The sequence below is a fragment of the Bubalus bubalis genome, chromosome 3 (genome assembly GCF_019923935.1).
Source record: "Bubalus bubalis isolate 160015118507 breed Murrah chromosome 3, NDDB_SH_1, whole genome shotgun sequence".
Lineage (NCBI taxonomy): Eukaryota > Metazoa > Chordata > Mammalia > Artiodactyla > Bovidae > Bubalus > Bubalus bubalis.
This window is the reverse complement of record NC_059159.1, coordinates 32,302,281-33,455,713: the sequence shown is the minus strand read 5'-3', so window position 1 is coordinate 33,455,713 and position 1,153,433 is coordinate 32,302,281. Positions and strand designations below refer to the sequence as shown.

Genomic DNA, 1,153,433 nt, shown 5'->3' with positions numbered 1-1,153,433 from the left:
CCGGGAGCCTTTCCTCCCTGGACTTCCCCAGGTGGGAATCCAGAGCTGGATCCTGGCCACGTCTCTCTCCCACCAGATCGAACCGAAGGAAACAGTGATAAACCCCAGCATCTCCGCGTCTGCCCGCTGGCTGCCACACTTTATATTCCACCAGTTCTATGTGAGGGTTCATTTCTCCTGAGCCGCCTCGTTATTGGGCAACATTCTTTTCAGTGTTTTGTCAACCTGAGAGATAATACCTCCACTGATTTAATTTGCATTATTTGACCACTATTGTTTTTTGTTGGTTTTTTGTAGGTATGGCTGTGAACTATTTGATATTCTGTTCTGAACTCTTTATGTCCTTTGTCCAGCTCTCATGGGGTGCTCATCTTCTACTTCCTTATAGATTTGTAAACACTCCTTTCATATTAGTGATAGTAACTCTGTTGTATGATTTTGATTAAGCCTAGCAATGACTTACTCTATGCTTTTTGCCTTTATTGTCATGTTTACAAAAGCTTTCACTACTATTTTAGTCTGCCTTTTATGGTTGAAGCAAAACAGAAGCTCATGAAGAAACTCTGGAGAGAGAGGCTGGGGTGGGGAGGGCAGGCACTTGAAGAGTGGGTGTAGGTGGGATCTAAACCCGGGATGCCACAGACTCCAAAGCACTCATTCCCAGACTCAGGAGCACATGCAACAGGGGTTGTAGGAAGAAAATATCAGCTCTTCTACTTATGTGCACATAAAGATTTTTACAAGAAAACAGAACATACATAAGGCGTACAAAAATACATTCCATTTATAGAATAATACTCAGGTATCCATCCCCTGGGCTAATAACACCATTTACTTGCTGTCCTGTCCTTTCAAATTTCTGTTTTTTTCCATACGCTACCTGCCGGGAGCCGGCGAGAGACATTCCACTCGTGACAAAGGTCATGAGGAAGGGGGCTCGGCATACGCAAAGGCGGGATCGAGCCTCGGGAGTGCCCCCGGATATTCTCGAGCATCTACCCCCCAAAAACCAGAGTCTGCCTACTTTATTGCTTTGTGCTCTCGCCTCTGACTTTACTGGGGGCTGTCCCCCACCACCATCTCGCTCTCTCTGTCAAAGAGTTAACTTACAGCTCCAATTAATAAAGTTCCTGGGCAATTAGGAGTGTTTAAATCCAAACCCCTCAGATGGCTCTCTAACTCGCCTGACAAGTTTACCCGGACACCTACAGCTATGCATACGATTGTTTACAGTCTCCCAGCCTCCAGAGGCACGGGAAGCTTAAGATATTCAAATAGCTTAGAGCCTCTCAGAGAATTAGAAACTGTCAGAATAAAGCTAGTAAAAGATTTCATTGATGAGCCAATGTTTGTTGCCAAGTTTTCACATCCCCTGAATTGTATCCTTGAATGTGCATTAATTAATATAGTTGGTATGTAGAAAAAATAAGTAGTGGCCTGGTGTTAGTAACTTTAGACCCTTAAGGTAGTAAATTCTTTCCTTTGTAAACCCATTACACATCCACCCTATAGGAACGTAATCTTATCTTCGGAGGATGGCGCCAAACCTTAAAATAATTACTCTTAGAGAAAATAAGTCTTTGTTGATAAGTCCTTGTCAAGAGTCATAAAATGTTAATAGGCCTCTGGCCAGAAGATGATGTAAATCACCTAAACCATTTGTATACGATAAATCTGCAGGAAAGAAACCCTGGTTTTTGATAAGCATCAAAGACTGCTGATTTTGCATCCCCTATTGTCCTCTATGTGTAACTTAGGGTATAAAAGCCCCTGTTGAAAATAAAGCTATGGGCCTTGCTCACCAACGCTTGGTCTCCCCATGTCATTCTTCCCTTTAACTTATAGCTGAGTGTCCATCTGGAGCGTGGATGTCCTCTGCGACCATTTATTTGCCTGGGCTTCTAAGACCCACTCGAGAAGGTGTCTAAGGTGGGGCACCTTCCGCTATTCGAGAGGGCGCCTGCGGCCTCCGTGGTCAGAGCTAACCTGGTGTCACGGGTTATATTGATTTTCTGCGTAAACCAAGCCACTCAGCTTCTTTTCTCCACTGAATTTTCCTACTGAGCTATCCTCATTCTATTCCTCTTTATTATCTCTAATTAACATTTGAATAGGTCGCCTAGCCGTCTCTCCTTCGAAGACCCTGGATCAGCCGGGGCTGGACCCCGGCAGCTACCCCTGACAACCACTTGCCAAATACGTCTGTGCAATAGCACACGTATAATGAAAGTGAAAGTCACTCAGTTGTGTCCAGCTCTTTGCAACCCATGGACTATACAGTCCCTGGAATTCTCCAGGCCAGAATACTGGAGCAGGTAGCCTTTCCCTTCTCCAGGGGATCTTCCCAACCCAGGGATCAAACCCATGTCTCTCGCATTACAGGTGGATTCTTTACCAGCTGAGTCACAAGGGAAGCCCAAGAATACTGGAGTGGGTAGCCTATCCCTTCTCCAGCAGATCTTTCCAACGCAGGTATCGAACCAGGTCTCCTGCATTGCAGGCGGATTCTCCACCAACTGAGCAGGGAAGCCCACACGTATAATATATAAATCAGTAAATGTGCATATATTGGAGGAGGCAGGTCAGGCTCTTGACTTTCAGCGACCGCCGCCCCCCCCACCCCCCAGTCTCTGCCTGCTGGTTTCTTGCTCCGCCCACAGGCTTCCTTTGCTGCCTGGTTTGCACCCCGTGCTTCAATTTGCATATGGCTGGTGGAGGCTGCTCTGGCCTCCTTTCTTCAGCTCCCACTGCTGATTGGCAGGGCCTTCTTCTTCCTCTGTCCATGTTTCAGGGCCGGCCCCGGGCTGCAGTGGGGGCGACCCTGTGGTGCAGTGGGCAGCACTGCCCCCCTGGGACCCGCATATGTGGGCTGCTGCCCTCCTGCGTGTTCATTTAAAAGGAGGATGTAGCACTGGAATTCCTTTTTTCATTTCGTTAAGTTCATTAAGTTGCAGTAATCATTTTTAATAATCTTCACCAGCACAATAAACCACCTTCGTTATACAGTCAAGTTTGATAAACCATGTATCTGTTTCCATACTTTTGTGATTTGACCCATCTGTTGAATTCTAGGTTTTAAGTCATCATGGCTTTGTAATGTATTTTAATAATGGTAGACAAGTCCTTTCTCCTTGCTGTTATTTTTACTGTCTTCCCTTATTTGCCTGTGTCTTGAACTGTTTTTCACATTTACTTTTCCAGATTAATTTCAGAATCTTTTTGTTGAGCTCTTAAAAAAACGCTGCTGCAAAGTTTTAGTTCACTGAGGAGTGTATTGTGTGTGTACCAAGTTACCTACTCCATGCTTGTCCCTGTCAAGGGTGGGAGTTAATTCTTGCTGGGCTCCATAGCCCCAGTCTCTTCTGTAACTCAGAGCCTTTCTGAGTCTGAGCTGACCAGGAGATGAGCAATTTAGCCTCTCCCAGCTTCATTTAATCTCATCAGCCGTTCTCATCAGCCTGACTGCACAAGGGCAGGCTGACGGTCAAATGCTCCTCATCTGGCTTCAATTCAATATTTGAAAATGCTCAAATGGAAACACTGCAATTAACCTTACAAAGCCTCACCGGCTAACCAAACAGCATTTCTCTGCTTTTTGCTGGAATTACAGCAAGTCAGTGGAGAAACCCCTGGTATCCTAAGGCTGAACAGAAGTTCTGACAGGGAATGATGTATGCCTTTGATTAAATTTTTTAAATGGAGTGATCAGTTACCAGAAAATGGAATCTGCTTACTTGAGAGATGCTTTCAAATTATGTGTTTCATGGAAGCAAAATTAATTAAAGAGCTTCCTGGTCAGAGTAAGATGAATTACTTCATTATTCCTTACTTTTCTCCGTTGGGGGAAAGTAGGAAGGCTCTGTGGTGTGGGGGTGGAAAGCTGATGTGCTGCAGAGCAGTGGGTCTCAAACAGTAATGTGCACAAGAATCGCTTGGAATCTCGTTAAACTACAGCTTCTGACTGGGGACACCTGCGTGGAGGCTGACTCTGCATTTCTGGTCAGCTCCCAGGTGACGCTGCAGGTATAGGACCACGTCTCAGTAGCCAGGTTGTAGACAGACTGGCAGATGGGTTCCCCCAGCCCTTCCTTCTTACACAGCAAGGGCAGGCGGGATGGTCTCTACCACGTCTGATATGTGATGACACCACGTCCTCCAAATCACCACAGAGACCTGGGAGCCCAGCAGACGCAGAGCCCAGGGGCCTCGAGACTGGGGGGCTTGCGCCCCGACTACAAAGTTCAACTTGGCCTCATACCTCTGAGTCATCCTGAAGGGAGACTGGATGGGGCCCCCAGCTGCAGACCGCCCCTACCAGGAGTACTTCACATGGCTCGTGTCTAAGGTCAGCACCCAGGACTCAGCAAGCACACAGACCACCAGCCCCGCGGCAAGACTGAGAGTGACCTAGTGCCACTCACTGCACCTGCAGGGAACCTGCCGGCTCTGTCCTCCAGTTAGTCCCCACTTGGTGTCCTGGGTCCCAGAAAGCACCCCTCAAGCCTCTCAGAGCGGGACCAGCATTCGCCTTGATCTCTGTCTGCTCTCCTGCAACTCTGAGTGGTGCTGAGGAGCCCTCGTCTGATGGCCTGTGTCCCCTCCCAGCCCCGTTTTTCCGGCCCCAACCCACCTCTGCTTCGTCAGAGCTCTCGGAGGGTCTCCGTTCAGCCCCTTCTTACCTGTGACCTGGTGCTGCTGGGAGTTCGAGACCCGGTCTAGGCTGTTGCAGCGAGGGCACGTGATGGCTGATGCCTTCTCTACCTCATGCTGTTCTCTCTCAAGCCTGGCCTTCAGGAGAGTTCTTTGTCCCTTCCACCATTTTTTTTTTTTTTTTTTGAGCTATAAACAATCAAATGCATACATCTCAAGTTTATACTTAACGCCTCTTGAGCTACACGAGTCACCAGCCAGCTCCAGCTCCGAGCATCTCCACCGCTCCTGGAAGGCCCCTTGGCCCTCTGGCCCTGCCCACCTCCTGCCACAGGTGAGCATAGCTCTGATTCTCAGCACAATCATCCATTAGTTTTCCCTGTTCTCAGTGTCTCAACTCATCCTCTGTTTCTCCTGTTCTGCAAACAACAAACCCAAGACAAGTGAGTTGGTTTTTCTGACCTGGTTCTGTAACTGAGAAGGACTCTGGCCTTCTCAGAACAGATTACCCTTCCCCTGTCCACCTCCTGTCTGCAGAAGAGCTTCTGCCTCCTTGGCCTTCCCCGAGTTCCAAAGAATAAAATTAATCCGAGAAGCGAGAAAATACAGAAAGGAAAAGAGTCAAGACAAAATAAGAGTTTAGCCATTAAGAAAGTCAAGGTCCTTCAGTTCAGTTCAGTTCAGTCGCTCAGTCGTGTCCGACTCTTTGTGACCCCATGAATCGCAGCACGCCAGGTCTCCCTGTCCATAACCAACTCCTGGAGTTCACTCAGACTCACGTCCATTGAGTCAGTGATGCCATCCAGCCATCTCATCCTCTGTCCTTCAGTTGCTCCTAAAGGGCTACAGATAATATTTTGAGCCATTTCCTTTGCTTTGCAGATACTGAAACCCCCACAGGTGGAAGAAACTGACTGCACGCTGATCACAAGCACACAGACCCCAGAGTAGTTGAAGCCAGGTTGATGGAGTTGACTCCTGATTACCTCACCACCAACCAATCAGAACAATGTCCTCCAGCAGATCACACACCCCATGACACCTTCTCCCTCGCCATGTCTTTAAAAATCTTTCTCAGAATTTATCAGGGAAATATAGGTCTTTAGAGCATGAGCTACCTGGACTCTGTTCAGTGCTGCGATAAATACTGCACTTCCCTTCACCACCAAGGGGTGTCAGTAGACCGGCTTTACTGCCTGTGGGTGAGTATTTCGGCTTTATTGACTATGCCAAAGACTTTGTGTGGATCACAACAAATTGTGGAAAATTCTTAAAGAGATGGGAATACCAGACCATCTAACCTGCCTCTTGAAATATCTGTATGCAGGTCAGGAAGCAACAGTTAAAACTGGACATGGAACAACAGACTGGTTCCAAATAGGAAAAGGACTACACCAAGGCTCTATATTGTCACCCTGCTTATTTAACGTCTATGCAGAATACATCATGAGAAATGCTGGACTGGAGGAAGCACAAGCTGGAATCAAGACTGCAGGGAGAAATACCAATAATCTCAGATACACAGATGACACCACCCTTATGAAAGAAAGTGAAGAACTAAAGAGCCTCTTGATGGAAGTGAGAGAGTGAAAAAGTTGGCTTAAAGCTCAATATTCAGAAAATTAAGATCATGGCATCTGGTCCCATCACTTCATGGCAAATAGATGTGGAAACAGTGGCAGACTTTATTTTGGGGAGCTCCAAAATCACTGCTGATGGTGATTGCAGCCATGAAATTAAAAGATGCTTACTCCTCGGAAGAAAAGTTATGGCCAACCTAGATAGCATATTAAAAAGCAGAGACATTACTCCGCCAACGAAGGTCCATTTAGTCAAAGCTATGGTTTTTCCAGTAGTCATGTATGGATGTGAGAGTTGGACCATAAGGAAAGCTGAGCGCCAAAGAATTGATGCTTTTGAACTGTGGTGTTGGAGAAGACTCTTGAGAGTCCCTTGGACTGCGAGGAGATCCAACCAGTCCATCCTAAAGGAAATCAGTCCTGAATATTCATTGGAAGGACTGATGCTGAAGCTGAAACTCCAATACTTTGGCCACCTGATGCGCAAAACTGACTCATTGGAAAAGACCCTGATGCTGGGAAAGACTCAGCGGGGAGGAGAAGGGCTGACAGAGGATGAGATGGTTGGATGGCATCACTGACTCAATGGACATGAGTTTGAATAAGCTCTGGGAGTTGGTGATGGACAGGGAGGCCTGGCGTGCCGCAGTCCATGGGGTCGCAAAGAGTTGGATGCGAATGAGCGGCTGAACTGAACTGAGTGGGCCCAAGTTTGATTAGAGTCTGACCTGAATACCATGGTAGGGGTGCTGCCCGGCTGTTTCACTCCAAGCCCCTTGTGTCCTCCCTGACTGGGTGCAAACACAAACCCAGAGTCACACTCGTGATGTGGACAGGACACCCCTCCACAATGAGGTGTTGTGGCTCCTAGAAAGCAAAGGACCCAATTATAAACTTGACTTTTCACTGACTGGATATTCAGTGATATTAAGCAAAAACAGATTAACTTTTTTTTTGGTGTGATAATGAAACTGTGGTTATTTTTCAAAGACTAAGCAAGATGTGCACACATGCAGGACTGGGTAGGAGGGGGTGGAGGTGTAGAAGAAATAAGCTCAGCCGTGTTGAGAATTACAGAAGCTTGGTGATGGGCATATCAAGTTCACTAAACTAGGCCACTCTTTATGTTTAAATTTTCCCACTATAAAAAGAAAACTCAAAGCTTTTCTTTCAATTAAACATTCACAAAGATGTTCTCCTGAAATATGACACAGGGTGAGTGACTTTTAACACCCCCTGAGGGGGTGACATTGGCACCCAAAGACCCCTACGTGGTCAAAGCAACAGTCACGGTGGGCACCCTGGCGGGTGGATCAGATCAAGCACTGTTCTCAGCCCTTCCAGGGCCCCCTCAACGCTCAAAATAAAACAGGGTCCCTGCCATGAACTCGGGCCTGACACATGTGGCTCCCGGCTCCTTCTCCAGCCCTCCTGTCCCTGAGACTCACCAGCCACTGTCACACTGGGCTCCTGCTCTTGAGTGCCACACACTCACTCCGGGGTTAGGGCCTTCAAGCTGGAAGGTCTCCCCAGATACACGGCTCATTCCCAGTTTCCAAACAGCCCCCTCCCGAAGAAGTTCTTCCATGACCAATCACACTGTCACCCACCCTCGTTCCTCTCCAGCCCTTACCTTCTTTCTTCTTTCCAGCACCTCTGACTATCTGACCTGCTCTATATATTTCATTGTTGACAGTCTGTCTGCCACACTGAAGATGAGCTCCCCTAGCAGGAAGGTGCTTGGTCCCTACCCTACCCCCTGCCCGTCTCCAGCACAGAGGACAGGCCAGGACTCAGCAGGGAGGTGCTCAGCCCCATCCCGTCTCCAGCACAGAGGACAGGCCAGGACTCAGCAGGGAGGTGCTCAGCCCCCTCCCGTCTCCAGCAGAGGACAGGCCAGGACTCAGCACGGAGGTGCTCAGCCCCTTCCCGTCTCCAGCACAGAGCTAAGGCCTGCACTCCGCAGGGGCAGGGAGGTACTCAGCCCGCTTCTGTCTCCAGCACAGAGGTCAGGGAAGTACTCAGCCCCTTTCTGTCTCCAGCACAAAGGTCAGGGAGGTACTCAGTCCCCTCCCGTCTCCAGCACAGAGGGCAGGCCAGGACTCAGCAGGGAGGTGCTCAGCGCCCTTCTGTCTCCAGCACAGAGCTCAGGCCTGAACTCGGCAGATGGGGAGCAGATGCATGATCAACACCGAAGAGACAGACACGCAGGCTGCTGAGCAGAGCACCTCTAGAAGGGTGTCCTGGAGCCAGACATGAAGAAATGCTCGCTCATGACCTGTTTATGGACCCTCAAAGGCAAGAAGGTACCACCTTGTGAACCGAGTGTAGGCAGAAATGGCACAGAATCAAACCAACTTTGCCTGCAATGGGAGGAACCAGGCCTCAGGACAATCTGAGCAGTGAGACACAGCGACTGGTTCCTGAGGTCAAACTGGGAGTGACACACCACTGCTAAAACCAGAAACGCTTGACAGAAACAGTCATGATCTGATAGAGCAGCTACACCTGTGGTCAAAGCCCTCGCGAAGCCAGGAGCACTCCAACCACCTGCTGTCCTGAGCATCACATTCTAGAACTTGGAGAACTGCCTCCTCCTTAGCAGACTCAGAGCTGCTGGAAGTCCAACAGCTTCATGAGGCCCCAGGGCCCACCCACTCCTGAAGCAGAACCTGCTCTGACCATGACCACGTGCTCATGCCCTGCTGTCCCTGTCAGGACCAAATGCCTCCAAGGTCCTGGCTTCAACTTGATGGCTTTTCCCACAACTCTTCTAAATCTGGACACCATTTAAGAAAGCAGGTGTGAACAGTTCAGTAAGGCGAGGTAACCAGCTTCAGGCTCAGCTATGTGTATTGGGGTGGGGAAACAGCAAGAGGTGGGGGTTCCAGGTATTAGGATACAGGCAGCCTCGAGTTGGGTAGGGGTGGAGGGAGGGTAAATACACACACAAACCCACTGTTGACACCACCTGTTACGCAAGCCCCAAATCACCCCCCTCATCAGCACCAAAAATAACATGAAGCATCACTCCCTGAGCACGTGCTGGCGCTCTACACTGCTTCTCTTGCCCTCACACCGACCCGGCCCCACCAGTGCTCTTAAGCTCCCAGGTTACAGGTAAGAAAAGGAGGCTTCGAGTTACCCTAGCATCGTCAGGATTGAAAGCAGACTGGCTTCAGCACACGAGAAGCTATTTAAGGTGGAGAGCCAGGCTGTGTGCACGCGCTGCACAGCAACCGCACCTGATGGGGGAAGCCAGTCTGGCCAGCTCTGAAGGTCCCTGGCCTGTGGTTCCCAATTCCATGTTGTCGTCCTGAGAATGAAGTTTCTCCAACATACCTGAAACGATGGCATCATTCAGCAATGGTGAGGGGTGAGGGATCAACTGAAGCTTGCCCTGAAAACATTTTTGCTCTCCAGTTAGTCCACTACATAACCTTGGCACAAGGGGGCTATTTTGGGCTACCTTCGATATTTACCGAATTCAATAATGTAACTATAGAAAAAATATAACAAAAATAACAGCTATGTAAAAAGCTTGAGTGGCACATGTGCTAGTTTAAGTGTTCATAACTGGAGCCTGAGAACACAGCCCAAGTGGGTCCTTAGTATTCCGGAATGATACCCAGCCAGCATTTAATGGCAGCTGCCTGTGAGGATGGTGGGGAAGTGCTGTCTAGAGGCTTGAGCTCGACCTTGACCTGTTAACGTTTAATTTTTTAAAGGGATTTGGTGGATTTCCAGTACAAAGACTAAAGTTGACGATTCAAAGGAAATGCATCCAAAGTTTCCTGGTGGGCGAACAATGCTGACTTAAACATTCCAACTTTTCTGAATATTACAAATGTTTATGTTACAATTGTGGAAAGATTAATCAACTTTAAAATACAGTCTTAAAATGAACAGAAAACAACCCGTAGGTTCTACAGGGGAACATATGGCTAAAGAAGTTATTAATTGCAGCTCATTAATAGCAATAACCACCCATATCTCTACAGAGTAATGTAACTAAGAACCACAGGCAAAATGTATGAGCTCAATGGATGAAGAATGCTTGTGTGACTGGTCTTTGAAAGGGTAGCTCTCGCAACATGCACACACTCATACAACTTAAACTGTGCCACATGCAAAAAAAGACAAGACATTATTTAGAGCAGTACTGGTGATTTGAAAATTTTAATTTCTTTTAACCTTGTATTTAAAAACAACATAAGACATTTTACAATCTCTTATACAGATATTCACAAATTCAAACCATTTACTGGGTTCACATTAACTGTCAATCCACACAGGGTTTTTACTGGTATTCAGCGAGTCTCGGCTCTTAGACCGAAGTATCAGCTATCTCACCGATAGCCAGGTGCACATAGTACTTTCAGGCCTGCTGCATGGACAGGATTTTTATAATTTTCAAATAAATGCCATTTCTTAAAATAGTAATTCCACTCAAGAGTCCAGCAAAAACACAACCCATCCAGGTCCAGGTTTGCCAAGTGGTACTTTATTGAGAAGCAGCCTTGACTTTAATTTCCCGAGGCTTACAACGAACAGGTGCCCCATGGCCACAGTGTACCCCCTCCCCGCATCAGCTTTTGTCTGGCCCCCATGAACACCCCATGCTTCCCTTGTGGCTCAGCTGGTAAAGAATCTGCCTGCAATGCAGGAGAACTGGGTTCAACCCCTGGGTTGGGAAGATCCCCTGGACAAGGAAAAGGCTAGCCACTCCAGTATTCTGGCCTGGAGAATTCCATGGACTGTATAGTCCACAGGGTTGCAAAGAGCTGGACACAACTGAGCGACTTTCACAGGCACCCTACAGCCCTGGGACAGGCAGGGACCTGACCACAAAGTGGGACCCAACTTCTAATGCAGATTCAGGAGTGAGGCCAGCACTTCACCTCTGGGAGCGTCCCCCCCTGCATAGAGACATTTGGACGTCATCTCTGAGGTCTTCTGTCCAACTTCTAAGCTTTAAACTTGACACTGGAATGAAGAGCAAATAAACGGCCTTTTTCAAAAGCTTCTGTTCCTTTTCTGGATCATGACACAGGCTCTAACCTGCAACAGCTGAGAATGAAGATTGAATTTTCTCCGGTATAAGCTGCTGCAAAGTGATCTGCACAAATGTTCTGTGGCTTAAAACAGACCATCTTTTTACATGTCTGGCATTTCAGATACTTAAGTTCTTCTTTGTTATGTGAGACTCGGCTTTTACTGGGGCTTCCACTGTGGTTCAAAGTGTAAAGAATCTGCCTGCAATGCAGGAGACCCAGGTTCTTCTAAGTTTCTCACCTCCTTGACAAGGTTCCCAGGAAAGTCATCCCAAACCAATGACTTCTGTCTGCATTTAGGTTTATATAAACTAAATCTGGGTAGTTTTGTATGCAGGAGCCAAGGGGAGAACGGCACTGTGGCAGTCCTCTAGGTGCCGTCACAAAGCACGACTGCCCCAGCTCCTGAACAGACACCGTCTCATAGCTCTGGCGGCCAGAAGCCCCTGATCAAGGGATGGGCAGGGCTTGTTTCTTGCCTCTCTCCGTGTCTTCACGTGGTCTTCTCTTGGCCTGTGTCCCAATCTCTTCTTGTAAGAACAGGAATGTTGGATGAGGGCCCACCTGAAAGGCCTCATTTTAACTTCTGAGAGACCCTGTCTCCTCACAGTCTCATTCTGAGGCACTGGGGTTAGAACTTCAATGAACATATGAATCCAGGGGATACAGCTCAGCCCAGAACAGCTCCAGAGTTTGACTTTCTTCACAGCCCTTCACGTAAACATCTGTAGTAGGTTTAACTTAAGTATTGAGAAGAGGATTTAAAACCCAAAAGATAGAGCCATGTCACAGCAACAGAACTGATGTGAAGGCAAAGTCCACGTCTGATGAGGCACCACACCTGTCAGGGTGTGTGGAGGCTGGCAAAGGCTCTGCAGCAGCTTCAGGTGGAGAACGGTGATAAGACTGTGAAGTCCAGACTTCAGGGAACTTAAATTCTGAAATAAAAGCCAGCATCTCACTTAATGGCTGTGACTCCAGCACTTTGTAGATGGACACGCCAAAGATGAGCAGAGTCCTCACCCAGATCCAAACCTGCCTTCCCCACATCCCTCCCCCTGACCCCCAAAACAGCCTCTGAGGCCCCAGTCCCCAGCCACTGCATCAGAGGAACCTGGGTGGCAGGTGTGGACCCAGCCCTGGGCCCGGGCACCTGCACTTTAACAAGACCTACCTACCAGCCCCAAGAGCTGTAAGCTGTCATCTCTGCACCCATGAGAAAGGCCATGCTTGTCCAAGCTGCAAAGCTGAGCACCCCTTTATCTCAGGCAAGTGCAGTCTAGCACAGGCAGGCGGGTACTCTGTACACACTCACGGTCCATATCCTCACACCCTCTGGGAGGTCCCTGGAAGCCCCACACATCATACTGCTACAAATCACAAGACAGATCCCTAGGGAACCCGATCTAATAGTTTGTCCCAAACAACAGATTCCCTCTCTCTGAGTAAAATCACACTGCAAACAATGACAATGATTCTCATTCACAAGGAAGACTATACTAATGCTTTCAAGCATAAAGATTAATTATGAACGTCAGAGAGCCTGAGCTGATTACATCAGCCACCTCAAAGAGGAAAGCAAGCAACACTCCTCCTGGAAACTCAGTACAACCTGTCTGAGCAAGGCCTCAAGACTCCGGACAGGCAGCCACGTGACCAGAGGGCCCCACTCATGTGGGGAGATGCCTGGGTTGCGTCTTTTCCAGCTGTATCCTTCCCTGAGGTCCATTCCACTGGTTTCAAGACAAATGGGTTCTCTGGTCTCAAGGCCACAATTTGGGAGACTTTGGGTTGTAATCTATACAGTTCCAAGAATTCATCCTTGATGAACCCAAGCGTAATATGCCCTGTCCAAATTCAGATTTTCTCCTGGTGTGAAGGCCTTTCTGTAGGCTGCATGTATGTACATGTATGTACCGGCTCCTACGGGAGATAAAGTCCTTCCTCTTTGGCAGGAGAATAGAGCATGGCCAGGCTGCGTTAGCTATTAGCTCTTTTTCCTGTGGGTCCTCATGTGTGCAGCAATTGAACCAGCTATTTCTGCATTCTTCTTGTTCTGGCCAAAATAATCTAGAAATTCACCATCTGGTCCAATCAAGTACATTATGATTGTATGATCCACCTGCAGAGAAAAGGGGAAAGGGAAGGATGACAAAAAGTTCACCAAAATAAGCTCCTTACTGTACTGAATAAATCCAGCAGGTAAGACGCTAACCTCTGCAGCATCTATTATTTCCATCATTTAGGGAATGGGCCTAAGTCTATTACAGTCAATTCACAACCACAAATTATCTAAAATCTTTTGTTTCAGAAATTTGCCCTAACTATTGCTTGACACATCAAGCGAGAACTTGGAATTCTTTCAGTTCAATCCTTAACACACTCATCTACACAATTCTGAGGAAAGAACACACTTCTAAGAAATGGCTGCTGCTGGCCTTCACAAAGCTGTGGATCACCGATGCCTGCTTGGAAAGAGTCCATGTTTACGAGTAAAATATTTTATCTGACCCCTTAACCACATCATAAAGAGATATCACATGGGATTAAAAGGGTTGGTGAGAAATTACTTTCTTTATTAAGTTCTTGGGTATGTTCTTTTATGTTTTTGGAAGAACTAGTTATCATTCATCACATCCTAAATTCTACTTACCATGTTTTATGAGAAAAAACCCAGACCACTAACCACTAAACACATAATATATATAAATTCCAACACAGTATTTAGTTCGGATATTAGTGGTTCAAAAGGAAACATGAAAATAAGCAGAAGACTTGGCCCTTGGAATCCTTGGAATTTATTCCAGGCTTGACTGCTATTCGCCAAGACAAAGACAGGAATGTGATCACACATACCAGACTGGAGACACCCCAAATATACCCGGACACACATGCTATGTCTGTGAAGTTGTCATGCTTTTACACACACACATTTATAAAGAGAGAGCAAATGGAAAGAGTCACTAGCCTACTCACATCGGAAAGAATGCAGAGCCAGGGGCTCAGACAGCTGCTGCTCTCAGGGGTCTGGGGACAACTCACCTCGGGAGGGCAGGGGCCTGCATTTCTCCAAACAGCTGACAGCCAGAACGAGGCCTCCAGGCATCTCCTGAAGCCCTACTCCATAGCTCACACCTCTTATTTTTTCACCCCATTTCTTCCTTACTTCTACTCTTTCTATTCTGTACTCTCTCCTCCTTAAAAAACCAGAATTTCAGTGTCTGTTTGGCTTAATTTTATGAGTATCCTTCATATAAATTACATTCTAACACATAGTAAAAATACTGTCCCACCCAAACTGTCAGACTGGTCAGTGGCCACGTCTCAGTGTTCACTGGGGTTGTGGGCTGAGCAAATCATCATGCTTCCACTGTAAAGTTCGAGTAGTTTCTAGTGCAGAGAAAGGACACTACCACCCGCTGACAAGCACCTCCATGTGCCATCTTAACCCAGGAGACAGGTATTATCTCCTCTGCAAGCGACAAACAGGCTCCAGGGGCACAAGTGACATAATTATTAAGTGCCAGAGCAAGCTTAGAACCTAGATCTACCCCATTCCAAAGTCCATAGTCTTTGGACTGTCCCACCACCGTCTCTACAGGAATGCTGGGGAGCAACCACGCAGTGTGTCTAACATGCAGTTTGTACACATACATACATACTCCTTCAGACCCCCTAGGTTCTCCTCAGGGGGCACCACCGCCACCAGGTCCTCCTGGATTCTTCCAGACAATCCTTTTGCATTTATCAGTGTGTCAATACCCACCCATTTCTTTTTATGCAAAAGTGACAACACATTATGGGGCTTCCCTGGTGGCTCAGTGGTAAAGAACTTTACCACCTGCTAATGCAGGAGACGCAGGTTTAATCACTGGGTTGGGAAGAGCTCCTGGAGAAGGAAACGGCAACCTACTCCAGTGTTCCTGACTGGGAAAGCCTGTGGACAGAGGAGCCAGGCGGGCTACAGTCCTTGGGGTTGCAAAGTCAGACACAACTGAGTAACCACCACCACACTATACTTGTTTCCCCACGTGGCAATATACTGGATGTTGTTCTGTATCAGTACATGTATAGAAGCCTTTTAAAAAATGGTTGCTTGGTTTTCAGTCCATTTACAAACAATGCTGTAGGTTTTATCCGTAGGGCAGATTCCAAAACATACGGTCTCTAACCTAAAAAGTATTTAAATGCTTTAAATGCTGATGATAATACAAATGGCCTTCTGAAGAGGGTGTATCAGTTGAATCCCATGAACAAGGCATGGAAGTGCCAGTGGGTCCAATTTCACTCGCTGTAGTGTTTTCTCTTTCCGTAAATAAGATCATGACAATATATTTGGCCTTTCTGATCCAACAGGTGAAAGATGACATCACATTATACAACTCACACTTCTTTTATTAAGACTGAACATCTCAGGTTTGAAAGCCATGTGTATTCTTTTCCAAAAGTATTTTCTAACTAACACTTTGAAAATAATACAACATTACACATATCACACGATGGCTTGCACACGTAGCTGTCAGGAATGTGTAGCACGTTCAGGTTATGCACACTATGGGTCTGAGGATACCATGAGCATTCAAAGCCAGAAGCTCATCTCTGTTGCTACTGAGATTAAAAAAATCTTCCTTTACCTCTCCATCTTAAAAGTACTCCCTTACTCCCTGCATATCCTTAAGTTCCCCTTCCATCTCCTCAAGGAACAAAACCACACTAGTTGAAAAAAACCAAGAAGCTGGAGAATGTCTCCTCCTACTGGTTGATTTCGCAAGTGTATAGCAGTGAACTCAGTTGGATATGACTGAAGTGACTTAGCAGCAGCAGCGGCAGCAGTGAACTTGCTGACTCTTACCAAAACATTGCATTCTATGGTTGTAGATCAGTATTTATTTCTCAAAATGGGGTCTCAGATGGGTTCTAGAGGGTTTAAGAAACCTCCACAAGATTTAAATATTCACATTTTAAAGATTAAGATGAATACCCATATTCCAGATTACCTGCATGCCTATCTTAGGGTGCACATCTCAGCCCGTGTTTGGTTTGTTTATGAGCTCACTGGCGCCTTGCCTTTCACTGCTGGTTATGGTCAGACAAGAAAAGATGAACTCTTACTAAGTGAAGACCAACCAGCTCAAAGGTTTCAAAGTATTTTTATCTGTCTGTCTGCCTATCTACCCGTCTACTGCACCGCTCAACCTGTGGGATCTCAGTTCCCCAACCAGGGACTGAACTCTGGCCCTTGCAATGAAACCGTGGAGTACTAACCACTGGACCACCAGGGAATTCCCTCAAGGTATTTTAAATAAAAACCGATGAGGGTCAGTTGCCGATAGAGGTGGGTATCTGACAGCAGTGTGACCCAAATCACATTCCTGTGCTAAGCAGTGCTCTGGGTTCAGCAAAGTATCTCTTAACATTAGCTGAATGTTTTAACTGAGTATTTTAGGTTGTTTGGTCTAATCTGTAAAATTTAACTTTAGAATTATGAGCTATAAGCACAAGACTAAGGAGTGTTAACTAGTTGACAATAGTGTGTACGTTTAATTTAATAAAGCTGTTCAACCCGGGAAGTCTGACTAACTAGCTCAAATACTCCCACTATTATCAAAGTTAAGCTCAAAACCAGTCAGTACAACTCTCTCTTACAGAAAGATAAAGAAGTTTGAAAAGCTCTTTCTCCTCAGCTTCTTCTTGTGCTGTTCGTGTGACAAGAGGAAACCACAGTAGGTCCTCCTACTACTTTGCTTAGAGTATAAGAAAAAATGCTGATTTTTCTCTTTTTCTCTCATGAACTCAAGTTTGCCTAAGTCTATGAGGCACCAGAACTAAAAATAAGATTACTATGTGGGTTTAAGGCAAAGGGACCAGAAACACACCTTTAATTTAGGCCAAAGGCTATGGGGCACCCGCATGCTCCAGGTTCAAAGGTGGTGGGGGAATCACAGTGGGCTGTAGAGGTAGCCCTGCAGTGAGACGCTCCCTCTGCACACCCTCCTGGAAGCCGGCCATGGTGCTGCTGGCACACCAGTGATTCAGGGTCCTGACCGTCTTTCTACAAAACCAGCTCTGCAGCTGGAAAGCCTCTTATGATTCATCACTTTGTCACAACAATATTTCAGAGAAAATAGAGCATGACAACCGAGAAAAATCTTGAAATAATATTAAAATACAATGTAAGCACTTTATGTGATAGGGAAGTATGTCCATGTTGGCAAGGAAACTGGGTGGGTAGGGGTGGTGCTTATGCTTCACTGAGAAACCACTGACAAGAAGAGGAACAAGGTGACTGAGACTCCTGGGTACTGCTGATGAATGTGAAGACAGCTCTCTAACATAAGGGCTGCAGAAGAACCACCTAATAGAATTTGTTCTTCATTTTAAAAAAGCATATTGAATACCTAATTATGCAGAGCCTAACAGTTGCAAATGCAACTAAACACAAAATTATGTAAATGTATAAAGTTGGTATGAAAAGAAATCTTATAAAAAGTAACTGCCTATGGCTTTATTTTCTCTTGGTTTTCAGAATTCTTACTCACTCAACCCAAAAATGCAGGTCCCTAAGGCCTAATACTGCTTCTCAAAAGGAGCATATTTCTTAAACCTCTTCATTAGAGGACAGAGAGAACCAATAGTGTTTATAAACTAAAAATGAGCTTTGCCCAAAATGATTATTTTCTCTCTAGTGAATTTAAGATAGCCCAGATTTTAATATACTGCTCTACAATTTTACATGGCATGAGAAAAATGGGCAATTAAATAAACTATTAGAACAAAAAATTTAATCATCCTTCAAAAACTATATATACTTTTCTATCCCCTCAAGCATCCCTAATTATTAAGGAATTTGCTATCATCTCAGATTATTTACCGTTTTCATTTTGCTTTTAAAGCCAGTCGCCATGGAAAGCTTATAAATGTCTGAGACCTGGGAGCCCGCCCAGGTGTTGAAACTGAGCATTTACTTACTATGTAGTCCTCATCTTCGTCCTTGGGGCCAGGGCTGTAATACACTCTGAATGCTCTGGCCACTTGATCGATCTCTTCTTTTGTGCCAGTCAAGCCAATCAGTTTGGGAGAAAATTCTAAATAAAAAATGAGAAAGACAGTGAAAAAGAAGAGGCAAAAAACAACCATCCCTACTTCAAAAAACAGTTATAAAGCTACTGCTACTTTCTTCCTGTGAGTCCCTAAACAGTTTTTCATGTTTCAAAGAAGAAATTAATCTAAAACAAATGAAAAATTCCCTCTGTGATATATGTCACATTCACCAAGACAGACCACACTGGAATTAAACCAGAAATCAATAGCAGAAAGATATCTGGAAAATCCCCAAAACACATGGAAATTAAACATACTTCTAAATAACACAAGGGCCAAAGAAGAAATCTCAAAAGAAACTTAAAAATCAAAATGGAAATACAACTTATTGAATGCATATAGTAGAAAAGAAGACATAAAACGTATAAGTTTCTACCTTAGGATCTAGAAAAAGAGAAAATTAAATCCAAAGTATGCAGAAGAGAATTAGAGCAGAAATCAGTGAAACTTAAAACAGGGTATTAATAGAGAACAGCAATGAAACCAAAAGTTCTTGATAATGTATGTCAAATCCTTTCATGATTATCTAATAAAGCTGGAAGCAAAGTATTCTAATTATTTGTCTTAACTTTTGTTAATTTAGTTGTTTTTAAACATTTAGGTATAGTTCTGAGATATGCTGAAGTTTAAAGATATTCTTATGAATTAAGCATGACAGTTTTCCATTGCATCATATGAGAAAAAACTTGGCTGATGATTAGTTCATGCCAGGTCAAAATACCTGTGCCTCATTTTCCAGCACATAATCTCACAGCATGCATTTGCTATTAAGTTTTTGGAATTTGTATAAGTAAGCTGGGGAAGTCACTTACAAAACTTGGATTCATCAGACCACTGAGCCGAGTCCAGCATTTAACAGCAGCACTTTCTTTCAAAGGGAGAGGAAACCCATTATCATTCTCTGGTCTAACTCATTCTAAATTGAAAAACTGCTCAGAAACTAAAAAAGCAAGGTGGTTTGTCTTACTTCCCCATTCTCTGAGTAAATGAAGAGAAGCTAAGTGAAGCCTGAACTAGCTGCACATCCAAATCTTTTAAAACAATTGCTGAAACTCCAGTAATTTTCTAAATACCAACTTAAATACTTAAAATTCTCCCCAAATGCAACTAGAAATGGTATCATCATCAACCACTGTACTTACTAATAAAGAATATTACCATAGGGTCTTGGTATTTCCATTAGGTACAGCAACTCAAACATTTACTCATTTGGGGATACCCAAGTTTGGTTAATATGTGATGATAAGTAAAAGTCAGTATGACACATATTTAAATTTGAGATCATTAATTACCCAATGAGTTACACCTGCTTTTGAAAAATAACAATGCTATTGCTCCAATTTCTGACAAACCTGTAAGCTGTGGATATAAATTCTGCTTATATATAATAAAAATTCTAAAACTTCAATGAGAAAATAACCCTTTGTAACCTTGGGTTAGGCAAGTATTTCTCAAAGATGAAACCAAAAAAATTATCCATTAATAAAAAAGAACAAACTAATAAGTGGAACTTCTCCAAAATGGAAGTGTGAAGTGAAAAATTAAAGTCACGCAGTTGTGTTTGTGAATATACAGTCCATGGAATTCTCCAGGCCAGAATACTGGCGTGGGTAGCCTTTCCCTTCTCCAGGGGATCTTCCCAACTCAAGGACCGAACCCAGGTCTCTCACATTGCAGGCGGATTCTTTACCAGCTGACCCACAAGGGAAGCCCTCCAAAATGGAAACTGCTCTTCAAAATACATGGCTGACATGACGAGCCATAGGCTAAAAGGAAATATCAGCAAATCATGCACCTGATAAAAGACTTTTATCAGGAATATAAATAATAAACAAATACTTAAGTAAAATAAAACAAACAGCTCCATAAAAATGAAAAAGAGATGTGGAGACACTTTACCAAAGACATACAGATGGCAAGTAACGGTATGAAAAGATGCTTAATATTAAAAGTTATTAAGGGAAATGCATTATTAAAACCACAATGAAACACCACTAGAACACCTACTGAAGTGGCTAAAATTAAAAAGACTGACCCTACCAAGTGTGGCAAGGATGTGGAGGAGCTGGAGCTCTCATATGGTGCCAGTGGGCGTGTAAAAATGCACAACCACTTTGGGAAAAAGTCTGTCAGCTTCTTAAGAAGTTAAGCATTCACCTATTACATGACCTAGCCACTCCACTCCGAGGTATTTACTCAAGGGCAATGAAAGCATGTGTCCACAGAAAGATGTGCACACGAGTGCTCTCAACAGCTTTATTTGTAAGGATCAGAGACTGGAAATAACTCCAATGTCCATCAATGGGATACTACTGAACAATAACAATGAATAAACTATTGATATACACCATAACATGGATGAATCTCAACATAATTACACTGAAGGTGTGTGTCTGTGTATGTGTGTTAGTCGCTCGGTAATGTCTGACTCTTTGTGACCCCATGGGGTGTAGCCCACCAGGCTCCTCCATTCATGGGATTTTCCAGGCAAGAATACTGGAGTGGGTTGCCATTTCCTTCTTCAGGGGATCCTCCTGATTCAGGGATTGAACCCAGGTCTCCTGCACTGCAGGTTGGCTCTTTACTGTCTGAGACAACATGGATGAATCTCAACATAATTTTACTGAAGGAAGTCATTAAAAAAAAACAGCATATACTGTATAATCCCATTTACATAATCTTATAAATTTGCAAACTAATCTGTATCGATAGAAAGCAGATAAGTGGTTGCCTGGAGATAGAAGGTAGGTGCAGGGAAGAGACATGAATACCAAGGGTACGTGGAAGCTGATGGGGGTGACGGGTACGTTCACTCAGACTGTGGTGATGGTGTCCCGAGTTCTTACATGTGTCAAAAGGAACACACTATGCTGTACTTTAAGTACTCTTTTTATATATGAACCATCTCTCATTACATGTGTTAAATAATAAAACATACAGCAGGTCTTTCATAAAACACATTTGAAAATAACTCAGTTCTTGAGGGTATGTATTAGGTGTCATATAATAAAAATAATTAGAAAACAATTCATTAGTCCTTCTGACCAGTAGCTTAAATCAATTTCACCATAATTAAAATCGAAATTCCTGATTTTTAAGCACCCATGTTCCACGCACTAGTAGAACCACAAAACCTGTCTGATCAGATTTTTACTCATTATTATTATTATTATTTTTTTGCTTCCAGTGTTTAATCACATGAATTTTAACAAGTCATTCTTTTCTTTCCTTTTACGTATCTTCTCTTACTTGAATTATATTTAATTGAATTATGGCTGATTTACAATACTGTGTTCTCATCACTTTTTTTAGCTGAAAAAACTTGAATTTAGAGAAATTACCCAAACTCATAAGAACCTAAATTTTCACTCTTAATTCTATCATAATTTCTAGCCTTTAAAAGTCCCTTCTAATAGGCTTTAAGTACATGTTGAGATGTTTGAACTGAAATTCTTCCTTAAAACAGCTATGTGTGTATCATTTATACTTTAGATTTATAAAATATGCACTGACTTCAAAAATGTGTTTATATTTAGTTATTTTTCTTTAATCTCCCAATGAAGATACTCCCAGAATGCATGTTTGCCCTAATTTTACGAAAGGGAGAATGAGGTTGAGCTGGAATCAGAAGCAACTGAACTTCAGTTCAGTTCAATAGCTCAATCATGTCCGACTCTTTGAGACCCTATGGACTACAGCACACCAGGCTTTCCTGTCCATCACCAACTCCCAGAGTTTACTCAAACTTATGTCCATCCAGTTGGTGATGCCTTCCAACCATCTCATCCTCTGTTGTCTCCTTCTTTTCCTGCCTTCAATCTTTCCTAGCATCAGGGTCTTTTCCAATGAGTCAGTTCTTCACATCCAGTGGCCAAAGTATTGGAGTTTCAGCTTCAGCATCAGTCCTTCCAATGAATATTCAGGACTGATTTCCTTTAGGATTGACTGGTTAGATCTCCTTGCTGTCCAAGGGACTCTCAAGAGTCTTCTCTAACACCACAGGTCAAAAGCATCAATTCTTCAGCACTCAGTTTTCTTTATGGTCCAACTCTCACATCCATATGTTGACTACTGGAAAAACCATAGCTTTGACTAGATGGACATTTGTTGCCAAAGTAATGTCTCGGCCTGTTAATATGCAGTCTAGGCTGGTCACAGCTTTTCTCCCCAGGAGCAAGCGTCTTTTAATTTCATGGCTGCAGTCACCATGTGCAGTGATTTTGGAGCCAAGAAAATAAAGTCTGTCACTGTTTCCATTGTTTCCCCATCTATTTGCCATAAAGTGATGGGACCGGATGCCATAATCTTAGTTTTCTGAATGTTGAATTTTAAGCCAACTTTTTCACTCTCCTCTTTTATTTCATCGAGAGGCTCCTGATGAATTGCTCAGAAGCAATTACGGCCTCTCAACTCAAGGCTCTCTCTTTCCTTTTTGATATATGAAGGCCAAGTTCAACCCTTCCCCTGTGACAAAATAATTTACTTACCAGCCAGAGTCACAGTTCTGAGCCACTTTCTATCCACCTGTACAACAAGTGATGGTGCCACCTGTCCCTGTATCTCACAAGGCACTGCAAGGTTCGAGTGAGCTGATCTTTCAAAAACTCTAAGCACTACACAGATGTAAAGTGTTGGAAATAAAAAATACCTTTTACATAATTGGCGATGGCTTCTTTTGTGTCCCTCTCTGGGTCAATAGTGATGAAAAGTGGAGTTAAATTTGGCAGAGTTGGAATACTGTCTGAAAGAAAGTTCTTGTTAGTCGTTATTTACATTCTAAGGGAGAAGACAAGTAGCAATTACAGCAGTGTGCAGCACAGCAAGGAGGTCAGGCAGCACAGAGGGACAGCCAAACCGATGGAGGAGGGGAGGGGAGCCTCAGGAAGCGCAGGTACAGACACGTCTGTGGTGCAGTCAGATACATATCCTAGTAAACACCCCCACCAGTGCGGACGTGCTGTTACTCAGAATCACATCATGTGGACATCCTGTCTTCTAATCCAATCCAGTGTTTGTAGGATTCCCACCCCCGCCTCCCCCCACAACCATTTCTCAAGTGCCAGGAAACTGTTAATAAGGTCTGAATATCCTGGAACAATTCATTTCCTAGTCTAACCAGCAGTCACCAGGAGAAAGGCAACGGCACGGTCTGTGATGAAAGGCTACAAAAAGCAAGGGACACAAGGCAGAGTTAAGGAGACGCAGACCGTAAGCAATCTAACATTTAGCATCAAAACAAACTTCCTCTTTGGTGGAGAATAAGGTCACAGGAATCACAGCAACTAACAAGTCTAACACTGAGATAATTGAATAATTACAACCCTCCACCAGTAACATAAGACTATGAAAAGCATAGTAACCTCAAGGGCATCAAGTAAAAATGTACTTTTTACATTATGAGACAGCTTTCTTACCTATTTCATCCACGACTTGAATCATTTTTTCTAGTTCTTCTGGACAGATATCAGGACAATGAGTAAAACCAAAATAAATCAATACCCATTGACCCAGGTAGTCCTTATTAGTTTTGGGCTCGCCAGTATGAGTTGTGAGGGAAAATGGGCCCCCAAGTAAAGGCTTTCCAATGCTCCGGTGCCGTTCCTTCTCCAGTTCTTAAAAAAACACAAACAGAAGGAGAGGAAAAAAAAGTTAATCTAACCACAGGTACTCAAATGCCTGATCTATGGTTCACACTATATTAATGACTGTGGGCACAAAATGTGGAAGAAATAAAAATAAAAAAAAGCTTTTTTTTTTTTTTCTTTGTGGAAGAAGCTTAAAATATATATATATTTTAAGAGAAATAAGCATAAAGTAAAATGAAATGAAATGCTATCGTACATAATAAGGACTATAAGAAAAAAGCAGTAAAAAAAATTTCCTTCCTCTTCCAGAACAATTCAATCCTTAGCCATTAGGTGTGGCCATGATGGGGTGGAGGAGGGTCACAGCAGAACAGAATGTCTGAGACCAAGTGGGAGAGGTGGGTGGCCTGGCAGTGATGTTGGAGCCTGAGTGTGCAGGAGGGCAGCTGCATGGGGACAGGACAGAAGAAATGTGACCTTAGTTACATACAGGAGCCTGATCAAATAAGTAATATTAAACGTAAGTGTTAAAACAAATGGAAAAGGAGTTAGGACAATGGAAAGGGACAGTAGAACAAACCTTGAGGTACTGGAAAGAAATGGGAGGTAGCGCATGAACTTATGGTTTCAATACATATAGGTAGAGAAATAAATATAGCTATAAACATGTATATCTCTTTCCTAGCTCTGTCCACTAAAAGGACGGAGGAGTGGACACACCCCAACAGCACTGAGCTCATATCCTGACTTCCAAATATCATCATCTTCCACTAAAAGGAAATGAGGCTCTTTAGGGAAATGGCTGGTACCAGGGTTAGGGCAGAGAAAGTACATGATCCCAGAACATTCTACCGCAATAGAATTAAGGATGAACTCAAAAGAATATTGGAGGACTGTTGAAAGGAAACAACAGTTTGTTAGAAGGAATGCCCATTGACCAATCTGGGACAATGGGAGCGTCAAACTAAAGAGAATAGTGGACTACAACTCACTGGCTTGCAAGAAAATTATAAGCCCACACTGACATAAATACATGAATTGAATTTGATGGGGAACAGAATATTTACATGCATAAATACAGAATATTTACATACATAAATGGACATCACGAAACACACAATTACATCTTCAGTAGAGAAGAGTGACAGACACCACCTTAATCAAGTGATCAGACTGAACTTTATCAGTAACGGGACAAACTGAAATCACGTGACACCTGATAAAATGCAACAAGAACACAGCATCCTCAATCTAATCAGGAGAAAATACCAGAAAAACCCAAACTAAGGGACAGTCTACAAAATCACTGGCCTGTAATCTTCCAAGCTGTTAAGGTCATGACAATCAGGTAAAGGCTGCAAAACTGTTACAGACTGAAGGAGAACAAAGAGAGAACTAGCTATGAAGTGTGGTTCTACACTGGATCCTTCTGCTATAAAAGGAGGGCAACAGTTGGGATTTCCCTGGCAGTCCAGAGGTTAAGACTCTGTGCGCTTCCACTGCAGGGAATGAGGGTTCAATCCCCAGTAGGGAAACAAAGATCCCATGAGGAACAGCCAAAAAATGTTTAAAAAATAAAAGGAGGGTATCATTTGCAAAACTTGAACAAGATCTGAAGGTTGAACAGCAGTAATTTTCTGATTTTGTTGATTGTATTGTGGTCATGTTGAAGAACGTCCTTGTTTGTAGAAAATACACAATAAAGTATTTGGAGATGATAAGGCATCATGTCAGCAAGTACTCTCACTTTTAATACTGTTTCATAATACAAGTTTTTACAAAACAAGATTATTAACAGAAGGTGAAAATTCCAAACTAGTCAAAAGAAGCTTGGGTTTTCTAGAACTGTCTCTACTATTATTGTCCTAGTTTGTTTCATTTTGAAACTAAAGCAACTTAAGTGCATATTAAAATATGAAAATCGTAATTAGTAGAACACTGCTTGCTACACGAAAGAAATATATCTATGTATCAATATGGTGCTTATATTCCTAAGGTTCTAAAGCCTACAAATTCTCACTCCCAGATATAAACATTATCCTTTGTATAATAGCATCAAAAGAGACTCTCTAATGAATCAAAACAGAATAAGTGATACTTTAGGGATTTACTAGAAACTTCTAAAACAAACCTTAAAAGTCCTGAAATACTCGCTAAAATATAAAGTTCTTGTAAACAATTTCTAAACTCCAAGTGTTAATTCAGAGCAGCTCCTGTCGTTCCCACCCCAGGTTCTCATAACTTCCCCTGGCCGGGCAGAACCTCATTGAGTGAAGTCCTTTGCTTCTGTGTCTGCTTCACTCAACGCGCACCTCGATGGCTGGACTGCACCTTAGTTATCTTTGTACCCTCTGGACTTCTCACCATCTGCATCCTAATATGTCCACAGTAAATCTTTTCACACAGTTGGACAGTGTGCCCTGAACAGAGAGGACGGTGGGAAAACAGATGAAACCCCAATAAAGTCTGTAGTATAGTGAATAGTCATGGTTATACAAGATGGTAACATTAGATGAAGATACGTGGGAACTCTGTCATTTTTACAACTCTACCATAAATATAAAATTATTTCAAGATACAAAGCTTAACACCAACACCACCAAGATGCTAGTCCATAGCCAGGAAGGGTTATATTAAGAGCTCACTGGATGGCATCTACTTACTCTCCGTCTTTTCTTTCTTGAAGTACTTCATTCCAGCCAATAAAGCTCCTCCAATAGCAAATGTGACGGCTAAAGACTTCCAGGAAACAGGCTACTGGGGCAGAGATTTCAAAATTAAAAGTATTAGTAAACTGCATTTAATTACACTAAATTTATTACAGTAGTTTCTAAAATACATACACAGAGGCCACGATCTTGTTAAACAGACAGGATGTTTCACAGTACCTTGGGATGAAAAAGCACAGTTACATCTGAGCTCCTAACACAATTACTAAGGCACTTCTTTCCAAGGGAACGTTCCCTAAATCAATTTCTGTTCACCTGAAAACAGCACCCAAGGCGCAAGCACCATGAGTGTTACCCCGTGTGACTGAGATCCCAACTGCTGATTTAAAAATCAGTTAATCACCTGCTTGTGCAGATACTGAGAAATAAACCAAATAAATCTGGGAAGTGAACCTAAATCTGGTTTCCAGAAGTAACAAAGCCAAAATAGAAGAGACTTAGAAGTGGAACTTCTTACAAATGGCATCATTATTTCCTTGTACTTTCTTCCAAGTCCCGCGATAAGTAAAGTAACTCATTAATCTTACCCCAGCTCCGATAACCGCTTCTCTTACTTATCACTACAGCCTAGTGGCTCCTAAGGAGAAGGCACTGGAGACCCACTCCAGTACTCTTGCCTGGAAAATCCCATGGACGGAGGAGCCTGGTAGGCTGCAATCCACTGGATCGCTAAGAGTCGGGCACGACTGAGCGACTTCACTTTCACTTTTCACTTTCAGGCATTGGAGAAGGAAATGGCAACCCACTCCGGTGTTCTCGCCTGGAGAATCCCAGGGACGGGGGAGCCTGGTGGGCTGCCGTCTATGGGGTCGCACAGAGTCGGACACGACTGACGCGACTTAGCAGCAGCAGCAGCGGCTCCTAAGTTCTTTTGGAGTCCTAGAATCCAGGAAAAACCAAAGGGAAAAATGCATACCCAGCACGCAACCATGACGCACATTTGCTCAGTATCAGCATACAACACACAAAGCCTCTGAAGGGAGAGTCGAGTGACAAATTATAAAAACGTTAACTCTTTAATTATGGCAAACTTACGGTTGAGACCCCCTGAAAAAACCTGAAACTTATTTTCTTCGCGCAATAGCTAACTAAAATCCAAGTCCAGTATCTTTCTTTACCGCTGGAAGTGAAAGTCGCTCAGTCGTGTCCGACTCTTTGCGACCCCATAGACTATACAGTCCATGGAATTCTGCAGGCCAGAATACTGGAGTGGGTAGCCTTTCCCTTCTCCAGGGGATCTTTCCAACCCAGGATCGAACCCAGGTCTCCAGCATTGCAGGCGGATTCTTTACCAGCTGAGCCACAAGGGAAGCCCCTTTAATGACGGGGGTACGTGCAAAACGGAGGGGAACGCGGGATGAGATTCTGTGACTCAGGTGAGCAGGCTGAGTGGAGGTCAACCAGAGGCCAGGTAGAGTGGTTTCTGAGGTCATGACCAAGTGGTATGGGAAGGGCGCAGGGCTGACCGACAGCCGAGACTAGCAAAGGCAAGGCTCTGGTATGTACTCACCCCGGGCTTCGAGGGGCGCATGGGGTCTCCGCTGCCCTTCCGCTCCGGTCCTGACGACCCGGGCGGCGGCGGCATTGCCGTGCTGAGGGGGCGGCTCCCCAGGCAGCAGGCAGCGAGCCCCGAGGCCCGCCATGCCTCCTCTGGCCTCGCGCAGAGCCGCCCTAGCAAGACCCTAGCGGTCTCCTTCCCTGGGCCCCAAACTCCGAATCCGCGAGGCAAGAGACGCCAAAGTTGGCTGCCCGGAAGCCGCATTATCCGGCCGGGAGCGAGCAACAGCCCCGCCATAAGCTCGAGAGACCGCGCCTCCTTTGACCCGCCCCTCGACTTCCGGCGCCGTTTCCACCTCCTCCGGAAGTGAGGGAGAGCCGCTCTTTCCGCTGCGCTCGATGGTGACGCGGTAGCCCATCCGGTAGCCAGGGAGCATTTCGGCGAGGAGCTGGCCCGCGGTAGGTGGTTCCTCGCGGCCGGAGGCGGGGCGGACCGGGCTGGGCTGGGGTTTCGCGGGCCGATCCGACCGGGTAGACGGCCGGGCTCGCGGGATGGGGCAAGTGCCTGAGGAGGGGGCAGCCTCCGGGGCTGGGCTCCGCGGCGTGTCCTGGGCCGAGAGGCCTGAGTACAGCTCAGGGACCCCAGGCTTCGGCGCCCGCAGCAGCTGCTTCTCCCCCGGCGACCCCAGCCTTGAAAAGAGAAAACGGCGCCGGGAGACGGGCGGGACCGGGCAGCCCCCGTCCCCACCCTGTCGGGCGCCCTCGGCCAGCCCAGCCAGGAGGCTTGTCGTTGAGCGCTTTGCACCCATTGCACTTGAAATACTGTTTGACTTGAAAAAGAAAAAAAAAATTGATTAGGATATTTGAGTAGTGCAGGGTGACAAGGACTAGTCAAGTATGACCGAACTCCCTGGAACTTATATTCCCAAGTTATAAGGGACCGAACTACAAATAACGGCACTGTACGGAGTAGTGTTTGTTCTGTGCTATATCCCAGCCCTGGACTTGGTCCCCCTGGGCTCTGTGATTGATACAAGCCTACGTTTATTTAAGCCCACTGCTAACGAGGGGTGTCTTCCTTGGTAGCTCAGACGGTAAAGAATCTGCCAGCTATGCAGGAGACTGGGGTTGGATCCCTGTGTCGGGAAGATCCTGTGGACATCTCCAGTACTCTTGCCTGGAGAATCCCGTGGACAGAGGAGCCTGGTGGGCTACAGTCCATGGAGTCACAAAGAGTCAGACATGACTGAGCGACTGACACTAATGAGGGGGAGAGCACTCACAGGTTTATTTTTAATTCCTTGCGAAAATTTAACTCACGTTCATTCTGTCTTGCCTTTGCTTCAACATCTGCTGTCTTAATCTTTCCCTTCTCCATCTCTGAGGCGGATTTGCAAAATATAGGGGGAAAAAAAACCCAAAAAAAAAACAGGAGAAACCAGTCTTCTAACTTCCTTAACTTTGAGGTTTTTTCTGAGCAGAAGCATCTGGCGATGGTGACCCTGGGACATGATATTTTCTATGAATTGGCATCTTTAGCTAGTGTGCTCCTCTGCTCGCTAACCAGGAAGTTGGTGGTCTGCTATTACCCATGTTTCTTGATTCCTGAATTATGCTGGAGTTCTCTAGAATATCTGCTGGAAGTAAATATTTACTTAGCACGTCAGATCGTTTTTAATTGAACAAATTTTTCTGTCTTGAACTTGCCTGTGGTTAAGGTCCCCCCTCCCCCCCATGTCTCTGTTTCCCTAGGGAGAAGTTATTCCTCAAATCGACAAAAAGACACAAAAGTTCCTTGCTTATTCAGGCAGTGAGCATATAAAAGTTCACCTCTTTGCTCAGTTGTAGGTTAACTGATCAGACAGCCGTCAGATACATTAAAATTGAATTCAATGTTTTTTCAGCTGATCTGTTAACTCTTATTTGCCAGAGTGATTCTTCTAATAGCTTGTTCCTGTGTTTGTTTACTGAAGTATTTTTATACAACTTCTTCATATTAAATTTACAATGTTAAATAAAATAGTAACTTCTAAAATAGTTCCTGACTGAAAGTAGGTGTCCTGAGCTTTTGATAGAATTATTTGGTGTCTGGGGAAGAAGGGCATGTGTGTGTGTTTAAAATTAGTGTATATTTATTAAAAATTACAGACTTGAATTTGACTTCACAGGAACTAGAATGCCTGTTCATTAATATGTTAGTACCCTTTTGTTAATTGCTGCTCTTCTGCAGAATAGAGATTATCTATTTTACAGGTTGAGGACTTGATAATTTGGACTTAAACCATCAGACTTTAAATGCACTTTTCTCTACCTGGCTACCTAGTGGATTGACTATTAAGTTTAATATTCATCTTACCATTTTCTTTAGTCCAGTAGGAAATTAAGACATTTATAACATAGTTACCTTTTTCATCTTCTTTATTTAGAAAGCTATTTGGAGGTTATGGATTATAAGCCCGAACCTGAACTCCTCAGTGAGAGCTCAGAACGTCTCTTCTCCTTTGGAGTGATAGCAGATATTCAATATGCTGATTTGGAAGATGGCTATAATTTCCAGGGAAACAGAAGGAGGTACTACAGACACAGTCTTCTTCACTTACAGGGTGCTATCGAACACTGGAATCAAGAAAGCAGCCCACCCCGTTGTGTGCTTCAGCTTGGAGACATCATCGACGGATACAATGCGCAGTACAAAGCATCAGAAAAGTCACTGGAGCGCGTCATGAACACATTCCAAATGCTGAGAGTCCCTGTTCATCACACGTGGGGAAACCACGAATTCTATAATTTCAGCAGAGACTATTTAACAAACTCCAAACTTAACACAAAGTTTCTGGAAGACCAGATTGCCCACCATCCTGAGACTGTGCCCTCGGAGGATTATTACGCGTATCATTTTGTACCATTCCCTAAATTCCGCTTCATTTTACTCGATGCTTATGACATGAGTGTCTTGGGCGTGGATCAGTCTTCTCCAAAGTACCAGCAGTGTCTGAAGATACTGAGGGAGCACAACCCAAATACGGAACTGAATAGTCCTCAAGGTGAATTATTCCTTTGAGCTGAGAATCTTATACATTGTCTTTAAATTCTTCAGCTACCTTTTATGCAGCAGGAAGATGGACGATAAGGTAAAAGTATACTGTCCTGTTGTTCAGGGTCAGGATTTCTCACTCGCCTCAAGGCACATGGAGTGGTGGCAGTTGGTTCAAGATTCATTTATGTAGCAGATGTCTGAGGGCCTAATACTCTGGCCGGGCACTTTCACTAGGGCGCCTATTCAGAGCTATAGGCAGTACTGACAACACCGCTTTTTTGTGGACCGAGTGGAGGAAGCAAGAGAAGAAAGTGTGCAGGACAGATAATAAACGAAAGAGAAGTGATAAACGCCACCAAGAAAATATAGCATAATATTACAGGAAAGGACTAGAGGTACCATTGTAGTTAGTTGGCCAGAAATAGCTTCTCTAAGGAGAAAAGCATTTCAGCTGAAACCTGAGTGAGAAGGAGTCATCATCCTTTGGAAGAGTGGGTGGAGCACAGTGTTCGAGACAAAAACAAATGCAGAGATGCAAAGCAGGGTAAGACCTTGTTAGTGAAGCACGCACAAGGGTCTGGGGGTGAAAGTGACTTTATAGTGACTCAGTGGACATGAAAGCAGTCTATTTTGTATTCAGTGTAACTAGGAGCAAGGAAGTAAGCAGAGGAATATTGAGATCAGGAGTAAGACACAGCGTGATTTACGTTGCTCTAAATTCTTTTAGTTCCCTATTTTAAGTCAACTGCTGCAGAGTATTCCTGAAGAAAAAAGCACGAGTCTCCCCCCGGTAGCTAAGTTTGGATGCCCGAGTGAGAGAAGTGTTGACGTTTGACGGGTGTAAATGACTGGATTCGTTTCAGGACTTCGTGAGCCCCAGTTTGTCCAGTTTAATGGTGGATTTAGCCCAGAACAGCTGAACTGGCTGAACGCAGTTCTTACATTCTCGGACAGAAACCAAGAAAAGGTGGTGATTGTGAGTAAGTATTTACATGATTCTGTTACTCTGGGTTTTAGTTAAAGCATACTAACAATATTTAATATTGAGATGTCTCTTTTTTATAAAATAAAAGTTTAGTTTAAAACTCTTTGTTGAGAAACAATCTGAATATAAAATTAATGTTTAAGAATTGTAAAATAAAAAGGAGAAAAACATATATTAGAGATTGTGATTTGGCCTTTTAGGTTTCAAAGTAGAATTTCCCCAAATAGGATCAATTTGTGTAGCGAGGTGTGTAAGTGAAAAATTCCAGTCCAGCCCCGGCCCACATCTCAGCCTCAGGAGTCCTGCTGGTGGGTACAGTGGCCTCTGCTGCCCACTGAGAGCAAAGCTGGGGTCCCAGGAGACAAGTGTGAGAGGACCGCCTGGCAGGACTGTAAATCCTCCATGCGGTTGCAAGGAAATAAGTGTGTTTGTTTTCATTTAGAGTCATTTTTCGCGGCATACTGCCACCAGAGATCATAGGAATCTGAAGGTGCTTAAAGTACACTCACATGTAGATGTGTGTGGGTGCTTATGCGCATTCTCACTCACACACATGAACTGAATTTGGGTTGCGGTATGTCTGGTGTACGTGGTGTGGGGGCTGAGATTAGTTCTCCTGTTTAAAATTGACATTGCCTGAAGATTGGACTGAGGGGCACGGGGATGGCGTGCCCTTCTGGCTCTTGTTTCTGTGATCCATGTGACTGGACAAATGTTCAGTGTACACACTGCAGTTTTCTTATGTTGTATCAAATGAAACTGTGAACATGAAGTCCTTTTGAAAGTGACAAGCTTTTCAGATAGTCGGTAATATAAAATTATATCCAAGGAATTCCCAGGTTGTCCAGTGGTTAGGACTTAGCGCTTTTCACTACTGAGGCCTGGATTCTATGACCCCTGGTTGGGGAACCAAAATCCTGCATGCCGCGTGGGGCAGCCAAAAAATAAATTATATTTCTGTAAATCAGTTTTTACTTCTCTGTCTTTCACTGATGTGATAAGATGGTGCATGAGATGGTGTTTTATTCTTAAATTTTATTCAGAATAAAGTGTTTCTAAAATATCAAATGTCATTCAAGGCTTGGAAAATTAAATAAGGTGCCCTCAGGGGTGATAGCCCTGATGTGACACTGTTCGGTTCTGTAATAAGTGGTCTCCAGAATGGGATACTTCTTGTCTCTGCTTCTTGGTTTTTGCTGCCAAAGTGTACCTGTTAATTTTACCTGTACTGAGTGTACAAAATGTACCTGTACTGAATACTCTGATGTCTTTGAACCCAAAGAGATTGAACCACGTAGCTCACGGCGTGCAGCTCCTGAGTCGAGCCCCCTTTGTCATCTCTCCTTCTGTGTTCCCGTTTCTTTGCGCTTCTCTCTGTGCACCTGTCTGCATTAGCTTCTGATAGGTTTCTTCCCATTTTGCTCTCAGCTCAGAGGCCAGGTAAACAAACCTGTAATAACTGGGTGCCTTGGGTTTTCTTTAGCAAAGTTTAAAATGGCTAATAGACATTTTATTTTGTTTCTTCACTTTCATTTTGGCTACTCAGTGGTATTTGGCCTACTCAAGTTTTGGCCATTCAGTTGGAAGGATGGAATTACTGTTAGCTGAGATATGGAACCACGGCAACAGGAGGGGTTTCGGGTGAAGAATTCAGGAGTTCAGGTTTGAAAATATTTTTCATGCGTCAGATGCCAGGAGAGAGACTGAGTAAGCATTGTGGACATACTTGTCAGAAACTTGGAGTCGAAGTTTGGGCTGGATATCTAAATGTGGAAGTTGAATAGACCTGATGTTTAAAATCGTAAATTACTAAGAGGTCACTATGCTATTAGGGGTAGATAGTGTAGTGTATCCCGAGGAGCAAGCATTCGGGCAGCCCGGGTAGGGCCCAGAGAAGTGAGAATGCAGTAAAGGAGGGTGGGTATCAGGAGCAGTCAAGGTTGGGAGAAGAGTAGGGGCATGGCGGTGTTCTGGAGCCAAGTGTTTCATGGAGAAGGGAACAAGTGACTGTGTCAGACACCACTGGGACTTGATAGATGCGTCCAGCATAACATTGGGTCTAGAAAGTCACATGGCCTCCTTGGACTCTCAGCCCTTATCACAGCTCAAGAGTGGTGGTGGTGGTGGGGTGTGTGTGTGTCTCTGTCTGTGTGCCAACCCTCTGTTACCACCTCCCTTTTTTTTTTTAATAAACTAATAGTTTTTAAGCAGAATAAAAATATTCAGAATAAAAATAAATGGTAACAGAGAAAAAAGGAAAGTGATTTACTAGGAAAGAGTAAAGACCAGTGAGCTATAGCGCCCATACTTGGGCATGAAACCGCACCTGCCATGTGATGTGGCCTCACACGTGTCTTGGCATCGAGAATCTGAAGTTCTGCCTCTGTCTCCTGGGGAAGCTAGTGTGAATGTTCCCTGCTCTAACTTAGTTTTCTTGTGTACAATGGCTGTGACCATCTTGACCTGGAAGTGTTTAAAGTGGCACAAGTCAGTTTTTATAAAACATCAAGTATACAAATGACATATAATCCATGGGCGCCTCCCTAGACTGTTCTGTTACTTATGAGCAGCTCATTCTATGCGTGTGACACTCATATACATGTAGGAAAGTTGGCAAGACTGGATTCCAGCATGGCATCTGCCTGACTGGTGGCTGCCTTTGCTGACCGCCCTGCCCAGGTCGCCCTCCGTCTCCCCTGGTGTTTGTGCATCTTGAGACCCTGAGGCCGTAGATCTCGGATTTCTGCCTGTACAGCGGCTGCTGTCCCCTTGAGTATGAACCGTCTCCTCCTTCTTTGTGCTCCAGAGACGTGGCTGTAGAGTATCTAGTTTTTTGCGTATGTTGATTCTCTCTGTTCTCAGTCCAGGATGAGTAGCAGTACACATTTTCTTTTTCCTGAGCACTCGTTGTTAGCCTGTTTTTTGTGAAAGAGGTATTTCTTGACTGGTTCATAACTCTTCTTCTCTTAAACAGGCCATCTTCCCATTTATCCCGAGGCCTCTGACAGTGTGTGCCTGGCCTGGAATTACAGAGACGCCCTGGCGGTCATTTGGTCTCACAAGTGCGTGGTGTGCTTCTTCGCCGGCCACACTCACGACGGCGGCTACTCTGAGGACCCTTACGGTGTGCACCACGTCAACATAGAAGGGGTTATCGAAACAGCTCCGGACAGCCAGGCCTTTGGCACCGTTCATGTCTATCCTGACAAAATGATGTTGGAAGGGAGGGGCAGAGTTCCACACAGAATTATGAATTACAGGAAGGAATAAGCCTTCCTTCCATTTTTGGTCTGATTTTGTTTACTTTTATAGACAGAGACTGACTTGGCTTTGTGGTTTGTTTGCCCCCCATTCCCCAAGACTCAGTCTCGTTATTTAGGATTCTATTTGCATAACAGATAGCCATAAATGGCTTCAATGTGTGTTAGCTCGTAAGATACTCTGAAGCGTTATTTTTGGTAATATATCCCACGCTGAAAATTGGAAAGAAGATGAATGAAAGTAGCCTGAGTAAAGCAGGGAGGAGTCTGAGGTGGGAAGGTGGATATAATCCTCAAAACAGACACTATTTAGCCTTACCTGAGATGTTTTTTACTTTTTACAAGGAGAATGTATTCATTCACTGTGTTAGCCATGTAACTTAAAATTCACAATAAAAAAGTAAAATAAGCCCAGGTAAACTTTTTCCGTTTACCCAGCTGTGTGAATGAGCTGTGGACACTTTTTGCTTATAGAACCCATCATATTTGTACTTTTATGGGTTTATGCTATTTTGTAAGCCGAAAAGATCACCAATTGCCTCACAGGTGAACAAATGGCACCTCCGTTCACACAGGTAGATGTGTGGTCTCCTTGCACACCTCCTGTGATTTCAGCCAAAGCAGGACTGAGCACCGGTGTGACTGTGCCTGCCATCTTGCCTGTCTGGGCCCCCAGCCGGTGCTGTGTGAGACTGTAGTAGGTAAATGAATTTACCCCTGACTCCCTTCATAGACAAGTGGGGCATTTTTAACTGCGTTGTCATATATTCTGAGGCTTATTTGCAAAAACATTTACTCAGTGGCAAATGAGGACTGTTCAAGTGTACAGAGACTGTGATTCAGGGCCTAAAGAAGGGGACGACAAAAGCCAGCACTAGTCAGCGTAGTGTGCCTGCTGAGTACCAAGGCGCAGTGGGGTACAGCGTGTGCGTTTCCACTGGCTGCTGTGACGAACTTCCCCAAACTCGGCGGCATGAGCTGTGTGTGTGTGTGTGCTCTGACAGTTCCAGAGGTCATAAGTCTGGAAACATCTTCACTGCGCTGAGAGCACCATGTCGTCAGGGCCAGGCACTCTGGGGGAGACTGCTTCCGGGCCATTTCCAGTTTCCAGAACTGAGTGGCTTGCTGTCCTTGGCTCACGGCCCCGCCCTCTGCAGAGACAGCCTCACGGCTTTCTCCAGCCTCTTGCTGCTTTATTGTCAACGTGCCTTTCTCCTGTCTGTGTGGTCAGGTCTCCCCTTGCCTCCCTCTTAAACAGTGAGGGCATTGAGGGCTCACCCAGACAGTCCCCATCTCAAGATCCTTAATCACACCTGGGAAGTGCATACCATGATGTAACATTCATAAGAATTGGGATCCGGTTACATCTGAGGCCCTCTATTCACTTTACAGACTTGGCTATAATGTGCTCTCTGCACAGTATCAAGCACTGCTTGGAGGCTGGGTAGGAATTTGGAATTTGAAAATAAGTCTGTTTCTTCATTTCTTGACTAATAGTTATATATACAGAACCATAAATATGCACCATAAATGTGCGCTAGAACACTGAAATCCTTTATATAAGGGGACAAACTACCAGACTCTTCGCTCTCCTGACATATAGTTGGTGCTAATACTGTTTGGGTCAAATACTTCCTAAATCTCAGGAAACTGTACTACGGAGTTTGATGCCTGCGTATCATCAAACTACGGAATTTGATGCCATCAACTAAAAGAGTTGCATCCAGGTGCTTTAGAACAGCGCTGACCCACAGAAACAACCTGGGAGCCACCCTGGTAATCTGAAATATTTCAGCAGGCACATTTTAAGAAGTACACAGAAACATAAAATTAATTTTCATAATATAATTGTTTATTCCAATACATCTCATGTTATTTCAACATGTAATCAATATAAAAATATTTTACATTCTTTTTATACTAAGTTTCAAATGTAGTGTGTGTTTTATGCTTATAATCCATCCATTTGGACAATAACTTTTCATTGGAAAAACTTGGTCTGTATTTAGGTACAAAATTTACAGTTGAAGAAGTGGATTCACGTAATTCAGTTGTTCCAAACAAGCTTAAACCAAGTGTTCCAAATACATGTATCAGTTTCCTCATAATTGATGTTTGTAAATTAAAACAAAAAATTAAAACTTCTTCAGTAAGTACATTTCAGGTGCTCAATACACCATGTGGCTTGTGGTCACCAGATGGTGCAGCTCTGAAGTGATCTCTCCAGAGCTACTTCTGACACTCGTTAAGGATATGTGTATAGATTTTGGTCTTAACTTTTCAATTACATGGTAATTAATATTCCCTATCTGCTGCTTTTTGGTCCCAAATTCCTTTATTCTAACTAACTTTCCTTTTTTTCCAAGACATAGTTGTTCACTTTGTTCACCCAAAGTCCTCATTTAATTCATGGCATCTCATTTAATTCATGGTGCCAGTCCAGTCTAACGATGTTAGTTCAAGGCCAGAGCCCTCTCCTAAACTCCTATCTATCATCCAAACCCTGCTTCCCTCTGTTCCCCTGTGCAGAAGTCTTTATGTTTGGAATGCTCTCATTTTATCTACTTTAATCTTCACAATTCTATAAATAAGTAGGCAGCCTGATATTTACAGATAAAGAATTATCCAAAAGATAATTTCAATTATCTTTGGACTTCTTTAATTACAAAGAATTAAAGTAGATTTATATATTTGTCCAAGTCACATGGATAGTGATGAAGCAGAGTTGGAATTCATCTTTCTTAACTTTGCTGCTACACTATGATAAAACAGAAGGTCAGATCCTTCTCTTACTAGTCCCATCCAGTCCTGTGTTGGTTCTCAGGATTAAAAAAAAAAAAATTCATCTCTAGTAGTAACTGAAATAAATTCCTAGGAAGTCAGCTTGTTACAACCATGTTTATAAAAAATCAAGAACTCTGATTTTAAGAACAGGATTCTTCGTTTAAATCACCGTCTTGCAATGATCTGGCCAGGAGGAGCGCATCTCCTTGTTTATATATATGTAGACCCAGGAGATAAACGGGAGAAAAGCAACTGTGGTAGCAATGGCCAGCTGAATTCTTCCACCACCTGGAGCCCTGCAGACACACAAAAATGATTAGAAACAAAAATCCAATAAAAATAATGATTTGGCTTGGTAACAAATATGAAGACTGAATTTAATACAACATCACTGCATTTTTATACAGTTTTTTAATTTTTTAAATTGGAATATAATTCTTGTAGTTCTTTATATGTTCCTACTGCAAATCCTTTTTTTTTTTTTTAATGTGTATTCTACATAGCTTTTCCTGCTCACTTAATAATGTCTTGTGAGGAACTGAGATCATTGATTAAGCAGTGTTAAAATGGATCCTCACCTAATGATTTTAGTGTCCCGTTGAGGAAAACTTTTTCTCCTCAAGATTTTGAAGATACTAAGTTATGTTTTCTAAAAGCTTCATCGTTTTGATTTTTACATTAGATCTATAATCCACCTAGAATCGATTTTTATGAAAGTTGTAGGGGTTGTTTCTCTTTTTTCTGTATCGATATTCAATTAGTCCATCACTATTTATTGTAAAGATTACCCCAGAGCGCTACCATTGTCCTAAATCAAGGTTCTATATGTACATGGAACTGTTTCTAGACTCTTTGTTTCATTCATTTATCCTTTTGCCAGTATGGGTTTATCGTATACTCACAAAGAATCATTTAGGTGTTCTTTATTTTAATATTGAGATCTTTAATTTCTCCCATAATGTTTTATAGTTTTTATAGTTTTGCTTGGTAGGGATTTTGCATCTCTCTGCTATATTTAGTCCTAGGGTGTTGATATTTTGATATTATAAATGGTAACTTTTTATTCTTATCGTTTTCTGTTATTGCTGATTAAAAATAAGATTTTAGTAAATTGACATAGTATCCAGCAATCATGCCAAAATCACCTATTTGAAGAACCTTTTAGATTTTTAAAAAATTTTCTACATATGTAATTAATGTTATCTGTGAATAAGGAAAATTTAATTTTTCCCTTCCAATCCTTGGGCCTTTTCTTTCTTTTTCTTGCCTTATTGTACTGGCAAGGACAAGAGCTAGAACAGTGGTGAGAAGTGGCAGCAGTGGCCGCTTCTCACTCCTGATCTCAGAGGAAGTATTCAGCGGCTCCCCATTAAGGGTTGTTCTTTGGTATAGCTACCCTTTATCAGGGAGCTCAGTGGTAAATAATCTCCCTGCAATGCAGGAGACACGAGTTTGATCCCTGGGTCCAGAAGATCCCCTGGAGAAGGAAATGGCAACCCACTCCAATATTCTTGCCTGGGAAGTTCCATGGACAGAGGAGCCTGGCAGACTACAGTCCATGGATTCATAAAGTGTCAGACACGACTTAGCGACTAAACAACCACCACCCTTTATCAGGGTAAGTCTGTTTCTATGAGTTTTTATTATAAGTGGTTATTGGATTTTATCAAATGTTCTTTTTGTATAGATATTTTTTTCTTTCCATTAATCTGGTGAAAAACATTGCTTGGTTTTCAAATGTTAAACTAACTGTATTCCTAGAAAAAAACCAACTTGGTGGTTGGGTCATGAATTGCAGGACTTCATTTGCTAATTTGTTTAAGGTTTTCCCGTCTGTGGTCATGAATGAGACTGCTATATAATTTCTTTTTTTCTTTCCTTTTTTTGGGTGGTAGGAGTAACATTCTTGTCAAGTTTTGGTATCCAGATTATTCTGCCCTCAACAAATAAACTGGAAAATATTCGTTCTTTTTCTGTTCTCTGAAAGAAGTTTGTTTAAGGTTGGCATTATTTCTTTAAATATTAGGTGGAATTCTGCAGTTAGGCCATTTAGAGTTTTCTTTTAGGAAAAGTTATCTACTCAATTCCTTTAACAGTTATGAGACCATTCTGAGTATTTCTTACTGTGTCAGTTCTGATAAATTGTATTTCAGTGAATTTGTGCATTTCATCTACATTTTCATATTTATTGGGAAAAAGTTGTTAATCTCCTCTTATGATTTTTGCAGTGTCTGTTGCATGGGTAATAACTTTCTTTTTCAGTCCTGATTATTGGTGTTTTGTGCCTTCCTTTCCTTGCTCTAATTATTTCTACCTTTTTAGTCTTGCCAGGGTTTATCAATATTATTAATCATTTCAGAGAATGAAATGTTGATTTTTTCTTTTTATTTCATTGGTTTCTGCTTTTGTGTTTATTTTCTCATTATTTCTTTGGGCTTATTTCGCTGTTATTTTCCTTACTTCTGTGGAAAATTCTTAACTTCTTGGAAGCTTAACTCATTGATTTTTCAGCCTTTTTTTTTTTTTTTTCTAATACATGTATTTAAGGCTATAAATGACCCCATAAGCATGCTTTTTAGCCACCATCCCACAAATTTTAATATGTAGTGTTCTCTTTATCATTTAGTTCAAAATATTTTCTAATTTTCATTGTGATTTTTTCCAGATGTTCTTTGGAAGTGTATTTCCTGATTTCCAAACATACAGTGGTTATATATTATTATTTTTGTTAATGATTTCTAGCTTAATTGTACTGTGGTCAGAGAACATGCTCCATATTACAGTTCTTTGAAATTTTGGGGGACTTATTTCATGCTCAACATGAAGTCTTTTTGTAAATATTCAATGTTTACTTGAAAAGAATGTGAATTCTGCCCTTCTTGGTGCTAGTGTTCTATACATGTCCATTAGGTCAATTTTTTTTATTGTGTAGCTAGTCTTCTATATCTTTATTGATTTTTAAAATCCTCTTGTTCTGTTAGTAACTGGAAAAAGTGTATTAAAGTCTCCCAAAATGATTGTTAATTTTTCAGTTTTTCTTTTTTGGCTTGTCAGTATTTATTTTATCTGTTTTGAGGCTATGTTCATTATATATGCCTTTTATTAATAAGTAGTGTTGAGATCACCAGAGAGCCAAAGGGGAAAAAGATAATATTGCATCCATTCTTTTTGCCATTATACTAGGATAAATTCTAAACAGGTCAAAGATTTAAATGTAAAAATGAAACCATACATGTATTAGGAGAAAACTTAAGTAAGTTACTTAAAACCTGAGAGGAGGGAAAGTTTTCCTACCTGTGACTCCAGATCCAGAAGCAGTAAGGGAATGGATTGATCAATTTGGATACATTAAAGTTTTTTTTCATGGCAAAGCATACTTTGCATGAGTAGAGTAAAAGGACAATAAAAGCAAAAAAGAATGTTCATCTTATATCACAGACAGAGGGTTAATAGCCCTAAAGAGCTTCTAAAAGTAGAGAAGACCAACTGCCTTAGAAACTGGTTAAACCTACATCTCTCAGAGATGAACTAACGTGTATAGAAAAAGAAATGCAAATGGCTCTTCATCATATGAAAACACGCTCACCTTATGCTCACCATAAGAGAAATGCACGTGAAAGCTACTACCCGTTTCTCAACTAACCAGTTAGTAAGACTTCAGAAATTTGACAATACACTCTGTTGGTACCATTTTTACTATCAAGCGATTGGATACAGTCTGAACAGTAGAGGGCTGGATGCATATACTGTGGACATATCAACAAGTCTTCATATACTACAGAATGATCTCCAGGATGTGTAAGGGTAAAATGAAGAGTACAATTGTGTATAATGTGCTTCCACTTTATCTAACAGTGAATGCATGTATTTGCTCCATTAAGAAAGCATGGAAGGATAAACCACAAAGTAGAAAAAAGGTTTACCTGTAGAGAAAAGGGGGGAGTTAGGTTTTGGGGATAGAGAAGTTAGAGCCCTTTGAATGTCCTCTGTTTTGTAGATCTGTATGTAGAACCATATAGATATTTTACATAATTATAAAACAATATATTTTAAATAAAGTATCCCTAGAAATTTAAAGTAAAATGAAATAAACTATGTATTCACTTGGTGAGATTAGCATACAGAGTAACCCACGTAATTTGAATGTGCATCCCTTAAAGAGATATTCCCTAACAACAACAACACAAAGTACCTATTTTCCATAATTATATTGTTATTCTGATTATGTTTGTATTGTCAGATAAGTCAGATGAGTTGTGTTGAGGTATCTGTGTAAAAATATATATACATATAGATATTTTATATATATTTTATATAGTCATACATATGTATGCATATACATTTATGACACAATACACACGTGAGTATGTGTGTATATACACACACATACATATGTACATATATGTGAATTTCCTACTTCTAACCACTAAAAAGAATGAACTCAACCCAGTAGCAGTGAGCACCATTTATACCCAGAATGTGACTTCTAAATACTATTAGCTACCAAAAGTAATGAAGGCTTTTGGGGAAAATGGTTGATTCCAGGTCTGTGGCATAAAATGTACATCTTAGCATGGAACATTTTGTCAGAAAGCAAGGAAGCAATCAAAATTTACTAAGACCCAAAAAACTAAAAGTTTACTAGGATCATGTTAAACTTGTGGAGCCAACGTAAATAAGTGCCACTGATCAAAGATGGAACAGTTTAAGCAACTGCCGCGGACTGAAAAAACATCAAGTATGTTGAGATCTATGACTTCATAATGGTACTGTTAAATAAAACTCACTGGTCACTTCTGGAAGATGCCAAGGCAAGAAAAACTCATTATTCTGAAAAATGGGAAATTAAGAGAATCAACTCCTTTTCCTCTTACGATTTGTATCTGAGTAGTCAAATGATTGATAAGTAGAAGTTTTAGAAGTTTTCCAGGAAAAGAAATGATATAATTAGAGTATCAGCATTCTGCAACTCAAATGAATTAGTGGATTTAGGCAATGGTCATCAAAATTTTATAATAATGTTACAGAGAAACATCTAGGTGTGATGTACATTATGATGGAAGTACATACCACCACCCATGAAGTGGTCTTGCTTGGTGGTGGTGGTGATGGTGATGGTGATGATGATGATGATAAGAAGAAAAGAAGACAACAACGATGACCAGCCTGTGCCTAAGCCTGTGATCTTACCACCAGTTTATAGGAAATATGGAGCACAGAGGAACAAGCATTTATACAGTGGTGGAAATGTAAACATTGGCTGCACAACTCAATACTGAATAATTACTGTTTTATTTGTGTGTGTGTGATGGTGGTAGAGTGGTTATTTTTTAAGTGCTTACCTTTTAGAGATACATACTGAAATACATAAAACATAAAACAATATGATGTTTGAGATTTATTTCAAAATAATCAGGATAGTGATAGATGATACAAGATTAGATATATAATAAATGTTGAAAATGGGTGATGAGTACATCTGATTCATTATATTAGTCTCTCTGCTTTTGAATATGTTTAGATATTTCAAAATAAAAAAACAAAAATTTTTTCATTACCAAAAACAGTCCTCTACTCTAATGCTGATTTTAAAGTCTACTTTTTAAAATTAAAATGTCTATACAGACTTTCATGTGGTTGGTGTTTGTATACTGTGATTTTTCCACCTGTTGACTTTCAATCTTTCTGATTCTGTGTACTTAAGAGTTCTCTTTTGTAAGCAGTGTTTGGTTGGGTGTTTAATCTTTTTATCCATTTTGAAAATCTTTGAATCTTTATTGGAATATTTACATTTAATGTAATTTATCATATATTTGAATGTAATTCTGTATCTTAACATCTGCTTCCTGTTTCCCCATCTGTTCTGTGTTTTTCTCTTCTCCTTTCCTGCCTTCTATACTCCTTTTCTCTTAGTGGTTACCTCTTATTTTTCTAAGATTTTTTAAATATTATTTTTCTTAATTATTTTTCTAATAATCTAAGGTTTTCTCCTAGATTATTACCACATGAATCCTTGACTTATCAAAGTCTGATATAAGTTAGTACTTTTACCCTTCCCAGATAATTCAAGGACCCCAGACTGCTTTAGCTCCATTTTTTTTCCCGTCCAACTTACATGCTCAGTTGTCATGTATTTTTCTTTTTCTATTACTGTTTTACAAAGTTAATATTCACGTATATATACCTCCAGTTTTATATTTTATTTGCTACTCACTTTTCCTCTATCTCTGAGCTTCCTTTTGAGATCACTTTCTCCCTGAAGGACACCCTCTTAGACTGGCAGCTCCCTGCGATGACACAGAAAACTGTGTATTGTGGTATTCACAAAAGTATAAGTGATCATGAAACACAGCCAACTATTGTTAGCTTCCCCTACAGAAAGGGAAGATTTCTCTCAAAAGATTCCTGTTTACATTTGTGTCAACATTCTCATTCACCTACTTGAGCACATCTGATTTTAACTGATGGGTCGAAAACTTACTTTGAAGAGCTGTGGCACAGGCCCAGCCATGCTGTGATGATCACGAGACCAAACAGCTCCCTACAAAATAGCAGAGATTTCATTTTTTTTGAAGAGGCTGTAAGTGAGATGCATATCATTCCATTTTCTCCCTGACACTTGATTCTGCTGATTGTCTGATGACTTCCTCCAAGATACAGAGCATCTACAATGACACTTGATTCTGCTGATTGTCTGATGACTTGCTCCAAGATACAAGCATCTACAAAATACTTTCAAGTCTGGCCATGACTCATAAATTACTTTTGTCAGACCCTTTAAAGCCCTATATGAAAATAAACTTCATCTTATGAGGCAGATATGAACTTCATGATTGTTTCCCAATTTATAGATGAACAGAGAAACAACTACAGTCAAGAAGATAATCCCAGATTTGATCAGGCACTCTCTTCATATTGTCTTAGAGGGGTCAGTGTTAGGCAGGTTGAGCTCAAATCGGTAGTTCAAGTACACATTGTAGGAGATCAGGTCATGTCTTAGAGGACAGGGAGGATTTGTCGAATGAGTCAGTCTAATGATTTGGGGATGGGTATATGCCTCTAGCAGAGAAGGCAATGGCACCCCACTCCAGTACTCTTGCCTGGAAAATCCCATGGACGGAGGAGCCTGGTAGGCTGCAGTCCATGGGGTCGCGAAGAGTCGGACACAACTCAGTGACTTCACTTTCACTTTTCACTTTCATGCATTGGAGAAGGAAATGGCAACCCACTCCAGTACTCTTGCCTGGAAAATCCCGTGGACAGTGGAGCCTGATGGGCTGCCGTCTATGAGGTCGCACAGAGTCGGACACGACTGAAGCGACTTAGCAGCAGCAGCATATGCCTCTAGAAATATTTGTTTAAAGGTCGTATCTTCCACACAGAGTAGAAAATAATTGTATTTGGCAAGTACCACTTGGAAACCCCTCTGATTTCACTGAATCTCATTGGCTTCAAGTAGATGGGGATTGATTCAAACCATCTGGTCTGCATTCCCATCCCCAACCTGATGTAGTTTGCAAAGATTAGGGCCTGTAACAGCAGCACAAAACCAGTGGGACTTAACCTACAGGACCCTCAATCTTGGTGTTGGCAGATGTTAGCAGTGGGACAGAAAGGAAAGGAACGGGGGCTCTTTGTGAGGCCAGGGAATCAAGGGTGGGGGGAAGCAGAGGAAAAGGTGACAAAAGCCGGTGGGGAGGGGGGAAGCAGTGGAAGAGGTGACAAAACAAGAGCCAGTGATGGTGACAGAGGGTGCAGAGGACAGGAGATGCACAAGGGCAAGGCTGGCAGAGGTCCCCCTCTGTGGAGGCCAGTCACACTTGTAAGAGTTGGCTTGTACCAGGACTGAACCCGGATGCTGACAGAGTTTTCACCTCATTAGACTGGACTGAACATTATGGCACCACAAGGGGGGCCAAGGTCCAACTGCCTGATGGTCATATAAGGTGATGTGTAGCAATGATCATAGAGTGTGGTAGACAGTGCTGGGTTTAAATCCTGGCTCCAGCTCCATCACTGCCTCAGTTTCTTTAGCTTGTAAAGGAGATATCTTCCCTGCCCCTCAAAGTATAAAGTTAAGTTGCTCAGTCGTGTCCAACTCTTTGCAACCCCATGGACTGTAGACCACCAGGCTCCTCCGTCCATGGGATTCTCCAGGCAAGAATACTGGAGTGGGTTGCCGTTTCCTTCTCCAGGGGATCTTCCCGATCCAGAGGATCGAACCCAGGTCTCCCGCATTGCAGGCAGACGCTTTAACCTCTGAGCCACCAGGGAAGCCCTCCTCAAAGTATTGGGGGAGTTAAATCACCAAGATAAGGTGTTGTGAAGACACACATTTCTCAGTTCTTCCCCATCCACTCCGAACGGTGAAAACCACCACTTACTCACCTGCCTTCCTCTTCATGCAAGAGGTTCTGTTTCTTATGAAGCAAGAGGTTGTATGCCAAGCTGATAGCCCACAGGACACAAAGGAATATGTGTATTGCAGACACACTCTTCCAAATAAAGTTACCTAAAAACAGACATCCTGGTGCTGTTAATCATGGAACCACGCCCCAGAGAAACAAGATTTCTTTGTATTGGCTTTTCATCTGCCTTCAGGGAAAGCATACAGAAAAGGCTGGGGGGTTTTTGGCTGTTGTTTTGATTTGTCCTCAAATCAAAAGGTTAAAACAGAAGTGAAAACAATACTTATAAACTTAAGTGGACATTTATTATTTTGGTTGTCCATAATCTCCCATTTGGATGCTGACGACCCGTCTTTTCTCTGGGGAACCACCCTTGCCACACTCTCCCACACACATCCCGGTGTCCCAGACGACTGGACACTAACAAGGTCAATGTATTCCATCCCTTTGGTGACAGTGATTTGTCTCAGGATGAACAGACAACCAATCAGGAGCACCAGCTCCATCCTGAGCTTTTGCGGAGCGATCAGGGAAGTGGATTCTAGATTCTGTTGGACCTAGCATGGTGAAGCTGTGACCTTTGAGCGGCAGGGCCACCACGTGGAGCCCAGGGCTGAAGTGCAGCTGATGTGCAACTAAGACTGCAGAGAAGTGTAAGTTCTGAGCCGCCACTGGCGCCTGAAGCCAGCACTGCCCCAGTCTTTTCAGTAAAGGATCCCAGTACATCTCGCTTCAGCTTATAGGCCATTTGAGTTGAGTATTTTTTCATTGCTTGCAACTAACAGAGCCCTAATGGATACACCTTAAAGATGTAAACAGAGTTCTAGAGGGCTGTACAAGCAGCCTGTACATCTGCGCGATGGGAGTTTTCCCCACCCAGGCGGGAATCATTCGTCTTTATTCTAAGGCCCTGAGAAATTTCCAGCCCCACTAGTAGAAGCTAATTTAAAGAAAGTGAAGAATAACCTGCAGGACTGATATTCTCCACTAGTAAGAAAATATGAGTAAACAGTGAAAAATTTTTTCTGCTATAAGACACTTTTATAGAATAAAACTGTCCAATTTAGGTTTAATGAATTTTTAGGGCCATAAAAGGTGAAGCAGCTATGTTTTGCCCCTGACTGAGGTTGGTGACCTGTGGCCCATACAAGCCAGCTGTTTTAAGTGAATGTTTTATATGTATTCTCACCTGGGATATATATGTGTAAGGAGTTCAAGGAGAAAGTTATGAAACAAATACACGATAAAGCCTCTGTGTTATACAGCCATTCATTGACTCAGCAAGCATTGGGTACATGAGTTAGACATGATCCTGTTTTTAAAGGGCCTACAGTCTAGATGGAGGAAACATATAAAAGTGTGCAGGAAATTGCTGGAGTTACTGTGATGGATTCCCTGGTAGCTCAGATGGTAAAGAATCTACCTGCAATGCAGAAGACCCAGGTTCGATCCCTGGGTTGGGAAGATCCCTTGGAGAAGGAAATGGCAACCCACTCCAGTATTCTTGTCTAGAAAATCCCATGGATGGAGGAGCCTGGCAGGCTACATTCCATAGGGTCACAAAGAGTTGGACACAACTGAGCGACTTCATTTTCACTTTCACTGTGAAGGTACACAGGGAGACTAGAAAGGGCAATATGTATTAATGAGAAATCCAGAGATTTGTTACAGACATTATAGACAGTTTCTATATAATAGAAGCAATTCAGATACATAGCAGTTCATTCATTTTGAATGAATTGAAAATCAGAAAGTGATGAACCAGAGTGGTACTGGGAGAAGGATTTGTATAGAGTAGATAAATAATAGACATTGATCCCCACTGAGTATGGAAACAAAGTTAGCAGTTTGATTGTTGCTGATTTTCCATTAGCTTAGTGGCTTAAGAAATAAGCGCAGTGACTGAAGCCCATCTCTCTCGGGCTGTTCCACATCAGCATCAGAGATGCTGGGATCCAAGTGCATAAAGCCTGTCTTAGTATGGCACGTCCGCATCAAGTCTTCCTGAAGATGGAAGGGGATGATCTAGATTGGAATTCGCCTCCTCTTAGGATCAGAAGGAAGAAGAAAGACATGGAGGGCTCCAGTTTTTTTACTGGGAGTTGGGCAGACAGACTCTCGTTATTAAAAGGAAATCTGATGTTCCATATTACCATTGAGAATTCAAGGTTCATACCTGTGACAAGAGGGTTAAGTCCAACAAGCAGGGTCAGAGTGGCAGGAATCGTATACATAACCTGTGAGCAGAAAGGAAATTACAGGGGTAAGAAGGATGCCCAATATAGGAGATGTTCCGAGACGTTTAGGGAGTAAAGGAAGATGACACCAGTGGTGGTCCCACGTGCCATGATTTACCTCCAGCTTTTAGGAACAGCCAAGGAAGTGGTACCCTCGGCTTTTACAGCACTTACCGTGTCACGGTGTCATTTTACCTGCCTTCTTCCTAGACCGTAGGCTCTTCCAGGAAAGACTTATTCATTTTCAAGCTCTAGCAGTGAGCAGAGCTTTGATCTCAGGACACAGTGACCTCCTAATCTCTCCCAAGCGACACCCACGCCTAAATGGCCTTCCCCTACTTTTCAAAAATTGCTCTATGAAAAGTAGGACTTGAGCAGCCATAATGAGCTACGTGGCCCTGCTGAGTCTAGACCCATGGGCCATCCAGCCCCATACTCCATCTGCAAGTGAGACCACAGAAAGTTTACTAACAGTGTATGGATCACATGTGCCCAATAAGATCAGGTTCTTCATTTCTGAAACTGATAACCTGGTTTGGAGTTGCGAAGACTGGCCCTGAAGAGGCCTCATTCACAGCAAGCAGGCAGATTCTAGAAAAACCTATTGCTTATGTATCGTGGGCAGAGGACAAGCAGAGGTGGGAGGTTTATAAGAAGCATGGGGGCCTCCCCAGAATGTAGCTATGAGCCACATCAATCGTGATGGCTAGTTAGAAACCACTAGTTTATCTGGACGTTGTCAGGGCTCAACATTTTAAGTGATCTGCTGTCACTGTGAAAACACACCTGTCTTGACCCTGGGGAGAGATGGTATCTGTATTACAGACCATGTTCATCCCTCCCAAAGGGTCCCCAGTGATGACTGGAGTATCAGCAGGTACCGACATTTGCAAGGACAGCCATGCTGCTGAGGGTTAGACCAGACGTTAGTGTGCATATGAATTATCTGGAGGTCTGATTAAAATGCAGATCTGATTCCAGAGGTCTGGGGTAGGGCCCAAGATTCTGCTTTTCTAATAAGACCAGGGGACACTGCTGCTGTTGTTCCAAGGACCACACTTAGAGCAGTAAGGGGTTAGTTAGTTCCCCCAGTGAAAACCTACATGACTTTGCAACTGAGGGAGAGACGGAGACAGGCAGACAGAAATTAAACACATACACATCATACAGTATTTAACTGTGCTCTCCATAAGAAGTGTTTGGCAGAGACTTTTAAATGTGCATTTAAGTATAACAGATATCTGTGATTAAAGGGTCTAAGGTCTTATTTCAGTGTATTGTAAACACATGAACAGGACAAACCTTTAAGTAATCCGTTTCCCATGGTAGCTGTGCCATGTTAATCCTTATTTAAATGCTTAATCTCTGTTTTGAATGAGATTAAGGATTTTCTTTTTTTACATGCAGAGAGACTGAAAGTAATTGTTTTTAGTACACAAGTAAAAACAATGCATAGTATAAACACTCAGTAATGAACTCAGTAGAGTCCAAATATAATGGTCTTTTATCTTTTTTCGTGGATTTTTTAAACTAAAGGGTATTGTAATATTTATTTACTGTATTTAGTTTAATTGAACATATAGCCACTGAGACCCATGACAGTCATTTCTAACAATGCTCTCCGTCTCCCTGTCACTATAAAAACTAAAAAAGCCAATTTGTTTTCTTACCCTTTTTAGCAGTGAGGGGCCATCATGTTCCAGCAATGAAATGTACGGAAAAGTCTTCTGGAGGCAAGGCTGATATGCAGAGCCCTTAACACTCAATATTCATGGGTACTGACCAAGCAGGATGGATCCTAGACCATAAGCCTTATTAGTAGTAATATGTACTAACTGGATAGCAGCCTGTCTGGGGAGCTTCTTGGGAAACGTTTGCTCCTTGATGAAGAAAAAGCACAGGAGGAAAACTGGTTTTGCCTCCTGCCTTGTTTCTTCCTACTTGTGATGCTTTTGTCTAGGGATGAGATGTCTGGAGCTGCAGCAGCCATTTTGTAAACATGAGGATATATCACCTACCCATTGAGGATTGGCAGAGAAACAAGCAAGCAAGCACAGGTCCTTGATGACACTGTTGACCATTAAGCAGCTGCCTCTAGACTTCTTCTCATGAGATGGTCTGTATGTTTATAACCTGATGCTAGTCAGATATTCTGTTATTTGCTCCTGTATGTATCCTGATATAAGTATACTCCATGCGCAATTTGTGGTAGGGAACATGAACATCAGTCAGGTACAGTACAAGCCCCCAGGACCCAGTAACCGAGTGTCAGTTCATCTGGGTGTTCATTCTTCCACTCTAAGAGTCAGTCTGGGAAGGACTGCCATAGGAAAGCTCTATGCTAGGTTGCCAAGCAAGAAGAGGGAACTGGCCCCTGACCCCTGGGAGCTGGCATATACAGAGCCAACTCCAATGCAAAGCAGAATGAGTTAGTGCTACAGTGAAGGTTCAAAGGAAGGATGCTTGGGACTTATGGGAAAGAGGTGGAGAGATTTTGTGGTGAGATGGCATTTGAGATAGACTTGAACACCTGAATAAGAGTCTGACACAGGAATTCTCAGGGCAAGTGCCAGAAGTACTATAGGTGGACTAGGCTTCCAAGACCAAGTTGGGAAGGTAGGTTAGGGCCATATTGTGGAGGGCCAACTTAGACGTCTTGGGAAGTGACAAAAGTTTCTGAATCAGGAAGCAATATGTGGGAGGAATTATAGGAATGTAAGAGATTAGAGGCAGCTCAAAGTATTAGAAAGGACCCATAAGGGTCCACATGGGAGGTAATGGGGGGTTAAGCTGGAGGTGAGTGAGGATGTCTGTGGGGGTCTGGTGTTGATGCTTATATTTCATCATCCAAGCATGATGTAAAGGGTAAAATGTACAGATACTGTACAGATAAGCAATTAGACCTACACTGCTTTTTGTTGGATTGTTCTTCATTTTGTTTTTTTGAGGGGAACTCAAAGACAGTGGTTGGAGAAGGCAATGGCACCCCACTCCAGTACTCTTGCTGGAAAATCCCATGGACGGAGGAGCCTGGTAGGCTGCAGTCCATGGGGTCGCTAAGGGTTGGACACGACTGATGTGACTTAGCAGCAGCAAAGACAGTGGTAAGAAAACAGAGATATTAGAGATGGCTGAGGTTTTGAGAAAGGATGACTCAGAATGACTCTGCTGATAACAGAAATGGTGAGTCAGGAGGAAAAGTGGGTTTTGGAAGGAAAGATGCTGAAAAGGACCTTGTGTGTATTAGAGGAGTCAGTGTGACGTACTGGTGGACGGATCTAGGAGTCTTTTGGAAATTCACCATTAAGCTGGATAGTTGGAACTGCAGAAGAAATAACATTTGGAATTAAGGACATGGACCAGAGTCCTGAGGAAGAGGCAGTTTGATATGATGCAGGGACATGAGAATCTGGACAATAAGAATATCAGAATGTGGTTATATTTATATGTGATATTATATATACTGTCATTCCAAATGCTTTTACTTGTTGCTACTTGTACAAAGTCAACATTATTCCAAAGCTTAAGATCATCTCGTGAGTGATATTGTATAGTCTTAGATGCCTCTATTAAAAGAAACAAAATCCAGATATTTCAGAAAATGTGTGGAACAAATTCCCCCCTCCTCTAAATGGTTTAGTCAGAGCATCAGTTCAATATATACTGTAGGTTTTATGGGCTTTAATTACTTTTTGTGAATATAACTCACTGAATTAGCAGAACCACAAACCTTAAGCCTGCCATTTTCTGGTCCAACGTTTGTTGGAGTTTCTGGGTAGAAATTCATGAGGATTGGTTCACATGACCTTGAGAGGTCTACTCTGTCTTCAGAAAAGTGTTCTCAGTTGGCCTGTTTTATTCAAAGGGAATACAGCTGAAAGGCCCCTGTATCTCTCTAAAATTCTGAATTCTCAATTTGATCCTTCTCCTCCTAATGTTTTCACATTTCCCTGGTGGCTCATATGGTAAAGAATCTGCCTACAATGCAGGAGACCCAGGTTCGATCCCTGGGTCAGGAAGATCCCCTGGAGAAGACACTGGCTACCCACTCCAGACTGGCGGCCTACAGTCTATAGTGTGGCAAAGAGTCAGATAAGCTTGAGTAACAAACACTTTCACTTTTCCTCCTAATATTTTAGGAAAAGGCGCTTACTTTTGATTTCTAAGCTCTTAAGTACAGGAAGCAGGGAGGAAGGCAAACAGACACACTGCATGTTTCCTGCAGTTCCCTGATTCTTTTAGGCATGGGAGAGCAGGCCATACTCACCACCCACAGTTCTGCATCCGGATCGTTCACCTGGAATGCCAGAACAGCAGCATTAGCCCCAGGCTGTCACAGTTCTATTCCAGTATTTGGTCTGGTCTTCATTCATGTCAGCAATTAGCTAAGCCCAACAGGAGGACAGGAGTAAGACAGTCTAGTTGATGGGGTTGTGTGTGTATGTGTGTAGCGGGTGCTTCTGGCTGTGTGTGTGTGTGGGGGGGTGTTTCTGGCTGACCCCAGCACCTGGTTTGAACACACAGCCACACTTATTTTGTAAAGAAGTGCACAGAGGCTCTGCGAAGTGTGGGCCAAGCCCAGAATGGGTGTTTAAACGGCCCTCCAGCCTCAAGAAATGAGGAAAGCTATCGCGAGGAGGCCCCAGATCTTACTTGAAAGGATAATTAGCTGTGAGGGTTTTTGTTCTGCTTGCTCTCCGAGCTGTGCACAGCCTTGCCCCCGGGCTGCCTTTTTATAAAGGTACCCCGCAAAGAGACACGCGCCAAACCAGCTCCTTCCAGCCAGTGAGCAAACGGGATCATGTGACCTCATCTGTGTCTCAGCCCAGATGGGGTTGGGGTTCCTTAAGCATCAACCCTAATTCCCGCCCTGCCCGTACCGGGCTGGCTTCTGCGACCCCGCCGGTCGGTCGGTCTACACCGCAACCGGCCTGGAGTCGGAGCCCGGGGCTCCCCTCCCGCCGCCCCCGCCCGGCCCGGGGCGCTGACCTGCACACAGGCCGCCAGCGCGAAGAAGGCGCCCATGAGCCAGTTGCAGGCGCGCCATAGGCCCCGCGCCCCGCACCCCGCCGCCGGCGCCATGGTCGGGCGGACGGGCCGGGCCGGGCCGGGCCGGGACAGACCGGTCCGGACGGGGCGCAGGTCCACCGGGCGGGGCGGTCCACCTCTGGCCCCTCCTCCCGCCCCGCCCGTTCGCTCGCCGGAAGCTCCGGGGCCACGGGCCGGCGCGCGCCGGGGCGGGAGAGCCGCCGAGCGGGCCTCCCTGAGTGTCCCCATTCGCTCCTCCCCAAACGTGGGGAGACGGGGGGGGGGGGGGGGGGGTCTGCCCATTTCACAGACGCGGAGCGTGAGTCCGAGGGCCCCCGCGTGGCTGTCCCAGCATTTCACAGCTGGTCCGTGGGGGCAGGAATTTGCACTTGAAGTCAGAGAGCTGCAACTCCAACACCAGTTTTCACTAAGGCTGTCTTCCTCATATTTAAAAAAAAATTAGAGATTAGAAGGGAGGGAGAGACGAACGAAGGAATGAGAAAAAAAGGTGTGTGTGTGTGTATGCGTGTGAGTGCGCGCCTTCTGGTTAGTGTTTATGCGTTTCTTTTCAAAGCTCGGAAACTTTCAAAGCGCTGTAAGCATTATGGTAATTTCTTAGAGTGACGGCAGTGATATTAGCATCTCATACAGCTCACAGCTTTTCTGAAGACAGCTTCGTTAATCTTCATGGGCTTTTATTATCAGAGGTATTTACATATTATACATATTTACAATTCTTTCCCACCACCAAAACCAACAAGATCTCCACACGTTTTGCTCATGAATTTCTTATGAACTAAAGACACTTGAAATATTCACTGTTCTCCCCTCGCTTGTTTTACGGGCCTTTTTTTTTTTTTCTGATTAGTTCTTCGTGGGGCTCATTTACACATCCATAGGCCTCATCATTTTTGCTGTTCTAAAAAGTCTTAATCCCTTCAAATCATGAGCGTGTACTCCTGTGCTCCTCTCCTTTTTGCTAAATCTCCTAAAACTCTTTTAGGGTTTTTTCTTTCTTTCTTTCTCTGTTTCATTCCTTTCAGAGAATGCTTATTTCAGAAACACGGGCTGCCTGGCCCCCTTATTTGGTGTAGGGACCACAAAGGGGGCTTGCTGTGCGCACTTCCAGGAAGGTTCGAAGATTGGGTCTTTAAAGAGAAAATTAGGGTCAAATGAGGTCACATGGGTGAACCCTTATCCCATATGACCAGTATCCAGGAAGAGATATATACACAGACATATACTGAGGACATAGCGATAAGACAGCCATCTGCAGACCAAGGAGAGAGGCCTCGGGAGAAAACAAGCCTGCTGACACCCTGATCTTGCCCTCCCAGCCTCCAGAAGTATAGTTAGATGGTAGGTGTTTGCTGCTTCACTGCCCCAGTCTGTGGTACTTTGTTGTGATGGTCTTACAAAGAAATACAGGAAGTGATCACAGTACCCGCTCTGCCAGCCAAACATAGGTATGGGAGGCAAGAAAGAGTGGTGGGCAAATGCCTTCTAAACTGTTCTGTGCTGTACAACCACCCAGAGTTTTCTGTTCTCAGTGTTGACCAGGACATTCATGGCCATTGTGTGGACATCTGTTGTTTTTGCTGGTGCAGAGTTTACCCCCTGCCTCTAGGGTCAGCATCCCAGTTATTGGGGAGGGACCCTGTCTGCCAACATCAGGGCACGTGTACTAGGAGGGCTGACATGAGACAGGCAGGTGACCCTTGTCTGCCAGCGGGCACAGCCCATCCTCCTGACCATAGCAACTGGGTCTGAGGTGGTATGTGATTCAGATCGCCCAGATGCAGTCCTAGGACCTGTACTGGAGGGGGGATTGCCAGATAGCATACAGGATGTTTAGTTGCATTTGGATTTCAGATCAACAAGGAATAGTTTTTTTATTTTAAGTGTGTCCCAAATATTTGCTAAATCCAGTAACCCTAGCTGAAGCATTAAAGAGAAGTGGGTTGAGCTGGTACTGTGTAAAGTAGAGCTGCTGGGAGAAAGCTTTTCTGAGGTTGAGTCCAGGTGGGGGAAGCAGAGCTCAGAGATAAAGAAGGCGGGTACCTGGTAACATCACATGAGGCTCTGGGTCTAGCCCCACTGGGAACATCTCACCACCCTTCAGCTTTGTGAGTCAGCACAGTCCCTTCTTCTATATAACCCTGTGTGGGTGGGTTTTTTTTTTTTTTTTTTTTTTTACCACTCACAACACAGAATGATGACTTTAAAATCACAATTTGACAGTTATGCCAATGCTTGAAATCCTCTAAATCCTCCTGCTGTATGTTTGTCCAGCTTTTGCAAACACAGGGAAGAGAAAGCTTAGCCTGAGAAGTCATGAGAAATAAGTTTAAGTGACTCCAGTTTCCCAGAGAGCTCTGCTTGAGAAGTCACTCCATTTTTTCCCTTCTCATCTGTGGTGTTACCTGCCTCAGGGAGGACGAGGTTTGGAAGGGAGCAGCGGCCTGTCAGTGCTGGCTTCCCTCTGCAGAAAGGCTGGCAGGAGGGGCCTTCACGGCACTGGACTGCCCCAGTCTACCAGGTCAGTGGCGGCGTCTGAGAGCAGGCGGGGCACTGGTGTGTACGCGTGTCATCCCTGCTCCTGGACTGTCCCGCAACTGCTGGAGGAAAGGACTATAACTTACCTATTTTTATTCCCCTCCCACAGCACCTGGCATACCTGGATACCACTGGTATCTGACAGTGAGTGGGGATGCCTTGAGATGTAAGAATATTGCTGAAAGCTGGGTTTGATGGTGGTGGTACGGGGTGGGTGGGGAGAGGGGCACATACTGGTTAACAGGTATTGGGCCTGCTGGCTCAGGCAGTCATCTGAGCACTTTATTTAGGTTAACTCATTTCATGTCCACAACAGATCAATTACATAGACACTGCTATTACCCCCATTGAATGGATGAAGAAACCGAGGCATAGACTAGCCTTTGAATACACTGGTTGAGAAAGACCCCAGCTCTCTGCGCTTTGAGTCAGAACTGGATATCTCCAAGCCAATGGGGAGGTTTCTTCTGGGTTTGTGGAAGCCGTGGTCTGGGTGGGGCCAAGGCTCTCCCACCCATGAGAGAGAAGTAGCCGCTCCTGCCACATAGCCTGGGGAGGAGACCTTGAGACACAGGCAGGAGGGGCCGTCCCTCAGGGCCTGCTTGGAGCCATCTTCCTTATTTCTTAGATATTTTCAAGATCAGAGAGATTTTCCACCCAGACCTTGACTTGCAGAGCCTGATAAAACGAGGCTATATATGGAGGTAGGTAGGTAGGACTTCTCTGGTGGCTCAGACGGTAAAGCGTCTGTCTACAATGTGGGAGACCTGGGTTCGATCCCTGGGTTGGGAAAATCTGCTGGAGAAGGAAATGGCAATCCACTCCAGTACTATTGCCTGGAAAATCCCATGGACAGAGGAGCCTGGTAGGCTACAGTCCATGGGGTTGCAAAAAGTCGGACACGACTGAGCGACTTCACTTACTTACTTACTTAGGTAGGTCTTTGCAGCCCCTTCTCTCCAAGCCTGATTCTGATTTCAGACAGAGAACTGTGGGTGTCCACAAGGTGGCGAGCTTCTGCCACCAACAGCCCTGCCGGGAGGAGGGAAGAGAGGGCAGAGGGCCGGAGGTCCTCCCCTGGGCTACCTGTCCTATGTGGCTGTGCTGTAGCCTTTCCAGGTGGGTACGAGGTTGGTATCAACCTGAGGTGAAGAGGGACAAACAGAACTTTGTACCAGGAAGTGCTGGTCCCCGCTGGGGTGTTGCTGACACAGAGCTGCACTTTGCCCTGTGTCCTGGCAGAGCTTCAAACTGTTTGCCCTCCCAAGATTCCAGCAAAACCAAACATACTTAAGAGGAGCCAGTCCTTGTAATATCAGAGCATTCCAAAACTAAGTAATAAGGAGAATAGCTATCATTTTTTGAGTATTTTCTGTGAGCCCGGCTGCTATCCTTTCAGCTCCTTGACATCTTAGAGTCACAAATTCTACATTTCTAAACCTAAATTCTTCCTCCCATCCCACAGGACCTGCCCCCTAGCGACCCCCGCCCCCACCTCCTGGACCGAACCTCCCGTTTAGGCACTCTTTGCGTTGGTTGCCTGGGGCTGCCTTAGCAAAGGATCGATCGCCAAACCGGTGGCTGCAAACCACAGACACACGTACTCCCTCAGAGTTCTGGAGACCAGCTCAAATTCAAGGTGTCAGCGGGGAGCGTGTCCTTTCTGTCTCTTCCAGCTTTGGGGACCTTGTGGCCACACCAGGCCAGTCTCTGCCTTTGGGGTGTCTGTGTCTTCTCCTCTCTGTCTTTTATAAGGAGGCTTGTCCTTTAATGTGGGTCCACCCAGGTAACACGGGATCATGTCATCTCAGTTGTATCTGCAGGACCCTCTTTTTAAGTAAGGTCACATTCACAGATTCCAGAGGTTGGGACATGGACATGCCTTTTCAGGGGGCCATCATTCAGCTCACCACACTTTAGGAACCTAGGAGTTACCCTTGACAACGAACCTAGGAATTGACACCTCCCTTCCCCTCCCGCCTCGTGATGTCCCCCACCGATTCCGGTAGATTCTTCTGCCCGGTGTCCCTTCCCCGTCACTGCCGATACCTAGTCCACACTGTCGGCACTTCCGCCCTAATCCCTACTGGAATCCACACGCCCACCGTGCCGTGGACTGAACTGTGCTCCCGCTGCCCCCATTCGTGTATTGAAGCTCTAACCCCCACTGTGACTGCACTGGGCAAAGGGACTTTAAGGAGATACTGCTGTTTAATCACTCAGTCATGTCTGACTCTCTGCGACCCTGTGGACTGTGTAGCCTGCCAGGCTCCTCTGTCCATGGGATTCTCCACGCAAGAATACTGGAGTGGGTTGCCCGACCTCCAGGGGTTCTTCCTTACCCAGGGTTGAACCTGCTTCTCCTGCATTGGCAGGTGGATTCTTTACCACTAAGCCACCTGAGAAGCCCTAATTAAAGTTAAAAGAGGTTGTAAGGGTGGGGCCCTAGTCTGAGAGGACAGGGGTCCCTTTAAGAAGAGGAAGAGACACAAGTGATCTCTCTATCCACACACGAACCGCGAAAAGGCTGTGAGAACCCAGCGTCAGGCTGGCCGTCTGTGAGCTGGGAAGAGAGACCTGGTGGCACCTCCGTCTTGGGCTCCCATCTCCAGGGCCCTGAGAAGATGCGTTTCTGCCACTCCAGCCCCAGGCTGTGGTGTTTTGGCACAGCAGTCCGAGCAGCCCCAGCGACTCTGAGCTTCCCCCCGCCCCCCACCAAGGCTCCATGAAAGATATGCATCTCAAACCTCTGCTTGCTGGCCTCTTGCCCCCTCGCCCCTCCTGAAATCAATGCAGGCACAGCTCTGAGCAGGAAGGATGAAACAGGACAGTCTTGTGTGATGCTGCCCTGGCTGCCCGTGGCTCTGCGGGTAAAGCCCCACATTTTGAACACTGTCCACAGAGCCTGGCCTGTCAGCCTCCAAGTATGCCCCGTCCCCCTCCTTCTCCACCACTGGGCACGTGCAGGACCGTCTGTACACAGCATTCATCGGCTTCTCCAACGGATGGCTCCCGCCTGGAAGGCTCCCCTGGGCCTGTCTCACTCTGGCTCATACGACACTCTCAGCACCTTGAGCACCTCTGTCGGATGCCCTCAGCAGCTGTCACAGCTCCCCTTGCAGCACCGAGAACAATGGCAATTAATTAATTGTGCAGTTGGTTGTTTGGTGTTCATGTTGCCTACTAGACTAAAAGCCCATGAGGTCTGGGCCCACTTTTGTTTCTATTGTTTCTCCAGCGCTTAAGGAAACTGGAATAGCAGACACTTGTTAACTGTAGTTCGTGAGTGAGCCCAGGACTGAATACACGGCTCTGATCCTAGTACGCATTTCACATCCTTTAGACTCTTCTGCTTCCAGTGTTCAGATGTCAGAAGCAGGGCACATGCATGATTGTAACTGGCCCAAGGGCTCCTGGTTATCACAGCTGGAGCTGAACTCGGAATCCAGAGCTTTCTGATTTCACAGACAATGCACAGCCACAGCTCAGATTCACAGCCACAACTCAGGTCCGGTTTGCTTCAGACGATGAGCAGATGCTTAACAGAAAGGCAGAAGCATCTTAACCAGAAATTCATCAAAGGGTAATTTCCTTTATTAAGATAATCACTGCGATCAGCAGCAGGATGGATGAACCACCTGCGATACAGTCATTAGTGGACACGAGTAGCAGGAAAGGGAAATGGACTACCCATAACCCACTATTGCAACCACCAACTGCAGAAACATTATGCTGAGCTAAACAAGGCAGACACAGGGAGTACACACTCTGGGATTCTATTTATGCAAAACCCTGGGAAAGGCAAAGTCATCTACAGTGAAAAACATCAGATCAGCAGTTGCCTCTGGGGTGGAGGTGGGAACCCCCTGGGCAAGAGGGTGAGGGAACTTTCCGGGGTGATAAGGAAATCTCTGCATCTCGACAGAGGTTTCAGTTACCCAAGTGTGAATGTGTTTGTCCAAGTTCAGCATATGTATGCATGATAGGTGTTGATTTCTCTGTTTTTGCAAAATTTATCTCAAAAAAAACCTCTTAAGGAAATATTGAACTCTAGTTAATGATATACACACCAAAGTGTTCAGAGGTACTAACATCTGCCTCTTACTTGAAAATGCCTCAAAAAATAAAATCAATTGATAACAGACAGCAGGATAAATAGGTAGATTGGATAGGGCAAGTAGAAAAAAATGTTACATGTAGACGCTAGGTGGCGGTATATAGGCAGTCACAGCACAATACTTTCAACTTTGTGTTTAAATTTTTCATAACGAGCTGTTTAATAAAAATAACATAATCTGAAAAAATTGTATTTCAAAGGTAGCTAATGTTTGCTGTAATCCATAAGACAGTCCAAAGATGCAGGAAAAGAAAATCACTTATTGTCATTTCACGTTAGTTTCAAGGGGTTGATAGGCACAGAGAAGGGAGACAGCGGCCACCTGCTCCCCTAGTCATCACGTGGGCAGAGTTAGCCCTCAAAGCTAGCTCACCAAAAATTGTCGAGTTACAAACAATAACGTTTTTAAGATATCATCTCAAAGCTAGGCCGAGAGAAAACCTAGTAAGTTTTAGGAGTCAAAACAATGAAAACGAAATGTCAGGCTCGTGTTTTGAACCATGTCAAGCTGCTTTCTAAAAGGACTGCCTGCTGACACCAACCCCTTAGCAGTAAAGTCAGGTCTGTCTTCTCAGAGGCCACAGGAGTGAGGAGCCTGGGTGGCTGGGGTGTGATGACCTTGATGGGGGCACAGATACATCCACACTGCAACCCTCTCACTGCTGACGTGGCCTCGGGGGCACCACTGAGCCTCCCTGGCCTGTCTGCTCAGTTCCAAGGTCAATCCCTGGTTTTCCGTTGCTCCGTTTACCAGCAACTTTTGACACGGCTGATCTGGTTCTCCATGGAATACTTGCTGCCCTCAGGCAGGGGTCAAGGGTCCCTCCTGGGTCCCTCCCAGCCTCCCTGCCACACTTTCTCAGCCTCCTTTGCCCCATCCTCACTTTCTCAGTCACACGGTGGACCCCCCTGGGGTTTCCTCAGCCTTTCGGTCTCCCTGTGCCCAGCCCCAACAGTGATGACCCATCTGAAGTCAAATCCTGGCTCCGCCCCCACCCCCTCATGGGCTCCGCCCTTGAGTCTTCAGTGTGTCAATGGCACCGCCGGTTCTGCCAGGTATTCAAGCTAAAATCCTTGCAGTCATCCTCCACGTATGCTTCTCCTCTGTACTTAATTCAGCGACAAAACCTGTTACTTCTGCTTCTAAAATCCATCCACAGCAGCCCCTCCTCCCCGCCCTAAAATCTCTCACCTCGACGAATGCATTTGCTGCCTCACTGTGCCTCCACTTCCACTCTTGTCCCAGACCCTCCTTTCCCCTCAGAAGCCAGAACCGTTCTTAAAACAAAACAAAACAAAACAAGATTCTCCCCATCTCACAACTCTCCAATGGCACTGGAATAAAGTCCCAAACCTGGATCCTTCCCACATGGCCCATGACCTCCTTGGTCCCGCATCTTACTGTCTCCCCCTTGCTCTCTCTGCACCGTCCCTGCTGACTTCCCAGCTCTTCCTCCAGCAAACCAAGCAGGCTGTCACCTTTCCAGACGCGATTTCCTCCACTCACCATCCTTCCCTCTCCTGTGGCTTGATCTCTCATTTCCTTTAGGGTTCTCTCAAATGGCACCCCATCCTAAAGACTGTACTACTGTGTCAGAAATGGCATTCCTCTTCACGTTCTATCCCTTTACTCAGCTTTGTGTTTCTTCTGAGCACCTCTCATTGCTCGATATTCTGTGTTTATATACTCATTTTAAATGACCTGTCTCTTCCCACTGGGAACCCAGGCTTCATGTATTTTATCCCTCACTGTCGCCCCAACACCCAAAACAGCCTGGCACTCAGTAGTTGGCCAATGAAGAACTATAGGATGAATGAACAGGTGAAGAGTTGCCCAGCTTAGCGCTGGCCTGGAAAGTGCACTCATAGAATGATTTTTCATTACCATAAGGATGAGAAAATATGGAGATATGGAGAAAAAGGACAAAATTTGTGGGGGAGATCTCAACTGTGGTCCCAAAGTTGGGAGCTGAGTGGGAAAAATCCTTAGTCCCTTGGTCAGGTTCATTATGGGTGTGGATCAGACGTTGCTTTGGTGAACTGGAAGCTAGAATGTCACATGATCCAGAAACGGCTGCCGCCACTTCCTGGTCAGTAGTCTGCCCTCCTGCCTAAAGCCCTTTCTTCATTTGATTGCCTGATTCTACGTGGGAAGCATTTCTTTGAAATGACCCTAACATACCACCACTCAGAGCCCAGAGCTTTCCAGTTGCTGCAAGGCAGTGCTGTTGGACGTTTCAGCAGAGCTGGTTAAAAGACTGACCATAAGTCTGCCAGGCGTGCTCTGAAATTAATTCAGCATGGACACTGCCCTTCTTATCTCTGCCAACACACAGGTACGGCCCATTGTACCACCTGCAGGAAGTGGGGCCTTTTGAGCTCTGTGAGGAGACCTATGTTATGGCTCTTAAAAATCAAATTACATTCTAAGTGTGTTTTAAGGCTTCATAGTCTATGGAAATAAACAGGATTCACTTATCAGAAAGGAGATTTGAAGTTCCAGAATCATACTACAAATATTGAGCACCTACTTGGTTGATAATATAGTAACTGTGTTTGATCAAGTTCAAATACCTGATAGCAGCAAAACAGAGAGAAGGAGATGGGGAAAAACACACCTGCATGCAGACAGAGAAAGGGAGGGAGGAGGGAGAGAGGCGAGAGAGAAGGAGAAAGAAACCCTTCACACTGGATGAGCACAGTCCCAAGGGCTCATGACTGATGTGGGTGTCACTGCATTTTGTTTCTGCACCTTGTGGGTGAGCTGGGAACTCGAGGCAGAGTGAGCCATGCTCCTTCCTTCCTTGTATTTTCCTTTCTTAGATTCTAAACTATCTTGGCAGAAAATAATTTGCCCCCCTTCCTCAATACTTGACTCATTCTCCCACCTGCCTCTGTGATCATTCATTTCTAGTGGGCACTTGTTGTCCTCCTCTGTGAATCCATCTACTCTCTATCCTCATGCTTGGGACTTGGCTGGGGTTGACCCCACCCCCAGCTCTAGCATCCCCTTGGCCACAGGGATGGGTTCAGAGAAAAGTCTGTGTCCCAATTTAGGCTAAAGAGAGAGTGACCCCTCCTTTCCACCCCACCATCACCCCTAGAACATATGCTGCCGTTATCGAAAGTGACCTGCTCTCTTCTCCTGGACCTTGTGGTGTGAGGACATGATCTGGGGGATCTGGGCCACCAGGAGGAGCCTAACGATGACACTAACACCACGCGAGATGAGAGAGACAGAGACAAGACGGAGATGTTGAGCAGAGATTGATTAGGTCCTGGATGGCATGGTTTGAATTACCAATCAAGTCTCATTTGAAGTTAGAACTATTTCTGAACATCCCAGATTTTTTTAGCCAATACACTCCTGTTTTGCTTTAGCTAGCTTTAATTGGGTACTTAACTGGGCAACTTGTGGCCCCAAAGAGTCCTGACTGACATGTCATCTCTAGTTAACATTTAAGGGATGACTGCCATGCTCTAGAGTCTGTGCCCAGCAAGCACAGTGAACCTAGTGAAGTTGGGAGCCGCCCACACTGTGGGGAAAACTCACTGGGAAAGACAGACAATTGCATAAGCGATGACAATGAAGTATGTTCATCCTACTGTTAAAAAGCAGGGTAGAGAGTACAATGGGCCCATTTTTTTTTAAGGTATTTACAGATTTTTATGTGTGCCTGTATATAGAATAAAATCTGGTAGCATGCTCTGATCTCTGGGCACCATGCAGTGTGATCTGTTTTCTTCTCTTACAGTTTGCTTTATTTTTGCAATGAACCTCCATTGTTCTAATAACCAAAAGGGGGAAATGTTAAAGTCAAAATAAGCATGATAAGTGTTATGCTGGAACAAGGACAGGATGCTTTAAGAGTGCTCAGCAGCTGCACAGCTGTTCAAGGAACTGAGAAGGAGGTTCAGGGAGACCATTCTGCCTCAGCCTGTAGGGGCTCACCCTTGGCCTGGTTCCCAGCCGAGGGAGCCAGCTGCCGGCCCCTTCCCCAGGCTCACTGGAGCAGGTCCCTGGTCCGGCCATGAGGTGCATTTCCACAGCTCATCCTTCTGCTTTGCCAGTGGAGGGGGCGCGGGGTTACTGGAAACACAAGGCCCTTTCCTCCCAGAGCTCCAGAAGCTGAACATTAAGAAACCATTGCAAATAGAGTAATTGCTCAGAATGAGCATTAGCATCCTATTAAAAAGAGGCAGTGGCTGTGACTGTAACCTCTAATTCAGCAGTGTTTCCTGAGAAGCATGTTAATGTGATTTGAGCTAATTCCCTCCCTGCTGCCTGGGGGCCCAGTTCAGAGCTGTCCCTGCTCCTGCCCTCAGTCTCTGCGGAAGCATGAGAATCTTTCACCCCTCTGCCTGGAAGGCGAATTTGGGGGCTCAGGTGCCGGCAGGCATCAGTCAATCAGCAGACTGGTTGTTGACTCTCCTCTCTTGTGCTTGACTTCGGATTGGGGGCTGAAGGTTGAGAAGGGGAGGGGGTGGGAACAAGGTGGGGGAGGGAACGATGTTTATTAAATCTCACTAAGTGCCTTTGAGTCGTTAGGCACTTGTCTAAGGTGGGTTCAGCTGTGCTGAGAAATGAACGAGTTGGAGAAGAGCACAGTACAGTAGCAAAGGTACCCCTGGTTCCGTTTTCCATCCTGATCCTGGTGTTGGGGGATGCACTGTGGATGAGAAAGCTCCGGTTCTGCTGTCAGGAGCTTATATTCTAATGAGAGGGACCTTGAATCAGCAATTGCACATCGACTGCTTTAGCTACAAGAGTGTTTTTATGATGCGTGAGCACAAGGTGCTTTGAGAGGGTAAAAGAGGATGAGGTGGGAGATAACCTGAACAGGGCAGTGGGGTCAGAAAAGTTTGCTGGGGAGGAGAGATCTGAAGAATGAACAGGAGCTCACAGAGACCACAGTCATCACAGTCTAAATATCTCCAGACTCGGCCAAATGTCCCTGCAGGGGGCAGAGAGACAAAATTATTCTGGGTTGGTTACTCCTTGGAAGGAAACTTATGACCAACCTAGACGGCATATTCAAAAGCAGAGACATTACTTTGCCAACAAAGGTTCGTCTAGTCAAGGCTATGGTTTTTCCTGTGGTCATGTATGGATGTGAGAGTTGGACTGTGAAGAAGGCTGAGCGCCGAAGAATTGATGCTTTTGAACTGTGGTGTTGGAGAAGACTCTTGAGAGTCCCTTGGACTGCAAGGAGATCCAACCAGTCCATTCTGAAGGAGATCAGCCCTGGGATTTCTTTGGAAGGAATGATGCTAAAGCTGAAACTCCAGTACTTTGGCCACCTCATGCGAAGACTTGACTCATTGTAAAAGACTGATGCTGGGAGGGATTGGGGGCAGGAGGAGAAGGGGACGACAGAGGATGAGATGGCTGGATGGCATCACTGACTCGATGGACGTGAGTCTGAGTAAACTGCGGGAGTTGGTGATGGACAGGGAGGCCTGGCGTGCTGCGATTCATGGTATCGCAAAAAGTTGGACACGACTGAGTGACTGATCTGATCTGATCTGATCTGGGGTCCACTGATTTCCATGATTCTGAAAGGAGAGAGGGAAAAGCAAAGTATTTCTCTGCCTCTCTTGGGGATTTCACTCCAAGGAACAGACCACCCAACACCTCCCAGCATCCCCAAGATGTGGTCTCATCCTCGCCCCTCCACCGTTATCTTTCCTTGCTAGACAGGACAGAGTGGTGGCTGCCTGCTCTCCTCACAGGGGAGGGCCCATCAACTGCTGTGTCTTTCCAGGAGGACCTGATCCATACCTTGACAGGCCCTGGAGGAAGCCCTCTGCACAGGTGATGGTCCAGATGAGGACAATCTGCTCCCATCACAAGTGTCTGGACCTGGGAGCAGGCAGGGTCTTCTCACCCCAACGACCTGCAGGTCCTCCATCACCTGGAAGCTCAGTGAGGTGGTTGCCTAGCAACGGCACAGGCCTGGCAGCTCAGGGGAGCACAGGGTGTAGACACAGAGCACAGGACACAAAGGGTCTTGTGTGCTCATTGTGGGGTTGTGGGGCATTGTGTAAGTATCTGCTCTGGGAGCTCCTGGCCGCCTGTGGGCTGTGCTTGCTGGGGAACAGCAGACTGGCCTCTGCCCTCCTCAGCAGGACCATTAATCAGAGCTCTGAGCCATGAAGGCTCTGAGAAAGGAATTGGGGAGGAGATGTCCTGGGCCTTCTTAGGAAGAGCTGCATGGAAGCTAAATTCATTCACTCACTCAATACATGTATTTTTTTTTTTTTTTTGCCTCTACTATGTATATCAATCGAGCCACTAATCTGTGTATGTCTCTGAAAGTATCAAGTTGGTTGAGACATGGGTCTAATATGCTGTGCAACAGTGTGGAGTTTAAGATATGGACCTTGATCTCCAGGAGATTTTTTATCTGCTTGGAAAAACCATACACTCCCAGGAAAGCTATAGAACAATATAAATATCCCATAAAATATAAGCAGGCAGGAGGAGTTGCCAGGCAGTCAGTGATGGAGGGGTGGGGTATGGGGACATTTACTGTGGGCTCCTGAGTGATGGAGTGGGTGGGGTATGGAGACTCTTACTGTTGTGAGCTTCTGAGTGGGAGATCCTGAGCACAGGTCAGTCCAGTGAAGAGCTCAGATGTTCAAAGTGGGGCTCAGGAAACCGAAGAAGGTGTCCAAGAGTATCTCTACTGCTAAAGGCAAAGAGGGCTTTGATGGGTTGAGAATTGGTCCCCTTTTACTATCACAGCCCAGTTGGCTGCCTTGAAGTGCTCTCAGACTCATGTCTGAGTTGCTGGTCTCAGCACCTCCTTGAATTTCCTCCTCGGCTTCTGTAGACAATGTGCTCTCCTGAGTGTCATGCCTGAAGCCAGGACTTGGGACTTGCTGGGCCATGACTGTTCAGGCCAGTTGCTGCACTGTATCTCCCCACCTCTGGGACCAGCTGGTCTGTGGCTGGGCGGGGCTGGGTGGGGCTCAGGGAGGACGTGTGAGTCACCCTGGACAAAGAGATTAATCCAGGAGCTATCTGCTTTGGACACTGCCTGGTAAGCTTTCTGATTCTGTTTCAGCAACTGCCCGTCTCCCTCATCTCCAACTCCTGTTTCTAGGAGTTTGTGCTTGTCTCCCTTGAGGCTGACCCTGGAGGGAGTGGCTGCTCACTCTTCCCACTCATTTCATCTCCCGTGAGCTCAAAGTCAACAATTAAGGAGGCCATTGCTGCTCAGCCAATCTCCTAACACCCAAAGGGCAAATGGTGTTTGCCTGGTTTGCTCATCTAACACACCCAGCACTTTCTCCCTTCTGATTCATGTAGGCTGCCCCAGAGGGAGGGTGGGCCTGCATAATCAGGCTGTGGGGGGTGGGCCCTGGTGGATACCTTTTTGAAAGAGCCCACATCCCTTACCCTCTTGGGTGGGGCAGCCCCAAGCATCGGGGGAGCCACCAAAGGGCTGGAAAAGGGCATTTTTGAAGAGGTGTCCACAGTGGTGAAACTTGTCTTCCCTTACCATCAAGCAAACACATTTTAATTAAATCACAAAGATAAAAATCTCTGGTTCACTCTTGAAATCCATCAGAAAATATGCTGGAAGAACTTTATGGAGGGAGAATATCCCAGGAGGGGAGTGTTTTGTAGTTGAGAACATCAGCAGGGGTGGGTGGGGGAGAAGCACAGGAGTGGTTATCTTTGCGGCCCCAGCCAAGCCTCTCACCAAAAAATGGCCTAGAAAAGAATTCTCACCTCCTAGGGTTATGTTTACTTGAAACTTGGAATAGCTGTTTGCGTCAGTTGGCTGATCCTCCTCTCAAGGAGAAATTATAGGAATTAAGATGGGGAGGGGATGGGGAAGCCCTGAATGGAGGTGGGTGCTGGAGATCTTACTATTGCTGCGATAAATAGGTGGCTGTCAGCTCTTACCCTGCAGAGCCCTGTGGAGAGAGCCAGTCTCCGAGTCCCCTCCTGATTTCCAGTCACTTCTGTGCTCTGAGGGCATGGGCTCCTTCCTGAGGACGTGGAGTCTCAACTTTGCCATGTCCCTGCTGTGTGACCTTGAGTAAGTTACTGAACCTTGCTGAGCCTCATCCACTAAACAGAGCCGATAATCAGCTGTACCTTTCAGAGTTGCTGTGAGAAGGCAATAAGACTGTCCACGATGTCCCCCTTCCCCTTCATCCTCTTCTTCCATCAGGGGCTCTGCTCTTCCTCTAGCAGATTCTGGGAATGGGTGAACTCTGCTCCCCTCCCTCATCTGTCCATGACCTTCGGTTACACCTTGCTCCACCCTTGGCTCGAAGTGTTGATTTCTCTATGTTCCTGTCTCTCACACCTCCTTCTGGGACTGGCATCCTCAATGCCGCCACCCCCACCTTCACGGTTCCCGTCTTGATCCTTGCCTCTGTGGGTCATGTGACCTCTGTCTCATCGCATTGAGACCCCTCCCGGCACAGAGCCTGGCATGTCCCTGCTCCTAGCTCTGCCCACCCTGCCCTTCCTCACCTCCCTTTCCTCCAGCCTCTCTTGATCTCTTTCCCCAAGTGGTTCTCAGATTTTCGTGTGTGTCAGAATCACCTGGAAAGCTGTCTGCTCTTGTTTCCCCCACGAGCTCTACTGGGGTATAACTGACAATTAAAAATTGTGTACATTTAAAGGTGTACAATTTACTGATTTGGTATACGTATACATTGTGAAATTACCCTCAGTCAACACAGTCAAGCTAATAAATTTACCCATCACCTCACATAGTCACATCCTTTTCTTTGTTCTTTTGGTAGTGAAAATAAACTTAAGGTCTGCCCTCTTATTGGGCTTCCCAGGTAGCTTCGGTGGGTAAAGAATTTGCCTGCAATGCAGGAGACAATGGAGACATAGGTTCGATCCCTGGGTTGGGAAGATACCCTGGAGAAAGAAATGGCAATCCGCTCCAGTATCCTTGCAAATCTCAGGGACACAGGAGCCTGGCAGGTAAAGTCCATGTGGCCCCAAAGAGTCGGACAGTACTGAAGCGACTGAGCATGCATGCACCCCCTTATCAAGTTTCCAGCATACAGTGCAGTTTTGTTAACTATAGTCACAATGTTATACATTAGCTTTCCAGAATTGCTAAGGGGTTGATATCCACAATAGACAAGGAACTCATACAATTCAACAGCAAAGACAGCAAACAACATGATTTTAAAATGGACCAAGGACCTGAATAGACATTTCTCCAAAGAAGACACACAGATGGCCAGCAGGTACATGAAAAGGTGCTCAGCTTCACTGATCATCAGTTCAGTTCAGTTGCTCAGTCATGTCCAACTCTTTGTGACCCCATGGACTGCGGCACGCCAGGCTTCCCTGTCCATCACCCACTCCCAGAGCTTGCTCAAACTCATGTCCATCAAGTCAGTGATGCCATCCAACCATCTCATCCACTGTCGTCCCCTTCTCCTCCTGCCTTCAATATTTTCCAGCATCAGGGTCTTTTCCAATGAGTCAGTTCTTTGCATCAGGTAGCCAAAATATTGGAGTTTCAGCTTCAGCATCAGTCCTTCCAATAAATATTTAAGACTTATTTCCTTTAGGATGGACTGGTTGGATCTCCTTGCAGTCCAAGGGACTCTCAAGAGTCTTCTCCAACACCACAGCTCAAAAGCATCAATTCTTCAGCACTCAGCTTTCTTTATAGTCTAACTCTCACATCTCTACTGGAAAAACCATAGCTTTGATTGGATGGACCTTTGTTGGCAAAGTAATATCTCTGCTTCTTAATATGCTCTCTAGATTGGTCATAGCTTTTCTTCCAAGGAGCAAGTATCTTTTAATTTCATGGCTGCAGTCACCATGTGCAGTGATTTTGGAGCCCCAAAAAATAAAGTCTCCCACTGTTTCATTGTTTCCTCATCTATTTGCCATGAAGTGATGGGACAGGATGTCATGATCTTACTTTTCTGAATGTTGAGTTTTAAGCTAGCTTTTTTACTCTCCTCTTTCACGTTCATCAAGAGGCTTTTTAGTTCTTCTTTGCTTTCTGCCATAAGAGTGGTGTCATCTGCGTATCTGAGGTTACTGATATTTCTCCTGGCAATCTTGATTCTAGCTTGTGCTTCATCCAGCCCAGCAATTCTCATGATGTACTCTGCATATAAGTTAAATAAGCAGAGTGACAATATACAGCCTTGACGTACTCCTTTTCCTATTTGGAACCAGTCTGTTGTTCCATGTCCAGTTCTAACTGTTGCTTCCTGACCTGCATACAGATTTCTCAGGAGGCAGGTCAGGTGGTCTAGTACTCCCATCTCTTTCAGAATTTTCCAGTTTGTTGTGATCCACACAGTCAAAGGCTTGGGCGTAGTCAGTAAAGCAGAAATAGATGTTTTTCTGGAACTCTCTTGCTTTTTCAATGAACCAACAGATGTTGGCAATTTGATCTCTAGTTCCTCTGCCTTTTCTAAATCCAGCTTAAACATCTGGAATTTCACAGTTCATGTACTGTTGAAGCCTGGCTTGGAGAATTCTGAACATGACTTTGCTAGTGTATGAGATGAATGCAATTTTGCAGTAGTTTGAACATTCTTTGGCATTGCCTTTCTTTAAGATTGGAATGAAAACTGACCTTTTTCAGTCCTGTGGCCACTGCTGACTTTTCCAAGTTTGCTGGCATATTGAATGCAGCACTTTCACAGCATCATCTTTCAGGATTTGGAATAGCTCAACTGGAATTCCATCACCTCCACTAGCTTTGTTCGTAGTGATGCTGCTTAAGGCCCACCTGACTTCACATTCCAGGATGTCTGGCTCTAGGTGAATGATCACACCATCATGGTTATCTGGATCATTAAGGTCTTTTTTGTATAGTTCTTCTGAGTATTCTTGCCACCTCTTCTTAATATCTTCTGCTTCTGTTAGGTTCATACCACTTGTGTCCTTTCTGTGCCCATCTTTGCATGAAATGTTCCCTTGGGATCTCTAATTTTCTTGAAGAGGTCTCTAGTCTTTCCCATTCATTGTATTGTTTTCCTGTATTTCTTTCACTGATCATCAGAGAAATGCCAGTCAGAACCTCACACCTGTCAGTATGGCTGTTATCAGGAGGAAAGGCAACAAGGCTTGGGAGGTTGTGGAGAAGATGGATTGTTGTTGTTTTGCTGTAGGTCGTGTCCAGCTCTTTTGTGACCCTATGGGATCTCCAGGCTCCTCTGTTCACGGGATTTCCCAGGCAAGAATACTGGAGCCGTTTCTTTTTCCAGAGACTGTCCAGTTTGCAATGTCTAAATATTTACTATCTGGTCCATGGATGGAAGAGCCTGGCAGGCTACGGTCCATAGGATCACAAAGAATCAGACATGACTGAAGCAACTTAGCACACCTTTACAGAAAAGCTTTGCCAACCTCTCTTCAGAGCCTGAAGGGGTCTGGTGGACAGTGACGAAGGACTGTCCTGTGCCTGACCCAGACCTGTGCCCTCCACACCATCACCACATATTAAAGAGGAAGAGTGGGAGCAAAGAGGGGCTCCTGGGTGAGGACTGCCTGCCATCCAGCACCCTCAGGATGTTGCTGCACAAGGAGCATGAGATCTGAGTTCTCACCCCCAGTGGGGCATCCAGGTTGGGTGGGCTGGCTATTTTCCACTGCTGCCTCCTTCATGACCCAGCTGTGTTCAGCTCTTTTTATCCAGCCATGGCCTCTGCTTATCTACCTGGGTAAACAAGAGCCCTGCACACAGCCCCTAAAGAAGGAGCTGAGACCGCCAGTTCTGGGGTTGACAAGTCACACAGTGCCATGTGTACACAGCATTCAGTTCCGATACTTCAGTAGAAAGGGAGGCATTGTAGATACTTGGCAGGAGGAAGGGCCCCTCATCCATTCATTCACCCACTCATTCATTCATGCATTCTTTACTTGTGGAGTGCCTGCTGGGTGCTTGGCCCCATGTAAAGGACACAGTAAAGGTACTGTCTTCCCCTCTTGAGTCTGACAAGTTTTGGGGTGACTGTCAAGGAAGGAGTGATCACCCTGGGGAAGCATAGGGGTGATTTGAACCTGGAAGAGGCACTTAACCTGTCCTGGGGTGGGTCAGATAAAAGACACTAAGCCCTGTTCATAAACTATGAATCTACTCTGTTCCCCTCCTTTTAACAGAAGTGCTTTAAACCTTTAGATCCATCCCTAAATGCTCTGGCATCAAATCTATGCTCTGATCTTCATATCTCCATGAGCCAAGTCCTCTGCTCCTGAAACTGATCAGGAACCTGTGGGGCCTTCCTCGAGACAGACCACCCTCTGTGTCCCCCGCCTCTTGTAGAAAAGTTTTAGCTTCTTAGGCCTTCCCCAAGTTCCAAAGAGCAAATTTAATCAGAGAAGTGAGAAAATGCAGAAACAAAGGAAACAGTCAAACAAAACGAAACCATATAGTTTAGCTGAAACACAAAACCAAGGACCTTAATATCCTTGAATTATTTTGTAGCTACTAAAACACACACCAGGTAGAAGAAGTTAACTGCATGCTGACCACCGGCATGTTGACCCCAGGATGGTTGGAACCAGGTTGGTCATGTTGACTCCTGAAATACACCATGGTGACCTCACCACCAGTCAGTTAGGAGAATGTTCAGAAGGTGATCAGGCACCCTCAACCCTCTCCTTCACCTTGTCTTGAGAAACCCTTTCCTGAAAACCCTCAGGGTAGTTCCATCTTTGAGCACAAACTGCCTGTACTCCCTGCTTGGCACCTTGCAATAAACGCTGCATTTTCCTTCATTGCAACCCAGTATCAGTACATTGGTTTTGCCGCATTTCCAGCAAGTGGACCTGAGTTTGGTTTGGTAACATCCCACAGCCTTCCCCGTTTCCATTGCCCAAACCACGAGGCTGCTTGCAGTGACTGAGTCGGGTGGGTGCAGGGTTGCAGATTCTGTGATGTCACCTATGCCAGGCTCCCTGCTGGCTGATCCTCCTTCCCTTTCTCTTGGCCCATCTCGGTCTAGATCAGCTTTCCCAAGCCCATCACAAATGCTTCCTCACCTGTAAAGGGTGTCAGTAGTACGGGTTGGGAGTAGTTTTGGTTGACTGTTTTATGTGGGGGCAGTTTCAGGACCATGCAGCGTTCATCTCTGGACTCTTACAGGCTCACCTGCACCATGCCTCCCCTGAGGTTCTCAGCAAGTCTCAGAAGTGAAGGAATGAGTGGGCTCCTAACACGATGGATGTGAAGGACCTGAGGAAGTGGGTGTTGTCCAGTTCTTGTTCTTTACAGCTGTCTGGCACCTTACAGTTTGCAGTGCACTTTGAAACCTTACCTTTTTAATCCCCCAGATGTTGTGAGGTCAGTAGAGTGGGTGTTATTTCTCAGAATTCTTCGGTGGTAAGCAATGCAAGGCCTTTCCTGGTGGCTTAGATGATAAAGAATCTGCCTGCAATGCAGGAGACCTGGGTTCTATCCCTGGGCTGGGAAGATCCCCTGGAGTAGGAAATGGAAACCCACTCCAGTATGCTTGCCTGGAGAATTCTGTGGACAGAGGACCCTGGTAGGCTAAAGTCCATGGGGTCACATAGAGTCAGACACGACTGAGCTGCTTTCGCTTCGCCAAGTAGTAGAAAAGGGCTTCAGCTCATTTACTCAGAAAGGACAGGATAGGGGAGCTCACTGACTTAGTGGAAAACTGAAGGACCAGCTCTCTAGAAGGACCCTTCAGAGCAGAAGCAGGGCTCTCTCCAGGGCAGCCCTATAGATTGAACGGTCCTGTGTCCTCTACTCAAGGCTCCAACTCCAGGGACGGTGTCTGATGGGCTGAGTGAGGGCAGGTGCCCCACGTCTCAAGCCATGTGCTGGACAAAGGGCCCCATGAGGCCCACAGGCGTGGCTGACTCACAGTGTCCAGCTCTTGGCTCATTCTCTCCACCTGCTCTGCTTCCCCAGTTTGCCAGGTCTGCATCCTCCCCCGGCCTTTCCCCACTCCAGGTATTGGTACCTCTGTCCTCCTGGCTGCTCACACTGGGAGTGGGGAGCCCTCCCTCTTCTCCTCCAGGCCTCCAGCATGGTGCCGACTTCACCTCATTTGCCCATGACCCTCCTCTCCATTCCTACAAGCACTGCTGAAGTTCAAGCCCACGGCATCTTTCCTTCTCCCGAAGCCTAGGCCCTCAGGTCTTTCCCACATGCAGCCAGCAGCAGAGGATCTTTGTATATCGCAGATCTGCTCCCATCACCCCTGTCCTTGCTGTGCTGTGCTCAGTCATTTCAGTCATGTCTGACTGTTGGTCACCATGGGATTTTCCAGGCAAGAATACTGGAGTGGGTTGCCATTCCCTCCTCCAGAAAATCTTTCTGACCCAGGATTCACACCCTCATCTCCTGTATTGCAGGTGGATTCTTTACTGATGAGCCACCAGGGAAGACCCTCTCCTTCATAAAGCTTCAAATAGTGCCTTTCTGCCCACAAGCACAGCTTTCAAAGCTCTATGACCTTGACCTACAGGAAGAAATTTATTTTACATTGCAACTGATTTTACAATGCACTTATTTGTATAACTGAGGCAACATTTTCAAGAGTCATTACTTACCTGAGTTGCCATCCTATATCACTCTTAAAACTTCTGGCCAAGACCCACTGAACTGATTTCACCATCCACTAGTGAGTCGTGATCTGTTTGAAATTCACTGGCTGGAGGAAACAAGCGGAGCTCCCTGGGAATGGCCCAGAAGGCTCCGCAGTGACCCAGGTCCTGCCCAGCTCCCGGGCCTCACCTCTCCCCACTCCTGTTGCAGGTTCTCATCAGTCTCCGGTCTCCATTTCTTTGAGTTCCTTTATGACTGAGCGACTTCACTTACACTTTTCACTTTCATGCACTTGAGAAGGAAATGGCAACCCACTGCAGTGTTCTTGCCTGGAGAATCCCAGGGACGGGGAGCCTGGTGGGCTGCCATTTATGGGGTCGCACAGAGTCGGACACGACTGAAGTGACTTAGCATAGCATAGCATAGCATACATCCCATGCTAGGCCTCACTCTGGTGCTTTTTCTCACCCTATCCCCTCTGCCTGTATCGTCATCCTCCCCGTTGTCACCTATCCTCGGCCCTTCAAGCCTCAGCTCATCCCTTTGTGGTTTGTTAAGTCAGAACCTCCTCTGTGCCTGCAGAGTACAGGGTCATGGTGCCCACATGGGAACCACCTGCCTCAGCATCACGCATGTTCCCCATCATAGGCTGATTGGATCAGAGCAGTGTGGCCTGTCTGCACTGTTTCTTAATTACCCGGGTTGATTCTTATGCATATTGGCATTAATGTTTGACAACACTTTCTGGTCTGGGGACCGTCAGTCCCTCCAGGCTGCTGGCTCTGCGGCTCACTCACGTACACCCTGTGGAAATGGCCGTCCAGCACCTCCCCCTCCCTATGTTTGGAGGATTCCTGGCCATCTTGTCCTGATAGAAGACAAAGCCCACTTCCCCACAGAAGCTGAAAGATCCAAGTCCTGCCCTCCCAGCCCCCTGGCACAGGGACATGGGCATGCGGACTCAGCCAAGCAGTCACTCATCTCACTCTCCTGGTAACTTGAATCAGAAGCTGGTGACTCGAAGAAGCAGGGATGGGGGCTGGAGTGGGGGATGCATTTGGGTGGCGCCTGTAGAGGCAGTGGCGAAGCAGAGCGAGCTGGGGATCCTGGGCTTCCGGGGACAGAAGTCACGTGACTTGCTCTTTGGCATGATTTTGGCTCAGCCTCCCTCTGAGCTGCCCATTCCCAGAACCTGGCTTCCAGGGCTCATGGCCATTTCACTCAATGTCCCCTCAATAATTACTTTTCTCCTTAAATCAACCAGAATTGACTTCTTTTGCCACTTGTGTGTACAAACCTTCACAGATGCACCAGCGCCTCTCAAATAGTAAACATTTGCTGATCAATGCCAGCTTTCGTCCTCGTCTCTCTCGAGGCCATACTTGGTCCTCACCCTGAGCACTCAGTGACCAACCCTTGACCTTGGCCATCTTTCCAGCCAATGAGCCCTGAGGTCGGCAGAGACAGAGCTTGTGTGTCTTTCTTGGGGAGACAGGGTTTATCCCAGCCTGTCCTCAGTGATGGCTGTGGTTAAGGGTGTGACAAGCTGGCAGGCTGGTAGGGTGGGGAGAGTGCTCCTCCCCCTGGAACGGGGATAATGGATTCAGGCTTTCAGATTCCCATGCAAAGCACAGAAAAGCAGCAATTAGAGTGTTCTCTGGCTCTGGCTTGTGAGCGGAGTGGATCTGATTATCCTCTGGGGGCAGGGATTCTTGCAGAGAAAACACATTTTCTCCTCACTGATGATCATCTTCCCACTTGCAGAGATCACAACCCAACCAGCTGAGAGCAGTGAATAAAGCTTAGGGGTCCAACAGAGAAAGAGAGCCCAACAGTCGAGAAAGACTTCCCGAGGTAGTGGTGGGGGGACAGTGAGACAACGATGACAATGGGAGTAACAAGACGGTACCTGCAGGTCTGACCGGAAATGATTACGTCACCTGCGGGGCTTGTTACAGGGACTAGTTCCCAAGGTGTGGGCAGCACTAACAGAGGTCAGTGGGGAGAGTCAGTGACGCCCCCAGGAGCACATCCCTACCACCCCTGGGCCCGAGAAACTGGAGAGGGGCATTGTGGGAGAGGGGCATTGATGGAGAGGGGCATTGTGGGAGAGGGGCATTGTGCGAGAGGCCTACAGGGGCCATGCCCTTATGTGGAGGGACTCAGCTTGGTGGCCACACAGGACGGAGGGGGATCACCAAACACCCTGCCCTCTCTCTGCTCCCACCCTCCGGCTCCGTGTCAGCACTTTTCATTGATTGAAGCCAACTGGAAGCCGGAGGATGAGGGAGCCCTTGATGTGGTCCATGAAGGCTAAACTCCGGGAGGACAGAGTGGGGCAGAAAGAGTGGAGAGTGGATCAGGAGGGGCCGATGGAGGAAATCCAGCACAGGAGCTTCCATGTCACTTCCTATGAGCATTATGAGCACACAGTATACACAGCAATTCATGTTGACTGTATGCAACTCGTGAAATTCTCGGAAATTCTAGGGTCACACCATTTTATAGATAAGTAGAATGAGGCTAAGTAATTTAGCCAAAGTCAGTGTGGGAATAGCTGCAACTCAAACCCAGGCCATCTGAACAGGCTTATGTGTTCTTCACCACCACATTGAGTTGTCCAGTGAGGAGGCCAGTAGCTACACATGGCTATTTAAATGCAAATTAGATGAACTTAAATAACATGAAAAATTCACAAAGTCCCATGAGCCACATTTCAAAGACTCACTACCCACATGTGGCCAGTAGCTACCACATTGGACAGCACAGATGGGAAACACATGCATCCTCTCAGAAAGTTTGGCTGGAGAGCTCAGCCAAGCCCTGGACACTGTGGCCTGGACCCTTTCAACTCCGTAATCCCTTGCAACACACATACACACACTCCTTTCAGTAGCTATGTATTCCTGGGATGGACATGATAGGGGTCACACTGATTTGAAAAAATTTAGGCCATTTCATTGCCCTTTTGATGGCTGTCAGTAATGTGGCCTCAGTTCAGTTCAGTCACTGAGTCGTGTCGGACTGTTTGCGACCCCATGAACTGCAGCACAGCAGGCCTCCCTGTCCATCACCAGCTCCTGGAGTTCACCCAAACCCATGTCCATTGAGTCAGTGATGCCGTCCAACCATCTCATCCTTTGTCATCCCCTTCTCCTGCCCTCAATCTTTCCCAGCATCAGGGTCTTTTCAAATCAGCTCTTCACATCAGGTGGCCAAAATATTGGTGTTTCAGCTTCAACATCATTCCTTCCAATGAACACCCAGGACTGATCTCCTTTAGGATGGACTGGTTGGATCTCCTTGCAGTCCAAGGGACTCTCAAGAGTCTTCTCCAACACCACAGTTCAAAAGCATCAATTCTTCAGCACTCAGCTTTCTTTATAGTCCAACTCTCACATCCATACATGACCACTGAAAAAACCATAGCCTTGACTAGACGAACCTTTGTTGGCAAAGTAATGTCTCTGCTTTTCAATATGCTATCTAGGTTGGTCATAACTTTCCTTCTAAGGAGTAAGCGTCTTTTAATTTCATGGCTGCAGTCACCATCTGCAGTGATTTTGGGGCCCCTCAAAATAAAGTCTGACACTGTTTCCACTGTTTCCCCATCTATTTCCCATGAAGTGATGGGACTGGATGCCATGATCTTTGTTTTCTGAATGTTGAGCTTTAAGCCAACTTTTTCACTCTCCTCTTTCACTTTCATCAAGAGGCTCTTTAGTTCTTCACTTTCTGCCATAAGGGTGGTATCATCTGCATATCTGAGGTTATTGATATTTCTCCCGTCAATCTTGATTCCAGCTTGTGCTTCCTCCAGCCCAGCGTTTCTCATGATGTACTCTGCATGTAAGTTAAATAAGCAGGTGACAATATACAGCCTTGACGTACTCCTTTTCCTATTTGGAACCAGTCTGTTGTTCCATGTCCAGTTCTAACTTGCTTCCTGAGCTGCATATAGGTCTCTCAAGAGGCCGGTCAGGTGGTCTGGTATTCCCAACTCTTTCAGAATTTTCCACAGTTTATTGTGATCCACAAAGTCAAAGGCTTTGGCATAGTCAATAAAGCAGAAATAGATGTTTTTCTGGAACTCTCTTGCTTTTTCCATGATCCAGCAGATGTTGGCAACTTGATCTCTGGTTCCTCTGCCTTTTCTAAAACCAGCTTGAACATCTGGAAGTTCACGGTTCACATATTGCTGAAGCCTGGCTTGGAGAATTTTAAGCATTACTTGACTAGTGTGTGAGATGAGTGCAATTGTGCGGTAGTTTGAGCATTCTTTGGCATTGCCTTTCTTTGGGATTGGAATGAAAACTGACCTTTTCCAGTCCTGTGGCCACTGCTGAGTTTCCCAAATTTGCTGGCATTTTGAGTGTAGCACTTTCACAGCATCATCTTTCAGGATTTGAAATAGCTCAACTGGTATTCCATCACCTCCACTAGCTTTGTTTATAGTGATGCTTCCTCAGGCCCACTTGACTTCACATTCCAGGATATCTGGCTCTAGGTAAGTGATCACACCATCGTGATTATCTTGGTCATGAAGATCTTTTTTGTACAGTTCTGTGTATTCTTGCCACCTCTTCTTAATATCTTCTGCTTCTGTTAGGTCCCTACCATTTCTGTCCTTTATTGTGCCCATCTTTTCATGAAATGTTCCCTTGGTATCTCTAATTTTCTTGAAGAGATCTCTAGTCTTTCCCAGTCTATTGTTTTCCTCTATTTCTTTGCATTGATTGCTGAGGAAGTCTTTCTTATCTCTCCCTGCTATTCTTTGGAACTGTATATTCAAATGGGTATATCTTTCCTTTTCTCCTTTGCTTTTGGCTTCCCTTCTTTTCACAGCTATTTGTAAGGCCTCCTCAGACAGCCCTTTTGCTGTTTTACATTTCTTTTTCTTGGGGATGATCTTGATTCCTGTCTCCTGTACAATGTCACAAATCTCCATCCATAATTCATCAGGCACTGTGTCTATCAGATCTAGTCCCTTAAATCTATTTCTCACTTCCACTGTATAGCATAAGGGATTTGATTTAGGTCATACCTGAATGGTCTAGTGGTTTTCTCCACTTTCTTCAATTTCAGTCTGAATTTGGCAATAAGGAGTTCATGATGTGAGCCATAGTCAGCTCCTGGTCTTGTTTTTGCTGATTGTATAGAGCTTCTCCATCTTTGGCTGCAAAGAATATAATCAGTCTGATTTCAGTGTCGACCATCTGGTCATGTCCATGTGTAGAGTCTTCTCTTGTGTTGTTGGAAGAGGGTGTTTGCTCTGACCACTGTGTTCTCTCGGCAGAACTCTATTAGCCTTTGCCCTGCTTCATTCTGTACTCCAAGGCCAAATTTGCCTGTTACTCCCGGTGTTTCTGGAGAAGGCAATGGCACCCCATTCCAGTACTCTTGCCTGGAAAATCCCATGGATGGAGGAGCCTGGTAAGCTGCAGTCCATGGGGTCGCTAAGAGTCGGACACGACTGAGCGACTTCACTTTCACTTTTCACTTTCATGCATTGGAGAAGGAAATGGCAACCCACTCCAGTGCTCTTGCCTGGAGAATCCCAGGGATGGGGGAGCCTGGTGGGCTGCCGTCTATGGGGTCGCACAGAGTCGGACACAACTGAAGCGACTTAGCAGCAGAAGCAGCCAGGTGTTTCTTGACGTCTTACTTTTGCATTCCAGCCCCCTATAATGAAAAGGACATCTTTTTTGGGGTGTTAGTTCTAGAAGGTCTTGTAGGTCTTCATAGGACTGTTCAACTTCACAACTCAAATAAGAGATAAATTTGAGATAGTTTGATGTAGGCCATGCCCTTTCTCACATTCTAAAATCCCTTTTCTGTTCTGCCCTCTCTTATTGCAGTACCCAGGACATCCTATAATAAGCAGCAACATTTATATAAAAAGAGGCAGGAGAAATGGCTGGCTCTCAACGCTGCCCCATTTTACAGATATTTGTCCTCAAAGCTTATGAGATGCTGGCTTGCTGTGATCTACAGCATCCTTCCACCAGCTCCCATGAGACAATTCTCAGTTGGATTTAATGATCTCCGCATATTGACACCAATGTTTCATCTCCTAAAGGCCCAGAATTAGCAGACAAGATGAATCCTGAAGATGATATAAATCCTACCTATCAAACAGGCTAAAGGTGAAGTCTAACTCTGTCTGGACTGTCGGGACATTGTGAAAAGGAATGTGAGTCATATCACATGACCCTCCTACACATAAAGAGATACAGGGTCTTGGGAGTCTACAAAAGCACTTTCTGGGAGAGGAAGCAAAAAGGTATAACTCTAAACCACCTGGAATTCTACCTCCCAGCAAACATTAGCACTGGTGTTATATATACATTTTCTCTCACGTGATCCATTATATATTGACATGTATTATTTTGCTGTGGACAATCTTTGTTAAGTGTACTTGTGGACATTTTTGCATCTTATTAGATATATAACATATAGTATAGTGGTAGCTACCCTTGATTGCTGCTTGTTATGTGCTGAGGTCTGTGCATTTGACATGTATTATCTCAGTTTTCACAGTGATTGTAAGTTAGGCATCATTATTGTTTTTAATTTACAGATGAGGAAACCAAAGCACAGAGGGATCAAGCAACTTGGTCAAGGTTACGAGACTAGTTTAGTGGCAGAACAAGGACTATAACTAGATCTGTTTGATTCCCAAACTCATGTCATTTCTGCCATTATGCTATTCTATAACAATGTTATGCAAACGTCTTTAACCCTGGAATGCATTCTTTAAAGGACTTCTTCTGTAAGCCTAGTATGTAAAACAAAAAAGCAACAGTTAGAACTGGACATGGAACAACAGACTGGTTCCAAATAGGAAAAGGAGTTCGTCAAGGCTGTATATTATCACCCTGCTTATTTAACTTATATGCAGAGTACATCATGAGAAACGCTGGACTGGAAGAAACACAAGCTGGAATCAAGATTGCCGGGAGAAATATCAATAACCTCAGATATGCAGATGACACCACCCTTATGGCAGAAAGTGAAGAGGAACTCAAAAGCCTCTTGATGAAAGTGAAAGTGGAGAGTGAAAGAGTTGGCTTAAAGCTCAACATTCAGAAAACGAAGATCATGGCATCCAGTCCCATCACTTCATGGGAAATAGATGGGGAAACAGTGTCAGACTTTATTTTTCTGGGCTCCAAAATCACTACAGATGGTGACTGCAGCCATGAAATTAAAAGATACTTACTCCTTAGAAGGAAAGTTATGACCAACCTAGATAGCATATTGAAAAGCAGAGACATTACTTTGCCAACAAAGGTTCGTCTAGTCAAGGCTATGGTTTTTCCTGTGGTCACATATGGATGTGAGAGTTGGACTGTGAAGAAGGCTGAGCACCGAAGAATTGATGCTTTTGAACTGTGGTGTTGGAGAAGACTCTTGAGAGTCCCTTGGACTGCAAGGAGATCCAACCAGTCCATTCTGAAGGAGATCAGCCCTGGGATTTCTTTGGAAGGAATGATGCTAAAGCTGAAACTCCAGTACTTTGGCCACCTCATGTGAAGAGTTGACTCATTGGAAAAGAGTCTGATGCTGGGAGGGATTGGGGGCAAGAGGAGAAGGGGACGACAGAGGATGAGATGGCTGGATGGCATCACTGACTCGATGGACGTGAGTGTGAGTGAACTGCGGGAGTTGGTGATGGACAGGGAGGCCTGGCGTGCTGCGATTCATGGGGTTGCAAAGAGTCGGACACTACTGAGCAACTGATCTGATCTGATACTGGATAGGAGTGGGAAGCTCTCAGTCTTACCTGTTCCTGTCCCCTTGTCCCTTCCTGGCTGATAGTCCCCCCCATACAACCCCCACCAACCAGAGGCAACTGCTGAAACAGCCCAAGGAACCCCTTGGAATTGGGAAAGACCAGTTTGGAAAACACAGTCCTCATATTCTTTTAACATACTTCACAGGATTCACTTTTATGCATATAGCATCATTGATGCAACCAGCTGCCTCCTACTGTGAAAAGCAATCTTGATGATGCATTTTATACACAATCATGATTTTTTTTTTCCTGGATACATTTCTGAAAGTGAAATGTTTGGGTCAAAAATATGCCAATTTTGATACCAAAATTCCCTTGGGAAGATAAAACCACATAAATCCCCATATGCAAAACCAGGTTCTGCACGTTCTCCCCACAACTAGATGTTACTGTTTAAAGCCAATTTCTGTCAATTGTATATGCAAAAGTACATTGCAATTGTTTTAATTTACATTTTTGAGTTACTGAAAATATCAGACATTTTAAAGTTTGTTGACTAACTTACTTTCCTTCTTTTGTGCATATCTAGCTCATATTCTTTGCCTTTTATTTTTCCTCTACTGAGGCAGTGGTCTTTTATTTTCTATTTATAACATCTATTTTTAATGTAGGAATATATTAATCCTTCATATGTCACATAGACTGTAGACTGTTAATATATTAATATACATATAGAATATCTCACATTGAATTTTACCTTTTATTTATGCTGTTTTTTAAATTTCAAAGTGTTAATTTTTAGACCATAGGATCAGATAAACATTCTTCTATATGTTTTAATTTTTTGACTTTTAAAAAATCTGAATTCTTTAGTCTGTTTGAAATTTAATTTGTTACATTATATAAGGAAGTGAACTAACTTCCTTCTGTAACTAACTCACTGTATTTAATTTTCTTATCTTATTGCAATGACTAGGACTTACTAGACTTCTAGAATATAAATTGCATTGTGTTATATATATTGTAGCTGCAGAGTTATGACTTGGCGTGGTGCTTCTCAACCTTGAGCAATGTTACCTCCTCAGGGGACACTTGGCCACGTGTAGAGACATTTTCGGTTGTCACAACTTGTGGTGGGGAGGCAAGTGTGTGCTACTGGCATCTAATAACTGGTAACCAGGGATGCTGTCAAGCATACTACAGTGCACAGGACATTCCCCCACAACAAAAAAATTACTGGCCCAGAAATGTCAATAGTGCTGAGGCTGGAAAACCTCATGTTAAATAACAGCAGAATTATCTTGCTTTTGCTTTTTGTACTTACTCCATCGCAAAGCAGAGTGTTACTTGTTAGCAACAACCTGCCTTACGGTCTCTGTGAAGATCCCTCTGGAATGCCTCTGTAGATTTACTCTCTACCTACAGAAGAGTGATGTAGACAGTGCTATGAAGGATGTAGATGCCTCGGTCAACACTGAGAAGAGGAGGAAAAAAAGCAATGCGGTCACGAATAATACATCAGCAGTGTGTAGTGTTGGTTTTCCTGTCTTGAGACCTCTGTGTTCCCCTGCCAAGGAGGAATAGAGCCTCTTCAACTACCCTCCTGTTGGTTCTCTCTAGGAACTCACAGCCTCCATCAATTAAAGATGCGTCCTTCACCTTTGTGTAGATGCTCTTCATGAAGACCTGGGTTTGAAACCCCAACCCCCTCACTTGCTGGCTGTGGGTGTGAGACCCTGGGCAGGGTCCTTTCTTCACTGAGCCTCTGAGCCTGTTTTCATCAAACATAACCTGGGATACCATGAAGTGTGCTTTCAACGTTATAAGTAGACGCCTGGCTCAGTAGCTAGAATATGTGTATGCGTGTATTTAGTCGTTAAGTCATATCTGACTCTTGTGACCCCACAGACCGTGGGCCCACCAGGCTCCTCTGTCCATGGGACTTCCCAGGCAAGAATACTGGAGTGGGTTGCTATATCTTTCTCCAGGGGAACTTCCTGACCCAGGTACCAAATCCACATCTCCTGCATTGGCAGGCAGATTCTTTACCATTGAGCCTCCAGGGAAGCCCCATCTGGAATATAGTGAATGCCTATTATACCTCCCCATGGAGTCCCAGCCATGGGCAACTAATGCTGCTGGTCTCTTCGTGCTTGGTTCTGAGAAAGGCAAGAAAAGAAGCCTGTAGGCTGGTGCTCTGGCACAGCCCCTGGGAGCCCAGAAGCCAAGAGGGACAAGTTACAAGCACTTGCACAGTGTTATTTTTTACATCTTTGCTGTAAACAATGAGATATGTCATTTCATTATTAGCCTTTTCCAGATAAGGAAACCGAGGCACACAGAGGTTAGTACCCTGGCTAAGGTCACTGAGTCCTTAGATGGGGAAACAATGGAAACAGTTAGAGACTTTATTTTCTTGGGCTCCAAAATCACTGCAGACAGTGACTGCAGCCATGAAATTAAAAGACACTTGCTCCTTGGAAGAAAAGCTATGACCAACCTAGACAGCATATTAAAAAGCAGAGACATTACTTTGTCAACAAAGGTCCATCTAGTCAGAGCTATGGTTTTTCCAGTAGTCATGCATGGATATGAGAGTTGGACTATAAAGAAAGCTGAGTTCCAGAAAATTGATGCTTTTGAGCTGTGGTGTTGGAGAAGACTCTTGAGAGTCCTTTGGACTGCAAAGAGATCCAACCAGTCCATCCTAAAGGAAATCAGTCCTGAATATTCATTGGAAGAACTAATGCTGAAGCTGAAACTCCAATACTTTGGCCACCTGATGCGGAGAACTGACTCATTGGAAAAGACCCTGATGCTGGGAAATATTGAAGGCAGGAGGAGAATGAGATGGTTGGATGGCATCACCAACTCCATGGACATGAGTTTGAGCATGGAGTTGGTGATGGATAGGGAAGCCTGGCATGCTGCAGTCTATGGGGTCACAAAGAGTTGGACACCACTGAGCAACTGAACTGAACTGAACTGAAGGTCACTAAGCTAGTGAATGGTGGAGTTGGGTTTTTATAGCTTGCCCATAATCAGTGGTAAAGAATCTGCCTGCCAATGCAGGAGACGCAGGCTCCATCCCTGGGTTGGGAAGATCCCCTGGAGAAGGGAATGGCAACCCGCTCTAGTATTCTTGCCTAGGAAATTCCATTGACAGAGGAGCCTGGTGGGCTACAGTCCTTGGGGTTGCAAAAGAGTCGGACACGACTTAGTGACTAGACAAGACCACATAATCACTTAGTCACGCTGCCTCCCTACCCCTCGCAGCCCCCACCCCACAGCTGCTGGGCTGAAGGACCCCAGTCCAGCTACCCCACCTCCAGGGTTCTTCCCGTGACTCCTCTGGAACCCCGAGCTTTTAGCCTGAGGCCTGGGGGCAGTGCTGAGTATGGGGTGGCTGCTAAGAAGAAGGGGGTGGCATTTTATCTGAAATCCTTGCTCAGAACAGCTGCCCGGGCTGCCACCAGTTGACAGAAAGAGTCCTCTGCTCAAGTCCCATCCCCAGAGGGCCTGACGCTTCCCAGCACCCCGGAATGTCCCCATGGAGCTCTGATGGCGGCCTGCCTGGCTTCGCGGTCTCGGAAAATGTACTTAAACGCTCCATGCCTCAGCTGGCGTCTGGGAGGAGATTCAATTACATGGTAATGAGCCTGAATCCTGCAGAGCCTGCCTCTTAATCACCAGCTGGAAAATGCAACCATCTAAGACACAGGCAGGACACCCTGGCCACGACCTCACTAACCTAATCCTGTTAGCTTCCTCCGCTCCCCTTGGCTCAGCTGCAGGACTGCCAGGATGACCTTCCAGGACAGAGGTTTCCTTGTCCAGGGATGCTGCATCTGGGTGGGCCGTGCCTTGGGCGTGGTGCAGGCCCGGCCATGGCAGGGATGAGTAAGACAGGAGCTCTCCTGGCTGAACCTAGAGAAGGCCAGAGAGAAAGCTACCTGCCCAGGTGGTACCAGCCTCTTTTTCTGCAGGAATCCCATTGTAGGGTGCTGTCTCCTAGCCCTGGGTAGGGGAGTAGAGGCTGAGTTTGAACGCATAGCTACCCCAGTCCCAACATCACTGGCTTCAACACAGGTGTGCAAGATGCCAGACAGGTGAGGGAGATGGGTGGTATCTGACTGTAGACTTGACTCTTACCCAGTCTCCACCAAGCACAGAAAATGTTGTGTGACTTACCAGGTGACACTTGAAGTTCAAGAAATCCAGTTGTTCCAGCTTTCTGTGTGGACGCCTCTGGGGCAACCTCTTCCCTTGTGCCGTGAATGGCTTGACCCGAGACCTTTCTGGATGCTGTAGTTCTCTGAGCAGAGAGCAGGAAGTGGGCTGGGGCCTGGCGGGTTTCCTGAGTTCTGATTTCGGCAATGATTTCAGTAAACGCAGAGGAGTTCCATAATCCTGAAGGGGCTGTAGAAAGCTGGGAATCTCCTGTTTAGGTTTGGGTATGAGTTAGTTGGAAAAGAGGGCAGGTACTAATGTGTCCCTTTGTTGTTCAATCGCCAAGTCATGTCTGACTCTTTGCAGCCCCGTGGACTGCAGCACGCTAGGCTTCCCTGTCCTTCACAATCTCCTGGAGTTTGCCCAAGAATACGTCCCTTATATCGTGTCAAGTCGTCATACGTGTGTGTCTGTGCCTGTGTGTGTCTCGGCGTGTGTCTCTCTGAATCCCTGAGTGTGTGTCTGTCTGCAAGTACCTGTATGTGCTGAGGAGAAGGGCCTCAGAGGGCCGACTCTGGCCTCTGTGATGTTCAGAGGTCTTTGGTGTGTCTGGTGTTCTAGTGGCCATAAACTCTCTGAGACTGAAGCCTGATGGCTTTCTCTCCTGCTGTGTCATTTCTTTAACACCATGGTTCTCAATTCCGGCTGCACATTACCTCACCTCACCTGGAGAGCTGTATAAAATACCGATTCCCTGGGTATCACACTGGTTAAATCAGACTTTCTGGACTCAGGACCTAGGCCCCGTTCGTTGTGTGCCTGAAACTCTGCAGGTCACTCCAGTTGCAGCCAGGCCTGGGCTCCCCTGCTAGGAAAGCAGGGGAGCTGTGTGTCAGGAGGCTTCAGTGAGACAGGGGGACACAGCTTTGAACCTGGAGCCTGGACGGGGAGGGGGGCAGTGCCTTTCAGAGCTGGTTCCCTTATGAAACCATCTAGGCTATTTTGTCTTTTTGGTCCTTAGTTTTTCCTTCGTGGTAGGACAGGGATTATTACAGCGTCCTGCCTGCCTCCTCTCTGTGGTTTGAGGTCATTTATGTGAACGGGCTTTGAGGTTCTGAAAGGTCACCCAAATACAAGGAAACGTTGTTAGCATTATTTGTGTTAGCCCTTTGTAGAGACCGAAGAGTGAGGCCAGAGGTGGGTGGGCAATTACAGTGAGATCGTAGTGAAAGGGAAGCTGTGGGCACGCACCCTGATTGCTCTGTGATTTAGCTTTGCCATTGTTGTTTAGTCGCTAAGTCATGTTTGACTCTTTTGCAGCTCCATTGACTATAGCCCTCCAGGCTTCTCTGTCCTCGGGATTTCCCAGGCAAGAATACTGGAGGGGTTGCCATTTTCTTCTCCAGGGGATCTTCCTAAGCCAGGGTTTGTATCTGAGACTTCTGCACTGGCAGGCAGATGCTTCACCATTGAGCCTTAGATTTGGCTCCCTGGTGTCTCAGATGGTAAAGAATCTGCCTGCAATGAAGGAGACTCAGGTTTGATCCCTGGGTCAGGAAGATGCCCTGGAGAAGGGAATGACAATCCACTCCAGTATTCTTGCCTGGAGAATTCCATGGACAGAGGAGTCTGGCAGGCTACAGTTAATGGAGGTGCGGGCCGTGTCTCAAAGAGTCGGACACAACTGACCTGCTAACACACACACACACACACACACACACACACAAGGGAAGCCTTGCAAGTAGTCAAATCCTGTTAACATCTGTGCTTGTAATTCCAGGAGCTGACACTAGGTGGTGCCTGATCCATGCCGTGAACCGGGAGGGTGTCATTTGGGGCTGGGTTTTGCCCCCTTTGATTACAACATTTACTGACATAATCATACCAGGAGAAGGGCTTGAATGCCCTTCTCACACTGTCATTGCACAATCAGGTGATGGTCTTCAGTCTGCTCAGAGGCACCTTCTTCGTTTGCTCCTCTCCTGAAACTTCTGGCAGCTGCAACACCAGCCCTCATTCCAGCTGGAGTTGGCTCTGCCTGCCCGCCCAGACTTCAGAGCTGCATCAAAAAGCTTCGCTTGCTGGCAGTGTCCCAGGGAGAGGCCCTCTTGGCTCCTGTGCAGACTTAATTAGCTCTTGAGCTGCTCCCCTGTCAATCTGGCCTTCTCTGCTCCTCCCTCCCCGCTGGCATTCAAGGGGGCAGAATCTCATTTCTTCTCCCAGGGGCCCGTTCCTTGCAAGTCGCTTTAGCTTCCTTTCCTCTCTGTGATCAGGAGAGCAGGATGGAGGTATCAAGGCGGTAATTGTAGAAGCTGACTGACACTTCTTCCTGAAGTTAAGGAAGAGTGGCTTTGGAAATGAAGCTACATCTCTCATTCTCCCTGCTGTCTTTGAGCCTGACCTCTGGGTACCAGTTACTTTGCATAAAATCACTCAGTCCTTTCAGACAGCCAACCCAGTGACTTCCATCCGGCTTTCTTATAGGAACCTAGGTTGTTTGGGCTCCCCCCCACTCTTTCTTTAACAGTTTGAAAACACATCTGAAATCCACATTTGTGGATGTTACACATAGCTCGGCGTGGGTAAAAACACACAAAAGTTTTGGAACAGCACACTTAAGGCTTCCCTCGTGGCTCAGACAGTAAAGAATTGGGAGACCCGGGTTCAATCTCTGGGTCAGGAAGATCCCCTGGAGAAAGGAATGGCTACCCACTCCAGTACTCTTGACTGGAAAATCCCTTGGACAGAGGAGCCTGGCTCCAGGAGCCAGAGGAGTCCATGGGGTCACAAAGAGCCGGACACAACTGAGCAACTAACACTTTCACTTTCCACTTTCACAGTGACTGCCTCTGGGGAGGGGACTATGTGTTCAAGCTAGTCTGTGGTCTCTCGTGAAATCTCCCATGACAGGGAGGCTTGGGGATTCTTCGGCTGATTCAGTGCAGTCTTACTTCACTCCTTCAGACCCTAAAAAATAGAAACAGAAGGAAGAGGATACCCCTTAGTCCACTGTCTCACTCCCAGCCCAGGTCCCCTGACACCCTTCTCTTAGGCTTATGGGAGCTTGGAGGCACAGAGCGTGGTTTTTCCAGATGAGAAACTCAGATAGGGACTGAGGTGAGAGGTCACTGGGAAACTGCTGGGTGCGGTCAAAGTGAATTCCTCGCTGGCACCTGTGAGAGGAACAGCCCAGGTGGAGGCAGGGAGCCTGTGCAACCTCTGGACTCCACAAAACCTTTCACAACAGTCTTTGCCAGGTTCTCTCCCCGCCCCCAGCTCTTCCCAAGTGCATGCAGTCTCTGTTTTGGTCAAATTCCCCGGGATCTCACCCAGCTTCCTGCCAATCCCCTCTTTACATCTGCCTCTCTTCCCTTCTTCCTCAAACCTCCTTCAAAGTCTGTGAGGAATCCTTCCTGTCTCCAAAAAGGCAAGTCTTTTCACTGTAGACTGCAATGGCCCATCAGACCTGATCCTTAGTCAAGGAAAGATCCGATTTCTGGACCGTAGGTCTTCTCAGAAGGTAGAGATAAGGAGCTAAAGCAAAAAAGCATTAAAGTTTCATCTTACAGTGATCTGGCCATTGATAAACTGGTGATTGAAACCTCTTCGTGTTTAAATACAAAGTGCCATTTTTCAGTCACTAAGTCATGTCCAACTCTTGGAGACCCCGTGCACTGCAGCACCCCAGGCCTCCCTCTCCCTCACTATCTCTCAGAGTTTGTCCAAGTTCATATCCCATTGAGTCGATGATGCCATCCAACCATCTCATCCTCTGCGGCCCTCTTCTCCTTTTGCCTTCAATCTTTGCCAGCATCAGGGTCTTTTCCCATGTACTTAACAGAAGTACTTAATGTATTTAAACAGAAGTATATATGAATACAGAGAAGGCAATGGCAACCCACTCCAGTACTCTTGCCTGGAAAAATCCCATGGACGGAGGAGCCTGGTAGGCTGCAGTCCATGGGGTCTCGAAGAGTTGGACATGACTCAGTGACTTCACTTTCACCTTTCACTTTCATGCACTGGAGAAGGAAATGGCAAGCCACTCCAGTGTTCTTGCCTGGAGGATCCCAGGGATGGGGGAGCCTGGTGGGCTGCCATCTATGGGGTCGCACAGAGTCGGATATGACTGAAGCGACTTAGCAGCAGCACATATGAATAAAATAGAAGGCAGCCCAGTGTGCTGAAGTCCATGGGGGTCACCAAGAGTTGGACACAACTTGGTGATGGAACAACAAAAGAGTCAAGGTTCACTAGCTTTGCCTTTTGTTCTAGCCACAGCGGGCATCTCTCTGCAGCAGGCTCTGCAGCTCCACCTCCAGGACTTGGCATGCACTTTCTCCTCTGCCTGAAGCACACTTCCTTTCACTTTTCTGACCCCTGTCTTTTTACAGGGATCCCTTTGGGCATCCTGGCATGTCTTCATCCCGTAGAAGCATCATACTCTGACAGCGTTATTTCTTAGCCTGTGCCAAACTTTCATTCAACTCATGAATGAGGTGTGGTAAGTCATTCCAACAAGGTCTCCAGTTCATCCACACCTCCCCTTATCTGTACTTCCCACCCTGCCACATACCAATGACAATGAAATACTAGCAGAGACTGGAAAAATATGTGCCTAGCAGTGCTTGCCCTCACTTGCTGCTCTTGGAGTCCAGCAACTACTGTATGAAAAGCTGGGGTTAGTCTGCTGGGTGATTGGAGACACAGTTATGGTTGTCCCTCTTGCTCCGGTCAGCAGCCGGCCAATCACCTGTCAGGGAAGCAAGGACATTTTAGATCACTCAGGGGCCAGGTCCCATTTCTGTAGTGTAGTGGTTATCACGTCTGCCTCATACTCAGGGTGGGCGAACACTGTAGGGTGTTCTGCCAGCTAACTGCAAGCACATAATCACATCCAGTAGAGACCACTCCGGAGAAGGTGATGGCACCCCACTCCAGTACTCTTGCCTGGAAAATCCCATGGACGGAGGAGCCTGGTAGGCTGCAGTCCATGGGGTCGATAGGAGTTGGACACGACTGAGCGACTTCCCTTTCACTTTTCACTTTCATGCCTTGGAGAAGGAAATGGCAACCCACTCCAGAGTTCTTGCCTGGAGAATCCCAGGAACGGGGGGAGCCTGGCGGGCTGCCGACTATGGGGTCGCACAGAGTCGGACACGACTGAAGCGACTTAGCAGCAGCAGCAGAGACCACTCATCCATCCCAGATCAGAGGAACTGCCCAGCCAACATGCAGAATGATGAGTGAAATAAATGGCTCTTGTTTGAAGCATTCAGTTTGGAGTTTTGTTGCACAGTTGAAGCTACCTGATACATGAGGGGATTAACAGAAAGAAAAATAGCTGGTCCACTAAAAGATACGAGAAATTGGGATTTATACAGTCAGTGGGAAAAAAACTGCTGAAAGTAAAGTACCAATTCACTTTTTGCAATTCAGTGTAAAACTGGTTAATATTCAACTGGGCAATAAAAACATCACCCATTATCTTCCATCAGAGACTCAGAGATGATAGTGTTTAGGAAATGAAAGAAAAAGTTTACCATCAAAGATGTCAGGGAGAGAGACTTCAGAAGGGCTGACTTGCCAAATATCAAATATAATGAGCCCTTAAAGAAAAAAAAAAAAAACCTCTGTAAAATCACTAAGGTTATCAAGTTTAAATTAGCCTTTTCATGATGAAAAACATCAGCTTTCTCTGATCATTATCATAATCCCAAAGGTCAGGGCATAAGATATCAGGATAGCAAAAAAATCAAGGGTAAATGGAAATTGTTAGGGAGGTGTTGCAGGTCTATGGGAAATAGACAAGGTTTTACAGTATAGGCAACCAGAGGTAGGCAAGGTGACCCTGTTCTTTTCATTTTCTTCCTAGCTGTGGTATATAAAGAGCTTGATCACATTGGAATTAGAAAGTATAAGTGATTTTTATTTCCACACTTGTGACTTCCCTGGTGGCTCAGATGGTAAATACTCCGCCTGCAGTGAGGGAGACCTTGGTTCAATCCCTGGGTTGGGAGGTCCCTTGGAGGAGGAAATGGCAACCCTCTCCAGTATTCTTGCCTGGAGAATCCCTAATCCAGAGGAACCTGGCTACAGTCCATGGGGTTACAAAGAGTTGGGCATGACTGAGTGACTAAGCACAGCACATATTTACTGGACAAAAAAAAAAAAAAAAAAGTGTCTCTGTTTTATAAAAGGTAACTTCTAATTTTATGCACGAGTTCTAATCAAGAATTTGTCAAAAATACATTCTCTTAGAGGGTCAGATGACTCTCCAGCGGACTTTTTGGAGAATGCTCCAATGCTAAACAATCTGCCTGCAATGCTGGAGATGTGGGTTCAATCTGTGGGTTGGGAAGATCCCTGGGAGAAGGAAATGGTGACCCACTCCAGTATTCTTGCCTGGGAAATCCCATGGACAGAGGAGCCTGGGGGGGTACAATCCATGGGGTCGAAAAGAGTCAGACACAACTGTGAGACTAACACGTACCAGCATCGCTTTAAATTCCAAGTCATGGATGATTTCCCCAAACATGTAAGTCCCTGATGCACCAGTCCAGGTCAGATGCCCCTCCGTGTGTTGTTACAGCACCTGGACCCACTTATCACAGTCCACTGTCATATTGTAAAACCGGCTTGGGAAGGCTCCTCTAGACTCTGGCCTCCTTGAGGGTGGGGACTTTCCCAAAGTCTAGCTCAGGGCCTTGTTAAAACCTTGTTGAATAAATGGGTCAGTAGATCATTTCCTCAGAGACCCAAGGACAGCGTTCCCCAGACTTGGCGGCACCAGAATTTCCAGGGGTGCTTTGCTTAGCAGCTCCCCAGATAATGCCCATCAAGTGATGGGCTGGAGCCGCCTGGTCCTGCCTGGTGAGCGCTGACTCTGGTGAGCACATTTCCTCAGGACTCTGGTTCAGTGACATCACGTTGGTGGTCTGAGACTGGACGTGGTGCGAGCATTTACACTGTGGAGTTGGCAAAGGCTGCCAGTGAGGGTTTTGGTTTATGAGAGCCAGCTTACCAGCATGTCACTGACCTTCCTCCTCTCTGGTCCAAGGACTAATGTTTGAGAATCGTTGACCTAGGATAGGGTCAGCCAACCGCAGCCAGTGGGCTAAATCCAGCCAGCTGCCTGCTTTTGTCCTGCGCATGGCTGGGGTAGTTTCTACACCTTTAGAAGGTTGTCAGAGGAGGAGGAGAATAAGAGAAATAGGAGGAGGAGACGGAGGGGAGGAAGGGGTTGGGGGGAGGGGGAAATGAGATTCTATATAGCCTGCAAAGCCTAAAATGTTTCATATCTGGCCTTTTATGGAAAAAGCTTGCTGACCCCTGACCTATAGAAGCTTCTTAGCCCTGACTGCAAGTTAAAATCACCTTGGAGACTTTTCGTACGTTTTAGTGCTTGGATTCCATAACGTCCAAGGTGGGATCTGGGCGTCTGTGTAATTTCACAGCTCCCCAGGGGACTCAAGTTTTTCTGTCTGGAGTCCCAGGTTTCCTGGCTGTTTCCCCACCTTGCCTCTGTTGCCATTTCCCACCTCGTCCCAGCTACCCTGAATGTTCCCTGTCCTGGGGGAGGGTCTCTTTAGGGTTGCCTTGGATCTGAAAGGCATTTCTTTTGCCTGGAAACAAGTGATGGGGGTGGGGCTGGGAGTGGGCAAGGCTTCCAGGTGAGCACAGCTGAAGACTAGGGGTGTGAGGAGAGTGCTGATAGCCAAGCTGTTTTTCACTCACCTTCTTACTCCCACTCCAAATCCTGGAGCTCGCCAAACACATTGGGCAGAAATATTCCTTGTTTGGGGTAAACGGGTAGGGGAGAAGTTGTTAATCTTCTATGTCTGAGTCAGGGATTTGACTTGCCCTCTCACACTCACTGAGCATCCTTGAGAAGGAAGGGGGATGCAGGATTCTGGAAGCCGCACCCCTCACCTGCCACCCAGGTGTCTGCTTGCTTTGAGGTGCGACTCCAAAGGAGTGAGGTAGGTGATTGCTAATCAACATACCAGCTCCAATCTCTGGGGCTTCGGGTAGAACACGTCATCCCAGAAGACTGCCATTACCCAAGCGATTGGGTAACTTTCTTGGGAGTTACTTCCAGAGTCTGCAGCAAGTTCTTCTGAGTTTATTCTGTGTTGGTGATTTTCTTTGGGGGAGAGCTTACTTTTTTTAGGAATCACTAAAATCCAATTGGAATAAAATGGATCAATACAACTTGAGGTTAAAAAATAATCTAATCATTTGTACAAAAGAAAGAAATTGAAAGTACCAGTAGATGGCCTAGCTTCATGGTTAAGAACATGGGTCGTGATCTTTATCATTTGGGTTCAAAGCCAGCCTCTGCCACAGCCACTGCTAGCCCTGCAAACTTGATCAGGTTGCTTAAACTTTGTGCCTTACTTTTTCTCATCTGTAAAATGGGATCCTACCTCACAGAGTTGTTATGAGAATTAAATTATACATTAACACACAGAAAGGGCTCAAATCTTCATTGTTAGTGTTGGAGTCCTTGTGCAGCCCATACTGGCTTGGAGGCTATTAAAAAAAATTCTAGAAATGTTTTGGACCATGGCGGTGGCATGATAATATCAAGTCTACAGCTTCCCAACTTGGCCGTTTCAAACAATGTATTTGGACGTATGTATGGGGCTTCCCTGGAGGCTCAGAGGGTAAAGAATCTGCTTGCGATGCAGGAGACCTGGGTTCAATTCCCTGGATCAGGAGGACCCCCTGGAGGAGGAAATGGCAACCCATTCCAGTATTCGAGCCTGAAGAATTCCATGGACGAAGGAGCCTGGTGGGCTACAGTCCATGGGATCGAAAAGAGTCAGACACGGCCGAACGACTAAGCCTTTCACTTTCACATTCATGGTTACTTTAAAGTGGGTTTCCAAACTTTAGCTTCTGCTGATCACCCAAGGAGGATGCCAGCCTAGCCCATTTTCTGCCCCCTGTCATTGCAGGTCCTCCCTTACTAGAAGGTTTCTTTTGCATTTTGTAAGGCCAGTTGGGAAACAAAGGGAGGGAAGGGAAGTCTGAGGGAAGTTTGTTGTTCTTTAGTCACTAAGTCACGTATGACTCTTGCAATCCCGTGGACTTTAGCCCACCAGGTTCCTCAGTCCATGGGATTTCCCAGGCAAGAATATTGAAGCAGGTTGCCATTTCCTCCTCCAGGGATCTTCCTGGTCCAGGGATTGAGCCCACATCTCCTGCATTGGTAGGTGGATTCTTTACCACTGAGCCACCAGGGAAGACCATGGGGGTAATAGCCTGCTCCATTATTTCCGTTTGGAAAGAGCTTAGGGGTGCCAGAATGATTGGAAATGGGGAAAATGAAACTGTGCTTGACATTGGACATGTCTACTGCCAATGCTGAAGACTGAGGGGAAGCTCACTTCCCCTGCTCCCCCTTGGCACCTGCAGAGGGAGGTTTGGAGTCCAGTTCTATGACTTTTAACCCATGAATAGGTTTGTTAGCCACCACCACAATCAGGGGGGTTTCCAAGTGGCTCAGTGGTAAAGGGGCTTCCCTAGTGGCTCAGATGGTAAAGAATCTGCCTGCAATGCAGGAGACTCAGGTTCAACCCCTGGTTTGGGAAGATTGCCCAGAGAAGGGAATGGCAACCCACTCCAGTATTCTTGCCTGGAAAATTTGGGGTTGCAAAGAATGGGACACGACTGAGCGAAATCCCATGGACAGAAGAGCCTGGTAGGCTGCAGTTCATGGGGTCGCTAAGAGTCAGACACGACTGAGCGACTTCACTTTCACTTTTCACTTTCATGCATTGGAGAAGGAAATGGCAACCCACTCTAGTGTTCCTGCCTGGAGAATCCCAGGGACAGGGGAGCCTGGTGGGCTGCCGTCTCTGGGGTTGCACAGAGTCGGACACGACTGAAGCGACTTAGCAGCAGCAGCAGAGCAACTAACACTTTCCCTTCCCTTCAGTGGTAAAGAATCTGCCTGCCAATGCAGTGGATGCAGGAGACATGGGTTCAGTCTCTGGGTTGAGAAGATCCCCTGGAGGAGGAAATGGCAAATCACCTCAGTATTCTTGCCTGGATAATCCCATGGACAGAGGAGCCTGGTAGTCTGTGGGGTCAAGAAGAATCCAACACAACTGAGCACGCAAGCAGCAACAACGACAATCAGGATACAGAGCAGTTCTATCACCTGAAACCCTCCCTTGAAATTCCTATGAAATCACACCCTCATCTCAACCCTAACCCTGATAAGTACCCATCTCTTCTCCATCGAAGTGGGTTTGTCTTTTCATGCTTATCTACAATCACACAGCCTGTAACCTTTGAGACTGGCCTTTTTCACTCATCACAGTGCCTCTAAGATTTAGCCAGGTTGTATCTATAACATGTTTCTTTTTTTACTGAGTAGTATTTCACTGTATGGCTGTCCTATAGTTTGCTTATTGAATCACTCCTTAAAGGACATTTGAGTGGTTACCAGTTTGGGACGATTATGAGTAGAGCTGTTATAAATATTTGTGGTTTTGTGTGAACATAACTTTCCATTTTTGTAGGGTAAATATTCAGGAGTAGGTTTCACAGGTCATCTGGAAAGTGTGTGTTTAATTTTATAAGAGGTTGTCAAATGTGGAAAACAACTTATGATTACCAAAGGGGAAACGGAGTGGGGAGGATAAATTAGGATTATAGGATTAACATATAGACACTACTATATATAAAATGGGTTTCCCTGGTGGCTGAACAGTAGAGAATTCACCTGCAGTGCAGGAGATGAGGGAGATGCGGGTTTGATCCCTGGGTCAAGAAGATCCCCTGAGAAGGAAATGGCAACCACTCCAGTTTTTTTTTTTTTTTTTTTTTTGCCTGAAAAATCCCGTGGACAGAGGAGCCTGGTGGGCTACAGTCCAACTGGTTGCAAAGAGTCAGATATGACTGACTAAGCACATAGTAATAAGTGTGTAGTAATGTCTTGAAGTGGATTTAATTTACACTTTCCTTAGGCCTATTGATGTTGAACATGTTTACTATCATATGGCGAGCTTTGGTGAAGTGTCTGCTAACTCCTTGCCCGTTTTCAGATTGGGTTTGTCAAGTACAAGTGCCATGGTGCTTGCCATCTGCCTCCACAAGGATTAAATCAGATGCTGCTGCAGCTCCTGACAGGAGTTCAGGGTGAAGAGCAGAAATGTGCTGGGGGAAAGACTGGCAGAACAGGTCTTCAGATAGATATTTTCAGGAGCCTATTTTGTGAGCTCAATTCTTGTATCTCCTCATATCTCGAAAAGCATTAAAAATCCTTCATGGTGAGAACTGCTCCTCATGACTCACAGCAACTTTGTGCAAGAAATACGTGCTTGATTGCATGCACTCTCCCTTCCCCCAAATCACCTGTATACTGACCTTCCCCCCTGCCTCTCTGGAGCAGTTTCTCAGAGCTGTCTGAAATGCTGTCTCCTAGCCCTCATTTTACCCCAAATAAAACTTGCGACGCTCAAGTTGTGAATTTTTTTTTTTTAAGTTGACAGGTTGTTTTCTTATTACTGAATTCTGAGAATTCTTTATATATTCTGGATGCAAATGTTTTGTTGGATATGTGATTTGAGAATCTTTTGTTCCCAGTCTCTAGCTTCTCTTTTCATTTGTTTAACAGTGTCTTAGGCAGAAGAAAGGATTATAATTTTGATGAGGTCCAATTTATCAATTTTTAAGAATGGATCATTGTTTTGGTGCCATGTCTAAGGATTTTTTTTTGCCTAACCGGCCTCGCATTCCTGGGATAAACACCACTTAGCTGTGGTATGCTGTTCTTCTGTATTGCTGAAATCTATTTGCTTACATTTTATTGAGGATATTTGCATCTATGCTCATGTCACCCAGGCCTCCCTCTGTGTAGTCGGCCTTCAGAGACATGTCAAAGCAGCTGGTTTTATTTTTTAAAAAACAACTCACCTGAGGTTTGCCCTCAGAAGCTTTCCCTTCTTGGTAGTTCTCAACGCTGGCTACACATTAGAGTCGTCTGGATACTTTAGAATATGTGTGAACATGCCGCCCTCTCCCCTACCCCCCATCAGAGGTTGATTCAATTGGTCTAGGAGGTGATAGGTAGATATGTAGGTAGATAAAATCACCAAGAAATGTTCAAGTAAGAATTATTTTGGTGGCAGAGAATGCAAACGTGCAAATGGAGATAAAAGTACCCAGTAACCGAAATGTCTGTATCCCCCATGTCTGCTTCAGAGTATTTTGTCCTCTCATGGCTGTGCAAAGAAATTCCCCACATAGCTTTCTGTCAGCATCATTTTCAAACATACACAAAATAGAGATAACCCAGTTCTGATGATTATCAGCATTTCATCCATCTTGTTTCATCTTTTCTGCCCCTACCCTGTTTTTTTGTGTTGGATCATTTTAAACAAATCCCCAATATCATGTTATTTTTCGCTGGCTTAAAAAAAAAAAAATCCTCCCCAAGTGATTTTAATGTCAGCTGAGATTTGAAATGCATGCAGCAAAGCCTCTTAAAGTCATGGGCAAATGTTTAAGCCATTTAGGAGACCAAATCCTTCACAGTGCGTGGTAATCAAATAAAGCCTCAGGATCCAGCTGACACGAGTGCAATGCATGTGCAGTTTCTCACGTGCTGAGTAATCCCTCATTAACGGTAAGTAGCTCGTGTAAGAAGGTAATTAACACCATTCAGCTAAACTGAATTTTCATAATTTTTTCTCCCTGCCTTTGTTCTCCAAAATCTGTAAACAATATTAATGCAGTTTAATTTTCATGACATACTCATAATCACAAAAACACACCACTCTACAGACCTTTCTCCCCAAAAGCCAGTGCACAGGGTCCCTGGACCTGCCTGGGACCCAGAGGTCTGGTCCTTTCTATTTAAACCCCTCCTGTCTCCCCTAGACTCCATACTGCCATGACCTAACGTTGTAGGTAAGATACCTCCAGTGGTTTCCAGTTTACCTGATTTGAAATCATTTGCAATAGTAGGCTGTGAACACATGACATAGATTGAGTCTGCTCCCAGTGGAAAAACAGCTAATAAACAATGGAAAAACAAATGGTCTTTTGATGGGAAAAAGAGAAAGAAGAATTATTTAGAATGTTTATCATTCATTCTTTCTGTGAGTACTTGCTGAGTATCTGTGCTGTGCTGTGCTGTCTGACTTTTTGTTAACCCATGGACTGTAGCCCTCCAGGCTTCTCTATCCTTGGGGATTCTCCAGGCAAGAATACTGGAGTGGGTTGCCATGCCCTCCTCCAGGGGATCTTCCTGAAGCGGGATTGAACCTAGGTCTCCCACATTGCAGGTGGATTCTTCCGTTTGAGCCACCAGGGAAGCCCAAGATTGCTGGAGTGGGTAGCCTATCCCTTCTCCAGGGGAACTCGCTGACCCAGGAATCAAACTGGGGTCTACTGAGTATCTGCTGCTCCTGCTGCTGCTGCTAAGTCACTTCAGTCATGTCCAACTCTGTGCAACCCCATAGACGGCAGCCCACCAGGCTCCCCGATCCCTGGGATTCTCCAGGCAAGAACTCTGGAGTGGGTTGCCATTTCCTTCTCCAATGCATGAAAGTGAAAAGTGAAAGTGAAGTCTTTCAGTCGTGTCCGACCCTTAGCGACCCCATGGACTGCAGCCCACCAGGCTCCTTCGTCCATGGGAGATTCCAGGCAAGAGTACTGGAGTGGGGTGCCATTGCCTTCTCCGACTGAGTATCTACTATATGCCAAATATTGTTCTAGGTGTTTGGAATATATCAAAGAGTCAAAGAGACAAAGATCCCTGCTATAAGGGTGCTTACCAAAGGAATTGTATTGCACCTCCCCAGAAAGAGCCCCCACAATCTGCCTTGCCCACCCATCAACTTTGTTACTCCTGTAGTCAGTTGTTGCCAGCACATCCCCATTGCAGCCTCCTTGTTCCAGGAGGCCGGCACCATAGCATCTACACCATCTATACCATGGATACCATGGTATCTATAGCAAGGGGAGGTGGGCAAGATGGGGAAGTGGTATATTTCTCAGAACACCCCAAGCTGGACTTGGGATAGACTGACACTTTGGGCAGAGAGGATGAAGAAACTAGTGTCAAAAATACAGACAATCCCAAGTGATCAGTTATCTGATGGTGGACCAAGGAGAAGGACTTGGGATGAAGTTGGTGGGTGTTGTACATATCTGTAAATTGCAGGAAAGCATTGTGATCAATTGACAATATCTGCTGTGCACTCTGGAATGGGGAGTAAAGGAGGTAATTACTCTCTTAATCCCTGTGCTAAAAATTTGAAATCCCTCTCTCCCTAACTCCCTTCCCTCCTGCCCTGCCTCCAGTGATCTGTTTTCTGTTCCTGTGGCTTAGTTTTCTTGAGTTTTATACAGAGGAAATAATACAAAATGTGCTCTTTTATAAGTTCATCAGGTTTCTTTCACCCCGTGTTATAATCTGGAGATTCATCCTCATTGCTGGCTGTATCAATAATTCATTATTGCTGAGTAGTACTATTCTGTTGTATGATATGCAACAATTTATATCTCTGTTGACCTGTTGAGAGATTGATGACTATTCCAGTTTTGGCTATTACAAATAAAGCTGCTATAGTCATCTGTGTACGCGTCTTTGTACAGATGCAGATTTTCTTTTCCCTTGAGTACATATCTAGGACTAGAATGACTGGATTACACGATAGGGGGTTGTTTTACTGAAGAAGCAGCCAGCTGTTTTCCAAAGTGGTTGTACCATTTCACATTCCTGTCAGCAATGCACGAGACTTGCAGTCACTCTATATCCTGGCCAATGATTGGTGAGGTCAGTCTATTAAATTCTAGTTCTCTGAATATGTGTGTAGGGATATTTAAATCAGTATTTTAAAAACAAACTTTAGGTTACTAATCCAAGACTTTCTTTTCTAATACAAGAATTTAAAACTATAAATTCCCTCTGAGCTCTGCTTGAGCTGTATCTTACAAATTTTAAGTTGTATGTGCTTTTTATTCAATTCAAAAATGTTCAGATTTTCCCTTTGAGTTATGGACTCTTTATAAGTGTGTTACTTAGTTTCCAAATATTTGGAAGATTTTCTAGTTATCTTTATGTAAATGGTTTCTAATTTAATCCTATTGTGGTGAGATAATATGCTTTGTATAATTTCAGTCATTTAAAATTTATTGACACTTGTTTTACGGCCCAGAACATGGTTTGTCTTGGTGAATGTACTATTGTTGTTAGGTGGATTGTTCTATAAATGCCAGTTGGTCAAGCTGGTTGGTAATGTTCCAGTATTGTATCTCCCTGCTGATTTTTTCTCTCTACCTTTTTTTAATCAACTATTATGGGTGTTGAGATTTGCAACTATCACTATGGAGTTGTCTATTTCTCATTGAAGTTCTATTAGTGTTTGTTCGCTACATGTTGAAACTTTGTTATCAGGTACATATGTGTTTAGGATTGATATGTTATGAATCCATCCATTTATCACTATGAAATGACCTTCTTTATCTCTGGCCATATTCTTTGCTCTAAAATCTATTCTGTCTGACATACTGTAGCCACTCCAATCTTCTTTTGAATAGTGTTAACATGGAATATCTTTTCCAACCTTTTTGCTCTTAATAATTTGTGTCCTTATATTTAAAGTACATTTCTTTTAGGTGGCATATTTTGGTCTTTTTTTTTTTTTAATAAAATCTGACAATCTCTGCCTTGGGGGTGTTTCAACCACTTATGTTTAATTTAATTGTTGATATGGTAAAGTTTATCATCTTATGATTTGTTTTCTGTTTGACCCATCTGCTATTTGTTTTCTTCAGCTTTATTTTTTCTGTCTTCTTTTCAGAAAATTGAATAACTTTATTATCCACTTACCTTTTCTTTGCTGGTTTATTAGCTATAGTTAGTTCAGTCGCTCAGTCATGTCTGACTCTTTGTGACCCCATGGACTGCAGCACGCCAGGCTTCCCTGTCCATTACCAACTCCCATAGCCTGCTCAAACTCATGTCCATCGAGTCAGTGATGCCATCTAACCATCTCATCTTCTGTCATCCCCTTCTCCTCCTGCCTTCAATCTTTCCCAGCATCAGTGTCTTTTCCAGCTATTAGCTATAAAGTCTGTTATAAAAATCTATTTTCAAGTAGTACCTACCACTTCATGTATAGTATGATTATACTTTAGTTTGTCTCCTCCTGGCCTTTATACAATTTTTGTCATGTATTTTACGAGCAGGTAAAGTAAATAATTTGATCATATTGAATTTTGCTTGTAAATTTGTTATGCAATATCAGAGTAACATTTAGTCTAGAACTAATGCTCTCCACTCCTGAGGCAAAAGCCATCTGAGTACTCTGCTTAATGCATGGCTTATGTGAGTTTTCAAAGTGGTTTGTGGGTCCAGGCTCTGTCAGTTGCTGGTGGCTTGGCCTTGGCCGAGTCACTTAGCATCCTGGACCTCAGCTTGCTCACCTCTGCCTTGAGATGCTTCACTTGACCAGTGTCCCAGGCAATGAGAGGCAGGCTCATCCAGCCCGAGGCAGTAGGACAGCCTTAGTCATCAGCGGGGAAGAGGGATCCATCACCTGCCTTCATCTCCAGGCTCCCATGAATTCATGTCTGAACAGGGGCTCTATAGGCAGAAATGGGAGAAGTCATTTCTTTACCACCTAGAAACGCAACTAGGCTCAGAGATGACCTGACCGAGGGGAATAGGGGCTTATTCCACAACTCAGCCACAGCTGTCCCCTTAGCCTGGTGTCTTGTAGGGGCTCCAGTGTGTTTAACGGTGGAGACTGAAGATGCCTCCAGCGTTTGCAGGAGGAGGAGGGTCTGGGGTCTGCTATGGGGGGTGGGGCAGGAGGGAGCAGAGACAGTAGCCACTGGCCAAAAGCCTCCCTGGATTAGGGCTGGCTTGTTCATGAATCTGTGAGATGCCCTTTGGAGAAACCCAGAAACAGGGGTGGGGTGGGGGGGAGTTCCTGGGGCAGGCAAAGTCCTGAGTGACTGAAGCAGGAGTCTGCAGACTGTTGCTGATTGCCTCACTGTTTCCTCCTCCTGCCTCTGTTCACTCCGGCAGCTGAGGTCTGGGATCTCTCATTTCATCTCTTCTTCCCCGGGTCCCTAGGGGTTCATGGTGGTTGTAATGGATTGTTTTAAATGTTTCAAAAACTCTAATGGAAACCATAATACATCTGTTTTCTGCTTTTTGCAGACCCAGTTATGGATGCATTTGATTAATAAATAATGGGGAAATGAATTAATTATTCCTTAATGATTAGTCTCTTCAGCAAACAGCCCTTATCCAGACAATATGGGAGAAATGGGAGAAAAAATAATAAAGCAGGGTCTCAGTATTGAATTGGTCAGAAAGTAACATAGGATCAGAGGCTCTTTAGGGTTCTTTCCAGGCCCAAAACCCTTCTAGAAAAAGGCTGCATGGTCTAGAACTGCCCAAGGCTGGTGGTACCAGTGGTCTGGGGGAGTGAGGGAGGAGTAAGGCATGTTACAGCCATTTCTTTCCAACTCTGCAAAATCAGGAGGTTATTAGGCCAAGAGGTGGTATGTATGAGAAGAATGTCAGGACTGAGTCACCATACCCCAAGCAGAAATTTAAAAAGAAAACACTGAAACTCAAGATCAAGGTGAAGTCTGCCTGCTTATGTACTAGGTTGGCCAGAAAGTTTGTTCAGATTTTACTCTACCATCTTATGGAAAACCTGAATGAACTGTTTGACCAACCCAGTAGAGCTATTCAGCCCAGTGGTTCTCAAGCTGTAATGTGCATCACAGTTACTTGGAAGACTTTTTATTTTTCCTTCTCTTCCTTTTATAAAAAAGTTTAAAAAAATTTTTATATTGGAGTATAGCTGATTAGGGTTTCCCTGGTGGCTCAGTGGTAAAGAATCTGCCTGCAATGGAGGAAGACTCAGGAAACTCAGGTTTTATCTCTGGGTCAGGAAGATCCCCTGGAGGAGGAAATGGCAACCCATTCCAGTGTTCTTGCCTGGAAAAATCTCATGGACAGAGGAGCCTGGCGGGCTACAGTCCATGGGGTGGCAAAGAGTCGGACATGACTGAGCACATATAGCCAATTAACGACGCTGTGATAGTTTCAGGTGGACAGCAAAGGGTGGGAAGACTTTTAAAAACAGACAAGTGGGCCCAACTCCCAGGGTTCCTGGTTGCAAAGGTCTGGGGCGGGATCAAGAATTTCCATGTAGGACATGGTCCCAGTCAGGCTGCTGCTGCCGGTCCAGGAAGCACACGTGAGAAGCACTCTTATTTCCCACTTGCTCACACTCCCTAAGTGCCTTCTACCCTTTCCCTCTGGACTTTTCTCCTGCCTCTTCCCTCCTTTTCTGTCCCTCTACTCCAGCAGCTTCCCCCTCTTGACTTTCTTCTGAAACAACGGGAAACTTAATTGTCTTAAAAACTGAAATGCTGAAGAAGCAAGAAGAAAGCAAAACCACCCCCTGGCTGGCAAGGGACATGAGTGGCAGCTGACTCAGGACAGCATGGGCTGGCCAGGATGTGAGGTCCCTCAGAGCTGACAGAGCCACCCGGGGCTGGTCCAGCCCGGCCAGGACTCCATGCAACAGTGGACGCGAGGCAGCGGTGGAGGAGATGGGGTCAGCTGGGGGGCAGCCTCCAAGCACAAGCTGGGCTTCAGAGCTCCTTCCCCATAGAGGATCCAGGACTTGAGCGTGCACTGGAATCCCCAGGGCTTGGAGAGTCTGGCTGCAGGGCCCTGTCCCCAAGGCCTCTCAGTTCAGGTCTGGGATGGAATCCCCAGTGCAGGAAAACTGGGATGAGCTGGTCACCCAACCAGGGCTGGAGCCCTCACCCTTCTTAGAAATTCCTAGTGAGGCTGACTTGCTGTCCCAGGACCGCACCTTGAGAGTCCCCTTCATTGCTCCAGGCAACAGCAGAGGCTAGAATGGCTGCAGTAGTCTGGACTCTACAGAAGGGCAAAAGGAGAAGGGGGTGACTGAGGATGAGATGGTTGGATAGCATCACCAACTCAATGGACGTGAATCTGAGCAAACTCTGGGAGATGGTGGACGACAGGGAGGCCTGGCATGCTGTAGTCCATGGAGTCACAAAGAGTCAGACACAACTGAACGACTGAACAATAAACATTAGAACCTCTGTGTGTCACTTTTCTGCCAGATATCATTGTGTTTACCAGGAACCAACACAACCCAGGTCTGTGCTGGATGTGCCCGAGTGACAATGTATGGGCCTTGGTATCTTATACAGGTCTTTACCCCAAGCTTTGCCTAATCCTTCTTACAGCCCTTCTTCCCTGAGAACAAGCAGGGATATGGGGAAATGCAGGACACTGGGCATGCCTGTGTGAAGTAGTTGTTGCTGAACCACACTTGTCTGCCTGACTCTCTTTTCCCTTACTTAGTATTAGTGTTAATTGCTCAGTCTTATCTCTTTGTGACCCCATGGACTGTAGCCCACCAGGTTCCTCTGTCCATGGGATTCTCCAGGCAAAAATACTGCAGTGGGGTGCCATTTCCTCCTTCAGGGATCTTTCCAACCCAGTGATCGAACCTGGGTCTCCTGCCTTACAGGCAGATTCTTTACCATCTGAGCCATCAGGCCTTTACCCAGAAAGTTCTTTGGTCCTTCACCTAAATACATTTTGGAACCGGCCTCTACACTGAGGGGCTCAGCTTCTGATCTACCTCCTCCATGACACTGTAATTTTACTGAGAGATGAGTTGACTCAGAGGGGCTTTAAGGCTATTGATTGGGGGTGGGCTGCCGAGCTGAGATGGACCAACCCTGCCCCCTAGTCATCTGCCATCTCCCTGGCTTTGTGGGTCCCTGTGGATCCTGTCTGCAGTAAAGCGTGGAAACAAGGCTGTGTGAAGTGTAGACTTGATTGTTAGTGGCAGTCTTGACTGTAAAAACTTTACAGGTGACCAGTCCTGCAGTCCTGGAGTCATTAGGCATCTGAGGAGGTGACCTAAACTTCATAGCTCTGTTTTGACTTCTACAAAAGGGGAAACGATACTCTGTGACATGTTTACATTCAGAAGGCTGTGAGTCTTAGAAAGCCAGCGCTGAATGACACATGATCCTGTGACTGTGATGTCATTATTGTTATAATATTATCCCCTAACAGGCTGGGATCACCTGTAAGGTCACTCAGCTTGTAAGTGGCAGAGTGGACTGAGTCAGGTCACTGAAAAAGACCAGTTGTCTCTCAAGGGAAGAGATAGGAAGAGGGGCCATGAGGGCAGTAGGAGGTGTCCCATGCCCAGCCGACTGGGAGGATGAGCCCCGATCAGACCTGGCCCAGCTCTGTGTGGCCCTGTCTGGTGGAAACGCAGCCCCTCTTTGTCCTCCTTGCTCTCGCCCTGCTTGCCCTGGGTGGTAGGTGCTCACGGGCTCATGGCCCTGTCACCTGCAGTGACACAGAGCAGCGTGGAAGCCTGGTTAGGGTCACATTCCTGGTGCGCAGCACAGCCAGGGTGAAGCGCGAGACATGCTGATTCATGACTCACCTGCAGCATGAGGTGCTCACCTGCCCTGGCTGCTGCCCAGATTGCTCCAGCTGCCTGGTGCTCCACAGGGCTTGGGAGAGTCTGTCAGCAGCTTAAGGTGGGGTGAGGAGGGTGGTCAGAGAGGGCTCGACAGGCAGCCTGCAGACCTGGGCCCCAGTCCTGGCTCTGCTGCTCTTCAGCTGCTTGAACTTGGGAAACTCAGGTCACCTGAAGGCTTCCGAGTCCCCTTCTATAAATGGACAGTGTCTTAAGGGCACTAAATGCAACAGTGATACTGCCTGGTGCCTGTAGGAAATGGAAGCCCTCCCTGAATTGGAGTCTTCTTTCAGTGAGACCCCCAGGGGATCTGCATCCCGTTGGCAGGGTGCTGCTCCCATCATCTCTGAGATGGAGTGTGGCGCTTGTGGCCTCTACTTCTGTGCCATCAGGGATCCCTGAGATACGGTCCTGCCCTGGCAGATGCTCAGTTGCAGACCAAGCCTTGCCCCTATGGGAATGCCCCGACATTGCACACACATTGCCTGAATGTGCCTTCTCAGTTCTGGCTCTTAACCTGGGTCCCCAGGTGCGTGCATCCTTGCTAAGTCGCTTCGGTCGTGTCCGACTCTCTGTGACTTTATGGACTGTAGCCCGTCAGGCTCCTCTGTCCATGGGATCTCCCAGGCAAGAATACTGGAGTGGATTGCCATGCCTTTCTCCAAGGGATCTTCCTGACCCAAGGATCGAATCTGGGTTCTCCTACTACTGCAGGCAGATTGTTTACCTTCTGGGCCACCGTCTGAGGGGAAGCCCTCAGGTCCCCGAGTCCAGCCTAATTCTGAGAAGCCAGGCTGGTGGCCGAGCACAGAGCTTCCAGAAGCTTCCATGGTGTTAGGATAACGCATGTACTGTCTCCATCCACCCGGTTCTGTGCGTTTCTTCCCAAGAGCTGCTGAGCTGAACATATGATTCCACGATTTGCACAGAGGCAGGTGAAACAAATGAGAAGTTGCCCTAAAGCTGGGAGTTTGGATATTGTTATGGAACCACATAGACTCAGAAACAGGTTGTGTGTGTATGTGTGCATGCTAAGTTGCTTCAGTCATGTCTGACTCTGCGATCCTATGGACTGTAGCCATCCAGGCTCCTCTGTCCGAGGGATTCTCCAGGCAAGAATTTTGGAGTGGGCTGCCATGGCCTCCTCCAGGGCATCTTCCTTCCCCAGAGATCAAACCCATGTCTCTTATGTTGCCTGTATCGGCAGGCAGGTTCTTACCACTAGTGCCACCTGGAAAGCCCCAGAAGCAGTTCATGTCGAGTTAAAACAAAAGGCCAGTTGACTCTTTTATTTAGGTAACTACCTCACACCGAAAAAGATCTGAGGCAGCTTCTAAGAAACACATACACGGTTAGGGTGACAAATAAATAAAAAGTACAAAATTAGACCATGGAAAATATGAGTTAGTGATGATGACCTTGCGAAGATTGACCCCCGCTCCCCGACCCCTGCCCCGATCCAGGTACTCTAGTTGGGTTGCACTGAATTAGATGCAGTTGAATCAAGATAAAAATAGAATACTGCTCTTAGGATCAAGAAATGAATTACTCAAGGACAGGGCAGCGGAGCCCAGCTTGCTTCTCAGAAAAACCCCAGAGGCTTTCATTTGACTGAAAGCTTGACGTGAGCCCCCCACCCCGCCATGGTCCAGCTGTGCAAGTCGGGGGCAGCATTGGTGGTTCCCGGTGTCCAGAGCCAAGGAAGGGGGCCCTTGCCCTCAACACTGGCTCTGCATCTGCCTTGTCAGCCGGCAAGTGGAAATAGGCACCCATGTGCTGACTGGACGACACGGAAGGATGAGTGAGGTAGACCATCCAGGGGCTCACACGGTCTGTCTGAAGAGCCGAAGGAGCAGTAATTCCACATGATGCATGCTCGAAGAAATCTCATTTGGACTTCTATAGTTGGTTCCAATATTTTTTTTTTAAGGGACATTAATGAGAGGAGCCTTGGAGGACGGGACTTCTCATTGACTGCCCAAGCCCACAGGGGAGTTATTGCCATAAACCCCCACTGTGCAAATGTTAGGGGCTCTCCAGACCCTCACAGACAGTTGGGGTGCCAGCAGCAGTCAGCCAGTGGCCAGGGGCAGGGGTTCGGGTGTCTTGATGGAGCCTGGCCCTCATAACCATCCCTGGACATCCTGGCGGGTGTTTTGAAAGCCCCTGGCTCCTGTGGGTTCTGTTACAGGAGGTGCTGCAGAGACAGGACATCTGTTTGCTACTCCATCAGATGGCACCTGGGCTGAATAAATGAAGATGAAATAGATCAGTCTGAGACTTGAACCTGTCAACTCAAGCCTGGACAGGGTGAAACAAGCATGGTTCTCAGAGTCTGCTGGACTCGGGCGTGAATTCTAATGCTGGCTCTCGACAGTTTCAGAGCTAGTCCTGAAACTACCTTGAGACTCAGTTTCCTCACCTGTAAAATGGGGACCTGAACCCCAAACCCACAGAGTTGTAAGCATCAAATGAAGTCTTGAAAGTAAGTGACGAGCCCAATGAATACTGACCCACCTTCTTTCCTCCGCCATCCCACCTGCTTCAATCCCATCCACAGTCCTGTCTTCAGCCCCTGCCTCCAACTCCACGTATGAGCCCCTTTCTGAGTGTAAATTCTGCACATTCTAGGTCTGTTGGGCAGTTCTGCTGATCAGTATCCCTGCACCCCCAGCTCTGCATATGCAGAGGAAAACACCCGATTTTGAGCAAGCCCGTGCCTTCCCCTGACCTCTCCTGATTCCACGGTGGGAGTGTTTTCTGAAGACATGACCACTCCCCCTCCCCCTTGAGGGAGACTGGGATGTCTCCTGGGCATCTGTTGTGCACCCACATGGTCTCTGTCCCTCTCCCCTCCTCCCTGCAGCCATCACTTTGGTTCAGTTTCTTGTTATTGCCCCTGCTTTCAAATGCCCCCCCAAGCCCACCCCTGCAGTCTCCATGACTCTCCTCCCCAGCCCCTGCTGCAAGTGACGCCAGGTACCTGTTTCTCAATCAGAGCCTAGCCAAGTTGCCCTCTAGACCATGGAGTCATCGACAGTCCCTTCTTGCTTTCCAAGTGCCAGGTTCCTCATCTGGCTTTCAACGTCCTCCAAGTTCAGCAGTGAGGACCCTGAACCCCAGTCCCCAGCATCTGCGTACGCTTTCTGGGCCACCCTCTCATTCTTCCCTTCCTTTCCCTCTGGGCCTTCCCAGGTGCCAGCTCTGCCCAGCGCGCTCTTATCTGTTGCTCGAGACCCAGAAGCTGAAGCCACACGTCACCCCCCTTCTCCCCCAGCCCTCTTCCTCATCTGGGCTTTCAGGCCCCTGTGAGACTGCTTCTTCCATGTACATTTTCGAGGCCCTGTGTACTTGCTTGCTCTCTCCTAGATTAACAGTTCCTCCAGGACTTGGAGAAAGTTTAGCTCTTGCTGCAGCCCCAGAGTGCACACCGCGCGGGTAGGCAGGCCTTTCCAGCCGGCTCTGCTCCGAGCCGACCTGGCAGCCTCACTGGCCCTTCCGAGGCAGAGAGGAGAAGAGAGCCTGTGAGTGGGAAGAAGCGCTCTTCCCAGGGCTTGGGGCTGGGCGCCTTTCCACACTTTTCTGCGTTGGTTGCTGGGGGTGGAAGTGCTTGCTGTGGGGGTGTCTTTCTGGCATGTGCGCGGCAGGTGTGAGGGCCTGTTTGTGTGTGAACAGGGCAGATGGGATGTGGAAGCCTTGTGATTGTGAGGTTTTTATGTGTGTATGAATGTGTGTGTGCAGCGGGTGAGGGACATGTGACACGTGTGCGTGCGTGGGGTGTTGATGTGTATGGAAGGTGTAGGTGAGGAATGTGGGTGTGTGTGGGTGTGTGGGGAGAGTGTATTGGGGATAGATTGTGTGCGAGTTGGGTGTGTGTGATGGGAGAGGTTGGCGTGCACGTAGACTGTGTGTGCCTGTGGGCATGTTTATGAGGGGACTCAGGGCGGGTGTATATTGGGAATGTGTGCAGAGGGCGGGGATGTGAGTACATGTGTGTGGTGTGTGTATGTGCATTTTGGGGGAAGTGTAAACTCACCCCCTCTTGTGAAAGGACGTGTCCTCCCCTGCCTTTGCGGGAACTTTATCCACAAAAGATGCCCAACCAGGAGAGCGTGGAGTAAGCAAAGCTTTGGAAAATAGAGCGACCAAATTATAAAACCGCTTGGTACATAGTTGAGGGATTAAAAACGAGGCACTCATCCCAAAGTTCCTGGAATGTCTCGGAGGTTTTAGAGACCAGGTGGCCCTGCCCCATCCTGACTGCTGCTTGGGGGGCGACCTGCTTGCTGGTCTCTGGGTGGGCAGGCTGGGGGTGTCCTAGCAACCACCCCACCAAGCCTCTGGGGCACGCACTTTTCCCTTTGCTCCACTCCGAGGACTGCGGAACTGGCTGAGCCAGTTATAAACTGCCCATAAATTGTGAATATGGTCGGAGAGAACTTCAGGGACACAGGTCACAGAAAGGAAGTGGGTGGGTCGAGGCATTTCAGAAATATCTTTTAGCATCAAAACTTGGGTTCAAATTCATGAAGTCTTATGTGAAAGTCTGGTATGAACCTTCGTACTGGAAACCCCGTGGCTCTGGTGTGTGTGTGGTGGGACAGTGGGCTGTGGGCATTCTGCCTGCCCGCTGCTGCCCCAGCCTCCAGCGGCCTCTGCAGAAAACAATCTGAAACCTCTCCTGGGGACCAAACCTTCTACTCCAAGAGGGACATCGGATGACTTGCCCGAGGTCGCCCGGGGGTGGTGAGCGGCCCCTGCACGGTGGGTCCCGGCTGTAACCTGTCACTCTGGGCGGCCCCAGATACCATCAGGGATGACTGGTCCAAGCTGAGCTGCGTGGAAGGGCCAGCTGACTCTTGGGTCCTGTAGAACTCGGAGTTTGGGGACTGAACCGGTGAAGGAGATATTTGCTTGATTGTGATCAGTAAGACCACAGCGGACCCACAACTTTTGACGTCCCTTTGAGCCCAGACAGAAGTCTGGAGTTCTGGGGCAACCTTCACTCATATCCACTGGGGAATCTTAACACAATATGCTGCCGCTTGAGGAACTGGTCGGGAAGGCTTCAGGGATATCTGTCTCCGAGGAAGGTGCCACCCCGCTGTAATGGGCTGGCTACCCGCATCAGGACACAGGTTTATTTGAGGGCCCCTTGTTTCATCAACTGTCACTTGTATGGTGCTCTATGCACATGAACTTAATCTCTGCAGCACCCTTATGAGGGTGGGGATATCATTAGCATCATCTCTGAAATAGACGCTATTATTAGCACCCTCTCCATTTTCCAGATTTGAAAACTAGGTCACGGAGTCATAACTAGTTTATAATTAGTCTGTAACTTGCCCCGGGTCTTGTAGCTAGTAAGAAACAAGACTGGATTCAAACTAGACAGTCTGAGTCTTGACCCGTGGTCTTCATCACCGGGTCATTGAACTACTTTCAATTCAATGAGGGGAGGATGTGCAGGACAAGGAGACTGAACTGGGGACCCCTTGTTTAGGCGATGACTGAACTCCCCACATGGGCTTGCGTGGGTCCGCATCATTGTCATCTGTGCCTTTGGCCAAGGTGGGCTTTTGGAAACAGATCAAATTATGTCAAGCGCCTACCCCTTCCTACATCTCTTTAATGACTCCTTCTTGTTCTTGAAATCACGACTAAAAGGATTTTAGGTCCTGCCTGGTCTGGTCTTCCCCTGCCGCGGGGCCCTGAACCTCCCTTGCCCTTGCCGCCTGCCCTTCAATTACTCTGCTGTCTTCTCTTTCCTGCTATCCCAGGATCTTTGTTCAAGCCACCTCCTCCCTCTGTAAGACTCCACCTTCTGGGTTAGTTTCTCTACTGAACATTCCCAAGGAGCAATATCCCTTTTCTTCCTAATCCTCACCAGACTATTACTGTATTGATGCCTCGTTGGTGAGGCTGACTCATGTCTCTCTCTCACCTGATGAGAATTCCCTGAGGATAAAGAGCACATGTGTTTTACTCTTCACAGCATCCCCAGCTCCTTGCACAGTGCCTGACGCGTCCTTGTGTTGCAACAGGGGCAGGTCATTATCCCGTTTACAGATGGAATTGTAAACAGGGAATACTGAGGCGTGATGCCTCCTGAGCAAACAAGTGGTGCTGCTGCGAGCAGGGCCCAGGTGCTCTGACTTCTCATCTCTGTCCTTTCACCTGCCGGGGACAGTTCAGCCTCCCCTTCTGAAACCTCTCCGAACCACTGTTCCCTCTCCTCCTTCCAAGGGTCAGGTGGAATCCCCCAGAAAAGACACAGTTATTATTGCCTCCTTCCAACCCGAAGATGACCTTTGCTTTCCCATGCAGCTATCAAAAGTGAGTGCCGAGCTGTGCCCACCTGGAGGAGGGGATGATGACCAAACTGACCAGGACCCCAGCTTCAGTCCTCTGGGGAGATCTGCCCACTTCTAGTTCAGGGTTGTGGGGGCCGGACCAGCTCTGTCTTTTGCATTCCATGTTCATGTGAAACACCTTACAATTATCCGCCTCCCTGGTTACACACGGTCAACACAGCGCTGGCCCAGCTGGGATGAAATGGTCAGTCACGGTCCCTTGGCTTCCCGGTCTCTCAGGCTGGCTAGGGGTGGGCAGGTGGGGTGCGGGCTGCCTGGGAGCAGGGGGTAGGGGCACCACTGAGAGAGGAGGCAGGTGCGCTGAGAGGGGACATGGAGGCAGGTCCTGACCCCTTCTGCATGTCCCATCTGGGCAGATGCAGGAGAAAGGAAATGAGAAGGGCCATTCTGGAAGGTTCTGCTCCTCTTCCTCCTGCAGCAGGCAGCCCACAAGGTGAGGGCATAAACGGCCACCAGGGAACTTTCCATCCTCTTGCAGCACTCAAAGTTCTCCCCAGAGAGCATTCTCCTGAACAGAGAGCCTGGGTGGGCTCCTCGCTCCACGTTCTAAGCTGAGGGGATAACTTCCTGTTCCTCACGGCAGGACCCTTGTGGTGGATCCGAAGCAATAGTGTCTGTGGAGACCCCCTTTCCAGTTTCCATATGGGAAAAGGGGTCCCCAGGGAGGGAAGCACCTGCCACTGGAACCTAGGTGGACAGAGTCCCTAGCTGGGGAGTGGTCCTTGGGCCACCTGCCCCTTCAGTCTCCCCCCTGTTCGGTCCAGCCTCCCGCCAGCCCTGCAGGCCGGTCAGGGGCACTCACCTGGTCCCTGGCTGGGCAGCATAGCCCTGCGCTCCTCCACCTGCCAGGAAGCCCACGTCCCTCCTCCTCTGCCCATGGCCAGACTACAAGTCCAGTTTCTCAAGAGGCACCTCCATGTTGAGGGTGTACCAGGCGATCCAGAAGAGCAGGCTGAAAGCCAGGATCAGGGACCCCGTGTAGATCAAGAAGTCCCAGAAGTCAAGGGAGGCAAAGATGCCCACGAGCAGAAGGACCAGGCCCACGACGTCGAGCAGGAGGGCCAGGCTGAAAAAGAGAGCACAGCGTCCAAGGCGGCACGTTCCCCACAGCTTCCCCAGGAGCATCGCTGGGAAGGCAGAGGCAGGAGGGGCCTGGCTGTGCTCCCCAGGCCGGCCTGCATGGGCAGGGGGTGGTGCTGCCAGCCGCTCCCTTCTCTCCCCGCCGGGCATGAGCAAGCAAGAGAGAGAGAGCCGCCCTTTCTGGAGCCACACGGAAGTACAGGTGGATGTCCCTTTATGAGCGTGCAGCCAGTGGGGCAAGATATTTCTTAACTGTTTCATAGCTCAGGTATGACCCTGATGGAAGCAGCCTGACATTGTCATCCCCTGGGGGCCAAACAAATGGCGTGGCAGGGGAGGGGCCTGGAGGAGGGGCTGTCCTGGCCCCTGGCCTCTCTGGTCCTGGGTGGGTCCTCCAGGGCTCCTGAGATGTGCGGTTGGCTGGGGGCTCATCCCGCCTTCTGCCCTACTCTTCTGGGTGGGGACGGGAGGCTTTGAGTAAAATTTAGAGAAGAGGGTTTGTCCATGTAAACAGATCTTGAAATTGTGCTGTAAGAAGCAATCCATGTCAGCAGCAGGAAAAGCCTGTGTGTCTTGTAGATTCTCCACTCTGAAGCCCCCAGGCCCGAGCTGCCTAGAGTTGGGCTGTGCCCTCTGGCCTGAAGGCAGATCCTGGGGAGAGGTGGCAATGGAAAAGATGGGGAGGACGGGGCAGGGACTCCAAGGAGGGAGGAGATGCGTGGCATCAGTCTGGGTGGGCTGGGTGTGGACCAGAAGGCAACTCCAGGCCAAAGTCAAGAAATGTTTACCTGGTTCTCTGGCAGTGTGACTTTCCAGACTGACTGACTCCCCGTTTGCTTTCTGTGTCAGGGCTGCTGCATGTGATCCTGAGGGGTTATGTGTGAAACAGGGGTGTCTTATCACCCAGCCCCTCCCAGGGTGTGGTGGAGAAGTGAGTGTCAGCTGAGAAACACGCTGTACTGAAATCATCTCTACTTTTTCTTTGGCCTTCTCCTGTGGATGAAAATGGCTTCCCAGGTGGCTCTGGGAAGATAAAGAATCTGCCTGCAATGCAGGAGATTCAAGAGACACGGGTTCAACCCCTGGGCTGGGAAGATCCCCTTGAGGAGGGCATGGCGATCCCCTCCAATGTGCCTGCCTAGAGAATCCCACGGACAGAGGAACCTGGCGGGCTACAGTCCATGGGGTCACAAAGAGTCCGACACGACTGAAGTGACTGAGCGCACGCACACATGTGAATGAAAATAAACACAGGGGGTTCAGATTTAGTTTCCTAGGAGTGAACTAAGCAGGATGAGGGAGAAACTTTCAGGTGAAAAGCATCGCGGAGGGAGAGTGTTTTAAGTTATAGATTTTAGGATCTGAAACACAAGACTTGTCCAAAGCCAGGGAGCCAGTCTGGAGCATCAGCATCTTGAGAAATCGCCAAAGCCAAGCCCCCACGCCGTATCCACATTGTCTCCCCAGTCTGTCCTCAGAAAGGACTAGGTACCTACACAAGAACACCTCCCAGGGCAGGAGAAGCCTCGGCTCTTCCCGTCTGTTGTCCCCAGCTTTGACTAGAGAGAGTCTCTTAGGAAGAATAGTTGAGGGACAACCCTGCCCTCTGTAGGGGCAGGAGCAGGGCCTCTAGGGTGGGGGGTGGGCAGCACCAGGCTGGTGTGTCCCCGCCTGCCTGTCCACAGGTCCCCGGGCTCCTGAGCAGCATCTGGTGTACGTGTGTGTGAACAACAACTTTAGTGTGAAAATTTCTGGATGCCAGGAGGTCTCTGGGCCCTGGGCCACCCGAATGGGTGGTCACCATTCTCCTGTCTGACATGTGGGGTCAAAGGGAAGCTGGTGTGGGGAGGGTGGGGTTGGGGGTTGAGGAAGAGCAAATTCGCTGCTTGGGTTAACAGAAGCACACTGGTGTTCAGTGTCAGTTGCTCAGTTGTGTCTGACTGCGACTCCAGGGACTGAAACCCACCAGGCTCCTCTGTCCAGTGAATATTCAGGCTTGATTTCCTTTAGGATTGACTGGTTTGATCTCCTGCTGTCCAAGGAACTCTCAAGAGTCTTCTCCAGCAACCACTGTTCAAAAGCGTCAATTCTTTGTTTGAGTGATAAAATATGATGGAAAAAAACTACAAAAATGGGGAAATGCAAGACAGCAGGCATCTGTTATGCTTTCTGAACCATGAGCATGGTGTGTAGGGTGCGGCTAGATGCCCGAACCCCAGCTAGTGACTCTGAGGGCTGGTCCCTTAGGGCGCTCTCCCACCCCTCCACTTCTGGGAATCCTTGGGGCTGCAGCCGCCCCGACAGCTCAGAGAGATCTCCGTTTCTGCTGGCACCACACAGTCCTGCCTCCTCTTGGCAATGGGGATGCAGTCACTCCCTTGGCAAAGTCATCACAGTCTGTCATGCCTGTGATGTCACACCTCTTTATGACCTGGATCCTACAGGTCAGGCAGAGACAGAGACAGGGACAGGCCAGCCAGGTGCTGAGCTGACCCAGAGCCACAGTTCCAGGCGTGACTCTTTGAATGACAAAGGCTCAGTCACCGCCTGAGTGGCAGGGCTCGGATGCTGAGCAGGTCTGACCACACGAGCCTGTGCCACTCATCAGCTGTGTGACCTTGGAGACGTCACTTGCCTTCTCTGGGCCTCGATTTCCTTGTTGTAAGATAATCCCTTATTTCACAGGATTACTGTGACGATTAAGTGAGTTCATAGGTGTAAAGTGCTTGGAAGCTGCACGCTGGGACACAGACAAGTGTTACTGTTTGGTTGTCACTGCTGTCTTTTATTACATCCTTTCTGCCACAGTGCTTCTATAGGGAAAACCCCAGGTTGGGAGGGACCTGCCACCGACTCTCTTGCTCCATCATCCTCTCCCCTTTATCAGTCTTGGCTTCACCTGGGGCAGCTCCCTGTGCCCCTGCCCCCACACCCCACCCCACCAGGTCCATGCTGAGCCCCCCCTCCATCCTTTTGATGATTATTTACTTACTTACAGTTGTTCTGGGTCGTTGTTGCTGTCTAGTCGCAGTGAGCAGGGGCTACTCTCTAGCTGTGGAGCAACGACTTCTCGTTGCGGTGCCTTCTCTTGTTGCTGAGCACAGGCTCTAGGGTTCTCAGGCTCAGTAGTTGTGGTGCATGGGCCGAGTTGCCCCAGGACACATGGAATCTTCCCAGACCAGGGATTGAACCTGTGTCCCCTGTGTTGGCAGGCAAATTTTTAGCCATGGGACCACCAGGGAATACCCTGCCTCCATTTGTGATAGCTACAGATTCATCCTTGATGAAGCTATTGGCCTCGTGAAATGCTGTCCCAGTCCCGAGTCTCTCATCTCTACTGCAGCTGCTCTTTATCATCATCAGTCTCAAATCTCTCCACTTGCCCTGCTCTTCAGTTCAGTTCAGTTCAGTCGCTCAGTCGTGTCCGACTCTTTGCGACCTCATGGACTGCAGCATGCCAGTCTTCCCTGTCCATCATCAATTCCCAGAGCCTACTCAAACTCATGTCCATCGAGTCGGTGATGCCATCCAAACATCTCATCCTCTGTCGGCCCCTTCTCCTCCTGCCTTCATCTTTCCCGGCATCAGGATCTTTTCCAGTGAGTCAGTTCTTTGCAGCAGGTGGCCAAAGTATTGGAATTTCAGCTTCAACCTCAGGCCTTCCAATGAATATTCAGGACTGATTTCCTTTAGGATGGACTGGTTGGATCTCCTTGCAGTCCAAGGGACGCTCAAGAGTCTTCTCCAACACCACAGTTCAAAAGCATCAATTCTTTGGCACTCAGCTTTCTTTATAGTCCAACTCTCACATCCATACATGACCACTGGAAAAACCATAGCTTTGACTAGATAGACCTTTGTTGGCAGAGTAGTGTCTCTGCTTTTTAATATGCTGTCTAGGTTGGTCATAGCTTTTCTTCCAAGGAGCAAGTGTCTTTTAATTTCGTGGCTGCAGTCACCATCTGCCGTGATTTTGGAGCCCCTAAAAAAGTCTCTCACTGTTGCTGTTGTTTCCCCTTCTATTTGCCATGAAGTAATGGGACCAGATGCCATGATCTTACTTTTCTGAATGTTGAGTTTTAAGAAAACTTTTTCACTCTCCTCTTTCACTTTCATCAAGAGTCTCTTCAGTTCTGCCATAAAGGTGGTATAATCTGCATATCTAAGATTATTGATATTTCTCCCAGCAATCTTGATTCCAGCTTGTGCTTCATCCAGCCTGTCATTTCACATGATGTACTCTGCATATAAGTTAAATAAGCAGGGTGACAATATACAGCCTTGATGTAGTCCTTTCCCGATTTGGAACGAGTCTGTTGTTCCATGTCCAGTGCTAACTGTTGCTTCTTGACCTGCATACAGATTTCTCAGGAGGCAGGTCAGGTGCTCTGGTATTCCCATTTCTTTCAGAATTTTCCACAGTTTATGGTGATCCACACAGTCAAAGGCTTTGGCATGTCAATAAAGCAGAAATAGATGTTTTTCTGGAACTCTCTTGCTTTTTTGATAATCCAGTGGATGTTGGCAGTTTCATCTCTGGTTCCTCTGCCTTTTCTAAATCCAGCTTGAACACCTGGAAGTTCACAGTTCACGTACTACTGAAGCCTGGCTTGGAGAATTTTGAGCATGACTTTGCTAGCATGTAAGATAAGTACAATTGTGTGGTAGTTTGAACATTCTTTGGCATTGCCTTTCTTTGGGATTGGAATGAAAACTGACCTTTCCAGTCCTATGGCCACTGTTGAGTTTTCCAGATTTGCTGGCCTATTAAGTGCAGCAATTTCATAGCATCATCTTTTAGGATTTGAAATAGCTCAACTGGAATTCCATCACCTCCACTAGCTTTGTTCATAGTGATGCTTCCTAAGGCCCACTTGACTTCACATTCCAGGATGTCTGGCTCTAGGTGAGTGATAACACCACTGTGGTTATCTGGTCATGATCTTTTTTGTATAGTTCTTCAGTGTATTCTGCCACCTCTTCTTAATATCTTCTGCTTCTATTAGGTCCACACCATTTCTGTCCTTTATTGTGTTCATCTTTGCATGAAATGTTCTCTTGGTATCTCTAATTTTCTTGAAGAGATCTCTAGTCTTTCTATTGTTTTCCTCTGTTTCTTTGCATTGAGCACTGAGGAAGACTTTCTTATCTCTCCTTGCTATTCTTTGGAACTCTGCATTCAAATAGGTATATCTTTCCCTTTCTCCTTTGCCTTTACCTCTCTTCTTTTCTCAGCTATTTGTAAGGCCTTGTCAGACAACCATTTTGCCTTTTTGCATTTGTTTTTCTTGGGGATGGTCTTGATCACTGCCTCCTGTACAATGTCACAAACCTCCATCCATAGTTCTTCAGACATTCTATCAGATCTAATCCCTCAAATCTATTTGTCACTTCCACTGTATAATCATAAGGAATTTGATTTAGGTCATACTTGAACGGTCTAGTGGTTTTCCCTACTTTCTTCAATTTAAGTCTGAATTTGGTAATATGGAGTTCATCATCTGAGCCACAGTCAGCTCCTGGTCTGACTGTATACAGCTTCTCCATCTTTGACTGCAAGGAATATAATCAATCTGATTTCAGTATTGACCATCTGGTGATGACCATGTGTAGAGTTTTCTCTTGTGTTGTTGGAAGAGAGTGTTTGTTGTGACCAGTGCGTTCTCTTGGCAAACCTCTATTCACCTTTGCCCTGCTTCATTCTGTACTCGAAGGCCAAATTTGCCTGTTACTCCAGGTGTTTCTTCACTTCCTACTTTTGCATTCCAGTCCCCTATAATGAAGAGGACATCTTTTTGGGGGGGTGTTAGTTCTAGAAGATCTTGTAGGTCTTCATAGAACCGTTCAACTTCCACTTCTTCAGCATTACTGGTTGGGGCATAGACTTGGATTACCCTGATATTGAATGGTTCAACAGTACGTGAACCATGAACTTCCAGATATTCAAGCTGGTTTTAGAAAAGGCAGAGGAACCAGAGTTCAAATTGCCAACATCTGTTGGATCATTGAAAAAGCAAGAGAGCTCCAGAAAAACATCTACTTCTGCTTTATTGACTATGCCAAAGCCTTTGACTGTGTGGATCACAACAAACTGTGGAAAATTCTGAAAGAGATGGCAACACCAGACCACCTGACCTGCCTCCTGAGAAATCTGTATGCAGGTCAAGAAGCAACAGTTAGCACTGGACATGGAACAACAGACTGGTTCCAAATTGGGAAAGGACTAAATCAAGGCTGTATATTGTCACCCTGCTTATTTAACTTATATGCAGAGTACATCATGTGAAATGACAAGCTGGATGAAGCACAAGCTGGAATCAAGATTGCTGGGAGAAATATCAATAACCTTAGATATGCAGATGACACCACCCTCATAGCAGGAAGTGAAGAGGAACTGAAAAGCCTCTTGATGAAAGTGAAAGAAGAGAGTGAAAAAGTTGGCTTAAAGCTCAACATTCAGAAAACTAAGATAATGGCATCTGATCCTGTCACTTCATGGGAAATAGATGGGGAAACAGTGGAAACAGTGACAGACTTTATTTGGGGGGGGCTCAAAAATCACTCTAGATGGTGACTGGAGTCATGAAATTAAAAGATGCTTACTCCTTCGAAGAAAAGTTATGACCAACCTAGACAGTGTATTAAAAAGCAGAAACATTACTTTGCCAACAAAGATCTGTCTAGTCAAAGCTATGGTTTTTCCAGTAGTCATGTATGGATATGATAGTTGGACTATAAAGAAAGCTGAGTGCCAAAGAATTGAGGCTTTTGAACTGTGGTGTTGGAGAAGGCTCTTGAGAGTCCCTTGGACTGCAAGGAGATCCAACCAGACCATCCTAAAGGAAATCAGTCCTGAATATTCTTTGGAAGAACTGATGCTGAAGCTGAAGCTCCAATACTTTGGCCACCTGATGTGATGAATTGACTCCCAGGAAAAGACTCTGATGCTGGGAAAGATTGAAGGCTGGAAGAGAAGGGGATGACAGAGGATGAGATGGTTGGATGGCATCACCAATGTGATGATATGAGTTTGAGTAAACTCTGGGAGTTGGTGATGGACACAGGGAGGCCTGGTGTGCTGCAGTCCATGGAAGCACAAAGAGTTGGACACACTGAGCAACGGAACTGAACTGAACTTGATGGTTTGCCTTGGAAACGAACAGAGATCATTCTGCCATTTTTGAGATTGCATCCAAGTACTGCATTTTGGACTCTTTTGTTGACTATGAGGGCTACTTCATTTCTTCTAAGGGATCCTTGCCCACACAAGTAGATATAATGGTTATCTGAGTTAAATTCACCCATTCCAGTCTTTTTTAGTTCACTGATTCCTAAAATGTCGATGTTCACTCTTGCCATCTCCTGTTTGACCACTTCCAATTTGCCTTGATTCATGGACCTAACATTCCAGTTCCTATGCAATATTACATCACCTGTCACATCCACAACTGGGTTTGTTTTTGCTTTGGCTTCATTTCTGCTCTTGTCCAATAGCATATTGGGCACCTACTCTTGTGTGTGTGTGTGTGTGTGTGTGTGTGTGTGTCTGTGTGTGTGTGTGTGTGTGTGCTCGGTCATGTCTGACTCTTTGCAACCCCATGGACTATAGCCCGCCAGTCTCCTCTGTCCATGGAATTCTCCAGGCAAGAATACTGGAATGGGTTGCCATTTTCTTCTCCAGGGGATCTTCTCAACCCAGGGATCGAACCTGAGTCTCCTGCACTGAAGGCAGATTCTTCACTGTCTGGGCCACCAGGGAAGACTAGTTCCTTTCTTAATCCCGTTTAATTAAAAATTATTTTAAATGTGTAGTGTGACATGGACCATTTTTTAAAAGTCTTTATTGAATTTGATACAGTATTACTTCTGTTTTACGTTCTGGTTTTTTGACCTCGAGGCGTGTGGAATCTTTATTTCCCCAACCGGTGATAGAACCCATACCCTGCATGGGAAGGTGAAGGCTTTAACCACTGGGCAACCAGGGAAGTCCCTAAAAAATTATTTTTTGAAGTTATTTAATGGTAGTGAAATATGCACAACATGAAGTTATCATTTTAACTATTTGTGCCTGCACAGTTCGGTGGCATTGTTGTGCAACCATCACCGCCATTCCTCTCCAGAACTTTTTCCTCTTCTTCAGATCAAACTCTGTCCCCATGAAACAAACTCCTCATTCCACTCACCCCAGACCCTGGCAGCTACCGCTCTGCTTTCTTGTCTCTGTGGATCTGACTGCTCTAGGAAACTCACATGAGAGGGATCACATTATACGCATCTCTTAGTAAGTGACTTATTTCACTTGGTATAATGGCTTCAAGTTTCCGCCACAGGGTAGCATGCATCAGGGTCTTCTTCCTTTTTAAGGCAGAATGATACTCCACTGTATTATGGACCACATTTGGTTTATCTGCTCATCTGTTGACGGACACTCGCGTTGCTTTCGCCCTCTGGCTATTGTGAATAGCGCTGTTGTGAACAAGGGTGCACACATATCTGTATGAGTCCCTGCTTTCAATTCTTTTCAATATATACCTAAAGGTGAAGTTGGTGGATCATAGAGGGGTCACTCTTTCTTTTGAGAAACTTCCTTTCCGCTTTCAATAGAAACAGCACTGTTTTCCATTCCCACCAGCAATTCATGAGGGTTCCAATCTCTCCACGTCCTCACCCACACTTGCTGCTTTCTGTTCTTTTGATTACAGCAATCCTAGTGGATAAGAAACAGATGCCTGTTTAACTGGATGGTTACTTTTATAGCACCTGGTACATTTATGGAGGTAATTTGTTGAGTTTTCCATCTCTCCCGCTAGGCTGGGCATCCCTTTCAGTTGGGGAGCAGCTCTGCCTGCTTGTAACCCAGTGCCCACTGTTTATGACTAGATTCATTTTGTAACCCCTGGGCGCCCCCAGCTACTGGGAAGGCTGAGAGTGACTCACCAGAGTTCCCCCAGCTCTGCACAGATTCCTTCATTGTCCCTCTGCAGCTTTCATCTCCTGCTTCATCCCTGTTTCTGAGGAATTAGTGCTCCCACAGCTCCTTCTGAAGCAACACACTTCCAGAGGACACCCTAAAGTTTTATCACATGGCAGAAACGGTCTACTGGGCTGCTAGTTTTTCTTTTCCATGCCCTTTAGGTTTTCCATCTAGTAAGTATATTATGCTTGCTCAGTCACTTCAGTCATGTCTGTCTCTTTGCCACCCATGGACTGTAGCCCTCCATGCTCCTCTGTCCATGGGATTCTCCAGGCAGGAGTACTGGAGTGGATTGCCATTTCCTTCTCTAGGAAGTATATTATGCTTACACTATAAACTATGGTGTTGGTCCAAAAAAAAAAAAAAAGGAATAAATTTTAGTGGATATGAAAGTGCTTTCACAAACCCAAGTCTACAGAAAAATGTCACATTGCTTAATGTTTAAAATCAAATTAAACCAACCTTGAATATTAAGTACAACTTTGATCTTGCAAAGCTGATAGAAAATCCAGTATCAGTAAATACTAGAATCTGTCGTCATCAGGGCTTGCAAAGTCCCCAGCAGCTTTCTGCAGAGTATACCCTTTAAGGAGAGCCCTCGGGAGTTCAGGCCACACCAGCCATGCTTAAGAAAGGTAGTTGCCTAAGGCCTCATGACATTTTTTGCTCAGTTACTCAGTCATGTCTGATCCTTTGCCACCCAATGAACTGCAGCATGCCAGGCTTCCTTCTCTTTAACTCTCTCCCAGAGTTTGTTCAAACTCATGTCCATTGAGTCGGTAATGTCATCCAGCCATCTCATCCTCTGTCGTTCCCTTCTCTTCCTGCCTTCAATCTTTCCCAGAATCAGGGTCTTTTCCAAAAAGTTGGATCTTCGCATCAGGTGGCCAAAGTATTGGAGCTTCAGCTTCAGCATCATTCCTTCCAATGAATATTCAAGGTTTATCTCCTTTAGGATTGACTGGCTTGATCTCCTTACAGTCCAAGGGACTCTCAAGAGTCTTCTCCAGCACCACAGTATGACATTTTGGATTTCAGCAAATCTGAAGGCATCACTCCAGGATATCTGCTGGGTTTGGTGCTAGAATCTTCTGTCACCATTTTTCTTGCCTGCCTCAGGAGCAGTTACCTGCAAAGCCTGTTTGCAAGTGCCAGGGTGAAGCTGCACACGGCTCAGTTGTCTGTGACCCTCTTCCTCTCCCAGTCAGGCCCAAAGCCAAGCCCCTGGCCTCTGCTTGGGTGCCTCTACCCACAGGCTCCACTTCTAGCAGCCTCTCCACCATGGGCTAAGCTGGGGCTGAGCTCAGCTCTCTGGAGTTGTTGAGGCTCCTTTCCATGCAAAATCAGTTAGAAGTGAGCAAGGAAAATGTAGCGACTGCCTGCAGGGAGTTTCAATGTGGTGTTTCTGATCTTCATGGCACTTTCCTTAAGGTCATAACCAGCTCAGGCCTTTCTTACAAAATATCATCGACTGGGTGGTTTATTAAAAAGATGTGTGTTTCTTATGGTTCTGGAGGCTTAGAAGTGCAAGATCCAGGGCAGATGAGTTCCTGGTTTGCAGACGATCACCTTCCTACCATGTGTTCATGTGGCCTTTCCTGGGCATATGGGTGTAGAGAGAGAGCTGTCCTGTTTCTTCCTGTTTTTATGACGTCATTAATCCATCCTGAGGGCGTCAAACATATACATTTCAGAGAGACACAAAGACACAGTCTGTACCATTTCCCTTGGTGACTTGGATCCCGGCTCCTGGCATATAGTGGCTCCTCCCTGCAGAGCTGGGAGAATAGGCTCACTTCCTATTAGGTCCGGCCCAGCAGAGTCCGATTCTGCTCCCGTGAGCCTATCATGTGGTCACACCCAGACCTCAAGGGTCCCCGGATATGTGGACCTGATGGGCCAGCTGCTTCACCCCTCACTCTGAGGGGGAAACATGGATTTTTCTGGACAGTGAGTGAGCTGCCTAGGCCTTAAACAAATGGCCATCCTTGAGAGATAGAAATTGTAGGCTTTGATTAGGGCTTCCTAAGTGGTGCTAAGGTGATGTCATGGCATCCAGTCCCATCACTTCATGGCAAATAGATGGGGAAACAATAGAAACAGTGACAGACTATTTTCTTGAGCTCCAAAATCACTGCAGATGGTGACTGCAGCCATGAAATTAAAAGATGCTTTCTCCTTGGAAGAAAAGCTATGACCAACCTAGATAGCATATTGAAAAGCAGAGACATTACTTTGTCAACAAAGGTCCAGCCCATAAAAGCTATGGTTTTTTCAGTAGTCATGTGTAGATGTGAGAGTTGGACCATAAAGAGAGCTGAGTGCTGAAGAATTGATGCTTTTGAATTGTGGTGTTGGAGAAGACTCTTGAGAGTCCCTTGGACTGCAAGGAGATCCAACCAGTCCATCTGAAAGGAAATCAGTCCTGAATATTCATTGGAAGGACTGATGCTGAAGCTGAAATTCCAATCCTTTGGCCACATGATGCAAATAACTGACTCATTTGAAAAGACCCTGATGCTGGGAAAGATTGAAGGTGGGAGGAGAAGGGGATGACAGAGGATGAGATGGTTGGATGGTATCACTGACTTGCTGGACATGAATTTAAGCAAGCTCTGGGAATTGGTGATGGACAGGGAAGCCTGGCGTGCTGCAGTCCATGGGGTTGCAGAAGTCGGATACGACTGAGTGACTGAACTGAAGTGGCTCTAGTGGTAAAGAACCATCTGCCAATGCAGAAGACTTCAGGGACATGGGCCAGATCCCTGGGTTGGGAAGATCCCCTGGAGGAGGGCATGCAACCCACTCCAGTATTCTTGTCTGGAGAATCCCCATGGACAGAGGAGTCTGGTGGGCTACTGTCCATGGGGTCACAAAGAGTCGCCCATAACTGAAGTGACTTAGCATGAATGCACGGTTGATTGGGACGGATTGTGGAGCAGAGGGGAGGCAGGAGTCAAAAAGGTCGGAATGAAACTGTTGGCTGGTGGCATCAGGCCCCCATTCACCAGACAGCACAGTGCACGGTGAACTCCTCAATCTCCCAATTCTCTTTTTCCAATCAGCTCACACTTAGTTGTATACACCTGCATTCTTTCCTTATGTAAAACCATTCAGGAGCATATACTGCCTGGTGTAGTCCATTAACATTAATAATGACTGATATTTAGGGTTTAATACATAAAAGCTTTACATAGATTATCTCAATTAATTTTTAGGAAGAGGCAGGCACTTTTATTAACCCCATTTGCCGTTGTGAAGATGGGATGTATGAATGAAAATAAACATTAATCCCAAAAGAGATCTACACCTCCATGTTCACCCTGACATTATTTACAATAGCCAAGATACGGAGACAGCCTGAGTGCCCATCACTGGATGAATGGATAAAGAAAATGTGGTATATGTACACTGGAATACTTGTTGTTGTGCAATTACTAAGTCATGTCCGACTCTTTGCAATCCCATGGACTGTACCTGCCAGGCTCCTCTGTCCATGGGATTCTCCAGGCAAGAATACTGGAGTGGGTTGTCATTTCCTCCTCCAGAGGATCTTCTTGACCCATGGATTGAACCCACATCTCCTGTGTCTCCTGCATTGGCAGGCAGATTCTTTACTGCTGAGCCACCTGGGAAGCCCCTAAATAGATATTACCTCAATAGAAAAATTAAAAAAAAAAAAAAAAAAGAGCTCACACATACACAAACACACACTAAACTGGAGGCTTGCAGAAATGAAGTAAGCTGTCCAGGGTCAAAGACCTGGCAAGACCAGATGGGACATGTGCCCAGGTGGGCTGTCTCTCGAATCTGTGCTCCTGACCAATACAGAATCCTCTATGTTTGTAAACTTGGGTCACCTTAATTTTGACAAATGCGGAGGTTGAAACCTGGGGGAAAGAGAACTGAGTGTCTAGGTGTCTCCTTCCATTAACGATTCTAGGTTATAGAACCCTCTATAAACCGACCACCCTCTCCCACCCACCGCTGCCTCAGCTCTTAGACTAGGTGGGGCAGCCCAACTGGGTCACAGAGGCTGCCAAGTGCCCTGTGTGAACCCCACTCTTTCCATGCCCACCATGCGATGCCCAGGCTGAGGGAGGTCCCTGTTCCCCAGAGACAGGGGGACAGGAAGTCTGGCCCTGTCGTGGTCTTTCTGCTCTGGTTTTCCCCTCCTGTGTCTCTCTCCTTAGAGACATAGTGAATCCTGGGAAGATTTGGAGGAAAGATACACTGCACTGATTTGGAGCTTATTTGTGAAAGTCCTCGTTCTAAATTCATCAGTTCCGGGTCTCATCAAGTAGTGGAAGAAAAGAATGTAGAGGCTTAGAGGAAGAAAAGAACTCTATCCCCAGACTTGTCACCTGTGTGTAAATAGGAATTTTATTTGGCTGCAAGTAATGGACCCCAAAAATAGTGGCTTAAATAAGATGTTATTTGTATTTCCTATAAGACATGGTGCCAGGCAGTCCAGTCTCTTCCCCTGGACCATTGATTCATTCAGGAAGGTTCTTTTTCCATCTCTCAAGACCAGGCTTGTGGGGAGGAAAGCAGGAGCTTCTGTTCTTTCTGCTCTGTCAGCATCTCAGAGTAGGGTCATCCATTCCCACGGGGCCCCTGAGGAACCAGGCATGAAACCCACACAGTCCCGTTTCTCCCAGATAGCACATTGCCAAGAAGGGTATGTGGTGATGGGGTAGGGTGGGGGGCATTTTAGAGGAATGAATTAGTGGACGAGTCTGCAATTCCTGATGGAACAGAATGAAAACACAGTGGACACTGTCAAACAGGATACAATTTAACATCCCATCAGTTCTTTCAGCACTTAGATTAAATGGAATTCTCCCAGACAGAACAGCCATGGGTGGGATAATACAATCCAGTAACCAGACGCATGGATGCATCCATGGCATGGAAGGAGGCATGGTGGGGATTTTTTTTTTTGCCAGAAACGTGGCATCTGACCAAGCACATGCATTCCTCAGACTTCCATGTGGCAACGGTCTTTGGCAAAAGCCCCTCAGCCTGACCCAGGCATACTTCTTGGTCCACAGTCATATGGAGAAGCCCAGCGGAAGGGGTTGGTGAACTATGCTTGGAATCTCCTCATTCTTCTTGCTGAGAAACTAGCTTAAGGAGCAGGGAATGTGGGAGAAACTGCAGGAGCCTTCAAGGTCAGTCCAGACCTTGGATGCCTTCTAGAGTCTTGTGGTCCTCAAACTGCCCTCCGCCAAGGCAACATGTGGTAGCAGCATCACCTGGCCCCCGTTCCATGGCAATGCCCAGATGACAAGCTTGTGAGGGGTGGAAATGAGACTTGAGACATGTGGATGACCGTCGAACCAGCCAGGAGTCCTCCCTGCTTGCTCCCAGGTGGGAAAGCATAGAGGACTCTGAGAGTGACAGGGTAAGGCTGTTATGGAGTCTGCTTTCATGTCAGAAACCATCCGTAAGCCACATGAGGTGCTGGAACCACAGTGAGTGACATAGTGACTGACGACACCCCATGACGGGCCCTGACTGCCTGTGTGCAGGGGCAGGTGACCGTGCTGTTTGAATGAGAAACATGGTCATTCTGGCTGAAACTCCCTGAACTCTGGCTCCTTGGGTGGGCGGGGCAGGGGGTGTCCCCATGTCACAGGTACCTGCCTCCACAGAATTTCCCATGATGCAGAGCGAACAAGGTGGTGTCCTGACTCTGCATATGGAACCACCGAGATAAAGATGGAGACACCTGGAGGCCTATTAGAGAGAGAGAAGTTGCCATAGTGATGCAGTCCAGGGCAAGGGCGGAGGCGGGGACAGAAGGCTGAGGTGACACTCCCCTGGTGATCAGATGCTGTCCACTGGGCCACAGGCCTATGGGAGCCTGGCTTCCTCACAGGTACCCTCCTGGTCTGGCCACCTCTGTATGCTGCAGAAAGCCTCTGTTTTGGGGAGCACTTACCTTACGGGGGATTTCTGTGTGGTTAGCCCTGGGGAACCCCCACTCAGTCTCTGCCACAGACCCAGGAGGACTTCGAGGAGAAGCTGCAGTAAGGCACTTGGGGAAGCAGGTGGCGGGGCGAGGAGCAGGCCAAGGGAGGGGCTCAGGTGACCATTCCAGATCAGGGAACTTGCTCCACGGTTTCCTAATCATATCCTGCTCCCCTCCCCCAGCTCCGCACACACTGTTCCCGCCAAATGCTTTCCCTTCCTGCCTGTGCCAGTTCTCCTCTTTCCTCCGGTTCTGTTGTTTCTGTTGGCTGCACAGCCTCCAGCTAGACCAGACTGCTGCTCCCCGTCCTGCCGCCATGTTCTTGCCCCCACCCTCACAGCCCCAGAAAGGACTCAGCACCGGGTGTCTGGCCGCCTGTTGGCCTGGCCGTGTCTTTCTCTTCATGTGGAAGATGAATGCAGGGAGCGGCTGTCTAGCTTGCTCCGTCTCAGGGCCTGGCCCCGAGCTGAGCCCTCGCTGAATGTGGGTGTGTGGGTGGGGCTGGGAGAGCAGAAGTCGGGACTTTCTGAAGTAAAAGCCGTCTCTGGAAACCTCCAGACACTCAGCTGTGGAGTCGAATCTCTGGGTTGTGATTCTCGATGGGGATGAAGCAGAGCAAACACTTACAGCAGCCCTCCGCAGCAGCTCTCCACCCAGCTGTTCCAGAATCCGGGGTCGGGGGAGAAGGAAGTTAGGGCAACATGTGCTTGTTCTTGGCTAAGCGTCCAGTTCAGATGGAAGAGTAGTCACAGAGGAGTTAGAAGGTCAAGGGGAGACTGTGATACCCCCTAGCACATGCCACCACCCCTGGTGTAAATACTGTGTAACTGAAGGTTAAATTGCTTCTCCGACTAACTCCCAGAGCCGTTTCCAGGGGAGAATGTGCCTTCTTGGAAAGTGTTTCTTCCCAGTCACACTTCAGTTCTCTTTGGAATGTTTGGTACTTGTGACTTATCTCATCTCTTGAAATGCAAGCTAGCAACTCGCCCACAGAGAGAGCTGGGGTGGGTAAGCCCAAGGGTCAGGACTTCCCTCCTCTCTGCAAAGGGCCTCTGCTGGTCAGTCTGGATTCTGGAAGGGAGCAAATGCAGAATCCAGTTCAGGCACTCAGAAGTGTAAGCAGGAGGTTCTTCTTGGGGGATAGTCCATCTCAAGGAATTTCCCAACATGCATAGCGCTTGGCAGAGCACATTCATTAGATGAGTGACACCTGGATGCACAGGCCGAGGTGAAGCCATGGAAGACAATGGCTACAGCCAGGATCTGGGGGGAAGCGTAGGACACAACAGAGACTAAATGAGATCATCCAGTGGTGCCTCCCAGCCACACGGAGGGCGCAGCCCTGAGCTTGATTTTTCCCATGGGGCCCAGAAGAGGGTTTGCCTGCATCAGTTTTATGGCAGACTCCACCACCCAAGAGACCAGAGATGTTGGACTTTGGCCATCACGCTTTCTCCTGGACAAGGTGTTGGGGTGGTGGGGCGGTCAGAGGGCAAGGTTGTCATCAGCGGTTCAGGAAGAAGGACTTGAGGTTCTGGAAGAACACTGACTTCTGTCTCTGCTTCTGTTTCTTCTTAATGATGGGCACCCAGACCAGCCCACATACCAGCATCATGAGTCCCAGAGACAGGAAGGCAGGCCCCACCATCTTCAGGACCTTGAGGCTCATATTGCCCAGGTTCAGGGTGTAGGCCAAGCAGGTGATGACCACACCGAAGAGGAGGATGGCACCACCCACGGACATGATAATGACGGGTTTGCGGTAGATTTCCCAGTTACTCCGGGGAGTGGCGGTCCAGACGGACTCACTTCTGGAGCTGATGCACAGGGAGCTGGCTGTCTGGCTGGGCAGAAGGTCCTTGGACTCCGGAGACTTCTCTTCAACCTCCAGGGCCTTGGGGAGGGCCTCCATGGTCACCACTTCTCGAGCCTGGGCTCCTGGTACTGGCAACGGTTAGAAGCAAGGGCAAGGACTCTTCACACACCCTTCCTGTTCTCAGCATCCGTCTCCAGCCTGGCTCTCAGTGCTGAAGTCAAAAGGAAAAGCAGATGAGATCTACAAAAATAAGAAGCCTCTCAAGCTGGTTTTTTTTCCCCCATGTGAGAGATAATTCCCTGGTGGCTCAGATGGTAAAGAATCTCTCTGCAATGCAGGAGACCTGGATTCAATCCCTGGGTCGGGAAGATCCCCTGGAGAAGGAAATGGCAACCCACTCCGGTATTCCTGCCTGGAGAATTCCATGGACAGAGGAGCCTGGTGGGCTACAGTCCATGGGGTCGCAAAGACTCAGACACAACTGAGCGACTAAGACTTTAACCAACTCTTCTTATTATTTAATCAGGGAACAATGATGTCCTTTAAAAGAACAAACAAAAGCTATAATTTACGAAATGGCATCTTATTTTCAGACTCAGCCACTTTCCAGCTGTGTGATCTAGAGTGCGTTACGGCCCTGGTCCTCGGCATCCCTTCCAGTCCCCCCTCCTGGTGCCTCACATTCTTCCTCTCCCTTTGTGTTTCCTGTTGGGGCACCTCAGACCCCCTCTCAAACAGCATTTACTAATATCCCTTTTTGTGAGCAGGATGGGAGAGATTTCGGTACACAGCAGTAAATTTACTGGGAAGGTGGGCTGTGTTGGATGAGGACTGAAGGCCCCGAGGGGCTGGGCTGGGAGGAGTCAGTGGAAGGAAGGCCTGGGGTGCAGGCCTCTTGGACTATCCATGGGTTTGCATGTTGGCTCAGCCCCAAGGGGAGCAATTTGAGAAGGGAGATGGAGGTCCTTTTCCTTTGGAGGCCACTTCTGGGTGTCAGGAGGCAGGTGTAGTGTGTGGAGATGTATCAATATCTGTTGCACAGAACTAGGGAAGGTCAGGCTGCAGGCTGGCACCAGGAGGGAACACCAGCCTGGGGCTCCAGAGCATGAGGAGGAGAGAATGAACTCCACACCTGTCCATGCCGGACCCCAAACTTGAGCAAGAGAAGCCAGATGCTATCTTCCACTTACAGAAGATTCAAAAACATGTAAGACGATCAGTGCCGCATAGTGGTTCCCTTCAGTTGGGGTGGTGACCGGAAGGGGGACTAGATGGAAACTTCTGGAGTGCCATCATGGTCCAACTGTCTATCTGGCCATAGCCGGTTACATGGGCTGTTTACTGTGACATGACTACTCTCACGTGTGCGTGATAAAGATCAGTAAAATGGCATGGACCTAGAGACGATCATACTAAGTGAAGTAAGCCAGACAGAGAAAGAAAATGTCATGTTGTTTATATGTGGAATCTAAAAAAATGATAGAAATGAACTTAAATACAAAACAGACACTGACCCATAGACACAGAAAACAAACTTATGGTTACCAAAGGGAAAAGGGATAAATTAAAAAAAAGAGAAAATATCAGTAAAATATTTCAATAAGGAAAATCAAAAAATGTAACTAAATACATGTTCCTTTTTTGGATTCTGACTAGACGAGACCAACCGGTACATTTTAGGATAGTTTTAGGGAAATTTGGCTTTGGTTTGGATGTTAAATGCCACTGGGGATTTAAAATGTGTATTGGGGGTTTCCCTGGCAGTCCAGTGGATAGGACTTTCACTGCTGGGTTCGATCCCTGATTGGGGAACTAAGATCCCTCAAGCCCTGCGGTGTGTCTAAAAAAATTTTTTGTATTCAGTATAATGATGATACTGTGGACACAGAAGAAAGCGTCTTAATGAGTATAGAGTTATATCTTGAAACCACATATGGGGATGAAATGTCTCAATGGCATGATACACATGAAAACATGAACCTCCAGATCAGACATGACAAACTGTTGAAGGTTATAAAATCTTTCTGTGGAAGATGGATGTATGGAGGTTCATTATCTTACTATCTTACCTAAGTTGTTTATCCTACTAGAAACATGTTTGCAAATGTCTGTAATAGATGAGACACTGAATATACAAACGGACAACAGCCACACATGTATCAAAGCAGGACTCTGACCCACAACTTGCAGCAACCAGCCTGAGAAACCAGCCCTGAGAAACCACCAGCTCGGGAAGCCAACCCTCTCTCTGGAAGTCAGACTTTCAGGAAGTCACACCACTATTCCTAGTAACCAGCCCCACAAGCCTAACAGTAACTGCAGACAACTACTTTTGACAAATACACCAAAACTATTCCACGGGGGACAGGGAAGTCATCGCAACCAATGGTGCTGGAATAACTGAATATTCATATGGAAAAAAATGAAACTTGTCCCCACCTCATATCATCAACAAAAAATGAATTTGCGATAGATCATGGGCAAAACCCGAACTTATAAGTGAAAACCAGAAAGCTCTTAGGAGAAAAAAATAGAAGGATATCTTTGTGACCTGGAAGTTGGCAAATTTCTTAGGACAGAGATGGCAATAACCAAGGAAGAAAAAAAAATCAATAAATTAGATTTCATCATAATTTAAACTCCTGCTCATTGAAAGCTACCAGAAGAAAATGAACAGGCAAGCTATGGACTGGGAGAAAATTTTAGCAAAATATGTATTGTCAAAAGATTTGCATCTGGAATATGTAAAGAACTACCACATGGGATTAATATCAACACAAACAGCACAATTTGAAAAATGGGCAAAAGATTTGAACAGATCCATTACAGAGGAAGACAGATGAAGAAGAAATCCATGAAAAAAAAAAACCCTTGAGATTGACATGCAAATTAAATGAAAGATGAAATGCAAATTAAAACCACAAGGAGATACATTCACTCACTAGAATGGCTAAACTTTAAACATCTCACCACACAAATGCTGGTGAGCGTGGGGAACAAGCAGAGCTCTCGTGCGCTGCTGGTGGGAATGTAAAATGGGACAGCCACTTTGGAACCAGGTCAAATAGTTTCTTGCAAAGTGAAGCATCCACCTTCCCTTTGAGCCAGCAATTCCACTCCAAGATAAATGGAAACCTATGTGCACCAAGTTATGACCAACCTAGATAGCATATTCAAAAGCAGAGACATTACTTTGCCAACAAAGGTTCGTCTAGTCAAGGCTATGGTTTTTCCTGTGGTCATGTACAAATGTGAGAGTTGGACTGTGAAGAAGGCTGAGCACCGAAGAATTGATGCTTTTGAACTGTGGTGTTGGAGAAGACTCTTGAGAGTCCCTTGGACTGCAAGGAGATCCAACCAGTCCATTCTGAAGGAGATCAGCCCTGGGATTGCTTTGGAAGGAATGATGCTAAAGCTGAAACTCCAGTACTTTGGCCACCTCATGTGAAGAGTTGACTCATTGGAAAAGACTCTGATGCTGGGAGGGATTGGGGGCAAGAGGAGAAGGGGACAACAGAGGATGAGATGGCTGGATGGCATCACTAACTCGATGGATGTGAGTCTCAGTGAACTCTGGGAGTTGGTGATGGACAGGGAGGCCTGGTGTGCTGTGATTCATGGGGTCGCAGAGTCGGACACGACTGAGAGACTGATCTGATCTGATCTGATGTGCACCAAGGCTTGTTTAAGAATATTTATTGCAGCTTTGTTCATAGTAGCTCTAATCCAGAAAACAACCCCAATATCCACAAACAGAAGAAAAGATGAACATACGTTATATGTTCACAAATACACAAAATACTATTCAACAATAAAAAAGAACCAACTTTGGATACACACACAACTTGGATGAGTCCCATAGATGTGGTGTGAAAGAAATCAGATATGAATGAACACATATAGTATATGTTTCCACTTATATGATCTTCTAGAACTTTCTAGGGACTAATCTAAGGTGACAGATCTCAAAACAGTGGTTGTAGGGGTGGGGAGGAAATAACTGGGACTTTCTGGGGCCAATGGAAATGTTCCATCTCTTTATATCAGTGTAGGTTACATAAAGGATCCATTTGTCAATGTGGTACACTAAGATTTGAGCATTGCAAAGTGTATAAATTATACCCAGTGAAAAAGAACTGTAAAAGTCGTAGTAAGAATAATCGAGTGGGTCAGTCTGGGGAGCAGGTGAAAGTGTAGTTAAACCAAGAACAGCGGAGTGTTGATAATGGTTGAAGTCCTATGATGGAAGTTGGGATCCAGAGTAGAGGTGTGGGCAGGAAGCACGTTACCCCAGAAAAGGAAAGTGGGGGTGTGGGCAGGGGCAAAGTGATCCCAGAATAGGACAGAGAAGGAAATCTATGAGGTGAGAGTGTCACCTGGCTGTTACAGGAACCCTCTGTGCTGATTCTGAGAAAGAGGAGATCCTGAGAGAAAGAGAAGGTACATCTTTGAGAGACTGGGATTTGAGGACAGAAGATGGAGGTGGAGATGCAGACAGAGGTGGAGACGGAGGAGACAGAGGTGGAGATAAGAGATGGAGATGACAGAGATGAAGGCAGAGATGAGAGGGGACGATGGAGGCAGAGGTGGAGTTGAGAGATAGAGGGAGAGAGAGAACACGAATTTTACTGTTTTCACCTCATCTCTGGAAAGCTATGCCCAGACAGTAAAGCGTCTGCTTCTAATGCGGGAGACCTGAGTTCGATCCCTGGGTCAGGAAGATCCCCTGGAGAAGGAAACAGCAACCCACTCCAGTATTCTTGCCTGGAAAATCCCGTGGACAGAGGAGCCTGGCGAGCTACAGTCCATGGGACCGCAAAGAGTCGGACACGACTGAGCAACTTCACTTTCACTTTCTTTCTTGAAGGAAAACTCTTTCACAGAGCCAGGAGGCCCTGGACAGAGCAAAGACAGGATTTGGTTGGCAGAACTAGTGTCCAGAAGGGACTGTCTCTAATCTTGTTAGAGCATGTCTCCTTATCTGTGGCATATTTGTAATGGGCCAGGTATTTGGAGACCCTGCCTACGAATATCTCTTCCGTGTTTGCCCTTTGACCTTGTGTTCCCCAGGTTGCTCCATAGCGCTTCTTCCTGACACCGCACCAAACTCTAGACGAGGAGCCACAGACACACGTCCCTCTCCGAAGAGGAGCTCTGGGCGTCCACATTTCCTGGCTCAGCAGCATCTCTGATGAACGAGGTAAAGTGACGTCTCAAATGAGAGGGGAGAGAAGCAGGAACTTTCTGGCTCTTTCTCACTCACTCATAGGTTCATTCGCCAACGGGCGGTTGGGTGGGTGGCATGGATCGTGCAAGCTGGTGAGCAACACCGAGTGTCCAGGATAGTAAGGACCATATAGTTTTCCCTCCGGCAGATTCTCGAGTGTCAGAAATGCACCACTTAACGGACGGCAGTTGAAAGCGAAATAAGCGGGTCACTGCCCTGGAGGTGACCAGAGGCGTGTCTGTTCTTACAGGGCTGGACGTTCTCCAGTTGCTCCCTGAGTCCTTACAGGGCTGGGCCTGGGGATTCCTCGGCTTCCCGTGCCCTCCAGCAGGTAGCTCAGCACCTGGCTGGGGCTTGGGGATCATCAGTCCTGTGTTAAATGACTCACTAAGCAGCGGAACTGCGACGGGAAAATTGAGCATCGCAGGGTCAAGTCTCCATTGCCATTCCTCCCCATCCATCACTCGTCCCCTTTGCTCTTACAGGGGGTGGAAGGATGGGACTGGCTAACTTGGGGGCAGGAGAGGCAGCTGTGAGGAGCAGGGGGACCCTCTGACTGCCCCTCTCCCTCCCTGGTCTCTGATGGACAGACCTCTGGTCAAGGCTGGGTGCTTTCTTCTGGCTGGCCTTCCTGAAGTCTGCAGGGTGCCCCAGTGGCTTCTCCAAACAGAGACGGCACCTGGTGCATCAGGGGAGGGTCGACACTTCATACAGTAACAATAACTGTCATTTCTCCGACTCTCACTACGGGCTGAGGACCAAGCTGAGTGCCTTTTCAGCAGTGCGTCATTTCCTTTTCCTGACAAGTCACTGAGATTGGGACAATTATTATCCCATTTTGCAGGTGAGGAAACTGAGGATCAGAGAGGTTAGGTGGTTTGCCCAAGGTTACTCAGCAGGTGCATAGAGAACCAGGCTAGAAATGGGAGTCGTGGAGCCTGTTTGGCTGCAGAGCCTGGGTTCGAGTCTATCCTGCTCCCCGTTGGGAAGGTTTTGAGCTTTTGGTTTTCTTTTTAAATGAGGGGAGTGGTGAGTGAGGAGCGCAATGGGGGCCTGGGCCATGAACAGAATTGCAGGGTGGCCGCTTCGGGTGAGGCATCAGGCCGACATTGCTGGGTGAGACTGCTGAGGATGTGCAGGCTGGAGTGTGGGGCCTTGAGCTGCAAGCAGCAGAGCAACAAGAGGCCTGTGACAGCGGCCACAAAGCACCCCACTCCCCGCCACTGCCATCATCCCAGCAGAGCACAAAATGCCTGGAACCTGCCACTTTCTTCACCTGCAGCATCTCTTAATAGCTCCACGAGGTTACTGTTGTTGTTTAGTCGCTAAGTCATGCCCAACTCTTTGTGACCCCACGGACTGCAGCATACCAGGCTCCCCTGTCCATGGGATTTCCCAAGCAAGAATACTGGAAAGTGAAATGAACGTGGTAGTCACTCAGTCTTGTCTGACTCTTTTCGACCCCATGGACTGTAGCCCAACAAGCTCCTCTGTTCATGGAACTCTGCAGGCAAGAATACTGGAGTGGGTTGCCATTCCTTCTCCAGAGGATCTTCCCGACCCAGGGATTGAACTCAAGTCTCCTGCATTGGCACGTGGGTTCTTTACCACTGAGTCGCCAGGGAAGCCCCAGCTCTATGAGGGTGGTACTGTATTATTATTATTCCCATTTTACAGATAAGGAAACCGAGGCTCAGAGCTGCCTAAACCCAAGTTATGGTCCTTATACTCAACTGTGTTTGCTCAAGGAAGAAGCCTACCTTTCCCCTTCACTTAACACTGTCAATATTAATAGATTTCCTGCTTTGGCCAATAAAATGTCAAAATGCCCAGTTAAATTTGCATTTCAGATAAGCGATGGATGCTTTTACTTATAAGAATGTTCCAAAGGTGACCTGGGACATCCTTACACCGAAATGCATTTGTTGTTTGTGAGAAATTCAAAAGTAGCTGGCATCCTTGTTAATATATCTGCAACCCTGATATGATAGGAGGCCCCATTGTGCTTGGGGCTGGAGTTATCAGTCCTTTTTCAAGCTTCTCGTCCCTGACAGGAGCTGGGCTATTCTGGGAATTGCAGGGACTGAGAGCAGGGGAGACACGGCTCATGTCTCTCAGCCAGGAGGTGGCCCAGAGGGAAGGGTCCTCTTGTGGGACAATAGGGGAGGGCAGGTTGCAAAACACAAGTGACAGAGATAAGAGGATTCCTGAGAAAGACGCAAGCGTGAGTTCTGTTTGGAGTTCCCGAGACGTGGAGGGTCTAGCCTCTCCCCCCAGGGTCCCCACAGCACCCCCACCCAGCTGTCACTGCTGGCCGCTGGCCACCCCCCAACCAGACATTCCATTGGTGACCCTGTCCCCGATGAGGTGAGTGGTACCCTACTGCTTGATCTGATACGGTTTCCGAATCCGCTGCTGCTGTACCCGGGGCAGGGCCCCCTGTCTGTCACCTGCTCCCAGGGCTTCTAGGAAGGGAAGTTCTCCAGCTCCATCTAAACAGAGCCACTCACCTCACTCTTCACGCAGCCGGAGCCCAGGTCCTGCCCAGTAACAAGGTGGAAAAACAGCTCAGGTGGTAACGTCTGCTTTTCCCTGGGTGTGTGGTCCCCAAGGCACACGTCTCCCTTGCACGTTTTGTCCATGTTTATATGGGCCAGCCTGCTATCCCCTTCCTGACACAGAGCCTGCCCAGCCCCTGCCGCACCTGCCCTGGGCGCCTGCCACACCTGCAGCTGGTAGGATGGACTGGCAGACACTGAGGTCTGATGGGGATGCCTAGGTCTAGTTCTGAGGTCCCTCTGTGGCCTCTGGGACCTAAGGACGCCTAGCACTTCAAAGTCAGGATGTTTGGCTTGTCTGTGTCAGCTAGGGAGGGTGGTCCCCGCCCACGGCTGTGGAGGGTGAAGGCTGGTTGCCCTACTACAGGGCAGAGGCAGCCGCCTGCACCCAGCTTCTCTTTCTGCAGGTGCAGCGTGGGGCGGGGCAGCCCACCCAATCACCTCTCTCCCCTGGCGCAGCCAGCCTGCCTCCCCTTAGCTGGCTGTGTACACCTGCCTCCCACCTCCGGTTCACAGACTCAAGGCGCTCTAAAGCAAAGTTAAAACTGGCTCCTTCCTCCAGGGAAGTGGAAGGAGGGGCAGAGGGCCAGTGGCCTCTTTACTTACTGTGCTCAACGCCCCCCGGGGAAGATGGGGGAGTCCTGGGGATCTCATACAACTGGCGCCAGGAGGAAGCGGGCAGTGAGTTCCTGCTCAAGTCCTGCACCCTAGCCCCCGGGAAGAAGCCTCCCTGGCCCCTCCAGGAGCCGTGTGCAGCGAATCCCAGCGCAGAGCTGGCTCCAGCGGGGTGAGCTCACCAGGATGTGGGCTAAAGGGTTAACCCTTGGTGGGCCGCTGGCAGAGGCGCTTATGATAGGGCTTTGGCTCAGCTCTGCTCAGCCTCTAGTAGATGAAGCTGGTGAAAAATTAATGAAGCTTCTCTGCAGTTGGTCTTCAGGTTTCAGGGAGATTTGGATGAGGCTGGTGTGTGGGCAGAGCCACACCTCCCAACCCCAGGCTCAGAAATCTGGAGATGTGGGTCCCTGGGTCAGTGGAGTGTGTGACCATGATGGAGGTGGCTGCTAAAAAGTGGGTCACTCAGAGTCTGCACTAGCTCGGTCCAGGGCAGGTCTTGGCCATGGGACCTGGGAGGCCTGTTTGTTCTGGATGTAGGAGAAAGCAAGTGTAGACTTTTTTTTTAGCATCCTCGGTTCCAAGACAGCAGGGGTACCTCTGGGAGCACCCCGAGGCCTATGTGTGGGCATCCTATGTGACCCGAGGCCAGGAACCCACAGCCGAAGGTCAGAGGGGCACAGAGGGCCCTACCCCAGCCCCGGGCCCAGACGTCCCTGAACTGGGGGCAAAGCAGCACGTTGACCTTCGCTTCTCCCCCCTTTCCCGACGGCACCCCTGTGCTTTTCATGTTACTTATCATGGTGATAAGAAGCCAGTGAGGAATGTCACTGCACTGGAGGGGCAGGGTCTCCATCTCTGTTAGCAGTTACCACATTGTGCTGTCAGAAGCCAGGTGTGAGGTGATGAAGAGTGAATGTGAGTCTGCACCCTGAAGCCAACAAGAAAGCCAGGCTGACCCTCCGTTCTCACACCAACTCCAGGAGGATAAGCCTTTCTTCTCACTGGTTGGGAGCCCCAGGGTGAGGCTGGAGAGGTCCCTGCTAGGTAACAGGACTGGGTGAGGACTCCGTAGGTGGCCTATAGGGGAGACTCTCCTAGGAGGGACCTGGGACGTGCAGACCAGGCAGGGGTGGGAATCTGGTGAGATGAAGTTTCCAGCGGGGGAAGGCTCTGCAGAGGTTGATGTGGGATGAGGGGCCTGAGAAGCAGAGGGCCGGAGGACAGGCCGTCCACCGAGCCGCTGGAGGGGCTTGAGCTGAGGGGGCTTTTCCTCTGGCCTCCTTTGGAAGCTGAGCATTCTCTGTGCAGGGGCTGAGTGACCAGGGGACCTGGACTTGGAGGCTTTTGAGACTGTTGCTTGCTCTGCTGTAGCTGCCTCTGCAGTCCTACAGTCGGTTTGTCAAGCCCGATAGCCTGGCTGGTGAAGAAACCCGGGGGTGACTTACTTTGCAAGGCAAATAATCAGATCATCTCTTTTCCCCTGGTTCAGATTTCTATGCTCTCCTCCACCCTCTGTAGGGTGTGGCAGGCGGTGGAGTAACAGCCATCAGAAAGAAACCCTTATTTAGCATTTCCTCTGTGTCAGGCACCAGTCTAAGCACTTTCTGTGTAGAAATTCACTGATTCCCCCACAGAATCTGATCAGGATGTGAGGTATATTGCTATCCTTATATTTGGCTTTGCACAAATTACTTAACTTCTCTGAGCCTTAATTTTTTCATTTGTTAAGTGGATGTGATCATTGCTACCTTAGGTAGCTTTTGCAAGGCTAGCATAAGAAAATGCAGACAGAAAGGGCTTGATGAATATATGTATAGCTTCCTTGTAGCTCAGATGGTAAAGAATCTGCCTGCAGTGCAGGAGACCTGTGTTTGATCCCTGGGTTGGGAAGATCCCCTGGAGAAGGAAATGGCTACCCACTCCAGTATTCTTGCCTGGAGGATCCCACGGACAGAGGAGCCTGGTGGGCTACAGTTCATGGGGTCGCAAAGGGTTGGATAGACTGAGTGACTAACACTATTACATATTGTGTATGAATACATAATTCACATATTGTGCTCAGTCACTTCAGTCGTGTCTGACTCTCTGCGACCCCATGGACCACGGCCGGCTAGGCTCTTCTGTCCATGGAATTCTCCAGGCAAGAATACTGGAGTGGGTTGCCATTTCCTTCTCCAGTGACAAAGTGTGAAGTGACTGAAGTGAAGTCGCTCAGTTGTGTATGACTCTTTGCGACCCCATGGACTGTAGCCTACCAGGCTCCATTATCCGTGGAATTTTCCAGGCAAGAGTACTGGAGTGGGTTGCTATTTCCTTCTCCAAATTCACATATTACATAATCATAATATCTAATACATGATATATGATTAATGTATCACATATTAGATATAATGTGTATATTATGTAGAGTGTATGTATGTATATAATATCAATGTATGTATATACACATGTGTATGTATGTGTGTGTGTGTATATATACACACACACATACATACAGTGTGTGCTTATATGTGTATGTGCTTATATATGTGTGTGTATATATATATACACACACACATATATAAGCACATACACAAACTGGGGAGATCTGGGCCCAGGAACAAGTGTCCAGGTACAAGCTGGGCTGTCTGCAGGCTCCTCCCTCACAGGACAGAGGAGGTATCACAGGCAGTTGTGGTATCGAGGGGGCAGAAAGCAGGCCCAAGCCCTGCCTGGAGGGTATCTGTGTCCCCCCATTCCCCACCGTGTAGCTCACAGCTGCTCCAGCTCAGCTCTGCCGCCCTCACCCAGCTAGCCCAGAAGTCCATGTACCAATGGCACAGGATGGCAGCCATCACCCCCGTGACAGGGTGTGACAGGGTAGCCAATGCTCATTCTTTTTCATCTGTCACCCTTCTACATGTTTTTTTTTTTTTGACTGCCCCATGAAGGCTGTGGGATCCCAGTTCCCTGACCAGGGATTGAACCTTGTCCATGGCAGTGAAAGCATCGAGTTCTAATCACTAGACCAGCAGGGAATTACCCCTCTTTCTACATTTTCTTTTTAAGTGTTTTAAAAAAGCAAATCCAAGAAATTTCCCCCCTCGTAAATCCTTGCAAGTGGAGATGTGTATGTCTAATGAGGACTACCTTCCTTCCTCTCTTCCTCTTTTTTAAAACAATAACCACAATGCCATCATAAGCTCACCTGAAATGTACACGTTCCTTAATGTTAGTACCATCCCACACTCACAGATCCCCAGTTGCCTCAGAGACGTCTTTTTATGGTCAGGTCTCCATGAAGAGGGTCTTCCCAAGGGCTGGCCTGACACTTAGTCGTCATGTCTCCCAAGCTTCATCTCATCTGTAGCCGCCCCCGCCTCGGCTCACACCGTCTAGTTACTGAAGACTCCAGGGCATGCAGCTTGGAGAACCCACATTCCAGACCTGGCCGGCTGCTTCAGATGACTGAAGACTTCCTGTAAGAGAAGTGGAAATTGGAAACCATGCTAACTTGCAGAGCTTAAACGCTGTCATCTTGCATTTTCCTCTTTTTTGCAAGGGCTGGGTCTGGACTTCTGCCTCTGCCCAGGATCCTAGGACAGGGCCTTGGCAAAGAGGTGCTGGTGGTCTCATGGAATAAACAACCAAGAGAACATTCACAAGGCACCTTACAATTTATAGAGGCCATTTGCCATACTATATATATTGTATATGAATACATAATTCACATAATTATGTCCTTGTCACTGGGTCCTCAAAGCAGCCCTGTGACATGGGCAGGGCCATACTTCGTGTCTGTCTCTCAGTAGGTCACCTCGATGGGAGAAGCCTTTTCATTTTCCAGGGCGCTGGGAAATCATGCCAAGCAATTGCTTAGATCAGGGAGTCCCAGGGAGAAGCCACCACCTTCCACCTCTCCTCCTCAGCCCCCACAGTGTTAATCTCTGCTTCCCTTCCTTTTCCATCAGAGGTGCCCTGGACAAGGAGCCAGGACTCTGTCCCTGAGTCTCTCCGGGTCTGACCCCTTGGTCCTCTTGACAAATTCAGTTAAGTCAAGTGTCCCCCTCACCAGTCTCTCTGGCTGGTCAAGCCTCTTCCTTTCTAAGTCACATAGCGCCCAGAGCTAGGTTCTTATAGCTGTTTCCTCTGGCACTTCCATCTTTTGCTTTTTTCTACTTGTGTCTTGAGACCCTTTTTTTCCCCCTTGTCTGTCTGTCTTCCTCCTGGGCTGCTTCTATTTCTCCTACATGACAGTTCTCAAGATGCCTGATTTCGCTGGGAGACACTGCCCCTTTCTTTCCTGCTGCTGCTGCTGCTAAGTCGCTTCAGTCGTGTCCGACTCTGTGTGACCCCATAGACGGAAGCCCACCAGGCTCCCCCGTCCCTGGGATTCTCCAGGCAAGAACACTGGAGTGGGTTGCCATTTCCTTCTCCAATGCATGAAAGTGAAAAGTGAAAGGGAAGTCACTCAGTCGTGTCCGACTCTTAGCGACCCCATGGACTGCAGCCTACCAGGCTCCTCCACCTGTGGGATTTTCCAGGCAAGAGTACTGGAGTGGGGTGCCATCGCCTTCTCCGCCTTTCTTTCCTAGTGCATATTAACTGAGCAGGTGGTTTACAGCTGGGTTGGGTCCTGCATGAGGAATTGGATCACCCTGTAGGCAATGGGAGTTTTATCAAGTGGGGGCTGGTGGGTAGAGAACCGGGGACATGAAGGAGGAAGAGACTGGTGGCATTTATGAGAACAAATGAGAGTGGAGTGGGGCAGGAAAGAACATCTTCTGGGGATATGGTCCCAGGGTTATCAATACCTGCCAGGACCTGCCCTCCTCATCCAGTGATCTGAGATCCCCGAAGGAGCAGGATCAGAAGGTGGACAGCCCCTGGCAGGGTGTGGTCGGAGGGCAGGAATCGCCGGCTCCTGGGGCGCCGCTGCCATCTAGTGGTGAGATTCAGCTAGTGTTGCTCTCTGAAGTTCAGTCAATGCCCAGCAATAGGTCTCTGGCCTGATATTTAACACTGGACTTGATCTGGTCCCATTACTTCATGGCAAATAGATGGGGAAACAGTGGAAACAGTGACAGACTTTATTTTCTTGGACTCCAAAATCACTGCAGATGGTGACTGCAGCCATGAAATTAAAAGACGCTTGCTCCTGGGAAGAAAAGTTATGACCAACCTAGACAGCATACTAAAAAGCAGAGACGTTACTTTGCCAGCAGAGGTCCATTTAGTCAAGGCTATGGTATTTCCAGTAGTCATGTATGGATGCGAGACTTGGACTATAGAGAAAGCTGAGTGCCGAAGAATTGATACTTTTGATCTGTGGTGCTGGAGAAGACTCTTGAGAGTCCCTTGGACTGCAAGGAGATCCAACCAGTCCATCCTAAAGGAAATCAGTCCTGAACATTCATTGGAAGGAATGATGCTGAAGCTGAAACTCCAATACTTTGGCCACCTGATTCGAAGACCTGACTCATTTGAAAAGACCCTGATGCTGGGAAAGATTGAAGGCGGGAGGAGAAGGGGACAGAGGATGAGGGTTGGATGGCATCATTGACTCAATGGACATGAGTTTGAGTAAACTCTGGGAGTTGGCAATGGACAGGGAGGCCTGGCATGCTGCAGTCCATGGGGTCACAAAGAGTCAGACATAACTGAGCGACTGAACTGAACTGAACTGACTTTGGAAAAGTCACCCGGTCACAATGTTTGCTGATAAATACCCCAAATAGTCTTCGCAGTTTCCAAATCTGAAAAAATTATTATTTTCTAGCTTTTGAATAATTTAGACGATTCATGTAGTCATCATATCAATATTTACTGTAGGTTCATTTCATGCCAGCGCTTCCCTGGTGGCTCAGTCGGTAAAGAATCTGCCTGCAATGCAGGAGACCCCAGGTTCAATTCCTGGGGTCAATTCAAGAGGATCCCCTGGAGAAGGAAATGGAAACCCGCTCTAATATTCTTGCCTGGGAAATCTCATGGACAGAGGAGCTTGGCAGGCCCCAGTTCCTGGGGTCACAATGAGTCCGACACGACTTAGCAACTAAACCACCATTACAAGCCAGGCATGTTTCAGGCTAGACATTGAAAATAAAGAGGTGATCTTGATGAACTGTATGACTTATGTGGCAAACGAAAGCCAGCTACATCAACAGTTTCAATCTAGAAGGAAAAATGCTTCAATACAAATATGTCTGTGCTGTGCTTTGAGAATACAAAGGAGGGTTGTCTTAAGACAGATTGGCGTAGAGTGGTAGCTGGGAGGGAAGGGCGAGGCTTCTTGAAGGAGATGATGGCTAAGGTGAGCCTTGAAGAGCATATCGGAGCCAGAGAGGGTGATGGAGGAGTTTCAAGTGGTGAAGATGGAGGGAGTGGTGATGATCAGGAGACAGAAAACAGACCACGGGGACACGTTTTCAGTTTCTCCTTTTATGAATTCCTCAAGCATTCAGTTGTGACTATAAGGGCTTGTCTTGTGGCTCAGCTGGTAAAGAATACACCTGCAATGCAGAAGACCTGGGTGCGATCCCTGGGTTGGGAAGATCTCCTGGAGAAGGGAAAGGCTACCCACTCCAGTATTCTGGCCTGGAGAATTCCATGGACTTGTACAGTCCATGAGGTCGCAAAGAGTCGGGCACGACTGAGCAACTTTCACTTTCACTTCATAAGGAATTCAATCTAAAATGTGCAGAATGTGTTCTAACCAAGTATTTGATTTATTATTATTATTTTTAAGATGCAGAGTTTTTTCTTTTTCATTATCATTTATTTTTGGACGCACTAGGTCTTTTTGCTTTGCCTGGGCTTTCTGTGGCTGCAGAGAGCGAGCGCTGCTGGCTGCAGTGGCCTCTCTGGTTTCAGAGCGCGGGCTCCGGGCACGCAGGCTCCGTGGCTGTGGTCCGCGGGCTCTGGGGTGCGGGCTCAGCAGTTGTGGTGCACAGGCTTTGTTGCTCCGAGGCACTTGAGATCTTCCAGCACCAGGGATCAAATCCATGTCCCCTGCATTGGCAGATGGATTCCCATCCGCTGCGCCACCAGGGAAACCCCTTGATTTATTATTGTACTAATATGATAGAATTTTGGAGCTGGAAAGGATCCCAAAGAACTTCTATCTAATGTGTTTACCAATTCTTCTGCTCGTATTTACAGTGTGTCCGTTTTCTCCTGCTAAAACGGCAGCACCTTCCTGTGCTTCGGGCTGGGGCCTTGATGAAGTCCAGTGTGGACTATGTCATAGTCTGCCCAGGGGTCTCCCTGCCTGGGTTAGTGCCCTCATCTGACTTCATTGCAGAAGGAAGAATCCGATGTATTTCTTCCTTCCATTCCTTTTCCCTTCTCGCCTCCCTCTCTCCTTCCATTTATTCTTTTTGTTTGTTTGTTTTTAATCCAACAAATAGCGGTGACTACCTGCTATGTGCCAGACTGGGCATTTTGCTATGGGAGGACAGAGTCAATGGGACAGAGTACTTAGGACCTGGAGACACACAGGGACACCCTGGAGGCGGAGGTCAGCCGGGCAGCCCATCCTCTGCGGTGATCTTTGTAATCACTTCCAGAGCACGCCGGACTTTTTGTGGCATCAGTTACTGGAGGCTCTGGGTGCTCCATTTGACTTGAGAACCCCTCTCCTGAAAGTCAGAATAGCAACTAAGGAAAGCGTGGGGAGTGTAGTAACCCATTTAAGTAATGGGGTCACTTGTTCTTCTGATAGTCTCACCAGGGACTTCGAGAGGGACTGCAGCAATGGATTAAAACCCCTCAAGGATGGACTTTTCCTCTTTAGCCCATAAAGTATGCATCAGGTCCTGCAAAGCCAGTCACTGGTTTTAAGTGACCTTGTCTTGTCCTTCCCACTAATTTCTCTGTGAACCTGTTTGACTCAAGCCAGCCTCCCTGGTGGCAGGAAAAGGGGGAAGGGATCCTCAAAATGGATTATGGAATGTCAGCCAGTGTTTGTAGGATGCTGACACCTGTCCTAAGAACGATGACACTGCAAAGCTATGACGTCCTGCTTTGTTCCTGCTAACCTTACAAAGTGCAGAACTCTGGTGTCTGACCTCTGCCTTTGCCAAGATGACTTTCACACACTGTCTCTTTCCATCCAGCCCAGATAGGTGGACACACATCGTGGATCCTGCCATGTGAATGCAGGGCTAGCCCTTTCCAAGTCAGGGCTCCGTGAAATTTACAGGTGCCTGCAGGCATAATTAAAGTTTTTTTTTTTTCTTTTTAAAAACACAGAAAATTTTTATATCAAATCTTTGCTAAAAAGGTAACATTATATCATTGATTCTACTAAAACATGACTCAACACTTACATCATTACGTATAAATTATGTTCAATGTGGATAGAGTTTGATTTGTTTAATATGATGTAAGACTGGATGTCTCCAAACATAAAGGTAGGTACCACCTTTGAAAGTACCTAAACGACCTTGAGAGCCCCTTGAAATTCAGGTAAGATCTCCCTGCGATCTCCCTGGGGTTGCCCCAGCTCCAGGAACTGCCAGATTAATGCTAGACTGCGATCTCTCTGGGCTTCCCTGGAGGCTCAGTGGTTAAGAACCCACCTGCCAAGTAGGAGACCTGGGTTCAATCCCTGGGTCGGGAAGATCCCCTGGAGAAGGAAATGGCAACCCACTCCAGTATTCTTGCCTGAGAAATCCCATGGACAGAGGAGCCTGGTGGGCTATAGTTCTTGGGGTTGCAGAGTTGGACACAACTAAAGTGACTTAGTACACACACATGGATAGGTTACAAAGTGATTACTCCTGGGATCCTGTAAATTAAAGTTAAAGTTTGAGGCCCCCTTGGAAATGTTTTCCAAATCTCTGGGTACTCAACTGGTTGTCAGTTTGATTCTGACACGTATAATGACCCCTCGACTCCCTCCTCAGGTTCCATGATTTGTTAGAACGGGTCACAGAACTCACAGCAGTAGTTGACTTCCATTTCCTGTTTACTGGGAAGGATACAGTGTAGGCAGACCTGGATGCACTAGATACCCGGGGTGTGTGTGTGGTGGGGGGCAGAGTTTCAATGCCCTCACCAGCACACCCCCCCCTCCCGCCCCCGCTCCTCCATGGGGTCACCAACCCTGAACCTCTCTGAGCCTCTTCAGTTTTAGGTTTTTCCGGGTGTTCCGTTTCATAGCGTTAGAACCGCTGGCATTCCTGCCCTTGAATGAACAAAGTATAATAGCCCACAGGGGAGAATGAGGGGTGAATGTACATCTTTTATCCCCTTTCACGTACATCTGGGCAGGAGGCCCTGTCCTGGCCCCCATGCTTAAGAGTAGGGCTCAGCAAATCTTCTCTGTAAATATTTTAGGCTTTGTGGGTCCTGACGTCATTGTCACAGCTACTCAAGTCTACTGTTCCAGTGGGAAAGCAGCCCAGACAATAGGTAACTGAATGGGTGTGGTTGTGTCTCCATCAAACTTTATTTACAAACACGGGCAGTGGGCGGGTCTGGCCCCGGATTGCAGTTGGCCACCAGACCCAGTGGTGCTAAATTTGCATACTCACAGTTTCTTCAGTTACTTAAGCTAATATACTCCCTTTTCTCCCTTAAGCCCATTTATGAGATGCGTTTCTGTCTTGTGAACTAGAGACAGTCCTTTGTTCTTCAGTCACTCAGTCACGTCCGACTCTTCGTGACCCCGTGGACTGCAGCACGCCGGGCTTCCCTGTCCTTCACTGTCTCCTGGAGTTTGCTCAAACTTGTGTCTGTTGAATCGACGATGCCATTCAACCGTCTCGTCCTCTGTCATCTTCTCCTCCTGCTGGTCAGAAATGGTTCTTACTGACAACGTAACAGTGAGGAGGAGGATGAGGAAGACGGGCTGCTTCAAGTCCTTGCTTCTCAGACCTTCCTGCGATAAGAATCACCTTGAGAGGTCATTGACCCGAACGCTGCTGGGCTCACCCCCACCCGTGCTAGTTCAGCAGATCTGCAGCGGGACCCAGAATTTGCATTTTTAACAAACTCCCAGGGGGTGCTGATGCTGCCGGTCCCTGGACCACATGTAGAAAAAGCTGTCCTGGATCAGTGGCTCTCGGGTCTCAGAGAACCTCAGAGGATTCTGATTAGAGCATCGGAATCACTGGAGGGCTTGTGGAAACACAGGCTCTGCTCAGAGTTGGTGATTCACTTGCTCTGGGGTGGGGTTAGATAGTTTGCTTCCTAACAAGCCCCCAGGGGATGTTGCTGCTGGACCCGGCTTTGAGGAATGATTCCGGAGGACCCTTGCATGACCTTCTTCCAGCTTGCCCCTCCCCCAAAGCAAAGATGTCTATGGGGTCAAGGGCCCATCCTCTCTGCTCCTAGATCAAACTCTGGGCACTTGAGATCCCAGAATTTTTGTCCAGGCAGACTTGAGCCAGCTTCCAGAACCTGCATGGGGTCATTTCATGTGAAATGGAACAGAGAATGAATGGAGGTGGAGGTATTGGTTAGGTTGGCTGGGTGGGGGGAGGGGGGGTTGGTCCAAAAGCTGTAGGAGACCCTTGCAACTCAGGATGGAGCCAAGGTGGGGAAGAATGGGAGGGTGAGACCCACACCACCACCACCACCACCACCCCCTGCCCAAACCGTCCTTCCCTAAAGGAGCAGATGGAATGGCTTCCTCCATTTGGGGCCACCCTGATTGGGAACAGGGCTCATGAGCCATGGTCTCTGGAGTCAGACACACTTAAGTTTGATCCTTGATTCTGATACTTATTTACTTAGTGAACCTCAGGCAAATTACTTAACCTCTCTGAGCCTTGTCTATAAATCTATACAATCCATAAATATGCCGAACATCTACTGCATCACTATTTTGGGCTTCCCAGGTGACTCTGGTAAAGAATCTGCCTGCCAATGCAGGGGATGCAAGAGACGCATGTTCGATCCCCTGGAGGAGGAAATGACAACCCACTCCAGTATACTTGTCTGGAAAATCCCATGGACAGAGGAGCCTGTCGGGCTACAGTCCATGGGGTCACAAAGAGTTGGACCCGACTGAGCAACTAACACTTTGACTTTCACTTGACAAATGCGGTAAGGTTTTTGAAGCACTGAGCATAAGCCTTGGCACATGATGAATGTTGGACATTATTGTTCTTGTTGGTATCAATGACTGTTTCGTTCAGTCCTTGGGGGGGATGTGTTCTTTGTGACTGTCCTTTCCGTGCATCCTCAGAGCGCTGGTGTCCTCAGTACTTTGTGAGCAGGGACACAGCTCTTCCATAGCTGCTTCCCACTCTCTGCACTCACAGCCTTGAGTCTCCGTCTTGAAGAACACAAGTAAAGGATATTAGAACCCAGAAGATGACATGTCTTTTTATAAACAGCTAATCAAAACTAGTAATTTTATAGGGAAGAAGTGCTCATCTTGTTTTTTTGCTGCTGTAATTAAAAGGTTCATGGAACTATCTATTTGTAGTCCAGACAATGACAATTTATTGAAAGTGATGACCCATAATTATTTGACCCTTGCTCCTATTTTCCATCTGAGCCACAAGGCTTTAATTATGTTTTTGTTGCTTTTGTGACTACCTACGATGCAGCAGTGACACACGAGCGCTTCGGCAGTCTGCGATGCTGGTGCTCAAGGTGTGTGGCCGTTTGTGAATGGGTGTGTTTCCTCGTGTGTGTACCCTGGGTCTAACCTCCGGCAGTGGCACTAAGACTGACTTGCTGTTTATTTGCACCAGGTTGTATCATTGAGAATAGTGACATGGGTAGAACTTTCTCGAGTCACAGAGATGTCCTCTGTGCATGTGTCCGTTACCCATCCATTATCCACCTGTCCGCTAAGCAGGGCTTCCCTGGTGGCTCAGTGGTAAAGAATCCGCCTGCAGTGTGGGAGACCTGAATTCCATCCCTGACTCAGGAAGATCCCCTGGACGAGGGCATGGCGACCCACTCCAGGATTCTTGCCTGGATAATCCCACAGAGAGAGGAGTCTGGGGGGCTGCAGGCCATGGGGTCACAAAGAGCTGGACATGGCTGAGCGACTAACATACAACCACCACCTGTGGTTGGAAAAGGTGGCTAATGTGGCTAAACTAAATGTTAAATTCTGTTTAATTTCCATTAATTTACATTAAATAAATGTAATGTAATGTAAAATGTGGCTGCTGCCCTGGACAGTGTAGGTTACGAAGGTCTTTGCTCATCTGATCACTACAATCCCTCTGAGAGAGCAAGGGGGAAATGCATCATCTTCCGGATGACGAGACGGTTCACCAGATGTTCACCTGGGCAGGTGGAGCAGGTGGCCATGGCATCATGTGATTTAAGATGTGTATTGCAAAAGGCCCTTCCTGCACTTCCTCAGAATGGCTCTGCCATTGGTCTGTCACAGGGGATGTTACTTTTAGCAATTAAATGAAGACACTGGCAGAAATTTTTTTTTTTAACAAGGCACTGGTCTACCCTATATTCCCAAATAATTGAGCATTCCTTGGCTAAAAAGTAATATGATTAAAATAGAGATTTTTTTTTTCCTTGCCTTTGGAAGGAAATGTCAACATTTTGACTACTGCATAATTTGAGCTGAGGCAGATCATCAAAAAGAGCAAATATTTGTTGTCTTTTAATTTTTTTGGCCATGCCACACAGGATAAAGGCTTAGTTCCCAAACCAGGGATCGAGCCTGCACCCCCTGCATTGGAAGCTCGAAGTCTTAACCACTGGACTGTCAGGGAAGTCCCAGAAGGGAGCAAATATTTGAAATGTACATAAGCAGAGTTAAACTACTTCGTATGTAAGAAGTTCTCCTTGATTACTCTGGACAGGTCAAGCAATCACATACCGGATGCTGTGCCATCATTTGAGATGCCAGTCACACTAAAGCCCCTCTCTGTGGTGTACCTTACTCCTAGTTCTCTATGCTCCCAACCAGGGGGTGATTTTGACCTCCAGAGATCATCTGGCAATTTCAGGAGATATTCTGGTTGTCACAGCTTGGGGTCAAGCTGCTTCTGGCAACTAGCAGGTAGAATCCAGTGGTGCTACTGAGCATTCTACAATGCATGGGACAGCCCCTGGCAACAAAGAGTCACCTGGTTCCTCATGTCAGGATTGCTGAGGTTGGGGAACTCTGCTCTAAGCCCTTGTTATTCAAGGTGTGGGCTGTGGATATCTGTATTTACAAAGGTCACAAATGTGAATGTCTCTCTTGCCCCATGTTTTAAAACTAACCTTGACTGGGGTACTAACCATGTCATCAGTGGCTCAGCACCCACTCTGGGTTGGGTTTGGAATTAAGCCTCACCTCCCGACTTTGGCTGCACGGTCCAGGCTTGAGGTTGGGCTCCCATGTAGCTGCCTGAATCACCTTGGAAGCTGACTGCATTTCCCGCTTCCAGGAAAAGTCCCAGGATGTGTTTTCCCTGGGTCATTATCCTCCCCATTTTCTCCCTTCTTTCCTTCCTCGGTCATGTTGTCCTCCCCCCTAGGTCAATCTACCACTGGTAAGTCAGAGAAGTATCAGAGTTAAATAGATCCCCCCATCTTTCTAAGGGGCATGGAGTGGCTCTGTAAGACTATGTAAAGCTCCTATGAAAGGCAACAGGGGGAGAAATACTAATTACAGAGACCTTGAACCTGTATGGTAAGTCCCCTACATGCAAACCTTCAAGTTGAAACCTTCAGATGCACACGTGCGTTCCATCAGCGTCAGGTGTAAGCGGCGTTGCAGCTTGCCCTCCGTCTCCTGTTGCCGACGATCCTTCAGTACTAGACAGCCAGTTGTATGAGTTGGGTACCTAGGCTAATTTTGTTGGACTTAGGAACAAAATCGGACTTATGAATGTGCTCTCGGAATGGAACTCTTCGGTATGTACAGGACTTACTGTATCCCATCTCTTAAGGGTGGAGGGGTGTCCAGAAACATCCCCCCCAAGCCAAGCAGGTCATTCCTCCTTTCCATCTTCCCCTTCAGTGCCTGGAATTGAGATTCAGAGGGTGCCTGACACACCCAGCCTTTCATACAAAGCCAGGCCCCACCTGGGCTACTTCCACTCTGCTGTCTCATGCATCCAATCACGACCATTTACCAGGACACATCGCTTCTTTTCCTGACCACTCTCCAACCTATTCCTGCCTCAGCGTTTCGGGGAAATGAGGTGAGAGACCCAGGAGGTGGGACCCGGCTGTTGCTGGCTGTATTCTAGAACAAACCCCTTTAAATGATTTCTGAAGGGTCCCCCAGGCTGGCGGCTGGGGGAGCAGGAATGAAGCGGCAGTGAAGAAGTGAAATTATCACCTATTGCTTCACCCATATAATTGGGTTAATAATGAAAACATAACTAGCAGGGGCCTCATCCACAAGGAGTCATTATGTGCTTTTTTCCCTCGACCATTGTCACAAAACATGAAAAGTACGTCTCATAAGGTGAGCGTGCTCAGGACCGCTTAGCAACTTCCCCTGTAATTGTCTCCCAGTTTATAAGAACATGAAATTAATTATTGTATCTCATACCTAGAACAGTAAGTGTGTGGAAAAGTCACGGAGATGGATCCTCCTTGTCCTGAAATGGATCACTCGCAGTCGGCTTCCCCTGGGAACATTTCAGATTTCGTCTGCTGGGAGAGCCTTGAGACAGCCTTCATCAGAATGCATTGCTGTTGTTTCATCGTTCAGTCGCATCCAACTCTTCTCAACCCGATGGACTGTAGCCCACAAGGCTTCTCTGTCCATGAGATTTCCCAGGCAAGAATACTGGAGTGGGTTGCCATTTCCTCCTCCAGGGGATCTTCCTGACCCAGGGATCAAATCCATGTCTCCTGCTTGGCAGGCGGATTCTTTACCACTATGCCACCAGGGAAGCCCTTTAGAATGCATAATTTCATGATAAAATAGTACTGTGTCTCCATGGTGGACGGCATCTCTTGCTAACCATATGGCCATTGTTGTACTGGAACAATTGCTGAACAAATCCAGATTTTGTGTGCTCATTCATGACAAGAATTTCTGTCTCATAAAAATTCTTGGGAAAACTTAGGGGTGATAACATCAGGTTTGGGAATAAAGAGACTTGAGTTCTGTTGCCACTTCTCCTGCCACTGGTTTTTGGACTTTTACCCAAACCTTTTCTCATTAAATCTCAGTTTCTTTCTCTGTGAGCCCATTAGGACTGAAAGTCTGGGCTGGAGTGCCTCTGGCTTCTGCCCATAGCTGGGAGTCAGCAGGCACAAAGGGGTACACTCATTGCAGTTGTTAAAATGCTCATATACTTCTGCACTGACTGGCAAAAACCTACCCGCCCCCTGCCCACACCCCTTGCCCAGGGCCTGTCTGTTGCTCTGGCTACAGATTCCCTCACCTGGCCATCTCCTGTCCCCCCACCCACCGCCATCACTCATCAACTAAGGTTTAATGTCTGGTCCAGCAGGAGCTCTTAACACAGCATTATTGCTGTGCTCAGATGCTCAGTCGTGTCTCTTTTTGACCCCATGGACTGTACCCCACCAGGTTCCTCTGTCCATGCGATTCTCCTGGCAAGGATACCGGAGTGGGTTGCCATTTCTGCCTCCAGGGATCTTCCTGACCCAGGAATCAAATCCACATCTCTTACATCTGCTGCATTGGTAGGTGGATTCTTTACCAATAATGCCACCTGGGAAGCCCCTACATTGCATCGTTATCAGGACCTTATTTTAGGACATCTGTACCTCTGACTTGCCCACGGTTAAACAGTTTAAATATTACCGTTGATGGTCGCCTTGTATTTAGGGAAGAGCATTACCCACATTATGAATTAGGAGCTGTTTACATTTCCAACAAGCAAAAAGAAAAGGGATATTTTTTAGAGTTTTCCATCTGTTTCTTTGTTGTTAGCCAGCTAGGGTCAAGCACTGACACCCTGATGTGTCTACTGATACACACAGTGGCACTTGAATTTCATAAACAGAAGAAAATCCCATCTATGGCAGAGTCTTTGGATAATTCAGGCAAGGATTAGACTGAAGATGACCTTGACTTTGGAGATAATTAGATTTAATTATGCAAATACAATTTGAATACTAAGAGCATATACATAAAACCGTTTTCAGGCACCACCAAAGTTGCTCTTTACACGACAGTCACTGAAATGCTTCCAATTACAGCAAGACAGTCCCTGTAAGCCATCCTTGAGTTACTCATACAAAGGACAACAGTGAGACGGCATTTCTTTCCAAAGGTCCTATCAACGGCCCTGTTCATTTATTGTAAATTACTAAAGAATCAGGGTATGTTTCCTATATCATCCAGATGTGAACCTTGATATTTTCAATACCCGTGACATATTTATTCATTCATTCAACTGTTACTAAGACTTCATGCCAAGCATCTGGGCTAATTGCTGGGAATAAAGGCATGAAAACATCTTAACTAAAGGAGCTTTCAGTCTAGCAGAGAAATAGACACACTAATAAAAAAGTATAAGACGATAAATAAGTTGAGTGGGCTCTTTCCCCCTGGTTCTTTGGTGGTGCTTTTCAAAGATAGCATCTCCATTCTTTCTGAAACATCTACTTGGCGAGACCCTCCTGGTGTCCCTCTCATCTCTCAGGCTGCTCTTCTCAGTCTGTGTCCTGGGCTTCTTTTTTCTCCATGCCCTGGATACTTAGAACAATTAGAAGTAGGAAACCCCCTGGAACCTGTCCCCAAAACCCCTTTCTCTTCTCATGCCCCATGATTTCCCCAGGCCATTTCTTTTACTCTCGTTGTTTTAATTACCACCTTTTGCCAGTCTCTTAAGAACAGCTCTCTTCCAGACCTGTATATCCAACAGCCCACAGATCACTCCAGACTCCACTGTCCCAAACAGAATTCATCGCTTTCTTCACTGTGCCCATCCCAACCCATTTCTCTCCCCCTGTTCTCCTTGTTTTATCCATGACATCACTGTCCACCCAGTTAGTCAAACCATAAACCTGACCATCACCTGACGTTCTTCCCCCATTTAGACCTCCTGGACAGCAAATCATTGTCCCTGTTTATTAGCTTGTTCTACAGTTTGCTAGTTTGAGCTCCCCACCATCTCTCGGGCATTCCCCCAGGCCCACACTCTTGACTCCTGTCCTCACTGCCTCTCACTTGCATGGAGTCCCTTCCTGGTGTCTCTAGCTCCGTTGGAGCCCCCCTCCTGACCTTCCCCCCAGGGATGGTGCGGTCATCTGTGTAACCTGCAGGTCTGATTATGTCCACAGTAGTTGCCACTGGAGGTGTGCTAAGCCTAGGATCCAGTGCCCCCTCTCGTCCGAGATCCATCCCACCTCCTGGAAAGCACGTTTTTATTACAAGGTCTTGAGCTTCCTGGACCTCACCCATAGCTCAGTGAGTTAGGGCAAATACTCTGACCCAGGCTGACTCAACTGAGTTCTTTCTCCAGGCATTTTGATTTGGGACTCATAAACACCACTGTGTCTCTCTGTATGGCTAGAACTGTAACTTATGGGGCTTCCCAGGTGGCACAGTGGTAAAAAAGCTGTCTGCCAATGCAGGAAATTCAAGAGACGCAGGTTGGATCCCTGGGTCAGGAAGATCCCTTGCAGAAGGAAATGGAAACCCACTCCAATACTCTTGCCTGGAGAATCCTATGGACAGAAGAGCCTGGTAGGCTGCAGTCCATGGGGTCACGAAGAGTCAAATACAACTGAATGACTAGGAACATGCGCCCACATAGCTTACAACCTGAGCACTGAAAGGTTGGCCAGTGTCTACTCTAGTTTTGGAGAAGCAGAGGAAGAGAAAGTGCAAAGAGAGAAAGAGAAAACCAATACAATATTGTAAAGTAATTAACCTCCAATTAAAATAAATAAATTTATATTAAAAAAATAATGATAGAGCAGACACACAGAGGAGTGGATGTGGCAGAGAGAGACTAACTCTCAGATTCCAGAAGAATATTCCCGATTCTGACTCCAGGTCCTTCCTGAGAACTATTCATGCTCTTAGATTCCATTCAATTTCTGGGAATTTCTAAGAAATGCCCCAGTTTCACTCGAGCCTCCCTGATTTCCATTCCTTAAGACCAAGTGGTCTTCGCTCACACTGACATCATCATGTGAACCCCGCACCCCACTCCCCTGCATACTGGGACACAGAAGCAGGTTCCCCAGGTGGCCCAAAGGCCCTGGTGGATTCTCTAGGCTTCTTAGGGTCCCTCCTCCCTTTCCTCTCTGTACTCCAGTTGCCATAGGAAGTTTTCAGATCCCAGACATACCTTCTTCTCTTCGGTCCCTAACCCTGTCATGCAGCTGTCTGGGGTCCCCTCAATGCCCACCCTGCCCTTCTTTCAGCTCTCAAGGTAAATGCCGGGTCTTCAGGAAGCCAGCTGTCTTGAGCGCCCAGGCTGGGCCTTGCCCCTCTGGAGGGGGGACCCCGCTTGGCATTCCCCATCCTTCCCTCCCTTACCACACCTTAGCTTCCCCAGGGCAGGAATCATGTCTGGTTTATGATAGCCATATGCTCAGCCATCCGTGTTGTGCTCGGCACACGGACAGCCCTCAGTATACATCTGTGGATGAACCGAGTGGGGAGCAGGAGAGCCAGGGAAGGATTTGTACAGAAGACAGTGTCTGAGCTGAACTTTGAAGGATGGACACAGGAAGCCCTCACTGAAGCCACTTCCAAGAATTTAGGGAAACGGATGGGGTCCTTGGTGAGAAGCCTGGGCTTTCAAGTCAGATGCTCCTCTAACTGTGGGACTTTGGGCAAAGTCTTACCTGGAAAGGCTGGTGTGAGCATATGAAACAGCAAGTATGGAGTTGCAGGCAGTGCTTTATCATCCCATTTTATTTAGCTCAAAGCATCCCACAACGCTCTGGGGCCTTGCCCAAATTGTATCGACTCTCCGAGCCTCATTTTCATGATCTGTGTTATCTCTTATCTTCTCTGCCACCTTAGATTATCCTGGGGGGCCTTTTCTGGACTCTGAAACCCTAAATAAACTCATCGTTATCTGGATTATTATCATTAGCGATTATAACAGTTGGAACTTGGGGCTCACATTGAGGTGCCCCCTTCTTTCAAGAGCCAGGCCGTCATTCTTTCCCTTGGAGAATTAAGCTGTGAAATATGCAAAGTCACCAGAAAGATACAGCCTGGCTCCCAGACCAGCAACATCTGAATGTAACTTGGTTGAATAGATTAACATATTAAAAGACAGTATGTCAATCACAGAATGCAGGGACAGAAGAAGTTATCACAGATGCAAATGGGCTCAACTTGGCCCGGGCAGGGAGGAAAGGCAGCTCAGCACCCCCAGAATGATGCATTTCTGTTTCCGAAGATAAGGCCATCCCTGGAGTCAGCAGACGCACAGAAGATGCCAATCATCGCCTCCCTACACCCGATGCCTCTTACAGATCTCACCTACCCCGCAGCTTCAGATGCCAGAGGCCTTTGCAGCAGGCACCCTTGCTCCCAGTCCCGCCCTGCTGACCAGGACAGAAAGCGAACGCCAGATTGATATTCCCATTAAATACTCACTGCACTGAATATAATCCAATACCAGATTAATACCAGTCTATCATTTTCTCTGTGTTCTGAGCATTTTGTGGGGACGAGGTGGGTGTACAAGGAATTTTTCTCTTGTTTTTATAAAAGTTATTTTTTATTGGAGTGTAGCCGCTTTATAATGTTGTGTTACTTTCTGTTGTTTGTTGTTTAGTCACTAAATCATGTTCAATTCTTTTGCGACCCCATCGACTATAGCCCACCAGGTTCCTCTGTCCATGGGATTTCCCAGGCAAGAGTACTGGAGTGGGTTGCCATTTCCTTCTCCAGGGGATCTTCCTTTGCTGACCCATGGATGGAACCTGCGTCTCCTGCTTGGCAGGTGGGTTCTTTACCCCTGACTCACCTGAGAAGCCTGTGTTACTTTCTACTGCACAGCAAAATGAATCAGCCATACATATGCATGTATCCCCTGCCTTTTGGACTTCCTTCCCATTCAGGTCACCACAGTGCCCTGTTTTGGACTAAGAGTGGGGAGACTGAATCAGTTGGCTGTGGGGGAACCAAGTTGGAAGGTTGGATGGTCCCTGGGAGAGACGCCCTCATCTTGGGATGGCCACGCTGTAGCCTTGTACAGAGGCGTAAGACAATAAGTGTCTGCCAGAAAAGAAGAATAAATGAGCTATGTGTGGAAAAGCAGGGCGAGGGAGAGTAAGGGAGGAGAGAGAAAGACCCACCGATTTTTCTGGTTCCTTAAGTCTCGCTCTGCTTCTAAACGGCATTCCTTTTTAATTTAAGCTTTGGTGAGTAGGGATATGCAATGAAACCATTCCCCACGGGATGGAATCTTAGCTAACAGATCTATCTCAGTTTGCCTTGGTAAGATCTTCCTACTGCGAGTGAGATGACGTTCCACTGAACTATCTCGAGCAGACAGGGTCAGGCGGGGATTCGAGCCAGGGGTGGGGAGAGGGGCTTCTGAGATTTCGTGGCCTGCACCGTGAAAGTAAGCAACTCCTTGCGTGGCAATTTGGTTTCCATGTGCTGTACTGGTTTTCTACTGCTGCTGAAGTGAATGACCACACTTAGAGGTGCAAACCAAGAAAATGTTATCACTTGTAGCTCTGAAGGTTGGAAATTCAAGTAGACACGGGTCTCACTGGAGCTAAGATCAAAGGGTGGGCTGGGTTGTGTTCCTTCCAGCGGCCCTAGGAAGGAATCCGTTTCTTGTCCTTCTCTAACTTCTGGAGGCTGCCTGCGTTCCTTGTCTCCTGGCTTCTTTCTCCGTCTTCAATGCCAGCAAAACAGCAGCTTTCTCATCTCTCTGTTCCCAACTCTTTCTTCTGCCTCCCTCTGCCACGTCTAAGGCCTCTGTGATTGCATCATGTCCACCTGGATAAGTCAGGCTAGTCTCCCCATCTCAAGGCCAACCGAAGAGCAACCTTTATCCCTTTTGTAAGCTTAATTCCTCTTTTTCAAAAACCTTAGAATTTCATAGGTTCTAGGGATCAGGGTATGGGCATCTTTGGGAGGGGACATCATTCTGCCTAACAGGTGCACCTTGACAAAGTGAGGACAAAGGACAAAATGCTGCCATATATAACGTTTAAGGACACTCATTTCAGCTTAGAAACTGTGGTGCCAGGTGAGTAAACTTGTAAATTTCCCTTCTCTGATGCACACAGGAAGGTCTTCTGAGTCTGTTATTTAGTGAAAAGAGTATGGACTTTCCACTCCTTCAGGCACGGGTTCCATCCCACTTGGTGTCTGTTTAACCTCTCTGTGTTTCAGTGTCCTTCTCCATGATATATATACATAATAATAGTATTGTTTGAAGGATTATGTGAAATCAAATATGTTCTTTTTTAAACTTGATAAATGCCTTTTTTTTTCTCCTTTCCTTCCTTTCCAGATCTTGATTGTCTGGAACCATGAAGTGAATACACGGAGTACGCTTCTAAGTGAGGGAGGGTCTACTATGTCTTGGCAGCAGAAGGGGGCTCATGCCAGGAATCAGACATGAGCATTATGCCATGATGACTATCCATCATTTTTCCTTGCTCCTTCTCCCCCATATTTTAGGTTCTTTTGTCTCTCAGAGTGGGAACCGCCCCAGGGTTTCTTTCGTCTTTCATATCTCGCTGCATAAAATGGTAAGTGTCAGGAGCCAAGTGCGGGAGGACAGAGACTGCCAAGGAGGAGCTGCCAGGACAGTGGTTTTCAGGGCCTGAGTGATGGGAGGAACTGGAGAGTTGCCAGTGGACTGCATCCTGGCCATGACCTACAGCAAGCTCTGTCCCTGTCCCTTTGAGCAGTTTCTTGTCCCTCTAAAGAATTCTCTGTCTACAAGGGTGGGTGAGCACTGGACATTGCTGGGACCACAGTTCTGGGCTTCTGATGGACACATTTGATGTTTGATGTTCGAAAGAGCTCGGGAGCCTTTCGTTCACCACCCTAGTGATTCAGGATGGAATTAAGTGAAGGACGGCTAAGCTTGTTTGTAGCAGGAAGACTCTGCCTGGCTGGATTTAAATGATGCCCCTGTGGAGATACAGCCAGTTCAGCTATCAGAGACTTTCTGCAAAATGTTCTAGAAAGTGAGTCCCATTTTTGCTGAAAAAGCAGTCTGCTAATTGGGATGTACAGTTCATTTCTAACTTTCGTTTCCTTTCAATTTCAGACGCAGCACCTATGTAAGCTCATTGGCAGCTCACAAAACAGCTTCACATATGTTAGCACTTTTTAAAAAGACTCTTGTGTTTCCATTGGAATAGAAATCTACTCTTCCTGTCCAGAGACAGGCCAATGTAGAAATCCCAGCTCTCCTGAAACCAGTGATGTTTCCTAACCTGGATTTTCGTTTTCTCAGCTGTAAAAAAGCATGCTAATAGTTACTTCTTAGGGTTGTTGCCCTGACTGAAAGCTCTCAGGTGGCTCTTAGGTGGCAGGAACCTGCCTGCCAATGCAGGAGACATAAGAGATGCAGGTTCTAGCCCTGGGTTGGGAGGATCACCTGGAGGAGGGCATGGCAACCCTCTCCAGTATTCATGCCTGGAGAATCCCTTGGACAGAGGAGCCTGGCAAGCTACAGTCCATGGGGTTGCCAAGGGTCAGACATAACTGAAGCAACTTAGCACACAGAGCATAGATTCAGGCCCTTATGAAGCATTTGGGAGTTAATATTCACATATTCCTTTTGGGGTTCTCTGTACCCAGCACTTGTATGTCTCTTAATTAAAACTAGTTCCGCCTTTCAAAGAGCTAATACTTGAGTATAGAATGTAGTACTTGTCTGCAGAACCTTCTATACCTTCCCCTCAGCCATCCTTCCTGGGGTACAGTAAGTTGACTTTTGTTTTTCTGAATTTGGGGTTGATGGGAATAGGATTGCCCTTTGGAAGTTCAGCTGTAGGATAAAATGATGGAGCATTGTAAAGATATGCAAAGTCAGCTGACGGAGAAGGCACAGCTCCCAGTTGGGCAGGCCCTGCCATCAACAGAGTGACTGCATTAAATAAAAGATGTGTCCATCAAAGGCAGGACTGGTCAATGCTGAAGGCAAAAAGATATGGGAGGAAAATGTCAGCAATGTCCATTCTGGCAAACTCCAGGGAAGAGGGAGCCTTAACTCAATGGGGGTGGAGAGTGGAGCCCCACACGCAAAATGTCTCTGGTCCCATTGGAAAGACCATTCCTCTTGGAGATGCCAGGCTGTCTCAGCTGGACCCAGGAGCACAGGATTATTAAATTCCCCTTGTTCTGTTCCAGGTACACCAGAAAACTCTCAGATCGTAATTTGGATTCTCTTGGAGTCAGTCTTTGGGGCAAGAAAGGGCTAATCCTACAGAATTCAAGTTTTTTTTAGGTCTTTGTGTTAGTAATCTCTCACTGTGAACGAAGAAAGAGACATTTGAGTTTTATATTAATATATCAGTACTCCGTGCTTGGTTAAAATATCTCTACTGAGAGATGGATCCCTCTTCAGATTCTGTAGTGTCTAAGAGTCAGATGGAGTCAAATGGAGGAACATGGGAAATTCCTCAAGGTCAGTAATACCAGTTTATGAGACATCTTGGCAAACAGTCTGCTGGCCTTTCCTCTTAGTGACTACCTTCCGGGCTTTCAGAAGAGAGAGGCTTTCCAGTGGCCATGTTAACAGTCCTCTCCATGTTAGTTGGTAACAGCCACAGAGGCAGTGTTGCCTGGTGGAAAGACTCTGGGATTTGGAATCAAACAGACTTCGGTTTGAGTCCATCTCTGATGCTCATATGAACTTGGGCATGTAATTGAGCATTTCTGAGCAACAGCTTATCCATTTATAAAATGGGATACTTTCAAGGGCTGTCACAAGGCTGAAAGTAGCTATGATTATCATGTGCCCTGAGAGGGCCCATCACAGGGGAAACACGATAAAGCTTGGATCTTTTATTCTATAACACACTGAGAATCTATTATGTGCAGAATCGAATCCAGTCTAATATATAAACCCTACACTCTTCTTCCATCACTTTAGCCTGTTTTACATTTGAAAATCAGAAGTGGGGGATGGTTTGCATCTTTTCCCAGGTCTTAACAGCCTTGAGCTTCCACAAGGCTCTTGGTGATGAACGTAGATGCACAGTGGCTTTGCCCGTGGCCTCGAGTTGAGTCCCCAAAGGTTTCAAGAGGTGACTTCTAGCAAATTCATTCTTACAGGTCTGCATGTGTATGTGGATACCCACTTTTTGATCTTCTTTGGAGCAGGAATTCCAGCCTTCTGGTGCTATTCAATCAGAACTTTGGCAAGTGATTTATTGAATAAGTGAGATTCAAGCAGAAAACAGCGTCACTCTTTCTCACCTCTGCTCCTTGTTACCTGATCTCTCCCCCTAGAGAACATTTTGGGTCAATGCAATAGCTTTTTTGGTCACTCTTAGACAACAATAAGAACTTCAGTCACTTTGGGGTCATAGAAAACCTAATCCCAGCTGATAGATGAACTCCAGACTCTCTGTCACTTTGGTCTATTCCAGGCTCAGAACTCAGGGTGAGGGAGGGCACTGGAGTGTTGCTTCCTTCATTCCCATTCACCTCCCCTGAACCCCCAGCAGGGATTTTGGGACCCTCCTGTGAAGGCGGGGAGGAGAGGAAGGACAGAATAGAGCTCCTAGGGCAGTTGTGACTGGGTGGCACAAAGGACATTTTCCATGTGACAATCTTGTGAGTTTCTGGGCAGCCATCTGACTGCAGACCCCGAAGTTGGTGCGGATGGCAGCCAGTCAACTCCTTTCCTGAGATCCCTTCACCACTGCCAGAAAGTCCTTCCCTTCCTCTTAAAAAAAAAGTTACTTCACGCGTGCTTGCTCAGTCATTAAGTCACAACAAACCCAGGAGGCAGGTGCTGCTCTTCACAGCCTCCTTTTCACCAATGAGGGAATCAACACAGAAAGAAGTTAAGTAACTTGGCCCAGGACGTCCAGCTTGAAACCTTGACTCCAGCAGTGACACCCCCAACCTTCCCTGGCCTTCCGCCTACTTCACAACTTCATGAGGCTTCCCATTACCCGTGCCTGACCAGGAGCTCTCCAAGGTGCTGGAGAGAGGCCCGGAGAGGCCCAGACAGGCGTGGCCACGGTCATAATAAGGTCCCCTTCCCTTGCGAGAGTGAAGAGAGACCGCAGGCAGCTAAAGGAATGGCTGCCGCTTCTGACCGTCACAGCCAGTTCTCCGCTGCGTCTCTATTTAGCACGTGGGAGCTGGCTGTTTACGTGCCCACCTCTCCTTCAAGATTGGAAATGTGTTGCCGTAGGGACCGTATCTTAGTCACTTCTCTATCTTCTTCATGCTGTCCCAGTTATACGGCACAGAACTGGCATATATGGAATGTCTACCACGTTTGTTGGATGATTAAAGGGGGATGGATTTTTTCCCTGTTCCTGAGGTATAGATGATGTACGATATTATGTTTCAGGTGTATAGCATTGCAAGTCACAATTTTAAAGGTTATACTCCATTTATCATTATTATAAAATACTGGCTACATCCCCTGAATTGTACAATATATCCTTGTACAGTAGCTCATTTGTTTTATACATTGTAGTCTGTACCTCTTAACCCCCTCCCCCTTCCCTGCCCCTCCCCAGCTCCCTCTCCTCAGTGACCACTAGCTGGATTCTTAATTGTCTTAAAAAATTTCGTGTTCCCACAGCTCAGTTAATTTCAGAGAGACTCAGGTATATTTCTACAGCATCATGGCAATAATAATGAGGCTATTAATAGCAGCAGGTACTATGTGATAAGCATTATGTGACAGGCTCTGGCCCAGGTATTTTATATTAACTCTAATATATAGTATATATGTAAACTATAAGCAGACTTTTCTCAAGGGTGAGACCCACCTAGGTGGGCGCGTCAATCCCAGGGGTGGAGCAGGTAGCTTCTCGGGTGTGACCACTAGGTGGCGGTGTGACACCACTATCATCTCTGTGCCTTGCGGTGGGGTAGTGAGCTGCTTGGACCAGTTCTGAAGGGCTGGCAGGATAACCGGGGGCCTCCTGGTGACCAAGACAGCCAAGATGGGGCCCCTGCATCATGCCCTGTAGCTGGGTTGAGGGCTTTCCAGTTTATCGCCATGAGGGGGCCTTGTGAGACGACCCTCCCAAAGCCAGGGCACATTTTCTCCTTGCTGACATCTGAAAATTACTCACTTCCTATTAATTCAGTTTAGCAAGGAATCATTGAGTCTCAGCTCTCGCCAACCACCCTCTTTGATGCAAACTGGAGGCTGTCCTCCCACCTCCTGACCCCAGCCTCTGAGCAGCGGCTCTCAGAAACCACGGACAGTGGCAGTGCCTTGAGGCTAGAAGCCTCCTTGGTTTAATTCTGTCTCCCTAGAATCTAGCACAGAGACTTCACACCCTCTATTTTAGACAAAGTTGGAGGTCGGGGGCCAGGAAGGCCATCAGGCCTGATTCTCACGTTCACGAGAGTGTTTAGGCATTTACTGTTACATCCAGATAAGGTTCTATGTATGAACACTGCATTCCTCCCAGTGTTCAAACTGTTTACTTCTTCCAAGAAGATTACTTAAATTATACCACTATTTCTGTACCCTCTTTTAGCATATCTTCGTCTTTTAATGTATCAGCATCCTCAAAAATTCAAAGTGTTCAGAGCTCGTCTCTCAATTTTTGAAGCACCTCAACTGAAATGCTTGGAGTTCCACCCACATGACTAACTGATCACATGTTCTCTCATCTCATGGTTTCTGTGCTCATTCCCAGGTCTGGGACCCCTCCTGCTCCCCCTTCAGTCGACTAACTCCCACCTGTTCTTCAGATGTCAGTTTGGACATCATCTCCTCCTCAAAGCAAGCCTTGCTAGGTGCTCTTAAAACACCGAGAGGAACCCTCAGTGCTTCATTCATTGTGCTGTAATTCCTGTATTCTTCATGAGTCCCTTAGAAGACCACGGGTTCCCAACTTGGGATCTACTGACCTTTGGGTTATTCATAAAGCCCTCAGATTTTTAAGTTATTAACCAACTGCCACAATAGTTAGGAGCAAACAGCCACAACATCTCAGTGGCCTCCCACAGAAATGACTCTTCCTGACATGTTCGGAGTTAGCCAGGGTGCTTTCAGGGGTTCTGCTTATCTTGAGTTGTTGTTTTTTAGTTGCTTAGTTGTGTCTAACTCTTTGCGACCCCATGGACTGTAGCCCGCCAAGCTCCTCTGTCCATGGAATTTCTCAGGCAAAAATACTGGAGTGGGTTGCCATTTCCTTCTCAAGAGGATCTTCCCGACCCGGGGATCGAACCCACTTCTGCATAGCAGGTGGATTCTTTACCGCTGAGCCATCAGGGAAGCCTGCTTATCTCTAATGGGCTTGTTTAAATCTCTGGGGGGTACCTGGCTGATGGCTGATGAGATTGGCCTTTGCTGGGGCATGTGGGTTCCAGTCACGTGTTTCTCATCTCTCTTCTGGGCCAGAGAGCTGGTCCAGGCTTGCCCTTCTCATGGTGGTGGTGGAAATGCGAGAGAACATGTCTCAGAGTGCAAGTCATTTCAAGTTCTGTGTCATTCTCACTGGCATCCCATTGGCCCAAGCAAGGTCCAGGGATGAGCTCAAAGCCGAGTGGTAGGGTAGGCCACCCCCATCCCAGCCACAGTGGAAGGTCCTGCCAAGCTACACAGCCAAAGGCGTAATACAGGGGAGGAAAAGGTGAGGAATCAGGGCCAGTTCACCTACCTACCAAGGACTGTGCCAAAATACACATACTTTCTAGAAATAGGATCTCAGACCAGGTTTTCACTGTAGCCCATATACAACAAGCAGATGTTTGTTGAATAAATGAATGTCTTCTGTACAGTCTCTGTGCTAGATTCTAGGGAGACAGAATTAAACCAAGGAGGCTTCTAGCCTCAAGGCACTGCCACTGTCCGTGGTTTCTGAGAGCCGCTGCTCAGAGGCTGGGGTCAGGAGGTGGGAGGACAGCCTCCGGTTTGCATCATGATGAACTCTTGAGGATGAAAGTCAAGGAGTGATAGGCCTTTACAGCGGACACAGTATGTGGATATGCTTGACTTCCCAGGTTTCCTGACTGATGATCATGTAGAGACCATAAGCTTTGCAAACAAACATACATGTGGACTTAAAAAATGCAAGTGGAGACCTCCTATTTATTGGTGTCACACAATGAATAATGCATTTTCTTAGCAACTAGCTCCAGAATCACTTTCAGAGAAGGAAATTGCCTCTGTCCAATGGAAATATCTTGATAAGCTGCTCAGGGCAGAAGGCAAGACCTCGAGGGCATGGATCAATTTGTTTCCACCTCACTAGGAAGGAGAGAGCAAGGGGGCATGAGGATGGGGTAAGAGGAGGAGATAAGACCTGGGGTGGCAAACCATAGCCAAGACCTGAGTCAGAGAAAAGGGCAAGAAATCCCTGAGAGAAACCAGTAAAATTAAAAAAAAAAAAAAAAATCCCTGGGCCTTTGCAGAAAAGGTCTAGTAAGCGGTTTTCGGTAGATTGCCGAGAGGTGTTCTGTGCTTGTGACCCTAAAGTTTACAGCATGCTCCAGTGCATTTTGTTTGTTCGGGTTTCATTGTTTGTCTTTATTATGCTTTTGTGAGACCCGAGAAAAGGACAGAACTACTCATTAGGATCAGTGTGGTCCCAAACACAGGTTTGGAAGCAGAGCCAGGGAGGCAGAGGGGCCCAGGCTCACCTGGGCCATTAGAAATGGGGGAGGATTTGGACACCCAGAGATCATGGAACCCAGGGCTGGCCCAGGCTCAGTGAGTTGGCATGTCTAGGGGTCTGTGTCTAATACCCACCAATGACACTCTCTGGACTTCCCTGGTGGCTCAGTGGTAAAGCATCCACCTGCTGATGCAGGAGACGTGGGTTCAATCCCTGGGTCAGGAAGATCCCTGGAGAAGGAAATGGCACGGAAAGGGCCCTCTGACAATTCAGAGTCTGGAATATGGGCAGGGACCAGGAGAGTAGAAAGAAAACCTAGAGAAGAGCATCCAGTATTCTTGCCTAGAAAATCCCATGGACAGAGGAGCCTGGCAGCCTACAGTCCATGGTAGCCCAAAGAGTTGGACATGACTTTGCAACTAAATAACAAGAAGTAACTCTCTCTACTTGTGTAACTTTGGGCTGGTTTCTTAAATTCTTTCTGCCTCTTGTTTTTTTTTTCAGCTTTCAGCTGGGGATATACTACTAGCGTCTCCATGAAGTCCTTGGAAAGTTTAGTGAATTACTGGATAAAAGGCACAAAAAGCAGCTCAGGATATATACATGCACACATGTCAGCTATCAACGTCTGAGTTATTGTTACTGTTGTTTTGGTTATCAATAGCTGACATCTGGGTAGCCCTGGAGGAGCAGACAGGAAGTAACACAGGACTGGGAATCAGAAAGCCAGTGACGGGTCTTAACTCTAACCCCTGGGTGTCATGTGACCTTGAGAAAGTCACCTTGCCTTTCAGGGCTGCAAGCTTCCCTCTCCCCTTTAACTGGAATGCGCTTGAAGAGGTTCTCGCCCTGCGTTGTCTTCCCCTCCTCGACCTGAAGGGGGCGCCATGGCCCCACAGCCTAGCCCGTGGGCTCCCCACCCCACACAGCCTGACTTGACATTGAAGGAGCCCGGGGGTTGCAGTCCACTCAGAAATCCATTTTCCCCACTCAGCATAACGCTGAAGTGAGGCTGACTTGGTGTGTTTGCTTACGCCCCTTGGGAAGTTATTTCCCTCTGCCCGTAATTACCTGATACCCAGGCACTGCTGTGCAAAATTCGCCTCAGATACATTTTGTAAAGTCATCTAGACCAGCTCGGCTTTGATTAAAATGTGCAATCTTCCTCCAGGCTTTGGCACCTCGTTAAATAATTGCACCTCCAGTGAGAAAGTAAACAGCACCCTCTGGGGCACAGAGAACAAGATAAACGTGGTTCACTTCCGGCAGACACTTTACCCTCCACCCACACCCTCCTCCCCACCCGGGGTCAAGTGCGATGAAGCAGAACAGAGTCCCCCACCCTGTCCTGGCTCCACCGCTAGCCAACTTGGGCCCCGTCCTGGGGAAAGACTGGCCAAGGGTTTTTGCTCCCTGGGAACTCAGCTGGGCCCAGGCAGCATCATGAAGGGACGTCTTCTGAATTGCCCAGGACTCATTGTGAAGGGTCAGGGCAGGCTCCAGACCCGCTGCTCCTTGGAGGGCACTGCCATGCTGCAGCGAGAGTGACAGTGGTAATTTGGTATCACTGTTCTCACAGATCAGTGATGTTGTTTAGTCACTAAGTCGTGTCTGACTCTTTGCGACCCCAAAGACTGCAGCACACCAGGCTCCCCTGTTCTCTACCATCTCCTGAAGTTTGCTCATATTCATGTCCATTGAGTCAGTGATGCCATCCAACCATCTCATCCTCTGTCACCCTCTTCTCCTCATGCCCTCAATCTTTCCCTGCATCAGAGTCTTTTCCAATGAGTCAGCTCTTTACATCAGGTGCCCAAAGCATTGGAGCTTCAGCACCAATCTTTCCAATGAATATTCAGGGTTGATTTCCTTTAGGATTGACTTGTTTGATCTTCTTGCTGTCCAAGGGACTCTCAAGAGTTTTCTCCTTCACCACAGTTTGAAGGTACCAATTCTTCGGCATTCAGCCTTCTTTATGTCCAACTCTCTCACATCCATACATGACTACTGGAAAAACCATAGCTTTGACGATAGGGACCTTTGTCAGCAAAGTGATTTCTCTGCTTTTTAATACACTGTCTAAGTTGGTCATAGCTTTTCTTCCAAGGAGCAAGTGTCTTTGAATTTCATGGCTGTAGTCACCATCTGCAGTAATTTTGGACCCCAAGAAAATAAAGTCCATCACTGTTTCCATCTTTCCCCCACCTCTTTCAGCATTTCACTTTAGCTTTTTGGTCTTCTTTTCTTCTTTTATGAAATGAGGAATTTGACATTGCAGACAGCCCTGGATGAAACCCACTTTTGCCACTTGCCTGTACTAAGACCTTGAGCAGATGACTTATAAATACCTCTCTAAGACTCAGTTTTTCATCTAGAAAAAGTGGCTGAAAGTTGACATGAGGATTAGATCCCTTGAATCATGTGTTTAATGTGTAACTACAGTACCGCGTATAGTGATGGAGCTTGTGGGGGCAGTAGCATGGTGATTTGGAATAAGCCAGGGTCAGATTTGGATTTGAAACTTCAGTTCGGTCACTCAGTCATGTACAACTCTTTGCCACCCCATGGACTGCAGCACACCAGGCTTCCCTGTCCATCACCAACTCCTGGAGCTTGCTCCAACTCATGTCCATCGAGTCAGTGATGCCATCCAACCATCTCATCCTCCATCGTCCCCTTCTCCTCCTGCCTTCAATCTTTCCCAGCATCAGGGTCTTTTCCAGTAAGTCAGCTCTTTGCATCAGGTGGCCAGAGTATTGGAGCTTCAGCTTCAGCATCAGTCTTTCCAATGAATATTTGGGACTGATTTCCTTTAAGGTTGACCGATTTGAAAATTGGTCCTATCAAATTTTGGCTGTGGCCGCGAGCAACTTGCTTATCTTCTGTGACTCTCTGTTTCCTAATCTGCAAATAAAAATGATAAATATCTATTTTATAAGGTGAGAGGAGGGTGAGATTGCAAGAGATGATCTGTATTATGGCTCTATTGATGGTCTTATATAGAGTAAGTGCTCCCTAAGTGTTTCTGTAAGAGTAAGTGTTTTGGCCAAGTGATGATAAAGACCAATGGCATAGTGAGCTGGTTTTGAGCTCCAGAATCTTTGGGAAGTCAATCCAAGATGACGTCCTAACTACGGAGGTCCAGGAAGAGACGGATGCTGTTTGGAGAGACTGTGAAAAGTTATTTTCACTTGTGTTCCAACTCCAAGATATGGGAATTGAGAATATAATCATTAGACTGATGTAGATTCTTCTTGAATTTTCCTTCTTGTTCTGAAGAGTATGGCAAGGAAAGCAGACCATCTGACACCTTTTCAGTTTGCTATTCATCCTTTTATCCACCTCTCCATTCTTCCATCCATCTATCCAGTCATTCATCCATCCAACCATTCAAAAATCTCTCATTAGATGGCCAAGTGGGGGTTAGCAGACTGTGAATGAGACCCCCCCTTTCCCAACACAATCTACAGCATTTGTTGTTTGAGCATTGGGAGTGAGGAAAAAAGCAGAGGAAAGAATGACTTCAAGGTTTTGGATGGAAGAATTGAGGCACAGGTTAATGAAGACTGTGCAGGATCATATGTGTGTGTGTGTGTGTGTGTGTGTGTCAGAAGTGAGTCAGGAGTTGCGTTTGTAAAGTTTGAGGTGCCTATTAGAAACCCAACTGAGATGTAGAGTTGAGCTGAGATGTCTGGAATTCAGCTGGAGATGGAAATTCGGAGACCATCAGTGTAAATGCCATGAGACTGGATGAGATCCCTTGACAGGAAGGTAGAGAGACAAAGGAAAGCTGAGGGCTGACTCCAGGGCCCTCTGAATGTTTCAGGGTCTGGAATATGGACAGGGACCAGGAGAGAAGGCCAAAAAGGAGCAGTCGGTGATATAAAAGAAAAACCTAGAGAGAAGAGCATCCTGAAAGCAAGCATTAAAAGATTTCACAGAGAAGGGAGGGTCAAGCTTTGTCCAATGATTCTGAGGCTGTGTAAGATGAAGACTGGGACTGGACCATCAGATTTGGTAACCTAGAAGTTATTGATGTCCTACATAGGACTGTGGTTGACTAATGAGGAAGTAATTCAGGGGGGATTGGATTCAACAGAAAAAGAGAGGAGAGAAAGTGGAAGCAACTCTAGCAAAGGATTTGAGAAGTGGGATGAGAACTGAAAGGGGTTGGAGGCACAGGAGGGCCTTTTTTTTTTTTTTTTTTTTTTTTGTAGGTGATGGGAACAATTAAGAAGAGGGGGAAAATTCAGTGATGCAGGGAAAGAGGATTGTGGCGACCCAAGGACAAAAGAGCAGATAAAACCAAGGAGGGTCTTGGAATGCAGGAAGGGAAAAACCAGACCCTTATGGTCCTTCCCTCCCCTGTGTTGTAACTATTGATGGATTTCACGTCCTCCTGAGCAGTATAACCTGTCTCCCCTCCTACCCCATAGGGAGAAGTTCTTTGCCTTACTCTTCCCCACACCCAGTATGCATGCCTCATTCAATCAGCAAATGACCTGCAAAACTCCTATCCCACTCCTTGTGCCCTGGCTATAAATGTGGACTAAGAAAAAAAAAGTGGACTAAGGAAGCCCTGTTCAATGTTCGTTCTCCCTTGAGCTGGCCCACTGTTCTTACAATGTCTCCCACACGAATAAACTTTACTCTCCTCTCCTTCTGCCTCGTGTCTGGAAATTCTTTTCTAGCCCGCGCCTGGACCACGTCAAGGATGACTGACTGATCAATAACTTTGGTGTTGAAAAGAGAATGAGGCCATGGGATTTCAAATTGAGGAGTTGACCTTAGAGAGGAGCCTTTCCATTCATCCACAGTAATTCAAGGGAAGTGCCGGCAGGGAAGAGATGCCCTGAGGTTGGTAGATGTGTTGGCAGGAGGCTGTGAAATTCTCTTCAGAGCAAGCCCAGTTGCTTGGATGAAGATTCAGAATAGAATAACATTTAATAAGGGTTGTATTTTTTTCCAGGGTAAGAGGAAGAAAGGATCTGGAGTACATGGTAGAATGTTATAATAACTAGGTAAAAAAAAAATGTAAGGGTATGAAGGAATCGAGGGTTAGTAAAAAGGTGGCAATGATCAATGTATTTAGGTTAGATAGGGGTCATTCATTTTCGGAACTGGCAAACTAAAGATGAGAGATTGCGATTGGAAAGTAAGATCCTTAGAATTAAGATAGCAGAGGAGTGAATTTCCTGTATGGAAAGGTCTAGGTGTAGCTGTGGGAGGGGATGGCTGAGTTAAGATGAGTTAGAATGGGACAAGAGGAGGTTGTGGTACTGCAAGTCCAGGGCATCGCAAAGATTTCCTCAATGGAAAGTGAAATTCCTGAGATCAAAACTGAAGTAGTATCAGAGAGGGGACAGTGAGCAGATGCTCAGATCTTGTAGGAATGAGGGAGTCTCTGGATGACTACAACATGGAGAGGCAGTAGATCATTCAGTCTGGCAGCATGATTTTCAAGACCAAGTGTGTGTTGGGGGGGCGGTGGTACAGAAATTAATAAAGAGCAGGGGGACCCTCTACTGTTACCGAGTCCAAGCAGCTCTGCTCACCACAAGGTAAGTCAATGAATCCGTGACGAGGTGTTGGGACAAGGACGGTGCTTTATTTGGGAGCTGTCTGACTGAGAAGATGGCAGGCTAGTGCCTGAAAATAACCATCTGTTCAGGGCCTGGATGTCAGATTCTTTTATGGATCAGAGATGAGGGGAGAGGTAAGGAATTAAAGTAAAAAGACTATTCAAACTTTGTAAAAGTCCCCTAGCATGGCAAACTTCAGGCAGGGGAATGTGTTAGTTTCACTTCCTTACAGTCCTTCACAGGTGGGCGGCTCAGATTATCTCCCTGAGGCTGGCCATCATGTATGCTTATAATAACAAAAGCTGCAAAATAAGGGTTAAAGTCACAGAAGCAGGTCCAGTGTAAACTCAGAATTAACCCTCCCCAGTTACACTACTCCGCTACCGGGCCCAGTGGAACAAGGAGCAAGGAAATGAAAAAATAGCCGCTTGTTGAGAGATGTGGCAGGAGAAGCTGTGTCCTTAGCAGGAGTTTTGAGCTTCTCTTAGGGGTGGATTCTAGACCCATATGGATGTGGGGTCCTCCCAGTGCTGCCTCTCGAGGGTGGCCTCTGTCACCCCTTTTTGGATTCCTCTTCTCTTCCACCAAAGACCATTCTATAATACAACGTATCACAGTGGTTCCACGCACAGGTTTGGGAGTCCAACTGCCTTGACTCAAATCCTATTTCCTGCTCCCTGCTTATTAACTCTGTGAACTTAGGCTAATTGCCTCACCTTTCTGTGCCCAAGTTTCCTCATCAGAAAATAGGGGTGGTAATGGCTTTAATTATGGGGTTGTTATGAAGATTAATGGAATCGATGCAGGTACAGCGCTTGGAACAGTGCCTAGAACATGGTGAATGTGCGCACTAGTTTTCGCTAATAATATGATTACTTTTAAAATTAATTTTCTGCTCAGTTTCTTGTTCCGGAACAGGCTCCCTGTTCTGTTAGGACAAAAAGGTGAAGAAAATATTTAGAGATGCAACCGAAGATGGAGGGATTTTGCTGATAACGGATCAGGAGTTCCAAAGAGAGGACCCAAAGAGAGGACTTGGGGCATTAGGGATCTTCAGTTAAGGGGTGGACAGAGGTTTCAGGGATGGGAGGAAGGGTGATGAGGGATGAATTGAGGAAGTCTTGGGGTTTCCCTTGCAGAAGTGGGCAGATATCAAAAGCCAGGTGGGCTCAGTCCTGTTGGTATCTCAGATAAGAAGGGAAGAGGGGCAGGGAGCCCTGGGATTCCCTGCAGGTCAGCTGGGTATGAGCCAGGCTGGGTGGAGGGTGATATTGTCTGGACAGAATTCAGAGGCTCCCTCTTCAGTTCTGCTGGTGGATGTTGTGAGCGTGGTTCACAGCTTTGTCCCTGGTGTGTAGCATCATGCTTGGCCAGAGGGGAAGCCTCTACATCCTTGCTCAAGAGATGAAACATGCTTCTGGGGATCAGCTCATGAGTTTTCCCACCAGCCCAGCCTCTTCCAACCCCTCACACTACCCTCCCGGAAGACCATGTAATCCCCCGGTCAGATTCCCTCTGAATCGCACCAAGCATCTCGGCGAGGCTCTGTACCTGTGATTGTGTTGCTTTTGAATAGTTGACTCGCAGCTCACCTCACTCAGAGCTGAGACAAAAGGTGTCATATGATGTTCCTAAAGCTGCGTCTCTTGTTGCCCGAGCAGATGCAACTGCTGCAGAACTACCAGAGATGTTAGGTAGTGGTTTAGTTGCTAAGTCATGTCCAACTCTTTGCGACCTCATGGACTGCAGCCTGCCAGGTTCCTCTGTCCATGAGATTTTCCAGGCAAGAATACTGGAGTGGATTGCCATTTCCTTCTCCAGGGGATCTTCCAGGCCCAGGAATTGAACCCACGTCTCCTGCATTGCAAGTGGATTCTTTACTGACTGAGTCACCAGGGAAGCCCCAAGGTTGTTAGAATCGAGGCCACAAGGACTTGTTGAGTGTCATTGTTTGATCATGGGTCATTGTTTCATGATGGAACAGACAGTTCCTCTTTCCCTTGATTCAATGCTCACGGCTTCGTCAGACATGAAGTCCTCCTGATGCCACCCTGCCCCTCCTCCCCCATAGCTGTCTGCTCTTGGGTTCACTCTGATGAGTTCGTCGAAATCCTGGGTCCTTGGGGCCAGTGGGGCTATAGACACTAATCCAAGGGTTTACAATGGGTGGAAAATTACCCACAGGCACATGCTATTAGCCTCTCATAGTAGTTTACCAATCATGAAATTTCATGTAAAATTTCAGACTTCTACCCTTTTTTCTTTTTGAAAATCGGGAGACCCAGCCACAAGGACTTTGGGATCCTACATGGCAACCGTTGGCTGGAGTGGAGTCACGGCGCCCCCTGCAGGCAGAGCACAGGCTTTCTGAGTCACGGGGCACCCCTCCACGTGAGCTCCTTGGGGCTCAAACATTTCTACTATGGGTCTGCTTCTCCTATGGGCCCTGGCATTCGTAACCTCAGCTGCCCAACCTGGGTACAGGGACGTCTGAGGGCATGGGCAGAGGATAAAGTAATCTGTGAATGATTAATGAGTGTGTGGAATGTTGATGCAAGGCCAGGGAACAGCGCCCGACTCTTCCGGGCTATTTGTGAGAGCAAACAACTTACATAATCTCTCTCTCTCTCTCTAAAAAAAAAAAAAAAGAGAAACCGCGAAGACCTAACTAATTGACATTTTCTAGTCTTCCTGGAAATTTTAAACGGGAATCAGGAGCATGGGAGACTACGGCTTCAATCTTTACCTTGTGCTTGAGGATGCTGTGGTTAGCAATGTACACAAATGCCAGATTCCTTCCCAGGATAGTGGAGAATCTCACAGCTCCCTTGTTCTTTCATGCTTTTGCAACGCCAATTATCACCTGCCGGGCTCTTCATGGAGCCTCTGTGTGTGTGTGTGTGTGTGTGTGTGTGTGTTGTCACCCAGAGCTTTCTCGAAAAAGTGGTGGAATTTTGCATTTTTTATGACAGCAGTGTGAAAAATTGAACAGTCTTATAACAGAGGCTTTTTTTTTCCTCCCAAGAGCAGTTCAGCCCCTGGCCAGCTGGGCTCTTCAGCAAGTTATTTAACCTCCCCGAACCTCAGTTTTCAACCATGTACATCTGAGAGGAAAGGTTTTATCTCAGAATGGTTGTCTGACGGTTAAATCTGACATTCTAGGGCTTCCCTGTTGGCTCAGCAGTAAAGAATCTGCCGGCAGTGCAAGACATGCAGGAGACACAGGTTCAATCCCTGGTTCAGGAAGATCCCCTAGAGAAGGAAACGGCAACCCACTCCAATATTCTTGCCTGGGAAATCCCATGGACAGAGGAGCCTGGCGAGCCACAGTCCATGGGGATGCAAAAGAGTTGGACATGACTTAGCAACTAAACCACCACTACCAGTATAAGTGGAAGTGCCTGGCCCAGAGCCCTGCACTGAGAAGGCACTAAGAGAGTCTTTCTGTTCAGGGCATTTACAGGAAAAGCCCCTGAGCAGAGTAGGAATCCCGGGGAATGCCGACACAAATAAACCCCAGAAGCCCAGACTCAGAACAGTGGTCTCAGAGATGGGGAGACTGTGGTGCTGCCTGGCTGAAGAAGCACAGACCAAAGAGAGGGTGGGTGTGCACCTGCAGAGGTACGTTACCAACCTGAAGAGGTTGCTTTCCTTTAAGAACCAGGTTTATAACATCGCTGCTCAAAGCAGTCATTTTCCCCAGGGGAACAAGGGAAGAAAACTCCTTTGGCCACAACTCTCTGACTCTGATGTCTGTTGCTTGGGGCCATTTCCCCAGGGAGGTGGGCCAATTGGCTTGGATTTTCTAAAATTGCTCAGACCCCTGCTTCCCCAGTCGTCATCCACCTTGTCAAAGGAATAAGTGTTTATGGAGCATCTTCTCATGGCCATGTGCTGCTTTCGGTTCTGGGGACACAAGGATGGTCAAGACATGCCTTTGCCCTTAAAAGCTGACTGTCTAATGGAGGAGATGTGTAGGGAAGTGGTTAAATGCAGCCTGATAAGCAGTATACCTGGGGTTTGCCCAGGAGGCTGTGGGACTTCATGGAAGGGCAATGGAATCAGCTTGGAAAAATTCAGGAAGGCTTTCTGAAAAAGACAAGTTCAAGTTGATACGTGAAGGGCACGAAGGAGTAGCCAGGCCCATTTGGAAGAGGGAGAAGCTTGTGCAAAGGCCCAGGGTCAAGACAGGGTGGATTTAGAGGCTGGCCTGCGGTCCTTGTGACTCAAGGTCTGCTGGGAAGTCCCAAGGGGCTGGGCAGGGAAACCAGATGCCACTGTGAAAAGCCTTGTCGTGCTGAGGAGTTTGAACTTGATCCTTGGATAGTTCCAGCCATCCCAACCTTTGGGGACCCAGTCTACATCTCTGAGATGGCCTAACTTAGCCAGAAGTGGCAGCTACATGGCTCCTCTTTTGCAAGGCACAGTCACACTGTCTGTCACCTGGTCAGGAATGACTGCACCCCTGATACAGAAAGAAGATGACCTGAGCACACACAATTCACACTTTTAGGGGTAAGTCCCATTTACACATGTTCCGTGGTCAGAACGTGTTCAGTCTCTCAGTCATATCTAACTCTTTGCGAACTCGTGGACTGTAGCCCACTAGGCTCCTCTGTCTATGGGATTTCCCAGGCAAGAACACTGGAGTGGGTTGCTATTTCCTCCTCCAGGGGATCTTCCTGACCCAGGGATCCAACCTGCATCTCTTGTCTCGTGTACTGGCAGGCAGATTCTTTACCATTAGCACCACATGGGAAGGCGGTGGTCAGAACAGTGCACCCCAAATTTTGGTTTGGACAAACTAGACTTTATATCTATAGCACTAAACATTTATATAAAATGTATATGCAGCCTGCTGCTCTTGTTGTTATCACTGACCTATTTATTCTCACAACTGTGAGCTCTCAGGAGTTTAAAACATTAGAAGTGTTCTTCTCATAGACTTTCAACTGAAGGTTGGAGTGGGTAGCACTTCCCTTCTCCAGGGGATCTTCCCAACCCAGGAATCAAACCCAGGTCTCCCACATTGCAGGTGGATTCTTTACCATCTGAGCCACCAAGGAAGCCCAAGAATACTGGAGTGGGTAGCCATTCCCTTCTCCAGGGGATCCTCCAGACCCAGGATTGAACCGGGGTTTCCTGCATTGCAGGCGGATTCTTTACCAGATGAGCTACCAGGGAAGCCCAAATAAAGGCCAAGGCCTTTATTTTTCCATAACTGAATTGTGTTTCTATCTGCAGCTCCAGGCCGCTGTTGTAGAAACTCGATTGTGGTCATTGCAGGACAAACTCAACCAATTCAAGGTTATTTTGGTTGGTTCACGGTTCCCCACTTTCCTCTTTCCTCCATGATTGCACCTAATTTCCAGGAGATCTGAGGGCTGTCCAGACGTTGGGAGTGGCGTCTGGTTCAGACCATCCTATCTTCTCCTGTGTCTCCACCACAGCTTAGCTCTCATTAGCCCTGACTGTCCCTGCCCATCCTTGCTGGCTTCCTTCAGGATGTCTGAGTCCTCATCTTTTCCCTGGTGGTTGGCCCATGAAACTCACTCTGTGTCTCCACGAGCTGACTAGGGGACACTAGGGCCCCTCAGCCCTAAAGAATGAATGTGAAGCTTTCAGTCTTTCCCATTACCCTGTGGAACCTGAAGGTCAAGCCCATTTCTCTAGACCCCGGAGTCAGTTCTCTATCACTGAGGCCCCATGGAAGGATGCAGGTGGAGAATTCCAAGACCCAGTTCACATTCCTAGACCTCGCTCAGTCGGTAAGCTGTGGTTCCTTCTGCTTTTGGTCTTATGGTTCTCCTCCATCCCTACAGACTTGACCTCAAAGGGGCAAGACAGGACCTCTCCACCTCAGGACCACTCTTAATTTCCCCCTTTTCCCACCTAAGGGAATTTTTATATAAATTAAATTTTATATGAATAAAATTTTATATAAATTTTATTTAAAATGAATATATCTATTCATTTTAGTTATTTATTTGACTGTGCTGAGTCTTAGTTGCAGCACACGGGATCTTCAGTCTTCACTGGAGCATCAGTTCTCAGTGCTTAGTCATGTCCGACTCTTTGAGGCTCCATGGCCTATAGCCCGCAAGGCGTCTTTGTCCATGGAAGTGTCCAGGCAAGAACACTGGAGTGGGTTGCCATTTCCTCCTCCAAGGGATCTTCCGGGAGCCAGGGATCAAACCCATGTGTTCTGCATTGCAGACAAATTCTTTACCACTAAACCACCGAGGAAGCCCCTCATTGCAGAATGTAGGATATTTAGCTGTGGCATGAGGAATATAGATTGCTGACCAGGGCTTGAACCCAGGCTCCATGCACTGAGAGATCAGATTCTTAGCCACTGGACCTCCAGGGGGGCCTACTCTAGGGGATTTTAATACAATATGAATGGTAGTAAAACTGGCTCTAACCAATCCCGAATCCTTTTTGCCTCCTTTTTTGGAAATAATTTTCTGTGCTGGGTCTCTTTGGGCTCTCTTTGGAACTCTGATATCCCTTTCCATTAGGCTTTTGCTTCTGCCTTGGGTTCAAATGTTCATTTTGAAACATGAAAGCTGAGCATGAGTTTTTTTTTTTTCTCCCTTCTTTACCATTGTGATAACCTTCCTCAAAGATATTTGGAACAGGACAGTCTTACTGTTGGTGAATGGAAGATAGAGATAAAGGGGGTAACCAGCTAAACTCATGGATTACCCCAATAGTAGAGCATCCTTTTACAGAAGGGTTACCCATTGTGTGTCATAAACAAGGAGCTCTTATCTGCTCTGAGATCTGAAAGTGGACTATGGCAGGAAGAGGAAGAGCTGAGCGCTGTCCATGCTCTCAACCACCAAGGGTAAAGGATCCATTTACTTTTTTCCCTACGCAAACCACTATACATAAAATAGATAAGCAACAAAGATGTACTGCGTAGCAGAGGGGATCACATCCTATATCTTGTAATAAACTATAATGGAATAAAATCTGTCCCCAAACCCCCCTGAATCACTATACTGTACATCTGAAACTTACACGAAATTGTAAATCAACTGTGCTTCAATAAAAAAGAATCAAATTTCACATAAATGAAAACAAAAGGCATATCAGAATGCAAGTGAATGACAGAAACTGCTATGTTAACAAAAACATCCGCTCAGACCTCTATTTCTACCTCTGTCTCTGTCTCTACTTCCATCTCTATTCAACTCTTTATAAGCCTGTGCACCCAGGAGAAGGTGATAGCTGCTGCTTATTGTGCCTTCTATACACAGGAGGACGGCCACCCCAGAGGTGTCCGGCGAACCCACTGCAAGGTTAGACGAAAGCATAGCAGCTGCTTCCTGGTTGCCCCTCAGCCTGCTGCTTGGATTCTGGGAGCTAGGGCTCTCAGGAACAGAATCCCAGTGTCCAGTGCAGAAAGGGAAATCTCCTGGTCCCCATTGCAGTGTGTTTGCAGATGCCTAATGGGGATCAGGGGGGCTTCCAGGTGGCTCAGTGGTAAAGAATCCACCTGCCAATGCAGGAGACACAGGTTTGATCCTTGGGTCGGGAAGATCCCTTGTAGAAGGAAATGGCAAGCCATTCCAGCATTCTTGCCTTGGAAATCTCCTGGACAGAGGAGTCTGGCAGGCTACAGCTATGGGGTCACAAAGAGTTGAACACAACTCAGCAATTAAACAACAACAACAATGGATATCAGAGACTCTTTTTCACTGGTTTTCCAAGGTTGGACATTAGCGCTGTCTGTTTATTTGCTTGCTTCTTTTTAATGTCACCTGGGAGAGTTAAGCCGTGAGCAGAGAAGGCATCAGATGATCTAAAGTAGAAGAGTCCTTGGACCAGCCTCAGAGTTTCAGCTCATCGTGAACTCCAAGCTCAAAGGATGACATTCTAGCTTTCAATGAAGAGATTACCTTCAAGTGACTGGGACACCCTTGATCTCTGGAAGCTTCTGTGCTGTTCAGGGCCCGAATGGGTCTTGCATCATAAATTAGGTTTATTGGTCTCTGGGGCTTGTGTGCTGCAAAGGGTTAATCCAGAGTTCTTGCTTGGGTGGCTTAAGTCCTGCACACTCCAGAGGAAGGACTGGCCCTTAACCAGAGAGAACTTCTACGTCCTTAAAGTGTTCTGGTTGTAAGAGTGCTTTTGTATGCCTGGAGCCATCGGCCACCCCAGATAGTTTATGGCTGTGCGTGTGTGAGTGCTAAGTCACTTCAGTTGTGTGTGACTCTTTGCGACCCCATGGACTGTAGCCCGCTAGGCTCCTCTGTCCATGGGACTCTCCAGGCAAGAATACTGGAGTGGGCAGCCATGTCCTCCTCCAGGGGATCTTCCCAACCCAAGGGATAGAACCTGCATCTCCTGCGGCCCCTGCATTGCAGGTGGATTCTTTACTGCTGAGCCACAGGGGAAGCCCAGTTTATGGCTGTCACGTGACTTACAATGACTGTGTGCCTTTATTTGCCTGGGGCTCTGAGCCATGCTGTATCAGTTTGACCTCTAGAAGTGCTGGAGACAGGTAGCTAAAGTCAATCATGCAGGTATTTCATTGCCTTTGTGATGGACCCCCTAAAAAATCTTGGATGGGAAAGCTCAGGAAAGCTTCCCCGGCTGGCAGTGCTTCCTCTGAACTATCATATGTCATTACTGGGAGGAATATGTCCTGTCTGTGGCACTCTGCAGAGAGAGGACAGCTGGAAGGCCACATCTGGCTTCTCCTGTTCTCTGCCCTGTGGACCCATTGCCTTTGCACATCTGAGGCTGTATCCTTTCACCGTCACACACCATAACCATGAGTGTAAGAGATTTTCTGAGTTCTCTGAGTCCTCCTGGTGAAATCGCTGAGTCTCAGGATGGCTGTGGGGACCCCCTGACCCAACTGGGAGACTTTCAAAGGGAGAGATGCCAAGTTTCGAGTTTCCAGTTGGCTTCAGGCTGGTTCTTCCTCACATGAACCCTTCTGGGCAGTCAAATTTTCCTGTGACTCCAAGGTCCCTGACCTGGCCCTCTGACACAACTTCCACATCCTAGTGAGCCGTTCAACTTCACAGTCGCAGATTGCTCTGATGTGCTCAGCCTCAGTGACTCAACCTTCATTCACTTTTGCAATCCACACCCACTGCCGCCTCCTATTCCTTGTTCATCCCTTGGGATGCCTCAAACTATGAATCCACATGCTCAGAAATCTCACTGGCCGTATGTTTAAGAGCATAAGCTTTGGCATGAGTGAAGTCCAGAGTGACTTAGCTTCCTGGAGCTGCAGTTACTCTTCTGTAAACTGAGAGAGGACTCGATGAAACCGCACATGTAAAGCTCTTTATGAGTGCCCACTGCGTACATGCCAGGGATTAGAATCAGAGCTACTGTTATCAAGTTTGGGATGGTTAATCTATGTGCCAACTTGCCTGGACTGTGGGATGCCCAGATATCTGGTTAAACATCATTTCTGTCTGGGAGAATGTTTTCAGAAGAGATCAGCATTTGTATCTGTGGACTCGGTAAAGCAGATGGCCTTCCTCAGTATGGGTGGGCATCATCCAGTGCCCGTGGGTGTTGATTCATTGGCCTGATTAGAACAAAAAGGCAGAGGAAGGTGGCCTTTTTTCTCTCTGCCTGACTGCTTTAACTGAGACATTTGTCTTTTCCCGGACATGTGGACTTGTCCTTACAAGTCTGGCTCTCCTGGTTCTCAGGCTTTTGGACTTGGAATGGAACCACAGCACTGTTTTCACGGATCTGCAGCTTGAGAACAGCAGGTCCTGGAGCTCCTTAGCTTCCATAATCTTGGAATTGTGAGTCAATTCCTTGTAATGAGACTTACAAGGAATTGGTTCTGTTTGTCCAGAGGACATTGACTAACACACAGCCTTATGGCTGACTACACACTGGATATATTTGACACCTGATTTTGCAGGCTGTCAGACCTCACTTGGGCTTGCCCATCTCCCCTTCTGTGGCTGGGTTTCATCACCCATCCCCTCAAGGACCCTCTCATCAAGTCCTCCTCACCCTCATTTCCTGGTCTTCCTTCTGCAGCTGCGCCTCTGTCCCCAGTGCTGTGTAAACCCAATCATTCATTCCTCTCTCCTTGGCCCAGTGCTACAGGATGATACTTGGGGAAATTGCATCACCATGGCAGATTGGTTCCATTACACATTTATGAACCGTTCAGCCTCTGCGGGGCAGCCACTGCCACTCAGTTGTCTTTTAATTCTCTGGTCGACCTTCTCTCACTTTCCTTCAGCGGCTGCCCCTGACCTCCATTCACTCCACCCAACCCACCATCATTACCTTCCCCACTCAGGGGCAGCTGGGGCTCAGAGGTAATGGAGGCCCTCAGAGATGATCTATCTCATGGGTGCCCCCTTGGTCTTCTAAATTCATCTATGTGTGCTTGCTTAAGTCACTTCAGTTATGTCTGACTCATTGCAACCCCATGGACCGTACTCCACCAGTCTCCTCTGTCCATGGGCTTCTCCAGACAAGAATACTGGAGTGGGTTGTCTTGCCCTCCTCCAGGGGATCTTCATGACCCAAGGATCGAACCCACATTTCTTATGTCTCCTGCATTGGCAGGTGGGTTCTTTACCACTAGTGCCATTTGGAAAACCCAGATTCATCTCTATTTTTTACCTATATTTGCTTCCTTCATGGTTCTATTTGAAGGAGTTCTTACTCATCACTAAAGCTAACCTTTCTAGAAGTAAATGCTGACTTCTTTGCTTCCTATTTTTTTCTCTAGGAAAAATTTCATTCCCTCTCTCATATATTCCATCTCTCTTTCTTCTGCACTCAGGCTTTTCTCCCTGGTGTCCAAGTATGTCCATATTTGCTCTTCCTCTTCCTTTTCTCTTTTCTTTTATTTTGCTTTTCTTTTGAGATCTCCCTATCTTTCCACTGCTTAAGCAGTTCCTACTTGCTCTTGTCAAGTGGTCCTTGGTTTTGCTGCCTAGTGGAATCCTACAGGGGCCATGAGTCCTTCATTTTTAAATTTCTGTTCCCCAACATCCATCCTGGAACAGTGAAAGATGCCAGTGGGAGGCATATGCAGGACGATGGATGGAGGATGGTGTGCAGGTGGTCCAGATCAAAAGGATGAGCAGGAAGCAGGGATATGATGGGGCTCTGTGGAGGGGGAGGAGGACCTGGAGTTTGTGTCACAGGAAGCAAGTGGTAGCATGTGTGCCTGTGTGCTCAGTAGCCAAGTCATGTCTGACTCTTCGCCACCCCATGGACTGCAGCCCACTACGCTCCTTGGTCCATGGGATTCTCCAGGCAAGGATACTGGAGGGGGTTGCTATTTCCTCCTCCAGGGGATCTTCTCGACCCAGGGATTGAACCCATGTCTCCTGTATTGGCAGGCAGATTCTTTACTACAGAGCCACCTGGGAAGCCAAAGTAAGTAGTGGAGCTGCTCACAAAATCTTCCTTGCTCCTGGTGTCAGGGAAAGAATGCTGAGCTGGACAGCGCCTGTGTCTGACATAATATGTTATACATTATGGCTTTATGCTTGTGTGCTGGGAAGGAGCAGAATTGGATTATCTCCCTGCCCCAGGAAATAGCCTTGTAGTGAGCGGTAATAGGATCAACGTGCACGAACTGAAATTCTCCATAGCCTCCCAGGGACCAGAGTGGTGTGAAGAATTCTCTTTCAGGGAGAGGGTGTGTGGCAACCTTGGGGATAAAGAGAGACCTGTTAAATCAGGTCCTGACTTTGGGAGCTTCTGGGGCAGAAAGCAGTGGCAAAGCCCCAAAGGTTGGACCACCTTCCCACGTGCCTCTCTGGCCAATTATGCTAATGAGACTCTCCTGGCGGAAGAGGGACCCAGCGGCCCTTTCTTCAGGGCACAAAGCTGCACAAAGCTTCATTCCTTTTTTCTTCCCACTTCTTTTTACTCACCGACCCTTCCACGTCTTGGAGTTTTTGCCCACATTGCCATTACAGCAACTTTCAACCATGTAGTGTCATAGATACTCGGCTTTGAGGATTTAACACTAGTCATTCCTATTTTATGCATCATATTCCGAAGAACCATGGAATGGAGCAATTTGTCATGTTGCTAAAGTATGAGTCTGTATGACCTGCTCTGTGGTGGGAGGGCAGGGCTTAGCAAGTTAGTGAGTCTGGTCACCTGCCCAACCTATGCATCTCATTATTGTTTTTTTAATTCATTCATTCAACAGATTATTTTTTTAGTGTCTGCTCTATTCCAGCCCTTATACTAGGATACTAGGTTAAGGCATGAAAATGGGGAATGAATATGTTCTCGCTCCCATGGACTGTACCTTCGGGAGGAGAATGAGGGGAAGGAAGAAAAAAATTCGAAGAATTAATGTCATGTGGCATTATGTTTTCTGAAGAAAATAAAGCAGGGTGATGTGATAGGAAGTTAGAGAGAGAGAGGTGAGCATTGGAAGGGAGCCTTGCCTCACTGCAGCCTTATTCACAGCAGCCAAAAGGTGGAAGCAACGCATGTGTCCATCAGTGGCTGGATGGGTTACACAAAAGGTAGTTATTATAAAATGGAGCATTATTCAGCCATAAAAAGAGATGGATTCTGATACATGGTACGATGTGGGCGAAAAACATTATGCTAAATGAAATAAGCCAACCCAAAAGGTAAATCTTGCATGATGCCTCGTATGAAATACCTAGAATAGGCGAATTCATAAAGACAGAATGTGGATTCGAGGTTACCAGGGGCTGGAGGAAAGGGGAAATGGGAATCATTGCTCGGTGGGTACCATGTTTCTGTTTGGGGTGATGAATGAGTTCTGGAAAGAGATGGCTGGGGGGGGGTGGTTGCAGGACCCTGTGAATGGACTTAATGCTGCCAATATCTCACCTTGCTTGTTCAGCCAAGAGTTGGCTTGGGGGTCTAGCCATATTGGCGCTTAGAGATCACCAGCTGTCCTATTTTACTTTGGATTCTTGGGTCATTGCTTTGTTGCATGGGTAGCAAACTCAAGTTCTCCAGAGATTGTGCAGGACACCTGCATGTGAGGCAGCCTTGGAGGAAGATATGTTATAATCAAATATCAGATGCCTGCCTAATTGCAAGGCCATATAAAACATTGTATATACCATACAAAATCACCAAACAAAACATACGCCTGGGCTATATTTTGCTCAAGAACTAGCAGTTTGTGAACTTTGCTCTTGTCTTCTAATCCTTAATGTTATGCATAATTTTATGTGGGTAACAATGGTATTTTGAGTTATTTCCTCTTTCCCTCTCAAATTAAGGCTACCTTAGGTGACAAACTTAGGGATTAACTTGAGAACACAGGGGACAGAAGAGGAAGATCAGAAATCAGTTGCATTACCTTAAAGCTGATTGGTTTAAGTGAAAGCTGAAAGTGGTTTTAGGTCTGTGGCCGAAAGGACTTACAATCTCATCTCCTGATTTTGCCCAAACTAGGGTCACAGTCACCCTGCAATTGCATGTCCCTACCTGAGAGCTGGCCTCTACCACCTGGCAGATAAGGAGATGGGTGCATACACTTTATAGCTGATGAGTTTGACCAGACAAGAGTTAGGGGCTGAACCAAGCAAGCTGAGTTCTCTCTTTCAAAAACAAATATCAGATACATCACTGTTCCTCTTATGGGAAGAAATTAGTAGAAATGGAGGGAGAAGCTAGCAGTGTTATCCTGACAGATGTTCCTCTTCACTGAAGCACGAGACTAGCAGGGAGGTTGGTTCCTTCAATAGTAACCGACATTTTATCCCTGGAAACGTCCCCTCCGCCTCACACTCCCCTCACTCTCCCCCTCCTCCTTCTTCTCTTCTTCTGTCTCTCATGTCACACATTTAACCAAGAAAACTCTTGATCTTGGTTTCTTTTCATCGACCTTTCCATTTACATGCAGAAAGCCTTTTCTTTGCTAGCTTTTGGTATCTCTATGAGTCATGGATTCTTTCTCCTGATACATCATTGATTACCCTGACTATTCCATTAGTTCTGATCTGTTCTCTGATTCATTATTATTTCTCTTAAAGTTTTCAACACTTTGTTTTAAAAATATGTTGATTTCCATAGGTTGTTTCATCACCTCTCATACTTTCATTTTCCTCCGAAAATCCATGTCTCTGCCCAGACCTCTGCCCTAAGCTTCAGAAACACATATCCAGTTGTTGTCAAGTTTCATGTATCAAAAAGTTCTTTTTAAAAAATTACTTAGTTGTATTTATTGTTTATTTTTAAAAATTTAAGTAGAGTTGATTTACAGTGTTGTGTTAGTTCCACGTATACAGCAAAGTTCATATAAATGTATGCATTTATCAGAGAAGGCAGTGGCATCCCACTCCAGTACTCTTGCCTGGAAAATCCCATGGATGGAGGAGCCTGGAAGGCTGCAGTCCATGGGGTCGCTGAGGGTCGGACACGACTGAGCGACCTCACTTTCACTTTTCACTTTCATGCATTGGAGAAGGAAATGGCAACCCACCCCAGTGTTCTTGCCTGGAGAATCCCAGGGATGGAGGAGCCTGGTGGGCTGCTGTCTATGGGGTCACACAGAGTCGGACACGACTGAAGTGACTTAGCAGCAGCAGCAGCAGCCTATCTACCCTTTAAGCCATGTGGATTGAAAAATCATGTCTTCTTTATAAGGTCCATTGAGAAGATTAGATGAGGTAATGCAACTGGTTGCTGCTTAGATGTCAAGAAAAATGGGGACATAAAAGTCTGCTTGCAGAACGTGAGCCTGCATTAAACGGTAAAGCACAGCTGTTATCCTGGGGCTCCTTCCATTCCTGTGTTATGTTTACTGCTTTCCTTCTATTCTTGTAGATTTCTAAGAAAGACTGAAAGGCAAGAGCAAGCTTTGAGTCTTTATACATGTCTTAAAGCTTTTGCACTGTTTCTCATATTGAATTTATGATTTAGATAGATGGGTATATAAAATTCCAGGTTGACAGTAAAATTTCGCCCCAAATTATGAAGGTTTTGCTCTATTATATTCTAGTGTCTGATGTTGCTTTTAAGAGGCCTGTTGTGGTTCTGATTTCTTATCCTTAGCATATGACATATTAGTTTTTTTCTTTCTGGGTATTTTTAGACTCCTTTCTTTATCCCTGAAGTTCTGAAATTTCAAAACAGTGTGTCTTAGTTGGCTTTTTATTATTCATCTTGCAGAGTATTTTATGAGCCCCTTCAATCTGGACACTTAGAGCTTTCAGTTCTGAAAAATGCTTTCCTATTATTTCCTTTGATGATTTCCTTTTCTTTGTTTTCTCTGTTGTTTCAAAGTCCAATTATTTAGATATCATAATTTCTGAAAAAATACTCTTTTCCTTCTCCACTATTTTCTACCTCTTGATCTTTTGGTCCATTTCTTGACTATTTCCCCAACTTTACATACTGTTATTAAATTTTTGTTGTCAAATATTTTGATTTCTAAAAGTTTGTTCTTTGTTTTTGAAATGATCATTTGGGTAGTATGCTGTTCTATCTGTAATATGCAGCTTATAGGGGTGATGTCTCCTTTCATTCCACTAAAGATACTATTTATAGGTTTTTCTTCTGCTCCTTGAGTCATCTCTGTATCATCCAGGTTTCTTGTTTATATTTATTTGCTTTGCTCTTTGTCTTTTAGAGGCCTTTCTCAAGTGTCTGCTTATCCTCTGCTGGCCATGTCTTTTTATGGTGGCAAAATATACTTAATATAAAATGTACCCTATTAGCTATTTTTTTCAGTATACAATTCAGTGGAATTGAGTAAATTCACGTTGTTGGGCAACCATCACTACTGGGCATCTCCGGAACTTTTCCATCACCCCAAACTGAAATTCTGTACCTATTAAACCATAACCCCCTCCTCAGCCCCTGTCACCATTATTCAACTTTGTTTTCTGATTAATTTGACTGTTCTAAATATGGCATCTAAGTGGAATCATACAATGTTTGCCCTCCTGTGTTTGGCTTATTTCACTTAGTACAATGATTTTATAATCATACATAAATCATACAATGATCCTGATGTTGGGAAAGATTGAAGGCAGAAGAAGAGGGCAGTAGAGGATGAGATGGTTAGATAGCATCAGTGACTCAATAGACATGAGTTTGAGCAAACTCTGGGGCACAGTGAAGGACGGGGAAGCCTGACATGTTGCAGTTCATGGGATCGTAAATAGTTGGACACAACTACGACTTAGCAACTGAACAACAACAACCACACAATTATTTTAAGATTCATCCATGTTGTAGCAGGGGTCAGAATTTCATGCCTTGCAAAAACTGAATAATCAATAATCCATTGGCTGTCTATACCATATTTTGTTTATCCATTTACACGTTGATGGACACCTGGGTTGCTTCCATGTTTTACTTCTATGAATAATGCTGCCATGAACATGGGTGTACACACATCTATTTGAATCCCTGCTTTCAATTATTTTCATGTATTTTTTTAAAGTGAGACAGTAAAAAATTGTTAGAGACTCTGTGTAAGTATGTGTACTGCTTGTCAGGGAGCTCACAATGGATGAAAAGGTGTCAAAATCTCTGTTCATTAGCAGATCCCAGGCATATCCACGTGGCTCATGTTTTCTCTACACATCTAGCAGGAATATCAGAATGTTTTCAATACACAGCACAGTACTTCACTCAATGCCTGCAACTTACGGAGTGAATGGCATGTGTGTGACATTCCCTCTCACCTTCCAGATGTAATTTTCCTCTTGTTGTTGTTCTTCAGTCTAAGTTGTGTCCAACTCTTTGTGACCCCATGGACTGCAGCATGCCAGGCTCCTCTGTCCTCCACTATCTCCTGGAATTTGCTCAAATTCATGTTCATTGAGTCAGTGATGCTATCTAACCATCTTCTTCTACATCTAACCATACCCTGCCACCCTCTTCTCCTTTTGCAGTCAATCTTTCCCAGCATCAGGGTCTTTTCCAATGAGTCAGCTCTTTGCATCAGGTGGCCAAAGGATTGGAGCTTCAGCATCAGTCCTCCCAATGAATTTTCAGGGTTGATTTCTCTATACTTGGTATTTCTTTGATACTTGTAATTGAGATTTGGGAGACCAGTGATGAGGAAGAAGACAGCTGTACAGTTGCATGTTTGTGCTCAAGTTGCCTTGATTCTTGGGAGTTCCTCAAATATATATTCAGGGGCTTTCCTGGTGGCTCAAAACAACACAAAACAAAACAGAACAAAAAAAACCTGCCTGCCAATGAAGGAGACATAAGAAGTGTGAGTTTGATTCATGGGTTGGGAAGATTCCCTGGAGGAGGAAATGGCAACCCACTCCAGTATTCTTGCCTGGACAATCCCATGGACAGAGGAACCTGGCAGGCTACAGTCCATGGGGTCACAAAGAGTCAGACATGACCGAAGTAACTTAGAATGCACTAATAGATATATTTTTAGTTGGCACTGGAAGCAGAGATCATATTTTATGAGCACCAGATACGTGTGTAGTTGTGCTGGTAGTTCAGGAATAAGCAAACGGTAGCTCTATCTTGGAGTGTCATGGAGATGCCTTCAGGATGTGAAAGTGGGCAACAGGGAGCGGAGTGGGCACTGGTCTCAGGGAGTCTGAAATTCTGGCTCAGGACCAGCCTCCACCTATGTGGGCTGTTTTCAGATTCTCTGTTTTGACCTTGTACGTAGCAAGCTCAGCAGTTCGGTAGGTTTCCTAGGGAAAAGTTCACTTTTGCATTTTTATTTAAATGGTCTTTCTTTTTAAGGTAAGAATAACTCCTATTGGAGCTTACAGACAGGGTCATGATACCGTAATCTCGATTGCAACTTTTGAGCAAAGACACAAGGGTGAGGACAAGAGGGGTGGGGGCAGAGCCTGAGCAGCTGCTGTTTGTTCCAGCCTCTTCCTGAGCCGCTCTGGAGCCTCAGAGAATAGGAATGAGGCATCACCATTCCCTGCACGGCCCCGGGCTAGGCTGGGGCTGTGATGTGCTGATGTGGAGGTGCGTTTGCGCGTGGGCTCTTAAATGATGTTCTTTCTAATCTCACTTTTCTGCTGCTGGGAAATTCACATGAAATCAGCGCCTTGTCTACTTCAGTCTTGCTCCCATTGATGTTATTGTTATTCATTTATTTGCTTTACACCTTCTTAGATGGATGATGTCAGATCTGGCAGTTTCCTTCTTGACGTCTTGCACTTTCATCAGCAGAATGCCATCTGCCCTCATTCCAGAGTGGTGCTGGTGGATGTGTTTCAGGAATGGCTGATGTCCTGTGAGCCAGACTTGCATAAGCCTCTACAGTCTCTGCTAATGAGTGGATGGTGGTTCCCAGGACCTGCTGTTACAGAGTACGCACATGCTAAGTCACATCAGTTGTGTCTGATTCTCTGTGACCCCATGGGCTGTAGCCCTCCAGGCTCCTCTGTCCATTGGATTCTCCAGGCAAGAATACTGGAGTTGGTTGCCATGCCCTCTTCCAAGGGATCTCCTCCATTGGCAGGCGGGTTCTTTACCACTAGTGCCACCTGGGAACCCCCAGTATTACCGAGAGCGATTATTAACCTTGTAGAGGGCTTTCCTGGTGGCTCAGATGGTAAAGAATCTGCCTGCAATATGGGAGACCTGGGTTCAATCCCTGGGTTGGGAAGACCCCCTGGAGAAGGGAATGGCTACCCACTCCAGTATTCTTGCCTGGAGACTTCCATGGACAGAGGATCTGGCAGGCTATAGTTCATGGGGTCGTAAAGAGTCGGACATAACTGAGCCACTTCTCCTTTCTTTCTTTCTTGAGGTCTCATTGCCTTATATGGACACAGATGGAAGCAAACTAGGCATACAGGCAGGCAAACTTTTGATGGTGTCTCTGCCTCCTTCATCCTGTGGAACCAACTAGAAATCTGACATTTTTTCCAGGAAATGTCACCTACTTCCCCATCAGGTGCTTCTTTATAATTCTTTGTCCTTGCTTTTTATTTTGCACTCAGATAAAATTTACCAACAGTGAATGTACAGATCTTAGCCTGAATTTTGAACCTGTATCTACTCATAGAGCCCACACCTCAGCGACAGAGAATATTTCCTTCATGTCAGCAGGTTCTCTGTGCTCCATTGAGTCAATTCTGCCTCACAGCAATTCCCACTCTGATCTGTCACCAGAGACTTGTGTTACTGGGTCTAGAGTTTCATATAAATGTAGCCATCCATTGTAATCATGGCCCCTGATGTGAAATGTTCTGGATTGAAATAGTCGCAATAATTGTACCATACTGTCAATGCACTAAATGCCATTGGATTATAGGTACACTTTAAAATGGTAAATATTATGCTATGTGTATTTTATCACACACACGAAATGTCAGTCCCATTGCACAGGTGGGAAAACTGAGTCTCAGATATGTAAAGGCTCAATCCAGGCTCACATAGAGAGAGCATCAGAGCAAGGGTCAAACTGGATCCGTCTGATCAGGCCAGTCGTGCACTAAGCACTGAGGATACAGAAAGTAGAGAAATGAAGGGCACAGTCCTTTCCTCTGCCTCTCCTCCGAGCCTCCCTTCCTGGACTTTACTGGTTTTCCCCCTGCCTGGGCTGCGCCAGCAGGTGCAGGGTGAGCTCTGTGACTCTAAGCTACACCGTCAGCCCTGTGTCCCTGGTGACAACAGCTGTGACTGGTCGACTCCGTGCTAGGCTGGTGTGGTGGCACTGGGCACACGGAGCCCCGGGCTGCTCAGGGCTCTGGCCCCACCCTTCCTGGTAGGTAGGCTCTGCCACGCCTTCCAGCCCCACCTCCCTCCTCTGCCAGTTGGAAGACTCTCTCCTGTCAGCAAGTGGTCACCCTGAAGGTCTTTGTTCTTCTAATCCCAATTCTCTCCTAAGAACAGAAAGGCTACCCCTGAATTTAGGTTGCCTGTCATGAGAGAAAGTTGGGTGGGTGTTTGCTCAGCAGTAGACATTCACTTGGAGAAGGAAATGGCAACCCACCCCAGTGTTCTTGCCTGGAGAATCCAAGGGACGGGGGAGCCTGGTGGGCTGCTGTCTCTGGGGTTGCACAGAGTCGGACACGACTGAAGCGACTTAGCAGCAGCAGCAGACATCCACTGCTCAATGCTGTCCCTCCTAAAAGCTTTTGTGACCCTCTCCTCCCTTTTGGCTTTATTGATCTTTAGTATTAGTTTTCTTCATTTCTTTTTCACTCATTTCTGCTCTGATCTTTACAATTCCTTTTCTTCTACTAAGTTTGGTTTTTTGTTTTTGTTCTTGTTTTTTCTCTAATTGCTTTAGGTGTAAAGTTAGGTTGTTTAAGACTGTTTTTCTTGTTTCTTGAGGTAGGCTTGTATTGCTATTAACTGCCCTCTTAGAACTGCTTTTGCTGCATTCCATAGGCTTTGGGTCAGTTTTTGTTGTCACTTGTTTCTAGGTATTTTTCTGATTTCCTCAGTGATCTCTCGGTTACTTGGCAGCATACTGTTTAGCCTCTGTGTGTTTGTGGTTTTCAGTTTTTTTCTATAATTGATATCTTAATCTCACAGTGTTGTGGTAAGAAAAGATGGTTGATACGATTTCAATTTTATTAAATTAGCTGAGGCTTGATCTGTGACCCAAGGTGTGATCTATCCTGGAGAATGTTCTGGGCTCAGTGACTTAATCCCTCTGTATTTTTTTTCCCCATTACCCTTAGCTCCAGGAGCCTTGTGAGACCATAAATGACTGGAAATCCAAAGGGCAGACTGTGCAGTTGAAATAGCTAAGGCTTTAATCCCCAAGTCCACCTGCTGTTCAGCCCCAACTCTTTTCCATCTTATTCCATCTGAATTTTCCTGAGTGTGTATCACCTCCCTTCCACTCTGTCCTCTGGGCCTGTAAAGTTGTCCCTGGGGGCTGGACTCAGCATGACAAGGGACGAGTTGGGATTCATCTCCAAGTGACCACTCTACAAGGGTTTCCCAGGTGGCTCAGTGGTAAAGAATCTGCCTGCCAATGCAGGAGACTTGGGTTCAAACCCTGGGTAAGGAAGATTCCCTGGAGGAGGAAATGGCAGCCCACTCCAGTATTCTTGCCTGGGAAATCCCATGGACAGAGGAGCCTGGCAGGCTACAGTCTATGGGGTCGCAAAGAGTCAGATGTGACTGAGTGGCTGAGCATGTGCACACACAACTGCTCTACATGTGAAGCTCAAGGGTCTTTCAACCTGGACAAAGAGGCAGGGGCTTGGAGAAGGGCATCCTCTTGTGCTTGGGCCCCTGGCTCCCTCTCTCAGATGAGCAGGGTCCCATTCACAGTCCTTTGTGTGAACACTTTTCATCTTTTCCTTACATGCTCACCCTCAGCAAAGGAGCAATCTTCCTGCAATGAGTGGAGGGCTCACTCCCCATGAGGAGACCCTGGGGGCAAGATGCTTTGTAGCTCTGTTAGTCTAGATGGCAGACTCACTGTGATTATAGGAGAGGATCTGGACATGTTCTCTCCATCTGAATAAACCAGAAAGCCCTGAGGAAACAAGATAACAAGCCCAAGAAGTTTATCAGAAGTGTGAGACTGTCCTAATGACTAGTGCAGAGACCAACTTGATAGCCTGTGTGTGAAAATGTCCAAGCCAGTCCTAGCTTCTACTTCACATGCAATGATATTTATCCCTTTGTTCATTTCCTGATGGATATATAGATTTTATCAATGTTAAGTAGACATTCCCTGATGGCTCATTAGGTAAAGAATCTGCTTGCAATGCAGGGAACACAGGAGACACAGGTTTGATCCCTCGGTTGGGAAGATCCCTTGGAGGAAGAAAATGGTAGCCTACTCCAGTATTCTTGCCTAGATAGTCCCATGGACAGAGGAGTTTGGTGGGCTACAGTGCTTGGGGTTGCAAAGAGTCAGACATGACTCTTGGAGCGAGTCCTGGAGCGATTGATGCATGCACGCACTCAAGTGAACAGAAGCTGGCGCTGTTGAAGGGAAAATCCCATGGATAAATTGATTTCCTCCTGACCCAGAAAGAGGGACTTTCTGGGTGCAGCATTTTGTACATCTTAATTTCCAGACTCCCGGAGGCCAAAGATCCACGGAGTGCTTTCTGAAGGTGACTTCTTTGTTCTTTCTCAAAATGCACAAGCCACACAGACTCCTCTCAGGTTTCTAAGTGAAGGGAGAGCTGCTCTGAGTACCAGCCCAGGCACCCCACGTGGCGCGTGAAAATTTGATCCATACGCTAAAGGCCATCTTGCTTTAATGCAGTCCGCAAGAGCTAACCCCCTTTTGGGAAATGCTGTGATTTAAGCTGAAATGTCGGGGAAGGAGAGGGTGGAGAGGGAATGTGGGTCTCTGCCATCCAACCCCTTTTCTCCAGCCACTTAATAACTTGGCTAAAAGCCATAATCAATACAGAGCCATCAGCCAGGCTCCAGCCCCTTGCCGCCTTCCCAATCAATCAACAAGATTTAGTAAGCCACCAGTTGGAATTTATGTCACTTTAAAAGTGTGGGTTCTTTGACCAGTCCTATAAAGACCGATTAATTCCTCCTGGGCACTTTGATTAGCTTCCATTCAGAGACCAGGAGCCTGTGGATGGAGCCAGCTCTTTGGCCCTCCAAGTGTGTACCGGGAGAAAGCAGGCACTTAGCCCAGGGTCCACTCAGCTCCACGTTGTCCTCACTAAACATAACTCTTCCATCATTTCTTAATGCTTCTTTTTTTTTTTTTTGATGGAGCTGTGATTGAGGGTAGGAGAACCATCAGAGACTCGAAAATGTGCCAAGCTTTTTACATTCATTATTTTTGCATTTCTTCTCATAACAACTTCATGACATAGTTATGATTATGCCTCATTTTTCACATGAGGAAAATGAGGCAAGGCCACAGTCTCCTTCAACGGGAGTCCCAGGTGAGTTCCACACGTGGCATCTAGGACCTCATCTTCCCAGGAGACCTATCAGCCATTGATGGGGGCTGAGGAGGAGGCTTCAGGTTCTAGAGTAAGCCTTCCCTAAACCTCTCATGTCCAATGATAGAATCCAGAGTTAGCCCCATATCCATCCTTCTCTAGGTTTCAGCACTTTGGATCCCGCTACTACTGCCTGCATCCTTCATACTCATCTCCTCTCTTCCTTTCTCTGATCACATCCATCATACACAAAGCCTAGGTTCCCAGATCTTACCTCTAGCTCATGGAATCCCTAAAGATGCTCTACTTCGCTATTGTACAGTAAGTCCTTGCATACAAGTCTTCAAGTTTCGAACTTTCAAAGATGCTAACATGCGTTCACACGTCTCGTCATATAAGTTAATTTGCATGTCTGGCATTATCTGTAAAAGTTGGGTAACTAGGCTAACTCTGTTGGACTTACGAACAAAGTGGTCTTGTGAACGTGCTTTCAGAATGGAACTCGTTCCATATGTAGGGGACTTACTATATCTCCTACCCCTCCCCCACTCATAGAAACTGTCTACTGTGATTTCTAGAATTCCTGGTTCATCATCAGCAAAATCTTCTATGCCCTCAGTATCTTCTCTGGATGTGGGGAGAGGGAGGGTCGCTCTTTCTTCTTGCTCTGATGGAAACCTGGCTCTCGCTGAGGCCAGTTCCCTCTGCAGCTTCCTTGCTGATGACTATTTTCTCCTCTGTTCTTCCCCCTCCTAACTCTGGGCCTCTGGGTCCTAGTGTTTGCTTCCAGACCAGCCCTCCTCCCATGGTCATTACGAGCCCAGTTTTGTTCTCTTGCCATTAGGCTGCATCAGTCCCTGCCCTCCAGTGCTCCTTTCCTCTGTCAGCTCCTCTGGGCTCTCTGCTCTTTTCTTGACAGTTTTGTGTCCTGCATCCTCTCCAACTCTCATCTCGATTCTTGGTGATATCCACATACTCTGGGATAATACTCTCAGCTCTGAAGTTCTCCTCCCTTCGAGGTTCTCTTCCACCCTCCTTTGACTGTTGACTCTCATGGGCTTGACATTCCCAATCTCTGCAGCTTTCCATAATCTCAGTTTCATACAACTCTCTCTGACCACCACCTCCTGTTTTCCACCCACTCTATCTAGTCTCCAGTTCTAGCAATTCTTCTATCTCACAGGGACACTCTGTCCATTGATCCCACCCCTTCTCTCTGCCCTTACCCTTTTGTTGTTACTGCTTCCCTCCCATCTGGTGTAAACTCCATGGCTGAACATTATTTTCACTCCCTCGCATGTGCCCTTGACAGCCTGTCATTTCACCTCGTGTTACTTTCTCTGCTCTGTGCCTGCAGCCATCAGCTGTGAGTTAAATAAAACCGCAGTCACAACAAAGCTGAATCACTCTTATTTTGATGCATAGCCGCAAACTTAATGCCTCCAGCAGTCCCACCGCATTTCCCTAGTTTTTCACCCTCCTTCACCCAAGATTCTATTTGAAACCTTCTCTTCCCTCGGAGTCTCCCAACCTCCCTCACCTGTCCATATCTTACTTCCTCTCTCCCAGGGAAAATGAAGCAATAGGAAGAGGGTTTCCTCAGCCTCCCATCCCTAAGTCTACTCACTCCCCAGCATTTGCCTGGTATAGGTATGCTCTGCCTTCTTGCCTGTGTGTATAGAGGACCTGACTGTAAGCCCTACATGCCAATCATGGCCTCGCACATTCATTCTACCCCTTCCCCTAAACTCTGTGACATCACACAGCAATCCTGGACCCTGTCTTTCCATCCTTTTCTATTGGATCACTTCCATTAGTAGACAAGCCTACTGTATTTTAGTCCATCTTAATGATAAAACCTCCTGTTGGCCCCAGGCTTCCCACCATTAATCTACTTTCTCTGCTCCCTTTTGGATTTAGCAGTAACTTTGATCAGAAGAGGTTTGATGCAATGATTGGGGCAAAACCTCACTGGAGTGGGTTTAAGAGGAAAAAGGAGACGAGACATCAGAGCCAGTGAGTCTAGACTATTCTTTCAAGGAGTTTGCTGAAAAGGGGAGCAGTAGACCTCCTCTTATATCAGCAGTCGAAGTGAGTTGAAATTGAGTGAGTTAAAGTTACAGGAAATGAAGCCAGGAAAGTAGGTTAATATTGATCTGATGCTCACTAGAAGCCAGGTATGTTCACAGGACTGGGAGGCAGATGTTTGCAGACCGATACAGAAGTTTGTTCCTTCTCTCAAAAAGTTCTGGCTGAGCAGGAGAAGCAGTGAGGTGAACAGGACAGATGGGGCAAGATGGGGACTTGATGGCTGACAACCAGATGGGGGCCTTACTCTGCCTTTATCTGCCTGAGGACCTCAATATACAGATCCTTGACTTTCTTGCTATTAACCTCACCTGAGCTGGACTGCATGTTCTCAGACAGATCATGTGTGGGACTCACCTAAGGGCAGACCTAGCCCTGTGTGAGATGGAGCCACCTTTCTCCTGCTCTCACAACTCCAATCTTGGATTCTTATGGTGGAATTGGCTCCCCTTGTCTCCTGGTACTGTCTCCTGGGAGTCCAACCAACCCGCTCTGCTTGCCCCTGAAGTTGTTAGGAATATTCTTCTCCATTCAGGGAATGGAACAAGCTCTTTATACCTGTAGGTCTCAACCCTGCACCTGTTGTCACATAGCAGATGCTACTGAAATACCTGTGCCCATCCTACATCCTGGCTTTAACTCACCCCTGTCCTCTCTCCCTTTGAAAGCATATTAGAATACAAGTAACTGAGAATAATACAAAGTTAGTTCAAGGAGAACTTTGGTGCTACTCTGATTAGTTTTTTAGAATATTTATTTATTTGGCTGCATTGGGTCTTAGTTGCAGCATGTGGGATTTTTGTGGCATCATGTGGGATCTTTCGTTTCGATGTCTGGACTCTCTAGTTGCTGAGCATAGGCTCCAGGGCATGTGGGCTTTGCTGGTTGTGGTGCATGGGCTTAGTTGCTCCATGGCATGTGCGATCTAGTTCCCCGACCAGGGATCAAACCCATGTCCCCTGCATTATAAGGTGAATTCTTAACCACTGGACCACCAGGGAAATCCCTCTGAGAGTTTTAAGAGTAAAGCACTTACAAACACTGATGCTCTAACCACCATTAATCAGATCAGATCAGATCAGTCGCTCAGTCGTGTCCGACTCTTTGCGACCCCATGAATCGCAGCACGCCAGGCCTCCCTGTCCACCACCAACATTAATAACTCACTACTAACATCCGGCATTAGGAGGAATCAGAACAGTCCCTGCAGCTGACAGTTTTCATGGGGAAGCTAAATGCAGCCTACAGCTCGGGTAGGTAAAAGGGCTGGGTGGGGACAGCGGCAAACTGCAGAGCATGTGTGTGTCGGCAGGGAGCCAAAGACCACTTTACAAAATGACCCATCTTCTGAGTTTTCAAAAGGTGCTGGAAATTCAAAGTTTTAAGGGAGACCTTCTGATTTTTAAACACTGAAATGTAATCCAAAACCTCCCCAAACACTGCAGGGCAAACAAAATACAAGTGGGGGATGCGTTTGGTCCTGGGCAGACGGCCCACCACCTTGCTGTCCTCTGTCTGGGTCTGTTGTCCCCAGGGTGGCCTCCTCACTGTCCCTCCAGCCCTGTGTCTACCTGAGACCTTGCCCAGGTGCCCTCCCGGGTCCATATTTCAGCACCACACCCTGGAAACTAGACCTCACCCCTGCTGTCAGAGATGCTTGGGAGAGCGAAGATGGGGCTTTTCATACTTAGCACCCTCGTGGGTCAGTTGCCTAATGAGAAGCATGGAGGAAGATTCACAGCAATGTTTCCAGAACACTGAGAAACCAGCTCATGAGAAGTTGGCTCAGCTACGCTGTGAGCTTCTAGATTCTTGTGATGGGGGCATAGGTTAATGGTGGCACCCATGTCAGCATCGCAGCCTCTGCAGGTGTGGAAACACCAGCTAGGGTGGCCTTGGGCTTGATGCTGTTGGAGGGCGAGTTGGCTTGCAGGGGTTGGAGAAAGGAAGGGGCAAAGGTGAGAAGGATGTGTGCCAAGGGAGGCAGGGAGTCTAGCTGCCGACTGGAGCCAGGTCCTGAGACACATCTGCGAGGTCAAGTCCGCCTCACCTGGAATCACAGGGACAGAGGATGGGGTTAGAGGGCTCTGGAGAGGGCAGCCAACCTCCCGCCATACTCCACTGCTGCCTTACCTCCACCAGCCACTGCATCAGCGGGGACTTGCAACTGAGCCTGCACTGGCGTTTGCTTTGTGGGAGGAGAGAGGCCTGCGTGTTTGGTTCTGATGAGGGGCAGGGCTTCCCACCGTCTCCAAACTGCTCTTCTCTTTTAAGTAAAGAGAGAATTGAAAGGCTTTGATGACTTTGCCAAGAAACTTAATCTCTGGTCCCAAAACAGAATCTCCATGAAGTCAAGGGGTATTCCCTGTGAAATCACGAGGCTCAGCATGGCTACTGGCACACAGTTCAAAAAGTACTGTTTTGCGGGCAGAAAAAAGAAGGAAGGAAGGAAAAAAGAGAGAGAAGGGATGAGTGAGGGAAGCAGAGTAGGGTCCGGGTCTGTGGGAGCTGCCCCCACAAGTGAAGCTCTGTGTATGACAAAGACTTTTGTTTTGAGAGCATTAGTTGCTCGTTCGTGTCCAAACTCTTTGTGACCCCATGGACTGTAGCCAATCAGGCTCCTCCATCTGTGGGATTTTCCAGGCAAGAATACTGGAATGGGTTCCCAGTCCCTTCTCCAGGGGATCTTCCCAACACAGGGATCGAACCCTGTTCTCCTGCATTGAAGGCAAATTCTTTATCATCTGAGTCACAAGGGAAGCCCTTGTTTTGAGAGGGAGGGTGTTGAATACCAGCTCCAGCCTTTCTCTTACACCAAAGACACAGGGAAAGGGGGAAGGGAAAGCCTGCACAGAATTATATATATAGATAGATTCTTAACTGCTGAACGATTAGGCAGCCTCCTTTCTGTTAAAATCCATAGTTCCCCTCCCATTTGGGAAAGAAGTGGTTTTAGTAACGTGGCAGTTTCAGTCTTGAGCCAGAGAAGTCATTTAGGAACAGAAAAATGAAACGTTTCTTTAAGAACGACCGTACCATTTAAAGCCCCAAATGATCATTTAAAGGTTGAGTTAATATCACACTGGCTCTGAAACTGGAGAAAGGAAGAACGGCTTGTCGTGCAGTCATGCTGAACGGCCAACCAATGGGTGCTGTGAAGTTGGCTTTCTCTTTGTGGCCACAGACGATGGTTCCTGAGAGCTGCCCCAGCTCCCTCACCCCAGCCCCCTCCCCAACATAGATGTTTCTGCAGCCGAATGAATGGAGGGTGTGCGTTTCCCGGGCTACTGAACTCCGAGCACAGACGGAGTTCTTTCAGTTTATCTCACTTGTGGGTACCCCATTGCTAGAAGTACCACTTACTAGCAGGTCTTACGCACCCTCTCCATCAAGAGCAGGGACTGCTATTCTGTCCTGGGAAGGACAGTAAAATAATCTTTTTTTCTCTCTCTCTTTTCCTGCTGCCGATACTTAGATCTTCCTTTCTTTTTTTTAAAATTCATTTTTATTGGAGTATAATTGCTTTACAATGTTGTGATGGTTTCTACTGTGCAGCAAAATGAATCAGCCAGGGGTTGTTAGTTGCTCACTTGCGTCTGACACTTTTCGACCCCATGGACTGTAGCCCACCAGGCTCCTCTGTCCATGCGATTCTCCAGGCAGGAATACTGGAATGGGTTGTCATTCTCTTCTCCAGGGGATCTTTCCAATCCAGAAATCTCCTGCATTGTAGGCAGATTCTTTACCATCTGAGCCATCAAGTGAATCAGCCATAGTTATACATATATCCCCTCCCTTTTGAACTTCCTTCCCATTCAGGTAGAGCTCCCTGAGCTACACAGTATGTTCTCGTTAGTTATCTGTTTTATGCATAGTGTCAATAGTGTGTGTGTGTTAATCCCAGTCTCCCAGTTCCTCCCACCAGCGCCCCTTCTTCCTTGGTATCCATATGTCTGATCTCTACATCTGTGTTTCTATTTCTGCTTTGCAAATAAGATCATCTGTACCATTTTTCTAGATTGCACATATATGTGTTAATACAGGATATTTGTTTTTCCCTTTCTGACTTACTTCATTCTGTATGATTGTCTCTAGGTCCATCCACGTCTCTACAGATGACCCAGTTTCATTCCTTCTTATGGCTGAGTAATATTCCATTGTATATACACACCACATCTTCTTTATCCTTCCCTCTGTTTGGTGGACATATAGCTTGCTTTCGTGTCCTGGCTACGGTATAGTGCTACCGTGAACATTTGGGGTGCAAGCATCTTTTTGAATTATGATTTTCTTTGGGTATATGACCAGGAGTGGGATTTATATTCTTTTCTTCTTATGCAAATCCCTCAGGAGTCTGTTCCTTCTGTTCTTCCAGCAGATGCTTTGGGATCGGCTTCCACTTGCCCCCAAGACAGCCCTCTGGGCAAAGCACAGTGAACAGAGCTGCTACTGTAGGAGGGGACCACTGCCTCTTTCTTATTATTGGAAGTAAACTTCCCATCCTTCTTTTCAGCCTCATGGCTGTTTCTTCTCCAGGGAGGAAGGAGCAACATATCCAAATGCTGAAAATGGAGAAAGTTGGCCTGAGTAGTTCGGTCTCCTAGCTTCTCTCTTAGATACTGGTTTGTGTACATCCTTTTTCCTCTGTGCAGTAAATACCTTTCCTCCCTCCCCAGTGTGTGAGGGGAAGGTAGGGGAGAAGGAGACCTAAAGTGGACCCAGGAGGTGTTTTCCATGGCAGCAGTAGGGATAATCATCATGGAGGAAAGACACAGATTCTTTCCCCAATGCAACTTACCACAAAGAGTTAATGTTGCGGTTCCCATCTGTTGTTCATCTAAGCCGATTCAGACTTTGAGGCTCAGAAAGAGAGAAGGGAAGCAACAGAGTCTGAGAAAGTATGGACAACGGATTAGAAGGAAGAGCAGGAGAAGCTGCTTGAACTAGTCTGTGTGGACAGTGGGGGAGCATGCTGCCCTAGGGAAGAGTGTTTGGTGAATACGGAGGTCCTGTTTGTCTTTTGAGTCACTGGGCTGGGGACAACATGTTGATTACTGAACACTCCTCCCCAGACATCACTTCTCTCTGACCTTCCTTCCCTGCTGCTGCTGCTGCTGCTAAGTCATTTCAGTCGTGTCCGGCTCTGTGAGACCCCATAGACAGCAGCCCACCAGGCTCCCCTGTCCCTGGGATTCTCCAGGCAAGAACACTGGAGTGGGTTGCCATTTCCTTCCCCCCTGCTCACCCTGTATTCTCAGGCTACAGCCTTAAATGGCACTAGCTGGTTCTCAGTAAATGGGGACACTCAGGGCTTCTAAGTAAAAATTTCAGGGATAATCGATTGTCTCCATTAGCTGAAAAATAAACACATTTCCCTGGCGCTGCAGATCAGGGGCTGCTGGGCTGGTGTTTACACATGTGGCGAGCAGTGCTTCCCTTTCTCTCCCTCCAGAGGCTCTCATCACCCTTTATCTAGCCAGTCATTGTGCACTGGAAATCCCTGCAGAACTTTCAGAAGCTCTGGCTGCTCTGGGCCCCACCGTCATCGGTCGAAATCAGAATCTCCCATGGTAGAGCCCTGCAGGCAATGGTATTTAAAATTTTTTTTAATTTTAGTTTTAATTGGAGGATAATTACAATATTGTGATGATTTCTGCCATGCATCAACATGAATAAGCCATAGGTATACGAACGTCTCCTCCCTCTTAAAACTCCCTCCTACATACCCCCACCCCCGCCCCTCTAGGCTGTCACGAGCCTCCTGCGCCTGGCTTTCAGTCCCCTGTGTCATACAGCAAATCCCCCCTGGCTAGTGCACATTCAGTACTGTATATGTTTCAATGCTACTCTCTCAATTCATCCCACCTCCTCCCTCTTGCACCGTGTCCAAAAGTCTGTTCTCTATATCTGCATCTCCATAGGCAATGGCATTTTTTTTTTTTTAAAGCTCCGCAGGATCTTCTAGTGTGTCATCAGGACTATGAACTACTGACCTAGGCAGCCTCAAATTCCCTGAGTGATTCACCTTCACCAAGTTAAAAAAAACCAGTCCTCCCTAAATGGAAAATTCCTGCAAACCTTGAGCCATTGTCAATACTGATAGAGAAAGTGATTTCTTCTTCTTTTTTTTTAATCCCAGAGTCTTCCAGTTGTAGGATAAGCTGAAGTATCCTTTATCTGAATGGAAGAACTCAGGGAGGACCAGGACAATGATATCCAGGCTGGTCTGCTGGACCTCCCTTCGACCCCTGGCTGCTTGGGCAGTTCATCCTCTCTAAAGAGGGCCACATTGCTATTTAAAGGGTCCCGACGAAGATGCCAGCAAACCTTTGGCAATAAAGTCCCAGGGACTCGGGTTCTGCCATGTGCATGCCTCTATGAAGATTCCTCTGGGCCATGGACTTCCCTGATGGTCCAGTAGCTAAGACTCCAAGTTCCCAATGAAAGAGGCTCAGGTTCGATCCTTGGTCAGGGAACTAGATCCCACATGCCACAGCTAAAGATTCCACATGCCACGACTAGAGATTTCATGTGCCATAACTAAGACCTGGCACAGCCAAATAAGTAGATATTTTTAAAAAATTCCTCTGAGCCAGTATTTCATGTCTGCCTGCATTCTGGCTCTCACATATTTTAGATCTCATTTTCGTCTGGAGAAAGGTCAGAAGTGACGTGCTGGAGATTACAACCTAGCCCATCCTAAGCTCCAATGAATCGAGGATGCATTAAGCTCTGCCAATGGGCTGGGCCCCCACCCGTGCCCCACAGTCACTCAAAGTTGAGGTTCAGAAATCTGTCTTTATTCCTTCTGTTTGCATAGAACACTCCCCACTCTCCAATCCCGTGGGCACCTGTTCAGGTGAGCACTGGATCCCACAGGCAGGGTTGTTAAGTCTTCTTAGGCAAGAGGGCAAGCTCACCTGTATTTCCCAAGCTACACCCGACTTTTCACTCACAGGAGTTGCCAGTTTTCTCCTTTTACAGTAACTGAAAGAGTTGTCCTACACTCAAGACAAGTTGTAATTCATCAAATCCACTCACACTCTTTTCCCATTGCTTTTTACTCAGACAAAGAATGCAGCAGAGAGGTTATTAAAGCCTTTTCTAGGGGTGAAATACATAGAAAGGCTGTGCAATTCTGTAATGCACTCCAAGAATTTAAGTAAATTTGCTATGCTTGATCTCACTGTTATGAAGCCAAATTTGCCACTCTTTACAAGATAATACGCAAAAAATATATTCAGCACACACAGCCCTAATAGTCCCTGCTGCTCCCAACAATAGGAATTGAGCTTCCTGCTTTAGCTCATATTTTTCTGAATCAGAGGAAATGTATGGACAATTTTCTGCCTCTTCCTCCTGCGCCTGGAATTTTAACCACATCCGCAGAAAGTTTTTTAGGGTTTCTTCCCTACAGTTCAGTGCTTCTGCTGGGACATGATATTTAACCACATTCGATGGTACAGAATGTCCCACTTTTGGATACAATGCAGATATAGAAATTGTATCTTAGAAGTGACTTGCTTTTAGGTGAAATTATTACAGCAATGCTTGATGGTTTTGGCTTTATTTGTACATCAAAGAACTAATAGCTTGTTTGTGGCAACCCACTCCAGTATTCTTGCCTGGGAAATCTCATGGATAGAGGAGCCTGGCGGGCTACAGTCTATGGGGTCGCAAAGAGTCAGGCATGACTTAGCAACTAAGCAACAAACAATTGAACATCTAATGCCTGCTGGGTCCTGAGGAGGACCCTTCAGTGTATCGTCTCATGGAATTCTAACAACAACCTTGCAAGAGGAACATTATAATCTTAATTTACAGACAAGTCAGTATTAAGAGGGATCAGGTTCAAGCTTCAAGATCAGAACTGAAATCAAGTCAATTTTTTAACGCATCTGATTGAAAAGTTCATATGAAAAAAATAAAACACATCTGAATATCCAGGACAATTCTGAATAAGAAAAACATGCCCACAGAGGGGTTCTACCACATGTCTGGTGTGTAGCAGTAAAGGTAATATTGACTAATCCTTTGAAATGTCATCTCACCACCAATAGTAGTGGGAAAAGGGAGCAACTTTCTGGATTTCAGCTGCCTCATCTCTCAGATGAGAGGGTTTTGTGCATGCCAAGTTGCTTCAGTTGTGTCTGACTCTGTAACCCTATGGATTATAGCCCACAGGCTCCTCTGTCCATGGGATTCTCCAGGCAAGAATACTGGAGTGGGTTGCCATGCCCTCCTCCAGGGGATCTTCCTGGCTCAGGGGTCAAACGTAAGTCTTTTGCATCTCCTGCATCGGCAGGCGGGTTCTTTACCACTAGTGCCAGCTGGGAATCCCGAAGATGACAGGATTATGATCAATTAGGTCTAAGGGTCCTCATGACATTCAGTGCCTCTGTTAAACTTCAAACCTCTATGCAGGAGGGCAGAAACCCAGCTCAAGGGGAAAAGGGACGGATCCCAGAGTCATCTGTTGAGTGTAACCAGGTATTAGGGCTTCTTCTGCTGCCTGAAGACTCTTCTGTTGCTGAGTCTCCACTTGCATTGCCTGGTCTTCCTGTCTGTTCAAGGACCAACACCATACTGCTTTCATTATTGACGATTTTCTCTTTTCTTCTCATACCTGGTTATGTTTTGCTTCTTCAAAGTTGTCCTGGCTATTCTCATCTGTTTTCCAAATGAACTTTTCAGCGAATGTGTTATGGCCCCAATTGTCAATAGTAGCAAAGCTGAGCAATCCTGTTCCGGATAAAGAGAGTGGAGGGACAAGAAGAGTTGTCCCTGCCAGGCACCTAAAGTTGAGGCCTGGCTTTGAGAAAAAGAATGTCCTCTTCTGCTAGGAAATGCACTTTCCTTTATTCTGATTATATCTCTCTTAAGAGAGGACTTCTGTCTTGACTAGAAATTGATGGAAAATAAATCTTCCGCTTACAAAGTCTGATGGAATGGGGAGAATGTCCCACAGACTGGCTTATGGCTCCAAATATTTCATGTCTTTCCTCCACTCTTTGGTGCTCTGTCTGTTGTGAGATGCAGGATGCGTTCTGCATAATTCCAGTCCTGCACCCTGTTATGCAGTGTCAGGACCTGGGTGAACACAGGGAAGCCACCCCCACGTTGGGATGGCTAGCCGCTGTCCTATACGTGGAAGTGATATAAACCCCGTAGTTGCTGCTGCTGCTGTTTGGTTACTAAGTCATGTCCGACTCATAGACTGGAGCCCACCAGGCTCCTCTGTCCGTGGGATTTCCCAGGCAAGAATACTGGAGTGGGTTGCCATTTCCTTCTCCAGGGGATCTTCTGGACTCATGGGTTGAACCCATGTCTCATGCATTGCAGGTGGATTCTTTACCATTGAGTCACACCAGGAAGCCCTCAGAATTCAATATAACACAGAAATTCCTACTCTTCTCTCATGGGAGGGTTTTAAGGAATGATGCCCACTTGTACCTCATGAAAAATGCAAGTGGGTTGCATGATAAGCCCTGGGGAACATAGATCTACCTCCAGAAAACTCAGATGTTCTCTGGCAGTTCTCAGGCAGAGCAACTGCATTTGGCTTTGAGGGGAAGCAGAGAGGGCTTCTTGGGAAGGAGAAGCCCTAATTCTGAATAGCAATCTCTCCATGGGCTCAGAAAGGAGAGACCTGATGGGGTTTAGAAACAGGGAGAACAGTCAAGCACACTTTATGTTGTTTGGGGGTCTTTGTGCCTCTTGCCCCCTAGTCTCTGCCTGGAGACCAGAGCTGAAGGCAAGGTGAGAGGGACTGTTTTATTTCACTGAATTAATATACTTTCTAATTTCCTGAAGCCCCGGGGCCCTCGGGGAAACTTGCATGCAATCAGAGGGAGTCATGTGGATTCTGGAAGCTTTGCATGCGATACTCATAGAGCATAACAGAGCATGTGGCCCTCTCCCTCTGCAAGGAGCAGGGGAAGCAGCTGCAGGCCTGGCATTTGGCTACTGAGATGGGTGGAAAACACTCACGCTTTACAAATGAATCCTAAGACAGCGGAGTGGAAACAATTGTGTGGGTATGCCTTGAGACTGCCAAGAATTTGTATGTAGAACGCAGGCTGGCAGCTCCAGGGGATGCGGCTGAGTGCATCAGAGTGGGATGGGGGCTTGGATCAGGGAATGGGAGACCAGGAAGGGGTGATTCCCAACTCCACCTTCTGTGGCTCTGGGAGCCCAGGCCAATGACTACACCTATTGTGTCTTGGTTTCCTCATCTGTATATTTTATCCATTCAACCCACATTTATCAAGCTCCCTGTCTTTGCCAGGGCTTGTAGGTGGCGCTAGTGGTAAAGAACCTGCCTGCCAATGCAGGAGACATTCGATCCCTGGGTTGGGAAGATCCCCTGGAAGAGGGCATGGCAATCCACTCCAGTATTCTTGCCTGGAGAATCCCATGGACAGAGAAGCCTAGTGGGCTATAGTCCATAGGATCGCAAAGAGTCAGACACGACTGAAGCAACTTAGCATGCAACATGAATGCCAAGTGTTAGGAACACCAAGAAATGGGCACAGCGCTTAGCTTCAAGTTTGCACCCAACGGTGGGTCAGATGAGACGGCCTCTAAGACCTTCCCAGGTGCATATTATTTGCCCGATTCTGAGCTTTAAGAACCCTCCTGAGAACACCCTCTCTCTCCAGGTGCTTAGCAAATGTCCTGCTGACCCCAGTGCTTCCTTCTTTATCCTCTGAAGCCCCCTCCCCACCCCTATCAGATCCCTAGGAACAGGGGGCTCTCCTTCATGCCATTTCTGACTCTATGGGTGCCCATGGGACAAACTAATTTCAAGCCAGGTATCTGTTATTGATTTGCATGTTTACACATCTAATCTGCTTTTCCTTTCAAGTAACATTTGCCTATCAACAGCAATTTCCAGCACATTGATCCCAACATTGATCTCAAGAAGAATTTGATGGTACTTGAAAACTCTTTGATTACAGAGAAGAAATAAAGGAAAGGGAAGTGTCAGAGACTATAATATGGTGGATTTGAGTCAGTGATTAAAAAGAATGGCAATGTTAGGTGCTATCGGGGAGTTGAGTGGCAGAATCACTTTTTTAAAATAATTTTTTTTGCTTAAATAATACATGCAAATGTTACTCTGAGTAATGCATGAATACTTTATAGTTATTATTGATTATTTCCCAATTCCCTTGTTAGAGATAAATACCGTTACTATTTTAATCTATATTTTTCTAGGCCTTTCTCTCTATACATGAGAATTGGGAACAGTGACCCCACATAGGAAGCCCTGTATGAGTCAACAATTATTGTTCTTTGTAATTGCAGCATGGGATTCCACAGTAGGGGTCTACCACAGTTGATTTATATGCTTCTCTCTATTGATATACTATGGGCTAGTTTCCATTTTTGATGAACACTGTTGTATTTGCTTCCTGTATACACATTCAAGTGTTTCTTTGAATGGGTGGTGGTGGTGGTTCAGTCGCTCAATTGTGTCTGACGATTGCAACCCCCTGGACTGGGGCCCACCAGGCTCCTCTGTCCATGGGATTCTTCAAGCAAGAATACTGGAGTAGGTTGCCATTTCCTTCTGCAGGGGATCTTCCTGACCCCTGCCTGGCATTGCAGAAGGATTCTTTCCTGACTGAGCCACCAGGGAAGCCTTCTCTGAATTGGGTGTGCATATTAAAAATGTCAGAATTTACTGTCACATTGCCATCTGGGCGTGTCACCTCCAACACCAATGCAGCAGTGCCCACCTGCCTGGGAAAGTGCTGTTTGTGAGCAGAGTGGGGATTCACCTTGGAACAGGTTGAGTCTAAAGTGCCAGCACAGAGCAGCTCTACTTGAATAACTTATAGGTGCCTGGGAAATTCCATGGACAGAAGTCTGGTGGGCTATGGTCCATGGGGTTGTGAAAGAGTCAAACAGCAGCAACAAGTGCTCAGTACACACCTGTTGGATATGTAAATGGATCAGAACTTGTGCAGAGGTGCACACACTCCAGCGAGCAGCCAGCAGGCTGAGCTGATACCCGCACAGAAACGAGGGGCAACCACTTGTCCATGAAAACCCACAGAGTCATCTTCACAGGGTTGGTCCCACAGTAGAGCCTGTGAAATGTCCCAGACTTGCTGACATAAATCTGCCCCAGAGATATGGATCACTCTACAAAACTGACATCTTTTTAAGATGTCCTTAAGCCTATTTTTTGGAAAAAGTCAAATTTTAGATTTAGTAGGGGAACTTAATATTTATAGGAATGTCACAGCAAATTCTTTTAGAGTATATTATTTGCTTTATAAATCTAGGTTTTATTTGTTAGATTAGAGTTGTTTAAAGCAGAATAAACCCCCTGTTGGTGGAGGGTAGGCTAACTTGAGTTACTTTCTTAAAAAGCCCTTAACTTCTCTTTTTTGTTTTTCTTATTTAAATTTATTTTTTTAATTGAAGGGTAATTGATTTACAAAATTGTGTTGGTTTCTGACAAACAGCAACATGAATCAGCCATAGGTGTATACATGTCCCCTCCCTCTGGAACCTCCCTCCCACCGTCCACCCCATCCCACCCCTCCAGGTTGTCACAGGACACTCGGTTGAGCTCCTGGGTCACATAACAAATTCCCACAGGCTCTCTGTTTTTCACGTGGCGATATCTATGTTCCAATCCTGCTCTCTCATTCGTCCCGCCCTCTCCTTCCCCCATTGTGCCCACAAGTCTGTCCTCTCTGTGTCTCCGTGGCTGCCCTGTAAATAGGTTCACCAGTACCATCCTTCTAGATTCCATATGCTGCTGCTGCTAAGTCACTTCAGTCATGTCCGACTCTGTGCGACCCCAGAGACAGCAGCCCACCAGGCTCCCCCATCCCTGGGATTCTCCAGGCAAGAACACTGGAGTGGGTTGCCATTTCCTTCTCCAATGCATGAAAGTGAAAAGTGAAAGTGAAGTCACTCAGTCGTGTCCGACTCTTCGCGACCCGGTGGACTACAGCCCACCAGGCTCCTCCATCCATAGGATTTTCCAGGCAAGAGTCCTGGAGTGGGGTGCCATCACCTTCTCCGAGATTCCATGTACATGTGGGTTAATATGCAATATCTGATTTTCTGTTTCTGACTTCCTTCACTCTGCAAAGTAGGCTCTAGGTTTATCCAGCTCATTAGAACTGACTCAAATGTGTTCCTTTTTATGAAAAACCCCTTAACTTCTTACACCAAATTTCAGACACACACGCCACCACTAATTGCTGACAACATGTTTCCAAAGAGGCCCTGGAGGACCACTGTGGAAACTCTGAAGCCCACTGGTAATTGGTGGCATCCATCTTCATTCCAAAGATTAATGTCCCAGAGTCCTTAAAATCAGTTGGTTCTTATAATTCCCTTAAATAGGATTTATGCGGTCTCTTTTACTTTGCAAACCCTTTTGTTGCACGGAGTGCAGGCATGAACTTTACTCCCAGTTGAGAAACCTGACTAACAAGGTCAAGGTATAGTTTCAAAGAGCAGTCCATGGACTTTCCAGTCCCAGGGCCTGTGTGCTCTTCCCAGGACCCCCCAGACTGATCTGGAGCAAGCCACACTGGGCTCCCATTAAGGGGCAGCTGTCTGAAGTTGTCTCCCTTGGCTCATGTGTCATTCCTCTTTTTCCTTTGGGTTAGATCCTGCTGCTGCACAAGAAATTCTGCATCTTTTCCTTGTGTGCAGATGAGCCTAGTGACTCTACCCTACGTTCCTCCTGATCTCACAATATTTACTTTCACCATCCCCTAATAAGTAGGATTTGTGTCCTTTGGCATTTGTCTTGTCTTTGGTTGCTTGTTTTGGAGGATTGTGCATGGATCCAGAAAATGGGCTCCAGTGCCAAGATTCTGGATCCTTCCAGCTTTTCCATTGCTTACAGTTTGGTGCAATAATATGCCACAAAACCCATAACAGGAAGATGAGATTATTGGATGGGATTCAAAGAAAAAATATCTCCTTGAGAAAAGTTTGGGACATGAGATTTACATAAACCATTGTCAAGACATTTCTGATTGCTGGACTTGAGGTGTCCTATTACTTCTAAGCTGCTGACCAAGGGTCCAGAAGAGCATTAACAACTCTCTGTTCAGCCTGGTTCCTGTCATGTGTCATCCTGGTGGCTTGAGGGGCCTGGCCCCTTTAGCAGGAAGAGTTCTCATCTTGCAACACTGCTGGAAGCTGAGCTTAGAGAGAACCAGTACCTTGCGGAAATGTTGCAGCTGCTCTGCCAGAGCCCTAGCCTGACATTTCACACTGTCTTCTTTCTTGATGAGCTCAAATGTGACTTCCCAGACCTCAGGTCCAAGGAACCCCACTGATTTTGGATGGGCCTAAATCCCCGGGACTTCCTTGGTGGTTGAGTGGTAAAGAATCCGCCTACCAATGCAGGGGACTCAGGTTCTATCGCTAGTCTGGGAAGATCCCACATGCTGTGGAATGACTAAGCCCTTGAGCTGCAGCTACTGAAGCCCGCATGCCCTAGAGCCTGTGCTCTGTGACAAGAGAAGGCACCACAGTGAGGTGCCCTCATGCTGCAACCATAGAGTAGTCCCTGCTTGCTGTAACTGGAGAAAGCCTGCGGCAGCTATGAAGACCCAGTGCAACCAATAAATAAATAAATAATTTCTTTTTAAAAAAGCCCAATTCAACCCTGGTTTAGATCATGGGGGCTTAGGAAGAGGACAACCTCTAGCAGAAGATAACTGATGACTTTGAGTGTTTTTGTTATTCTCTAACTTGGTCGGCTCAGTCTCTTGTGAGGGTCACTGCTCCTTTTGTTGGACCATAAAGAAGGCTGAATGCTGAAGAACTGATGCTTTTGAACTGTGGTGCTGGAGAAGATTCTTGACAGTCCCTTGGACAGCAAGGAGATCAAGCCAGTCTATCCTAAAGGAAATCCTTGAATATTCATTGGAAGGACTGATGCTGAAGCTCCAATACTTTGGCCACCTGATGAGGAGCCGACTAACTGGAAAAGACCCTGGTGCTGAGAAAGATTGAGGGCAGGAGGAGAAGGGGGTGACGGAGGATGAGATGGTTGGATGGTATCATCGACTCAATGGACATGAGTTTGAGCAAACTCTGGGAGATGGTGAAAGACAGGGAAGCCTGGCGTGCTGCAGTCCATGGGGTCGCAAAGAGTTGGATACGACTTGGCAAGTGAACAATAACAACAAAACTTGGTCGGAGCAAGGTCAGCGTGAGTCCTGTTTTACGTGAAAAAAAGATACATCTGTTTGTAGGAGCCACACTCAGCCCGAGCCTCATTTTTTTTCCAGCTTATCTCCGTGAAGCTGTGCTGTGTCCAGGGTGATCTTGCCCAGGTCAGCTCTTCTGCATCAGGTGCTTACACTGTAGACCCTTCTGCTGCTAACTGAGCTGTCACTCAGAGTGAAACTCACCAGCTGATCAAAGTTCCCCTCTTCCTGAATAGAAAATGAAATCTGAAAAGGAACGCCGTGATGTTGTCACCTTTTGGGCAAAGCCTTTTATGAACGGGGAAGGTCGGCGTTGGTGGGTCTCATTTTCATATCCCACCTGAGCCCTGGCAGCCCAGCTGGTGGCTGGTGGCAGCTGAGAGGTTCCAGGAAGGTGGAAGAATCAAAGCTCTCTCGCCACCAGAGAGTTAAGCCCCAAAGGGCCTGTATGGAATGATTACTTGAAATGCTGCAAGGGGCTTTTTATTCTCTTTCAGGTCAGCTTTGCTGATATCCAGGGGCTAAGTATAACTGTAAGCATGTGAATTTCAATAAATATGTTTCCTTCAATTACCCAGCTGGACAGTTTAGTGCACCAGAGCCTGCAATCATACAAAAGCTGCCAGGGAATTGTTGTGATTTAGATAATTTCTAATCTCCACTCTGCTTAACCTGCAGGGGCCATGGGCAGCCTCAGACACCAGGGGATGGAGAGAGGGAGGTAGGGAGTGTCTGTTCTCATCAACCCAGAGATGGAGGTCCTTGGCTCAGCCTCAGAGATGGATGCTGTGCTCAGGCAGAGAGGCTGAAAAGTATCGTGGAGGGTGAAGGTGTGTGTGGTGGGGAGCAGGGGATAGTTTAGGAGTCGGGGACCGGGGGCAGGGGGAGTGGAGAGTGGATGGCAAAGTAGAACTGCTACCCAGCTTGGGGGCTAAGAAGCAGAAGACCCCCAGTGAGGACTCACATCTGAGTCCTTGATCTTATACCCTACACCTCTTCTGCAAATTCCAGAGGTGCTGTCCCTAGTCAACAGGGACCCCCATTGAATGTATTATTTGTCAGTGCAGTTTGGTAGACCACCAGTATTACCTGTGATGTCTGTGTAGATAAGCTTATTGTGCTCAGTCACTTTAGTCATGTTTGACTCTTTGCAATCCCATGGACTGTAGCCCACCAGGCTCTTCTGTCCATGGGATTCTCCAGGCAAAAATACTGGAGTGGGTTGCCATTGCCCTTCTCCAGGAGATCTTCCTGACCCAGGGATCAAACCCACATCTCTTGCATCTCCGCCATTGCAGGTGGATTTTTTTACTCACTGAGCCACTTGGGAAGAAGCCCAGGTAAATTCATTAACTGTGCTAAATCAGAAGATTTCTCCTGAGGTTATTTGGTAGAGGGTTTATGACCAAGGGACTCTTGGTCTTCATGGAGAAACTGCCAAGGGCAGTGAAGAACCAGGTAGAGATAAAGGTACTGTCTGAGGCCAAGTCAGCAGGCTGTGATCTTGGATGCTCTCCATGGGTGTTCGTGTGGTCCAGACCTTTTGGGATTCTAGATTCATGGAGAAAGAGGAGCTCCTCCTATAAAGGCAGCCTTTGTCTCTCATCTTCACTAACATCTTCTAGATGCTAGGGATCCGTTCCCATTCCCAAGGGTCCTCTAATGTCTTTAGAGGAATTGTCTCTCCCTTGTTAGATACAATCTAATGGAAACATCATCAGGGTCCAGCCATCCCATGAGCCAGGTGGGACCAAGTACATGATCCCTCCTTGGCAAAGAGACAGGACTCCAGATAGTAGCTGTGTTCCCACCCAGCAGTAGGGTCCTAGCCAGATTCTTGTTATGGGACCAGGTGGTGCTGGATCCTGCTCTGGATCTGCTCTGGTTTCTGCTGTCTCCCTGTTCCTTTTAATCCTATGAGACCCCAATATCCTTTGACCTGAACTCAGCCAGAATCGGATTCTGTGTCCTACAGCTAGAAAACTTGATCACCCAAAAGGTCTGGGTCTGGCCTTGTCTCTAAAGGCTCTTATTCATTCATCACAGTTTTTAATCAGTGCCAGGGCAGGGACTTTATAGATACAGAACCCTTCAAGTTTTTGTTTTCATTTGATTTTTTTTTTTTAACAAAGGGAAAACCAAGAGGTGAGACTTGGGTTGACCGGCCCAAATTTCCATGGCTGGTTAGTGACAGGGCAGGGACTTGAACTCAGAACTTCAGTGGAGACCCTGTTCTTCCTGCTACAAGCCCACATATTTCTCAGCGGAACTTTCTGGAAACTGTGGCTGGGAGCAGTTAGAGTCGCCTGGGATCAACAGTGTGGCCAGGCAGTGCAGATGGGTTGGGGTGTGGGGCAGTGGGGAGGGAGTGCTATCCAGAAACCACCTTCACCTGCCCTTCTGCTTGCTCAGAGGGTTCACATCTGTAATCATTAGAAGTTGCACCTAAGAGTCCATTAATATAAATGGGAAATAAATAAGCAATAACCACAACATGCCAACTCTTGGATCACCTTGGAAGAAAGTCCTTGGGTCCCCCAGGGGGTTGTGGCAGGAGGTAGGGCTAGAGTCTGCCCGGGAGGTGTGGCTCCCTCCCTCTGTCTCACTCCTGAATTGAACTCTTCCCCCGTCCCCGTCCCCCAGGCCTGGCTGCTGCTCTGTCTCCCATCTCCCACACTCACTCCAGGTTCTCGGCAGGAACCTGACCTCTGGCACTCACCGGGGCCCTAGGGGGCCTGTGCATAACCCCACTAACAAGGGTGACATTTCCACTTCCCCTCCTGTTGGCTTTGTCATCCTGCAACTTCCCAGGCCCGGTCTCCAGGGATACCTAATTAAAGGACTGACAGTGCTTTTACCCATAGGCCTATTTGGAGCCGAGTATTGTGTCTCTGCAACAAAAATTTAAATTAAAATAGCATCTGTGTATCTGTCCAAGAGGCCTATGTTCCATACAGTAAGGTTGCCCACATTCCATGCACAATGACCCAGGATAGCAGTGGATGGTTTTCATGAGAACCCAGACTGTGTTCACTTGTTTAACTTGTGATCGTTTTATGGAACACAGACTGCCTCATGTGCTGTTTGGTACCATGTTAGGAGATGAAGGTGTGTGGATGTGTGAGAGGGCAGGGTGCCATCTCTCAAGGAGCCCAGTTGTCCTGGATCTCTGTTGTCATTGTTGTTTAGTCATTCAGTCGGGTGTGACTCTTTGGAACGCCATGGACTGTAGCCCACCAGGCTCCTCTGTCCATGGGATTTTCCAGGCCCAGAATACTGGAGTGGGCTGCCCTTTCCTTTTCCAGGGGATCTTCCTGGAAGATCAGGGATTGAAGCCGCATCTCCTGCATTGGCAGGTGGGGTTCTTTACCACTGAGCCACCTGGGAAGCCCCTGTACCTCTAGTGCTTGTGTCTATTTCTTCTCCTTTTGATGATCACACTTTCATTTCCTCTTGGAGGAAGATACTGATCCCCACCTCTGGCTCCAGGGCTATGCAGGTGAGCCAGGTGCAGCCAGCTGGAATACAGCATCATGCCTTCCAAGCCACAGCGATTGGTTCAGGGAGGGAACATGACCCAGGTCAGCCCCAGGGTCAGTCAGTCCTAGAACTTCTGCTAGAACTCTTGGCACTGAGTTCCTCTGCCAGTCTTGCTAAAAGGTAGGATGGAAACCAGGAGATTCTGAGGGCCATCCTCTCAGCCATCTAGGGGGATCTGCTTGAGAACGAATCCAGAACAAAGGAGAATAGGACTGAGTGTTGAGATGAGTCAGATTTCTGAATGCATCATTTGAGTGCCTAGATCCAGGGTGACAGATCTACCCAAGAATTTTGCAATCACACAGAGCAATCCAATTGTCTTTATTCCCCCTTAAACCAATTAGGGCTTCCCAAGTGGTGCAGTGGTAAAGAATCTGCTTGCCAATGCAGGAGACTCAGGAGATGTGGGTTCAGTCCCTGGGTTGGGAAGATCCCCTGGAGAAGGAAATGGTAACTCTTTCCAGTATTCTTGCCTGAGAAGTTCCATGGGTTGAGGAGCCAGGTGGGCTACAGTCAGTTGGGTCGCAAAGAGTTGGACACGACTGAGCATGCACTCATGCAATACATATGCATACAAATCAATAGAGATGGGCTTCTATTGTTCGAAACAAAAATAGTCCTTATTAATGGTCCTACAGCAAAGTAGGGGAGCAAGCTGAGTCCATCACTCATGATAACATATGACAATAAAAATGCTCAGAAATGTCATGGGAGTAGAGGGAGGGGAGCCTTTCCCAATCTGCTGGATTTGGGGACAAGATGACCAAGAAAGGGACTCTCTGAGCTTAGTCATAATGGATGAGTGGCAACATGTGATATGCTGGGAAGAAGGAAGAATGTGGATTAAAAACAAGCTACAATCCACTGAACACACTACTTTTTTAAAGTGGCATTATGTTTTAGAAAGATTTAGACCTGAAATGATTTACCTAAAAAAACACCTTTTGTATTAAAAAATGGAGACTCCAATTGTATAAATTGATGGATATGGGGCAGTTTATTCCTTTATGATGCCATACAAACCTGGCTGCATTGGTGAGTTAACTATTCGCAGACTCATCCGTCTAATTCTGTAAAAATTCTGAAAGGGAAATATGCCCACAGGAGAGGATTGAATCTACTGTAGTGATCCACAAGCCTGGAGGTTCATCAGGTACATCACCCAAAAGAGTGAAAACGTATGGACACATGGACCCCTGCCCCCGACCTAGTGAAACTCAGAGTGGGGTCTAGTGTTTCATTCAAGTTCCTCAGGTGATTTTGATGCGCAGCCAGTTTGGAGTGTATAGAATCTAAAGAGGAGAAAAGACGATGTTAGAAAGCAACAGCCGGAAGGGGTGTGATCCATGACTCTCTCCTTGGTTCATAGATGGATGCCTTCTCTTTATGTTTCTGCATAAGGCATCTTCCCTCCTTGAAAATCGCTTTGTCTAAATGTTCCCTTTTTATAAGAAACATGAATTTTGAGGGCTTCTCTGGTGGCTCAGATGGTAAAGAATCCACCTGCAATGCAGGAGACCTGGATTCAATTCCTGGGTTTGGAAGATGCCCTGGAGAAAGGAATGGCTACCCAATCCAGTATTCTTGCCTGGAGAATCCCATGGACAGAGGAGCCTGGCAGGCTACAGTTCATGGGGTCACACAGAGTCAGGCATGACACAGCAACTAACACTCACTTTCCGTTCAACCTGTAACAATGACCTTGCCTATAACTTCTTTCTGCTGCTACTTGTTCCCCATTTTGCTCTCTGCCATGCTTAGTTTAAAAGACCTCCAAATTCTCCGTAAAACTCAGTCACTCTCTTCCTGTCCCTTCTCCTTTCTGTGAAGTTTGGCTTGATTTATTCTCCGCTCTTGGGCTACGGTTGCCTTTTCTGACTCCTTCTTGATCCACGGAGGGGAGATTTTTTATCACTAGTTGGCTGTTATGTTCTTGCTGTGTCTGTCTTGGCTTTTAAATGAATTCCAAAAATAATCCTTTGTAACCTGTAATTTTATCTCCACATTGTCTTTTGTTTTTCTCCACGTTGCTGGAACCATGACAGAAAATTCTCAGCGTAATTCCGATCAGCATCTATTTATGACAGATCCAGAAAGACTGTTTAGCCTTAGGCAGATGTGTCTCTAACTTTGAATCTCTCAGTGCTTTTGGACATAGCAGGGAATTCATAGATGAAACTGGCTTAAGAATGCTATATATTTATTTCAATTGAACAAAAATTTATTGAGCACCTACTATGCTTCAAAACTTGGGGATATAACCCATTAGGTGTAGTCACTGATTACCAGAAGCTCTTTTATCAATTAATTAATTAATTTTTGGCTGTGCTGGGTCTTCGTTAATGTGGACGGGCTTTCTCTAGTTGCAGAGATCGGGGGCTACTCTCTAGTTTCGGTGCCCAGGCTTCTCTTCGCAGTGTCTTCTCTTGTTGCAGAGCGTGGGATCTACGGAGCTCTGGCTTCAGTAGTTGCAGCACATGGGCTTTGAGTTGTGGCACATGGGCCTAGTTGCCCCAAGGAATGAGAAATCTGCCTGGACCAGGGAAGAAACCCATGTCCCCTACATTGGCAGGTAGAAGTCCACCAGGGAAGTCCGCCAGAAGCTCTTGTCTGAGCAGAGAAGACAAATGTAGATCCCTTATTGAGACAGTGTGACCAATGACATGTAAATGATAGGTATAAAATACTAGGGGAACTCATGCTGCTGAGTTTTGAAAAAAAATTTTTTTTTCATTTTAGAGAAAACCTTGAAAGTTCTTTTTTCTTGACTTTTCATCATGGCCATTGGTCCAGAGTATTGAGGATGATTTGATGTGACTTGATGCTTTCTAGTGCTTTTCAGATACATTTTAAATCCTTGGAGTGGACTAGAGGGGGCCTGGTCCTTGCCCACTTGCTCTGCCTGAGTATGAGTTGCCCTATTGCAAGGATGATTTTTCTTATAGCACTGGTGCTCTTTCATTAAGCCAAGTCTATATACTTCCTCCCACTTCAAGACCTGAGCACTGGCCTCTGCCTGGAACATCTTTGTCCAGCCCACTAGCCAACCCTTCTACTCCCTGTGGCCTTCAGATTAAAAGCAATTTCTCTAACAAGAACTTTCCTGGATCCCCCCAATCTCCTTCCTTGTGTCACAATCACACCCTGAGATCATTTGATCTTCTACTTTTATGGCTGCAGACATGTTTTCTGAAAATTATGTTTGGATATAGATGACAAATTGTGATTCTGCACTGACGTTTATATTTATCCTAGTTTTAAAAAAATAGACACTAAATTAAGGTAAAGACAAAGTTAATTCCCTGAAAGTCACTCTTTGTGAAAGCATTCCACCTGCACCTACTGCTGCTGCTGCTGCTACGTCACTTCAGGTGTGTCTGACTCCGTGCGACCCCATAGACGGCAGCCCACCAGGCTCCCCCGTCCCTGGGATTCTCCAGGCAAGAACACTGGAGTGGGGTGCCATTTCCTTCTCCAATGCATGACAGTGAAAAGTGAAAGTGAAGTCGCTCAGTCGTGTCCGACTCTTAGTGGCCCCATGGAGAGTAGCCCACCAGGCTCCTCCGTCCATGGGCTTTTCCAGGCAAGAGTCCTGGAGCGGGGTACCATCAGAACAGCCATAACTAAGCAAATGAGAGTGTCTGTTTGGCATGACACGAGTCCCAGGCAGCAAAGAGATTTTTATCTCGTGTTAGTTCTGAAAGATTGTTGGTGGCTGTCTGGGGCCTGGGCTCTGTTGAAGATTCTGCATGAGACCCTTGCTTGCTTCAGAGTGAAAACAAATGTCCTAATTGATGAGCAGTATCTCCTGTGGGCATAGAGAAGAAGGATTTTACATGTCTAGGTGGCTGGGAATTGGATTAACTTGCTGCATAAATGAAAATGAAAAATCTTCTTAGTATTTTCAGCAGATGCTGAACAAAATTTTGTCCTCATTATTTTAAATTTATGCATAATTTACAAACAGTAAAATCCATACTGCTGGGAGTAGAGTTCTGAGTGTTTCGACAAATGTATCCAGTTACGTAACCCCTACCACACAATCATGACACACATGAGTTTCATTACCCCTCATATTCCCTTGCACCCTTTGCGGTCTGCTTCTCATCTCACTCCTAGCTCTTGGTAACTGCTGATGTGTTTTCTAATCCTTATAGTTTTGCTCTTGCAAGAATCTTATACAAATGGAACCAAAAGGATGTGGCCATTTGTGTCTGGCTTTTTTCACTTACCATAGTGCCTTTGAGAGTCATTCATATTGTTGTGTGGGAACTGAGTTTTAATGCAAGTTTGTAAAAAAATATCTACCCATAAAATATACTTTCATTTACCTATATAAGTATTTATTCAACAAATATCTGATCATTAATATGCTTATGAATATGAAGAAATATCTATAAGCATGTTTCTTCCCTTTCCAAATATCTACCTGTCATCCATCTCTCTATCTATCTACCATCTATGTGCTTTTAATCTATGTCACAAGGTAAATTATATGAATGTTGAAAAATAGTAGGTTCTGAAGGAGTTCAGAGAAGATAGAGAGTATTTGTTTACAATTTGGGGGTGTTTTCATAAATTAATGACGTTGCATTGAGTTTTGGAGAATGGCTAGGACATTTCCTTCAGGAAATATCAGACATCACTCAGAAGTTATCAAAGTTTTCTCTTTTGCTTCTCAGGGATTAATCAAGATTTTATTATATCTAGCCCAAACTTATAGCTATGTGCAAGCAGGAAAAAGAATGGTCCAGAAGCTGAGACATTTTATCTTTTTTTCTTTTTAACTCTAACATTTACCAAGCATATACTAGTTGTAAAGTGCAGTGTAAGGTACTCTGGGAAATATAAAAAAATAAGCAACACATACTTTTATCTACTTGATTTATTACTTATTTATGCCCTCACTTTCCTTTATTCTAGCCCTGTTTTTCCATTTCCTCTCTTCCTATCTCGTTTCATAAACAAAAGACAGCTTCCAAAAATGCAGGGGAAATAAATCATTGAAAATGTTGGGACAAAGAGATAATATGGGTCAGAAAACAGTCCAAAGGTGTGTTGAACCACCTCTCAGGAATGTGTGCCAAATGGTTTTATAGAGACACCAGAGCTGGGCTGAAGATTGGGCTGTATATTTTCCAGAGACTCAAATAAATAGAGAAATAAACTCAGCTAAAAGAGCCATACTGTCCGCAAGATAACGACAAACCAGTTCCTCAAAGTTTTCATCTTGCTGACCTGAGAAAAATTCCCTCCCTTGGGTCTTCATAAAGAAAACACTTTTTGATCCAGAGAATAACATCCTGGCCTCCATCCCAGCTATAAATGGAGGAGCAGAGTTTGCTGGGCTGCCTCCTACCGTATCCCTCAGCGAAAGCCAACATCGGAAGAGCATGCAAAGTTCAATTCTGTCAAGTGAATTTGACAACAGTCAGAATGATGCCGTTCAGACACACGGTTCTCAGAGGGTAGGGTTTGATCCCAGGGTAAAACTCATCATTTGTAGAGAACAGATGAATAGCATGTCCTTCAGGCACTCCTCCATAACTGTCTATTCTCATAGACAGAATTTTGATAAGATTTGAACAACATAGAGTTATCTGACAAGTAACTGGAGTACACCTCTTCAGTGTTTGCATTAAGGGCTGGTATGTGCATTTTGACACTGATCAGACAGAAGGTAGGATATGATTTCTTATTTAAAAAATAGCAAAAAAATCACTACCACCGCTACCCAATAAATAAATAAATAAATAGAAGAATGGTGCAGAATTTTTAAAAACCACAAAAGTAAAAATGGTATATTTGGAGTAAAAAAAAAAAAAAGAGCATTAGGGGGTGACTATATAACTGAACGGAATTTTCACTGGCTTCAGTGAGCAGTATTCTGTTTCAGTTATTAGGCAAATATTTGTTTATTCTGGTAAACTCTGTTTCAAAATTTAATAAAAAATCATGGAGACTATTTAAAGCATATTTAAACAGAGATTGTTTTTCTTTGGCACAATGGTATGCTTATTGTAAAATGAGGCAGGATGCTAAGAGCTTTAAATGTATCCTGAGGTTTCAATATGCTATAGCATTCCTATGTACAGGCTTCTGTTTTTATCTTCCTTTTATGGAAAAGCAAACTAACATTCAGGTGAGTTCAGTGATTTATTCAGCATCACACAGCTTGTAAGTAACAGAGCCAGGATTCAAAACCAGGTCTCTCTGGAAGCAGAGACTGCATGAATCTTTATTCTTGTTTTTTGTTGAAAAATATTCGGGGTACTTTCCTTGGCAGTCCAGTGTTTAAGACTTTGACTTCTAGTGCAGAGGTTGTGGGTTCGACCCCTGGTTGGGGAGCTAAGATCTCACATGCCTCCTGGCCAAAAAACCAAAACATAAAATTTGTTTTATGGTGTAACAGATGTTGTAACAAATTCAATAAAGACTTTTTAAAAATGTACACTTTAAAAAAATAAATAAAAACAAAAACATTTTTGACACGAAGGATATAAGTTTTATATTAAACTCCCAAGTTGCTATTGCCCAGTTTATGATACAAAATATTAGGAATAAAGTCTACACTCCTGCACACTCTTCCTTAGTCTCATTCTCCTCTTGCCCACCGCACCCCCAAAGATAGGCACCATCCTTGAAACTGGTATCATTCCCGTGCATGGCTTTATAATTACTTCTCTGTCTTACAAATGAAGACTCACCTTTGACATCTCGTGTGACTTTGCTGTGTCCTGCCTGACCTTGAGGTGAGAAATCAGTTGATAATTATCTAGAAAATAACTTTATTTTACAGAAAACACACAAGGTGTTTTGCATAGTTTAATGAGGTTTTCAAGACTGTAACTACTGTGGAGGTTTTTTTTTTTAAGCATTTTGGTTCAGAAGATGATCATGTAGTCACCATTTGAGAAAATCATGTCACCAACAGCAATTCCCCTGGTGGTACTTAATTTGCTACTCAACAAGCCTGTGTCAGTCTGCCTTAGTCACTGCTTCGTTCATGGTGGTTCTGCTCTTTTAAAGCATTTCCCATGGAATGCGAGAAAATACTTGCAGTCACATATGATTGCAAATCATAGTTGTAAAAATATATGTATATATAGGACAGATAAAGAACTTCTACAACTCAACAACATTAATAACCAAACAACTCTATTAGAAACAAGCAAAGGCCATTTGCATAGACCTTCCTCCAAAGAAGAGAACAACAAGTACATGAAAAGAGGCTCCATGTTGTTAATAATTAGGGATGTGCAAATCAAAGCCACAGTGAGACATCATGTCATGCCCATTAGGATAGCTCTCATCAAAAAGGCAGAAAATAAGTATTGGTGAGAATGTGGAGAAGTTGGAGCTCTTGTGCATTGCTTGTGGGAATGTAAAATGTTACAGCCACTGTAGAAAATGGTATGTTGGTTCCTCAAAAAAAAAAAAAAATTAAACAGAATTACCAATAATCCAACAAGTCCACTCCTGGGTACATACCTAAAAGAATTGAAAGCAGAAACTCAAACAGACATTTCTATACCCATGTTCACAGCAACATTATTCACAAGGCCAAAAAATGAAAGCAACCCATGTGTCCATCAGTAGATGAATGGATCTACAACGGAATGAAATAAACCAGCCTCAGATGGTTATACTCTATTTCCCATTAAAATGACAGTTTGGCATTGTGTTGATTTTTTAAAAAATCTATCCTTTTAAAATTTATTTATCACCAGACTGTGCTGCTTATGGGATCTTAGTTCCCTGACCAGGTGTTGAACCTGCACACTCGGCATTGAAAGTGCAGACTCCTAACTGCTGGACCATCAAGGAATTCCCTCTTGTTGATTTTTTTTTTTTATGACTTTATAAATATCTTTTTTTAACATTTGTTTATTTTATTATTATTATTTTGGCTGTGGTGGGTCTTTGCTGCTGCGTGTGGGCTTTTCTCTAGTTGCTGTGAGCAGGGGCTAGCTATTCTTTGTTGTGGTGCTCGGGCTTCTCGTTGTGGTGGTTTCTCCTATTGTGGAGCACAGGCTCTAGCCATGCGGGCTTCAGTAGTTCGGGCTCACAGGCTCTAGAGCACAGGCTCAGTAGCTGGGGCCCACCGACTTAATTGCTCCAAAGTGTGTGGGATCGTCCCGGACCACAGATCCCATTTGTGACTCTTGCATTGCAAGGTGGATTTTTAACCACTGGACCATCAGGGAAGCCCTTTAGATATCTTTAATGGAAGAATGAAGTAATGTTCTAGAATTATCTTTCCTTCTTCATGGATTTCAGTTCAGTTCAGTTGCTCAGTTGTGTCCAACTCTTTGCGACCCCACGGACTGCAGCACGCCAGGCTTCCCTGTCCATCACCAACTCCTGGAGCTTACTCACTCATGTCCATTGAGCTAGTGATGCCATGGATTTAACGCCCCTCAAAGCGGAATGTTTCTACCCCCAAGAGAAAACAAAATTCCTTTCTTATTCTTGATCATTTGCTCAGAATTATGCCACAATTTAGTTTGCTTCACAGTAGAGCCTTGATTCTCTGGTTTATCTTGACTTCTGAAATTATTATGTGTGTAGGTAAGTTTTATTATGTATGAATTTCATAGGGATAGCAAAGAGTATGTTATAAACTATTTATTATCAAAAGAACACATTTGGTCTGAGAGAATTGTGAGCTACCACTCTAGGGTGGATGGTTGGGAGTGGTACTTCTGATAGTACTGCTGCTGCTGCTGCTAAGTCGCTCAGTCGTGTCCAGCTCTGTGCGACCCCATAGACGGCAGCCCACCAGGCTCCTCTGTCCCTGGGATTCTCCAGGCAAGAACACTGGAGTGGGGTGCCATTTCCTTTTCCAATGCATGATAGTAGTGCATGCATCCTCAAATTTACTTGGAAAAAATATTTTTTATAGCAATTAAAAAAAATCATGCTACCAGCAGTGTATTTGAGGGATGGTTTGTCATTCCACATCTTCACTACTACTTGGCATCTGCTGGTTTCTGCCAATCTATGTGAATGATGTGAGTTGGGTTCCACTTTCATTTTTTAACTATGAAAAATCAATAGATCAGCCCTGCTTATAATTAATAACCATTCTTCATTAATTCACAAATCTGTGACTATTACATATAAAATTTCTTAACATGTGTAGACTTGTTTCTGAACTTTCTGTTCTGTCCCATTGTTCTGTTTGAGTATTCTATGGAAATATCCATCTGCCTTAATTATCATAGCTTTATGATAAGTCTTTATAAAACTGATTCCTTTCGCTACTAATATATATTTCCTCCAAAGCAATCTAATATTTAGCAATGTAGCTGTATGGTGAGCCTCTGGAATAAATTAGTTGTAAATTACACAAGGGTAAGTAAATATTGAAATTCTGAATAAAAGTGTTGGGGATAATCCAAATAAGTGGAAGCAAATTTTCCCAAGGTGAGGATTTTGATTTGAAAGCAATGGGTGTCAAGCTTCCTTTTGTGATTTGACAATGATTAGATTACCTGACTGTCCCCTGAGACCACTTTTAGTAGCTGACATTATAACAAGATCAGTGCATATAAAGGAGCAACCATATAATCCTGCAATCCCAGTCTTGGTCATATATCTGGAGAAAAGCTTGATCTGAAAGAATGCATGCACTCCCATGTACATTGCAGCACTGTTTACACTAGCCAAGACATGAAAATAACCTAAATGCCTGTCAACAGATGACTGGATAAAGAAAAATATGGAATATTACTCAGTCATAAAAAAGAGTGAAATCATGCCATTTGCAGAAACATGAATGGATCTAGAAATTGTCATGCTGAGTGAAGTAAGTCAGACAGAGAAAGGGAAATATAGTATGACATACCTTATATGTGGAATCTAAAAAGAAATGATACAAATGAATTTACTAATAAAACAGAGACTCACAGACTTAGAAAACAAGCTTATGGTCACCAGTGAGGAAGGGATAGTTAGGGAGTTTGGCATGGACATGTACAGTCTACTATTTTTTAAAATGGATAACCAGCAAGGACCTACTGTATAGCACAGGGAACTCTGCTCAATGTTATGTGGCAGCCTGGATGGGAGGGGAGTTTGGGGGAGAATGTATACATGTATATGTATGGCTGAATCCCTTCATCATTCCACTGAAATTATCACAACACTGTTAATCAGCTGTGTTGTTGTTCAGTCACTCAGTCGTATTAGACTCTTTGTGACCCCATGGACTGCAACACGGAGAAGGCAATGGCACCCCACTCCAGTACTCCTGCCTGGAAAATCCCATGGACGGAGGAGCTTGGTAGGCTGCAATCCATGGGGTCGCTGAGGGTCAGACACGACTGAGCGACTTCACTTTCACTTTTCACTTTCATGCATTGGAGAAGGAAATGGCAACCCACTCCAGTGTTCTTGCCTGGAGAATCCCAGGGACGGCGGAGCCTGGTGGGCTTCCGTCTATGGGGTCACACAGAGTCGGACACGACTGAAGTGACTTAGCAGCAGCAGCAGGACTGCAACACACCAGGCTTCCTTATCCTTTACCATCTCCCAAAGTTTGCTCAAACTCATGTCCATTGAATTGGTGATGCCATCCAATCATCTCATCCTCTGTCATTCCCTTCTCCTCCTGCCTTCACTCTTTCCCAGCATCAGGGTCTGTTCCGATGAATTGGCTCCTTGCATCAGGTGGCCAAAGTATTAGAGCTTTAGCTTCAGCATCAGTCCTCCCAATGAATATTGGGTTATATCCCAATACAAAATAGAAAGTTCAAAAAAATAAAAGCAATGAGTGTCAAGTTTTCTTTTTTGATTTTGCAATGATTATATCACCAAACTGTCCACTGACACAACTTTTAGTAGTGACATAATAATAAGATCAATATATATAAAAGTGCTCTTAACTTTATGCCGTCATTGGTGCCTCCAACTTATGCCTCCAACTTAAATATCAATCTATTTTTTTTTTGCTGACATATAGTTGATTTACAATGCTGTGCTAGCTTCAGGTTACAGCAAAATGATTCAGTTATACCTACTGAATATATATGTGTGATTTATGATTTTTCTCAGAAGCCCTGTTTCTTTATAAGTCATTAAACCCTTGAAGGCTGCATGAGCACCTCACAGCCTGTGCCCCAGTCCATCTCGGCTCCAAGGCCATTCACAGAGTCAGGTTATCTCAGTACCGTGGCTTCATGGTATTTGTGATTACAGTTGGCCTGCTGTGGGTTTTCCATCTACAGATTGAAAATATTTTTTAAAGAGTACAGAAATTTCTAGAAAGCAAAACTTGAAATAGTTGCATGAGAGAAACTACTTAGATAATGTTTACAGTGTGTGGAAGAATCTAGAGATGATTGAAAGTGTACGGGAGGATGTGCGTAGGTTACATCAAATGCTGTGCCATGTCATATAAGAGACTGGAATGTCTGCAGGGTTTGGTATCCTGGGGGCCCCTGAAATCAATCCCCCACAGATCCTGAGGGATAATTGTATTAATGTTCATTCCTCTTGTCTTCCCTGGTCACATCATGTTGTGTTTATCCCAGATGCACAAAAGTGGATTAGTGACTCATGGTGATTCATTAAGGTGTAAAAATAGTGTAAAGAGACTTCCAGTTTTAGCTCTAATTTGTAAAATGTCTGAAAACTGTCACTGTCATCCTTAAAATAAGAAAAAGACAGACAAAGAAATGAATGACTTTTATTGGATCCATCAAAGAGCTGAGGCCTTAGAGCAAACCACCATCCCCAAACCTGGTGAGTCAGGCACGTTCAGGGAGACACAGTACCTGAGACCTGCTAACTTGGAACAGAATCTTGAGCCATAGAGCAACAGGAGTATTTAAATGATAAATTTGACACATTGTTGGAGGTTGAGTGTGGAGGCACTACAGAAAGGGAAGGAAAAGGAATAACTTGACAGTGGAAATGCCTGGAAACACTACCTCAAACCAAATGATCAAAGTTAACAACCACAGTGATGAGTGACAAGTAATGTTAATAGCATGAATTCTTGATAGAGTGTGATGAGAATAGGATTTTACCTCTGCGGACTTCCTCCCCCAAACACATAACCCTGGTAAAAGTATGAGAAGCAACAACCCCCAACTGAGGGATTTTTTTTTTTCTTTTTTTACAAAATACCTAATCAGCATTCCTTGAAACTGTCAAGGTCACCAAAGATAAGCAAAGCCTGGGAAACTTGTTACCGACAAGAGGAGCCAAAGGAGACACGACAACAAAATGTAATGTGGCAAAACCTAAGGAAATCTGAATAAAGTATGCACTTTAGCTAACAATTATGAATCAACATTGGTTCATTAGTTGCGCCAAATGAACCATAGCAACATAAGATGCTGGCAATAAGGGAAACTGAGTGTGTAATAATATATGGGAACTCCCTGTTTACAACTTTTCTGTAAATCTAAAACTATTCTTTTCACTTTCATGCATTGGAGAAGGAAATGGCAACCCACTCCAGTGTTCTTGCCTGGAGAATCCTAGGGATGGTGGAGCCTAGTGGGCTGCTGTCTATGGGGTCGCACAAAGTCAGACACAACTGAAGTGACTTAGCAGCAGCAGCAGCATTCTTAGAAAAGCTTATTAAAAATAGTAATGAAAAGGACTTTCCACAAAGAGGGATTTCCCTGACAGTCCAGTGGTTAAGACTCTGTGCTTTCAATGCAGAGGGCACGGGTTTAATCCCTGGCTGGGAACTAGTTCCCACGTGTTGTGTGGCATGGCCAAAAAATAAAAATAAATTAAAAAAATTAAAACATAGTAATGAGGAAAATAGAAATACTATAGGTCTCAAAGTAATGTCATAAAAATAAATAGAGGTCTTCCCTGGTAGCTCTGTGGCAAAGAATCCGCCTGCCAGTGCAGGAGATAATGGGTTTCATCCCTGGTCCAGAAAGATCCCACATGCTGCAGGGCAACTAAGCCCATGCACCTCAACTATCGAGCCTGTGTTCTAGAGCCTGGGAGCTGCAACCACTGAGCCCATACACCACAACTACTGAGCCCATGTGCTGTAACTACTGAAGCCTGCGAGTCCTAGCGCCTGAGCTCTGCAACGAGAGAAGCCGCCCCCGTGAGAAGCCCACACACCACGACTAGGAAGTAGCCTACACTCGATGCAACTCGAGAAAAGCCTGCACAGCAACAAAGACTCAGCACAGCGAAAAATAAATAAAATTATTTAAAAAAATAGTAACCAAGGCTCTGTGAATTCAATTATTTTGGACAAGGCACTGAAGAAGGAAAAGGTGAAGAGGAAGCATGATGGTAACTCGCTGAAAGTTGGATTTTATTGAACTGTCACTCCAGTGAATTCCAGTCTCCTGTGCTCCATCTCAGTTCTGTCACAAAGCATGTTGTGAAGCCATCAGAGCTCTTGTGTCATTTGCAAACAAAGCTTTTCACTATATTAATTGAATGTTTAAAGAACAAGCATAAAAGAATATATTCCAGGCTGGTGGTATGTGAATCTTATTTTTAAAGGGAAAATAAAAAAGGCTAACATTGCAGAGGCATCATTCAAGACTGCATCTCTGATAGCAAAAACAGGTACAAGTCACACTGCTCCTGAGAATCTCGTAAAAGCAGATGCAAAAGTAATGACAAATCTTACGCTCACAGAGAGAAAGCAGAACAAACTGTGGCAAGATTCCTTCCTTAGAAGACCCTCCTTGTGGTTGTAGGTTCTCAGTGAATAACACGTGGAACCCCTACTGTTCTCTCACTTGTAAGCCAACTGACATTTACCCTACTGTTGCACAAAATCACTGGTCAGCTGAGTATAAACTGATTCTTGGCCAACGTGTGTTATGTAGGATGGAGGTACGTTCAACATTGTTTTCCTACTGATTACTGAAAACTCCTGTCATGGAAGATACAATTTTTATTCACTTAACCATTACTCCCTGAGCCCTGCCAGAGACTGCAGAGTGTGTTGGAGTCAGGGAGGGTCAATGGCCGCAGCCAGGTCAGACACTGGTCCTTAACTAAGAGAGGTCACACTTAGATGTCAACTCATCTGTATGCCACCCTTGGATATTAGCCACCGACAGCCTTCGGTGATCAATAACATTCCCTCTAACCTTGATTCAAGGTTGAAGGAAATTGCATAAATTATGCAGATTATAAAATAATGCAATTTGGGGTTATGTCTTTGCAGCAAACTGAACAAAGGAACGAGCAGTGACAATATTCTTTCCTAACACAAGCTAGTTGTAAATAGAAAGATGTTCACAGAAGCTTTTTTTGTTTTGTTATATTGGCTGATTAGGTTTGCAAAGGTAATTTTTGCACACGGTGAAAACTTTTCTAACTTTTTGTTTTCTATTGGCAAAGTTGTGATCGTTTCAGGTCCATAGTAGAGGAACTCAGCCATACATATACCTGTATCCATTCTCCCCCAAACTCCCCTCCCATCCAGGCTGCCACATAACATTGAGCAGAGCTCCCTGTGCCCTACAGTAGGTCCTTGTTGGTTATCCATTTTAAACACAGCAGTGTGTGCATGTCGATCCCAAATTCCCTAACTACCCTTCCCCCAATGGTAACCATAAATTCATTCTGTAATCCTGAGAGACTGTTTCTTTTTTGTAAATAAGTTCATTTAAGCGTCCTTCCCAAAGCTGTACTGCCAGGTGACATCACCCAACATCCTAGAAGGAGAATTAGGGGTTTCCTTCTTGGAGAGTTGAACCAGAGGGATTCTGGACTCAGAAAATCTAGGAACAACTGTAGATCGGGTACTTACTGAAAATAGGGGAAAGAATGTTATTCAGTCACTAAATCATGTCCAAAGTTTTGTGACCCCATGGAGTGCAGCATGCCAGGCTTCCCTGTCCTTTACTATCTCCTGGAGTTTGCTCAAACTCCTGTCCATTGAGTTGATGATGCTATCTAACCATCTCATTCTCTGCCACTCCCTTCTCTTTTTGCCTTCAATCCTTCTCAGCATCAAGGTCTTTTCCAATGAATCAGGTGGTAGAGTATTTAGGGAAAGTATAGAAACATATATATTGAATGATTAGATCATTCTCCTTGGCTTGTGGAAGGCTGCCAGTCAGGCTACGCTTTCAGGAAGGTGATGGCAAAATCATTTCTCAGGAACATGGATTAGCCAAGAGAAAAGATGTTCTGATGTCAATAGCTGGGATTCTCTCAATCAAACAACCTTAACTGAACAGTGTGAGTCAAAAGCTCTCCTCAGGCACACAGATTCCTATTAGCTTAGTGGTGTCTTGGCAGTGACGACCACCAAGAAGCAAAGAAAATCTCTTTCGTGAGTGATGCGATGGGGCAGGAAACGAGACTTTGAAAGGAAGCAGGAGAAGCGGACTTTAAAAATCCTTTTATATGGAGTGAAGTAAGTCAGAAAGACAGAGATACATATCATATATTAATGCATATATATGGAATCTAGAGAGATAGTACCGAATAATTTATTTGCAGGTCAGCAATTGAGAAAGAGACATAGAGAACAGACTTATGGACACGGGGAGAGGGGAGGAGAGAGTGAGATGTATGGAGAGAGTGACATGGAAACTTATATTACCATATGTAAAATAGATAGCCAATGGGAATTTGCTGTATGTCTCAGGAAACTCAAGCAGAGGCTCTATATTAACCTAGAGGGGTGGGATGGGTCAGGAGATGGGAGGGAGGTTCAAGACGGAGGGGATATATGTATATATACCTATGACATGCCTGTTGAGGTTTGTCAGAAAACAGCAAAATTCTGTAAAGCAATTATCCTTCAATTAAAAAATAAATTTAAAAATCCTTTTATTTATGTCCATAAAAACAAGAGAAAATATTGTATAGTAAAACAGAAATAGGATGCTATAAGTAAAAAGGAATATTAGATGAGAAAAAGTTTGGGGAGAGTTAAAAAATTGATAGAAGATGAGAAACTCCACATAGATTTTGGAAGATGATTTTGGGAGATTTCCTCACAAACGGTGTGAAAAAACAAAAGAAACAAGAAATATAGGGGATCAGTTTGATTAAGAATATTAATAGCAGAGGGACTTCTCTGGTGGTCCAGTGGTTGGGAATCTGCCTGCCATGCAGGGGACACAGGTTCGATGCCTGGTCTGGGAAGATTCCATGTGCCCTGGGGCAAATACTGAGTCCACGTGCCGCAAGGAGTCCACGTGCCGCAAGGACTGAGGACCATGTGCCTGAGAGCCGGTGCTCCACAACAAGAGAAGCCCCCACAATGAGAAGCCCATGTGTTGCAATGCAGGGTAGCCCCCTTGCTCTAGAGAAACTAGACAAAGCCTGCATGCAGCACTGAAGACCCGGCACAGCCAAAAATTAGTTAATTACTTTTAAAAGGGATAGTAAAGCACAGAGGAAACACATGGAAGAATTTGGGGAAGAATATTTCAATAGAATTTCCACATCCGAAGTGTATGAGCTTCCAGATTGCAAAGGCAAACTCAGCAACTATCTCAATGGATCTTTAAAAAATAAAAGATCTCTCACCATATTAATTTTTAAAATTAATTTTTAAAAGACAGAGAGGTTGCTATAAGGTGGGACAGAGGGAGGGATGAAGGGAGGAAGGGAGAAAGGAGAGAGATACCAAACGATGTCACTGATGTAAAATATACTTTCTGTTTCAATTGTGTGGGGAAAACTGTGGTAATTTAAAAATGTTTAGTAAACATTATTGGTCTGAATGTTGACCAAACTGATTCATTAGAAGGTCTGTGCTGGATGGCATTTCGTTGGTAGAAACACTGCATCCTATTGGCCAGCATCCTTTCTGATGGGCCACGTGTCTGCTTTGATTGGCTGCTGGCTTCTGTTTTCCTTCACATTGATTCTTTCCATGGACAGTGTAAACTTAGCTCTAGCAGAGATGCTCTTGCTAATAGCTCAGAGTTTATCAGCAGCATCTGACACTTTGTACAGTCAGAACCACCACCCCTGCCACTTCTCTCAGGCGCCAGAGTTTATAGTGGTGATATGGAAAATAGAAATAGCAGTGGTTCTTTTCCTGCTTTTGAACTTTACAATTACTCCTCCTCTCTTTTTCTTTTCCTCCTCACTTGGTAGTTTTATTAAGTCTCTGGGGAAATGAAAAGCCAGTCTCCTCTGAAAATCAGATTGAGGAATCCTGTCCTCATGCACTAACAGCCCTCACCTCCCTTTCTGAATGATTTCAGACCCTCTAATACCCTGAAAAGGGCTGAGATGGAGACAGTGGAGAATCATACATCTGGTTGACCCCTGGGAGATTTGGCTGTCAGAGGCCCCCATGTGCCACAGTTCTACATAAGAAAACAATTGAGCTTCTGCTTGGTGACACTCTGAGGAGCAGTGAAGTGGTGAGACTCAGCAGATGCAGGGCTTGGTATGTGGAGGGCTTAGTGGCCTGGGGAAAGTGACTGAGGGAGGGATGTAGAATGACTATGTTTGAACACTTAGCATGTGAAAGGAGAGTCAAGCCCTCTGTGTGGTATGACTCCAGAAGGCAGAAGAGGGTCTCACTGCTGGATGTACATTCAATGGGCAATACAGCAGAGCTAAGAGTTTGGCCTCTGGAGCTGGGCAGACTGGGATGGAGTCATCATTGCTCACCAGCTGTTAACTTTGACCCTGAACAAGTTACTTAAACTATTCGGTGTCCTCCTCTGTCAACTGGAGTGGGTAGCCATTCCCTTCTCCAGGGTATCTTCCCTACCCAGGGATCAAAAGCCGGGTCTCCAGCATTGCAGGCAGATTCTTTACCATCTGAGCCACCAGGGAAGCCCATTATAATAGCTAGTGTTAGTGATAAGTTGTTTCAGTAGTGTCTGACTCTTTGTGACCCCATGGAGGACCCCCAGGCTCCTCCATCCATGGGATTTTTCCAGGCAAGAATATTGGAGCAGGTTGCCTTTTTCTTCTCCAGGGGATCTTTCCAACCCAGGGGTAGAACTCGTATGTCTTGCATCTCCTGCATAGGCAGGTGGATTCTTTACCACTTTGCCATCCAGGAAGCCACTGAAATCAGTTAATATATACAAAACATTTAGAGCAGTGCTGGGCATGTCATAGGTGTTCCTGTGTTATGGGACTTAGAAGTGGTGCTCCCTGAGAGCAGCATGAAATACAAGGCATGGAAAGTGATTCTGATACCTGCTTGCCTTCTGAGAACTGTGTTCTCATGGCTGCAGTCAGGCCGCAGCTGGCTGACAGCTTCACAGGGATGGGAGGGTGGGAGGGCTTGTGCCAAGTGCAGGAGGTAGGCTTAGAGAACTTTTCTAGTCCTTTCCACCTCCACCTGATGTGCTCATGTTCCAGCCACTGGTTCTTAAGCTGGTTAGCTGGTCTCGGAGCACTGGTTTTTGGTCTGTGCTGTGCTCAGAGCCACTCATCAGAGCATTACCTGGAGCTGCTTGTCACGCGCATGTCCATCATGGCATCTAGTCCTTGGATGCTTTGCTTGACTACATCATGGGGTGCAGGCTCTGGAATGGAAAACAAGAACCACGTTTTCCCTTCTGTGCATGCTCGGAGAAGAGCTGGCAGGGTCCCTCAGGTCATGAGAAACTCCAAATTTTGGGATGAATTTCATATTTACAAAGCAACAAAACCAGAAAGCTTTGAGCAAGTTGCGAGGAAGGAACTGTGTGTCTCTCGGGGCTGGGAGTCAGAAAGGGCATGAAGTACAATGTATTTTGACACAACCGACTCACAGGCACAAAGCCACACTGTCTGCTGGGCTCGTCTCTCACACTCCTGCTGCCTGCAGGTGGGAAAATGCTCTCACGGCGAGGACAGGCCAGCCGCGGGTGCCGGGCTCCTTGGCCTCCAACCCCAAGCCTGGAAGGCATGCAATGGCCACGTTCAAATATAGTTCATTCAATGTCTCAGTACACAAAAATAACATGTTATAAAGGCCAGTGTTGGTAGCATGTCTTTATTTTTAATTGCAAAACCAGTGTGACAACATTAGAGAACTTTTTCAGAACAGAAGGAAACACATCACTCAAAATATCACAGGTCTTCTACAGTTTCTAGAATTTGTCTTTATACTCGATCTCTTTGTTTTTTCTTGTGCTAATAAATTTTTGCACAGTTGTAGCCAGTCTTTTTACTTAGTGTTATAATAGAAAAATGTTTCCAGGATTCATTTCAGTCCTATCACCTACTTTTTTAAGCTACCCAGTACTGTCTTACATACACTCACTGTATTTTAAATCAGTGATTCCATATTGTCGGACTTTGCATTGCCATTGATTTTGCAGTGTGATGAAAGTGAAAGTGAAAGTTAGTTGCACAGTCGTGTCCGACTCTTTGCGATTCCATGGACTATAGCCTGTCCTGCTCCCCTGTCCATGGAATTTTTAGCTCTGGTTTTAGCTCTTCCTATTTTTTTTTAAAAATAGTTTACTTACATTAAGTGGAATTTCTGGATGAATGGAATACATGAGTGTTTTTGTTACTCTTACCTTAGTTTTTTACTTAGAGAGCAATGTCCTTCCAATTAAATAGTGCAGACTGACCACACGTGTTTCTCTCTTCTTTCTCCTCAGATCCTACTCTGCTGGCAGATGGAAAAGTGCCTGTTTGGAAGACCCAAGGTCAGTCAGTTCAGTCAGTTCAGTCAGTTCAGTTGCTCAGTCGTGTCCGACTCTTTGTGACCCCATGAATCACAGCACGCCAGGCCTCCCTGTCCGTCACCAACTCCCGGAGTTCACTCAAACTCATGTCCATCGAGTTGGTGATGCCATCCAGCCATCTCATCCTCTGTCGTCCCCTTCTCCTCCTGCCCCCAATCCCTCCCAGCATCAGGGTCTTTTCCAATGAGTCAACTCTTCACATGAGATGGCCAAAGTATTGGAGTTTCAGTTTCAACATCAGTCCTTCCAATGAACACCCAGGACTGATCTCCTTTAGGATGGACTGGTTTGATCTCCTTGCAGTCCAAGGGACTCTCAAGAGTCTTCTCCAATACCACAGTTCAAAAGCATCAATTCTTTGGCGCTCAGCTTTCTTCACAGTCCAACTCTCACATCCATACATGACCAGTGGAAAAACCATAGCCTTGACTAGACAGACCTTTGTTGGCAAAGTAATATCTCTGCTTTTGAATATGCTATCTAGGTTGGTCAAAACTTTCCTTCCAAGGAGTAAGCGTCTTTTAATTTCATGGCTACAATCACCATCTGCAGTGATTTTGGAGCCCCTCAAAATAAAGTCTGACACTGTTTCCACTGTTTCCCCATCTATTTCCCATGAAGTGATGGCCCAGATGCCATGATCTTAGTTTTCTGAATGTTGAGCTTTAAGCCAACTTTTTCACTCTCCTAGGGTAGAGACTGAACTGAATAAAGGAAAGCTACAGCTTACCTGCCAGTGAGACGTGTGGTGAGGCCCAACTGAGGCAGAAAAAGCAAACTTCAGAAAGAAAAAAAGAGGCCATCACAGAACATGACAGCCTCTTGAGAAGGTACCATAATCTGCTTAACCTTTCTCTGACCTTCAGTGTTGTGATGGTTCATTTTCTGCATCAACTTGATTTCCTAAACATTATTTCTGGGTGTGTCTGTGAGGGTGTTTCCAGAAGAGATTAAAGTTTGACTCAGTAGACTGTGTGAAAGAATAGAAAATAACAGAACATATGCATATTGGACTCTGTGCCCAGTTCCTGTCACAGAGCTCCTAAAACCCTTGTAAGTTGCTAAGTGATAACAATGCTAGGAGCATCTCATATTCTCACATTAGACTTTGATCTCGTCTCTGACACATGGGCTCCTAAAACTCTTGTAAATTTCTAAGTCATAAGAGCACTAGGATGGTCTTTTGTTCTATGGAGGTGACTTCAGGTGGGCTTCTGGCTGGGAGCTGGTCACCAGGAAGCCAAGCCATGATGAAGAATGTTCAGTTTTAAGTCCCATCTCCACGCTCCATCTTCCAGAGAGGGGAGAGGGGTTGGAAATGGAGTTAATAATTGATTGTGCTCTTGTGAGGAAGCCTCCATAAAATCCCAACTGTAGAGGGTTTGGGAGCCTCCAGGTTGGCACATATGTCCGCCCCAGAAGGGAGCCCCCAGCCCTATGGAGACAGACCTCCTGTGCCTGAGACCCTCCTGGATCTTGCCCTAGGTGTCTCCTCATCTCGCTGTTCATCTTCATCCTTTATGATGCTGTTGTTGCTGTTTAGTCCCTCAGTCATTTCCGACTCTTTGCAACACCATGGACTGTAGCCTGCCAGGCTGCTCTGTCCATGGCATTTCCCTGGCAAAAATACTGGAGTGGGCTTCCATTTCCTTCTCCAGTGGGTTTTCCTGACCCAGAGATGGAACCTGTATCTCTTGCACTGGCAGGTGGATTCTTCACTGCTAAGCCACCTGGGAAGCCCATCCTTTATGAAGCCCTTTAATAAACTAGGAAATGTAAGCATTTCCCCAAGTTCCATGAGCTGCTCTAGTAAATTAATCAAATCTCAAGAGGAGGTTGTGGGAACTTCTGATTTGAAACCAGAGGTTGTTATTGCCCAGTCCTTTCCTGATTTCGCCACCAGTAACACAAGCATCTCAAATAACATTTTTCCTGAAAGTTTTGTCTACAAGTTCAGGGAAATTGCCACCGGGAGACTGGTGCTGCTTGAGTGTCTGGGTGGGAAAATTCCTCTGGGGGACATGGGGACATCAGACAACTCTGCTAAGTCGCTTCAGTCGTGTCCGACTCCTAGCGACCCCATGGACTGCAGCCCACCAGGCTCCTCCGTCCATGGGATTTTCCAGGCAAGAGTACTGGAGTGGGGTGCCATTGCCTTCTCCGACAACTCTAGCAGCATCTATTATTCCAGCACATGTCTATCTCCAGTTGTTGGGACTCCTTACTCACCACGCAACTTCCAAGCTGAAATTTGGCTTCGTGTGGAAATGTCAAAGCAGAGTAAATGTGCTCACTGGTCTGGAGGACACAAGTGACTATCCCCTCTGGCAGTTATGTTTCTCATGGTAAATCAATGAATTGGTAGAATTTTGTTAGCTCAGCCTTTCTGAACTTAATTAACATTGGAACACTGAGGAACTGGGCTTTGGGGATCTTGCAAAACTGAGGATAAGAATTCAGATTCTGGTGACTCAGGCAAAGTCACCACTCTGGGAAGCCCCTTGGCACACTTCATACTATCAGTCCCATCTCCACTCACAGTGCAGAATCAGGGGAGGGTCTCGCTGTCAGGAAGGCTAGGAAAAGGATGTCCAGGATGGAAGGAAGCTGCCGAGGTAAACGGGGTACACAGCTGGACAGCTGTGGACAAGCCTGCAGGTCTGGCTTGTCTGTTCACATGCTATGCAAAAAAGGTTTGATATGGATTAATTCTACATATGACTAGGGGACCAGAACAAACCATGCAATCATCCACGATAGTTAAGCATTAACAGAGAAAGCTTTAAGTTGTCCTTAACCACTTACTCTCTAAATTGTTTTTTCCTTGTATCTACAACAAATCTAATTGATACTAATGTCTATATCATGAATGATATAGCTATCATATATATATATATATATGTTTTAGAAAAGCCTTTTAAAAAGTCAGTTAAAAATATCCCTCTTTCTTTGTTAATGGTTCCCCATTTCTTCCATCCCTCTTCTTACAGTCGATGGGTTCTCTCTACCACCAAAGTAGTCTTAATATGTTAGGGAATAATTAGAGTTTCCTTGTAACCGACCTCTGCCATCAGCTTCTCTTCCTAAATCCATTTGATCCTTTGGCCTCTCTTGGCTTCTGTGTAGCCCTTCCTGGCACTCCAGACAGAAAGAGACCAAAGGGTGTCTTCTGAACAGGATCATGGCACTGACTCAGATGTCTGGAAACCTCCTTTGGCCCTCTGTGAGTACCACATAGAGTCTCAATCTCTGAGCTGGTACAAAGGGCTTGCACAAGCTGACACCATTCCCTGACACAGCACCCATGTCCTAGACACACTGAGATGCCCAAGTTGTTCCAAAGAAGCTTCCCACTCTACTGTGCTTCTGGATCTTTGTACCCTCTCTTATTCTGCCTGGAACACTCCCCCCTACCCCTTTGGAAATCTTGTTTGCATCCTTCAGAATGAAGATAATCCATCATGTCAGCAAGCATAGTCTCTCGCTCCCTCCTTTGGGTTTTCACAGTCCTTTAAACAAACCTATTCTGTAGCAATTACCCATGGTTTTATAAATATCTGTTTACACATGTTCGTCTCTCCTACTAGATTATGAACTTCTTGAGAGCAGAGACCTGCCATTCATCTCTGCAGAGCCTGTACGTGGCGTCAGACTCATCATAGATCCTTAATTCACGTTTATTGAATTTATTAATTAAGCCATAACCAAGGCATCACTATCCATTTAATTGCAAATGAAGTCCCAGAGATGGAATTAACAGCCTCATTTTTATCAACTTCTTGATAAAGTGATGACAAACACCGAGTGCTTCTCACAATGCCAGCCTGTGTGGAGCATGGAAAAGCTTTCAAGGGCATTGGTTCTGGCCTTCAGTAGATTATAATAGAGTGGGAAAGATAAGACTTCCATTTACAAAGTGATAAGAGGACAACATTAAGAAAGTTGCAGGACTTCCATGGTGGTAGAGTGGATAAGAATACACCTGCCAATGCAGGGGACACAGGTTCGATTCCTGGTCTGGGAAGATCCTCCATGCCGCACAGCCCCTGCACCACAATTACTGAAGCCCACTCACCCTAGAGCCTGTGCTCCACAGCAAGAGAAGCCACTGCAATGAGGAGCCCGCGTACCCCAACTAGAGAGTAGCCCCTGCTCTCTGAACTAGAGAAAGCCTGTGCAAACAACAAAGACCCAGTGCAGTCAAAAATAAATAAATAAAATTACTTTTTAAAAAAAGGACATTAAATAGCCAATAAACATATGACAAAGCTTCAATGCCAAAGACAATGTAAATTAAAAAAAAAAAGACCGTTGGGAAGTCGTGTTGGTTGCAGCAGGCATTTGAACTGCTGGGGCTTGAGGCCAGAGGAGTGCAAGCAGGTCCCGGCTCACAGCCTGCCCTCCCTCCTAGAAGCGCTGTTGGAAGGTGGGGTCACCTGGAATCCAGGGTGGGAGGCAGGAGGAAGACAATGAAATTAGCATGCTCAGAGAAGTTTTCCACATGAAACGGGGTAAAGTGTGTGTGCATCCTTGCTCAGTCATGTCCAACTCTTTGTGGCCCCATGGACTTTGTGGCCCACCAGGCTCCTCTGTCCATGGAATTTTCCAGGCAAGAATACTGGAGTGGATTGCCATTTCCTTCTCCAGGGGATCTTCCCAACCTAGGGATTGAACCCATGTCTCTTGCGCCTCCTGCATTGGCAGGTGGATTCTTTACTACTGCACCACCTAAAGTATAGTATTGGAAAAATGTGGTTTGGGGATTGGTAGAGAAGAAGATTGGGAGAAAAACACTGAGAAGAGAAATGAGGTGGGAAAATGCTGCATGCTGGGGTTTAGAGGCAAAGGCGATCTGAGTCAAATCTTTCAGCACCCCAGTTATTGGAAGGATTCTGTCATGCTGTGGAGCCAGACATAGCAATAAAAACAATAAAACCTGTTCTTCTCTTTTACTTAACCATCTACACGATGTTCATGCATCCTTAAAATAGTCATTGGTCCTTATGGCAGTCCTACCTGGAGTGCTGGGTGCTTAGAGGTTGAATCTTCCCTGACCATGCCCCATCTTAGGCTAAGGCAGAAACACTCCTCCATGCTCCAGAGAGTCCCTGAACTTCCCTCTGACATGGCATGTTCACGTGCTATGTTCATTGGCTTATTCCTGGGGAAAATAGGCACCATGTCTTATCTGTGCCCAGTATCTGAGACAAAATAAGAGCCTGGTGAATATAGGCTGCATGAGTGATTGGACGCATGGTTGTAATACGACACATGACCCATCCTACTTGCTGTTACGTCATCTCATTCTCCACCTGAGTTCACAAACTACTCAACAGGTCTCCAGCAGTGAAGCCAAAGATCCCACCCCATCTCAGAATCCCCATCCCACTGAACACTGAATGGACAGAGTTGCCCAGGGATCAGCTGGAGCTATCTCTCCTCCAGGGGGGAATTACTAGAGGCTGAATTATAAAGATAACAGAGCTTTGAGCCTGGGATAGGATGCCTGCTAGAGCATGGAAACAGACACGGCCTAGCAGCCCCAGGCTCTGCTGATCGCAAAGGCTTTCTGAGCAATGGCCCTTCAAAGAAACAAATCAAGACAGACAGCCTGCCAAAAACATGCCGACCTAGCAGACTCAGAATCCCTTACCCACTGAGAAACAGCCCTCCCAGCCCATCCATCACTTAGACAACTCAAATTAGATAGTGAGAACATCAAAGAAGTAGCGAATGCTTCCGTGGCTGTGGGAAAGCTCTCCTGGGCAACCTTGCCCCATGCACTCCCCTCTCTACCTCTCAGGGAGCCTGAGGAATAAATACCTTCCTCCTCCTGTCAGATTTCTATCCATCCTCCAAGACCCAGATCCAATGCCACCTGTTAGTGATGCCTTTGCCCATCTCCGAATGGCATATTATTAGGTCAAGTGTAGGTTTTGATGTTCTGGGCAAGAGTCCCTGCACTGCCCAAGTTCTAATCTTCCAATCCATTTACCCTGAAGAGGTCCATGCAAGGAGAAGCTTTATGGGGAACAAACAACCCCTGTGTACCCCAGACTCTAATGCAGAGCTCTCTGAATGAGCATAATTGAATTATAAAACTGAGCTCAAAACTCAAATTGGGCTTCCATCTCCTCCCAGAGCTAGCATCCAAGTCCTGGGGTCTTAGCCCCTCTCAACATGGCAAGGATGAGTGCTCAGATGTGTGGAAGGGAGGAAATTTTGTCAGTCTCAAGCAGGTTCCGAGTTCACTCATCAATCCTGCTACATGGGAGGGGTGGGCAGGAGAGGGGAGAGATTGATTGATTGATTATTGCTTATTTTTTCAAATCAATTGATAGCACTCATAAAGATAGAACTATCATATGACCCAGATCTTCCACTTCTGGGTATTACCTTAAGAATTTAAAAACAGTAATGCAATATATATATATATATATATATATATATATATATATATATATATAGTTTCCTATGTTCATTGCAGCTTTATTTACAACAGCCAAGATATGGAAATAGCCTAATTATCCATTGGTAGATGAATGGATAAAGATGTGGTATATCAGTTCAGTTCAGTTCAGTTGCTCAGTTGTGTCCACCTATTTGCGACCCCATGAACTACAGCATGCTAGGCTTCCCTGTCCATCACCAACTCCCAGAGCTTACTCAAACTCATGTCCATTGAATCAGTGATGCCATCCAACCATCTCATCCTCTGTCATCCCCATCTCCTCCTGCCTTCAATCTTTCCCAGCATCAGGGTCTTTTCCAATGAGTCGGTTCTTTGCATCAGGGGGCCAAATATTGGAGTTTCAGCTTCAGCATCAGTCCTTCCAATGAATATTCAGGACTGATTTCCTTTAGGATGGACTGGTTTGGTCTCCTTGCAGTCCAAGGGACTCTCAAGAGTCTTCTCCAACACCACAGTTCAAAAGCATCAATTTTTTGGTGCTCAGCTTTCCTTATAATCCAATTTTCACATCCATATATGACTACTGGAAAAACAGCTTTGACTAGTTGGACCTTTGCTGGCAAAGTAATGTCTCTGCTTTTTAGTATGCAGTCTAGGCTGGTCATAACTTTTCTTCCAAGGAGCAAGTGTCTCTTAATTTCATGGCTGCAATCACCATCTGCAGTGATTTTGGAGCACCCCCCAAAATAAAGTCTCTCACTGTTTCCATTGTTTCCCCATCTATTAGCCATGAAGTGATGGGACTGGATGCCCTGATCTTTATTTTCTGAATGTTGAGTTTTAAGTCAGCTTTTTCACTCTCCTCTTTCACTTTCATCAAGAGGCTCTTTAGTTCCTCTTTGCTTTCTGCCACAAGGGTGGTGTCATCCGAATATCTGAGGGGTTTACCCACACACACTGGAATACTACTCAGCCATGAAAAGAATGAAAGCTGGCCATTTACAACAACATGGATGTACCTTGAAGGTATTATGCTAAGTGAAACAAATCAGACATAGAAAGACAGATACCATAGAATTTCACTTGTGTGTGTGTAATTAAAAAATATTGAAACAAACAAAACAAAACAAAGTTCATAGACCCAGAGCATAGATTATTGGACAGAGAACAGATTGTTGGCTGACCAGAGGGGAAGGGAGTTGTGGGGACAGAAATGGGGGAAGGGGGTCAATTTATGGTGATGAACGGTAACTAGACTTGTGGTGGGGATTACTTTAATGGTAACTAGACTTGTGGTGGGGATTACTTTCTAGCATATATAAATAATGAATTATTATGCTGTATACCTGCAACTAATGTTATATAGCAGTTTTTACCTCAGCTAACTATTTTGACAGTCTGAAGTATACCCTCAGATACTTTAGTTCTGAAGGAGTGGAGACCAAGGTTTTGCTTCCATGGGGGTGGCTGACACTCCTGACATAGGTGCTGCTGCTGTTGCTAAGTCACTTCAGTCGTGTCTGACTCTATGCGATCCCATAGACAGCAGCCCACCAGGCTCCCCCGTCCCTGGGATTCTCCAGGCAAGAACACTGGACTGGGTTGCCATTTCCTTCTCCAATGCGTGAAAGTGAAAAGTGAAAGTGAATTCACTCAGTCGTGTCCGACTCTTAGCGACCCCATGGATTGCAGCCCACCAGGCTCCTCCATCCATGGGGTTTTCCAGGCAAGAGTACTGGAGTCGGGTGCTAATTGTGCCTGACTGTGTTCTGGCACCCAGAGCCTCTTAGCCAGGGGTTGCCATAGAGACCATCCTACGATACTCGGTACTATAGGCAAGGGTACCAGGTGGCCTCTCCTTGCTCAGCCTAAAGCAGGCATGATGCTGAAGATGGCCGCCCTGCTCTTTTCTTCTTCCATTTAGAGACCTGAAAATTTCTGTCTTGAGGATTCATGTGAAAGAATTTCTACACTCCTGGTACATTTTCCTGCCCTTTTTCTTCTGGGAAACAAAGCAAAGCAAAATGAAACAAGACCTCTGTTCTAGAAAATAAACTCTAGAGGGAACCTGCAGTTGGTGAGCTGCCCAGAAAAGCACTGCCCAGACGAGGGTTAGACAGGGCCCATCTCTGCGCTGAGGTCTTTCTTCCTTGTCAGACAACTCAAAGCTTCACCCACTCAGAGGCAGACTACTGACCTCGCTGTCTTGCCAGCTGTCAGAGAACACTGTTAAACATCCTCTTTTAATCCTAATGAAAACAAAGATAATATGTTCTCACAGAATGCTGAACACTGTAAATTACTTTATCTCCACTTTATAGATGAGGAAACTGGGGTATAGAACGTCCAATGACATGCTCAGGTCATACAGTTGGTTGACTCCAAAGCTCACACAGTAGGTCCTCTTCTCCTATCTTTGATGCTTGCCAAAAACTAACCTTCCCTGTGACTTCTCTTCACTGGTCCACATCCATTCTCTGGAGAAACAGAGAACAAATTCCCTTCTGTTTCACAGCCCTGTCCCTTAGAACACACACACTAGCCTTCTGTGAATTGGTGGCTCCGAGGGCAACTGTGAGCAATGGTTGTGCCCAGAAGGCAGCATTGTGTCTCGCCTTTTTCGCTTCTCCAGGGTAAGCATTGCTCTGCTCCCTCACAGTGTGTAGTAAGAGGTCTTTCTCCTTATTCCCAGTAAAGCATCCATGTCACAGTCTTCCCTGAAGAAAGGCAGACAACTCTTGATTGCCACTCCTCCTGCTGCCCCCTCCACTACCGAGCATCAGGCCAGCAGGAGTGACCTTTGCCCATCATCACACCATCCGCTTCCACACCGTCTGGCAGCTGCTGTGGGAGGAACAACCTAGGAGGCTGCACTCAGTCCCTTGGTCCCAAGAGTGGTTGAGGGGACTCCATCACTCTGCCAACCCCACCCACAGACTTCTCACAGAGACAAGAGGAGTTGCCAGTCTGACTGCCCCATTCAGTGTTCAGTGTGTCTGACTCTTTGCTACACAATGGACTATTAGCCTACCAGGTTCCTCTGTCCATGGAATGTCCCAGGCAAGAATACTGGAGTGGGTTGCCATTTCCTCCTCCAAGGGATCTTCTCGACCCAGGGATCGAACCTGCATCTCCTGCATTGGCAGACAGATTCTTTATGGCTGAACCACCTGGGAATCCACTCTGGGTGTTTATGACTGTCCTGACAGGAGCCGAGATCACGTTCTTCTTTTACTTCTGGCACCTGGCGAGATGGATCACACGCCCCACCTCATCACTATGAGTCAAATATAAGACCCCTCTGCCTTTCCAGACTGGCTGGCCAGACCCTCACATCTGCTCCAGCATCTCTGCCTGCGCCTGGGAGGTGAGGCAGATGGGTGGTCCTTGCTCCTGTGCCTGATGGGGTGAGCGAGCTCAGTGTGCCCCAGAAACCCAGTATTTCTGTAAGATGAGGAATCGTCCTGGGCTCTCTGGACTGGTGCATCAGCCTGCATCATCCCAGGAGCTCTGCATTGGGAAGACTCAGGTGCTGGCTCACAAGTTCATGTTTATAGGCTTTTTTTTTTTTTCTCTCTGCATTGAGTTCCCTGTTTCACTACTTTTCCTCAACTAAGTCTCCTTCAGTTGAGAAGCCAGAAGGAAGGAGACATGAGTGGCAGGATTCAAGGACTGGAATGCCATCTGTGCCCCCAAACACTCACAAGTGCACACGAGCACTTCTGTCTCTCATTGCGGGGAAACCACCGATCTAAGGAAACCAAGGAGGTGCTCTAAGTCAGCGCTTCTCAAGCACGAATGGGCACTGGGAATCTTGTTTGAATGTGGACCCCAACTCAGGAAGCCTGGGGTGGGACTCGAGACCAGTATTTCTAAAAGTTCCCGAGTGACCTCAGTGCTTCTGATCCATATTATCTAGACCCTTGCCACTCAAAGGCAGCCCGGGACCAGCAGGGTCAGCACTGCTAGGACTTTGTTAAAAATGCAGTGTCTCAGGCCCTGTCCCAGAGACCTTGGCCACCAATGGGTGGCTGGTGGCCATCTCGCCTCTTTCCCCCGCTGGCACCTGCAGGACGATATGATATAAAAGGTTGCAGCTGTGCTGGGCAGGACTCTTAGTTAACCTAGAGGCTGGTCAAATAGGAAAATCGCTAATTTCCCCAAGGAGCCTGGGCGGCACCGCCGGCAGCTGGTCCTCCTGTGTGAGCTGCTGGGAGCTGCAAGCGGGACTACGCGAGATGCTTACAGAAGGTCATGTGGCTGAATTGATGGTGATGCAGGAGCTGTCACAGAGGTGAGTTTTGACTCTTTTAATTGCACCATTTCTCAGCCTTAATGCTGCCTTGCTGCCATTTCTGAATTACACCTCCACACACATCCAGAGACACGCGCGTCGCCGATTAATTCTCCCGCTCACACTGATAAACTACCCAACACATAATTTATACTCATTTATTTTTGCCCTAATCTAGCCAAACTCTTTTCTTTCTACTCTGTCAGCCAGAGTGCTTTCAGCAAATCAGTCTTTAAACAGTATCCCTATATTCACTATCCATGTAAGCCCCTTCCATGGAAATCAGGGCTGATAAAGTTCTAGGCTCTTTTCAACTTCATTCTTTTTTAAAAAAATTTTCCTCTCCAGGTTTTAGTTTCCACATGTGGGATCTTCAGTTGTGGCACACGGGATCTAGTTCCCCCAGCTAGGGATCGGATCTGGTCCCCTTACTTTAGGAGAACAAAGTTTTAACCATGGGAACACCAGGGAAGTCCCTAAAGTTCATTATGAATAAGCACTTTAACAATCCGGATGGCTCCATACTTTACATACTGAGAGCTGTGTTTTGTTCCATCACAAACAAAAAGTGTTCCCATCAGACTCTCCTCTTCCACTCGGATACCTCACTCCCACCACCCCTGCCGACCTACACTCTGTGTGCTGTTAAGCTAGGAATGCTCTTTCTCTAGTCAGTATATCCCTGTCCGAGTCTCATTTTCTCAGACACCTCCCCTGCTCCTGTTTACAGATGCTGAGACCTCGGCTGTGGAATCCAACCCAGAGGCAGCTCTGTTCTGCCCCACCTTCCTCCAGTGCCTGGGGGAAAGACCACAGCTTTGACTTTGCCTCTGTGGTCCTACCCACTGCGGCTCCTGCCGCCTCTAATTTCAGGGACTTGGAGTCTGAAATTTCAGGCACTGTCCCTGGGGAGACACGTCCTACCCCAGATAACATCTGGGATTGTGTCTGCCTTTAACTTCAGGCCTGAGGGCTCCTGGAGTCTTCCAGGCTCCTCAGCCCTCTTGACATTCACCCTCATGCATTTAGATGGTTGCCTGGAGACTTCTCAGCCTTCTCCTCCCTGTCAGGAGGCCCAGGTTTGTGCTGCCAACAAGCCCTGTCCTACTCTGGCTCAGGGCCTTCCATTAGCATCCAGACATGAGCTGCCTTCTCCAGCTGAGCCCCGTGCAGGGGCTTCCCCCCCAGGACCCTCCCTAAATGGAGCCAGAGGACATGGAACTCCAAAACAGAGTCCCGTTCATGGTGATCCAGTGACCTGCTATGAGATTGAGGGTGTGGACATGGGGAGAGAGAGACAGAAATGCAAACAGTACCCAGGTCCTCCATTTCCAAACAGTCTTGGTTCAATGACCTTGGGTGTGCTGCTTGATCATTTGGGGCTTGGTGGCCCCATCTGTGGTGAGGGTACACCGATTCTTTTCCTGGTAATGGGAGTCTGGAGCAGATCAAACTTGTGGTGGTGTCCTATCCTTAGATCAGGACTCAGTGACTGACCTGTTACATGGGGGGTGAGGGGGGTCTGATGTACCTGGAGGAAAGTGGAATCCTTGTGAGAACCAGCAGAAAAGCTTGGGTCCTCCCTCCCCAGCCCACACGCTTATTCTGTTTCCTCTCCTCTCCAGTAGCCCCTGTCCTGGAGCTGCTGATGTGGCCCAAGTGCCTCCCTGAGTGATGCTCCTGGCTGGGCAGTGCCCAGCCCTGCCATGCCACCCAGGAGGGAGCAAGTCCTCTTACCGAGCAGGCTTTCCTCAGAGCCTGTGTGAGAAAAAGCTGCCCGGCAGACACGCAGGGCAGAGACTGACCTGGCGTGGGGGGCTCTCTGTATCCCCTGATCCCCTCCTTCAGGCCCTCTGCCCCCTCTTATGCCTGTGGGTACCTCTGGACCCAGCGGCTGTCCCCATAATGAACTGTGACAGCTCATCACATTACGGGCTTGCTTCTCTGGCAGGGAGGTTAAGGGCTGGTGAGGCTCATTAGCATCAGCCTGGAGTAAAGTGGGAAGCCCTGCTCTTCCCATTCTCGAGCTGGCCTCTCCTTTCCAGGCCACGTGCTAGCCCTTCTCCACCGTGCGTCTCCCTCACGGGTGTGTCGTGAGCAGTTGTGAAGAGGGTCATGGCCATTTGTCGTTTGATAGTGGTGATGGGAGGAAAGCATGTACGTGATTCGCTTTTGAAAATGCATAATGAATTGAAACAATCATTTCTGCTTGCTAGAATCCCAAGATGCTTTCTTTTTTTTTTTTTTTTTTTTTTTTAATTTTATTTTATTTTTAAACTTTACATAACTGTATTAGATTTGCCAAATATCAAAATGAATCCGCCACAGGTATACATGTGTTCCCCATCCTGAACCCTCTTCCCTCCTCCCTCCCCATTCCATCCCTCTGGGCTGGTGCACTGGGACGACCCAGAGGGACCCAAGATGCTTTCTTGAGTAGGGGTGGATGGGCGGGCAGGGGGCCTAGGGAGCCAGCCCACTCCAGGGATGTATGGGTAATGTCATCTTGGTGTCTGAGGACAGTGAAGGAAGATTGAGACCAGAACTGCTGTCTGTCCTTCTGTCTGACGGTTGGCTGGGATGATGATGGATTTGTAAGGAACCCAGGGTTATCTTGCTAAAATTCAGACTTTGATTCAGTGCGTGTGGGGTATCTTCCACACCAGTATCTGGGTATACAACAATATTCAGAAACTGGTATGAAAAATGGGAAATTCAGTGAATTCTCTAGAAGAAAAGTATCAAGTGCCATCTTTAGATAGAAGTCTGGAGGATAGATGTTTTCTTTCATGAACTCTTTTCCCAAGGCCACAAAGAGGTTTTTTGCTTTTTAGTTGCTAAGTTGTGTTCAACTCTTTGCGATCCTATGGACTGTAGCCCACCAGGCTCCTCTGTCCGTGGGATTTCCCTGGCAAGAATACTGGAGTGGGTTGCCATTTCCTTCTTCAGGGAATCTTCCTAACCCCAGGATCAAACACGCGTCTCCTGCATTGGCTGGGGGTTTCTTTACCACTGAGGCACTGGGGGAAGACCAAGAGGCTTTTACTAGGTCTTTTTTCATAGACTCCTGGATGTTAATACTCGAAGAAAGGCCATGCTGTACCCCAGTGACCATGGAGGGGTTGGGTGTGCCTACAGGGACTTACTCATGTTATTTTGAAATGATTCACTTACCTGTAAGACCTACTTACACATCATGCTTCTCCAGAGTTTAACTGAAGTCAGAGAAGGATCAAAATTTAAAGCTGGAGGGGAGTGTGCAAAATCTCTAGTTCAATCTCCTCTTTTAGAGAGGATGAAACTTAAGGTCAAAATGCTTAAATAACCGGCTTAGCCCCTAACACGGGGTCTGACCCGTCAATAATTGTTGACCCGATTGATGAAACGTCCAGTGTCATTATCTTATCAAGTCCTTTCAGAACAGGGGCCTTCTGCTTCTATTTTCCAACTTTCTACACTGGGAGTTGCAGCCTCTTATCGGCAGGACCAGGACATAACATGGCCATAGTGAAACAGATGACACTAGACTTCTTTTTTTTTTCCCAGAAAAGCCCAAACCCTAGAGTTTTAGATGAAATCATATTTTTGAGTATTGACAACTAATTCAAACTTAACGCAGAGAACCATGAAACCCAAGAAGACAAGTTGCTAAGGCAGATACGCTTGCTGGTTTCCAGCTTCTAATCTTCATGACTGTCAGGGACTGACAATTGATACCAGTTCATGTCTATTTGGATGTCACTATGCAGAGTCAAGGCTCAGGAAACACTCTCCCTTTTAGTTTAGTCAGAAAGAATTTCTTCCTTGAGCAAAGCAGGAAAGTTTGCTGACAACCAAGATGTGGGCGATGGATCAGACTACAGAAGACTCTTCAGAATAAGAAAAGGTGCTTGGGAGATCCAACTCATCTGGGAATGTGCTTGGAAATTGCCTTCAGAGTGGGTATCTTTGTTACTACAAGGCGGGTGATGGGATTTTCCTGAGCTCAACTGCTCCCTTAATGGGAAATCCATAAATGGATCCTCATATCTACCTACATGGGCTTTCCATGTGGTGCAGTGGTAAAGAATCTGCCTGCCAGTGCAGGAGACGTGGGTTGGAGCCCTAGGTTGGAAAGATCCTCTGGAGGAGGAAATGGCAGCCCACTCCAATATACTTGCCTGGAAAATCTCATGGACACAGAAGCCCGGCAGGCTACAGTCCATGGGGTTACAGAGTCAACATGACTTTTTGTAAACAACAACAATCTACATACACAAAACATTCGGAAACCAAGCATGTCGTGACCATAGGACAGGTGGATCGGGTACAAACTGTCATTCACTGGATGTCCGATAGAGATATTTTGTAAATGGTTTATCAACATACATACAGGAAAGGTGCATACAGTCTGCATATAGGAAAGTGCACATAAAAACAGCAGACAAAAATGTTCACAAACTGAACATACTTGTTTAACAGCACAGAAATCAAGAAAGAACATGACCAGGAGCCCCTCAAGCCCCCTTTTCCAGTTACTGACACCTGCCCCACCCCAATCCCACCAGAGCAACTTCTGTCCTGACTGCCAACAGCATAGATTACCTTCCTTCATACAAGTATTGTGCCTGGCTTCCTTTGCTCAACATTGCTGGTAAGATGGATTAAATATATTGCGAGTAGTTGTGCCAGTGTATCACTGCTACGTAGTATTCCATTGTGTGTGTATAACCCTACTTATCCATCCTACTATTGATGCCCATTTAGGTATTTTCCATTTGGGGGTTATTACACATGGTGCTGCTATGAGATTTTCGGTAGATTTCTTTTGATGAACGTAGGTACACCTTTCTTTGGGAATGGAATGGATGGGTCATGGACTGGACCTTAGTTAAGCTCTTGTAGCTGCTGCCAGTTGGCCAAAGCAATTGCATGAATTTATATTCCCACCAGGAGTGTATGAGTGTTCTGACTGCTCCGCATCCTTCCCAATACTTGGATGTCAAAAGACAGAAGTTTAGTTTTGTTTTTCATCTGGTGGAAGTGTAATGTATCACATCACTGTTTTAATTTGCATTTTCCTGATGGCAAATGAAGTTGGGCACTTTTTTGTATATTTAATGGCCATTAGAATATCCTTTTCTCTGAAGAGTCTATTCAAATACTTTTGCTTATAAAAAAGGTTATCTTTTCACTCTCTTAATGGTGTCTTTTGATAAATAGAAGTTGTTAACTTTAACATTCACCAATTTATCTTTCTTCTTTACTGTGAACTCTTTCATGTCCTGTTTAAGAAATCTTTGTTATTCAAGGTCACAAAAATGTTTTCCTTGAAAAGCTTTATTAATTTTTAGCTTTCACATTTCAAATAGAGACGGATGTAAGCTTCTTTCCATCTCTTGGAGATCATTTTTCTCAGGGCCAGTGACTCTATAGTGTGGCTGAGGGGCAATGCCTTGTAATGAGCGGAGCAGGGATCTACAGAGTCTTCCAATTACCAGCTATTTGACTTTAGACAGTTGCTAAACCTCTCTGTGCCTCATTTTTTTCAGGGGTAATAATCTTGTCTTTCTGATGTCTTTCTTGTGAGGACTAATTATGACAATCTACACTCAAGGCTGAGAACAGCAGCTGACAGAAAATAATCATTCACTTAGGGTTGTTGCTGTTTAGCCTTTCAGTCGTGTCTGACTCTTTGGGATCCCATGGACTGTAACCCGCCAGGCTTCTCTGTCCTTGGGATTTCCCATCCAGAAATACAGGAGTGGGTTGCCATTCCCTTCTCCAGGGGATCTTCCCAACCCAGGGATCAAACCGAGTCTCTTGTATTTTCTGTGTAGGCAGGCAGATTCTTTACCACTGAGCCACCTGGGAAGCCCATTACTTAGGGTTAGTTAGTAGTATTATTATTTGGCTTAATTTAACAAGTTAACTGGAGTTGGGGGGAGGGGATGTAGGGGATGGGGAGGAGGAGGGGAATCAGTGTTGCAAATGTTGGAGAGGGTGGACGACAAGGAGTAGAAAGGCACACATCCCTATGCATCTCTTCACAGGTCCTAGACTGTCAGTGTAAGAGCCAGAAGGTTCCAAGAAGCCCACTGTGGGAAGAGGGGTATCAATGCCCAGATGGCCAGGAAGCATCCTACCCACATTTATCCCCTCCCCCAGGATTGGCCCAGGGAGCAGGCCACAATCCCACTAATTATTTTAAGCAGGAAATAGATGATGATCTATTAAGCCAGTGACTATAAAGACCAGCTGTGGTTTGGGGCAGAGTCAGCCCTGCTGATGATCCAGAAACTCAGGTCCCAGGACCCAGCTTCCAGGAGGTGGATGCTCATTGGGGGCTGGGACATTTTGTCCAGGGATGGTCCTGGGGGTGGGGGTGAGGGGGTGCAGGCTCTCCACCCTGAGCCCAGGAAGCAGAAATTCGAGGACCAGGTCATAGTGAGTCAAAGAATTCCCCAAGAGGATTTCTAGAGTTATGTGTGTCTCTTTTCTGCAAATAACCTCTGGCACATTTAGAGTATTACTATACCCTTTAGTCCATAACAGAGGTTGGCAAGCTTCACCTATGAAAATCCAAATTGGGGTTTGCCTGGCAGTCCAGTGGTTAAGATTCTGTACTCTCAATGCAAGGGACACGGGTTTAATCCCTAGTCAGGGAGCTGGGATCCCTCATGCTGTGCAGCATGGCCAAATAAAATAAAATCATTAATAATAATAATAATAATAATAAATAAGGGACTTCCCTGGTGCTCTAGGGTGTCTAAAACTCCACACTCCCAATGCAGGCAGCCCAGGTTCAATCCCTGGTCAGAGAACTAGATCCTACGTGCTGCAACTAAGACCTGGCACAGCCAAATACATAAATAAATTTAAAAAAAAATCCAGATAGCAAATATTTTGAGTTCTGTGGTTTCTTCTCTATTCTGCCACTCCTTCTGAAAGTAGCGATAGACAATACATAAGCAAACGAGCATGTTGTGTTCCAATACAACTTCATTTATGGACACTGAAATTTGGATTTCATATAGTATTCAGGTCACAGAAATTTTTTTCATTTTTCTCCAACCATTTAAAATGTGAAAACCATTTTTTCATTCAGGGTCATACACACATAGGCAGCAGGCCAGATGGGCCCTGAAGGAGGGAGTCTAAATCAGTCCAGGTCAGCAGTTTTCAAAGCACAGTGTCTGGACAGGCATGGGAGCCTGTCAGAAGTGAGATTTCTTGGGTTCAACCTGGACCTACTGCATCAGAAACTGGGGGTACAGGTGCTTCTGATTCATGATCAAGTTTGAGAATCTTTGGTCTAGAATTCAGGTTCTTCCATGAACTTACTCTAAGCCAATTTTCCTGCCTTTTATCCCTCTATATCTTTTTTTAGTTGAACAGTGGGCTTCCCTGGTGGCTCAGATGGTAAAGAATCCACCTGCCATATGGGAGACCTGGGTTTGATCCTTGGGTTTGGAAGATCCCCTGGAGAAGAAAATGGCAACCCCCTCAGTATTCTTGCCTGAAGAATCCGCATGGATAGAGGAGCCTGGCAGGCTACAGTCCATGGTGTTGCAAAGAGTTGGACACGACTGAGCGACTAAGCACATAGTTACTTAGGGCTTCACAGGTGGTACTAGTGTTAAAGAACCTGCCTGCCAATGCAGGTAGACTTAAAAGACTTGGATTCCATCCCTGGATTGGGAAGATCACCCAGAGGAGGGCATGGGAACCCACTCCAGTATTCTTGCCTGGTGAATCACATGGACAGAGAAGATCGGCGGGCTGCAGTCCACAGGGTCACACAGAGTTGGAGGCAACAGAGGCAACTTAGCACACACAGGCACGTGGTTATCATGTTGTGTTCCTTTCAGGTGTACAGCAAAGTATATACATTCTTTTTCAGAGTCTTTCCATAATAGTTTATTCCAAGATATTGAATATAGTTCCCTGTGCTACACAGTAGGACTTTGTTGGCTATTTCATTTTATATATAGCAGTTTGTATCCGCTAATCCCATACTCTTAATTTATCCCTCCCCCTTCCCCTTTTGGTAACCATCAGCTTGTTTTTCCTACTATATCTTTTTGCTTAGACAAGTTTACCACCACCCCAAACCCCTTCTGAGAAGTCCTTTCCCGTAGCTGCTTGTTCAAGCAAATGGATCCAGTGAATTACTATCAGGTGTCCACACACTGTTCCAAGTGTGTCCAATTTGACGAGTACTGGACACATGATCAAAATCTTATTGGCAACAGGTATTTGTCATATGTCCAAGGCTAATGAGGTTCACCTTTGTGAGGATTTCAACTGGATATGTAGGTAGGAAATCATTTATTGCTGCAGGGGGCCAAAGTGGAAAAAAAAGAAGTGCAGAGAGAGAGGATAGTACCCAGCTTTCAAGAGGCAGAGATGTGGGGAGGCAGAAGCCATGGGTATGCTGAAATTGTGAGGCTGATGGGCAACAGCTGAAGCCCAGGGTTCCAGGGAGGGGCCCAGAGGCAGAGGAGAGCTGAGTGCATTAACATCAGCAGAGGGTAGAGGTCAGAAGAAGCTCCGCTGAAAGAGCTGCAGAGAGACTTGATCACAAGCTGCTTTGTGCCCTGAAACACGTCTGCCCCCTCAGCCTGGGGAGCCCCAGGTCTCTGCAAGATTCCTGGTCCCATGAGAGTCCTACCAGTAACCAGGATGGGGCATCTGTTCCCTGGCACTAGAAGAGTGGCGCACACCTTCAATGGACAGAGCACTCCAGCCTCACTCACGTGTCGTCTTCCCTTAACCCTACTGTCTCTCTGCTCAGGCAGGTCTCCCCCTCCTCTCCTCCATGCATCTAAATCTTATTCTTCAAGACCTTACTTATAGGGATCTTTCTCATTACGCATTCCTTGCTTTCTCCTGCTCTGCCTCCCTGCTTGGTTAATCCATCTTTCCCCCACTAGAGCCAGCATTCTGCTACTGGCAGCCCACTGCATTCCATTCTGCCATTTAAAAAATTTTTTTAATTTCATATTGGAGGATAGCCGATTAACAACGTTGTAATGGTTTCAGGTAGACAGCAAAGGGACTCAGCCATACATATACGTCTGTTCTGCCATTTTTAAAGTTACCCACTGCAGGTCAGTTCAAGCAACTTAAAGAGGTGTGTCCTTGCAATTTCCAGCACAGGACTTGAGCATGGTCAACATTTAGTCAAAGTTGGGGGAGATCAGAGAAGGTCTGATCACGTATCCCTCTTTGGCATAGCCTCTGCATCCTCAGTGAACATAGCCATCTCAGTGTCCATGGGACCCTGGTCCAAGGGAGTGACTAGAGTTGACAACACCGACATTAACAGCAGTCTAGGAGAGGAAGGACCAGATGTCCCTGGTAGGTCCCTTTCCAAGCCCCAGTCTCCTTCACACTTCTAAATCCCTTCTCCACACTTCAGCCAAGGGGACCTGAGAGAATTTCAAGGGCTTTCAATGACCAATTGCAATTAACTGTGTGGGAAATAGCTCCAGTCAATTAGTGTTGGCACGTTTCCAGGGCTGTCACCAACCTGCTCTGGAGCAATCAAACTTAATTATCTTGTTGTCTTTTCCTTTTTTTAATGTTAATCTCATTTGCTATGGTTTCAGTAAACAAGTAGATAAACAGAGGTTTTAATTTGAATGTCACAAAGCTGGACAAAGCAACTGTATTTTGTAAAGACCTCGAAGGTTTTAAAAACCTTAGTTGAGTTCCATAGTGAGTAGTTAGCATAGATCCTACATCTCTGCCTTCTTTTTTTAAAAAACTTTATTTATGGATTTATTTGGCTGCATCAGGTCTCCGTTGAAGCATGAAGGATCTTTAATTGTGGTGTTCAAACTCTGAATTGCAGCATGTGAGATCTAGTCCCCTGACTTGGGATTGAACCCAGGCCCCCTGTGTTGGGAGTGCAGAGTCTAAACCACTGGACCACCAGGGAAATTCCTCTGCATCTTCTTCTAAAGTGACTAGAATCACACTCCCAGGGAGCAGACACGTGGGTCACCACAGAGGGAAACTTGCCCTTTCGTTTGTTTTTTGACCACCATGGAGCACAAAAGAGAAGCTAGGGAGGGGACAGTGTGTGTTTTATTTGAGTTCAACTTCTTCAGACCCAGCAATACACTCACTGAATTAAACGAAACAGACCTTTAATAGTAACTCGTGGCTGCCTAGGGAGGGACCAACATGCAGCAGGAGTTTCACAGATGAGTTCTATGGAGGGGTCAGCAGGCATTGGGAGCGGGTGGCTGGTGTTTCTGTCTGTTCTCCCTCTGGGAAGGAGCAGACTTATTTTCTTTTCTCATCCAGAGAGGCTGAGCCCTAACACCCAGCTCCAGATTGAGCTGGCTGGTCAGCTGTCCACTGTCTGACCACAGTTGTTGGCTTGGGATGGACATGGGCTTCCCTGGTGGCTCAGATGGTAAAGAATCCACCTGCAATGCAGGAGACCTGAGTTCAATCCCTGGGTCGGGAAAATCCCCTGGAGGAGGAAATGGTAACCCACTCCAGTATTCTTACTTGGACAATCCCATGGACAGAGGAGCCTGGTGGGCTACAGTCCATGGAGTCACAAAGAGTCGAACACGACTGAGCAATTTACACCTTTCCTTTGGGATGGATGAGGCCAGCCCAGGAGGGTAATCATGCCCTGTTTTCTAGGACAGTAGGGTAAGGGCAATGCGGTTCTAGAGTTTTTAAGAAGGAGCAGCCTGTCCTGTCAACAGCTGTGTTGCTGCTTCATAAGAAGGAGGGGAAAACAGAGGAGAGAGAGGGAGATATTGAGAGAGACATAAACAGAGGGGAGAGGAGTTGTCCTGATGCCAGCAATTGAGTTGATACCTACGGCACCCTATGTCTTTGACTTTTCAGTTATTTTGCTGATAATTCCCTTTTCCCCTCCTTAATCCTATTTGATTTGTGTGTGTGTGTCACAACTCCAAGAGTTCTTACAAATGTAGTATTACAGGTAGAGGTTTACAAAGTCAAAAACTGGGACTTAACTATTTATTATCAACCTATGTGAGCAGTAAAACCCTGTTTCCACGGAAGCACCCTCGAGAGCCGGAATGATGGATCAAGGTGTGCTTAATATTTTTTTAATTAATTAATTAATTTTAATTGGAGGCTAATTACTTTACAATATTGTGGTGGTTTTGCCATACATCGACATGAATCATCCATGGGTGCACATGTGTACCCCCATCCTGAACTCCCCTCCCACCTCCCTCCCCACCTCAGCCTTCTGGCTTGTCCCAGAGCACCAATTTTGAGTGCCCTGCTTCATGCACTGAACTTGCGCTTGTCATCTGTTTTACATACGGTAATATACATGTTTCAGTGCTATTCTCTCATATCGTCCCACCCTCGCCTTCTCCCACATAGTTCAAAAGTCTGTTCCTTACATCTGTGTCTCTGTTGCTGTCTTGCATATAGGGTTGTCATTACCATCTTTCTAAATTCCATATATATGCGTTGATATACTGTATTGGTGTTTCTTAATCTTATAGAGAGAACAACTTACATCTTTACCTTTGTTCCCCCCCTGCCCCTGAGCACCTGTAGCCCTTTTCTTCAGAATCCTCAAGAATCTGAGCAGTGACCTTGGAGGTGCTAGCCTCAGGCACTTCCAAGTCCAGAGAAGAAGAGGCTGCATCTGGGCTGCCTGGTGTCCACAGCATTCGCTCCCACTTGGCAACAGTGCCGAGGGTGCTGTTCTGCCCATATTCTGCCCACGACTGGCTGGCTGCGTGATCTTGAGAAGGGCACACTGCTACCTTCTGTCTGTGTTTCCTTGCTGTGAGGTGACCAGGCTGGCTTTGGCATGGTTCCCAGGGTCTGACCCGTGATGCTGGCTGATCCGTATATGACACCTTTCGAAGTCTCCCTGTGGGTCCATGTGTGACTCTTGCCCGGCTCCAGCCTCTTCTCCCAAGGGCTTCACCCTGACTCACAAGAGATCTCAAAGGGACTCTTCCCTTTCAGCCTCAGTTCTGCAGAGCTCCTTGTTTTCCTGTTCCCAAACCACCCTGGCTTCAGAACCCCACGCTCCACTGTACCTATTTAATTGTCACATTCACATTCTGGCTTCCTTGAGTCCTTGGCATCACTTAGAAAGAAGAGAGAATTTGCTAGCAGTGAGGCCCTGGTTCCCAGAGGCTCTGGAGGAGCAAGGGGAAAGCTCTAGCAAGGAGGCTGGAGTTGGCACGTGCTCCCAGCCGTGGGAAAGTGACTCAGGAGGCGCTGGATAGAAGACATTGTCCCCATTACCACTGACATTCACCGCACAGTTGAAAAGTGAGCAAGGAAAGAAACCCTTGGTGTGAATTTGAAGGAAACAAGAGAAGGACTCCTCACAGGATCATCCTAAAAAAAAAAAAAAAAAAAAAAAAAAAGGATCATCCTTCTGGGCTGATGCAGCCTGGCCTTTATGTGGGGAGAGGTGAACTTTAAGGTTTCACACATGTCTGCAGGGCTAAGGAAGATGCCGTGTCCTTAGCGGGCTGGATTCTGGGGCATCTGTCCGCCCCAGTTGATTCGGTGCAGCTGGCCATCCTGGCACTGTGTCTGGTTCAGAGCATCTCCTGGATCCTGTCCAGTGTACTATGGGATCGATAAACACTTAAATGTCATGCTTCCAGGAGCCATCCGTCACAGTAAATGTTGTTCAATAAATGTCACCAGAGAGTAACAAATCCTCTCCTCCAGAAGGCCCTCAGGCCATCACTCCCTCTTGTGACCCTCCCACTAGGATCATCACAGGGCCTCTCCTGGCTTCAAATTTAATAGCAAAAGAGGGAGGGCCTGTTTCTGAGCTTGGAACAAAGGGGGGGTCTTTTTCCCGGGGTGCTGGCATCCAGGAGCTGGCTTCCTAGCCTCATGTCCTTTGTCACGGGTCACTGCTGCTGCTGTTTCCTGAACATTTCTGGTTCTCATTACTTCCAGAGCTGGATAGGATTGTAGCTCCTAACCCCCTCTGATTGGAAACACCTAATTTAATAGTTCTGACTGATACACTGTGAACAGAAGTGACACGTGTCACTTTTAGACTGAAGCATTTAACTGCTGAAAGATCCTCTGCAGATCTCTCTTTTGATACCGTTTAGGGTACTGGCTCCTCCGTTAGCCTGGGCTCCTAAGTGACTCCAGTGAATTGAGCCCTATTCAGTGGACACTGAGCATGAGCACAAAATACACTTTTACTGTTTGAACCTAATGAAATTTGAGGGGCGGGGGGGGATTTGTTGTTGTTGTTACTGCTGCATAACCTAACCTATGCTGACTAATACAGGCTTCAAATTGCTGAGGTATTTGAGAGAAGGAGCAGATACCAAGCTGATCCTCCTTCTTTCCTGCCCCAGGCATCTAAAAGAACTATATAAACTTTGCAGCAGGAATATAAACTGCCCTTTTAGTCTTTTTTTTTTTTTTTTTCAGCCCTGGAGAGATTTCTGGGAGGTCTCCAGGAGAATCCTAGCACACAAGGAAAGAGAGCATTTTGCTTGGCCCCACAGTTTTCATTCCCAGGCAGAGCTGGGGGAGGCTTCTGCTCTTGGGCTGGAAAGCTGGCCAGAGGAAGCTGTTGGTGTTGTCTCAGTACCCAAGTGGAGGTGTGACTGCTGTTTCTTTTGCTCATCCTGGAAACGTGTCCAGAAAATGCACCCAGCGTGGGACAAGGACATACGGTGGGGCTGTGTCTGTAGCGCTGGCCCAGAGCGTTTGGATGAGGACACAAGGTCACCCAGTGTTCCTCCAGAGGGCAGCTTCCGTCTCCAGCCTCCACTGGTGGCTGGGAGGCTGAACTTGTACGAGTGTGGGGGGACACAGATATCTGCATCAGGATGTGGGAAGTGATACCGAGGAGGGAGGCATCACCCCATATCCCACCAGAGAGGCTGCCCAGGGTGCTGCTTTCAGACGCGAGGGGAAGGAAAATGCCAACAGATGGCCAAGGCTGGGACTTCTCTGGTTGTCCCAGCCCTGATAATTGGCAGGGAGTGTCCCCTGTTGGGTAAAGGATGGTTCCTTCTCTCCAGCATGGAGAGCATCAAGACTGGTGCTCCTATCTCAGCTCCACCTCTAGATCACTTTAAAGATGTACATGATGGACAAGCAGATGGATGGTTGACATTGGCGTTGCAGGATTTCAGAACCGGACGAGGAGCCCTTCTTCAAAGTGCCTACACCACTGCTGTAAAGCTCTCAGGCTACGCTTCCAGCAGGGCTGCAGGCTGTGCCTTTTGGAGTTCGATGCCAGAACTTGCGGAAGAAGGTGGGAAGGACAGCTCTCCCCTATTATCTAGGACGAGGGCGTTTAGATCAAGGCCAGAAGCCGTCCTTCTGGCAGGAGCTGTCACTGTCATTTGCTGGTGGTTCAGGAACACCGTCTCCCTGTTCAGGCGTTTTCTGAGTCACATCCCTGAATCCACCTGCCTGCATCTGTTCACCTGTGTGGTTCACAACCGTTACTGCTACAGGGGTGCCTTCCTTCCACAGAAGCATGGAAAACGTATTTATATTGTAAGCTGGATTAGCTCTGAGCGTTCTGAAGGGCCAAGGCTTCTCTGGGGGGTACAGCTCCCTCTCTTCCTTGCCCACCTCCCACTAGCAGCAGCTCCACTGGAAAGTCATCACTGACTGCCTCACTTATCCAGCAACAGGAGTTTTGGGCTTGTTCACCACCCTGGATCCCGAGCTACTTGGAATTCAAAGCAGGCTCCCCAAAGTTAACTCTCACATCCTAACAGTGTTGCTTTTTATTCTTTTCATGACAATACCTTTCATTTGCAGAATGCTTTATACTTTCACATCTATTCTTGCATTCAGTTCTCACAGGCTTTTCAAAAATTGCAAAATGAATTTCCATAGTGTACATACAGTATTTGCAATTCCTTTCCTACCACCAGGAAAACCAAAACCATTTACACAAACATGCAGTTAAAGACATCACGGGTTTTTGTAGACAAAATAGGGTTGTAGTTTTATTCTTTTGTATCTCTTCTTTCTCCCCCTTGCTTTCCCATAATATGTTTTACCCTGATTATATTATATGCATTCCCACTTCAGGGTTCCTACTCTTTTAAGAACCATTTTAGCCCAATGGTCTTATTCTTTGTTCTTGTTTTACCCTTTTTCCTTTCAACAAGGTGCTGTAAAACACTTTCTTTAAAAAAAATTGCAGCCTGCCTTCCCCTCGATATTTTTCCACTTGTTCCAAAACTCATGTAACATTTTCAGATGGCCAGTGTTTTCCTGTGTACTGTCTTTGGGTTCTATGGGTATTTCTTCCCTCAACTCTCTTAAAATAGAACCAAGCATTCATTCACTCATTCATTCACACATTCCACCAGTGTTTGTTGAGCACCTACTATGTGCTAGACACTGGGGATACAGCAGTGAGTGAAGGAAGGTATATTCCCTGCCCTTAAGATTTCACGTTTTTATAGGAGAGACTAATAAAGATTTAAATGACTGAAAAATCATTGTCAGATGGTGATATATGCTCTCAAGGAAAATAAAGCAGAGTAAGGTTGTAAAGAGTATCAGGGGCCGGGTACTTTTTTTTTTTTTTAATAGTTAAGGAGGCCACTTTTAGGCAGTGAGGTTGAAGGAGAGACCTGAAGGAGGCAGCCAGACCCTCTTGGGGGAGGAAGAAGCACCACGTGTGAAAGTCCAAAGGTGAGAGGGTGCTTGGGATGTTCAAGGAACACAGAGGAGGCCAGTAAGGCTGAGCCTGGTGAGTGATGGGGCATGGGGTAGGAGATGAGGCTGGACAGGTGAGCTGAGGGCCTCTTAGGTCACAGTCAGACTCTGCAGTTGATCTAAGTAGGTTGAGACTCACTGGACAGTGAAAAGCAGTGAGGAACATGAGCCAATTCATGTCTTATCTGGATCACTCTGATTCCTGGGTGAAGAACTGAGAATAAGCAGAAATGGAAGCAGAGAATTCCATGAGGAGGCCATGGCAGAGGTCCAAGAAAGACAGTGGTCCACTGGACGGAATGGTACTGGTGGAAGGCTCTAGAGAAGTGAGTGGATTCAAGACAAACCTTGAAGATAGAGCTGATGGTGGCTGTTCACAAACCACACTGAAGGTAGGGCTGACGGTGTTGCTCACAGACCACACTGAGGTAATGAGGATGCTCTTGGTGTCAATAAAACCGGATGAATGGTGTTACCATGAACTGAGGTAGGGAGGCCAGTGGAGGGAAAATGGATGGGGGATGGCAGGAAATCAAGCACTCAGGTTTAAACACATTAGGCTTCAGTAAAAAGCAACTGGATAACTAAGGGAGGTATTGAAGCTAGAGATATGGACCAGGGGATCACCAGGTTATAAATAATGTCTAAAATCACAGGATTGGATGGGATCACCGGGGAGTGGGAATAAGTGATGAGGGAGAAGAAAGATGGTCCAAGGACTTAGCCTTAGGGAACTTCAAAGGTTAAAGGTTAAAAAGAAAAGAGGGAAGCAGTAGCAAAGATTTAGAAATAGCCAGTGAAATAGGAGGAACATCAGCAGAGTAACAGCTCCCAGAAGCCAAGTTATAAAAATACTTCAAGAAGGAGGACATGATTAATGGGGTCAACTCTTTCACACCTTAGACACCACAAATCTTCTCATTTACATTACCAAGAGGGTCCTGGGAGGGTCTGCGGGAGAAATACTAGGGAGCAAGCACAATTCTTCCTCTTCTGCAGGGCTTCTGTCTCTTGTAATAGGAAGGATTTAACTAAAACTGGTACAGAGTATTTCGATCTCACCCCTTCGCCTCCACAACTTGGCCAATTACCATTGGCATTTAAGTCTCAATGGATAATTTTGAAGTTAGCCTGTTTTTAGAAAGTAGAAAGGCAGATCACCTGTTAAATCTATCTTATTTCCCCTTAAGCTCAGGATGCACCTGTATCTGGTGGGAACGTTAATATCCATTGAAGACTTGGCTCTGCAGCTCAGGTCTTTGGTGAAAGGAGATTTTTCTTTTATTTAATCATTGGTATTTGCTTCTGCTCTGTTTGTCTTATTTCTTCCATTGAATATACCATTAAACTGTATTTTGGATCTCTCTTTTCTGCTATCTGTTTGTGGCATCGTCCCTTTTATGATTTTTGTTTTTCCTTTTCCTCTTGATTCTGAGTTCCTCAGAATTGTCCTCCACATTGCTAATGTGTTTTTTTTGTACTGTTGATTCTTTTATTTTCTATGCATTAAAAAAAATCCCTTTTCACTTACTTAAAAGTAACATTCTCTGCTTATCTCATCCGTTGCCTTTTTATAACTCCCTCTTGGCAGCTGCCTTTTGATCTCACTGTGTTGTCTTTTGTTTTAACATTGTTGACAATACAAGACAAATGTCTAAAATTTATGTCTGTTTCCTGCAGTAAATCTTTTTTAAAAATGTCCTTCTATTGCTTTGTAAGTATTATCCTATCCATCTGATCTTTTCATAGGTCCCATATTATTTTGTTTCTATTTTTTTCATCTTTGAACAATAAGGTGTCTATCTGAGTCTAGAATTTGTTCACCAAGCCAGATGAGTAGATTCTTCTGAAATCATCTGATATCGAGGTCATAAGCCTGAGGGGTAGCCTGAGGACTTGAGAACTACAGTTAAAGGCAGTACCAGAAGGGCAGTTTCATGCATGAGCAGTGTCTTTTCTGGATAAAGCTGCTGAGCTGGGCACTTGGTTGTCAAATTATCCCATTTCAGGTCCACCATGTCTGGATGAACCATATTGTTCTGTGGGGTGACGGGGCATTTGTTGTAGTCTCCAGCCCATCGTTTGGTGTCACTCCATGCCCTGGTCTACCCAGGTGGTTGCCCTTGAAATTCTCCGTTGCACCTCCAGATCCTGGGGCCCTCCACGTCAAGAAGAAACCTCTAACTTACCATTTGTGTTACACTTGACAAACAGAACAAACGAACTCCCTACCGTTCATCCCATTTCATTTGTTTTGCATTTACCCACACATAACACATGCCTCTGGTGACTCAGACAGTAAAGAATCTGCTTGCAATGCAGGAGACTTGAATTCAATCCCTGGGTCAGGAAGATCCCCTGGAGGAAGGAATGGCTATCCATTTCAGTATTCTTGCCTGGAGAATGCCAAGAACAGAGCAGACTGGTAGGCTACAGTCCATGGGGTCCCAAAGAGTCAGAAACAACTGAGCGACTATCATATCAACACGTAGTTCACACATAAGCCTCCATATGTCAACCCAGTGCTCTTTCATGTGCTGGGAATATATCAATATGTCTTCTTGATTCTTTCTGACTCATCCATGAGTCAGTGATCAAAGGTCATCTTTCATGCCAAGCATATTTGAGTTTCTCCAACTAGAGTCATTTCTCCTATTGTGCTTTATATGTGACTCTGTTTTACCATCTGGTAAGTTGTCTTTTAATTGCTTATTCCTCTGTCACCCCAGTGAGCATATAAGTTCTAAGTTGTCAAGGATGTGTTCTACTTATCTCTATTAGCCTGTCTGTGTTCTTGACATCCAACAGACAGTTCAGTAAGTGCTTATAAATGAAATAATTGAGTGAGGATACTTACACATGGACAAAAACAACATTTTTAAAACTTAAGGCACTTTATCTTTGCTTTAAGAAAAAGCATGGTGACCTGCTTGGCTTCTCAGTCTTGATGGAATATGGGAACTACAGTTCTTTTCTGCTCCCTTTTCTGTGCTGTGTGTCTCATCCATGATGGTCCTTCTGGTTTGTAAAACCATGAAACAGCCACAGCTCCCAACACATTGCCTTCCACTCCTCCTGGGGACCTGGTGTTTGCAACCACTGCTTCCTGTCCCCGACTCTTCAGAAATGGGCTCTGTTTTCTGATAATTGGAAGAGGCCTTTAACTTGACTAAGAAGACAACACACTTTCTCATGTTCTCCTTGCTATAAATCACACTCTGTAGTGAGGTGCCTGTTTTATTTCCTGACAGAAACGGAGAACGAAATATGTCAATCACTGTCTGCTAGCTGTACTTTATTTTCAATATTTCAACCAAATGTCAAAGAGACAAACAAATTTATTTCATTTAAGAAAAATCCTGTCTATTGGTTTTAGAAGAAAGACTGAGATGAGACTGGGTGGTAATTTTGTTCTTCCTTTCCCCAGAATTGAGGGGTATGCTCAAGAGCTACCTCCGTTCAACAAAAGTTACATTTTTTTGGATCCAATCTGTGTTTGTTTTTTTTTTTGCACACGTGTGCGTGGCTTTATTGAGATATATTTGTTTCATATACATGAAAAACAGCACATGTAGTATACAATCTGACAAATTTTGATGTATGTATATACAGTGAGCTTCTGAAGCGGCACAGCGGTCAAGAATTTGCCTGCAGTGCAGGAGACCTGGGTTTGATCACTGGGTCAGGAAGATCTCCTGGAGAAGGGAATGCCTACCCACTCCAATATTCTTGCCTGGAGAATTCCATGGACAGAGGAGCAGAGGCTGCAGTCCATGGGGTTGCAAAGAGTCAGACAAGACTCAGTGACAAACTCTTTCATACACCTATGGAGCACGACCGTAATGGGAATAACATACATAAATCTGTACAAACCCTGTGGGTTTATATTCCATCAGGAATAAGGGCTCTACATCCATAACAGCTAATAAAATGTTGTCAGTTTTCACCTGTTGCAGACATTGTTTTTTGCCTCCTGGCCTTTTAAACTCCTCAGGTGTCATTTTTTCTGCTACAATAATGGCCAGTAGTGGGGTGATTTTTGTTTCCTCTTGAACCTGATGCTGGTTTGTTAGCAGCCGCTGACATTGTGTGTGATGGGAAGAGCCATCTCATCCTCTGTGAGTCTGCCCTACTCATGGAATCACAGTCCTCTAAGTAGCCAAACCTTCTAGAGACTTCCCTGGGGATCCCCTCTCTCAGGTTCTGGCCAGGACACCAACCATGTGAATGTTAAGTGAGTATTTCTACCACATCTCCTCTCTCACTGAATCCTTCCCAGGTCTTCATGACTCTACCTTCCTCTGAGTCAATTTCTTCATTCAGTGACCATGGTAACTGCAGGGTCCTTGGGTTTCCGCCAACTTTCTGGTAAGTTTCTTGAGCTGACCTTGCTTTAACACATGTGTTTTCATTTTCCATTGAGCACTGAGATTGTAAGTGTTGTATGTTCATAAAGCAAAAGCATAAAAAAAAAAAAAGGTAAGTCTGGATGATACTGTTATCGAAAGAATGTGGTAGGGTCCAGCTGCCCACTGCTCAAAAGCTAATAAACAGGCCAGGTTGGTGGAAAGGAATGTTTGTTTCATTTCAGATGCCAGTGACTGGTAGGGATTGGGGGGAGATCGCATGCAGGAACAGCACAGTCAGCTTTGACAGTCATCTTCAAATTGGTCATCAGTGGGCTGACCAGCATCATCTTGATCATTTTAGGTACAGTTAATCTTCAGTTCCAGGGTCCATTTCTCTGAAGCCACTTCTCAGAACTGTAGCAGCTCATATCATGGGTACAGTGTGGCCATCATGTACTTAACTTCTCCCACCTGAGGCTTTAACACCTATAAGACAGCTCACAGGTTATGGCTCAGAATCTTATTCATAGTTCTTGAGGAGGAACTGAAGGTCCTCGACTTTGCTTAAGGACTACATGATTATTATTTGGTCTCCTTTTACTGTTTTCCTTTGTTTCTGTATGCTCTCATTTGTCTGATTAAGTTTATTCTTTGACTAAAGTTTTCCACAGGCAGAGGACATGGGGGTGGGGGGCAAAGACTGCAGAGCTCTGCTTCGTTTCAGTATGAAGTTTATCACATAGGTTTAATCAGAGCACAGAACTGACAGCATTGTAACTCAAAACAGGAAGTTGTCACTCAGATTTTCTGGGTTCACAAGGGACTATTCATTTCAATTTTCCAGATGGAATATTGGAAATTCAGTAAGAATCATAGGGTCTCTAAATTACCTCCAGATCATTTGTTTGATGAATTTGCTGCTGTTCACTCAGTCGTGTCCACGTCTCTGCGACCCCATGGACTGCAGCACTCCAGGCTTCCCTATCCTTCACCATCTCCCAGCGCTTGCTCAAACTCATGTTCATTGAGTCAGTGATGCCATCCAACCATCTTCTCCTCTGTCATCCCCTTCTCCTCCTAACTTCAATCTTTCCCAGTACCATGGTCTTTTATAGGACAGAGTTATTTCTCCAAGGGACCATAAAAATAGCTTTATAAATACTGCTTGAGACAAGCAGATTATCTGCTGGGGCTTGGAAATCACCTTGCAGTGGGTAGCCTCTTGTAGGTATGATACTCATAACATGATTTCCTCTGTGTTTTGTTCCTGAAACATAGTCTGGCAAAGGCTGAAAGAGGTAACAGAATTGAACAACTTTCAAGGAGAACTTAGTGTATTGGAAGATGAAGAGACATGGTGGGGGGCAGAGAGAGAGAGATGGAGAGAGCTAGGTTGACTTCAGGGTCACCAATGGAAGTGGAAAAGGACTAGGAATAGAGATTTGGAAGATGTGGAGAACTGAGACTCAGAAAAGGCAAGTGAGGCACTGGCCCTCGGCATAAAATGTTAGGGGAGCCAAAAAATTCAAGTAGTCAAGACAAATTCTTTCTTTCTTTTTTTTGACTGAATCATGTGGCATGTGAGATTTCAGTTCCCTGACCAGGGATGGAACCCATACTCACGGCACGGGAAGCACAGGGTCCCAACCACTGGAACACCTGGGAAGTCCCCAGACATCTCTTTTATATCTTGCCCATCCTGGGCCTTCCCTGAGGTTCAAGAACTAATCAGATCAGATTTTACTCAGTTTAAAAAAAAAAAAAAAAAAAAGATTTTGCAAGATCTCCAGGTGGGGGAGCAGTCCTTAAAAGAGTCAGGTCCAGCCAAGATGGCCGCGTGGGGAAGGTGGCGGCGCTCAGAGAGCTAGAAGGTGAAACCTACCCGTCAACCAGGGATCGGTAACAGAATGTGGTCTCTACATACAAGGGAAAATGAAGGAAATCCTGACACATGCTGCAATGTGGATGAACCTTAAGGATATTATGCCAAGTGGAATAAGCCAGCTGCTAAAAGAAGTATCACGTGGTTCCACCTATACGAGGCCCTGGAGCAGTCAGATTCATGGAGAGACAGCAGAAGGGCAGCGTGGGAGTTGTGGTTTAATGGGGACCGAGTTTTAGTTTTGCAAGACAAAAGAGTTCTGGAGATTGGTTGCCAAACAGTGTGAGTGTACTTAACCTTATGAACTATATACTTAAACTGGTTAAGAGACTAAATTTCCTGTTAATGTATTTTACCATAATTTAGAAAAGATCAATAAACCAAGTGCTAGCAAAAGAAAAAAAGAGTCAGGTCCATACAAAGAATTAGTACTCTTATCACATTGGGATCAGACTACACATGGCCAAATAGTTTTTATTTGATTTTTACATACTTCCTGGAAGGAACATATGTTGTAAAACTTTAAGATCTCATTTGATTGTCCTACACCTAGATGGCAAATGCTAACAATCAGCCAACTTGGAAGATGTTGCAAAGAATCAGAAAGGCCCATGGATGTAATTTAGAGACCCTCCTTTCATAACGTGCCAATCAAGAACCAGAGAAGGGAATTTGTTTACCTAGGGTTACACAGCTATTAATGGTACATCCAGGATGAGACCTGAGATATTCTGACAGACAGATTAGAGCATTTACCTTGACATTAGAAGTTCTCATAGTAGGATAAGGGAGGTACATCTCCACTGAGAAATCCTAAGTAAATGTCAAGTTGTTTTTTAGAGTTTAGCAACACTGGTGTATGCAAATTGCATGCTTCTATTCAGAAGATATGGCATGTCTGGATTAATCTTCTCTATTGTTACTTTAAGTAGAAATGACTAGTCATGTATTTCACTAACTGAACCACATTGAATGGAAAATAAAATCGTTGCCCCAGAGCCCTTTCTGACACTAATGTATGCATGTTTATCTTTGCCTTCACATTCTACCAGACAGTTGTGTCTGTGAGAATGCTTCTAAATGTGTTTCCCAAGGAGGAGAAAGCCATGCTTACAGCTGTAGCTAGATTTGACTGGTGGCTGTTTAATCATAGATGAGACTGAAAGGGCCCACGGTGATAGTTCATAAACTAGATTCTAGAGTGGGTGGTTTACCCAGTGCCAGGACTGGGCTCTCTGGGCACCAAGTAAGTGCTCAAGAAAATGAAAAAATTTCCTGACTTGGAAGCTCCTACCACTTCCAAAGTTTTATTTCTTTGGATTCGTATATTTAGTGACTTTTTATCAGAAAGACCCTATAGCCTAATGAGTAAGAACAGAAGCACTGGAGTCAGATTAAATTCTAAGACTGCCTCTCCCACTTCACTTGCTTTGTGGCCTCACACAAGTTACTGATGCTCCCTGAGCCTCACATTCCTCATCTGTAAAATGGGGATTATTGGTCAGTTAAGACTCAAAAGAGGCAGAACCACACAAGGGGTTCTATCTATCCACCTTTATAGCAAGGATTTGATGTTATTCAGTCATGGTACCTGGGTAAACCATTTCTGCAAAGCCCTTGACTTCCTTTCCAATGCTATTATTTGAGATCTGCAGAGTAGGCAGACAGATGCATGTAGAGAAGAACAGAGATGAGTTGGAAAACTTGGACATGAACAGGAATCCACCAGAACCAGCTTGAACCCATATCCGTTTAAGCTGCCTCCAACTTCAGTGAAGTGGCTGTCCGGCAGGAGAAGTTGTCCCCCTTTATCACATAACTAAACACACGCTGACCCCAGAAAATGGCAGAGCTGGCAGAAGGTCCAGGGAAAGGCACAGCAGCCACAAGACCCTCAGGCTCCCCCAAGCTGAGTGCTAGATGGGAGTGTAAAAACAAAATGGCAGACCCTCCTTCACTTCTGCCCTCAAACCCTGTGACCCATCCCAACAGGAAACACTCTGTGAAGGGAATTCTGGGAAGTGTAGTCCTGCCTAGCCAGGAGGGAGCTCATAGAGCCACAGAGTAGGGGTAAGAACAGGACCAGTCTGCAGGCTTGTTCTGAGGACACTTGAGTGTGATTATGACGATGACAACATGTGGTTGCCACTGTGAAAGCCAGGCTATTTTAGGTATCACGGAAGCCAGAAATATACCCCCCAGTCCCCACTCTCAAGTTCCTTATATTCTAACACAAGAGAACACGTGCAGATGAAATATTATAATTCTAACAATTCTCCACAATTACGATGTCTCAGGAGCTAGTCTGTTTTGAATGGGCCTGTTTAGGAAGCTTGCCCTTCAAATGTGGAAACCTTTTCTTACTTCAATCATTTTCATTGAACATCTTTAACAACTGCATTTCACATTTTCTGACATCTTATGTAGAATGAAGGGAGCCATTTAAGCCTTCCTTTATGACTCAGAGTCGTCACTGGGCGCATCAGTTATTGTATTGTTCTATAAGGGGACCGGTTGTAGTTGGGCCAATTTGAGCTGACGCTAAGTGGCCCCATGATTGATATTGTTCTTTCTTGCCTTCAGCTGGCATTTTCTTTTTTCCTTTTTTTTTTTTTTTTTTTTTTTTACTATTTTCACTCTTCTTGCCTGTGGAGATATCTCTCTCTTCTTTTAATTTGCTGCTTCCATTTTGCTATAGATTGAGAAACCAGATAACTAAGTTTGTTAAAACTCTGTGGCAAACAATAAAACGAGCCCCAATGAGAACCTGAGAAAAGCTCATTTTGTTACATTGGTTTTCCCTATTTTTAGGAACAATGCCATTTCAGTGCCCCAATAAGTAGTGTTTCTTTAGTCCTGTAGCTTACTAAGTAAAGAACAATGGTTTACTTCCATACAGAATGGAGGCCTCCCAGCAAGTGAGGCCACTTAGTGCCCTAGCTCTCTTGTGTGAAGGAAGGTTTTGCCAAAGCCTTAGGCGAGGGGGTAAGTAGAAGGACCGAGGAGTCACAAAGCACAGGGTGGTCCAGATGCATGTGTTCAAAGGGCCCTTTCCGTGGCTCTTGGGACCATTGTCACACTTGATACAGGAATTACTGTGCTTTGTCGCTCAGTTTTGTCCTACTCTTTGCAACCCCATGGGCTGTAGCCTGCTAGGCTCCTCTGCCCATGGGATTTTCCAGGCAAGAATACTGGAGTGGGTTGCCATGCCCTCCTCCAGGGAATCTTCCCAATCCAGGGATCGAACCCAGGTCTCCCACATTGCAGATGGATTCTTTACATTCTGAGCCACCAGGGAAGCCCAAGAATACTGGAGTGGGTAGCCTATCCCTTCTCCAAGGGATCTTCCCAACCCAGGAATTGAACTGGGGACTCCTGGATCGCAGGCAGATTCTTTACCAGCTGAACTGCCAGGGAAGCCCAAGGCGTCCCCTAGCCCATGACATTTATGTTAGTAATTTGAGATTAATTCTATGTTTTGGTCTTAATTTCTAAATTTTATCATTGTAAAAGACTTATACACATGGAAAGATTATATATAGGTTTGTGTACTGTGTGTACTTGTAGTAAGCATGCGTAGGGTGGGGAGGGAGGCATTTTCTTTTGATGAACAAAAATAAGTTCCCACTAAGCTTCAGCCCTATTTGTCAAATTAGTCTAATTTCAGTTTTCTGTCCATGTGAGGTTGAGACTTTTTTTCAATTCTGCCTGCCTGGGGGCTATTTTACCCTTCAATCTTTCCATTTTTCATTTCCAAAGTGTTGACTTTCACTCTGTGATGTGGTGTAGCCAAGCAGTGGACTCTCAGAGCTAAGCAGCCCATTTTGATGCTCAGCTCTGCCCAATTACTAGTTGTGTGGCCATAAGCAAGTTAACCCCTCTGTGCCTCAGTTTCCTCATCCATTAAACAGAGGTAATAGAGTGTATAGCCACCAGGTTTATACTGTACAACAGTAAGGACTAGATGAAGCAATGCACCAGAAGTGTTTAGAGCAGCACCTGGCAGAAAATAAAGTGCTTCTTAAATATCAGCCATCGATATCTGAGCTCTTCTGTCACTTCAGAACCCCAAAGCATAATATGATGCCAAAATAAAAGGAAAGGAAGAAAAGCCAAACCATGAAAGTCAATCCTGGCATTAGAAAAAGTATTTCTATAAATCAAGTTTATTTAATTATAAGTGTTTTTCATAATTTCAAAATAGAATGGCCATCCTCATCAATGTTTGGCAGGATGCCTGAGTTTGGTGATCGAAAAAACAGATGTGTGTGTGTGTGTGGTGCTTTTATGATTAAAAAATTGTTCAGTCATCAGTTTTCAATCCTGTTCAAAGTAAAATCACTTCACATGACAAATAACACAGCATCTACCAATTAGAATCATGCCAGCATGGCAGAAAGTAGAGTATTCCTGGACCCAAACACTTCATCCCGGTCATGGAAGAACACTCCATCTTGTCTTTTCATTTCTAACATGAGTCCTGAAACAGGAGAAGAAACTCATTTGGTGTTTAGAATAAATGAATGAGCAAACGAATAGAGCACAGAACAAATAGATGCTGTCTACACAAAGTGAGAAGTGTCAAAAAGAAATATATAACATAAAATAACAAAAAAGAGAATATGGACAGAAACACATGTTATTCTCAAGCTGCCTGTGTCAGCTAGTCCAAACAATGTGGTCTAACCTTGATTGGCCCTCCATGGTACTGTAGAACCTGGGTTGGTAAGAATGGTGGTCTCAGTGCATGTACGTGTGAGGTGTATGTGTGTGTGAGGTGTATGTGTTTGTGTATGAATGTGTGCACCTTTAGATTAATGTTATCTGTCTGTTTGGACTTCTTCTACTTGAGTCTAAAATCACAAAAGAAAACTTAAAGGCCCTTCCTTATCTGCTGCTCATACCAGACAGCATCTGCTAATGACCCCCTTGAAACTTAGTTCAATCTTTCTCTAACTAGGACTAGTTCATGGGTCCTTTAACTGTGAAGGGGTTGGCAGCAAGTTCTGATTCTTTTCATCTATACAACTACCTACTTTCTATCCTCATTACAGTCAGAATAGAAAAGAGGAAGATACTAGCAACCCACCCTTTGGAAGTCTTCACAAGCTGGCTTAATTTGTCTTCCCCATCTCCCTACTCATGTCAAATTTGGCTCATCTGAAGCTGCTAAAGATTTCTTGCACAAGCCATGCCTGCACGGTTCTCTCCTTGGGGACCCTCAGGAGTTCCTCTAACCCTGGATCTGCCCCAGGTAAACCACAGGAAACCTCAGATACTAGGGAAAGCGAGTTCCCAATGGACACAAGTTCTGGGTAGTTCTTCCCTTCCATTTCAGCCATTTTGGAGATTTTCTTGAATGGACAAGCACAAACATCCTGTAGTTTTTCATCTGCCCATGGTAGTAGTGCTCATTACTGGCCAACTCTGACCTCCTGTCCTTCAGGCCCACCTGGGCAATTGCTCGGTCTCAGCCAAAGTCAGCTTCAGGGAACTGTCTGTGAACCGATCCTGACGCTGACACGGCAACCTCGTAGGATCAAGAAGTTAGTGTAAGAAGACCTGAGCCTGAATCCCAGCTCTATCCACTCTATCTAGTTTCATGGTATATTAATCATGTTTTTGTTTTCTGTATATTATGATGTTTTGACATCTTAAATAACCTTTCTGTCTGAGGAAAAGACTGCCCCTCCCTGGGCAAGCCAGTTCTCAGGCATAAGAAAGCACTCATCTAGGAGATGGCTTTGGCACATAATTTCACCTATCCAGAGCCATACCTCCTCTTGGCTGCCTGTGCACCCCAGGAAGCAATGTTCCTCTTCTTCCTCTCACTCCCCAAGTCTTCCCACCCCTGTGTGTCTCACATCATTTGAACTCCATCCTTTCCCTTTCTATGGAAAAGTTAAAAAAAAAAAAAAAAAGATCAGTCATGGATGCCTTGGGCTTCCCAGGAGGTACCAGTGGTAAAGATTTTGGCTGCCATGGAGTCCAGTCCATGGGGTCGCAAAGAGCCGGAAACAACTGAGCAAACATGTGCTTATTTACTTAAGACATGGGTGCCTTAAGTAAATAAAGATGATGAGCCAGAAGGGGATATAAACAAAAGCAGGGATGGTGTAGCGGGGAAATGGGAGCCATAACACACCAAAGAGAGTAAGAAAGGAGGAGAGAAAGGGAGAGATTCCTGCAGGGAAGCCAGCATAAATTGTTCCAGTAGTGAAATGAAAGTGGATTAACACAAGTTGTGTAACATCACACTCTAACCTCTGATATTATCCACCCAGGTGATGTATTAGTCAGCCCAGGCTCAAAGTTTTAACCATAGTGAGCCTTCCACTGCATGAACACACAACGTCTGTGTCTTCTTTAATTCCTTGCGTTGGTGTGATGTAGTTTTTATGGTACACGTCTTTTGCCTCCTTGGTTAAGTCTAGGAAACCAGTCAATCCTCAAGGAAATCAGTCCTGAATATTTATTGAAAGGACTGATGCTGAAGCTGAAACTCCAATACTTTGGCCACCTGATGCAAAGAACTGACTCATTGGAAAAGACCCTGATGCTGGGAAAGATTGAAGACAGGAGGAGAAGGGAATGACAGAGGATGAGATGGTTGGATGGCATCACTGACTCAATGGACATGAGTTTGAGCAAGCTCTGGGAGTTAGTGATGGACAGGGAAGCCTAGTGTGCTGCAATCCATGAGGTCACAAAAGTTGGACACAACTGAGTGACCGAACTGAACTGAACCGAAGCCTTTTATCCTTTTTGATGCTATTGCAAATGAGATTCTTTTTTTAAATTTGCTTCTTGCATAACTTATATGCAACTGATTTTTGTATGTTGAGTCCATATCCTGCCAACTTCATTGAATTCATTGATTGGTTCTAATACTTTGCATGTGTCTGAGCCACTGTGTTAAAGGAATAAAAACAGTGCAGGTTGAAGTGGAGGGGAAGGCTTTGCCACTGTGCCAAGCCTTCCTCCTCTTCTCATGGGGAAGCCAGACTTTAGCACCTGCTTCATGCTTGTCCTTCTGACAACCCTCTTAGTGGCTTTTCTCCTCTTGCTCCCTCAGGTCTCTCTTCCCACACAGGTGATAGAGTTCCTAATCTAGTTGAACAATCCCTGGAGATACTTTGTGGTCCACAAACGTTAGTGGGAATGTCACTGTGTTAAAGTTCTTCATGCCTTCGTGGTCATTCTCTCCCTGCTCCCTCTCTCTATTGGATAAACAAGCCACTGTAAGAGTTCCCATCTTGGGGTGGACCTGTCTAGGTATTTCCCATCCTACTTCTCTGTGCTCAAACTTCATGAAGCATACTGATAAAATAAACCAATATTTTCCCCCAGTAAATTAAAATACTGCATTTATTACTGAAAGTGAAAGTCGCTCAGTTGTGTCCAACTCTTTGCGACCCCATGGTCTACACAGTCCCTGAAATTCTTCAGGCCAGAATACTGGAGTGGGTAGCCTTTCCCTTCTCTAGGGGATCTTCCCAACCCAGAGATCAAACCCAGGTCTCCTGCACTGCAGGCAGATTCTTTACCAGTTGAGCCATAAGGGAAGCCCAAGAATACTGGAGTGGATAACCTATCCCTTCTCCAGGGGATCTTCCTGACCCAGGAATCGAACCGGGGTCTTCTGTACTGCAGGCAGATTCTTTACCAACGGATCTATCTGGAAGCCCCCTGCATGCATTACTACATATGTTAATATATATTATATATTTATATATAAAAATTTATTATGTATATAATATATATGCTATATACACACACACGCTTCATTCTCAGTTCTCTTTCACTTCTTTGCTTGTATGTTTCTATACAAACCAATGTTGATTTGATTACAGTGACTGTTAAAACAACTCTACTCACTAAGCTTCTTTTGTTTGTTTATTGTCTGTTCTTGGGAATTTATTCTGCCACATGAAAATTTAAAGTAGTAGAAGTGCCTGTGGGGATCCTGATTAGATTGCAGTAAATTTAAAGATTAATTTAGGGAAAATGGACATCGGGTGACATGAAGTATTCCCACCCAAACCACAATGAGTAAAGCATTTACTCTAATATCTGCCATATAAATGCTATATATTAGTGCTAGTTGTTATTATTCCCCTGGAGGAGAAAATGGCAACCCATTCCAGTATTCTTGTTTGGGAAATCCCATGGACAGAGAAGCCTGGAGGGCATGGTCCTTGGGGTTGCAAATTTGGACACAACTGAGCACACGCACACACACCTTCTTCTTCTTATCATGGTTATTTTCAAATATTTGAATCTTGTTTTATGTTTTTCGTTAAGATTTGAAAAATTTTAAGGTGCAAGTGATGTGCCTTTCTTCTTAAATGTAGCCAAAGGCATTTCATAGTGAATGGTGTTTTTTAGAAAAGGTAATTCCTAAGTGTTTATTCGTAGCTCAGTCTGTAAAGAGTCTGCCTGCAAGGCAGGAGACCTGGGTTCAATTCTTGGCTCAGGAAGATCCCCTGGAGAAGAAAATGGCAACCCACTCCAGTGTTCTTGCCTGGAGAATCCCATGGACAAAGGAACCTGGCAGGTTACAGTCCACGGGGTCGCAAGAGTCAGACACGACTGAGCAACTAAGCACATAGCACAAGTGTTTATCACCAGTGTTTTAAAACTAGTCTTTTTATGTCCACTTGGACATTTGCTGCTACCAAGGAATCTGGATACACCCTTTGCTCTTTGATGACCTGGTGTACCGCTCTAAGCTCTATACTCAAACACACACTCCACTCCCCACGAGAGGATTTCCCCTACCACTGTTTTAGGACCTCCTGTGTTGGAGAAGGCAATGGCACCCCACTCCAGTACTCTTGCCTGGAAAATCCCATGGATGGAGGAGCCTGGTAGGTTGCAGTCCATGGGGTCACTAAGAGTCGGGCACGACTGAACGACTTCACTTTCACTTTTCACTTTCATGCATTGGAGAAGGAAATGGCAACCCACTCCAGTGTTCTTGCCTGGAGAATTCCAGGGACGGCGGAGCCTGCTGGGCTGCCATCTATGGGGTCGCACAGAGTCGGACACGACTGAAGCGACTTAGCAGCAGCAACAGTGTTGGGTTTACTGTTTCAACTCTCTAATTTCTGTCCACATCAACATGTTGAACCAATCCCTTGACACAATATAACACAAAAGCTACACTCCAAGGGCCTCCATTTGTATAGATCTGTTTCAATAAAGATACTGGAACCACCTAACAAAGCAGCTGTAATTGTATCTACTGTTTAGTGAATTGTGTTTACATTGGTTTATCTTCCTCCTTTATGATCCATCTGGCTTTTGCAGAAGCCATACCAGTGAATTAAAGGGCAATATGGGGACAACCGAAGGCTTCCCTGGTGGCTCATCAGTAAAGCATCTTCCTGCCAAGCAGGAGACTCAGATTTGATCCCTGGGTCAGGAAGAACCCCTGGAGAAGGAAATGGCAACCTGCTCCACTATTCTTCCCTGGGAAATCCCATGGACAGAGGAGCCTGGTGGGCTACAGTCCATGGGGTCGCAAAGAGTCGGACACGACCTAGCAATGAAACAACCACCACCAACAACGGGGACAACCACCTCTGCAAACTTTCTCCTGCTGCTGCTGCTGCTAAGTCGCTTCAGTCGTGTCCGACTCTGTGCGACCCCATAGACCGGCAGCCCAGCAGGTTCCGCCGTCCCTGGGATTCTCCAGGCAAGAACACTGGAGTGGGTTGCCATTTCCTTCTCCAATGCATGAAAGTGAAAAGTGAAAGTGAAGTTGCTCAGTCGTGTCCGACTCTTCGTGACCCCATGGACTGCAGCCTACCAGGCTCCGCCATCCATGGGATTTTCCAGGCAAGAGTACAGTTTCCACCACCTCAGCTGGGATGAGTTACTGCTTCTAATTTACCATCTGGGCTGGAATGGTGAGCAGTTTCAGAGCTTCCACTTGGCCTTTTCTACTGTAATAGCATTCACTCTGCAGGTCAGGAACCAATGTGGGGGTTATTCCAGCTGCTAAGTGTATCCAACCCAATTAAGCACTCAGAACCTATGAAAATTATCACAGTGTGGGTTGGCAGACTCAATGGGCATTTATGAAATGGACTTGGGCCAAGACTCCAACTGTCACCTAGGGTCACTCACCCACTCCTAACGAGGTCATCATGATGGTGATTTGGTTTCTCTAACATTAGCATCAGCTCAAACCCTGGGTTGAAGACCTCTTGAGATATGTGGGTCCTTCCCTTTCTGCAGTGTTGATCCCTCAGAAGGACTGGGACAGTTAGTACTATATATTCTTTCTGAGTCTTTGTAGGATTTTCTGCAAGAAGATCTAGTCTCTCTCTCTCTCAGTCACAGGATTCTGGATCTGAGAACTGGCTCAGAACTGGAAGTGGGATGAGGGATTATTACATTTCCCTAGGCAGCCAACTTCAGCCTTCTGATCATCTGCCCCGGTCCAGTTTGGTTATACAAGCCAGGAAATACCCTTGTTGGATCCCCAACAAGCTTCACCTAATAATAGCACAGTCTATTAGTCTCTGCCACAGAACCCTGTGGTTTGAGGCCTCCTAGTTGCTACTCCAGCATTGTGGTTCACTATGATCATTAAACCCACCACGCCTCTGATGCTTACCAGCCACCACCTTGCATCCATTATTCAGAAATCCTGTCATTTCCATGGATACTGGGCAGCCTAGTACTACTGCAGCATCTCCAACTATCAACCCTGGGCTGTGCAGGAAGCTACCATTGAGCTTCTTACCAAAGCTGGCGGTCCCTACCCTAGCATATTCAAAAGCAGAAACATTACTTTGCCAACAAAGGTCCGTCTAGTCAAGGCTATGGTTTTTCCTGTGGTCATGTATGGATGTGAGAGTTGGACTGTGAAGAAGGCTGAGCGCCGAAGAATTGATGCTTTTGAACTGTGGTGTTGGAGAAGACTCTTGAGAGTCCCTTGGACTGCAAGGAGATCCAACCACTCCATTCTGAAGGAGATCAGCCCTGGGATTTCTTTGGAAGGAATGATGCTAAAGCTGAAACTCTGGTACTTTGGCCACCTCATGCAGAATTGACTCATTGGAAAAGACTCTGATGCTGGGAGGGATTGGGGGCAGGAGGAGAAGGGGACAACAGAGGATGAGATGGCTGGATGGCATCACTGACTCAATGGACGTGAGTCAGAGTGAACTCTGGGAGTTGGTGATGGACAGGGAGGCCTGGCGTGCTGCGATTCATGGGGTCACAAAGAGTCGGACACGACTGAGCGACTGAACTGAACTGAACTGAACCCTAGCACATTCCTTATTTCCTTACTGAGAGTCCTCTTCTTTGGACCTTCCCAGGGAACACAGTCAACAGAGGAGTTTTCTGGGTCTTCCCTAAAGATCTATTCCAGCATGCATGCCTAGAGCCTATTGATAGCTTTCTTAAAACTCTGCCAAAGCAATTCTAATCTCTTTGGTTCATTTTTCTGTCAAACATCATTGTCTCAAAGCTTCAAGAAACCACCAACAATATTTTTTCTCCCAGTTCCAGGCATCCTCACCAGAATGTTAAGTCTACAGTCTGTGGAGAGTATACTAATACCAATAAACTTTGTACTCTCAACTTTAAATGTCAGCTTCTTTGGTCCTAGGGGCTCAGCAGTAAAGAATCCACCTGCCAGTGCAGGAGGTACAGGTTCTATCCCTGGGTTGGGAAGATCCCCTGGAGAAGGAAATGGCAACCCACTCCAGTATTCTTGCCTAGGAAATCCCATGGACAGAGGAGCCTGGTGACTACAGTCTATGGGGTCACAAAAGAGTCAGGCACAACTTAGGGATTAAACAACAAAAACAAAATTCTTTGGTCCAACACCCTCTGGTGCCCAGCTATGTTCTCTCAAATCATTCCAGCCCACATAAGACATACCCTGCAGCTCTTTTAGAAAACAATCGGCTTTCTTCTCACAGCAGAATTGGCACTTCCCTACCCGAGGTATGCTGAATTGTGACCCTTTTTATTGGTTTTGAAATAATGAGAAAAAGCAGAGGCAGATTTTGAGAAGGACAAGCTCACTCTCTTCTAAGGCGACTGCTCCTCTTGAGTTCCCTTTGCTGATCTCCAGGTAATAAGATCCATCTCCTCTAGCAAGAGGAGAAAGCCACTTCTGTTGACCCATGGAGTTCAGAAGACTCCTGTGGCTCAAAGTTCTCAATAATCAGCACAGGAGACATACTGGGTCGTGCATTCAACCTCTTCATAATTCTCCCACTTTTACGATGTCTTGGGTCTGATTCTCAGCACAGTCTGCCCTCTGCCTGCAGGAGATGAAAGTCCTTTTAAATATTATCATGGGTAATTTCTGGCATTCTCCCCATGCCCTAAGTTGATAATTAGTTGACCTGATTCTGTTCTTTTCTTCCCATAGAGCTTTTATGGCAGTAAACACTCAACTCTGTAATCCTTATAATTACTACTGTGCCCACATTTTTTCAAGCACCAGAGCTATTGCGTAACCATGTACACCCCCTTCCACCTATTATCCTATCCAGACAAAGCATACATAAGAATCTTAGTAAATGTGATTCTACCCCAGGTGGATGGTTTTGACCACATCTCCTTACCATCAGAAACAGATTTAGAGTCCTTGTTGTCATATGGGTGGAGAGGGAGCCATCCTGAGGGACTGCTTCCTAGGACCACTTCTTTTATCCACCGTGTTGGGCTGGGTTTCCTGCAGAAACAAATTCTGGGATGAACATTTGAGTTCCAGAGGTTCATTAAGGAGATGATCTCAGAAAGTCTCCTTGGGGAGTGAGGAAGGAGGCAGGAAGGGGGAAAGGCCAGTTAAGGTTACGTTAATGGGCAAGTTGCTGCTGTAGGTGACTCAGACTCAGTCATAACAGGAGCCTCAGAGTTGTTTCCCCTCCAAACAGCAGGGAACCTGGAGTATTTATCCTCTGAACTGTCTTGAGCATTGGATGATGGTTGTGCCTGGTAGCATTAACTGTCAGGCACTTCAGCCTGCCCTGTCTGGGGGTTGAAAGTAAACCCTTAAATCAGAGGTCAGCAATCTTCAGCCTTCAGGTGAACTTCACTCCATCTCCTGTTTTTTTCTTTTGTAAAAAAAGTTTTATTAAAACACAGTCAAGTCCATTCATTTATATTTCATCTATGGTTGCCTTCCAACTACAAGGGTAGAAGATTGGGTGTGAGAAAAACTATCCTGTGCTTCATTGTTCAATTGTGTCTGACACTTTGTGACCCCATGGACTGTAGCCCACCAGGCTCCACTGTCCTTGGGATTTCCTAGGCAAGAATACTGGAGTGGGTTGCCATTTCCTTCTTGAGGGGATCTTCCCAACCCAGGGATCAAACACATTGTCTCCTGCATTGGCAGCAGATTCTTTACTGCTGAGCCAGCAGGGAGGCTCTGCGTAGCAATTCTCTAGAACTTATTCCTCTTGTATAAGTGCAACTTTATACCTGTTGAGCAACCTCTCCCCCTCCTGCATCCCTTGGAAACCACCGTTTTATTTTCTACTTTCTTAAGTTTACCTTTTTATCTTTTTAATGGAAGTATAGTTGATTTACAAGGTTGTATTAGTTTCTGGGGTACAACATAGTGATTCAGTCATATATATAAGAATAATATATATATTCTTTTCTATTATGGCTTATTACAGGATATTGAATATAGTTCCCTGCACTATACAGTAAGACCTTGTCATTTATCTATTTTATAAACAGTAGTAATTTATCCCTTCCTCACCCCAAGTTTGATTACTTTAGCTGTGTCATATAAATGAATTATTTTATAGAATAGATACTTAAAAGTAGAAAGTTAGGTCCAAGTATGATGCATAATTTTAGATAGGGTAATATGGTCAGATTAACCTCCAAGATTATACACATTTACATTCCCTAAATAAATAAGCAGGGTGACAATATACAGCCTTGACGTACTCCTTTTCTTATTTGGAACCAGTCTGTTGTTCCATGTCCAGTTCTAACTGTTGCTTCTTGACCTGCATATAGGTTTCTCAAGAGGCAGGTCAAGTGGCCTGGTATTCCCATCTCTTTCAGAATTTTCCACAGTTTATTGTGATCCACACAGTCAAAGGCTTTGGCATAGTCAATAAAGCAGAAATAGATGTTTTTCTGGAACTCTCTTGCTTTTTCCATGATCCAGTGGATGTTGGCAATTTGATCTCTGGTTCCTCTGCCTTTTCTGAAACCAGCTTGAACATCTGGAAGTTCACGGTTCACGTATTACTGAAGGCTGGCTTGGAGAATTTTGAGCATTACTTTACTAGCATGTGAGATGAGTGCAATTGTGCAGTAGTTTGAGCATTCTTTGGCATTGCCTTTCTTTGGGATTGGAATGAAAACTGACTTTTTCCAGTCCTGTGGCTACTGCTGAGTTTTCCAGATTTGCTGGCATATTGAGTGCAGCACTTTCACAGCATCATTTTTCAGGATTTAGAATAGCTCAGCTGAAATTCCATCACCTACACTAGCTTTGTTCATAGTGATGCTTCCTAAGGCCCACTTGACTTCACATTCCAGGATGTCTGGCTCTAGGTGAGTGATCATACCATTGTGATTATCTTGGTCATGAAGATCTTTTTGTACAGTTCTTCTGTGCATTCTTGCCACCTCTTCTTATTTAACTTATATGCAGAGTACATCATGAGAAACGCAGGGCTGGAAGAAGCACAAGCTGGAATCAAGATTGCTGGGAGAAACATCAATAACCTCAGATATGTAGATGACACCACCCTTATGGCAGAAAGTGAAGAGGAACTAAGGAGCTTCTTGATGAAAGTGAAAGAAGAGAGTGAAAAAGTTGGCTTAAAGCTCAACATTCAGAAAATGAAGATCATGGCATCTGGTCCCATCACTACATGGGAAATAGATGGGAAACAGTGGAAACAGTGTCAGACTTGATTTTTGGGGGCTCCAAAATCACTGCAGATGGTGACTGCAGCCATGAAATTAAAAGACACTTACTCCTTGGAAGGAAAGTTATGACCAACCTAGATAGCATATTCAAAAGCAGAGACATTACTTTGTCAACAAAGGTCTGTCTAGTCAAGGCTATGGTTTTTTCAGTGGTCACGTATGGATGCGAGAGTTGGACTGTGAAGAAAGCTGAGCGCTGAAGAATTGATGCTTTTGAACTGTGGTGTTGGAGAAGACTCTTGAGAGTCCCTTTGACCTCAAGGAGATCCAACCAATCCATTCTAAAGGAGATCAGCCCTGGGTGTTCTTTGGAAGGAATGATGCTAAAGTTGAAACTCCAGTACTTTGGCCACCTCTTGCAAAGAGTTGACTCATTGGAAAAGACTCTGATGCTGGGAGGGATTGGGGGCAGGAGGAAAAGGGGACAACAGAGAATGAGATGGCTGGATGGCATCACTGACTCGATGGACATGAGTTTGAGTGAACTCCAGGAGATGGTGATGGACAGGGAGGCCTGGCATGCTGAGGTTCATGGGGTTGCAAAGAGTTGGGCACGACTAAGTGACTGAATTGAACTGAACTGAACATTCCCTAAAAGGATTCCTGTGGCTTCACCAATACTGCATTTAACTTTTGCTCACAGAGTAGAAACTGGGTTTTTGAGTTTGTGGTTCAGGAGAGAAAGCCGGGCTAAAGACAGAGATTGGAAAGCTGTCAGCATACAGATGGTAAATAAAGTAATAGAAGTGTTTGAAACCATTCAGGGGAAAAATATGTAAACTGAGAAGTAAAATGTCTAGAGGACACATATAGCAGCATGTGTTCATTCTGTGACCCTATGCTCCTCCGTGGGATCTTGCCTTAGTTCCCTGTGGTTCCCAGCATGCTCAGAGACCTGTGAGACCCATCATGGCCTTTGGCCAACTGAAGCATCCTGAGAATGAGGAGGAGTGGGCACTACACTCCTTGAGTCCCAGGGAAACTGAGGGTTCAGGTGGTACCATGTCAGGGGATGGAAGCCACAACCACCTGCTTCCTCAATCAGGTGAAAACAAAGTCGCATAGACTGCTCTGGAGGCAGACATTCTAATCTCCCCACCTCCATCCTGCACCCAGGGTTTATTTACTCCCCTGTATTACCAGCCTTGCTTTTACTTGCTGGTACTGTAACATCCATCCAGTTGTGAGGTGGACCAGCCAGACCTCACAGTTTCCCTCCAACCCCCACCCAAATGCCACCTCCCTATTCACCCTAGAAGCCCTTCTGGGAAGCTCCAAGGAGACCCTCACCCACACCATGCTCCTCCACAATTCTGGCATGAAATGGACGCCTTGATTTGTCTGAGCTCTGGTACAATTTGCAAAAGGCTATGATTTTGTCGAAGTTGAGACTGTGAGGAAGCCATTGTTTACTGGATTAGAGACTTGGCATTCCTAATCACACCCAGCGTCGGGCTTCAGGAGCATGAAGAAACCCTAGTTACTAGCATTCAGTGGGCCTCTGGGTGTTATTTCAGATGCAGAATAATTAGCAATATGCCCAAGAAGCAACAAAGGCTTGAATGGTATTTAGTGACAATTATTCAGCCAAACCATTGCTTACTATTATAGGGGCTTATTAGCACCAAATTGTTTCGATAGGAAGTGGCATCAGCAATAAAAATAATGGCTGCAGCTTGCTGTGCAATCCCAGAGTCAGCAGAAAGGGGCTGGAATGTGTGCATGTCTCTTTTACATCCCCCAGAAATTCAGGGGACCCACTGGGATGTGTTGGCAGCGACAGGAACTGACTCAGGTGGCTCAGGGTAGAGAGCAGGTGGGGCTGTTTGCTGCAGAATCACTAGCTCCTTTTAAGCTCTTTTTTACGCACTGAAAAGGCTCCTCCGAACACATTTGTTGTGCTGTCTTTTGGGACATGCTGGCATCTCCCATCTCATCTCTTTTTACATTTATACACCTGAAACCTAAAACCTGAGGGCTGGAAGGGGCTTTGGAGCAAACACCTGCATTATATGGATCAAACTAATCCATGCTCAGAGAGATTGTCTAACTTACACAAGGTCACACAACTGGACTGACGGGAGAATCTGGGTAGGCTGGGTGTGTCCTTTTTTACAGCCTTCGTGCAGCCTGGATCACATGTTACACTCCCCTGTACTACAACAGAGAGCATGTAGTCAGATGGGCAAGTCAGCTCTTTAGGCTGCAAATGACTTGAATGCTTTGTGACAGACTTTCAGTAGGTGAACGATATGCAGAACTAGGAACTTAGATAAAGCCATTTCTCAATGCACTTAGTTTAGGTTGGACTCTGTCTCATCCAGGCTGCATTTCTTTCCCCGTATTTGGGCTGTTAGGCAAATTTTTGTTTTCAAGCCCAAACTAAGAGTGAGGCCCCTCCCTCAGCTCTCTAACAAGACCTACCTTGGGAGGAACAATGGAAAAGTTATAATAAAAAGATTTAAGATTTATATAAATGAAAAGATTAAAAGTGCCATCAGAGAAAGAAGATGGAAGACCCCAAGATTCTACTTAGCTTGGTGCATTATGATGGGATCAGAAAGCCCTCCATGTTCATCCTTTTCCCAGAAATACCGCTTGAGGTGGGGAAGGGATAAAAGGAAGGACAAATGAAGCACACCTACAAAATTTACTCATTGCCTTTAGTGTGGGGAGAGGCAGATTGAGAGCTATGTCATCATTCCAGGGGATAGGTACATAAGGGTAGAGGAAAGAGACACCTCACCACCTCCATGGTCCCACCAGAGACCAGAAAAAACAGAATGGCGGGATGATGCTAATTATCCCTGTGAATGAATCAGGATTTATACAAACAGAAGACAAATACATAGAAAACACACAAGCCAAGATCCTCCAAGAAAATAAAAGCTAGTGGTAAACATTTACCTATTAAAATAAAAAAATGTTTATATTGTGAGGATCCGAAACCCCAACGTGATGCAAGAAACTCATCTTTAAAAAGTAAATTTTCAATAAAGATCTGATAAAAGTGAAGGAGTAAGCCATTTATACATGTGGGCAAAGAGCAGGTATAGAGCAGGAATCCACCAGGAATGTTCCAGAAATAGCTGGAAGGCTACTGCTGCTAACTGGAGTAAATGAGGGGGAAATAGTGGAAGATGATCTCAGAGAGGTGATGGAGAATTAAATCATCATACACCATACACCCATAGTAAAGACTGGGGGTTTTACTATGACATGGCAAGCCCCTGGAGGCTTTTTGATGGAGAAATGCCACACTATAATTGAATTTTGACAGCATCATGTTGTCTTCTGTCTTCTGAGAATAGGCTCCGAGTGATAAGGAAGAAACCACAAACTAAAAAGGGGCTCTTGAAACAAACCATGATGGTGGCTTGGACAAGGGTGGTAGCTGTGGGGGTGGTGAGAAGTGGTCAGATTCTAAATATATAGTGACATTAGCACCAACAGGATTTTCACAAGTGGAGGAGTTGGTCTCAGCTGAGGAGTAGACAGCTCATCCATAAAAACTGGAGAAAAGATGTAAGTGAAGAGCATGAGAACCCACAGGTATGTAGAAGTGACGTTAGGAAAAGCCTATGAATATTCTTTTCTGTGCTGCTCTATTCTCAATGAGAAAGGAAACAAGGTCACCAGCCCACAGTAGGATGAGGAAGGAGGTCTCAGAGGCTTGAGAAAATAGGGAAACGTTTGAAATAATCATCTAGGAGAATGGAGAAAGTGGATGGACTAGAGAAATATGGTTTCTTACCTGCTCACGCTATAGCAGCCTGCTCACCTGTGAGTCTGACCCATCATACACTCCCAGTTAGCCTTCCCATCCATGGAACAGACCCAGTGGAAACTTGACCCATATGAAGAACAGCAACTGATAGCCCTTTAGAAAAATCAACCCAGTCCCTCATTTACTAAACATATGATAAAAAGAGCAGCGCTAAAGAGAAAGACCAAGATGATCCAGTAAAACAATGCGTATCAAAAATAAGACAACGACAACAACAATAACAACAACAACAAAAACCTTAAAAAAATAGCTCCAATGAGTAATCTCATAGTCATTTGGGAAGGTAGTGTAATCATGAGACCACAAAAGTGTGTTATAAAAAATAGTATTTTTAAATATGTGAAAGCTCTTGAAAAGTAAACACATGGTGACTACAATTTAAAACTCAATAAAGGACTGTTAGAAACCATTAATGATACCTGGCAGACCACAGAGCAAGAAATCAAAGATGTGGAGAATCTGAGTGAGAGGATAAGGAGCCTGAGAATAAAGAGGGTTCAAGAGTCTCACTTTCCAAGTAGATAGAGTCCCACAAAGAACCTGCGGAGAAAAGGGAGGAAATAAGACAAACATACATAGAAGTACCAGCATTTCCAAGGCTGTAAAGAGAAGGTCAAGGGCCTTTCTAGTGCAGACTAGAGTAAATGAAGAAAATTTAGACTGACACAAATTATGCAAAGTTCTGGAAACAGCCACACTGACACATATCATGTAAGTTCCCTGAAAGATCCATATGAACATTTATCATGTGAAACTCCAGAAAACTGAAGGTACACAGACAATTCTTAAAGACATCATATTAAAAAAAGTTGTAGATAACCGAGCTAGCCATTTAACAGACTTCTTATTGGCAACACTCAATGTTAGAAGGCAACGTTTTGGGGGGGGGGATTACTTTGAGCCTAAATTCTATGGTCAATTATAATATCAGTCAAGTGGAGGCAGAGAGGAAAAGGCATTCTGAAACCTTCTGAAACTTAAAATTTACCTCCTATGGTCCCTTTGTGAGGAGGCTGAATATTTACTCCAGAAAAACATGAGTAGAAGCCAAGAAAGAAGATGTAAGTAACAAGAAATGGAGAGATGTAAATAAGACATTCCAGGATGGCAGCTGTGCAGCAGGCCAAAATTAAACAGAAATACGCAAAAAAATTCAAAAAGAATGTTTTCCTGAAAGAAAACAAAATGAATTAAGCAATAGAATGATTAAGTGGCTGGATGGTTATAACAACATGGTAAAGAAAGTATGTATTTCTTTTCTCAGCAAGAGAAAAGAAATTCCATTAGAGACTTTAGGGAAAGCAAACATATAAAAACAAACCATAATCCAGATAAGAAGTTAAGTAAAATGAAGCATAGATTTAAGCTATTGATGAAGCATAAGAAAAGGTAATCCTCTTGACCCGAGGGCTTGAAGTATGTCTATATTGAGTGCCAGAACATTTGTAACATTGGGCCTGTGTATCTGTCAGTTCAGTTCAGTTCATTTCAGTCATTCAGTCATGTCTGACTCTTTGTGACCCCACGGACTGCGGCACGTCAGTCTTCCCAGTCCATCACCAACTCCTGGAATGTACTCAAACTCATGTCCATCAAATCGGCGATGCCATTCAATCATCTCATCCTCTGTCATCCCCTTCTCCCGCCTTCAATCTTTCCCAGTGTCAGGGTCTCTTCCAATGAGTCAGGTCTTTGCGTCAGGTGGCCAGAGTATTGGAGATTCAGCTTTAGCATCAGTCCTTCCAATGAATATTCGGGACTGATTTACTTTAGGATTGACTGGTTTGATCTTGCAGTCCAAGGGACTCTCAAGAGTCTTCTCAAACGCCACAGTTCAAAAACATCAATTCTTCAGCGTTCAGCTTTCTTTATGGTCCAACTTTCACATTCACACATGACTACTGGAAAAACCATAACTTTGACTAGGCGGACCTTTGTTAGCAAAGTAATGTCTCTGCTTTTTAATATGCTGTCTAGGTTGGTCATAGCTTTTTGTCAAAGGAGCAAGCGTCTTTTAATTTCATGGCTTCTATCACTATCTACAGTGATTTTGGAGCCCCCAAAATAAAGTCTGTCACTGTGTCCATTGTTTCCCCATCTATTTGCCATGAAATGATGGGGCCGGATGCCATGATATTATTTTTTTGAATATTGCGTTTTAAGCCAGCTTTTCACTCTCTTCTTTCACTTTCATCAGAGGCTCTTCAGTTCCTCTTCACTTTCTGCCATGAGGATGGTATCATTTGCATATCTAAGGTTATTGATATTTCTCCTGGCAATTTCTCCGGGATTTCAGCTTGTGCTTCATCCAGCCTGGCATTTCGCATGATGTACTCTGCATATAAGTTAAATAATCAGGATGACAGTATACAGCCTGGACATACTCCTTTCCCAATTTGGAACCAGTCTGTTGTTCCTTGTCTGGTTCTAACTGTTGCTTCTTGACCTGCATATAGATTACTCAGGAGGCAGATAAGGTGGTCTGGTATTCCCATCTCTTGAAGAATTTTCCACAGTATGTTGTGATCCACACAGTCAAAGGCTTTGGCATAGTCAATAAAGCAGAAGTAGGTGTTTTTCTGGAACTCTCTTGCTTTTTCTATGATCCAGTGGATGTTGGCATTGATATCTGGTTCCTCTGCCTTTTCTAAATCCAGCTTGAACATCTGGAAGTTCTCGGTTCATGTACTGTTGAAGCCTTGCTTGGAGAATTTTGAGCATTACTTTGCTAGCGTGTGAGATGAGTGCAATTGTGTGGTAGTTTGAACATTCTTTGGCATTGCCTTTCTTTGGTATTGGAATAAAAACTGACTTTTTCCAGTCCTGTGACCATTGCTAAGTTTTCCAAATTTGCTGGCATACTGAGTGCAGCATTTTCACAGCATCATCTTTTAGGACTTGAAATAGTTCAGCTAGAATTCCATCACCTCCACTGGGGTTGTTCATAGTGATGATTTCTAAGGCCCATTTGACTTTGGACTCCAGGATGTCTGGCTCTAGGGGAGTGATCAAACCATCATGGTTATCTGGGTCATTAAGATTTTTTTTTGTATATAGTTCTTCTTTCAGGATCAAGCACGAGGTTGGAGAAATCATATTTCGGTGACCCAGTGCTGGACAGTGGAGGAGGGAACCTGGACCAGTGGGGCCGGGGGAGGTGGCCCAAATTCATCGCCCTCACTAGCTCCTGGATTCCACCCTCAACCTGAGCCCCATGTCACTCTTCAGCTCTCTGCGCCTTTCTGCTTCCTGCTTTCCCCAGTTCCGTCAGAAGTCTGAACTGTTTCTGCTTCCTATAGAACCTTTGGTGACCCAGCTGGAGATCTTGAGGTCAGCGTCTTAAAATGTTTACTGAACACTTACTATGTGCTTGGCAGTACCTGAAACGTGGTCACACAAAGGTAGTTAAGAGTATCTGCTCAGAAGGAGTGAGACATATGTATAATCAAGCAGGATATCATAAAATGCTATGATGTAATGAAGAAATGAGCACAGGTGTGATGGGAGCACTAAAGAACCAGAATATGAAAAGCTCCAATTGGAGAATTGTGAGGACTCTTGTCTTGGGTGGTCAGAGTGAACTGGGACTGTGCCATCTGGAGTGAGGGGAACAGTCAGGTGACTGGACGCTGAACCTCAGTCTCTCGTCTGTGACATAGTGACTAAACACTTATCTCGCAGATTGCATCTAGATGAAGTGAAATCGTATCTATAAAAAGCCTGGCACGTAGTGCCTTTTAAATCTGAGTGCTTTTCTCCTTCCTCTGACTCAGACCAGAAGCTGAGAAACTGCACCAGGTAGAGGTTTCCATTTTGTTTCTACATAAAATGCTAACAAAAACTCAGAAGTAAATGACTGGCTGGTTAGAAGCAGAGGGGAGACGAGAGCACAGGAGATGACACGATGGGTGCTCCTTGTGTGGTACCTACAAGCTCAGAGACAATTCATTATCTCGGTTTCCATGTCTTGTGATGGCATGTTAAGAGGTGGATCAGAGAGCAGGTGGTTCACAGAGCCCGAAAGCACAGGCTATGTTAGGCTTCTTGAAGGTCAAGCTCTAGCTCTGCAATGAGCTGTCCACCCCGGTGACCAAAGAACCTTTGGGCTTTACTTATCTCATCCACCCTTCCTGTCCTCCTCAATATCAGTCCAGTAAATGGCAAGCAGAAGTCTCTGACCTTCAGGTCTGGAGATGCTACTATGGTTGTGTATTATAACATGTATCATTACTTCCAGGTGGCTCATGGTAAAGAATCCTCCTGCCAATGCAGGAGATGTGGGTTCAATCCCTGGTTCGGGGAGAAGACCTGGAGGAGGAAATGACCCACTCCAGTATTCTTGCCTGGGATCATCCCATGGACAGAGGAGCCTGACAGGCTGTGTTCCATAGGATCACACAGAATCAGACAGGACTGAGCAATTGAGTACACACATCACAACATGTTCATGAATCAAATTGTGTATGTGTCTTAGTGAGTCAAAATTTTGATGATGAAGGGGGCATCTGCACAAGGAGGGGTGTCCTCAGAAGACCAGTTTGTAGTAGAGATGGGAGTAAGGTATTCATTTCTCCATGTTGTACATGAAGCTGCATAGGGCAGGTGAGGTGGGAGCCTCAACAGCCAAAGACATCTTAAGAGCTCTTAAATTTCTTAAGGAATTCTGAGGGTAGGAGCTAATGAAATAATTAGCACTGCACTTCTGAAGGGCAACCATAGACAAGCTGCACCTAGGAGCCAGCTGGGTATCTGCACAAGCTAAGTTGACAAGGGGGGGCAGCTCTTTAAACACTTCTCAGTAATCAGCTAAATTACAGATTACCCTGTAAAGAGGAGTTCCAAATGAATGCTCGCTAAATGTTGTTGTGCTGTGCAATTTGCTGTCTATAAAAACCTAGGGTTATATTTTAGCTGTGCCCATTATTAAACCAAAAGACTGTCCTTTTTATTAAAAAGTGAGTGAAGATTTGTCAGGGTATTTCTGCTTTCTACAGTTCTTTAAGCCTGAAGAAAATTTAACTCCTGGGCTGTCACAGACCTTTATATGGTAGAATTCATAGGGGATTAATCTACCATCACAGGGCTTCATCTGCACTCTACAGGCATAATACATGGAAGTTTCCTATTTTTCCAGGCAAGAATACTGGGGTGGGCTGTCATTCCCTCCTCTAGGCAATCTTCCCAACCCAGGGATTGAAACCAAGTCTCTTACTTCTCTTGCACTGGCAGACTGATAGCGCCTGCTTCCCTGGTGGCTCAGACGGTAAAGAATTTGCCTACAATGCAGGTAGACCTGGGATCAATCCCTGGCACAGGAAGATCCCCTGAAGAAAGGAATGGCTACTCACACTAGTATTCCTGCCTGGAGGAGCCTGGTGGGCTATAGTCCATGGGGTCCCAAAGGGTTGGACATGACTGAGTGACTTAGCACACATACAGGTATAATAAACAAGTCAAAAACAATTGAGCATTTTGCCTCTTACATCCTTTTTGGTTTTTGGTTGTGCTGGGTCTTAGTTGCGGCATGTGGGATCTAGTTCCTTAACTTGAGATCAAACCCAGGCCCCCTGCATTGGGAGCACAGAGTCCTAGCCACTGGACCAGCAGAAAAGTCCCTGCTTCTTATATCTTCTCAGAGATTCTTGGAACAGAATTCTTGGAGCCGAGATTATTCCTGAATCAGCTAGTGGCTGTGTATTTTGTGATGAATGCTCCTTCTGTTGTAGACAAAATTCGCTGTATACAAGAGGTCAGTTTCTTAATGCACTTCAATACCAGTGTCATAGGCCAATAGGGTCAGGAAATATTTATCAATAAAATGTTGATAAAATTTTTAAATCAATAAAAGCACTACTATTACTGAGCACTCCTATGTGCAAGGCACATTTAAAAATGCTATGCATGTAGTAGCTCATAACATCCTCTTAACACACTAGGGTAAGTACCACAATTGCTCTCATTTTGCAAATAAGGAAATGAAGGCTTATAAGGAACTCTTTGATACTACCAACATAAGTGGTATGTTAACTTTCTATTGTTCCCAAACAAATTATTCCAAAGCTTAGAGGCATAAAATAATAAATAAAACACGTATCATCTGGCATAGTTCCTAGGTCAGGCATTTACAAGTCGCTAAGTAGGTACTTCTGGCTCAGGACCTCTTATGAGGTCACAGTCAAGACATCAGCCGGGGCTGCATCCTCTGAAAACCTGACCGAGGTTAAAGGATTTGAGTCCAAGACGGCTCACTCATGTGGACAGCAAGTTAGTGCTGGCTTTTGGATGGAGTTTTTCATTATGGGGTCTTCTTCAGGGGATGCTTTAATGTTTTGCATCATTATAGCTGGCATTCTCCAGAGTGAATAATCCCAGAGAGAGACAAGATGAGGAATTCATTGTCTTTATAATCTAGCCTCAGAAATCACATACAGGCACTTCTACTATCTTCTGTACCCTCCATTTAATTGTCATCAGCCAGAAATGTGTCTCATCACCGCCTGGAGCTGGAAGGGAACGTGAGGGGTGAGCAGTCTTAGTGGGGTGGTATGTGAGTAAGGGCAGAATGGGAATGGGGATTGGGCAGGTAACTAGCACAGCTCGCCCAGTGTCACATCTGAAAAAGTAGCCACTGTCTTCTCCTCCCCTGTATAGAACTGACCCCCTCACCACACCCCCCGCCCCCGCCGCTGGCTCCTTGAAAATATCCATGAGTCATGCAACATGGAGGCAGGTATGCTGGGATCTACCAGCCAAACTTCGCACCAGCAACTTGTAAACATTTTGCTTTGGTGAGTCCTCTGCCCTCGTGCCCTGTGCACTGCTTGGAAGGTGTAGCAGCCACATAATTTATCATTGGAACCACTGCCATCCACCCTCTTCCACAAATTTAGCTTCATGTTGTAATTCTTGAGAAGAACACAAGGTACTGGATGGCTCATCCTGTTGGCAAGCCATGGGCCAAGCTCTCACCCTTCAGTTTTGTTACTTGACTGCTTGGCACTGTCAACTTAAATAGTCACAACCCCAAAGTTGAAGGTTATGTTTTATTTGGTTAAAATTTTTAGGACTTCAAGCATGGGAGACAGCATCTCAAGTAACCCTGAGAGAACTGTTTCGAGGAGATGGTGGGGGGAGTCAACTTATATAGAAGTTTGCAATAAGGGGCAGGTAGTCTGAACAGCAAAAAATTATTGTTAATTAAGGACAATCAGGTATCTCAAGTTAAAGAACTTGGCATTTTTCTATACGTGGGAAGATGCAAGAGTCTGGTCTCACTGACATCATCCCTTGCATATGCATCCCAGTTATCTGGGGCCTCATAGCTCATCTGGTAAAGAATCCACCTGCAATGCAGGAGACCCCGGTTCTATTCCTGGGTTGGGAAGATCCACTGGAGAAGGGATATGCTATCCACTCCAGTATTCTTGAGCTTCCCTTGTGGCTCAACTGGTAAAGAATCTGCTGGCAATGTGGGAGACCTGGGTTTAATCCCTGGGTTGGGAAGATCCCCTGGAGAAGGGAAGGGCTACCCACTCCAGTATTCTGGCCTGGAGAATTTCATGGACTATATAGTCCATGGGGTCACAAAGAGTCGGATGCGACTGAATGACTTTCACCGTGTCTGGGGCCAGCATCCTGTGACTTGATTTTTCACATCCTTAGCCTAGTTCCTCTCTCACCATAGGGAGTATAGTAGGGAATGGCAGCAGCTATCAGCAGATTGGGGGGGGTTGTTTTTCCTGGGTACCTTCCAGTTCAGAAATTTACATTGAGCGAGACAGAATCACTGATGGCTATGTTTATAAACAAGACATCCTTGTTTATTGATATGGCAGGAAATACTCCATTTTCAATGCAAGGCAATATTCCTGGTTGAGTCACTCCAGTAAGATAAGGGCCTATTAAGAGTTTTTTGGAACAAATGAAAACCTGAAGATACGCACAGCCTCTCTCCTAGCTTCCTATTCTCTGCCTGGTTTTCCTCTGGGAAGGAACCCTCAAGACTCTTCCAACTTGATTTACTCCTTTCCAGAAACCTCCAGAAACCTTTCCAGAAACAGGAAAAGGTTGTCAGTGAGAAATTCAATCCCATCTCTTACCATTTCCTCCTGCTTTCTCTTCTGTGGGGGAACAGTCATGCTGAGGCTGTTACTGCTGGTGGCCATGGAAACAGAATAATTGACATAACAGTGTGAAAGTCATAAACTTAATGAAACTATAGTTTTTATTGCACTTCACCCTCATCTCTGATTAAATAAGATCTGTATAATGTGAAGATATCAAATTTCCACGTTTCTCATTTTCTCTCCCCTGCCAATAGGAAGAAAGCTGTGTAGGGAGAGAACCCTGCAGGTGGGCTGGAGACATCAGGGCTCTAGATTCTGCTGAAAAATGTTTTTTAATCACCTGTGCCGGCTGCCCCACAATGCAAGGCCACCTCTTCAGAAACCGTGGGGTTCTGGCTCCATGGAAATACAGCTGTTTTCCTCTGGCAGGTGGAGACTTTGTGGAGGTTTGCAGCCACCAGACATGGGCAGGTCAAGAGCATCAAGGAGATACGCTGATTCAAGAACCAGGTCCACCTCCCTGCCAGGACTGTGAGAGCTGGGGACTTGGAGGTGGGGGGGAATGAGACTGAGCACTGCTTACAACAAAACCAACCAGAACGGGGAGAGAATGGAACCCATGCTGGTCCAACAGTGACTTACCGGGGGACTGTGTTTCAGGCACTGGGCTAGGTTCCCCGACGATTTAAAGATCCATGATGGTGATGATGATGATGCTATTAGAGCTTTCACTCCCGCTGGGGCGATGCGCAAACTACTGCAATAAGAAAGGGAATTTGACAAAGGGGCAAGGTGCTCTAAAAATTTTCAGGAAGGAGTGCTCACCTCTGATAGGGGTCTTAGAAATATCACGGAGAAAATATCACAGAGGTGTAGCCCTTAGCCAGCACTTCTAAAACTTCTACACCTGAAACTAATATAATATTGTATGTCAGTTATAATTTAACTTTAAAAAGAAAAAAAAAATGAGTAGCTGTGAAGTTGCTTTAAATTCTTGGGTTTGGATCCTTGATTTTAATTTTCAGTAGATATTCAAGGTAGTTGCCACTCATCAATGGATGAAGAAACCCATGCTTCACAGACATTGAGGAAATCTTCCAAGGTGACAGAGCCAGGAAGCGATCATCTTGGCCCTCTGTGATATGAATGGGCCAAAGATGACCTCTGTGCATTGCTCACTAGGTTGTTCCTTCAATGTAGGCTGAGATCCATTAGCTCAAAAGCCCGCTGGCACCAAACTCAGATTTTTTTACACATCTGATTGTTGTTTCTTTTCTGTATAGATGAAATTTAATAATAAATGGGATGTGCTCCTCGATAAAGAAGCTAATAACAGGCAGAGAAAGAGGAGGCTCAGCTTATACAGGTGGGAAGGGGTTTATGACCAGCTTGGCATATTTGGAGAAATGGCCCATGTTCGGAGGGGAGGATGGGCTCAGGGCAAGAGTAGAATGAAGGAGACAGAGAAATGGAAAAGGAGACAGTGAACTGGATATGAGGTTACAGTATTGGTCTTGGGTGTGCATGTGCTCAGTTGTGTCCGGCTTGTCCCTTGTGTGTGTGTATTACTTGCTCAGTCGTGTCTGATTCTTTGCAACCCTATGGACAGTAGTCCACCAGGCTCCTCTGTCCATGGGATTTTCCAGGCAAGAATGCTGGAGTGGATTGCCATTTCCTCCTCCAGGGGATCTTCCCCAACCTGGGATTGAACTGTGTCTCCTGCATTGGCAGGCTGATTCTTTACCACTGAGCCACCTGGGAATTCCACTGGTCTCAGGAGAGGCAGTTATAAGTACTGTTTTTTTTTTGCGAGGCTGGGGGAGGTGGGGGGCGGGTGTGCAAGAAGGCTTCTGTGTGTGGAGAGAAAAATGTGGTCAAATGAGAAAGCCCAGAGTTGAGCAGAGAAAGATTATAAAATTAGGGACAGCATCCACGTGAAAGCCATCACGAGCTGCATAGGAAGGCAGGGGGCGGGTTCAGCATCTGCTCTGCCCCAGTGGGTTAGGGAAGAACCAAGGCAGCCCAGTGGTGGTACCAACTGGGTGCCGGAATCCACTGGTGGCCATGCCATTGCCTAAAAACACTGATAATGTATGCAACCTACAGGCAACACATCCAGTTTTAAAAATAGCAGCCTCAGAATTAGGATCAATATATGTAGGGAGACAGGGCATGGAGCCATGGAGGTCCAGGACGCTGTGAGGTGGTCTAGCTGTAGCCAGCCATGGCCACCTAGGACCAAGTACAGGAAATTTAGACCATCCAAGTGCGGTTGTTGTTGCCAGTCATTCAGTTGTGTCTGACTCTGTGACCCCATGGACTGCAGCATGCCAGGCTTCCTTGTCCTTCACCATCTTCTAGAGTTTGCTCAAACTCATGTCAAGTGAGTTGTGATTCCATTCAACCATCTCGTCCTCTCCTTCTCCTGCCTTCAATCTTTCCCAGCATCAGGGTCTTTTCCAATGAGAAGGTTCTTTGCATCAGGTGACCAAAATATTGGAGCTTCAGCTTCAGCATCAATCCTTCCAATGAATATTCAGGGTTGATTTCCTTTAGGATTGACTGGTTTGATCTTGCTGTCCAAGGGATTCTCAAGAGTCTTCTCCAGCACCACAGTTTGAAGGCATCACTTCAGTGCTCAGCCTTTTTTATTGTCCAGCTCTCACGTCCCTATGTGACTACTGGAAAAACCATAGCTTTGACTATATGGGCCTTTGTAGGCAAAGTAATGTCTCTGCTTTTTAATATACTGTCTAGGTTTGTCATTGCTTTTCTTCCAAGGGACAACTGTCTTTTAATTTCATGGCTGCAGTCACCATCCACAGTGATTTTGGAGCCGAAGAAAATAAAGTCTGTCACTGTTTCCAAATGCAGGAAACACAGTTTCCAGCCAGCAGCTCCATCACAGGGGAAGATGCAGGGCCTGGAGGGATAAGCAAAAGTAAAGTGGATGGGATTTAAAGAAATACTGAGCAAGGAATTCCTCTATTTAGTCTCTTTAAGGACAAGGTTGATTCCAGAATCTATGAAGTGGAAGAAAGTACTTTCACAACAGACTACAGGATAGACGAGATGCTGGTTAGAAATACATGTATAATATCATATAAGAAATGAATCGCCAGTCCAGGTTTGATGCAGGATACAGGATGCTTGGGGCTGGTGCACTGGGATGACCCAGAGGGATGGTATGGGGAGGGAAGTGGGAGGGGGGTTCAGGATTGGGAACACGTGTACACCCGTGGCAGATTCATGTGGATGTATGGCAAAACCAATACAATATTGTAAAGTAATTAGCCTCTAATTAAAATAAATAAATTAAAAAAATAATAAAATAAATTTCCAAAATCAAAAAAAAGAAAAGAAATTTAGAGATCTCTAAAAACACGAGCCAAACAGAATTTTCCATTGTTGTAAAGAGACACGTAAAGAGAAAATTCCTCTGTGTTCTGTCTGCTCACAGAAGACCCTCAACACCTCTGGCTTGGCAGACCTACCAAACGTGGGTAGGTTTTTCCCACACTAAGCAATCCTTCAATTCTCTGACACCAATCTAACTCAATTCAGAAGCTATCTATCTGGACTTTGCACAAAGTCCACAGGTTAAGGGCTCAGTCCCAAAAGACTGCTCTTACTTCGGATCCTTTTGCAAGTCATGGTTGTCACCAACTAGCTATAAATCACAGGTTCCCATAAATTCCTCCTAGGGTCCAGTCCTCTCTAGAATGGTTCACAGACCCGGGAAGACCCCCTACTATTGTTATTGTTGTTTGGTCACTAAGTCCTCTTTGACTCTTCTTGACCCCATGGACTGTAGCCCTCCAGGATCCTCTGTCCATGAGCTTCTCCAGGCAAGAATACTAGAGTGGGCTGCCAGTTCCTTCTCCAGGGGATCTTCCCGACCCAGGGATCGAACCTGTGTCTCCTACATTGGCAGGCAGATTTTTTTTTTTTTTTTTTTTTTTACCACTGAGCCACCTGGGAAGCCCTTGCCTACTAGATTTCTGGTTTACTTCAAAGGATGTAAGTCAGGAACCATCAGATGGAAGAGAGACAGAGAGCAAGATGTGTGGGAAGGGCCGAAGAGTCCACACCCTCTCTGCTCTCACGCCCTCCCAAAACCTCCACAATTCACCAAGCTGGAAGCTCTCCAAAACCCTGCATTCAGACTTTTTATAGAGGCTTCATTACATGGGGATGATTGATTAAATCACTGTCTATTTGGTAATTGAACTCCAGCCCCTCTCCTCTCCCAGAAGGTCAGGATGGAGAAGGAATGGGAAGCAGATAGTTCCAACCCTCTGATCACATGCTTGATTAGTGCCCCCAGTGTGTGCTCATCCATGTGTCAAATGCCCACATGCCCCACACCATCCCTTATTATGACTTCCTGCCCCCTGTCTGGTCTGGATCATACCCAGAGGTCTACCCAATTCCAGGTCTAGATCCAGCTCACTCAGGTTCCTGGGCAGCTGCCCATGAGGAAAAGACCCTGATATTGGGAAAGATTGAAGGCAAAAGGAGAAGGAGGCAGCAGAGGATGAGATGGTTAGAAAGCATCACTGATTTAATGGACATGAATTTGAGCAAACTCCAGGAGACAGTGGAGGACAGAGGAGGCTGGTGTGCTTCAGTCCATGGGGTTGCAAACAGTCAGACATGACTTAGCAACTGAACAACATCAACAACCATGAGGACGGCGTTCTCAATGCCAACGTCTTCATTTCTCCAAGTGCCATTCTCACGGCTTTGTTTTCTGACACGAGCCTCTAGCATCAGGAATGATGGCCTCTATAAAAGATGCCACACTGCCTGTGATGATGACTCATCATAATGATACAAGGAGGCACTTTGCTCGTGAAATACAGCAGAGCCCTCCAGGGAGAAATGATCTTCCTGAGGCAGACTCAAGAAAGCCAGTGAGACAGACACTTGCAATTCCCCCAACCCCAGACACATCCTGAATCTGTCTCTTTCCCCGCTGTCCTTGGGTGGGTTTCCTGTGCCACATCTCGTTGAGCACCTTTTGGCCTCCTCCATGTGCAGAGAGGCCCTCCCGCCGGGAGCCCCAGCACACACTCTCAGAGTCCTGGGAGGACGTGTGTGTGCGTTTGGGCTCTAACAAAGACTTCTTTGCAGATCCGAGGCTAGGGACAGATTGTATGTGGGAGGAGATGTTCTCTTGGTGTCTGCTCAAAATGCTGTTTCCGAGTTCCTCGTTCCAAGAGGGAAATGAATGGGGATTGCCTGAACTACACTCGAGCTGAAACAAATCACTTAACTAGGATTATAGGACTCGGCAGGAAGAGTTTTCCTTTTGCTCTTTTTGTCCCTAACTGAGATCTATGAGTAGGTTCTTGGACTGCATGCTGACCCACCTATTCCCGCCTTCCCCCCTACTCTGCTCCCACTGGACGGCCCCCACGATGCCCCAGTCTCTGAGCTCTGGAAACATGTCCTTGCATGCCACTGACCCCAACACTACCTAAAGTAGCAGTGACCTCCACTGATGCTAATCTTGGCATGCCAGCTCTTCTATCACCTGCATAACCAATTCCCTGAATATAACTCCCTCTGTTTTAAGGACCTCTAGTTCTTCCTCTTTTTTGAGCAAGTTTTTCTTAGTTTTCCTAAGAACTGATAAAGATCTTAAATAAAAGCTAACGCTTTTATGGCATTCGTGCATGATTTACAATATCATTTGTATTGCTTTACAAATCATATCAAATATTCATTTGATCACCATAGCTTGCCCCATGAAGTGGATACTATCATTCTCCCCATTTTACAGATGTGGAGACTGAGGACTAGCGAGGTCACATGGTAGATCAGTGGAGAGCTGGAGTTGAAGATGAGTTCTGTAATCCATGTTCTGAACCCCCAATAAAAACACAACAGACACACAAATTACCTTGAATTACAGAATTTTTGATGTAAGAGCACATTAGGGTCATGGTTCTCAACATGTAGCTCCAGGACCAGCAGCATTAGCATCACCTACAAACATAAATGCAGATTGTAGGGATTTCCCTGATGGTCCAGTGGCTAAGATTACTCCCTCCCAATGCAAGGGGCTAGGGTTCAATCCTTGGTCTGGGAACTAGGTCCCACATGCTGCAATTAAGACCCGGTGCAGACAAAGAAATAAAATTTATTTTCATTTTTTAAAAAATGATAGGTTCACCTCTGACTTCTTGAGTCAGAAATGTGGGGAAGGGTAAACTCCTCTGTGTTTTTAACACCCCCTGCAGGTGACTTGGATGCTGAGCAAAGTTTGAGAACCAGTTCATCACAGCATGCTTCCATCCTTAAAAGTCTCCGCCCCTGTGCTTTGCCTATACCCTGTTGCTTTGTTTTCTGAAACAACCACTCTAAGACCAACCATCTCCCCTCTAACTTCAGTCTTCTCTTGAAACATTCCTTATCTGATGCTGGACACCCTCTGAAGATCCTGGTATCTCTGAAGGCCGCCCAAGCAGGAGCTGATTTTTCTCTCACAATCTAAGGACCTTGGGGTCAGGAAGTAATTTCTCTGCCTTCCTAATTCACCATGGCCACCTCCGGACCATTTGCTCCTCTCCCTTCTGCAAAAACCCTTTCTTATTTTAAGCTCAGGCTACGCAGATGTCTTACTCTTTCTCCCTTCTCATCCCTGCCATCTGTTTGGCCTGCCGGCCAGGCCCCATCATTCACTGAAGGTGTCACGTCACACTCTTTCGGTCCCCACTACCCTGCCAACCTTCTTCATGAGAGGAACATCCATGGCAGCATCCTGAACAGCACCCTGGCCTGCCTCTCAGTCCCTTGAATCATCACCTCCAAAGGTGTTTTTCAACTATACATCACACCTAGTCCTCGTCACCCCCAGGAACCATATCTCCTTCAGAACTCAAACTTTGAGTTCAGCCTTTGATCCACATTTATGGGTCTTTTACTCTGGCACTACAAACCTTTTATTTCATGAGCACTCTAAAATCTTATCCTCATGTGTTCCCCATCCTGAACCCTCCTCCCTCCTCCCTCCCCATTCCATCCCTTTGGGGGGGAACACATGTATACCTGTGGCGGATTCATTTTGATATTTGGCAAAACTAATACAGTTATGTAAAGTTTAAAAAAAAAAAAAAATCTTATCCTCACTTTTCTAATCACCCAGGTACAAAACCACAGTTCATTAGTTGAATAGTCTCGGCTTTGCAAATATTCTCAGTCCCTTGACCTCTCCCCTCAGCTCACTGTCTTGCTCACTTGGTAAATTCCAGCCGTAGTGGAACCCACATGTTTCTGCCTTCTCCACTCCATCATGAGAACAGCTGAACTTTGTGTAAAAAAAATCACAAATTCTGGCTACCATCTTTGCTCTAAAAATCACAGCTGTTATCCCCACGGGAGCCCTGGGCAGGGGGAGGGGGCTGATGCCTGTGTTCCCCTTCACTGCTGAATGCCCTTCTCCACACCCTGAGATAACTATTCCATAGTTTCCTTATTGCTCACAACTTCCCCACCCTCTCCTCTCCCACACTCTCTGTTGGTGAGCTCCTGTGCTCACTGAGAAAATGTAAGCCATCAGACAAAAATGCTCTCAGTTTCCCATCAGCCAATCTGTCAGTCTTTATTTTTACCAACCTTTTCCTTTTCCCTTTCTTTTGTGATGAAGAATGCATTTCACCTCTAGCACAAATTGAATCCTTCCACTGCTGGCCTGAGTGCCCTTCCTTTTTGCTTACCCTAAGAATTCACTACTTCAGCTTTCCTTTCTCTGTCCCTCATTACAGGTCTTTCTGGAGAGAAATCTATTGCTTTAAATGCTTATATTAGGGACTTCTGTGGTGGTCCAGTGGCTGAGACTCTGAGCTCTGAATGCAGGGAGCACAGGGGCTTGATCCCCAGTCAGGGAACTGAGATCCCACAAGCTCCAACTAAAAAGCCTGCATGCCACAACTAAACCCAGCACAGCCAAATAAATAAGTTTTTTTTTTTTTTAAAGCGTCTTCTAAAAAAAAAATAAACGCTTATATAAGACATGAAGAAAGATCTAAAATAACTAAGTGTCCACTGTAAGGCGATTGAGGAGAAAAAGAGTGAGCCGGGCAGTCAGGCAAGAAAAAGAAATTTATTAGAAGGAAAATAAGAGGGTGGCTGGCCCTTGAGAAGAATCAGTGTCCTCCCTTTCTGACAGAGTCTTTCTTATACCCCACCAATGAAAAATTCTCTGAAGGGATGGTTAAGTTTTAAGCCTGTAGCTGAGTCCTGCGATTATATAGCCTGAGGTCTGGAATCTAGTGCCCTCATAGCTTTGAGAAGGTAGACGCCAGAAGGAAAACAAAGTTGTTTGGGCAATTTGGTCAGTCTCAAGGGTCACTGTGACTTTATTCTTTGTTTGCAAGGTCAACATAATGAGCCATTTCAATCATGAGCCCCATTGAGGCTCTATCACCCACTTTCAGAAATTACATAAAGACTTGGAAAATAGACTGAAAATAAGTATAAGGAAAGGAATAATTGAGGTAAGAGCAGAAAACAATGAAATTGGAAAACAATAAAGCTGAAAGTTAGATCTTTCGATCAAAAGATTAACAAAACTGTTAAATCCCCAAACAAGGCTGATTAAGAAAAAAGAGAATGACTCTTAATCATTAATGATTAATTAATGACAATCAATATCAGACATAAGAGTGGGATTATCATTACAGATTGTATAATTATCAAAAGAATTAAAAGGGGATGCTATGAATAGCTTGAAGTCAACAAAATTGACAATGCAGATGAAATGGGCCAGTTCCTTGAAAAACTTTTAATCAATGAAACTGTCACATAACCTTTTGTCTACCAAAAAGCCTAAACTGATAACCTAAAATCTCAACATAGGGAAGACTTCAGCCCCAAGTGGCTTCACCACAAAATTTCATTGAATACTCAGGGAAGAAATAAGACCAAGTTTACACAACCTATTTCAGAAAAGAAGAATGAGCTACTTTTGGAGACAACAAAGGAGCAAAAAAGTCAGGCAAAAAAATAGCTTGGTGATATTATTTAGATGAAGTTCTAGAATAATTAAAATGAATTAATGGAAATGAATCCATGGAAAGAGAGTAGGAGAAGGAGGGCCAGAAGTTCTGGCCAAGCTCTGGCCCCATCGGAAGTGGCCTGGACTTTGTTTCAGGCATAAAGGGGGGCCTTGCAGCGGGGTCGGGGGGTGGGGTTCAGCAGTGGAGCACAGTCTGATTGATGTTTTTAAATCACTGTGGAGGGTGGGTGGTAGAGGCCTGAGAGTGGAGGCAGGGAGGCCAGCGAGGAGGCTGTTCTATAGGAAATGTTCAGCCCAGCATTTGGCATATAACAAGCACTCATGAAATTAACAACTTTGAATCCGGGTCTGTAGCCCTTCTTTTTGAAAAAAGACATCAGCCAGAAGGGTCAATTTTCTGATTAGGACATCTTCTACCTGCGAAAATCAGGTCTTCCAGTTCTCTGTCACAGAGATATGTCCCTGTAGCTCTGGAGGATTGGGGACATAGCTGTTCCTCCCTCCCTGGACCCTGTGCAGCTTTGCTGGCTCCTGGGCCAGGGGTGAGTACTTGGTTCCCTGGTAGTGATCCGGCTTCTGCAGACATCCACCCAACCCAGCTCAGAGACCAAGAGCACTGCTATGGGTTTCTCTTCATCCTCGTGGGCCCAGTTTATGCTTGTCTCTTACCAGAGTCATGCCCTGTTTCTGTGGGTATGGGTGTATGTAGAGAGAGACAGATACAGAGACAGGGTTATGAAATTTTATAGAGAGAAAGCTCTCTATCTTCTATATTCTATCTATCATCTACCTACATTAGTGTCCTAGTGGTGGTGCTTCTCCAAATGGTCCCTCATTGATCCACCCAAAGTGGATCCACCCAAAGGACCAAAGAAAAAGATTTTTAAAGACCAAAAAAAAACCCAAACCCTAAGTCTCCAGGTCCTTCAGAGGACACTTCACAACCTGCACAGCTCTGGGAAAGTAACAAGCATGTAATTAAAAGTATTCCCAAAAGAAACAGGGTGGGTAAGGAGGGTCACCACTAACGCCTTTGTGCATGCATGGTCAGTCATGTCCAACTCTGTAGCCCCATGGACTGGAGCCTTCCAGGCTCCTCTGTCCATGGGATTCTCCAGGCAAGAATACTGGAGTGGGTTGTCATTACCTTCTTCAAGGGACCCCTCCGACCCAAGGGTGGAACCTGCATCAAAGGCAGATTCTTTACCCGTTGACCACCTGGAAAGCCCTCTAATGCCCTTGGCAGTCCTACAGTTCAGGTAGCACTGAACTGTGGGATCTGATGCCATCTCCAGGTGGACAGTGTTGGAACTGAGTTGAATTGCAGGACACTTACCTGGAGCTGGAGAATTGCTTGGACGCCCACCCCCCAGAGCACACACCTTGACATCGGCAAGCAGAATCTTAACTAGCCTTGAGAGTTGCCTTAGGCATTGTTTTTAGGAATCTGAATAGTCACTTAAAACTTGCCAGACCCACAGTTAGTTGGCAGGTTGCTGAGACAAAGAAAGAAAGCGGTGGTCTTAATGACTTGGGCAGTTATGCAAAAATGTGGATTATCAGGTATTCCAAGGGGGCCAAGGGAGTCGCAGAGGCCAAGCAGCAGGTCTGCTTCATTCTACTCACTAAAGTGTGTTTCGAAGACAGATTTCTATATGGCAGCTTCTTGAATATGAGACATGCAGGTGGTCTCCTTTTGCAACGACAGGCACCATGAAAAACAAATTTTTTAAAAATAAGGAGACAGGATTGTGTGGGATCCTCACAGATACTTTCGAGTTTCTGTAAAGTTTTATTTTTAAAACACCCAAAGCAAATGGCAAAATGCTAACATTTGTCAAATATCAGCACTGAGTACATGAATGTGTACGCTCCTCTCTGGGTTTGAAATGTTCTATAATAAATGATTTTTAAAAATCAAAAGGAAAAAAAAAAAGTGCCCCATGGAGTTAGTCTTGGCAGTTGAAATGAGCGAGATCAGGTAATGACCACAGATGGAAACCACCTCCTCCCTCCTATTCAGAGTTAAGTCTTTATTGTGCCAGCTGTCAGAAAAATGAACCATGGAACTTTTTGCAAAGAGTTGGTATAAACTGGCAAGCCTTGTTTTTGTCAACCTTGGGGGGTTTGCTTGGTTCATATGATAGTTTTTTTTTTCCTTGTTTTGGTCTGTTCTGATTTAATTCTTTAAAAGTGGATGTAACTTATCTTTACAAGTACATTCCCTGCTAGTGCACAATTGCTATGGCTGGATCTGTGATTTCATTGCATGCATTTAAACTTTGTGTATTCTAGTTATTGGACTCCCCAGGTGGTGCTAGTGGTAAAGAACCCATCTGCTAATGCAGGAGACATAATAGACAGGGGTTCGATCTCTGGGAAGATCCCCTGGAGGAGGAAATGGCAATCCACTCCAGTATTCTTGCCTGGAAAATCCCATGGACAGAGGAGTCTGGTGGTCTATAGTCCATGGGGTCACAAAGAGTCGGACATGACTGAAGCATAAACTTCATTCAAGCACACACATTCCAGTTACTGGGGCTTCCCTAGTGGCTCCTATCTGCAATGCAGGAGATGCACGTTCAGTCCCTGGGTCAAGAAGATGCCCTGGACAAGGAAATGGCAACCCACTCCAGTGTTCTTTTCCGAGAAATCCTATAGACAGATGAGCCTGGCAGCCTATAGTCCATGGGGTCACAAAAGAGTCAGACATGACTTAGTGACTAACCCACCACATAGTAGTAATTCCATGGAAGAAGTGATTCTTTGTTGGGAACTGATTGTTATCAATACATTAAGTACCACGTCTGATGACACTTTCCTTGGTATCCCTATGAAGCAATTGCTTCCCTTATGATAAATATGTGCGGTTTATGCAGGAAATATTTTACCAAATGCATAGATCAAATACAGAACTTGAAATAACCTTATTATTGAAAACAAAACAGACAATAGCCTTGAGGAAGGATGGAGGCCAGCATTTAGAACCGGTGAAGTCAGGTTCTACATGGTAGCTACTTGAGTCATGGGTCTGCTCGGTAGGGTTCAGGGCCTTTGTAAGCTAGGAGTGGTTTTGGCTGCAAGTCACAGGCTGCCTAGTTTACAGAGGTTGATGCCTGAAGACACTTCGTTATCTCAGAGCACAGAGTCTGCAGGTGGGAAGTCCAGGATTGGCTCAGCTGCTCAACCATCTTGACAAGGCCCAAACTCTTTCTATCTTTCTGCTCTGCCAACCCCAGCATGTGGCTTGTCATTTAAGTGCTTACGAAATGGCTGATGCAGCTATAAGCAGCATGACTACTTTCAAAGGTAGGAGGCAGAGGCTGGGAGAAACAGAGAAAGCCAAAGTAAAAGAAAAACAAACAAAAGACCTTTTTCTCCAATGGTTCACTTTAAAATATATATATTTATTTTATTTTGCTCTGTCGGGTCTTAGTTGTGTCATGCAGGATCTTTCATTGTGGTGCTCAGGGGCTCAGTAGTGGTGGGGCTTAGTTGATCCACGGCATGTGAGATTTTAGTTCCCCATCCAGGGATCAAACTTGTGTCCTCTGCATTGCAAGGCAGATTCTTAACCACTGGACCACCAGGGAAGTTCCCAGGGGTTCATTCAAGAAACAACTTTTTACAAAACCTTCCCAGTAGACTGGATCCATGATTTACCTGGGCTTGGTATAGTACAACCCCAACAAATTTGTGCATCTTTTAGCAATAACTAAAGTGTAGAGGAAGAGCTATTAAACTGATAATAAAGCATAATGCCTTAAAATTTGTATGTGTGTGTATGTTCAGTCGTGTCCAACTCTTTGCAACCACATGGACTGTAGCCCGCCAGGCTCCTCTGTCCATGGGATTTATCAGGCAAGAATACTGGAGTGGGTTGTCATTTCCTTCTCTAGGGTATCTTCCCAACCCAGGGACCAAACCTGAATCTCCTGCATTGTCAGGCAGATTCCTTACCACTGAACCACCCAGGAAACCCCAAAATTTTGTATGTGCCAGGTCAGTTTTGGACTGGGGAATGATAATAGCCCTCTAAAGTTGTTTTGAAACATATGGTGAATTAAACAAACAGCTCTTTTTTTCCCCTAAAAAAGCTACTTAAGGAACTCACAAAATACTAAACTTCAGTTTTTCGAGGCTTATTAACCTTTATTGGTTTTTTATAACAGCAAATGAGGAGGCAAGGATTCCTCAGGTTAGAGTGACAGACTCACCCCAGTTCACCCAGGACTTCCTCCATGTCAGCACTGACAGTCTGGCACCCTGATAAACCCACAGATCCTGAGGAAGAAGATTCTGAAGCTCTGATGGAAAGTATTTGATAAAGAAAAGAAATCTTGAGAAGGCTTCACAAAACACAGAGTTTTATTGTTCAGTCACTCATGTCCAACTCTTTGCAACACCATGGACTACAGCATGCCAGGCTTCCCTGTCCATCACAAATTCCCGGAGCTTGCTCAAACTCATGTCCATTGAGTCAATGATGCCATCCAACCATCTCATCCTCTGTTGCCCCATCTCCTCCTGCCTTCAATCTTTCCCAGCATCAGGGTCTTTTCCAATGAGTCAACGCTTCAAGTCAGGTGGCCAAAATATTAGGAGCTTCAGCTTCAGCATCAGTCCTTCCAATGAATATTCAGGATTGATTTCTAGACATTGCATATTGCAATGAAGGCATATGGGCAGGGGGCACGTTGCATGACAATTTTGACATTGCTGCATTAACCAGCAGTGATTTGGTTGAGTTTATCAGCCTCCAAAATATAATCAACTCTAAGCTACATCTTTTCCTGAGATAACAGATATTTATTTAGTCTTTTATTTCCTTGATTTTCCAGACCACTGATTGTACCCAAAAGAAAATGAGATTTGTTCTGCCCAATTCTAAGGGGATCTTATCCTGACTCTCGATTATTTTCAATTTCTTTAACAACAGCTCACCAATAATTTCAATGTAAAGAATAAACTACCTGTAAATAATCTATGATGGGATTTTTGTCAGGGAGCAAATCTCTGTTTTAAAGGGTTTGGTTTCTCCCATTTCCAAAGAAAAAAAAAAAAAAAACAACACAAAAACCAAAACCAGGTCGGTATTTGCACATTCTCGGTATTCTGTCACCTGACTCATCTTTCATCATTTTTCAGAGAAAGGGTGGATTCTTCAGTAACACCTGCACACACCTTTGGTTTCAAGGCTGCAGTTTCTAAGGTGCTAGTCCCTCGGATGCACTGAGTCTGGTGAGGAGTCCTCTAGCTAGCTCTCTTCCTACTGGGGGCTTTAGCTGTCTTCTACTCATGGTTAGTCTAGCCTTCCTGGTTTGAAGATAATTTCTCTAATGGAGAAAAGAAAAGAACAAAATAGAAGTCGAATAGCCTTTTTCCCCTTTCATCAGTTGATATAATAGCATCTGTCCCCAAGTAGTCTGATTAAATGTAATTAAAATAAACTCTGAATTCATTTGAATGATTTTTATATCTGGGGCTATATGTTTTCATTTCTCAGCTCTTTTTAAATATAGGCTTAGATTTGCCCCAGAAATTGGACAGAGAAAAATGAAAATGGGTAAGGGAATAGAAGAAATGATTCATAAATTTTAAGGAAATTGATTCTTTTTGGACAGACGTTTATTGTGTATATACATCAAGCCAAAACAAATGGTTTCCAGGTGAGGAATTCAGTTAATTAGCAGAATGCTCCCCACCCCACCCCCTACATTCTGCATATTGGTGGGTTGTGTGACTTTGGTTGGCATGCAGGGCAAACAGTCTAGATTTATCAGTTGGCTCTAGATTTACTGCCTTAATTAGCCAGCTCTCCTTTGAGACCTCAGAGGCAATAATAGATCAAGTGGCCGAAAAAGATATTACTGGAGAAGGCACTTCAAGTTTTTCCTGCTTCTGTGACCTTCTCACCAGTGCTGTGAGTCTTTCTCAATTAACGAAAGATGTGGAACATTGCAAGTTAGTGGAGCCCTGTGTTTGACATTATGAGGAAACAGCATCGAAGAGAACAGATCTCCTACCTTGAGGTCCTTACATTCCCTGGGGAACTGGGACAGCGTGGTGCACAGGCAGCTTGAGACGTGGCAGAACGTGGGCAGCTCCATAAGGCTAGGATCCAGTGAAAGGGAATGATTAGTTTAGGGGACCTGGGAGGCTTTACAGGCAAGTGTGAGTTGAATAGACCTTACTCTTGCTCCTGCGGTAGGATTTTGACAGGAGGGCAGTGCCCTGAAAGGCATTCTCAATAAGGAGATCCCTACTGTGTGTGTGACTCATGGTGTGACTTAAGGGACAGAGGTTGGAAGCTGCATAGTGTGACTGGAGACTCCGAGGAGCCCAGTGCGTTCGAAACTGCCGTGAGCAGGGCTTGCCTGGCTTACGGGCTGTGGCCTCACTGTTGCCATCCGTGTCTTCCTACAAGTGTGGCTGCAGCAGCAGCGCCTGCAGTTAGCTAGAAATGCAGAGTCTCAGGCCCCGCCCCAGACTTGCGGAGTCAGAGCCCGCATTTTCAAAGATCCGGTGCTCTGTGACAACCTAGAGCAGTGGGATGCGGTGCGGGGCTCAAGAGGGAGGGGATATGTGTATCCCTATGGCTGATGCCCATTGATGTATGTCAGAAACCTACGCAATATTGTAAAGCAATTATCCTCCAGTGAAAAGTGAATTAATTAAAAAACAAAACCAAAAAAGGATCTCAGGTGGTTTGCATGCATGCTGCAGTTTGAAAAGGTGGTCTTTAGAGAGCATCTGTATTGTCTTTAATCTGCTGTCCCTCATGTCACATGGAAGACCTGCTGTCTCTTTTTATTCTACTGATAGCCACTGCTCAATCTTTCAACAATATACTTAAAATCGTATTTTCTGAAGCTTCAACATAAATAAGGCAACAGTTACTACTGACTCCTTGCCAAAGAGGAATTGAGCCCCTTTCCTTTCCTCAGTCTCCCCCTGCCCACTGCCTCCTTCCTTCCTCATTCTTTTGTGTCTCCCAAGTCTACTCCCTGAAAACCCTGCCTACAATTCTCTGTCTCAGAGTCTGTATCCTGGAAACCCAACCAACGACAAGGGCTAAATCTTAGAAGAGGAAAGTCACTCTGCCTTAGTAAGGGGAACCATGGGCCTCTGGGGGGAAAGTGGGAGGAAGAAATTAGGGAGATGAAAGAAGATGAGGGAGAGGGTAGATCGCAAGTACAATGAGATGTTATTGCTTTCAGTGACTCCCCAAAATACTAGCTAAGTCTATATGCATCATGAAATGTGGGCTGATGAAATTTCTTACGGAGACAAGTTAGGGTCTGATTTATGTATCCTGTTGACACTGGAGTCAGACATCTCAGTCAGGTGTTCAGGCAACGGATTTCCAGTTGGGATCTGAGTTCCATCTGTTGCCACTTTTCTGCAGAGTTCAGATTAGGGTGCAACCTCCCAGCTCATCTGCAGATGGTGACCAAAATCACTGCAAATGGTGACGGCAGCCAGGAAATTAAAACACGCTTGCTCCTTGGAAGAAAAGCTATGACCAACCTAGACAGCATATTAAAAAGCAGAGACATTACTTTGCCAACAAAGGTCCAACTAGTCAAAGCTATGGTTTTTCCAGTAGTCATGTATGGATGTGAGAGGTGGACTATAAAGAAAGTTGAGTGCCAAAGAATTGATGCTTTTGAACTGTGGTGTTGGAGAAGACCCTTGAGAGCCCCTTGGACTGCAAGGAGATCCAACCAGTCCATCCTAAAGGAAATCAGTCCTGAATGTTCATTGGAAGGACTGATGCTGAAGCTGGCCAATACTTTGGCCACCTGATGTGAAGAACTGACCCACTGGAAAAGACCTTGATGCTGGGAAAGATTGAAGGCGGGAGGAGAAGGGGATGACAGAGGATGAGATGATTGAATGGCATCGCTGACTCGATGGACATGAGTCTGAGCAAGCTCTGGGAGTTGGTGATGGACAGGGAAGCCTGGCATGCTGCCTTCCATGGGGCTGCAAAGAGTCAGACATGACTGAGTGACTGAACTGAACTCCCAGCTCATCTCAGACTAAATCGTCCCCCTAGAATAGACCTGAACTGCGTCCTCACCTTGGATGTTAAACTTTTCGACAGAAGAAGGTATGGCTTGCTATGGGACTGGGGAGTCCATCTCAGATTCAAAAGGGAAGTTGTGAAGATCCCCCTGAGGCCAATCCTTTTAGCCAAGAAAAGATGCAAAACCACTGAGGCATCGCCAAGGAGGCACGTGTGTATGTTTAAGGGCTTAAGACCAACCTTTACAGTGGGACACCCAGAAGAAGCGTGTGAATCCCAACATGAGTAAGAGTGCTTACCTGTAGTTTCCACGTTGCCCAAGTTCAACAGGACAGGATGCGCACTGGGCTGTGCGGATCACAGGCGTGAGTCGCTGCGGCTGTCCTGTCAGAGTCTTCGCAGGAACCGAGATGGTTCAGATGAACAGGAGTCCATGAAGAGACCACTCACGGAGAGCTAGTCTAGGCTCAGGGGATAGAAAGGGAGGAGAAGTCACCCAGAGATCAGCAGCAGAGGGAAGCCGTGGCCACCCCTGGGCTGAAGCAACATGGGCAGAAAAGATGTTTATGGAGCCTTAGGAGTTGGACCTCACACCTCCTGGTGGCTCAGTGGTAAAGAACCCGCCTGCCAACGCAGGAGACGCAGCCTTGATCCCTGGGTTGGGAAGGTCCCCTGGAGAAGGAAATGGCAACCCACTTCAATATTCTTGCCTGGGAAATCCCACAGACGGAGGATCCTGGTGGGCTACATACAGCCCATGCGGTCGTAAATGTCGGACATGACTTAGTGACTAAACAAAAACACCAAGGAGTTGGACCAGTAGAGGAGGGACCGCCTGGTGGCAGGAGGGTGAGTCAGAGGGGAAAAAGTCAAAGGTGAAGCTGTGCGAGGAGGAAGGAGAGATGTACCTTGATCTCCCTTTCCTCCACTTTCCAACCTCCTGCCCAGATTTCCCTTCAGTTGAGCCCAATCAGAAACCTTATGGAAGAGAGCCTAGGGCCATAGGGGACCCAGAACAGAGCAGAGAAAGGTGGAGAGTGAATCCTTTGGAGGTCGGTGGAGAGGAATTGACAGACGGAGAATAATCACACGGGGCTGCTGTCTGGTAAGAAGTTCTCCTCTTAAAAAGAAAAAAAAAACTCAGTTGTCTCCAATGTGTGGGCTCGGGACAGATTATTCCAGCAGACTCATGCTAGGAAAGACTGGCTGGCAGGAAGTCGTGGCTCAGAAGGAGATCGGTCCAAGGTCCTGAGTGTGGCCCTGGAGGAGGAGGGGCTAGTGAGGCGTATCTGAAGTAAGTGCCATGGTAGGTTTGCAGCCAGGCTTCTGACACGATCTGTGACCTGTCTGCATCTGACTTTCTGTCCTGCCCACTTTGGTCCACTGCCCTGCTTGGCAGGGTCCTAAAGGATTCTCTGGGCTTCTGTCTCACCCCAGCTCACTGCCCTCGTTACTACCACGGAGGAAAGCTGGTGAAGGCAGGGCTTACTGAGCAGGTTTGGAGAATTCAACTTTCTGTCTCATGCTGGAAAGCTCTCCTTAATAGGCCATGGTCCCAATGAGGCCACACAGGCCATCCATGTTGTCAGAACCGAAGAAGGAAGAGAAGCTCATTTTGTCTGCAGAGAGCAGACCTCAGTGCCCTGAGAAAGTTCTTAGAGTTTGCAGAAGTAACTAAAGGTCTAGAGTTATAATCCTCCATCTTCTGTGTACTCTCCCAGGGAGGACAGTGTGCTCTTCTTGGAAGGCTAGAACCCTTTCAAGTGTACAGAAAGAAGTACCTTTGCCTTGAGGGTAGGAAGTCATTTCTAGCACTTTCATATACATCTTTCTGTCCTTGCTACCTGTATGTCTCCCCTGAATTACTACCATGGCCTTGTCACTTGTTTGTTTGGTTTTTAAAAATCCTTGTTTATTTATATGGCTGTGCCAGGTCTTAGTTGTGGCGCAGAGAATATTTAGTTGAGACACACAAACTCTCAGCTGTTGCACGTGGGACCCAGTTCTCTGACCAGGGATCGAACTCAGGCCTCCTGCATTGGGAGCTCGGAGACTTAGCCACTGAATCACAGGGAAGTCCCTTGTCACTGGTTTTGATGTCTTTGGTGTATCCCTTTATCTCCACAATGTAACTGGAGGGATTTTCCCAAAATGCAAGTTTCATTAAAGCACGTTGTTTAAAACCCTTCAATAGTTCACCTTTGAAGATTCTAGTAGTTGCTTTACCCCATGGTCACCACCTACTCTCATTCTCATCTTTCCTTGACATCAGCTCTCCACCCGGTACACACATCACCCCACAATACCACACACAACCCCCCCAAACACACACTCCACACAGAACACAATACCACACACATGTATACACACACCACCCCACAATAGCACACGCACCCACCACACACACACACTCCACAATACCACGCCCACCACACACACACCCCACACAGAACATACACCCCACAATGCCACACACAACCCCCCAAGCACATACCCAACACAGAACACACACCCCACAATACCACACACACCACACACACACACTCCACAATACCACACCCACCACACACACACACCCCACACAGAACACACACTCTACAATACCACACACACCCACCACACACACACTCCACAATACCACACCCACCACACACACACACCCCACACAGAACACACACCCTACAATACCACACACACCCACCACACACCCCCCATAATGCACATACAACCCCCCCAAACACACACTCAACACAGAACACACACCCCACAATACCACACACATGTATACACACACCCCCCCACAACACCACACGCATCCACCACACACACATACTCCACAATACCACACCCACCACACACACACACCCCACACAGAATACACACCCTACAATACCACACACACCCACCACACCACACCCACACCCACATACCACACACACATATACACACACCACCCCACAATACCACACACACACACCACACACACCACACTTATGCACACTCCACAATACCACACCCACCACACACACACACACCTCCCACACAGAACACACACCCTACAATACCACACATACCCACCACACCACACCCACACACACATACCACACACACATATACACACACCACCCCACAATACCACACACATACACCACACACACCACACTTACGCACACTCCACAATATCACACCCACCACACACACACACCCCACACAGAACACACACCACACACATACACACTCCACAATACCACACATACCCACCCCACACAGAACACACTCCCCATAACACCACAGACACACCCCATACACACACACACCACCCCATAATACCACACACACCCACCACCCACACACATACCCCACCACACCCACCACACACACAGACACACACACAACCACCTCACAATACTACACACACACACACACACCATTCCATAATACCACACACACCTACCATGCACACACCACACACATACACACACACCAAACTATCCAGCACGCACACACACATACCACACACACAACCACCTCACACTATTTCTGTGTTTCAACCCCTCTGGACATCCCCCATCCTTCTCTAAGATACATGGCCTCTTGAATTTCCTGATGTGGGGTGTCAAGAGGTAGAGCCCCATTTCACTCCCCCGGGTTTCTTTTGTAAACATCTTGGAAGAACACTGCCTGAAATGTTTGCTGCAAATGAAGTGTGTGATCTTCTCATTAGTTTCTTTCTTTCTTTTAATCATCCTAAAAGGAGTCTCATAAGTCATGCTTCAGATTTACTGGGGATGCATAATAATGAAGCTAGGCTCCTAATTTAGCAGCACTCCTGGGACTCACGGTCTCTCACTGCAGGGCACAGATCTGTGCCTGAAAGCAGATCAAGGTAGAGGCTGGGAAACCAGGGCTGTCCTGCCAATGCCTTCAGGTGGAAGAACAGAGCGAAGTGATGACCCGGGAGATGTTTCAAGTGCTAACAGAGAAAGGAGTTCACCATGTCAGGACACTGTGCTTAGATGGACATTTTGTTTGATGATTATCAAATATGTAACCAGAAAGTAAAAACTCTGCCTTAAACAAAAAGAGGGGAACCTTTTATTAATATGTGACAACGGCTACTATGTCATAGAGTAAACTATTTGGGAGTCTCAAAATTTTTAATGTTTTTAAATTTAAAAATTTTTATTCATTTATTTATTTGTATGCCCATGCTGCATGGCTTGTGGGGTCTTAGTTCCCCAACCAGGACCTGAAGCCAGGCCACGGCAGTGAAAGTACTGAGTCCTAACCACTGGACCAACAGAGAATGCCTATCATTAAAAAAAAAAGATGTTAATAATATAAAATCTAAGGAGACTAGGCACTCTTCTAGGTGCTGGGGACTAGAGAAATAAGCAGAAAGATAATGTGCTATCATGGGACAAGATTGGGAGAAAATGGACAAATAAGTCTACTGTGTTGGGTCAGATAATGATAAGAGCTGAGGTGGAAAAGAAAGGGCAAGTAAAACGATCGTGCTGACGGGGCAGGGGGTACTATTAACAAGGGATAATCAGGAAAAGCCTCTTTGAAGAAATGAAGTTTGTTCAGAGACCAGATTGAAATGATAGCAGAGGCCCTACAAATATCAATATTTAGGGAAATAACAAGCCAGGAAATGGAGCAGCAAGGGCCGAGACCTTGATATCTTCAAGGAAGGACAAAGAGGCCAGTGGGGCCACATGCAATGAACAGAAATGGTGAGAAACGAGAGCAGACAAGTGTCCAGAGCTGAGATCCCTGTAGGCCTGGGGGGCCATGGTGAGGACTCTGAATGCTGTTGGGTCAAGCGAAGCCTTTGGAGGATTGAGGGCAAGGAGGGACGTGCTTGGTTGACGTTTTCAAAGGGTTGCTCTGGCTTCCGTAGTGGGAGAAGAGAGGAGAGGTGCAGCAGGGACACCAGTAAGGAGAGTGTTACCGGTCTGTGTGACGTGAGCACAGCACAGACTGAGATGCCAGTGCTACAGAATATGAGATATGGTTGGATTAAGAGTGCATTTGAAGCAGGTTGGAAGGAGTCTCTGTTGAATAGGATGAGGGTCTGAGAGAAAGACATGAGTGAAAAATAATCCAATATCTGTGTCCTAAGCAAATGGGTAAATGATGTTACCCTTTATTGGAGGGCTGTGCACCACAGAAGTGGGGGTGAAAATTAAGTACATGCTTTGGACATTTTAACTCTCAGCAGCTTATTAGGTATGAAAAGAGAAGTGTTGTTTGGCATGTGTGCATGCTAAGTAATTCAGTCATGTCCAACTCTTTGCGACTCTTATGGACCATAGCCCGCCAGACTCCTCATGGGGTTCTCCAGGCAAGAATACTGGAGTGGGTAGCCATGGAATCTTCCTGATCTAGGGATTGAATGCACATCTTTTATGTCTCCTACATTTGGCAGGCAGGTTGTCTTCCACTAGTGCCACCTGGGAAACCCGTTGTTTGGACAGTTGTATATTCAAATCAAAGGCTTCCCTGATATCTCAGTTGATAAAGAATCCTCCTGCAATGCAGGAGACCCTGGTTTGATTCCTGGGTTGGGAAGACCAGCAGGAGAAGGGATAGGCTACCCATTCCAGTATTCTTGGCCTTCCCTTGTGGCTCAGCTGGTAAAGAATCTGCCTGCAATGTGAGAGACCTGGGTTCAATCCCCAGGTTGGGAAGATCCCTTGGAGAAGGGAAAGGCTACCCACTCCATTATTCTGGTCTGGAGAATTCCAAGGACTGTATAGTCCATGGGGTCGCAAAGAGTCAGACACGACTGAGCAACTTTCACTCAATCACTCATATTCAAATCTAGAATTTGGGGTAAAGATAGGGACTGAAGAGTTTGTCAAGTAAATTTGGGATGTGTTCATACTTAAAATTATGTTTTAAATTATAATTTTAAAATTATGATTTTCATTTAGTTTATTGATGTATAGTTGCTGTACAATATTATGTAAGTTACAGGTGTACAATATAGTGATTCACAATGTTTAAAGGTTATACTCCATTTATAGTTATTATAAAACATTGGCTCTATTCCCCATGTGGTACATTATCCAAAGACAACCACCATTAACATTTTGGCTAGTGTAAACTTTGAAAACTTTTGTGACATTCTGGCTACATATTTCCAAACTTTTATGGGAAAAAAAAAGAATTTCTGGAGGTGGCACCAGAAATCTGCATGCTAAAAATTATTTATTAATTTTATTTTTGGGCTGTGCTGGGTCTTTGTTGCTGCGTACAGGCTTTCTGTAGTTGCAAAGAGCAGGGGTTACTCTCTGGTTGTGATGTACAGGCTTTTCATTGTGGTGGCTTATCTTGTTGCAAAGCATGGGCTCTAGAGCCTGGGCTCAGTAGTTGTGGTACATGGGCTTAACTGCTCCACAGAGTGTGGGATCTTCCCAGATCTAGGCTTGAATCCGTCTCCCCGTCCTTGGTAGGCAATCTGCATTTTTAACAAGCCTCTCCAGGCAATTCCAGTGCATGTCAAGGTTTAAAGTCAAGCAACCTGAAAGAACTCTCCCTGGCACAGAAGCATGGCCAAGAGGAGCTACCCCACGCCTGAGGTCAGGGGTGGCGGCTGAGAGGAGCAACCCCACGTCCAAGGAGCCGCAGCTGCGTAGGCGCAGGAGGAGGGCCGAGAGGAGCTACTCCATGTTCAAGGTCAGGAGGGGCTGCCATGAGGAGATACCCCTCGTCCAAGGTAAGGAGCAGCAGCTGTGCTTTGCTTGAGCAGCCATGAAGAGATACCCCACATCCAAGGTAAGAGAAACCCAAGTAAGACGGTAGGTGTTGTGAGAGGCATCAGAGGGCAGACACACAAACCATAATCACAGAAAACTAGTCAATCTAATCATAGGGACCACAGCCTTATCTAACTCAATGAAACTAAACCATGCCGTGTGGGGCCACCCAACACGGGCGGGTCATGGTGGAGAGGTCTGACAGAATGTGGTCCACTGGAGAAGGGAATGGCAAACCACTTCAGTATTCTTGCCTTGAAAACCCCATGAACAGTATGAAAAGGCAAAATGACAGGATACTGAAAGAGGAACTCCCCAGGTCGATAGGTGCCCAATATGCTACTGGAGATCAGTGGAGAAATAACTCCAGAAAGAATGAAGGGATGGAGCCAAAGCAAAAAGAATACCCAGCTGTGGATGTGACTGGTGACAGAAGCAAGGTCCAATGTAGTAAAGAGCAATATTGCATAGGAACCTGGAATGTTAGGTCCATGAATCAAGGCAAATTGGAAGTAGTCAAACAGGAGATGACAAGAGTGAATGTCGAATTTCTAGGAATCAGCAAACTAAAATGGACTGAAATGGGTGAATTTAACTCAGATGACTATTATATCTACTACTGTGGGCGGGCATCCCTTAGAAGAAATGGAGTAGCCATCATGGTCAACGAAAGAGTCCAAAATTCAGTACTTGGATGCAATCTCAACAGTTATGTAAAGTTTAAAAATAAAATAAAATTAAAAAAAAAAAAAATAAAAGAAGGGACTGTTAGACAGTATCACCAGAGAAATTATCTTTTATAGAATATATTTGTTGTTTTCCTTTGTATTTCAATTATAAGATAAGCTGAAATTATTTTTTCTAATAATAAATGTATCACATAAAAAAAAAAAAAAAAAAAAAACGATAGAATGATCTCTGTTCGTTTCCAAAGCAAACCATTCAATATCACAGTAATCCAAGTCAATGCCCCAACCAGTAACGCTGAAGAAGCTGAAGTTGAACAGTTCTATGAAGACCTGCAAGACCTTTTAGAACTAACACCCCAAAAAGATGTCCTTTTCATTACAGGGGACTGGAATGCAAAAGTAGAAGTCAAGAAACACCTGGGGTAACAGGCAAATTTGGCCTTGGAATACAAAATGAAGCAGGGCAAAGGCTAATAGAGTTTTGCCAAGAGAACGCACTGGTCATAGCAAACACCCTCTTCCAACAACACAAGAGAAGACTCTATACATGGACATCACCAGATGGTCAACACCAAAATCAGATTGATTATATTCTTTGCAGCCAAAGATGGAGAAGCTCTATAACAGTCAGCAAAAATAAGACCGGGAGCTGACTGTGGCTCAGATCATGAACTCCTTATTGCCAAATTCAGACTTAAATTGAAGAAAGTAGGGAAAACCACTAGACCATTCAGGTATGACCTAAATCAAATTCCTTATGATTATACAGTAAAAGTGAGAAATAGATTTAAGGCACTAGATCTGATAGAGTGCCTAATGAACTATGGACGGAGGTTTATGACATTCTACAGGAGACAGGGATCAAGACCATCCCCATGGAAAAGAAATGCAAAAAACCAAAATGGCTGTCTGGGGAGGCCTTACAAATAGTTGTGAAAAGAAGAGAAGCTAAAAGCAAAGGAGAAAAGGAAAGATACAAGCATCTCAATGCAGAGTTCCAAAGAATAGCAAGAAGAGATAAGAAAGCCTTCCTCAGCGATCAGTGCAAAGAAATAGAGGAAAACAATACAATGGGAAAGACTAGAGATCTCTTCAAGAAAATTAGAGATACCAAAGGAACATTTCATGCAAAGATGGGCTCGATAAAGGACAGAAATGGTATGGACCTAACAGAAGCACAAGATACTAAGAAGAGGTGGCAAGAATACACAGAAGAACTATACAAAAAAGATCTTCATGATCCAGATAATCACGATGGTGTGATCACTCACCTAGAGCCAGACATCCTGGAATGTGAAGTCAAGTGGGCCTTAGAAAGCATCACTACGAACAAAGCTAGTGGAGGTGATGGAATTCCAGTTGAACTATTTCAAATCCTGGAAGATGATGCTGTGAAAGTGCTGCACTCAATATGCCAGCAAATTTGGAAAACTCAGCAGTGGCCACAGGACTGGAAAAGGTCAGTTTTCATTCCAATCTCCAAAAAAGGCAATGCCAAAGAACACTCAAACTACTGCACAATTGCACTCATCTCACACGCTAGTAAAGTAATGCTCAAAATTCTCCAAGCCAGGTTTCAGCAATGCGTGAACCGTGAACTTCCAGATGTTCAAGCTGGTTTTAGAAAAGGCAGAGGAACCAGAGATCAAATTGCCAACATCCGCTGGATCTTCGAAAAAGCAAGAGAGTTCCAGAAAAACATCTATTTCTGCTTTATTGACTATACCAAAGCCTTTGACTGTGTGGATCACAACAAACTGGAAAATTCTGAAAGAGATGGGAATACCAGACCACCTGACCTGCCTCTTGAGAAACCTATATGCGGGTCAGGAAGCAACAGTTAGAACTGGACATGGAAAAACAGACTGGTTCCAAATATGAAAAGAAGTACGTCAAGGCTGTATATTGTCACCCTGCTGATTTAACTTATATGCAGAGTACATCATGAGAAACACTGGGCTGGAGGAAGCACAAGCTGGAATTAAGATTGCTGGAAGAAATATCAATAACCTCAGGTATTCAGATGACACCACCCTTATGGTAGAAAGTGAAGAGGAACTAAAAAGCCTCTTGATGAAAGTGAAAGAAGGGAGTGAAGTTGGCTTAAAGCTCAACATTCAGAAAATGAAGATCATGGCATCTGGTCCCAGCACTTCATGGGAAATAGATGGGAAAACAGTGGAAACAGTGTCAGACTTTATTTTTTGGGGCTCCAAAATCACCGCAGATGTTGATTGCAGCCATGAAATTAAAAGACGCTTACTTCTTGGAAGGAAAGTTATAACCAACCTAGATAGCATATTCAAAAGCAGAGACATTACTTTGCCAACAAAGGTCTGTCTAGTCAAGGCTATGGTTTTTCCACTGGTCATGTATGGATGTGAGAGTTGGACTGTGAAGAAAGCTGAGTGCTGAAGAATTGATGCTTTTGAACTGTGGGGTTGGAGAAGACTCTTGAGAGTTCCTTGGACTGCAAAGAGATCCAACCAGTCCATTCTAAAGGATATCAGTCCGGGGTGTTCTTTGGAAGGACTCATGCTAAAGCTAGAAACTCCAGTACTTTGGCCACCTCATGTGAAGAGTTGACTCATTGGAAAAGACTCTGATGCTGGGAGGGATTGGGGGCAGGAGAGAAGGGGATGACAGAGGATGAGATGGCTGGATGGCATCACTGACTCGATGGATGTGAGTCTGAGTGAACTCCGGGAGTTGGTGATGGACAGGGAGGCCTGGCGTGCTGCAATTCATGGGGTCGCAAAGAGTCGGACATGACTGAGCGACTGAACTGAACTGAACCTGAAAGAAGAGCATGGCTACTCTTATGAAAATGCTCCTTTACGTAAAAAGGAAAGAACTAACACAGATTGGTCACCAATTTAGAACATGTACCACATCCTACAGGTTGGAGAAAATAGTGAGGCAGAGACTGTGAGATGCTTACCACGAACCCACTTCTTCCTTCTGTCAATAAGTTAGATGACATTTTCCAGCCTTCCTGACTGTGGTGAGAGGATGAGCTATTGAGCTCTGGCCAGTGACATGTGGGCAGAAAGAATATGGCCACATATGAGCTTGGCTAAAAATCCTCTGTGGAAACCTCCACTCTTACCCTCTTTACTCTTCAGCCATCAGAACACAGAACATTCAGATGGGTTCTTGGAGTTAAGAGTTGTTGTTCAGTCGCTAAGTCATGTCCGACTCTTTACAACCCCATGGACATTGGCATGCCAGGCTTCCCTGTCCTTCACCATGTCCCGGAGTTTGCTCAAACTCATGTCCACTGAGTCAGTGATGCCATCCAACCATTTCATTCTCTGTCTCCCCCTTCTCCTCTTGCCCTCAGACTTTCCCAGCAGGGCTTAAAAGATGATGGTATAATCAGATGCGAGAGGATTTTGAGTAGCTGGGAAGAGAGAAAGCCCTGTTCGCAGAGAGCTCTGGCTCAGGAAAAGCAAGGGGAAGATGTTTCTAAAATGGGGAAACCACTGGAGATGCGTTTGGCCACACCCCTCTCTGTTCTGCCAGTAAAGACATCTGTCTCCACTTCTGCCCTCTCCAGAAATGTCTTGGCTCAAGAGATCTTCACAGTAAATCAAACTAGGAAAAATATTGTCAGACAGACATAACAGAGAAGGAAAGGACAGCCATAGAGTTGTTTTGAATTTGCCACAAATTCCAAACTATAAAGGAGAGAAAAATTAAGAGATAATATAACACCTCAAGGGCTTCCCGGGTGGCTCTGGTAAAGAATCTTCCTGCTAAGCAGGAGACATGGGTTTGATCCCTGGGTCTGGAAGATCCCTTGGAGTAGGAAACAGCAACCCATTTCAGTATTCTTCTTTGTAGAATCCCATGGACAGAGGAACCTGGCAGGCTATATATTGTCCATGGGGTCACTAGTCAGACAGTCGGACACTAGTTAGTGACTAAACAGCACAACCCAGCACCTCAAACAAAATGAAGTTTGGAGGAAATGCTCTTGGGAGAATTGTGGGACTGCCTGTAGCAGAGAGAGAGCTGATGTTCACCTACTTGGCACCAATCTGGCTGATTGATTACACCTCATTTCTGGACTGACTGATGTTGCATATCTTTGATGGGTCGGTGCCAATGACACAATGACAGCTGATAAATATTTTGCACTTCCCTCCTGGATGAGGGGAGAGGGCATGTGGGAAGAAGGCAAGATCTCTTTAAGGGCTTTTAGAGCTGGGAGCATTCAGAAGGCAATAGAACAGCTGGAGGAGCCCCACACGGGTCCTTGGACAGCATCAGAGGTTTTGGGAAGGCTTGACTACAGAAAGCTATGCTTCTCAATAATAGGGATCCCAGCCTTCTCAACCCATGTGCTAGCCCTTCCAAACCCCAGGATGTAAGAATCTAATATGTAGTTCCATGCTATCAAATGTATGCAGGGCAACCCATTCAGAGGGCCGAGTGTGAAGGACCTCTTGCTTTCAAAGTAGTGCAGCCATTTAAGTCACCAGAGGAAGTCAAATGGCTTAATTCTGATTATTCTTTGGAATGCCTGGAAAGTACTCTAGAGAGGCATGCTAAAGAACAGGGAATGAGGGCTCTTTGGGAAAAGCCCCAGTAGTCAAACTGCCTGCCAAGAATTGGCAGCAATAACTGAAAGACCGAAGTCATTAGTCTCTTTCTCTTTATTTCCAGATCATTTGCCAGTTTTCCCAACACCATTTGTTGGATAATCTACCCCTTACTTACTGATCTGAAATGCCAACTTCGTCATGAAACACATTCTCATATGGTCTTGGATCTATTACTGAGGTTTTGTATTTTGTTTCTTGTTATTCTCTGTGAAGTACAGAGTTTGAAACATATTTTTTAAATCAAGTGAATTAATTACATTATTCAGATCTTCAACCTCCCTATTTTTGCCTAGTGATCTGTCAGAGATTAAAAAAATATATAACAGTTTCCTCACCACCATTCTAATTCTGTCAATTTCTTCATGAATAGCAAATATTTTGCTTTTATACATTTTGATGAACATTATTGCCTGGATAAAAGTTTGTTATCTGCAATGTAGTCACTGTGAGTTACAACTTTTGTCAAAGCAAAGTGAGGCTTCCGGTTTTAAAATCATAGAGAAAAGATGGTTTGGTTTCCATTTCTTTTCAAAAGCATTCCAAACAACAAAGAGAGAAACTGAAACCAAAATTTCATCTTTCATGAAATCAGAAGACTTCTACAGCACCAAGCAATGTAGCTTTATGTGAAAAGGGAGCGTGAATGGATGATGCTAAATGGTGCAGCACTGAGGGTAAGGTTGACATGACTTACAGCAAAGCGGGAGACTGAGGAGAAGCAGGTGACATTTCCTGGCTGAGAGCCGGAAAGCCTTAGGAATTGGAGAAAGCAAATTGCAAAGAAACCAGGGGAGAGGTAAGGCTGACAACCAGAGGATTATGGTCAAGTCTTTACAATAAGCAATTAGATCCAGTGTCCCCTACCTTGCCCACCAGTATCCTGTATACTCAGCAGTTATGCCCAATATAATGCAAGAGACAAATAACTTCAAAAATTGAATGTGAGAGCCTTATAACTCATATACATTGACCACAGAGTAGGGCCAGGTGAGATGGAATTTGACCACAGGGAAATAAAGTCAAAGCCTATTCATAGAATGATGGAAACATCTCCTATCAGCTGCAGAATTCTGGGAGATAAGCGGGAGAAACCACATCCTTCTATGCACAGCCAAAGAAAGAACCTACCCACACTGACCTTTGATTCCCGAAGAAAAGCTCCATGGCCACTTGTTTACAGTGAAGTCAGCAGCTTCCTTGGATGTAGATTTCAGTTAGTTTTTTAGTGCTTTAGTCTCAGATATGAACAGCAGAGAACCACCAGACCTCCAAAGAAAACTCCCGATACAAAAAAAGGAATCAAAACAAACAAAATCAGCATGACTGAAAATAACGCAGAGTTTTAAAGATTAATTTCTTTAAGCTTTAAAGAAATTGTAATTAGTCTCTTCAGAAATGGTAAAATATCGTGCAACTGTGAAACAAGTATATTTATAAAAGGGACAAGGGGCAGCAGTCAGAGAACCAGAAACAGACTTTGGAAATTAAAAATGTCAAAACTATGATGAAAAATTCAGTAGAGTTTGGAAAATACAGTTGAAAAGTCTTCAAGAAATTAGAATAAAATTATAAACAAATAGACCAAAGAATCCAGTTCCTAAAATCTCACAGTTTCTGAAAACAAAAATCAGGAAAGCGTAGGGGGAGACATTATTAAAAGAACAATAAAATTAACCTTCCCAGAATGGATAAATGGTTCCAGATCACTTCCTACCAGATGCTCAGCACAATGGGTGATAAAATACAATAATACACACAATAGTGAAATTTCAGAATATTGGGATAAAGAGAAGCGCTTAAAGCATGAAAGGTTGGTGGGAACCGGGGCACAAGCAAAAATCAGTCATCAGAATGGCATTGGATGGACTTCAAGAAAGCAGGAGATAGAAAGCAATGAAGCAAAGATTTTAATAAAAATTGGAGAGCCACCAATTCCAACCTAGAATTTTCAGGTGGTGCTAGTGGTAAAGAATCCATCTGCCAGTGCAGGAGACATAAGAGACTTGGGTTCAATCCTTGGGTCAGAATAAACCTCTGGAGGATCTTGGCAACCCATTCCAGTATTCTTGCCTGTACAATTGCATGAACAGAGGAGCCTGGCGGGCTACAGTTCATAGGTTTGCAAAGAGTTGGACATGACTAAAAGTGACTTAGCAAGCACAAAAGGTCTGCAATTAAGTGTCAGGGTAGGAATGCAAAAGTCTAAAAACAAAGCTAACATTTGTCTTTCTCTCTTTTTTCCCTTCCAGAAAGCAACTAAAGGATATACTCCAACAAAATTAGATAGAAATTCAAGAAAATGAAAGATGAAGATTCAGAAAAGTGGGAAAAGGGGGTGGAGGGACTTCCTGGAACGGTGACAAAGATGTGTCCCAGCGGACAGCGTGTCTTCAAACCTAGAGATGGAGCAGATGAAGGCAGATGTGTAGTGATGTCTCCTGAAAAAGGTTTGAAATGATAGTTTATCTGATGGATTTAAACACATGGAAATAATGTTAAGAGATATCTTACAGAGCTCTTGATACTTATGGGGAAAGTTAGCCACAGTTCAAGGTGGAAAAGAAAAAACTTAAGCAAACGAAAAATAATGAGGCAAGCTTTGACTCCAGGAAAAACAAAATGATGTACAAGAAAGAAAATACTCATAACATTTCCTGATTAAGAAGTTAGTACTATTTACATAGAGATAATAACAAAAACACTATTGATTCTCTTGCTAGTACCTGCCTTCCTTTCTTCCTCATATCCAAACCTCAATTTTGTTCAAGCAGCAATGTACCTATCTAAAAGTACTTGTAATTCTAGATTGCCTCGCAGTTGAAGGTTTGTGACATGCCTGCTGATGAGAAAGGGTCCTAGGAAACTTCTTCTTCTTTCTCCTCTAGCTTCCTTCATCCTTTCTTCTTCTCCTTCCCTGAAACATGGGTGCAACATCAGAGGTGCAGCGGCTGTCTTATGACCATGAGAACCAAAGTACAAGACTAAAATGGGAGAAGAGAAATAAAAAGAGCCTAGGCCCCTAAGGAAACCATAAAATGGTCACGTCAGCTTTTGACTGCCTGAAAGTCAGTGTTAGGTGTGGTTCCTACTTCTTTCAGCCAGGCACTTTCCTAGCTCTTACAATACTGGATGTGGACAAATCTACAAACCGATATAACTACATCAGAAGAATGAGAGCAGGGTAAGATAGGTGTTAAAGAAACCCTTTGCTAGCATTTTAAGAAGCTAATATGACTCATCAGCTGAAGTCTGTCTACGTCCATTAATTTTAACATGTTTCTTACCTATAAGAAACAGCCCAAAGAGCTAAAAATGTTGCCTTTAGAATATTGGATGGGGTGGGGGATAAGGAACTGACATATTTGTAGTCTCCTTTTAGAATTAAAAAAAAATGGGACTGTGCCCATGTTCAACTTTTTTGATTAAAACATTAAAATTAATTAAAAGGTAAAACAAAACGCTTTATCTGTCTTCTACTGTAGATTTTTACTTTGTCTTCTATGAATATGCTTGCTTCCATTTTCCATGTTTTTCCCTTTTTAATATTTCAGGCATGTCTTTTCCCCATGCTTTTATCTTACTCTATTTGGATCATTTTATTTTAGGTGTGTAAATTGTAGACAGTACATACTCAGCTTTGGGGTTTTGACCCCATTGGTCTTGTCTTTTAATAGAAAAGCTTGATCCATTTGCTTTTATTGATACAGCTCCTCTGTTTGATCTTTGTTCTGTCATCTTTTTCTATGCTTTCCACCTTTTCATGTTTTCTTTGCTTTCTGGCTTGATAAATGGATTTAGCGTTTTGAGAGATGTATTTCGTTTTAAGCTTTACTGATTCTTATCTTTAAGGTTTTTCAAAAATGCATTTCAAAGGCATTTATTAAACCGTGTTTCCTTAACAGTCTGAACCAGGACTGAAACGTTAATTCCTTCAATTACTTTGTTTGAAAAAATACATAGAACTTTCTTGCCTCTTTTCTGTTCTGCTTTTCTGTTCTTTTTCTTTTCTTCTCCCTTATGATCTACTTTCATTTTCCTTTCACAGCGTATGTTTGAGATTTTTACATTCTGTTGACTCATTCATACTTTTATTCATGTAGCAAACCATGCTCCATATATTGTACTAGATAATAAGCTTAGCGATGGAATACATCTTGCCCTCCAGGCACTTGAAGGTGACTAGGGAAGCAGTGGTAGTCCAGGAAAGTGGCAGAGCAGAGGTATGCCCAGGTCATAGGGGAGAAACTAGGAGAGGCTTGCAACCTGGACCAGCTTCTCAGGGAAGGCTTCCTGGTGGACGGGGTACTTGAACTGAATCTTAGAGCATGATGTTGATTAGTGAGTACAAGAGGGGGGCAGATCTTTCTAGCAGAAGGAACAGCATATGTAAAGACAAGGAAGTAAGAAGATGCCTTGAATACAAACAGCTCAGGGTTGCACAAACGTGGTGGCTGGTGAGAAAGGATCGGGTCAGGGGTAGAGCGAGAGGTCCACTCACAAGGTCATAAATAGCCTTGAAGGTCCCTCTCAAGAAGGATGCTACTGAAGAATCCTAAGCAGGATGTAAATGGGACAGGATGAAGGTAGGAACAGGGATGGAAGGTGGCAGGCCCTTTTTGAGGACATTTATAATGAAGGTGATTAAAATAAAGAGCAAGTGATGGAACAGGAGATAAGAGAGTATTCAAGAGACCTCAAGTCTGTGACATTGGAGGGGCATCAAGGGGGTCACCTCTCCACGTGGTACTCCAAACTCTCTGGTCCAATTTTTCTCCAGCTCCAGGCAAATCTCCATTGGAAATGGAGTAAGACTTTCCAGTTTCTACCATGAAGAAATATCAGCTTTGAGGTCTCATTGGTCACAGTCCAATGGTTTGAATGAGCTGTCTTCTGAAGAGTAGGAGATTCAGGCAGAAGATGGGGGAAGAGAGAAGCCACTTCAAGCCCAATTTAATGAGGCCAATGAGGTTACAGAGAAACTAGGTAAGCCTCTTTTCCCTGCCTCAAGCCCCAGATTTGTCACTGGCTGTGTGGTCTTGAGAAAATCACTCTACCTCTCTGAACCGTCATGTACTTATCTGCAAAAGGCAGAGTCCTCTAAAGTTCTTTGTGTCTGAGGGGAAAAGACTGGATCTAGCTAAATATCCTCCTTTGAAGGCAAAAACCTTTTTCTTTTCTGTGATCCTTAAAACCTCTCCTTCTGAAATTCTAAAACCGGCTTCCTTAATATTCTTTATCAGCTCCTGATAAATAAAATTCCAAATTAAGGACTTCTTTGGGTTTCTCACCCATCCCTTGTGAAGTCTTTCATCTTTTAAGCAGAGATGATTTAATAAGATATGGCAGTGTTAGGAGTTACAGCAAAAACATGGTTTCTTAGTTCAGCTCTGAATTTTGCAGGTAAGAGTGATGCAGATGTAAGTGATGTGGTTAGAATAGACGAGAGAGGACATCGTTAATTTGATATTCCTCATATACACACATTGCACCTTCTATTAATGTCCTATGGTCATTAGAGTACTTCGTTCTATTTTTTTCATTCTTTTTCCTCTTCGAGTCTCAGTTTTTGAAGTTTCTATTGATGTCTTCAAGCTCATTGATTCTTTCCTCAGCCGAGTCCAGTTTATTGATGAGTCGATCAAGGGCACTCTTCATTTCTGTCGTGGTGTTTTGATCTCTAGCCCTTCTTTTTGATTCTTTCTAAGAGTTTCCATCTCACTGCTTCCACTACCAATCTGTTCTTGCATGTTGTCAACTTTTTCCATTAGAGCGCTTAGAATACTAATCGTAGTCACTTTCAATTCCCAGTCTGCTAATTGCAACATCTCTGCCACATTTGAGTTTAGTTCCGATGTTTTCCCCGTCTCTTCAACCAGTGGGGATTTTTGTTCTTGTAGTAGTTATTGTTCTGTTTTTTTGTCTTTTAGTATGCCTTGTCATACTTGTTGCTGCAAGTCTGATGTGATAAACTAGATAAAAGGAACCCAGAGCTGGTTCCTGCAGTTTCCTCCTCCTGATCTTCAGCTTCACGTGAACTTTGTCTGATGTGTGATTCTTGGTCTACCTGTCCGTTTCTTTCATTGGTGGTGGTGTGGGTGGGGTGGGGAGCAGCTTGCCCTGCGATGTCAGTTTTCTGATGAATCTAAGATGAGTTGTTGATTTTCAGTTTGTTCATCTTTTCTCCTGTTGTGTGGATGGGAGAGATGACTTCCAAGCTCCTCCTAGGTTGGCCTGGAAACCCAAAGAAGTCCTTAATTTGGAATTTTATTTATCAGGAGCTGATAAAGGATATTAAGGAAGCTGGTTTTAGAATTTTAGAAGGAGAGGTTTTAAGGATGACAGAAAAGAAAGAGGTTTTTGCCTTCAAAGGAGGATATTTAGCTAGAGCTAGTCTTTTCCCCTCAGACACAAAGAACTTTAGAGGACTCTGCCTTTTGCAGATAAGTACATGATGGTTCAGAGAGGTAGAGTAATTTTCTCAAGATCACACAGCCAGTGACAAATCTGGGGCTTGAGTCCAGGTGTTCTGATGATAAGTTCAGTGTTCTCTCCAGGGCCCTGTGTCTCCCTGGTCTATGCTGGTGGGGGTCCTCTAGCCTTCATTCATAGAGACGATCGTCATGACAACAAATAACCTGGGGGAGGGGCTGTGTGTGACCTTGTAGAAGGGTGTGTGCTCGTGTTCAATCACTCTATCAGTTGTGTCCAATTCTTTGCAACCCCACAGACTCTAGCCTGCCAGGCTCCTCTATCCATGGAATTTTCCAGGCAAAAATACTGGAGTGGGTTGCCATTTCCTACTCCATATAGGTGAGTAGGCGAAGAGAAAATACTGGGATGATTCAGATTCAGGAGGAAACATCCCAAGTGGAGGAAGAGGTTCTTTGAAAAGAAAAAAAAAAAAAAGACTCTTGGTTATAGGAATGGGAGAGTCACTGTCCCTCTTACTCCCTGGAGCTCAGCACCCTGCCCAAATATGACAATTGTCTGCACACTGATGCCCTCTAGTGGTATGAAGAAAGACATCCTTTCCCTAAACCTGACGACAGAGGAAGCTCAAACCCCTGGGAGGCAAAGAAAAGGACCTTCCTCCATCCCTCACTTTGGTTCAGAGATTTGCCTGACCAGGTTTTTTTTTTTTTTTTCCCTCTTTTACCCGTGAACTTCTTTTTGTTAAACAATCCAAAGACATTTAGAAACATGTGTGAAGGAGAGCATTACCCCATCTGGAGAACCATATGTACCCAAGTGTGAGGATGCGGGGAAAGGAAGCCATAGAAACAGACACAAACACAGCCAGGATGTGAGGCCACAGATACACATCCCTGGGGTGGATGAAGGCTTTGTGGGGGATCCTAAAAGTTATACAACTTGGGAATCTCCCTTTGGAAAAAAAAAGAACAGAAAAGTACAAATCAAGCACAGAGCTTTGGAGGACAACAATTCATCCATTTCATGGCAAATAATTCTTGCACATACCCATCTGCCGGTGCACACATGGAGAGGAAATGACGATATAAAGCAGAGCTATTTTTAATTTTCACTATTGTCCCTAAAATCCTGTAGACACTAAGAATGGTCCGCCTCAGTCAAGTCACCTTGGAAGGCTGTAGAATTATTCTCATGATGTGACTATTATTCTAAATGTGTCTGGGATTGTTCCTTTTAATCGCCTTCAGACACTGTGGCATATTCCTTGAAATGCCATTAATGGTGACTTTTATCATTTAAGTGCAGATTCTTCGTGTGTGTGGTATGTGTATGCAATAGCCAGACCCACACAGATAAGTGCTAAGAGGGTCTTCCCTGGTGGCTCAGCAGTAAAGAATCTGCCTGCCAGTGCAGGAGACAAAAGTTCAATCCCTGGGTAGGGAAGATCCCCTGGAGGAGCAAATGGCAACCCACTCCAGTGTTCTTGCCTGGAGAAACCCCAGGGTCAGACAAGCCTGGAGGGCAACAGTCCATGGACTCACAAAAGAGCTGGACACAACTTAGCGTCTAAACAACAAGAACAAGTGCTGGAAGGGGTACTCTAGCTGGCCGAAGCTGGTTTGGCTTAAGAGCAAAGGATCTTTTTAAAAGCTATCAAACTCTTCTGCTCTTTTGTTGCTTCTGTCATATCCTGTGAGGACATTTCCCTGCAAAGGAAGTGCACAGTGATTTTAGCAATGAAACCATCATTGGACTAGGTGTCTGCATGAAGTGGCCATGAGACTACCTCCCAGGGTTTCCTTTATAAGAAGGACGATCAACTGGGCTCAGCTGTGGAGTTGGCGAAGCCACTTGTTCACAAGAAGGCCAGATGCCCACAGGCAACTCCCAGACCAGAACCCTTCCTGGTAGGGACTCCTGGGATGTGACTTCAGCACAGAGAACATCCCAGACTTTGCTGATCCTTTTGTAGACGACATGGCTTCCTGGGGCATTTCCATCAAACCATCTCTTTCTGTCCTTCACTCAAGGTCAAACATTCATGCCACAGTCTGATGACTCTTTCAGATTGTCTGGTCTCCTCCTTATTTCACCCTCTCACAGGCGCTTTTCCTAAAAATCTTTGCACAGTTAACCTTCCCATTTTGCTTTCTGCTCCTTGGAGGATCAGACCCGGCTCTGCAGTGAAGACTTTGAAGAGCAGCACTGCCTGAGTTTCCTCTAATGTATAAGTAACTGTGATAAAGCATCAGACCCCATTCTTTTACAACATTTTTAATTGAAGTACAGTTGAGTTACAATGTTGTGTTAGTTTCAGGTATACAGCAAAGTGATTCAATTTGGGTTTTATTTGGTGGTGGGGGGGACATACTGCACAGCTTACAAGATGCTAGTTCCCGACCAGGGATCAAACCTGGGGCCCCAGCATTGGAAGCTCAGAGTTTTAACCACTGGACCCCCAGGGAATGCCTGGTGACTCATATATATGTATATATATTATTTTTCAGATTCTTTTTCTTTATGGGTTATTACAGTATATTGAAGATAGTTCCCCATGCCATGTGGTAGGTCCTTATTCATTATTTTACATATACTGGTATGTACCTGATTAGTAAAACTCCTAATTTATCCCTCCTCCCTTTTCTCTTTGGTAACCATAAGATTGTTTTCTATGTCCATGAGTCTGTTTCTGTTTCAAAGATAAGTTCATTTGTATCATATTCTAGATCCCACATATAAGCAATATCATATATACTTGTCTTTCTCTGTCTGACTGACTTCACTTAGCGTGATAATCTCTAGGTTCATTCCTGTTGCTGCAAAGGGCAGTATTTCATCCTTTTTACGGCCGAGTAGTATTCCACTGTGGATACATCTTCTTTAGCCATTAATCTACCAATGCACATTCGGTTGCCTCCATGTCTTGGCTATTGTAAATAGAGCTGCAATGAACACTGAGGTGCAGGTATCTTTTCAAATGATGGTTTTCTCGGGATATATGCCCAGGAGTAGGATTGCTGGATCATGTTGTTCAGTCGCTGAGTCGAGTCCGACTCTTTGTGACCCCATGGACTGCAACACGCCAGCCTCTGTGGCACCAGCAGGAGATTGAAACCCTGTCAGCCTCTGCCCCTTGCTGAGACCCCTCACCCTGTCCCCATTCCTTAACTGCCATAAAACCCCAGGCCAGGCTCCCTTCCTTCATCTCTCAAGTTATTTTGGACCTACTTGGGCCGCCTGCTCTGCTCTCCCCAGAGACCTCAATTCTCTAAGTAATAATTTTTCATACCTTCTTGGTGAATGTGTGGAATCATAAGTTCTGACACCTGAACCAAGTGGTTCACGGTGTCACGGAGGTGGTACACGGATCTCTGAAGGGTGGTCATGATGGTAACACAGTAATATCAGTTGCTACATACTGGAATTGTCTCCTTAGGTCCACGACTAAAAAAAACAAGTGTTGGGAAGTACTCCACCTTCTCACTCGTGAGATCACCAGCTCTGTGGCCAGCCCCCTTCCTTCAGGGCATGTAGAAGGATGCCATTCAGTAAAGAGGGTACCATCTACCCCCTCCGCACAGACAACCGAAACGTGAAAGGGAGGCGAGAGGGAGCGGAGGTGGCATTTGGAAGGAGTGTCATGCTGTCATGTGCAAAGCAGCTCTTCCTCAAGAGAGAGCAACCAAGAGAATCAAAGAGCCCAGACCTTCTCTCTCTCCCCTAGGTTGGGGACTGGAGATCCTCCTGGCTGAAAGGTGACAAGAAGAGGCCTTCTGTTAGAGGGCTGGGGGACAGAAGGCTGTGCCACTGGGGGAGCCAGTGACCCTCATCATTTCACGTGGTGAAGACATGTGTTTTCCAAGCAGGAGTGCAGTAGGAAGCTCCAGACAGCTTGAAGACTGGGGCCCTGGAAACAAGATGGGATGGGTAGACAGTCTGGAGTGTCCTCCTGGGAGAAGGAGATGGAAAACATCACAAGTAGGAGATGAGTCCAAGCTCACGTGCAGGGGGCAGGGCCACCCGGGGCTCTCTGAAACACCAGCAAGAAATTCTCCTTACCAACGGTGTTTTGGAAACTTGACACCCAGCAGAACCAAGGGCTACTGGCTACTTAGTGTTAGAGAGGAACACTTTCTTTCTGTGTTCCTCTTAACCTCTGGACAGCCAGGAAGAAGATGCTCCACCCCTACCTCCCAGGGCCCTTGCATCGATTTGGTATGTACCATCCACCCTGTTCTCAGCCACTGGCATCCGGTCTGGACCCTAGATTTGGGGGAAGAGCTGGGCGATGGGCGAGGAGGGCTTTGGGATGATTGTGAAACTGGCAATTTAAAAATAAGCATCATGGAGTCTGAGAAAAGAAACCAGACTGACAGAATAGCCCAAAGGGACCAACGTTTTGGAATTCAACTCTGATGTCATGAAGGGAATCCAGTCAGGTGGAAGGGGAAAGGAGTCAACCCAAGTAATTGCAGAAACTGGAAAAACAAATGGATTTTTGTGTTTCTATTTCAGTGAGTTAATAATATCTTTCTCTAAATCAGCTACATGGAATTCTTAAAAATACAAAATTGATCTTTAAGGGAAATAATTAAACATCACCTATAATTTGGTACCTGCTGTGTATATACCCACAATTCATCGCTGTCACATTTTTAAATAACGTTCATTGAAACCATAGGTTCTGTGTGTTATTTCCAACCTCTGTGCTCCAGCTCACATTGTTCTTTCCACCTTGAATGTCACACCTCATGCTCCAACTCCCATCCCTCAGTGTTAAAATCTTATGTTACTAGAGAAACAAAACCATCCTTCCTTTCTCCCTTCAGAGTCTGGGGGAGAGACTGCCCTTGGCTAGGAATTTAATCTCGCTCTTTCAAGAAATAATTACAAAGCCCCTGTCTGGTCTTTGTGTAGTCAGGAGAGCTGTTCTTAAAAGGCATAAAGCTGGAAAATGGGCCCATTTCTTATTTCCAGCAGGCTCCAGGGGTCTGAGTTTGAAAGAGTGGAGGCACATACACTGTTCAAAAGTAAATGATGTAAGGTATTAATTACATATGGAGAACAGGCTTTGAAAACACTGGGGATGCCAGGTAAATACTTCTCTTCCACTTTCCGGGTTTAGACTGTAATATCTCTGATAATTAATATTTATTCTTGGGAAATGTGGATGTGCAGTGGTGGGGGCAGAATTGGAAAGAAATCCCACAGCTTTCCAATGAGCTATCAACAGAGCAAGGAGGATGGGCAACTCAGCCCGTACAGAGGCCCCTGGGGGCTAGAAGAGGATTGTCGAAATCAAACCTGGATGCTCTGTGGGACATGGGATGCTAAAGGCCACTACGAGTCTCCTGTAGATATTGTCTTAAGAGGAACCACTCAGAGCTGGGCAAGCATTGTATTGGCAGGGAGGGAGTCTGTTCCTTGGTTGAGATCCGTCTCTGTAGGAAGAACTCTGTGAACACTCTTAGAAGGGAGAGCAGAACAGGATTCCCAGTGAGGAGTGGACCCCCAAACAGGAGGGCATGGCTAGGAGCTGAGGGGGCCCACGAGGGCATTCCCTGTGTGGGTTTAACTTGGTGGGTGTTTTTCCCTTGTGCTATGGTGGAAATCCTAGCACAGTGGCAAAGAATCTTCCTGCCAATGCAGGAGACACAGGAGACACAGATTCTGTCCCTAGGTCAGGAAGATCCCCTGGAGGAGGACATGGCAACTCACTCCAGTATTCTTGCCTGGAGAATCTCATGGACAGAGGAGCCTGGCAGGCTACAGTCCATGGAGTTGCAAAGAGTCGGACGCGACTGAGCGCACATGCACACTCCTCTATTATCTAAATGTCCTTTGGTTACTGCAATTCTACATAACAGTTGATACACACACACACACACACACACACACACACACACATAGGAAAGCATTATATACACAGATATGCTTCTATATGTAAGATAGTGGAGTTGTGAAGAACAAAGAAATGACTAATGAAGGGAAGCGGGGCCTGCTCGATGCCCCCTCCCAGGGAGACACATTCTAAATGGAAAATGCTTTCCAGCAGAATGTTCCCAGAACAGCAGTGGGACTGGGATCCGTGGGCCGAAGAGCAGGCTGGGGAGGCTGGGGTGGGGGGAGGCCTGCAGCCCAACGCTCCCCTCTTCCCTGCCTGTGAGAGGAGAAGATGACCTTTCAGAGTGGGAAGAGGCTGACGTGCCGGTTACTCTATTCACTCCCCAAGGCTGTCTTTCAAATGCCGCATCCTTTACTGAGCCCTCCCCAAGCTCATCCAAGCTAGAACGAAGCCCTCACACCTCGGAAAGCTGAAAGCCCTGGATGCAGGCCTCCCTTATGGCTCTTACCAGTATCTGCTTTCAGTAAGAGTCCTTTACCAAGTCTTTGGCCAGATATATCTGCTCGCCTTCATTTTCCCTGGTGCCCACCCTACCCCTCACGCTTCTCCATCCTGCTACCTGTAGGATGCTGAGCTGTATGCCTCACAGACAGATACCCACCCCTGCCCTCTGGCTTCTGTTTTCCCATGGAGGTTCCCTTACAGTAGGTGTGAGGGAGGTTGAGATAACTAGTCCCCGAGTTCCTCCCCTTGGGGGTCACCTCGAGGTTAACTCTCTCAACTTCAGGTTGGTCCTGGCGAGCGGGCTGCACTAGAAGACTCCATCCTCTTCCAGGCTCCAGCATCCACCGCATACCTTAGCTTTGGGGTCCTGGGGAGATGGAAACCTGGGCTGCTACTAGCCAGGGCCACCATGCTCTCCCTCGTGCTCCCCACCGCTCCAGCATCCACCGCATACCTTAGCTCTGGGGTCCCGGGGAGATGGAAACCTGGGCTGTTACGAGCCAGGACCACCACGCTCTCCCTCATGCTCCCCACTGCCAACATTCAGGCCCTTGTGACTAGTTCTTCAGCTTATCTTAATCTGTGCACCAAATGTTTCCAGTCAAGACCTGCCCGATACTCTCCCTTACTAAATAATCTGAGAGCATACCTACAGAGGTTTGCATTATGCTTATTTCTGAACCAAGGCTAAAATAGAGTCTTGACTATTCTGGGTGCCCAATAAGCATTTGTTCAATACTCGATCTCTCTGCTTCTAGAATTGAGCTTCTCAGTCTCGGCACTATTGACACTTGGGGACAAGTAACTCTTGGAGGAGGGGCTGTCCTGTGCACCGCAGGATGTTCTGGAGCATCCCTGGCCTCTGAGACGAGATGCCAGGAGCACCCCAACCCCAGTTGAGGCAACCAAAAATGTGTGTAGACGTTGATAAACGCACCCGCTCCCACTGGGGGGCAAAATCACTCCCAGATGAGATTCACTGCCCTAGATGTTAGCTCCTCTTGTCATCTCAGCATTCACGTTACACAAGCCAGGATCATCACTTCATAGCAACAGTTCATAATTACACATAAGTGTGTATACCCACCGGCTTTCCTGGTGGTTCAGACGGTAAAGAATCTGCCTGCAATGTGGGAGACCCAGGTTCAATCCCTGGGTCAGGAAGATGCCCTGGAGAAGGAAATAGCTACTCACTCCAGTATTCTTTCCTGGAGAACTCCATGAGCAGAGGGGCCTGGTGGGTCTCAAAGAGTTGGACATGACTGAGCAGCTAACACACACACACACACATACACACACACACACACACAACATGCACGAATGCACACATCCGGGCCCACCTCAAAGTCACATAGTCTGACATAAAATATATGTGCACATGTGAAAACATACTTGAAAGGATTTCTCAAAGTTAGGATATCAAAGACATTTTTTCTTATTGTTAAAAACAAAATCTTTATTATCAAGTGGGAAAAAAAATCACCCAGGGCGTGGAGATAACATTACATGAGATTTCTTTGACCTTTACAGAGATTCATGAGCTTAGATCTTCAAAAGATCATAAGCGTAAGCATAAATGCAGGGTGCTAAACGGTACATGAAACAGAAAATGATCAGAAGGAACGAGGCACTTCTCGGGGCCATAGTGAGAACACAAGGGTCTAATGACCACACGCACCCCTCCCCCACATCTAGATGTTCATTGAACAGACCATGGCTTGCAAAGCCAGAGACACAAATTATGAAGTCTTGTTTTGCTGTTTGCAAAGGAAGTGTGTTTAGGGGCTTCAAAAAAAAATTTTTTTTTAATGGGAGCATAACTGCTTTACAATGTTGTGTTAGTTTCTGCTGTACTAAAAAGTGAATGAACTATTGTTGTTTGGTCAGTAAGTCGTGCCCAAACTCTTTGAGACCCTATGGACAGTAGCCCGTCAGGTTCCACTGTCTTTGGGACTTCCCAGGCAAGGATACTGGAGTGGGTTGCCATTTCCTCCTCCAGGGGATCTTCCCAAGCCAGGGATCCAACCCACATCACTGAATTCTCGGGACAAGCCTACAACAGCAATGTTATTCCCATTTTACAGCCTAAGAAACAGAGGTGCAGAGAGGTTACTGAATACCAAGACACTTGGGGAGTGACTTATAGAGCTGGAAAACAATCTAGCAGTGTCTCGTTAAACTAAGTTACATCAAAGAGACTGGGTATTGAAAGGACTGAGAGAAAAGGATGCTGAGAACAGTGTTTCAGGGGAGAGCGTCCTGGGATTCAAGCTCCATCCTTAGGAGAACTGCTCACTTCCTGTTAGCAACTCAGCAATTGGGCTGTTGGATAACAGGCTGCTGTATCACAGACCTTTAGTCCACATCCTGCAGCCCATGCTGCCAGCCTGTTCTCTGTCCACACACTCCCTGGGCTGCCCTTTGGTGACCTCTGACTCCTTCAAGGTCACCAGTGATGTTCCATGATGGCTCAGGGTTCTCTTCACTCTTTGAATCTCTGCCTTCCTGTTTGTTGTTGTTTGACAGTTAAACCCTTATGATAAAACTGTACGACAGCTTGTAGATCATGCCTTTCTATTCTGATCCTTCGATGTCTGGGGCCTTGCTGGCCACGGAGATTGCCCCTCCCAGGGCTGGCCGATTCCTAGAGACAGCAAACATCTCCAGTAAGTGCACCTTTCATATGCAAACTAACTAATGTGACCAATGTGTGTGCATGTGGGCTGTTTAGACTCTTGTTACTCTATGGACTAGAGCACACCAGGCTCTTCTATTGATGAGATTTTTCAGGCAAGAATACTAGAGTGGGTTGCCATTCCCTTCTCCAGGGGATCTTCCCGATCCAGGGATTGAACCAGGGTCTCTTGCACTGCAGGCAGATTCTTTACCGCTAAGCCACCAGGGAAACCCTTCTGGGTGTGGGACAGGTGATACTTGCATATCTTAGCAGAAACTGCATGGAAAGGGCCTTCGAGGTGCAGGAGGACCTTCTTAGGAGGGCAGGATGTGACAGGAGGCATACTGTGGACTTGTCCACGTGCTCGTTCCCTCTCCCTGCTCTCTGGTCCGTGTCTAAGCCTAAAAAGAGAGATTGAAGCTGAATAGAGAGGCAACTGCTCTTCTGGATTATTCCAGGCACATCCAAGACTGCTTGGAGACTAGAATGACAAAGGAGGACAGTCATTTTGGTGGCTGGCTTCTACCCCGCTTCCCGGTAGAAGCCAGCCCAGCTCTCAGGCTGAGGACCAATGCAGGGGATCAGGAGCTCAGGTGGATGTACTGCCTTGAGGGCCCTGCAGCTCTGCTGAACCCACAGGCAGCTGCTGGGCAGGGTCATCACACTCCGGAAATCCATGGAAGACTCGGCAGGAGGCAGGAGATTGGAGGGATGGAGCTTCATTCAAGCTGCCATGTGGAAGCTCAGGGTGGAAGGACTTGAGAGGGCTTATCGCGAGAACCCTAGGGACCCAGTGAGGCTTTGGGGAAATCTCAGGGAGCAAGCAGATGGAGAGCAGGAGTCAGCATCTCCAGGTATCCAGGTCCCAGGAAGGCAGCCTGATTTATAACCTCAGGTTGGGACGTCTGGGGACAGAAGCAAGGAACTGAGACAGCCCTGACAGTTCTTCCTTCCACCTGTTCTCAGACTTGTGAGCCAGGAAAAGAAAGGCAGCCTCAGTGCCTGAGACCTCTTGAATTTCCATATTCTTCCACCCCTCAGGATACTCTTCCAAGTTTGCTCTCTGTAAGAAAAATGAGGGTGCCTCAGCCTCTGCTGGCCCATAATTCATTTGCAAATGAGTTGCTTATCTCTTGGGTCTGAAGGCAGCTGGGCACCCCTATTTGAGCTGCTGGGACGTTTGGGCTCTCACTGGATGCCATGGACCAGAGCACAGGATGTGAGAAGAGCAAGCATCTCCATGTCCATGTTGACCAGTTTAGGACCAATTAAAGTAAAATGAACAGCTTAGTTGATAAGACAGCTCTCCACTCCTTAGTTTTTTCTGGAGAAAGTGGTGCTGGGTGCTGGACAACGGGTCTGACTGCTGCCAAAACCACCAGAGCAAAGACGGTTGACTCAGGTCACATCCTCTCAGCCCCTCAAATACCCTCCTACCAACATTCGCACACCAAAAGCCGCTCTTTCTCCTGCACCTCCTAGGGAGAACGGACCTGCTAAGATTCTGGTGTCTCTATCGCCAAGTCAAGGAGCAGCTGCCTGCCTGAGTTTGGGCCTGTCGGGCACATTCCATCCTGGTTTTTGGTCTAGTGGTGCTCAGCTGTTCAACAGACAAAAATTCAACTGCGGAAACCCTAGGATACAAGCGAACTACCTTCATATTCTCAAGTCTGGGACAAGGTTGTTTTTCTGGCTAGGAAGGTTCATCTCCTTCCCAGCCCCCATTGCTTTAAAAATGGTTTTGTAATAATAACAAAAAATCCCAAAGGAAATGGAAATTGGAAAGAAAATTCGCCTGGACCTGCACCACAAAAACATGTCCTTTGTATTTATTTTCCAGCTTTCTTTCCATCCCACTTTCATAAGTGTGGAGTTTACGTGGTCGTGATCATAGCAGAGAGTTTTATTCTGCCATGCTCACTTAATAGAATATCATGTTTCCAAGTTGCTACTCAGTATTTCTGATTATAATTTTAATGACCCCATAATGTTCTGTGAAGTTGATATTCTATGATCCACCTCCGTTCAGTTCAGTCACTCAGTCATGTCCAACTCTTTGCAACCCCATGGACTGCAGGATGCCAGACTTCCCTGTCTATCACCAACTCCCGAAGCTTGCTCAAACTCATTCCATCGAGTCTATGATCCACTGAACATCTCCTTAATAAAACTGAGTAATTTTTCAAGGTCCATCTCCTGGATCACATCTTTGGGAAGCCATACCTGGATACACTGGGCTTCCCTGGTGGCTCAGCTGGTAAAGAATCTGCCTGCAATGCAGGAGACCCTGGTTCAGTTCCTGGGTCAGGAAGATCCCCTGGAAAAGGGATAGGCTACCCACTCCACTATTCTTGCCTGGAGAATCTCCATGGACAGAGGAGCCTGGTGGGATGCAGTCCATAGCATCGCAAAGAGTCGGAAAAAACTGAGTGACTAAGCACAGCACCTGGGTACCCAGCTCTCAGCATCTGTTTCTTCCTCTAAACATGAGAGCATTCTGTTTGCCAATTAAATTCTGACTTGGTTCATTCCCAAGTCCATAATGTTTATTTGTTGCCTGCAAAACCACCCTCATGCCGGCCCTATACAATAAAAGAGAAACAGAAGTAGGGTCCCTTTCCTGGTACAGCATCCCATAGTGCACCCAACAGGTCTTGGACAGGTCTCAGTCCTGCTCTGTAGGGGAACGGGAGGATGGGAGACCTGCAGAGCTGCTGATGCTTTTGCCCTTGAATCTCAGCCTGTTCCCAGTGATGCTTGCTGATGTTCAACTACAACTACGCCAGTACTTCTCTCCACCAAGCTCTCAAAGCGCGAAATCTGACAAACGTAGTAACAGATGTAGACAACGGGCAGACAGAACCAGTGACAGCTGTTCATTACATTTCTAATGATTAGAATGATTCAGGGGAGGGTCCTTCAGACAGTTCTGCAAGTGTCCCTGTTATTCAATTCACTTCACTGTAACCGAGTCATCTTTGAGCAAGATAGAGTCAGAGATGCTTGAATTTCAATCCCACCTCTGCCAGCCCCTAGCTGTAGAATCACAAAAAGTCACAGTTAATATGTTCATTAGTTTACACATTCGTAGACTGGAGGTGGTAACATTCACCTCAACCAAGCCTGATGGAACCCAAACAAAAGTAAAAGCATCTGAGCACAACACTCAGCGCAATGGCTGGGAAACAGCCCACTCTCCAATGACAGTAACTAGTGGCAATAATAATGTTAACATGAGCACAGGCAATTCTAAGAGGGGAAATGGTGGACGTACAATGCTGGCTTCTGAAGGGCAGCCTCAAGTCTGTCAGATCTCTTCAACCACATCTCTTCTTCCCTCCAGGAGATGATCCTAGCATCTGAGAGTGATTCACAAGCCCATACAAACCAGCAGAACACAGTTGTTCCCACCAATGGCATAGAGACAAGAGTATATATCATAGTAAAAAAGAAAAACAGATAAGGGTGGGAAGACAAAACTTTCAATAAAATGATTTAGTTTAGGTCTCAGACTTCTATCCCCCTCGATGGTAGAAAAATCTTTCTGATTCAAGGCAATGCATTCACTGCTGTCTAAAAGTTAATCTCACTTCCATAAATGCTCAGTTAATTTTAGGGTTATCCCTCATCCCTTCTCATCTTTCTAGACAGAAGGGTGATTTCATGAGAAGGACAGAGGGGATGAGGATGGGGCGAGTACCCTCCTCACCTGAGCACAGGCCCACCTTAGGGATGGCTGAGGTGCAGCTGGCCATCCCCAGCCTTGGACATCCACATCTGACCCTCCAGGACTCACTGATGTGGCTGCCAAGTGGTCATCGCTCCTCCCCGAGGCGTGTTCTGCCACACAGGCTTTCCTGCATCTATGATGCTTTGATGTGTCTGCCTTCTCTCCTCTAGCTCGATTGCTCCGACCCCTTTTCAGGCAGGATTTCACTCTCCGTCCAAGCGTCTCTTTGTCATCTCTTGTTTATGAATAAAATTTGCCTTCTTTCTCCAGACTTCACCTCTTGATCTTTTAAACAGGCTTTGTAGAATTCAAAACATCTGTTTTCTTTCTTTTCAAGCACCTGGTTCTTGAAATAATGATGTCCGGTACTCAAGATTATTATATCTGCTTTAGATTAATCAGGGGTTCCAAAGCCCTGAATCTGACTCTTTTATTCACTTCATATATCAGTACCTTATGAGAAGTGTATATGAAAAGCTTATTCTTCAATGATGAAGGGAAAGGCAGAGGGTAAGAAAAATAAAAAATCAAACTAAATCACACACATTGGCATCAAAATTTTACTAATACTTCCTGCACATTACTTCTAAAATTACTTCTGCTCGTGGCTTCTGGCTACAGCCCAGTGTTAGCCCAGACATCCCCATGTACTTTATGGATGTTTCACTCAAAAATCCAGGGACCAGATGAGAGTCACAGAGTGTCCCAAGTGGAACCTGGAATGTGCACAAGAGGAGAGTTAGGGTGGTCACCTGTCATGCTTGTTTCTGAGCTAGAATGATGAGCTAGGAATGCCTGTGATGGGAAAACCAAAGCCCTCATTACCCAGGAAGGGCCAGAACGTATGGATAAAGGATTAGAAAGTCTTCCAAGTTAGAGGCCACTCTACTGTGCTTACCTGCTCCCTTCTACGTCTGGCAAGAGGTTTGGAGATAGAATCTGCCAGACTCAAGACAGATGGTCGAGTGAAGGGTGGCCTTGGACTTGGAATGTATTCACTTGAACTTCTCTTCCCACTTTCCTCACTGAATGTAAGAGAGTCTGCTCCAGATATAGAGTTTTAGTCAGGCAGAATTGAATTCCATAGAAAGTTGTTTTGTAAGATTTATTATAAGGAATAATAAAAATTTCTTACATCATTATGGAGGCTGACAAGTCCAAAATCTGCAGAGCCAATGTCCCAGTCTAAGTCCAAAGGCCATCAGGCTGCTATAGAACCAGGAAAAGATGGTTTCAGTTGGTGTCATCAAACAGATGACCCAGTTCAAAAGTGTCAGCTGGAGAATTCTCTCACTCTGGGAAGGATTAGATTTTTTTTTTTTTATCTGTTTTATTATTTTTATTTTATTTTATTTTTAAACTTTACATAATTGTATTAGTTTTGCCAAATATCAAAATGAATCCGCCACAGGTATACATGTGTTCCTCATCGTTCTATGTAGACCTTCAACTGATCGGACGAAGCCCACTGACATTAGGGAGGGTGATCTTCTTTATTCAGTCTACTTGTTTAAATGTTAATTTCATCCAAAGACATCCTCATAGAAACACCCAGAATAAAGTTTGACAAAATATCCAGTCACCCTGTGACACAGTCAAGATGACACATGAAATTAACCATCTCAGATCCTTTCTCCCCCAAGTTATGTTCTCATCCCCAACACCAGTGTGCATGCCTGCTCAGTCACTTCAGTCGTGTCTGACTCTTTCCAACACTGTGGGCTGTAGCCCGCCAGGCTCCTCTGTCCATGGGATTCTCCAGGAAAAAATACTGGAGTGGGTTGCCATGCCCCCTCCAGGGGATCTTCCCAGCCTAGGGATTGAACCTGCATCCCTTACATCTCCTGCAGTGGGAGGTGGGTTCTTTACCACTAGAGCCACATGGGAAGCCCCCAACACCAGCAGCTTCCTGCAATCTTCAGTGACCCCAGCTTCTAGGCTCACACCTTCTCTTTATGTCAGGGGGATGACTGTGTGCAGAGCCACTATGCCTTTGAGTCTCTGCCCTCCCTAAGTAGCACCCCACTCTCCACAACCCCACACTTCTCTCCATCCTTCTTCTGTCACAGTCTTCTGAAAGCCAGTGCACAAAATTGTCAAGTTCAAGTGGAAAAGCCCTTGAGAAGGAGACTCTCTTGGGGCTCTCTTGTAGAGCCAAGATTTGCAGACAGGGGTCCTGATTTCAAGTCCAGTGTCCTTTCTGCTTTGTCTACCTACAGCTCCCAGGACTGAAATCTAGTCTTGGGACCTAGACTGCACCACCCCCACCCCAAGAACAACAGAGGCAAAAGCCATCAGCTGAACCCCCTGCTGGAGGCCCTGCTTACACGCTTAGAACAAGGAATCGGCAGTTACGCTGGGAGCAATTACCAAAGCTTGGAAACATCAGCTCAGATAAAATTAGATTTGACCTGAGAGATTGTTCCAAACACCAACTCAACTGCCTTTGATGTTCTGAGTCCCATCAAATTGCACGTAGTTCTCTCTTTCTGGCTTTAAAGTCAGTCTCTTCATCAGAGAAATGAAAAAGATCTGTTTTTTTTTTTTTTGTGAGAATCTCTAAAGCTCTCTCCCTGGAGGTGTGGTAACAGGCTGGCAGATGTGGCATCTGCCGTCTGTATCAGATACCCCAGCATTGGAGGCGGGGATACTAGCTGACTTATCGCTTTGAAAGATGCTGCCCAGAGTCAGAGAATGTTGAAAAGGACAATCATCGCTCCATAAAGATGGGGATATGGATAAGCTACGTGGTCTGCCCAAGGTCAGAATGTCAGAGCCAAGACTTCAGCCTAGGTCTCCAGTATTCTGGTTCCCTCCACTTTCAGGTTTTCCTAATGACTTCTCATACCTGGATCAGGTTTTGACAGAGACCTTTCAAAATTTGGGGATGGGAAAATCATCAAAGTGAGCAATCACTAGCGGGCACAGTCCCATGCATGCACGCATGCTCAGTGGCTAAGCCATGTCTGACTTTTTGTGACTCCATGGACTGTAGCCCACCAGGTTCCTCTGTCCATGGGATTTCCCAGGCAAGAATACTGGCATGGGTTGCCATTTCCTTCATCAGGCACAGTCAGAGTTTGACCCTAATACTGTGATTTCAGAGTCTTTCTCTTACTGCAGTGAATAAGGGAAGCCTGCAAGGAAGAAATGCAGCCAAGGAAGAGTGCAGGGAGACAGGCAGGAAAGGAAAAGAAACTCCTGAGAACAAGGACTCATCTGTTGTGTGTACTGGTTTTGCCCCAGCGGCAGCTCCTTGTTTGACAGTTGGTAGGTGCTTGGTAAATATTTGAGGGAAAAGGTGAGATAAAGGAAGGAAGAAAAAGGAAATAAACAGGCTGTTACCTGAAGTCACTCTTCCTCTAAAGTCTTAAGTTTGGGGATTTTTTTTTTTTTTTTTAAGATTTATTTTGACATGGACCATTTCTAAAGTCTTTATTGAATTTGTTACAACATTGATTCTGTTTTATGTTTTGTTTTGTTGGCCCCCAAGGAATGTGGGATCTTAATTCCCTGACCAGGGATTGAACCCACACGTCCTGCATTGGAAAGTGCAGAGTCTTAACCACTGGACCACCAGGGAAGTCCCAGGTCTTAGGTTTTATGATCACTTCTTCAAACTAAGATTGTTTGCCTTTAACTTCTGTTTGGAGATTTTGGTTTATTTGGTTCTGTTTTCATTTGGGGTCTTTGTCTTGTTTTGTTTTGTCCATGTTAAAGAGATTGTAGCGGTTAGAAGTCTACCTCGGGATTAGTGGAGCATGGTAATTTTCACTGAGTAATTTCCCAAGTTCACACAAAAGCAGTAAGGGTTAGAGCTGAGAAAAGCAGATGTAGCCTCCATCAAAGTCCCACTCAAAACCACTTCCCTTCTGTGCCCTCTCATTCTCCCTTTTGTTTCCAGGGTCTCATTTTGCTCTAGGTGAAATCTACCTGGGCTGCAGATCATCCCCTTTGGGTCCAGATTTTCAATGAGCAAATCTGGCCAAAAGACCCAAGCTAGTATTTTTCATTCATGCGTTCACTGGTGCATTTATTCATCTACTCAGTCATCTAAAGATTTATCTGTGCCATGCACTTTGATAGGTGATTCTGAAGTGAATGGGACTGATCCCTGTTCTCAGACACTCCTAATGGATACAGGAAGCAAACATACAATAAATAGGATGATCCGAGTGCCAGGAAGGAAACTAATTTTTCTGGTGGGCATAGGAATAAAGATGTCATAGAAAGCATGCCATTAGAACAGAATTTGAAAGATAGATGGGATTTCAGTACATTCTTTTTCTAAAATGTGGGGCTAGGTAAGAAGAAATCCGTCTGTGCTCGGTTATTCAGTTGTGTCTGACTCTTTGCGATCTCCTGGACTGTAGCCTCCAGGCTCCTCTGCCCATGGGATTCTCCAGGCAAGAATATTGGAGTGGGTAGCCATTCCCTTCTCCAGGGGATTCTTCTGACCCAGGGATCAAACCCATATCCCCTGCACTGGCAGGCAGGTTCTTTACCCCTGAGCCACCTGGAAAGGCAGAAATCTCTCCCAGCAGAGGTTAAAACCTAATTAATTAGAATAAAACCCAAAGTTCTCTAGCAGACTTATCAGTCACCACAGTCTGGTGCCTGCATCCTGTCCAGTTCCATGTTTTATCACTTTTCCCCTTCCTCAGTGTATGCCAGACACATGGATGAGAAGCCTTTAAGGTTGTTTGTTTCTATCACAAGACATTGGTACTGGCTGTTCCCTCTGGTTAAATCATTCCCTGCGTTTTTCATGCTTCTGCCTCCTGGTGAGCATTTAAGTCTCAGCTCTGACGCTTTATACCAGAGGGACCCATTAAAATCCCCACTTCACAAATAAGGACCCATGCTGTACTGGCCAAGGAACTGACCTAAGGTCACACAACTAACGGGGAAGTTGCCAAGAGCTGAACCTCAACTGTTCTCAGTCTCGAGACCCAGCTGGTATCCACGACTCTACACTGCCTGCCTCTCTCACCATCCCAACTGATCTCGTCCATACACTGACATGTTTCATTCTCCTTGCTCTAGAATATATGGTCCACAAGAACAGGGGCCCTGCCTCTCTCGGTCACCATTGTATCTCCAGCATCTGGCAATATAAGACACCCTCAGAAAATATTGGGTTAGCCAAAAAATTTGTTGTGGTTTTTCCATAACTCCTTACAGAAAAACCCAAATGAACTTTTTGGCCAACCCAATACATTTTGAGTGAGAGCTTGGGGCAAAGAGAGTACATAAAGAAAGAAGCTTAGAGGTATGCTACTTCTAGATAAGGAAATAGTAAGGACGCTTTCTGTGACCTCTCAGAACTAGTTCCGTATTTTTATCCTTTCACTCAAAGTAATGACAGAGTTATTAGAAATATGGGACAGGTTGGGACTTCCCTGGTGGTTCAGTGGTTAAACTTCATCTTTCAATGTAGGGGGTATGGGTTTTTTCCCTGGTGGGAGAGCTAAGATCCCACATGCCTTGGGGCCAAAGAACCAAAACATATAACAGAAGCAACACTGTAACAAAATCAATAATGACTTTAAAAATGGTTCACATAAAAAAAAACTTAAAAAAGAAATATAGGACAGGTAGGAGCAGGTACAGGGGCTATATGGTATGGAATTGGGGGAAACTGAAGGCTTTAAGGCGAGGTAGGGGGCATCCTTGCAACATACTCCAAGTTGTAACACATAAATGACTGCCTCCTTCTAATCAAGGAAGATAATGGCTATCACCTTGTGGAAGTCCTTCCCATAGAGTGGTGATCGCTGAACAGCAGGAAAATAACCTGAAAGTTCCCCTTGGTGTCAGTAACCTAGGAGTCCTCTCCAGCCGACCAAGACGGCCATAACAGGTGGTGCTAATGAGCCTGAAGTGACGCAAGCTCTTTCTGCAGTCTGCTGCCTGCCACAAGCCCCTTCCCAGCTGCGGGTCACCAAACTCCTCCCGACTGTGGGTTCTTCCTGGGGAAGTGCCAGGATGCTCAACAGACCATGTCACCTCATCCATAGGCTTTCCAAGATGGTGATGGTTCCAGCACAATGACCACCGCTCCTGTCCGAAGCCATTCAGGCTTGGCCTGGGCTTACTGTGGCTCTAAAGGGAGGAACCTGGACTTGAACTTTTAGATTCTGATTCACAGGGTAGTCTTCCAGCTGCTCACTACACCCTCTTCTCTTCTAGCCTCTGGAAAGAAGCCATGCAATCAAGTGGTTCATAGTCCAGCTTTCTAGCAAGTAATGCCTTCACAGCTTCAGTTCATTAAGTGGTGATGGTTTAGGTTTAGAAAGCTCTCATTTGACTTAATTCTGCAAAATTGTAACCACCATACATTGATTATTTTTCCTGTGCTAGAGACTTTTTTAAGCCCTTTACAGACACCGTCTCATGGAATTTCAGAATTCTTTGTGATAGAAGCTTTATTATCCCCATTGCCCAGATGAAAAATAGAGGGATAGAGAAGTTAATGAATTATTCAGTGTCTTATAGGCAGCAAGTGTCAAACTTCAGAGTGCTTAGTAACTTAACTATGTGCTGTGTTGACACGTCTGTGACTTTCAGTCTCTCCAAATATATCCTAATCTGTGAGTTGAAGGCACACATCACCACCCATCACTATACCTGCTGTGTTTGGGGAGGATTTCTAAAGTTTGGTTCCTTCTTTTAAAAAAAGTAATTAAGTTTCCTATCACAGAAACCTCGGTATCTGAAACCAAAATACAGAGACATCTACCGCCTCTAGGCTTGGAAAGAGTTGAACTAAGGAACTAAGTATTAGAACATGGTCAGTAATAGTCATGGCCCATTGATTAGATAGGCAGAGAACCATTACATTTCAAACATATGCTGTTAAGCCCAACAAAGATGTATTCCATCAAGGATCGTCTAAATCCACAGCTCCTTGGATTTGATGATTCAAAGGATGTAAAGACGTTTAACAAGGTGTGATGAGCACTTTATTCCCAGAATGAGTAGGGATAAACCTTGTTTAGTTACTCAGTTATGTCTGACTCTTTTTCAAACCCATGGACTATAGCCTGCCAGGCTTCTCTGTCCATGCTATTTCCCAGGCAAGAATACTAGAGTGGGTTGCCATTTCCTTCCCCAGGGGATCTTCTTGACCCAGGAATTGAACCCAGGTCTCCTGCATTGACAGGTGGATTCTTTACTGCTGAGCCACCAAGGAAGCCAATAGGAATGAATCTTCGACTGGTCCAAATTCAGCCTCACTTTTACTAAGAATATCAGTCAGTTCAGTTCAGTCACTCAGTCGTGTCCGACTCTTTGAGACCCCACGAATCACAGCACATCAGGCCTCCCTGTCCATTACCAACTCCCGGAGTTCGCTCAAACTCACGTCCATCGAGTTGGTGATGCCATCCAGCCATCTCATCCTCTGTCGTCCCCTTCTCCTCCTGCCTCCAATCCCTCGCAGCATCAGAGTCTTTTCCAATGAGTCAACTCTTCGCATGAGGTGGCCAATGTACTGGAGTTTCAGCTTAGCATGAGTCCTTCCAAAGAACACCCAGGACTGATCTCCTTCAGAATGGACTGGTTGGATCTCCTTGCAGTCCAAGAGACTCTCAAGAGTCTTCTCCAACACCACAGTTCAAAAGCATCAATTCTTCGGCACTCAGCTTTCTTCACAGTCCAACTCTCACATCCATACATGACTACTGGAAAAACCATAGCCTTGACTAAACGGGCCTTTGTTGGCAAAATATTGTCTCTGCTTTTGAATATGCTATCTAGGTTGGTCATAACTTTCCTTCCAAGGAGTAAACAGCTTTTAATTTCATGGCTGAAGTCACCATCTGCAGTGATTTTGGAGCCCCCCAAAATAAAGTCATCCACTCTTTGTACTGTTTCCCCATCTATTTGCCATGAAGTGATGGGACCGGATGCCATGATCTTAGTTTTCTGAATGTTGAGCTTTAAGCCAACTTTTTCACTCTCCTCTTTCACTTTCATCAAGAGGCTTTTTAGTTCCTCTTCACTTTCTGCCATAAGGGTGGTGTCATCTGCATATCTGAGGTTATTGATATTTCTCCCGGCAATCTTGATTCCAGCTTGTGCTTCTTCCAGCCCACTGTTTCTCATGATGAACTCTGCATATAAGTTAAATAAGCACGGTGACAATATACAGCCTTGACGTACTCCTTTTCCTATTTGGAACCAGTCTGTTGTTCCATGTCCAGTTCTAACTGTTGTTTCCTGACCTGCATACAGATTTCTCAAGAGGCAGGTCAGGTGGCCTGGTATTCCCATCTCTTTCAGAATTTTCCACAGTTTATTGTGATCCACACAGTCAAAGGCTTTGGCATAGTCAATAAAGCAGAAATAGATGTTTTTCTGGAACTCTCTTGCTTATTTGATGATCCAGCAGATGTTGGCAATTTGATCTCTGGTTCCTCTGCCTTTTCTAAGACCAGCTTGAACATCAGGAAGTTCATGGTTCAAGTATTGCTGAAGCCTGGCTTGGAGAATTTTGAGCATTACTTTACTAGCGTGTGAGATGAGTGCAATTGTGTGGTAGTTTGAGCTTTCTTTGGCATTGCCTTTCTTTGGGATTGGAATGAAAACCGACCTTTTCCAGTCCTGTGGCCACTGCTGAGTTTTCCAGATTTGCTGACATATTGAGTGCAGCACTTTCACAGCATCATCTTTCAGGATTTGAAATAGCTCAACTGGAATTCCATCACCTCCACTAGCTTTGTTCGTAGTGGTGCTTTCTAAGGCCCACTTGACTTCACATTCCAGGATGTCTGGCTCTAGGTGAGTGATCACACCATCGTGATTATCTGGCTCATGAAGATCTTTTTGTATAGTTCTTCTGTGTACTCTTGCCACCTCTTCTTAATATCTTCTGCTTCTGTTAGGTCCATACCATTTCTGTCCTTTATCAAGCCCATCTTTGCATGAAATGTTCCCTTGGTATCTCTAATTTTCTTGAAGAGATCTCTAGTCTTTCCCATCCTGTTGTTTTCCTCTATTTCTTTGCACTGATCGCTGAGGAAGGCTTTTTTATCTCTCCTTGCTATTCTTTGGAACTCTGCATTCAGATGCTTATATCTTTCCTTTTCTCCTTTGCTTTTCACTTCTCTTATTTTCACAGCTATTTGTAAGGCCTCCCCAGACAGGCATTTTGCTTTTTTGCATTTCTTTTCCATGGGGATGGTCTTGATCCCTGTCTCCTGTACAATGTCACGAACCTCCGCCCATAGCTCATCAGGCACTCTATCAGATCTAGTCCCTTAAATCTATTTCTCACTTCCACTGTATAATCATAAGGGATTTGATTTAGGTCATACCTGAATGGTCTAGTGGTTTTCCCTACTTTCTTCAATTTAAGTCTGAATTTGGCAATAAGGAGTTCATGATCTGAGCCACAGTCAGCTCGCAGTCTTGTTTTTGCTTAGAATTCTACTAAGAATATAGGGTTTGGCTCCTACGTCATCATCATTCCTTTATTTGTCTAGCCAGCATCATGTCCATCTTAGAGAGCTTCCCAGGTCATTCTAGGAGGCCTAACCACATCGCGAGCTGGAGGAAGCCTGAGAGAGTAAGTGCACCTGGACATTACTCCTAGTCAGCAGGCAATATTCTGGCAGCTGGCTTTGAAAATTACTCAGGATGGTGAAGAGATGGCAATTGTCACAGCTCTGTGGCTCTCCTTGGCGCTTCGGATGTTTGGTTCTCACAGGAATGGGATGGTAAGAGCTTCAGGTGGTGATTCAGCTCTTACATGCCACTCTGGCACTAGGGACAGAGTGGGACTCCTTAGGCATAGGATGGACAGTCCCCTCTGAATGGTTCAGCTCCTGTTTGGTCCCAACCTATGGTATCTCTGTCTCGTCTGGGAGTGGGAAATCCTGTTTTATATATTCTTCTAAATCTATTGTTCTCAAACCCTGAATCCTGAGTTTAGAAATCCAAAAGTCAAAAATCTGTTTGTATTGTCTATTTCTGCTTTGACAATCCTCCTTTGCAGTAAGGGTACCCCATTTGCCTGGGCTGGAGGGAAATGCTGCTGTTTGTCTGCAGTGATCATCTTTTTAAAAAAATATAATATTTATTTATTTAGTTTTGGCTGTGCCGGGTATTCACTGCTGCAGAAGGGCTTCCTCTAGTTGTGGGGAGCGGAGGCTATTTCTCATTGTGGTGGCTTCTCTTGTTATGGAGCACAGGCTCCAGGGCACATGGACACAGTAGTTATGGCCCAGGGGCTCCAGAGAGCAGACTCAGTAGTTGTGGTCAGAGGCTTAGTTTCTCCACAGCATGTGGGATCTTCCTGTACCAGGGATCAAACTGGTGTTCCCTGCATTGCAAGGTGGATTCTTAACCACTGGACCACCAGGGAAGCCCATGCAATGATGACCATAATATGTCCCCTCTTTATACAATACAAGAGCTCCTAGTCATAGGCACAGATTTTCAACCATGGTCTTCCCCACTGGGGACTGTCTGTTAATGAATTATTGGAAGCATGGAAAGGCAGAGAATGTGTGCTCTGGCAGGCAGATCAGCTCTCAAAGGAGCAGAGAGAAGGGGTTGCGCTAAGCATGCTAGGGTTCTTATTTATTATTCAGTTATTCCTCTTCCTCTCACAGTGAAGCCTGAGAGGGTAGAGGGGAGGGGAAAATTTCCCCAGGGGCAAAAAAATTTTTTTAGGAAAATATGAGTTGAAGCCATCCTGAGATCCTACCACACACCCACCACAATTGCTAACATAAAAAAGACAAAACCTACTACGACTTGGTGAGGATGGGGAGCAGCTGAACTCATAACATGGCTGATGAGAATGCAAAATGGTACTGCTTGGGAAAATCTTTTGCCATTATCTAGTAAAGGTTCATTTCCAAGGCAAACCATTCAATATCATGGTAATCCAAGTCTATGCCCTGACCAGTAATGCTGAAGAAGCTGAAGTTGAACAGTTCTATGAAGACCTACAAGACCTTCTAGAACTAACACCCAAAAGAGATGTCCTTTTCATTAAAGGAGACTGGAATGCAAAAGTAGGAAGTCAAGAAACACCTGGAATAACAGGCAGATTTGGCTTTGGAGTACAGAATGAAGTAGGGCAAAGGCTCATAGAGTTCTGCTAAGTGAATGCACTAGTCATAGCAAACACCCTCTTCCAACAACATAAGAGAAGACTCTACACATGGACATCACCAGATGCTTGACACCGAAATCAGATTGATTACATTCTTTGCAGCCACAGATGGAGAAGCTCTATACACTAAGCAAAAATAAGACCACGAGCAGACTGTGGCTCAGATCATGAACTCCTTATTGCCAAATTCAGACTTAAATTGAAGAAAGTAGGGAAAACCACTAGACCATTCAGGTATGACCTAAATCAAATCCCTTATGATTATACAGTGGAAGTGAGATTGATTTAAGGGACTAGATCTGATAGACAGAGTGCCTGAAGAACTATGGATGGAGGTTTGTGACACTGTACAGGAGACAAGAATCAAGACCATCCCCAAGAAAAAGAAATGCAAAAAGCAAAATGGCTGTCTGAGGAGGCCTTACAAATAGCTGTGAAAATAAGAGAAGTGAAAAGCAAAGGAGAAAAGGAAAGATATACCCATTTGAATGCAGAGTTCCAAAGAATAGCAAGGAGAGATAAGAAAGCCTTCCTCAGCGATCAGTGCAAAGAAATAGAGGAAAACAACAGAATGGGAAAGACTAGAGATCTCTTCAAGAAAATTAGAGATACCAAGGGAACATTTCAAGCAAAGATGGGCTCGATAAAGGACAGAAATGGTATGGACCTAACAGAAGCAGAAGATATTAAGAAGAGGTGGCAAGAGTACACAGAAGAACTATACAAAAAGATCTTCATGAGCCAGATAATCACGATGGTGTGATCACTCACCTAGAGCCAGACATCCTGGAATGTGAAGTCAAGTGGGCCTTAGAAAGCATCACTACGAACAAAGCTAGTGGAGGTGATGGAATTCCAGTTGAGCTATTTCAAATCCTGAAAGATGATGCTGTGAAAGTGCTGCACTCAATATGTCAGCAAATCTGGAAAACTCAGCAGTGGCCACAGGACTGGAAAAGGTCGGTTTTCATTCCAATCCCAAAGAAAGGCAATGCCAAAGAAAGCTCAAACTACCACACAATTGCACTCATCTCACACGCTAGTAAAGTAATGCTCAAAATTCTCCAAGCCAGGCTTCAGCAATACTTGAACCATGAACTTCCAGATGTACAAGTTGGTCTTAAAAAGGCAGAGGAACCAGAGATCAAATTGCCAACATCTGCTGGATCATCAAATAAGCAAGAGAGTTCCAGAAAAACATCTATTTCTGCTTTATTGACTATGCCAAAGCCTTTGACTGTGTGGATCACAATAAACTGCAGAAAATTCTTCAAGAGATAAGAATACCAGGCCACCTGACCTGCCTCTTGAGAAATCTGTATGCAGGTCAGGAAACAACAGTTAGAACTGGACATGGAACAACAGACTGGTTCCAAATAGGAAAAGGAGTATGTCAAGGCTGTATATTGTCACTGTGCTTATTTAACTTATATGCAGAGTTCATCATGAGAAACAGTGGGCTGGAAGAAGCACAAGCTGGAATCAAGATTGCCGGGAGAAATATCAATAACCTCAGATATGCAGATGACACCACCCTTATGGCAGAAAGTGAAGAGGAACTAAAAAGCCTCTTGATGAAAGTGAAAGAGGAGAGTGAAAAAGTTGGCTTAAAGCTCAACATTCAGAAAACTAAGATCATGGCATCCGGTCCCATCACTTCATGGCAAATAGATGGGGAAACAGTACAAAGAGTGGATGACTTTATTTTGGGGGGCTCCAAAATCACTGCAGATGGTGACTTCAGCCATGAAATTAAAAGCTGTTTACTCCTTGGAAGGAAAGTTATGACCAACCTAGAGAGCATATTAAAAAGCAGAGACATTACTTTGTCAACAAAGGTCCATTTAGTCAAGGTTATGGTTTTTCCAGTAGTCATGTTTGGATGTGAGAGTTGGACTATAAAGAAAGCTGAGCACCAAAGAGTTGATGCTTTTGAACTGTGGTGTTGGAGAAGACTCTTGAGAGTCCCTTGGAAGCAAGGAGATCCAACCAGTCCATCCTAAAGGAGATCAGTCCTGGGTGTTCATCAGTAGGACTGATTTTGAAGCTGAAACTCCAGTACTTTGGCCACCTGAAGTAAAAAGCTAACTCATTTGAAAAGACCCTGATGCTGGGAAAGATTGAGGGCAGGAAGAGAAGGGGACAACAGAGGACAACAGGTTGGATGGCATCAGTGACTCAATGAACATGGGTTTGGGTGGAGTCCGGGAGTTGGTGATGGACAGGGGGGGCTGGCATGCTGCAGTTCCCGGGGTCGCAAAGGGTTGGACACAACTGAGTGAATGAACTGAACTGAACTGAGTAAAGGTGAATATATACATAGCCTGTGACCCAGTAATCCCACTCCCGGGCATACATGATTTTCATCAAAAGACTTAGAGCAAAATGTTCACAGCAGCACTGTTCATAAGTAAAAAGTCATGAAATGCCCAGTGTCAATAGAATGAAAGATAGTAGCACATTCACACAATGGAATACTCTACAGTGATGAGAATGAACAAAATACCAGCAATATAGATGTATTCACAAACTTAATGTTGAGTAAAAGCCAAACCAAAACATATAAATTCTTTGTTGAACAGCAGAAACCAACACAACATTATTGTTGTTGTTCAGTGCCATAGTCGTGTCCGATTCTTTGTGACCCTATGGGCTGCAGCTCACCAGGCTTCTCAGTCCTTCACCATCTCCCGGAGCTTGCTCAAACTCATGTCGATTGACACAGCATTATAAAGCAATGATTCTCCAGTTAATTAAGATGACCCTATTGCTTTTGAACTGTGGTGTTGGAGAAGACTCTTGAGAGTCCCTTGGACTGCAAGGAGATCCAACCAGTCCATTCTGAAGGAGATCAGCCCTGGGATTTCTTTGGAAGGAATAATGCTAAAGCTGAAACTCCAGTACTTTGGCCACCTCATGCGAAGAGTTGACTCATTGGAAAAGACTGTGATGCTGGGAGGGATTGGGGGTAGGAGGAGAAGGGGATGACAGAGGATGAGATGGCTGTATGGCATCACCGACTCGATGGACGCGAGTTTGAGCGAACTCCGGGAGTTGGTGATGGACAGGGAGGCCTGGCGTGCTGCGATTCATGGGGTCGCAAAGAGTCGGACATGACTGAGTGACTGATCTGATCTGATCTGATATGCAAGATAGCAAAAGAGACACAGATGTAAAGAACAGAATTTTGGACTATGTGGGAGAAGGCGAGGGTGGGACGATATGTGAGAAAACATTGAAACGTATATTACCGTGTGTAAAACAGATGACCAGTGCAAATTCCATGCATGAAGCAGGGCACCCAAAGCTTGTGCTCTGGGACAACCCAGAGGGATGCGGTGTGGCGGGAGGTGGGGTGGGGGTGATCCAGGATATGGGGACACACGTGCACCCATGATGGATGCATGTCGATGTATGGCAAAAACCACCACAATATTGTAAAGTAATTAGCTTCCAATTAAAATAAAAAAATAAATATTTTAAAAAGTAAATTTAAAAAGAAAAAATATATATTATATAATTATATAATATTGTATAAAATATACTATATAAATTATTATAATATAATATTATAATATTATATGCAATATTTGTTATTATACACTATATAGTTTCATTTATATAAAATCAAAACCAGGACAACTAAGTGATGCTGTTAGCAGTCAGGAAAGTGAGGCGCATGGTAGACTTCTGGGGTGCTGGTGATGATCTGTTTCTTGATTCAGCTGCTGGTTACATTACAGTGTAAGGTTTGTGAAAATTCTTTGGTTTATATCATTGTTATGCTTTTGTGACCATTAATTATACTTTAACTGCAAGTTCACTCAGACACCACCCCTGACGTAGACACATGGACATACACACAAGCTTCATTCTCCCTGCCTCTCCAAAAACTGAATGGCGTCTGGATGGCAGCCGTGAGCAGACAGTCTAACTGCCTCCCAGAAATGCCTATGAAGATGGCAGAAAAGCCATCCGAGTTTGGCAGTCAACCCTGTTGGCAGCATGGGAGGAAGCTTCCTCTGGGCCCCAGGGCTAGTTGTAAGGGATGGACAGCCATGTTGGCAGACCACCCGTGTGATGCTGTGGGTGAGTCTGTCCACTTGAAAATAGTACAAATGCCTTTTTTCCTCCTTTACTATCTTTGCATGCATTCAGTCATGGCCTACTGTTTATGACTTCATGGACTGTAGCCCAGCAGGCTCCTCTGCCCATGGGATTTCCCAGGCAAGAATACTGGAGTGTGGGTTGCCACTTCCTTCTCCATGGGATCTTCCGGACCCAGGGATGGAACCTGTGTCTCCTATGTCTCCTGCATTGGCAGTTAAATTCTTTACCACAGAGCCACCTCGGAAGCCCTTCAATATCTTTACTCTGGCTTAGAAACTCAAGTTCTGCATCTAAGGAACACTGAGTTCTGGTCCTTGCTCCAGCATGTGTATGCACGCACATGTGCATGTGTGTGTGTGTGCATGCGTGTGCCCGCGTGTAGGGGGTGAGGAGGGTCTGTCCCTTCCTCCCACCACTAATGCTGTTACAGTATAAAAGGGACTTGAAAGTATTCCCTTAACCCCTCTGGTTTCTAAACTAGAAATTTGCTTCTTAACCTATGTTCAGGTGGATTCTGAATCCTATGGGGAAATTTTGGCTCTACAGAGCTTCCCTTGGAATGTATTTTCCTTCCTGGAGATGTATTTTTCCAGAAAGGGTGTTTTCTCTTGCTGTATTATCTACCTCACAATTCTTGATGAGTTTGTTGATCATGTAAAATGGTGTCTGGTGTTGTTTTCTTATGCCATTTGTTCACTGAATTATTTACACATTTGGCACATCATGCCAGAACTACTAAATCAAAAACCTCTACTTTTTGCTAACAAAAGAATGATCCATGAAGCAATATGCTGATATTTTCCTTGACCAGGAACTTGAGTGGAAATTTTATCTTTATTTAAAATTTATATTGAAGTTGACATCTATAATGTAGAAAGTGTTTCTACATGGGTTAGATAACAGGAAACAGTCTAAAAGAAAGTGGAGAAAGAGTAAGAATAACAATTACAAAATAAGTGAAAATAACCATAAATATATGATGCAATGCCTCACCAGTCATGAAATCAATGCCAATTAAAATAACACTAAGATTCTTCAGTGATTATATCTTCAACTATTAAATTTTTTTTTAAATATCCAATATTGTACAAACAGGTGATCTTATTATTGATGACTTGGGCTGGAACTCTTCCTTTGTGGGCAATATCTCTTCAGATTAAAAAAGCACATTTTACCAACACATTAAAATTGTGAGCCTTTTAACCTATGATTCCTACAGAGATACTTAAGCAAATATGAAGATACACAGGTAAAGGTAAAGATACTTAAGCAAATATGAAGATACAGGTTTGTTGATAATAGAAATATGGGAAGAAACCTAAATATGAAACAGGTGGAACCTTTCTAAAATAAATAGTTGTGTTGACACATCATGGTACTAAATACAAAAAAAAAAAAAAAGATGGAAGAAGTGAATATATACTGTAATCCAATTTTGTAAAAAATTAGTAGAGAAATAAGCGTATATGTCTATGCTTAGGAAAAATTCTGAGAGAACAGACAGAATACTCTTAGCAGTGGTTATTGGGGGGCAGGGTGTATAGCAAGAGACTTCACCTTTGGCTTTATTTATTTTTGTTGTCTGAATATGATTATAAACCCATTATAACCTGATTATAAACCTGTTACAATCAGAAAAGACAACAAAGATTTTTAATACTATCAGCTCTTCACCCAGCGCTAACCATGTTACGTCTAAGTGATGGACATTTGGATGGTTTTAAAGTTTTCTTCATTTTATTTTTGTACTTTCCAAAGTTGTCTACAGAGGGTATCTACTCCTTTTCATATCAGAAAATAGGTGGAATTTCAAACAATAAGTCTGTACAATTAGCACTATAACATATGATCAAAATCATGTCGAACATATGGACAGCATAAAGCTTCAAAGAATGCACACCTGAAAGTTAATGGTAATTAAATGGGTGGTAGGATGATAGCAGATTTTCCCTTTCCGTCTGCTCGTTTGCAAAATCAACAGCTGAGTGATGTGAAGATCAATAGTTGGGATGACGGTAAGTTTATCATTATTGTAATTGATGTGCTCATTAGTACCTGAGTTCTCTCTCCCCTGGTTTCCTCCATGCTTGTTATTTCCACACCGTAATGTTAATTATGGTGATATAACACTAGAATGAGCGGCTCAAAGTGGATGCAGGGGCACCATGGAGACACAAACTAAGAAAAGCAAGGGGTCTTTAGACTTCACTCCAGGGTCATCAGCGCTTTTCCTAAATAAAGTCAAGGAGACACAATCCAGACACTAACATTCCAACGAGTACAAACCGTTGAATCTTACAACTGGCCAAGTAACTCACAACTTTGTGGTTTTCTTCTCATTTATAAACAAAATTGATCAATGGTCATGGGTCTGTTCTAGAACAAAATCCAAAATTTCTAAGTTTCTCTTGGGTATTTCCCAAAGAGAGGAGAAGTCTTTGTCCTGAAGCTATTTTCAAGTATGAGTGAGTGTTAGTTGCTCAGTTGTATCAGACTCTGCGATCCCATGGATTGTAGCCCTCCAGGCTCCTCTGTCCATGGAATTCTCCAGGCAAGAAAACAAGAGTGGGTAACCATTCGCTTCTCCAGGGGATCTTCCCGACCCAGGGATCAAACCCCAGTCTCCTGCATTGTAGTTAGACTGTTTACTGTCTGAACCACCAGGGAAGCCCAAGCCTCGATTTCATTATCTGTCAAATAAAAGAATAGGTGATTGCTGGGCTTCCTTTTAATTCAAGCATTTTTAGGAGTCCCTCTTTGTGCACCACACAGAGAAGGAGCTGTAGAGGCTGGGATTTCTGTGACTCTGGCCTGTAGAGCTGAGTTCCTGGGATGATCCGGCAGCATCGACCATGACCCGGGCAGAGACAGGAAAAACAAATGATAGGAAGGGGCCAGGCTGGCGGTGTGCATGCCTGCAGACAATTCACACGCAGTTGGAGGCGCTCCGCTGGAAACCAGGGTTTCATCAGCAGCTTCATTTACAGCAGGGAAGCTGCTATTTGCAATATAATGTCAGTAACTGACAGTTGGGATTCAGTGGCTCCTGGCTTGAGCCATCACCAAACAACCAATTTTCACTCTGCAAGTCAGAATGACCCCTCCAGGAGGGGAAAGGAGATGTGGATCTCTGTTGGGACACGCCTGGGCACAGAGCCCACAGGGGCCTCAGAAGGCTGGTTCTGGCCTGTGGTTCTTGCCACTTACAAGCTCTTCACACTACAAACACATAGCTTGCCTTGCTCTGGGAGTTCTCAGGAGCGTACCCATCGTTCATTCTTAGAGTCAGAAGGAGGAGGGAGACAAGCAGGCAATGAGAAGAAAGGAAAGCAGGAAGATGCAGCTGTTCAGAGCAACACAGAGAACATCAGACGGCCCCAGGAGCGCTGGGTATTCAGCTCGGATCTGTCGCCAGCCAGCCGCACGGCCACAACTGTCACCTCCTGCCCCTGGGTGCGGTTTGCTTGGGGTGCAAAGGCTCCAGGTTTGACAAGGTGGTCTTGGTTCGACTTCCCTTCGCCTCCAGTGTCCTGTGACTCAATTATTCTAAGCAGGAAGGGTGGAGAAAAGGAGGAAATGGAAGAAGAGAAGGAGAAGGTGGAAAGCAGGTGGATGAGGCTTCTTGGAAAAGAAAAGAGGGAAATGAGGAAGACTGCCACAATAGAGAAGAACACGACACAGATTTGCCGAAGGTATTCCTCATGTAAGTAATCACGATGACAATTGTTATCATAAACAACCAAGTACTAATTAGCTTCAGAAAGGGCAGCTTCCTGCAAGTGACTCAGGAATGCAACCCCCCCACCCCCACTCCCCACCCTCCTCTCCAGAGCCCTGGAGGATCCCTCCTTCCTGAGTCCATCATCTGGGAGCCAAAGCAGAGGATGAGGGAAACCTGTGGGCTCTGAGTCTGGCCATCCGGCATTGAGTCTCCCAGGGCAGCCTAAGGACACCCAGCCCAGGTTGTCTTGCAGAGACGGGGTCCCGACACCCACATGATCTGAGTCTCCACCACCAGCATCAGCCTCCAAGTCACCCCGAACCATCGAGGGCTCCCCAGCTACTTCCTAAAGACAGGGGACCACATTCCAAATGCTTCTTGTCCATAGAACGACCACTCATGACTTCCCTGGCTACCTGGTTCTGTTCTCCTTCTCCCTCGCTTTGCTTCAACTCTGCTAACAGACATCATTGCTCAGCTTGGCCTCTTCTGGTCCCTAGAGTGTATCTGCTCTCTGATCCTGTATCCCCCTCCCTCCAAATTGTCTCAGAACTGACCCAGCTCCTTTCCTTTCCCTGCTCTGATCTCCAGGGCTATGTGAATCTACCTGAGTCCCCTAAAAACTGGTATCAGTAACTGCTGGTATCCGGCCCAGTGCGTGCATATGTTCAGTCCTGTCCAACTCTTTGTGGCCCCATGGACTGTAGCCCACCAGGCTTTTCTGCCCATGGGATTTCCCAGGCAAGAATACTGGAGTGGGTTGCCATTTCCTTCTCCAGGGGAATCTTCCCCATCCAGGGATTGAACACCAGGTCTCCTGCATCTCCTGCATCAACAGGCAGGTTCTTTACCACTGGGCCACCTGGGAAGCGTGGTCCATGGCCCAGAGATCTTACCAAACTGTAGGGAATCCATTCTAAATCTTACGGTCTTCACTGCTATGTTCAGACTATGTCCACAAGATTAAGAATGGTAGAGAAGGGGGTGAGTAGGCAGACACTTTATGGAAAGAAATCTATGGTTCAAATCTTTTCAAGGAATTAACAGCACTTAAAAAAATTTTTTATGTGATGCCAGCCATTATAATTTCTTACAAAGACCCGCAGGTTGGTTTGGGATTGGTTTATAACCTGTAGCAGGCATGTGTGCCTGCTAAGTCATTTCAGTCATGTCCTACTCTTTGTGACCCATGGACTGTAGTCCTCCATGCTCCTCTGTCCGTGGAATTCTCTGGGCAAGAATACTGGAGTGGGTTGCCATGCCCTCCTCTAGGGGATCTTCCAACACAGAGATCGAACTGAGTCTCTTATGTCTCCTGCATTGGCAGGCGGGTTCTTTACCACTAGCGCCACGTGGGAAGCCCATAACTTGTTACAAAAAAGGCCAAATTCAGAATAAGATAATCTGAGGGACTGTAATCAGAGAGGTAGTATTGGTGTGGGGTGTCTTGACTCTGTCTGAAGGACAAGGGGTGCATATGAATCAGAGAACAAAGAGCAAGAAAAACCTGTATTAACCCAAAAGCTAAGGTGAGAATTCAGGTAGCTATTCTGGAAAAAAAAAAAGTCAACTAAAGAATTCTCTGATGGTCCAGTGATTAGGATGCCATGCTTTCACTGCTAATGTCCCGGGTTCAATCCCCGTGTAGGGGAGCTTAGATCCTATAAGCTGTGTGGTTCAGCTAAAGATAATAAACAGATTTTTTTATAAAGCAACTGGAGGAGAGTAATTTCAGAAAGGACAGTATACCCTCAAGAAAGTCTGTCTTATTGGAAAGGAATTTACTATAAATTCCTGATTTAGGACTGGCAGAATTTTATTAGGCAGAAAGAGTTGTATTAGTAAGAGCATAAAATTTGGTGTAGGTTTTTTTTTTTTTTCATTCCATAGTATTTTTTCCAATGCTATTTTAAAATTTATGGTCATTTAAAATCTCAATATCTATTGTTATATTAAAAAGCTTGTTTATATGGATTTAGGAACCGTTTGGGCTTCTTGTATCTCTCTACATTTTCCATTCTGGGGACAGCACAACAGTGAACTGGCTTGTGCATTTCAAGCTAGATATGGAGAGACTTCCCCGATGGTCAGGTGGTTCAGACACTTCCACTGCAGGAGGCCAGGTTCCAACCCTGGACAGGCAAGTAAAGATCCCACTTGTGGCAACGAACATGAAATATGCCTGTGTACTGCAACTAAGACCTGATACAGCCAAATAAATAAATGAATAAATATTTTTTTTTAAAGTATGTGCATTCCGGGGATCCCCACAAAGGTCTTCCAGTCTTGAACCAAGATGCAGAAATCAGAATCTCTTGGAACAAGACCCAGGAATCGGGCTTTGAATTGGAATCTGTGGCCAACTCTATTTCCTAAACATTGTGTGACTTCTGAGGCTGGAGCATAAAACGTGATGCTGTTTCTAGTTCGTTCTCTGGAGCACTCATATTTGGAGTCCTAGGCTGCCCTCTAAGTTCAGCTAAGCAGAGGCTGCCCGGCAGTGAGGAAGCAATGTCACCTGGGGAGACCCACACAGGTGGTCTGGTGGCGGCACTGCTCTTTAAGTTGCCCCCTACCCCAGACACTGCAGTGAAGGAGCCTCCAGGTGATTCTCCCCTCGAAGACACACATCCCAGATCTAACATCCCAGAGGGCAGGCGAGAACGCTCGAGTTGTAATTGACATTAGAGTTAGCTTTAATGTCAACACCGATGATTGTCTATTTATCCACTCAATGAAACATTTATCGATTGTCTGGTATTGCCAGATTGTTCTAAAACCTGGAGATGCAGCAAAGTGCAAGAAGCATCCCCCAGGGTCACAGACCATACATTCTAAGGGTGGCAGAAGACAGCATGGCTGGCATGGGGGGAATAAACAAATAAATACATTAACAGGATGGCTTAGGTGAAAGAGAATGTTAGTCACTCAGTCCTGTCCAACTCTTTCTGATACCGTGGACTGTAGCCTGCCAGGCTCCTCTGTCCATGGGATGTCCCAGGTGAGAATACTGGGCTGGGTTGCCATTCCCTTCTCCAAGGGATCTTACTGACCCAGGGATTGAGTCTCCTGCATTGCATGCAGATTCTTTACCATGTGAGCCATCAGAGAACTTAAGGCCATGCTAAATGTTATGGAAACAATAAAGCAAAGGAATGTGATGAGGGAGGCATGATTTCCTATTTCATGGTCAACCTGCCCCAGGGATTATAGTTTGAACTGAGACCTGGAATTGCTGTAACAAAGTACCACAGACTGAAGTGGGGGTTAAACAGTAGAAATGTAACGTCTCACAGTTTTGGAGGCCAGAAGTTCAAGATCAAGAATTCGGCAGTGGTTTGCAGGCCATCTTTGCCATGCTTTGGTTAGAAGAGGCACCACCCCTACCTCCACCTTCATATTCAAGTGGCATTCTCCCCATGTGCATGTATTCCCCAATTGCCCCTTTCTATAAGGACACCAGTTATACTGCATTAGGGCCCACCCTAGTCCAGTGTGGCCTCATCCTAATTTGATTATCTGCATCTGCAATGACTCTGTCTCCAAATAAGCTCACATTCGGAGATAGTAGGTGTCAGGACTTCAACTTGTGAATTTTGGGAGGACATAATTCAGCTCTAACAGGACCGGAAGGAGGAGAATCCAGCTATACAATAATCTGGAGCTGAGCATACCTGGTAAAGGGCCAAGCAGAAGCAGAAACAAGTTCGATCTTCAACAGTCAGACCAGCAGTCAATGTTGGAACACAGAGAGGAAGTGGGGTTCGGCTTCATCATCACTGTGAGCATTCCTTTAAACAGAGCATCACTGGCACACTCACCGGAAGTCAGAGCTGCCCAGTGATCCACACAATCCTCAGGGGTCCTGTCAGTTCTGGACACATCACTCAGAACCCAGCCTTCCTCTCCATCCCCACCAGCACAGCTTTGGTTGGGCATTTATTTCTTGCTTCTACTATTTCAGTTGCTGGTACATTGATCTTCCTGCCTTTAGACTCTCCACCCCTGCCATCCATCCTTTGGAATACCAACAGAATCATTTTCTAAAACAGAAATCCAATCTCACTCATTCTACGAAAAGCTCCTCCATTGCCTCTCCATCATTTTCAACATGAAGAACAAAATCACCAGTGAGGTGCAGAAGGTTATACAAATGCCGCTTAGATCCAGCTGACTGTTCAGCCTTTCTGTCAACTGGACTCACTTCCCATTTCCCAGACCCCCTGTGTTAAAACTCTTTTTGTTCATCGTTTCCAACTCTTTCCACACTTTTCTTGTTTTAATTTTTTTTTTTTTTTAATTTTCACCATGTTGTATGGCTTGTGGGATCTTAGATTCCTGACTAAGGATTGAACTTGAGCCCCCAGCATTGGAAACACAGTATTCATCACTGGGCCACCAGGAAAGACCCAAACACTTTATCTTTTAGGAGCCAGTTTGGGGCTTCCCTGGTGGCTTAGATGGTAAAGAATCTGCCTGCAATGCAGGAGACCCACGTTTGATCATTGGGTCGGGAAGATCCCCTTGAGAACGAAATGGAAACCCACTCCAGTATTCTTGCCTGGAGAATCCCATGGACAGAGGAGCCTGGTAAGCTACAGTCCATGGTTTCACAAAGAGTCAGACATGACTGGTGTAACGGCATGCATGTTGACCTGAAACAGAATTTCTCCAGCAAGGATGGGTTTATTTGAGATCAGCAGAGAATTGCAATTCAGGGTCAGCCACCATGGCAAGCAAGGGGAGGAGAATGCTTTTACAGAGGGGAAAGGAAATTGGGAGGGTGTCAGTAGGTAGTTTTTCCTGTCTTGTCATTGGCTGAGTCCTGGCCAGGAAAGAAGAGAAGTCTTTCTCCTTCCTGTTGGGCTCTGCTCTCTTCACAGGGCATGAGGGCTCCCCCTGCTGGTCTCCTGACTCTACTTAATTGAGGATTCTGATTATTAATTTTTTACATCACCGTTTTGGTCATTGACATCAGTGGACCAGGATCAGAGCTAATATTAACATTCCTGGCAATGTCTGTATCACCATCAGTATAACTTAGTAGGTTTGACATCTAGGTATGAATTCAAGATCCCCTGGAGAAGGGGATGGCACCCAAGTCCAGTATTCTTGCCTAGAGAATTCCATGGACAGAGGACTCTGGTGGGCTCCATGGGGCCGCAAAGAGATGGACCAGACTGAGCGACTAACACTTTCACGAAATTAGGTATCATCTTGTCAGGCGAGTGTATGTTTCTCGGTTCTTGTCTCGTCACAACAATGATTTGGGGCGACGGACTTTAAAGCCCTCGGTGCGTCACAGCTCTCGGGTCTTGAACAAACCATGTCATAGCTCTTAGACAAATCAGTGTTACAGCTCTATTTTATTTAGAAGATAGCAGGAGAATCCATCCTCGAAGAAGAGAAGAGAGTGGAGGAGCGCGCTAGCACGCACCGGAAAAACAAAAGAAGTAGAGAGAGAAAGGCAAAGAGCGCTTTGGCTCCTCCTTTTATATGTTTTTTTCCCTCCCCCTGGGCCTGCCCTATGCAAATTGGGCTTAGCCAGGAGTGCTGTTTGTTCTTCCTGAGGTCTTCACTCCGGTCCTTGGACCTTCCTTTGACCTTCCTTTGTTCTATTTTCGCGGGCTTTTCCCTTCCTTGTCTTTTAGCCATCGCCACTTTGGACTCCTCTTCCCTATTCTAACTACCTGACAATCTTAATGTCTTGGGCCTCAGTTACTTCTCTGTAAAGTGAGACTTTTGGACCAAATAAACTCTGAAACTTTTGCTTGCTAAAGATGTGGCATTTGCCCCATCTTTCATACTGCAGTCAAAATTTATGTAATAATTATATCACCATCACCATTAACATCAGTCTTGCTCTCTGTTTAGTTTTGGTAACACTAAGGTATGGGTTCTGCTTCACAGTTGCTCCTGTTTTATTGTTGTAGTTTTTGGAGGTGGATTTAGCCATAGCTGTTTTGAAACTGATGTTATCTTTATCATTTTTTAGAATTGTGTGTTAGGAAAAGGGCACTGGTTAAGGGTGTAGCTTTGCATGCTTTTTGGTTTTTTTTTTTGTTTTTACTTAGAAGCTCCTTGCTGTTCAGTCATTCAGTCATGTCCCACTCTTTGCCACCCCGTGTACTACAGCACACCAGGCTTCTCTGTCCTTCACTATCTCCCGGAGTTTGCTCAAACTCATGTCTGTTAAGTTGGTGATGCCATCCAACCATCTCATCTTATGTCGCCTCTCTCTCTCCTTCTGCCCTTAATCTTTCCCAGCATCAGGGTCTGTTCCAATGAATCAGCTCTTTGCATCAGGTAGTCAAAGCATTAGAGCTTCAGCTTCAGCAAATCCTTCCAGTGAAAATTCAAGGTTGATTTCCTTTAGGATTAACTGGTTTGACCTCCTTGCTGTCCAAGGGACTCTCAAGAGTCTTCTCCAGCACCACAGTTTAAAAGCATCATTTCTTTGGTGCTCAGCCTTTTTTATGGACCAACTCTGACATATGTACATGACTACTGGAAAAACCATAGCTTTGACTATACAGACCTTTGTCAACAAATTGATATCTCTGCTTTTTATAAGGTCCAGGGTCGTGATAAATTACAGCAGCTTTTCTGAAAATTTACCACACAGGAAGCTGTGCTGAACTTCTCCTGTGGCCGCCTAGGCCCTCTCCCATTAATTTCCTCTAATTCTCATTAGCATGTTTCTACTGCAGACTCGGAAGCAGAGAGAAATTCTTGTGCAGCTAATTTAACACCTGCAGGTTTTGAGAGTTGGTAGAAAAACTACATCAATAAAATAATCACTTGCTTTCTCAGAGATTTTAAATTTGAACCCTTTAAAGGTTAGACTTTTGTTATGATTTCTATTTATGTGTTTCCATTGAGTCATATGTTAATTAATGCTCTTGTCTTTTCAAATGTAAAGAGAGGTGAAAACAAAATCTGAATGAAACCATTTTCAGCACATGAATGGCCATAGTCAAGAAAATAGTCTGACATTTCCGAGGTGGGTGTCGCTTTTCTCTTCCACAGACCCACAGCCTGCCTTAGAAATCCCTGGTACAACCATGGGTAGCTGCAAGGTGGGACTGGCAGGCAGGACCCAGCCTGGGAGCTGGGTGATGTCCTGAGGTTTGGAGATTCTCTGGGCACAGTTGGAAACTCTCTGACGTGCTGAAGTGTGTGAGCAGGAGATATAGCAAAAAAAAGATGGGCAGAGGGGAGAGTAACACGGAAACACATTCAGTTCAGTTGCTCAGTTGTGTCCGACTCTTTGCGACCCCATAGACTGCAGCACACCAGGCCTCCCTGTCCATCACCAACTCCCGGAGTTTACTCAAACTCATGTCCATTGAGTCGGTGATGCCATCCAACCATCTCATCCTCTGTCGTCCCCTTCCCCTCCCACCTTCAATCTTTCCCAGTATCAGGGTCTTTTCCAATGAGTCAGTTCTTCGCATCAGGTGGCCAAAGTATTGGGTTTGAGCTTCAGCTTTCAATATTGAGTTTCAGCTTCAATATCAGTCCTTCCAATGAATATTCAGAACTGATTTCCTTTAGGATGGGCTGGTTGGATCTCCTTGCACTCCAAGGGACACTCAAGAGTCTTTTCCAACACCACAGTTCAAAAGCATCAATTCTTGGGCTCTCAACTTTCTTTACAGTCCAACTCTCACATCCATACATGACTACTAGAAAAACCATAGCTTTGACTAGACGGACCTCTGTTAGCAAAGAAACATACATTACTATATGTAAAATGGATTACCAATAGGAATTTTCTGTATTACTCAGGGAACTCAAACTGGGGCTCGGTAACAACCTAGAGGGTGGGATGGGGAGGGAGGTGGGAGGGATGTTCAAGTGCGAGGGGACATAGGTAAACCTATGGCTGATTCATGCTGATGTTTGGCAGAAACCAACAAAATATTGTGTTTCCCAGGTGGTGCTAATGGTAAGGAACCCGCCTGCCAATGCAGGAGACCTAAGAGACTTGGGTTCAATTCCTGGGTCAGGAAGATTCCCTGGAGGAGGGCATGGCAACCTGTTTCAGTATTATTCCCTCAAGAATCCCATGGACAGAGGAGCCTGATGGGCTACAGTCCATAGGGTCACAAAGGGTCAGACAGTACTGAAGTGACTTAGCACAGGCACAGCAACACAATACTGTAAAGCAATTATCTTTCAATTAAAAATAAATACATTTAAAAAAAGAGAATGGACAGGAAAATGGTCAGAAGTTTGAAGTAGTGTCTAGGCTGGCTGGTGGTGAGGGGTGGTGGTTACTCCTCCTTCTCATGGGTGCAGGGAGCTTATTTCCTTTCTGTGCAAGTAACTGTGAGACCCAGTAAGAGGTAGGGAAGACAGCTTCTCGAGCATCCCTGAGAGAGATCACCAGTCCCAGCAGAAGAAGAGAAAGGTGTACCACTCCCAGGCTGGATGCTACCCCTGGAGCAGGGCATCATGACACAATTCTTGGGAGAATGTGATCATGTCCCTGGAGTGATATGAGCTCAGTGACAGACACCCCCTTCTATGGGCACTTCTAAAGGCACGAAACTTGTGGGGGAAGCCTTCTCAGCAGATGGACAGTAGGGACTGTGGTCACATGTGCCCACCAGAGGATAGAGGGGCTGCACCCCGGACCTCCAGGGTCCCCCAGGAGTGTGAAGAGGCACCTCGCCATCCCAGGGCATCACACAGAAGACTGCCCAAGTTAGAAGAGTAGGCAAATGCTGTAGATGCACTCGGGGCTCAGCCTGGCAAAATGGCGACACCCACTGGGAGCAAGGTGGAGGGTGTGGACCACTGGCAGGGGCAAAGGGAAACATGGAAGAGGTCAGTGATGAAAGAGGCTATGATGGGGACTTCCCTGGCAGGTCAGTGGCTAAGACTCTGTGCTCCCAATGCAGGAGGTCCAGATTTGATCTCCTGGTCAGGGAACTAGATCCCACATCACACAACTAAAGATCCTGCATGCTGCAACAAGGATCGAAGATCCCACTGGATCCCATGTGCCACAACTAAGACCCGGCATGACCAAAATAAATAAATAAATATTTTTTAAAATAGAGGCAAGGGTGAAATTGCACACTATCCTAGGAAAAACTTGCCTAAATCTACCCAGATGCCAGCACATTTCTGGAAACTGAAAAACACCAGATGGAATGAGGTGGACTCAGCGAGACCAGGTTGGTTCACAGCTATGTCAAGTCATCTCCAATGTCCCTCTCCTTCCTCCCTGCCCTCCTAGGGGAATGAAGACTGGAAATGTGGTGGGAAAAGAGAATCTGGGAGGAGACAGTGGCCCCACATCCACCGCAGTAAGGACCCAAAGCTGATTTTGGATGAGATAAAGAATTTAAAATAGGAGATTTGAGTAAAGCCTTAAACTGGATGGAATTTTGACACCCAGAAAGTGACACAATTGGCCCAAGGTGTGACTGAAGGGATGGGGAGTGGGTGGTTGGAAACGCCAATGGGAAAAACAAAGTCGATGGAAGTTCAGAATATGCTGATGTCTGATGTCTAAGCAAGCTGTTTTTTTTTTTTCAGGAGGTCATAATGAGGAATAAATGTGATAATTATTAGGCAGACACATGTACTTATATATATAAAAATCATGTCCAACTCTTTGCAATCCCGTGAACTGTAGCCTGACAGGCTCCTCTGTCCATGGAATTCTCCAGGCAAAAATACTGAAGTGGGTAGCCATTCACTTCTCCAGGGGATCTTCCCGACTCAGAGGTCAAATCAGGTCTCCTGCATTGCAGGCAGATTTTTTTACTGTCTGAGCCACTAGGGAAGCCCTTATAACCTTATAGGTTATTAAAAAATACTGAGTATAGTTTCCCATGCTATACAGCTGTGCTATGGTGGAGTCTTCTTTTTAAGGATGCAAATCCCATCATGGGTGTCCACCTTCCTGACTTTATTACCTCCCAAACACCCCACGTATTAATTCCATCGTGTTTGGGAGGGTGTAGCATTTCAACCTGTGTGTTTCAGGGGGACACACAAACATTCAGCCACCTTTTATCTGGCATCATTTCTTTCTTTCCTTTATGACTTGCCTATTCATGATATTTGCCATTTTTCCATTTCTATTCCATTTTTAAAAATTGTCTTACAGAAGCATTTTCCATACCAAGGATATTAGTCTGTTGTCACATGTGGTAGAAATCTTTTTCTGGTTTGTGATATGAATTTCAAACTTATTTTTGTTGTTTTAAACTTTTAAAAGTTTGGGTAATTACATTTATCCATCTTTTCTTGGTAATTTCCAAGCATTCCACTCTGGTGTACTGTCTGTTATTGTCTTTCTTGCTTCTTCTATTTCTTTTTTTACTGGAATATAATTACTTTACAATGTTGTGTTAGTTTCTGCTGTATAACAAAGTGAATCAGCTATATATATATACCTAGACCCCCATTTGGACCTCCCTCTTTTTCCTTACCACCCCCCCCAACCCCCCCCCCACCGGCCCCACCCCTCTAGGTGACAGAGCACCAGGCTGAGCTCCCTGTGCTGTTCAGCAGCTTCCCAGCAGCTGTCTGTTTTACACTTGGTAGTGTATATACACCAATGCTGCTCTCTCAGTTCGTCTCATCCTCTCCTTTCCTCCCTGTGCCCATGTGTCTGTTCTCTAATCTGCATCTCTATTCCTTCCCTGGAAATACGTTCATTTGTACTGTTTTTCTAGATTCCACATATATGAATTAATAATGTATGGGACTTGTTTTTCTCTTTCTGACTTGCTTCCTCTACTTCTAAATGATGCTCAACTGCATCTTTAATGTGTGTATCATGCCATCCTTATTGCCACAGTTGTTCTGCAGTTTTTAAGATGAACAATATTTTCACATTTTAGAAATACAGGTGATACACTTGTTTGGCCATAAACATCTTTCCTTTCCCTTCTTTCTTTGCTTTAATCTCTGCATTTAATTAATAGCTTAGCTGGGTATAGAATTCCAAAACTGTTTTTCATAGAAGTTTGAATATATTGCTCCTCTACCGTGACTCGGTGTTGCTGACCAGAAGTATATATTAACATGCTTAGCCTTCTCTGGGAGCAACCTCTCTTTTCTCTCTGGAAGCATTAAAGACATTTGTCTTAAAGCTTTGAGTTAGGAAATTTCAGCAGGATACATCTCTATGTGAGTTATTTCCTCATTTATTCTTCTCCATACTCAAGAGAGGCTCAGTATTGAGTCATATCCACTCTCATCTCAGAAACTTTTATTTTTTTCTTTAATGTCTGTAATTATGTTTTATCTTCTTATGCTCCTGCTTTCTCCTTCTAAGAAGTCTATTAGATTGCTGTCAGGCCTCCTAGATTTGACATGTGTGTTTCCTAACTTTTCCCATATATTTTATTTATCTTTTTATCCCAGTTCTGAGAGATTTCTTCTTTGATTTTATTTCTCAGATCAAAAACCTAATCTTAATCTCTGTCCAATTTACTATTCAGCTTATCTAGTGAAATCTTTACTTTTGCAGTTATATCTTCACTTTGAAAAATTCTCTCGTGCGTTCTGATTGATACCTTTTCAAAAGAAACTGTTCTTAATTTGTGTTTACAGCATCTGCCCAAACCTGTAGGCAGGAATCAGAATATTTTCAAATAGTTCTCGTCATTTTTCCTGAATTATCTCTTTTTTTCTGCCTCTGGGATTATGTAGTTGTGTTTACTAATCCTTCTCTTTTTCTTTCACGCTTATGAGTTTTTAAAATACCTTGCAATCTTTGTTTGCAAGTGCTTCACCCCATTTTTTTACTAACAAGCTACTTTGATATGTGAAGATAATTGGTGTGCATTTTCTCAGCAGTGTGTATGTCTCTTTCATAATAGGCCTTTATCTTAAAAAGAAGGACCAAATGTGAGGTTTCAGTCAGCAGGCATAATTATAGGCAGGCTCTCTTTTAATGTTCAGGGACTAGGAATAAGAAAGCAGGTTAGGGACCTCCATCTCTGTCGGTGCAAAGGCCTCTGAGCACAGAGCCCTTGAGTGCTTCAGTTTTGCTGGTTCTCTGAGGTCCCCAACACTTTCACCAGGAGCTCTCCTAGGGTAGGATGGGTACAAATCATTTGCTCACTTTTCCCACTGAAAGGTGAGTTTGATCTTCACTTTCCTTGAGTCTGTAGGGATCTATGATGACTTGGATCCATAGACTATTAACTGAAGAGACATAATCAGTTCTGGGTCTGGGCCAGCTGTCACTTCCTGTTTCTTAGAGCATGAGCCCTGGAGAAAGTCAGATGGGGCATGTAAGAAGTCCAGCTCCCTTGAGATGACCATATGGTGAGGAAGCCAGCACTAGTCACGTGGAGAGATTTTTGAAGAAATGGATGCCTGACCAGGCCCCAGATCCCCAAGTCATGTGCATGACTTCCTGCCCAGGCACTTTCAGATGACTCCACCTTCCTGCACCCCTCTCCCCGCCCGCCCTACCCCCCAAACCTGCGAGAGACAGACCATTAACCTGAGCCCAGTCAACCCACAGGAAGATGAGAGATGATAACACACAATGATCCTATGTTCTCTAGAAAGCAGCTTTCAGCTTTCTACCTGAAGGTAGAAGCCGTGGTGGCCAGCAACTCTGTTCAAGGGCAAAGGACCCACTGACTTGGTCCTTAAAATGCAGTTCTTCAGTTAAAACCTTGAAGATGTCCTCTGGCCCAAGCTCACAGTTGGGGAGACTAACAGGAACTTTCTCTGAGTTTTTCTCTGTGATACATAAAGATTATACTGTATCCTCCAAACAGTCCTCAAAATTTAGAGTTTCTGATGGTATCTATTTCTTTTCCCCTGCTCTGCTGTTGGGTGTGTTCATGGATGTGCAATTTCAGTGTAAACAAAGAAGAATGTGGAAGTATCACCATGTGCTCAAGTTTCTATATTGAACTAGAAACTTAGTAAATCCCTAAATAGAACTCAGTGATGAGGGCTCATCTTGTATTTCATTTTTTATTTTTTGAAGAATTGATGCTTTCAAACTCTGGTGCTGGAGAAGATTCATGAGAGCCCCTTGGACTGCAAGGAGATCAAACCAGTCAATCCTAAAGGAAATCAACCCTGAATGTTTATTGGAAGAATTGATGCTGAAGCTAAAGGTCTGATACTTTGGCCACCTGATGCAAAGAGCTGACTCATTGGAAAAGACTCTGATGCTGGGAAAGATTGAAGGCAAAAGGATAAGGGGAGGGACAGAGGATGAGACAGGTATATAGCATCACTCACTCAATGGACATGAATCTGAGGAAACTCCAGGAGATGGTGAGCCTGGCATGCTGCAGTCCATGGGGTTGCAAAGAGTTGGAAGTGACAGCGACTGAACAATAACAACATTTATTTATTTGGCTGTGTTGGGTCTTAGTTGCAGCACATGAGATATTTGATCTTTGTTGCAGCATGCATAATCTTGTTATTTTAGATAGTTGAGCAGTATTGGGCAAATGAAGGGTATACTTCTGCTAATACCCCATAAAAATAATTATATAGGGGAAATTCATGCAAAAACACACATAGATGAACATTCCCAAAGGAGAGTAATAGGTTTCTCCATGTCACCACAGGCTGGCCTCACCTCTCAAACACATTGGGGCAGCTTACAGGGCAACATCGGGCTTCCCTGGTGGCTCAGATGGTAAAGCGTCTGCCCGCAATGCGGGAGACCCGGGTTTGATTCCTGGGCTGGGAAGATCCCCTGGAGAAGGAAATGGCAATCCACTCCAGCACTCTTGCCTGGAAAATCCCATGGACGGAGGAGCCTGATAGGCTACAGTCCATGGGGTCGCAAAGAGTCGGACACGACTGAGCAACTTCACTTCTCTTCACTTCACAGGGCAACATCAGACAGGAGGGAAAAAATAACAGGATTTTATGGCCTGAAAACCTTAGAAGTAAATCTTTAATATTCCTGTGAATTCGAAGAGTTTGTATTTTACATTACAAGTTTACTGTGGGTTGGATGCTAGGTTCAAAGGCCCCAGTGATGAGTGGATCAGTGACTAGGGAACCACCTGAGATGACTGCTGTGTGAAGCCTGGAGACTTTCATGAACTCTGGTTGCTTGTCCAGCTCATCAGAAGTTTCTTCAGAGATGCAAATAACTCTTATTTGGGATTTCAGGGGCTTGTGTTTCTATTTTTAATGCATGAATCCAGTAGTCTCTGAAGTCTGAGGGAATGCTTTTGGTGAGCAAGGGAGTGGAGACCTGGTAGAAAAATTCCCAAGAATGAAAATGGAAAATCAAAGAATTGGGCACATCCCTGGTGGTCCAGTGGCTAAGATTCCAAGCTCCCAATGCAAGGGGCCAGAGTTTGATCCCTGGTCAGGGAACTAGATCCCACATGCACAGACCCGGCACAGCCAAATAAGTGTGGGGTAGGGGGAAGGGACAGTGAAACTTTATTAAAAAAAAAAAAAAAAAAAAAGAATTGGATAGTCCTGACAGGCCATCCTGAAATAGGTTTCCCAGGAGGGTTACAAATGGGGTGTCTCGTAAAGCTGTTATGATTTGAGTTTTTGTTGGCCCATTTATTTATAAGCATGACGGATCATATAGGTAGTAAAGCAGGGATGGAAAATCACAGGCTGGGCCCTCTCCTGTTCTCTCATCCAGACCATTCAGCTCTGGCCCAAACCTCAAATATTCCACACAGCCTTAGCATTTACTACACTCAACCTCCTTAGAAGGCCATGGACTATCATTATCATCATTATTATCATTATTGTCATTTTTATTGTTTAGACAAGCTTGTAGTAATTTTGCTCCCAGAGCAACTCATCAGAATATTCCTCCCTACTCATATGCAATGGTCTTCCTAAGAGCATTCCAGTAAATATGGTATTCTCCACTTTATTTTCAGAGATGTTTTAGCAACAATCTTAGACTGATGTCCCATAGAAATGTTCCATTGGCCTGCCTCTTAATTTGGTTGTGTTCTAGTCTGACTTTCAGGGAAGGATCATAAGAAATGAGTCAGTGACAGCTTAAGAAGGATCAGACATAGCTCCGCCTAAAAATCAATAGAGCTCAGGAGATATCTATGTTAAAAACCTTTAAGACTCCTTCTGTCTGGATAAGCTTACCACGATTTCCCCCCAAACCCCTGTCTGTTTCCTGAGGCAGTTATTTTTCAAACTTTAATGGGCCTAAGAGTCACCTCGGGAACTGGCTAAAATCTTAACTCACTAGAATGTCTGCTTCACTGTGCTTTAGAGCGAGGCTCAGAAATACCATTTCTAATAAGAACCCTTCCCCTAGTTAATTTTGACTCAGGTGGAATATTGACTTTGCACTAAGAAATAATAGGTACAAATTACGTGAAATAAACCTTACTTGACCTGAAAAGTTGGATGTATTTATTTAAGGAGGGCATTTTTTTTTAAGGGATATTATATACCTGCATTCTTTTCTGTAATGGAGTGCAAAGAACCTCAGAGAGAAGTGAATGGCCGTTACACATCCCTCCCATCCCACCCCCACCAAAAGAAAACTGACCAATCAGTCAATTACTGGCAGTTATAGAGAACAAAGTAAGGAGTGAACTGGGGGTGACGATTGGATATGCTGCTGCTGCCACTGCTGCTGCTAAGTCGCTTCAGTCGTGTCCGACTCTGTGCGACCTCACAGAGGGCAGCCCACCAGGCTCCCCCGTCCCTGGGATTCTCCAGGCAAGAACACTGGAGTGGGACGATTGGGTATGCTTAGAAATAAATCCTTGGAGAAATGCTCCAGTAGGAAGCATCACTTTGCTGACAAAGGTCCATTTAGCTTTGACTAAATGGTTTTGACTACTGGTTTTTCCAGTAGTCAGGTAGGGTTATGAGAGTTGGACCATAAAGAAGGCTGAGCATCAAAGAACGGATGTTTTCGACTTGTACTGGATAAGACTCTTGAAAGTCCTGGACTGAGAGATCAAAACAGTCAATTCTCAAGGAAATCAACCCTGAATATTAAGTGGAAGGACTGATGCTGAAGCTGAAGCTCCAATACTTTGGCCACCTGATGCAGAGAACTGACTCATTGAAAAAGACTCTGATGCTGGGAAAGATTTAGGGAAGGATGAGAAGGGGACAACAGAGGATGAGATGGTCAGATAGGATCCCTAACTCAATGGACATGAATCTGATCAAACTCCAGGAGGTAGTGAAGGACAGGGAAGCCAGCGTGCTGCAGTCCATGGGGTCACAAAGAGCTGGACACGGCTGAGTGACTGAGAAACAACAATGCTATAAGATCTCAAATACTTCCCTGGTAGAAATCTAGACCTGCTGTCTTTGTGCTTTCTTCATCACAGATTTTCTTAGCCAGGTCCTCATTACGCCTTGCTTTGCTGAATTTTACAAGAGAGAAGGAAGAGCAGTAAGCAAGGATTTCCACCCCAACCCCTGTGATCTCATGATTTCAAACACAAACCAATGAGCAGTACTTCATAAAACGTCTGATGTGCCTGCCTTCAAAGAGTAAACTGTATATAAATATAACTTTAAGAAGCAAGAGGGACTTTCCTGGTGGTCCAGTGGCTAAGACTCCACACTCCCAAAGCAGGGGGCCCAGGTTCAATGCCTGATTAGGGAACTAGATCCCCCATGTGCAACTAAGACCCAATACAGCTAAATAAATAAATAAATGAAAAAAAAAATAGAAAAAAACAAGAAAGACTAGTATGCTTATATATGATTGAGAGGATCATTGCCAATCAGCCATGTCTGTTCATTCAAGTGCCTGCCAACAATTCGTTGGCCTCATTTGACTTACTGCATGTGTGTGAGAGAAACAGTGCTAAAAAATACTTTTTAAAAATTTCAGATTTTTCTCCAGTTCAGATTTATCTGTCCCTAGTAAATATACATATATATATATATATATATATATATACATACACACACACACATATATATATATATACACACACATATAGGTAGCCTTCTTGTCTATCCCACCCCCTCTCAGTAATACTTCTTTCTTTCTGAAAATAAAGTGAAAGTGTTAGTTGCTCAATCTTGTCTGACTCTCTGTGACCCCATGGACTGTAGCCCACCTGGCTCCTCTGTCCATGGGATTCTCCAGACAAGAATACTGGAGTGGGTTGCATTCCGTTTTCCTGGGGATCTTCCTTGGATCAAACCTGGATCTTCTGCATTGTAGGCAGATTCTTTACCATCTGAGCCACCTGAAAGCTTCCAATTTTAGTTGGGGGATGCATGTTGATTTCAGGAAGCTGCTCTCATCCCACTTGGAGGGAGAAAGCATATGACTGACCAATCACAGTGATTGGCTCAGTGTTGGACATGTGATTATAGCCATCCAATTAGACTGATGTTTAGGTTTTTGCTGGGAATAAAAATGGCATGTTTCTTTTTTGCTGGAACTATGCAACTCTTGAAAGCTATTGTAGAATGAAGAAGAGAGTCAGCGTTAGGAGAATACAACTCTGAAGAGAACATTGTGAAAGACAAAAAAAAAAGAAAAAGCCCTTAGTGACATTATTCAGCTGTTTTGTTGTTGTTTAGGCTTCCCTCATGGCTCAGATGGTGAAGAGTCTTCCTGCAATGCAGGAGACTCAGGTTTGATTCCTGGTTTGGGAAGATCCCCTTTAGAAGGGAATGGCTACCCACTATAGTAATGCGACCCACTAAGTCACGTCCGACTCTTTGTGACCCCATGGACTGTATAGCCTGCCAGGTTCCTCTGTCTATGGAATAGTCCAGACATGGATATTGGGGTGGGTTGCCACTTCTTTCTCCAAACTTTATTCAGCTCTTCTACCTGTAGATTTTTTCAGGCAAATGAATCAGTGTATCTTCTCTATTGTTAAAGCCAGTTTTAATTAGCATTTTTCTTCTCTGGTCCTCCTAATGCTAGCCGATACACTTAGTTTATGTGGATCAGGAGAATCCATTTCATCAGCACCTTTGTTTCTTATGACTCAACTTTTTCTTTTCTATTTTTTGTGTGTGTGTGTGAATGAGGTTTGGGAAGCTGGGTAATAAACAGCTGATAATGATTGGGATGAGAATCTCAGTCATGTTCCAAGGGATGCTTTGGGAAAGAATATGCATCTTCTGAATCAATACCGTTTGCATGATGCTCACAGGAAGGGAACGAGAAATAGGCTGGTTTTGTTGTAGAGGAAAATGCCTGTGTACTACGGGGAGGAATTAATTATGCAAAATAGTGAAATATGTGCAGACAAATGCTAATTTGTCAACCTGTAAACTGAGCTTCCTAAATCTTAGTTTGCAATAAATTGAGTCATTTTCAAATATATTAGGCAAATGAGCTGAAACTCTAGTATGATATATATATTTAATCCTAACACCAATGCATGTATTACTTTCCATCGGATATGAACAGTCTGACCTCTGGGGCTAGATTTTATTACATCTTCTGTAAATACACGGGTGAATATTTCACTTTCTTGTTTCCATCACAGTAACAGCTTAGCTGCTCAAAGACTAAAACAGGATAATGAAATCAAATCACAGATTTACACATGTGAGGGGGAGGCAGCTACTCAGCTAACTTTCCAGGCAGCCCCAGAAGTGGGTGCAGAGACCTTTGATCTAATACACCTCTAGAAATTCCCCTTGGAGATTAGAGCAGAAAACATAGCAAGCTCCCTGAAGACAGTTCAAGAAGGAGTACCTAGAGACAAACCAAAGCCAAAGTGTTAATTGCTCTGTCATGTCCAATTCTTTGGGACCCCATGGACTGTGGCCTCCCAGACTCCTCTGTCCATTGAATTCTCCAGGAAAGAATACTGAAATAGGTAGCCATTCCATTCTCCAGGGAATCTTCCCTGGAGAAGGGATTGAACCTGGGCCTCCCACATTGTAGGCAGGTTCTCAACCATCCAAGCCACCAGGGAAGCCCAGAGACAAATTACTTCTGGGCAAATAGCTTCAGAGTCTCACACAAAAAGAAAACATACAGGAGAGGAATGAGGATGGAGACTCTGGCAGTCAGCTGTTGGCTTGGAATTGTCTTTGATCATCTGAATAATGTCTAGGGATTCCCTGGTAGCTCAGACATAAAGAGTTTGCCTGCAATGTGGAAGACCCAGGTTCGATCCCTGGGTCAGGAAGATCCCTGGAGACGAAAATGGCAACCCATTCCAGTATTCTTGCCTAGAAAATCTCATGGATGGAGGAGCCTGGCAGGTCACATACCATGGGGTTGCAAAGAGTCAGACACGACTGAGCAACTTCACTTTCACCTTAGTAATGTAGATAGCCACATCTGGATGTCACGATCTTAATCCAGACTCTGGGTGAGGGTTGGGACTCGAATGTCTCTTGCTTCCAGCCACAGGAAAGCTACAGAGCCCCCCTGTAAAACCTGGCTAGCCCTGCAGGAAGGACAAAGCAGTCCTGGAAGCTAAGGAGTGTTCCTCTTGGAGCCTCCCTGGCTGTTTAGACACTCCCATGGTAAAGGAGAAATTAACAAGAGATGTCTCATAAACATCACTGGATATGACCACCAGTGGACCTGCAAATTGGGCCCAGGCAATTGGGGGCTCCTCACCCTTGCCAGCACTTGGAATGTGCATTCTGTGCTGCTGTTTCCACAGATGTGTGTTCTCAGTTTCTCAGTCGTGTCAACTCTTGGCAACCCCAGGGACTGTCACCCACCAGGCTCCTCTATCCATGGCAATTCTCAGGCAAGAATACTGGAGTGGGTTGCCATTTCCTTCTCCAGGGGGTCTTCCTGACCCAGGGATCGAACCTGGGCCACCTGCATTAGGGGTGCAGAGTCTGACCAACTGGACCACTAGGGAAGCCCCTGATTGTTTTATCTTTTTAGTTAGAAAAAAATCAAGAAATGTGACGTGTATACTACCCCAAAGTGATGGTTGAAAAATGTATGCTCTTCACATATTCTATAGGAAAGTGTCAGTAGAAATTGAGAACTCTAAGTACCAGGGCTGGAATTTTCCTCCCATTTTACAGATTGTAAAATACTGTACCTTGCCTTTACTTTTAGTTCAATGACCTTTTAATGAACCCACAGTGAATGAATTTCTGTGTGTATTTAGGCAACATGGTATAATCGGTCGTAATATAATTCTTCTGGTTAGAAGACATGTAAAACCTTCCCAATTCCCCAAGCCAATACACCTTTCCTTCCTTTGAACTCACTTCCCACCTGCTTTTGTAAGATAATGGCGCTTAACATTCTCCCATTAAAATGATTCATGACGTGATCTGATAAGTAAGTTTGGACTCTGAAGGCTCCCCCAGCTGACCTAACCCAGCCTTAGTAACTATGGATATGGGAAGGTTTTGAGATACACAAATTAAGCACATGGACGTCTTAAAAGATAAAAGGCCTTCAAAGATATGAATATGAAATTGCATTTGATTTTATGTCAAGAGGACGGAAAGAGAGAATATTATATGGAATCAGGATGGTTTTGGATCGTTCAATCAGACTTAGCACCCCCAGCCTGAGGTCTGAGCCTATCTCTTCTTCTGCAGAAAGAGTGGACACCTGCCGTCCAGGCCAGCAGTGCCCATTCTGTTTCTAGACTGGCCCGTGGTTGTTTGAACTTCCCTGGTGGCACAGCAGTCAAGAATCCGCCTGCAATGCAGGCACAGGTTCCATCTCTGGGTTGGGAAGATCCCCTGAAGGAAGGCATTGCAACCCACTCCATTATTCTTGCTTGGAGAATCCCATGGACAGAGGAGCCTGGCTGCAGTCCACGGGGTCACAAAGAGTCGGACACAACTGAAGTGACTGAATATACACACATGCTCTGTTGGTTCTTGCTTGGGGAAGAACCTGAGCCTTTGCACCTGCTTCTCTGGGGTCTGGGAAGACTCTGGAGGAAGCCACCTTTCAGAGTGGACCTTTCCCCATGTTGTGGTCTGTGATGATCAAGTTAGCTCAGGCAGAAGCGTCCTGCCCACCTGGCAGGTCCCGAAAGGGCAGGCAGCCGCACCCCAGTGAGCCATCTCAGGCTGGCTTCTGCTCCATCCTGGCAGCTCAGCGGGAGACTTGTTAGAAAGCAGACAGATGCTCTCTCTTTCCTGGTCCTGCAACGCCCTGGGGAGACTGAGGGCCACTGGTGCAGCTGCCCTACACAGTGGTCTTATCTAGACCAAGAGCCCCAAGCCTGGGAGAGGCCACCAAATACCAAGGTGTCCAAAATACCTGTCCCGGGAATGTGTTAGGACAGCAGCCCCTGGGAGAGGGCCAGAGGCTCTGCACCTCTCATTCCAGCAAGAGGACATCTGGGAAGATGGGAGCAGGTGTGCCCGGGCCATCCTGCAAGGCTGCAGTGACTTGCGGCCCAGAAGACACAGCAGGTCAACATCCCCCCTCCCCACTTTTGTACTAAAGAGAAGGATCCGCGACTTGGATGCACCTCTGTCTGCCCCAAGGGACCCACAGCACATTCAGGGCGGGATCCTGTCTCTGGATGCCCGGCAGGTTTCTGACGCCAGTGCCTGTGGCTGAAACTCAGGGTCTTATCTTTCTTGGCTGGGCTGGGACCCAGGCCCATCACCACTGCCTTGGCCTCCTCTCCACTCCTGCTGATGCTGAATCCTCCCTGCGTCTTCACTGCATCTTCCATCTGGGCCCTGGTGGGGGCTGTCTGGCTCTTGCCCTCTGCTGGGGGGCACCTCCCCCTCCCCCTGGCTGGCCTCATGGCCCCTGAGACAGTGTACATACACCAGGCGGTCAAGGGAGCTCAGGGGAGCAAGCCAGTCCTGCCACAGCCCATCCAGGGCCTTCCTAGCTGGGCAGTGGGGCTGCGCCCCTTTAATTCTGTGTATTATAATTTTGGAGAGATGATCTAGATAAGGGGAAACAGGGCTGTTTGTTTAATAGTCTCTGTCTCTAGCCTGTTTCCTCTTTTCTCTCTGCTTCAACTCTCCATATCACTCAGGTCAGAAAGAGTGAGTTTTCCTTTAACTTTACTCCCACCTGTTCGGACATCCTTTTAAAGCTCTAGGAGCTGGCTGGCTGGCCTTACCCTTGGGGTGTTAAGTGGAAACTGGGGGATTTAGAACATCAGTCCTTTCCCAGAAACAGCCTGCTCTCAACCCTCCTGTTTACTTTGCCCAGCTCACTGTTCTGAAGCTCCAGGAAGCTTTCTCTTTGCCTCCCTGCCCAAACAGTCCTCACGCATTTCCTCCCCATGGAACCAGCCTTTTGGCTTCCCAGGTGGGCTAACACCTTGAGTCCACCAGGAAGCAGGTTGTGGATGCAGAGGGACAAAAGAGGACGTTAATTTAAACATTTTTTAAATTTATTGTGTCTTTATTGTTTCAGTCAAGTTTTATTTTTCAACAAAATACAAAATAGTATTTCTCCAATGAACACTGGAATTTAGAGTCTGTATGATTTTACAGATTATACCTGGATTTCTTTTTTTTTTTTTTCAAAATCCTTTTAAAATTTTTTTAACTTTTTATTTTGTGTTGGGGTATAGTTAACAGTGTTGTGATAGCTGCAGGTGAACAGCAAAGGGACTCAGCCATACATATACATGTGTCCATTCTCTCCCAAAGAGAAAAGCACATAAATGTTTTAAGTCTTGTTCCTATTACACAAGAAAAGGAGACTCTTTTCTACCAACAAACACACACACGCACACACACATGCACACGCACACACCTACCTGCTGTCTATCTGGCTGAACCCTCTGGGGTTCTTAGAGACCAAGACAAAAAGACTTGAATAGGGTTGCCAAGGAAAACCTCAGTCCTTTAGTGGGGACAAAAAGAGGGGGCTTCTCTGCTCCTGGAGATGTTGTGTTTCTCAGGCTGGGTACGATTAATGAAAACTATAAAAAGGAGTCCGTGGCAGGACTCTCCCCTGGGTACAATGTGGTCTCCTGCCTGCCACCAAGGTTCTGCTCAAAGACCATGGCTTTATCTGCAGGGCCCTGCTTCTCCTGTCCCTCCCAGGCCTGAGGACCGTGTTCCTCCTTCTGCATGTCTCTACCCTGGCTTGGATCCTTCCTCTAGTTGTGCGCTCCCCCCACCACTTCTGTTTCTCTTGGTGACTGATGGCTGGCCCTTGCTCATTTCCCGGGTCCAGCCCCCTCGACCTGGTCCAGCCTGGATTCATCAATGGGGACATCTGCATGCTTCTCCAGGCCCAGCCTTTCTCGTCCATTCTGATTATTCTGCTTTGACAAGAGCCATCTCGGCTTGTCCACATTCCAAGTATTGCCTGGAATTTTATCACCACCCCAGGCTAAGTGACAGCCAGAAAAGAAGGGCAGGAAAGGGAGCCATGTGGCAGTGATGTGTCAGCTGTATCGTTTGAACAAGACAGTCCTGAATCTGAGTATCTTTTTAAAAAAACATACCTTCTCTCTGGGAAAATAGGCAACAAACCTCAAACAGTGGTTGCCTAGGGATTTGGGAAGGATAAGGTAAAAGTGGGTTTGGGGAGGAGTTGGTATGCTTGCTAGAGAGACCTTCAGCTTTTTCTGTAATGTTTTGTTTTGTTTTGTTTTTTTAAAGAAGGAAGTATTCACACATTATTTGGGAAAGTTAAAGATAACAAATCATAAGCTTAGTAATTAAAATTTTTATTAAAGTATAGTTGATTTACCCTATATAAGTTTCAGGTGTACAGCGCATTGATTCAGTTATATATATATGTATGTACACATATATAAGTATGTATTCCTTTCAGATTCTTTTCCTTTATAGGGTTTTACAAAATATTGAGTATAATTCCCTGTGCTATACTGTAGGTCTTTGTTCACCTATTTTATATACAGTAGTATATGTATATTAATTCCAACCTCCTAATTTATACCCCCCACTCCCTCTCTCCTTGTAACCATGTTTGTTTTCTATTGTCTGTAAGTCTGTTTCATAAATAAGTTCATTTGTATCATTCTTTTTCAGATTCCATATATAAAAAATATCATATGATATTTTCCTTTCTCTGCCTGGCTTACTTCATTTAGTATAATCATCTCTATGTCTATCCATGTTGATGCAAATGATATTATTTCATTCTTTTTTATGGCTGAGTAGTATTCCATTGTGGGCTTCCCTGGTGGCTCAGTGGTAAAGAATCTGCCTGCCAATGCAGGAGATGCAAGTTTGATTCCTGGATCATGAAGATCCCTGGAGTAGGAAATGGCAACCTACCCCAGTATTCTTGCCTGGAAAATCCTATGGACAAAGGAGCCTGGTGGGCTGTAGTCCATGATGTTGCAAAGGAGTCAGACACTACTTAGCGATCAAAACAACAACAGTATTCCATTGTATTAATACACATTCCATATCTTCTTTATCCATTCATCTGTTGATGTACATTTAGAAATTAAAAGATAATAAACAGAAAGCTTAGTAAATTTTTAAAAAAAATAAAAAATTAATAAAAGCCACAGAATCTATGCATATAACAATGCATGAACATTGGTGTATATACTAAAGATAATGCACTGTCTGATGTGATCTGCTCACAGGCTAATCTTGTCTGCCTTGAACTGGAAATCATGTCCTGATCCCCTCTGCATCTCTAGCAAGAACTATGGACACTGGGGTGCACTGGCCCTGAGAACCATTTGCTGAGCCACAGGCCAAGAACAATCACTTTTCTTAGAGGTGGTGATCTGATGAATGGGGAGCAAGGAAGGGGCGACTGGGCTGAAGTGAAGACAGAGAACTGGGCTCTTTCTGTGATCCTGTTCTTTCTGGACACGACTGGCAGGTGTTAGGGTGCTTATTTCTTGCCCCCAAGCTCCCTGTAAGCCGCCTTCCCCACATGACTGCAGGGAACGCATCAGCAAACAGTCTTCTTCAAAGTCTCCCTGTGTGATGGAAAGTGGGCATCGCTGTCAGTCACGGAGGAGGAAATGTGTTCCCGGGAGCCGCCGAGTTCCACCCCATAGCCCGGTGAGCTCTGACAATCTGCGTGTGGATTGTGCCTTGCTCCAGAGTGTACCCAGATTGGGGGTGGGGGGCAGTCACCCCCCCCTCCTTTGAAACTGCTGTTCCTCTCCATTTGCTGTCACAGATGCCAACACAATTCTTGCTGCATTAATTTGGCTGGGAAAGTGAGGAGATGGCAGCGGCATTAATTAAAAATAATATGCCACCCAGGAGATCGCTTGAGATCACTCCTTCTCTTCGTATTCCTCTCCATTCCTTTCCTTCCAACATAAAGCTGACACTCTAGAGGTGCCAGAGAGGGGAAAACGTGATGTTCGGTATAAAGACGACAGAAGAGTGAGAGATTTTAGAGAGGGGGCTTCAAATGTGATGAGAAACTTCAATCTCAGAGCATCTGTAAGGCAGATTGTTGAAGGCACAAAAGAGAAGAGCAAACAAATCAAAATAAAAATGGGGAAATAATTGGATTCCTGAAGCTAGAAGGGCAATGGAAGGACTCAGAGAAAGTGATATAAATGGATACCTTTAAAAATAATAAAGAGAAGTCCAGTAGTTAAGACTTTGCCTTCCAATGTAGGGGTGCAGGTTCCATCCCTGATCAGGGAGCTAAGCTCCCACCTGCTTCACGGCCAAAAAACTAAAAACATAAATAAAACAGAAGCAATATTGTAACAAATTCAATAAAGACTTTAAAAATGACCCACATCAAAAATCTTTAAAAGAAAAAAGAAATCATTTAACATATTATCTGCAGTCAGGTATTTAAAAAATAGTAATAATAAAGAGAAGTTAGTACCATCCTTCAAGAAAAGGGCCGAGGTCTCTTTGGAGAAGTGGCTGAGTCCAGGGTTGGGGAAGGAAATACATAACTTCATAAGAAGGTCTTATGGGGCTGAAAAGCAGGGAAGTGTTCAAAAACAACGAAAAATTCCAATGGCAGTGTGCATGTCCAAGGTACCCAAGAGCCAATTTGAAAGAGCTCCCATGGGCAAAGCTGGGGCAATCTGATCAAGAAAATGAATAATTGTAGTTTCAGATTATAGCCTTAGGTATAAATAGCCGTAAGTTCATACTGATGTAAATAAATGATTGAATATTAAAAAAAATAGTGGAGGAGAAAAGCCAGATCTCTCGACAGAAGAATTTCAAATAATTTATGTACATGCACCCCACTCATGGGGTGAAGAGTAGACCTCCATTCCTTTCACACGACCTGCTTAGTGACTTCTTTCTCAAGAGAATGATATGAAGAGAGAGAAAAGTTTGATGAAGGTTCCCTGAGCAGCAGCGATCAAGTCAATGTCATTATGGTTAAATCATAGTTAATAGCTTGGATCCTTGATACGATGAGAATGACACTTGACCTCGGGGACCTTCCTCCCCCAAACCCATAACTCCAGTCTAACCATGAGAAATATCATCAGACAAGCCCAGGTAGAAGAACATTCCACAGAATATCTGTCCCAAACTCCTCCAAGTCTGTCAAGGTCATCAAAGACAATGAATGTCTGAGAAAGTGTCACAGACCAGAGAAGCCTAAATAGACGTGATGACTAAATATCATGTGATACCCTGGATGCGATCCTAGAACAGAAAAAAAAAGGACATTCGGGGGAAAACTAGAGAAATCAAAATCAAGGATGGGCTTTAGTTAAAACAAGGTATTGGTATCATTGCTCAGAACCATCAGCGACCACTACGATGAGAAACTGGGTCCAGACTGAGAAGAAAACTCTTCCAAGTGCCATCCAAGCCCTGAGATTTCACAACCACTTCCATAACCATGCTTATGTTGTAAAAAATTATGGTGGCTGCAAGCTGTGGTTTTTAAATTTAATGCCATTCTAAATGCCTATAATTTCAGGTAGTCTCCTTTGGAAGTGAAAGCAGTATTTTCAGCATGCCGATTTATTTGTTCTAGGCTTGTTGACAGAGTAGGATGACTGAACTGTAGCAGGAGAAAAGCAAATTTGGGGAAGGATCCATGGAGTTGACATATGTATTATTCAAAATTAAACAGTCCTCATAAACTCACATGTCTCCTGCTGCACCCTACAAAGTGTGTTTTTTCTTTTCCTGACTAACGTTTTCCTCTTCAAGTTGATGTTAGTCAGGAAAAGAAAAAACACACTTTGTAAGGTGCAGCAGGAGACATGTGAGTTATGAGGGCTTCCCTGGTAGCTCAGTTGGTAAAGAGTCCACCTGCAATGCAGGAGACCCTGGTTCGATTCCTGAGTCAGGAAGATCCCCTGGAGAAGGGATAGGCTACCCACTCCAATATTCTTGGGCTTCCCTTGTGGCTCAGCTGGTAAAGAACCTGCCTGCAATGCAGGAGACCTGGGTTGGGAAGATCCCATGAAGAAGGGAAAGGCTACCCACTCCAGTATTCTGGCCTGGAGAATTCATTGGACTGTATAGCCCATGGGTTGCAGAGAATCAGACACGACTGAGCGACTTTCACTTTCATTTCATGTTGAATTATTGACTATGAAGTTATTTTCATTTCATTATTATGCCTGGATTTCAGGGGACTTTCAAATAAATTCAGTCCTTATCAGTTAGAAGCCACCCTCCGTTTCACAGTTTGTCTCCTGCGTGGCCTTTTGTTTCCTAATCAAAATCACAACTTCTAAACAAAGTGAGAGGAAAGGATTTCTGTTGTCCCAAACCCACTTGGTGCATGAGCAAATCAGAAGCAAGCTGGGACTGCCACCTCTTTATTTGTCATGTTCACCAATTAAAAGGTGTCACTCTCTTGGTAATAAAGTATATCCTCATCCCTCTGGGTCCTCACTCTGGCCTTTTTTGACCTGGCTCTTTGTTTAATTTGCTAGCTGACATCACTCTGGTCTCAGACTCCAAAACCATCCAGGGCTCCACTTAGGTCAAAGCCCTTCGCTGTTGGAGGGAAAATGTCGAACCCTTCCATCCTTTATTCCTGGATCACTGTCGCTGGAACTGGTCACATGGTCAATACCACATACACAGCTAGTTCTGGAAACCTCTTAAAAGAGTCACTGCACAAAGGGCAGCTGATCATACAAAGGCTATGCCCTCAGGAATGTTCATTCACCAGAAGGGAAAGGCAAGACCAGAAAGAAATAGTGGAGCAAGAATATATTATCATATTAGTTCAAGTGCTCAGATAATTGACTGAATAAACTGGATAACTGCCACAATGCCTGTGTTCCTCGTGCATCCGTATACAGAACTAGTGAGGAATTCAGGAAGACTTAAATATCATTAGAGGACATGAACATGCTTTGAAAACAGCACGTTCCTTGTTGCCAGAACTGGTTTGACTTCTGATCCGGCCCTTATGTTTTCCCGTAACAGAAAGATCTGGCAGCATGAGAAAAATGAATGCTTTTATTGAACTTCTGAGTTTCCGATATTTTATCATTTATGGTCTCATTTGATCCTCATGACCCTGTGTTGTAAGAAAGGTGAGAATTACCTTCCCTATTTTGCTGCCAAAGAAACTGTGCCCCAGGAGGTCATGTACTAGTCACTGAACTGGTAAAAAGTAACCCGATGACTGGCATTTGGGTCTTCTGAACTTAGTTCTTAGGGGTTTTGTTCTTTACTAATGGTGGAGTCTGAATTCATTTGACTGTCTGATGAAGTGTCTCCTAAAAATAGCACATGTGCATGCACATACAATTTTGCTGTAATTTCAAGAGGTTCCTCACCACCCCCAGGTGGAGAATCACTGTCCTGCCCTGTGTAATCTCCACAAAAATGACCGAGCAAAAAACCAGGAATTCTGAGACAGGACAACAAGCAACTTAAAGATCAGAAACAAGATCAAATTCATAAGTTCTTTTGCCAAATTTTCTTTCTCCTCCTGGAATATATTATCTCTCAGAGGGACTAGCATGTCTTGAAATTAAATATGTTAAAAAATACCCTGGGGGCATTTATGTAGAAATGGGAAGATATTGACGGAAAATAAAAACCTGAGAAGATCCTGAACTGAAACAAGAGAGGGAAGGGTAAAATGAAAGGGAATAAAAAAAATAATGGTCAATTATGCATTTTTAAACATGAACATTGTGCAATAAGCATGTTGTGCTGGGAGTAGTGCTCTGTTGGAACTAATGGAGGACATTGTTGTTGTTCAGTCACTTGGTCACGTCTGACTCTTTTGCAACTCCATGGACTGTAGCCTACCAGGCTCCTCTGTCCATGGGATTCTTGTCCAGGCAAGAATACTGTAGTGGGTTGCCATTTGCTTCTTCAGGGGACCTTCCTGACCCAGGGATCAAACCTGTGTCTCCTAGATCTCTTGCACTGGCAGGCAGATTCTTTACCACTAAGACACCCGGGAAGCCCTCTGGTCTCTGCTTCACTCTTCACATGCAATTTCAGAGTTTGTGCTTGTTCTAGAAAGCCTGAGCACAACCCCAGTGTTGAGAGTCTCGGGATTACCCTGGTCCCAGTTTCTCTCTTTGATCTGTTCTGTCTACAGCCCGGGAGCTGCCCCTGTCACCATACCATTACTATCAGGACCTTGTTCTTCAAGGTGACTCTCTCCTAGACAAGGCTTTGGAGGGAATTCATCTCCATTCCCTAATCTTGGGCTTCTAGGAGATGGAGTTGGAGCTGGGAAATGAGGATGAAATGAACAAGCACCATCAGGTGCTGAGCCAGTACTTGAAAAATAATTAGAAAACCAGACCCTCAAGCAAAGGTCAAAAAATAGTTATCAGGCTCGCTGGCCAACTGTCCCCAGAAATTCCCTTGCCAAACGTCTCAGGCCAGCCCTCCCTCCTTCAGTTGCTCCCTGGCTCCTGCAGGACCCACCTCCACACTCGTCACGTCTGCTGCTGCTGCTGCTAAGTCGCTTCAGTCGTGTCCGACTCTGTGCGACCCCAGAGACGGCAGCCCATCAGGCTCTGCCATCCCTGGGATTCTCCAGGCAAGAACACTGGAGTGGGTTGTCAGTTCCTTCTCCAATGCATGAAAGTGAAATGTGAAAGGGAAGTCGTTCAGTTGTGTCCGACTCTTAGCGACCCCATGGACTGCAGCCCACCAGACTTCTCCATCCATGGGATTTTCTGGGCAAGAGTACTGGAGTGGGGTGCCATTGCCTCGTCATGTCTGCAGATGGGGTTATTCGACGTCTTGATTGAGACAGAAGATGTTAGAATGGATCTCTGTCCATAGAAGCCACTCCAGGATCAAGTCAGTAATTTTGAAAATTGACAGGAGTTAACAATAACAAAATTGGTCCTTTCAGCCCAGTTACCTCAGTTATTTAAATGATGGCATCCGTCGATTTGGTGATTCACCTTTAGTTTGGCACTCACCCAACAGATGGTCCATCCAGATACCATCTACATCCTGACACAGAATCAAGAATTGCTATTTATTCACTTGGCTGTATTAATGGCCAATTTGTGCCCAGTCCGTTGGATTAGATCAGTGGGTTAGATCCAATTAGTTAATTCAAAAATTTTTTCCCTTTAAAAGAAAAAGCCACACCAACCATTTTTAGTGGGTTTTTTTTTTTTTTTTAAATCACATGTACCTATTCTACTGAAAATATCCCTGTCTATGGCAGGTTTAACTTCCCAGAAGTCAGAAACAGAATTCAAGATGACCCATGTGACAACAGACACAAAAGATGTGATTTGAAGGTAGGACACAGAAGCATGAAAAACAGTTTGTACTGACATAGCACACAAGTTGATGAGAACCCTATGCCAAGAAAATATCACATCTATGTTTCATGCGCTCATAACAGGCCTCCTAGTTTTATAGGGAAATATACTTTTGTAGGTTAATTCATGGTGGTTTTGAATAAAACATCAATAAATTGCAACCAAAGAGAAAAACGGAACAGCGATGCACAGGCTCTACACATGAGTATCTGAGAGAGGCTGTAACATGATTATCTTTGGCATTCGCTTGGCAAACTCTTCATTATCACTCTTCTCAGGAAGTGCTAACCCAGTGTGCATTTGTTCGAGCTGTAAATCAGTGACGTCTTTCACTAAAAAGCACATAATGACCAATGACGTCGGTGTCCCTTGCAATTCTCACCCTCTTCCTTTCATAAATGTTTCAGTTTGGGGCCATAAAACTGTATAATTGGAATAGAATTCTAAATCCATGTCTACAGAAAGTAACAGAACTATGCCTGAGCCACCCAGACTGTCACCTCTCACTGAGCTGTTAGGCAAATAGGATTTATTTCTTGTACTAATTCCAACTATAGTTAATCCCTGCTGGCTTTTTAGAGCTTTGTGTGTGGAAGGGCTTTCTGAGGCTATGCCTGGTCTCAGCAGGAAAGGGTTCCATAATTGATTAGTGATGTCTGCCATGGGCACAGAGGGAGGGCGTCATCTCAGAGATCACTGTCGTAGCCTGTCCTACCGTAAGGAGTGACTGGATGCAATGCTATGCAGAGAAATCACATTCCGTAGATCCAGCTACATGCATCCTTTGAAAATGGCTCAGTACATGTTTACCAAGGAAATACACGACTAAAATGAGTTGCTTTGTGACTCAATCAGTACAGAACGGCTTTGTACACATGAAAAGGGGGAAACCTCAAACTACTCTCAATCATTTAGTGCTGTAATCTGATCTTATTCTTAAGACAGTCACAATAGCCAGACTGATTCTGACTGTAGAGTTCTACATTTAGGGCTTAAAAGTGGAAAAGTGTATGCATACTCACCTATTTTTGCTAATAATTTTGCAACAAATGTGGAGAAAACCACATTGGATAGCCCTACACAACCACAGTGGGAAAGCAGCCCCTTAAGGAAAGCCTCTTCTCAAGCAGTGTTAAGACCCTGAGTTCACAAGCAGCTCACACGTTAGACTCTTCAACTGTGTTTCCAGAGCATCTCCGACGTTGCTTTGAACCTGCTAAGGCATCCTCCTGGCTGTGCAGCTCACGACCTAACTAAAAGAATCTGTGTCCTAGGGAGTTGCTGGACACTTAGCTAAGGGAGAAACATTTCTTTGCTGTTGTTTGGTCACTAAGGGTCTAGCTCTCTGGGGACCCCAGGGATGGTAGCCTGCCAAATTCCTCTGTCCATGGGATTTTTCAGGCAAGAATACTGGAGTGGGTTGCCATTTCCTCCTCCAGGGGATCCTTCTGACCCAGGGATCGAACCTGCCTCTCTGGTACCTCCTGCATAGGCAGGCAGATTGGGACAATAAGTGATAAAGATTGAATAAATGAATGCACATGAGTGAGTTAATCCTGAGCCAAGCTAGCCACGGAGATAGTCATTTTTGCCCTCACTTGTCTGGGCAACTAGAAGTCTGCTTAGAAAAAAGTGTCTAGAGGCTCTGAATTCTTGCAAATTCTGAAATGCTACAATTCTAGAGTTCTAACTATGCAGGATGCAAACTTCCCTAACTCCACCTTTAGGTGGGGACTGCCAGGGGAAGACAGAGCACCCTTTCCCATGCTTCCTATTTGGAATCTCTCTTCTTTCACTAGAGTAATTGCTTTCAGTCTTGAAGAGGGCGTGAAAAAGAGTACTCATCTCCAACACGGCCTGAACTGAAATTCTCTAACATCTCTCTAATGAAAGATGACAAACCTGACTGACCTCTCTTCTTTCCTTCTTCATTTGCACACACATTTTTATCTTGTGTTGTACAGCACACATCACCCTTCCATTCATCATATGTGTGGGCTGAATGGTGCCTCCCTTCCCCCACCCTCAAATTCATAAGTTGAAGTCCCCACCTCCAGTGCCTCAGAATGTGCCCTTATTTGGAGACAGGATCTTTACAGAGGTAATAAAGTTAAAATGAAGTAATTGGAGTGGGCTCTAATCCAAAATGATTGATGTCCTCATAAAAAGAGGGGAACTCAGAGACCCACACGCATACAAGAACATCATGGGTACAAGACAGCCATCTACAATCTAGAAAAGATCCTTCCCTCACAGCTCTTAGAAGGAACCAACCCTGCCCATACCTTAATTTCAGACTTCCAGCTTCCAGGACTGTGAACTCATCATCTTCTGTTCTGCCAGCCACCCAGTTTGTGGTCCTTTATGAAGGCAGCCCCAGTAAACTCACACAGCAGCTCACGAAAAATAGCTTCAGACATCTAGTGGCCAGAAGTTGCAGCTTATACATTCCTGTTCAGTGTCTCTGCTGTGATATGTGGATTTCCTTAGCTGTTTGTTGTGTTGTAATAAACCATCACAACACTTAGTGGCTTCAGACACCTACAACAACACTTCATCTGCCACTTCTCATGATTCCGTGGGTTGTCTGGGGCTGAGATGAATGATTCTTCTTCTGGCCTCACTTGGGTCCAGTCCTTTCTTCACTCCACTGGGAGCTCAGTTGCGAATCAGATGCCAAAGGTAGCAAGCATCTCGTCTCCCCAGGGTCTCTCTCTACGTGATGGCCTCACTCCTCAACATTGAACATAACAGGCAGCCTGTGCTTCTCATACAGCGGCTCAATCTCAAGAATGCAAAGGAAGACATTGCCAGGCCTCGTAATGGCTAAACTCAGGCTGGCTGAGCATCACTTCCGCCACATGCTGTCAGTCAAGACAAGTCACAAGGCTGGCCTAGCCTCAAAGGGAGGACAAACAGGTGCCATGTCTTGTGAAGAGAGGTGGCCGTCGTTTGTCTGCCATAGCTAGGTGGAAACCCTAAGCCAGAGTGGAGACAGAAAATACACGATATGTCCATTAGGATTGCCTTTGCCTGCTTGTAGTAAGAACTCTGGATTCAAAGAGGCTTTGACACAGGAAGCTTAATTATCTCATGTTATTGGAAGACTGGCATTGCGAGAGCCCTGGGCAAAACTCCCTGAATGGCTCCATGATGTCCCTTCTGTGAGCTTCAGTGTATCAGTCAGGATGTGTTAGGATACACTGCAATGACAGACCCAATTCCAGTGGCTTTAAGAAAATAATGTGTATTTTCACTCAAGCTGCACATCCACGGTGGGGCACTATTTTTATTAACTATGTGGCTCTCCTCACTGACATCACTTCCGGACAATAAAGGCACTCCCACCTGGAGCACTGCTGATCACACCAGGAGAAAACGAGAGCGCTATGGTACCTTAAAGCAGTAACCAGATGCTCTGGTTCAGAACTAACATGCACCATCTTTGCTCATGATTTTTTAAAAAATTTACTTACTTTTTATTGAAGGATAATTGCTTTACAGGATTTTGCTGTTTTCTGTCAAATCTCAACATGAATCAGCCATAGGTATACATATATCCCCTCCCTTTTGAACTTCCCTCTCATCTCCCTCCCCATCCCACCCCTCTATGCTCATGATTTTTGACCAGTGGTATATTAAGTCACTCTCCCCTCCTACTCACTAAAGGGCCAGGAATTGCAATTCTTACCATCTGCCTGGAAGGGCAGAGATATTTCATAAGTAGCACTAATGACTACCAAACTGAACAGCAATTTCAACTAATACCGGTTTCTGTCCCTCCTTGGTCCACTCTCTTGCCCCCATAAGGTCATAACATCCATGGAAACAACACTTCAAAAAGTAGAGCAAGAAAAATGTCCCCAGAATCTGCCAACAGTTCCCACACTTCACATTGGCCAGAACTGGATCACATGTCCATTCTTAACCAATCTGGTAACAGGAGTGGGATTATTATGGTTGGCTCAGCGGAAAAGCCCATGGACGGAGGAGCCTGGTGGGCTGCAGTCCATGGGGTCGCTAAGAGTCAGACACGACTGAGCAACTTCACTTTCACTTTTCACTTTCATGCATTGGAGAAGGAAATGGCAACCCACTCCAGTGTTCTTGCCTGGAGAATCCCAGGGATGGGGGAGCCCGGTGGGCTGCCGTCTATGGGGTCGCACAGAGTCGGACACAACTGAAGTGACTTAGCAGCAGCAGCAGCCCAACTGGGATCCACCTTCTAGAGCCAGGGATTGGGTCACTGTCTCCTGAGCCTATGAGCGGTCTGAAGTTGGTACAGGTGTTGAAGAAGATGATGCTTCTCGGGCACTTTTTAGTAAGTCACATACATCCACAAAGGAAAGATGTTTCCATACTATCAACGACTCAGGTGTTGAAATTAGAAGGAGAAAGAGGGTAATGAGTGTTGGTGGACCACCAGCCTGGTCAACAGCACAGGGCAAAGTGTCAGTAAGAGGTAAAGTGTACCGCATGCGGTAAGAGTTGGAATTGTTGCTGTTGTTTAGTCACCAAGTCATGTCCAACTCTTTTGCATTCGCATGGACTACAGCCTGCCAGGCTCCTCTGTCCATGTAATTTCTCAGGCAAGGTTACTGGAGTAAGTTGTCATTTGCTTCTCCAGAGGATCTTCCTGACCCAGGGATCAAACCCGTGTCACCTGCATTGGCAGGTGGATTTTTTTTTTTTACCACTGAGCCACCTGGGAGGCCCAAGAGTTGGAACAGATAATCCCTAACATCCTGTTCAATTCTGAGATCTACTATTTTCTGTGAGATTGTTGATGCTACCTACCATCTACGAGTGTAGGGGTTCAGAACATATTTGTGAGGGTGGTCTGAAAAGATGAAGCCATTTTCCTTACTAAGTGCTACTAATCAAATCTTGTTAGAGTCCCACATGAGGAAGGCACATTTCCATCCATTGCTAGGAAGCTCCCAGATATGGAAGAGGCAATTTTGGAATGACAGATAGGTGAAATCTCAGGGAAGAGAAAAGGAAGTGATTGGCTTTAAAATCACACATAATCTGAAAGTAAAGAATATGTTTTTATGATTCCCAAATGCACAAGCATATGTTATGATTCTCAAATGTATATACTTTTATTATCTGCTCTCTTGAGCTTAATCCTTGTGCTGAACTGCAACACTTAGGGCTGTTTACATGGCTCTTAGGGCATATCAACATGGCCATTGCTAAATGCCGTCCTGAACCTGCCCTCTGACCACCAACTACCAGAAACCTTCCTTCATCATGTTTTACCTGGATTATCAGAAAGGTTCTCACATCTTTCTTCTCAGAAGAGTACGAATAGAGTGTTCCTTACTCCAGCAGACTTAGAGATCCAGGGAACACATAAATCTGACAGTCTTTGCTTTGAGTAAAACCCACCAGTAGTTCCCCATCGACTGGAGGATAAATTCAAGTTTTTTGGCAGGGAATACAACCCCCTTCTGCCAGCTTTATTTGCAAGACTCCCTCCAAGTTTATGCTCAGCTGCTGTCTCCCAGGCTCACATACCCTCATTCTTTCCTGTCTGCTGGGTTTTGCGAGCGATGGTCCCTTTGACAGGGAGTGCCCTTACACTCTTGTTGGCTATGTTAACTTTCAGTCCTTCTTGGAGACTCTGCTCCTTAGCTCATGGAAAAGGCTGCCTTTGACCCACCTTTCCTCTCCTGGGTGCCTCCTGGAGCACCCTGTGCCCCTTTTGTCATGGGACATAACCAGGAATAAGGTCCTCAACCTGTTATCTGCCTGCCCAATGGTTTACCAGCTCCTCCTCCTTGAGGAAACAGACTGTCTTGTCCATCTTTTATCTCAGCACTTAGCGCCTGGGTAGAGAGTAAGGACTGACTAAATAAACGCTCCTTGAAGAGTCATCATAAAGAAGGCGGTGGCTGAGTAGAGAGAATTGGGGGTGGGGTGGGTGGCAGAGGGTGTAGGAAGAGGGAGGAGATGGAGAGATAGTAGCAAGTGTGGGGCTGCCAGGGGAGTCTGTGAAACCCCCCATTCCCGGATCCAGACTTCCCTCTGGTGTCTGGGGATCGGGTTTCAGACCTGTTGATGCATTCCGGATGGGGGAAGAGGCACTCTGCCTCTCTTGCATGGGGGTCCTTGGTTCGGGTCACACTTGGGACTATATGGACAGCTTTGGGGACAATCTCTGCTGCCCACACAGGGAGGATCTGTCTCCTGCCTTCAACCTAAGTACCTGGGCACTTGCTCACTAGCCTGGGACAGGGGCAGAATTTTGGATGTTACTTTTCGTTCTCATTTTCCTTCCTGCCCCCCTCCTCCACCGCCACCCCCCCACCCCACTCCGCCACCGACATCATGGTCAGATGATGATTCTAACTCCCCCTTGGGTGGCTTCATGGCTTTGAAAGTTAGACCCAGGCCTGCTTTCTACAGACCCACGCAGGAACTCCCCCTTCTCCACCACCCCCACCCCCGGCCCCCATCAGCTAAAGCGAAGGCATTTCAAAGCTGAGTCTCAGAGATTTTTTCTAACTCTGCCCCGACGCTCTGGGGAAAGTCCCAGAAAGAGGAAACGAGGCCTGCCCAGGGCTGCCTATATGCACGAGGAAGGATGGGGAACCGGTGGGAGAGCAGAGTACCAAGGCGGGACTCTGTAGGGACCGCTAGCCGGTGGCCCGGTAACCTCAGGCGAGACACGTGACCCCAGGTCTCAGTTTAGGAACCTGTAGCAATGGGCCTGACCGCGTCCCTCAGCTGCGAGCGTCGCCACTAGGGAGAGGCAAAGGCTCGCAGACACCCCAACACCCGCTCGGGTCGAGCACGCCCGGACCGGGGAGGGGTGGGAGCGGCCACGAGCTCTGGGCCGGGCCGGAGCGGGCGGGCTCCAGAGGTGACGCCCCCCTCCTCTCACCCCCGGCTCCCGGGCCCCTCTTCGCCGTGGGAACGAACCGGCGTCCTGGCCTCTGGTGACGCGGAGCTTCGGAGAGGAGCTCGCGCCGCGAGCGGGGAGCCACGGAGTGGAGCGCCCCCTCCCCGGGCGCCCGGGAGCGCAGACGTGGGCGGCGGCGAGCGGCGGCCCCCCTCCGCTCCGCTCCCCTCCCCTCCCCTGCCGGCCCGGCCGTCCCCTCCCCGCGCGGCGCTCCCGCGTGTGCGGGTGTGTGAGTGCGTGTCTCCCTCGCTCCTCTCGCACACGCTCCGGCACTAGTGCAGGCGGCCAGCCGGCGGCTCCGGCTCGCCCGCCCTCCTGCTCCGGCCGCCGCGCCGCCGCCTCTGCAGTCGCAGCCGGGCATGGTGAGTGAGTGAGGTCGGGCCCCGCGCGCTCCCCCGCTCGCCTCCCGACCCCGGCCACGGCCCGCTCCGTCCCTGGGAGCCGGCGGGGGCGCGCGCGCGCGCGGGGCCGGCGGCCGGGGATCGGGCGGCCGGTGCGCCCCGGGGCCGCCGGGCCCCGTCTCGGGAGCGGGCTCCGCGCCCCTCCCGGCCCCAGCCTTGCTCCTCGAGGGCTGCGCGCTCCCTCCCCGCCCGCCGCCCGCCGCCCGCCTCCCGGTCGCCCCACCCCGTGACCGGCTCTCCGTCTTGTCCCGCAGGATCCGCCCGGACGGGGCCACGCCGCCGCTGCTGCCGCCGCCGCCCGGAGCCGCGCTTCGGGTCCCGCCTGAGCCGAGCCGCGCGCGGGGCCGCCGCTGCCGCCGCCGGCGGGGGATGGGGCTGCCCGGGAGGCGCGCCGAGCCCGCGGGGGGAGCGCGGAGCCGGCGCGCAGCCTGAGCCCCGGCCGCCCGCGCTGGGCTGGTCCGTGCGCACCGCGCGCTGCCGCCGCCGCCGCCGCCCGCCGCCCGCCCGCGCCCCGATGGCGCCATCGCCCAGGTGCCGCTGACTGCCCCGCGCCGCCCGCCCGGCCCGCGCGGCCCCCCTCGGAGCCCGGCCGGCCCGGGGAGCGGCCTGCCGCGGAAGCCTCCCGCGCCCTCCCGCCCGGCCCCGCCATGGCGCTGCGGCGCCTCCTGCTGCTGCTGCTGCCGCTGCTCTCGCTCCAGCCCTTGGACCTAATGCCCGGAGCCTGGGGCGCCCGCGGCCGTGCCGCCAACCGGACCCTGAGCGCCGGCGCCGCGGCCGTCGGGGGCCGGCGGCCCGGGGGCGCCCTGGCCCGGGGCGGCCGCGAGCTGAACGGCACCGTCCGGGCGCCCGGCAGCCCGGAGGCGGGGAGCCGGCGAGGACAGCCAGCGGCGGCGGTGGCGGCGGCCAGCGCGGCCGTCACCTACGAGACGTGCTGGGGCTACTACGACGTGAGCGGCCAGTACGACAAGGAGTTCGAGTGCAACAACAGCGAGAGCGGCTACCTGTACTGCTGCGGCACCTGCTACTACCGCTTCTGCTGCAAGAAGCGCCACGAGAAGCTGGATCAGCGCCAGTGCACCAACTACCAGAGCCCGGTGTGGGTGCAGACGCCCAGCACCAAGGTGGTGTCGCCGGGGCCCGAGAACAAGTACGATCCGGAGAAGGACAAGACCAACTTCACCGTCTACATCACCTGCGGGGTGATCGCCTTCGTCATCGTGGCCGGCGTCTTCGCCAAGGTCTCCTACGACAAGGCCCACCGCCCGCCGCGGGAGATGAACATCCACAGGTGAGAGCGGCCGCCCCGGGTGAGTGGGGGGCCCCGCCCGTCCCCCCAGCCTCTCTCCCGGCGGCTCACCCCTCTTGTCAGGCTTCCCTGTCCTCTTGGCATCTCACCCACCGCTCTCCCCGGGCTGCCTCCACTCTCTTAAGTCAACTTCCCTCCCCTGCCTCTTTGACGGGCAATAAATCAGTCTTCAGCGCCCTCTGCTCCATTTCTTCAGAACCGGGAACGCACGCTTTGGTTGGTAGGGATATTTACAGGGCCAAATAGATATTGGTGGAATCCCAGAGTTTGAGTGTAAGAATTGCGCACCTTCCAATAATCCCGGGTGGGGTTCCAGGGTGCAGGTTTCATGGCAGGTGGGCACCTCGCTGTAGGCGCTTATTGCATTTGGTTTTCTGAATCAAGCCAGAGCAGTCATACTGGATATAGGGAGCTGAACAGTGTTAGAACCTTACTGAAAAGAGTGTAGACTGAATGTTCCCGGGTGTTTAGAGAGATGGGGGTGATAGGGAAAGGGAGCTCCTGGGTAAGCAGGAATTCAAATTTGTGCATTCCGTCTTGACCAAGGGCAGATGGTTTCTCTTCATTGCATCCTGCCGAGTAGGATGCTTATCTGCCCTGCTGAGACTGGAGGACTTGTTCTTTTAAGCCCTGTGGGCAGAACTCAGAGTGAATGCTGCTTGCTGTGTTCAACCCGGTGGGCACCTTTCACTGCTTACACCGGGGAGGCAGTGGGGGGCTGCCTCCTGCCAAAACTTACACCAAGGGCTCAAGATATGGTTGTCCAGCGTTCCACCCTGACTGCCTCCCACCCCACCACCCTAGCTTCCGGAGCACCCCTTGGGAGGTCCAAGCCGAGGGAATGGGGAAACCAGGCTCTCTTTACAACTCAGGGAACCATGCACCCAGGGGACACAAGCTCAGCTCTGATAAATGGCTGGACATGGTTCAGCAGAGTCTTTCAAGGAACGAACCCTGCCCTGGAACGTGCCTCCGTTTCTGGCACATGATGTGGGCACTGCCCTAGTCATGGAGACCACCCCCCAGACCAGCCCTCCTTCTGAGTTTGCCTGCAGGCTCCCACCCAGAGTCCTAGAGCTTCAGCTCATCTCTGCACTCGGCTTGTTATCCTTTTAGCCTGAAAACCTTCTTCCCTCACTGCTGAGGACATTAATCACCTGTACCTTGATGAAGAGAGAGAAAGGCAGATAGAAATTTCTGGGCATCTCTTTTTTTCCCCCTGGATACTGAGGGTGTTGAAAAAAGATGATGCTCTGTGGCTGATTTTGAGTCAAAATCCACAAAGTATGAGTACTTTAATATTGACAAACTTGAGTGTTGGAACTGAGCTTCCGAAAGGAGATGGGTTTATCGTCATCGCTCATTAATCCTGAAGCACCGTTGCTCCATCCCACCCCAACCTTGTCTCTCAGGGTGTAAGTCAGTGGCTGGAGGGAAAATGATGGAGGAGTTGTGACAAATAGTTTGTGGTCAGTCCTGGTTCTTAAAAGCAGAGGGCCGGGGGATGGAGGGCAAGGCACTCTGTCCTTCGGGTTTCATCTGGCAAAGAATCCTCTCTCTTGGCTCCCCTTCCTGAAGCAGGTGTGCGGGGTCCTTCTTCCTCTGCTTCTGCCTCCAAGTTCCCAGGGTTGTCCACCTCCGCTTTCTTTGACTGTTCTGGCCTCTCGTCACCCCTTCCAGGCTGGCTGTGGTCTCTGGCTGGCTGATTCCCACAAAGCTTTCTTTGGGTTTCTCTCGTCCCCAAGCCGTTCTTGTCTGCACCCCTTGGGGAAACCCGTCCCTTGCCTTTTCCACTACCTCTTACTGAATTTATTCATCATCCTCTGGGAGGATGCAGGTGGCCTGAGGAGGCTGGCTCTGGCCTCTGTCCTGTGGGCTGTGACCTTGGAGGGAGACGTCCCTGTTGCCTCACCACACTGAATCCCCAACCCACCCCAAACTAGGGTGACTACTGTGTATATGGGTGTGCAGCTCAGTGTGATGCCATGGGGGCCGTTTCTCTCCGAGCTTGGGGGAGAGAGGTAGCCATGGGAAGGGTGATGAGTTTCGGCCCTCAGACCATTATGTAAATGTGGGCTGTTTCTCCCTCAAATTCACCTCCGATTTTATTCAGTTCACAGCACCTCTTCCAGCAGCTGCAGGCTCGCCTGATCAGTGCTTGGGAAGCCGTCGTGTTGATGCTTGTTAGGTAGGGGACAGAGCCTGTCTCTATGTTTAAGGGGGTGGGGGAGGGGATGGAGCATGAGCGAGCCATCTAGGACACTCCCCGAGTGACCTTGGGCAGATCAGAGAAACTTATTTTTCAGTTCTGGACCACTTAGGCACATCGCAGCCCACCCCAACCTCTCCCTTACCAGGCTGGCAGGGTGAGTTTGCACATTAGCAGGAGATGCCCACTGACTCCTGGGTGTGCCCGCGTGGTACCACCATGCTCCCACTTTGCTTGGAGGTCACTGTTTGCTGTCCCAGGGAGTTAGGGTGCAGATTGTCTTGTTGGGCAGGGAAGAAAGAGGTAAATATTCACACTGTAATGAGTCCTCCCTGGAGAAAGTGAGGGAGAAGGAATGTGTACTCCTCAGAGGTCCACGGAGGAGGTGGGATGTGGGCTCTGTTCCGTACTCCTTGAAATAGTTCAGGAAAGGCATTTCCTTTCTGAGATGGCAAAGGTTATTTGACTTGTTCCAGCGTGTGAGCCTCTGTGAAGATGGTAGATGGGCAGACGGGCTGAGCAGGAGGGACGTTTGTGGGAGCGATGGAAGGGTCAAAAGAAGTATGTGCCTCAGGATGGGCCATCTGCCTCCTCGGGTGTCCAAGCCTGGCTGGCCCTCCACCTGCCCTGCGCGCACCCCTCAGGGTGGGCCTCCCTCTCCCCTCTCCAGCCCCTGCAGGGAGGAATAGATTTAGTCTTTTCCAGAAGTGATTAGACCTTGCCGTCTGTGTGAGCCATCCCCTTGCGCCCCGCATCTGCAGGGAACCCACCAGCTCTCACACCGAAGCATGTGAGCACGGACTCTCAGCTGGACCCCAGGGCGGGGAGAGAAGTGGCCTTGGGGACCAGAGGTGGAGCCGGGCTCTGGTTCTGGAGAGCCCTGGACATCAGGCGCCTGCCTTTCCCACCTGGGACCCCACTTCCCACCAGGATCTTAGCCTCATCTGGCCCTTCCTTTGCACCTTCCCAGGCTGAGACTCAAGCTGCCGGACCATAGGTTGTCCCCGGGTCCCCGCCGAGCTCAGTGTTCCTGAACAGCTTTGCCAACGCTTCCCTGGGGCTGTCTGTTCAGTGAGGGCCTGCTGAGGCCTCCAGGGGCAAGGGCTCTGCCCAGAACACGCCTTCAGGGAAGGGCTCCCTGTTGACATTCAGTTCTGAACCAGCCCGTTCACATTCCAACCGGTTCCTTCCTCCTCCTCACCCTGTGTTGATTCATTAGAGTCTTGGAGATGAGAATCATTCTGAGGAACAGTGTGGCTTTTTTTTTTTTTTTAAATGGCTAGTGAGCAGATGGGTCAGGAAGCTTTTAGGATGCTGTAGGTGCAGTGGGTGAGGCCAGAGATGCCCGGGGTCCTCACTCTGCCTGCCCAGGGATGAAGGATGGAGGAATTTAAGGTGCAGATGGGCGTGGAGAAGTGCTCAGGGCCATGGGAAAAAAAACCTGAGCTGATGTCATTAGGGAAAAGGAAGCGTATTCATGACCCCAGGTAACCTAATCAAAATGGGCCTACATCTTGAGTTCTTCTGCTTATTTCTAGAAACATCAAGGGAACACTGTGTCCTACCTTTTCTTCCTACAGAAATTAATTACAAACCCGAAGAGCCCTGTTTTGTCCGCATAGGCCACGTAATTGCGGCAGCAGGACCACTCTGCCAACTGATTTAGTGAGTTCTCTTCCCAGGTTCCTGGGCAATGAATTGTCAAATCGCTTCAAACACTCCATTTTTTGAAGCACTGTGGGCTCACTAGAATGAATTGATCTAAACCGAGCGTCAACTTGTATTTTGTTTTTATTTTTTTAAACTTCAAATATAGCAGTTTGAGGGAAAGGAAAAAAAAATGCATCTTGCCTTGGACTGAAGGTCTTAGCCTTGCATGTTTTCCATTTTCTTGGAGTTAAAAAAAAAAATAATGCAGAGAGAGAAGTGAAATTGTGGAAGAATTTAAGAAGGCTTATGGGAGGAGGGGTCAGGGGAAGGATACCAGGAAGACAGAAAGGAGCAAAAATAGGAAAGGGAGGAAGGTGACCAGGTGCCAGAGGTGGATTGCATTGCCCAGATCCCCAGCTCTTGGTTTCCTCCTGACCCCTGCAGCCATGTGCGTGTGTGTTCAGTCAACAGATGAGCCCTGCCCACCGGCTATTGGCATGGAGCATTTCAAATCATAAAATGTAAGCCTGTTACCTTTGACCCATGAGGCTAAGCAGAGTTCAGTCTTAAATATATATATATATATATATCAATTCAGTTCAGTCTCTCAGTCGTGTCCGACTCTTTGTGACCCCATGGACTGCAGCATGCCAGTCTTGGCTATGCCAGGTTTTAGTTGCAGCATGTGGGATCTAGTTCCCTGAGCAAGGATCAAGCCTGGGCCCCCTGCATTGGGAGCTCAGAGTCTTAGCTACTGGACCGCCAGGGAAGTCCCTAAGCAGAGTTCCTTCTTGAGGGAGTCGGTCAGCCTTGCAAAAATCCTGGCACTTGGGGAGTCCTCCCTGGAAAGTTGTTTGCTGTCTTCCTGGGTGCTCCACCCCCACCTCAGCTCTGGAAGGCGTGCACTTATGTCCCCTTTCCTGCCCACACTCAGAGCACGTTCATTTGGAGAAACCTGCTGTGGTCCTAAGAGTTGACCCACAGTTTCCGGCTGCTAGGACATGGGAGGAGGAAAAGCCCAGTACATTGTTTTCAGCCTGTTTTAATGAGAGATCAGAGTGAGTATGCAGTTGATTTCAGATCAACTGTGCAGGAAGCAGTGGTTAAGAGCTGAAAAAGTGAGCTGACCAAGAGATGATCCCAGATGGACAGGCCCTGGGGTTTGGGAGAGAAGGGAACTACTCAGAAAGAAGCTTCCGCTTCCTAACTCCTCTGCCTGGCTCTCCATGGCCTGAAGGGATGGTCCCAAGGTCTTCAGTTTGGCTCCTTCCCTAGAATCAGTGAGAATCCCCACCGAGTGGTGGCAGGAGCTCCCAGCCCCTGGCTGCTGGGTATCATCACTGGCCTTCTCTGCCACCCCCATCCCTCTGGCTCAAAGTCTTGCAGAAGCTTATTTTTGAAATTAGGATGAATTCAAGTGCATTTTGTCTTACATCCCTTGACAATATATATCCCATGGACCCACAGAGTTATGGTTTGAACTTCCTAGTATAAAGACCATCTCAGATGGGTGATGGGGAAGGGAACTTTAATGGACTTGATGAGGGCCTGTGTTGCATTCATTTTTGTGTGCGTACTCAGTCTCTCAGTCGTGTCCAATTCTTTGTGACCCCATTGGCTATAGCCCACCAGGCTTCTCTGCCCATGGAATTCTCCAGACAAGAATACTGGAGTGGGTTGCCATTTCCTTCTCCAGGGGATCTTGCCAACCCAGGGATCAAACTCGTGTCTTCAGTATCTCCTGCACTGGCAGGCGGATTCTTTTACCACTGAGCCCAAGTTTATGTTTGAAATACATTTAAAAATGTGATTCTCACCCCCCACCTCTATCTTAGGAAACACCTACCTTTTATTTCTCCCCAGGTCACATTTATGACTCACACTGCCAGCGTCTTCATTTTCAGATGCTGCAGACAGGGACGAGGGCTTGGTGGGAAGGTTTATCAGTGCCCTCTCAGAAGGTCTCAGTTCCTTGGGCTTGAGCAGGCTTATTTTTCACCCATTCAGGGCACATTGCTAACCTCATCTATATATATATATATATATATATATATATATATATATTTAAATTTCTGGAAGTAAAACCAAAATGTTCTGAAAAGTCAGAGTAGTACTTTCTTTTATTTCGTCATCCATGGGCGTAGAACCATAGAGTTTTTATTGCAGTCTAGTCATTTAACTTAGCTCTCTAATTTTGTAAGCCAAGCAGCTGGAGCCCAGGGAGGCCAGATGACAATGCCAAGGGTCCCCAGGGAGAGAATGAGCGATCTTGAACTAGAAGCCGTGGTGCTGGTGTCCTGGGCCACCAGGTCAAGCCTTATCTTTTCACCCAGTGGAAAATCTCTTCTATTTTACTTTATGTACGTGTGTCTTAGTCATCACCAGATAACTTTCAGATATTTAGAGATGTGAGTGACAGCCTTCTCCCTCCTCCTACTTCCCTACATTTTTTTTCAAGCCCTTTTCTCATTCATTTTTTTCCATCCACTAAAATGACTTCCATTCACTTCCTTGGTCCCTGGCAGTTTCTCCAAATTCCTTTGTAAAGGGCAGTACCCTGCTCTGAGGTTATTATTATGATCCTTTAATAAGAGCTGAGTAATGCAGACCATTTGAAGAAGGAAAATACAGCACAAGCCAAACAGTTGTGAACCAGAGCAATGGGTCGTGGATAAAACTATGGGCAGAAACCTGTAATTAAACACACGGGCTGTAAATGCCTTCTATCTCTCCCAGCAATGGGTGGGGATGCTGGAACCCACCAGGTAGATGCATGTTTCAGTTTTTGCCAGAGACCAGAGCACCCCTGATAGCTCAGTTGGTAAAGAATCCCCCTGCAATGCAGGAGACCCCGGGGTTGATTCCTGGGTTGGGAAGATCTGCTGGAGAAGGGATAGGCTACCCACTCCAGTGTTCTTGGGCTTCCCCTGTGGTTCAGCTGGTAAAGAAGCTGCCTGCAGTGTGGGAGACCTGGGTTCGATCCCTGGGTTGGGAAGATCCCATGAAGAAGGGAATAGCAACCCACTCCAGTATTCTGGCCTGGAGAATTCCATAGACTATATAGCCCATGGGGTCACACAGAGTCAGACACGACTGATTTGACTTTCACTTTCAGAGTGCCCCCAGACATCCCTTGGCCCCCAAAGTGGGTGATTTCAGGTCTGTCCTCCAGGACGGCTCCTGCATGTAAGACAGCTCTATGACCCACGGAAGCACCTTCATTGGTGCTCATCTTGCTCTTTCTCAGCTCTGGGCCGAGACACCACAGGGCCAGGGTGCATATAAATTGAGGGGACCAGAGAAGGTTCGAGGAGGATGACTGATGAAGCTGGAAACTTGGGTTCCATCATTCTGTTGAAATTCACCTCTGTGGCTTGCAGTTTGGGGTTTTTGCCCACAACATGCCCAAGTCCTCCTGGAAAAGAAGAAGGATGTACCTGTCCTTGTGTGTCATCCTTCTCGGTGGTCGCCTTGGGAAGCCACCTGCTGATTCTTCCCCAGAAATTTTTGCCACGGTTCCTCTCTTGGAAGTGTTTTCAGAGCCCATGTGTGTTGTTTTGACGTTTCATCATGCTAGCATATTTTTATCCTCCTAGGGTAGATGGTTATAAGCATCGATGTCGTGGGGCTGAGGCTGATGAATGAAAGAGGTGTTGGGCTCGTTACTGATCAGAAAGAAGGGAGACCTGCTTGCCCAGGGGCCGCGTCAGCTGCCTCCAAAGGCAGGTGCCCAGAGGAGGCATCCCGGTACTGAATGCATTCGAGTCCTCTGCTCGTGATGACTGCTAGGAAAGGGCCCCTCCCTACATGGAAGGATGATTACTGCCCTTAAGAAAAACAGCTTTGTGTTCTCACAATGTGTCTCAGCAGACAGCAGAGGAGCTGGGAGAGGGGGAGAAGAGGGGGTTCAATGTGTAGCAAAGGGCTCAAATAACCACCCAGAAAAGATTAAAAATGGTCTCACATTCCTGCATGAGATAGTAGACAGGTAACCCAACTTTCCTAGTTTGATTCTGAGGGTAAAGGGACCCAATTTCTTTGGGATGCATGCGGCCAGGCATGGGAGTCAGAGCCGGGTGCCTGCCATGCTCTGACTTCCCTCCCCTCCATCAGAAATGCCAGCACCTCTGCAGTTTGGCACTCAGATGAGGTCACCTCTTGGGCTACACAGCTACTGATGAAGCAGAAGTGTTTGCAAGCACAAAAAGATGGGGTTTCCAGTGAGCATTGCTGGGAGAGTCCTCGTGTGATAACTGCGCCTCCCCAGACCCCCAAAAGTACATTCATTCCATGGGGTGGATCACAGAAATGGAGCCAGGATGGGGCAGGCTGAGTTTAAGAGCAGGTGACAAGGAGCCTCCAGGTGTAGCAGTTGTGGCCAAGTCTTGTTTCTCTTTGGTGCTGGGGAGGCAGTGGGCTGCGCTTCTGTGGGTGGGGCAGGGTGCCTTCTTCTCAGTCGGGAGCCAGTGGGTGCTGAGGGGCTGGGGCAAAGCCTCTGCTCCCACCAGCCCCACACGGTCACTCTGGAGCACTCTGGGAGGGGTCAGTTCTGCTCTGCGGCTGGCCGTCCCCCTCCCTCTGCTCAGGCATCCAGAAGTGTCTCCCTGGAGCTTCTGATGCACGACCGCATCACTTGTCGCTCCAGAAAGCCGGTGTTGAGGACCTGAGAGCTCAGTTAGGTGAGGACTCAAGGTCCTGTGGATGAAGCAGGGGTTGCAGGGGATGGGGAAATACTCAGAAGAGCACCCCCTCCTCTAGGACTTCCCTCTGTACCTGGCATCCTGTGTGAGCTCACTGCATCCGTCTCCCACCCTGAGTCTGGAGCCTGTTTAACAGATGACAGGATCAACTCAGAGAGACTTAGTAACTTGCCCAAGATCACACAGCTAGTCCTTAGCTGGCCACTGTCTCCTTTGCGGGCCAGCGGGTCACCTGGCTCTCACCTTCCTGAACATAAATGAATCAGTGATGCTTAGACTACTTGAGAAAGCAAAGAAATCATCCCCTGTTGTTGTTATTCAATCACTCAGCTGTGTCCAGTTCTTTGTGACCCCATGGACATCAGCACTCCAGGCTCCCCTGTCCTTCACTATCTCAGAGTTTGCTCAAACTCATGTCCATTGAGTTGATGATGCCATCCAACCATCTTATCCTCTGTCGCCCCATTCTCTTCCTGCCCTCAATCTTTCCCAGCATCAGGGTCTTGTCCCCTGAGATGTGTCATGTCTGTAAGGGACTGGAGAATGAATGACCTAAGGACCGGGTACCTCGAACCTGGGCTGGTGGCCTCATTTGCATTGCATGCAGGCATAAGGCGCCCGAGGCAGTGAAAAGGGCTTCTCTTCGAGAATGGATTATACTGGTGGGGGATTGTGAAGACAATACCAAGAAAAGGTAAAAAGTAAAAACACACAAAAACACGCTGGTTTTAATTGGGGAAAAAAAAAAGACCGTAAAACAACTTCTCCCTTAAACCATTGCAATATTGAAAGGATGCTCCCAGAGCAATTCTGCAGGAGTCCTGGCTCCTGAGAGGAAAGAAGCGATTTGAGGGGCGAGAGGATGGACCTCGCACCATTCTCAGTTTGAATTACAAAGACGTACGGCTCACAAACAGCTCCATTTATCACAGCTCCCCACTCTGCCCCATTTATAACATCGAGCACAGCACTCGCCAGACCCAGAATCCTGGCCAGCTCACCCTGCCTCCCCGCTCTACTTCTGCTCTTTCTCGTCTCGATGTTCTGCGCCCTGCGTTCTCATTCCTCAATCTTCACTGGAGTTTCTCTACTTCTCCAGGCCTCAAGCCTTCTGTCCTGAAAAGCCCATGAAAAGGAAAGAGCCCTGGGTTTTGCTCTCTAGCTTCAGCCATCTTGACCGCTGGCGGTGGTCATGGTAATGGTCACAGCCATGGTGGTGGTGTCTGGCAGAGCTCACATTACTGGGTTTGCAGCTTAGGTCCTTAACCCTCTGATCAAGGCAGGTGTGGGAGCATGGAGGTTTCTGGGCACTGTTTGCAGCCCCTACCCTGGTCAGAGGGGCAGGAGAACCCTGGACCCTTTTGCCCTGGAGCTACTGTCCCCACCTCGGGACCCGTGGAAGCTGAGTTCCAGTCGGGCTTTGGGTGGCCACGCACTTGGCCCCGTTCCCCAGCGTTTGGGAGGGGAGTCACAGCTTTCTGCAGGCTTCACAAACACTCTCATTCTTCCTTGCTTTTTTGGCATTTGGTCTCGTGTACTGTTCCCATTAGCTCCGACATTAAAGTCTCATTACTTAGGACATCTGTCCTCTGGACAGAGTCGCCGTTCCCTCAGCCAAATATCCTCTTCTGGGAAGGAGGCTTCCCACCCAGACAGTCAACACTTCCCTCTTCCTTCCGTCCTGCTGGTCCAGCGAAGAGGGATTTGAACCCTGGGAGTAGGGGCCAGAGTGAGAAGGAGGGGAATATGTCCAGAACCCATCCACCGTCCCACCCACCCCAGACTCTGAGGTCCTGGGGTACAGACCCCCGGGATCTGGGGCAGGGAGGGGGCCGAACCCCATACTAGCAAAGAAGATGTGTCCAGGAGAGCTTTGCTCCCTCAGTCCTCTGATCAGCCTCAGATCCTGTCGGTAGGGACTCTGGCCTCGGTCACCCATGTCTGGGCAACTGAAGGTAGCCCTATGTTAACCAGCCCACGTGCTGAAGCTGCTCCAGAACTTTTGGAAGAATCTGGACTCCAGTTTCCCTCTTGGATCTTCTCTGCCTTTTTATTGTATCCTGAGAAACCTGCCTGAACATTCCTAGGAATGCTGTCCTGTTGGCTCGGAAGGCTCTTCAGGCTAAGGGAACTCACTCAGCTCTTCTGTTCTCAGATCCTCAACAGCCAGCTTCTTACCCACCTCTGTGCCAGCGCCCCCTCCCCCACCCCGAGCATCTGCGAAGAGAACCCGGCTTTCAGCAGAGGATCTGCCGCTTCTCCGTCTTTTAAGTCACATCATTAAAATGTTGCTTCTTGTTCCTTTCGGTGTCTTTGACCACCACGGCCTCTGTCTCCATCTGTCCTTCTTTTGATTCCTCCTCTGTTGAGAGTTCTTTTATTCCTTTCCTCGCTTCCTCTAGTCCTCCTTCTTAAACTTGTCCTGTCCTGCTGCAACTTCATTAGACTGCATCGATTCAGACTCTGCTAATTCAAAATTTGTCCAAATGGGACCTCGGTGAAGTTGCTTTTCTTTTCTCTTGTCTGATAAAAAGTTGATGAACAGATTAATAGCTCAGACGAGACCGCAGGGATGTTACAGGGTGCATCCACCAGGCAGAAAGACAGACTGTGTTCAAGCGGGCTCTTCTGCAGACAATCGGCATGCTAATTACAAATCATTCTTATCTCTTCAATAAAGTAGCTCTCCGAAGATCAATTTTTTTTTTAGCCTAGTTGGTAATCCTGCAATGGCCCAGGAAGCAGTAAAAATGCATTTCCTTTCAAGTGTGTTATAATTTCCACGTCTGTGTTATTGAGTGGGATTACTAGCCCGCCCCCATTTCTGCTGGATTGGTGATGCTTGCCCGTCGAGCTGCTTCAGATTCCCTTTTGAATTCCCTCTGGGGGCTCCCACTAATTTCCCTTCTTTTTGTTTTCTGTTCTTTTGTATTTCCCTGAGGTTTTAGAATCCGTAAACTCTCTCGCTCTCAGCCTTGATGGATTATGCCACCACGTGGGGCTCCCCTCACTCCCTTGGGCCACAGGATGACCAGCTGGGCATGAGAGGTTAGGGACCTAGAAGCAGACAGGATGGCTGGCCCTGTCTCTGGGTTTAAGAGGACAGAGATCTCTGTCTTGCCTCCGTCCGTTCTTTTCCTAGTGTCTGTTCCTGCATCTCTGTCCCGACACCACTCTTTGGATTGACCAGGCAGCATTGCACCCACTGTAGGACAAGATAGGATGTTCTTTGTTATTGTTCAGCGGCTAAGTCTTGTCCGACTCATTCTGAAACACCATGGACTGCAGCACGCCAGGCTTTCTTGTCCTTCACTCTCTCCCAGAGTTTGCTCAAACTCGAGTCCATTTGGCACACCACTCCAGTGTTCTTGCCTCAAGAACCCCATGGACAGTATGAGAAAGGATATCCTTAGAGGCACCCTTACAGGAAAGGACCTTGGCCTCTTTCCCTTGGCCTGCTTTGGTGGCTCTCGAGGGACTCCTAGCTAAGCCCCCTTCCTCTCACTCCTGGAGGTCAGCATCTGTCTTTCTATGCCTTAAAGCGTTTCCTGAAGATAGGAAGCAGGCTCATCACAACTTCTGTCACTTTCTGTGCCCATGACCATGGGTGAGCCCCTTAGCTCTGCTCTGGCCTGTTGCCCTGCTCTGGGGTGGGAGACTCTCCGGTTGTGGAGGCGTGTTCTTCTCCAGCCCCTTCTGTTCTCAGCGCACCTGAGAGGCTCAGGTTCACAGAGATAACTCGTGTCCTTAAACACGTGGCAGCCCTGGGCTGTAGGAGAAAATGCATTTTCCTCGCACACTCCACTCATATAAGAATGTTCTCTGCACGTGGTCTCTTGTGAATGCTTGTCTTTAACATCTTAAACTCATGGACCCTCTTGGTTCCCAGGGGCAGATGACACATTTTAGTGCCTCTCCCTGGGGGCGCCAGATGTGTCAAGAGCTGGGGCTCCCTTTCCCCCTGGAGGTGGTACATTCTCTTCCTCGGATGCAATTCTCGTTCAGTTAATTCTCGTGGGAAGCCAGTATTGACTTCCTTCTGAGGTCTGCCCACTGGAGCATGGGCTTCCCTGGTGGCTCAGCTGATAAAGAATCCACCTTCAATGCAGGAGACCCCAGTTTGATTCCTGGGTCAGGAAGATCCCCTGGAAAAGGGATAGGCTACCCACTCCAGTATTCTTGGGCTTTCCTGGAGGCTCAGTCAGCAAAGAATCTGTCTGCAATGCAGGAGACCTGGGTTCAATCCTTGGGTCGGGAAGATCCCCTGGAGGAGGGCCTGGCAACCCACTCTAGTATTCTTCCCTGAAGAATCCCCAAGGACAGAGGAGCCTGGTGGGCTACAGTCCATGGGGTCACAAACAATCGGACACGACTGAGTGACTAAGCACAGTGGAGCAACCTCCACCCTTGGGTACCCCACCCTTTCAATAGTTGCATTGATGTGAACTTGAACTTGGAAATGGCAATAATGTTTATAATTTTTTTTTTTTAAGAAGGAAGGAAAGAAGAAAGAGAAAAGAAAACAAAGAAAAAGTGATGTAGGAAGAGGAAAGAAAAAGAATAACTGAATCTTTTGCAGAAAATGTTGCCCTGGTCCATCTAACCCATTTGCCCTTTTAATGCCTGGACACAATCCTTGTTTTGCTTTTTGCGCCCTAGTGGAAGCCTGACTTGTGATGGTCTTGCAGGGAGGAACGGGCACTCAGCACTTGGCTTGCAGAATCCAAGTTCAGAGTTTGGCAAAGCCGGTGTGTGACCAGATGCATTTCTGACCTCAGGCCTGAGTGGAAAATATGGGCTGTAGGTGGTCCCTTCCAGAATGACCCGTAGCCACAGGCCTGCCATGTGGCTCCCTCTCCACGGCAGGCGTTTTGCCATCTGGCTTGCCTGAGTCAGCTGCCCGGCTCCCCTCTTCCACCTGTATACACGTGCTTTCCTCGTGGTTCTATTGGCTGAGGCTCTGTAGACCCTGGGAGGTTGTATTTGGATTTATTTATTAGTCAAGTATTTAAGTAGTACTTACAAGGTACCGGGTTCTGTTCTAAGTGCTCTACAAATACAAACTTGTTTAATCCTCGTAATAACCCTAAGAGGTGGACGTTATTTTGAGGCCTTAGTATTTTGGCCTTAGTTTTTCAATAAGTTCACAGAACCTCAGGGCACTTAAGCAGCCACCTCATGATCACCAGTATCCTGAAAGTGAAGTGAGAAGTGTTAGTCACTCAGTCATGTCTGACTCTTTGTGACCCCATGGACTAGAGCCCTCCAGGCTCATCTGTCCTTGGGATTCTCCAGGCAAAAATACTAGTGTGGGTAGCCATTCCCTTCTCCAGGGGAATCTTCCTGACCCAGGGATCGAACCCGATTCCCCTGCATTGCAGGCAGATTCTTTACCTTCTGAACCAGCAGGGAAGACCCACCAATATCCTGAGTTGTCAGAATTCTGACCCAGGTAGTCTGGCTCCAGACCCCCATGTTTAGCTAGTAGGTTATACTAGCTTCCTCTTGCCTCTTGCCTCTCCTATAGATTTATGCCTGTGCTTATAGCAAATTGAGAAGATGACTCCAGCAGTATCAATAATAAGAGCAGCGGCAGGTTATTTATTAGCTCGTCTGTCACCTGGCTGCCCAAGTGGTCCTGCTAACAGATCTTAGTAGCATTTCCATTTTCCCATTTCCAAAGGGTAGCTGCCCTTCACCCATTCAGATCTTTGATGGATGCTCAGACAATCCTAAATGTTTCCGAAAAAGTCTGCACTTAGTGTAGATGCTACCGAATTTCCTAGGCCTGGGTAGATTTTCACGTGATTTGTGAGACAAGGGTGGTGCGTGGGGAGGAGACACTATTAGGAATGAATCACGGTTCCCTGGGATGTGCGTTGACTCTGTGCCGGGCCTGAGGCTGGCCGTGGGGGACAGGTGCCCACGGGGTTGCAGGGATTGCCCTGCTGGCCTGAAAAGCAAAGCGGGCCAGCTGAGCTTTCCCTTGCTAAGTTCGGCCGTGGTTATTGGCCGTGATGAATTCCGACTGGGCTGGGGACAACTCGGACCTGGGGAACGGCTGGGCGCAGATGCACAAACATTGTTATCACAACAAAAGAGATTCTCGCTATCCATTCGGAGCCTCTGTGTATGTGGAGAGCGGTCTTGTGCGCACACAAAGCTGGCAGCTGTGTTTTTCAAGTGGACTGTGAGAGAACCAGGAAAAGGAGAACTGAATCAAGCCATTCTCCTTGGTCCATGTTTATTAAAAATATATTCACTTCAGTTGTCTGGAGTGTGTGTTTCAGAGGATAAAAGCACCCTGGCTGCCCAGCAGATAAGGATGAAGCTGAGGGGAGAGAGGATGCTGGCTATTTCCCGAGTGGCAGGGTCGAGTAAAAGCTCAGTCATCCAGGACTCAAATAACCAGGATATTTCATTTAACCAGAGTAGAACGTCTACCCTCTACTTTTAGGAGAAATAGCGCAGAAGTAGCAATCAGAATCGTCCATGGTTCGTTCCGCAGTTTTTATAGGAATTCCATTTCCCAGCTTGTCTCCATCCCACTGAGTTTTCTCTGTGAAGAGAACTAAAGATTAGGTTGGTGGCCCTCTCATGGAAGAACCTTGCATTTTTTATAAGTAATTATATTCAGTATACTCTACTTAATTAGGCAGGAATGCTTTTAGAAAATTCTTCAAAAACAAGAGTGTTCTCATTAGTCGCTAGGAATAAAAAAACGTTAACCAGAATAGCTTATTCGTGGAATAGTTCATCTGTTTGGCCTTTTATCAACCCTATCCGAAAGCATAATTTTTTTTTTTTTCCTGCTTCTCCGGAAAAGAGAAAGGTCCTGATTAAGAGTCTCAGCTCTCCGGCTTGCCTTGCTCTTGGTACTGAATAACGTACTGAACACCAGCTAGACTGATTTCCCCCCTTCCGTGGTGTTTATGTGGCCCTGAGAGCCAGAGACATGGCAGAGGCAGAAGGCTGGCCTCCATTTGTTCTGCTTCAGCAAGCAGAAATATACATGGGATCTTCATGGAAAGTATGTGAATTGAGATCAAAAAGACTTCTGAGATAAACTGAGTGTTCCTAGCTTCCCCACTTCATCTAAGGGGAACCTAAGTTTTCCTTTCTGCTCAGTGAGTGATGATCAGGACAAAACAGTTCCAGGTATTTTATAGGGCACTCTTTTGCCACATTTGTTTTCAAACTTGGAAACTCCGCAAAGTCCTGGGACTTCTGGATGGAGGGCAAGAACTCTGTAGAGTAGGGCTTGTGCAGAGCAGGGGTCTAATGAAGTGTACTGGTGTTCTACTCAAGGGTTTCATTTGGTGGAAGAGTGCCTGCTGGCACAATGTAAAAACTTCCATCGCTGTTGATTTTGATGGTGATGACTCACGGAGGTGAATAGAAATGGGCAGTTGGGTGACCACTGAGTTCTGTCTGGGTAGATTTTTCTACTAAAGATTGAACACACTGTACAATGTCATATTCAGAGACCATTGTAGGAAAAAGTAAGTAGTAGGTGAAAAAGTAAGTATGATTAAGTGATGGAGGATTGGAAGGAAAGATGGATGGATGGAGGATGGATAGATGGAAGGGTGGATGGATGAACTGATGGAAGGATAGATAGGTTGATGTTTGGGTAGATGGATGGGACGGATGGATGGATGAATAGACAGACAAATGGGTGAATGGATAATTCAGTGGTATAAAGTCAGCCTCTGTGGTTGAACCCACTTACATTTGAAATCTGGATTTACCGCCTATTAGCTATTTAACGTTCGGAGTTAGAGTAGGAGAGGTTCAGAAAAAGAACGAGACTGGCACTCTACAGGAACAGATCACCTTTAATGAGGTGAGAAGGGGCAGCAGTCAGATTAGCAAGCTGCTGTACTTATCTAAGAAAAGAGTAAGTATATATAGGCATGTATGTAGAAAGCTACTGTCTTAAGGGGGCCTGTTCTTCTCCAAGGTTGCTGGGAGTAGTTATCTCTTAAACAGCTGGGGCAAGGAGTTCTGGAGATCAGCCAGAGGCTGGGCTGGCTTGGAGCTGGGCGTAATCAACCTAAAGTCTATTTTTTTTCTTTGGGTGAGAAAGTTCTTTGTTTTGCCTAGAATGGTGGGGAGGACCTGCAGGGGAGTTGTAACTCCAGGCTACCTTGAGCAATGCAACTTTCCTTCAAGCTGTGTGACCTTGGGCAAGATATCTAACATCTCTTCATCTTAATTTTCTCATCAGTAAACTGTGGTTACCAATTGCACCTACTCTATAGGGTCCTTTTGAGGATTATATAAGATCACACATCAAAGGGTTTAGCACTATGTCTGGCACATAGTAATTGCTCAGTAAATTAAAGCCTTTAATTTCCCAAGCTGGCAGGACTATGAAGCAGAGTTATAACCAAGGTTTTCTTTACTTTTCTAATGTTAGGGAATCATTTGCCCTTTTGAGACAGATTTCATGTCTCGAATGCAAGTAGCACATATCAGAATGTTGACTGGGCTTGGTCCCTACAGGGGTTGTGATAACTCAATACTTAGGAAAATACAAACTCACTTTGATTCCTTGAGACCACTGACAACATTAACCAAGGTGTTAAGCGAACGAATAATTGGTCTTGACCTGAACCACTCATTGACTAATTGTTTCTCCACGCCCAAATATTAACTGGCATTTGCTAAATTAGCAGACTCAGCTAGAATGGGAGAACTCATTCAAGCTGACAATTCCTAGGAAAGTGAGCAGAAGGACATCAGGACTCCAGCAAAGAAGCCCTGAGTTGAAATTTCAGTTCCATCAATGTTTCGGTCCTAGAATTAGCCTGAGCCTCAGTTTCATGTTTAAAATTGGGGTAACCGTAGCTGCGAAGGTTCCAGGTTTGGTACAGGCACCATGCCGGACAAGGCAGGTGAGACCCTTAGAACCCATTCAGTGTTCTCCACGTGTAAGATGCAACTCAGTTCAGCAGATGGTTAACACACAAACAATGAGTCCTGAAGAACATGAACATTTCCTGGCTTGAGTGATCAGAATGACTGTTTTCCCTGCTCAGATTTGCTGCCCAATTAATTAACTCTCCCCTGCTTGCCACACATTCACAGACGCCAAGGAATCCATGTGCGGCGAACCAAAACAATTAGGTAGATAATTCAGGCAAAAAGCATCGCTTAGTTTCCTGTATCCAGATACTGCAGTGAAGTGGCTCTGGGGGAGGGGGAGGTTGGGGAGTTGGGATGAACAGGACAGAGAACCAGATTCTTCAAGTTCTTAAATTAGAACCTCTGTAGTTGGCATGGGGGGTGGGGTGGGGGGGGGGGCTGCCCTTGGCTGGGAACCGGTTTCAGTCCTCACTGGCCAGTCTATCTCTCTCCCCCAGATTCTCTTTCCCCGGGGAGGTCTCTCTCTGATCCCTTCTCCCCATCTCTTGCATTCTGGATCTCTTTCTTTCTCTGAGTTTCTCTTTGACTCTGTGTCCCATTTTCTCTCTGGCTCTGTCTGCCTGCCTGTTTCTGACCCTTTGATTCCGTTCCCTGCCCCGCTCCCTGTCTCACTGTCTCTGTTTACTCCATCATCTCTGAATCTTGCCCTCTGCCTCTCTCTGGCTCTGAGGCTCTGACTCTCTTCCCATCTATTTGGCTCCCTTTCTGTCCATCTCTCCCTGACCCCCACTTCCGTTCCCTCTCTGTCTCTACCTCTGTCCTTCTTTTGCTCCCTTGCTGTCTCTCTGTCACTGTCTGACCTTCTCTTTCCCTTTCTTCTGAGTCTCTGCCCCTTCCTCCGATCCCTGAAAGAAACGGCCGCTCTATCGCAAAATCCCCTTCATTCTTCCTCAGTGACCAATTTTCTCTCCTACGGTGAGAAAGTAGCTCAGGCCTTAACCCATTTCCTCCGGCGTATCCAAATTAATTAGGTGAGGCTGGGATCGCACATTTCAGAATTAGAGTAATATTTATTGAGCACCCTGGAGAGAAGGAGATGGAAAGTGGAGAGGAACAGGAGTAAGGAGGGAGGTCACCGATCTGAGGAGCTGAGAGAAGGTGGTGTGAGGTGATGGACGGGGGCCCAGCACCATCCAGGAACAAGGACCACCTTTCTGACTGCCCGAGGGCGCTGGGCAGGGGGGAACCCTAGGGGGGCGGTGCTCAGGAGGCAGAGAAGCCTGCTGTGGGCGTGGCCTCCTTGGGACCACACAGGGCAGGGTCCCTACAGCCTAGCTAGCCTGTCTGTTCAGCACACATCCTTCTCCTTCGACTGGGCAGCCCAACGCAGCCCTGCCAACAGGGCACCTGGAGAGGGTATCACGCAAGTCATTACCTTCAGGAGGAGACAACTTGGCTGTAACCCAGTTAGAACTCCTCCAGCAGCAAGCAGGGATGCTCTGGGGCACCTGATGTTCTCCAGAGAGGCGTCTTGCCCTTCACTTCTCAGCCCTCAGCATCGGCATGGCTTCTCAGGATTGAGTACCAAGAGCCACCCCCTACGCACCCCCAACCAATCCCAAGAGTCCTGATTGTAGGTTGAACATCTCTTCTTGGCCAGGTCCTCCTTGGTCAATAAGCCTGGAGCGAATCTGCTGTGGGTTTGCCATTTACACTGTCCATATGGACCGAAAGGATGCTGGGTTGAAAGCCCTACAAAGGCTGGGACGGAGATACTCTTCGCCCCTTTCTCTCTTTGAGTAATGGCCGAGCAATGTGCCAAGACCCAGAGATACACTGAATGGGTCAGACACACAAGATCCCTAAATTTCAAGATGTTCGTCTCAGTGTTGCCAGCCCTACTTGTCCCAGAGCCCAGTCCAGTGTCCCATCTTGGTAGATATTGCAGGAACTAGATTGCATTGAGCATTAATCAAAGACCTACTTCACATAGTGCTATGTACATGTGGCTCAGAGTTTCTCAACCTCGCCAGCACTTTGGGTGGGATAATTCTTTGTGGGGGTTGGGGTGGGGGAGGCTGTCCTATGCAGTGTGGGATGTTTAGCAACATCCTTGGCTTCCGCCCACCAGTTGCCAATCGACTTCCCTCCCCAGTTTTGTGACAACCAAAAAATGTCACCAGACATTGCCAAATGTCCCCTAAGGGGCAAAATCACTGTCATTCACATAGATTTAGTCTTGACTTTCCGAAAACATAGACTTAACCACTTGACTCTGTTTTTTCTTCATAGATTTCCTTCATAGATAAGAACTTGAGAGGCAAGATAAACACAGAAAAAGAATATAAACTTTTTTTTTTTTGGTAATAGTCGCTTATTGAGATGTAATTCACCTACTATAAAATTCATCCTTAAATTTAGAAGTGTCCAGTTTAGTGATTTTTGTACATTTTCAGAGTTCTCCAGCTATCACCACTGTCTGGTTTTAGAATATTTTCATCATCCCCCAAAGAAAACCTGTACCTATTGATAGTCATTCTCCATTAACCCCTCCATTAGCCCCTAGTAGGGCTTCCCTTGGAGAAGGCAATGGCACCCCACTCCAGTACTCTTGCCTGGAGAATCCCATGGACGGAGAAGCCTGGTGGGCTGCAGTCCATGGGGTCACTAAGAGTCAGACACGACTGAGCGACGTCACTTTCACTTTTCACTTTCATGCATTGGAGAAGGAAATGGCAACCCACTCCAGTGTTCTTGCCTGGAGAATCCCAGGGATGGGGGAGCCTGGTGGGCTGCCGTCTATGAGTCGGCACAGAGTCGGACACGATTGAAGCAGCTGAGCAGCAGCAGCAGCAGCAGGGCTTCCCTGGTGGCCAAGAGGTAATGAATCCACCTGCCAGTGCAGGAGACGCCGGTTTGATCCCTGGTCAAGAAGATCCCTTGGAGAAGGAAATGGCAACCCACTCCAGTATTCTTGCCTGGGAAGTCACGTGGACAGAGGAGCCTGGCGGGCTACAGTCCATGGGGTCACAAAGAGTTGGACACAAGTGAGCAGCTAAACAGCAATAACAGGCCATGGTAACCACCAGTCTATTTTCTACCTCTATTGATCTGTCGAATCTGGGTATTTTATATGTGTAGAATCATAACCTGTGGTCTTTTGTGACTGGCTTCTTTCAGGTAGCATGTTGTTTTCAAGGTCATTCATGTTGTAGCATATATCAAAGCATCTTGCTTTTTTAAGGCTGAATAATAATACTTTGAGTGACTACACAATATTTTATTAATCCATTCATCAGTTGATGGGCATTTCGGTTATTTCCACCTTTCGGCTATTGTTAATGTTGCTGCTATGAACTTTCATATACAAAGTTTGTGTAGGCATATGTTTTCATTTCTGTTGGGCACATACCTAGGAGTATTCTAATTGCTGGGCCATATGGCAACTCTATGTTTAATATTTGGAGGAGCTGCCAGACTGTTTACCAAAGGGCCTGCACTGTTTTGCATTTGCACAGGTAGTGAATGAAAGCTCCAACTTCTCCACCTCCGTGCCAACATTTGGAATTGTCTTTTGGTCATAGCTATCCTGGTGGGTGTGAACATGTATCACACTGTGTTTTTGATTTGTGCTTTCCTGTTGACTAGTGATGTTGAGCTACTTTTCATGTGTACCTTCTTTGGAGCAATGTCTAATTCTATCTCGTCCATTTTTAAATTGTGGTGTATGGTTTTTATTGCTGAATTATAAGAGTTCTTTAAATGTTCTGAATGCAAGTCTCTTAGCCGAAACATGATTTGCAAGTATTTTCTCCCATTCTCTGGGTTGGCTTTCATTTTCTTGGTGCTGTTTTCTGATGTAGAAATGTTTTTAGTTTTGATGAAGTTGAGTCTGCAAATTTTTTCTTTTGTTCCTCCTGCTTGGGTGTCATATCTAAGAAACCTTTGCCAAATCCAAGGTTACAGAGACTGACTTCTCAATTTTCTTCTGAGAGAATATAGTTTTAGCTCTAATATTTAGGTTTATGATCCATTTTTAATTAATTGCTACATATGGTATGAGGTGAGGGTGCAGTTTTATTCTCTGCGTGTGGATGTCCATTTGTTGAAGAAACTTCTTTTCCAGTGATCATGGCGTCCTTGTCGAAAATCAGTTGAACATAGATGTATAGGTTTATTTCTGGACTCTTCAATTTGATTCCATTGGTCTGTACTTCTGTTGTTTAACTGTTAACTCGCTACTTCCTTACCATGGAAAAATGGTAGGAAAGTGTCTTTCATAAATAGGGTAAAGGAGTCTAGGTAATTTGTGTGGATATGTGATTAAAAATATATATATATAAAATATTGATCACATTTTGGAATTAAAAGGGATCTTTGAGGTCATGTTAGTTTAAACCATTTGTTTTCCTGCTGGGGAATAAAAAGGTTAAATTTCAATTTCAGAGGCTAACAAATCTGTCTGAAGATTCACAGCTCATCAGCGGCAGAGCTGGTACTAGAACCCAAATCTCTCGATTTTGTAGGGCAGTGTTTTTTTCTTATTCCTAGGCCCCAGGTCTGCCCAAAGTTCTTTTACCAGACTAGTGAGGTTCTGTCTTCGCCTCCCTCACTTCTTGGTCCACAGAAGTGAATGAGGTGGTGACGTGTGTGTGCTTTTCCTCCTAGAGCCTGAGAAAAAAAAAAAGCAAGCCAGCATGGGGAAAGCATTTGGAAAATCTGAAATTGCTGTATAAATGCCACTAAATGATAAGATTGCCAGCTTGCTGCTCCTCTCCTAGGAAGGTTCAGCATGTCAGAGGCAGAATAATGAAAGGGAACAATGCACTCTCAGACTCCTTTTTAAACTGCTGTGGTTGTCACTTTTCAAGGAAGGGGGCAGAGTGCGGGGAGCTAGAAGGAAGCCTCGGGGTGGGCTGGGTGTGGCCAGATCTCAGGTGGGCTGCACTGGCCGGGAGAGAACTGGAAGCACACCGCCTCACCCATGCCTGAGGGACAGCCCAGGTACACGGAAGAGTCCTTGCCTCGCTCATGCAAAGAACTGGGCACCTGACCCTGAAATGACCATGTCCGATGGTGGTCCCTTGGGTCTCAGAACATCCTGTGTGTCCCTGTTTTCTACCAACAGTAGCATCACCTGTGATATTAACCTGCAGAGGGAGTCTTGTTCCAAACCAGGTGTGGGAGAGATTTCCCCTAAATGCTGAGCCCCTACATGGTAGGAACTGTGTTCTCTTTACCCCGGTCTCTGCCGTGACTGAGGCATGCTGAGTCCTTAATTAATGCACATTTGGTGTTGAGTGAATGAAACCTGCTCTTGTGGTAGTGGGGCCCTTGCAGAGAGTGTGGGCCTCTCCAGCTACAGCAGCATCTCTGCACATGTCTCTTTCCTCTCCTGTATTTTTCTCTCTCTATGTTTATGATTGCTCCATCCTCTAAACTCCAGCTGCATTCACTGCCTGCACCGTCCTTGTATTCTGGTATTTATCATTTTGTCTGTACATCCTGCCTTTGCAGCTAAAGCACCCCTTTATTTGACCATGGGAGCTGTGTTTTGTACTTATTTGGGCCACCTGTATAGATACACTCTCCTCGGTGTGTGTTTTTCGATGGGGAGGTTGATCCCCCTGATATTAATTACTTGCCACTGAACTGAGGGCCAACAGTGACCACCTTTCACTGCAGTGGCATTCCTCACGGCACCTCCTGTAGTATCTGCCTGGCATAGGGGCTTACTTGGGGAGCCTGCATTTTGAAAGGGCTCAGAGTTCATTGGTATGAAATGAATCGCAGAAAGAAACCACACCACAATCTTTTAATACCTGTCCCGCCAGGCATGGCAGCCTCTCCTCTATATCCGCACTGAGCCCAACACCAGATGATGCTGTGGCTGTAACTGAATACTGGGTCTCCATCCATCAAAGGGCCAGTGAAAGTCACCCAGCCAGCTTGCTCACCCGTTTGGTGAATCTCACTGTGTGATCTCTCTCTTTCAGGGCTCTGGCTGACATCCTAAGACAACAGGGACCAATCCCCATAGCACACTGTGAAAGAGAAACTATCTCGGCCATCGATAGCTCTCCCAAAGAGAACACGCCGGTCCGATCGTCCTCCAAAAACCACTACACCCCCGTGCGCACAGCCAAGCAGACTCCAGGTAAGTGAGCGCTGATCACTTTGCGTCTCTGCTGAGGCTGGTGAGAGGGTTCTGTGGTGTTTCTGCTTCAGCCAGGCAGGTCGTGGAGCCCTGACGTGATAGGCTTGTGGAAGAGTCTGGGGACTGTTCCCCCTGGGGAATGAGTGGTGTGGGAGACCGCCGCCAGTGAGTGTCTGGGCTGGAGGAGAGCTGATTGTTTAGGGCCTCTGGGATCTTGTGAGTGTCTGCGTAATTCTCTTCCCTGAAAGGAACTTGCGGCAGCCTTGGGGGTGAGGTATAGTCGCTGTCTTGCCCACGTGGTGGGAAGGCAGATATTTGACAAGAAGTGGCTGCAATCAGAGACTGCTCAACCGTTGGAATCTCAAAAAGCATTTCCTGTGGGTAGGGATTACGTCTGTGTTGTAGGATAACCCTTTCCTGTGCTCTGTGGACTCTGGATATATGAGTTGCTGTGTAATAGCAATATGCTGGGTTCTTCTACTTGGTCATCACTGTAACCCGTATGGAACAATAAACAAAACAAGGGAATAACAATGAATAATATAACCTCACATGTATGGGGATCTTGCTGTGTGCCAAGTGTTATGCTGATCATTTTACATGTATTGTCTTGCTTATTTTTCACAGCAGCCTTTGAAGTGCTTGTATTATCCCTTTTTTATATATGGAACAGAAAGGCTCAATAATTTTTCCAAGGACATATGGTCAGTATGAAAGCAAGCCTGGATTCAAACTGAGGCATGTAGGTAACAACAGTCAGGTCTAGAAAACCCTAGTATCCTAATCCAGGTTGGGACATTACTTTCTCCGAGTTTCTGAGAGGACTGTCCCCTTATGAGAACAGCTGGGAAGGTCATCTCTCATTCTGAGCTTTACCAGACAGCCTATACTGGCCCCAGCCTCAGACATGACTTCTGTGTTGATACTTGGATCTGAAATCGTCACCCTATAGCTCCTCAGAGGCTGTAGGGTCTGAACTAAACCTGCAATAAAGATATGCAGTCACTAGGGGTCAGTAGGTCTGCTGTGAATTCAAACTGTAGCAGACATGCTATCGAGACCAAATTTATTAAATCAGAAATCACATACTTGCCTTTGAGGTAACAGAGTTAGGTCTTTTGAGACTCTGCTAAAAATCAAGGACATTCACCTCCCCCAAGGTACACATATGAATATCTATTTGATCCAACATGTTGTGTAGGGTTTACAAGGTTCTTCCAAAGTTAAAAGTCTCTGATTTAAAATTAAAGATGAGAAATCCAGCCTTGCAAAAATTCTAAGATGCATTTTTAGCCTGAATATCATAAATGTTTAAAATGTAAGTAATAGAAGGAACTGGCAAAAACCTCGAGACCAGTGATTATCTCCCTTGCTGCATATTAGAATCACCTGGGGAAGCTCTTAAAAATGCTGATGATGCTCGTGTCTGGGTCCCACCAATTAACCAGAGTTTCTGGGGATGCTGCTGGCAGCAGTATTTTAAAAAATCACTCGAAAGTGATTCTAACACACAGACAGAATAAAGAACAACTTGTCCAGATGGATTCCTTTATTTTATGAATGAAGACACTGAAAGGCTGTGCCAGTCGTTCTCAAATTTGGCTGCACGTTGGAATCACCTTGGGAGCTTTAAAAATTAAGAGTACCTGGGCCTCACCCCCAGAGATTATAATTTAATGCATGTGGGGGTGTGGCCTGAGCAGGAGGTGGGGGCTTGTTTCTTTCTAATAGGTTGTCGTTGTTCAGTCGTATCCAACTCTTTGCGACCCCGTGGACTGCATCACCCCAGGCTTCGCTGTCCTTTACTATGTCCCGGAGTTTGCTCAAATTCATGTCTTTTGAGTCAGTGATGCCATCCAACCATCTCTTCTCTGTCCCTGCACTTCTCCTCCTACCTTCAGTCTTTCCCAGCATCAGGGTCTTTTCCAGTGAGTTGGCTCAGCTGGCTAAAGTATTGGAGCTTGACCTTCAGCATCAGTCCTTCCAATGAATATTCAGGGTTGATTTCCTTTAGGATTGACTGGTTTGGTCTCTTTGCGGTCCAAGGGACTCTCAAGAGGCTTCTCCAGCACCACAGGTGATTTTAATATGGAGCAAAGTTTGGGGAATCACTGAGCTGTGGAAATTGCAGAAAGGTGCCATTCTAACTTACTGTTGATTGTCTAATTTAAGCTTGGTACTGTGACCATCTACAAGGGGGCCTTTCTGTTTCTCCAAAGACTCATGGTTTGAAGTCAGGCTCTTCCAGAATCTTGTCTATGATTTTGGAACTTCATGTCACTCTGGTACCCAAAGCATTCCTGGAAGTTTATCTTCATCCCTCTCTGTTCTGCTTTTCTCTGTCTCATTCACAAACCAGATAGTTCCCAGTCACTGAGTCTAGACTAAATGGACAGTCTTGATTTGCCCTTAAATGCCTTTCACTGGTCGTGAAGATCTGTTATTTCTTCTGGTTTCTGTACATATCCTTTCCTCTGTTGATCTGAGAAGAGAAGCTTATAGTCAAATGATTCACTTCTTTGTTTTGAGAAATCCCTCCCTGTATTTCTCAGTTTGGAACTCTTCACTTGGCTTTTAGAGATGGGAATTGTTCCCTGGCCCAGAATGCATTCTCAATGGTGATACTTAGATTTAAAAGCAATTTCATAACCATCTGCAATGTCTACAACTTCTAATGGATGCAACTGCTTTTCCGAATAGCTGATCCTTTGCCACAGAAGACTGCGTTTTGAGCAGAAGTTTAAATAGAACTTTGTGTACGTGTTCAAAGTGGAGACTTGTTGGTTGTGATTTCACCACTGGTCAAATCAACAGATTACTGATCAGAGGAGTATTGTGGCAAGAGTCTTGTTGGGGGATCTTGAGAAAGACATCCAGAAATCTCAGGAGGCAGCATAGCCTATGAGTCTGGATCAGCCTCATCAGCATCACTTGAGAGTTTTTGAGAAATGCAGAATCTTAGGCTCCCATATCACCTGCTTGAGGAGAATTTGCATTTTCATGAGCTCACATAGCAAGTAACATTTAAAAAGCCCTGATATAACATGGGCTGTGACATAAATGCCTCTCAGTATTTTTTCCTTTTCTTCCCCTTTCACATGCTGCGTATGTGACTTTCGCAAGTTTCTTTGCCTTTCTAAGTTTCTTCATCTGCCTTGAGGCTCTGTTAGCCTCAAGTACAGCTGTGTCAGCTCAGTCGTGTTTGACTCTTTGCGACCCCATGGACTGCAGCATGCCAGGATTCTCTGTCCATCACCAACTCCTGGAGTTGACTCAAACTCATGTCCATTGAGTTGGTGATGCCACCCAACCATCTCATCTTCTGTCATCCCCTTCTTCTCCCACCTTCAATCTTTCCCAGAATCAGGGTCTTTTCAAAAGAGTCAGGTCTTCGCATCAGGTGGCCAAAGTGTTGGAGTTTCAGCTTCAACATCAGTCCTGCCAATAAACATTCAGGACTGATTTCCTTTAGGATGGACTGGTTGGATCTCCTTGCAGTCCAAGGGACTCTCAAGAGTCTTCTCCAACACCACAGTTCAAAAGCATCAATTCTTCTGCGCTCGGCTTTCTTTATAGTCCAACTCTCACATCTGTACATGACCACTGGAAAAACCATAGCCTTGACTAGACGGACCTTTGTTGGCAAAGTAATGTCTCTGCTTTTTAATATGCTGTCTAGGTTGGTCATAACTTTTCTTCCAAGGAGTAAGCATCTTTTAATTTCATGGCTGCAGTCGCCATCTCCAGTGATTTTGGAGCCCCCCAAAATAAAGTCTGTCACTGTTTCCACTGTTTCCCCATCTATTTGCCATGAAGTGATGGGACCAGATGCCATGATCTTAGTTTTCTGAATGTGTAGAGTTGTTCAATGAGTTAAACTCAAGAGATCACTTAAAATAGATCCTGAACATCGCAAACCTCTATATCAGCCATAATGGGGCTATGGAAGTATATTCACAACTCAAGGCAAATAAATCAAATTAATGAGAGAAATATAGGCATTGGTGTCTTTAGACCAGGAAGGATCCATGGGGTTTTATCCAGGATGAAAGCCCCTGGCCCTAAGCCTTCTGTGCTTGCCCCTGCCTGTAGCACATCCTCTGAGGATGAAGGGGCTTTGGAGGGCTCTTGCATGTTGAAAGCACAGGCTTGTTTGGTTTAGGGAGTGGAATGAGGGTCCTGCCTTAATAATAGTAAAAGCAATGATACCACGAATATGGAGTACCCACTCTTTCTGGCTAGTCTGTTAGTTACTTTATTTACAATGCAAAGGGGATCCTGCAACAATTTCATAGCTATAACATCTCTTATTTCCACATTGGCAGAAAATTCCTCTTTCCTTCCATAAGAGCTCTTTATCCTAACTCTTCTAGAAATCCCTGTCCAGTTTTAAAGGGAGCTTTAATATTGGACAGTTACTTTGGACACGGAAAATCAGTGAAGCCCATTTCCATCTCCCACTTCTCAAGTCTGGCTGCCTCTAGACTCTCACTACTCCAAGTGTGGTCTATGGACCAGTAGCGACTGCATCCCATGAGAGCTTGTTAGAAGTGCAGACTCTTGGGCCCTTCCGCTGACCTCAGTCAGTTCAGTTCAGTCGCTCAGTCGTGTCCAAGTCTTTGTGACCCCATGAACTGCAGCACGCCAGGCCTCCTTGTCTATCACCAGCTCCCGGAGTTCCCTCAAACTTATGTCCATCGAGTCGGTGATACCATCCAGCCATCTCATCCTCTGTCAGTCCCCTTCTCCTCCTGCCCCCAATCCCTCCTAGCATCAGAGTCTTTTCCAATGAGTCAACTCTTTGCATGAGGTGGCCAAAGTATTGGAGTTTCAGCTTTAGCATCAGTCCTTCCAAAGAACACCCAGGACTGATCTCCTTCAGAATGGACTGGTTGGATCTCCTTGCAGTCCAAGGGACTCTCAACTAACCCTGACCTAGTGATTCAGAATCTGCATTTTAACAAGATCTTTAGGCGATTTGTGCACATATTAAAGTTGGAGAAGATCCCATTAGCACCGCAAGCCTCAGCCCTGATGACACACTGGAATGATGAAGCAGTTCTGATAACACTAATGCCTGGCCCTTACCTCCCAGGATTCTGATTGAATTGGTCTGGGGTAGAACCCGGATGTTAGTATTTTTCAAAAACTTCCCACACAATTCCATTGTTTAACAAACCAAGAACCAGAGCTAAAGGAAGATTGTCAAACAAGAAAAATGTCCTCAAGGACTGCAGAGTCTGAATTCACATCAAGACTCACAAAGATGGAGCTTGGCTGGTCCTTCCTAGTGAGCTGCAGGGGTAAGTCTTCTCCATGGCAGGTGAGCTGAAGGAGCAGGGGATTTGGGCTCATCTGAGAGAGGGAGAGGTCAGTCTATAGCTATGAGTGGAGTCCCTTGGGCAGAAGTAGATGTGAGTGAAAATACAGCAGGCTCCCCATCCACAGATTCAGCCAAGCTCAGATCCTGTTCTGTGTTTAACATCCAAGGTTGGCTGAATCCTTGGATGTGGAAGCTGCAGGTGCAGAGGGTTGACTTTGGGACTCAAGTATCCATGGAATTTGGCTTCCCTTGCAGTTCCTGGAACCATCCCTTGGATACCAGGGGCTGACTGCATCAGAGCTGATTGGCACACTAATAAGAGCTGGGCATCATGATATGTACTGTGTCTGGAATTGCAGGTCCCTGAGCCCAGGATCTCAGAGGCTTGCAGTGGGCTTTCGTGACCTTCAGGAATGGGGAGGAGTGGGGACCTTGCGTGTTCACCTGGTGTGATTCACTCCTAAAGAACCTGTCTTGGGACAACATGGGGAGAGGAGGGGTACCCATCCCTTGGATATCATGTGTTGGGGTTCCAAAATCTTGATAACCAACTTACCATCATCAATAGTGGCGTCTGCTGGAGGGAATCCAGCTCCACACCACTGAGAGTTGTGTACATGAGTTATCAGTCCTCTGCCTCCTGTCACAGCCGCCTGCATTAATGGCAGACCAGGGGAGTCAAAGGGCATGCCTCCAAGCTTCATGGAGACCAAGAATGGGGCTGGACAGTTGACAGAGGGGCTCTTAGTTACAGCGCTGTGTGACCCGGCCCCTCAGTGCTTCCTTGAGCTCAGACTCTATTACCTTCTGCCTTTCTCTCTGGGATCCAGACACCTGACCCTCCTCAAGTCAGCGTGTTCTTGCCTTGAGGTATTTCCCCTTCTCTTTGGTGGCAGGAAACTGTCCAGCATCAGATATTTGTGCTGTGAAAGTTCATGCTCACAAAAGGCTGACGACCTTTCCTAATCTCCTCATCTGCACCTGTCCCCTGCTTCATTTTCTTCTGGGCACCTACACCATCTAACGCCATAGATTGAGAAGATCACTAGTCTATTGTCTCTGTCCCTATCAGAATGTAAGCTCCATGTAGGCAAGGCTTTGGCTTATTCTCTGTGGTGTCTTAGATCCAAGAGCATTCCCTGGCAGCTCATTGTAACAGCTCAGTGAGTATTTGCAGGGAGTCTCAAGATGGTCCTTCACTTGGAAAGATGGAGGAGCCAGACCGCAGGCGTTAGTGACCTGCCTGAATGCTGCAGAGCTTTCATCAAGGTTGCGTGACCTTCTGCTGCCCTGTCTGCACAATTAGCATAGAGTTGGCCACACTGACAGCCCAGTGGGCTGGTTATATGGTGTGGAGCTGAGCTGGGAGGTGCCAGTTTCCAGTGCCCAGGCTTCACCCCACAGCCTTTCTCCTCCCGTCCTGGGGCTGACCCAGGACTCCAGGTTCAGTGTGGCCAGAGGGTAGGAGCTTTGCTTGCTTCCCTCTGTAGAATGGGTTAATAGTAGTGCTTCCCTCCTAGGGCTGCTGTGGGGAATAAAGGAGTGTTGATACAATCAGAGCAGCATCTGACAGAGAGAAACACTGTTTCAGGCCTGCACCTCTTCCTCTGGTGGTCACCAGGCCACGCGTGGCTGTTTGTGGAGCCCTTGAAATATGTTTCAGAGCCTGACAAGATTTCCAAGAGTAGGTCTGAAAAAAGAAAGAATGTTAAAATAGCTCCATAATTTTTTATATTGATTACATTTGAAATGATAATATTTTGGATATATCAGGTTAAATAGAATCTATTATTAAAATTAATTTCATCTATTTCTTTTCATTTTTTAACATGATGACTAAGAAATGTGGACTTACCTATGTGGGTCATATCTATGATTTGCATCTCATTGACACTGGACAAGGCTGCTTTAAACATTAGTGGTGTGGGGGCCATCCCCGATGGTCCGGTGGTTAAGACTCTGTGCTTCCAATGCAGGGGGCATGGGTTGGATCCCTGGTCAGGGAAATAAGATCCTGCATGCCGCATGGCCAAAGATCAAATAAATAAAGTTTTACAAATGTTAGTGGTGTGGAGCATCTCCTTGAGTTCAAGTTTCGGTCTTGAACAAAAAATCCTCTCCATTTGGGGAGCTTACACTGTAATGGAGGAGACATAAACAGGTAAATAATTTCAACGAATGCTAAATGCTCCAGGCATAGGCAGGCAGGTGATGTGTTAGAGGAAGGCTGGGGAAAGGGAGGCCTGTTTCTAAAAAATTTATTTTTCTTGAAATATACTTGATTTACAATGTTGTGTTAATTTCTGCGGTATAGCAAAGTGACTCAGTTATATCTGTGTGTACATTCTTTTCCATATTCTTTTACATTATGGTTTATCACAGAATATTGAATAGAGTCCCCTGTGCTATACGGTAGGACCTTGTTGTTTATCCATCCTACATATAATAGTTTGTATCTGCTCATCCCAAACTCCCAGTCCATCCCTCCCCACCCCCTTCCCCTTGGCACTTGTGATCGTGTGGTCCTAGGAGGTGGCATTTGAGCTGGCACCTGACTGACAGGGAGGAGCCAGCTATGGGGATATCCAGAGGAAGAACATTCTAGGCAGATGGACCAGCAAGTCCAAAGGCCTTGAGGCTGGAGCACGCCTGGCTGTTCACGGAACAGAAGGCAGGCACAGGTGTTGAGTGTGGTCAGTGATGGAGTGGCAGGTGCATGATGAGAATGGAGGGGTAGACGTGGGCCAGTCTCGCTTGGTCTTGGAGACCATGGTAGGGAGTGTGGATGCGATTTAACTATGCTGATCTGATGTCTGGTAAGATAGCCTTGGTTGCCAAATAGTGGACGTGGACTCTGTTGAAAACCAGGATAACCTGTTTTTGTTGTAGTTTACTAGTTAAGTTGGAGAAGGCAATGGCACCCCACTCCAGTACTCTTGCCTGGAAAATCCCATGGACGGAGGAGCCTGGTAGGCTGCAGTCCATGGGGTTGCTAAGAGTCGGACACTACTGAGTGACTTCACTTTCACTTTTCACTTTCATGCACTGGAGAAGGAAATGACAACCCAGTCCAGTGTTCTTGCCTGGAGAATCCCAGGGACGGGGGAGCCTGATGGGCTGCCATCTGTGGGGTCGCACAGAGTCGGACACGACAGAAGCGACTTAGCAGCAGCAGCAGCAGCAGCAGCAGCAGCTAAGTCGTGTTTGACTCTTTGCAACCCCATGGACATAGTGCCTTAGACAGCTCAGTCATCCTGACATAGGATAACCAGTTAGCATTTCTAATAGAAAGATGGGCTAATGGGAGAGCTTTCTCTGGCTACTTCTCCTGCATGAAGACGCCATACCTGTAAAGAAGGCAGGATCATACATTGACAGAACTGGACAAGCCAAGACCCAGATCCTGCCTGAACTTGGACCAGCTGATAGACCTTAGTCCAGGGCTGTTCAGCAGGGCTTGGCAGACTTTTTCTGAAAAGGTCCAGGTTGTAAATGTTTCAGACTCTATGGCCGTAAGGTCTCCGTCGTAGCTACTCAGCTGGACCACAGAGATACATAAGAGTGAGCACTGCTGTGTTCCCATGAAACGCTATTTATAACAGTAATATATGGCTGGGCCCATGGCTGTTGTTTGTCGACCCCTGTTCTTAATTTCTCTCTGAAAGCCCCAGGCACCTTCCAGGCAGCCTCTGCTTTCGTGTGACATGTGAGTGGGGGGACACATCCCTCACCAGGATGCTGTGAGCAAGTCAGAGGCCAGCACAGAGTCGTGAGCCCAGGAGTGCCCTGTAAACATCAGGCCCCACTCCCCCGCCTCCCTTTCCTGCAACTCTGGTCAGGGTGTTGCTGGATCTTGGCTTTACAGCAGGTAGAATGGGACCTAATGAGAGCTAAGGAATTACTATGCCCCACTAGAGTCCAGGGTCCCCAAGGTGGTTCAGTGTTAAAGAACCCGCCTGCCAATGCAGGAGACACAGGAGAGGTGGGTTCAATTCCTGGGTTGGGAAGATGCCCTGAAGTAGTAAATGGCAACTGACTCCAGTACTCTTGCCTGGGAAATCCCATGGATAGAGGAGCCTGGAGAGCTACAGTCCATGGGGTCACCAAGAGTCGGACACGACTGGACGTCTGAGCATAGGAGGAGGAGACGCGGAGACCAGGGTCCCCAGCCTGACCTTCTTGGTGGTTATATTCACCACCCGGGTAATGGTGTAGAAAGCGTGCTGACTAAAGTCATGCAGCACCAGGAGGGTGCCCAGCACCCCCATGACGGCAGACTCAGGGTTCCGAATGTCTCTGTGGGTGTGGACACCCGCAGGTTATGTCTACTGCCGGGAGCGCCTCCTTCCATTGTGTCTCAGATCCCGTTTACTTCTGGTCCTCAGATGCCCTGCTCCCGGGATCCACATCCCCGCCCCGATCTCTCCCAGCTTGGTTCCTTTAGGTGTCAATGTGCTTCCCCCACCTTAAGGCAGGAGGGGAGCCCTTTCTCCATTTCACCACCGCTCCCCACCCCCTGGCTGCCTGCTTCTCTCCTTGACAGCCAAGCAGAACAGTCGTCTACACCTGCTGCCTCTGCTCCCGGCTTGCTGACTTCCGTCCTTGTCCCTGCGCCTCAGTGGCCGTGGGGGTCCCAGGAGCAGGCTCCGCTGGGCTCTGTGGCTGGAATGGGCCTCCCACCCCTCCTTCCACCAAAACCAAGGCTCTGGCCGCCTGGACCTGCTGGGTTTTTGGGCGGCAAGTCCTCCCTGGCTTCACAGGCTCCCACGATGCTCTGCTCTTCCCTCTGGAACATTCTTTATACCCACTGTTTCTCAGCCTCCCTGTTCTTCCCAATCTCAGCTCCCCTCTCGCTGTCCTGAGTCCTGGATGGGTCAGCCCCTCCCCAGTGCGCTTGGCACTGCGGAGTCGGGGGCGTGGGTGTAGGGAATGAGTCCCAGCTTGGACTTCTGTCCTATGACATCTCCCTAAGACATGACCGCTGTCAGCCCAGCTCAGGGCCGGGTACACAAGAGCTGTGAACAGCACACTAACAGTCTTGTGTTTGGGGGTCAGAACCCGTGTGTCCCATGAGGCGGGGAGCAGTCATGCAAGAGAGTCACAGGGATGTAGCTGACCCTGTGTTTGGTGTGAACAGACAGAGCAGATCAGTCGGTAGCCTGGAAACAGCAGTTTTCCAATTGCATTGAAGGAACCTTGGGTCCGGATCTTGGGAGGTGACTTCCCTGTCTTCTTAGTGTGTCCTGCCCTTAGACACCCATGGCTTGTCCTCCCCAGGGAGGGACATAGCTGCCAGGAAGCCTGAACACCCTGGTCTTTAAAGGATACTTACAACGGATGGTGCTTTTAAAATAATTAAAAAAATTTTTTTTATTTTGTATTGAAGTATAGCCAGTTAACAATGTTGTCATAGTTTCAGGTGAGCAGCGAAGGGACTCAGCCATACATACACATGTATCCATTCTCCCCCAAGCTCCCCTCCCATCCAGGCTGCCACATAATGTTGAGCAGAGTGTACATGCCCATCTCAAGTTCCCTAACTATCTCTTTCCCTTATCACCCCCACAACCAACCATAACTTCATTCTCTAAGTGTGAGTCTCTTTCTGTCTTGTAAGTTCATTTGTGTCATTCCTTTTTAGATTTCTCCTCTTCTTTCTGATTTACTTCACTTAATATGACGGTCTCTAGGTCCATCCATGTTGCTGCAAATGGCATTACTTCATTCTTTTTGATGGCTGAGTAATATTTCATCATTCCACGTGATGACTTATTTCAATCTTGTGAAATTATTTCAATCTTGTGAAACCCAGTGAGGCAGCCTGTGATCAGGCCCACTTTGTAGACAGGGAGACTGAGACTCAGGGGCTTCAGAAGCCTGTCCAGAGTCATACCACCAGGAGGCACTGGTCTGGGCTCTGAAGGAAGGGTAGTCTGACCCCACAGGCCACACCCTGAGGCCAGACTGAGCGGAGGTGCAGACAGGGCCCCAGGAGCCCCTACAGCTCCATGGAGCCTGTCCCTGCCCCTGGGTCCACGTCCGGCCCTGGCTGCCTAGTGCATGGACTTGCGGCTACAAGGAGGACCCTAGAGGAGGCTAATGGTCTCAAGACGTGAGCCTCTCAGCTCCAGGACGGACCTCCCTGCCACAAAGGGAGCGCTCACCCCAGGATACTTTGAGGAAGGGGACTGAGAGAAGCTACTGGGCATTTTTAGCATGGAGTCAATGGGGGTGAGGGGTGGGTGCTGGCCTTGGAATCTCTTAAGATTCTCCCTTTCTGAGAACGTAGAGGTGTAGCTGGCATTTGAGGGCTGATCCTGCTCAGAGCCTGCTCTTGCGGGTCCTCCCACCCCCAGCAGGCAGTGGTGGGGGCAGTGGGACAGCCAGTACTCAGGGCCCGGCTGGCATTGGCACATGAGTCAGGAGGCCTGATTCCAAGCTCACTCACTTAGTGGCTGCACACGTGCATGCTCAGTCACTTCAGTCGTATCTGACTCTTTGGACTCTATGGACTGTAGCCCACCAGGTTCCTCTGTCGATGGGATTCTCTGGGCAAGAATACTGGAGTGGGTTATCATGCCCTCCTCCAAGGGATCTTTCTGACCCAGGGATCGAACTCGTGTCTCCCGTGTCTCGTGTTGCAGACAGATTCTTTACCCACTGAGCCACTTTGGAAGCCCCGCTTAGTGGCTATACCGACTCATCTTCCTCTTGGGATTCTGTGATCCCTCCCCATCCTCCGCACCCTGGGGTCAGAGCCCAGACTTGGCCAGATCACCATCTGTCCTCAAGGCCGGACAGGTCATGAGCGGAAAAGTTCTTCCCTGCTTCAAAATTTAAAGCCATTTAGAAAGTGAGTCCTGAGCTGTGTCCCAGTCCAGGGTGGGGTGTGGGTGATGGCTTTTCCCAGCACAGGGTTGCCTTGAGAAGGGAGGGGGTACTCCGAAGCAGAGCCCCCCCAAAAGCCCAAGGAGCTACCCTCACCCTGGTCAAGCCAGCTGTGCCTGACGCATCCTTCCAGCCCCAGGGTGTGGTCCTGCTCCTGCCTGGGAACTGCACGGGCTTGGGCTGCCTGGTCAGGGAGGCAGCCCATGTGGGAGGCAGATGAGGCCTGACCTCACCATATGGCCAGGGAGCAAGCAGGGCCGCTGAGCTGGGCCTCTAATTACTCACTGCGCCCAGAAAGCAGGAGGATTTAAAATACGTTCCGGCTGTTACCAGAGCGAGGTGCAGGGAGAGGGAAGGCGCTACGGACAGGGTTAGAATTCACAATGACCGCGGTGAGTTGGCAAAACCCAAGACCGACGGAGCACAGTGCAGAGAGGACACGGGCAAGAAGGTGCGAGGTGGGCAGGGCAAACTGCCACAGGCCTGGAGGGAGGGGGCGCATGGCCAGACACTAAGGTCACAAAGGGTGAGAGCTCCTGGGGTGAGGGGAGCCCAGCCTCTCTCCAGGCCGGTGCCAGGGCTCTTTTCCCCCAAGGAGCTCCAAGCCCATTCAACACAGTAAAGAATATTTAGAATGATGATGGAAGAGGAGATGATATCCAGCCACCCATCCCTAGATGTGAAGTACCCATCATGTGCTGAGCCAGGCAATGGATAAGACACAGACCGGCCTCAGGAGCTTAAATCCAGGAGCAGAAAGCCCAGACTAGACAGTGAAAAGATAACCAGCCATACAGATGCCTCATCAGAATCAGCCATGTGTTCAGAAGCTTCTCAGGGAGGGGCCTGGTTAGGGCCAGTGCCTTGAAGGATGGTGGGATTAACAGGATGGTGGAGAGTGTTCCTGGTCGGTGAACTGGGGGCAGCAAGAGCCTGGCAAGCAGGGCTGCTTAAGGGTGATCACTGCCTTTGGAATAGTTGGTGTGGCTTTTCTGTAAGCAGGCAGTGGTGATAAGGAACTGGAACTCTGTGTCCCGTTGGAGCAGGCTGGCTCTGAGCAGGAGTCTCTTCTTTTTCCTTCTCTAAACATAAGGGCTGTGTTCCTGGAGGGCAGGAGGTATGTGGGAAGGGGCGGGGGTGCCTGCTGGGGAGGTGCCATATGGCTCAGCTGGGCTAATGATGGGGGATGGGGTAGGGGATTGGACCCTGCAAGGAAGGGGTCTTGTGAGGGTCTAAGATAAGAGGCTCACAGAGCCAGAGGCACGGGGATCACAGCCCCTGGCAGTGCGTTGGGAGGAAGGAAAAGGGGAGGTCAGGGTGGGACTCAGATGCTCCAGTTCTTTCATTCATACACAAACAGCTTTAGTCCTTCACTGGGTACCAGTCACCAGGGATGTGGGAGGGCAGAAAGCCAAGTCCCAAGTCGCACAGCACTTACGTTCAGATGGAAGAGACAGAAAAGAAACTCATAAACACACAACATAAATGGCAGTGGTAAGTGTTTTGAGAGAAATAGGGCAGGAAAAGGGAGTAGTGAGTGATGGGAGTTGGGGGGAAGAAGCCTAATTTGAAGAAGAGACCTCATTACTGGTTGAATTACCGAAGCAGAGACCTGAATGGTGGAGGACAAGCCACGTGCGACCGTGAGCTGGGCGGAAGTGAGTGCTGCCGGGTGTGTCTGGGGAGCAGAAGGACCAGAGTGACTGGGGTGGAGAGAGCCAGGGTAGAGACGAGGCAGTGGATGAAGTCAGAGAGGTGGGGCCCTGTGGGCTACAGGAGGATCTTGGGTTTCATTCTGAGTGTGATGGGAGCCATCGTGGGGATTGCAACAGAGGAGTGATGTGATTTGACTTGTGTTTTACAGAATCGCTCTGCTCAGAATAGACCCTGGAAGGGCAGGGATGGAGGGAGGAGTCAGAGGAGATGAGAAAGAGATGGAGACTTGGACTAAGATGGTGGTAGAGGAGGACCTTTGAAAGACTCAGCTTCATGGCTAATTTATTATGAACGTCTTATCTTGAATAATTTTAAGCCAGTGGAAAATTTTCAGGTGACTGAATGATTCAGTGAGCACCTGTATGCTCTTCACCAGTTGTTGACATCTGCCTCTCTGTCTTTCCTCCTCCTCCTCTTCTCATCTTCACCATCATCACCATCATCATCATCACCTCCATCATCACCGTCATCCTCACCCTCCACCATCATTCCCACCGTTGTCAGGATCACCGTCAGCGTCACCGTCAGCAGCAGCAGCCTCAGAACTGAACCCTGTGAGAGTAAGTTGCAGATATATCATGATTCTTCATTCCCCACTGTGCTTCTATCCCTGGATCTTCTAAATTCAAGGATGTTCTCCTGTGTCGCCATGAAACAACTACTAGATTTATGCAATTCCGCTGCCTTGCGATACTAGGATCCAGGAGGGTGTGTGATGTATTTGAAAGTAGAAATGAGAGCATTGCCAAAGGATGGTATGGAAGGTAGGCGGGGAAGGCAAGAGTCGTAGATGACTTCAAAGATTTTGGCCAGAGCAAATGAGAATGGCTAGCTGCAGTAAGCCAGGCTTTCTTCCTGCAAGGACCTGGAATGAAGAGCTGAGAGCTCTTACCTAAAGGAAAGATAGGAAGGACCTGAGTGTTGGCAGATGAGCTGAGCTGAGCTGGCTGGGTTCTCCAGTGGATGTTGCCACAGCGGTTATAAGGGAAGTCAGAGAATTTGGCTTTCTTTCTCTCTGTCATATACACACACACTCTCACACACTCCATAGAGTATATATAGATATACATCCATATACACACTTTCTTCTCCCAGGAATCTAGACCTGAACTTAGCCCTAGATTTATCTCACCATTATTGGTGGCTCAGATGGTCAAGTATCTGCCTGCAATGTGAAAGACCCAGGTTAAATCCCTGGGTTGGGAAGATCCCCTGGAGAAGAAAATGGCAGCCCACTTCAGTATTCTTGCCTGGAGAATCCCATGGACAGAGCAGCCTGACAGGGGGTCGCAAAGAGTTGGACACAACTGAGTGACTTACACTTTATCTCATCGTAACTAAGCAGCATCAGGAATGACCCTGACCTTAAGTGCCTCTAGGACAGGGACATGTCTGCTGTGCTTACTGTATTCATGGTGTACGTATCTTGGTCCTTAGCAGTCATTCAATAGCTATTTCTTGAATAAATGACACAATGAATTTTCTTACTTAATACACTAGACAGGAGGCAGCAATTGTGATTGTATACCTGCAGAATACCTGAAATAACAGTTCTGATACAAAAGCAATATTCTCCTATAAAAGAAATCAGTTCAGTTATGATTTGGCTTTATGTTATAAGGGAGCTTCTTTCATCTGATTGCTCTGGCTTTCTATGCATGTGGCTTCCACATCATAGCTCAAGATGGCTGCTGCAGCTCATCATCATGCCTGCATTCCAGGCATCAGGAGGAAGTAAAGGCCAAGAAGATCATGTTGCATTTTTTTGAGGATGCTTGCTTGAAGTTGCCATACCATTCCCACTTACATCACGGTAGCCAATGTAGTCTTTATTTTGGGTGGCCAGGTGATCAGTTAAAATATGGGAATTCTTTTACTAAAGAATGGTTTGTGAGGGGAAAACTAGTGATCAGAGTCATTGCATGGCTTGGATGGCACCTGGAGCTGTGTGATGCTTTCTTCCACAAACCATCGGTATAAAAAGCTGTTAGGGGCAGTTAATCACCGTGGCTACCATTCCTGCTTCCATAGTATCAACAATTAGTGGACTGTGAGTGCACAGGGCAAGTGAAGCCACTGGGCACCCCTGTAGAAGTGTCTCAAAGCTCTGAAGGGGTTGCGTTTCCTTACTTGGACTCTGATTAGGAATCCAGAACTTTACCCTGATAGCAAAGCCAACACATTCCAGGCAACCTCTGTGGAGTGTCCCCAGCTGTGTGAGCTCCTTGTGGTCCAAGGCAGTGTCCTGTTCACCTTGGGGCCCCCGCACTTTCACCGCCAGGAACGCTGGGCTCTCCTGCACCCTGAATCCTAGCCTGTGCCTGCTGAATGAAGAGACAGAAATCAATTTAGATGATTCAGGAGTTTTACCAGATGCAACAAAGCTGATTCTTCCTAAACAGAATGTTTGTGGAGGCTTTGCCAGAACTATCTAGAAAAGTGTATTGATGTGGCCATTGCTCTGGCCCAGCCACCTCCCCGTGAGATGAGGCAGGAGCAGTGTCTTCGAGATGGAGACCCCTGAGTGGGAGAGGGAGGTAGCCAGCAGCTGGGTCCGAGCCCACCCTTACCCCCCTCTCCCTGGCTTCTCGATTCTGATCTGTATTCAAGCTTTGTATTTCCCTTTGTGTGTGCTTAGCTTAGGGATTTATCACTGCAGCTTAGATCTGTGATGAAATAGATAAGCCTTCACTTTAATAAATGTGGCATTTCTTTCCCCATAAGAATTAGATGAAAGGAAGTGGGGCCTCGGAGGAGGCAGGGTGGGGCGGGGCAGCAGGTGGAGGTGGACGGCCAGGGCTACAGAAGACACTGCGGTCCAAGTGGCTCTGGGATGGGGAACCTGGGGCACAGTTTGGGGTCATTTTACAGGGAGGTGGTAAGAGGAACAGTTCTGTGTGTCCCAAGGAAAGAAACTATAAGCGGCAGAGTCTTAGGCTTGCTATGGAGCCCTTCCTAGAGGGAGCAGTTTGGGTCCCCAGCTTGACTCCTCCTTCTGGTGCTGCTGCAAAGACACTTCCTGTAACCCTTTGGAAAGGATGTGGGTGTGAGGTCAGGGGTAGCAGAGCTCTATCAGGTCATGGTCTCAGCTCCAGGGCAACCAGAGAAGCATATACCTGTAGTGGGAAGTGTGGGTGAGCTCTGTGACCTTGAGCAGAGATGTGGCTTAACCTCTCTGGACCTCTGTTTGCTTTTCTGTCTATGAGAATATCTCCTGGAATGATCTTTGTGTGCATGCCCTAGTGGCTCACATGGTAAAGAATCTACCTGTGATGCAGGAGACCCAGGTTTGATCCCTGGGTTGGGAAGATCCCTGGAGGAGGAAATGACAACCCACTCCAGTGTTCTTGCCGGGGAATTTCATGGACAGAGGACCTTGGCGGGCTACAGTCCGTGGGGTCGCAGAGTCGGACATGACCAAGCCACTAACATGATCCTTGTGGAGATAAGAGGCAATGAATATAAGGCCACTAGCACAGTCCAGGCATGATGGTTGGTGAGAAATCGTGGGAGAGCATTGGCGTTATTGGTATGGAGTTTGGATCAGTTCAGTTCAGTTCAGTCGCTCAGTCGTGTCCGACTCTTCACGACCCCATGAATCGCAGCACGCCAGGCTTCCCTGTCCATCACCAACTCCCGGAGTTCACTCAGACTCACATCCATCAAGTCAGTGTTGGAGTTTGGATCAGTGTCGCATAATAATGTTAGACTTTTCCTTCCACGACTTTCAGAGCAGGCAGCTCTGTGGTTTGGGTCATGTGAACCCACGTTCCTAAGCAGCAGTATGATAGGAATCCTTGGAAGTCAGTGATAGGATTCTCGTCACCTGCAGATGACAGGGATGAAGCTCAGAAAGGCTGACTAACTCACCCAAGATCACACAGCTTGGACGCGGCTGTGCAGCACCCCAAGTGGTTCCAAGAGCTTGTAAAGACAGGCTCTCCCAACCCTCCTGGGCGAACATTGTGTCCAGCCCTCCTAGTAGGTTTCATTCACAGCCCTAAGGTCACAGAGACCAAGAACGTCACAGGACAGAGAGAGAGACGGGGCCAGGCCAGTGACCTGTATTTTCAGTTTTCATTAGCAGGATCATGCTCCCAGGGCTGTTGGGCAAACACCTGGCTCCTTAGATTTCCCTGCGAAGGAAGCTCATGATGACCTTCAGAGCCGTGAAGGTTTGCCTGAGGCTGGTCAGCAGCCTCAGGCCGGTGGGCTCACATGAGTCAGAAGGGCTGGCTGAGCACGCTAAACCTCGTCGTTCTCTAAGAAGGAGTGAGATGTTCTTCTATGTAAATGTTCTTAAGTAGGAGCCACTGAAGATGCCAGCCTTGGTAACAATTTTGTTTATGTTGTTGCTGTGTAAAGATTTGCGTAAGCGCCTTGCAGGTTTTTGTTTTTTTAGGGGGGGAAACTTGCTCTGGGATGTATGATTGCTTGCTATGATTGAAATGCACTCCAGGTATATCGAGAGATTCATTAATCACACTTAGTCGTCTATTATTAATTGAGTCCTGACCTGATTCCAGGCATTGTGGAATGAATGATGGTGTACTGTGCCCAGGGAGAACGTACAGTCTAAGTAAATAAGATGTGTACCCATGAAGAGTTACATAGCAGTATGAGAGTTTAAAATCTGCACAAAACTATGATTAAAGAAATGTTCACTTGCCATCCTTAGGAATAAGGTGCTGCCCTTAGGCCTATGGAGAGAGAGATTGAAATACAGCATACAAACCAGCCTGTGTTGAGGGGTACGCATAAGTCGTGTAGGGGCATTCATAGAAAAAGGAGCAGGCTGCAAGTTCATTGCTACTCTTAGGCTTTAGTGAGTGCCTACTGCATACCAGGCCCTGTGCCAAAGATTGAAATGGTCTAAGGAGGCAGTGTGAAGGTGGTGGATACTATGTCCTTGAAGGGTGGGTAAGACCTGGATGGTCTAAAACCTGGGGAGGGATCGCCCAAGGTAATCCCCTGGGGTGGATTAAGGAAAGGTTCTTATCAGGGTGAAAAGAGTGGGCTTCGTGGGACAGAGATTAGGCCTGCCATGCTCATACTGGGATGGATAGTAAGAAAGCAGATTAGATAAGAAGGTTGGAAACAGAATGTGGAGGCCTTGAACGCCAGTATTTTTCCAAGGGCAATGCCTGAAGGGAACACCATAATGATAGTGGTGTCTATCACATTTAAACTCACATTCTAAAACAGCTGGCTGTTTCTATTTTTGATTGTTTGTGGCTACTATATAAAAATGCTATCGACTTTTATCTAATGCTCTTGTATCCTGCAAACTTGCAAATTCCCCTGTTAGTTTTATTAGTTTTTTCATAGACTCTGTAGGATTTGCTACATAATTATATCATCTACAATATAGTTTTACTTCTCTTTTATTAGATACATTTTATTTCTTTTCTTGCCTTATTGCACTGGCTAGGACCCCTTTTGCAATTTTGAATGAAAGTGGTAAAACTTTGTTCTTGATCTTAAGGAGAAAAAAATTCAGCCTTTTACATGGTGATGTGTGTGCTACATTTTTCAAAGATGCCCTTTATCAAGTTGAGAAAATTTCCTATAATTTCTAGGTTGTGGAGAGTTTTTTTTAAATCAGGAATGGATATTGGTTTGTGTTTATTTCTGTATCTTTTTCTGTATCTGTTGAGGTGATCATATATGGCTTTTTTCTTTGTTAATATGGTGATTACATTGACTGGTTTTTTGATGTTCAAAAAACCTTGCATTCCTGGCATAAATCCTACTTGATCATCATGATTTCTTATCATTTTTTTATATTATTGAATTTGATTTGCTGAAATTTGATTAAGAACATTTTGTGTCATTGCTCATGAAAGATATTGATCTGTAGTTTTATTTCTTTGTCATTTTGGTTTGGTTCCAGTGTTAATTCTCATCTCATAGAATGTATTGGGAAGTTTTCCCTCCTTGATTTTATGGAAAAATTTTTGTAAAATCCCCTTATGAGGTTATCTGAGTCTGGGGTTTGTTTACTTTTTATAGGAAGATTTTAAATTAAAAGTTCAATTTCTTTAATAGATATAGGATAATTATTTCTTTTTGAAACAACCAAGCATGGCTAAAAGATGTTTTAAAACTTGGTTCAAGTGACTGATCCCAGAACATCCTCAAAATAGAATTCATAAAAAGCCAGAGTGACCAGCCAGCTGTCTTGACATGGTGTTAACATGCAAAGAGGCCACAGTCAAATACCTAAACATAATTAAAAAGTAATTAGAATCTTTAATCGGTCTTTTGGAAGAAAAAGGGATCTATGAAACGATTGTGGCATACAACAAATTGTAAAAATTAAGATAATTTAAAAATTTAAAAACTTTTATCTTTCTTACTCTTAATTCCTTGTGTATCGTCAGAAGCTGCTTCCCCCAGCACTCTCCTTTCTCATAACACTCCCCCAAATTCAGCCAACTGGCCTCTGCAGGTCTCCCCCTGCCCCCTTGATTCTGTAATCAGCTTACGCTGATGTGTTCTTTGGATTCTCTTGTTCTCCTTTTACCAAGACTTTGAACATCAAAGTAGAGTTCTAGAAGTGATTCACCGAGGTAGAAAGTAGAAGGGGGAAAGAGGAAGAGGACAGATGGTTTGGATTAGATGCAGTCTTGCTGATGTCCCATCACCCTGCACGTTTTCCATTGTGACCTAGCGCCAGAAATGGTTGAGCATCTCCCCACCCTGCAAGCCGAGAGGCACCGGCCGAACCCCATGGCAAGGAGATGCTGTCTGACTCAGACTCCAAGTCTACAAACTGGAATTTAGACATTTGCTTTGGTTTTCCCCAGAGCCACATTCTACAAGCTTATAGAATGGAGGGCTCAACACACATTTTCATTAAAAAGCAGTCCTGCTGTTTATATGTGATTTGCTCCAGGACAGTCTAATTGGTGTGCAAAAATCATTGAATTTGAAGCCGAAGATCTGGGGTGTTTTTCCCAACCAGATTTCCAAATTTTTCATTTTATAAAACTTTCTACTTCTCAGAGTTATTGAACTCTGTAAGGTGTCCCCACAAAAATGTTAGCTGTTACTTACTGTCCTTTTAGACAATATATGTAATAAAATTCATTGCATTCATATAGCACTCTTCAAAAGCAAACATATAAGTATGTATGTATAGTTATAAGTATATACATATCAGTTAATCATCTTGTCAATCTTTTGAGGAAGAAGTAACTCTTTTCATCTGACAGGTGATCCTGTCTGAGATTCAGAAGGTTTAGTTAATGTGTCTGTCGTCACACAGCCTATACATATTAAAGCCCAAAATTGAACTCAGGTCTTCTGATTCACCGTCTGTTGTTATTTCTCCTTCTCCATCCCACCCTGATTACAGCTCAACCACTTATTTGTCTATAACAGGATTAAAACCAAGTAAGTCGGAAGCCTCATGCTGGATAAACTCAGGCACATGCTTATTGTTCTTTGGAATCTGAATTAAGGAAAAGAAGCTAGTCACTTTCAAATGGTGTCAGCGGGTACTGCACAAGGCATGTAACCCTAGCAGCACACTTGGGGAACTCAGACCATTTGTTGCATGCAAAGATGTCATATAATAATGCAGCTGCTCAACACTTACATTCTGTTGGAACAAGGAAGGGTTGTATAATGGCAGCAAGGTGCCATTTTGGATTTCAATAGTATAAAACTCTTGTGGCTAATAAGAAAATTCCAATTTTGTCCTTCACTGTGGGGAGACTTATCTCATATTTCTATTACTCTTGGGGAAGCATAGTGGAAAATAATCTATAGAATTCTATAGCCTGAACTTTATGTGAGGTTTGCAGTTTTGGCTTTATGGGTTTCTTGGTGGGTGGCTATTCCCCTGTTCTCTTTAGTTCTCCTAAGCTTTCTTCACTCAGAAATTCTTGTGCTTCTGCACAGAAAATCTTCCATTAGAAAACTCTGACTTCCATTTCATCACCTCAGAACAACAACAACACATACACACACATTCAAATATACACACTCTTACCTAGTAAAGAGTGGGCAAAGGCATTTGTATCTTTAGAGATGACGTTCAGCTTCAGGTAACAGAAAACTCACCAACTGCAGCTGAAACGATAAAGGTTGATTTTCTTCGTAGTCAGAAGTCCAGTGGTAGGCCTTTTCTGGAGTTGGTTCAGCTGTGCAGCAGTGCCTCCTAAGAACCAGAGGTTTCCCATCTTCCCCTTCCCATTTTTTTGCTTCACCTTATGGTTATGACCTCATGATTGCAAGATGGCTGCCACAGCGTTAGCCTTTATATTTACATTCCAAAAAGGGGGAAGGGCAACACCAGTGATGGTTATTTAGCTGTGCATATTGCTGCCCTAAATAATGTGTGTTTCGTTACAAAGAAGGAGAGAGGCAAATTGACTACTGAGTGGCTAAGTCCCAGTATCTGCCCTATCTTTTGGGTATACTTCCTTCCTTCTTCTTACAGGCTCAAAAGGGACCGCCTCTTTGAGGAGTGGCTTCTGGTTCTGTGCTCACTTTAACAAATCTCTCTGTAATAAAATAATTTAGACGTTTATTGAAATTCATTTTTTTTATGACTGCAGTATTTTTTTTTTTTAATGACTGCTGTATTATTCTTCTATCGCACTTTACAGTTTCACTGACGTGGTTCCAGTTAAACTCAACAAAGGTCATGAGATAGAATACCATCACCTGCATCCTTCAAGAGAGGAAACTGAGACCCCGCAAACTGAATGATGTGTTAGTCCTGGTCCTTCTCATCCAGGGCTCTGTCCCACTGCCCCACCTCTGCTTCTGTTGACCACAGTTGGCACGGCTCTGAGCAGATGCTGCCCTGGGTTGACTCACCTGGTTCAGTGGCCTGCCGCTCACCTCAGGACACTGGACTTGGTGCCATTTTGCAGACACTTGCTCAGTAGCTCAGTCACATCTGACTTTTTGTGACCCCGTGGACTGTAGCCTGCCAGGCTCCTGGATCCGTGGGATTCTCCAGGCAAGAATACTGGAGTGGGGTGCCATTTCCTCCTCCAATTTTGCAAATGCATGTAGCATTTTGCCAACATGAAATCGACAGGGAAGAATATCCTGGAAAATATTGCCCAGGTTTCAGGTTTCACGGATTCACACACAGTCCCACATACACAGGCACCTGTAAATCTTCACAGAGAAGGCGCTGTGGCTAAGGCATCTGTTCATTACAGTTTGATCTAAGGAACTTTGGATGCGTTGTTGGAAGTCTGAGGTGGGATGAGGTTTGCACATCCCATTTGGTGTGCCAGACAGACGGGGCCAGACTCCGCATCCCGAGGCTGGGAGGCAGTGGCATGATGTTTCCATGAGTTGCTGCCATTTTCTCCCTTCCCTTCAGCCTGTTGCAAATAACTCTATTCAGGGGCAAGGGGGCAATGCTCTATGTCCCCCCCACTGCCACACCCTCTATGCCCTGAGAAGAGCAGCTCTTCCTTTGCAGTTGGAGAAGCATGTATCTTAACAAGGAAAGAGGGGGATCATTCCTTTGTCTGAAATAATGATGTGGACGCTTTTTGAAAAATGACTCCAACTGGCCGCTCAGGGGCTTTAGGTGGGGAATTAATTCAGGTTGATAAATACACATTTAATGAGAGCTCAACAGAGCAACACGGCAATGGACCAAGAACCTCCCTTTCCTTTGCAGGGTGCATGCAGCCCACAGGCCCAGGCTTTCATGGGTCTGTTGTTACTATTTTAAAAAACTGTGGCCAAGATGGAGATGAGGGCGGCTGGAAAGTGGCCCTTCGGTGGCTTGTCGAAGCTGGCAGCTGCAGTGACAACTGGAATGAAAGAGAGGGTGGTACACCGTGACCGAGTGTGTATCTTTGTCAAGTTGAGGTGAGGCTGTAGGTGGGAGATGCATCCTTGATCTTGAGCTGTGCCTCTCAAAGCCTCAGTGGGAACAAGTGCACCTCAAATAAGGGAGGTCCCTGGTGGTCACCTCTCACCACGCCCCTCACCACACACCCCCACCCAACGCTTCGCAGCCCAGGCCTTGTCACTGCCGAGGGGACAAGGCACAAGTGTGCATCCTTCTGTACTGAAGATTCAGGAACAGGCACAAAAGGTACACATTCCAGTATCCTGAGCTTACACAGATCTGCGCTTTTTCCCTGTGCTTGGACAGCCCTTCTCCCACTTGACCATCGGTAGAATCCTTTTTTTTTGTATGTTTTCTCAGTTGTGTCCAACTCTTTGCAACCCCATGGACTGCAGCCCACCAGCTTCCTCTGTCCATGGGATTTCCCAGGCAAGAATCCAAGAGTGGGTTGCCATGCCCTCCTCCAGGGCGGTCTTCCCTACCCAGGGATCAAACCATGTCTTCTGTGTCTCCTGCACTGGCAGGTAGATTCTGTACTTCTCAGCCACCTGTAGCATCCTTGTCTTCTCCTAAGCCTTACTTGAAATGCCACTTCCTCTGGGAAGCCTTCTAGAATTCAACTCCTCCCTTCATCCACATTATCTCCTCCCACTCCTCAACGGCTTTTGGCTTTTATCTCTAGTTAGCACTCCAGTCATCCTGCCCTTTATCACAGTCCTGTGTCTGGATGTTGTTGGGAAATCTCCAGGTAAAATCGTATCCGTCAGTGGGAAAGACTACTGATGAGGCAGAGAAGGCTTTTCTTCCATGAAAGTGAAGACTCGCATCAGTTTCCCTTCAAAGGAACCAGAACCCAGTCCAGGGACAGGCTCTTTCACAAGGTAAAGTGTCTATTCAGATCCCATAGGACCCTAGGACGTTGTGTCCAGAATTTCATAATTCACTCACTTTGGTGACATGAATTTGGGAACTTCTCAGAATGTAGAACACGGCACATACCACTGCAAGCAGGATCCTGGAGAAAGAATTTGAAAGTGCTTATTAGAATGATGGAAAAGAAGAGATGATAGCCTGAATGCCTAGTATAAATATTTTGGCTATTGTTTATTGATATGAGAGTGCAGGAACCTCAGCTGCCAGACATGACTATTCTGTGCTCTTGATAGATATGGCTGCTGTTGAATTTTTCTCTTTTCTTTTACTTTAATAGTTTTTATTACTCAAGTAAAACATTTTCATTATAGAAAAATGTGAAAATGCAGTGAATAAAAGAAAAAATAATCTTACTCCTAGTCACCGATTTATATTTTGGTCTTTATTTGCATATATATCTGAAATTTTAAAATGAGACTCTACAGTGTTTCAAAACCTGTTATTTTCATTTCACCATATATCATAAATATCTTTACATATTAATAAGTATGCAGGAAGAATATAATTTTTAACAGCTTTTTTTTTTTTGCTATGGAAAATTTCAAACATATGTAAAAGCATAACCATCCCATGGTATCTGGGGACTGATTCTAGGACCCCTTCAAAGATCAAAATCTGAGTATACTCAAGTCTCTTTTATAAAACAGCGTAGTATTTTTTTGCACAACCTATACACATCCTCTTGTACACTTTAAATCATCTCTAGGTTAGTTTTAATACCGAATACAGTGTAAATGCTATATAAATAGGTACCCACACAGGGCAAATTCATGTTTTGCCTTTGGAATTTAAAAAAGCTCTTTCAGTCTGTGGTTGGTTGAATCCAAAGATGCAGAACCTGCAAATACAGAGCACTGACTATAGAGAACCATATATACAATGGACCCCCTGTACCATCACCTAGCTCTAAAAATTGTCAACTCACCACCAATCCCATTCATCCCTAGCTTCTTGACTACCGTCCACCCCAACACACATGCACACACACATAAAACCACTGTTAATCAGATTATTATGAAGCAAATGCTAGATGTAAAATTATTTCATCTGTGAATATTTAGGACTGAGTGTCTAAAAGAAAAGGAGTCTTAAGAAGGGTTCGGCAATACCATTACCTCATGTAAAGACATTAGCAGTACTGTCTTAATATCACCAAATACCTAGCCATTTAGGACATCTCCTTCTGTACCTGCATAGACCCTTTCCATAAAGCTACAGCATCATTTATCCACCTGGTACCTTGGTGTTGACCACAGATGATAGTCTTCTTGTTTTCACTATTACAAATAATGCTGCCGTGAATAACTTTGATTTTTTAATAGCTTTCTAATTATTTTCTTAGGATAAATTGCTACAAGCGTCCTTGCTGAGTCAAAGGCTGTGGAGGTTTTTAAAGTCTTTTATTTTAAAATGTCAAATTTCCTTCTAGTTCGTAATAATCATTCACTCAACTGGTGAAGAGTACAGGAGACTGTCTAATGGTTCTTGAAGTTTTTCTAATTCTTCTGTATAAACTTTAGAATTATTTTGTAAAAATGAAAATGCAATAGAACTAGTTTTTATTTTTGATTGCATTTTTATAATAGATTTTAAAGATTAATTTGTATTATAATACCAAGAATTCCTGTCCAAGAACAACCATTTCACGTCCTTCAGGAAATATAGTAAGTTTTATTCATCTGCATTGCCCACGCTTCTTTTAAAAGACCATATATTTTATATAATTTTCCATAATGGTGAATAGGATTGCTTTTACTTCTTTCCTTCTCCTCTTTCTTTTTCTCCCTGATCCTCCAACTAATTATTGCTGGTATAAATTACAGAATAAATACTATACATTTATTCGGTAATTGTCAACCTGACTGAAATTTCTTATTCGTTTCAGTGATTTTTTTTTTTTTTTCCCCCAATTAGTCTTCTTGGATTTTCTAGATCTGTATTCACATCATCTGGTATTTTGACTCTTTCTTTTAAATATTCTTAATTTTTCTTTCTTTTTAAAAAGTTTTATCTATTTATTTTTATTTTTGACCACTCTGGGTCTTCATTGCTGCTTGAGAGCTTTTGCTAGGTGTAGAGAGCGTGGGCTGCTCGCTGGTCACAGTGCAGTGGCTTCTCTTGTGGAGTATGGGCTCAAGGGCATCTGGGCTCAGTAGCTGTGGCTTCTGGACTCTAGCTGAGCCACACGCTGTGGGATTGAACTGGTGTCCCCTGCATTGCCACGCAGAATCCTAACCAGCGGACCACCAGGGAAGCTGTCTCACCTTTTGTTTCTATTTCGTGTGTAACTACTACTCCGGCTAGCGCCCCAAAATAAGGCTAAAGGATGACCAGGGTGGTTGGCATCCCTTCTAACTTGAGTGGAAATGGCTCTATTCATGGTTAATTTCTGCTTGATGGTGGCCCTTGGTTTGTAATCGATCTCAACTGAAAATGTTTTTAAATATTGTAAACATTTAATATGGAACCTTTCAAATAGTAAACATTTAACAGATGTTTTTATTATATTTATTATTATACTTTTTATCATGAAAAGAGGTATATCTTAATTTCCTTTCATTAAGATTGATTTTAAAATTAAGAATGGATGTTGATTTTGTTGCCTTTCTGGAAACATTTATTTAATTGCTTATTTTTTCTCTGATTTGTTAATATGATGATGTATTAGTGTTGATATAGTCTTCATTCTTGGCATATAAAACCAATCTGGCCAAAAGTATGTTATCCGTTTAAAATTAGTCTGGTTTCTAGTTTCCTTTTTTAATATTTTAAAATTCATTCTTTATTAAGTATAGTTGATTTACAATGTTTCAGGTATACAGCAAAGTGATTCAGTTATATATATATTATTCAGTTTTATATATATTAATCATTAATTTTATGTTATTAAAATCTATCCTTATTTATTTCTATTCATTTGATTAAAGTTGGTAGAGATATATTCACTTCTGCTGTGACTGTTTTGTTGCTTCTTGTATTATGTGAAATTTCTGGTTTTAATAGATTAAGACAGTTAAATATTGGCATTTTTTATAACTTAACCTATACTTATGGTATTTTAAATATATCATATTTTTAAAAAATATATTTCATGTCTGGTACATAAGGGTTCATTGGACTTACGTATTGGCAGTGGATTATACCCTCTCTTATCTCTGCTGTTCTTTGCCTTGAATTCCACCCTCCATAACATTACTATTGCCAGCCCTGTCTCTTTGCTTGTTTTCATTTTCCTTATATGTCTTCACTCGTCCCTCTTAATCTTTTCATATAACTTTATTTTAGGTACATCTCTTTTATGCAGCTTATCATAAGATTTTGTTTTGTGTCTCTATGTGAAAAGCTTTTTATTATGACAGAGGTGTTAAGCCTATGCGCATTCATTTGATAACCAATATACTTAGTTCTTGTATTTTTAAATTTGTTTGCTTTCCATTTTTAAAATTCCTTCCTAACTGTTTGCCTTCAGTTCTTTCCCTATTTTTGCCTCTTTTATTCTCCAGTGATTTGGAAGATATCCAGCTTATTTTTATTCTCCTGGTGCCTCCCCTTCACTTCCTCCCTTCCTCTTCCTTCTTCAGCTTTATTTAGAATAAATGAGAGTGTGGAGTCCTGTATTCATTCATCCGGTAGATACTTATTATGGGACTTCCATGTGCCGTGCACAGTGGTAGGCAATGCGAGTCAGTGGTGACCAGAGCCCTGCTCTTACCGATTTATATTTTAATGAGGGGAGAGAGAATAAATACGCAAGCCAGGAAGTGACCAGAGTGATACCTGTGCACATAACTAGAGTAAAAAGACATGCTAGAAAGTTACTAGTGGCTTCTTAGGCTGGGTGCTCAGGGAGGGCCTCCATATAAGTTTGCCAGAATTGCCATAGCAAAATAGTCCAGACCACGTGGCTTACAGAACAGAAACTGGGACTTTCCTGATGGTCCAGTGGCTAAGACTCCAAGCTCCCAATGCAGGGGGCCTGGGTTTGATCCCTGGTCAGGGAACTAGATCCCACATGCTGCAGCTAAGACCCAGCACAGCCAAATAAATAAGTAAATAATTTTTTTAAAAATGGAAATTAATTTTCTCACGGTTCCGACAGCTGAAGTTCAAGATCAAGGTGCAGCAGGGTTGGTTTCTTCTGAGGCTCCTCTCCTTGGCTTGCGTATGGTCATTTTCTCCCTGTGCCTTCACCTGGCCTTCCCTGTGTGTGATGCTCACACGCATGCACTCTCAGTATTGTCTGACTCTTTGTGACCCCATAGTGTGTAGCCCGCCAGACCCCTTTGTCTATGGAATTCTCCAGGCAAGAAGACTGGAATGGACTGCCATTTCCTTCTCCAGGGATCTTTCCTACCCAGGAATTGATCCCATTTCTCTTACATCTCCTGCATTGCAGGCAGATTCTTTACCGTGTGAGCCACCAGGGAAGCTGTGTGATGGTTGTCTGGTGTCTAAATTTCCTCTTCTTATAAGGTCACCAGTCATTTGGATGAGGGCCCACCCTAAGGACTTCATTTTAATTTACTCAAGTCTTTAATGACCTTATTTCTCGGTCACATTCTGAGGTACAGGGTGTTAGGCTTTCAATATATGAAGTGTGCTAAGCTGCTTCAGTCGTGTCTGACTCTTTGCGACCCCAGGGACTATAGCCTGCCAGGCTCCTCTGTCCATGGGATTCTCCAGGCAAGAATACTGGAGTGGGTTGCCTTTTCCTCTTCTGGGGGATCTTCCCAACCCAGAGATCAAACCTGAGTCTCCCGTGGCTCCTGCATTGCAGGCGAGTTCTTGACCACTGAGCCACCCAGGAAGCATTATGAATTGGGGGGAGGGATAGGAGAGACACAATTCAGCCCAGAACAGCCCGTCTCAGGAGACAGCATTTCCACTGAGACCATTTTGGATGGTTCTATTTGAGACATTCCAGCGGAGCTGTGCTGTTCACAGTTGGGTCACGGTCTGTGGTGCTCAGAGCAGCCTGCATTGAGATACAAATATGACTTTTCTGCACCTGTGGAGGAATGGGAGTGATGGCGTTGATTCTTTGGAGGAGACTATTGAGCAAGTAGAGAAGAGGACAGCTAAGTGCTGCGTGTACCGCCTCTAGCCTGGAGACAGAGGGGTGGGGAGGTCTACTCCTAGAGAGGAAAACCTACCGAGAGGGGTCGCTTGGCAAGACGTGAGTGCCCCTTGGAGCTCTGTGCACATGAGTTTAAAGTGAAACCAGTAAACCCAATTGTGCAGCTGACTCGGGGGATGTTCAGCTGTGGGGCTTAGGTAGGGAGAAGGAGATAGATTTGATCATCATCAGAATGCTCCACCCATGATGCTTTGAAATGCAGGTTTTATGGTGATGGATGGTGAAATCCAGGCTGGGCCAGCAGGCAGAGACACCTCGGGCAAGGGGGTGATGGCTGGGGAGAAAGCAGTGGGGTTTGTCCCAGGGACCTAGAGAGACTAAAGCAGAGGATTTGCTAGGAGGTGGTGCAGTGGGGTGTTTGAATGGTGAACGTTGGGGTACAGATTCTGGCTTTGAGTTAGGAGCCTAGGGCTGGGTGGATGTCTGGGGGGAGGCTCAGCGAGAACTGCGAACACTGACAAATGGCTCCTGGTGGGTAAACGATGTGTCAGGTTCACTGCTGGCAGGCAGCTCAGGGGCACGGAGCCCAGTTCCAGGCTGGAGCGGGAGGAGGGAACCTACCTTCTCCTATCGAAGGCAGCTGTCCTAGGGCAGTTGATCTGTCCGGGGATGGTGGAAAATCCGAGTAAATGTGGCACATGTCCTTCGGTCCTTCTATGACCTAGGAGAGTTGCATCTTCTCTGGCCCCATGTCCACAGTTGTAAATAAGAGTGCCACTCAGTAGTAACCAACCAGAAATGACCACAATGCCTCATTGTGTTGGTGGGACCTTTCGTACCTCATATTCCTCGATTTTAATGTTGTCTTCTGTAAAATAAAGCAGTTGGACCAGAATAATCACAGCTAATGTTTGTTGAGAATTGCTGAGTGCTAGAGGCTCTTCTAAACGCTTTACATCCATCCCGTTGCATTTTATTGTCTCGACAGCCCCATCTGAGGTGGGTACCAGAATTATTCCCGTTTTTCCAAAGAAGGGTCTGAGACAGGAGAATAAGTAACATACTATGAGCGAGTAAGCGAAAGTCGCTCAGAAGCGTCCGACTCTTTGTGGCCTCATGGACTATAGCCCGCCGGGCTCGTCTGTTCATGGAATTTCCTAGGCAAGAACACTGGAGTGGGTTGCCATTTCCTTCTCCAGGGAATCTTCCTGACCCAGGGATTGAACCCAGGTATCCTGCATTGTAGGCAGGTTCTTTACTGTCTGAGGCACCAGGGAAATTTTTTTATTGGGATTCTAACAAATTACTACAGACTCAGTGACTTCAAGCAACTTAAATGTGTTCTTTTACAGTTCTGGAGGCTAGGAATCCAAAATAAGTTTTACTTGGTTAAAGTCAGGATGTTGGCAGATCTGGTTCTTCTATAGGCTCTTGGAAGAGAATCCTCTCCCTTGCCTTTTCCAGCTTCGAGAGGCTGCCTGCTCTCCTTGGCTTGTGGCCTCTTCTTCCCCCTTCAGAGTGCATCACTGCAGTTTCTACTTTTGCCATCTGATCACCTCCTCTCTCTGACTCTGAACCTCCTGCTTCCCTCTTATAAGGATGCTGTGATCATATCGGACCACCCATGTAGCCCAGAATAATCTCATCTCAAGATCCTTACCTTCATCCCATCTGCAAAGTTCCTTTTGCCTGTAAAGTGGCATATCCACAGGGTTAGGGTTTAGGAGGTGGACGTTTTGGGGGCTATTGTTCTGCCCACCACAAAAGCCCAAGACAGGGGATTCTAACCAGAGTGGTCCTTGCCCCAGGGACCCATTTAGAAAGGGCTAACACGTAGCACATGCGCCACCACTCTTTTACCCATAAAGCGTCAGCAGTTGACTGCAGCTTTCTTTCCCTCAGTATCCAAACGCACCCTCAGAATCCTCCTCAACACTGTTTTCAACACCATCCATTGATCTTAATTTTCACTAATGGTGGAACCTTTATGCCTTCTCAGCTTTGATCTCATCTGGATCTGACATCTGAGATATCTGTTTCCAGTGAGAGTTAGAGTTCCTTGTAGCCAGACTGAGAGCTCTTCTTGGGAGAGGATTCCTCCTTCTGCAGGCTCAGAGGTCGTTTGTTGTCAACTCACCAGCTGTGGGTGTGAACGTGAACTTTGGAAGAAGAGATGGTTGTAGGAAAAGCAGTCTTCTTATCCTGATTTCCAGGCGTGCTGGCCAGGAATCGCAGCTCTCCCTGAAATGCTCGCTGGTGATTTCAGAACTTGGGGCATGGGGGAAGGAGGAGGAAGCCACGGGGAGAACGTGGCTCCACCCTCCCCGGCCATCTGCCCTTGCTTCGAGAACATACTGTAATTGCTGAGCCCTGCCTGAGGAGGAAAGGGAGAATCACAACATGTTCACCCAGAAGAGAAAACAAACAGCCTTCGGTATCAGGCAGGGGAGACAGTTTTAAAGGGTATTTGCGAGGCCTGAAGCCAAAGGAAGTCCCCAGCAGAGCCTCCTGGAAATCTGTCCCCAGCCTCCGCTTCGGCCTTCATGTTTCTGGGTATCAGAGCCTCCCTGCTGGTGCTGGGTTCTCTTCCTATGAGCCCCATATCAGACCCTAAAAGTGGACAGGGGAACCATCCCTAGAGCTCTTCTTCCTCTGCAGCCTGTAACCCTCCAGCCTGTGGGAGCTGGAGTCAAGCTGTGAATGTTGGGTTCCAAAAGGGATGCTGCGCAGTCCCACTCAGGATGCACTGTACCTCCAGGACCACGGAGCACACACTGCCCAGCGCACTGTTTTCCCCAGCTGGGTAGAAAACCCCATCTCAGTAAGAGAGGATGCTCCATTGACCCTTACTTTTCTTTCCAATTCCCACTTCTTTGGGGGCCCCTCTGCTTTGCCATGGTCTCCTATCCTGATGGAAATGATTGCAGGCCTTGGGGTCAGCATCTCCTTAATTCACTCTTTTGCAGGGGTACTGGCGCAAGGACTGCAGTGGCGGCTTGCCACCCTTGGGTCACACCAGGCATGAATTATCCTCTCTCCTCCTAATAGCACCCTCAGTCTGCTCTCACAGTGGCTCCCTCCTTCCTGCCTCATCCAGCCAGGGGTGGCTTCCAGACTCATCTCACATTTGCTGTGTCTTCATAGGCTTCAGTGCCTCCCAGTGAGGGACTTCCAACCTTCTTGGGCCCCCCAGGAAGGTTCCTGGAGTCTAGATGCATCCTTGTGGGCCCCCAGGTCAAGGTCATGCACATAGAAAGGATGGAAATGCAAGTGCAGCATTTTCAAGGAAAAATGTCCCACAGGGAAGGCTGTGAGCTGTAAGGCATCCCCCAGCCCATTGCCTGCACCTGGCTTTGGAGGCTTCGTGCTGAACCTGAAGACTCTGGTTGGAGTTTTCTGGAAGAATTCCCATTTTTGTCAGGCTCGGTTTCCTGCCAGCCAAATTTAAGAAGTTGCAGAGAGTGAAACAGATCACAGAGTGTTATGTTAGGAGGAGGCACTTCCCAAGTTTATCCTGTGTAAACCCCTAATTTTTTTACAGATGAGGAATTTGCCCAGAGGCCAGCAGCCAGCAAGTGGCAGAACCCACATCCCAGGATGCCCAGATCTTTGCTCTGCAAACTCTTCCGCATGAGCACCTGTGCATCTGTCTCTGTACTCAGAAGTGCCTGGAACAGGCGAGCGTTTCTTTGCCAGGCATGTGCTTTTGTAAGGAGATTGAGAGAAAGAGAGAGAGAGAAACAGATACAGGGGTGCTAGCCTGAGTGGGTTGACGGTCTCCAGAACATCTGGGCAGGTCCAAGTCCTCTTTGGCTTCCAACACTCATGGCAGCTCTGGGGTCCTAGAGCTGGTCCTAGAACGTGTATACCTGGCTCCTAACCCGCGTTTTATAGATAGAAGCAGCCCCCAGGGGTCAGAGCAGCCGCAGTACCCCGGGGCTGGAGGTTGCCATAGAAACAGTGGGGGAGGGGTAAAGCAGAGCTGGATCCAGGGAGAGGTTTGGCATTATAGGTTTCTTGGTGGGAACAGGAACTTTCCGGAAGTTCTGCTGGAGTTTAGTCGAAGACTGGAGACTCTGTCATTTCTCAGCAAGGTGGGCTGCATCAGGGGGCTCTGCATGGGTCCAGGGGCTTCCAGGGAAAGGGCGTCCGGCTGAGATGCTGAGCCAGCCCCCGTCTCAGTACATTGCTGTGATCTGCCTACACGCTTGTGTGATTATGAGTGTGTGTGACTGTGTGTGTGGCGTGGGTGTGTATAATCATGTGTGTTATTGTGTGTGCACATAATTGTGCAGTTGTACATGCGTGTGTGACTGTGACGATGTATGATTATGTGTGTGGGTGTGTATGAGTGTGCTTTCATCTCATCCCAAGAGAAGGCAGTCAGAAAACTCCATCTGTGGGAGCCCCATAGGGCCATACCTGGAGGCCGAGCCTGTGTTCATAGTCTCCGGGACTCAGGGGGCAAGGAGGGTCATGGTCAAATCCACGATGACCTTCCATCCTCCCGAGACGACCTTCCTGTTTCCTCAAATGCCTGCAAAGCTGAGGGCTGGACGCAGAGCTGGTGGGTGGGGCTCCCCTCAGAGGAGTGTGCTGGGTTGAGCCCCCAGTCTCTGAGACAGAAGTGGGGATGGGAAGTGTTGGGGTGACAAGCTCTCTCGTCTGTCACATTCAGTTGGGTTTCCTAGAGAGGGAAGTGGACACAGAAGCAGAGCCCGGGCCTAGGAAGGGCTTCCCGTAAGTGCCCAGGTAACGAATTCCTCAGACCTCTTGTTTCTAGAAAGGAGAATGGAGGGCTTTCAGCAGTCAGATGCCCCCTTGGGGATGGAGCCCTCCCTTGGCAACGCCACCCCCTCTTGCACTGGATAGGTGTCTTTTTCCTGGGAGGAGTGGGGTCCTGAGAGGGACGCAGAAACCTGATTGGTGACTGACCCCTTGGCTGTGGGTTTCAGCCTCGTAGGGATTTGCCCAGAGGCCTCGTTGTTCTGCAGATGTGGTCCTGCCCCTAGGGTAGGGCCTCAGGAGATGGCAGTGCCCAGAGCTGGTTGAAAGCTGGTTGTGGTGGCGGGGGCCGGTGGGGGGGGGGTAGGTGACGTCAGGGGAGCCAGAAGGAGATGAGACAAAGGCGAGGGTCTGGTGGAAACCCCGTGGCGTCTGATGCCTTTTGTGCAAGACCTACTTTTCCTCTTACAGATCAGAGCCTGATGCCTGCAGTCGGAGGGAGGCCCAGCAGCACCGCCCCCCCCCCCCCCCCACCGACCTCCACCTTGGGGTTTTGTGAGGTGGGGTGGATGGTGCTCAGGGAGCCTGTCCCTGGGGTGTTCTGGGGGAGAGGGCAGAGGAGGCGAGGGGCATGCACAAGCTGGGGAGATGAGGATGGATTTTCAGAGGTGTTTTGAGCTGATTGGAGAGGAAGTGAGTAGGGCATGCTAGATGGCAGAGGATGGAGGTATCAGAGGAGGAGAATAAGGCCCTGAGCGAAGACACAGCCCAGCTCAGTCCTGCTCCTCAGGGCTGTGCTTCAGTCATGATGCAGAGGAAAGAGGCCAGTGAGGTGTAGAGCAGAGCAGAGAACATGGTGACTCCGGGAACCTTCTGGGGCACTCCAGGCTGAGTGCAGGGGAGCTCGGACCTGGGACCTGCCACCCCTGCTCCTGGCTACGAGCAAGAGGGTCTGTCCATCCTGCTTGGCTGCTGGGGGACCAACACCTTGAAGACCAAATGGCACCAGGAACAGTGGCCAGTCAGAGATGTTCTCAGACCACGTGTTTCCACGGACAGCACGGAGATGTCTCCTTGGCTGGCGGTTCTGGGGGCTTTTGAGGGGTTTCCCCATGCCTCACATCTTGTCCCTGGTTAACCATAACACTTGCCAGGGGTGTACCCTTGGGCTAGTCCTTGAATCTTTTGTGTCTCATTTCCTCCTATGGAAAACGGAGCTCCAAAGAGCTCTGTTTGCATTATGTATGCAAGCGTTTATCAAGCGCTTAGCATGTGGCCAGCATTCAGTAACACTAGCTGTTCTAAGAATCTCTGTACAGCCCTATTAACCATGAATTCATATTCATATAAGTACCACATACTAACTGGTGGAGCCTCCGGGGCTCCTGGAGTTCCAGGTAAGGAAACCAAGATTTCTGTGACTGTAAATAGATTTCTGAGATCAATAGGCATTGCACAGGAAGAGAAAGAACAAAGCTAAATCAACCCCAAACAAAAAGAAGTTTTGCTGGGGAGCCCCTGACGTAGGAGCAGGTGGCAAGGTCTAAGTCGCCTCACAGACATAGGCACAGCAAACTGGGATCAGCTGGTGGAACCCCCTTAGGATGACACAGTCAGCTGCTTTAACAGACCCCAAAATGCATCCCCGAATGGAAGTTTCCTTCTCTCTTCTGTAACAGTCCAAGTGTGGGGGCGGCAGAGGCTCTGCCATTCGCTAAGCCTAGAGCATCTTCTCTGTGATCGAAGCCGGGTCACAGCCCTCTGTGCTCTGGTCCTCGGGGAATGAATGGATGAATGGAGGAGGCAGGGGACTCTTTTTCAGTATTTTTTTTTTGGACTAGAAGTGGCACATGGTTATCTTGTCACCTTCCATAGTGAGTTCACGGGTACATGTCCACATCTAATGGCAAGGGACGCTGGGGGGTGCAGTGTATCTCCCCACCTGTGGGTGGATCTGCAGGTCTCCTCTCGTGGAAACTGAGAAGGATGGATTGTAAGGGACAGCTAGTCTGTGATGGAGGCCTGTGTTCTCCATCACACAGGCCATTTGCAAAGCATCTGTGTCCTCATGAAATTTACCTGGCCTTGAGAAGGCAAACAAAGATGCATATTCTCAATATAACCCCTCATAATGGTAAGGCTCTGAAGAAAAATAGTGTGGGGGAGGCATATGGAATAGTCAAAATTGTTCCTCGGAGAAGGTTGCGGGACTCTTAGAAACCTAGTCCTTCTTCTCCTTCAGCAGATGAGCATGTTTAAGGTAAAATAACTCTTAAACATTTTATTATCAGTGAGCAAATAAAAGGAGTGTCCTTGGAAAAAGGCAGGTTTTTTCCCTGGTGCCTTCAGATAATGCAGCAGAGTTCGATGTCTGAGCTGTCGTGTTGAGAGCCCACCTTGGCATGTGAGAGGAACACACTCAGATTCTTAAGTTTTTTTATCATGAAAGGTGGGGTTAGAGCAAGTCTCAGAAAGCCTGGTCCAGCCTCAAGTTTACAGAGGAGAAACCTGAAGTCCGGAAGGAAGAATTGTCTGCTCTGAATTTTAGCCAAGGTTGTGGCTTTTCCCAATTCCTGTACAAGAGGATGGCAGAGCGCAGAGGTGCTGGAGGAAAGGGCACAGCTAGAGAGACAGGTCTGCTGGAATTCCATTGATGTGACCTCTCCCCACAAACACACAGATGCCTGCTATGCATGGCACCTGCTCTCAGCTCGCAGGCACACCCATTGTAGCAAAATGCCATTTCCTGAACATGGCAGAAGCAGGCTTTTCTCCTTTCGACACCCAAGGGCACCGTGGGCTCTCTCTCACTCATACCTAAGGCCAACCATCACAGGCTGCCCAAGTCTCATTTCCAGAGTGTTTCACTACATAATGCGCTGAACACCCCAGATACCTTGCGTGCCCATGTTCGCTAAGCCCCCTCATTTCACAAGCTGATCCGAAAAGCAATCAGGTTTGTCCAGCGTGATTTGTTCTTTAATAAAGAAACTCTGCGATCTCACAGCTGATCTTTGCCCAGGGCTCAGGCTGCAGCCAGCCCTGGAGTTGTGTTCGGTAAGTATCCACCAGGGATCCTCTCCCTGCCTGGTGGCTACATTGGAGGCAAAGGCTGTAAAGAGAATGTTCGTTATGTAAAGAGGAGACAACCTTTCGGAGTGGGAGCTCATGGCACCGTGACAGACGAGTTCAGTAAAGATGCAGGATACCCATTTCATACTTTCACTGGATATTAAACTCCCAGAGATGGGTCATGCCGGTGGTGAAGCCAAGTCATCCACAGGAGCATCCTTAAAGCAAGCGTTTGATTGCAGACTATACATTACTGGCTTTCATCCTTTAGAGAAAAGAAGATGCTAGCTGGATCCAATTGCAAGTTGCTTTCTGCAATAACTTGAATTGATTCATTGGGTTGTGTCTCACCCTGACCCTGTATATTTTCTGCCTGGATCCCATTTATAACTGGTCTGTCTGTTGTGTTTCTTCTTCAGAGGCAGGACAACAGCTGTGTGCCCAGGTAGAGTCGTTCCCTAACGTCCCCCATCTTCGGTCCTTCTACATTTCCTGGATGTGATAACTCCTCATGTTAGATTTTTACCCCCTCATGAGTGATCACTGGCTTCTGTTAAGTGGTTGTGCCCTCAAGCAATGTCAATAATTTACAGAGCAGTTTATCAATAACATTCGTTTTTCATTAAATCTGGGAGTATGCATGCTCACAACACACGTATCTGCTCTGTCTTGGATTTGCACGATGACGTCCTGAATTCGCTTTACAAACAGTGCTTCTTTCTCTTCTACGATTCTTCCCCTGCAGAGGTTCCTGTGGTTTGTCTTGGCTTTGGAGTTCCTGTACCCATTTCCAGATCTGGTACAGAAAGGTCAGGAAAGGGCATTTGTTCTTTGGCTTACTCAGGCATATTGTTTTCGTCTGCATTGCCAAAGCGGGGCTCAGGCATCAGTGGTCCAGGGTGTACGAAGGGGATCATAAGGGAGAGGAGGCAGGTCCACCACCTTTCAGGCTTCTGACCAGAAGTGGCACGTGGTCACTTGTCACCTTCCTTAGGTGAAATCATGGCTGTATAGCCATACCTACTGGCAAGGGAGGCTGAAGGATGGAGTGCATCTTCCCACTGTGTGTCAGGCTGGAGGTCTCCTCCTGTGAAGCGCGGGGAGGGTGGGTTGTGATGGACAGCTAGTGGTCTCCATCATGGAGGCTATTTGCAAAAAGTTCGTGCCCTCATGAAGTTTACCTTGACTCAAAGAGGCCTGGGAATGGATTTCAGTTGGGTTCAGGGAACATTAAGGAATTCTGGATGGTGGGAGCATGGGGAGAGGGGAAGAGCATGAGGTCAGAGAGGACATCACATTCCTTTATGAAGGGCCAGCGAAAGGGCCCAGGAGTTTATTCTAATAGAGTTGGGAAGCTCATGGCGAATCCATGGCAAGGAAGAGACATGGTCTTATTTATGCTTTAAAAGGATCCCTTCTGGCTGCTACATGGAGAGGCAACTAAGAAGTATTTTCTTGGGAATCTTTGCATTTATGTGTATGGGATTTGGTTCCCGATTTTCTTATGCGTACCTGATAGTGTCAGGTTTTGGAGTCTTGGTTGTCCGAGTAAAAGCATCTTAACGCATTGTATTGCCAGTCCGTTGTCATACAGTACTAGTCAGATGCTCAGGGATACTAACCTCCTTTTTTCTATTGTGAGAATAATTTGAATAGCATAGGTATGAGACCTTTGTTCAAGTTTCAAAGCCTCATTTAAGGGGGAACAAAGTTGGAAAAAATTCATTAGTCAATAAGCCTGTTTGAGTTGTGTTTTGTTTTCTTTTTTAAATTAAAATTTAAACAATTAAATAGCCCATCCAATTTATTGACTCAGTTTTCAAGTGTATCACTCTCATGAATTTTAATCTTCATATTTTATATTATAGCTTTACATTTATATATGCACATTGTCATGTTTTATCCTCTTTCTCATTGGTTTGCATATATATTTTTGTTGTTGATGAAATGTACCAGTTTTATTGATTATTTTTGCATAGAATTAGGTATCTGACTTCTTTATTATTTGTACTTTTTATGATTTGTAAATTCATTAATTGCTGCTTTTATCTGTGAATCCTTTTATCTTGCCTTCCAAATTTTATTTTCTAACATATTAAGTTGAGAGCGTAGTTAATTTGTTAATTTTTTGTTTAATGATGAAACTATACAAAGCTGTGATGTTCCTTTTTATTATTGCTTTTGCCATGATCCATAATTTTTGCTATGTATTATTTTCATTGTCATGATTTTTAAAATAGCCTGTAATTATAATTTGATTATCTCTCTAATCTAAAAGTTACTTAAGAATTATTTTTCTGTCTTATGGACTCTGTGAGAGAGGGAGAGGGTGGGAAGATTTGGGAGAATGGCACTGAAACATGTAAAATATCATGTATGAAACGAGTTGCCAGCCCAGGTTCAATGCACGATACTGGATGCTTGGGGCTGGTGCACTAGGACGACCCAGAGGGATGGAATGGGGAGGGAGGAGGGAGGAGGGTTCAGGATGGGGAACACATGTATACCTGTGGTGGATTCATTTTGATATTTGGCAAAACTAATACAATTATGTAAAGTTTAAAAATAAAATAAAATAAAATAAAATAAAATAAAATAAAGAATTATTTTTCTGAAAATAATTGCTGCTGTTTTGAAAGTGCACAAAATTTACAAATGGATAAGTTGAAAACCAAAACCCATCCCAATCTCCTTTCCTACTTCTGTGTCAGCCCTAGGGGTAACTTCTTTTAACAGTTTGTCATGCATCTAAGTAGATTTTGTCCAATATACGGAAAACAATATACTATAAGCATAGAGAGTTCATTAAGATGAAATAGCATACATGTCCTCTGAATTTATTTATTCAATGATAAACTATGGCAATATATGTATCTCATTTTTTTTAAATGGCTATTTTATAATATGGGATACATTTATTTAATCATTCCCTTACTGATGGGCATGTAAGCGTTTGGATTGTCTGTTTTCTAAATTCATTTTTTCTTTGCGTACTTGCACAATAATTTCTGTGGAAATTCTAGGTCAAAATGATGCCCATTTTCTATTTTTACATATAAAGGCATTGGTGCGCTCATAAACTGGCTGTCAGAAAAACCAAATATGGCAAAAAAAAAAAAAAAACCCCAATCTGATTTATAACATTTGCTGATTTCTATGGTGTAAACACTGCCACCATGGCCAATTTCAAACAAGCAGCTATTCTCCAAAAAGTCCTGAATATTTAACTATGGTCTCTTGTGAGCTGGTATAAGCCAGTTCAAACCGGTTCCAGCATTCTACTGGGATAAAGCAAATTGCCTCCAAAATTATTGAGTTAACTTAGAGTCATGCAATATGTAATTCTTCTCTCTATAACTTTAATAACCCTGAACATTAAGAATCTTCCTTTTTTTTCCAGTCTGATAGATTAAAATATTGCATTTCACTCTTGCTACTTTGCATTTCTTTTCATGTGTTAAATAGTTTTATTTCTTCTATGAATGGCCTATTCATATTATTTGCCTTGTTCTTAATTCAAAAACATTTTGATCGAACACCTTCTCTATACTATGCATTCCTCCAGCTGCTGGGAATACAGCAGTGAATAAGGCAGACTCTGTTCTCTGCACTAGCGAAGGTTATGTTCTAGGGAACAGAGCAGATACAATTACTGCAAGTTGAAAACAAACTATGAAATTAATAACCTGAGAGCCAAGCTAGAAAATAAAAGAACTGTCTCCTTAGATTGAGCATCTTGGGGAGGCCCCCTGCGTGCGTGTGAAGTCTCTTCAGTTGTGTCCGACTCTGTGCGACCCCATGGACTGTAGCCCACCAGGCTCCTCTGTCCAGAGGATTCTACAGGCAGGAATACTGAAGTGGGTTGTTCTTTCCTTCTCCAGGGGATCTTCTCAACCCAGGGATCGAACCCACGTCTCTATGTCTCCTGCACTGGCAGGCAGGTTCTTTACCATTAGTGCCACCTGGGAAGCCCAAGGCCCTCTGGAGTGATACCGTTTATACCGAGACCTAAGTGTGTGAATGGAGAAGGAAGTGGCAACCCACTCCAGTATTCTTACCTGGAGAACCCCAGGGACAGAGGAGCCTAGGGGGCTGCCGTCTATGGGGTCGCACAGAGTTGGACATGACCGAAGCGATTTAGCAGCAGCAGCAGTAAGTATGTGAAGGAGCCAGGCAGGCAAATGGTGAGTTAAGGATGGAAGTTACAGGTGGTGTTGATGAGCCCACAGTACCAGCATGTGCAAAATTTCTGAGGATTCAGGGAGAGTGGGGAAGAAGATCTGAGAAACCAGAACCTAGTGATGAAGGAGGAGAGGTGAAGGAGATGACGTCAGAGGAAGAGGGAAGGACCAGGCCATGCAGAACCCTGTGGACCACAGAGATGGACAGGATTTTATTCTAAGTGTGTGGTCATCTATTAAAGTCTTTTGAACGTTGATGCAATCCCATTGAAAATAAAAATGTAAAACTCTCTTTTACAGCTGTACAATTAAAAAATTATAGGAAGGCAAAGGAGAAATCTGGGAGCCAGTTAAGAGTTACTGACCCTAGTGAAAAGGGCTTCCCTAGTAGCTCAGATGGTACAGAATCTGCCTGCATTGTGGGAGATCTGGGTTCGATCCCTGGGTTGGGAAGATCCCCTGGAGGAGGGCATGGCAACCCACTCCAGTATTCTTGCTTAGAGAATCCCCATGGACAGAGAAACCTGGCAGGCTGTGGTCCATGGGGTTGCAAGGAGTCGGACACAACTGAGCGACTAAGCAGACAAAGTGAAAAGTAGCTGTGTTCCAGATCAGAATGATCAAGCTGAACAACTATAGGAGGTGCTGTTCAGACTGCATTCCATATTCTGCTGTAACTGGCATCCCTGTGGATGGAAAGGATCAGTTGCTTTCCCCGTGTTGATTTTTAGCTGTCTTTTAAATAATAGATACATTTTGGTTACTATATATGGTGCAGGTATTTTTTCACAGTTGGTAATAACCTATTTCATGATTCAAAGTATCAAAGTTTTAAATTTTTATGAAGTTGGATTTGTTGGTCTTTTCCTTTATTACTTCAGAGCTTGCTTGTAGCATTTAGGAATATCTTCCCTTTTGCAGTTTTGTAAAATATGTTTTCATATATCTTTTAGTATTTAGATTGGAAAAAAAAAAGCGTGGATTTTAAAATGGTAATTTCTTTGGTATATAAATACAGTAGGAAACTTTTATTGTTCATATTTTTTTCTGTGTACCTTTATATCATTCCATGCTGCTTTTTAAATTGAAGTTGTGTAGTACATTTTGATGTCTGGAGGTACAAATATCCTCTCATATTCTTTTACAGAATGTTACTGGCTGTTCATATGCATTCCTGTATCTATATGACTTTTAGAATCAGGTTCTATTTTTAAAGAATGAGACTTTAAGCCTGAATGGAATTTATGTTTTAATCTGGGGAGAAGTAACATTTTAATTGACTTAAGTTTTCCTATCCAGTAATATGGTATATCTTTTTAGTTATCCAGACTTTCCTTCTTTTATTTCCTTTAGCAAAGTTTTCATAGTTTTTATCATAGAGTTCTGATAGTTTTCTTGTGTTTATATTACAATGTATTGTATTATTTTTATCATTAAATAGATGCAGTTCATTTGGTTTGCCAGTGTATAGGAAAGCTATTTATTTTTGTGTGATTTTCCTCTATCTGGTCATTTTACTGAATTTTCTCACTAGCTTTAATAGTGGTTCAGTTAATTGCCTTAAATTTTATAAGTAAATGATTATATTATCTACAAATAATGACAGTTATATATCTTCCAATTCAGTATTTGTTTCTCTTACCCTTTTTTCCCCCCTTAGCACATTGATTATAACCACTTTAAAAAGATGAACAATTACAGTGGTAATAGACACTCTTTATAGAAATATCTTTGGGGATTCATCATTAAGTTAAACTTTTGCTTTTCAGGTTCACAAAAAAATGACTTTTTAAAAACAAATTTTTAAAAAATGACATTTTCCTGCACTTAGGGTGACAATCATGTGCTTTTTCTTTCCTGTAATGTTGGAAATTTTATAATATTTAAATTTTAAATTGTTGAACTTTTCCTGTATGCCTGGAATAAATTTACCTTGGCCGTGGTGCTTTATTATATTGTTACACTGAAATTTAGTTTGCTAACATTTTATTTAGACTTTTTGCATTAAAATTATAAATAAGTTTGGTTTAGAGCTTTCATTTTTCCTAATATCTGTATTTGGCTTTGGTATGAGAAACCAAGCAGAATCTGATACTTCTCTTGTATTTATTGCAAGGCATTTATCATTCAGACACAAACAATTCCTACAAAAAATTTTAATCTCTTTTTCTCTGCTCTGGTGTGGTTTAAATAGCAAGGAAATTGTATCTTATTTAAAAGTTTGACCAAACTCGGTCATAAAGTAATGTGGGCATGGTGAATTTTGAGGCAACTGTCTCTTTGGCTATCTGTTCATTATCTTCTACAGTGATCTAGAGCCAAGTTTGTCTACTTTATTTACTTTTTCAAAACTTATTGGTATAAGTATGTTTAAAAATCAATTGTAAAGTTTTCATAGTAGCTTTTGTTACTTTTCCTTTGGCATTCTTTATGTACTATGGATTTTTGTGGGTTTACTTTCTCCAAGTAAGGCTAGATTTTGAAACATTTGTTTATTGGGCTTTGCAATAAATGAGGTTTGGATTTATCAGGTCTGCTTTTTTTGCATTCAATTAGTTTCTCCTTGGACCTTCCCTGGTGGCTCAGATGTTAAAGAATCTGCCTGTAGTGAAGGAGACATAGGTTTGATCCCTTAGTCAGGAAGATCCTCTGGAGAAGGAAGTGGCTACACCCTCCAGTATTCTTTCCTGGAAAAGTCCGTGGACAGAGGAGCCTGGTGGGTTACAGTCTGTGGGGTCTAAAAGAGTCGGACACAGCTGAGTGACCAACACTTTCACTTTCAACACACAAGGCTTTCTCCTTGTATATGTATTAATAACATCATTCCCTTTTCTTTAGGCTTGTTCAGTTTTGTTCACTCTTGTTTTCTTACATATGCATTTAAGTGTATCACTTTTCCTCTGAGTAAGACTTTGACCACAGTTACATTCAGTCACTCAGTTGTGTCTGACTTTTTGCGACTCCATGGACTGCAGCACGCCAGGCTTCCCTGTCCATCACCAACTCCCGGAGCTTACTCAAATTCATGTCCATCGAGTCAGTGATGCCATCCAACCATCTCATCGTCTGTTGTCCCCTTCTCCTCCCGCCTTCAATCTTTCCCAGCATCAGGGTCTTTTCCAATGAGTCAGTTCTTTGCATCAGGTGGCCAAAGTATTGAAGTTTCAGCTTCAACATCAGTCCTTGCCATGAATATTCAGGACTCATTTCCTTTAGGATTGACTGGTTGGATCTCCTTGCAGTCCAAGGGACTCTCAAGAGTCTTCTCCAACACCACAGTTGAAAAGCATCAATTCTTCAGCACTTAGCCTTCTTTATGGTCCAACTCTCACATCCATACATGATTACTATTAAAACCACAACTTTAACTAGATGAACCTTTGTTGGCAAAGTAATGTGTCTGCTTTTTAATATGCTGTCTAGGTTGGTCATAGCTTTTCTTCCAAAGAGCAAGCATCTTTAAAATTCATTGCTGCAGTCACCATCTGCAGTGATTTTGGAGCCCAAGAAAATAAAGTCTGTCACTGTTTCCACTGTTTCCCCATCTATTTTCCATGAAGTGATGGGACCGGATGCCATGATCTTAGTTTTCTGAATGTTGAGTTTTAAGCCAACTTGTTCACTCTCCTCTTTCACTTTCATCAAGAGGCTGTTTAGTTCTTCTTTGCTTTCTGCCATAAGGGTGGTGTCATTTGTGTATCTGAGGTTATTGGTATTTCCTCAGCAATCTTGATTCCAGCTTGTGCTTCATCCAGCCTGGCATTTTCACATGATGTACTCTGCATAGAAGTTAAATAAGCAGGGTGACAATATACAGCCTTGATGTACTCCTTTCCCGATTTGGAACCAGCCTGTTGTTCCATGTCCAGTTCTAACTGTTGCTTCTTGACGTGCATACAGATTTCTCAGGAGAGAGGTAAGGTGTTCTGGTATTCCCATCTCTTTCAGAATTTTCCACAGTTTGTTGTGATCCACACAGTCAAAGACTGGCATAGTCAATAAAGCAGAAGTGAATGTTTTTCTGGAACTCTCTTGCTTTATTGATGATCCAACCGATGTTGGCAATTTGATCTCTGGTTCCTCTGCCTTTTCTAAATCCAGCTTGAACATCTGGAAGTTCACGTTTCACGTACTGTTGAAGCCTGACTTAAAGAATTTTGAGCATTACTAGCGTGTGAGATGAGTGCAATTGTGTGGTAGTTAGAGCATTCTTTGGCATTGCCTTTCTTTGGGATTGGAATGAAAACTGACCTTTTCCAGTCCTGTGGCCACTGCTGAGTTTTCCAGATTTGCTGGCATATTGAGTGTAGCACTTTCACAGCATCACCTTTTAGGATTTGAAATAGCTCAACTGGAATTTGATCACCTCCACTAATTTTGTTTGTAGTGATGCTTCCTAAGGCCCACTTGACTTCACATTCCAGGATGTCTGGCTCTAGGTGAGTGATCACACCATCGTGATTATCTGGGTCGTGAAGATCTTTTTTGTATAGTTCTTCTGTGTATTCTTGCCACCTCTTCTTAATATCTTCTGCTTCTGTTAGGTCCACACCGTTTCTGTCCTTTATCGAGCCCATCTTTGCATGAAATGTTCTCTTGGTATCTCTAATTATCTTGAAGAGATCTCTAGTCTTTCCCATTCTATTGTTTTCCTCTATTTCTTTGCATTGATCGCTGAGGAAGGCTTTCTTATCCCTTCTTGCTATTCTTTGGAAATCTGCATTCAAATGGGTATATCTTTCCTTTTCTCCTTTGCCTTTAGCTTCTCTTCTTTTCTCAGCTATTTGTAAGGTCTTCTCAGACAACCATTTTGCCTTTTTGTATTGACCACATCTAATATTTTTTTAATATCATGGTTTTAAAAGTTATTTTCTAAAGAATGTATACTTGTAGCCTGAATTCCACTTTTTTACAGCAAAAATTATTTAGAAGAATTTTCACATTTGCATTTAAAAATAATCCAGATAGTTATGGTTTTGGCCATTGCTCACTTGTTAATACATAATTCTGATTTGAAGATAAGCCTCTTTTATGATTTTTACTTTAAGAGGTTTATCCAGCTTTTATTTGTAGCTTTGTGATTGAATTTTTGAAATACTTTAAGGGTATTTGGGAAAACATGAGAAGCTACCAGGCTTCTCTATCCATAAAATTCTCTAGGCAAGAATACTAGAGTGGGTAGCTCTTCCCTTCTCCAGGAGATCTTCCCAACTCAGGGATTGAACCCAGGTCTCTCAGCATTCCAGGCAGATTCTTTATCCTCTGAACCATTTACCAAAACACAGTATTCCATTTTATTCTTTTTGCTGCTTTTTTATTTTTTTGTATTATCTGTTATCTGAAATAATATTTCTAGTCCTGATTCCTTATTAAAATAAGTGTATTATTTATTTTTGTTAAGTTCTTTGTTTTCTGCCTTTCTATATCTTTTTGTTTATAGACGATTTATGTGCATATGTGTGTGTGTGTATATAGATAGATAGATAGATAGATATAGTTTTTTTTACATCTTAGGAATTTTTGAAAAAAATTGAATGAATTTAATGACCACAGTAGGGCTTCCCAGGTGGCGCTAGTGGTAAAGAACCTGCCTGCCAACGCAGGAGACATAAGAGGCACGGCTTGGATCCCTGGGTCAGGTGTATCCCCTGGAGGACAGCAAGGCAACCCACTCCAGTATTCTTGCCTGGAGAATCCCATGGACAGAGGAGCGTGGTGGGTCACAGTCCATGGGATTGCACAGAGTCGGACATGACTGAAGCAACTTAGCACACGCACATGTGCAATGACCACAATATAAATCATTGTTTAGATTTTCCTTTATTTTTATTGATTTCTTTGCTAACATATCTTCCTTTCTTGTTTTGCTTTTGTATTGATAGAGTCTCCCTTCCTTGTAAAAAACCAGATTGAGTATTTGAGTGGCAAATCTATGAACTTATGTGCTTCTGAAAAATGTATTTTACCACCCCAGGTTTTAATTCATTTCAGTTAAAAATTTTGTTTATACTTTTTGCAACAGAAAATTTCAAACATATACAAATGGATAGAGAATAACATGATGACCCTTTGTATATCTCTCCCAGTGTTCTTGTTTTATCTTACCTGCCCTCACTCCTACTTATACTTCACCCTGAACTATTTTGAAGTTAGTCCCAGAAATCATATCATTTCATCCACAAATAATAAACATTTTAGCATGTATTTCTGAAAAGTAAAATACAACACTCTTGGAAACAACCATAATGACATTATCTTACTAAAAAATTTAACACTGCTTCCTTATTGAACTCAAATTAGAATCAGATTATTTGAGTTTCAACACCCTAGAGTCATTGCTCCACTGTTTTCTCAGACCTCGTTTTGCAGGTGAGAAGTATACTACTAAGCACTCTTTGTAAACGAATTTGACTTTTGCTTTCTGGAAACTGACATTATTTGATTTTTATTTTTAGAATTCACATACTTCATGCTTCTCTTTATTTTCTGAGCTCTGGCCACATTGACCTTCTTTTAGTTTCTAAACACGCCATGTCACAGGGTCTTTGCACAAGTGGTTCCCTCTTCCTAGAATGTTGTTCTCCACATGCCCCATCCTGCCACTGCGTTCTTCATCACGTAGCCCAGAACTAGAAAATATGCAAGTGAGGCTGGGAATGTGAATGCTCAGCTTTCCCAGTGTCTTTAAGACAGTTAGGGAAATGAGAAAGGGAATAGGAATGAGCTCTGGGTTGGTAACCATGAATATTGGTAGGGATTTGATAGTTTACAGGGAGATCTTTCTCCATCCTTTAACTTTCAACCTGGCTATGATTTTACCTTTAAAGGGCAACCAGTACAAACAGCATAAGACGAGCCTTGTCTTGTAGCTAGTCTGACAGTCTCTGACTTTAATTGCAGTATTTACTCATATTTAGTGTAATTACATAGTGAAGTGTAAATCTTCTATCCTACTGATTGTTTTCTATCTGGCTCCTCTGGCTTCTGTTTTGTTGTTGTATTCTTCCTTTCCTGTCCCTTTTTAGGTTAATCAAGGTTTTGTTTTGCTCTTTTCAGAGATTCTATTTTCTTCTCTGGTTTTTACAGATAAATGTCTTCAATTAATTTTTTGTGTGTGTGGTTGCTCTAGTGATTACAGTTTCACTAGATTTGAAAACCCAACTGTTATTAATTGATTTGCAATAGGTCATTCTCTTCTTGGAGATGCTGCTGCTAAGTCACTTCAGTCGTGTCCGACTGTGCGACCCCATAGATGGCAGCCCACCAGGCTCCCCTGTCCCTGGGATTCTCCAGGCAAGAACACTGGAGTGGGTTGCCATTTCCTTCTCCAATGCATGAAAGTGAAAAGTGAAAGGGAAGTCGCTCAGTCATGTCCGACCCTCAGTGACCCCATGGACGGCAGCCTTTCAGGCTCCTCTGTCCATGGGATTTTTCCAGGCAAGAGTACTGGAGTGGGGTGCCATTGCCTTCTCCATCTTGGAGATACTAGTCCTGTATATATGATCACTTGGGGAGAATTTATAAATGGGCTGATTCAAATGTAAAATGACAGGTTTCTATTGGAATGTTTTCATCAAGTATCCTATCTAAAGATTTTCAGTCTTTTAGTACAAATGTGGAATTGCATTCATTTTTTAAAAGGCAAATTGGGCAGGGGGGTGGTATCAGTAGGATGCTTATTTTAGAGATTAAAGTTGAGGTTTATCTTTAGATTTTCAGGAACATTTGAAGGTTTGAGGGAGAAAGAGTTAGACCAGAAAAGAGGAATGACTCACTGACAGTATTGTTTTTGAAAAAATATTTTCAGGTCAGGTTAACCAGTCTTCTCCACGCTATGCCCACAGGAGCAAATGTTTCACAAGTCCTTTATCAAGAAAGTTCACAAAGGAACTCGGAATTCCATTCTGTTCCTTAATCTCTCACTGAGAACAGGGTGAGTTCTTTAAAATGCACAGTTCTAATTTTATCTAAACTTCATTAGCTTGTCTTAAAATAATTCCCAAGCCAAAGAATAATAGAAAACTGGCACTCATCACATCCAACCACCTTTATTTCAGTAATAAGGCACCTGAGACTTTAGAGAGGATCCTCAAGGTCATTGTGCTCACTAGTGGCCGAGCTGGGACTTGAACTTGCAGGCTTTGCTCTCTCCCATCTTGGGTGTCATGTGCTGCAGACACCAAACATCTGTCTTCTTCTATCTTTCCTTTTTACTCCCGGGGCTTCAGCGTGGATTCAGTTTCCTGATGTACAGTCCTGGCTTTACCTGGGCCTCACCTGTATTTTTTTTTTTTTCATTTTTAATTGGAGGGTAATTGCTTTACAATATCATGTGGCCTTCTGCCATACAACAACGTGAATCAGCCATAAGTATACATATGGACCTTCCCTCTTGTGCCTCCCCACCAGCCTCTCCCTCATCCCACCCCTCTAGGTTGTCACAGAGCACCAGGTTGAGGTCTCTCTGTTATACAACAGCTTCCCACTAGCTATCTATTTACACATAGTCATGTATATATGGCGCTGCTGCTCTCTCAATTCATTCCACCCTCTCCTTCCCCCATGTACCCACAAGTCAGTTCTCTATGTCTGTTCCTGCCCTGCAAATAGGTTCATCAGTACCATTGTTTTCTAGATTTCTTATATATGTGTTAATATATGATATTTGTTTTTCTCTTTCTGACTTCCTTCACTCTATATAACAGACTCTAGGTTCATCCACCTTACTAGAACTGACTCAAATGCATTCCTTTTTATGGCTGAGTAATATTCCATTATATATATATATATATATATATATATATATATATATATATGTACAACAACTTCTTTATCCACTCATTGTTGATGGGCATCCAGGTTGCCTCCACATGCTAGTTATTGTAAATAGTGCTGCTACAAACATTGGAGTGCATGTGTCTGTTTCAGATATCGTTTTCTTAGGGTATATATGCCCAGTAGTGGGATCGCTGGGTCGTATGATAGTTTTATTTCTAGTTTTTTGAGGGATCTCCATACTGTTCTCCATAATGGTTGTATCAATTTACATACCCACCAGCAATGCAAAAGGGTTGCCTTTTCTCTATACCTTCTCCAGCATGTATTGTTTGTAGATTTTTTTTGATGGTAGTCATTCTGACAGGTTCCCCTTACATTTTTGCACAGCTTTATTGAGCTATAATTTACATACTCTACAAGCATCCATATTTAATTTACCTTTTATCACCTCCTGAAGTCTGGATCTCAGATGGTAAAGAGTCTGCCTGCACTGTGAGAGACTCAGCTTCAATCCCTGGGTCAGGAAGATCCCTGGAGAAGGGAACTGCTGCCCCCTCCAGTGTTCTTGCCTGGAGAATTCCATGGACAGAGGAGCCTGGTAGGGGGAGCCTGTCCATGGGGTCACAAAGAGTCAGACACGACTAAAGGAGGAACGCTTTTCAAATAGAGAAGGAAGGCTGTTTCCAGTTGGACAACTGAGGGTGTGTGCCCTTGCACCTCCAGGTGTGTACCCAGAAGTGGATGCCCTTGTATTTCCTGGAAATGACAACCTCACAGACCCATATTGCTAAGTTTCTGGACCCAGATCTCTTGGAAGTCTTTCCCCACCCATCTGTAGCTCTTCTCAGCTTTGGTGCTGGGTTTTTCCTCTTAGATTCATGGAAGTGTGTCAGACTGGCACATGCAGGCTGTCGAGTCTGATGCCTGTATACAAAAGCAGCTTTCCGATCCGCTTCCAGAACTCCTTTTCTGTCTCTGACACCCTTCCTTTCCCCTGCGCCCAGAAGGAATGTTATCTGCGTTGTCTTTGACATAAAAAGCAGGAGGAACTGGCGTGAATTTGTCCAGTAAACAGTGCTTGAGCACCGCCTGTGCTGTTTGCAAGGGGATGCAGTGAGTGGACACAGCCCAAAGCTCTGCTCTCGCAGAGCTCCCAGGAAATCAGCTCTCTGGTGGATAGAGCCCTTTTTACTTGAAATTCATAAATGCCTTTGGGTGATGGGTTGGAGAGTAGAGGTCAGAGGCTTCTTAGTTTACAGATGAGGAAGTTGAAACTCAGCAAGGTAATGGGAGTGACCCAAAGTGCCACAATAGGAACTCCAGTTTCCAGTCTCCCTGATCCTAGGCATTGTAGCCCCCAATCTCCCCCATTTACCACCAGTTTTGCTCCACAAAGCCAAGCAGACTGATCAACCCAGGCACAAGCCCCAAAGTCCTAGCTACTGGCTCTCCAGCTCCTCACCCAACAGGGTCTGAATGGCCCTGAAAATATTTCTGAGAAACCTGCCATCATTCTCAGATGGCAGCTTTGACATGTCAGGATATACTTGACCCAGACTGGGATCACCTCAGCATTGAAATGAAGATGTAGGGGCAAATTGAGGCAGGTGGGAATGTGTAGTCAGGGGCTCTGGGCTCTGTTTCAGCTGCTCAGACTGAAGGGGCTTGGCCAGGTTAAACTGCACGAGCTGCAGAAGCAGGACAATGCCAATACTTTTCTAGGACTGCATCAGATAAACTGGGACAGCTGCAATATTTCCTAAGCAAACTAGGTTACCCTCCCGCTGCTGTGGCCACCCGAGGGCATCGGGCAGCTGGGTGACCCAGAAATGGCCATCTCCTTGTCCGGCTCCATCTGGAATTCCAGCCCCTAATTCCGGGGCGCTGACAAGACGGGCTCTTTAGGTGGAAGCGAGCATTACAACAGCAAAGGGAATCAAGCCCATTCTTGTTAGAGGAAGCTTGTCCCAAACAGGAAGGGAAAGAGGCTTTCTGACTGTCTTAGAACAAGACAGAATTAGGAAGTGAAATGACAATGTATCTTTCCCAACTACTTTTATGTTTTGTAGTCTGGAGAGGCAAAAAAATAATTATAGGAAAGTGTGCCATGTCAGGAGTGAAAGGAAAAGCTTGATGTCAAGAGACATTGATTTGAATCGCTATACTTGGACACATCACTTCCTCTGAGAGCCTGATTTTTTCAGTGGCACGATGAAAGGGTCGACTTAGGTAGTCTGTAGGGGTCTTTCCTCCTCTGAGGGTCCACAACTGTGCATTATCTAGTTAAGAGTAAGGGTTTCTACTGTCACTACCTGATGACCTTGGGCAGATCATTTCCCTGCCCTGAGGATCACTTTCCCCATCAGAGAAATGAGGGGATGGGACCAAGTGACCCCCTGGTGCTCTAGCTTAGAGAGGTTCCAGGATTCCAAGGAGAGGAGGGGGGATCTCTGTCCACCTTACTGGTGAAATTTGTCATCTGTGGCAGCTTTAAATCCAGTATGAATCCACTGATGCTACAGTAAAGCAGTATCAATGTGTGACCAAAGACAATTAAAAGCTGGAACTCTTCAGTTCAGACTTATTCCAGAAGCATCGCACACACACATGCACACACGCTGTTTTAATACATGTAAAAGCATCTTTTAAAATATACTTAAAAACATTTTTTTTGGCCATGTTGCATGGCATTTGGAATTTTAGTTCCCTGACCAAAAATCAAACTTCGACCCCCTGCAGTAGAAGCAAAAAGTCCTAATAACTGAACCACCAGGGAAGTCCAAAAAGCATCTTTTTTAATAAATCAAAGACTCTTTCACTTTTCTTGGTGAGACTTACAGTTTATTTTAAAATAACTTTGTCAATTATTAGTTCTACAACCTTGACACTGTCTTTTAAGTGCTCTGAGTCTCAATTTCTTCGTCTCTCTGGTGGAGTTGATGAAAACCGTGTCAAGGGATTAGTGTGGGCAGCCAATGAAGTACAAGTACCACAGATCGATTGGGAAACTGGGTCCCGGGCAGCCTGTGGGGAGCATAGAGTCTTCACAGCGTGACCCTAGGGTGGTGCCCTTACCTCCTCGGGTTCAGTTCTCACCATCAGTGAAGCGTGACAATAATAGGTAATAATAATAAAGACCCCAGAGGACTGCTGTGAGGTGATTCAGAGCACAGTTCCGAAACTAGATATGTAAGGGTTCGAATCCCTGTTCTGACATTTTCTGGTCCCATAACCACAGGCGGTTTCATGAACCTTTCTGTGCCTCGGTTTCTCCATCTGAAAATGGGCGTGATTGTGGCACCCGTCTTAGAGGGTTTTCTTGAGGATTAAGTTAATACATGCCAAGTGCTAGGACAGTACCTGGTACCTAGGTAACAATAAGTAAATTGTGTGTGTGTTATAAAGTAAAAAACAATCGACAAGAGTAATTTAACAAAAATTAAACAAGAATTATGTCATAAAACAGTGTTTCTTGGTGGATCAGATGGTAAAGAGACTGCCTGCAATGCAGGAGACCCGGTTCGATCCCTGGGTCGGGACAATCCCCTGGAGAAGGGAATGGCTACCCACTCCAGTATTTTTGCCTTGAGAATTCCATGGACAGAGGAGCCTGGTGGGCTACAGTCCATGGAGTGCCAAAGGGTCAGACATGACTGAGTGACTAACACTTTCACTTTCCTTCTTATGGAGTTTATATTCTAGAGGACAAAGACAGATACTATTTAAATACATACCTACCTTGCTTTATTGTGCTTTGCAGATTCTGCATTTTTTTTTAAAACACATTGAAGGTTTTGGCAACCCTGCTTCAAGTTGATCCATCGATGCCACTTAGTGTCTCTGTGTCACATTTTGGTAATTCTCTCAATTTTCCAGACATTTTCCTCATTAGTGTAGGCGTCGGAGTGATCTGTGATCGGTGATTTTTGATGCTGCTATTGCAAAAAGATCGACTCGCTGAAGGCTTTGATGATGTTTAGCATTTTTAGCAATAAAATATTTTTAAATTAAGGTACGTACTTTGTTTTTTAAGATATAATGCTATTGCACACCTCATGCTGCTGCTAAGTCACTTCAGTCGTGTCTGACTCTGTGCGACCCCATAGATGGCAGCCCAGCAGGCTCCCCCGTCCCTGGGATTCTCCAGGCAAGAACGCTGGAGTGGGTTGCCATTTCCTTCTCCAATGCATGAAAGTAAAAAGTGAAAGTGAAGTCCCTCAGTTGTGTCTGACTCTTCGCGACACCATGGACTGCAGCCTGCCAGGCTCCTCCATCCATGGGAGTTTCCAGGCAAGAGTACTGGAATGGGTTGCCATTGCCTTCTCATTGCACACCTTATAGACTGCAGAATAGTGTAAATGTAACTTTTATATGGGATTCCCTGGTGGCTCAGATGGTAAAGAATCCACCTGCAATGCAGAAGACCTGGGTTTGATCCCTGGGTTGGGAAGATCCCCTGGAGGAGGGCATAGCAACCCACTCCAATATTCCTGCCTGGAGAATTCCATGGACAGAGAAGCCTCGTGGGCTACAGTCTGTGGTGTCACAAAGAGTCAGACAAGACTGAGCAACTAAGCGACTAAGCACACTATTTTTATATGCACTGGGAAACCGAAAGATTCGTGTGACTCACTATATTGAAATATTTGCTTTATTGAGGTGATCCGGAGCTGAGTCCACAGTATCTCTGGGGTCTGCATGCAGTAAGTCAGGGAGAGATAACATCTGATGGGGCTGAATAATGTGGAGCAGAGGAAGGGGTGATGGAGAGGGAGTCTCATTCAATCATCATCCTGAAGGAGGTGACATTTTCAATAAAGAGCTGAAGGGAGTGCGCCTGAGTCCATGTGGTCCCCAGGGTTCCTGGAGGGGAGAGCAGTGAACATAAAGTCCTGATGCTGAAATGTGATATTGCTGCTCATAATAATAGTGATGATAATAGTCACAACAGTATATAAAACAGTGCTCTCGTCTTGGATTCAACGGAGGGCTGAGACATCGCTCAGTACTTTTGCCTCTCATAGTCCTCTAGGTTATTCTTGTCCACATGTGCTTTAAAAATCACTGTTGACTGTCTTCAAAGAAGGAATTAAGAACAGATTGCAGGACTTGCGGCTTTCAGTGCTGTCTGGCTAATGGCCCCTGGTGCAGCCGCTTCCAACATTCCATCAGGAGACCTGTGAAGATACAAGGAAGTTTAACCAAGCATGGACGGCTGAAGGCAGAGACTGTGAGTCAACCTGCCATTAGACTCTGGGAAGAATGTCCACTAATTACAAAGTTGTTGAAAGGGGATTAAAAATGTAAATTGGCATCAAATGGGCAGAAGGAATGTATGTAGGATTAGCACTCACTGTTATTTCAGTGGCTGCCCATTATTGAGAAATCATAGTTATCAGACAAGCTGGACACCCATCTTCTTTCCAAGTGACAAGTTTTTGCCTTTCCCTTCTGGATTCTTCTGTGCGGATTCCAGAAAACAGGAAAGGAGGCAAAGAGATGGGTGACGGTGCAACCGAAAATGGGATCCGGCTGCTTGCCACTCAAAAGCCAACAAAGAGGCCAGGTTGGTGGGAAAGAAAGCTTGCTTTATTTTGGATTCCAGCAACTGGGGCAGGGGGAGGATATGGGGGTGGGGATGTATGCCTGTCCAGAGGTCAACTCTCAGCCACATACATACAACAAGTGGGCAAGAGCTTTTATAGGCTGAGGGAGGGGCTACATGCAGAAACAGCACAGTCAGCTCTGACAGTCATCTTGAAATTGGTCATACAGTGGACAGACCAGCGTCATCTTGATTGTTTTAAATATGGTTAATCTTCAGTTCCAGGGTCAATTTGTCCCCATTTCCTTGAGGCCAGTTCTTGGAATTGTGTCAGCTTATGTCATGGCTACAGTCTGATCATCATGTAGTTAACTTCTCCCACCTAGTAGGGTTTTCAATATCAGTAAGACAGCTCACAGGATATGGCTCAGAATATTGTCTGTAGCCCTGGAGGAGGAACTAAAGGTCCCTGACTTTGCCTAATGACTAAACTATTATTGTTTAATCTTGTTGTTCTGTTTTCTTTCGTGTCTGCATTTTCTCACTTCTCTTATTAAACTTATCCTTTGGTTAAAGTTTTTCCACAGACAAAAGGAAGGCTGAGCACATGGAAGAGGTGGTGAGGGGATGGACCATGGGGTCCTGCTCCATTCATTTCAGTGAAACAACGCATCTTGGAAGCTGTGATGTCCACACGAAGAAAAAGTTTTAATTAGGGGTGGAATTAGGAAGAGCCTCGGGAACCCATATGCTGGTTGTTACCATTCTTTTTTTGTAGTTTTTATTAAGGAAGTCTTCAAAATCTTGTCAGTGGGTGCAGGAGAAAAATCCCACTGCAGCCCAGCAGAATCAGCCATCCTGGTCTGGATTCTCAGTGGTTGTAGGGGTATAAAAAACCAACCTAAAATAGGACTGTATTGGCTCATCGTGTGTAATGTGTCAGACACACTTGGATTAAGGTGCTGGAATGATGTTTTCATTTCTCAGTTTTCTCCTCTCTCTCCCCTCCAACTTTCTTGACTTCATTCCCAGGCAAGCGATTGCCATATCAGGGGAATGTGACCCCAGAAACTCCCAAGTTGCATCATCTTTACAGTTTCGTGTCTCAGAGGAAAGTGAGACTTTTCCTTATATCTTCAGCAAATTTTAAGCAGATTCTGCCTAAAATCCTGGTTGACTTGTCTTGGGTTTGGCCTGTATCTAAACCAATTTAGGAGGATGGGGGCTCTCTGACTGGTCAGACCAATCATGTGGTTGCTGTTCAGGGGCCTGGGGAAGGAGGAAACACCCCTCTGAGCCTCCAGGATGATGGGGGAAGTGCCCTGGAAAGAGGGTATGTGGTTCCTAAAGCAGATGAAAAGCTCTTGGCGGTTCCACCTGTGCTAGAGACATACGGGAGCAAGTAAAACTGACATCCAGAAAAATCTATGGTAATGAGAATGGCAGATGGAGAATTTTTCCAACTATTCTGAAGGCAGGGCTAGAGATGAGCGAAAGAGAATGAGAGAGATTATAGATAAAGAAGACAGAAAAGTGGCTACAATTTTGAACTGCTCATAAAGAAATTTCACGACAGTTTTAGAGGCATAAGAATCAAAAATAACAAATGGATCACTCTCCCTAAGCTTCCTTGGAAAAAGTGAAAGTGTTAGTCATTCAGTTGTATCCGATGCTTTGGGAACCCCATGGGCTGTAGACCACCAGGCTCCTCTGTCCATGAGATTCTCCAGGCAAGAAAACTGGAGTAGGTAACCATTCTGCTCTCCAGGGGATCTTACAGACCCAGGAATCAAACCCATGTCTCCTGCATTGCAGGCAGATTCTTTACTGCCTGAGCCACCAGGGAGCTTCCTTGGGGTCCTTCTTCAAAGACTAGTCCTCATTTCAGGCAAACACAGAGGGAAAGACCCTTGCCCAGAGTACCTTTCTAGGTGACTGGACTATACAGACAAGGTTTAAAAATTTAGGAAGCATCGTTATTTAAGATAATGTTAAAATGATTGTATATTCAAAGTAATAAAACTCAGGCTGGCCTTTGCCTTCTGTCTGATATCAAAGGCTAGAAGACAAAGGAGAAGCGTCTCTTTGTTCTGAGTTTGTGAGCCAGGAACTTTATACCCAGACAAAACATTTTGTGTGTCTGGAGACAATATGAAGTCATTCTTGGATGTGCATGGTCTTGGGAAATAATAGACCTGAAGTTCTAGCCAACCGAGAGATCCTGAAATTGGGCACAAAGGCAGGCAGTCTTCATGATGAGGATGGCAAGCCTCCTTCTAGAGGTCCAGGGCAGCAGCCCCTGTGCAGACCCCTCACCTGAGCCCAAAGAGCCACTCATAGGGGTGTGAGACATTGGGCTGTCACCTTGTCCCCGTGGCATCTGGATGCAGCTTCAAAGGCAGGGATTTCTTAATTTGTTATTATACTTCTTTTTTTTAAAGATTTTTTTTTTAACGTGGACCATTTTTAAAGTCTTAGTGAATTTTTTACAATATTCCTTCTGTTTTATATTTTGGTTTTTTGGCCACAAGGCATCTGGGATCTTAGCTCCCCGACCAGGGACCGAACCCAAAACCCCTGCATTGGGAGGTGAAGTTTTGACCACTGGTCCACCAGGGAAGTCCCTATTATGACCCTTCTTGATTTGGTCGGCTCTGTCATGGAATATCATAAATTCCTTTAGAAAAATTTTCTCCTCAGCAAAGCACAGGCCAAAACAGGCCACATAAACTAAGCCCGGCATTTACTGCACTCTTACTCTCAGTTGGGCCCTTTGCAAAACGCTTAATGTAAGTTATTTCCGGTTAATTTTGCTACTGAATTCAGAAGCCCAATTAAATATGATTTACAATTGCACTTGAGAAAGAAATGCAAAGATTGCTTCTTTTGTTCTGGAGAGGTAGGTCTGTGGGTGATGTTTATCCTCCCTTTAATTTTCTATATATATTCCTGTTTCTAATGACTGTATTACTTTTTAAGTAAAAATAAACAATATACACTTGAAATAGAAAAGATGGCATGCATTAAATCCAATGCATGGACTGAAGCACACAGCCATACATAAAGTCACACTTAGATACAATGGACTTGCCTGCCTTCTCCTTAATGTGCAAGCTTTTAAGAAATTTCTTCTCTTCCAGTATCTCTGTTTTCCTTACATAGCTTATATACATACAGTTCACTCTCTCTCTCTCTCACACACACACACTCACACACAGATTTTGGTCACTTCTTTATTTCTGTCTTTCTCTCCATTCAGCTGTTTCTCACACACACAAACCTCCAGTCTCATGGTTCATCTCTCTGCCTCCTCCCTCTGACCCTCCGAACTCCGCACACAAATGTAAGCCTTCAGTAGCTGCTTCTCACACTCTGTGTCTCTTTCATTCACAGACATGCATGCTGCCAGCCGACCTCAGTCACTTCCTGTCTTCCTGTGTTCACATCCATCTCACTCACCTCCTTCCCTCACCCTGTGCATACACACACTCTCCTTGATTAGTTGTATACACTCACAACCACAGGAGTTATGGATTCAATTATCCAAATACCACAGTCCCCGCACCCCCCCCCCCCTTCAATTGAGCATCCTCATTAAAACGTTACCCGTTTCATTGGCACCAGTAGACGCAAGTGCCAGAGTTGGGGAAAAATGAAAAGACAGTAACGTGTTTACCTTCCCCCACTAGATGAGTTATCTGTGGGCTTTCTCTGGTTTTCCACCGGCTCTCCACCACTCTGGGCACCAGAGACTGGGAACAACTTGCCTTTTGTCCATCCCTCTGGGTAGAATGATGAATTCTTTATCTGGGCACTCAGGAATAAACATGCACTGTGACCACAGCTTGGCATGGATCCATGGACCCCAGAAAGTTTTATAAGGGCTCTTTTGTTCCTTGTCATTTGGAAGCTAGACCCAGCTCCAACTCCCACCTCCCATGATGCTGGGTGGACGAGGGCCAGGTTTGATGGAAGGGGATGAGCCCAGGCCTGCCTCCCTTGCTCCTGTTTGTCTTGCATTTGCTTTCTGTTGCCTTTGCTGTTTTCCCCCTTTCCTGTAGATCAGCCGCTATGAAATTCCTCTGGGAGCCCCCTCCTCCAGATTGAGAGTGCTGTCAACCAAAGCCAATAAAGGGTGCCATGCAGGGCTTTGTGACAATATAGGATTGGTGGTTAAGGCATTTTTGTTGCTTTAGAAAAATCATGGCTCTGAAGCCTGCAGGAGTGTTTTGGTGTTGTTGCTTTCCCAGCGGTGATGGACGACGGTGTGGTCAGCATGGCACCCAGAAGCCGTCTGTGTAATGAGATGGTGAGAGCAGGAACCTTCAGGTGAACTTCAGAGGGAGCTGAGTGTGCAGCGACTGCCCGTGGGTAGCTTGCTTCTTATGTGATGGGACCCCATCAGTCACTGCTCCCTCCTGGTATTGCTTCTGGACTTGGACTTGCATTATAGGGAATATTTGTGCCCCATGCCATGATGCTCAGGATTGGAGGATGGAGGGATTCCCCGGTCCACACAGAGAGGGGACCCATGATATCCAAAGGGTTGAAGAGAGTGGCCTGATAAAGAGATATGTATTTGGTTTGTCCTTAGTTCCTGAGATGGGGCTCCTAAAACTTGTAATTTCCTAAGGGCAAGGCGTGATAGGAACAGCTTTTGACTGTGCTGGATCTTCACAGCTATGCAAGTTTTTCTCTAATTGCAGTGAGCAGGGGCTACTCTCTGGTTGTGGGACGTGGGCTTCTCGTCCTGGTGGTTTCTCTTGCTGTGGAGCCCCTCGGGTGTGTGGGTTCAGTAGTTGAGGTTCCTGGGCTCTAGAGCGCAGGCTCAATAGTTGTGGCACTTGGGCTTAGTTGTCCCATGCATAGGCAGGCAGATTCTTTACCACTGAGCCGCCAGGGAAGCCCAGGAACAGCTTTTATTTTAATAAAGAGAGACTTGGTGGGACCATAGATAACTTAGCATGTGGACTGGTCCACAGGAAGCCCAAGCCATGATTTGAAGCTTGGAACTTTTGCTACCCTCACATCACCAGCCCTGACCTCCAGAGAAGGGAGAAGGGCTGATGACTGATTGAGTTCAGTCGCCAATGAGCTGATGATTTTATCCATCGTTCCAATGTGATGAAACCCCCAAAACCCCAGAGTTTCTGGGTTGATGTGTGATACACAGTATCACACACTGAGATACGGTGTAAGGGTGTGTGCCCGGAGCAGACAGGAAGCTCCCTGTATCTCTGCCTTCACTCCCCTTGACCTGTGAAAGTGAAAGTTGCTCAGTCGTGTCTGACTCTTTGTGACCCCATGGGCTATACAGTCCATGAAATTCTCCAGGCCAGAATACTGGAATGGGTAGCTTTTCCCTTCTCCAGGGGATCTTCCCAACCCAGGGATTGAACTCAGGTCTCCCGCATTGCGGGCGGATTCTTTACCAGCTGAGCCACCAGGGAAGCCCCACCCCCCGCCCCCTTGACCTGTACACGTCTCCTATAAGACTGTTCTTGAATTACATCTTTATAATAAACTGGTGACAGTAACTGAAACATGTTTCTGAGTTCTGTGAGCTGTTCCGGCAAATTATTGAGCAGAGAAGGGGTCATGGGAACTCTGTGTTTACAGCCAGTGGTCAGGAGTCGGGGCAGGGGGCATTGGCATCTGCAGTGGGGGCAGCCCTTTACCCATGGGATCTGACATGGGCTCCAGGTGGGCATTGATGACACCCAGTTGGTAAACAGAGAGCATGGTGGTGGAAACCCACATACTTGGTGGTAGAAGTGTTGTGAGTAAAAACAGCTCATTGAGAGCATGGGAGAACCATTTTCCAGGGCCTGCAAGCCATTGTCTGCAGCAGACTCACAGGGTGGCCGTGTCCTGGAACTCAGCTACACGGGGAGCAGTGTCCCCTTGGCTACCACACAGCTGTCCCCCTCTGTCCCCAGGGCAAACTGGCTGTGATACTGGAGCTGAGCTGGAGTTCTGGCCAGAACTGGCTGTCCCTTTAGGTCTGTCCGAGGGCAGGGAGGGGAGGGCTGCGTGGTGCTGTGTCCCCTGCCAGGGGCCCCTCAGAAGCTTCCTGAAAGCCCACCACTAGGCTCTGGTGCTCTGAGCCGGTGCTGATGGAATCCTGGCCCAGGCAGGACTTGCCAGAGGATCTGTAAACCTTCCGTGGGCACTGACAGCGGCCTCTTCAACATCTTCCCTCTGGCTGCAGGGAGAGTGTGGTCCGTGCTTCTCAGAAACAGTGATAGTCTTGTAACCAGATGATGCAGGTTCAACTGCAGGGCTCTCTCCTCCATCACTGAGCCCTACCCTCTGCTGACCCTGCAGGCTGGTCCTCGTGTGCCCGAACACCCATCCTGGAGGCAGGCAACAGCTATCTGTTTGGACACTTGCTGCTCCCTGGGGACTCTACTCCATAGCAAAGTGCTGACCGCAGAGGGACTCTGACAGACAGGTGTTAGGTGAGCAAGTGAACAGATGAGAAGAGGTGTGGAAATGCTCCTTCTGATGCTTGATGGTGAGGGCATGTGGGCAGCGGAGTGGGGGTCCTGGTGCTGTGGGGCTGATGATGAGGGGTAATGGATGAAGCGCCAAAGGTACCAAGTTCATGGTTCCTTCTTCCCTCATTTCCCCAAGCCAGCTCTGTAGAAATGTTCTTGAGGCAGAGAATCTCAATGCACAGGACCAGAGAAAATGGGATTTTCTGCAAAAGTTATCAGGTACCTAAGGTTCCAGTGAACACAGAGGAAAGAGGGGCAGACTTGGCTCCTTTCTATCTACTCCTCATTAGCTGGGTGACTTTGAGTATGTCAGGGAACCTGTCTGAGCTTCCTTTGCCTCATTTCTAAAATGAGAGTTGAGATAGTTTACAACCAAGCATTGGGACCCACTTGGAGGTCTGAATGAGCCTATAGATGGTACCCTGTAAACCTGTGGATGCTCTGCAGTGATAGCTAGCTCCGTGACTTTCTCTGTTTTAAGGCTGTGGTCCTTACATACTTATTTTACCTAAACAGCCTTAATGTGGGCTTGAGGCAGAGAGTGCATGCACGCTCAGTCGCTAAGTTGTGTCCCTTTTGCAGTCCCATGGACTAACTCGACACACTCCTCTGTCCCAGGCAAGAATACTGGAGTGGGCTGCCATTTCTTTCTCCAGAGGATCTTCCTGACCCAGGGACCAAACCTGAGTCTTGCATCTCCTGCATTGGCAGGTGGATTCTTTACCACGGTGACACCTGGGGAGCCTGCAGAAGGGTATATTGGGACCTTTAGGAGCAGCAAAGGAAGTCATTGGAGGGGAGGGGGAGAGGAGACAGTGAACCCCCAGGGCTCACGAGGCATGTCTTACAGATGCCACCCTGGGATGTCCATGCTCACCTTGACCCCATGACAAAGTTTCTCCACATCCCACACTCAGGACTCGCAGGGGCCAATGAGATGGGGGAGGGGAGAAGCCCCTCCACCTTCTGTTCTGCTGGGGGGTGAGACAGGAGCCCGGCCGAGAGCAAGCCTTTCCCTGACCGTCTCCCAGGACCATCCTGCAATTAAAGGCCTGACAGGTGCCATCTGTCCTGTCCTCCTCCTGTCGCCCAGGGCACAGGGATTCGGAGCTGGCACACTGTGATACTCTGCAATGCTCGTGTCACCTCTGATTTCTTCCACAAAGTCATTAAACAGACCCGTGTGGGAGCTGCTCCAGCGTCTGCAAACTTCCTCCAGGGCAAGAGTGCAGAGGTGGTAAGAGCACGCTAGGATTCCTCAAGTTCAAGGGAGCCGGAGCCTGTGTACGGCAAGGCGGGAGGTGTGTGGAGTCAGAAAGGATGAGTCAGACTTAAACCCACTTGGAGTCATCTTCTCTTTCCTCCATGGCTCCTTCATCTGAGGCTGAGCCCCAGAGCTTACCAAGGACCCCAAATCACACAGAGGATTAGAACACATCTTAGCATAGGTTTTTCCCTCATAACTCAGTTGGCGAAGACTCCACCTGCAATCCAGGAAACCCTGGTTCGATTCCTGGATCAGGAAGATTCACTGGAGAAGGGATAGGCTACCCACTCCAGTATTCTTGGGCTTCCCTTGTGGCTCAGCTAGTAAAGAATCTGTGTGCCATGCAGGAGACCTGGATTTGATCCCTGGGTTGGGAAGATCCCCTGGAGAAGGGAAAGGCTACCCACTCCAGTATTCTGGCCTGAAGAATTTCATAGACTATTCAGTCCATGGGTTCGCAAAGAGTCAGACACCAATGAGCTACTTTCACTCACACTCAGACTAGTTTAGGTTTTACCCAAAGCAGTGTCTGAGGCCAGAGGTGGGCTTCAGGTCATTTATTTGGGAAGGGGTCCAGGCAGATGGGGCTTCCCATGTGACGCTAGTGGTAAGGAGCCCACCTCCCAGTGCAGGAGATGCAGGTTTAATTCCTGGGTCAGGAAGATTGCCTGGAGCAGGCCGTGGCAACCCAAACCAGTGTTCCTGCCTGGAAAGATTCCATGGACAGAGGAGCCATGGAATGCAAAGAGTCAGACACAACTAAAGTGGCTTAGCATGTGTGCCGGGGGATGAGTGATGAGTGGGAAGAGAATGTGGAGATGAGCAGGTTGTCCTACAGACAGCTGGACTCCTGCCCCTGGGGACCCTTGGCACTTGCCCCATGACAGCTCCCGTGGGAGGTGGAGGGGGAATTTGACCAGCGGTTACTAGTACCTGCTGCATTCGCTTCTGGGTCGCACCCACGTGTGATTGGGCAAAACCCCAAGGCAGTAAGGGAAGCAGACACCTGCCATGCTCACATGTGAGGCTGGCACTTCTGAGATGTGTCTGTCACAGCGGCACAGAGAACAGGGGCCTGGAGATGTGGTGTGGTGGGTGAGACAGTATCAGCGACAGGGAGCCAGCGTTCTTCCTGGGACACCCGGCTTCTCCATCTAGACACAGGGAGGGGAGGACTCCTTTGTTTTCCCCACAGACTCTCCGATTTCCTTTGTGAATCAGCCCATGGGTTCTGGGTTCCAGGCTGGCTCTGCTTGGCTGGGGACAGGGAGGCGCCACTGAACGCCTTCTTGTGACTTTCCTGCCTGGGCTCTGGGACAGCTGTGTCCCCCTGCCGTCCTGCTGCTGCTCTGCCCGTCTTTCTTATAAATGGGCTCCTGGAGGACAAGGAGCCATTACTGCTGCATCTCTGTTCCCCGAGCTCCTGGAGAGCTCAGAGAAATTGCTGGTTCAATGTTTATTCACTGGCGCATCCAGCAGTAGCCACGACGGAAATTGCTTTTACTCATGACCATGGATTGAGCAGCAGGTAGCAAGGTCTGAGCTTTGGGCAGCCTTGGAAGAGAACTGATGGAGAGCCATTGGGCCACCTCTTTTGGAAGAGAGGTGTCCATTGGGGACCCCTGCATTGACCCAAGAAGAGGTAATCGAGACCTGGCATCCAGGTGCAGGTAGGAATGATGTAGGAGAGATAGATGCTTTTGGACTCAGCATCTGATGTGAGTAACAGGGTTAGCAGTGGGGGGAGGACACAGCTACATGGTCCCTGGCAGCTGCACACAGACCAGTCAGTGGAGTGGCCTCCTTCTGCTGTTCAAGATGTTGTGAAAAGTTAAAGTGTTAGTTGCTCAGTCGTGTCCAACTATTTGTGACCCCATGGACTGTAGCCCACCAGGCTCCCCTGTCCATGGAATTCTCCAGGCATTCTCTAGAATACTAGAGTGGCTAGCCCTTCCCTTCTCAGGGGATATTCCTGACCCAGGGATTGAACCTGGGTCTCATGCATTGCAGGCAGATTCTTTACCGTCTGAGCTGCCGGGGACGCTCTGCAGGTGTTGGGGTGTCACCATCGCTCTCCTCCTCCCAGCTCCATAATTCTTTGGGCCTCTGGCCCCAGTGTGATGAGCCAGGAAGCAACCACTAGTGGAAAAGCAATCTAGACTCTGTATTTTAATTGGCTGTTCTGTGATTTGAGGTTCAAGGTGACTTTGAATTTTAACAGACAGTGCCAGTCTTGTTCCCTTACAAACTAGTACAGAAACTGCAAAGAGATACATGAAGAGATGGTGAGCTGATTAAATGATTGAAAAACTGGGAATAACCTAAAACTGTAATGACGGATTAGTGAATTAATTGAATGATGTACATAAAAGTAAAAACATCGATGTGTATTACTTACAATACAGTTTAAAACATTTTTTTTCTTTATTTTTTTTGGCCACACCATGCAGAATCTTAGTTCCTTAACCAAGGATCAAACTTGTGCCCATTGCAGTAGAAGGGCAGACTCTTAACCACTGGACTGCCAGTGATGTCTCCTAAAGTATTTTTTTAAATAGGGGCAATATAGATACCCAACAATAAGAGATTCACAAAAACAAACCAACCCCCAGATGTGCATGGTCCCATCCAGACAGTAGAAAATAATGAGGCACCAAGTTACCCCCCCATCCCATTAGACACGTTGACATGTGTATGTGTTGACATGAACGTCTGTTCATAATATACTGAATGAAATGAGCAAATTAGGAATTAGTACACACACCATGATCAAACTGTTGTCACTATAATTATTTCAATGTGAGTGAAAAGATCTAGAATAATCATCTCCAAATGTTTACTGGAGTTATTTCAATAGGATTATGAGCAATTCACCCCCTTTTTTTGGGGGGGTGGTGGTCTGTGATTTCTGTTTTTTCTACATAAATTATGTTTCCTTTGTGTCTATAATAATTTTAAAAAAGTTTTGGGGGATAACTGAAAATTAGCAGTCCTCTCAATGTTTACAGAGTATGATCTAGTTACATTCTGCTCACCCTGCAATAAGATAAAAAAGTCTAACAGCTGCCACAGCCAGAAAGACTTTCTGCCAGGATTCCTTCCCAGCCCTCTTCTCCCCTGTATTTCAGGACAGTGTAGGGATTAAGGGTGCGGGTGGAAGTTGGGGAAGGTCCAAGGAGGACGTTTTCCCTCTTGGTATTTGATGGCCATGGAGAGGGAGAAGTTCAGGCTTGGGGATGTGGACCTGGGACCCAGGTTCAAAGGCCTTTGTGGGTTCAGGAAGCAGAGAAAGATATTCAAGCTGGAGCTTGGGTAGAAGTAAGACAGGACTTGCCAGAAAAGTCAGGAAAGTTCCAGAGTTGCTAGTAAAGAAGGCCCAAGAGAGAGACAAAGGCACACCCTGCTAGAAGCTAATTGCTACTCTAATTATGTCAAGCTAATTAAGTAATGTAACTGGGTACCTGGGTTTTGCCTGCCTGTACGTAGCTCCCTTTACCATTGTAAACCTTCAGAGCATGTGAATTCTCGTTGATTCCATAAGTGTGAGGATATAAGCTTGAGCACAGATGGATTGGGAATGAGCAGTGGCTTGGGGATTTGTGAAGTGTATCAGTTATCTGTTGCTGGGTGACAGGCAATCCCATGACGTAGTGAATTAAAACAACAGCACGTTGTTTTTTGTGGTACTGAGGTTGCTGGATGGCTTTTGCCTGCGCTCACCGCTGTGGTTGCATTGGCTGGCAAGGTGGTTGGGGGCTGGGCTTGTCTTTCCTGTGATCCCACCATTCAAATTTAGGCCTGTTTAAGTTTCCTTGAAAATGAAAGTGTTAGTCACTCAGTTGTGTCCAACTCTTTGTGGCCCCAGGCTCGTCTGTCCATGGGATTCTCGAGGCAAGAATACTGGAGTGGGTTGCTATTTCCTTCTCCAGGGGATCTTCCTGACCCAGGGATTGAACCCTGGTCTCCTGCATTGCAGGTGGATTCTTTACTGTCTGAACCACCAGAGACACCCTTACAGAGTGGCTAAAGAGCCCAGAAAAGGCTAAAGTGAAGCTTCCAAGCCACTGAAAGCCCAGATCAGACCCAGCAGAGTGTTGCTTCTGCTTCACAATGTTGCCCCAGCCATGTTATGAGGCCAGCCCAGGTTCAGGGGGAGGGAAAGCTGATGCTCCATCTTGATGGAGTCAACAGTGCGGGTAAAGGAAAGGGAGGGATTGTTGGTGATCATCTTTACAGACCATCCAGCACAGAAGGCCTCCAAGATCATGTCCATTGCTAAGAGATGACACCCCAGTTACAAGAAGGTCCCCTAACAAGGCTGGGCTCACGGAATTCTTTGGCGGCACATCACTAGACTACTAGATATGCAGTAGTCCTGCATATCCAGGACTAGTCCCAACTAGTCCTCATGGGGATAAAAATGAAAAAAAAGAAAGGTGCTGGTGTTATAAAGGCTGGGGCCCCTGGAACACTGCTGGTAAGCGGGGCTGGTCCAGCATGCCTCTCAGCCAGGCGGGATGCTGCCCTGAGACTCCTCTGAAGTCTCACCTGTGGATAAGACTTGGTGAATGGCAACAGCCGATCTGCCCCACGTCCTGGAGGAGAGTGGTGATGCTCAGGTTGCTGAGATGCGCTCAGATACAGGCAACAGGGATGGGCAGGTCTTTGGGGGACCAAGGGCTGGTTTTGTCTCAGGGTCCATGACCCCATAATTCTATGGTATTATCGCAACAACAAACAATAATGGTGATTGATGATGGTGGTGGTGGCGGCTGCATATGTCTTGACTCTTGGAATCCTCAAAACAACCCTATAAAGAAGATACTCCTGGGAGGCCCATTTGACAAATGAGAAAACCGAGGCACAGAGAGGTTAAGTAACCTTAATGTTAGATGGTGCTGCACTTTTAACCCGAACCTCCTGGCTCTGGAGTCTGTGCCCCACTAACAGTCAAGGTCTTACTCTCCCCAGTTTTGTGGTCCCAGTGCCTTTGCTCATAGGATGCTCTTGGCAATCTTATTAACAACAGACCATCATGAGGAAGACTAGTGATGGAGCTGTTGCTTACACGGGTTTCTCCCAAAAAGAATTCGCTGCATCCTCTGGGGGTGGTATTAATGAGTCTGGTGGCTCAGATGGTAAAGAATCTGCCTGCAATGCAGGAGACCTGGATTCGATCCCTGGGTTGGGAAGATCCGCTGAAGGAGGGCATGGCAACCCATTCCAGTATTCTTGCCTGGAGAATCCCCATGGACAGAGGGAGCCTGGTGGGCTACAGTCCATGGGGTCACAAAGAGTCAGACACAACTGAGTGACTAAGTACACAGCAGTCACTACTGAGTCTAGAATAAACGGAAATAGATTTGAGGGCAGCAGGGTGCTGAGCCCCAAACTACCCATCAGGAAGTCAGAGTCTTGGGCCCCGGAGGCAGGTTACCAAGGGTTCCTGCATGAGGACAAACCAATGGACTGTGTTTTATCAGCCTGGCCGGCCCTCAAGCCATAGGGGTGGGTGAGGTGACTTCCATGGTTTCCCTGCTCCCACCCCCTCACAACCCATGTTCCACCAGTGTTTCTGGAGGGCAGTCAGTGGGTACCACCCCGGCGGGCTCTGCCACCTCCCCCAGCTGCCTGGCCCTGCTATAGAGAAGAGCTCTGGGAGTCTTGAACCAACCTGAGCCGTAGGGAAAGGATGGAGGCTGGGGACTCCTGCAACCAGCCAGCTCTGCCCTCTCCCATCCTGCCCAGAGCCTCCAAGAGGCCAGCATGCATCACCAGACCATCCTGCTTCTCTGGCTAATTGTCATCCAGCCTCTTGAATGAGCTCCCCACTGAAATCACTGCTGGAGTGGGGACTCCCTTCCTGCTTTGTTCTTTCCTTGCCAACTCCAAACCCCCCACCCCCACCCCAGAGGTCCTGCAGCCATCCCAGGGCCCAGAGAGGCCAAGGTGTCTTCCGGAAAAGCTGGATCCACAGAGCTGCAGCCTTAAGCCATAAAATATTAAATCACTAAAGAGCCAAAATCCTCAGGGAGGGGCAGCCTGTGAGGGGAGGGCGAGCCATCCATCACGAGGATTCTGAGATCTGGGGGGAGAGAGTGGAAGAAGAAGGCAAGTGCTCAAGGCCTGGGCAGCTCTCAGTCCATCGAATGGCCAGGCCCAGCTGGGGTGCTGGGGATTCAGGGAGGAAGGACCCAGTCAACCATCGGTGTCCAGGATATGATCTCTGATGATGAAGGCAGAGGACTGGAACGTTCCAAAGACACAGATGATTTTTCAAAACCTCATTCCCCATCAGCAGAAGAGTAACATCTCTGTACTAGTGAGTACAGGTTATGGGGTCACCCCCCAAAAGAAACAACCAATCCCCCACCTCCTAGAGTCTAAGATGGACCTGGATTCTGATAGGAATTCTGTTAATTTTTTTGAAAGCCAGAGAATCCACAGTGTTTTCCATTTTTAAAAATCATGTTCTGAATGACAGAGGGAAGAGCCCTAGAAGGCGTTTAGGTGAGGTTCAGATTTGGGGGTGAATGCTCATGTGGTGACTGACAGGGCAACGTCCTGGCAACCACACAGGGTTGGGCATTGGGAGGTCTGGTCCTGCTGTTACTTGCTGTTCAGTCTTGGATCAGGATGAACTGTACCTGGGACTCCCCTTGCCTATTTGCACGACTGGGTACATACAGAACAAGTGATTTTTCATGTATCTTGTGTTGTTTTCTTGAGTCCCAATCCAGACAGGATTGCTTAGTAAGAGCCAGACAGTACCTGCTAGTGTTGGAGGATCTACCGTGGAGGCATGGGTTGGCAGCAGCTCACCATGGGGATGGAGACCCCAGCAGCAGCAGTCCCAGAAAGAGCCCCCTGGCCTAAGTCCTCCTGGAGGTCACCATCAACCCCACCATCCCCACCATAGAGCCCTGTTAATTTTTTTTTTTTTTCCTCATGGGAAGAGACACATTCCTGGCAGAAACATTTATAGAAGGGCTGTTCCATGCAGGAGTGGGCCACAAATCTTAGCTGTGAATGCCACAGGAAGGTCGTGCTTCTGGAAAGCTCACCTTGCAGAGCAAGCCCCCCTCTGATGCTGGTTTTGAGGACTCCTTGCCCCACTCCCGATGTATTTTTCAAGCTCTGCACCTTCTGCATCTCTCTGGAAACAGAACCAGGGCCAGCTGGGGCTGGGTGAGAACCTTGGGACCTCCTGTCGAAGCCTCTCGCTTAACAGACCCGGGAGAATGACGTGCCCCCACCCACAACTGTGAGCGGCAGAGGAGAGAACACAGGAGCTGACTTTACGCCTGGTTACGAAAGCGTGCCTAGACTCACACGGCTGGAACTCTCGACTCATTCAAATTCCTCTTTTCCCTCCTGTAGCTTGTCTGTGATTCTAGCTTGGAGCCAAATTAATAATTTATTTAGGATAGTAACTGAAAACCATGCGTCATTCTGACGTAGCATCTGCAAGAGGGAGAGAGGAGCCCTCCCCTCCTTGTCTCAAGCCGGGCTCAGCCTCCTAATCAATTTCCTGGGTCCTCTTTAGGAGGCAGGGAACTGATACAATTGGTCCGAGTGCTGGGCATTTTCATCCAGTGTTCACGAGGCTCGGTGACTTAGCCTGGGCCCCTCCAGAAAGCAGAGTCTGAAACCAGGGTTTACGTGGGGTGGTTCATCTGGGGACATGATCCCAACGGGTGGAGGATTGAGAGAATAAACAGGAAGGCGAGGAAGCTAATCCAGTGGTTAATGAGCTGGTGATAACTGTGGATAATGGGAACTCAGTCCTGCTGAGAACGTGGGAAAGGACCCTGAAATTGCCTGCCTGCCATGCCGAACCAGGGTGCGTTTATCTCCCGAATCCCAAATTCAGAGGTGGTTAAATTGCCTCACTCCAGATTTGCACATGGGCTGGAATGGCTGAGCAGGCTCCCACAACAGCTCAAAAAGCCCCAGGGCACAAAGGAAGAGGTACCAGGTGCAGCTGCAGTGAGAGGCTCTCCAGATGCACCTGTGTGCGGCCAGCCAGCTGCATCGTCACGACCAGAGCAGAAATGACGATGAGAAAAAGCAGGGTGGGGCATGAGAAATGGTCGATACATTCACGCATAAAAGCGAGAGCATTGCTTTCATTTTCTTTGTCCTCCTGTAGCCGAAATCTGGCCAGGGTTTGTGAGATCCTGAGATCTGGGTCCCCTCGACTTTAGGCTAAAGCAGTGGTTCTCAGACTTGAGCTGTATCAGAATTCCCTGGAGGGCTTGTTAAACCCTGTATGACTGGGCTTCATACTAGAGTTTCTCATCCCTTAAGACTTGATGGACCTGAGAATTTACATGTCTACCAAATTCCCCTGTGATGCTGGCGCTACTGGACTGAGAACCACAGTAGAAGAATCACTGGGCTCTGTGATTAGTCTCAGCTCTGTTTACTGGTGATTTAGTTGCTAAGTTGTGTCCAAGTCTTGTGACTCCATGGAATGCAGCCTGCCAGGTTCCTCTGTCCACGGGATTCTCTAGGCAAGAATACCAGAGTGGTTGCCATTTCCTTCTCCAGGGGATCTTCCCGACCCAGGGATTGAACCCACATCTCTTTTGTCCCCTGCATTGGCAGGTGGATTCTTTACCACTAGTGCCACTTCTGTGGCATAAGCCCACTTAATAAAGCAGTGCCTTTTCTCCATGTACCCATCTCGAACCCCACTCATATGGAATCGAAGGGTAGATGGGATGGGGCAGGATTTTAGCATTTCCGGCCATAGTACCACCAATCAGTGTCCCAGACTTCAATTTTACACGCCCCCCCCATAATATAAAAGAAATCATCCTCTCAGCATCTTCTATCAAATCTTTTTGGCAACAGATGCTGGGTTTGACTGCAGATTTGATGTGATGGGTAAATAAGGTCTCCAGCATTTTTTAAAAACAGTTTTATCAAGATACAGTTTATATATCATGCAGTTCTCTGATTGAAAGTGGATAATTCAGTGGTTAATATATTCAGAGTTAAGCTATTGTCACCACGGTCAACTTTAGAACAATTCCTTTACTCCCCAAAGAAACCCCGTCCCCATTAGCAATCTCTTTCTCCATTTCCTCCAGCTTCCCCTCCTTCCAGTCCTAGGGTTTCTGTCTTTATATAGATTTGTCCATTCTGGACTTTCCTATGAATGGATTCAAGCAATACAAAGTCTCTTGCGAATGGCTTCTTTCCCTTCACATAATGTGTTCCGAGTTCATCCCAAGAATCTTCCATTGTATGAATACACCGCTTTTTATTGATTTGTCAGTTGAGGAACATTTGGGTTGTTTCAACTTTGGGGCTTGTATGAATAATGCTGTTATGAACATTTGTGAACAGCTTTTTGTCCAAACATGCTTTCAATTGGGCTTCCCAGGTGGCGCAGTGGTAAAGAATCTGCCTGCCAATGCAGGAGATGCAGGAGACACGGGTTCCATCTCTGGGTTGGGAAGATCCCCTGGAGGAGGGCATGGCAACCCACTCCAGTATTCTTGCCTGGAGAATCTCATGGACAGAGGAGCCTGAAGGGCTACAGTCCAAGGGGTCACCAAGAGTCAAACACAACGGAGCAACTGAGCATGCATACAGCTTTCAATTCCCAAATGTAGGTAAATGAGATTGGAATTGCTGGGTCCTACAGAACTCTGTCGTTGACATTTTTAGGAACAGTTCAACTGCTATTCAAGGTGGCTGTATCCCCAGCAGTGAGTGAGATTTCTGATTTCTCCACATCTTCTTTAATATTTGCTGTTAATCTGTCCTTTTGATCATTGTGTCCTGGTGGGTAGTGTCTCATTTCAGCTTCAGTTTGCATTTTCCCAGTGGCTTGTGACATTGAGCATCTCTTCATATGCTTATTAGCTATTTGTATGTCTTATTTAGAAACAAATCTTATTTGGAAATAAATCTTTAAATCCTTTGTCTAGTTTTTAATTGGGCTATTTGTCATTTTATTTCTGAGTTGAAAGGGGTTTTATGAACTGGATACAAGCCCCTTATCAGATGTAGGATTTGCAGTATCTTCTCCCATCCTGTGTGTTGCCTTTTAACTTTTCTGAGCCTGTCTTTTGAAGTGCAAAAGTTTCTAAACATGCTGATATATATTTTATCTTTTTTTCTTTTGTTGCTTATGCTTTTGGTTCTGTATCTTAGAAGCCTTTGCCTAGTGCAAGCTCATTAAGATTTACTCCTGTATTTTCTTCTAAGAGTTTTATTTTTTATTTTTTTAAATTTTATTTTATTTTTAAACTTTACATAATTGTATTAGTTTTGCCAAATATCAAAATGAATCCGCCACAGGTATACTTGTAGCTTTTTTATTCAGGTTTCTGAGCCAACCTCATTCTTCTGAATGGAATGTGGATATCCAGAGGTATCAGCACCATTTATTATTGAAGAGTCTATTTTCCCCTTATATAATTTTCTTGACATCTTGTTGAAAATCAGTTGGCCATAAATGTAAAGATTTATTTCTGAACTCTTTCCTAGTATCACACTGTCTCATTTGCTGCTCTATAATATGTTTTGAAACTGGGAAGTCTAAGTCCTTCAACTTTTTCTTTTTTAATTCATTCAGGATGGGGTTAGCTATTCTGGCTTACTTGCATATTCACATGTATTTTAAAGAAAGGTTTTCATTAAAAAAAAAATAAAAGTAAGCTGGAATTTTGATAGGAGGTACATTGAAGCTGTAATCAATTTGGGAAATGTGGCCATTTAAACAACATTAAGTCTTCCACTCCCTAAACTTAGGATGTCCCAAGGGTCAAAGTTCTAGTGTATTGAAATGCAGCTGATTTTTGTAGGTTGATCTTATATCCTGCATTTTTGCTGAATTCATTTAATCTTTTTAGTGGATTCTTTTATACAAGATCATGTCATATGGAAATAGTTTGATTTCTTTATTTTCAATCTGGGTGCCTTTTATTTCTTTGTCTTGTCTAGTTGTCATGGGTAGAATCTCCAGTACAATATATGTTATGAGTGTATATTATATCTTATTTCTGATCTGAGGGGGCAAGCATTAAGTCTTTAATCCTTAAGTATAATGTTCCTGTGAGTTTTTTAAAAATGTTCTTTATCAGGTGAGCATGTTCCTTTTTATTCCTAGTTTGAGAAGTGTTTTTTATCTTAGGGTGTGGGATATTTTCAAATGTTTTTTTCTGTATCTGTTAGATGATTGTGTGGGTTCTTGGTCTTTTTTCTTTAATATGATGTGCCATATTACATTAATTGATTTTCAGATGTTACACAAACCTTGCATTTCTGGGGTAAATCCCACTTGGTCATTGTGTATATAATCCTTTTTATATGTTGCTGGATTTGGTTTGCTAGTTTTCTATGAAGGATTTTCTATATTCAGAAATATCTAAGAAGTTTTACCTCTCTGAAATCATTTTAAGATCCAAAGAACCATTTAAAATGAGCTCTCAGAGATTCAAAGCTAGATGATTGCTTGAAACATTAATTTTACTTTGAAATTATGAGTCTCTTTGAGAGTACTAGAAATTCTAGATTCGTAAACTGTTGATCCATCCTGAGATGGAATCCTCTGAGGTAATCTAATAAATCAGTATTTCTGGAGATAGAGAAAACTGAAAATAATTTCCCCAAATAATATACCATTCTGTGCTTGTCTTTTGTAGTCTAGAATAATATTTTTGTTATGATGAAATAATTATCACTTATGCCCATAAGAGTTTATTACTTGATATAATGAGTAGCAATGTTTGGGACTTTCCAGGTGGTCCAGTGGTTAAGATTCTCAACTTCCACTGCAGGGGGCTGCGGGTTGTGGGTTCCATCCTGGTCAAGGTTAGATCCCACATGCTGCATGGTACAGCCAAAAAATGTTTAAAAGAAGAGTAGAAATGTTTACTTGAGCCTCAGTGATCTACTCAGTATACTGATGATGACCTACTCATGAATACTCACATGATATATATATATAATTTTATGTAACAAATTGATATACTCATTGGTATTCAATAATATACTCATCGTGTAATCAATAAACTGATGGTCTTCTCATGAATACTTAGGTGATATAGATCAGTTGAGGTAATGAGTTATTCTCCGAGAAGCAGTGGAATCTTTCCATTTTATGGAGCTTATAGGCACCTGCATTGCATGGTTGTAAAGGTGAAACTGCAACTTAAATCATATTATAACCATCAAGTTCCTGTGTGTGAACACACTGAGTTTAGGATGGTGGTGATACATCTTCTGTGTGTAGATTGTCACAAGGAGAGCAGGAAAGTAGGGATTAACTGAGGGCAGAGGTCAGGGCTGGAATGAAGAGTTGTGTGTCATCTTTTAGGGGGAAAACATGGAATGCAAGCATGGGAGTGAGGACTGAGCCTGGAGGGATATCAGTGTTGGCAAGAGGAAAGCAGAAAGAAATAGCGTAGCTGATAAAGCAAGAGCAGTCAGAAAGGGAGAAGAACCAGGATGGTTGAGAAAAGCCAGGATGGTCAGCAGAGAGACCGGTCTTCCCTGATGGGGAGGTAGACTTCACCTTCTGATGCAGGAAATGTGGGTTCGAACCTTGGTTGAGGAGCTAAGATCCTATAATGAGGCCAAAAAGTAAAAACGTAAAACAGAAACAATATTGTAACAAACTCAATAAAGATTTAAAAAATGGTCCACGTGAAAAAATCTTTGTGGAAAAAAAAAAGTAAATGGCTGAGGACAGGCCTTCAGATTTCCAACCAGGCAGGTCACGTGGTAACTTTAGGGAAAGTGTGTGCAATGGTACCTCTGCTGGAGAACCTAACAGGTGCCAGAACCTAGACGACATATGCCCCACACATTGTCATGATAATGCTCACAACTTTATAAACTAGATCTGATTATGTCCACTTCATAGATGAAAAAACAGTAGCTCAGAAATCTTAAGTTAAACTGCCTTGAGGTCAAAAAGAAAGTAAACTGTATCTAGAATTCAAACCCAATCAGATTCTAAAGGAGAAGCAAGTGGTAAATGAAATAAAAGTGCTGTAGGTACCCAGAGGAGTGGTCCAGAACCCATCGGCCAAGATGGAAGGGGATTCAGAGAAGAGAGAGCTGTGCCCCAAGGGGAAGTGGACTCCTTTCCTTGAGAGCCCTATTGGGTAGCAGCAGAGGATGCTCCATGCTGCATCTAGCCTGGAGCTTGGGGGGCTTGGCCCCCATCACCACTCCGCCCCTTTCTCGCGAACTGACTTTTCGTAGAAAGAGAGATACATGAAATTGTGTAAAACCAAAACTCAGAGCTAAGTTCTGAGAGTAAGCAAGATTGTTTTCAGACTAGCAGAGCTAATCGGTGATCTTTAACAAGATGTCAAATTCTATGTTGTTTGCAGAACAGAGTGATTTAGTAGAGTATAGTTGTTTAGTATGCAGTGGTTTAGTACACAGTGCTTATATAGCAGCACTGTAAGAAGTGTGTTCTAGTTGAATTAACCAGCCCCTCTTTCATCCATGCATTGAGATGATGAAACTGCATTTAATTGGGCCCTGTTGCTTGGACATTTGTGAAGGTCTGGACAAGAGCTTGGCTGAAGCTTAGCTTTGCCCTGTTCATGGAAATAAAAAAGAATTTGTTGAGTTATTTGTTTATATAAACAAGGAAAGGGATATCATAGCTCCTTAAGAGAACCTACATGATTCTTAGGAACTTAACAATAACCATGCACCATCAGGGATATGCCAACTATAAATATTTTTTCTATTGTTAAAGCAGCTCTCCCAAAGGCAAGTTCTTGACAATTCTTGGTTAGTTAATGACACTTACCACCCTCTGAGTTAAAAAACAACAACAACAATACAGCCAGTTAATTAAAGAAGTATGTAATTTCTTTTCACATATTCATTTTTAACATTTTTATTTATTTATTTAGCGCTCCAGGTCTTAGTTGCAGCACGTGAGATCTTTTCTTTTCTTTCTTTCTTTTTTTTAAAATCAGTTGTGGCATGCATTCTCTTAGTTGTAGCATATGGGATCCAGTTCCCTGACCAGGGATTGAACCCAGGCCACCTGAATTGGGAGCCTGGAGTCTTAACCACTGGGCCACCAGGGAAATCTCATCTTTTCACATATTCTATGAGCCCAGTGGGGGCCCCCTCACTGTTGATCTGAAATGGTGAATGAAGTTTTATTCCTTTTATTCTGTTGGTACTCAGCAACATCTGATCAAGCTTTCTCTTTTTTTTCTCTCTTTTTAAAGAAATAGTTCCTTTGGGGCCTATATTTAGCACTGTACCCAATCTGTATATTTTAACACTCAAGATCCTAAGTAGTAAAATAGAATATATATTTCATGTTTGTATCAAGAGTGCTCATTTCCAAACCACATAATTATCTCATTCTTCACAGTGATGAAAAGAGTTGAGCAAACATCGAAATAAATAACAGAACTGAAATCGGGACACTTGGCCATCGTTTTCTGGCTCCTCCTACCCATCTGGCTTCCCTGGTGCCAGGGGTGAGGATTAGGTGCACCGATCGCATGGGGACTGAGACGTTAGGAAGAAAGGGGCTCTGTACCACGCTCCCAGAGGAGCTGAGGGCCACGTGTGGCTTGGGAGCCTTTGGTTAAATTTTATGCCACAGAAAAAGCACACTGTCAGCCACACACGTCTGTGTTGTTTATGCTTTGCAAAGATGTATAAAACCTTGGCTGGCTGTGATAATTTTGCCAGCAGTACCACCCCATAGGGCAGGAGGAGAAGGCGGCGGCAGAGGATGAGATGGTTGGATGACATCACCAACTCAATGGACTTGAGTTTGAGCAGGCTCCAGGAGACGGTGCAGGACAGGGAAGCCTGGCTTGCTGCAGTCCAGGGGGTCGCAAAGAGTCGGACATGACTGAGCAACTGAACTGCCACAGATCCTCCCCCACATGTCTCCATCGTGGATCATCAACAGATCCGTGCCTAAGGGACTTCCCTGGTGGTCCAGTGGGTAGGAATCCGCCTGCCAATGCAGGGAACACAGGTTTGATCCCCAGTCTGGGAAGATCCCACATGCTGTGGAGCAACTAAGCCCATGGGCTGCAAATACTGAGGCCATATCCCCTAGAGCCCGTGCTCCTGCAACAAGAGACGCCGCGGCAATGAGAAACCCTCCTACCACAGCTAGACGGGAGCCCCCCACTCGCCAAAACTAGAGAAAAGCCCAAGTGCAGTGACAAAGACCCAGCACAGCCAAAATAAATAAATAAACTAATTAAAAAATTTTTAAAAGAACTGTCCCTAAGCTAATCGTCTCCCTATATTATTTTGTTCAAGTTGTAGCTCCGATTGGCTCAGAAGGACACTATTTATCAGCTTGTGGCTTAGACCTATAGCCTCACAGGTTAACACTTCTCAAATTCCTCGTTTTGGAGTAAATACACCAGTACAGAATTATTTGGCGTTGTTATCTGTGCTTGGTTGGTACAGAGTCCTTGGAGTCGGGCTTTTGTCACCCACCTCCATGGTAACAATGCAAGCTATTTCTGGTGTGGATTTTATTGGGCAACACTTTGGAAGGAGACTGTAAATGCCAGCTACTCTGCCTCCCTGGGCTGAGTCTCTAGTTAAGCATCCTAGGGGGATTCGCAGGTCTTTATGTAAAGGCAGCTGCTTTGTTTACAAAGATCCAGGGCTTTCCAAAGGTCTCAGCAGTGTTCTGACTGTTAGTCAGCTTCAATTGTCTGCTAGTCTGATGACTGATGGGAAAGAAGTAATGGAATGAAGTTAAAAAAAAAATTAGTTATTATTCAAATGAAAAATTTCAAATCAGTAGCTTTGAGGCAGGTGAAAAGGAAGCCTGTAGAATCACAGGAATTCCCGGGCGGTCCAGTGATTAGGACTCCATGCTCTCACTGCCCAGGGCCCAGGTTCAATCCCTGGTGGGGGAACTAAGATTCCTGCAAGCTGCATGGCATGGCTGGAAAAAAAAACAAAAACAAAACAAAACACCAACAGGAAGCATGTAGAAAGTCAATATAAACAAGCATGGAACTTGAATGAACTCAGGGTTAAAACTCCCTGTACTAAAAAAATTATTTTTTTACAAACAATTTTCTTTCTGTATTTTTGACTGCACTGGGTCTTCATTACTGCCTACGGGCTTTCTCTAGTTTAGGCAAGTGGGGGCTACTTGTTGGTTGTGGTGTGCGGGCTTCCCATTGCGGTGGCTTCTCTTGTTTCGGAGCACAGGCTCTAGGAGGAGTGGGCTTCGGGAGTGGCACACGGGCTTAGTTACTCTGAGGCATGTGGGATCTTGCAGGACCAGGGATCAAACTCATGTCGTGTGCATTGGCAGGCAGATTCTTAACCACTGGACCAGGGAAGTCCTGGGCCTTCTTGTAATAGAAGTGAATGGAGCCCTACAAGACTCAGAGCGGTCAAAAGTAGAGTTCAAATGTACTTTGCTCATCTAATCAAATTTTTTACAACTTTTTTTTTTTTCACATTTGCTTTGCTACCCAACATGGTAACTAGTGATTTACTAAAACCGCATCCCCTTTTTTCCACAACTATTATTCATTGCTAGCTAAGCAGCTCTATGTGGCTCTGATTAACACCAATCAAGAAGGAAGAACATGAAAATAGTTGACGGAATGGAGATTGGGGATTGCCGTGTGGAGACAAGCATTTCCTTCAGTTTGGGAAAGACAAAGGTCAGAGCAGGACATGATCAGAATCTGAAAATCATGAGACTGTGGATCCTGTGAGCGAGAACTGTTCCAAACATCAGTGTTTATCAAAAGAGGAAATATAACATCACCAAGATATGATAATAGACACATGGAATTTGCTGTCCACAGAAATGGTTGGTACTGATTGGGAGAAGGGAAACTTGACTAGAATTGCTCTTTAGAAAAAGACCTTTCTGCTTGCAGCAGTGGAACCGGCTACAGGACATGGTTAGGAAAAGATGAAAGGGCAGAAAAATTGTATCTGCTGGAAGGATTAGGATAGGTTTCACAGAGGAGGTTGGTGCTTGAGTTGAAACATGAAGGATGAGTAGAATTTTACTGTGTAGGTGCTTTGGGAAGCAGATCTCCTGGGAAAAAGAAAAAAGCATGTAACAATATGTAGAGACACTCAAGATATTATCATTGTTTTTAGGCCAGTACACATGACATTAGCATGATATTCAAAGATAAGCAGGACAGGTGGTGACGGCAGGATAATATTTTATGTTATGCTAAGGAATTTGGCATTTATCCTTTAGTCAGTGAGAAACCATTAAGGCATTTGGAATAAGGGAGTGATATGACCAGATTTATGCGCTGGAAAGATTTCTCTGGTCACTCTATGATGATTAAGTAAGGAGAGGGGTTAGACTAAAGACAGAAGAAACAGTAGACACAATATTTTAGTGGTGCAGTAAGAGAGGATTGGGGCTTCCTTGGTGGCTCAGTGGTAAAGAATCTGCCTGCGGTGCAGGAGACGCATGAGTTGCTGGTTTGAACCCTGGGTTGGGAAGATCCCCTGGAGGAGGGCATGGCAACCCATTCCAGTATTCTTGCCTGGAGAATCCCATGGACAGAGGAGCCTAGCAAGCTATAGTCCGTAGGAATCTGCAAAGTGTCAGACACGACTGAAGCAACTGAAGACACACATACGCATCCAAGAGAGGCTTGCGGGGAGGGAGCATAGAGCCAAGATATAAGAAGGAAGAATCTATAAGATTGATGACCGATTAGATACCTGGTGAGGACCTTGGCTTGGTTCCTTGAGAATCTGACCTTGAAAAGGGTCCTCACCATCTGGAACAGAAAACTGGCTTCTTGGCTTAAGCCAGTGTTGGTGACCCCAACCAACAAGTAAGTCATGTGCCTGGATAGAGGTGATACAGAAATTGAGTTCACACAGTTCGACCTCCAGCTCTAGCAAAAACCAAGCCTTAGGTCTGCCCACAGCCACAGGGACCACCCCCCACCCCCAACATTGTCATGTGGGTACTCAGAGGGCACCGTGATAAACACAAGGAAAAGACAGATGCTTTGAGGAATGAAGGGAAGATAATTTATCTGCTCATAATTTAGATTTTGATGTTGCTTTGAAATGGAAGACAGCCTTCCTGCCTTCTGGGACCAGATGCTGGAAAGAGACATCTGGTTATAGAGTTGTCTTGGGCATGTTGGATAAATTCATGTTTAAGTAACGATTTCAGGTGAACTGCAAGAAACACAGAGAAAGAGAACAGATCCCATTGTATTTTTCCCTTTCCTAAGAAAACTCTCGAACCCAGGGATTTCTCAACCTCAGTACTTAGACATGTTGGACTGGATACTTCTTCATTGTTGAGGGTCTGGTCTTGTATATTGCCAGATATTTGTCAATATCTCTGGCCTCTACCCAGGGCACCCCCACCCCCATTGTGATGAGCAGGGATGTCTCCAGAAATTGACAAATGTCACCTAGAGGGGTAGAATCACTCCAGTATAGAACCACTGTTCTACATTTCAGTGTTTCTCAAATTTCAAGCTGCCTAAGGATCACCCAGGCACCTCATTCAAATTCTGGGGACTTCTTGGCAGTTCAGTGGTTAAAACTTCATCTTCCAATGCAGGGGTGTCGGTTCAGTCCCTGGGTGGAGAACTAAGATCCCACATGCCTCAGGGCCACAAAACCAGAACATCAGTTCAGTTCAGTTCAGTCGCTCAGTCGTGTCTGACTCTCTGCGACCCCATGAATTGCAGCACGCCAAGTCTCCCTGTCCATCACCAACTCCCAGAGTTCACTCAGACTCATGTCCATCGAGTCGGTGATGCCATCCAGCCATCTCATCCTCTGTCGTCCCCTTCTCCTCCTGTCCCCAATCCGTCCTAGCATCAGGGTCTTTTCCAATGAGTCAACTCTTCACATGAGGTGGCCAAAGTACTGGAGGTTCAGCTTTAATATCGGTCCTTCCAATGAACACCCAGGACTGATCTCCTCTAGAATGGACTGACTGGATCTCCTTGCAGTCCAAGGGACTCTCAAGAGTCTTCTCCAACACCACAGTTCAAAAGCATCAATTCTTTGGCGCTCAGCTTTCTTCACAGTCCCAACTCTCACATCCATACATGACCACTGGAAAAACCATAGCCTTGACTAGATGGACCTTTGTTGGCAAAATAATGTCTCTGCTTTTGAATATACTGTCTAGGTTGGTCATAACTTTCCTTCCAAGGGGTAAGCCTCTTTTAATTTCATGGCTGCAATCACCATCTGCAGTGATTTTGGAGCCCCCCAAAATAAAGTCTGACACTGTTTCCACTGTTTCCCCATCTGTTTCCCATGAAGTGATGGGACCAGATGCCTAAAACAACACAAAACAATATATTATAACAAATTCAATAAAGACTTTAAAAATGGCTCAAAAATGGTCTCAAAAAAGTTTTTTTTTTTTTTTAAATAATACAGGTTCTGACTCAGAACTTCTGGAGCAGAGACTCTGTATTTCCAACAAACTCCCAGGTGATGACCATGCTGGTGCTCTAAGGACCTCACCTTGGGCAGCAAGGTCTTCCCTCTGCCTGGCAACAAATCCTCCCACCGCACAGTGTGGAGACTGGGGGGCAGCAGGGGTCCTCCCAGGACCCCTCCTCCTCTCAGCAAGGACCTTCACCATGCAGGGGGCCTCCTACTCCTGTCCTGTTCTCCAAATTCTCGGTTGGAGAGGCATGGAGGAAATTAAGGAGGCACACCCTAGCTCTATTGTCATGCCTCCAGTGTCCCCCCGGAAGCCTTGGAGAGGCCCAGAGCTGCTCACACACCAGCCAAGGCAGCTGCGAGTCAGTCCGCGGGGTGCAGGTCAGAGGGCACGGCAGCTAATGGGACCAGATGGTCTTGCCTTGTTTGTAGGCACGTGCGTCCCCCACCCTCACACAGCCATTTCCACATTTGTCCCTTCCCTCCGGAAACAGAATGGCCATTTTTAAATGAAATAACACTGAAGGCTCTCTTTCTTTCCAGTCCGCGCGCCATTGAGCCTTCCCATGTGAATACGTTTAATCACAGAAATTTCTTTAAAAGTCCGAGCAGCTGGCTTTATTAGGAAACCAAGGAGGGTCGTGATTTGAAGCAAAATGAAAAGATACCTACTCCCCACTTTCAGGCTTCCCCGATTGCTCGGCAGGTAAAGAATCCACCTGCCAATGCAGGAGATGCAGAAGATGCCAGTTTGATCCGTGGGTTGGGAAGATCCCCTTGAGGAGGGCATGGCAACCCACTCCAGTATTCTTGCCTGGAGAATCCCATGGACAGAGGAGCCTGGTGAGCTGCAGTCCATGAGTCGCCAAGAGTCGGACAGGACTGAAGAACTAAGCATGCAGGCATGCACCTTCCCTTTCACCCACCCTGGAGAAATGGATTCCTAGACGAGGCATTATTTCCCATTAAATGCAAATAATTACAGGGAGTGTCATGTATCAAGCACTTAACTGTTAACACATTAGGGTTAAAACACAGAAAGACCGGTTGAGAGCCTGTATTCCAGGCCTCTGCACCCAGAGCTTAGGGAGAATCAGCCGAGTGCCCTTTGCAGGCCCATCTATCCTCAAGCCGCGGAGGCCTGAGATGGGCTTGTTTGTTATCCTGAGACGTCCTTCCACCAAATCGAGGCCCTTCCCAACTGGAAACCCAGGTGTGGGCTTCTCTTTGCTGGTCTTCGCTATTTTTATTCCAAAATAGACCTTTTTTCTTTTTCTTTAACTTCAAAAATGAGGTTGGGACTTCCCTGATGGTTCAGTGATTGAGAATCCACTTGTCAAAGCGGGGGACACGGGTTCCATCCCTGGGTCAGGAAGATCCCCTGGAGAAGGAAATGACAACCCACTCCAGTATTCTTGCCTGGGAAATTGCACAGACAGAGAAGCCTGGGGAGCTACAGTACATGGGCTCACAAAGAGTCCGACACGACAGAGCAACCAAAGCAACAGCAGCTCTGCCCTTGGGGCTCTCAGAGGCTCAGGCACCAGTCTGCGTTATACACATCACGTGAGTTAGAAGGGATAACCGAAGCCCTGCTCCGTCAGCCGGGGTGAAGGCAGCTGCCTCCAGCCCAGCTCCCCCAGACTCCCCTCCTCCGTCTGTCTCACTCGCGTGAAGCCGGCTCCCAGAGCTGCCGTTGAGCAGATGCAAACACGCAACACAATGATTCTCTCCCCAGTCACAGCAGAGCTGCTTCCTCTCCCCACTTCAGCTGGAACATCTTATTTAAAGTTCACACTCAAGGAGACGAGGGGGTTGATGGCTAATTGCCCCTAAATGAGCAGAAAATCGGGCGGCCTCTTCCCCTTGGCTGACAGCTGTGGGGTCTGTGTACATCTGTCCAGCCCCCACTGGTCCTGAAGCAGCCTGTGGGTGGAGGACTACCGCGGACGAGCCACTGACTCACAGCAGCCCCTGTTCATTCAAGGAGAGCAGCGCACCAGCTGCTGCTTCAGTACACAAGCCCCCGTGGTGTCCCCTTAAAGTTGCAGAGAAGTCATCCCTATTGGGCGAGGGTGGGGCTTGTGTCAGTCTTGTTCTGTTCCTTTAAATGTCACTCCAGGAAAGCCATCTTCGTGGAAAGAGAAGAAGGTTTAGGGGTGTGGAGGCTGCAGAGACCTGGCTGGAGTAGGGTTGTTGCCTTCCCTCTCTGCTGGTGTGAGAGAAGGGAAGAGAACAAGCAGAAGAGACGCTGCACAGATTTGGAGGCCCAAGGTGGCTAGAGGATGCTGTGGGCGACCCCATCATGCATTGCGGCTTTTTTCGCTAGTAACCCCCTCCCATCGAAATGCACTCTCTTTCTAATATAGAATATTTCGGATTATAAAAGGAATACCTGTCCATGAAAGAAAGTGTGAAAAACACAGAAGTGTTAGTCACTCAGTCATGTCCAACTCTTTGTGACCCAGGGGGCGGTAGCCCGCCAGGCTCCTCTGTCCGTGGGATTCTCCAGGCAAGAATACTGGAGTCGGTTGCCATTTCCTCCTCCAGGGGACTCTTCCCGACCCGGGGATCAAAGCCACGTCTCTTACATCTACCTGCACAGGCAGGCGGGTTCTTTTACCACTAGCACCACCTGGGAAGCCCCCACTGGGGTGGGTAGCCATTCCCTTCCCCAGAGGACCTTGCCGACCCACGGACTGAACCCGGGTCTCCCACACTGCAGACAGATTCTTTACCAGCCACCTGGGAACACAGAATAGTATAGGAAATGACTCATAATCCCAATAAACCTTTTGAGAGCAACCCCGTGCATATCCCCCACCCCACTTTTTTTTCTTACAAAGATGTTATAATGTTACTTCATGAGAATTTTCTGCAGAATAAAAATACTCTTCAAAAGATCACACTGAATGACTCCATGGCATCCAGCCTTGGGAAGCGACATGATTTATTTAGCTCCCCCCTCCCCCCATTAATCACATTGAGCTTGGTTCTCATTTGATACTATTATAAATAATACTGTGATGATAATCATTATACATAAATCTCTGCTGTGTCTGTAATTATTTCCCTTAGATAGATTGCTATGAGTGGAATAACTAAGTGGAAAGAGGTGCATGTTTTAAATATCTTATCATATCTTATGTCAATTACATCACTAATTGCCCTAAAGAGATTGTTGTTGTTTTAGTAAGTAGCTAAGTCATGTCCAACTCTTTCTCAACCTCATGGATACCTCTGTTCTGAATTGCCTCTTCATGTCCACAGCCTGTTTTTGTTTTGTTTTTTGCCTCCTCCTGAGAAAGTTCATCTCTTCTTTATTTGCAGGAACTTTTTTATGTACACTGAAACTATTGTTTTTTAATTGTTAATTATGGGCAGATCCACAACATAAAAGTTACGATCTTACCATTCTTAAGTGTATAGTTCAGAAATGTTACGTATACTCACATTATCGTGCAGATTGCTACCACCATCCATCTCTAGAACTTACTCATTTTGGAGAATGAAAACTCTGTCCCCATTAAACAATTCCCCATTCCCACACCTCCAGTGCCTGGCACTCATCACCCAACTTTGTGTCTCTATAAATTTCACCCCTCTAGCCACCTCCTGTACATGAAATCATATACTGTTTGTATTGACTGGTTTGTTTTAATAACTGGTTTGTTTCACTCAGCATAACGTCCTCTCTATTCATTCCTTGATTGTCACCTACGTTGCTTCTGCATCTTGGCCATTTTGAATAACGCTGCTCTGAACATAGATGTACATTGGTGATGCTTTTCGACACATGTGATTCTAAACAGTTTTTTTGTTTTAATTTATTTGGCTGTGTCGGGTCTTAATTGTGGCACACAGACTTAGTTGCTCCACAGTAAGTGGGATGTTATCCGTGGCCAGGGATGGAAACCACGTCCCCTGCATTGCAAGGCAGATTTTTAACCTCTAACATTTTCATAAAGTCTGATCCATCCGTCTTTCCTTTCCTTGGGCCCTCCTGTCTTGCTCAGCCAAGGTGGAGAAAAATCTTAACAGTTTTTTCGACTTCTTTTACTAACTCATCTTTCCCTATTAAATTCTAGACTCTTAACGGAAACGTGTTTTGATGAATGGCGTATGTTCTGCTCAGAATATTTTTGTTTGCAAGAAGCACCAACCCACTCAGAATACCTCGAATGAAAGGAAGCTTATTCAACAACACAGGGGTGTCTTGAGGCTGCAGAAACTCCTGGGCCTCGTGAGAGCGGAGCCGAAAGCCCCTTTTCTGGGGCCTTCCTCTTCCCAACTACGCTCCTCTCTCTGGGCCAGGTCTTTGTGGTCACACGTGGTTTGGGAGTGTGCAGAACCTTGCGTGGGAGTGGCATCACCAACTTGATGAACAGGAGCTTGAGCAGGCTCCGGGAGTTGGTGATGGACAGGGAAGCCTGGCGTGCTGCCGTCCAGGGGGTCGCAAAGAGTCGGACCGACTGAGCAACTGAACGGACTGACAGAGCCTTGGAGTGTCTTGACACCATTACTGATTCGGTGATTTGACACGTCCAAATACCCTGACTGGGAGTGCTGCTGACTCTTACTTTATTTACATTCTTGAGAGCAAGAAACTGATGAGTTTAACACAGTTCCTGGGTTGGTTTCCCTGTGTCTGTTTTTTTTCATTTCTGGTTCAATGAGCTCTGGCCAGGAAAGCGGAAAAAGTCATGTGATACAAAATACCCCGAACAAACAAAAACAAGGCTTCCAGGTCCACCCTCTTTATCAGAAAATTAGTGTGGGTCTTACGAAGGGATGCATGGCTGGGCCGATCACCTCAGTAAGTCTATAGGAAGAGACACTGTGGATGTCACTCTGGTTTTTTCCACCTTTTTTCTTTTTCTTTTTGTATTTGACTATAATTGTCCCACAATGTTGTATGAATTTCTGCTGTACAGCATTTTGGATCAGCCATATGTATACATATATTCTCCTCCCTCTAGAACCTCCTTCCTACAGCCAATATCTCCCCCACCTCCTTTTCTTCCTCCACTGATTTGGAAGCTGACTTTATCATAGACTCATTTGTTAAATTTACTAGATCTTTCTTCTGGGTTTTCTGTTTGCTTCCACTTATCTACTCTTATATTTATACCATACTTTTTTTTTAATATACTTATTTATTTGGCTGTGCTGGGTCTCAGTTGCAGCAAGTGGGATCTTTAGTTGTGGCCTGTGGGATCTAGTTCCCTGACCAGGGATTAAATTCAGGCTCCTTGCTTTGGGATCATGGAGTCTTAGCCACTGGACCACCAGGGAAGTCCCTGGTAATAGTAAATACACTGTTTAGTAATGTTATAATACAGAATATCTGCTTTATTCTGTTATAATACAGAATATCCTCTTTCAGCACATCCTTTTTCAAAATGTCTTGGCTCTTCTCTTGCATTAGTGTTTCCTAGATAGATGTTAGACTCAACTTGTCAGCTTTTTAGTTCATGTATGCGTGGTTCTCATGAGAATTATTTTTAAACTATGTTTTATGTTACCAGCAGGACTGGCCAAAGAATTGCTCAGGCCCAGGATATTGGACACAATATTCTTTTTTTTTCAGTTATGAAAGTATGATAACACATGTACAGGAGACTTGGAAAATACAAAACAAAGTTTCATATAGTTCCACTATATATTACAATTATTTTTGAAGTAGATATATTAAGATTTTAAGAGGGGTTTCAATATCAAACTCTCAAAAATTAATAGAATGAATATACAGAGAAGTAGAAGGATGGAGTAGACCTGAAGAGTACTATGAATCAATTCAACATAATTAAGGTGTATACAGTTTTCACACAACAGTCAGATGCAAATTCTATTCAAGTTCCTATAGACTATAAACTGGGAGACCCTGGAACATATCCAGGGACATAAAACAAGGTGCAAAAATTTCATGATTGACACCATATTCTTTTTCACTTCTCACCATTGAGCTGAAATCTTGATCCCATATTCCTGGACCCAGTTCTTGTGAACACAATCTCCACTGACCTCCTTTCTGATGTTTTTCACGAATTTCCCTTTCTTGCAGTTTAATATGTCTTTATTTCTCACGGCAGCCTGAGGCTGCTGAAAGGCCACAGGCCTTTCACAGGGATAAAACAATGTTTTGCTCAAATCTTTCCTATTTACATGATGAGCTGTGCAGTTTGGGACACATTATTTAAAGCAAGGAAGATTTTATTCTATTTACACGCCGTACAAAGGTAGTGAATATGGGGTTGTTTCAAGGATTCCATTAAATGAGATTTTATCTAAAGCAAATAGTCAAGTGTCACCTTAGACGTGGTGACCCTTTTATTAATAGTCAGCCTTCTCTTAGTCACTCAGTTGTGTCTGACTCTTTTGTGACCCCAGGAACTGTAGCCCACCAGGCTCCTCTGTCCATGAAATTTTCTTTTTCTAAACCTAGAGACTTATCCATTTCTTTGGGGTTTTGCCTGACTTCACCTCTCAGTGAAAATCATTCTTTTTACTTAAATTGCTACTTCAGTAGGAGTTCTGGGCTCAAACGCCTTGTCAGCTGTTGCACTGAGTTTATTAGTGGAATCAGTGTCTTCGGGCCAGCTGCTAAGATGAATACTCCCTGCTTCCCAGCATGTTCACTGCTACTTTGGAATCCGTCTCCCTTGTGGTTCGGCCGGCATCAGCCAGTTCAGATGCTACAGCTTTATTAGAGGTAGAGCTCAAGCCTTGGCTCTGAAGCCTGTTCACTCCACAGTCTGAATCCTGCCTTATCCCTTCTTCCTGGCCGGCTCCAGGATGCATTATTTTTCTTTGAAAGGAGCCTGCTGGGCTGTTCATTATCCTGGGGTCGGCTCTCCCAGAGTTACTTTCTCAATTTCAATGAACGGTCTTGCTTGCAGGAGAATGGCAGAGGCCATTTTTCTGAGCAGTGCTGTCTAGAGAAGGAAATTAGCTAGACTTGGAAGCAGGCCGCCTTAGACTCAGACGAGAGATGGTGGTGGCTTTGACTAGAAAGTGAGATGGAGAGCAGTTGGGTGGGTATCAGATGCATTTTGCAGGTCGTCCTCAGGGGGCTCAGTGATGATGGGAAGATGAAATAAAGAGAGGAATCAAGGCTCTAGGACTGGGTAAGTGTGGTGAGGAAGAGTAGGTAGAAACCATTCGGGAGCTATAGAAGTCAAGGTTTCTTCTGATGGTTGTTACGGATTGAATAGAGTGCTTCAGAAAGATCTGCTGAACTGTTTACAATAGCCAGGACATGGAAGCAACCTGAATGTCCATTAACAGAGGAATGGATAAAGAAGATGTGGTACATATACACAATGGGCTATTACTCCGCCATTAAAAAGAATAAAATCATGCCGTTTGCAGCAACATGAATGAACCTAGAGAGTGTCATACTGAGTGAAGTTAAGTCAGACAGAGAAGAAATATTGTATGACATCCCTTACATGTGGAATCTAAAAAGAAATGATGTAAATGAATTTACTTACAAAACAGAAACAGATTCATAGACTTAGAGAACAAACTCATGATGGCCGGGGGCGGATGTTTGTGTCGGGTGGATAAGTTAGGGGGTTTGGGATAGTCATGCACACACTGCTATATTTTAAATGGATAACCAAAGGGACCTGTTGTAGAGCACATGGAACTCTGCTGAATGTTATGTGGCAGCCTGAATGGGAGGGGACTTCAGGGAGAATGGATACATGTATATGGCTGAGTCCTTTCACTGTTCACCTGAAATTATCACAACATTGTTAATTGGCTACACCCCAATACAAAACAAAAAGTTCAGAAAGATCTGCTAAAGCCCGAGTCCTTGTAAACATGGCCTTATTTGGAAATAGGATTTTTGCAAATGTAAGCAAGTGACAGTGAGGTTACAGCGAAGGAAGGGCGAAGCTCTGTCCATTGCAGCGGCTGATGCTATAGGAGTAGCTGAGTAGAGAGATGGAAATATAAGCTGGCAGAAAGGAACTGAAAACAAAGCATGAGGGGAAGAAAGTGACTCTCAGCAACTCTTAGCGAATTATCTTCTGCAGGGCAGCAGAGAAGTGGGGCAGTGACTGGGCCGGGAGGGCCGGGGTCAGGAGAGCATTGTGTCTACAGCTGTGAGTGTCTGGAGGAGTTGAAGTGTGGCTGAGCCTGTCGAGGGAGGCAGCCTGGTGACTGGGAAGGAGTGGGGTGCTTTGAGGAACTAAGTCCTTGAGAAGGTGAGAGGGGATGGGTATTGACAAGGGTGTTTCACCCGCTTCAGTAGGCGGGGAGACAGAGGGAAAGGGTGGATGTCCATTTCCTATGAATGAGAGATTCCTTTCTTATCACTCCAATCTCTTCATGGAGTAGGAAGCCCGGTCATCAGATGGAGGCGATGGGGAGCAGGAAGTGTTGGAGGTTCCAGGAATGAGGAGAAACCAGAAAAGACACTGGAAAGTGAAAGAGAACATTCTGTGGGGTGGAAGCAGAATCGCAGAGGAACCAGTGCCACCTGAGGGGAGACAGAGTGGCTTGCTCTTGATGTCACGTGGTTTCCTCTGGCTAGATCTTCACAAGGCTGTCTTTTCCAAAGCACATGCTCAGTCACTCAGTCCGACTCTTTGTGACCCCCACGGACTGTAGCCTGTCTGGCTTGCCTCTGTCCATGGAATTTCCCAGGCAAGAATACCAGATTATATTACCATTTCCTTCTCCAGGGGATCTTCCCAAACCAAGGATTGAAACCTCAACTCTAGCGTCTCCTGCACTGGCAGGTGGATTCTTTACCACTGAGCCACCTGGGAAGCCCCATTTTCCAACACATGGCTAACGATTGCAGAGAGTACCCTAAACTGCCAAGGGATGACAATATTACCAGCGTGAACCTTGAAATTCTCCCCAAATAATGGGGAGCAGAAAGACCTTTCTGGAGTTTTGGATAATTGTGAACCTAAGACTGTTTCTTTCCTTTCTGCCTGGAGTACTTTGAAATATTCAGTACAGTAGAGAAGGTTTGGACCTCTAGTAATAATTATTATTATAGTAATGATTATCGAAGAAGTGTAAAATGCTCTGTGCTTTATATGCGTTCATGCATTTAACTTCAAATTCCTAACATCCTTATGAGGCCAGCAGCATTCCCATTTTATGGATGAGGATATCTGAGGCTAATGGTTTGTCCAGAGCCATATGGCCTGTGTCAGAGCCAGGCTGATTTTTTGGAAGTCTGTGCTTTTACCACCTGTCTGTTATTGAGACATGTCTGGGGTATATGAATATAAATCTATTCTCATCGATAACTTCTAGGACATACACACTAGTTTGTGCATTAAATTGCCTTCCCATTGGGAAATAGAGTCAGAAAAAAGATGATAGCCCCCCACCCTGCAATTCTTGCCTCTCCAGTTGCTCCTTTTGCTCTATGTCTGTTGGACACATGGGCCTCTCTTGCGTGTTTCAGAAGAGATGAAGTCCCTTGAGCAGAGGGAGGAAGCATGGCTTTCCTAGAAGCATGATTGAATGAATGGAACCCCAAGAATATTTAGGTTCTGTCCTAAATCACTGGTGAGTCATGCTGGGACTTTGTATAATTATTGAACCTCTCTGAGACTGTTGATTCATCTGCAGAATGGAGATAATATTAATATGGTCTTCAAATATTTTCTCTAGATAATAAAAGGCATTCATTGCCAACGTCTCCATGGAAGGCCACCTGATAAAACTCTTTAAGATGTTAGAGGTTTTCAGCATCCTTCCATTGACCCCCCACTAATCTGGATGCACTCAGAAAGAAGCTCAGTGTTTTTGCTGAGAGAAGTCAAGAGACAGAGAGGAAAACAGACCCCATCACCCCATGGCTAAGTCACTGCCTATAAATCTCCATTGTGATAACAAAAGAGACCCTGGTGGTCCACTGGTTAGGACTTCCCCTTCCAATGTAGGGGGTGCGAGTTCGATCCCTGGCCAGGGAGCTAAGATTCCCATGTGCCTCGTGGCCCCAAAACCTAAAAAAAAACATAAAACAGAAGCAGTGTTGCCACAAATTCAATAAAGACTTTAAAAATGGTTCACATCACAAGAAATTTATTTTAAATATGAAGAGAGAGTCTGAGTGATTCACAGATTTCCCAGTTGACCCCTGCGTCTCTCCTAATCTCCTAAAAGGTTTGCGACATCGTAGGAGTCTTGCCTGCCTGCATCCTTTGCCCCTTCTCCCCAGGCCTACTTCAGATCTCATCTTGGCCAGGGTGTTGGCTTTCAATGAGACAGAACTGAAATGGTGTCATAGTTAGAGACGGGAAGTTTTGGTTAGATGCTGGGCATCTTTCCAAGGGGATTACAGCTAGCACATCTGAAGAAAAAATAAGTGGCACACTGGGGTCTCCTGAAATAGAAATCCACCTCTGTACCTTCCCAGGTACAGAGGAGGCCATGGGCTGCATGGGCATCGGGGAGAGCTCTGATCTGGAAATGTGCGGATTTTTGTCACAGCTGGCAATGACCTTGGACTGTTTGTTCTCCCTCCCGAGCCCCAGTTTCCTCGTCTGTAAATCTCGAGGCTAGAAAAGGTGACCTTGAACCCTCCTCCAGTTCTAAGATTCCCTGATTGTATCCTGATGGCTGGGGGAGGAGGAGGGCTTCATCCTTCTAAAACCCCTGAAAATTAATGCCACCACCAGTAAATACTCTCACTCTCTCTTACTCCCTTGGTAAGTAATTAGGATGCACTAGAGATATGGTTTTCAAACTTTTATTTTTGAGCCATGTGATGCTTTCTTAAAAAAACAAACAACCCTAAAACATATATAATATACAAGAGAGTAATATACAAGAGTGCACAGCAAAGCCCACCTATTACAGTGGATGAAGTTGACCTAGAGTTTGCTCTTGACAAATATAGAGACCTCTGCAGAGTATATGGGGCTTCCCTGGTGGCTCAGACAGTAAAGAATCTGCCTGCAATCCAGGAGACCTGGGTTTGATCCCTGGGTCAGGAAGAGCCCCTGGAGAAGGAAATGACTACCTGCTCCAATGTTCTTGCCTGGAGAATCCCATCGGCAGAGGAGCCTGATGGGTTACAGTCCATGGGAGTGCAGACAGTTGGACACGACTGAGCGACTAACACTTTCACTTCACACGGTGTACATATTGATGTTTTTTGTTTGTTTGGTTTGGTTTCAAGCACAAAGTACCAGTTTTCGTAAATACAAACCAGCAAAACTGATGATTCAGAGGACATTTATCTGAATGGAAATGGTCCTTTTATGAATGACTTTCTGTAAGATATCTCACTAATGCCATGGTTGTTGTTATAGTTTAGTCGCTCAGTTGTGTCCAACTCTTTTTCGTCTCCATGGACTGTAGTCCACCAGGCCCCTCTGTCCATGGGATTCTCCAGGCAAGAATACTGGAGTGGGTAGCCATTTCCATCTCCAGGGGATCTTGCCCACCCAGGGATTGAACCTGTGTCTCCTGCCTTGGCAGGTGGATTTTTTCACCACTGAGCCACCTGGGAAGCCTAGTGCCATGGTTGCCAACCTGTAGTCTAGCTTCTGCCCCCACCCCCACCCTGCTTGAGATTCTCTTTCATCTGCATTTGATGAGAATCCCTTGTTTTCCTAGGGCCCAACGAGAATACGATGAAAAGCACCAAACCAAAAGTCAAGGTCAGGGGTTCGTTTCCAAAGTTGTCTACCAATGTGACCTTGACAATGCCTCTTTCTCCTCTCTCTGGTTTACGTTTCTTCTTATTTCCAATGAGCGTATTGGGCAAGGTGGTTCCCATACTCTTCTGGCAATCTGGAATTGCTTACCTCAGCCTTAATAGCTGTTAACACCTTCACCAGCTGGCCTTCACCAGCTGGGCTGCACACCTGGCCCCCTCCCCAGGTCTCCGGGCTACAGAGTCATCAGAGGGAAGACGCCAGAGGGGAAATCTTCAGGTTTGCCTGGAGTATTTACCAACAGCTCCGCTAACTGCACAGACTCTGGAGGAAACAGCCCCCATGTGCTTATGTGAGCAAGCACTTGAATTGTCACATAAAGCATTCCCAGTAGCTGTTCTCCAGAGACTTTTAAACTAGTAAATAGTCATTGTCAGTTCAAGCTGCAATTAGACCTGGCCTGCCCCCAGTTTACACTGGTAGAATGAGCTTAGAGCCACTTTATTCACTCAACCAAAGGTGATTGCGTGGAGGAACGCAGGCCTCGGGACTCTCAGCCCCAGATCCCTCGTGGAGCCATGGGTGTGGGCTCTTGGGAACTAGAGGAGCCCTAGGATTTCCTGGAGAAGAGCTCTCAGGCCAAATAGTAAAACTCAAGCTCTCTGCAGTCTGCCCTTGACTCTCTCTGTCCTGAGGTCAGCCTGAGGCACATGCAGAACAAGAGGACCCCAGGGAGTTCCCTGCAGGGGATAAAGGAAAGACCATGGTCTTGACGTGAGTAGCAGCTCCCATATATTGAGGCTTATTGGTGCAGAGAATCAGACAAAACGATTAACACACAGGATCTCGTTTAATCCTCAGCACCCTCCTGCCAGGTGGGTATTAGTGTCTGTGTTGGATAAATGCCTTGTCATTTACACAAGGAAAAGTGGCCCCCCTCACATCCTGGCCCCTATACTTCTTTTTATAAATGACATTTATCAGAGGTGTTTTTTTTTTTTTTTCGTATGAGGAAGTACAAAGAGAAAAACAAAGAATGACCCATGATCTCACTCCCTAATACCAGATAACCTCTGTCAATAGTACAAAAATAAAAATAACACGTATATGTGTTTAGGAAATTCAGACAGTAAAGGAAGTGATAAAGCTCAGAGGTAGGGACTTTCTGCTGGTCCAGTGGCTGACACTTTGTCTTCCAAAGTAGAGGGTACAGGTTCAATCCCCGGCCAGGGAGCTGAGATCCCACACGCCTCGTGGCCAAAAAAAACAAACAAAAACAGAAGCAATATTGTAATGAACAAAGATGTTAAGAAGTGGTCCATATAAAAAAAATCTTTAAAACATTCAAAGGTAAAGACATCCCTTCCTTCCAAACTCTCTCCCCAAAGGAAAGAAAGTTTTAGTATTTTGGCTTCATGATTATTTGCAGAAAAAAAATTTTTAGTATAAAGCAGCCTACCTGTAATGGGTTTCTATATAGACTCTCTGAGTATAGTATTTTCATTTTTACTTTGTTGTGTTGTTGTCCTTTAGTCTCTAAGTCAGCTTTTGTGATCCCATAGACTGTAGCCCTCCAGGCTCCTCTGCCCATGGGATTCCTCAGGCAAGGAGCGGGTTGCCATTTCCTTCTCCAGGGGATCTTTTCCTGCATCCACAGGTGGATTCTTTACCACTGAACCACCTGGGAAGCCCATTATATAAAAGGAATGATACTGAAACACTGCCCTACCCTTTAGTTTTTTTTCCTCCACTTTTTGTACCTTAAAGCTCTTCCCACATCGGCATGTAATGCAGCCCTCCCTTATCCTTTTTAACAGCTACATACTATTCTATCACTTGGATGATTCCTCCTATTGACAGAGACTACTGTAATCAGCGGTTCACAGCCCTACCTAGGGCTTCACTGGTGGCTCAGTTGATAAAGAATCTGCTTGCAATTCAGGAGACCTGGGTTCGATCCCCGAGTCAGGAAGATCCCCTGGAGGAAGAAATGGCAACCCACGCCAGTACTCTTGCCTGGGAAATTCCGTGGCAAGAGGAGCCTGGTGGAATATAGTCCATGGAGTCAGACATGACTTAGTGACTAAACCACTACCACTTGTCTAGCCTAGTTCGTATATTATGGAAAAACTTGAGAGCATACATGTAGGGGAAATTCCTAGCACTGAGATACTGAGTCAATGGCCTGTCCTTCAAAGGGACATCACTAATTTATCCTCCCACTGGCAGCAATGAGAGAGCTCATTCCCCTGGCACTGAGTCTCCTTGAATGCTTCAGTTTTGCGTTGAATGCTTCAGTTTTGCCAAATTGATTTCTGTTTTTTTTTTTTTTTTTTTAAAGATAGCTCATGTTTTGATTTGCATTTTCTTAATGAAAGTGAAAGTCACTCAATTGTGTCTGACTCTTTGCAACCCCATGGACTGTACAGTCCGTGGAATTCTCCAGGCCAGGATACTGGAGTGGGTAGCCATTTCCTTCTCCAGGGGATCTTCCCAACCCAGGGATCGAACCCAGGTCTCCCTCATTGCAGGCAGATTCTTTACCAGCTGACCCACTAAGGAAGCCCAGTTAATGATGAGTTAGGGTTAATCACATTTTTATATCTCCATTGACTTTTAAATTTTTCGGGGGGAGGGATTAGGGTAATTTCCTATTCATATTCCTTGTTCATTTTCCCTAGTGTATTTGTATTATTATCATTATTTTTGGTGGTTATGATTATAGTAATGCCCAAAATTCTCCAAGCCAGGCTTCAACAATATGTGAACCATGAAATTCCAGATGTTCAAGCTGGTTTTAGAAAAGGCAGAGGAATCAGAGATCAAATTGCCAACATCCGCTGGATCATTGAGAAAGCAAGAGAGTTCCAGAAAAACATCTGTTTCTGTTTTATTGACTATGCCAAAGCCTTTGACTTTGTGGATCACAATAAACTGTGGAAAATTCTGAAAGAGATGGAAATACCAGACCACCTGACCTGCCTCTTGAGAAATATGTATGCAGGGCAGGAAGCAACAGTTAGAACTGGACATGGAACAATAGACTGGTTCCAAATAGGAAAAGGAGTATGTCAAGGCTGTATATTGTCACCCTGCTTATTTAACTTGTATGCAGAGTACATCATGAGAAATGCTGGGCTGGAAGAAGCACAAGCTGGAATCGAGATTGCTGGGAGAAATATCAATAACCTCAGATATGCAGATGACACCACCTTTATGGCAGAAAGTGAAGAGGAACTAAAAAGTCTCTTGATGAAAGTGAAAGAGCAGAGTTAAAAAGTTGGCTTAAAGCTCAACGTTCAGAAAACTAAGATCATGGCATCTGGTCCCATCACTTCATGGGAAATAGACGGGGAAACAGTGGAAACAGAGTCAGACTTTATTTTTCTGGGCTCCAAAATCACTGCAGATGGTGATTACAGCCATGAAATTAAAAGATGCTTACTCCTTACCAACCTAGACAGCATATTGAAAAGCAGAGACATTACTTTGCCAACAAAGGTCTGTCTAGTCAAGGCTATGGTTTTTCCAGTGGTCATGTATGGATGTTAAGAGTTGGACTGTGAAGAAAGCTGAGCACTGAAGAATTGATGCTTTTGAACTGTGGTGTTGGAGAAGACTCTTGAGAGTCCCTTGGACTGCAAGGAGGTCCAATCACTCCATCCTAAAGGAGATCAGTCCTGGGTGTTCATTGGAAGGCCTAATGCTAAAGCTGAAACTCCAATACTTTGGCCACCTCATGCGAAGTGTTGACTCATTGGAAAAGACCCTGATGCTGGGAGGGATTAGGGGCAGGAGGAGAAGGGGATGACAGAGGATGAGATGGCTGGATGGCATCACCAACTCGATGGACATGTGTTTGAGTAAACTCTGGGAGTTGGTGATGGACAGGGAGACCTGGTGTGCTGCGATTCATGGGGTCGCAAAGAGTCTGAGTGACTGAACTAAACTGAACTGATGATTATTGATGGGCTTCCCACATGGTGCCAGTGGGTAAAGAATCTGCCTGCCAACGCAGGTAGATATAAGAGATGCGGGTTTGATCCTTGAGTTGGGAAGATCCCCTGGAGGAGGGCATGGTAACTCACTCCAGTATTAGTGCCTGGAGAATCCCCATGGATAAAGGATCCTGGTGGGCTACAGTGGTCCATTGGGTTGCAAAGAGTCGGACATGACTGAAGCGACTTAGCACGCATGCACGCAGGATTATTGATATGATGGAGCTTTTTGTAAATGAAGGGAAACCTCTTTCTCACACATTAGACTGTAGGATATTACATGTGTTTTGATGTTGGTCTATGGCCTGTTTTCTGTGAAGAAGATCACCAGTGGAATGGCTACAGAGCAGGGTCCTGGCCAGCACCATCAAGCTTCCTTCCAACTTGCCAGAGACCAGCTCCCCCGTCTGTTCTGAGCAAAGCAGTCCTTTGCAAGCAGGCTCTAACGATGGAGCATTGTTCCCCCGATGAAGGAAGCTAGTTCTGGTTTTATTTTATGACAGTAATGTATTTTATTGCCCCATTTGCATACCAGATTTTCCAGGGCAACTCCAGTATTACTCAAATTTATTTCTGTCAATAAAGACAATTTGTTAAATGTTATGTATAATCTAATTCACCAGTCTTTTCTTAATGAATTTTTGGATTTGTGTACTGTATAGATTACAAATAAGCACATCCATGACTTTAGAAATTCTATAGTTTTACTTCTTGCTCGACAGATTTCATCATCAGGCAGCTTTTTTCCTTCTCCTAGTGAAGACTGGAGGATATTTTAGTCTCTGAGTTTTTAAAAACTGGAAACTCTTTGTTTGCTTTATTGTTGGAGAATAATTTGGCAGTGAATTAAATACTTGGGCAACAGTTCCATCTTTGTATCTATGCATCGTCTATATAATCTGTGTATTCATCAATCATCCATCAATGTGTCTATCTATAGCTATCTTAGAAACAAAATAAAATACTTATTTGAGTCAGACATGTCCACAGAAGTATCTGGTTTCCTAATATCAGTATTGATCACATCCAAGAATTTCTTGGTACTTATATAACACTATCGTCGTCGTAGTGAAGTCGCTCAGTCGTGTCCAACTCTTCGTGACCCCATGGACTGTAGCCCACCAGGCTCCTCCATCCATGGAATTTTCTAGGCAAGAGTACTGGAGTGGGTTGCCATTTCCTTCTCCAATATATATAACACTATATATGCATATATTTAAACAATGTAGTGCTGTGTTGTATGTTTTGGTTTTTTTTTATTTATTTTTAACTGAACAGTAATTGCTTTACAATGTTGTATTGGTTTCTGGTGTACAACACGTGAACCAGCTGTATATATCCCCTCCCTCTCACACCTTCCTCCTGCCTCCCCCATCCCATCCTCTAGGTCATCGCAGAGCACCAAACTGAGCCCCCTATATTATATAGTAGCTTTGCATCAACCATCTGTTTTACACATGGTAGTGTATTTATGTTGGGGTTTCCCAGGTGGTTCAGTGGTAAAGAATCCACCTGCCAATGCAGGAGATGCGGATTTGATCCCTGAGTCCGGAAGATCCCCTCCCGAAGGAAATGGTAACCCACTCCAGTATTCTTGCCTGGGAAATCCCATGGAGAGAGGAGCCTGGTGGGCCATAGTTTGTGGGTTGCAAAAGAGTCAGACACAACTGAGTGACTGAGCACACAGCATATGTATGTCGATGCTGTTCTCACAATTCATCCTGGGCAGGAATAGGGATGCAGACATAGAGAAGGGACTTGTGGATACAGCAGGGGAAGGAGAGGGTGTTGCAGGTTTTAAAACTCTCTCTCTATGATGTCATCCTGTTTGCCTTCAGCTACATGAGTGTGGTCCTTAACACTGCAACTAAGAATGCTCCATGTTGATACTTAGAGCTCTGGTTCATTTCAACTGTGCAGAGTTGAATAGGGTTACATTATATGAATATACCTCGAGTTGACTCATTGGAAAAGACCCTGATGCTGGGAGGGATTGGGGGCAGGAGGAGAAGGGGACGACAGAGGATGAGATGGCTGGATGGCATCACTGACTCGATGGACATGAGTCTGGGTGAACTCTGGGAGTTGGTGATGGACAGGGAGGCCTGGTGTGCTGCAATTCATGGGGTCACAAAGAGTCGGACACAACTGAGCGACTGAACTGAACTGATTTATCCCAAGAGTTTTTTCCCCAGTTTATTAGAAACAATATTGCTCGTGAACATCCTTGCATGTATCTCCTTATGCACACATTTGAGGATTTATCTCAGGCACAGACCTGAAGGTGAAATTGCTGGTTCTATGGTGCATCTATCATCAACTTTATTAGCCATCACCAGGGTTCCTTCCAAAGCACTTGCACCAGTTTACACTCCCACCAGAAGTGTGCAAGAGTTCTTGTTTCTGCCTCTACATGCCCAGAGTCCCAGGAATTTTTATTTTTGCCAGTCTACTGGGTGCGAAATGTTACCTCATTATGGTTTTAATTTGAATCTCCCTGATTACTTTTGAGATGGAACACCACTTTATGCATATTGGACCTTTGAATTTTCTCTTCCGTGACTTACCTTTTCATCTCTTTGGCCTGTTTTTTCCTATTGAGTTGTTTTACTTTCTTATTAATTTGAAGTTATTTGTGTTTTCTGGATATTAATATAAACATACGTTTCTATCCATTGACTTATAGTTTCATGATTGCTTTTGAAGTATCATAGTTTAACTCTTTCTGGTTTATGAATGAGCACAGGTTTTATTTTCATTACTGGTTAATACAGAAATCTCAACTTGTTAAAGTTCAACAAAAAGAAGTGTACCTTTGCTTTTAGAAGGTGATTTAACCAGAAACAAAGAAACATACTCAACAAAACAAGAAAAAAACACTTCTTGAATTTTTTTATTGAGGTATAATTGATATACAAAATTATATTAGTATTTGACATTTGTGTATAATGCACTGCAAAATGGTTGTTATAGTAAGCCTAGTTACCATCTGTCACCGTGCAAACATAATACAATATTATTGACTACTTTCCCCAGGCTGAACTATATACCCCCATGATTTATTTATTTTATAACTGGAAGTTTGTGCTTCTCCATCTCCTTCATCCGTTTTGTCTCTCCTCCATCCTCTCCTGTCTACTGAAATAATGGTCTCAAAAGTCTTTAAAAGGTTGTTTTACTTTCTGTAGGTTTAGTATTTTATGAAGTTGGTTTGCATTTCTCCCTTTTTTTCTAAATGGCATTTCACTAGTGAACGTATCTAGATATCGATCCTTCTAATAGATGTCTGATATTTGACTAAAGATTAAAGTCTTCTATCTGCTCTGAAAAAGTCTATTAACTTTTAATTATTGCTTCTGAATTATCCCTTCTGTTTCTCTCCTGGGCATCTTATTTTAAATAGATAGTAACTTCTAGAGTTGTCCTTTTTTTTTTTTTTTCTCATCTTTTCTCCTTTCTCTCTCCTTCCCCACTGAGTACCCAGTGTGCCTCTCTCATTGGAATTGACTTCACCAGTTTCTTCAGTATGCACACTCTTGTCCGTATTTACAACTCAGGCAAACTGCCTAGGTTACTTTCTTTCACTCCCATAGCTGTGGGTGGAATTTAACCAATGCAAAATTCTCATAAATTTTATTGAAGTCATTCAGATATTACCTCATTTTCCCCCTCCTGGACCACCAGGGAAGCCCCATCTTTGTGGGACCTGATCGGGGGCTGTGTGTGTGTGGTGTTGACACGTGGATGTGTATCCACACTCCTTGAATGTGCACACAGAGCGCCCCCTAGCCCCTACTTGGAGCTCTGCTGGGTATAGGGCCGTTTCTCTGGAACTGCAACTTGGGCAAAATTTGTGCTGCTGTGGCCTACCTTGATGCCCAGCATCAAGTCATGGGGTCAAGCATGGGGTCAAGGCTGCAGAGAAGAGAAGTGATTCCCCTGGGTCCTGGCTCAAGTCTCAGAGAAGAGTCACATCGACACGTGTTCAGACCGAGGGGTGAGCTGGCTTGGGGAGGGCTAGAGAAAGATTGTGGGTGTAGGGATGGGTACACGTGGTTGGGATCCAGGGTCTGCCACTGCCTAGCTCCATGAACTTAGAAAGCTGACCATTGTTACACAGGGCTCTTGTGAGGAGGAAATGAAGCCAGGTGTGCAAGAGAGAACTGACAAGGGGTTTGGAGTCAGAAGACCAGGATGCTATGTGGAAAACCTAAAAAGAAATGATACAAATGAACTTGTTTACAAAACAGACTCACAGACTTAGAGAATGAGTTTATGGTTGCCAGGGGCTAAGGTTGACGGGGGAGAGATAATTAGGGAGTTTGAGATGGCCATGTACACACTGGTATATTTTAAATGGATAACCAGTAAGGCTCTACTGTATAGCACAGGGAACTCTGCTCAGGATTATGTGGCAGCCTGAATGGGAGGGGGGTTTGGGGGAGAATGGATACATGTATATGTATGGCTGAATCCCTTCGCTGTTCACCCGAAACTATGACAACGTTGTTAATTGGCTACAGTCCAATACAAAATAAAAAGTAAAAAAAAAAAAAGAAGACTGGGATGCTAGTGATGGCTCAGTCATCTTCCAACTTCCCACCCTTGGCCTCAGTTTTTCTACCAATAAAATGGGAGAATAATATTTTAATAATACAGAACTTACAATGCAGTAATGATTAAAACTTTAAGAAAATTGTGTATGAACGATCTTTGTAAACTGCATAATGCTACGGAATGTTTGCTGTTGTGTCATACAGATGAAACCCTGTTTTCAGAGGCTCTGTCCCTCTGTCTGGCCCACAGTAGGGATCCGGTGATTGAGTTGGCTTTCAGTCAGCTCAGCCCCAAAGCAGTAAGCAGCACTGAGCCCTGAGGGACCTTGTTCCAGCTGACAGATAAGAATGATTTCAAGTAGCAAAGGTACTGTTTTATGTGCCATCTATCTCAGTATTGATTGGTTTATCAAAAATCTTATTTATAAGGAGCACAAAAATAAACCAAACTCTGAAGGATGTATCAGAGGTTCTGAATTAACGAGGTCCAAATTTATGAGGTTTCGGAATTGCTACTTCCATTTCTTACTCTTCTGTTGTTGGGAGGGGCAGTGGGGGGAAGTAACTTGTTACAGGACAAGGGTCCCCCTCTTCTTGGGGCTTGTACTGTACCCCTCCACACTCCCTTGTCCTTCTCTCCTTCATCCCTCAATGAAGTTGCATTTTTCCGGGATGAGAGTTGCGTTTCTGGAGTCGTGACATGGCTTGGGATACGGGCAGAAGCCTCTTAGTTCAGCTCCAATAATTCTTTTCTATAAAATTCTGGGTTATGACTACAGTCTTTTACAGCCAGAAAGTTCCTCGTGGAAAGCTGTGAGCCCCAAGGAAGGAGGTATTAATTCCAGAGTGGAGGACATATGGGAGACAGTGGTAAAATTCTTTTATATTCCTGATACACTTGGATTACAGATCTCAGAGTCTGGACCTTGGACTCAAGGTCCAGCAGCAGTATCATCAGGGTGACTGGATAGAAATGCAAGCTCTTGAGGCCCATCCCAGATCAACTGACTCAGAAATTCTGGGGGTGGGGCCCTCCTGTTTTTTCTGACGCACACTCAGGCTTGAGACCCTCTGATCTGGGAGAAGGTAGAAACTGGTCCAGCCAGCCTCCACTCTTCAGAGGAAGGATGCTGGAGTCCAGGACCTAAATAGAGGGCAGGGCAAGGCACCCACGAGGACTCCAGCAAATGCTCACTGCCCACCCCCCTCCATGAGCAAACTGAACCTCAGTTGTTTATACGTTTACTCTAGGGCAGTGGTTCTTCTTCCCTGTGTGAAAATGTCAGTCACTCAGTCATGTCCAACTCTTTGCAACCCCATGGACTGTAGCCCACCAGGCTCCTCTGTCCATGAAATTCTCCAGGCAAGAATACTGGAGTGGGTTGCATTTCCCTTCTCCAGGCAAGAGTACTGGAGTGGGTTGCCATTCCCTTCTCCAGGGGATCTTCCCAACCCAGGGATCAAACCCAGGCCTCCCACATTGCAGACAGATTCTTTATCATATGAGCCACATGAGAACCACCTGGAGACCTCCTGATCAATTGAATCAGAATCCCTGGAGCAGTGTTAGGACATTTGTATTTTTAAAAGCTTCTGGATGAATCCAACATGCACCCATTTTTTGATATCTAATGCAGAGGATGCATTGCTAAGAAAAAATGTGATTTAGTTATCTACATTTATTGTACATTTTTCCATTAGAAATGTATTTCACCTATTTATATTATAATGACATGCTCATTATAGGAAAAAACTTGGAAAATACAGAAAAGCTGAAAGGAGAGAAGAAATAAAACTCATGTTCCAACTATCTAAAGGTGGTGGTCGGTATCAGTGTGTTTTCTTTCAATCTTGTTCTTTTGTTGTTGTTGTTTTAAACTACACTGGTTTGCACTTTTTACAGAATTGTGGTCATACTTACTATAGTATTTTCTTCCACTTTTTTACTTAATTTTCCATCTTAGGTAGTCTTCTCAGTGTTTAAGTGTTAAGTACAGTTTTTAACATGCTCTTGTGGCAACATGACATATATGTGGCTTTCTCCACTTTCACATGTACATACTTCAAGATGGCATTTAGGGAGGTATTTCTTTCTTTATAAAGCCTGTACTTCAGGGGTACTGTGAAATCCTACACCAAATGTCAGAAGCAGAACAGTAACTGTTTTTCTCTTTGCATGTCTTCTCCCAGGGTCTAAGACTTTTCTTCACCCCCAACCCCACAGGTAGATGGAGAGAGGAGGCTGACGAGGGATAAAATCTTACTGCAGAAAGTTGAAAGAGAAAAGCACATAAATATTTTCCCAGTGTTTCAGAGCCACCGCCCTACTTGTCAGCCTCAGTGACGTTGGATTTCTCCTAAGCCCCAAGGCTATAGTTCATAGGATGAGGTATGATTCATAAACATACACACACATGGAGCATTTCGATCAGAACCACATGTCTATGCTCCAGGAAGAAAGAAACCAAAGGAATAAGACAAGAAAAAGAAAGGAGGAAGCTGGGACAAAGCAAAGGATGGTAGGCCAAGTTCAGTTCAGACTGAAGTGCTGATGTGCTCAGTCAGAAATGCCAAAGTCAAGCACTTTCCCCCACCTCTGCTTTCAACATAAGCTTCCCAGAACTTTCTTCTTTGTTGCAGTTACATGTGCGTGTATGTGTGTGTGTGTGTGTGTATATGTGTGTGTATATATATATATACACAATATATATGTGTATATATTTAAAATTTTAATATATAGAGTATGTAATATATATTATATATGGCATACTTCATATATACTTTATATATTTATAATATATATTATATATAAATTTATAAAATAATATTATATATATATATATCTTCCTTGATTGCTTCTACCTTCTGACTTAGCTGCTGATTTGAAATTAAGTTCACTGCCATTGTTGAGTGAACTGGAACAGCAGCATTTGTCTTCTTGTTGGTGTCATGGATGCACCAGGTAATTCTGCCCCGTCTTCTTGCAGGACATTATGGGAAGGATGCTTACCGAAGTGGAGGACCTGATCTCCATAACTTCATCTCATCTGGATTTGTCACATTAGGAAGAGGACACACGAAGGGTACAGTGGAAACCATTTTTTACTAAAATACAGAGGTTGCCTAGGGAACCCCGATCTGAAAGGCGAAGATGGTGTGGAGGCCAGAGGCTGGTCCGGGACAGGATAAGTGGGGTGGTTCCATGGCTGCTTACCCTGATGACATGCGTGGCTTCACAGGTGTGACTTTAGAAGGCAATAATAGACTCCCAAGAGGCATGCGTCCTGCCCCGCCCACGGCGTGGAGCAGGACACAGATGCCCGTGGCTCCCCATGGGAGGGGACCACAGGCGGCATGGCGGGAAACACTGCTGACGGATGCAAAGTGTTCCTTCTCCTCTTGGCTATTATTCCTCTTCCGTTTGAAAGCCACATTTAACACATCAATGTCAATGTTCTGTCCTGGGGGTGTTGAAGCCAGCACGCATGTCGAGAGTTTCAGCATCCTAAGTGTGTCTATGTAAACTCTCCGTGATGGGGACACGAAGGTAGAGGTTACACAGACCTTCCAGCCACAAGCTGAACTCTAACGTGGCATTTCTGCTGAGCTGCTTTATGACCTAGCCGACAGCTTGCAGAGCATCTGTGCAGGGGGTGTGGCATCCTCCATCCTGTCTTTTGTTTCAACAGAGTTCTACTAGTCTTGTGAGCATCCTGTCATACCAAGAGTAACTGGATCCCCCGCCCTTTGATTACCTTCCTAACTCCTGTGTACTGTGATAGACAACTGTGAATTCTGTTGTAGGGATGGTGTATCCCTGTCTTCCTCTGAAATATGTGTTTGTTCCAAGTGTGAGTGAACAAGGAACTTTGCGATTTTTTTTTTCTTACGTTCCGTGCACCCAATTTTTAAATTCCCTATGTGATGTTTGTTCATCCTATAGAGAAAAAAAAAATCTGTACCTGTGTATGTATTTTCTGTTGTGTCTCTTTGTGTCTAAATAAAGTTTATTGAGGATTCAGGTGGCATTTGTGGCTACTGAGAGTTGCAGAATCAAACTGGGACCAGATGACTTGGGAAGGGGTTTTCCGGTAAAAGACACAATACTAGACATCATAGACACACTCATATCAACTCAAGGCTGCGATGTGTGACCTCCGTGTCATCTGCTTTGGGATAAATACCCATCACTCTGAAAGAAATTAGAAGGGAGCACTTTCAACCCGTAATAAACATTTCTTATCTCACAAAGTTTCTGCGGGTCAGGAACTGGGGAGCAGCTCAATTGGGTGCTTCTGGCTCGGGGTGTCTTCGTGAGGTTACATTCATACCTGCTTCCAAAGATGCTGCTCTAGCCCCACGCATCCTGCCTCGTGAGGATGGAGGGGCTGAGGTGGCCTGTGGGTGGTGGGTCGGTGAGACCCACACGTCGTGAGCACTTGGTGAGCGATGGCTCTTTCATAGAAGACACATGTTGCAATAGAGGAAGCCATAAAGAGAAGATGGGTCAGAAACTGACATCATACTGTAAGTCAATTTAAAATGGTAATATATGTAAAGTATGTAATACATATATATGGCATACTTCATATATACTTTTAATTTTTTTTAAAAAAAGAAACACAAATCAGGAGTTGGAGCATTTACTCCAGATGAGTAGGGTCTGTCCTTCCAGAGAGGAAGCTCAGCCTCCTTAGATAATTTTTCAAAGTCTGTCTCAATGAACACCCCTATGGAGACCCTCTGCTATTTGGGCAGTTTGGTGAAAGATCTCAAGCAGGGTGGTTCTTTTTAAGTCTGCAGGAGAGAGCCTGGAGATTCTTTTCCAAAAGCCCCACATGACCATACTGTATTACTATGACCTCCACCAGGGTAGCCCAGGCCACACCAGGCCTAGAGTCCTTCTGAGCGGCAGTGACAGCAGGTACACCTGTGCCAACCCGCACTGTCCTCGGTCCTTTCCACCCGTGTGTGTGTGTGTGTGTGTGTGTGTGTGTGTGTGAAGAGAAAGATGGACCGATAGATTCTTTGCTGACAGATAGGCGCCTCAAAGTGAGTCCCCTTTGGAGGAGGCAGGCACTGCTGCCCAGGTCAGCACGTAAGCTGAGCACCTGCTGCACGCCAGCTACTCCTCTGGGCCTGAGGATGCAGCCGATAGACTTACATGCCAGAGAGAGATGATAGATGTAAAGGAGTACCTCTACAAAGCATGTCAGGGAGTTAAAAGCTATGGGGCAAAATGAGGCAGGGAATGCGGGAGGAGCTGGAGTTGTTGAAAAGAACATCCAGATGCTTGAGAATAAAAGTGGCATTTGAGCAAAGATGGAAGGAGGTCAAAGGTCAAGTCCTCTGGGATTTGGGGGGAGGGTCTCCCAGGTGGCGGGAACAGCTGCCCACTGCCCCCACCCTACCAGCTGGCACAGGGATAGCTGTGAGGCTGGAGAAGATGGGGCCAGGCTGCGGGCAGGAGGGGGTGAGGTCAGAGCGGGGCTGGACCACCCAGGGCCTGGGGACCACTTGGGGATCTGGTTGCCACTCCAGGTGGAATGAAAACATAACACTTGTGCCCTGAGGCGTTAGGAAGACAATGTCAGTGGGAGGACCAGGGTCTTGACAGAGGCTGGGGCTGATGCGAATTCACGCTGGCTTCATAGTAAGTTTTAGAGGCTTCTTAATCAACCATGTGGACAAGTTCAGGGGAGATGTCCTAGCTGGGGATGTAACCGTGGGAGTTTCTGGTACAGGAAGCCGGACGCTGGTGACATGGGTTCCCCAGGGTGAGCGAGGATTCCCAGGGGAGCAGAGGCTCCGGGAAAGAGATGACGGTGGGAAGGTGAGGAGGGACCTGCAGAGGAGACCAGTCAGGAGCGGGCAGCCAGGAAGCAAGAAAAGCAGGGCTGGGTGGCATCTTGAAAATCAAGTGGGGGAAAAAAAAAAACATGTTTCTGGGAGAGAGTCATCAGCTGTGATAAGGTGTGAGATGAAGGAGGAGATGAAGCCTGAGAAGTGACCACAGTGTGACCCACAACGTGGAGGTCACTGTGAGCTTGGCAGGGGCGATCTGGGGAAGGCTTTTTGACTGATGGATGCAAGAGAGAATGACTGATGCCTGTGCTGTGCTGCTACAGGATCTGAGCAGACTGAGTGACGGGAAGATGAAGGTTCATTACGCTCGTCTCACTATTCGGGGAGATGTTTGAAATGTTCCCTAATAAAAGTTAAAAAGGATTGTGAAAATAATCTTTTATTATTTAAAAAAGGGTAAAGAGGAAAAGGAGACTGCAGGAACAGACAACCCTCCAGAGTTCTAAAGTGAAGGGGAGTGGAGAATGAGGGAGGAAGCTAGAAAGGAGTGTGATGTAAAGAGTCTTCTTTTTTTTCGTATGCTGATAGGAATGGTCCAGTAACAAAGGGCAAACTGATTATGCCGGAGTGGGAGGGATGTATTTTAGAAGTGACATCTTTAATAGGCGAGAACAAGTGGCATTTGTCACCCGGCAGGGGAGGGGCTGGCCTTGTCTAGGAGCAAAATCCGCCCAGAGTCACAGACTTCAGGTGGGATATTCAGTCACAGATGCACGCAGATGGGCATATGTGATCCCTGCTCAGTGATTCAGGAAGCAGGGTCATCCAGTGTATTAGGGTGACCAGACATCCCAGTTGGCCCAGGGCCATTTCAGTTTTAGCTCAGAAAAGCCTGTGTCCTAAGAAACCCCTCTGTCCAGGGCGGATGAGCTCAGTTGGTCACCCTTTGTGAGGACGTGTGAGCAGGCGCAGCCTGTCTGGTTTCAGAGCATCTTCCACACCCATCTCTAGAGCCCAGAGAAGTGGGATGAGAATGCTGCTGCCTGGAGCTGGTACCCACACAGCCTCAGAGGCCTTGGGGTCCCCCTCAACAAGATGGAGACAAGGCCAGAGCCCTGTGGGGCACATCCCAGACCCACAGAAAGACCCTGGATGGATTGCTTCATTCTGTCTAGATGGCATTCCCTGGGACTAGGCTGGGAATGGCCATTCCTGTCGCAGAGCACACTCTCCATCGGGTCTCAGGCAGAGAATAAGGCGAGGTGTGTAAATGCTATGGGGGTGGGGGGTATTGGAGCTGGTGCTGAGATCAGAGCTGGAGAAGTGACCATCCTGATACCAGTTTTGGGGGGCTCAGCAAGGAGGGCAGTGGCAGAGGTGGCACCCCAGCTGCTCAACTCCCAAATCCAAGGAGGAAGAGGAACAACGGCAGCTGGGGGCAGGGGGCTTGGGGGAATTCTAGAGGCTGGGCCAGTGGCACCTGCTCCCCAAGAAGAGAACAAGGCCAGATATGGATTCTAGCACTCACAAAGGCACATGTGTCAGCCAGTGAGGAGTCTGGGAAAAAGGTCTACCAGGGCCAAAACATCAGGGCAGAGGCCTAGAGCCTTTTGATCAGCGTGATGGGTGGACACAGGAGGCATGAGCTTCTGGTGATGATGAGGTCTGAGGGGTAACAGTGGGAGTGGGTGACTGAATGGAGCGGTGGGTCAACTGCAGGAGTCCTGCTTCGGCTCTCTGGTTCTGGGTGGGCTTTGTGGTCCTCCACCCCCAGCACTGTTCTGCTGTGTTGTCTGCCCCCAGCCCTGGTCTGAGCCCCGCTGCTGGCCTGAACCCCAGGCACTCATGGGCCCACACTCACCCCTCCCAGCTGCTGCCATGGTCGCCTGTAACACAAGGTTTGAAGTTAGATCTGCTCTTCTGGAAATGACAGAACAGGTGCATCGGCCTCTGCTGAACCAGAGACCACCACCCCTGCACCAGGATCCGACTACCCTGTGGACTGTGGCAAGGAGACCCCTGTGCCATTTGGCTCCAGAAATCCAGCTTAGATATTTCCACACTCGGGGGAGACAGGGGAACAAGTGGGCTTGACTACACCAAGGTGTTTGAGGGCTGGACTCCAAGAGCTCAGAAGGCGTCCGGTCGCCATGGCAACAATGAACTGGGAACTATAGTGAAAGCGAATGAAGGTGGGCCTGGCTTGCCGGAGACTGGCCTCTGAGAAGCCAGTACCACCTGGGAATGTTCTATCCTGTGCATCTCCGTAGGCTGGGGGATCCAGGATGGAGTGGGAGGAGGCCAGAGAACCTCTGGAATTCTGGGCTGAGGGCAACAAAGCTCTAAGCTGCCTACTGATGGTTCTGATCCACTCTCTTGGTTTCCTCTGCCTGCTGACTCCTGATTAACCACTGAACACTGAGAACCAGGCCTCGGTGTGCTCAGCTTTACTCGGTGGTACTTTGCTCGCTCCAAGTCAGCACACGCAGACCACCTCCAAGCCTCACACTCAGGGAAATTAATGCATAGCATCAGTGTGCTGCCGTGTTTTGTTAGAATTGAGCCAACCTCACCTGGTGGCTAATTGGTCAGAATTGATTGCATCAGAAGCAAGGATGGATCTGCATGAATGTTGAATTTGGCACTCACCCAGTGAATCCCTTTCTCAATGTAACTGCTGTTCAGACAGAAGAAAAGAAAATAAGACAATGCAAAACCCAGGGTGGTCCCTCTGAGAGCTGCTCAATGGACCACTTCCACTTGCAAACTTAGCCATTTTGCCTAAAGGCAGCTTTTCCACATAACCGTCTTTTCCATGTTAGTCTTACAAGCACACCCCTGACTCTCCAGGAAGAAGTAATGGCTCTATGTCCCTCCTCAGTGTGGCCCAGGACTCCCTCTCCACTGAGACTAGTTTTAGCAGCAGTTAAAGCCTTGCAAGTCAATCTGAGAAGCATGGTGCCCTGGGCCCACTTCCTGAGTTGCCCACAATTCCACCTCTGAGGTGGGACCACCCAGTTTACCACTGAGAGACTCACTCAAGGCATCAAGACGTCGGTCCACAAGTTTTCCATCCTTTTCAGGGCTGTTCTGGGCTTCCCTGGTGGTTCAGATGGTAAAGAATCCATGTGCAGTGCAGGAGATCTGGGTTCAATCCCTGGGTTGGGAAGATTCCCTAGAGAAGGTAATGGCAACCCACTCCAGTATTCTTGCCTGGAAAATCCCATGGACAGAGAAGCCTGGTGGGCTACAGTCCATGGGGTCGCAGGGCTACAGTCCATGGGGTCGCAGAGGGCTGGACATGACTGAGCAACTAACACTTTCACAAGAGCAGTTCTTAGGTTGAAGGTATCACCAATTCACACTAACTTGGTAAAGGTGACACAGAGAAAGATTCCCACCCATCAGGCCACTGGCTGAGTCCTGGACTGCACGTGTCTGTGTTTAATGCTTGTTTGTGGGCACCACAGTCGGCCCACGTCAGATGCATGGCCAGTCCACTGGGGCAGTCTGCTGGGCTGATGTAAGGAGAGGGGGGATGTTACAGAACCAAGGAGAAGGACGCACTGTAAATCCTGCCTTGGGAAGTTTCATCTCTTACCTGTAGGGTGTCCTCCAGGGAGAAGTAACCCAGGTAGAGCTAGGTCTTAGTCTCCACCAGTGGAGCAAGAGAGAAGTCTCACTTGTACCCTGGGGTCAGGGAAACATCCCTCACTCCTGGGCTTCTGCCAGCCTGACTCCTTTTCTGCTCAAACAGGAGGAGGAGGAGGCATACAGGATGCCTTTAGCACTGTGACTCTTAATAGTCTCTTTCAGCCTCATTGGGAGAAGACAGAAGGTCCAGGGGGCTTCTCTGGTGGCTCAGACAGTAAAGAATCTGCCTGCAGTGCAGGAGACTCAGGTTCAATCCCTGGGTTGGGAAGATCCCCTGGGGAAGGGTATAGCTACCTACTCCAGTTTTCTTGCCTGGAAAATTCCATTGCCAGAGGAACTGGCAGGCTACAGTCCATGGGGTTGCAAAGAGTAGGATACGACTGAGTGACCTTGAGAGAGAAGGAAGATCAGGTTCTTTGTTCGCAGAGGCCAGCTGGCCCAGCCAGAGGTCTTGCAGCTCTGGGCTCTGTTCTTATTTTTCCGTTCTCCTGCTGGTACCAGATCCAAGGTTTCTCTTGCCATGACCCCATAGCTCAGGATGACCCCAGGCCAGTACAGTCTCTTCCTGGCACTGATCTTGGCACGGACCGGTCATCCAAGTTAGGAATCTCCCCTTCCCAGGAGCCAGCCCTTGGCAATGGCTTTCCTCCCTCTCTGCTGCTCATTGCCAAGTCTTAGGAACCCTGACAGCTAAGCTGTTGGGCCGTCCAGTCCTGGAAAGGCGGTGGCAATGCTATCTCTGCCAGCTGGAGTCTGTCACCAGGAGAGGATGCTTCTCAATCAACAGCTATCAGGACTTCACGGCAACTGTATATTCCTAAAACTTGAGGACGGCTAATTAGGGCTTTCCCAAGTGGCTCAGTGGTAAAGAATCTGCCTGCAATGCAGGAGACTGGCGTTCGATCCCTAGGTCAGGAAGATCCCCTGGAGGAAGAAATGGCAATCCACTCCACTATTCTTGCCTGGAGAATCCTATGGACAGAGGAGCTTAGAGGGCCACAGTCCCTGGGGTCGCAAAGAGTCGGATACGAATGAGCAGCTGAGCACGCATGCCCACACCTAAGCTTTGAGAGTGAGGCAAAGGGACCCCCAAGACTCCAGTGACCTACCCAGAAGTCTGAGTCATAGGGATTTATCCACTTCAATGAAACTTAAGTATTAGCTGAGCAATGATAAGTACAATGATGCCTGCCTTCCAGAAACCAGGCAGTGATTCCTGCCAAGCAAACAATTGAGAGGTGCCAGGAATCCTGATCCTGAGAAAAGCAGAAGGGGTTTAAAAGAGGAAACCATTGCCTCTGAGTGAAGGAGTCCTAAACAGCCACCTGTTGGAGACAGGAGTGGAGATGGTCCTTGCAGGGCTGGAAGAACGTGAGCCAAGACTGGGACAGGGAAGACACTTTGTGTGTGGGTGGGTGCTTCTGGAACAAAGGCATGGATGTAGAAATGCCAGTGTGATGGTGGGTGATGATACCACAGAGGGGTTCAGGGGCCATAGCTCACCTCCATGGGAGTGCAGGAAAGTGATGGGCCATACCACACCTGTAGTGGGAGGCAGGAGAGTGATGGGGTCATAGCACATCTGTAACGGCATGGCAGGAAAGGAAACTAGAAAGGCTGGGGGGAGGCAGAGTCCTGAGTTTCCCAGGCACAGGATAGACACAGACTGAGTTCGAAATTCTAGCTGATGATCACCAGCCACCCCCTTCCCCTCCTCCTTTCTCCTCTTCTGTCTTCAAGATTGGTGGATTTTTGCCAATATACAAGTGAATGAATGAACGAATGAATGAATGAATGAACGAAACAGCACTAACCTGGGGGTGGGGAGCCCTGAGATGTTGTTGCAGGTGAATGTGATCTTGGGGAGAATCAGTTTGCTTCTCTGCACCTGCCTTGCCTACCTGTAAACTTTTCTGCAAGATGCCCTTTATTTTCTTGAGATTTTTGGAAATGCTGTTCCAGCGTTGCCTTGCTCTGTATGGTATTTTTTTTTTTTTTTTGAGAAACCTTATTTCTTTTGAAGCCTGACAGTTTATTCTTCTGATTTTGTAAGTTATCTCTTCGCTTGAAAGCCTTGATAATTTTTATTTTTGAAGTCTGTAAGTTCTTCAAGGACATCAGAGATGATCATGCTGGTGTACCTGGTGGACTGTCTTGATAGGTACCATCCAACCTTCTTTTAATTTTAAGAAAGTTTGGCTGAATTATATTTTTGTATATTAGTTATCTTCCACGGTTTTGTTTTTCTCTTGAATGGGCTCTAAATATAGGGACGCTGTTTTTCCCTTCCTGTCTTCCCATGCCGCCACATTCTATGTGACTTGTTTTGCTTTCACTAGTTCCTTTTTATTCTCTCATTTGCCTCGTGCCTTTTTCATCCATGCCTTTAATACGTTTTGTTTTGGCTCTCTTCTTTCCTAGGCATCTTGTACTTTAGTCTTCATTTTGTCTTTTTCTCTCACATCTTTCCTGTGTTCAGTGAATTCTCTCTAAATTTCTGTCTCCCTTTTGCCACTTGTTTTTAATGTTTTGAAGTTCTGTTTCAAGGTGTTTTTTTTTTTTTAACAACCACAAATGCGTTTTTAAATCTAACTCAGTTCAGAGTGTCGTGTTCAGTTTTCTTTTGCTTCATGTTTATTTTTGTGCGGGATTAGAAGAAAATTGTTATTAGCAGAGGTGTTTGAAGTCTCATCTTACGTTTTTTAATGGTAGATTCCTGTGTGTTTATTCCTATTCCTTCTGTCTGTTTTCTTTATCTGTTTGGCTGCACTGGGTCTTAGTTGCGGCAGGCAAGCTCTACTGCTTCAAGGCATGTGGGATCCTAGTTCCCTGACCAGGGATAGAACTGGAGCCCTCTGCATTTCAAGGTGAATTCTTAACCATTGGACCACCAGGGAAGTCTCTTATCTCTTTTATGACTGGTGGAAGTGATCAGATTCCTATTGAAATGGTATCTTTTCTACTAGTATAGAAAATGCAATTTATCTAACAGATATTATTATTAGGAAGGAGATGAATGTCCTTAGACATTTTTGTTTTCTTTTGTCTTATAGGGCCCCATTCCCGCCTTGCTGTGGTTGTTCTTTTTATCAGCCAATCTCCAAAGCTTCTTCCTTAACTTTTACCTTCTTCTCACCCAGATGCAATATTTCAGAAGACTGTCGCTTTGAATTGCATGTAGTCAGTACACTGACCTACCAGAACATTTTTCCTGGGTTTGCATTCTTAGGGTGAACTTTCTCATTTTGACAGGAGTTTTAGATCATTCCTAGGCTTGCTGCTATCTCCTTCTCTGCTCTCTTTCATATAGTTTATTTTATTTCCAGGCTGACCTTGTTCACCACAAGGCTTGTAGAGGGGACTAGAAAGATAATTTGCTGAGATTTGTTACTTTTTCTTCTTTCATTCAGTTCAGTCACTCACTCGTGTCCAACTCTTTGCGACTCCATGGACTGCAGGATGCCAGGCTTCCCTATCCATCACCAACTCCCGGAGCTTACTCAGACTCATGTTCATCGAGTCAGTGATGCCAGCCAACCATTTCATCTTCTTTTGTTAAATGTAATTTAAAATCTGGGCAGGTTCTGGTTATGTTGAACACACAGCTAGAAATAACAGAGCTAGAATGAAGGTCAGGGCTCTCTGATTATGATGCTTTTGACTGTATTATACAACAGAGAGATGGAGAGGGTTTGTGGAATATCCTGGCAAATGCATAAAGCTACACACGTGCAGTAAAGTCTTAGTTGATCAACCGTAGCCCATGGCCTTATGTTGTATGTGATGCAAGAGTTACTTTCTGCTTTTGCCACTGACTGAGGAAAACCTAGCTGGTGATCAAGAGTTCTAACAGATATAGAACTAAATACCATGTCATTGACAATAGAATTCTGTCGTCACCCTAGAGAGGCAGATGAGGAGGACGGGGTGGGGGGGCACTTGCTCATTCAGTGTTTGCTCTGGCTCGCTGGTTCCACCCTCCAGAAGTTTCCCCATTTCCCGTGATCTCTCTTGGCCATATCTGAAATGGGTGTAGAGGAATATGTCTTGAGAATGATCCAGCTTTCTTAGTCCACCATTTCCCAGAGAGAGTCAGAGGTCTCAAAGACTGTTTAAAGCAGAGGTCTCCAACCTCCGGGATCTAATGCCTCATGATCTGAGGTGGAGCTGATGTAATAATAGTAGACATAAAGTGCATAATAAATGTAAGGCACTTGAATCATCCCCAAACCATCCCTCCACCCCCTCTAGGTTCGTGGAAAAATTGTCTCCCATGAAACCGGTCCCTGGTTTCATGGTCTCAAAAAGGTTGGGGAAGGCTGGCTTAAGTAGAGGATCCCTGTTCCTCTAGAAGTTCACTCTGTAAGCAGGAGGTTTCTTACCTAATCGATTCGCATCGACTCCAAGTGCTAGTAAACGCACACTGTCCTTGACTCTCAGTCCTCAGAAGTGCTGTTGCCTTTGCCCCAGACCTCTTTCTCCCACTTAAGAGAGGTGTTCTGAGCCCCCCAGATTCACTGTTGGGGAGAGACATACCCTTACTTTACTCTGAGTCACTTCTATTTAAAATAATTTTTTAAAAGAGCTCTTATTTGTTTTTGGCTGCATCTCAAGGCATGCAGGATCTCAGTTCCCTGACCAGAGATCGAACCCACGCCCCCTGCAGTGGAATCGTGGAGTCTGAACCACTGGACCACCAGGGAAGTCCCCGGAGTCACTGTATACAGTTAAAACGTGGATCTCCTCAGCTGACATGGGAGGGGAATAGGAGCGGGAGAAACAGCACAGTGGCCTGTAAATACTCCCACTTCGATGTGATGCATGGGACCTCCACTCACATCACTGGCCAGAGTTAGCCACGGGGGCATGCCAGACTTCAAGAGAGCAGAGGGAGGTGTCCTTCCGGCACTGGGAGAGGCAATCAGATACTGCCTAGTCTGGGGTGTGTCGCTGCTCAGCGGAAGCTGTAGGCTAGGCAGTTGAGACTGACTCCCTCCCATAAGGCAATGAGAAGGGGTGTCGTTTGGAAGACGCAGGAAGATGCAGGTCCTTCCATTGGGTCAGGGTCAGACAATACTTGGTGATTGCACTCGGTGGAGAGCACTGTGGCACTCTGCCTGGATTGACTGCCTCACAGCCTCCTCCTGTCTTTGGTCCTTGGTACCCAGAAGCATCTCCTTCATGAAGAGGCAGGGCTGAGAGAGAACTCATCCCTTGTGGCTTGGGATTGCTCAGTGGCCACGAGAGACCATGCTTCTTGGCACTTATGCTAATACAGCTGAGGCTTCATGAAGCATTCTCACCGAAACCCACACTCCCTGGAATCACTCAATTTGTTAGCCATCACTCCTAAGACTCACCTTTGACTGGAGAAAGTTCAAAAGCAATCAGGGCACCGGATGGAGGCCAAGCAAGTCTTTGCACCTCAGTCTCTTCCTGTGGATTCAGATATGTCCTAGGAGCCACTACGATGCAAAAAGGACTAACAACCTGATTGTTTTACTTTGCTTGCCGCAGACGGGTTCAAGGGCCCATTCTGGAAGTTTTACTGGGGGAATACAACAAAGCTGCTGACCCCAAAATTGATGAGTTGGATTTTTGGGAGAGTGGTCAAGGACCTAGTGCCCTCACGTCAACACAACACAGGCTCTGGGAAAGCCCAGGTGGAGGGGGCCTTGCCTGAGAGTCGAGGCTGCCATTGGGTGGCTGGAGGCGTGAGTGGCTCAGACAGGTGCTGAGACTCAGCCAGCCTCTTCTTCGTTTTGATTAATTGGTTTCTCTTTTGTTTTATGGGACTTGGCAGCACTGGTTGTGGCTTTTCGTGGTTGACTACCCCCGGAGTACCTAATTACAGAGGAGATTTTTTAAAGCAACAGTGAACACATCTTCTAAATATGTTCTCAATCCGCTCCCCTCCCTGGGTGACTGGAGGCAGAGGAAAAGGAGGGCTGGAGGTATTCCCAGAGGCCTCTTGTCCGTCAGTCCCAGGGAGGTCCCACTGGGGCCACTCAGGGGCACCACCCCTGGGAAATCTCGGGGTGGGGGCAAAGGGGGCGGGCCTTGCCACCCCAAGGCCACACCCCGGGCTCAGGAAACTCTCACACCTCTTGTCTTGTTCTTGCTGGTGAGGACTGAGGCACCACTCAAGTCCTAGGTAGGAAATTATATGCTTCAGCCAAAGAAGCGAGGTGTTCTGTCAAAACGAAAAGAAAAATATTAGAAGCTTCCAGGGAGATCAGAGCCCGACTCAGTGAAAACTCCTGGCACAGGTGATTCTGAGATGCTCTCCTTTGTTCTTCTGAATGAACAGAATAGTTGCAATAGGAAAAACAGACTTTTTATACATTCATCTACTTAGCTAACAATTCATTCATTCATCTATTCACCCATTCATTCATTCATTTGTTCGTTCATTCATTCATCCACCCATTCATTCATTCATTCTATGCATTTGACCCAGTGCCAGGTACTGGAACATCTATTGGCAAGAATCTCACTGGGCAGGGCATGGCATCAGGGCCCTCATCTGCACTGAAGACCAGAATGAGGGTGGAGCAGAGTCCCAATACCCTGGTGGCCCAGACACTAAAGTGTTTCCCACTCCATCCCAATAGAGGAAGAGGAGAGACAATGCCTGTGGTTAAGTCACATTTTTATTTCTCTCTGGCCCGTCACCTGTTTGCCCTCTCCCTTCTGACAGTGCAGCGGGGCACTCACAAGGACTCCTCAGTGGAGAGACTTTCTTAAAAGAACTAAAGATGCCAAGGATGGGCACCAGGGAGGCACTGCACACACACGTGCACACACACGTGTAGACACGTGCAGATAAGCACAGCAGATGTAAGCTCTCTGTCCCTCGACTTTCTTTCTGGAGAGTCACACTGAAGTTGAATCGTTTAATAGCACAAGACTGTAAACCTCTGGGCCTGTTCATTATCCCCATCTCTTCCTTTTGCAGCTACAAGGGGCTGGACAACCCTTGTACAATATCTCTGAATTACAGGCTGCTCTTCCTCCCAAGGTGGGATCCTTTTATGTGAGAATGAGGAGCTTTCACCTCGCCTGCTCCCCACTTTCTGCATAAGAACAGTCTTCCCCAGATCCTTCCATGCTGGACCCTCGTTCAACTCTCCCTGCAGAGTAGGGCAGTGGTTCTCATCTCCACTTGCTTATCAGACTCACCAAAGCTTAAAAAAAGAGTTGCAGATGGAAGGCTACATCCAAAACCTCTTGACTCATCATTGTCAGAAGTGCAAATCTGTAACTCTGAGAAGCTTCCCAGGTGATTCTGATGCCCTGCTGTGGTCAGTGCAACACAAACTCCCATGTGCATCTGATTCACCTGGAGATGTTGTTAAAATGCAGATTCTGACCCAATAGGTCTGGGGCGGGGCTTGTGATACAACATTTCTGACAAGCCCCTGGGGTTAATGCTGGTCTGGGAGCAGGCTTTAGGTGACAAAGATAGAGAGTTAAGCTTCTCAACTTTGGGCACATCTTAGAATCCTCTGGGGATCCCAGGTGGCTGTAGTGGTAAAGAACCCGTATGCTGATGCAGGAGACATAAGAGACACAGGTTCGATCCCAGGAAAGATCCCCTAAAGGAGGGCATGGCAACCCACTCCAGCATGCTTGCCTGGGAAATCCCATGGACAGAAGAACCATGTGGGCTACAGTCCATAGGGTTGCAAAGAGTTGGACATGACTCAAGCAACTTAGCATGCACACCCATTGTCCAGGCCGAACCCCCAACCAACCCCCCGAGTCATAGTATCTGAGTCATGTCTACACCTTCCCAGGTTATAACTGCATGAGCCCCGCTGAGAGGGGCTGGTCTGGGAGCTGTTTCCTGCCAGAGTGGGTCTGTGATTCTGCTCCTTATTCCCCATCCCAACCACTCTCCAGAATCCATTTCCCACCAGCTGGGCACTGCATTTTCTTTCCAGCCGGCTAGACAATACATATCATCACAGAAGAGCTCGAGGAAACATATCTGTTTCTAAGATAACCAACAGCGACCTTACCAAAGCCGGTACGTTCAGTATATTCCCTGCGCACAGAAAATTAATTCCCAGTTGTTGGTTAATGATTCCTTGGCCTCTCTCCTTCTCCAAGAGCAATCTGTGTTGTACACTCACACAACCACAGAGGCACATGGTACAGAGACCCACCACATGTATGTGTGCGTGCTCAGTTGCTTCAGTCGTGTCCAACTCTCTGCAACTCCATGGACTATAGCCCGCCAGGCTTCTCTGTCCATGAAATTCTCCAGGCAAGAATACTGGGGTGGGTTGCCATTTCCTACTCCAGGGAATCTTCCCAACCCAGGGACTGGACCCTCATCTCATGTCTCCTGCATTGGCAGGCAGGTTCTTTACCACTAGTACCATTTGGGAGGCCCACATGCATATGATGATCAATCGCTGTCCCTTCATCTTTGACATCCTGTCTTTTTCTATCCTCCCCGCTCTATCCTTAAGAGGTCTAAAGAATTAGTGTCTAGTTAGCTTCTCCAGTATTGTTGCCTGGAGAATTCCATGGATAGAGGAGCCTGGCAGGCTATAGTCCACAAAGATTTGAACATGACTGAGTGATTGACACTTTCCCTACCTCTTCCACCTTCTTCTACCTTCTTATGTACCTCTGGGCTTTTGTACCCCCTCATGGCTCAGAATGCCCTTCCCACCTTGCTGGCATGATGGGGACCCTCTTGGCTTTCAGTTCACCCAGACCAGGATCAGCACTGCAGTTCTAGGCAATTCTTCTGCACTCCTCCAGCACCCCATAAGTGTCTATTATCAGCCTTAGTCTCTTGGGCATTACTTGATTTTTCTAATCAGTTTCGCCCACTGGACGATGAGCTCCTTGAGAGCGGGGGTGGCTTGCCCACTTCTCAATCTACATCATCTTGCATGCTGCTCAGAACACAGCAGAAGCTCCAACCATTTTTATTGGAAGAATCAATGGTTTCTCTATTTCTTTTTTTTCTGGTTTCTCTATTGGATTGTATAAAACGTACAGAAATGGATCTGTTTCAGCAAGACTGGCATATTTGCTCGAACTGGTTCATACCCAACAAGAGTCTAATTGGACTGCCCAATCCTTCCAAAACCCTGCCAATCATTCTTTTGTGTGAATAGGCACAGGTGATTGGTTCTAATCAAAGTCATTAGGGTGGCTCTGGAATGATCCCGCTGCCATATGTAGATAATTACGCCAGAAGTCTAAATTTTGGGTGTTAGCCAATCTAAATGGCATTAGCATGAGGAATTAGCATAGAACAAAAGGAGAAGGATGGTTCGGTATTTGGACATAAATAATAACAGCTAGAGCTTATAGAGCATTTCCTATGTGCCTGGCACTCCCCTAAGTAGTTTACATGTATTAATTCATTTATTTAACATAACAGTGATGGGAGGAGAGAAGTACTATTAGTGCCTCAGTTTTATAGGTGACACACAGAGACATTAGGAAACTTGGCCAAGATTATCTAGCTAGTATTGGTAAGTGGAAGAGTCTCTACTGGGACCAGGTTGTCTAGCATCAGGCCTGTGTTATTCATGGGGCTAGCAGATTTTTTTTTCTTTTATTTAGTTAAATATTTTTATTTATTTGCTGCATGGAGGCTTTCTCTAGTCATAGTGAGCACGGGCTACCCTTTGTTGCAGTGTCCTGGCTTCTCATCGTGGTGGCTTCTCCTGTTGTTGAGCACAGGCTCCAGGGTGCATGGGCTAAATAGCTGTGGCACATGAGCTTAGCTGCCCTGAGGCATGTGGGATCTTCCTGGACCAGAGACCGAACCCATGTCCCCTGCTTTGGCAGGTGGACTCTTAACCACTGGACCACCAGGCAAGTCCCAACTTTTTCTAAGATACAACTTGAATTAAATTTCTCAGTATGACTGCTAACATTCCCACATCGTTCATGTGTTAGTAAGATATCTCACTTGCCCCCTGAAAGCCGAATGGACCATCAGGGTTCTCCATCTTATTAGAGTGAAAGTGTTAGCTGCTCAGCCATGTCCAACTCTTTGCAGCCCCTTGGGTGTTAGCCCACCAGCCTCCTCTGTCGATGGAATTCTCCAGGCAAGAATACTGGAGTGGGCTGTCATTCCCTTCTCCAGGGGATCTTCCTGACCCAGGGATCAAACCCAGGTTTCCTGCATTGCAGGCAGATTCTTTACCACTGGGCCACCTGGGAAACCCTAATTATCAATCCTCAAGTTTAGGAATATACAGTTTATTTTTTCTCTCTCTTAAATACACACACACACACACACACACACAACCATCTCTAGGGAAATAGAGACTTAGGAACCTTCTGTGGACAACTTATCTATAAACTCCAATTTACTCAGAATGAGAACAGTACAATTGCTCCCCTAGAATTTTATTTGTTTTTGGATGTAAGACCGGGGTAATAGGATCAGGAGTTTGACTGACAGTTTCTGAGTCTGAATTTCTCCTGTGAATGATACCACTCTTTGCCTCACCTGACTTTTAGGGGGCCAAGCAGGAACCTAGGGTCCCCTCCAGTCCCCTTCCTCCAGGAGGAAAATGAGAGTGCTGGGTGCTTTGCTCACATTCAAGGACCTTTCTGTGAAACGAATCTGCCCTCATCCCGGGGTTTCTCACCGTTTATGTGTGCCATTTCACTGGTGACCTCACATTTGAAAAAGCCAAGATTTGCCATTGATATTTCTGCATGGTCATTTCTTTCAAGATGGGCTCTCCCTAACATCTATAAACAAATGGGACCTGCTGTGCCCAGACCAGGTAGACACACTGCCTCTTCCTACCTCTGAGGTCAGTGGGAGAAACGGGGAGCTGATGATTTTCACCAGGTTCTCTACAGCAGACTCTTCTTCTGCCAAAGAAAAAAAAAAGCCAGCAAGGTAAGAACATCACAATAGCGTCTGTATTCTCAGTCCTCTTTCCGCCCCGTGGGACTTAATTTTTAAAAATTAAAACATCAACTAAAGCATCAATGTCTCTAGAACAATGATTCTCAAAGTGTGGCCCCCATACCAGCAGCCTCAGCTTCACCTGGGAGTTTGTTAGAAATGCAAGTCCTTGGGACTTCCTTATGGGTCCAGTGGTTAAGACTTTACCTTCCCATGCAGGGGGCGAGAGTTCAATCCCTAGTCAGGGAGCTAAGATCCTATATGCTTCATGGCCCAAAAAACCAAAACATAAAACAGAAGTGATATTGTAACACACTCAATAAAGACTTTTTAAATGGTCCACATCGCACACACAGACAAAGGAACGCAAATTCTTGGACTCTGCCCCACTGAATGGGAAACGCTGGGTGTGAGGATCAACAGTGCGTGCTCTAATAAATGCTTGGGTGATTCCGATGCACTTTCAAGTTGGAGAGCCACTGGCATAAAGAATTAAGATATGCTTCTTAATTGATGACCTCACCCAAGCAGATGGATGCAAAGAATCCGTCACTCAAGTATCAAGTCCTTAGAGCAGATCTCAGCGGGTGTTACCTAGAAATGGAGTTCTGTACCAGGCGTGAAGCTTCCATCAAATTCTAAGGGGCTAGGCATTAACTGCTGGGGAACTGAAGCCATCCATTCATTACTAACCCCAGAAAAATACCTCCCCACTGTACAAACCATTATTTCCCCATTGATCAAGGCAGGTGGGATGTGGTTGGAGGCTGATGATTAATTCAGATGTTTCTGACTTGGAAGAGCTCAGCTGTCTTCCTCGCTCACAGCTGCCTTATTGAAGCTGTGATATTAAAACGGTGAAAATTTCTGAAAGCTAATTTAACCAACCGACTTTAATCACCCAGGGTGACAGGACATGCTGAGAAACTGTAAAGACCGGGGCTTCGGTCAATTTCGAATGTTATCGCTTTTGACGGGGGCCGTTGCAAGACTCCCAGAGCAAATGGAATGGGCTCACTGCAATCTTTCAAATTAGTTACAAAGATCAAAACATAAAAAGCGGGAGTGATTTTTTTTTTCTGAGCATAAAAATTTATCCTTTCAGAAATAATTAATTTGATAAAATTACTCATTAGACCCATGTATCATTGTGTCATTATAACTGCAGTGTCTAAAATAACTTTTAGCTTTTCTTTTCGAGGAAGCCAGTACAAAGTTTCTAAAAGTTATGTGCCTAATTAGGTCAGGTACTAAGTAACTTGCCTTTCCAATACAGTTCTATGGAGAATACTAGTTATAATTACCCTCTCTAAAAAAAGAAAGAAAGAAAGAAGAGAGGGGGGGAGGAAGAAAGAAAGGAAGGAAGAATTGAACATGGGTTCAATGCAAGATTAGGATGGACATGTACACACTGCTATATTTAAAATGGATAACCAACAAGGATGTACTGTGTAGCACAGGGAACGCTGCTCAGTGTTATGTGGCAGTCCGGATAGGAGGGGAGTTTAAGAGACAATGGATACATGTATATCTATGTATAGCCAAAGGGCTGAGTCTCTTTGCTGTCCACCTGTAACTGTCACAATATTGTTAATTGGTTATACTCCAATATAAAATAAAACGTTTTTTAAAAAGCAAGTATTCCATCCATGTTGTACACATGAACTTTATAAACCAATACAATTTATTTTTACCTTAATAAATAAGTTTTAAAAAGATGAAATTGAAGGTCATCATGTTCACGGGATCCACAGTTCCAGGTTCATGGGTCTATTGTCCAGTGCTGTCTTTGTAAGTAACTGACATGTCGTGTCTGTTTGATAAAGTTAGTAGTTTGGGGAATATCACCTCATCCATTGTGATAGTCGTGTCTAACTCTTTGTAATCCATGGACTGTAGCCCACCAGGCTCTTCTGTCCATGGGATTTCCTAAGCAAGAATACTCGAGTGAGTAGCCATCCCCTTCTCCAGGGGGTTGAATCCAGGTCTCCTGCATTGCAGGCAGATTCTTTACAGTGTGAGCAACCAGGGAAGCCCCACATGGGTAACATCATAAAGAATCAGCAAATCAAGGCTCCCTTGGGGGACACAACCACACTTTACCTGGGTAGACTACTGGTGTGACCTAATATGTTGTTTCTGATACATAGAGATTGGGTCATTTTCCTTTCTCTGAGTTCAGAGGCACCAAAAACGAAATGTTTCTATGTCACTGGAAGCAGAGTGGTAAAAATTTACAAGGCTTCCAGAATTATTTGCATTGGTGGAGGAGCTTAGCTTTCCACCAACTCTCCCGTTGGCAGCAGACACAAGCTGGGGGTTAAGACCGAGATGCCCTTCAGTCTCCCAGGAGTCTAAGAACCAGCCCTGATTCTTAGACCCCTCTTTAAATCAGCCTTGATGCTCTGAAGGTGCAATCCATAGGGCCCAGATCCAGCAAGGAAGAGTAACTCAGGTTGGCTCAAACCTCCTCTGTGCAGTGTTAATGTCCCCAGTCGACAACCTGCAGAAGTCGGATGCGTTGATCCAATGCCCTGAAGCAGTATTAATCCTTGAACATCATGTTTTGCCAGCAGGTCCTTCACCTCTGTCTCCTTTTGTTCCCATAACAATTCTACAAGGTAGGTTCTACAACTTCTCTGGTGCTGATGCAGAAAAGGAAAGTTAAAGAGAATAAGTGCCTTTGCCCATCTTTGCCTGACTATTGCACTGCAGAGCTAGTATTTGAACTCAGTTAAGTTAGCAAGGTCTATCTAACTCTCCTTCCCTGGTCCTTGTTATGAAAGTGGGTCAACCCAGTAAACTGCCCTCTGATAACCTGGCTGAGTGATAAGGTGGACGTTCAGCAGGCAGAGGCTGACTTTAGCATCTTCCCTGGCCCATCCCTTAGGTCCAGGATTCCCCAGGCATCCTCTATTCCACACTGATTGATTGGCTCCAGCAACAGTTTAGGAGGGAGTGGTTGTCAGAGTGTGGTCTTTGGACCTACATCATCCATACCACCTATAAACAACTTACATGAATATGTATAACTGAATCACTGCTATACACCTGAAACTAACACAGCATTCTTAATCAACTGTGCTCCAATATAAATTACAATAAATAAATAAAAATTTTAAAAAAGCAAATTATCAGCCCCAGCCCCAGAGCTACTGAATCAGAGACTCTGGTGGTGGTGCCCAACAGGCTGGGTTTTAACACCTCCTCCGGGTGGTTCTCCTGCTTCGAGCAAGGTCTGAGAACCATTGGTCTAATGTATCCCTTCGTACAGACGAAAACAGAGGCTAAATTTGGTCTCCTTGGTCTCTCCTATTTGCTCCCTTACTAATTTTCTGTCTTTCATGTATTTAAGAAATTTCTTAGATTGACTTTGAAACCTCTCATACTGGTTTTTGTTTTCCCAAAATCACTTCTACATCTCCGTCTCTATTTCTGCTTTGCAAATAGGTTCATCATTTTTCTAGGTTTCACATATGTGCGTTAATATATGCTATTTGTTTTTCTCTTCCTGACTTACCTCACCCTGTATGACAGGCTTTAGGTCCATCCACGTCTCTGTATAGCACAGGGAACTCTAATCTATGCTCTTTGGTGAGTTAAATGGGAAGAAATACAAAAAAAGGAGGAGGGAATATGTGTATATGTATATATAGCTGATTCACTTTGCTGCACAGCAGAAAGTAATACTGCATCATAAAGCAACTGTACTCCAATGAAATTAAAAAAAAAAATCACTTCTAATTCACTAAGGCTATCACAGACCCCTCCCGGGCCCAACAGGGAGAACGTCTCCATCCTGCAGAAAAGGGTCTCTTTCCCCACTTTGGATTTTCTTGTGGGTACCTAGAGATTTACTCACCACACACACGCACCCAGGATTCCAATATGTGTGTGTGTGTGTGTGTGCATATGTGTGTGCTCAGTCAAGTCCAACTCTTTGCGACTCCATGGACTGTAGCCTGCCAGGCTCCTCCATCCATGGAATTCTCCAGACCAGAATACTGGAGTGGGTTGCCATGCCCTCCTCCAGGGGATCTTCCTGACCCTTCCTGATCGAACCTACAACCCTTGTGTCTCCTGCATTGACCCGCAGGTTTTTACCACTGAGCCATCTGGGAAACAGGATTCTAATGTGTGTGTTCAAATGGTCCCCAGACTTCCTGGGGTACAGTGACTTGAAAAAAAAAAAACAAACAAACAAAGCAAGAACTCTGCCTTTCCCCTCTGTTTTATCTAATGAGTGCCTAGCATTTTATAATTCCTTTTTGAAACGAGAATGTGATCTTCTTTTAGTTACCTTTTCCCTCTAAGGGATACTTGGAGAAGATAAGAAAATCTTGTCTCTGAATACGTGAGGCTGTTGCTTATTAACTGAAAGATGTAGTAGAAAAGATGAGTTTTGGAATCCATGAAACTGAGTTTAAATGTCATTTCCACTTTACCAGCTTTGAAGCCTTGGGGAAAAAAATCAGTTAAAATCTCTGAACGTTCCTCTTTATTTTTAACATGGAGAAAATAATACCGCATAGGGCTGTGTGAGAATTACAAAGTATGAGAGTGAAGTGGTTGGCATGTCGTAGGTGTTAAATAAATAACAACGATGACTATTACCGTGGAGAATGAAATGGCTTTATTTCCTCAGGCGTAGAGGTAAGGAAGCCACCTGATAAATGTGATGTATGTTCCTTAAGGACCATATTGGTTCCATGGTAAGGAATATACATGTGATTTCTATATTAACACTCTATTAACATTAATATTCTATATTACAATTCTGTTTACTCTCTCCTACATGTTTTTGAATTTTTAAGATAAAGCATGATTTCGGTGGAAATTTAGACTTGAATAGACTCACCTCATTGCTCTGTATTCTGGGTGATCCACCAGCCCCACCCTTGTATATATTTTTCTTATTTATTTTTATTGAAATATAGTTGATTTACAATGTCATTAATTTCTGCGGTACAGCAAAGTGATTTGGTTTTGCTGATTTTGTTTGGATTTATTTCTTTATTCTTGTCTGCAGTGCAATTTTTTTTTAATATATTTAAACTTTTTATTTTGTGCTGGGGTTTAGCAGATTAGGGCTTCCCTGTGATTCAGACAATAAAGAATCTGCCTGCAATGCAGGAGACCCAGGTTCAGCCCCTGGGTTGGGAAGACCCCTTGGAGAAGGAAATGGTGATCCATTCCAGTATTCTTGCCTACAGACTTCCATGGACAGAGAGCTTGGCGGGCTACAGTCCATGGGAACTCAAAGAGTGGGACACGACTGAGAGACTACACTACCATAGCCGATTAACAAACAATGTAACAGTTTCAAGTGAATGGCAAAAGCACTCAGTCATACTTATACATGTATCCATTCTCCCCTCAAACTCCCCTTTTTAAAAAATATTCTTTTCATAATGGTTTATCATAGGATTTTCTTAAACTGGAGGACTTAAAATGCTTTACAGCGTTGTGTTGGTTTCTGGTGCACAACAACATGAATCAGCTATATGTATATATAGATCACCTCCCTCTGGAGGCCCCCCCACCCCCCATGTATTGTATCTGTTCCCTTTACTCTTAGCCGTATTTCACAGGAATAATCTGGAAAGAACTGGGAAGCACAACTGTGCCGGGGGTGAAGGTAACAAGTAGGCAGATTATGTTTTAAGTGGATGTGACAATTAGAGGGGTCTGCATGCAGTGAGGAGCCTGCCAGAGCTCTTGTGCAGGGGATTTTGCAAAGAGACAGGACTTAGCTACCCGTGACATCCTTCCCAACCACAAGAGCCTGGGGGCTATGCTTCTCCGCACTCCCAGGTCTGCAGAGAGGTACTAGGGCACCTTTAAATGACTGAGAAGAATGAATGAATGAATGCACATGGCTTTTATAGCCCCAAGGTCACTCCCTCTTTCAGTATGCCATTCTACAACCTGTCATCACTGATCCCCCTAACTCCTGCCAGACTTTCAGTAACACTCCTTTTCAGCTGGGATTGTGTTAAGCGGAAAAACTGAAAACTTGGCTTAAAGCAAGAGGAGTCTGTTGACCTCACAAGCCAAGCAATTGGTTCTTTCCCTCATGGCTGCTCCAGGGCTGGAAAGTTTCAGCTGTCCCATTCCAAGGATAGAAAAGTGAAGACAGAGGAGAGGAGGACCACAAGAAACCTGCCTCTGTAGCACTTCTCTATTGCAGCTAAGAAGCCATGCCCACAGTGGGCGTGGACAACAGCCATGTGTTAATATGTAACTGACATCCATGCCGGAGGCATTTTGGGGCGGCTCAGCCAGACAGTTTGTTTGTTGTTGGGTTTTCTCACGTGTCCGTGGTTGGTTGTGGTCAGTGGGGTGGATCAGTTTCTGTGGATGGGGCGTCTGCCCATGTGTCTAGCATGATGCTGCAGCCTCACCTGGGCTGGTTCTGGCTGCAGAAGAGATGTGCATACAGGGCAGGCTGGAGAAAGGAGGCCATCGTCTACCGCAGACTCATTAGCCAAAGTTGAGCTGACCAAGTGAGGGCCTGGCTTTGCCTTCCTCCCTCCCCTCTTCTTCTTCCTCCTCCTCCATCTTCTCTTTCTTTTTTATAAGCTTTACCAGACGCTATAATAGAGACTGGCCAGGGAAAATTTTGCAGGGAAAGGGTATTGGGATAAATCACTTTGCAGCACCCACCCTATTATTTAACCCTCATCCTTGACTTTGCTAATAAATTTTTTGGACCAGCATCCCCATTAGACTGTCAGAGACCTCAGGTCCAATGCACTCCTATCAGCATATCCCTAGACACACTCATTTATATCCAAGCAGCCTTTGAAATGGCATTGGAGTCCCACTGCAGTGCTGGAGCAGGGTGAGTGATACAGAAAATATGCCTCTTTTCTTTCCCTGCCCCTCCCTGCCATTGAAACGCCAGTGAGTGCAAACTCTTGCAAAGCAACAGAGCATGGAAGGGCCGCCCTGGCTCCCTGCTAGTTTATTAGCTCAGGAACTCACACTCAGAGAAAGTATGAAGCAGACTTTCAAATACCCGCATATAGTAATAACGCTCCCTATGGATTCTTATTGGAAAGCCGAACAATTTGTAAGTGGCATGTAGGTAAATATCAGTCTGAATGCAGAAATGTGCTGGCTACATTGGTGTTCCAATAGCTATATATACCCCAAGGATAAAGAAGGTTATTATCCACAAAAGGAAAAAAAATAATGGATCAACTCAGGTTCTCAAGTTCATGAAATAATAATGAACATTTATTGAGCACTTACTACATGCCTGGTAATATGCAAACCATGTTATATAATCTTATTTAACCCTCGAACCATTTAAGAAAGTAGGAAATAGCTCCATTTTACAGATGGTGAGACTGAGGCACAGAGAGTTTAGGTGTCTTCTCCAAGATCAGGGATTGGAGAATCAGGGTTCAAATTCACCTGCATCTAGCCTCAAGCTCTGGCTCCTGGCTATTAGAACACTCTGCGTTCTGTTTATTTATCAGCCATGGAGCAAAAGTAATTATGAGTAAGCCTAGAAAATAATTTACGCTTTGTAGGTTTCAGCTGACAGTCTTGACTGACTGAGAGCCAAAATGATTAAAACTCAAATGAACGTGCAGTTACTCATGGATTCTAATGACCATTGTGTTGTTGAATGAAGCAGAATATATTAAGTCAGAGAATTATTGATAGTTTTAAAAGGTGTAAACAAGAGCCTTATTAATGAAGTTGTTCACTAGCTATGTCATTTATATACATTAAACCACACTTAACAGGCCTGGGTTTTATTGTCGGCTTTGTGATTGTTGTTTATTGTTTGACTTTTTGTGCTATAGGATTTTGGTATGATCCAAGAGATTAGTGTTTCCCAAACTATGGTCCACAGAATATTAGCTCTGTTCTATGTTTGTAAGGGTTCTATGAATCAAATACATTTGTAAAATGTAGGACTCACTAACATTTAAAGTTTGTTTCCTGCAAGGTTTATTATAGGGGTTCTTTTGCATATTGTCATCTGCACGTTGTGAGTTTCCAAGACAGCAGTACAGTCTGCTTTGTTGGTCTTACTGCGTGATGAGAAATCCTGACTTTTAATTGCTAGTTAACCTGGTCTCATTGTGGATGAACAGAGTTCATAGTGTCAGCTCAACTGTTAGATCGCCAGTTCCACTGGTGAATATCATAATATTTCATGTGTTTTGAGATTATTTGCTTCTCATTCTCCTAAAAATGATTTTCATTTTTTAATTTTATTTTAAAATATTTATTTTTATTATTTATTTAGTTAGTTGGCTGCACTGAGTCTTAGTTGGGTCACATAGTTCTAGTTCCCTGACCAGGGACTGAACCCAGACCCCTCTGCATTGGGAGAGCAGAGTTTTAGCCACTGAACCACCAGGGAAGTCCCAAAGTGATTTTCATTTTCAGTGACTATTACTTTGCTTTTAAATATTTAGGACTCCTCACGTTTATTTACCTAAAGACAAATAAAAATGGCATGTATGTGTCGACTTTTAAAACATCAAAGAAAATATTCATTATACTCTTTATGTTTATTGATTATGTACAAATATAAGATGTACCTTCACTTGGGTATTATTTTGTATTTCTGGTGCTAAATTCAAGAAAGACATAAGTAAACTGAATTGTGGGAGGAAACTAACATTTTTGAAATTCACTTTTATGTCTGACTTAATCCTTTCAAAACCCTTTGAGGTTTTTCCAAATGCAAAGCCTGCATCTCACATACATCAAACTATTTAACTTCACACAGCAAGCAAATCACTTAGGGTTTGAATCCAAACCTATGTGACTCCAAAACTTACATTCTATTTATTACAAAAAACAAACCAAAAGAGGATTTAAAATAAAATGATAGAAAAGCTACCATTTGAAAAGAGATCTGATTGGCAAACTAATAATAATAGTAATGGCAACAATTATATTACTTCCTTGTGACAGAATAGGCTAAAAGGGATTGTAATCAATTTTTGTTGTGGGCTTCTCTGGTAGCTCAGTTGGTAAAGAATCTGCCTGCAATGCAGAAAAACCCGGTTCGATTCCTGGGTGGGAAAGATCCCCTGGAAAAGGGAGAGGCTATACCCACTCCAGTATTCTTAGTCTTTCCCGGTGGCTCAGTTGGCAAAGAATCCACCTGCAGTGTGAGAGACCTGGGTTCGATCCCTGGGTTGGGAAGATCCCCTGGAGAAGGGAATGGCTACCCACTCTAGTATGCTGGCCTGGAGAATTCCAATGGACTGTATAGTCCATGGGGTTACAAAGAGTCAGACATGGCTGAGGGACTTTCACTTTCAAACCAAGAAAAGTGACAAAGAAACCAATCTATTCTGTTCACTAGATTTGAAAGTTAGAGAATAGTCCTGAAAGCTTGACAAGGGTTATTTTCAGAAAGGTCAAACTACTAATTCACAAAATAGGTAGTAAAATTATTAACTCTATTACCACTAAGAGATGGTTTATTCTAAGAACATAGATAGACTGAAGGAGTAAATGGATGCATTAGTGAGTGACTTTTGTTTGGGACTTCTGATGGCAAGACTATGGAAGACAATGATGCTCAGGCAGATCGTGCCCTTGGGTACCACCCGGTGACCAGCTAGACAGTCTGTTCAGTAAAATGGCACCTTGTAGATTCACCTCGGGGTGTTGGCAAAAATGGACGAGACTTTCTGGAACAGCTCTGGCCTTTCATAGATGGGGGACCAGTTTGCAGAATAACCGTCACTCCTATTAGGACTCAGCTAAGATGTTTCAGATCCTCTTCTAAGCAAAGTCACTGCTGGCATTTTGGTCATGGTAGAAGCAGAGCTTCTAGAAACTGAGCTAGAGTGTGGGTCTTTCCTTCAATTTATTTTTAATTGGAAGATAATTGCTTTACAGTATTATGTTGGCTTCTGCCATACAACAATGTGAATCATCCACAAGTACACATATATCCCCTCCCTTGGGGCTCCCACCCCTCTAGGCTGTCACAGAGCACCAGGCTGAGCCCCCTGCACATACAGCAGCCTCCCACTGGCTATCTGGTTTGCTTATGGTAATGTATATATGTCGATGCTGCTCTCTCAGTTCATCCCACCCTCTCCCTCCTTTGCTGTGTCCAAAGTCTATTCTCTGCCTCTCTACTCCTGCCCTGCAAATAGGTTCATCTGTACCATTTTTCTAGATGCCTTATATATGTGTTAATATACGAAACTTGTTTTTCTCTTTATGACTTACTTCACTCTGTATAATAAGCTCTAGGTTCATCCGCCTCACTAGAACTGCCTCAAATGTGTTCTTTTTTATGGATGAGTAATATTCCATTGTATATCTCTACCATGATTTCTTTATCCATTCCTTAGAGTCTACATCTTTAAGAAGTAAACTGATGAACAGATCAGAGGTCAGAATGTATGCTTCTATCTGAATAAATTAATCATCTATTATTATCATCAGGGACGAGATCTAGGAATTAGCTTGGTCCATTTTCAGGAAAGGGCAGCAAAGACAGGTATTAAAGAAACGTACATAGCCTGTCTTGTGAACAGGTGTGCGTGTGCAATACAGGCCGTGTGTGCCCCTCCTTAACCCTTGAACTTCAGGATGTTAAAAATAGGACCTTCAGGATGCCTTCAGAATGTTCAAAGTAGGACCAAATATGTCCAAAATATCACCACAAAAAAACAAAAATGTGAAATGTAAGTCATGGTTCTCTGTGATCTCTAATAGGGCATATTTTTTTCTTTTAAGTTATTATCAGTAGATGACTCTTTTTAATGTCCACATCCTGGTGTCCAAACAATGAAGGCATGTCGTGCCATCTCTGTTACTCTACTTGGCTGGAATTTTCTCTCTCGGTTTCATACAGGGTATGACATTTTATCTTGGTAGATATTTTATCACTTTATTCTTCTTAGTTCCATCTGGTTGGAGGCCTCTCTTTCACACATTTTCTCCCACCTACCCTTCACAACCATCAACTTCTCTTATTTCTTTATTCTTTTTTCATCTCCCCCCTCCTCCAAAATACACACACTTTGGCTTGATTTCTAGCTCTACTCCCCAACTGGCTATATAATGTTTGACAAGTCTCTTAACTTCTTGGAGGCTATTTCCTTGTATATAATCGAGAAGTAATAACTGCCCTGCTCACGTCAGTTTGCCCGCTGTAAAGTGCTAATATAAGCTTGTTGTTGTGATTATTAATATTCTACCCCGCCTTCTCCACTAGAGCATAAGTGTCCCAGGGGAGGCTGTCAGTCATTGTGATTACTGGAAAGGCTGATGGGGAAGGCGCTCCTCTCCCTGGTCCCACCCACCTACTTTCACCATCACATTCTTGGGTTTATGATGGATTTGTGCTTTTCCCTTTCAATGACTTGAGTTCTGTTTCTCTGGTCAGTGGAGACCATTCCATTTCTATGCTGTTTCCATTTGTTCAGCCAGTACAACTAAGTGTGGCGTGCTTGTGTTTCCATTCCTCTGTAACCTGGCTTTCTTCCTCCCTACCTGGAGATGCGAGGCTGCTATGAGTGCCAAAGGTCCTGGGAGTCACAAGGCTTAAAAGGAAGATGGGGTTGGGAGGGGTGAGGGAAGGGATAGTTGGGGAGTTGGGATGGACATACTGGGATAGTACACACTGCTATGTTTAAGACAGGTAGCCAACAAGGACCTACTGTGTAGCACAGGGAACTCTGCTCAATGTTACGTGGCAGCCTGGATGGGAGGGGAGTTTGGGAGAGAATGGATACAGGTATATGTATGACTGAGTCCTTTCTCTGCTCACCTGAAACTATCACAACATTGTTTGTTAAGCAGCTATACTCCAATACAAAATAAAAAGTTAAAAAAATAATAAAAAGGAGAAGAGAGGGTAAAAGAGACGAGAACTGAGAAAGGAACACCGTTAGGACAATTTGGATGGTATTGGGATAATTCCAGAACTGGTCCTCCATTGTTATCATCAACTCACTGCAGAGGTGTGATTAAATCACTGTTAGATGACCTTGAGTGAAAACCATTAGGGATTCAGATGGAGTGGAGACATTTTTATGTGGCTTTTGAAAACACTGTGCGAAGACTTCTTAAATTCTTTAAACGTAGCCAAGAGATTTTCTTATTTCTATCCCAAAACCACCTGTAAAAAATAAGCACCCCCCCAAAAGTAAGCTATAAATGTAATTAAAGCATCCCTTTGAAGGGAGAGTTAATGAAAAATAGCACTGGGCTGGAGCTCAGTTCTGTCTTTATCTCCTGTTCCCGCCACCTTCTTCCTAGGTAATTAATCAGGAATAATAATCATACATCTCTCTCCAGGCCAGAGCACACCTCCACGTTCATCATCTCGTTTGAACCTGGCCACGGTCTACTGGTGACGTAAAACAAGCACATGGGATTCGACTAGGGGCAAATCCTCCCCCTTCTGAACCAATTGTATCACTTTTTATTTTCCTCTGAGAACTTATGTTATATTCGCCAAGAGTAAACATTTCTTTTTTTAACAGAATTATTATTTATGGATTTATTTTTGACTGTGCCAGGTTTTTGTTGCTGCGCATGGGCTTTTTCTCTAGTTGAGGCGAGTGGGGGTTACTCTCTAGTTGCAGTGCAAGAGCCTCTCATTGCAGCGGCTTCTCTTGTTGTGTCTCAAGGGCTCAAGGGCACACGGGCTTTAGAAGTTGTGGTACACGGTACACGTGGCATGTGGGATCTTCCTGGACCAGGGACTGAACCCATGCCCCCTGCATTGGCAGGCGGATTCTTAACCACTGGACCTCCAGGGAAGTCCCCAACTGTGTCAGTTTCAGCAAACCACTAACCCTTGTGATGTCCATCTGTTCACGCACATGGAATGCACATAATAAATTCCCATGTGGGCATTTTGAGGGTGAAATAAGACAATGTGTATAAAAGTGCTTTGCAAAGCCCAAAGTACCACATAGAAGTTTGTCAGATGTTAGGAACCAGGGAAGAAGTTTAGACGTTCCACGTGTAGGGTTTTGGTGGTAAGCAATGGAAACCAAGTCTATAAGTTAAGCAGGAAAGGAATACATTGGAGTACCATCACGTAATTCACAGACTCGACAGCAAAGCTGAAGATGCAGGCTCATACAGGATCCAGGAATCAGTGAGAGGCCAAGAGACAGAGCTGCAGCTCTAACAGGACCCTAGGAGAGTGTAGTCAGGCTGTTTCCACAGTTGGTCCCTCTGCTGCTACCACCGAAGAAGTTGACATGGCCACCACGCAAATGAATTCTAAGTAGTCACTTGCCTTATAGCATCATCTGCTCTAGACGTGGGTGGATCAGTTGATTGGCCAAGTTCAGATCACTGCTTGCACTCTGACTGCCAAGATGCTGAGAGATGGAAACCCTTCTATAGTTGTCTTCTATACTAGGAGGCAAGATTCTGTCTCTTACCTCTCCTGGAGTTTCTCCCCACATAGGAAAGGTGTTCAGAAGTCACTCTGAGGCCCCTTTGGATTAAATGACCTACCCTAGGGCCGCAAACAATTGGACTAAATCCCACCTCTTGTCATTTCCAGCCTCCTAGACTTTTCCACCATCTTGTTTCCTCCTATAGACGTGTTCAGTCTTTGAACGAATATTGAATCTCTCCCACCAATCATGCACTGTGGTGAGGTGTCTCCAGCTCTCCTATTTTGAGATTTTATGATGAAATGTTTCCATGCAGCATTCCCCTGGTGATAAAGCACTATGTTGAGAACATTGTTTTCATGATGAAATTTTAGACAGCCTGAAATTTAAAATGAAGATTACTATCAGAAGGATCCTGCAGATTCAGCAGAGAGGCAAGGCTGGAAAAGATAATTCGCTCAACCAAAAGTAAGAGGGAATAACAGCACCAGGGGGACTTCTCAGGTTCCATCAATGTCCACTGTTCCACTTCAATCTATAAATCAAAACAGAGGTCACACGAGTCAAGGACTTATAGCCCATAACAAGCCGTTTCCATACACTGTCTCCACTTTGCCTGTGTCCAGCACCGAGAGGTAGAAAGAGTGGGTGCTCTGAGAGTCAGTTCAAGGCTGATATCCATAAACCAGTAAATAAACAGTGGAAGGAATGTTCCTCTTTCTCAAGAGGCTTTCTGCCTTCCCGTAGTTGTTGCTGGATAAGAAATAGAGGGGCTGCAGATTCCTGAATGTGTGTGTGTGTCACTTTAGTCATGTCCGATTCTTTGCAACCCCATGGACTGTAGTCCACCAGGTTTCTCTTTCCATGGGATTCTCCAGGCAAGAATACTGGAGTGGGTTGCCATGCCCTCCTCCAGGAGATCTTCCCAACTCGGGAATTGAACCCGCATCTCCTGCATCTTCTGCATTGACAGACAGGTTCTTTACCACTTGCAGATTCCTATAGGATGGCAAATAAGTATCTTAGACTGAATTCTCTAGTAAGTGGAGCTTGGAGCAGGTTGTTAGGTATTAGTATGTGGGGAAGTACAACCCCAGGGGGCAGACAAGAGAGTGCAGGAAAAAACAGGAGTGAGTCAGGAAAGATAGGAAGGCCAATTTAAGGGATTGTGTTGTGGATTTTACAAGAAGAGTAGTTGATTGCTCAGTTTCTTAGGATGTGTTCAGAGAGGTCACCTGAAACCATGGCATGGTTTTGTTTTTTTCTTTTTGCTTTATTTTTGTTTGTTTGTTAATTGAAACATAGTTGACTTACAATGTTCTGTTCATTTCTGGTGTACAGCAAAGTGATTCATTTATATATATATACATATATATATATTCTTTTTTAGATTATTTTCCATTATTTTTTATGGCAAGATTTGAATATAGTTCCTTATGCTCTATAATATATATGTTACAGAAGAACTCAAATGAACTTTTGGGCCAACCCAATGTCTACAGTAGGACCTCGTTGTTTATTTATTTTATACATAGCAGTTTGTATCTGCTAATCCCAAACTCCTTGTTTACCCCTCCCCAACACTGCACGCTTTAATAGTCTACCTTAGGGTGGAAGGGAAGAGAATTTTTATGCTTTTTCTTGTCTCTCTTTGGTGAAAGTTGTCCCGTGTGACATGGAGTCTCCTGTACTTCTGGGTTTACCTCCAAGGCCCTTGAGTAGCCACCTAGGAGTGGCTGGGACCCTGGGACCCAGGAAGGCAGCGTCCATGGCACAAGCCACAGTCCTCAGGCTAAGTCCGTGATCAAAGTGAGCCAGTGGTCCTCCCATCCCTCCACCTGCATCCCCTGGGCAAGACATCGCATGTGTCGCAAAGGGCCAGGCTGTCTCATGCCTCAGTAGCCACAGGAGAGCCCAGAAGTGAGAAGCAATAGGCACGCATGTGACTGGCATGGGGGACCTGGAAGCAGTCACTAAGGAGACCCCAGTCAGCCAAGTGAGTGGAATGCGATGAAAGAGGCACAGAGGTCAAACAGTCCCTCTGCGTCTACAAGAAGGCATTTGGGCCAGGAGGCTTCACCATCAACAGGAAAACACAGCCAAGGGTGTCTGGAGAGGTAAATCAACTGGGTTACATACACTAAGTCAGCTTGAAAATCCTTTCACCACACTGGATAGAACACAAATGAATTAAAATTCATGGCTAAACTTGAAAGAAGGGGAAAATACTTAGTCCCAGAAAAAAACAAGGAAATTAAGACAAGATTAGTCAATGTAGAGACTGGTTTTCTTGCTAGTCTTAGAAGTTGGGAAAGAATGGGTTTTGATACCAGTAACCTATGGGAGAAAGGACACAAAACCTCAGGCCTGAGCAAAGTGAGAAGCATAGACTCATGACTCTCAAAGGACCCTATCCCTCGAAAAACTAGAAAACACATTCTCATCAGCATGAGGCAGCAAGAAAGAAGCTCTTCTCTCTCTGCCTGCATTTGGCAAAAAAAAAAAAAAAATTCTTTTGAAAAATAAAAACCAGGACTGTATTTCTTAGATGTGTAAGGTCTGATTTTATGTTGCTGAAAAGGTACAGGAAACCATCAAGGTGAAATATATCATAAAGCATAAAAATTGATCCTGAGATAGTGCTACTCCTAGGGTGCTCAGTAGAAGCACAAACAGAAATAGAGTGGAAAGGCATATGCAGGATTTCTGAAAGTAAAAAGAACATCTTACAGAAGACCATTTCACCATACGGCCACACCAACTATCTGATAACTAGACTTTCTGAACTTGAACAGAGCAATTGGAAAAAGAATATTAAAAGTGTACTTAAAATTACTGAAAATATAAAGAAAAGGATTTGTCCCACAAATAAAAGATGAAGATCATATGAAAAAGAACAGGAAACTTTGAAAAAGAACCACATACAACTTTTAGACATGGAGAAAAGCAGAAACTAAAATTTAAAGCTGAGTAGAGAGACTAAATAATAGATTAAACACCACCAAAGAGGGAATTAGTACATTAGAAATAATTCTGAGGAAATTATACAGAATTATACAAAATTATACAGAGAGAAAATATAAAAAGAAAAAATTAGGTTAAATAGCTTAAAATGTATAGATCCCACCTGTATCTAATGTATATTCCAAAGGAAAAGATAATTATGGGAGAAAAGAGAAAATATGGGAGAAACAGTATTTGGATAAATAATGGTAAAGTGTTTTTCGAGCATTAGTGAATGACCTGAATCCATGATTTCAAGAAACACAGTGACCTTCAGCAGGTGAAATAATCAAAACCCCAAAATCATGAGTAACATTATAAAGCAGATAGAAATTAATGACAGATTCTTTACTCAGGGACAAATTTGAACTGGCAGAAGACTTCTCAACATACACACTTGTGCCAAATAATTCTGTGATGAAGCAAAATTACCATCAACTTAAGGGGAAGCTGAAACTCCAATACTTTGGCTACCTCATGCGAAGAGTTGACTTATTGGAAAAGACCCTAATGCTGGGAATGATTGGGGGCAGGAGGAGAAGGGGGACGACAGAGGATGAGATGGTTGGATGGCATCACCAACTCTATGGACATGGGTTTGGGTAGACTCCAGGAGTTGGTGATGGACAGGGAGGCCTGGCGTGCTGCGATTCATGGGGTCACGAAGAGTCAGACACGACTGAGCGACTGAACTGAACCGAACCGAACTAAGGGGCTGTACAACTAAGTCCCCTACATTGGAACAAACTGTGTTCTGAGAGCTTGTTCATAATTCCAGTTTGTTTATAAGGCCAACATAGGCTAGGTACCCAACTAACACAATCAGCTGTATAGTACTACACCATAATAGGTTTATAATATGTTCATATCTTTGAAAGTTCACAACTTGAAGGGTTGTATGTAGGTCATATGTAACCAGCTAAACTATCATTCAGGAAGTGAGACAAAATAAACACATTTTTGCAGAATTCAAGGTTAAGAAATCTACCTCTATCAACATAAATCTCAAAACACAATAGTGAGTGAGAAAAGCAAGCTCCAATAGGATATGTACATTATGATTGACATAAAATTATAAAAGCCAGCCTTGAAGTATCCATGTTTTTTATTTAAAGTGCAAAGTAATATTGAGAAACATACAACCACATGTAAGATAGCAGTTCCTGCCTGGTAGGCTAGACAGGATGCAGAAGGCATGGAGAAGGCAGTCGGACTTCAGCTATAACAGAAATGTCTTAGATTTTTTTTGTAATAAAAGAAAAATCTGCAGGAAAACTGGAAAACATTGATTCAAACTAGATGGAGGGTCATAGTGTCTATTTTACTTCTGTATTTTTTGTGTGCTTGCAATATTTTCAAAATAGAATTTTTTTTTAAGAAATAAATCTACGTCAACGAGGACGAAGAGGGAGAATGGAAGAACAAACCAGAGAGGACATTCACTATTGTAGAAGAAGAGAGTCTGTCCCAATCTAAGTGGGAAGAGGCGAGAGAGAGAGAAGTGGATGTCAAGTCCAGGTCACGTTCCCACTTCTGCTGCCAAGCACATGCACAGACGTCCCCTCTCTGAATCTCGGTCTCCCCATCTTTGAATGAATCGCAGTTGGAGCTGGTTATTCAACAAGATCCTTTCCATTTCCAGCACTCCTTTGCTCCACTGTTTTCAGATGCCATGCTCTTGGATATAAAAGTGGCTTTCACTAATGCAACTGTATTACTTAAAACTCCCTTAGCTTCAAGTGACAGGAAATTCAGCCCAAATTGCTTAATAACCAGCAAAATGTAGGAGTGATTTCCCAGTAAGGACAGTCTGAGAAATTTCAGCCTCTCTTTTTTTTAATGTTTCAAACAGATTTTAATTCGGGGGGTCGCTTTGGGTTTACAGCACAACTGAGCAGAGTGGAGCAGAGTCCCCAGACCCCACCTCTCATGCTCCACGGTCTCATTCTATTTTTTTTTCTCTGCAACGAGTCTTGTGGAATTTTCCTTCCCCAACCAGGGATTGAACCCATGCAGTGAGAGTGACGAGTCCTAACCATTGGATTGCCAGGGAATTTCCTCGTACCTTTTTTAAGAAATAAGTTAGAAGCTTGAAAACAGCTTCACGGAGTAGACAGTCTCTTTTCATATGGAAGATGGAAGGTGAGAGGGAAATCTTAAAAGTAAGGAGCATTCTAATTGTAAAAAGGAGCCATGCAGAGATAAGCACATCTTTGGCTTCCAAATTCCAATATTCATGATCAGAGACTTATTTGCTTGAAATATGTAGTTTTAGGATCATTCAAATAAGTTCTAATTAGAACTACAGGCGAGAATGATGAACATTACAGGCCATGCAATATTGTCCAATAGTAAAAATGAAACATAAGTGGTTGAAGAATGGGTTACGTAGATTTTTAGAAGACAGCACGTGCCATCAGAAATAGAAAGGGAGATTCTGAAAACCATTTGTCTTCATAGCATTGCAAGAAAAGAATACATTTATTTTTGGATCACTCTCACAACTTAATACATCAAAATAGATAAATCTTAATAATTTAAACAAAAAAACAGTTATGTTTACACAAGGTAACCGAAGTGAAAGTTGCTCAGTCGTGTCCGACTCTTTGCAAGGCCATGGACTGTAACCCACCAGGCTTCTCTGTCCATGGAATTCTCTATGCAAGAATACTGGAGTGGGTAGCCTTTCACTTCTCTAGGGGATCTTTCCAACCCAGGGATTGAACCCAGGTCTCCTGTATTGCAGATGGTTTATTTACCATCTGAGTCACCAGGAAAGCCCAAGAATACTGGAGTGGGTAGCCTATTCCTTCTCCAGGGGATCTTCCCGACCCAGGAATCGAACCAGGGTCTCCTGCATTGCAGGCAGATTCTTTACCAGCTGAGCTACCAGGGAACCCCTCTCTTAAACAGAGTAAACCATCACAATATTGTAAAGTAATTATCCTCCAATTAAAATAAATAAATTTTTTTTAAAAAAGGCACATTCTTTCCACTTAGCTCTGTCATTAGTGCGATCTGTCCAATATTTTCCATTCTGCCCACTAAGAGGACACAGCACTTTCTGGCCTTCGTGTGATGTGGGTGGGTGGGGGGTGGGCAGGAGGCCACTTCTGGCCATGTATCGTGAGTAGGAGTAAAAAGTCTTACAATATTGGGATGGTTTTTGCCATATGTCAACATGAATCGGCCATAGGCATACATGTGTCCCCTCCCTCCAGGCCCAAGCTTTTAATTTCAGGACCCTACAGAGGCCTCTTTACCCTCTACTATCAGTCAAGTTTGATTCCCTGAGTGACTCTGATGAATGGACCCTCTCATCCACCCCAGCAGCAGCCCCTGGTGGGCACCTGGCACCAACAAAAAATAAACTTGTGTTGTTTGAGGCCCTGTGGCTTGGAGCAGGTGGGATGCAGTCTCCTGGCCGAGATGTCACACAGAAGATGAAGGAATAGAGTTGGGGGTGTGAGGCTGCCTGAAGAGGGGCTCAGAGCTGTCTTAGGGCCTGCAGCGGGGTGTCCACGGTACACACCCTCGCCTCAGTTACCTGCGCTCCATATTGCCTGCATAGAGACCGGCTTCTATTTCTGGACACACCTCGGTAGAATAACCAGAGTGACTGACAGCATCGCTCCGAGGCAGGCTGTGAACCCGGCCGCCACGTTCACTCTGAACGCCGCAAAGAGCAGGAACAGAGCGGGAGCCTGTTACCACTGCCTGAGCCTGTTGCGACGCACACAGAGCGGCAAGAGGCTTTCGAGAGAGGATGAAGGGAGCCATATCTTCACAACACAGCTTGTCACCGGCTTGTCACCAAGAGGCCTAGGTGGCTGGGGCTGGCGTTTGCTGAACAAGTCTCCCTTCGGCTGGGCTGGGGGCTGGTTCGCACAGGATTGCGATGTCAAAATCGGAGATGGTCTGGGGAGGGGCGGAAGCACAGATTAACGTGCGAACCGAGCATCAGCCACCCGCACGTTCTTGCACTCGGAACTCGTCTCTCCCATTGTCAGCCTGGCAGCTTGATTCCTTCCAGCCATGTGCCTCCTCTCCACTGTCTTGGGTACCACTGAGGAATTTCACAGGCTCATCCACGCACGACTCCTGGATGGATGCAGTTCCCTTGGGAGGGGGCAGCATCCTCCATATAGGCAATAGCAGAGATGCACTCTCCCTTACGTCTCTGTCCAATTGGTCCATACCCACCCCACCCCCCAAACATCCCACCACACAGGGTCCTATGGCTGCCTCAGACTTGGTTCAAAGATCTCAGTGTATCAACTGAGTCAAAGAAGGATCATTTTCAACGACATACAAGAGCTAGTCTTTCCCCTTGGTCTAAGGAAAAAAGCCCTCTTTCCTGAGGGAGTGATGACATGGACATCCTCAGCTCTGAATTTTACTTCTTTGTCCTCAAATCCAAGACATTTTTTCCCCTAGCAATTTCATCTTCAAATTTCCATCACATGAGTTTGTATCCACACTTCAGAAGCCCAAGAGCACCTGTTCCCTGGGTGTGGCACACCATCTTCCAAGGGAGATTTAGGTACTTTAAGTGAAGAACAAATACAGAACAGCTCTTCCCTGACCTAACATGTGTTTTCAGTGTCCCCCTTGGACAGCATTTGAAGAACTGCTTCTGTTCTTCATTGCTACATTGAGTTGAAATATGACTGACCTAACCAACCATTCCTGCCCCTCGATTAAAGTCCCAGTATATAGCAGTGGAGAGAGACATACTTCGTGAGTAGAAACTTCAAAAACTAGAGGCCTCTTACTAGATTCTTGAAAAATAAGACTGTGTGGACTGGAGTCCTGTGTATTCGAGGTGAATCCTGGAACCACACCTTACAAGATTGTGTAACTTAAGCAGGTGATGCCACTGCTCAAGTAAAAGGGCCAACTAATCCTAATGTCATCTGTAAGACGGGACCACACATAAATAATGCGCCTGGGAGGTTACTGGACACTTAGGAACACTTGAGAAACAGTAGGAGAACTTCCCTGGCAGTCCAGTGGTTAAAACTTTGCCTTTCAATGCAGGGATAGTGAGTTCAATCCCTTGTCAGGGAGCTAAGATCCCCCATGTCTGGTGGCCAAAAAATCAAAACATGAACAGAAGCAACATTGTAACAAATTCAATAAAGACTTTTTAAATGGTCCACATTAAAAAAAAGAAGAAGAAACATTACTTTCTCTTCCACTGTCATCTTCCCTTCATTCTGAGTAATCACACACCTGCTTCCTGAATCATCAGAAGGCAACTCTGTCTCCTTCTATCTCTGTTTTGGCCTGAAGTTTTTCAGCACTTTGAGGAGAGAGGGATTTATGGTTTGACAGTCATGCTTTCTGATCCTTCATGGAGAAGAGAGGAGATTCATCCTTTTTTATGATTCAGAACCTACAGAGATCAACCCTCTTTGTACTTTGATGAAGGAAAGGGGAAGATAACCCAGGTGGGGCATAGTGAGGTGCATCCCAAGTAAGCAGGAGGCAGCATATGGGTCCTGAGTTTGCTGGCATGGAGAATTCATTCATTCATCCATTCATTCCATATCCATCTAGTACTTTCTCAATGCTGCGCACTCTACCAGGTCCCCAGGAAGCAAGAAGGAGCAAGACTGGGAATCTGCCCTATAAGAAGCTTCTCTTCTTTAGGAGCCACAGAAAGGGGAAGGAGGTGTAGCAATAGGAGACTGGTGGCAGTCCAAAGCAAAAATTCACTAATTCATCATCTGCACCAAATGCTAGCCAACAATTCCCGCCATCCAGGGACTTTTGTGGGTTTCTTTCAGGAGAGAGGGGATGTGGAAGAAGGATGAGGGCAAATCCAGTTTGTAACAGGAGAACCTACTAGTCCTTGATTCCCGCCTTCTCCTTCCTCCTTACTCTCCGTGCACTCCTGTCAGAACTGAACTTGACTCCAGAAGCAAATGAAGAAGCAGAGAAGCATGGTAGCAAGGAGACTTTGGAATTGGATCTAAGTAGCCTTGGGGCTATTTATTTAAATTTTGCTATAGTATTTACCTCTCTGTGGGTTTGAATAAGCATCAGTTTGCACATCTCTACTGGCTGTAAGAATCAGGGATAATGTAGAGCAAGTGCCTGAAATATATGGCGTGAGTGCTAGGTCACTTCAGTCGTGTCTGACTCTCTGTGACCCCATGGACTATAGTCCACCAGCCTCCTCTGTCCATGGGATCCTCCAGGCGAGAATACTGGCACGGGTAGCCATGTCCCTCTTCAGAGGATCTTCCTGACCCAGGGATCGAACCTATGTCTCTTAAATTCTCCTGCACTGGCAGACGGGTTCTTTACCACTAGGGCCATCTGGGAAGTCCTAAAATATAGTGCATGCATACTCAGTGACTCAGCTGTGTCCAACTCTTTGTGACCCCATGGACTGTAGCCTGCAAGCCTCCTCTGTCCCTGAGATTTCCCAAGCAAGAATACTGGAGTGGGTTGCCATTTTTTCCTCCAGGGATCGAACCTGAGTTTCCTGCATTGGCAGGAGGTTTCTTTACCACTGAGTCAGCTGGGAAGCCCTGGGAAGTCAAAATGTAATAGTAGCCCTTTAACAAATGGAGGTTCTTTTGCGTTCTTACTGCAGCTGCCTTTACTATTCCTGATCTGTGTCTAGTACCCAGTGTAGCTAATGACCAGAGTCTGGGGTTTGGTCCTTCCTACCCCAGACACCCTCAAACATGCTCACCTTATTCCATGGAGAAATGGAAAATTGGTGGGGGTGGGATAAAAACAGCCTGGGTCCAGGGAGAAAGGACTAATCAGGAGGCAGGAAGAAGAGGGAACTACTTGATAAAGGGGAGGACAACAGTGGAAAATGAGAAAAGGGGAAGGAGCAGAGGAGAAGCTGAATCCCTCACCGCCATCTTCCCACAAACCTTCAGGCCCTTCAGTGAACAAAGGAGCTTCCCCCCTCAGGAAACCCACTCCACACACATCTCGGACCCTTCCCAGTCCCTCTGCTATCAGGAAGCCAGGCTGGAGGCACAGCGAGTGTGTCCCCAAGGCTGCCTTCCCTGAAATAGCCACCGTGGCACTAGTGGTAAAGACCCACCTGGCAATGCAGGAGACATAAGAGGCACGGGTTTGATCCCTGGGTCGGGAAGATCCCCTGGAGGAGGGCATGGCAACCCACTCCAGTATTCTTGTCTGGAGAATCCCATGGACAGAAGAGCCTGGTAGGCTACGGTCCATAGGGTTGCAAAGAGTCAGACATGACTGAAGAGATTTAGCACACAAGGTAAATTCAGGAGAGCAAAGAGTGAAGATTTCAAACTACTCCCATGGGGAAGGGTTGAAAAAAGATGTCTATAGGGATAGATATGTGATAATCTTTCACTCGGATGAGAAATTCAATTTTCTTAAAAAAAAAAAAAAAAAGACTCACCTTAAAAAAAAAAAAAGAACCCATCAGGGACAGGAACATGTCTGAATTCTTTCGAGTAAGAAAGGTGTGAAGACATCTAAACCACAGGAGTGAAACACTATCGGCAGACATCCCAGAGCTTAAGCTTGGTGAGATTCTCGTGGGGAAAGGCATCAAAGATTTTCTAAGAGTCACTTCTTATTTGAGGGAAAAAAGACTCGAGTTGCTGTCCAAAATGTGCCCCATGGTGTTATGTATATGGTGGGGAGTGGAGACAAAAACAGCATCAGAGAGTCAAGATTCAAACCCAAAATACTTTCATCCCCACTGTGAGTCTCATTGTTGTTGTTCAGTCACTCAGTCGTGTCTGACTCTTTTGCAACCCAGTGGACTGTAGCCCGCCAGGCTCCTCTGTCCATGGGATTTCCCAGGTAAGTGTACTGGGGTGGGTTGCCATTTCCTCCTCCAGGAGAGCTTCCTGACCCAGGGATCAAATCCGAGTCTCCTGCATTGGCAGGCGGGTTCTTTACCACCTGGGAAGCCCACGAGTCTTAGTGTTAGACATTTTCACCTACACTAAGTTGACATATATTCTGAGTCCTGCCACTTCTTCACACTAACTTCTTTTGGGCGGACAGTGACCCGTGTCTGCTCCCAGGATGAACGCCAATGACTCAGCGCTGGGGCCCATGTATTAGAAACGTCAAAGAGAGCCTTCTGTGAGCAGAGAGCTGCTCTGTGGACATCTCGCCCTTGCTAAATGAGAGAATGCTGCAGGCTTTCTGTTCCTAACAAGTGCATGCCCAGAGCAAGTCCTCAGCACAGAGAGGGGGCAAAGCTAAACGGAAAATCTGTCACCGGTCCACCTCCTGTAGGAAGGCCCTCCTTCCTCCCCCGTCCCCTTTTTGGTCATACCATGCCTTCTTCATGGCCATCGTCACCTTCACAACCCCAGTACCATGCTTTGGGGTTGCTCATCAACATGCTGGCATCCGAAGCTTGGCATGCTGTTATGTCTCAGTGTTGCTGTCGTCCTGATTTTGTAGCTAAAGAAATGGAGCTTCAGACTCGAAGTCACAGGGGTGGTATGTGACCACTGGTCAGTCAGGGAGGTGGAACTTTCCAGCAGGGGTCAGTCTGAAGCTGATCCACTCGGATCCACCCATCAGCAGAGCCTCCCAAGCTTCCAGCCTTTTCTTCTTCCATGCATCCCCATCTTCCCCCCGCCCCCGGCTCATAAGCCTACCTATCCTTCTTGTTGTTCTGTCACAGCCCTGCTCTTGAGAGAGTAGCAGAGAGAAACCTGTGCCATGAAGAGCAGAGTCTGTGGATCCAGGGGGACCTGAGCCCTAGTCCCAGCTCAGCCTTCCCCAGCTGTGTGACCTTGGACAAAGTACTTAACTTCTTGAAGCCTCGGTTCCCTCACCTTCCAGTGGGACCAATAATAGTAACTCCCTCAGAAGGCTGTTGCCAAGATTAAGTAACACACTTAAAATACTTAGCGCAGTGCCTGACATATGCTGAAGAGTGTTAAGTATTACTCACTTAGTCGTTTCCGACTCCTTGCAACCCCATGGACTGTAGCCGGACAGCTCCTCTGTCCATGGGATTCTCCAGGCAAGAATACTGGAGTGGGTTGCCATTCCCTTCTCTAGGAGGATCTTCCCAACCCAGGGATCGAACCCGGATCTCCTGCATTGCTGGCAGATTCTTTAACCGTCCGAGTTACCAGGGAATCCCCTGCTAAAGGCTCAGTACTAGTCGCCTTTGCTAGTAGAGTCCAGCGATAGAGTTCACCTCTGAAAGGGATATCCTACAGACAGTGTTCTCCCCACATATGAACGTGCTGGGAGGGAGCTTTGGAGATGGGGAGCCTTGGAGCCCTTAGCCCAGGGGTCCCAGGCACTAGTGAGCATCCAGACTAATGATGCCTCACTTGCCATCGGCCATCTTCCTTTTAGCTGAGCTCGTTAGCACCTCAGGCAGGGAAGGGGAAGGAGGTCAGGCTAAATCCTGTCCATCTAAGTGCTTCTTAGTAGAAAGAGAAAGCTAAGACCCAGATGAAAGTTGGGTTGAAGTTGAAGCGCCTGCGATTACGCTGAGGTCTGCGGTGCTCTCTCTTCAGTCTTGGGTCTTTGAGTGTAGGCTGCATTTGACAGTTCTGACACACGCACTTGATCCGGCCTGAGAAGCCTCGTCTTTTGGAGCCTCGAAGGATGACAGCCTGGGATTTGAAGGTTTTCTTTTCTCCTGCAGATTCACAAGCCCTCAGACAAAGCTGCATATGTTGGCTGAAAGTGAAGGCCAGGAACTTGCACACCTGGTTTCTGGTTTCAGCTCCATCTTTTTTTTTTTATCTCTGTTTCCACATCCCCTTCTCAGAAACGGGCAGCATGGTGACCCTCACCAGGAGAGGGATAGCATATTGGTGTCTATTCCTCACCCAGCATCTACTTTGCAAATATTTATTGAGCTTTAAGCTATGTACTCGGAGAAGGCAATGGAACCCTACTCCAGTACTCTTGCCTGGAAAATCCCATGGATGGAGGAGCCTGGTAGGCTGCAGTCCATGGGGTCACGAAGAGTCAGACACGACTGAGTGACTTCACTTTCACTTTTCACTTTCATGCATTGGAGAAGGAAATGGCAACCCACTTCAGTGTTCTTGCCTGGAGAATCCCAGGGACGGGGAAGCCTGGTGGGCTGCCGTCTATGGGGTCGCACAGAGTCAGACACGACTGAAGCGACTTAGCAGCAGCAGCAAGCTATGTATTAATGTTAGTCACTCAGTTGTGTTCGATTCTTTGTGATCCCATAGACTGTAATCCACCAGGCTTCTGTGTCCATGGGATTCTCCAAACAAGAATACTAGAGCAGATAGCCATTCCCTTATCCAGGGGATCTTCCCGATCCAGGGATTGAACCCATGTCTAATGCATTGGCAGGCAGATTCTTTACCTTGAGGCAGGCACTCCTAATACTAGGCATATTAGAACTTATGGTCCTACTACTTCTCCCCCTAATAATAATAATAAATATCCACTAGCATTAATTCAGCAGTTATCTGTATGCCAGCCTTACTTGGCTTACCTCTGTTAATCCTCACATCTACCCTATACAGAGGATGCTATTATTACATCTATTTTTTAGATAGAGAAACGGAAGCTCAAAAAAGTATGTGTCACGTGCCTACATCCATGCCCATGAAACACAAAGATAATGGGGTCCATCACTCACTTTCAAGAAGCTCAGAGTCTAGGGTGATTCTCCACCATCATAATTGCAATATGATATTATCTATGCCACAACAGAAACAATAACAGATAAAACTGTTCTCAGATCAAAGAGAATGGAGGTATCCATTTCTCCTGTTGACGCGAGTCGGGGAGGGTTAGGTCAGAAAAGATGCACAGAATCTGTGACGTCTGTGTTGTATGTAGAGGCACTTTTCCTTCTGTAAAGGATTTGCAACAACTTATTGTAAATGACCCCTGGAGAAGGAAATGGCAACCCACTCCAGTATTCTTGCCTGGAAAATCCCATGGTCAGAGGAGCCTGTCGGGCTACAGTCCATGGGATTGCAAAGAGTCGGACATGACTGAATGACTAACACATATACAGATAGGAAAGATAGAAGCTTACCAGTTCCATGGAGGAGAACATGATTTCTCAGTGTCAAATTCTCAAATAAATGTAGTGCATGATGCAGCTAAGTTGTGTAGAAGGCAGTGTGAGTAACAATTTTATAGAAAACACAGGTGTAGAGATGTGGTTTTTAATAAGACTTTTTCAAAACGGTGAGGCTAGAAGTGTAACACTAAAATGAAACTCAGTGAAATTATTGAAAAGATCTTCATAGCACTTAATACTTCTGAAAGAAGAGACATACTTGTATGCAAAGCATCACCGTGCATACTCGCACATAAATTTTTACAAAATAACTCAAATTAATTAAAAATTAATGTTTTAGCAATGCATGTATATCAGTATTAATTAAGTATATTAAATCCCAATTACACAATAGTTTTGCTTGTGAATGGTTTTTTGCCCTCAGTCATGGGATATTTATCCTTTTTAAATTTGATTACATTCAGCAAACAGTGACTGAGCCCCTACCGTGTGTATGCTAAGTGCTGGTGATGTGGAGGTAGAAAGGACACCCCCTTAACCTCTAAGAGCACAAAGGCCAGGAGAAGAGATGACAGTAGACAAGGAAAGTTCTAGCCAGGTAAGCAGTGGAAGCCACAGGGTCCCAGGTAAAGGAAATCAGATCTCTTATCCACAAGTAGACAGGGGATTGGAAAAAGATTTTTAAAGGAGATGACCTGCCGCCTGAGTCTTGATAAATGGGCAGGAGTTGGCCAAACTGAGGGCTTCCTAGATGGCACATTGGTAAAGAATGCACCTGCCAATGCAACAGACGCAAGAGATGCGGGTTCGATCCCTGGGTTGGGAAAGTCCCCCCCAATACAAAATGGTGACCCACTCCAGTATTCTTGCCTGGAGAATACCATGGACACAGGAGTCTGGCAGGCTACAGTCCATAGGGTTGCAAAAGAGTCAGACACGACTGAGCAACTGAGCACATAGCCAAACCAAGGAATAGTGAGTGAGAAATGATGCTATATGTGGAGGGGACAGCCTGGATCAAAGAGAGGTGTGCTTGGATGAATCTTCGTGTCTTTTTTAAATTTTTATTTATTTATTTTAATTGGAGGATGATTACTTTCCAATATTGTGCTGGTTTTTGCCATAAAGCAGTATGAATCGGCCATAGGTATACAAGCGTGCCCTCCATCCAGCACACCTCTCCCCACCCTCTCCTTCTAGGCTGTCACGGAGCACCGGCTTTGGGTGCCCTGCTTCATGCATCGAACTCAACCTGGTTATCTATGTTACATGTGGTAATGTATATGTTCCAATGCTATTCCCTCAATTCATCCCACCCTGTATGTCCTTTGTGGGGTGGTCCCGTGAATCTATGTGTGATAAAGACACATAGATCAGGGACTTCTCTGGCAGCCCAGTGGCTAAGACTTCATGCTTCCAGTGCAGGGAGCATAAGTTCCATCCCTGGTCGGGGAACAAAGATCCCACATGCAGTGCAGCCAAAAAAGAAAACCCAAAACAAAACAAAAAAACACGTAGACCCAAACCACACACACACACACACACACACACACATTCACTGGGCTTCCGTCTGTGCTGGGACCTTTTCCAAAACAAAGATTCAGAGTCTTAGGGACTCCGGAGACTCAGCAGCTCCCCGTCCTGGTTGCTGCCGCCCTTCAAGCCTGTTGCACTAATTACTGTGAGTCTGACCTTTAGCACAGAACGTTCCTAATCCAGTTCCTCAACCCAAGCCCTGGAAAGGCAGCTGTCAGCAAAACACTCTTAGACAAACGTTGAGTGAAAGGAAACTGCAGCAGGCCAGTAAAAATGAAATCCACACATGGGCAGATGCCGTGTCTGATGTGGTGTCCTGCTGTGTCCAGCCCAGGAGAGAAGTCTTGGTTTTACTATCTGAACATCTCTGACCAGTCAACCTGATCTAGCTTCCATTCATGGAGCTCATGAGATTTTCATCCTGTGTTTGCCTTTGTGATCTTGTGCAAGACACTGAAAGTCTGAGCTGCAGGTTCTTTGCCTTGCAAATAGGAATACATGTGCCTGCTCCCCTCCCACAGAAGTGAGAGAAAGCCAGGAAGATAGGACTTCCAGAACTTTCTACTTCTTTTGGTCAGAGCCCTGAAGGGGCAGGGACAGTCTCATCCCCAACCCTTGCCTCCTTAAAAGTCTTCAAACTGTGAGCTTGCTTCTGTTCAGACTCTTGGAGCCCCATCTGAGCGTTCTCTGAGGTTGGGCTCTATCTTGCCTATTCCAGTGGCAGCAGAAGACCGTGGCTTGTGCTTCAGTAATAATGAAGAACCAACTTCTGATGTAAATAAAGTCACAGGTGTGAAAAACAAGGAATGCGCTTTTCAGCATGAGAAACAGTGTCGAGGTGACATTCAGAACCAGAGTCACCTACAGCACGTGGTTTTCTGGGGAGGGAAGGAAATTAAGGAGAAGGAAGGATCTCTGAATGAAGGATGAAATCTTCGAAAATTTAGGGTTGGGCTAACTCACCCAACACGGGGCTGTTGTCTCGTTTCTAAAATACTCTGAGGAAAGTGGTATAATCTGTGGAAATAATGAGCAGTTGAATGTTTTAGCTTAACTATGCTGACCTCAGAGAAGACCCCCAACTGCTCCCCAGAATGGGCTGAATCAAACCTGGGGATGGAGCCACCTCCCTCCAGTTAATACAGATCTCTCAATGCCAGACCCATCAGCAACTCACCCCACTCCAGCCTCCACAAGGTTTTTTTTTTCTTCTTCCAGCTAAATGTTTTCAGAGTGAAGGTAGGCATTTCATGTCTCCATATATAATAATCTGCTGATTTGTCATGTTTCTCCTTGGTCCTCTGTGATGGATTCACAGGAGAGCAGCCTTGTTACTTAAGTCCTTATCACAAGTTTTGTCATTATCTCCTCGATGAATTGTTCTTCTTTGCATTTTCTTCCACTCTCAACCCCAGTGTTCCATGTTTGGCATGATCTGGGATGGATGGAATGCCCCCATAGAGTACGAGGGGGCTAAGTTCTGATGATGAAGGGCTGATTAGCCAACAGAAGGCTTATCAAGCAAAAAGACAGAAGTGGGCAGTGGTCCTGGGCATATGATAACAGTGCTTCTTACTTTCTAATGACACTTTGGACTCTGATGTGATGGTCTGTTGTGTCCCTGATGCTGCTTGGTGTGTTGGGACACACAATGGAAATATAATAACTCCTTCACTTATTTATTTTTTTAACTGAGTTATACTTGATTTACAGTGTTGTTATATTTCTGTTGTACCACAGACACTAACACAACATTGTAAAGCCACTGTGTTGCTGTTGTTCAGTTGCTAAGTCATGTCCAACTGTGTGACCCCCATGGACTGTAACCCACCAGGCTCCTCTGTCCATGGGATTTCCCAGGCAAGAATACTGGAGTGGGTTGCCATTTCCTCCTCTAGCGGATCTTCCCGACCCAGGACTGAACCCAGGCCTCCTACATTGCAGGGAGATTCTTTACCACTGTGCCACATGGGAAGCCCCGACTAAAGCTGCACCAACTTTAAAGCAGGGATGTCATCTAGGCCGTCTCTAGCTGCTGGCACTTAGTAGGTGTTTTAAGAATATTCAATGAATGAATGAATGAATGCACACACAGATGCATTGCACCCATGGTGTTCTTCATGAGAACAGCACACAGACCTCCATAGTTTGCCCCCAGAATAGCCCAGAAGTGAAGATCCTCATCCACCTTGCAAAGAAACCATGAGAGGGTCTTGCCTTTCATTTTTGAAGGGTCCACTCCTCCCCCATCAGGGCAGTGCATCGGGGGCTGTTTCAGTCTCTGATGATGGACCACATCTAAACTGTTCTCATCATCAGAAAGTTCTTAACACGCCCCTGCCCTCAAACCCATAAACATCATTTGAAGATATTCTCTAAACCACTGCTGTTCAGAGCTAACCCCGCTTTCTCCTACCAAGCATGAAGGATTGCGGTTTGACAGCAGAAATCCAGAGAGAGGAGTCCATGTTATCTTAAAAACACCCGTCCCCTCAGTCACATCCTCTGAATACCATGATTCCTACCAGTCTCATACCTTCATCTTGGTTTAAAGTTGTCATAGTTGGAAAACCCTTCATCAATATAAACCCATTTCTTTACCTTTCCAGTGGAATTTTGTACTAGATGAGTCAGGAAGGTGTTACTGTGCATGCAGGAGGCATTTACTAACTGTACTTTTTTTTTTTTTTTTTCTGGGACAGTTAATACATTTAATCAATAGTAAACAGTGAGCAGAACTAACTACATTCACTAAACAGTCCTTCGGTAGCGTTTGTTCCATATGACATTGAAAAGATGGAAGTGCACATTTTTAAAAAGTGAGTGAGTGGGAGACCAGAGGGCGGACAGAGGCTGAGTCAGTAACCCCCTGGTCCCCACCACTTCTAGTCTCTCATCACATGGAGTCCTACAGGCTGTGCTCAACACAGAAGCACCTGGAAGAGAGTGTTTTTTTTTGTTGTTGTTGTTGTTGCTCCCTGGGGCGGTGACCACCCCCCGCTGTTCCTAATTCACCCAAAGGCACCAAGTGAGCTGGCAGCGGCTCCATGAACACCCTCCTTTGCAGATGGAAAAGAGCAGAAACTGGACTGGGAGTGAGCGGAGCTGTGTCTCAGCCTGGGTTCTGTCACTGAAACCAGAGTCTTCCCTCCTCTGGTCCCGGCATCCACCACTGTCAAATGATACATGCAGAGGCCAGAGCTGTTTCTCACAAATTCCATTTTGTAGCTGTAGAGCTGTGTCCCTGGAGGAAATTGTTCTCAAAGCCAGTAAGTCAAGGAAATGACCTTGAGGATGTCCTCTGAGAGGCAGGTAGGGGCCTGTCCCCGGGTCCCCACCAGGGGCCTGCCATCCCCTCTGCACACTTACATGGTTAAGGACCATGGGGGCCGATATCTGTCTTTAACTTTGTCTTTAGAGCTATGTTCCTGTGATTTTCTAAGAACCTTCCCAGCACGAAAATATCCCCTAGAGATGGTAGAGAGCTGCACACAAATGAAAATAATAAGACCTGTGTTTCTGCTCTGTGGCCTGGCCATCCAACTGAGCAAGGCTTTCCAAGCCATTCCTGCAGACCCTCAGCTCCTGCCAGCTGTCACTCACCTACCTGTCTTCGCTGAAGCTTCTAGCTCTTTGCCTCCACCTGTGAGCCCGTCCAGTCCTCCGCTGTTGGCATACGCTCCCCCGATATTGGGAGATTCTTAACAGAAGTCTGTCCCCCTGTCAGTTCAGGCTCTCTCAAGGGTCTTCCTGCAAATCTCTGCCCCACTGAATATTCATGGTGACTGGCTGAATATTTATTATGCCAGGAAAACTCCACAGGGTCCTGTCTTCTCCCTTATCAACAAGCGGTCATTCTAATGCGTGCAGCCTTCCTTGGGCTGTGGCTTCGGCCCCTAGCACTGTCCCGGTCAGTCCTCTCTCTACCATGGGCATTAATCCCAAACCATCAATCTTTTATGCCTTAGCCCACCTCCAGCCCTCCCAGAATCACACTCCACTTTTCTGAATGATGCTCCCACTTGCAGAGACCACAGTTACAACTCAGGTTAAGCACCACCCCCCATGTAGAATATTAATAGAAGCTTTCTGTGAATTTCATGAGACTAGTTTCTGCACGAAGAGACTCCAGCTTTCCAATGATGTCCAGTGTGGTAACAATAGAGGAGATACTAATAAAGGAGATACTGATGCTTCCCCAAAGTTACATCATCAACAAAACAAGTAGCATTCATTGAGTACGTACCATGTGTTAAGTAAGACGTATTATAGATTCTTGACAAGGCTTGTCTTTCTTAAGTCAAATGAGTATCTCTTGAGTAATGAAAGAACTCCCTCGGGCTTCCCTTTTCTCCTCCATAAGCTGGAGAGACTGGCTGCCCGTTGTGATGTTACATGGATGAAATGAGGAAAGAATGCAAGCCTTGCGGGGCTAGTCGGTGGGCACGGCCCTCATCAGCTGCCCATCTCTCTCCCTCCTCTGGATTTAGTGCCAGAGAATATAAAAGGTCAACGGAGCCAAGTGTGAGCTCTGAAGCAGGCATGGAGGGAACAACAGATGTTTCTGTGGTTGCCCTGTTGATCGTGGTCGATCATGAGCTAGTGAGGACGGATGAGGCCATGTGCTGGGAGGATCTGCAGTCTTGGGGGAAATGCACTGCAGACATAGACAGTCCTGTCAGCTGGGATGAGGAGTCCCCTCTGCAAAATCATAGGCTGGACCAGGCCCCCTTGTTTAGAGCTAAAACCACCTTGTGCCCTTGTACCAGCTGGGCATCCACTGGACAACCAGCCCCAGGTGCAATGCCCTTACCTGGCCTGCCTGAGTCCCCTGAGGAGCAAGATGGCACAGTGATGCCCCCAGACTTAGACAGGCTCCCTGAAGATCCCCAGCCTTCCCTCTGGGTGGCCTTTGGTTGGTTACCCAACTGCCCCGAACCCTGATATCCCACTTGACAAATGGCTGTAACCCTTGCCTGCATCACTGGGTTGACATTAAAACTGAATGGAGTCTTGCGTGAAAGATGCTGTGAATAGCAGACCAACTCCCAAAGCTCCATCCATCCATCATGAGGCCTTCCCCTTCCACGCGGGAAGACCCGTGTACTCCAGTGCACTGCCTCCTGAATCTTAACAACCTGCCCCATTATCTCATTTCTCACTGCCTTCCCTGGATAGTAAAGAGTTATTCACTAGTATCTGTCCACCAGATCCGTGTCGATGGGGCAGGCGGGCGGCAGCTGGATCTTACTCATCCTTCATCTTCACTTTCCCATGAGGAGCACAAGGCCTGGCACATGAGAAATGCTTGGCGAATGTCCAGAGAATGAAAAATGAAGACCCTTTTCTGCCTGGACTCAGAAGCATGTGTTATCTTTCACATGCTATTCAGAGTCTGGAGGAGGAAGAAGGTGTGGTAGGGTTCACACTCAGGAGCCCCAGTCAAGCAAGCTGGTGATGTGAATGGAAAATATTGGTTTGTTTGAGTTCTTCTGCACGATCTTACAGAAAAACTCCAATGAACTTTTTGGCCAACCCAATAACAGGAACGGTAGAAGAGTTGAAAACATGACCCCAGCTCCTTCCTGCCATCATCACTTTGAGGGAACTGGATGGAGTCTTTGAAGCAATTGCTTCTCAACCCTGAAATTGCTTCCTCGTCTTATGGGCAAATCCCTGAAATGGCTGCAATGAGTCCCAGCTGTTTAATATCCAGCCCACCGATAAGAGCGATTGCCCATCCAACCCCAGAACCCAGACGAGCTCAGGAGGGACCGTGGACGGCCTCAGCCACAGAGGTCTCAGACAAACGGCTGCCCGGCGGATCGGTCCACATTAAGCCACAAACATGATTAAAGGCCAGAAAATAGGACCTGTGAGGAAAGGATGAAGCCATCTGTTTGATATATTGTGAAGGAGAACAAATAACAATGAGCAAGCCGGTGGAAACTGTCTGCAAGAAGGATGGAGACACCCGGCAGGATGAGGCCAGGACAGAAGAGAAGGGCGCGGCGGGCCATATGGGGGGTTCGTCCAGACACAGGAAGGACTTTTCCACTGCCCGGCAGTCGGCACAGTTAGGCGCCACAATGGCCTCCAAGAAGCAGCCTTATAATCTGATTTTCTTGATAAAAATGATGGAACCAAGTCTAGCAGAGAAACCCAACAATGTTTGCATCTGGGGCTGAATAAAGAGAGTGCTGAGCTTTTATACTTCCTTCTGAGCCGTTCCAGGACTCGGATAATCCACTAGATAGAATGTAAGGGGAAGAGGGTCCAGAGAGAATCCCAGATACCTAATTTCTGATGGAACAAAGCCCATCCCTTGATGGGGGTCCTGATCCCAGCCCCGGGGTGTGGGAGAGTCTGCAGAGAGGTGACAAACCTCTGACTATGTCTTAATCAGTTAGTGACTGACAGCCAAAATCAATGGACTGTGGCTGGGATAAGGAATATGCTCTCCACACAGAGGCATTGTTTGTTTTTAGCATCAGTTTAATCAATTGATTTATGAATGAATATCACATGGTTTCTGTCTTCATCAGGAACTGTTAGTATACACAGTGTGTATTGCAGCTGTTATAAATAACTGAATCTGTTAAAAATAAAAACAATGACAATAGATATAAAAAGCATCTTTGGATACACAGTTCAATAGAAAACACTCTCATTTTAACATTTGCTTAGGATTTGTTTTATAGTAAGGTATAGTAAGACACCTTCTAGAGGAGGAAATGGCAACCCACTCCAGTATTCTTGCCTGGAGAGTCACATGGACAGAGAGGCTTGGCGGGTTACAGGCTTACAGGGGTTGCAAAAAGTCAGACATGACTTAGCGACTAAAAAAACAGCAACATAGTAAGACACAGAGATATGGAAATGGCTATCATGAAGGAGGAAGTTCTGATATTCTCAGACCCTTAGAATCAGAAGGCAAAAAAGGTTACAAGGAGAAGCACCAGGGTCAGTCGGGAGGCAGGCAGAATGATGGGGAAGCATGTAATTTCTGCAGGCAAGGCAAGGCAAATGGGTTTGAATAATTTGAATAGTTTGAATAATTTCAGTAGGCTCTGAGGCACAGGGGCTGTCCTTAGCTGTCTGTCCATTGAGTACGGCAGGTGGGTAGTGGTCCAGACTGTAAGACACATGGAGGAGATGGGGGAGGGGGATAAGGGCTCTGAATTGGTTAGTTTGCACAGGAAACGTGTGTCCACAGGCGAGTCACTCGCTATTACTAAGAATTCACAAACACAGGTCAGCATGGCCCCAGCTGCCAGAGTATCCAGTATACAGAAAATAAGGGGACTTCCCTGGTGGTCCAGTGGTTAAGACTCTGTGCTCTATGCTCTGTGAAGCATGCCCTGGAGGAAGAATCCAGTGAGGATGCGTGCTAGCTAAGAATGCATGCTGGCTGAGGAGGCCACCAGGAAGGGTTTGTCCCCAGGGTGGGCCAAGAGGTGTTTCAGGATCACAGATGATCCTCATCTTAACCCAGCTGTCTACCAAGTAGCCTCTGAGAGTGGACCAGACAACCAATGAAACTACCCACAGCTGGGCCCAGGATGGAGAGCTGTTCAGCTGCCGATGGGAGATGTTACCGGCAGCATCGTCTCTCGCATGCACGAGAGCTTCCTCTGATGTCCCTCCTTCCAGAGATAATAAATACAGCCGACAGTGTTTTGTCAACCACAACACCCTATGTCATTTTCGGAGGCAGCTCATTCACGTGACCTTGAATTTGTTGAACACCTGCTAGATGCAGGCATTGTGTGCAAGGTGCTGGGGACACAACAACAAAAAAAAATGAGAAACATGGGTTGTGCCCTTGTTTAGTAGAGGGAGAGAGATGATAAGTAAACAAAATAATTAGTTTAGTTAATTACACATTGTGTAACTGCAGTGACAGAAATCAACAGGGGTGTGTGGAAGAGAATAATAAGGTGGGCCTATTTGGAGCGATCAGGTTGGCCTTTCTGAGGAGCCAAATGAAATGGAGATGGGAAAGCTGAGAGGAAGGCAGCCTGCAAGGCAGAGTCAGTGTTTTCTACATGGATGGAGCTGAAAGCAGAGAGCCCAGTGCGGGAAGAGCATCGCTTATTCCAGGAACTGAACTCTAAGGAGCATCAGGGAACTGAAATTTCATTCCTTGGGCAGTGGGAGGATTCGAAGCAGGGGGATTGTGATTACATTAATGGGGTTGGTGGGGAAGGCTTTTTTGTTTGGTTTGGTATTTTTAGTCACACTGTGTGATTTACAGGATCTTAGTTCCCTAAGCAGGGACTGAACCCATGCTGTTGGCAGTGAAAGCGCAGAGTCCTAACTATTGGACCACCAAGGAGTTCTCTAAATTAATGGGTTTTTAATTTATTTTTTTCAATTTTTTCATTGGCAGCACCAGGCAGCATGTGGGATCTTCTCCGACCAGGGATGGAAACCATGTCCCCTGCCGTGGAAGTTCAGAGTCTTAACTACTGAACTACCAGGGAAGTCCAATTCATGGTTTTGAAAAGATTGGTTTGGCAGCTCTAAGGAGACTGAATTTCAGGGAGGAAGGTAGGGAGCAGAGCCATCAGCTAGGAGGCTGTTGAAGGGAGTAGTCAAGAGAGCAAGGTGCCCTGGGTGGCAGGGGGCCTGGGGTGCACTGTGGCCACCGCACCACAGATGAAATGCTGTCTCTACTACCTGTTGTGGTGGGACCTCCAACAAGTCTCGTCACCTATATGAGCCTGTCTCCACATCCACAAAGTGAGATAATAAGGTATCTACTTCCAAAGGGGACCGGATCAACGAGATAATGTCGTAAAGCTCTTGACACAGGGCTTGGCAGACAGCAAGCTCTCAGCAAATAATAGCTGTTATTTTTCTTCACTTTACGAAATGACTCCTTTAAATAGTGAAAACCCTTCAGGAATCTTTTAAAGGGTTTTTGTTTTTTAAAAATACAGAAGAATAAGAAGAAAATAAAAGTTGCTTACATCGCACCCTTTATAATGATTAAAAGACAAAGTGGAAATTTCAGCCCCTTCTCCTCCAGTCCCACCCTCTATTACTTAAAATGCCTCCAAGAGAATTTTTGTGATATTTTGCCATGATTTGCCACTTATCTAGGTGTGCCTATACACACATTTTCATATGAAAGTGAAAGCATGCTATCCATGTTGGTCTGGAACGTGTTATGGGAGGTTATGTCATGGAGAATGTCCTTGGTCAGCTCATTCAGCTCAAGTATGTTCTTGTTTCCATGGCTACGTAGTACTTCACAGTATAAATATGCCAACATTTATTTATCCAGTCTCTTGTAGATGGACATTTAGGTCATAATCCTCACAGATCTTGAGTGTGATATTATGCAAGAAATCTTTTCCTTCTATGTTTGGTAAATACATGCCAAGCACCTACCTGTAAGGCATCTGGGAAAGAGCTGTTGCATTAAAGATGGTACAGAAGATATTGTTTAAATTTACAAGGCATGCTAAGCCATATGATCAGTAGATCTGGTAGAGTTTTCTTCCTGTTTGTATGAACTCATTGTCAACATCATGATTAGTTCAGTCCCCTGCCCACCTGGGCCCTAGACCCATTGCTCAAAGGAGAGCCTGCTTCTCATGGATGTGGGGTGTTAGAGAGGAGAGATGGCAGGCTTCCCAGGTGGCGCTAGTGGTAAAGAATGCACCTGCCCATGCAGGAGACAAAAGAGACGTGGGTTTGATCCCTGGGTCAGGAAGATCCCCTGGAGGAGGGCATGGCAACCCACTCCAGTATTCTTGCCTGGGAAATCCCATGGACGGAGAAACCTGATGGGCTACATTTCATAGGGTTGTACATAGTTGAACAGACCTGAAGTGACTTAGCATGCACGCATGGTGGAGAGATGGCATCTTCCATCTTGCCTGAGTGATTTTCAATCCTATGGAACAAGGTAAAACCAGCCCCTTCTCCCTGGTCATAGCTTTCCTTGGCATGTAACCCCTACTCCCCCCCCGCCCACCATCACATGCTCACTTCCTTGACATTAATGTGTTGTGTCTCCTGGAAAAGGAGCCAGAAAGGTCAGAGTCCCATGGGGTGGAATACCCCTCCCCTCCTTGAACTGCCTATTACTGAACCAAAATACTCAGGTGATCAGAACTTAGTACCCCTCCCCCATACACTCATCTGTCTCCTTTTCTGAAGAGTGAGCTTTTCCTAGTTCTCTGTGCAAAAATACAGTATTAAGTGGTACAAATTACGGATATAAAATAAATAAGATACAAGGATGTGATGTTCAGTACAGGGAATATAGCAAAAATTAAATAATAAATTGATATGGAGTATAATCCATAAAAATACTGAATCACTATGTTGTACTGGAGAAGGCAATGGCACCCTGCTCCACTACTCTTGCCTGGAAAATCCCATGGATGGAGGAGCCTGGTAGGCTGCAGTCCATGGGGTCTCGAAGAATCAGACATGACTGAGCGACTTCACTTTCACTTCCCACTTTCATGCACTGGAGAAGGAAATGGCAACCCACTCCAGTGTTCTTGCCTGGAGAATCCAAGGGGCGGGGCAGCCTGGTGGGCTGCCATCTATGGGGTTGCACAGAGTCGGACACGACTGAAGCCACTTAGCAGCAGCATGTTGTACACCTGCAACTAATATAACATTGAAAGTCAACTATACTTCAATTAAAATAAAAAGATCCTTAACCTAGTCACATTTGCCAAGTCCCTTCTTGTCATGCAGGTGACTTTTCACAGGTTTTGGGGCCACTCTTCAGCCCGCCGGCGGCTGTGTTTGCATCCCCCCACATCCATTCCTGAGTCACACTACAGTTTACATGTTCATGTGTCTGTCCCTTCTCTCCTCCCTCAGGCATCCTCTTTCTCCAGACCACACACCCCAGACCCCATCCTTCTTTTCGGTTCATTTGCTAAAGCAACCCCTTACACGAGAGGTTTTATAAGCACTTGTTCTGAAAAATGTGAGGTTAGGAGGGTGAAATAAAAGCGGAAAGCAGGAAACAGTTTCTAAGCTGATGTCAGACATTGTCGATCCTCAAAATTCATTGACCACTGCCCTCCACAGAGACCTTCTTCCGGCCCACGCTTCCCCTGAGCTGGCCTTCTGCAACCTGCCTGTGCTTTTTCCTTCTGCTCATTTATGACAGATTGATGCAGGTTCAGTTCTTCATCCCCGTCTGTCCCTTGTAGGCTTACTTTTTTCACTTCCTGGATATTCAGTCACTTTAGTTCAGTCGCTCAGTCGTGTCCAACTCTTTGCGACACCATGAACCGCAGCATGCCAGGCCTCCCTGTCCATCACCAACTCCCGGAGTTTACCCAAACTCATGTCCATTGAGTCGGTGATGCTATCCAGCCATCTCATCCTTTGTCATCCCCTTCTCCTCCTGCCCTCAATCTTTCCCAGCATCAGGGTCTTTTCAAATGAGTCAGCTCTTCACATCAGGTGGCCAAAGTATTGGAGTTTCAGCTTCAACATCAGTCCTTTCAATGAACACCCAGGACTGATCTCCTTTAGGATGGCCTGGATATTACTAAATGCCTTCTAAACAGAGGACTACATCTCTAAGTCTTCCCTTTCAGCAGCCATAAGGAAACCCCAGAACTTGAAAAAATTACAGGTTTTTCTTCAACATGGACCATCCCTCCAGCTAATTTCAGTGGTTTCGTGGGGAACATTACCAAGATATATGTGCAAGCCAATCAAAGTGAGTTCCTATGGGTAGGCTTCCCTCAGAGCTTAGTTGGTAAAGAATCTGCCTGCAATGCAGGAGACCTGGCTTTGATTCCTGGGTTGAGAAGATCCCCTGGAGAAGGAAACAGCAATCCACTCTGGTATTCTTGCCTGGAAAATCCCATGGACAGAGGAGCCTGGAGGGCAAGAGTTGGACACGACTTAGCAACTAAATCACCACCATGGGTAGGAAGATTTATTTCCCTCCTAATTTCATTCATTCATTCAATGAGTATGTATTTGTTGTTGTTCAGTCGTTAAGTCACGTCTGACTCTCGCGATCCCATGAACTGTAGCCACCAGGCTCCTCAGTCCATGGGATTTTCCAGGCAAGAATACTGATGCGAGTTGCCATTTCCTTCTCCAGGGGATCTTCCTGATTCAGGGATCGAACCCAGTCTCCTGCATTGGCAGGTGGATTCTTTACCACTGAGCCACCAGGGAATCTATTCTGTCCAGGTACTGCTCTTGGCCTCAGGGTTATAATGAGGAACAAGCTACAGATGGTCTCTGCCCTTAGAGCGTTTATGGACTAGCAAGCTATGTACACACACACACACACACACACACACACACACACACACTCGCATACATTCAACTTCAAGTAGAGACCACCCTTCCCTTTATGAAAAACAAAGATCATCTCTAATTTTTTTCACTTTGACCCCATTAAGACCCTGAGCTCAAAGACTCCCCAGTCTCTTCTGCTTTTCATTAGATGGCAAAAAGCCATGCCAGCTGACTGTGTCTCTACACGAATGAAGGGAAGTGAAGGAAGGTGGGGCAGGAGAGGGGCATTTCCCCAGGATCCTCATGGTCAGACATAACGTAGTTCAGAGCCTCCGTCCAGTCCGCGTCAGGACTTCTAACAAGGGATGCCTTTGCACCCTGTCTTAACCAGTGTGTACTTCTATGGGGAGTGGGAACTACCTGGTGGGTTAGAGAGCCTCTTCTTGCAGCCTCTGTTGGTAGAAGAGGAAAACAGTATCCGTGTTCCAAAGGCTTTGTTCAGCAGAATAGATCCCATGTGAGTTTCTGAAAGTGAGCTTTGCTCTGCGTAAGCTTCCCTTCAGAGAATGGAGAGTCAAGCCACATCTCTCCCCTCAGACCTCCAGTGTGTGTGCAGCCAGCATTTTTGCTCCTGATCCGAACAGCATCTAAAACCTTTAAAGCTTTCAAAATCTCCTTGCTATTAGTGGTTGGTTTATTCTTTTCCCCCAAAGCTTATGGAAGCATAAAATTTTAAAGCTGGAGGGGACCTCGGAGAACAGATGCACTATTTAATTTATATTTTTAATTTTCCCAGTTCAGCATCTTGGGTGAGATGAGTTTATCCATCACAGCTTCCCTCTGCTCCCCCGGCTTCCACTCACGGTCCACTCACCGCCGGGGCCTCCCGCCCCCAACCCGCTCTCAGAGCAGCTCTCGCCTTGAGCTCTCTCATATTCCTCGCTTCCCTGACACGCCGTCTACATGGGTGCTGGGGATTCTCTGTCCATGGTTCAAGTGCAGCTGAACTCCTTTCGGCTTCGGACACCGTAACTGGGTTGCGAAGGGACAAGCTGCACACAGAAAGGCCAGATTTCATAAGACAGGGATGGGATGGGATCTACCAGGGGCATCCTCCAGGGTGTAGCCCACATGCAAAGGCTTGCGAGAAAGTGGGTTACTATGCCTGATTTCTGTTAGGACAGTGAGAACTCAGGAGGGCTGGAGGCCCATTTTCATCTGAACATTCACCTTAGGAGAGGGAGGGCCCTGTTACCCTAAGGTCATTCCCAGAGGGAGGAATACCAAGACAGTGCCTGGATTGGTCAGTGTACTGGCCGGGCCAAGTCCGATCCCAAAAGGGGAAGCTGGAAGCCTGGCGTGGTGCTAGGAGCTGCAGCCATAGACTGCCCAAGGCCCCCTCCCCCAGGCTCGGCCAGTGCAGGTGGGTGTCTTGGGAAGGGCTTGGGGCTTCCCTGAGCTCACCATGGAAGACTTCACTCTTCTGTACTGGCCCAATGTGGTCAGAACCCACACGGGCTGGGCAGCCCAGGGTGGGGGGCAGGGGGGTGGGTTCTACCCCTAGCTTGCATTCATTGTAGGGCTGAGAATGCATTTGACTGGGGGCAGCCAGCCCTCCCAGAATCGGGGGCTGAATCTGGGGAGGACACCTCCTGACGTGTCTGCTGCTGTCCCCCACCAAATCCTGGTTCACCTTCATTAGGCCAGTATTGCCCTCCCTCCCAAACCCACCTGATTGGGAAAGGTTGTCCCTGAAGAGGCCCCAACCTGCACCCTGTCCTGCCTGAGATGTCATGGCTTCTCCCATTTCCTCTGAAGATGATACTTGGGGTCCAGAGAGAAGGAAGCTTTCAGCACAGGCAGAATGATGGTCCCAAAGATGCCCACATCCCAAGCCCTGAAACCTTGTATATGGTGTTTACATAGCAAAGGGGATTTAGGACTGGAAGACAACCCTGGATTATCTGGGTGGGTTTAATGTGCTCACAAGGGTCCTCATATAAGGAGGTGGGAGGGTGCGTGTCAGGGAGAGGCTGGAAGATGCTACATGGCTAGGTTGGAAGACAGAGGAAGGGGTCACGAGCCAAGAATGCAGGCGGCTTTCAGGACAAGAGAACGGATTCTCCCCTGGAACCTCAGAAGGAACACAGCCACATGACACCCCAGTTTCAGCCCAGCAAGACCTGTTTCAAATGTCAGAGTTTGTGGTTATTTGTTATAGCCCTGATGAGCAGTTACTAGGGCCCCTTGTTGTTGCTGTTGTTTAGTCTCTCAGTCATGTCTGACTCGTTGTGACCCTATGGACTATAGCCCTCCAGGCTCCTTTGTTCATGGGAGTCTTCAGGCAAGAAAACTGGAGTGGGTTGCCATTCCCTTCTGCAGGGGATCTTCCCAACCCAGGGATTGAACCCACGTCTCCTGCATTGGCAGGAGGATGCTTTACAACTGAGCCACCTGAGAAGCCCCAGTATAGCCCCTAAGAAGGAAGAAAACAGCAGGTGATGCCCGTGGGCTGCCATCTTGGGTTCCCTGGATCGTATGGGCCCCACGGGAGGGTCCCCAGCATCTCCGCCCTCCTGGACCTGTGTCTCCAGCCCCTGCCCTCCTCCTCCCCCTCCTCTGTCTCCCCCACCTCTTTGGTGCCCAGCAGAGCTGCTGATCTTGACTGAACTGCATCGTGGGGAAGCAGGTCTCTCCTCTTGGGGTTCCTGTCTGACCTCCACAGCCAGCCTTTCCAGCTCTGGCTTCCCTCATCCTGGATGGTCAAGGTGCTGCCTCTACCTGAAGCCTCTGTTCATGGTGCTGGGCTACCTCAGAGCACCTTTTCTGTTTTCCTCATTTCATGGCCAATTACGAGCACTTAGTGTGAGGGGGTTCCAGGAGGTCTGTAGGGAAGGCTTCTTACAGAGCTCAGTCCCCAGGGGCACATACATAAAAACGTGACACTCCCCACACTTCTCCTATTGAGAAACAGTGTCCCCCTTAAGGTGACTCCAAGGTCACCCCCACCCTCCTTCTGTTTGGATTCTCTTTCAACCAGGATTAGGAGACATGGTCCTAGGGAGCAGCTAGGATCCAGCCTTCCAGAGGGGTCTTCTTTCCTCATTCTCCCCCAAGAGCAGTTGAAACAGGATTAAAATGAATAACAGGGCAGACACGAGGGAGACAGTGATTCTATTCGGTCAGCACCAAAGTCATGACTTGGCCTTCAGGGAATGTGTGGTGGAGGGTGGAGAAGATTTCCATTTGCCTTGACAAGTGTGAAAGGGTAGGGCTTCCCAGGTGGCTCAGCCGTAAAGAATCTGCCTGCAATGCAGGAGACCTGGGTTTGATCCCTGGGTCAGGAAGATCTTCTGGAGAAGGGAATGGCTATCCACTAGAGTATTCGTGCCTGGAGAATCCCATGGACAGAGGAGCCTGTGAGCTACAGTCCATGGGGTCACAAAGAGTCAGACACAACTGAGCACACACACGAGAAGTATGAAAAGACAAACACAGTATTCAAAAATTAGAAAAATTATTTTTTAAATATTTAGAAATATATGTAAATATCAGATGGCATCTAATTTCATGGAAATAGAAGAGGCCACACATTTGATAAAATAGGAGCTAAACCAAGAGGAATAGGATGATGGCCTGTAGGTGTTTCTAACAGCAAGGCGGGTTAAGGGGAAAACACTTGGAAGCAAATGATGTCTTTGGAGATGGCAGGGAGAAAAACAGATTCCATAAAAAAGCATCAACAGGGGACTTCCCTGATGCTTCAGTGGTTAAGACTCTGACACCTGACTTCCAAGGCAGGGGGTGTGGGTTCAGTCCCTGGTTGGGAAACTAAGATCCCAGATATTGTGCAGTGTGACCAAAACAAGCAAACAACAAAAAATACCAAACAACAGAGATAGTGAAGGTCAAGGGATGCTCCCCAGATGTTAAAGGAAAAAGGAGGAAGAGATGGAAATGGGCAGAGGGAAGGCCTGGGAGTTGGACCTTAGAGAGTAAAACCCAACACTGAGATAAAGGAAATTCTTAAAGAATTCTTAAAGAAGAGAAATTCAATTTTTTTAAAAAAGGAAACAGAAGATAAAATAGGACAGAGTAGAAGGAAAAGTTCCTGAATTTAGAAACACTAGAATGGGTAGATGGAGTGAACTCTCCAGGTCCAATGAATTGAAAGTAATCCAATGCACAGACAAACATTGATGATGCTTCTTTCATTTCAAGCATAAAGAACTTGACAAATGTCCAAGCAAAGGATTCAAAGAAGAACAAAGCTATCCACAAAGGAGCACTAGTTCAATTTGGTGCAGAGGCCTCTATAACATAGAATGATGTAAATTCCAGAAGAAAGCAGCTGAAAAGCAAACAAGAGAGAGCAAGAAAGAGGAAAGATAGAGGAAGGTGGGAGGCAAGGAAGACAGAGCTGGATGCTGCACAGAGAAGGAGAGGTTTTGATCCAAGACCAAGAACACGTCTAACAATCAAGGTGGTGTTTACTCTTCAATACCATGGCTTTCTCAGAGATGCAAAGATTCAAAGTATACTATGCAGTTTTATCCTTAAAAAAAAGTACACCAAGATGTATACCTAACAACTAGAAGCTGAGTCAAGGGTTCACAAGAGAAGACCATGGCTCTGGTGCTGACCACAGAGATCATTTAAACAGGCCTGGAAAATGGTTGACAGAACAGTTACAAAACAGTGCAAATATTCTTGAAGGGGAAAAAAAAGCAGAATGTAAGGATAATCATTTATGAGCGTTAAACAGGGCCCAAAATTTGATAGCATACCAAGTCAATCTGGGAAGAAGAGAGGAAAAGATATAAATATGTGATAATATTTTTCTCCTATTTATACATAAGTCATGAGGTACTGTTTCATTATTGATTTTGATAAAATAAAACAATACAAGTTTGACAATATTTGTAAAACTGCAAGTACTCCCTCATTGCGGGAAGATTCTTTACCAGCTGAGCCACAAGGCAAGCCCAAGAATACTGGAGTGGGTAGCCATTCCCTTCTCCAGGGGTTCTTCCTAGCCCAGGGATTGAACCCAGGTCTACTGCATTGCAGGTGGATTCTTTACCAGCTGAGCCACAAGGGAAGTCCAAGAATACTGGAGTGGGTAGCCTATCCCTTCTGTAGCAGATCTTCCCAACCCAGGAATCAAACTGGGGTCTCCTGCATTGCAGGCAGATTCTTTACCAACTGAGCTATCAGGGAAGCCCCAGTAACTACCAGTAGAACTAAAAATAACATTATAGGAAAATAAACATGGTCCCATAAAGCTAATGGTATGAAATAAGCATCAAGGAAACATAAAACGCAAAAAACCAAAATGATAATAACAATAATAATGCAAAAATAAGAACAGGTCATGTATATAAAAAAAAAAGATAAATAGATTCAACTCCATTGTTAAAATACAGACTTTCAAAATGGGTCAAGAAATAAAACTTAGTTTTGTATTACCTACAAGAAATACACCTGAAGCATAATTACTCCAAAAATTTTAAAGTTAAGAGCTGGACAGAAAAATACCAGACGATGGAAAAAAAGCAGTGGTGCACAAAATTCAAGAGATCATTTACAGGATAGTCATTTTTTACTCATGAAATAAATAATCCATAATGAAGATCTAATAGACCTATATCTTCATGTACATAACAATATTATATCAAAATACCTAAAGTCCAAACATAATTGAAAAAAAAACTGACAGAAACAATAAAGGGGAGCATTTCTTAAGAAATCTAGAATTCAAAGAATAAATAAAGCCATAGTTATCTGCATAAATATTCAACAATTAAATATTTACATCACTAACCTACAAAGAAGTCAAAATATTTTCTTTTCTAGTGGCCATGGGACATTTACAACATGTGACATATATTGGGCTATAAAGAAAAGGTCAGTGAATTTACTGAATAAAAATGAATGAAAACAAAGGAACTACTCATTCACCTCAGAATGTAGAAAGATCCAATTAAATAATCCTTGGAAACTTGCAGGGTATAACTGATAAAAGCAGAAGTGAATAGATTACAAACAGAAGGGATTGGTCAATTCAAGAATTATGGCTGAAACAGAATACAAATAAAATATACAAAGAAAGTGTCCACTGATGAGAAAGAGCTAGAGAGAGAGAGAGAGAAAGACACAAAATAAGCACCAAGATAGGGGAAGAAACCATAGATACAGAAGATACTTACAAAAACAGCAATTTTATAGGAAACATTAAATGATCAAAATTGACTTGTTTAAAAATTTAGAGGCTTAAATAGGTGAAAAATCATGGCAGAGAGTGAAAAATGTGTCGGTGAACTGCCCCTTGAAAAGGAACTCAGCAGAGGGGCTTCCTTGGTGGTCCAGTGGCTAAGGCTTCACGCTTCCAAAGCGGGGACCTGAGTTTGATCCCTGGTCAGGGAACTAGATTCTACATGCCCCAGATAAAAAGTCTCCATGCCGCAATGAAGACCAAAGACCCTGCATGCTGCAGCTAAGACCTGGCACAGCCAAAATAAATAAATAAATGAAAATAATTTTAAGAAAAGAAACTGAGTAGAGATAAATTTGCGGGTGGTATTAGAGCCTTGTGCTACCTAACATCAACACATTCATGAGGTGTATCTATTATGATATTACTTCCCCAGTTGGAAAAAAAAAACCAGAAGTTTGTTATTTTACCCTCACAATATCAGCCTCCTCTTCCATCAGGTAACTTAAAAATGATCATGCTTTTGGTTTGTTCATCCTCATTCTATCAAGTGTGCTTTTGATTTTTGAAAAGGAGAAACCATTCTCCCTGATGGGTAATCAGTGGAACAAAAGCTTGAAATTTTTTGTTAATTTTTCACAATATTTCAAACTTTTTCATTATTACTATACTTGTTATGATGAGTTGTGATCAGTAATCTTTGTTGTTACTATGGCAAAAAGATTACAACTCAATGAAGGCCCCAATGATGGCGAACGTTTTTCAGCAATAAAGTATTTTTCAATTAAGGTGTCACATCTTTTTAGACATAACTCAATCGAACACTTAATAGACCATATTCCCTTCTCCAGGGGATCTTCTGGACCCAGAGATCGAACCTGGGTCTCCAAAAGACTACAGTATAACGTAAATATAAATTTTATAGACACTGGGAAACCAAAGGATTCATGTGACTTGCTCATGGTGGTTCTGGAACCCGATCCATAATCTTGGATGTCTGCTCTTATGCTTCTTTAAGGCACTCAGGGAACGGGGAGGGGCTTTCTGCCAAAAAGCCGAAGGCAGTCTGATGGTGACACCGGGCAAGGCTCTGTGCACAGGCACTGGGGCACTCTTAACATCTGGGTCCTGGATGGGCAGTGTCCTCTCTTATCACTTAATCGCTGTCGCTGTCTTGGCCCAGGATCCCTGGAAGGAGGCAGAGCCTATGGAAATACCAGTGGCCTGAGCGCTGGTCCAAGCGTGTGAGGCCTTGGGCACTGGGTGAGATGCAGAGGGAGTCTTCAAACAATTATTAGAGTAATTGCACTAATGACCTAGGAGAGCGAGGGGGTTCAAGCTGGCCCCCTTCCGAAGGCAGGACCCAGAAGACAGAGGAGGGAGAGGAAGACGGGGAGGGGCCACTGCTGCGCCAGCACTTTTTGAAAAACACGCCTAAATGGCTCTGGATCTGTGTTTTTCATTCAGGCTGGATGTGCTGAGGCGTTTTTCATTCGGCTCCCTCCCACCCTACCTTCCCGGCAAATTCCTTCCCAGCGCTGTTGATTTCTGTCTTGCGACCATTATGGAAATCTGGCTTCATTTCTCCTCCTAATTTATGATCTTGTTAACATGCCCGCATGCCAGATGGTCCTGTTCTTCAGGTTGGGAGATAATGAGATAAACAAAAACTGCTGTAAGAAGCAAATAGGGGAAGTTTCTGCCTTGAATGGGCCGCTCTTTATTCCTACAAACGGGCTCCCCAGACCTCAGCCGCAGCGCTCTGGAGTCCTAAGCAGGTGAAGGGCGCGGTGGTCCTTGGGTGGCCCCTGAGAGGTGAGTTCTTTCTTCCAAGAGGCTCTTTGTGCTCTGGAATGCAGCCCCAGAAAGAGACATGGTATCACCCCACCTTCCTCTGATATAGTCCTGGAACCAACTTGTCCTTCCACATGACTGCTTACTGCTCTCACCACACTTAGCACATTGGACTCTTAATTGCTAATTTTTCTTTTTCCCTGCTACTCTGTGAGCTCCCAAGTCTTTTTCCTCTGAAACCAGAATGTCATGCATAAGGCTGCACATGGAGTTAGCAGATAATCAAAAAATAATTGAGACACCTCCACTAAGCTCAGCTACAGAGAAAAATAAAGAGTTGAATGAATCAATATGCCATATACAATATAAACCACCCAACCAACAGATCCAAAAGATGGGTTGCAAAGACCCCAGCCCTGGATGGGCACTGTGCCCCTTTATCTTTGAGGACCCTTTCCAGGTCAGTCAGAACACCACCCACAGTCAGACCATGAACAGACACACTGAGGAAGGGATTTTTCATAGTCTTCATTCACCCTAAAACTTGGCATGTGGACACCGGGAGGAATCTCAAGGGCCATCTGGTCTACCTCGCTTGCCTTCCTGACCCATCCTTGTACTAACACACAGGAAGATGAGTCTCCAACACCCACCACAGAAGGGGTGCAGAGAAATAGGCAGACTGTGGTTACCAAGTTCACACAAGGAAACTGAGTCACTAGTACAGTTGGTGGCTAGGGCCCAAGTGTCAGCCAACTACCACTTCAGGCCATATATCTGGTGCCATCTGCCTTCACAAGTAAAGTTTTATTAGACCATAGCCATGCTATTTGTAATCTATTATCTGCTGTGCTTTTAGGCCACAATGGCAAAGTTGAATAGTTGTGACACAGAACACATAGCCTACACTCCAGCCCTCACAGAAGAAGTTTACTGAGTCCCTGATCTCAGAAATACACAGGCAGCCCCATTCATGCACATGTCTAGGTTTGTATGAGCACAGATGGATCATGACCATACCTACCCTCAGGAGGCACCAAGGGCCACCGCAATGAATGAATGAACAAATGGATGAATGAATGGGCAAATGGATGAATGAACGAATGAGTGAACAATCAAATGAATGAAAGAAGGAAGGAAGGAAGGAAGCTCTCAGTTTTAGCAAAGTTCTCTCTTCTTCTTTTGGGCATTCAGAGGATATGACAATCACTGTGCTGAGTCCAGCCTGCAAGTTAGAGCGAAAAGTCGATTTCCTTTGTTGTTTTTTCACTGTTCGCAAAATAAAGTTTCTTACTAGCTTATCACTCTTAACCACAAACAGCGTTCCCAGGGAGTTGTGGGATTTGGCTAGGAGGAGGATGGGAACAAGGGAAGGACCAGCCACAGTCTTTGTCCTAATCCAGCCACATACCCAGGAAATATCATGAAAGCCAAGAGAACAGAAAAGAAAAGCAGCTCCCCCACTCAGTAATCCACCGCTGAGATTAGGCTCCAGCCAGAAGCCGGTGCTGATAGAGTTCCAAATAATAGGATTAGCTTCAGCCAGAGTGTCCTAATGCCCCTGACTCTTTCTAAGGCTGGAAACATTTCAATTTAGCAATTTGCTAATGCCAAGACCCTATTGTAAATATCCTGTCTGGCCTGCCTGACTCTTTTGAATTCCAGCTTGGAATGAAATTAGCTTGTACTGCCCCCTCCTGAGAACCTGGGGTCTAGTCTTAGGGATGTGACTCTTCTTGATAACAAGTCACCCGAGACAACTCACCTTCTGGCCAGCTGCCCTGAGGGCCCTAAAGTGCCTCTCAGCAAAGATTATCAGGATCCCAAACAAATGTTTGCCTAAATTGCTTTAAAAGGCAAAAACCTGTTCAAATCTCATTCAGACTAAAAAGGGCAAAAAAAGAAATCTATCATCAGGTCAGTTTTTGTTTTGGCTGAAAGCATCGGGACTAAGAACTTCCCTGACAGCTCAGATGGTAAAGAATTCACCTGCAATGCAGGAGACCCAGGTTCGATCCTTGGGTTGGGAAGATCCCCTGAAGAAGGGAATGGCTATTCACTCCAGTATTCTTCTTGCCTGGAGAATTCCATAGACTAAGAAGCCTGGTGGGCTACGGGCTATAGTCCATGGAGTTGCAAAAGAGTTGGACCCAACTAAGCGACATGACTGAGCGACCAACACTTTCACTTTTACCGGGACTAAAGAACCTGGAGCTTTGTGATGCTAGAAGAGAAGAGCTAACTTTCCTGACTTAGCTTTGTCCAAGGCCGGTCCTGTGAGCTCTCAGTGGGCAAATGGATAACTAAATCAGCACATAATAGCTCAACAGTGTTCAGAAACTGGCACAAAGGACTTTGTGGTGCTCACTATTTGTAGGCAGCAATTATTGGTAATACACTGGTCGGAATCAACACATTCACTAGTGAAAGGGATCCTTTATTTTGTTGAAAGAGCCTGGGATTCTGGAGTTCAGGCATGGCTGGATCCAGGTGTACAGATTGTATCATCAGTCATCTATCTCTTGTCTCTCTGTTCTGCATTGCTGCCTCCTTAGGCAGGTTCCTTTACATTCTTCCAGGTTACCAACCTCAGGAGAAAGAGAGTATATTCTTTCCAGCAATGTAGGCTGAGGCTCACTGGCCCTGACCAGCCTCACTTGGTTATTTGCCCATTCCTAACTCTGTCTTTGAAGCTGTCTTATTTTCTACTGTGGAGTGGGTCGGTCTCCTGCTTTAAATCTTGCTTGTGCAGGCTCTCCTCTTTGCTCACCCTCTTTGGCTAGCTTTCAAGTTCCTAAATCCTCATCCTAGAATAATCACACACCTCCTCCAACCCTAACCTACACATTCCTCCCTTGAATCCCCATATCAGCCCCTCTGTTTACCCCCAAATCAACTGCGATCTCTTAACCACCATGTTTTCCAAGACCCTGGTTTTTATGGCAATCTGTCTCTTGGCACCTGCTCCCACATTTTTCTCCTTCTCTCAGCCTGACTCTTGAGTCTCTTCCTCCTTTTAAACTATTTTCACAAATCTCCCAATCTAATCATACTGAGTTTCTGAAGTGCCCTTATCCATCATCACTTAAAATTAACTCTCCCTTGAGTATATATACTTAGTTTTATTTGCATATAATAATAACAGAGTGTAGTGCTTAAATATATTTTCTGGAGTTTTTATCTCGTGTTCTTCACATCCATCTGCAAAGTAGGCAGCGTCCTCATCTGTCAAATGAAAGAAAAAGCAACTCTGAGAGCTCCAGGATGCTCAAGGGTAAATGGTAGGAGGCAAGGGTGGCAGCTGGGGGTGGGATGGGTGGTGGTAGATCCAAGACACACACCAAGGCCACACGGATACCTAAATGAGAACCCAGTCTTACACAGTGGTTCTCAAGCTGGGACAGTTTTGCTCCCCAGGCACAGCTGGATGGGCAGGAGGAAGCCAGTTTACTGGCCTCATTGAGTCAAAACCAAGGATGCTGCTAAACCTCATACGATGCACAGAACAGTCCCTCCTCAAATCTTCCCACCCACACACACAACAAAGAATTATCTGGCCTCCAAATGGGAGTATTCCCCAGTCTGAGAAACCGTGGCTTAGGAATATCTGAAAATAAAAGTTTCCATCCACATCTCCTAAGGGCTTTCCCTTCTGTTCTCAGTCATACACAAAGCAAATCAGCCACTACCATTCTTTCTTCGTTATCAGAAGGAGGTTGGGAATATACAGGCCAGTACAAGAAGCCAAAGTGGGGGTGGGGGTAGGTTTTCCCAGGTGGCTCAGTGGTAAAGAATCCGCCTGCCAATGCAGGAGACTGGGGTTCGACCCCTGGGTCGGGAAGATCCCCTGGAGAAGGAAATGGCAACCCACTCCAGTATTCTTGCCTGAAAAATCCCACGGACAGAGGAGCCTGGCAGGCTACAGTCCACAGGGGTCTCAAAGAGTCGGACACAAATGAAGGACCCCCTCTGCCCACCATCCACCCTTGTTTTCACAGGACCATCGCGTGCCAAGGCTTTGGCCTGCGCTCCTAGTTACTGGGCAGAGAGCTGGAGTAACTGCTTTGCTCAGGGCTGTGGGGTGCCCAAGGGAACGGAGGCAGGAGGAGGGGGAGGGGACAACGGCAAGTGACGGTCACTGTGGAGCAGATGGTGAGCCCGGGGAGGATGAAGGGGAAGGGGAGAGTGGGAGGGATGCGTGGATGTGTGCACTTTGGCAGAAGGAGGCCCCGGGCATCCAGGGCCATGGAGGAGGGAGGGGCCTCCCTGCCACCTCTGAAGCTTCAGGGAGTGAGATTTTAATGTGAGCCTAATGAAGGCAGAAGCAGTTTCCATTATTCACACTCTGCTCCAGCAGCTTCTGAGCCCACACGCTCCACTACCCTCTGGAGAGGTGCAGCCACTGGTGGTGTCGGGTCCCGACTCGCTGCAGAAGGAAGGGCAGGGGGCCAGACTCCCAGCCGCCTGTGCTCAGACCTGGGCCAGAGGCCTTCCTTGACGTTTCCTGTCTCGTTTCCTCCAGAGTGGTGGTGTAGGAGGAGTGCCAGAGGAGGGTCTGTTGATGAATCCATGGGGGGCTAAGAGGCCCAGGGAAAAGTGTCCGTCCACAGGGGCATTTTCAGCTCAAGGGCCTCCTCCATCCACCTGCGGCTTTGTGAGCCTGTCTGGGCCTCCCAGCAGAAGGGGGACAAGCGAAGCTGTGGGCCTCAAACTTGGGTCTCACACCAGATCCCAGCCTGACTGTGGACAGAGGACGGAGACCCTCCAGGGATCTGGGATCCTCTGGTGGCCCTTCCACCTGGTTCCACTGTCTCCCTAGGAAACAGTCTCCCCAGGAAAAGTCTCCCCAGCACTGGAATTCTCTGGAAGTCTCAGCTAGTCACCGGATGACAGGTCAAGGCGAGGGCAGCCTCCTCCTGAGGGTGGACCCCAGCTCCGGGTCTCCCTGTGTTCCGGCGCTCCTGAGGTCCCCAAGCCCCGCTCCCCTCTGCTTCTTTATGGCCACACAGTCAGCTCTCTTCACAGGTTCCACGCCTCTCTGCTCCTCTCTCCCAGTCTCTTTCCTAACCTCCATACCAGAATTCCTACAGCAGTAGGAAGGGACCCTGGAGGGCAGCCTTCTGGCAAATGGGGACCTTTCCCAGATGCTCTAAACACTAATAGGTAAGTGTTCCAGGAGTATAAAGAATGTTCAAGAAGCTTTGAGTCAGGGTTACTATGAGCTCACGGGAGCTTCCTCACCCATAGAGCAGGGTCACCTCTGATCACTGTGGCCATTTCAGTGGTCAGCCAGATACAATTCTCACACACACACACACACCTTTTCACCCTCTTCCTCGCTCCCCCTCCCCCCACCTGCCCACCCCTCCAACCTCTGGTTCAAGAAAGGCCACAGGTGCTTCACCTCCCACCCTCGGCAAGGGGCCAGGCCCAGGGGTGCCGTCCGGATTGCCCCGAAGCCAGACAGCCATATTTGAATTCCAGATTCCCAGTCTCGCCAGCCTCAGAGCCCCTGGTTTCCCCCCGCCCAGCCCGAGACAGCTGCCAAGTCCAGGAGCCCCTCAGAGACCCTGCCTCAGGGCTCCTGTCAGATGGACAGCGATGAACAGGAAATAATGTTTCACTACACGCACACACACATACACACACACGCCATTTAAAAATGCTTTCTGTACTGAATTCTGTTCTCCCTTGTATTTCTTTGTCTACTTGTCCTTTTTTTATACTAATTTCTCATTTGAGTCAAAAATTATTTCACTGGAGAGGTGGTGATTAAATCTGATAATTAGGAGAAATATCAATTAAGTCAGGCTGGGCAAGCGGGCAGACCTTCCCCATGAAGATACTGGAGACTGGGGCACAGCCAGGGGCCCCCATCCCCCAACCAGGATCACATCCATGAGCTGAATGGATGCGGGGCTTTATCCCAGCAGAGCCAAGGGGGCCGTGGCAGGAGCAGAGGCTTTATCTCCCTGCACCCTCGAACAGCTGCCTTATTCCTCCCTCTTCCTATTTCGTCAGAATTCCACCCCAGAATTAAAGTGCCTGCCAGCCCAGACCCACCCCCCAATCCTGTCCTTGTCTCTGTCTTGCCTGTCCATTACTTACTGTGCTTGCCCAGACCCCCACCACCGTGTCACTGCCCAGACCTGGCCCTGCATTCCCTGAAACTGTTACCTCAAATTCTAGTTACTTACCAGCTAGAGCGCATATAGGGAAAAACACACCACCTCTGCATCCACACAGAACGGTCCAGTCAACAGGGGGCTTCAGAAGGTGGAGGTGAGAACAGTTTCTTCAAGTATGATCTATTGACTCCTTGCATCAGGAGTTCCCAGAGTGACTGCTTAAGATAATGGGGCGCTTAGCTGGGATGAGACTTCCCTGGTGGCTCAGACGGTAAAGAATCTGCCTGCAATGCAGGAGACCTGGGTTTGATCCCTGGGTCAGGGAGATCCCCTGGAGGAGGGCATGGCAACCCACTCCAGTATTCTTGCCTAGAGAATCTCATAGACAGTGGAGCCTGGCGGACGACAGTCCATGGGGTCACAAAGCCTCAGACACAACTGAGCGACTTTAGCTGGCTTCACTAGCTAGGATGAAGTGGCTAGAAAATTAAATTGGACCCACGGCGTGGAAGCTCTCAGATGCCAGGCTGGCTTTATATCGGGCCTGGTTGGAGGGTAGTATCTGACACTCAGTGTGTGGGTTTTCCCCCACTCTAAGCCATCCTCTGATACCAGCTGGGTGTCTACAATTCAACTCACTTCTGATGCTCCCTACCCAGAGACTGTGGATGATGTCAGATTCCCCAGGTTAATAAGGGCTGAGTCCTACAAGGCTGCCCCTCCCCTCTCCACCTCAGACCTACTCACAAGTCCAGGTTGTCACCCAGGCTTCTGGCTATAGGTGGGAGGTTCCTCTGACCTCTCCTTATGGTCCAATGAATTTGCTACAGCGGCTCACAGAACCCAGAGAAAAATATTTTACTTACTGGATTACTTACTTCTTTTTCTACCTTTCTACTTGTTTTATATTAGTTTATTATAAACGAATGGGGGCAACCCAAGTGGCTAGTCGTAAAGAATCTGCCTGCTGGTGCAGGAGACATGGGTTTGATCCCTGGGATGGGAAGATCCCCTGGAGTAGGAAATGGCAACTGATTCCAGTGTTCTTTCCTGGAAAGTTCCATGGACAGTGGAGCCTGGCAGGCTACAGTCCATGGGGTTGCAAGTCAGACATGACTGAGTGACTAAACACACACACACAAATTATACAGGCGTGTCATCAATGATATCAGGAGCAACCAGATGGAAGAGCTGCACAGGGCACGGTGTGTAGGGGCTCAGAGCTCCCACGTCCTCTGAGTGCATCACTCGCCCAGCACCTCCATGGGCTCACAGAACACTCAGAACCCAGCCTTTGGGGTTTTTCTGGAAGCTTCACTACATAGGCATGATTGAGTAAATAATTGACCATTGGCGATTGGTTCAACCTCCCGCCCCCTTTCCCCACCCTGGAGGTCTGGGAGCAGGACTCAAAGTTCCAACCATCTAATGACTACAACGGTTTCCCTGGTAACCAGCCCCCGGCTGTGGGTGGGTGGGGGGTCCAAAAACTCGCTTCATTAGCATAACAAAAGACACCCTGATTGCACTCCTCGCTTAGGAATTCCAAGGGTTTTAGGAGTTCTTTGCCAGAAACGAGGCAGAGATGAAATGTATATTTATTATAAATCACAACATCACAGAGGGATACAGACAAAGCTCAGCCGTGATAGGTTAACCCTGCAACAGGATCAGGCCAGATTCCTCAGGCTAAGCTGGTGGCTCTCTACCGCAACTGTGCATTAGAATCACCTGGGAAGCTTTTAAAAGGCTCAGTTCTCAGGCTCTGACGTCTAGACCAATTAAATCAAAATGTCTGGAGTCGGGAGTCGGTCATTAATACTGTTCAAAGCATCCGATATGCAGTCAAATCAAGGACCATGGGAGGATGCCTTACCTTCTGATGAGGGTGACCAGCCATTCTGAGTCTTCCCAGGAATGTGCGGTTCCTAGGAAGTGAGAAATTCAAGGCTAAAACCAGGAAAGTTTCAGGCAAGTGGGACAAGCAGCTGCCTCTGCCTGTGGCCACTTTGCAGGGCTCTACCTGTGGGAAACCCAAGCCCCAGGGTGATGCTGTCTGGTCCAAGGTCGAGCTGTTCTGGGTATTAATCACCCAGCACGAGCCTCAGGGTTCAGCACTTTGGAGCCCTGTGACCTTGGGGGGCTGACTTCTCCCCGGAGCACTTCACCACCTGGTCTCTATCCCTGCAGGTCATAGGTTGAGCTGCACTGGGCGAGCTGTTTTCCACACCTGGCTTTTGGTACCCACGGAGGGCTACTGCCTGCAAGGCCGTCTCCCATTCTTAGAGGACAGGATGAACTCACCCTTGGTCTTCTCTTCTAGGACCCAACAAGCCTCATTAATTCCTGTAATTGGTTCTGAGCCCCTTCCTTGTCTTTGCCATCGTGCAAATAGCATCTGTTTGCTTGCCTCTAATAGCAGCATTTGGGTCTATATCCTTTTCTATCCACTGGAAACAGGAGAGATTAGTATTTAAGTACCTGGCCTCTGAAATCAAACAGACTTGAGTCAGAGCCTTGGCTCATCATTTATGGGCTGTGTGATCATGGCGAGTTACTTAACCTTGTTGAGTTCAACTGTGAAAAGGGATTTGTGAAAATACCTACATCACAGAGCTTGTGAAGAATGAATGAGGTCAGGCAGGCGAAGTGCTACCACCGTGCTTGGCACACGGGGCAATGAATGAAACACAGATAAACAGGAAAACCACAACTCTTTCTGCCCCACCTCCCAGTCTCTTTGTGGACCCAGTATAATCTACAGCCAACCCAGTAGAACTTTCTGAGATCATGGAAATTCCCAATATGGTAGCCACAAGCCACACATAGCTACTGGATACTTCAAACATGACTGGTGTAACACAGAAAATTAAATTTTAAATTTCATTTGAATTAATTTAAATTTAAATTGCCATGTGTGCTCCATGGCTACCATATTGGATATATCCTATATATATGTGTGTCTATGTATATATAAACATATCTGGGCCAGTGGTGACCTATGGATAGATACATCTTTGCTCTGTAGGAGGGAAGGGCTGGTCTTTTGAGCAAACCAGGGAAAGTGTGGTATAAAATATGTCTTGGGCTGGGTATGGGGGGGTATCCCCTTAGGAGGGAACCTTGGGCAGGTCATTTCACCTTCGTGCCTCAGTTTCGTCACCTATAAAAGTTGGCTGGTTGACCACTGTTCCAGGACTCCTCCATCCAGGGCTGCTGAATGAGCACATGGGCGGTGCCCAGCGCTGCTGCAGACAAGCGGTTCCACGCACTGAGGCAGCAGTGTGAAGGGTGCCCCCTGGAGTTGTGCGACTTCACAGCTTGCTTCTATCCCTAAATATGCTGCGGCTTGACAAGGCTGCTTTTCCAGACCGTCTCTTTGGAGACCTCCTGCAAGGGGCTTTCAGGCCACTTCAGAATGCAATCTGGGCAGGAGGGAAAGAGTGCCTGCGTCAGGCGTTCAGTCAGATTCCCTTGGTTGATATTGCCTGGACCAATGACTCAACGCTCTGCCTTGGTCTCAGCCTCCAGAGACATGCTGCATGTGTTTGTAGCCACTATTTAACAGGGACTAATGTGAGGCATTGCTCGTGGACACGCAGCCTTAGTGCACAAATGAGCCCATGCTAAGGCGCTAAATAGCTGAGGGATGTCTTGCTAAGGCAGAGAGCTATTTGGAGCCTGTCATTGCCTAGAGAAGGAGACCTTGTAGGACCTGGTGGGGGGTGAAGCTGAAAGGCACGTATGTGTGTATTGCGGGGTGGGGGGGGGGGGGTACATGCAAAAGTGCTGTAGGGGGATGAAAGGTCCTAAAAGAAGGGACAGTGGTACTCCTCGCCCATTTCGTGGGCAGCCCTTTCTGCCAGGGCTCTCCTCTAACACCTTGGACAATGATGCTGCTCCCACCACCTCTTCCCAGGGTCCTCCATTTCCTCCCAGTTCAGGGAGGCAATGAATTCTAGGCCCTGTGGACCTCCTGCTCCAGGGTGGACTCTGGGGTTTGTGTCTCTGCCCTTCTTTTCAGAAGAGAAGCTTCCGCTGGCTGGATGTTAATTATGCATCCTTAGGAAGCCAGCCGTGTGTCGCTGCTGCTCAGGGTGCAGCCCCAGCTGTTTGCAGCCAAAGCCCCGGAGGCCCACAGGGCACGCTTGTGACAGCAGGATAGTGTCACTGCCACATCCACCCTCTCCCAACCCTCTTCCTGCTTTGTAACAGTAATGATAACAATGAAGTGAAACTAAAAGGGTTTATTGAGTGACTCTGCCAGGCTCAGTGCTGAGCACATCAGATCCGTCACTCCACCGCATTCTCCAGCCAGCCTAGTACAGACGAAAGGACTCAGGCTCAGAGAGGTGAAGTGACTCCTCCAAGGAGCGAAGAGAATTCAGATGGTCCCAAGGTGGGTGCTTCTTGAGCACTGGGCAATCGAGAAAACAGAGAGAGTGATGACAATGGCCACCTAGAGACATTCAGAGAACAGAGTCTCCTATTTCAGACCCTTCCAAGTCTCAGCGGTAACTCGCAGACAGGGGACAAGAACATAAGGGGTCTTGTTCCCTCTCCTGATGGTGGAAACGGAGAGGAAAAGAGAGAGGGAAAGGCAGAGATGATGGAGAAATTGCCGTGTTCCCCGGCCACTACTTTGCCAGGCAGTGGCCAGTTCCTTGATACACATCACTTTATTTTTCCCAGTTTCCACTTTGGTGTTTTGAAGTCCCTCTAGTTGAGCCTCAGAAACAAAGGAAGAGGCTGAAATGTTTGGACTCGAACCTTGCGGAACTTCAGTCCAATCGCTCTGACATATAAAGCTGTAGGAGGCTAAGACAACGCATCTTCTACGAGCCGGGCACCAGGTTGGTTGGGGGTTGGGGTCTATAAAGCAAATGTGATGTCACGTCTGCCTTTGAGGAGCAGGCACCAGTGGCTCCTAGTTCTGAGAAGTCTGCTCTGAATGCCTTGTGACGGCTTTCGGCACAGAGCGGGGTCTCAAGGTGTCTGGTTGCTGGCTTTGGATCTGGTCTCTGGGGGTGACAGTGGGGTGTGGGTAGGCGGGTGTCTGCGAATATCAATTACCTTCTTTCAATCATTTCCTGTATGTTTTATTTCTTCAGAAAAAGGTGCTATTATGCAGAGGGAACTCCGCTCAAGGTTATGTGGCAGCCTGGATGGGAGGGTATTTTAGAGGGGAATGCTGCTGCTACTGCTACGTCGCTTCAGTCGTGTCTGACTCTGTGCGACCCCATAGACGGCAGCCCACCAGGCTCCCCCGTCCCTGGGATTCTCCAGGCAAGAACACTGGAGTGGGTTGCCATTTCCTTCTCCAGTGCATGAAAGTGAAAAGTGAAAGGGAAGTCGCTCAGTCATGTCTGACTCTTCGAGACCCCATGGACTGCAGCCCACCAGGCTCCTCCATCCATGGGATTTTCCAGGCAAGAGTACTGGAGTGGGGTGCCATTGCCTTCTCCTTTAGAGGGGAATGGATACATGTATATTTATGGCTGAGTCCCTTTGCTGTTCAGCTGAAACTATCACACCATTGTTTATCTGTTATACCCCAGTACAAAATAAAAAGTTGATAAAGAAAAGATGCTATTAAAAGTCCCCTGAATTTCCCTCTATAAGAGCTGGCAGGAATCTAGAGGGCAACTAGCCAGGACCATTATATCACAAGTGAAGAAACTGAGACTCAGAGAGGTTGAGTGGCTTGTCCAGATCACCCAGCTAGTCAGCGGCATAGGTAGGGCCAGACCCCAAGGCTGACAGCTGGAGGTTTTGATGGCAGTTCTCATCCTGCAGGAGTGATGCCCTTTGCCTTGTATTCAGCTCTGGAAATTCAGTCACCAAATGTAACTCGAACAAAGCAGAAACAGGCTCCTGTGGGGCCATTTTCAACCTGTGGAGAATGGAGGCGGGGCTGGCCCTGAGGCTCTAGGCGGAGGAGGGCCTTCGATTGTCTCAATGTCACCAAACGACACCTCCAATGTCCCCACTGCCTTGCCCCGTGGCTCCTGCGACTGATGGTCCGTTTTCTTCCCCTCATTATCTCTGTGGTCACCACTGGCTTCTTTCCTCCCCTCAGAGCCTGGCCTCTGAGATGCTTCTGGTAAGCTCTTTGAGGTTCCCTGGACCTTTCACCCTCAGAGATGTAATAAGGCTCTCTATACCACCGTCATTGTCAACTGTAACACAAACGGCTGGAGTTTAATTGATGACGTTTATCAACCGACATCTACTCTCTGTATCTCTGTGTAGGAATGCATCCCAGATATAGCCAGCTCTCCGGCGGCTGGGATCTCTATTCTCCATGTATGTGTGTACTCTGTCGGTCTCTCTATGTACAAGTATGTTAATATGCACTCTCTCTGCAGCCTTCTGATGTCTCTGTGTGTATTTAACCTTGTACTGATGTTCATGATGTAATAAAAACAGAACCAAAAGAACGCAACGCCTTCTGGCGATTTCTAAACCTAAGGGAAATGTTCATTTATCTGGGATGGATGCTCGAGCTATTACCGAAAGGCAGTGGGGTGGATAAAACTTCCCATTGACCTTGGAAGGGTCCCTGAACCTCTCAGCCCTTTGTTGAAGGTCGGCAGGTGAGAAGGGGCTCAGGTATGAGGAGGAAGAGTGGCGGGCTGACCTCACAAGCCTTGCAGGTGAACTGTTCTGATCCAGAGCATTCTGTGTGAAACCTCAATTTCAGGAATGAGGCAGCTGCGAGCAGACTGAGTCTCCTGGTGTCCATGGAAGCTCCCTGGCCCTGGGTCTTGAGTAGAAGCTTTAAACGCTTCTGCAAAATCTGACCTTGAGAAATTGCCCTTCCAGATGTCATGAGGAGGCTGTCCCTCCCTCTTCCCTTGCCCTTTCCACCCTGGTCACAGAAGCCCAAAGAGAATTTGATCCATTTAGGAGACCTATTCCAAGGTTTTGATGTGGTCTGTTGTAAAGGACTGAAGCCAGCATCCCTGACCTTGGTCCACTGGGGTTGAGCCAGCCCTTCTGGACATCGCGATATGCACCCTGCCAAGCGAGGCTCCTTGGTCACAGCCCTCAGGTGGTACTCACAGGTGGGTGCCATGTATGAGATGATCACACAGCATCCTTCTCCACTGCTTCCTTGGCTGTGCAATCTCATGGCTTCCTTCTCATTCATCCAGTAAATATTTACTGAGTTCCCTACGATACACCAGGCACTCTTTTAGTTACTAGTGATACTAACATGAACAAGGCAAAAATGGTCTCTTCCTTCCAAAGTTTATCTTCCAGAAAGAAACCATCAATGACTAAGCATGTAAATAAGACAGATGTAAACTATGATAAGGGTCATAAGGCAATTGGATACAAAGGAGGGACAGTTGGTACATGCTTTAGATAGGAGATCAAAAAACACTGCACCGCCCAAGGAAGAAACACATGTTTTTAGAATGATGGGGAAGACCTAGCCTTGACAATTCCAGGCAGAGGTACACCACTGGACAGATGCTTTGAGGTGGGAATGGACTTGCTGTGCTTGAAGAATAAAAATGGGGCTCGTTGGGCTGGAGACATGGATGAGAGAGGAGAGCTGGGTTCAGAAAGGAAGACAGAGTCCCAGAGAGAGTCCGGGTGTCGTTCTGAGCGCAAGGAGACACCACAGGAGGGTGCTGACCCTCCCCCAAATGGGCTGCATTTATACTTGGAGCTGACAATTTGTTTGAAAAAGTGGATGTGAGGTGTGAAGGAAGGAGAAGTGTCAAGGTTGACCCTAAGATTTTGGTCTAGGCGACTAGATGAAAAATGGGGCTGATGAGTCAGTACATCCTCTCACCTCCCTGACTCAGATTTCAGACACCACGTGCCCAACCCATAGTCCCCTTACTGTTCTCTCCCCATCTGTCTCACACACATGAGTGGGAGGGAAGGCAGGAGGGATGGAGGGAGGGCGGGGAGAAACCTAAACCTTTCCCACAGGGCTTTCTCTCCCACTGTCTCTCTTGCAGTCTGTCTGGCTCCTTGCCTCTCAGGAGGGAATTTCCTTTCCAGGTGATTGTATTTATTAAGTTTCAACAAAGCACTCATTTGTCTGAGTATTACATTAAAAGAGTCTAAATCAATCATTCTCATTTATAGGAATAATGAGCTTTGGGGACAAGATTTTATACCTGAATGGGATAATAATGCCGTGTTAAAATCCTCCCAGGAAGGTTTGCTGGCATCAAGCATTGATTGAGTCTCCAAGGTGGGCTGGGCAGAGTGGATGCAGACACCACGCCTACACAACCCCAGTCTCAGACCCTCTGGCTCAAAGCAGGGTGTGAAAACCCAATTCTTTTTTTCTTTTCGATGGTTTATTTTTAAACAGCTGTTTTTTAGTTCATTTTTATTGGAGTAGAGTTGATTTACAATGTGGTGTTAGCTTCTGCTGTACAGCAAAGTGAATCAGATGTGTGTGTATATATATACACACACATATCTCCACTCTTCTTTAGAAAACCCAATTCTTTAGCTGGAGGTTTATACAGACCGTGGGCGTAGGCAGAAGAAGTTGCTCAGATATTGTGAGGAGAGCCTGCTCCTCAGACTTCACCCCAAGCTTGTTAGCAATCCTGGGATGGGGAGGCCAGACTGAGGGTGAAGCCCTCAAAAAGCACACATTCATGGTCAACCACAGCATTGCACATGGTCCATACCTGCGCGATGGACTTTACCATCTACAAAGCATTTCGACCTCCCCTGACTTCTCAAAGCAGTGACCATGCAGACAGGACATGGAACCTCAGAGTCATGTCCCAGGTTCCCTTGTTTCCTGGGGGTGGAGTCAGAACCAGCATCCTACCAGAACCAGAGAGCTGGTTGTGCTTGTGTGCTCAGTCGTGTCCGACTCTGCAACCCCAGGGACTATAGCCCACCAGGCTCCTCTGTCCATGGGATTCCCCAGGCAAGAATACTGGAGTGGGTTGCCATTTCCTTCTCCAGGGGATCTTTCCAACCCAGGGATCGAACCCACATCTCCTGCACTGGCAGGTGGGTTCTTTACCACTGAGCCACCTGGAGAGCTGTTTACTGGGTAGCAAAGAGTCCTCACTCACATCCTCTGCAGCTCTGCTTGGCTTGGCAACTCCCTTCCCTTAAGGTCATCCAGACTCTGAGAGAGACCAGGGCAAGCACATCGACACCCCAGATGGAATGGGGTGAGTCCGACAGGGGGTGTCCCACCCTGGGGTAGAAGAGAGAAAGCTGAGGTGTCAGGGGAAGGATGGCAGGATGAGGGGACGACACACAGCTCTACGTGGGAGGGATGTTCTGTGCCAACTGTCCTGGGAGGAGGAAAGCGTGGCATTCCACTGACCGCTTATGCCTTGGGGAGAGGAGCTTTGAGAGCAGAGGTCCATGAAGGAAGAAGCAGACTTGAGGTGGGAGGTGGGGGGAGGGTAGTACCCCGTCTGTCTGAAGCTGTGTACAGATTGGAACGCTCCAGGGATACTGGTAACTTGGCATCTTCCCAGCCTGAGGGAGCCCTGTCCCTCTTCATGTCGCTCGCTGCCCCCTTCCTAGAGCTCATGCCTCTGACTCTTCCTTGGTATCACAGGTTTAGATATCACCATCTCCAGGAAGCCTTCCCTGATGCATTCCCCTGGTTCCCCTACTAGGACACTACAGAGCGATCTGTTCACAGCGCCATGGAGTGCCTGAGTGCTCAGTGAGGCCTGAGTGGGGAAGAAAGGAATCAGATTCTATCCTTGCTTCAGTCAAAGGCCTTCTGGGTTGGACAAGAATTTTCCCAGGCCTCAAAATGCAGAAACAGCCACACAGTTGACCTTGCCTAGTGATGGGGTTGGCCCACAGTGAGGAAAGTTCCTCATATCCCTGTGACTGTCTTGGCATTGCTTAAGCCACAGATCCCAGGCTCCATCCACGAGGTGAGTTAAATCTTTGTTCACCTGGCTCGCATGCAGAGATTCAGAACGTGTCCTATCGCGGGACCGTTTGCTGTGGAGGACACAGCAAAAAATAGTGTAGACGTTTAGGAGAGGTGGCTTTACATCCGAGTCTCACCACTTGCCTGTCTTGGACTGGGGTAAATAACTCACGTCTGTCTCCAAATCAAGTGTGAAAAAGCATTGTATGTTAGCATTCACCCTGCTCAGCGCGTGGACCATGAACCGTCTCACCAGATGATAAGGCGCCATCATTCTCGCTACTGATGGAGAGTCAGTGTGGTTGGTACCTGAGGGTCTTTTGAATATTCCACCTGGGTTCGCACCGCAGTTGTGTTGTCTTCTAGACGTGTCGTCTCCTGCTCTGTGCCTCCGTGTTCTCACCGGTTAAATGGAGGTAGGAACAGCAACCCCCACCATGGAGTTGGGACCATAAAATGAGAGGGTGTATGTATGAACAGGTCTTAGGAGCTTGCCCGGTTTTCAGCAAGAACTCAGTAACGGTGCAGCTCGTACTGCCGTGCCTGTTACTGTCACCTGTTAATGTTACCTAAACATTCAAAGTGAAAGAAAGTGAAAGTCGCCCAGTCGTGTCCGACTCTTTGTGACCCCGTGGACTGTAGCCTGTCAGGCTCCTCTGTCCATGGGATTCTCCAGGCAAGAATACTGGAGTGGGTCAGTTCAGTTCAGTCGCTCAGTCGTGTCCAACTCTTTGCGACCCCATGAATCGCAGCACGCCAGGCCTCCCTGTCCATCACCAACTCCCAGAGTTCACCCAGACTCATGTCCATCGAGTCAGTGATGCCATCCAGCCATCTCATCCTCTGTTGTCCCCTTCTCCTCCTGCCCCCAATCCCTCCCAGCATCAGAGTCTTTTCCAATGAGTCAACTCTTCACATGAGGTGGCCAAAGTACTGGAGTTTCAGCTTTAGCATCATTCCTTCCAAAGAAATCCCAGGGCTGATCTCCTTCAGAATGGACTGGTTGGATCTCCTTGCAGTCCAAGGGACTCTCAAGAGTCTTCTCCAACACCACAGTTCAAAGGCATCAATTCCTCAGCGCTCAGCCTTCTTCACAGTCCAACTCTCACATCCATACATGACCACAGGAAAAACCATAGCCTTGACTAGATGAACCTTTGTTGGCAAAGTAATGTCTCTGCTTTTGAATATGCTATCTAGGTTGGTCATATCTTTCCTTCCAAGGAGTAAGCGTCTTTTAATTTCATGGCTGCAGTCACCATCTGCAGTGATTTTGGAGCCCCAAAAAATAAAGTCTGACACTGTTTCCACTGTTTCCCCATCTATTTCCCATGAAGTGATGGGGCCAGATGCCATGATCTTCATTTTCTGAATGTTGAGCTTTAAGCTGACTTTTTCACTCTCCACTTTCACTTTCATCAAGAGGCTTTTTAGTTCCTCTTCACTTTCTGCCATAAGGGTGGTGTCATCTGCATATCTGAGGCTATTGATATTTCTCCCAGCAATCTTGATTCCAGTTTGTGTTTCTTCCAGTCCAGCGTTTCTCATGATGTACTCTGCATATAAGTTAAATAAGCAGGGTGACAATATACAGCCTTGACGTACCCCTTTGCCTATTTGGAACCAGTCTGTTGTTCCATGTAGCCAGTCCCTTTTCCAGGGAATCTTCTTGACCCAGGGATCGAACCTGGGTCTCCTGCATTGCAGACAGATTCTTTACTGTCTGAGCCACCAGCGAAGCCCAAAGCTATGTACAAGTAGGTTACAAAAAAGCAAAACTATGTTCCGACACTTCCGTCTTGTGCAGGATCCCATCCCAGGGCCCCGCCCACCCCCCCACCCCCCCACCCCGGGCAGAGCCCTGTGAAGGAGGTACCAGCGAAGGAAGAGACTTCTGCTTAGAGACGATCCTAATCCAGAGGGTGGGTCAGACACAAACACAACTGACTCACAGCTGGTAACAGCCCGTCCAGTCCCGAAGGGACAGACCGACCAGAGGCACAGAGGATGGAGACTTTGGAATTTGGTACAAAGAGCCCTGAGTTAGGAATCAAGACACAGGAATCCTAGTCCCCCTTCTCCTGCTCACTGAGCAAATTCTAATACATCACCACTCTGACCCTCGGTTTCTTCCTCCGTAATAGAGTTTGATCCCCTGAGGTGACTCTCATTCAATTTGGACACTTGGTGATTTCAAAGTAGAATTTAACATTACACGCTGTTTTTAAAGAAAGCTCTATTTGGAAATCACCTCCTTGAAGGAGGTTTTGATGATCTACATGATAAAGCACCACCGCCTTATTTGTGCTCTTCACACAGAATACATCCTCTCCCACCTTTGAGCCCTGAGGAATAAACCCTTCAGGTGAATCTGTTTGCCTTCCTTTCACACAAATAAAAATGGTCTCACCTTCTGGGTTCTTTTTGCCCTTGCTACCAAGACACTCACAGATAAATAAATGCAGCACCCAATTACCTAGCTCACCTCGCACACCCACTAACTGCTCACGCTTCTACTTTTTGTAGTGAATTCTTTGTTAACCTTACATGTCTAACTTTGTAACTGTTTGTTTATACCTTATAAGTTGAATCAAGTCCATATGGAAACTGACAAAATTTATTTCACTTTCATTTTTTATTCTAAGTAATTTTCAGTATTCCAACAATATATGTAGATTTTGGACAAATGAGAGAATATGAATTAGTTGGAAAAGCAAATAAAAATGCCAACAATCTTACCAAAGATAACCTTTTATTATCTAGCCTTCCAGATTACTTTCCATCCAAATAATTCATATAACTAAAACAGAGAATTGTATTCTATGCTCTTTTCAATCTGCATTTTTTTCACTTAACCTGTATAAAATTTTTTAATTATCTACATTATGTATTGTAAAGGCTGGATGGTAAAGTTCCATTGCTTGGAGTTCTGTATTTTGTTTGACAAATCTGCTATTACTAGACACTGAAGTTGTTTCCAATTTTTTGCTGTTCTCAACATTTTACAGAGAACATGGTCAATTATTTTCTTGGGATCTATTCCTATTAATGAAATGGCTGGACAAAATGGTCTATATACTTTTGAGATTTTTGATGCATATCACTGGATTTATTTCGAGAAATGTAGTAATTATATCAGAGTGCCTTTTTCCTTTCCCTTTTCAAAGAAACATGCATTATTTTATATTATGTATTTTTCTTAGTTTTTTAAACCTAAGAGGAGGAAAATGGCATCTATTATATAGGCATTTCTTTGATCACTGAGGCTGCATATTTTACTATATGTTCATTAATGACTTTTATTTCGTTCGTTAGACAAATATTTATGAATCACCTTCTAAGTGCAAAGCATTCTTCTAGTATTTCTCCTATGAATTTCTTGTTAATATAGATATAAGTTCTTTTAAGAACTTTTATTATGTTTTTTATTTTATACTGCTGCTGCTGCTGCTAAGTCGCTTCAGTCGTGTCTGACTGTGTGACCCCATAGACGTCAGCCCACCAGGCTCCCCCGTCCCTGGGATTCTCCAGGCAAGAACACTGGAGTGGGTTGCCATTTCCTTCTCCAGTGCGTGAAAGTGAAAAGTGAAAGTGAAGTCGCTCAGTTGTGTCCAGCTCTTAGTGACCCCATGGACTGCAGCCCACTAGGCTCCTTCGTCCATGGGATTTTTCAGGCAAGAGTACTGGAGTGAGGTGCCACTGCCTTCTCCTATTTTATACTGGATATGGCCAATTAAGGGAAGATATTGTGACCATCTTCCCTTCCTGATGCAGAGACTTCGGCTCTGGCTGTGTGCTCTGAAACGTTCCTTGGCCAGAGCTCTGTTTAGTCTTTAGGAGCTACCATCCCTTCCATCTTCATCTGAAACAAAGTTCCAACTGAGAGGTCAGGGCAGCGCCAGGGATCCTTTCCAATTACAGATTTGTAAATGCTGTGACCTCATCCCAGGTCTTCAGCTGGAAGCTGCTCCCAAGTCTCCATCCTCCCCTCCAGGGCTGCATGTGGAAAATCGGGGGCCTTCCTCCAGAGTCGCAGCACCGCAGAAGTACAAGTGCTGCCCCTACTGCAGGGATCCACGATGGGAAACTCGGGAGGCATCTGCCCGGCCAGCCCGGGTGTTGGCAGCAGATGTCAAAACAACTCCTCATGATGAAACCTCAGGGTCTAATTCCACACGTTCAGACTTTTCATTTAAGATCTTACATTGCAATCCTGGTTCTGCTACTCACATCCTCAGAGTATGTGATAAACCAGAAGGTTTATATCAAAGTATTTCTTCAAACCTTGTGCGGTATCCGCCAACAACTGGCTTCATCTCTGTTTCATGTCATAGGAAGAGCAGGGCTGGAACTAGGTCTTCTTGATTATGCACACAGAAGTGGTATGGTGCCATGGTCAAGGGGACAGGTTCTTGGTCTACGTTTCCTGGTCTCAGGTCCCACTGTGTATCACACATTAATTATGTGAATATTGGCAGCTGCCTGATTTTATTTGTGTGCATCATTGCTTCTTTGTAAAATGGAGATGTCGGTATTGTGAGGCTGAACAAATGAAGAGAACTAAGATGCTCAGAGCTGTGCCTGGCACGTGGGGACAGTGGCTTTTCCCATTATTGCTAGAAATCATCGATGAGAAATTGATGGACTCAAGTGTGTGAGCTTAAAAAGAAAAAAGGCTGAGAAGCAGTTTAACTTATTAAGCTAGAAACACACACACACACATGCACAAATCCACATGTGTAACCTGCACAAATTCATCTCATTTGAAATTTATGATTACACATCTCAAATGAGGGTCTGACTCTCTCAGCAATCCTATTATTTTTCTTCGTAAACTGTTCTCAACCCGGGTGGTACATGAGCGAGTATAACTCACTTAAAGTTATACTAACTTTAAACTCTAAAATTACGTTAAAATTACGTTGTTTTTAACTAAACTATAGTTAAAACTATGGCTACCCCAGACCCACCCAAGACCAATTAAATTGTGATCAGATAGGGAACAGGGAGCAGGCGTGAAAATATTTGGAAAGTCCTGCAGGTGATTCTAAGGTACAACTGAGGTGGAAAGACATTCCTTAAAGGTGATCATTTCAGATCTCTCTCTCCTCTAATCCTTCCACCTTCTCTTCTCCTTTCAACTACCAGCTGATATGCTTGCTTCTTCCTCCATGGAGAAAACTGAAGCCATTTGCAGGAGCTGTCCTTATACTGCCATTGCCGAAACCACTGAAGCCCCTGCTTGTGAAGCCAAGTCTTCCTCCTTCTCGACAGATGAAAGGGGTCCAACTGCCCACGTGCCATTAGAGTCTGAGCTCTTCCCCTCCCCCTTCATCAGTTGCCCTCCCCTCTCTGCTCAGCATTTGCCTCTTCCTCTCTACAGAATCACTGCCAAAGGCACACAGCATCCCCTGGTTTCCCTCAGCTTAGGGAAGAACGACATCACAATAAAAAGCAAGCCTTCTCCTTGACTTTGTACCCCCTCCAGCTCTCACCCTCTCATCCCTCCATCAAAGAGCCAGAGCGTGGTTCAGGTTCATAGCAGCCAAGGGGTGGAAACGACTCAGGTGTCCATCGATGGAAGCACAGATAAAGAAAATGTGCGATTTTGATACATGCTAATTTGACATGGGCTACGACATGGATGATACTATGAGGCTGATATGCCAAAGGAAATAAGCCAGTCACAAAAAGCCAAATACTGGCTGAATTCCACTGAAATGCACAGAATCAGAAAGTAGAAAAATGATTGCCTGGGGCTGGGTGGAAAAAGCAAGGGAGAAGTAGGGCTTAATTGGTGCAGGATTTCAGTTTGCGAAGATGAAAAAGGAGTTCTGTAGATGGGTGGTGGTGACGGTTGATCAGCACGATGGACATATTTAATGCCACTGAACTGTGCTCTTGCACATGGTAAAGATGGCAAAATTCACATCATGCATATTTGCCACAATTAATAATAATAGCTATATACACATACTATCCTCACTCTAACCTCACATGTGTTCTTCAACCCACAACCACTCCGGGTTCTGCATCCCGCACTCCACCAATCCTGCTCTGGCCAAGGTCACCTTGACACGCATTTTCACAAAGCCAACAACCACCTTCCCATCCCCCTATCACTTAACCTCGCTGAAGTACCCAGCTGTCTTCCTGAGATGCTCCACTCTCCTGGTTTCCATGACATTACATGCTCTCATTTTTCTCCTCCTATCTGCCCCCCACGCCAAAACCCCAAGCCCCAGGCTGAGGTCATAGAATTAAGGGTTTCCTCTGTCCCCTCTTGAATCTTCTGTCTTCGATCTGTTATTTCTCCAGAGGAACGCATCTCCTTTCATCATTTTACATACGTTTATTGAGGCTGATGACTCTCACAGCTTCATCTCCAGCCTCAACTTTCTCTCTGAACTCGACTCCGAAACTCCACACTATTTCAGCGTGCACGCACTGTGTTCACAAGGGAACTCTTGATGCTACCTCCTGCTCCCAAATGGTGCATCCAACATTCTCCCCCACCTCAGCAGAGGTTGGGTTCTCCACATTTGAGTAGTATACCTCATTTCTCTCCTTCCCTCCTCTCCCATCTCCAATCCATTAGCAAATCCTGACAGCTCTCCCTTCAACATGTGTCTGGAATCTGCCCACTTCTCTATGTGTCCATCACCTCGTTAAGTCACGTTCTCTTTTCTGTTAGATTATTGCAGTAGCTTCTTTTTTAAAAAATTAATTTTTATTGGAGTATAGCTGCTTTACAATGTTGTGTTAGTTTCTACTGTACAGCAAAATGAATCAGTTATACATATACACGTATCCCCTCTTTTTTGGATTTTCTTCCCATTTAGGTCACCCATAGAGCACCAAGTAGAGTTTCCTGTGCAACACAGAAGGTTCTCATTAGCTATCTATTTTATACATAGTATCAGTAGTGTATATATGTCAATCCCGATTTCCCAATTCATCCTAACCCCTCTACTGCCCCTTGGTATCCATATATTTTGATCTCTACATCTGTGTCTCAATTTCTGCTTTGCATATAAGAACAGCTACATCATTTTTCTAGCAGTAGCTTCTTTGCTGGTCCAGGGTCCTGACTGTTCTCCTTCAAGCTTATCTCAAGCCTCTCTGCTCTTTGCCCTCAGCCACAACGGGTCACTTCAGTTTTGCCACCATGCATGTGCTCAATCCAGTTTAACTCTTTCCAACCCAGTGCCTTTACACACACAGTATGCACGCACACACTCTTCCTTTCCTTACAATCCTCCTCTTCACTCCCTGTCCATGCACATGGTGGGTCCCTCTCATCCTTAAGATCTCTGCATAAATGTTGATTCTGCAGAGAAGCACACCTTTCTTGGTCACATGCAATAAACAGGCATCACCTTCTGTCAACATCCATTTCTTACGTCCAGTTGTTACTATTTTAGACGTTATCACCATCAACAATTTGCCTACTTGTTAACTCTTCATTACCTATCACTGCTAATAAATACTGGACTCCACGAGCACAGGTTCTGTGTCTGTTGGACTTACCACTGTGTTTCCAGAGACACCAATAGTGTCCTCTTCAATTAACCTCAGATACGCAAATGACACCACCCCTATGGCAGAAAGTCAAGAGGAACTAAAGAGCTTCTTGATGAAAGTGAAAGAGAAGAGTGAAAAAGCTGGCTTAAAACTCAATATTCAAAAAACTAAGATCTTGGCATCTGCTCCCATCACTTCATGGCAAATAGAGGGAGAAATAGTGGAAACAGTGACAGACTTTATTTTCTTGGGCTCCAAAATCACTGCAAGATGGTGACTTCAGCCATGAAATTAAAAGATGCTTACTCCTTGGAAGGAAAGCTATGACCAACCTAGACAACATATTAAAAAGCAGAGACATTACTTTGCAACAAAGATCTGTCTAGTCAAAGCAATGGTTTTTCCTGTAGTCATGTATGGATGTGAGAGTTGGACCATAAAGATAGCTGAGTGCCAAAAAATTGATGCTTTTGAATTGTGGTGTTGGAGAAGACTCTTGAGAGTCCCTTGGACTGCAAGGAGATCAAATCAGTCCATCCTAAAGGAAATCAATAGAATATTCATTCAAGAAATCAAAGAATATTCATTGGAAGGACTGATGCTGAAGCTGAAGCTCCAATACTTTGGCCACCCAATGTGATGAAACTGACTCATTGGAAAAGACCCTGATGCTAGGAAAGTTTGAAGGCAGGACGAGAAGGGGACGACAGAGGATGAGATGGTTGGATGGCATCACTGACTCAACGGACATGAGTTTGAGTAAGCTCCGGGAGTTGGTGATGGACAAGGAAGCCTGGCGTGCTACAGTCCATGGGATCACAAAGAATCAGACATGACTGAGCAACTGAACTGAACTGAACTGGGACATGCATGGTTCACTCATTAAGTCTTTAAGGGAAAAGGGACTTAATAAGTTCATTTATTAAGATTATGGTATAGGGTCATCATGTAACATGATGCCTTATATTTAAAGCTTGGGTTTATACTGAGGTTAGCTTTTCTGATCATGTTCCAGAAATTTATAATCCTGAATTTTCCCTATTTATTTACTTTTAAGGTCTTTTTTATATGGACCATTTTTTTCGTGTCTTTGTTAAATTTGTTACAATACTGCTTCTGTTTTATGTTTTGGATTTTTGGCCATGAGGCATGCCCACATGCCTCAGCTCCCCAGCTCCCCATGATCTCAGCTCCCCAGCCAGGGATCAAATCTGTACCCCCTGCTTTGGAAGGCAAAGTCCTAACCACTGGATCACCAAGGAAGTTCCCCCTAGTTATTTATTGACTAACAAAAATTTAATGCATTAAGACAGCTGATCTCAAACCATATGAACCAATGTATTATATTTCTCTTTAAAGCAAGATTTTGAGGGTAATAATTCAATATATGTTTTGTACTAAGCAAGATTTTAAAAATTATAGTCGATTTACAATGTTGTGTTAATTTCAGGTGTACAGCAAAGTGATTAATTTATTTATATATGTTTAAATCTTTTTAGATTCCTTCCCTTAGGTGCTTGCATGCTTGCTCAGACACTTTAGTCATGTCCGACTCTTTGTGACCCTATGGACTGTAGCCCACTAGGCCCCTCTGTCCATGGGATTCTCCAGGCAAGAATACTGGAGTGGGTTGCCATGCCCTCCTCCAGGGGACCTTCCTGACCCAGGGATCAAACCCCCTTCTCCTTCATCTCCTGCATTACAGGCAGATTCTTTACCCACTGAAGTACCTGGGAAGCCCTCTTTCACTTTTAGGTTATTATAAAATACTGAGTACAGTTCCCTGTGCTATACAGTAGGTCCTTGTTGGTAAAGTGAAATTTTTATAAAAATAAGATTTTATTTGGTATCCATTTCAGAAATCCCTAATATCAACTTCTCTTCATGCTTAGCTTCAGGCAAAACCCTCTTAGGACTTAAGGCTTCAGATCAGCCTGACTTCAACAATATTTGAAGCTCATTTGAGGCTTTTTGGCTATGAAACTTCAGAGGTTATTTCGTGTAATGGCTGGCTTTCAAAAAATAGTTATGAAGACACCAGCTAGACCTTAGCTCTTCTCCCCCAGCTTATCTTTTCCTTCCTTGAAGAGGCAGAAGAGGAAGAGTGAAGAGGGAAAATCTACTTAGAAAAAGATGTGCTTTGTACGTTGAGTGTTTAAAATAAATCCAAGGGTCACCACCGAGATCTGTCTCATTAACGGATGACACGGTTCACATTGTTCGGACTGTGCTTTTGTTCTGCACTCCAGTGAAGTCTTTCCAACAAGCACCTTTTTCTACTGAGTGGCAGGAAATCATACTTTACGCCTGGGCTTCCAGAAGCTTCTCTGCCTTATCAAGTCCCCAGACGTGCCCTGAGATCACAGATTGCCTCGGGTTCCTTGTTTCCAGAGCCATTTTCCAAAACAACTGGTACCCTTTGCTTGAAGAGACTTTTTCAAAGAATATTTTAAACAGTCTCTCAACACCGGTTTCATCTCACATATTGGCAGTGAGTGTTCCCTGGGCCTCTAAATAATAAAACAAAAATAAAACAACCCCAGTGGTGAGTTTTCTGGGAGCCACCAGGCAAGTGTGTTAGTGAACCGGCACAGACGGTGCGTACAGACATGTTCTAGAGCTGAGCCGAGAAGTCAGAGAGATGAAAAAGGATGAGGAAAGAGAAATGAGAAAGGCATCCTGTTTGCTCTGGTCAGATCTGCTGCCACTGCTCAAAGGTTGCTGCTCCCTCGTCTTCATTTCTGGCAATTTATTCCTGATGTTGTCTGTGGGAGGATTCAAGTCTGCAAAGGGGATCTGACAAAACATCGAAAAGTGTAGCTGAATAAAAATGCTGAAAGATCACTGCAGAGGCAGGCAGCTGTCTCTCGTGGGCCAGGCAGACAGACAGACCTGAAACAGGAAAGAGACCGTTTGCTCAATGCTTGAGTGAGACGTCGAAGGTGGCACCTGGAGTTTGGCCACCAGCCAAGAGTCAGGCCGATGTTAATTACACAAACTAGGATGTTCTAACGCGGCGTGTATGCCTGCTTGTGTGCAATGCACTGATGTTCACTTAAAATGTGCTTCTATGGATCTGCTGTATTCTCTACACAGTTATTTACCAGTTACAGTCTCTGAAGTCTGAACCATACAATGAGGTCACACTTGTGCCATCTGGTAACAGGGCCTCCAAAACTCCTGAGCAAGAGACTGGATCCTGCCTTTTGGGTTATGAAACTGACAATCGTTATTAACGGAATCATACGATAACAACTCGTGGCAAAGTGGGGCAGAAAAATGACCCTTTAAGAAAGACAAGTTGGTGGGTTTTTTTCCCCCTCTAAAGATTAATAGTCTGACTCTTTGCAACCCCGTGGACTATAGCCCATCAGGCTCCTCTGTCCATGGAATTCTCCAGGCAAGAATACTGGAGTGGGCAGCCATTCCCTTCTCCAAGGGATCTTCCCAACCCAGGGACTGAACCTGGGTCTCCTGCATTGCAGGCAGATTCTTTACCAATTGAGCCATCAGGGAAGCCCCAAAGATTAATATGCTCCAGAATTATAAGGAAAGTGCTCTGGAGGAGGCTGGCTTCTGGAGAGTATGGATTACAGATGAGATCTAGATATGTCTTTTAGAAACAAGACACTTCTCTGAGTAGTGGGCTTGTAGGTAGTTTTATTTGAGTGTAGTTATTTTTCTGTAATTTCTGATGTTTTGCCACAACATCAATTACTGCTGTAATCTGATTTTTTTTGGGGGGGGGGGAGGTAAATCTCCATTTTCAAAGAGAAGAGGTTGGAAGCGGTTTGTCTCTCTGACTTTTAGATCAGTATCCTGAAAAGTAACTCATACATGTTCAAAAACCTTGGAACAGAAGTGGAAGATTCGCTTGTATGTAACACAGGCAAGAGCAGCAGAGTTTGGTAGCTACTGTTTTATCTGACTTTTTCTGTTCATCTATCTCTCACCTTGCCTCAGAAGGGGTTAAAGGAGACTTTCCAAGACAAACAAGGGCCTCCCTGGCGGCTCAAACAGTAAAGAACACACCTGCAATGCAGGACACCTGTGTTCAATCCCTGGCTCCAGAAGATCTCCTGGAGAAGGGAACGGCAACCCACTCCAGTATTCTTGCCTGGAGAATTTCATGGACAGAGGAGCCTGGTGGGCTACAGTCCACAGGGTCGGAGAGAGTTGGACATAACAGAGCAATTTTCACTTTCCAAGGCAAAGGAGGACTTTAGAAGGGGAGAGAGTAACACACAGGTAGAGACAAAGTAAAGCAGGAATTAAGTTAAACTGAACTCGCCCGTGTATTTGACATGGCTGTTCTATAGTAAGAGCCAGCCAGAGACATGGAGTCTTCTCTGGTATGCAACTCAAAGTGTCTAGAAGAAGAAAACAACTCCCTCAGCTAAAAGATGCCTACTTCTTGGTATGAAGATCGGTCTTCTCTGTCCCAGTGGTTTTCTTAAAGCGGGTATTGCCATGTAACACCACTGGAGAAAGGAATAGCATACCACTTCAGTATTCTTGCCTTGAGAACCCCATGAACAGTATGAAAAGGCAAATATATAGGACACTGAAAGATGAACTCCCAGGTTGGTAGGTGCCCAATATACTCCTAGAGATCAGCGAAGAAATAACTCCAGAAAGAATGAAGGGATGGAGCCAAAGCAAAAAGCAGCTGGATGGATCCACACATCCAGTTATGGATGTGACTGGTGATAGAAGCAAGGTCCCATGCTGTAAAGAGCAATATTGCATAGGAACCTGGAATGTCAGGTCCATGAATCAAGGCAAATTGGAAGTGGTCAAACAGAAGATGGCAAGAGTGAACATCTACATTCTAGGAATCAGTGAACTAAAATGGACTGGAATGGGCGAATTTAACTCAGATGGCCTTTATATCTACTACTGTGGGTGGGAATCCCTCAGAAGAAATGGAGTAGCCATCATAGTCAACAAAAGAGTCCAAAATGCAGTACTTGGATGCAATCTCAAAAACAACAGAATGATGTCTGTTCATTTCCAAGGCAAACCATTCAATATCACAGTAATCCAAGTCTATGCCCCAACCAGTAACACTAAAGAAGCTGAAGCTGAACCGTTCTATACAGTCAGCAAAAACAAGATGGGGAGTTGACTGTGGCTCAGATCATGAACTCCTTATTGCCAGATTCAGACTTAAATTGAAGAAAGTAGGGAAAACCCCTAGACCTTTCAGGTATGACCTAAATCAAATCCCTTATGATTATACAGTGGAAATGAGAAATAGATTTAAGGGACTAGATCTGATAGACAGAGTGCCTGATGAACTATGGATGGAGGTTCATGACATTGTACAGGAGACAGGGATCAAGACCATCCCCATGGAAAAGAAATGCAAAAAAGCAAAATGGCTCTCTGAGGAGGCCTTACACATAGCTGTGAAAAGAAGGGAAGTGAAAAGCAAAGGAGAAAAGGAAAGATACACCCATTTGAATGCAGAGTTCCAAAGAATAGCAAGGAGGGATAAGACAGCCTTCCTCAGCGATCAATGCAAAGAAATAGAGGAAAACAACAGAATGGGAAAGACTAGAGATCTCTTCAAGAAAATTAGAGATACCAAGGGAACATTTCATGCAAAGATGGGCTCGATAAAGGACAGAAATGGTATGGACCTAACAGAAGCAGAAGATATTAAGAAGAGGTGGCAAGAATACACAGAAGAACTGTACAAAAAAGATCTTCATGACCCAGATAATCACGATGGTGTGATCACTCACCTAGAGCCAGCCATCCTGGAATGTGAAGTCAAGTGGGCCTTAGGAAGTATCACTATGAACAAAGCTAGTGGAAGTGATGGAATTCCAGTTGAGCTATTTCAAATCCTGAAAGATGATGCTGTGAAAGTGCTGCACTCAATATGTCAGCAAATTTGGAAAACTCAGCAGTGGCCACAGGACTGGAAAAGGTCAGTTTTTCATTCCAATCCCAAAGAAAGGCAATGCCAAAGAAAGCTCAAACTACCTCATAATTGCACTCATCTCACATGCTAGTAAAGTAATGCTCAAAATTCTCCAAGCCAGGCTTCAGCAGTACGTGAACCATGAACTTCCAGATGTTCAAGCTGGTTTTAGAAAAGGCAGAGGAATCAGAGATCAAATTGCCAACATCCACTGGGTCATCGAAAAAGCAAGAGAGTTCCAGAAAACATCTATTTCTGCTTTATTGACTATGCCAAAGCCTTTGACTGTGTGGATCACAATAAACTGTGGAAAATTCTGAAAGAGATGGGAATACCAGACCACCTGACCTGCCTCTTGAGAAACCTATATGCAGGTCGGAAAGCAACAGTTAGAACTGGACATGGAACAACAGGCTGGTTCCAAATAGGAAAAGGAGTACGTCAAGGTTGTATATTGTCACCCTGCTTATTTAACTTATATGTAGAGTACATCATGAGAAACGCTGGGCTGGAAGAAGCACAAGCTGGAATCAAGATTGTTGGGAGAAATATCAATAACCTCAGATATGCAGATGACACCACCCTTATGGCAGAAAGTGAAGAGGAACTCAAAAGCCTCTTGATGAAAGTGAAAGGGGAGAGTGAAAAAGTTGGCTTAAAGTTCAACATTCATAAAACTAAGATCATGGCATCTGGTCCCATCACTTCATGGCAAATAGATGGGGAAACAGTGGAAATAGTGGCTGACTTTATTTTTCTGGGCTCCAAAATCACTGCACATGGTGACTGCAGCCATGAAATTAAAAGACGCTTACTCCTTGGAAGGAAAGTTATGACCAACCTAGACAGCATATTAAAAAGCAGAGACATTACTTTGTCAACAAATGTCCGTCTAGTCAAGGCTATGGTTTTTCCTGTGGTCATGTATGGATGTGAGAGTTGGACTGTGAAGAAAGCTGAGTGCCAAAGAATTGATACTTTTGTACTGTGTTGCTGGAGAAGACCCTTGAGAGTCCTTTGGACTGCAAGGAGATCCAACCAGTCCATCCTAAAGGAGATCAGTCCTGTGTGTTCATTGGAAGGACTGATGTTGAATCTGAAACTCAATACTTTGGCCACCTGATGCAAAGAGCTGACTCATTTGAAAAGACCCTGATGCTGGAAAAGATTGAGGGCAGGAGAAGGGGATGACAGAGGATGAGATGGTTGGATGGCATCACCGACTCAAAGGACATAAGCTTGAGTAAACTCTGGGACTTGGTGATGGACAGGGAGGCCTGCAGTGCTGCAGTTCATGGGGTCACAAAGAGTCGGACACGACTGAGCGACTTAACTGAACTGAACCATGTAACACACCAGGCTATCCTGAACAATGAGGTTCACAGGACTGGTCCACAAACCAGCCTTCAACAGACTTCAGAGTGAATGTCAGTGAAAAATGATGACAACGTTACAAAGTGCTGGGAGCACCCTGCTCTCTGCTGACCCAATTGACCCAGGTGCGTCAGGGGCCTATATTTCTTTCCTACAATTCTCCCTGGCTATTGTCTCTTCCAATCAAACTACTGATAAATATTGCATGGTAGAGCTGGAGACTGTGCTCCCAGGCAGAGCAAATACTTTGCATTGTGTAACAGACGATGAATCTGAGAGCAGTTCCCATCTGCTTGCGAAAAGGAAAAAGCCTGGCAAGAATGCCTGACTCTTTGTTACAAAGACTTGAGTCAGAGATGCGCCAAGGGACTTCCCTGGTTGTCCAGTGGCTAAGACTCCACACTCCCAATGCAGGGGACCCAGGTTCAAACCCTGGTCAGGGAACTAGATGCCACATGCCACAACTAAGCATTTACATGCCACAGATAAAGGTCCTACATACCACAACTGGCCTGGCACAGCCAACAGAAAACAACAACAACAACAAAAACTGCAAAAAATTCAAAGCATTCCACAAAGGCACTTTTAAAGAAAAGATGCCCCCAGACTATTGCCACGGACACCATTGTTTTCCACCTGCTCCTCGTGGATACATATGGGCGACCAGAGCATTATATCTGCACTGCCCACTCCCCACCCCCCAGAGCAGGGACAAAACCATTTTGACTTTTGGACATCTTTGACCACATGCCCACTCTGGGTAAATAAAACTCCCAACACGGAATTTCTAGTTTGAAAGCTGCCACATCGTGACACTTTCAGGGATAAACAACATGCAAAATGAATAAGGTAACTCATGAGATTTTACACAAACTAGAGAAAAGCTAGGGACTATCAAAATAGTAACTTCAGCTGTGTGGAATGTGACCTGTGTCAGGGATTGAGAAACTTTTTTTTTTTTTTTGTAACAGAAAACAGAGTAAATATTTCTGGTTTTGTGAGATATACAGTATCTCTCTTCACTACTCAAGTCTTCTGTTCTAGCATGAAAGAGTCACAAACATTCCTCAAACAAGTGGTGCAGCTGCTGCTGCTAAGTCGCTTCCGTCGTGTCCAACTCTGTGCGACCCCATAGAGAGCAGCCCACCAGGCTCCCCCATCCCTGGGATTCTCCAGGCAAGAACACTGGAGTGGGTTGCCATTTCCTTCTCCAATGCATGAAAGTGAAAAGTGAAAGTGAAGTCGCTCAGTCGTGTCTGACTCTTCGCAACCCCATGGACTGCAGCCTACCAGGCTCCTCCATCCATGGGATTTTCCAGGCAAGAGTACTGGAGTGGGGTGCCATTGCTGGGCTCCAATATAACCTTGCTTCCTTTGCAAATAAGTCATCAGTACCATTTTTCTAGGTTCTACATGTATGTATTAATATATGATATTTGTTTTTCTCTTTCTGACTTACTTCTCTCTGTATGACGGTCTCCAGGTCCCTCCACGTCTCTGCAAATGGCACAATTTCATTCCTTTTATGGCTGAGTAATATTCCACTGCATATATGAGACACAGACATAGAGAACAAGTGTATGGGTCCCAAGAGAGGAAGGGGAGTGGTAGGATGGATTGGGAGGTTGACATATACACACTTTTGCTACTATGTATAAAATAGGTAACTAATGAGAACCGACTGTATAGCACAGGGGAATCTACACAGTGTTCTGTGGTGACCAAAATGGGAAGGAAATCCAAGGAAGGGAGGATATATGTATGCATGTGGCTGATTCACTTTGCTGTACAGCAGAAACTAACACATTATTGTAAAGCAACTATACTAAAACAACAACAAACCACCAACTTTGTTTCCAGTGTTGATTAGAAGTCAGATCTGGTCCACAAACCATAGTTTGCCAACATTGGATCTATGTCATTCTTCTCCGCAGTAATTACCCAGAAAGACTTGCTCTCTCATCAGGTTATTCCTAATTTAATCATCTAATAAAATAAGCAATATAAAAATTCATTCAATTTTAAAAGATTGACTATCCTTCTCATCTCAATATGTGTAAAAATGCTGTGTGCAAGTCATCCAACAGTAGACTCAGAGAAATAACAAACAAAGCCAAATTCAAACCAATCTACTCAGCTGGAGAATCTCACCGGATCTGATAGTAAAATTGTGGTGCAGTTTTTATACTTCCATGCAAACCATCGATCTATGTGGGTCTCTTACAGCATAACCCTTACCTGATTCCTAGCCATGCGCCCATCAAATCTTTATGGGGTCTATTTGTTTTCTGCACATATTTCCTCACTAACCCAGAAGACACATTCTTTATGTCTTTATGGGGATAGCCAAGATTAACATCTACCATCCGGCATAAGACACCTTGCCCTGGTGAAATCCAAAATCACAGCTAATTGAGTGAGAAGCTAATTTTTTGGGTAAAATGTCCAGGAAACAAATAGGTCCTGCAGTGTGCAGTGGTGAAGGGTTGCCCTTGTGGAAGATAAGATCTCCACCTGAGATCCAGGCAGGTAGCAACTCACCTGCATGCTTGTTAAAGTCAAGAAGCCAGTGAGGCATGGAGCCCATCATGCCAGATGCCCCTGGAGCAGCCCTGGAGATAGACACCTTTCTGGAACGCTCCATTCTAGCTTGTTTTTAAAACTCAGCTGCCGGACGCCAAGTAAAAAGGAGCCTGAGGTTCAACATCAGAGCAGTGACTTGGTTTTAGAGACAGGTGGGCGCCCCCTGGTGTCATCTGGAATGTGAGCATCCACAGGTCACTTTACACCTCTGTGTTGGACAACTTTGATCCCATTGCCAAATCTATTAGCAAGCCCCTTCCTCATAGGTTTATTCGCAACTACGTGGTGGCTGGTTCCGTGGTGGCTAGTTCATCAGTTTTCTTTTCAAAGATGAAGAACTTTTACATTAACTTTAAATATATAAAGGCCTCAGTCATGTCTGACTCTTTGCAACCCCATGAACTATACAGTCCATGGAATTCTCCAGGCCAGAATACTGGAATGGGTAGCCTTTCCCTTCTCCAGGGGATCTTCCCAACCCAGGGATTGAACCAGGCCTCCTGCACTGCAGGGTGGGTTGTTTACCAGCTGAGCCACAAGAGAAGCCCAAGAATACTGGAGTGGGTAACCTATTCCTTCTCCAGCAGATCTTTCCAACCCAGGAATCGAACCGGGGTCTCCTGCATTGCAGGCGGATTCTTTACCAACTGAGCTATCAGGGAAGTCCAAAGCGCCAGGGCGATACTTCCAAGTTTCAGTTTTTAGGGGAAGTCATAACCTCCTAAGTTGTTTTTGGCTACTTGATTTACCAATCTAGGCACTTATATCCACTGTACTTGAAAAATATGAAATAATTACAAATAGATGTTCTTTTTAAAATGGACATAAACAACAAGTTCCTACTGTATAGCACAGGGAACTATATTCAATATTCTGTGATATTCCATAATGGAAAAGAATATGAAAAAGACTACATATATATGTATAATTGAATCACTTTGCCATGCAGCAGAAATTAACACAACATTGCAAATCAACTATACATCAATAAAATTTTTAAAATTAGTAAAAATAAAATTTGCAGGATCTACATAAAGAATACGATATATATTTATTAAGTAAGGTACATAGTGTTAGTCGCTCAGTTGTGTCCAACTCTTTGCGACCTCATGGACCTGCCAGGGTCCTCTGTCTATGGAATTCTCCAGGCAAGAATACTGGAGTGGATAGCCATTCCCTGCTCCAGGGGATCTTCCAGTTCCAGGGATCAAACCGCGGTCTCCTGCATTGCATGCAGATTCTTAACTGTCTGAGCCACCAGGGAAGCAAGGTACACAGTAAAAGATAAATGGGGAATATATACTGTCTCCCTAAATGGGAAAAAAAAAATCAGTTATCTTCAAATTAATCTATAAATGTCATGTAATTCCAAACAAAAATCTAAATTTGTTAGTTTCACAACATAATACTAAAATACCTCTGAAAGCCTAAATGCTTGAGACTAATGTGTACATACACACATGAGAAATACAGGTGGGCATTTGTACTGTTAGAGATTTAGATATTTAAAGGGAACATGATTGAACTATCATTTCCTGGGAAAGGTATATTAAATTAACCCACCATGATGATGAGTTTTAAAAAATAAAGGCAACATGAAAATTTAACAATTAGAACGGTGTGAGAGCAGGAGCAACGTGACAGAAGAAGCAGCTCGGAATTTCACATGGGATGGATGTGGTCAACATGGAGAGTGCTGAAACTCAGCCTTTTGGTGGAAGTAAGCGCCCACTTAATAATAGAGACCCTGCAGCCTGCATGAGGCCAGCTTCGCCTGATGACCTAGCCCAGCTCTTCATTTTCTTTTATAATCAACGGTTACTTAATATTTTACAAGATAGATTCCTAGACAAAATCTTGATTTCCCTAGTTGCTCCTCTATTATCAAAATAGCCTCAAAACTACTGGATCATTTCCGGACATAAGTTCATAGGCGGTTTGCCCTGCATACCTCTCACTGGACAACCTTCCCTTACCATCGCTTTATCTAAATAGCCTGTGCGCTCAGCCGCCAAAGACGTGGGCTTCCTAGATAGATAATTCTTTGGTATAAGATTAAGATGGATTTGCATAAAAGTGAGGAAAGGCTGTGTTGGACTTAATAGTTAACCACTTTAAAATGAATTAAATTCTTATCTCCTGACCTAACACAATAAATTTCATGTATACTGAAGGCTAAAATACCAAAATTGAAACCAGAAAAGAAGAGAAAAACCAATATTTGAGCCATCTGGGAATAGGAATGATCTGTTTGAGCAGATCTCAATACTAAGCCCAGAGTCTGTGCCCTGGAATTGCTTTTTGAATTATAAATTAATAAATTGCCAAAGAGACAAAACAGAGAAGAAAATACACCCAAGTCTGACTGCATTAGAATTTAAGATATTTATGAGTCAAAAAATTAAAAGGCAAATGCTTTTTAAAAAATGGATGTGTGATAGATGTGAGAGCAATCAACTCTATATGCAGAATTTGTTTTTTTAATTTTTAAAATTTTCTTGGCCATGCTGCACAGTATGTGGGATCTTAGTTACCCGACCAGGGATCGGCCCCATGTCCTCTGCATTGGAAGTGTGTAGTCTTAACCACTGGGCCACCAGGGAAGTCTCAAATACTTTTAAAGAATAAAAATAAGTCACTATCAAACATAGTCAAACGTATATTAAAGATATTTCCACTGCGAAACATAAGGGAAATTTAAAAAGTGAATAACATCAGTAAGAATCAATGAAATACAACCTTTTAACTTGGCAAAAACTACTCTCCACCACCAAAAAATAATACTTGTGATATACAAAGTAAGGGGAAATTCACAATCAAAAGATGTATGAATCAGCACAACATTTCTGACAAGAAATTAAACCAAAATCTTAAGAATTACATTCCCTCTAACCTAGAAACTCTGATTCTAGAATTTTTCCTACGGAAAACAATTAAGACCAGCACAGAGTTGTGTAGAAATATAAAGTATTGTTTATGATACCATTGAGATGGAAACAACTTAAATATCTAATAACAGGGAAATGGTAAAGCAAACAAACCGCCACCCATTAGATTTTGATGCTCTTCTATACGGCGGAATGCTAAGGGACTATTTACAATGGTCATGGAAAAGTTCATTATTGACTTTGAAAAATATCCACAGCATTTTGTCACTGAAAAGTCGTATCCCAAAAGTTTGTTCACCTTTGTTTTTGGTGGACAAAACTAGACATTTTTTAGTTCGTTTTTATTTTCTAGTTTTTCAACAATGACATGTTAATTATATGCATACATGCTAAGTCACTTCAGTCATGTCCGACTCTTTGCGACCCTATGGACCACAGCCCTCCAAGCTCCTCTGTCCATGAGGCAAGAATACTGGCGTGGGTCACCATGCCCCCCTCCAGGGGATCTTCCCAACCCAGGGATTGAACCTGCGTCTCTTACATCTCCTACATCGGCAGGTGGGTTCTCTACCACTAGTGCCGCCTGGGAAGCCTTGTTAATTATATAGGTTTTAAAAAATGTATTTATTTGGTTGCACCAGGTCTTAATTGTGGCATGGAAGATCTAGTTCCCCAACCAGGGATTGAACCCAGGTCTCCTGCATTGTGAGTGTGGAGTCGTAGCCACTGGACCACCAGTAACAGCTGCAGCTGTCTTCAGTGGGGAGACAGCTATAGTCTCAGAGTCTTCCTGGAGCCCAGGAAAGGGGCAAGGGGTGGGATGACTCCTCCACGGCGTCTGAGCTTTATCACACCTGAAGGAAAGTCTCAGAACGCCAAGGCATCAAGTAGCATCGCTGGCACGTCTGTTTTCGAGGCTGGTCATTTATTTATGATGTTCTTCTTGGCAGAAGGTTCTCTGTACACATCAGGAAAAGAAGCAGCATGTGCATTTTTCACAAGCAAACAAAGGCAATGCTTTCTAGCAAGGGAGCTGACCTCTGTGATGACGGTAGATGTCTCTCAACCTAACAGGCAAACCAGATTCACAGTGGAATTGTACAGCAAATGGCAAATCGATTAATCGTCCTTTCTTCCCCATTGGGGATATCAGCGGATGTTTGTTATTTTACTGTAATATTCATATGGCCAGGATTCCCGGGAGACCAATAAAGTCTGCTCAGTTGTCTTAGTAACTGATTTGAGTAGAATGTGCCTGTGACAAGATCAACTGTGATGGACTGGGGAATAGAACGGCAGCTCAGATCCACTTGGTGAGGGCCTTCTGCTGAGGTTCATCAGCCTGTGCCCTGACCAGTAGCCATGACCTGGGCACGTTACCACTGTCTGCCTCAGTTTTCTCACCTATAAAATGGGAATAATATAATTTCCTATGTCCTGTGTGTGCAGTTGCTCAATCACATCTGACTCTTAGCGCCCTTTGGACTGTAGCCCACCAGGCTCCTCTGTCCATGGGATTCTCCAGTTAGAAATACTAGACTGGGCCCTCCTCCAGGGGATCGTCCCAACCCAGGGATCGAAGGTGCATCTCCTGTGTCTCCTGCCCTGCAGGCAAATTTTTTACCCACTGAGCCATCAGGGAGGCCCTAAGAGATTAGATAGAGTACTATATACAAAGAACTTAGTCCCTTTACGAAGTCGTTTACATTTATGACATTGGCATTCATCAACGGCTCCATGATCTTCCCCATCCTATAAACGCTTTTTTTTGTTTGTTTTTCATTTTATTCCAGCCCCTGGCATCAAGAAGATCCCCTAGAGAAGGAAATGTCAACCCACTTCTTGCCTGGGAAATTTAATGGACAGAGGACCCTGGCAGTCTATAGTCCGTGGGATCGTAAAGAGTCAGACACAACACAGTGATTAAAATAAGACACAACACAGTGATTAAAATAAAAAAAAAGAGAACCCAGATCCCCCTAGAAACTCCATCCAGCTCTGCAACTGATGCTGCAGATGAATCTCTGCTTGCTTGTTTTAGCAAGAGAGAAGCACAGGGTAGAGTTAAAGGACACTGTGTTTGGATTCTTTAGAGGTGAGCTTGAATCTGGGGTCAGCCACGTATATTCTGTGCCATCCTGGGCAACTCCGTGCCACCAATGAAATGTGAATGACCTCATAGAATAATGTGAGGTTTCAGTGACATGATACTTGTCAGTTAGCACTGTAAGTGCCTGATGCAACAAATGGTAAATGATAGGGAAAAAGATGATTGTCTTTGCCCAATCCAGTAAGACTCCATTTATACTGGGAATTTTAACAATGCCAGTGTGGTTTCTTGGGCCAGGCACAAGGCTTAAAATGTCCTCCAGTCGGTACTGTAACTTAGAGAGCAAATGTGTCGATTAAAAATGGACAATGGAATATTACTCAGCCATAAAGAAGAATGAAATCGAGTCATGTGTAGTGGTGTGGATGAACTCAGGGTCTGTCATACAGAGTAAAGTAAGCCAGAAAGAGAAACACAAACATTGTATATTAACGCATATATGTAGCATCTAGAAAAATGGTGCAGGTGACCCTATTTTCAGGGCAGGAATAGAGTCAAAGATGTGGAGAACGGACATGTGGACGTGGGGGTGGAGGGGGGAGGCTGGGATGAACGGGAGACGGGACTGACATGCAGCCACTACCATGTGTGGAACAGGCCGCTGGTGGGGAGCTGCTGCACAGCACAGGGGGCTCCTCTGTGCTCTGCGATGACCTAGGGGGCTGGGATGAGGGAGCGGAGGGAGGCTCCAGAGCAAGGGGATATATGTATATTTGTAGCTGATTCACATTGTCATATGGCAGAAACTAACACAGCATTGTAAAGCAATTATACCCTTTTTTTTTTAATTAAAAAAAATTAAAATACAGACCCAGATCACACACACACAAAAACGGCACTTCTTAAAGGGAAATACAGACCCATGTCAGGTACACTCATGGCTCACAGTAGTTACAGGATGCAGATCCTCCAGTGACCTACTTTTTCTTTGGGATATTTTGGGGTTTACCCACAGATTATAGGCCCTCTAAATATCAGTCATCCCTCTGTTCTAGTTATTTCAACTGGAGTCACCTTGTGCAATATTGAGCTGCTTTGTATCACCCAGCAGACGTGCTGGGTGCCTAGATCAAGCTCAGGAAATTGTAGGAGGGGGTGCCTATAGCTGGGGGTGAGGAGAATCTGGAATTTGCCATTCAGTCTCCCAGCAATCATAGCACCCCCTTAGGAAGCCCACCTGATGGGCCAACTTGGCCCAGTATCAGAGGCCAAGACCATCCCACTCTCCCCTAGAGCCACCGCATCACATACCTGGAGCTCATACCCTATCCCGCTCCAGGTAACCCCAAGGCATCCACGGTTGACTTCCCGCGGGTGTGATTCAAATAGCTCTGGGGGATGCGCTCCAGTCTTTATTACCAGGTGGACCATCAGTCCGCTGGAGTCGAGGGGCTGGTACGTATTCCTTCTCACGGTGATGTGACCACAATTGCTAGCAGAGCACACCACTCAGGTGTCTCCAGGCCTGGATGAACCGGAGTTCTCCTGGAAAAACAGATCCCAGCAGGTGTCAGGCAGCTCTCCCACGGAGCCCCACGTTTGTCTTTTTAAGTGAATCTGGCAGAAGACACATTGTTTTCCTGTGTGGCATGACAACCCGTGTTTTCAGGCAGCAGTGAAAATGACAATTGTTGCCAGACATGGGGAAGCAGAGCAGGGGGAGGAGCTGATATGAAGCCAGACTCTCAGGAGTGGGACTCCCCAGAGGGGACCCTGAATCAAAGCCTCTGAAGAGGAGGAAAGAATGACACAGGCATGGATGACCTCGTGGTGTCACTGGCAACCAACCAGTCATCTTGGGAGGAATTGCACTTTTGGACACCGTGACTCACAGACCTGCCTCTCTGCATTGACCTTACCATGCCACCAAAATGATGAGCATCATGCTGGGGTGCATCAGAATGGCGACTAATCCTCAAGAAGAAGCGTGAAATGTGGGCTGGATTTGAGGTGGGGAGGCAAGGGTGCCTTATTCCTTCACACACACTCATATTCAGACACGTACAAAATATTGCAACCCACACGCTTGGCTACGGGCCCAGAAAATCTGCCACTCTGAGCCGAAGAAGAGAGAAAGGAGGACAGGCGATCAAATCTCATCGCCAAGGCCTCTTGCCCATTCTCCGCCACTTCAAGAGAGGATTCACTGACACTTTCATTCATCATTCTACGAATTGTACAAGCGTTTCCCCACCCCCCCCCCCACCCCCGCCCACACCCCGGAGGCCCAGCCTGGGGGAGGACTGTGTTAAAGTAAACACAAAAGAAGTACAATCCTTCTCCACCTCCAGCAAGGTTCAACGTATTCACAGCCGCGTAGAAGTGCCCTGCCTGCGGAAGTATTTAATCGTCTTGGAAAGAGGGAAAGAACGCTACAGGGAAGTGAAAAAGCAAAATGATATGCGATTCAGCACCAAAAGCAAGTGGGTGTGTGGCCAGAAAGGCTCCCGCACTGGGGGGCCTGAGGACGACTTTATGCAGATGAAACTGGAGTTTTATCATCAAGGATTGGAAGGGTTTGGAGGAAGAGAGGAGCGAAAGAGTGATCTAGGTGGAAGACATTTCTGTGGGTTTTTTGTGTGTGTGTGTTTTATTTTTTGTTTGTTTGTTTTGATGTGGACCATTTTTAAAGTCTTTGTTGAATTGGCTACAATATTGCTTCTTCTTTTTTTTTTAAAATGGTTTGCTTCTCTGGCTGTGAGGCACGTGGAAATCTTAGCTCCCGGACCAGGGATCGAACTTGAACTCCCTGCAATGGAAGGTGAAGCCTTAACCACTGGACTGCCAGGGAAGTCCCAGGTAGAAGATGTTTTTGAGGTGCTGATGTGGGTTGGGAATAGTGGAGAGGAAACCAGTCAACAGAATTCACTGGTTTGTTGGGTGAGATGAAATAGGCCTATATCATGGGCAGCTCTGAAAATGCAGTGATATCTCCTGCATTTTTCAAAATGTGGTCCAGATTCCAGTTGCAGATGCAGGAAGCTTTCAAAAAAGCTAATTCCTCGGGCCTGTCTCAGGTCACCTAACTCATAATTTATGGGATGAGAGAAGGGCTCAATTTTTTTTAATGGATTCCAGATCACTCTTAGGTATAGCAGTTCAAAGGTCTTTGCTGTTAGGCATCTAAGCTTTAGTCTATTGGTAGTTTGTAATACTTAGAGGCTAAAGGCCAGGGTGAAATTGGCATTGAAGAAAGACTAGCCTACTTGGCCATAATAAAGAATGGAATTTTGCCATTTGCCGCAATGTGGATGGACTTGGAGAGCATTATGCTAAGTGAAAGAAGTCAGACAGAGAAAGATAAATACTGTATGATACTGCTTATATGTGGCATCCAAAAAATACAACAAACCAGTGAATAGAATGTAACAGAAGCGTACTCATGGATACAGAGAACTTAGTGCTTACAGTGGGGAGGTGGAGAGGGGCAAGATAGGGGTGGGGGAATGGGAGATACAAACCACTGGGTATAGTTCAAGGATATATTGTACAACATAGGGGAATATAGCCAATGTTTCATAATAACTGTAAATGGAAAGTAACCTTTTAAAATTGTATAAAACTCATTTTTGAAAAAAGAAAAATATCGTATATTAACACATATATATGGAATCTAGAAAGATGGGGCTGACGAACCTGGGGCTTCTCTGGTGGCTCAGTGGTAAAGAATCGCCTGCAATGCAGCAGGTGTGGGTTCAATCCCTGGGTCAGGAAGATCTCCTGGAGAAGGAAATGGCAACCCACTCCAGTATTCTTGCCTGGGAATGACATGGACAGAGGAGACTGGTGGGCTACAGTCCATGTGATCACAAGAGTCAGACAGGACTTAGCAACTTAACCACCACCATCGCTGATGAATCTATCTGCAGGGCAGCAATGGAGATGCAGACCTAGAGAACAGGTTTGTAGATATGGTGGGGGAAGGAGAGGGTGGGCTGAACTGGGAGAGTAGCATGGAAACATATACATTACTGTATGTAAAATAGATAACCAGTGGGAATTTGCGGTAGGATGCAAGGAGTTCAAGTCTGGTGCTCTGTGACAACCTAGAGGGGTGGGAAAGGGTGGGAGGTAGGAAAGAGGTTCAAGATGGAGGGGACATATGTATACCTATGGCTGATTCACGTTGATATACGGCAGAGACCAACACAATAGTATAAAGCAATTATCCTCCAATTAAAAATAAACAAATTAAAAAAAAAAAGACTATTCTAGCAGTAGCGCACAAGGTGGATCCATAGGGGCAAAGACTGGAGGCAGGGAGGAAATCCCACGCAGGGTGTGGTGATGAGACCCGAGATATGAGGGTCTATAACCAATATGCATATTATCTCTTTGTTTTGTATTCTCAGGATCCCATTGCTCACATCACTTGGGTACTATTCATACCCTGCAACCTTCCTGTGACTCACTAAACAGAAATTACTGTTGCTACATCTCTCATTGAATTCATACCAGAAATGTCCAACACCAAGCAAATCACTCTTTTCTTTCACCTTCTCCCCCTTCCAACCATGCGTGTAAGCAAGCATACAAACACAGAACTGCACACACACGTGTGTAAGCACACAGTTGATTTGCTCCCCAGAGAAAACGAGCCACTTTCCTTAGCAGCTAAACCAGACACCAATGGGGGGAAACTCATTCTGCCAGCTCCAGAAACTTCCATGGCTGCAGAGGCCAGGCAGCTGCAGAATCTTCTGATTCTAAGCGACCTGTTCACCACAGATGGTCCACGTCAATGCTCTCAGTGGGCAGAGGGCTCTGCCTTGCTTCTTGGCTTCCTTCAAGCAGCCTTGGAACTCTGATGGAGATTGTTTTGTCACTTTGTGGTCTTGTCAGCATATCGATCTGTGAGTCCTAAGCGCTAATTAATTGTTATGTTATCCAGCTCGATCCATCAGAAGGCCGATGGCCCTGACTGGGCACTGTGCCAAGGCCCAGGACTCCCTGAGGAGGAGGGACAGGGGAGACCAGTAATTGAGGGAGTGGAGATGTGATCTGTGGATAAGTCCAAGGGGAGACAGGATGCCTGTTCCAACAGACTGTATACGCGTCGCTGCAGAGAGGAGCTCCAGACTGATTTCTGGAATCGTTAGCCTTCCTACTCTCAATCCTTAAGGAAATCAACCCAAAACAGTCATTAGAAGGACTGATGCTGAAGCTGAAGCTCCAATACTCTGGCCACCTGATGCAAAGACCTGACTCATTGGAAAAGACCCTGATGCTGGGAAAGATTGAAGGCAGGAGGAGAAATGGGCAGCAGAGGATGAGGCTGTTGGATGGCATCACTGATTCAATGAACATGAGTTTGAGCAAGCTCCGGGAGATGGTGAAGGACAGGGGAGCCTGGTGTGCTGCAGTCCCTGGGGTTGCAAAAAGTCGAACATGACTTATCGACTGAACAACAACTCTTTGTACGTCACGAATTCTGCCTTTGACCCTTCCATATTAACACCGAGCTGCCCACACACCCCACAACTCCATATTATCTAGAGCAACATCTGCCCACCTCCTCCTACCGCCTCGCCCTCCACCATCTTCAAGATGTATTCATAATAGAGTAGCATTGGTCACAATGAGTGAGTGCATCTGTGTTGGACAGTTTTTCCATTTAACCCCCCCCAACCCCCCCCCACACAGATAGTACACAGATTTAACAAAATTCCTATCAACATCTCCACAAGATTTTTTTTTAAGATACAGACAAATTATTCTAAAAGGTATACAGAAAGGCAAAAAAAAAAACACCACCCCTAGAATAGTTAAAACACCTTTTAAAAGGAGAAATAGGACTTCTCTGGTGGTACAATAGATAAGAATCCACCTGCCAATGCAGGGGACATGGGTTCAATCACTGGACTGGGAAGATTTCACATTATGTGGGACAGAGTCCGCGCTCTATGATCCTCATAGAGCCCATGATCCACAGCCACTGAGCCCGCATGCTGCAATTACTGAGCCTGTGCTCTGCAACAAGAGAAGCCACTGTGATGAAGCCCAAGCACTGCAAGTGGAGAGGAGCACCCGCTCCCTGCAACCAGGGAAAGCACACGGAGCAAAGAATACCCAGCACAGACAAAAATAAATAAATAAGTAAACATTTTAGAAAAGGAAAAATAAAGCGGAAGCGATCGGCCTACTCAACTTCAAGAAATATCATGTAGCCACAGGAAGCAAGACTATCTGGTTATTGGCAGAGGAACGGACATGTAGCTCAACGGAACAGAAGACAAAACCCAGAAGTAGGCCCACACAAACATGTCCAACTGATTTTTTGACAAATGTGCAAAAGCAATTATATGGAGGAAAGGAGTATTTTCAAAGACAATGCTGAAGCAACTGGACATCGGATAGCAAGCAAAAAAACAAACAACAAAAACCCCTCAACCTGAGTCTCATACCTTTCATAGAAATTAATGCCAAGTGGTTCGTGGACTTAAATGTAAACATGAAACTATATAACATCTAGAAAGAAAGGAGAAAAATCTGACGTAGGGCTAGAAAATGATGCTTTAGACTTGGTACTATAAGCACAATCCATCAAAGAAAAAAATTGACAAATTAGACTTCATCAAAATGTAAAGTTTTGTTCTGCAAAGACTCAGTTAAAAGGATGACAAGATAGGCTTCAGTCAGGGAGAAAATATTTACAAACCATATATCCTACAGATAACTATCATCTGCCATATAAAAAGAATTCTCAAAATTTAACAGGAAAAATGTAAACAATCTGATTAGAAAGTAAGCAAAAGTAATCAAGAGGCATTTCATTGAAGAAGATAAACAAATGAAAAATAAGCACATGAAAAGATGTTTAACATCATTAGTCATTAGAGAAATGCAAATTAAAGCCACAATGAGATATCACTCCATAACTATCATGGTTAAGAATGGCTAAAATAGAAAACAGTGACAACACCAAATGCTGGCAAGGATGTGGAGGAACTGGAGCACTCATTCATTGCTGGTGGAATGTAAAATGATACAGCCATTCTGGAAAACAGTTTGGTAGGTTCTTAAAAACAAACAAACAAGCCATGCAGTTACTAAACAATTAACAACTGCACTCCTAAGCATTTATCCCAGATAAGAGAAGACCTGGACACAAAGACCTTCATGTGAATGTTTACAGCAGCTCTATTCATAATCTCAGAAAGGTGAAAAGAATCCAGATGTCCTTCAACAGTTGAACAGTTGGTACTGTGGTACATCCACACCATGGAATATTTACTACTGAGAAATAAAAAGGAATGAAGTATCGATGCATTCCTGAATGTGTCTCCAGAGAATTATGCTTGACAAAAAAAAAAAAATCCAGTCTCAAAGACTACATACTGTATGAATCCATTCATAGCAGTCTTGAAATGACAAAATTAGAAATGATGGATAGGTTAATGGTTGCCAAACTTCCCTGGTGCCTCAGAGAATAAAGAGTCTGCCTGCAACGCGGGAAACCCGGGTTCGATATCTGAGTCGGGAAGAACCCCTGGAGAAGGGCATGGCAACCCACTCCAATATTCTTGCCTGGAGAATCCCCAAGGATAGAGGAGCCTGGCAGGCTACGGTCCATGAGGGTTACAAAGAGTCATATATGACTGAGCGACTTCAATTTCACTTCAGTGGTTGCCAGGGGCTAGTGTGGGGGGTGGATGCAGGAAGGAAGTGGATGTGGCAACATGAGGAATTTACCTAGTGATGGAAACCTTGCATATCTTGACTGTATCCATGTCAATATTCTGATAGAGTACTATATTTTTGCAAAATGTTACTACTGGGGAAACTGGCTAAACAATATACAAAACATCTGTATTGTTTGTGAATCAACAATGATTGTAAGTTTTAGATTTTTTATTTATTTATCTGGCAGCATTGGGTTTTATTTCATGGCATGTGAACTCTTAGTTGTGGCGTGTGGGATCTAGTTCCCTGACCAGGCATCAAACCCAAACCCCCTGCGTTGGAAGCTTGGAGTCTTAGCCACTGGGCCACCAGAGAAGTCCCTTAAAATTTTAATTTTAGAAAACAGTACAGTAAAGGCAACATTTATTTTGCTTATAAATCTCCGATTTGGGCAGGGCTCAGTGGGTATGGGGGATTTAGGTGGCTCAGATGGTAAAGCATCTGCCTACAATGTGGGAGACCCAGATTCGATCCCTGGGTTGGGAATATCCTCTGGAGAAGGAAATGGCAACCGACTCCAGTACTCTTGCCTGGAAAATCCCATGGACAGAGGAGCGTTGTAGGCTACAGTCCATGGGGTTGCAAAGAATCAGACACGACTGAGCAACTTCACTTCACTTCACTTCACTTTTCAGTGGGTATAGTTCGTCTCTTACCCACTTGTGTTAACCTGGACACCTACGAGGCTGGGGGCTGGAATCATCTGAAGTCTTCCTCACTCACGCATCTGGAAGTTGATGCTGGTTATTGATGGAAACCTTAGGCCAGCCTCTGAAGTCAGATTTTGCACATGGTCTGGACTTCCTCACAATATGGTGGCTGGGATTGAAGTGTGAATATTGAAAGAGTGAGCCAGGTGAAAGCCTTATCATCTTTTGCAGCCTAGCTGTGGGAGGCACGCGATGTTATTTCTGCTGCACCATGCTCATTGAGGAAGTCAGGAGCGCCCTCCAGTTTCAAGAAAAAGAGAATATATTCTATCCAGTGGGGGAATGGGAAGGTTTCAGGAGAGTGTGTGGGACGAGAAATATAATGTCACCATTTTTTTTTATAAACTATGATGTGGCACCGTCTCTGAAGACTGACTTTCTCTCTTCCAAATCGACAAGACTGGCCACAGCTACCTAGCTTACAAGTCATGTGTCCAGCCATGCAGAGAGACCAAATCTCTCTCTTTTAATGGTTCCTGATTTCTGGAGAAGGAGCTCCAATGGGCGCAAGTGAGTCAAGTATTCATACCTAGCCAAATTAACCATGACCTAGAGTTTGAGCCATGTGGAGGGCAGTCATATCATACACATGCACGTATAATAGGGAGATGAGGATATGACAGTAGAAGGAAGGACAATTTTTCTGAGCCAGGAGGACTCACGTTTAACCATCAAGGCAACCCAGAACACACCAAAGCACATAGGTAAATCTTCTTAAAATTATGCTCTTGTCAAGAGACAAGGATAAAATAACATGACACAGAAAGGTTAGATACAAAAGGATGGGCAAAGTTTATCAGGCAAATGCAAACAAAGAGAAAGCTGGGTTGGCAATATAAATATCAGATCAAGCGGACTTACAGGCAAAAAAAAAAATAAAGGCATTAAATAGGACAGAAAGGGTTCTTTAATGTTGATAAAGGGTACAAGCCACAAAGAAGACATAAGCACCATGAGGTTTTTTGTGCTGAACAAGGTAACTGTGAAATATGTAAAACCAGGACTATAACAGATGCAGACAGAAAATGACAGGAACTCAACAATAGTGGGGGCTTCCCTGGTAGCTCAGTTGGTATAGAATCTGCCTGCAGTGCAGGAGACCCCGGTTCAATTTCTGGGTTGGGAAGATCCCCTGGAGAAGGGATAGGCTGCCCACTCCAGTATTCTTGGGCTTCCCTTGTGGCTCAGCTGGTAAAGAATCCTCCTGCAATGCAGGAGACCTGGGTTCGACCCCTGGGTTGGGAAGATCCCCTGGAGAAGGGAAAGGCTGCCGACCTCAGTATTCTGGCCTGGAGAATTTCATGGACTGTATAGTCCATGGGGTCACAAAGAGTCGGACACGACTGAGCGACTTTCACTTTCACTTCCAACAATAGTGGAAGAGTGGAGATACCACCCTCAGTCTTTGACAGATTAAGTAGGCAAAGAATGAGTTGGGGTAGAGAGGAGCTGAATAATATATTTCATGTGTCTGATTTAATAGATATATGTCAATTTTATACTCTATGAGAAGAAAATAATACCTTTTCTTAAAGAATTCATGAAACACTCACAAAAATTGATCATATATTAGCCCACAAAGGAAACCTAAGTCAAGTCTCCAAGGCAGAAATTGTACAGGCTCCATTCTCTGGCCGCAATACAATAAAACAGAAAATTAATGGCAAAAGTTCAAACTGACAAACCCAAACACTTTGAAATTTAACAACTCTGCTACAGAAATCTTGGGTCAGAGAGAAAAATCAAAGCTGTAATTACAGATCATTTAGGGCTTAACAGCAATAAGAACATTGCATATCAGCACTCATGGGACTGTGTCAGAGACAAATTCAGAGCTAGAGACCCGATATTGTTGATAGAAAAGTAAAAATACACAGACGGAAGATTCAGGCTCGAAAATTAGAAAAGAATAATGAACCAAACCAAAGAAAATTAGGAGGCAGAAATGAACAGATCCAAAAGCATAAAATAAAGACATGAAGGGATAAAAAGCTCTGATATGTAAAGAAGTAGTTATTTGAAAAAGAAGAATGATGGGAATACATTGATGATCCGAAAAATATTAATACAGGATGTTGAGACTGAGAAAAGAAATAGAGTTTCCTGTATGGAGGTTTTCTGAGGGTATGTTACACTTTTAAGCTAATAAAGTTTCAAATGTTCAATGGACTTATAAAAAAATGGAAATTACAAACTGAAATTAGAATTAGAAAATGTGAAGGCATCAATATGTAAGGAAAATGTTGCCAAGTCTGAGAGGCAGAATACATAAGGATGTGGGCTCTAGTGCCAGCCTGCCTGGACTTGAATCCCAGCTTCACCTGTTCGGCAAATTATTCAGCCTCTCTAAACCTCAGTTTCCTTAACACTAAATCGGTGATGATAACAACATCTATCTCTCAAAGTTGCTATTGTGCAGTCAGTAAAATGACAAGCCAATTCCCTACCACTGTGCAAACCAGACTCCCCAAAAGATAGCAGGCATTTTTCTTATTGCACTCTTTCAAACTTTCAAAGAACACATCTTTCATATGCTCTATTAATAGTTCCAAGGCATACAGAAAGATGAACAAGTGCACTTGATTTTACAGAATCATTATCTTGATACAAAAAGCCCTGCCATGTTCGCACAAAAGTGCAAATTTTCTTTATGAATACATAGGAATTAAATAAGATGGGATCCAATGTTGTAAGGAAATAATGAGACACAAAAATGAAATAATGTATTTCCTAGGAATAGACGAATATTCAATAGGAAGCAATCCATTAACCCACTTCATCACATCACAAGGCAACTGTCATTGTGCTGACCAAGAAATGCCATTTTTAATTATTTGCCTAAAGAAGTAAGACATGGACAAAGAGTTGTGTTCAAGGTTGTTTGGTGTAAATTCATTGAACTTTAAATAATCTAAATACACATTAATAAGGGAATGTTTATGTATATATATATGTATATAAACATTATGTTTAAGTCATATGTAGAAATACACTATAGGTTATTCTATAGAAAGGGCTATTATGAAACCATATAAAATATTTCAAAGACTATTTGAAAACATGAAAATATATTCAAGATATGTTGTCCATTGAGTATAAAAGAAACTGATTAAAAATAGAAAATACTTACATATGTGGAAACTACACATATTTATCTTTGTGTGTATATATGTATATGTACATGTATGTATGAACATTAGGGTTGTTTCTTTTGTTACTGTAAAAATGGTACAGGGAATAATAACCTTATGCATTTGCTATTTAATGAAACTGTAATGATCAAATCACCATATTTTTCTCTATTTTAAGCACCATAATCTGATTCTCACTTGTGCAAATGAAAAATGCAAATTGCTATTCATTGTGATTTAAGTTTGGGTGTGTATATGTGTGTATGTAAACATACACATAGTAATGTATCGGGGGAGGGAAACAAAAGAAAAGATAACAAAATATCATGACTATTTTACGATGGTTTAATTTTCTACCTCTGTAGATGCTTTTGCTTACTTTCAGTATGTGAAAAAAAATCAAATGTTAGCAAAATACCTGAAGTGAGATTCAAACAAAAGGAAAAGCCCTGCCCTTGTAAACAAACTATCTAAATTCAAGACATTTATCCTGTTTGTAAACTCACGTGTAAAAAAAAAAAAAAGATAATTACTTCAAATAAGATATTTGAGGGGTTTTTCACAGTGTCTGGAAATCAGCAAGTCAATAATATATCAATATTGATATACTGCAATGAAAATCATTGCAAAGATTAGTTTTTGAAGGTATATGAAAGTGTTTAGCACAGAGCCTGGGGCATAGCTGGGTACCAGGAATTATTAAATGAACCTGAATCATCTCCCTTTCCTAGAAACACCTGGATTCTTAAATGGAAGATTCGAAGTGCTTCTCTCTGGGACTTCCCTGGTGATTCAGTGGTTAGGATTCCATGTTTCCAATGCAGGGGGTGCAGGTTCAATCCCTAGTCAGGGAACTAAGATCCTACATGCTGTTCAGTGCAGCCAAAACTTTTTTTTAAAAGTGAGAAAAAAAGAAGTATTTCTCTCTGCTACTCTCCACTATTTAATCTGAGTTCTCTCATTACTTGCAACTGCTTTATTTGCTGCTGCCATATTGTTTAAAAACAAATAAATAAATGACAATAACAACAAAAAACAGTTAAGTTGGTTTTCTCCTCACCTCCAGAGGACAAGCAAAACAAACTACCCTTTATCTCTCCTCCTGGATTCTCTCTTCTTGGTTAAAATCCAGATCCAGGGTAGAACTGGTTCAGTGTCTGTCAAATAGTTTTTCCTTGGAAATAACTTAATATTCTGCTTTGAGAAGGTAGAGGGTCTTTGTGTGAGAAATGGTGGCTTTCTGCCCCAAACTATATTCCACTGGATAGAGTCCTTAAAGACCTTGCTCTGAACCAAAGGAATGATATAAATAATACCATTGGTATGGGAAATTTTGTTTGGTGGTAGTACATAAGACGGTTTGTCTTGGAAATAGCTAGAGACTAGAACTAAGAGAAATCTGGAAAAAAGATATACTGTGGGTCTGGATTTAGGAGGTTGCCATATGAAGAGAATTTGGGCATTCACTGGATGGATATGGAAGGTGAAGGGAGGGAAATGGTGAATGAGAACTGAAGTTTCGCTTTAGCTTTCCAAGCCCATGGAACATTAGTACCATGGACAGGGCTTGAGCAGCAGAGAATAACATGATGAGCTCTCTTTAGGATGCAATGGTTTGGGTTAAGAGCAGGAATTTCATGGTGACAGACATAAGCAGCTTAAAATCTAACCCCACAGACCAGATAGATCTCAGGTCAGAGGTGTAGACTTGAAACCTCTCAACTTGGGTAAGAAGATAGACCCCGAGCCTCATGACATGCTAGTATTTAGAGAATTAAAGAGAAAAGGGGATCTAGTGAAAGAGCTTAAGGATGAGTAACAAGAGGGTATAATGCCAAAGATAGGAAAGATGATTTCATCCAGGAAATGGAAGCAAATCTAGACCTAAGAGGATGGCAGGGCTGTGACCCATGGTTTAGATAAACTCAAGCTAAGACCTCATGCCTCCTCCTTCCTTTGCTTTGGTTGAAATAAGATGCACATACCAACAAAAAGCAAACATACAATGTTGAACTGAAGCAATAATACTATATTGAACTGTGCTTTGGTGGTAAGCCAAATCTTCATTCAGTTTTAGAAGCCTTGGACTCCTGACTTTAGCAACTATGACTCTATTCATTGTGTGGCTTGTTCAATCAATGTGGACTTTTGCATTAATTAAAACCAATGCTTTTGAAATAGCGGGCTGTGTCACTTATAGGCAGGACAGCGACCAGGATCCAGGACTCTGGATCCCAGGCAGTAGGTGGTTCATGTCAGCTTACTACCTCTCAGGACACACCCAGATACTTGTGTATAAAGACCCAGGACAAATTAAAGCTCTATAAGATGCAAGCACCTTACATTAGGGCATCCCTTTCCTGGCCAACCATGCCTGAACACCCTCCTCCCCCCAAAAAGATCTACTTCCTCTGCTCAGTTCTCTATCCCATGTATGCATATTTGCCAAATGTCCCCCAGTCTCCATTCTTTTCCTCCTCCACCCCAACAAAGCTTCTGATGCTGGTCAGCCAGATCTACAGGTGTAGGTGGGTCGCTGTGATGACAGAGGAAGCCCTAATGCAGAAAAAGAGAAACAGAAGCATCAGAGGAAGGACCCTGCCTTGTTTCTAGGGTATGCAAAGGCCTGGGTTTCTTGGAAGTGCTTCCTTTGACTCAGAGAAGCATAGCAGAGGTCAACAGAGGTGCTGCTGTGTTGAAGAGACTACGCAATTCCTGAACTCTTCTTTAAAAAAATTTTTTCTGTGATTTTCAGGTGATCATCAGTATAACCATCCGATTTTAAGCAGCGCTACCCAGACCCCTACACATGGTGAGAGATGATTGAGAGCGTTCTGCATTCCATCCTCATCCCAAGTGGCTCCATCCTAGCTACTGATGCCAATTATGGCATCAAGCATGGTCACTGGCTCACTGAAACTAGGGTGGTGTAAGGAGCCGGGTATCTGCCCTCTTCTAGGGCCACAGTGACTCACTCTCACTTTTAGATCACTGCCCCCCTAATGTCTGTCTCTGATATCAAAGTGATCTTCTGCCATGAAAGGGGAAGAGAAAGCCCCTTTCTTAATCCATTTCACTTACAATCTTGATCACTTCTTGCAGCCATAAATTTCATGTGTCCACAGCAAGGAGTGAACACTCTTCTTTGCCCAGGGCTACTTGTGGTGCCATTTAGGAATGACATGAGATGTGGAAAACTCTATCGATCCTCCCCCAAACTAATTAAGATTGGATAAAACTCAAAACCAAACTGGATGACTTGAGCTTTAGCTCCCAACAGAGGAAGAACCTGAAAGCTGCAGAGCGTGTGTGTGTCAGCAAAGTGCCAAAGAGTTACAAAACCATGTTTCCCTCTTACGTGTTAACATCCTCCCATCAGATCACAACTTATCATTTAGAACTGCAGTGAAAAACTATTTTTGGTGCATGCTTAAAACTTGATAGAATACAAGACAGCCATGTAAATTATGAGCTATCAGTCATTCTTCTGTCTTTGCTGCTAAATAATGAAAACATCACTAAATTTTAGTGAGAGAGAAACTCAAAACAAAGATAAATTCTGCAGCTCACGTGGCAGAGAGATCTACACCTCTCATGTCGGACTATGCTCTGTTTCTGCAGTAGAATTTGGAGAACAAAAGTGAACTATCTTGAGGTCCCCCTCCAGTGCTAGGCTCCTAATGAAAATATGTGATGAAAGCAACAGTTTAATAAGGTGTTTCAAGTTGCAGGGTCTAGGAAAAAGTAGAACTGGGGGAAGTCAGACTGATCACACTGATCAGCTAAAAGAAGCTGGTACCACCAGTGATGTTGACAGTAGGAACAGGAAGAAGGGTTCAGCTAAGAAGTATTTGGGAGAAAGAATTGGGAAGTCTTAGTTACTAACTGAATATGGCTGGTAAGAGTCAATTATGAGTGAAATGGAGAGTCACGATCAATGAGAGAATGAAAGGTCTTATGAAAGCAATCTAAGAAATCAGGAAAGCAGCCAGTGTTGCTGGTGGGATGGAGCTGTGGATGGTGAGTTTGGATCTGGACATCGAGAGCTGGATATGACTATAGGATCTGCAAGGAAAATCATTCAATAAGGCAGTTAGAAATACAGACATGAAGTCTGGAGGGAGATAACAGCCGAAGATGTAAGTTATGCTTTGGAAGCAGCAACAGAAGTCTTGGGAGTAGGGGCAATCTGTGCGAGAAGGCTGAAAGAGAAAAGCAGAAGGCAGAAGCAGAAAGCCTGGGGGACACCCGTGGTGATGAAGCAGCAGCAGGAAGAGGATCCAGAAAAGGCAAGCGAGGATGTCTGCTTGCTCAGTATCATTCTGAAAGACTAACTCTGAGTTGATATTCCCCAGAAGAAGCCTACACAAGCACAGCCTCCTGAATACAAATGGAGGAACCAATCTTTTGGGGGTTTTTTGCCTTTATTTAATTTACTTTTGCCTTTTCATACTGTTCATGGGGTTCTCAAGGACAGAGTGACTGCTGAAGTAGTTTGCCATTCCCTTCTCCAGCGAACCACAGTCTGTCAGTCAGAACTCTCCACCATAACCCATCCGTCCTGAGTGGCCCTGCATGGCAGGGCTCATGGTTTCATTGAGTTACTCAAAGCTGTGATCCATGTGAAATTTTATTTATTGATTTATTGCTTTTTAATTGGAGGATAATCTTTATAGTGTTGTGTTGGTTTCTGCCATACAACAATGAGAATCAGACATAGTTATATATATATATATATATATATATATATATATATGCCTTAATTATATATATCTCCCTCTTGATACTAACACATACATACGGAATATAGAAAAACAGTATTGATGAACCTATTTTCAGGGAAGGAATGGAGATGCAGATGAAGAGAATGGACTTAAGGAGGAAACTTCCTTTCCTCTTCTTCTTCCTGTCTTCTTTTGCCACCTGATGCAAGAAGACTGAGGATAGATGAGACCCAGTACCTGCACTTGAACAGCTCGCAGCTCAGTGGAAGCAGGGTTTTCCCTTCATTCCTTCCTTGGATGTTTCACTTTTCCCAGGAGCTGGCAGAGCGACTCTCAAGAGAGGAGGCGGCCTGTGTCTACTTGATTAGCCAACGGGCATTAACTGAATTCTTATTTTGGGCCAAGCACTGTGGAGGCATCAGAAAAACTGAAAAGCAAAACTTCTGCTGTCAAGGAGACGGCAATCTTTGGAGATCAACAAGACCAGCTAGAGTCAGATGATGAGAGACCACACAGACACTAAACTGGGGGGTACTGACCAGAAGAGCAACAGGGGCTTGAAGACCAGATACCACTCTGGGCTGAAAAGATGTCATATTGTCACAGCAAAGAGTCTTAAGGGAGGGGAGAATTTGGATAGAGGAAGAGTAAGGAAACGATTGTGAGAGGAGAGACAGCGTGAGCGAGGGGGCAGAGGCAATCAATCACGGTGGAGGCAGAAAGCAAGGAAGGGTTGGCCTTGGCTCCATGGCAGGTTTTGGAGAACAGTGAGGGGTAAGAATATCCAGCAACGTTGCATTTGGAAGTGGGTGCGCTGCGTGATGTCCTTGGTAGAAGAAAGATGCCCACAAGCAGAGGAAGTTCGTTCTTCTAGAGCATGGCCCAAAGTGAAGACACAAGAGCTAAGGGACTGGTAGCTCCTGCCCAGCTCTGGGTAGCAGTGCTCCTGGCTCCCTACCCACTCCACTCCCTGGCACCAGCCCCATCCATGCAAGAGAAGCTCTTTCTGTACAGCATGTTCTGATCACCCAGGGATGTAGAGCATTCCCCCCACCCCCTCACATATGTACCGAGCTGGCGTGAATACCTGATCATTGGCTGGGCTTCCCTGGCTCCATCCCCAGAGTTGAGGGTACCATGAAGGCGGGAAAGGATAGAGAAGCCAGGAGTTCCCTGTATTGAGATTGTCCTTGAACAAAGCCTAGAAGAGTTTCTCTTTGTCTCAAGGTTCATAGCATTCCGTTTGCTGGGGATGGGGAACCACAGTCCTCTGATACACTTGTCCAAAGTTAGAGCCTGCCCCTACTTGGGAGTCCCAAATCAGAAGGGATGATTTGAGAGCCACCCAGCTGCCTCATTTCTGGGAATGGTACCACTGTTTCTCCAGCACTCCCTGTTGACTTCTTGCTGTACATCAAGTCATCCAAGCACCAAGGCATGCTTGTCCTCCTGTCCAGGCTCTCCATTCCTTTTTGCTCCCCATCTACATGGCCACTCATCACCTATACCTGCATTTTCTCTCCCCCATCCCCTGACTCTTGTATTATTCCTATTCTGGCCTCCAGAACCCAGACCAGCTCATTCACCTCATTAGTCATTCATCTCACTTCTCTTTGGTCTTTTTCCCCCATGTCTTCCCCTCCTTCTTTTCTGCAGGTCTGGCATTGAACAATCTCCCTTCTCTCTCTTAGACTTTGGAATCTCAAGGTTCTGTCTCAAGGGATGGAGGGAGAAAAACAGAATGACACGCTAGACATTTTGCCTACATTCTTTCCTCCAGCAGTTGAGAGATGGCTAAGGGGGATTCAGAGGAAGGAACTGGAATAAGAGGAAATAGCTTTGTAGCTCACAGTGCCTTGTCAGGAGCAGGGCTTGGAGGAGCTAAAGGTGGAAGGGGCAGTGTGAGAGGTGAAATGACCCATGGACAGTGTGGGGTGGAGTCTCAGTGGAGCTAGGTCCTGGACCCAGTCCTAGGGGTACACAGATGAGATCAGTCACTCTCCCTCTTTCTCCTTCAAACTTAGATTTTTCTGAACCTGAGAACTAGTTTGCCTAATACTATTCACACCAAAATGAATGATTTTATGACCCACCTCCTCAGCTCCACTGGGCTTCCATTTTCATCTGACAGCCCAGTGATGTACTGGGAGAAAGAATCTGCCATTCAAGGAAGGGTAACCTGCCATTATAGCCAGTGCAGCCAAAAGTTCCTGCCCTGCCGGCTTGCTGGCAACTGGAGCTGAGCAGAGGGAAATCAAGTTGCCAGAATTGCCTGTGCCCTAGCACAGGGTCCCAGGAAAGCAAGATGGGCTCAAGAGCTGAAACCTGGACACATTCCTCCTGCCTGCCCCTGCAAAACTTCATCCCCATTAACACCACGACCCCTCCCTTCTTTTGCAGAGAAGCCTCGGATGAACAACATCCTGACATCGGCCACCGAGCCCTATGACCTCTCCTTCTCACGCTCCTTCCAGAACCTGGCCCACCTGCCCCCATCCTATGAGTCTGCAGTGAAGACCCACCCCAGCAAGTACTCATCCCTGAAGAGGCTAAGTAAGTGGGATACTTTCCCAGGGCTGGGGGCTGCTTCCAAGGCCTCCATGACATCTTCTGGTGTCTCACTGTCTTGCCCCACACCTAAGGGCATGGGGTGGGGTCCCAAGAACAAACAGAAAGTGGAAGAAGAGAACAGACGAGCCCCTCGTTTTTGTTCTTTAGAGCATGAGTCCATCTTCTCCCTCAGTAGAGTGGAGGCCAAGGGATCCTCAGACCCACATTCCCATGGGAGGCAGTGGTTTAGCTCATGCACCACATTAACTGCAAGAAAAAGCCTTCCCCCAGCCTCACCCCGCACCTACCTTCTTCAAAGCCTGGGCCTCCCTTGCTCTCTGTCTTGGAGTAAGCCAGAGCTTTCTCTGAGGCTCTTCCCAGAGACCTGGGCTTATGGAAGGGCCTATAAACCAGCTCTCTCCCTAACTCCATCAGTTCTGTCTTGGAAACCTGAGACCCCTCACTCCGTGCATACATCCCATTTCATGAGTTGAGCCCAGGTCATCCCATGATCCCAGCTCTGCCATTTGAGTCTGGGGAGGCTCTTGAGACTGACATGTTTCAGACGTTACAATATCAAGAAGGTATATGGTGGGAGGAGTCTTCTCTGCTAGCTTTCCAACCCTTGGACCCTTTGCCCCCACTGCCCAGTGAGTCTGTTTTGATGACCACCCGGCTACAGGGCCGAGCATGCACTTGAAGGTACAGAGTGACCTACTGTGATAGCAGTTCAGCTCAGCAGACAATACTGGCCACCTCCAAAGCGGCACAGCGAGCTTCTATGGTTAAATGTGGGGAACCCCACATTCTGCAGACATCTGGAAGGCTGTCTGTAGGAAGCCTCACTCCTCACCTGTGGGGTAAGGCAGGTTCATCCTGGGTGAGTTCAAGGGTGAGCTTCCGGATCCAGGGAAAGGCGGAGCATCTGAACAAGGTGCACATATGGGGTTGCCCTGGCCTGCTCGTGCTGCAGGCACAGGCGAAGCGTGTGTAGACTTGAACCTGTGCCATGTGTTGGCTTCCCAGGCATAGGCTGTTACTCCAGAGAAGGTGTTGGTATGTTCCTAAGTAACCAGGAAGCATTTTCACAAGTGCTTCCTGGATGGAGCATCCTGCTTTATTCTAGTAGGAGGCTGGTTCTCAACCCTGTTTCCTTGGACAGAGGTTCTGAACCTCATCAGAAAGCTGCCGGCTGCTACCTGGGAGTTTCAGCAAGATCCAGGGAGCTATTCATTTTTGGGACCATGGTGTGACAGAAGCAGTCCTGGAGCAGGAGTTCAGGGTCATGGGCTTGCCGTGGAGTTGGCCCTGAACTCCACAGGGACCTTGAGGGAGTCCCTTAACCCCAGAGTGGGTCCAAGAAGTAGGGGCATCAGCATCGCCTGGGAGCTTGTTGGAGAAGTAGGCTGACTTGCAGACCCACCCCAGAGCCAGGTCTGAATCTGACTCTGCATTTGACAAGACCCCGGAGGGCTTCCCTGGTGCCTCTGTCAGTAAAGAATCTGCCTGCGATGCAGGAGACCTGGCTCAATCCCTGGGTCGGGAAGATGTCCTGGAGAAGGAGATGGCAATCCACTCCAGTATTCTTGCCTGGAGAATCCCATGAACAGAGGGGCCTGGTGGGCTAGTTCATAGGACTGCAAAGAGTTGGACCCGACCGAGCGACTCAACCAAGCCAGCCCAAAGACTAACCTGCAGGGGCAGTGGAGAAGCACAGCGTCGACCCCTCTGGGCTGCATCACTCCAGCGCGTTCCTGGCTGCAGCACTGCGGTGTCCCCCTCGGCTCACTGCTCTCTCTCTTGCTCTCACCCTGTCTCTCCCCTGCAGCGGACAAGGAGGCTGACGAGTACTACATGAGGCGGCGGCACCTGCCTGACCTGGCGGCCCGCGGCACCCTCCCCCTCAACGTCATCCAGATGTCCCAACAGAAGCCACTGCCTCGCGAGCGACCCCGCCGGCCCCTCCGGGCCATGTCGCAGGACCGGGTCCTTTCCCTGGAGCGAGGCCTGCCTGACGACTTCGGCCTGCCCTACGACCGCCTCCTCTCGGACGAGCAGCTGCTCTCCACGGAGCGCCTGCACTCCCAGGACCCGCTGCTGTCCCCGGAGCGGACGGCCTTCCCGGAGCAGTCCCTGGCGCGGGCCATCTCGCACACGGATGTCTTCGTGTCCACGCCTGTGCTGGACCGCTACCGCATGACCAAGATGCACTCGCATCCCAGTGCCTCGGATAACTCGTACGCCACCCTGGGCCAGAGCCGCACGGCGGCCAAGCGCCAGGCCTTCGCCTCGCGCAGACACAACACCGTGGAACAGCTGCACTACATCCCGGGCCACCACACCTGCTACACAGCCAGCAAGACGGAAGTGACCGTGTGACCGGCGGGGGCCGGGGTCGGCAGGGGCCTGGGCTGCAGCTTCCAGGCCCGGACGGGTCCCCTCCCCTCGTCCTCTCTTGTTGGGGCTGGGGGTGGGCCGCCTCTCCCAGAAAGCCATACTCCTGGGACTCGGCCGGTGGCCTGGCACAGCGCGTGCGCAGACCTGGGATCTAGAGGGGTCACCCTCACTGTTCCAGAAGAATCGGAGGGGAAGGAGGAGAGGGGCGAGGCCCGGGTCTCCCTCCCCTTCCCCACTGTCACCAAGTCCCTTTCTCCCAATTCCCCCTCCTTCTCCTGGGGGCTCAGCTGCAGGTCCGTCGGCCAAGAGACCCTGGCCGGAAGCTGCCTGCCCGGATTTGACTTGGCCGATGGGCTGACGGAATAGGCTCCACGGTCTCTTTCATTCACCTAAAACCGCATCACAGAAATCTTCTTAGTGCCTAAAAACTGCCTGCTCGCTCTCTCAGAGCCAGGGAGCTGCTGTGTCCATAAGCACAATAATGATTCTCTTCTGCCCGCTGGAACTCACTGGTCCCCACTGGGTGGCCCTTCTCTCTGCTGACTCCCCTGTGCCCCTCCCCCAAGCCCCAGGACCTGGCAGGTGTTCCCTTCCTTCAGCTGCCGCCCCAAGGTTGGGAACCCCGCCCCTTTCCGGCTGGCTGACCCGCCCACAAGGCCCTGCCCCGCCCCCAGCCCTAGAGTCCATCCCTGGGTTCTCTGGGGCTTCCCTCTGGTAATTCCAGAACAGAGTAGGGATGGGGTGCAGGGGCTTTTGGGGTGGCTCTCCCCAGCAACCCAATGATCTTCACACTTCCTCCAGGCCTCCAGGTCTGTCTGAACCGTGACCTGCCACTCTGGCCTGCCTTCCCCTCCCTGGCTCTTCTCCCAAGAGGCTCTGCCCCCTGGCTCAAGAGCAGCTGTGGGGAGGCCACTGTGACACCTTGGGCCTCGAAGGCTGGTCATTCCTCTAGCCCAGGGCTCCCACCACATGCACCAGGCAGGACAGAGGCGCTGGCTACTAGGTGGACAGCCCAGCCCCAGGCAAAGGAGGACCCCAGGCGGTTGTTCTGGTTGTTCTGCACCTCGACCTCTCCACTCTCTGCATCACTGACTCCCCACCCCACGACCCCCGGCCCCTGTGCTTGGCCCTGTCTCTGTTTAGAACCTGCTCTCTGCCAGTTTCCCCTCCTGCCGCCACCCTGTCCCCCTCGCCCCACATCTCCCATCTTCCTGCAGCTTCAGGACTCTCTCCTGGCTGCTGCTTCTTTCTCCAGTGTCTCCTTTGGATCTACCTGACAGAGACCAATTAGCAGACGCAAATAATGGCACTCCAGGCTATTGGTCTGGGGGCTAACTGGGTACCTCCACAGTGCTCCCCTGCAGGGGGCGTCCAGCCTCAGGCACATCCATGCCCTCAGCTCTGTTGGGGGGTTGCCCCCTCCCCCGCAGCCCATCTCAGCCTCTTCTCTGCCTCCAAAGGGTGTGGGGGTAGGGGGGGTAGGTGGGGTGGACAGGGTGTGGCACCCCCCTGGAGAGCAGACAGTGAACAAAGTAGAATCTACTACCCAGAGACCAGAGCCTGGTCGGGGGTGGGGGGGAGAGAAGGCTCCATTCTCTGGGCCAGGATACCTCCCTGGGCTGAAGCTGGGGGAACTGGCTTCAGACTATTGAGCAAAGGTATAATACTACAAATATGACAGCCGCCACAGTCAGACTCCAAAAGCAATGACTTTAAACTAGCTTTTAGATTCCCCAGTTCCGCATACAACATGTATGACCCTTTAAAAAGCAGGGGTGGGGCAGGGAGAACACCCCAGGGTCAGCCCTGGGAATTTTTAATCTAATCCACAGAGAAATCAATTGACTGATTCCTCCTACTTTTTCAAGAATTCCAAAGCTCTTGTCCTCCCCTCCCTACCACAGTGCTCACCATCACATGAATCACGAGGGGGACTGAGGCTGGGGGTGATGGACACTGCCCTGAGGTCCCCAAGGGAGCAGTGTCACTGGGGCTGTGAGGCTGTGAGGTCAGGGATAACTCTCTGCTTCCCTTCTTGACAAACACATAAACCGTCTCAAGGGCTGGTCCCTAAGGGTTTATGAAGAGTTTGCTCCAGAAGATGAAACTAAGAGGGCTGGGCTGGAAGGAATCAGCTACTCCTGGAAAGGAACACGTGTCTGTCACAGCCGCTCCCCTCTGCCCACTGCTCTCTAATCCAGTCCTTGGCCACTCCCCTTGAAGGCTGGTGCAGAGCGGGGAAAGGAGGTGGGTGGATGTGAATCTGTACAAACATAGACCTGAACCAGAAACTGGTTCTCATTCATGTCTGCAGCATCCTCTCTGCACCAAGTTCTCCAGCCCTCAGGGCAATGATGCTTCTCCCTAGCCCTGTGTGTCTGTCTGGGGTCTGTTTGGTAGGTTGATTCTGAACCATTTTTCATCCCAGTGTTCCTGCTACCCAGTTTAAAACCTCTGGTTGTCGGCTGGATCAAAAAATTTCTATCTGACCCTTTACTTCTTTGTAATGATTCTTCTGCTTCACCCTTGAGTCTGGAAGGAGGGAGGGAAGGAAGGAAGAAAATAAGAGAAAGAGGTCTACAGACAAGCTCCAATTCAGTCCCCTCATTTCAGGATCCATACAATGATGTCTTAACTGGGACACAGCAATATCTTATCAGTTGTGCCATCCATGTTTGTAGGAAGAGCAAAGCTGCATTACTGGACAAGTTCTTTTAGCAGAGAGGAGAGAGTTCTGGGGCTGGAACCCGGGTGTCCAGACTTTCAGCACCACCAGGCTGGTGGCCGCTACCCCACATGGAAGTGCTGGCCCTTCCTCCACAATGGAAGCCCTGCTCTCCCACTAAGGGTAGCCCCAAGCCTGATGTTTCCCTCGGCTTGTCTGGCTCTCTGAGTCTCCATTGCTCTGCTGGGGAAACACTGGGGTCTGCATGGGTTCTCTCCTGCCCTGAAGGTTTGTGCTGGTCAGCTTGGCCTTTGATGGCAGCTGAGCCCTCACTGTCTGTCATGCCCTTCCACCTTTCCTGCCTCGCTTCCTCCAGTGAACTCCTGGCTCCGGGAGCTCGTAAGTCACAAATGCTTTCCCAAGAATTCCTTTAATCCCCTAAATGGACTTTTACCCACAGGGCTCCCCAGTGTCTTGGGTGATGGCCTTGCCTTCTACAAAGCTCCCATCCCTCTCTTCATTCAGATGTCTCCTCCCCTCTTTCCACTCCCAGCCCAAAACTGACCTCACTCTTCCGTGCCCTTCAGCCCTTCCTCCTCTCGTCTCCCTGGCCCTGGTCTTCTCCATCCCCAATTTCTTTTCCCTGGTCCTGCTGCACTACCCCCGTGGTTCTAAAATGTGGAGCTCTCAATGAAGACAGTCCCAGAGTGAGATTCTTCAGGTCTCTGTTGGCCTCATTGGTTTATCCTTCACCTCCTACCCCCATGAGATAAAGGATGGAAGCTACTCTGTCAGAGGCATCATGGGCAAAGACTGGCTTTGGTTCCTGCAGCTGGCACATCCCTGAAGCCCCTGCCCCAGCTTGCTGCTAGCCCAGAGGCTCCTGCTCTGGCCAAAGATTCATATCCTTGAGGGCTCTCGGCCACTATTTCATCTCAGTTATGCCTGTCCTGCTTATGTGTATCATAGACCTCCCTTTGTCTCCAAAAGATGAGAGAGGCTCATGACTGTCTGAGCTTGGAGAAATATCCATTCCAGTAAGCCCAGTAACCCTACCACCAAACAGTCTACTTTCTTCAGAGATACTCTGTCTGCCCCAGCCTTCTGCCTCAGATTCCAGTCAGAGGCAACTGTGAACTTGACCTTCAGGTACGGCTGGTGAACAAGATCCTAGGAAGCACCTGCTCTATTCCCCACACACTTTCCTCCACCCCCCTCCCCAAATCTGGGAAACTTGGCTCTGGAGTATTTTCTAGGAAGGTCATTGCGCTTCAATGATGTATCTTTCAGGGTTCCTATGTATTTTTTTAATATATATAAATGCAGCATTTTAGTGACAGATTTGATACGAGAGCTGTGTCTTCCTGCACTCTGTATTTGATTTCTGAAGGCAGCATACTACAGGAGGAAAAACCACGGGGCTGAGGCTCTTGGAGATTCAGCTTCTGTGTTGGCTTTGTCTCCGTCTTGCCATGTGACCGAGGACCAGCTGCGTTCTCCCTCAGCGCCTCCTTTTCCCATGTGTAAAGCAGGGGCTTTGATCAGATGAGCTCTTCAGTTCTATCCCACTCGTACATGTAGGGCTCCCATTCCCTGTTAGTACCCCCTCCTCTCAGCACCCCTCCCCTCCCAGCTGGGCTGCACACACCCCATTCCACGTGCCCCATGGCAACATGGTCAGGTGCCCTGGGCAGTCTCTGTACTCCTTCCCAGAGCCTGGGGTGGGCCCCGTGGTCACGGCTACCCCAGGACACTCTCCCATCTGAAGATGGAGGGGCCCACCCGTTCAGTGGGCTACCAACTGTGTGTCCTGGAATCCATCCCCACCCCATATAGACACACCCGTATCACCCCAGGTGTCTGAGTCACTGGGGAATTCTGAAGTGCTCATCTTGATGTGGTCCTTAGAGCTGGAGGGAGGCTGTTCTGATTTCTGAGATGGCATGGGCTAGAGGGGAGAGATCCAGAGGTGGGCCCACGATGGCACAAAGTCTGTATCTGCTATCAGCTCGGTGATGCATTCCAAGCCACGGGGGAGACAGAATGCATTGCAGGGACTCTGCAGCGATGGGTGTCACGTCTCCCACCAGAACCTGTGTCCTGAAGACTGAGTCCGGACACTGTGCTCTGCACCACCTGGAGGAGGGGGAGGCACCCCCCTGGGCTGCTAAGAGGTGGGCACCCACCCCATCCTAGTACCTCTCTAGCCCCTCCTCTCGTGACACTACCATCCTCCCGGTGAAAGCCTGAGAAGAAGCCAGAATTGAGAGTACAAGTGAGTACCACCGAACCCATCTTGTAAATCGGCAAACACATCCACCATCCATCAGTCAGAGAAAGGACATCCTGCGTTTCCTTAACGCCCTCCCTCCTGGGGGAGAGGAAGACCCCTGCTCCTCTCTGCTGCCCACTCCTGCCATGACCTTTGAATGCCACTCCCTGGGAGGACTCAGTCATTTGCTTCGTAGTGGCAAATATTCCTCTAGTTCTATAACTTAACTAGACATTTTGTAGTAAAGAATTCTTAAAATTCTCTAATTAAAAAAAAAAAAGCAATTCTTACTGTAATATTTTTAGTTTGGGGACACAATTTCCTAAGGGGGGATTAATGAACATTTTTATGCATTAGCCCAATTTATGGATTCCATGTTTATTACATATGGTAGTACTGACGAAAAGTACCTTTCTATCTGTACCTTTGCCCGTTTCTTCATCCTCATAAGTAAGCTTCATGGTGAGCAGTGCTCCTGTAACTGCCGCTTCTGTACAAATCTCATCGTTCTACTTACCCATCAAAGCACATTCTATATGTACTGTAAACAGGTATCACTTTAGTAAGATTTAGTCTTAAGGATTTTTCCACTTTTGTCAGTAACAGATATTTATGGATTAAAAAAACAATAAAGCCGTTTCAACATAATTTATGTCTCTTAAAATAGCCAAATAGTTTGCTCCTTCAAACACAGAGCCAAAGGTAATTAAAAAAAAATCACAAAAGGATGTAGACGATCGTTGACGGGAGAAGAAACAAGGACTGACCGCGGGAATGAGGGAAATTTTAGGGCGATGGAAGGACTGTAAAACCTGATTATGGTGATGCTCACAACTGTATAAATGCACTAAAAGTCATCAAATTGTATAATACAATGGGTGAATTGTATGATGTGCAAATTAGACTTTAATAATACTTTCAAAATGGTGAACAAAAGAAACGTGGGAAGGCAGGCTTAGGATAAATGCCAGTGGATAAGGTGCACCAACTCAAAACAGAATCAGAAGCTACAGTCTTGTCTGGATGTCCCTCGTGGTCCAGTGGTTAAGACTCTGCACTTCCACTACAGGGAGCGAAGGCTGGATCCCTGGTTGGGAAACTAAGATCCCACAACTTTGTATCCATATTCATCTACTCTAGCCTTATTATTTTTGGACATTAGGTCTTAGTTTGCTTTTTAGTTGACTACAAATCTGTTTACTATTCTCATACATAATAACACATAACCACACGTATTCTAAAGCCTCTTTTGCTCACTATGACAATCATTATTAGGGTGGAATCCATAGTTTTAGAGTTAGTGCTTGCAGTTGCCATGAGTGACCAGAGTAAAGGTGGCTAAACATCCATGCCATTTTAACCAAAGAATCAGACTGTACAGTGAAACTGATCTAGATTTGGAGTCTTGCTCAAGACCTCTTTCTCTGGACTCATTTTCTATTTTTATTTTCTTTGGCCCATATTCGCTTTTGCTGCTAAGGTCATCTGTTGTTCTGTTTTTCTGAATTTTCTCCATAACCTAGATACTGGTGGGCTCTGCTTCAGCAAACAAAATATTGCCAAACAGGACATGACTTTTTGCCAACTTCAGCACCTCCATATTTCCTAGAATTCACAGTCAGTCATACTCACTTACCAACTGCCTGATTCCTTTGTAATCAAAACCCTTCTCCTGGGCTGTGTTGAGCTTATATATATATATATATATATATCTTTATTGGGACTTCCCTGGAAGCCCAGTGGTTAAGACTCCGCCTTCCAATGCAGGGGTACAGGTTCGATTCCTGGTCAGGGAGGTTAAACCCCATGTGCCTTGCAGTCAAAAAACAAAACAGAAAATGGAAGCAATACTGCAACAAATTTAACAGAGTTTTTAAAAATGGCCCTCTTTAAAAAAGCACAAAAATCCCTTTATTATCTCCCACCAATGGCGTTCTTTACCTAGGACAAAGTTACAAATCTGCTTACTATTCTAATACATAATAACACATAACCACACATATTCTAAAGCCCGTTTTGCTCACTATGCAATCATTATTACAGGGGATTATGTCTGAAGTCCTGGTGTCTCTAAACCATGATGACACACAGCAAGCACACGCACATTATAAGTTTAGCAAAGCTTCCTTACTCTAAGTTCATTACTGGAAGGAAACCCAAGGGAAAAAAAATTATGAGATGGTGAAAAAAATTTTTTAGAGACATGAAATTTAATTACAATGTTTACACATACATGGGGTTTCCTGGTGGCTCAGATGGTAAAGAATCTGCCTGCAATGCAGGAGACCTGGGTTCGATCCCTGGGTTGGGAAGATCCCCTGGAGAAAGGAATGGCTACCCACTCCAGGATACTTGCCTGAAGAATTCCATGGGCAGAGGAGCCTGGCAGGCAACAGTCCACGGGGTCGCAAAGAGTCAGATATGACTGAGCAACTAACACTATACTACTACCTCACATACCCAGAAGGGTTAAGTTAGACTATCAACATGTTCCCTCAGAGAAAAATCACTGGAGACCTTCCCTACTGAATAGGTAAGAATAATGTGCAATTAATATAAAAACAGTCAAAACATTTGAGTCAGAGAGTTCTTAACATAATGGTGTTTGAAGGATTCTTCTCTTAAACTGGTTAAACATCCACTTTTCAAAAAATTTTATTTTATTACAGTTGATTTACAATGTTGTGTTAATTTCTGCTGTACAGCAAACTGATTCAGTTATACATATTTATACACACATTCTTTTTCATATTCTTTCCATTATGATTTTATCACAGTATATAGAATATATATGTAAGAGATTAAGGAAAAAATCCAAACTTTTTAGCCAACCCAATAGTTCCCTGTACGATAAAGTAGGATCTTATTATTTATTCACCTTATATAAAATAGTTTGCATTTGTTAATCTCAAACTCCCTTTCCTTCCCTTCCCAACTTCTCCTCCCACTTGGCAACCATAGCCTGTTCTCTATAAATAACCACTTTTAAATATCATTAAACATGAACCATTTGTTCAAATTCTCCTCTTTGATTCTCATAGATAAACCTCAGTTTGGCCTCTATCACCATTGTCACTAATCCCAAACTGGTGAGATCTATAAAAATGAGATAAAAATGAGGTCTTAATATACCATCATTAATAAGCTAAGGCCAGAGAAAACTCATGTTGGAAGCATTGAGATGCCAGGGGTCTCAGTCAGGCTTTCACCTTCCACATCACTTTGAACACTGACCTTTCTCCTCTGGCTGAGCGTGAAGGAAGCACAAAACCTCTAGGGAGGAATAAGAAAGATTTTCCTTCAAGATTCTAAGAAGAAATCCAATGGCACTAATGGTTAGGGCTACAAATGTGTCAGGAGTGGAAAAGCCAGAAAGAGCAGAGGTTGGAATGAATGCTTAGAAAGTTATAGAATGAGTGAATCAGTAACTTTTACACCAGGGGTATGTGGCCCAATGTCATCACTGGTCCTTGGTGTCCTCATCTGTAAAATTTAGGATATTAGATGAACAAAACAAAATGAAACAAAACCATGTCTGATACATTCTATCACTGAATTAGCACAGCACAATACTCAAATTTCATCTGGGCTTCTTGGTAGCCCAGTGAACTTGTAAGTATCCCATCCTGCTTGGCCTTGCCATCTCAGCTTTCCCATCCCATGAGACTAGAGTGCAGTCAAAGAGTACCAGACTGGGTATCAGAAGTTCTGGTTCACTGTATTAGCTCTGCCAGCATTTTGCTGTTACCTTGAAAGACATCTTTCTCCTCTCCAAATCTCAGTGTTCTCATTTAAAACAAAACAAGTGGTCCAGACTGCTCTAAATTTCTAAAAATCCTTCTCATCTTTTTTAGCCTGTTTCTGTGACTTTGTCAAGACTCTGCAGGGAGCTGGTAAGCTCAAGTAGCATTAGTCTCAGCAGAAGGGTACAGTGGGAGGGCAGAGTGATGGGATGACAGAAGAGAACCCCTGGCAGGAACCATCACTTATGAAATAGCATTTCCCCAGTGACAAGCATGGCTACCCTGCGTCAATGAGACGGCTACGGAGGAAAAGAACATGTTAAGCTTCTGGAAGAATGAGGTTCTTAGAAAGCTGCCTCTTCTGTTTAACTTAACTTATTGTGATTTCCCAAAACCAGCAACCTGTCTATTAAAAGAAGAAAATCCCAAAGAATGCATTTCCACAGAAAGTCCTCAACAGTTCACTATTTTTTTGTGTTTGCCCATGGATACACAGCTCAGATGTGTGTTTCAGGACAAGGGCTCGCTCCGAGACGAGAAGTTGTTTCGCCTCCAGCTTCAATCTCAACCCCAAGGCCAAGTTCTGGAGATACGCATCCAGTGTAGAATACTGGGACCACTGTTCCCCAGTGTGTGTACACTAATGATTCTTTCTTGGGCCATGGATAAGAACTACTCCTGCTGGTTCACCATGGCAACCATGGAAAAGACCTCCCCCACTACCCAAATGATATTAGTCCATACATCGGTCTTCATTTCAGACGTGGAGAAAAAACAAAACACTGTAACTTAACCCAGTGTGTCCACAGCTACATCAGTACCATCGGGAGCTCATGGCAACGCACATTGCCAGTCCTTCTCAAGAACTACTGATTCAGACTCTCTAGGTGAGCCCCCGGAGTTTGCTTTTCCACAAGATTCCTAGGTGACTCTATGCACAGTAAAGTTTGAGAAGCCCATTCTTGGCATTTTTTTTTTCAGTTTGAAATTCTATAATCCTATGATAATAACAAGTTGGAATTCAGGGAATCAGAGCAGCCTTGATTTATGTAGCCAAACAATTTCAGGCAACCAGCTTCAGCGAAGAGGTCAGAACAAAGATGAGTTTACACAAGCATTTACTGTACAGCACAGGGAACTATTTAATATCTTGTAATAACCTATAATGGAAAAAAAAATCTGAAAAATACATACATATAACTGAATCACTTGGCTGTACACCTGAAACTAATACAATAATGCAAAATAACTATACTTCAATCTTTTTTTAAAAAATGAATTTATAGAGGATTAACTATTTGGGAAGTAAGAAACTGAAGCAGGGTGTATAAACTATCTGTGCATGCATGCATGCTAAGTCACTTCAGCTGTGTCTGACTCTTTGCGACCCTATGTACCATAGCCCACCAGGCTCCTCTGACCATGGGTTGCCATGCCCTCCTCCAGGGGATCTTCCTGACCAAGGGATCAAACCTCCATCTCTTATGTCTTCTGCACTGGGAAGTGGGTTCTTTACCACTAGCACCACCTGGGAAGCCCAAAACTATTTGTAGGAAAGTTTAATAGAAGAACAGATAGGTTGATGAGAAGTTTTCAAGACTGCACAAACCTGCTGCTGCTGCTGCTAAGTCGCTTCAGTCGTGTCTGACTCTGTGCGACCCCATAGACCGCAGCCCACCAGGCTCCGCTGTCCCTGGGATTCTCCAGGCAAGAACACTGGAGTGGGTTGCCATTTCCTTCTCCAATGCACAAACCTGAGAGTGTTCAAATTTGAAGAGAAAGGAGAATCAGGTGAGGATGGGGACCCAGGACCAGATCCATTCCCTGGGGTGTAGGAGGAGCAGAGGAGGAAGAGCAGCTCCTCTGGAACTTCTTAAGGAAGCAAGACAGAGGCCACTGTGAAGGAAGCAGGAGGGGCTGTGCGGGGAGGTTTCCCTGGAGGGTCCCAGTCTTCTTGGCTATGGATGATGCAGAATCACTGAATCAGGCAGGATAGGCTGGATTCTGCTATAGTGATAAACAACTCTCAAATTTCCTTCATCAAAAAGTTATTTTCTACTCGCACTCTGCTGCAGATCAGCGGGTGCTTCTTTCTGTGGTCCTGCCCTGTCCTTACTCGAGGGCTCAGCAGCAGCTGGAGCCCTTACTATCTGTCACGTTCCCCGTCCCCCCCAACCCCCACCACCTTCCAGAGAGAAAAAAGAGAGCTGTGGAAGGTCTGGCCAGGATCCTTAAAAGGCAGCCAGAAGTGACATATATCAGTCCACTATGGTCTGCTTACACAGTCTCACCCACCCCAGAGGAGCCAGGACGTGTGGTTTTATGACCTTCCAGCTAGAGGAGGAGCAGGAAGTATCCAGTGAGTAGCATCAGTGACCATCACAGATGCCATGCTGTGCTGACAGCCAAAGACTGGGAATTTACAGAGGCAAATGGTCCTCCTCTGTGGCAAAACCCTCAAAATGTTATCAGGGTTAAAGCAGGTGAAACTTTCCTGCAGCAGATTTATTCTATATAAAGCCAGTGGCATGTCCATTGTTGTTTAGTCCCTAAGTTGTGTCCAACTCTTTGCGACCCCAGGGACTGTAGACTGCCAGGCTTCTCTGTAAATGGAATTTCCCAGGCAAGAATACTGGAGTCAGTTGCCATTTCATTCTCCAGGAGATCTTCCCAACCCAGGGATTGAACTCGCATCTCCCACATTTGCAGGTGGCTTTACTGAGCCACAAAGGAAGCCCAGTATGTCCATAGCCATTTCAAATTGGTTAGCAGATGTTTTAATCAGGAGTCATTTGGTTATAAGAAACAAAAAGTCACTGAAATTAGTCAAGGCAAAAGATGATAATATTATTTTAATAGTAGTAATAATATTTAATTTAATAATGATTATTTATTACACTAAATGAAAATAAATTTAATACTAATTATCATTGTTAGATATAAAAGCATCTCACAGGAGCTAACTCTTGAATGTATCAGTCAGTTCAGTTCAGTCACTCAGTTGTGTCCAACTCTTTGTGACCCCATAGACTGCAGCACACCAGGCCTTCCTGTCCATCACCAACTCCCGGAGTTTGTGCAAACTCATGTCCACTGAGTCAGTGATGCCATCCAACCATCTTATCCTCTGTTGTCCCCTTCCCTTCCTGCCTTCAATCCTTCCCAGCATTAGGGTCTTTTCAAATGAGTCAGTTCTTTGCATCAGGAGGCCAAAGTATTGGAGTTTCAGCTTCAACATCAGTCCTTCTAATGAATATTCAGGACTGATTTCCTTTCAGAATATATAAGTGGGCCTATTCAAAGCTAAGAAGTTGAAAGCCATCCAGGGACTTTCCCAGCAGTCTTGTGGTTAAGACTCTGCACTTCCATCTCGGGGGTGTGAGTTTGATCCCTGGTCAGAGACTTAAGATCCCACAGGCCCAGCTGTGGAGCCAAAATGTAATAATAATAATAATAATATACTAGCTTTCAGTGAACTTCTTTGAAAAAGAGACAGAAAGTCATCCAAAACCATAGCAACACTCTCTCCCTATCTCATTTCCTTCTCTCTGCAAATTTCCATTCCTCTCACGTGTTTCCCTTCACACATGGCTGAACCTGACTCAGGCGACATCTGCAGTCCTATCTGCATAATCTCCTAGGTCTAACCCATGTAGCAAGCTGACACAGTCTCTTTGTACCTCAATTCCAAAAAGTCTGGGAAAAAATCCAAAAAATCTCTATAAACGATTCCCCTTGTGTATTGGTTATCCACTGCTGCATGACAAAGCTCCCCAAATTTAATAGTGCAAACAACAATTCTTTACTGTTGCAATCCCTCATGGTTCTGAGGGTTGTGTGAGATCAACCACACAAGACTCACTAAAGGGTCCCTTATGTGGTTGCTGTTGGGTGGTGGCTGGGATTGGAGGCATCTCTGTGGTTTCCTCACTCACCTGTCTGGCTGTTAGGTACTGGTCACGACCTCAACAGGATTACCTATTGGAACCCTTACATGCGTCCTCTCCATGTGGCCTGGACTTCCTTACCACATGGCAGCTGGGTTCCCAGAGCAAGTATCTAGAGATAGGATGAAAGAGAGGGAGTAGGCATAGGGAAGATATGGAGAGAGTAAGTCAGGTAAAAAGCTGTAGCATGTCATGTGCTGTAGCCTCAGAAGTTACATAGTATACTCTCTAAGTCATGGAGTTCTGTCCAGGTTCAAGGGAGAGGGGACACAGATTCCACTACCTAAAGAGACTGTAGCAAGGTTTCATTGTAAGAAAAGCATGTTGATGGAAGGGACGGCTATGACCATCCTTAGAAAATGCAATCTGTCACCTTTTGGGTCAAGAGTCTATCCCTGGTCCCATCACTGTGGTCAGGGAATCCTGGATCACATACTCCACCACCCCTGGAGTTGTAGACAGCTTTCTGAAAAAGAAGCAGAGGATGAGCCCATACCCTGAGCAGTGTCTTTACAACTGGACATTCTTGAGATATTAAGAAAGCAGCCCACAAACATAGTATCTACTCCTTAATTCCAACCTTAAGACTCCAGAGAAGACAATGAACAGGATGTGATAACAGTGAATTCTGTGAAATTGCATTAAAATATTTCCTGACAACAGAGTGATGATTTTAAACTGATGGCTCCCCCCCACCCCTGCCACCGCCCGTTTCCTTTTACCCCTACTCTATCTCCCACCAGTCCAAACAACAGTAACCCACCACCTCTCTGCTCCTAGAGAAAAGCTAGAGACCAGAGGCAGAAGGCTTGTTCAACCTTGACTCTCAAAATTGACTTTTGTCAAGCTCACAGGAGCAAAGCTTGTCATGTAATTGCAAGAGCCACAGAGTGGAAAGAGAAATTGTTTCCTATGATATTGAAAGCTGACCTTTAAGTATCAATGAGCCCTGCTTGATAAGAAACCACAGTAGATTGCATATAGAATGTGGAGGGAGAGTCCTTCCCGGCTGTACAGGACAGAGAGAAATACCTTCCTGCATCAAGAGAAGAGATTCAGGGAGAATCACAGAAGACAGCAAGAGAGCAAGACACTTGTATTTCTGAGGGTCCTGATCATCACCACTGGGTGGGCTCCTATGGATGGGGGGACAAGGGTGGGGAACAACAGAATCCTCCAGACAGATTGGATGATCTGAGGTCAGAATAGACTTCTGCTCAGCTTCGGGGAGGAAAATTCCTGATAAATATGGCAGGTATGGCAGCTTGGCAATGGTAGCAAGACAGATCTATATAGAGCAAACCCTGCCCAAGCAAGCCCTTCCCCCACCTTGAACACCAGGCTCCCACCTCTCAGAGGCACTCAGGTGACAATGAGTGCCCTGGCTAGGAATCTGAAGGATATGTCTGAAGATTAGGAATTTCAGATCCCACAACAGCATGGAACCACTGTTAGAGAGAAAAGAAGAAATATCTGTATTTCTGAGTTACAGTCATGAATTTTAAACCTGGGACACCCATATCCTGAGACCCAACATCTTTCAAGAGTGGTTCATTTTTTACCTCTTCATTTTCTTAAGAAGGATTGACATATATACAGTACCACGTGTAAAACAGCTAGTGGGAACCTGCTATAAAGCACAAGAATCTCAGCTCTGTGCTCTGTGTGACCTAGCAGGATGGGATGGGGAGCTAGGAGGGAGGTCCAAGAGGAAAGAAAAAAAAAAAAAAAATATATATATATATATATATAAAATAGCCAATTCACTTCATTGTACAGCAGAAACTAACACATTTTAAAGCACTTATATCCCAATTTTTTTTAAAGTATTGAGGATCCCAAAGAACTTTTTCTTGGGTGGGACATATCTATATACATTTATTATACTATAGATCAAAAATGGAGACCATTTAAAAAGTTATATATTAAGTCTTTTTAAAATAAAAACAATAAATCCATGATGTGTCAACATAATAACACACTGCTGTGAGAAATAACTGTTATTTTCCAAAAATACAGTAACAAGGGTGGAATTACTTCACTCTTTTGCAAGTTTCCTTGTATCTGACTTATGAGAAGATATCTAGATTTTGATATGTGCTTCTGCAGTTATCAGATACTTTATACACCACCCCTCAGAGGTAGGGGAGGTGGAGGATTGACATATATGTACTCCCATGGGTAAGACAGCTAGTGTAAACCTGCTTTAAAGCACAGGAATCTCAGCTCTGTGCTCTGGGTGACCTAGAAGGATGACCTCACCCACAGAGGAACTGGCTGGAAAAGCTGCCCCTTCTCCACTGTCACTGGTCAGCCCCTCTCTTATCAAAGGGACACTGACAAACCCCAGTATACCTGAGCTTAGGCCAGGAAGATGCTTTAGTGTCGCATTAATTTGGAATTGTTACTGTTCTAATGAACTAGGCATATTAATTATTAAGCTGTGAAGTGACCAAATGACTTCTTATTTTCTAAGAATAACCTGGAAAGTAGGGGACAGAAGGAAGGGATTAAGTTGTAGGACTTACTTGCTTGATATTATATAAACAATGTAATGATTATATAGATAAACACATCTGGCGTGGGACCTTTGCACAATGTCTTGAATCAAAGTAGAGGAAACATTCATGGAAAAGCCTCAAAAGAGGATCATAAAGCTGTAAGAATGAGAAACCATGACATCTTCAATGGGCTACAAGAAGACAAGGCTTTAATGTCAGGAGCAGGAAAATCCTACAGAGAGCTGGCATGGGAAGGGAGAAGCTGGCACACAGATATGTGACTCTTCACCCTCCATCATCCTGGCCTCCACGTGGTGCCCCACACGCCTCTGGGCATTAGACACCACCACATGCCAACTCGCAGCGCAGGTGCATAATGCAGACCAGACCAATTGAAAGTGAAAGTGAAAGTCAATTCAGTCGTGTCCAACTCTTTGCGATCCCATGGACTATACAGTCCATGGAATTCTCCAGGCCAGAATACTGGAGTGGGTAGCTGTTCCCATCTCCAGGGGATCTTCCCAACCCAGGGATCTAACCCAGGTCTGCCACATTGCAGGCAGATTCTTTACCAGCTGAGCCACAAGGGAAGCCCTCACCAGTCCGATTCTTTCATTTCTAAACCAAAACTTAGAGAGAGAAAATTCCCTCCTTCTCAAGGAATGGGTCTTGATATGAATTTAGGGCTATAAGTACCCTTGTCCCCCACAGTATGGAGAAAAAATGCAGAAAAGAAGAACAGTGATAGTTGGGCATTAAGTCAAGGCATGATTCCCAAGCACTGGGCATGCAGTAGTTCCTGCTCACAAGGAGACAACAGGAAGGTTGAATGAGTTAATATATGCGAGGAGACAACAGGAGGGTTGAATGAGTTAATATATGCAAAGTGCATATATTAACTCATTCAACCCTCCTGTTGTCTCCTCGTGAGCAGGAACTACTGCATGCCCCACTGTTAAGGGGTCTGGCCTTATCCCAAGAAAGAGATGGCACTGAGGCCCCTAGGAAGTATGGTGACAAGATCAAGGCTCTATTTCAGAGGGATCCCTAGGACTCTACTGCAGGGAGGGATTGGAGGACTTCATGCTGAAGGGAGGGAGACCAGGGAGACTCATGTGGATCCTGTGCTGAACCGGAACTTTCACCCTGTCCTCAAAATTTCAACTGCACAGGGCAACACAGGGGTCTCTTGAGGACTGAGTCATTTTCTGATGATTAAAAACCATACTGAGTTATCCACATCATTAATGTTTTTTACAAAAATCTATAGATTAGGACTTATGTGGTGGTCCAGTGGTTAAAACTCTGCCTTCCAGTGCAGGGGGCACAGGTTTGATCCTTGGACTCAGGATCCTACATGCCACACAGTGAGCCAAAATATATATATATGTGCAAACAAGTATACCTGTACATATATGTATACATACACATAAGCTAATAAACTACTTGGCAGTAGCTAGTATTTGTCACAAGCCCCCCTTTTCTAGTCATCGTTCATCTAGCACTGTGATGTTTATATAATACTTTAAAAAACTCTGAATCAGATGTATGTATAAAATGCACAGATAAAAGAGTAAGTAAATAATAGCAACAAATCAATTATCACTAAGTGGTGGGGACTCTATTTGATTTATCATTATTTCTTTAAATTCTTGATAATTTCTAGTTTTCTATAATTGGAAAAGACACTGATGCTGGGAGAGATTGGGGGTAGGAGGAGAAGGGGACGACAGAGGATGAGATGGCTGGATGGCATCACTGACTCGATGGACGTGAGTCTGAGTGAACTCCAGGAGTTGGTGATGAACAGGGAGGCCTGGCGTGCTGCGATTCATGGGGTCACAAAGAGTCGGACACGACTGAGCGACTGAACTGAACTGAACTGAATGAGCATACATTACTTTTATAATCAGAACATAATCAGCATAGGCAATGTTACAAACATCATAAGATCATTCTGTATATAAATGTATCTCCGTGTGTGTGTGTGTGTGTGTGTGTGTGTGTGTGTGTAGCAAAATGACTGGAAGAAAGTTGCTCTTAACTATTAAGAGTGAGTTATTCTTAACTATTGGTGGTGAGTCTAGGTAATTTTTAAATTTCCTTTTACTTGCATGCATCTTCCCAATTTTCCATAGTGAACATGCATTCCTTTTATTATGGAAAAAGTAAAATTTATCCTTTTAATTTTTAAAATAAGTGGGGCTGGAGGACTCAGTTGGAATAAAGATGCCACATGTTTCCAGAAAACAAAGTAGCAAACATAACCATCCTCCAGCAGAACCTCCTCTACAAGGGAGCCCCAGTGCTCATCCAGGGTTTGGCTTAAACGTGGTAGATTCAAGCACCAAAGGGAGAAGGTGTACTGGGCACACACCTTAAGGGGAAGAGTCGAGCATCACCTGCTCTGACCTTTGCCCCCCTTTTCTTCCTTTCCTGGACCCAGCTTTGACAGCTCTCTGATAGGCAGAGTCCATCAGTCCCACTCGCAACTGAGGAATTGGTAAATCGACAGTTGCCACAGGGGTCGGGTGGGCAGAGTGAGTGGCTGCTGTTCCCCTTGGAAAAAGCACACCCTCTCTGGTTCTCCTAGTCCCCCTCACTCCCTGCTTTATCCCTTATAAGACAATAACTCCTTCCTTCAAGGAGACACAATTTCTAGACTATCTGTAATGTCGGCCCAATATAGACAAGTGAGACTCCTTAGGAGGGAGAGATGATTATGAAACCAGACAGCACAGCACACCTCCAGTGAGTTGCTATGACATAAAAATGCCGGCCCAGAATGGCCTGTCTTTAATACGTTAAAGAATGAAAAGTACACTGATTTTTAAACGTAGCAATTCATTTAAAATGAAAACACTCTCTGGGCCAGTGTGTTCTGGCTAAACACAACATGTCTGTGAACCATGGTTTGGTTGCTCAACTGAAAATACAGAAGCTCCAAGTCAGTTAGTCAGAGCTGGGCTTCCTTACCCTCATACATCTATGGCTTAGCGTAATGGCTTAGTCACTAAGTCATGTCTGACTCTTATGACTCCATGGACGGTAGCCCACCAGATGCCTCCATCCATGGGGATTCTCCAGGCAACAATATTGGAGTGAGTTACCATTTCCTCACCTTGGGGTCTTCCTGACCCAGGGATCGAACCAAATGCTTGTCTTCTGCGTTGGCAGGCAGATTCTTTACCACTGAGCGACTGAACTGAACTCTTTACCACTGAGTCACCAGGGAAGCTCCAACTCATCTGTCCAGCTCCGTTCAGTCGCTCAGTTGTGTCAGACTCTTTGCGACCCCATGGACTGCAGCACACCAGGCTTCCCTGTCCATCACCAACTCCTGGAGCTTACTCAAACTCATGTCCATTGAGTCGGTGATGCTGTCCAACCATCTCATCCTCTGTTGTCCCCTTCTCCTTCTGCCTTTAATCTTTCCCAGCATCAAGGTCTTTTCAAATGAGTCAGTTCTTTGAATCAGGCAGCCAAAGTATTGGAGCTTCAGCTTCAGCATTAGTCCTTCCAATGAATATTCAGAACTTATTTCCTTTAGGATGGACTGGTTGGATCTCCTTGCAGTCCAAGAGACTCTCAAGAGTCTTCTACAACACCACAGTTCAAAAGCATCAATTTTTCGGCACTCAGCTTTCTTGATAGTCCAACTCTCACATCTGTATGTGACTACTGTAAAAAAACCACAGCTTTGACTAGACAGACCTCAATGTAACCCCTTGGAAAATTCTTCTTGGGGATATCTGTTATATCCTAGAAGTAACTTGGCCCATCTAGTTTTGTGTCTCCTGTTAGGAAGGGCGTTGTCCCCTGAAGAAGAGGAAGAGAGTGTAAAAGAACTAAGAACTTCCTCTTTCCTGGAGAAAAATCAGGAAAGTTATCTTTGCATATGATAGCAGATAACAATGAGATAAAGAATCAAGGATCTTTTCTCTTCTCCTTAGTTCCAGGCACCATGAAGAATAGACTTCATTTTCTAATCACAACTCTTTTTTAGCCCCCTCCTCATTCTACACCCACCCACATGAGCAGCTCAGGGGTGAACAGAAATTTTCAGATGTTTGATAATACATGTCCTACTTCATTTCATGATGCAGTCACGACTGAAGATATATATTTAGAAAATATGTAATCACCCCAGCGGAAGGGTTAGCACCCCAGGCATCTGAAATATACTATTTCTTTCAAAATCAAGAGGCTCATAGCCGAGGACTAAAGTGAATGCCAAGCCCTAAGAATCCTCGCAATCACACACACACACACAAAAGAGCTGAGAATGTGAGCTTTCTGCAGCTTTCCTTGTTCTGCCCACCTGTTTCCTGGGGTGGAAAATGTACAGTTACACTCTATAGATTATTATAATTAAGTGGTGTGCGAAATTCGTTTCTTTAAAAATAGCTTCATCGACTCTTCACGGCGTATTTCTGTGAGACAAGTCTACATGAAAAGCAAGTGAGGATGGTTATTGTTCAGCACGTTTAATTAAGTAAGTATTTCTTTCACCCTTCTGGGAATTAAACATTGAATGGTGAATAAACACAGGGAAATGTGCCCGTGTTAATTTCTGGTTCACTGCCTCGATTTAAAAGCAGGGTGAAAATCAAGAACGGAGTCCGTGATCTGGAGTCCTTATATGACAAACGAAGCAACTGAAGTTTCACCCTTCACGTGTCCCGTAGGAACTGTTCCAGGAAGAGGCCCTTTTGTGTTTTCTCTCCTCAAGTGTCTCCCTGATGGATTCCAAAATACATCTCCATCTCTCCTCTTTCCTGGAGAAATGTTTCTTTCCCTGACAGTTGCTTCAGTTGTGACTCATAAGTAAGAGGGACAGCAACTGGCTTCCTGGGGAGGGGATGTCTTTACTCACGTCACTGAAGAGTCCAGTGTGGACTCAAACAGGGTTGTCAGCAACTGCTTTCTCTTCTCCATTTCTTTCTTTTTAAAGTTTATTGCTTTGATGGGCATCCTTTGACAGGCTTTTAAAAACTGTTTTAATGCTGGGTTAACAAACAGGCAAAATAGATATGTACATGTTTTAAAACTCTTTATTTTATACTGGAGTATAGCCAATTAACATTGTTGTAATAGGGATTCATGGCTGAATCCCTTTGCCATCCATCTTCATTTCTTGCTCCATTTTCCTTTTTCTTTTTAAAAATTTTTTAACTTTTTGGCTATGCAGTGCAGCATGTGGGATCTTAGTTCCCCGGGGACTGAACCCATGGCCCCTGCTGTGGAAGTGTGGAGTCTTAACCACTGGACCCCTAGGGAATTCCTTTTTGCTCCATTTTCAGATGACTCTTCCCCTCATGGTACCAAGGTGGTCCCATTCAAATCAGTTCAGTTGCTAAGTCGTATCTGACTCTTTGCAACCCCATGGACTGCAGCATGCCAGGCCTCCCTGTCCTTCACCATCTCCCGGAGTTCACTTAAACTCATGTCCATTGAGTCAGTGATGCCATCTAACCATCTCATCCTCTGTCCCCTTCTCCTCCTGCCTTCAATCCTTTCCAGCATCAGGATCTTCTCTAATCAGTCAGTTCTTCCATCAGGATCTTCTCTAAAGAGTCAGTTCTTTGCATCAGGTGGCCAAAGTATTGGAACTTCAGCTTCAGCCTCAGTCCTTCCAATGAATATTCAGGATTGATTTCCTTTAGGATTGACTGGTGTGAAGCCCTGCCCTTATCCTTCTAGGTTCAAGTCCAAGAGGAATTAGAAAGACATTATTTATCCCAACAGTCAAACCAAAGCCTTGGGTCTGACTCTGCTCTTTTGATGGAGTCACATGTTGTTTAGTTGCTTAAGTCGTGTCTAACTCTTTTGCTGCCCCATGGACTACAGCCCACCAGACTCCTCTATCCATGGGATTTTCCAGGCAAGAATACTGGAGTGGGTTGCCATTGCCTTCTCTGGGGGATCTTCCCGATCAGAGGATTGAACCCACATCTCTTGTGTCTCCTACATGGGCAGATGAATTCTTTACCACTGAGACACCTGGGAAGCCCCACTGGAGTCATATGTCCATTGCAAAACTGGTGACTGCCCCGAGGGAATGGAATAATCCTGTTAGCTTAAGCCAAATCACATAGATTCTTTACCCATTGAGCTATTGGGGAAGTCCCCCTACTCCAATCCTAACAAGAATTCTCATTTCTTTTTTTTTTTTTAATTTTATTTTTAAACTTTACATAATTGTATTAGTTTTGCCAAATATCAAAATGAATCCGCCACAGGTATACATGTGTTCCCCATCCTGAACCCTCCTCCCTCCTCCCTCCCCATTCCATCCCTCTGGGTCGTCCCAGTGCACCAGCCCCAAGCATCCAATATCGTGCATCGAACCTGGACTGGCAACTCATTTCATACATGATATTTTACATGTTTCAATGCCATTCTCCCAAATCTTCCCACCCTCTCCCTCTCTCACAGAGTCCATAAGACTGTTCTATACATCAGTGTCTCTTTTGCTGTCTCGTACACAGGGTTATTGTTACCATCTTTCTAAATTCCATATATATGCGTTAGTATACTGTATTGGTGTTTTTCTTTCTGACTTACTTCACTCTGTGTGAATAGGCTCCAGTTTCATCCACCTCATTAGAACTGATTCAAATGTATTCTTTTTAATGGCTGAGTAATACTCCATTGTGTATATGTACCACTGCTTTCTTATCCATTCATCTGCTGATGGACATCTAGGTTGCTTCCATGTCCTGGCTATTATAAACAGTGCTGCGATGAACATTGGGGTACATGTGTCTCTTTCCCTTCTGGTTTCCTCAGTGTGTATGCCCAGCAGTGGGATTGCTGGATCATAAGGCAGGTCTATTTCCAGTTTTTTAAGGAATCTCCACACTGTTCTCCATAGTGGCTGTACTAGTTTGCATTCCCACCAACAGTGTAAGAGGGTTCCCTTTTCTCCACACCCTCTCCAGCATTTATTGCTTGTAGACTTTTGGATTGCAGCCATTCTGACTGGTGTGAAATGGTACCTCATAGTGGTTTTGATTTGCATTTCTCTGATAATGAGTGATGTTGAGCATCTTTTCATGTGTTTGTTAGCCATCTGTATGTCTTCTTTGGAGAAATGTCTATTTAGTTCTTTGGCCCATTTTTTGATTGGGTCATTTATTTTTCTGGAGTTGAGCTGTAGGAGTTGCTTGTATATTCTCGAGATTAGTTGTTTGTCAGTTGCTTCATTTGCTATTATCTTCTCCCATTCTGAAAGCTGTCTTTTCACCTTGCTAATAGTTTCCTTTGATGTGCAGAAGCTTTTAAGGTTAATTAGGTCCCATTTGTTTATTTTTGCTTTGATTTCCAATATTCTGGGAGGTGGGTCATAGAGGATCCTGCTGTGATGTATGTCAGAGAGTGTTTTGCCTATGTTCTCCTCTAGGAGTTTTATAGTTTCTGGTCTTATGTTTACATCTTTAATCCATTTTGAGTTTATTTTTGTGTATGGTGTTAGAAAGTGTTCTAGTTTCATTCTTTGACAAGTGGTTGACCAGATTTCCCAGCACCACTTGTTAAAGAGATTGTCTTTAATCCATTGTATATTCTTGCCTCCTTTGTCAAAGATAAGGTGTCCATATGTGCGTGGATTTATCTCTGGGCTTTCTATTTTGTTCCATTGATCTATATTTCTGTCTTTGTGCCAGTACCATACTGTCTTGATAACTGTGGCTTTGTAGTAGAGCCTGAAGTCAGGTAGGTTGATTCCTCCAGTTCCATTCTTCTTTCTCAAGATCGCTTTGGCTATTCGAGGTTTTTTGTCTTTCCATACAAATTGTGAAATTATTTGTTCTAGCTCTGTGAAGAATGCTGTTGGTAGCTTGATAGGGATTGCATTGAATCTATAGATTGCTTTGGGTAGTATACTCATTTTCACTATATTGATTCTTCTAATCCATGAACATGGTATATTTCTCCATCTGTTAGTGTCCTCTTTGATTTCTTTCACCAGTGTTTTATAGTTTTCTATATATAGGTCTTTAGTTTCTTTAGGTAGATATATTCCTAAGTATTTTATTCTTTCCGTTGCAATGGTGAATGGAATTGTTTCCTTAATTTCTCTTTCTGTTTTCTCATTATTAGTGTATAGGAATGCAAGGGATTTCTGTGTGTTGATTTTATATCCTGCAACTTTACTATAGTCATTGATTAGTTCTAGTAATTTTCTGGTGGAGTCTTTAGGGTTTTCTACGTAGAGGATCATGTCATCTGCAAACAGTGAGAGCTTTACTTCTTCTTTTCCAATTTGGATTCCTTTTATTTCTTTTTCTGCTCTGATTGCTGTGGCCAAAACTTCCAAAACTATGTTGAATAGGAATGGTGAAAGTGGGCACCCTTGTCTTGTTCCTGACTTTAGAGGAAATGCTTTCAATTTTTCACCATTGAGGATAATGTTTGCTGTGGGTTTGTCATATATAGCTTTTATTATGTTGAGGTATGTTCCTTCTATTCCTGCTTTCTGGAGAGTTTTTATCATAAATGGATGTTGAATTTTGTCAAAGGCTTTCTCTGCATCTATTGAGATAATCATATGGTTTTTATTTTTCAATTTGTTAATGTGGTATATTACACTGGTTGATTTGCGGATATTGAAGAATCCTTGCATCCCTGGGATAAAGCCCACTTGGTCATGGTGTATGATCTTTTTAATGTGTTGTTGGATTCTGATTGCTAGAATTTTGTTAAGGATTTTTGCATCTATGTTCATCAGTGATATTGGCCTGTAGTTTTCTTTTTTTGTGGGATCTTTGTCAGGTTTTGGTATTAGGGTGATGGTGGCCTCATAGAATGAGTTTGGAAGTTTACCATCCTCTGCAATTTTCTGGAAGAGTTTGAGCAGGATAGGTGTTAGCTCTTCTCTAAATTTTTGGTAGAATTCAGCTGTGAAACCGTCTGGACCTGGGCTTTTGTTTGCTGGAAGATTTTTGATTACAGTTTCAATTTCCGTGCTTGTGATGGGTCTGTTAAGATTTTCTATTTCTTCCTGATCGAGTTTTGGAAAGTTGTACTTTTCTAAGAATTTGTCCATTTCTTCCACGTTGTCCATTTTATTGGCATATAATTGTTGATAGTACTCTCTTATGATCCTTTGTATTTCTGTGTTGTCTGTTGTGATCTCTCCATTTTCATTTCTAATTTTATTGATTTGATTTTTCTCCCTTTGTTTCTTGATGAGTCTGGCTAATGGTAAGAATTCTCATTTCTCCTTTTAAGGAAATCTGCTTATCAAGTCACCACTGGCTTTTATCCATCTACAGCTTAGCATTCACATTCTAACCTCTCATTCCTCCAGACTGCCCTGTGTATTCAAAGCCGAGCTCTTGGAATTAAACCAAAGGAGCAACACAACATAAACCTTTTCTCCCCCTTAAGTGCTTGGCTTTCACAATAAAAGAAAAGAAGTAGCAGGGCTTTCATCGCTACTGTCTCTGCTCTGTGTTTAAAAACGATTGAGAAATTCAATGGACTGTTTCAGGCTGCGGTCACACTCCCCGAGGCATTAAATGTCACTAACTCTCCAAGTAAAAGAGCCGCAGGGCAACATCCAAACACACAGGAATAGAAAACCTCAATTAGTATTTCAAAATGCACCCCCTACTTGCAATTGTTAGCACACGCTATCAGTTTCCATGATCAGAAAACCAGACCAGAGAGTGCCAACGGACTCAAAGATTCCCTGCAACAATAAATCGTGCTGTGAAGAAACCCGTCATTATGCGAACCAAACAGGCTGTCATAATTTCAGGCAAAAATCCATTCAATGGAACATTATCTATATCCTAAAACATTTTTAAAAATCACAAAACTAAAAAGGGAGGACAAAAACTTCCTTAAACAATCATGTCGTTTCAAAATGTTACCTACAAGGGATCAAAAATCAAGCTGGCTTCAGAATTCTCTCCAACAATGAGTTTTAGGAAACTGTGGGATAATTTCTATATAGCTTTGAACAGAACACGGGTATTATCCTACAATGGTATACCTCTCTAATTCTGGGCTGGAGATGTGAGTTTGGGGGCCATTAGCAAGGCAATGGCACCCCACTCCAGTACTCTTGCCTGGAAAATCCCATGGACGGAAGAGCCTGGTAGGCTGCAGTCCCTGGGGTCGAGAAACGTCGGGCACAACTGAGCGACTTCACTTTCACTTTTCACATTCATGCATTGGAGAAGGAAATGGCAACCCACTCCAGTGTTCTTGCCTGGAGAATCCCAGGGATGGGGGAGCCTGGTGGGCTGCTGTCTATGGGGTCACACAGAGTCAGACATGACTGCCGCAACTTAGCAGCGGCAGCAGCAGCAGCATAAAGGGAAGAATTGCATACAAGTTCATACAAGGAGAGATTTTAAAGTGAGAGGACTAGGAGCTCTGAGAGATGCCACAGCAACACCTACATGGAAGGGATGGGCAAAAAGAGAGAGTATGAGAGGAAGTGGCTGACAAGAAGTTGCTGTTATGGAAGCAAAGAGATCAGTGAATCTGGAGTCTCCTGGGTTGAACGGAGCCAAGAAGTCAAGTAAGATAGATCTGATGAGAAAGAAGTCACCAGTAATAGATCTAAGTAAAAATTTGTAAAATTGATCAATTAACGTTTTAAAAATATTTGATATTTAATCTTAGAAATCTAATGAATTATAAGCATTTATTCCCAAAGTCCCATGGATAGAGGAACCTGGAGGGCTACAGTCCATGGGATCGCAAAAGAGTTGGAGACGACTCAGCAACTAAACGACAACTGAAATGAACTGCCCCACAATACTCAGAGTACAAGAAATGACACATCCTTTTCTATTGTTTATAATTGTGAAGTATATCATACTTACAAAGAAGTAAAGAATTATGATGTACAGTTTACATAGAATGATAAAATGAAAACACGTAAGCCAGGTTAAGAAATAAAACATTACCAGGAACATAAAAGCTCTACTATCCCATGTCTCTTTGACCCCAACAAGAAGGGATCAAAATCTAAATTTTGTGATAATCACCCCCTCCTTTTCTCTGCTGCTAAGTCGCTTCAGTCGTGTCCAACTCTGTGCGATCCGATAGATGGCAGCCCACCAGGCTCCCCTGTCCCTGGGATTCTCCAGGCAAGAACACTGCAGTGGGTTGCCATTTCCTTCTCCAATGCATGAAAGTGAAAAGTGAAAGTGAAGTCGCTCAGTCCTGTCCAACTCTTCTCGACCCCATGGACTGCAGCCCACCAGGCTCCTCCGTCCATGGGATTTTCCAGGCAAGAGTACTGGAGTAGGGTGCCATTGCCCCTTTTCTCTAGATGACTACATACATATATCTGAAAATATATTCTTTGTTTCATTTAGGTTGAAACTTCTAATAAATATACTCTAATATACTCATCGTTAACTTGCTTTTTGTTCAACATCATGCTTTTGAGATTCATCCTGTTCATGCGTGCAGCTATAGTCCATTCATTTTTACTGCTCTGTAGTACTTTATTCTATGAATAGGGCGTGTGTGCTCAGTCACTTCAGTTGTGTCTGACTCTTTGCGACCCCATGGACTATAGCACACTAGGCTCCTCTGTCCATGGAGATTCTCCAGGCAAAAAAACTGGAGTAGGTTGCCATGCTCCCCCTCCTGAGGATCTTCCTGAGTGGGAATCAAACCCGCATCTCCTGCGTCTTCTGCACTGAGCCATGGGGGAAGCCCCTATGAATAGTATACCATAATTTATTTATACATTCTATCATGGATGAACACTTGGTTTGTTTCCCCTAATTTTGCTATTATGCACAGCATAACAATCAATATTCTTATATGTATCTCCAGCGTGGAGCCCCAAGTAGTCTGGACTCTCCTTCTGTATGTATCTAATATATCTGGCCCACGACTGTCTGACATCTTCACTTAGGGCATTCAAGGTGGCTGGGAGGAGACCATTCTAACAAGGCACGCATGTTCTTTGAATGAAAACAGAATCATTACTTTCAAATATTTGATACAGAAAGGTTGATTTAGATTCAGTATCCACTAGCAGCACACAGGAAATAGCAACAGAACATTTGTCAACAAAGAAAAGGAAGAGCTGTTAGATTATGTAAATATAACGTCACCTGTTCACTTTCGAATAACTCTAAAAGGCTTTAAATTTTGCATTACTTGCTTGCATGAAGAAACCTTGTCAATGACCACTATCCAGAATGTACAGAGATCATTATTTAAAAGCGTTACACAGGAATTGTGCCCAGCCATTTCAAGCAAAATATCTGATATACAAAATGCAATGCCTACTGAAGCAAGTTCAAGCCTCTTAAAGAAATGACAATTATTTCATGTGAACAATTACACAGATTCAATATCTTCCTTAATACCTTCATAGTGTCCAGCCTCTCAGAGAGCACCCAGTGGTTCTTATGCCCTGGTATTCACATCCTGGTGTGGTTCTCTTTCACGGGGAATAGGGTGAAAGTCTGTAACTAATGGGATTATTGTAGAAATGACAGTGTGGGACCTTCAAAGCAAATCATTAAGAGACACTGGGACTTGTCTTGCTCTCAGATCACCAGGGCTAGGGGAAGGCAGCCAAGGTGTTACGAAGACATTCAAGCATCCAGGGGAGAGCGCCACATGCTGAGAAACTGCAGCCTCCTGCAGAGAGTTAGCACTAACTTGCCAGTCATGGGCATGAGGCATCTTGAAAGTGGTTCCTCCAGCCCCAGTCAAGCTTTCAGATGATGTAGCCCCTGATGTCATCTTGTCTGAAACACTATGAGACATCCTGAGCCAGAACTATCCAGCCAAACTGATCCCATATTCTTGACCCACTATAAACTGTGTGAGATAATACAATAGTCTATGGCTATTTTAAGATGCTACCTTTGGGGGTAATCTGTTACACAGCAACAGATAACTAACACACTTGTAACTTTTACTTTTCATACCATAATTCTACAATAGAAAGACAATGTTGATTGTTTTCAATAAGTCCCATACAGACGTCCCCCTCAATCTCTTTCTAAAATGGAGACAATGTAGTGTTGAACAGAAAAAAAAAAAAAAAGCAAAACCTGACACCGCCAGTGTCCTGGAGCCTTCACTCTCAGACACTTTTGAGTCATCACCACAGGCTTCTGTGTCTATTATTTTATATACTGGGGCAAAGGGACATAGAGAATGAAGGATAAAATGGGTCATGAAGGGGGAGGGGGAGGCAGGAATTTTGTCTGAAGAGTTTATAAGAACTTAATGGCCCTAAATTCTCTCTACACACAAAGCATGAGCAGGACTCACATCTGGAGTTGCCGAGCATGAAAACAATAAGGATGCCTTTCTATCTGAAAAATTAAAACCCAACTAAACTATGATATGTGTAAGAAGCCCCCAACATTTCTATTTTTCCCTAATGCTTTTTTCAGAAATGTCAACTATCAAATCCATTTTAAAAATTGTTTCAGTGCTTCTGCTTTGTCCATTCACTCTTGGTTGGTCTGCCTACTGTTTAATCCAGCACTGAGAAAACACACTCTACAAACTTAAAGATTAATGGTGTAAAGTGGACACTCTTAATCACAGCACCTTCCATGCCCCAGTAATTATTAAATCAATCATTTTACTTTCCGGCCACTGGCTTTTCCTGAGGGGCTCTTATTAGCCGAGCCTCCTTGAATAAGTGCTTCTTCTGCTAATAATCCTTGGAAGCCCATTATAAATGTTCTTTTTACTCAGAAAGTCTGCATTCTCAGATTGGTGACTAAAGTTAGGCTGGTGGGACAGAGAGGGACTCATTTTAGACCTGCAGGCCTCCAGCTGCACAGGTTGTCCCCTTCCTTGTCCCATTCTCACCTAACAGGCACACCACGGGCCAAGCTCTTTATATCCTGATCATGGAGGACTTGGCAGGTGACAAATGCTAATTTCTGAGGTCAGGGGAGGTGCTTCACATTATATCTTTCTGAAGACAAGATCCAGACATAGACAAGATCCCCATAGGATGGGGAGGCCCTGAAGACACTACATATGTAATAGTGCTTTGCTGCATTTACTGATTGCTGGGACTTGCCTAGCGGTCTGGTGGTTAAGACTGCATGCCCCCCAATGCAGGGGGACTGGGTTCAATCCCTGGCCAGGGAACTAAGATCCCACATGCTGCACAGTGCAGCCAAAAAAAATTTTTTTTGAAAAGAACTAACTGCTGCCATACTCACGGAAATTAATGTGATGTCAGAGTTCGAGGCCCCATTTGTCAGATTAAGCACACACTTAAGAAATGAACAAAGCAGGACAGTAAAACTATTTTACTTTTTCATAATTGGTATTAGAATTCTAAAGCTAAGCTGCCTAATATGACAGCTCCTAGCCACGTGTGGTCATTTCATTTTAAATTAATTAAAATTAACTAAAATGAAACATCCAGTTCCCCAGTAACACAGCACATTCTAAATGCTCAGTAGCCACACAAGCACTGTTATAAAACATTTCATGGAAATCTATAAAAATTTGGCTGAATTCCCTTACATTTGACATTGTTTTACCTTTGCATTACACATTTTGGGAGCAGGTGGGAGAACCATAATACTTTCAGTGACTGGAGACCTCTAAAGAATTTAATGTGACTTTAGCCAGCAGCCTCCTTTACCAGCATTTATACCTTTGATCGCGCCTCCACGTACCTCATCAAAAAGCCATTGCCCTGGACAGTCACACGCGAGCACCTCGAATCCGCTAGATTAGACTGGAAACGAGCCCCTCAGATGGTCTCCTAGCAACAGAGACGCGACCCCGCCCCTTTCCTTGCCGAGCCTCTCCTACCTTATTGGCCTTGAGGGGGCGGGACCGGGAGTCAAGTGTCCAATAGGAGGGGAACGGAGGAGGGAGTCCTGGCCGCGTCCCCGTCGCCCGGGAAACCGCGGCATCCTGCTTTGCGCGCAATGCCGAGCGCGGAGGAGCGGGCCTCGCAGGCTGAGGACAACGCGGACGGGGAGCCCGGCGCCGACCCAAGGCTGCGACTCCTGGGGGCCTATGTGGCCCGGAGCCTGCGGCCGCCCGCGGGTGCCTGGGAACGCTGCGCGGGCTCGGCCGATGCGGGGCAGCTGCTGCACGCCTTCCTGGGACAGGGGGCCGCGGAGGGGCCGCGACCGCTGCTGGTGGTGCGGCCCGGGCCTGGGGGCCTGGCGGTGCGCATGGGGCTGGACGCGGGACCCGAGGCCGGCCCGCCTCGGGCTAAGGGCCTTTTTTTCCTGCGCACCAGGCCTGAGCCGCCAGGCCCCGGCAGCCTCCGCGGGGCAGTGCTGTGCGGGGACCTGCCCGCTGCACCGCTGGAGCATCTGGCCGCGCTCTTCTCAGAGGTGAGAGTAGGCCCACCGCCCCGCGCTGGCCGCCGCTGGGGAGGGGGACGGGAGCAGGGGGCGGGGCCGGAGAACCGGGGCGGGGCCTCGACAGCCGATGGGAGCTGAGTTTGAGGAGCCGCGAGTAAAATAAGATGGGCGGGGCGATGTTGGAGGGGCGGAGCTGGCGGGAAACTAGGACCCTGGGCTGAGCTTGAAATGGAAGCTGGGGGAAATCTGAGCCGGGGTCGTGTCGGAGTCTGGACGTTAGGGAGCTTGCTTCATTCCTGGTCTGGATTCAGGCCAAAGTCAAGGGGAGGCTAGAGTCGGAAGAGGGCCTGGATCCTGACCTCTTTTTGAGGCGCTATCTCTGAATCCCCCCTATATAAACTGGCATCGCAAATGATAGGGAATATTAGACCCAGGGGCACGTCCTATGGATGAAGGGAAAGAGTTAAAAAGAAGAGGTGGTTTGGTTTTGATTTTCATTTCATTCATGAACCGGAGGTCAGCCCTGTCCTCAGGTAAGCAGCTGAGACATCCAGTATATGAAATGCCCAGCAGGCATTTGGACGGGTCCGCCTGGAGCACAGGGAAGGAAGAGCTCCAGGGATTGGATTACGGGGGCTTCGGTGGCACCACAGCAGAAGACTCGAGAGGGCAGGGGTGCCTGGGAAAGACTTTGGGACATTTAGAACTTTCTGGAATGTGAGTAAAAACTTTCCTGAAAGTGAAGTGGATGTGCCTCTGGAGGCTTGATCCCCTGTTGTATCATGTTCCCTGTGATAGGTACTGTGGGGAGCACCAAAGAAAAATGACAAGATCCCACCTGTGGACGTCATCATATATATAAAATATTTAAAGCTAGTAGACTTACCAGGTGACACAGTGGTAAAGAAGCCAACTGCCATTGTAGGAGTTGTGGGTTCAATCTTGATCAGGACAATCCCCTGGAGAAGGAAATGGCAACCCACTCCAGTATTCTTGCCTAGAAAATCCCATGGACAGAGGAGACTGCCGGACTGCAGTCCATGGGATGGAAAAGAGTTGGACACAACTGAGCAACTAAGCGCGTGCATGCACGCGTATACACACACACACACACACACACACACAAAGTTGGCCTCAGTGCTTGAACTGGGTACTAGAGGCTCTCTGCTACATCAGGTGTTGGGCCTTTGGTTGCTCCATTAGGAAGCTGTGGGGAGCAGGAGTTCCAGAAAAGGGTCACGGATGACCGTGGAACTCAAGGGGACTTGGGGAAACTAGATTGTTCAGTAGATATGGGAGTATTTCAATATTTTCTTAACCCAATGGCTTTATTGCTGTTTGTTTTCTGAACATTATCCATCCCTGTAGGAATCCAAGCTTGGTTCATAACCCTTCTTGAACAGTGATGATGGGAAGAAGTGCATGAAAATGAATTCACCGTTACCAAATGGGAAAAGGAGGAGGGATAAATTAGGAGTTTGGGATTAAGAGATTAACTATATATAAAATAGATAACCACCAGGGACCTAATGTATGGCACATCGAACTATACTCAGTATCTTATAATAACCTATAATGGAGAAGAATCTAAAAAAGAATATATATATACATAGACTTCCCAGGTGGTGCTAGTGGTAAAGAACCTGCTAGCCAATGCAGGAGACATAAGAGACCCGGGTTCAATCCCTGGGTCAGAAAGATCCCCTGGAGGAGGGCATGGCAACCCACTCTAGTATTCTTGCCTGGAGAATTCCCATGGACAGGGGAGCCTGGCAGACTACAGTCCATAGTGTCACAGAGTCCGACATGACTGAAGCAACTTAGCATACACACATGCATATACATATATATATATATATATATATATATATATATCACTTTGCTGTGTACCAGAACAGAAACTAAAACAATATTGCAAGTCAACTATTCTTCAACAAAAAGAAAAAAAAGAAGATAAACAAAATGCAAAATAGATGAATAGATTTTTAATTTACAGAATAAAAAAGGTTTACTGATATGGAAAAAGAAGTGCTGTTGGGTTCGTATGACAGACAGATGCATGTGGTCTGAGAGCCCTGCGTGTTCACCTCCATTGCTGAACTGGCTCCTGAACAAGGAAAAGGATTAGGATAAACAGAGAGCAGGGTAACTTGAACAAAGGTTCAGAGATGGAGCTACACCTAATGTATGTAGAGGACAGTGGGTCATGGCCAAGGAAATGCAGTCCAACCGGAAAAAGTAATTTTAAGATACTTCAGACTCTTAGGGACTTGCGGTCCAGTGGTTAAGACACCATGCTTCCAGTGCAGGCAGCACGGGCCCCATCCCTGCTTAGTGAATAAAGATCTCCCATGCCATGCATCCTGGCCAAAAAGTAATAAAAATAAAATACTTCAGACTCTTAAATGTTTGAGAATTTTTGTTGGTGAGTTGAAAGAGGCTGGAAACAAAGAGTGTTCATCTGTGAGATACTGGGTGAACAAATTAGGGTCCATCTATAATTAAAGGGAATGACTGATATGAGACAGCCCTTAATTTTCTCTTTATTGTGAAAACATTAAATTCACTCTCACAACAATTTCCAACCTCATACCCATCACTGAGCAACAAATCTCCATCACCCACCGATTGCGCATGGCTAAAAATCTCCAATCATGAGTTACTCCCACCTCCCCCATCCTCTGCCCCTGGCAGCCACGTTTTATTTTCTCTGTCTGTTAACTCAGCCTCTCCAGGTGCCTGGCAGAAGTGGAATCAAGTAGTATTTGTCCTTATCTGACTGGCTCATTTCACTCAGCAGACTGTCCTCAAGGAGGTTCATTCTCAAAGTAGCACTGTGATGGACTTGCTTTCCTTTTTAAAGCTGAGTAGTATCCCATTGTATGTATATATACATTTTCTTTATCCCATTCATCCAGGGATGGACAGTTAGGTTCCTTTCACCTCCTGGCTATTGTGGATAATGCTAAGATTTAAGAAAAGTTTTTAAAGGTGCAGAAAGGTATGCTACCATTTCTGCTAAAAAGAGAAGAGAGGGAGGGAAGAAAAAACCTTCATTTAGAGAGTAATCCCTAGGTGGGAGGAAATGGGCAACACAGGGAGGTACGGGGATAGACTGAAGACTTGATTTCTACTGTAAAGCTTTAGTACTTAAAAAAATTTACACCATGTAAATGTGTTATCTGTTTTTAAAAATCTAAATAAAATATTATATTTTAAAAAATATCTCAGGCCTTTACTTGAATTTCTCAAAACCTCATAACAGCAGTCCCTGGGCCACACAACCCACCCCCGACCAGTCTACTTCTTTCACACTCCCCAAAGAGGATCCAGGGCTAATTCAGGATCTTGCTCATCTCAGTCTCCTGAGCCCCTTCTCCCCTCCCAGCTGTCCTGCCCACTCTCATCTCCACCTTTGGCTATGAGCTCCCCTTTCCTAATACCTTCCCATAAAACTGCACTAAAAGCCAAAATGTCTCCAAGCCATAAACTGTAACTTTGTCTTTGCCCTATTACACCAATACAAGGTAAAAAGCAAATAACATTCAGGAAGCGTTTGGAGAAAGAAGTGAGGGAATATGGTAACCAGCCCTCCTGCTCCCCTTCTTCCTCCTCTCTGGCCCTTTATTCACTGCAGCCAGCCAGGTTTCCTTTCCTAGGGCCCTGGCGCTCGGATACTGTGTTGTAAGTATGTGGTTTTGGAGAGTGAGTGTTACCCATCCTTTCCAACCGTGTGTCCAGTCGGGTGGACCTCCAACTGGGTCCTTCCCTTGTCCAGTGCCGGCTAGTGCCAAGTAAAGGAAAACAGGTTCAGCAGAAGTGGGAGAGGTATGGCTCTGAAAAAGCCCACGTTCTCTCCAGGTGGGAAGTGGGGTGTCCCGCACGGCGCAGGGTGGACAGCGAGGGCGGGGCTGAGTGAGAGGAGCAGGCATGCGCAGAGTCTCGTGCGTGGTGGACGCATCGTGGGTGGCGGCCCTCGGCCGTTTTGGACTTTTCTGGTTCCAGTAGTTTCTGTACTTTTCTCCCTGGCCATTTCTGGAGATTCTGCCCTAGTTCCTGTTAACTCATTGTTGACTGGGGGATTTTTGAGGAAACTAATGCCCGTGGCCGGAAATTTTATTTCAGCAGGCCAAAAATTAATTCTGTCATTTTCCTAACTCTCTGTGGGTTACTATATTCAGTATAGGCACACCTTTAAAGTCTTCTAATTTTCAATATCGTCTTCAGTCCACTGTTCTGTAGAAGCAAAGGAGCGTCCTCCAGCACCGTGAATTTCATTGTTACTTTCAGTATCAGAATCAATCACTAAGGTTTTTTGTTGGTCTTATATTCACATCGTGTGAATCAGAACTATATTCTGCAGAGCTGCTATTTTCAGAGACACTATTATATATGTCGTTCAGATAGTCAGGGAGCGTATATGCATAAAATTCACCGAAAAAATTCCTCTTCACTCACAATTTCGCCATGCGCCATCTTTGAAAATTTCACATTTAGAATATACACAAGATTGGAACAAAGAATTAACGGAGCAAAATGTGAATGATAACGACATTCATAAGTTGTATCATGAACCCTTAATCAATTTTAAGCTCTTAACAAATTCACTCGGTGATGTTAATTGTATCACTCTCTAAAAACATACTGATAGGTTTTCGGTCAATAACGTTTGGGTAACAAAAGACATGTTAATACGTCTCTAGTCAGTAATGTGTTAAGCAAGTACAGCTGTAGATGAATGGGTTGGGAGCCAGAAAGGGGAGGCTGTAGGTTGGTTTTCTGTAGAAGTGTGGGTCTCCCGTGGTCTCAGCCTGCAATGATTTGGAGCAGGGCTTGCGTTCCCCGCCAGAGCCTGGGCTGGGTCGTGGCAGTGAAAGCCCCAGTGGTCAGTGACACTGGGCCTCTGACTTTGCAGAAAAGAATTGCCCAAAGACCGTAAGTAGTGAAGCAAGTAAAGTATTTACTAAGAGGAAAAGAGTACAGTACATGTGGATAGACACACTGGTGGACTCAGGGAGAGAGTCGCTGAGTCACACCCTCGTGGCAGTTTGGATTAACTTTTATGGGATATTTCTTCCAGGTTTCCCTTGGCCAGTCATTTTGATTTGACTGGTTCACTGCCCATATTTGGTTTATCTCAGGATCCTCTCATGTCCAAACATCCCTTAGCCAAGATGGATTTTACCGAAAAGGCATGTGGGTAGAACATCCCTTGCCTAACTCCCCTTTGGGCTCGAAGGAGCCTTTTCTGCGCACGTGAGGTCTGGGAAGTTGCCTGACTTCCAGAAGAAGAAATGTATAAATCTGTGCAGGGTCCAGCCTCCTCCCTTAATTGCCCTGCTGTTCTCATCTTGGAGTTTCAGTCCACAGGAAATGAATCTCCAATAGCTTTACCCCCACTCCCCCAGGGCAGTGGGTGGGGGGCATCTGCCTTCTGCCTCAGGCCCTTTTCCGGAGACAGGAGCATGGATTAGGAGTCTGGGGGATCCAGGTTCCAATCCTTGTTCCGTCAAGTTTCTGCAGTGTGATGTGAGCTCCCCTCAGTCAGAATCAACACACCTTGCAGGCTTGTCGTGAAATTCAAAATAATTTATCAAGACACTTGAAACAGAGTATGTTAGCATCCCCAAATCCAAGCTCATACTCCTTGCCACACGGCAGGCTGATAAATCAAGAGAGAAGACACTGGGGCAAGGAATAGTGACTCTATTAGAAAGCTGGCAGTTTGAGATGATGGACTGGCAGAACCCGTTTCCAAGGGAGAATTTAGGCTTCTTTCTACTAAAAGGGGAGGGAGTGTGGCTGTTCATTGCAAATTTCTTGGTGCCCGAATCCTTTATTCTTGCAGATGTCCAAGTGGATCTGGTCACATTGTAAGCCTCCAACTGGACAATTATTATTCTCTGTTCTGCATTTTTTTATTATACCTTGAAAGGTCAGGCTTGGGAGGCAGAGCCTTGTGAATGGACTGTCATGTGTATTTCTGGCTGTGGGCAACCTCCTTTTATTAATACAAAGAGGCAGAGCCAACATGACTAAGACAGGCAAGAGAGTACAAAAATAGAGTAAAAGGAACTGATCGCACGTAGAGTCAGGATTCTTCTCTGTTACATTGGGCTTCCCAGGTGGTGCTAGTGTCAAGAATCCTCCTGCCAATGCAAGAGAGGCAAGAGATGTGCATTCAGTCCTTGGGTCAGGAAGATCCCCTGGTGAAGGAAATGGCAACCCACTCCAGGATTCTTGCCTGGGAAATCCTCTGTCCAAGGGATTTTCCTCTGTGGGAAAGACTGGTGTCTCAAAGAGTTAGATGTGACTGAAAACAAGTTGTTACATTAGTTGCAGGTTTTCCTTACAAATGACAAGAATTATTGTCACTCTACATCCCACTTAAAAGCTTCCTTACTTCTCTGACCCCTCCTTGTCACCTGCTCTAACCCAAACTCATCTCTTCCCAAGGATTCATCCCTTCTACCTCTGAGCCTGGAGGTGGGACAGGTAACCTTGCTCCTACTTGCTGCTTCTAGATTCAAGTCAAAAAATATCCAGCTTGAAGCTGATGCCATTAGACAAAGCTACCCTCTCCCCCCGTTGCTGTGTCATAAACTAATGGCACTGCCTTCATTTCCCCATGATTGGGCTCCCACACACTGTGACTTTCCTCAGCTTGCTCCTGTATTAACATGTGGCTATATCAATGGATATCGGGCTTCCCTGGTGGCTCAGTGGTAAGGAATCTGCCTGCCAATGCAGGAGATGAGGGTTTGATCCCTGGTCCAGGAAGAACCCCTGGAGAAGGAAATGGCAACCCACTCCAGTATTCTTGCCTGGAAAATCCCATGGACAGAGGAGCCTGGTGGGCTACAGTCTATGGGTCAAAAGAAGAGTTGGACATGACTTAGCAAATGAGCTCATGTGCGTGCGCGCACACACACACATGTACACACACATACACACATTACCAAAATACTGATATAACAAAATATAGTAATAAAGTCTAAACTGGCAATAAAATAAGCAGATAAAATAAATACATAAATAAAATGGTCTCTGAGACCATCTGTAGACAGAAGATCATGCTTACCTGCATTTGTCCTGCTTTTTTTTTTTTTTTTTGCCTCTTGGCCTTTGTGACAATTTCAGTCACTTATATTCACCCTGTGATGAGGAAGGGATTCTTGCCCTAGGGTTCTGGACATGGCTGAACACACAGCACTGGACAGATGACACTGCTCACAGGTTATTATCAGAGATACAGTCCACAGGAGGAGGACCCTGTGCCAGGCAGGGCCACATAGGGATTGCATGTGGGAACAGAGTGAACGACCAGGAAGTGTGGGAGACAAGCTTTGTACTCTCCAGAGGGTGTGGGGCCCACTGGTTCCTGGAGGAGGATGGGATTGGCTTGGGGGAATATTCTGTTGGCTGGCAAGGAACTGAAGCCCACTCCCCAGGGATGAGAAGCAGACGTGCCTGGTGCCCTTGATAAACAGGGATGTTGGATGAGGGACCTTCTCTGCAGGAGCAGAATGGGTAGGGAAACTTGTGACTGGTTATTGCAGCTGCCCCCCACCCCCAATTTTACCAGATGTCAAGGCAGTACATGATGTTTATTTCATAATGTTAGGTATTAGCTGTTAGGTCTTAGCAGACAGGGAGACCTGCAAAAGGTTGTACATAGCTCTCTCGACCTTTCTCAGAATAGTCTTCGTTTTTTAAAAAAAAAAATTATTTTGTATTGGGGTATTATAGCTAATTAGGGCTTCCCTGATAGCTCAGTTGGTAAAGAAACCACCTGCAATGCAGGAGACCCCGGTTCCATTCCTGGATCAGGAAAATCCACTGGAGAAGGGAAAGGCTACCCACTCCAGTATTCTTGGACTTCCCTTGTGGCTCAGCTGGTAAAAAAACCTCCTGCAATGGAGGAGACCTGGGTTGGGAAGAACTCCTAGAGAAGGGAAAGGCTACCCACTCCAGTATTCTGGCCTAAAGAGTTTCATGGACTGTATAGTCCATGGGGTCGAAAAAAGTCAGGCATGGCTGAGCAACTTTCACTTCATAACTGATTAACTGCTGAAGCTTCAATACTCTGACCACCTGATGTGAAGAACCAACTCATTGGAAAAGACCCTGATGCTGGGAAATATTGAAGGAAAAAGGAGAAGGGGGCAGTAGAGGATGAGATGGTTGGATGGCATCACTGACTCAATGGGTGTGAATCTGACCAAACTCTGAGAGCTAGTGAGGGACTGGTTAACAATGCTATGATAGTTTCAGGTGGACGGCAAAGGGACTCAGCCATACATATACATGTATCCATGCTCCCTCAAGCTCCCCTCCCATCCAGGCTGCCACGTAACATTGAGCAGGCTTCCCTGTGCTACACAGTAGGTCATTGTCGGTGGTTATTGTTTAGTTGCTAAGTTGTGTCCAGCTCTTCTGACCCCATGGACTGTAGCCTGCCAGTCTCCTCTATACATAGGATTTCCCAGGCAAGAATACTGTAGTGAGTTGCCATTTCCTTCTCCAGGGGATTTTCCTGATGCAGGGATCAAACCTGTGTCTCCTACTTGGCAGGCAGATTCTTTACCACTGAGCCACCCGGGAAGCCCCCTTGTTGATTATCCCTTCTAAATATAGGAGTGGGTACACATTGATCCCAAACTGCCTAACTTCCCCCGCCCCAGATAGTCCTTCTTTAGGGTTTCAGAAGTTGCCCACCTTTGTTTCCCGTGCACATCTGTTCCAGGTTGTCATCCCTGTCCTGGCCAATGAGAAGAACCACCTAGACTGGCCCCATGTGGTTTGTCAAGATGTCCAGCGGCATGCCTACAGCCTCCAGGGTGACCTTCTGGTTCTCCTTGAGCAAGCGAGGGGAAAAACCCTGCTGCCCCTTCCAGTCGGCTCAGAAAACATGGGCTCTGAGGGTTCTGAAATCGAGGCCACGTAAGTACCGCCAGGCTGGCCATATGGGCCTCGGAGATAGGGGACATGCTGGTTTATCTGAATGTTTTCTCTACGACTTTTCTGTCCCTGACTCTGCACGTCTCCTTCTTTTGCACATGAGCCCACTGTTGGCCAGCATTCTCAGACTGTGTGTTCCGTGCTGATTACCACCCTCACCAGTACCCCCACCCAAGTCTCTCAAGGCTGTCACGGCAACGTGGCCTTCTTTCCACCCAGAACTATCTGAGGACTGAGAGCAGCCACACTGATTCCAGCGTTTCCCTTATCAGGACCGTGTCTCATCGTTGGCAGAGACCCAGGTCCAGTCTGGGAGACAGCACGCCTCTTCCCAGCATTTACTCAGCACATCGTGTCGCTGTCCAGACCCTCTACCAGCAGCAGCTGGAGAGTGTTTTCAGGTCCTGGGGACATTTTTTTTTCCCCCAAGTAGAAACAAATCAGCTTTGTCGAAGCTTGAGATCCTTGCCTTCTGTGACTGGAGAGGCATTAAACCCCATGGCCCTTCTCCTTATAAGAGTGATACCCACGGTCAGCTTCCACTTACCATTCCAGCCCTGAGCTATCTTTGCTTCTGTTCTGTGGGGATTTCCTTCTTTTTCTTTAGAGTCAGGCTATGTACCTAAAATAACATGTATATTTTTTAATTGTCTTCTAGTAAGCCTTCTGTATGTTTGTGGCAACGCTTGCCTTCACGCGTTCAGTCTGCACATTGCTGGGACTTGCCAAACGTACTGTCTGTTCAGGGCCCATGATTTGATCTGCAGAATGAGTGATGCATGGGATAGAAATATACTTTACAGTGAGTTTTTTTCATACTGGAAGTAATTTGCTATGTATATAATTTGAAGCAATCCCAGTTAACTGGAAAACTTAGAGTGGCTTCATAAAAATATACAATTTTCAAAATAAATACCTTCAAACGACCCTTCTTCTGTTCCTTCTCTCTTTGAATATAACAACATTCAGTGTGAGTGTATAATCATTGTGGTGTTTGTCTCCCTTTGTTCAAATTTGATAATTTCCCAAGAGGCTGGATCGTATTACTGGGAGGTGAGTATATTCTGCCTTTAACATCATCCATAATCACTTGTGCCATATCATTGCTTAGCAAGTATGAACTTAATTAAATGAAGCGAAGGTGGATTTCTGGCATGAAAAATGCAAATGACAGATTCTGTCTCACCCGTGTCCTGTGTTCTCGGCATGCCTGTGTGTGTGCTAAGTCACTTCAGTCGTGTCCAACTTTTGCAACGCCGTGGACTGTAGCCCTCCAGGCTCCTCTGTCCATGGGAGGCTCCAGGCAAGAATACTGGAGTGGGGTTGCTGTGCCCTCCTCCAGGGGATCTTCCCCACCCAGGGACTGAACCCCTGTCTCTTACATCTCCTGCATTGGCGGTGGGTTCTTTACCACTAGTGCCATGAACAGCTGTCAGTTCAGACTGTATGAAAAGGCAAACCAGAATGTATTTTTGATTTTTAATCCTTTCCAAACATCCCTAGTTAGTTTTTTTAAAAGATGTATGAGCGAGAACACATGGGAATTCCATCTTCACTGGAAAAGTGAGGACAATAGTAATGTTCGGACATCTGACAACTTGCCTGATGGAGGAGGAAGTAACCTATTTCTTCTTGCTGAGGCGGTCAGAACTGAGACCAGATGAGGGACTAGCAGGGAGATGAACCTGGTCCTGGGTAGAGACGAACTCTTTCCCAAGGACAGCTGATCTTCCCAAAGAATGCACTGACTCATCAAGCAGGGAGCTGGCTGGCATTGGTGGGACTCAAGTAAGGGTTGGGGCTTCCCTGGTGGCTCAGAGGGTAAAGAATCCACCTGCAGTATGAGAGACCCGCATTAGTCCCTGGGTCCCGAAGATCCTATAGAGAAGGGAATGGCTACTCAATCCAGTATTCTTGCCTGGATAATTCCACGGACAGAGGAGCCTGGCGAGCTACAGCCCATGGGGTCACAAAGAGTCGAACACAACTGAAGTGACATAGCCCATAGAGTTAAGCTCTTCCCTGCATCCCAGGAGACTTGTCTCTTTCGCAGCTTGGATTCTACGGACAAGTCCATCATCTACGCCATTGAGTCTGCAGTGATCCAGTGGAGCCACCAAATCCAGCTGGTGCTCAAGAGAGAGTCTTCGCAGCCGCTCCTCCAGGGGGAGAACCCCACCCCGCAGGTGGAGCTGGAGTTCTGGAGGACCAGGTGGGCACAGAAACGCCTCAAGAAACGAGGCATGACCGTTGAACCTTGGCGAAAGTGTCACCTCCCAGTACACAGAAGAGCTGCCTTGACTCAAGTGACACTAAGCTGTTGGCTCTAGGGCTGATGAGAGAAGCCTGGGGGTGGGACCGGACTCAGTAGCCACCTCCCCCAGCCCATTTCCACAAATGGCTCCAGCCCCATTTGTGTCCCATGCCGAGATGCCCCATCCTCTTGCCTGGTTTCCTGACCACTCTGCTGCCCTACTGTGGGGCCCTTCTCCAGCAGCCTTGCTCTGACAACACCCCACCCAAAACCTCACTGTGAGAGCTAATGACCTCCAGCTGCTGAGCTTCTGAGCTACCAGATGGTCAGCAGTGTTCCCTGCTGTTACCTCCTACAACTGCTCCTTTGAACCTGTGTCCAGACTGAGGCTCTTGCCCTTGCTATTCGGGGAACAGAGGCCCCGGCTCTTTGGACTAGAGCATGGCCTCTGCGGAAGCACCCCAAGGCAGACCTCCTCTCTCCGTCTATCTGAAGGCCAGTCATGGCAGCATGACTGTGTTCCCTGACATTGTTCTGGACTGATGCTTCTCCTTGTGTTGCAGGTGTGAAGATCTGGAATACATTTATAATCAGCTGAGAATGATAAAGAGGAGGGGCATGGTGGGACTTCTGGATAAGCTTCAGAGCAGCTACTTTCCAGCTTTCCAAGCCATGTTCCGAGACATTGGAGAAGGTGAGGATCCACAAGTATTTTCATACTTTCATACTCAGCTTTCTTATTTAGTGCCGGATTATCTTCCTCTCTGATTTCAGCAGCTTCTAGTCCTCGCAGCCCTCCGACCTGAGATGGTTTAGCACATTGGCAAGAATACCAAACCTAGAAGCAGGAAAGTAGCCACCCTGTGCTATATTTGCATTTCTAGAGCTCTGAGACCCTGGCAGAGTCACCTAACCTCTCTGAGCTTTTGCGTGTAATGCATACGCTTGCCGCCTGCTTCCCTGAGCTGCTGGGAGAGGATGTAAGTGTGAGTTCTTTGCTGACTGTAAATCATAATCCCTCACCTCTGGAGTCCATGTGCTTCCACCCCCAGCTCCTTGGAAAGTTTCTGTTCCATTTCTACCTCCATTCTGCCTTTTCTGTTCCTACTTGTGTCAGAGGGGACTGCAGTTTCCTGGTCATCTGAGCACCAGACAAGATCGGCCCTCGTCAAAACTGCAAATCCAGCAGAGTCTATACTTAGAAGTAGGTAAATCCTTTCAGGGCTCCCTCTCCCCTCATCAGTGCACTTCACTTCTTTCTCCTCTCAAACCTCCTCCGGGCTTTTGGGTATTGTAGGTTGAAATGTGCTTCTAAGGGTGTTTGCAATTTCATGCTATTTAAGATTAATCTCCAGAGAAGGCACTAGCACCCCACTCCAGTACTCTTGCCTGGAAAATCCCATGGACAGAGGAGCCTGGTAGGCTGCAGTTCATGGGGTCGCTAAGAGTCGGACATGACTGAGCGACTTCACTTTCTCTTTTCACTTTCATGCATTGGAGAAGGAAATGGCAACCCACTCCAGTGTTCTGGCCTGGAGAATCCCAGGGACGGGGGAGTCTGGTGGGCTGCCATCTCTGGGGTGGCACAGAGTCGGACACGACTGAAGCAGCAGCAGCAAGGTTAATCTCAGCAGTGATTCTCAAGTGCTTTTTCTCTATCAGAACTCTTTCTTTAAATGCAATCTCCTGTGTCAATCCAGAATGTAAAACTTACCAAGGTGTATTTGCTGTGCTAAAGAGGGAGTGTCCTGTGTCCAGAGCCCACTGGTGGAACCCTGTCCCACCTTCTCTTCCTTATCGTGTGGGGTTTGGAAACCATGCAGATGAAGGAATAAAAGTACCAATGGTGGAGTTTCTGACTTGTGCTTTATAACAGAATTTATAACAGAGAATAGCTGGCTTAAGGAGCTAGTCTCTGGGGTCCTTCTGGACCCTAATTTCTCATCCCAGAGGCCCTCTGCCAGCACCTAGAGCTGGCTTGGAATGGGGTTCCTACTGGGGCCCCAGTCTGTTGCTTCTCTGAGAGGTTTTGTGTCTCAGAGCAATCAAATGTTGTTCCCAATTTATACTCCAATTCAAATGAGGTAGTGTCCCCAGAAGTGATCTGTGAACCACTGTTAGTATGAGAGAGAGCTGGGGTAGATGTCTGGGCAGGTGTATTTTATTTTTTATGTTTTAAATTTAATTTAATTAATTTATTTCTTAAATTGGAAGATAATTTCTTTACAGCGTTGTGTTAGTTTCTGTGTTCAACATGCATCAGCTGTATGTATACATATATCTCCTCCCTCCTGAGCCTCCCTCCTAACCTCCTCCCCATCACACCCCTCTAGGTCATCACAGAGCACCCAGCTGAGCTCCCTGTGCTGGACAGCAGCTTCCCACTAGCTGTCTGTTTTACACATGGCAGTGGATATATGCCAATGCTACTCTCAATTCATCCCACCTTCTCCCTCCCCCACTGTGTCCACACATCCATTCTCTATATCTGCATCTGTATTTCCTGCCCTACAAATAGGTTCATCAATACCATTTTTCTAGATTCCATTACATATACATTAATATACGATATCTGTTTCTCTTTTTCTGACTTTCTGTATGACAAGCTCTAGGTTCATCCATATTTTAAAATATGCAAAAGAGTAACTCCTTTTTTTGGCATGTAATGAGAGATTTCCATTTATGGTTTTATAGAGATTTAATGGTTTCATTTTATATGATTTTATTTAGGTTAAAATTAGAGTCAAATTAGGGAAAGGTATGAGGTAATACTACAGGTTGTAGGCGGTGATGACAAATATCATAAAGGGGGTATGCCAAGGATGGAAATTTGAGGCTCTGGAATAAAACATAAAAAAAGCATATTTATGAGTTTATTATTTAGAGCCCCAAGTATATTTTTCACATTAAAAGATTAATAGAGTACAATCATTCACATTGATTAATAGTAATAAAAGATTTGGTTCCCCAGACCGCCTTCTAAAAGTTTTTTGCAAAAGAATATATTATGGCAATGAAAAGAAATTAGAAAAAAAAAAAGACAATATCATCATAATTGTCTCAGAGAAATACCACTGTAAAAATAGAAATCCTTGAAATATATAACTCAATCCAAATAATGGAAGAAGAGGAATTTTGATCATAGTTGCCAGGTACAGACTTGGTCAGAAATTTTATTGGGATCTTCAGAGAATAAAAATATTTTAGCTGGCACCTGATTTTCCTCATTTCTAATTTAATTTCAGAGTTTTTGTCCTTATTCTGCAGATAGTATGTGCTTTGCACATACTGTATGTCATGATCAGGGTAGTTCTTTGGCTCACAGATGGACAGAAGAGAAGGGGAGGAAAAGATATAGTCCTGGATTGGTGGGCACATGGGGAGTAAAGAAGGAGGTTTAAAGAACGTAGAAAAATGTGTGTGAACGAGATTTTCTGAAGTGCAATTGATTGGGCAGCAAAAAACCTTGGGAACAGTAAGGGTACCTGGGAAAGAAAAGACCAGGGAGGTAAAGACCAAGCAGGGAGTTCCTGCCTCTGGCCGCTAGGAGGCAAGGTTGGCACAGTGCGGACCAGTTGCCAGTCCAGCATATTTGTGGGTAGAAGCGTGTGGAGAAAAGGGCTTCCCAGGTGGTACTAGTGGTAAAGAACCTGCTTACCAATGCAGGAGACATAAGAGACATGGGTTCTATCCCTGGGTCAGGAAGATCCCCTAGAGGAGGTCATGGCAACCTATTCCAGTATTGCCTGGAGAATCCCATGGGCAGAAGATCCTGGTGTGCTATGGTCCATGGGCTTGCAAAGAGTTGGACACGACTGAAGCTACTTAGCACGTGTATGTGGGGAGAGAAGTAAAGTCCAGAGGTTTTCTGGAGCTGCCATGAAACTGGCTCTCAGGTTCCCATGAGAGCCCATCGCATGCAACCCTTGTCAACACCCACTCCCCAGCACTCAGTGACATCAAGTTAGTAGCTTGAGATCAGACACGGTGGAAGATTAGGAGTATTTACATCCCAGAAATTGGCAAATGCTAAAGGCTTTTGGGATCAAGGCTTTTGTCCCAGAAGAGCTTGTGGTTAAAGATTTACCAGCAAACCACACATATTTCTGTACAACTGGGGTTTATATTTGAATCTGTTTGGTTTGGTTTTTTTGGCCACATTGCCCGGCCTGTGGGATTTTAGTTCCCCAACCAGGGATCAAACCCAGGCACTGTGCAGTGGAAACACGGAGTCCTAACCACTAGGCCACCAGGATATTCCCTATATTTGCATTTTTTAAAAGCTGTTAACCAATGGCACCCCACTCCAGTACTCTTGCCTGGAAAATCCCATGGACGGAGGAGCCAGGTAGGCTGCAGTCCATGGGGTTGCTAAGAGTCGGACACGACTGAGCAACTTTACTTTCACTTTTCAATTTCATGCATTGGAGAAGGAAATGGCAACCCACTCCAGTGTTCTGGCCTGTAGAATCCCAGGGACGGGGGAGCCTGGTGGGCTGCCGTCTATGGAGTCGCACAGAGTTGGACACGACTGAAGCGACTTAGCAGCAGCAGCAGCAGCAGCCTAACTCTGTATCTTTCTTCATCTGCCTTGTGAGCCAAGATGACTGCACCCTGGAGTAGATGAGCCAGCCCTCAAGTGTTGAGCTCTTGAAAATCAGGGGAGTGTGTATTTGTATGATTAAAGGAGATTTTTCTTATTAAAAAGTACAACATGAAAAGGAGGCTCCTGTGGTGTGATGCTCTGTTTCTCTTCCCTCAAGGCACAGATGAAAGCCTGAGCATGTGCTCATTGGAATGATTGTTGGATTCTGACACCCCCAACCCTACAGTGGTTCTGATACTTCCATAAAACCCTCCCATTTAAGAATTGCTGTTCTAGTTGATTTACCATGACATCTGTCTTTTAAAAATTGGGTTCATGTAGTCCTTCCCACAACTCCATTTGGGGTATAAAGCTTGATATACATCCCAAACCTTGATGTACACACCCCAAACTCCCATGTGTAGTGAGCCCCACAGCCATCAAGCCAGGGGTTCAATATAATAAACTCGGGTATAATCCTGCTTTTGCTCAGCCGGGCAGGGCTGACCAATTAACTGGTAGACTCAAGGCAGGTTATTTAGGTCTTAGTTGTTGTTGTTTTTTTGTTTGTTTGTTGTTTGTTTTTAATTTTCAGCAATTTTTATTGGATGGTACAGTGGTTTTATTTACTTATCTATTTATTGGGCTTCTCTGCTAGCTCAAGTGGTAAGGAATCCACCTGCCAATGCAGGAGATGCAGGTTCTATCCCTGGGTCAGGAAGATAGATCCCCTGGAAGAGGAAATGGCAACCCACTCCAGTATTCTTGCTTGGAGAATCTCATGGACAGAGGAGCCTGAAGGGCTACAGTTCTTGTGGGGTCCTGCAGAGTCGGACACAACTGAGCATGCAACAAATTACAAAAAATTAGAAAAAGAAATTTGTTATTTTTTGGCTGTACCACGCAGCATGCAGGATCATAGTTCCCTGACCAGGGATTGAACCCATGCCCCTTTCATCAAAAGTGTGGAGTCTTAATCACAGGACAACCAGAGAAGTTCCTAGGTCCTAATTCCTTTGTTTACAAAGTGGAAATAATGAAGCTACCTCACATGATTTTCTATGAGTTTTTCTATGAGTGGGATGGTGTTTGGTATATTGAAACTGTTTACTAAACAGTGTATATATTTTGAGTTTCTTTTAGGATGAATACAGAGCTTCATCCACATAAAATAACCCAAGACCATCTGCTGTCACATGACAGTGCCGGGTTACCTGCCCAGGAAAGAACCAGCCTTCCTAAACACCCGTTTCTGGGTCTTTGCATCCCCTCTAAGTGGCTCTGCATAATTAGCACCCAGAGCTACGGTTTTCCTCCTTTCCCCTCTCAGCCACCACAGGACGGCAGATGGAAAGTGCTCTTTTTCCTCGGCTTCATTCAGTGGAAATGGCAGGAGGTTTTCCTGGCTTTGAAGACCAGCAGAGCCTTGCCATAATCAGCCTGAGCTATTTCTCTATTCCCTGTGACTTGTCCTCCGTAAGAGCTCAATGAGATTCTTTATTGGCAAATATTTATTAGAGATGTGATCGTGCATGCAACACCTCCTTTGGTACAAGCACTGAGCTAGCCATCTTTGCTGCCTTCACAAGAACCCTTTACATGAGTGACTGTTCAGCCTGTTGTTGAGATTCAGACAGGATAGTCATGCCTGAGGTCACACATTTGATGTATCGGCATTTGAAGGCAGATCTTTCTGACTCTTAAAACCCGTCCTCTGTCATCCATCCCATATTACCTCAGAGGTAATACCAGCAAACAGTCACCGAGCATTTTCTACACACACAGCACCAGAGGGCCTGGGCTTGGGAGGGCGAGGAGGCCGTCCAGATACAAGAATTCTGTAAGAGAGGCTCCTCAGACCCCTCTCCCAGCTGCCCAGGGCTCTTCTGATTTCAGTGTTTCCTCACAAAAGCTGGCCAGCCCTCTCTGCTCCCTCAGCCCAGGAAGAGATCACAACCCTTGTTTTCTGATCCTTCATGCCCAGGCCCCAGGGCTCTGTTTGGCGGGTGTGAGCCTCAAGCTGGTACTGTGATGGGTTGTCTCCCGTTCCTTCCAGCTTTGACGGAGGCGCAGGACATCTACACCCACCTGGCGCCACTGCGTCGTCAACTGGAGGACCTCGAGAGCCTGGAGTTTCCCGACGTGAAGCCCCGGCTGCGGCCCCTGCTGCACGTGGTCTGCCTGATCTGGGCCACGTGTGAATCTTACCGCTGCCCAGGGCGACTCACAGTGCTGCTGCAAGAGATCTGCAACCTTCTGGTCCAGCAGGTGGACACCCAGCAGTCCCCAACCCCACCCCGGGGGCTGGATGGTCCAAGTCACAAGAAGAGTAGAGTGTGCACCTTTTTTTTCCAGAGCAATAATGAGGGCCCAAAGCGTTCTCCTCTGGTGGCTCAGATGGTAAAGAATCTACCTGCAATGCAGGAGACCCAGGTTCAATCCTTGGATCTGGAAGATCCCCTGGAGAAGGGCATAGCTACCCACTCCAGTATTCTTGCCTGGAGAATTCCATGGACAGAGGAGCCTGGCAGGCTACAGTCCATGGAGTCGCAAAGAGTCAGACATGACTAAAGAGACTTAGCAGAGGATTCTCAGACTTGAATTGCTTTATCATCATAGCCAGTAACTCCCAAAACTGTTCTCAGTCCTGCTGGGGTACTTTGGAGGACCTGGGTTTGGGCACAGGGTAGAGATGGTGAATTTCAACCTCCTGAAGGATCTTTATATATGTATATATGATTTTGTTTATATATTTATCTGGCAGCACTGGGTCTTGGCTGCTGCATTCAGGCTTTTTTTTCTACTTGCAGCAAGGAGGGGCTACTCTCTAGTTGCAACGCACGGGCTTCTCACTGTGGTGACTTCTCTTGCTGTGGAGCACAGGCTCTATGGCACACCGCTTCAATAGTTGCGGCCCCTGGGCTCTAGAGCACAGGCTCAATAGTTGGGATGCACTGGCTTAGTTGCTTCTCACCATGTGGCATCTTCCCGGATCAGGGATGGAACCCGTGTTTCCTGCATTGGCGGGTAGATTCTTACCATCTGAGCCACTAGGGGAGCCCAGAAAGCCAGTGAGTCACAACAAAAACCTGGAAAGGATACCTGTCCAGCCCCAGCTGTCCCAAGAGAAGTCTGACTGTGTTTCCTTGTCTCTGACTGGTCACTCGCCATCCCTGAGCCAGTCACTGACCGTGGCTAGAACCCAGGTCCCAGTCCCTCTGTGGGACTACAGAATGGGGTCTGACGTTTCCTGTATTAGGCTTCTGGTAAGTTTTGCATGGGCAGTCGCTCAGTGAAGAGCTGTAGGCTGGGCAGAGTTGAGGACCATCCTGTACCTGCAGCCAGACTTAGTGCCACTCACCTGTCTGCCCTCCAGGCCTCTGTTTATCTCTGCCCAGAAGACCTCCTGAGAGGTGAGGTGGAAGAAAGTCAGAGGAAACTGCATGTGGTCGTGGACACCCTGAGCTTCTTCAAGCAGCTGTTTCAGGACAGAAGGGAGAATCTCCATTCTTACTTCAAAGAGAACCAGGAAGTCCGCGAGTGGGATTTCCAGTCCTCTTTGGTCTTTGTGCGACTGGATGGCTTCCTAGGGCGACTGGGCATGGTGCAGGTGAGTGTTCTCCTCCCGTCAGGCCCCTGGTTCCTTGCAGGAGGGAGCAGCCTAGGGATCCAAAAAGTAGCAGCAGCAACAAAGAATGAAATGTCATCATGTGCAGCATCATGAAGGGATCTAGAGAGTGTCATATCGAGTGAAGTAAGTCAGGCAGAGAAGGAGAAGTACCATACGATATCACTTATGTGTGGAATCTAAATAAATAATACCAATGAACTTATTTACTACACAAAAACAGACTCACAGACACAGAAAACAAACATGATTACCAAAGGGGAAAGAGAGGTGGGGAGGGATAAATTAGGAGTTTGGGGAGTAACAGTATACACCATTATATGTAAAATAGATAATCAGCAAGGTCCTACTGTATAGCACAAGGAACTATGCTCAATATTCTGTAATAACCTATATGGGACAAGAATCTGAAAAGTATATGTGTGTATATAAGCCACCAGGGCTTACCTGGTGGCTCAGTTGGTAAAGAATCTGCCTGCAACACAAGAGACCTAGGTTTGATCCCTGGGTCAGAAAAAAATCCCCTGGAGAAGAGAATGGCTACCATTCCAGTATTCTTGCCTGGAGAATCCCATGGACAGAGGAAGCTGGTGGGCTACAATCCATGGGTTGCAAAGAATCAGATATGACTGAGCAACTAAACTACCACTACCATATATGTGTGTATGTAGATATGTGTGTATGTAGCTATGTGTATATATATATATATATGTGTGTGTGTGTGTATATATGTGTGTATATATATATGCATATATATCTGAATCACTTAGCTGTACACCTGAAACTAACATAACATTGTAAAATAATTTTTAAAATAAAGTGTAGTGTTTAAGATTTCAAAAAAAGAAAAAAATGAGGAAGAAACAAATATTTATCAAATTAATTAATTTTTAAGAATAGCTGCCTTTCAAGGTATGTGGAAATCCTATTTTATTCTCTAATGGAAATTAAGTTTTCTCTTATATCTAATTTTCATTACATTTTATGTATGGAGAATGCAGTAAGAGAATTATAGTGTATCTGCAATTCCCAGGCTATGTCATTAGGTTAGCATTTGGCCTTTTCTTTATTTCACGTCTGTCTGCCTAAAGGTAGGATGACCAAATAAAAAGTGAACAAGTGAAAACCAGCAAAGCGCAGAGTAAGAAGAGGTCCGAGACAACAGGGTGATCAGCCTCGCGTTGGCTGGAAGAACCCGCGATTCAGTAACTTTCTTAGAATAGTCATCATGTGGTGTAGTTCTACTAGAAGTTTAGGAAATTCTGATCATAGTCTCAGGAAGGAGTCTCAAGGAATCAGTTGACACATTCAGTTGGTTTTCAAATTACGCATAATCTTCTTGCTAGAGGTCTCACAGGAAATGGCCAGTGAGCGGACCTGGATGCAGCTGGCCATGCCCACAAAGCCACTACCTTGAACTTCTCCACTTCCCCACCATCAAGGTGGCTCCAAAAACTACATGACTAGCATGAGTGCTAAGTTGCTTTAGTTGTGTCTGACTCTGTAACCCTGTGGATGGATGGTAGCCCGCCAGGCTCCTCTGTCTATGGGATTTTCCAGACAAGAATACTGGAGTGGGTTGCCATTTCCTCCTCTAGGGGATCTTCCCAACCCAGGGATCAAACCCAAGTCTCCTGTGTCTCCTGCACTGGTATGTGGGTTGTTTACCGCTTGCACCACCTGGGAAGCCCAAGACTAGGACGAATCCCTGTACAAATGAAATACGACTTTTACTCTTCTCCCCCAGTTGTTTAAAAGTCAATGCAAATGTTAGTTTAAGGACCAAGGTAAGAAAACAAGGGCCTTTCTCTTTTGACTGTTTTCCGTTTCAGGATTTAGTGTGATTACCATGTGTTTTCATGCTTTGCAGCTCTGTATTCACTGATGAAACTTTGCAGGGAGAGTAGTGGATATGACAAAACAAAATACATACTTATCCTAAAATTAATTTGGGAGATGCAGGGTCAAATTCAAGATTAGGACAATAGCCAAGGAGTCTGAGAAGGAATCAGAAGCCAGGAGACTGAGAAGGAATCAGAAGCCAGGAGACTGAGAAGGGATCAGAAGCCAGGAGACTGAGATGGAATCAGAAGCATGTTTCTATCCATGATCAGCAGAGATTTGGGGTGAAGAGAAGGGCTGTGTTGAGAGGAGGTAGTGATAATCGCATGGCAGAGATCATGCGATTATGAGGATTAGAGAAGATAAGACGGAATCTCTTCACTTCAGGCCCCAAAGCATAGTTCCAGCACTGCCATGCTCTAGGCACCATGCACCAGGCTCTGAGCTGGGGCCCCAGGGGCAGGACGGTGCCTAGGATACAGTTTTGCCTGTAAGAAGCCCACGGACCAGAAAACATGAAGAAGGCAGAGATTGATGGAGGAGATCCAGGGATGGGAAGACAATAAAATCTTGAAGCTTCACTGAGGTGTATTAAGTGCCATGATAAAAGCAAAGTGTGTGTGTGTTAGTCACTTAGTCATGTCTAGCTCTTTTTGACCCCATGGACTGCAGCCCACCAGGCTCCTCTGTCCATGGGATTCTCCAGGCAAGAATACTGGAGTGGGTTGCCATGCCCTCCTCCAGGAGATCTTCCTGATCCAGGAATCAAACCCAGGTCTTCTACATGGCAAGCAGATTCTTTACCATCTGAGCCACAGGGAAGCCCAATAAAAGCAAAACTGGTGTGATATTGGGAGCAAGAAAGAGGGGTTCCTAACCCAGAGGGCCTCTGAGAAAGTGGGGAGTACAAGAGGAAATAAATTTAGAAACTGGAGTAGGAATTCTCTGGGGAAACGAAGACTGGTGAAGGTGGGAACAGAGACAGAAAATGTATGAGCCAGAAGGCCAGACCCTAGATCTTATGAAAGATGCACCTTAAATCCTTCTCTGGGATCACGGAGAATATAAATAATTGATGCCTAGCTTTTTCCTAAATGCTTTGTTTTTGGCACCATTTCAACTACAGCCCTTGAGGAGCAGCCTCTCTTCCCCTTCTTCTCCATTCCATCCCTCTCCTCTCCAACACCAACCTGTTCACTCTCTTTTAACTGGAGGTGACAGAGACTCTCTCGCTCCTGCCTGCCCCGGGCACCGTGGGGACCAGGGCAGACAACCGCCTTCACAGTCTCCCTAGCCCCGAGGATGGTCCTCGCAGTGGAAGCCAAGGAGCAACGCTCAGCTCTGCAAGGCTGTTGGGCTGTGGCCTGGGGCCCTGCACACACGTTAATGATGTGACTTTGCATATAGACAGCTATCCTGAAGTTGGGCGCCTAATCTGCTGGGTTTATTCAGTAACCACATGCGGCCCTGGCCACTAGCCTCCCCAGAGTCATTACCCTTGCAAGAGTCCACTCTCTGGTTGCTTTTTCCTTCTTAATCAATGCACAGATACATAAAAAGCAAAAAGCAGTTGCCCCAGTTTAATTAGAAGATGAGTTGAATGTCACCTGGTCCTGCTCCTGTTCCTCTCGTAAGTTTTCTGTCCCTGGCTCTGGTTCACTTGTCTGCTCTTAGGCCAAGTGCCTCCACTTCTTTTGTCCACTCATTTTCCCTCTTCCTTCCTCTTCCCTCTTCCTTTTCTGCTGGTCTCGCTCCCCTTCTCTGTTTTCTTCTTTCTCTTGTTTAGTTTCTCTTAACTCTGTTCACCCTGTGTTTCCCTGATTCTGCCTTTTCCTGTGGCTGTTCCTTTCCTTCGTCTGGGCATTTCTCCTTCTTTCATCTTTCATCTCCAAACATTTGCTCAGATATGCCCCCTGGCCCCTGTCTTCCCTGTCTCTTCCCCACTCAGCTCAGTGCAGCAAGACACAGGCTATCGATCGGCTCTGGGCATATTTCACATCGCCCTTTAGTTAACATTCTGTGTATCTCTGTGATCGATGCCTGTTTGAGATGAGGTTAATCTGTTTCTCTCCAGCAAGAATTAGCATGAACCCAGCCTTATTCATCTTGCCGTTCTGTATACTTTGTGGCCCCTAAAACATGGGCAGCTGCAATTAATAAATACATGAAGCCAAGTTAATAAAATGATTTCAGTGCATTTCCCTCTCTGCCTGCTCACAAGAGTGAGGTTGTTTAGGGCTGGTTTTTAATCTCCATTGTTCTGTTTTCCCTTCTGATTTGCCTGGCCTTTTTTTTTTTTCTTCGCTCTTTGAAACAGGAAAGTTTTATTGTGCATATGGATGTTTCTCCTCTTTTGCCATTCAGTCGCTCAGTCATGTCCGACTCTGCAACATGGACTGCATGCGGCACGCCAGGCTTCCCTGTCCTTCACCATGTCCCGGAGCTTACTCAAACTCATGTCCATTGAGTCGGTGATGCCATCCAACCATCTCATCCTCTGTCGTCCCCTTCTCCTGCCTTCAGTCTCTCCCAGCATCAGGGTCTTTTCCAATGAGTCAACTCTTTGCATCTGGTGGCCAAAGTATTGGAGCTTCAGCTTCAGCATCAGTCCTCTGGGCACCTGCTAAATGAAGGTGAGGGCAGGACTGCTTGGCCAGAGGTCCTGACTTGCTGAGCCATCCTGCAGGTCTGTCTGCAGAGGCATGTGGAGTAATTGCATTCTCTGCAAACCTTGTCCTCCTCCTCCCCTTCCTCCTCCTCACCATCCCCATGATGCAGCTAATCTCTTAGAGAGCCAACCCCTGGGAGGGAAAGGAAGAATAGACCAAGAAAGAATTAACATCTTTCAAGAGCCAATCTCATGTCAGAGCTGCAGCCTTACAACCTTGGAAAGAGCTGGGTATCAGTACCTCTAACAAATGAGCATTGTTACGTGTGACACAAAAATGAACTTGCCCAGAGTCATAGGCTCAGCAAGGCTTAGCTGGGATTCATACCCCAGGGTACAGGGTTCCAAGCACTGTCTTTCCACCAAACGCAGACGTCTCCCAGCAATTATAAAGATCTGTTCCCCTGCCTCCCTCCCTCCCTCCCTTTTGAGAGTCCCACATTGGTTTTGTGGTTTTCTTCTGCCCTGACACACTCTATTCTGTATTTGCACACACTATTTTTACCACATGATTTCTCGGTCTTTTTTTTCCTGAATAAGTCATTTGGGTAAAATTATAATTCCCACTCCACGAAAGGGCCTTACTAAGGAAATCCCGAAAGTATATACAGTCTTTGCAATTTAAAGGAACAGTCAAAAATCAAATGGGAAAGTCTTCCGCTGCCTCTGGGTTTGTTTCCCCATCCTGCCTTCCTGCAGTGTGCTTCCGTGTGCACCTGTGCACCCACACATGACACACACCATACATACAGACACACAGTGCACACACACGCACACCACACTATGCATGCATACACACACATACACACCACACTCACACATACAGATACACTGCTCATAGACCCACAACACTACACATACAGACACACACTGCACATAAGCACAGCACACTACACACATACACACCACACTCACACATGCAGATACACACTGCCCTTGTGCACACAGTACTACCCACGCATTACATGCCCACCACACACATTGCGCATACACACCACACACACATGTGTGCATACATACACTGTGTACATGACGCTGCAGGCAATACGTGCACGCACAAACACATACAGTTTGTTGTTGTGCCGTAACATTGCAGATTCTGCAGCTGCTCTGTTTGTGTTTCCACCCCCAGCCTCTCCCCTCCAACAATGCAGTAAGTAAGCAGCTTGGGGAGAACCCCCATCTCTTTCACTATGAAATTGCTGTAAAGCTGTGATTCTCTTGAAGATGGGATGCTTTCCTGCTGAGGCTCCATGCGCAGTGATTAGCAGGCAGTTAGGTAATAAGCTGACCTAATCTACCACATTTCCCTTGCTCTTTCCACGTCTCCAGCCCCTCCGCCAGCTCCTTTCATTCGGTCTAATTGGGCTGCTTCCCTTTCAGCCAGGCCTGAGCGCTCGGTCGCGTAGACCATTAGCTGCATAAGGTCGACCGCCTTCAGAAGGTAAAGAAAACAGTCTTTTTCCCAATGACCTTTTGAGATTCTCGTCTGTGAATGTCTGCTTTGTGTTTGCCCATAATGAATTCTGAAGACATTTCTTTTAAGATGCGCGGCCTCTCCTGAGAACAGGCTTGCTGTTTGTGGGGCCACATCACCCCATTAAAGGTTGCACAGTTTTCAGAAGAATAGGGCCCAATCAATCCAGCCAGCTGCCCGGAACCCCTCTTTGTGGCTTCCACCTGGAAAGCAACACCTGAGTATCAGCTACTGTGCACATCTCGTAGCCACCAATCTGATCTAATGACATTGAGGTGATGCTAATTAATTACAGTGCCTACTGTTCATTGAGGGCTTCCCTGGTGGCTCAGATGGTCTGCCCACAATGCAAGAGACCCAGGTTGGATCCCTGGGTTTGGAAAATCCCTTGGAGAAGGAAATGGCAATCCACTCCAGTATTCTTGCCTAGAGAATTGCATGGACAGAGGAGCCTGGCAGACTACAGGCCTTGGCATCACAAAGAGTCAGACATGACTGAGTGACTACACTTTAACTTTTTTTTTTTTCCCACCATTTATTGAGGGCTTCCCAAGTGGCTCAGTAGGTAAAGAATCTGCCTGCAATACAGAAGTCACAGGGGATGCGAGTTCAGTCCCTGGGTAGGAAAGATCCCCTGGAGGAGGAAAGGGCAACCCACTTCAGTATTCTTGCCTGGAGGATTCCATGGACAGAGGAGCCTAGTGGGCTACAGTCCATAGGGTCGCAAAGAGTTGGACATGACTGAAGTGACTTAGCGTGCACACACACCATTTATTGAAGTTGTACAAAGGCACTTCCCATGTAACTCTGTAACTCATATGCAGATCAGGAAAAGGAGGATTAGAAAAATTAAGTGTCTTGCTTAAAGTCACGTAGCTGGTGAACGGTAGAACAGGGCTGTGTGAACCCAGGGATCTGTGCCCCAGCACTCCTCCCATGATGCCCTGTGTCCTACCCCTGACCTTGACATTTTCAGCCTGAATACAGTATCATGGATTTTGTGTGTTTACAACAGTGATGGATAAAAATGAATATTTTAAAAATTTAATCTAAACCTCTCATGGGTTTAAATGGCCTTTTATCTGTTTTGTGAGGACTTCTAAATAAACAATGGAAAGAGCTTACATTTAAATATTTTAAGAATCAAAGATATAGTCACCATGATTTCTGTAAGTCTGTTTCTACGATTGTAATTCAGCTTCCTGCCTGATGCAGGAATCTTCTTTATGATATCTCTGTGACATGACATCAGACTTTCAAAATCCACCTAGAGGGACTTCCTGGCGGTCCATGATTAAGACTCTGAGCTCCCAGTGCAGGGGGCATGGGTTCAGTCCCTGCTTGGGGAACTAAGATCCCGCATGCTGCATGCTAAGCCACTTCAGCCATGTCCAGCTCTGGGCAGCCCTATGGACTGCAGCCCTCCAGGCTCCTCTGTCCATGGGATTCTCCAGGTAAGAATACTGGAGTGGGTTGCCATTTCCTCCTCCAGGGGATCTTCCCTACCCAGGGATCGAACCCACGTCTCTTACATCTACCTGGGTTGTCAGGCAGGTTCTTTACCACTGGCACCACCTGGGAAGCCCCCATGCTTCATGGTGCAGCAGAAGAGAAAAGAGCTGTGAAATCCACCCAGATCTGGGGAGCTTAGCACCTCTCTTAGCAGCCCAGTGTATGGCTGGACCTTTCCAGGCATGAAATGGTTGTGTTCCATGGAGTAGAACCACACAAAACTGCCATTTCTTGTAGGTCAATATGGTCAAAAATCAGAAATTTTGTAAGTTCAACCAGCAGGTTGACCCCAAATCTTCTGCTTTGTCCTTTTCACTTACTTTCCTTAGTTCTGCCCTCACCTCAGGGCCATGCAGGGTTCTGCCTCGCACTTGACCACAGCTCATCAAACGTTCAAAGGCACAGTTTTGCCTTGCTTCCTAATTCTCTGTTCTTGTCTTAATTCTCTTTATTTTATCCAATTGCTCTGAGTCCAATGTTCCTAGAGTCTCTACCACCCTGTCACCTCTCCTGGAGGTCCTGTCGCTAAGTCCAAGGTCAAAGATGACATCTTCCTTCATTCAACAAGTATTTCTTCAACATCCGGGACTCTTCCAGGGATGGAAAATACAATGGGATCTCTGGGGTGTTTACAACCTACTGAGAAAGGTGGATAGGAAATAAACAATATAATGTAATCCCAGATAGTATATTATAATGCCAGAGAGTGATTAAGAGTTCTGAAGAAAAGCTTATACAGAAGAAGGGCATACAGAGTGTAGGAGAAAAGTAGAGTAAGAGTCTCTTTTATTTGGGGGAGGGGTAAGGAAAGGATTAAGACCTTGAACTGAACCCTAAATAAATGTATTGCCCATCACGTGTTTGTTAAGCAACATAAATATCCATTGTTTCTAGTGACCAGAGTTTCTCCAAAAATAGAATGATTATGTAAGTATTCTTTTGGGGCTTGCCTGGTCTCTCAGTGGTAAAGAACCTGCTTGCCAATGCAGGAGATGCAGGTTTGAACCCTGGGTCTGGAAGATCCCCTGGAAAAGGAAATGGAAACCCACTCCAGTATTCTTGCCTGGGAAATCCCATGGACAAAGAAGACTGGCGGGCTACAGTCCATGGTGTCACAGAAGAGTCAGACATGACTTAGTGACTAAACAACAATATCTATGATTTACCTGTTAGATTGAAAATGAAGCAGCTTTCAGTGACCACCCAGGACTGTGCTTCAAGAATTCTTGAGAAATAAAATATAACAAAATTATCATCTAGTTTTCTGACATAATCAAACACATCGAAATGCATCTGTCTTTTAAAATGGTTAGAAGGTACCTCCTAAAAATTGAAATTAGCATCCACAAACATGAAAAATGGGTACCCACATGACATTCCACAACACAAACACAGTACATTTCTCCTATCAGAATGACTCAAATTACTACTAAAGTCCATTTCATTTGAATCAGGTTGATTGCTATTTCCTTCCTGCATACAAAGTCAAACGTGTGTTTGAATAAAGCCTACCCCCTTTCCCCATCTTTGGGAGGATCTCCTGGTTTGGGTATACGTCTTCCTTCAGTTGGCTGTTTCTTCCTCCTCCTTTCTCCCAGTTCAGCCCCTGACTCATCAGTTCAGTTCAGTTCAGTTCAGTCACTCAGTTGTGCCCGACTCTTTGCGACCCCATGTACTGTAGCATGCCAGGCCTCCCTGTCCATCACTGGAGTCTACCAAAACTCATATCCATTGAATCGGTGATGCCATCCAACCACCTTATCCTCTGTCATCCCCTTCTCCTCCTGCCTTCAATCTTTCCCGGCATCAGAGTCTTTTCATATGAATCAGTTCTTTATCAGGTGACCAAAGTATTGGAGTTTCAGCATCAGTCCTTCCAATGAACATTCAGGACTGATTTCCTTTAGGATGGACTGGTTGGATCTCCTTGAAGTCCAAGTGACTCTCAAGAGTCTTCTCCAACACTACAGTTCAAAAGCATCAATTCTTCAGTGCTCAGCTTTCTTTTTAGTCCTACTCTCACATCCATACATGACTACTGGAAAAACCATAGCCTTGACTAGATGGACCTTTGTTGGCAAAGTAATGTCTCTGCTTTTTAATATGCTGTCTAGGTTGGTCATAGCTTTTCTTCCAAGGAGCAAGCCTCTTTTAATTTCATGGCTGCAGTCACCATCTGCAGTGATTTTGGAGCCCCCCAAAATAAAGTCTGTCACTGTTTCCATTGTTTCCCTATTTATTTGCCATGAAGTGATGGGACCAGATGCCATGATCTTAGGTTTCTGAATGTTGAGTTTTAAGCCAACTTTTTCACTCTCCTCTTTCACTTTCATTAAGAGGCCCTTTAGTTCTTTGCTTTCTGCTGTTAAGTGTGGTGTCATCTGCATATCTGAGTTTATTGCTTTTTCTCTGGCAATCTTGATTCCAGCTTGTGCTTCCTCCAGCCCAGCGTTTCTCATGATGTACTCAGCCTAGCTGAGCAAAAAAGGGACTTAGACGGCTGTCCATGGCTGTAAGGATGGGTACCCACCTGAAAATGCAGGAAAAGTCAGCCACTTTTTACAACTTCCCAGTGCCTCTGTCTCTGCTGCTGGGCTTGGTATCTTGGTGAGAAGCAAGAGATGGGCTGCCCTCTCCTATCCTGATGGGTTAGTCCAGAGCAGTGGCCAGTGATATGGGCATCCCCTGGAATGATATCAAGACCTGCTGGGTTTCCAGTCTTGGGACACTTTTCCCTCTTCTTGCCTTTTAAATCTCCTCAGGGTGGAGGACTGCCTCCCAGGGATCCCTGTCACATGTTTGCCAAAATGACACAAAGGTACCCCAGTCTCCCTCTTTGCTGCTGAAGAGCTAAGCACACAGATTGGAAGGTACAGCAGGAAGCATGCCTTGATTTAGAGACTTTGTGATTTTCAACGGGTAGTTGTGATAGATCAGTTAGATGCAGAGTTAGATGTGTTCTGAAGGCTCCTATCCTATCAGAAGTGAAGCGTCCTTGATGGACTCAAGCAGCATCACCGCCCTCGCCCCTTCACCAGGGCTCTAGGTTGTATTGTCACCTGTCACTTGATCCAGAGCCCTGCTGGGAACTGCCATGTCAATGGTGACAGTAACACATACTCACTGCCTATTTACTGGGTGCCATCCTGAGCCTACACTGACTTGATTCACTCACTGTTGTTATCCCAATACAAAGATGTCAGGTCATCACCCACCAACACCCAGCTGGCCACAGGGTCTACAGTCCCAGGTACGCTCAGCAAGGGGACCCCGCAGATGTCTTTTCTTGGCAGAAGTCGTTGCTGAGAATGTTGGCGCCACCTCTGAGCTTGTCCTCAGGACTACTCAGAGGATCCACTTTCCTGTCAGTTCCTTCCAAGACAGCCATCATTCTGGAACCACACAACATGGTCCATTTAAAATTGGTTTCTTAAATGGGAATAAAGCCACCGGCCATGTAAATAGTGTTATTATTGTATTTTATTATTTATGAGAGAACACAGAAAGAGGTTGAAGCATAAATTTGGTTTTTGTGTGCGAGTAAATTTTATTTATTGGAATTTTCTCTGTGTTATCGCATGTCACCAAGAGTTATTTATATCAGCCCAATCTTATAAAAAGGTTACAAAACTAATCAAGCTTCACATTTTCCTAAGCAACCGCCACCCCCGTATAATTTCCAGCCCTTCCTGTACCAGTTTGTGCATCATCCGCTGTTGTTGTCATCCTCGTTGTCTTAATTCCATTGCAAATTGTCTTCACAGGATCTTCTGAAGACAACTTTGGATTTCCACAAACTGGAAAAGCTTGAGTTCAGTGGTATCAGAGGAAGTGCCTTGAGCCAGCAGGCCCAGCAGATGTACACCGAATTTCAAGAGATGTACAGGGTCTTCTCAGACTCTTCCTACGACTGCTTGGATCTCCAGAGTGTGGTAGGGCTTGGAAGAGCTACCTTGCGAGCTTTGTCTCTTTTTCTCAGATGCCTGCAGCCTCTAGCCTGGGTATTTACTTGCATTTCCCCTGTGCGTTTTCTTTGGCTCTGTGGTCCCCATGGTTTTATTGGCAGAGACCACAATTAATTATCCTTTGTGTCAGGAGAGAAGTCAGGGGAGGGTGTTTTCCAACTGCTGACTTCTTCGGACTGAAGATACCCAGGGTTTCAGAGATGCTGAGATGGAGATGGGGTGATGGTGGAGGCAGCAGCCACTCTGCAGCTCCCAAAGCTTTAAGCTTTGAGCAGCATCTGCTGTGTGAAGGCCAGGCACACCCAGGCAGAATTTCATTAGTGGCCCGCAGAGGGGTAAGTGACGCAGTAGCCCAGTTTTCTGATCAGACTCTAGTTCCCTAGAGAGACCTCAGGATGAGGCAAGGGCCAACATTGCATTTTCCAGGATCAGGATACAGGAGTCCACATCCCACCTGTAGTGCAGGAGAGCTGAGACCAACAAGTGCAAGACTGCAGGAACCAAAAGAAGCAAAAGGGTTGGTACAGAAACAGGGAATGGAGTTCCCGGGAAGGGAATGGCTGGATTACTGGAGAAGGAATTTTAGGGCATTTGAGGGAAAAGGAAAAAGCAGTTGAACAAGAATCTGCTCTGAGCACCCTCCACTGTCTGCGTTCATGCTCAGTCATCACTTGTGTCTGACTGCAGTCCCATGCACTGTAGCCCACGAGGTTCCTCTGTCCTTGGAATTCTCCAGGCAAGAGTTCTGGAGTGGGTTGCCATTTTCTCCTCCAGTGGACCTTCCTGACCAAGGACGGAACCCGCATCTCCTGCATTGGCAGGTGGATTCTTTACCACTGAACCACCTGGGAGCCCCCTTCCATTGTCTAGGGGGATCTTAGCTGGCCAAACCCAGGAAATGGAACTTTCTAAAAGTTCCATTAGTTTAAAGTAGGAAAAAAGTTGGCTTACAAAGCAGGATCTATACTGTATGTTTTCTACCATGTGATAAAACAATACAAAACAAAATCCTGTACATAGAGAAGTGTGCTCCAATGTTAGTATGGTTGGGTTTGGGAAGTAGAGAAATACTACTATGTTTTCCTACTTTTCTTTATCTTTTCATAAAAGTATGCATAGCTATTGTAAAGCAATAATAAGAGATAATAATTTCACAAATTAGAGATGTTTCTCTGAAAATCAATGTTCTCTGTAAATTGCTACATTCGAAGAAAGACCATGCTCTGTGTTGCTGAATAAAATACAGTTAATTGGGACAGGCTTATACTAAAAAAAAAAAAAATTCTTTGTTGATCTGAAATTTAAATTTAACAGGCGTCCTGTAATTTTATTTGCTAAATTTGGCAACCGTGGGGACAATGGCTAGCTGCTGTCTTAAGCAATTAAGTGTAGTTAGAATAAATAGTGTATAGTTGTTAAATTAGCTTACTTTTCTCCTAATAGCCATATCAATTTGTTTACACTGAAAAGAACAGGATTTTCACTTGAGGGAGGAAGGGAAGTCGGGGGTAGTGATGAAGTAGCCCCATTGCTGGGGCTGTTGCTGCCAAGGTGGCTTTCAGGGTGGCCTGAACTGGTGCCGCAGGTGAGAGAGAAGGGGCTGCAGGAGCTGGAAGTGGGGACGTAGAAGAGAGGGACAGGGTACCAGCCTCACCTCCTACTCTTTACCATTTTGCCTCGAGTGACTCACACAGTAAAGAATCCACCTGCAATGCAGGAGATGTGGGTTCAATCGATCCCTGGGTCAGGAAGATCCCCTGGAGAAGGGAATGGCTAACCCACTCTGGTATTCTTTCCTGGAGAATTCCATGAACAGAGGAGCCTGGAAGACTACAGTCCATGGGGGTCGCAAAGGGTCGGACACAACTGAGTGACTAGCACAGGCTAATACCAGAGAGTCTAGGAGAAAAATGCTGCAATAATAGGGCAACTGTCTATGTGGATAAACACTGAGGCACACCATAGTGAACTGTAGAAAATCAAAATATATCCTTGGTGTGACAGATTAATAGGAAAAAGCATTCCAGGATTGTCCTTCAGAAAATCATGTTTTCTTATGTCCATTTGCTGTCTCTTCAGGAATTTGAAAATGACATCTCTGACTTTAATCAGAGAGTAGAAGACCTTGACAGGAGGCTGGGGACTGTCTTTATTCAGGCCTTCGATGACGCCCCTGGCTTGGAGCATGCCTTCAAGGTTTGTACGGGAAGGGGAGCTACCCCTCCTTTCTCACCAGTGCTGCACTCTCCCTGCCCTCTCAGACAGGGATAAGCATACACTTCCAACTGTTTTGTTCCTGCAGAGAGGAATTGTTGCTGTTGGTCTAGTAGAAGCAGTACTGTGTGTGTCCCAGGGCTAGGGAGCCTGGAGCCTGCAAAACTGGGCTTCTCAAGTTGACAGCTCAGGCTTTTCTGCAAACTTGATGGTATAAAAATACCTTGTAATTGAATTTCTTCTGGATTGCTGTCTTTGGGCCTTACCTGTACCCTGGGTGCCTATTAAAAGTGAAGAAGCCTGCTGTGGTCACCAGGGCTGTTTTGATGGCTGCTATCAGGTCAGTTCAGGCTGGAGCAAACCACTGAAGCATGAGTAACTAGAATAAGATGATGTGGACCCTTGCCCTAGGTTGCCCAGATCAGATGGTGCAGGACTGTGCAGGAGGAAGTTCAGGATGATGAGTAGATAAATGACTACAGAAATGAGCAGTCTAGGTCCTGAGACCTGAAAGCTTAGGGAGACAGAGCAGGGCTTCCATAAACTATGAAGAAACTTACTCTGTAAAGCCTGAAGGATTAGAACCAGGACTAATCAGGTTACCAGGAGGCAGAGTTTGGCTCAAAAGAAGAAACAGATCTCTGCTAATGCTATTTAAAGATGGAATAAACTTCCTTGAGAGGTAGTTAAGTTTTTAGGCGCTGAACATGTCCAAACATAGACTGGATAACTGATGGGACAATCGCAGAAGAGGCTTAAACCCAGGATAGTGAGTCCATGATGTTCTAGAACACTGGATACAAGTATATTTATTTCACTCAAGAATATACATATGTATTACATACCTGCTACTCCATAACTCACATAGGAAGCATTTTAGAATTTCTCCAACTATTTAATTTCAAGAGAAGGGCTTATATGAAATAATAATAATAATAGTTGCCATTATGTCATAATCATTACTCCCATGGACTTCCCGTGTAGTGTTAGTGGTAAAGAACCCGCCTGCCAATGCAGGAGATGTAAGAGACACAGGTCCAATCCCTGGGTCAGGAAGATACCATGGAGGAGGGCATGGCAACCCATTCCAATATTCTTGCCTGGAGAATCCCATGGACGGAGGAGCCTGGCGGGCTACAGTCCATAGTGTCGCAGAGAGTTGCACATGACTGAAGTGACTTAGCGCTAATTGGGATGTTACCAATTCAGGTAACTGGTGATTCTGGAACCCCATTTCTACCTTGAGGATGTCCAGCCCCATCTCTTTGGTAAATCCCTGTGCACCGCGAATTTCAAGATGTCTTCAAGGGTCTCACATATACTCTCAAGTTGCTCTGTCTTTGACATCGTCTTTGTCTACAGTCTCCCTTAAAAAACGTCCTCTGCCCAGGAAGGTGCTTTCGGGATCTTATTATTGCTGTCCTGATGATCCCCACCATGACAGCATTTCTGTTTATGCCAAGGGCATGTTTCTCTGGGTTCCCAAAACTCCAGTCCTTGCCCATCGTGATGGAGCAAGATTCTGGGCAGAAATAGAGAAAAGCCTTTCCAACTTTGCACACCCTTTACTACCAGGTCCTGAAGCAGCATTGCTCACACCCTGAGTCTCAAAGGACCCTCACAGGAGCAGACCCTTTTTCTTTGGGCTCTGACACCTCTTCTCAACAAACTCCCCCCCAGCCTATGGACCTTGTAGGAGAACTGTAACCATTCAGTCCCTTCTGCCTGCTTGGTTTTTCTCTTTGGAGCCATCTCACCAACAAGAAACCAAAGCCCTTCCTTCCTCCTTTAGCCCAAACAAGAGCTCCTGTGTTCATAGCTTCAGGCAAAGAAGTGCCTTTTCGGGTTGTGTAGGGACTGAGAGATCCCCTGAGTCCAGATACCCCGTTACTGCTGTAAGACCATCCGACCACTAGGTGTGCCTCAGTGGATGTGACCCGAAGCAGTATGTCAGGGTCAGAGAACCCGAGCTGGACGGTGCAGGCTGGCTGCAGTGGTCCCTCAGCCCACCCCTCCCAACAGGATGTTTGAGCCAGAACTTGGTGAAAACCACTTGCTTATGCCTCCGTGGAGGGAGAGCTCTTTTCTGCTGTCTCCTGGGATCTGGGTGATTTGGGGTTGGAAAACAGGGTGGTCCCAGAAGTCATGTATTGTTGTATCCTAAACACAACTGAACTCATCCACTTTTCCCTGACCTTGTCTCAGGGCAGCATCACAATCAGAGAAACAGTCTAGCAACCAGGAGAAGATGAAAAGCACTTCAGCATTTTGATCCCGTTGTTCCCACCAAGGGGGCAGGGCAGTCATGATGCACAGAAAACATCTTCAGAGGGTCCTCGAAACCACTGCCTTCTGGGGGCAACTGCTCTCTGAAACTCTTTTCTTGCCCCTACTCTCAAATTTTAGCCCTCCTGATTCTCCCCAACAGCCAGCCCACTTAGCTTCTTGTTTCTTCTCCATCATCACCCTCCATCTCTGCATCGGGTCTTTATGATGTATGTCAGCTTACTCTTTCTGATACCTCTCATTTTCTCTTTGTGTTACCCTCTACACAACTTCTCACAACACGAGAGGAGGGTCCAGTAGGTCATTCAGCACACAGGGATCCCTCCTTCAGAAACAAAGGTGAGATGGACAGGCTATGAATATCTGCCAATTCTGTTTTTTTTTTTTCTTCTGCTGATTCTTAATTGTCCATCCATGACCCTCTTACCTTGGAGGACAGACATATGAAGGAAAAAACTGGGCTAGAGGATTAATGTAACGATGGAAAGGTGGGGTCTGTGACATTTCCTCATCTTCCTCTGCCTCTTTTGCAGCTGCTGGACATGGCAGGAAGCCTCCTGGAGAGACCAGTGGTAGCACGGGATGCCTCTGAAAGATACCTTGTGCTCATCCACATGTTCAGCGAGGATCTGGACGCTGTGAGGCTGATCCACAGTCAGCATGTCCAGGAGGAGGCAGAGCATGGTAAGCTTGCTTCCAGGAGACTTGGATGGGGGCGTCTATTAGCAGAAAGGGCGCAGGTCCTCTGGTTACACGTCTGCTGTGGCTCTAGGACATTCTCCAAAAGCACAATCTTCTTGCTTGAAGATCCAGACCATCTTGTGCGATAGTTGAGTTCACTGAACTGTGCATTTCCCCGTGTCTGGGGAAGGTTTGGCAGATTTCACCCAGACCGGTGAAGTCCTGACTGCTGCCTCTGGTCAATGGAAACCTCAGGGTAATGTATAAGCTGAACCTTGATCCATACCGCCACACTGATTAATCTTCAACATACCTCAATTCCACAGTAGATTTGCACATGTTTGAGAAAAGGTTCTCATCCCTTTCAGTGCCATACCAACCATGCTTTCGGAGGGAGGAGCCATCAGGAGTCTGACAGTGGGCAGTTACACACCGAGGTGTGGCATCTCTGCTGTTATTGCAATTCTTAGATGCCCTGCCTTGTCTGTTTGAAAGTCAACCAGTTCAGTTCAGCTTTGCAAACATTTCTTAAGGCCATGCTGTATGCAAGGTCCATTTGTGGGCACTGCATGCAGAGGCCGACCAGGATAAGGGAGAGAACAATTAATCCTAAAAGGTGGTTCTTCAAGGAACACAATTGGCATAAATGGAGTTATAAAGAACTATAGCAAGGGACTTGCCTGGCAATGCAGTGGTTAAAACTGTGTCCTTCCACTGCAGGGGACATGAGTTCAATCTCAGGTGTGGGAACTAAGATCCCACATGCCAAGGGGCACAGCCAAAAAAAGAAAAAGAAAAACAACAAGAAAAAAAGATAAGGTAGCAAAACAGGATGAATTGGGCTGCGAGGTGGGAGGAGAGTTAATGGAGATGGTGGCCTTGTGCTGGACCCTGAAAGATGGGGAGATGGACAGCCAGAGAGAAGAGGCCATGCCTTGACTAGTTGGACCTGCCCATAGCCAAACGAGGCGTATACAGGGAGATCATGTCAGCCATTGAGTTTGGGATCAGGTCGTGAAGTTCTCTGAACACCCTATTAGGGAATCCAGAATTCATTATTCAGGCAATGGGAAATTTTCAAAAGTTTTAAGTGCTGGAGTAACAGGACCACTCTATCTATAAACAGGCTTCACAGTAAGGTCATTAAGGATGGAGTTCCCTGAGGAAGTCATCCAGAAATTCTGTTGGCCTCAGCTTTACATGGACCTTGCATACATGGGGCTATCCCCAGAACGTTTGGGACCATCCCTAATGTGTATGGGACCACCCCCATGATACAGGGGTTGTTTGTGGGCAGAGCAGGGCTCAGGGTGAGAGCCACACTTCAGTCTGCTGTGCCCTGTTCCCAGGGTTCTCCTCCGTGCACAAGAACATGCCCACTGTGGCCGGGGGCCTCCGCTGGGCACAGGAGCTGAGGCAGCGCATCCAGGGTCCCTTTGACAACTTTAGAAGCATGACACACCCGTGAGTACCCTATTCTTGAAACGCAGGTTCATTTCACACTTCCGCTGTCTCTCTGATTTTCGAGCATCATTTCGACTCACTTCCTTGAGGCACAAAGATCATCTTCTTTTCTTTCCATTTCCAACAATCAGCCAGTGTCTTATTCCATTAAGAAATACCATAGATTGGGTGGGGGGGGAGCTTATAAATATCAGCAATCTCACTTTCTCAGTTCTGAAGGCTGGGGAGTCCATGGTCCAGGTCCCAGCAGATTCGGTGTCTGTTCAGGGGGACCTGCTTCCTGACTCACAGATGGCCATCTTCCCACTGTGTCCTCAGACTTGGCAGGAGGGACTCAAGAGCTGTCTGAATTCTCCTCATACAGGCACTCATCCCATTTGTGAGGGATTTACCCTGTGACCTAATCTCCTCCCAAAGGCCTCCTTTAGGCTTCAACATTTGAACGTGGGGAGGACACAAACATTTAGTTCATAGCAGCCAGGTAGCTACTGGCCAAGGGCTTCCCTGGTGGGTCAGTGATAAAGAATCCACCTGCAGCACAGGAGATGTGGGTTCAATCCTGGGTCAGGAGGATTGCGTGGAGAAGGAAATGACAACCCACTCCTGTATTCTTGACTGGGAAGTCCCATGGACAGAGGAGCCTGGCAGGCTACAGTCCATGGGGTCACAAAGAGTCAGACAGGACTTAGCGACTAAATGACAATAAACAAACCAGGCTGGGGTCTGAAGGGGGCCTCCACCACACCATCTAATGCCAAGGAGAAACAATGCAATGTGAGAAATCTCTCAACTGTTGGAAAGAAGCTGAAAGCCCGGAGGTCCCTGTAGATTCTACTTCAATAAATGGTGAGGAGTCAAAACCATTTTCAGTAGCCAGTTCATAAATATATTACAGAGTATACACACAAATGTGAGTTCATGATCAAAACAAATGGGAATTTTGTCTCACAAGCGTGAGACATCCAGCTTTAGAACCAGCAAGTATTCCTCTTTTTTTCAAACTCAATACTAGTCAAGCCATCCAGGGTCACATCTGCCTGTGGGTCACATCTGCCCACTGGGAGATCCATCTACTTCATCTTCACTGTCTTGAGGGAGCGCTTCATTTTGCAGACGGAGACACTGAGGCAGAATAGAAATGAGGTGACCTGCCTGGAGTCCAGAAAGAACAAAGACAGAAATGGAACAGGCATCTGGGACTCAGGGGTCCTTGCCCAGAGCTCTCCCCGGGGGCTCCCTCAGCCACAGGGAGCTTGATCCAGAGTCCAGCTGAGCCCTCATCTTCTCCAATATGCTCCCCACTCGGAGGTGGGAGGGAGAAGATATGAGAATGGCCAGGGAGGGTGGCAGGGCTTTGTCTGGGAATGTGTCCTGCGGGAGCTGTCCTGGTCTAGTTCCCTGGGGCAGACTCCAAGGCGTGTGTGCAGGAGTTAACAGGGATGCTTTAGGGACCAGTGCCTGGGGCAGGGTGTCAGGGGGATACGAGGAGAGGCGGGAACCAGGCAGAGGAGGAGTTGAGCTGTAGCACAGCTGCATGCAGGCCTCAGCCTGCCCAGTGGGGAAGTCTGACCCTGTACGGTTGCCTGGCCTTTGTCCCCCTACATCAGCTGGTCATTGGAAGTGGCTGTGGGGTGTGAGGGGGTGTGGCCTTGGGAGAGGAGGCAGTTCTGTCTGGTCGGCTGAGACTGTTCCCAAAGAGGGAGGTGTCATCAGCACCCCGAATTCTTGGTGAAGGGAGACTGGGGGTGGTGGGTGGTCCCCATGAGGGCATCTGAGTGGCACCGCACCATATCCTCCATGCCTCCCATGAAAATACCCACTTATTTTAATCATGAACTCACATTTGTGTATCTGCTCTATCATATGTTTATGAACTCGTTTGTCAACTCTTCACCATGAAGTAAAGCAGAATCTACAGGGAGTTTGATGCACTTATTTCTGTGGCTTCTCTAGCCTGCTAGGGGAGTCACAGGGGCTGAGGTGTGAGAAGCCACTCTTGCCTCTAAACTCGTTCCTTTTATTTTTTTAAATTGGTGGCTTTACACTGCTGTGTCAGATTCTGCTGAATAGCACAGTGAATCAGCTATGGATATCCATATATCCCCCTTTAAAAAAAAAATTGTCTTTCCCATTTCCCTACAGAGCACTGAGTAAGGTTCCCTGTGCTACACAGTAGGTTCTCATAAGTTATCTATTTTATACACAGTATCAACAGTGTATGTATGTCAATCCCAACTTCCCAACTCATCACACCACCACCCCCGCCCCCTTGGTATCCATACATTTGTTCTCTATATCTGTGTCTCTATTTCTGCTTTGCAAATAAGATTATCCTTACTATTTTTCTAGATTGTGCATATGTGCATTAATATTCAATATTTTTCTCTTCCTGACTTCATTCACTCTGGGTGACAGTCTGTAGGTCCATCCACATCTCTGCAAATGACTCCATTTCGTTCCTTTTTATGGCTGAGTAATATTCCATTGTGTTTTTGTACTACATCTTCTTCATCTGTTCTGTTGATGGACATTTAAGTTTCTTCCACATCCTGGCTATTGTAAATAGTGTTGCAATAAACAATGGGGTGAATATATCTTTTTTTGAATTATGGTTTTCTCTGGGTATATGCCCAGTAGTGGGATTGCTGGGTCATATGTAGCTTCATTCTTTTTCAGGTAGAAACTGAGATCTGGGGTCAGGAGACTTGTGGAAACCCCAGGGCTAGTGAGGGGAGGGCTGGTCTGAACCCACCCCCTGGTCCTCGCTGCCCTGCAGACACTTCTGCTCCTTCACCAGGAAAGGGAATCGAGTGACTGGGAAAAAAGCCAGGAAATCCAGTGCTTTCTCTGCAGGCATGAAGGCATTTATCGAAGCTCAGGGGAGCTTGTGAAGAAATCCTGTGTTGGCTTAAAGAGCAAATGGGTTTTAAAGAATCTTTGCAATAAGCTGCCTCGTTTTGCCAGCAGAACAAACAAGATCCTCCAACACAGTTCGTGTGAAGGTTTCTGAAAATTACAGACTCTTCAGCTTTCCTAGGAGCTGGACTCTCTCTTTGTGTTGTAAACAAGCGTCAGAACCAGGGAGCAGGTGTGGGTAATAGCACCTCTGTGGTCCTCAGTGGACCTGGAGAAGCTTCTGAGCATGTGTCTGCCCACGTGAGCATATGAGTGTATGCACGTGTGTGTCTGTGTGCATGTATGTGCGTGGTGTGTGCTCAAGTTTGGGGATGCAAGAGGTGGGAGGGGCCCTCATAGAACATGGCAGGGCTTCCCTGGTGGCCAGTGGTAAAGAATCTGCCTGCCAATGTAGGAGACACGGGTTCGATACCTTGTCCAGGAAGATCCCACATGCCTCAGAGCAGCTAAAGCCCTTGCACCACATCTACTGAGCCTGTGGCCTAGAGCCTGCGAGCCACAGCTACTGAAGCCCACGCGCCCTAGAGTCTGTGCTCTGCAACAGGAGAAGCCACTGCAAGGAGAAGCCTGTGTGCCGCAACTAGAGAAAGCCCATGCGAAGCAACGAAGATCCAGTGCAACCGAAAATAAATAAGTTAATAAAATAAAGAACTCACAAATCACCTCCGCTCACCACCACCCCCCCAAAAAAAACCATGGCAATGAGTAATGAGCAGAATTTCCCATTACATGTCCTAGATGGATTTCAGAGAAGAGAAAATAAGTATATATTCAGTTATGTGTATAACAGTGCTTAAATATGTGGGGATGTGTATATAAATAGTTGTTTTATATATGCATTGTTATATGATATACATGTATATAATGTTATATAGTTTTTGTTATAATGTATAATGTTATATACAATTTTGTTCTTAAATTCAGGAAACTGCAGCACCTAGAATTTTTCTTTCGTGTCTCAATCTCCCGTTAAGTTCTTGAAGGACTTCATTTTCCCGGGGCACGACTGACTGGCCAGGGCGAGGGGGCTGGTGGATCCCTGGAGGAGAGGGGCTGTCCTGTCACCTGACCGGCTGCCTGTATTGGGGGAAGCACACCTGCCCTCTAGTGGCCAATGGAGGATGTTCAGGAGGAAAAGCGGCAGGCTCATTCAGGGGCCTTTGCCTTGGGAAACTGGACCGGAAGGCTAGTCAATCTCTACTTTACAGGCTGGCTGCAGTTGGTCACTCAGATCATTATTTCAACTTCTAACTCGATGTCATTTTTTTCTCCCTCTTTTGTACGGGTAGTTGCATGGAATCTGCCGAAGCAACGCGTATGATACAAAAATATGAAGACACGCTTTCATTGCTGGAAAAGTAAGCCGCTTCTGCGGTTGGATCTTTTTGTAAACTGAAGCCCCCTCCCAACACCCGTACCCCTCTTCGCGCCGCCCCCCGCCCCGCTCTACCATGCCCCGTGCATTCCCGAGTGTGTCCATGTTCCCCAGCAGCGGCGAAGCGTCACTCCGTGTTTTATGTTATAATCGCAATACCTGTGAATACAGTGCTTCTGGGTCGCAAACACCAGGTCTCCGGGGGGACGCGGCTCTAGTCTAAAAACAGCTGCCTTTCCAGTGTAGTTTTGAGGGGAGTGAGTTTCCTAACTCGGCAGAACTAGAGGTGCCGTGCTCCCCGTGTCACCCCGAGATCAGGGTCCCAGGAAATCAGTCGCTGCTCACTAAGCAGAAGGTGACAGTTGGCACTGCACGAAGAGACAGTAGGTTAGAAAAAAATACTGCCCAAGTCCTTTTATGGAGAAAGTACAAGAAAGAAGCTTTTACATGGGCTCACAATTGTCTGGTCTCTTGAGGGGACAGGGTCCAGGTACAGCCCATGTCTTGCTGCTTCTCTCTGATACTGGCTCGTCTCCTGCTTCAGGAGAAGAGGGCTGCAGACATGACAATTATGATTATAGTTGTGGTCACACTTAGCATCGTGGAGACGCATTAGCTGGGCCATCCCCACCTACCAGGCCACCCACGTTCTGTCCCTTCGACTTCCTGAATTCTAGTTTCCAGTCTGCCCCCTCCTCTGTGTCCCCACCCCCTACATCTTCAGCAGAGACCAGAGCATCTTGGGCCTGACCTGCTGCAGCAGCTGCTCCGAGCCTCCCTGCTCTGAACCTCTGTCCCTCAGCGCCCGCGTCATCATCGCATCCCCTGTCCCCACACCCCGTGTCCCCACACGCCCCCATCTGGGAAGCCTCAGTACCTCCATCATCTCCTTAAAGTGAAATGAGAAGTGCTCCCTGGGGACGTCCCTGGTGGTCCAGTGGCTGGGACTCCACACTCCCAATGCAGGGAGCCCCAGTCCCATCCCTAGTCAGGAAACTAGATCCCCCATGCCAAAACCAAGAGTTCATATGCCTCAACTAAAGATCCTGCATGCCACAGCTAAGACTGGGTGCAGCCCAATAAATGTTTAACAAGAGGGCAGAAGTGCTCGCTGATGTAGCCTCCCTCTCCAGTCCTGGCCCTCACCCCCTCCTCCCTCTGACCTACCGTCTACTCACTGTCCCCAGCATGCGGTGCACAGCCTGCTGCTCCTGCTGTGAACACTCACTCCCCCATCGCTGCCCAGCCACCATTCATCCTCTGAGACTCAGCAGACCGTCACTTCGGCCCCTCCTGTGTGAGGCCCTCCCCGGCATCCTCTTTATCACCCCTACCCACTCACCTTCTTCTGCCACTTGAAGCCTGCTGCCCTGTACACTCCCTGTGTCCTCCACTGACCTGGGGTGGTAGCACTAGCTACATTTGTCGTGGGGTATTTATTCATCACTTCATCTCCCAAGCCTAATACATTAGTGGTGTGAAATGACTGAATAGTGCATGTCCATGAGCTATGTGAAGATTAGTATTGGAGGAAACCTTACTCAATAACTTCTTCCAACATTTCCTAAGTCTGATGGCCACTTCCCTTATCCCCCCAAGGTCACATGGAGCCTCTCTTTCCACTCTCCCATGATTTAAGTTATGCCACCTTTAGAAACAAGGGGTTACATGTAGAAGCTGCCGTGCCTGGCGGAGTCAATGACTCTGACTTCATAATGTACTCAGATGTTTTACAAATTAGCATCTTCAATTCCTGAGACACACGTCTTAAAAGATAGATATAGAGAGTTGGCATCCCTGTTGGTTCAGTGGTAAAGAATCCTCCTGCCAATGCAGGAAACGCTGGAGATGCAGGTTTGATCCCTGCGCCAGGAAGATCTCCTGGAGAAGGCCATGGCAACCCACTCCAGTATTCTTGCCTGGAGAATTCCATGGACAAAGGAACCTGGTGGGCTATAGTCCATGGGGTCATGAAAGAGTAGGACATGGCTTAGTGACTAAACAGCAATGATAGAGATGCTATTTTATATATACATCTATCTATGTAGATATATCTTCAGTTAATCATTGCCAGATGTTGGGAAGCTGGGAGGGTGTGTATGAGGTGCCCGTTGTCTCTGATCTCACAGGTATGAAACAAGACTTTATGGGGACTGGTGTCAAACAGTAGCAGAGAAGTCCCAGTACAACCTTTCACGGCCACTTCTGAGACGTGACCCGGAGACAAAGCAGATCACTGTCAACTTTAGTCCACAGGTAAGTCGATGGAAGGAACTTCCTTTTGGTCTCTTAAGAGTTGCATTTTTGACTCTGTTGATTTCAAAGGCCAGCAGGCTTTTTATAAGAATATGCAAAAGGTGGTCCAAAGAACTTGCACCCTGGATTTCATTTTTGGGGGGAGTGAATCCTAGGGTGTAGTGTTTTCTTAAGATGTCTACTCTTCATGTTTTCCTCCAGGGTCCCCCAGTGAATTTGTTCTGATGTCACACAACAGAAAGTACTGCAAAATACCACTGATCTTTTGGTATCAGAGTCAACTGGGCCCACCTTATCTTTTATTCTGTGGGTGTACATTTGAAACGACCCTCTCTACTGCCATATTATATAAACAGTCCACACTTGTATTCATTTTTTTTCATTTTTTACATTTAAAATTTTAATATCTATCTTGAGCTTATTTCAGTATAAACTAGGAGGCTGAGGTCATTTCCCAGCTAAAGGATGAGCCTTTGTCTCAGTGTTGTCAGGACAGCAATGAGAGCTGGCCCAGAACCACTGGAAGGAGAACTGGGAGCCCAGGAGTCTTGATATGGAGGTGGGGCTGGGGATGAGGGGAAGCTGGCTAGCTCTGTGTTTTGTCATCTGTCCTTATATGTATCAATCCTCAATCAACTCCGAGATAACACAATAAATTAGCAAGGGATGAAGAATGGGATGTCTGGAAACCCCGCCAGAGGCCTCTGTCTTTTGCACGGGACCACATCAGCTTGGCTTTTCCCTTCTGCACTTCCCACTAAACTCAATGCCTCCCCTCAAGAAGTTCAGAGAGGCCTGCGTGACATCTATTTCCTGACCCCCTAGTATATTAAGCCTTTAGAATAAGGCTTCCCTGGTGGCTCAGATGGTCAAGAATCTACCTGCAATGTGGGAGACCCAAGTTTGATCTCTGGGTCAGGAAGATCCCCTGGAGTAGGAAATGGCAAACCCACTCCAGTATTCTTGCCTGGAGAATTCCATGGACAGAAGAGCCTGGTGGGCTACAGTCCGTGGGGTTGCAAAAGAGTCAGACATGACTGAGCAGCTCTCGCTTTCACTTTAGTATATTAAAGCACAAAGCATGCCAGGAAAGAGTTACAGAAACTAAGGGATATTTCCAGTAATTGTATTTCACAACTAAAGTTGTAAAACACGCACCTCTTCTCAACTCTGCCAGTGTCTGTGACCTTGTGGGGAGGGGGAAGATGGTCTTCATGCATGTGGGTGATCCTAATCCTTCCCCTGACCATCCCCCAGCCCCCAACCCCCGCCACAGAGCATGGCTCCGAAACCAGGGACCAACTGTTCTCATCATGGAAAGTGATAGTCAATCAGTTGAGTCCGACTCTTTGCAACCCATGGGACTATAGCCCACCAGGCTCCTCTGTCCATGGGATTCTCCAGGCAAGAATACTGAAGTGGGTTGCCATGCCCTTCTCCAGGAGATCTTCCTGACTCAAGCATCAAACCCAGTTCTCGTGCATTGCAGGCAGATTCTTTACTGTTGGAGCCACTGTGGAAGCCCCTGTTTTCATCATCCACATGCCCAAAAGCATCAAGCTAGAGCCCTCCTTGGCTATCTCTGGCATCTTCTTTCTCAGGTTTTCCTCTTCTTACTCTTTGTGATTTACAGATTCGGTAAGTCTTAGTGCTTCCTGACCATCTTCCTTTTGCCTAATACTCAATTTTCCCTTGCAGAGAAGATTTAAGGAACTAGTAGAAGTAAAAAAGAGACCCAGAGGCCCTCTGGGGTTTCCTGGTCCTGACCTATGTTGCTGCTATTCAATACCACTGAACCGCAGGAAATCATGTTGACTCTTTCCTCCAGCTGGTCTCCGTGCTGAAAGAAATGAGTTATCTTCAACCCCAGCAAATGACGCACATCCCCGAGACAGCAGCAGCCATGTTCTCCTCCAGAGAGTTCTACCGGCAGCTCGTGGCTAATTTGGAGTTGACGGCAACTTGGTACAACAAGGTTATGAAAACTCTGCTTGAGGTGGAATTTCCATTAGTTCAGGAAGAGCTGCAAGATATCGATCTTTGCCTGAGAGCTGCAGAGGAGACTCTGAACTGGAAGACAGAAGGTAATAGGCCTCCACCAGGAGTCTGGGGAAAAGGCTGAGAGTCAAGATTCTAATAAAGTTGGTAGAACCTCAGTTTACTCCCTGGTTAACCTGATTCGGGTTTGAAGCATGGCTCCATGCTCTCGGATATGCATCTGAAGCAGAGAGGACATGGAGGAATGGTGTCCCTCTTCTGCCTCCTCTGTGTGGCTAGGAGGTTTGGACATCTTTGCTACCACAGTCTGGGGAGTTTGCATGAACTCACCCGTAGTCTCCAGCATATACCAGGCACTCCATGGAGGAGGAATTACAATGTATTAGGTGGCACAGTGATAAAGAATCAGCCTGCCAATGCAGGAGATGCATGACATGTGGGTTTGATCTCTGGGTCAGGAAGACTCCCCTGGAGAAGAAAATGGCAACCTACTCCAGTATTCTTGGGAAAATCCTGGGAAATCCCAGGGACAGAGGAACCTGCCGGGCTACAGTCCATGGAGTCACAAAAGAGTCGGACTTGACTGAGCGACTGAGTGCAACAAAGTACACATCATTGTAACCCTCTCTCTCTCTCTTTTTCTTTTCCAAGTAGTAGAATTCTGGGTGATTTATTTTTTTCTTCTTTCTTCTTGCATTACTTTTTCTTAGAAAGTGAAAGTGAAAGTCACTCAATCGTGTTCGACTCTTCGAAACCTCATGGAATTCTCCAGGCCAGAATACTGGAGTGGGTAGCCTTTCCCTTCTCAAGGGGATCTTCCCAACCCAAGGATCGAACCCAGGTCTCCCACATTGCAGGCTGATTCTTTGCCAACTGAGCCACAAGGAAAGCCCAAGGGAAGACTTTTTCTTAACTGGACCATAAGTATCTTAAATAAGGGAACTATGCCCTTACTTTTCTTATATCCTCCAGTTCAATTCCATAAACTTTCATTGACTGATTAATACATGCAGGGTTCCATGTGCAGGACTGTGGGGGAGACTATGATCTGTGAGTTTTAGGGGAACACCACCCCCACCCTCAAAGAACATGTAACCAGGGTTAGCGTCAGGGGTGGCTTAATGATATTAGCTAGGATGGGAAAAGCTCTGATGATAACAAACTAGCCCGTTCAGAAAAGTCTTATAAAACCCACAAGTATGAAATCCCTATCTTTCAGAGCAATCACACCTTTTGCTCTGCCACTATAAGCTATTTCAATTAATGCTCTTTCTTTTGGGGAGCAGGTATTTGGGATTATGTCATTCAGATCACCAATAGTATTCATGATCTCGAACAAAGAATTCAGAAAACTAAAGACAATGTGGAAGAGATTCAGAGCATCATGAAAACATGGATGTCACCAATGTTTAAGAGAAAAGATGGGAAAAAGGAATGCCTTCTCTCTATGGATGATCAGCATGATCGAGTGGAAAAATATTACTGTCACATCAAAGAATCTGGCCTGAAGATCCATGCCCTTGTGCAGGTAATAACCCGCCTCTCAGGCACACATCCCACCAGTCCAGGAAGAGTGCCAAGGAGAGTGTCTGGGTGCTAGAAGTGATTTGGGAATTAGAATAACCAATAGGTGCTGTGTCTTCTGCAGTCATTTATAGAGGTTAAAACTGATAGCAAAAGAGCTAAAACTAATGGATGGAGAGAGTGCCAAGTCACATTCTGGTATCAGTGTGCCAATGTTAAAACTATCTTAATAGTGACACCACTTAGTTGCCACATACCTTAACGTCACACACAAAACCCCAACAGGTAGAAGGAGATGCCAAGTGCAGAATCCTAAATTATCTACTGCACTAACCACCCCGAACTCATCCCCACAACGTAGTGCGGCCCTCCAGCATCGTCTTCATGACCTAGGCCTACTGAGCCTGGAGAGACACAAGATGCATGCGATAAAGAGAAGGAAAAACGCAGAGCACTGCTCTTCCCCGGTGGCTCAGAGGTGAAGAACCCAGCTGCCAATGCAGGAGACAGAGGTTCCATCCCTGGGTCAGGAAGAGCCCCTGGAGGAGGAAATAGCAACCCACTCCAGTGTTCGTGCCTGGGAAATCCCTTGGACTGAGGAGCCTGGTGGGCTACAGTCCATGGGGTCGCAAAAGAGTCGGACATGACTTGGCAACTGAGTGTGCATGCCCTTCATGCAGTAAGGCTCTGCCCTGCATTGTGAGCAGGGAATCCTTGTGTCTTATCACCCAAAATGGACAAAGGAAAAGAGCTGTAAGTCATAAATGGCCACCAGCTCCACTCAGTCCTGCTGAGGCCGTGGGGCAGTTCTCATGCACAGTCAGTAGTGAATCAATCAAATGTTGTACTTTTGACCTTTTAAATTTTCTTTATCTGTTTTCTAGTTTACTAATCTATTCTTTATCATTTCTTTCTTTCTAGTCGATTTGGGACTACTTGCTCAATCCTTCTTTTCTAGCCTATGAGGGTAGAAACTTAAGCATATTGATTCCAAGCCTGTCTTCCTTTCTAATACAAACATTTGACGATATAAATTTCCCTCATACTACTTCTTCAGTTGCATTCCCCAAATTTGTTCTGCCTCATTCTCATTTCAATTTTAAACTGTTTCTCTTGTGATTTGTTCTTTAACTCAGTGGTCACTTAGGAGTATATTATTTAATTTCCATGTATTTGGAACTTCCCTGGATAGGTTAGGCTTCCCAGGTGGTTCAGTGGTAAAGAATTGGCCTGCAATGCAGGAGATGCAGGTTTGATCCCTGGGTCAGGAATATCCCCTGGAGAATGAAATGGCAACCCGCTCCAGTATTCTTGCCTGGGAAATCCTATGGACAGAGGAAGCTGGTGGGCTACAGTCCATGGGGGTCTTGAAGAGTCAGAGACAATTCAGCGATTAAATCACCTCCACCACCTGGGTTCAGTTCACGTCACTGAGCGACTGCTCAGTCTTGTCTCACTCTTTGCGACCCCATGGACTGCAGCACGCTGGGCTTCCCTGTCTATCACCAACTCCCGGAGCTTACTCAAACTCATATCCATTGAGTCGGTAGTGCCATCCAACCATCTCATTCTCTGCGTCCCCTTCTTCTCCTGCCTTCAATCTTTCCCAGCATCAGGGTCTTTTCAAGTGAGTCAGTTCTTTGCATCAAGTGACCAAATTATTGGAGTTTCAGCTTCGGCATTAGTCCTTCCAATGAATATTCAGAACTGATCTCCTTTAGGATGGACTGGTTGGATCTCCTTGCAATCCAAGGGACTCTGAAGAGTCTTCTCCAACACCACAGTTCAAAAGCATCGATTCTTCTGCACTCAGCTTTCTTTATAGTCCAACTCTCACATCCATTGACCACTGGAAAAATCATAGCCTTGACTAGATGGACCTTTGTCGGCAAAGTAACGTCTCTGCTTTTTAATATGCTGTCTAGGTTGGAAGTGATTTTGGAGCCCCCAAAAATAAAGTCTCTCACTGTTTTCTTTGTTTCCCCATCTATTTGCCATGAAGTGATGGGACCAGATGCCATGATCTTAGTTTTCTGAATGTTGAGTTTCAAGCTAACTTTTTCACTCTCCTCTTTCACTTTCATGAAGAGGCTCTTTAGTTCTTCGCTTTTTGCCACAAGTGTGGGTCATCTGCATATCTGAGGTTATTGATATTTCTCCCAGCAATCTTGATTCCAGCTTGTGCTTCATCCAGTGCAGCATTTCTCATGATGTACTCTGCATATAAGTTAAATAAGCACGGTGACAATATACAGCCTTGACGTACTCCTTTCCCAATTTGGAACCAGTCTGTTGTTCCATGGCCAGTTTTAACTGTAGCTTCTTGACCTGCATACAGATTTCTCAGGAGGCAGGTCAGGTGGTCTGTTATTCCCATCTGTTTAGAATTTTCCACAGTTTGTTGTGATCCACACAGTCAAAGCCTTTTGGCATAGTCAATAAAGCAGAAGTCGATGTTTTTCTAGAACTCTTTCTCTTTTTCAATGATCCAGTGGATGTTGGCAATTTGATCTCTGGTTCCTCTGCCTTTTCTAAATCCAGTTTGAACATCTGGAAGTTCACAGTTCACATACTGTTGTAGCCTGGCTTAGAGAATTTTGAGCATTACTTTGCTCAAAGTAAGCTACCACCTGGGTAGCTTAATGAAATTGATACTGTGTAATTCCATTGTGGGCAGAGGAAATAAACAGCACACATGGGAACCTGGCAACAATTCAAACTGCCCAGCCATCTTTTGTAGTGTTGCTGTATATATGCATGTGTGTGTATAAGATATACCCCACAATAGAATATTATGATTTTGTTTTAAACTGTTAAATTTCAGTTATTAGGAATTAATCAATTCTTGTTTTATGATTTAGACTATAGTCTATCTTGGGCTTCCCTGATGGCTCAGACAGTGAAAAGTCTACCTGCAATGCGGGAGACCGAGGTTTGATCCCTGGGTTGGGAAGATCCCTTGGAGAAGGGAATTGCTACCCACTCCAGTATTCTTACCTGGAGAATTCTCTGGACAGAGGACTCTGGCAGGCTTCAGTCCATGGGGTCACAGAGAGTCAGACAACTGAAAAAGTAACACTTTAACTTTTCTTCATGGCCTATCTTAAGGGGTGTTCCTTATGCAATTGACAATATGTTTATTCTTTAAATGTTGGGTGTAGTGTTCTATAAACTATCAGCTAGTTCAAAGTGGTCGATAGTATTGTTCAGATCATCTGTGTGACTCCTCAGGTTTTTTCTCTGTTTGTTCTACCAATTACTAAAGGTAGAATGAATAATGAATGGGCAAAGAGTCAGACATGACTGAAGTGACCTATCACAGCACACAGTACACGTGGGAACCTGGCATCAATTCAAGCTGCCCAGCCATCTTTTGTAGTGTTGCTGTGTACGTGCATGTGTGTGTATAAGATATACCCCACAATAGAATATTATGATTTTGTGTTTTAAAAACTTTTGGGGGAAAATCTTTATAGTGTTTTGTATTTACCCACATAGTCACCATTTCCAGGCTTGTTTTCCACTTCTGCAGAATTGAGTTAACATCTATGGTCATTTCTCTTTGGCTCAAAGAACTTCCTTTAGTATTTCTTGCAGTTCAGCTATGCTGATGACATGATCTCTCAGTTTTTGTTTATCTGAAAGTGTCCTTCTTTCACCTTTGTTTTTCAAGAAGAGTTTCACTGAATATAATATTCTGTGTAGACAGTTCTATTTTCCTTTCGGAAGTCATTTCATAATCTTCTATCCTTCAAGCTTTATGAGGAGAAGTCCGCAAAATGTATATCTTTGTCCCTTTATATATAATATATTGCTTTTCTCAGGTTACTTTCAATAGATTCTAAATGGATTTTTTAAAATAAATTCTTTGTGTTTTTTTTTCATTTAACCATGATGTGCAGAAATAAGTTTTCTTTGTATTCAGGCTGCTTGAAGTTTGTGATATTTTTATCTGTTTTTCACCAAGTTTGATGAGTTTTTAATCAAATTATAACATTCTCATCTACTAATTCCAACATATATTTTATTTTCTGAGTCTTTTTTAATGTGAAAGAAGTTTATTTTTTTCTCATAAAATAAGTCTAAGAAATAAACATCCCAGGATTGGTATGCCAGTTATTTTCTAAGTCTGTTTTTACTGATTATTTTCTCTCTTGGTTAAATGTCACATTTTCCTGCTTCTCAGCATATCTAGTAATTTTTTATTATGTTCTAGACATGTTGGATGCCACTTTGTAATCTGGGTATTTTATTTCCCTTAAAGAATTGGTGGTTTTGTTTCAGTAGGCAGTTATCTCACTAGTGGTCAGCTTGATCCTGTTGCAGCCTTATTTTAAGCTTCCTTGGGGAGAATCTAAAGAAGCCTCACTCTAGAATAGAGCTCTAATCCTAAAGCATTGCATTTCTGGGGTCTCAACTGAAGTCCTGGGTTATCTGTTATCTTTTCATTATTTCTGATAAAACACTAACATTTTCCAGCACTATATGACCTTCACAAACCCATTCAACTTAGAGTCTCCAGTAACTGTTCTCTGCCTAGCCTTGCAGAATCTTGCCCTAAATACATACAGCTTAATGCTCAGTCAGAGACCCAAGAGGACTCAGCAGCCTCAGCAAATCCCAATTTCTGTCTTTTTCTGTCCAGCAGGAAGGGTGCTCTAATTGATGTCCACTTCTCTATGCCATGCTTTGGAAAGTGCCTCCAGGTAGAAAGTCAGGTGGTTATGAGGCTCACCTTGAATTTTCCTTTCTCTTAGAGATCATATCCCAATACTGTTATCCAGTTACCCAAATAATTATTTCTTGTATCCAGTTCTATAGTTGTTTGTAGCAGAAGGGAAAGTCTGATCTCATTCTTCTGTCTTAGCTAGTATCAGAAACTTGAGCTATTTCTTCCCGGTTTATAGAAAAGTCCAACATGTTTGCTCCTTGTACCATAGTAGACTTGATGTAGGAAGGTACAGTTAGCCATCTTGATATGGTGACAGTAGAAAAGATATAGAACAGCTCTACAAGGCAGTTATAACAACTACGAGTTTTTAGCTGTAGAAGCAAACAGACGTGAGCATGTTAGTCAGACCTCAGAACAAGCCTGCATTCTCACTGTACTGTCATTTGCAGATGATGGACTCCCACTAAATCTTTAAACTTCTTAGGAAGCAATGGGGTAGGTAATGCATTTTAGAAAATTTTAGAGTTTTGACATTTAAAAGCAGAAAAATGAGATTTACAATCTGGCAGTGTTTCCTAAAGGGGTAAGTGTGAGTCACCTAGAAAATTTACTTTTGCAAAGTGGTAGCCACTTTCTTTGAAGATATAAGATAAATGGAAAGTTACCGTAAAAAAGGCTGAATGATGAAAATGATGGTGAGTAAATGGGACATCTAGCCTTGCCATACTGCCAGGTCGGAGACTGTACCATGTAAAAAGAAGGAGGGAGAGCCTGTGTGTGTGTTTCTGTGTGTGCATTTTCCAAGTCACTCAGTATGATAAAAGTTTTTACTTAAATGCCAACAATACTCTCCAACTCATTTCTCTTTCTATTTATTTTATTGAAGTATGATTGATTTACAATGTGGTAGTTTCTGCTTACAGCAGGGTGATTCAGTTATATGTACACATTTTATTTCATACTCTTTTCCATTATGGTTTATTACAGGATACTGAGTAAGTTCCCTGTGCTGTACAGTAGGACCTGTTGCTCATCCATCCTGTATGTAATAGTTTGTACCTGCTAACCCTGAACTCCGATTCATCCCTCCCCCACCCACTGCCCCTTGGCACACACAAATCTCTTCTCTGTGTCTGTGAGTCTATTTCTGTTTGGTAGATAAGTTTGTTTGTGTCATGTTTTAGGTTCCACATGTAAGTGATATCATATGGTATTTGTCTTTCTCTTTCTGACTTATTTCACTTAGTATGATAATTTCTAGGCTCATCCATGTTGCTGCAAATGGCATGATTTCATTCTTTTTTATGACTGACTAGTATTCCATTATAAATATGCACCACATCTTCTTTATCTATTCATCCATCAATGGACATGTAGGTTGCTTCCTGTCTTGGCTATTGTGAATAGTGGTGCTATGAACATCGAGGTGCCTGGATCATTTCAAATTAGAGCTTTGTCTGGATATATACCCAGGGGTGGGATTCACTCCAGTTTATTTCTTCTTAGAAAGAAATATTTCTCCTTTTCTAGGGAATGCTTTACTTGCTTGAACCTAGATTTCTTATGTCTTGAACTGTAATGCTCTTTACCTTTAGTATTCATTCTTCTGCCCACCCTGCCTTCTGCTCTGATGCAGTTTCCTCTGCAATGTCAGTCAGCATCTATGAGGCACACGCTGCCTCTGTCAGCATCCCTCCTGAGAAGCTGGCCTGACCCCATCCTCCTTTCTCAGGGAGAGGTTGCAACATCATATTTCCATCATGGATTAACTTTGTGTTTCTTTCAAGCAAGGGTTACATGCATTAGATAGGAATGGATCTGATACACATATACAGGCATCTCTCATTTCATTGTGCTTAGCTTTATTGTGCTTCACAGATACTGCATTTTTTTTTTTCAATTGATGGTTTATTGCAACCTTGCAATGAGAAAAGTCTAGCCATGCAATTTTTCTCTTGTCAAATTTTTGGCAATTCTTACAATATTTCAAACTTTTTCATTATCATCATACTTTGTATCTGTGATCTTTGATACTATTGTGAAAAGATAATGATTTCCTGAAGGCTTGGATGATAGGTAGCATTTTTTAGCAATAAAGTATTTTTAATTAAGATATGAATATTCTTTTTGTAGACATAATATTGCACACTTAATAGACTACACTATAGTGTAAACATTACTGGGAAACCAAAAACTTTGTGTGACTGACTTTATTGCAATATTGGCTTTATTACAGTGGACTGGAGCCAAACCTGCAGTATAGCCAAGGTCTGCCTGTAATAGAAGACTCTTCACAACAGTGCAGTTTTTCTCTGTGTTGTCTTCATTCCCATTCATGATGATAAGAGCAGTCCTTGCATATTATTAAACATGGTTTATATCTGCTCTTCTTTATTTTGTAGGAAAACCTGGGTCTTTTTTCAGCAGATTCAACTTCTGATATCTGGAAAACGTATGTTAACTACATTGACGATATGTTGCTGGATGGATTCTTTCTTGCCATTGAGTGTTCCCTCAAGTACCTCCTGGAAAATACTGGTATTTAGTGGCTTATGGATGTGGGTTATAACTGGGAAGATAACAGTCATAGCATCTGTTGAGTTACAGTGAAGTGCCATTGAGTGCTTGGTGACTTTTCCCAAAAGGTGTGAACACTTTGTGAAGTGTACGCAGTAAAATAGAAAAGGCATTGTGCCTCTATAATTGTTCAAAGATAAAACACTTCTCCCTCTCCAAAACCCAGATCATCTGCTAAACCAGGCTCTAACACAGTGAAACCCGTAGCCAGGGTGAAAATGCAAAAGCCGATTTACTCTAGGGACCTCCCTGGAAGTCAGTAGCTAACACTTTGCACTTCCAGCGTGGGGGGCATGGGTTTGATCCCTGCTTGGGGAACTGAGACCCACACACCTTATGGCATGGCCAAAATAAATAAATAAATTTCATGGTTTAAGCCAAATGTACTCTATCTCTGTGGCCTTTTGAGAACACAGGGAGTTTGTAGCAGCTGGCTTATGTAGAAGAAACAGATGTTTTTCTGTGTTAAAAAAAAAAAAAAGAGACAAGAAGCTGGGGATGAGATAGCTTTCAGAAGGGAAAGGTATATTAAGGAGGCAGCAGGCATTCTTTGAAGCTGTTAAAAGATAGCTAAGGGCTTCAAATTTATGGTCGATACACAGGGCCAAAGATTTTATAGTAAAGACTAACCTGGTTAGTAAATTATGGGATGGAAAGTGGAGAAGAGTTGAAAAATAAAGTTGAATTAAACCTTTCACATTCTGGTAGATTCTGACATGCTCAGCAAGACTGAAGGAAGAGGTGAGGATGAGGCGAGATGAGAGCTTAAGGCGCTGAGTAGAACCCAAGGAGAGAAATTAAATGCAGAGTTAGAATAGGTGGGCTGAGACCAGGTCTGGGTATCCAGCCCCTGTAAGAAGCTGACGACGCAGAGAGGAGCAAGGCCAGCGCTGGGGTAGCTCCACCCCATGGTCCTGGTAGGTGGAGTGACTGAGGTCAGAGGCAGGGTCTCTGCTTTCACAGTACAAGGAGACACACAGAAGCAGGAAATGGGCTCAGGCCTAGTCAACAAAGTGGGAGATCACCTTCTAGAACCTCGGGCAGTGAACACAGGTGCTGAGACTGGAGAGCTGGTTCCTAGGGATCAGTGCCAATGGCACTCATCTTAGTGAACTGACCCAACCTCGTCTGATAGTGGAGCTCGGAGACTCGTCACTCAGCTCTCCTCTGGAAGATGCTTCAGCCACACTTGAGTGCAGACACTGCCCAAGGGACTTGCCCCGGGTCAGTGTCTGTCCAGCCTTCCGGATCTGGGCTGTCTGATGTGTCACTTGTCCTCCTCTCATGGAAAGGAGAGCCAGGGAGCAAGAGGGTGAGGACAGGGGATGGTAGCCAAAGTCGTCTTCCCTCCATGGAAGTAGGAGGAAGGGAACACACACCCTCCACAATGTATCAGCAGTTAAGGGGCAGGAGCTGGCCTTAGTAGCCACCTGAGCTATGGTTGAAATGAAAAGGCGCTGGTTATCAAGGTGAGGTGAAGGAGCCTGAAGAGAACAGCCTTTAAGAGGAAAGCCACCGTGACCCTTCACCATAGCCCAGCTGGACAACTTCATTCTCCTGGTCTACCTTACTGTCTCCACCTCTCACACTTGAGCAAACCAGTTCAGTACCATTCCCATGGCTTAGTCTGGCTTCCCAGCCACCTCTCAGAATCCAGACCTTGCCTGGGTTAACTGCTACCCACTCCGTCTGGAAACATTCTTCCTCTTCTCAACTCTTAAAGAGATTCGCTTGTGCCAAGGATGTGGAACCACCAGGGCCATCCAGTTTGTACGGTAATTGTGTTGGTATTGCATCTGACATAGGGATTATGGTTTCCTGTGGAGTTTCCCAGGTGGCGCTAGCAGTCAAGAACCCACTTGCCAAGCAGGAGACGTAACAGATGCGGGTTCGATCCCTGGATCAGGAAGATCCCCTGGAGTGGGCGTGGCAGCCCACTCCAGTATTCTTGCCTGGAGAATCCCGTGGACAGAGCAGTCTGGTGGGCTACAGTTCATAGGGTGACAAAGAGATACGGCTGAAGCGACTGAGCACACACAGCCCTCGCCTTCTGCAAAGGCCCAAACTCTGTGGACTGTATTTCTCTCTAAATAGATCTACTTCTTGAGAAGAGGGAGGCTCATGAGGGAGGGGAGATATAATTATATAAAATTATGACTGATTTGTGTTGTTGTATGGCAGAAGCCAACACAGCATTGTAAAGTGATTATCCTCCAATTAAAAAATTAAAGAAATAAATCCACTTCTTACCTAAAATATATATGTATAAGAAAATAAGTGGTTATTAATAAGAGTCTAAGCATTTATCTTGTACTTGGAACATCTTGTTCCATATTATATTTTGATTTAAATTTAGCAAGGCAGTTTAGTCTAGCAAGTAATCAGGAATTTGTTAATTATTTATACTGTTTTTAAAATTTTTATCACTACAGGACTACAGAATTAAAACAAGTCCTGTTTTTACAGAAAAGGAGCAGATGGGGAGGGATTGTGACTGCCCTTTTTTTCCAAGCCTACACGACCTTGGACAAGCACACCCTTGTTCCCCTAGTGGCTGCCGATGGAATTGCCTGGTTTGTGCTCAGGATGATGTGCGCAGCTTCCAAGAAACTGGCTTTGCAAAACCAACACCTTCTCAACCAGAGGCCGTATTGCCCCATGGGAAGCTTTGGGAGTGTGGAAGCGTTCCGGCTTGGGTTGATCAGTCACAGGACGTGCCCTCTGAGGACAAGGAGAGTAAATGCCCTACCATGCCCTGATACCAAAGCTCCAATACTTTGGCCACCTGACGTGAAGAGCCGACTCATTGGAAAAGACCTTGATGCTGGGAAAGATTGAGAGCAGGAGGAGAAGGGGACGACAGAGGATGAGATGGTTGGATAGCATCGTCGACTCAATGAACATGAATTTGAGCAAACTTCAGGAGATAGTAGAGGACAGGGAGGCCTGGGTGCTGCAGTCCATGGGGTCACAGAGTGGGACACAACTGAGCAACTGAACAACAAGAGCAGCAATTCCAGGACAGCCGTGAACAGGGAATTGGCCTGTTCAGAATGCCAGCGGTCCGTCCCCCTGTTGATCAACACTCCAGGACTGCCACCTTCACCTTTTCTGGGGTTTTAGCAAAGTTTATATTTTTATTTCCTCAGACTGGAACAGCAACTCTAAAGGAAAGAAACGCTCAGAGTGCTTTCAAATCAGTGTTATGTTTTTGCCACTTACCCACTCTCTTCTGTTTGTTTTCTTTGTATTTCAGAATGTAAGGCAGGACTCACCCCAATATTTGAAGCCCAGCTGAGCTTAGCCATCCCAGAACTGGTTTTCCATCCGTCGCTGGAGCCTGGCGTGAAGGGCGGCTTCTACGACCTGGTGGAGGGTCTTGTCACCGGCATCTTTAGCATGGCGTCCTTGGTGCCCCGGCTTTCTCCTGAGAGTGGCTCTCCCCACTATCAGGTACTGGCTCTGCGAGCATCTCCCCCGCCCTCCCACCAGCCTGGAGGCCCCTGTGAAATGCTAGTGTTACCCATCCACTCCATCTTGCTCCCCCAGGTGGACTTGGAGGCCAGGGCTCACCTGGCAGGCCTGCGGGCCGAGCTGATGGGGCGGGTGCAGGCCATGATGGCCCTCTGCGGCGACTACCGCAGCACCCTCAGCCAGTATTCCTGCCTCTACACGGAGGACCGGAAGGAGGCTCTGGGCCAGTTTCTGCTGTACGGCCGCGTGCTCACAGCCGAGGAGGTGGAAGCCCACGTTGAGGACGGCATCCCAGAGAATCCTCCCCTCCTGCATCAGTTCAGGACACAGATTGACTCCTACGAGAAGCTCCATGAGGATGTGTGCAAGCTGGAGCCCGTCCGGGTCTTTGACAGCTGGATGAAGATCGACGCGCGGCCCTTTAAAGCGTCTCTGCTGAATATAATAAAAAAGTGGAGCCTCATGTTCAAACAGCATCTCGTGGACCATGTCACTCACAGGTAACAGAGTCCTTCTAGCTTTCCTTCCAGCTTCCTGGGCTGTCGGGAACACCATGTTTTCAATCGATTTGACATTTTCCCCCATAGGTTCACTGGTTAAATGAAGAGTTAGAACAGCTAGATGGAGGTTCCAAGCTTTTGGACACCAGCAGTAACTTTAGTCCTGTCCTCTTGTTTGTCCATCAGACCTGGCCTCTTCCTGTTTTGTTTTCTCTCCGGCGCCCAGTGTCCAAAAGGCGCTCAGTACGCAGTAAATACTGTTCGAGACAATAATAGCCGGTCAACCCTCCCTGCACAACTCTGGCTGCGAAATCTCTTTAAGCCTGAGAAGCAGAGGGTGTCTAATGGGCCTCTTAGATTTTATTTCTCCCATTTACTCCTTGTCTCAGATTATCCAGCTGTGCAGCATGGAAGTCCCTAAACCTACATGCCCCGATGGTGTTTTTTTTTTCCTTATAATTTTATTTATTTATGGCAGTGCTGGGTCTTCATTGCTGTATGGGGTTTTTCTCTAGTTGCGGAGAGTGGGGGCTGCTCTCTGGCTGCAGTATGAAGGCTTCTCACTGCAGTGGCTTCTCTTGTTGCAGACCATGGGCTCTAGGGTGTGCAGGCGTCAGTAGCTTCGGCTCTGGGGCTTGGTACATCTGGGTGATGAGCTGCTTCACCCCATGCAGGGTGGGGTGGGCACACGGAGAGGGATCCAGCCAGTGATGGTTCAGGTCAAACCCCATCAGAGAGCCCCTGTAATTGCCCAGGTAGACACTATCAGGGTTGAGCATGGGTGTGACCTTGAAGACCAGGTGCTCCCATAGAACATGAGCAATAGAGTGCTGGCTTATGAGGAAGTCAGTGATCCCCTGACAGACAAATGAAGAGGGTGTTTCTCCTGGGTGGACTTGTCCTGTGATGAATACTACCTTCTGCTCCCTCCCAAACATTGTCCTTCTCGGAACTCTGGCTGTGCAGCTGACTGGATCTGCAACTCTGCCTGTTCCCTCGTGGACTTGGACCCCCTCCCAACTCCACCAGCCCAGAACTAGACTCTCAAAGCCTACTGCTGGGCCTAAAGGTAGATGAGATAACACTTGCCCTTCAGTATGGCCTCCAGACTCTTCCACCCCTGTTCTCTCTCAAAATCACCATCTCCACTGAGTTCTTCCAGACGGTACCGACTGCCACCTGTCTCGGCTGCAGTCACTGGCCAAGCTCTTAGTCATGCCTCCCCTTCGTTGTCCGGCTCAGTCTCCCTCTCCCATCCTTCTGCTGATAATCATGCTCAGTGACTCAGCATCCACAGGGTGTCTTGATCACACCTGCCTCTTGTTTTCTCGACCTCTCTCTCCAATGCCTTTCCCTCCCCACCCCTCTGTTCTGTGCTGTGCTCTCGGTGGAGTGGAGGGAAAGGTGAGAAAATTCATGCTTCCCCTTCAAACTCTCAGGATGAAGCATTCTGTCCCCTGACCACCACCTGGTGTCTTTCCAGCTCTCTTACTTCGCAGTGCTGCTGTGCAAAGTTCTTCAGACCCATCAGTGTTCCCAATCCACTGTTTCCAACACTTGATCAGGACAGCTCAGTGTTTATCACCCTTGCTCCCCAGCCCTGTCCCCGTCTTGTAAAACCCCGACTGTCTGAACTCAGCACTCCATGTCTGTACCCAAGCAATTCATCCTGATGAAGGAAAAACACGCCAGTATTCTGACCAATCTCAGGTTAAATTTATGAACATAAACTTCAAGCAAGCCCTGAACATTTTCACATATGCTTCCTGACTCCTCCAGATGCTTTTTCTCCTCTCTTGCCTTAAGCCTCAAATATCTTCTCTGCCCTTTTAGCCTCGCCTCTCATTTCCCTGGAAAATGAGAACCAATCACCAGAGAACTAACTCAGCTTTTCACCAATAAATCTACCAACCTACCTGCATTTGAAGCCGTATATCCAACTACCTCTTCTCTTACAGTGAATAAGCTGCTTTTCGAACTGTAGCCTCCTCTTATCTACTTGAAGACTGACCTCCTTAAACACTGCCTTCATTCATTCTCCCCATCATGCAAATATATTGTCCTATCTGGCCTCTTAAAAAAAAAAAGAAAGAAAGAAAGGAACACAGTCCCAGGAGTGCTCCGCTATGGCACCCTTTCTGTGCACCCTACTTCACAGCACAGTTCCTCAAAAGGTGTCTCTATACTTGATCCCTGAACTTTTTTTGTCTTCCGTCCTCTCTCTTCAAGAAGTTTTATTATAAAATGTAATATACATAAGATTTAGAGAAAAATATTAAAACAAATACTCAGATTTTCTTTATCCAGTGAAGAAACAGGACATTAGCTATATTTTAATATTCCCTTATGGAAGGACTTGTACGCACTGCTGTATTTAAAATGGATAACCAGCAAGGACCTACTGTGTAGGAACTCTGCTCAATGTTATGTGGCAGCCTGGATGGGAGGGGAGTTTAAGGAAGAATGGATACATGTATACGTGCAGCTGAGCCCCTTTGTTGTTCACTGAAGCTATCACAGCATTATCAATTGACTATAGTGTGTGTTAGTCGCTCGGTCGTGTCCAACTATTTGTGACCCCATGGACTGTAGCCTGTCAGGCTCCTCTGTCCATGGGATTCTACAGGCAAGAATACTGGAGTGGGTTGCCATTTCCTATACTCCAATACAAAATTAAAAGTATAAAAAAAATAAAAATTAAGTTTTAAACAGTGTGAAAAATAAAATTCCCTTATGGACTCTTCCCTGATTAAATCCCTCTTCCTCCCTGCCAGTTGTTAACCCTGCCCTAAATGTAACCTAATTCTTTTTTCATGACTTATATATGCATATATATGTATATATATTTGTACACACATATACACATATATTGAGATTTGCATTTTAAGGCTATAAAAATGACACTTCTGTGTCCTGTCTCTCTCGCTCAGCGTTGATGCTTGAGATTCATCCATGTTGAGAGTGTAGCAGTAGTTTCTTCATTTTCACTGCTACAGAGTATCGCATCATCTGAATATGCCACAATTTATCTATCCATGCAGTGGTTGACATGGCTGGTTCAGATGGTTTCCTCCCAACAGGATTGCCATGAGTTCTCATCTACAGATATCGCAGTGTACTCAAGCCGACATCCCTCTAGGGTGTATGCCTGAGAGTGGAATTGCCGGGTCAGTGCGTGTGATGCCTGCTCTCTGCCAGGTGCCTCAGCCATGTGTGAAGGTGCCTGCAGCCCCACACCCTTGGCACCTTTTGATACAAACTGTTTAGTGCGGGCCCTTCTGGTGGGAGCTTAGTGGTATCTCATAGTGATAAATACCTTACATTACTCTATGAATAAAGTAGCTCATCTTTCTGTGTTTTGGGATGAGTCATTGTGTTTCCTCTTTGGTTATTCATAGCTTTTGACCATTTTTTATTGGACTATATCTTTTCCTTTTTCATATTTGGAAGTAACACATATTTTAATTCTTTGGTAGTTGTATATATTGCAGATTTAGTCTCCCATTTTGCAGCCTGTCTTCCCTCTGCATTTATGGTATATTTTGATGAAGGGTTCATTTTTATGTAACCAGATGTGTTCATCTTTTCCCGTGTTGTCGTCTTTTCTCTTGTTAAATCAACCCTTTCTTGTCCTGAGATCCTAGTGATACTCTCCTATGCTGCTGCTGCTGCTGCTAAGTCGCTTCAGTCGTGTCAGACTCTGTGCAACCCCAGAGACGGCAGCCCACCAGGCTCCCCCGCCCCTGGGATTCTCCAGGCAAGAACACTGGAGTGGGTTGCCATTTCCTTCTCCAGTGCATGAAAGTGAAAGTGAAGTTGCTCAGACTCTTCGCAACCCCATGGACTGCAACCTACCAGGCTGCTCCGTCCATGGGATTTTCCAGGCAAGAGCACTGGAGTGGGGTGCATCGCCTTCTCCAATACTCTCCTATATCCTTACCTAAAAGTTTTACTTTTTGTGTTAAGTAGCTCTTTGTCTGTCCCTGCCTTAATATGAAACTGTCCTAATTATCATAGCTCTGAAATAAATCTTAGCTTCTCAGGTGGCTCAGTGGCAAAGAATCTGCCTGCCAATGCAGGAGATTCGGGTTTGATCCCTGGGTCAGGAAAATCCCCTGGAGAAGGAAATGGTAACCCACTCCAGTATTCTTGACTGGGAAATCCCATGGATGGAGGAGCCTGGAAGGCTATAGTCCATGGGGTGGAAAAGTGTCAGATACCACTTAGCGACTGAACTACAACAATAAATCTTGACATCTGGCAGTGGAGTCCCCACCTTTTTCAGTTTCATTAGGGATGTCTCAACTTGGCCCTTACTATTTTACATACATTAAAAATCAGTTTGTAGAAGAGAAGATTCCATTGAGATTTCGATTATATTTGCTGTGACTGTAGATCATTTTGAGTAGAATTTTCTTCTTTATAGTATTGAGTATTCCTAAGAACATATTATCTCACCATTTATCTTCTTTAATGTCTTTCAATGAAATTTTATAATCATTACCTTTAAAGGCATTTTCACATCTTAAGATTTATTCCTTAATATTTTATTTTTTGTTTCCTAGTATAAATCATATTTTCCACAGAAATGAATTGATTTTTGTATATTGATTTTGTATCAAGCAGCTCTACTAAGTAGCTTGTTAATTCTAATAATTCATCTGTGTACTCTTCGGGATTTGCCATGTACATAATCATCATCTACAAATTTATGGAAATTTTATTTTTTCCTTCCCTTTTGTTTTTAATGCATTTATCACTATTTATCTGATCACCCTGACTAGGATTGTGAGTATAATATCGGATAAAGTGATAATAAGTCCTTGTCTTGTTCCTGTTCTTAAAGGGGATGCTTTCAACATTTCATTACATGGTATAATATTCTGTGAGGTTTTTTTTTATGGATTCTCTTTATCTGATTAAAGATGTAAACTTCTAGTCCTAATTTGTTAAGAAGATTTAGCATAAATGGTTATAACGTTTTCTCGAGTGCCTTTTCTAACTCCATTAACATAATTCTGTTTTTTTTCCCTCAATATGTTAAAGTTGTGAATATATTTTTTGGTTTCTAATACTGAACCAATCTATCGTTACTAAGATAAGCCAAACACAACATATTGTCTTTTTCAATATATCCATTGGTTGGTTTTGTTTGCAGATGTTTTATATAGCACTGACATGTCTGTGTTTGCTGAAACTGGCTTTCAGTTTTTCCTTTCTATATTGTCTTTGATCTTGCTCCATGGTTTTGCTAGCTTCCTAAAATGTGTTAGGAAGTAATCCTTCTTGTTTATTCTCTGTAAGAGTTGGTGTAAGATTGAAATTCGCTGATCCTTGAAAGTTTGATTTAAATCTCCTAGTGAACCATCTGGCTTGGTGTTTTCTTTGTGGCAGGATTGTTACCTGTAATTTTTCTAATGTTTATAGAAATATTAAGTTGTATTCCTAAGTCATATTTTTCTAGGGTTGTATCCATTTCATGTAACTCTTCATATTATTGTCATGAAATTTGTATTATTCTCTTACCTGTTTATGTATTAGGGATGCTCCTCTTTAGATTTCTATTCATTTCTATTGTGCTTTCTGGCTTCTTAATTAATCTTCCAAGTGATTTACAAAGAGTTACCTAATGAACCCATTGATCTTACTTATTATAATTTGATTTTTATTTTGATAAGCTTTTCTTTTGTGTTTATTATTTCCTTCTACTTTCTTTGGGTTTATTTTCTGTCCTTTGACTAACTTAAGATGTTGCTTATTCATCTTGAGTCTTCATCTTTTTTCATGTAACACTTAAAGTTATAAATTCCCCTCTAAGTACAATTTTATCTACATCTCACAGGTCTTAGTATGTAGATTTTCTTTATAATAAAGCTCTAAACATTTTTAATATCCATTAAGATGTGCTTATACTTTTTTAATCTTAAAACATGGATTCTTCTAGTTACATTTCTGTTATTAATTTCTAACAATTTCATTGCAGTCAGATAAAGTGATATAGTTAATAGAAAGCTTCTGAAATTTGTTGAATTTGGTCAGTTTTTATAAATATTCTGTGTACATTTTAAAAGAATATGTATTCTATAACTGTTGGGTGTAATGTTCCATGCATGCTTATTGGATCAAACTTGTTTTCTTCAAATCCACTACAAACTCACTGCCATTTTTTTGGTCTGGTTAATTTATCAATTACTGAGATAACTGTTAAAAAATCTTCCACTTTGATGGTAGAATGTCAACTGCTTGTACTTCTGCCACTTTGTGTTTCATTTATTTTATGTTTTATGATCATACAGAGCTTGACTTTTTATATCTTCCTGGAAAATTGAATATTTTTAGCCACACATTAAAAATCTTTTATCACTAGCTATATTTCTTGTGTTAAAGTGTGTTTTGTCTTGGGTATTAATGAAACAAAACCAGTTTCCTTTGTATGACATTTGCCTGGTGTCTCTTACCTTACCCTCTGGCTTTCGATCTTTCTGTGCCTTTGTATTAGAGGAGATCTTCACAATCGGCATGGAACTGAATGTTTTATCTACCTTAATATCCCTCTGGTAACTGGAGGGTTCTCCTCGTTAATGTCTATTATGCTGTATTTGCATTCATTTGTACCATTTTATTGTGAGCTTTTGTTCTTTTTATTTTTCTTTCTTGCCTGCTTTTGGATTGAAATTTTTTTCATGTTTTCTTTTTCCTTTTTCCTATTCCATTTTTTCCCTTCTGCTAATTTGGATGTTGTGCTATCTAAGTCTTCTGTTCTAATAGTTAACCATAGCTATTCATAAAAACATTCTTAAAAGAAATAAACTAATCGGTACCGTTACTCTTTTCACAACCAATACAAGGACTTCAGAATGGCTTGATCTCTCCTGTTTATCCATAAAATTATATCCTATAATTCTAAGTAATTTCACTTGTGCTCTATTACTTATCTAAATTCCACAAATTAGACTTTATTTTTATACACTCACTGTTTATTTGACTTTACCAACACCTTTGCTCAGTCCATCTTCCTACATTACTGACTTGCTGTCTGAAGCACAACCATCAGAAGGCTCATTGAAAGGTTCTTTTGGTGAAACTCTCATTCTTTCTTTGTCTGAAAATGCATGTATTTTGCCTTCATTCTTTAAAAAAAATCAATTTGTGGGAGAGAGAATTCTAGGATAACCTATTTTCTGTAAATTTATTGACAATATTATTCCATTGTGTCCTGGGTTCATTTTTGGTCTTGCATGGTCAGCCACCAGCCTAGACTTTTTTTTTTTTTTAATAAAATTCTGTCTTTGCTCTTCAGCTAATTTTAATATTTTCTTTTTCATTTTTGGTAATCTGCAGTTTCATACTGAAGTACTTATGCAGGGTTTTTAAAAAATATTAATTTCACCTTGAGTTGGTTGGGCTTCCTTGGTATTACATTTGGTGTCTTTCATTAATTCTAGGAAATTCTCAGTCAGGATCTCCTCAAAGATTGCTTCTTGTCCATTTTCTCTATTATATCCTTTTGGCCCTCTTACTGCACTTTTAAATATCCCCCATGTCTTTGAACAATTTTCAAAGTTTTCTTTTTTTTTTTTTTTTTGTCTTTCTTCACTGCAGTTGAATAACTTCTCCACTTTTTTCAAACAGCAGTCTAATTCTCTCTTTTAGTTTTGTCTGAATCTCCTGTTTAATCCATTCATTGAGCTTTAAATTTTCATTATACTTCCCAGGTTTAGATCTTATATTTGGTTATTTTACAGTTTTGCTTACTCATTTTAATACCCTCTCATTCTTTGCTCAAATTCATTTTTAAAAATTATTCATTTTTCAAGTTTCAGAATACATTTACTAGATTCATGGTAAGGAATCTACCTGCCAATGCAGGAGATGCAAGAGACATGGGTTCGATCCCTGGGTTGGAAAGATACCCTGGAGTAGGAAATGGCAACCCACTTCAGTATTCTTGCCTGGAGAAACCCCATGGCCAGAGGAGACTGGCGGGCTACAGTCAATAGGGTCGCAAGGAGTCAGACTATGATTTATTGATTAAACAACAACAAGATCTTAAGATAACTTTTGATTTGTCAACGAATAATGGTTTGTTTCTTCTTGCCATAGATCAGAGTTAACATAAAAGCCTATGTAATGGAGAAGGCAATGGCACCCCACTCCAGTACTCTTGCCTGGAAAATCCCACAGACGGAGGAGCCTGGTAGGCTGCAGTCCATGGGGTCGCACAGAGTCGGACACGACTGAAGCGACTTAGCAGCAGTCTGCTCTCCTCACTTAACACAGGTAAAGAGCAGTACGTAGTGACCAGCCAAGACCTCAGCCCCTGGCTCTAACAGCCAGGGAGTTTGTAGTTGAGGATGCAGTTTGTGTCCAGAAGAGGGAGGGCACATGCCCAGTAAATATTTGTTAAATGAATTCCATTTAGAGAGAAGGTGCAAATAAAGGTTACCTTTCTGGAAAAAAAAAAAAAAAAAAAAGCCTATGTAAAATTATGTGCTTCTTTCTCCTGTAATTGCCCACCAACATAGCATGATGTGATCATTTTTGCATTGCTAGAACACATATTAAAAGCTTCTCTTCATGAAATAATGTCATCATAGGCCATAATTTTCATGTTATCTGCTTCAGTAAGTTTTGTCACTTCTTGAATCCATCAGTCAATACGAGGGTCCACATATTATCTCAGATTCTGGGCATATTTGAAAAGCCACTGAAGTTGTTTGCATTCCTGACCCTGAGACAATGCTGAATTTATGCTTGAACTTAAAGGCAGGTTGGGGCTGGGGTAAGGGTATGGTGACCTGTTGAGAATGTAAGAGTTCATCTAGGCTTCTGAAGGGCAATTCCTGAAGAAATCATTTCTGTACTAACTGATACATTATGCTTAAAAGGAAGAAATTGTTTTTCTTGGTCAATCTAGAATAGATGTCTGAGAAATAGCAGGAAAAGCACTTGTTCCTGGTATGTGGGTCAGAAACAATAAAGCAATCACCTAAATAAGAACTCTTTTGTCCTTTGACATATCAAATGTCACTAGTTTATATTATGCACCCAAATTCCAATATCTAAAATCTTCAGAGGATTAATACAGCTGTTTCTGCTGGTTCCCACTCGTGGTGACCTCTTTCCTTGTGCATGATGTAACTTTCAGTTATAAAATCATGTTCCTTGGAGCTTTGTCCTTTGAGGACTGGATTCTTTCTTCATTCCTCCAGAAAGGATGTTCATTTTTTAATTAAATCATGAGTCCCATCTAACTCTCACTATAACCAGTGAGAAAGAAGTGATCTTTCTAATCTTACAGATGAAGAATCTGAGGCTCAGAGATATTAAGTGACTTGGCCACACATCTAGTAAGTGTCAAAATTAAACCCAAGTATGTATGATCCTATAGGCCATAGTATTTATTTTCCACTTAAAAAAATAATTTCAGATTCACAAAATAATTTGTAATATATTCACTGTGAGATTACTTCACTTTGAAATGATTTCACTCTGAAATAATTTCAGACTTACCAAAAAAGCTGTAAAAGCAGTACAAAGACTTCTCTTTTACCTTCACTCTACTTTCCAAAGATGTTACCTCGGTAACATCCAAGGTAACCATGGTACAGTCATTAACACTGAAGTTAGTATTGATGTAGAAGGTGTAACTAGTTTGCAGAATTATTCACATTTCACCAGTTGTCATAATAATTCTCCTTGTCTCCTGTGTCTCCTCCATCATGGAAGGCTCAGTCTTTGTCTTTTGTGACCTTGACACAACTGAAGAGGGTTGTATCTCTTCATCAGGCTACGGAGAGCTTTCCATAATAACAGCTATTATGTTGGGGAAATAAATTCTTTTGAGGAGTGGAAGGGGAATGGCCGCTCACATTCTGTTTGTTCTCCATAGCTTGGCTGACCTTGAAGCATTTATTAAAAACAGCGAGAATGGCTTGCTCAAGAAAGTCGAAAAAGGAGATTTCCAAGGACTGGTTGAGATTATGGGGCACCTGATGGCTCTTAAAGAACGACAGAGCAGCACCGATGAGATGTTTGAGCCTTTAAAGCAAACGATTGAATTGCTGAAGACCTATGGACAAGAATTGCCGGAAACAGTGTTTGAGCAGCTGGAGGTCAGTGCAAAGTTTATGTTTTCCTAATAAAGGAAATAGAGGGAAAGTTTGGGGATTTCCAAGTGAGATGAACACGGTGAAGTCAATGAAAAACAGGGCTTATGATAGCTCAAGATCCATGTTTTGGAAGTAAATGTGTATAATATGTACCACTGTCTTAACACTCACTAAATATGAAACACTGTAACACTGGAGAAATATGGGAAAACTGATGTGGATGAAGTGTGTGTGGTCTTTTTCCAGAGTTAGGGATGAGCCAAATTTTGATTCAGAGAGGGGGGAAGAAAAGGGGGTTTGAGGAATGTTATGATGATCTAAGAGGAAATGTGGGGCATACAAGAAAATAACCAGACACTGTTGGAAAATACAGAAGAGGGTGAGGCTTCCTGGGGCTTCCTGGGTGACTCAGGAGTAAAGGATCTGCCTGCAGTGCAGGAGATGCAGGTTCGCTCCCTGGCTCGGGAAGATCCCCTGGAGGAGGAAATGGCAACTCCCTCCCCCTCCAGTATTCTTGCCTGGGAAAGCCCGTGGAAAGAAGAGCCTAGCGGGCTGCAGTCCTGGGCTGCTGCAGTCCTGGGCTCGCAAAGAGGCGGACACGACCCGGCAACTAAACAACAACAACTAAGTTTACGGAGGAGAAGTCGAGAGCGAGGAGGATTGTGCTGGGTCAGAAGCAGGTGACCGTCGGGAGAGCGGGCAGCTGGGGAGCCCCGTCAGGGAAGGGGGCCGTTGTGGACGACGGCCAACAGTGCTACCGCGTTTGTGGGCCAGAGACTACGATGTCTGAACAGTCCAGCCTCGGGTCCGGTGTCGGGGGGAGCAGAGTGGGGTCTGACCACGCCGGGTCTCCTTGGCAGGAGCTGCCTGAGAAGTGGAACAACCTTAAAAAGACGGCGGTTACTGTGAGGCAGCAGGTGGCCCCCCTGCAGGCAAATGAAGTGACCCTCCTGCGCCAGCGGTGTGCGGCCTTCGAGGCGGAGCAGCAGGCCTTCTGGGCGCGATTCCGCAGAGAAGCGCCCTTCAGGTAGGGACCCAGGTCGCCACCACGGCCCCCTGTCCTGGAAACACAGCAGCATCTTACGTCACGGGTGACCGCCCCATGGAGCCTGTGTATTTTCCTAACAGAAGACCGGTTACTCTTCTTCCCTCCCGTTTAGGTCCGCTGGTTAGACCCGGTGCTCATGTTCACAGAGTCCTGTTGTGGCCCGTGTGGGATGAACAAAGGCTGTACAAATACTTAAAAAAATATATCTAGAAGCGTCTATGTCTCCAGGTCTATAAAGGGATTGTGTGTAGTAAAATTACTCATCTTTTACTAAACTGTTAGTATTCTAATTTCTCCCAGACTCCTACTATTCACTGAGGGAATTTGAAAATAATTTGGGGGGACTTACGTGGTGGTCCAGTGGTTAAGACTCCACACTTTCAGTGCAAGAGGGGTGGGTTCAATCCGTGGTCAGGGAATTAAGATCCCACATGCTGCACAGTGCGGCCAAAAAAAAAAAAAAAGAATTCAAAAATAATTTTGGAAGGCATTTCAGTAGCCTAACGGCAGGATTCAAGGTGACAGATTTACTTTAAGATGTCCTTTCTCTGCTTAGCAGTTAGTGCTCAGACTGCTCCCTGCTTGTGGTCAGGGATCTTTACATAAATAAAGAAGGTGTAGGGTGGACAACGCAACACCATTCACCATTCACATGGGCCCGCGTGCACACACACAGTCCTTCTTTCAGGGGCTCCCTCCCCTTGTAGGGAAGCCTATGGGGTCTGCTCCTGGTCTGCTGCTCAGGGTCAGACGCTCCAGCTAGGGGCCAGTTCTGGTGGCCCTGTGTCTACTGACAGGCCAGCTGAAGCAGACCCTCTCCCCTCAGTCCAGCTCCAGAGTTTGCTTTCTGTTTCCCCAGCTGGGCTTCCTGCTGCATCTCCTCTCTGTAGTTTTGTGTAGACATGCCTGGAAGTCTCCAGACTGAAACATGCTCTGTGTAAGGAACCAGGAAGCTTTTTATTTTCAGGTTACTTACAGAAATATGACCTTAGGCGATACATGCTAAAGTGACCAGTGAAGCAAGGAAAGAAAATCCCACAACTTTATCAGGAGTTAAGGCGACATAATGGTTAAGCACATGGACCCTGGATTTAGCAAGCCCTCTTAGCAAGCCCACTACTCACTTGCTGAGTCAGGGCAGTCACTTACTCCAGGGCTGTCACTCCGTGCTCTGTGTCCTCATCTGTAAAGTGGGGGTATTAATAGTATCTACCTCGGAAGGCTGTTGATAGGATTAAGCAACACATCTTGACAAGCTTTAGCACAGGACCCAGCACCCTGGTAACCAGCCATCTTGGTTTACCTGGCCCTGTTTTGGTTTTGGCACCAAAAGTCACACATCTAGGGAAGCCCCTCTGTGTCAGGCAGACTGAGACCCTTGGTCACCCCACCTGGCACACAGTTAGGGCCTAACTCTTTTTATTATTCATCATCAAACATATATGAAGCAGCTGGTCTCCAAAGCATCATACCTGGGGCTAGACAGAATGAGATGAGTATGTCAAGAGACAGGGAAAGGGACTTCTCTGGCGGTCCAGTGGTTAAGACTCCATGCTCCCAGTGCAGGGGGCATGGGTTTGATCCCTGGTCAGGGGACTAAGATCCCACATGCTTTGCGGCCAAAAAAATTTTTTTTAATTAAAAAAAATAAATAATGAAGTACAGAACTTGAAAAGTCTCATACAGATTTATTTTTAAAAAAGAAGACAAGAGAAAGGAAAAATGTATAAACTGTGTTTAGGATAAATGTACAACATAGCACTCTAAAGCATTAAAACCACCTGGGAGATTTTAAAACTTCCACTGTCCAGCCTCTCCTGCAGACCAACTAAATCAGACACTGGGGGTTAGACCGGGCATCAGTAGTTTTTAATGCTCCCTGGGTGACTCTGATGTGCAGCCAAGTTAGAGACAGCCACCCTAAGGGAAGAAACTGGGCCCCTTTTAAGCAATCACACCAGGGCGCATAACTTCAGATGACTCGGCATTCCTTTAGATTTACAGCAGTCCACAACCTTTTTGGCACCAGGGACCAATTTCTTGGAAGACAGTTTTCCGCAGACTGGAGCTGGGGAGAGTTGTTTCGGGGTGGTTCAAGCACATCACCTTTATTTCCAATTACTTTATTTGCACATTACTTTATTTCCAATCTGATGCCATCAGTGATCTGATAAGAGGTACTAGTCCCCAGTCCGGATGTTGGGGACCCCTGCTTTTAGAATAAGCACCTTGGGAGCTATGCCCTTGTTCCAAAGAAGCATCTATTGTGCAAAAACATTTGTGGAACTCCTTTGGGGACTCTTCCTTCCAATTCTGAAGCACATCCCTTTGACTCTCCTTTGGATGTGCAATTGAGCACAGGATCAAAGCTGGTAAGGCAGGCGGGCAATGAAGCTGGGTATTTCTGGGCAGTGCTGACGGTATCCACACTAGGGCAACAGCCGTGAAGGTAATGACACTGATACCTTTACATCATCTATCTCTTTTTAAAAAAATTTCAAAAAATGAATTCCAAATATCTGTGGTGAGATGTCTTTCCAAACAGGCTCCCAAGACTGCCTGAACAGAGCAGCACTCTTTTTGCTGCTGTGTTTCTGTGTGTCTGTCGGAAACCTTGATCTCCCCTTCCTAGTTATATCACACCTTGTGTATTGATCAGCTCTTGTTTTTTTTTAATGTGATAGCTGCTTTGGTTTTTCTCTCTTTGCATTTGTATCTATCTGCTGGCTATGAGGATATTACTACCCTTAACCGAGTCTTTCAAATTCACATTTTTTTTTAAATTGGAGGACAATTGTGTTACAATAGTGTGTTGGCTTCTGCCATACAATGGCATGAATCAGCCCCAAGTACACATATGGCCCCTTCCTCCTGAACCTTCCCCCACCCCCTACCCCATCCTACCTTCTAGGTTGTCACGGAGCACTGAGTTGAGCTCCCGGTGCTGTACAGCAGCTCCCCACTGGCTATCTATATTATACATGGTGATGTATGTACGTCAGTGCTACTCTCTCAGGTCATCCCACCCTCTCCTTCCCCTGCTGTGTCCAAAGTCTGTTCTGTATGTCTGCATCCCTCCTCCTGCCATGCAAATAGGTTCGTGAGTACCATTTTTCTAGATTCCGTATATATGTGTTAATATACAAAATTTGTTTTTCTCTTTCTGACTTCCCGTCACTCTGTATAACAGACTCTAGGTTTATCCACCTCACTAGAATTGATTCAAATACCTTCTTTTTTATGGCTCAGTAATATTCCATTATATATCTGTGTGTATATATGTGCCATGGTATCTTTATCCATTCATCTGCCGATGGACATCTAGGTTGCTTCCATGTCCTGGCTATTGTAAATGGTGCTGCTATGAATATTGGGATACATGTGTCTTTTTTAATTATGGTCGTTTGTTTTTCTGGTATTGAGCTGCATAAGCTGCTTGTATACCAAATTCACATCTGTTAATTTAACATGCAGATGAATCTTGGCAAGAGACTTCTTTGAAAAGAACTGCTCACAGCAGTGCAGAAAGTCAAACATGACTGCAATCTTGATGTATTCCTCTTCTTGTCAAGAAGACTATCAAGACTAGAGCAGAATCATGGATTTATTACTGAGGGCAATCTTTGTGGGTGTCAACACATGGGTTTACTTCTTAAGTTTCGTGTGCATGAATGTATGTGTTTAAAGTATTTTAGACGTTGTGTGTGGCAAATGAGTTCTGGTTCCTTTGCCTTCAGATCACTCACAAAATTCTAAAATGCATCTTGCTGAAGGCAGGTCTCGCTTCCTGATTAGATTACAGGAGAAACGTTGATCTTGTCTTTGGGAAGAAAAGGAAAGTGTGAGTCTTTATGGGTACAGGATGAAGTCAGGTCCCTAGGGGTGAAGTTCTTTCTCCATGTTTAAGTTGAGATTTTCTTCCTCCTTCTATTCTTAACTTGAAGCTATGTCAGCATATTCCTAGCTGAGCTCTCTCAGTAATCAGCTAGATCACTGTAGCCAGATTCAAGCACTTCTCACAACTCTTGAAATTGGAGACTCATTCTCCACGGTTGAGTGACAGGGATGCTCCAGGCTTCTAGCAGCTCTCTTGTTCAGGCTTCCTGGCTTTAAGAAATAGTACCGTGTCATCCAGTTGGCATACCCATATCAAGACCAGGATAATCCAGGTCTTGATAAAAGCATTTGGTCCCTCTGAGCTCCAGCTCATTGGAGGCCATCAGTGTTTCTAGCTGGCCAGTCCCCAGATTCTATGAATGGTGGGAAGGACTGTCTTGAAGACACTCTCCCATTGGGTGCTGCATGACAAGCAGCAAATCAAGGCTTTCCAGACAGTGTAGCAAATGTGCCTTCATCTTGCTCTTGAAGGGTCTCCTGTCCCTTCAAAAGCTGAAGGAAAGGGCAGTATTAATCATTGAATCTCTCAGGGATGTATCAGTATCCTCAGACACGTCATTAATTCAGTTTGACCCTGTTCTTGCAATTGATATGACTCACTCACATGGTTCAGGCTTCCATAGAGCAGAAGAGGTGTGTTCTCAGCATGAAGTCAGCAAAAAATGACATGTGCTAGGATATTCAGATAATATGGATTCCCTGATCTCAAGGACTGACAGACTCAGGGTCAGTTTCAAAAATGAGTAACTGAGGACTTCCCTGGTAGTTCAGTGCATAATACTCTGTGCTTCCAAGGCAGGGGATGCAGGTTCCGTCCCTGGATGAGGAACTAGGATCCCACATGCTGGGAGGTGCAAGCAAAAAGAAATTAATAATCAGACATGTACATTGGGCCCAACTTTGATGCCCACTGGGGAGGCAGTTCACAAACCCCACAGAAGCTGGTGCTTCAGCCAATGGACAAAGGAGAATTAGCCATTTGGAAGAAGAGAAGTGGAAAGCAATGGTATTCCAGGCAAGGGAAGCAGAACATGGAGAGAGACAGGGGAATGAAAACATAACACACAGCTGGAGGACTGCACATGTGTGTGAGTGGGATGCAGGATGCGGGAGGTGAGGAGCGAGAGGTCCAGATGACCAGGCTTAGACCATGAATGAGCACTGCGGAGTCCAGGCCTGGGAACAACATCATGTAGACACTACTCTTGTGACTGCAGAGAACCAAGTGGATCAAGGTAGACTCAAGGCAGGGGCTCCATGGTGATGGGGGGCAGAGTGATTGCAACAGCCCAGGTGAGAAGCAGGAGGCCTGAACTGAGGCCATTGCGGTGAGCATGGAGAGAGGAGGATGGATGTGAGGGACCCTCAGGAGGGAGAATCAGGAGGATTGAGTCAATTATGGGAGCTGGAAGAATCGTCACTCAGTTGTGTCCGACTCTTTGCAACCCCGTGGACTGTGACCCGTCAGGCTCTTCTGTCTATGGGATTACCCAGGCAAGAATACTGGAGTGGGTAGCCATTCCCTTCTCCAGGGTTTCTTCCCAATACAGGGATCAAACCTGGGTCTCTTGCATTGCAGATTCTTTTACTGTCTGATCCACCAGGGACAGATCCAGGCGTAATTCTCTGTCTTCTGTCCGGACCAGTAAGTGGAAGGGGGTATGTGTTGCTGCTCCTTAGATGGGACAATGGGATGAGAAAGGTCACCAGGTCAGAAGGAACAGGCTGAGTTACAATACCCTTAGGGTTTCAAGCACAGGTGTGTCACTGCTCCTTATATGTGCAGTTATGGGCCCGAGGTTGATGGTTTACCAGCTGCTCACGTCCCAAGAAATCATTTAAGTCACTTATTCCTCTTTCTGTCTGTGCCCACATCTAGGGCAGGCCCAAATCCTTTTTTCCAAGATCACACACATGAGCACCCTATTTCCATTTCTCTTAATTATAGCTTTGCTCATCCAGACTTTCTAGGCATTTCTCTTTTAGATTAAAATACTTGTGCATTATTATTTCAATTTCAAAGACTAACTACACCCTTTTCCCTCCTATTACTTTCTTGTTCTCACATTGTATTGCTCCCCCAGGCTTTGGAGAAGTGCTTCAAGTTTATTAGGTGCATTAATCAGGTCTGTGAATATCCTGACAGTTTGCACCAGAGCTTTGAAATGGGAAGCGGGCTATTTGCTCCCCTGTCTGGAGGTTCCTTTCACTACTTAGGTCAAATTAACTTTTATATGCGCTCAGCTATAGGGAATGAATGTCAGCAGATTCAAACCATAAACAAAAATTATGCCACAGGGCAAATGAAGTTTGGAATAAGTTTGACAAATGATCACCTCTTACAAATATTTGAGGATCCAATATTGATTCAAGGATGTTTGTAGGCACTGTGGAAAGAAACATTAGGAAGATCATTTATTATCTTCTGTGCCTACCCCCCAACACTCTGATAACTCCTGTCTTACCTACTATTTCTGAACAATACTCTGTTAATAAATTAAACAGAATGTGGGCTCTTAGAATCTGTCTGATATATACTAACACCAAGAAGCCAAGTTCACTTTCCACATTCACTCTAGTCAAGATAAAAGGTAGAACCAACATGTTCCAACAATTAGTCTTCGAAAGAATGTGCGGAAGGAACCTTCATGCTGGGTAGCCTTTCCTGATGGCTCACTTGCCGTGAGGATGTTACCTTCCTTTCCTTCTAATTCTTTCTCCACTGCTCTCATAGAGGAGAAGGCTCCTTGCCTATACAGACAGAGGGTGCTCTTCAACTCTGAGAACTCCAGGCCCTTCTGAAGCCCTTGCTGGCTGGACAACAGTGAAGATACACAACGGTATTCAGTCTTAAGATGAAAATCCACCACCAGAGCATGCCAGCCAAAACTATTTAGATGGAACAAGTGGGAATCAAACATAGCAAGCATCAAAGTTAATCTGACACTAATTTAATGGTATGCATAACTGTTATTGTGTTGCATGGCAATTAGGCTTAAGTGGTGAGCAGTTCAGGTAAATGACTTTAATTAGGATTACTTTCCATCCGTCAAGTCAAATATTTCCAGAGACAATTGAGAGAAGAGGCAGTTCAAGGAAAGTTTCTTGCATGTCATCATCTTCCCACCAAACAACACACACACACACACACTCACACACACACACACACACACACACTCACACACACACACATGATTGCAAGAAATGGCCAATTCTCTAGCCATTCCTTTTCCCTCTCAACTTCTTTATATTGGACTCCACAATTCCTTATTCTAATTTTAGAGAAAGATGGTGTTCACACTTAAGTCATGGTATCCCCAATATCTGGGGCTTCTCAGGTGGCACTAGTAGTAAAGAACCTGCCTGCTAATGCAGGTGACGTAAGAGATGCAGTTTCGATCCCTGGGTTGGGAAGATCCCCTGGAGGAGGGCATGGCAACCCACTCCAGTATTCTTGCCTGGAGAATCCCATGGACCAAGGAGCCTGGCTGGCTACAGTCCATGGGGTTGTGTGGAGTAAGGCACAACTGAAGTGTCTTAGCATGCACATATGCATCCCCAATATCTAGCTACCCCTTAAGCACACAGAAACAGGAAGACCTGAGACTGGTGATGGGAAGAAAGGATACAGGGAGGCTAGGGAAGGAAAACCAGAGGCTCCTTGAAGGTTGTTCTGGGTGCTCCTCACCCACATGGGAACCTGTGAATGAGCAGTTCTTACATCAGAGAAGAGGTTCTGCCAGGAATGTGGGTTGAAGGGGCCAGAACATAAAGGGGGTTCATGGGGTGAGGACCAGGAGCAGCAGTGGGAGTCTTGAACATGGGGAGAAGAGGAGGAGGAAAGATGAACTTGAACTGTAAAGTTTGATGTAGCCTTTATAGGAGTCAAGTGCAGAGCCAGAGGTCACTGCAGGACACAAGCGGAGATGAGGCCACTTGAAGGAGGAACTTGAGAGACGTGGGGCCTGATGGGAAGCACACAGTTCGGGAAAGCCATGCAGCGCAGGCCTGTGGTCAGGACTTTGTGCTCCTGCTTCAGGGTCCCTCTCAGTGGTTCTCCCACCCAGAGGCACTGCTTCCTGAAGGTGATGCAGGCCGTTAGCGTGAACCTCACCACAGAGAAGGAAGCCAGCCCGGGGAATATGAAAAATGCTGGTACCTGCTATTTACAATAGCCAGGACGTGGAAGCAACCTAGACGTCCATCAACAGATGAATGGATAAAGAAGCTATGGTACATATAAGTGTTAGTTGCTCAGTCATGTCTGACTCTTTGTGAACCCACGGACTGTAGCCTGCCAGGCTCTTCTATCCATGGAATTCTCCAGGCAAGAATACTGGAGTGGGTAGCCGTTCCCTTCTCCAGGGGATCTTCCTGACCCAGGGATCAAACCCATGCCTCTTGTGTCTCCTGCTTTGCAGGCAGATTCTTTACCACCTTAACCCCCAGGGAAGCCCCAGTGGAATATTACTCAGCCATAAAAAGGAATGCATTTGAGTCAGTTCTGGTGAGGTCAATGAACCTAGAGCCTGTTATACAAAGTGGAATAAGTCAGAAAGAGAAAAACAAATATTGTATATTAACGCATATATATGGAATCTAGGAAAATGGTACTGATGAACCTATTTGCAAGGCAGGAATAGAGACTCAGACATAGAGAATAGATTGATGGACACAGCCGGGAAGGAGAGGGTGGGATGAATTGAGGGAGTAGCATTGAAATACATACATTAACTGTGTGTAAAACAGATACCTCCTGGTGTGACCTTTGCCTTCACAGCCTCTGCAGTAACAGGACAATGCTCTTTTGTGTCAAGTGGGCTGGACACCAACAAGTGAAACAGAGTCTAAACGGGGCTCAACCAAAGGGTTATTCCCCCACTGGACCTGGGGAGGTGAGGAGTATTTTTATTACCCTCTCGGATGTAGAGGGCTTCTCTGATGGTTCAGTGGGTAAAGAATCCGCCTGCAGTACAGGAGACACGGAGATGCAGGTTCAGTCCCTGATTCCCTGGAGTAGGAAAGGGCAACCCACTCTAGTATTCTTGCCTGAAAAATCCCATGGACAGAGGAGCCTGGTGGGCTACAGTCCAAAGCGTTGCAGAGGCTTGGACATGACTGAACGCACATGGATGTAGAACACATCCAGACAGGACGTTCCTCTCACGTCCTCCTTCCTCCTGCTGGTTATGCTCATCCCACTCCTACCTACCCTAACTATCTTGCCTTCGCAAGCTTTGCTGAAAGTCCCTGCTCTTTGCTAAAACACTGAGGATTTAAAGGTTCGAGCTGCCGTGGCTCTGGTGATTGTAGGAGATGGTCCCTGAGTTCTCCACTGATAAAGGGGAAACATTGTCTTGTCTTGCAGGTTTGATAGCACTGGCCCTCATCAGACGTTGGATGCCTGGCACCTGGAGACCCAGCAGATGGAGTCCACCATGGCCTCCATTTCCGCGTCCGCCAGCTTGTTTGAAGTCACAGTCCCTGACTATAAGCAGCTGCGGCAGTGCAGGAAGGAGGCGTGCCGGCTGAAGGAGCTCTGGGACACGATTGGGATGGTGACCTCCAGCATCCATGCCTGGGAGACCACCAGGTGGAAGGATATCGACGTGGAGGCCATGGACTTGGAGTGCAAAAGGTTTGCCAGGAACATCCGGAACCTCGACAAGGAGGTCAGGAATTGGGAGGCCTTCACAGGCCTGGAGAGCACTGTGCTGGACACCCTGACCTCCCTGAGGGCTGTGGCCGAGCTGCAGAACCCGGCCATCCGGGAGCGGCACTGGAGGCAGCTGATGCAGGCCACGGGCGTGACCTTCACCATGGATGAGGGCACCACCCTGGCCCACCTCCTGCAGCTGCAGCTGCACCGCTTTGAGGACGAGGTCCGGGGCATTGTGGACAGAGCTGTGAAAGAGCTGAGCATGGAGAAGGTGCTGAAGGAGCTGCAGACCACCTGGGCTGGCATGGAATTCCGGTACGAGCCCCACCCACGGACCTGTGTGCCCCTGCTGCAGTCCGACGAGGACCTCATCGAGGTTCTGGAGGATAACCAGGTCCAGCTTCAGAACCTGATGGTGTCCAAGCACGTTGCCTTCTTCCTGGAGGACGTGTCGGGCTGGCAGAAGAAGCTGTCCACCGCCGATGCCGTCATCTCCATCTGGTATGACGTGCAGCGCACATGGTCTCACCTAGAAAGCATATTCATCGGATCTGAAGATATCCGGGCTCAGCTGCCCCAGGTACCTGCTACAGAAACCCTGCTCCCTCTGTTCCCAACTCCCAGTCAAGGGACAGTCCCCCAGCCCCTGCATACTCTGCACCATTCCTTATCTGTCTCCCTGCCTTGGCTTCACCCAGGGGTATCTCCAACAATCATAGACCTTTCAAAACACCAAAAGCCAGGCATAGGAAAAGAGAGAAGGTAAAACGCCTGCTAGTCAGCTTGTTCTTGGGCTTCCCTGGTGGCTCAGTGGTAAAGAACCCACCAGCCAAAGCAGGAGTCCCAGGAGACCTGGGTTCAATCCCTGGGTTGGGAAGATCCCCTGGAGGAGGAAATAGCAACCCACTCCAGTATTTTCACCTGGGAAATCTCATGGACAGAGGAGACTGGTGGGCTACAGTCCATGGGGTCTCAGAGTGGGACTCGACTTAGCAACTAAACAACAGCAAACAGTTTGTTCTTAGATGGGTAGGAAAAAGAAAGGAGAACCTGGTTTAAAAAACAAAAGAAGTGTACCAGAGAAAGGAGGTCAGAAACAGGAGCTGCTCTTGTGTTGCTCTACACGTAATGACAGTGCGGGTACTGACTGGGAAGCCAGCGTCATTTCCAGGCAAGCTGAGTTCCTTCCCTGCAACGAGCTATTCTGCAAACCTCCGGCCTGTGCCAGCAGGCTCAAACACTAGTCTTCAGCTAAGTGCTAAATGAGGAATTTCTCTAAGATATGCATTCTTCTCATTACTACCGTTCTAATTTGTTTGTCCCTTCTAATTGTCCTAATTAATGTACCCCCTCTCTCAGTGGACTCTAATCCATTTAAAAAAAGATTTTTGCAAACTTACCCCGTATCCCACTCCAGTATTCTGGCCTGGAAAATTCCATAGAGAGGAGCCTGATGGGCTACCGTCCATGGGGTCGCAAAGAGTCAGACACGACTAAGCGAATAACACTTCCGTATCCCTCAGCACAGTGAGTTCTTTGCTTGCAAATTAGTTTGATTCCAAAATGTCACATGTTATCCAGATCTTGTTTCAGAGTTAAAGCACATTCTATCAAATCATTTTTCCACCTCATCCCACAAAAACACATTTAGTATAATGATGCAGATTAAAGTTTGTACATTTGCAATGAAAAATAACAGAAAATAATTCCATTAAAGCTACTGTCATGAAACTAAATCAAATAAGCCAGATTTTATTCGTCTCCAATGCTAATTGATTGAAGAAGGGCAGGTTTGATGAGAAGCGGGGGAGAATGTAGGTGGAGACTTTTGCAGACATTTTTAAAAGAGGCACTTGAGAATTTACAATAAAAAATAATAATTCATATCATTAACTCCTCAGGTTTAGGTGTAAAATGTGTAAATACATTTGTCTCCTTTGTAGTGACAATATGGTAACAAAGACAACTCTGAAATACGACAAATCAGTCATCATGTTACACCCTAACTAGTAAATATTTTCATTCACTATGAATATTTTCCACCTTTTGTTCACATATATACATGTTTTTACACAATTGCTCTCAGGGTAATTACAATTTTCCAGTCAGTTCTTTGCATTTCAAACATTTATGTCAGATATTTCTGATGCGTGTGCATGCTCAGTCCCTCAGTAATGTTCTGACTGTTTGTGACCCTATCGACTGTAGCCCGCCAGGTTGCTTTGTCCATGGGGTTCTCTAGGCAAGAGTATAGGAGTGGATTGCCATTTCCTACTCCAGGGAATGTTCTTGAACCAGGGATTGAATCTGTGTCTCTTATGTCAATTGCGTTGGCAGATAGATTCTTTACCAGGAGTCACCTGGGAAGCCCCTTATTTCTGATCCTTCCTTTCGATTTATTTATCTTATTTTTGGCTGTGCTGCGCCTTCACTGCTTTGCTTGTGCTTCGTCTAGTTGTGGTGCACAGGTTTCTCACTGTGGCGGCTTCCCTGGTTGCACAGTATGGGCTCTAGGCATTTGGGCTCACAGGCTTGGTTGCCCCGAGGCACGTGGAATCTTCCTGGACCAGGGTTGAAACCCGTGTCCCCTGCATTGGCAGACAGACTCCTATCCCACTGTACCACCAGGGAAATCTTCTGATGATTCTATAATCTTAATAATTTTTCATTTTTAACTGGTGAAAGATACCTCACTTAAGGAATCGTAATTTAAGTCTTGATAGGAGAGAGGCATGGGTCACAAAGGTCCCAGTAGACTAGGGCCAGCAGCCCAGGCTTGAGTCCCTCTCAAGGACCTTAGGGAAGTTACTTGAACTCTCAGTGCCCTGGTTTTCTCATCTGTAAATTGAGACTAAGCCCGGTCCCTACATCCAGAAATTCATTAAAGCTGAATGTTCAGCACATACCATTATGATTGTTGTTATGTAATCGTAACCACACAAGCTCTCACCAGGTACCAGGTGTTGGGCTGAGGTGCTTTGCATTTAGCATTGTCTCAGTCATTTCAACAACACTGTGAGAGTGTGTGTATTTGGGGAAAATGATAATATTTAATTACTTTTGACATCATGGGCTTTCCCAGTGACTCAGATGGTAAAGTGTCCACCTGCCAATGCAGGAGACGTGAGTTTGATCCCTGAGTCAAGAAGATCCCCTGGAGAAGGGAATGGCTACCCACGCCAGTATTCTTGCCTGGAGGATGCCTTGGACATAGAGACCTGGCAGGCCACAGTCCTTGGGGTCGCAGAGATTTGGACAAGACTGAGCAACTGACACTTTCACTTTCATTTTGACATCATAATAGCACCTTTGCTGCCGAAATGCTTACTTTGGTTATAGAAACTTTTGCTTGGGCCCAGAAAGCACATAGGATCCACCATCTGCCTGACTTAGGAATTATGTAGTTTATGCCAGCAGTTCTCAAAGTGTGGTCTGAGGGGTCCCTGAGACCTTTCCAGGGGATCCTCAAGGTCAAAACTATCTTAATAATAGTACTAAAATGGCATTTGCTGTTTTCACTCGTTCTTCTATTAGCACACAGTGGAATTTTCCAGAGGCTACATGTTGTGATATCACAACACACTGGTTGCAGAAGCAGGGAAGAGAATCTGTCCATCTTCTAAGTCAGGCATTAAAGAGATTTGGCAAAAAAAAAAAAAAAAAAAAAAAAGTGCAGTGATGCCACTTTTTCCTCTAAGTTATATTATTTTGGAAAATATACTTATTTTGAATTAAAATATGTGTTATATTAACATAATATGCTTATTACTGTAATTTTAAATGAATTGACAAATATTTTTTTAACATTTCTCAACTTTAGCTTCTAATGTAGAATATGCATTGATAGATATAATATTACCGCATAAATGAAAGCTCTTTGCACTCCCCAGTAAGTTTTACAAACATAAAGGGGTTTTAAGATCAAAATGTGTGAGAACCACTGATTCAAGCTAAAGGTATTTCCTCCTTTGGGCCTAATCTCTGTGTTATACAACCTAGGAGCAGTTTTCAAAAGCAGGCTTGGTACATGAGGGTAGCTTCTTGGAGTTGAAAGGAGTGGGGGTTAATTTTTTCCACACTTTAATTTGCAGGATTCTAAAAGATTTGAAGGCATCAACATAGACTTTAAAGAGTTAGCTTATGATGCTCGGAAAACTCCGAACGTAGTGGAAGCCACCAACAAGCCAGGTCTTTACGAAAGGCTGGAAGATATTCAGAGCAGGTGACGGCCAGTGTGCAGCTGCCTTTGTAATGGAGAGGCTTTGTCTCTGTTTGTCTCTCAGGTCCTTACCTTAGTTAACTGCCCGAGTGAGAGAGTAAGCGTGTGTGTCTGGTCGGGTACCTTGATTTGCCTGTGTGCTTGGGTAATATGGGATATTGTTAGAGATGTTTATTCTGATTGAAATGTACTAGTAGGGGTATATGCACATGCCCACGGATGTTCCATGTATACATCACTCCTGAGGGTAATCCACAAGTCACACTCGTTTGCATTTAGGTAACAGCCACATGCCTCTGGATCCTGATAAACCTAACGAGGAAATTCTCTGTGCCCTCAGGCTGTGCCTGTGTGAGAAGGCCCTGGCGGAGTACCTGGACACCAAAAGGCTTGCCTTCCCCAGGTTTTACTTCCTCTCCTCTTCTGATCTTCTAGATATTCTTTCCAATGGCACAGCCCCTCAACAGGTAAGCGGGGAAGTGCTTGTAGAAAGTCAGAAGGATTGAGATGCTCCAGCAGGAGAGTTTCAAGTTCCCCATTATGCCCATTAAGCAATGTATCCATTTGACCTATGTTGCCATCAGCACGGTCCCTAAGCTCATCTCTGGCTACCTGCTTTTTTTTTTTTTTTCCCTTAAACCTTTCTAGGTAGCCCAGTTTATTTCCAGTTGGATCTCTGTAGAGATCAAAATTTAAATTAAATTTTTGAAAATTTCTATATGCTTGGATGCTTGCTTTATCGTTCTCTAACACATGATGAGGTGTTTGTTCCCTTTCTGAAAACTGGGGCTTTCACTATCTTGGAAACGTTTTCTTTCAGTATACTTTTGCATAATATTTCTTTTTTTTCTTAGTTTTTTTTTTTTTTTTAATATGGACCATTTTTAAAGTCTTTATTGAATTTGTTATGATATCGCCTCTGTTTTACATTTTGGTTTCTTGGCCATGAGGCATGTGGGATCTCAGCTCCCTGACCAGGGGTTGAACCCACACCACCTGCATTGGAAGGCAAAGTCTTAACCACTGGACCGCCTGAGAAGTCTCTACATGGTATTTCTATTCCGGTTATGTGGATAATTTTTTCCCTCTGAGTCATCATATTTCCGTAGGTTGAGATTATTATCTTCATCTATTCATACATTTTTGTACATACTTATACACTTCTTTCTCTCTCAGTCCTCTTCCTTGGCATTCTTCCATGTCCCTCAGATATATCCATGTCCCTCAGATTTATCCACCGTATTTAAGTTGTGTGTTTTTATTTGGTCCTTCTGTGTTGCTAACACTGTTAAAAACCACACTGCACCATTTGTTTTCTTTATTTTTCTACCTCTACCAATTCTTCTTATCTTCTACCTCAAATTTTATAGAGTTCATGTTTCTTTCATTTAATTGAAAGCAAAACAAGGTGATATTTTTTCAACACTACTTCTGTTTCCTGTATTAAGCTTCTAATATATATATATGCTTTTACTCTATTTCTTGAGTCTGGCTTTCTCCTTCTTTTAAGTTGTGGGATAATTTCACGGGTCTTGTGTTAATTGTGTTTGTTGCTTTAATACACTATTTGTTCTTGTATAAAGAAAAGTCTTTATCATTTGTTCCAAGTCCCTGGGTGGGATCTCCTCCAGCACCTTCAGTTTACTTCAATACTCTTAGAATCTCTCCCGCCATCTCATAAGTGAGAGAGCTCATGGCCATAAATGTAAGGGTTAAAACTCACAGTTCTCAGGAGGCCCCTGTATTTCAAAAAAGCTCTACCTGGGGCAGCTTCCTGTTTGTCATTTCTTCTCCACCTGCTGTTCTTCTCACTGCAGGACCACAGTATGGTTCTGTCTGGCACCCTCCTAGGATTACTGCCCAAGGCATCACTGCCTCCGTATCATGAGATGCCATACTTGGGAGAAGCTCTGGCACAACCAGGCTTTCTGCCTGGTGTGAGTTTGCTGGCCCTTGCTCTGGATCCTCCAGAGGCTGGTCTCCTGCCTCAAAGTGGTTCCTACATCTGAGTGACTTCTTCCACAGGCCATGGTCACCACTGCCCTTGATCCTCCAGATTTGGGCATGTTAGCAGCAGCAGCAGCATTCATCTGTAGACTCTCCTGTGCCTACCCTCCTGCAGCACAGTAGTGTTTTCTTAGGAAGAGGGCTTATGAATTAGTTATTGCTCCAGTCTGTTCCCATCTGTAGTAGATCAGGCAGAAATTACTCAAACCTTTGTGGCTTCGTTGGTTTGTAGTTAATGCGTGTTGCCCACTAGGTCTGTATTCCCTTTTATTCAGTCCAGCTAAATCCCATCTTCACATCTTCATCATTCCCTAGCTTCCTTCTAAACGTTTGGTACCCAACACTTTAATGGTTGTCACAGGGTAGCCCTTTAAGCAATACAATAATAATAAGTAGCTTCTAAGCAATAATCGTAAGTGACTTCCTGGACATGCTCTCCACTTATAGGTTCAACGCCACCTTTCCAAACTCTTTGACAATATGGCCAAGATGCAGTTCCAGCTAGACGCCAGTGAGAAGCCAACCAAGACCAGCCTTGGCATGTACAGCAAGGAAGGAGAATATGTGGCCTTCAGCGAGCCCTGTGACTGCAGTGGGCAGGTAACGCGTGCCTCGCTCTCTCAAGTGTCTGCAGTCAAGCATCAGCCTTCGGAACGGCCTTTGTGACCTTGGACCAGAACTGCTGTCCGTGCCTGGGGCCTGCCCAGTCCTCTGACTTGAACCGACATCGGAGCAGCTTGCAGCGCCCACTTCCCTCTCCCTGGGAAGGACACATGTCAATACCTATATATCTTCCTCACTCAAAGTCCTGTGCAGAGAGCAATAAAATGCACATAAACAACTCCCTGAGTCAACAAGAAAAGGGTTTGGAAATGATTAGCGGCACCAGGAGACTTTAACATGACAAGCCCTGGGGCACCCCACTGGGGAATCTGGGTCACTGACACCTTCCCCGGGAGAAAATGCCCTTTGAAATCAACCATAAACCTGAGCGTTCACTTCTTTGTACACATACACCTCCTGCAGCCCTACCCCATGAAGAGCCCACCGCCACCCTGCTCCAGAAGCTCCACATCTCCCGGCACAGTTCAGGAAACACACAACATGACACCCTTCTCCCCTTAACCCCCCGACCCGTCTTTCACCATCTTCACCAAAGTAGACAAGTCTTTGTTCATTATCCTACTGCATTTTCCTCCTTTGCTTCTTTTTTCTCTTCTCTTTCTTTCCCTTCCATTTTCTCTGTGCTGTTCTCAGTCATGTCCCACTCTTCGCAACCCCAAGGACTGCAGCCCGCCAGGCTTCTCTGTCCATGGGATTTCCCAGGTAAGAATACTGGAGTGGGTTGCCATTTCCTACTCCAGGGGATCTTCCTGACCCAGGGATCCAGCTCAAGCCTTTTGAGTCTCCTGCATTGGCAGGTCGGAGAAAGCAATGGCACCCTACTCCAGTACTCTTGCCTGGAAAATCCCATGGACGGAGGAGCCTGGTAGGCTGCAGTCCTGGGGTCGCTAAGAGTCGGACACGACTAAGCGACTTCACTTTCACTTTTCACTTTCATGCATTGGAGAAGGAAATGGCAACCCACTCCATTGTTCTTGCCTGGAGAGACCCAGGGACAGGGGAGCCTGGTGGACTGCCGTCTGTGGGGTCACACAGAGTCGGACACGACTGAAGCGACTTAGCAGCAGCAGCAGCATTGGCAGGTGTATTCTTTACCATTAGTGCCACCTGGGAAGCCCCCGTTATCCTAAATTTCCAAAGAAACATGTTCCCTGGGGTGCTAATCCAGTCCAGAGTAAAGCTTGGAGAAAAGATCTTCTTCAGAGTTCCACCTTCATCCAAATGCAGCTTGGAAAGCAACTCTAGCATCTGAAAATAGACATTCTCATTTTTATGAAACGGACATTGGGGTTTGAGTCAAACCTTGGGTGTTCTTTCTGTAGACTCAGAAAGCATTTAGTTGGAAAATATAATCCATATGCACCGTGGACAAGGTCATGAGAATCCACTGACTTATTTACACCCCTGGGTCAGGAAGATCCCTTGTAGTAGGAAATGGCAACCCACTCCAGTTTTCTTGCTTGGGAAATCCCATGGACAGAGGAGCCTGGTGGGCTGCAGTCTTTGGGGTTATAGTCAGACACGTCTGAGCATGCAAGCACAATCCAGATGAAGATTTCCCCCTCATCTCTGGTCAGTAGTCTTGTCTTCCCTAAACCTGCTCCTCTGCTCTGTGGGTCCCAGTGGGCACACCGCCCCCTCCCCCGTTGTTAATTGAGCCTCGGTCTCAACTACCATTGCCCTGCGTTGCACAAACGAAGGGTTTCCCTGTGCCTTCAGGCAACCGTGTGGGGTTGCACATCTTGCCTGGGCTCATCTTCCTCAGTGCCTCTGTCTGAGTGGAAGAAAACGTGTGTCACTGAGCACATCTTCTTAGGAGCCCCGAGTCTAACCCCGAGCTCTTCTTCCAGGTGGAAATATGGCTGAACCACGTGCTGGTTCGCATGAAGGCCACGGTGAGGCACGAGGTGACAGAAGGCGTAACTGCCTACGAGGAAAAGCCCAGGGAACAGTGGCTCTTTGACTACCCAGCTCAGGTATCCTCTGATCCATCCTCAGGCGCTCTCCTCCTCCAAGGCCTCTGTCGGCCTCCTGGGGCTGCCAGGCTCACCCATGCTTCAGGGTCAGGAGAGGCTGGTCGGGAAGGGGTCAGCAGGAGGGACCAGGGAATTGTTAGCCATGACGCAATTCAGCGGTTACCTCGGGGCATTAAGGTTGTCCATTTTACTCCATTAGCTGCATAGAGCAGGGAGAACACATAGACAATTCAACTCACTGAGCCAGCTCTCTTTGTATGTGCCAAGCTTCCTGCTGAGCATAGGAGACACCAGCAGGAAACAAGACAATGTAATCCCACCCTGATGGAGTTTACAGACTGGCGTGGAAGTCAGCCACCTAAAGATGGGACCTGGTGTGATGGTAAAGGAAAGTCAGGGTCCTCTGGGAGCTGGTTAATGGGGTCTGGGGATGACCCTCCTGAAGACATGATTCTAGGCTGAGGTTTGAAATAGGAGTTGGCAGGTGAAAGATAGAGGGACGAGCACTCAAGTGTGGGAAAGAGTGTGGACAAAGGCTCAGATGCAAGGGAGAGTCTAATGTGTTCAAGGCATGAGTGTGGTTGAAGCAGGAGTAACAGGTGGAGGGAGCAAGGGGCAGCAGATGGATTCAGGGGAGGAAACTGGGACACAGTCCTTATAGACCATGCTTGGGAGTGATGTGATTCCAAGATATATCTAAGTCCTTTCCCGGGATCTCATGAGGATAATAAAAGAAAGAGGGGGAGCTAATGAGGTTACTTTTTAATGACCCTGGCTGCAATACACCACCCCTCCCTTCCCTGTTAATGTCTAGTATTGGGCTGGCCGAGAAGTTCGTTTGGGTTTTTCTATAACATCCTACGGAAAAACCCAAACAAACTCTTTGGCCAACCCAATACTACTGCTGGTACCTTTGGGGGTTACAGATATCTGGTGGTGATTGAAGCCATAGGAGTTAAGTAAGATTGTGTAGACCGAGCTGAGGCTGCAGATCAAACCTGTGAGCATCATCCAAAGGCTGCATAGGCAGAGAAACCAGGGCAGCAGAATGAGAAACAGTCCCTTTTCTGATGGAAGGAATACCTGGGAATGGTAATCACGGAAACTAAAACAGAAGGCGTTGATAGCAGGTAAGAGGTCAGTTATGCCACACACGTCTAAGAGGTCAAGCCAAGTAAAGAGGCTAAGGAACATCCATGACCTTGGTGAGGCCATCTTAGTGAAGTTGTAGCAAAGAGATCACACTGCCGGTAGTTGAGAAGGGAGAAGAAGGCGGGAAATGTTGACAGTGAGAGTAGACAGAGCAGAGAAATAAGCCAGTGCTGCAGAAGGAAAGGGGCCTCCCAGGTGGTGCTAGTGATAAAGAACTCACCTGCCAATGCAGGAGACATGGGTTCAATCCCTGGTCGGGAAGATCCCCTGGAGAAGGAGATGACAGCCCACTCCAGTATTCTTGCCTGGGAAATCCCACGGACAGAGGAACCTGGTGGGCTACAGGAGTCGCAAGTACAATTGCACATCACGTTCAGACCATTCTGACAAGATCACACTGCAGGAGGAACCTCTAAAAAAATGCAAACATGTCCTAAATCCAAAGGCAAAAAATAACAGGTAAATTCAAGAATAGTACTTTTTACTACAACAGAATTCTCTGCTCCATGAAGTGAATAATTCCCACCAGGATTCCTTGTTTGCCTGAATCAGAATTTTGAGGCAAGAAAATGTGTTTCTTCCTGCATTCTGACAGATTCATCTAGAGCAGTGTCTCCTGAGCCAAGTGGGACCACAGAGGATCCATGTCTCTAAATTCTTCACCATGCAGAATCAAAATTATGCATTTTCCGTATTAAATCTTCTGTTTCTCAGCAAGCAGAAGAAAGGTTCATTTAAATCACTTTTTCCATTTATTTATTTTGAATCTCTGAAGAATACAAATCAAAGTGTTGTTGTTGTTTGGTTGCTCAGTCATGCCCAACTCTCTGCGAACCCATGGACCATAGCCCACCAGGCTCCTTTGTCCATGGGATTTTTTAGGCAAGAACACTGGAGTGGGTTGCCATTTCCTTCTCCAACAAATCAAAGTGGCCACACTGAATTTCAGTGTCATCTTTCCTGACCTGCGAAGAGTAGACCTTTTAAAGTTAGAGACACAGATATAAGAACGGACATGTGTGGACACAGGGCAGGAAGGGGAGAATGGGGAGATGGGATTGCCATGTATACACTACCATGTGTGAAATAGGTAGCTAGTGGGAAGCTGCTGAATAGCACAGGGAGCTCAGCCCTGTGCCCTGTGATGACCAAGAAGGGTGGGATGTGGGGTCCAAGATGGAGGAGACATATGTATACATATAAACTGATGATTCACTTTGTTGTACAGCAGGGACTAACACGTGTTGTAAAGCAATCAGACTCCAATTTAAAGAAAGAGCAGGCTTTTCAAAGTTAAAAGTTTGAAGAGATTTTTAAAGATATAGTGTAAGTACTATGGGCAAGAAAAAAATCTGCCACACATAATCAGCAGTGGCTCACTCAACTACAAAACTTCAACTGTAAGGGTTTCCAGAAGAACAGAGCAAAGACTGAGTATCATTGAGATGTCCAATCAAGACTTTGTTATCCTCCCAGGCACAGGAAAGCTGCTGTGGCCTGAGAAGCAAAAACAGAAAGGTCAGTGTAGCAATTTCTAAAAGCAACTAACATTGACCTGAGTGAGCCTTTAGCTGTTCTCAACCAAATGGTACATTTTTCAAGAGCAGAAAGGACTCTCCCCACTTGTGTTGTACCCACTTTATATCTCCGAGGACTTAGAAGCACATGTTCAAGGGAACAGTGCTGGTGGAAGAGGGAGGGAAGGGATGTCCATCACCCACACGATTATATTCTCAGCCCCTGCTGTGTGAGAGTGGGCTGGTTTGAGAGACAGTCCTGGTAATGGCTTTCCTAAGCAACTCTTGGTGCCATAGGTGGCCCTGACCTGTACCCAGATCTGGTGGACCACAGAGGTGGGCATGGCATTTGCAAGGCTGGAGGAAGGCTATGAGAATGCCATGAAGGACTATTACAAGAAGCAAGTGGCCCAGCTCAAAACCCTCATCACCATGCTCATTGGCCAGCTCTCCAAGGGGGACCGTCAGAAGATCATGACCATATGCACCATCGATGTCCATGCCAGGGACGTGGTGGCCAAGATGATTGCTCAGAAGGTGAGTCCCGGACTTTCAAGAGTACCGCTCTTTGTGGGTAGCTATACCACAAGTATTGGGATTTGGGAGAAGCTCACATGTGGCCAAAACACAGGGGCTCCAAACTCTGCACCAGTCGGGGATCTGGGAGAGGATCCAGGTGGCTGCTCCTACCGTAAAAACCCCAGCAAAACAGCAGCATCCAAGCGGCTCGTGCTTTCTGTGCCATACCAGGTAGTGTGCTGCTCTCCTGAGTGGGCACAACACCCGAGCCCCATGGATCCTGCGGCCACGGGGCCACCTCCTACCTGTTGAATCTTGTGATTCACCAACCTACTCTGCCACGCCCTCTCTAGGTAGATAATGCCCAGGCCTTCCTCTGGCTGTCCCAGCTAAGGCACCGATGGGATGACGAGGCCAAACACTGCTTCGCCAACATCTGTGATGCCCAGTTTCTATACTCCTATGAGTACCTGGGAAATACCCCTCGCCTGGTGATCACGCCCTTGACAGACAGGTGAGCACTAGCATCAGCCACTGACACAGGAGCCTTCTGCTATCTGGCTCTCACCATCCACGGTCACTTGCCATTTGTCCACGAGGCTGCAGGGGGAGGGCCAGACTTAACCCAACAGATGCAAAATAAACTGAAATGGCACAGGACAGAACCCTGATCAGAGCAAACCCCAGAGCAAATCAGTGGGCCACGTTTGTTTGTTTGTTTTTAATTTATTTATTTGGCTGTCTTGGGTCTTAGTTGTGGCATGCAGGATCTCTCATTGTGGTGCACAGATTCTCTAGTTTTGGCACACAGGCTCTGGAGCACATGGGCTCAGTGGTTACGCCAGGCAGACTAATGGTCACTGGAAATGCAGAGATCACTAAAACTTAAACTCCAGTTTTGTTGAGGGAAATAAGACATGTGTAGATAAAAATTTCAGAAGTATAAGGGGAAGGATTTCCCTGGTGGTCAAGTGGTTGGGACTCTGTGCTGTCAATGAAGGGGGCTCAGGTTTGACCCCTGATTGGGGAACTAGGATGGTGCATGTTGCACTGCACGACCAAGAAAAACAAAAGTTTAAAAAAATCATGCCTAAGAAATGATGCTTTTGAACTGTGGTGTTGGAGAAGACTCTTGAGAATCCCTTGGACAGCAAGGCGATCAAATCAGTCAATCCTGAAGGAAATCAGTCCTGAATATTCATTTTAGGGACTGATGCCTAAGCTGAAGCTTTAATACTCTGCCACCTGATGATAAGAACTGACTCATTGGAAAAGACCCCGACGCTGGGAAATATTGAGGGCAGGAGGAGAAGGGGATGACAGAGGATGAGATGGTTGGCTGGCATCACTGACTCGATGGACATGAATTTGAATAAACTCAGGGAAACAGTGAAGGACAGGGAAGCCTGGTGTGCTTCAGTCCATGGGGTCGCAAAGAGTTGGACATGACTGAGCAACTGAACTCACTGAAATAAATAGCACAGGGAAAATGTGCAAGGTCATAGTACAGAATAGGGCACAGAGCCACTCACTACAGGCTTCCAAGTAAGTGGCCTCTGAGCACAGAGGATCTCAGCCACTGTAGGAAGAAGAGGACCAGGAACACTCCAGGGAAGACAGTGTCTGATCTGGACCCTGAAGGCCGCATAGGACTCTAATAGGATTTCAGTTGGTTTTCGGATGACTGGCAGGCTATCCATGAAAAGCTGTGCACATGTCACCTTTTCTACTGAAAAGATACACTGTTGTTGTTCAGTCCCTCAGTCGTGTCTGACTCATTGTGACCCCAAGGACTGCAGCATGACAGGCTCCCCTGTCCTCCTCTGTTCCCAAGTTTGCTCAAATTCATGTCCATTGAGTCAGTGATGCTATCTAACCAGCTCATCTTCTGTCACCCCCTTCTCTTTTTGCCATAAGTTGGATCTATAGCATCCATTAATTGTTAAAGTGGTCTGGGATGCCCCAAAGTTGAAGAACTAGGGATTAGCGTTCTGGTTGGAATTTTGTGGGCAAAGATGTGGATATGGGAAAATTTAAAGCATGTTCTTGGAAGAGGGACTTTGGGGGAAGTAGTCAGGAATGAGCCTGGTAAGATAGGAAAGAGTCTAACTGTGAAATGTGAAAATCATATTCTTTATCCAGTAAGGAGTGATCAACTATTGAAACTTTTTCATCAGAGGAGTAAAAAAGGATGAAAACTTGTAAAGATTCATCTGACAAAAGAATGTGGGCAAAGGACAGAGAGGACAGGGAGATAAGGTCATGATCCGTGTCAGAAATGGTATATTAATTCTGCAGAGATTTCTATAAATTCTGTTAAATGCTGGTGCCCTTTCCCCTTATAATTCCACTGAACATTAAATCTCTTCTTCTGCAAAAAGACCTGCGTATGAGTGACTGGCTTACCCAGAATAAGCAAACTGTAGGTAATGAAGACACATCGTAAATTGTGATGGTTAAAGTGGCCAAATAGAATCCGTGCCATCTTCTACTTAATTTTCTCTCTGCCTATTTTAAGTATTATCGCCTGTATTCTGGCTAAATCCTCAGATATATTTCCAAATAACAATTAGTGAAATTGTAATCACTCTGCTTGAGGAACGAATAGGGGTGTGGGAACTTCAAAGTCACTGGAGGTCCCAGCATCATCCATAGAGGAAGACCTCCTGGTCCACCTCCCCCCATGCTTTTCATTTTTGTAATTCATCTTCCACCCAGAGTCCCGCTCAAACCACTCATTTGTTTACTCTTGCATCTCTCTGTTTCATGGGAGCTTGTAGAGGTCACATCACTGTCTCCAGCTGCTCCCCACCACATTTAGACTAAAATATGAATTCCTTGTGGAACATCGTAATTCCTGCCAACCACCCTGAGGCCTCACAGCCTGCAGTCCAGCCACACTGGCCTCCTCTGTGTTCCTCGATCCTTTTAAGTTCATTTCAAGGTACAACCTTGAATACGTGTGGTCCCTTCTGTCTGGACTGCTCTTCCCCATGCTTTCTGCTCCACTGTCATCCTCTCATCCTTTCTTGTTCTGCTCTTCACTCTGAGGAGACCTTCCATGACCACTCTTTCTAAAAGACAACCTCTCCCACCTCTCAAACACAGACACACACACACATACCCGTACACACACAAATAACATTAAGGATCCCCCCATTTATCCTCTCTCTAAGGGCTTCCCTAGTAGCTCAGCTGATAAAGAATCCACCTGCCATGCAGGAGACCCAGTTTGATTCCTGGGTCAGGAAGATCCACTGGAGAAGGGATAGACTACCCATTCCAGTATTCTTGGGTTTCCCTTGTGGCTCAGCTGGTAAAGAATCCGCCTGCAGTGCAGCAGACCTGGGTTTGATCCCTAGGTTGGGAAGATACCCTGGAGAAGGGAACGGCTACCCACTCCAGTGTTCTGGCCTGGAGAATTCCATAGACTGCATAGTGCATGGGGTCACAAAAGAGTCAGACACTACTGAGCGACTTTCACTTTCACTTTTCAGCATCTCCCACATTCTGAAATGAGCTTACCTTCTGCCTTCTTGGCAACAGTACCCTTTGGAATGTAAACTTTTTCCTCTCAGAGATCTTTGTCTGTCTCATCTGTTGCTATTTTTACCAATACCTAGTAGATGTTGAGGAGAAGGCGATGGCACCCCACTCCAGTACTCTTGCCTGGAAAATCCCATGGACAGAGGAGCCTGGTAGGCTGCAGTCCATGGGGTTGCTAAGAGTCGGACACAACTGAGCGACTTCACTTTCACTTTTCACTTTCATGCATTGGAGAAGGAAATGGCAGCCCACTTCAGTGTTCTTGCTTGGAGAATCCCAGGAACGGGGGAGCCTGGTGGGCTGCTGTCTATGGGGTCGCACAGAGTCGAACACGACTGAAGCGACTTAGCAGCAGCAGCAGCAGCAGTAGATGTTGAATTACTATCTCTAAGTGAATGAATTCGGAGAAAGCAGTGGCAACCTATTCCAGTGCTCTTGCCTAGCAAATCCCATGGATGGAGGAGCCTGGTAGGCTGCAGTCCATGGGGTCACTAGGAGTCAGGCACAACTGAGCAACTTCACTTTCACTTTTTACTTTCATGCATTGGAGAAGGAAATGGCAACCCACTCCAGTGTTCTTGCCTGGAGAATCCCAGGGACAGGGGAGCCTGGTGGGCTGCCATCTCTGGGGTCACACAGAGTCGGACGTGACTGAAGCGACTTAGCAGCAGCAGCAGCAGCAGTGAATGAATGATAGTTCATTGTTGAAAACCCAGGTCGTAAGAATGACAGAATTGGGAAGAGGGGATTGACTCAAAGGAGGGGTCCACATGGGACTCTGTCTATGCCTTGGCTCCCAAAGAAGAAGCAGACCCTATGCTCTCTCCTGCTCTCAGCTGGGCACCCACCCTGCTCCCTGCCCCAGCTGAGGACAGAAGGCAGACAGCGTCAGTTCAGGGGGAGAGGCAGATTCCTCTGTAGCTGGAACAGTAAAGGCAGCAGCAACTCTGAGGGTTCGGGTGTCTCAGGGGTTTTACTAGGGCTTCACTGGATAATGATCAGTTGGAGGGGCTCATTCGCTGTGGGTACAGGGAAAAGCTTTCCTACCTGGAATTTGATTCACAGGGGACCCTCTCACATGTCTTTGCCTTTGTGGTGATTCTCAGCAAGACAACTGTTCTAAACAGGAAGGGCATCCGGAAGGGTGTTCTCTCTGACAGTGAGGTTTTTTTTGCCTGCCTTGGACTATGAGCTAACAGTTTGGGAATTTATATCACTCAGAGCAGAGAAATGAAGCTATTATATGTTTGAGCAACTTGATTAATGTCTGTCTCTAGCTTTGGACTCTATGTTCCACAAAAGCATTGACTTTGATTGGCTCACTGCTCCATGGTGCCCCAGGACTCAACATCATGTCCAGCAAGTAACAGGCATTTGAGAAATATTCCTTGTGTAAAAGCAGTGAAATGATTTCTGAGGCCTGGGTTGATGCATTCAGCTCCCCATACCATTCAGAGTATTTCCTTCCTCTCCCCTGGCACATCAGACGTTATTCCAAGTAATAAAAAGTGCATGACTTTCCTTTTCCCTGGGTCTTCACACCTAACCATGCGTTGAAGGCGATGATTGCCTCTTTTGGAGTTAGAGATCTCTAGTACTCTAATGCTGAAGGAAATGGCAACCCACTCCAGTGTTCTTGCCTGGAGAATCCCAGGGACGGGGGAGCCTGGTGGGCTGCCGTCTATGGGGTCGCACAGAGTCGGACACGACTGAAGCGACTTAGCAGCAGCAGCAGCAGCAGCAGTACTCTAATGCTGAATGCCTCCTAGAGGGACGGGGTAAAGTTTGGACAATGACTTATTACCAAAATAGGCATTATTACCTCTCCTATGGAAGAATGCAAATAGGAACTTGATTTACTGCAAAGATCGGTGAATACTGTACAGAGCTTGACCTTGTTCTGCACATGAGATGCTCTTCTACTGTGGAGTGCATACTTATACGGCAAATTCCATTTTCTCATTGACTTCCATTATTACCTCAAGAAATGTCTTGGCCAGAAAAAAAAAAAAAATCGGCCTCCACCCAGAAAATTGCATTTTAAAGAGCATTGAGTTTTTGCTGGTGTCCTGCTTAAGTACATTTAATTCTCTCCTGCCAGAGGAATTAATCAAATGGACAATTGATCCGCACAGCCTCTGCACATTCATTCAAGGCACAACCACATTACTGCACGTCCGACTGATTATGCCTGTTTCTTCGGAACGTCCCACCGCCTGGATGGGACCAGAATGTATAAGTAGGTACAATGGCTCAGCTGCTGTCCCAGGACTTGAACACAATGCTAAGTTGAAGGGCTAAATGGAGATCCTTTTTCATGCTGAACAAAAGCTGTTCTCCTAGGTTGCCTCTTCATCTTTGGAGGATCTCCCGCTTCACTCCCCTTCCCTCACCTTCACACACAGCCCCCTACTGGAAGGATTGTCTTAGTCAACTGCTTATCCATTTGCAGAACCTCTTGATTTCTTAGGCACTAAGGCAAGTGGGCGAGATATAATTGAATCAAGAGTCTGACGGTGATTTTCTGAATAGGCCACAATTACCAAAGTCATGGTCTTCCCAGATTGCACTAGTGGTAAGAACCCATCTGCCAACGCAGGAGAAGCAAGAGACGCAGTTTCCATCCCTGGGTCAGGAAGGTCCCCTGGAGAAGGAAACGGCAACCCACTCCAGTATTCTTGCCTGGAAAACTCCATGGACAGAAGAACCCGGCAGGCTACAGTCCGTAGGGCTGCAAAGAGTCAGACACGACTGAGCACACACACCCATAGCAAAATGATACCCTCTGTTTTCAAGTTTTTATTGAAACATAGTTGATTTACAATGTAATATTAGGTTGGGGTATACAGCATAGTGATTTCAGTGTTTTTATAGATGATACTCCATTTAAAGTTATTGTAAAATATTGGGGGTGGGGTGGGAGAGAGGCTTAAGAGAGAGGGGATATATATACACATATAGCTGATTCATTTTGTTGTACAGCAGAAACTAACACAACACTGTAAAGCAATTAGACTCCCGTAAAGTAAATAAATAAACGTGCTGTGCTTAGTCCCGCATTGCAGGCCGATTCTTTACCATCTGAGCCACCGGGGAAGCCCAAATAAATAAATACATTTTTAAAAAGTTGTTATACAATATTGATTCTATCCCCTTTGCTGTACATCACATCCTTGTATCTTATTTATTTTGTACATACCAGAGAGGCAAGTCTTAATCCCCTTCCACTATATTATTCCTCTCTTCAACCCTCTTCCCACTGATATCTGCTAGTTTGTTGTGTGTATCTGTCTGTTTTGTTATATTCATTCACTTTATTTTTTTGGATTCTACATAGAAGTGAAAATGTACAGTGTTTGTCTTTCTCTGTTTGACTTAACTTCACTTAGCATTATACCCTCCAGTGCCATCCATGCTGTTGCCAATGGCAAAATTTCATTCTTTTGAAAACCTTTGCACCATGAAGGAAACCATCAGCAAAATGAAAAGACAGTGTACTGAGTGGGAAAAGATACTTGTAACCATCACCCTATTCAAAGCTTTGAGTCTATCAAATTGCCTCAGCCTATCTGTTCTTCCTCTGTTTCATCATTATGTTCATCCATCTATATGCTGTACTTTTTAAGGACTGCAGCTGTATTGTGGGTTGTAATATTTTTATAGCAAGGTATCATCTATTTGCATTTTCCTTTTTTTTTAAGCTCTTCCTTTCTTCCTTCAAATGAGCTTTAATCATTTTGTCAAGTCCCAAAATATAAATGATTAGGGTTTTAATTGGTGAGCCTTAAAACCTTCAAATTAATTTTGAAAACATGGCCTCACATCTTTGTAACACGTGATCTATTTCTCTTTGTTCATACCTTTGTTAGGGGAAGCACACTGACTGAAACCGCCCGCCCTGGCCAGGCACCATAGTAACCATTTGCATGAGTTGTTTTATGACAGGAGGTCCTGGCAAGGAACACAGAACTAATAAGCTACCACCAACCGAAAGTGTTCGGGAAAGGTCAAAAAGGGACCCCACATGTCTGACCACCTCCCAGAATCCTCCTCACTGGCCTCCATCTTGGCTGAACAAGGAGTGCACCACCAGGAAGGACTCTGAGTCAGAATGATTGGCTAAGGACAACCCGGAAACTAATCCCATCACCATAAAACCCGAGGTTGTGAGTTGTGGCAGAGCAGTTCTCCTGGGTTCCCTTACCCTACTGCTCTCCACCCGGGTGCCCTTTCCCAGTAAAATCTCTTGCTTTGTCAGCACATGTGTCTCCTCAGACAATTCATTTCCGAGTATTAGACAAAAGCCCAGTTTCGGGCCCTGGAAGGGGTCCCCCTTCCTGCAACACCTTCAGTTGTGTTTCTTAGAAAGGTTTATAAACATCTTCATATAGATTTGAGTGTTTCTTATTGTTACCTCTGCTGCTGCTGCTGCTGCATATCATTACCTCTAGGGAGCTTTAAATTTTTTATTCCTATATAAGGTTTTTTTATTATATATATATATAATGAAATATATATATATTTAAAACAACTTATTGAGCTTTCTTTTATGTCAAAAATTTTACCCATCCAAGTGTATAATCAATGATTGTTAGTAACTTTATCAAGTAGTGTAAACATCACCATAAATCAATTGCAACATTTTTATGCTCCTCAATAAGATCCCTCATGGCCATTTATAGTTAATCCTCATTCCCACCCACAGTCCTGTGCAGTCACTAATCTATTTCTATCTCTATAAATTTGCCTATTTTGTACATTTCTTATAAATGGAATCTTACAGCATGTGGTCTCTTGTGTCTGGCTTGTTTCATTTTATGTGATGTTTGGGGGTTTTTCCTTATAAAATATGTGTCAGTAATTTGTTACTTATTATCTCTGAACAATAATCCATTTTACAGATAATGACATATTTTGCCTATCCAGTTATCTTAGGTAATTTTTAGTTTGGGGCCATTACAAACAGTGTTTCTGTGAACATTTGCTTGCAAGTTTTTGCATGGACATTGTGTTTTAATTTCTTTTGGGTTAATACCTAGGAGAGGAGTTGTTGGGTGGTATGGCAGTTTTATGTTTAACTTTTTGATAAATTATTTTCTGAAGTAACTTGATTGTCTTATATCCCCACCAGCAATGTGTGAGGCTTCCCATTTCTCCACATCCTTGACAACATTTATTATTATGTCTTATTATTGTAGCCATTCTAGTGGATGTGAAGTAGGATCTCATTTGAGTTTTAATTTGTATTTCTGTAATAATGATATTGAGCATATCTTCATGTGCTCATTGGCCATTTGTATATATTCTTTGGCATAATTTCTGTTCATATCTTTTGTCTATTGTTTGATTGAGCTGTTTGTACTCTTACTGAGTTCTCAGGCTTTTTTGTATATTCTGGATATATTGCATATGTGTTTGCAAGCATTTTATCCCAGCCTGTTGCTTATCTTTTCATTTTCTTCATGGCATCTTTTGAAGTGCAAATGTTGTTAATTTTGATGAATGAAATTAAGCAAAGATGTCTTAGTTACAACAGCAAAAATATAGTCCATAAAAGAAAAACCTGAAAAACAGAATCTCATCAAAATTCAGTTGTGTATAGGAAAAAGTTGGTCTTTGTAAATTTATCTCCTATTCTGCCCATCTACTGCCTTGCAGTAAAAATTCTTTAAAACATTCCACCGAGGACCTCAGTCCTACAACCGGGAAAGCTTAATTTGGCCAAGAATTCAAAGGAGACTGGAAGCAGGTTCTTTCCCCAAGAGGGTCCAGGTAAGAGTCCAGTCAACTGGTTCCTTGATTTTGACCCTGTGAGACCATCAGTAGAGGAGCCACCTGGATTCCTATGTATAGAAATGAGATTATAAATGGGTGTTTTTTTTAAAAGCCTCTTTGTGTGTGTGTGTATAGCAATAGGAAATGAATAAAATCAGCTGTGATTTCACCAACTCTAAGATTAGCCAAACCACATGGCTAGAATAGCCTCAAGTCTATTCATAGCTGAAATCAAGATATAGCACCTTTGATATTTTCTTTAATCTGCCATTTGAATGAGTGTATCAAAAAAAAAGAAAGAAAAGGGAAAGCTACATTTCCTGTATTTATTATCTTAACAGATAATACCTTGAAAGTGGATCAGCTTTCTACTTTCCAAGGCACTGTCTTATCTCTTGTCTCATCTTGTCCTCACAAGAGCCTGGTGGGTCAGATAAAAACAAAGCCGGTAGACATCGCTTGCCCGAAGAAAATAAAACCAACTTTAGCTCAATACTAGGAAGGCCTTTCAAACAATTAGAACCAACCCATGGTGGAAGGGGCCAGCTTCTAAAATAATAAACCATGTCTTACTGGAAGACAAGGCTGCATGACAGTATTTGAAGGGTTTAATGGGAGGCAGCGTGGCATGGTTAAAGAGCCAAGCCTCTGAGATCTCTTCTAACATTAAAAATCTGTCTTCCAGATAAGCAATCAAACTAAATTAATGCATATTCATGTTGGGGTTAGTCAGTGATTCCCTGCCATTTTCATAATTGCAGTTGTTTTATTTTTGTTTATTTTAAAGTTTGTTTTTTAAATGTGGACCGTTTTTAAAGTCTTTTTATTGAATTTCTTACAATATCACTTCTGTTTTTTTTATGTTTTGGTGTGTTGGCCAAGAAACATGTAGGATCTCAACTCCCTGACCAGGGAACAAACTCACACCCTCTTGCTTTGAAAGGCAAAGTCTTAATGTACTGGACCACCAGGGAAGTCTCTGCAGTTGTTTTTGAGGCAGCAGATCTATCTAAATTCCTTTGTGCAAAGAAAATCCTGTATGATAGACCCTCAGTGACACATTTTTTCAAAGGCACCAAAGTTTATTAACCTGGGAGGATTTCACAAAGGCTTTGCAGTAGAGGCAAGCTTTGAAGTTAGTATGTCTGACTCCTGAGTCCTTGCCTTGAACCACAACAACGTGATCTGCCCTCTCAGTAGGAAACAGGAGCAGATTGAAGCAGCGACTTAGACATTTAAAGAGATGGACAGTCTAATGAGACTGCAGACAGAATCTTGGAGGAGGAGTGTGTGTCCCAAAGAATAGGACATCCTGTTGGCTCAGTGGCCCAACCATAATGCCAGTGCCCCCCACCCCTCCCAACACATACAGAGGAGAGGAATACTCTTTTCTTTCCTTTGTGTTTTCCTCATGGCCCAAGCTAAAGGCCCACTGTCCCTGCCTTGGTTACTAGAACTCCTTAGACAGCCCACCTTCCCTCCCTTAACCTCAGTCTCTTTGCATTGTGCATGCCTGCTCAGTCATGTCCAACTCTTTGTGACCCCATAGACTGCAGCCCACCAGGTTCTTCTGTCCATGGGATTCTCCAGGCAAGAATACTGGAGTGGGTTGCCATTTCCTCCTCTGGGGGAATCTTCCCTACCCAGGGATCAAACCCATGTATCCTATGTTTCCTGCATTGGTAGGTGGATTCTTTACCACTGAGCCATCTGGGAAACCCACAAATCTCAATCTATCCATCTGTGATTTAAGGGGATTGGATTAGTTGATCTCAGAAATTCCTTCCAGCTCCAGAGTTCCTGTTATTATGGGCAATTATATATATATAATTGCCCATAATATATATGAGCAATTGCCTATATATATACACACACACATGCTGCTGCTGCTGCTAAGTCGCGTCAGTCGTGTCTGACTCTGTGCAACCCCATAGATGGCAGCCCACCAGGCTCCCCCGTCCCTGGGATTCTCCAGGCAAGAACACTGGAGTGGGTTGCCATTTCCTTCTCCAATGCATGAAAGTGAAGTCTCTCAGCTGTGTCCGACTCTTAGCAACCCCATGGACTGTAGCCTACCAGGCTCCTCCATCCATGGGATTCTCCAGGCAAGAGTACTGGAATGGGGTGCCACTGCCTTCTCTTAAATCACACATACATACACACACACATATGTATGTATGTATTTTGGCATTTTCCCCCAAGTGCTTCTTCTGGAGATACTCAGAAGCTCAGTAGATGCTCAAAAAGAGATTGACACCCAGATCTGAGTATTTGTTTTGGGAGATTCTTGAGTTTCCTATGAGAATTCTATTTTTGTGGAACCTTGTTCTTCTGGGCTCTCAGATTCCTTGAGAGCTTTGCTGCTGCAGCAAGATGAGGTCTGTGTTGCCCCCTAGCTGAGAAGAAGAGGCAGCCATGGGACAGTAAAAGGTTGGGAGAGTTGGCTGGGGGCCAGGATTCCCCTGTCCAGGCAGTTGCCATTCGTCCTGGGGATACTCAGGGCTACAGGAGGTCTCAAAGGTCTGGAAGAAGCCTGAGACTGGCAGAAATGGAAGGCCTTGGGGCCAGTGTGGAGGCAGAGCTCAGCCTAAGAGCATAGGTTTGGTTAAGGCTGCACGTAGAACTCTGAGGATGTAGCTATCAGTGTTGGAGAGAAGCGTTGCCAAGTGATCACAGTGACTGAGGAAGGTGAGGTGGGACCTAGCTTTTCACCTTAACCCTGACTTGCCTTCCCTTGTGGCTCAGTCAGTAAAGAATCTGCCTGCAGTGCAGGAGACTTGGGTTGGACCCCTGGGTCGGGAAGATTCCCTGGAGGGGAGAGCATGGCAACCCACTCCAGTACTCTTACCTGGAGAATCCCATGGACAGAGGAGCCTGGCAGGCCACAGTCCATGGGGTCACAAAGGGTCGGATATGTCTCAGAAATGAACACTTTCACTTTCTGACTCACCTCACCTTCTGGCCCACCTCACAGATCAGGAGCTGTAGGGCTTCCCCCATGGCTCAGTGGTAAAAAATCTGCAGTGCTGAAGACATGAGCTCGACTCTTGTGTTGGGAAGATCCTCTGGAGAAAGAAACGACAACCCACTCCTGTATTCTTGCCTGGGGAATCCCATGGACAGAGGAGCCTGGAGGGCTACAGTCTATGAGTTTGCAAAGAGTTGGATGTGACTTGGTGACTAAACAACGACAGAAAAACAACATGATGCAGTTGCATGAGCCCAGCTCCCCAGGGGTTAAAGGCAGCCGGCCCATCCTCTACCTGGGCAGACTGCCTTCCTGGGTTTCTTTGTCAAAGGCTGAAGTAGCTATGGGAATTTCACACTGAATTAAGGGAGAATTCAGGAACTCCAAAGCTTTTCAAAGCAATTTTGGTGGCAGTGGAGGTGCACTCACCATCTGGTGAGAAAAGTGTTAAGTCAGAGATTCTGGTCAACTCTAGCATCAGATTCAGAACCAAAGAGTTCATTTCAGAGACACCCCTTTCCTCAGACAGCCCCACCCCCCATCTACACTGCAGGTTGAGAGCTTCTGTATTGATTTTCTAGGTATTAAAAAAGCCAATGCCACAGTTTTAAAAGCTCTGTTGAGATACAATTTACATGTCTTAAAGTAAGACACCCATTACAAGTGTACAAATCAATGATTTCTAGTGAATTCTTAGACTTGTGCAGCCGTGATCACAATTTAGCTTTAGAATATTGCTGTCACCCTGTTTGCAGTCAGACCTCACTCCCATCACCCTCCCAAGGCAGCCCCTGATGTGCTATCTCTGTGTCTTCTAGACATTTCATAAATGGAATAGTATGGGATCTTTTGCATCTGACTTCCTTCATTTTAATGTTTTTAAGGTTCATGCATGTTGTATGTGTCAGTACTTGATTCCACTACTTTGTTAAATAGCATTCCATTGCGCAGATATATTGCATTTTGTTTATCCATTCATGGTTGATGGACACCTGCGTTGTTTCCAGTTTCTTATTGTTATAAATATTGCTGCTTTGAACATTCCTGCGTAAGTCTTTGCGGGATCTTTTAGTTTGGGCATTTGAACTCTTAGGTGCAGCATGTGGGATCTAGCTTCCTGACCAGGGATGGGACTCGGGCGCCCTGCTTTGGGAGCACGGAGTCTTAGCCACTGGACCACCAGGGAAGTCCCTTGTCATTAACTCTTGAGTCAGCTCTTTGAGGCTCAGGGGGAGACCTGGGAGACTAAAGCAAAAGCCATTTATCTTAAAGGACAGGGACACAGGGACTTGTATGCACACGGTAGAAGGGACAAAGGATTGTTCGGGATCCCTTTATTAAGGCACGAAGTCCATTCATGAGGACTTCACCTTCATGACCTAATCATCTCCTGAAAACCCTGCCTCCTAATACCACAATCTTTGGGGAGTTAAGATATGGTCTCAACATATGGATTTAGCAGAGACACTAACATTCAGACCATAGTGCTGAGCAAGTGAGAATACCTCTTCACAAATGAACTTAAGAGTACTTGGGGTGGGGCAGTGGGGACGATGGTGAGAAGTGAGCTACAGAAATAAGCGAGGGCAAGGTCAAGACAGTCAGGAAGGTGCCATTTAGAAACCTCCTCCCACAGCACAGAGGGGAGCAGACTGGTGGGGTCTGGGCTTTCCTTTACAGAAGCTGTGTCAAGCCTCTTGTGGCCTTGAACCTCAGTCCTGTCTCACTAGGACCAACCTCCTCTGCCTTTCTGTGTTTGGCAGGTGTTACATCACCCTCACCCAGGCCCTGCACCTGACCATGAGCGGGGCTCCAGCAGGACCTGCAGGCACAGGCAAGACAGAGACCACCAAGGACCTGGGCCGGGCGCTGGGCGTCATGGTCTACGTGTTTAACTGCTCCGAGCAGATGGATTACAAGGTACAGGCCCAGCCTTGGAGGGGCTGGGGCTAGGTGGTGGCCCAAACCATTGATCAGCTTTATGCATGCCGCTCTGGCCAAGCTCAGAGACCCAGACCAGGAGGTCTCTGCTTCTCCACAGGAGACATGGGAACCCTTGGCCCTGGGAGCTGAGTGACCTCCTGTTAAACCTCACCACCGTGGAATCCACTTCCTCTAATGAGCTCTGCAGCCACAAATGGGTGACTTACCCTCTGAGACCTTCCTTCCATCATCTGTAAAATGAGGAAGCTGAACATATGTCCAAAGGCCTAAATTCACTACTTGACCCAGAACCACAGAAAGGCTCATAAGTGGTTGATAATGAAAGTCTTCACATAAAAGCCATAGATGTGCTCTTCTGTAAAAGTGGGCATTTTTCTAGAATTTCTCAAGGACACAATACTCTACAAGGGCAGATTTGGCTTCTGAAGACAGACTAGAATAACCTCTATTCTTTTTTTTTTTTAATTTTTGGCTGCACTGGGTCTTAGTTGCAGCACGTGGGCTTTTCTTGCTATGGTTGCGTGCAGCGTGTGGGATCTTAGTTCCCTGACTAGAGATGGAGCTCCCGTCCCCTGCATTGGAAAGCAGAATCTTAACCCCTGGACCACCAGGGAAGTCACAGTAACCTCTGTTCTTAGCAAGAGATACATAAAAGACAAGTACAAGGCTAATATTCTTCATTCAGGCACGCTTCATTTTTACATTATTTTAATATCAAATATATTCCAGGCACTGTGTCATAAAGAAAGGCAAGGGAAACAAGACAACCATTAGGTCACCTCTTAGCAACATTCTGCTTACAGCTAGACCTTATATAGATTCTTTGTTATAAAAGCATAATAATAGGTTATCTCACTGTCTCATTTTTTTTTCATTGTGTGTATTTTTGTAGACTGCCAGAAGTCCCTTTTGAAAATAGGATGGCATTTAAATAAATTTAGGGTGGAAAAAGAAAATAATTAAATTAAGTAGATCAAATATTTATAGGTATAAATGATGTGATACATTGATTGCAAAATAAATTCAATTTTAAAATAGTTTTAGAGACTGCAAGATAGCACTTGCAGTTACCCTATACAGAACTCTTTAAATGGGATTGATCTGCTGCAACTTTAATCATTTCTCTTGTATATAAAATTTTGCTGCACAGAGTTGCAGAATCCTGTAGCACTGTGTTTTCTCACAGAAAGCAGACAAAATGAGGATTCAGGCCCAAAATAGCTGTGCTCCCATAGTCTATGCACTAAATTTTAATATGGTTGCTTTTATTGATGAACTCATAAAGATAACGTTTCTCTTTAAGCCAGGTTGGAAGAAGAAATATTTTTCCCCCTTTAAAGAAACAAGCTAAGCTTTAGGAATAAACTTTCTAGATTCTTCTAGAGTTAAGCAATGGCAGCATTTCTGAGATAAACATACTCTCCCAAGAGGAACATTCTGGAGGACACACTTATTTAGATATGGAAGACCTTGGATGTTGACTGAAGAAGGAAAGGCATATTTCTTAAAGTCACAGCTAACATGGGAAACAGGAAGAGATGAGTTGGCTCCATGGTCAGAGGTCACTAAGGCCATTTTACTCAATCCTTTCAAAACTTGATTACTGAACTCTGACCCCCACCAATTCCTCTAAGAGTATGGGATGAGAGGACGAGTCTGCCCTCAATTTGTTTGAACCATGTGAAAGTTCAGCCATGTGTGTCTAGTCCAGACACAGATCAGAGCAAGAACAGTAAGTATAGCTGTAGTGGGACACAGCGAAGGTAAGGTGACCACTTCCTGGACACCAGACATCCTTTGTAACCAAGCAGCCTCACTAAGCAGCGTCAAACCCCCTCTTCCCTTTCTTGTTCAGCTATTCAGATAGAGGAATGGGCAGATGGATAAATGGAGATGGAGAGATAGATGATTGATTAATCAATAAATAAATGATAGAGAGATTGGTGCTTCCCAGCTGGCACTAGTGGTAAAGAACCCGCCTGCCAATGCAGAGATGTAAGAGACGTGGGTTCCATCCCTGGGTGGGGAAGATCCCTGGAGGAGGTCATGGCAACACACTCCAGTATGCTTGCCTATGGACAGAGAAGCCTGGCAGGCTACAGTCCATGGGGTCACAAAGAGTTGGGCGTAACTGAAGTGACTTAGCATGCACGCAGAGAGATATATAGGTTAGATGTATGCAATGGTTGTTGTTGTGCAGTTGCTGGTCATGTCCGACTCTTTGCAACCCCATGGACTGCAGCACGCCAGGCTTCCCTGTCCTTCACCATCTCCTGGAGTTTGCTCAAACTCATGTCCATTGAGTCAACAATGCCATCCAACCATCTCATCCTCTGTTGTCCCCTTCTCCTCCTGCCTTCAATCTTTCCCACCATCAGAGTCTTTTCCAATGAACTGGCTCTTCCCATCAGATGGCCAAGTATTGGAGCTTCAGCTTCAACATCAGTCCTTCCAATGAATACTAAAGATTGATTTCTTTTAGGATCGACCAGTTTCTAACCAGTGGTCTTTAAGGAACCAGGAGTTCTATAATAAAGGGGATAGAAAATTATCAATACTTAGACATGTAATGGTAAGCCTAGCACAGATGGTAATTTAATCTCTGTACATCTCTTTGCAGTCTTGCGGCAACATCTACAAGGGCCTTGCTCAGACTGGTGCCTGGGGCTGTTTTGATGAGTTTAATCGAATCTCTGTGGAGGTCTTGTCAGTGGTGGCGGTGCAGGTACAGGGGGCAAAAGTTGATGGGAACATGTGGTCTTCATGCCAAGCACTGAGGACTTCTGCATCCTCTTGATTTCACCCTCTCCTCACCCTTCCCCCTGTTGCCTTTCTTCTATCCACTTAAATCAGGCATGGGTGCAGAACAGGGTATCCACAGGGCCCTATCAATACATTTACTGGCCTTGATTCTCCATTTCCTCTCCTGTAAAATAGGAAGAAAGAACATCCATGCACCTGTTTATTGGGGATGAGGAAAGGCTCAGCAAGATGGCAGAGCCCAGCTCCTTAGAAAAGGCACAGAACTGTCTGTCATGAATACGCACACCCGTGGTGGCCCAACGCAGCACCTAGTACTAGAGGTTACCAACAGGCTGTCTCCATGTGTCCCTGCAAGGAGCCAGGGGACAAAAGGGAAGCAGTGAGAGACAGATAGACCAAAGTCAGCAGAGAGTTTGTCTTGGGCTCCAGAGATTATATGACCAAGTTCCACATATAGCTGGGATTGTGAAAGAAGCAGGTTCTTGTAGAGTTAGCCAGACAAGGCGGGGAGAAGTGGTTACGTGTGTCGGCTCTGAAACCACACTGCCAGTGTTCACTTCTGGTCCTGCCACTTACTAGCCATGTGCCCTTGGGCAAGTCAATATATCAAATTCCACATCTGTAAAGGGAGTTAATAATAGTACCTACTCGATCTGGTTGTAATAATTATTGAATGAGTTAACTTAAAGCCCTACACATAGTGGGCACACAATAAATGTCAGTCTCTGATATGATGGTGATGATGGTGGTGGCCATGGTGATGGTGGTGGTGGTGGTGGTGGTGGTGGTGATGGTGGTGATAGTGATGGTGAGAATGGTGGTTGTAGTCATGGTGATGATGATGGTGATAGTGGTGATGATGGTGATGGTGGTGATAGTGGTGATGATGGTGAAGGTGGTGGTGGTGATGATAAGGGTGATGATGATGGTGGTGGTAGTTGCGGTGATGGTGATAATGGTGATAATGGTGGTTGTGGTCATGGTGATGATGGTGATGGTGGTGGCGATGATGATAAGGGTGATGATGGATGGTGGTGGTGATGATGATAAGGGTGATGATGGATGGTGGTGGTGATGATGATAAGGGTGATGATGGATGGTGGTGGTGATGATGACAATGGTGATGATGGTGGTGGTGGTAGTTGTGGTGATGGTGGTGATGGTGATAATGGTGGTTGTGGTCATGGTGATGATGGATGGTGGTGGTGATGATGATAAGGGTGATGATGGATGGTGGTGGTGGTAGTTGTGGTGATGGTGATAATGATGATAATGGTGATGGTGATAATGGTGGTTGTGGTCATGGTGATGATGGTGATGGTGGTGGTGGTGATGATGATAAGGGTGATGATGGATGGTGGTGGTGGTAGTTGTGGTGATGATGGTGAAGGTGGTGGTGGCGATGATGATAAGGGTGATGATGGATGGTGGTGGTGATGCTGGTGATGATGACAATGGTGATGGTGATGGTGGTGGTGGTGATGGTGGAGTGGCGGTGATGATGATTACTCTCATTATTACTTGAACCCTGAAGGAAATGGGCTGAAGAAAGTAGAAGGTTGGAACACACAGGACAGGGAAGAAGGGTCCACTCCCTAGTGTCTCTGGTCTCCTCTACACCCTTCACTCCTTCTCAGCTGGCCCAGGTCCGGCTGTCTTAGCAAACTTAGCATCCTAACTGATGAGGCAGTGCCCAGCAGCCACTGTCCCCAGTGTATAACAGACAGATACTGAATTTGCCTAATTTTGAAACTGCCCAACACAAGGGCAGTAATGAGGTCTCCAAGATCAGTTGCCTTTTGCTTCTGGAGTTAAATGAAATCAATTCAGCCTGGAATTCCCTGATGCTTTCACATTCTCATCCAGGAATATATCTAAGGACACATTCTCAAGAAAGTGGTCTGACAACCACCTGGGCAAAAGCTGAGCTACTACTGTTTAAAATCATAGACCCCAGAGGGGAAAATTGCACTGTGTTCAGGCCGCAGTGCAGGTTGGCATGTTGGTGCAGAAGCCGCAGCAGGTGTGACAGTCCCCCGCCCTCCCCCTCCTCCCTGCCTCTCCTCCTCTCCGCTCCTCACACGTCCATGTCCCTCTTCCCAGTGACTTCTACAAAAGTGAGCATGCCTCAGTGTCCTCGTGGGTGGAAGTTTTCATTTCTCTGTCAGATTGGTTAAGCAGAATTACGTATCCAACTGGGAAAGGTAAAGCAATTCCAAGAACAATTATTTTTTAAACATATAAGATACTACTTGCCTTTTTTCTGGAATTTTGCCACTACTTTTGCAATCAGCTCCCTAGGCTTTGGGTTACATGGGCCAGCCATTAACCTGCGCCTCCAGCCGGGGTCCCCTCCATGCTCCCTGATCAGATTCAAGCCCTGACTGTGTGTTGGGCTGTGGCTGGAAGCAGTTAGACACAGCAGAGCAGCTAGCAGGGGCTCTAGAACCCAGCACAGCAGTGTTTCAAAAATTAACACGCTGAACAAATAGATGTTAGTGTCTCAGAGCTAGGGGAGCTCCCATGAAACACCATTTATAGAGGAGCCTGCTGCTGCTGCTAAGTCGCTTCAGTCGTGTCCGACTCTGTGCGACCCCATAGACGGCAGCCCACCAGGCTCCCCCGTCCCTGGGATTCTCCAGGCAAGAACGCTGGAGTGGGCCTAAGGTCTAAAGTAAAAACACAGAAACATTTTTTAAAATGTAAAATGTGATGAGTGGGTTGCACTTCCCAAAGAAAGCAGACTTCAATCTGCCCCTAGAGAGAAGCAGGGAGTGATCCAGGCAGGGTTTTTGATTTTGACTTTTTAATTTTGTATTGGGGTATAGCTGGTTCACATTGTTGTGATAGTTTCACCCCACATCCTTCGTTGGGTGATGAGGGCGATGAGGGGCCCCAGGGCAGAGTGGTGCTGTGAGCGCCATGGGAACCAGCAGAGTCTGGGCTGTTGGGTCAGCGTGCCGGTCTCTGGAGGCCACCTCGGCCAGGATGCGTGGACATTCTGTGCATGGAGAAGAAGTTTCAGTCTCAAGCTAATTGGTGCGAGCTCAGCAATTCTGTCATTAGATCTTCACTTGGGAAAGCAGCTGAATCCCAGTTGTGGAACTGCTGGGTGTTCTGGCAGAAACTGCCCTTCTGGACACTGACATTCTCATCCTTGGGGGATGGTCCGCTGCCTCCAGCCCCTCTTCCTGTCTCTGTCTCCGTCTGTCTGTGTGTCTGTCTCTCTGGTCCAGCTGTCTCTCTCTCTCTCTCTCTTTCATAAGTGTTCCAGTTCTGATTCTCTCTCCACCTCTCCTCTGTCTCTGTCTTGTTTATGATCCAGCTGTTCCTCTCTCCTGTCTTATACACACTCCAGTTATTTCACTCTGAACCTCTTTCTCTCTCTCTCTCTCCTTTGTTTATGATCAGCTCTGTTTCTCTCCCTCTGCTTCTCCCTCTGGTATATGGCCCAGCTCTCTGTCTCTCTGTTATTTATAGTCCAACTCTTCCCCTCTCCTTCTCTCTTATATACACTCCAGCTGTTTTGCTCTCTGTCTCTCTCTCACACACACATATTCAAACACACATCCCTGCAGCCCAACCTCCACGGAACCCTTGACTGTTCTAAACACCTGAGTGCAGCTGATACACATGAGGTTCATTCAAAACCTTTCACTGGCCCCGACTTCCCAGTTCTGCAGGTGTCCTAGGGCCTGGCTGGACAAGGGAGGCCCTTTTGCCTTCCCTCCTTCCGCTGCTGATCATTTTTGCACACATTTTCCCAAAGCAGCAGGTGTGGAAATAAATAGGTGAATTTCATTTCTGTCTCTGCTTCACTGCTCTAAGAATGATGTAGAATCTACATCTGACCAGGTCAAGCTTCAGCGTAAATCCCCTCTGGCTCCAGACCACATTTAAGAAAAACTCTAATCTCTTTAGAAAGACAGGACTAGCCCCTGGGCATCTGACCCAGCCTCCCTTTCCACTGTAGCTCTTTCCTCTCCTCACCAGACACTCCATCCCTGCTGGACTCACCTTTGCCTTCCAGGTCTGTTGTAGAAATGTAGATGGGGGAGGAGCTGAGAGAGTTAAGACCAGATAAGGACCACACTGCCGCGATGGAGGACAGGTTAACAGATTCCTTGTTAGTTGCTGTTGTTGAGCACCTTTGTGTGTGTGCTAAACTCCTTGTGGACTTTATTTCACTTGCTCCTTAGAGCAAGCCCAGGCAGTAGGTCCTGGTGTTCCTTCTTTCCATCTTGTAGTAGCTGAGAGCCCAGGCTCCAGAATCCACAGGTCTGGATCTGATGCAGATACCAGCACTGAGCAGCTGTGGAGGGCTCAGCAAACTACTCCCCTTTTGGTGTATCCAATTCTTTACAGAGAAAGAGGATGATGGTAGTAAAGAGCTCCCCTCAAAGGATCCTGGTGGGGATCCCACAACTTAATCCAAAACTGCTCAGGACAGCAGTCAGTATGGGGGGAGGGAACCAGTGTTCAGAGCTGTCCATCTCCAACCTTTTAGGCACCACGTGATAGGCATGGGCATGGGGCTAGGGGCAGCCAGATCCTTTAGACACGCACTCAGTGCCCATTAGTAAAGGGTCCAGGGCTCAGGCCTCAGGCCTGTCCTTCAGTGTGACCCTGGGGTCCCAGCCTTAGCCACCATCCGACCCCTGGAACACAGAGGGGGCGTTTTCCCATGACTTGTTCACCAGGTAAAAAGCATTCAAGATGCAATTCGAGACAAGAAGCAGCGGTTCAACTTCCTTGGAGAGGAGATTAGCTTGAACCCATCCGTGGGCATCTTCATCACCATGAACCCAGGCTACGCTGGTCGTACAGAGCTGCCCGAAAACCTCAAGGCTCTGTTCAGGTGAGCGTTCACTCTGCCCTGGTCATACAAGGAGCCCAGAGACAAGCTTCTTTATTCTTTCCACTGAAAACATATGACATATATGCTAGAAGAAATGTAGAACATATATTAAAAAGTAGATTATATAAAACACATTTAATGCCATCAGCGGTACAATGGTTTTTTTGCCGAATTGTGCTCTGTTCTTCTTTACAGGCATAGAATTTATGCATTTGTAGTGTATGTTTGTGGTCTACACACAGTTTGGCATTGTTCTTTAATTTCATAGTTTATCACAATCCTATCATAAATAGTTTCTTCTTCTGTTAAATATTCTTAAGAAATCTCATTTCATGACTGTGTTTTATTCTATCAAGTGCATGGTCCGCAATGTAGTTAGCAAGTCCCCTGTAGTTAAACGTTAAGACTGTTTCTGACATTTAAAATAAATTTATGCATCATGGTAAAATATACATAAGTAGTTTTTTTGTATGCATGATTATTTTCTTTGGCTAGGTTCCCAGAAATGGAATCACTGAGTTAACAGGGAGAAACATTTTTAAGGCTCTCGACACACATTGCCAAGTTGCTTTCCACAAACAGTAGTGCCGAGTGACACTCCTGGAAATGATGCATGGTTGTTGTTCAGTCGCTCAGTCGTGTCCAACTCTTTGCAACCCCGCGGACTGCAGCATGCCAAGCTTCTCTGTCTTCCGCTATCTCCTGGAGTTTGCTCAAATCCATGTCCATTGAGTCAGTGATGCCATCCAACCATCTCACATTCTGCTGCCCTCTCCTCGTTTCGCCTTCAGTCTTTCCCAGCATCAGGGTCTTTTCTAATGAGTTAGTTCTTCCCATCAGGTGACCAAAGTACTGGAATTTCAGCTTCAGCTTCAGTCCTCCCAATGAATATTCAGGACTGATTTCCTTTAGGATTGACTGGTTGGATCTCCTTGCAGTCCAAGGGACTCTCAAGAGTGTAGCATCAGTTCTTCACCAATCACTCTTCTTTATGGTCCAACACTCACATACATACGTGACTACCAAAAAACCAGAGCTTTGACCGTACAGACCCTTGTCAGCAAAGTAAAGTCTCTCCTTTTTAATACACCATCTAGGTTTGTCATAGCTTTCCTTATAGAGAAATGCAATTAAAGACACATAACAACTCTAACCTCCTATTACATACCTAATAATTTTAAAATTAAGTAATTGTAGGGACTTCTCTGGACTTCCCAGGTGGCATTAATGGTAAAGAATCCCCACCAATGCAGAAGATGTAAGAAACATGGGTTTGATCCCTGAGTCAGGAAGATCCCCTGGAAGGGGGTACGACAACCCACTCCAGTGTTATTGCCTGGAGAATCTCATGGACAGAGGAGCCTGACTGGCCACAGTCCATAGTGTTGCAGAGTCGGACGCAACTGAAGTGACCAAGCACAGCACAGCACAGCGCAGGGACTTGTCTAGCAGTCCAGTGCTTGAGACTTCGCCTTCTGATGCAGTGGGTGGGATTCAATTCCTGGTCAGGGAGCTAAGATTCCATGTGCTTCATGGCCAAAAGCCAAAGCATAAACCAGAAGCAATGTTGTAACAAATTCAATACAGACTTTAAAAAAAAAGAAAAGAAATACAAGGGAAAGAAATTCTTTAAAAACTACTTAACTGTAAAATAAAATGTTACTAGAACTAGAAGGAAAAATCACAGTAAATTCTTATATACAGATAAAAATTCCCTTTTGTATTCTATTTCTCATTTTGTGGCAAGGTGGGGTTAACAGGTACTGACTTCAGTTCTTGGCATTAGGCATTGGCATTTGTATGCAAATAAGTGTAGAATAATCTCTGAGGGTCTGAACTTGGAGGAGACAAGTTTCTGGATAAGAACTAGAGAGATCAGAGAGACTCGGTTCCTCAACAGTAGCCCCAAATCTGTGATAATTTGGGGCTAATTACTAACCTGTAACCTGCTAATTACTCAGGCTTCACTAATCTGTGCCTTGTGTAAGGCACACTAGACTTAGCTTGTAAGACTTGAGTCATAGCTCCAACTCTGTCCCCATCTGATCACATCATCCATCACCTTGAGTGGGCAAGTCCACTCCCTGTTTACCCTTATTAATTCATTTTAACATTGAAAATCTTCGATGAAATCATTGCTAAGGTCTCAGTTTCCACCCTCACACATGCCTTCATCTATGATCTCAGCCAGTGTCTCTTGTCTTACAAGCTCCCGTCCAGGCGTGGCTGGGGACCCAGTCAGCCCTATGTCTCCCTCTCACAGGCCTTGTGCAATGGTTGTCCCGGACTTTGAGTTGATCTGTGAAATCATGCTGGTGGCCGAAGGATTCATCGAGGCACGGTTACTAGCCAGGAAGTTCATCACCCTTTACCAGCTGTGCAAAGAGCTTCTCTCTAAACAGGTAACCCTCCCTGGTTACACCAGGTGACCACTCAAGTGTGATTGTCCCAGCTCTGGATGGGTTCTGGAGCTGGGGTATTAGGGAGACATAACACCTTCTCATAATAGATTCTGTACTGTCTGAGCCACTTATCAGACTTCCCTCTATGGGCCTCCCTCATAACTCAGTTGGTAAAGAATCCGCCTGCAATGCAGGAGACCCTGGTTCAATTCCTGGGTCGGGAAGATCTGCTGGAGAAAGGATAGGCTACCCACTCCAGTATTCTTGGGCTTTCCTTGTGGCTCAGCTGGTAAAGAATCCGCCTGCAATACGGGAGACATGGGTTTGATCCCTGGATTGGGAAGGATCCCCTGGATAAGGGAAAGGCTACCCACTCCAGTATTCTGGCCTGGAGAATGCCAAGGACTATACAGTCCATGGGGTTGCAAAGAGTTGGACATGACTGAGTGACTTTCAGTTTTTCAGTTTCATAATAGATAGTCACTGTGCCCATAAGCATATTCAAAGCTCTGCAGACCTCTATAATAAAGATACTTCTATAAATAAACTATAGCAAGGAAACTTCTGTACTAAAGATACATGTTTATTATCTTAGCTAAGATAATAAAGATACATGTTTATTATTAACTAAAAATTTAGCTTAGCCCAGCATTTAAAAAATAAACCTGTTTGGCCATAGCGCTCCATTTTTTAATACAATACTTAGTAACACCTCGTAGACTACCAGTGTCCCATAAGAAACATTGCAGTGGCCAGTGAAAGCCCTTGGAGGGAGTGGTCTCTGCCTGAAGGAACATGAAGAAAACTGGGGAGAGAGAGTCAGACATCAAATGGCACCCCAGTGCTCTTTGCTTCTGGCCCTTAAATGTGGCTTCTTTCCAGGCCAGACCAGAAACTAGGAACCCAGAATCTTCATCTGCTGTGTCATAGATCTTTTCTTTTGCCCCCGCCTTGACCTCCCAAGTGACCTAGTAGTGACATATGTCATTCCGCTGACACGAGCCTGAGCCCGTGGGTCCCGCGTTCCAGCACCTCTGGTCTCAGCAGCCCCCTTCCCCCAGGATCACTACGACTGGGGCCTGAGGGCCATCAAGTCTGTGCTGGTGGTGGCTGGATCCCTGAAGCGAGGAGACCCTGACCGGCCTGAGGACCAAGTCCTGATGCGCTCACTGCGAGATTTCAACGTCCCCAAGATCGTGACTGATGACATGCCAGTGTTCCTGGGCCTGATCGGGGACCTGTTCCCTGCCCTGGATGTCCCTCGGAGGAGAGATCTCCACTTCGAAGCCCTGGTTAGGAAGGCGGTGATGGAGCTGAAACTCCAGGCTGAGGACAACTTTGTGCTCAAGGTACATGGGGTTTTTGCTCCCTCCTGAGATTTGTTTCTTAATTCTTTTCTTTGACAATGGGTTACACTTCGTCCTTAATCCAAAGGGCTGCTCTCAATGTACAGATATTCATCGACTTTGCAAAAACTCAGTTGACTTCACTAGCTCTTTACAGGGGCTTCCCTGGTGGCTCAGGGGTAAAGAATCTGCCTACGATGCAAGAGATGCGGGTTTGATCCCTGGGTCAGGAAGATCCCCTGGAAGAGGAAATAGAAACTCTCTCCAACATTCTTGCCTGGGAAATCCACTGGACAGAGGAGCCTGGCGGACTACAGTCCATGGGATCTCAAAGAGTCGGACGTGGCTGAGCAACTAAACAACAGCAACAGCTCTTTAGAGGGACACCCACAGTGTGGAATGTGTCATAGGAATGCAAGAGAGGGACAGAGCCTCTACCGTTGGGGGTTCACATTCTCACAGAGGAATGAGACAGGCTCAGTTATATCATGTTCCTTTCCCGTGAATTACTTCATGCACCATAATAACATTGATGCGTCTCAGAAATGTTACTTTCTGCAAAAGTGTTCAGCAAAAATAACAGGGCAAATAAGGCTTCCCTGGTGGCTCAGACGGTAAAGAATCTGCCTGCAATGCAGGAGACCCAGGTTTGATCCCTGGATGGGGAAGAACCCCTGGAGAAGGGAGTGGCTACCCAGTCCAGTATTCTTGCCTGGAGAATCCCATGGACAGAAGGGCCTGCAGGACTCCATTCCATGGGCTCCAGGGTCGCAAAGAGTTGGACACAACTGAGTGACTACCACTTTCACTCAAAATGTACAGAGTATTGTACCCAAAGCCCTAAAAACTCAGCAATGTGTTATTTTATCAAAAAGCCCTGGTTTGAGAAGGCATCCTGCAGTCTTTTAAAAGTGATAATATTAACTTGGAAATAAAAGGAATAGTCCCATGGAAGTGTGAAAACTGGGAAGGAGATATAACAGTAAATTTCTGGAAAGATGAAGAGAGGTTGGAAGAAGACTGACAGATCAAGCAGAGCAGAGGGGGTTGCAGGTGTAGAAAGAGCTCAGGGAACGAGGAGCCAGGAGGCAGCCAGTCTGCCAAGCAGAACCTCGGAGCAGCTCTGGGCTCAGAGCAGGTAGTGAAGGAGGGCAGGGAATGAGGAAGAGAAGTGAAAACAGCCAGGAGGGGGGAACGTTAAGACACATCATAATGGGATTTCAGAAGTCAAGGGTCAAGAGGAAAAAATGAAGGTTTTGTGGCTGGGTGATGGATTGAGGTGTACAGGTGACCCACGAAGGAATGAAATTCAGGATGATGTCAGAACCTCTCACCAGCAATATCAGATAGTACCGGACAAGGAAACCATTCCTTCAGATTCTGAGGGGAAACAATCTCAAAACTCCATTATGTACCAGATTATCAGATATTTTCAAGGAGTTACAGATATTATTAATATTACACAGGCATCCTATCCGATTAAGCTATTTGAGAACATACTACAACAAAACATGGATGAAAAACAAATGTCATGGGATTCAAAAATTCAAGAATCAAATAAGGGAAGTCTTTGAATTATCGCTGTCAGCAGACCTAGAAAGCAGTTAACCCAAATCAAGGCAGCATTTCCATGGTCTCTAAGAAAAAGGACCTCAAAAGTAGACAAGGCATATAAATGGGAAAGAGAATCACTGAAGAGCTTCAAGCAGTCATCTACCTGGTATGTGTGTGTGTTGAGGGATGAGAGACAAAATTAGAAGCTGATTTGGGCCAGATTGCAACAGGGCCTTGTAAACCAGTGTAAGGATTTGGGATTTCATCACCGAAACTTAGGAGAACCACCGAAGGGACAACCTGATGACAGGATCACATTTTCATTCCAGTAAGCATACAAGAGTGTAGAAAGGTGAGCCTGAAGGCAAACTACATCAAGAGCGATGATGCCTCCCACGCGACCACTGTCCCCCAAGGAGCTCCTTGACGCCAGCCTCATCAAGCCATCTGGTCAACCACATCATGCTCTGTCACGCCACAAGCCTTTGTGCTGTTTCCTCTGCCTGGAATATCCTTCCCGTTCATCTTCTTGGCAAACTCCTACCCACCCTTGAAGCCCCAGTTCAAATGCCCCATCCCCTGTGAAGCCTTTCGTATTCCCTTTATCTATATAAAATCCACTGTTTCTTCCTATCCGTTGCCATAACATTCATGTTGACGGGGTTCTCATGGCAAGAACACTGCAATGTGTTGCCGTTCCTTCTTCCAGGGATGGGTTGATGCTTTCAAATTGTAATGCTAGAGAAGGCTCTTGACAGTCCCTTGGACAGCAAGGAGATCAACCAGTCAATCCTAACGGAAATCAACCCTGAATATTCATTGGAAAGACTGATGCTGAAGCTCCAATACTTAGGCCACCTGATGTGAAAAGCCAACTCATTGGAAAAGATCCTGATGCTGGGAAAGATTGAAGGCAGGAGGAGAAGAGGGAGGCAGAAGATGAGCTGGTTGGATGGCATTACCAATGCAAAGGACATGAATTTAGGCAAGCTCCAGGAGATGGTGAGGGACAGGGAAGCCTGGCGTGCTGCAGTTCTTGGGGTTGCAAAAAGTCAGACGTGACTTGGCTACTGAACAGCAACAACAGTCTCTTTTCACAGCATTTAGTAAATACATCAGCCATAGCAGTTACACCCTTCTTGCATGTGTGCATGTGCTCAGTTCTGTCGGACTCTTTGCAGCCCCATAGACTGTCACCCACCAGGCTCTTCTGTCCATGGGATTCTCCAGGCAAGAATGTTGGAGTGGGTTGCCATTTTCTCCTCCAGGGGATCTTCCTGACACAGGGATTGAACCCACATCTCAATTATCTCCTTACATTATAGCAGTTTGTCAATATGACTTGCTTCTCTATCAGACTATGAGATCAGGGAGGGCTGGAGGGTCATCTCTAAATCTCTCTCACCAGACATACTCTCTAGCACTTAGTGGTTACTAATAATTACTCACATGATGAATAAGTGAATACATGAATCATGTTGCCCCACATTTAGGACCCCATTATATCCTGGGGGGAGTAACCCTTCCTGTGTTGACCTCAGGTCTCACTTCAGTCATCAGACTGGCTCACAGAGGAGTGGTGGGGATGTGGGTGAGTGACTAGCGGTCCCTCTGGCCGAATTCTGTGTCTCCCAGGTGGTCCAGCTGGAGGAGCTCTTGGCGGTGCGGCACTCCGTGTTCGTGGTGGGCGGGGCAGGAACTGGCAAGTCGCAGGTGCTGAGGTCCTTGCACAAGACCTACCAGATCATGAAACGCCGCCCTGTCTGGACTGACCTCAACCCCAAAGCAGTCACCAATGATGAGCTCTTTGGCATCATCAATCCAGCCACACGCGAATGGAAGGACGGTAAGGGCGGGATGCTTCTGTCTTAGATACTTGGGCTGATGAGAAGGCAGTGGGGAGGGTGTGGAGGAGGGAAAGCTGAGCTGATCAGTTTGGGGTGGGAGGAGGTGAAAAGAATCAAAGAAACTGATTTTGGCTTGGAGAGGAGCCTCATCCATTGGGGGTACTTTCTCTCCTTGGGGATTTTTCAGCTTGTCGAGAGGATAAACAAGGCAGGCCTTCTCAGCTGCAGTTCCATGATTCTGGACTGCAAGTCATGGGGTTCCCACATTGCCTGGCAGAGGGTGTGACATGGGTCAGGCAGGGAAGCCCACCTCTCATTCCCAAAGGAGCAGGCAGTCTAGCGTCCCACAGAGGGTACGTCCCTGTCAGTACCACCCCAGGAGTGATGGGGAGGCTGCTACAGAAGACTCGTCTCAGGAGCATCCTGGGACCACAGGAGGAGTGTATAGGATGGGGCGTCCCAGGCGGCTCTGTGGTAAAGAATCCGCCTGCTCTGCAGGAGGCATGGGTTCAATCCTTGTGTCGGGAAAATCATCTGAAAAAGGAAATGGCAGCCCACTCCAGTATTCTCGCCTGGAGTGTCCCATGGACAGAGGAGCCTGGCCGGCTACAGTCCATGGGGTCGCAAAGAGTGGGACAGGACTTAGCGACTGAGCACATATGCATGTGTGTAAGTGTATAGGATAATGCAAACACTGCTCCCTTTTATATGAGATCTTGAACATCCATGGATTTTAGTGTCTGCAAGAGTTCCTGGAGCCAAGGCACTGGTCCCTTCTACAGTGATTCAGATTGTCCCAAACCGGTGCTCACTTGGGGCTGACCTCAGCGTCACCTTCTGAGAATTGAAAATTGTGATAGGTGTTGAAAGGGTATCCTGTCACTGGGAGAGAGCAGAAAAGAAAATGGAGAAAACTCTCCACAAGCTGATCAGATCTCTTTCCAAAAGCAGTGTGGCCTCCTGAATGAGGTCATCTCAGGTCCCTCCTAACATCCCAGTGACTACATCAGGGTATACTGCCTGTTGTTGTTGTTCATTGGCTCAGTCGTGCCCGACCCTTTGCAACCCCATGGACTATATAGCACGCCAGGCTTCCTGTCCTTCACTATCTCCCAGAGTTTGCTCAAACTCTTGTCCATTGAGTCAATGATGCCATCCAACTGTCTCATCCTCTGTCGCCCCCTTCTCCTTCTGCCCTCAATCTTTCCCAGAATCAGGGTCTTTTCCAATGAGTCAGCTCTTTGCATCAGGTGACCAAAGTATTATAGCTTCAGCTTCAGCATCAGTCCTTCCAATGAGTATTCAGGGTTGATTTATTTTAGGATTGACTGGTTTTTTCTCCTTAATGGCCAAAGGACTCTTAAGAGTCTTCTCCAGCACCACAATTGGAAAGCATCAAATCTTCGGCACTCAGCTTTCTTTATAGTCCAACTCTCACATCCATATATAACTACTGGAAAGACCATAACTTTGACTATACAGACCTGTGTCAGCAAAGTGATATGCCTGGATTCCTCTAATTTAGGGTCTTCCATCAGAGGCCTTGAAAAATGGGACTTAATGAGTAGCCTCTCTAATTTTTATTTCACTATTAATGAGGCTTAGCATCTTTTCCTTCTTAGCGGTCTTAGTAATTGGCTCTTTTGTAATTTTATTCCTCCTTATTATATTCTTATCAGTGTATAAGTGTTTTTTTTAATACATCAAAGACATTAAACTTTTATCTGTTATATGCACCACTAATGGTTTTGATCTGTCTTCCATTTGTCTACAGATACTTCATGACATGTTTGCCATGTACTTTAGAAAAGGAAATTATGTCTGTCTAGTCTTTTTAGCATCTGGGATTCCTATTTAGTTTATGATTCTTTCTAATTTTAGAGGCATAATATCATAAATTTGGACTTAAAGATTCTTTTCACATTAACATTTTTTACTCATCTGAAATTTATTTTGGGGCTCAGCTGGGCTTCCCAGGTGGCACAGCAGTAAAGAACCCACCTGCCAATGCAGGAGATGCAGGTTTGACCCCTGGGTCAGGAAGATCCCCTGGAATAGGAAATGGCAACCTGCACATAGTCAGACTTGAATGATCACAAAGTATGAGGTGAGGTAGAGAATCAGCTTTATTTCCTCCCAGATGGATAATTGACTGTGAAATTTCCATTTATTAAGTAAAGTATCCTTTATCTCTGAATCTAAATTCCAACTTTTCACATGTGTAGTTTTCCTTTGGTATCCCTGGGATATTGGTTCCAGGAACTCCTGCAGACACTAAAATCCACAGATGCTCAAGATCTCATATAAAATGGAGTAGTATTTGCTTTATCCTATACATACTCCTCCCGTAAACTTTAAATTATCTCTAGACTACTTATAACACCTGACACAATGTAAATGCTGTGTAAATAGTTGCAGAAACAATGCAAATGCTGTGTAAATAGTTGCTGCTGCTGCTAAGTCGCTTCAGTCATGTCCGACTCTGTGCGACCCCATGGACTGCAGCCTACCAGGCTTCTCCGTCCATGGGATTCTCCAGGCAAGAACACTGGAGTGGGTTGCCATTACTATTGTTGCTAGAATATGCATGTTGCTAGAATATGCTAGAAATAGTTGCTAGAGTATGGCAAATTCAAGTTTTGGTTTGGGGAAATTTCTAGAATTGTGTTTTTTTTTTCCCGAATATTTTCAATCTATGGCTGGTTGAATGCACAGACTTGAAATTCGCATATTGAAAGGGAAAATTGTATTGACATCTGATTCTGGGTTTTCTATTCTATTCCATCACCTATATCTAATCCTGTACTAATGTCATTCTATCTTAATTATTATCATTTTATATCATTTTCCTGCCTGATGAGGTAAATCCCTCCTCAATACTTTTCTGTAATTTCTTTGCTAGTCTTAGATACTTCTTCCACCTTAAATTTAAGCTCACATAATATAATTCAAATTTTAAAGTGTGAGAATTTTAAAGTTTTATTAAATATACTCATTAAATATGGAGAAATCTACAAAGTTTATAATAATCATAAATCTATGTTCCCTAAACAAGAGATCTTCCAAGTAAATGGAATATAACTTTTCAAAAATTTTAAGAATTTGATAAAAAATAGAAATACAGTGGTTTATATTAATACATGGAGAAGGCAATGGCAACCCACTCCAGTACTCTTGCCTGGAAAATCCCATGGATGGAGGAGCCTGGTAGGCTGCAGTCCATGGGGTCGCTAAGAGTCGGACACGACTGAGCGACTTCACTTTCACTTTTCACTTTCATGCATTGGAGAAGGAAATGGCAACCCACTCCAGTGTCCTTGCCTGGAGAATCCCAGGGACAGCAGAGCCTGGTGGGCTGCTGTCTATAGGGTCGCACAGAGTTGGACACGACTGAAGCAACTTAGCAGCAGCAGCAGCAGCATATTAATACGTATTTTTCAATATTAGAAAGATTCAATAGACAGAAAAATAAGTATAGGCAAAAAAGAATTAGGAAATGCATCATCAAACACAATGTAACACAAAGATATAGAACTTTGCATCTTGTAACTAGAAAATATTCCTTTCTTGGTAGGTTCGTGGAACATTTCCAAAAATTTAAAGTTTAGCTGGGCACAGAAGAAATTGTAATAAATTCAAAAGTATCCATTTTTCAGGCCACTTTGTTGGATACTAATACAATAGAATTAGAAACAAATAGCAAGAAAATGACCAAAAATAATTTTATTACTTGCAGTCAAGAAATACCAAGCTCCTGGATTAATGGGAAAATTTAATTGTAATCCTTCTTGGAAGCAAAATAAAGAATGTTTATACAGAGACCTCTGGGACACATCTAAAGCCAATAATGAAAATTTCTAAACTCTCATTATTACAGAAGATAGGCCAGAAAAAAAGGAAATCAGTATCCATTTTAATAAATTATTCAAAAAGTAATAAACTAAACCTGAAGAAAGATGGGAAGAAACTAATGCAAATAAAAGCTGAAATTAGTGGGAAGGAACAAAAAAGTATAGGAAAGATAAATAAATATAAATATCAGTTCTTTGTAAAGACCAATAAGTCCATCGTGAGCATGATTAATGGGAGTAAGAGAGAGTAAAAGTAGACAAGATAAGGAGTTAGAAAGAAGATATAACAGTAGATATAGACAAGATTAAGAGAGACACAATTAGATCATACATATTTGAAAAACTGAAATAGATGATTCCCTAACCAAATATAATTTTAACAAAATTTACTCAATGAGAAGTAGAAAAAGTAAACTAATGAAATGAAAAGTTTTTGAATAGTAGCTGAATTAAGAAAAGATAATTCCAAAATCATAAAAAGCACACCTCTTGTTTCATTTTGTGAAGCCAAAACAATTTTGATACCAACTTTTGTGCAGAACCAAAAAGAGTAGCCCAACTTCCATTAAAATTAAGAATAAACCAAAGAGATCTATTACCAACATTATTATTCTGCTTTGTCTGTGGAAGTCTAGAAAATGCAGTTAAAACAATAAAATGGAATACGTGGTATAAACTGGAGGAAAAAGACAATTATTAGTTTGATGATTGTACAGCTTTATATCTATAAAATTCAAGACATTATTGAAAAATAGCTAGAATCAATAAGAAAAAGTATTAAAGATAACTCAGTATAAAGTGAAGTACACCAAATTTAGAAGCTTATCTCTGTACTAACAGTAGCCAACTAAAACTGAAAATACAGGGGGAAAAATTCCATTCACAATAACAATAAAAACAAATGCTTAGGAATACATTTAGCCAAAGAGATACATTGAAAATGCTGTAAAAATTTATTAAGGAACATAAAACAATATTTGAACAAATGAAAAGACATACCATATTATTGACTGGGAAGGCTTAGTATTATAAAAAATCAATTCGATCCAAATGAAGATATAAATTTCATGTAATGCCAACTAAAATCACATCAGGCCTTCTCTCAAAGCCTGCATTTGGCGAGATTTTCCTGGCCGCAGTTTCAAAGAATGAAAACCTTACCTAAGAAGGTTTCATGTAATTCCATCATGTCACAGTTGCCTGTTGAAATGATTTGCTCAGTCCCTTGTCACTTTACAACCTTGGACCATTTTTTTCTCCAGGGGATCTTCCTGACCCAGGGATTGAACCTGTGGCTCCTGCATTGACAGGTGGATTCTTTACCACTGAGCCACCAGGAAGAAGGGGATAAATATATGTAATTATAATTGATTTGCATTGTTGTATGACAGAAAGCAATGCAACATTGTAAAGCAATTTTTCTCCAATTAAAAATGAAAAAGAAAACAAACAAGGACCATCAGGTTTTCTTCTAGTTTTGCTGTTGTCATTCTCATAAAAAGATTGGGACACAGAAAGAGCAGAACCTTGGGCATGATCAGATTTTTGGTAGAGTAGGAGAAAAGCCCAGTTCTGACCTGAATTTCCTGTGTACACCTCCTTCTGAAGGTTGTAGCTGATAGGGAAAGTTTGTGTTAAGAGAAAGAAGATTGATGGTGATCTGGAAATTGAGATATCTGTGGTTCCTCTTAGGACTGTTCTCTTCTATCATGCGGGAGCTTGCCAACATCACCCATGATGGGCCCAAATGGATTTTACTGGATGGTGACATTGATCCGATGTGGATCGAGTCTCTGAACACTGTCATGGATGATAACAAGGTACCAAGGGGGAAGGGGAGCCCCATGTCATCCCCAGTCATCAGTGAAACCAGCTCCCCAGGCACATTTGAAAGCCTGGATTGCACAGTAGGGCTGGCTCTGAGTAAGGAATTATTACTGGTGTCTTTTAAAATTTTTGGGGGGGCTTTATTGAGACAGTCAACATATAACATTGTTATAATTGATATAAAACATTGTGTACGTTTAAGGTATACAACCTGATGATTTGAAATACTTGTATATTGCAAAATGATTACCACAATAAGGTTAGTTGACAACTCCATCACCTCCCATAATTACCTTTGTGTGTGCCTGGTGAGAACTTCTAATATCTATTCTTTTTAAATTTTTTTTTTAAATTGGAGTACAGTATGGAAAGTCCTTAAAAAAAAAAAAAAAACTAGAAGTAGAACTACCCTATGACCCAACAATCCCACTACTGGGCAGATACCCTGAGAAAACCATAATTGAAAGAGATGCATATACACCAGTGTTCACTGCAGCACTTTTTACAATAGCTAGGACCTGGAAGCAATCTAGATGTCCACTGACAAGATGAATGGAAACAGAAATTGTGATACATATATGCAATGGAACATTACTTGGCTATAAAAAAGAATGCATTTGAGTCAGTCCTAATGAGGTAGATGGACCTAGAGCCTATTACACAGAGTAAAGTAAGTCAGAAAGAGAAAGACAAATATTGTATATTAACTCATGCATATGAAATCTAGAAAGATGGTACTAAGATCTATTCTTTCAGCAGCTTTCAAGTACACAGTACAATATTGTTAGCTACAGTCACCATGTCTTACATTACTTATTCATCTTATAACTGGGATGTTTATAATTGCCCACCCAATACTCCCATCCCTGGCAACCACCAGTTTACTCTCTGTTTCTGAGTTGTTGTTTTTTTAAGATTCCATACATAAGTGAGATTATCTGTTGTTTGCCTTTCTCTGTCTGACACTTCATGTGCCATAATGCTCTCCAGGCCATCCATGCTGTCACAGATAGCAGGATTTCCTTCTTCTTATGGCTGAATAGCGTTCCATTCTCTGTGTTTGTGTGTGTGGCATCTTCTTTATCCATTCATCCACTGACAGACACGTAGGTTGCTTCCACCTCTTGGCTGTTGTAAATAGCACTCCGGTGAGGACAGGATGCAGATAACTCTTCAAGATCCTGATTTCAGCTACCCGTAAATGGCAACCCACTCCAGTATTCTTGCCTGGAAAATCCCATGGACAGAGGAGCCTGGCAGGCCACAGTCCATGGGGTCGCAGGAGTTGGACACGACTCAGTGGCTTTCACTCTCACTTCATCTTTAACAGGTGTCTCAGAACTGATTCATCCCATACAATAACTTACAGTTATTTCAGAGCCATGCCATCACTCCCGTGTTTTTAGCATTGTTGTAATTTCCTTTAGAATCTTCCACATGTAGATCAATTCAGTATTTAGAGCTGCAAAGAATCTTAAATCATTTATTCAAATCTTTTTTCTAAAAGGGATTTTTGTTTGTTTATAAATAAAGGAAACTGATGATCAGAAACATTCTGAGCCTGTCAAGTGTCCTCAGTAGTGGTCAATCTTTATTTTATTTTTTAATAAACATTGAAAACTGACTGCCAATAAAGAGGCTGTAAAGTTGGTAGCACTTAACTTGTTTGGGAAGCACACCCAGATTAGAGGTTTTACGGTGGCTTGAACATGTACGGAACATACTCTTCCAGAGGGAGCCCTTTAAAAGAAACAGTAGTTACATGAAACCTGAGCTCTTTTCCTTTAATTATCAGTTTTTTATAATATGGTGTGTTGTTGTTATTGGTCATTCACGAAGTCATGTCTGACTCTTTGAGACCCCATGAACTGGAGTATGCCAGGCTTCCCTGTCCTTCACTATCTCCTAGAGCTTGCTCAAACTCATGTACATTGAGTCAGTGATGCCGTCTGACCATCTCATCCTCTGTCACCCTCTTCTCCTCCTGCCCTCAATCTTTCCCAGGATCAGGGTATTCTCCAATGAGTAGGCTCTTCACCAGAGAAGGCAATGGCACCCCATTCCAGTACTCTTGCCTGGAAAATCCCATGGACGGAGGAGCCTGGTAGGCTGCAGTCCATGGGGTCGCTAGGAGTCGGAAACGACTGAGCGACTTCACTTTCACTTTTCACTTTCATGCATTGGAGAAGGAAATGGCAACCCACTCCAGTGTTCTTGCCTGGAGAATCCCAGGGACAGGGGAGCCTGGTGGGCTGCCCTCTCTGGGGTGGCACAGAGTCGGACACAAGTGAAGCAACTTAGCAGCAGCAGCAGCAGGCTCTTCACATCAGGTGGCCAAAGTACTGGAGCTTCAGCTTCAGCATCAGTCCTTCCAATGAATATTCAGGACTGATTTCCTTTAGAATTGACTGGTTTGATCTCCTTGTTGTCCAAGGGACTCTCAAGAGTCTTCTCCAGCACGTCAGTTCAAAAGCATCAATATGGTCCAGTTCATTCAGATCACTGACATCACTTAAACTTTTCAGACAGCTTATTTCCTGACTCAGTACACAGGGATGGTGATGAAGAAGCTACAGAAGGAGAGACAGAGGACTTTGTAGAAACTTTCAAAGATACTTATAATCGTAATGCCTATCAGGAATAAAAGCCGAACTCCCCTGAGCTGGCCTCACACCCTAACTCCTCCCTGCCTGCTGTGCCCCTCCCCCGTGTCCAGGTGCTGACCCTGGCAAGCAATGAGAGGATCCCTCTGAATCCCACCATGAGGCTTCTCTTTGAGATCAGCCACCTGCGCACAGCCACGCCAGCCACTGTCTCCAGAGCAGGTATGGACCACGAGAGGGAACAGGCGCATACCTACTCAGCTGAAAACAGGTGCCTCTAGTGATACCTGTTTCGCTGGCTCTGACCAAAGCTCCAAACAGAAGTCAGACATTGACCTTCCAAAACTCTGGCCTAATCCTCAGCCCTAATCCATACCCATGAAAGTGAGCCAGTGCTCTACAGCCAGGATCAGGTGAGTCTCTCAATTCAGAAATGTTTACGGTAACAGAAAGAGGAATAGCCCCTGAGCTGGACAACTACTGTCTTCTGCACAGAAATGCCTCGAATTAGGCTACTTTCAGGCCAGTTCTAGCTTCCATGGAGGCTAGTGAAGATGACTGAGCATTACAAGTTCTCACTATATCTTGATGCAAAAAGACTTTATACCTAAACTTTCCTGGTTAGGACATGGACTTGTCCTTTTGACGGGCTTCTCTGGTGGCTCAGTGATAAAGATTCTGCCTGCCAATGCAGGAGACATGGGTTTGATCCTTGGATCAGGAAGATCCATTGGAGGAGGAAATGGCAACCCACTCCAGTATTCTTGTCTGGAGAATTCCATGGACAGAGGAGCTTGGCAGGATACAGTCCATGGGGTCACAAAAGAGCCAGACACGACCGAGCAACTAAACAATATCCTTTTGGGGGCCACCATGAATGTGCACACTTCCTCACCATGACAAGTGTTGCTGATCAATCACAGTCTTCTTTCCTCCTGAGCCTGGATTTGGCCTCAGGATCTTTCTCAACACTGCTGTCCATCAGCTATTATCAGGCCATCAGAGCTGACCCCAATAGCAAACCCTCTCAGATCTCAGCCAGATCTCTGTTATTTTCTTTTTCAAGATTTTTTTTTTTTTCCTGTGGACCATTTTTAAAGTCTTTATTGAATTTGTTACAATATTGCTTCTGTTTTATGTTTTGGCTTTTTGGCCACAAGACATATAGGATCTTAGTTCCCCAACCAGGGATCGAACCTGCACCCCTGCACTGGAAGACAAAGACTCAACCACTGGACTCCCAGGGAAGCCCCTCTGTTCTTTTCAAGGCCAGTCTTCTGTACATTTTTTTTTAACAGAGAAAATAACTCTAGGGTGAAGAATATCCTGAGCTCTATGGACATGTCACTAAGCCATATTCTCTATGCTCCCAGGGATCCTGTACATTAACCCGGCAGACCTGGGTTGGAACCCTCCTGTGAGCAGCTGGATCGACAGGAGAGAGATCCAGACAGAGAGAGCCAACCTAACCATCCTATTTGACAAGTACCTTCCGACCTGCTTAGATGCACTCAGAACCAGGTAGGCCAAGCAGAGAGGAAGGCGAAGAATTAAAGCAGCAACCAAGAGCCTATTGGCTCATACCTGGTGTCCTGCTGATGTTCTATCCTGTCCCCAAAGTCAGACATCCCCAGGCAGTCCCCTCCAGGTGTGGCAGACGGCAGAGGGAACATACATTAGGATGGAGTTGAGATGCCTGTTGTCAGTCCAGGCAGGAAGAGAGGTGCGTGAAGAGAGGGAGATGTAAAGAGCCTTCTGTGAGTGCTGTGCAGGTGTATCTGGAGGAAGGCGCAAGTTGTAGTTGTTGTTCAGTTGCTAAGTCATGTCCGATGCTTTGCAGCCCCGTGGACTGTAGCCCACCAGGCTTCTCTGTCCATGGGATTTCCCAAACAAGAATAGAGTGGGTAGCCATGCCCTCCTCCAGGGGATCTTCCCAACCCAGAGATCGAACCCATCTCTCCTGCATTGGCAGACAAGTTCTTTAACCCTGACCCATCTGGGAACCTAGATGGCTTGCTTATCAGCCACCCTGGGCCTCTCTAATACCAAAGCTTTTGCTGCTGCAAAGCTGCATGAGTTGTCAGATCCACAGACACCAGCAAATTTCCATAGTCGTCCAACAGCACCACTAGGATGGAATAGTCCAGTGTTTTAGAACATATCTGGGTCTCTCTCTCTTCAGATTTAAGAAGATAATTCCAGTCCCAGAGCAGAGCACAGTCCAGATGCTGTGCCACCTTCTTGAGTGTCTGCTGACCGAGGAGGACATCCCCGCAGACTGCCCCAAGGACACCTACGAGCTTTACTTTGTGTTTGCTGCCATCTGGGCTTTTGGCGGAGCACTGGTCCAGGACCAGGTAAGAGGGTGTGTGCTGAGGCTAACACCCACGCTAGCCAGCCGAGATTTGGTAGACGGAACAGCTAAATGTCAGAATTAACATGGGGGCATCAAACCATTTAGTTATGTCTCCCTGATCCTGCTGAAGACGTCAGCCCCCTTAGGAGAGCTTCCTGTAGTGAGACAGATGAGACTGAGCTGCGTTTTGTTGCTTTTTGATTCAGTGAATGTGTCCCTAATTTCTTTGACAGTTGTTGATTGAATTTGAAAAACTAGAGGTGTGAATACCTTACGTAGAAAGATGTGTGTTTTAGGTGGAATGGTGCTGTGCTGTAGAGGCTTGAGTAGGAGGATTCCCTTCCTAAAAACCTTCTAGAACAAGCATGCACCACTCTGTACCAACCATCACATCTTCATCAGCCCTGAAGCACAGAGCTGTCCATAGAAGGCTTCTGCTGTTGTTCAGTTGCTACGTCATTTTTTACTCTTGATAACTCCATGGACTGCAGGAGAACACTATGCCCCCCTGTCCTCCACTATCTCCAGGAGTTTGCTCAAATTCATGTCCATTGAGTCAATGATGCCATCCAACCATCTCATCATCTGTCACTTACTTGGCCTCCTGCCCTCAATCTTTCCCAGCATCATGGTCTTCTCCAGTGAGTGGACTCTTCCCATCAGGTGGCCAAAATATTGGAGCTTCAGCTTCAACATCAGTCCTTCCAGTGAATATTCAGGGTTGATTTCCTTTAGGATTGACTAGTTTGGTCTCCCTGCAGTCCAAGAGACTCTCAAGAGTCTTATCCAGCACCACAGTTTGAAGGCATCAACTCTTCATTACTCAGCCTTCTTTGTGGAAGAAGAACCATGGAAAGTTAGACCAAAGGTTAATCGACATCTACGAGTATAAAAACGAAGTGGTATTTATCTCATGGTGTTTACTGCTGTGGTTTCAGGCTGTTTGGGATCCTGTTCTCTAAGCTTTGTGTATTCTCAACCTTTTACTTTACTGAGTTTTCTCCAAATAAAAGGTACTTTACCTGGAAACAACATAATTGAGGTTAGGCAGACCAGTCTTTTACAACTGACTCTAGCTACCAGGGTAGCTTAGCAGTAAAGAATACACCTGCCAATGCTGGAGACACGAGATTGGTCTCTGGGCTGGGAGGATCCCCTGCAGAAGGAAATGGCTGTCCACTCCAGTATTCTTGCCTGGAGAATTCCATGGACAGAGGAGCCTGGTGGGCTACAGTGGCGGGGTCGCAAAGAGTCAGACACGACTTAGTGACTGAGCATGCGTCAGCTACCAGGCAACATCCTGTAGAGGCTGAGAATGTGGACTCTGGATTTGAATTCTAACTCTGCCACTTGTTACCTGGGGACCCTGGACAAGTAATTTAACATCTCTCTACCTTAATCTCATTACTGGTACAAAGAGCTAGAAAAATTGACCAAGTGTCTTTATCCTGATCCCCAAAACTTTGGGTACAAGGGCAGTGAAAGTGACGATGGTGGCACCCACTTCCTAGGACAGAAGTAGGGGTTAAATGAGGGGTGCTGCTCTAACTGTCCACATGTAAAAAGCCTAGAATACTGCTTATGATTAACGTTCTCCTACTCAGGGCTTCCCAGGTGGTGCTAGTGGTACCCACGTGTCAGTGCAGGAGACGCATGAGACACGGGTTTCATCCCTGGGTCAGGAAGATCCCCTGGAAGAGAGCACAGCAACCACTCTAGTACTGTTGCCTGGAGAATCCCATGGATAGAGAAGCCTGGCCGGCTACAATCCATAGGGTCGTAGAGAGTTAGACGTGACTGAAGCGACTTAGCACACGTGCACCATAAATATTCAATTTTATAGCAAGTATCTGATGCTTTTCTCACAACAGGGGATTAAGCCAAGCTGCAGTTTTTGGAAAGTTATGATTTACTCTTTCTGGTCTGGGTTGATTATGGGCTCTTCCAAAGAAAACGGTAGGGGCTTCCCTGGTGACACAGTGGATAAAAATCCACCTGCCAAGGCAGGGGACTTGGGTTCGATTCCTGATGCAGAAAGATCCCGCAACCAAGCCCCTACACCATGACTACTGAGCCTGTATTCCAGTGCCCGCGCATGGCAACCACTGAGCCCACGCTCTGCAACAAGAGAAGGCACCGCAACGAGAAGCCCGCACACCAGAACTAAAGAGTAACTCCCACTCACCACAACTAGAGAAAAGCCCACATGCAGCAACGAAGACCCAGCACAGCCACAATTAAAGAAATAAATAACTTTTAAAAGATGCAGCCCCTGACGTTTTGGCTGCTAAAATGTCAGCAACCACTGTTGGGCTCCTCTCTTCCACTGGTGCCGAGCAGGCCGTGGGGTATCAGGATAAAGACATGTGGTCACTTTTTTCTATCTCCATGTAGAAAAATTTAAATCCACTCAGCTCTTTTTAAAAGCCCAAGAGAAAGCCTCCCTCCAGACATCCTGGGCTCTGGAGCACTTGGAGCTGTCGGCGGCTGGCCCTGGGGGGTGGGGGGGGCGGGCAGAGCACACAGTAGAAAGCTTTCAGCAGCAGGGACTGTCCAAGACCCCCTCACAGCCTGCATTCAAGCCAAACACGAAATAGTGCTGTAAATAGAAAAGTATGAAGGTAGCCAGAATATTCACATCAGGAACACCCATGGTGCTTATATTGAAAAAGCTGTTAGTAACGAAAAGCAGAATAGAATACAAAGCACAGCCCATACCTGGGTAGACATTCCAATAAAAAGAGGGAGTGGGCAGGTGGATCCTGGCTAAATACTTTGCAGCAATCACAGGAAATTCTCTCTCAGAAGCAAATGCTTCTCAGCACCCTATTGGGCACCTGGGTTCAACTCCCAATTCTTCTCTTTAAAAATAAATAAATAAATGAACTTTTTATTTTATATTGAAGTACAGCTAATTAACAATGTTGTGATAGTTTCAGGCTGAGCAAAGGGACTCAGCCATACATATACATGTACCCATTCTCCCCCAAACTCCCCTCCCATCCAGTCTGCCCCATAACACTGAGCACAGTTCTCTGTGCTATACGGTAGGCCCTTGTGGGTTATCCATCTTAAATATAGCAGTGTGGACATGTCCATTCCAAACTCCCTAACTGTCCCTTCCCCCACCACCATTCTTTCCCCTGACTCCCAATTCTGCCATCTGCTGCTAGAATGTAACCGTTGGGTTTTTGCTTTTTCATGCATAAAATAGGAGTAATTTTCAGTAGCCAGGCTGACTCAGAGCATCATGAAGATCAAATGAGGTGATACCGTGCTTCCAAACTCAGCTACATTGCACCACACTGTATGTCAGCCTTCCTGTTGTCAAGTTCAAAGGGCAGGAAGAGGACCAGAGACTTGTTGGAATCTAAGGGACCTGGAGTTCAAAAGGAGCCCCTTCACTGAGGTCACTCAAAGAGCAGAGACACTCAAAGAGTCAAACTGAGAAAAGGCCGCTGGATGGCCCAGCAGAGGTGACCTTGTCTTTCTAGCGTCCAGTCAGAGTAGAAGGTTAGGTGTAGCACCAGGCTTCAGGAAGCCAGACAGAGCAGACCAGGGAATGGCTTGGCTGAGAAACTGACCGGGTAGCTCAAAGTGGAATTGAGAGTGAGGAAAGAGGGTCCCCCACCAACCTCCTTCTTTCTAGAGTTGGTCTGTGTCTTGGGTTCTCCATATAAACCTAAAATCTGGTTTTCATTAGGAAGCCAAACATCTTCAAGAATTTTTTTATCCAAAGGTAGACAACTGTTACGTTTCCATGAATAAATACTGTCAGCCAGAAAACAGTTGCTGTCAGGTATGACACATTTTTTAAGCTTTGTTTTGTATTTTCTTTTCACTTAGTTTTCATTGGGAATGGTTTTTCAGTAGCACTCTTAGTTCTGCTTAGGTGTTTTACACTTTTCCATAGTGTAATTCCATTTAAGAGGTTGTCTAAAAATCGTTTTAATTCATAGGAAGATTTTAATATATGAGAGTACTCAAACTAAGGATGTAAAATTCCTGTGTGTGCATGTGTTACTTGCTCAGTTGTGTCTGATTCTGTGACCTCATGGACTGTAGCTTGCCAGGATCTTCTGTCCATGGGATTCTGCAGGCAAGAATACTGGAGTGGATAGCCATTCTCTTCTCCAGGGGATCTTCCCAACCCAGGGACCAAACCTGAGTCTCCCACATTGCAGGCAGATTTTTTTACCATCTGAGCCACAACGGAAGCTCATAAACTTCCCATATCTTCCTATTATGATGAAAAAGCAGAGAAAGCACAACCCTTGAAATCATATAACATTGGTTATTTCTATTTTTTGCACCTATTTTAAATTCTGTTAGTGTATTTAAGTCAGTGTTAGTCGCTCAGTCGTGCCCGACTCTTAGCAACCCCATGGACTGCAGCCCACCAGGCTCCTGTGTCCATGAGATTTTCCAGGCAAGGATACTGGAGTGGGTTGCCACTTCCTTCTCCAGGGTATCTTCCCAACCCAGGGATTGAACCTGGGTCTCCTGTACTGCGGGCAAATTCTTTACTGAGCTAGTGTATTTACTTCATTGTAAATATTTTTGAGGGTACCTTTGTATTTTGCTTTTGATCTTGGATCTACAATTTGGATGTCAACAACTTCCCTAAAAAGCACCAGTATGTTAAGTTCTGATGTCATGATCCCGATCTGGGTTATTCATCTTTAATCTTGTTTTCAGTCTCTATGTTCAGCAGTATTTTTAATAAAGAATTACAGAGGAAAAAAAGAATTTCATCCAAGGGTCAAACATTGGGATTTGTTTCCCCTAACATTTCTGATTGCAGAGGACAGATATTAGGAAGATATTTTTTCCCCTTAATCTGAATTCACATCAGAATAAGAAGAGCAAACAAACCTGTCCTTAGAGCCTATTTCCATTCTCTTTTTAAGGTGCAAGAATTCAATCCTATTTACCAAGTAGGCAGCAAGTTCAGTTCACTTCAGTTCAGTCGCTCAATCGTGTCCGACTCTTTGCGACCCCATGAATCGCAGCACGCCAGGCCTCCCTGTCCATCACCAACTCCCGGAGTTCACTCAGACTCACATCCATCGAGTTGGTGATGCCATCCAGCCATCTGATCCTCTGTTTTCCCTTCTCCTCCTGCCCCCAATCCCTCCCAGCATCAGAGTCTTTTCCAATGAGTCAACTCTTCGCATGAGGTGGCCAAAGTACTGCAGTTTCAGCTTCAGCATCATTCCCTCCAAAGAAATCCTAGGGCTGATCTCCTTCAGAATGGACTGGTTGGATCTCCTTGCAGTCCAAGGGACTCTCAAGAGTCTTCTCCAACACCACAGTTCAAAAGCATCAATTCTTCAGTGCTCAGCCTTCTTCACAGTACAACTCTCACATCCATACATGACCACAGGAAAAACCATAGCCTTGACTAGATGAACCTTTGTTGGCAAAGTAATGTCTCTGCTTTTGAATATGCTATCTAGGTTGGTCATAACTTTCCTTCCAAGGAGTAAGCATCTTTTAATTTCATGGCAGCAGTCACCATCTGCAGTGATTTTGGAGCCCCAAAAAATAAAGTCTGACACTGTTTCCACTGTTTCCCCATCTATTTCCCATGAAGTGATGGGACCGGATGCCATGATCTTCATTTTCTGAATGTTGAACTTTAAGCCAACTTTTTCACTCTCCACTTTCACTTTCATCAAGAGGCTTTTGAGTTCCTCTTCACTTTCTGCCATAAGGGTGGTGTCATCTGCATATCTGAGGTTATTGAGATTTCTCCCGGAATCTTGATTCCAGCTTGTGTTTCTTCCAGTCCAGCGTTTCTCATGATGTACTCTGCATATAAGTTAAATAAGCAGGGTGACATATACAGCCTTGACATACTCCTTTTCCTATTTGGAACCAATCTGTTGTTCCATGTCCAGTTCTAACTGTTGCTTCCTGACCTGCATATAGGTTTCTCAAGAGGCAGGTCAGGTGGTCTGGTATTCCCATCTCTTTCAGAATTTTCCACAGTTTATTGTGATCCACACAGTCAAAGGCTTTGGCATAGTCAATAAAGCAGAAATAGATGTTTTTCTGGAACTCTCTTGCTTTTTCCATGATCCAGTGGATGTTGGCAATTTGATCTCTCGTTCCTCTGCCTTTTCTAAAACCAGCTTGAACATCAGGAAGTTCATGGTTCACGTATTGCTGAAGCCTGGCTTGGAGAATTTTGAGCATTACTTTGCTAGCATGTGAGATGAGTGCAATTGTGCGGTAGTTTGAGCATTTTTTGGCATTGCCTTTCTTTGGGATTGGAATGAAAACTGACCTTTTCCAGTCCTGTGGCCACTGCTGAGTTTTCCAAATTTGCTGGCATATTGAGTGCAGCACTTTCACAGCATCATCTTTCAGGATTTGAAATAGCTCAACTGGAATTCCATCACTTCCACTAGCTTTGTTCATAGTGATACTTCCTAAGGCCCACTTGACTTGACATTCCAGGATGTCTGGCTCTAGGTGAGTGAGCACACCATCGTGATTATCTGGGTCGCAAAGATCTTTTTTGTACAGTTCTTCTGTGTATTCTTGCCACCTCTTCTTAATAGCTTCTGCTTCTGTTAGGTCCATACCATTTCTGTCCTTTATCGAGCCTATCTTTGCATGAAATGTCCCCTTGGTATCTCTAATTTTCTTGAAGAGATCTCTAGTCTTTCCCATTCTGTTGTTTACCTCTATTTCTTTGCATTGATCGCTGAGGAAGGCTTTCTTATCTCTTCTTGCTATTCTTTGGAACTCTGCATTCAGAGGCTTATATCTTTCCTTTTCTCCTTTGCTTTTCCCTTCTCTTCTTTTCACAGCTATTTGTAAGGCCTCCCTAGACAGCCATTTTGCTTTTTTGCATTTCTTTTCCATGGGGATGGTCTTGATCCCTGTCTCCTGTACAATGTCACGAACCTCATTCCATAGTTCATCAGGCACTCTATCTATCAGATCTAGGCCCTTAAATCTATTTCTCACTTCCACTGTATAATCATAAGGGATTTGATTTAGGTCATACCTGAATGGTCTAGTGGTTTCCCCTACTTTCTTCAATTTCAGTCTGAATTTGGCAATAAGGAGTTCATGATCTGAGCCACAGTCAGCTCCTGGTCTTGTTTTGGTTGACTGTATAGAGCTTCTCCATCTTTGGCTGCAAAGAATATAATCAATCTGATTTCGGTGTTGACCATCTGGTGATGTCCATGTGTAGAGTCTTCTCTTGTGTTGTTGGAAGAGGGTGTTTGCTATGACCAGTGCATTTTCTTGGCAAAACTCTATTAGTCTTTGCCCTGCTTCATTCCATATTCCAAGGCCAAATTTGCCTGTTACTCCAGGTATTTCTTGACTTTCTACTTTTACATTCCAGTCCCCTATAATGAAAAGGACATCTTTTTGGGGTGTTAGTTCTAAAAGGTCTTGTAGGTCTTCATAGAACCATTCAACTTCAACTTCTTCAGTGTTACTGGTTGGGGCATAGACTTGGATTACTGTGATATTGAATGGTTTGCCTTGGAAACGAACAGAGATCATTCTGTCATTTTTGAGATTGCATCCAAGTACTGCATTTTGAACTCTTTTGTTGACCATGATGGCTACTCCATTTCTTCTGAGGGATTCCTGCCCACAGTAGTAGATATAATGGTCATCTAAGTTAAATTCACCCATTCCAGTCCATTTCAGTTTGCTGATTCCTAGAATGTTGACATTCACTCTTGCCATCTCTTGTTTGACCACTTCCAATTTGCCTTGATTCATGGACCTGACATTCCAGGTTCCTATGCAATATTGCTCTTTACAGCATGGGACCTTGCTTCTATCACCAGTCACATTCACAGCTGAGTATTCTTTTTGCTTTGGCTCCATCCCTTCATTCTTTCTGGAGTTATTTCTCCACTGATCTCCAGTAGCATATTGGGCCCCTACTGACCTGGGGAGTTCCTCTTTCAGTATCCTATCATTTTGCCTTTTCATACTGTTCATGGTGTTCTCAAGACAAGAATACTGAAGTGGTTTGCCATTCCCTTCTCCAGTGGACCACATTCTGTCAGATCTCTCCACCATGACCCACCCGTCTTGGGTTGCCCTACGGGCATGGCTTAGTTTCATTGAGTTAGACAAGGCTGTGGTCCTAGTGTGATTAGATTGACTAGTTTTCTGTGAGTATGGTTTCAGTGTGTCTGCCCTCTAATGCCCTCTTGCAACACCTACCATCTTACTTGGGTTTCTCTTACTTTGGGCGTGGGGTATCTCTTCACAGCTGCTCCAGCAAAGCACAGCTGCTGCTCCTTACCTTGGATGAGGGGTATCTCCTCACCGCTGCCCTTCCTGACCTTCAACATGGGATAGTGCCTCTAGGCCCCCCTGCGCCCACGCAGCCACAGCAAAGTCAGTGCCATTTCTTCCAAGTTCAGCTTCATTGTCATGCGCCCAGCTCCCTGGTCTGTCCTGCTCTGCAGAAGCATTTCCTAAATTGCCCATTCTGAACCTCCTCAGGACTTTTCCTAGGTCTGTGTGTTCAAAGAGTGGGTTGGCTCCCCAGGAAGGTAGCTAGTAGCAGTGGGCATTTGTGTGTACCTGTGTGGGGGTGTGCTGTGGGCGGCGTGGGTGTTGCGTTTCGGTCTGAAAGAAATAGCCTGAGTACTCAGGTGCTCAGCCCTGTCTTAGGGGCTCATGCTCTAATATGGGTGCATGTAAATACCGTGTCTCTGTCTATTCCTTCTGTCAGAAAGGCCTGTATAGCTTGTCTCCAACGCCCCTAGATTTGAGGATTTTTGCTCTGGAAGGAAATTCAGAAATACTCTTTTCTAGAATCCTCACTTTATAGATGAGGAAACTGTGACATGAGAAGACGTGACATGCTGGTGGTTATGTACTCCACTCCCCGCTGAGATTCTTATCGCTGTTTCTTCCTGTGCCCCCCAGGTGTCTACAGTCACATTTTATTTTTTAAAGATTTTTTTTAATGTTGATCATTTATAAAGTCTTTATTGAAGGTGTTACCATATTGTTTCTGTTTTATACTTGGAGTTTTTTGGCTAAGAGGTGTGTGGGGTCTTAGCTGCAGGACCAAGGATCAAACCCACACCCCCTGTCCTGAAAGGTGACATCTTAACCACTAGACCGCCAGGGAAGTCCCAACAGGAACCATTTTATTCCTTCTGTCCCCGACTGCCGTCCTGGACATGGCTCAGAGTCTCGGGAGTCTAGGGGGATGTGGTGGATCGGCCTCTGAGAGTTCCTGGCTGCACTTGCCCTTCTTGGGGTCTCAGGATCCCTCTCCCCTCTGTGTTCGTATACCTCCCTTGCTCCCTCCCCTCCACCTGCCAGGGCTCTGAGACTCACCAGGCCCGGGCGACCCAGCCCCGGGGCCAAGCAGGTGCACACATATGCACTCCAGAGCAGCCCCCGCTTCACTGGGCCTGGTCTGGGCTGGTCTCGGGGGACAAGGAGGAGCCGGCTGTGCTCCCGGGCCTGACCTTCTGCCTGATGCAGGGCAGCCTCCCCAGACTTCTCGTGCTCTGCTGAGCCTTGACTCCTGACTTGCTTTGTTTGGGCAGCTCGTGGACCACCGGGCAGAGTTCAGCAAATGGTGGCTCAGCGAGTTTAAGACCATCAAGTTTCCCTCCCAAGGAACCATCTTTGACTATTACATAGACCCAGAGACCAAGAAATTCGAGCCTTGGTCCAGGCTCATCCCGCAGTTTGAATTTGACCCTGAGACACCTCTGCAGGTGAGTGTGACTGAGCGGCAACCAGGGATATGTAATGTCCCCAGAATCTGCGGTGGCTCTCGTGGCAGCCCCTAACGGATTCCCAAAAGGTTTGACCTCATTAAGAATTAGCTCCTTTTCTTTTCAGAGGAAATTAGAGGTTCAGTATAGTGATGCATGCGTGCGTGCTAAGTTACTTCAGTCCGACTCTTTGCGACCCTATGGACTATAGCCTGCTAGACTCCTCTGACTATGGGATTGTCCAGGCAAGCATACTGGAGTGGGTTGCCATGCCCTTCTCCAGGGGATCTTCCTGACCCAGGGATCGAACCTGTATCTCTTATGTCTCCTTCATTGCAGGCAGGTTCTTTACTGCTGAACCACCTGGGAAGCCCTCAGCATAGTCATAATATCTCCCCAAGACTAGGTAACTTAATTAGCAGGCCCCCCTGCAGGCATGCTGAGACAAGGCAAGTCGGGGTTGACCAGGCAGAAGGCTTTAAAATACAATCCAGAGGCCGCAGGGAGGCAAACATCGCTAATAGAGGGGGATGGGCATGCCCTCTAACCACAGCATGAGTTACCGGGAGGGTCTCTGTCGGTAACGGGGCCCTCCTGCCTGCAGTAGTGAGCCCCCCAACCCCAGAGCGATTCCCTCTCCTGAAATGCCCCAGGGTGTTCTGACAGCATGTGAGTCTCCCACTAGCCCCCAGTTCGCTCCTCCTGTCTCCTGCCACACCTGCCCCGTCTCCCCCGACCCCAGGCCTGCCTGGTGCACACCAGCGAGACCATATGCCTCTGCTACTTCCTGGAGCGGCTCCTGGCGTGGCGGCGGCCTGTCATGCTGGTGGGAACTGCGGGCACTGGCAAGTCGGTGCTGGTGGGGGCGAAGCTGGCCAGCCTGGACCCCGAGGTGTACCTGGTGAAAAACGTGCCCTTCAACTACTACACCACATCAGCCATGCTGCAGGGTGAGTGTCAACACATCAACAACCAAGTGAATCAGCTGCTCCTCACTGCTTACAGAGTCAGGTACTCACTCACCAACGAGGGAAGAGAAATGGGCCTTTAATCAAAGTGCCAGCAATCTGGGGAGATGGTGGATTCAGTGTCTCCCAAAAACTACTTCCCAAGACTGCTCCGTGGTGAAAACGTTTAAACAGAAACAAGTCATCTCAGTTAATCACTGAGATGAGGATGGGGGAGGTCAGAGTCATGGCCATCTCCCCACTGCATGCAGGCTTGTCAGCTCCAGAGATCTTCTTCTAGACCAGGGTCTAATGCCTGATGATCTGAGGTGGAACTGATGTAATAATAATAGAAATAAAGTGCACAGTACATGTAACATGCTTGAATCATCCCGAAACCATCCCTCACCCCTCAGTCTGTGGAAAAATCATCTTCCAGGAGACCAGTTCCTGGTGCCAAAAAGGTTGAGGACCGCTGCTCTAAATGTCATCTTGTTCACACAGTTTGATTTGTTTGCAAGATGACTGAAGAGGAATCTTGGGAGAGGTCTGGTCATCTGTTAATTCGGTTAGTTCAGTCTCTCAGTCATGTCTGACTCTTGGCGACCCCATGGACAGCAGCACGCCAGGCTTCCCTGTCCTTCACCAACTCCCGGACTTTGCTCAAACTCATGTCCATCGAGTCAGTGATGCCATCCCACCATCTCTTCTTCTGTTGTCCCCTTCTCCTCCTGCCTTCAATCTTTCCCAGCATCAGGGTCTTTTGCAATGAGCCAGTTCTTCGCATCCTTTGGCCAAAGTATTGGAGCTAATGCCCCAGCATCAGTCCTTCCAATGAATATTCACGGTAGATTTCCTTTAAGATTGACTGGTTTGATATTGCAGTCCAAGGGGCTCTCAAGAGTCTTCTCTAACACCACAGTTCAAAAGCATCAATTTTCGGCACTCAGCTTTCTTTATGGTCCAATGCTCACATCCGTACTTGACTACAGGAAAAACAGCTTTGACAATATGGACCTTTATCGCAAAGCAATGTCTCTGCTTTTTAATATGCTAAGTTGGTCATAGCTTTTCTTCCAAGGAGCAGTCAATCTATTAATTGCTTGTTTGCCATTTCTACTTCTTTGATCTACGGGAAGAACTGACAAGTTAGTCCAGGTATTGCGTGATGAAGGGATTTGAAAGGTGTGCTCAGGTCAAAGGCAAGTAGAGCATGGGGGTGCCTGGTTTAAAAAGTGAGTTGCAGTATGTGTTTGTGTGTGAGTTGCTCATCATGTCCAACTCTTTGTGACCCCATGGACTGTAGTGCTCCAGGCTAGTTACACTATAGCTTCACTAAAGAGACAAGAAAAGGGGCTTCCTGCTGAGGGCGATTTCCTGCAAGGAGCTGCTCACATAAAGGGCCCAGGGGGCATGGAGGAGGGGACCTGATATCCTCCACTCTGAGCTGAAATGGAGGTCAGGCACCTCCCCGGCTGACTGCCCTCCCGCTCCTCTCTTGCCCGTCCCCTCCCCTGTCTGTCCCTCTCTCCAGCACCTTAGCAAGGCTCCCCTTTCCCATCCTTTCTCCCGAAGTGCCTCCCCGGCTGCTGAACTCCTCCAGGGCAGGAGTTCCACACAGAGCAGGTCAGTGCCTTGATGACAAAGAAAACAGAAAACCCACTGAAAGATTTCCATGGGCTTACAGACTCCTGGCACCAGAAGGGTCTCTAGAGGTCATTTCATGCACCCTTCACACCTTATATGTGGGGGAACTGAGGCTCGGGTTCAAGTACGTGGCTGCCTAAGGTCACCATGGTGCGACAAGGCTGGTGTGGCGCTCCAGCCTGCTGAGCACGCAGAGTGTGCGTGTCACGGGCATTTACGTGCTGGGCTCCCGAGCGCACGGGGGCCCTCAGGGATCCCAAGGGTCACTGCATGTGCCTCCCCAACCCCAGCCACTTTCTTCTTGACCTTCACTGACTTAAGTCTCCTTTTGTTTAGAAACACTCCTCACACTGACCCTAGAAGCAGCCTCCTTTTGAAGAAGTGCTAAAGCCAGTGTCCCCACAAGAGGAGGGTAGTAGCCGGGCTGGGGAGAAACCCCCCTCTCACTCCTCACACTGGAACAGCCTCACCCCACCCTCTGGAGTCTTAACCACTGGCTCACCAGGGAAGTCCCCAAATCATTTAATCTTGTACAAACCTGTGAAGTAAGTCCTTTTATCATCCCCATGTCGTAGATGAGAAAACCAAGGCACAGGGAAGTTAAATAAGCTCCTTGAGGCTACACAGTGAGTGGGTGGAACAAGGGTTTGAATCCAGAGAGTCTGACTTCAGAGCCTGTGCCCTTAGCCACTAGGCTATACCTCCTCCCCTGAAAATAAAACGCTTTGGAAATTGAAATAAATACTTGATAATATTACTCTTACCACTAGCGACACTATTTGAGTCTAGAAAGATTATTTTCTAGAATCCTATTGTAATGATTCTATAACGTAAAAAGTACTTTGACTAGAGAGTAAACATTCATTGCCAAGAAAAAAGAGATGAGTTTCATATCCTTGATTCTGAAAAATGCCAGATTCCCTTACTTGAAAATTCCCATCCATCACTTTAGTCACAGTCCAAACAAGTTTGTTCATTTGGCTTCTTAGCTGAAAACATTTCAGAAGTAACAAAATGGCAAGAGGAAGGGTGCTTAGCAGTTATAAAAGTTGGAACAAGAAAGCTGGTATCCAAGGGGAAATAGAAAACGGTAAAAAGGAGATGCAGGAACCCACAGGGTGGCTGCTCTGACGTCAGACAAGATGCAAATTGTCCCCCCCACAGCAAGAGTCCATGTCTCTGTTCTGGTTTTGGCCATGCGGCATGCAGGATCTTAATTCTCTGACCAGAGATCGAACCTATGCCCATTGCAGAGTAAGCACGGAATCTTAACCACTGGACCTCCAGGGTTGCCCTCCATCACTCCTTCTGAAGCCCAGCATTTTTACTGCGGTTTGTGGTTAAGACCCTATGGAATTATGTTGAATGTGATGTGGTACAGTCTGCTTTAAAAGGCAGGCAGTAAACCCAGACAGATGTGCAGAGTGAGTGTTTATAAGGTAATGAATGTAATGATGGCAAAAGACAGGAAATAGCCCAGTTATCCATATGATAGAATGCTAAGCGTTACTACAAAGAATGAGGACATTCTGTATGAATTAAGCTGGCTCCGTTCCAAAATCTTTGTCAAGTGAGAAAAGCACAATACAGAACAGTGCGTATAGTATGCTCCAAATTATGTCTTGTTTAAAAAGAGACATATAAAACGTTGCATACATATACACTCGCACATCTATGCTTATACATCCTAAGAATATCTCCGGAGGGACACGCGAGCAACAGCATTTGCCCTTGGTAAGGGGAACTGGATGCTAAGAGCGGGGATGGAGAATGACTCAAACATTTTTAAAATTATGAACTATTTCAAGCATTCGGAAAAGTACAGACAAGAGTATAACAGATGCCCGTGTACCCACCACCCAGACTTCACAGATGTTAACATTTCTGTCATCTTGCTATGGATCTTAGCATTTTAAGTACAGCTAACGCACCACCCCTCCCTCAGCCCTTCCCCCATCATGCCCTTGGAAACCAGGCTAGGACCGCTACAGCTGATGTGCTGTCATTCCCTAGTTATGCTTTTGATATATGTATGTAGCCGTGAAATACACAATGTTGTTGTGTGTATTTAAATTTTAAGTATGTATCATATCATAACTTCCTTTGGTAACTTGCTTTTCTCATCCTTGTCTGTTTTAATGCGTGTGGAGCGCTTCTTCACTGGTTTTCACTGCTGCATAGAATTCCCTTGTGTGACTAAATCACAGCTCATTTACCCATTCTCCTACTAAAATGCAACATAATTTTTCAACATTTTCCACTTATAAAATATTTTTTTAGTTATAATTGACATATAATACATGGTATGCATTAAAGCACATGATCCAATAAGTTTTTAAATATTTACCCACCATGAAACCATCACTATGATTGAAATAATGCACACATTCATCGCCTCGAGAGTCCTTCACCTCCCTGGTAATCCCTCCCTCCCTCCCAACCGCCACCCCCCCAACCCTGCTCTATGTCTAAGGCAACCACTGATCTGTTTCTGTCACTATAGGTTAGTTTGCAATTTCTAGAATTTTATATAATGGAATCGTCATACAATAGCCCTCCTTTTTTTTTTTGTCTCGCTCCTTTCACTCAGCTTGATTTTGAGATTTACCCATGTTGTTGAGGGTACGACAGTTCATTCTTTTCATTCCTGAATAGCAAGACAAAATATGTAAAACACTCAGAATGATTCCTAGCATACAATAAGTGCTCAGTAAATGGAAGCTGTTATTCTAATAATATTAAAAATCCTTCTCAAATTTAAGTTATAAATACTATACAAAAATCCCTGAGCTGCAACTGCCAAAACAAAAGGAGCATGAGCAAACCCCTTTTGCTTGAAAAAAAGACATTTAGCATAAGCTGTGCTAAAGCAAAAATAATGTTTTTGGAAAAAATGTTCCAGCTTACAAATGGGCAATAACTTCACCCAGCAGGTCAATTCACTGAGGTCTCCAGAGTAGTGTTTTACAGCTCACTCATCCTGCTAGTCCATCGGATGCCATTTTTCTCAAATCAGATGTTCTTTTATAGAGAAGGCAGCTGCTTGATATTCCCTGCATCTTTCCTCTCTTATCACTTCCAGCTCTGGGGTCTCCATTGAGTACTTTTCTAAACAGATTCAAAACTCCTTCAAATGCAAACAGGGCTTGTGTTTCAAGGCATTCACATTGCTTATCAGTGTGGATGGCACATGCTTCATTTGAAGTTTTTACTATGCCAAGCCCCTGTATTATCAGTAATGCTTTTGACTTCAAGCAGCAGACAGCGTATTAAAAAGCGGAGACATCAGTCTGCCTACAATGGTCCATGTAGTCAAAACTATGCTTTTTCCAGTAGTCATGTGGATATGAGAGTTGGACCATAAAGAAGGCTGAGTGCCCAAGAATTGATGCTTTCATCTTGTGCTGGGGAAGACCCTTGAAAGTTTCAATGCTGCTGCTTCTAAGTCGCTCAGTCCTGTCCAACTCTGTGCGACCCCATAGACGGCAGCCCACCAGGCTCCCCAGTCTTTGGGATTCTCCAGGCAAAAACACTGGAGTGCGTTGCCATTTCCTTCTCTAGTGCATGAAAGTGAAAAGTGAAAGTGAAGTCGCTCAGTCCTGTCCGACTCTGTGCGACCCCATGGAATGTAGCCCACCAGGCTCCTCCATCCATGAGATTTTCCAGGCAAGAGTACTGGAGTGGGGTGCCATTGCCTTCTCCGGTTCAATGCTATTGAGGCTATAATATCTATTATTCTCTTACATACTCCCTCAGGGTAGCAGAGTCTCTGCTGCTCCAGCCATCACATCCACATTCCAAATGGAAAAAAAAAAAAAAAAAAGAAAAGATAAAGGTAAGAGTTAGTGCCCTTGGCAGGAAATGATAGCTCTCCAGGAATCCCACTGATTTATGTGTCTGTTCAAAATTGTGTCACATGGCCAGGCTAGCTGGAACACAACTAAGGAGAAGGAAGATGGAAGTGATGTCCATCACGGATCTGATGACAGTCTCTATTTTTACAAAATGAGAAAATGAGGCTTAGAGGTCATAAGTGACTTCCCTCAAAGTTGCATAGTGATTTAATAGCCAAGCTGTCTTATTTCATTGAGCTACTGTGTCCATCCACTTTGATAAGTCATGCGTCTACATTTCCATAAGAGAATGCCAACTTTGCTTCCACTTGTCTAATATCTGGAGCACATGGGTGTCTCTGCCTTTGACAGTAAATAAAAGAGGCGCTTCACTTGTTCAGTGAAACTCTTAGACTTAACCTGACCACTTGCCAGCAGCTGCACGAATCGCAGGTTAATAGCTCTGGCATCTTGGCTGAGGAGGTAGATCTGTGTCTCTCCAGCTGCTCTGAACACCACAGACCCAGGCCCACTACTTCCTTTCCCTTCACTGAGTTATCATCTAATGATCCACTCTTGGATGTTGTTGAAGGTTAGGATGATCAAAGATAATTTAAATTTTTAAAAAATACATCCTGTAAAAGCCTAGGTTGAAGACCGTGCCCATTTTGCAGCCCAATACACCTTTTATAAGTTTCCAGGATACATGTCTTTTAGAATTGAGTGCCTAAAATTTGTTTTCCTACAAAAGTAGAGATGGGTTTGTATCAGTGATCTGGGATGGCATGGCTACTGTAATTAAACACAGATTGAGTTCTAACCTTTCAAAGAGTCAGTTCATAAAGGACAATGTGGCCATTCTTATTTCATTACAGTAACTATATCACCCATGAGTAGTGGCTCAAATAAGTTTCTTCTACTATATAGTTTGGAATCTCTTTTTATCTTTTTCAATTGGCCTGTTTTATGTCTATTGAAATAGCTTAAGTCTTTTCTCATTCATTTTGGAAATACAAGTGATTTTTAAGAACTAAAGGAATTTGCAATGACCCATCATCAGGACAGTTTAGAAAGGGAAAAAGAGGAGTAAAGAACTGGGTCATGGCATCGAAGGGCTTATATTTGCAGTGCAGTGAGAGTGAGCCAAAGCAATGCTCATCACAGTCCCAAATTCTCCTGACATCCAACTGCGACTTGAAGTATTAACTCAACAAATATTTGAGTGCGTAATTACACTAATTAGATGGGAGCTCGGGTGTCTGAGTCTTTGTGTAAAACAAACCCATCACCTGTTCATTAAAAGTTAAATCTGGACAAGACCTTGAAAGATCTGATCAAACTCTCGACCTCAAAGGAGCATTACATTATCAGATAGATAGCGCTCAGCACTTGCCTGAATATCTTCCGAAAAGGAGATGCTGTGCTGTGCTTAGTGGCTCAGTTGTGTCCAACTCTTTGCAATCTCATGGACTGTAGCCTGCCAGGCTCCTCTGTCTATGGGGATTCTCCAAGCAAGAATACTGGAGTGGGTTGCCATGCCCTTCTCCAGGGGATCTTCCCAACCCAGGGATCGAACCCAGTTCTCTTGCATTGCAGGCAGATTCTTTAACATCTGAGCCACAGGGAAGTGCAAGAATGGATAGGCTACTGAAATGGGTAGCCTAGCCTTTCTCCAGGGGATCTTCCTGACCCAGGAATCAAACCAGGTTCTCCCACATTGCAAGTGAATTCTTTACCAGCTGAGCCACCAGGGAAGTCCAAAAGGAGATGACACAGAATTAAATCATCAAAGACTTACCTTTTAGTAGGCAAGATGCTCTACTTCAAATGGGGATTCAAAGCATAAAGAAATTGAAAACAATGCGTTTAAGACTATAGGGAAATCATCCCATAAATTTTAGCACCTCCACATTATGGAATGCAATGCAGCAATTAAAAATCATGTTCTAGTAGGCTAGGTATTATCATATAAAAAGGTTTATAATATATGAAATGAAAAACAACATACACAGGCAGAATATACAGTATAATTCTTATTTTGTAAAGGAAAAACATCTAACAGAGCAAATACACTAGAGTGAAATAGACCAAAATATTGAAAGTTACGCTTACTGCTAGGTGATAGAATTATGGGAAATTTTCATTTTCATCATTATGATTCTCTATGCTTTCCAATCTTTATATAATGAGTATGTATTATTTTATAATCATGCAAAACGTGTTATTTTTTGAAAGAACAAATGAAGAGCCCTTACAATATAACTAAAATGCCTTAACATGTGAAAATTCGGATAATACTAAGGAAAAAGAGTTCAAACACAGAAACACAAATCAGGCCAATGCAAAGTGAAGACATGATTAATTATTAACCACCTCTGTCAAAAAACTTGGCCAGGCAGCGTGTTAACTAAACCAGCGATTTTTGAAGGACAGGAGCCAGGTCGTAGTAACGTTTCAGAAGCAGTGTGCTATGGTGGGTACATAAGTTTCCATAGTCAAGGAGAGCTGGGTTAGAATCCTGACTTTGTCCTCAGTAGCTGGATGACCTTGAATAAAGTCCCTTTATTTCCCTAAAGCTCAGTTTTCTCTTTTGTTGAGAGATTTTTTTTTTTTTATGTGAGATGTTTTTAAAGGTGATAATAATACATGCTAGGGCTGCTCTGAAGGCGCAGTGATATGGTGCATGTCACTTCCTCCGTACAGACCCAGGTCCCTAGTGATGCCCAGCAAATGAATGACTGCAGGGCTCTGGTGCTCAGAGCCTGGAGGAATCCTGGGATGAGTGAGAAGGGCTCACAAGGTCTCTCTACCCCAGCCATGTGAAAGAAGCATCGGGATCAGTATCAAGAGCCCTGGGTTCTAATTCCAGCACCACATTTAGCCTGTGTCAGCCTCTGATTCTTTAGTTACAAAGAGGGTATGATAAACCTTTCTTTGCTTATTCATGGAGTTTACCATCATATAAAGCCATGTATTCATTCATTCTTTAATCAGTTTTTGAATACCTTCCTTCGTGATAAATAATATCCTAGGTGCTGGGGTTATGACAATGAGGAAAAAAGAGAAAGATTCCTGGCCTTTTAGAGTTTATAATGTGGAGGCACTGAGATAATAAACAAGATGAATAAGTAAGATATACAGGATATTAAGTGGTAATAAGTGTTAATGGAGGAAAATGAAGTCAGGGCCAGAAATAGGAGGTTGGGGGTGGGGGGCTTTAATTTGTGCTCAAGTGCTAGGGAAGGGCTTCCTAAAAAGATGGCATTTGAGTAAGTAAATGCCTGATGTAAGTGAGGGAGCAAACTTCTGGCATTTAGGAGAAAAGATTGCAGACAGAGGAAGCAGCCAGAGCAAAGACACCATGGCCATGGGTGACTAGTGAGCCAGAAACAGGATGGTTGGAGCAGAGGGAGTGAAGGCAGGAGCAGTGGAAGAGAAAAACCAACACGGGAGGTTTGCCCAGGTAACCAGACAGGCTTTTGCTCCAAGTGAGATGGGACGCCACTGGGGGGTTTAAGCATGGGACTGGCACAGTGTGATTTACATCTTACAAGGATACCTCTGCCTGCTGTCTTGAGAACATAGCGTAGGAATCTAAGGGCAAAAGCAGGAAGATCATTTGGGAGGATGTCATGGACACCAGGTGTGAGAATCAGTGGACAAGGATGGTAGCAGTGTTGTTGTTCAGCCACTCAGTTGTGTCTGACTCTTTGCGACCCCATGAACTACAGCAGGCCAGGCTTCCCTGTCCTTCACCATCTCCTGGAGCTTGCTCCAACTCATGTCCATTGAGTCACTGATGCCATCCAACCATCTCATCCTCTGTCACCCGCTTCTCCTCCTGCCTTCAATCTTTCCCAGCATCATGGTCTTTTCCGTGAGTCAGCTCTTTCCATCAGGTAGCCAAAGGATTGAACTTCAGCTTCAGCATCAGTCCTTCCAATGAATATTCAGAATTGATTTCCTTTAGGATTGACTGGTTTGATCTCCTTGCAGTCCTAAGGACTCTCAAGAGTCTTGTCCAGCATCACAGTTCAAAAGCATCAATTCTTTGGCACTCAGCCTTCTTTATGGTCCAACTCTCTCATCCATACAATACTGGAAAAACCATAGCTTCGACTATACTGACCTTTGTAAGCAAAGTGATGTTTCTGCTTTTGAATGCTCTGTCTAGGTTTGTCATAGCTTTCCTTCCAAGGAGCGGATGTCTTATGTAAACCCACTTCTGTTCTTCCAGTTCTGCCTGAAAGCAGAACTCAGTACTGTTTCATTCTAGATAAGACTTGGAGCAGAGGTCAGCCAAGAAGGGATCCAGTGTGTGTGCCTTTCCAGGGGAGGCCTCTCTTTTCTTAATCATCCTTTTGAGATAATCTGGTGTATTCCAAGCCCACTTCTTCCTAACTGACATGCTTTTCTCCTCAACCCTCCTCAAGTAGCATAAAAAGCTTAATCAACCCAAATTACAGGGTCTGCTTAATTCCAGGAGTTGATTTGAATATCATTGCTTCAGGAGGAGGAGAAACAAGTCTTCCTAAGGAGAGAATTTCCTATTAGAAGGACTGTTCACAAAAGCGTGTCCTTGGCAGCCCATTAATTATATTTCATTTTGACAGATCTCATATATAGTTGTTATGTCTTAAGGGGGGTAGGAAGGTGTTGGGTGATTAATTGGTCGATAGTATATGTTAATTGCATGCTAATTAAATTTAAATTTAATTCCTATTTGGAACACTGAATTTAACTCAGGACCAGAAAATTAGAATATTCAAGCTTTTTTAAAGGAACATGTCTTTCTATCTGTCACCTTCATATGTCTGTTGACACTTCCTTCTTGTTTACAAACTTGTTTTTCAAGAAAAGGGATGAGACGGTTCTTAGAGCCTCTAGCCGTAATAGTATTGGTTCTTGCAGTACATAAATATCTAATTGGTTTATTGAAAAAATATATATATATGTATACCCTGTTCTTAGATTTGCTCTGAACAAGTTCTGTCAGGCTGGGAAAATGTACTCTTTGATTCCTTCCCTCTGGCTGGATAATTGAAGATGCAGCTCAGGACAGAGTCTGTACTTAGTTTCTAGAAAAGCACTAAGATGCTCTGCTACCCCAAGGCAGAGGGCAGGGCATCCATGACACTGGGGGCTTCTGGGAAATTCCCTGGGTCTGTTGTTTTTTCTCTCCCTCAAGGAAAACCCCAGGAGGGGAACACTTTGAGAACACTGTTGACAAAATATCCAGGATTTCCTCTTTTACAGTCCAGGGGCAGGAGGGGAACCACATCCTTCCTCTCCTCCTCTGTCCTAGGTAGAGAAGGTGTGTGTACGTGTGTGTGTGCACGTGTGTGTGCTAAGTCACTTCAGTCATGTCCAACTCTTTGTGACCCCATGGAATATAGCCCCCCAGGCTCCTCTGTCCATGGGGTTTCCCAGGCAAGAATACTGGAGTGAACTGCATGCCCTCTTCCACAGGAAGCCACACAGGTGCCACCTGGGAAGTCCACCTAGGATCTGGTTGTTTGCAGATTTCCTTGAGGGTAGAGTACTAGGCCTTGGGACTTCTGTTTTTAGCCTGCGAAGAAAGCCGTGGACCTCAAGTATGGTAGAAGGAACATGGATTTTGAAGTTTAACTGATTGGGATCTGTACCCTGGCACTACCTTAGACAAGTTAATTCATTCTTCTGAGTCTCAGTTCTGTCATCTGTGAAAGGGGTGATGGTTCTAATCTCGCAGCACTGTTTTAAGGCTTCAGTGAGACCATAAATGTCTGTGCAAACCTAACACGTGCACAGTCAGATGGCCAAGGCCTGGGCGCTTCTGTTGCCACCCCTGGCTGGTCATCACCCGCCTCCCCTCTGGTCCCGTGGAGCTGCCTGCCCCTGGACGCAGCTCTCGCGTGCACGCTGCGCTGTGGCTCATCCTTGACATTGGACTGTCTTAGAACTGGGCTCTGAGCTTTGACCCTCCTTCCCTCACTAACTGGCTGTCTCCTCAGCTGTCCTGGAGAAGCCTCTGGAAAAGAAAGCCGGCAGAAACTACGGTCCCCCAGGCAACAAGAAGCTCGTCTATTTCATTGACGACATGAACATGCCCGAGGTGGACTCCTACGGGACTGTGCAGCCTCACACGGTCCTCAGGCAGCACCTGGACTATGGCCACTGGTAAGCGAGCACACGGAGGGACTCGGCTGGGCGGGGGACAGGCCCAAGGCCGATTTGTCCTGCTGGAGCTGCAGATCTGAGCTCAGTTCTGGCACCAGAGAAGGCGCTGGTCAGAGAAGCTACTGAGCTCTTATTTAAGGGGAAATGCCTATCCTTTCTTTACCACTTATCTCTAAAGTTACCTTCTTCAAGCTTCCAAAGCATGATTAACCAAGACCCCCCTACCCCGCTACCCACACCCCACCTCCCACTGTGGTTCTGTCGCACTGAGCAGGGCCTTTGATGAGAACACCTAACATATGCCTTAAATCAGTTAATTAATTAAAAAAAAAATTTTTTTAATTGGAGGATAATTGCTTTACCATATTGTGTTGGTTTCTGCCATACATCAACATGAATCAGCCATAGATATACATATGTCTCCTTCGTCTTAAACCTCCCTCCCACCTCCCACCCCATCATACCCCTCTAGGTTGTCACAGAGCATCTGATTTGAGCTCCCTGCATCATGCAGCAAATTCCCACTGGCTGTCTATTTTATACACGGCAGTGTGTATGTTTCCGTGCTGCTCTCTCAATTCGCCCCACCCTCTCTTTCACCCACTGTGTCCATAAGTCTATTCTCTATATCAGCCGTTGTCTCTCAGAACATCGCACAAGCTCCATTGTTATCTCCTGCAAGTGTATCATTTTTAATGGCAAAAGGTCTAAACTTACCAGAAAGAAAAAAAAAAGTCGGTGATTTGAGGCAACTCTGGCTTACCATCCTACCTCACACTGAATCCAGTAAGACCTTCCTGGAAATTCTACTGCATGGCCTTCATATGGTCACCTTTCCGCTCCCAGAAATACCCACTTCATGCTTCTCCTCTCTCTCCAAGCTTGCCACCCAGCCTCCGTGGATGACCACACTCACTGCCTCCATCTCTAGCTTCCACGTCTATACAACTTACCTGCCTCCCTGTGCCTCCCCCCACCACATCTTCCCTGAGGCTTAACCGCCCACCAGCATCTTTGCGTCTACTCTTTCCGCCTCTGAAATCTCACTTCACCTGTTAGTCCCTCCTGATCACTTCCTTCACATCAATATTTAAACTTGCATGAATTTACCTAGTGATAGTGAAAGTCGCTGAGTTGTGTCCGACTCTTTACGGCCCCATGGACTATACACTTCATGGCATTCTCCAGGCCAGAATACTGGAGTGGGTAGCCTTTCTTTTCTCCAGGGGATCTTCCCAACCCAGGGATCGAACCCAGGTCTCCCTTGTTGCAGGCGGATTCTTTACCAGCTGAGCCACCAGGGAAGCCCAAGAATACTGGAGAGGGTAGCCTATCCCTTCTCCAGAGGATCTACCCGGCCCAGGAATAGAACCGGAGTATCTTGCATTGCAGGCGGATTCTTTACCAACTAAGCTATCTGTGTTCAAAAATACCATTTTCTGACTGCTGCTCTGTCTCCCTCTGTGTTACCAGATTCTCTCCCCAGTTTCCAGTTCCCCATCTCCCACTCACTCCTCCAGCCACAGTGATTAGGTTTCTGTCTCCCCCACTTTACTGTTCTTACTCAAACAGCTGTATCTTTACTGTGACGTCCTGCAGACCCCATTGGGTCACCATCTTTCTTCTCCGTACACACTTGATGTGGTTGACTGCTCTGTCCTGGAAGTCCTGGCTTTCTGGGTACCACACAGCCTTGATTTCCTCCTACCTCTTTGACCATCTCTGTGGTCTCTCCTTCCTGTTCTACTTCCACAGACATGGTATCCCTTAGGGATTTGTCCTCAGCTGTTTTATCTTCTCAGTTTCTACCAGTGGGTCTAATCTTTTTTTAACCTCTCAAACACATGAGTGATTGGGCACATCCCAGCTCAGCTTCACAACACGCTCCCCTGCCTGAGCCCTCTCTCACCTGCGGCTTCTGACTGTCCCAGGTATGATCGAAACAAACTGTCCCTGAAGGAGGTCATGAAGGTTCAGTATGTTTCCTGTATGAACCCCACCGCGGGCAGCTTCACCATCAACCCCCGGCTTCAGGTAATGGGGGAACTGTGACCTTGGAGTCCTAAACATCACCTTCCAGACCAGATGTTACTGGTCTCTGTGGGAAAATTGGCTCTCCACCCATCCAGCCTCTTTACATGGTAAATCATACAGGATGTGGATTTGCATTTCCAGGGAGACAAAAAAACACCTCAACCCAGACCCCCTGAGGCTTTTTTCTTTTTTTATAATTAACTTTCATTGGAGCATAGTTGATTTGCAGTGTTGTGTTAGTTTCTGCTGTACAGCAAAGTGAATCAATTATATGTGTGTATACACACACACACACACACACAAATACACACACACACACACACACACACATCCATCCTTTTTAAAATTCTTTTCCCATATAGGTCATTACAGAGTATTGAGTAGATTTCCCTGTGCTATACAGTAGGTTCTTATTATCTGCTTTATATATTGGAGTGTGTGTATGTCAGTCCCAATCTTCCAATTTATACCTCCCTCCCGTTCCCCCCTCGGTAACCATGAGTTTGTTTTCTACATCTGTGACTCTTATTTCTGTTTTGTAAATAAGTTAATTTGTACCACTTTTTAAAGAAGCTTTTCGAGCCAGATGGAATCATAGGGTTAGTCTAATTCAACTTGGCCTTCAGAATGAGAGAACTTCAGAGGGGTGAATGACCCTGCCAAGGTCACATGCATTCTCAGTATCATGATCAGATTTGGACCCAGAGTCCAGGTTCCCTTCTCCTTCTGCTATGCCACACTGACATCTTTGATCAGAGGTCCAAAGCCCTTCATTCATTCTAGGCTCAATTAAGTTTGGGTTTAATGTGAGAAGTGTGGCCGGAATGTAGAATTCAAAGCCCTCCTAAGAATTCTTGACCACCATATCCAAATCCAGAAGAGGTGATTTCTGTTCTGTGACCACAGAGGGTAACTCGTGGCCTCCTCCCTGTGGCTCTGTTTTCCCGAGCAGCGTCACTTCAGTGTGTTCACCCTCTCCTTCCCGGGAGCAGACGCCCTGTCCTCCATCTACAGCGCCATCCTGACTCAGCACCTCAAGCTAGGGAGCTTCCCAGCAGCGCTGCACAAGAGCATCCCCCAGCTGCTCCATCTGGCCCTCACCTTCCACCAGAAAATCGCCACCACGTTCCTTCCCACAGCGATCAAATTCCACTATATCTTCAACCTCAGGGACTTCGCCAACATTTTCCAGGTGAGTCCGACATCTCTGAGACACCTTTGGAGGCTTGACAATGACCCTGTTCCCTCCATCCTTGGCCAAACTCTTTGACAAAGGCAGAGTTCTTATGGGATGATGAACATATAAGTAAACAGAGTACCGTAGGATCTGTGTGGGTCTATTCAACAGAACAGAGTTCCGGGGCTTCCCTGGTGACTCAGTGGTAAAGAAGCCACCTACCAATGCAGGAGACACATCAGTCCCTGGTCTGGGAAGATCCCACATGCCTCAGAGCAGCTAAGCCCATGCACCACAACTGTTGAGCCCAGGTGCCACAGTGCCCTAGAGCCTGTGCTCCAAAACAAGAGAAGCCACCGCAATGAGAAGCCCAAGCACCTCTACTAGAGAGTAGCCTGTACTCTCTGCAACTAAAGAAAAAGCCCTTGTAGTGACCAACATCCAGCACAGCCAAAAATGTTTAAAATATAGAATTCTATTAGTCGATTGAGTTACTTCTCAGTAAGCCAGATGCATTTTTTGAGTTGGTTCCTTCAAGCTGAATGTGGCTCAGCATTTCAAAGATAATGTTATGTAATGATTTCAGCCTAGGAAAAGAGAGTGGCACGGAAGAAAGATAAAAATATTTTGCACGCCCTGTTGGTCCACCCATCTTTCTTGAGTTGCAAGAGAATGTCCCCCAAACCATGCAGGAGGGCTCTGCCTCCTATAGAAGCCATGTGGTGCTACTCCTAGGAGACCATCCTCCAGCCTCTGGGATGCCTCAGTCCTAAAAACTCTGGGTTATTTCCCAGGTCAAAACCATTTCAAAATAGTGATGCTCTTCTAACTAGGGATGGCCTGTGTCTGCCTGGTGCTTCCAATTGCTCGGCTCCTCACTATCAAAACCTCCAGAGGGCAGTGCAGCAAACCCGGCCCCTTCTTCCCCTTGCTCAGGTAACCCGTCCTGACATCATGGGTCCATAACCCTCCCATCCTGGAGGAGAATCTGCAGAAACTACTTCTCAGAGGGACCCCTCTCTAGGACAGCTCTGAGCCATTTTTGAGGGAAAGTGCCTTTTATACCAAGCAGAGGCCACACCTGTAGGGAAATGTCAACTTGACCAGGGAGCAAGGCTTGACCCTCCATGGGGAGCACATTGATAATTACCCAGGGTGAAGAGCCGACTCATTGGAAAAGACCCTGATGCTGGAAAGCACTGAAGGCAAAAGGAGCAGTGGGTGGCAGAGGATAAGATGGTTAGATAGCATCACCAACTCAATGGACATGAATTTGAGCAAACTCCAGGAGACAGTGGAGGACAGGAGAGCCTGGTGGGCTATAGTCTACGAGGTTGCAAAGAGATGGACGTGACTTAGTGACTGAGCAACAGCAACATTCAGGGCATTACCTGTGCAGGTAGGACTCTGGGAAACCTCAGACTAGCAAAAGTCCAGGCACTGAGGCCATAGGGCTTGCGGGTTCCATGGTCATCAGGAGCAGAAACCCACTGAACATTAGTTCAGTGATCTGAGAGTAGCATTCCCAAAAGGCACACCCAGAGGGTGGACCACTGAGCCCCACAGCTAGGCCAAGTCTCTGAGCGCACGTGTGACCTGACCCAGGATGGTGCTCCTGGGTCAGGTGCCTCCAAACATTCACTTATTAACTTATAAATGAGGAAACAGGTGCACAGAGCTTACACTGATTTGCCTAAGAGCACACAGCCAGCCAGGGAAGGAACTGGACTAGAACCTAGGTCTTCAGGTCCCCCTTCCAATATGCCATTCTGTTGTCATCCATCCTTTTGATGAAACAGCCTAAGACAGTTAAGGCAACAAGAAGGACCCAGCCCCGTGGCCCTCAGACCTGGACAGTGGCAATGTCTGTGCATCTCCACCCTCACCTCCCATTTATCAAGTATTCATTGAGAAAGACTTTTAAAAATTTTATTTATGTATGTATTTATTTTTGGCTGCTCTGGGTCTTCATGGCTGCACTCGGGCTTCCTCTAGTGGTGGCAAGCGGGGGCTACTCTCTAGTTGCGGCGCACGGGCTTCTCATTGCGGTGGCTTCTCTTGTTGCTGAGCACAGGCTCTAGAGCACAGGCTCAGGAGCTGTGGCACACGGGCTTAGTTGCCCCACAGCACAGGGGGTCTTCCTGGACCAAGGACTGAACTTGTGTCTTCTGCTTTGGCAGGTGGGTTCTTAACCACTGGACTACCACGGAAGGCACTTTTTCTTTTTTTTAATCACACAAGCCATCTCTTAAATCTCACCGAAGCGGGGTGAGACACAGGTGTCACCGTCTGCATTTTCCAAATGAACAAAAAGGAGTTAAGTCGTTAGATCAAATTCCCATTGCTCGTAGTGGCAGAATGAAAGGGAAAAGAGGCATCAGGTCTCCCTCACACGATGCCCTGAGCCGGCTCCTGCCTGGACAGCACCTTGTCACCTGCGCGACCTGAAATTCATACTCTCGACAGCCCTTTGGGACACACATCGTTATCCCAATTTAACAGAGGCTGGGAGACGTTGCGAGCTCGTAGATGACAGCGTGAATGCTCGGGGAGGTAGAAGAGTACACATGGTGTCGGTGGAATAACACGTAGGCGGGAGCAGGCCTCGTAGACGTCGCCAAGCCACAAGATCGGGCAGGGAACTTTGAGACCAGAGAGGATCTTTGTAAAAGGTCCAGCTTCAGTCTGTAATAAAGCTGGCACTTATTGAGCCCGTCCTATGCCCTCTGCATCTATTAGCTAATGATTTAATCCTCAAGACAACCATTTCAGGTGCAGCACTGATCACTTCCAATTTGGAAATGACAAAACTGTGTCACAGACAAGTCAGTAACTCGAGTGTGTTCGCGTAACTGCCAAGCAGAAGCCTCGTACCCCAGATGAGTCGGGGGGTCAGCTCTCTTGTGTGGGGATTCAGGCTGCCAAGGTGTCCTGAGGAAGGAGGGTCCCAGTCCGGCCTGTGTTAGCTCCTCCCTAGTCAGGGAGGAACTAGGAGGAGAGGTATGGTGTGGGGCTAAGTCTGTTTCTTTTCCAGAGTCAGCCAGCCTGAGTAGCAATCCCTGGGCTCTGTGTCCCAGCCCTACCTCTGCAGCCTGCCAGCTGTCAGCTCCCAGCCCCAAATGTGGGAAGTGCACCCCCACTGGAGAACCTGCCTCCGTCCATCCACACAGCCCCTCACCCTCCTCCTCCAGAACAGAGTTTTGAGCCCACAGCTTGGCTACAGCTTCCCCCTCCCTCCCCTTTCCCAGCCTGCTTGCCTAAAGGCCTGACAGGAGAGCTGTAAGGAGGGTTGAATGCCCGCAAGGAGACAGGTGCTGTCTGGAGAACACGCCGTTTTCCTCCATCCAGCTTGATCCAAGCTTCCATCATTCAGCCCTTCTCTGAGCTTCACTCACTCTGTCCAGGATCCAGACATCAGGACAGAACTTGATCGTGCTCTGAGCAAAAATCATTAAGCATTCCCATCTCAGTGCTACACAAAACTGTCTGAGTTGGTGCAAAGTTTGCCCTTGACACACTCTCATCGACTCAGCCCTTAATTGTCAGTCAGCCTGAGCATCTGGCTGTAACGGGGCTTGTAAACTTGAGCTGATGGCTCTCCTCGCTCCCAGAGTCAGCACTGGTGGCGGGGCTCCTTCTCCGCTGTCCACACCTCACACAGGGCTGGTACCCAGGAGATCCAGGAAGCAGACAGGGGCCAAAGGGACCTAATGAGATTTCTTTCTTTCTCTAAAATAAACTCTTTTAAAAGTCTCACATCCAAGCCGAAAAGCACCGAAGTCATGAACACACATCTCAGTTAATTGTCACGAAATCATCACAGCTACATAACCATAGCTGAAGTCAAGAACTACTTTCCCAAAAAATACATTTTTTTAAAAAAGAAGTACGTTCCCAGCATCCCTGAAACCCCTTGTTTTTCTTCCTTCTGTTCACTCTTTAAAAAAAAAAAAAATGAAGCTTTTCTTTTCTTTGTACTTCCCTATTTATTTGGCTGCATTGGGTCTTTGTTGCCGCAACTTCCCATTGTGGTGGCTTCTCTTGTTGTGGTTCGTGAGCTCCAGGTTGTGCAGGCTTTGGTAATTGTGGCTCCTGAACTCTAGAGCCTGGGGTCAGTAGTTGCCGCAAACCACCTTAGTTGACCCATGGCATGTGGGATCTTCCCAGACCAGAGACAGAACCTGTGACTCCTGCTTTGGCAGATGGATTCTTAACCACTGGGCCACCAGGGCAGTCCTCCGCTCACTCTTTTCTTCTTCTCTCAAAGCTAAAATACTATCTGGACTTCTAGCCCCATATGTTATTTCAGCCTATTTTGGGACTTTATATGCAAATTGTATGGAAAATACGCTGTGTACTTTTGTTCAATATTATGTTTGCACCTATATACACAATCATGCCATTGGTAAAAATGAATCATAGTAACAATTCCTTTCTTTCTGACCCTTAAGTCTTCCCATTGCTTTTTCTTGCCTGCCGCCTCAAGGAAGAGACGTAGTGAGAGTGGCCTTTCGCAGCATTCCTAATTTTAAGGGCAAGTGTTTACAATAGTTGGCTGTTAAGTGTGATGCTTACTATAGATTTTCGTGGATGCTCTTTACCAGTCTAAGAAAATTTCTTTCCGTTTATAGTTTACTAAGAGTTTTTTTTTTTTTATCATGAATGTATGTTGAAACTTAAATGATTTTTCTATATCTGTTGAAATCACTGGTATTTATCTTTTTCTCTTTTTTTTCTGGAAATGGGATAAATTACATTGATTATTTTTTAGTAATCAACCCAACTGAGTTGTTAACATGGTGAACTTACTTGATCTTCTGGATTCCACTCATTATTTTTTTCTCTATAATGTTTGCACCTATATTAATATGATTTTCGTATCATTTTTCTTTCTTCCACTGTTCTAAGGTTATGAAGTCCTCATAAAATGCATTGGGAACCATTTCCTCTATTTCTACTCTCAGGAAGAATTTTTAAGACACTGTATTGTACCTTTATTAAATGTCAGAAGAATTTAATGATGAAACCATCTGGAGTTTTTTTGTGAAAGATTTTCCATTATAAATTCCATTTTTTAAATACATATTAGGCAATTCACATTTTCTCCTTCTTTTTGCATCAGTTGTGGTCAGATGTCAGTGTCCTCAGCTTCTAATTTATTAGCATAAAATTGTTTATAGTATCCTGTTGTTATCTTTTAAGTATCTGTTTTATCTGACATGTGCTCTCTTTTTTTGTTCTGGCTATTGATTATGTGTACCTTCTCTGTTTTTCTCTTTTTATCTTCAATCAGCGCTGCTAGAGAGTACGGCTAATAGTGCTAGTCTTTTCCAAAGAAACTGAAAAAGAGACATATGTCAATATTATGTGTTTGATTTTATTGGTTATCTCTATTTGATACATTTTTGTATACAAATTTATTAAAATTTGCTCTTTTCTTTATAATCTCTTTCTTCCTACTTACTCTAGGATTGAGGTAAGTTTGTTCTTGTTCTTCTCTCTTCTTGACATGGTTACTTAGATCATTAATCGTCAGCCTTTCACCTCTTGTTATGACTGGATCTTCATGCCATGCAGGTGAATCTGAGCATCATTCTGTCTGTAGCAAAAGTGTTAGTTGCTCAGTTGTGTCTTGACTCTGTGACCCCATGGACTGTAGTCCACCAGGCTCCTCTGTCCATGCATTTCTTCAGGCAAGAATACTGGAGTGGGTAGCCATTCCCTTCTCCAGGGGAATCTTCCCAACCTAGGGATTGAACCCAAGTTTCCCTCATTGCAGGCAAATTCTTTATTATCTGAGCCACCGGGGAAGCCCATTCTGTCTGTAATGACGTACAATTAAAGGACTCCTTTTCTTGTAAGATAAGACAGAAGTCAGTGAGGGCAAAGAAGACATTGATGAGCTTTAAGTTATAGGATTTGAAATTGTCAAGAGGCTCTGACCTCAGTGGTCTCCATTTTTCCATAAAGGAGGTTGGAGCACTGGCGAATAGTAACAGGGAAGTGATGGAAATTTGAAAAGAATAGTAAATATTTAGAATGATCCCTGAGGTATATAGGAAGGAGAACTTACTAGAGGTGAATAACTAGATTGCTGACCTGTAAAAGTTAGCTATATTCCTTCCAGCCCTCTGTTGTCCTTCTGATTTGAATTAACAGTCATCACCCAGATTAGCTTTCACAATGGCACTTGTAGAGTTGAAATGCAGCCAAGAAGCCACCTCACCCATTTCTGTGGTGATTTGGAAAGTAGTGGTTGAAATTCCAGGATCTCAGGTCAGGCAGACCTGGCTTCAGAGCTGTGTGGTTTTGAACTAAGGCCACTTATTACCCTATACCGTAGAGCACGCTTGCTTTCTTTCTGAATCACACCCTTCACCTTATGCTGAATAACTATTGTAAAAATTACTTTGTAGGTTCATCACGGTGGTTAAGTGAGCTTTGTCTGGCGGAACATCTAGTTCAGTGCCTGTTGCATAACTGGCTTCCATCAATAGTAACTGTTGAAGTTTTAAGTTGCTATACATGTTATTTTTTTTGCTGTTTATTCTCCTTACAGGGTATTCTCTTCTCCTCCGTGGAATGTGTCAAGTCCACACAGGACCTAGTAAATCTCTATCTGCACGAATCGAATCGGGTCTACCGGGATAAGATGGTGGAAGAGAAGGACCTTGATCTTTTTGATAAGATCCAGGTAGACGTGGTCAAGAAAATTTTTGATGTGAGTATTGCCCTGTGAATTTCTGCTTACATCTGAAAAAGAATGGTGATTATGCAAGGATCACCAAAATGATAAAAATCCAGCCCTTAAATTGAAGAAAATCATATTTAGATAAAGAAAGTCTGTCCTTAGTGTGACAAAGTGGAAAATTCTGGGGCAAGAAGAGATACAAATTAACCATAGAATCTCGGTCTTGTGAGGTCTGTGAAGACCATCTGACCATATCCTTGTCCTTTCCCCAAATTGGTCATCCCAGCTGACACACCAGCATCCTTGGAAATTCAGAGTCTCGTCTCTGCAGAGCCAGCCACTTTGGAACTGCTATTGGCTGGAAATTTGGAACAAGTCTGAAACTTGGAACATTTGGAACAACTCTAGAGACTGAAGATTTATTTAAATAGTGATTTAAAATTTATTTCCTGGGTTATGCCCCTGCTGTTGAACAGCATGCTGATCACCTCTTCCCGAGTGAGTCCTCCAGTCTGAACCTTAGAAGGAAAGAGTGGCAGGTGGGAACAATTGCTCATGCTGACATACACTCCTCCTGATGCATTAGAAAGCCTGTTCTTTCTTGGACTCACTTTCATAACAATCTCCACCTCTCAAAATCTCAAATATTTGGGTTTTTATAAGTAAACAATTCCTTTCTGGATTAAAAAAAGAATAGCTGTCCCTTTGAAACTTCAAGGATGGCTTGGTAGTGACGAGACAAAGACCCCCTGTCTTTTAAGTCAGGTGAGTGGTACTGGGTATTTTATCTTCTTATACCTAATAAGGTTTGTCTCCACTCTGTGTGGAACCAGACCCAAGAGTCGGTCAGGAGGGTCCTTGCCCCTGTGTCTCGTCACCAGGACCTCGGAGAGACTGTGGAGCAGACCCAAAGCCTGAACGTGTATTGCCATTTTGCACACGGTATCGGGGAGCCCAAGTACATGCCCGTCCAATCGTGGGAACTTCTGACCCAGACGCTGGTGGAGGCCCTGGAGAGCCACAATGAAGCCAACACGGTGATGGACCTGGTGCTCTTCGAGGACGCGGTGTGCCACGTGTAAGTGTGCTTCTCTCCTTGCCTTTCTTCAGCGGTCTCCCCTTCCCAGTGTCAGGCCTCACTGGGGCATTTGAGGACACCTAGATAAAATCGGGAAAGCAGCAACTGCTTCTGCCGTGAAGGTCGAGATGGCAGCTGGTAGAGCAGCTTCTGCCACTGACCTTGGGGGGCAGTGTCGTGTTAGACTCTGGAGGAACAGGATTTGTGCACATGGTTGCCATTCACAATCCTGGTCCTGACCACAGTGACACCAGGGGAGAATGGGAGGTCATCAAATAAGGCAGCAGAAGGCCTGAGGACCTGTATTCCCAACCCACCCTAGTCCAGTGAGATCGAAAGTTTTAAGTGCACACGTTTCAAAAATTAACTGTCCTTTTAAGTCTTGCTCCTGTCAAGTGAATGGGATTCCCAGGTGGCTCAGTGGTAAAGAATCACCTGCCAGTGCAGGAGACACAGGTTCCATCCCTGGGTCAAGAAGATCCCCTGGAGAAGGAAATGCAACCCACTCCAGTATCCTTGCCTGGGAAATTCCATGGACAGAGGAGCCTGGTGGGCTACAGTCCGTGGGGTCACAAAGAATCAGACATGACTTAGTGACTGAGCATGCCCTAAGCGCACAGGCTATCAAGTGAACCATGGAGAATGGTCTCCAAACCTCCCAGACAGTATGTACTGACACCTGAGCTGCATTTACCACCCTTCCTGCCTTCTACAATCACTCCACCCTGCCCCCTGCTGCCCAGGGTCTCCAACAGCAAAATCCGCTTGGTCTTCCACTTCCGAATTCTTACTGAAACCTAACTGATCCCTGGGTTAAGGAACGTGTGTTTTTTCTTCCCCCTTCTATATGCCCCAGGGCCTAGAAAGAGGTAGGGACCCTCCTTCTCCCCTCACTCCATGCCGGTGGCATTTCTCTGCACCAAACAATATAGTGAGAAGCACAGGTAACTAAGCTTACGGGCAGCACTGCACACAGCGCCCAGGATGGAGTCTGTACACACTTTCCCAGGAACCCACAGGCCCGGCTGAGAGCCAGGTCCCAATTCAGGTCCTCATCCTGCCACTGATGGGTAGTAGTACTGCGCAAAGGACACAACTGCCCCAAGCCTCAGTTTGCTCCTCCAGAAAGTAAGGATTTTTAAGGGTCCTGCCTGTCGAGGGCTTTGTGCTGCATAAGAGTCCCTGAGATTAGAGTCTTTGTCTTTTCGGCATTGTTTTCTTTCCCTCAAAGCACCTTTTCCCTCCTACCAAGTTCCTTCACCATTCCAGCACATTCTCCTTCTGCTTCTTTGGAAAGCTTCGCACTAGATCGTTCCTCCTGCTTTTGGCATGATCTTTGTCTTTTTCTTTGTTCGTTTGCTCCAACGTATGTTTTTCTGCCTCCTCCTCTTCCTCTTAGAATCACTTCATGTTTATTAAGAAAAAAAAGGAAATTCTTTCATGCCCCTTCTTTTGTGCATCTTATTGGTTCTCTCTCTCTCTCTCTCTCTCTCTCTCTCTCGTGTGTGTGTGTGTGTGTGTGTGTGTGTGTGTCTAGTCTTCAATAAGCCAGTTTCCTCCAGCTGTGCTGCGGTACATCTTCAGCTTTTGTTTTTAATCTCCCAGAAGCTCAGTAATGGGCTTAACTCAGACTGCCTTGGTTTTCTAGCCCAGGCACCCTTTAGAATATTGATCTTCCTTTCAGATTTTGTGATTTAAATGCAGAGTCCTTTGCCCTCATCAGAGGTTGTTAATGAACCCCCAGCTGGCGTCCGATGCTGACAGTTGCAGACTTCACCATTCTTCTTTGAAAGCTTCAGCTCTAACGATGCATTTCCATTTAGCGATAGAATAGCATGGACCATGCTGAACTGACTTCAGGCCTTCCAGAATAGAGCTGGGTGTTGGGCGGCCCACCAAACCTACTTGAGTTTTTCCTTCCCCTTGCCTGCCTCTCTCCTCATCACTTCATCCCTTGTTGCTGTTCAGGTGCTCAGTCGTGTCCGACTGTTTGTGACCCCATGGACTGCGGCACTCCAGGCCTCCCTGTCCATCACTGTCATCCTGAGTTGGTTCAAATTCATGTCCATAGAGTCAGTGATGCCATCCAACCATGGCATCGTCCATGGTTGTCATCCCCTTCTCCTGCCCTCAGTCTTTCCCAGCATCAAGGTCTTTTCCAATGAGTTGGCCCTTTGCATCAGGCGACCAAAGTATTAGAGCCTCATCATCAGTCCTTCTAATGAATATTCAGCATAGATTTCCTTTAAGATTGACTGGTTTAATCTCCTTGCTGTCCAGGAGTCTCTCAAGAGTCTTTTCCGGCATCACAGTTTGAAAGCATCAATTCTTCGAAGCTCAGTGTTCTTTAAGGTCCAATTCTCACATCCATACATAATTTCTGGAAAAACCATAGCTTTGACTATGCAGACCTTCATTGGCAAAGTGATATCTCTACTTTTGAATATGCTGTCTAGGTTTGTCATATCTTTTCTTCCAAGGAGCAAGCGTCTTTTAATTTCATGGCTGCAATCACCATCTGCAGTGATTTTGGAACCCAAGAAAATGAAGTCTGTCACTGTTTCCATTTTTCACCATCTATTTACCATGAAGTGATGGGATCAGATGCCATGATCTTTGTTTTTTGAATATTGAGTTCTAAGCCAACTTTTTCACTCTCCTCTTTCACCTTCATCAGTTCATCCCTGCACCCCGCCCCTCTTTTTTTGAATCTGAAGAGAGGACCTGGACATTTTTGCACCACCATCTCTCCTTTTGTCACCGTAGGCAACCCTTTCTCATATAGACACAAAGAAGATGACTCCTTGCAACTTCTTCACCCCCAAATGTGATGCTTAGGATAAGGTCTTGGGTGTTCTGCTTCAATTCAACAAAAACTTCTTGAATCCCTTCAATGCGCTAGCACCATAGAGAAAGTAAGCTGGGAATACACACTCTTCACATGTCTAGAAACTCTGGTTTAATAACGCATCTGGAGAAGTATACATCTGTCTAGTACAAGACAGAATATCAAAACTGAGTAATTATAAATGCAAAAGTAAAATCATAAAATGAGCTAAAGTAGGTCAGTGAAAACCTCCTGAGTGTTTGCTGTATTGTGTGCTCAGTCACGCCCAGCTCTTCGCAACCGCATGGACTGTAGCACGCGAGGCTCTTCTGTCCATGTGTGTGTCCAGTCTTCAGTAAGCCAGACTCCTCCAGCTGTGCTGTGGTACCGCTTCAGCTTTCGTTTACTTGCCTGCAGTTTTCCAGGCAAGAATAGTGGGATGGATTGCCATTTCCTTCTCTAGGGGATCTTCCCGATCCAGGGATTGAACTCCAGTCTCTTTCCTCTTCTGCACTGGCACACAGATTCTTTACCACTGGGCACCTGGAAAGAATATTTAGGGGAATAAAATGTCACTAGATAAATGTAGTGACATACGACCTGTTCACAGTGGCTGCATCACTGTGCTATCCATCCCCAAACATATGGGCTTAACTTTCAAATTCAACTCATACAATCTGACATATTCTTATGCTCCAATATAGTAGACTCAACTTTTGACTACTTCCACCTAAGAAGAAATTAGTGCCACCATAATGGGGTGGTGGAGAAGGCAATGGCACCCCACTCCAGTACTCTTGCCTGGAGAATCCCACGGACGGAGGAGCCTGGTGGGCTGCAGTCCATGGGGTCGCTAAGAGTCAGACCCGACTGAGCGATTTCACTTTCACTTTTCACTTTCATGCATTGGAGAAGGAAATGGCAACCCACTCCAGTGTTCTTGCCTGGAGAATCCCAGGGACGGGGGAGCCTGGTGGGCTGCCGTCTATGGGGTTGCACAGAGTCGGACACGACTGAAGCGACTTAGCAGCAGCACCAGCATAATGGGGTGGGGGAGTGCAGTTTTTCAGCATTTATCAAAAGCCGTGAAAACGGTCTCACTAGGAATTCATCCTGTGGACATAATTAGAGATATAACCCCAGGCCCTTCCTGTTGCCATCACAAACCCCTCCTGGCTGCCTTGGGCTCTTCCTCCACCACCTGTGCTTCACCAGAGGCTTTGGCTTAACGCAGAGTAGGGAGACTTTAGTCCACTCAGGCCAGAGGTGAGGCCAAGCTTGGGGACCATTGTCAACTACAAATTGGCGCTTGCCAAGGGCATTTGCTCTCTGCCTTTGCAGAGATTGAACCCTGTTCTGCTACAGCTGTGGACCTTCAACACCCCCTGAAGAGAGTCCAGGTTGGAGAGTGAGGCACTCTGTGCTCCAGGAAACTGGTGGAACAGGTCTTTAGATAAATATTTTCAGAAACTTATTTCATGATCCCAATCCTTGCATCACCTCATATCTAGAAAAGCACTGAATCCCTTCACGGTGACATCAGCTCCTCAAGACTAGCAGAAAACCTTGGATTACTCTGAACTCCCTCTTTACCAAAATCTTATCTAGCGATCTTTCCCCACGACCTCTTTGGAGCAGCCTCTCAGAGGTCTCTGCGCTGCTGTCTCCCGAGCTGCAGTCCTCATTTTGCCCCAAATAAAACTTAACTTGCAACTCTCACCTTGTGCATCTTTTCTTAGTCAACCTCTTAACTGAGTCTTCCCAAGCTCAGCCCAGGATGTGCGTGCAAGGGTTTCAGGTCCCCCCAGACCATTCCACCTGCTCCTGACGGAGGGGAATCTGATCGAAGCCCTGTGTCTCTGCTTCTCTCTCAGCTGCCACATTAATCGCATCCTGGAGTCCCCCCGGGGAAACGCTCTGCTGGTCGGCGTTGGGGGGAGTGGCAAGCAGAGCCTGACCCGGCTAGCGGCTTTCGTCAGCTCCATGGACATATTCCAGATCACGTTGCGGAGAGGCTACCAGATCCCGGACTTCAAGGTAGGAGGGTCGGCGGCTGCAGGAGGAGACCTAGCCTCTCCCGAGCTGCCCAGCTCCCTGTCACCCTGCATTAGCTCTTCGGCTCCCTCGCCCAGAATCTCCTCTTCACAGTCTGTCCACCTTCTTCTTAGACTCTGGGCTGGTGGCTGGAGGGGCTCATTAGACCCTGCCTGAGAACCTGGCCTTCCCAAGCTCTGTATCTGGGAGACCTCCGCTGCTTTAGTGATATCTGTAGAGCCTCAGCTCTCACCCAGACAGGAAGCACATCTATTAATACATCAAAGTCAACAACAACAAATTTTCTACCAAATGATTGTGTGTGCATATGTGTGAGTGTGTTTGTGTGTTCCCCCATGTACATATATTTTTTGCAATACAAGTCTTTTCCTGGAGCTAGTCATAAAAACACAAAACTCTGCTATCATAAGATATAGTCATCTACCCAGGCCTGGAGGTCCAAGTACGTGGTGACTCTTCTGTCAGAACTAAAAGCGTTTGCTTCCCTCCTGGGGCAAGTCATTCACTCGTGTGATGATATAAGTTAACACAGGTGAACAGGGGACCATCCTTGTCTTTGGAAAGCTCATGTCTCTTGGCACAAGGCAGGAGTCCTAGAAACTCATTCAGGAGCCACGGTGGTTGTGTGAATTAAAGATCATCACTATTTATTCTACTTTTCCATCTATGGGATCAAGGCCTGGGAATGAGGCATATTTTTCTGCCTGTGAGTTCAAAGTCACACTCCTCCTTCCCTCCCGTTGCCATCTTTCCTTATTTCCTGTGAGAACAGACAAGAAAGCGGTCCCGTTCCTAAAAAGTGGGTGGGGGTCTCTTTTCAAGGAGGCCCTCTTCTCAGAGGTCTCTGCCGTGGTTTCTGCAGGCGGACCTGGCGGGCTTGTGCCTGAAAGCCGGGGTCAAGAACCTCAGCACCGTGTTTCTCATGACCGATGCCCAAGTGGCTGACGAGAAGTTCCTCGTGTTCATCAACGACCTCTTGGCATCTGGTAAGAGACTCTTTGCACTTGAATATCTCTAATGAATTCCTGCTGGAGTCAGAGTCATTCCCAGGTGGAGGCTTGGTTCAAGGTCAGAAGAGCAAGGCCACAGAAATGAGGGAGAAAACCAATACAGGGGAGACTTGATTCATGAAGGTCCTTCGAGGACTGGTGCTGGGCCTGCCGGCTTTCACTGTCCTTACACTCCAAACAGACAGTATTCTTGGGGCTTCCTTAGGTGGGACCAGATATGACAATAGGAAGAAGAGCAGCTGAAGGGCCGGCTGACCTGCTGAGTCCAGAGAGAAGGTGCTGTTCCCTCCTACACCCAAGACAGAGGAGATGGAACATGTGCAGTATTTCAGGGAGGTTAGGTGTTAGCTGCAAGATACACAGAAAACATGCACCCACAAAACTTAGACAATAGGGCAAGGTTAGGTTGCCAGTTTAATTCACCAAGGACTCAGAACTTGATGCAAACAAAGTAGAAGCAGAAACGGACAGAGGATGGTTTTCTTAGATTACAAAGAACTTGACAAAGGCTGTCTCAATGTCCCTGTGACAATGTGAATGGAAAATAGGACTTCACTGGGAAGTTCAATTCTTGATACTTTGCTGTCCTTATTTCTTTAGGGATTCAGGACTTATGTCAGCCATTCAAGAAAAAAAAGTTTATGTATACATATATATGCATCTATAAACATACTAATATATAAAAATATGTACATATGCATACACAAGATATAGATAAGTGTGTATATATATATTTAAGGACTTCTGTGGTAGTCTAGTAAGAATCTGCCTTACAAAGCAAGGGATATAGGTTCAATCCCTGGTTGGGGAGCTAAGATCGCACATGCCTTGGAGCAATTGATGGCAACTAAGTCCAGATGCAGCCAAATAAACAAATATTAAGTGTTAGGAAAAAAATTTAAGGTATATGCATATCCAAGAAGATGAGACAATATAGTACAAAAATTATGCATTTTCAGAAATTTGGGGGGAGATGTATATATTTATATTAATTAAAAAGAGAACATTATTTCTTGACTCAGTCCAAATTTCACATCTACAAAGCCACCTCTTCATCTGCGCTGATAGAATAGTCTGGGCACAGGTGTTCTGAGCACAATTTCTGCCTCCAGATTTCCAGCGCTTCAGAAAGCCTGTTTCTCCCCACCTCCAGGCTCTCTGACTAAATCTTCCTTAGTCTATAAAGTCCAAGGACCAAGATCACCGTGTGATTCTCCAAAGTCTGTTCCATGTCATATAAAATACCTTTCAGGATGGCTCCTCCCATGCGGTCTCTAGGAGCTTCACAGCTTCACAATCATTGACTGCTCCACATTTTGTTCCCATGTACCCAGGGCCGTTTTACTGTCACTTCCACGATGAGCCCTGTCCCTGGTTTGGACCATGCACTAGCAGGCTCTGGGAGAAGACTTTGGCTTCTCCCTGACGAGGACCAGAGTCCCAGGTTCCTTGCTGTGCTGGTTCCAACCATTACACCGACTCCACATTCTCATTTCTTTCCCAACCTGCCTGATTTAAATTACCTTTCAGTCCAGGAATTTGCTTATTAACTCTTACACCTTTCCTCCTCCAATCCAATAAGTGGCTCTTTTCTCTTTTTTATAATTTATTTTATTTATTTTTAGCTGTGCTGGGTCTTTGTTGCTGCTCGGGTTTTTCTCTAGTTGCAGCGCACAGGTTTCTCCTTATGATGCGTCTCTTGTTGTGAAGCATGGACTCTAGGGCTCTGGGCTTCAATAGTTGCAGCATGTGGGCTCAGTAGCTGTGGCTCCCAGGCTCTAGAGCATAGGTTCAATAGTTATGGTGCATGGGCTTAGTTGCTCCCAGGCATGTGGGATCTTCCCAGACCAGGGATCGAACCTGTGTCTCCTGCATTGGCAGGCAGATTCTTTACCACTGAACTACCAGAGAAACTGAAAGGGAAAGTCGCTCAGCCGTGTCTGACTCTCTGCAACCCCATGGACTGTATCAGTTCAGTTCAGTTGCTCAGTCGTATCTGACTCTTTGCGACCCCACGAACTGCATTCTGCCAGGCCTCTGTCCATCACCAACTACCAGAGTTTACCCAAACTCATGTCCTTTGAGTCAGTGATGCCATCCAACCATCTCATCCTCTGTCGTCCCCTTCTCCTCCTGCCCTCAATCTTATGCAGCATCAGGGTCTTTTCAAATGAGTCAGCTCTTTGCATCAGGTGGCCAAAGTACTGGAGTTTCAGCTTCAACATCAGTCCTTCCAATGAACATCCAGGATTGATCTCCTTCAGGATGGACTGGTTGGATCTCCTTGAAGTCCAAGGGACTCTCAAGAGTCTTCTCCAGCACCACAGTTCAAAGCATCAATTCTTCAGTGCTCAGCTGTCTTTATAGTCCAACTCTCACATCCATACATGACCACTGGAAAAACCATAGCCTTGACTAAATGGACCTTTGTTGACAAAGTGATGTCTCTGCTCTTTAATATGCTATCTAGGTTGGTCATAACTTTCCTTCCAAGGAGTAAGTGTCTTTTAATTTCATGGCTGCAGTCACCATCTGCAGTGATTTTGGAGCCCAGAAAAATAAAGTCAGCCACTCTTGCCACTGTTTCCCCATCTATTTGCCATGAAGTGATGGGATCAGATGCCATGATCTTCGTTTTCTGAATGTTGAGCTTTAAGCCAACTTTTTCACTCTCCTCTTTCACTTTCATCAAGAGGCTCTTTAGTTCTTCTTCACTTTCTGCCATAAGGGTGGTGTTATCTGCATATCTGAGGTTACTAATGTTTCTCCCGGCAATGTTGATTCCAGCTTGTGCTTCCTCCAGACCGGTGTTTCTTATGATGTACTCTGCATATAAGTTAAATAAGCAGGATAACAATATACAGCCTTGACATACTCCTTTTCCTATTTGGAACCAGTCCGTTGTTCCATATCCAGTTCTAACTGTTGCTTTCTGACCTGCATACAGGTTTCTCAAGAGGCGGGTCAGGTGATCTGGTATTCCCATCTCTTTCAGAATTTTCCACAGTTTATTGTGATCCACACAGTCAAAGGCTTTGGCAGAGTCAATAAAGCAGAAATAGATGTTTTTCTGGAACTCTCTTGCTTTTTTGATGATTCAGCAGATGTTGGCAATTTGATCTCTGATTCCTCTGCCTTTTCTAAAACCAGCTTGAACATCTGGAAATTCACGGTTCATGTATTGCTGAAGCCTGGCTTGGAGAATTTTGAGCATTACATTACTAGTGTGTGAGATGAGTGCAATTGTGTGGTAGTTTGAACATTCTTTGGCATTGCCTTTCTTTGGGATTGGAATGAAAACTGACCTTTTCCAGTCCTGTGGCCACTGCTGAGTTTTCCAAATTTGCTGACATATTGAGTACAGCACTCTCGCAGCATCATCTTTTAGGATTTGAAATAGCTCAACTGGAATTCCATCACCTCCACTAGCTTTGTTAGTCCATGGAATTCTCCAAACCAGAATACTACAGTGGGTAGCCTTTCCCTTCTCCACGGGATCTTCCAGTTAGGTCTCCCACATTGCAGGCAGATTCTTTACCAGCTGAGCCACAAGGGAAGCCCAAGAATACTGGAATTGGTAGCCTATCCCTTCTCCAGTGGATCTTCCTGGCCCAGGAATCAAACTGGGGTCTCCTGCATAGCAGGCGCATTCTTTACCAACTGAGCTATGAGGGAAGCCCTTGAAGCCCTGTCCTTTTCTTAAATACTGTCTTCTTAACATCCCACCACCTTCTACAACAGTACTTCAGCTCCAACACTGCCTCACCTTTTATTATTTTACCAAATAATGAGATACGGGTCTAACTGCCCTTCCACCCTGAAGCTGTGCCCTAAAGTCTAATTTCTAAAACAATCAAAAAGGTTGAATTGTGCTTCTTAAGACTTACAGCTTTGAAGATGCCAGGCAAGTTGCAGACTCACTCTGTATCTCATTTGGCTCCAGTCCAGCCGGGTCACCTTCTCCTATAATAATGTCTGAGACAGGAGACATTACACTTTTACTAATTGAAATTTTATTCCTCAATGAAATATTTTTAATTTTGCATTTGGAAGACAACTTGGTTCAAGTTAAATGAATTTCTGAAACCCTGCCCGGTGAAAACTTACTGCAGTCAATCTGCTCCAAAGTCATGGAATTTCAAGCTCATATTTCTTTTGTATGGCTTTTAGACAAAAACAGGATTTGCGTTAAAGATGTCTATATGGAGATACAGTGAAAAGTAATACTCTTCTAATCTTCCTCCCTTTTTTCTTACTGTTTTGACAGGGAGAATTGAGCATATCTGAGTTATAATTTTCCCTGTCAGATAATTTCTGACTAGAAATTAACTTACTGCCAATCCAGGCAGAGTTACAGAGGTTCCTCAGGGCCTTGTCATCCCCCTAGTTTTTTAATCTTATGGGATTGTGCAGTCAGTCCATTCTTGGATAACACAGTGCATGTGTGTGCATGCTCAGTCATCAGGTAATGTCTGACTCTTTGTGGCCCTACGGACTGTAGCCCACCGGGCTCCTCTGTCCATGGGATTTGTCCAGTAAGGATACTGAAGTGGGTTGCCATTTCCTAATCCAGGGTATCTTTCTGACCCAGGGATCAAACCCACGTCTTCTGCATCTCTGCACTGGCAGGTGGGTTCTTCATCACTGAGCCACCTGGGAAGCCCAGATAACATAGTGTTGTCAGTCGCTCAGTCATGTCCAGCTGTTTGCAACCCCGTGGACTGCAGCACGCCAGGCATCCCTTTCCTTCACCATCTCCTGGAGCTTGCTCAAACTCATGTCCATTGAATCATGATGCCATCCAACCATCTCATCCTCTGCCACCCCCCTTCTCCTCCTGCCTTCGATCTTTCCCAGCATCAAGGTCTTTTCTAATGAGTCAGCTCTTCACATCAGGTGGCCAATGTATTGGCGCTTCAGCTTCAACATCAGTCCTTCAAATGAATACTCAGGATTGATTTCCTATAGGATTGACTTGTTTGATCTCCTTGCTGTATCTCAAGCAAGGGACTCTCAAGGGACTTGAAACTCTAAAGAGGGACTCTCAAGAGTCTTCTCCAACACCACAGTTCAAAAGCATCAGTTCTTCAGCACTCAGCCTTCTTTATGGTCTAACTCTCACATCCATACATGACTACTGGAAAAGCCATAGCTTTGACAATACAGACCATTGTGGGCAAACTAATACTTCTGCTTTTTAATATGCTGTCTAGGTTTGTCATAGCTTTTCTTCCAAAAGATAACAAGTAGAGGCAAGGAAACTACTAGAAAACTATGCATTGGGCTATCTTGTCATCAGCTCATCTCTCTCTAGTTATCTATAAATCCTGTTAGATTGAGGATAAGGTACAGTGAGTGAATTCCACTGATTTAACACTCCAGTGATTCATCTTCCTCAGTGACTTAAAGTGGGCTCAATGGGCTATCTGCTTTCCTCCCACACTTCTTTAGCTCACTCTTTCATCCCTTGAATTCCTGACACCATTTCCAAGATCAAACTGTATTTTTAATTCAGCACTTGATTGGTAAATCCCACTTCTGACACGAGCCAAACATTTCAGAACCCATCATTATGCCACTTGCATCTCAGATTGGTTGCAGACTGACAGTAAGAAATCCTACGCTCAAAGTTAAAATTTAAATCAAATTTCTGATTCAATTAGCAAAAACCATATAATTGTATAAGAAGCAGGGTGGCTACACAAATCAGACTGAATGAAGCCTTTCAGTTTCTTTCTTTGGCTGCCAGAGTCCTTAACAGGGCTCTTGAAGCTGCTGGTGAAACGATGCATGAAATATTGGCCCTTGCCGAATCTGAAAAGTTCAATTCCTACTATGTCCTTGTTGTCCTATATAATAATTCCTGAATAATATACATTGACCATCAAATCCAGATATTTTAAAAGTCTACAAAATTTGTTCTCTCTTGGCCCTTGAACCAAACTCAGCATCAGCAAAGCCTCTGCTGCTGCTGCTAAGTCACTTCAGTCATGTCTGACTCTGTGTGACCCCATAGATGGCAGCCCACCAGGCTCCTCCATCCATGGGATTCTCCAGGAAAGAACACTGGAGTGGGTTGCCATTTCCTTCTCCAATGCATGAAAGTGAAAGGGAAGTCGCTCAGTCATGTCCGACTCTTCGTGACCCCATGGACTGCAGCCCACCAGGCTCCTCCATCCATGGGACTCTCCAGGCAAGAGCACTGCAGTGGGGTGCCATCGCCTTCTCCACAGCAAGGCCCCATCTTAATCTAAATGGAGAAAATAGAATATTTTCCTGGCTTTGGGGGAGCGTACCTCTGCCTGCAGGTTCCAGCAGTCCAGAAAGCCCATTCTACTGCAGCCCCAGCTAAGAGACCTGGTCTGCACCAGGTGTGGTGTCTTTTCCTCTCCTTCCTTTCCCAGATTTCGTACTTCATTTTACTTCAGGATCTTGTTTTGGAATTTCCCTGTTGCTTTTCAAAAGGTTTAATTGTTCACTCAAAAACTAATGCTTCTCTTCCGTGGCTCAAATTAAATCACTTTGCATCTACTCACATATTCAAAAATCATTTTTTAAGCGTCCATGTTCTAGTCAGTAGCCTCTATGTGGTCTTTTGAAATAGTTTATGAACAATTGAGTCCCCTCTCTTGCAAAGCCACGTGCCTCTTCATCCCTGTCCTTTGTACATGTGGGCCAAATCTCCTCTTGGAATATATTGAGTTGGTCAAAAACTTTGTTTGGGTATTTCTGTAATATCATATGCAAAACCCAAATGAACTTTTTGGCCAACCTATTAAAACATGAAGAGATTCCCCTGGTCTTCCGGGTGGTCTAGGATTACATGCCGGGTTGATGCATTAGTGATCTGCGCACATCCCATGAGAATGTGGAGTCTGGAGGTTTTTGTAACGATATTGGCACTGAGTTCTTCTTCTCCCACGAGCAGTTGGAACTGGATTTCCTGATGGACCATCTGTGTTTTATACAAATCGTATTTGACCCAATTTCCCTGGAAGGAACAAAGACAAAGTATAGGGCAAAAGAGAAGCTGTCAAACACGCACCAGGTCTTCTAAACATCCTTTCTGGTCTCAGTGGATCTATTTATAAGGTGCATCCACCCCATAAGCCATGGAAATCTAAACCAGCACCTGGTTGGCTCCAGCTGCCAAACAAAAATGCCCAAAGGATAATGCAAAAAGATGCTTGAGTAACCAACCTGTCTTTAATTCATGTGGTACTAAATCCTCATACACATTGAGACCAGGTCTCTGTGCATTCTCCTACATTACTATATTCTCCCTCACCACCTGTACCCAACAGGTAAGCAGTTGCCACCAATTTCAACCCCTGTTTCTGAATCCATCCTTCTCTGTCATGGCTACCACTGGTTTTTTTCATCTCTTGCTTCAACAAATGCCGACACGTCTTTTTCTTTTTAAATTATCTTATTGAAGTATAGCTGGGCTTCCCTGATGGCTCTATGGTAAAGAATCTGCCTGCCAATGCAGGGGATCCTTCCTGGGTTGGGAAGATGCCCTGGAGGGAGAAAGGGCTACCCACTCCAGTATTCTTGCCTGGGAAACCCCACGGACAGAGGAGCCTGGCAGGCTACAGTCCACGGGGTCTCAAAAAAGTCAGACACGAGTTAGCAACTCAACAACAAACAACAGAATAGTTGATTTACGATGTTGTGTTAGTTACCACTGTACAGCAGTAATTAGTGATCTAGATATATATACATTTTTTCATATATATATATATATTATATTCTTCCATTATCATTAATCACAGGATACTGAATACAGTTCCCTGTGCTTCACAGTGAGTGTGTGTGTGCATGCTCAGTCATGTCTGACTCTTTGCAACCCCATGAACTGTAGCCCACTAGGCTCCTCTATCCCTGGATTTTTCCTGCTAGAATACTGGAGTGGGTTGCCATTTTCTCTTCCTGACCTGGGGATTGAACCAGTGTCTCCTGCACCTCCTGCAGTGGCAGGCAGTTTCTTTACCACTGAGCCACCTGGGAATCGCCTGTGCTATACAACAGGACCTTATTTATCCATCCTATATATAAAAGCTTACATTGAAGACACTTCTTAACTCACCCCCCTACATCCCAGGGAGCTCCACTACAATCCATTCTCCTCACTGCTTCCAAAAAGGTCTGTTTAAACCATAATTCCTTCATTAATTCCTAAGTGAATGCAGGATAAGCTGTCTTGTACAGAAAGGCAAAACAAAACAAATCCGCCTTTGACCTGCTTGCTTCCTTCCTTGCTGGCTTACCTGCCCCTTATAATGTAGCAGTTCCTACCTCCTTGAAATAACATACTCTGCTGTACCCTGACATCCTTACTGACTCACACTGTTCCTTTTGAACCTCGTGCCCTTCTCCTTCTTTGTCTAGATTAACTGCTACCCATAGTACAAGACTTATCTTGGGTGTTCTAATATCTCTCTGGGAAATCTTCACTAATCCAGTGTCACCTCGAGAACAAGAAACATCCTCGTGTGTCCCCCTGGCACTCCGTGGTTGCACACACCACCGTTGTATTGCAAACTTATGAAAGGCAGAGACTGTGATGTCTGCTATTGCTGCATTTTTTGTTATGAAATAATCCAGAGATACAAAATATAAGGATTAAATACTTACCACTCTACTTAGGAAGTAAAAGATGGCTGGTGTAATTATAGCCCTCTGTAAAGACTGTTATTGTCATCATTTATATTGTCAGTTCTGAACAGAACTCCTGGCCCATAATAAGCACTCAAGGGGTATGTGTTGAACGACAGTGTATAGTATCAGAAGGATGCTGTGCCATGTTATGTATTACTTTTCATTGTTTGGCTCTGCTAAATCGTAGTTGCCCTGTAGCATGTAGGATCTTGGATCCCCATCCAACATGTCTTCTGCATTGGAAGCACAGATTCTTAACCACTGGACCACCAGGGAAATCCCTAGGTATTATTTTTGGACACGTGCTTTGAGAAAGTTTCCAGCCACGTAGAACAGAGTGCCAAGGGTCCTGAGACAGTCACCACATCCTCTATGTTTTCTCCCTCGAAACCAGGGAAATGTTTTGAAAAATATTATTCCTGGGTGGGGTCAAAGACCTTAAGCCAGTGCAAAGTTGACTGGTTCACAGACAATAACCTTCAGCTTTGCCCTTTTTTATCACCAAGCTCCAGACAAGATCCATCTTAAATTATCATGATCTCCTCCCCCCAGAGCAGTTGTGGGCTCTCCAGACCACACAAAAATGATGATGAGTCTGACCTGCAAAATATCAGGACATGTTAATGACTGCATGGAGCCTTTCTGCACTTGGTGGCAGAAATAAGTCTTCCCAACTTTAGGTCTCAGGAGGAAACTTTTCAAATATTTAAATAGCCTCTGCCTCTGTTGACATCACAAAATCCCCTCTGGCAGTTCAGTCTCCTGCTTTCAGCATGACTACCTACATCGCACAGTAAGTGACAGGAATGTTGTCAGGAGAAATTGGAGGAACAAGCCTGAAAACGCAAACTTTGCTCCCAATTCAGAGGTGCTCAATTCCATCTGGTGCTCTTCTTAAGGGATTTTGGGAATCACGTGGCAATGGCCTGAGTGTTTTCAATATTTTGGCACTTAAAGGTATCACAGAATACAAATGAACTTAATCTCCGAAACAAAACCAGACCCACAGACATAGAGAACAGACTGGCTGTCAGGGGGGAGGCAAGGGGAGGGATGGACTAGGAATTTGGAATTAGCAGATGGAAACTATTATACACAGAATTGATAACAAAATCCTACTGTACAGCGCAGATAACCATATTCAATATCCTGAAATAAGCCATAATTAAGAGAATATGAAAAAGAAAGTATATATATGTATAGCTGAACACTTTGCTATACAACAGAAACTAACACAACATTGTGAATCAACTACACGTCAATAAAATAAATTTTTTAAAAAACGTGTCACATAAACCTGGGTGAGCCTTAGAGAAACACGTTTTCTATAAAGGGTCAGAAGGTTAACATTTTCAGCTTTGCAGACCATATGGCCTCTGTCACAAATACTCGGCTCTGTCATTGTAGTGGGAAAATAGCCATGGACAATATATTAACGAAGGAGTATGGCTGTGACCAGTAAAACTTTATTTTTGGACAGTAAAATTCGAGCATCATGTAATTTTCATGTCATTAAACATTATTATTTTAATTTTATCAACCATTAAAAATTGTAAAAACCATGCCCAGCTTGAGGGCAGAGACAGAGGTTCAGATTTAGCCTATAAATCATAGTTTACCACCTCAATACCCAACGTGAAGGGCTTTCCTAATGGCTCAGTGGCTAAGAATCCACCTTGCAATGCAGGGGACGCAGGTTTGATCCCTGCTCAGGGAAGATCCCACGTGCTGAAGGGTAGCTAAGCCCATGCACCACACCTACTGCAGCCCATGCACCTAGAGCTCCACAGCAAGAGAAGCCACTGCGGTGAGAAGCCCGGGCACTGAACCTGGACAGGAGCCCCTGCTCCCTGCACCTAGAGAAAGCCCATGCGCTGCAGTGAAGACCCAGCGTAGCCAAAAATAAATAAATAACTTTTCGAAATACGCAGCATGTTATCCACAAAACACCAGAGGACATAAATTCTACCTATGTTAAATAATAGAAAGGTGAAGAATGCACACCAAAGGGAATCCAAGTTCTCACTGGAGGACTATAACACATTTACAGATAAGAAAATGCAGACCCTCGGAGGGACAAAGGAGAAAGAAATCCAGACCACTGCAGGCAGTCAGCCCCGCAAGTAGGAGTACACTCACATCGATTCCATTTAAGTATTTCTCTTTTTAAAACTTTCCTGGGCTTCTCAGCTCTCGCACGAGTGTGTCGGTCCCTTCAGTTGTATCCAATCCTTTGAGACCCCATGGACTGTAGCCTGCCAGGCTCCTTCATCCGTGGGATGCTCCAGGCAAGAATAGTGGAATGGGTTGCCATGTCCTCCTCCAGGGGATCTTCCTGACCCAGGGATGGAAACTGAGTCTCTTAATGTCTCCTGTATTGGCAGGTGGGTTCTTTACTACTCACACAACTTGGGAAGTCCCCTTAACTCCCAACACATGCTAAGTATCATTTCATTTCTCTAGCAGTTTTCTCTCACCCCATATTTTTATCAAATCAGGCTGAAATGGATTATTCCACTAATAAGACCTCGATTTTGACAAGTTATAGCACTGGTTATTTTATATGCATGCTATGAAATATCTTAATGAATAGAAATTAAATCAAATTTGTCCAATTAAGGGAAGAAAGTAAATGATCATTTTCATGATAATTCTTTTTTTTTTTTTCATTTTTCCCATTTAAATAATTAAGCTTAATTAGTATGAACTACTACCCAACTCCTGGCTGGATTAGTGTTGTCAGACTCTAAAGACCAGAAATTTGTTAAAAAGTTGGCATGAGTTCCCTCCAGATACATTAGTTCAAGGAAGTGCAGCTGCATCAGTGGCAAATATTCATAATTTCCATCAGTTAGAGAGGCTTCCCTGGTGACTCTTTGGTAAAGAATCCCCCTGTCCCCCTGCCAATTCAGGAGACAGTAAGAGACATGGGTTTGATCCCTGGTCTGGGAAGATCCCCTGGAGAAGGAAATGGAAATCCCACTCCAGTATTCTTGCCTGGGAAATCCCATGGACTGAGGCGCCTGGTGGGCTACAGTCCCTGGGGTTGCAGAGTCTGACAGGACTTAGCAATTCAACAACAGTGGGGGACTAGGGTCCTACATGCCCTGAGGCGAGGCTGAGAAAATAAAAAAAAAAAATTGCCAGCTGCCCTCCAGTGTAGTTGTACAAACTTACTTTCCACACAGATAGCTGTTTCTTCCCAACCTCGCGGAAAGTTGGTCCATCTGACACACCAGTTTTTGCCTGGGAGGATGAAGTGGGATCTCAGTCTGGTCCTCTCACTTCCCACATGTGACACTGGAACATCTTTTCAAGTGTCTCTTGGCCACTCATCTTGTTCCTTGCCTTTTTATGTAGTGTGCTCTTTGGGGCTTTCTTTTTCTCATGGATTCGTGGGAGGCCTCTGTATTTTCTGGATACCTTTGTTCATTATACAGTTGGTAAATATCTTTTCCAAGTCTGCTCCTGACCTTTGTCAATGCTGATTTAGTTTTAAATGTTGCAAAACAGTCTTTTTGTGTTTCATGCTTTTTGTACTGCTTCAGAAATCGCATCCTAGCCAACACCATAAAAATAATCTTTTGTGTTTCATCTTTAAAATACTACGACTTCATATTCATGTCTTTAATCCACCCAGCATGTATTTTTGCACAGTACTCTAATTTTATTTTTTGTTATTAGTATTGAGTTATCCTAACATGCTTATGGATCTGCTCATCCGTTTTCAGCATACTGATTTTGAATATGAATTTCCTGTTTACCTCTGGGTCCATTTCTAAGTGATTCACTCACAGTTCTATTTATTTACCCAAGAACCAATTTCATGTTTTTAACTAACATTACTTTGCTGCTGCTTCAGTCATGTCTGACTCGGTATGACCCCATGAACTGTAGCCTGCCAGGCTTCTCTGTCCATGGGATTCTCCAGGCAGTAGTACCAGAGTGGGTTGCCATGGCCTCCTCCAGGGGATCTTCCCAATCCAGGGATCAAACCTGGGTCTCCTGCATTGCAGGCAGTCTTTACTGCTGAGTTACCAGGGAAGCCCTAACATAGCTTTATAAGGAAACAATTTCTGACAGAACAAATAAATCCCTCCATCCTGCTCTTCACAACTATCTTTGCTGCTCTTTACCCTTTGCTCTTCATATAAATTTTAGAATATGATTGTCAGGATGGTAAGAAACCCATTTATTTATTTTGGAATTGCATCTTTATGATATTGGTAATATTGAGTCATCCACTCATTAACACTACGTTTGTTTTGGGTTTTATTTATGCCCTTGAGTAGTATGTTACAGTTTTCACATCAAGATTTTGCATACTTTATTTATTATTGCCTGTCTTATGATTGTTGTTGGTATTCTAAAGTAACTTTTATAATAACTTTTTTATATGCTAAAGCACAGAAGTGCCATTTTATTTCCGATGTTGATTTTGTATCCAGCAAGCTTTTGTTTAACACACTAATGAGTTCTGTTATGTGTATATTCTCTTCGATTTTCTATATGGAAACATATTTTGATGATAATAGCTTTATTGTTTCCTTAACTATCTGTATACAGTTTATTTGTTTTCCTTGACTTTTAGCCTTTGATGTTCAGTTGCTCAGTCGTGTCCTACTCTTTGTGATCCCAGGGACTGCAGCATGCCAGGCTTCCCTGTCCTTCACCATGTCAAACTCATGTCCATTGAATCCATGATGCCATCCAACCATCTCATCCTCTATCACCTCTTTCTCCTCTTGCCCTCAATCTTTCCCAGCATCAGGGTCTTTTCTGATGAGTTGGCTCTTCGCATCAGGTAGCCAAAGTATTGGAGTTTCAGCTTCAGTCCTTCCAATGAATATTCAGGATTGATTTTCTCTAGGATGGACTGGCTGGATCTCCTTTCAGTCCAAGGGGCTCTCAAGAGTCTTCTCCAACACCACAATTCAAAAGCATCAATTCTTCAGCATTCAGCCTTCTTTATGGTCCAACTCTCACATCCAGAGATGACTACTGGAAAAACCATAGCTTTGGCTATATGGACCTTTGTGGGCAAAGTAAGGTCTCTGTTTTTTAATATGCTGTCTAAGTTTGTCATAGCTTTTCTTCCAAGGGCAAACGTCTTTTCATTTCATGACTACAGTCCCCATTTGCAGTGATTTTGGAGCCCAAGAAGACAAAACCTAGGACCTTTGTATAATGTTGATTAGAAAACATGAATAGCTTAGAAAACAAGACAAGTCATGCTTGTCTTGTTTTCTCTTTTTTTAAACTATCTACTTTATAGGACTATAGTGAGAATTTATTTATTTATTTACTGCACTGAATGGCTGTGGAATCTTAGTTCTCTGACCAGGGATCAAGCCTGGGCTTGATCTTTGCAATCACAGAGTCTTAATCACTGGACTACCAGGAAGTCCTCCTTGTCTTGTTCTTGATTCAAAAAAAATATTTTAGTATTTCACTAGTAGACAGATGTGATGTTTGCTTTGGTTCTGCTATAGATACCTATGATCCAGTTAAAAGAAATCTCATTTATTTATAGTTTGCTAACAAACTAAGTTTTCAGAAATTTTGTGCAACTTTTTTGATGATTGTATTATTTTACTTCTTTAATCCATTAATACAGTAAATTTTTCTCACAGATTTTTCTTAACCATCCTGGCATTTCAAAGATAAACATTTCTAATTGACTGAAATTCTAATTGAAACAATTCTAATTGCATTTCTAATTGATCATCATACATTTATCTTTATATATTAAGTTCAGATTCTTTAAAAATATTTGTCCATTATATACTGCCTCACTAATAACACTAGTTTATCTACTTTTCAGAACTTAGCCAGCCTGGTAAAAAATAATAATAATAATAATAATTAGGCATCTGTGCTCCGACTCTTCCTAGGAGAGATCCCAGATCTCTACTCTGACGATGAGGTTGAAAACATCATAAGCAACGTGAGAAATGAGGTCAAGAGCCAAGGTCTGGTTGACAATAGAGAAAATTGCTGGAAGTTTTTCATAGAGCGAGTCCGACGGCAGCTGAAGGTACGAGGGTCTGCTGCTCAGGGTGCAGAGGACAAGAGATGACTCCCAGGAGCCTCTGTGAACATGTTGGACACAGCAGTCCTTACTGGCCACCTTGGGAGTTGGGGAAAGGGGGATGCAGTTCCCTCTGATCCCGAGCACCTGTGTGAGGATGCTCTTCTCACCTGCTGCTTCCCAGCATTCCTTTTTGCTAAAGAATTTTAGATTGGAGTGTAATTGCTTTCCACTGTTAGTTCCTACTGTACAATGAAGTGAACCAACTGTATGTATACATATACCTCTCCCTTCTTGAGCATCCCTCCCACTGCACTCCCCATCGCAGCCCTCAGATCATCACAGAGCACAGAGCTGAGCTCCCTGTGCTAGACAGCAGCTTTCCCCAACTCTCCATTTTATGCATGGTGTGGATATGTATCAGTGCTACTCTCCCGTTCTGTCCTCTCCTCTCTTTCCCCTGCTGGCTCCATGTGTCCATTCTCTATGTCTGCATCTCTCTTCCTGCCCAGCACACAGGCTCATCAGTACCATTTTTTTAGATTACACATATATGCTTTAAAACACAATATTTGTTTTTCTCTTCCTGACTTACTTCACTCTGTATGACAGACTCTAGTAGGTCCACCCACATCACTATAAATGACTCAATTTCCTTTTTTATGGCTGAGCAACATCCCATTGTATATGTGTACTGCATCTTCTTTGTCCATTCATCTGTTGATGGATGTCTAGGTTGCTTCCATGTCCTGGTTATTATAAATATTGCTTCAGTGAATATTGGAGTGCATGTGTCTTTTTCAATTACAGTTTGCTCAGGTTATGTACCCAGGAATGGGGATTGCTGAGTCCCAGTATTCCTAATCCCTTGGCTAGAAAGGCTGGCTGAGAGTTTACAGATATTGTCTCTGTTGATATGCCTCCCAATGTCCTGGGAAATAAAGAATCCAAGGCTGTGTGGATCTCTCTCTAAGTACCTTCTGGGTTCTCCCCATCTTTCTGCCTTCTCAGGTGACTCTCTGCTTCTCCCCGGTGGGGCCCAACCTGAGGGTCCGCAGCAGGAAGTTCCCCGCCATCGTGAACTGCACGGCCATCGTCTGGTTCCACGAGTGGCCGAAACAGGCCCTGGAGTCTGTCAGCCTCCGCTTCCTGCAGAACACGGAAGGCGTTGAGGTGAGAGGGCAGAGGAGACACCCCTCATGCTCCTCTCCACCTCAGCGAGCGAGGGGTCCCCCATCCGGCCCATTGAGCCAAGTGGGCGGTAACCTGCCATCAGCATGGCCAGATGACCTCTTTATTCCCTGCCATTTGATTCTAGACCACAGTCAAGCCATCAGTTAGTGAGTTCATGGCTTTCGTCCACACAAGTGTCAACCACACCTCCCAGTCCTATCTGAGCAACGAGCAGCGCTACAACTACACAACACCCAAATCATTCCTGGAGTTCATCAGACTCTACCAGAGCCTGCTGCGCAGGAACGGGAGGGAGCTCAGGTCCAAGATGGAGCGGCTGGAGAACGGGTTGCTGAAGCTCCACAGCACCTCTGCCCAGGTAAGCAGCGTCCTTCCAGTCCTCCTGTCCACAGCGGGCTCGGAGGGAAGGAAGGGCGGGCAGCCCCTTCCCAGAGGACGGAGACCACAGTCACGCTCTGAAGATCACGCACGGTTCTCCAGAGGCTCCAGCGCCATCAGAGCAGTGCCTGTGGGGCCTGAAAAGCTTTATCAAAAGTCCAAGCTCTTGTTCTGTGTGCTAAGTCTCTTCAGTCGTGTCTGACTCTTTGCGACACTATGGACTGTAGCCTGCCAGGCTCCTCTGTCCAAGGGATTCTCCAGGCAAGAATACTGGAGTGAGTGGCTTGCTGTACCCTCCTCCAGGGGATCTTCCTGACCCAGGGATCGAACCTGTGTCCCTTATGCCTCCTGCATTGGCAAGCAGGTTCTTTACCACTAGCACCACCTGGGAAGCCCCAAACTCTTGTTCAACTCATCCAAAAGAATCTGGTCTAGGAACACAAAGGCAAAACACATACACACACTGAGGAGCAAAGAGAACAAAGAAGCAGTTTGTTCAGAGCAGAAGCAGAAGCTACACACTCAAAGAAGAGTTCAGGCATGCTCAGAGTGAGGGGTACACCGCAGGGTTTGTTGATCCCCCTTTTATTTTTAACCCTTTGACTAAATGGGGTCTCTCTGATTAGGGGTGGAACAGTCGTTGGGGGAAGGTCGAGGAGTGGCCTGGATTGCATCAGGTGGCATCAGCTGCCATGGTCCTGTCCATTCATCTCCTGAAGTCACTATGCCTGCATTCAAAGAGATGTTTTCCCTTCAGTTCTACATACTAGTCAAGCACCACACATAGAAGGTCGTACAGGGTCATCAGCAACCTGTGTGTGTTTTTATTGGAATATAATTGCTTTACAATGTTGTGTTAGTTCTTGCTGTACAATGATGTGAATCAGCTGTATGTATACATATACCTCCTCCTTCTTGAACCTCCCTCCCACTCCACCCCCTATCCCAGCCCTCAGATCATCACAGAGCATCGAACTGAGCCCCCTGTGCTAGACAGCAGCTTCCCACTATCTGTTTCACACGTGGTAGTGGATACACGTCAATGCTACTCTCTCAATTCGTCCCCCAATTCTCCTTCCCCCACTGTGTCCACAAACCCATTCTCCATGTCTGCTTCTTTACTCCTGTCCTACATTTTTATTTGCATGTGTTCCACAGTTTTCATGGTCGATTTCCTTGCTCAGATGCTCCAAGGTTTCTGTTTTAGATGCCACTTCTTCAAGCATCATGGCCTCATTAAAAGCAAAACAAAGAGGTGACGTTGTTGTTGTTCAGTCGCTAGGCTGTGCCCGACTCTTTGTGACTGCATGGACCACAGCACACCAGGCTTCCCTGTCCTTCACTATCTCCCGGAGTTTGCTCAGACTCATGTCCATTGAGTCAGTGATGCCATCCAACCATCTCATCCTCTGCCATCCCCTTCTCCTCCTGCCCTCAATCTTTCCCAGCATCAGGGTCTTTTCCAATGAGCTGGTTCTTCACATCAGGTCACCAAAGTGTTGGAGTTTCAGCTTCAGCATCAGTCCTTCCAGTGAGTATTCAGGGTTGATTTCCTTTAGGATTGACTGGTTTGATCTCCTTGCAGCCCGAGGGACTCTCAAGAGTCTTCTCCAGGTGACACTGACTCTGCCTAAATGCCTGGTCCTGTCTTTCCTGCCTCACCATGAGCCCGGGCTGAGCTCGCTCTTGGTGGAAGTACACACCCTCAGCTTCAGTTTGGGAGGTTCCCTCTCACGGATACCAAAATCCCTGGAAATACTCCCTTTTTTTCTTTATCACATGTTCATTTTCCTCTACTTTCTTTTAGTCTCCTACCCACAGTCTCTTCATCTTCAAAATCCAAACAGTTGAATGGCTGGGAGCAGTGGTTGCAGGGTTGGGCCAGTTTTCTTTGATTTCTTGCATCTTACGATGTTCTCTATCAAAGAGCCTTTGCAACCGAATTCCTTAAACAAACCCTGTCTCGTGTCATGCGTGTTCCTCTATGCTCCTAAGTGGTTATACCTCAGAAGAAGACCCCTGTCATCCTGTCTTTGTTTTATTTTTCTACTTACTCTTCCAAATGGAACAAGTCCATTTCAGTTGTTACTTTACTGTTGGAGAACTGTGGATGACTCGGGCACCTCCTCTGCCCTGCTCATACCCATCAGATACTGCTGGGCCCTTGATGGCCCTTCTTTGTTCTCTGTTTCCCAGCAGCAGACCCAGCCTCTCATTAAGGTGGTGGAATTTCATGCATTTTCACAATTAAACTAGCATTGTAATCAATTTAATTCTTAATTTAACTCTGCCTTCAGAATAGCTCTGTTGAACTTCCTCCTGACTTGTCCTTTTTCTCCACTTTCTTTTTTCTTTTCTTAAATTTTTTTTAACTTTTAAAATTTTTATTTTTAAGATCTGTACTTATTTACCTATTTATTTTGGTTGCACTGGGTCTTCGTTGCTGTGCACAGGCTTTCTCTAATAGTGAGGCACGGGCTTCTCACTGCCGTGGGTTCTCCTGTTGCAGAGCGAGGGCTCCAGAGCTCAGGCTCAGTAGTTGTGTCGCACGGGCTTAGTTGCTCTAAGGCACGTGAGATCTTCCCAGACCAGGGATCAAACCTGTGTCCCCTGCATTGTCAGGTGGATTCTTAACCTCTGAGCCACCAGGGAAGCCCTCCACTTCACTTTCTCAATTCATATACGCAATACATCTAAAGGATTGCAGTTTATTCAGTGGGATGCTGTCAGCCCTTGCAATCTATACACACAGGATTTTTCCGCTCAGGAAATTTTCCTCCTGTGATGAGGTTTAGCTCATTTGGTCGGGCCTTTCCTGCAGGAGCAGTGATGAACTGGATAGGTTCTTTGCACTTCATGTCTATTGGCTTCTCCCTCATTGCTTTCCTTCCCTTTGGCCTTTTCCTCTACATTCTAGGAAGTTTATCCTCAATGATACTAATTTAATTGTGGGCAATATTGCTTCTGCTTCTTACGCCTCCAGTGAAGACTTTAATTATGCTATTACATTTTCAATATCCCCACAGACCTTCCTCATCTCATCCTTTCCCCTTTCTAACATTGCTTTTGTATTTCAGCCTATTTTTCTGCAACCGTATATCACAGGAACCATTCTACTGATGATGCCGAACAGCTTTCTCGATGTCTTCTCTAAATCCAGTCATGGGTCGTTTTTCAGTTGCATTGTTCCTCTTAGTCTTCTGGATGCTCTTCCTTCCCTTGTTCTGTATTTATGTGAAGACCTTCTTACCCCTTTGTTTACCTCCAGGCATGATGAGATCTATTCAAACTCAGTGTTTGTCAACAAATGGTGTGTGACAATTATCTGCGATGCTACTCTCTTTCTACTATGTTCTTGTAACCAAAACTCCTTAGAGCTACAGTTCAAAGCAGCTTGAGGTACACAGTGTCCCCAGCAGCTTACTTGGTCATACCTTTGTTGCAGTAAGGTAGTGTCTTCTCACTCCAGTCACTTTCTTATTCTCTCCATCTCGGAGCCTCTAGAAAACAGAGTAAGATAGACTCCCAGAATGCAGTACTACCAGATTTATTTCACCATCTCTCACCTCTTCCTCTTCCTGTCTCCCCCCCACCCCACCTACAGTGCCCTCAGAACATCCTGTATCCCCACTCGCCCCTGTTCTGCAAAACACCCATCTCTCCTCCGGGAATTGCTGATCATTCTACACAAAAGACCGTTGCTGGGGAACCATCAATGGGACGTTCACAGAGCAGCACCCAGTGTTCTGTCCTGTACCAACCCTGGGTGTCTGAGCAGATGATAAAGACAGTCTGTTCTCCTGCTTTAAGCAGTCTCTTTAATATGAAGAGGCCTGATTATACCATTAGGTGAATCCAGCTCTCTCTGCCCACTATCAGTGGGGAGTCCTCCCATGTCCTGGCATCCTCCCATGTCCTGGCATCCTCCCATGTCCTGCCATGTCTGTTCTTCTCCTTCTATTTTCTCTGCTTCAATGAATAATATGTCTATCTACCCAGTTACCTAGCCCAGAAACTGCAGTGTTATTTTATACACCTCCTCTTCCCTCACTGCCCACATTTAAGCCTTAACAGCTTCTACAGGTTTTCCAAGTACCTCTCAGGGGCATGCCTTTCGCTGTGTCCCCTATTTAGACACGTCTTACCTGGATTATTTCAAAAAACTGAACCTTCAGGTCTCTTACCCACCCCAAGCCCACTTCACCCACATCCTCTCATCTCAGCCAAAATCTTCAAAGTCACCCCCGACCCTGCTCATGTCTCTCTTTCTCTCACTATCCACACCTGGAGCATCAGAAAATCACAGGGGCTGTAGCTGCAAAGATGCCCAGAATGCCGTTGCCTTGCACCTCTTGCTACCACCCTGCTCTGAGCCAATGACACCTTTTCTCCTGGGTAGCCACGGTACCCTTTCACTAGTTTGTCTGCTTCCCTCTTGTAGTCTGTCATCAGCTGAGCAGCCAGAGTGATCGGTTTATTTATTTGTTTATTTTTGGCTGCATTGGGTCTTCGTTGCTGCATGCGAGCTTTCTCTAGTTGAAGTGAGTAGGGGCGACTCTCTAGTTGGGGTGCTTGGCCCCTCGTTGCGGTGTCTTCGCTTATCATGGAACACAGGCCCTCGGGCATGCAGGCCCAGTAGCTGCAGCTCCTAGGCTCTAGAACGCATGCTCATTAGTTGTGGCACCTTGGCTTAGCTGCCTTGCGGCATGTGGAATCTTCCTAGACCAGGGATCGAACCCGTGTCACCTGCATTAGCAGACAGATTCTCAACCACTGGACCACAAGGGAAGTCCCAGCACGATCAATTTAAAGCGTAGATATATCACTTTTTCGCTCCACAGCCTGAAATAGCCCCTACTTCCCTCATTACACTGAGTCTCCTTCCCAGCCCTGTCCTGTTAACTCTGAGATCTCACCTCCTACTGCCCCGTCCCCGAGGCATGCCCCCTAAACCTCGCTGTGTCTCTGTCCTTTCCTCAGACGCTCCAGGCCGTTGCACCAGCTGTTCCCCTCCCTGGAATGCTCTTCCCTCTAACATCCCCAAGGCTTCATCTCTCATCTGCTTCAGTTCTTTATTTCAATGTCACCTTCTCAAGGAGTCCTACCCTATGACCTCATTTAAAATTGCAGCCCCCACACCATTTCTGAGCCCCTTATTCTGCTCTACTGTACCTTTCCCCCATAAGATTTACCCAAACAGCAACCCACTCCAGTATCTTGCCTGGGAAGTCCCATGGACGGAGAAGCCTGGTGGGTTAGAGTCCATGGGGTCGCAAAAGAAACAGACACAACTTAGCGACTAAACAACAACAAACATGTTCCATGGGCTTCCCTGGTGGCTCAGTGGTAAAGAATCTGCCTGCCAATGCAAGAGACACAGATGTAATCCCTGGGTCAGGAAGATCCCCTGGAGAAGGAAATGGCAGGATTCTTACCTGGGAAATTATGGAAAGAGGAGCCTGGCAGGCTGCAGTCTATGGGGTCACAAAGAGTCAGATACAACTTAGTGACTAAACAACAGCAATGACATATTATATAATTTACTTATGTTTATATTTTGCTGTCTGTCTCCACCTGTTGGATTCAAGCTCTGTAAGAAAAGGGATCCTTGTCTGTTTTGTTTGCTGATGTATTCCAAGCACCTAAAACAGTGCCTGGATGGAGCAGGTACTCAATAAATATTTGTTTAATGAATTAATAACATTCTACCTAGTCTCCCTAACTGTATTCTGGCAGCACTCTATACCAGCACTGCCCAATAGAAATAGCCTGCAAATCATAGTCGCAAATCTAAATTTTCTAGGGAATTCCCTGATGGTCCAGTGGTTAAGACTCAGTGCTTTCACTGTTGTGGGCCCAGGGTTCAACTCCTGGTTGGGGAACTAAGATCCCACAAGCTGTGCAATACAGCCCCCCAAAGAAGTCCAAATTTGAATTTTCTAGTAGTTGCATCAAAAAAAGTATAAAATAAGTGGATTTTATTTTATTTTAATCATATATTTTAATAGTATATAATATCACATAATTTAATAGCATTTTATTTAACCCAGTATATTAAAAATATTATCATTTTAACATGTAATCAGTGTAAGAAAAATGTTGTTTAAGAAAGTTGCTCATAAAATATTTTCCCTTTTTTTCCTACAAGGCTTTAAAAGCTCGTGTATACAGTTACACTTACAGGGCATCTCAGTTGAGACAAGCCATGTTTTAAATGCTTTCTGCCGGGAGTGCTGCCAGAATACAGTCAGGGAGACTAAGCAGGGAGACCGAGTAGAATGTTGTATTTTAAAGTACTTTTTAAGTGGTTATTAACCACATGTGGCTGGTGGCTGCCAAACTAGACAGCACAGCTTCAGACCAACCTGTGTCCTGCTCTTAGAAGGACTAATAGCAGTATTTCACGATGCATGCAAGAGAAGTGATCATCTTTGTTCAAACCTCAAGTCTGAGTATTCACTTGAGTAAGCCTTCATGATCTTAGACATTGCCATTCAGATTCTCTAAACTCTTCCAGAACTTTTAAAATTGCTTATAACTCCATTCTCTTCTTCCTCTTTTTGATCACACTGCACCCTGAAGTCCAACAGCACTATTTGAAGTTCTCCCCAAATAGTTCTCTCTCTCTCTCTCCATGGCTTGTTCACATCTCTGTGTCTTCACATATGTCCCTACCTTGTCAACTTATCACTGTCAGGACCGAAAAAAGTTTCCTACCCGCCTGCCCACAAGCCCTCTCTAAGCTCTGAGCAGTGTACATTCCCTTCTCTATGTCCCTTGAATTTTTCATCCGTTTTTAAAAAATTGAAATATGGTTGATTTACACTGTCATGAATTCATTCTTACATTTCTTCTCTTGCATACACGTGAAATACTGCTATTAGTCCATCAAGGATAGAAATCAAGATTTATTGGCACATAGTAGGTGATCTATAAATGAATAGCTCGGTAGACGATAGATAAGTACATTGATAGATAGGCAAATGAATGAACAGGTTCAAAAATCACCTACAAGCTCAGAGAGGGGATGGAGAATGGGTCTTTTGAATGGAATGATCTGAGGTGCCTAACTCTGATATAAACCCTTCATCTGGAACTATTCCTTTGATAGAAAAGGACTGAAGTATATCTCACCGTAATCTTGGTAAAAGAATGATGACTTTAATTATTAATATATTGTATAGTATCTTCTGCTTGATTATTACAGCTTTTGGTGTACATAATCTGGTAGGAGTAAGCTAAAAGGATCTCACAGCTTGGACTCAGACAGATTTCCAGATTAGTTTAGCAGTTACTTCCCAGGTGACTCAATGGAAAGAACCCACCTGCCAATGTAGGAGACAGTTCAACCCCTGGGTCAGGAAGATCCCCTGGAGAAGGAAATTGCAACCAATTCCAGTATTCTTGCCTGAAAAGCCCCTTGGACAGAGGAGCCTGGTGGACTACAGTCCATGCGGTTGCAAAGAATCAGACACAGCTTAATGACTCAACAGCAACAAGTGGTATTAGAAGTAGTAGTAATGACAATAATTAACAATTGGGTGGTAACCTAAAGTTAAACAGACTTTAGACTTATAATTTCATGCTTTGACTCAGCTAGTCAGAATATAACTTTCTTTTTCAGTAGCTGAATTTAACTTGGCCCTGGATCCATCTTTTTTCCTTTAAGAGTAGAAACCTCTTAACCTTGCATTTCAGGTTGAGTTGGTCATATCATGTTAAAAACTCAGTCTTTGGAGGGCAGTCAGTTCCCTGTCTTGACACAATCAGAGTCCCCCGCCCTGCCTGGGGTCTCACTCCTCTCACTAACAACCTCAGTTCTGTGTTTAATTCAGGTGCGATCATGAGAAAAAGGGACTGTTGGATTTAACCCACAAATCTATCAACCTGGAAACCTTTATTTTTAAAAATATTTTATTTAACTTTTCATTTTATATTACAGTATACCTGATTAACAATGTGTGATAGTTTTAGGTGAACAGTAAAGAGACTCAGCCAGTTGCCAGCATGAAGGATAGGGGAAAGGATAGTTAGGGAGTTTCAGGTGGTCTTGTACACTCAGCTATATTTAAAATGGGTAACCTACAAGGACCTACTGTGTAGCACAGGGAACTCTGCTCCGTGTTATATGGCAGCCTGGATAAGAGGGGAGTTTGGGGGAGAATGAATACATTATATATATGACTTGGAAACTTTTAAATTCAGTTTATCCTGGGGTTTAAAATAACCTCAAGTCACCTGGAGTTGACAGTTAACATTTATGATGGTGTATTTGTCAAGACGTTTTTGTTTGCAAGTGAAAAAGAAAACTAACTCAAATTCACCCAATGAAAAGAAAAAAAGTGGAAAGTGAAGGAGGGGAGGGAGGGAGAATAGGAAAGAAAATTTTGAGATTACATTAGATGTTTATCAGAACCCTTTGATGGCAACTAACCAAAATCCAACTGAAGTTGATTAGACAAAACAAAATAAAAAGGAGTGGATGAATTCATATCCCTGAAAAGCGAAGGATAGGGTTTAACATGGATAGGACTGGAGTTAGATATTCACTAGATGTCCTTGTTCAGGCAGGCAACCCCCATGGCTCTGAAACCTCAGACAAGTATTCTGTCTGCTTTGCTCCTTATTTATTGTATTTTTGGCTGCTCTGGGTGTTTGTTGCTGCTCTCAGGCTTCTCTAGTTGTGGTGGGCTGGCTTAGTTTCTCAGAGGCATGTGGGGTCTTAGTTCCCTGACCAGGGATCGAACCCTTGTCCCCTGCATTGGAAGGTGGATTCTTAACCACTGGACTGTCAGGGAAGTCCTTGCTTTCCTTCTTTTCCAGTATTTTCAGCCCAGTTCCTGGGCTGGCTCTGAGAGAGCTTTTTAAGGCTTTGGTTCGCCCATATTGAGCCAATCTATAATGTGGACCCTTTCATTGGCCAAGCCAGGGTCCATGACAACCATCGAAGTCAGCCCCACCCAAAATACAAGGACTTACAAAGGCAAGGTCTCTAAAAGAAAACCAAGTTGTGTTACCAGAACATACTTTTTATATTATAATTAATTGTTATATAATTATTATTGTTAGGCAGGCAAACCTAACAGATGTCTACTCTAGACAGAAAACATCTGTATCTAAGAGGAAAGCCTGCTTGAAGTCCAACAGTTTCACATCAGAAACTGTTAGAAGTTTTGACTTCATCCCTGGCTCTAGGATTGGATTTGTAACGTAGGCATAGGTCTCAGAGACATTTGGTCTTGAGTATCTTTCAGGTATGGACCCATGACCTCAAGTGATTGACTCAGGCATACTGATACTAATTCTAAGATTCTTTTCTTCCTTTACTTTCTGTGGTTGGAGGTATGAGGATATAATCCCAAGTTCTTGGCCATCACCTTGCCATCCTGATGGGAGTCACTGACTAAAAGTGTATTCACTTTAAAGTACAACGATGTTGAGAGACATGATGTCTGTGTTCTAGGATGAGGCTGTATCTGAAGCCAGTATAGCCCCAGAATTAAGTTCTATAAACTATTAAATCTTCATTTTGATAAAAAAGAGAAAGTGTTTGGTGACTCCATGGATTCTGAGTCAAGAAGGAAGCTATCTCTAGGCCTCCAACTTTCAATGGAGTGTTATTTGTGACTGATTATTCTGGATTCCTTCTCCACCTTCTGGAGCTCTGGGGACCTCTTTGTGAACATCATGTGCCTGGACCTTGAAGAAGGGAGGGTCTCCCACCACCATCTTACCCTTGCTGGACTTGGTCAGTGTCCCCCCACCTCCAAGAGTCAGCATCGATGGTCGATACTCGTGGGGAGAGGGTCTCATCAGTGTTGGTAACACCTCCCCTCTTGATCTTCCTATCCAAGTGTGGGAGTGTCTAGGTGACAAGAAACCCAGAGTGTAGCCTGAATGCTATGAATAAGGGGGAAAGGGAAGAGAAAATATTTAAGTCACTTACTTCAATGTCCTGTTCTACTGAAGAAGAGCCATCAAATGACCCTGAGTTCTGCCTTGTTGGTAGCCTACATCTGATGAGCTTCCCAGGTGGCTCAGTGGTAAAGAACCTGCCTGCCAGTGCAGGAGACACAGGAGACATGGGTTCAATCCCTGGGTCAGGAAGATTCCCTGGAATAGGAAATGGCCACCCACTCCAGTATTCTTGCCTGGAAACCCCACGGACAGAGGAGCCTGATAGGCTTCAGTCCATGGGGTCACAAAGAGCTGGACGCGACTGAGTGACTGAGCAGCTACAGCCTACTTTTGGCTGGCTGGCCCCTCGTGTCACTCCGTGTCACATCTTAAGAGTTATAAAGCTTCCATCCACAGCACTGGTGATTACTTACCCGGGGCCTGAGGTCATAAGGCAAATCTGCAAGCCATAAAACAAACAACAATAACAACAACAAAAAAAACCCACTTCAATTTTCTCAAATCTCCCAAGATTTGGAAAGGAACACAAAGTTACTGGTGTGTTTGCTGACTGGAGTGATTATGTGGTTCAATCATTTTGATTTACAATTGCATCTTTGTCCTTGTAGAAATTACTCTGCAGCTGAACAATGGGAGATGGAAAGGGATTAACCTTCCAACACAAGAATACAAGACCCATTCTAGGGAGCAGGCCTCCATCTGAGGTTAAGCAAAGTCTCCGATTTCTATGAATACACAAAATTAAAGCACATTCTTTTTTTCTTCTGCCTTCATTTTCTTTTCTTTTGATCTGCCATGAAAAGGGAATTATCAGCAACGTCTAAGCCCCCATTTTATTTTTGCAGCATAAAGCATTTGAATCTGTTTGACATGTTCTAGGAGCTCTGAAGTAATCTTTGGTGGTTGCGTGAAATAGACTTCAGAAAACTGAGAGACAAGAGGTCATCTTGGAATGTAAAGTTTATCCGCCATATTGCAAATACAATTGACTTTTTTTTTTTTACTTTCCAGAAATAAACAGATCTGAGTCTTCTCTTTGCATATGAACAGGCCTTGAGTTAGGCCAGTGATTCTCAAACCTAGGTGGATATCAGATTCACCCAGAGGACCTATTAAAACACAGATTGCAGGGCCCCACCACCAGATTTCTAATTCAGTAGGTCCAGAGTGGACCAGAGAACTTGATTCCTTTTTTTTCCTTTTTAAGATTTTATTTATTTATTTTATTTTATTTATTGGCTGTGCTGGGTCTTCACTGCTGCATGTGGGCTTTCTCTAGCTGCAGTGAGCAGGCTTCTCATTGCGGTAGCTTCCCTTGTTGCAGAGCACAGGCTCCAGGGCACATGGGCCTCAGTAGTTGCAGCACATGGGCTCTGTAGTTCCGGCACACAGGTTTAGTGGCTCCACAGCATGTGGGCTTTTCCTGGATCAGGGATGGAACCCATGTCCCGTGCTGTGACAGGTGGGTTCTTTACCACTGGACCACTGGGGAAGCCCCAAACTTTGCATTTCCCAGGTGGTGCTGATGCTGGGTACCACCTCCTGGGATCTGAGGACCACATTCTGAGAACCATCACCCCCTACTGAGCACATAGAAAGCCATTCACCTCTTCCCAGCTGACTGGAAACATAGGATTCCTAGGAGCCAGTGTTCCCACCACTCCAACGTCATCCCCAAATGCACATGGACATAGAGGTGGGCAGAGAACGCAGCTGGTCTGGACCATCGGAATCCATGCTGTTCCACTTCAACCTGGTCATCTACTTCTTGAAAGGACTGTGGGAATAGATGAAGTCCAACTAAATGAGGACAAGCAAAGGCTCTTTATTCAGAGCTCACTCTAGCAAGGCCGTCAGCCACCATCATTTGCGCTTTGGTAGAGACGTTAACAGGTTTCCCTGGTGGCTCAGCAGTAAAGACTCTGCCTGACAATGCAGGAGACACAAGTTCAATCCCTGGGTTGGGAAGATCCCCTGGAGAAGGAAATGGCAACCCACTCCAGTATTCTTGCCTGGGAAATCCCATGGACCGAGGAGCCTGGCGGGCCACAGTCCATGGGGTCACAAAGAGTCAGACACGATTTAGCGACTGAGCAACAATAACAAGAGACACAAAAGCAGGCAGAGGAATGGGAAAGCTAAATAGTTGGAAGAAAGGCATTCCCAGATGGAGGCTGTCGGCCATTGGGAGGCAGAGGACGGCAGATCAGAAGCTTGGGCATCTTGTTTAGGGGTGGGTGTTTGAATTTCTCTAATTTCTGGTCCTTAATTGGGATAAAATTAAGAAAGTTGTCAGTTATTAATCAAGTCCTGGCCATTTTGAACTGATTCTTATAGAGGTTATTGCCTGTCTTCATGGACAGTTACTTAGACAGTAGACTTGTTTCCAAACCAAGGTCCAGTCACTGGCTGCTCAAAAACCAATAAGGAGGTCAGGTTGGTGGAAAAGAAAATCTGCTAAATGTGGATGCTAGCAGCTGGTGGGGAGAGCGGGTATATGTCCAAAGGCTGACTCCCCCACCCGGTAAGTCAGTGGGCAAGAGGTTTTGTAGACTGAGGAAGAGGGCTACATGCAGAAACAGCACAGCTCTGACAGTCAGCTTGAAATTGGTCATCATTGGTGTGACCAGCGTCATCTTTATTAGGTATTCAATTCCAAGGTCAGTTCATTCCCATTTCCTTGAGGCCAGTTCTCAGAATTATGGCAGCTTATGTCATGGCTGCAGTCTGGTGGTTATATGGTTGACTTCTTCACCTGGTAGGGGTTTCTGTATCTACACAGGATATGGCTCAGAATATTAACTGTAGCCCTTGAGGAGGAACCAAATGTTCTTGAATATGTTTAATGACTATGTTATTATTATTTGGTTTCCCTCAGCTGTTTTCCTTTGTTTGTGCATGTTCTCACTTCTCTGATTGAATTTATTTTTTGGCTAGTTTTTCCACCAACAAAAGGCAGGCTGAGGACATTGCAGGGGCAAGGACATAGGGTCCTGTTCCATTTCAGTCTGACTTATGGCAGGCTGGCTTTCTCAGCTGGTTGCTGTAGATAATGGGCTGGTCTCCTGGGCAGGTTGCTGTAGGTTCTAGGTCAGAGTTCTGCTTTTATGGCCCGGCCACTGTCTGTTCATATATTCCATCTTACATGATACCCAGTGGACACTCACTTTTTATAGTTTGCTAAATCCTCGGTGCATTCCAGACTGGCCAAATTCAATTAAAGGATAATTGTTGCTTATTAAAGCCCTACTATGTGCAAAGTGTTATATTAGGCCTGTGAGGTTTTTACAAGACACAGACACCAACGTCAGTGAGAAGCCAGCTTTGTCATTTGGGCATCAAGGAGAAAGAAAGTTCACAGCCTCCGTTGCTTAGAATCTTCCACCACATTTGCTGCAGAGGAGAGAGGAAGAGGGCGGCCAGGGCACCTTTCCTTTCCCAGGTCAGGGAGCTTGGTCCCAGCTGAGAGCTCAGCTTTGCACCTTTGCATCAGGAGCTGGTGTTCTTCCCTGCCCTGCAGGGTCAGACCCCACCATGGTTCCATCTGAAAAAACCTGCCACTTCTCTGCTGCAGGTGGATGAGCTGAAAGCCAAGCTGGCCACCCAGGAAGTGGAGCTGAGGCAGAAGAATGAAGATGCCGACAAGCTGATTCAGGTGGTGGGCGTGGAGTCGGACAAGGTGAGCAGAGAGAAAGCCATTGCCGATGAGGAGGAGCGGAAGGTGGCTCTCATCATGCTGGAGGTGCAGCAGAAGCAAAAGGACTGTGAAGAAGACCTGGCCAAGGCAGAGCCAGCGCTCACGGCAGCCCAGGCGGCCCTCAACACCCTCAACAAGGTAGGAGGAACGTGTGTGTGCTTGCTTATCCCTCTGGGGAGGAGCAGCCTCTCCTCTGACCCAGAGGCAGCCCACCACGCTGGTGTTCCAAGGGACACAAGGGTACAGTCCAGAGGGCTTGGCTGGGACCAGCTGTCACTGGTTTATTCATTGAGCAAGCAGACATTTACATACGCTGAATATATGTCAGGATGCACAGGCTACCAGTGAAATCCCAGAGATGTGAGTCCCAAACATATCGGGACAGGAGGGGCCAACTCTCCAGCCTCCTCACTTCACTGATGAGAAAGCCAGAGCCCAGAGTCACAGGCCTCAATGTTAGAGCCAGACTTGAACTCACATCTTCAAAATGCAAGCCCAGAGACCTTATGGCTATGCAGTCCATGGTCATTTTACTTCTTCTGTGCTATAGGTCACATGGGCCTCTTACAGGCTTCCCTGGTGGCTCAGGTGGTAAAGAATCTGCCTCTAATGCAGGAGAGCTGGGTTCAAACCTTGGGTCAAAGCTTCCCAGTTGGCGCTAGTGGTAAAGAACCCACCCCAATGCAGGACATGTAAGAGACTTCAGTTTGATCCCTGGATTGGGAAGATCTCCTGGGCATGGCAACCCACTCCAGTATTCTTACCTGGAGAATCCCATGGACAGAGGAGCCTGGCAGGCTACAGTCCATGGGGTAGCACAGAGTCAGACATGACTAAAGCGACTTAGCACGCACATGCGTGCAGGCCTTGTAAGGCCCTATGAAAATGTTTTAAGATATGAGACTAAAGTAAGATGTCTCCAAAGTAAGAGAAAAAAATCTACAAAATCAAACTTGGCAAGTCCTCAGTTGTTGACAACATGTAACTGTGTGTCAACTAAATTCAGCTCATACACATGACCTTTTACTGGAACAAGCATGACTCTTGAGATGTGTTCATTGGGAGTTGTATTTTGGCTCCCTTTAAAGATACTCTGTGTGTTGAGAGGTGCCTGTGGTTAGTACTTCTTCCTTTTATAGTTTTCACATTAACTTTCTTTCCCATTTGGATGACCGGGGCTGAGAGGCTAAGGGAGGAAGATGGAAAGCAGGGCAGACAGACTCAGGTCATCAGGAATTGGTATCACAGAGGAAAGCTGATGTTTACTTGGAAGCTCACGTCATCTCTTTGCAGATCCTCCACCAGTTCCTCTTTCTGCTGAGAGTCTAGATACTCACTTGCCCCTTCACAGGGGCCATTTGGTCAAGGTCTCAGACAGCCCATGCCAGGTGGGCCATGCCAGCAGCTCACCTCTGCTCCACAGGCGACACCTGTGCCTCTTTCTTCCAGATGGACTCTGAGAGTGTTGGCCACCCATGTAGGAAACGCCCCCCAAGTTCCACTGCCAGGGGACTAGCCTGCCATTCGCACCCTGTAGATTTCTATAAGTTAGAACCCCAGTCCGGTGTCATTCAAGTTGCATTTAAGCTCTCTCAGTGGTCTCCTGGTGACCACTGAGTCACCAGGGAAGCCCTAGCTGCAACATTGAATTCTTAATTGCAGCATTTGGGATCTAGGCCCCTGACCAGGAACTGAACCCAGGTTCCCCTGCTTTGGGAGTGTGGAGTCTTAGCCACTGGACCACCAGGAAAGTCCCTCTGAAGCTTTCCTTTATGGATTCTGTGTAACCAATGCACACCTTGCTTTGGAAGGTAGCATCTCTTGGCTTAGGTCCTTAGCACATCTGAGACTAAACTGAGAACATTGGAAAATCCTGTGATGTATAGTTATGTATAAATTGTATTAAATGTGAGATATGAGTGCATTTTGGTGTTTTTATGATGTGTGGTGGGAGGTCCCTAAAAGGAAGGACCTATAAAATCCTTAAGTGGGCCTCTACCTCACATTCATAGAAAACACAAGATTTCTCCAGGAAAATTTTGGAAATTATGGATAGACTGGGGAGTGGAGGTGTAACCCAATTATGCCACCACTTCTCAGCTTGAAAGCTTTTCTTTCTTCTTGAAGCTCTTTCTATTTTCACTGGAGGAAAATTGCTCTACAGTGTTGTATTGATTTCTGCCAGACAACAATGCAAATCACTTCTTGCCAAGAAGATGAACGTCTTTCATAAGATTTTTTGACACAGAGATTATATGTTCTAAGATGAGCTGAGTCCAAATTCTGGCTGGACTATTCACTGTGTGTGACCCTAGGAATGACTTTATGTTCTCCGAGTCTCTGTTTCCTCACCTGTAAGTAGAGGTGGTAGTAACATAGTCCCCATCAGGCTGTGAAGGACAGGGAAGCCTGGCGTGCTGCAGTCCATGGGGTCGCAAAGAGTCGGACATGACTGAGCAACTGGACAGCAACAACAGGTTGTTGTAAGGATTCAGTTAGATAACGCATGAAAAGTATTAATAGCTAACAGATGGCAGCCACTCAGTTTGCTGTAGTCGATGATGTCTTTATAGAAGTGTTATCTCTTCTGTTTCCACAGGCTGGAAACAGTGAAAACCCCTGAATACTCTTGGTTAATTTTATGGCTGATTAGTTAGGTGACCTTTACTGGTAGAAATGAACACATAGAGGTGTAACTCATGGAAGTGACGGGATCGGATTCAGAAAAAAGCACTGGATTTGAGCCCTAGTTACCTCTGCCACAAAGAAAGTGAAACTCATGTTTCTAAAGGAATGAAGTTTTCTTAATAATTTTATTTGTTTGTGTATTTTAGTCCATGCCGGGTCTTCATTTCTTCTCAGGCTACTCTAGTAGAGGTAGGCAGGTTTCTCACTGCGGTGGCTTCTCTTGTTGCGGAGCACAGGCTCTAGGGCAGGCAGACTCGGTAGTTGTGGTTCCTGGGCTCTAGAGCACAGGCTCAGTTGTTGGGCTCATGGGCTTAGCTGCTCCCCGACATGTGGGATCTTCCTGGATTAGGGACTGAACCCATCTCCTTCATTGACAGGCGGGTTTCTTACCACTGAGCCACCAGCAAAGCCCATGAAAATCATTTTTCATGAATGCCTACTATGTATGGTAGCTCAATGGCAAAGAATCCACCTGCCAATGTAGGAGATGAGGATTCTATCCCTGGGTCAGGAAGATCCCCTGGAGGAGAAAATGGCAACTTGCTCCAGTATTCTCGCCTGGACAACCCCATGGACAGAAGAGCCTGGCCAGCTGCAGTCCATGGGGTCACATGGACTGCAGCTTACAGTTGGACACAACTTAGTAAACTAAACAACAACCACTGTGTGCCAGATAACAGGACGGGTACTGTCTTCAAACGAGCTGTGGAGCCTCACGCGCCAGCCACTGAACTTCTTCATCCCTCACAATGGCATGTAATATTATCTTAGCTTCAAGTGTACAACATAACGATTCAGTATATACAAATATATTGTGAAGTGATTGCCACACTAAGTCTGGTTAGCATGTATCACCATGCATAGTTGCAATTTTTTCTCGTGTTTTGTTTGCTCTTCTTTTAAGATTTACTCTCTTAGCAACTTTCAAATATACAACACAGTTAGCTATACACTACATCCCCAGGACTTATTTATTTTAAACCTGGAAGTTTGTACCTTTTGAACCACCATCACCCATTTCTCCCAGCCCCCACCCCCTGCTCAGAGAAGTAGAATGGATCAGATTGTACCACACAGAACAGGGGAGATGTTTCTTCACGAACACAAGGACCCCTTGAGTATCCTCAAATTTTTTTGCATCCACAGGACTCTGGTATTTAAGGACCGCATTCCTATTTTCTCATCATTTTCAAAGTTAACAATGAAGCTTTAGTTAATACATAAAGAACACCTGTAAATCAGAGCATAGTAGTAAGTCCATGTACATTTTAAGTCTCTGCTTTGGCAGTTTTATTTCACTTTTATAGCTAAACTGAAGCAAATCCAGTATAGCTTTTCCTGCCCTAGTTGAAGAATGGTTTTGCTTACAATTTCATGGCTTCTTTTTTTCTCCTTGCAGAGTTACTTGAAATTTTCTATTTATTTCCTATGCGTTTTATCCAGTAAACTTATTTTTTATTATACAAATAACATATAATGGCATTTTTATCATTACAATAATTCAAAGAGTACAGAATGTACAGGATGAAACATAAAGTCACCCTTCTTTCCACTCCACCCCCAGTCCTCTCCTAAAACAGCACTCCTGGAAAAGCTTGAGCTGTATCTCATCCAGAAATTTTTCTATGAATTTATATCTGTGCAAATACACATATGAAATACAGTAGGTCTTCCCTGGTGGCTCAGACAGTAAAGAATTCACCTGCAATACAGGAGACCCAAGTTCAGTCCCTGGGTCGGGAAGATCCCCTGGAGAAGGGAATGGCAACCCTCTCCAGTATTCTTGCCTAGAGAATTCCATGGGACAGAGGAACCTGGTGGGCTGCAGTCCAGTGGGTCACAAAGAGTCGGGCATGACTGAGGGACTAACACCTAGGGCTTCCCTGGAGGCTCAGACTGCAATGCAGGAGATTTGTGTTTAAAGCATGATATATTTTATATGCACTGCATTATATGTTTATATGCATATAAAATATATCATATTTTAAATACAAATAGATAATGACAACTTACTCTTCCTCATGAAACAAGACTGTGTCACGCCAATACATACATTGAAACCATATTCATTTAATGCTTTGTAGTAGTATTCCAGGCTATAACGTACTCTATTTCTTTTAGCTATTTACTCTTGAGTGTCTAATTAGTTTCTTTTTTCTCTAATACAAATATTCTTGTGCATACATCTTTACTCCACATGTTCACATATTTCTCTGGGCCAAATAAGAAATCCACTTGTTTGAGAGAACAACATGGCAGGTTGAATCTTACCTCCTCCACCCCTCAAAATACCCACGTCCTAACCTCTGGAACCTGTGGATTTTACTTCATATGGTGACTCGGTGGGCATGGTTAAATCAAGGATCTCACAGTAGGGAGATGATGCTGGACTATCCAGTGAAAGTGAGAGTGTTAGTTGCTCAGTCATATCCACCTCTTTTTGACCCCATGGACTGTAGCCCACCAGGCTCTTCTGTCCGTGCAATTCTAGAGGCAAGAATACTGGAGTGGGTTGCAGTTCCTTTCTCCAGGGGATCTTCCCCATTCAGGGGTCAAACCTGGGTCTCCTGCATTGCAGGCAGATTCTTAACCATCTGAGCCACCAGGGAAGCCCCAGCTGGGCCCTAAATGTCATCACAAGGATCCAACAAAGAGGGAGACAGGAAGATCAGAAGAAGAAGGCAGCATGGTGGTGGGAGAAGAGCGGGCAGACACAGCTGATATGATGTGGAACCTTGAGCCAAGGAGTGAGGCTGGCTCTGGAAACTGGGAACAGAAAGGGTCAGACTCGCTGCTCCAGCCTCCAGAAAGAACCAGCCTCTCCAACATCTTCGGCTTAGGAATCCTGACCTCCAAAATAGGAAGATTGTACATTCACGTTGAGTCACTGTGTTTATGGTAATTTCTTACAGAAGCACTGTGTGTGTTCAGTTGCTTTAGTCCTATCTGACTCTTTGCAACCCCAGGGACTGTAGCCTGCCAGTCTCCTCTGTCAATGGGAGTCTCTAGGCAAGAACACTGGAGTGGGTTACCATGCCCTCTTCCACGGGATCTTCCTAACCCAGAGACTGAGCCCCTGTCTCTTATGTCTCTTGGATTAGCAGGTGGGTTCTCTGCCACTAGTGCCACCTGGGAAGCCCCACAGAAGCAATAGGAAGCTCTAACAATAATTCTCTTTTTTATATAAGTAATGCTCAATTTCTATCCAAAATAGCTACTCTTCTTTATAGTTGTAAGCACTGCTTTCCCCCACATCCTTGCCAGTCTTAAGTATTTTCAATCATTCTAATTTTTCTCATTAAGAACACAAGAATTTTTTCATTTAAAAAATTTGTGAATGGTTAGATTCCAATACTTAGATTCCTTCCTTCATTATTTGCCCAAATTCTTTGTCCATTTTCTGATGAGATAATTTCCCTTTTCTGTATTGATTTATAGGGTTTTTAAGATAAATTTTTACTATATGTCTTGTTGTATATGTTGTAAATATTTTCTTCCTGTCATTTGACTTGTAACTTAATATTTACAAGTTATTTATAAAAGGTATATTTTATAATTAAATGATTTTGAGAATTCTAGGGTTACAGAGTTTAACAGACTTCTTTCCTACAGGACTTTTTAAGACCTTTATTATATGACAAGCTTGATACTGAAAGTGATAGAGATAGCACAAGAAAATAAAACCTCAAATTATACAAATTTATGAGTAGTGATTTAAGATATCCATATAAAATGCTGGTAAATCAAGCCTAGCAATTTATTCAAACAACAGTATGCTACCGACCGAAGTTTTGCCTATGCAAGGCTACTCCTGTAAATATACCCAACCATCGATCAAAGGATAATAGCTTTGGGGGACTTCCTTGTGGTCCAGTGGTTAAGACTTCACTTTCCAATGCAGGAAGTGTGAGTTCGATCCCTGGTCTGGGAGCTAAGATCCCAAATGCCTCAAGGCCAAAAAACCAAAACATAAAATAGAAGCAATATTGTAACAAATTCAGTAAAGACTTTAAAAATGGTCCACATAAAAAAAAAAAAAAACTTAAAAAAAAAGGCAAAAAATTCTGTAGTTAGAGAAATGTCAAAAATGATACCTAACGCAATTCAACATCCTTTTCTATTAAAACTCTCAGTATAGTAGGAACAAAAGGATATTTGAATAATTTGCTAGCACATAGCAATCAATCCCAGTCCAAGAATGAAACATCCTAACGGTCGAGCATTAGCAGAATTCCCATTAGCAAAGAAAAAGCACAATAATGACCCCCTTTGCTTCTATTATAAAACAATTACCCTAAAGTTTCTAGCCAATGCAATGATAAATGAAAAATGGTAATCGTCCAAATGTTGTAAAGTAGCAGACAAATGTATTATTATTCATAGATGTCATAAAAATATAATAAAACAAATAAAAGGGGAGGGTTAAGGGCCCATTACGAAATTTAATAGCTTTCCTAATATCAGCACTAGCCAGTTAGAAAATATAATATTTTCAAGATAGCAATCAAAACTCTCAGTATAAGTAAACATAAATAAATTTATTGAAACTATGTGAAGAAAACTGCACATCTTTGTTGAGTAGTGTAAAATAAGATATGAACAGGGAAATAGATGTACCAAGTTTGTATAAGGCAAGATTTAATATTTTAAGGATGTCACTATTCCTCACATACTTTACACATTAAATCCAAGTCTAATTTGACTCTTATTTGGGGCTTGCTTATTTCTAATTTCATTAAAAGTTCATATCATTTAAGCAGCTATTAAAAAGTTAATAACCTAAATACTTAACAATATGGAGTTGGCTAAATTATGGCTCATCTAATTGAGAGAAAATTGCACATACTTTATCTAAAATCATACTTTGCAAAAATAAGTCATAGCATGAAAGAGTTTAAGATACAATTTTCAGTGAAAGCCAGATTCAAAAAAATAGTGTAAACAGTGATTATATAGGTTTATGTGTATGTATGTACATATATGTATGCATGTGTGTGTTAAGTCATTTCAGTTGTGTCTGACTCTTTGTGAACTTATGGACTGCAGCCCACCAGGCTGCCCTGTCCATGGGATTTTCCAGGCAAGGATACTGGAGTGGGTCGCCATGCCCTCCTCCAAGGGATCTTCCCAATCCAGGGATCGAACTCGCGTCTCGTATGTCTCCTGCATTGGCAGGTGGATTCTTTACCACTAGTGCCTCCTGGGAAGCCTACATATATGTATATGTGTATATAAATGAATGAGCCAGACATACATCACATTCATATATATTCACACTATATTCACTCATTATCTTTCTTTTCTGTGCCTCTTTGTTAGTTTGTTAAGCATATATAATGAAACGTACCAGGACAGTGTTTATCTCTGGGTAGTAAAATGATGAGTGAGTCTGGTTTTCATCTTCATCTTTGCTAAATATTTCACAATAAATATGTATTCTTTTACTACAAGGACTAAGTAATGTAATCTTGTAAACCAGTGAACAGTAAGAAAGAAACTGTAAAAGAACTAGAAAAGTTACTATAAGGTCACATCATCTTAATATGTATGAAAGACCCTTCTTACCATAAAAACGAAGGATGATAGCATGATGTCATCTGGAAAAGGATTATTCAGTTTGGCTGTAGGAAAGCTGAATTTCTACCTGTCACCGAATATCTTAAATTTTTTTAATTAAAAAAAGAGTATTCTCACGTGTGTGTGTTTGTGTGTGTGTGTGTGAAGAGCTCTTATAAATCGTGCTGGAACTGGCATTTGTGCCTGCCCTCACCCCACTCATTTACTCTCTGCCCTTCCCCCTCCTGAAACATCAGGTTCTCTAAGTGGTCCTCCCAGAACCCCCTCCCTGGCCAAAGTGATACCATCAGTCTTCAAGAATCCACTAGCCTACTAGCCCTGCTTTTTGCTTTTTTTCAGAGCACTTCTCACTCTCTAACATACCAAAGATTGACCCTTTTGTGGCTATCCCCCCCATCTGTGTGAGCAAAAGGACTGACTTTTTTATTTACCACTACATCCCCCCTTTGCCAAATGAACGACTGTGCAGACACGTTTATTCACTCAGCGGAGACTCCCTGACTGCCCTCCATGCCAGACACTGTTCAAGGTGCCCGTGATGCCTCTATGAACAAAGATTCTGCCTCTCTGAAGATTCTGTTTAGCACTGGGCAGGGGCGAGAGACAATGAGCATCATGAAAAAGCACTATATACAATGTATGTGTGTGTGTATACATATATGTATATATTTACATTTAGATATTCAAAACACTAAGATCATGGCATCCAGCCTCCCATCACTTCATGGCAAATAGATGGGGGAAAAATGGAAACAGTGACAGACTTTATTTTCTTGGGCTCCAAAATCACTGTGGATGGCGACCGCAGCCATGAAATCAAAAGACACCTGCTCCTGTGCTCTGCCACAAGAGAAGCTACCACAATAAGAGGCCTGCACACCACAACTAGAGAAAAACCCTTGTAGCAACAAAGGCCCAGCATTTCCCAAAATAAAATATATATATATATAATTTTTTTTAAGTTTGAAGGAATTACATTGAAATATTAACAATGATATATCTAGGTTATAGAAATAAATCTCATCTGTATCCATTTTTATCTTTTCTTAATTCAGTACATTGAACATACATGCTCAACTTGAATGATATTAAAATTGCGTGGGTTTTGTTTCTGATTGTATGTTCCCTCTGTGTCCTCTCTGGCTCAGGGGAGGCCACTAGGACAGGTATCCAAGCACAGCTGCCACGCCTGTGCTGCCCTTCATTCCTGTCCATCATAGACAAGACTGTCAGGACTCAACGTGCAAACCGGGGCAAGAATAAATGGAGCGCCTTCCTAGGTGCTTCCATGAGGTCCTAGAAATAATCGCCCTCCTGTTTTTATTTCCAGGCCTGAGAACACCCCCAAATTAATTTGGCACAAGGATCTAATCTTTGAAATAAAGATTTTCCCTGTTCACAAAATCAGCCTTGAAATCAAGTGCTTTTGAAATTACATGTTCCTCACTGTCAGTCACAACAAACCTTAAATCAACTTTATATGCATTTCTGACCAAATTTCACTTGCAGATTTACTGCTCCCAACCTACAGATGAAAACACTAAGGCCTGAGAAGTTCGAGTGGCTTTTGAAGGTCAAGCCTTTCAGCCATATCTTTCTAGAGCAAGTGAAACTTGTAGCAAAACTCCAACCCCTGTCTAGGCAGAGGCAGTAACAGCACACGCCGTGCCTGGCTTTCTGCCTGTGTTATTTCTTGGCAGAAAATACCACTTTGCTATCAGGACGGTCAGCTGTAGTTAGAACAAGCTCATGGAACAAAGCAGTTTAATTAAAGAAAAAAATATATAGTTGGGTTACACTGCCATTCTTTTCAATCCAAGATGGAAATTAATTTATAATAAACTTATCTTTTATTCATGGCACGCTGCCTGTTTCAGAGCATGTTGGCATCCTTATACGTTTCAGTTAAATGTGAAATAATTGTGTGTTTTTGATGGGCTGCAGGTCAAAGTGCTGAGAGAACCTCGCTGAGTCTCGACTAGCCATTCGGAGCAGTCTGGAACCACTGGGGAGTTCTTGGTTCCCTTCTGATGAATCATGATATTTAAAATTCCGAGGGCACCTAAAGGCTTCGAAATGGCCCTCTCAGTTCGCTCTGAGCCAGCCTCCCTGAGTGGTCGGTGACAAAGAGAGCCCACGCGTTTTCCTCTGACAATGTGCCTCTCTCTTGCAGACCAATCTGACCGAGCTGAAGTCCTTCGGTTCCCCGCCGCCGGCGGTGAGCAATGTCAGCGCAGCTGTGATGGTGCTCATAGCCCCCAGGGGCAAGGTGCCCAAGGACCGCAGCTGGAAGGCCGCCAAGGTCACCATGGCCAAGGTGGACGGTTTCCTGGACTCCCTCGTCCACTTTGACAAGGAGAACATTCACGAGAACTGCCTCAAGGCCATCAGGCCATATCTGCAGGACCCCGAGTTCAATCCGGAGTTCGTGGCCACCAAGTCCTACGCGGCCGCAGGCCTCTGCTCTTGGGTCATAAACATCGTGAAGTTTCACGAGGTGTTCTGTGACGTGGAACCCAAGCGCCAAGCGCTGAGCAAGGCCACCTCGGACCTCGCTGCTGCCCAGGAGAAGCTGGCGGCCGTTAAAGCCAAGATCGCTGTAAGTGACCCCCACCTGAGGCAAACAGCCCTCTCCCCCAGGCCCCAGTGCCTCGGACCTGACTTTTAAAGAAAACCAAATTGTTATGGAAAATCTTAATTTTTCAATAGAGGAAACTTTTAAGTTTTCTTTCTCAAATACCGTGTAGTCCAAACAAGATAGATCCACTGGGCCATGGGTTTAAGCTTTGGTCCTAAAAGGTTTTTTCCATCTCCTCCAAAGAAAGAAAAGATGACAGACGGATACGTATAATAAATGAATGGTATTATCCATGGAACCAGCTGCTATCTTATTAGCCACAGGTGAATCTTTTTGCACATCTGATAGTTAAGAACAAAAGGTCAGAAAAGGGAGATTCTTTAATTTATGGTATTGAAGTATAGTTGATTTACAATGTTGTTATTTTCTGCTGTGTAGCAAAGAGATTCAATTACACACACACATATATATTCTTTCCATTATGGTTTGTCACGGGTTATTGACTGTAGTTCCCTGTGCTGTGCAGTAGGACCTTATTGTTTATCCATCCTATAGATGATAGTTTGCATCTGCTAATCCCAAAACTCCCAGTCCATCCCTCCCCCACCTCTTCCCCCTTGGCAACCACAGGTCTGTTCTCTTGTTTGTGAGCCTGTTTTGTAGATAAGTTCAAAAATGGGAGACCCCTTTTCCTCTCTGAGACATAGTTTTTCACCACCTTTCCCCACCTCGTGCATCAGGATCTTCCATTCTGCCCACTGTCCGCCCCCTTGCTCTCATTGCTGTGGACATGTGGGTCTGTGGGATGTGTTATGCCACCTGCATGCCTTATAGAAGTCTGTAAGAGCAGTCTAGCATGTTGTGGTTTGGGGTGGAGGTGGTCCCTTGGCCATAAATATATAATTATTAGCCTCTTATTGATATTTTTGTTGTACGTCCCTCACCCAGGATTGGGGGATGGAGGTGACCTTGGATTCACCCCTATTTAAGACAGATTCCCCTTGAACTTCACCTTTGCCATTAAAATGACATGTGTTCACGTTCAGTCTTGTCTGACTCTTTACGACCCCATGGACTGTAGCCCGCTAGGCTTCTCTGTCCATGGGATGCTCCAGGCAAGAATACTGGAGTAGGTTGCCATTTCCTCCTCCAGGGGATCTTCCCAGGCTAGGAATTAAACCTGCATCTCCTGCATCAGCAGGCAGATTCTTTAACACTGCGCCACCTGGGAAGCCATTACAATGGGTATCGCCAATGTGAGAGGTGGAAATCAGAATCCTGCGGAATGACACGGCAGCTAAAACCCCTTCCAATCCACCCTGCACTGTTCACCAGTGGGTGACATATAGAAAGGGCTTTCAAGTGCCCAAACTTCAGCTTCCTGACATAAAATGGACACAGTAATAGCTCCAAAATCACTGCAGATGGTGACTGCAGCCATGAAATTAAAAGACACTCCTTGGAAGAAAAGTTATGACCAACCTAGATAGCATATTGAAAAGCAGAGACATTACTTTGCCAACAAAGGTCCATCTAGTCAAGGCTATGGTTTTTCCAGTGGTCATGTATGGATGTGAGAGTTGGACTGTGAAGAAGGCTGAGCGCCGAAGAATTGATGCTTTTGAACTGTGGTGTTGGAGAAGACTCTTGAGAGTCCCTTGGACTGCAAGGAGATCCAACCAGTCCATTCTGAAGGAGATCAGGCCTGGGATTTCTTTGGAAGGAATGATGCTAAAGCTGAAACTCCAGTACTTTGGCCACCTCATGCGAAGAGTTGACTCATTGGAAAAGACTCTGATGCTGGGAGGGATTGGGGGCAGGAGGAGAAGCGGACGATAGAGGATGAGATGGCTGGATGACATCACCAACTTGATGGACGTGAGTCTGAGTGAACTCCAGGAGTTGGTGATGGACAGGGAGGCCTGGCATGCTGCAGTCCATGGGGTAGCAAAGAGTCGGACACGACTGAGCGACTGAACTGAACTGAACTGAACTGAATAGCCCCCACTTTGTGAGTTTGCCGTGAGGATCAAAGGAGAGAAGCAGGTAGAACAGAAGCCCGGAGCCCAGCGCACAGGGACACAGGGAGCCACTGCCACCACCAGGGCTGCTGTGACTCCTGACCCTGCATTACCTCCACCTGCTTCTCCATCAGCTGCATGTGTCATCATGTCTGTGTTCACGCCCTGGTCACCACCAAGGTCAAGCTCAAGCCGCAACTTTCCCTGGATCTTTCATTTCTACATGTGCATTCTAGGCAGATAAAATTCTTACTGTACATTTCTCATGATGATAAAAAGGGTTTTACAAATTATGAAAAGCAAGATTGCAGACATGCTTCATGCTTCAAGTTTCACAGGATTGTTGATCCATAGATTAAATTCCTCAGCTAAAGACTCCAGTTCAAAGACCCTTGCAACCAGACTCTCTATAAAAAAGAGATGCTTTGGCAAAGCAAAGAATCTCCCAGTATGTTTGCTCCCGGATATTCACGAGCCAGATTACTGATAATCAACCTCACAACGGCCCTCTTGAAAGAACACCAAGAGCAAAACATTCTACCACCCTGTTGACTGCTTCTAGGGGGGAAAAGACCTTCTGATCATTTTCATATTTTTCAGTCTCTCTCAGAAAAGTGTTACAGGAACTACATTTTCAAAGCTCTCCCTCTCTTAATCAAGTTATTTTAATGAAAGGAACATTTGGTGCGAAAGGAATGTTTTCAAAATGTTTATACCTATTCAGTTAGCCAACACGCACATGATGGGCTCATTCAACCTGTGAAAGCAATCAGAATATTTTTAAAATACTTGGCTACCTTAGGAAGGCACTTCTCTTCTGCCAAAATATTTTTTGAAATTAAAAAGATGCCTTCTCGCTTTGAACAACCTCCTCTCCATCCTTGCTCATCCACATGCCTATCAACATAGGCATGACACTCACCTACTAATAACAGGAGGGTGGACTGATACCCATTGCGCATATGGATGCCCACCCAGGCAGGAAAGTGCCTCCCTCTGTGTCACTGAGGCCACAGCCAGCCCTCTTCAGTTGCATCCCCCCTTCACCAAGAAGAGGATGCCTGTTTTTAGGATTTTAGCATAATTCCAAGTAAAGAATTTTTTAATCAGAGTATAGTTTCTTTATAATGTTGTATTCATTTCTGCTGTACCAAGAATTTTATACTCATGATGCATAAAGCAAAAAAAAAAAAAGGCATCTTTCAGAACACATTCTACAAGGTAATTTCAATTTGATTATATATATAATTAAAATCCCTGGAGGAGGAAATTGCAACCCACTCCAGTATTCTTGCCTGGAGAATCCCATGGACAGGGGAGCCTGGCAGGCTACAGTCCATGCGGTTGCAAAGAGTCATACACAAATTAGCAACTACACAGATAATTAAAATACACACCAATATGAATAGTGATGGTTATCTCCAAGTAGTAGATTTTGGATGTTTTTTGTTTATCTGTATTTTCTTTTTTTCTGTCACAAACACATATGAACGTGACAGATTAAAAAAATAATAGCAGTAAAAACAAGGAAGGCATCTTCACTGGGCATTTACTCACTCATTAAGTAAAATAACAGAGAGCAGAGAAGAGCTTCGAGTGAGTAATGACAGTCTCCTGACCTTTTCATTCTTTTGTCTGTTTCTACTGATTATTGAGCCATAAAGAAAGCTGAGTGCCAAAGAATTGATGCTTTTGAACTGTGGTGTTTGAGAAGACTCTTGAGAGTTCCTTGGACTGCAAGGAGATCAGACCAGTCCATCCTAAAGGAAATCAGTCCTAAATATTCATTGGAAGGACTGATGCTGAAGCTGAAGCTCCAATATTTTGGCCAGCTAATGCTCATTGGAAGAACTGACTTGTTGGAAAAGACCTGATGCTGGGAAAGATTGAAGGCAGGAGGAGAAGGGGATGAGAGGATGAGGTGGTTGGATGGCATCACAGACTCAATGGACATGAGTTTGAGTAAGCTTCAGGAGACAGTGGAGGACAGGGAAGCCTGGAGTGCTGCAGTCCATGGGGTTACAAAGAGTTGGACATGACTGAGCAACTGAACTGAACTGAACTGAGCTGAACTGATTGTTGATGCCACTCAGAGCTTGCAACCCAATGGCTTAAATGTCTTTTATCTGTCCTGCACATACTGCTTGGAAATGATTTAACTGGTGGCCAGTATTTAAAACAAAAAAACTTGATTTCTGGCCAGTTTTATAACAATCACAAGATTCCTGAATATCACTGACTGACTCTGGCCTTAAGCAGTGGCTTCCCACTCGAGCAGGCAGTTTTGCTGCATTTTATCACAGTCCCCACCAGCCCCTATTTCTTTTAACATTAGACTCATCTGGCTAGTTTGCACCATCTTCCTATTCTGCGCATCTGAATTCCTGAGCCCTGTCTAAGTGCTGTGCAGCATCCATTTGTCATGTATCTTCTTTAGACAGTTGACTTTCTGCTCCAGGAGGCTGGACAACAATCATCTCCTATCTCATTACAGTGACTCTTTTTCACCGACGTGACCTCAATTCCTTGTTCAATCACATAGAGGCCACTTTCTTGGAGCTCTCATGTTCAAGATGGAGTTAGTGCTCTTGCCTTTAGCTCACCCACCTCCCTCCTACCTCCCACTTCCCTTATCATTACTTATCGTTATTTGGTTTTTGAATCACAACACTGAAAATCCCTACATTGTAACCAAAATCAGTTGTCCCAGGCACTTGCCATTGACTGATTCAAAAAACTGAAAGAACAGTAAATTATATTTATATTCTATGAATCTGTCTATATTGTTCATAGCAGATCAAAGTACAATTACATTTCCTTTTTAAAATACCTTTCCCCCGGGAATTTCTACTTTCTCCTTTTCTCTCTCTCTTTCAATTAGTTCCTTTGGGGGAAAAAAATAAAAACCTCTCTAGGTCCTTCCCTGGTGGTCAGTCATTAAGACTTCACTTTCCAACGCAGAGTGTACAGGTTCCATTCCTGGTCAGAGAGCTAAGATCTCACATGCCTTGTGGCCAAAAAAAAAAAAAAAAAAACAACTTTTTTTTTTAAAAAGAAATATGGTAACAAATTGAATAAAGAATTTTAAAAAATGGTTCACATTAAAAAAAATCTTAAAAAAAAAATTAAATCTCCATCCACTCCAGTGTTCTACTGAGCCTGCCTTTGTTCCCAAGACCTTTCTCTCTTGTTTCCAACTCAAAGCTCTAGTGATGGAGAGTAATCACATTCACCGCTCTCTCGGGCTCACTCCAAAGACTTCTGGACCCCATGGCTTCTTTCTTGATTTCTTCTCTTGTTTTGCTTTGGCTCATTCATAAATAACTTTTTCAGAAATGTTACATAAGAGATAAATTATCTAATATTCTGGTCTGGACATATCTTTCTGTTTCTAAACTGAATTGACAGTTTCACTGAGTTTTAAATTCTGATGCTAATACTTTCCTCTTAGAACACTGAGTGCTTTATCTTTTGGTCTGGTGAGAAGTCTGATGAACAGTCAGGGTCCCATTCCTTTGTGGATGCACTGTGTTTCTGCCTTTCTGGAAGTCTTTCGATTTTTTTTTCTTTATTCTCGGTGTCTGAAACATTACATTGGTGTACTTAGCTGTCATTCTTTTTTTATTCTTTGTGCTTGGCCTGTAGAGACTTATTTTCTTCAGTTCCACAAGATGATTTGTAGTCTCTCTTCTGTTTCTTTTATAACCTTATTTCCTGAAATGCATATTGATTCGATATCGGAACTTCTCAAAGTAAAGAAAGTGAAAGTCACTTCAGTTGTGTCCAACTCTGCGACCCCGTGGACTGTAGCCCACCAGACTCCTCTGTCCATGGATTCTTCAGGCAAGAATACTGGAATGAGTAGCCATTCCCTTCTGCAGGGAATCTTCCCAACCCAAGGATAAAACTCAGATCAAATCTGCATTACAGGCAGATTCTTAACAGTCTGAGCCACCAGGGAAGCCCATTGAAACTTCTGATGGGTCCTCTACTTTCTTTTTTTTTTTTCACTTTATATTTTCTTACACTGTCTACATTTCCTCCAGTTCATGTTTTAATCCTTCCCTTGAATTTATTCCCTTGTGGCTCAATCGGTAAAAAGTCTGGCTGCAATGTGGGAGACCCAGGTTCAGTCCCTGGGTTGGGAAGATCCCCTGGAGAAGGAAATGGCAACCCACTCCAGTATTCCTGCCTGGAGAATTCTATGGACCAAGGAGACTGGCAGGCTACAGTTCATGGGGTCACAAAGAGTCAGACATGACTGAACGACTTTCACTCATGATCATGTTAGAGAAGTCTTGGGAAGAAGAGGAGGCAGAAGAATGTGGCCAGCCTGCCACCATTAACTGGATGCCTCACCACCTCCCGGTTAAGCTGCTTGGCTGTATAAGGTTGGCTCTTCATTTCTTCCTCTTGTAACTTGGTGATGATGGACAGAGCAGCCTGAAGCCCTACTGTGACACAGATGCGAGACTTATCTGGAGGTGTCTTCTATGCAACTAGGTGGCTTTGCGGATGCAAACAGGCATAGTAGGGTCAACAAAAACTGTGCACTTACATTCTAAATTCTTAATGCATTTAGAAAAACTGAGAACCATGTCTTTAAAAAAAATGTTCCTCTATTTTGGTATAATTGGAGAGAATGGAGGAGGTTAGGTGAAGTCGTCTTATACTCTTGAGACCTTGAAACAAGGAGAGGACCCAGGTTGCAGACCAACTCCAACCTGCAAACCAACTGCAGCAGACAGTCTGGCTCCTCCCTGCACCCCCACCCCCGATCCTGGGATCCTTCTGTCCATTTCCAGGCCTCCCCAGGCTCCAGTGAGCTTCTGCTTCTAAAAGCAAAGCAGCGCTTTCACTTTTTTCTCAGAGTACTGGAACCCATTTTCCCCAGTACAGAGAGAAACAGAATTTAAGTCTATCTCTCCTGGTCCATTCCTTGGGTCAAGAAGATCCCTTGGAGAACCCACTCCAGTATTCTTGCCTGGAAAAGTCCATAGACAGAGGAGTCTGGTGGGCTGCAGTCCCTGGGGTCACAAAGAGTCAGACACAACTTAGCAACCAACATTTCATTTCATTTCTCCTGGTCCATCACCCCCTTCTGCTCCTGGACCATTGACTGGGTGAGAGACATGAAAGTTGGGTTCTCTCGCTTGGATCAGGACCCTTTGGACTCCCACGGGGATCTGCCCGAGAGCCCCCCAGCTTGCCTTCCTTCCCTTCCCTGCCCATTTCCCCAGTCCCTCACAACTTCTTCCGGGGAGCACGGGGCTTCTTTAAAAACTCCCTGCACGTGGACCCTTATCTCTGAAGGACTGGAATTACTGACAGACCTTGCGTTCCTTCATCAATAGCACCTTAATGAGAACCTGGCCAAACTCACGGCCAAGTTTGAGAAGGCAACAGCCGACAAACTCAAATGTCAGCAAGAAGCTGAAGCGACCGCAGGCACCATCTCCCTTGCAAACCGCCTGGTAAGTGTGAGCCTCCAGGGACGGGGCGGGGGAAGAGGGGGGATTTAATTATACAAGCTGAGCTTGTTGGGTGCCTCAGAGGTACATAGTATATGAACACAGCTGAGCCCCACTTTGACAATAGTGGCAAGAAATATTAAAATGCTCCAGGCTGCAGAGGCTGACTCCTGGGGAAAGTATGAATGCACACCCTGATCTGGTCAAAGGAGATTTCCTATAGGGATGGTTGGGAGGAAGGGGTGTGGGATCCATCAGGCAGCTTTCAAGAGGCATGACATGCTTACCTGTACCTGCAATGGCCATGGGAATCGTTGAAGACAAACCGAGCCTTTGATAGGCAAACCCAGGCATTCTTCCCTGTGGACAGGATGAGGCGCTGAGACAGAAGCAGAAAGGAGCCAGACAGACAGCTGACTCGGAGCATGGCCACCCATGACCTTGGTCTCTCCAGCAGGGTAGTCACCTACATGGCCACTCAGGGCTCCAAGAGCAAGTGTCCCAAAGACAGAAAGTAGAAGGTTCCGTTCTCTTGAGGCCTGGGACCAAAAGCCAGCACAGCATCCTTCCTTGCATTCTACTAGTCAAAGCAATGTCAGGTCTGGGGAGAGGGACCACAGGCCCCAGCCCCTGACAAGAAGAGAATCACAGGATTTGTAGCCATTTTCAACCCCTGTGGCTTACATTTCTCATCGTGAATCATCAGCTCAGAGCCTGCAAAGCAGTGCCCACTGGACATGATATCTCTTTATGGAGGGCACTTACAGCAGCTCCCTCACCAGTGAAAGGAAGTGGAATCAATCCCTTTTCATACACGTCTATTCCAGCCACCATTTATGTATATAACAAAGCCAGGTTTTCCAGTTCAGGGACAGATGAGTCATAACCATCACTGAACCAGTTGCACTCCAGTGATGGGAGGTCAAGCCTCAGGTGTGTCTGAGCCCTTGTGTGTTGAACCTGCTGCTGCACAGCTCTGAGACCCCCAACCTCACTGAATGGTGGGGTGTAGAGGCAGCTCCTCCACAGATGGGCGGGAGGCAGTCAGGACCTCCCTTCCGGCCTGTCATCTGTTCACTCCCCTTCCTGGTTCCCAGAATTTCCCTTGGCCTCTCTCTGCCCGGTTGGAGACTTTTCTGCATTGGTCCTCACAGGAGGCAAGGTGGGGCTCTTCTCTAGGACCCAGAACAGATGGTCTCTGAAGCCCCCCCCCACTTCCACTGACTTTGGGGTTCTGACAAGATGCTGGGACTTTCTGATCTTTATCTGTGTGATCTAAGACGGGGTGAGGATGGTCAGGTGGGGTAAGTCCCTCAAGTCTGTCATCTCTGACATCCTTGGATGTCATCTTTCAAGGAAGAAAAAGCGACCAGTCATCACACCAGAGCACAGAGGGCTTTCCAGGTGACTCAAGCGGTAAAGAATCTGCCTGCAATGCAGGAGATCTGGATTCGATCCCTGGGTCAGGAAGATCCCCTGGAGAAGGAAATGGCAACCCACTCCAGTATTCTTGCTATAGAATCCCATGGACAGAGGAGCCTGCTGGGCTACAGTCCATGGGGTTGCAAAGAGTCAGACACGACTGAACATGCATGCATGTGCATAGCACAGAAGCCAAGCTTCACCGAACAGCCCGCCTCTTAGTCCTCCCATAGGGAGACGGTCTCTCCTCCAGAGAGGGTGCCTCTGACGTGGGCCAGCAGAGTCAGGCCCTGCTCTGCAGTCTTGGGACTTTGTTTCTGTGCATCTGTGGCTTAATGACCATGCCCATCCCAGCCTCTGTGAGTGATTTATAGTGCAATTGATTTTCTTTGATTTTCGTATCTTCAGTATTTGAAGAGAAGGGAGAGGTGCATGATTTTATGCTATGTTTTGAGTACCAGACATGACCCCAAGTGATGATCACATGCAGTCACACTAAGTCCTCTTCACGGCCCTTCGAGGCAGGCATGTTCATCTCTATGCCTGTCAAGGGCAGAGCCCTGAAGCCTGCATTCAGACCCTGTCTCTCCACAGCCCAGCGTGTTCAGGACAGAGAACAGGGGCTCATTTGCTGCAGTGTTTGCTGTGGCCGGTGCAAACCCGCATTGATCACAAGGGCCACACAGATGATGTCCTGAGTCCCCTGCTGGGAAACGTGTGCTGTGCATTCTCCATGGCTGAATCGTGGCTCTGTGGCCCGTGGTATGACATGCCTTCTTCCCCTCTCTGCTCTTCGAAATGGCAGGTGGGAGGCCTGGCCTCTGAAAACGTGAGATGGGGAGAAGCTGTGCAGAACTTAAAACAACAGGAAAGGAAATTATGTGGAGACATTTTACTCACTGCAGCTTCCATCTCGTACCTGGGCTTCTTTACAAAGCGGTACCGCCAGAGCCTCCTGGACGCGGCTTGGAGGCCCTACCTGAGCCAGCTGCAGGTGTGTCTGGCCCACATCACTCGTGAGCTCACGTGACAGTAACAATCCAAATCTTCTAGTCCCTTCCTGAGTTCTTCCTCCCATCACCTCCAGAGCATCCCCTAGTGACCTCCGGGATCCAGGAGGGAGACCTGGGCACCCATGTCCTTCCACACTTCCATGTACCACCATGCACTGCCCTCCAGGTCACCTGGGGACAGCGCCTGTCCTCCTTCTGGGGTCTGCGTGGGAACTCTGGTCCACCACCTCCATGCGGTCTCCTGACTCTTCTCAAAACTGTTAAACCCACGAGGCACCAAACACATCCTGTATTTCCCTCCAACCTTCCTGCTCTTGTGCCAAACTTAAGAGCAGCAGTGGAGGGCACGCCTCCTTCCCCAAATGCTGCCCCCTGGTCACTGCGCCCCGAGCACCACGTCTGTGTCTGTGACCCACAGACACCCCTATGAAGGCAGTTCATTGGCTTTGGTCAAACGTCCTCAGCTCTCAGTGTGAGTAGGTGGCTCTTACTCCCAGCTTCTCCCTCCATGCTGACATGACCTGATGGGGAAATGCCAGTTTCCAACTGAAGAGGACTCAGGGTGTGTTGCCCCTCGACACTCTCACATCACTCATGGTCCTCAACCCACAAATACTTGCCGAGTCTTCACCCTGTCCTACATGCCACTTGCAGGAGGCACAGAAGACAGTCCGTACCCAGGTGTCGGCGGGACGGTCTTAGTCCAGCGGTCAAGACGAGAGTCATAAGAAGCAGCTGCCTGAGAGCACAGAAGGATCACCACGTACAGTTAGGGTTGTGTTCCAGAATGCATTTATAGGTGTCTCCTTGGAACACAAAGCCCAGACCGTCTAGTGATGCTTGGCTTCTCAGATCAGCTCATAAAATCCCACCACCTGATAATTTGCTGAACAGTAGTTTAAAAACTGTTATAGTGCATTTCCCTGCTGGTCCAGTAGTTAAGACTCTGCGCTTCCAAGGCAGGGGGCACAGGCTTGATCCCTTGTTGGGGAACTAAAATCCCACATGCCACATGGCACAGCCAAAAAATTGTTTAAATTTTTTTAAAAATTAAAAAAAAAAAACAGTTACAGTACTGGGAAATAAACAAAAAATTAAGCTGTTATTTATTCACTTTGAACACTTGTGGAAAGGAAATCGTTGAAAGGACAACCATTAGCTGAACAAATGAAGGCAAGGAGCGCAATAGCAGGTTAATGAGGCGTTTTCTGGCTCTGCTTTGGGGATTCAAGTATTTTTGTGCCATGGACCCTTTTGGCAGTCTGATAAAACGGATGCATTCCTTCTCACAGTAATGTTTTGTAGCATGTAAAATGGAATGAATACGATTACAAAGGAAAACGATTCTATTGAAATACATTTCTGATGCCAGGATAAGAACCTCCAGTGTCTGGTTTTCCCTTTGAGATCTGCTCGAAGGTATAGAATTGGCCGTTCCTACTCTTAGCAGATATAATTAAAAGGAAAGGAGATGGTCTGGAGAGGCTTTCCTGAGATAACTGGGAGGACAAACTGCAGAGAAGAGAAGGATGGAGAGGTTAATATTAATAACAGTGAACCTCAAGAGCGTTCTGCAGCCAACACAAAAGGTCACACGTATTGCATGATTCCGTTTATGTGAAAACTCCAGAATAGGTAAATCCACACAGACAGAGAGCAGATTAGAGGTTGTAAGACCTGGGGGTAGCCGGGAATGGGGAGTGACTGCTCGTAGACATGCGGTTTCCTTTTGGGGTGAAGAAAATGTTTTGGAAAGAGACAGAGCTGACGGTTGCACAGCATTGTGAACGACTAAATGCCGTTGATTTGTGCACTCTGAAATGGCTAAGGAATGTGAAGTTTACCCCAATTAAAAAAAAAAGTTTCTAATGAAAATGATTATTCTGAGAAGAATTAAATGAGCTGAAAGAGGTAAGCAGAAGAAAAGGTAGGGTTCCCAACAGGGACAGTGGACAGGTTTGCGGGACAAGGTCCTGCAAGCAGCCTTGTGTTGAGGGGGTTGGTCTGCAGCAGGAGAAAGGAGAGGGTCCGCAGTCCTTTGTGAGCTGGGCATTGGCAGCAAGTGGTGATGCCAGTGAGAGGAGAGGGTGATCTGTGTGTGCTGGTGTGGGGACTGGGACTGTGAAGCACAGAAATGCAACAGGAAATGACTCTGCTAACACGGGTAAGGAGGATGGAGACTGCTGTTAACATGCAAATGATACTTGGTTGCTCAGTCCTATCTGACTCTTTGCAGCCCCATGGACTACAGCCTGCCAGGCTCCTCTGTCCATGAGTTTATCCTGGTAAGAATGCTGGAGTGGGTTGCCATTTCCTCCTCCAGGGGAAGCTTTCTGACCCAGGGATCAAACTTGCATCTCCTGTGGCTCCTGCACTGGCGGGCAGATTCTGTACCACTGAACCGAATCCACCTGCAGTGCAGGAGACAAAGAACACTCAGGTTTGATCCCTAGGTTGGGAAGATTCCCCTGGAAGAGGAAATGGCAACTCACTCCAGTATTCTTGCCTGAAAAATCCCTTGGACAAAGGAACCTGGTGGGCTAGTCCGAAGGGTTGCTAAGAGTCAGACACGACTGAGCAAACACACTTGGATTTTATCTGATTGATCTGTGGTAGTCATTTGACTTAGAAAATATACCGAAGAACCTAAGATGACAAGGGTGGAATTTCTGCTGCTGTTCATCCCTCAAGAGAAAAGACTATCAGGACGCTGAGGAAACATGCTCCGCAACACACAGCCGGGAAAACTCTCCTCAGGGAGATTTTGGTCTTGCTTTTTAGAGGGGTTCTGTCTTTTGAGTGAGCTGTGCCCCACCCCCTGCTTCCGTTCTGAGTGCCTGTGCCCTTTCTTTCCCACCAGGTTCCAATCCCGGTGACCCCCACCCTGGACCCCCTGCGGATGCTGATGGATGATGCCGACGTGGCCACCTGGCAGAATGAGGGCCTCCCTGCAGACCGCATGTCCACGGAGAATGCCGCCATCCTCCTCAGCTGCGAGCGCTGGCCGCTCATGGTGGACCCTCAGCTACAAGGCATCAAATGGATCAAGAACAAGTATGGCGAGGACCTCCAGGTCACCCAGATCGGCCAGAAGGGGTAGGTGTCTGCACACAGAAGTTCCTACTTTGCCAACTACGCAGAAGGGAAAAGTGTGATGAGCGGGTTTTAAATCACCGAAGATTGTTTCTACCCCGCTGGTCCCCCCAGGAGTTTTCTGCTGATTGTCCTCTCAATTTAAGAAATGTCTCAGCGAGAGATGCTTGGGTGCTGAGTCTCTGCTTTTCTTTCTTTTTATTTTTGTTTTTATTGGAGTACAGCTAGTTTACAATGTTGAGTTAGTTTCAGGTATACAGCAAAAGGGATGTTGTTGTTGTTTAGTTGATAAGTCGTGTCTGACTCTTTGCGACCCCATGGTCTATAGCCCTCCAGGCTCCTCTGACCATGGGATTTTCCCAGGCAAGAATACTGGAGCAGTTTGCCACTTCCTTCTCTAGGGGAATCTTCCTGACCGAGGGATCGAACTCCATTGGCAGGTGGATTCTTTACCACTGAGCCACCAGGGAAGCCTGAGTCATTTTACTTATTTGAAGTTACCCAAATAAATAAATGAGCCCTATAATTCATCATTTTTTCCAGCACTCTCAACTTTTGGTCTGTGATATCCTTTAAGACTTCTTTCTACATATCTGTATTGTTCAAGTTATAGAAAATATTTTATTATCAGCTAATGTAAATCCCTCCTGTTATTCTTCATCATTATTTATTTCTTAAACTGTTCTTATTGTTTTCTTTTAGATTAACTTTAAGATTTTTGGTCAAGGTTTAAAAAATTATATTGTTATTTATTGTGTGAATTGAATCACATCAAACTTGTAAATCTATCTAGGCAAAATCAGTTTTTTATGTGCTTATTAAACTCTGCATAACATTGAAAAATTAAAAATATACTAGCTTTTGGTAATTGATTGTTAAGTAAATTAAGGTGTATCAATACATTCTAATACATAAATACTGTTATAGAAGAATATGTAATGACATGGGAAAATATTTACAATACATTTGATGTACCAAACCCAGGTTGTAAATTAAATGAGCTGCATGGATAAAATAATAAATAAACATAAATACAAATGCAGACATAAATAAAAATATGAATAATACAAGATAAATAGAAATAGTAATAATAAACTTGAAAATATCATATATCCAGACATGAACATTCAACACCAGAATGTAAATGACACAAGGATTACAGTTAATTTCATGTTCTTTTTTGCATCTTGTTACTTTTCCTAAAAACAGATCACATAAATAGCATTTTTTAAATTGGAAGATAATTGCTTCACAGTGTTATGTTGGTTTCTGCCATACAACCACGTGAATCAGCCATAAATACACATATGTCCCATTCCTCCTGAACCTTCCTCCCAGCCCTCATCCCATCCCACCCGCCTAGGTTATCACAGAGCATCTGGTTGAGTTCCCTGTGTTATACAGCACCTTCCCGCTGGCTATCTATTTTACGTATGGTAATGTAAATGTTTCAGTGCTGCTCTGTCAATTCCTCCCACCCTCCCCTTCCCCCACTGCATCCACAAGTCTGTCCTATACCTCTCCATCTCTATTCCTGCCCTGCAAATTAGTTCATCAGTACCATTTTTCTCAAGTCCATATATATGCATTAATATATGATATTAGTTTTTTTTCTCTCTGACTTGCTTCACTCTGTGTAACAGGCTATTGGTTCATCCACCTCATTAGAACTGACACAAATGTCTTCCTTTTTATGGCTGAGTAATATTCCACTGTGTAGATGTACCACAACTTCTTTTTCTATTCATCTCTCGATGGGCAAGATCACATAAATGTCATTTTAAATAAAGAAACATGTGCCCCTGAAGTCATCCCAGAGAGCTGTGCCTCCAAGATGATGCCTGTGTTCCAGAGGCCACAGCCGCCTTGTTAAATTGCCTCAAATCCACAGCTTGCCACACTCTCACCTGCCCAACTCTCTCCTCAGCTACCTTCAGACGGTAGAGCGTGCTGTGGAAGCCGGGGACATGGTGCTGATTGAAAATCTGGAAGAGTCCATCGATCCTGTGCTAGGACCCCTGCTGGGGAGAGAAGTCATTAAGAAAGGACGGTGAGACCCAGCTGTCTGTGGGCCTTCCAAGGGGCTGGTCGGTGGCCTCTGTAGAACCGTGCACAGACCTGCTCTCCCTAGAGCCTCCTCTCCCAGCTAGCTAGCTCTCCCAAAGCACCTCCTCATTCTTCCGAAAGAGGGACACCCAACTACCCTCCTGTCCTAGAGAAAGTTTCCTGAGGAACTTCCATCAGCCAACTCACTGGCCTGCTTCCCAACAACCACAGCACACTCCTCTGGAGGAACTTGAGGGAACATGATGGAAAAGCAGGCTGACTCTTTTTTTATATATAAATGTATTTATTTTTATATTTTGGCTGTGCTGGGTCTTGCTTGCTGCTTGAGCTTTCTCCAGTTGAAGTGAACGGGGCTACTCTGCTTGTGCAGGCTTCTCACTGTGGGGGCTTCTCTTGCTGTAGAATACAGGCTCTAGGGCTTGCAGGCTTCAGGGGTTGCAGCTCCTGGGCTCAAGAACACAGGCTCTAGAGTTGTGGCTCACAGGCTCAGTTGCTTCACGGCATGTGGGATCTTCCTGGATCAGGGATTAAACCCATGTCTCCTGCATTGGCAGGCTGATCCTTTACCACTGAGCCACCAGGGAAGCCCCAGGCTGAATTTTAACCACAAGGATTTCATCTAAGCCAGCTGTCTGAGTTCTGAGAACTCAGGTCTTTGTCGATTCGATGAGTACCTGTTGCTTTGGGTGCCAGTAGTTGATCAGGGCTTAGTAAGGGTCTAGGAGAAGGGGGAGGAAGAGAGAGACAGGGAAGGGCTACAGGCATTTAGGAGAGGGGGTGAGAGTTATCGGGAAGGACTGGTTGGACCCACTGCTCAGACCTTAAGCCACCTTTGCATGTCCTTGTTTAGTCACTAAGTCACATCCTACTCTTTGTGACCCCGTGGGCCGTAACCTGCCAGGCTCCTCTGTCCATGGAATTTCCCTGGCAAGAATACTGGAATGGGTTGCCATTTCCTTCTCCAGGGGATCTTCCAGACCTGGGGATCAAACCCACATCTCCTGCATTAACAGGGAGATTCTTTACCACAGAGCCACCAGGGAAGAACCCTTGCATGTCCTTAGGAGGCACTTAATTACTTAACTAAGCATTTTCTCCCATAGAAGTAATGTTCCACCAATCACGAGACAGTGTAAGCTCTACTGCTAGCCCGCAAGTCACCTTTCTGCAAACTCTTAAGGTGCCCCTTCCTGCAAGTGCTTTACTGCCATCTGCTGGAAGCATTTTATAATGCGCTCCCATGTACGTGCACCACTAAGTGGATAGCTCTCCCTCCAGCCTTACCTGAGAAAATAAACACAATGGCCATGGGAGAAGGTCTGTCAACCTCCACCCTGTTCCCTGCGTGAAAGCTCAGTCTAGACATGCCCGTCCATCTGAGTATGGCAATATCATTTGCTGCTGCTGCTGAGTCGCTTTAGTCGTGTCTGACTCTGTGCGACCCCAGAGACGGCAGCCCACCAGGCTCCCCCATCCCTGGGATTCTCCAGGCAAGAGCACTGGAGTGGGTTGCCATTTCCTTCTCCAATGCATGAAAGTGAAAAGTGAAAGTGAAGTCGCTCAGTCGTGTCTGACTCTTCCTGACCCCATGGACTGCAGCCTACCAGGCTCCTCTGTCCATGGGATTTTCCAGGCAAGAGTACTGGAGTGGGGTGCCATTGCCTTCTCCGATCATTTGCTACGACCTTGCAAAAAATCCCACGCGGATTCTGTCCCTAACCAAAGCTCCCAGGAAGGCATCCACCTTCACACGAGCCTCTTTGTTCCAGGTTCATTAAAATCGGAGACAAAGAGTGTGAGTATAACCCCAGGTTCCGACTCATCCTTCACACCAAGCTGGCCAACCCTCACTACCAACCGGAGCTGCAAGCTCAGGCCACCCTGATCAATTTCACCGTGACCAGGGAAGGCCTGGAAGACCAGCTGCTGGCTGCAGTGGTCAGCATGGAGAGACCCGATCTGGAGCAGCTGAAGGTACGTGAGGCGCCCACCCAGCAAAGGAGGGAGGAGGAAGATGCTCTGCCACCCGACTCTGCCATGCACCCTCCTCTGGGTGTGGGGGTGGGGGGTGTTCCTTCAGAAATTGAGCCGTGTGGTTCTTCTGGAGCTCGGAGGAGCGCCCACCCAGCAAGGGAGGGAGGAGGAAGATGCTCTGCCACCCGACTCTGCCATGCACCCTCCTCTGGGTGTGGGGGTAGGGGTTGTTCCTTCAGAAATTGAGCGTGTGGTTCTTTTGGAGCTTGGAGGAGCACCAACACCATGTTCCTAGAACAACATCATGTTCCTGAAACAACACCAGTTCCCTGGAACATCCCTTGGGAAGCAGAAGGTAGACCAGGCTGAAGACCAGGAAGCGGAAGGCAGCTGGGAGAAACCGCAGTCCCGTCCAAGACACTTTTGAACCTCTCATCACAAGTGTTCATGTGTCTATGTCCAGAACTAAATGGGATTCATTCCTGCAGGGGCAATAGAAATAGATTCAGCCGTGTTAGGGGAACATCTCAGCTTGAGCTGCCATCACAAAATACCAGAGGCTGAGTGGCTGGGACAACAGATATTTATTTTGTCACAGTCTGGAAGCTGGAAGACAGAGTTCAGGGTCCAGTTTCTGGCGATACCTCTCTTCCTGGCTTGTAGGTGGCTGCCGTCTCACTGTGCATTCACAGACGTCTTCCTTGTGTCCACACAAACAAGCTCTCTGGTGTCTCTGCTTATAAGGGCAATGATCCCACCACAGGGACCCCATCCTCCTGACTTCATTTAACCTTACTTACCTCCTTCTCTAGTTACCCCCATCTCCAATACAGTCGTGTGGCGGTAGGGGGGCAGGGGCTTAGGGCTTCAACATATGAATTGGGAGGGAACACAATTTTGTGTAGAGCGAGTACTGTCCTTTTTCCCATCACCTTAGATATGACTGGATTGTAATAGCAGGGGAATATTAGACAGCCAGGGGGCTGATTTAAATTGGGAAGTTCAGAAAAAGATTCTATAAGCAGGTGGCATAAGCCTTTGGCATGGAGCACTCCCAGAAGAGTCAAGAGTGAATCCTGGTTATAAGGCCAGATTGAGGCATGTGGGTTTTCTTTAAGCTTTTTACTTTGCATTGAAGTATAACTGATGAGGGCTTCCTTGGCGGCTCAGATGGTAAAGAATGCGCCTGCAATGCAGGGAACCCAGGTTCAATCCCTGGGTCAGAAAGATCCCTTAGAGAAAGGAATAGTAACCCACTCCAGTATTCTTGCCTGGAGAATCCCATGAACAGAGGAGCCTGGCGGGCTACAGTCCACTGGGTCACCAAGAGTCAGACATGACTGAGCGACCAACACTTTTACTTTTCACAAAGGAGAGCTATTCCTTTTGAGGACAGTAGAGTTATGACAGAGAAGTAAAACTTGACCCCATCCTCTAGCTATTCCCTAAAATAACTTCCATTTAATGACTAGACCATGTCCCAGCATTCTGCTAAGCCTTGCACAGCACTGCTATGTGTAGGGCCAGGTTTAACCCAGCTAAGGTTACTGTGAAAGGGGAATTCAGCTCAAGATCACATGATTAGTAACGGCTGCAGTTGGGGTTCAAGTCCTCAGCTGATCTGACGTGCTTGTGGTCCTGAGCACTCCTCTGTTCCACCTCCAGTTTGCTAAGGGCAGGGGCCCCATAACCCTCTGTCTATTCAGACCTACCGGAGAACAGGATGCTCTGGGCTCCTATACCTGACTCTCCCTTATGTGATACTGCAGTCAGAGCTCACAAAGCAGCAGAATGGGTTCAAAATCACCCTCAAAACATTGGAAGACAACCTGCTGTCTCGCCTCTCCTCGGCCTCCGGGAACTTCCTGGGAGAAACGGCCCTGGTGGAGAACCTTGAGATCACCAAGCAGACTGCCGCAGAAGTTGAGAAAAAGGTAAGACCCGGCAGCCTGGGCTGGGGTGGGTGGGGGTGGGCAGAGGCCCTCCTCCTTGTCCCTGAGTCCACTGTACAGGGACAAATGTCAGAGTAAGAGATGGCTGATCCATTTTCCTGAGTTTCTCCTGGAAAGTTGAGCTCGGCAGGATTCCTGAGATGAGCACCTCACTGCCTGCATGACAGAGCCCTCACTCCCTATAAAATGCTGTTCTGCAGAAGTGTGACCGGCACTTAGATCTGTGCAGGAAATAGTGGCTCAAACTGAATACCTTAGTGAGTCCATGGAGTTGCCCTGAAGCTAAGGAATCACGCTGGTGTACAAGTACATGGCTGCACCCCCAGAAAACCCACAACCTGCAAAAATCTCACAAGTCTGATTTCAATGAGAAACTTTCAGTGATGTCCCAGTAAACTGAGCTCTCAAAAAAAAATTTTTTTTTAATTATCATCCTGCAAAATTACTTAGCATATGTTTCCTTCCTTTAAGGGCGTGGAAAGGAAAGTGGAAATTAAGGAAACCCTTCCTGATGGTCTCTATGTGTGTGTGTGTGTGTATGTGTTAATCCCTCAGTCGTGTCCAACTCTTTGTGATGCCAAGGATTGCAGTCCGCCAGGCTCCTCGGTCCATGAGATTTCCCAGGCAAGAATACTGGAGTGGGTAGCCATTCCCTTCTGCAGGGCATCTTCCCAACCCAGGGATCGAACCCAGGTCTCCTGCATTGCAGGCAAATATTCTTTACCATCTGAGTCACCAGGGAAGCCCAACAGTCTCTATACAGTCTGTGAAAGCATGAGTCAAGCTCCTCTTCTGAGAGTGAGGGTGTGGTGTTGAGATAGGGGGCCTGGGGAGCGGAGTGAAGGTTTTCAATAGCTGTTGGAGGAGGCAGGAATGAAAGGGACACAGGTTAGTGGATAGCATGAAGGACCCAGGGACATGAAAAATATGAGTCAGTGAGAACACCAATCTGAGCAACTATGTGATTTCTATTCAGTTCCACTCTCTTCTGAGAATCTTTGTCTTTTAACTACTAGTTTAACCAAGTTTTGCATTTTTAAACATTACTGATACAATTGGATTTCTTTCTACTATCTTGATTTATACTTTCTATTAACAATCCTTTTGTTTATTTTTTCTCCTTTCTTGATTTTTCTTTATCCTCCTCTTTTATCCATTGCTAGTTTTAAAGTTATTTACTGTTTATTTTATTGATTAATCTTAATTTTTCATCAATATATGAAAAATGTATTTCATTTCATATGTGACTTAACAATATATATATTGACTTAACACAGTCTGAAATTAAGCACTATATCTAGCCTCTTTCAAAACATTATAAGGATACTAGAAACTTTGATTATTCTTTTCCATCTTCCGTTATTGTTTTATAGCATTTTGCTTCTACCTTGCTTTCATCTGCTACTTCCAAACTGGTCATGTTTTTTATAGTCTTTGTTATTTAAATTGACTGTACATTTAAGAAATTCTTGCATCTCACTCACTTCTTTTGGGTTCAATTTTCTTCTAATCAAAGAAAATAATTACTTGTTCAAGGGCCTGTGGATAGTAAGTTTTCTTTGACATTGACTGCTTCTTCAAAGTAAAACCTCTGGTCTTTAATCAACTTTGGAAAATTCCTAGCCATTATAGCTCAAACATTGCTTCTCCCCTGTTCTGTCTGTTCTCTACTTATTTCTGTTACATACATTTTGAATCTTTTTATTTTATCTGCCAGGTCTAAGAACTTCTTTTACATATTTTCCAACTTTCTTTCTCTCTGAGCTGCTTTTTAAATGGTTTCCTCAGATTTATTTGTTAGTTTGCTTATTCTCTTTCAACTCAAGTTCATTATTTAACCAGTGTACTGAGTTTCCTATTTAAATAGCTGTATTCTTGTCTTTCGGAGAGCATTGGAGAAGGAAATGGCAACTCACTCCAGCGTTCTTGCCTAGAGAATCCCAGGGACGGGGAGGCCTGGTGGGCTGCCGTCTATGGGGTCGCACAGAGTCGGACACGACTGAAGTGACTTAGCAGCAGCAGCAGCAGCATTCTTGTCTTTGGAAGTTCTATTTAGTTCTTTTTCAGATAATGTCTGTTCTTTTTTATAATGTCCTGATTTTATACGTTCTTTTATCTCTACCACTTTTAAACAGAATCAGTTAATGAGGTAGGTAGGTAGTCACTCAGTTGTGTCCAACTCTTTGTGACCCCATGGACTGTAGCCCACCAGGCTCCTCTGTCCATGAGATTCTCCAGGTAAGAGTACTGGCGGAGGTTACCATGTCCTTCTCCAGGGGATCTTCCAGACCCAGGTATTGAACCACATCTCCCACATTGCAGGCAGATTCTTTACCATCTGAGCCACTAGAGAAGCCCTAGTTAATGGTAGATCAATCATCTTCAGCTCTTGGGATGCTAATCCTTCTGCGAATTTTGAGAGGGAGGTCTTCTAATTATCCCGATAGGTAACACTTCCTCTTGAGCTTTGTAGTTGTTTATTGTGAGCTCATCTTCAGTAGGTTTTGTTTTTTCCTGTGGGCTTTGCATGAATTATCAGCAGTTTCACTCTATCCTGGAGTATAAGGCAGGTTGTACTGAGGTTATATTTAATAGGATATTCTTACAGAATCCTTCTCTGATGTTTAGGTCTCTTCTTATTTTTACCTCTGATAAGAAATTTTCTGAAAATAGACCTTTCCATTGAAAGAGATCATCTCTGTGAATTTACATGTTCATAAAAGTAAGGAGCACAGAAAACTGTGGACGTCTGTGATGGTCCAGTGGCTAAGAACCTGCCTAGCAACGCAGGGGACACAGGTTCCATCGTGGTCCTGGCGCCTGTGCTCTGCAGCAAGAGAAGCCCTGCAGTGCGAAGTCCCCAAACCACAGTTAGACAGAAGCCTCCACTCGCCACAGCTAGAGAAAGCAGCTAAGACCCAGCGCAGCCAAGGATTAATTAACTAACTAATCAATTATGAACAGCTGTCTGTGTAACAAAGAAAACAGAAAATTCGATTATGCTGCTTTTACTGGAGTCCTACTGCCTGGCTTACTTTTCAAGTTAGATATACTGATGTGTGTGTATGTGTGTGTATGTGTGTGCATCTCCCACTTGTCCCCAGCTGGAGGGGCTGACACGCTCACCTTTGAAGCACTAGGAGTGTGTCCTCTCTTCCTCACTCGAGCTTGGTTAGGGAAAATCACAGCAGCTTTCTGCCCTCCCTTGTTCCCCTCATCCGCATCCACCCACCTCACCCACAGGCACAAGGTGCTGACCCAGAGCGGCCACATTGATTCTCAGGGAGCCCTGGCTGGTTCGAACAATGGACTGCTCTTGATTTTTCTAACAGGTGCAGGAGGCCAAGGTGACCGAGGTGAGAATCAACGAGGCCCGGGAGCACTACCGGCCGGCCGCTGCCCGGGCCTCTCTGCTCTACTTCATCATGAACGACCTCGGCAGGATCCACCCCATGTACCAGTTTTCTCTCAAGGTGACTTAGCCCTGGAACCCTCTGCACAGTCATAGCACAGCAGCGTGACATGCCCCGTGCGGCTCTGCACAAGGGCTTGTCTGTGGACTTCATTAGCCATGGCAAGTCTTTCAGACCAGATCCAGGAGAGCAGTGACTTGGCCTTACAGGCCTCGTCTCTCTAATTGGGTCTTTCATGACTCATTGGTTATTTGGCTGAAACAGAGGGAGAGGCCATGGCAGGTCCCAGCCTCATTCGCTCAGCGAGTACTTACGATCCAGCCAGCACTCTGCTTCCTGACCGTGTGGAAGAGGAAACATCGGCAGGGAGCCCTGCCCCAGAGAGCTTCACAGCTAATAGGGCTGATCAAATGTGTGCCTCACTTGTATCTATTAAAACCAAAGCAGGCCATACTAATAGTCCAACTTTAAATTAGTGTCCCTATTACCCTAATGGGCTTCCCAGGTGGTGCAGCAGTAAAGAATCCACCTGCTGGTGCCAGAGACACAAGAGATGTGGATTCAATCCCTGGGCCGGGAAGATCCCCTGGAGGAGGGCATGCCAACCCCTTCTAGTATTCTTGCCTGGAGAATCCCATGGACAGAGAAGCCTGGTGGGCTACAGTCCAGGGTGTTCACAAAGAGTCAGACAACTGAGCACACACACACAATTACCCTAATATCCTCAAATCTACTGCTTTGTGGTTGCTGATATATTTCTAAAATCAAAGATGTTAGCAGATTGTAAGTGCTAACTAAGCTTATCTTACTCATGAAATAATAAAGACCTATAAATTTTAAGTACATCTCTGAAAGTATATCTTTCTTCCCTAAGGAGTTCTCCAAAAGACCACAGCTGCAGAGTCTGTAGGGGGCTCTGAACAACTTTTCTGGTTTAATCCAACAGAGAGGACACTCATATTCAGGGTGCACACCTCATCCAGCTGCCCCCTGGAGGCCAAGGTGTGGGGATGAAGCTGAGCCACTGAGAAGGAAGAAGGCTTCCACGCCTGGAACTCACTAGGCTGGAAATGGCATTTCATCCTGCCCGTATTCCCTCCCCTCAGCTCAGAGTCTCTGTAATATTGTATGTTTTTAAAAGAAATCCAATACTTGACATTATATTCAGGTCAAAGCCCCATGTGAAAGAAATATAAAGGATTTAAAAAAACAGTATAGAAGTTAATGTGATAAGCCTAGTAACTATGGAATCACCTCCCTAGTTTTGAGAGTAGTTGAAATCTACTGCAGTGACTCTTCCTGAACAAGGGAAATTAGATGAAGCCCATGAAAATATGTGTCCAAAAAAACACAAACAAACAAGCAAGAAGACTGGAAATCTGCCTAGCCAAAAATTGAAAAGACCCAATAATATCTTAATTTTCATTTTCTTTAAAGATTCATCCTTGACCTTTGTTTTCTTTAATGATTATTTTCTTTATTATTCATTCTTTAATGATATATTCATTCCTATTATCAATTTTTATAAGTAGTCTATATCTAAGTTTAAAATGATAGAAAATTGATTCATATGATCAGTATGAAAATGGATTCATATTATACCCATAATGTACAATTTGGAAGATGTAACCGATGCAGGCTATGCTCTCACAGTTGCAGAAAGTGTACATAAGGAAAAAAGCACATGTAAGAGGGCTCATCAAATGATGTGGAATTGCTAGAAAGAGAAACCAAGAACAGCTGATATTCTGATCATTACCAAAAGGAAAAGTAATTAATTAAACACATGTATACCTGTGGCGGATTCATTTCGATATTTGGCAAAACCAATACAATATTGTAAAGTTTAAAAATTAAAATTAAAAAAAAAGTAAAAAAAAAATATTCTGAGTACCTATTATGTGATTCATGGGGTTGAGTACCTATTATGTGATTCATGGGGTCGCAAAGAGTCGGACACGACTGAGCGACTGATCTGATCTGATCTGATTATGTACACAGGTCTCTTTTAGAGAGCAAAGTTGTACAAGATGTTCATTCTACCATCGGGAATTTTATAATCCAAAGGATAGAATCACCCAAACTGGTTACTGTTCATTGTGTTCAGTTTCCAACAAAACTTATTAGATTTAATTTAATTATTTTGGTCACTGGACCTAAACAGTAGGCTCTTCACTGTATGCTTCATAGCTTGGCCCTCTTTGTGACAACATAGTAATTTATACGAGCAACTAAGACAGGAGTTTTCCTGTTGCCACTGGCCCTCCTTGGCAGGTTATGCTGGGAAGATAGTTCTGTGATTGGCGAATTATAATATTCACCAGAGGTAGGGCCACTAGTTACATACAGAGAGCCGTGTAAGCTACCAGTGTCCTATCTCCTGCCCCCAGGCCTTCAGCGTCGTCTTCCAGAAGGCTGTGGAGAAGGCGGCTCCTGGTGAGAACCTCAAGGAACGGGTGGCCAACCTAATAGACAGCATCACCTTCTCTGTGTGCCAGTACACCGCCCGGGCGCTCTTCGAGTGTGATAAGCTGACCTACCTTGCCCAGCTCACCTTTCAGGTAAAAGAGGATTGAAGACATTTCCAGAAAACAGGTCAATTTATATGCCCAACCAGCAGATATAAAGAAACTTTTTTCTCTAAAAAAAATTTAATATTTATCTATTTATTTAGCTGCTCCAGGTCTTAGTTGTAGCATGTGGGATCTAGTTCCCTTACTAGGGATTGAACCAGAACCCCCTGCATTGGGAGCTCGGAGTCTTCCCACTGAATACCAAGGAAACTTGCTTTTTTTTAACGTCAGTTCCCATAGTTTGTGAAGATTATTGAGCTCTAAGCAGAGGCATCAGACAAGAAAATCCAGCATGGTGCACGCAGGCCATCCACTCCATTGTCCCACTCATGGCAGACATGCTTAATCAACTGTTATACTTTTTTGTGGTGATGCTGGATGAGGAAGATCCTCCTCCACAGGGCCCTCCAGCAGCCACTACCAATCAATCCAAACTAGCCCTGAGGATGAAACTGGATGGCCATACCACAGACTGGATACTTCCTGAGAGGCAGTAAGAACTTAAAGTATCCCTCATTATTTATGTACCTTCAAGGTAGCAGGTAGCACTAGCAGAAAAGAATCCGCCTGCCAATGCAGGAACCATAGGAGGCACTGGTTCGATCCTTGGGTTGGGAAGATCCCCTGGAGGAGGAAGTTGGAGAACACTCCAGTATTCTTGACTGGAGATTCCCATGGACAGAGAAGCCTGACAGGTTACAGTCCAGGGGGCTGCAAAGAGTCAGGCACAAGTGAAGCAACCTAGCACACAGCACAAGGTTGCAAGTTTAATGTCCAAACCTTCCCCCGGAATAAGAAACTGCAAATGTCCTTCTATAGCTGCAACCTTGGTCTTAGAAAAGTCCTTAAGAACTCTGGTTCTCAAGGGCTCGGAAGCATCAGGGCTTCCAGGGTTAATAAGAAACCGTTGCATTCTTCTTATTCACAACATCAAAAAACCATGGAAATTGATTTCCTTGCACCTAACTCACTCTCTAGGGACTTTCTGGGTGGCTCAGTGGTAAAAAGAATCTACCTGCCAATGCAAGAACTTCAAGAGACACAGGTTCGACTCTTGGTTGGGAAGATCCTCTGGAGGAGGAAATGGCAATCCACTCCAATATGCTTGCCTGGAAAATCCCATGGACAGAAGAGCCTGACAGGCTACTGTGCATGGGTTTGCAAAGAGTCCGACATGACTGAGCGAGCGTGCATGCATGCACCTAACTCTCTAACCATTTGAGAACTGGGATTTTTCCCGATTATAAATTAGAAGCACAGACTAGACTATCCTGTAGGACTCCACCGGTTCTGAAAGTCAGCTATTCTAAAATCACTTCTGCTCAGACTCCGTTTGCACATTCTGAAATCTGAATCCACAGAGGAGTATTAGCATGGCTTGTCCCTCTCCCACTGTGTGTTCCCCTCCCCGGCCGGATAACAGCTTGGCCACGTCAGAGAGAACATGAAGCCCCAGCCCCGATGAATTTTCCTCCTGCTGCTCATTTCCCCGAAAGCCCAAGGAGCTTCTGCTTCTGGCTTTCACTCTACTCCCCTCATAAATATTTCAACCTCATTTTACAAGGGCTGCTTCACCTCATCTGTGATTTCTAGCCCGTTTTTTCCTTAAAGACTTTTCCTCGAACTAATCAAATTATTTTTTTCTCTGTAAGTATTCCCATCTGTAACTTCTCAGCAGAGAACACCATTTGAAGGGGGAAGAACAATCTCCTGAGCGCCTCTCAGCATGAGCTGTTAGTTCTAACCCAGTCAAATGCTTTGCCCTCCCTGCACACACAGCACCAATTCCCTACCAAGCTTCTGCAGTTTCCACTGCCCCCTCCCTGGGAAGCCTGTCTAAATCTCACGCTCAGCTTCTCCAAAACCCAATTCAAAACCGCTTACAGAAAGTTCAGTCAAATGCATCTCCCTACCCTGCTTCCTAGCCACTCCCCTGTTCTGGGTCCCTCTTAGCAGTATTTTTTTTTTTTTTTTTTTTTTTTGGCTGCATCACGTCTTAGCTGTGGCATGCAGGATCCTTCGTTACTCTGCATGGGCTCTCCAGCTGTGGCATGTGGGCTTCTGTCTAGTTGTCTGGAAGCATGTGGGATCCTAGTTCCCTGACCAGGGATGGGATGGAACCTGAGCCCCCTGCATTGGAAGATGGGTTCTTAACCACTGGACCACCAGGGAAGTCCCCTTTGGCATTACTCATTCACACATGCACTTCTGTTTTGCATACATTCATCCATTACTTTGACCCTCTCCTCAAATCATGTCATTCATCCGTGTCATCTTCTCTGTGAGATTGCAGGAATGCACTTCATGGCATTTAGGACTGATCCATCAATTCCTTGCTTGCCAAGACATAACATCATTCACTGTGTGCGCTTTAGTCACACTGGTATTTGGGGTGAAGTCAAATGCACCCAGAGGTGATCAGCACAGATAAAGACTTTCTTCCCCTCCACCGGATTTCAACAACCAAAACAGAGGAGTGCATCTCAGGCGGTGGCAACTCCGAGGGGCTCCAGGACCCACGACTGCCACCAGGCAACACAACACAGTGCTGGGACTTCCCTGGTGGTCCACTGACTGGGACTCTGGGCTCCCAGTGCAGGGGACACAGGTTTGATCCCTGCTCAGGGGACTAGACTCTAGAGTAGGAAGTGGCAACCCACTCCGGTACTCTTGCCTGGAAAATCCCATCCACAGAGGAGCCTGGTGGGCTACAGTCCATGAAGGATGGCAAAGAGTCAGACGTGACTGAGCGTCTGAGCCCAGGGAACTAGGTCCTACATACTGCAGCTAAAGATCCCATGTGCCACAACCAAGACCCAGTGCAGCCAATAAATGAATAAGAACACTGTCCTTCCACATTGCAGATCCTCCTCATGAACCAGGAAGTGAGTGCGGCCGAGCTGGGCTTCCTGCTTCGATCTCCAGCACAGACAGGAGTCACCAGTCCAGTGGAGTTCCTCTCCCATCAGGCCTGGGGTGGCATCAAGGTTGGTACCAGCCCCTTGGGAAAAAATAAATCCACCTTGTCCTCTCCTGGACTGCTGTTCTGATGGTTATCCCTAGGAAACCAGTGGGGCTGTCTTTGAGGGTTTCACCCTGAGCTGTTATTGGGGGCTTCCCCGGTGGCTCAGTGGTAGAGAATCTGCCTGTCAATGTAGGAGACATGGGTTCGATCCCTGGGTGGGGAAGATCCCCTAGAGAAGGAAATGGCAACCTACTCCAGTGTTCTTGCTTGGACAATTGCATGGACAGAGGAGCCTGGCAGTCTATGGCCCGCGGTATCCCAAGACAGTCAGACATGACTCAAAGACTAAACAATAACAATGTGAGCTGTGTTAGACGTCGGTGGGTCCCTCTGCTGGCACCCCTGTGGCAGAGCTCCCCCTTCCTGGGCCTGCTGCAAGGGCTCTGCCGAGAAGGAGCAGGCGCATGCTCATGCGTGGGCTCTGCCTCTGGGAAGTCGGGGAACAGAAGGAAACTGCAAGTGTCTTTGACTCAGCTGAGCAGCTTTCCTCCTGTCGGTGCTCAGGGCCAGCTCCTCTGTGAGACCCAGGCTGGTATGGAGATGCTGTGTCCATGGAGGGGACAGATACCAGGGTGCTGCCAGCTGTCCATCTCCACGTGAGTCCTAACAGCCACATTCCAGCCTGGGATTCTAGTGGTTAATAACGGCTCACTTTTACTAAGCACCTTAGAAGCACATTGTTGTTGCCTTTCAGTCACTAAGTCATGTCCGGCTCTTTGCGACCCCATGGACTGCGGCACGCCAGGCCTCCCTGTCCTTCACTATCTCCTGACGTTTGCTCAGACTCATGTCCATTGAGTCGGTAATGCCATCTAACCGTCTCATCCTCTGCCACCCTCTTCTCCTTTTGCCTTCAATCTTTCCCAGCAGAAATGCTTTCCCTTATGTTATTCTCATGTTTTCCTGGGCAAGAGGTACTGTTTGTGCTCATTTAACATGTAAAGAAACTGAGGTCACTCATTTTATAAGTAGCAAACCCAAGAATTGAGAATCGAATTCTGGTCTGACGGCAAAGCCCATTTTCCCCTTCCATGTTATTCAGCTTAGTTTCATTGGGATTCAGTGAACATTGAAAAGATCACAAGCGATGAGCTCCATCCAGTAGGGACCACGCCCGCATTCACATGGGCTGGTGCAGTGCTGAGTGGTAAGCGTGTACTGGGTGAACATCAGCCCCAGAGTCCAGACTCTCTCTCCATGTGGGTGGTGGTTGGGTCCCCACCTGGAGGAGCCCCACAGTGGGTGCTGGAGCTGTGCGAGGACCAGCACCTACCAGCACAAAGTGAATCCTATTTATGACCTTCCTGTGTTTTTTGTTTTTGTTTTGTTTTTTGCTTTTAAAGATTTTTTTTTTTTTGATGTGGGCCATTTTTTTAAAGCCTTTATTGAATTTGTTACAATCTTGCTTCTGTTTTATGTTTTTTGGCCACTAGACATATGGGATCTTGGCTCCCCCAGCAGGGAGTGCATCCGCACTCCCAGCATTGGAAGGTGAAGTCTTAAGCATCGGACCCCCAGGGAAGCCCCTCTGACCTTCCATGTTTGCCCCCTCTCCCACGTGTTTCATAGCACAAAGAAGCCTGAGTCTGAAGCGATGTGATTGGCTCTCTCTCTCTTTATATTTTTTTTTACTAAAAGTGTTTTGAGACAATGATTCACGTGCAATTATGTGAAATAGATTCTTTGCACTGCATCCCCTCAGCAGTCACATCTGGCTTTTCTGCAGCACGATGTCACATCCAGGAAGCTGACACGGATACAGTCCACTCTATTCTGATTGCTCCTGGTTTTCATGCACGTGTGTGTCTAGTTTTATCACACGTGAAGATTCATGTAATCAGCACCACAGTCAAGATCTAGAAAACTCTGACTGGTGTGTAGGTCGCTTGTTATAGAAGCAACAACTTCCTCCCTCCCCCAACCTAATTCCTGGCAACCACTAATCTGTTCTCCATTTGTATAATTCTGTCATCTCAAGGATGTTATATAAATGGAATTATACAGTATGCAACCTTTGGGGACTGGCTTGATCACTCAGCCCAACTCCCTTGAGATCCATCCAAGTTGATCTACTTTAGAACAAAAGCCCAGCACATAATCATTTATATGCATGCCATCCTCTTCAAAGGAGTCATCTTGCGAAATGCTGCCGTGGCCCGAAATGTTTTTCTAACTTTTCTCAGAATCTGCAGCTCTTCTTTTAGTCATCTTTAGAGCTAGGTCTAAATCAAGAGACATCAAACATTTCCTGCAGAGGGCCATACAGCAAATATCTAGGCTTTGAGGGTCACACTGTGTCACAACTATTCAACTCTGCCAAAGTCATACACCATAGGTAAGCAAATGGAAGTGGCTGCGTTCCAATAAAACTTTATTTACAAACACAGCTGGTGGGCCAGACTGTCCCTGCAGGCCTCAGTTTTCTTATCCTTGATCTAAATAATAAAGGTGTGATTTGATTTTTATATATTAACTTCATTTGAAATTCTGAATCCAATCTGGCAAGTGAGAAGGGGAAGACTCTGTTGGGAAGGAAAACAGGGGAACTCCATTCACAACAGGAACCAAACCACAAAGTCACAAAATGCCTAAGAATAATTATAATGTGTCAAGCATATGTGTGGGAAATCAGCTTTTCTAAGCCACATAAGATATGAATAGACAAAACCTAGAGTAGTGCTGTGAAAAAGAAATAGAAAGCATTCCACGTGTGTCATCTAAATTTTTCTAGTAGCCACATTAAAAATGCAAAAAATAATGTAAAATGAAATCAACAAAAATAAATTTAATAATATATTGTCTTAACCCATACAACCAAAATAGTATCCTTTTAATATGTAATTGTTACAAAAATTATGAATGAGATATTTTACATTTTTGAAGTAAGTCTGAATCCCAGTGTATATTTTTTTGCACTTATAATACATCTCAATTCAGATACTAAATCTTCATCAGAAATACTTGGCTTGAATTTAGATTTTATAAAATTTAGAGTTACAGCAGTTGATTCATATACCCAAGTTATTTAAATGTACTCAAAAGCTCTCCAACTACTAAAGCAAGTTCCAGCTTCTAAATTTAAATTTTAAAATAATTAAAATGAACAAAAAGAATGTGTTAAATTTGTAAAAAAAAAAAAACAAACTAGATCCTATGCAAAAAAAATCCACTATACCAGAAAAGAATAAATGCATTAAAATTTTTAAAATAAATATATACAATTAAAAGCAAATAAAAACCCTCTTCTTCAGTCATACTGGCCACATTTTGTTTGCTCAGTATTCAAACGTGGCCAGTGGTGTCCTTGTTGGAAGTACAGGTCACGGAGCTCGAGAATAATGGCTCGGAGTCTGATGCCCTTATGGGAAATGAATTCTGGAGAGCAGTTCTGAATACGCTCATTTGCTGAACTGGACCAATAATGGAGATAGACCAGTTGATGCAGGCTTTGAAGTCAGATGTTCCTAGGTTCAGTTTCAGGTTTGAGCTTGTGACCTCTGACAGGTTATCTTTGTTTTCTTATCTGTTATGTGACACACATAGATGTTCAGTAACTGGAAGCTGATTATCGTTATTGTATTTGTTTCTTAGAACATCCATGACAAAGTGCCATAAGCTGGGTGGCTTAAAAACACAGACGTTTATTCCCCCAGAGTTCTGGAGGTTAGGCATCTGAAATTAAGGCGTTGACAGGTCCTGCTCCCTCCAAAGGCTCAAGGAGAGCATCCTTCTTTGCCTCTTCCAGCTTCTGGGAGCCCCAGGCATTCCTTGGTTTGTGGCAGGACGGTTCCAGTCTCTGCCTCCATCTCTACAGTCCTTACATGGCCATCTTCCCTCTGTGTCTTTGCATCTCTTCTCTTCTTATAAGAACTTTAGTCATATTGGCCACCCTCCTGACCTCATCTTTACTGGATGAGGTCACATTCACAAATCTGAGAGGTTAGATTTTCAACCTATCTTTTTAGGGGACACAATTCACCTTATTGCAATTATGATTATTAATTACCCAGCTCTCAGGTATATATGGGCTTCCCTGGTGGCTCAGTGGTAAAGAACCTACTGCCAATGCAGGATACGTGGGTTGGAAAGATCCCCTAGGGAAGGAAATGTCAACTCACTCCAGTATTCTTGCCTGGGAAATGCCATGGACAGAGGAGCCTGGCAGGCTACAATCCCCGGGACCACAAGAGTCGGACATGGCTTAGTGACTAAACAACAGTAAGGTGTGTATATGCTGAGGCTGACATGGGTTGTGCCCGATAGAATTGTCCATCGAAGGAAAACCTTTGAGGACCTGTGAGTTGCCCAGCTGAGTCCAGTCCAGTTGCCTTTTCCTTTGTAATCCCGCAAAGCCTTCTGCAGCACAAGCCACAAAGAATAAGTGATTCGAGAGCACTCCACACTGCGTTCATTGTACATCCCTCCCCTCAAAAGCCTCTGCAATTTGCTCCCATTCCTCTTTTGTCTGGTCTGCTTTGCTTTTCTTCACTTTGCTTTTCAGTTTTGTTTTGCGAGCTAAGCTCATCTGGCTGTTCAAAGGCTTCTGCAAATGAGTGAAGCTTTCTCTCTTTCTCTCTCTCTCCAAGTTTTGTTATGGGAGCCGCTGCGTCCAGCCCCTTCCAGATCCAGCCCAGTGCAGGATGCGGGCTGGTGACGCACAATGCCCTGTGCAGCCTCTGATGGATGCTCTTTTTAAGTGTTCAGTTGAATTTTAGCCCAAAGAAACAAAAGAAGTAGAATTGAATAGGACATGATTAAACAAATAATTTTTAAGCATCCTATCTGATGAGGAAGATGCATTTCCTTGATTCCCCAGAAGGCCTAATAAACAGGTGATGAATGAAATCTGTGATCAAATACTGCTTTTATAAGTAACTTCTGTAAGGAGTTTCAAGGTCTCATCCAATGCTGAACTTTCAGGTAACAGGCATGTTATCATCTCCATCAGAAGGACCTCATTCGCGCTACCCAGCTTTGTAAGCCTCTGAAAAGGCCCCTCCTTTCCAGATGCCAATTTAGCACAGTTGTACTTTGGTACCCAGTCCAACGTAATTAGGTTAATTAGTCATTTCCATTTAGCTTATTAGAAGGCTAGAAATCCCTTTCCCTCATTTGGAAGATTAAACATTGCAATTGTGTTCAACCCAGAGCTTCAGGAAAGCGTGTTTCAGACCCAGCCACGCCAGCTGGGAGCCCTGATCACCCTGTAATGTCCTCAGTTTTGTGGTGACTCCAGAGGAGGGTAATGGGCCTGCAGGAGGGTTAATGGGGACACAAGCTGGGAAGAGGGGGGAAAGTGGCCGCCTGAAGGAGGACGGAAGTTTGGTCCTCGGCACAGACAGAGCTAAGCACCACATCTGCAGCTTTGCTCAGCCTGCCAAGGGCCCTCCCAACAGCCGCCCAGATGTCCAACTTTTTTAATGCAGTGCTTCCTAAGTGCCAGGCAGCCTGCGAAGCCTGAGGCTACAGAGATGGCTCAGAATGTTCTTGCCCAACAGGAAACTCTCAATCTTGTGGGAGTCACAGACAAGCAGACCAGCAACTGCAATCTGAAAACATAGGAGCCCCCAAAAAGCACAAAGAGGGTCTTTACAGTCTTCTGAGCACCCATAGGTACATTACAGCATGAGCTAGGCAGACGATAATTACATGGCCTCATTTTCCAAATGAGAAAATCAAAGCCCACAAAGGTTTAAGAACAGGCTCTGAGTCAAAAGAGGCTCGTAAGAGGTGGCACTGGGACCAGAGCTCTCGTCTACTGGTGCCTCGACCACCATCATACACTCCACTCCCTGCTCCCCCGTCCATCCCCCACACTACCCCCTCCCCCACTATCACCCAAACTGCCCCTCCTCTACCACGCACCATGCTCCTCCTCCCCCTCCACTCTCCACGCCCCCTCTCCCCTGCGGCCCCACTCCAGTCCAGGTCATGTCTCAGCACCACAGGTGTGCCCCCTGCTCTGAGTGATCAGAGTAAAGTTGGGAAGCCAGAGAGCCCAGGTGATAGGGCACTTTAGACAGGACACATGTTCGTCCACTCAGGAGAAGAGCCTGGGCAAGCCCAGCTCAAGTGTATGTGTCCTTCTCCAGCCTGACCTTCCCCTTGTCGCCTGTCACCCCTCCACTGCAGTCACATGGCCTCTGCCATGGGCCATACCCTCCCTGCTTCAGAGGGCTCCGTGGATCCTTCCGCAAGAAATGCCCTTCCCTTCTCTCCACCTCTCTCTTTGCCCAACAGAATTCTACATCCCTACTAAGCCCTCCCTCATCTCTGTTTAGCTTAGGATTATAAGCACCTTGAAGTTATGTGTATTTGGGGGCTCGCCTTTGTATTCCCAAGTACTTGGCATGTAGCAGACATCTCATAAATACCAAAAAATGAATGAAAGACTTCACATAATGAGAATGCGTGGGTTCCTTAAAGTTCACAGCACTGTGGTAGGTGCCCTGGACCCAGTGTAGCTTTTAATCTCATTGGAGAGATGGAACCCACAGGCGGAATTGAGTGATGTGGAAAGGCTGCAGGTAGGCGACTGAGTCAGTGAGGTTCACCTGGGCACTCTGAAGAAACAGGATGGACCCCCATCTAAAATGCAGCTCCCATGTCCAGACTGATGATGCCTCGTGCATACCCAGAAGGCATGAAAGACTTTGTTGCTCATATAATGAGACTTTCTGGGCAGAGTAGGGGAGTTCCTAAGTAGCGTGAAAATGGCTTGGGAGAACCAAGAGAGGTGGTGTCTTGGGCTTTTTGTGGTTTTCGGGAGTGGGGCAAAGGCTTGCATGATACAACTTCCCTTTATCACGAAGGAAGGAGCACCCAGACTACCTACCAGGTTGCCTGGTGGAACAGAAGAGGAAGAGGGAGAGATAAGGCTTAAAAGTGACCAGCAGTCACACATCCGTAAAATGAGTCAGTCTTTATAAAATATATCGACTCTGTGAGTAGTTCTGCATGGTCCACAAAGGGGAATGGGAGGGCTGTGTGTTCCAGGTTAGAAAAGATGGATGTGAGTGGCTGATTTGGGACTGGACTTAAACAATTTGTTAGCAATTTGTAAAGGCTTCCCTAGTGGCTCAGAATCTGCCTGCAAAGCAGGAGACCCAGGTTCAATCCCTGGGTCAGGAAGATCCCCTGGAGAAGGGAATGGCAACCCACTCCAGTATTCTTGCCTGTAACCCACCAGGCTCCTCTGTCCATGGGGTCTCAAAGAGTCAGATGTGACTGAGTGACTAACACTTTTTAACAACTTGTAGAACCTTGATAAATAATTATGCCCAACACAAGAAAGGAAAGGAGTAGAATTTGTGGAGGAGAGGACTGCTCCCGTGATGCAAGAAGTGTGAACCAGATATCAATCTGGGAGAGCGCCTGGCACATTTCCACGGTTAAGTCAAATGTGGGTGGACAGAGGGGGAAGGATGTGGGCTGGGTGGTTAACTGAATGGATTGGAGGGAAGCCCTAAAGGAAGAGATTTGATTCATGTATTTGGACTTAACCCTTATGAAAGCAAGAGACATCTGGAAATTTTAGAGTTGGCATTAACACAAAGTCAATGATCCTAGATCCTAGAGACATCTTGAGGGATGGAACTGACAGGTGTTGCTGGCAGCATGAGAATGGGATTAAAAGGGAGGTGTCAGAGACTTCAGTACCAGAGCTGTGATCAGAAAACTCACAGCAGCCTCTTGTCCCTTTTCCCGTGCGGTACTGAGAGGTGCCGTGAGGTGCTCTCAGTCCCACTGCTGATCACTTCCCAAATGCTTTGTTTGCTAAACCTTACATATCCCTGGGGCTTTTGATGGAGGTGAGTTGATCAAAATCCTTCCTCTTCCTTGTGCTGGGGGGAAGATTTGAGACTCCAGAAAAGGAGGAGAAATGAGACAGAATTGTGTCTTTAAGACCATCCTGCTCCCCTACCCCCAGCGACGGTGCAAATGGCAGCTTTCAGGAGAAACTGCATCCAGAGCCAGGTTCCCTGACCTTTTCCAGGCACTTTCATCAATGGAAGAATTCTGTAATCTGGATCGGGACATTGAGGGATCCACCAAAAGCTGGAAAAAGTTTGTGGAATCAGAATGTCCTGAGAAGGAAAAATTCCCCCAGGAGTGGAAGAACAAGACAGCCCTGCAGCGCCTCTGCATGATAAGAGTCCTGCGGCCGGACCGGATGACCTACGCCCTGCGGTAGGGATGGGTGGCCACGGGGAGGCCAGGCGTGGTGAGGAGGCCAGGGGCAGCAGGGAAGGCAGGGCGAGTGTGGCCAGGCCAGCAGGGCTGAGCCCAAAGCCATGAGTTTATCATGACAGAAGTCTTTGTACCAACGTCCAGAATCCCACGAGGCCCATTGCTCTGTGTTCTTGAACACATGTATTGTCAACACACATGTATGGACAATATATTGCAGTATTGCCTTAAAATCTAAATGACCCTTTTGGGAAGAGGTGCTCGTTGACATCTCAGTGGTAAAGAATCTTCCTGCTAGTGCAGGAGATGCGGCTTCGATCCCTGGGTTGGGAAGATGCCCTGGTAGAAAGGAATGGCAACGCACTCCAGTATTCTTGCCTGAAAAAAAAAAAAAATCCCATGGACAGAGAAGCCTGGTGTGCTACAGAGTTGCAAAGAGTCGGACACAACTGAGCAACTAAACATACACACACAGGCATGGAGAGCTCAGGGATCTAACGTGTGCAGGGTTTAGCTGCTTTCTGAAGACGCTGCTCCTGGCAGTCTTCTGATGGGCGGTGGTGATGTAACAGGACATCTAGGTTCCATAGAGGAGTCAGCGGTGGCCTGGGTGGATGGGGATACAGAAGGAGCCCTGATCTAGGTGAGCAGGTGCACAGCTAGCAGTGTGGGTTGTGAGTGTCGACTTAGTGAATAGTGTTGGTGCTGCTCCCAGCTCTGTAACTGCCAAGCCGTGACCCTGAGTGCATCTTTCCATTTCCACAGACCTCTGTTGCTCATATGTTATCATTCTGTGACTGATGTATACCCATAGACCTTTTTTTTTTTTGTCCCCTGGCAGAGATTTTATTGAGGAGAAGTTAGGAAGCAAATATGTGGTGGGAAGAGCACTGGACTTTGCAGCCTCTTTTGAAGAATCAGGACCAGCCACTCCCATGTTCTTCATCCTGTCTCCAGGGGTGGACCCACTGAAGGATGTGGAAAGTCAAGGTATGAAAACCTCACCATGGAGCCAAGGTTGCACCGGCCCCATGCGCTGTTGCTCTGCCTCTGTCAGCTTCCGTTTTCCTGATTCAAGTCTCATTTTGCAATGCTTGATATTTGCTAAGCATACAGAGATCTGGGTCATTACTGAACTGACCCCAGGGGGTCACCACCAACTGGAGGACTGTTCTGGGGTATAAGGTAGCAGATTCATGAGGAGACTTTGTCTCACCACCCTCCCTGCCAGCCATTTCCCTGCTTGTAGTTGGAGCAGTGATTCTGAAATACAGGTGCAATCCTTTCACAGCTCCTATTGCATTCACGATAAAGTCCAAACTCCTTAACTGACTTATAGGGAGCTTCACGCTCCAGTCTCTCCCTGTCTCTCCAGCCTAGTTTCCATTAATCGTTTCCTGTTTCTTCTGTAGCAAATGATCACAAACTTAGAGGCTTAAGGTAACACTATTATTGTACAGTTCTGGAGGTCAGGAATCACAAATGGGGCTTACTGTCTACCTCATTCCCTCATAAGGACACCTACAATCAGGCTCACTCAGACAACCCAGGGTCATCTCCCCATCTGGAGGTCCTTAATCACATCTGTAGAGTCTCTTTCGCCAGGTAAAGTCACATCTATTCACCAGTTCCGGGACTTAGGACATGGACATCTTTGGGAGCTCCTTATTCTGCCTGTATTTCCCTACTGCCCTCTTTCTCACTCAACACAGAAGCCATTCCATTCTCTTGAATAGTCTGTTTCCCCTCTGGCCTACCCTTCACCAGGCTACCTTTTACTCATCCTTTAAATACCCATTTCACTTGTCACCACCTCCAGGAAGCCCTACTGGACTTCCAGGGTGCTTGGTATCCTCCCCCGCCCATGTACTCTTAGAACACCCTTCTATCTGTATGTCACACTGTAATCGTCTAATGACTATGGTGTCTTTATGTGAGAATGAGAGCTCCCTGGGGATAAATGTCCTTTTCAGCATAGTATTCAAGTTCCTAGTTCTTCTCATATGATAGATACTCAGTAAGTAAATGAAAGGGTGAGCAAATAAATGACTAATCAAAACAATAAAACTAACAAAATTGCAGCATGTTGCAAAGTTAAATCGAGACTTGATGGGTTTTTATAGAGTCCAGTCTTTATAGGTAAGAATACAGACCGAGTACTACGCCTCCACAAGCAACCTGTTATTCCATATGTAATGAAAGGAACAGGCTTTCCTGGTGGCTCAGCGGTAAAGAATCCACCTACCAATGTAGGAGACATGGGTTCAATCCCTGGGTCAGGAAGATTCCCTGGAGAAGGAAATGGCAGCCCACTCCAGTATTCTTGCCTGGGAAATCCCATGGACAGAAGAACCTGGAGGGCTGCAGTCCATGGAGTCGCAAGAAGAGTATGACGTGACGTAGGAGACTAAACAACAGCAACAATGAGAGGAATATGTACCATATACCTGGTGTTTGGCTCCGAAGAGTAGATACCTGTTTAAGGGAGAGAATCATCTTACTCACTAACTTAATGTATGCTTTTGTGATCTCCCAGAAGTTCAAGTAACATATTTTTTAAATACTGATAACAAAGAACTTGGAAAAGTGACAGTTCTCAGTCCAGCCCTCCCCACACCCAGTGTCCTTTCCCAGACCTTGGGCTTTTGCCTGTTTCTGAACTTACTCCTTCTGATAATTTCTTCTCTATTTCCTATTAGTGATTTACATCACTCCTTCTGAATTTATCAAGTTTCAGTATCTACTTATCCTGTGATATGAAAAATAAGAACTTAGCTCCCATTACTGACAATCAGTTGGCTTCATCCTAATTTTGCTAGCATAAGTCATCAGGAAAAAATCATGGGAAGTAAAATTTCTGAATCTTTGGGTGACTAAAAAGACTTCATTTTGGCCCACATACTCATTTGATGAGTTCTGCTAGGTCCAAGATGATTTTTGACTCAGAATGTGTCCACAATGCTCGATTGTCCTCTAGAACTCAGTTTTATTCCTATGAGACCATATGCTAGTAAGGTGTTATTCTTCCCTTGTTTCTTTTTTCTAAGTATTTAATTTTTGGCCACATGGCATATGGGATCTTAGTTCCCTGACCAGGGATTGAACGCACGTCTCCTGCATTGGAAGCTTGGCGTCTTAGCCACTGGACCACAGGGAAGTCCCCTGCCCTTGTTTCTTTGTTGGTGACCTGTTTTTATTCCCTGGAAATTTTCAAGTCCTCTCTCTACCTTGTGTTGTGACATGTCATGAGCTGAGTGAGGTGCAGGCCTTTTTCACTCACCTGCTCAGCACTCAGCCTGCTTTTTTCATGTGGGAGAGCCATACTTCTCTTTCTCTCTGGAAATCATGCTCTGTCATTTTTTGTAACCGTCACCACGATTCACCAAGTTGCTCGTGTTAGAAACCTGAGAATCGGTCACCCTGGTCACCTTCTCCCACCCATGACACTTGGTCCTACTGATTCTACCTCCTGAATGTGTTTCAGATGGCTCTAATTGTTTCATTGTGCCTCCCTCCTCTGAGTCACCAAACTATCTCCTGGACTATCCCAAGAGCCTGTTAACATCCCTTTTCTCCTCCACCTGCATTCTTTTGCCACTCACAGCCAAACTCATCTTGCTAAATCTCAGATTGGATTATAATGCACTTCTACTAAAATCTCTCTAGTGGCTCCCCACTGTTCTAAAGGTAAGATCCAATACCACTGACATGGTCTCTGTGACCTGCAAGCCCCAGTCTTTCTGTCCAGCCTTGGATCTTTTGTTGTTGTTTAATTGCTCAGTCATGTCCAACTCTTCTTTTGACCCATGGACTGTAGCCCACCAGGCACCTCTGTCCATGGGATTTCCCAGGCAAGAATACTGAAGTGGATTGCCATTTCCTTCTCCAGGGCATCTTCCCAACCCATGGATTGAACGCACATCTCCTGCATTGGCAGGTGGATTCTTTACCACTGAGCCACCAGGGAAGCCCTCAGCCTCAGATCTTAACTTTCCCAAAACGCACACTAATGCTCCAGCCACATGGCTCTCTTAGGGCCATCACCTCATGACCTCTCCCGGCCCAGGGCATTTTCACGATCCATCCCTTTTATCTGAAATAATTCTCCCCAGTTCTTTGGTCCAGTGCCTGTCCGTCCTTCATGGATCATCTTCTCCTGAACTTCTCCCTGCAAGACCATCTGGGTCTCCCTTACACATGTATTTGCTTCAGAGTGTTTAATACAGTTCTTTTAAATGTGTATTATTTATTTATTTGGCTGTGCTGGGCCTTTGTTGTGGCATGTGGGCCCTGCATTGCTGTGTGCGGGCTTTCTCAAGTGGCAGCGAGCAGGGGCTACTCCCTAGTTGTGGCCTGTGGACTTCTCGCTGCAGTGGCTTCTCTTCTTGCAGAGCACAGGCTCTAGGGTGCACAGGCTTAGTTGCCCTGCATGGAGGCTCTTAGTTCCTGGACCAGGGATCGAACCCAAGTCACCTGCATTGGCAGGTGGATTCTTAACCACTGGACCACCAAGGAAATCCCGATACAATTCTAATTAAACCTTTCTTTTATCATTTTAACTTACATTTGCCTACCTACTTTTCACTAAGACCCTGGAGATAAAGGACCATATCATCTTGCTTAGGATTTTATCTGTGCCTTAAAGTCTAAGTAGCACAGAGCAGGGCTCAGTAAATATCAGTCGAATGAATTAGCAAACGAATGAACGCACATAAAAGAGCTGTTGTCATTGCTGAGTTGTCCCTGACTTTCAGGGGTTTTTTGGATAGAGTTCTGTATTCTTCTGTCCCGTGGGGGTTTTATTCCTTTCATATTAACAAATGGAGCCTCCTCATTTTTAGTCAATGTTTTCCTTTCTGGAAGCTTTCATATACCCTGTTTCTGAGCAATTTCCTCCTGTTCTTTGCCAAGTGACCTCCAACTATTTCATCATATAGATTGAAGCTTTCTGTCATTCCAGGCAAGCTGACCCGTCCCTGAACCATATTGGTTATTTGTCTCTGAATATATCATCTCAACCCTGCCCTTGGTTTAATCTTAACGCACATTTCCTTAGCAGAGGCAATATTGCTGCTCATCAGCTAGCAATTACCTACGCACCTGTGCCACTTTCTGGATGGCTTGACTTGTTTTCTTATGCACCCATTTAGAACATACACTCTGGGTTCATCATGCACTCCCCATCTTGGGTCTAATCATTTTGTCTGATGGACTCCTGTTCTCAGGTTTGGAATCCACATGACTGACTCAAATACTTTCCCCTGTGTCTGCCAGGCCCCTGCTTATAAAGGAAACTCACCATTTGCAGTTGGGCAGAATCTGTGCATCATACCATCCACTGCTTTACTCCACGTAGCCTCTTAGAAAGCCTGGGATCCTTCCCTGCCTTTGAGTGTGTGATCCATGCTCTTAACTCCTCCATGTCTCTATCCCTTTGTTTCATCGTGGCAGTTATTATTTATTTATTTGGCTGTGGTGGGTCTTCATGGCTTTTCTCTAGTTGTGACAAGCAGGGGCTACTCTCTAGCTGGGCTTCTTATTGCGGAGGCTTCTCTTATTGCAGAACGTGGGCTCTAGGGGGTGTGGGCTTCAGTAGTTGCGGCTCCCAGGCTCTAGAGCACAGCGCTCGTAGTTGTGACGCATGGGCTTAGCTGGCCCTGCAGCATGTGAGAGCTTTCCAGATTAGGGATCGAACCCACGTCTCCTGTATTGGCAGGTAGATTCTTTCTTTACCACTGAGCCACCAGGGAAGCCCCATGGCAGTTCTTAATATTGGGCTAGGCTTTAACACCCTGAAAGTCAGATGAGAGATTTTATTTCCCCCACCCTCACTCCAGCTCTTCTCCCAAAATGCATGAACCCACAGGCAAACAAAATTCTCTGTATGATCTTGGGAGTTCTCTAAGCTTCCAAAGCTCATCTGTTGACACTCGATTAAGAATGTGTGCTTTTCTGAGAATCTGAAAAATAAAAGATATATGTACACCTGAAACTGACACAACATTGTAAACCAACTATGCTCCAATATAAAATACAAATGTTTAATTAAATAAATTAAAAACAAAGAATCTGTGCTTTTCTGACACTTGTGTCTCCTCCAGGATTTTCCACCCTCAATAGAGGAGGAGGAGAAAGAGGAAATTCCATCCACTTTCTTTGGCCTCTGTTTTAACACGAACCTGCCACCACTCACTCACACCGCATTCCTTCTTGCCTTCACAGATCAGTCCTTTAACACTCATTTACTTTTACCCTCCTCTCTCTCTTTTCTCATCATGTCTCTTCATTCTATCTATTTTGGCCACACCGTGCACGGTGCAAGATCTTGGTTCCCTGACTGGGGGTGGAACCCAAGCCCCCTGCAGTGGGAGCACGAGGTCTTAACCACTGGCCTGCCAGGGAAGTCCCTCCTCTCTCTTCTCATCACCTTCTTCCTGAACGAGCCACACTTGCTTATTGGCACCATTGGTTTTGCTTCTGGGTCATCTAAAAGCAATCACCCATTGTTTCCCATCACCCCTATTACGTTCCTCCTAGGGTTGCAGTGAGGATGAACACGAAATCTCAGGTGTGAAAAGGCTTTGAAGCACTAAGACTACATGAGCATCATACGGCACTCTGATGACAACGATGATGCTCCTGCTCTTTGAGGCAGCTCAATTTGCTTTTCCTTTTCACCCTTTCCTCGCGTTCTTTCACAGCACAGCGTCCGCCCGGGCCTCCCCTTTCCACCCTCACAAGGCATCGTCTCTGGTCCTTCTTTCACTTGACTCGTACATGATGTTGCCTGGTCTCCGTCCTCCTTTGTCCAGTTATCTGGCGCTGACACAATGAATCCTGACGTCTCCATTTATCTACCACCTTGGTCTTCCACTGCCTCCTCTTTCTCTTTCCAATGTGCTGGTCAGAACAACGGGCTCATTTAGATTTTTGTCAGCCTGCTACTAGGGGTGTTCAAAGAAATGGTTTTCAATTCAGTGTCTTTGCAGCTAGATTATCAACACTTTGATTACAGTCTCTTTTTCACTGCTCCCGACGCCATTCTCTTTTCTTAAGCACCAGTTGAAGTTGGCCAGGTTGGAGCCTGTCCAGTCTCTACAGAGCAGCTTCAGGATCAGCAGAGTGTTGTTTCTGTGTGGAAAGGCAGTCCTCTCTCTGTTCTTATACTAGGGGAGTGGGGGGCATCTCTTCCATTGGGGGGGCTATGGACAGGAATGGAACAGGGATGTGGGCAGTGTCAGATACAACGGCAGTAATAGAAGGTGTTCTACCAGATGGCAGATCTTGCAGTAGAGAGTGGAGCCAAGTGCTGAGCATAAGAAGTGGGGGGCTCCATTAGGAAGTTTATTTATTTATTTTTAGATTCTTAAAAAAAAAAAAAGCTTTCTTTTTTTTACATGTATTTATTTATTTACTTTGCCACACAAAGCAACATGCGGGATCTTAATTCCCCAACCAGGGATTGAACCCTCAGCTGCTACAGTGGAAGCGTGGAGTCTTAACCACTGGACTGCCAGGGAAGTCCCCCTTCACCACCCTTAAGAAGCTTAAAGGCAGAGGGGAGTGGGCAATGTAGCAACTTCTGGACATGTGGAAAGATTACCAAACAGTCTCCTGAGATTGCGAAGTGTCAACTTGCCGTGGCCCCAGTTCACCCGGTGTGTTACTTTTCTCTTGTATTAACGCTCAGGTTTGTGCAGGATTGCGTGTGTATGTGTTTAGTCTCTCAGTTCAGTTCAGTCGATTAGTCATGTCCAGCTCTTTGTGACCCCATGGACTGTAGCATGCCAGTCTTCCCTGACCATCACCAACTCCCGGAGCTTGCTCAAACTAATGTCCAACGAATTGGTGACACCATCCAACCATCTCATCCTCAGTCATCCCCTTCTCCTCCTGCCTTCAATCTTTCCCAGAATCAGGATCTTTTCTAAGAAATCAGTTCTTCACATCAGGTTGCCAAAATATTGGAGCTTCAGCTTCAGCATCAGTCCTTCCAGTGAGTATACAGGACTGATTTCCTTTAATATTGCCTGGTCTGATCTCCTTGCAGTCCAAGGGACTCTCAGGAGTCTTCTCCAACACCATAGTTCAAAAGCGTCAATTGCTCAGTCGTGTCCAACTCTATAAAGCCTCATGAACTGTAGCCGGCCAGGGTTACGGTTTCACAAAAGTTGGGTGATGCAGATGTAGAATGGACAAGAGTTGAGAGTCTTATAAGATCATGGCTCAAATGAAGGATTATTGGATCCATATTAAAAATAACAGGGAGGTAAAGAAGGTTAGGTTAAACAGAGGAGCCAACGCGCTGGGTGTTTTACTGATGTAGAATCATATGAGCAGGGAGCAGGGAGTAATAGATTAAACAGTCGGGGCCTCCCTGGTGGTCCACTGGTTAAGGATCTGCCTGTCAGTGCAGGGGACACAGGCTTGACCCCTAGTCTGGGTTTCCACGTGCTGAGGAGCAACTACTGAGCAACTATTAAGCAACTACCCTCGTGCCACAACTACTGAGCCCGCACGCCTAGATCCTGTGCTCTGCAACAAGAGAAGCCACCCCAGTGAGAAGCCAGAACACCACCACAAAGACCCAGCACAGCTAAAAGCAAACAAATAAATAAATATTTTAAAATAATATTTTAGACAATTTTTTAAAACAATTTTTAGACAAAATTTTTAAAACAATCTGAAAAAAAAATCTGAAGAGCAGGACATTATCATTGTGAATAAGTATGAAAGAATAATATATGAGACACAGGCTCATTCCTAGTGATAAAGTCCTTGGTGCAGCCTCTGAAAGTGGGTAGCAGAAATGGAATGAACTTCTTTGAAGATGAGGAAACGTGAGGCTGGGTGTCGACCGAGTCATCCACAGCGACAGCAAAGTTCACCAAGTTAATGATGAAGCAGGAAAAGGTGGAAGATTTTAAACCAAGTCCCAAAGCCTTAATAAAAGTGACTCTCTCTGGGAAGTTGATAGAAGGCAGAAAACATACAAGTTAGTAGGTAATATAACCGATGCATGTGCTTTAGAAGAGAAAGGGTTTTTCTACAAGAGTGGAGAAAAAAATAGTCTGCAAGTTCTAAGAGAAGGCTAGAAAAATGTTCACCTTCCTTCCAGCCCTGGGGCTGTGCGGAGCAAGGGACAGGGACACAGAAGTTGTCACGTCCTCAAAGAGACTGGCGTTTGAGGAAACACAGCTGCCAGGATGGTCAAGGAGGTTTTCAGTGGGACTCGGCTCGTGGTGACCCCACCATAAGGAGCACTGGAAGGAAGATCAGAAAGGGAAAGATGAGCTAAAGGTGAGGGGTGGGGAGGGGAGGGCTGGAAGTCATAGCACACAGTATTCAAAGTAATCTAAACCTAAGCCCTTTTTACCCCTTATCCTTTGTGAATAAAGAAACGAAATAGGCTCTTTTGTGAGCAGAAATGTCACTGAGACTATCTAACAGTCCAGCACCCTTATCCTAGTATTTTCTTTGGAATCCACTGTTTATATTCCCAGCTCTAAAGCTGACATCAAATCCATTGCCAGCTAAGATTTGTAGAGTTTAATAAGGGTTTTCTTGGGTTCATCTCTGCTGAATCTGTAATAACCATTCCTCAGTACAAAAAGTCATCATATGGCTTTGTCCTATACGGTTTAATAAAACTCCATATTTTTTTTTAGTGCTTTAAAGACACTTCCGATATTGACAGTGTTCTTTAAAATTTCTTGCAGAAATATCAAATTGCATCTTCAGTTTTAGTTCCCCTGAGACTAAATTTAAGTACAGACTTTTATTCTTTTTCTTTTTAAAATTTCTCCTCTTCTCTCTCATGTTCCTTACCTTCTGAGAAAAATTGCCCAACAACTCCTTCATGGTATTGCACACTTTTGTGATCCTTTGTCTAAAGAAAACTGTGTACTTTCTCTAAACTTTATTGGATTGGTGAATAGCTAGTATTCAGTCAGAATTGGTGTTCTTTAGTAAGGTTATTTCTTTGTGTGAAGTCTTTCTCAGGTTTGCAGAGCAACTCTTTTTCATTGATCTTCATTTTTTTAATTGTGATATAATTGACATAGAATATTGTGTAAGCTTCAGATGTACACCATGTTTTGCAACATGTATTGCGACATGATTATCACCACAGCATTAGCTAACACCTCTGTCACATTACATAATTATTATTTATTTTTCCATTGCTTTTTTTAAAATCAGAGGATAATTGCTTTACAACGTTGTGTTGGTTTCTGCCGTACAACAGTGAGAATCAGCCATAAGAATACATGTATCTCCTCCCTCCTGAGCCTCCCTCACACTCCCCCATCCCACCTCTCCAGGTCATCATAGCATTGACATATATATACTACCATGTACAAAATAGATAGCTAGTGGGGAGTTGCTGTATAGCACAGGGAGCTCAGGTGCAGAGCAACTCTTGAGCATTCGCCTTGCTCCAGTGACACGGCTGTGACATGTGTGCTCATGTGGCTGTTCCCTGAGTCCAGTCCTAACACCGAGATGCACAACATTCACACCCACACAGCCAGGCCCTTCCTTGGCATGCCTCTCTTCACTCTAATTCACGCAAGATGACGACAGTAAATGTTCTATGTGGTGGGAATAACAAGGAGGAGATTCCTGTGGAGTAAAGTACAGGAAGCTAAAACCACCTGAGTCCTGCCCCTTGGGGCCACACCTCCCAGTAGGTGTCCAGGGAAAATACGTATTATTATTAATATATATCAGGGGATCAGGCAAGCTAGACCCAGCCATACCCACACACTTGCAACTCTTTGAGCCTTTTCACTCTAGGATGGTGGCCCAATGCCTGGTCTTGGAGTGGAGGCTGCACAAAATGGAGGGGCATGTCTGTCCACTCTTGGGGGTGTTAACTGAAAAAAAATAGTACAACGTGAGAGTTGTGAGTTGAGTTTCAATTGGGGCACAGTGAGGCCTAGAGCCTGGGACACAGCCTCGCAGAGAGCTCTGAGGAGCTGCTCCAAAGAGGTGAGGGAAGGAGGTCGGTGTCTTATATGGTTTTAGTGAAGGCAGTACGTGCAGCCGAGCACACGGTTGGCCGAGGATGGATGCTGGTCACGAGGAGTGATGTCTCCGTTAATGATTTCAGTGCTTTTCCAGATATGAGGAGATTCAAGAATTTGGGCTCATAAAATCTCCTGAAAATATCTAATTATGTGAACGTCTGTTCTGCCAGTTTTTCCCAGAGCACAGAGCATACCATTCCTGATCTCCATCCTGAACTCCTTTCAGGGAGTTTGGAAGGTCAGGAGCTCCAGTGGCCTTGTAGAAGCAGATGGCAACTGCCAATATTTAGTTGGCAGGGATTCAGTGAAGAGCACGGGGAGAGGTTGATTTGTCTCGACAAGCGTGCTGCTTTTTATTTGGGAACAAAAAGTTGGAAGATGTAGCAACCCCACCCTGGGAAGGAAAAGGGCCTGTGCATGAGGTTGGGGTGTATGGCTCCTGGCCGCTGGCGATGGGGGTGCTGTGTGGGGGTGAACACTCAGTGACATGAGAGGTGCTAATGACCACTCCATGCTCCTTTCAGGCAAAAAACTCGGATATACCTTCAACAACCGGAACTTCCACAACGTGTCTTTGGGGCAAGGACAGGAGGTCGTGGCTGAGGCCGTGCTGGACCTGGCTGCCAAGAAAGGCCACTGGGTTATTTTGCAGGTACGCCCACTCTGCCCTGATGGGGCCCATTCTTGACCCATCCCTGTGTGGACCTCCAGGGCCACCTTTCCTTCCACACCCTCCTCCCCTGACTTCCTAATCTTCTCAGGATGCTGGCTTTCAGCTGGACCTTTCCAGCTGCTGATCTCTTCCCATGCCTTCCACAGAACTCTTTTCTGTTCTGCATTTCCTCTGGGTCATATGGTCCATGTTCTCCATCACATTCATGACTAGAATGCCACACGTGCAACCAGAACTCAGCCTCTTCATTGAGAGCTCATGTTGGCATCTGGAGTCTGGAACACCTACTGTTGAGTTTCACTAAACACAGGAAGTAAAGGCTGCCCTTCTTCTGTCATGGCCTGTCTTCATTCCTGTTCATGCAACTTGCATGGATGCTGGGGCTGTGGCAGAGCGAGCGGCGGACCCTCTCTCCTCCCGTAGCACCCTGCAGCCACCTCTATGAGCGCATCCACGGCTCTGTAGGAACAATCCACCATATGCCTGTGTCCTCCACTGCATTTTTTTAGGGAAAGAGACATCCCCATTTACCTTTGGCACCCAGCACACTACTTCCCTCAGATGCTGGCTCAGATGGTAAAGAATCTGCTTGCAATGCAGGAGACCCAAGTTCAGTCCCTGGGTCGGGAAGATCCCCTGGACGAGGGCATGGTAACCCACTCCAGTATTCTTGCCTGGAGACTTCCATGGACACAGGAGCCTGGTGGGCTACAGTCCACGGGGTGGCAAAGAGTCAGACACAACTGAGAGACTAACACTTTCCCTCCTTTCACACTACCATGAACACAGTAGACACTCAACCAGAACCTGTTGGGTAAAAGAATCAGTGAAGAAAGCAACCGAGGAAAGAATCAAATGGAAAAGCCAGTCCCTCCCCTCCCATCTGACTTTGATTACCCAGAACTTCCTCTCTCCTGATGACTCAGTGAACACTTCATGCTGTTGGGTCCTCATTATCCCACTGTTTGTTTGAGGCTAGCAGCAGAAGGATCTGTTGTTCCCTAGGACTCCTTTTGCAGAAACAGGGGGACCTTAAGGAGGAAAGAGAATGACAGCAGGGTCCTTGCCTCCTCCCACTGGATCAGCTCAGTGATGGGAGGTGTGACCTCCCCAGTTATCTCAGGCTCATCTGTCAAAGCGACCCCGTTCTGGCCACTGGGTTTTCCCTGATGGCTTAGATGGTAAAGAATCCATCTTTACCTGCAATGCAGGAGACCCAGGTTTGATCCCTGGGTCAGGGAGACTCCCTGGAGGAGGGCATGGCAACCCACCCAGTATTCTTGCCTGGAGAATCCCCACGGACAGAGAAGCCTGGCAGGCTACAGTCCATGGGGTCACAAAGAGTCGGACACAACTGAGCGACTAACTTTTTCACTTCACCCTGGGCACTGACACCTCCAGGAACCCAGCCCCCTCCAGAGACAATGAGCCACACCTATCTGCTACCCTGGACTGTCACATCTTGTCCCGATGTGGTTTCTGAGAGATCTCCAAGATCAAACTCAGAAGCTGGGATTCCTGATGCAACGGCAGAGTTTCTCACTGCGGAGTGGCGGTGCTGCCTGGCTCACGGAGCCCCGGCTCTCTAGTCAGCCACCAACCTCTCTGCTCCAGTAGAGTGATGACAATGGAATTCTTTCCTCTAACAAATTTTCATCTTAGCATCCACTCCTAACTCCCGCATAGCATTTCACAGTATACAAAGCCCTCTCAAATCCATTACCTTTGGTTATTTGCAGCAACCCTGGGAAATGAGTATGGCATATATTACCATTATTTCTCTTTTCATAGAAGAGAAAGTAGACCAGATGGCTGTGGCCTCAGCACTGTGTCCTGTGCTGACCTGTGTATTTAAGGTTCTGCAAGCAGGCTTCCTCAAATATTTATCAAGGAGCTTTTATCTGTCCATCATAATGAAACATATTGCAATGAAGCAAAGTGACTATCCTTGCTAGAGTGAAAAGTGCATGCTGCAAGGTGGTGCTAAGAAATTAATGTCGTTTCACATAGACAGACTGACAGATAGGAATCTCAGGGAGGAGGAGACAGGCTCAAAGACCGGAGGGGCTTGGGCATGGACGAGGAACCTTCCCTCTATGAGATCCGCAATGTCCCAGTGTGTTTTAGGAAGATAAGTTTGACAACAATTAGCAGAATGATTTGGAGAGGGAGGAGGAGGAAGGAGAGCTAGCTAGAAGTTTAAATGAATGCTTTTCAAGTCTGAACATGCAGACAAATCACTGGAAGATCTTATTAAAATGCACAAATTCAGTAAGTCTGAGTCAGCATTTCTAACTGGCTTCCAGGTAATGGTAACATCACTGGTCCACGGGCCCCACCTTTGAGTGTCAGAGGTTCAAAAAAATCCAGGTGTCAGCTGTGGGGATCTGAAGTTGGAGGGTAACCATGCATGAGGCACTTCAAGTGTGACCCCCAGACTGGGAGCAGCAGCATCACCTAAGGACTTGTTAGAAGAGTAAGCACTCAGGCCCCTCCATGGATCAGCCGCTCTGAGGTGGGGCCCAAGGACCTTTGTTTCAACAAGTCATCCAAACAAGGGGATTCCGAAGCCTCAAGGTCAAGCTTGAGATCCTTAGGACATGGAAGGATAGTTTGAATGGCAGGAAAAAGGGGTCCTCATTACTGAGAACCCCAAGAGTCTTGCTAGGATGTGATTTGTTTGAAGCAAAGGCCAGGTACTGCCCCCCACCCTGATCCTCCTTCCTGATCACCATTTAAGCAGAGGTTTGCATGGGGCGGGGGGCTCCTTCCTTCCCACCAGAACATCCACCTGGTGGCCAAGTGGCTCAGCGCCCTGGAGAAGAAGCTGGAGGAGCACAGTGAGAACAGCCACGCAGAGTTCAGGGTCTTCATGAGTGCGGAGCCCGCACCCTCCCCCGGGAGCCACATCATCCCCCAGGGCCTCCTGGAGAATGCCATCAAGATCACCAGCGAGCCACCTGCGGGCATGCACGCCAACCTGCACAAGGCCCTGGACAACTTCACTCAGGTAGGGCCCTGGAGGGAGGGGAGCAGGGCACCTTGCCTCGCAAAGAGCAGACCCCCCACCCCCACCCAGGGCAGGAGGAAAACACACTCTCTTGCAGGAGTCAGTGGCAGGGCATGCCCTGCTCGCCTGCCCTGAGGGTCCTGAGCAGAGACAGGGAAGGGGCGGCAGCTGCTTCAGTGGTATAGCTCCTCATTATTAAGATGATAAAACTATGCCTCAGTAGGTTTAGTATCATCTTGTCAGCCTCCCCAGGGGCCTTTGTCTTTGGACTTACTTCGTGCAAGCCCAATGTCCAGTCTTAGTTATCGAGCAGTTGGGAAGTATATCCCAAGAGATGCTGGCTTGTCCTGGTTCTGCTGCGGAAGAATACACAACAGTTGATGTTTGGGACTTTACCAGCCTCTGCAGTAGGTCATTCGAAGGAACAGGGACAGATTCAGGAGTCTCTTCATTGCTCACAAGAGTGTCAATTGCTCCGTTCTGCATTTGCAAATGCCCGGGAACAGTGGCCCGCTTAATACCCTCTAGAATTTACTGTGTTCCTCCAGAGCCTTATTTTCACTGTTTATGGGACAAATCGCAGAATTGGGGTCTTTTCATTCCCTCTTCCCTGACCGCTGTGCTGTTTGGAGATGATCATTTCATTCTGACTTTCATTTGAGCGAACCGGCTGTCAACTAGCTTCACAAGTGTGGCTTCTCGTCTTTGTGCCTAAAGGCATTTTTCAGCAGGACTTGATTTTCCACGTGTGTCAGAGGTAACAAAGGAAGCTCCTTACACGTCCGCAGAGAACAGCTCTGTCCAAAAAGCCATTATTATAATAAGTTCCTGTTTGCACGAGGCAGTGACTTTGTTTCCTGTACCATCTCTGACCTTTCACATCCATATCTTCATGGCAAGCGTGGTGCCCAATCAAGGAACCAGAGAGAGAAACTGTCACGGGTTCACTGGGGAAAAAATCAGACCTACCAGCAGCTTAATCTCTACGGTCTTCTCTGCTTCCACTTATTGCTGTAAGCAAAGTCTAAGGTCCACCTCCTAGAAGAAATGCCAGGACTGACTGAACCCAATCTAGTTGTGTGAGCTTTGTAAGTGCCTCTTGGGCTCTAGCTGCAGCATCTTGCTCCTTCCTAACAGAGGAGCTCACTCAGAGGACACATTTCCTTCCAAAGAATCCAGGGTTCGCGTCCTAACAGCTGTTCACAATGCAAGTTTCTCCCTCCCCACCATCATCCCCATGCCCATTAACATCTAAGAACAGTTCCACCGGCTTCCTCTGGACTCTCTCTTGCTTCTTTTCTTCCATCTTCCCATCTTTCATCCTCTCTTCATGAGTCAGACCATTTCCCCTGCCTTCTGCGCTGCAGCCAGGACCCCTCGGGGGTCTTGCTTCTGCAGCCACGTGTCCGTTAGGATGTAAAGGGCAGGGCACCCCTCTGTGTCTTGTGGCTCCAATTCCCACCGCCCTCTGCTTCGGCAGTTCCCCCAGCAGATGAGCCGTGGGGTCGTCAGTCACACAGGCAGTAATTACACCTACTGAGACTCCATGATGGTCGAGGAAGCATGACAGGAAGGAGGGGAGTCAGAGATGATGCTGTGGGTGTCCCCACCCATACCCCAGTGCCGAGTGCCGTCAACAGGACAAATGAAACACTTCTGTGGCCCCCTACCCTTTTCTCTGTTGGCTACACTTGGGAACGTCGTTAGCATGTCCGTGTGTACAAACTGCAACTGTAAACAAGCTCTGTTATGGGCGGAATCTAAACTAAAGCCCAGCCCCTTTCAAGGTCCTCTCAAACCTGACCCCATGCCTGTCTGCAGCGCAACCCACAGTCCTGCTGCCACCCGAGGCTCCGCACCCCCACGCCGCCTGCCCCGCGTCACAGCCGCTCTGCTCTGACACTGGGTGTCATCTCCTTCCAGGACACCCTGGAGATGTGTTCCCGGGAGATGGAGTTTAAAAGCATCCTCTTTGGGCTTTGTTACTTTCACGCTGTGGTGGCAGAAAGACGGAAGTTTGGGCCCCAGGGGTGGAATTGCTCCTACCCCTTCAACACCGGGGACCTCACCATCTCTGTGAATGTGCTCTACAACTTCCTGGAGGCCAACGCCAAGGTACGGCTCCAGCCAGCACAGGCGCAGGTCAGGAGGGCGCCTCTGAGAAAGATGATGGGGCATCAGCATGGGGAGATGGGGTGTGCTCAATGGGGCAGGTCTACAGCCCCCCAGGGGGCGTGAGGAAGTGCAGGTTTGCTGCAGCGTCAACCCCAAGAGCAGCGTGAGGCCGAGGAGGAAGTACCATGAAGGGAGAGGGGTGTGGTAAGAGTAGTGAGAAAGCTCAGGAAACCAAACTATTAACCGTGACTCACACTTGGTGTCAGTCAGTCCCATGGGAGTCTGTCCCAGCCCCCTTGTGTACTCCCAGCATTGCTGGGGGTGGTGATTGGCAGAAACAGACCCACCCTCATCTGCTACAAGCTCCCAATTTAATTCACCAAAGACGGAGACCTTCTTGTGGTGGTACACACAGCTCCTCACATAAGCACCGTCTTAAGCATGGTCTTGCTGAAGCTGAAGAAGCCAAATGCTTCCTTCTTCCTTCACCTTGCCTCCTTTGTCCCGCCCGATGGCTCCATTTTATGAGCCACTGACACCAATGATCCACGCTCTTCAGTTTAGGGGAGACCAAACAGCCTCTGCAAGGCCTCTCCCTCTTTCTCTGGGGACAGTGAATCAGGCCCAGAAGCAATGCTCTGGCTCTGGCTCCAGGGTCCTGGGAAGTCCACCACAGAACACACCATCCCTTCACCTGCCTTGAGGACCCAGGCTTCCAAGTGGCTTTCCTGCCTAACGCTAACATTCATGAACTTGTGTGCTGTATTTCACTCACTCTGAACTTTCCAAAGAGACGATTAATCGATAAGCTAATTAATGGCAGCGAATGAAAAAAGTACCCACGTCTTTGCTCTCCTCTACTTGACCTTCGCAGGTTTAAAGGACCCGTAGGTAGAGCCTGACTTCACTGCCACAGTTAATGACGGTGAACGAGGGCAGGCGTGTGTGCAACAGTGCCCGTGTCTTACCTCTTCTCACCCTTTGATCTAACTCTTCCCTCGTTTAATGAGCTCCCAGAGGTGCTCGCTCCCAGAGGTGCCCGACCTTGCTGGGTACCAGGGAAACACGGATGAATAATACACTGCTCCTGGGACTTCCCTGGTGGTTCGGTGGTTAAGACTCCATGCTTCCAATGCAGGGGGGTACGGGTTCAACCCTTGGTCAGGGAACTAAGATCCCACGTGCAGTGCAGTTCAGTCAAAAAGATTTTTTTTTAAAAAAAGACGTTGCTCCTAATCTCCAGACCCACCACATCCTGTGGCTCACATCTGGTCGGCCCGAGGCCAGCGTGCAGGGCTTCCTCCCTTCCTGTCTCAGGTCCCCTACGATGACCTGCGGTACCTCTTCGGTGAGATCATGTATGGGGGCCACATCACCGATGACTGGGACCGGAGACTCTGCAGAACCTACCTGGAGGAGTTCATCAAACCAGAGATGCTAGAGGGAGAGCTGGCCCTGGCCCCAGGGTTCCCACTGCCCGGCAACATGGACTACAATGCCTACCACCAGGTAGGGACCTGGGTCTCCCTTCTGTGCAGCCCAGGAGGACTGGAGATGCCTGGGCAGGGCCAGGGGAGGACGGCTGAAAGAGCCGAGCTCACATGCAGCGTGGCTCCCAGCCTGCTCAATTTGAGGGCTCCTAGAGGACTTCTAGCCTCCAATTAATGACAAAATTGAACTTTCAGAGATCTTTTTATTCTTGACGTTCGGTTCAATAATTCTATTTGTTGCTCTTTTCTACGAACAACATCTCGGGCATTTACTTGATTGTTTTCATTCAGGATATTGACAAAACCATTAGGAGCAAAAATTCAGGTAAGAACTTAGCCAACTTTAAGTTTCTATTAGTGGTTCAGAATACCTTCAGAGGGACATGGTCTTGTGCAGCAGACCACTCACCCCTCCTGCGCTCAGAGGCACGTACACACACACCAAGAGAACATTCTCATGGAGCTTTTTCATACTGTCACTGTGGGTTTTCATTTTACTGTTCAGTTCAGTTCAGCTGCTCAGTTGTGTCCGACTCTTTGCGATTCCCATGGACTGCAGCACGCCAGGCTTCTCTGTCCAGCACCAACTCTTGGAGATCGAGTCGGTGATGCCATCCAACCATCTCAAACCCTGTCATCCCCTTCTCCTGCCTTCAATCTTCCCCAGCATCAGGGTCATTTTACTTTTACTTCAGTTATTTTTAAGGTGTGCATCTTTGCCTATTTAGCCCACCATGTAAATGTATTAAAAGGCAATTGGAACAAACAAAAAGAACTCGTTTGTTGCTTGACTTTTAAGATTCCTAAAAGAACTCTTGAATAACAAACTTAAGGGAAACAGTGGTCATAGGAACGTTAACTACAAGCTTTACGCAAATTTTTAATTTCTAAAGTTTAAGAATATGTCATAAAAGTCACTCAATCCAGAAAACTAAGTCTATAAGAAGAAATTAAAAACAATAAGACTCTTGAGAGTAAATAAAAGGAATTTTTTAAATAAACACGTTGAAAGCTTTAGCCAAGAAAGTTGTGCAAGAGCATCCCCTACTGTCGGTCGATGGAACAACTTGACCAGAGGCTGGAGAAGGTGTTGGAGCATACGGTGGTTTGCAGGCTTCCCTCTCTGTAATCTGTCAGCTAATGGACGGTTACAGGGCACCTACCAAGAGTCCAGGAGCATGTACCGGGTGCTGGAAGAAATGTGAAAATAAACACGCGGATTTGCCTTTAAGTAATGAGCCATCTGTCACTTACACTCTGCTCTGTTGCTGTTGCATGCTCAGTCACGTCTGACTCTTGCGACCCCATGGACCACAGCCCACCAGGCTCCTCTGTCCATGGGATTTCCCAGGCAAGAATACTGGAGTGGATTGCCGTGTCCTTTGATCCCGACCCAGGGATCACACCCGAGTCTCCTGGATTGCAGGCAGATTCTTTACCAACCACTGAGCCACCTAGGAAGTACCACTTTGCTCTAGATGGGCCCTGCTCTGACCCACTGACTGCCCTGCAGAGGACGGGTCAGGTGAGAGAGGGGAGATATGTCTGGCTGGTTTTCAAGTGAGCTTGCCCTTGACTTTCAGTACATCGATGCCCAGCTGCCCCCAGAGTCGCCCTACCTCTACGGCCTCCACCCGAACGCTGAGATTGGCTTCCTGACCCAAACGTCGGAGAAGCTCTTTCGCACGGTGCTGGAGCTGCAGCCCCGGGACAGCCAGGCTGGAGAAGGAGCAGGGGCCGTGAGAGAAGAAAAGGTACGTGGAAGGCTTGCCCTAGATATTCTGGGGCCTAGTACTGCCCAGGGCGGCGCTTCTCCTGTGGGCCTCGATGGGATGCACGGTGCAGACCGCAGGGCGCACATCTTCCGCTTCCGCGAATGGTCCAGCATTGCTCTCCTAGGGCCCCGCCCTGTCAGGTGACCTGGTGGGCCCTCAAGTTACCTAACAAGAGGTACCCACTTTCGGTGTGTCGGTGCTTTGCCCATCCACCCCAAATAAGTGAAAGTCGTGTCCAACTCTTTGTGACCCCATGGACTGTAGCCCTCCAGGCTCCTCTGTCCAGGGGATTCTCCAGGCAAGAATACTGGAGTGGGTTGCCATTTCCTTCTCCAGGGGATCTTCCCAACCCAGGGATCAAACCTCAGTCTTCTGCATTGCAGGCAGATTCTGTACCAACTGAACCACTAACCCCAAGGCAGATTTTATTCCCATTTGTCAACCCAAGTGAAGAAAAGGCAGGGCTGAACAGCTGTGGTTTGGGGACCTTGAAAAGGACCTCGTGGTTCCTTGGCAAACTAAGCAATGATGGGTGGGGAGCTGTTCTTAAACACCCCACCCTCACTCGGCCAACTAGATGCTGGTGAACTCGCTCGTGTTTCAGATGAAAATGTGGTCTCTCTGTATGAATGACAGTCCCAGAGCCTCCTAACATACAAGTAAGTGCTGCTAAGCACAGCACTTTCTGAAACTAAAGGTAGATGGAGGAGAATTCTTGGGCAGAAGAGCAGAGGAGGGTGTGGAGTGGGTTTAAGGTGACCAGAGGCAACCTGGGCGCTCTGTCCCTGATGAGGGCTGAGCAGAGGGCAGAAAAGGAAGGAGCTAAAGTGAAATTTGCCTGTGATGCTTCTCAGGACAAGGCAGCTCAGTTTCCAAAGGTCGCATCTCCTTCACCCTGCATCCCCTCCACAGTCCTGCCTGGTTTCCCTTAGTTAGAGATTCTCTGGTACTTGGAAGATTATGAATTAAGAAACCCGGAGCTATCAAACATTTTGGCTCCAAAGACTGATTTCAGGAAAACAAACTGACTGATAGTAAAGGAGCTGGATGTTTGTTTAAAGGTATAGAGTGATGTCATTAAAATGACTCAAATGTTAATATGCCTCGGAATGAGCTGGGGAGCTTCGGATAGGTTCTCAGGTCTAGGGTGATGCCCAGGGATGTGCAGCCTTGCAGTGGTGATGCTGGTGAACCTACTTGGAGAAAGCTGCTCTAAATCCCGCAACTCAGCCTGTTTGACCTTTTGACGCATAGGGTATAACTCGAGAAGCGAAGGAAGATAGGAAAGCTTATGTGGCTCAAAACTTAAACCACCCACCTAGTATCAATAATATTCCTAGCTTCACCACAATAAAGAGTAGCCTCCACTCACCGCAACTGGGGAAAGCCTGAATGCAGGAGCACAAAAAGACCCAGCGCAGCCAAAATATAAATAAATAACATTAATGAATTAATTTTTAAAAGTTCCTAGCTTTTTTAAAAATGAAAAGACTGGGACTATATAGAGTTGGACTGTGAAGAAGGTTGAGCGCCGAAGAATTGATGCTTTTGAGCTGTGGTGTTGGAGAAGACTCTTGAGAGTCCCTTGGACTGCAAGGAGATCCAACCAGTCCATCCTAAAGGAGATCAGTCCTGGGTGTTCACTGGAAGGACTGATGCTAAAGCTGAAACTCCAATACTTTGGCCACCTCATGCGAAGAGTTGACTCATTGGAAAAGACCCTGATGCTGGGAGGGACTGGGGGCAGGAGGAGAAGGGGACAACAGAGGATGAGATGGCTGGATGGCATCACTGACTTGATGGACCTGAGTCTGAGTGAACTCCGGGAGTTGGTGATGGACAGGGAGGCCTGGCATGCTGCGATTCATGGGGTCGCAAAGAGTCGGACACGACTGAGTGACTGATCTGATCTGATCTGATATAAGTGATAGGCTTAGGGTTCTTCGGGCAGCGTTCAAATAAGTTTCTAGTTCTTGTCATTTCCTTATCTCCTTCTTCTAACCACTTCAAGAAACAGTGTGTGTGTGTGTGTGTGTGTGTGTGACAGAGATGAATGAACTATGATCACTTGCCAAACTAGAAGAACCCTTTTGCAACACAGCTATCAGGAAGTGTGCAGATTTTTACTAATACACAGAGTTCTGATCTATGGAAGGAAAAGAAGGAGAGAGAAGAGAGAAAGGGGGAAAAGGACACAAAAGAAATTCACGTGATAATACAAATGGCCAATAAAAATAATAAAATATTCTCAACGTCACTTGTAACTAAATGAAGTTAAGTGAAATATGTTTCACACAATGGTAAAAAAGTGGTTTTCCATATTAGGAGATCCAGTGGTGACAGCATAAGAAGACAGGCACGCTCGTGCCTGTTATACGGGTTTACATTACGAAACAACTTGACAATAGCCACTAAAATTTTAAATGTTCATGTGTGTTTCTCATAATTCTATTCCTTGGATTTCAACGAGTGGAAACACTCAAAAGGGCACAGATTTTATGATAGATATCTTTATTGCAGAGTTGTTTATAGTAGTAGAAATGATAAACAAGTAAACCAAATATCCATCAGTAGAGAAATGACTCAATAAATTATTTTGGCACATGCCAAAACAGTGAAATAATATATACTATTAAAAAAAACAACAAAAACAACAAGGAAAATCCATATGTACTAACAAGGGAACGTATTCAAGATCTATTCGTAGGTGAAAAAAGCAAGCTGAGGGACTTCCCTGATGTCCAGGGGTTAAAATTCTGATCTTCCACTGCAGGGGGGCTGGGATTGATCCCTAGTAGGGAAACTAACAGCCTGTAGGCCATGAAGAGCAGTCAAAAGAAAACAAAAACAACAGGCTGAAAAAGCTATGTGTGTTATGATTCCACTAGTGATTGATAGAGAAAGAAGTGGAGAGCGGGGGAGAGGAAGGGATAGAGGAAAGAAGTGAGGCAGGAAGGAAGGTGTGCCGGACATGCAAAAAGGAGATGGGCGGGTGGATGGTGGATGATGGATGGGTGGACGGACGGACGGACGGATGGGGGTGATGGGTAGATAGAGTTATATGCATTGAAGAACACCTGCAGAAATTATAAACAGATAATTCACAGTGGGTTTTCTTTCCCCCTTTCAGGGAAGAGGCAAATTTGGTGGAGAATTTTGCTTTTAGTATCAGATTAAATATTTAGATTAAAAATATGTAGCATTTAGATTTTCACGATAAGCATTTGTTATCAGAGGCGTTTGCTTGCAGAAATGAGGTAGACCACACCCCTGGGCACCCCCTGCTCCCATCTGAAGGGTGCACTTTATGTCTGAGGATCCGCTCCCTTCTCAGGCTGGCTCTCCAAATCCTCCACCACCTGATCAGTGACAGAGAGAACTCTGTGTCCCCACCTTCACCGTGTTTTGAAACAGTTAACTCCAGACTGTCCTTTCCTTCCTTTGTGAGTAATGTCCAAACGGCAGCTCGCTGATACAGGGCTTTCTCCCAATTCAGCTCAGCAGACAGAGGCGTGATGTAGTTTTAGCCATTTGTCTTCTGGTCCAGCGGCAGCTTCCAGGTACCATTAAAATTCCATCCCAGTTTTCGCTGTGATAGCACCAGAGACCCATCTGTGACACGGCAATGAGTTTTTAACTTTCTTTTTTCTAACATCAGCTCTTTTCCTAGAGAACGCGTTGTATGTTAACAACACAAGGCAAAGTGAATATTAATAATCATGTACATATATAGAGTTCTTTCTAGCTCTCAGATGCCGCCACATTCATCAAACCTCTTTTGGTTTTGATCTCTTCACCAGCCCCGGGAGTTGGTGGGGGAGAAAGACACGGTGGTGATTTTTATAGATGAGAAAATGGAGGCCTAAATGACTTGCTTAAATTCACACGGGTAATACACAACAGCACTTGTTAACTCAGTCAGGGTTCTTTGGTTGTGAAGAACAGAGACCAATTTGGCTGAGACAGGCAAGAAATAGCTCGTATCGAAGGAATCCACCCAAGAAAGAACAGAAACCACAGTGACTCCGGGTCCCTCAGGGAAGAATGGTGGACCATCCTTCAGAGAGCTTCCCTCCACTTTCTGCACCTGAATCCTGGCTTGAGGTTCAATTCTCACACTCCTGGAAAACATCATCTGATTGGCCCACTTGAGTCATGGGAGGGCTGGGCATGGACCGTGGAGCCAAACAGCGGGGAAAAGGTAATTTCACAAAAGGAGACGCGGCCCTGTTACAAGAAAAGGGGGATGAGATGAAGGAGCCAGAACGGAGTCCAGCACACACGTCCACCCGCTCGCCTGACTCTGGGCTGGCACTGGCTCCCTGGCCCCTTCTCTTTATCCCCCAGCGCCCCTCTCCCTGCCCCTGCCAGCCACACGTTCTATTAAACCTGCACTTTCTCATTTTCCTTTGTCTGCTGACAGAGCTCCTAGGCCTACTTCAAAATGGCAGACTCAGCCTCGCAGAGTGTGCGTGAGTCGCTCCGTCATGTCTGACTCTTTGGTGACCCCATGGACTTGCAGCCCACCAGGCTCCTCTGTCCATGGGATTCTCCAGGCCAGAACCCTGGAGTGGGTTGCCACATCCTCCTTCAAGGGAGAAGCTGGAGCCTCGTCCTAACCACGTGTTTCCCCTTCTGGGGCAGGTCAAGGCGGTCCTGGAGGAAATACTGGAGCGGGTGACAGATGAGTTTAACCTCCCAGAGCTGATGGCCAGGGCGGAGGAGCGCACCCCCTACGTGGCCGTGACGCTGCAGGAGTGCGAGCGGATGAACGTGCTCACCGGAGAAATGCAGCGCTCCTTGCGGGAGCTGGACCTTGGACTAAAGGTGGGTGAAGCCAGGCTGGGGGTGGGGCTCTGGGGAGCTGGAGCACAGCAGTCACAGCAGCCTCACCACCCAGGAAGGTGCCCCTCCTAGAAACGGAGTGTGGCCCGTCCACAGGGGTGGGTGAGACAGGCTCCGGAGCCGGGAACTGGGCAGGTGGACTGAGCTGTGACGGGCAAGCTGCCCAGAGCCCACACGCTCTGAGCTCCAGGCAGAAGAGAAATTGACACCCAGTGTCTTCTGCTGACGCGGATGGCATTGCTTTCCCAGGAGGTAGAAGTGTGTGTGCTGCATCGAAACACAGGGTCTAGACATCCCGGACCACCTCCCCGCTCTACTGCGTCCTCAGCGTGTGACCTCAGAGTGACTTAAGCCCCACCCCGTCCCAGTTCCTTTACCTGTAAAACAGGGCGAGTGGTCCTGCCTCGGGGGGCTTTGGGAAGGATTCAATAAATCTATTTGCATGGGTTTCCCAGTGGCTCAGTGGTAAGGAATCTACCTGCCAATGCAGGAGATGCGGATTCCATCCCTGGGTAGGCAGATCGCCTGGAGGAGGGCATGGCAACCCACTCCAGTATTCTCGCCTGGAGAATCCCCATGGACAGAGGAGCCTGGCGGGCTATAGTCCATGGAGTTGGTTGCAAAGAGTCAGACACGACTGAGTGACTAAATGGTAACAGCGTAGAATGTTGTAGAACAATGCCTTCATGTGGCAAGCACCCAGAAGTGTAAGTACACACAAATGAGTTCCATTCCAAGAGCGCATTTATAAGTCCACTTGGCTCCGAAACCCAACAAAGTTAGCCTAGGGACCCAACTAACACAAACGACTATATAGCACTGTGCTGTAATAGGTTTATAATCCTTTTCACACCAGTAATGCATAAAAACAAACACAAAAAATAAAACATTCTTAATCTTACATCACAGTACCTTGAAAAGTACAGTCGTCCCGCACAACAGCTGGCACACAGGCTGGTATCAAGTGAACAAGGCAGGAAAAGTTACTGATGGAGGAGGGAGAGCAGGAAGGAGATGGTAGAGCTGAAGGGTTGTCAGCAATAGGCGACGGAGGGCAAGCTGTAATGTCACTCATGCCTGACGTGATAGATGCCTGACACTGGCATCTTTGAAAGTTCACAATTTGAAGGTTCGTATGTAGGGGACTTACTGTATTATTACTGCCCCATCAGGGGCAGTCCTTCATTGGAAGGACTGATGCTGAAGCTGAAGCCCCAATACTTTGGCCACCTGATGTGAAGAGCCGAGTCATAGGAAAAGACCCTGATACTGGGAAAAATTGAGGGCAGGAGGAGAAGGGGGCAACAGGAGTAGATGGTTGAATGGCATTGCCAACTCAATGGACATGAGTTTGAGCAAACTCTGGGAGATGGTGAAGGACAGGGAAACTTGGCTTGCTGCAGTCCACAGGGCCGCAAGGGGTCAGACGTGACTTAGCAACTGAACAACAATGATCAGAGGAAAGGAAAGAATTTTAATCTTTTGCAACCTCATGGTTATGTGAAGCGTCCAGGATGCTACACAAGCTCTGAGCAATGAGAGAATCCCTTATTTATACCACCAGTTATTAAGCACATCTACTTCATTCACCATCAGAAAATTCCATCAAGTGCCCAGCACAAAGCCTAATGGAAAAGCCCTGCTAAAACCATTCAGCTGGACAACAGGCAAGTGGGAGGGCCTGCTGCCATTTAGGAGCTGAGGGAGGCAGCTGCTGTCAGTTTACAATGGCACACTTATTAAGAGTTGTATCTCCAGAGGGAAAGGATGGACCCAGTTTCATAGCTGGAGGCGGAAGCTCAGTCCAGCCCTGAACATCCAGGGCTGTGATACGCTGCTGCCCTCACATCTGGCTCTTGGAGTTACATGACCACCGTCGGGCATGCAGAGGACACACAGCCCTGAGCGTCTTCACGTGTATTCACATAGAAAGTGTGAAGTAGGCTGAGAAACCTGAGTGAGTTGGTTTTTTTAATCTGTTAATTTGCCTTCTGCCCCAATATGGACAGACGGAAATAAGGGAAAAAGAGGGATGGGAAGAGATGCTGAAGATTGATGTTGCTCCATAATGTTTTAAAATTACACACCGGCTTGCATCCTGTATCAAAGGAAGTACAGAATTTCATAGAACAACCTCAAATGTAAATAAGGACCTTGGCTGTCATTTTATGTGGCTCGGTTCCTGAGATACGCAGGTTGATATTGGTAATTATCTTGAGTTGCTTTGTTGCAGTCTTAGTTTACTGAATCCATGCAGTTTGGCGCAGTCTGTTTACCCATCCAGCTTCCAATTCATTCTCTCATTTTTCTTCCAAGAGCTTTTGCTGGGGTTTGGTGTCATGAATTTCAGCGCGTGCCTAGGTGAGGATGAAGGGGGTGGAGAGGGAGCTGCTCTTTTCTTCCAGTCTAGCTTGAGAAGGCTGGTAGATGGGCAACCTCGGCTCTCACTTCTGCCTGGAGGAGGCAGTGGAGACCGATGGGAGCCTTCCTCTCCAGACGGACAGTCTGGCGGGAAAAGAAACATAGAAAATGATCACAGTACCAGGCACGACTGATTGCAATAAGGTGGGAGGAAAAGGGAAGAGACAAGTGTGGGGGAAGAGAAGTGGCATCCAGGGGGCTTTGGAGGAAGGGTAGACTTATGACAGCTGATGATAAGAAGAATCTGCTGAGTAGCCCTAAGCCTGTTCTAAGAGTTAACTTGCTTTGGCTGGAGCAGAGAGTCCACTCAGATGAGTATGAGTGGTATGGTAAACTTCAAAAGGAAGAAAAGAGCAACTCCTTTGCTACCCAAAAAGTACTAGCTGAACTGAGAGGCACAGCACTCAAACCTCTGAGAACTGTGGGAACCCCACAGCACACAGCACGCAGAAGTAACCCTCTGTGCGAGGTCCGCCATCCACAGCCATGGATTCCACAGAGAGGAATTCAGGAAAGAGTCAGACATCTGGCTCTCAGCCTTTCACAACGAAGAGCCAGGTCCTGTGAGTATACCAGAGCCGATTGGCCAAAGGCACTGACTCATATTAACCAAACGCACGAAAGCCTGATGTATGAAACTGTCAGCTGTCGCTTTATTCCTTTACAGTCAACTAGGTTATAACTTTCAAAGGATCTATTGATGGCAACTTGCCCAGAAAATCTCTGCCTATGTAAGAAAACTACAGGAGAAGCCAAATGCTTATGCACTGTCCAGGATGGTGGGCTTCTCTGGTGGCTCAGATGGTAAAGAATCCGCTTGCCAATACAGGAGACCCAGGTTCGGTTCCTGGGCTGGGAAGATCCCCTGGAGATGGGAATGGCAACCCACCCTCCTTGCCTGGAGAATCCCCATGGACAGAGGAGTCTGGCAGGCTACAGTCCATGGGGTCGCAAAGAATCTGACATGATTGAGCCACTAAGCACACACATTCAGGATGGTAGCCGCGAACGGCAGGTGAGCACTTGAAATGTCCACACTGAGGTGTGCTGTGTCAGTCACATGCCAGATTTCAGAGGCATGGGGCCAAAAAGGGAAAATACCCCATTCATAATTTCTATGTTGATTGTATATTAGAATATTTGACATTTTATATATACCACATTAAGTAACATATTATGAAAATTAAATTCACCTCTTTTAAATTTTCTAAAGTGGCTACCAGAAAATGTAAAACTACACACATGGAATATTTTGAATTTTTAAAATATTGATTTTTTTTTTACTGATTTGGCTGCATCCAGTCTTAGTTGCAGCACACAGGACCTTTGTTGCCTCATGCAGGCTTAGTGGCTCCGAGGCATGAGGGATCTTAGTTCCCCAAGCAGGGATCGAAACTGCATCCCCTGCTTTGCCAGGCAGATTCTAAACCACTGGACCACGAGGGAAGTCCCAATTTTGTGAATTTTAAATGTAAAATTACCCATTCACAACTTGTGTTACATTTCATTTGGGTCATGCTCTCGTAGATGGAGCCGTGGCCAGTCCAGTGTCTGGGACTGGGAGCTGTTTTTTATTATTCAGATGTTTGATGACATCAAACATTTCCCCCCTTGATCCCCGCACCCCACCCCCCACTATGCTTCCGTGGCTAATGCCCCTCCTGACTGACAGATTCTGTTTTTCTAAACGTGTGAAAGATATTCAGACTTAAAGCCCAGCACGACGACTTGAGGGACTACTCTGGCACTTTACTTTCTCCCATTGTCTGTTGACTTAATAGTTCAGCTCTTGCTCTGGCCATTTAGTGACTGATGATCACCACCACGCAGGCAGCTTCCCTGGCCCACATGCCTGCTAGAGTGCATGGATGGACCAGCTGCTGTCACCCACAGTCTGGGCGCCAGACTGGCCGGGGTGGAACCCACATAATTCCCCATCTTTCCTCCCCATCTCATCACCCCCTGCATCTCATACGAATGACAGCTGGTTGCAAAGACCATCTTCGTAGGGAAGGAAGGGAGGACCAAGGCTGACCTTCAGGTCAGGGGGCAGCCTATAGCCCCTAGAGAAGGGCATTTTTGGGCATTGCTGTGAGCCTGTGAGCCCAGAGCACCAGCCACTTCCCACCCCCAAGAAGGGACCTTTTCTGGCCGTCCAGAGTCCTTCAGTTTGGACTGGAACCTGTGAATCTGCACTCTCCACAAGCTTCCTCACTTAAAGCGATGAAGGCTTAGAGGGAAAATCATGTTTTTATTTTTGTTGTTGTTCACTCATGTCCAACTCTTTGTGACCCCATGGACTGCAGCACACCAGGCTTCCCTGTCCTCTATCTCCCAGAGTTTGCTCAAATTCATGTCCATTGAGTTGGTGATGCCATGCAACCATCTCATCCTCTGTTGCCCCTTCTTCTCCTGATATCAAAGAAAGACTGAAAACATTTATTTATAGGGACAAAATAAGCGCTTAAGGCCACATCCAGGTAGCCCTTGTACCTGTGATAAAGTACCCCCCAGTTTTCAGTTCTCCCCGGTTTCCCTGCAGTGTAGACAAGGAACAGGCCAAGCACAGGACCCAAAGTGTGGCGTCTTTTTAAGGATTTAGTGTTTTCTTTGTACATTTTCTTTCTTGACATGTGAGCAAATAAGCATTTGATTTAATTTAATGTAGTGTTTTCTTTGTACATTTTCTTTCTTGACATGTGAACAAATAAGCATTTAATCTGTGTTCCACACAACCCAGGCAGGAGGAGTTTGAGGATGTCGGGGTGAGCAGATGGAAGCAGATTTCTCTATGCGGGTAGCTGGAATCTTCACGAAAGGCTTCCTTACCCACCATTTGGCCCCAGAGACTTCCTGGGTGCACCCACCCCTGCCCCCAACCCCCGCCTCTACCAATCTGGCTGTGCCTGAGGAGACGAATCTTTTTACACCTTTCAGGAAGTGCTGTCCCAGGGTCTGTAGGTTTATTCCTCTTCTTCTAAGAAAGAGATTTGAGTTACACTGCGCTAATTTAGTGTAGGGCTCTCTGGGTTCTTCTCGACCCCTCCTCTGAAAATGAGTTGTTTCTACTTCCACTCGAGGTCGTGGGCAGATCTGAGTTCAGAACCCTAACCACCAGATGAATGGCTTCTTCTTTTCCTAAATTGTTCCTGTTTCACTCTCAAATGAGCAGAACCTAAGAGATGACACCGTCCTTAAGGCTCCATCACTCGCACATTCAATTAGTAAATGCGAACTCGCTGTCAGAATAACTTACAAGCAGATGTGAGAAATTTTTAAGGAAGCCAAGATACACATTTTGTGCTTCCCTGCTGTCAAAATGACCTTAGATTTCTGAAAAGTGTTAAAAATTAAGTATTAAATACATATTTTGTATTATGACTTTATTTTTTAGAGCAGTTTTAGGCTCACAGCAAAATGGAACAGAAGGTGCAGAGCGTTCCCATTTACTCCTCCCCCCATGCCCACCCCCCACCATGCACAGCCTCCCCACCATCAGCATCCCCACCAGAGTGGTCTGTTAGCTACAGCTAAATCCACACTTCCATCACAAGCCTCAGAGTCACCTGTGGTTTTTCTTAGGATTCACTCTTGGTGTTGTACATTCTACGGATTTGGACAGAAGGATAATGACATGGGGGCTTCCCATGGTAACTGGTGGCTCAGTGGTAAATCCACCCGCCAATGCAGGAGACACAGGAAATGCAGGTTCGATCCCTGTGTCTGGAAGATGCCCTGGAGGAGGAAAGGGCAACCCACTCCTGTATTCTTGCCTGGGAAATCCCATGGACAAAGGAGCCTGGCGGGCTACAGTCCTCGGGGTCACAAAGAGTTGGACATGACTTAGCAACTAAACAACAACATAATGACATGAGCCACCGTTACAGTGTCTTACAGAAGAGTCTCACTGCCCTAATATTGCATTTATTTTATTCTTAAGCACATGACTTCTTCTTACAACACATATCAGAGAAATGAGGGTTTACAGGACCTCAGTTTTCAGAAGTGGCACATCTCTGTGTGAGACATGGTCACACAGAGCTAAGGGGTTGAATTGGTTAGAGAAGATAACCAGGCAACAGAGGACTTCTCCGTACCCGCAGATGACAGTGGCTGGCAGAGTCTAGGGCTCCGTCTGAGTTCATCTCTACCAGTCTGTTGGCCACAGCCCTCAGACGTGCCAAAGGACTGGGACATTTTCATCCTAGTTTTCCCAGTGGTGCTGACCCAGTTTTGTTAGGTCATGCTGTAGGATGAACCCACGGTGGGAGACCTTACCTTCCCATCGACTCACGACAGCATTCACAAGTACAACATACTTCCACAGATGCAGCCAGACTCAAGAGAACCCACAGCACTGTGGTGGAGAAGCAAATGTATTTGCTGTATTATTTATAAAAGCACTCTATGTGAGTGTATTGGCCGTTGAAAACTTAAAATTTTTATTTTAAAAGGAAAATTTAATACATCCTATATCTTTTTTTAAGTCTATTGGACTTTTTTTTTTTTTTGTAATGAATCCTGGTTTGTCTATGTATTTTTTTATGCACAGTTTAACAAGCATGTACTCTTATATGTCCATAAACAGGTTTTATTAAAACTGCAACATATAGGATTTTTAACACAACCCTGACAAAAACATACACAGTACAGTTTAATTAGCACACAGAAAACTAGGCCTTTCTGTTTAGAACAGTGCTGTCCAATAGAACTCTATGTGATGATGGGAAGATTCCACGTCTGTGCTAATAAGGGCACATGTGACTGCTGAGGACATGAGCTGCCACGAAGGAACTGATATTTAATTTTATAGTTCTAAGTCATGCATGTATACTCAGTCACTAAGTCTTGTCCAACTCTTTGTGACCGCATGGACTGTAGCCACCAGGCTCCTCTGTCCATGGGACTTTCTAGGCAGGAATACTGGATGGGTTGCCATTTCCTCCTCCAGGGGATCTTTCTGACCCAGGAATCAAACCCACATCTCCTACATGGGCAGGAGGATTCTTTACACTGAGTCACCTGGGAAGCCTCAATTTTAAGTCACTTGTGCTTAAATAGCTTCATAATACTGATGGTCATCATATCAGACATGGAAGGCCTTGTTGGGTACCCTATTTCCTGTGCAGAAACCACTGAAGTAGAGATGACACCTTCAAGAAACTGTAGATTCTTGGCATAACTAAGGTTACAAAGTTTAAAGACAGTTTTCAATGTTAATCCTCCATCACAAATTTCATCCAGCAATTGCAAGAGGGTCCCTAAAAGTTGGCTATGTCTCTAATAGCTTGGTTTCTGAAGGAAATTCTTGATTTGGGGGAATATAGATCCTCCTGGCTTTGGCTTCTTGCATTTCATGGGAGGTGCTCACTGGGACACCCAGGTAGACCCTGGGTGGGCGGTGGTGCAAAGTGCATCATCTGCAGGCTGATCACACACACATTGTCCCCTGCCCCCTGGCTGTTTGTCTTCAGGGAGAGCTGACCATGACCAGCGACATGGAGAGCTTATAGAACGCTCTGTACCTGGACACAGTGCCAGAGTCCTGGGCCAGCAGAGGCTGCTGCAGAGGCTGGAGGAGAACAGAGGAGCCCAGATGTTAGGCTCGGGTGGAATCAGTATGGGCTTCCCTGGTGGTTCAGTGCTAAAGAATCTGCCTGCCAATGCAGGAGCCACAGGTTTGGTCTGGGTCTGGAAGATCCTCTGGAGAAGGAAACAGCAACCCACTCCAGTATTCTTGCTTGGAAAATTCCATGGACAGAGGAGCCTGGCAGCTTGCAGTCCATGGGGTCACAAAGAGTCGAACTCAAGTGAACAACTGAATCAGTGTGGAACCCACAGGTAGTTTTAGGTCCAGAGTAAACCTAAACTACCATCAGTGGATAGGAGTAGACTCTGATATCACTGGAGCAGGGAAAGTTTTAAAGGACTAGCCTCTATGAGACAAACCTACAAATCAAGTGCTAGACAGGGACCGTCGTTGGGTCCCCCACCTCTGCAGTCATCTCCTGTCTCCCCCAGCATCCCCAAGCCAGCTGTTTCCAGGGACCTGCCACCCCTCACCTTTTCCCCTCTGGCTATTTGTCTTCAGGGAGAGCTGACCATGACCAGTGACATGGAGAGCTTGCAGAATGCCCTGTACCTGGACACGGTGCCAGAGTCCTGGGCCAGACGAGCCTACCCTTCCACGGCAGGCCTGGCAGCCTGGTTTATGGACCTGCTTAACCGGATCAAGGAGCTGGAGGCCTGGACAGGAGACTTTGCCATGCCCTCGACTGTGTGGCTGACGGGCTTCTTCAACCCCCAGTCCTTCCTGACGGCCATCATGCAGTCCACGGCCCGCCGGAACGAGTGGCCCCTGGACCAGATGGCCCTTCAGTGTGACGTGACGAAGAAGAACAGGGAGGAGTTCAGGAGTCCCCCCCGGGAAGGGGCCTATGTGCATGGCCTCTTCATGGAAGGCGCTCGCTGGGACACCCAGGTAGACCCCGGGTTTGGGGTGGAGAGGCAAAGGGCATCACCTGTAGGCTGATTACACACACATCGCCCCCTCCCATAAAGTCCAGTTGCTAAAAGGGGCACTCTGGAGACTTCTGTCCTGGATAACCTCTCCTTGAGGCTGTCAGCTCATTTCCCTGCAGCCACAGTCTGAAAGCATCAATTCTTCGGCACTCAGCCTTCTTTATGGTCCAACTCTCACATCCATATGTGACTACTGGAGGAACCATAGCTTTGACTGTATGGACCTTTGTTGGCAAAGTAATGTCTGTTTTTTAATGCGCCGTCAAGGTTTGTCATAGCTTTTCTTCCAAGGAACAAGCATCTTTTAATTTCATGGCTGCAGTCACCATCTGCAGTGATTTTGGAGTCCAAGAAAATAAAGTGTATCACTGTTTCCATTATTCCCCCATCTATTTGCCATGAAGTGATGGGACCAGATGCCATGATCTTAGTTTTTTGAATGCTGAGTTTTAAGTCAGCTTTTTCACTCTCTTCTTTCACCTTTATCAAGAGACTCTTTAGTTCCTCATTGCTTTCTGCCATTAGGTGTCATCTGCATATCTGATGTTATTGATATTTCTCTCAGCAATCTTGACTCCAGCTTGTGCTTCATTCAGTTGCATTTTGCATGATGTAATCTGCGTATAAGTTAAATAAGAGGGTGACAATATAGAGCTTTGACATACTCCTTTCCCAACTCTGAACTAGACTGTTGTTCCATGTCCAGTTCTAATTGTTGCTTCTTGACCTGCATACAGGTTTTGCAGGAAGCAAGTACGGTGATCTTCTGATATTGCTATCTCTTTAAGAATTTTCCACAGTTTGTTGTGATCTGAAGGACTTCCCTGGTGGCTCAGACGGTAAAGCGTCTGTCTACAATGTGGGGGAACCAGGTTCGATCCCTGGGTCGGGAAGATCCCCTGGAGAAGGAAATGGCAGCCCACTCCAGTACTATTGCCTGGAAAACCCCATGGAAGGAGGAGCCTGGTAGGCTACAGTCCGTGGGATCGCAAAGAGTTGGACACGACTGAGTGACTCCATACAGTCAAAGGCTTTAGTGTAGTCAGTGAAGCAGAAGTGGATGTTTTTCTGGAATTCCTTTGCTTTTTCTATGATCCAATTCTGCTGCTGCTGCTGCTAAGTCACTTCAGCCGTGTCTGACTCTGTGCGACCCCTGAGACGGCAGCCCACCAGGCTCCCCTGTCCCTGGGATTCCCCAGGCAAGAATACCGGAGTGGGTTGCCATTTCCTTCACCAATGCATGAAAGTGAAAAGTGAAAAGTGAAGTCGCTCAGTTGTGTCTGACTCTGAGCAACCCCATAGACTGCCAGCCTACCAGGCTCTTCCGTCCATGTGATTTTCCAGGCAAGAGCACTGGAGTGGAGTGCCATTGCCTTCTCCACTATGATCCAATGGGTGTTAGCAATTTGATCTCTGGCTCCTCTGCCTTTTCTAAATCCAGCTTGTACACCTGGAAGTTCTCAGTTCACATACTATTGAAGCCTTGCTTGAAGGATTTTAAGCATTACCTTGCTAGCGTGTGAAATGAGCATAACTGTGTGGTAGTTAGAACATTCTTTGGCATTGCCCTTCTTTGGGATTGGAATGAAAACTGACCTTTTCCAGTCCAACAGACTACCTCCCATTTTTTCATTACCTTGTTTCTGAATAATAATAAAACCAAAAATACCACCTCAAAGCCTATATCCCAGAAAGCGTTGAGCAAAAAGGGAAGGGTAGGATGTCCAAAGTTCCTCTCCTCCATAAAACAAGGGCATTGGCAAAAAGAAAAAAAAAATGTATGTATTAGATATACCGAGTTCTGTCATCAGCATAAGGGGTTCAGGGTCACCTAGACAGAGGTGAGGGATCTGTGAATCTCTCTGGATGATCATCTCCCCAAGTGTGTTCGGAAGACACTAGAGATGTGGGAGATGGATAGGTTGCAAGAAAAGGGTCCTGTGGTCAAAGTAAGTTTGGGAAACACTGGGATAAATAACGTGAAACTTTTTTCTTTACTGCCAGGTCTTCTTGTCTTCAGTGTGCATGGTAAAGCTTCAAGTACAGTGTATGATAATACCGGTAGGCTCTGTGTCTTGCTAACCTGAAGTCCCTAGCACCTAGCATGACATCTGGCAAATAGCTGCATTCAGCATGCTTACTAAATGAATGATAAAATAAAACAGAGATTCAAGCCCTAAAGAGATTCACTTACATGTGACATATGACCGCTTTGGGAACTCTGCTTCAAGAAGATATTCAGGCTGAAAACAAGTAGGAATATGTTGTGCACCCGCTCCAGTGCATGGGCTTCCCTGGTGGCTCAGTGGTAAAGAACCTGCCTGCTAATGCAGGAGACGTAGGAGACAAGGGTTGGATCCCTGGGTCAGGAAGATCCCCTGGAGGAGGACATGGCAATGCATTCCAGTATTCTTGCCTGGAGAATTGCATGGACAGAGGAGCCTGGTGGGTTACAGTCCATAGTGTTGCACAGAGTTGGACACAACTAAAGCGACTTAGCATACACCAGTGCACGCCACCTTGGGTTGTTGAGAAAACCTTGCAAGGGGATGGGCCCTGGGGCAGCCTGGCCGTCCCAGTCTCTCTCTCCTGGATCTCCCGACAGGAGTGAGGCTGCCTGTCCAGGCTCAGGGGCTGACCTAAGAGGTGTTCTCTCGAATCCTTGTCCTCAGGCTGGGATCATCGCCGAGGGGAAGCTGAAGGAGCTGACACCTGCCCTGCCTGTGATGTTCATCAGGGCCGTCCCTGCGGAGAAGCAGGACTACCGCAGCGTCTACCCCTGTCCTGTGTACAAGACCCGTCAGCGGGGACCCACCTACGTGTGGACTTTCCAGCTGAAGACTAAGGAGAAGCCATCCAAGTGGGTTCTGGCTGGAGTCGCCTTGCTTCTGCAGGTTTAGCTTCCTGCAGAACCCCCGAGGAAGCAAAGTTGGGCTGGAGGCTGCCCAGAGGGACTGGTGGGTGAGGGCTAAGACCACAGCCATAGAGAAAGATAAGAAATGGACAGTCACAGTTCTGAAGAGCTCCTTTGGGGAACTCGAGAGAAGTGGCTAAAGTGAGGTTGAGCTGGAGGAGTCTGGACCTAGGAACCAGAGTAGAAGAGTTTCCTAACACTGGCCCTTTCCTAATAAAGTGATTTGCTCTTCAACTGTGTTTGGCCCAGGCTCTGAGTGTTGCAGGGTCAGAAGTTATTGTGACAAGCCCGAGAGAAAGAAGCCATAGATCCCTGAGCCCTGACATTGTTACATGACCCCACATCCAGTGCCCTGGTTTCCAGCTAGTCCGTGGGCCAGCGGCCCCAGGCTCACCTGTGAGGGAGAGTCTGTATTTTAACAAGCACTGCAGGTGATCTACGTGCATGTTACTCTGGATCAGGGGGTCACCTTTTTCTGTTAAGGATCAGAGAGCAAATATTTTAGGCTTTGCAGGGCATGTTGTTTCTGCACAACTGCTAGGTCTGCCACTGTAACCCCAAAGGAGACACGGACATACATACGTAAGCGGGTGCGGCCACATTTCATTAAAACTTTTTATTTACACAAACGGGCAGTCAGCCATAAGGGAGGTATGCGTGCAATATTTGGGCTTCCCCGGTGGCTCAGAGGTAAAGAATCCCCCGGTCAATGCAGGAGACGCAGGTTCAATCCCTAGGTCGGGAAGATCCCCTGGAGAAGGAAATGGAAACCCACTCCAGTATTCTTGCCTGGAGAATTACAGGGACAAAGGAGCCTGGCGGGCTACAGTCCATGGGGTAGCGAAGAGTCAGATATGACTTAGTGACTGAACAACAACAAATATGCAATACCTATCTTCAGGTAGGCCCCACATGCGCTTATCAAGTGTTTATCTAACATCTACTTCTTGCTGGGGACAAAGCCACAAACAAGGTAGGTTGCTTCCTTGTCTCTCTGTCATCTTTCAGATCATTTAAGAGGGGCCCAGGGAGAAACCTTTCGCCTACAGCTTGCTCACGTACAATTTTCCTCGATTTTCCTACGGAACACATTCTCGCTGGATGCCCAACAAAATCTATGGTTTCCATGAGTTGTAAAGCTCCCTTTGGGGCTTGTTTGTTGTCTGGGCAGGCTCCCTGTTCCCTCTAGGATCTTTATTCCCATGTATCCTTGGAGAAACATTTTTTAATTAATCGCCACTTAGCAAAGTGTTTCTTGAGCAGGTATCAGAAGCCCCTGGAGGACTCGTTAAAACAAAGTTTTGTGGGCATCCTTCAGCGTTTGACTTCGTAAGTCTAAGAAACTGCCGATGCTGCAGATCCTGGGACTGCACTTTGAGAACTGCTTACTCCAAATGTAGAATCGCACCCTCCTGCAAACCTCTGCTATGAGAGGACAGAATCTAACGCCGACTCCACCGTGATCTCCCTGCTTTCTGCCTTGTGGTCTCCACACCCTCAAAAGAGGGCCCTCCCTCCTCATCTTTGTGCCAAAAGGGAGGTGATACATTCCTCCAGAATCCAGGGATTCCAATTTAAGAGTCATCTCTTCTGCATCAACCAGAAAAGTACTTTCTGCTCTTTGCTTACAGTTTACAGTTTCTTGCCTAGAGTTCTTGTTTCCAGGGAGTCAGCTCTGTCCTCATCAGCATCATCCTGCCTGCCCCTCACTGGGAACAGTACAGTAAGAGCAGGCAGAGGAGAACCAAGATGGAAGGGGAGTGGTCTCCCTGAACAGAGCAGGACACCCTGGGTCATGTCACTTTCGAGGACAAGGACAATTGGACAGGTTAGATGTATGTGTTAACAAACTTGAGTTATTGAGTCGCTAAGTCACGTCTGACTCTTTGCGACCCCACAGACTGTAGCCTACCAGGCTCCTCTGTCCAAGGGATTTTCCAGGCAAGAATACTGGAGTAGGTTGCCATTTCATTCTCCAGAGGATTCTCCCCACCCAGGGATCGAACCCAGTCTCTGGCATTGGCAGGCGGGTTCTTTATTGCTGAGCCACCAGGGATCTAGACACTCTATAAATTGAATTGATGCTATTGATTTCTTCCTAACACAGACTAAACGAGATAAGGAAGATAATTTTACAGCCCAGGACACTTTGGCAAAAATGATGGACAGCCTAAGGGAGACATTGGGAGAAAGAGGGGAAACTGGAAGCCGCAGAGCAGGTGGGATGCAGGCCTGGGAGGACGACACTGGGATGCCTGGCAGTGGCCAGGCTCTTACCTGGGCACCAGGCTGCCATGTTCTTATCACTGTCCCTCCAATGGTAAACTTGGGGGGGGGGGGGGTTGTTCGAGCTAATCTGGGAGCTCGAGCACCACTGAGGGTTTGTGAGTTCCAGTCAGCACACGGTGCACGCTGCACACACAGACAAGACGGGGAATGACCACCAAGTTTATTGAAAGTTAGCTTTGCACCTGTACAACAGAGACCACATGTGAGCCCACTGGCCTTTTGCTCCCCCTTCTGGAACAAAACCTGCTCTAGGACCACAGTTCTGAGGGCAGATCCAGTGAAACTCTTTCCAGAGAACATTCCTAAAATGGGGCCTCCAAGTGACACGTCTTTCCCGAGGGGTCCGGGAGGACAGACGAGTGGAAAGAGGAAGACTTCTCTTTCTCCTGACGCAGAAGCAAGAAAGTCAGCCCGCGTGAGATCCAACTCAGAGGCTGAGCTCTCCTCCTCGTCTAAAGCCGTGTTCTGGTCTCTGCTCTGCAGTCCATGGAAGGCTGGGAGGGCAGGGATGCTTCCTAAGGGACGCAGTTCCTTGGGATGGAGCCAAGTCTTCTTGAACGGACCAGGGATCAGAACGGGGCTCAGCGAGCCCGGCTATGGGCGGGGCTTCTTTCCCAGGTGGGATCTCTGATGCTTGTCGAGGCTCGAGCTCCAGCTGAAGCTCTTGCCGCAGCGGGTGCACTTGTAGGGCTTCTCGCCTGTGTGCACCCTCTGGTGCCGGTTGAAGTTGGACCTCTGGATGAAGCTCTTCTCACACACGGGGCACTTGTAGGGCTTCTCACCCGTGTGGATTTTCTTGTGGTAGCGCAGCCCCGAGAAGTCGCTGAAGCCCTTCCCGCAGTAGTCGCACTTGCAGGGCTTCTCCCCCGTGTGGATCCGCTGGTGCTTCATGAAGCTGGAGCTCCGCAGGAAGGCCTTTTGGCAGGTGGGGCACTGGAAGTACGTCTCCCGGCTGTGAGTTCTTTGGTGGAAAACCAGCTGCGAGTTCCGGTAGAAGGTCTTGCCACACTCCCTGCAGGTGGGGAGTCTCTGGGCCATGGGGGCCCTTGGCTGCCCCCGCGGGGCGGCCTCTCTCTTCTCCTCAGGCCATGGTGCGGGTGAATCCCCGGGAAGCGGGGGCAGCAGGTGCGGGCCTGGCTGCTTCCTGGAATTCCTCTCCCGGGGGCAGAGCTGACCCCCTGTCCCTTCACCCCGCAGGTTCCCCTGGGCCTCTGAGAGGTCCTCTCCTTCTCCAAAGGGTCTTGGCTCATCCTCACTGAAGAGGCTGCTCAGGGGAGCCTGAGGGGGAGGCTCTCCCGATGCTGGAGGGTCCTGGGCCCTGTAGTTCTCCAAGTTCAGGTTCTCTTTGTCATTGTCCCCTCTGTCCCCTAGAATGAGAAAGAAGATGCAGAATAGCTCAGTCAGCGGTCCGCCCTGCTTGCCAACCTGTGTGTCAGAGAAAGGGTCAGCACAAGACATAACGACTTCTCTTTACCAAGAAGAAGGAAAATGCTGTCGGACCTGAGCACCCGGCACCCACTTCACGTGCGTCCGGCTGGGACTCAGCTCTGGAAAGGAGGAGAATGAGTGACAGTGGAGGATGGCTCCCAGAGGCCGCAGCGGCCTCCTTGGAAACGCAGCACCCAGCTTCCAAAGCCCAGGAGAAACAAGTCTAATATAGGAGAGCACTACGCTAACGAGTATTGGTTTTTATCGGATTATATAAAAAGGATAAATATGATCATGAAAAAATAACTTGAAAAGCATATGAAAGAAAACAAAATCAGCCTTAATCATAGCACCCAGAGGCAACTACTGTGAGTGTACATTTCCTTCCAGTCTTTGATTTAAACATGTATGTTGGGAAGATACCCTGTTGAGGGGCATGGCAACCCGCTCCAGTATTCTTGCCTGGAGAATCCTCATGGACAGAGGAGACTGGAGGGCTATAGTCCATGGGGTTGCACAGTCAGACACAACTGAAGGGACTTAGCATGCACGCATGCACGTACACGTGTATGTTTTTTGCTGACACGACCAGTACCATACTGTATAAATAGTTCTCTACCTGGCTCTGTAGCCTTTCAATGGTAAAGGGTGGTGTTTATCAATTTCACATGGGTCCTCCCTTCCACAAATCACCCCGAAGTTCGTGTCATGTCCCTGGAGCTGTGACGCTCAGAGAAGCTGCCATGTGGAAGTCTGCACCCTTGGTCTGAGCAAGCATCCAGCTTCATTGGTGCTTCACTAATTTCATTAACTCACAAAACAGTTACATTTTGTTTTTCTCATAACTTGGGGTTTGGTTATTACTACTCAGGGACCCATGTGGTAAAGATCTTTATGTGGGTGGTAGAATTTATCTTCAACTTTTATAAATGACTTTATTCCTGTAGATCTGAAGGAGCTGTCTGCCCTTCTCTCTGCTATGTCAGTGTCTTTGGAGCTGTTTGCTCTTCTCTCTCCTATGTCGGTGTCTTTCACATTATCGGCTAGAGACCCAGGAATCTGCTGGAGCGCCAGACCAGAGCTTGTTAATTCAGAGCTTTAGAACTTGTTCCTCTTGGAAGGCCAAGGTACTCTCTCTTGTCTTTGAAGAAGCCTTTATAGGTATCATTTTAAAGAGCTGAATAACGGCTCACCATGGAGATATGATAATAAACACAGTAGACTAAAACAAGATAATTTATTTAAGACTTCTCCTACTGTGGGAATCTAAGTTGTTTGTTTTATTTGGCTACTGTAAATAATGACATGAGAAGCTTTTTTCTTCACAAATTCTGCCCACATTTCTGATCAGTACCTTAAAGTTTCCTCAAAATACAACTACTGTGTCAACAGGCATGAATGGTGTTATTAAGGCTGCTGACACCGACTGGCAGATCAACTTCCAGAACGACGGTGCCATCCTCAGGTCTAAGACGCTGGGCAGAGAGGAGGCAAGGTTTCAATGCCTATTGACTGTCTCACGAATCTGTTGCTCAGACTGGTGGGAAACAGCTTCTTGTTGGTATAAATGTTAATTCTTTAGTTATTAAAGGATCAATTTTTTTTTCACATTTATGAGTTACTTTTCATACTCCAAAACTGCTGTCCATTATTTTTAAACTGGGAAAGTCACTTTTCTCTTATCAACTTGCACTCACTCTTTCTATTTTAAGAAAAATAGTCACTTGCCTGTCATGTCCATGAAAAGTTTTTCACCAGTTTAGTCATTATTATTTTGTTTGGGGTTGTGTGCTCTGTGGCTCAGTCATGTCTGACTCTCTGCAACCCCATGGACTACAGCCTGCCAGGCTCCTCTGTCCATGGGATTTTCCAGGCAAGGATACTACATCGGGTTGCCATTTCCTCCTCCAGGGGATCTCTCTGACCCAGAGATCGAACCTGAGTCTCCTGTGTCTTCTGCACTGAAGGCGGATTCTTTACTGCTGAGCCATCAGGAGTGGGGAGAAGCCCCTTGTTTGGAGTTATTTTTATGTGCAGAAGTTGTGGTTTCTTTCTTTTTAAATATAGTCCAGTCTGTTAAGCATTTACCTAGTGATTTTTTTCCTGTCACTTTATACTTATAAAAATCATCCCCAGCTTGACATGAGTCAAATATTTACCCATTTTCTTCCCTATTACTATTATTTTATTTTCATATTTGATGTCTTTTCCATCTGCTTCCAACTTATTTTGGTAGACGACACACACAAAGTTGAAGCAGATTACTCTTCCCGGAGTGTTTCCTCCTGATTCTGCTCAGAGAAGAGTGACTCATCCTGTGGACTTGCGTTGCTTCTTCCTTCCTCAGTCCCTTACAGACCAGCGTCTGGTCCCCAGCCCCCTCTTCAGTTCCACCGGCTTGTATTCTATCAGCATGGCACTATGTGAATGAGTTTACCTTCCAGAAATGACGTACTCTAAATATTTACAAACCCAACACTGATGAAACACTCTTCTTTCAAACCTTTGTACTATTCTTGCAGTATTCTTCCTGATAAGTGCTTAAGAATCATTTTTCCAAATACAGCTGACTCTCGAACAATGTGGGGGTTGGGGCGACCACCCCAGTGCAGTGAAAATCCAAGTGTAACTTTACAGTCAGCCCTCTGTATCCAGGTTCTCCACTTATGACTTCAACCAAACGTGGACTGTGTACAAATTTATTGAAAAAACTCGTGAGAATAAGCACTCCCGCACAGTCCAAACCCTTACTATTCAAGGGCCAACTGTATGTGTATAATTCTCATCCTTTGAAATTGTGATTAGAGGTATGAGTGTAAGACTTTTTGAAGCTCACTTCCCTGCTGACCTACTTTTCCTATGAGCTGTTCTTCCATGTGGTCAAACAGAAGAGCATATCCACTCTCTCCTGGGGCTTGTGTCCCCTGCTCTGAGCCCAGGTTAGGCTTCCCTGGTGGCTCAGTGGAAAAGAATCCGCTTGCCACTGCAGGAGATGCAGGTTCCATCTCTGGGTTGGGAAGATCCCCTGGAGAAGGAAATGGCACCCCACTCCAGTGTTCTTACCTGGAGAATCCCATGGACAGAGGAGCCTGGCGAGCTGCAGCCCATGGGGTTGCAGAGTCAGACGCAACTTAGAGACTAAACAACCACCGAATCTAGGTCTGGCAGGCCGTTAATTCTGGTAACCTTTGGGGCCAGACCACTCCTTTCCTGTCTTGTTATTACTGTCTCGTCCCTGCACACCTGGACTCCTGTCAGTGGCCCCCAGGACTCTCCTCCTTGGGGGGTACCCTCCCAGCCTGTCCTGCAGGTGGCTGCTTCATAAGTCTCTCTCCCCATGGATCCTCTCTCAAGAACCTATGATGGTGTTTCTTTGCCTTATCAAGGCAGACTGGCTTTATACCCTCTCCACAGTCTGGTTCAAGGTAACATCTAACAAGACTGTTGTTAGAAAATGAGATGAAAGGGTGTGCGTGTGTTTGTAGGTAGGTAGGTAGGTAGGTAGGTTTGACAGTCGATTTTATGTAACTGCAGTGTTTTTAAAAGAATTCAGAAGGCAAAGGGTGACTGCTGTTTTACAATAGATCAAGTTCATATTTCTTTGTACCAACCTTAAAATACATGATTGATACGAAGTATTTGTTGTTGCTGCTGTGTAATGAAACTTGGGGTGCATAGAAAGTAGCTGAAACACGTTTTTCTGCTTGGTGTCTTGTTTATTTTGTTTGGAGTTGGTGGGTTACCATTTACCATAACCAGAGTCAAAAAAAAAAAGGTCTAGTTACTCTGGACGTTCTCCTTAGGAAGGATAACAGTAATCTGTTAGAGGATCTTTTTTTTTTAATAATAGAACTCAATCCGTATCTGACTTGCTCTCAGCCTGTACAATCTGAATTCTCTGAGGAAGAAGCCATCACAACCGGTTGGAGTGAGGCAGCATATCAGATTCAGGGTCCTTCGTCCACAATTAAACATCTGCCAACAACCTGACAGCCAGAGACGGGAGACCCAACCTCAGTATTCAACCTGGACTGACCAGGTCATGGCTAGTTATGACTGATGTAACAGAAACCAAGTCCTAACCTCTCCCCCCACCACCTCCAATTTAATGACTGGGGGTCAGAAATGGCCCCCGTCCAGAAATGGACAGGTCACTCACCTATGCAGGTGGGTCTTGGGATCTTCTCGCTGGCTTGCAGGTGTGGCCCTGCCAGCTCTACCCCATACCCGGCTGGATCAGTCAGGTCAGGCCTGGCACTGGAAATGCCTGGAACAGAGAGGAGATCTGTGGGCCTGGATAAAAGGGGAGGACTGGGGACCAGGCTGTACTGTTCAAAGGAGGACCATGCATAGACAGGGAACTGAGAGGCTCTAGACACCACTGAGGAGCCTGTCTTGGAGGGACACAGGGAACCTCGAAGACACCAGTACCCCCGGGATGGCTGGATGATGGCAAAGGCCACAAAAAGAAGGCTCTGGGTGGGAGGGGTCAGACCACCTGGCAGGCTGGTGCGCGGGTCATGACTGGGACCCCACCCGTGGTTGGCTGGACACAGTCGGCCACAGCCGAGCCCTGTTGTAACTCAACTCCTGCAAGCTACGAAACAGTGAGAAGGTGACTAGATCTGCCGCTCACTGTCACCATCTAACTGAGGGCACCCCGGCACCCACTTCACAGAGGAGAGGAGCCACCGTGGGGCCAGGCGCACGCAGCGTGTTCAATACACGGGAGCTGACACTGTAGCCCGCCCCCTCCAACTCCCCAGCGCCCAGCTGTGTCTCCAAGGGTTTCCGTCACCCGGAGAGCGCTGAGCAGAGTGGCCAGTCAGTTACCCCTAGAGCACACAGGAGGTGCCCCTTCCACCAGGCTGACCCACCTGCACCTCCTGAGACCATCTTCCCGTAGGTCTCCAGCATGAGATCCCAGTACCGCTCCTTCTGGGTGGAATCCAGGTGCCTCCACTGCTCCTAGAGAAGAACACAAGGCCTGAGTCCAGGGGAGGGTCCCGAACCATCTCTCCCTGCCTGTGCAGGGTTGAAGAGAAAGGAATGGCCTTAGGGTCCTGGCCATCAGAAGGTCTGAGAAACCACAGGAGGTGGTTCCAGACAGAGTCAACAGGCCCAGCCTCTGTACTTCTTGCCATGGAGCAGAAACATGTAGGTTTTAGGTCCCGTGTTCTCTTTTAAGTTGCCTGTTTGGGGAAGCCCTTTCTCCACTCGGCTTGTGTTTAACTCTCAGTGCACATTGGAGAGATCTTTGGGCAGAAGAAGGAGCCTGAAATTCCCAAGACATCATTGATGTCTGGAAATTCAGGAGGGAAAGGAAAGAAGTTTTAAAATGTATTTCTGATTAGCAGATGTTAAGCTTAAAAAAAGAGAAGAAAAGGAGGAGTTAAATGTTTTCGGGTGGAAGAAACTGCAAAGGTGAAAAGTGACCTCTATATGTTTAACTATTGATCATAACATTTTAAATATGGACTTTAATTTAAAATTTTATAAAGTAGGAATTTTTTACTTTGTTGATCTTCTGTGAGTGAAGTTACCTTAACAACCGTCTGGAAATAACCAGCTTGAGCAAACCCTGCTGAATGCAGGAGTCTTTGGTCTTTCCGGTCAGAACACACAGACCCCCTCTTCAGCGCTGGCAGTAATACCTGCGAGGCAGCCTGGCCTCCCAGACACATGGGCACCAAAAGAGTAGCCACCAAGATGCCGAAGTCATCCACCAAAACCCTCCGGGGCAACAATCGACCCTTTCAAAGCCCAGAAAAGAGTCTCTGAACAGCGTACCTCCAACCTTAAAGCCACAGACTTACTCGAGGAACTGCCAGAAGCCAGCGGTGCTTGAATGAAACCCTTGACTTAAGAGACAAGACGCCAACTACAGCCCTCCCCTCCCTCTCATTTTCACAAGAGCAGAAAAAAATCTAACTTCCTACTCTGGGAAGTATGAGATTTGATGGGGAAATAATCTGGATTTCATGTGGAAACAGCACCACCTTGTGGGTTTGTGGGGCACTGCCACAACTGACTCGCACAGAGACGTGTGGACTGTGTTCCCCTCTGGAGGTCTGAACACACGGGAACGGGCGCCACGCATCCCCGAGTCCGGGAGGCTCTGTCTCTGACTCAGTCACACGTCTGACACGTGGACCTCACACCCTGCCACTGTTCTCGAGGTTCCCAAATCAGGGAAGAGATTAGAGGATGTGATTCCTTACATTTAAACATTCCCTTCAGATATAAAAGACTTTGTTGAACATCGAGGGCCTTCTGATAGAAACAGGTGTTGTTAGTTTAGGGAGGGGCACCGGGACTGGGTCGGGACGGTCCGTCAGGGCTGAGCTGCTGTTCATCAGGCATCAGCTATATATAGGGAATTTACTTATACACTCTATATATTTATACAGGGCTTCCCAGGTAGTGCACCGCGGTAAAGAATCCACCTGCCGATGTAGGAGACACAAGTTCGATCCCTGGGTTGGGAAGATCCCCTGGAGGAGGACATGGCAACCCACTCCAGAATTTTTGCCTGGAGAGTCCCATGGACAGAGGAGCCTCGCGGGCTACAGTGTATGGGGTCACAGAGTCAGACATGACTGAGAACACACCACATATTTATTTATATACATACATACATATATATACATACACACACACACACACACACATATATGGTGCTGCTGGTGAGCATTAAGAATCTCTGGACCTTGAGCTATCCAGAACAGGTCATGGACAATGTCCGTATATAAGTACTACAGAGCTAACAGCTAACCCCACTAGCTGAAGTGTGTTAATATGTACACCTTTCACAGGGATACCCTGTATTTACTGCAAAAGCAACAAGAGGCCTCCAAGTCTGCTTGAGATCCTTGGCAGAATACCCAGTTCTTTCCCCCCAAGCAGCCTTCTGCCTAACAGTCTGGTTCCTGAGTACCCTGAAAGCAGGAAGAAGGGTACTCTTGAGTCACTGAAAAAGGTATATCCCCCTGCCCACTCCCCACCCCCTACCCCAAGTACAATGCAAAGCTGGGACTCTGGTTTCTAGATCTGTGGGCCTGGAGAGCTGAAGCTCAGACCTGGCTTCACACCACGTTCAACACACATAGCCTTCCTCACGTTCACTCTAAAGGACCCCACAAGAAGAATCCTGAGAAGAGGAGTTCTCTAGAAGTTTGGAACAATGCTTTGACTAAAGTCTACAGATGCTTGAAAAACTTCATTTTTATCAAATGCAACTTTTCGGAGTCACTCTCCACATAATCAAAATAGATCTGTTTCTGAGACTTCTGTTTGTGGCCAGGATGGAGTGAGAGGGGCTGGGTTTACCTTCCTGCTGAAACCCTGAGGGAAAGGTTCTGGGGTCGAGAAGCAGGGGACCCCACTCACCTGAGATGCTGTGTGGAGAAGGGAGGCTCCGAAGTCCTGGTCCCTGACAGGCATTTGCTCGGGCTGGGCAGGCAGCTGGGTGGCGGCCACTGCTGAAGGCAGAGACAGAAGACTGAGCATCCTGATGTCCTTCTCGACTGCTCACAGAGGGCACAGGGACAAACCTCCCGCCCCCCCGAGAACCTGCACTTGTCCCACCATCCACAAGCTCAGACCCACATTTACCTCCCTAACCAACTCTGGCTCCTCCAACCTTCCCGACAGCTGCCCCCGACATCTCCTCCCACCTTCCTCAGACCCCAGATCCGAAAGGCCTGGCCCTGTCATAAAGTGGCTTACATTGCAGACTTTGAATCCCCCATCGTAGTTGATTCCTGTAGGTGTACCCTGCTTCCCACACGTCCAGACACACCCCAACTGGAGCGGCCTGTGGGGTCAGTTCCCTCTTGGCCTGCTGATCACAGTCCCCCGGTTTATCCAGGAGGCAGCACACACACACCACCAGGAACCGCCCCTCACCTAGACCTTGCTCCATGTCAGACTCCTCTTTCACCACACAGCTCAGTGGCTCCCCGGGCCCGGGGGCTGTGTTCTGGAGCCCAGGCTTCTGAGGTTCTTCAGCAGGAGACCCTGCGTCCCCCGCTGGGCAGCTCGCGGGTTCCACCTTCTCTGAGAAGACTTCCTGTCCCAGAACTTGGATGCTGATCTAGAGACAACACAGTGCTGATTACTGAAAGACCCAGATTGAGGGTTTCTGAAAAACACAGAGCTACCCTTCCAGAACGCATCCTAAGGCAGGCCTTAGGGACATGGTGCAGGGAAAGAAAAGGCCAGCATTTATTTCTGTTCCAGCAGGAACTGGGCAGGGAAGCATCCTGAGGGCAGCTGGAGGATGAGGCCAGAGGGAGACCTGGGAGCCCTTCAGACAGGCCGCTGGGGCTGTGTTTCTACTGGACAGCCTTCACCAATTAAGACGCAGGCGTCTTTGGGACAACTCCCCAAACACTCCAAAGATGGGATGGGAGGGGAGACTTTATCTTCGATCCTTAATGGCCGAAAGGTGTAGTGTCACAGGGAGACCTAGGATCAGGTGTGGCGTGGGGATACACAGAGGAGGTATAATGAGAAAAACACTGAGGAGATATAATGAGTCTTCGTCCCAGGCTCCTGGCACAGAGCTCTGAAACCCCTGGGATGTCCTGAAGGACAGGAGTGCCAGGAGCCACTTTGTGGTTCAGACGAGCCCCTCCCAACCATCCCTGAGTTGGATCATGATAGGATAACTCTTGGTGGCCCTGGATAGCTTCAGGATGGAGGCCCGTTGTCAGGGGAACTAACCTGGTGACTGGAGGGCCAGAACATTCAGCCCCACCCCTCAACCTCTAGGGCACAGAGAGGGGCTGGAGCTCTTCAACCACTAATGGCCAATGATCAATCTATCATGCCTGAGTAATGAGAATGCCATAGTAACTCCTAAACTGTGGGGTTCAGGGAGCTTCCAACCCGGTGAACACATACAAGGGTCAGGAGGATGGAGTGCCCAGAGGAGGGCATGGAAGCTCTGTGTATCCCCCATATCTTCTATTTGGCTGCTCCTCAATCATATCCTTTAGAACAAACTGGAAAATGGAAGCAAAGTGTTTCCCTGAGATCTGAGTCATCCTAGCAAGTTATCAAACCTGAGGAAGGGGCCATGGGAACCTCCCAATCTGTAGCCAGCTGGCCGGAAGTCTGAGTGACCCCTGCAGCTTGTGACCGGTGGCTGAAATGGGGGACGTCTTACAGGACCAGCCCTTATCCTCTGGGTTGAGAAAAGCAGACCGCTGCTATCACAACTGAACTCAATAGGAGGACACCTAGTTGAGATCAGAGACTCGGAGAATTGGTTGTTGGTGTGAAAAACCCCACATATTCAGTGCCAGAAAAAAAGATAACCGCCTGGGACTTCCCTGGTGGTTCTATGGTTAACCACTTCCCTGGTGGCTCCAAGGCAGGGGACACAGGTTCGACCCCTGGTCCAGAAAGATCCCACATGCTGTGGGGCAACAAAGCCTGTGCATCACAACTACTGAGCCCGCACGCCCTAGAGCCAATGCTCTGCAACAAGAGCAACCACCGCAACAAGCCCATGCACTGCCACCAGAGTAGCCCCCGCCACGAGGGTAGCCCCCGCCACGAGAGTAGCCCCGCCACGAGGGTAGCCCCGCCATGAGAGTAGCCCCCGCCACTAGAGTAGCCCCTGCCACTAGAGTAGCCCCCGCCATGAGAGTAACCTCCACAACTAGAGTAACTCCGCAACTAGACAGTAGCTCCCACAACTAGAGAAAGCCTGCACGCAGCAACAAAGACCCAGCGCAACCAAAAGTAAACAAATGATTAAAAAAAAAAAAGACACGCCCCTGCTGAGACCCCAGAGGACCTGGTGCTTCCCTCACACATCACAGCACTCTCTGCTCACCCACTGCCACAGCCTCTGGGGGTCTCCCTTCAAGCTCTCCACGAGGGTCACGGCCTCCTCCCCACTGCCTGGACACTGCTTCCGCACCCACGTCTGGATCTCCCCAGGCAGAATGCTCAGGAACTGCTCCAGCATCAGCATCTCCAGGATCTGCTCCTTGGTGTGAACCTCTGGCTGCAGCCACTGGAAACAGAGCTTCCGAAGCTGTTGGAGGGTTTCATGGGGCCCGGACATCACCTGGTAAGGAAACTGCCTGAAGAGCTGGCGTGCGGTCTCGGGGCTGGAGGGCTCCCCTTGGGGGGTGGCATCTGGGCCAGGGAACAGGAGCTCCTTGGCCTTGGCTGGCGGTGGCAGCAGGACAGGAGCCTGCCCCAACTCCACGGGCATCGTCTGGCGTGGCGAGTCCTTTTAGGGGACGTGCTTCTGGGACGGAGCTGTCCCCAGGAGAGCCAGGTCTTCTCAGAGCCTCTCACAGGGACCCTGGAGGGGCAGCAAGAGAGACATTACATGGGCTAGGGCGATGCACTTTCACAAAAGAACAGAATTACCTGCCCTGCCTGAGAGGTGAGGGAGGGAGTCGTGGGTCTTCTGAAATCAATGGATGCACTATTTTACTTTGAAATATGGTAAACTTGAAGCTGCAAAGCAAACTACTAGAACCATTGCTAGACTGTCACCACAACTCTGACCATTTTTAGTGTTCTCTCTTGGTCTTCAAATGGCCAGACCAAGAAGAATGAAATGCACCACGTGAAGCGTGTTCACCAGGTTTCCAGGTAAACAGCTCTTCTCCACAACACTCCGATATCTGCACCCATAGGTCTGCAGACCAAAACAGACAGCCGAACAGAGACACTGATGGCCTAGGATTAAAGACTGAGGTTGAAATGACTGCGTGTGTGCATGCATGCTGAGTTGTGTCTGACTCTTTGCAACCCCATGGACTGTACCCAACAAGGGTTCTCTGTCCATGGAATTTTCAGGCAAGACTACTGGAGTGGTTTGGGTTGCCATTTCCTTCTTCAGGGGATCTTCCTGACCCAAGGATCAAACCCATGTCTCCTGCATTGGCAGGTGGATTCTTTACCAGTGCGCCACCTGGAAGCCCAAGGTTGAAATGACTAGATGCTTCCAAAATAAATATGAAGTTGAAGAGAACTTTTTCCCCAAAAGGTGCAATGAAAGTTCTAAGTGACCTCTTTTGAGTGCCATGTTGACAACTGGGAATTTATGAAAAATCTGTCATACTAAAATTTTCAACCCTAAACTGAAAAAAGTCTTAGAATAAATACTGGCTACCACAAAAACATTCCTACAGACATGAAGCAAGTTTTATGGCGAGTGGTATCAAAATTCAGAAGGCAGGAACTAAGACAAGGAAAAGAGAATTAGGAAATGACGAAGTTAATATTAAGATGTTTCAAAAGGAGCATGCAATATTTCTAGATAGCTTTCTTGCATGTAATCCTAATATTGGATTATTGGGTCTATCTTAAAATACTATAAAGGAGCTTGAGGTCATCATTTCTCCATAACATGAACCACAACAACCAAAAAAACACCCAGTCACTTGGGTGCCAGGGTTAATCAGAGATCAGTACAACACTCTAGCTTTTGATGGCTGCTTTGTCCTTGAGGGGGCTTCCCTGATAGCTCAGTTGGTAAAGAATCTGCCTGAAATGCAGAAGATTCCTGGGAAGGAAGATCCCCTGGAGAAGGGATAGGCTACCCACTCCAGTATTCCTGGGCTTCCCTTGTGGTTCAGCTGGTAAAGAATCTGCCTGCAATGCAGGAGACCTGGGTTTGATCCCTGGGTTGGGAAGATCCCCTGGAGAAGGGAAAGGCTACCCACTAGTATTCTGGCCTGGAGAATTCCATGGACTGTATAGTCTATGGGGTCACAAAGAGTCGGACACGACTGAGCGACTTTCACTTTCAATTTTTTCACTTTTGTCCCTGAGGTGTAAGAGCAATGTCTTTATCCCCATGACGTCACCCAAACAGTTCACTCTATATCACAACATCATTTAAAAATAAAACAAGCGGGAGATTGCTTCAAGATGGTGGAGTAGAAGGCCACGTGCTCACCTCCTCCTGTGAGAGTGCCAAAATCATAGCTAACTGTTGAACAATCATTGACAGGAGGACACTGGAAAAAAAGGTACCCCATGTCAAAAGACAAAGGAGAAGCCACAACAAGAGGGCAGAAGGGATGCAATCAAGAAAAAATCAAATCTCATACTTGCTGGATGGGCAACCCACAAACTGGAAAACAATTATACCACAGAGGTTCTCCCACTGTTGGGAAGGTTCTGAACCCCAAGTCAGGCTTCACAATCTGGGAATTTGGCAAAGAGACTAGGAATCCCCAGGGAATCAGATGTTGAAGGCCAGCAGGATTCGATTGCAGGACTTCCACAGGACTGGGGGAAATGAAGACTCCACTCTTGGATGGCACAAAATCTTATGTGTACCAAGACCCAGGGGAAAGGAACACTGACCCCACAAGAGACCGAACCAGACCTGCCTGCTAGTGTTGGACTGTCCCCTGCAGAGGTTCAGGTCAGCAGGGGCTCACCATAGGGACGGGGACACTGGCAGCAGCAGTCCTGGGAGGGGCACGTTGGCATGAGCCCTCTTGGTGTTTGCCAATAGCCCTACCATCAGTTCAGTTCAGTTGCTCAGTCATGTCTGACTCTTTGCGACCCCATGGACTGCAGCACATGCCAGGCTTCCCTGTCCATCACCAACTCCCAGAGCCTAGTCAAACTCATGACCATTGAGTCAGTGATGCCATCCAACCATCTCATCCTCTGTTGTCCCCTTCTCCTCCTGCCTTCAATTTTTCCCAGCATCAAGGTCTTTTCAAATGAATCAGTTCTTCACATCAGGCAGCCAAAGTATTGGAGTTTCAATTTCAACATCAGTCCTTCCAATGAATATTCAAGACTGATTTCCTTTAGGATGGACTGGTTGGATCTGCTTGCTGTCCAAGGGACTCTCAAGAGTCTTCTCCAGCACCACAGTTCAAAAGCATCAATTCTTCGGCGCTCAGCTTACTTTCTAGTCCAACTCTCACATCCATACATGACTACTGGAAAAACCATAGCTTTCACTAGATGGACCTTTGCTGGCAAAGGTCTCTGCTTTTTAATATGCTGTCTAGGCTGGTCTACCATAGAGCCTATAGATTCCAGGGCTGGGTAGCCTCAGGCCAAACAACTAACAGGGAGGGAGCATAGTCCCACCCATTAGCAGATAATTGGATTATAGTTTTACTGAGCAAGGCCCTGTCAGAGCAAGACCCAGTTTTTCCCCAGTTCCTCCCATCTGGAAGCTTACACACGCCTCTTAGCCTCATCTACCAGAGGGCAGAGAGCAGAAGCAAGAACAACTACATTCCTGCAGCCTCAAGAACAAAAAGCACAATCACAGAAAGTTAATCAAAATGAAAAGGCAGAGGATTATGTCACACATGAAGGAACAAGATAAAACCCCCAGAAAAACAACTAAATGAAGTGGAGATAGGCAACCTACCAGAAAAAGAATTCAGAATAATGATAGTGAGGATGATCCAGGATCTTAAAAAAAAAAAAAAAAAAAAGAATGGAGGCACAGATTAAGATGACATAAAAAGGTTTAACAAAGATTCAGAAGAACTAAACCAGAAAAAGAAAGCAAAATTTTTTTGAGGGGATAAAATAGAAAGGTAAGAAGATTATGTTTCTTGTGTCACCCCACTAACTGTCCTTTGTGCTTACAAAGAGACCCATGTATTGGGCTGGTCAAAGAGTTTATTTGGGTTTTTCCATAACATCTTACAGAAAAACCTGAACAAACTTTTAGCCTACCTGATATTTCATTCATATATTCATCCAGCACCCAGAGGGCTACAGCAACATGTGCTCAATAATTCAGGAATTCTATTTCCTTTCATGGCAGCCTACCCACTGTAAACAACAACAGTACTGGAGAAAGCCTAAGAGGCCACTATTTTCAGGCACTGGACAACAGGTAGGCAAGAAAGGAATCCCTGAGAGAAGAAAAGCTCATGAGGAGGGTCCCATGGTCATCATAGCTGTCTGCAAAGGAATGATTTCCAAAGCCCAGTGCAGGAAGCTGGAGCTCAAGCAGAGACCAGGGGCTACTGAAGCGGCTAGAATCATAAAGAGCAGGGCAGTGGGGAGGAGGAAGCTGTGGCAATGGAGGCAGACAGTTGTGGAGGGAGGGGGGGGTTTCCTTGTGATGAATCTTGGCCAAGGGTTGGACTGAACTCAGCATGGTGGAACTATCCAAGGTTCAACAGGGAGCAGTTGCTACCATGTTAAAAGAGCAAATGAGGGATACAGAAGGCCAACCAATGAGAGACATTTACATTTCCGACCACAAAAGTAAAGAAACATTCAATGCATCCTGAGTTATCTGACAGGTCCTGTTAGGAGTAAGGACCATGCTTGAGAGTAAGACCTACCTACTCTAAACATGCCCCCCAAAACCTAAAAATACGCTTCAACAATATCCACCAAGGAGGCCCAGTCTGTTGGTCTATTCTGATCCAGTTAGAAGAATTTGAGGGAATTCCTTGGCAGTCCAGTGGTTAGGACTCCATGCTTTCACTGCCAACAGCCCAGGTTCAATTCCTGATCAGAGAACAAAGATCCCACAAGCCATGCAGAACAGCCATAGAATAAAAGAATTTGGGAGGCACCTTGGGTTTTTGAAAGATCTACCCTAAAACCAAGCTGGTTATTGTTCAGTCACTAAGTCATGTCCGACTCTTTGTGATCCCACAGACTATAGCATGCCAGGCTTTCCTGCCCTTCACTATCTCCTGGAATTTTCTCAAATTCATGTCCATTGAGTCGGTGATGTTATCTAGCCATCTCGTCCTCTGCTGCCCCCTTCTCCTTTTGCCTTTAATCTTTCCCAGCATCAGAGTCTTTTTCAATAAGACAGCTCTTCACATCAGTGGCCAAAGTATTGGAGCTTCAGCATTAATACTTCCAATGAATATTTAGGGTTGATTTTCTTTAGGACTGACTGGTTTGATCTCCTTGGAAAGGTATGGCAAACCTAGACAGAGTATTCAAAAGCAAAGACATCACTTTGCCAACAAAGGTCTATATAGTCAAAGCTATGGTTTTTCTAGTAGTCAGGTATGGATGTGAGAGTTGGACCATAAAGCCGAGCACTGAAGAATTGATGCTTTTGTGTTGTGGTGCTGGAGAAGACTCTTAAGAGTCCCTTGGATTGCAAGGAGATAAAAATCAAACTAACACAACCCAAAGGTGATCAGTCAGTAATTGAACTGCCTGCTAGAAGAAAAATCAACACTCTTCAGAAGATAACAGAATCCTTAGTGTCTACAATGTGCCATCCATAATATCCATGATACGATCCAAAATCAAGGGGAAAGAAGTCAAGAGAATCCAGGCCCTGATGGCCTCAGGACTTAAAAACAATATAATTTTAATGATAGAAGAGATAGTGACTTTCCACAGAGACTAGAAATCATAAAGAGAAACAAATGCAAATTCTAGAAAATGAACTGTCAACCCAGAATTCCACAGCCAACAAAAACACCTTTCAAAGAAAGAATTAAAATAAGACATATATCAGATAAAAAAAGCCATGAAAATTTTCCCCCAATGATGCATACTGCAAGAAATGCTAAAGGACATTTTTCCAGTTGAAGGAAAACTCACATCTACAGAGAGGAATAAAGTGAAGTCACTCAGTCGTGTCCAACTCTTTGCGACTCCATAGACTGTAGCCTACCAGGCTCCTCTGTCCATGGGATTTTCCAGGCAATAGTACTGGAGTGGATTGCCATTTCCTTCTCCAGGGAGTCTTCCCAACCCAGGGCTCGAACCCGGGTCTCCCACATTGTAGACAGACGCTTTACCATCTGAGCTACAGAGAAGAATGAAAATCTCCAAAAATGGTAAGCACGTGGTGAATAAATGTAAGATACTATGCTTCTATTGCTTCTAACTTCCTTAAAAGAAGCAACTGACTGTTAAGCCAAAAATAGCACTAGTATAAGTAGAACATAAGATAAGTAGAAGTGAAATATATAAATACAGCACAAAGAAGGGGGTAAATGGAATTAATCTGTTATTAGGTTATTACATTTATGAGGTGCTAATGCAAAAACATAAAATTGAAAGGAAGAAGTAATGTCAGGTGAGGTGACAGATGGAAAACGTAAAGGTGTTAAGTGAGGGGTAGGAAATGAGAAATGTGAGTTATAAAGTGGAACAATATTAAAGCACACTCTGATAAGTTAACCTTTGATAATTTAAGGATGCATAATGCTAGCTGTAAAAGTATTATACAGAGAGGTATAGCTAAAAAACCAAGAGACAAACAATGAAAAGCAGTCAATAATATACAGGAAAGAATTAAGAGAAGAATAAAAAGCAGAAAGATCAAGTGGAAAAAAAGACAATATGACAGCCTAACACCCAACCAATCAATAATTACATTAAATGTAAATGGACGAAACACTAGAATTATAAGGTACAGACTGTCAGATTTTAAAAAAGCAAGACCCAACTATATGCAATCTACAAGAGACATTTTATATTTAAAGACACAGATAGTTTGGAAATAAAATGGAGGAGAAAAGACATTCCATGCAAACAGCAAGCACATGAAAGCTGGTATGGTTACATTAGCATCTAACCAAGAAACTTCATGACAAAGAGAAAAGGAGGGACATTTTATTACGATAACTGGGTTAAATCACCTAGAACACAAAGCACCCTAAAAGTGTAGGCACCTAATATCAGGTCTAAAGGGAAAACTCCTCAATCATCATTGGAGATTTTAACACTGTTCTCTCAGTAACTGATAGAAAAACAGACCAAAAAAAAAATATATATATATATATATGAGTAAGGAAATAGATATCTACTACTGTGGTCAAGAATCCCTTAGAAAAAATCGAGTAGCCATCATAGTCAACAAGAGTCCAAAATGCAGTACTTGGATGCAATCTCAAAAACAACAGAATGATCTCTGTTCGTTTCCAAGGCAAACCATTCAATATCACAGTAATCCAAGTCTATGCCCCAACCAGTGATGCTGAAGAAGCTAAAGATGAACGGTTCTATGAAGACCTACAAGCCCTTCTAGAACTAACATCCAAAAAAGATGTCCTTTTCATTATAGGGGACTTGAATGCAAAAGTAGGAAGGCAAGAGATATCTGGAGTAACAGGCAAATTTGGCTTTGGAGTACTGTATGAAGCAGGGAAAAGGCTAATGGAGTTTTGCCAAGAGAACGCACAGGTCATAGCAAACACCCTCTTCAAACAACACAAGAGAAGACTCTATACATGGACATCACCAGATAGTCAAATACCAAAATCAGATTGATTATATTCTTTGTGGCCAAAGATGGACAAGCTCTACACAGTCAGCAAAATCAAGACCGGGAGCTGATTGTGGCTCAGATCATGAACTCCTTATTGCCACATACAGACTTAAATTGAAGAAAGTAGGGAAAACCACTAGACCATTCAGGTATGACCTAAATCAAATCCCTTATGACTATATAGTAGAAGTGACAAATAGATTCAAGGGATTAGATCTGATAGAGTGCCTGAAGAACTATGGATGGAGGTTCATGACATTGTACAGGAGGCAGTGATCAAGACCATCCCCAAGAAAAAGAAATGCAAAAGGGCAAAATGGTTATCTGAGGAGGCCTTACAAAGAGCTGTGAAAAGAAGAGAAGCAAAAGGCAAAGGAGAAAAGGAAAGATATATCTATTTGAATGTAGAGATCCAAAGAATAGCACGGAGAGATAAGAAAGCCTTCCTCAGTGATCAGTGCAAAGAAATAGAGGAAAACAGCAGAATGGGAATGACTAGACATCTCTTCAAGAAAATTGGAGATACTAAGGGAACATTTCATGCAAAGATGGGCTTGATAAAAGACAGAAATGGTACGGACCTAACAGAAGCAGAAGATATTAAGAAGAGGTGGCAAGAATACACAGAAGAACTATACAAAAAAGATCTTCACGACCAAGATAATCACGATGGTGTGCTCACTCACCTAGAGCCAGACATCCTGGAATGCAAAGTCAAGTGGGCCTTAGGAAGCATCACGACGAACAAAGCTAGTTGAAGTGATGGAATTCCAGTTGAGCTATTTCAAATCCTGAAAGATGATGCTGTAAAAGTGCTGCACTCAATATGCCAGCAAGTTTGGAAAACTCAGTAATGGCCACAGGACTGGAAAAGGTCAGTTTTCATTCCAATCCAGAAGAAAGGCAATGCCAAAGAATGTTCAAACTACTGCACAATTGCACTCATCTCAAACGCTAGCAAAGTAATGCTCAAAATTCTCCAAGCCAGGCTTCAACAGTACATAAACCATGAACTTCCAGATGTTCAAGCTGGATTTAGAAAAGGCAGAGGAACCAGAGATCAAATTGCCAACATCCGTTGCATCATTGAAAAAGCAAGAGAGTTTCAGAAAAACACCTACTTCTGCTTTATTGACTATGCCAAAGCCTTTGACTATGTGGATCACAACAAACTGTGGAAAATTCTGAAAGAGATGGGAATACCAGACCACCTGACCTGCCTCTTGAGAAATATGTATGCAGGTCAAGAAGCAACAGTTAAACCTGAACATGGAACAGACTGGTTCCAAATAGGAAAAGGAGTACGTCAAGGCTGTATATTGTCACCCTGCTTATTTAACTTATATGCAGAGTACATCATGAGAAATACTGGACTGGATGAAGCACAAGTTGGAATCAAGATTGCCGGGAGAAATATCAATAACCTCAGATATGCAGATGATACCACACTAGTGGCAGAAAGTGAAGAACTAAAGAGCCTCTTGATGAAAGTGAAAGAGGAGAGTGAAAAAGTTGGCTTAAAGCTCAACATTCAGAAAACGAAGATCATGGCATCTGGTCCCATCACTCATGTCAAATAGATGGGGAAACAATGGTAACAGTGACTGACAGACTTTATTTTGGGGGGCTCCAAATTTACTGTAGATAGTGACTGCAGGCATGAAATTAAAGACACTTGCTCCTTGGAAGAAAAGTTATGACCAACCTAGACAGCATATTACAAAGTAGAGACATAACTTTGCCAACAAAGGTCCGTCTAGTGAAAGCTATGGTTTTTCCAGTAGTCATGTATGGATGTGAGAGTTAGACTAGAAAGAAAGCTAAGCACCAAAGAATTTGATGCTTTTGAACTGTGGTGTTGGAGAAGACTCTTGAGATTCCCTTGGATTGCAAGGAGATCCAACCAGTCCATCCTAAAGGAAATCAGTCCTGAATATTCATTGGAAGGACTGATGTTGAAATTGAAACTCCAATACTTTGGCCAGCTGATGTGAAGAACTGACTCATTTGAAAAGACCCTGATGCTGGGAAAGACTGAAGGCAGGAGGAGAAGGGGACGACAGAGGATGAGATGGTTGGATGGATGGCATCACCGACTCAATGTACATGAGTTTGAGTAAGCTCGGGGAGTTGGTGATGGACAGGGAGGCCTGGTGTGCTGCAGTCCATGAGGTTTCAAAGAGTTGGATGCGACTGAGCAACTGAACTGAACTGAAGGAAATAGAAAATCTAAACAACACTGTGACCCAAGTTGATACAACCGTCATTTAAAACAACAGCTGCAGAGTACACATTCATTTCAAATGCATAGGAAGCACTCATGAAAACAGAATATGTGTATAATTATGTTTCAAAACACTAGAATCTTAAAGTATAGATTCTCTGATCACAGAGTAATTAACTAGAAAACAATAAGATACCTAGAATATCCTAATATATGGAAATATTAAATAACCTACTGTCAAGAAAAAAACCAGATAGGAAATTAAAACATTTTTTTCATATTGACCGATAATGAAAACACAACATATTAAAATTTGTAGGAAATGGCTAAAGGCTGCTTAGGGGGAATTAAACAGCTTTAAGTAAATATGTTAGGTTGGGAACTAAGTGAATTGCAAAAGGCTTAATCTGCAGGGCTTAATGCAAAGCCAGAGGAGGAGATACTTTTACAGAAAGGATTAGAGTTAACTTTTCCAGGAATGTCTTTTATAAACAAATTATTATTAGTGGAAGTACTTTGTCTCATAATTAAACAACTGCTGAGTGAATTTTACTACTTAATTCAGACGCTGAGAAAAATAAACTAACCCTATTGAAAATAAATAAACATGTTAAAACTTTTAAATATATATGCATCCTTCACTAGCTAGATATGGCTCCTGAATTTCAAATAACAAGTAGCAAGATTTTAGATAGCAAGAGACTGATCTGTGGACTTATTCATATTTATTTAGTTCCTGAATTAGGATAGCAGTTTAGATAACACCTAGGGAAAGCGACTTTCAGGGAAAACTGTCTCATAAAATATTTAACTCTGATTTCAGCTATTATACTTTCACATAATGGTAGGGAAAATGCCTCAAGTATTCATAATTACTTTATGGGCTTCCCTGGTGTTTCACATGGTAAAGAATCCGCCTGCAATGTGGGAGACATAGGTTCGATCCCTAGGTTGGGAAGATTCCCTGGAGGAGGGCATGGCAACCCACTTCAGTATTCTTGCCTGGAGAATCCCCATGGACAGAGGAGCCTGGCCAGTTACAGTCCATGGGGTCACAAAGAGTCAGATACCACTGAGCAAGTTAAGCACAGCACACACATAAATGGCTCATAGGTTGGTACTGCAAATACTTCATGAGACTCTACTCCTGTTAGTTTTGAAAAAAAAAGTAAAGTTCTCCCAAATGTATAGTTGTTATTAAAGCTATAACAAATTAGAATGCACTTTTAAATGAACATCTAGGTACACAGATACTTATCCATTCACATATGAGCAGCCATTCGCAGAGCACAAAGATGGTCTCCTTAAACTTCAGTCAAGCTTCTGAGTCATCTTTTTGAGTAGGGCTGGCCCTTGGACTCTGTCCTTGGCCCTTCTAGTCTAGTTTAGCAAGAATCTTTCTGACTCCAGTTTAGGGAAAATCCCCTACTTTTGAAATTTGATCAAATTCAACATCCCTTGACCATCCTTGGTATCTGACCAAATTCCCTATGGCCCTGACCTGCCTTCAGCAAAGCCGGTCAAGTTAGTTTAGCCAGAATGACCCCCTTAAGCCGGACGTTTCCTCTTAGTAATTTTCCATCCACTGACCCCACCCCACCCCTTGACTATAAATCTCGACTTGTCCTTGTTGTATTCAATCTGTCCCTCCCACACCTCAAAACCCCATGGGAGTCTCCCTGAATACTGTCCACCTTATTGCTTTTAAGGAGTGTCTGAGTAACTTTTTTCTCTATCAAGTTCCATGTTAGGCACGGTTCCAGCAGATCCTCAGAAATGGGCTTCCCTGGAGGCTCAGCAGTAAAGAACATGTCTGCCAATAACGGACAACGCAGGTTCCATCACTGGGTGGGAGGAGATCCCCTGGAGAAGGAAATGGCAATACACCCCAAGTATTTTTGCCTGGAAAATTCCATGGACAGGGGATACTGGCAGGCTGCAGCCCATAGGGTCACGAAGAGTCGGACACGACTTAGCGATTAATCAACAACCCTCACAAATACCCAGCAAGGCGAGTATTACACTGTACAGGTCTGAAATCTCTGAGGCTCACCGAGGCGGCCAAATTCAAACCCAGGAAGCTCTAACCGCCTGTGCCTTTGGGAGGAGAGCGGCAAACCTTTGGTAACTTGAGTGGGGGAGGGGCGGAGCGGGCGGCCTTAGGAGCTGTCACAAACAGCTGGAGAGGAGGAGGAGCTACAGGCCCTGTGGCCAGGGAGGGGATCCGGCCCTGCCAGGCGCCGGGCAGCGCTGCCCACTGCGCCCTCCACCCTCTGCCCACGACGCCGACCGCACCCAGGAGCCAGGCTGCGGGCATCAGCCCATTACGGGTTCCCTCTTCCCGAGGCTTACTTCCAGCCTTCTAGGGGAGGCAGGAGAGAGGCCCCTTCTCGTCCCAGGCCAGAGACGTGGCTGGAGAGTCCGGCGGGCCCCACAGGCTCAGGGGCGCTAGCCCGGTCGGGGTACCTTGCCTCCACTCACAGCCCCGCTGCCCCTCCCCCCACACTCGCGGCGTCCCGCGCGCGTCCAACGGCCGGACGCCGCTCCCGGAGGCCCGTCCGAGTCCGGCGCGCACGCGGGCAGCGCCATGCCCGGCCCCGTGCTGCAGCGTCCAGGCCACTCCAGCCTGCGTGCGCTCACCTCGGCCCGCGGCGCCGGCTTCGGGCGCACTTCCGGGAAACGGACGGCTGTAGGCGACTCTGGGTCCAACGTTGGGGGGCACCGGGGCGGGGCGGGGGCGGGGCTGATGCCCAGGCTCTGATTGGCTGTCCGGATAGCCCCGCCCCACTCGCGCCTCTGAGGCCGCTGTGCGTCACGCAGCGGGCGGGTCTCTCATTCATTTGAGCTCCGTGCGGTCGCTGAGTCCTCACCTGGACCTTTAGTGAACCCCAGGTCTGGATCGGGCACTGGGCCAAGCAGTGCGAGGGATGCAGAGGTCGTTGTCGTGTCTTTCCCAAACCCTTCGGCCCCTAACCCGGCTCTTAACCGCAGTCTCTCCTCCTTGTTGTCCTCACCTCACTTAGAACTCCCAGGGGCGTTTGATTTGCCCTGACCTTTCTGTCAGGCTTCTCCAGCTTTCACTGACTCTGCGTTTCCTCGGCTCTCTTCTTCCACTGTCCCCCTTTCAGTGTTGCAGTTCTCTTCCCATCTCGTCTTGTCTGTCTGCCCCCGCCTCCCCACCCCACCCGCATTCTCACTCTTTCCAGATGATGTCTTCCTTGCCTCCTCCCTCCCCTTCTTCCCTTTCCACTTGACAATAATCTCCAAGTCCTAGGATTTTACCGCCTTGTTCATCTCTCCGACACCTTTCCCCTCTCCATCCTCTACCCCTACCTCCTTCCAAGTCATTTCTAACTAGGATAACAACTGTCCATTTCCAGGTCATCCTGCACTCTACCACTCAGTCATCCTGTGTGTTTTTTTAGGTCCCAGGGCCTGAGTGAAATCCACTGTGTGAAAACTACTATTTCAGCTTAACCCATGTGGGAGTTTCTGAAGTTGACTTGTATAACAATGCTGTTTTTTTACTTCCTGGGCAGAGCGTGGTAGCAATTTGTCAGAGATGTAGAGTGACACTTGCCTAGGGTGTTACTCCCAACGCCAAGGTGCTTTGCTTCTAAGAAAGTCAAGAGGTGAGCTGGTTTGGAAAGGGAGGATGATAGATTTCTATCATCAACATGTTAGTTTTTAGCTGATCAACATCCAAGAAACGTAACAGTAATTTGGAAGCTTTAGTTGGGTCACAGAGCCCTCTTGAATCTGATGGAAGGTATAAATCCGTCCCCAAGGAAAATATACATACATCTCTACACAGAAAATTTTGCACACAAATTCAGGGAGTTCACAGAACCCTGAAGTGCATTCTTGGAACTCATGAATTTCAGGTTGAAAACTCTTACTCTGGTAATTGGTTCTTGATAAGGAAGTGACACTTGGCAGTTTAATAATTTCTTTATAAACTGGCAACTTGCTCCTTGTGATATAGGATCTTCATTCCTGCCCAAAGTTTTGGCAGCTAACTAGGTCAGTTAGTTTGTTGAAGTATGAGTCAAGAAACAATTATTTATTATTATGCTTAAAATTATAGATTATCAATTGTGTATTGTAATGCTTCTCCTTAGACCACTGCCAAAAGCATCATCTTGGCAGTTTGTAAAAAATTGTATTTCCAGGCCCCACTTCTCAAGAGCATCTGATCAGAGAAGGCAATAAATCTGGCTTAACGTGCCCTCTTTATGAGTCTGATGTGTAGCCACATCTCAGAAACCCTGGTTTAGAATGGTGGTCACTACACTTTTTAGATCAAGCACTCTTCACCAGTAAAACTATTTTGAGGTTAGAGAGCCACTAGTTGTATGTGTATTTATTAGTAAGTAACATACATGTATTATTTTGCCTACATATTCTATATAATAAAACATGTGAATGTAACAGTTAAGAAAGACAGATATAAGAATGAAGAAGTAATATTTCAAAATATTTATTTTACTTATTGAATAAAGTTCCCATTTAAAATGAGATTTGATAGGCCTCATTATGTGAGCAAATCTTGATTTAATACTCTAGTTACACAGAGATTTTTTTCAGGTCTGGTTCTAACTTTAGTTAGTTGTTGTGTTTTTTTTTTTCCCCCCAGAACTTAGTTTTTATGGTTTTCATAAATGAAACAAAGAAACGTTACAAACCTTCCAAATAGAAAAAGTACATCATTGGCAGAACATATTCATTTTTCAATGCCATCTGCTAATTAAGCAATTTTTGATGAAATGTGGCTACTAAACAACTCTGTAAAGTACCTGGTAGGATACTGTATGATGTTACACATCACTGAAAATTACCTTCATGTTCTGGATAGGATTTCAACCACACAGCCTAAATTTCACTGAATGCCAGGGTCTCGACGTCATCAAGAGTCTCCGTAACGTCAATCTATCTTTTGTTGATGCCAGGAAAAGAACTCCTGCCTTTAGGTACAGATTTGGAAAGCTTCTGAACTGTATAGATCATTTTTTTGTGGGTTTTTTCAATTTTATTGAAATATAGTTGATCTACAACATTGTGTTAATTTCTGCTGTACAGCAGAGTGATTGTTATACATACACATACATTCTTTCTCATATTCTTTTCCATTCTGGTTTATCACAGGATGTTGGACATAGTGCCTTGTGCTGTAACAGCAGGACTTTGTTTATCCATCCAATATATACTAGTTGGCATCTGCTAATCCCAGACTCCCAATCCATCCCTCCCCAACCTTCCTCCCCCTTGGCAACCACAAGTTTGTTCCCTATGTCTGGGAGTCTGTTTCTGTTTCACCACATGTGTTGATTTGTGCTGTATTTTAGATTCCGCAAGTTAGTGATATCATGAGGTATTTGTTCTCTTTCTGACTTAGTTTGCTTGTATGATGCAGAGATGATTCTTTATCCCATTAACTGACCAGGGGACCTTTAAAGCTTGGAAGGTTCTATCTGGTTAGCAATTTTGGAGAGATTGACGGAGAGGCCTCAGACCCCCTCAAACATTCTACCATCCAGAACTCTCCTTCTTTGGTCTTTTAGGTGCCTCACCTTAACCCTCGTTACTGACTTCCACTTTCCACATGGTCACTTCTGACCCCGATGGGCCTCCTTCAGTTCAGGTTGCCTGATCCCTTGCTGAGCTGATGACCCTGCCAGCTTTGGACAGCCAGTCCCTGCCCTTGTTGAATCTGTGACATTTCACTCTTCTTGATGGCCAGGGTTCCTGAAAACCCACCATCATGGAGCAGTGGGAGGCCCATCTGTCCCTGCTGTTGGATGCGAGGGAGGCTGGACCACTGCCCAAGCCAAGCTTCTGTCTGCACTGGGGTTTTCAGATTGAACTTTCCTCTCTCTAACGGAAGCTTCCAGGAGCATGAGGTGACTCTTGAAGGGCTTGAGATCAATAAAAGAAGCAAGCGTTTCTTTTCTTCCTCTAGGGAGCCAGCAAGATGGGTGAGTCATCTGTCACTGCTAATTAGAACGAGGGGTCTGAACGTCAGGGAACACATGGAGAGAAAAGGTTTGGGATGAACCAGACATTGGGGTTTAAAAGAAAACACACAAAAAGCTACTTTCCAGAGTACAGTCTATTCATGATGTGGTGTTAGGAGAACACAGAGAAAATTAATTGGCAGCAGTAGTCTATTTTAGGAAGACTTGGAGGGCCATTAAAGAGAGATTCAGGCTGCCCACGGAGAGGTGCAAAAGAAGTAGCACATAACCAAAGGCATAGAGCATAACCTTATCTTGGAAGAAGCGTGGTCACCAAGAATCAGGCATACAGTGTATTCATTAAAGCTTGCAGGATTTTACCCATGATCCCTTCTTGCCTCTTATGCTGCTATGGACCCTCCAAACCAGGAGCTGGAAGCATGTATTTCATTTGGCCAGCACAAGTTTTGAAATTCTCATTTTGAATACAAATGCCTTTTACATTCTTTTTTTACTCTAAGTGACATCATTTGGAGCTGATGAAGCAATGATGAGGGTCCCCCCGAAGTCCCTGGAGCATCCTGTGCATCACCAGCTGCTACCCATCTCTGTGTAGTCATACACTCCTGAGCTTTTAAGATCATGTCTCCTTGATCCAGCATGCCTGAGAGGGAAAGAAACAAGAAATCCTTTAATTTTGCTTCCTGAAAACCACTGAACTATACCAAACTGTCTAAAAATAGATCTTGAATTCTAACACACAGACTCATGAGATGGTAGGGAAGAAAGATTTGCTAAAATATGGTTTATATATGTAACATCAGGAGAGAGTGGTTTGTTGTTGTTCACTCGTTGTGCCCAACTCTTTGAGACCCTATGGACTGGTTCTTCTGTCCTCCGCTATTTCCTGGAGTTTGCTCAAATTCATGTCCATTGAGTTGGTGATACTAAGCATCTAACATCTCATCCTCTGTTGTCCCCTTCTCCTTTTGCCTTCAGTCTTTCTCAGCATCGGGGTCTTTTCAGTGAGTCGGCTCTTCGCATCAGGTGGCCAAAGTATTGGAGCTCTAGCTTCAGTGTCAGTCCTTCCAATGAACATTCAGGGTTGATTCCCTTTAGGATTGAAATGATTGAAAGACTATTCCCTTTTATTTGACTGCACTTGTGGCTTGGATTTAATAAGGCATAAAACACCAAAATCAGGGTGAGAGCTCTAGAGTAGTACCTGTCAAGAATAGGTTACAATCACCAGAGAGAAATGGGAGGGTGGCTTAACAAAACCTTTTTTTCAGACTTGAAGTGAACCAATAAAGACTGTTAAGTAGAGATATTCTATCAAAAATTTTACTCTATTGATCTAGTAAGAAATGTTCACTGGATAAATTCTTACAGGATTTATCATCTGTGTACCTTGAAATTCATTGCTATTCAAGTAGCATCTGAGCAGAGAACAGAAACTTGGTACCTTTGTTTTCTGTTCAACAGGGTGAAAAAAAGAAACATTCTGTGTAAGTAAAATAGAACATGGAAGGAAAAAGACGTGTCTCTTTATAAGACAGACTTTTCAGACTTAATTTGTTTCTGATTAATTTTTAAATGAAGCTGCTTACAAGAATATAAACATACAGTAATATTTTGTTACTTATAAAAGAATGCTTATTACAATAACAAAAGGACAGCTATCATTCTCAATTTAGCTACATATTACTTTTCATTTAGATATTACATTCATAATATTCACAATTCATAAGCTACCAAAGGTTTATTATCAATAGACTTTCTCCAAATCCTGCTGCCCAGCAACTTACGTGGAGAAAGGAAAGATGAATAAAACAGATAAGAAGTGGTAAAATTCTAGTTCTTTATGAAATTTTAGCTCTTTATAACAGATTTTGATGCAGTATTATGTGAAAGTCTTACAACTCAAAATTGATATTGGAATGTACCTATGTTTTATGAGCTATCAGTGGCCATCTTTATCTAAGAGCTAAGACAAGATCAGGGAGAGAATGATTTTCAACAAATAACTGAGTTCAGGTTAAGGCAACCTTTCTTCAAACTAATGGGAGCTTGTGTCTATATGTACATGCTGCTGCTGCTGCTGCTAAGTCGCTTCAGTCATGTCCGACTCTGTGCGACCCCATAGATGGCAGCCCACCAGGCTCTGCTGTCCCTGGGATTCTCCAGGCAAGAACACTGGAGTGGGTTGTCATTTCTTTCTCCAATGCATGAAAGTGAAAAGTGAAAGTGAAGTCACTCAGTCGTGTCTGACTCTTCGAGACCCCATGGACTGCAGCCTACCAGGCTCCTCCATCCATGGGATTTTCCAGGCAAGAGTACTGGAGTGGGGTGCCATTGCCTTCCCCGCTATATGTACATAGGGCCTTTTTGTTTGTCCATTCTGTATACACTAGTTTGCACCTGCTAATTGATCGCTCCCCCACCCTCTTTCCACTTTGGTGACCATAAATGTTTATGTCTGTGAGTCTATTTCTGTCTTGTAAATAAGTTTATTTGTATCAGTTTATATTCCACAATATACTTACTCTTTTAATTCAACTTTCTTGAATGAATTTCCTAGTTTGAATGTTTTCCTCTAGGTTTATTTGTTACATATATTTTTCATATTCAAGTTCATTAAATTGTATGAGGTCAATGTTTTTCTTAAGTTTCTATTAGAGAAATATGTATAATCGGAAAAGGGGGCTAGTAATGCTTTACATACGACTGTAAGTATTATCAGTGGTGCACAGCAAAGAACAGGGGAGAGATGCTTGCGGTACTTATTGGGGTAGGGAGATGAGAAGTCCTCCAAGCCATTTCTTGGTACCATTCCAAGACCCAAGGAATTGCAAGTGAAAAAATGAGATAACATACACAGCAGTGACATTTAGACCACAGGGACTGGTTGTGAAACCTACTGGCAGGTACTGGAATACAGTGTTAGAAAATTGCTCAAATAGAACTGTTTGGTGTCAGTAACCCTTCATCTGGAGTCTGATGATGACATTTGGATTGTGTGCCAGGAAACTAGGAGGCTGTTGATGCCTTCCCCGTGTGTGTTAAACAGGCCAAGTCAATGGAAATGCAAAATTAGCACAAGGGTGGAGGTGGGACGGGATTCCTATTTTTTTTTTTCCATTAGCATTTTTTGCTAATTGTTGGCAAGTTTTGTTGATGTTTTGAAAGATGAATTTCATTTGATTTTTGATACTAACCTCTCGAGTACTAAAATATAAACCCCAAAGAAAAGAAAGCCATCTTCGAATCTGTACCCCCAAAGAAGAGAGTTTAGGGAGCTTCAGCGTGTCCTCTTCTCTGCCCTTTGTTGCTTCTCTTCCCATCAGCACCATGCCAAGGATGCCAATAGAGTATTTAACCTTCACTCTGGGCTAAACAGCCTGGATGGGGGACTTTCCATCTAGCTTCTGATTAGGATTTCCCAGGACTTACAAGAGCAAGCTGGTATATACTGATTCCCAGATGGGAATTTGGCAATGTTTATAGTGACCTGGAATTGGAGATACTGCTCCATCTGCCAGGCCCTTGGAGGAGAGCTCTGGAGGGCTGGAAATGTGAGGCTCTCCACTTAGGCACACCCACCTGTTCTCACCTTCTATTTGCCTTCACTTAACTTTCCCTACGGAGAAGGCAATGGCACCCCACTCCAGTACTCTTGCCTGGAAAATCCCATGGACGGAGGAATCTGGTAGGCTGTAGTCAATGGGGTCACAAAGAGTCGGACACGACTGAGCGACTTCACTTTCACTTTTCACTTTCATGCACTGGAGAAGGAAATGGCAACCCACTCCAGTGTTCTTGCCTGGAGAATCCCAGGGACGGGGGAGCCTGGTGGGCTGCCGTCTATGGGGTCGCACAGAGTCAGACACGACTGAAGTGACTTAGCAGCAGCAGCAGCAACTTTCCCTACGCCCTATCTCTGGGGTTTCCCAGGTGGCTCGGTGGTAAAGAATCTGCCTGGCAGTGCAGGAGATGCAGGTTCAATCCCTGAGTCAGGAAGATCCCCTGGAGGAGGAAATAGCAATCCACTCCAATATTCTTGCCTGGGGAATCCTATTGATAGGGAAGCCTGGCAGGCTACAGTCCATGATGTCGCAAAAGAGTTGGAGACCACTGGATAACTAAACCACAAGCCCTATCTGTACCCACTGTGTGCAATCAAGATGATGGCTGAGAGTGGTTTTCAGAGCAAGAAGGCAGGTTTCTGTTGATGGGGGACGGATTACCAATATGCTAGGAGGAAGTTCCAGCACAGATAAGGTCTGCTGGAAGGATGTCCTGGTACAGATTGCTCAATACTTCCAAAGGGCAGGAATCATCTGGCTCCATGGTTCAGATTACCTGGTATGTTGTATAGCTGGTCATTCTATGTATAGGCAAGACATACCTCTGCCCAGAGATCCATACCTTACCATCACAATTACATTTCTGTTGGTCCACAAGCCCCTAGTCTCATAAGGGACTTTTTCTTTCTTTCTTTTTAGCTGCTACCTTCCTAAAATCAGTCTGTGCCAAGCATTGGAAGAAACCTGATTTTGTTCTATGAGGTTACCATCTTATATAATTAATATATAAATTACATATTTCTATAGCTGGTCTTATAAGGTGTAGAGGAGGTGAGGGAGAGAACCCAGTGTGTATTTAGGGGAACGTGGTGATGTGTGAGCTCAGTTGCTCAGTTGTACCTGACTCTGCGACCCCGTGGACTTGAGCCCGCCAGACTCCTCTGTCCATGGGATTTTCCAGCAAAGAATCCTGGAGTAGGTTGCCATTTCCTCCTCCAGGCGATCTTCCCAAGCCAGGGACTGACCTCTTGTCTCTTGTGTCTCCTGCATTGACAGGCAGATTCTTTACCACTGAGCCACCTGGGAAGCCAGATGGTGATACAGATGATGAGGTGGTGCTAGTGATAAAGAACCTGCCTGCCAATGCAGCAGACTTGAGAGACATGGGTTCCATCCCTGGGTCGGGAAGATCCCCTGGAGAAGGAAATGGCAACCCGCTCCAGTATTCTTGCCTGGGAAATCCCATGGACAGAGGAGCCTGGCAGACTACAGTCCTTGGGATCACAAAGAATCAGACAGGATTGAGCGCACACGCACACACACATTTTGGGAGGCCAGGAAGCTTGGGTGCTGACGGTACTGCTTTCAAATTTAATGTGCATGCAGATCACCTGGGGATATTATTAAAATATAGATTGTGATTTGATCTTGGGGTGGGTCCATTGGTAGTACTTTCAGTAGCATTCTCTAGGATCTTCCTTGGCAGTGTAGAGGGTTGGGGTGACAGGCAGGGCCTAACAGGAGCTCCATAGCTCAAGTCAACTCCCTTCTGGAAGTGCCATGTCAGAGACTGGACAAGAAGCACGACCTCCGTGACCCGGTTTCAGTTTTAAGATTCTGATTTTAAATTCTGAGATTTCAACAACAGGCTTCTTGAACTTTCGGGGTCACAGACCTCTGTGGGAATGATTAAAACTATGTACCCTTTTATCCCCCAGATGCACACACTCTCAGACCGCTGTAGGCCCCTCAGCGGGCCAGCAGCCCCGGATCAGGACCTCTGCCGGTCTCTTGGGCCGGGCACCCGCGACCTGAGCGGCTCTGCGGCTCCGCATCTGGTGCGGCTCGGCGTCAGGCGCGGGCGGAGGCGTGCCAGGGGGCGTGCCCGAAGGCGGGACCAAGGCGGCGCTGGCCCCGCCCCTCGGCCGTGCGAGAGGCCGAGCTTGCTGCATTGCAGCCGCCGCGGCGCCGCTCGGCTCCTCACTCCCAACAATGGCGGCTCCGAGCCCCAGCGGCGGCGGCGGCGGCGGCGGCGGCGGCTCCGGGGGCGGCAGCGGCACCCCGGGCCCCGCGGGGTCCCCGGCGCCCGGCCACCCGGCCGTCAGCAGCATGCAGGGTAAGGAAGGCGGCGGCGCCGAGACCCCGGCCCCCCCGGCTCTGCCGTCCGCGTCGTCGCGGCCTGTCTCCGCGCTGCGGACGCCCCCGGACCCGGCTGAGGAAGCGGTCGCGCCGCCCGCCCCGGCCAGCCTCCCTCCTCCCCGGCCTTCCCGGGCTCGGCCTGGCTCCCGGCGGCGGGCCGCGGCCTCCACCCGCGCCCGCGCGGCCCGGGGCTCGCCCCGCCGCCGGCCGCCGGGCCCACCTAGAGTCCGACCCGCCCCCGCGGCCGCCCCGCCGCGGCCCCGCTTACCTGGCGCGCCCCGCCCGCCTTTCCGGGAACGCGCGGCCGGGCGGCGGCTGGAGGCGCCCGGGCCTGGCCTGCGGTCCCGGCCGCTGAGGGCGGCGGCGGCGCCCCGGCCCTCTCCCCGCCGCCGTGGGGCCCGCGCAGGGCCATCTTGGTCCCGCGGGCGCCGCCGAGCCCGGCAGCCGCGCTGACCTCTGCGCTTCGCGCGGGCCCTCTGGACCCTCGGTTTGCAAACTTTTGCAGGGTTTCCGCGCGCCGGACTGGGCGGGGGGTGACTCCGGCCTGTGCCACCTGTGAGAGGTAACGAGACAGCCCTTGGCCCGGGAGCGGCGATTTGTTTCGGGCCGGGGGTTTCTGTGCTAGCGTTGCATGCGGACCAAATAAATTAAAACTGGGAATTGGGTTTAAAGGGAGAGATCCGGGACCTCGAAAGGCTGGGGTCAAGAGTGGGTCTGCGTGGGGGCTGCGCACCTGGAGCTGCCCTCCTCATCAGTGACTTGCCCCACCGGGAACGCCTGTGAGCTCTCTGTAGCCCTTGACTGGCGGTGTTGTTAAAAAATACTAGGCCCCAGCCCATCAGGGACCGTTTCCTTGAGTTTACTGGGGAATTTTGAGCAGTTACATTATTTTCAAAAATAGGGAATCTCGGAAATCTCCTGACAACTTTCGCAAACTACTTGCCTTCTTCAATAGCTAACAGAATCAGCGGGGTTACCCTTCATGGTCAGTGTGGCCATGGTTACTCTTGGATGAACATTTACCTAAAGGGCTCTAAGATCTGTCTTAGGCCGTGTGTCTAGTTAGGTTTGATATTTATTGAGTCTTTCGGGTTTATGCGAGTGTGATTCAGGAAGCGGAGACGGGGGGATTTTTGTCATTTTTACCTCCCTGTCCCCCTCCACCTGGGATATAGGTAAGGAACAGAGAGGACACTTTCTGTGCAGGTCCTCAGATGATTAGTTGGAATTAGTTCCTGGATGCCACTGTGTTGCACAGTATACAGATGAATACAGGATGCATTTCCTGATCTTTCCGTTGGTGGTGGTGAAATGAAACAGTAAAATGACAACTTTAGATTGTATTGCATATCCAAAACGAGTGACTTAATGAGCTTATAAATATGCAAGTTTGGGGGGAGGGGGCTGAGGATAGGGAGGCTGATAGTTTGAAAAAGCTGTAGACATTTATTTTCCAAAAAATATTTATTGAGCATCTGTTTAGTGCCGGGCATAGTGCTCCAGCTCATAGTGCTGTTTATAGGAAAGAGTGAATCAGAAAGCCTCATTCTTGATGGAGCTTATTCTTCAGGTAGGATTGGGGAGGGAAGACTGTGCAGATAAATAAGAAAAATTGCTAATTGAGAAAAGGGTAATGAAAGTAACAGGCTGGGGTAGAATTTGATAGGGGAGGGGGCAGTCTGCTTTGATAAGGTGGTCTTAGAGGACCTGTCTGGTAAGATGATTCTTGTGATAAAGAAGAGGGTTCTAGGCAAAGAGAACCATACATGTGAAGATTCCAAAAAGTGGAAAAGAGCCTGAAGTATTCTAGGAACTCAGAGAAAGGCATCATGGTTAGGGGTTACTCTGATGCTCTCCATTCTCCTCCTCCCAACCCCTGGGTTTTTATACCCAGTCAGCTGACCTTTCTAATATGCAGTTTTGTTGTTGTTTAGTCATTCAGTTGTGTCTGACTCTGCAACCCCATGAACTGTAGCCGGCCAGGCTTCTCTGTCCATGGGATTTCCCAGGCAAGATCCTGGAGTGGGTTGCCATTTTCCTTCTCCAGGGGATCTTCCCAACCCAGGGATTGAACCCAAGTCTCCTGCAGTGCAAGCAGATTCTTTACTGCTGAGCCACTGGGGAAGCCCCTAGTAAGCAGAACCCAGTTTAAAAGGGAGAGGGAGGACTTTAAGACTTCTCTTTGAACTCCTGATGAATTTTCTTTTGTCACTGCTGTGTGTAGCCTTGATTGATTCAGGAACCTGTTGGTTATATCTTCTTGAACCGATCTCGATTACTCAGAATGAAGAGAAGCACTTGAAGCTCTCAGGATGGTCTCTCGTGCAACCCGGGTTACAAACCATGGGCTTAAGCAGCTGGGTAGGATCTTCACTTGTCTTGTGATGTTAGAGCCTCACCTCCCCACCTTCACCTACCAGATCTTTGGCTTTAGGTCAAACTTGTGATCCTTGGTTGTTTGGTAAATGCCACTCCTTCCCTCACCCACCCCCAAACATGGTCAGTTGCCACCCTAAAGTACTGTCTCTCTGGAGTTGTTAATGACTGTGCTCATTCCAGTAATGGGGTTCAGTTGAGGGGCCACGTGGAATATACATCATCTAACAGACGTCGCGGTCGATCTGTGTGATGAGCATTGTGCTGGACACTGGATCACTCTGCACACTTTTTTATGGTCTGAGGTTTGTGACCCAGGAGTGGTCTCAGTTGAGAATTACTGTTTTTTAATATAATGCTTAAGTTAAGCCAGAGCTCTGGAGTCCTGGATTTGAATCTCTTCATCAGGATTTACGAATTCTGTGATCTTGGGCAAGATACTTAACCTTTCCAAGTGTCAGTCTCTCCATTAGAAAGTAGGAATACAGCTTACTTTACAGGAACTTCTAGAATGCAGATACAGCGTGGGCCTGACATACAGTTAAGTATGTGATCAATACATATTAGGCATATCAGTGATATTAGGCATTATCATTGTTAATAGCAACAATGCTCTTATTATGGTCTAATTAATTGTCTCTTTCATTATTAGCAGATGAGTTCCTAACCCCTCATCGTGGAGTTTCTTTAGCTTCATTATCATTGGGTTCTACCCTTTTCTGTGAACTGTTTATTTCCATTTTTCATTATTGAGCATTTCTGTTCAGAATGTTCTCGATGAGTATTCTTCCTGAGTTCAGGTAACTGCTCTGCCATGTACAAGCTCTGCGACCTTGGCAAAATTACCAGCCTTTTCTGAACTCATCTGTTTTCTCATTTGTTAAAGTAGGGATAATACTTACAGGCCTGTTGTGAGAATCACATTATTAGATTAATGCTTATGAAAGTGCTTTGAAAATTATAAAATCTCTACATGTATATAAAGGGCCTTCCCAGGTGGCACTAGTGGTAGAGAACCCATCTGCCAGTGCAGGAGGCTAAGAGACCCAGGTTCTATCCCTGGGTCGGGAAGATCCCCTGGAAAAGGGCATGACAACCCACTCCAGTATTCTTGCCTGGAGAATCCCATGGACAGAGGAGGCTGGTGGCCCATAGGGTCATGAAGAGCTGGACACGATTGAAGCGACTTAGCATGCACGCACACATACGTATATAAGGATTGTTATTAAACATGGTTTGTTAAGTAGTTAGTAGCCCCTTAAAAATGAATACATTTTAAAAAATGAGAAATTTATTATGGAAAACTTAAAGCAGGGAAAAATAAAACATCTTAAACTTTACTTGGGTAGCTGAGAAATGTCAGTTTTTAAAAAATGGTTAGAATAGTTAGAATCTGTAAGTGTGTGTGAAAAACAGAGACATCTGTAAAGTACTTGTTACAGGAAGTGGTTATAAATTATATGTTATAGGTGCCTCTGATTCTGTTAATGTGCTTATCTAGGCAATTTTTCTTTTTTTGAGTCTCTTATAACATGTATAATACATGTATAACATGTATGTATGTATAACAGAAAACTTATAGACTAGCCCATTCCTTACCCATTTACCCTCAGCTGAACATTTTACAAATGTCAATTTAAGTAAAAAGATAACTTGATTCTGCTTTTAAAAAATATACAAAATAACGCACAGCATAGCAACCATAGTTAATAATATTGTATTGCATATTTGAAAGTTGCTTACAGAGTAGATCTAAGAAGTTCTCATCACAGGAAAGTTTTTTTATGTATGATGATGAATGTTAATTTGACTTATTGTGTGGTGATCATTTCTCAATTTGTACAAACATCGAATCTAGTTGTATACTGGAAACTAATAGAACGTTATGTCAATTATACCTCGTTAAAAATTTTACAGAAAGAAAACACAAACACACACACAAAACTTACAAGTGTAATGAAACATATCTGTTGAGGAAAAGTGAAAATTTGAATCAGTATACTTTTTTCTCCCAGTAATATTTGCATATACAAAATTAGTATGAAATGCCCTAATTGTGATTCTATTTGACTGTCTGTCTTTACCATTTACCAGAGGAGTGTGCCTCAATCCTAATTTAAAAACACTGAATGGTGCACAGGGATAAGGTTCCAAACTTTGGAGTGGCTTGCCTTTCCTAGTGTGTTGGAACACACTTTCTCTCACCGTTTATTTGACATGACCTGAAAAATAAAACTCAGCTCAGGAAATTGGTGCCCCCTCAAAGCACGTGATGTGTTTCTCTATGTTCCTTAAAAAGGAGAGTAACCCTAGTATTAAATTTAAGAAAGTAGAAAAACATAATGCTTTCAAGATACTTATTTTCTCATGTTTTCCTTAATGTCCCTTATCAGACTGTATATTGACACGTGTTTAAAGTGATGTATTAGAGAACCCTGTATTTTAAGTCATGTTTCTTTTTTTGTAAATTTCTCTTTTCCTGTTCTGTTTCTGTTACCTCATTTGAGAAGCTTGAATTGACTTGGGCCATAGAGTTTTTCTTATTTTTAGGGGTCTGGAAATCAGATCAACTCCATTGCACATAATTCAGATGGACCTCTATCACTTGGAGATCTGGACAGCCCACACAATACAATCTGAGGAAGTATAATTCAGATTTAAAGTCAAGAAGGGAAACTAATAGTTATCACAGCTCTTTTTCCACCGTCTTTACTTAAGTTGATGCTCATAAGCTCTCTTTAAGGGTAGGTGAGTATGGTCCCCTTTCTTAGATCAGGGAATAGACATTTATACTGAGGGACTTGCCCTGGTGAAAGTGGGTTTTAATCGACCTGGTGACAGGCAGCCTTTGTTCTTCTTTCCTAGGCTTCCTAGCATGAGGTGAGATGGTATTTCAGCGCTTAGTTATAAAATCGGAGTCAGTAAGGTAGTCACCAGCCACAGGGAGGAAAGGAACTGGGCATATGGGGACTGACAAGATCCTGAATGTTAATTGTGAGTGACTAGTTCTGAATGATGCAGATAACCTGGAGTTACTCTATTAAGGTGGGTTCCTTTGCAATTTGAGAAAGGTGAAGTCAGGAAAACTCAAGGAAGTAACCCAGCAGGAAATCTGTGGAACTCTGTCTAAGTACATTGCAAATAAAAGGTCTGGATAGGCTTAGATAGGTGCTTAGATGTTAGAGCTGCCATCGTGTACTGTGAGTGACTTTACAGTTGAAGGCATGCGCCAGAATTCTGAGGTTGGAGTTGTAAGGAGACCCGCTGCTGGCATCTTCCGCTGTGTAGAAGGAGGGTTTGGGTGCTTGGTCTGTGGCCTGACCCAGGAAGCAGGCAGCTGTGATTGTCTTTATGTCAGGTGGGCTTTGTACTGTAGTCATCATCCCTTTTCAGCATTTCTAGAATCCAGGGTGTCTGGAAACCATAAGGTGCTTCTGAGGAGGTGGGCAACTACTTAGACCCCTCCCCACCCCCCGCCCCATTGTACCCCCGCCCAGATGAAGAGAAGGGGGATGGTTGCTGTGCCCCATGAGGGCCATTTGACAAGCAGCTTTACATGTGGGCATGCTGCTTCAAATTCTGAGATCTCTTGATGTTATTGTTAATCGTATATATAAATAAGGAAACTGGGCTCAAGTGAGATGACTTGTTTGAGTTTCACAGTTGGAACTAGAACCTGGGTGTGACATTCTTTATTTTGTTTTCTACTTTCTTAAACACCGTTATGCCTTTGGTTTTAATGTACACTCACACACATCCTAAGCAGCCTTTTAAAGTGTTGCAGACAAGCTCACTTTATCTGGTAAGTACAGTAAATTGTAGGTTTCCAGTTATGGCCAGTTAAGGGCTTCTCAGGATTGGGGCTAGAGGTTGAGAATGAGGGGAACATGCGGGAGAAGCCTGCTGAGAAAAAGGAGAGGAAACCCCCTCCTCCACCTTTATTTCTTTTGTGGGCTTGCTAGCATCCTGCCCTGTGTAACTCTGTGTTTTATCATTGGATGTCTGAGATTTGGTGAAAAGAAATTTGGTTGGGGCCAGATAAAATGAAAAGGACTCAAATTTGAAGCAGGAGATCAAGTAAAACTAAGGCCCTGGGTACAGATACTAAGTTAAAGAGTGCAGCACCTAAGATTTTGAAAATTTAACCTGTTACTAGCAGTGGGTTCAGCTGCTACGCACTACTCTCGGAGATGCAGGGCTCAGAGTATGTGCATGGAAAGACAGAATTTAGATGTAATTTGTGAGCAAGTGAGACCTCAAAAATTGAATATATGTGAATGAATATTAATGGGATAATTACAACAATCACAAACTTGCTTAAGTTGAGGATTTTGGAAGTTTTCCCCCCCATTTCTTTCTCACCATCTTTCTCTTTTACAAGGTTGGTGGTGGCTCCCTTGGCCCCGCCCTGCCCTTTGAACATCATAAACTTTCCCTCATCTGTACTGTACTGTAAGCACCAGTTCTCTGACCTTGGCGGGTTCTTCTCCATATTTATATAATCTTTCTATATATAGGTTCTCTCTCTCTACATATGTGTGTGTGTGTGTGTGTGTAAGTGTTGTATATGTATACATGCATGTGTGTATGTGTAGTCTTAGAGGTCTAGAAAGATGTACTAATAACTTTTTTTCTGACTTCATCGGTAAGATGACATGGAATTTCAAGGAAAAGACAAGTCGTTCTGTTCCAGTTTCTCTAGCCCATGCTTGCCCGTGAACCCCAGGTCAGTTAGCAGATCTTTTCTGAATGAAGAATAATGCAGACAGGGAAGTAAGTATGAGTCCTTAGAGTCTGTTCACCTGGTCACTTAATCCATAACTAGGTTAGTCTGTCCCCACTCCAGTACTCTTGCCTGGAAAATCCCATGGATGGGGGAGCCTGGTGGGCTGCAGTCCATGGGGTCGCTAAGAGTCGGACACGACTGAGCGACTTCACTTGCACTTTTCACTTTCATGCATTGGAGAAGGAAATGGCAACCCACTCCAGTGTTCTTGCCTGGAGAATCCCAGGGACGGGGGAGCCTGGTGGGCTGCCGTCTTTGGGGTCGCAGAGTCGGACACGACTGAAGCGACTTAGCAGCAGCAGCAGCAGGTTAGTCTGTAGTTTTGCTTCGAGAATTTTACCCGCTCTGTTTTTAGTTACATGCATGGATTCTGTACTGATTATAGAACTTCCAAGTTTTGAGAACTTTTTAGCATTTAAAAGGCTTAACTTCTAATGTGTTCGGAGAGTAATTGGTGACATTTCTAACATTCCCAGTTACATATGCCTTAAATTTTTTCCTATTAAAGGCAATGGCACCCCACTCCAGTACTCTTGCCTGGAAAATCCCATGGATGGAGGAGCCTGGAGGGCTGCAGTCCATGGGGTCGCTGAGGGTCGGACACAGCTGAGCGACTTCACTTTCTCTTTTCACTTTCATGCATTGGAGAAGGAAATGGCAACCCACTCCAGTGTTCTTGCCTGGAGAATCCCAGGGACAGGGGAGCCTGTTGGGCTGCCGTCTATGGGGTCGCACAGAGTCGGACACGACTGAAGTGACTTAGCATATAGCATATACTTTTACTCTGTGACTTATTTTTACTACAACCATACAAATCCTTCTCATTCTTCTTCACATACCTTTCAGATTTATTTTTCCTGCTCCTTTCCCCATTCATATTGCTGTTCAGTTCACCTCTTCTCTCCCCTTTCATTTTTGCTACCTAGTAGCAACTACTGACTGTATTTAGAGCTAACAAGAGAATAGTAACTATCGAATTGTTTCAGTGTTTTACCAGCTTCCTCTCCAGTCTGCAGGTGAATTTCCCCCTCCCTCTTCCAGTGGTGAGGGTGGGAGACGGGCCTCTGAGCTCCTCCGTGTTCCTTTTCCACAGTTGCTTCCAGAACGCCCGCTGCCAGCTCCCATTTCTCCTGACTTGTGCCTGGTGGATGCTGGCTGGCTTTTAGTTGCTTAGGTTCATAACACCCACAGAATCCTCCCCGTGGCACCCCCCCTCCCCCCCACCGCTCCTTGAAGAGTGTTTCTAGACTTTTAAGATGTGTGGCGGAAAAGGCAATGGCACCCCACTCCAGTACTCTTGCCTGGAAAATCCCATGGATGGAGGAGCCTGGTGGGCTGCAGTCCATGGGGTTGCTAAGAGTCGGACACGACTGAGCGACTTTCCTTTCACTTTTCACTTTCATGCATTGGAGAAGGAAATGGCAACCCACTCCAGTGTTTTTGCCTGGAGAGTCCCAGGGATGGGGGAGCCTGGTGGGCTTCCGTCTATGGGGTCGCATAGAGTTGGACACGACTGAAGTGACTTAGCAGCAGTGGCAGCAGCAAGATGTGTGGGCTTCAGCAGTTATGGCATGCGGCCCTAAAGTACAAGGGGCTCAGTAATTATGGTGCATGGGCTTAGTTGCTCTAGTGCATGTGGGGTCTTCCTGGACCAGGGATCAAACCCATGTCTCCTGCATTGGCAGGCCATCTCCTATCCACTGTGCTATCAGGGAAGTCCTATAACTTAAAATCCTAAGAATTTTGATAGCTGGATAGGAGAGATAATCCTTTTTTTTGTCCTGGCTCTTTTTCCTACAAATTTTGATTGAATTTGTATAAATGCATTTGAGCAAAACTCATTCTAAATTTGATTTCTCCATTTTGTTCCCCAAAGCAATAAAAAACAGAGGTATAGGTAGACCACTAAGAAAACTGGAAATTCACCTAATAGACTGAGGGCAAATGAATACATATTCATTTGTATTTTGGAAGGCTTTTGTTTTGAACAGCTCATTTGGGTGCATTTTACAGAATTACATCTATCTATATAAATGTATGTGGGGGGAATCCCCGGTGGCTCAGAGGTTAAAGCGTCTGCCTGCAATGCGGGAGATGCGGGTTCGATCCCTGAGCTGGGAAGATCCCCTGGAGAAGGAAATGGCAACCCACTCCAGTATTCTTGCCTGGAGAATCCCATGGAGGGAAGAACCTAGTAGGCTACAATCCACGGGGTCACAGAGAGTCCGACACGACTGAGCTACCTCACTTTCACTTTCACTTTCAAATGTATGTGGAAGGTATAACCAGACCTAATTGAATTTGGAAATATGTTCATGTATCTAAGGAGAATTTACAGGTTTTCTTCCTATAGCTCCTATAGTGCTACTTATCATTTCTAGGGGCATGGTCTTTTTTCAGGCCTACTTTAGAGAATTTCAGCACCTCTTTAGTAGTTCACTGTCTTATCATTTGATGTTAGCTCATTGGCAGAATGTTGCTATGCGTGTTTAGCTTTTACAATTTATCAACTACCAAAGCTTTCGAATCAGGGGTAGTAGTCAAATAGTTTCGAGTTTGTAATTTGAGTTAATAAAATGTGATATGTTCTGAACTTGTAGATTGAAAAAATCGACAAAACTGTCTTAAAAGTTACTATTAACTTCTAAGGGCTAATAGCTATTCTTTTTATTGAATAGATGCGAAAAGTAAGGGTAAAGACAATGTAACTCTTATAATTTGAACTTGATTTCAGTTCCATATAATTATAAAAGTACATCTACATCAGAAAGAGCTGAGTTTTTAAAGAAAGCCCATGTGTTATAGTTATCTCTGTGATGGTGGAGGTTATGTGCTTTGAACTGTTCTTGATTGTAATATAAAAATGCAATGTCATGTTCTAATTTTGGTTTGTTTGATTTGCAGTAAATGAACTGGAACTTATCTCTTTTACTTTAGGCTTTCAGATAAACTTCTGTGAAAAGGCACAAAGTAAGCTACAAGTTTTATGATATTATGCTACTTACTTTTTTCATATCCATCTTGGTATTGGGAATGTGTCCACTATTGTTTCAACTAACCAACCATAGCAGTTTTACTTTGAAGGAGCTTCCATTTTTCATTAGTTTCCCAAATTAAAAAAAAAAAAAAAAATCTGTGTTACATTCTTGATTGTAAATTGTTCTTGCTTTCACTTGGATTGACCTAGGAGAAACATATGTAGGTATTCAAATGTATGTAAGTATAGAAAGAGGTATATAGATATAGACATAGACAGATATACTAGATTTAGAAAGATATACATTCATAGTATATAGTTGTATAGAAAGATGTATATAGATATTTGGACTTAGCCAATTTAAATCACAAGTTGAAGAAAGTTCACTTTTACGATTGGAGTGCAAAAAAGTATATAGTATAACTGTACTCTGAGACTTCATGCTTTAAAGTTGACTTATTTTAAAGCATGCATTTAATGAATTTTAAATTTTTTTCTTTAAAAACAAAGCTTTTTTTCTTTCTCCTTTCCACTCCCCTCAAAATAGACCAGGGTTGTATATTAGAGCACCAGTCTTCATAGACTACCGAATAGGTTTTCTATAGGAAAGCAAAATTTCTAAAGCTAAAACAAATAAATTTTAAACTTAGATGTCATTTGTATAAAATGCAATATAAAAAAGTCCCAATTCAAGAAGACTGTTCTTTAGTTACCACAAATATATCCCAAAATACAATGTGTTCATCTTCTGCTTGTTGTTTCATAGAGTGGAGAAGAATAACAATCGTGCTTTTTTTTTTACTTTTTGGCTATGCCATTTGCCAGGATATCAGTTCCCTAATTGAATCAGTTCCCGGATTGAACCCAGGACCTGGCAGTGAAAGTGTGGGCAACTGGGCAACCAGGGAACTCCATGGCCACTTTTTTATATATACTGTTCTCTTTCCTCCAGCTTTGTGAGACGTAATTGATACATGTCACTGTGTGAGTTTAAGGTACATGCATGATGGTCTGATGCTCTTACATATTGTGAAATGATTACCACAGTAGGGTTAGTTCACACCTCCATCACCTCACATAACCAAGAGTGAGGACCTTTAACATTTACTCTCTTAGCAGCTTTCAAGTATATAATACTGTGTTGCTAGCTATAGTCACCATGCTGGACATTTTAGATCCTCTGATATGTATCATTTTTAAGTTAGTTCAAACGAAATAGTTTAACCTGGAGAAAACATTTCTGCTGTTTTAAAACTTTCTGATGGAAGTGAGTGAGTGAAAGTCACTCAGTCATGTCCAAATCTTTGTGACCCCGTGGACCATACAGTCCAAGGAATTCTCCAGGCCAGAATACTGGAGTGGGTAGCCTTTCCCTTCTCCAGGGGATCTTCCCAACCCAGGAATTGAACCCAGGTCTCCCACATTGTGGGCATATTCTTTACTAGCTGGAGTGGATAGCCTAACCTTTCCCAGTGGATCTTCCCAACCCAGGAATTGAACTGGGTTCTCCTGCATTGCAGGTGGATTCTTTACCAACTGAGCTATCAGGGAAGTCAATGGAAGCAACATACTTAATTTCCATTGGTTGAACATTATGACTTCCTTGGAAAAGTAGTTAACAAAAATTTATTTCTTGAGTGGTTTTCCCGTGATATAAATCTATAATGAGTAATAGAGTATGCTAGACCCTAGGATAGATATTTTTTAATTGGTCCATATTGTCATCCTTGTCTTACCTTAAACTAAAAATGGTACCTGATTTCCTGCTTATAGGGAACCTACACATATGATACATACTTCCATGTAATGAAGTTACAGCTTCTAATTTATGCTAAGTTTTAAATGTATATGACACATTTATTGCAACAGTTTTTATATTTTAACATAAAACATTGTTCTGATATTTAATGTAATTTAAAAATATTTATTTATGTATGGACATAAAATCTAACTTAAGAAAAATGTTGCCATTTAAAAAATTTAGAATTGCATTTACACTGTTGTTTTTTTCTCTTAGTCCTTTGGTGGACTATAGAGAATAGTCCACAATATGAGAGATATTGATTGTATTAAGTTTAAATCATGTATACAGCGACTGTAAAGCTCTTTAGGTAAGATGCCTTCAGACTGTCTAAATGGTGCGGTGCTGTCTCTTTCCGTTTGCTGTGGAAATACCAGGTTTGAGGTGTTGCACACTTTACTGTTGCGACAGAACCCAACTGGGAAGTGTGTATATGCCCACCTTTGGTTGCTTTCACCACTTCTTCACACTGACTGCGCTCTCCCTTTTTATTTCTCCATCTTTGTTTGGGAGGTCTCCTTTCAGTTTTCTGGCTTTTGAAATTCCCCAGTGGCTCCGTGGTAAAGAATCCACCTTGCAGTGCAGGAGCCATAGGAGACCCAGGTTTGATCCCTGGATCGGGAAAATCCACTGGAGAAGGAAGTGGCAACCCACTCCAGTATTCTGCCTGAGAAATCCCATGGACAGAGGAGCCTGGTGGGCTATAGTCCATGGGGTCACAAAGAGTTGGACATGACTGAAATGACATTAGCGTGCACGCATGCACAGTTTTGTGTATTCATTCACAGAGCACATGTTGGACACTGAGGTTCCATCCAGTGATGGAGATTATTGGGGCAGAAGTGAATAGAACAGGTCCCTGCCCCTGGCAGGCTCTTCTTAGTGCATAGAAGCTGCTGTGTCCCGGGCACCTTTGCTCCCACTGTTCTGTCAGGAGAGAGAACCAGCATGAGGGCTGCTGTTGGAGACCATGGCTCAGAGGTCCTACAGTGGCCTGTCCTGCCGTGGCGTCAGGCAGAGCTCTCTGTGCGGGCTCGGACCTCAGAGGATGTCTCGAGGAAAGGGAGGGTGGGAGCTGGAATGGTGGTGCGGAGGCCAGCTCTAAGTTGACGGCTCTTGTTTTTGTACAGTTGGTACCTGTGTTTTAGGGTAAGTTTTCAGTTGTTGACATCTGTTAACACTTTTACCCAAGACTGGTCTTGTGATCTGTGTAACTTAAAATTTATAAGTGGAGTTTGGTAATGTTTGCAGAGAATCAGTCTTTCAGTTTGCTCTGGAACATAGCCATTAACTGTATGTTAAAAGTAGCCACTCATTTCTTTGCAAATGAAGGGCTTGAAATCACCAAAGCAGCACTTTCTTACTTATTAGGGTATACTCTAGTGCCAGAATCTCCAGTTTCATTCTGAAGGTGTTTCAAATGATCGGAAAAACTATAATTTAATTCATTAAAAATAATTATATAGCAGACAGTAGTTGGAGGAGGGAATGGAGTACAGAGAACACAAGTTCATTTTGTTAAAAGTCCACTAAGTGTGAATGCTGCTTCAATATTCAATTCTCCATCACAAATCAGAAAGACGTATTGTAAGATGGTTCTGATGACTAATGGAAGCTCTGAAGGATTAATTTTTCCCCATTGTTTGACTTACACATAGTTTTTGTTTTTTTTTTTTATATTGCTATATCACTATTCCAGTAGTTTATTACAATTGCCTGTTAAAAGTTAGTGAAGTTTTATTGGTGATGTGTGTGTAGGTTTATAACACACACACACACGTGTGAGATTGCATATTTAATTTTGGAACCAGATTTTTATAGAAATTCAATAAAAATCCACGTTATACCTCATGATCTTTGATCAATTATAATTTCTGCCTTTATTTGGTTTTTTAAATATATACAAGAATATATATTATCTTATTTATCTTAAGATAAATAAAGGTATTATTTGAGACAACAGTGTTAATATTACTTTTTAACACTGTTGAATTATTGAATTTTTCTAAAGTCTGAATGTAAGACTACATCAGGGGAAAAGACTTTTTTCCGATGTAGAGCTCCTACATTTAGAAGATTGATTAGTTCATCATTTATCGTTTGGAGATAATGATTTTGTACTTGTAGATATGTTTATGTGATTTATGAGCAAGTTTGATATCTCAGTGACTGAAATGAGCTAACTTGTAAACATACTTCTTTAAAATATAATTTGCCTTGCTTTATAAAACCAGTTTTTCTTTGGATGGGGGGGAGCAGGAGATTTGCTCGAAACAAAGCTTTTGAGATATGGTTTTGTGAGTGTTAAATTTACCTCCATGTGTCCGCATTTTGATTTTTTTATTTCTATGAGAATTTTAAGACCCCAGGGCATAGGGATTTTCCTCATAAAACACATAATAGAATCCTATGCCAATCAAAGTGAGAGCAGTTGGGAATCTGGCAGATAATTTCACACAGGAGCACTCTAGCTCTTTTCCCCACCACGTGCTGCAGTGTATTTTCAGCCACGTCTGGAGAATTCTTGGCGGCTGAAGACAACTCCTGGGAGCGCTGAGCTTCTGTACCTTTGCCTTTTGTACTTTCCGTAGCTCTGAAAAGATTCAGTGGCTTTAAAAAATTGTTTTCCCTGAGAATGTTTGCATAGCAACAAGATGCTTATTTAGAAAATTTCATGTTCCAGAGCTGATTGTTATCCTTGAAGTCAATAGTAGAAACTACATTACTATTGATTGCTTTGATTAACACTGCACAGCTAAGTATTTGGGGGGAAATGGCGATATCCTAATGACAAATTTTCCTTTCATTGTGAAACTATTCTTTTGAATAAGTACCCTGGATTGTTTTAAAATTGGTAATAATAAGAAAGAGCCAATGAAGAGGAGAAAGGATGTTTTGTGAGTCTTCCCAGAAGTTTGAGGAAGTCGTTTGTAAGTTTACTGACTTCGTAAGTTCTGTGAAAGATGATGTTTCCCTCAGGAGACTATTTGACTCTGTCGGAGGTGGAGTGTAGAAAACAGGTGAGCAAGCAGTACAGGGAGGGTCAAGCCCTCCCGCATTTAGAACTAAGGGCTTAGAACACTTGGTGATTAAGCTTCTAATCTCCCACTTTATGTAGCAAAAGTCTATACTCACGACTAAAATTTTATTGCTTGAAATTTATTAAACTCAGCCATTCTAAGAAACAGAATGACCACATTTGCTACGATTGGAGGTTAAGATGGGTTATTTAAATTTACATATATGCTGAAGTTAGTTGAAAAATGAGACTTTTGTAGGATTTGCCACAAGTCCTTAGGACTAAACATCTATTCTATTCATCACTATCTTTGTGGACCCTGATTAACTGTCAATGGAAAGCCCTTCTGCTTAGAAACTCTTTTTATACTAATTGAAGCCCATGAATTGTAGTCTTGGCAGAGTCAACTTCACATGTTCCCTGTAAACCAATTACCATTCCAAGGGGAATGTTACCTAATTATCTCTGGTCTTGGGAGTGATGGGAACATTAATCCTTCCTGAAAATGGTTTTGTTGCTAGAAGAAGAAAGGTTTCAAATACCTATTACACCTTAAAAATCATTTGGAGAAGCTTACTGTGTGTTTTTGAATGAGAAAAAAATGGGTGGTTCTCCCACACTGCAGGAAGTCTCCCTTCATCTTCCAGTCCAGCTTTACTCTGAGCAATGAGAGGATATTTGACAAGACTTTTATGAGAAGTTTCCAGAAAGTATTCCCAGCTAATTCGCCAGTTAATCAAAGTGACTTTCAATTTAGTTTATAAATTTAGGGTGATGGTTTTTAAACCAGGTGCAGTAAATACTTGAATTCTTACTGCATGACTTTGAGTGCTTTGAAAATCCAGACACAAGTGTCTAGATGAAAAGATATTCCAGAGGAAATTTGCAGGGGCCATGTTGGTGTTCATCTTTCATTAGGTAGAATTCAGTGAATATTACTCAGAAATGAAAATGAAGTGTATACATATTTACTCCTCTTTAGAGAACCTCTTAAAAAGGTTAAGTAAACAGAGGCACGGTGTAACAATAAATATGTATATGCCAGTAGTGGTGAGAGGCACCGCTGTCTTTAAAGATGGATTAAATCTTGAGCCTACTCTGAAGAAGCTTATGTTCTTTAAGAAATTGCACAGGTGGAGGCAGACCACGTGGTAGAAATAAATAACAACAATAGCTAACTCAGTGCTTGCCAAACCCTGTTCTAAGCTTGTTATTTCTTACCTAATCTTCTCTGTCACTTTAAAATTACTTACGTTATTAACACTGTTTCTTCCAACAACCTTTTGAAGTAGGTACATAGATGAGACTGAAGCCCAGAAAAGTGAAGGGCATTTTCCAGTCATGCAGCTACAGAGTGGCCGACTGTGTGATGCTGGCCTGGTCACAGGTTACATGCTGTAAACCGTAGCATTTTATTGATTCTTGAAAGAAAGCAGTGTGCACTCATAGGAAGGATGCTTTAAACCAGATGGGTTTTGAGGGGTTTTCAGTTGAAAATGGTCGTGAGATCTGGACTTATATTTATATAACTTTTGATTTTTCTTTTTGTCCCCAGAGAGTTTCAAAATGTTATCTATAAAGTCTGACTAAACATTAAGTGGAGAGATTCCTTCTTGCGGCTCTGAATGAAGGGACAGCAGGGATCTACCACTAGGGAAGAAATGGTTAATGAAAACTCTAAATTCTGACCTAGACAGATGCAGAGAATGGAGTGCTTTGGGTGGGATTGTGAGGCGACTTGTTTGCAGAACAGCTGACAGAGATGAGTAGGTCAGGAGACTGGACCTATTCCACCACAGTCGTGGTGCAGCCATGTGCTGCTTGAAGACAGACTTGTGTACAGGCTCTCGAAAACCAGCTGATGCTTTTAGCACAAGATTTATGTCCCTCCTACATTCTTGTAATGAGAGGTGGGAGAAAGAACATTAATTTTTAAAAAACTTTTGATGATAGATGTTTTCCAACTTAGAATAGTATAATAAACCCCATGCACCCATTACATAGCATCACTGATTACAAACTTATGGCCAACTTTACCGCATTTGTTGTACTTCCCTCTACTAAAACACTGTCAAGCAAGTTCTAATTATCGTTAGTTCATCCACAGATGTGTCAGTCACACAGCTTCTAAGTGATAAGGGTTAGGCTCCTATAACTTCAATGGCTTATCACACTGTTAAGTAAACAAAACAGTATTATCAGACAGCCACTCAGTGTTCAGATTTCCTCAAATGTCCTACAGGTGCCTTATTCACAGTTGATTTTTTCCAAGTTGAGCTCTCAACAAGGTCCACACTGCATTTGGTTGATATGTCTCTTAAATTTCCTTAAAGCAGCTCCATCTTCTCTTCTCTTTTCTCACCACTTATTCATTGAAAAACTTGGGTCGTGTGTTTTGTAGCATTTTGTACACTTTGGATTTGACTGATTACATCCCTTTAGTAATTAGTGTCTCACATGTTCCTCTTTGCCTGCATTTCCTGTTACTTGATAGTTAGCTACAGAAGCTTTGATCCTGTAGAGCTTCAGGTTTTGGACAGGAACACTTGATAGGTGGTGCTGTGTGCTTTTTGTTGCATCACACCAGGAGGCACGTGATTTCTGGTTGCAGCTCTCCTTAGGACTGATCGGCGGGTTTCGGTGCCGGCAGTGTGATCGTGTGGAATAAACTTCCCCATCAGCCTTTCAGCTGATGCTTCTGGCTGCCATCAGTGGTTTTCATCTAGACTAATTCTTTCATTTGGGACTGGTTAACTTGCATTTCTAAACATTTGTGGTTTTCTGCAAATAGTTGCTGTCTTCAACCAACAAACAGTTTGTGTTTGGGGCATATTGTCGAATGCATGTTACTGCACTGATCATGTATGACTTAACTGCACCAGTGCTGCTGGATGTGAGGTACATGTGTATATATGCACACGCATGTACACAAGCCCTAATTGCACTTTTCTATACTCCAAGAGAATTAGAACTGGACATCTGTCTCTTCTTCTTACCCTGGAACATGAGTTAATCTGTTTCCTAACCAGGGTTCTTTTCAACTTTTTTTTAAAGAGCTCTCAATCTCTATAGGTAATAAAAAGCCATGTCAAATAATAATTCTTGTCTTTTTTTTTTTTTTTTTTTTTGGTGAAGTTGAGGAACCAGTGGGCATGTGAGACCAGTTCTGCCAAATTAAGATCAGTCCTGAACCGATGCCAGCTTTGCTCATTAATTGATATTCAGCACTTAAGAGTGCTCAGCTCCTCCAGGCATTCCCTTCCCAGGACTTGGGAACCAGGATTAGTCATCCAAAGTCAGTTTAGTGAGAATAGAAGGAAATAGGAGTTCTCATCCAAGATATTAAAAAAAAAAACCACAAAAGACATCAACACCCTGTGTTCCAGTTGGCAGTCACCTTCTCAGTGACTGGTTTATGCTTGTTCAACACGTGTCGTTATTCACCTTTCATTAAAATGACAGTTTCTTAAGTGGCTTTTACCTGTCACTGTCCCTGTTCAGTCACCCATCTTGTAACTACAGGATGAATGTCTCCCTGTGGTGGTGTTCTGATATGGCTTTGACCTTGCACAGTTGTGAATAACAAACCCAAGAAACCTCCATCAGATGTCTAGGGTAATGCAGCGCTGAAATGGAAGAAGTTGGTTGAGTGTATAAAAGATGATCACAAATCTTGCAACTGAAGGCAGTTAAAAATGCCAGTTGTTTTTTTTAAAGCTGGAGGATGGTGACTAATGCTTGTGTCATAAAGTTCTGTCGGTTAGGTGCACTTCTTTAGTTAAAGTTTGCTGGCTAATTTTTTTTAGAGAACCTACCTAACTTCTAGCTATGCTTCGTTTGATTAATGTGAAGCAAAGAAGCAACAGATTAGATCTATCAGGAAGTATGGACAAAGCCCCCAGTTGAGACGTCTGAGTGAAGCTATTTGTCCTAAGGGTGTTAAATCAAAACTTGAGCTCGGATTATTCATTTATTCAAGAAATATTTGAGTTCCTGTGATACGCAGGTGCTATTATAAAAAGTCACCAGAGTGCTAAATCTAATTTCCAGTGGTCAGAGGTCATCCATATGAGTATGTAGGTTCTGAGCGTGAGAATGCTTTTGTTCAGATGTTGACCGTGTCCCTGAAGAAGCAAGGGGTTGTTATATAATAAATGAGGTATGCTCTTGAGGACTAGTTTAACATTATATGTTGTAGGCCTTTTGGCCCCTCCTCTAACTATGGATGATATTTTAGAATTGGAGAAACTATCTTTGAGATATAGCGTCCCTTCTGCTTTAGGTGGCACAAGCTGCAGGCTTGCTCACAGGTTTGGGTAGCATAAAAATATCAATTTATAAATACTGGTGAAAATAAGGAAAGATTTACTTCTTGACGTTAACTTCTTTTGCCTTTAGGAAATCTTAATATTCCTCACTTTTCACTGTTTCGCATTTTGACACTGAGGTATTTTCTGACCCTACACAGTCTTCCAGCATCAACTGTGCAACTCAGTTCTGACACTGTCTGCCTGGGGTTAGCATCACATCTCACAGGTTAAAGGGTTCAGCCCCATAAAGTGGCCCTGACTTCAGATCCAGCTGCAAATGGGTTGCCCAGGCTGCACACATTTCTCCCTGGCTGACTGCATGTTACAGGGTTTCCTTAGCACCACACCCCCACCCCCCCGCCAGGGTTCACTTGTTTGCTAGAACAGCTCACAGAACTCAGGAAAACACTTTACTTATGTTCACCAATTTATTATAAACCTGTGTAACTCAGGAAGAGCCAAATAGCAGAGGCTAGGGCAAGGAATGGAGAGAGAGGAGGGCATAGCTTCCCTGCCTTCTCTGGGTGCATCATCCTTCTATCTCTTCTGTGTGTTTGCCAACCAGGAAGCTCAGAGCTAGTTTTAGGGAGTTTTTATGAAACTTTCATTGCAAAGGTATGGCTGATTAAATCGTTGACCTTTGGGGATTGAACTCAGTCTCCACACCCTCTCCCTTCTGTGGTGGTTGGTGGGTGGGGCTGAAAGTTATCACCCTCTGATCACTTGACTGGTTTTTCTGGCCACCAGCGCCCCCCATTCTGAAGTCCTGTACGCCCTCCCAACCCTCCATCTAATTAGCATAAACCCTGATGTAGTGGAAGGAGGCTTGTCATGAATAATAAAAGATGTTTATTAGGAAATTCCAAGGGTTGTAGGAGCTCTGTCCTAGGAGCCTCAGATAAATATCACATGCATTTTTTTTTTTTTTAATTATTGATACATCACAGATAGTGTCTGTAGCAAAACCGCATGCATACAGCAGACACATAGCTTTGAATCAGTACAGTTTCTAGACAGGCTAATCTGGAGTTACCTGAAAGGAAGAGTGGGTACCCACTGTCTCTTTGGCCATTGGATAGTTGATTTTCTGTTGTGAAAAGGATCAAGATGTCCTGTCTGAGGACTGAGTGGTACCTCCAGTGTGATGCTAAATTGTCTGTAAAAGAAACAGCTTCCTTTATCCTAATCTACTTGCTAACTTATAGGATTAGTTGAGAAGAGTTAATTATTTATGACTGTGCGGGAATCCTTATTGGTATTTTAGGCTGATAAGGAGAGAAATTAGATAAAGGAAGAAATTAACAAAATGACAAAAATCTGGCTTTGTTGCATGAAAGTCCCTTGAACTGCAAGGAAATCAAACCAGTCAATCCTAAAGGAAATCAGTCCCGAATATTCATCGGAAGGACTGATACTGAAGCTCCAATACTTTGGCCACCTGATGCAAAGAAATGACTCATTTCTTTGCATCAAAATGATGCTGGAAAAGATTGAAGGCAGGAGGAGAAGGGGATGACAGAGGATGAGATGATTGGATGGTATCACCAACTCGATGGACATGAGTTTGAGCAAGCTCTGGGAGTTGGTGATGGACAGGGAAGCCTCGCAAAGAGGCAGACACAACTGAGCAACTGAACTGAACTGATAATGGTATTATTCTAAGTAAACTATGTAAGGAGAAGTCAGATCTGGTTTTTTTAGGAGCTGCCCAGTCGAGTTCCTGCTGTTGGCTGAAATGGTCACCTCCTTAGCCCTGTGGCCTGGACCACTCACTGGAGCTCTAGGTCAGTGGCACTTGCTTTGCCTTCATTGTGTCATGCACATGTACTTTTCTTAGCACTGTGGTGCATATAAAAAAAGGTGTGAAGCACTGATTGGAAAAATACTGACTGTATTATTAGAAAATACGGTGAATTTGCTTGTTTAATTTATAGGTGGTGGGAAGTTAAAATGGTGATGGTAGGATGCTGTGGGTTTGCCACACAAGAAAAATAAATGTGATGTAAGACCAGGGGGCAGTTTGTTACCTGTTAGAGCTCAAGCATACCGTTGTGAGAACACCTGCACCTCTGCCTCCACGGTGAGGCTGGTGGAAGCTTCTGCCTGGCCTCAAGGTGTTAGAAACTGAAACAAGCCCTGTGACTCTTTTTGGCACAGTTTTCCTAAGTTTGCATATTATGTGACTTGTCCCACTAGGAGGGCCACTGTGGATGGTTTTCCAGAAATCCTAACAGATTGGTGCATGCTGAGACAGTAACTTCAGACTTTGGGAAACCTGAGGGGTCTGATGGGGAGGCCTGCCCATCTCAGGAGAAGGGAGCTGTCTAACCATCAGCGTAGAAAGTTTTGTTGGAGTTGATCAACACGGTGTTTATGTCTCACTTGTCTCCATGGGGCCCCTGTTGGTATGTTCACACGTTTGAGGCTTGAGAGCAAAAATGCCCTGTGGATTTGGCTGAGTTTGGGGGATTACGTGGATTTCAAGTGTTCTGCTGCCTGGACAAGGTGCTGGGAGCCGTTACTGACTGGTGTGCCATGAATGTTCCCCTCCCTGACCAGGGTTCTCAGCGTGTGTGGCCACCGAGCTTCTGTGTGGAGGGAAGTAGGGTAGGTGTGTCATGGGCTAGGCCTTTTGTACGGGGACCGTGAAGGACGAAGGCATAAAGGAGATGCTCAGTAAGCTGGAGACATGTGAGGGACTCAGAATTCTCAGCGCGTCTGTCTGCCTCTCCCTCCGCGCTGGGACAGAGGTATGCTGACGGCCATGGCTGCCACCACTCTGCATCCATTTGGAACCTTCTCAAGGCAGGTGCGCAGCTGGAATTCCCACCGTTAGGGTCCCATGGCGGCTGTGCTTGCACGGCCATTGGAGCACGGCATTGTGGAGGGAAGGGATTGCCTTGGATAGCGATTCCTGTTTTCTTGGAGATTAAAATATTGTTAATTTAGCTGATTCCCAATCATTGGACCACCGGGGAAGTCTGCATACTTATATTTTTAAGGCCTTTTTTTTTTTTTTAACGTGTTCTCTCGGCCTCAGCAAGGTTAGTTTTAGAGAATAGATTGGTCGCTTTTAGAAAGTTCTGGTGTCAGGAGCAAGGAAGTTATAATTAAAATAGAAAAGAAAAGAAAAAAAAACCCCTTAGTGTAGAAAAACTGAAACAGAAAAGCAGAAAAAAATTAAAAAATCCCTGATGATTTTAGCACTATGAATCAATTACCAGTGATGTTCTGGAGAGTATGTATATAAATTATATACACATGTGCTTTAGTAAAATGATAGTTTATTAGACACATTACACACTGCCTGATTAAAAGGGGAAAAAAAAGCCCTTAAACTATTAACGTTAGTTCTAATGTTAGTAGTCTTTTGTGGTGTGTTTTCTTGGTGGTAGTGTGGTATTCCCAATGTGGGTGTGCCATAATTTTTATAACTCATCTAACACAAATATCTCTGCTTTGGATAACTTTCTCTGTGTAGTCTTTAACTTCCTAAAGGACGGACGCTTAGGGATGGAGTTATTGGCTTAGCCATCAGGACACTTTGAGGTGTTCTGTAGGTATCGCCCTCTAGAAACTGGGCCAGTTAACATTCATTCACAGCAGCACATCATTTGTTCTTTCGTTAGTCCGTGTTCGTCTGCTGACTGAAGAAGTGTTGAGGATTATGTGTCTGGTGTAATTCTTAGGCCACTGAGGCACATGAGAAGTAGTTTCTGCACTGCTGGAGCTGAGGTGGGTAAGGGACACCATCTGTCTACACACAGCTGTGAAGGTGCAGCTGTGGTAAAGTCCCTTGGGGACCGCTGCGTGTCATACCTTCGTGAACTTTGATATTAGGGCTCTCTATTTATGTGTGGTATTTAAGGCAAAAATTGAATTTTATTTTTTTGGATGACTAGAAGAATTTGAAATATTTTTTTCATGTTAATGGCTTATTTCTATTCTATTTGTATTCTGTCTTTTGTTAATTACCCGTTCATGCCGTTTGTGTATTTTCTAATGGGGATATTTGCTGTCATTGATTGGTAAGGCCCTTATACCCTCTCCTGGTGTGTCATTGCAGAAGGTAGTGGCTTCAACTGAGGCTCTGCAGTTCAGACAGAGGGCTTCCCTCTTTGCCTCTCAGTGACCCTGGGGTCCTCACAGCAGAACTTGGGTATGTGGAGGTCCAAAGCCAAGATTCTGTCTGCATGGTGGTGTGGACAGGCTTCTCAAGTCCTGCAAATTTTAGTAGAGCCTGGACATTTATGCTGTACTGGTGATCCTGGGAGGGTCTTCCTGAACTGGCTGGCTTCCTGGGTATTTTTAAGGAGTTTGGACTAATCAGGATTTGGCCAGTTTAGTTGGAGGAGTTGCATTTGTTTGCTGGTTATTGACATCCCGCCCGTGTTAGTCCTTACCACAGCAGTTCTGACACGTAAGGGACAGTTTGTAATCTTGGTTTTACAGATGTGTGGATTACTAGACCACAGAAATATCCCTCTTTTTATCTTCATCAGTATTTCATTGATGCTCACTTAATATCTAGCAAAAGTACTTTTCTTCCCTATCCCTACCCTTTAACTTCCTCCCACCACAGTCCCTTTTAATTGTGGCAGGATACCAAAGACACTAGTCTTTGTGGGTAGGTTACTGCTTTGTCCTTGTGTCCCCTCTGCCTGGCAGACTGGCTTGCATGTAAGTGTGACATTTCTGCACCTCTGGCTACATAACTTCTTTCATTGGACTTCCCTCAAATCCATCTTACACACACAAGTGTTAAAATGTGATGAAGGGGCTGTTGGTTTCTTAAACTCAATTGTTTTATTGATGAGAGCTCAGAGTTCTAAGTGAGATCTTATTAATTTTTGGATGTTTCTTACCCTCATGTACCAAATTCTGGAAGAGGAGGAAGCAATGTAATGTTAGCTGATAGTGGCTCGTTTAATGATTGGAATGCCTGGGACTGTGAGCCTAGAATGGACAACATTGCCCATTTCTCCTGATTCCAAGTCAATGTCCTTCCTCTCTTACTCTCTTGAGTTCATGATATAAGAGAGAGCACTTGTCATGGTAGTAATGGAGGCAGAAAAGGGCATGAAAGTAAACTCTGCCACTTTATTTCCTCATTTCTGAAGTTGTTTGAGGTTGCATAGTTGCAATTGTCTTCCTCTTTTCCGGTGATTACAGATAACTTGAAAAATTACTCTGGATATTCTGTTTTGCAAATGGGGTTACTCAGAGCCAAGGGAGAAATGAGAATTTAAGGCAGTTCTTTTCCCCCACCCTTGGTGGGGTGCTCTGAACACGTGTAGATCAGTCGCTAGTGTTCCTGGAGGTATGATAGGAGTGCTCTGTTGTAGTTAAGGTTCCCACCTACTCTTGGCCTTGGTTCTGGGAAGTCCCCTGTGGTAGCAGGGTGCTTCCTCCAGAGAGACTGATCTGATCACCTTTCCATCATTTCTGCCAACTCCTCTGGCATGTGAATAGTGGCTTAAAACAGCAACTGTTTAATTCTTCATGATTTTGTTTGTTATTCACACGTCTGTGTTCAGCTCGTTGGTCTGCTGGGGCTGCTTCAGCTCAGCTGGACTGGCCAGGCCTTCAGGCCTCCCGCTCCATGTGCTCCTTCATTGTCCAGGAAGCTTGACTGACCTGCTTTCCGTTTAGACTCCGGAACTCTGCAGGAGGGTGAGAGTGGAACCGGCAAGGGCACGTCCCAGGCCTGCCTGGAGTCAGGAGGGGGACACAGATTCCACCTGCGATGGCAGGAGCAGCAGAGTCACGTTGCAGAGAGGCATGGACACGGAGCTGTGGTTCATTGGTGGCTATTTCTGTAACAATCTACTACAGAAACCACAGATCTGAAAGCTGAAAGATGTCTTCCTTTCAGCCTCAATATTCAGAGTTGTTCTGTGGTCAGAATTAGAGCAAAAGATACTCCTGGGCCGTAGTGAGTACGGATATGCTTGGACAGGTCCTCTTGCTTCAGAATCGCTGTTCTGATTATTCTTGAAGATCCCATGCTTGGGAATGCTCCTCCCATGAGAACTGTGAGGAAGAAATTGTAGAGTGATGATACCGGAAAGGTTGTGTAAATGTCACTGGCATCCTCTTAAGGCAGAACTTTGAAACCAGAATTTCAAGCGTGACGCAGAAAGGTTGACCCCTCTGTCCTTGGAGTGGCTGAGTAAGGCTTGAGGCTGCTGAACCACCTCGGCCAGCTTCGGGGCCTGCTGTGGTTCTCATTTTCTCCCTGCATTGAACAGATGTCCTCATTGTCATAGAAATTATGGCATGAAAAAAGTCAGACAGCCTTGCCCTAAAGGACACAGCAGCGCTCTGGGAATATGACTGGATGAAGACACATACTGTTTTCCTTATCAGTCAGGGTTTCTGGGTGCAAACAGTAGAAACTGATTCCAGCTGATTTAACCCATGCTTTTTGTTGTCTGGGTCTGTCCGTGTCAGATTTATTCCCAGATCAGTAACCATGTGAACCTATTTTCTATATCAGGCACTGACCTTGGGTTTCAGGTATACAAAGACAGTCTTCTCGTTGGGAAACTCCTTCGATATAAATAAGGTGTTTGACCTGCCTTGTTTCTATCCTACTGCAGATAAAGGGGAAGGGTCTGTTTATTTCTGTTGATTGGTTAGGAATTTATTATTTGGTGACAGTCTTACCAAAGGGAGGATTATAATCACAAATTTATCGTCTTTCTTGATAGTGACTTTAAATTACTTGTAAAGCTATTTTAATCCCTGTTAGCTTCTAAAAATCTCCACTAGACATCTATAGTATCCTTATAGTCTTTTCTGCCTATTGCAGGCAATAGAAAAAAAAAATCCATATTGATCCAATTTCCTGTTTGTTTGTAGTTTTGTCGAAATATCTGAATACATAGTGACAGGTTGCCTTTAGGGTTTAGTTTTTTGGGGCCCTTGAGAAAGAGAGGTAAAGACAAAAAAGATCAGAACTAAGAAAGGTTCTTACTTAGAGAATGAATATAGAGGAAGAGAAGCTTAAACAAGCAAACAAAAAGGCTCATGCCTACATTCAGAAATAGCCCTTAAAGTATTATAGAAGCTGCCTCTTTCTGCCTTACCATCCACCTCACCTTTGATGGCCTTTCTGGGGTGTTCATTGTCCTCTTAAATGTGGGGTGCACTGCTGAGAATGGGTCATGTAACTCAATCTCAGACTCTGAGTCATTGCTGCTTATAGATACTTTGAACTTTTATAGAACTCTTTAGTGTATTTTGTTGGTGAAAGATCAAAATATATACTTGGACTGTTTTTAAGGTAGCTGCAGATGTTTCTGAAGTAGAGTGTGTTTAAATCTCATTTATGTAAGTTAAGTCACATTCTCTTCCTTGTGTGCATGTTCATTTATATAGTAAATGTCCTTTAAGGACCCTAATTTATTTTTGTTTAATGTGAATGCAGTGTGAAAAGGAATCTGTGTGTGTGTGTGTGTATGGTTGTGTGTGTATTATATAAAAATATTTATTTTCAAAAGAGCAGTTTGAGTAAGTTTTAATTATAGTCACATGTTTTATTTGCCTACAAAGGTTAGCTACTGTCCTGTCAAATTGGGCTTTTGCAGAGAGGGCCAGTTTTAGTGTCTTTCTTTGGATAGTTTTCACAGTGATTCTGTGTTCTGTTATTGTCCTTAGCATTTAATCTCTTATCACTTTTTCACCCTGCAGAGAATATGGGTGATGTACCAGTCAGTTTCAAACACACACACGACTGGTGGTATTCAGTCTTTGATTTGGGGAGCTTGTAAACATTGAGCTAATTCAAATTTATGATCACACAGGTTCTTAATTTGCCATATAAGGTATCATTCATAGATGCCAGTATTTTGGGGGCCACCTTTTCTGCCCACTACCATCTGCCTCTGGTCCTTATGTAATTACATCTGTCCCACATGCAAAATACATTCGGCCTCCTCAACATTTCCCAGAAGTCTTGGCTCATTACCAAATCAGCTCAAGTCCAGACCTTGTTTAGACATCGTCAGCTCACCAGTCCCAAATCTCATCATTGGAAGCATCTCAGTCAGGTATGGGTGAGGCTCTGGAGTATGATCCATCATGACACTAGCTTCTTCTCCATCTGTGAACCTAGTAACTAGACGATGAATTATCTGCTTCCAAAAAATTTACAGTGGTAGGTTAGGCAGTGGATAACGGTTAGGGAGATTTTCATTCAAAAAGGGAGAAAACTGAAGGCAGAAAGGAGTGAGCAGGCAGTCACAAATAATTTCAGAATCTAGCAGGGCCTGCGAATGGTCCTCCACCTTTAAACCTTCCTTAAAGACAGTTTTCAGGACATGAAAGAACTTACTCATTTAAAGCTGCTGCTTGTTTGCTGCTGAACCTCTTCCCAAAGGTTTTTCTTCTACCAGCACTGTATTTTGCTAGTGATTCTTTTACCTAGTCATCTGATCACCATATTATCATTAAAAGGATAAATATATGTGTACAAAAATAAAACCTCTAAACTTTTCCAGTTTCACATGAACAAAAGTTTTAACTGTTTTTGATGTCACTAAGTACCTTTCATAATTTTATCTCAGTTTTGTGTAATTTTTCATACCCTTGCCATTTTTTGTATTTTTTTCTTGATTTGTGGGATGTTATATATAGTTATATATAGTTAGTTTTTGATTTTATATTGCAAGAATTTTCCAAGTCTTTATTTAATTTTTTAAAGTTTTTTTTTTTGCTTATTTAATACCTTTTGCATGTATAGTTTGAATATCCCTTCTCTACTTGTGATCAAATTAAAAATTATTATCTTTTTTTAAAAAGGCACCCAATAGGACAACTTCTGTGGAAAATTCACATTGTACTCTGCTTATTTCTGACAGTGGGCTCTTAGGAACCACTGTTATCCTGTATCAAGGCATGTCCCTGGGAGCCGCTCCTGGAGCCCCATAGGAGCCCCGTGCTCCTGCCCTGTGGTCCTGTCCTGCCAGCGTGGTGCTCTCAGCCTTCCAGTCTCCTCAAAGCCCTGGGCCGAGTGGGTTGAGCCCTCTGACCCCTCTTCTGAATCCACTGAGGCAGGAAGGGGTTTGGATGGGAGAGATGTTATTGGAATAAGTAGATCTGTGTATGATACATTGTGAAAAATGAATGTTGTAAAATGTATCCTTAATGTGTACATGCAACCAAGATGTACTAAAAATGAGGAAAAACCCAACTCTGTTACAAAATTTCCATATAGTAAACCCCTACACTAATGATTTTGTAAGATTTATTAACATAGAAAAAAAAATGCATCTGTGATTAAAGCATGTTGCAAATCAGTACTGTGTTCTGATTTTGATTGTAGAGGGAAAAAAAATATCTCTGTAGAAAATAGTCTGCAATAGACAACGATTATTTTGGGATAATTGGACTTTTAAGTGTATATACAAGTTTTTAAAACCCTATATACTTATAGGTGTATATATAATATTATATATTTTTGTTTATCTTTTCTGAATTTTCTGGCTTTTCTGTAAAGGACTTTTTAAAAAGTAATATAACATAAAACATTGATAATTTCTCCCTTCCCAAGCCAAATGAATTGCCCCAGAGAAATGATGGTTTGGCCCTTGCCTTTGTTATTAACTTGAAATTGACTGTTCCATGATGTTTTTAGCATCATGGTTGTGAAATGCTTTATATTCTTCACTCAGTTGTTCATATTGCATTTGAGGGGAAATGATTTTTATTAAACTAAAGAATTAAACCGTAACACTGGAAAGATACTGATATTTTAGTATTTTTCAATATATCTGCCGAGGAAAATGATTCTTATAGTGGTATTTTTACATGCAAAAGCCTTAGCACCTCTGAACAATATAAACTGAAAGCACTGAGTGCTGTTTTCTGTTCTTTTGGAGACAGTGAGTGATTTGTGGTTAGTAACAACGTTGGATCATTTTTATTTACTTTTTCTTAATTCTGAGAAATTCTTGGCCACCTCTCAAAATATTACATTAACTATATGTTAAAGCAAAATTTCCTTTGTCTTGGTGTGAATTTCTTATGCCCTCAGAATCCTACCTGTTTTATAGTACTTGAAACTTTTACTTTTTATTTGTTATTTCTTAGGTAAACGCAAAGCACTGAAGTTGAATTTTGCAAATCCACCTTTCAAATCTACAGCAAGGTTTACTCTGAATCCCAATCCTGCAGGAGTTCAAAACCCACACATGTGAGTATTCCTGGTAATCAAATAAAAGGCTCAACTCAAGCAAAGGTTTTAAAGTTATTGTTATTTTATCAATTTTTGCAAGTCGAGGGGTTGTTATTTCTCTTATTTTATGGGCCATTTGAAATATTGCTATTTGGACTTAGAAAAGCTGTTGATCCTGTAGTCTGAAGTAGGCAAACACAATTTTCCTTTCTAAAGTTTTACTTGAAGAAAAGAGCTGAAGATTCAGATACTTTTATACTGTTTTAATTTCTCTCGTTGAACACTGAGAGTATTGTTAATACACCTCCTTCTGGATTTCCAGTTGAGTTGTGAGTAGTATTCAGAAGGGTGGAGATGTGCACAAATCACCCCCACTCACAGGTGACAAAGCTGACGCCCATTCTGAACATACCTAGTGCCCGTCGGATTTCCATGCCATAGTAAGTGGAAAGAGTATGTGCATGTCAATGTGCAGGTGTTAGTGGTTCTTTAAAAACTGAAAAATAGAAATGACATTATATTAATAGCACTTCACTGAAAAGTATTAAAAATATATTGGTTAATGTAAAACATTCTTATTACAATAATATTTTACAGAAACCTTTGAATTGAAGTGAAGTGATGTGTTAAATAATAGTGTCTTCTCCTCAAACCTGGCAGGAACATGAAGGGTCAGAGCCAGCAGATTTACATTTCTACTCATGTCCAGAAAGAAAAAAATTTCACCCATTTCTAGTATTGAGAACTATAAAGCAAGTGGTGGAGGACACAGTTAAAAAAGCTGTCAGATGCATTAGTTTATAGCTTTGTAATAATTCCTCAACAATTTGCATTCAGACTTTATTAGACTCCAAATACGTTTATTCTTCCCAAAGAGGCGTGTTTATTGCTGTTTTCTTTTGAAATTGGGCATGCACAGTATTTGCACACAGTTACACATTGGTAGAAGAATGTCTTGCAGTAGGGATGCTGAAATTATTTTTAAAGCATCAGTGTCTAGAAGGAAGGAATATATGTATGTGTATGCTCTTAGGCTTACACCTGTTACCTTAAGGGAAATGAAAGGTATTTTAAATGAAAACTGAGTAGCAGTTTATTTGGCTGGGCGTGGTGTCTGTCAGCTTTATTAGACTCCTTTATTAGACTGCTGTTCCCAATGAGGTTTCTTGTCAGAGCTCAACCTTTTTACCTTCTCCGAAACATATTGAGGAAGGAAATTCTTAGTATTGCCTAATTAGTCCAAGCTCCAGCAGCAAGGAAACACTCAAAAGAACCTCCTTCCTCTTTTCCTAGAATTTCTAGTGAAAGCTAGTACAAAGCTAATTCCTGAACAAAGTCCATTTCTGTTACCTTGGTTGCTAATTGAACCTCATGTTTGACATCTGAGAAAGAAAAGCTATGTAGTAATCGCCGAACTTAACAAATCTTTCTTTCATTTTTTTTTTTTTAAAGCCCCCTTGAACAAAGAGAAAGACAACCTGATTTGCATTTAGAACTTAGAAAAACATTCCCATATCTGTACTCTCTTCTCTCACGACTTCTTCATGTCTAGGGGAATTCATGGACAATTTTTTTTTTTTTAAACAGTAAACAGTATGAAAGTAAACATTCTTCCAAAATTTAAGTCAATCAGGTCCCTCCTTCCCCTTGGCCCTTTCTCTTTTTTAAACCTACTACTTCATGGTAGTCCTGTAACCAGCTAGGTTTCTTTCTTGTCTCTTCTCAGCAGGTGTTAAAAGTTAGAGAGGACACAGTAATAGACATTTTTACTTTGTGGTAGACTCTTTGGAACTTGATTCTGGTATGTACACGATTTAGACCCTGCCGTTGAGTTTTGTTATTGGCACTGGTCTGTTACCTGGATTGGGAATAGGCAACTACCAAAATTGATACTCGTCAAAGACAGTTTTTCCCTGCTTAGTGGACTGGCATATCTCCTACCTCCCACCCACCTCCGTGGGGCTCCTTCTGTGTCATCTCAGGGCTTATCACTGTTCAGGATAAGTTTGCAATTAGAAAATACAGCTTGCAGTAGGTAGGGGCTTTGAAAAAGATGCTTAGCTGCTCAGTCGTGTGTGACTCTTGGTGAGTCCATGGACTGTGGCCCACCAGGCTCCTCTGTCCATGGGGTTTTCCAGGCAAGAATACTGGAGTAGGTTGCCATTTCCTCCTCCAGGGGATCTTCCCCACCGAGGGAAGATAGCACCTCTCTGCCAAAATGTTTCCTTCTCCTAAAATATCCTTGCATTCAGTGTTGTTTGTTTTTAACTTTAGTTGTAGATATAAATATAAACTTTAAAAATGAACTTAGAGCAAGATTAGATGAAACATGAGCAGCTAATGAAGTTAAGCTTCATCCCAGGCACTAGTTTCAGGCCCTTTTTGGCATTGTGTGGGTGCAGGATTCTGTGGAAGATTGAAAAAAACAAGACCGTGGCCTTACTTTCTGAGAAATAGCAATTTAAATAAAATTTCAAGAAGACAGCACTTCAAGAAGTAAGGCATGGGGTAATACAGATCAAGTGTCAAATGAATGGTGCCGGAGGGGCAAGAGCACTTCCAGATAAACAACCTGGAGAAGTGGCACCAAGGACCAAGGTTTGAACTGGGTTTTGAAAGCCCCGTGGAGGAGCTCAGGTGGAGAAAAGGGGGAGGAGGGCATTCTGGTGAGTGTCGGCACACGGTCAATTTGAGGGAGCCATGCTAGATCCGTTTCACTGTAGCCAAGGTGCTACTTGCAGATGACATATTCCTCTCTCGCTTTGCGCACTTTGTCCTTATTGTTGGTGTTCTACAGTTATATCAGAGTATGCTTAGGTTTGGGTCACCCTTCTGTGTACTGGATGAATGGTTTTAGTCTGAAGATTCCTGTTCTCTGTTTCCGAGTTACTGCTGCTTTTCTTTTGAAGATTCTTTCATGTTTCTCCTGTTCTCTCCTCCTGAAATGTGTGTTATTTCATTTCTCTGAATTTGTATTCTGAATTCATATCCCTGAATTCCCCACGTGTTTGACTTTTCTATTTTTTAATCTTTGTTTTCTTGCTTTATATCCCAAGAGATTTAAAAATTTTTCTGGCCCTTCTATAGAATGTGCTGTTTTGGCAATTGACTTTTATGTCTAAGAGTTGATTCTGGCTTTTTTCTTGGTATTTTATTCTTAATTTTTGGATGTAAAATCTGAAATTTAAAAATTCTCTTCGGTTCTCTAGGTAATCTGTTTCCTCAAGGGACACTGTTTCTTTTGTCTTTCTCTTTCATGTTAGATTTTTTCCACATGTCTAGTAATTCTTGCTTGTCCATTGATAGTTAAGGATGAGGAACTTAGAAAGCTTATTGGAGGCTCTGATCATAGACGGTCAGCTGGTGGGCTTGCCTTGACTTTTCTGTGAGTGGTTTGAGTACTGGTGTTAGGCCAGGAATATTCTAGATGCCATACTGAAGAGGCCAACATTTGCCCTCGTAGGCTTTGTTTTTTTCCAGATATCATGTTTATTTTCCTTAAAGACATGTTCTCTTTTCATTTGGTGTTGAATGTGGGGGGACAGGAGATGCTGGGTAAACCTTTCTTTTAGAAAGAGTTTTAATCAGCGCTTGAGTTTCTGGGCCTTCTTCCTGCCCAGCTGTGGTTCCTTTCTAAGGTCATGTTGGAAGCACTACCTGCCTCTTGTCTTTGCTCTGTGCTCCTCTCTTACCATGTGTTGTGGGTGGCGATTTTCTATATTTCAATTTTTTTTAAAAACTCTTATTATGGAAAGCTGTAAATATATCCAAAACTGGGATGTGGTAGATGAATCTTTATGTATTTATCAATCAGCTTTAGCAGTTAATATGGCCACTATTATTCCTCTGCCCTCCCTAGTTTTAACCAAACCTCAGACATGTTATTCCATCTACAAACATTTCAGGATGTGTTTCTAAGAGATAAGGACTCCTTTTAAAAAACATAATTATAATATTATCATTTTAATATCAAATAAGTGATTACTTCATCACTTTTTTTCCCCCAGTAGTTTGAAGCAGGAGCTTAACAAGGTTTTGTACTGCTCTTGGCTGATAAGTTTTTGAAACTGTAGCGTCCCTTCTCTTGGAATTTGCTAGTTTTGCTTTGTCTACATATTTCGGTGTGCTTCAAGGTATTCAGAAATTTGCCTAAATCTCTGTTTCTTTATTTCCTTTTGTTTTTTTAAGTCATTCTTTTCATGTGTGTCCTTAAAGAATAAGACCACCTGAACAAGAAACCTTGGCTTTTAATTATCATTGGTTAAAATTATAGTATTTCCGACATACACACACAAAAAATGAGTGGTATAGTAGAGATTCTTGTACCTACAGCCTAGATATAACACATCTTTAACATTTTGCCCTTTGGCTCTTTAAATGAAAGATTAAGCTGTAAAATTATGGAGTACATAGGAAAATGAAAGGAAAAAATGTATATCTGTCTTCCTTTACATTTCTATCAGGATTGGATCATACTCAGCACCGTACATGTTTCTGATACCCCAAGGGTGGTTTTACGAATGTGGCAGATGTATGCTGAAGTCATATTCTGTATATAAAATTTGACAGGAACAGAAGTAGGTGCTCCACTGCCATGGCCTGTGCTTTCATCGCGTCACATCTGAGTGACGTGTGAGTGCTCTCAGTGTGCTGAATCATTTGGAGCGTACCACATACCATTGTGATTCTAGAAAAACAGCCCTTTTATCTTCACAGCATAGCAGTATTGTAAAGAAGAAACACTAACTCAAAAGCTAATGTTGGAAATAAATAATGATGAGTAAAGATATGTTTGGGGGTTTAAGCTAAACATTTTGAAACCATATGTTGTAAATTTAAGGGGCTCTTTTTCTGTTGAGACCAAGAGGATCTCTAGGATCTGATTTATCTTTGTTACATTGGAACAGAAAAAGGCTCACTTGTGCCCTGGAATATCTAGGAAGTAATTTTAAAAGAAGTTTTGAAGTCACCAGTTAATCACTAGTGTTAATTCCATGCTGTGCCTACTTAATAGAGCTGCATCTTAGAATGTAATTATAAATGACGTAGGCTCTTATTCCTGGTTAAATTGTGGGAGCTTTATCTTTTCAACTTATTCTTTATGTTCTCAACTTATTATCTTGGGTCAACCTTTTCATTAATGTGGGAGTCCTGGTTTCTGCCTCAGCATCGTCATGGTCTCTGTGACCATCTGTGTGTCACTCAACTCTGATCTCAGTTCAGGCACTGAATTAGGGTAATGACTTACATTATTTTATATGGTGAATGGCAGGGAACAGGGGAGAGAAAATGAATAGGAATCAAGCCAGTTTCATGCTCTTATCTCGAAGTAAAAATCTCCTGCATGAGCCTGACAGGCTGTTTGTGGAGATGGGAGAGGCTTCTGTGGTGGTGTCCACCTTTGTTCCCCAGCGTAGTCCCATGACATCAGCGTGAGCATAGAAGGGCTTTTCTCCATTTGAAGTTTTTAATGTAATCACAGTCATTTGGAATCTCTATGTTTCTGTGGTGGGTCTCTTTTACATGATGGCAGAAATACTTATAGGTACAAATCAGTGCATGTTCAGTCGCTAAGTTGTGTCTGACTCTTTGTGACCCCATGGACTGTAGCCCACAAGGCTCCTCCTCTGTCCATGGGATTTCCCAGGCTGGAATACCAGAGTAAGTTGCCATTTCCTTCTCCAGGGGATCTTCCAGACCTAGGGATCAAACCTGCATCTCCTGCCTTGCAGGTGGATTCTTTTTTTTTTTTTTTTTTTAATTTATTTATTTATTTTAATTGGAGGCTAATTACAATACTGTGGTGGTTTCTGCCATACATTGACATGAATCAGCCTCGGGTGTACATGTGTCCCCGCTGTCCCAAACCTCCCACCCATCCCATCCCTCTAGGTGGTCCCAGTGCACCGGCTTTGAGTGCCCTGCTTCATGCATTGAACTTGGACTGGCAGTCTGTTTCACATATGGTAATATACATGTTTCAATGCTATTCTCTCAAATCATCTCCACCTCGCCTTCTGCCACAGAGTCCAACAGTCTGTTCTTTACATCTGTGTCTCTTTTGCTGTCTTGCATATAGGGTCGCCATTACCATCTTTCTAGATTCCATATATATGTGTTAATATACTGTATTGGTGTTTTTCTTTCTGACTTAATCCACTCTGTATAATAGACTCCAGTTTCATCCACCTCACTAGAACTGATTCAAATGCGTGTTTTTAAATAGCTGAGTAATATTCCATTGCTGTGATGTGCCACAACTTGTTTATCCGTTTGTCTGCTAATGGACATCTAGGTTGCTTCTGTGTCCTAGCTATTGTAAACAGTGTGCAGGTGGGTTCTTCACCACTGGTGCCCCCTGGGAAGCCCATGCCCCTCTGTGCTTCATCGTGTCCAGTGCTCCATACCTCCACGGACTGTAGCCCGCCAGGCTCCTCTGTCTGTGGAATTTTCCAGGCAAGAATACCCCCAGTTAAAAAATGCCAAATGTGTCAAAATCTGTGGTAATCTACTTATTTTTTGCTGGCTTAGATTTACTGCAGCAAACTTCATTTTTCTTACTGTAGCAAAATATGGATAACATAAAATTGAGCATCCTAACCATTTCTTAGTGTACAGTTTAGTAGCAATAAGTGCACTCGTGTTGTTGTGTATCCGTCACCACCATTCATCTCCAGAGCTCTTTTATTTTCTCACACTGTAACTCTGTGTCCATTGAACACTGACTCCCCATTCCTCTTTCTTCTGGTCTCTGACAGTTACCGTTTTAATTTTATTCTCTGTCTCTATGAATCTGATCACTGTAGATACCTCATATGAGTGGAATTACACAATACTTGTTCTTTTCTGTCTGGCTTATTTCACTTGACATAATGTCATTATACTCCATCTGTGTTGATACGTGTCAGAATTTCCCTCTGAGGGCTGAATGATATTTTATTATATGTATATATAACATTTTGTTATCCATTATCCATCGATGGGCATTTTGGTGTTGCTGACTTTGTGGTGAATAGTGCTACCGTGTGAGGTAATCTTTCACAGCATTCATTGTGGTACATCTCACAGTTCAGAGGGGTCTGATCTCGTCCTCCGTCCCCCACTCCACCTCGGCCGCAGTTCCCCTGGCGGTTGTGGTGCCTGGAGGGTCGTGCTGCCAGGCGTGACTGAGCTGGTCCTCTGTTCCTCTCCACCCTGGAGAGTCACTCGTGTAATCTTAAGCCGGATGTTTATAGCTGAGGCATTGGATGTTAATTCTGGAATATTTTTTTAAAGAAACAAATATGATAAATGCTGTTGATTTGCCTGTCTCCTGAAAGTGAATTTCATTTTGGTGTTTAGTTTGGTGTTCCCACTAACTAAACTAAATCCCTGGTGGTTCATATGGTAAAGAATCTGCCTGCAATGCAAGACACCCGAGTTTGATCCCTGGGAGAATGAAATGGCAACCCACTCCGGTATTCTTACCTGGGAAGTCCTATGGACAAGAGGAGCCTGGCGGGCTTCAGTCCAAGGGGTCACAAAGGGTTGAACACAACTGAGTGACTAACACTTTCTTGGTGCTCCCACAGCATGGGAGGCTCTGGCAGGTTAGAAGCAGGTGAATGACAGAATCTGACTTATGTTCTGCAGTGATGATTCTGGCTGCTGTGTGGAGTGTGTTGGAGAGAGGTTAGAACAGACTTAGAGAGACCCAGTAAGACTGCACTGGTGTAGCAGAGATGTAATGGGTGGTCATGATGTTAGGTGGATGACAGGGGAGGTACAGGAAAATGGACAGATTCTAGAGATTGGGGGAGGTAGCATTCATTAATGAAATTGGTAATAATTCGAATGTGGGTTGTGAAGAGGGGAAGGCTTTCATGGTGACTTCCAGAATTCTGGCTTGAATGACAGGTTCAGTGGTTGTTCCTGGGATGGGGACCATTGGGTCTGGAGCTTTAGGGATGAGGGAGCACAGACAAGCAGGAGTTCAGCTTGAGGTGTGTTAAGCGTGAGCTGCCTGCGAAAGCTCCCGGTGGAGATCCCAAGGAGGTAAACATGACACGCACTCTGGTGTTGAGACTAAAAGTGTGGTGCTGAGAGGGAAGGGTGCAGGTCGGGGGTGGAAAGCGGGGAGCTGCCGCCAGTGGATGAGACTGTCAGTCCAGGGCTGGACCCTGAGGAAACGTGGCGTTCAGAGGTTGGACAGGAGGAGCAATAGGCTGAGATCGGAAAGACCCTTGAGAGGCAGGAATTACATCTGTAAAGTGTGATATTCTCGGAACAGAGCATTGTTTCTGGGGGTGGGGGTGGGAGTGGGGGTGGGGGGTCCGCCGAGCCTAGTGTTCTGAGGGTCCTGGGAAGGCTGTTTCTACTGGTAAAGACTCCTGAGGCGCACTTTTAACTTATCCTGCTTGGAGGGATGGGGTATTAGCTGCCAGTGGAGATTGGAACCCAAATAGGGAAAGGATCTTACAAAAATTTGTAACCTGCTGGTTTAGGGCAGCCTTCCTAACCTTTCCTGTAAGGAGCAGAGCCCAGAAAAGCCATTCCAGTAATAAGCCTTAAGTACAGCTGACAACGATCAGCTCTTAGGGGATGTGCAGCAAGATGTAAATGTGAACGTCTGTTGCATTCTATTACTCTCTTCCTTTGTGACTAAAAACAAAGTACTTCTACTTCATAAATCACTACTACTTCAAAATGCTGCAGACGTGTACAGTCAGTACTTTCTGTTCACTGAATATGAATATCAGAATTTGAATGTTTATCTTTGGATTGTTTGAGCGATTCTTCTAGAAATCTTTCCTTTTTCAGCTTTTCCTTTTGCCTCATCTTGGATCTTAGCAAAGATACTCATTTTGTTAGTAGTGCCAGGAAGCAGGCAGTTTCCATGGCAACCGACAGATTGCGTTTACTGTGGAAATTTCCTGAATTAACAGAGCTGCATTGCAGAAGGATGCATAAAGCAGTGTTCATCTAGAGATCCTAAGAGCATGGACACAGAAGAACAGTTGCAGTGCGGTGCAGGGTATGTGTTCCGTTTGTTTTCCTGTCTGAGGACGCTTACGCATTCTATCTATTTATATGCTGAGGAGAGAGTGAAACAGCTTGAGGCATTTTAGTGTGTGCTTGCTAAAATCAAGGAAGCCCTGGGAAGGAGGTGGAAGGGATAATTTGGGAAGAAAGAAATGTTTGACAGCATCCGGAGGAAGTCAGGGTAACAGTAAATGAAGTAGAAGAACATGATAATGAAATAAAAGGAGAAAACACATATCCAGCTGATTAGATAATAAAGGGGTCTTATGAGAGGTAGCTGTGGACACAAGAAGATACTTATTTATCAGGGGAAAACAAGCAGGCCTTGGCAGGCTCGGGGAGTCACACTTTCCCGTGCAAGCAGGAGGCCGCTGCTGAGGTAACGACTGCCGCTGGAAACCCTGCCACTGTGAGGGCACCCAGGCCAGGTGGCACCCGGGCCAGGTGGCATGTGCGGCCTCGTGCCCTCACCGCCCTGCACAGGGAGAAAGGGGGGAGCCACAGAGCGGTCTCTCCCAGGGCATCTGGGCAGGCTTTTCCAGAAAAAGCAGGAAGTGTATCTCAAGATTAATTCCTGGAAATAAAACTATAGGATCTGGGTAGATAATTGAAATTTCTTCTCCTCCAGAGCATAATTGTAAATTTGAAAGAGAAGCAATGTGAGAAATGAATGGATAGGACTCAGATCATTTAAATGATGAGTGATACTTAGCCGACTAGATGTCATTTAGATTACGCAGTCAGCAGACTGCAGTCCATGGGCCAGGTGTGGCCTGCTGCTGTGTTTTTGAAAATCAAGTTTAATTGGGATGTAGCCACACCCATGTAGCCATATATTTGCGGCAGACACTTGTGTAGATGGCAAAGCCTGACTTATTTATGTCTGTCCCTTGACAGAAGAAGTTTGGTGGCTTGTGATTCAGACAGCATGTGGGATTCCTAGGGCTGCCGGCACAAATTACCACAGACTTGGTGGCTTCAAGCAACAGGAAGGTGTCCTCTCAGGTTCGGGAGGCCAAAATCTGAAGTCTTGGTGCTGGTGGGGCTGTGCCTCATCCAAAGGCTCCAGAGCCCACCTCTCCCCCCACCCCGCCCCCAGTCCTGTTTCCAGCTCTGGGAGCTCCTGGCATCCCTCGGGTTTTGGTTGCACAATTCCAGTTGCCGCCTTCCAGACCTCCCTGTGCCTCTCTGTGTGTCTGTGTTTTCTCCTTTTCCGTCTCTTATAAGGACACTCATCCTTACATTTAGAGTCCTCCCTGCTCCAGGACAGTCTTCTCCTGAGACCATTTTCCTACTCACACGTGTAAAGATACGGTCACCTTCTGAGGTTGCAGGGGGACATGTCTTCTGTTGGAGCCATGATTGAGCCCACTGCACGTGGTGCTGCAGAGCTGAGCTTTGGCTTCTTGGACCACGTGCTGCGTTACGAAAAGCCAGTTCCTGGCAAGTTTCCTTGGGAAACCTATGAGGCAGATACTCTGAAGTAGATTTGTTGACCTGCTGGAGAGGACGTTAAACTAACTTTTCAAGGACAGGACACACAGGCGCAGTTGCAGTCACAGCACACGGCCTCTGTGATGCAGACAGAAGCAGCTGGGCGGAGGTGGTCCCGGAATATTCACAGGAGAAGTGCTAAAACATTCCTGGGAAACCACGAGCATCATCTGCTGTTAAACATCGCCATCCGTCTCTCCTCAACTGCCACCCCCTAGAAAACGGCAGAGTGAATCTGGAAATGTATTGAGAGGTGGTTGGAACCAAAATAAGAACCAGCGTTTTGAGAGATTAGACTAGATTGTGACAATGGGAAGTGTGTACATGATTTAAAATAAGTAAATTTCATACACGAGCAAGTGAACAGAACCATTAGTTGGAGGCTTGACTCTGGTTGGAGAGCCTCTGTGTTGTCAAGAGAGCGTATAGGCTGTTGGCCTGGGCAGGTGAGGCCAGTGATGTCTCCTTTACCTTCTGAACACATTTATGAGCCATGGTCGTGATGGTGGATTTCTGTCCCTTGGAAGCCTCAGTCAGCGTGTTTGGGTCTATTTGGAAATGTTTCAGCCATGACACTTGCCTGTAGTGAAGAATCAAATGTAGACAGGGGATTCTACTGAGAGTGGTGGAGCTGCAGAGAAAACTCCCTTTGCTCTCTGATCTCAGGAACCCCCACCTAGTGCCTGCATCCTCACCTGTGCACCTGAAAATGAGCCCCTGGTGTAGACTTGATGGACATAATCACAGAATTAAACAGAACTAAGCAACGATGGTTAGAAGTGGATCCAAATTAGGGTTCACCAAGAATAAGCAATACAAGCCAGCCTACTATGTAGGTGTGTCTTGGTCTCACCATATGTGGGCACAGAGGAGGAACACTCAGCCCGTTCCAGGGCTCTCAGGCACAGTTTCCTGAAGGACGAGACTAGATGAAGCTCATATTTTCTTTCTAATGGGATTCTGTTAGTATGTGACTCTGGATCTTGAATACCAAACTGAGAAGTTAGGAAGCAGTAGGAATGGGAGTTCTCTTTTCTTCTTCCTTTAACAAGATATTTTATGTGTTAAGTGCCAACCATGGTGAATTGTATGCTTTAGAGAAGAATTCAAACCCACTACAATGACTTTAACTTTTGATGTTTCTTTTGGCACCTAGAGTATACATAAGGAAATAGAATGAGATAAGGTTTAAAGCACATAAGTTGTGATTAAGCTGGTTGATCATAGTTTACACAAGCTAACAATTTAACACTCCAAGGTTCAAAAATACACTAGGTTTCAGTAGATACATAAAATACATGCTAAATGTGTCTGCTAATAAAATTTATTTCTATAAAATCTTTTTTCTCACTGGCTTATTTGGATAAACGCTCCCCCCCAAATATTAAAAGCTTGAGAATATAGTTTCATAGTTATGTGTTTAAAAGACAGTTCACATAGTAGTAGTGTCAAACATTAGCTATAGGTTAGGAATGAAAGTGGTTCAGACTCTTGGTTCATATTTGTTTGAGGAACTAAAATTCTGATTTTGTAAAAGTAATTTCATATTTGTAGTACAAAATGATATGTGAGTAGCAGCCACCTGCTAAAACATGTAAGAAACAAAGGTGAAAATATGAAACATAGAAAATTAAGACAACTTCATGCTAAATGCTGTCTGATCACTAATAACAGTAACAGGGTAAAGAAAAAAGGTACCCAGGGTTTCTCTTCCAACATTGCTGCAGAGACTGCCTGTGGTAGGGGACCCCCCCTGAGCCTCTGGTCTCAAATGCAGAGAGCATCTTCAGTCCCTTTTCTGTCCTGCCCCTCCTTGGTAACCACTGAAAGTAACTGGGGAGGGGTGGGAGGAGGAGGAGACATGGATGCTGACCTGTTCTGCTGGGTAGTGTGGTCATTCTGAGATGTGTTGCAGGTGGATGCAGGGAAGGATCGGAGCAGCAGATGGACTGAGAGATGTAGTTTGTTCGTGCTGCTGTCAGTCGAGAGCACAGTGCTGGAGAACAAGGAGACTGGGGGTGGTCCATTTGCCTTGGGAGCAGCCAGTGTTCTGATTGGTGATGCGCTGAGCCCTGGGTGCCTCAGCTGTGTGCTTTCAACTGTAGACATGTGACAGGCACACCCCTTTCACACAGAGTGGGATCCAGGGAAGCCAGTCTGTCTCTCTCCCTCTCAACAGTTTTATCAAGGGGTAATGGACACAGAATAATCTGCATGTATGTAAAGTGTACGTTTGCTAGGTTTTGCTGTGTGCGCCCATGAAGCCATCACCACAAGCAAGAAGGCAGACATGTTCATCATCCCCAGAGTTTCCTCCTGCCCCCTTACGGTTTTTACATCTAGACATTTGATTTGGTTCTTCTCTCCATTCTTTAGTTTCTTGAACACATGGAATGCAGTCATAAGCACTGTTTCATTTTTTTATCTGCTCATTCTTGCCTCTCTGTCATCTCTGGGTCACTTTGAGTTGATTGCTTTTTCTCCTTGAGATGGTTCCTAGTATCTTGCTTCTTTGCATACTTGATTTTATATTGCGTGGCAGATATGGAGTGCTGGCTATTTTTATATCTTACATATTTTTGAGCTTTCTTCTTTGGTTAAGTTACTCAGAAATACTTGGATCCTTTTGGGTCTCACTCTTTAGCTTTGGTAGGCGAGACCAGATCCTTCTGTGTGCTTTCTCGAATTCCCCATGAATATGGAGTTTTCTACTTTGCAGGCGGGGATTGTTGTATGAGCTTTGGTATCCTTCCCTGTAATGCTTTTGGGTAGCTCTTTCCTCAGGCTTATGTAGGTTCCTCATAAGCTTGTGCTGATCAAGGGACCCCCTCCTGCGTGTCTCTGGGGTTCTTCTGTGCAGCTCTCTTATCCAGCACTCTGCCTTGAGAACCCAGTCTCCCCAGATGCCCAGACCCAATACCTTCACGTGAGGGTCTGCCTGCATCTGCCCTCCCTAATTTGCAGTCTGTGCAACCTTCTCTAGGCAGTAAGTTGGGGTGCTGCAGGGCTCACCTCATGTATTTCCTGCTTCTCAGTGATCACTGCCCTTTGCTGCCTGCTGTCCAGGGTCTTCAAGACCTTTCCATATATTGTCTGATTTTTTAGTTGTCAGTCTGTCTCCTGACGCTCCATAGTACGCTGAACACAAGTTTCATAAGACACTCATCGTGAGATGGGAGGAGAGGTATGGAATTAGGGAATCATATCTTCAATGCATCGAGAAAGAGCATCTCTGAATATGATATTGCACAGCATTCAAAATCACTTCTCACATGGATGATTAGCATTTGTAATAAAGTAGAAGAAATCATGGCACTTCTTAAAAAGGATTGGAAAGTATTGAGGAGAGAACAAATTTGGATAAATAGGCAACAGAATTACTGAAAAGGGTGATAGATGAGAAAAAAAAGACAGTGCTAGGAAACTGAAAATGCAGTGGTGGAGTGAAATCCATATGCATGTGGAAGTGAACTTAGGTGGTACTGCAGGATGCAAAAGGATGTGGTGGGAATGATTAATTCTAAAATGCCCCAGTTACTGCATTTTTTGCATGTATAATTTCTTAAATGCAATAGGAAGGTAAACAGCACCGTGGAGAAATATGTGTAGTACAGAACAAAGGGTTGATAAGGATGTTAACAGAAAAAGAATTTTTTAGCAGAAGCAGTGGACTTCCCAGGTGGTGCTTGTGGTAAAGAACCTACCTGCCAGTGCAGGAGATGTAAGAGACGAGGGTTTGATCCTGGGTCAGGAAAATCCCCTGGAGGAGGGCATGGCAGTCCACTCCAGTATTCTTGCCTGCAGAATCCCATGGACAGAGGACCCTGGAGGGCTACAGCCCATGGGGTTGCAAAGAGCTGGACACTGCCGAAGTGACTTAGTACAGCATAGCAGAAGCAGCAACAACAAAACAAACACCGGTGTGGGGAGAGCTCTGCTTAAGGGGGTGTTATCTCAGGTGGTTAACCAAAGAAGCAGCAGTTGTTTACCGAATAGCTAAGAACATCAGACTCTAAGAGTAATAGATCAAAATGCCTCTTACGAGTGATCTAGTCACTGTTCAGGTTGGCCTGAGAGAAAAGGTGCGTGGGCCTGGCTCAGGGGGCTCCTGCCCCTGGTCCTGTGTGGTCAGTGCAGACAGACTCCTAGGCAGTGAGATGCAGCCACGTGGCTCGTGTAGTTGCACTCATGTCAACAGTGCGTTCAGTGACATCTATAAAGCAGGAAGTGTGACAGGTCACTGTGTAATAGTATAGGAAAATGTGAAAGGTGTACACTGAATTGTTCATAGTGCTTTTCTCCCCTTATGATCGATTTCCTTTCTTAAATTTCTCTTCTGCCTGTGTAGCTGCAGGAGAGATTAGGATTGGGTAATCCGGTTGGAAGAAGGGATTCAGGTGCTTGTCCTGCTGCTGAATTTGCACAGCAAAGCCCTGTATGTAATAGACGTGGCGGTGGTGGGGGGTGGGGCTAGAGCCATCCCAGGTCACTTTGGCTTTGCCATTCTATGTCTTTAAAAAACAAGCCCACCCTCCTGTGTACAAAGCCGCAGGCAGCTGTATTAGACACATTAGATAGAAATAAAACTTTTCTCTGTGCCCAGTCTGATTATGTTCTGGAACATTATGTCACAGTTCTTTTACTTTTTAGGTATCAGTAGGATTTCAGAAACTCATAGATTAGTCTGGGTCAAAGAAGGAACAGTAATTAAAATACACTAGTGATGATTCAGTATTACTGGACAAGTTGCTCATTTCTGTCCCAAAGAACAATTATCAGAGAAAATACTCAGCCATATAGATGGCCAACAGGCACTTGATTTCAGATGCTCAATATCACTAATTACAAGAGAAACACAAACCCAAACTATAATAATGTATCACCGACCTGTCAGAATGGCCATCATCAAAAAGTGTACAAGTAGTAAATGCTGGAGAGGATGTGGAGAAAAGGAAATTCTCGTACAGTGTTGGTGGGAATGTAAATCGGTGTCACCACCATGGAAAACAGTATGTTGATTCCTTAAAAAACTAAAAAAGCTACCATATGATCTATCAGTCCCACTCCTGGGTATATATCTGGAGGAAAAGACCCTCTCATTTGAGAAGATATGTGCACCCTAGGGCTCATAGCAGCACTATTTACAATAACCAAGACATGGAACCAACCCAGGTGCCCATCAACTGGTGGTTGGCTTATTCAGCCATGACAGAGAATAAACAACTGCGATTTGCGGAGCCATGAATGAACCTAGAGAATATTATACTTAGTAAAGTAAGTCAGACAGAGAAGGGTAAATATACACATCTAAAGACATAATACAAATGAATCTATTTACAAAACAGAAACAGAGTCACGTAGAAAACAGATGTATGGTGCTGACTCCCCCTGCCTTGGGGATGGCATCACATAGCATGTGTTCCTGTGATTTTCACAGCTCTTTTCCTGTCTAACCAAGAAAGTGGATCTCTGGGTAAAAATCACGTTCTCCTGTTCATCTTTTTCTTTCAGCAGCTTTATTGAGGAGGTATCACCCATACACCATACAACTCACCCATTTAAGCTGTATGATTCTATCGCTTTGAGTATATTCAGAGTTGTACATCTATCACCTTACTCAATTTGTGAATGTTTTCATTAGCCCAAGAAGATAACCCACATCCCTTATCTGTCAATCTGTTCACTTTCAAAAAGAAAAAAAGGAGCTTATCCAGAAGCCATACAGCAGGTCTACAGTAAGCTGAACTGTTTGCAGAGATATTTATAATTCTAAAATTTGATCTTTGTGGCAGTATTATAACTGTTGTTTTTGTGTGACTTTATGTAGCAATGAAATATTCATTTCATTTCTCAGGAATGCTAATGGTAAATGTTATGTGATACAGTGTAATCATGAGTGATAGCCTTTGCTGTATTCTGTTGGCTGGAAACAAGCCACGGGTCCCCTCTGTGTTCAAAGAGAGGTGCTTACATAGAGATGTGGATACTAAGAAAGTGGAGGTCACAGGCACCACCTTAGAGCCTGTCTGCCATGACCCTCAGCAGTAGGCCAGTGCTGACTGTTTCACCAGTGATTAAACTGAGCCATAGAGATTTTCTTGTCAGTGGTCATAAAACAGTAGTCATTATATATGGAACTTCTTTATGTTCGAGTAGTTCCTGGCTTAATCTCTCTACCTACTTCAATGGAAAAGTAGGTAGAGACCCACTTGCTTAGATCTGATTCCATCTTAGGCAGTTCAAGCTTCACACCTGAATGGTCACTTATGCCACTGGTTTCTGGGCTTCCTGTGACTCAGGATGCTAGGTATATATTAGTACTGGTGAAAGTGTTTTGTAAACTGAAAAGAACTTGTATGGATGAAAGCTGGTACTGTGACTTATTAAAGTTATGGTTTGAGAATCTGACATTTGGAATGCTGGTTTACTAAGTTTTTATTTAGACAAAGTATATTAACTTTTTAACTATAACCTTGACTCAGATGTTATTGATACTGGTATAAATGTTATTGATACTGGTATAAATTCTGGGAGAGTGATTTTAAAATTCTAAGTACATGAGAAGCTCAAAAGTAACTATAAAAAACAGTCGTGCTAATCTGAGAAAACTTCCTAAATCTTGGAAGAAGAAATAGATAACTGATCATGTTCTTGCTTGTATCACGAGATCAAGTTTTTAAAGTTTCTGATCATTTAATATGAAATGGAAAAACTGTAGATAATAGTCAGTGGAGTCTTTTTCTTTATGTCTGCTGCACTCTTTGATACAGTTCATTCCTACACATGGGTGTGTGTGCAAGAGAGAAACCGAAAAACACGATTGATATAACATTTTTCATTGGATTTGGTGTTTTACGAAGTATGGTTAGAAGTTAATATTTGATCTCTGGCTCACATTTTGGAGGTGCTTTTTTTATTTAATGAAAATCTGTAACAAGTGAGTTCTTCTGTCCATGAAGCTTTTTTTCCCCCATCCATTGCTCTATCTGCTCATCAAGGACTGAGAGGCTCACGTGGCAGTGTTCCTCTTGGAGCCAGCTGGCTAGCTGTTTAACTGTTCTCCCTCCACAGCATGGCGTTAACAGGAGCAGGGCAGTACCCTGAGGTGCTAGCTCCCAAACTTTGCTGGCATCACCTGGGTGTCTTAAAATACCCTGTTTTCTGACCTCTGTGCCCACATATTCTGATTTGATAGCCATATGATGATGCCTGGGCGTTGGGAGTGAATACATATCCCCAGGTGCTTCTGATGGATGGCAGAGTTTGTGAACATCTAGCTGTACTAAGGACCGAGGACCTGGAATAATCCATGTTGGGTCAAGCAGCATAAGAGATTTTTGAAAATGAGGTTCGTAGCACCTGGGATTCTGCATTTGATAATGCAGTTTTGCAAATTCTGGAAAAGACCTTGTATTTGGAAATGAAACTGTGTGCAGTAGGAGTTTCTCCCACAGATGGAAGTCTGGCTTATGAGTCCCATTAAAGCTGTTGGTCAGCTCCCTGAGTTTAGGCCTGTCTTAACTCTGTGTGTGAGAAACCAAAATGGCACAAGCAGATGAACAAACAAATCCCAGAAACTCAGACTGCTTTAGTAACTAATGACGAAAGAAATTTTCCCATGCATTAATCAGTGCTAGCTAAAAAAGAAAAAAATAAAGTCAAAACCTATTTAAAATGTGGAAAAATTGCTTCCTAATATCTTAACAGAGAGAGACTGAGAACACACAGCATTGAGTCGTCAGGAAAACTGAAGATCTCCCCTGAGCAGCACTGGGATTTCACTGCAGAGGACTTGAAAGACCTTGGAGAGATTGGACGAGGAGCTTACGGTTCTGTCAACAAAATGGTCCACAAACCCAGTGGGCAAATAATGGCAGTTAAAGTAGGTGATGCCCGCAATTATTCTGGGTACTTTAATCCGTGAGGCGTGGTGTCTGGGCGTGGCAGTGCCACTGTTCTGTCCCTGCTGCCCTGGTTACACGTGGGGCTCACACAACTCTTCCTCCCAGTTCTTCTGCGCGCGGTGTTCTTAACTGCTGGCATGTTTTCTCCCCTCTGGAAACATGAATTGTGACCTGTGCATGTTCCTTGCACCCCTGGCATGATGCATTAACGTGTTTTGAACTCCAGGCCCTTCCTCTGCCAAGGTGAGTTCCGGTTGGGTGGCCGCACCCCGGGGACCTGGGCGGTGCTGCGGGGCGCCAGGCGGGAGCCGGACGAGGAGGCTGCGCTCTGGGTTGGGCGGGGTGCGGGGCTAGGGCTAACAGCAGGCTCACTGACGGTTTCCCGGAAACCACGCACATGCTGTTGCCACTAACCTCAACCTTACTCGGTCCTGACCGGCTCGGCTGCTGTGTGTGTATGTCGTCTCCACTCCGTAGGGCCCCGCGCCCAGGGCGTGCTGACACGCGTCCTCTGTGATGGTGCTGTCGCGTCTGTCAGTACTGTGACTGTCGTGAGTGGCCACACATGCAAATTGGCCCGCACACCGTACCTGGCAGGCTGACGTTGGCACCTGGGAGGAGCCGATAGTTTCCACCTGACTCCCCATGTCCGTGTAGTTTGTTCATCTGTTCATTCAGATGTTTAACTGAATGTTCCCCCTCTGTAAGATATTTCAGGAAAATTGATGATGGCTGGGGGCAATTTAAAATGCAAAAGGGAAACATGAGATAAGGCCACACTCTCATCGAACTTAAAATTCTTATGGGAACAAATACTTTCCCAGTTTGTAAGAATTGAGAATGGATTTGCAGACAGACTAAGCGAATCATCTTCCTGTTAGCCCCCTGATTTGAAAGGTTATCAAAATGACTTGATGAGAGGAGTTGCCTGTTTCCTGCTTGACTTTTGGGAGTGGATTTGTGTCACATTAATCTAAAAACGCTTCCTGTATTGAAGTTTATTGTGAGTGAAGTGTTTCTCTTTTAGCCTCCTTCACTGTTGAGCAGTTTTCTTTGCTGGGTTGTATAAAACGAATGAAAAATTGATGGTGGGATGAAATTGTAGGATTCTCCCTATGGAGCCTAACCTGTTTTTGGCCGTATTTCTTTTACAATGTGGTGAGAACTATAGACTTTTTCTTGGGAAGATACTTACATAAAACATTTTGCATGTAACCACAGACCTGTCAACATGCACAGGCTGGAACCTCTGCTTTGGATTATCTGTTGAATTAAAATGTTGTTTTCCTTGGAATGTAAAATAACTTCTCTTTATGCTGTGCACTGTAGTGTAAGTGGAAAGAAAGTCATTTTATGTAGATTGCTCTGCACAAGCATTGCATTGTTCTTATGTACTATCCGTGCATGACACTCACTTTTACGTGGCAGAGGTTGAAGGAAAAACTATCCTGTAAACTGAAGTTCTAGACTTTTCTCCCAGATGCCAGGGAAGGTACTTTTAATAATTATGTCCTGCTTTTTTCAGTCTGTGCTTCACTCTGTTGATCAGCAGCATAATCTGTTTTGGTAATATGGATAGACTGTAGCCATGGTTAATAAGTTTTAAAGGTAAACAAAGAAGTTCCTTCATTTTGATATTGAAGATTTTCATTTTAATTTGCTGACATTTGCAACTGTATAATGCTTACTCACGTTTTGGAAGAATTTAAGAGTGAAAATTGGAAACTCTGCCGTCCGTCATCTGACGGAGAAACGCTTCTCAGGCGGTCTTGGGACCTGCAGATGGATGCCTGTCACATCTGTACTCACCAGCTGACACTGTCTCTCTATCACCTTGAATTCTCGAGCAAGCATGATAGTTTAGCATGGGGGCTGCTGGGAGGGCAATTTAAAAAGAAGGAAAAAGTGAGACATGGCCACACTCTCGTTGAACTGGATGATGCGCCATTCCAGTCAGGGTATTGATCGGGTATAACGATTGGAATCCGTGAATTTGAATAATGATGGAAGCGTAGGTGTTTGTGCATTCATGTAATTAAAAATTGACACCCGTTTGATGACTGATACATGGCCATAACTGCACATTTTGAATGTATTGTTGTTGGTCTCTTTGAAAATACTTAGCTTCTCCTCACACCCGAGAGAGTCTATTTGCTCTTCATTTCGGCTCACAGACCAGATCGACAAATACAGATACACAGAGGCATTGTGTGATTAAAGATTTAGGTGTGACTTTTCACAGGGACGGCTCTATTCCTGATCAAGCGCTGGGTTTAGCTCTGAGATACGGAGATTTAAAGGAACTGTGAGACAGTGGTTCACACTAGGGAAATGAGATGGCCACTTGAAGTAACTCCATACTGTCGTCTGACGCACTTTGGGAATGTATTGCCACAAGGTCTTTTAGAGGTCAGGAAGGACATCCTCTGACACTGGCCCTTCGGGCTTGGATCAGCATCCTCTGCAATAACATTTCATGCCCCAATGTGCATGATGGTGGAATAACCACTGGATGAACACATGAGACACGCAGTCACCATCCTCTGGAAGGGAAGTAGGTGTGTGCTTAGCTCTCTGGCAGGGCTGTTGTCATGGGGAAGGAGCCCAGGGTTCAGACCAAACAGTTGAGGAAGCAGTCAGGGTTAGAGAAATTCAGATCAGGGAGAAACCCCTAGCGGAGTTAGTCCCAGATGATCAGAATCTGATCCAGGCAAATCCAGGGACACCGGAGGGAAGAGTCAAGAAGAGCTGTCTGTGGCTGGAGCAGGGAGGGACGACTAACTAGGATTGCCACCCAAGGGCCAGAGGAGCGACCTCATGCAGGCCTGGACCACTGCTGCCCTGTTGGTAGGTCCAGATTGACTTCTTGAAGGAGACTGCCCAGTTCTTGTTTGTAGGGAGAGTAGGAAAGAATGAAAATGGAAGGGAGGGGGAATAAAAGGGAGTGAAGATGGAAGGCAGTGGGGTTAACAGGGGAGTCAGGTTCTCATCTCAGTGGAGAATGGGCCTGATCTGACCGTTGGGTGGGGTAGGGAGGTGTAAGGATTGTCATTGTTAAGATGAGCTTTGAGTCTTCTAATTGAGAAGTTATCTGGGTTGATCGGGAAAACAGACCGGCTCTTTGAAATTTGCTGCATAGGCCACACCAAATTAGTGATGTGACCGTACATACATTGAAGGGTTTCAGGTGTTTCCATTTCTTGGTGATCTGCCTGACTTGTTCCTTCTACCCTCAGTGTTTTTCTGTACTCTTCCAACTTTCCTGTTGCATTGATTTAATTGTTCCTGATCCTGAGCTGGTAACCTGATCTTGATTGCTGCATTCTTGCCTCTCCTTGGTATTTGGATCTTGACGCCAGTGTCCCTGACCTAGAATTGAGACCTAGGTTAACCCGATGGCTGCTGGGAAGGGCCAGAGCCTCCATGTGCGGTGTCAGCACCCACAGCCCTGCCCTCCCTGGGCCACGTGATCTCCTCACTTGCAGGCCTCCTGTGTGGACAGGGCTGCTGTGGGAGGAGGTGGGGGTCTGCAGAGCAGGGCTGAGTTTCATTTCCCTGCCACTGTGGGTAGTTTTGTTGATTCTCAAAGGCCCACAGTGCTAGTATTTGATTATCCAGATCACCTGTGGGATGCAGAAGCCATGGCTATCTTTTTTTGAATTGAGACTGAATTCCAATGTCTTAAGGTCTCATTTGGCTAGATCAGGGGGCTTATTAGGAAGACCAAATGGATAGCCCCATATGATTTCATGTTGCTAATGTTGCTTAAGTGTTGTGAGTGAAACATGTTGTGGAGCACTTCCGGGGAGGGTGGATCCCAAGGAAGTGGCAGGGCTGTGCGCCCCGCCCCCTCAGTCCCTGGTGCTGTGGGGCTAGAACTCCTCGTGTGCATGGTTTCTTTTGTTGTTGCTCCTAGTGTTTTGCTGACTGTGGGTTCTTTCTGTTGACAGAATTGTATGTAAACCCCAGCAAATACAGTAGACCACATTAGTGCTCTTGTGGTTGTTTTGATAGAGCGGAGTTGTGATGTGTTTGTGCTCTTCTGGTTGGTGTGTGTTGTGATGCCTATCTGTGTCAGAAGCCCCCGGGGCAACAGCTCTGAGGAACCTTTGGTGTCCAAGTGGGATGGTTTGGAAATGGTCGCTCTAGGTGAATCTAATCAGCCCTTCAGTGTTTCTGAGGACTCTGGATACCTAGTTTCTGAAAGCCTTTGTCTTCACTTGACTGACCCAACTGAATTGTGATGTAGGACTGTATCCCAGCTTGTATGTAATAGTTATTTGGAGAAGCGCCTGTCTTACCACACCTCTCTCTTAAGTGAGAGAGATGTTTGATAAACACCTTTGCACATTTTCTGCCATTCTTTGTTGTCTCACAACCATGCCTCTGAAACTGTGTATCAGATTTCTCTCTTGTCTCACTGTATTGTCGTGGCTCTCAAAGTGGTGATCTGTCATTTATGATCTTCAGGCCCTCACGTACTTCAGTGCTGAGGTTAACAGTGTGCTCTTTACACGTGGGTGCTGTCATTAGTGAAGGGGAAGATGATACCACACACTGGAAATAGAACTGCCTTATGATCCAGCAATCCCACTACTGGGCATACACACTGAGGAAACCAGAAGGGAAAGAGACACGTGTACCCCAATGTTCATCGCAGCACTGTTTATAATAGCCAGGACATGGAAGCAACCTAGATGCCCATCAGCAGATGAATGGATAAGAAAGCTGTGGTACATATACACAATGGAGTATTACTCAGCCATTAAAAAGAATACATTTGAATCAGTTCTAATGAGGTGGATGAAACTGGAGCCTATTATACAGAGTGAAGTAAGCTAGAAAGAAAAACACCAATACAGTATACTAACACATATATATGGAATTTAGAAAGATGGTAACAATAACCCTGTGTACGAGACAGCAAAAGAGACACTGATGTATAGAACAGTCTTATGGACTCTGTGGGAGAGGGAGAGGGTGGGAAGATTTGGGAGAATGGCATTGAAACATGTATAATATCATATATGAAACGAGTTGCCAGTCCAGGTTCGATGCACGATACTGGATGCTTGGGGCTATGGGGAGGGAGGAGGGAGGAGGGTTCAGGATGGGGAACACATGTATACCTGTGGCGGATTCATTTTGATATTTGGCAAAACTAATACAATTTTGTAAAGTTTAAAAATAAAATAAAATTAAAAAAAAATAGATTATAAGGACTTGGATGGGCTTCCCAGGTGGCGCTAGTGTAAAGAACCCACGTGGCTATGCAGGAGATATAAGACACCTGTTCAGTTCCTAGGTGGGGAAGGACTTGGATGGTTTTGCAATTAAGTAGTAGTATTCTTTCTTCCTGCCTTAGTAAAAGCGTGTGTTTTCATAATTTAAAACAAATGATTCAACACACACAGTTTGTTATTCTTTGGCATTAAAGGCAATTTTGCATTTGTGATCAGCATTACAAATACTTTTTTTTTTTTTCCCCTTTTTTAAAAATGGTTTGTTTTGGCTAATGTTGCCATCTTCTTTGACCTTATTAGTGACAGTATTGTGAGGTATCAGGGACATTTTTGTGTGTGATCTGTTTAATAGACTCTAGCAGCGAAGGCTGAGATTCTTGCTGCCTCTGTGGGGCAGAGAATCTTTGTTTTGAAATGAGGAAACTAAGAATGCCTAGGATTTCCTATAGCTCAGAGGAAGAGGGCAGCCCACAGATGCTCTGCAGTGGTTTCTGGGGTTTCTGCCTTTGCATCTGAAGTGAATTCTAGATGTTGCTGCTGGGAAAGCAGCCTATTTCTTTGTAAGGAGCCAATGTTTGTAAGAATCCAGGGGGCCTTGGGGATCTGAATGTGATCCTTGCTCCCCTAGCCCCCACCTCACTAACTGAGGTTGATCTGAAGTCAGCCACTGACTGGCAGGGGAGTCTCCTTTGTGTTTTATTCTTAGATACTAACTTTAGGAGGAGTGTTTGGCAGGGAAAGCGTCATAAACCAGGTTGCATGTCTGGCATAGCAGTGCTGGTATTTGTGGGAAGTGGACACTTCGAAAATATGTTTATTACAATTACATTGATTAAGAAATCCTTATCCTCTTCATTGTTAGATTTTAAATGCAATGCTGTCAAACCATCACTGTGTCCCTCTTTAGTTTCTGTGGAGGAGTCTGCCCGAGACCCCGTGCCTCGTGCGTGTGGGGCCTCAGTTCCCCGACCAGGCACTGGACCTGCACACCCTGCAGTGGAGGTGCAGAGGCGTGCCCGCTGGACCACCAGGGAAGTCGCGCCTTATCTAACTTTAAGTTTCTGATATCAGTAAATGAAAATTTCTTGTAACTTGAGGCATTTATCAGCACATTTGATTTCTAAACATTCAAATTATAAGAGAAGTTAGGTTGGCTTCACCTCTGCTTGCATTTCCAGCGTCCTCTTGAAGGACAGCTTTATAAGGGGAGGGAAGTTTGTTCTCCCTGACATGCTCCACTTACTTATTTCAAATGGGAGAAATCTTTTCCATACACATTGCTTTGATGTTCATTTAGAAAAACTTTCCTGGTAGGGACTTTTATTACTAAGTATTCTGTCACATGACTCACTGATTATTTAAGTGTTCTCCAACGTGAATCACTTACTGAATTATGAAAAAATCATTAATTGGAAATCATTAATTAACTAATTAATTAACTAAAATCATTAATTGGAAGCTACTGCTGTTGTAGGAGATGTATGCTTATAGTTAATCCCCTCTTTGAGTCCTTTAGGCCTTTTGAATTAGTTTATTTTGTTAATTGCTCACATATAACAAATGTTGCAGTGCGACCCTAAAGCTTCAGTATAACTGAGAGCTAGCTGCTCTTGGTCAGTCTCAAAGAATTGGGATATAATAGCAGTCGCTCCCTTTGCTCTGCCCGACACTTGGACGAGATGTTCAGAAAGTGTGCAGAGGACAAGTGTCCAGGAGCAGAATCTGTTTCATGTTTGAGCAGCAGGCTCTGCAGTGGCCACAGGCTCTCTCCTACGCTGGCAGTAGTGCTCAAGAATATTTTACAGATGAATAGGTTTTCCTCCCATGCTCACAGTCTCAAATTACAGCTGTGCCAGGAGCTTTGTCTCCAGTTTGGTTAGTAATAATCTTGTGTATCAGTCAGATACTGGGGCTTCAGTTAGGCCTGCAGTTCAGTAGTAACATGTATCCTTTCTGCAACAGCAACAGCATTTTTAGAAATTGGTCCTCAAGAGCCAAATATTGATGATAACTACTAAGGTTTATTGTAAATTTAGAAAGCCATCTAACCAGTGTATGGAAAGAAAAAACAAACTAGCAAGGAGGGCATCTTTTAAAACAGTGTTTTGTAAGTGTGTGTATTAGTATGTTTACACTTGTAAATATAGAAAAGTAGAAAAAAATAGTGAAAGTGAAAAAAAAAATCTTTAAATCTGTTAATAGTGACAATTCTTCAGTAGATCAAAATCTTTCCCAACCAGAGGGTCATTTGCTTTTTCTTTCCTATTTGTTTCTAACTATCGGAAAAGGCAATGGCACCCCACTCCGTACTCTTGCCTGGAAAATCCCATGGACGGAGCACCCGGGTGGGCCTCAGTCTATGGGGTAGCTAAGAGTTGGACACTACTGAGCAATTTCACTTTCACTTTTCACTTCCATGCATTGGAGAAGGAAATGGCAACCCACTCCAGTGTTCTTGCCTGGAGAATCCCAGAGACGGGGGAGCCTGGTGGGCTGCCGTCTCTGGGGTCACACAGAGTCGGACACGACTGAAGCGACTTAGCAGTAGCATTACTTCTTTGTCCTTTAAATTTAGAAACATAGGATTGTTAAATGTTTTTTAAAAGAATTACTTTCCCAAATTAGTATTTCCACAGCTACACTTTTAAAGTAAAGTGTAAAGTGTTAGTTGCTCAGTCGTGTCCCTACTCTTTGCGACCCCATGGACTGTAGCCTGCCAGGCTCCTCCGTCCATGGGATTTTCCAGACAAGAATACTGGAGTGGTTGCTATTTCCTTCTCCAAGGGATCTTCCCAATCCAGGGATTGAAGCCTGGTCTCCCGCATTGCAGGAGACCACCTGAGCTACCAGGAAAGTCACACTTTTAAAAGTTATATTTTTAAAACAGAGTTAATGTAATTTAAATGTTTATAAAAATTATCAGTGTTTTGAACAAATATAAATTACATTTCTGGACTAATTTGACTTTTCAAAAATATCTCTTTTGAGCAGACATTATGCCAGTGTTGATATAAAAGCAAGAATATTATTCTCCAAATTATGAAAATACACAAATGGAGGGGGGGGTGCGGAGTTTCTTAATTTTAAAAGTATCAGTGTTACTTGTTTTTATTTTTCATTCTTTCTCTTTTTTTCTTATTTATCTCGGCAGGACATTCAGTGTGAGAGTTTAAAATCAGTATATACAAGATGACTTTTAATTTGTAAATTTTATTTGGTATGAGGTACTATAGCTAGCAAGCAGGCTATAGATTTTAAGTTATAAAATAAAATTTGTTTGTATTTGGAATATATGGAGTTCTTCATTTAGTGTGGAAAAATGAAAATGAGAGACCGACTTCTTTTCCTTATATACCTGCTTATTGTCTTGTCATGTGAAATGCATCTTGTATACTCTGTGCCTCTGGCTTCTCTTCTGTAAAATGCACTCAAGAATTGTAATTGACTGCCTTCATCCCTTTTGAGAACGAGGACACGTGCTTGAAGTCTTTGGAAGACTAACTGCCACCTTGTGTATTTTTGTATACTAACTTGCCTTGTAAGTATGTGCTGTGTATTGTTCACAGTGGTGCAGTGTGACATTGTAAACTTTTTTATGAGAACAGCAGCTGTTTGCATGCCTCCACGTGAACCTGTAACTTTGTTACTGTTTCACACTTTCTGAACCCGTTTCTTTGCTGTCCGTAGTGGGAACTGTCCTCTGAACATCTCCATGTTCAGCACAGATCCTGGGTGGGCAACGGGTGGGCGACGGGAGGTGGGGTCCTGGTCTTCTGTGGCTGTCTGCTGGTGTTGTGCAGAGACGGTACTGAGGGGGCGTGGGGATGGAGAGGGACTCGTCACCTGAGGGGCAGACAGACAGCCTTCTGCTTCCTCACTACCAGGTTTGCTTCCACACGTTATGTGCCCTGCAGTCTGAGTCATGGGTTGGAGGGTCAGGTAGAACTTTGTTTCTAACATACAGAAAGTGGGGTCAAGGGGGGATGCCAGTATAGGGTTTGGGAGACTCTGGTTGTAGTCTGGGGGCTGGTTCTCGCTTTTACCTGTTCTGGGCTTTTTTCCACGTGTAAAGGAGGAGGCGGCTGGGCATAAGGACACAGGGGGAGCGAAGGGGGCCGTTCTTGCACTGAAAGCCTTGCTACCATACCGTTCTGAAATGGTGACTAACAGTATGTAGAGTCCTCAGAACTCCTGAGGATTGTTCCGTGTGAACTGGTTCAAGGCTGGCTCCTCAGGACGTCCTTTGTTTTTACATGTGGGGCTGGTTTTCAGTGCCCCACAACTTGGTTGCATTCCTCCAGCGTGATCAGAGAGCACTTGTGGTTAAAAGCCTGGGTCCCTCAAAGCATCCCTAAGGGCTGTACTGTGCAGGTTTTTTTCCTAAGTGCTATTGTGTTTTTCAGTGATAAATTGTTCTTATAAGCAAGATTACAATTTTTGTGTGTGGTTATTTAGTATTTGTGAAGTTTGCTTGGAAATTTTCAATCTTGCAGAAGTGGCTTTTCTCTAGTTTGTCATTTTGTGTTTTTGTGATGTCTTTTGTCCGTCTTTTTCAGAGAATCCGGTCGACAGTGGATGAAAAAGAGCAGAAGCAGCTCCTCATGGATTTGGATGTAGTGATGCGGAGCAGTGACTGCCCATACATTGTTCAGTTCTATGGTGCGCTCTTCCGAGAGGTAGGAACAGGCCATCTGGGTCTTAGCTGACCAGTGGACAGCTACTTGGAATAAGTAAGAGAATGGCAGCATTTGATTCTCATCTTCAGTTAAATGCCTTACATTAGTAATATGTTGATTTCTCAACATTTTAGTATATCACTGTGGTAATTTACTCTTAATTTCTGCAGCTCGTGTTCCTTGGGTTGGGGGTGAATTTCATACTTTAACTAGTTAGTTAATTATTTTTTGACTGTCATTTGTGAATGCCATATTTCCTTCTTCATTTATAAATGTTTTCTGTTTTTTAAGAACCTGGCACATCAGCTGGCTTCTAAATATGTTACTGTTTTTAGATCTATCTCTTTTTGTCCTTGAGCTCCCTCAGTAACCCCCAATCCCCTTTTTAAACCTTTATTCGTTTCCATCGTCAAATGTTATCTGCCTTTAACACAAGCATTTATTTGTGTCTACCCACAATCCTGAGTAAAATCCATCAGACAGGGAAATTAACAGCTATGGTAGAAATCCTTTCATTTTATTCCGTTTTCTAGATTTTTATATAGAAACTAGAGCTTCAATTTCTTGGTTTCAGGATCGTGTTTCTCTTTTGGCCTCTGCCTATTCTATGTCCTGATGTAGGTTATCACTTCTGCCTCCAGCTCTCAGCATACTTACTGGCTTCCGGTCACCTCGCTACCTAAAGCAGGAAGTGAGTTAGGTCAGGAAGTAGAGCTGGAGCTATCAGTGAATACATGTGGTGTCCTGGACAGTTGTCACATGCTTGTGATGTTCATTTAGAAGAATGGGACTTGAGCTGAACTCTTAAGCATTTTAAATACTCATTCTCATTTTGAAAATGTTAGGACGAGCCAGTACCGGCAGGTTTGTTATGAACTGGTGAGAAAAAAATGTGTCCCACCCCTTCTCCTTTTTGGGTCTGGGTCACAGAGAGTATAGTCTTGGTTTTGTTATTGTTATTGACTTAAAAAGTACTATGTTGTAAGACTGAACTGAATGTTACACTGAATAGAAGTATGTACTAATGGAAATATGAACTCTTACAATTAGAGAAGACCTTAGAGGTTCGACAGTTAATTCTTCGCTAGTCCTGAAGTTTTTATGTATTTTTCTGTACTCTTGATAGATGATGATAGTAACTGGTAGCATTCTCCTTCGTGATACTGCCATCCCTTTGTTGAATCACTAAGTTAATCACTAAGAAGTTCTTTCTAGACTTCCTTAGCTGCTTCTCCTACCCTTGTACTTTTGACCTGAGTGTTCATTTTTATGACCAGGTCTGTTGAATTTGTTCACTTTCTTCCCCATTTCACATAGTATTACATCAGTCACATCGGCACACGTAGTCAAGTATACAGACACAGAGCTGCACCCTGCACTGAAGTATTATACACTGGCATTCTGTTTGCAAGATGATGAATCTGGAACTTTGTTCATGTTGCACAGGTTATGTAAGCGGCAGTGACATTGGCTGAATTTAGCCACCTCCTCCCTTTCTGACCCTACTTCTGTCTTATCTTCTCCCTTTCCTTCCCCGCATCTCCCCACTGCCCCCAACACACACACACACACGTTTTCAGTGTAACTATGGAAGTAAAATTGACAGTTGGCTGCACTGTGGGATTATCACCATAGTCAGGATAGTGAATGCACCCGTCTCTCCTCAGCTTCCTTGTGGCCCATAAGTAATGCACACTTCTCTCTACTCCACTGTCCTCAGGCAACCGTAGGTCTGCTTTCTGCCATGTGAATTGATTTGCATTTTCTGCAGTTTTGTGTAAATGGAACCATACAGCATGTACCACTCTTTCATTTGTTGTCTTTCACTCAGCATAATTGTTAATATTTTGCAGTTCAGTTTCTTTCAAAGAGTTTTATTCAGGTTATCTGTTTCTTCTTGAGTGATACTTGGTTGTTTGATTATATTTTCAGAAATCTGTGCCTTTTATCTAACCTGTCAAGTTAGTTGGTATAAAGTTATTCATAACAACTCTATACTATCATTGTAATACCTGTGGAATCTTTAGTGATGTTACCTCCCTCTCTCTCTCTCACTCCTGATATGATTTGTATCTAATTTATTTTTTCCTGATTAACCTGGCTGGACATTTTGCCTCATTTATTAGATGTATTCCCAGCTGTTTTTTCCTTTCCAAATGAGTGGTGTCTTTTTAACCATTTCATTTTCTAGGTGCTTCCAGTTGGTATATAAAAATTATGTTATTGGTTTTGTCTGGATATTGTCTCTGAAACCCTTATCTTGATCTTAGTAGCTAAATTTCGCTAACCTCCACCTTCCTGTTCAGTAAATCCACATTCAGTAATTTTTATTTTTGTGTTTCAATTGTGTGGTCATCCTGTGTTTTGCTTGAACATGGAAGTAATGTTGCTGTCAGTGCCTTTTGAGGGAGCTCTGACTATTCCTCTTTTTTTTTTGTAAACGCAGCTCATTGCTGCTGTCCCCAGTTATGGCTCAAAGGAGCTGCCAGGAGAAAAAACATTTCCATTAGTTATGTGCCCTAGAAACTACGAGGATTTCTCCCTCATTCCATGATTGCTCTTTGTCTTTTGGTTGCTTTCATGTTTTCCATCCTTTCCCCCTTTCCCCTCATTTTCTTAACTCTTGTTTTTAGCCCCTGCTGGGCACTTTACTTTGTGCTTTACATAAGTTAACTCATTTGATCTTCATTAGAGTCCACTGAGGATGGGGCTATCCCATTTCATAGATGTGGAGTTGACGGGGCCCAAGCTGATCCAAGTAGAAAGTGGGAGAACCTGAATGAGTACATCAGGCCTTCCCATTCTTAACAGTGATTTTCCCACTTCACTGTTACTGCAGTTAAGCTCCCTCCTCACTGTTTTTCTAAGTAGGTAGGTTAAGTGTATTTTTTCTCGAATTAAGAAATTCTAGTAAATCTGTTGAAATGGTGTCTTTAGATAAAAATAAATTCAAGTGTGTGTGTTAGGTTAATAGTGTTAGTCTCTTGTGAAGGCCGAAGAGCACTGAAAGGAGAAAGAGACCTCAAGAGGAAAGTTTGGAATAACTATAAGTGCAGGTTCCCTGTGTCAGATATGCTTTACAAGGTGTGGAGCTACGTGACTGTGGTAGCAGACGGTTCTGTTTTAAGAGTGAGGTTGTTCATCGCAGCAGTCATGGCCGCATGTGCGCTCTCTGCATGTAAATGAGGTGTCCTGCACTGTAGGTGTTGTTAGGAGAGTGGAGTTAAGTCAGCTGGATTCTGTTTACGGCTCTGTCACTGCTTAGCAGTGTCGTTCCGAACAAGCCGCTTTACTTCAGCAGGCGTTGATCTCTCAAATAATCCGGGCCAAGTGTTGGGGTGGGAGGTCTGTACGAGAAAATCTCTGAGGATACATCTGGATTCAAAAATTAGTAACCACACGCAGAATTTTGTAAGGGTAGTGTTTGCCATCATCCCAGTATCTCTGTCCATTCTCCAGGTGCGTCGCGGTCCTGTTTACATGTGCACACGCTGGCAGCGCTGTAAACATGGTGTTTGCTCACGTGTCCCAGTGAGCTGTACGCCTTTCAGAATAATTGTATCTAATCCTTTTAATAATGTACCACTTTTTCTTGTGAGGTTTCTAGTTTGTTTTTGTTTCTTTTTTCCTTTTGTAATTTATGAACTCTTTAAGTTAGATCTCTAGTCAGGGAGTGAGCCTATCAAAGAGTATAGGCACTTTTATTTCTCTTGTTTTATTGTCAAATTGCATTCAGGCTGGTTTAAAACACCCTATAGCGCTGCCAGTAGGTTTTGAATGGTTTGGTGTGATTATAGCCAGCATTTGTTCATTTAAGGTGTGTTTATTGAGCCCTTGTCCTGGTGGAGTGTGTGTTCCAATAGGAAAGATGAGTGAGAAACATAAGCAGAGAAGAATGGTATTTTATATTAGAAGATGGGGAGCACTCTACGAGTAGAGCAGGTAACGGGATGTGAGGAGGATGACTTGCCCTGGGAATCAGGCATCTTCAGCCTTGGCCACTGAGAAGGTAGTGTTTGAGCAAGGACTTTAGGCATTGGGTTCGCTTTATGTATATTTTTTCTTTCTTTTTTATGAATTTGAGAAGCTGACATAATATCTCAAGATTACTGTAATCTGTTTACTTTCTTAGTGAGAACAGTTTCCCACATATTTTCTATTTTTATATTTAATTTTGGCAAAGTTTGAAAATTTCATGAAAATCCAAAGGTTTTCTATGTAAGACTGTGCCTGTCCTTAAAATTAAGAGTGGAGAAAATTGGGCAACTAAATTTGTGTTTGAACATGAGAATATTCAGTCCAGGGCTTTAATAAGGAACAAAAATTACCACTCATTTAAAGTTAAAAAAAAAATTCTTCTCCCTTTGTATTTCTGTTTTAAGTGAAGGAAAGGTGTGCTTAATGTTAAGCTGTGTAAGAGTGACTCGTATCTGTTATTTTGTAGGGTGACTGTTGGATCTGCATGGAACTCATGTCTACCTCGTTTGATAAGTTTTACAAATATGTATATAGTGTATTAGATGATGTTATTCCAGAAGAAATTTTAGGCAAAATCACTTTAGCAGTAAGTACCTGGTTTTCAAATTGTTCGGGCTATATATACTTGCATAAAGGTGCTGCTGGAGTTACGAATGTCCTTCACAGAATGTTATTGACCTTCCTGGAAAATCATTTGTAATAGGAAAAGAGACAAAGTCTCTTCTGTGGGGTCATTAACAAAATAAGTCATGAGAACAATTTTCACAGTACCGACCTACAGATACTTTTCATTGTTGAAAAGTACATATTGAAGTCGTACATTTCAATAGTAAATACTGCAGTGTTCTTGTCATTAAAATCATAGTGAGCCATAATAGATTGTGCTGTAAATAAGGCTAGAAAAAAGCAATTTTCTGTTCCTCTTTCCCTTGTTACTTTAACTATTTTTAAATAGGTTACATTATTACAGTTCCCCTTAAATTAATTAGAATTGCAGCAGTTTCCCTGAAGTTCTTTAAGTGAAACTCTTAGCCCAAGTCTGTTTTCTTTTGCTTTAAGATTTGGGCTGTTCTGTCTAAACTAAAATTGTTGACCAGCAATTTCAGTTACCAACATTACTACTAATTTGATAAAGTAACTTTTACCATAGTTCAAAAAAAAGAAAAGAAGTACTGTTTTGCTTATGTATTTATAGTTTTGAAAGTGAATTCACGATCATTTTCTTTCTTGTTCTTGTAGCTAACAAAGGTCATTCACAATTTTTTCATAAAAAGTAAAACATTATTTTTAATAGGATATAATTAATAAGATTTCTTAGAAACCCCTGAGAATCTGAATTAATGGTGACCTGGGTTAGTGGATGTGTAAACTAAACTTTATAGGAAACTGTAAGATAGGTTTTCTGGTTTCATGTAATCTCCTCTTTCTTCCCTGCCTCCTCCACATCCAGTATGGTCTGCTGTTAATTGTCAGTTTATTTGCTTAATCACTAAAGGTTAATGTTGCAGTATATAGATAGCCTCTGAACTGTTTTTTAGTTGTAAGAAATGTGTGTGTATAATTGGGCTTTAAAAAGTCAGATTAAACCTAGTCATTATAATATTAAGATTCATAGATCCCATGTTAATATTTTAATTTATTTATCTGAATTAATGGTTAATTTAAATGTTTTATGAGCTAAATGTTAAGATATATACCCTTTCATATAATTTTATAAAAAGAAGCTGTCTAGTATAAACAACCTTATACTAGAAACTTGTTCATTATTCAGACAGGTATATGAAGTTTTCTGTTGTTCAATTTAGTCATCTCTCCAATTTACCATACCAAGCTTTATTTTGGAGCTTGTTGCTATTCATAATTACTATAATAGAATAACAGTAGAATAATAATAGCTTATGGTTATTGAGTGTTTATTTGTGTCAGGCCAAGATCTCATGACATTTTATGTTCATAGCAACTCTCAGTGGTAAATAGTGTAACCCCCTTTTTGCAGATGACAGATCTAAAGCGTGAAGAGTTTAAGTACTTAATTTGCTGTGAAATTCATACATTTGTAAGTGTAAATGATTTAAGTCCAGGCAGCCAGACCCTAGAATGCAGCTGTTAAGCACTCTATAACAGGATGATCTAGAAACTGGAAAACATAAAATGATTTTATCCTATATTACAATATATGTAGTATGTACTAATAAATCATTTATTACATATTTGCCTGCGTTTCTAGACCTGGTGATCATCTTTTATATTAAGCACAACATTCAAAATTACTTTGTGTTAAATCCCTCCTTGCTAGTTAAAAACCCCTTGAACAAGCCTGGCTGTGTGAAACATTTGAGCTTGTGTTTCGCTCTTCTAACCCTTGATGGCTTGATGGCAGTGGAGACTTGACCTTCCTAATGGTTGGCCAGTTTGTCACTTCTCTTTTAGTCTGAGACTGTAGAAATTTTAATTGAAGTCTGTTTCCTCTATTCTTTGAGAAATCTTTGATTTCTTGATCATGAGCAGTGATCGAACAGTAGGATAAATTCTGGCTCTGCAAACATAACTTTGCAGGTTCCATATCCAGTGAGGGTGAGTGAGTGTGAGAGTTTGGAAAAACGTGCTAAACAGGAACCATGACTATGGGATCCTTTTGTATTAAATATATTAATATCTATTCTTGAAAAGTTCGATGGTATGAGAAAGATTTTATAGCTTTTTAATGACTCATTTTAAAATTGGTAAGTTACCTGTTTTTTAGCTGTCAGAGAAGAGTATATAAAGAAAGCTAAGTTTTCACATCTAAAATCATAATTTAGCATCTTCGGTTAACATAGAACGGGGACAGGATATTGAAATACTCAGCTTAAAAGAAGCCGAGACCTATCTGTGCTGTAACTTTATGACCAACTGCTATGCTGTTTGGTTAGAAGGAAACTGATGGCTTGTCCTGTCTTTCTCTGTTTTTTCTCCCTAGACTGTGAAAGCACTAAACCACTTAAAAGAAAACTTGAAAATCATTCACAGAGGTGGGTATGACTGTAGCAGCCTTTTTACCAACTAGGGTCAGTTAGCTTTTTTGCTGTATTAGAGTGCTTTTGATTACAAGTAATAGAAAAGCCCGTTAACTGGCTTAAAGTTCAAAGAAACTCATTATCTGTCATAGTGAGTCCAAAGGCAGGGTGGCTCCAAGCACAGTGGTTAGGCTGAAGCTCTCTCCATTTGGCTCGGCTCTCCTTAATGCGTCGGCTCCATTCTCAGGGGAGTAACAGCTGAAGCAGGGCCTGTGTCACATCCGGACGTGTTGGCTCCTTGAAGAAGCAGCTTTCTCTCCTCATGTGGCTGTCTTAGGAGCAGAGAAATCTTCCTTATGTCTCTCTAGTATCTTCTCTTGTCTCATTCACCCGAGTTTCCTCATGCCCTCACCTAAATGAGTCCCTCGTGAGAAGCATTAGTCTACCCTGATAAGCTCAGGCCAGTCAGGGCTCAGTGCTTGGAGGTATGGGTGGACCTACACTGGAGGCTGGAGATCTCAGTAAAGCCGAAGTCCCCAGAGTAAGGACGGCCTGGTTAGCGGATGCTTGATAGGCAGTCAGCTGTGTCAGTGATAGTAAGTGCTCTTCTCTGGAGTTTTTGGTAGATCACCCTCTGAGTTATAGACAGATACTTTTGTATTCTATATTTATTTTTATCCTTACTTTTTATTCATAGAGCCATGACAGTGACAATGAAATGGATTGAAAGATTGAGAAAGGTACAGAGAATTAGTGAGTGAGGGGGAGAATTGGCCAACTAGCTGGTTTGCACCGACTGGCCGAATTAGTTGATGGTCAGTGAGGAGAAGGTGGTAACCTAGGGGCCATTGTGGCCAAATTGTGTAAAATCTGGTGAAACAAATGAAAAGAACTTAGCTTTCCCATGTGTGCAGAAAAGTGCACCCACTCTGTAATAGGTATTTTCCTTTCCACAACCCTGTTAGGAATTGTTGCTTATATTTTGTAGACAAGGGGATCATGGGTGCTAAGTGAGAGTTCAAAAGCTTGCTCTAGGTAGAGTTGTGAATATCAGACCTAGGGCTCACACCTTTGCTTTTCTGACCCCAGAGCTTGTGGTTTGATGAATGTACTGGGTTGGATACTCTTCTTAGTTAGATAAAGCTCTGCTTAAACAAAATTGTGGGTTTAAAATTTGTGTACTTTGCATTTAGTTGTATCATCTTTGACATGTATTTTAAAGTAGCTTGGGCTTCCCTGGTAGCTCAGATGGTAAAGAATCCACCTGCAGTGCAGGAGACCTGGGTTTGATTCCTGGGTTGAGAAGATTCCCTGGAGAAGGGAACAGCTACCCACGCCAGTATTCTGGCCTGGAGAATTACATGGCCTGGAGAATTACATAGTCCTTGGGCTCACAAAGAGTCGGACATGACTGTGCAACTTTCACTCACTCGCACTCATAAAGTAGCTTAGTATTGTGCATGTTATGACTGTTCAGTAATGAATCTGAAACAAGTAAATGAATATGTCTCTTGATGAGAACAAAGAAAACTTTATAGAATGCCTAAATTTAATATAAGACATTTTTTTTTATAATGTGTTTTTAGCATTCAGAAAATTTTATCATCTTCTTATCTATCTGAATTTTACAGACTTGATCACTTATGTTTCCTAACATTTTCCCAACATTTTTCCTTGGACTTCTTCAAAATGTAGCTCATTTGATTAATTACTTGAACGTTGAATGACATCTGTGTCTTGCAGATATCAAACCTTCCAATATTCTTCTGGATAGAAGTGGAAATATTAAACTCTGTGACTTTGGCATCAGTGGACAGCTCGTGGACTCGATCGCCAAGACGAGAGATGCTGGCTGCAGGCCCTACATGGCAGTAAGTGCAAGTCCAAGCCTTCTTGCCTGACAGTCATTGCACAGAGAGCCTGTGCCCTTTGGTGCTGTACTTGCAAGGAATCCGCTTTAGTCACGCAGTTTCACTATACTAGAGTATTTGCCTCTTTCATGAAGACCAAACTCAGTTCTAACTTTGCTACGAAACTTGTCAAAATTTTCCCAGTGAACTCCTGCTTCATGATCTTACTCTGTTCCTCTTGCCTGGCACTTAGCATATATGGTCTTTTCTGATTATTGTTTTTTCATTATATTCTAGTTATTTCTCCAAAGGCCTCTTTGTGTTTCTAGACCAACCCTCCCCCCATGTTGTCTCGACTGTAGGGGGTGATACTGTAGTAGAAACATGGGTAATATAAGTGGTGCTATTTCCAATTAGAGGAGAATGGGAATATAAGTTCCTCCCAGAACTCAGTATGTCTCATAGAGTCTTTAGGGGTGGAGGAAGCTCACTGACACTTACAAGGGTGAAGGCCTCAGGGGTTTCCCAACCTGGAGCATCACAGTACCTGCTGATACATAGGGAAGCTGCTTACACTGATTGGTTTATTTTATAACCAGCTAAAATACTCATACCTTTTTTCTTAATAGGTTTCAGATGGTACTCAAGATACCATTCTGTAATCATTTTTGCCTTTGCCTTCTTCATATTTATTGATCTTTTTCATATCTATCCGTCTACCTACCTATAATCATATATATGTGTGTGTGTGTATATATATATGTTTTTTTTTTTTACTTTTCTTGTGTTTATTTTTCTTGCTTTGCCTAGAATTAGATCATTGTTGATTGACAGTGGTGATAGTTGGATTCATCTGTTGCTTGACTTGAAGGCAAATGTCTTTTTCTGGTTTACTAAGTATATGTGTCTATCTGTGAGTGAGAATGTGTGTGTGTGTATGAGAGAGAGATAAGAAAGAATCAGGAAGGGCTGTTAGATTTTATTAAATGCCTTTTTGGCATCATTCAGTATATGATGAAATGTTTCTGTGTAGCTATTGACATGACACATCACAGTAACATATTTCCAGTGGTTGAACCATGCTGGCATTCCAGAGGTGATCCCTACATGGTTCATATTGATATGCTTAATATGTTTTTACATGTGCCATGTTAATATTTATGATTGCTACACAAAAATGTTTGAGATGGGTTTATAGTATACATTGTAAAGGTATTAGATGGGTTATGCTAGTTTTAAAAATCAAATTGGGAAAATTCTTTTCTCTTTATTCATACATTAAAGTATTGATCATCTAGTGATCAAAGACGTAACTTTGACCTCCTTGAGCTCAGGAAATTTTCCCCAGAGCTCAGAAGCATTGTGCTAGTGTAGTCTTCTGCTCTTTGAGGCTGAACCCCATCTTGGCCAGGTGTCTTTGGGGAAAGATACCTAATTATATGAAAACTGAAGTTTTACTGTTTCCTTAGCATCACACATGTGTGTGGGTGCATGTGCATGTGTATACATATGCGTACTTTCCATTTCTTACTGTTTTAAGTGTCAGAGCTGTTCACTGAAGTGTTTTAAGTACCAAGTATGTGGTAGTTTAGAGTCTGTCCAGTCTCTGTAAATACTCCTCCCTTTGAAAAGCGGTGACTAAGTGCAGCGTTGAGTGTGGACTGAACTCAGTGGCTCACTTCTCGTGAACTGTGTGTGGCAGCAATGAACACATCCCTCTGAGGACAGGTCATAAAGAGGCAGGTGGCTTCTTTTCTGTTTTCTTTCTTGGATAGCTACTTGCGGGGAGCCCAGCTGCCATGTTGTAAGGACTTGAAACAAGCAGCATTACAGAGACACTCATGTGCTGAGGAGCAGGGACTCCCTGCGATAACCGTGTGTAAGCTTAGTGATGCGTCTTCCAGCCCCGGGGAGGCCGACAGCCCTGGCTGACTGCTTGACTGAAGCCTCATGAGAGACCCTGAGTCAGAACCCCTATCACAAACACTCGCTGATGCCTGACTCACAGAAACCTGAAATAATAGATGTCTGTTGGTTTCAACTATTAAGTTTTTAGGTGCTTTGTTACACAAATAGCTAACTAGTACAAAGTGATTCATGTTAATCTTCTTGCTTATTCCTTGCTTTTTTTAGCGTGTACGTTCCTGCCTTTTGGCACATATTAAAATTCTTCTTTTTAGCATAATAAATGATCAGTTAAAAAAAGAAATATTGGAAAAGGTCTGTTCTGTGTTACTAATTACATTTGTTCAGCATTTTTTGCCTCTTTAAAAAAAATTGAGTTCAAAATTTGATAACATTGTCAATTTCTCCTTATTCCTTTGTTTTTATTTTATATACTTTAATACTGAGTAACTTGAGTTGTATATTTATTATAAATTATATGTTTTAGATATAAAATTGTTTTATCTATTACTTTTTTGTTGTTTGGTTCATGTTACAGACCCTATTCTCTAAGTTGATATTTTCCTATTGAGTTGTTGTTTTTCAATCACCAAGTCATGTCCTCCTCTTTGTGACCCCATGGGCTGCAGCACACCAGGCTTTTCTGTCCCTCATCATCTCCTGGAGTTTGCCCAGATGTGTTAGTTTTAAAAAGCTTTTTGTTTTTCAAACCCATACTTCCTACTTAGTTTTAGGATATAGGATCTTTAATTCGTTTCATGGATCTTAAGTGTCTTCTCCTCTCAAAGAATACTTTTCAAAATTTTAAAAATATTACACATACAAATAAAGAATGAACATGTATCAAGAATGTATTTAACTCATTCATGAGAAAACTGGACAGGCAATTTGGTGAAACTGGCTCAAAGAATGTTTGCATAATTCAGTATTTACAGTCACTAAAGAAAGAATATTGGAATGAAATGTCTAATGAAAATATAAAATTGCCAGTTATCTCCAGGTCAATGAAATAACTTTTGGGGGTTGTTGAACAGAAACATGTGCATCCCTACCTAACAAAATCTGCAGGTTATTTTGTAACTTAAGGGTCTTGGCCCTAATGAAACAAGTACACTTTCACTGATTACTTCACTTTGTCATTTTATTTTATATAGTTCAAGATATTTTAAAGCTTTTTCTTGAGACTTCTGTGATCTATGTGTTGTTATTTAGAAGTGTGTTGTTTAATCTCCAAATATTTGGGGATTTTTCAGGTTTTCTTTCTGTTATTGATTTCTAATATAATTACTTTGTGGTCTGAGAACATGCCTTGCATGATTTCCGTTTTTTAACATAAAGTGTGTTTTATGTTTTAACATAAACTAACATAGTTTATGTTAGTGAATGTTCCATGTGAGTAGGAGAAGAATGTGTATTCTGCTGCTGTTGGATGGAGTATTTTCTTTCTTGATTGACTCTCTGGGATTATTATGTAATATGTATGTTATCAGGTAAATACATATATTTACAACTAAAAGTAAAAGTGAAAAGCTTCCAATGAATATTTATGTGACATAGTACTCATGTCCAAAACAGAATGCATAGGTTTCCAAACGAACTGTTGCCGACAGGCAGAGAACATTACACAGTGACTATTGTGCTTCCCTGGACATTTCTTTCGACAGCAGTTACTGTCAGTCTTAGTTAAGGCTCTATTGTCAGCTCTGTGCTACTGACACCCTCTCTCTCTTTTCTTCTCCATCCCTGACACTCTGTGGATAATGGTCCCTTATTTCAAGAAAATGTAAAGATGCTCCCTTCATAGAAATTACTAACAGTGACTTTTGCTGGTTTTATGGCAGGATCATATACTGTACTACTGGCAGTGCCTTGATTTGGGTAACAGTTAGACTAGTTGCACAAATATCTTTATTTGATAGAAATACAAATTTAACTTCATGGTGAAGAGTGAGTAGAGCAATTATAATAAATTTGGCTTGTATTTGCTTTTGTGTCTCAAATATATTGTAGTGTATCCTTATTCACTGAAGCAAAGAGGGATAAGATCCAAAGACTTACTCTTTCCCACCCCCCACCCCCCGCTTCTTTTTACCATTATTGACTACTAATCTGGCCCCATTGTAATTCTTTGTTTTTTCCTTTTCTTCCCCTTTCTCCCTTCATCTGTCCTCAGCTTCGGTTTTGTAAACCCCTGTGAATCCTTAGGGGGAAGAGTTAGCCTTGTCTTCCCTTTATGGAGGAAGCCACTGAGTTGGGTCTTCCCTTGTTTGTTTTCAGTGTAATGTTGACGTCCTCTTCCTCCCTGTCTGTCCCTGGGCATGGGTTCCTCGAGGACTGTGCTGGCCTTCTGGCTGCCTACTCAGCCCTGCTTCCCTTACCTGCGCCTGGGGTGTGTGCGTCGTGAATGATGTGGCTTCTCTTTGTGTTTCAGCCTGAACGAATAGACCCAAGTGCGTCACGCCAAGGCTATGATGTCCGCTCTGATGTCTGGAGTCTGGGGATCACATTGGTAAGTTCACGTTGACTCTGCCCTGTTGTGCTAGTATGACAAGAAATTTAGAAACGAAAGAAAAGTTAACCAGTCTTCCACCACTCTTAAGAACACATCCCGTGTCTTCCAGTCTTTGATTTTTATATCGCTGTTTCTTCCTGTCCCCCACCCCTCACCCCATGGCTGCAATTGCAGAGACTATATTTTCTAATTGTTGAGAACAAGTTTTTACCTTAAAAATCAAGCTAGAGTTGATTGTTTCCCTCATGGCTCTGTGAAGCTCCTGGGGGTCTTGAATGCAGTCCCTCTGGATCTCTTGACCACAGATAGTTGGAGTCAGAACTACGCTCAGAGCAGGAGCAGGAGGCCAGCTCACTGGGCCTTAGAACAACCAAGAAAGAACTGTCTCACTTCTGGGCTATATTGAAATTTCGGTTCTATTTTAAAAATATATTTATTTGCTGATTTCCCTATACCAAGATTTGTTTTGAAGTCTCAGAATTATTTTCTTGTGCGTGTTGTTTTACCAGGGCTGAGGGGCAGTTTTCTGACTTCAGACAGAGAGCTTCTTCCACACTGGATGTGAATTTTCTATCACTCAGGGTAGGGAGGTTGCTATATCCTTTTTGGTAGGCAGCCCAGAACTTATCCTGCCATCTCCCCCCCATCTTCTTAAGACCCCAGAGCACCAAGACCACAGGTTCAGGGCAGGGGAGTCTTCCTGGAGCTTGTTAAGCAGTCTCCATTTGTTCACCAGCACTGTACGTACTCAGGCCCTCTTACTGAGGCCCACACACCCTGTGAGCTGTCCTTGGTGAGTCATGGCACCACACCTACTGAACTGTCTGTCTAGAGACATGCAGGCTGGCGGCTCAGCTCTGCGCAAGACTCCATCCGGCTTCCCTTGTGACCAAACATGGGGGACACCTCCAGGAGTCTTTTCTCAGCATGAAGCTGCTGACGAAAAGGATTCCTTCCCAGTTACTCAGGAGAAAACACGGAACTTGGGACTCTCTTAGGTCTGGTGACTGGAGCAAGACTTGTAGTTTCCAACTGAGACAGCTATTTGCATAGAAGGATGCAAACAGCTGTCCATTGCATAGAATAAGGATATTCAGTATTCAGAAAAATTCATCAGTGTCCAAGCCAGTTATGCTTAAAAGCAAGTTTTTACTTTACCGTAAGTAAAATTTTTGTTCTGTGAAAAGTTTTAACATAGGAATTTTTTTTTTTTTTTTTTTTTGGCAGTTTCCTTTAATACATCTGGCTAAACTTTGTTTAAAAGCAAGGCATTCAGTACTTATAATTGCTTTATAATTTACTTTTCATAGGCATTATTCTCATAATTGTGTAAAAAGGATGAGATGAAATTAACTTCTGAGATCTGAAGTCTTTCACCTTATAACATGCATCCTGCTCTTTCCTTCTCTTATTAAAACCTGTTCTCAGAAATGAATCTAATGAAGTTATTCCCATTGCTATGAATGGTTAGTGAGGTTTGCTTCTTCCCAAGCATTTGTATTTTCATCAACAAGAAACCACAGGTGAAGGAGTAGATTTCTGTGTGCCTGTGTGCATGCCCGCCGGCCTGGTTCCCGAGGCCCTGTGTAGAGCGGACAGTGCCCAGCTGGGGGAGCATCTTTTGGGGAAGAAGGCTTTTCTCGGCGGCTCCCTTTTGGAGGGTGGCTTTATGTCTGCTTGATCACCTTGCTTTCATGGTGGAAACTAGTACTTTTGACATTCAACTGGACCGACAGAATCAAATCTCAGCCGAGGAAGCTCTGAGCCAGTCTTCTCAGATAGCGCACCCTCTCACGTGCTGTCTCTGATGAGCTTGGGGCCATCTCTGCATGTCAGTCACCTGTCAGTGCACATAAAATGGGGTTCATTTAGGCCACGCTGCAGATTTAAACCTAGTTCTTAGGAAAAGCACACAATTTCTGGGTTTCCATTACCCTCCAAACAGTGGAAATGAGAACACAGTTCACAAATGTATATGACCTGGGGCAGGTGAGGACTTGCCATCCTGATTTCTAAATATCACTTCCACTTGGCTGTAGACATTCTGAAAGCTCATACCTCAACCTTGCCTTGATTTGATTCAAGCCTTTTTCAGGAGTGTCAGGAGTTTTAGAATTGTAATGTGAAGTAACAAATAATGTCCAGCGTATTTTGTTTTTTCCTCTGTGTTTTCTTTAGTACGAATTGGCCACTGGCCGCTTTCCTTATCCAAAGTGGAATAGTGTATTTGATCAACTAACACAAGTCGTGAAAGGGGATCCGCCACAGCTGAGTAACTCTGAGGAAAGGGAGTTCTCCCCAAGTTTCATCAACTTTGTCAACTTGTGGTGAGTATTTGACTTATGAATACTCAAAACCATATGGTGAAAGGGCGGTGAGGTAATTACTTTCTCTTAGCAATGTTGGTACTTTATACTGGGGAAGGAGGGCTTATTTGTATCCCTGTGTCCTCTGAGCTGGGACTCGGGTCACCGTGGCTGCGTGGAAGGTCCCAGCAAGCCTGGTGGTGCGTCACTCTTATTCTGCTACTCAGGCGCCAAGGAAGAGCAGCTGTGGGTAGTGGAGCAGCTGCTGCCTCCAGATTCCTAGTACCTTGTACAAGAGATACAGCCTCTGGAGACTCACCCTCTTACTCTGGTGTGCTTCTCACAGTGAACTTGTACCAGAATCACGTGGACACTTTTATCAAGTTAAGATCCTACCAGGTCAGACTTTCAGGAGTGGGTCTCTGCTGTGACATAAACACACAACATAGTCGGGTCAGGCCCAGAGCTCGACTGGTAGAACCATACATTGGCTCAGGGAGATCTTATGCCAAGGAACACATGAACCCCATGCCTGATGTTTTTGTGTATTCATCTTTTAATGTGTGGGGGTGTGTGTGTATGGCACGTAAGGATAAATACATACTGATGTGGCAAGAGTACAGTTGTGCCTTGTACTATTTCAATCTATATTTTAAATAAAACCTGTTTTGTTATCATTTGAATGTTTTTGATAATTATTCTGTTTATCTGACTTGATTTAGAAGTAAGATATGTTTGTGAGCAAAGAGCTAGAGCGTTTTGTATATTCTTCTTTTCATTCTTGAAAATGCTTTTCTTTTTCTCAGTTTTTTCTTCCTGGGAATGCTGCTTCTCTCTATTCTTTTTAGGTCCTATAAGACTTTAACATTTTGTGGTGCAGATTGCTGAAGTTTTTCTGTCTTTTATGTTTGGCAGCTTGGCTGCTTTGTGACTTTGTATCTGAAGGAAAAAAAAATATCTGACCTATTGTGATGCTTTTGCTTGTGAAAATAAAAATACTCGAGTAACTGTGTCTCCATTTTAATGATGTTAACTTCTGTGTTATTTTAGCCTTACGAAGGATGAATCCAAAAGGCCAAAGTATAAAGAACTCCTGGTGAGTCTGAGACTTTGGGGCTAGGAGGTGTTTCCTCACACTTGACCCCTCCAGGACGCAGGCTCACTGAGCCAGCCGCTGGCCGTGCTGCTTGACCTTCTGAGTGTTTTTAAAGATGTTTTAAAAACAAGGAGATTTGGAAGGACAAAAGTTGTGTCTGATTTTCCTACTAATATACTAGCTGGATTCTGATGGGAAATTTTGGATTCAGCACGTTATAAAAACTACCCCCAAGGAACTTTAACCTTCGCTTTCAGGAGCTATTTCCCAGCCTGTGTGTGTGACAGAGACACATCTGTAACCATTTATTGTGTTCATATTGCCTTGACTAAAAGCTCTCATGCAAATTTACGCCCAAGGCCCGTTCCCGGTTCTTTGAAAGTTCTCACCCTTGTATAGAACTGGGGCTTTTTAAGCAGTACCAGATCTGGCCTTGGCCCTGGGAGTGAAGAAAGTTACTGTGACCTAATACTGTGGGAATATTTTAGGAAAAAACCCACTTGTCACTCTTAGCGCCTAGCTTTTCAAGGATATTAGGTGAAACTCTGGTCCACCCCAGCACTGACTAAGCTTACTGAGTCAGTGTACTTAGCAAAGCTATGGAAGAAAAACATCGCTGGGGTTGGAGGATGAAGAAGGGGGCTTGGGAGGCAGATACGCAGCCATGGCATTTGGAAGGTGCAGGCACAAGCACACGGGAGGAGGAGCTGCTGCTGAGCCTCTTTGAGAGTTGGGGGGAGGGTCAGAGGATCACAGCGGAAACTTTGCCGTAAGGTCCCTCCGCTGTTGACGGGGACATCCTGCATCCAGGAGGAATGGCAACTGGGGTTCATGCAGTGCTTCTGAGCTCTTGGAGGGCAGTAGAGGCTCCAGCTCTGATTTGTGCTGAAAAACACAGGGGCCCTGATAGGCAGATAAGCTTCCAGACCCCACAGCCAGGGGTGTGGGGTATACCAACACAGCCATACCAACACCGTGTATGGTATCTCACTAACCTGTGTGTGTGGAGCCCAGCCTGGCTTGCCTCACTGCAGGCCTTCACAGCTCAACCTGGCTGGATCCTGCAGAGCTGGATCTCTACAGGAACAGTTCCCTCTGAGCTCTGATGTGAATCTTGATCACATGTCTTTCCTTGTTTTCCATCCTCTTGCAGAAACACCCCTTTATTTTGATGTATGAGGAGCGCGCCGTCGAGGTCGCATGCTATGTGTGTAAAATCCTGGATCAAATGCCAGCCACCCCGAGCTCCCCCATGTATGTCGATTGATGTCGCTGCTACGTCAGACTCTAGACTAAGGGCTGAGAGGAAGCAAGACGTACAGAACCTTCACCCCTACCACAGTGTTTTTATTGCTCGCCAGACACCATGCACACCACGACTGGTGTTTGTTTCCATCCCGTCTGTATACTCCCGCCACCCCGAACGCGCATCCCCGTGTGACCCGAGCACCCGCGCAGCGTCAGTGCCGGTCAGAGACCTCGCCTGCTCTCCCGTGAACGTGGATGTCAGTACGATCAGCTTGCTGACTGTGATAAGACCACATCGTAAACTCATTTCTAGACTCGAAGCCTGGAGACGCAGCTGCTGGAAGGGTGTTTCGTCAGGCTTCCGAATGCTGGATGGATGCGGTGGTGGCCACGCTGTGTCTGAATGCAGGCTCTGGGCTGGAGCGTGCAGCAGGCACAGCCGGCGAGACACCTTGCCTTCCGGAGCTGGGAGACGGAGGAGGGGTAGACTTTCTTCACCAAGTGCAATAGGTTGACTGATTGGACCTTCTGTTGTTTGACAGTCACTGTCCACGCTTGGGGATCCATGTGCTCAGCCAAATTCCCTGTTTGAAATATCACGTTAAATTAGAGCACGTTTATCTTTACCAAAAACTGTGCTGCGTTCAGAGAGGAGAACGTGAAAATGCCGAGACGGAACAGAACGTGTTCTTTTCTCCCCCGCCCACCCCCAGTCCTCTGCCCTCCATCAGGGAGACTCAGGAGTCTGCCACACGTCAGAGAAGGTGCTGATTCTCAGAATTCGGTGTGCTGCCAATTGGATGTTCCACCTGCCACAAACCACCCGGGCTGAGAAGGGAAGAATAGGGAGGGCAAAGTTTACAGATGTTTTTAATCCTAGAATCCTGTCTGGAACAACTCGTAGCAGCTATGTATTTCCCCTGGTCCCAAGCCTGATGCTCTGGCCACCATAACTCACTGACGGGGAGAAGTAGCTGGTAGCAACGTGCCTTGACTGATCAGATAAAGATGTCTTTTAGGCAGCAAAAGACCAGATCTCAGCTGTGTGACATGACTGGTCCAGGTCTGCAGCTTCTGCGTCTCTTTCCCCACCTGTGTGGTCTGTTGCCCCTATGTGACTCTTGCTTGATCCAGTATCTCACCTTTTTCCCTATAACAGAAACCTTTATGATTACCAGGGATGTTCCTTACCAAGAATTTGTACAGCCCCCAGTGTATCCCATGATCTCAAGTTTAAAAGGCTGAGAAGGCGGGGCCCAGCTGATGTGGCAGGTGATGGAAGAACATCTCTTCTAGAGATAACACTTGACCAGAGGAGGATTTCTTTTACATGAGTTCCTCACCTACAAGACTCGAGCAGGTCACCACATTTCTTAGGATTGGAGTTCTACAAAAAACAAGCCTAAAACCAAAAAACCCCCAAAGAGCCCCAGAATAGTTCTAGGAGGCCGTTGAAATTTGCATCTTCTGCTGTCCTTCCTCCCTTCCCCGCGAGCCGGGTCTCCATGGTCTCCCTCCGGCCCCCTGACGCCCTGCGTAGGTGTGATGGTCAAGTCTGTCCAGCAGCGCCCTGAGCAGCTCCGCCCACTGGAGCGTAAAGCGGCCGAGGTCTGAGACGCGGCAGATGCCGTGACGGGAACCAAACAGCGGTGGGTGTCGCTGTGTCTCCTCCCAGGTGACAGTCACGGACACTTCTCAACAACAAAGGGAGAATGGTGCTGTTTACAGTTACATCCTGTCAATTTCTGAATTTACCAGTGGTTTCTCGCTTTGGTCCACTCGCCTGATCTTCCTGTTTTCTCTGCCGTGGCATCGAAACCCCAGATTTCCCAGCCTTGGAGGGGAAGCCCTGCAGCGCCTGCCCCTGACCATGCCAAGCCATCGCCCCCATCCCCACGGCTCCCGGGGACTCAGGAGGACTCCGGATCTCCGTGGTCACCCTTCTGTCTGGCTCCGCGTGGGGTCACTTTGCCATATGCAGATGGAGAGGAACACAGTGCTGACCGTCCAGGAGCTGATCTGACCATTCTCTCATGTGGATGACCACATAAAAAAGGCAATTTTAGTGTATTAATCATAGATTATTATAAACTATAAACTCAAGGGCAAGGAGTTTATTACAGTGTATCTTTATGAAAAGGGTGTACAGTGTTCACACTCTGTAACAATAGTGTAAGAACTGTACATTGTGAGCTCTGGTTATTTCTCTCCTGTACCACAGAAGCATATTGTATAAAAACTGTCGGAAAGCTGATGTGAAGGGCTACTGCCTTATTTGTCTGTAAAAAGTGCAGCTCAGTCACATGACTGCTTCCTGGAGCTTGGGAATAGTTTATCCTGTATTCTTGTTTGAATTCTCCCTCTATTTAAGATGTATCCATGGAATCGAAGTGTCGATGTAATAGTTCTCTCCTCTTGCCTGCAGGTCAGTTGTAATAAATCTAGGATGTGATGATGACTTTGTAATTTGATTTTCTGAAGTCAGACCCTGAGAGGGGAAAATCAAGTAAATTCCATTAAATTATCTGTGCATTTCACATTGGGAAAAATTCTCTTGTTCTGCAAGTGTTTATGGCTTCTTTCTTTTTCTCCCCGCTTCTCGTGGTTGCCTTCTCTCTGCTTATTCTTCTTGGAAGAAAGCTTTGCTTTCTGTTGGAGCAGGCGTGATGGGGTCTTTCCAGATTGATTTCTTTGTTGGTCTCCCTGACCTTCCCCACAGTGGCAAAGAACCCACCTGCAATATTGGAGACACAGGAGATGCAGGTTCGATCCCTGGGCTGGGAAGATCCCCTCAAGGAGGAAATGTCAGCTCCATTCCAGTGCTCTTGCCTGGAGAATCCCATGGACAGAGGAGCCTGGTGGGCTACAGTCTGTGCGGTCGCAAGGAGTCCGATGTGACTGAGCACAGGAGGACCTGCCCCAGCTGTCTGCTGCTGACAGCTGAGGGTGCTTGACCCTGCGTCTTGGTGGAGAGACAGCTTGTAAGAAGCCGGCCTGCCTTGGCCTGACGTCTGACCACCAGGCACTTGGTCTGCTCCTGGCGCTGTGACTGCCAGCTGGAGGTGAGAGGTCAGCTCAGATGTAGCCACTCACTGTTTCCTGAAAGACGGGGGTAGGGAGATTGGGGGGTGGAAGCCCCACAGAAGTCAGACCTGGGGGGCTTGTGGGTGGAGGACATGGGAGTGAGTGGAAAGCCATGGAGGCCTGGGAACTAGAAGAACCTGGGGCACCCACCCCAGACTGACCTGTCATGCTTCCACCTGTCCCTCGTTGTTATATCCTGACTCCCTGAGCATAGACTAAGCCAGCACCTTACCCTTCTCCTGCGCCCACTGCCAGCCTGGTCTCAGATGCAGGAGATGCCATTACAGGAGCAGTTGTGATGAGTAATCAAGCACTGACCTAGGAAGGGCATGGCTAGAGGAATCCTGCCCCTCCAGCCAAGCCTTAGCTTCTGGGACAGAGACCCCATAGAGTTGCCAGGTCCTGGCTGAGCACCAGCTCTGTGCAAGACAGAGCATCGTAGATGGACCATGCACACCGCACTTTGTGGACACTACCTGTGTTTGCTGATCTTATCTGATCGTAACTGTAGCCTTCCAGAGTCAGGTGTCAGCGGCCCTTTTTAGAGGTTAGAGGAAAACCAGGCTCAGAGCTCTGACAACAGAGGGTGGAGAGTTGAGATTCATCTCCAAGGCTGTAGCGCTTACTCTGAGAAATTACATTGATTAATACCGCTATTGAGGAAATGTTGAGCACTGGGAGAGTGAGCCATGCCTGGGGAGTGCTCTGCTCACAAGCCTTACCACGGCCTGCTGTGCTGCCTTGAAGTCCGAGGTTCTGGGGCCTCAGAGGGGCTTAGTGGGCACTGTGAAGGCAGTTGTGGAGAAGGGAGTTTTTTGGAACTAACCAGAAGACTCAGAGCTGATTTTCAAGCATGATGTGAGAAGCCTTGTGATGATGTACTGTGGCCCCGTCACTGTGGCAGGACATGGACTTGACATGGCTCTTTTAGTATTAAAATGGCCTTTCTTTTCTCAGTTCTATCCATCTTAGATGCAGGAGGATAGTTTAGGGGTGCATGAAGGCTTGAAAGCACCCGGACACTGGCTGCTGGTCTCGGAGGCCCAGACGGGGCTTGTGTCCCAGCTCTTGGCCAGAGCTCTTATGCTCCAGTTACATGCATACCATCGGTGCTTGATATCTGAGAGGTAAGGGGTAGAGAACCCAAACACCTTTGGTCTTGAACTTGTCTCCCTTAAATACCTTGTTAAGTGGCTTGAGGGCAAATGCAGTCAGTGGTGACACCCTTCCGAGGGTCCTTGTGAGGTGTCCTGAACAGGTGGTGGTAGTGTGGTATAAGGAGTTCCTCTAGTCTGAAGCATCAGGTTCCATTACCTCCTAGGGATTTCCTGAAGGCTAAAGTGACATATTGTTTGGTCTTCCCCGTCTTCCAGGTAAATGGATATCTAGGAATTGTCATCTCAAACCTTGAAATCATTATACAGGTCAGTAGTTCAATATCCTCAATAACAGATTTCTTTCCTGGTGCTATGCCAAAATGTGTTCGTATTTCTTGAATGTAAAATGTGATCCTGCTCTCTAAAATTGTCAACCCATGTACAGCATGAAGTGTAAAGTTAAAACTGAGCCATCCCAGTGCGCAGTGAGTCAGATTTCCATCTGCATGTGAAATTTCTCTCTACCTACACATTTTGCTGAAGAACCATGAAAGAGGACCTCCAGTTTTTCACAGCACTACCCACGGATTTAATGTGAAGACAACTCTCTGAGGTAGAAAGTTGCCTCAGTCCTACTCACTGGACACCAGTCTGAAATAGATAATTTGCTTAATGTCATAATTATGTAGGGAATTGCACATCATGCCACAGATGGACTCTTTTTTTTGGTACGTGAAAAATTTATTTTAAGCTTGCTTTATAAAAGATACAGTGTGCGTGCATGCATGCGTGCTAAGTTGCTTCAGTGGTGTCCAACTCTTTGCAACACCATGGCTGTAGCCCACCAGGCTCCTCTGTTCATGGGATTCTCCAGGTAAGAATACTGGAGTGGGTTTCCATTCCCTCCTCCAGGGCATCTTCCTGACCCAGGGATGGAACTTGTATCTCTGCGGCTCCTGCAACGCAGGTGGATTCTTTACCACTGAGCCACCAGTGAAACCCTGAAGTTGGGGCATGGCTATGTAAAATTGAAAATAGAAATCTGTTACCCAGATAGCAAGCAGGTTCCATGATGCTTGTTGTCTCTTAAGACCCGATTTTGAAGTCTTGGTGGCAATTCTCATAACACCAAGAACACATTTGACGTTTTTATATAAATAAGAATGCACTGAGTTCTGTGTTCAAAGATGGACTTTTATCTCTTAAGTGATTTTAAGCAGGGAAGTGGCCTGATCTGATTGGTCCTTTCCAAAAATCATCTCAGTGACTGGGTAGGCTGGAATGGAAGTGGTGGACCTGAAGGACAATCGAGAAACTTGGACTATTCTGCACAAAAATTGGGGGGAGGTGAAGTAGTGGAATGGAGTGGATTTAAGAGTGAGCTTGGGAGGGGTGAGCTGACTGGCTCCTGATGAGGGGTAGAAGCATGTGGGAGGCCTGGAGGAAAGTTGTCTTCTGGCTTGAGAGATTCGGGTTTCTGTACAGAATCTGTGCCGTATTCACAGCCTTCCGTGGTTTGCTGAACCTGTTCTGCTCTGTCATGCCTTCTTCTTGGTGCCTAAACCGGCCCCTCCATGTGGAATTCCTTTCTTCACTTGTCTTTTGAAAACACCTGCTCATTCTTTAAGACCTGGGTTAAATGTCACACCCTCTGGGAAGCCGTTCCCAACTCTGTCCTCTGAGCTGTAATCACGTTTCTTTTTAAACGCAGCCCTATGCAGCAGTTAATCGTGTTTCGTGAATTGTCTCTCTCCTTCCTTGTCTGTGAGTTTAGTCGGCCTCAGGCATCTTGGTGGCCCAGTGGTAGAGTCGGTTTCCAGGTGCTACAGTGATAGTCCTTTTCAGTGAAAAAGGACTTGTAGGCCTGACGTTTTCACATCTGACGGCAGCATCTCATCCTGTTTAGCGTAACTGATTGTTTTCCCAGAACCACGCCAAATAAATTGGATTTACATAACCATTGGGTATTTCTGCTAAAAGCAAGGAGGTGAACGCAGACTGTGGTCATGGAACCACACACTCAGTAGTGAGGAACCCAATTTTAGGTCCTGTGTAAATAGAAGTAGTCAGCTGTCATTAATGAAGTACTGGTGACTTCTGTCTCTGACCGGACATTAGCTTGGATACTGTTAACAGTACTCCTAACTGCAGTAACTACACTGGTAATCACAAAATAAAACTATTTTCAAATGCTTTCCCCCAGGTTGACACAAAAGTAAGGAATCTCTGAAGCACCCTCACCCCCAGCCCCCATAAATAGAAGCAGCAGGAACTCTTGATTCCAACCTTTATTCTGTTTCTAGAAAGTAATTCCATTTTCAAAGAATGAAGAGTTGCTTCACTTGAGAACAGAAAGTGTTAAGAACTTGCCAGGAGCAACTTTTATTCCTGAGAGTGTTCGGGAACAATGTGAGGACAGGTAAGTCTTCTTTGCTGAGTTTTGAACCTCAAGCTTGAGCTTTTGTATTTAAAATTATGCGGGGGGTTCAGGGCTCAGGATGTAAGGCCTGGCACCAGTGCCCCAACAAGGCTGAGACCTTGAAGGGCTTTGTATGAAGTCTTAGGCAGACAAATGTCTGCCAAGTGGTGGGAAAAGAAATGGAAACATACTTGTCTTCATCCTGGCACTGGATGCAGGAAAATTTTCAAGATCTCCAAGAAGCCATAACCACAAGTCAACTTCCATGTGGGTTCATGGTCTGAATTCCCACTGTGGTCCCAGAACCCCAAGCAGAAGGTTTAAATTAAACAGACCTGGTGTAGTATCATCCCCAGGTGATTGGCAGAGGCCAGAAGTAATTTTCTCTGGTGGAAGTCTTCAACTCAGGTTCAAAGAACTACCACGGGTAAGGCTCAAAGGAAAATGACTAGTTCACAGTCAAAAATGTACGGCTGATGGATGGGAGGGGAGTTTGGGGACAATGGATACTTGTATATGTAAGGCTGATCCTCTTGCTCTCCACCTAAAGCTGTCACAGCATTGTTAATCAGCTATACTCCAATATAAAACAGCTTAACGTCTCAACAGACCTATATAACAAGTGAAATAAATCACAAACACAAGCAACATGCTAAATGAGAGCCATCAGAGACCATAAGCAGTGTGAACTACTTGAGCTTATCAAAGAATATAAAATAAATGTTTAACATGTTAAAGAAATCAAGTGGGAAGATTGAACATATGAGTCTGGAAATAAGAGACTATCAGTGCTATTAAGAAGAAAAAAAGGATCAAATAAAACTTGTTGAACTGAACAATATAGTCATTGTCCGTCAGCTGCGAAGTCGCGTCCCGCTCTTTGCGACCCCGCGGACTGCAGCATGCCAGGCTTCCCCGTCCATCACCAACTCCTGGAGCTTGCTCAAACTCGTGTCCGTTGAGCGGTGCTGCCGTCCAACCACCTCATCCTCAGTACAGAGACTGAGCTAGCAGAGCAAGCGGTGCAGTGGAGACTGCTCTCCATCCTCCCCAACCCCACACCCAGAATCTCTTCTCCTTTCCTTCCTTTTAGCCCTAAAAACATGAGTTTTACTGGGCATGTGGTGGCCTAGCTAGTGAGTAGTTTCCTCCTTACTTTATTTAGATGATTGGCTATTACTATTTTTTGGGTCACACCTTGTGGCATGTGGGATCTTAGTTCCCCAACCAGGGATTGAACTCACGCCACCTGCAATGGAAGGTGGAGTCTTAACCACTGGACCACCAAGGAAGGCCCTAGATAATTGGTTATTAACTAACAGGAATATAATGGAAACTCTTGTGAAAATAAAACTCATAACTAGAAATAACCTGTATCTAACCTCACCTTGAAAGAAAAGTTATGACCAACCTAGGTAACATATTGAAAAGCAGAGACATTGCCAACTAAGGTCCTTCTAGTCAAGGCTATGGTTTCTCCAGTGGTCATGTATGGATGTGAGAGTTGGACTGTGAAGAAGGCTGAGCACCAAAGAATTGATGCTTTTGAACTGTGGCATTGGAAAAGACTCCTGAGAGTCCCTTGGACTGCAAGGAGATCCAACCAGTCCATTCTGAAGGAGATCAGCCCTGGGATTTCTTTGGAGGGGATGATGCTAAAGCTGAAGCTCCAATACTTCGGCCACCTCATGCGAAGAGTTGACTCATTGGAAAAGACCCTGATGCTGGGAGGGATTGGGGGCAGGAGGAGAAGGGGACGACAGAGGATGAGATGGCTGGATGGCATCACCGACTTGAGGGACATGAGTTTGAGTGAACTCCGGGAATTGGTGATGGACAGGGAGGCCTGGCGTGCTGCGATTCATGGGGTCGCAAAGAGTCGGACACGACTGAGCTACTGAACTGAACCTCACCTCACAGTTACTATCACATTTCCCTGCCTTCCCTGACAACATAATCCTTCTCTTGAAGTCCCATGTTGGTTGTTCACTTGCTTTCTTTTGTCTTCCCTGCTTCCCTCTCCTCCTTTCCTTCCCCTTCTTCCCTTCCTTCCATAGATAGATAGAGCATATTTCTGAGTTTAGGTCTTATATCAAAACTTCATGCTGTTTATACTATTTGGGGTTTTTTCTCCTAATATCTGTATTGCTGTTTGATTGCTGTGTAATATTCCATTGCATTAAAAAAAAAAAACATTTTCCCATTCGTGGGCATTTTGTTTATTTCCAGATTTTTCTCAGGTGAATAGTACCACTGTGAATATTCTTGTTCTTGTGTCCTGCTTCACAAGGGCTAGAATTTCCTTTGGACCCATGCTGGAGTCAAATTGCTAGATCGTAAAGCATGCATTGAATGTTCAATTTTGAGAGATAATACCAAACTGTTTTCCAAGTAACTGCACTAACTTACTCTCGACATCTTCTCCAGCATTTGATATTTCAGACTAAGGTTTTTTTCCAATAGAAGAAGTTTAAAAGGTGACCTTGATATGACAGTCGCTAATGATGAGATGCCTGTAGACACATTTACTGGCCAGATGTGTTTCCTCATTCATGTCTCTGCTCGTTTTCTCATTGGGTTACTTATGTCTTATTTTTAGTTATTGTCATTTCTATATTATCAATCCAAATTGCTCCTGGGTGTGTATACTGAAAATACCTTCTCTTGGTAACTTATTTTTTTCACTTTTTAAAAGGTATCTTGATGAACAAATGTTACGAACATCAGTTATTCAGACGGACATCAGTATTTTATAATTCATGGTTTTTGCATCTTATTTGAAAGACTAAGATTTTAATCACAAGGTTTAAAACTGTTAACTCTGCATCTTATACTAAGAGTTTTAAAGTTTTACTTCAGACGTTCAAGTTCTGAACTCATTCGGAATTGATTTTTGTAAATGGTGTGGGGTAGAAATATAATTTCACCTTTTCCTTGTGATGATCATGGCTTTTTAGTCTGGGAGGGGATCCTAGCCATCAGGGTTCATGTTGCAGGAGGGGAGCCCACCTGTCTTGATCACACTCATCTGGGACTTGGCCCAGGTGGCTGTGGGCAGCATGGGAAATTCGTTCAAGTCCTACTCTTTGTTGAAGAAAGCCATCTAACTGGGAACCAGGGAAGAGGGACCCTGTGGCCCTGGCTGCAGCATTGTGCGGTGGAGTCTCTCCTTTGTTGAACTGTGTTGGGGGAGGGGGTGGTGAACAGGTTTTGGTTCAAATACCACTGACTCACTTTTCTTGCTGAATTTTTGTAGGTTTTCCTGATTCATGTTTGTGTGTTCTTTGTCTTTAAGACTATTTGCAGAGGCTTAAGATAGAAAAGTGGAGAAGGCAATGGCACCCCACTCCAGTACTCTTGCCTGGAAAATCCCATGGACAGAGGAGCCTGGTAGGCTGCAGTCCATGGGGTCGCTAAGAGTCAGACACTACTGAGCGACTTCACTTTCACTTTTCACTTTTATGCACTGGAGAAGGAAATGGCAACCCACTCCAGTGTTCTTGCCTGGAGAACCCCAGGGACGGGGGAGCCTGGTGGGCTGCCATCTCTGGGGTCGCACAGAGTCGGACACAACTGAAGCGACTTAGCAGCAGCAGCAGCAGCAAGATAGAAAAGAAAATAATTTTCACTAGTTTTGTTAGGGAGGGGTCATTGGAGCCCATCTTGATGTTATGCCGGGTGTTGATCTCTTCTCTGATTTTAGAATGATCTCATCAAGTTCTTTGAAACTTCTGTTTGCATTCTTACTGAATTGCAGTGAATGCATACATTAGTCCTCAGTCACTTTAGGTCACTGCTGCTGCTGCTGCTAAGTCGCTTCAGTCATGTCTGACTCTGTGTGACCCCATAGACGGCAGCCCACCAGGCTCCCCCGTCCCTGGGATTCTCCAGGCAAGAACACTGGAGTGGGTTGCCATTTCCTTCTCCAATGACTGAACAACAAAAAGCAAGTTGCATTCGTTCCATCGACCACCTGGGGGAGCCAGATAGCTGAAAACAAGCAAGTTACCAGCAAGTTAAGCAGAGGATCTCTCTGAGAGCAAGAGTTGAGGCTCCTCTAGTTTCAGGCTCTTATTTTCACATTTCGGGAAACAGAGGCTCAGAAGAAATGATTTGCTCACTGTTGTGCAAGTAACTGGTAACTAAAGATGAGATGCTTTTTACTTACCAGGTCATTAACAAATCACTTGGAGAAAACCAACTTTAGTCACAACCCTACTAAGTTCTGAGCATGGCTAAGTCTGTGCAGAGTTGAAAATCACCCCACCCTTCTCCATTTCTCAGCTGATAGCTTTCCTGGGTTGGGAAGATGCCCTGGAGGAGGGATAGACTACCCACTCCAGTATTCTCGGGATTCTTTTGTGGCTCAGCTGGTAAAGAATTGCCTGCAACGTGGGAGACCTGGGTTCAATCCCTGTGTTGGGAAGATCCCCTGGAGAAGGGAAATTCTTCCCACTATAGTATTCTGGCCTGGAGAATTCCAGGGACTGTATAGTCCATGGGGTCACAAACAATCGGACACAACTGAGCGACTTCCACTTTTACTTTCATCATAAACATGATATGTCTTTCCATTTGTTTAAATCTTTAATATGTCAATAAAATCATGTTTTCTAGAGGTCTGCACATTTTAGATTATTACTAGGTAGTTGAGATTATCTGGTATGATTATAATGTGATCTACTGTTTAAATATATTTTTATTTGTATATAGAAATTAATTATGTATGGGCTTTACAGGTGGCTTAGTGGTAAAGAACCTGTCTGCCAATGCAGAAGATGTGGGTCCAATCCCTGGGTCAGGAAGATCCCCTGGAGAAGGAAATGGCAACCCACTCCAGTATTCTTGCCTGGAGAATTCCATGGAGAGAGAAGCCTGGCAGGCTATAGTCCATGGGGTCTCATGCACATGACTGAACACAGAAATTAATTGAATTTTGATATATTAATCCTACACCCATCACATTGCTGAACTCCCCCCTTTTCCCTCTGATCATTGGCCTATAGTTTGTTTTGAGTTTTCTGTTTAACTGGTTATAACATCTCCAGATAATGAATGTCTTACTTCCTTCTTTTTTTCCTTAAACCTTAATTTCCTTTTTATTATCTTATTATACTGGTTATAACCTCTAATCCCACAGTAAACAGTATGGGGATACCAGGCATGTTTGTCTTATTCCTTACTGTAATGAGAATGGAGCTAACATTTCCCCGCTTAGCATGACCTTTGCCCTGTTTTGTATGTTGTTTTGGTAGATATTCTTTCACAAGTGAGAAAGTTTCCTTTTATCTAGAATTATGAAGAGTTTATTTTGGTTAGTAAATGAGGTTAAAGTTTATCAAATGATGTGTATGCATTTGCTGAGATCAGTATTGATTTTTCTTTTTTTCCCAAGCTGTAAACTTTTATTTTATATTGGGGTATAGCCGATTAACAATGTTGTGGTTGTTTCAGAGTATATGATTTCTCTTATTTAATCGATTACTGTGGTGAATTACTTATGGATTTTTCTAATATCCAACCACCCTTTAAGTGAAAGTCACTCAGTAGTGTCTGACTCTTTGCGACCCCATGGACAGTACAGTCCATGGAATTCTCTAGGCCAGAATACTGGAGTAGGTAGTCTTTCCCTTCTCCAGGGGATCTTCCTAAACCAGGGATCGAACCCTTTAAACCATTATTTAATTTAACCACCCTTTAAACAATTATTTAGTTACAAGAATAACCACAGTTGTATGTAAAATTTTCACATCCGTAGTCCAGTGATACAAACCTGCAGTCTTCAACTTTCTTCCAAGATTTTTCCCGCTGCTGCTGCTATTTCCTCTTCCCCCTCCCCTCCCCCCTCCTCCTCGTCTTTCTTCTTCTTTGAGTTATGATTGCCTGAGAGAATGAACTGGGGAGTTTTCCCTCTCTTTTCTCAGACTGCCTGGGTTTGGATCCTGGATCATCACTCACTGTTGCCACATTGAGCCCTGTGTCTTGGTTTCCTAGTATGCGAGCTAAAAACACGGGAAATCACTGCCTCCTAGTGTTTTGGTGAAAACTTTAATGAGAAAATGCATCCAAAATGGTAATCACAGTGGTTGACTGGGGCTGTTCCAAATCAGGAAAGGAGTGCATCAAGGCTGTATATGGTCACCCTGCTTGTTTAACTTGTATGCAGAGTACATCATGAGAAATGCTGGGCTGGATTAAGCACAAGCTGGAATCAGGATTACCAGGAGAAATATCAATAGCCTCAGATAAGCAGATGATACCACCCTTATGGCAAAAAGCAAAGAGGAACTAAAGAGCCTTTTGATGAAAGTGAAAGAGGAGACTGAAAAAACTGGCTTAAAACTGTACATTCATAAAACGAAGCTCATGGCATCGGGTCCTGTCTCTTCATGACAAATAGATGGAGAAACAATGGAAACAGTGACAGATTTTATTTTCTTAGGCTCCAAAATCACTGCAGATGGTGACTGCAGCCATGAAATTAAAAGAAGCTTGCTCCTTGGAAGGAAAGCTATGACAAACCCAGACAGCATATTAAAGTGTTACTTTGCCAAAAAATGGTCTGTATAGTCAAAGCTATGGTTTTTCCAGTAGTCATGTATGGGTGTGAGAGTTGGACCATAAAGAAGGCTGAACGCAAAAGAATTGATACTTTTGAACTGTGTTGTTGGAGAAGACTCTTGAGAATCCTTAGGACTTCAAGGAGATCAAGCCAATCAATCCTAAAGGAAATAAATCCTGAATATTCATTGGAAGGACTGATGCTGAAGCTGAAGCTCCAAAACTTTGGCCACCTGATGCAAAGAGCCGACTCATTAGAAAAGACCCTGATGCTGGGAAAGGTTGAAGGCAGGAGAAGGGGATGACAGAGGACGAGATGGTTGGATGGCATCACTGACTCAATGGACATGAGTTTGAGCAAGCTCTGGGAGATGGTGAAGGACAGGGAAGCCTGGCGAGCTGCAGTCCACGAGGTCGCAAAGGGTCAGACACGACTGAGTGTCTCAACAAGATGCAAGTTGCATTCATTCCACCGACCACTTGGGGGAGCCAGATAGCTGAAAAACAAACAGTTCCCAGCAAGTTAAGAAGAGGTTGTCTCCGACTGAGAGCTAGAGTGGAGGCTTCTCTAGTTTCAGGTTCCCATTTTCGCATTTTGGGAAACAGAGGCTCAGAGAAACGAAATGATTTGCTCACTGTTGTGCAAGTAACTGGTAATCTAAAGATGAGAGTCTTTTTACTTACCAGCTCATTAACGAATCACTTGAAAAAAATCAACTTTAGTCACAAGCCTACTAAGTTCCGAGCATGGCTAAGTCTGTGCAGAGTTGAAAGTCACCTCACCCTCCTCCATTTCTCAGCTGATGAATTCGTGTTGTACTTTTCATTAAGATCTGTGCTTACAGAGGAGTAGGTTACCAGATATTGTTGAATACATCTCATGCCCTGATATCCACAGTTCTTACAGCATACAGACAATCGGCACTGTGAAAAAGAAACATACTGACACACAAGAATAAGGACACGCACGCACGCGCGCGCACACGCACACACACACACACACACACACAGTCTTGGCGAGCTCACCCAGTTTCCAAGCTTTAAGTATGCCCTGTAAGTGGATAAATCTCAACTTTATATTTCCACCTAGATCATCCTCCTGGACTTCAGGCTCATTTATCTAACTTCTTACACAACATTTCCACTTGGGAGCCTGTGAGGCATCTCGTGTTCTTGTTTAAAACTGAGCTCCTAATCTCCTCCTGTCCTGTTCCTCCAACAGACTTAGTTCAGGGCAACCGCATTCTTCCGTTAGCTCAACCAACCTTCCCGTTGCCTTTAAACCTGTTCTCTCATTCTCCACACTGAACTCACCAGCAAGTGTGTTGGCTGTGCTCTTCAGGATAAATCCAGAATCCGACCACCTCTTCCTGCTTCCGCAGCTCCCGTCGTGGCTCGTGCCACCATCATCTCCTCTCTGGCCGTCGCCAGGGCTCCTCCCTGATCCCCCGCTTCTGTTCTTCTGCAGGTTACTCTCTGCAGAGTGGCAGAGGGCTGCTGTTACAGATCTCAGTAGTGTCACTCAGTCCCCGGCTCAGGAACCTCCCCTGTGTCCCACCTCACCACCCTTCCGGGGTGTCTCCATATGCCTCTGACTGTGTCTCCTACTCGTTCCCCACTTAGCCTCTCAGCTTGGCCGCGTGGACCTCTTCACTGTCCACTGACTATTCCAGGAAGCTCCCACTCAGCCTCTGTGTCCGTGACCTGCCACGCTCTGACCCCAGATGCCTACAGAGCTCCCTCACCTCCCTTCCTGTCTGTACCCACATCACCCTTCGCCACTCTTTCCACAACTGCAGCACCCCACCCCACTTGCTTTCCTTCTCCCATGACATGTAATCCCCCAGATTCTACCTATTCCACTTATTTTGCTCAGGGTCTGTCTCCCTCCTGGGGAACGGTAGCTCCACGCGGGCAGTGCTTCCTGTTGTTTATTTCCAGCATAGAGCAATGCTTAGTGCATTGTTGGAATGAAAGACACAGACTTCAGAAGCTAGGCTGTGTGAGGCAAAGGGCGCTAGGATAGGAATAAAGTGATTTTTACCTGCTTATCCCTGAAGTTACTGAATCCCTTTTGCTGAGGCCAGTTGCTCTGTCTTTGATCTTACATATGAGGGTGCGAGGGTCCTTTTTGTTGTTGTTGTTCTAAAATGTCAATGGAATGAGTTAAGACCCTGCAAATGTTGATGAACTGCACTCAGACCCTGCAGGGCCTCTGGTTATTATGAGGTAGGAGGCAGTGCTTCCTGGCTGGAAAGTCGCTGGCTATGAGACAGTAAGATGTGACGAAGCAAACAGTGATCCTTTGTGCAGGAAGTGTTGAGATGGTGGAAGACAGGTCAGACAGCGGCAGAAGGGTCCTTGAGGGGTGTGATGGGAAGGACATCTAAAAAGATAGGTCGAGGCTGTGTTTGCAGAGATTTGTCTCCAGGTCAAAGTCCAAACTCCTTAGTCTTGAATTCTGTGGGTGAGGCATGACTGATCTTGAGCAAGAGAAGACCCAAAAGGTCTGGAAAGATTTGTCTCTCCAGGATGGATTAGAGGGAGGTGATTCTGAGTCAGGAGGTCATTAAAGATTTTTAATCTCAGATGGTGATGGCGTGGACTCTCAGAGGAGCAGCAGGAATAGACTTGGAAGAACAAGGGAACATCAGGACAAGACTTGGAACTAAACAGCTGCAACTAAAGGAAAAGGAAAAGAGAAAATTCACTAAGATATGTAGACAAAGAAAGGAAGAAAGGAAGGCCAGAGAGGAAGCTAAATTGTGGAGGAAGATGAGCGTTGCAGGGTCTGTCTTAGTGACTCCAGGGGAACTTCAACCACAAACTTTTCTCTCTCACAGTCCTGGAGGCTGGAAAGTCCAGGGTCAAGCCGACTCGTTGCCATGGCCACCTTCTCTCTGTGTCCTCAGGCAGAGATCTGTGTCGTCTCCTCTTCCACCAATCCCACCAGGGGGCCCCACCCTCACAATCTCATTAACCCTCATCATTCCCAAAGGCCACCTCCAAATTCTCTCCCACTGGGGATGAGAGTTTCAACACATGGGTCTTGGGTGGACACCAACATCAGTCCACAGCATGGATGCTCAGCACTCACTAGGTGAGGAGGGTCAGGGTTGAGTTCCCTTTCTGGGTGTTCAGGAGCAAAGGATGGAAGTTTGAGAGAAGATTCTTGTCCACATAGGGAGATCTGTGATTATTTGAAGGCAAAAAGGAAGAAACCAGGACAGCGAGGAGAAGATCAAATATGCCAGGTAAGGAGCAAGATGGAGAGACGGTTCTTTCCAAGGAGAGAGGTCTCTAGCTTGCTGAGGCCAGAGGGAATCTTGGCAGGCTGGAGAAAGAGAAAACGTTTGAAGGTAGAGATAAGGAAACCGGAAGGAGCTTACTGCTCATGATGCTTCTGGGGAAGAAGGAAGCACAGTTCTCTGGCAAGGGCAGGATAAGATGCAGAAGAGGGATCAAGGCTTGCTGAGGAGGGTGTGGAACCTGGCACTTGGATCCCACAGACCCATCCATCCGTTGATCTTACCATCTTCTCACTGTTCCTCACTCCTTTCCTGTTCTTGCTTCCTTTAGAACCTGCTTAAAATCCGTGGCCAGTCACTGAAATCATCGTCTTGCCCCTCTTCACTGTCCATGTGGTTTCTGAACCATAACCCTGATATAATATCACTCTTTACCCCACCCAGGTCTTGACCCGTTCTGCACCCACATGAGCTTATGTGATACAGCAAACCTGTGTGCAATAAAAAATGTGCTTACCCTTTCTGCAGACCAGGATGCAAAGTGTGTGGGTGATGTCCACTCTTCTTGATGTCCTGTATCTTAAATAATGTGATGTCAAGTGAGTTGTTATTAATATATTATATTAGATGATAAGGAGAGAAGAGAACAAAAATAGTTGATACATATACATAGACATATTCATAACAATAAGGAAGATGGATGTGAGAGTTGGACTATAAACAAAGCTGAGCGCCAAAGAATTGATGCTTTTGAACTGTGATGTTGGAGAAAAATCTTCAGAGTCCCTTGGACTGCAAGGAGATCCAACCAGTCAGTCCTAAAGGAAATCAAACCTGAATATTCATTGGAAGGACTGATGCTGAAGCTGAAACTCCAATACTTTGGCCACCTGTTGCAAAGAAATGACTCATTGGAAAAGACCCTGATGCTGGGAAAGATTGAACCAGGAGGAGACGGGGATGACAGAGGATGAGCTGGTTGGATGGCATCACTGACGTGAATTTGAGCAAGCTCCGGGAGTTGGTGATAGACAGGGAAGCCTGGCATGCTGCAGTCCATGGGGTCACAAAAAGTGGGACACGACTGAGCGACTGAATGACTGAACTGAAGGAAGATGCACTCCATAACAATGATAGTTCTCATAACAATTATAGTCCTCACGTCCTGAGATTGTAGCTGATATCTATAATACCTTCTCCCACTATTCTTATTTCCCCCTGGTGGCTCAGACGGTAAAGAATCTGCCTGCAATGCGGGAGACCTGGGTTTGATCGCTGGGTTGGTAAAATCCCCTGGAGAAGGGAATGGCAACCCACTCAGGTATTCTTGCCTGGGAAGTGGCATGGACAGAGGAATCTGGCAGGCTACAGTCCATGAGGTTGCAAAAGAATCAGACACGACTTAGCAACTAAACAACAACAATTTATATTAACCATTTCTTCTATCAGTTTTGTATATCTTGTATTTTTCCAGGAATTTACCCATTTCATCTAAATTATTTAAGTTTTGGGTCTGTGGTTGCTCAGATTATTCACTTACAATCCTTTTAATTTTGGTAACATCATTAGTGATACTGCTTCTTTTAGTTCTGATTTTTATTCAAGTATTTTCTCCTTCATGCTTGGTCAGTTTAGTTAAAGATTTGTCAATTTTGTCAGACTTTCAGAGGGCCAGCTTTCAGTTTCATTGATAGTCTCTGTGGTTTTTCTACTCTCTTCTCTTCCTCAGAATCCCCAGCAGAGTTCTCTCAGTGGCATTGACCACTGGAGCCTGAGATGTTGGCAGATAGCCCTTTGCCAGCAGGTAGGATCCATTGGTTCTTTTTCCTGCTTAACATGAGGCTGGGGAATTAACAGCATTGAAATCACCTATGAGTCTATTAGACCCACAGGCTCTTGGGACCCCATCCCAGTGTCCTGATCCTAAATCACAACCTGTATGTTAACAGCATCCTCAGGGAACCGTTTGCACATTCAGGTTTGAGAAGCACTGTGTCTGATACCTTCATCTTGCAGGTGAGAAAATAAAGGGCTTGAGAGGCAACATACCCCCCAGAAGGGGGTTCTCGTAGGAACACTAAGAGATGACAGGGAGGGTGGGGAGGGAGAGGAAAGGGAATACAAGTGGGCAGGAGATGAGAAAACATGAACCAAGAGCTGGGATGTGGGGAACTGTTAGCGGGCAGGAGGGCCTTGCTCATCTAAGGCCAACTGGGGGACATCTTAGCCATGAGAGTACAAGGTATCTCTGTGTTCTCGGTGTCAGGCTTGAACGTGCCTGTCAGAAAGCACACCCAGGTTTCTGTAAACCCCCAGTTCTTCTGACAGTGAAAGTCACTGTTAGAAAAAAAAAAAAACAGAAAATGGAAACATCTGTTACGGGCTCTCGAGATGCCCAGGTGTCAGAGTCCTGGGCCCAGCTGTCCCCCCCCAGGCCTGCTCCCTGGACCTCCCGCAGGCCACCGGCCGCCGCCCTGGGCCCTTCAGACCTGCTGCCATAAATCTGCAGTGACCCTCCCCTGCCTGCACGCCCAGCTCCTCTCCAGGGCCATCAGAGGTTATTTATGGCAGCCCACAGCATTCTCTGTAAGGTTTCAGCCCCAGATGCAGGAGACGCATGTTCTATTTCTGTTTGACATCCCGTGTCAGGAGTGAGCCCTGGACGAGGTGAAAGTAATTCCGCATTATATACAGAGGGTGAAGTTATGTGGTGATGTATCAACACCGAGCCCTGGAAGTCCTTGGAAATCAGGAGAGTATAATTTTAGAATGAACGTAATGAAAACGTTAAAAGAAGATCCATTTTTCTCCTCTACCGCTAAGCTGGGCTAACAGATAACTGGGAGAATTTTCCAAGGGTGGATGAATGCCTTCTGCTGGAGTTGTTCCCAGGAGGAGGCCATTGAGCTGGGAGATGGGGCCTCCCTTGCACCAGCCCTGACCTCTCTGGGGTTCAAGACCAGAACTTCTTGCTGCCTCTCAGATGTCTTCCCAAGAATGCCCTGCCAACAGCAACTCAAACCCAACCCATCTGAAACAAAACTCCTGACTTTGCTTCCAAGTGCTTCCTCCTTCTCTAGTCCACATCTAGGTTATAGGACCATTTAGTTCCCTCTTACCCAAACTCCAAGAAGTTTCCTCTTTGACTTTTCCTGGTCCTCAGCTCCTCCTGTCTGGGAGTTGGCTTGTTGTTCAGTTGCTAACTCCTGTCTGACTCTTTGTGAGCCCCTGGACTGCAGCATGCTAGACTTTCCTGTCCTCCACCATCTCCCAGAGTTTGTTCTAACTCATGTCCATTGAGTCAATGATGCCATCCAACCACCTCATCCTCTACCCTTAGGGGTGCAAGTCTAACACCCCCTCTCTAGTGGAGTCCTCATGCCTTCCCAGGCAGACCCCCCAGGCAGTGCCTAAGTGCTCCCCTAGACACACACTCTGTCCCGCCATGGGTGGACACATCTTCCTCTTTGGGTTGAGAGTTGCAGCTTCTCGTATTTAGACAGAGGCATCATGTAGGAAGGTGGAAGTTCCTGACACACTCCACACACACAGTCCTCCCAGCTCCAGATGGTCCCAAGACATCACATGTATGTTACCTGACTCCCTCTGTAGAGGCTTGATATGGGAACCTAGTTCTAAACTACACATTTTCAAATTTTTTTTTTTTAGAAAGAAAATGCTTTTAGAAAGCAAGTGTTGCTTTAGTTGAAGGCAGAGAGAAGAGCCAGGAGCCCCCTAGACCCTTGCGTCCACAGTGGGAGCCTTGGTGCTCTGCAGGGCACACACTGAAAGGCCCTGCCCCAGCCCCTGGTGGTCTGTCTACACTCTGATCCTGCAGCACCTGCTGATTCTAGCCTGATCACCTGTAACCACAAACAGCAACAATCAGGCCTCCAGACCTGCCCGCATCCCCCCACCCCAGCCCCATCCGGCCCATGACACTCTCTTTCCTCTGCCTTGTGTGATCACAGCCCTGTGTGTCTGGAGCCCCACAGCTGATGAAGTCAGCGAGGGACTTGCAGGGGACACTTCTGCAGGACACTCCACTGCTTTTTGTGTTTCCTCCAGCATTTTACAGAATTGTTGGCTTTCTTGGGGCCCTCAATCCCCAATATAATGAATTTTAAACAAATCAGGCAAAAATGAATCAAATACTCAATTGATTCACTCAATTCCCTCATGAGGAAGTGTTTGTAAAATAGTCCCCATCCTCTTGTTTGCTAAATATTTGTGATTCTTCTCGCCTAACAGTGAGCACACAGATGTAGAATGTGAGCTTGGAGAGTAAGAAAATGGCCTTCTCTTGCACTTAAGATGTGTTGAGACATACACCCCCACACACACCCTCCACGAAGCCCTGCCTTTGGTTTGTGTTCAGACAGTGCATATTGGTTTGCTCTGTACTTCAGCTCTGCCTCATCTTCCTAAAGGAAGTCATAAGAGGACAGATGACTCTTTTGCTACATCCCACATCACATGTGCCCAGGGGTCCTTCTCATTCTCATCTTCCTCCCAGTTTGGCCTAGAGGCTGTGGGAGTGCACACTTGTCTGACCACTCTGGAAAACAGTTCACAAGTCCTTATGAACATTCTCCTACCCTACGAACAGGGCTACCCAGGTGGCGCTGCTGGTAAAGAACATGCCAGACGCAGCTTTCATCCCTGGGTCAGGAAGATCCCCTGGAGGAGGGCATGGCAGCCCACTCCAGTATTCTTGGCTGGAGAATCCCATGGGCAGAGGAGCCTGGTGGGTACAGTACGTGGGGTCACAGAGTCGGACGCGACTGAGCATGTGTACACACAGGATTGGAGTGGGCGAGAAGGTTTGCCTGCAGGGGCGGCCTGGCCGCTGGGCTCTGGGGTTTTCTGCGCCCTCCTGAGGTGGCTGTGTTTGGCACTGACCATCGACGGAACTCATTTTCAGCAGGTTTAACTGTGGCGGGCCTGTCCTGTTCTTCAGTAGCAATGAAGCAGCAGGCTGATAGAGTTGTGTGTGCATGCGTGTGTGTCTAATGCTAAGTTGCTTCAGTTGTGTCTGACTCTGTACGACCCCAAGGACTGTAGTATGTCTAATAAAGCTTTTATTTTACAGCAGTTTCAGATTTACAGAAAAGCTTCAGAAATAGTGCAGAGGGTTCCCATGTACCCCACATCCAGTGACCCCTTCCAGTAACCTCTGACCTCCGTGGGGTGTATTTGTTATAATCAATGAGCTGAGGTGAGAAAACTGTAGGGCGTGCGGTCGTGAGCAGGGCCTTGGCAGGCGGGGTGAGGACCGAGTGCCCCAGGAGAAGGCATGGTATGTGGATAGCCAGGGAGTGGGCCTGAGCGGGGTGAGCTCAGGGGACATGGGGAGCCCAGCGGGGCTGGGTGTAGGCTGACGGGGGAGGCTTTTCATGCAATAGGCGATTGTTTCGGGCACACAGGTGTGGCTCTTTTCCAAAGGGCTCTAACCCACATCCCCAACTTCTTCTTCGTCACTTTTCTGACGTGGGGAAGGAGATGCCCTTTGCTGGACCCACCCTGAGAATGTGTTCTGTATCGCTTCTCATCCTTTTGGCTAAGATCAAGTGTAGGATGTGCCCTGTAGGAGCTTTCCTACACGGACGTACTCTGGTCTCACTTGTCTCTGTAATCAGGAACCCAATCTATTTCTCTCTTAACACAGAGGTCTGTGGGATTTATGGGGTTAATAAAGGATGCAGCTTTTACACTTATTAGAAATCACAAAGTCCTCCAGATGCACCATCCTACCAAAGTTATATTACAGTTGCTAAAAATACCCCACGACCACGGGTGAGCTCAGAGCAACAGATAGCCCACAGACTAATTTCATCCTTGGCAGAAGGCCACGCAGCCTCCAGACAGGATCAGAATCAAGCTGGGGGCTGCTAAATATAGAAATATAAATTTGGGTTTGTTTGGAATCATTTGAAAACTGAAAGAACACATAAGGCCATGATCAAGCCTGGTAGCGTCTTCCAAAGGCAGAGCTCACCTTAGTGTCGGTTGGTCCTGCACCCCCAGCCCCATTCTCGGCCCCTCAGTGGAAATATGAGGCAGTCTCTGGGTCTGAAGTCGTAGCAGACTCTTGAAGCAGCCCGGGCTGGATATAGACGCAATACCGTCATCTACTCCCAGGGGCTGCGCTGAGGCCCCGGAGGCCGACTGACTTCAGAGGTTACTTCACGCTCCTTGGAGACCCCAGGCTCTCTGATCTCATGTATCTGCCCCTTTCCAGTCCAAACGGAGGACGGGGGTCTATCACTTCCCCTTGAAGTTTCACCCAGCACCGGGGTCCCACTGGGCAGGACTGACTGGGAAAAGGGGAGAAGGAAAAGAGCTTCCTTGCAAGCATCCTGTCCTGTATGTCCCTCTTGTTCAGTGTTTATGGTGAGAAGGTTCCTCAGAGCACAAACACACCTGCCCAGAGGAGCTTTGGGTAGGTGGCAATGCAGGTGAAAGATGACCAGGTCAGGGGAGGAGAGTGGGGGGCTCACTCGTGATCCTGTTTGGGCACCCCCTCTAGATCCATCCCTGAGGGAGTCAGCACCATCAAGTTAAAGGGCTCTGGAGAACATGCTAGGACAGCCGGCCAGTTTAACTGGCCCAGAGTTTCCCAAGTACTTTCAGGCCCCACACACATCTGTCCTCTGGCTGCCTCCCTCACCTCCTCGGGACCACTCTCCTTGCCCATGTGCTTCTCTCACTCCAGCCCTTTGTCCTTCAGTTCAGTTCAGTTCAGTTCAGTCGCTCAGTCGTGTCCGACTCTTTGCCACCCCATGAATCGCAGCACGCCAGGCCTCCCTGTCCATCACCAGCTCCCGGAGTTCACCCAGACTCACGTCCATCTAGTCAGTGATGCCATCCAGCCATCTCATCCTCTGTCATCCCCTTCTCCTACTGCCCCAATCCCTCCCAGCATCAGAGTCTTTTCCAATGAGTCAACTCTTCGCATGAGGTGGCCAAAGTACTGGAGTTTCAGCTTTAGCATCATTCTTTCCAAAGAAATCCCAGGACTGATCTCCTTTAGAATGGACTGGTTGGATCTCCTTGCAGTCCAAGGGACTCTCAAGAGCCTTCTCCAACACCACAGTTCAAAAGCATCAATTCTTCGGTGCTCAGCCTTCTTCACAGTCCAACTCGCACATCCATACATGACCACAGGAAAAACCAAAGCCTTGACTAGACGGACCTTTGTTGGCAAAGTAATGTCTCTGCTTTTGAATATGCTATCTAGGTTGGTCATAACTTTCCTTCCAAGGAGTAAGCGTCTTTTAATTTCATGGCTGCAGTCACCATCTGCAGTGATTTTGGAGCCCCAAAAAGTAAAGTCTGACACTGTTTCCACTGTTTTCCCATCTATTTCCCATGAAGTGATGGGACCGGATGCCATGATCTTCATTTTCTGAATGTTGAGCTTTAAGCCAACTTTTTCACTCTCCACTTTCACTTTCATCAAGAGGCTTTTTAGCTCCTCTTCACTTTCTGCCATAAGGGTGGTGTCATCTGCATATCTGAGGTTATTGATATTTCTTCCCGCAATCTTGATTCCAGCTTGTGCTTCTTCCAGCCCAGCGTTTCTCATGATGTACTCTGCATATAAGTTAAATAAGCAGGGTGACAATATATAGCCTTGACGAACTCCTTTTCCTATTTGGAACCAGTCTGTTGTTCCATGTCCAGTTCTAACTGTTGCTTCCTGACCTGCATACAGATTTCTCAAGAGGCAGGTCAGGTGGTCTGGTATTCCCATCTCTTTCAGAATTTTCCACAGTTGATTGTGATCCAACAGTCAAAGGCTTTGGCATAGTCAATAAAGCAGAAATAGATGTTTTTCTAGAACTCTCTTGCTTATTCCATGATCCAGCGGATGTTGGCAATTTAGATACCCCCAATCCTGCATCTCTGGACCTTTGCCTTCTGCCCCCTGGGAAGCTGTTCCATCGGGTGCCTTTACAGCCTTCCTCTTTTCACTTAGAGGTCAGTTCAAATGTCACCTACTCTGAGAAGCTTTCCTGAAGCCATTCCACAACTGCTCTTTTAAATTTAATACCATCTCCCTGCTTTGTCTCCTTTGATTTAACTCATTACTACCTATTATAGATCACATCACACCATATTATATCTTTGTTGTTATCTATTTTCCCGATGACTCAGAGCTGAAAAGCAAGAAGAGCTGGTCTCCCAACGTGGGGAAATTGTAGAAACACCACCATCAATTAATGGAGCATGGATGTTCATTTTTATGCACAAGAAAACAACCCAGTCTTATGTGTAACTAAGCCTAAAAGAATGCCTCATAATAAGTATGACAACCATTCTCAAAAAGAATGTGTAAGAAGGCATAGCATCAAAATTCCATGGGAAGAAATTTGTATTTCTTTGAATCAAGATTGCCGTGAGAAATATCAGCAGCCTCAGATATGCAGATGATGCCACTCTAATGGCAGAAAGTGAAGAGAAACTAAAGAGCCTCTTGATGAGGGTGAAAGAGGAGAGTGGAAAAGCTTGCTTAAAGCTCAACATTCAAAAAACTAAGATCATGGCATCCAGTGTCATCACTTCAGGGCGTTTGCCCCTTGTGTTTACAAGGGGAGAATGTGGAAGCAGTGACAGTTATTTTTTCTTGGGCTCTAAAATCACTGCAGATGGTGACTGCAGCCATGAAATTAAAAGATGCTTGCTCTTTGGAAGGAAAGCTATAATAAACCTAGACAGTGTATTGAAAAGCAGAGACATCACTTTGCCAACAAAGGTCCATATAGTCAAAGCTGTGGTTTTTCCAGTAGTCATGTGTGAATGTGAGAGTTGCACCATAAAGAAGGTTGAGTGCTGAAAAACTGATGCTTTCGAACTGTGGTGCTGGAGAAGGCCACATTTTGAGAGTCCCTTGGACTGCAGGGAGATCAAACCAGTCAATCATAAAGGAAATCAACCCTAAACATTCATTGGAAGGGCTGATGCTGAAGCTCCAACACTTGGGTCACTGATGTGAAGAGCCAACTCATTGGAAAAGACTCTGATGCTGGGAAAGACTGAAGGCAAAAGAAGAAAGGGGCAACAGAGAATGAGATGGTTAGATAACATCACCGAATCAATGGACATGAATTTGACAAGCTGCAGGAGACAGTGAAGGACAGAGGAGCTTGGCGTGTTGCAGTCCATGGGGTTGTGAAGAGTCAAACACAACTGAGCAGCTGAACAACAACAGAGTTATAGAAAAGAATCCAGAATCAGTGAGATCTTGGATTTGATGGAGTATGATGAGTACAGTGAGTGTGAAAGTCTGAGGGTGGAGCAGCACCAGGTGATGGGGACAAGTGGTGGGGGCGCCGGGGTCGTGGGGGGAGGGCTGGGGGTCCCGCAGGAGCAGAAGTCACTCAGGAAGGGACCGCTCCTCCCAGCCGGGCTCCTCTCCGCAGCGTCACTGCGCTGTCATCGTGACAGCCCTCGGGGCCACTTAAGCGTAAGAATTACTTTGCTACCGACATTGAGAAAAAACACATGGCAGATAGACCCAATTCCCGCTCTCCAAATTACCCCAAATAAACAGAAGAATGTTTGAGGCCCCCGAGGGATATATAGGGAAGAGAAAAAGGCAAGTGCGAGCTAACAGCTGTGGCTGGGGAGGTGGGGGAGCCGTCTGCCCAGACGTTGCTGCATTCTCTCTCCGGGTCAAGCAGAAACTGCAAGCAGTAAATGCAACTGTCCCAATTTGTTTTCTCATGAAAATGTCAGCTTGAGCTCTTGAAGGAATCCTTTTCTTATGGCCCAAGCAAAGAAACCTTTTTTTATTGTGTGGCCCCTCAGGACAGAAGAGGCTTTTTGATCCTGTTCCATGTTTCCAGATTGCTGGTATCCTTCAGATTGGCTTACCCAGGGGGCTGATATAAATTTTCAGGTGGAGAAGCGCGATGCTGACACATTTGTTTGGTTTAAGCCAGAGCTGTCTCCAGGGCCCAGGAGGGATGGGCTTCTTGGCTTCCCTTCCGCCTGCCCCCCAGGTGAGACCCATGGCCGCAAATGGCCCTTTCTTGGCAAGACAGTTTAATGGCATGGGGCATGAAAGGGATATGGCTGCATAATTCTTGTTAATAAATGTCTTATTTAGTTACCTCATGTTAATTATTCACTAAGCAGAGGCAGTTGTGACTTGGAGCTCTGGTTTGAATGCTCCTTGAGCTTTTTCTTTCTCCCTTCGCTCCCCCTTCCTCCCCCTCCCCACCCCTCTGGACAGCTCTTCTCCAAAGAAGAGAGCCGTTGTCTGGCTCCGGAGAGAACCAGCAGCTATTACAGCTGGACAGGATGTCAGAGATCGCAGAGTCGGGTGATTTCCAAACCACTTTGAGGGGTCTGAGGGTTTTCATGCTCAGCCTCTGGGATGGGATGGCATGGCTTGGTGGGCAAGGCCCCTGCCTCGCTGGTTCAGCTCCTGTGCCCTGATCCCGGTTCCCTTTGCACGTGTGCAATTTCAGCAGCAGGTTTTATAAGGAGAAAAAGATTGGAACCCCGGAAAGGTCTAAAAACCACTGATGCAAATCAGGCCTCTCATCTACAGGTGAGGATGCTGAAGTCCAGAGAGGTAGAGTGACTTTACTGGGTTGCACAGCTTCTTAGTAAGGGAGTCTGGACTAGGAGGCCTGTCCTCTCCCTGTTGCATGGCTTGGGATGGAGAGAGGAACCCAGAGAAGAGAGAGAAGGTGAGAAGGAGGAAGGTGGTCAAATGTCCCTGTCTCTCTTCTGGCATGCAGAGCAAGATGGCTTCTTGAAACACCTCTCTGGCTACAGGCAGTGATGTCTTAGTGCACTTGCTGAGAACAACAGTGCAAAAGTGGCCTGCCTCTGGGATCTGTCTAATTACTGGGTGAACACAGGCAGTGCCTGCTCTTGAGGCTTCAGGGTTTGTGGTGTCAGACCTGAGCTGGCTGCCAGTTTCACTGTGAATGAAGTTCTCTATTTAAAAACAAATGTATTGTTTTTTGGGGGGTGGATTTCTGGGAAATATTTATGAAAATGGACACCAATTTTACTATATTTACTATTAGAATGAATTTAGTCTTTGAGATGGAGTTATATTTAGGTTCTGTTGACTTAGGGTAAGTTTTACAGTAAAAAATTAGACATAAATAAAAATGTTCAGTATATTTTTGAAATCATTGCCTTTGTTACTCTTATTAAAACAAAACAGAATTTTCAAGAGTTAATAGAATTCTGTGGTTAGAGACTCTGGAAACTCACCTCTGCTCCTTGATAGCTGTGTGTGTTAAGTCACTTCAGTCGTGTCTGACTCTTTGCAACCCCATGGACTGTAGCCTGCCAGGCTCCTCTTTCCATGGGATTTTCCAGGCAAGAATACTGGAGTGGGTTGGCATTTCTTTCTCCAGGGGATCTTCCTGACCCAGGGATTCAGCCCGGGTCTCTTACATCTTCTGGGGTGTGGGTTCTTAACCACTAGCATCATTTGGGAAACCTCCAGATAGCTGTGTGACGTTGGGCAAATCACTTAACCTCTTTGAGCCTTGAACATCCCTCTCTGTAAAATAGTGATAACAATAACTTCCCTTGTGCGCACTGACTGTGTTAATACATAAAGCCTTTACAACAGCACCCAGTGGGATTCGCTGTGCTTCATGAATCTCTCAACAATTTTAGAAGACTCTTGGTCTATATTATTTTAAATATTGTCTCTTCCCCATTCCACTGGGCCTTTTCCAAGACTCGGAGCATGCCTTTTATGTTTCCATTTCTTTGTCTTTAGAAGGTCTTCTGGATAATGTCTTTGGTTCCATCCTTCAGCTCACTGAGATTCTGATGTACTCCATCCAATATGCTTTGTAACCCATTCGTGATGGAGACCACTAGCTGTATGCAATAAATCATTCTCTCCTTTTGTGTTAATAGGACTGTGGTTGGACACCTGCCTCCTCAACTCTGCGGCATTTCCCAGACAGCTTTGCAGTTGTGTGGCTGGGTCACTAAGCTGCATTCAGTTGATGCCAGTGGATGTGGTGTGGACAAGGGGCACGTCTCTTCCACAGCCTGTCTCCTCTTTGTAAGACAAAAACTGTGTAAAGCTCCACGGTCCATAAACTCATGACTTACAATGGGATTAGTTAAAAAATGGAGGGGAAAGCATTTTGACCCTTTATAGCAGTTCAGCCTTGTCACAATACCTAAGCATGTAATCATTTTTCAAGTCGTTCATTTTTGGGAGGAGGTATTTTATAGAAGTAATAGTTTAAAAAGGATTGGAAGAAAAAACGATTCTGTCATCTGTGCCCGTGACCAGATGATGTTAACGTCTTAGGGGATGGATGAGAAGCAAGATGGAGGGGACCTGTGACCCTGAATAACTGCATGGAGCAGAGCTGCCTCCCAACATGGAATGCTCAACTCAGTCTATGACATCAGAGCAAAATGCACCCTCCTTTTTTTCAGTGGATTGAATTATTGTCAGATCTCTTCCTGTGGCTGTTGAGCCTTACCCAGTGCATGTCTATCATGTTTTTCATTCTAGTGAGTCTACATTTGACTTCTGGAAATTATATTTCATTCTTTTTTCAAATCTCTTTGGTTGTTGTTGTTTTTTTAATAGGTTCTTATTCCTTGATCATGTCTGAAAACCTCTGTTGTCTTTTAATCTTTCAACATTTGCTGAAATAAAGTCTTCAGCATCAAGATACAGCAGATACAAACTTTCAGACAGAGGTGAAATATCACCAGATGCAGATACCCATCAGGAATTTCTAAGAACTTGTTCTGCAACACTTAGATTCTTTCAACTACTTAAAAAAATTATTTATTTATGTTTGGCTGTGCGAGGGCTTTCTGTAGTTGCAGCAAGTGGGGCTACTCTCGAGTAGTGGTGCTCAGGCTTCTCGCTGTGGTGGCTTCTCTCGTCGTGGAGCGCAGGCTCTAGGGCGAGTGGACTCAGTAGCTGTGGCTCTCGGGCTCCAGAGCGCGGGCTTAGTAGTTGTGACGCACAGGCTTAGTTGCCTTACAGCACGTGGAATCTTCTCTGTGGCACATGGGCTCTTTCCCATGGATCAAACCCATGTCTCCTGCATTGGCAGGCAGATTCTTAACCACTGGACCACCAAGAAAGTCCTCTTTCAACTACTTCAAGAATAGAAAAGGATTCAGAGAGATGGTGAGAAAAGGTTTCTATGACAAAGAGCTCTTTATAAAAATCAATATTGAAGGCTCCATTTTCTGTTCACACCAGAGATGATCCTGCATCAAAATCGGTGGCGAGCGGAACAAAGGCCACCCGTGGGGACAGTGGATGTCCGGGTAGACTTTGGCTAATCCGTGTAAGCATTGGTTGAAGATCTCTTTGTTTCTCTCTCCTTGAACTGGCTGAGATTGAACATCATCAAAACAGTCGGTATTTGTTTTCTGGGGCTTCCATAAAAAAGCACAACAAACTGGTACCTTAAAACCACAGAAATTTGTTGCTTCATAGTTCTGGAGGCTGAAAGTCCAAATTCAAGGTGTCAGCAGAGCCACATGCCCCCTGAAGGCTCTAAAGGCAGATTTTCTTTGTTTCTTCCAGCTTCTTGGAGCCCCAAATGCTCCTTGACTTATGGCAACAGGACTCCAATTTCTGCCTCCCTGTCTTCAGGTTCCTTGGTGTCTGGGTCTTCATGTCTTTCTCCTCTGTGCGTGTGTCTGTGTCTAGATTTCCTCTTCTACAAGGATCCCAGTCATGCTGGATTAGGGGCCCACCCACTCTCAACAGTGTTGACTAAACTGCCTAAGTGAAGTCGCTCAGTTGTGTCCGACTCTTTGCGACCCCAGGGACTGCAGCCTCCCAGGCGCCCCCGTGGGATTTTCCAGGCAAGAGTACTGGAGTGGGTTGCCATTGCCTTCTCCAGGGGATCTTCCTGACTCAGGGATTGAACCCAGGTCTGCTGCATTGTAGGCGGACGGTTTACCCTCTAAGCCACCAGGGAAGTCCAAACTACTTATGTCTGCAACAACCCTGTTTCCAAGTAGGGTCACCTCTGATGCTGGGAGTTAAGGCTTCCACATATCTTTTGAAGACACAATTCCACCCATAGCAAAGAGGAAAATAGAGGGGGTGGAGGATGAGAATTCCACAAGAAGGATGAAAAGTCCATCATCTTGGTTCTGCTTCCCATAACCCCTGCTTCTCCTCTGCTTGGCTGGTCCAGTTCCCTACTGACTCTGAAGTTTCAGTGTAAACTTTCTCCTTCAGAAACTCCTGACCCTCCCACCTCCTGCCTGATTCTTGTGCCCCATTGCTGCAGACTGCCTTTCCTCCCTCACCTGCCCCCCATCACGCCCCTGGTCTCCCTACCCAGTTCCTGCTCACCTTCCTTGCTCAGCCGGCCATGACAGCCCGACCCTCCCTCCCCTCCTGCAGCGTACAGACCTTTTCCTCTCGGGCTGTGTTCCCAGCACACGGTGAGCCTCCCAGCTCCAGCAGCCTTGCCCCAGAGTCCCCTCCCTCCCTGACCTCCCCGATCAAACCATCTGCTGGACGCTGAGCCCTGGCCATCTGCTGGAGAACTGCTTCCGCATCTCAGAGCTTAGAATCCCGAGTGAGGAAGTTCTCACTGTAGACCTTGAGATGGTCGATATTTTTCCTTCAGGGCTGGTGTGGCATGATACACATTTATCAACACACAGGACCAGGGCTTTTAAAGGGGGAGGACAGAGCTGGAGAAACAGTGTTAGGAAATCTGCATGTGAACAAGCCTCAGCAGAGAACCAGAGTTCAAACAAAATTCACGTTTTCATTTTTCTCCCCTAAACCTGTGAGCCAGTCTGAATTTTTCCTTTTTTCATCTGAACACATTGTCCAGATATATCTTGACCCATCCCTCTCTTGAAGGAATGTAGCCAACAGCTCCTTCCTCCCTGTAAAGCAATTCTCTAAATCAAAACCAACTTAAAAAAAAAAGATTCACAGTTGAAAGAACCATTTTCAGATGCTACAAAAAAGCCATTCAGACACGAGACTGTCCTTCTCATCTGCCCTAAGGAAGCTGTGGTTTAAAATTTTGGAAAAGTTCTTGGACAATTCTGCACCATGGTAGGGACATCCGGATGTGTGTATGTGTGCAAAGTCGCGTCAGTCGTGTCCGACTCTGTGACCCCATGGACTATAGCCCGTCAGGCTCCTCTGTCCATGGGATTCTCCAGACAAGAATACTGGAATGAGTTGCCATGCCCTCCTCCAGGGGATCTTCCCTGACCTAGGGATCAAACCTCTTATGTCTCCTGTATTGGCAGGCGGGTTCTTTATCGCTGAGCCTCTGGGAAGCCCAGGGACTTCCAGATACGGAAGGCCATTCAAAATACAGTTTTGTAACAGTATTTTCAATCTGTAACAGAAATTGCCTAGAAAACCGATTCTTTGCTTGAAACAAATTATACAATATGAGACAATATATGTGTGCCTTGGAGAAGGGCATGGCAACCCACTCCAGTATTCTTCCCATGGACAGAGGAGCCTGGTGGGCTACAGTCCATGGGGTCACAGCGTCAGACACAACTGCGCGACTAAGCACAGCATGGCACAGCACATGTGTGTGCCTAGACTCATGTTTTGGCTTGAAACATATGGCCAGTGTGGATCCAGGGGCAGGTTGGTAGCTGGGAAGGGGTGGGGTTGACTGGTTCTGCAGGGGTTTGTCGCTTGGGCGTTTAGCATCCATCTGTCTCCCTCTTCCCCCCAGTGGCAGCTGGATGTCCCTCTGGGAAGCCTCCCACCGGCATGGCCTGTCTACCCCACATTTTGTTTGGCGCTCCAGGGCTAGCCCTGTGTGGAGTAAGCCGGCCCAGGACACCCCATCTCCCTTGCTTCAGCTCGTTGGCCCACAGTGCTCCTTTGTCCATGGGGACTGGTACCAAGGGCTCAGGGGGTATGAAAATCAGTCCCTTTATGGGATGCAACTCTCATCTGTGGCTGTGAATGAGGAAGCACAGAGCCCCTGTTCCTGCTGCCAGCAGCCACTTTACCATTAGGATGGAAGTACATCTGAGGATAAACTTGATCTGGCCAAAGATGAAAAAATAAATGCAGGGGATCTTGTAGGGGGAGTGGGAGTAGAGAGGAACAGACAGTAATCATAAACAAATCAATGCAGATGCATGCAAAAAAATTAACCAGGGTCATGCGATGGGACCACGCCTGTGACTGGATGGGCAGAGAAGCCTGTACCACAGGCCTACCATGAAGGCTTGAGCTAAACAAGGGGCATTTCATGCTGTTGGGGAAATTTCCCATGTGCCTTTGCAGCAGACTTCAGCATCAAATACGTACAGGCCAATTTCTTGATTGTGACCCGAGGACCTGTCTGATCCCTCACAGCCCTCCTGGTCTCAGTACCAAAATCCTGTGCAGTGTCTTGTTCCCTTCTGTGGACAGACTTTTCAGCTTTTGCAGTTTACCACAGAGGAGCATTTGCACAAAAGACAGAAAGGCCCCTGCCTCACACTTAGATGGTGTGAGCTGGAAAAGAGGGAAAGACACATCCATCTCACAGCTTCTGCTCGCAGGCCTGCCAAGGAATGTGGTCTGGATGGCAGACTTTCCACGGCTGTGTGCGGGGCTGGGGGGCAGTGGTGATGCTATGATGGCCCCACCCCACCTGCTGTCGTTACACCATGTGGAAGGTCTGGTCTTTGCAAGAAGGTCAAGGAACCCTGGAGAAAAATGATGGATGAAGGCAAGGATGGTGAGAGAAATATGAAAAGAATCAAGACTATTTCTCCTGGAGAAGAGGAGCAGAAAAGGAGACAACTCCCATAGTAGCCAGACTGGGAGACCTTGCCTCTTTGCTGTTTGCTTATCAGGAAAATGAAGCGGATAAACTGTCATCCACACAGTGGTTTTCAGCCCCAGGCTCTGTGATCCTGGGACTAATGTCCACACGTATGAAAATATTTATGCACAAGGCGGTGGCTGTGTCCTGACTCCGTTGCAACAGAAGAAAGAAAAAAAAGTGAGACCGCAGGCCAAATTTCTTGACCTTGAGAGTTGTTGCAATAGTGGAAGCAAATGGAGTTTTAAAATCCCAATTCCCAGAAATATATCAGAAAACGATACCTTGTTATTTTTCTGGGATGGAATAATCCCAAGAATCCACTCCCTAAAAGTGTGAATTTGAATTGCATGGAGGTTAATAGGCTAAAATGTAAATACAGTGTCCTAAGTTCATAAAAAAATTTCTTGCACAGTAACAGGAAGGTCTGAGATGACTTCTCTTAACACATTCGCTGTGCATTTTAAAAGCATTGAGGCTGTGAATCCCTCTTAAAAGCGAGTGTCCTCCAAGCTGGGCAAGTGGGGTTTATGATGCTGAGATGAGCAAAGATGAAGATTGGGGAGCATTAGAGTTTCTTTCTTTTACTACAACAGTGCTCTGAGTTTAAAGGGTGTGGGAAAGAGTTAATGACCCTCAAGATGTCCAAGTCCTAATCCCAGGGGTGTGTGACTATTTCAAAGAGATTCTGTAGGGCTTCCCAGGTGGCGCTGGTGGTAAAGAACCTGCCTGCCAATGCAGGAGACGTAAGAGTCGCGGGTTTGATCCCTAGATTGGGAAGATCTCCTGGAAGCGGGCATGGCAACCCATTCCAGTATTCTTGCCTGGAGAATCTTAAGCACAGAGGCTACAGTCCATGGGGTCCCAAACAGTCAGACATGACTGAAGTTAGTTCACACATATGCACACAAAGAGATTCTGCAGAGGAGTCTCAGATGAGAAGTTTGTCCTGGGTCACTCAGATGGACCTAGTATAATCCCAGGGGTCCTTAAAAGATGAAAAAGAGTGCCAAGAGGGTAAGAAAAGGAGACAGGAGGATGGAAACAGAGGTTGGAGGGGTGTAACTGCTGGAAGGGGCATAAACTGAGGATTCAGGAGTCCCTGGACCTGGAAAGGACAGACAAACAGATTCTCCCTTAGAGCTGCTGGAGGCAGGGTGATCCCCTGATGCTTCTCTTGGCTCAGGAAAACCCATTCTGGACTGCTGACCTCCAAATGTATGTAAGATAATACTTCTTGGCCGTCTTAAGCCACTTAGTATGCAACAATTTGTTACAGCAGCCAGAGGAAACTCATACAAAGAGAGAAACCATGATGGCTTGATGTAAGAAAACAAAATGGAAAAAAAAAATGCTTAAGAAAAGGAGCAAGAGAGGCAAGATAGAAGGAACCGGAGACAAGGAGCCGGGCCTGTGAGGGGGAAGGGCTGGGCACTGGAGGCTGCTCTGTCCTGGGTGCCTGAGGCGGGGAGGACATGGGTACAGGGCAGTGTGGTGAAGGGAGCGGGAGGGTGCTGAGCCCAAAGACAGCTAGGCCATCTTCTGCCTCCCCATCTCAGCCTGTGTTCCTGGAGAGCAGAGCCGAGCCAGGTGTCAGTGTGAGCGGTTAAGCTGAGAGTGAAGGATGGGAGCGAGAGAGGATCAAACAGAGGAGTGGGAGGTGAGCTGGGATGCAGTACTGAGGCTGTTACCAGCAGAGAGCCCACTGCCCGAGTCCTGACTAGGGCACCAGCTCCTGAGGAAAGAGCTTTATCGTAGGTCAACTATAGGCAAGGAGTCAGGAAGCAGGGCTCGAATCCATCTCCAGATCCAGGGTTTGGGATGAAATCTAAGGGACTGGGGGAAATTTCAAACTTGGAAGTGAAGTCCTGAGTTAGAATCGTTTCACCTGGCATCACTAATCAAGGTTGCTTCAAGACTTGCATGTTCTCCAAGGGGTGTGTGTGTGTGTACACTCAGTCATGGCCAACTCTTTTGTGACCGCATGGACTGTAATCCTCCAGGCTCCTCTGCCCATGGGATCCTCCAGGTAAGAACACTGAAGTGGGTTGGCATGCCCTCCTCCAGGGATGGAACCCGCATCTCCTGGATTGTAGACAGATTCTTTATTGCAGAGCCACCTGGGAAGTGGGCCCAAGGGTCCCTAAGCAGCCTAATCAGGAAGACTGGGATCAGCTGGGTCTAATTTGGGCTGAACCAGTTAGGACTGGATAGGACCATTGGCCTTTCCACTGGCCACACACAAGTGTCTGGTGCCTGTGCAGGAAGAGTCTCACCCCTACAGACAATCAGCTTTCCCCATGCCTCCCAGGGCATGCCCCCTTAAATACCGCTGTCCCTGGCCTAAAGATTTACTGAGCATGGCCTCACCAATTAGAACAAGACCCAGTTTCCCCATCAGGAAGCTTCTGTAAGCCTTTTATCCTCCATCAGAGGGCAGACAGACTGAAAACCACAATCACAGAAAACTAACCAATCTCATCACATGGACCACAGCCTTGTCTAACTCAATGAAACTTGGAGCCATGCTGGGTAGGGCCACCCAAGATGGACTGGTCATGGTGAAGAGTTCTGATAAAACATGGTCTACTGGAGAAGGGAATGGCAAACCACTTCAGTATTCTTGCCTTGAGAACCCCAAGAACAGTATGAAAAGGCAAAAAGATAGGACACTGAACAATGAACTCCCCAGGTTGGTATGTGCCCAATATGCTACTGGAGATCAGTGGAGAAATAACTCCAGAAAGAATGAAGAGATGGAGCCAAAGCAAAAACAACACCCAGTTGTGGATGTGACTGGTGATGGAAGTAAAGTCTGATGCTGTAAAGAGCAATATCACATAGGAACCTGGAATGTTAGGTTCATGATCAAGGCAAATTGCAAGTGGTCAAACAGGAGATGGCAAGAGTGAACGTCGACATTTTAGGAATCAGTGAATTAAAATGGACTGGAATGGGTGAATTTAACTCAGATGACCATTATATCTACTACTGTGGGCAAGAATCCCTTAGAAGAAATGGAGTAGTCATCATAGTCAACAAAAGAGTCCAAAATGCAGTACTTGGATGCAATTTCAAAAATGACAGAATGATCTCTGTTTCCAAGGGAAACCATTCAATATCACAGTAATCTAAGGCTATGCCCTGACCAGTAATGCTGAAGAAGCTGAAGTTGAATGGTTCTATGAAGACCTACAAGACCTTCTAAAACTAAACCCCCCAAAAATGTCCTTTTCATTATAGAGGACTGGAATGCAAAAGTAGGAAGTCAAGAAATACCTGGAGTAACAGGCAAATTTGGTCTTGGAGTACAGAATGAAGCAGGGAAAAGGCTAATAGAGTTTTGCCAAGAGAACACATTGATCGTAGCAAACACCCTCTTTCAACAACACAAGAGATGACTCTACACATGGACATCATCAGATGGTCAACACCGAAATCAGATTGATTATATTCTTTGCAGCCAAAGATGGAGAAGCTCTATACAGTCAGCAAAAATAAGACCGGGAGCTGACTGTGGCTCATATCATGAACTCCTTATTGCCAAATTCAGACTTAAATTGAAGAAAGTAGGGGAAACCACTAGACCATTCAGGTATGACCTGAATCAAATCCCTTACAACTATACAGTGGAAGTGACGAATAGATTCAAGGGATTAGATCTGATAGAGTGCCTAAGAACTATGGATGGAGGTTCATGACATTGTACAGGAGGCAGTGATCAAGACCATCCCCAAGAAAAAGAAAAGCAAAAAGGCAAAATGGTTGTCTGAGAAGGCCTTACAAAAAGCTGGGGAAAGAAGAGAAGAGAAAGGCAAAGGAGAAAAGGAAAGATACACCCATTCGAATACAGAGTTTCAAAGAATAGCACAGAGAGATAAGAAAGCCTTCCTCAGTGATCAGTGCAAAGAAATAGAGGAAAACAATAGAATGGGAAAGACTAGAGATCTCTTCAAGAAAATTAGAGATACCAGGGAATATTTCATGCAAAGATGGGCTCAATGAAGGACAAAATGGAATGGACCTAACAGAAGCAAAAAATATTAAGAAGCGGTGCCAGAATACACAGAAGAACTGTATGAAAAAGATGTTCACGACCCAGATAATCACAATGGTGTGATCACTCACCTAGAGCCAGACATCCTGGAATGTGAAGTCAAGTGGGCCTTAGAAAGCATCACTACGAACAAAGCTATCAGATGGACTTGCAGTTGAGCTATTTCAAATCCTGAAAGTTGATGCTGTGAAAGTGCTGCTCTCAATATGCCAGCAAGTTTGGAAAATTCAGCATAGGACTGGAAAAGGTCAGTTTTCATTCCAATCCCAAAGAAAGGCAATGCCAAAAAATGCTCAAACTACTGCACAATTTCACTCATCTTACTCGCAAAGTAATGCTCAAAATTCTCCAAGTCAGGCTTCAACAGTATGTAAACCATGAACTTCCAGATGTTCAACCTGGATTTAGAAAAGGCAGAGGAACTAGAGATCAAATTGCCAACATCTGTTGGATCATCGAAAAGCAAGAGATTTCCAGAAAAAAATGTCTACTTGTGCTTTATTGACTATGCCAATGCCTTTGACTGTATGGATCACAACAAACTGTGGAAAATTCTTAAAGAGATGGAAATACCAGACCACCTGATCTGCCTCCTGAGAAATATGTATGCAGGTCAAGAAGCAACAGTTAGAACTGGACATGGAACAACAGACTGGTTCCAAATTGGGAAAAGAGTACATCAAGGATGTATATTGTCATCCTGCTTATTTAACTTGTATGCAGAGTACATCATGAGAGACGCTGGGCTGGATGAAGCACAAGCTGGAATCAAGATTGCCAGGAGAAATATCAATAACCTCAGATATGCAGATGACACCACCCTTATGGCAGAAAGCAAAGAAGAACTAAAGAACCTCTTGATGAAAGTGAAAGAAGAGAGTGAAAAAGCTGGCTTAAAACTCACAATTCAGAAAACTAAGATCATGGCATCCGGTCCTATCACTTCATGGCAAATATATGGGGAAACAATGGAAACAGTGACAGACTTTATTTTTGGGGCTCCAAAATCACTGCAGATGGTGACTGCTGCCATGAAATTAAAAGATGCTTGCTCTTTGGAAGAAAAGCTATGACCAACCTAGACAGCATATTGAAAAGCAGAGACATTACTTTGCCAACAAAGGTCCATCTAGTCAAGGCTATGGTTTTTCCAGTAGTCATGTATGGATGTGAGAGTTGGACTATAAAGAAAGCTGAGCGCTGAAGAATTGATGCTTTTGAACTGTGGTGTTAGAGAAGACTCTTGAGAGTCTCTTGGACTGCAAGGAGATCCAACCAGTCTATCCTAAAGGAAGTCAATTCTGATTTCATTGAAATTCCATTTCATCCCAATTCATTGGAAGGACTGATGCTGAAGCTGAAACTCCAATACTTTGGCCACCCCATACAAAGAACTGAGTCATTTGAAAAGACCCTGATGCTGGGGAACATTGAAGGCGGGAGGAAAAGGGGATGACAGAGGATTAGATGGTTGGATGGTATCACTGACTCATTGGAAATGAGTTTGAGTAAACTCTGGGGGTTGGTGATGAACAGGGAGCCTGGGATGCTGCAGTCCATGGGGTCTCAAAGAGTCGGACATGAATGAGTAACTGAACTGAACTGTCCCTGGTGTTCTAGAAAGTCAATTTCAAGTCTGTTCTGACCATGTGCTGGGCTGCTTTGTGAATAAAACCCTCTTTGCTGCAAACCTGGGTGTCTCAGCATTAGGTTTGTTGCATGTTAGGAGAGCGAACCTGGTTCAGAAGCTAATGGGCCGGCCTGGAATCGGTCCACAGACACTACTCGAGCTGCTGGAAGCTGAATTTCCATCTCGAAGGATTCTTCACTTCACAAAAGGCAGTGGTGGCAATGCTTGTACTTGCTTCAGTTCTAGGGATGGAGGGCTCTAGGCTCTGTGGTGTCCTGGAGATGCGGGTTTCTGTCTCGTACCGGAGTGGTGCTGTCTCTGTAACGTCTAATAACCCAAGTCGTAATTACAGCAACAAGCTGTTGAAGGAGACAAAACCAGTTGAAGCTGGTGCTGTTTCAAGGGGGCCACCGACTCGCCATCCTGACCAAGGCAGTGGCAGCAGCCGGGCTGCAGGGGCCCTGCTTTCGGCCCGAGCAGCCTCTGCAGGCCCTTCTACTCCATAGGCTTATTCTTATTAACCAGCTGCTCCTTCCACCTGCATCTCACTGTTGGTGACTGTTCTTCTGTCAGACCATCAGATGGACAGCTGCCCTGAGAATCTGAGTGCTGCGTGGAGACCAAAGGCCATTTGGAGGGAGGTCTCCCCCGACTTGGTCATAGAATACCAGGAGACAGAGAGGAATGGCACCAGGAGGTAGGTGGACTCTAATGCCCTTCCACCTTCTGGGTGCTGGCGCTCAGTGCGCTGAGGCCAGGGTCTGGGTGTTGCACTCAGTGTTGCCTCCATGGGCACCTGTGGCTCTCCCATGCTTACCCTGTGTCCCTCCCATGCTTACCCTGTGTCCCCCGGTTCTGTTCTTCCTGGGTTCTTGTATGACTCGAGCGACGGGAATGCCATTGGCTTCACGTGCTCACCAGCGTTATGGGAACAGCCCTGATCACACTTCAAATTCAGATCCTAGAAGCCCATGTGGACGCCCTGCCCCTTCTCACGCACTGTGGCATTTTTGAATCTTCATCCTGGTTCATGCATTCCATTCACTCTTTTCCATGTAATAACCCATCCTCTGATTCATGATGGGCGTTACCTGGAGGGGGTGCCTTGCCCCTGTGACTTTTGTTCCCAGTTCAGTGATGTTTGTTCCGGGACGGGTCTTTCTCTAATCCTGTTTCATTTGTGAGATCTCCTGGCATTTTATAAACATATGCCCATGAACAGGAAGGTCCCCTGGTGGGTGTGGGCACTTTAGCTCCTGGGCGGTAGGATCTTGCTCAGACTCTTCTGTGTCCTTCTTGCCTCACTAGTATCAGGACCCAGCGTGGCCACTTCTCACTTGGTCAGAATGTGAAAGCCACCCAACCTCAGCCCGTGGGGTTCCCCAGGAACCCTGGTCAGGCGCCCGCTGGGCCTCCTGCCCCCTCGCTCGCTCATGGTACCCTCCGTCTTACCTACTATTCGGGTTGGCTGGCTTCTTGCCCTGTGTGGTCACTTGCCTGGTAGATGCCAGTCTCTGTGTGTGTCCTGTCCTCCAGACACACCTCATCCAGCAGGGGTTAGCAGAGATGCAAGGGGAGGGGTGGCGGTGTGGAGCCCAGCCCTAGAATCTGAACAGCTGGGGTGGGTGTTGTGGCTTTGCTACATTCTAAACTTCTCCTTTCCACATCTTGGATGTGGAGAGAGGACCTGGCCAACCTCGCAACTGCATCGCAACAGTTGTGAGAATCTAAATCTGCGTTGTACTCAGAATACTAGGTGTTCCTGGCAGCTGAGGAGGCAGTGAGAGAATGTTCCTAACACTTTGTTCTAGCAGCTTCGAGCCGCCAGGAAGAGAAGGGAAGCCTGCAGAAGCACAGGCTTGAGCTGGTGGAAGAGGATGGGAGGCAGTGGTGGAGACCCTGCCCCGTCCTCCCAGCGTTGGCAGGCAGAGTGCCTGCTGTGTGGTCTGGCCCTGGACCTGGCTCCTCCCCCCCCTGCCCAGAGCAGGCCGCCTGTGAGGCTCAAGGGCACTCAGAGGGAACGTAGCCTCCTCTCCTAACCGCCTTCTTCCTCTCTTCACGTAGAACATCATTTCCGCAGTAGTGGAAGCAACTCTGTCTTAGCTGTATGCACCTGGATTTCTGTGTCCAGAAAAAGAGAGTGGATGCTGGGACCTCAGTGACCTTCCAGGCTCTACACCCATCAAAAGTGCAAACTGTGCCGGAGCTGCTTCTGAAGATTCAGGGTGGCCGTGCCTGGTAGCCCAGAACATGTTGAAGAGTCATGTGCTCTCAGGATGTGGGCCTCCACCCGCCGCTGGTCCCAGCTCAGACAGTTGGCAGCAGGCAGGACTGGGACAGAGGACCTTGTTTCCTGCTGGCCATTCAGGGTGTTTTCTGGCTTCTATTTGACCGAGAACACAAGGAGACAAGTGTCTGTCCCATTTTTAAAGCCAGGATAGAGCACAGTGACAGAAACATGACAGGGTTTCTGTGTCCCAAAGATTAGGGCTTCCAGGTAAAGTACAGAAAGTTTAACTTGCATTTCACATCATTGTTGAATGAATGTTTGGTGTAAGTGTATCCCAGGTATGTGTTTAAGATAGACTTTTGGGCTTCCCTGGTGGCTCAGACAGTAAAGAATCCACCTGCAATGCAGGAGACCTGGGTTTGATCCCTGGGTCAGAAAGATCTCCTGGAGAGGGGAATGGCCACTCACTCCAGTATTCTTGCCTGGAGAATCCCATAGACAGAGGAGCCTGGTGGTCTACAGTACGTGGGGTCACAAAGAGTCAGACCGAGAGACTAACAATTTTCACCTTTTTTGATGCTAAGCATTTACTGCTTATCCGAAATTCCAGTGGAATGGCATGTCCTACGCTTACATTTTGCTAAATCTGGCAACCCCACCAAAGAAGAAATTCACATTGAAAATGTTTATCAGACTGAATTATGGCTGTGCAGCCCTGTCCTGGGTCTGCACTTAGAGGCAGAGTCTGCGTCTTTTCTGGGAGTTCTTAGGACCATGGCTACCTCTGGAGCAGTGCCAAACCTCCATGTGAGACCAGAGCATTTCAGTCACTTGTCCACAGTCCTGATGTTCACAGCCGGTAGACAAAATACTGAGATGTTTGGCAGGGCCGCCCGGCTGTCCCCTGGAAGTCTGGCATCTCACGGCCACAGCCTTCCAGCTCGCCCTGTGCTGGGACAGCGTCTTCCCCTCAGTTCTCTGATCTGTGAGGCCCCTGCCCCACCCCCGACCCTCACATCCTCTCCCACCAGACCTGGGACACGCTACTAGACTCTTCAAGGATGCAGCCGATGTCTGGACGCGCTTAGCATTCTGTTCGTTTCTTGGCCCTGGACTCCCATGGACGTACAGTTGTTTTACTTCAGTCTGCTGATAAAGCTCAGGCTTCTCCAGACTTCTACTTAGTCTCTGTGATGTAGGAAGCCCAGAAAGAAACTCATGTGTTTTGTTTTTTTTGTTCTCCCTCAGAGCACAATGAACTGACATAAATCCTGTCCGTGTACTAACACTCTGACCCCAGTAAGAAGATGGATGAGAACAGTGATTTCAAACAGCACGGGAAGCCCTGAGCAGGTTAGCGCTTCTTCTGGGAAAAAGGCATTCATTGTTTCAACTGTTCATTCAACCAACTTCACTGCCCCCTGTACAGGCAGCGGTGGGATGCAGAAGCTGGGGACGTGGGCTCTGAGGCCAGTCGCCTGGATCCTGTTCTCAGGCCTGTGACCGTGCATTAGTAGTATACCTGTGCAAGGTTAGTGGGCGCCGTTTCTCCTGTGAAATAGGATTAATGGCATGCGGTCATTGTGAGGATTAAACGAGAATTCATGGACCTGCTTAAGGACGATGTCTGACATTTAGTAAGTACTTAACAATGTTAGCTGTTACAGCAGATACATAGCCGCTGTACAGATACTTGGATCTTGGAAAGGGCAGGCTCTTGTCTGTAGAGGTAAGATTCAGAGTTATTGCTTGGCAGAACCTGGTTCTGAGTCATGATATAGGAGACTCGTCCTGGGCCTCATAACTAGTCGTGACCACCTCATTCTCTCTGGCTGGCCGGTGGTCTAGGAATGGCCCTGATGCAGAGTTCTGGCCAAAGAGATACAAATGGGTACCTTCTTGCTGACACTCCTGGAAAATCTTGCTTTCCTGATTTAAAACCAGACAACAACAAAAACCAGAAGACCTTTTGGCCTGGAACACATTTATGATGCTTGGAGGTAGAGCAGCCATTTTATGACTCTGAGGTCACAGAATGAAGACAAAAGCTGTTGTGCTAAAGGTGATTTTTTTTTTTTTTTTAAAGAACCCAGTTCTTTAAGGGTATATTTAAGTAACTCCACCAGATTACCTACCCCCAAACTTCTTACCAAATGAGAAAAATTAACATGTATTTTTCAAAGCCACTGTAACCAAATTACCACTTGTAGCTAAATGGATTTTTTTTCACTGATACAGCCAAATTAAGACATGCAGTCTCTTTATTCAATGAAGTCATAGCCAAACAAAGGGAAAAACCATGCATGACGAAACAAACTAGCAACGTGCTTTGTGCACACAGGAAAAGAAGAGCTCATGTGTGATGGGGGCGTCTTATTTGATTATAAAGAGTTCTGACCTTGTAAGGTAGACTCCTGATGCCACTGCATGGACCTCTCACCATCACCTGGTTCTCAGGATACCTTTCTAGAAAAAGGAGAAGTCCCCACCTAGGTACAGTTGCCACCCTGGGCCTCGCATCTAACCTCTGAAATGGGAGCAGTCTCCGGGGACCAAGCCCTTAACCTGTGGGGTCTGTGCTGACCCTGGGGAGTTAGGGTCAGAGTTGAATTAACTATCAACAATTGGTGTCTGGAGACTTGGGTGGGGGGATTTGATTTGGGAAAATCCCCATGCATTTGCTGTCACAAGTGTTGTGAGAAGAGAAAAGGAAATACAAGTTTTTGGGATTGCTGTTTTTTTGGGTTGTTGCCCTTGCTAGGAGAGCTGTGTGTGTTGGCTTGAGTTAAAGGTGGAGGACAAAATGATGGCGAGAGAGGAAAGGGACAGGCTGGAGACTGAAGACCTCACGGAAAGCCTCCTGGAGACAGGTGTGCGTGAAGAAACTGGCCAGGAAGCAGACACGGGGAGGAGTCGGGAGAGAGCGGAGCGGCTGATGGAGCGACAGCTTTGTGTGTGGCATGGGGTTCAGAACTGGCCTGCCCGGTACCAGGAAGACCCCTGAGTCCCTGAAACAGCAACACGATGATGGGGGAAGAGTTATTTGCCAGATGTGGGCATAGCATTGACTAAAGTATCAAACAGTCAAAAGATTTGCAGTCATGGAAAAAAGAATCTTCAAAAGTGTTCAGAGGCGTAATGGGCCACTTGAAGTATCTGAGTCAGTCTGGGGCTCCAGTTTGCTGGCTTGTAATAAGTTCTTATCAAGTTTCTGCTGCAGATAACTGAAAAGCGTAAGCCTCGCTGGGGTAACGTCTTAGCTACACAACCGATTTTTCTCACTCAACCAGGAAGTGGTTTCTGTGTCTTAGAGACGAGCTCCATGCTCCTTTTGATGTTGCATGTTGCCTGTCTACGTTGTAAGAGTTTGATGTTGCCTTGATACATTGGCCTGTCTCTAGTAAAAGCGAATCATCTCAAATGGATAAGTTAGGCAGTATGGCAGTTTGTGTAAGAGTTTTTAAGTCTTAAAGAGTTAAGTGGGTGTCCTGCACAGATTTAGAGCTTTACTTGTGTTAGTCCTTCAGTCTTGTCTGACTGTTTGTGATCCCATGGACCATAGCCCTCCAGGCTCCTCTGTGGAATCCTCCAGGCAAAAATACTGGAGTGGGTAACCATTCCCTTTTTGAGGGGATCTTCCAGACCCAGGGATCGAACCCAGGTCTCCTGCATTGCAGGCAGATTCTTTACCATCTGAGCCAAATTAAATCGATTCTGAGAAAGTCTGATGAGGTTGATGCTGCTGCTACTGCTGCTGCTAAGTCGCTTCAGTCGTGTCCGACTCTGTGCGACCCCAGAGACAGCAGCCCACCAGGCTCCCCCGTCCCTGGGGTTCTCCAGGCAAGAACACTGGAGTGGGTTGCCATTTCCTTCTCCAATGCATGAAAGTGAAAAGTGCAAGTGAAGTCGCTCAGTCGTGTCCGACTCTTAGCGACCCCATGGACTGTAGCCTACCAGGCTCCTCCATCCATGGGTTTTTCCAGGCAAGAGTACTGGAGTGGGTTGCCATTGCCTTCTCTGGATGAGGTTGATACTAGCCCCATTTAACAGATGAGGAAGCTGAGGCTCAAAGAGGTTTGGAATCACAGGTTTGGGTGTATCACAGGGCTGTTAAATCCATGCCACAAAACCTGTGATCTTCAGGTCTACAATGTGCTGCTTCTCTGTTTTTACACGAAACTGCCAAGAACTAGGACAGAGTCCCCAGGGCATGTGACAGCCACTTCATAGTCTGGATGCTTCCCCGGGGATTAAAGAGAACACTGCATAGAAAAATATCCCCCTGCCTCCACCATCCTGCTCTTTCTGGGGCAGCACTGGGCTTCAACCGTGAGTTTGCGAAGTGACCTGGGGGCCATGTGGAGTGAACAGAGAGCCGGGCTGTGTGGACCCTCTAAGAAAAACCGTGTAACCTTCCTGAAACAAACAAACAACTGGGGGAAAGGCACAGATCCCAAAGGGATGTTGCATAACATTTACGAGCATTTTCTCAAACAATAAAAAGGTCTAACTGGTGCTTAAGCTTTTTGCAAGTGAATGTAAATTACATCTCCAAGTACTGTTGAATATCGAATTTGACATTCAAATAATCTCTGAAACATTTAGAGTCAGTGGGGGATTGTTTTATGAGAGAGAAGAGAGAGAAATGGCTTGTGGGCTTGGAGGGGAGGGATAGGTACTGTTCACTGCGGGGGACCTTCCTGGCAAAGGATCCTGAAGGGTTCTGTTAATACAGCGAGTGGCTTCGTCTTAAACCTACACCTTCCAGGCAGGGTGACTAGTTTTTCGTTACCCCTTAAAAAAAACTGGATGGAAGTCCTCGCGGGAGCTGCGGTCTCTGGAGCGGGATGGCAGCGGAGCCTGCCGGAGTTGGCCCTAGGCTCACAGATCCCGCTCTCTGGCCTGAAACATGGCCCGGGGACCTGGCCCTCTAACCCGGCCTCGCCCCGACACGGTCGCCATGCCCAAGAGAGGGAAGCGACTCAAGTTCCGGGCCCAAGACGCCTGCTCAGGAAGAGTGACCGTGGCGGATTATGCCAACTCGGATCCGGCAGTCGTGAGGTCTGGAAGGGTCAAGAAAGCTGTCGCCAATGCTGTTCAGCAGGAAGTAAAATCTCTCTGTGGCTTGGAAGCCTCCCAGGTTCCTGCAGTGGAAGCTCTTTCTGGGACTGGTGAGCCCTGTGACATCATCGACAGCAGTGGTGAGACTGATGCCCAGGAGGAAAGCATCCATGAGAGAACTATCGCCAGAAAAAAGAAAAGCAAGAGGCACAGAGAAGACCTGAATGGGACTGGAGGAGAAGAGTATCCCATGGATATTTGGCTATTGCTGGCCTCCTATATCCGTCCTGAGGACATTGTGAATTTTTCCCTGATTTGTAAGAATGCCTGGACTGTCACTTGCACTGCTGCCTTTTGGACAAGGTTGTACCAAAGACACTACACACTGGATGCCTCTCTGCCTTTGCGCCTGCGACCAGAGTCAATGGAGAAGCTGCACTGTCTTCGGGCATGTGTGATCTGATCTCTGTACCATATGTATGAGCCATTTGCTGCTCGAATCTCCAAGAATCCAGCCATTCCAGAAAGCACTCCTAGCACATTAAAGAATTCCAAATGCTTACTTTTCTGGTGCAGAAAGATTGTTGGGAACAGACAGGAACCAATGTGGGAATTCAACTTCAAGTTCAAAAAACAGTCCCCAAGATTAAAGAGCAAGTGTATGGGAGGATTGCAGCCTCCCATTCAGTACGAAGACGTTCATACCAACCCAGACCAGGACTGCTGCCTACTGCAGGTCACCACCCTCAATTTCATCTTTATTCCAATTGTCATGGGAATGATATTTACCCTGTTTACTATCAGTGTGAGCACGGACATGCGGCATCATCGAGTGAGACTGGTGTTCCAGGATTATCCTGTCCATGGTGGTCAGAAACTGCGCAGTGAACAGGGTGTGCAAGTCATCCTGGACCCAGTACACAGCGTTCGACTTTTTGACTGGTGGCATCCTCAGTATCCGTTTTCCCTGAGAGCATAGATATTGCTTCCTGTCACTGAGGGCAGCCTTGAGCTTGGCCAGTCCATTTGTAATCAGATTCCAGTTTGGAAGGGGCAGCTGGATTGTTTATCTAGTCAATAATCACATGCTCTTTAGGTTTCTGGGGTTCCTGGTAGAAGAAAGAGAAGGATTGAATCAGGAGGAAAAACAACTATGATTTTTAAACATATTTTAATGTAAAATTTTGCATTTGAAAGGAGAAACCTGGCCCTATTTTCTGTGTTAAACCCCATTTGGTGCTACTGAGTTTGTTCTTTATTCTTTTACCCCAGCCAAAGTGGATGGTCTTGCTTTAGGGGAAAATTAAACTCTTAAGTCTCCAAACAAGGAAATTTTAGCATTCCTTTATGGATCAGAGTAACCTTAGAGGCATAAAATTGTTGCTACTCTTGCTTTCAGTTTAGCTGCCCCTCAAATTCAAGTGAATATTTCCTTGATTCCCTTTACCCTTATTTAGAAATAAAGCAGGTGACAGGGTTTTCAGAATCTTAAAAAAAAAAAAAAAAAAACTGGATGGAAAGATGATCCAGAGTGTTTTATATATGTATATATGGTCAGAGAACAAAGCAAGGTGGGGTTAGGGCTTCTGACCCAAAGCCAGGCTGAAAAGATTCCAACCCTTCAGAATCTGTAAATTAATCAGTAGCGTGGAATCTTCTCCTTTTTCTTCCCAAGGGACAGTGAAGCAGATGAATGCTGGTTCTCTCTGTTTAGATTACAATTACCCAAGGGCCTCCTCTCTCTGTGGCTGGAAAGTCTATCTCAGATAGCACTGAGGTCTCCTGACCAGGACCTCAGGGCCTTCTAATGCCTTCAAAGGCCTTGCATAGGGCAAGAGCTCTGCAAGGTCTCTCTGGATTTTGGTCCACTCCTGTTTTAAGGCGCTTGTTACAAAATTTAATGTGGCCCCTCGATATTTGATGGTTTTGCCTGCTTTTTGACGTGAAAATCTTTGCTGAAACTGGCACTTTAGTGTATATAATTTCCCCAAACTGTACAACTGTACAACCTATTTATAGTAAGGTTGCGTTGCTTCAAATACTCAGGTTATGTACTGCTTCTGATTATTGGTCTGAGGATAATAAGCTGTGTTTAAAAAAAAATTTTTTTTTCTTAAAAGGGAAAAATTCACAACTAACCCAAACATAAAATAAGTAGTTGTCCATTTTTATGTAACTTGTGAATTAGTGAAGTATCTAGTAAGAGGAAAAAAATCAGTTCAGAGGAGAAGTCAAAGAACATTATGTGTAAGTAAGCAATCAGAAATACTAACATTTTCTAATAGATACAAAACTGGTCATTATCCACAGGGCAATTAATCAAGTGCATCACTTTTTAAAAATTTTTGTAAGTTTTTTTTTTTTTTTGAGGACCATTTTTAAAGTCTTTATTGAATTTATTACAATTTTGCTTCAGCTTTATGCTTGGTTTTCTGGCCAAGAGGAATGTGGGATCTTAGTTCCCCCACCAGGGATCAAACTAGTACCTCCTGAACTGGTAAGTCTTAACCACTGGACCACCAAAGAAATCCCAATCAAGTGTGTCTTTAGCAGGCAAAATTAATGTGTATTTCTAAGTTCAAGAATCTTCCACATTACTCTCCTCAGCTTACAGAGTGGTAACATAGCTCAGAGATCTTTGTAGAATCCAGTCACCCGGAAGGCTATGTGCACATTCAGTTGTGTCTGACTCTTTGTGACCCCATGGACTGTAGCCCACCAGGCTTCTCTGTCCATGGGATTCTCCAGGCAAGAATACTGGAGTGGGTTGCCATTTCCTTCTCCAGGAGATCTTCCTGGCCCAGGGATGAAAGCCATGTCTCCTGCATTGGCAGGTGGATTCTTTACCACTGAGCCATCTGGGAAGCTCCTGGAAGGGTGTACTTAGTGTTTAATGGAAAAGACATTCATGAAACCTTTTTGCTCATTTCCAAGCCTTCTAACATTTTTTCCTGATGGCTCAATATCTGTGCTGAGTCAAATGTGAGTTTCAGGCAGGAATTGAGCAGCTGGGTAATTCCTGATGCCTGAAGATGTGGTGGGGAAAAAAAAAAAAGCATTGGTTATAATTAAAGGGATCAGATGACTGGCGGAGAGGAGGAAGTGGGTTAAGTGAAAGGGCTTCTGCCATCAGGTGTGTGTGAGGAAGCCCCAGGCTGATGATACCTAGGGAATAGTATGAGGAGCGTTTGGGGAATAACAAAGGGGTTAGAGCGTCGCAGTCCTTGGTCTGGGGCCAAGTAAGATGTCAGTTTTGGTAGGGGAGTGCCAGAAATCCTGTTCTTTCATAGAGCAAGCTGTTTGGGCTGTGTCTTGATGTAAATCTGTGGAGGAAGAAAAAAGAAAACCCTCTACAGAGATGGTCGGGTGTTTGGTTCCTAAATTGGAGCCTGATTTGGGTCCGATTCCCCTGAGTTTTCATCTTTTGACAGGGGAACCCTCGTACTGCTGTCGCCCTCCTGCCCTCTCGAGGTGTCTAGAGCATCACTCCCCCATTTCCACCTTTTAAGTCACAGGTCAGAGTTTCTCGGAGCAGAGACACACCTCCGATCTCACGACCAGCTAAGTAACAGCCTGCAGAAAACGTCTTTGCTCTAAATCTCTCCTGTCTACCCATATAGTCATAAAACATTTTCCCCTGTAGCTTTTAATCTGGGAATTTCAGATTTGTATAACAGAGTTCCTGTGTGCCCCTCATGCAGTGTTTGGCATTACTATGGCAAATCGGTCAAACCTCAGAAGCATTACTATTCACTAAACTCCAGACTTCCTTTTGATTTCAACTCTGTTTTCTATTCAAGTTCTTGCTACCTAGGAGCCCATGGAGGGTACCATGTTGCATTCAGCTGGTAGGTTCCTGTGGTCTGTGATCACTTTGGTCTGTCGTTCCTAGTGCTCAACGACCTTGTCAGTTCCTGGACAGTGCAGGCTGAGTATCCTATACAGTTTCTCCCAATCAGGGTTTGCCTGGTCTTCTCATGATTTGAGTGGGCTTACGGGTTTTCCTGTGCCCTTCTCGTGGGCACATCATGTGAAGGGCACATCATGTGAAGGGCACATCATGTGAAGGGCACACAGCATAGCTGGTGGTGTGAAATTTCATCTCTTGTTTGAGGTGTGTTTGCCGGTGACTCAGCTGCACAGTTGCTGTTTTTTCCCTTTTCACTTCTCTTCTTTGTAATTAAATCACTAAGTGAGTTCTCACTTCTTTCTCCATTCTCTGGTGTGGATTAGACAATTCTTTTTTTTCTGTGAAAGTTCTAAAATATCCACTTATAACACTTTCTGGGCTTAGTCTTCTTGGAGATAAATTTTAAAGACTTTCAATCAAGATGTCCTTGGTTCTGAGTCTATTGAGATCTCCTACATTTTCTAATGTCAGATTATTTTTGTGATTAAAGTAAAACGAGCCATTGCATTGTGATCTTAAACTTCACTGGACACTGTTTTGTCTAGCATCCTCTCCTTTTGTACACTTGATACCTTTCCTTCTGACTAATACAGACGTGCATTTTCTTTCCCTGAGTCGGCATGCTATTTATGTTGCTTAATTTACAAAGGAAATGGTAGGGCACTTTGGATTTGTGACTCCTAACACGGGAAAGCCCAGGAATGAGAATTCGTAAAATTTGTTTCTTGAAATAGCGAGCCAGAGACTCCAGCGGAGCGCAGGGAGAGCGCCTTGCTGGGCCGTCAGGGGAGAGCTGAGATGACGGTGAGCCACGAGCGCCCAAGACTGTTTGTCCTCGCTTCTCTTAGCCCTCTTCTGGGCAGGGATTCTAGCTGGGGGAGGAGAAAGGAGCACAGCGCTCTGGAGAGAGAGCAGAAGATGCTTCCTACCCCTCCCTGTGTTTCCCCCTAACCACCACATGGGGCCTGGTCATGCCATCCACGAGGGGCCTCTTGCCAGCTTGAGAACCAGCGCCCTTCTGCCCGACCACCCTGCTGGGAGTGGGGATTTGGGGATATTTGGGGCAGGAGAAATCACAGACTGTACGTGTAAGGCGAGCGCAGAGAAAAAGAGAGCAAGCTGGGCAGTCAGGCAGAGAAAGATTTATTATAGGAAGAAAGAAAGTCACTGGCTTTGGAGAAAAACCAGTGCCCTCCCTTTACAACCAACCCTTCTTATAGCCTATTGATGGGAAATTGTGCCCCAAAGGGTGGGGGCCTTAGTTTATCTTTACCCCATAGCTGGGGTCTTGTGGTCAAGTAGTCGACGGGGGTCTCATGGTCAGGTGGTCACGTAGTCTTGAGAAACTGGCACCAGCAGGGAAAAACAGGATATTGCCTTAAGGAAAAACAGGATGCCCACTAGGGCAATGTGGCCACTGTGACTTCATCCCTTGTTTGTCAGGTCACCACAATGGGTCCTATTTTAACTATGCCGCTGTGAGCCCCTTGTGAACCCTAAGAGTACAGTCTGCGTGGGACCTCAGCTCAAAGCTGGTTCACCATCTCCTCGTTTTAAGGCTGTGAAAATGGAGGTGAAGCTGGCAAGACAAATTTCGGAAGCATAGAGACAATCAGCGATGACACCAGGGCTCTGAGTTCACATTTCTTTCCTTTCCCCTCCCCTCTCCCCGACTGACTTTGGACCAGGCAGACCTAGAGGCCATTCAGATAGTCAGAAGTTTAGCTGTGCTAATTCTGGGCAGGCGGGGGTCGGGGGGGTGGGGTGCATAGCCAGGCGTGTCTGCACTCTTCATGGTGGGTGTGTGGTCACCGCGGGACCTGTCCTGGTCAGACTGTCATCAGGAGGGTGACCTGAGACTCCCCCTTTGGATCTGCACTTTGCAAATCCCCCTTGGAAAACAAAAGCATATTTGGAGGTGCTGCTATATCTCTCCGATCTACTTCTCAAGTAATCCTGAACTTCTAGCTTGAGGCTGAGGCCGGGCTCCTTGCCAGTCTGTATACACGCTGTCCATCCACAGGGGAGACACCAGAACTCGGGCTGCGTGGAGATTCCCTCTTTCGGCTGCCTGCTCAGGCTGTGTATCTTGAAGCAGGATCCACATTCCTGGCAGGTCAGCAGGGAGTCGTGTTTGACGTTGGTGGAAAAGGGCTGTTTTCGGATCCAGGACCTCTCTGCTTATATCTGTCTGCACTCCTGGGGAACAGGCTCTGATGGGGCAGAAGCCAAGTGTTGGAGGGTATGTTTGGCTCCATCTCAGAGGATGATGGAGTCCAGTAGGCTGATGCCCAGCTCAGAAAGTTCCCTTCCCTCTATTTGTGCAGAACACATCCAGAGCTGCCTATGGGTCAGTGGTCTGTGTGGTACCCATCCGAAGTCACTGTTCACAAGAAGGCTTCCTGTGGGAACTGCACAAACAGCTGGCCTGGGATGACAAGAGTTCAGCACAGGGAAGATTGTCTGTTCCCTTCCCGACCTCTAGGACCTGGAGCTTGTTGATTTGTTCTTACCACATTCCAGCTGTCTGTGAAGTCACGTGGTAGTGTAACAGATCTTAGACCAAGTTCTGGGCTCCTGGCATGAAGCCCAAACCAGATCTGGCTTTTCCTTTCAGCACCAGTGGCTTTGATTCCTGATGGCCAATGTGGGGTCATCTTAAATGTCTGTTCATGAGGCAGGTAAACTGATTGCCTCCGGGGAGGCATTCGGTCAATACAGATGCACACCTGGAGGAAACCTACAAAGGTTAAAAAGACACACTCTTGTGAATGTGTGCTCTGTAAAATCTATTCCCAGTGATCCTTTAGCTTTCTTAAGTGATGTTCCCACATCCTTTTCTAGCCCTGGCTGAGATGAGCTGACTGACGGGATTCATTGCTGGGGCCCTGGGTGAGCAAGTTGTGGGCAGAGGCTACGCTGCATAAAATTAGTCCCAGTCCTCTAGTGACATGTGTGCAGACTCTAATGGGGTAAGGGAAGCACAGGTGACTTAAGCCAATGCTCCCCCCGACACATCTTTGGTGTGTCAGACAAGCTGTACCAATCAAATGGGCTCTAAATACCACCCTCCTCCTATGCCCAGCAGCTCCATGTACCAGATCAGATCATGTGACTTCTGTGGCTTCCAAAAGACATGAGCAAGACGGTGGGGCAGGGCAGGTAGAGACCACAGAAAATGTCAGAGAAGTGAGTGTTTTTCTTAGGCTTAGAGTCAGCCGAGCTCTGAGGATGTTTCCATACCAGAGGACCTTATCCAGTGGCTGACTTATTCAACCAATATGTAAACAGAAAGAAAAAAATGTCAAGGTCATAAAAGTTCTTTTTTTCCCTGACTCTGATAAGCTCTTATCTATAGGCATATATTTTTGTGCTTCTCATTAAGTGTAAGTTCAAATCTTCAGAGACACATTTTCACGCTGCTATCTTCAAGTCCTTTATCTCTTTATGAGTTTGCAGATAAAAGACCCAAGCATGTGTAAAATCTTCCAAACTGAGGTGAACTAGATCCTTACTCTCTATTCAGAATTCTGTCACATCTGTCATTCTAATTTAAAAATGCAGCTATGAGAGAGACCTCAGAGAAGAGTATTAAAGATAGCCTTTTCTTTTTTTTGTCATTTATTTTGACTTAACTTTGGCTTAAGGTGTGTGTGTGTGTGTGTGTGTGTGTGTGTGTGTGTTGTGGTTTCTGCCATAATCAGCATGGATCAGCCATAGGCATACACATGTCCCCTTATTCTTCAGTCTCCCTCTCACCCCTCCAGGTTGTCACAGAGCACCGGCTTTGGGTTCCCTGCGTCATAACAACAGACTCCGACTGGCTTTTTGTTTTACTTATGTTTCAACTCTATTCTCTCAGAAAAGCTTTTTTTTTTTTTAAGTTAATAATTTAGAATTTTTAGAAAGAATAAAATTTAAAAAGATAGCCACCCATGAATTCCCCATCCAGATTTGAATACTTTTTAACAATACTAGAGTATGTGTGTGTACATATAGACACACACATATACCCATGAAATTTATAAAATGGGATCACTGAAAATAGTCTCTTTAAAGTCATATTTTTACATACTTTATTGTAAACTTTTTCTTTTTTTTCTACCGTGAGATTGTAATGGGTAAATATCATTCCATCCTACAGATAAACCGTAGCTTATTTAATGACTGCCCTACTGTTGGAGACCTAGGTTGTTCCCATGCTGGGCTGCCACTGGGAATCCTGTGGTCCCGTAATGACAGTCAGTGTGCTGTTTGCATGTTATCCTAGTTATTTCCTTAAGATAAATTCCTGGAAGTAGGGTCAATGGACGAAAATATATGTAAAAATCCTAATACCCATAACTGTGTTGCCTACAAGGGGTATAGATTTATCTTCCCACCACCAGTCTGTTGCGGGGGGGCTACTTTCCCTTTCTACTTGATGATAACTGGTAAATTAAGGTTTTGCTAATTTTTCTAAATAATACTAGATCATTGTTTTTATTTATTGGGCTGCACTGGATCTTAGTTACAGCATGTGGGATCTTTTCTAGTTGTGGCTTGTGAGATCTAATTCCCTGACCAGGGGTAGAGCCTGGGCCCCCTGCACTGGGAGCATGGAGTCTTAGCCACTGGACCACCAGGGGAAGTCCCTATAAGTTGGAGGTGAGGGGCCATGAAGGAGACACAGGAGGTGAGCCCCGTGGCTGCCCTGAGGAGTGCCTGGAGGTGGAGGTGCAGCCCAGGGTGGGGAGCCAGGGGCTGGGGAGTCAGAGGGGGGAGGGGAGGGACACCCTGGGTGCGTATCTCAAGAGAGGACAGAACCGCACAGAAAGAAGGTTCCAGTGGGTCCGCTTGGCTCTCGAGTAGGGGCTGAACATTTCCCACGTGTGAAGAAATGTCCCTCCCTGGAGCTGGAGAAGGAACCCCCTCTAAGGATTAAGGACATGGTCAGTGCCTATGTTGGGGAGATCCCGGGTGGAGATGTTAAGGAAGGAGCAGCAAAACCAGGGCCTGGAGAGGAAGTGTGTTGTCCTGGGGGTGCTTTCAAAGGTTGATTCTTTTTTTTTTTTAATTGGAATATAGCATATCCATAGAAATGTGGGCAAATCATAATGGGTTTACTGAATTTTCACGCATGCACTCGGGTAAACCAGACCAAGAAATGGCTCACTGAAGCTCTTTTGTTGTTGTTGTGGCCCCCAGTCATTAAAGCCCCCGCTCCGCCCCACCCCACCCCCCGCTGACCCCTCGTCCCCTCACCTAGACACTTCCAGTTTTCTCTGCAGGCGGCTGCTGCCGCTTCTCAGGTCAGCTCTGAGTGGCAGTTACGAGCTCCGGGTGGCTGGCAGAGGCCCAGAGGCTGACGTTCTCGGGGTGCCCCTGGAATTCTTCGGAACACCCTGTGGGGCCTCCCCACTGCCCGATTCCCTGACATGGGCATCCTGGCTCCAGCCTGCTGTCCATTCTCCGTCAGCCCTGTTAGCAAGGCCCGCCCGGCTGGCAGGCAGCCCTCTTGGTGGGGTACCGGAAAGATGGCTCAAGCCCAGCTGCATTCCAGTGTCCGCTGGGCCCATGAGAAACTCTTGGGTCCTGGTCAGGCCCACGGCAGCCAATCCCCTCTTGTATGAGCCCCTGTTCTCTCTTCTCCCATTCACATAGACACAAGTTTGTTAAGGATAGAGATCTCCCACTGGAGAAGGAGGGCCAGTCTGCTTCCCATGAGAGTTTATCAGGGCCCTCTCCCCTCACTGGACTCTGGACAGGAGACAGGAAAAGTGACTTGTTCAGCACAAGGCTGGTGGCAGCCCATAGCTACAGCTCTGCTCTCTTCTCCTCTGAAGGGATTGTGGTATGGGGTGTCTGGGGAGCACAGCCAGAGTTTTAAAGGTATCTAGATTTGTTTTAATCCCACGTGCTGAGACATGCAGACACAGACATGCCCGTCCAGAAGTCAAGTGTTTATTATCCTCTCAGCTCCCTAGAAATAGGAGGCTCAGAAGACAGGGCCACATGGGGGGGCACCAGGGTCAGCCAGGGGAGGTCACGCAGAGGAGGAAGGATGGGTGTGCAGCGGGCAAGAGCCTTTCCTGGGGTTTCTTCAGGAAGGAACAGGCAGGGCAGGCCAAACCAGCTTACGTGTTGCTGGTTTGTATGATTCCAGTAGATTGTGGGGTGCAGGGGCTGTCCCAGTTGTCTGGTACCCAGCCCTGGGTGATTAGGGCGGGTGGACAGTAATCCAGACTGTGAGATATAGAATAAGCAGTTGCCAGTGTGGCCTCTGGGTTGGCTGGTTTGCATTTGAATGGTTTTCTCAGGGACCAATGATTCCACCATCTCTAGGAACTAAGTCCCTTCAGGGTCAGCAAGAGCCCACTGCTGTCAAAGTGTCAGAACACAGAGAATGAAGGACATGGTTAACACAGCAGAAATACTGGCTATTTCCTAGTAAGCTTTGCAGGAGGTTTCTGGTTATTTTCAGTGCTTCTTAGAATGTATGGTACTTCAGTCCTCATCGATCCCAGCTCTGGGTCCTGGCTGTCAATTCTGAGGCAACAGGAAATAACCTAACATCCTGCTATGTCAAGTAGTTGTTGCTTATGATTATCTAACATCCCTCTTAGAAATGAATTGGAAATTAAAGCAGCATAGGCTGAAATGAACTCCACGTGTGACGGGGGCTCTGCATCTACATTCCTTGGTCTCTAGCACCAAACCCTAAGTGCCTGATTGAGACAGAAAGGAGGATACGGAGGGACTTGTGCAGAAGGAAGGGCTTCTGAATGGGCACAGGCCTGTGTCCTCTGCATCCAGGAGTCAGATTCTAATAAGGGGACTCCCCGCCAGAGGCTGCGGGACTTTGACATCACAAGCCTGCCCCATGAGGAGAAGGGGGTGGTTCCCGGGACTCTTGCTTCTAAAACAAGAGGTTGTGACTTCTGCCTTAACAAACAGGGCAAAAACAAAACCCGTTCACCACAGGGAGACAGGGGAGTGCAAAGAACACAGATGTGACTTCAGAAGGGCCATCTTTGAGTCTTTCTCTGATTATTTTGGTCATGGTTTCTATAGACTGCTGTGTTCTCAGCTGCAGAGGGCGGCAATAGCCTTCGTCAGATGGTGGCAAAAAGTCACTGAAAGTGCTACAAATATGACAAGCCCCCACATTATTGTATGGCATGAGGACAAGCTAGGTCCCGCCTTCTGTTCCACGTCTCCACGGCCCTGTACGTGGTGGGTCTCAGTCTCTGTGTGTCAAGGACCTCCTTATGAAGACGCTTGCCCGGGTGGCAGTGAAGCATAAAACCTTCACATGTCCTGGAGACGTGCCCGCATGCTCTAATCTAATATGTGTTTAGGCCCTGCATCCCCCAGTGAAGTTGAGTCCGTGATACGATCGTGGACACCTGTCCCCCTGACTCTCCTGTGAAGGACCTTGTATGTCTCTCAAGATGGACAGGAACTGACTCCAGAGGGCTCTCTGCCTGTGGGATGCATGCCAGACAGATCTTATCTGACCCACTGCCGCCCCGTGCTCGGCCCTCAGTGGCTCCAGGGTCCCTGCTGACAGTCTTCCAACGTGTGCAGCTGATGTGCCAGAAGCTATTGAAAACCCTCAGCCTGCACCATGCCAGCAGTGCCCTTTCAAGTCCTGAAACCCAGGCCTGTTCTGGGGGACAAGGGCCTGAGATGCCTCTTTTCTCCTGCAGGAGACCTGGAGGTGGGGGTAACGGAACCCCCCTGGGTCCAGAGGAAGCCTTGGGTGTCCCTTTTCTCCCCTGCTCACAGATGGAGTGGTGTGTGTAGCAGATTTCTAGCTTCACCCTGAGCTGTGTGCTCTGCTGGGATGGGAGCCTTGACATGAGGGGCTGAGAGCCTCTGAGAACACTGATCCTGACAAGCAGAGGCTCAGACACTCACTCTGTTGTCTAAATAGATGCCCAGCTGTGGGGAGTGGGGGGTGGTTCTGAGTGCAGAGCGTGGTCCTTGTATTAATCTCCCAGCCCCACGTCGTCATGGTCGGGATGTGATAAACCCCAGTGACTTAAAATCACAAGCACGTAAGCTTGCCTGCTCAGTTGTATCCAACTGTTTGCAACCAAGGCACAGCATAAATGACATCGCTTTGCTGTCAGTGTGAAATGGAATAAGGAGGATGGTGAGGAGAGGTTGGTTTGGTGACCTTTGGCACCTGACAGCCTGTCCCTCACGTTTGTGTCCTGACACACCTGTTGTATTAATTCTCCTGGTTTTTTGGGTCAGGAGGTCAGGCAGGCAGGGCATGGCTGCGCTGCTCTGTGCTCCGAGCGGACTGTGTCTATTCAGCACCTCATGGGCATTGACCCAACACTTCCCTGGTCCAGGGTGGCTTCTCCACACACCTGGCACACTGGCAGGGAGGCTGGGTGCTCTGGGCTGGCCGTGTATGGGCTTCTCTGGGGGTTCTCGCCAGCAGATGGCTCAGGGCACCAGGGGCCCTGCTGCAGTGGCATGACCTTCATGTCATTTCCTGGGCACAGCAGTTGCAGGCCAGGTGGATTCATGGATGGGGAGAGGAAGTGCCCCAGACCTGTTGAGGAGGTGGGCCGGAGGACTTATGAGCATCGCCATCACGCCTTGTCCTCCTTCTTCAGGGAATTCAGGGCATCTCCTGCCTCACGTGGTCACTGGGGAAAGCAGTGGCCGTGGGTCGCCCGGCGTCGCCAGTGCCCCAGTGAGGCAGCCTGTCTGGGTGTGACGTGGGGGTGGAGGTGCCGACCCTGTGTGTGCTGTCCCCTCACTGAGAGGGAGAAGGTGGCCCCGGCAGGCATAGCTGACTGCACTTGACTGTATCCCCTGGAACTAGGTGACACACTCGACCCGTGTGTCCTGCCCCCCGGTTGTCTACTTGATGGAAAAGTTGATGACGGGTGTCAAAGAGGCACCCCCACCCCCAGGTGGTCCCTTCACAGCCTGTCCCTCGGAAGGCATCGAAGCTGTGCAAGTGGAGCTCCTGACCCCCAACTACCTCCAGGGTGACGGCACTTAAATGTCATGAGTCCCCGGGGGGCTGGCGGGGGTCTCAGAGCTTGGTCCTTGATGCTCTGCAGAGCTGTGGCATCACTTCCCCCGGCCTCACAGATGAGGAGATGGGGGCCAGCAGTCCTCAGGGATGGGCCCGGCTCATGGGGGACAGCGGACCTGAGCTCCGGACGGTCTGATCCCAGATGGTCCCCTCCCAGAAGCCTGGCCTTCTGGAGCCCCTTGAGGGACTCACGTACCCTGGCACTTCCTCCTCTGCCAGGAGGCCTGGAGCCAGGGTCAGGGAGCCTGGTTATGACCCCCACCTTCCTCAGTAAAGAGCTCAGTGGGCTCCTGCAGAACAGAGCTCATTCGGGGTGCTTCCTTCCCATTGGCGCACCCACTGGGTTCCAGCAGCTCTGGCCCCTGGAGGTCATCGGGGAGAAAGTGGGCGGAGGGCCTTTGGTTCCGAGACTTTCCTGTTACCTGAAACAACCTCGCTTACGTTCTCCCATTGGTGGACTCCCAGGAAGCAAGATGGACTTTTCTGGCTTTTGCCAGAGCCTGTGATGGAAGCGCTGCTGCTGTGGGAATTGTAGGCAGAGGGGCCTCCAGGCTCCATCTGGTCTGCCAGTTGTCTTTGCCTCAGAGGCTCCATCCTTGCCTCCTTCTGGGGAGCACACCCGGTTGTCAGCAATTGGCATCTGCTGGGAAGGAAAGGCAGTCACGGATGGGCCGGCAAGAGCAGTGGTCTTCTCCACTTCCTTAAACTGTCAGCTTTGTGATGACCTATCTATTGCCATTTTCCAGTCATGGTTATGGTCTCAATCTATGTAAAGAAGTCACTTAAAATGTGCTGTTCTGTTCAGGGCGTGGTGTCTTTCAGAAATCAATTCTGAGGAATTCTACCTGAGGCAAGTTTGAACTCAGACTATTGTCTGGCTCTTCGAATCAAATGCTAGTGATTATCACACTTTTCTCTTTCTGAAATTGCTTGATATTACCTTGAAAAAGACATCTATAATCTTAAACTATTTTGATAAAGACTTAAATTTTTTGCTATTCAGAAGTAGACAATGCTCAGTTTGTATGTTTATTGAAGAGGTGGCCCACGAATCTCAGGCACAGATTGGGTTAATTTTAGCATAAGGATGGCATTTACCACCGCTTGGTGGCAGTGTACCCCAATGACAAGACCTTGTCAAAGAGAATACTGGGCTCTGATAAGTGCTAAAACTACAAACCAGAAGTTATGAAGTGACAGTAACAACCCATATCTGGATTCTATTTTAGTGACAGAGCTTCTGGTTCAGCACCGTATACTTAAATGCTTTCTAAAGTCACCCTCTTTGGGAATGTCACTGTTCCCCTGATGAATACGTCTTAATTTTCCTTTACTTACAGCTAGAGAATACAGAGGTAAAGATCTTGTGAAGAAAAGCCAGGAAATTAATGACCAGTGTTATTTTTTTTTCATTGTAAAAATTAAGTTTCATTAAGAATGTTTTAAATATTTAAGATAAAGTGTTTGTATATGCCTAGACTGATAGACCTGTTCCTTACGTATAGATTTTATAAATCAGCGAAGAGGTCCATGTAAAATTTTCTGTTTGTCGAGAAAGTAATTCCAAAACAATTCTGGAAGGAACCAGGGTGCTTCTGTCTCTGGGAAAATCTAAACCCGCAGGACATAACTGAGGGTGTCCTCTGGAGGGGCGGTTTGGTAGGATGTGGGAGGAAAAGGGGTGATTTTTCATCCTTGTATGTGCTGCCATCGTCACGTACCTAAGTTTGTAACCGGCAAAGACGAAGCTGTGTTTTGCATCTGAAGGGAGTGTTGGAGATACTGAGAGTCAGGAAGACCAGTGGCCCCGGGACTGAAGCAGGCTTGGAGGACACACTGCGCCCCTGGGCAGAGTGCGTGAATCGCGTCCCCAGCGGACACGTGCTGCTGCAGAGGGGGGCAGAGCTGCTGCTCTGCACCTTTCATTGCAAAGCTCACTTCCAAGCCAGAGTTAGTGGGGACACAGGAAGCAGCGGTTATCTCAGTCGTGCAGGGTCACCTAGGGCCTGGCTTCTTTGCCAGGGACAAAGAAGGAGGGGACATGACTGCACGCTACTTGGATGCGCTCTCAAGAAACACTCTGGATGGCTTTATGATTCAGACTTACTTACCATTTTGTATAATTTAAATATATTGTATATACTATATTTTATTGAAAATTTATTTCTAGTTAGGAGGCTACCCTTATGTGGGCAAAGGTGGGATCTTGTGAAGATAACATTTCCTCAGACCGTGCTGTAGTGCCTACGAGACCACATTGGAGTTTCATGTTGTTCAGAGTTTGAATCCTCCTGGCTAATGCATCTGGCATTGAAAAATGGAACAACAGACAACACAAACTACAACCTTTAGGGAGCCTCTGGTGGTATGGCCAGACTCTTAGGGTCGTATCACACAGTCCTTTCACTTAGACCTTCCAACACCTGTATGTAACAATGATGACAATCTCTGTTGTAAAGATGAATAATTCAAGTCTCAGAAGGTAAACGACTTGGTTAATTAAGTTCAGACAGCTAGTTGCGAGTAGAACTGGGACTCAAATCCTAGTTTCTGATCTATGTGATGTCTCGATTCAGTCTTGGGAAAAAGTGAGGCCTGACTCCCTCAACGGATGGAGGGAGCCCTGGAGTCCTTGGGCACCTGGTGGGATCTTCTCCTTGAGTGAGGAAGGGGTAGGCTCCTGATGTGAACAGTCTTCCACACTCTCCCCTGGGTACCTTTTCCCCCATTCTTTCCTCCTATCTTCCCTCCATGCAGGCCGTCCCCATCAGCTACCCAGGCTTCCCCAGGTTCCCAGGCATGCTGCCTTCTCTTGTACTTTTCTTCCTTCCCAGAATGTGCTTCTCCCTCACCTTTCACCTGCTGGACCTCCCCTGACCCTGGACATCAAGTCAAGATACCCAAATGTATACTCACCTGTGGCCTTTTCTGCTCTTACTGATCCAAAATGATTTTTTTTTCCCTGAACCCAATTTTTTCAATTGAAAAAAATCATGGCAAAACACACAGAACATAAAATTTAAACTTAAACTATTTTTAAATGTGAACGTAAGTGGCACTGACCACCCCCCAACTTCAGAACTCTCTTCATTTTGCAAAACTGAAACTCTGTCCATGCTAAATAGCTCTCAATTCCCTCTGCCCCCTCCCCACCCCTGTCTCTCAGCATACTGCTTTCTGTCTCCATGAATTTGACTGATTACACCTCATAAGTGGCATCATACAGTACTTATCTTTCAGGGACTGGCTTATTTCACTCAGATTCATTAGTGTTGTGGCACATGTCAGAGTGTCCCTCCTCTTTCATGGTGAATAATATTCCATTTAACTCAGATGACCATTATATCTACTACTGTGGGCAAGAATCCCTTAGAAGAAATGGAGTAGCCATCATAGTCAACAAAAGAGTCTGAAATGCAGTACTTGGGTGAAATCTCAAAAATGACAGAATGATCTCTGTTCGTTTCCAAGGCAAACCATTCACTATCACAGTAATCCAAGTCTATGCCCCAACCAGTAACGCTGACGAAGCTGAAGTTGAACGGTTCTATGAAGACCTACAAGACCTTTTAGAACTAACACCCCCCAAAAGATGTCCTTTTCATTACAGGGGACTGGAATGCAAAAGTAGGTAGTCAAGAAACACCTGGAGTAGCAGGCAAATTTGGCCTTGGAGTACAGAAAGAAACAGGGCAGAGGCTAATAGAGTTTTGCCAAGAGAATGCACTGGTCATAGCAAACACCCTACTCCAACATCACAAGAGAAGACTCTTACATTCTTTGCAGCCAAAGATGGAGAAGCTCTATAAAGTCAGCAAAAACAAGACCGGGAGCTGACTGTGGCTCAGATCATGAACTCCTTATTGCCAAATTCAGACTTAAGTTGAAGAAAGAAGGGAAAACCACTAGACCATTCAGGCATGAACTAAATAAAATCCCTTACGATTATACAGTAGAAGTGAGAAATAGATTTAAGTGACTAGATCTGATAGACAGAGTGCCTGATGAACTATGGACAGAGGTTTGTGACACTGTACAGGAGGCAGGGATGAAGACCATCCCCAAGAAAAACAAGTGCAAAAAAGCAAAATGGCTGTCTGGGGAGGCCTTACAAATAGCTGTGAAAAGAAGAGAAGTAAAAGGCAAAGGAGCAAAGGAAAGATATCCCCATTTGAATGCAGAGATCCAAAGAATAGCAAGAAGAGATAAGAAAGCCTTCCTCAGTGATCAATGCAAAGAAATAGAGGAAAACAATAGAATGGGAAAGACTAGCAATCTCTTCAAGAAAATTAGAGATACCAAGGGAATATTTCATGCAAAGATGGGCTCAATAAAGGACTGAAATGGAATGGACCTAACAGAAGCAGAAGATATTAAGAAGAGGTGGCAAGAATACACAGAAGAGCTGTATGAAAAAGATCTTCACAACCCAGATAATCACGATGGTGTGGTCACTCACCTAGAGCCAGACATCCTGGAATGTGAAGTCAAGTGGGCCTTAGGAAGCATCACTATGAGCAAAGCTAGCAGAGGTGATGGACTTCCAGTTGAGCTCTTTCAAATCCTGAAAGATGATGCTGTGAAAGTGCTGCACTCAATATGCCAGGAAATTTGGAAAACTCAGCAGTGGCCACAGGACTGGAAAAGGTCAGTTTTCATTCCAATCCCAAAGAAAGGCAATGCCAAAGAATGCTCAAACTACTGCACAATTGCACTCATCTCACATGCTAGTAAAGTAAAGCTCAAAATTCTCCAAGCTAGGCTTCAACAATATGTGAACTGTGAAATTCCAGATGTTCAAGCTGGTTTTAGAAAAGGCAGAAGAACCAGAGATCAAATTGCCAACATCCTCTGGATCATCAAAAAAGCAAGAGAGTACCAGAAAAACATCTATTTCTGCTTTATTGACTATGCCAAAGCCTTTGACTGTGTGGATCACAATAAACTATGGGAAATTCTTAAAGAGATGGGAATATCAGACCACCTGACCTGCCTCCTGAGAAATCTATACGCAGGTCAGGAAGCAACAGTTAAAACTGGACATGAAACAACAGACTGATTCCAAATAGGAAAAGGAGTACGTCAAGGCTGTATATTGTCACCCTGCTTATTTAACTTATATGCAGAGTACATCATGAGAAATTCTGGGCTGGATGAAGCACAAGCTGGAATCAAGATTGCTGGGAGAAATATCAATAACCTCAGATAAGCAGATGACACCACTCTTATGGCAGAAAGTGTGGGAGAACTAATGAGCCTCTTGATGAAAGTGAAAGAGGAGAGTGAAAAAGTTGGCTTAAAGCTCAACATTCAGAAACTAAGATCATTGCATCTGATCCCATCACTTCATGGGAAATATATGGGGAAACAGTGGCAGACTTTATTTTGGGGGCTTCAAAATCACTGCAGATGGTGACTGCAGCCATGAAATTAAAAGATGCTTACTCCTTTGCAGGTAAGTTATGACCAACCTAGAGAGCATATTAAAAAGCAGAGACATTACTTTGCCAACAAAGTTCCATCTAGTCAAGGCTATGCTTTTTCCAGTAGTTATGTATGGATGTGAGAGTTGGACTATAAAGAAAGCTGAGCGCCAAAAAATTGATGCTTTTGAAGTGTGGTGTTGGAGAAGGCTCTTGAGAGTCCCTCGGACTGCAAGGAGATAACAACCAGTCCATCCTAAAGGAGATCAGTCCTGTGTGTTCATTGGAAGAACTGATGTTGAAGCTGAAACTCCAGTATTTGGCCACCTGATGCAAAGAGCTGACTCACTGGAAAAGACCGTGATGCTGGGAAAGATTGAAGGTGGGAGAAGAAAGGGAAAACAGGATGAAATGGTTGGATCGCAACACTGACTCAGTGGACATGACTTTAGGTAAACTCCGCGAGTTGGTGATGAACAGGGAGACAGGCAGTCCATGCAATAACAAAGGGTCAGACACGACTGAGCTGAACTGTGCTGAATATTCCATGGTATGGATCCACAACACCTTGTTTCTCTGTTCATCTGCTGATAGCTACACTTGAGTTGCTTCCAGTTCTGGGCTGTTATAACTAACGCTGCTATAGAACCAACTTGTTTCTGCTTTGTTGGATAGGTATGTCTTCTCCTGGAGGCAGCATTGGGCAGCCAAGGATATGGGATTGGAGCTTAAGACATGGAGAGGGAGGGATGGCTTCTCTCCAGGGGCCAGGGACTGGGTCCTCCCTCCCTGGGACCCTTCACCCTCCTCATGATGAGTGTGGATGCCCTGACTGTCCTCAGGCCTGGGCTACTGTTTTTCCCACTTCAGAGGAGTGAGACTCAGCCACATCCCTTTGGGACTGGAGGCTGCTTGTTAAAGCACTTGAAGTGACGCAGGACTTTGGAACAATATTCTAGTATAAGAGATGCATCTGGAGGCTGCTCTGGGATTTGTGGTGGAGCTGAACCTCAGTGATAAACTATGAGAAGCAGAAAGATGGGTTCTGAGACAAGTACAGGAGACAGCAGTTGTCAAAACATCCCCCCACCCCCCAAGGGAATACCAAAGTCAGGGTATAATTTGCTTTTTCTGAGATGGTCAGGTGATCTGTTCCCTCTTTCCTTTTCTGTTCTTGTGTTCACTTATCAAAGCCTTGTAAGGGATCTATTCTGTACTGCAGAAGGTGGATATTTAAACATGCAGAGATTTCATACCTCACAGATCCCATTGTTTAGAAAGACCAAGGTGGCACAGAGGAAAATGGTGACCAAAGCAGATGGGATTGAGTCCAAGATACTCGAAATCAGTGACCTCAGTACACCTTATGGGGAGAAGTCTTTAGTCCCAGATGCAATCTGGGAGAGCTGCTTGGAGGAGGGAGCACATTTTGGTTGGGTTCCTTGGAATGCCTCTCTGAGTCCATACTGGTGTATTTCCTCATTAGGGACACTTGGATTTCTCAGCTAGGGAAAGAAAAAAAAGATGGTTGATTCCACAAACTAACTGCTGGTACAACTGGGATTTGGCCATTGATATTTGTTGTCTTGACATGAAAGTTTGAGACTTTCTGAGGCCTTTCAGTTTTTTTAAAAAACATTTATTTTATTTATTTGGCTACACCAGGTCTTAGTTGCAGCATGTGGGATCTCATTCCCTGACCAGTTATGGAACCTGGGCCCCTTGCATGGGGAGCGTGGAGTCTTAGCCACTGGACCACCAGGGAAGTCACTGAATCCTTTCAGTTTTAAGATTTGATTTTTCCAGAGTTTTCAGAGTAGGAACTGAGCTGCAAGCTTGCAGTACAGTTGAAAAGAAACAGGTATGGAAAAAAGGCTTACACATTTCTCCTTTTCTCTGTCAGGTTTATATCAAAGCATTTTCTTTTCCCCAGATCCCCATCTTTGACCCTTAATCCTGTAATCTTAAGGGAATTTAAGAAACTAAAGGACTGGTGCTCCAGCAAAGATATGACCAGAGAGTTTGCTGGCAGAACTAAACTTTTATGAAAAGCAGGATAGGAGTGAGAAAAAGATGTTAATGGGTGGGCAGTGGAGGGCAGTTTGGTCAGGTAAAGATTCAACAGGAATGTAATGGATGCTTGCAGGATGACCTGGGACATCAAAATAAGAGCACTCTTGAGCCGTATTCTTTCATACAATAAGGAAATGGTTGGTCTAGTCTGAAAGCCAAAAACAGTTGAGGCCTGACAGCTTGGGGAAGAATCCTCAGGTCAGTTATAAGAAGTTGAGACTGGGGTGGATGGTAAAGTACAAGAAAGCTTCTGTCACTAAACACATTTCTCTTATCACAACAGAGCAGCAGTCTCAGCTCAGCTCTTCAGGCTAAGTAGAGCGTCAAATCTCGCTGAAGAAATGTATTCATCTCCTATTCTTTCATTCATTCAAATAGCATTGAGCACACCCTAGGTAGTAGGCACTTCTCCAGACTCTGCGGACGTAGTGGTGAATATATATGTATGTATATACTGGGCTTCCCAGGTGGCACTAGTGGAAGGGAAACTGCCTGTTAATGCAGGAGACATAAGAGACGTGGGTTCAATCCATGGGTTGGGAAGATCTCCTGGAGAAGGCAATGGCTGCCCACTCCAGTATTCTTGCCTGGAGAATCCCACAGATGGAGGAGCCTGGTGGGCTACAGTCCATGGGGTCGGAAAGAGTCGGACAGGACTGAAGTGACTTGGCATGCATTCATGTATATATCAGAAAATATAGCCCCTTCTCTAAAGAAATAATTCTTGATGAAGGCAGTCAATAAACAAACAAAAATATCAGAGAGCTGTGTGGTCTAGAGAAAAAGAAATAAATCTGGGGAAGGGAATAATATTAGTTTCCTTTGAAGAGCCAGTGGGATCATGGGTAGAGTGGACACAGGCCGTGAGGGCAGAGGGTGCCGGGAGGATGCTCTTTAGGCTTCTGGTGCTGAGAGGATGAAGCTGCTGCTTGTTGAAGTGGAGAAGAATAGGTTTTGCTGACATAGAAATGAGAGTTTGATTTAAGACATGTTAAGCTGGAGAGGATCTTTGGTGTCCAGGTGGAAAGGCAGGAGTCTAGAGTTCAGGAATAGAGTGTCAGCTGCAGATGGTTTAGGAAGCAACATTCAGAAAACGAAGATCATGGCATCTGGTCCCATCACTTCATGGGAAATAGATGGGGAAACAGTGGAAACAGTGTCAGACTTTATTTTTTTGGGCTCCAAAATCACTACAGATGGTGACTGCAGCCATGAAATTAAAAGACGCTTACTCCTTGGAAGGAAAGTTACGACCAACCTAGATAGCATATTGAAAAGCAGAGACATTACTTTGCCAACAAAGGTCCATCTAGTCAAGGCTATGGTTTTTCCAGTGGTCATGTATGGATGTGAAAGTTGAACTGTGAAGAAAGCTGAGTGCTGAAGAATTGATGCTTTTGAACTGTGGCACTGGAGAAGACTCTTGAGAGTCCCTTGGACTGCAAGGAGATCCAACCAGTCCATTCTGAAGGAGATCAGCCCTGGGATTTCTTTGGAAGGAATGATGCAAAAGCTGAAACTCCAATACTTTGGCCACCTCATGCGAAGAGTTGACTCATTGGAAAAGACTCTGATGCTGGGAGGGATTGGGGGCAAGAGGAGAAGGGGACGACAGAGGATGAGATGGCTGGATGGCATCACTGACTCGATGGACGTGAGTCTGAGTGAACTCCGGGAGTTGGTGATGGACAGGGAGGCCTGGCGTGCTGCGATTCATGGGGTCGCAAAGAGTCGGACATGACTGAGTGACTGAACTGAACTGAACAGATTTGGGATTTAA

General features: G+C 45.4%; 10 protein-coding genes and 5 long non-coding RNA genes across 40 annotated transcripts; 7 read left to right on the top strand and 8 right to left on the bottom strand.

Annotated features, from left to right (window-relative positions):
• Window positions 1-4,843: 4,843 nt before the first annotated feature.
• On the top strand, window positions 4,844-5,706 carry LOC123332642. The gene is made up of 2 exons (XR_006549574.2): window positions 4,844-4,984; window positions 5,533-5,706. It is a non-coding gene; the product is annotated as an uncharacterized LOC123332642 (long non-coding RNA).
• Window positions 5,707-6,823: 1,117 nt separating this feature from the next.
• On the bottom strand, window positions 6,824-28,543 carry LOC102391307 (protein SCO1 homolog, mitochondrial). 3 transcript variants are annotated; one of them, XM_044939274.2, is made up of 6 exons: window positions 28,210-28,543; window positions 26,634-26,724; window positions 23,800-23,997; window positions 23,034-23,126; window positions 18,254-18,369; window positions 6,824-9,572 (listed from the first exon to the last, which is right to left on the bottom strand). In XM_044939274.2, the coding sequence occupies exons 1-6, from the start codon at window positions 28,492-28,494 to the stop codon at window positions 9,372-9,374; spliced, it is 984 nt and encodes a 327-aa protein (XP_044795209.2). In that variant the 5' UTR covers window positions 28,495-28,543; the 3' UTR covers window positions 6,824-9,371. The 3 variants fall into 3 exon arrangements, with proteins under 3 accessions (XP_044795209.2, XP_025136329.3, XP_006054570.2); XM_025280544.3 differs by lacking the exon at window positions 6,824-9,572 and adding an exon at window positions 10,394-12,222 and having other exon boundaries at window positions 28,210-28,541; XM_006054508.4 differs by lacking the exon at window positions 6,824-9,572 and adding an exon at window positions 12,066-13,406 and having other exon boundaries at window positions 28,210-28,540.
• Window positions 28,532-35,887, top strand: ADPRM (ADP-ribose/CDP-alcohol diphosphatase, manganese dependent). Of its 2 annotated transcripts, none has more exons than XM_006054511.4 (4): window positions 28,532-28,655; window positions 30,623-31,240; window positions 32,097-32,213; window positions 35,193-35,887. In XM_006054511.4, exons 2-4 carry the CDS (start codon window positions 30,640-30,642, stop codon window positions 35,486-35,488), a joined length of 1,014 nt encoding a protein of 337 aa, XP_006054573.1. In that variant the 5' UTR covers window positions 28,532-28,655; window positions 30,623-30,639; the 3' UTR covers window positions 35,489-35,887. The 2 variants fall into 2 exon arrangements, with proteins under 2 accessions (XP_006054573.1, XP_006054572.1); XM_006054510.4 differs by lacking the exon at window positions 28,532-28,655 and adding an exon at window positions 28,714-29,481.
• Window positions 35,888-37,308: 1,421 nt separating this feature from the next.
• On the bottom strand, window positions 37,309-54,199 carry TMEM220 (transmembrane protein 220). Of its 2 annotated transcripts, XM_006054509.4 has the most exons (6): window positions 53,897-54,199; window positions 53,175-53,204; window positions 48,847-48,907; window positions 46,651-46,774; window positions 44,744-44,803; window positions 37,309-38,558 (listed from the first exon to the last, which is right to left on the bottom strand). In XM_006054509.4, the coding sequence occupies exons 1-6, from the start codon at window positions 54,182-54,184 to the stop codon at window positions 38,423-38,425; spliced, it is 699 nt and encodes a 232-aa protein (XP_006054571.2). In that variant the 5' UTR covers window positions 54,185-54,199; the 3' UTR covers window positions 37,309-38,422. The 2 variants fall into 2 exon arrangements, with proteins under 2 accessions (XP_006054571.2, XP_025136330.2); XM_025280545.3 differs by lacking the exon at window positions 44,744-44,803.
• A 54,671-nt stretch (window positions 54,200-108,870) lies between these two features.
• On the bottom strand, window positions 108,871-115,282 carry TMEM238L (transmembrane protein 238 like). 2 transcript variants are annotated; one of them, XM_044939270.2, is made up of 2 exons: window positions 114,773-115,282; window positions 108,871-109,836 (listed from the first exon to the last, which is right to left on the bottom strand). In XM_044939270.2, the coding sequence occupies exon 1, from the start codon at window positions 115,198-115,200 to the stop codon at window positions 114,856-114,858; it is 345 nt and encodes a 114-aa protein (XP_044795205.1). In that variant the 5' UTR covers window positions 115,201-115,282; the 3' UTR covers window positions 108,871-109,836; window positions 114,773-114,855. The 2 variants fall into 2 exon arrangements, with proteins under 2 accessions (XP_044795205.1, XP_044795204.1); XM_044939269.2 differs by having other exon boundaries at window positions 108,871-109,841; window positions 114,773-115,278.
• Window positions 115,283-128,414: 13,132 nt separating this feature from the next.
• Window positions 128,415-132,102, bottom strand: PIRT (phosphoinositide interacting regulator of transient receptor potential channels). The gene has a single exon (XM_006054512.4). It carries the CDS (start codon window positions 131,911-131,913, stop codon window positions 131,506-131,508), a length of 408 nt encoding a protein of 135 aa, XP_006054574.2. The 5' UTR covers window positions 131,914-132,102; the 3' UTR covers window positions 128,415-131,505.
• Window positions 132,103-402,811: 270,709 nt separating this feature from the next.
• SHISA6 (shisa family member 6) lies at window positions 402,812-663,102 on the top strand. The gene is made up of 5 exons (XM_045164844.1): window positions 402,812-403,502; window positions 426,947-427,107; window positions 533,544-533,639; window positions 657,178-657,330; window positions 659,156-663,102. Exons 1-5 carry the CDS (start codon window positions 402,862-402,864, stop codon window positions 659,704-659,706), a joined length of 1,602 nt encoding a protein of 533 aa, XP_045020779.1. The 5' UTR covers window positions 402,812-402,861; the 3' UTR covers window positions 659,707-663,102.
• Window positions 545,374-550,883, bottom strand: LOC102393052. Its single transcript, XR_327215.4, has 3 exons — window positions 550,814-550,883; window positions 546,120-546,208; window positions 545,374-545,480 (listed from the first exon to the last, which is right to left on the bottom strand). It is a non-coding gene; the product is annotated as an uncharacterized LOC102393052 (long non-coding RNA).
• Window positions 603,195-606,472, bottom strand: LOC123465566. Its single transcript, XR_006640798.1, has 2 exons — window positions 606,290-606,472; window positions 603,195-603,317 (listed from the first exon to the last, which is right to left on the bottom strand). It is a non-coding gene; the product is annotated as an uncharacterized LOC123465566 (long non-coding RNA).
• Window positions 663,103-689,634: 26,532 nt separating the features above from the next.
• On the top strand, window positions 689,635-974,504 carry DNAH9 (dynein axonemal heavy chain 9). 9 transcript variants are annotated; one of them, XM_045164837.1, is made up of 69 exons: window positions 689,644-690,178; window positions 698,895-699,091; window positions 701,163-701,321; window positions 701,927-702,057; window positions 708,005-708,216; window positions 709,325-709,558; window positions 720,840-721,007; window positions 723,120-723,236; window positions 726,074-726,224; window positions 727,571-727,685; window positions 731,891-731,959; window positions 734,106-734,232; window positions 736,061-736,316; window positions 737,517-737,758; window positions 744,829-744,964; window positions 748,260-748,456; window positions 748,553-748,977; window positions 758,870-759,092; window positions 759,950-760,116; window positions 769,403-770,273; window positions 773,785-773,915; window positions 774,253-774,379; window positions 776,367-776,519; window positions 778,394-778,519; window positions 781,486-781,725; window positions 782,061-782,221; window positions 795,760-795,916; window positions 798,561-798,665; window positions 803,404-803,561; window positions 805,825-805,963; window positions 807,025-807,312; window positions 810,499-810,709; window positions 816,254-816,381; window positions 819,105-819,213; window positions 820,365-820,512; window positions 821,174-821,348; window positions 830,908-831,081; window positions 831,824-832,031; window positions 843,502-843,667; window positions 845,599-845,701; window positions 846,654-846,893; window positions 853,438-853,599; window positions 854,451-854,647; window positions 859,349-859,511; window positions 860,392-860,515; window positions 875,095-875,237; window positions 876,243-876,404; window positions 876,550-876,783; window positions 890,296-890,556; window positions 900,857-901,282; window positions 908,637-908,756; window positions 910,981-911,169; window positions 914,049-914,284; window positions 916,209-916,331; window positions 918,118-918,322; window positions 920,092-920,256; window positions 923,607-923,747; window positions 926,078-926,248; window positions 929,125-929,247; window positions 937,282-937,475; window positions 938,317-938,465; window positions 949,030-949,157; window positions 951,961-952,188; window positions 954,112-954,303; window positions 955,621-955,812; window positions 957,377-957,547; window positions 962,213-962,395; window positions 970,926-971,315; window positions 974,029-974,504. In XM_045164837.1, the coding sequence occupies exons 1-69, from the start codon at window positions 689,762-689,764 to the stop codon at window positions 974,254-974,256; spliced, it is 13,461 nt and encodes a 4,486-aa protein (XP_045020772.1). In that variant the 5' UTR covers window positions 689,644-689,761; the 3' UTR covers window positions 974,257-974,504. The 9 variants fall into 9 exon arrangements, with proteins under 9 accessions (XP_045020773.1, XP_045020778.1, XP_045020777.1 ...); XM_045164839.1 differs by lacking the exon at window positions 970,926-971,315 and having other exon boundaries at window positions 689,643-690,178; XM_045164841.1 differs by lacking the exons at window positions 970,926-971,315; window positions 974,029-974,504 and adding an exon at window positions 970,309-970,783 and having other exon boundaries at window positions 689,643-690,178.
• A 2,200-nt stretch (window positions 974,505-976,704) lies between these two features.
• Window positions 976,705-1,000,228, bottom strand: ZNF18 (zinc finger protein 18). 5 transcript variants are annotated; one of them, XM_006054516.4, is made up of 7 exons: window positions 1,000,079-1,000,228; window positions 987,835-988,314; window positions 985,896-986,082; window positions 985,377-985,468; window positions 982,865-982,955; window positions 982,147-982,254; window positions 976,705-977,926 (listed from the first exon to the last, which is right to left on the bottom strand). In XM_006054516.4, exons 2-7 carry the CDS (start codon window positions 988,219-988,221, stop codon window positions 977,154-977,156), a joined length of 1,638 nt encoding a protein of 545 aa, XP_006054578.1. In that variant the 5' UTR covers window positions 988,222-988,314; window positions 1,000,079-1,000,228; the 3' UTR covers window positions 976,705-977,153. The 5 variants fall into 5 exon arrangements, with proteins under 5 accessions (XP_006054578.1, XP_044795201.1, XP_044795202.1 ...); XM_044939266.2 differs by having other exon boundaries at window positions 985,377-985,465; XM_044939267.2 differs by having other exon boundaries at window positions 988,072-988,314.
• Window positions 1,000,229-1,001,902: 1,674 nt separating this feature from the next.
• LOC123332640 lies at window positions 1,001,903-1,009,740 on the bottom strand. Its single transcript, XR_006549570.1, has 2 exons — window positions 1,009,606-1,009,740; window positions 1,001,903-1,004,056 (listed from the first exon to the last, which is right to left on the bottom strand). It is a non-coding gene; the product is annotated as an uncharacterized LOC123332640 (long non-coding RNA).
• On the top strand, window positions 1,009,060-1,113,918 carry MAP2K4 (mitogen-activated protein kinase kinase 4). 9 transcript variants are annotated; one of them, XM_044939253.2, is made up of 12 exons: window positions 1,009,060-1,009,314; window positions 1,019,404-1,019,469; window positions 1,038,702-1,038,804; window positions 1,057,009-1,057,183; window positions 1,067,005-1,067,124; window positions 1,071,569-1,071,688; window positions 1,074,062-1,074,113; window positions 1,075,842-1,075,969; window positions 1,080,285-1,080,362; window positions 1,082,544-1,082,692; window positions 1,083,722-1,083,767; window positions 1,084,921-1,087,473. In XM_044939253.2, exons 1-12 carry the CDS (start codon window positions 1,009,191-1,009,193, stop codon window positions 1,085,032-1,085,034), a joined length of 1,275 nt encoding a protein of 424 aa, XP_044795188.1. In that variant the 5' UTR covers window positions 1,009,060-1,009,190; the 3' UTR covers window positions 1,085,035-1,087,473. The 9 variants fall into 9 exon arrangements, with proteins under 9 accessions (XP_044795188.1, XP_045020770.1, XP_044795190.1 ...); XM_025280533.3 differs by having other exon boundaries at window positions 1,009,176-1,009,314; window positions 1,019,437-1,019,469; XM_045164835.1 differs by lacking the exons at window positions 1,083,722-1,083,767; window positions 1,084,921-1,087,473 and adding an exon at window positions 1,113,329-1,113,918.
• A 5,166-nt stretch (window positions 1,113,919-1,119,084) lies between these two features.
• LOC123332382 lies at window positions 1,119,085-1,128,294 on the top strand. The gene is made up of 3 exons (XR_006549177.2): window positions 1,119,085-1,120,252; window positions 1,124,492-1,124,607; window positions 1,127,389-1,128,294. It is a non-coding gene; the product is annotated as an uncharacterized LOC123332382 (long non-coding RNA).
• A 2,668-nt stretch (window positions 1,128,295-1,130,962) lies between these two features.
• Window positions 1,130,963-1,132,447, top strand: LOC102395718 (transmembrane protein 183-like). Its single transcript, XM_044939249.2, is given in 1 exon segment — window positions 1,130,963-1,132,447. A coding segment is annotated over 1 exon segment (1,131 nt). The 5' UTR covers window positions 1,130,963-1,131,049; the 3' UTR covers window positions 1,132,181-1,132,447.
• The last annotated feature ends 20,986 nt before the right edge of the window (window positions 1,132,448-1,153,433 follow it).

Coding starts and splice junctions, on each gene's coding strand:
- LOC102391307 (XM_044939274.2), bottom strand. CDS start 28,494: ATGGCGGGGCTGTTGCTCGCTCCCGGCCGGATAATGCGGCTTCCGGGC. Junction 23,998..26,633: donor CAAGAAAGAAAAGACGGAGA/GTAAGTAGATGC, acceptor TGTTTTTTTAAG/AACTGGAGAAGGAACGGCAC. Junction 18,370..23,033: donor CATCGCCAATTATGTAAAAG/GTATTTTTTATT, acceptor TTTTTTATTTAG/AATTTTCTCCCAAACTGATT.
- ADPRM (XM_006054510.4), top strand. CDS start 29,439: ATGACTGAGCGACTGACACTAATGAGGGGGAGAGCACTCACAG. Junction 29,482..30,622: donor GAGGGGGAGAGCACTCACAG/GTTTATTTTTAA, acceptor TTCTTTATTTAG/AAAGCTATTTGGAGGTTATG. Junction 32,214..35,192: donor AGAAAAGGTGGTGATTGTGA/GTAAGTATTTAC, acceptor TCTCTTAAACAG/GCCATCTTCCCATTTATCCC.
- TMEM220 (XM_006054509.4), bottom strand. CDS start 54,184: ATGGGGACACTCAGGGAGGCCCGCTCGGCGGCTCTCCCGCCCCGGCGC. Junction 44,804..46,650: donor TTGCATGAAGAGGAAGGCAG/GTGAGTAAGTGG, acceptor GCTATTTTGTAG/GGAGCTGTTTGGTCTCGTGA. Junction 38,559..44,743: donor CTGTGCCACAGCTCTTCAAA/GTAAGTTTTCGA, acceptor GTGTGTCTGCAG/GGCTCCAGGTGGTGGAAGAA.
- TMEM238L (XM_044939270.2), bottom strand. CDS start 115,200: ATGCCCGGCGGGGAGAGAAGGGAGCGGCTGGCAGCACCACCCCCTGCC.
- PIRT (XM_006054512.4), bottom strand. CDS start 131,913: ATGGAGGCCCTCCCCAAGGCCCTGGAGGTTGAAGAGAAGTCTCCGGAG.
- SHISA6 (XM_045164844.1), top strand. CDS start 402,862: ATGGCGCTGCGGCGCCTCCTGCTGCTGCTGCTGCCGCTGCTCTCGCTC. Junction 403,503..426,946: donor CGGGAGATGAACATCCACAG/GTGAGAGCGGCC, acceptor TCTCTCTTTCAG/GGCTCTGGCTGACATCCTAA. Junction 533,640..657,177: donor AGGAAGAGGACACACGAAGG/GTACAGTGGAAA, acceptor CTTCTTTTGCAG/AGAAGCCTCGGATGAACAAC.
- DNAH9 (XM_045164837.1), top strand. CDS start 689,762: ATGCCGAGCGCGGAGGAGCGGGCCTCGCAGGCTGAGGACAACGCGGAC. Junction 734,233..736,060: donor CTGTCAACTTTAGTCCACAG/GTAAGTCGATGG, acceptor TCTTTCCTCCAG/CTGGTCTCCGTGCTGAAAGA. Junction 821,349..830,907: donor GAGCACTGGTCCAGGACCAG/GTAAGAGGGTGT, acceptor TTGTTTGGGCAG/CTCGTGGACCACCGGGCAGA.
- ZNF18 (XM_006054516.4), bottom strand. CDS start 988,221: ATGCCCGTGGAGTTGGGGCAGGCTCCTGTCCTGCTGCCACCGCCAGCC. Junction 986,083..987,834: donor CCCAGAGGCTGTGGCAGTGG/GTGAGCAGAGAG, acceptor TGTTGTCTCTAG/ATCAGCATCCAAGTTCTGGG. Junction 985,469..985,895: donor TGACATGGAGCAAGGTCTAG/GTGAGGGGCGGT, acceptor CTCTGCCTTCAG/CAGTGGCCGCCACCCAGCTG.
- MAP2K4 (XM_044939250.2), top strand. CDS start 1,009,191: ATGGCGGCTCCGAGCCCCAGCGGCGGCGGCGGCGGCGGCGGCGGCGGC. Junction 1,071,689..1,074,061: donor TAGGCAAAATCACTTTAGCA/GTAAGTACCTGG, acceptor TTTTCTCCCTAG/ACTGTGAAAGCACTAAACCA. Junction 1,080,363..1,082,543: donor GGAGTCTGGGGATCACATTG/GTAAGTTCACGT, acceptor TGTTTTCTTTAG/TACGAATTGGCCACTGGCCG.